Source organism: Pleurodeles waltl, chromosome 4_2 (genome assembly GCF_031143425.1).
Source record: "Pleurodeles waltl isolate 20211129_DDA chromosome 4_2, aPleWal1.hap1.20221129, whole genome shotgun sequence".
NCBI classification, from domain to species: Eukaryota; Metazoa; Chordata; class Amphibia; order Caudata; family Salamandridae; genus Pleurodeles; species Pleurodeles waltl.
Window position 1 is genome coordinate 749,740,778 of NC_090443.1, and position 1,153,433 is coordinate 750,894,210.

At 44.0% G+C, this 1,153,433-nt stretch overlaps 1 protein-coding gene across 5 annotated transcripts; it reads right to left on the bottom strand.

Moving 5' to 3' along the window:
- Positions 1–289,175: 289,175 nt before the first annotated feature.
- NTNG1 (netrin G1) lies at positions 289,176–960,463 on the bottom strand. 5 transcript variants are annotated; one of them, XM_069232412.1, is made up of 8 exons: positions 958,686–960,097; positions 949,622–950,327; positions 672,654–673,294; positions 488,740–488,912; positions 459,467–459,493; positions 356,793–356,960; positions 345,080–345,214; positions 290,078–290,433 (listed from the first exon to the last, which is right to left on the bottom strand). In XM_069232412.1, the coding sequence occupies exons 2-8, from the start codon at positions 949,865–949,867 to the stop codon at positions 290,207–290,209; spliced, it is 1,617 nt and encodes a 538-aa protein (XP_069088513.1). In that variant the 5' UTR covers positions 949,868–950,327; positions 958,686–960,097; the 3' UTR covers positions 290,078–290,206. The 5 variants fall into 5 exon arrangements, with proteins under 5 accessions (XP_069088511.1, XP_069088510.1, XP_069088512.1 ...); XM_069232410.1 differs by lacking the exons at positions 345,080–345,214; positions 356,793–356,960 and adding an exon at positions 398,384–398,449 and having other exon boundaries at positions 289,176–290,433; positions 958,686–960,388; XM_069232409.1 differs by lacking the exon at positions 356,793–356,960 and having other exon boundaries at positions 289,176–290,433.
- Positions 960,464–1,153,433: the final 192,970 nt, after the last annotated feature.

The following is a 1,153,433-nucleotide window of genomic DNA, read 5'->3' on the forward strand; positions in this document are numbered from 1 at the left end:
AAAAAGAAGGATGGTAAGTCTTCTGACAAGGGTGGGGACAAATCTAAAAATGAGTCTTCATCAGGCCCACAAAAACACTCTGGTGGGGGTGGTGGGCCCAAATCCTCTTTTAATCAGAACAAGGAAAAGAAACCATGGTGCTATTTATGTAAAATAAAAGGCCATTGGACAACAGATCCCAGTTGTCCAAAGAAAGGCACCAAGCCTCCTACCACTACAACCCCTACTGCTACACCTAGTGTCCCTACTAATAGCAGTGGTGGTGGGAGCAAACCTACTAATAGCCAATCCAAGGGAGTAGCTGGGCTCACTATTGGTAACTTAGTTGGGGTTGGCCTTGTTAGGGAGGCCACAGAGGCTGTGTTAGTCTCTGAGGGGGCTATTGATTTAGCCACCTTAGTTGCTTGTCCCCTTAATATGGATAAGTACAAGCAGCTACCCCTAATAAATGGTGTTGAGGTTCAGGCCTACAGGGACACTGGTGCCAGTGTGACTATGGTCATAGAGAAACTGGTCCACCCTGAACAACACCTACTTGGTCACCAGTACCAAGTAACCGATGCTCACAACATACACTTAGCCACCCCATGGCTGTTGTTAATCTCAACTGGGGGGGGGGGTTACTGGTCCAAAGAAAGTTGTGGTAGCTTCAGATTTACCTGTAGACTGTCTATTAGGGAATGATTTGGAGACATCAGCTTGGTCAGATGTGGAGTTGGAGGCCCATGCAGCAATGCTGGGCATCCCAGGGCATATTTTTGCTTTGACAAGGGCTCAGGCCAAAAAGCAACAAGGACAGGGAAGCTTGGATCCTGGAACAATGGACCAAGTGCTCCCTAAAGCTAGGGCTAGTAGAAGCAAACCACTTCCTACTATCCCTCCCTCTACAGTGGATTCTACTTCTGAGGAAGAAGAATTCCCTCCCTGTGCAGAACCTACACCAGAGGAGCTGGAAGCAGACACTGCTGAGCTTTTGGGTGAAGGGGGGCCTGCCAGAGAGGAGCTGGGTGTGGCACAGCAAACCTGTCCCACATTAGAGGGTCTCAGACAGCAAGCTGTCAAACAGGCTAATGGGGATGTCAGTGACTCTCACAGAGTTTACTGGGAGGACAACCTCTTGTATACTGAGCATAGGGATCCTAAACCTGGAGCTGCCAGGAGATTAGTGATTCCTCAGGAGTACAGAAAGTTCCTCCTAACCCTGGCACATGACATTCCCCTAGCTGGACACCTGGGTCAAATGAAAACTTGGGACAGATTGGTTCCATTGTTTCATTGGCCTAGGATGTCTGAGGACACAAAGGAATTTTGTAAGTCCTGTGAAACCTGTCAAGCCAGTGGCAAGACAGGTGGCACCCCAAAGGCACCCCTTATCCCACTGCCTGTGGTTGGGGTTCCCTTTGAAAGGGTAGGGGTTGACATAGTTGGCCCCCTTGACCCTCCTACTGCTTCAGGCAATAGGTTTATCTTAGTGGTAGTGGACCATGCCACAAGATATCCTGAAGCTATTCCTTTAAGGACCACTACAGCACCTGCAGTGGCAAAGGCCCTCCTGGGAATATTTTCCAGGGTGGGCTTCCCAAAGGAAGTGGTATCAGACAGGGGAAGCAATTTAATGTCTGCATACTTAAAGGCCATGTGGAAGGAGTGTGGTGTAACGTACAAGTTCACAACACCCTATCATCCACAAACAAATGGACTGGTGGAGAGATTTAATAAAACTCTCAAAGGCATGATTATGGGTCTCCCTGAAAAACTCCGCAGGAGATGGGATATCCTTCTACCATGCCTCCTTTTTGCCTACAGGGAGGTACCCCAGAAAGGAGTGGGCTTCAGCCCCTTTGAACTTCTTTTTGGACACCCTGTTAGGGGTCCACTCACACTTGTAAAGGAGGGTTGGGAACAACCTTTAAAAGCTCCTAAGCAGGATATTGTGGATTATGTACTTGGCCTCAGATCAAGGATGGCTGAGTACATGAAAAAGGCCAGTAAAAACCTTCAGGCCAGCCAAGAGCTCCAGAAGCAATGGCATGATCAGAAGGCTGTTTTGGTTCAGTACCAACCAGGGCAGAAAGTGTGGGTCTTGGTGCCTGTGGCCCCAAGAGCACTCCAAGATAAATGGAGTGGTCCCCACACAATTGTTGAAAAGAATGGAGAAGTCACCTATTTAGTTGACTTAGGCACTGCCAGGAGTCCCCTTAGGGTGCTCCATGTCAACCGCCTGAAACCCTACTATGACAGGGCTGATCTCACCCTGCTCATGGCAACTGATGAGGGACAGGAAGAAGACAGTGATCCTCTACCTGATCTCTTCTCTTCCACAGAACAAGATGCTCTTGTGGAAGGTGTAGTTTTGGCTGATTGTCTTACTGCTGAGCAGAAAGATAATTGCATAAATCTCCTAGATCAATTCTCTGAACTCTTCTCTACTGTGCCAGGTACCACTTCTTGGTGTGAGCACACTATAGATACTGGAGACAGTTTACCTGTCAAAAGTAAGATCTATAGGCAGCCTGACCATGTCAGGGACTGCATAAAGCAAGAGGTCCAGAAAATGTTAGAACTAGGAGTGGTTGAGCACTCTGACAGTCCATGGGCTTCTCCTGTGGTACTGGTACCAAAACCCCATTCCAAAGATGGAAAGAAGGAAATGCGGTTTTGTGTAGACTATAGAGGTCTCAACTTGGTAACCAAAACTGATGCTCACCCTATACCCAGGGCAGATGAGCTCATAGATACACTGGCATCTGCCAAGTATCTAAGCACTTTTGATTTGACTGCAGGGTATTGGCAGATCAAATTATCAGAAGATGCTAAACCTAAGACTGCATTTTCTACCATTGGAGGACATTACCAGTTTACTGTAATGCCTTTTGGTTTGAAAAATGCACCTGACACTTTTCAAAGGTTGGTGAACACAGTCCTGCAAGGGCTGGAAGCTTTCAGTGCAGTATATTTGGACGATATAGCTGTCTTTAGCTCCAGCTGGGATGATCACCTGGTCCACCTATGGAAAGTTTTGGAGGCCCTGCAAAAGGCAGGCCTCACTATCAAGGCTTCAAAGTGCCAGATAGGGCAGGGTAAGGTGGTTTATCTGGGACACCTTGTTGGTGGGGAACAGATTGCACCACTTCAGGGGAAAATCCAAACTATTATTGATTGGGTTCCCCCTACCACTCAGACTCAGGTGAGAGCCTTCCTAGGCCTCACTGGGTATTACAGGAGGTTCATTAAGAACTATGGCTCCATTGCAGCCCCTCTTAATGACCTCACATCCAAGAAAATGCCTAAAAAGGTATTATGGACAGCAAACTGTCAGAAAGCTTTTGAGGAGCTGAAGCAGGCCATGTGCTCTGCACCTGTCCTAAAAAGCCCTTGTTACTCTAAAAAATTCTATGTCCAAACTGATGCATCTGAATTAGGAGTAGGGGCAGTCCTATCACAACTTAATTCTGAGGGCCAGGATCAACCTGTTGCTTTTATTAGTAGGAGGTTGACCCCTAGAGAAAAGCGTTGGTCTGCCATTGAGAGGGAGGCCTTTGCTGTGGTCTGGGCTCTGAAGAAGTTGAGGCCATACCTGTTTGGCACTCACTTCATTGTTCAGACAGACCACAAACCTCTACTTTGGCTAAAACAAATGAAAGGTGAAAATCCTAAATTGTTGAGGTGGTCCATATCCCTACAGGGAATGGACTATACAGTGGAACATAGACCTGGGAGTAGCCACTTCAATGCAGATGGACTCTCCAGATATTTCCACTTAGACAATGAAGACTCATCAGGTCATGGCTAGTCTTATTGTCCTTAGTTTGGGGGGGGGTTGTGTAGGAAAGTACCATCTTGCCTGGCATGTTACCCCCATTTTTCACTGTATATATGTTGTTTTAGTTGTATGTGTCACTGGGACCCTGGTAACCCAGGGCCCCAGTGCTCATAAGTGTGCCTGAATGTGTTACCTGTGTAGTGACTAACTGTCTCACTGAGGCTCTGCTAATCAGAACCTCAGTGGTTATGCTCTCTCATTTCTTTCCAAATTGTCACTGACAGGCTAGTGACCATTTTTACCAATTTACATTGGCTTACTGGAACACCCTTATAATTCCCTAGTATATGGTACTGAGGTACCCAGGGTATTGGGGTTCCAGGAGATCCCTATGGGCTGCAGCATTTCTTTTGCCACCCATAGGGAGCTCTGACAATTCTTACACAGGCCTGCCACTGCAGCCTGAGTGAAATAACGTCCACGTTATTTCACAGCCATTTTACACTGCACTTAAGTAACTTATAAGTCACCTATATGTCTAACCTTTACCTGGTAAAGGTTAGGTGCAAAGTTACTTAGTGTGAAGGCACCCTGGCACTAGCCAAGGTGCCCCCACATTGTTCAGAGTCAATTCCCTGAACTTTGTGAGTGCGGGGACACCATTACACGCGTGCACTACATATAGGTCACTACCTATATGTGGCTTCACAATGGTAACTCCGAATATGGCCATGTAACATGTCTATGATCATGGAATTGCCCCCTCTATGCCATCCTGGCATAGTTGGCACAATCCCATGATCCCAGTGGTCTGTAGCACAGACCCTGGTACTGCCAAACTGCCCTTCCTGGGGCTTCACTGCAGCTGCTGCTGCTGCCAACCCCTCAGACAGGCATCTGCCCTCCTGGGGTCCAGCCAGGCCTGGCCCAGGATGGCAGAACAAAGAACTTCCTCTGAGAGAGGGTGTGACACTCTCTGCCTTTGGAAAATGGTGTGAAGGCAGGGGAGGAGTAGCCTCCCCAAGCCTCTGGAAATGCTTTGTTGGGCACAGATGTGCCCAATTCTGCATAAGCCAGTCTACACCGGTTCAGGGACCCCTTAGCCCCTGCTCTGGCGCGAAAGTGGACAAAGGAAAGGGGACCTGGGAGGTGTCCAGAGCTCCTCCAGTGTGCTCCAGACCTCTGCCATCTTGGAAACAGAGGTGCTGCCAGCACACTGGACTGCTCTGAGTGGCCAGTGCCACCAGGTGACGTCAGAGACTCCTTCTGATAGGCTCCTTCAGGTGTTAGTAGCCTATCCTCTCTCCTAGGTAGCCAAACCCTCTTTTCTGGCTATTTAGGGTCTCTGTCTCTGGGGAAACTTTAGATAACGAATGCATGAGCTCAGCCGAGTTCCTCTGCATCTCTCTCTTCACCTTCTGATAAGGAATCGACTGCTGACCGCGCTGGAAGCATGCAAACCTGCAACATAGTAGCAAAGACGACTACTGCAACTCTGTAACGCTAATCCTGCCGCCTTCTCGACTGTTTTCCTGCTTGTGCATGCTGTGGGGGTAGTCTGCCTCCTCTCTGCACCAGAAGCTCCGAAGAAATCTCCCGTGGGTCGACGGAATCTTCCCCCTGCAACCGCAGGCACCAAAAAGCTGCATTACCGGTCCCTTGGGTCTCCTCTCAGCACGACGAGCGAGGTCCCTCGAATCCAGCAACTCTGTCCAAGTGACCCCCACAGTCCAGTGACTCTTCAGTCCAAGTTTGGTGGAGGTAAGTCCTTGCCTCACCTCGCTGGGCTGCATTGCTGGGAACCGCGACTTTGCAGCTACTCCGGCCCCTGTGCACTTCCGGCAGAAATCCTTTGTGCACAGCCAAGCCTGGGTCCACGGCACTCTAACCTGCATTGCACGACTTTCTAAGTTGGTCTCTGGCGACGTGGTACTCCTTTGTGCAACTTCGGTGAGCACCATTTCACGCATCCTTATAGTGCCTGTTTCTGGCACTGCTCTGGGTGATACCGGCTTCAGAGAGGGCTCCTTGTCTTGCTCGACGTCCCCTCTCTCTGCTGGTCCAATTTGCGACCTCCTGGTCCCTCCTGGGCCTCAGCAGCGTCCAAAAACGCTAACCGCACAATTTGCAGCTAGCAAGGCTTGTTGGCATTCTTTTGGCGGGAAAACACTTCTGCACGACTCTCCATGGCGAGAGGGATCCGTCCACCAAAGGGGAAGTCTCTAGCCCATTTCGTTCCTGCAGAAACCTCAGCTTCTTCTGTCCAGTAGAAGCTTCTTTGCACCCGCAGCTGGCATTTCCTGGGCATTTGCCCATCTCCGACTTGCTTGTGACTTTTGGACTTGGTCCCCTTGTTCCACAGGTACCCTAGATTGGAAATCCACAGTTGTTGCATTGCTGGTTTGTGTCTTTCCTGCATTATTCCTCTAACACGACTACTTTGTCCTTAGGGGAACTTTAGTGCACTTTGCACTCACTTTTCAGGGTCTTGGGGAGGGTTATTTTTCTAACTCTCACTATTTTCTAATAGTCCCAGCGACCCTCTACAAGGTCACATAGGTTTGGGGTCCATTCGTGGTTCGCATTCCACTTTTGGAGTATATGGTTTGTGTTGCCCCTATCCCTATGTTTCCCCATTGCATCCTATTGTAACTATACATTGTTTGCACTGTTTTCTAAGACTATACTGCATATTTTTGCTATTGTGTATATATATCTTGTGTATATTTCCTATCCTCTCACTGAGGGTACACTCTAAGATACTTTGGCATATTGTCATAAAAATAAAGTACCTTTATTTTTAGTATAACTGTGTATTGTGTTTTCTTATGATATTGTGCATATGACACTAAGTGGTACTGTAGTAGCTTCACACGTCTCCTAGTTCAGCCTAAGCTGCTCTGCTAAGCTACCATTATCTATCAGCCTAAGCTGCTAGACACCCTATACACTAATAAGGGATAACTGGGCCTGGTGCAAGGTGCAAGTACCCCTTGGTACTCACTACAAGCCAGTCCAGCCTCCTACAGCCGGTGGGTCAGAATGTGTGCTTTGGACAAGTGAAGGGAGTGGGGTGCTGGAAGTGGTAGGGGTGGTTGGAGGGTGGACGGAATGACCAGGGACACTGGCTGCCCTCCAAGAGGAGACCAGAGACTGAAAAGATCTCTGTAGGCCAGACACTACACCGTGAATGCCATCCAGATAGGCATTGGTCTGCTGCACCTCTGATGCTCGCCCCTGGATGGCATTGACGATGGTTGTCTGCCCTATAGAGATGGTTCTCAGGAAGTCACTAGCCTCCTCTGTGAGGGCAGAAGGGCTGACTGGGGCAGTGGAGGAGGTGCCTGGGGCGAAGGAGACGCCCACCCTTCTGGGTGAGCGGGCACGGGCAACTCGGTGGGGAGCAAATGGGAGGGCGGTGATGGTATGGGGGGTGGTGGAAGATGCCACAGTAAGGGTGGGCCCACTAGGGTCCGCCACCGCCAGGGAGCTCCCATCGGAGGAGGTATCAGAGTCACTGCCTCCAGTGGTAGTTGCCTCCCCCGTGGTACTCCCCTCGCCCTCCACCCCACTGGTTCCCTTGGCATCGGATGACTCTGCCTCCAAGGATCCATGGGCCGCTGCCTCCCCACTCGCCGGTGCCTCAGCTACCTCGTCAATGATGCTGATGTACACAGACAACACAGGAAAACAGGGATGGGGAGACAAAACGGGAAAGACACTTATAAATAGCTGAATGGAGTTACATTAGTGGTTCACACATACACCCACCCAGAAAACCTTCCACCAGGCTGCACCTACCACTGTACACATGGCTATGCCCCTGACTAGTGGCCAGAACCCTGCTCTACAGCCATTCCCCAATTAACTTAAGGACCTGACGTACTGCAGACTTGACCCAAACACCCCTACTCCCCATGGGGACCATTATGTAGATGGACATCAGTCATAGTCCCTGCCACTAGACAGCATAAATACGAATGCACACACACACATCCATTAAGGAGTCAAAATATGGTATATGTACTCACCCACTTGTGACTGCTGTGCAGCCTTCAGGCGACCATCCAGGTCCGTGTATGCCACCGCCAGGATGCGTTGCATAAGGGGGGGTCAGTGCCCGACATGCACCCCTTCCTCGTTGGGAGGACTTCCCCAGCTGGGCCTCACAGATCTTCCTCGCCCAGTGCCACAGGTCCTCCCACCTCTTCCTGCAGTGGGTGCTCTGCCGGTTGTAGACCCCCAGGGTCCGCACTTCCTTGGCGATGGCATGCCAAAGTGCCCTCTTCTGGTGGGCGCTTACCTATAAGGGACACACAGAAAAGTAACACTGAGGTCAAACACTGGCCAATCATATACAGCTGGCTAGACGTCCACGATGGGACGGACATTTCAAACAGCCTAATAGCACACACACATGCAGCATGTCAGGAATCTCGGACCATACAGTGTCACAAGTGCACACATGTATACAGCCAACACCCACCCCTACACACATCCATGCCCCCCAATCCTCCTACTCACTTGTACCTCTGGCCGACCGTAGAGCTTGGCATACAGGGGCAGGACCCCGTCCACGAGCTTCTCCAATTCCTCGTTGGTGAAGGGCGGGGCCCTTTCCCCTGCAACACATGCCATTTCCACGACCAGAGACAGGACACAGCAGCACATTCAGTGGAGTACCTGCATGCACGAGATCAGGGAGTCAAGTGAAGTTGGGGTGACGAGTTTGTGTATGCACCGCGGCGGTGTGCACCGTCAACGCCGGCGATCATGATACGCTAAGAATGCCCATTGACAACCAATGTCCTATTGTCCTCTAAACACCCATAGGCATGGAACAATATACATTACCTCACCTGACCAGTCCTGATATATATCATTGTGGTCATGTTGCTTTAATGTCACCTATACGAAGCATTTGTGTTGTCGACAATCATGCCAGCAGTGCTGAATGAAAAACAATGTGTGCAGATGTATGTGTGTTGCTCACACGTGGTTTCAATTCCTCCTAGGTACAGACCCTTGTGGTGAGGAAGGGCCCCATCGGTGTACAGACCACTTGTTGATTTGCAGACCATGGTGGAGCGTCACATCATTATCAATTACAGACTCACTCGTGCAACTATTAATGAACGTTGTGCATTACTGGATCCAGCACTGAGACCGGCAAATCGTAATCAGCATGCCATCCCTACTAAAGTGCAGGTGCTCTCTGCACTCTATTTCCTGGCCACAGGCTCATTTTAAGTGACAGTGGGCATGGGTGCAGGTTTTTCACAGCCAATCTTTAGCATTATAGTGTCCAGATTCCTGAATGCATTTGTACGACACCTAAAGTTCTATGTGGGGTTTCCCCAAAGTGCTGACCTCCCTGCCATCAAGTCGGACTTCTATGCCAACATACCCAATGTAATAGGTGCCATCTATGGCACCCACATATCTATCATCCCCCCAAGAGTCAGTGAACAGGTGTACAGAAACAGGAAGAACTTTTATTCCATGAACATTCAATTGGTGTGTACTGCAGACCAGTACATCTCACATGTGAATGCCATGTTCCCTGGTTCAGTCCATGATTCCTTTGTGCTGAGGAACAGTAGCGTGCCACACAAGATGGAACAACTATAAGAAGACAGAGGGTGGATCCCAGGTAGGTGTTTCTGACACTTATTGTCACATAGCAGGCTGTCTGCCTTTGAGGGTTGTCAATGACAGTCCTGTTTTGCACCTTTTTCTAGGCGATTCTTGCTATCCCAACTTGCGTGGGCTCCTGACACCAGTGAGGAATCCTGGAACAGATGCAGAGAGGAATTACAATGAGGCCAATGGACGTACTAGGAGGGTGATAGAGCGCACAATAGGTCTCCTGAAGGCTAGATTTAATTGCCTACATATCTTTGGCGGTTACTTGGCCTATGGGCCTTAAAAGGTGTGTAGAATAGTGGTGGCCTGCTGCATGCTGCACAACGTGGCTGTGAGAAAGTCTATCCCCCTCTTGGAGGAGGAGGGTGCTGTATATCCAGACCAGCTTCCTCAGAGAGGGGATGAGAGTGATGGTGATGATGAGGAGGGGGAAGATGTAAATACCAGGACCCAACTGATACAACTCTACTTCCAGTAACTTTGTGGGGCAATTGGATGAGATTGCTGTCTGCGCATCATACTGTCAGTGTGCCTTGTCATCTAGGGGGGTGTTGTGTCAATACTCATTGCCACTGTGGCCAGGTCTGCATAGGACAGGTTACAATATAGTATAATAGTTCAAAACATCTGTAGGCACAACAACATGTAATGCGTGTGGTGCATTTCCTGCTACTGGGATACTAATAAAAGAGTTATCATACAGTTGCATCCATACTTCACTTTGTTTAAACTTAATGACAGGGGACATTGTAACAGGTGAAGAGGTGTTTTATTTGGTGCAGGGATTACATTGTGTAGATTACAGTGGGACACTTGGAGGACAGTTCTTGCCAGAGTCTTTGAGGGGGCCCTGGTCTTGGCAGGTGTTCCTGTGCCATATCTGGGCCTGAGGGTCCATTTGGGCACCTGGTGTTGGCCGGTACAGGTTGAGATGGATGCCCCCTGTGTGTCCTGAGAGGGTGGTACATGTGCAGTTGCTGCTGATGCTGTTGTTGTCCGGTCGGTATCCTGGCCTGCAATAGGGGCTTCCTGGTCTGTGTGGGCCTCAGGCTGTGTTGGGACAAGGTGCAGCAGTGCACCTGCTATGCTGGCCATTGTGGCAATGACAAAGAAAACAATGGCAGGTAGAGACAAATTACATCTTAAGTTGTAAGAACAGTCCTATATTCTGTTACTTCTTAGTTTATTTATTTCTCAAATTTATTTCAACCAAATTATTCAAATAGCAAAACAAGGACTTATGGTAATATAGCACTTATATCCATTATCACGATAACAATACACCAAATGACACTTGACAAGACATACATAATAGACCACATCTAAGATTTACCACTATAAAAAACATCTTAAAATAATGCCCTATATGTTTAAGTGGTGGTCACTGTTATCACTCCACATGTGATCCACTTTTATACGCTAAGGCACTGGGCTTTTTTTCGCAATCATTTATCACCATGTTGTGTGTTTCTTGCTTCATTGCTTCTAGGTTGTACTGTTTTTTACCCCAAATCACGATCCCACCTCCTTTGTCTGCCGGTTTTATAATGATTTCTTGATTTTCAGCCAAAAGGTGGATCGCTTCTTTCTCTATTTTGGAGCAATTTTCATTGAAATGGATTCTTTTAGAGTTGAGTGCATCTAATTCTTTCAACACTAGATTTTCAAATATTTTGATTTCTTCTGGTAAAGCATTTCTATCTGGTAGAAAACTAGAACTAGGCCTGAGGCCACTGTCCTCATCATCATCTTGTGATGGAGATGCATTAAAAAAAGCTCTCAATCTCACCTTTCGGAGAAATTTCAGCATTTCTATTTTGCTTTCCACAGGATCTAGGTTCCTAATCGGATCAAATGATAAACCTTTACTTAGCACATGTTTTTCTATTTCTGTTAGGGGATGTGACGACAAATTATAAATTGGAATTAGATTTTCTGATTGCGTTATTGTCGTCTGTAGGCCCTCCTTCTGGTTCGAAAAAAATTGTGAAATTGTAAAGACATGAGCTTGTTATAATTGTTATAATTTAAATAGAGTATATATGGAGAAAGAACTTTGTCAACTCTATAAGCAGTGAAGTATTTTTTTCACAGCTAGCCATAACATTATTTTTTGCGGGTCTGCATAGAGGTATATATTCCTAAATTAAGTGAATATTGTTTCCAAATAAATATAAGCTTTATGCAATATCATATATTCTGTAGGCATGTATCATACACCTTTTAACTGATTTATTTATTATATGTATGAATGTATATTCGTAAGCATTTCTTGTGCTTCTTTTTTCTGATTGTCTTTTCTAGAACTACGATTGCCCTTCTCCAGTCCTGATGAGGCCTTAAATCAGTAGGCTGAAACGCGTCGACCTTTTTGTTTTGCAAGTGTATTGGGCTTGTTAAATAATGGATTATATTGTAAAGATTTAAGATGCACTATATCACGCTTGTGGGAAAGAAACACACAACATGGTGATAAATGATTGCGAAAAAAAGCCCAGTGCCTTAGCGTTTAAAAGTGGATCACATGTGGAGTGATAACAGTGACCACCACTTAAATATATAGGGCATTATTTTAAGATCTTTTTTATAGTGGTAAATCTTAGATGTGGTCTATTATGTATGTCTTGACAAGTGTCATTTGGTGTATTGTTATCGTGATAATGGATATAAGTGCTATATTACCATAAGTCCTTGTTTTTCTATTTGAATAATTTGGTTGAAATAAATTTGAGAAAGAAATAAACTCAGAAGTAACAGAATATAGGACTGTTCTTACAACTTAAGATGTAATTTGTCTCTACCTGCCATTGTTTTCTTTGTTGATGTTATATTTAGAGTTATAGGGTTCCCCCTGGTTTTTGCAGGCCATTGTGGCAATGTGCAGTTTCCACTGCTCCATGGCCTCTTGGTGGTGTGCTATCTGCATCCTTTGTCTCTGCTCCTGGGTTCATACTATCTGGGCCAATCTGTCCTGGGTATAGTGATATTCTCCCAGGACCTCAGAGATCATGTCCTGGGCTGCAGCATCCATCCTGTGGCCTCCCCCCTGGGCCACTGATGCCCACCCACTGGGCCTAGCCCCCTGTGCCTGTGTCCCCTGCATGGGTCTGGAGGTACCACTTGTACTGGGGCCATCTTCTTCCTGCCTGTTCGTAGGGGGTGACTGTGGCCTCTGTACTTGTGTTCCACCAGTCTGTGGCCTGGATACACAGGTCTGGGGACGGTTGCCCTGGGCTGATGTTGTTCGCTGGGTGGTAGGGGTGTCAGTGGTATCCTGGGTGGGGCTGCTGGATGGTGACAGTCCAGGACTGTGTGAGGGCCCAGGGCGATCGTTAGTGTCCAGGGTTCCATCACCAATGTCCTGGGAGGTGCCTCTGTCTCCCTCTGGGGCACTGCCACTCATTATCCTGTCCATCAGGGTGGCATGGGTGGTGGTGCCTGTTGGGGGGAATGGACATGTCTGTTACATTAGCATGATCGGATGGGGTGCACAGGACTGGGCAGTTTTGTGCAGGTTTTCACACTTTAGGGCCATGCAGGTTGCTTTCGTGAGCTAAGCATTGCTTTTTGCTTAGGATGTGGAGGTGCATTGTGGGTGCTGTAGGCCATTGTGATTCCTTGCAGGGGTGGGTGGCTGTGCACAGGAGGAGGGATGTGGGCCTCTTAGTGGGTTTGTGGGCATGCAGGGTGACTGGATGTAGTGATTGTGGCCTGGGTGGGGCTGTGGTCCTGGTGGTAGTTGGAGGTGTGAGGTGGTGCATGCATTCCAGGTGTGATGGATATGAGGTAATTGTAGATGACTTACCCAAATCCATTCCTCCAGTGAGTCCCTCAGGGTGCAGGATGGCCAGTACATTTTCCTCCCATTCAGTGTAGTCGGATGGTGTTGGTGGAGGTCCTCCCCCAGCCTTCTGGACTGCAATGTGGTACCTGAATGCCATGGACATGACCTTCCCACGCAGGTCATTCCATCTCTCGCGGATGTCGTCCCTGGTGCATGGATGGTGTCCCACTGCATTGACCTTTTTCAATATTGTCTGCCATAGCTCCATCTTCCTGGTGATGGCAGTGTGCTGGACCTGTGCCCTGAATAATTGTTGCTCAAGCACCATGGTCCTTAGCTCCCTTTCTGTGAAGCATGGGTGTTTGGGGGGGTGCCATGGTGAGTGTTGTGAATGGTGTCTTGTGTGGATCTAGGTGAGGGTGCTCTTGTGTGGTTGGGTGTCTGTATCGTGTATTGTGGCGTTCAGTGTCTGCTTCTGGGGTTCTCTGAATTAGTTGGCCTAATTTCATTGCAAAGGATTGTGGGTTGTGTATGTGAGTGTTTTATAGTGTTGTGGATGTGTGGCAGGTGTGTGGGGTTTCAAACTTTCCAATGTATGCATTTCTTGCTGTTGGGTCCACTTGCTGCCCGTGGCAGTCTGTACCGCAATGGTCATTCAGCTTCCACTGGCCGCTGCCGTGATTTGTGCTTCCTTATTTGGAGGGCGGGTGACTGGTCGGCGTTGGCGGGGTGGGAGGTCCAGCATTTCTGCCGACAAGGTCCTGGCGGTGACTGGTGTTAGGGAGGTTTTTGTCGGTTTCAGATTTTTTCATCATCACATGGCGGTTTTCTGTTCACCGCCAATGGCGGTCTGCGGTCAACGGTGGTTACCGCCGTGTTCATAATGAGGGCCAAAGTCAACATTGAAGTAAAACGTTGGGTAAAAACCACACTAAGGATGGCAGGTCCAATATGTGCCCCCAGCTGAAAGCAGACAGAACTACCCTATGGGAGTGCCCGTCACTAAGACAGGAGAACACGGAGAAAGCATCAGCATTGGCATGTTCAGTTGAAAGGCGATGTTCCACCATAAGTCCATTCACTGTAGAGAAATGGAGCACCTCAACAGTCTGGGATTCTCATCCCTCATCTGCATTGCCATCTGAGGTGTTTGTGGTCTGTCTGAACACAGAAGTGAACCCCAAACATGTGTGTCTCAACTTCTTCAGTGCCTAGACCATGGAAAATGCTTCCCTTTCAATTGCACTCCACCCCTGTTCCCAGGGATGTAGCCTCATGCTGATGAAGGCTACCAGTTGATATAGGCCCTCTTCATTTAGCTGGGAAAGAACGGTCCCTATGCCATGCTCTGAGGTATCTGACTGCACAATGGATTCTTGGAATAAGTCAGGGCACTTGAGCAAAAGTACCATGCATATGGCATTCTAAAAACTGTGAAAAACGTTCTGGCATACCTGCGTCCAGATCACTTCGCTGGGCTGCTTCTTGGAAGTCAGTTCATCTAGGGAGTGACAATGGTGTCATAGACCTTGACAAATCTCCTGTAATACCTGGTAAGGCCCAAGAAGGTCATCACCTCTCTCTGGGACTTGAGTGGTTCCCAAGCCAGAATGGTCTGAATTATTGGCCTGGAGAAGTTGTACCTTGCCTCCTCAACTTGGTGACCCAAGTATACAACATAGCCCTACCTTATCTGACACTTACTGGACTTGATAGTCAGGTCTGCCCTTTGCAGGACTTGAAGAATGTCACTTAGGTGGCACTGGTAGTCCTCCCAGCTGGAACTGAAGGCCACAATGTGATCTAAGTAAGTGGCACTGAAGTTCTCCAACCCAGCCAGGACCTGATTGACCAACCCCAGACGTTGGTAGGGGCATACTTCAACCTAAATCACATCACCCCCGAGAATTGGATGTGGCCCTGTTGGGGTAGAGAACATAGAACTCTCTTTGTCCCCGTCAGTCAAGTTGATCTGTCAGTTCCTAGACATTAGATCTGAGGAGCTTTGCAGCCCCTAACTGATCTATGACCTAGTCAGCTAGGGGGATGAGGGTTAACATCAGTTTGAGTGACTGCAGGACTTGAAGAATGTCACTTAGGTGGCACTGGTAGTCCCCCCAGCTGGAACTGAAGACCACAATGTGATCTAAGTAAGTGGCACTGAAGTTCTCCAACCCAGCCAGGACCTGATTGACCAACCGCAGACGTTGGTAGGGGCATACTTCAACCTAAATCACATCACCCCCAAGAATTGGATGTGGCCCTGTTGGGGTAGAGAACATAGAACTCTCTTTGTCCCCGTCAGTCAAGTTGATCTGTCAGTTCCTAGACATTAGATCTGAGGAGCTTTGCAGCCCCTAACTGATCTATGACCTAGTCAGCTAGGGGGATGAGGGTTAGCATCAGTTTGAGTGACTGCATTGAGCTCCCAGGAATCCATGCAGAGCCACAGTGAGGGGGTGGCACCTGGAGGAACAGCCTTGGGGACCAACACCACTAGGCTGGACCTAAGGCTGCCTAAGGACTCTCAGATCCAGCATTTTGGGGACTTCCTCCTTTAGGATGGCTTTCAACTTGTCACACGACCTATAGATCTCATTCTTCTCAGGCACACTGTCCCCAGTGGCAATGTCATGGGTACATCATGTAGTGAGGCCTGGGTTAGGGAAGAGAGAGAGGCCAACCGCCCGAACACTTGGCATCACTCCCTCCATTGCTCTACAGTCAGGGTAGGGGAGAGGTCAACACCCTCCACTGACCCATCCTGCTCCTTGGAGGAAAGGAGGTCGAGAAGAGGTTTACTTTCCTCTTCCATTCCATCATCCATGACTCCAAGCATGACTACCTCAGAGCTCTCAAAAGGTGGGGTTTGCGGCAATTGACATGTAGGATCCACAGGGGTTCCTTACTGTCTTGAAGTCCACGAGGTAGGTGACTTCCCCATTGTGCTCTTTCTCCTCATAGGGCCCAGGCCATCAGTTTTGTAGGGCCCAGATCTCTACAGGTCCCATCATCCACTGTTGGTATTTGGGTCACTCATGAAGCAAGGTGGAACCCTACTCAAGCAGCAACTATAATTCAAATTTACTATTGGATAACTCTCTGTAGCTTGGCAAAAAAAGAAGCCAGGATTAACTTAGAGGCAATGTGTAAATAATGTATGTAGCACTTCAAACAGTAATCAAGTGACAACACAACAAAAGAAAGATTCCATACCAATTTAGAAAATTCAAGTATTAGCTAGGGATGGGCGGGGCTCATGGAGTTCAACTCCGCATTGGTTTACAACTCAGTGGAAACCGTGCAGTTCTTTTGAGCAATGGAGCGTCGCCTGCTCTGGCCTGAATGCGCCCGAACTTGGAAGCGCTAAGCAGAGTTTTCCTGCTTAGCGCTTCTAAAATTGGGAACATTCAGGCCAGGGCAGGCGGCAGCGAAATCTGCCATTTTTCAGGCCTCTTGCACACCAGCCTGCCCCATGTGCAGTCAGTAAGTGCAAATGGGGCAGGCTGGTGCACAAGAGGCCTGAAACTTTCAGGCCTCTTGTGCTCCGGCCTGCCCCGTGTGAAGTACACATGCGGCAGGCCAGTGCAGAAGAGGCCTGAAACAGCAGCTTAGGCAGTGAAAGCTGCTGTTTCAATCAATCAATCAAAATAATTCTTATGCGCACTACTCACCCGTTAGGGTCTCAAGGCGCTGTGGGGGGGGGTTGCTGTTTACTGATCAAAAAGCCATGTCTTGAGGTGCTTTCTGAAAGTTAGGAGGTCCTGGGTCTTTGGTAGGTTGGTAGGAAGGGAGTTCCAGGTCTTGGCGGCGAGGTGGGAGAAGGATCTGCTGCCGGAGGTGGTGCGTTGGATGCCGGGGACTGTGGCAAGGGCGAGGCCAGCGGAGCAGAGATGTCGAGTTGGTATGTAGAAGTTTACTCGTTCGTTGAGGTAGGCCGGTTCAGTGTCGTGGAGGGATTTGTGAGCGTGGATGAGGACTTTGAAGATGATCCTTTTGCTGATGGGCAGCCAGTGTAGGGATCTGAGGTGAGGGGAGATGTGTTTGTGGCGGGGGAGGTTGAGGATGAGCCGTATGGCTGCGTTCTGGATTCACTGGAGTTTTTTCTGAAGCTTGGTTGTGGTCCCAGCGTAGAGGGTGTTGCCGTAATCCAGTCTGCTGCTGATGAGGGCATGGGTGACCTTTTTTCTTGTTTATAAAGGAATCCATTTGAAAGTCTTGCGTAGCAGGCGAAGGGTGTTGAAGCAGGAGGACGATATGGTGTTGATTTGCTGAGCCATGTAGAGAGATGAGTCTAGGACGATGCCAAGGTTGCGTGCATGGTTGGTGGGTGTTGAGGGTGGTCCGATGGTGGTGGGCCACCAGGAGTCGTCCCATGCTGTCTTGATGGGGCCAAAGATGATGATTTCTGTTTTGTTTGAGTTAAGTTTGAGGTGGCTTGCTTTTATCCATTTGGCGATGTCGAGGAGTCCGATGTGCAGGTTTGTCTTGGCAGTGGCTGGGTTCCTGGTGAGGGAGATAATGAGCTGGGTGTCATCTGTGTAAGAGATGATGGTGATTCCGTGGGGGCTGAGGATGTTGGCGAGGCAGCCATATATATGTTGAAGAGGGTGGGGCTGAGGGAGGATCCTTGGGGGACCCCGCAGATGATCTTGGTGGCTGGAGACTGGAAGGGAGGGCGGCAAACTCTTTGGGTTCTTTTGGATAGGAAGGAGGTGAGCCAGTCCAGGGCCTTGTGTCGGATTCCTGCATCAAAAAGGCGTTTGGTGGCATACAGTGACGAAGGCTGCGGAGGGGGCTAGGACGATGAGGGCGACGGTCTCGCCCTTGTCCACTCTGGTCCTGATGTCGTCTGTGCAGGCGATGAGGGCGGTCTCAGTGCTGTGGTTCTTGCAGAATCCAGACTGGGAGGCGTTGAGTATGTTGTTTTCTTCTAAGAAGTGAGACAGTTGGGCGTTGACTATCTTCTCAGCGACATTTGCGGGGAAGGGGAGAAGAGAGATGGGATGGTAGTTCGTGAGGTCTTCCGGGTCTGCTTTGGGTTTTTCGATGAGCGCGTTGACTTCTGCATGCTTCCAGACGTCTGGGAAGGTTGCTGTGTCGAAGGAGCTGTTGATGACGGTGCGGAGCTGGAGAGCGATGATTTGGCTGGCCTTGATGAAAATGTGGTGGGGGCAGGGGTCTGTGGGGGAGCCTGAGTGGATGGAGTTCATGTTTTTTTCGGTTTCTTCGTCATTGGTGGGGGTCCAGCTGTGTAGTTGGTTGGTATGGCAGGGCTTTGTGTTGTTGGTCGTGTCTGTGGTGGTGATGGTGGGTGCTGATGCTGTGATGCTGTTGTGTATGTCTATGATTTTGAGGTGAAAGTAGTTGGAGAGGGAATTGAAGAGGTTTTGGGTGTGAGGAGGGTCGATGGTGCTGGATTTGGGTTTGGTGAGTTCTTTGACGATGGCAAAGAGTTCCTTGCTGTTGTGTGTGTTGTTGCCTATGCGTTCTTTGTAGAAGGACTGTTTGGTGGTTCAGATGAGTTGGTGGTGTTTGCGCATGGCTGTTTAGAGGGCAAAGAAATTGCTCATTGAGGGTTCTTGGCGCCATGCTTTCTCAATTTTAGGCATTCTCGTTTGGAAGCTTTGAGTTCTGTGGTGAACCAGTGGGCGGTCTTGACGGTGCAGGTGTTGTTTCTTTTCAATGGGGCGAGGGACTCTGCGCAGGTTGTTAGCCATTGTGTGAGGTTGTGGGCGGCAGTGTTGGGGTCATTGGTGATGGGAGGTGGAGCTTGTGTGAGGTTGGCAATCAGGTGTTCTTTGGAGATCTTGTTCCACTTGCGGTAGGGTGTGGTGTGTTGTTGGTGGTGGGTAGGGGGTTTAATGAAGGAGAAATGGATGCAGTGGTGGTCAGTCCAGTGGAGTTCGGTGGTATGGGTAAAGGTGACATGGCTGCTGGAGGTGAAAATTGTGTGAAGCGTGTGTCCTGCTGAGTGAGTGGGTGAAGTGACCAGTTGCTTGAGGCTCAGCTTCGTGTGGTTGTCCAGCAGAGCTGTGGAGTTGCACTCGTGGGTGCTTTCCAGGTGAAAGTTGAGGTCACCAAGGAGTATGTTGTCTGTGAAGGTGAGGGCGTGGGAGCTAATAGTATCTGCAATGGTATCGCAAAATGGGGGGTGGGGTCCTGGTGGTCTCTAAATATGGGTTCTTCTAAGGGTGGTGTTGGCGTTGATGTGTATTAGGTAGGTGTTCTGCGATCTGCGCTGTCTAGGGTATCGTTGGTGTTGGTGGAGATTTTGACGGTGTTGGTGTGTATGATGGCGATACCTCCTCCTGGCTTGTTTATGCGGTCTCTACGGGTGATTTTGTAACCTTTGGGATGGCTATGTCGGGTTCTGATGAGGCGCTCATCCATGTTTCCGTGAGAAAGGCAATGTCAGGGGGGTATGTTGTGAGCAGGTCCCAGAGATCGAAGTCATGTTTGTGGACGGAGTGGGTGTTAATGAGGATGCAGTTAAGGTGGTTGCGGGGGTTGGTATTATTGCGGTGCATGTTGGTGTTGTTGGTGTTAGTGTGCGTGCAGGAAAAATGGCATGAATGACATGAGAATGGTCCATATGTATACTTGGGGTTGTCTTGGGTGCAGGCGGGATGCTGGCCTGGGTTGAGGGCACGGATTTCTGTGGAGGAGTAGTGCTGCTTCGGGGGGTTTGGGGCAGCGTCGACCAGGGGGACGGGCGCTGGGCACGGTCCAGGCGTGGACGGGCTTGCCACGCAGCAGCCGCCATTAAGAAGGGGAGGTGAAAGGGAGGAGCAGCTGGGAGGCAGGAGGGAGAGACCAATGAGGGTGTGAGGGGGCGGGGCCGCAGCAGCAGGGATCGGAAGAACCGACAAGAGCTGGCTGGAAAAACGGGCAGAAACACAGAGGGCAGAACGAAGTGGAATGGACAAAGGGCACAAAAATAGTCACAAGCAGTGCAGAAAACAAAAAACAATATAACAAAAATTGAACTACTAAGCTCAATACAAATACAAATACAAGGAGCAGAGTACACTACATAGGCCTACCACTACTGCGGGTGGAGGAGGGCCTTGAACTTCTTCTGGCAGCAAACGGGAGGGTCAGGGGCACGGAGGCAGGCTGGTGAAGTAAAAGTGGACTCCTGGCCAAAGGAAGGTCAGGGGGTCACACAGGGCTCCACGCAGCTGCCTTCATTAAGAAGGGGCAGTGGAAGGGAGCAGCTGGAAGGCTAGAGGGAAAGACCAATGGGGGCATGAGGGGGGCGGGGCCGCAGGGTACCCAGCGGGAGGGATCGGAAGAACCGGCAAGAGGCAGCTGTAAAAAGGGGCGGAAACATGTAGGGCAGAACAAAGTGGAATGAACAAAGGACACAAAAACAGTCACAAGCAGTGCAAAAAACAAAAAACGATATAAGAAAAAACAAACTACTAAGCTCAATACAAATATAAATACAAGAAGCAGAGTACACTAGATACGCCTACCACTAGGCACCAGGGATGAGGCGTAGGCGGGTGCCTGCGGGTGGAGGAGGGCCCAAACTTTTTCTGGCAGCAAACGGCAGAGTCAGGAGCATGGAGGCAGGCTGGTTGAGCCAAAGTGGACTCCTGGCCAAAGGCAGGTCATGGGTCACACAGGGCTCCGCGCAGCGGCTGCCATTAAGAAGGGGAGGTGGGAGGGAGGAGCAGCTGGGAGCCGGGAAGGAAATACCTATGGGGGTCTGTAAGAAAGTACCATCTTGCCTGGCATGTTACCCCCATATTTCACTGCATATATGTTGTTTTAGTTGTATGTGTCACTGGGACCCTGCCAGCCAGGGCCCCAGTGCTCATAAGTGTGCCCTGTATGTGTTACCTGTGTTATGACTAACTGTCTCACTGAGGCTCTGCTAATCAAAACCTCAGTGGTTATGCTCTCTCATTTTTTTCCAAATTGTCACTAACAGGCTAGTGACCAATTTTACCAATTTACATTGGCATACTGGAACACCCTTATAATTCCCTAGTATATGGTACTGAGTACCCAGGGTATTGGGGTTCCAGGAGATCCCTATGGGCTGCAGCCTTTCTTTTGCCACCCATAGGGAGCTCTGACAATTCTTACACAGGCCTGCCACTGCAGCCTGAGTGAAATAACGTCCACGTTATTTCACAGCCATTTTACACTGCACTTAAGTAACTTATAAGTCACCTATATGTCTAACCTTTACCTGGTAAAGGTTGGGTTCTAAGTTACTCAGTGTGTACTAAGCACTAGCCAAGGTGCCCCCACATTTTTCAGGGCCAATTCCCCGAACTTTGTGAGTGCGGGGACACCATTACACGCGTGCACTACACATAGGTCACTACCTATGTGTAGCTTCACAATGGTAACTCCGAATATGGCCATGTAACATGTCTAGGATCATGGAATTGCCCCACCAATGCCATCCTGGTATTGGGGAGACAATCCCATGATTCCCCGGGTCTCTAGCACAGACCCGGGTACTGCCAAACTACCTTTCCCGGGGTTTCACTGCAGCTGCTGCTGCTGCCAACCCCTCAGACAGGTTTCTGCCCTCCTGGGGTCCAGCCAGGCTTGGCCCAGGAAGGCAGAACAAAGGACTTCCTCAGAGAGAGGGTGTTACACCCTCTCCCTTTGGAAAAAGGTATCAGGGCTGGGGAGGAGTAGCCTCCCCCAGCCTCTGGAAATGCTTTGATGGGCACAGATGGTGCCCATCTCTGCATAAGCCAGTCTGCACCGGTTCAGGGATCCCTCAGCCCTGCTCTGGCGCGAAACTGGACAAAGGGAAGGGGAGTGACCACTCCCCTGACCTGCACCCCCCCGGGAGGTGCCCAGAGCTCCTCCAGTGTGCTCCAGACCTCTGCCATCTTGGAAACAGAGGTGCTGCTGGCACACTGGACTGCTCTGAGTGGCCAGTGCCAGCAGGTGACATCAGAGACTCCTTCTGATAGGCTCCTTCAGGTGTTGCTAGCCTATCCTCTCTCCTAAGTAGCCAAACCCTCTTTTCTGGCTATTTAGGGTCTCTGCTTTGGGCAATTCCTTAGATAACGAATGCAAGAGCTCATCAGAGTTCCTCTGCATCTCTCTCTTCACCTTCTGCCAAGGAATCGACTGCTGACCGCGCTGGAAGCCTGCAAAACTGCAACAAAGTAGCAAAGACGACTACTGCGACACTGTAACGCTGATCCTGCCGCCTTCTCGACTGTTTTCCTGGTGGTGCATGCTGTGGGGGTAGTCTGCCTCCTCTCTGCACTAGAAGCTCCAAAGAAATCTCCTGTGGGTCGACGGAACCTTCCCCCTGCAACCGCAGGCACCAAAGAACTGCATCACCGGTCCTCTGGGTCTCCTCTCAGCACGACGAGCGAGGTCCCTTGAACTCAGCAACTCTGTCCAAGTGACTCCCACAGTCCAGTGACTCTTCAGTCCAAGTTTGGTGGAGGTAAGTCCTTGCCTCCCCACGCCAGACTGCATTGCTGGGAACCGCGTGTTTTGCAGCTACTCCAGCTCCTGTGCACACCACGAAGATTTTCTTTGTGCACAGCCAAGCCTGGGTCCACGGCACTCTAACCTGCATTGCACGACCTCCTGAGTTGTCCTCCGGCGGCGTGAGACTCTCTTGTGCAACTTCAGGTGAGCACCGTTTCACTCCACTTTGTAGTGCCTGTTCCGGCACTTCTGCGGGTGCTGCCTGCTTCTGAGAGGGCTCCTTGTCTTGCTGGGTGCCCCCTCTGTCCCCTGACGCAATTGGTGACATCCTGGTCCCTCCTGGGCCACAGCAGCATCCAAAAACCCTAACCGCGACCCTTGCAGCTAACAAGGCTTGTTTGCGGTCTTTCTGCGGGGAAAACACTTCCATACGACTCTTCACGACGTGGGACATCCATCCTCCAAAGGGGAAGTTTCATGCAGAATCCTCAGCTTCTACCATCCGGTGGCAGCTTCTTTGCATCCACAGCTGGCATTTCCTGGGCATCTGCCCAATCCCGACTTGATCGTGACTTTTGGACTTGGTCCCCTTGTTCCACAGGTACCCTCGTCTGGAAATCCATCGTTGTTGCATTGCTATTGTTGGTCTTTCCTGCAGAATTCCCCTATCACAACTTCTGTGCTCTTTGGGGAACTTAGGTGCACTTGGCACCCACTTTTCAGGGTCTTGGGGTGGGCTATTTTTCTAACCCTCACTGTTTTCTTACAGTCCCAGCGACCCTCTACAAGGTCACATAGGCTTGGGGTCCATTCGTGGTTCGCATTCCACTTCTAGAGTATATGGTTTGTGTTGCCCCTATCCCTATGTGCCCCCATTGCATTCTATTGTGACTATACATTGTTTGCACTGTTTCTATTGCTATTACTGCATATTTTGGTATTTTGTACATATATCTTGTGTATATTTGCTATCCTCATACTGAGGGTACTCACTGAGATACTTTGGCATATTGTCATAAAAATAAAGTACCTTTATTTTTAGTATATCTGTGTATTGTGTTTTCTTATGATATTGTGCATATGGCACTAGTGGTACTGTAGGAGCTTCACTCGTCTCCTAGTTCAGCCTAAGCTGCTCTGCTAAGCTACCTTTTCTATCAGCCTAAGCTGCTAGACACCCCTATACACTAATAAGGGATACCTGGGCCTGGTGCAAGGTGTAAGTACCCCTTGGTACTCACTACAAGCCAGTCCAGCCTCCTACAGGGTCTGAGGGGGGCGGGCCGAGTGGAGGCAGCCACAGGGATCGGAAAAACTGTCAAGAGCCGGCTGGAAAAACAAGCGGAAATGCGGAGGGCAGAATGAAGTCGAATGGACAAAGGGCACAAATACAGTCACAAGCAGTGCAAAAAACAAAAAACTATATAACAAAAAGGAACTACTAAGCTCAATACAAATCCAAATCCAAGGAGCAGAGTACACTAGATACGCCTACCACCAGGCATCAGGGAGGAGGCGCAGGTGGGTGCCTGCGGGTGGAGGAGGGCCCGAACTTCTTCTGGCAGCAAACGGCAGAGTCAGGGGCATGGAGGCAGGCTGGTGGAGACAAAGTGGACTCCTGGCCAAAGGCAGGTCAGGGGGTCACACAGGGCTCCGCGCAGCGGCTGCCATAAAGAAGTGGAGGTGGGAGGGAGGAGCAGCTGGGAGGTGAGAGGGAAAGACCAATGGGGGTGCGAGGGGGGTGGGGCGGGGGGGACGCAGCAACATGGATCGGAAGAACTGGCAAGAGCCGGCTGGAAAAACGGGTAGAAACGTGGAGGGCAGAACGAAGTGGAATGGACAAAGGGCACAAAAACAGTCACAAGCAGTGGAAAAAATGAAAAACGATGTAACAAAAACGAACTACTAAGCTCAATACAAATACAAATACAAGGAGCAGAGTACACTACATACGCCTACCACTAGACACCAGGGATGAGGCGCCGGCAGGTGCATGCGGGTGGAGGAGGGCCTCGAACTTCTTCTGGTGGCAAACGGCTGGGTCAGGGTCACAAAGGCAGGCTGGTGGAGCCAAAGTGGACTCCTGGCCACACTACACTCGGGGCAGACCGGTGCCCATGAGGCATGGGCAAGCTGGTACACAGGAGGCCTGGGTAGGCCTGTGCACAAGAGGCCTAAACGGCCCTTTAGGCCTCTTGTGCACCAGTGTGTGTGCGAATAAACAAGAAAAAAAATGAGGACTTACCTGGGTCCTCCCAGTGGGTCATCATTTCCAGTGGCCTGGCACTGTGCCTCGCTCTGCCCCCTGGTCCTGGGCCCGGGCTACTGGCAAAGGGAGGTCTGGATCCAGGGCTGCTAGTGCTGGCGAGTGGCTTAATCGTCAACATCAGCCTGAGTGCACACTGCAGCCCAGTAATGGGCCACACAGCCCAAGTGCAGACAGTTTGCTCTTGTGCTGTACGGCTCATAACTGGGCTGCAGTGCACACGCGTTGAGCTCTGGTCAAACTCCAATAACTGTTTGCTCCGCCAGTGGAATGGAGCTCACCGCTCACCTCTAGTTATAACTAATGAATTATTTGACACCAAAGCAAAAATGAATCCAGTTAGTAGAACTGGAGATGAGCAACTTTAAACACTTAGGCAAAAATAGTGCTTAGAAGCACAAAACGCCAACAGTGGTATTCTGGTCTCACCCGACTGGGGTAAAGTAACAAGTTCAGGCTGACCATAACGAAGTATGAGCCAGCTATCGGGACCAAGTATGGCCCTCTGAACAAAGTATCTTAAATCCTAGTTACAGAGTGGTGGGAGATCCAAGGTCAAGCAATCATCATGTAGAGGCAATTCCAAGGAACTGCGGGGTCCTGTGTCCGGAAGGCACCATGCAGCAGCATTTCTGAGGAGCTGCCAAGCTGTGATGAAAAACTCTACATCAAGGATCCTTCATACAACAACAGTTCCAAGGAGCTGTGAGGTTCTGCATCAGAGATGTGCTGCACAGTGATGGTTCCAATGCAGAGTTGTGAGGCGATACGTCATGCTGCATTGGTTCTGTTAGGACCACAATTGGGCTGGCATATCACCTTCAGGCCCACTTCCAATGATACAGGACTGGTGTGGTACCACTTGGTGGTTTAGGACTCATAGCAGGCGAAGGCAAGGTGCAGGGTTCAGGCTGGTTGGGTTCTCTACTGTCTCTGAGGCTCTGATCAGGAGACCAGCCTTTGGTGTCACTCTGGTGATCCTAGGTTCAATATGCAAGTCAAGTCCTTCTCAGGCAGCAGAGCAGCAGAGCTGCAGTCCTTTTTGCAGTAGAGCAGCACAGTAGTATTTCCTTTGAAGAATTAGGTCTGAGGGTCAAATATTTATACATGGTGCCAGCATTGAATTGGGAGAAATTTCTGGAGTTTCCCCCTTCAGAGGTGTCTGAAATTTCCTTCCTTCCTTCCCTAGCCCATTTTGTCTGCAGGCACAAAAAACTAGTGGGAAATCCTTTGTGAGTGTGCTCTGGCAGAGTTTTTATGATGTGCAGTGTTGTAGGTGACAGCTCCTCCCTCTCATCCTGAAAGAGATGGTCCATCCTGACAACACCAATTGCTCATTTGTCTCACTATCTGAGAGCAATATGCAAAGACCAACTGCCAGCTATACCTAGTCATGTGACCCATGCTGCAGACACCAAATGGTTGGGACATGAAAATGCTAACTTTCTAAAAGTGACATTTTCAGAGTTGTGACTTAAAATCTGACTTTACTATTAAATAGGGTTTCAAATTACAATTTTTTAGACACCAAACCCCACATTCCTAACTGGTCCTAATTGAAAGTTATCATTTATTAAGTGTAATAAGATAATTCAAAGTTATCCTATGGAAGAGGTAGGCCTTGCAGTAGTGAATAACAAATGTAAGAGGTTTTCACTATAATACCAGGAAAAAGTTAAAAGTACATGTTGCACTTTTTAAATACACTGCACCCTGCCCTATTGGCTGTATAGGGCCTTTTTTGGTGTGACAAATATGTATTAAAAAGGAAGGTTGAGGCCTGGGAAAAGATTTGTTATGGCTAGTCGAAATGGCCAGCAAAAGCAAAGTCAGCAAAAACAGGAGAATTCAGGGCACAAAGTTGACGGAAAACTGCACCAATGATCTCAGGTCCAAAAGCTTATCTTTTTTATGTCTCCTCGCAATGAAAATTTTATTGTTATTAATATAATTCAGGACAGTATTGACCTGTGTAAAGGGCTCTTAAGAACATTCCTTGGCTGTATTCTTATCTGTTGTAGTTGCTTTTAAAATGTGCTTATTCATGTAGTGTTGCTGTTCTGTCCTTTTAAGGCTATTTTATTTTTATCCAAACAAAGTTCATTTGATTTTGATAATGATGACTTTTGTGGTTCACCCTGACAACCATTGTATTTATAACTTGAGTGGGGCTCTCACTCCTGTCAATTAATAGCCCAGTTTCTTACAGTGACTAACTACACCCCGAGTTAAAGAATATCCAGAATTGGAGCATAACGCAATTCACAACTATATTGGCATATACAAACAAAGTGTTGAATCTAGTCTAAATGTATGGTATCATTCGCCTTGTACTAAAGCCAAAGGTATTTTTTTCATTTTACGAACGCGGAAATACCCTGATTAGATGCTCCAAAGTGAGTGATTTACACGAGACAATTACTGCAAGTTTGCTGGCTGTAATGTTCTTTGAATTCCCTTTTTTATAATGCTGATACTTTTTATCTACACTGTTGATGACTTACAAAGCACTTGGTGGCCGTGGCCTTCTTTCAGTGCTGCTGAAAAACCTAATGAAAACATTTAAAAATATATAGTCATTTATTCCTCTAGCCAAAGCAGAGCCCACACAAAACTCCATCTTTACCAAGTGGGCCATCCAGTGGTAAGAGTTTACCAGTAAGGTACAAGGAGCTAGTTCTGACAAACACCAAAACCTGAAACTATGTTCTCGGTGCAACATGTGCCATCAGTTTGTCAGTCTTTCTCTGATTTTACATCAAACCTGTATTTCTGACATATTATAATCCTTTCACTAAAACGTGAAAATTATGACATATTTCACACAGACACTTATGAGCAAAACGTACTTAGTATCTGATATTTTGCCTTAATAAACCACTGAACCTTGGTTGCACATAAGTGGACCCGCACCAACACTGGGCAAGAACTCATCAATGGAAGAGGCTTCAGTGCAAGCATTACCTAACAGATGTTGCTGCTTTATGCTTGGTGATGCAGCCTCACTAGCTCGGCTCGATCAGTTTTACAACTATCAGTGTTAACCTATTTCTTGATGCAACCACGATAAGTAATAAATCATATCCGTAGTAGCGTCCCAGCCAGCCTCGCCATATCAACCCGGAAATATATAGTTGGATAACAAGCGCAACTTCATCCAGACACGAATATACAAACTGACAAAAGATCCCGAAGCCCTGCTACCCCAGCCTTTGCCCCATTGCAAACTATATAGCATGTAAACAAGCACTAACATATTTCACGCCTATACAGTTGAATATTATTGTAATCACTTAGAATACCATTAGATATACTTAAATAAAACCATAGATATGCCTATTGTTATTGTTTTAAAATGTATCAAGTTAAGTTACATGCCAGTACATTAAAAATGTAACCGTACTGTATGGGAATTACAAGTACGTGCAAGGACACATGAAAAGGGAAAAATGTTTATTCTCTTACTAACTCAAGCTATATGTACTGCCGCTCGTGTGTTGTGTTTAAAAACAGATTTAAATAAAAAATAAAAAAACCTATTTCTTGATTTAAATCCTCTGAAGCGCTGCTAATACTTTGCTAAAATAGATCACGATATAACAATAAAACAATAAAAATATGTGGATTCATCAATTCTCCCCTTATCAGTGACCATTGTGTGAACAAATAAGAATTTTGAGGGGTGTTTACTTGAATGCTTCATCTGTTGACCCCCCAAAAACAATATTGAAGGGTATTATCGTTAATGCAGCAGGCGCAGTGACAACGGGGAACAGAGGTACCCTCTGTACCCCAGTAGTATTTTGGCAAAAAGCAAGATCTTCTAAAGTAACATAATCCTAAAAAAACAGTGACATTAGGTGCAAGCAAGGGGAGGTGTATCAAGATGCTTATTGCATTATATGCCTAAGTGTGAAGTATGTGCTTTACATTAAAGCACATCTTACTCTTGTGCTCTTGCCTTTATTGGAAGGTGCACTTTGAATGCAAATCCTAGGCTACACATTGCTGGCTCATATTTGCACCATAGCACATGGCTGAGCATCATGCACACCAGCTTGTTTTTGAAGCGAGTGCCATTGATGGTGCTGTTGATGGGCGACTCTTGTTAGATCTGAATTGTGCTATTTTTAGGTCGAGCTATAGCATTCGGCCTGCTGTATACTAAAGTATACAAAAGAGTGAGTTCCAGCGTTTTGATTTGTTAGTTGCAGTGTCCTTCAAAAATCCATGCTTGCTTGTGGTCAGTTCTGCCTCTTTGTCCTGCCTTTTTTCACTATGGGAGCAGCACAAAGTACAGTGTAATTACGCTATGTCCTGTTTATCCCTTCTGTAAGGGACTTTTTTTAGGCATTTGCCTGTTTCACCTCAACAGTGTGGGTGCTTGTTCGGTCCCTTCTCCCCACCAGCTCCTGCAAACATAATACAAACAGAGGGTGGCTTTTACAGGGCCAGCTCGCTCTCGCTCCCGCTCTCTTCCTCTTGTTATTTTCAGTCTGCCTGGCAATAAAAGTCCGGTCAGTAATTTACAACGCTAAGAGCTCTAACTCGAGCAAGCACAACACCATTGCTTTCCAAATGCTTCTTATTTTGTGCCCTCACAGCCAAACAGTTTTTCCAACAGGAACGGTAAACACAGCTCCTCATTCCTACCCCCCCACACACCACGTTCCCACTACCACCCTTGCCCCTGCCCCTGTGCTTTAAACATTTTCTTACTAAGCGCTCAGATTTCTGAGCTGGGCTCGCATTTGCTCGAGTTAGAGCTATTAGCTCTGTAAACTCCTAACCGGACTTTTCTTGCCACACAAATGAAAAAAAACAACACAGCGCGTTCGCGCTATGCAAACCCAAGCGCGATCGCGCTGGTTTTTTTCTTTTAATTTGTGTCGCTGCACGATCTCACTTGCCAGAAGTCAAGCGCTTTCCATAACATCGACCCTGTTACATAGTTAATTGCACTTTTGCAGGTTCCACCAAAAACATTTTTGAGTCAGCAGCACCGAGATCACAGGCTCTGGGCATTACATTGGGCTTAGCGTATACTCACTTTTTTTTCACAATTTTTCCCTCGCGAGTTGTTCATATCTCGCTTCATTTTTCTTGTGTTTTTTTTAATCTATATGCTATTTCTTGTTCCTACTCACTTTCCTTTTCTCTGCCTGTATTATCCCTTGTTCCCTCTCCCCCATTGCATCCTTCTAAACCTACCCACTCCTATTTCACCAGCAGACTCAAACAGATAAATATCTCCATTACCTCTTATTCTGAGTACACAGCACTGTTTGTTTCAGTTTCTTTCCTCCTTCTCTCAGCAGTTATGAACTGCAATCCGCAGTGGTGGCGGTACCCATATACACAGACGTCCACGTCACGCTTCGGCTCCCGTTTTCCAAAGCCCCCTTCCCGCTCCTCTTTTCTGCCGCCGTCCACCCATTCCGTACCCTACTCCTTCATACTTCCACTATCTACTCCGTCCCTCTTCTCCACAACTGCGCCTCAAACCGCTATCTCTCTGTGTTCCACATATGCCAGGGCCTGCACGGTACTACAGAAAATGCAAGGATAAAGCTGGAGACCATGTTGGATCGGTAGTGCCAATAGCAGGAAGCGGGATATGGTTCAACTTGGTTTAAGTATCTGTCACTAAGGCCCATATTTATACTTTTTGACGCTAAACTGCGCTAACGCAGTTTAGCGTCAAAAAATTTAGCGCCGTCTAACGCCATTCTGAAGCGCCATGCGGGCGCCGTATTTATGGAATGGCGTTAGCCGGCGCTAGCAGACCGGCGCTGCCTGGTGTGCGTGGAAAAAAACCACGTAGACCAGGCAGCGCCGGCGTAGGGGGAAAATGGCGTTAGGGTGTCTTAAAATGGGGCAAGTCAGGTTGAGGCAAAAAAATCGCCTCAACCCGATTTGCGCCATTTTTTTCGACGCCCAGACGCCATTTAAATGACTCCTGTCTTAGTAAAGACAGGAGTCATGCCCCCTTGCCCAATGGCCATGCCCAGGGGACTTATGTCCCCTGGGCATGGTCATTGGGCATAGTGGCATGTAGGGGGGCACAAATAAGGCCCCCCTATGCCACCAAAAAAAAATAAAAAAAATAAAAAAATTATACTTACCTGAACTTACCTGAATGTCCCTGGGGTGGGTCCCTCCATCCTTGGGGGTCCTCCTGGGGTGGGCAAGGGTGGCAGGGGGGGTCCCTGGGGGCATGGGAGGGCACCTGTGGGCTCATTTTGATGCAGGGTTTTTTGCCCCGCCCACTCCCAGGCGTGATTTTTGCCCGGGAGTATAAATATGACGCATTTGCGTCGCCGTCATTTTTTTAGACAGGAACGCCTTCCTTGCATCTCATTAACGCAAGGAACGCGTTCACGCAAAAAAATGACGCTATTTGCCCATACTTTGGCGCTAGACGCGTCTAACGCCAAAGTATAAATATGGCGTTAGTTTTGCGCCGAATTTGCGTCGAAAAAAACGACGCAAATTCGGCGCAAACGAAGTATAAATACGGGCCCAAATGTTTTTATGTAGCGCATACGGAAGGGGCAGTTTTAAAGCGTCAATAATATGTCAATAAAAGTCCAGTCAGCAATTTACAACATTAAGAGCTTTAACTTGAGCAAACATGACACCATTGCATTCCAAATGCTTGTTATTTTGTGCACTCACAGCCGAACAGTTTTTCCAACAGGAACTGTAAACACTGCTCCTCCTTCCCGCCCACCCACACACCACGTTCCCACTACCACCCTTGCCCCTGAGCTTTAACCATTTTCTTACTAAGCGCTCAGACTTCTGAGCTGGTCTCGCATTTGCTCGAGTTAGAGCTATTAACTCTGTAAACTCCTAACCGGACTTTTCTAGCCACACAAATTAAAAAAACCAACGCAGCGCGATTGCGCTATGTAAACCCCAGCGCGATCGTGGTGCGTTTTTTTTTCTTTTCATTTGTGTCACAGCGTGATCTCACTTGGCAGAAGTCGAGAGCTTTCCATAACATCGACCCTGTTACATAGTTAATTGCACTTTTGCCAGTTCCACCAAAGACATTTTTGAGCCAGCAGCGCCGAGATCACAGGCTCTGGGCATTGCAATGGGCTTAGCATATACTCCAGCATGGGAAACCACATTTCAAGTCATGCTACCTCACTCCGCAATGTGTTGAAAGACTTGTCCGTGTCTTTTGTGTGTTCAGCAGATTAAAATGGGGCCTCGGGGGGGAGGACGAGACACGAGGAATTCCCCCCCGGGGTTTTTGGGGGAGGTGGCACGACCCGCGACGCGGTTGGGTGTCCGGGGTGCCAGTTAAGGGTTGGGCGGGGGGTGTATTTATACGGACATTTTAAGTCCCCAGCCACCATTTTGTAAAGGTGACCTGGTGGCTGGGACGTTAGTCTGGGCTCCGCTGGTTAATTTTGTTAATCCTCGGATTGGCGTTTTACAATTTGGTTGGTGCAGGCATATTCATCGAGAATTGTTCGTCGCTATTGGCAGCCGGTGTGATCTGGGGTTAGAGTAGCTATATTAGGTTCCCGTTAGGGGCGAAGCAGTGGTAGGAGCGGCAAACAGGGCGGTGTCTGGTCAGGCCGTTAGTACGGAACTGCACTTACCGAGAGGTCGATGGAGTCAAAGGTGCAGCAAGCGTTGGCGCTCCTTCGGGAGGCGGGCCGCCTGGATTTGGTGGCGCCGGAGGCATTGGCCCAAGGCCATCCGGTTCGCCGGGCCTCGGCCGGCGTGGCCGCAGCGGTCGCGGCGTGTTCGCCGCCGCGCGCGGCTGCCAGCGGTAAGATGAATGCAGGCAGGGGCCGGGCTGTGAGGGAGGCGGGGCTCGGGGCTGGCAGGGCGGCCCGGGGGCGTGGTGGTGTGAGCGGTAGAGCAAGGGAAGCCCCGAGGGCTTCCCTGGAGGCGTGCCTGGGCCAGCGGGCCCGCGCGAGCGGCAGCACGGCGCGGCGCGGCCCGGCATGGAGGAGGTATGGGGCCCGGTCAGGAGCCTCGCCCAGTATACGGGCAGACCCGAGCAAGAGGCAGCGTGGCCATTGTGGAGCAGGCAGGGGGGGGGGCAGTTTTCAGCAGGGCGAGCGGTGGAGAGAAAGCGGCACGGAGAGACCGCGTACTCCCTTCAGTGGGCGGGGGGAGGGGGATATAAGGGCTGCAGGTGCCACGGCGGTGCAAAGGGACCCTTTGGTCCCCATTTCGAAGAAATGGCCCACCATGTTGGTTTGGAGCAGCGAGGACGAAGATGGGGCCTTGGGTGGGGAGGACGATCTGGAGTCAGTCGGGGAGGGCCCTTCAACGGTGGAGAGGTCTGGGGCCCCTGGGCGGTTTCCCGGGTCCCACAGCGGGGGTATGGCAATGGAGGAGGAAGGTAGCAGCGAGGAGGGGGTAGTACTCTGTGCAGATGGGGGCAGGAGGCAGGTGATGGAAGGGGTGGGTTTACCTGGCACACCAGACCTTTTTGAACAAGACCCATTGGACTTCGAGGATGAGGACCCAGGAGAGCAAGGGGCGGCTCTAGCACCCTGGGACGAAGAGAAGGCTAGCCCTAGGGCGGCTAGCCGGATGGCTTCAACAGGACGGCGTAGTCGGAGGAGGAGGGCTGCAGACGCTTCTGCAAGGCTGTGTGGTAGTGTGGGCGGTACGCCCCCTGACGCCGCAGCTTGGGAGGAGCAACGTCTGGGCCCGGTAAGACAATGGCAGTATGACGGAGAGGCTGCGGGTTGTGCACATTGTAAGGGGAGTGGAGGCAGGGGATGGAAGAAAAGGTTGGATGATGAGGACAGGATGTCTGAGGTGACCCTCGAAGAGGGGGAGCTGCGCACTAGTGGGAGCGAGAGCGAATGGTGGGAGCGGCAGGGGCGGGGAGTGGCTAACCCTGTCCGTAAGTCGTTGCAGGTGTCGCAGGTGAACAGTCAATCGACGGCGGCGCGGGAGAGAGTGGGAGAGCAGCGGAAGGTTCAGGAGCGGCCACCGCTTTTGTCTCCAGGTAAGATTTCGGCGGTTTCAATGGTGTCTGTTGCGTCGGAGGCGAGGGAGGAATCAGTACGATTGGTGAAAGGGAGATATGTGCAGGACGCGGGGTGTCGACGGACGGCGCACTGGGTGGTAAAGTGGATGCTGGTGGTGAAGAGAAACTGGTTGAAGGGGAAAAAGCGGGGAAGGCAAAGGAAGAAAAAGAGAAGGAGCCAGTATCAAAAAGGGTCAGGCTGCCTTACATGGGTACGGCGAAGCCGCTGGGGGCGCACTTAACAACGGCCACGAAAGAAAAGATCTGGAAAGGGGAATACGTTGATATTCTCAAATTATTGCACAGGGAGGTCAGGGCAAAAGAAGGCTCCAAGGAAGAAGAGTGGGAGCTTTCAAAACGGCCGAAAGTGCCGGTAACCATCGAAAATTGGACGGCCGCCTTTTTGATTTTCGCCAGTGTTTACTGCGAGCGGTTTCCAGAGCGGTCAGTGGCGTTGTTTAAATATATGGATATTATACGTAAGGCACAACTTAACTATGGTGGTTATGCCTGGCGGCAATACGATGAAGAATTTCGGGCGCGTTTGTCAGCAGATTCAGAAGTGCAGTGGGGGGAAATTGACTCGGATCTGTGGCAACATACCATGGGTCCTGCGAAGTTTGGCAAGACTGTCTTTACGGCAAGTGGCCTGCCTATAATTTATCGGCCCTTTCGGGACCGCCCCACCCAAGGGGTGGGGTCAGGAGGCTCCAGCCCAAACAGGTCCACCAGCGTCGGTTCGGGTCGAACGGGAGCTTGCTGGGATTATAATAAGGGACTTTGCACCAGAGAGTACTGCAAGTTCCGGCATGAATGCTCAAAGTGTGCGGGGAGACATCCAGTCACGCTTTGTGGAGGCCAGCAAAATGCTACAGCCTCGGGAGGGGCACAGAGCGGAGGCTCGAGCAACGGCTATGGGGCGCGAGATGGACAGCGACAGCGACAAGGGGTGGCGAGTAAGGGCTCGTACGCCGGTTAAAGTGGATTGCTTAGAGAAGTATTTGGTGGGTTATGATAAGCCGGAGGAAGAGCGTTTGTTGGTGAGGGGTTTTCGGGTCGGTTTTCGGCTGGGTTATCGCGGTCCCCGGGAGCGGTGATGGGCGGAAAATTTGAAATCGGTGCACGGTAAGGAGGGGTTGGTGCAAGATAAGCTGAACAAGGAGGTGCGAGAGGGTCGCATGGCGGGCCCCTTCCCGGTCTGGCCATTGGAGAATCTCATTGTGTCCCCTATTGGGGTGGTGCCCAAAAAAGAAAAAGGGCAGTTTCGGCTTATCCACCATTTATCATGGCCGGAAGGAACATCGGTGAACGATTTTATTCCAGAGGAGTTTACCAGGGTGTCTTATGCGTCCGTGGATGTGGCGGTGGAGATGATTGAACAGTTGGGCTCGGGTGCCCTGATGGCAAAGACGGACGTGAAGTCGGCATTTAGATTGCTCCCGGTTCACCCTGACGATTTTGGGTTGTTGGGCATCCAATTTCGGGGTAGTTGGTATGTGGACAAGGCCTTGCCTATGGGTTGCTCCAGCTCGTGCGCACTGTTTGAGCATTTCAGTACGGCTCTCCAGTGGATTTTTCAGAGGATTACGGGTCACCAATGGGTGACACATTATCTGGATGATTTTTTCTTTGCTGCGCCGGCGGACAGCACGCTTTGCGCGGCGGTGCTGAGCGGCTTTGTGAGAATAATGGGAGAACTGGGAGTGCCCCTGGCTCCTGAAAAGACAGTCGGGCCAACTACCGCACTGTCGTTTTTGGGTATAGAGCTGGACACGGTGGAAGGCATGGCCAGATTGCCGGCTGACAAAAAAGCAGATATGGTGGAACGGATTCGGAAAATGGTGGCCAAGAATAAGGTGATGGTGAAAGAGGTGCAAGTGCTGTTGGGGCACTTAAACTTTGCGTGTAGGGTGGTGCGCGCGGGGCGGACATTTTGCAGACGACTTTCGTTGGCACTTGCAGGGCACGCCCTTCCACATCACCATGTGCAGTTGAAGGTGGGGGTGCGTGAGGATTTGCGGATGTGGGCAAGGTTTTGGGAATTTTTTAACGCCATACCGTTGAAGGTGTGGAGGAGTTGCGACTGGGACGTGCAGTTGTTCTCTGATGCGTCGGGAGCTTATGGTTTTGGTGTGTATTGGGAGGGACAATGGTGTGCGGAGGAATGGCCGAATGAATGGAAGCATGGGGGTCGCAGTATTGCGTTTCTGGAGCTCTTTCCGCTGATAGTGGCAGTTTGGTTATGGGGTGTGGAACTTCGTCATTCGCGGGTGCTTTTCCGGGTTGACAACATGGCAGTGGTGCAGATGGTGAACCGCCAGTCGGCGCGCGAAGCAGGGGTGTTGCAGTTGCTGCGTGTATTCGTCCTTCAGAGCTTGCGTCACGACATACATTTTAGAGCGCGCCATGTGCCGGGGGCAAATAACGACATAGCGGATGCTTTGTCTCGTTCGCAGTGGCAGCGTTTCCATGGATTAACTACGGGCGTCGCGTTGAGAAGAATATGCATGTCGGAAGTGCTTTGGACAGTAGGCGATCGCGGATGTTGCAACTGGTTTTGAACTCCTTGGCTCCGTCTACACGGCGAGCATATGCAAAAGCTTGGAGTGAGTTTTTACAATCAGGGGCTCGTCGTCGGGCAAGGCAAGAGGACATTGTCGAGGATGTGGTCCAATTTATTATGGAGTTGATTGGTAAAGGGCAGACCAGGGTGACAATTTCCGGTAGTTGTTGGCGCTCGGTTTTATGGGGAAACTATTATGGGGTTACCCCCCATCGGTGGGAGAACTGGGCTTAAGGATCCGGCAGGGTTGGGAGAAATCGTTGGGGGCGCCGGGACGTGTCAGGCAACCAATATCTATGGCAATTTTGAAATTATTGCTTCCGGTTTTGGGGGACATTTGTTATGACGCTTATGAGACGCTAACTTTCAGGACATTGATGGCGTGGTTGTTTTTTGGGGCCTTTCGGGTGTCTGAGTTGCTGGGGTTACGAGAGAGAGAGGGGATCAGTTGGAATGACGTGCAGCGAAGGCAAGACAGTCTGGTGTTGCGAGTCCGGCATTCGAAGACGGATCAAAAAGGTGCAGGGGCTATGGTATACCTTAGGCCTTATCCGATTAGATTTGTCTGTCCGGTCGGGTTGGGGGTCCGGCTGAGAGAGAGGGCTTTATCATTAGAGGGTCCGGTTTTCTGTCATGCGGATGGTAGGTGGGTTTCCGCAGCCCAACTTTTGGCAGTTTTGAGAAAGGGACTGGCTAGGATCGGACTGGAGCCCAGAGACTTTGGTACGCCCTCCTTTAGAATTGGGGTGACCACAGAGGCAGGGAACAAAGGATGGAACAGAGAGGAGTTGATGGCTCTGGGTCGGTGGAAGTCGGATTGTTTTAGGCGCTATGTGCGGGGAGGGGATGATTAAACTTAAACATGTGAGACGAATACTGTCATGCTTGTTTTCTATTTTGCAGGTGTGGTCCTGGGGCCAGACGCGGAGTACCTGGAAATATGGGTCATTGGACACTCATTTATAAAGTGGGCGCAGCGGCAGGCGCGGTGAACATCTATGGGAGACAACTTGGGGCTAGATTCGGCGCGGTTCAGGATTAAGTGGATAGGGAAAGGGGGCATGTTATGGCAGGAGCTTTTACCAAGGCTGCAAACGGTAAAGGGCAGGGCACATTGTCCGGATGTGTTGTTCATTCACCTAGGGGAGAATGATTTGGTGCGAACAACAGGGCTAAGCTTATTGAAAAAGATGAAGGGAGACCTACAGGTGGTATCAGAGCAGTGGAAAGGTTCCCACATAGTTTGGACAGCATTTGTTCCGCGTCGGGTTTGGAGAGGGGCGAGGAAGCCCGGAGCGATCGAGCGAGCCAGGCGGAAATTGAATAAAGAAATGAAGGGTTTTTGCGTCAGGCGGGGAATAACATTTTTAGAGCACGTAGATTTGAAATTTGAAGATGCCGAGTTCTTTAGGGATGATGGGGTGCACTTATCGTTTATAGGGATGGAGTTGTACCTTTGGCAGATAAAAGAGCAGTTGAAGAAGTTGTTCAAGGAGACCTAGGGGGGGGGCAGAAAAGTCGGGGGCCTTTTCTGGTGGCGGGGAGAGCTGCAGGGCAACTAGTTAAAACTCGGGTGGAGGACGGATTTGGCAGGGCATGTCAGGTATTAGGACGGGAAGGAGTATTAAGTAGACAGGGACAGGCAGGGGACTGATCATTAGAGGACAGGTTCAAGAAGCGGATGGGACAGGGAAAGAAAGGAGACAAGAGGAAGGAGGAGACAGGACGAGAAGAAAGGGGGGAGGGACCGGGTTAGGGGAGGGGCGGGGTCAGGTGATTGATGTCTAGTGAGGCTTTAGTTTTGTAAGGCAAAGGCCAGGCGGGGTAGGCTTAAGGGCACCTGTTCCAATAAAGCGGCCTTTTACACACATAAGAACGCGTGTTGGTCTGGTCACTCTCTCCCAATGGGGCCTCGGGGGGGAGGACGAGACACGAGGAATTCCCCCCCGGGGTTTTTGGGGGAGGTGGCACGACCCGCGACGCGGTTGGGCGTCCGGGGTGCCAGTTAAAGGTTGGGCGGGGGGTGTATTTATACGGACATTTTAAGTCCCCAGCCACCATTTTGTAAAGGTGACCTGGTGGCTGGGACGTTAGTCTGGGCTCCGCTGGTTAATTTTCCCTCCCTCCCTCCCCATGATATCAGGTTGTCTTGTTGGAGCGGGTGCCTCTTCTTCTTTGAGTTGTCGCTTTGGACAGGTGCGGGCTGCGGCGGGGACAGCTGCAGGGCAGCTAGTTAAAACTCGGGTGGAGGACGGATTTGGCAGGGCATGTCAGGTATTAGGACGGGAAGGAGTATTAAGTAGACAGGGACAGGCAGGGGACTGATCATTAGAGGACAGGTTCAAGAAGCGGATGGGACAGGGAAAGAAAGGAGACAAGAGGAAGGAGGAGACAGGACGAGAAGAAAGGGGGGAGGGACCGGGTTAGGGGAGGGGGAGGGGCGGGGTCAGGTGATTGATGTCTAGTGAGGCTTTAGTTTTGTAAGGCAAAGGCCAGGCAGGGTAGGCTTAAGGGCACCTGTTCCAATAAAGCGGCCTTTTACACACATAAGAACGCGTGTTGGTCTGGTCACTCTCTCCCAACAAACATTTTCAATGCAACTGGTCTCGTATTTGCTCGAGTTAGAGCTATTAGCTTTGTAAACTCCTAACTAGACTTTTCTTGCCACACAAATGAAAAGAAAAAAAATGCAGCGCGATCGCGTGTGGCAAGAAAAGTCCGGTTAGAAGTTTACAAAGCTAATAGCTCTAACTCGAGCAAATGCGAGACCAGTTGCATTGAAAATGCTTGTTTTAGCAGTGCTTGCAGTGCTGCAATTTTTCAGGCAGAGTTCCACTGTGTGTAGGATAGTAAATGGTGGCCGTGTAATTCAAAGTAAAGATTTTCTTAGTGAGTAGTTCGCAAGACATTTACTAGATGCTATTTTACGACTTTTATTTATGTATTCTAGGTTGTTGGCCATTAGCATCAGATATTTCCTACAGGTTCCGTGGTCATTTTCTTTTCACAAGTCCATTAATGGACACCATACATGAGAAGCAGAGTCCTGCACATCTGGCCTGGAAGGAAATGAACAGACACATCTAAAATATCAGAGGCACACACGATTCATTTTCTATGTGCTCTTCTTCTTAGGCGGCTTGAATGCTAAACACAGACTTTTCGTGTGCGTCTGCAACCTGAAAATGGAACAGATGCCAGAAATAATGAGACACTAAAGGAAAGTCAGCATCAGAGCGAGAGCCAAAGAAACTCTAAAGTCTGTACAAATAAGCCATTTGGCACATAACTGAGATGCCAATAACTCGGATGAAAATAGGCGTTAGGAGAACATTTGTATAAATAACATTGCAGATTGACAGGGATAAGAAAAATGCAACCGTTCACTTCATGGGAAAAAAAAGGACATAAGAATCTTAACTACAATGTTGACCACTTGTTTTAGTGAAAAGGAGATTTGCACTTTCACTAAATGGGATATTCGAACGTTGTTGCCAATGGCAGGTTTCATAATCTAAATAGATAAGAACTCAACTTTACCAAAATATGGGATATCAATGTTGAAAAAGAAATAGGGGAATGAATAGCCTTGAGATATTGAGGTCCCTATTCACAAAACAAAGAAACAAATTAGAACTTTTGTCGGGAGTAAGTTTGTTCCAATGTCCATGTACAGGTTGCAACAAAAATGATTCAAAAAGAATCCTGCCAGATCTTAAGGCAGTCCTAAATGTCTTTAGATCCTAAAAAGTATAAGTGTAAAGTTTGCCTGCAAGGACCAACATACGTGAATGATATGCACGCACACCCACACACACACAGCACCTTTGCACTTTTTTACTTAACTTTTCTATTTGCCATATTTCTTTTATGTTGATGGTTGTTTGCCTATTTCTAGGCAACCTGGGAAAGACAAGGTCAAGTTAACAAGGCCAAACTGGGCCGAAACGAGTCTTGTAGTCTTGGTGAATAAAGGAATGTGTTTCCTCACTACCCCCTGTTTGAGCACTGCTACTTTGTTGGTTGGGACATGGATAGATAGATAGATAGATAGATAGATAGATAGATAGATAGATAGATAGATAGATAGATAGATAGATAGATAGATAGATAGATAGATGTGTGTGTGTATATATATACACACATATATGTTTATATATATATATATATATATATATATATATATACACATATATACATATATGTTTATATGTTGCACCTGGCCCTTCTTTCAGGGACATCCCCAACCTTTTTTCCTCCTTCCTCCTATTTTGTCTGACCTGTTTTTGTTGGCTTTAGGACTCTGGGCACTTTACCACTGCTAAACAGTGCTAAAGTGCATATGCTCTCTGTGTAAATTGTATTGTTGATTGGTTTACTCCTGATTGGCATATTGGATTTACTAGGAAGTCCTAAGTAAAGTTCACTAGAGGTGCCCAGGGAATGTACATCAAATGCTACTAGTGGACACCATGGGCGGGGTACAGTGTATGTTAAAGGTGGGACATGTGCTTATGTGTTTTACATGTCCTGACAGTGAAATACTGCCAAATTCATTTTTCTCTGTTGCAAGGCCTATCTCTCTCATGGGATAATATGGGGGCTGCCTTTAAAAGTTATTAAAGCACAGATTCCGTTTGTGAGCAGAGAGAAATATGGAGTTTAGGGTCTTTGAGTTCACAATTTAAAATTACACCTTTTAGTAAAGTTGGTTTTTAGATTGTGTGTTTGTTTTGCACCTCTCTATAGACAGTGACACCAAGGGGTCTGGGGTGTAGCCCTCATATCCTGATGAGCCATCTGAGCTGGAGGGAGGGGAGGAGTGGAGTGGTCACTGAATGGGCTGTGCCTGCTCTCACACAATGCAGTCTCCAACCTCCTGGTGTGTGGATGGGGCCTGGCTTGGACAAAAAAGGATCTTACAGAAACTTGAGACTTAACTTTGAAGGTTGCCAACTTCTAAGGCAGAAAGAGGTATAAGAGGAGGACCCAAAACTCTAGACTTGAGATTACTTCAAGGATTCAAAAGGAACCTCTGCCTGGAGAAGAGTTGAAGAGCTGAGAAGTGCTGCCCTGGCCTGTGACTGATGAGTAGGGCTATCCTGCAGTTGCTGCTTCCACCTGTGCTAGGGGACAGAGACTGGACTTTGTTGCATTCCTGTTTGAGAAGTGACTCCATGGGCTTGGCGTGAAGCTTCCCTCCTGTTGTGAAGCCTTAGGGACAGCAAAGGCTTCATCAACCAGACCTGAGTCTACTTGCTGTGGACTCTAGCTTGACAGAGGGTGCCATTCCAGTTCCTGGACCCCTGGGAGTGAATTCCTGGAGAAAAACCAGTCTAACGACACCGGATGACGACGCTGCCCAGGAACTGCGATGCCACTTGCCCCGAGGCCGTGGACCTCGCTGAGCGTGAATCCGATGACCCTGTGACCTGACGCCACTACCCCGGAACCGCGATGCTGCCTTCCCCGAGGCCGTGGACCTTGTAGAAGTCTGACGACCCTGAAGGCCTTGCATCGCTGCAACCACTGATCGTGCCCGACTTCACTGACACCGGAGAGTCGTAAGTCCAATGTCCATGATGATCCACTGCCATTGCAGTGCCTGTGATGTCATTGCGACCCCGTGAGGTCATTCCGCAGCATTGTGACACCGCCGGACTGCACACCTGCCAGAACCAAGGGACCGACTTTGCATCTTAAGCTGCTTCACCTCCATCTCCCTGTAGAGGGAACTTGATGCTGCTGCACAATGCACAGTCCTTCTGCCCCTTGACAGCAGAACCAACACCACAGCGGACCCAGCGAAGCCACTCTCCCCGACTCCGTGCACCGGCTTGTTTTCTACTTGTTTCTGAAGGTACTGTACCTGGGGGTTGAATGACTCCGTAGACGGCGCCCTTGGTGTTGCATTGTAGGAAACGACTCCGTCACGAAACCGCTTAATACCAACTTGCAGCATTTGTGCCTCATGGCACTCTTTTCTTACTTTTATGTGCTAAAATCATATTTTTAACTGTATATTTTGGATTTTTATCATATTTGGTCTTGTTTATTTAGATCAAATATTTACTATTTTTCTAAACCTGTGTTGTGTCATTGTGTAGTGGCTCACTGTATTACTGTGTATGTTTGTAGAAATACTTAACACATCATCTCTGTAGTTAAGCCTGCCTGCTCATGCCAAGGTAACAAGGGGGTGAGCGGGGGTTAACTGAGTGTGATTCTCCTTTACCCTGACTAGAGTGAGGGTCCTTGTTTGGACAGGGGGTAACTTGACTGGCAACCAAAGACCCCATTTCTAACAATATATATATATATATATATATATATATATAGATAGATAGATAGATAGATAGATAGATAGATAGATAGATAGATAGATAGATCTCTATATAGATATAGATATATATTTATTACCTAGTGGCAGTCGCCACTAGGTAGCTATAGTTAGGACCACTTTTTTCCATAGACGGGTCATTTTTTATCTTGCCAATAACTTTGGCGCCGCTTAATGAATCTTCATAACGTTTTCAAACCTTATCTTTTAGTCGGTTCAGCTGCTGTGTTGAAAGTTTCAGGGTGATCTGTCAAGTGGGGGCTGATTAAAAGGGGGGGTCCTAAAACACTTTTCCCCTATTTTAAGTAAATGGGATTTTTCAAGATTTTGAACATTACTTCAGCTTGAACCGCTGAACGGATTTACACTGAATTTGGCAGAAAGATAGATCTTTGTCCAGAAAGTATGCTTTTTGTGATTTGGTTTACACCGTTCAGTAAATTTGGAGAAATTAGAGCTTAAAAATTATAGATATAGATGGACATGGATCCTCCACGATCCACCTGTCCCAGTGATGATATCCTACTGGCTGCCAACACTTCATATCATATATATGTGTGCGCATGTATATATGTATGTGTGTGTGTGTATATGTATATGTATGTGTATATATACATATATTTTACATATATATATGTAAATAAATATACATATGTAACTTCACATAAATAACCAGAGGTTACAGGGATATTATAGTTAGTTTCCGATTTTAAACATAGAAAATCATAGAAATTCACCTGTTATAGTTAAGGTTGTCTCAAGTAACTATAACTCGTGCCTTAGGGTAGCTATAACTCGCACCCCACCATGCATAGCATTTCGTCAAAAATGTAACTGCAAATATTTCATTGATATTATCAATGACTTTATCAAAGGTGTTATGAGTGCCGTAATTTGTGGGGTAATTAGCAGTGCACAGCAAGGGCATGAGTTATAGTTACCGTAGGGCACGATTGAATTTAAGTTAAATTTGATTTCCTAACTATAACATCACTGTAACCTTTGTTTTATTCAGTTAAATCTTATGTTTTTTTAATGTATAGTAATTTTAATTACTATGCGTTAATCTAACCACCACTGCACATGGCCTTTGCCAGGTCCTGAGGCCAATTCCCTATAAGTTACCAACCTTGCTCTGTGCATGGACTTTGGCCGTGCACAACCTTTGTCTGTGTGCAGCAGGATTGGCTGCAAGGCCAGGACTGCGGCCAGACCCTACAGCCAACCCTGCTAACCACCCAACCCCACACTGCACATGGCTCTTTGGCCATGAACTGTGGGAGTTGGCCATGTCCTGTCTCTGGGTGTGTGAATAGGTGTAAGGGGGTGTATCTAGGGGCGAGGGTAGCTGTGAGAATGTCTGTCTGGGTGTGAGAGTGGGTGCATCAGTATCTTAGTAGGTGTGTCAGTGCCTGGGTGGGTCTGTGAGTGGGTGCATGAGGGTTTCAGTTGGTCTGTGAGTGTGAGTGGGTGTGTGAGAGTCTGAGTGGATCTGTGAGTGGGTGCATGAGGGTGAGAGGGAGAGAGATAGTGAGTTTTATAGGCTTTGATGAATGATCAGGACAAATTGGAAAGAGAAAGGCATTTGTCAATTAAAAAGAGTGAAATCACCTTTCAGTATGAACCTTACACTTTTTAAGTGTAAAAGAAAGAAGAAATTAAAGAAGGAACAATACCATGGTTACACCTGGTGCAGAACCCTCAACTTTCAGTGCGAGGGGCTGTGACCTTAACCTTTAGGCCCTAGGTGACCCCTTGCTGTAATTCTCTCTCTCTCTCTCTCTCTCTCTTCCATTCCATTATAGGCTAGGAAAGAGAGAGAGAGAGAGAGAGAGAGAGAGTGTGATAGGACCACGGGGAGCCTGAAGGTCCCCGCGGTCCTAGCCAGCTCCCCACGACCTCCGGGAGCCCCCATTGCTCCCACAAGCAAGGAGCTGCTTTTTACAGCAATGTTTTAATCTGTTTAGGGAAACAGATGGAAACTGTGGTTTCTGCCAGCGGGAGCTGTTTGCCAGCTCCTGCTGTCAGCGGACTTTGTTTGCTTTTACTTGGTGGGAGCTGTAAGGTGGTGGTCCCTGGGGCTGTGGGAGGGGGTGACTGGCTTCCCTACCTTGTAGTATAACATTGCCCCAGGGAGGTGACAGTGCTGTGAGAGGGTCCAAAACAGTCCCCTCTGATTATTTCATTTTAACTCAGGAGAGGTGGTGGTCCCCCGAGCTGTGGTGGGGGGCAAGTGCAATCACATTTGATTGAAGCCCCGGAAAAGTGACAGTCCCTGGGGCTGCAGGAGGAGCCACATGCCCCCCGCATAAAATATTAAATTAGTCCTGGGGAGGCGGTGGTTCCTGAGGCTTTGGCAAGCAAAGGAGGGGGGGCCCCTGTACTCCCTCCTAACTTTTTTCTCATGCTTCCAGGACTTGGTCCATCCCGTGCCTTCACGAGAAGGGTGAGCAGCAGCCCATTATTTTTTTAACACATAGGGAAAATCCACAGATCTGGATCTGCAGATTTTTCTGACATGTAAAAAGAAATCCTTTTAAGCCCTGGTGCCGTCCCTTGGGGACCCCAGCACCAGAGCTAAGGGGCAAGGGTGTCCTAACCCTAGCTCCTTTTTTATTTTTAATTTTTATTCCTGGGACTAAGCTAAAACCTATCCTTGCTAGATACCACTTACATAATTACACCGACCTACTACTGAGCCCACTATTGGTCTTTGGGCCTTTGGGGTGGCTGTTAGGTATATTAATGAGCTGCAACGTAAACTTTGTTAATCACAAATTAACTTCTATATAATACAATAATAAGAGTTTAGGATAGTTTGAAATATTTATTCAAAGCTAGAGCAATAACTTTTATGAATCAATTGAATTTACAGAGCAATTGCATGTAGCATGCCCTGAATCTCTCCTTGTTCTAATGGTCTCAGTATATTTGGCAAAAACTCCCTGTACTAATAATGAATAGAGTTGCAGTTTGGTCTAGTCCCATTGAAGAAGCCTGGTAAAATACAGTTAAGAATTTCAAACAGTAATTCTTTATTCTATCATTAATACAGCTCTCACAACTATCAACTCAATAAGATCCAGCTATCACACTATTCTGCAATAGCCTATTCAGCTCACTCCTTCTCTCTAACAATAGTCAGAAAGCTGCAATGCAGAGAAGCAAAATAGCTAGCATGACTAAAATGGTATGCCCAAACGCCGGGAATCCAAGCAGCACTCTCTCATATCTGCCTTGCTCTGCACTGGGAGCCCCCTTTCTCTTTCCCTTGGACACCTTTTATATCAATTTAATTGGTACAATCACTAACAATTGACTTGTAGAATAGTTGTGCTGTTCATATTCATACAGGGATTGAAAACATCAACACATTTTCCCACGCATAGCTTGCTTCTTAAAGATTTAAGGGGCATATTTATACTCCGTTTGCGTCGAATTAGCGTCGTTTTTTTCGACGCAAATTCGGCGCAAAACTAACGCCATATTTATACTTTGGCGCTAGACGCGTCTAGCGCCAAAGTATGAGTAAAGAGCGTCATTTTTTAGCGTGAACGCCTTCCTTGCGTTAATGAGATGCAAGGTAGGCGTTCCCGTCCAAAAAAATTACTGCGCCGCAAATGCGTCGTATTTATACTCCCGGGCAAAAATCACGCCCGGGAGTTGGCGGGGCAGAAAACCCCGCATTTGCGCCACTTTTTAACGCCTGGGTCAGGGCAGGCGTTAAGGGACCTGTGAGCCCACAGCTGCCCTCCCATGCCCCCAGGGACCCCACCTGCCACCCTTGCCCACCCCAGGAGGACACCCAAGGATGGAGGGACCCACCCCAGGGACAATCAGGTAAGTTCAGGTAAGTATAATTTTTTATTTTTTTATTATTTTTTTGGGCATAGGGGGGCCTGATTTGTGCCCCCCTACATGCCACTATGCCCAATTACCATGCCCAGGGGACAGAAGTCCCCTGGGCATGGCCATTGGGCAAGGGGGCATGACTCCTGTCTTTACTAAGACAGGAGTCATGTAAATGGCGTCTGGGTGTCGTTTAAAATGGCGCAAATCGGGTTAAGACGATTTTTTAGCGTCAACCTGACTTGCGCCATTTTTAAGACGCCCTACCGCCATTTTTCCCTACGCCGGCGCTGCCTGGTGTAAGTGGTTTTTTTCCACGCACACCAGGCAGCGCCGGTCTGCTTGCGCCGGCTAACGCCATTCAATAAATACGGCGCCCGCATGGCGCTTCAGAATGGCGTTAGCCGGTGCAAAAATGTTTGACGCTAAACTGCGTTAGCGCAGTTTAGCGTCAAAAAGTATAAATACGGGCCTAAATATGTGCATTAATGCAGTCGCCGGGCCCAGTTCACAAAGGTAAACTTAGGCCAAAAGTTTGTTTTCACTAAAAGTCTAAGTTTAGACTTGAAGGCTAATTATACTCGTAGTAAAATTAGACTTTTGGTCTAAGGTTAAACGTTTGATCTAAACTTACACCAAAAGTCTAAATTTACCACGAGTAAACTTAGACTTTTAGACTAAGTTTAGACTTTTGGTCTAAAATTACACCAAAAGTCGAAACTTAGACCAAATGTTTAACTTTACTATGAGTAAAGTTAGACTTTAGGTCTACACTTATATTTTTGGTGTAGACTTTTGATCTTAGTTTACCTTTGTGAATCGGGCCCCTTAAACTTTCTCTTAGTTTCCCCACTGTAGGTCCTTTCATAAAAGGAGCAATTTTGTTTATATTGTGTGCAAGTCAGCGCATTTTGAAGTAGATAACAAGCAAAAAAGTATAAATAACACACATTCCATTACTTAAGATGGGAAACGTTTTGTAACATGAGTAGGCCACACAAAGGTTAGAAGCAAAACATTTGTTTTGCAAAGAATGTATTAAAATTAACACATTTTAGCAAGTTAGGCAGCATAGGTCATACAGAGTTTAAAATGAGTTTATGACTATGAAAAGCAACTGCAATTGGGCCTAGCTTTCTTCTCTCATTTAGTTATTGCATATTCATTTATATTCTTATTGAAAGCTTTAGAAGTTCCCACCTTTGATGGTTTGGAACCGTCATAACCTCAACCATCAACAAAGTTATTTGATGCACTTTCATTTTTATCATTATCAGACTCTTGTCCTTTTCTCTTCAGATTTTCGCTCTCTTTCTTATATTTTTCTTCCACCCTGTCACTCAATTCCAAATCTTTATTTATTCCTTTGTTCATATCTCTTTTCTTTGTGAGAATCATCTTAATAACCTTATATATGTCTAGTGTAGTTAGAAGACAGGCTATTAATACTAACACAGGTACTAATATAGTTTCAAGGATTCCTCCTCCCAATCCTTTCAACCAGGTTGCTACAGTTGCAAATCCTTTGGAGAAGCTTTGAGCTATACTAATAGTTTCCAAGGGGCAGATTGAACGAAAGTGGCGCAGCACCTAGTGCAGCGCCACTTTCCTTACGCCTCTTAGAGCCCCCTTACCGCCACCATGTGTGCGCCGTATCTAAGATACAGTGCACCATGGGACAGGATATGGGGCAATAGCTTCAAACTTTTAGATGCTATTGATGTACTGTTCAGGGTTAGCACCCAAATTTTGTCTCTAACCCTGAACAGTTCATAGGGGCCCATTTTAAATAATGGTGCACTCCCTTTTAACCCCTGTTCTGAGCAGGCGTTAAAAGTGCAGATAAAAATGACGCAAAGTAGTCTAGTAGATTTCTTTGCACCATTTGTTTTTACCTCTAATGGGGGAATGAACACCACCTTTGCATACATTATGCTTGGCACAGGCATAATGTAGTGCAAAGGTTTACACAGTGAAGCAATGGACACATTGCTTCACTTTGTAAATCTGGCGTGGGGAAAAGGCCACTTTAGTATAAAAAAATGACAATAAGGTGGCGCTAAATGTGGCACTAGACCCTCTTAAATTAGGGCTCAAAGGTTGAAGATCAAGCTTTAAGTCAGTTATGTTCTTTGCATAGTCTAGTATTTTCTTGCATTCATCTGGTGTGTAACTGCAGCAATTCCTAATTTTATGTGTAATGTCTAATACATAGCGTTTTTGTCGAACCATAGACCTATTAGCTAAAAGCTCTGTGATAATATGTCTCTAGATGTGCTTGCTGCTTGCTTGCTGCTTACTTACTGCTAACCACAGTTGACAATCATCAAATTTTCTCATCGTTCAAAGTTACACCAATTGCAGGTATTACAGCTCCAAATATATTTCCCACCATTAGTGTTCTTTCACTCACACGTCATATGTATCCTGTGTGCCGGTGTCATTGTTAATGCATCTAAGGTCTGTTCATGATACCTTTTTGGAAAGAACAAACCCAAACAACATATTTCCTACCTGAATGTCGTCAACCTAAAATATATACATTTCCCACATATAAAATACACTCCTTGTACTGTTGGACCATTCTCTTGCAAAATCTGCTGCTGTCCTTCAGATAATTCGAAGGCATGTTCACAATTACTATTTACCACTGGCACCTCCTTTCCACTTATTCTTCTTTTAAGCACACACAATTTCCCTCTCATTCTCCCATTTAATTTCAATTTAAGTACAGCTATCTTCTTCCTGAATTCACCTTCCTCTCTTTCCCACACATTCTTCTGCACATCCTCTCTCTTACATTCACTCTTTACAAGTTTCTCTTTTCTCTCTTCTAATATTTGCATGTAACTCTTTTCTTTTGAACACATTAAACAGGTCAGGTTTTTTCTCATGTACCTTAATCGTATTTACAGAAAGAAATGACCCAAAGTAATGCCAAGCTGTCTCCATCTTTTTACCTTGTGGGTGTAAATTCATGCCTTTCGTAAATGGCACTTTAGAAAGCACAATTTCAAAATGTGAATATTAGTATTCAAAGTGTTGCTGCCTATATACTAAACTAAGAATGATACTGCAAGAAGTAGCATAAGAAAAAGGAATGTGATGATGCGAAACTTGTTCATCAGCTTAAGATAGCATATGAGCACAAACACAGCAGCTTTTAATTTCCAAATCCTTTGCATATTCTTGTACTAATCTAGAATAAACATTCATATAATAATCGTTATCCATGTAATCTACATATTATGTCTTTAACTTTTCTTCATCAAGAATTGGTATCTGTGTTAAGTTTACAAACTCAAATATTGTTTTTTTCTGTATATGGTGTAAAGTGTATTACTAAAACTATTGCTATTCCTATCAAAACTATTAGTGCAAGTGGAGTGCTTAAAAAGTCTTTAACTCTAGTTATGGTTACAGTACACATGTTGTCTCTATAATCAAATCTACTACAAGTAACTTGTAAGTAACAGCAATGTAGTTTATTAAGTTGAACAGTTTCAATATTGTTCTTCAAATTACTGTAATTAATATTTTTCAATGTTTAGTAACCACAATATTTATTACACAATCCTTAACTCTACTATGTGTTCTTCTAGAAAGTTATCCCTAATTTTTACTCTTCTTAATATTCAGGTTAGGTAATCCTCAATCAATAATTTTTATGTGTGCAGTTTATTCAAAGGATTTATTTCAGTTCCTCTTATCAATGCTTCTTGTCAATGTTTCTTTGCAGGGAGGTTCTGGCAAGTCCTTGCTCCAGTCAAGTATATCAGAGATAGGTATATTCAGGATCTAGCTCAGATAGGATGTGCATTCAGGTGCTGAATATCTTCTACAAGGCACTCACGCTATTTTTAGTTTTAAATTCTCCTGCATCACTGGTACCACTTGATTCTACTTATTCGTTGATCGATGTCAGTGGTACTGAATCCGTCGTCACACTCAATTTTGCTTTCTTTTTGACACTTTTAGGCCAACTCTCCTCATGTACATTTTTCCTTGTACTGGCTCCAGAACTTGTACCCTCTCCTGGGTCTTCAAGTTGCTCTTCTTGCTCTGTGACTGTTTCAGGATATTCATTACCAGCAATTACAGTTAGTATCTTAGACTTGGCATCCTTGGCGTGGTGTCCCCTAACTTTTTGCCTCTGTTTCCCAGGATGGTGATGTATGCTGGACTCTTTTTTCCTGTTTTTGTTACTCTGGGCACTTTACCACAGCTATCCAGTGCTAAAGTGCAAGTGCTCCTATGTAAAATGTATGAGAAGTTGACTTTCCATAATTGGCATATTTGATTTATTAATACGTCCCTAGTACTGTGCACTAGAGGTGTCCAGGGCCTGTAAATCAAATGAAAAGAATCTCCAAGGGCGTAAACTGAGCTTATCTCCTGTTGCTGAAGTCTCAGGGCCATCAAAGACTTCCCCTGCCAGCACCTGGAGTCTCTGCTGAGACTCCTGCCCTACCAAGCGGTTCCCTATCCAATTCCGAGGCCCTTGAAAGGTGAAGTTGGCAGACAAGAACTGAATATCCAAGCACAGACCGTTGTGCGGGGAAATTTTCGACGCACCTTCCGTGACGTGGCTGATAAACGCGTGGCCAGCTTTGCAGCTGAAATCAATGCTCCAGCTGCATCATGACTGGTAGATTGATGCAACGCGGCTGGAGAAACAATGTACATTACCTGCTAACAGAGGGTGATAACGACACAAACCGTCTGCAGCGCGGTTTCTTGATATCATGTGACGGGATTTTCCACGCATCGTCCCTGAACGTCAAAGCCAACCCGACTCTGCATGGGTCTGAGATGCCCGGTCCGGAAATCGACGCATCGCTGCTGGAATGTTCTATTCATTAGGTAATGTTGTGATGTAATGTGGAATGGAGGGGATTATAGGTTCCACAGGTTGACAGTTGTTCTGCTGTCAGCCAGCTGGCGGTCACTATTGTTAGACTCAATAAAAAATATTTAACTCCCTTGCCAGTGTGAGTTACTACATCTATTGGCGACGACTGGCCATGCAGGGGATGGAGATTGGTGACTTCCATCCCTAGAAAGGACTCAATTGGTTAATACTACATACTGACAGTAAGTGACTTGAAGGCATATTGGAAAATGGGACATTTAAATATTTCGGAGATGTGTCACAGCTGAATGAAGAATCTGTGATGTGAATATGCGAGTTGGAGTAAACCTTTCAAGTATTATTTGTATTGCCTCGTGCCCTTGTTAAACGCGCTGAGCTGAGAGGATTCGTTGGCACAGCTGAATTATCAGACAGACAGCAAATACCTAATATCTCTGAAATGTTTAGTGTGATGGGAGGAGAAAGTAGTTCAGTGTTCTTGACATGTCGTCTTCATACCATCAAGTAAATCTACATAAAGAATCAAGACCATTGACATCATTTGTTTCACCTTTAGGTGCATTCAGATATCATAGGATGCCTTTTGGTCTTGCCTCTGCCTCAGCTGTTTTCCAAAGAATGATGCAAAATATTTTCCAAGATATGAAAACGGTTCTATGTTTTCAGGATGACATTTTGGTAGAAGGTAATTCAGAAAGCGAAAATGATGAGGTGCTGAAAGAGGTCTTTTCAAGAATTAAGAAACATGGTTTAACCATAAAGAGAGAAAAATGTCAATTAAAAAAAAGAAGTGTTGATTAATTAGGCCATGAAATTTCAAAAGAAGGAATCAAACCGAAGAAAAGTATCAACAAAGCCATATCCAAAGTTCCTCGACCACAAAGTAAGGAACAGTTAAAATCTTTTTTGGGGCTTGCTGAGTATTGTTCTAAATTTATATGCAATTTTGCTGAAAAAGTAGAAGCTATCCATTTGTTATTGAAGAAAGAAAAAGTATTTGAATGGGGAAATGAATGTGAGAAGGCATTTGAATAGATCAGACAATCTATTATTGAGTCACCATCATAGTGTCATTTTAATGTAAGCGACAAAACTATAGTCACTACTGATGCTAGTAATGTTGGCTTAGGAGCTGTACTTTCACAGAGAGTAGATGGACAGGAAAGAATAATTGGATTTGCGTCCAGAAGGTTGCAGGGTGCAGAACAATTCTATTCCACCATTGAAAAAAGAAGCATTCGGTTGTTGTTGGGCGGTGAACCATTTCAAATATTACTTGTGGGGTTTACCTATTATCATTCAGACTGACCATAAACCACGTATTCACATATTTAAGTGTGGAAAGGGATTAGAGGGTGGTGTGACACCTAGAATTGCTAGATGGTTATTATCTGTAATGGATTTTAAATTTGGTGTGGATTACGCCAAGGGAAAGAAAAATGTGGTTGAGGATTGTTTATCTCGGATGCCAGTGAATGAGAGCCTGCATATTGACAGAGAAGAAGAGTTGAGTGGTACAGTGTGTGTTTGTGATGTAGGAGAATTTTCCTTAACAAGCTGTAATGGAAGATTAAATGTATGGTAAATTAAAGTGCCTTATAAGTGGAGGGTGGAATCAGGGAGCAGAACTGAGTGAAGAAATGCAGTCTTATAGTGTAGTCAAGAATGGATTAAGTATTTGTGGTGCCAAGATACTAAGATGTAATCATATTGTGCCACTAGGCAAATTGAGAACTAGATTGATTGAAATCAGTAATGAAGGACATCTAGGTAGAAGCAAAACTAAAATTAGATTGTGGCAATTTTTTGGGTAGGCAGGAATGGATAAAGAAGGGGAAGAGAAAGTAAAAGATTGCATAATGTGTAGCAATAGTGACAACAGCAAATTGAGGCTAGAACCGCCATCATGTTGTAGAAAGGTTCCACAAAAACCACAGGAACATTCAGCAATGGAATTTATTGGCCTAGTGGAGAAGCTGGGAAGGCGGAATCGGCTTGGTTGTTGTTGTTAATTACCATAGTAAGTGGTTTGCTGTGAAAAGCATGGAACACGTAAATACAGAAAATGTGATAACATTTTTAGGGAAAGTGTTTATGGAGGAAGGGATTCCCAAAACAATTACCACAAGTACAATTTGTTTCTTCAAGGATGGTGGACTTTTTAAGTCGTGCAGGCATTAGACATGAGAGGGTGGCATTGTTTAGACCACAAGCGAATGGTTTAGTGGAAAGAGTGAACCGTATGATAATGGAAAACATTAAACTGTAAATGGCTAATGGTTTATGATGGAAGGATGAGTTAGACAAAATAATTTGGGCACTTAGAATTACTCCACATTCCACTACTGGAGTATCACAATTCATTGCTTCTAAAGGGAGACAGCCTGCTACTAACGAGTCTCCAATGTGGTTACAGGACAAGAAGCAGGTGTGGGTTGATAGAAAGGCTATGGAGAAAAAAATAGAAGAGAAACAGGTGAGAAGCAAACAAGAATATGATAAAAGAAAAGAGGTGAAAGTTACGCATTGGCGATGTGGATATTGGGTGGTGACAAAGAAATTTGGTCAATTGAGAAAGGGGTAGAGTAAGTATTCATAACCACATCGAACAATAAAAATAAAGAAAAATTTGGTTTTATTGGAAGACGGAAAGGAATGGAGTTTTGAGTCCACTGAATAAGAAAAGGGGAATTTATTTTGTGTTCTATAATGATTGTAATGTATAGATGTAATGAATAATTGTTTCAGAAAAGTTAAATTTCTTTGGGGGGAAGATATATCGCAATGTTCTATTCATTAGGTAATGTTGTGATGTAATGTGGAGTGGAGGGGATTAAAGGTTCCAGAAGTTGTCAGTTGTTCTGCTGTCAGCTAGCTGGAGGTCACTGTTGTTAGACTCAAGACGATTTAACTAATTTGCCAGTGTGAGTTACTACAATCAGTATCTTGCGCGAGAAAACGCTGTATCTCCGACCTGACTGGAGAAGGAAACAAAGCATGGCCTCACTTGCGAGTAAGAAATCGACGCATCGCTGACGTTTCCGATGCACTCTCGCACATGCAGCTTTATTTTTGACACTAACAAGGTACTTTGTGTAACAGCAGGATTCTCACTGTTTTCTTAGCATTTAGACTCTTATTCTTTTGAAAATTCATAACTTGACATGTGTATGTTGGATATTTGTTGTTTTGGTCTTGTTTTGTTTAGATAAATATTACCTATTTTTCTAAACCTGAGTTGTGTCATTTTGTAGTGTTTTCACTGAGCTACTGTGTGTGTTGGTACAAATACTTTACACATTGATTCTGAAGTTAAGCCTGCCAGCTCATGTCAAGCTACCAAGGGAATTAGCAGGGTTTAACCAAGGGTGATTGTCCTTTACCCTGACTAGAGTGAAGGTCCTTGCTTAGACATGGGGCAACCTGACTGCCAACCAAAGACCCCATTTCTAACAGTCTCCATTATCACTTTGTGAGATATCTGGCACCTGAACAACTTCACCTATTAGAGTTTCTTCAACCCAACTCTCCCTTGCAGTCTTTGATCAAAGTCTTGTCTTCCTTGAGTTTCTTCACGTACTGTGGACAGTGGAATGTACAGCAGTGCTCTTGGTTCTTCTGAATCACACAACGCTATTTCTTCTTGAGAATTCCTTGCTCTTTGGGTGTTGATACATGCACCAAATTTGGAACCCCAGCACACTTGACTGCAGTTTGTGATCAGTATCATCTGGTAGGGGCCTTTCCAACCGGGCTCTAAACAGGACTTTCTTGCATGTTTTTTTTTTAGGACCCAGTCATCAGGGTTTAAGTCATGTCACTGGTCCTGGCTTGGATTTTCAGTCACTGATTCAACCTGTTGAGACACAGAATGCACAATATCACTGAGTCCTTTGGAATAATAGATTCCCATGTCATTTGAAATATTCACAAGTGCATTTGCTGGAACTGCAGGTAATCTCACTGCTCTCCCCATCAAAACCGCATCAGGAATTAGACCAGTTTTTTTTTATCAGGTGAACTTCTCAGACTCATCAACACCAAGTGTAAGGCATCAGGCCATTTTATCAAAGTGGATGCACAAACTTTTGCCAGTTTGGATTTAATGGTACAATTCAACTGTTCCACAATGCCTAAAACCTCTGGATGATAACTGCAATATAGTTTCTGTTCAATTCATAACTCTGCACATAACAATTTAATAATCTGTGTTGAAGTGAGTACCCCAATCTGAATCTAGAGATACGGGCATACCGTACCTAGGTATTAACTCCCTCAAAAGTAATTTTGCTAAAGTGAGACTATCATTTCTCCTTGTTGGGTAGGCTTCCCCAGACTGGGAGAAAATGCAAACAATCACCAGAACATACCTTAAACCATTGCAAAAGAGCATCTCTATGAAATCCATCTGCATCTGTTAAAAGTACCTCCTGATCTTCCTACTTGACTCACTGTGACATACATTTTCTTGCCAGTGTTCATTTGCTGACATGTCACACACCTGTGACGCACCTCTACTCCGTGTGGTCTGAATTTAGTATTGTACCAGAACTCCCTGAAGGGCCTAAACATGGCATCCCTGCCTAAATGTACCTGCCCATGAAAAAATCAAGTCATCGGGACAAGTAGAATGTCTGCTAACATTGGTCTCACATCCTTTGACTCCCACACACTGTTGTCATGAATTCCACAACTTGTCGTGATCCAAGCTTGTTTCTCTCCATCAGGCACATTTTCTTGCATTCATCTCAATTCATCCCAATTGACAACTGTTTTCAAATTCATAACGAGAAGACTTCCCTTATGGCTTTTCGTCATGTATGATCCATTGTTAGTGCAGGACATAGTCGCACAATAGCGTGCCACTTCAATGGCAGACCCATTTCTGATTGTGATATAGCTTCAATCACTCCTACATGCTGCACATTTTACAACAGCAATTTCAGTAGGTTCCTGCAAAGCTTCCAACAAATCCTTTACCTGCTGCCCATTTCTAATGGGCATACCAACAGAAGTCATGAAACCTCACTGTGACCACAATTGCCTATATTCATGGACCACATCAAGCCCATGCTGGCTCTCTGTGAATATAGCAACACAAAAGGTTGATGGATGGAGTGCTGAACGATGCAAACACTCAACCCAGTCACAGATCTGGGATTAATCCATCATTCTTTTGCTCACCATGCCACCCCAGGTTGGACCCAGCCATATGCAAATCAGTCTTGACCTTGTTTCTCATGGGAACAGTCCAGCCACAACTGCCAAGCCAGGTCCTCCCCGGACCGGAAACAAACATCCTGGGACCGGTTTCAGGGTATCACCCTTCATCAGCCAGGCTAGCTTGAATCCAGTGGCACAGTAAGCAAGGGACCCATGTCTAGGCATACCTTTCCCACTTAGGGCAACTTTAGCAACACAAAAGTATGATGGACAGAGTGCTGAACAATGCAAACACTCACCCCCAAGTCAGAGATCTGGGTTTAATCCATCATTCTTTTGCTCACCATGCCACCCCAGGTTGGACCCAGCCATATGCAAATCAGTCTTCACCCTGTTCCTTATGGGAACAGTCCAGCCTGAACTATCAAGCCAGGTCCTCCCGGACCGTAAACAAGCATCCTGGGACCGGTTTTAGGGTATCACCCTTCATGAGCCAGGCTAGCTTGAATCCAGTGGCACAGTGAGCAAGGGATCCACGTCTGGGCATACCCTTCCCACTTAGGGCACCTTTAGCAACACAAAAGGATGATGGACGAAGTGCTGAACAATGCAAACACTCACCCCCAGTCACAGATTTGGGTTTAATCCATCGTTCTTTTGCTCACCATGCACCCCAGGTTGGACCCAGCCATATGCAAATCAGTCTTGACCCTGGTCCTCATGGGAACAGTCCAGCCCGAACTGCCAAGCTAGGTCCTTTTGTGTTGCCTCTGTGAATATAGTCACTCTCGTTTTGGCCATCAAGTTGCAAGCTGTAGTAAAGGTAATCATTTCTGCACCTTGTGCTGAAGAAATACCTTGAAGCCATGTAGCCTCATCTACTTCCTGGAGGGTGCATACTGTATATGCAGCTCTCATGCATCCCTAATTTGTTCTTAAACTTAAGCCATATACAAATAGGACATTATCTCGATTATCCAAAGGATTGTCCTTTATATCAGGTCTGGGTGTAGTGCATAGATCCATGACATCAAGGCAATCATGTTCAAAGTAATCAATTCCAGTTTCTTCAGGTATGGGCAACAACGTGCTGGGATTTAGAACTTGACATCTCCTCAGCATAGCATTGTTTCAAGATAAAGGCCCTCATTATGACCTTGGCAGTTTTTATGCAAGACCGCCAAAGCCATGGGTGCCAGCAGACTGCCTGTGATGGAGCTCTTCCGCCCACCATATTATGAGTAGTGCTGGATTTCCTCTACATATTGGATGGAAATCCAGCAGTAGTCGTGATGGCGGGCGGAGGCACTGGGGCGCGCCCCTCCGGAAGGACTCCGCCCACCATATTATATGCAACAATATGGCGTGGCGGTGTCCTGATGGCGGGGCACTGTCAGAGGTAGAAGCACCCATTCCCTGCCAGACAACCGCCTCGCCAGACAAGATAAGTCGATCATCCAACAGGGGAGTTGGGTCGGAGGGTGGGGGGTGTTGTGTGTGCATGTGTGAGTGCGTGTTGTCTGTATGTGTGCATATCTGTGTGTATGCGTGGTTGTGTGTGTTTATGTATGTATGTATGCATGCATGTATGAGTGTTGTGGTGAATGCGTATATGAGTGTTGTAGTGAATGCTTGTATAGATGCATGTGAGTGAATGCGTGTATTTCAGTGTTGTTGAATGAGTGCATGCGGGGTGCATGTGGGTGTCTGTGTGCATGTATGTGGGGAGGTGAGTTAGGGAGTGGGTTGAGGAGGGTACCATACCTGAAGTGGGGTTCGGGGTGGGAGTTGGGGTTGAGGGGTGCTGTACCAAGAGGGGGGTGAGGGAGGGGGTTGGGGTGGTATTGAGCTTGCAGGGGAGAGGGGGGAGTCATCTGCTGGTGACAGGGAAAGAAATTCCCTGTCACCGGTAGCCTTTCCGCCAGGGCTTTCGTGTCGGTGCTACTGCCGCAGAAACCCTGGTGGAAAGGTGGCTCCTAATACCGCCTGGTCGGAGATGCTCATCTCTGGCCCAGCATATCAGACCACCATGGCGGTATGAGTGGAAATGTGGTGGATTGGCAGAGGCCAACCCGCAACACTTATAATGTGGCGGTCTTCATCGCCAGCCTGTTGGAGGTGAAACCACCACCGTGGCCCTGACAGTCAGTAGACCGCCAGGGTCATAATGAGGGCCAATATCTGTAGGTCAAACTTGGTAAGTCTCAAATTTGTCAGGCGCTGTGACTTAGGTCCTTATTACAATCTCAGTAACATTGCTGCCAAGACCGCCAATAGAGCAGAGTGAGGCTGCTGTCAAGCCGGCAGCCTCACCCCATTGTATTACAATGTTTCCACCAGGCTCACCAGAGGAACCGTCACATTGTGCCAACTACACTATCAGCTTGGTGGAAACAATGCAGAGGCATTGGCCTCGGATCCCTTAGAGAGCCCAGGCCAATGATGTTACACACAAACACCCTCAGAATGCACACTGTCTGCAATAGTAGACAGTGTGCCTTCCAAGAGTGCTGGCAGGGGGGCATCTGCACTGCACATGACATGGTCGTGAACAGTGCAGGGGCCCCCCTGAGGCCTCAGCACTGGCTTTCCCAAGCCTTTTTGTGGTAGGGACCCCACCATTAACAGGCTGGCGGAAAGCAAAGTCGTGATCAGCATGGTGGTGCTGAACTCAGCACTGCCATGGCTGACAAACCTTCGACCACCGCCAACCTGTCGGGATCACTGATCCTGGCAGACGTGCCAGTCTCCTAGCAGTTTAATTACCAGGACCATAATTGGATGGTCTGACCGCAATGAGTATGGTAGTCTGACCACCACAGCGAGTTAGGCAGTCTGTGGACCACCAGACTCTTAATCAGGCCCTTAGGCTTTGTTAGTAACACCTCAACTGAATGCGGGACCATGACAGTCAAAGGAAATCCTATCACAATGTTTTAACATTTCTCTTGAATCACACTCACTGCAGCTGCAGGATCAAGAGTCACTGAGATGTAATCAATGGGACTTTTGTAGCCTCTGTGATTTTGGGTTGGCATCAAGAGAGTGCAGTCCTCCCTCTCAATGCAAAACAAAATTTGTTAGTTTGAATAATCTGGCATCCTCAATAGAGGTTTCACCACCGAGGGAAAGTTGGGTATCCATTGTCTATAGTGGCCAACTATTCCAAGAAACATCCTGACTTCTGTCTGTGCTCTTGAGGGATTCAGTTTCAAAATCACCTCAACTCTTTCTCTAGGCACTTTCTTCACACCTTTTTCAATATTGTGTCCCAGGTATTGTACTTCTCTCTGACAGTAATGCAATTTGTTAGGCGATATCTTGTGAGCATTCTCAGCCAAATGATTTCATAAAACATTGAAATCCATTCGACAATTTTCTTCCGTACTTGATGCAATCATTTGGCCAGCAATGTACTAATTCAGAACTGAACTTCCAGGCAGTGCTAAGAACTCTAGATTCTTTTTCAGTACCTCATTAAAAATGGACGGACTCTTTGTGTAGCTTTGTGGGACACAACACCACATTAATAACTTCCCTCTAAACATGGAGGAGAATAAGAATTGATGGTCTTTGTATAAAAGTATTGAGAAAAAGGCCTGATACATATCAATCACCGTGAACCACTCAGCTGTGCATGCGATCTGATGGAAGATGGTTTGCTGGATTTGGTACCAAAGAACAACATGGGATTACAATCTCATTTATTTTCCTCAAATCCTGCACTATCTTAAAATTGCCATTAGACTTCCAATGAGTTCTTCCAAAATGCCTTTCTCGAACATTTCATTAATCAAAGGGGTAATCTCTTCTATCACTTCTGGAGTCATTGGATAAGATGTTGTTCTTGGAAAAACTGCATTTGGCTTATTTTTATATTTAGACAAGCTAAAATCTATTGATCAATACAAGCCCATGCCTGTAACATCCCACACTTCAGATGTAACCTTTTCAATTAGCTCATTGATCAAATCATTAAATATTAACATAGGATAACACTCTGCTGTTTCCTTTAGGTTAATTTTGAACTCTGTGTCATCATGATGTGTTTGACATCAATTCCATTTGAAGTACAACTGATGGTGCAATTTAATCTACATATTAAATCCCTCCTTAATAGATAAACAGGGATTGGATCAAACACTACAAACTGATGTTTTTCTTCAAAGAAACCTATTTTTACAGGTACCTCTTCTTAAATTGGACTTGTAACATGTTTATTAGCAACTCTCATACCTTGTTTTTCCTTCCCCAAGAAGGGTAGGTCTGTCACTTCCACTGTTCTCACAGTGGAATGGGTAGCTCTAGTGTCAATAAGACATGACAATTAGTGGCCATTCACACTTCCATCTAGATATGGTCCACTTTGTTCTACCAAGCATGCAATCTGCCTCCCCCTTGGGCACTGTGAGAGTTCAGCAGCTTTCTGTTGTCGTTCATCAGGAATTGTTGAATTGCATTAGGAGTTTGAGCCTGCATTACATTTTGATTCATTTTAGGCAGTTGGTTCTAATTAAATATTCTCCATTTATATTAGGCTGAATCACAGGGGCGTGTAGCATGGAAACAATTGGATTCTGATTTGTACTGGGACTTGGAGCTGTCAAAATGGGACATTTGACAGTTGTACTTGATTCACATCTTGCCTCTGATTATTCTGATATCTATCTGGATTAATTCTACATTTGCACTTCCATTGCCCCACCCTGTTGCACACATGACAGGTGGTCATTTTCTTCAACATCGTGACATTAACACCAATACTTGATTCAATAGAAATGAGCCTTCCTCTTTCTGGCAAAACCTGTAGTTTTGTCCGAATGCTGCTTGATGAGACTCCTCTCATACTCTGAACTGCACCAACATTCTCAGCACCCAAGGGAACTTGGAAACTCTATTGCACAAACGTTGTCTAAGCCAACATAAATTTCTCTTTAATTTTTCACTGATCATTTCCTGCTCATCACTACAGTACTGTGCATACTTCAGGATTTCATCTAAAGTCTTTGTCTGACAACAAATCACATTCTACTGCATATGCGGACCAATCATGGGTCTCATGCCAAGCACAAACATGGTAATGAAAAACCTCATGTCTCCTGGTTCTTGATGTGTCTGTCCTGTATGCTGCTGAAAAGCCTTTATCAATCACCCATATAACTTGTGCATGGTTTCCTTAACTTCCTATTGCCCTCTATTTAACTTCAGATAACTCAAATCCGTAGGTAGAATTCTACTTTTCAAAAACATTATCACATCATTATACTTAGTCATAACCACAGGCAATGGTGCATTGTTGACAGGATCTCTTGGAGGCTCTGAATTTGGTCATTTAACAGCAATGTTACATTCTGCACACAAATCACTTGGAACCACAATGGCAAAGAAGGTGTCAAAATCAACCCATAGCACCCCAAACTATTTCTCAAGCCTCTCAACTTGTGTATATAACTTCATTGGATTGTCTCTTAACTTTGGAAACTTGTTTGTAAATGATAAAAGATCTCCCATATTCCAAGGAACATGTATAATTGTGTCATGAGCTTATTTTACACTCTGTCTGGTCACACGTATTTTAGCTTATCTTAGGCCTGCAGCCTGTGCCCTTCCACCTACATATGTGCTCTGATTTCATTTATTAGGTTTTATTCATTTTTATTTAGGCTGCTTTTTGCAGGGATATTTTCATTTTCCAATCAGCAGTAACTCTTTGTGTCTGTGAAAGCATTGTTATTATTATTTGTTGCACGACATTTCACCATGTACCTCTGTCAAAGGCTGACAAGAACAGTACCTGATAAAACAGCTAGCAATTATCACCACATGAGTATGTGAACAGTCGGGCACTTAGGCACATGTCCACGTCATGCCATTTCATGTAACAAAAATATGTCTCTTATAAAAACACTATACAGGCCAATGACCTACAAGGAGGTCGGTCTGGCCAGGATTCCATTCAAGCTGCATGCCATTTCATTGCCAACCTCAGCCCTGTCTCTACAACAAACTCAAGAGATGGGCTATCGCTGCTATGACCTCATTTAGGCATTAGAGGTTAAATATAGTTAATCTATGTAGGTTGTTTCAATATGGTGGGACCACCATTCTAATCCTGTAATTTTTCATTGCCCTCATAATTGAAGTTCATATATTTTATCATAGATTGCAGTCTTTTCAATAAATGAAAACCATCCTGCATCTCCTTCATTGGCCTATGTGTGTCTATGAGACCTTTTGCTAATGAGAGAATGGGGTGAGTCTTGTCGACCATGACTTCCCTTGAGAAGCCGCAGAGTGTCATGTTTGAGGCTGCCACAAATCACCTTTTCTTCAGGTTTGGGTGAGGTGTTGCAGCTAGCCAAAAAGTTTGGGCTGACAGCTGCCAAGAAGTTGTGCAAGTGACTCAGACACCCACAAACGTTGGTGCTTCCGACCCTAATCCAGCAGTCTTGTTCCATTAATGACATATGCTCCACCTGATGTTTCTCTCAATGGGTATGCTGTACCAGTATATTTTTTCTCTAGCTGCTATTTCTCCTTTCTTTTCTCCTCAACCTCTTCAACTTGTTTCTTTTTACTGTCTTGTTTTTTTGCCAATTTAGTTTTATATTTATCCACCTCACTCCATTTACATACACATTTTATTAGTTCTGTGAGATGAATTTGTAATCCTGGAGAGTGTATGCTCTCAATAGTTTTATCGTCTAGCTGCACTCTGAAGCTTGTCTGCAACAGTACACTCTTAGAATAGTCTACATCATATGTATTTGCCAATTCATTCAATTGATCATGTACCATGACATCCTTACTTGTGAGTTCTTTACACAAATAAACTAACTCATTTTCTTGGTATTGTTCTATGTGCTCAAGATTTAAACATCCCCTTAACATTTTTTCCAATTTAACCTTCAATTGTGGCACATTCAAAGGTCTTACCCCGTGAGTAACTGGACTAGTCTCTACACTCGTACTAGGTCTTTTTGCATCATCCCCTTTCATACAGTTCTGAATAACTTCTTTAATCCAAGGAAGAATCAAGCCTCCATCTGCATCTCCTTCTACTGATACAGTTTGTGTCTAAGACAAAACGCCTTCCTTCCCCTTATGCCTAAATAGTTTGTGGTGAAGTCACAACAATTTGGGAATTTTTTGGAGTTGGGATAAACCTACTTACTGAACAGTCCCCAGTTGTTTGCAGAATCACTGTAGTTGGTGTAACCAGTGCAGGGTCTATCTGCAGATTAACTGATCCAGTCACCTGTGCAGTTGTAACGTGCAAGCATGCAAGTATTTCAGAATCTGGTCTGAATAGGTCAGAACCCAAGCCGCCCCTTTTGTCAAATCACAGTATAACTCAGGAATACAATCAACCAATAACTATGTGTCTTTTGCCGAATTTTAACTAATCATAGCGTGATCTCAGACCAACTGACAAATACCAACGTGGCACACTATTGCATCACAACTCACTCCTTGCAGTAGTTCTCCTCCTTTACAATGTTCTCCTTTTCAAACATGAACAAAGGGTTTTTACCTTAATAGTACAAGAGTGCTCAATTCTTGTTTGCTTTTTGTAAAGAAATCAAAAGGTGCATTCTCAACTATAAGAAATGGGTTTTGAAAACCTTCCCGATTTGGTCATACGAGAATCCACTATTCCCTTTGATGAGTTCTCGCACTGTGAGAAATCACTTAATTAGTGATGAGTCACCTTTGCACATCAGGCTCCCCAATCACCAGTTTATTCTTACTACAATCATATCCATGGTCTAATATGTCCCTGTCTTTGTCTTATGTTAACGACATCTCACAACTACACTTCACCTAGCAGACTACTTCACTTATCTATTCCGGGATCTTAGAATACTTTTTAGTCCGATAACCTCTTTAATTACTCAACAGCCTAAAATATCTCACTGCAATTCAAGATTTGACATATGAGAAAAGCATTACAATCTCCACATATCTCTCAGCACATTGCCCCTCTGACTACTCGCATCTATTGAATTTTTTTACCACCTCCGCAACTGCCAACTGCAACTGCTTTGGAAACCGCGTCTCATCAGGCTTCACAGTTGGGTTCTAAGCATTGGGCACCCAATTTCTATTTCTTACTCCCTACCTTCTTTGCAGCTTATGTTTTCCTAGCACTTGTAGCCTTCTTTGCAGCTAACATTTCCCTACCTCTCGTAATCATTTCCTCTGCTACCAAATTAATTGGGGCGGCTGTTAGATATAATAATAAGTTGCAACATAAACTTTTTTTAATCACAAGGTAATTCTATATAAGACAATTCTAAGAGTTTAGGATAGTTTTAATTATGTATTCAAAGATAGAGCAATAGGTTTTATTAATCAATAGAATTTACAGAACAATTGCATATAGCATGTCCTGAATCCCTCCCAGTTCTATTCGTATCAATCTATTTGGCAAAAACTCCCTGTACTCATAATGAATACAGTTGCAGCTTGGCCTAGCCTCACTGAAGAAGCCTGGGAAAATACAGTTAAGAATTTCAAAAAGTAATTTTTTATTCCATCTCAAATATAGCTCTGACAACTATCAACTCAATAAGCTTCAGCTATCACACTATTCTGCAACTGTCTATCCAGCTCACTCCTTCTCTCTAGCAATAGTCAAAAAGCTGCTCTTCAGAGAAGCAAAATAGCTAAAATGACAAAAATTGGATGCCTAAATGACAGGAACTCAAACAGCACTCTCTAGTGTCTGCCTTGCTCTGCATTGGGACTCTTTTCCTCAGACACCTTTTATAACAGTTTTATTGTTACGATTTATGATAAATATAATTCCTTCTTCCATGTTGAGACTTCTAGAACAATCATGCTGTTCACATTCAGAGAGAAATTGGAAACATTAACACAGTGTCTCACACATAACTTGCTTCTGAAAAAATAAAGTACATGCATGAATGCAATCATCATCTCTTTTCTTAAAGCTTTCACACTGTGGGCCCATTCACAAAAGAAACAATTTAGTATGTCCAAGTCAGCGCATTCTGAAGCAGGTTAGCAAGCAAAACAGTATACATAACACTGATTCCATTGTTTAGACAGAAAAAGTTTTATAACATGCATTGGACATACAAAGGTTAGAAGCGAAACATTTGTTTTGCAAATAATGTGTTAATGTTAACAGTTTTCAGCAAGTCAGGTAGCATTGGTCATACAAAGTTTAAAATAAATTTATGACTAGGAAAAACAACTGCACTTAGGCATAATTGTAATCTCTTGTTTTGCAATTCCACATTAATTTATATTTTTATTGAAAGCTGCAGCTTATATATATATATATATATATATATATATATATATATATATATATATATATATATATATACAGAAATATGTGTGCATTCATCTATGCTGTTATATGATGATTGGCATCACATATGAATCTACGTTGCCACAGCGAAATGACCAAAAAATAAGTAAGGAACTTTGCCTATGTACAATTAGTTTCAGAAGTGGCAACTTGCCTTTATGGCTTTCAGGGCACAACCTTCCTTATTTTTTGCTGTTTTTTATTGTTCTAATAGCGAATAACTAAGTATTATTTACTATTGGTATAAATATCATTGCTGCAAGAGAGGGTCAAGTGGCCTGGTGTATACAGTGACATCTTTCTGATAGCTGGCAGAGGCACATGAAGGTGGCTGCACTAGCCACCAGACATATTGTCTAGGGCTGATGCAGTCCCAGCCCTCACTTCATAGGTCTAAATACCTCAGTGCCTCCCCATTTGTAATGCACTGCAACGTCCATGCTAAATGTAGCCCGAGCAGTTTAGGCTTAAGCTTTGCTGTGCCCAGGGTTACATGTGAATTAGCCTGTTACCCCCCCTTTCACAACTTGTCACCGTTAGAAATGGATGGTATGAAAAAGCCAGAGGCTGAAAGATGGAACGTGTGCTGTAAAGGTTCAAGCTATGAATGTCCTGTTTCAACTTTATGCCTTGAGCATCAATGAAGCATCGGGAGCTAGAATGTGGTCAGATGAGGCAGCTTGGGAAAGTAAAAAAAATATTTCAAATGCATGCTGTGTGTGATCATGTTTTGATCGTTTGTGAGAAGTGTGCACATGGGTCAGTGGAGAACATGATCCCCTCTGCAAGGTCTCACCAGATTTTTGCCTTCAGTTGCTGAGCCTGTATTAGTTGATTTTTAGAACTTTTTGTAATTCTCCCCACCAACCAGTGGTAAAGGGGTTGTGCTTGTAAAATATGCCTATACCTGAATTGTACATTTAATTTAATTTACTTGTAAGTATCTATTATATGGTACCACATTTACCAAAGGCCTGTAAAGTAAATACTACTAGTGGGCAGTAGCACTCATTGTCCTACCCTCAAAAGTAGCCTTTTTAAAATATGTCTTAGGCCAGCCAGTGTAGCCTATAATGCAGTTTGATACTGCTATTTAGACCTGACAAAGGTGGTCATTACAACCCTGGCGGACGGTGTTAAAGCGGCGGTAAGACCGCAAATAGGCCGGCGGAAAAAAATGGGAATTATGACCGTGGTGGAAACCGCCAACAAAGACAGCCACTTTAACACTCCGACTGCCACGGCAGTACAGACAAACAGCGCGGCGGTCACCGCCAACAGACAGGCGGAAGACAAAGTACCGCCCACAGTATCACAACCTACCAATCCGCCACCTTTTGCGGGGCGGATTCACCGTGGATACAAACACGGCGGAAACAGCCATTTCAAAGGGAAAACGCTCACCTCTACACACTCCATGAGGAAGGAGGACACCATGGAACCAGAACTCCAAATACTCCCTGCGATAGTCTTCCTGCTCTTGTACGGCCATCATCAACGCCGGCGCCAAAGACAACGGTGAGTACTGCACCTACAACATAGGGGAGGCAAAAGTCAGGGACACACACACGCAACACCCCCACCCCCACCCCGACCCTCACCCACTACAACACACACACCAATGCATATCCAAACATTACAGTAACAACCCCCAAACCCCCGGAAGAATGCAAAGACAAAAGGAAATGAGTGCAACCATTGTAATATATCAAAATACAGTAACCAAATATATACAGATAAATATACACATTCAAGAAAACATACATCACGATTAGTAGTGCAGGTAATGCACCATTCAATGTCCGTGGACCACTGGGCCCAAAATGCATGGGTGAGGCCCACATCAAATACCTGAGCAAAACGGAGAGAACACTGCTGGGGCATCAGATAGAAATACAACAGGCACCTCAGGGGGAAGGGAAGGGGGGCACCTCAGCCGGATGACTGCACCATGCCAGATCCACGAGGGGGCTCCATGCCCATTGATGTATCCTGGGGAGTGCAAAGCCACAGTCTCTCAAGTCTCTACAGTGGGTGGGTTGCCCACTGGACCATCTTGGGGAGTGCAAAGCCAAAGTCTCTCAAGTCTCTACAGTGGGTGGGTTGCCCACTGTACCATCCTGGGGAGTGCAAAGCCACAGTCTCTCAAGTCTCTACAGTGGGTGGGTTGCCCACTGTTCAATCCTGGGGAGTGCAAAGCCACAGTCTCTCAAGTCTCTACAGTGGGTGGGTTGCCCACTGTAACATCCTGGGGAGTGCAAAGCCACAGTCTCTCAAGTCGATAACAGTCTCCACTGGTTCTGGAGGGGGACTGGTGCCCAGAGTGCTTCATCCTGGTAAGGACAGACAGAGTGGATGCTGTTCTCCACTGGTTCTGGAGGGGGACTGGTGCCCAGAGTGCTTCATCCTGGTAAGGACAGACAGAGTGGATGCTGTTCTCCACTGGTTCTGGAGGGGGACTGGTGCCCAGAGTGTTTCATTCCTGTTAAGGACAGACGGAGTCGATGCTGTTCTCCACTGGTTCTGGAGGGGGACTGGTGCCCAGAGTGCATCACTCTCCCCGTGACGGTCCCAGTTCCGTCACTGCCCCTGCCGCACATGGGCTAGCGGTGCTTGAGGTGGCGGTGCTTGCCCTGTTCAGCGGTGCTTGCCATGGCGGTCTTTGCCCAGTTCAGCGGTGCTTGCCCTGTTCAGCGGTGCTTGCCCTGTTCAGCGGTGCTTGCCATGGCGGTCTTTGCCCTGTTCAGCAGTGCTTGCCCTGTTCAGCGGTGCTTGCCATGGCAGTCTTTGCCCAGTTCAGCGGTGCTTGCCCTGTTCAGCGGTGCTTGCCATGGCGGTCTGTGCCCTGTTCAGCGGTGCTTGCCATGGCGGTCCTTCATTGCGCAGCGGGGCTGTGGCTGCCGGGGCCCTCTTGGGCACTGACTCTGGCGGTGGCCTCCTGGCCAGTGACAATGGTGCTGCCCTCCTGGGCACTGACTCTGGCGGTGGCCTCCTGGCCAGTGACGATGGGGCTGGCGGTGACCTCCTGGGCAGCGGGGATGATGGCGGTCTTCTCCGCTGTGCTGCTCTTCCCAGACTTTGGTGATTTCTTCTGCCCCTTCCCCACCTTGGGAGGAGTCACAGCTGGGTGGACACTCCTCCCGGGACCCTTGTGAGCAGCTTTGCCGGCTGGAGTCTTCCCCTCTCCCGCTGGACACTGTCCAACTTCTGGTGCTTCATGGGGGGGACTGGCTGTGCTGTGGCTCCGTGTCACAATGGCTGCCCTGGTGACTGGTGCACTCCACATACCTCTAACAGGCACCACTGGTACCGGTGATTTTTTGGCTGCGGTGCTAGTACGGGACCTATGAATTGGAGGGGGGTGGTGGGAAAGAGGTCAAGGTTGCTCAGGAAAAGTTTCTTAGGAACACTGGGACTTGTAGCTGGAGGGGGTCTGGGAGTGGAGGAAGAGGAGGTGGTTGTAGGAGGTGTAACATTTGTTGATTTGGGTGCAGGTGCATGCACTGGAGGCTGTCGTGAGGTGGATGGCTGTTGGGTGGGTGTGTGGCTGCGTTTGTGTACTTTGTGAGGGGGCTTCACAGACACACTGGGAGAGGACAAAGGGGACGTATAAATGGTAGTAGGGGTGGTGAGTGCAGGTGCGCGGGGTGTGGTGGTGGGTGTGCTGGTGCGGGACCTTGTGGCTGTAGTGGTAGTGCATGCAGGTGAGAGTATAGACGACACTGGGAGGGAGGAGGAAGACGACGAGGAGGGGACACAGTGGAGGCAGTGGATGTTGCTGTGTCTGTATGTGTGTGATGCTTGCGTGAGTGCCTGTGGGATGTGTGGTGCTTATGTTTGCCTGAGCTTCCCTTGTGTGTTGATGTGTGTGCAGGCTGGTCTGATGGTGTGCTTGGGATAGGCTGGGGTACAGGGGATTGGGTCTGGGTGGCGGAATTTGGAGGGGGGAGGCTAGAGACAGGGACAATGGCTGCCATCAGTGCTGAGGCCAGAGATTGCAGGGTTCGATGAAGGGCAGCCTGACCAGAATGAATGCCCTCCAGGAATGCATTTGTGTGTTGCAATTCCCTTTCTACTCCCTGGATGGCATTCAAAATGGTAGACTGCCCAACAGTGAGTGACCTGAGGAGGTCAATGGCCTCCTCACTGAGGGCAGCAGAGGTGACAGGGGCAGGGGCTGAGGTGCCTGGGGCGAAGGTGATGCCCACCCTCCTGGGTGAGCGGGCACGGGGCGAAGGCTGAGGGGCTGCTGGGAGGGCGGTGCTGGTAGGGGGGGTGGCGGCTGTACCTGTAGAAGTGGGGGCACAGATTTTGTGCCACCACAAGGGAGCTCCCATCGGAGGACAAGTCTGTGTCGCTGGTTGCTGATCCTGTGACCGCCGTGAAGCTCCCCTCGCCCTCTGTCCCACTGGTGTATTCAGAGTCCGTGGTGTGGCCCTCCATGGCCATGTGGGAGGCAGCTTCCTCGTGCTCCGGTGCCACTGTACCTCCGCCTGATGATGCTGATGCACACAAGAACAGGGATAGCACAAAAAGGGGGGGGGGAGACAGAAGAAAGACAGGTTGAGTGCATGGCTTACTGCTACCGTTGGGGACAATACAGACACAGCAGCCCCCTGCATTACGCTGCGCTGTTGGGCTCTACTGATGAAGTTCCTGGGATATGGCCTACATGGCTATGGTGGACATCAGCACACATAGATGACACAGGGGCATGTATACTTGTACTTGGCACTCTACAGAGGTGGGGTGGAGTGCCACATGGCCTGCATTACGGAGGGGCCTAGCCTACGGAACTCGCCCTGGCCTAGGGAAACCCACAGCCCTCCTCCCCCACCCAGACACCTTCACTGCATGCAAAGTCCGCAGAATGATGTTGTACTCACCCCCTTGTGTCTGCTGTGATGCCCTCAAGCGCCCATCCAACTCAGGGTAGGGCACCGCCAGGATCCAGAATATCAGGGGGGTCATTGTGCGATGGGCACCCCTCCCACGTTGGGAGGCCATCCCCAGCTGAGCCTCCGCCATCTTCTTGCTCCAGCGGCGAATGTCCTCCCATCTTTTACGGTAGTGGGTGCTCCGTCTCTGGTGGACCCCCAGGGTCCGGACGTCCTTGGCGATGGCACGCCAAATATCCTTCTTCTGGTGGGCGCTGACCTACATGACATGTACAGGGGAAGAAGAGAAGTCATTACCAACTGCACCGTCAAAGTGAGTGGTCCACATCCCTACCCTTGCCATGTGGCACATGCATTCACAGTCCTTCATGCACACAGAACTCTGCCCCCTTCCTTCTTACAACCAGCCCTCTCCACCCAGGCATAGCCCATACCACTTGCTCCCTGTGTACTCACCTGTTGGTCTGGAGGACCGTAGAGTAGCGTGTACTGGGGGAGGACCCCGTCCACGAGCTTCTCCAACTCTTGTGCAGTGAAGGCAGAGGCCCTTTCCCCAGACGCACAAGCCATTGTCTATTCCAGACCGAGGTCACAGCAGCACTTGCAGTGTAAGTCCTCTCCTGTCGAAGATCAGGTATCGAGTGATTCAACAGATAGAAAATGGCGGTTACGTCCGCGGCGGTGCGTATCATCACCACCGGCGCACTTCGTCATTGGCTCCTGGGACCCATCGGGTCCAATGTTAACCAATGCAGCATTGCGCCGTGGTCTTCGGCCGCCTACCACGACGGTGAAAACCCGAGCGCAGTTACCTCACATCCCATTGTCCCAGTTTAGAGGTCAGGCAGCCGCCATTTCAGGGCCCCACATGGCTTCATTTTCAACTGCATCACACATACCTAGGCCTGGACTCAACACACATACAGACAACTTTTTGGATTATGTTTCGAGTTCTGTGTAGACTGTGGGTAAAAACCTCTGAGTTGTTTGACTCTGTGGTCGCTGTTGTCCTTCCTAGGCACCGTTAGCTGGGACATGTGAGGAGATGGTGGAATCCTCTGGTGTACCGACCGCTGGTGGACCTGTGGACAATGGAGGAGCGACATTTAATCATCACCTACAGGTTTGACCGTGCCACAATCCAGGAAATGTGTACCCAGTTGGAGCCTGACCTGATGTCAGCTATCCGCCATCCCACAGGGATCCCCCCTCAAGTGCAGGTACTATCAGTGCTCCATTTCCTTGCAAGTGGGTCTTTTCAAACAACAGTGGCCATGGCATCAGGGATGTCCCAGCCTATGTTTGCCGACGTGTTGTCCAGAGTGTTGTCTGCCCTGCTGAAACACATGAGGAGCTACATCGTTTTCCCAGAGGTGGAGGATTTGGCTACAGTTAAAGGTGACTTCTATGCCCTTGGACATATCCCCAACATCATAGGTGCCATTGATGGGACCCATGTAGCTCTAGTCCCCCCCCACTGGAGTGAACAGGTGTACAGGAACCGGAAAAGTTATCATTCGATGAATGTACAGATGGTATGTTTGGCAGACCAGTACATCTCCCAGGTAAATGCTATGTTCCCTGGCTCAGTGCATGATGCCTACATCCTGCGGAATAGCAGCATACCTTATGTGATGGGTCAACTCCAAAGGCACCGGGTGTGGCTATTAGGGGACTCTGGTTACCCCAACCTGTCATGGCTACTGACCCCAGTGAGGCATCCCAGGACCAGGGCAGAGGAACGCTACAGTGAGGCCCATGGGCGGACTAGGAGGGTGATCGAACGCACCTTAGGCCTCCTGAAGGCCAGGTTCAGGTGCCTCCATATGACAGGTGGTTCCCTATTCTACTCACCAAGTAAGGTGTGCCAGATCATCATCGCCTGCTGTATGCTTCACAATCTGGCTTTGCGACGCCAGGTGCCTTTTCTGCAGGAGGATGGTCCAGATGACGGTGTTGTGGCAGCTGTGGAGCCTGTGGACAGTGATGAGGAGGAAGCAGAGGAAGAAGACATTGACAACAGGGACTTAGTTGTCCAGCAATATTTCTAGTGACACACAGGTGAGAACACATTCTTGCCTACTACAAGTACTTTCACACTTCTAACTCTATCCTGTCTGTCAATTTCAACCAGTATATGGTAACTGAGTTGTTCATTTCCATTACGGTTTCACAGGTGTGGTTACCTACGTGTGTCATCTGCTTACATTCTTCATGGACTTGTGATGTGTGACATAGGTATGTTGACATTACATTTGAGAAACTGATTTTGTCACTGTCATTGCTAATACACATTTTCAAAATCACAGACTGACTCCAGATTGTTTTGTGCTTCAAGGGTGTTTATTGAAGTGTTAAATATTGGAGGGGGGTGGTAAAATGGTGAGGGGTGATGGTGGAGGAATGTCCATGGCAGAGTCCAGTCTATTAGTCTCACAGGTGCACTGCCCATGTGGGCATTGGAAGTGGAGCTGGGGCAGTTCCAATATGGACAGGGTTACAAAGTGGGGCAGTGGGATGACAATCAGGGTGGTCTCATTTCTTGGCGGGGGTCTTGCCATCGTGCTCTGTCCTGTTCCTGGATCTCAGGGACCGCTTGCGAGGTGGTTCTCCGTCTGCAGGGTGTGGGGTGCTGGTGGGGTGGTCCTGTGGCGGTGCCTCCTTTCCACTAGCGCCGGCGGAGGTGGTGGGCAGTTCATCGTCCATGCTAGTGTCAGGGGCCCCTTGGAGTGCCACAGTGTCCCTCCTGGTGTTCAGTATCTCCTTCAGCACCCCTACGATGGTGCCCAGGGTGGAATTGATGGCTCTGAGTTCCTCCCTGAAGCACAAATACTGTTCCTCCTGCAGGCGCTGGGTCTCCTGAAACTTGGCCAGGACCGTAGCCATTGTCTCCTGGGAGTGGTGGTATGCTCCCATGATGGAGAAGAGGGCCTCGTGGAGAGTGGGTTCACTTGGCCTGTCCGCCCCTTGTCGCACAGCAGCCCTCCCAGTTCCCCTGTGTTCCTGGGCATCCGTCCCCTGGACCGTGTGCCCACTGCCACTGCCCCCAGGTCCCTGTTTTTGTTGGGGTGGTGGGTTATCCTGGGTTCCCTGTAGTGGTGTACACACAGCTGATTGACGTGTCCTGGGGACGGAGGTATGGGCCCGCTGGGTGGGTGCTGTGCTGGTGTTACCAGAGGGTGGAAGGTCTGTGGTGGGCTGTGCCTGTGTGAGGGGAACCGACTGTCCCGGGGCCCACGATGGTCCGGGCTGGTCATCTGGATCCAGTTGGCCAGAGCTGCTGTCATCACTGTGGGCCTCTTCTTTGGGTGGGGTAGAGATGTCTGGACCCTCCTGTCTGGTGACGTTGTGTAGTGGTCCTGCAGGGGTGTAAAAGCATGATTATTGCATGTGTGTGTGTCATGGTGTGCAATGGGTGGGTGAGCGTGTACCCCGGTGCTAGCATTCCTGTGTGGGGGCTTGTGTGATGATGGTTGGGGGGGTGTTATGGGTATGTGCAGTGGGCATGCTTTAGTGAGGGGTGTCCATGCTTTGTTGTGTCATGCAGGGCTTGGTGTTGGGATGGGTGGTTTGTGTTATTAGTACATTAGTGAGGAGTTGGAGTGATAGGGGAGGGGGTGAGGGTGGGGGTCTGTGATAGCATGCAGGTAGGGTGGGGGATATGATAGTTAAGATTTGACTTACCAGAGTCAATTCCTCCACCGACTCCTCCGAGGCCCTCAGGATGCATAATGGTCAAGACCTGCTCCTCCCATGTTGTTAGTTGTGGGGGAGGAGGTGGGGGTCCGCCGCCAGTCCGCTGTACCACGATGTTGTGTCTTGAGACCACGGAACGCACCTTCCCCCGTAGGTCGTTCCACCACTTCCAGATGTCCTCCCGATTTCTTGGGTGTTGTCCCACTGAATTGATCCTGTCGACTATTCTTCGCCATAGCTCCATCTTCCTAGCTATGGAGGTGTGCTGCACCTGTGATCCAAATAGCTGTGGCTCTACCTGGACGATTTCCTCCACCATGACCCTGAGCTCCTCCTCGGAGAACCTGGGGTGTCTCTGCCGTGCCATGGGGTGGTGTAGGTGATGTGTGGGGTGGTGTATTTGGTGATGAGTGTGGTGATGTGTAGTGGTGTGTGGTGTTTTGTGCGTGGATGTTGTGTGGGTGATGGTGTTGTGTGCCTCTGTGTGGTGGGGTTGTCTATGCTGTGCAGTCTCTCTGGCCTTTGTCAAGATTTTTGGTCGTAGGGGTTTGTGGGTGATGTGGGTGTGTGTTTTATATAGTGTTGATTGTGTGGGAGTGGTGTTTGTATGTGTATCAGGTGTGTGTATTTCGAATTGTTCAATGTGGTGGTGTTTTGGAGATGTGTGTGTATTTTGAGCGCGGCGGTGTGTAGCGCCAATGGAATACCGCGGTTGAAAGACCGCCGCGTAGATTCGTGGGTCGTGATAGCATGGGCGTGTTTCTGTTGGCGTGATGGTGGAGGCTTTGTTTTCGCCAGTTTATCACTGACCTTTGGTGTGGCGGACTTGTGTGGGTGTCTGAATTATGTCGGATTCCGAGATGTGGGTCATAATAGCTGTGGCGGATTTCCATGGCCGCTGCGGTGTGTTGGCGGTCTTCTGCACGGCGGTAAGCGGCTTTTACCGCCAATGTTGTAATGACCCCCAAAATATACCTTTTACCAGGCTCTCACCTTACTTTTTTACAAATAAATCACCCCTAAGATAGGTCCTACGAGCTCACAGTGCCGGGTACATGGTATTTAAAGTGTAGTACATGTGGGTTTAAGTTTTACATGTCCTGGCCGCGCAAAACCTCAAAACCATTTCTCACTGTTGTAAGGCTATCTCTCCCATAGACTAACACTGGGTTCATTTGTTAACCTTAATAAGTGCTAACTTCAGATTGGTAACAGAACACTAAAGTAAATTGTAATTTAAAACCTTCTCCAGTGAATTGTAAGTTCAAATCCTCTTAAATGGTAAAGTCAGATTTTAAGTTACAACTGTCAAAATGCCACAGAAAGATGGCAATTTACTGTTAAAACCGAACTGGGAATGGTTGTCCTGTTGTGCGTTGTCTATTGCTTTCAGACATAGAAACATAAACTGCTTATCTGTGAGGGGAGAGAGTCTTCCTAACAAGATGGCTGCGGATGAACTTTGCTTTGCCCTGATTATACTTCAAAGGATTCTGCCTGCAGTACACACAAAGTAAACTGATACCAGGCCTGCCCTTGCCTTTGTCACCCTAGAACGTATGGGGCCAGGACCAGATAGGAGAGAAGAACTGACCACAACCAGTTTTGGTAGTAGGTCAGGGAATTTCCAAATGTAAAGGCTGGCAACAGGTATAAAAGAGGGACCTCCAGAACCCCTCATCAGAACACACACAGCTGTGGAAGATTCAGAAGAAGTACTGCCCTGCTTTTTGATGAAAAGAAGATTGGACTTGCTTATCTTTAACCTAGGCTCTCCAGAGTGACTTCAAGGGTCAGTTGGAAGACCTTCTTTCTGAGTTACATAGACACAACAAGCATCCAGACGCCTTCCTACAACTACCCAGCTGACCAGCGCCCAACTGGACTTCCCTGAGCCCAGCTGCTGGACTCTGCTGCAGTGAGTCCTGATCCCCAAGCGGTGTCTCTATGTCATGAACCCTTGTCTGGAGTCAGAGTGTACTGCTTCAGAAGAAAAAGTGATGATACCGATGTTTGGGCTCCTCTGGACCTCAAAGTGACCTCTTTGCATAGAGAAGCAATCACCCATGATGATGGCAACATCTGGACCTGCTCTTTTCACTCACTGTGACCATCTGTGGCAAACCACCAATTCAAAACTCTAATTAGGCATGGTCCTTGCAGCAACAGCCAGCATCAACCAGTACCCAAGGGGGGGGCAGAAACCACTAGACACCAGGGATTTCTTTTTTGCGCCAATTTCACGCAAGGGGAGCGACCCCTTGTGCAAGGATCGTTCCCCTGGGGGCAAATTTATCTTAGGCCATTTCTTCCCCCTTGGGGGCAGATCAGCCTATTTCTATTAGGCCGATCTGCCCCTGGGGGGGCACAAACCACTTAGGCACCAGGCATTGGTATGTGTATGTGTGTGTTTTGTTTGGGGGGCAGCCCCTTGGGCAAGGATCGCTCCTATGGGGGCACATTACTGTTGGCCACATCTGCCCCCCTTGGGGGCAGATCATTCTATTTTTGTAAGGCCCATCTGCCGCCAAGGCAGGCAGAAATCCCACCAGACACCAGGAAAGAATTGTTTTTTTCAAAAAAAGAGGGTGGGGGTATGGCCATACCGCCACCCCAAATAAATGGGGACAAACTTGTTCTGCCCACCAATGGACAGATGGGGCAATTACCCCCGATCCACTCCCGGAGGGGGGGCAGAAAGCCTACAAGATGCCAGGGAATTAAAAAAAATAAAAAAATTGTGGGGTGGTGGCTGCCAACCACCATGGTTAAGCCCCCACCCTAACTGAAGGAGGTAACAGTCGTTCAGCTCCCCACCCACACACTAAAAGATCTTATCCCAATGACAAGAAAGAGGACATTTGATTATTCTGGGTTTGGTTTTATGTTTGGACCATGAGAGCTGGGCTAACTCTCAAAATTGTCCCACTTGGAATGGTGAGGGCTGCACTTTTTGGATTTTGGGACACTGCCATGTTGAAACATCCACAAGACCTAGACACATCTGAAAACTAAACATGTGGTTGATTCCAGGGTGGTGTGCTTCACATGCACCCGCAGTTTTCTTACCCACAATGTCCTGCAAACCTCCAACTTTGCTTGAAATCACACATTTTCCCCACACTTTAGTGATGGAACCTTCCAGAATCTGCAGGAATCCACAAAATTCCTATCACCCAGCATTGTCGCATCTATACCGATAACAATTCTGCCCCATTTGTCAGCCTAAATTCTTTTTTTTCAAACTGCCTTTTTGGACCCGCTTTGGTTCCCTCTCAATTTTGACATGTTTTTGGCTCTTCCCTGTCACAGATACTTGGCCCACTAACACAAGTGAGGTATTATTTTTATCAGGAGACTTAGAGGAATGTTGGGTGGTAGGACATTTGTGCCAGTGCAGTGAGCCCACACAGAAATGTGGGAAAAAAAATATTTTTGTAGCTTAATTTGAGGTTTGCTGAGGATTCAGAGTATGAAAACACTGGGGGAGCCATGCAAGTCACACCTTCCTGAATTCCCTTGGGTGTCTAGTTTTCAGAAATGTCTGTGTTTGGCAGGTTTCCCTAGATGGCTGCTGAGCCCAGGACCAAAATTGCAGGTGCCCCCCCCCCACAAAAATAGGTAGTTTTGTATTTGATAATTTTGATGTGTCCACGTAGTGTTTTGGGACATTTCCTGTTGCGGGCATTAGGCCTACCCACACAAGTGAGGTACCATCTTTATCAGGAAACCTAAGGGAATGCAGGGTGAAAGGAAGTTTGTGGCTCTCCTCACATTCCAGAACTTTGCACGAGCGAAATGTGAGGAAAAAGTGTTTTTTTGGCCATATTTTGAAGTTTGCAAAGGATTCTGGGTAACAGAACCTGATTAGAGCGCAGCAAATTACCCCATCCAGGATTTCCCTAGGTGTCTAGTTTTCAATAAAGCACAGGTTTGGTAGCTTTTCCTAGGTGCCCGCTGAGCTAAAGACCAAAATCCACAGTGAGGCACTTTAAAAAAACACGTCTTGTCAATGTAAAAATTTGATGTGTCCATGTTACCTTTTGGGGCACTAGGCCTACCAACACAAGTGAGGTACTATTTTTATCTGGAGACTTGGGGGAATGCTCGGTGGAAGGAAATTCATGGCTCGTCTCAGATTCCAGAACATTCTATCACCGGAATTTGAGGAAAAAGTGTTTTTTTTGCCAAATTTTGAGGTTTGCAGAGGATTCTGGGTAATACTACCTGGTCAGAGCCCCACAAGTCACCCATTCTGAATTCCCCTAGGTGTCTAGTTTTCATAAATGTATAGGTCTGCTAGGTTTTCCGAGGTTCTGACTGAACTTGAGGGCAAAATCCAGGTAGGAACTTTGCGAAAAACAGGTCAGTTTTCTTTCGGAAAATGTGATGTGTCCACAGTGTATTTTCGGGCATTTCCTGTTGCGGGCACTAGGCCTGCCCACAAAAGTGAGGTACGATTGCTATGGGAGGCTTAGGGGAATACTAGTTGGAAGAGAATTTGTGGTTCCTCTCAGATTCCAGAACTTTCTATCACCGAAATGTGACGAAATGTGTTTTTTTTGGCCACATTTTCAGGTTTTCAAAGGATTCTGGGTAACAGAACCTGGTGAGAGCCCCACAAGTCACCCCATCCTCGATTTGCATAGGTATCTAGTTTTTAAAAATGAACAGGTTTGGTAGGTTTCCCTAGGTGCCGGCTGAGCTAGAGGCCAAAACCCACATCAAGGCACTTTCTAAAAAGCACGTCAGTTTTCAAAGTAAAAATGTGATGTTTCCATGTTGTGTTTCCTGTCTTGAGCATTAGGCCTACTGTTAGAAATGGGGTCTTTGGTTGGCAGTCAGGTTACCCCTTGTCCAAGCAAGGACCCTCACTCTAGTCAGGGTAAAGAAGAATCACCCTCAGTTAACCCCTGCTTACCCCCTTGGTAGCTTGGCACAAGCAGGCAGGCTTAACTTCAGAGTCTAGGTGTAAAGTACTTGTACCAACACACAAGCTTTCTTCTGCAGCCATTTTTTCCTATTTCTTTTTTTTTAAATAATTTCACTATATTTTGGCTAATTTCTTGGTCTCCTCCAGGGAAACCCACAAACTCTGGATACCTCTGGAATCCCTAGGATATTGGGACAAAAAAGGACACAAATTTGGTGTGGGTAGCTTATGTGGGCTAAACGTTATGAGGGCCTTAGCTCATACTGCCCCAAATAGCCAAAAAAAGGCCTGGCACCTGAAGGGGAAAAGGCCTGGCAGCGAAGGAGTTAAAATCCAAACTTATGGTGGAGTTAGATTTTAAAATGCAATTCTGAAAATGCCACTTTTAGAAAGTTGGCCTTTTCTTACTTTATCTGTTTGGTCTCTAATCGCATGTCTGGGATGGGTGACATCTGGGCTTTGGGTATTCTCCCTAAATAGCCACAGACAATGGGAGCTTAGGTTTCATGCGATGGGCCATCCTGGCAAGATGGGATGGAAGATCTTGACCCAGCCCTACTTACACCTGAATAGGCTGTGTCATGTCCCCTCACAAAGGGCTGCATACTCCTCAGTGGGGAGTCTGGAGCTAGGGCAGGAAGGGCACAAGTCTTCCCCACTTCAAAAGCACCACTGGGCATAAGAACTGGACCTTAGACACCAACACTTCAGTACTTTTCTGGACCTTAAATACTCTACCGGGAAGAAGATCTTCTGTGCTGCTGAAGGACAGCCACTCCGCTGGACTGCTGCTTTGCTGGACTCCTGCCTTGCTGTGCTACCCTGCGGCCTGCTGTTCCCCTGCCTGGATGAAAAGGACTTGACCTGCATCACTTGAACCCAGAGTTAATGCAAAGGACTAGCTGGCTGGCCTCCTGATCTGAAGTCCAGAAACCCAAAAGACTTCCAAATACCTTTCTTCTACTTCATCTGTGAGTTTACCTTGCCAAGTGGTGGCATTTCAGTCCTGGACTCTTGGAAGTGGGCCTAAGGTTTTTTCTCAGTGTAACCAACACATCCTCTCCTGTGCGACGTATCCCAGAACAGAACTGATGCTTCTCCTCAGCCGAGTAGTGCATCCTCGAGCAGAACCGATACATCTCCACTGTTGCGTGAATTGGACCAGTCGCAAAAGACTTGCATCGCTGGTACATCCGCTTCTTGGGTTTGATACATTGCCTTTGGAACAGCCACTGCTTGATGCTTTTCCTGGTGCAATCTCCTTGCATCTCCCTGTGACAGCAGCCTCCACAATGATGCCAAAACTCTGCATCACAGCTTCAACGCTCGTTGGAACCGATGCATTACCTCGACTGCACAATGCATCGTCAACACTGGCCTGCGCATTGCAAGCCCCTTCAACAGGATCTTAAATGTCAATGCAACAGGACCTCGCAGTGCAGCCTCTCCGCATCTCTGAACTGATGCAGCACCTTGGCTGTGCAACACGTCTTTGACACAGATCCACGTAATTCTCTGCAACTAGAGATCAAGGTACTTTGGTTCAGTAGGCCTAATGGAGTCCCTGTAGCTGGCCAATTCTCTATTGTGGTTGGCCTGAACTTTTGACTTTGTCCCAGTCCAGCGTGTCCAGACATTCCCAAATGCACTTTGTGGTTCTTTGGGCTATTTTTACTTAAGCATTGGAAATTAAATATTTCCAGTTCTACTTATTGAATTTTTGTTGTTTTGGTCTTATCATATTTATGAAATTCATAACTATTTTTGTCACCTTGTGTGAAATCTTTTTGGGTGGCGTTTTCACTGTTTTACTGTTTGAAGTATTGTACAAATACTTTACACAATGCCTCTAAGTTAAGCCTGACTGCTCTGTGGCAAGCTACCAGAAGGTGAGCAAAGGTTGGTTTAGGGTTGGCCTGTATCTTGCCCTCACTAAGATTGTTGTTGCTGCTTGACCAGGGCTCATACCTCAGTCAACCAACAACCCAATCTAACAGGCACCCATGACACAATTCTGGTACTAGCACATTGAGGCAGTTCTTGGCATAGGGGAAGACACCCAATGGATATGGGAGGGGCAGGAAACCTTGACAAAATACTATCCTTAACACATTAGAGATCATTGTTGAAATATGAATCACCAAAGGTTCTTGGCACATGAGGGCACCAATGAATTATGGAGGGGGGCCAAGTCAAAATGCTGGCTCTACAACAATGTAGGAAATTGTTGACTTAAGGAGCCACCCACTCCACATTTTGAAAAAAATGGGTCAAGTCCTATAGAGTGTCAGGTTTCATTGACATGACATATAAATGGCTTTTGAGAAAATGTTTGTGAAATCTGTCATCTAGAATATACCATTTGACATCTATTTCTTTCAGAAATTTCACCTTAAACCCTCTTGACCAGGCACAGTTGTCTCACTAGCTGGAAATCAGGGCATGTAATAAATCCTACCACTTGTAAAACTAAATAGCTGCTACTGACTCTCAGCACAATAGTGTTTCCTGTATTTCCTGCACGCCATGTGGTGAAACTGTAGAGGGTGTGACTCCATAGCTCTTATGGCGCTGAAGAGAAAGAATAATTACAACAATGAAAATCAGGACATCGTTTTGTGATATGTAGTGGGTCACTATGCCAGTGCCACAATGTCTGACTTTAGAATCTGTCTGCAGACCATGTGGAAAAAAGGCCACAGAAGATTATAAATTCAGTGGAGGTGGATATGAGGCACAAAAGCTTGCTTAAGTAATTGCTCAGTTAAATGTGAAGGCTCATAAGCATTGCTTCCACCACACTATGGGATGAAGGCACAAGCACCTTTCCAGACATGAAAAATATTCAAGTTGTGTTCACTCTACACTTCAGCACACTTCGAAGATCATTTGTTAATGGAGTGACAAAATCCAATTATCCAGTCAGGTTTCGAGTCAGTTTTCCATCTAAAAAAACAATTCTGGTATTCGCATAAAGTTTCCTCCAAGTGACAACTAATCCCAGCAGCCGTCATTGAAGTTTGGCCACAGGAACATTCTCCTCCTCTTACAACCAATTTGAACAACAACAGCAACTTTACTCATGTATAAGGAAACTCATGTATTCATGTTTAAGGCAATGCAGCACGGTAATCATATTTGTGCAAGTGAGGAGGCAATCCAGCACAGAGCCATATCTATTAGGATTTGTCTGCTGCTCCTGTTATCCACTCTGGCCTTAAGGCCCTGATTTATACTTTTTGACGCTAAACTGCGCTAACGCAGTTTAGCGTCAAAAAGTATACCGCCAGCTAGCGCGATCCCAAGACTCCAGCCGGGCGTCATATTTATGGGATAAGGCCCGGTTAGCGTTGAATAAGTTGACGCTAACCGGGTGGAGGAGGCAGGGGGAAAACTGGAGGTTGTGCGTCAAAGAATGGCGCTAGTCAGGTTAGCGTCAAGAAAATGACTCTAACCTGATTAGCACCATATTTCAACGCACAACCCCCATGGACATGACTTCTGTCTAAGTAAAGACGGGAGTCATGCCCCCCCAGCCCAATGGCTATGCCCAGTGCTTTGTAGGGAGGCCAGGTTAGTTGCCCTCCAATGGCACTTAAGACAAAAATAATTATAATACTGACCTCTAGCTTGCTTAGCGCCAATATTTAACGCCTGGGTCAGGGCAGATGTTAGGGGACCTGTGGGCCTTTTCCATGGTCAGAGACCATGGAAGAGCCCACAGGTGCACCTCCAGGGACACCCCTACCTAGGCAATCCCTCTCGTGCGGCGAGATAATCCTTTGCTTTATAACTGGAGAGATTTTGTCTGAGAATTTGAAAGTGTTTTTCATCGAAGAACAGTTACTCTGTCCGCAGACCGAGGATTGTTAGAATTGCGACAAGGAAATAAGGATCTTGTCTCTTACTTAGCTAACTTTAATCGGCTGGTAGTAGAAACGGCCTGGCCTGAGGAAAAGAGATCAGCCCTGTTCTATCAAGGACTCAAAGATGAGATAAAAGACATTCTTGCACAGATTGATCCTCAACCCACGGATTGTCAAGACCTGATAAATCTTGTTTTAAGATTAGACCATCGTCTTGCAGAACAACGGGGAACACGTAATAAGCCTGAGAAAAATTCCTAGTGTGTTCATGAGCATAGAGAATCACAAGTTCATAGAGACCACAATCATGAACCAATGGAAATAGGAACCATCAGGCAGCCCTTAACGAAAGAAGAGAAAGATCTACATAGAAAGAACAGATAATGTCTGTTTTGTGGTCGAAAGGGCCATTTAGCTAAAGAATGTCCAGCAAAACCAAAAAGTAAACAAACCCTTACCAAGAAGGTTACAGATCAATCAGTAAAACTAGAACACCCAAGATGTAAGGAAGGGTTGCTCTTGGGTGTAACTGTGGACCCTTCACAAGATGCTAAAAAGGTTTTACCTGAGTCAAGACATTTAAAACTAGATCTAGAAGTACTGGTAAAACAAAAGACATATCTAAAGAAAGCCATAGCAGAGTCCGGGGCTACTGGTAATTTTATCAATGCACAATTGATTCAAACATGGGGGATCCCATGTAAGAAGAAGAAAACACCTGAAATGATACAAGCTGTAGATGGAAAACTCCTAGCTGGAGGTCCGATGACTCTGCAGACCTTCCCTTTGTCTGTGATCTGTAAAGGGGGAAATCAAGACACCAAACATGTAGAAAAGATAATCTTTGATGTAATCCATGCTCCTCAGTATGGAATTATCCTAGGAATGCCGTGGTTAAATTAGCATAATCCTTTAACAAATTGGCAAGAAATGAAAATCATGTTTTCTTCATTTCTGTGTAAAGAAAAATTTCTCCAGACATCAAGTGTCACAGATTCCCACAAATTCCACATAGCCACAGCCGCTGAAAAAGATGTAACACTGCCTTTGCAGTATTCATCCTTCCTTGATGTTTTTGATGAAAACAAAGAAGGGACCTTGCCACCTCACAGACCCTTTGACTGTCAAATTGATCTGGCTCCTGGTGCTATACTCCCTAGTTGTTGTGTATGCCCTGTCTGAACATGAAAATCAATATCTAAGAAACTATTTAGATCAATTTCTAGTTAATGGATTTATCCGCCCTTATAAGTCTCCTGCAGCATCTCCTGTTTTTTTTGTTACCAAGGCTACTGGGGATCTTAGGGCTTGTATAGACTATAGAGGATTAAATAAGATCACAATAAAGAATAAATACCCATTACCCTTGACCCCTGTCCTGTTGGACCAAGTTAAAAAAGCCAAAATCTACACCAAGTTAGACCTAAGAGGAGCTTACTACCTAGTCAGGATGAGAGAAGGCGACGAGTGTAAAAACGCCTTTTAAACTAGATATGGTCTATTTGAATACACAGTCATGTTCTTTGGACTTTGTAATGCTCCAGCAGCGTTCCAATTCTTTCTGAATGATTTCCTTAGAGAATATCTAGATCTATTTGCAATAGTTTATATTGATGATATTCTAATTTATTCTGATAGCGAAGTCGAACATGTACAACATGTTCAAAAGATTCTCACAGTCCTTCGGAAACATCATTTATATTGCAAATTGAGCAAATGTGAATTTCATGTTACCACCGTTGAATTTTTAGGGGTTATCCTTACCCCTCAAGGCATGGTCATGGCAGAAAGAAAAGTGCAAGCAGTATCCGATTGGCCAATCCCAAAAACTGTAGAGATGTACAGTGCTTCCTTGGTTTTGCAAATTTCTATTGTAGGTTCATAGACCACTTCTCACAGACAGTGGCACCAATCACTAAGTTACTACGAAAGAAAGAACCCTTTGTATGGTCTCCAGAAGCTGACAAGGCTTTTTCAACCTTAAAAGAAGCCTTCTCTACCAACCCAGTCTTGACTCACCCAGATACTGAACGTCCATTCATAGTAGAAGCAGATACTTCAGATGTGGCAATTGGTGCAGTGTTATTGCAATGCAACAAAGATACCAGTCACCTACACCCTGTAGCTTACATGTCTCGAAAGCTAAACAAAGTGTAACAGAATTATGTTATTGATGAGAAAGAACTTCTAGCAATCCGCGATGCCTTTAAAGAGTGGAGACACTATTTGCTAGGAGCCAAGTACACTATTACAGTATACACAGATCATCGTAATCTCCAGTTCATGAGTTCAGCTAGACTTTTGACTCCTCGACAATTACGATGGATACTGTTTTTTGCCGAGTTTGATTTTCTGGTAACCTTTTGTCCCGGCAAAGACAATCGAAAAGCGGATGCCTTGTCCAGACAAGACTCTACCATGTTACCCACAATCCAGCCCCCATGAGCGATCATTGCTCCAGACAAAATCCTTTGTTTCCTCAAAACTGAAGATTTTTTTGAAAATATTCGTAATTGTTTCACCATCGAAAAATGGCAGAAATGGGCTCAAGCAGACCCCAAAAGGTCAAACAAGGCCTTCCTTTCTATGATGCATGTTTATTTGTTCCCACTACCAAGTTGCGCAAATTAGTGTTTCATTGGTTGCACGTTATACCTACGGCAGGTCATCCAGGTATTCCTAAAATACTTGAACTAATCCAACAATATTTTTAGTGGCCTACTTTGACGAAAGACGTCAAGCAAATGGTAACTAACTGTGAAGTTGTTGCTCGTACCAAGACAAGTCATTCAAAACCAAAAGGACTGTTACATACTCTATCAACTCCACTCCGACCTTGGGAACACATATCAATAGACTTTATTACAGGTCTGCCAGTTGTTCAGCATCACTCAGTAATCCTTGTAGTGGTAGATAATTTCACAAAATATGCACATTTCATTGCTTGCAGGAAATTGCCTACCTCCAGTGAATTGGAAACAATACTTTTGATCGAGTGGTCTGTTATCACGGATTACCAAAAATAATTATTTCCGATCCAGGATCACAATTTGCCTCTAACTTATGGAAAACATGGTGCAAAACGCTGCAAGTTACATCTACATTAACTACCAGTCATCACCCTCAAACAGATGGTCAAACTGAGAGACTCAATCAAACATTGAAACAATATTTGCGTGCTTACGCTGAAAAAGCACTCCATTCTTGAGTATCAATGCTTTGGTTAGCTGACCTGGCCTACAATAATTCATATCATACTTCTACTGAAGCGACACCCTTTTTTGGTCTATTTGGTTATCACCCAGATACTTTGCCAATCACAATTCCACAAGAACGTTCACTTACACCAGCAGTGTCAAACACAATACGGCTACTCCATCAAACCCAGAAACAAATCCAACAACATCTGAACAAAGCAAAACAAAAGTATAAAAAATATTATGACAAAAAACATTGTGGGGGACCACAATATAAGCCAGGAGATAGAGTGTGGCTTTCCACACACCACATTGATTTCAAGAAAAGACACATGTTTAATCCCAAATATATAGGTCTTTACACAGTTCTTCAGCAGATCAATCGAGTAACCTACAAACTACAGTTACCAAAATCACTATGTATTCATCCAGTGTTTCATACTTCTCTCCTGAAAAGAGCTTTCCAGACAACTCGCTTTCGACCAACTCCAATACTGGTACAAGGAGAATTGGAATACGAAGTAAAACAGGTTCTGGATTAAAAATTTAGAGGTCGTACTCTCTGGTATCTAATATCTTGGAAAGGGTACAGTCCAGAGAATGACTCATGGGTCTCAGCATCTGACATTCATGCTCCACGACTAGTGCGGCGTTTTCAACCCCGAAACCCAGACAAGCCAGGCCCTAGAGCGCGTTCGGGAGGGGGGATTACTGTCAACACCAGAACAGTGCACGCTCTACAGGCGACATAATGCAAAATGGCAAACCTTATGCAATGTAATAGTTCATGCATTGTGTGCTGATATTGCATATTAACTTTTTGCTTTGCAGGTATTTATCTTGAAATGTCATTAATGATGTTTATAATGTATTGTTCATTTTCAAGCCTTTCCTGCAGCCTGGCTGGGTGTGGCATGTGGGCGGGGCTTGGGTCTATTTAAGGAACCCAGCCCAGCTCACTATTCAGAGGTCCCGGTGCAGAGCAGCAGCATTTTCCAGGGCTCCTGATCTGGAGGCCTACTTGGACATTTCCTGGCCCTGTCCTCATTATCTTGTTGATCTTCAAGCAAGGTGGTAAGGCAAAGTTCGGGATAGACCTCGACTCTGTTTTCTAGAAACATTTGAGTTTTTGGCTTTGTGATTTACAGTGTGCGTGATTTATTCTTGGCACTTAACCCTTGCAGTTCGGATCAGCATGGTGCGCGATCATTTTGAGGCATTTAAATCTTGATGGTTGAATCGGCAACAGTGTGGCGATTCATTCTTGGCACTTAACCCTTGCAGTTCGGATCGGTAGAATGCGCGATAATTTCAAGGCATTTGAACCTTGATGGTTGAATCAGCAACAGTGTGCGCGATTCATTCTTGGCAACTAACCCTTGTAGTTCAGATCGGCAGAGCACGCGATCATTCCAGGTACTTGAGTTTTGACGCGCAGTCTGGCAATAAGGTGCGCAATCACTTCTGGGCAATTGAATCTTGTAATTTAGATCAACCAGAGTGTGATCTTTCTAGACAAAACAAGTTTATTCAGTTTGGCAATTCTACAGTCTCATTCATGAATCCTATAGCAGTTAATTCTTTGGGAACAAATGTACTCATTGACTCTTGTTGTGATGTAATTGCTATTTTAAGGATTAATTTGAGAAAGTTCAATGTTCAGAGTATATGATTATAAAAAAGATCATGTTATTGAAAAGTTCTTGATCTCTCATGTTATTAGAGCATAAAGAGTTAAAACAAAGTTCATGAAGATTAATGTGAATGACCATGCTATTGTGTTCTTAATTCTTGCTTCCACAGGTCTCCTTTCCAGCTGTTCCCAACCTAAACCCCATCCCCGCTTGGCCATTCTTTAACTCTGTGCTATAAAGGCTAGTAGAGTTGGAGCTGCAAAGAGGTGGACATATTGGGAACAGGCGCAAACCCCAAGAATCCGGTCTCGCTGACACTGACATAATTTAGGGAGCTAATCCAGCAAAGTGCTACATTAGCGCCATGAATTGCGATGCTAATGTGGATACAACTACATATTGTACATATGACGCACATATGGTGTAGTTAGAGGGATGCAATAGGGCGCTAGAAAAGTGGCGCTTTATTTTCCATAAATATGCCCCAGAGTAAGGTTTGTGGGTCTCTCTCTCACAAGGGTGGAAATATGAGAACAATGTTAAGAAACATCACTGAAAGTAGACAAATATATATGGAAACGCTACTTGATCACAGGACCTGCTAGAAAAAAGAAGCAAGTCAGCATCTATGACAACTTTCCTAATGTCACATCTCTTTTGGGCTTATTACTTTTTAATGTTCTCAATCGATGCTGATCCCTTGTTCAGGACGACAAGGCTTTGTTCGTAGCTGGGTGTCAAACATCAAAATACAAGATACGTGGGGGGAGACTTACAAATATTTGGCACTGGGTTAGTATCACAAATGTGTTTCTAATCAGCACAACATGTTTTTTTCCCTAATTTTTCCTGGAAATTACCCTAAAAGAAATGCAAAGCAGCACAAAGTATTGCTTTGCGTTGCTTACCCTAAGGGCCATTACATGGCTGGTACATAGGCGTTCCCATACAATCACCCATTTCTTTTGATGCAAAACCCTTTCTACAAACAATAGTAGGCAGGGTTTTGGGCCAAAAGTTAATGCCTTCTAAAAGCAGACGTGTTCTTTTCTGGCTTTGCATGCATGCTGCACTGTGCAGCACAAATGACACATGGGAAAAGCTTTAAAATGTGTCTAGGCATAGCATTTTGTACAGGAAGAGTACCCTTCCAGTCGAAAACCTATGCTAAACTCACACACACACCCTTGTACTGTGGTGAAAAGGTGTGTGCATGGTGTACGGCAGCTAAAATCAGTGCCAGCCTAAGGGAGAGGGGAGGAGAGAGCCAGATCTCTGTAGGTATGGCACTGTCATTCCTGTCATGCTGCGCAGCATTTTTCACTGCTTCACTGCGCTGCACGACTATTTGGTAAATCTGGGTCAGCAGTTTTATCTGTTTTATTGTAGAACTATTTGGAAAATAACTCTACGTGCCTTGAAAGTCTTTCTATCAAACCCAATATACGAATGCTACTCAAGCTCCAAAAGCACAGTTCTCTGTGGTGAGTTCTCAGCAATATGCAAATACTTTAAAAAGTTCAGTTACCAAACACACATGTCCACTATCAAAGGATAGAAGACAGGCTCTTACCTGCCATGAATAGCTGTAGTCCTGGTAAATTGGGATACAGGAACAAAGATGCTAGTTGTACTACCTGACAGATCTTTACCAATTGTCCTACAGCTGAAGCACGGGCTACTGGATCTCCAGGATGCCATCATATGATTTAGTGTTTTCATGACTGGGCCACTCATATGAGAGGTCAAAATCTTCTGCTTAAACCTGGCAATGTGAGGCTTTTTGTTCTGGGAGAAGAGAACATTATTACTCTCTTGTACAGTACCTACATACAACATGACTGACTTAGCAATTATGATGCTGTTTGAGAAGGTATGCATGCCCCTGCTATCAGAAATATCCACAGGGATTTAACATAAATGGCCAATTTCATATTTTTTATGCAACGCAGCGTAGCAACAAAACATGTTGTGCTGCGTTGTGTGAAATGGAGATAGTAGGACAGTGCCATATCTCTGAAGACATGGCCTCCTTGCTTTCTTCCCTAGTGCTATTGAAAGATAAAAGTGGCTAACAAGGGAGTGTTTCAAAAAAACTTATAACAGAAAGACTTCTTTACAACTGAACTGCATGAACAATTAGCAATGAAGTACAAAATCATACTGATCTAATAAGTGTCCCAAAATGAGACCATATGGATCACAAATGAAAAAAGAGAAAGCAGGTATATATAGTGATATGGGTAAAAAACAATGTATTTTTAAAATACATAGAAAATAAATACTTAAAAAAATTTCCAAAAATACATCAACACTGTATCATCACAGTCTAATACAGTTGATGATTACAAATAAATATGGGTTGATGTATGAAAAGTTCAGTCTCACAGATATATATAGTATTGATCCGCATGGGAAGAGGAGACCTTAAAACCTTCTCCTCTACGCACACACCAACCTATGATACATCTTGTTACAAAGTAAGCTTCAAGCCTCCCCATTCATCTCTTTTGCTAAGGGGGCCCATGCGCTCAAAACTGCAAAAATAGTTCATGGATGCCATCCAAGCAGACACTGAAGGGGGAGATGACAAAGTCCACCTAAAGCAAATTTGCCATCTAGCCAGAAGAATCAGCCAGAACATCAGTTGCTTGTAACAGCCAGAAAGCTTTCGATCCCATTCTCTGATCCTACTCCCCTGTCCTCAACATCTACCCATCATTTATCACAGCTGAACACAGACACTTAGCCCCACACCCAAGACCTTCAACAAAGTCTGCAACCCTACTACCTGTCATGCAAAAACCACCCCCTTCCTTCAACTCTCAATCCACTCTTCACACAACTCACTTGCTGACAAGTACACAGGCCATTAACCTGGCCCCCTTCACCATCGCATCAAACAGGAGCAATCACCTTCAAAAGAACTACTCACCTTGGCCTGATTCACAAAGGTAAATTAAGACCAAAAGCCTAAGTGTACACCAAAAGTGTAAGTTTACATCTAAAGCCTAACTTTACTTGAATTAAAGTTAGACTTTTGGTCTAAGTTTACCTTTGTGAAGCAGGCCCTTAAACCCTCCACTTCTGTCCACCCCACTCACATCTGACTCCTCGGTACCAAAAGCCCACAAAACGGGATTCTAATTCCTGCCATTAAATCGGATCATATGCAAAGTCCTTTGCCCACCCCAAACCAAAATCACAACCTATCCTCTAATCTAATCTGTATTACCATCCTTCATCTCTGTCAAATTTGCACAAACTCAGCAGTTTCCTCCTTACTTGCATGCTGCACAACTGCGGCTCTAAAGTCAAACACTGCCTTGATATATCAGACACGAGCATCAACCACAACATCAGCATGCTGGTCCTCACTGAAACCTGACTGAACCATACTAAAAAAAGTGGGGTTTATTTACAAGTGGCCTGCACTGGTGGTGCATCACTTTTTGTGACGCACCAACGGTGCAAGCTGTTGACCCATATCTAGAAGGCCACGCAAAGCCACTTTGCACGGCTTTTCATGGCCTTGTAGATATGGAGTAAGGTAACGCAGAGCAAGTCACTACATTGCCTTACTTTGCATCAGGGAGGTGCTTTCCGGGGTGTTGCATGAGTGTTCCCATACAACGTGTATGGATTTTGACACATTCCCAGATTTACAAGGTTTTGTAAACCTGGGAATGCTTCAAAAGCCTATGCCACCCCAGAGGTGGCATAAGGGTGATGGAATGGGGATTAATATATTTATTTCTACCTGTTTTTTCCTTTTTATGTGTGCTACATTTTGCTGCACACATAGAAAGAGGAAAATTCCTCTTTTGATTGTTTTTGTGCAGGAAGGTGTTCCTTCCTGTACAAAATCAATCATCCCTACAATGCAGGCACTCTTGCGCAATGCATGGCAGCAATTGTGTGCCAGCACAGGGGAAAATGACAGAAATGCACTGTATCCTATAGCTACAGAGCATTCCTGCCCTTTTGTTTTCTTTGCAGGGCAGTTCAGCAAGAAGACTGCCCTGCTTCAAAATGTTCTAAATGAGGCCCACTGTTCTTATGCTCCTCCTGCCCTCCCTACTCAATTCTGAGAAGTAACTGGAAAGGGAGACATGGTTGGGGCTTACCAGTCATAAACAGACTGGCTACTTCAGGCTATTCCCTATTAGCCAATTTTAATCCTTCAAGTGTTTATCACTTAATATCATTACACAGATACTTCTAACCTCAGGTTGAACGTGATCTACCAACCCCACAGTCAATCCAACACCTTCACCAAAGAGTGCATGGAATTGTTCATGGCACAATTTATCAGGTCTGACATTATCTTTCTCAGTGACTTCAACCTCTACAGGCGTTCCAAAAGAAACAAACCATTGGACAACTTTTCTACTTTTCTATAAGACTATGACCTTCACCAATGCTGCCAGAAAGCCACATACTGCAAAGGCAGCACTGTCTACCTGATCATCTCCAGAACAACTCACCTATTTACCAGTGACCCCATCCCAGTTGATAGGTCTGATCACCTACAGTTTCTATCCACAGTCTTTCTAAAACAAGAAAATCCTTGGAAAACCAAAGCAAGAACAAATCTGGTTCAGAGACACCAATAACATTGACACTGAAATCAAAGCTAACAAATCTCTTCTCAATAGTCCATGAACATGAAATCAACAAGGCCATGGACAATTTCAACTCCTCCATGAAGGCATTGATTGGGGAATTTGTACGCATCAAGAGCAAATACAGTAGATCCAAACTTTCTTGTCCCCGTACTCTAAAGCCCTATAGGAAGAATGGGAAAACATCAGAAAGCAGGAGAAATGCTGTCAAGGAGTGCCTTCACCACTAAGTCTTGCAAAGCTTTGTGCTGTGAGGCAAAAGTACAACGGTCACTTCAATTAATTATTCAATAATTATTTGGGGTAATTAATCAAGTCAATAACACTCCCTCCAAACCCCCATTTATGGCTTCTGAGATCCCATGTAATAATTTTGCAGAGTTATTTGACATTAAAAACTCCTTTCCGGTCAAACTTGACAATCTAATCAACAAGTAACTGCCTTGCAAAGCACTGCAGCCATGAACCCCTTTCTCCCCTATCTCAGTTGGCAGAGCTACTACTAACTGGTTCCAAGGTGAAACACTGTCTTTGCAACTCCATTTGGGGCACCATCAGCAAATCCCTAGGAAAACTGTTGTTCCCCATTCGGACAATCCTGGTTAACTCATCCTGGATCAGGGGTAATTACCATACTGCCTAAAAAGGGGTCACATTTCTCATCTCATTAAAACAAAAAACAGTCACTGGACTCTGATAACGTTTACAACTTCTGACCACTATCCACTGTGCTTCTCCTGACAAGGGGACTGAAAGTTGCATAGCCTCCCAAATGTCATCCCACCTCCAGTACAACAACCTCCTTGACTCCCTTCGATTCAGGATTCCATCAGGGTCACAGCACTGAGACTGTAATCCTGTAGGTTGTGGATGATGTCCTCTGCATCCTCGACACTAGCAACTCCTGAATACTTGTGCCATTCGACCTCCCAGTTGAGTTTTACTCAATCAACCTCCAGGATGTGTTAGACACCCTGAAGCAGTGAATGAGTATTGTTGTTGTTTTCATTAAGTGGTTCACCTCATACCTAACAAACCACTCTCAGATGGTGAAAATTGGGAATCCCATCTCAGATCCATTCAGCCTGCAACAATCGGTCTATCCTCCAAGGTTTTATTCTCTCACAAACCTCTTTTAACCTCTACCTCACGCCCCTCTGCATAATTCTCAGAAACTCAGGAGTCCTCTTCCACCTTATAGCCGATGACACTCAAATTTACCTAAAAGTCTAATTTCCATAAGACTTCACTCTCTGAATAGAACTCAAGTTTGGATGGCAAATAACCACTCCAAACGAAACGCAGCAAAAACAGAATTTCTTTTCATCTCTCCAAAGAAAGCTAACTCTACAATCCAAGACAGGATGGATCTCCTCACGGACATTGGCGGCCACCTCTCCATCATTTAGAATGCCAATTCTCCTGGATTCACCCTCAAAAGATTTCTTAAACTCCAGAGTAATATCTCCTTCATGGCTAAGAGTCCTCCACTGCAGCTAAGGCTGCTTTGGGGAATGAGGGACATCATTCCACCACAAAACCCTAAGGGGGTCATTACAACCTTGGCGGATGGCGGAGAACCGGCGGTAAGACCGCCAACAGGCTGGCGGTCTTACCTTGGTGTATTATGGCCATGGCGGTTACCGCCATGGTCATCCGCCGGTTCTCCGTCCCGCCCGCCGGGCTGGAGACCTGGGTCTCCAGCCCTGCGGCCGTCAGTATACCGCCGGTGGTATTTGGACCCGGCTTACCGCCGTGGATTTCCAGCGGTTTGAACCGCCATGAAATCCATGGCGGTAAGCACCATCAGTGCCAGGGAATTCCTTCCCTGGCACTGATAGGGGTCTCATCCACCCCCCACCCCCACCCCGACACCCTCCCCTACACCCCCACCACCTCTGCCACCCCCCAAAGGTGGCAGGGCCCCCCTCCCCACCCGACCCCCAACATCACATCACACACACACATCCGACACGCATGCAGGCACCACCAACACACACACGCACACACCCGACATATATGCCTACATCCACACACACACGCACACCCACATTCAAACATACACGCACACATCCATACAGACATACCCACAGCCATACACGCACTCATTCCCAAAACACGCAACACCCCCGCAAGCATACACGCACTCACACACCCCCTCTACATACACACACGCACACCCCCATGCACGCACACAACACACAACACCCCCCACCCCCCTCCCCTAACGGACGATCGACTTACCTGGTCCGTCGATCCTCCGGGAGGGGACAGGAGCCATGGGGGCAGCTCCGCCGACACCACACCGCCAACAGAACAGGATGTGATTCGCTGGGCGGTGTTCTGTTGGCGTGGTGGTGGAGGTGGAGCAACCTCCCCTTCCCCGCCGCCCGCAAGTATGGCTGTTGGCGGCTCTCCGTCGGAATAACGACGGAGAGCAGCCAACAGTCATAATACGCCGAGCGGCAAACCGCCTGCACTTCCGCACGGCGGTCCCTCGGCGGTCTTGTAAAAAGACCGCCAAGGTTGTAATGACCCCCTTAATCTGTTGTCCAGATGCTTGTGGTCTCCAGACTCAACTATGGAATTGCACTCCTTTCTGGCATCCCCAATTCTACCAAGGTCCAAAGCAGTCCTACATGTGGCTGTCTTCTTCATGACAGGACACAAAAATTTGATTGTATCTCCCCCATTTAATGCTCCATTCACTGACTTCCCCTTAAGACAAGAGCTCAATTTAAAACTACTTGGACTGCTCATAAACATCTTTACTTCTCTTTACCCTTGTACCTCCCTGAAAAAAAAAAAATCTCAGGTGCTGACTAAGATAAAAAAAAACACGCAGGTGCTCCTCCACGAACCCCCCATCTTCAAGTATGATCGATCCATGAACCAGTCCTTGTCCAGAGCCACCGCAAGGTTCTGGAACTACCTCCCACCGAGCCTCTGCCTGATCCTGTGTCATGTCACCTTCAAAACAGACCACAAAGCTCTTCTCTTTAAATGACACCTGGTTTAAACTGCCCGCTCCTACCTCCTCACGCTCCCAAAAAATGACATGCCAACCGCGACCAGCACGAACGATTGATGATCCTCACATGGTACAGTACAACCTACTTTTCATTGCTATGTTTTGTTGTGAATATCTGTTAAGCACTCTATCTTCTGGGAAAGGCTAACCTGGTGATCACTCCACCTATAGTGTACATATATATTTTCTATTTTTTTTTTATATGTTCTGACTTTATTCGGAAGAGCTCTGATGCCCCCAGGCCATGTCTGCATTATAAAAAAAATCACAAGAATAAATAGAATAGATGTAATACTTTATGCTGCTTTAGAACTGCTTTGCACCAGTTTGCATCACTTTTTGTGACTGTGCATTGATAAATTTGGCCCACCGTTAGCATAACTGACAGCAAGGATATAAAAGTGCTTTGCTACACTGCTGCTGAGATGGGTTTACATTTCCTGTGTGTTGTCTGACAAAGAAGAGGACCTGTTATGGACAAGCCCTTAAAAGACATCTTGCAAATGTAACAGTGATCAGTGCATGAACCTCATTTCCTGGTGCACCCAGAGTGTTTACTGACATCATCACATCACTTCACTGTTATACAATCTAATTAAGATATATAGAATAGTGTACCATGGCCAACCGTCAGTATCTAGATTGTGGGCACGTCCTAACTTATATTTTATTTGGACACGTAAGGGTAAACAACCATCTACCCTCATTAGGTCAAATTAACCTTTGGACTCAGAAAGGTGTGAGTGTTTGGCTCTGAACAAAATGAGGCCAACAATAAACAAAACCAAAGAATACCATTGTTAATCAACAGTAGAGTCAGTAACTTAAACACACCATGGCCTATTTGGCCATGAATCACCACACCAGTTTAGTAAAGTTCAAACATGTGTTGCCTTTTAGATTAACAATGCTAAGATCAAGTATATCAAACACAAAACCAAATTATAAAGATACATGAATACCACAGGTTGACTAAACCTTTGACAGAATATGAATTATAAGGCACTCAAGAATTACTATACAGAATAACAGCAATATCAGACATACAGTTGAGATTGAATTCATTGAATTAACACAGATGTATTAGTCACAATCAGCTACTTTGTGCAGCCAAATTCAGAATATGACACTCTAACTATTACCCTAATTAGATCAAGCATGTTGGACTTCATGCAAAAAGGAAAAGAAGATAAAACTAATTTGGAAAACATCTTTATATGGCGCTAACAAAAATAGTGGTTGGGTTTCTAGAAGAGAAAAACATAAACACCTGCAAGAAAGACAAATGCACATGATGTTATACCTCTCCTTAATTTGTTCAGCAGACAGCAAAGTCTTCTTCCGTTGAGCATCTTCCGGTCATCTTCAGTGGAAAGTGATGTATAGGGAAACAGTTCAGTAATATTTGGCCTTAATGCGTCTGAACTGTAAGTGGCACATGGCATATTATTTCACTAACAGAAACAAAAGCACATTTCAACACACCACAGATAGAAACCGCAGCAAGAGAAAATCTTGAATCAGTCTGAGCTTGAGCAAAAAAGAATAAATCTGAACTGACTTCACCTAAACATTGCTATATTCAAGTCCCAGAAAATAACCAGCTTCTCTACCATTGGTCAGACTCTGAGGTGGTTAGGACAGAATCAATTAAAACTAATACACGTGTCTTCCTGTTGCATTCTTGTTTGCATTTTTCTCCCTCATTGGTTCAGCTTCTTTCAATTCCATCACCAGTTTTCCATTGCTGAGATAAAATGTTTCTACATAAAACTACTGAAAGCCATTGTTTTCTGTGGAACACTACCTAACAGGAAATTAAATAAAATGTTATAAATGTTACAACACAAGAACATTTCTCTGGGACATTAGATAATGACACAAGATGTTTCAGAAAGAACAGAAAATGTTCCACTGCCAACAGCATTTTCTAAGCATCACATTATTTCATTCTGAATTAGCTTAACATAGGCCTGTTTAAAACAAAATGCAGTAAAATGTGCGGTGTACATTTCATGAAACTCAAACTATTTATTTTCTGAACATGAAATCGTTATTTTTTCATTACTCTCAGTGAAACCTAAAATACATTTAATTAGACAGTGTTTTATTTTCATTTTCAAAATATCTGTGTCAACTACAAGTGTAGGCTTCATTTTTATTTCCAGCTTGCACTTTTAAATGCACGCTTTTCTTTCAGTTAATCAGACAATTTTATTAGTAATTTTCACACTCTAACAAGCTTCAGTTTGAAAAATCACCTGCAGAATGTCGGACATAAGGGAAAGATTTCCTAGTTGTTCCCATCTCTTACCATAAGAGCAGCTTTCAATTCTTACCCAGGATTTGTTCACCCTAGGCTTTGCTGAATCTTCCACCTCCAATCTTTCGGAAGCACAACGCCTCATATAGGAATGAGATATTAATTTGAAGCGCAAGGCATATGTGGGGCCTCTAGGCCAGGCGCTCTCTGCTCTGCTAGAGAAATGAAGCTTTTGCTATCTTGACTTTTGCAGGATGTGCCCTGTGGACTTTTTACAGCCGTAACATAATTCAAATAGATATTCAATTACATCAAACTGCTGAACAAAGAAGTGTGGAGCAGCTAGGCATTGGTTTAGGGGAACCTACCCATCATAACTACACTCCCCTCTTCAATTGTCCGTGTCTGATCCGGTGCAATTCAAGCTTTGAAATGAGGGAAGAAGGAAGAATACCTCTTTTGCTTGCTGAAGCTAACTCAAAGAAGTTTCACTTATTAGAGGTTAACTTAAGTTATATCATGTGAAAAGTGTTGCTCGTGGAACCAAACCGATGACAACATAACCAGAAAAAGCAACCATGCAAACCCCTGAAATCAACTCTCTTAAAAACAAAGGATTTAGGTGGTCATTACAACATTGGTGGTAAAAGGCGCTTACCGCCGTGCAGAAGACCGCCAATACACCGCGGCGGCGGCGGGAGACCGCCACAGCTATTATGAGACACATTACGGAATCCGCCGAAAATCAGACACCCACACAATACCGCCACACCAAAGGTCAGCGATAAACATGCGGAAACAAATCCTCCACCTCCACGCCAACAGAAACACGCCCATGCTATTACGACACACGAATCCACGTGGCGGTCTTTTAACCGCGGTATTCCATTGGCGGTACACACCGCCGCGCTCAAAATACACACACATCTCCAAAACACTGCCACATTGGACAATTCCAAATACACACACCTGATACACATACACACACCACTCCCACACACCCAACACTATATAAAACACACACCCACATCACCCATAAACCCCTATGATCAAAAATTCGAGACGAAGGCCAGAGAGAGACAGCACAGAATAGAGAACCCCATCACACAGAGGCGCACTACACCATCACCCACAAAACATCCACGCACAAAACACCACATACCACTACACTCACCACACTCATCAACACATACACCGCCCCACACATCACACACACCACCCCATGTCACGCCAAAGACACCCCCGCTTCTCCGAGGAGGAGCTCAGGGTCATGGTGGAGGAAATCCTACGGGTAGAGCCACAGCTATTTGGCTCACAGGTTCAGTACACATCCATAGCCAGGAAGATGGAGCTATGGCAAAGAATAGTGGACAGGTTCAACGCTGTGGGACAGCACCCAAGAAATAGGGAGGACATCAGGAAGAGGTGGAATGACCTACGGGGGAAGGTGCGTTCAACGGTATCCAGGCACCACATCGCGGTACAGCGGACTGGCGGTGGACCCCCACCTCCTCCCCCACAACTAACAACATGGGAGGAGCAAGTCTTGTCCATCTTGCATCCTGAGGGCCTCGCAGGAGTCGTTGGAGGGACGGACACTGGTAAGTCAAATCTCAACTATCATATCCCCCACCCTACCTGCATGCTATCACACACCCCCACCCTCACACCCTCCACTAACACCCTAACTCCTCACTAATGTACCCATAACACCAACCACCCATCCCAACCCCAAGACCTGCATGACACAACTAAGCATGGATACCCATCACTAAAGCATGCCCACTGCACAGACCCAGAACACCCCCCAACCATCAGCACACAAGCTCCCACACAGGAATGCTAGCACTGGGGTACACGCACACCCAAACATTGCACATCATGAAACACACACATGCAATAATCCTGTACTCATACCCCCGCAGGAACCCGAATGAACGTCACCACACCAGAGGGTCCAGACAACACCACTCCACCCCCAGAAGAGGCCCACAGTGACGACAGCAGCCCTGCCCCACTGGATCTTGATGACCAGCCCGGACCATCGTGGGCCTCAGGACAGTTGGTTCCCCTTGCCCAGCCACAGCCCAACACCGAGCTGACACCCTCTGGTAACACCAGCACAGCACCCACCCAGCGGGCCCATACCTCCCTACCCAGGACAGGTCAATCAGCGGTGTGTCCACCACTACAGGGAACCCAGGCTAACCCAACACCCCAACAACAACAGGGACCTAGGGGCAGTGGTAGTGGGCACACGTTCAGGGGACGGAGGCACAGGAACATAGGGGAACTGGGAGGGCTTCTGTGCGACAGAGGGAGGACAGGCCAAGGGAACCTTCTCTCAACGAGGCCCTCTCCTCCATCATGGGAGCATACCACCACTCCCAGGAGATGATGGCAACGGTCCTGGACAAGTTGCAGGAGACCCTGCGTCTGCAGGAGGAGCAGTATTTGGAGTTCAGGGAGGAGCTCAGGACCATAGGCTCCGCTCTGGTCACCATCGTAGGGGTCCTGACGGACATTCAAAAGACCTTGAGGGACACCGTGGCACTCCAAGGGGCCCCTGACACTAGCCAGGACGACGAACAGCCCACCACCTCCGCCGGCGCTAGTGGACAGGACGCCCCGCCACAGGACCAACACACCAGCACCCCACCCCATGCAGATGGAGAACCACCACGAAAGCGGTCCCTGAGATCCAGGAACAGGACAGAGCAAGATGGCAAGACCCCCGCCAGGAAATAAGACTACCCTGATTGTCCCCCCACTGTCCCACTTTGTTACCCTGTCCACATTGGAACTGCCCCCGCTCCACTTTCAATGCCCAGATGTGCAATGTACCTGTGAGACTAATAGACTGGACTCTGCCATGGACATTCTTCCACCATGACCTATCCCCATTTCACAACCCCCCTACATTTTTATGCACTTAAATAAACACCCTTGAAACCTTTATAATATTGGAGTCAGTCAATGATTGTGAACTTTGTATTGTCAATTACAGTGTTAAAAAAGGTTACCCATTGGAAGGCCAACATACCAATGTCACACATCACAAGCCTTTCAAGGGTGCAAGCTGTTGACACGTAGGTTACCACATTACTGAAACTGAAATGGAAGGGGACAACTCAGTTAACAAATAGGGAGTGAAATGTAGGTACAGGATAGAGGTAGACGTGTGAAATTTAATATTATGTGAAACATGAAAATGTACTCACCTGTGTCTCACTGAAAATATTGCTGTATGACTGACTCCCTGTTGTCGTTTTCATCTTCATCAGCTTCATCCTCATCACTGTCCACAGGCTCCACAGGCTCACCCGATGCAACAACACCGTCATCTGGATCATCCTCCTGCAGAAAAGGCACCTGGCGTCGCAATGCCAAGTTATGGAGCATGGGGCAGGCGATGATGATGTCGCACACCTTCTTCGGTGAGTAGAATAGGGACCCACCAGTCATATGGAGGCACCTGAACCTGGCCTTCAGGAGGCCGAAGGTCCGCTCGATCACCCTCCTAGTCCGCCCATGGTCCTCATTGTAGCATTCCTCTCCACTGGTCCTGGGATTCCTCACTGGGGTCAATAGCCATGACAGGTTCGGGTAACCAGAGTCCCCCAATAGCCATACACGGTGCCTCTGGAGTTCACCCATCATATCAGGGATGCTGCTATTCCGCAGGATGTAGGAGTCATGCACTGAGCCAGGGAACATTGCATTTACCTGCAAGATGTACTGGTGTGCCAAACAGACCATCTGGACATTCATCGAATGATAACTCTTCCTGTTCCTGTACACCTGTTCATTCCTGCGGGGGGGGACCAGAGCTATATGGGTCCCATCAATGGCACCTATGACTTTGGGGATATGTCCAAGGGCATAGAAGTCAACTTTCACTGTAGGCAAATCCGCCACCTCAGGGAAAATTATGTATCTCCTTACGTGTTTCAGCAGGGCAGACAACACTCTGGACAACACGTTGGAAAACATAGGCTGGGACATCCCTGATGCCATGGCCACTGTTGTCTGAAAAGACCCACTTGCAAGGAAATGGAGCACTGACAGCACCTGCACGTCAGGGGGGATTCCAGTCGGATGGCGGATTGGTGACATCAGGTCTGGCTCCAACTGGGTACATAGTTCCTGGATTGTGGCACGGTCAAACCGGTAGGTCACGATGACATGTCGCTCTTCCATTGTCAACAGGTCCACCAGCGGTCGGTACACCAGCGGATTCCGCCATCTTCCAATATTACCCAACTGACGGTGCCTAAGAAGGACAACAGCGAAGAAACTGTCAGCATTCCTCCAGGTATGTACCCACAGTCACACACAAGACTACACCAGACAATTAACCCATCCGGGAAAGGTTTTGAGTGTAGGCCTAGCTATGTGTGACGCAGTTGTAATTGAAGCCATATTGGCTCCAGAAATGGCGGCTGCCTGACCTCTAAACTGGGACAATGGAATTGTGGGGTAACTGCGCTGGCGTTGGACACCGTTGCGGTAGGCGGTCGTAGAGGGCGGCACAATGCTGCATTGGTTAACATTGGACCCTATGGGTCCCAGGAGCCAATGAACAGGTGCGCTGGCGGTGATGATCCGCACCTCCGCGGACGTCACCACCATTTTCTATCTCTTCAATCACTAGATACCTGACCTTCGACAGGAGAGGACCTACACTGCTAGTGCTGCTGTGACCTCGGTCTGGAAGCGACGATGGCTGCTGCATCTGGGGAAAGGGCCCCTGCCTTCACTGCACAGGAGTTGGAGAAACTTGTGGATGGGGTCCTCCCCCAGTATACTCTACTCTACGGTCCTCCAGACCAACAGGTTAGTACACAGGGAGCACGTTGTATGGGCCAGGCTTGGGTGGAGAGGGCTGGGTGGATGAGGGAAGGGGGCAGAGTACATAGAACAGTCATGCATGGGGATGAATGGGCCACAGGTAAAGAGTTGGGAGGGGGCCAATTACAACAACGGTGCAGTAGGTAATGACTGTTCCTCTTTCCTTGTGCATGTCATGTAGGTCAGCGCCCACCAGAAGAGGGACATTTGGCGTGCCATCGCCAAGGAAGTCCGGACCCTGGGTGCCCACCAGAGATGGGGCACCCACTGCCGGAAGAGATGGGAGGACATTCGCTGCTGCAGCAAGAAGACGGCGGAGGCTCAGCTGGGGATGGCCTCCCAACGTGGGAGGGGTGCCCGTCGCACCATGACCTCCCTGATGTTCCGGATCCTTGCGGTGGCCTACCCGGAGTTGGATGGGCGCTTAAGGACATCACAGCAGACACAAGGGGGTGAGTACAACCTCATCCTATGGACTTTGTGTGCAGTGGAGCTGTCTGGGTGGGGGTGGTGGGCTGTGGGTGTCCCTAGGCCAGGGCGAGTTAGGTAGGCAAGGCCCCTCCGGTATGTAGGCCATGTGGCACTCTACCCCAGCTAAAAAAAAAGGCAAATTGATGTATAGTTGCCCCTTTGCCATCCATGTGGGCAGATTTCTACCATTGCCATGTAGGCCATATCCCAGAAATAGCATGTGCAGAGGGCAGGAGCACGGCGTAATGCATGGGGCTGCTGCGTCTGTCTTGTCCGCCAACGGTAGCGGTATGCCATGCACTAAAACTCTCTTTCTTCTGTCTCCCCCCTTTTTCTGCTCTCCCTGTCCTTCTGTACATCAGCATCAACAGGCGGAGGTACAGTGGCACCGGAGCACGAGGGAGCTGCATCCCACATGGCCATGGAGGGCCACACCACAGACTCTGAATTCACCAGTTCGACGGAGGGCGAGGGGAGCTTCACGTCGGCCACAGGATCACCAACCAGCGACACGGAATCGTCCGCCGATGGGAGCTCCCCTGTGGTGGCGGCACCATCTGTGCGCCCCACTTCTACAGGTACAGCCGCCACCTCCCCTACCAGCACTGCCCTCCCAGCAGCCCCTCAGCGTTCGCCCCGTGCCCGCTCACCCAGGAGGGTGGGCATCACCTTCGCCCCAGGCACCTCAGTCCCTGCCCCAGTCACCCCTGCTGCCCTCAGTGAGGAGGCCATTGACCTCCTCAGGTCACTCACTGTTGGGCAGTCTACCATTGTGAATGCCATCCAGGGTGTAGAACGAGAGTTGAAACACGGTAATGCATTCCTGGAAGGCATTCATTCTGGTCAGGCTGTCATTCAGCGAACTCTGCAATCTCTGGCCTCAGCACTGATGGCAGCCATTGTCCCTGTGTCCAGCCTCCCCCCTCCAACTTCCTCCACCCAGACCCAATCCCCTGTACCCCAGCCCATCCCAAGCACACCTACAGACCAGCATGCACACAAGTCAACACACACAAGTAGCTCAAGCAAACATAGGCACCACACACACCACAGGCACTCACACAAGCATCAGACCCATACAGATACAGCAACATCCACTGTCTCCACTCTGTCCCCCTCCTCCTCTTCTCCCTCCTCCCTCCCAGTGTCGTCTACACACACACCTGCATGCACCACATCTACAGGCACTAGGACTCGCACCAGGACACACAGCACCACAAGCCGCTCACATGCACTCACCACCTCCACTGCCATATACACGTCCCCTGTGTCCTCTCCCAGTGTGTCTGTGACGCCCTCTCCCAGTGTGTCTGTGACGCCCCCTCCCAAAGTACACAAACGCCGGCAATCACTCACCCAACATCCATCCACCTCACGACAGCCTCCAGTACCTGCACCTGCACCCAAAACAGCTAAAGTGACACCTCCTGCAACCACCTCCTCTTCCTCCACTCCCAGAGCCCCTCCAGCTACCCATTCCAGTGTACGTCAGAAACTGTCCCTATGTCAAATTGACCTTTTTGCCCCCACCCCCCCCCCCTCCAATTCATCAGTCCCGTCGTAGCGCCTCAGCCAAAAAGCCTCCAGTACCAGTGGTGCGTGTTCCAGGTTTTTGGAGTGCCCCGTCCACCAGGGCAGGCAGTAGGACCCGGAGCCAAGGCACTGTCAGCCCGCCCCCTGTAAAGGCTCTGAAATTGGAGAGTGGACGACGCGACCGTGTCAAGACTCCTGGTGGGACAAAAAGTCCAGAGACCAACGCCAGAGTCACAGCCCAGGAGGGGTCAAGTATCGTAACTGGTCCAGAGACCACCGCCAGAGTCACAGCCCAGGAGAGCTCAAGTATCGTTCCTGGTCCAGAGACCACCGCCAGAGTCACAGCCCAGGAGGGCCCAAGTATCGTCACTGGTCAGGAGACCACCGCCACCGCCGGAGTCACAGCCCAGGAGGGCTCAAGTATTGTTACTGGTCCAGAGACCACCGCCAGAGTCACAGCCCAGGAGGGTCCAGGATCCCACAGCCCCGCTGGGCAATGATGGAACGTCAAGCCACACACCAACGTCCAGTGTGGAGTTCGTCATGCCACACACCAATGTCCAGTGTGGAGATCGTCATGCCACACACCAATGTCCAGTGTGGAGTTCGTCATGCCACACACCAATGTCCGTACCAGAACCGCCATGGCAAAGCACAGCTGAACAGGCCAACGACTGCCATGGTGAAGACTGCTGAACAGAGCAAAGACCGCCATGGTGAAGACCGCTGAACAGGGCAAAGACCGCCATGGTGAAGACCGCTGAACAGGGCAAAGACCGCCATGGTGAAGACCGCTGAACAGGGCAAAGACCGCCATGGCAAAGCACCGCTGAACAGGCCAAAGACTGCCATGGTGAAGACCACTGAACAGAGCAAAGACTGCCATGGTGAAGACCGCTGAACACAGCAAAGACCGCCATGGTGAAGACCGCTGAACAGGGCAAAGACCGCCATGGCAAAGCACCGCTGAACAGGCCAAAGACTGCCATGGTGAAGACCGCTGAACAGAGCAAAGACCGCCATGGTGCAGACAGCTGAACAGGGCAAAGACCGCCATGGTGAAGACCGCTGAACAGGGCAAAGACCGCCATGGCAAAGCACCGCTGAACAGAGCAAAGACTGCCATGGTGAAGACCGCTGAACAGAGCAAAGACCGCCATGGTGAAGACCGCTGAACAGGGCAAAGACCGCCATGGCAAAGCACCGCTGAACAGGCCAAAGACTGCCATGGTAAAGACCGCTGAACAGAGCAAAGACTGCCATGGTGAAGACCGCTGAACAGAGCAAAGACTGCCATGGTGAAGACCACTGAACAGAGTAAAGACTGCCATGGTGAAGACCGCTGAACAGGGCAAAGACTGCCATGGTGAAGACCGCTGAACAGAGCAAAGACTGCTATGGTGAAGACCGCGGAACAGAGCAAAGACCGCCATGGTGAAGACCGCTGAACAGAGCAAAGACCGCCATGGTGAAGACTGCTGAACAGGGCAAAGACCGTGTGGGTATGAATAGTCCGGCACATCAGGCATCGTTCACCCATGTGCAGCTGGGACAGTGACAGGACATGTACTTTCACGGGGAGACTCATCCAGTCTGGGCACCAGTCCCACCCAGTACCAGTAGAGAACTGCATCTACTTGCGAAGATGTGTCTTTGCACTCCCCAGGATGGCTCAGTGGGCAAACCACCCACTGTAGAGACTTGAGAGACTGTGGCTTTGCACTCCCCAGGATGGTCCAGTGGGAAAGCCACCCACTGTAGAGACTTGAGAGACTGTGGCTTTGCACTCCCCAGGATTGAACAGTGGGCAAGCCACCCACTATAGAGACTTGAGAGACTGTGGCTTTGCACTCCCCAGGATTGAACAGTGGGCAACCCACCCACTGTAGAGACTTGAGAGACTGTGGCTTTGCACTCCCCAGGATGGTACAGTGGGCAAGCCATCCACTGTAGAGACTTGAGGGACTGTGGCTTTGCACTCCCCAGGATGGCATACATGGGCATGTAGCCCATCGTGGATCTGGCTTTACATTCATCTGGCTAAGGTGCCCCCCCTTCCCTTCCCCCTGAGGTGCCTGTATTGTTTCTATCTGATTCCCCGGCAGTGTTCTCTCTGATTTTGGTCAGGTATCTATTGTGGGCCTCGCCCATGCATTTTTGGACTGTTTGTGCACGGACATTGTTGTGTACATATCTGCACTACTTCTTGTATTGTATATTTAATTTTGACAGATTTCGTGATATATATCAGTATATTTTTGTATGAGTAGTATATTGGCACAATACAAAGTTTGACCGCAATTCGCTTTGTCTTTGCATTCTTCCGGGGGGATTGTGGGTTGTTACTGTGATTTTTGTGACTGCATTGGTGTGTATGTTGTCTAATGTGAGGGTGGGGATGGGGGTGTTTGGTGGGTGTCCCCCTAACTTTTGCCTCACCCCTCCCCCGTGTTGTAGGTGCAGTACTCACCGGTATCTTCTGCGCCTACGTCGCTGTTGGTCATAGATGAGCAGGAATACAAGGGCAGGGAGTATTTGTAGTTCCGGCTCCATGGTGTCCTCGTTCCTCGTGGGATGTGTTGAGGTGAGCGTTTTCCCATAGCATAAGCTGTTCCGCCGTGTTTTTATCCACGGTGAATCCGCCCCGGAAAAGGTGGCGGATTGGTGTGTTGTGATAGTGTGGGCGGTACATTGTCTCCCGCCTGTCTGTTGGCGGTGTCCGCCGCGCTGTTTGTCTGTACCGCCGTGGCGGGCGGTGTGTTAAAGTGGCTGTCTTAGTTGGCGGTTTCCGCCAGGGTCGTAATTCCCTTTTTTTGTCCGCCAGCCTGTTTGCAGTATTACCGCACCTTTAACACCGTCCGCCAGGGTTGTAATGACCACCTTAGTGTATTCTTGAATGGATTTAAACCATCATTATTCCGCAATTCAAAGTGGGCTTGTTCCACTACTTGTCTGTTGCTAGCCACTCACCTGATTTCCAGGTGGTTCAAATGGGGCAGCGGGAGTCTCCAAATCCCAATGAGAATTGACAGGTTAGCAATGAAAGACACACTGCATCCTGCATGTCCCCAAGAGAAGGGGGTGAGAGAAGAAAGCAAGAGAAATACCAGGACTTCTGCGATTTTGGATTACCCTGCACAGGTAGCAGTGGATTCTAGAATGTTTGGATTCAGGATTCTGGGTTCAGGATACAGGTCGTCAGGAGTTTTACAGAATATGATCAGGATTCGAATTTCCTGCAATGAAGTACACTTTTCAAAACATAAAACAACATGTAAGGGGGGTGTGGTCACGGCGTCGACCGACATGGCAGGTAGGGTCGAGGCTCCAGGGACGAAGGTGGCCTCGTATTCTATAGATGCCACTACACATTTCTTTCATGGAGGAGACAAACGTGTGTCTCCTTCTGATGTATCAGTGAGTCGCAGGAAACAACTTTTATTTATTTACATTTGCCTGTGTGGCTGGCCCTGGGAGATTACCTTCATGAATGGAGACACGTCCGCCATTTTAAATGCTGACTATCGTGTTTTGTCCTCAGAACTGCTCCAGTTTGATTTATTTTTTGCTTTTTACTTTTGGCAAATGCACTTAGTCATCTGTTTTTTATTTATTTTGCTTACGATATAAGAAATTGATTATTTGCCTGTTTTCCCCTTCATCTTGGAGGTGTTGTTTCTTCTATATTCAGTGACTGTTGATATGAGGCTGATTTTCCAGTCACTATTTTTACTGGACTTGGTCACAAAACATTTCTTTTAAGGCACAATGTTGATTCCAAGTGCATTTGTTCTTGTTTTTACATATCCTTTTGCTCCAAGTTGAAGCTTATGGGAAAAATAATGAGTACTAAGTTTTTTCACACTCAAGTTACTACTCAGTCAGACTCGGACTCTAACGGCAACAACATGGATGACACAGCCTCATTGAAATCTGAGCCCCACTTAGAAACTATTCCGAAAATGACCTCTTCAAACAAATTACCACCAGGTTTAAACAAAAGACCTCAAAAAGATCCTCCTTACCCAGGGAAGTCCTCATTAGATTCCATGGATATGATTTTAGAAGAAATCCATGCATTGAAACCCTTTATGGCAGAGACCACCAAAACCTTGCGGAACCTAGATGATAAATGGTCCTCCTTGGAATCGCAAGTTTTGCTAGTGGAGCAGAAAGCAGAAAATCTTCAACAAGCTGCTATGCATATTTCAAACCTGGAATCGGAAATTTCACTCCTTAGGAAGCATACTGAGGATCTTGTAAATAGAAATCAAAGGAACAATTTACGCTTTTATGGTTTTCCTGAAAACGCAGAGGGCTCAAATCCAACTACCTATTTTCAAACCTTTCTTTCAAAGCTACTGGATTAGTCATCAACCAATTCCTTTAATATACAGAGGCCTCACAGGATGTGTCAGAAAATCTCTAATAAACCACGAGGAGTCATTATTTTCTTTTTGCAATATACAGATTTACTTCAGGTCTTCTCTGTGGTAAAGGCTAAAAAACAACTTATTTGGAATGGTCACAGACTCTATTTTTCTCAAGATGTTGCCAAAGTTATAGCTGATCGCCGCAAGAGATTTTTGGACATGCGTCCTCAATTGAGAGTCATGAATGCCAGATTTGCTATGTTTATTCAAGGTGACATACAAAGAGAAAAAAAACACTTTCGAAGATCCAGACACACTTCAACAATTCTTACAACACCATAGAGCTGAGGAGATGGACACTTCAAAAGTCGTTTAACTTGACTTATTCTTAAGATTGTTAATTGTTTTTATTTTTTCTCCAATTGCTATAATCTTCATTCAATATACTCTTTTATTTTTTATCATAGGTATATGTTCACATCTCTTTTCCTGTTTATCACCTTTCATGTGAATCTTCATCCAAAGTTCAGGCCGTTCTTTCGTTTCTGTTGACCTTGATGGCTGTCGCCGTCATCTTCTGGTGTTGCCACCCTCCCCTTCTGTTCTGTATTTTGTAGGTATGTCTTTCAGTCGTCATTTGTTTGACTTGTACTGTCTCTTTGACCTTTGCAGCTTTTTAATCTTTTTACTTTATGTTTCTACCCTATCTCTTACCTTTTCTTATTTTCTTTCCCTCAGTCCTTTCCTCTTTTTTCTCTTTTCTTCATCAACTTTTTTATTCTTCACATTTTCAATTTTTTCTCACAAATTTTTATGATATTGTAAACACACAATATGTACTTACTAATGTTTCTCTGTTACATTCCGGATTACTACATGGAAGATCAAAGGTGTAGGTAATCCTATCAAGCGACAAAGGGTATTATCTCATTTAGCTAAACTAAAACCAGATGTTGCGCTTCTTCAGGAGTTGCATCTTTTTGCGGCAGAAGTTATTAAATTAAAAAAGTGGTGGGAAGGTAATGTATTTGCTTCTCATGCTCTGGGGAAGAAAAACGGAGTAGTAATTCTTTGGTATAAAAAGTTGCATCTCACAATAGTTCATCAGGATACTGATTCTGAGGGTCACTGGATTATTGTTAAACTCCTGATAAATAATATACATCTGACTATTTTTAATGTTTATGTTCCGATTTCGGTAGACAATATATTTTGGTCTAATTTATCAGATAAATTACATTCATGTGATGAGGAATATGTTATATTTGGTGGAGATTATAATCAAATTCTGTATCCTATACTAGATCGACGCTCAACAGTTAAGTTTGTTCATTCCAAGATGCTCTCTCAAATTAAATCTTGCATTCACCGTAACTCATTAGTTGCTATTTGGAGATTATGTCATCCAGACCTCTCTGAATATACCTTTTATTCACATCCACATCATTCACAGTCTCGGAAAGATTACCTCTTCTTCTGTAAATCTCTTACCCAAAATGTTCTCTACTCAGACATAGGTTCCATTTTGATTTCAGATCATGCTCCAGTTTATATGGACATTGACCTTATTCCTTTTACACAGCATGCAGGAAGATGGTGTTTTAACAACACACTCCTTTCAGACACTAAATTCACTTCTGAATTTGAAACCTTTACCAATGAATGTTTTACTTTAAATACTACATGTGACACCTCTTTTGTTTCCACTTGGGACTCTTTTATAGCAGCAGCCAGAGGTTTTATGATCAAATGTGTTTTCTCCAAGAAAAAAGATATAGAAATCCAAACTACGCAAGTACTTTAAAAAAAAATCAAAAAACTTGAATATGATTATTATCATTCTATTAGTCAAGCATCATTAGGTTCTCTTATTGAAGCCAAATTTACATTTAATAGATTGACTACAAACGCGGCTTCCTCATATCTCTTAAAAGGTAGTGCAAGATATTATGGGGACCAAAAGAAAATGAGAAAGTTACTTGTTAATTATCTTAAAATCAGGAGAGAAGGGACTAAATTAGAATCTCTACGAAATACAACTGGAAATGTTATTTATAAGGATAAAGATATAATGCAGGAATTTGTTAACTTTTACGCTAATTTATATTCTTCCACTCATCACAACCAGATTTATCAACATACTTTCAATCCATTGCCTGTCTCTCTTCACAACATATTGATTTAGACTCACTTGGTTCAGACATTACACTCTCAGAACTATCCCACGCAATCTCCGTTCTGGTCCTGATGGGTTTACTATTGAATTTTATAGTCACTTTACGAAATCTTTTTTACCTAACCTTCTGCAATTATTTAATTATTTCGCCAAAACCAGCTCCTCCCATGGTACCTTTCAGGAGGCCATCATTTGTTTAATCCCAAAAGATAGTAAGGATCCCACACTTTGTAAAAATGATCATCCCATTTCTCTAGTCAATTCGGATTATTAAATATTTGCAAAAATCTTGGCTCTATGGATTGATCCAATCTTGCCTGATCTTATAGGCCCTGAACAGTCGGGTTTTGTTGAAGGTCGATCGGCCTCTGATAATGCCTGAGTTCTTTTTAAGAACCTTGGCAAGGCTTCTAGGTTAAATCCCCCAATTGCAGCTATTGCCTTAGATGCTGAGAAAGCATTTGATAGGATGGAATGGAGCTTCAGGCTTAAGTGGATTGGGCTTCCACCCAGACTAATTGACTTAATATCCTTATTATATTCAGGCCCTAAAGCTACCATTTTTGTTAATGTTTTGCTCTCAGATTATTTTCCCTTATTTAGAGGGGTGCGTCAAGGCTACCCATCATCTCCTTTATTGTTTATGATAGCACTTGAACCTTTTCTCGCTAAAATTCGAAAAGATCCTCATATCTCAGGTTTTCAATTAGGATCTCAACAAATTAAAATGTCAGTCTATGCTGCTGATAATCTTTTATACTGTTCTAATCTCACTACCTCTTTGCCTTCCTTTTTCCATCAGGTAAATACTTTGTCTCATCTTTCTGGATATAAGCTGAATTCTGACAAATGTGAGATATTACCTTTAAATGTTCTGTGCCATAAACAGATTTCTATTTCCACTGGATTTACTTGGAAGCCCTTTAAAATAAAATATTTAGGATTATGGTTTTCACAAACTATTAGTGACACTATAAAATTAAATTTTGAAAGAATCTTGATAACATTAAATAATAATATAACTCGTTGGCATCCACTTTTTCTCTCCTCGTGGTGCAGACTTTAAAAAAAAAGATAAGTCAAATGGAAGTCTTAGATTTAAAAAAATATCATCACGCTTTTTCTTTAAAACAAACTGCTAGATGGCTCTCCTCTGATTTACCCTTACACAATCTGGTATGGTTGCAACTAGAGAAATCTTCTTTCTCCTTTCGATTTTACAGCCAAATTAGCTCAGTTACGTTCACCATTTATCTCTCGTGGTCGCAAACACCTATCATCTCTACTGCCCTCGCCCAGTCCCTCAACTGCCAACTTTTCACAACAAACTATTTGACATAATAAACTAATACGAGTCAACAATCGATCTATATATTGGAAATCATGGCACTCCCGAGGGCTACACTGGTTATCACAACTTTTTAATTATAATCAGGCTATATCTTTTACAGATCTTCAAAAGACATACTCCCTACCCTCAACATGTGAACCACAGTATAAACTTTTATCCTCCATTGCTCAGCACATTTCCACTTTATCATCTGTTCCTTCTCCTTCTTGTCGACTAACCTTTTTTCCTTATTTCACTCTAGTCCCTCGGCATCTGCTATTTACAAGTCCCTGCATTTGGACCTTGTCCGAATCAAATCTAAGACTGAATTGGCATGGGAAAAAGATTTATCGGAATGTTGGCCAACTACTTTATGGGACAAATTATGGTTTAAAAGCCATAAATCTACATGAGCTGGAAACACTACACAAACAGTTTATTTTGTCTACCACAGACTGTTATTCACTCCTACATTACTTAACTCCTTCTCTACAGGTAGCAGTCCATTGTGTTGGTCTTGTTCACATCTAAATGCAGACCTAAAACATATGTTATTTGAATGCCCTCCCATTTCCCTTTTCAGGAAATTAGTCTGGCGATAAATTAACAAGATTTTCAAAATCAATGTCCCTTTTTCCCTCACAAATATTTTTCTTGGTAACTTAGTTCCCCACAGCCTTAATGTACCTTTGAAGTATAGCTTTATAGATCTACTGTTAGCAATTGCATTGCATTTAATAACTTCAAATTGGAAATAAGCCAGTTCTGTAACTTTTCGAGCCTGGTGGAATGCTGTATGTTTTCATCACAGATTGGACACCAACTATGTTTCTTCTGTTTCACTGGCTATAAAGAGAGATTTCTTATGGCTTCCTCTAACTAATTATCTCTCTCTCTAATCTCCACACCCTTTAGTAAAGATATTACTGTATCAGCTGAAGTAAGAAAAACACCCTAAACAATTGTATGTTTTTACGCTTTATATTGATATTATCTTAAGTTAAAATTGCACATTTATAGTTGATCATACTTAGCTTGTTTCAATGTTTACAGTTTTTTATGTATATTTTGTTATATTCTTTCTACAAGATTACATATTTTCCACTTTTCCTTACCCGTTCCCCTCCCCCTTTAATCTTTTTCTTAAAATTCTGTTATTCTTCAGCATAGATGCAATACATTTCTTTGTATATATTTAATTATATTTTAATTTTTCTCTTATTATTTTCATTGTTTACTATTTTCTGCCCTATCAATTTTTTGCATTTGATCCTAAACGTAAAAAAAAAAAGAACAATGTAGATCCTGGCGTATATCAGACATCAAATCAACATACCAACAGCTCACACTAGAAATCTCTTAATGTGTGGTTCATAAAATGCTCAGGGTTGATTGCGCACAAGAAACTTGTTAAATGTTACTGGAGACTAATCTCAAAAGCTAGCCAGCTTCAGAAACCTTACAGTAGCTCAAATGACAGGAGTTGTCAAGAGTTCTAATTCAATCATCTAGTAAAGAAACTAATCTTCGCCCTTCACAAGGATCCCAATAGTCTCTTTCAAATCAAATATTAGGAACTGGTTGTGTTGCGGTTCAAAAAAGGATGCTGCAAACTATTTGAATCCAAATACCAAATGGTGCAGCTACTACAAGAAACACATATTTCCTATATTTACTTTTTAATTAAGACCTTGACCCAGGTATTGTTTCCATAAAACTGCTAAATAAGTTTCAAGCGCTGCGTTTTGAAATAAAAAAATAAACTAGGTTTGTTTTACATTTTTGGCATATTTTTTCCAGCACACAAGGTGCAATGCAAGGGAGATAAGGGAACCTCTAATTCTGACAAATTACAGTTTCATTGTCATAGTTAGCCTCCAAGGTTTAGGTCAGCGCCCAGGTTCAGTCTTCGTCTTCAGGACACCAGTCAAATCACCATCAGTCAGAACTCAGCTCGGTGGCAAAAAGGGGGCACTTCCCTCATAAGGAGGTAAAGTGTAAATGGGCAATCTAAGGAAACGGATGGTTTAAGTAAAACCAAAGTAAGAAAGGTTCTGGATAAAATCAATAGCATTCCCTACCTAATTCTAAATGCCTCACCGTGTCATGGGTTTTATCCCTTTTTCGTTGTACATTCCCCTAAAATTTTATTGGATCTTAGTTATACCCTACTATCTTTACCCAATTAGAAAATGGATTATGTCATTAATCTTTCACCCCATATTATTTTACAAGCTTTTTATTGGTCCACATAATTGACGTCTTCAGAGGTAGCATGTCCGGTATGATTTCATCCTTCTGTAATTCTTTGCACATCTTTTGATCAGTAGCTCCATTGTCTTCACCGGTTTGAACAACCTTGTACATTACATTAATCTACACTGTTTCATTTTGTCTAATATTTTCTACAAGCAACGGGAGTTTCATGAGAACGGATCTACTATGGTTACATTCAGCTTCTAGTTTGAAGAAAACAAGGGGTCATGTCCATTTGCGAGTCAGCACACTGCAAGATAGGAAAATACATTTAATATGAGAGCCAAGCAGCTAAGCTTCAGCTCATGCTAACTTAAGGCCTACAAGGATTTCAGCATAAATTCAATAACGCAATCATTAATAATTAGTATAAAACGTATTTTTTATAGCAAATTTATAACATTAGTCATTTTTATTAGTCCACGTATACATTAGCGGCCACTCCCCGTGGTCACATTTCAAGTGCACGTTTAAGCAAAAATTAATTACTTCAGTTTTTATGCGCCATTATCACATATTAATTCATAAACATTTCATGTTAATATAGAATATATAAGCTACGCTCTCTCAGTCCCTCCTCTGATGACGTTCGTCATCACACAAAGCTTTCCTTTTGATCTTTCACTTTTAATTTTTCACCTTGCGCATAATGCGCATTTCAACATCTTTTCCCTTGTGTGAACTTTCCCAAATTTCATTGAACATTTTCTCCCTTTCACTTTCCTCATTTCTCTTGTTTCTCTTTGTCAAATGTCTTTTAATTTTGTCATTAGTTTTGCATGCTCCCCATAAACCTAATCTACAGATCAGAACAATTAATAGACCCCCTAGTATTTTTGCAAGAACCCCATTCCAAATGTTGCTAAACCAGCTCCCTACTCTGGTAATTCCTTTTCCCACTTTCTCCCACACTCCAGGTTCCTTCAATTCTTTCAAATCTGCACTATCTCTAGTTAGGTTAGTAAGCATACCTCTAATCTTTTTACTATTGTCCGGTATAAACGAGCAACAATGACGCTTGTTGAGCATCTTTCAGACTCCACCGCTCTTTGCTAAAAGAATGTCTAGAGCAAGCCGATTTTGAAGAGTCATAGCTCTTTCCGCAGCAAGTTCAGTATCCATCAGGAGTATAGCCCCTGTAAAATGTGTCAGCATTTTATCCACAATAGTAGACAACTTTCGAATCTTTATGGAGTTTAGAATAACCCCTACTGGAGGAATTATGGCTCCAAATATGTCACCAACGACAGCAGCCGCTGTCTCTCGTTTTTGTCTAACATGTTGTAATTCAGACGCTTTAGGTATTTGCTTTAAGTCATCAATCTGGTAAATCTTTGGGAAAACTATCCCCAAATAACATGTCCCATACCATCCCTTAGGGAGACGGTAATAAGCATTAAGTCCACAGATATAATAGATCCCAGGGATCGCTGGGTCCTGTCCATTAAACATGAATGTCCATTTACCATGAAACAAAAACACATGCCTGCATTCACTCGTTCCCACAAATAAAGTGTCATGATCAGATTTTGGCCTACATATACAAAGCCTCCCTACATGTAATGCATCTATAGCTAATTTGCCTTGCGTCTTTATTGCAGTGTAAGCATAATCATTTGCATATGTGCGTTTTTCTAGCCCCTTTTCTAATCTTTCTTTCAGTGCTTTGCGTCTATCATCAGTGTGATCTAAGAAGCTTTTCTCTACAGGTGTTAATAAGCAAGTCAGGTTGTTGCGGTGTGCATAGGCAGTCCCATATGTAAGTGTTGGTTCAAAGAAACCTCTAACTAATTTTATACTATGCTCCTTAGCTAATTTATTCAGAAACTCAATCACTGGCACAAAGGAAAACACCACATCCAAATTTGAATAAAAGTATTGCACATGCTCTTGGTCATAGAATCTTGTTAATAGCAAACTACAGCTTATCCCATATGTTAACGGCAAGCTATGATAAGTGACCCCTTCTTGCACTGATGAAGGAATCTTTGTGCACACATAACAGTTTCTCGCATCCATGGTTTCAACATACTCATTCAGCAAGCGATAGAAGACGTTAGTGGAGAGTTCCCCTTTTGAATTAGTTCCCTCATGCAAGTGTTTTGTGTCTTACTCAAACTTTTCCCACGGTGTTAGTGTTGTAGTCTCAGGTTTTGAAGCATTGTTAGTCGCTTTTTATCCAACCACGGCATTCTCACAATCACACCTGCAATTAGTATTGCACACACAATAACTAATATAACGCTTAACCAGCCACACACTTTAACCTTCTTGCTACTACCTCTATTATAAGCCATGGTCTGTAAAGAATCAGATAGCAAAAATAACTCAAACAAACGAGCAACTTGAGGACGATATAAAAGCTCTCTTTTTTTTTTTTTTTCTTGATGCAAAGTCTCTCTCTCTGCGTGTATTTACAGCGTCTCACTCACTCCAGGAACCTTTTGTCAATCAGGTTAGCAGCTTGTCATAATCGGGTTTCAAAGTCAATTCAGATTATCAGTGTCACATCCGGTAATTTATAAGTCTCCTTCTCAGCTTTTCAACTTTCGATTTCAATTTCAATTTTAACACAGTCTCTTTCTCTGATTGATTTCAGGTACCGTAGTATTGGCCTGGTACTACTCGATCAAAACAGAATGCTAAGAATTCTTGTTGCCATTCAGATGTCGTTGCATATGCCCATCCAGGACCTGCGTACCTTCATTTTGCGGTTCTTTTTCTTTTTAATGTGCGTTCGCTTTGCAATTCTCCTTCACTTAGATCCTCTATTCGGGTGATATCGATTTCTTCCGCTATCGTTTCACCTGGTACGACCTTTTCTTTCGCAGCCTGCTTCTCTGGCCAGTTATCACCTTGATGCATCTTCTTCCTGCTTGTTCTTTCAGGACGCTGAACAGCACCCTCCTCTTGTGCTATTGTGTTTTCTCTTGACGGACCTGCAACTGGCTCAGGGGATGCCGGAGTGCTTTGATCTCTCTCTACTATTTCCCCTTCTTCTTCTTCTGAGTCTGTAACAGGTTCAAGCTCTAACCCGTACCCGTCTACTTCTGGGAGAACCTCTCCTTGATTTAGTTCTCCTGCTGCCTCTACTGAGATAGGCTCACTGTCACCTCTCTCGAACTCGTTTACTGTTTGAGGGACTAGGCTTTTCTCAGTGGGCTCTCCTGTAGTCTCAGTTCCCCTTTGGCTATTTTCTGGCCCTGAGACTTCCTTCTCTGGAATTGCTGAGTCGGAAACTTCAAGTTCCTCATCAGTCGGACATGTTACCTTCTTTGTGTGACTGGCATGTATCCAGTTTGGAATGCCTGCACATTTCACAGCAGTGGTTGTTGTCAGTTTTACTAGGTATGGCCCCTTCCAGCGTGGCTCCAAACATGACTTTCTCACGTGCTTCTTGACAACCACCCAGTCACCGGTTTGCAGGGTATGACCTGGATCACTGATCGGTGGCAATGTGTTGGCTTCCACCTGGTGGGGAAAAGAGCGAACCTCGTCAGCCAAACCTTTGCAGTTGTCCAACACCATATCATTCGTGATATTCACAAGAGCATTTGCGGGTACTGCAGGTAGCCTCATAGCTCTGCCCATGCGGATTTCATGGGGCGATAATCCTGTCTTCTTATCAGGTGCATTTCTCATTGACATCAGCACTAAGGGCAATGCATCTGGCCATTTCATATTAGTAGCTGCGCACACTTTTGCCATTCTCGACTTCAAGGTACCATTCATCTGTTCTACTAATCCTGATGCTTCAGGGCAGTAGCTACAATGCAGCTTTTGTTCAATGTCTAATGCAGGACACAAGAGCTTAATCACCTCATTTTCGAAGTGTCTGCCCCTATCTGATTCTAAAGAGACCGGGAAAACTGAACCTGGGTATTAGCTCTCTAAGCAACAGCTTTGCAACTGTGAGACTGTCATTTCTACGTGTGGGGTAAGCTTCAGTCCAGTGGCTGAAAACACACACAATCACCAACACGTACCTCAATCCTCCACAAACAGGCATCTCAATGAAATCCATTTGCATTTTGTTAAATGGACTGCCACCTCTCCCTATGTGGCTCAAAGTTACCACAGTCCCTTTTCCTGCATTCATCTGTTGACAGATGATGCACCTGTGACAAGTAACCTCTGCTGCTTGTCTGAATTTCGGGTTAAACCAGTCAATTTTGAATAACCTGATCATTGCATCTCTCCCAAGATGTGTCTGTCCATGATAAAGCCTTGCAAATTGTGACAGAAGACTGTTTGGCAAAACCAGCTTCCCCTCCTCTGAGACCCACAAGTCGTCAGCCCTCTGTACACATTGCATTCTCTGCCAGGAGCGTTTTTCCTCTCTGCTGGCACGACCCTGTAGTGATTTTAACTCATGTAGTGTATCAACCACCCTTAATGCAAAGTTCAAGCATGTTTCATTTTCAGTTTGCGGTAACAATTCCCACTGATCCTTGAACGATATACAGTTCAATGCTCAAAACCTTGCGACTTGATCTGCATAGCCGTTTCCCATTGACACAAAGTCTTGTGACTTAACATGAGCATTGCATTTCACCACAGCAATTTCAAGAGGTAACTGAATCGCATGTAACAAATCCTTAATTTGTTTGCCATTTTTCACTGGAGAACCAGAAGAGGTCATGAAACCTCTCTGTGAGCACAATTGGCCAAAATCATGTATCTGCTGTCAGTATAAATAGTGACTTTCAGGTTTTCAGCTACGTGTCATGCTTTAGTAAGGGCAATTAATTCTGCCACTTGTGCGGAATACACTGTCTCGAGCCAGGAAGCTTCAATAATACCAGCTATTGTACACACAGCATAACCGGCTCTCAGTATTCCAACTGAGTCTCTCAAACAGGATCCATCAACAAACATAATGTAGTCATTTTCTTTTAACTGCGTATCTTGAATGTCAGGCCGGGGGTTGGTACATAGTTCTGTTACCTCAAGACAATCATGCTCCACTTCCTCTTCATTATTACTCTCAGTACTTTCAACAGGAAGTAGAGTTGCCGGGTTCAATACAGTACATCTCTTTAAGGAGACATTTGGTGACCCCAAAATAATTGTCTCCTATCGGGTAAGTCGGGGATTTGTCATATGCTGGGTTTTAGCTCGAGTCAACAGAATTTCAACTGAATGTGGAACCATTACTGTTAAGGGATGTCCCATCACTATGCCTTCACACTGCGTGAGGCTTTGACCAACTGCTGCAACTGCACGCAAACAACCCGATAAGGCTGCTGCGACTGGGTCCAAGGTGGCTGAAAAATATGCTACAGGGCGGTTTGCACCTCCATGGACATGTGTTAAAACAGACAAAGAACAAGCATCACGTTCATGACAGAACAGTAGAAAAGGCTTTGTGTAATCAGGCATACCTAAGGCTGGTGCCCTACACATGCACTCTCTTAATTCCATGAATTATTCAAGCTCTTCCTTGGACAGAGTTATGGTATACGGGTCATCCTTAGTTTCCTTGCCTGTCAGCTTTATTAATGGTTTAGAGATAATTGAAAAGTTGGGTATCCAGTGGAGACAGTAGCCCATCATTCCCAAAAACATCCTAACATCTCTCTTTGTTGTCGGGGGGTTCATCTGCAAAATAGCTTTCACCCTTTCCTTTGATATTCTCCTGGACCCTCTCTCAAACAAGTGTCCTAAGTATTTCACCTCTTTTTGACAGTACTGCAACTTCTCTGGAGACACTTTGGGGGTCATTCTGACCCTGGCGGTCTTCGACCGCCAGGGCAAGAATGACGGTAGCACCGCCAACAGGCTGGCGGTGCTTCAAACCCTATTCCGACTGCAGCGGTAAAGCTGCGGTCGCACCACCGGGGACGGCAGTGTCCCGCCGATTTTCCACCGGCGGTGATAATCCGCCAGGGCAGCGCTGCCCTGGGGATTATGACCCCCTTACCGCCAGCCTGTTTCTGGCGGTGTACACTGCCAGGAAGAGGCTGGCGGTAAAGGGTGTCCAGGGGCCCCCTAACAGGGCCCCGGCCTGCTTTTCACTGTCTGCATGGCAGACAGTGAAAAGCGCGACGGGTGCAACTGCACCCGTCGCACAGCCACAACACCGCCGGCTCCATTAGGAGCCGGCTCCTGTGTTGCGGCCTCATTCCCGCTGGGCCGGCGGGCGCTAACATGGTTAGCGCCCGCCGGCCCAGCGGGAATGTCGAAATGTGGGCCGCGGTAAAGTGGTTCCCGTCTGGCGGGCCGCGGTAGTCACCCACCAAGGTCGGAATGAGGGCCTTTATGTCCATTCTTTCCCAAGTGATTCAGTAAGGCAATTGCGTCATATCTGCAGTCATCTTTTGTTCTGGACGCAATCAGCAAGTCATCAATGTACTGCACCAGAGTCGAACTGAAAGGCAGTTCTAGTGACACAAAATCCTTCTTCAATATCTGATTGAAGATGGACGGTGACTCAGAAAACCCTTGAGGAATTCGGCACCAGCTGTACACCTTGTCCAGGAATTTGAAACTGAATAAAAATTGGCTATCCTCATGAAGAGGCACCGAAAAGAAAGCTTGTGACAAGTCTACAACGGTGAACCATTCGGCATCACATGGAACCTGAAACATAATCACTGCTGGGTTCGGCACTATGGGGCAACATTTTACCACAATCTTGTTCATTTTCCTTAAGTCCTGCACAATTCGAACCTTCCCACAAGGCTTTTTCAGACCCATTATTGGTGAATTACATGGGCTGCTCAATACCTCTTTCAGAACTCCTTGCTTTACAAAATCCGCAATTATTTGCGACACCTGGATTAGGACATTTTGTGCCATGTGGTACTGTGGCACCTGGGGAAACACTGCATTCGGCTTCACTTGCACCTTAACCGGTTCTACTCCTTTTATCAGTCCCACTTCCTTTCCTGTTAGATCCCACACTATCTCTGTCACTGTCCCTTGTAACTCAGGTGGCAAGTCAGTCACTGTAAGCATTGGGAATAAGGTTATCAAAGGGTAATCTTCATTTAGGGTCTCCGTCTCGCACTCTGAGAACTGACCATCATCCCCTTCATCATCACTGTTTGTCTGCACCTCAATTCCATCATTAGAACAGGTAACTGAACATTTAGTTTTGCACAGTAAGGGGGTGATTCTGACCCCGTCGGCGGGAGCACCGCCAACAGGCTGGCGGTGCTCCGCAGGGCATTCTGACCGCTGCGGTTTGGCCGTGGTCAGAAAGGGAAAACCGGCGGTCTCCCGCCGGTTTTCCGCTGCCCTATTGAATCCTCCATGGCGGCGCAGCTTGCTGCGCCGCCATGGGGATTCTGACACCCCATACCGCCATCCTGTTCCTGGCGGTTCTCCCGCCAGGAACAGGATGGCGGTATGGGGTGTCGCGGGGCCCCTGGGGGCCCCTGCAGTGCCCATGCCAATAGCATGGGCACTGCAGGGGCCCCCGTAAGAGGGCCCCAAAAAGAATTTCAGTGTCTGCTTTGCAGACACTGAAATTCGCGACAGGTGCAACTGCACCCGTCGCACCTTCCCACTCCGCCGGCTCAATTCTGAGTCGGCGTCCTCGTGGGAAGGGTTTTTTGCACTGGGCTGGCGGGCGGCCTTTTGGCGGTCGCCCGCCAGCCCAGTGCAAAAGCCAAGTCTTTCGACCGCGGAGCGGTATTTTGGAGGGGGAAGTCTGGCGGGCGGCCTCTGCCGCCCGCCAGACTCAGAATGACCCCCTAAGTCTCTTCTCAGGAGGGACACAGGACTCGAATCGCAGACTACAAACTTATGCAATCCCTGAAAGTTGCCAATCTCAATTTGCACCGGATCTGTGATCGGGTTTGTCAAGTACTGGTTTGCTACTCCTACCACTCTTATGGTACCCCCCTGAAAGTGGCAATTTCAAACCTCTGCACTTCTGACTGTAGAGCGTGTAGCTCCGGTGTCAAACAAGAATGAAACCTTGTGACCCATCACCTTTCCCTCTACATAGGGTCCCCTCTGGTCCACTTCTAAGGACGCTGCAAGCCTGCACTCTTCACTATCTGAACTCTCATCCGACCATTTATCATTCATTCCATCTTCACCACGTAATGGAAACTGCTGTACTGTATTATTTTGACTTACTACTTGACCTGTGACCTGCTGAGGAAGCATCACCTGTTGCTGTCCCATTGGGGCTAAGGGTAATTGCATTTGCTGTCTTGGTACCATGGGAACCTGCTGCTGTACTTGCTGCATTTGTGCTGGTTGAACACGCGGCATTTGCATTTGCTGCATGGGCTGTAACCCCTGCATCTGGACCATGTTATTTTGGAAGTTCTGATTTTGACCTCTCATTTTTGGACCGCTCACATTTTGAAATGTACCGACATCAGTGCTTTGTTGAACAACACCATCATGCACCACATTTGGACATTCCCGCTTCCAATGCCCCACGCCCCCGCACGTGTGACATGGTGACATCTTTTTCATCCCTTGTATGTCATTTTGGACTACAACAGTGTTCAAGTCTGGACGGCGATTCACAAAACCTCGACCTCGACCTCGACCTCTCGGTTGCGCCTGAAACACACCATTCCCTTGCGGTTGTTGCTGTACCATCTGCTGGATTCCATTTCCCTGCATACCTGCCTGTGCTGCCCTTATCTGCATCGCCATCACTTTCTCCTTCAATTTTCTCTGCTTCAGCTCAATCTCGTCACTGCAGTATTTCGCATACTGCAACACCTCATCAATCGGCTTCGCTTGCCAACAGATCAAATGATTCTTAATCATCTGCCTAACCTCTGGTCTCAACCCTTTAACAAATCTAAACACGAGATGGTTCATGTCTTTTGGCTCGATAGTCTCAGTGCCACTGTAATGCTTGAACACTTTCAATAACCTCTCATAGTAAGCATGGATTGACTCTTTAACCTCCTGTGAGGTCCGGTCGATTTTCTGCCAATCTGTCACCTTCGGCGACACCTTTTGTTTCAAAAACTCAATCACTTTATAATAGTACTTCATCGCCTCCTCAGAGGGTGCACCGGTCTCCTTATCCCTTGCCGGCTCCTGTGTCGGCCAGTCTACACCTCTCTTGCATTCAAGCCATAAGTCGGGCGGAACAATGATCTCAAACAAGGTATTCAAGTCTTCCCAGAGGCACTTCGCAAGCTTTACAAACCTGTCTGTCTGCTGATACCATTCTATTGGTTTCTCCCTCAACCTGGGATAGTTGTTTGTAAATGACAAAATGTCTCCCCTGGACCACGGTACATGGACTAGAACCCCTCCAGCTGTTTCTCTCATTGGTAGTATCTTTACTGTCCCAGTGTCTGGTGAGGCTTTAGTCGGACTCGATCCCGGACTGTCGCCTTTCTCCTTATCTCTTTTCTTTGCCCATCGGCCTTCCCACTTTTCTAAGGCTCCCAGATCTGAGCACTTTGCAGTATTTCTTTAAGATGCGCCATTATTCTGGCTGTTCTCATGAGATCAAAATATTTAGAGTCAAAGTCTAGTCTGTAACTTCTTTTCAAATGCTTAGTATTCTCAATGTCAATATTGTATTTGTCTGCCAGGTTCGCCAACCTCTGATGCACCTTGCCTACTTCTTTAGTAATCTTGGGGCACAGATACCTTAACTCTGCTTCTGTGTATGATTCTAATCTGTTTACCCCTATTGTTCCTTCCACTAGTTCAGCAGCTTCCACACCCAGTCTCACGAAGTTCAGGTACTCATCTTTTTTTGACCTTTCTGGCTTTTCTGCAGTTACTGCAGTCTTTTGTGAAGCGTACGTTTTTTCTAACCACTCATTCAATTGTTGCACCGTAAAACCTTGCATCAAAATATTCCCTGCATGCATCATTGACGACTGTGAAGCATTCGTATTCACTGTCTGTGGGGTTAGCACACCTAGCCCTGCCTGTCTCATTGCCTCCAAAGGAGTTTCAACCGGACTAAGGTCTAACAAAGACCTTGATCTTTCAACTGATTGTTCTCCCGGGGCCATTAACTGGGGAGTTTCTATGGGCCCTCCTCTTATTGTATCTTGGGTCATTACTCCCTGATCAATCAATCAATCAATCAATCATTGAATTTTTAAAGCGCTCTCTGTACCCGTGAGGGTTTCAAGGCACTGGGGGGGGGGGAAGCTGCTGTTACTGATCGAAGAGCCAGGACTTGAGGAGTCTGCTGAAGGTGAGTAGGTCTTGGGTCTGTCGCAGTATGGTAGGGAGGGCGTTCCAGGTCTTGGAAGCGAGGTATGAGAAGGATCTGTTGCCGGAGGTCTTACATTGGATGCGGGGAACGACAGCGAGGGCGAGGTTTGCAGAGCGGAGCTGACGGGTGGGGGTGTAGAAGCTGAATCTGTTGTTCAGGTAGGCTGATCCGGTGTTGTGGAGTGCTTTGTGAGCGTGGGTAAGAAGCTTGAAAGTGATCCTCTTGTCCATGGGGAGCCAGTGAAGGTTTCTCAGGTGGTGGGAGATGTGGCTGTGGCGGGGTACGTCGAGGATCAGTCGGGCAGGGGCATTTTGGATGCATTGGAGGCATTGTAGGTCTTTTGCTGGGATGCCTGTGTAGAGTGCGTTGCCGTAGTCTAGCCTGCTGCTGACGAGGGCCTGTGTCAAAGTTCTTCTTGTTTCTTGTTTCTGTCAGGATCCACTTGTAGATCCTACGGAGCATGCGGAGTGTGTTGTAGCAGGAGGAGGAAACATACACATACCAGGCTTACCTTGCGCATACAATGGTACCGGTGGACCGACAGTAATTGGTAATGATATGGCAGCTGGTGTCTAGCCTGGTCCCAAACCCCGCGGAGCAGTAACTCCCAGAGCTTGACTAACTGAGGCTGGGGCAGGTACTAATGGAGGTCCTGCTGCTGGGCTATACCCTGGTATCAGCTGTTGCTGTGGTTGGGGCAGCAATTGTTGAGTTGGCTCAATCTGCACTAGCCTTGATTTTGTATATATCAGGTCAGGCGGCACTATCAGATTTGTAGTAGTCTCTAGTACTGGGACGTCTGGATAGATTTTCTGTTTCTGCGGTGGAGGTTGCAACTGTATCTGCATGTCTGGCGCAGTGGGTACACTGACACCATTCTGTATCAAACCTGTATCACTAGTCTGTATTGTATCAGTAACTCCCTTCTCCTGTGTCTGGTTCCCAGGTCCCGCACTGGTGCTCGGGACATTGTCATCTACTGCATAAGGTGGTGGGAGATCATGTAATAACTGATTAAGAAACTCTTCATCGTCTGAGTCATCTTCCTCTCTCCAAGACCTCTTAGTCTCTTTAGGCTTATTAGAGTCCTTGTCTGTCTTACAGGTGGCTTTCTTCCTCTGCGTCTCGTCTCCCTGTGCTATTGCTGGAAACAATTTGAGTCCGTCAACTATTCCCCGTCTCCACATTTTGCTCTCATTGTCCCATCTAGCCTCAGCTAAAGTCTTTTCTGCCCTTTTCATTCTCCTCTTGAATTTCTGTTGTCTCTGTTTAATAGCCATTAAATACCAGACTGCCAATGCCTCGTACTGAGCTGGCCTTGGAGGTGGCTTTTGTACACTTAACATCCACCTCAAATTCTCTAAAATTCTCGTATTGAATGTTCCATGCTCCGGAAACGCCAAACATCTCTCCTTTTCTGTCAGTTTGCGCCACTGTTTCATCCATAAGCAAGGTGCGACACCCTTTTCCTCCATGACTATATAAGCTGGAGTACCCTCAGGCGGTGTAGGCTCCCCTTCACTCGCCATAATGTATGCGTCTCCTTTCAGAGCACTCTAAAAGCTTTGATAAAATTCATTTTTTGTGTCCTTTTCTTTTGTTTGTATTTAATCAGAAAGTGACTTTAATTCCCAGGACACTCTTCACCCACCTTTCTCAACCTATTGCCTCTCACGGACGGCAGCCAATCCGTGCGCGACCCCTCTCGGCAACTGACCTATCTCAGCGCAGCACCACTGACGTCACACTCACACACTGCAGCTGCCAAAGTCTTGCAGCTCGTCCGCCCCTCACTAGTTTCACACCATACTAATGCAAATTTACTGCGAGCACCTTTAACAACAACAACAACTCAAATTTGCCAGTTTACTATAGGAAGGGTACACATTCGCTTCAGAACTTTACAGAGATTTCACTTGAAGCCTCGGCGGCTACTCTCTCCTTCTCAGTTCCCGCACCTACAAGCAGAATTCGACCCGCAAATCCTACTCTCGACTTGTCAATGGTTTGTCTTAGTGCACTTTAGAACTTGCCAAATCTCCATAGAAGGTTTCACACGCACAATTGACTCAATCTCGACTTGTCAACCACGCCCGATTGACCTAATTAAACCGCACAAATTACAACAGAAACCCAAGTGTCTCCTACACTTGTCAATATACTCCGGAGTCTTAGACCACGACGGGTCCGTACATTAACAACCAACCTCGTGGATAATTTAGAGCACAAAGCGCCACACTCATATGAAGTACACCGACTTCCCTACTCTCATACTGCGGAGTCATGGTGAATTTAGAAACACATCATATCTCCAATTTGCATTATCTCAGAAAAACAATCTAAACAGTAATTCTCCGTCCTAGGGCCCCAAAGGGCCAAACCGTCGCTCTGCTACCAGAACTGCTAACGCATCCCTTTTTAATTATTCTTTACACGTCAGGACTCGTTTTAGGCCAATGAATCTTTTGACCCAGTTGAGAGACAGCTTAGGACGAGATAGCTAATCAATATGTCAATCAATACGTCAATAATGTCATCAATATTTATCACAACAATACATTTCACTTTAGTCAAAGTCATTACCCAAATTCAAAACACGACCATGACCTTGCAGTCATGAATAACCACACCAGTTTAGTAGAATTGTATGAGTTTTATTCCCTATTAGTTACAATTCTAAAAGCAGATGTGTTAATCTCAAAACCAAGAAACATAATAGCATAGTCACGATATGGCAACTTTGATAAGATTTCATTAAGGCAAGAACCACAAACATCAAAACATAACACAGCGTATACATAGATCAATTTAGCAGAGTCTCAATAACGCGCTCGTTCAACAAAGCATAGATTTAGTCGTTTGTCTATTTGCGTCAATTCAGTGGACACCTGTCCTAACCACTAATTAGCATTGGCATGTTGGGCTTCATGCAAAACAATTTAGAACACCAATTTGGAAAACACCTAACTATGGTCCCTGTCAAAAGTAAGCAGTTGGTATCTAGAAAGGAAAATCAAACAGACAAATTACAGTTTCATTGTCATAGTTAGCCTCCAAGGTTTAGGTCAGCGCACAGGTTCAGTCTTCGTCTTCAGGACACCAGTCAAATCACCATCAGTCAGAACTCAGCTCGGTGGCAAAAAGGGGGCACTTCCCTCATAAGGAGGTAAAGTGTAAATGGGCAATCTAAGGAAAAGGATGGTTTAAGTAAAACCAAAGTAAGTCACCAAACAGAGTGACAAAGTTTCTGGATAAAATCAATAGCATTCCCTACCTAATTCTAAATGGCTCCCCGTGTCATGGGTTTTTATCCCTTTTTCGTTGTACATTCACCTAAAATTTTAATGGATCTTAGTTATACCCCACTATCTTTAACCAATTAGAAAATGGATTATGTCATTAATCTTTCACCCCATATTATTTTACAAGCTTTTTACTGGTCCACATAATTGATGTGTTCAGAGGTAGCACGTCCGGTATGATTTCATCCTTCTGTAATTCTTTGCACATCTTTTGGTCCGTAGCTCCATTGTCTTCACCGGTTTGAACGACCTTGTACATTACATTAATCCACACTGTTTCATTTTGTCTAATATTTTCTACAAGCAACGGGAGTTTCATGAGAAGGGATCTACTATGATTACATTTAGCTTCTAGTTTGAAGAAAACAAGGGGTCATGTCCTTTTGCGAGTCAGCACACTGCAAGATAGGAAAATACATTTAATATGAGAGCCAAGCAGCTAAGCTTCAGCTCATGCTAACTTAAGGCCTATAAGGATTTCAGCATAAATTCAATAACACAATCATTAATAATTAGTATAAAACGTATTCTTTATAGCAAATTTATAACATTAGTCATATTTATTAGTCCACATATACATTGGCGGCCACTCCCCGTGGTCACATTTCAAGTGCACATTTAAGCAAAAATTAATTACTTCAGTTTTTATGCGGCATTATCACACATTAATTCATAAACATTTCATGTTAATATAGAATATATAAGCTACGCTCTCTCAAGCCAAATAGCTCTACTCAGTGCAGGGAACACGACATCATCACCCTTAGCTTGGAGCAATTGCTTTCCAAAGTATATTTCTTTTTTATCTTATAAACCTCATCCATCCTTTATCTATTGGACCTACAGTGTAAGCATATTTTGATATTCTTCCTTCCAGTGTGCCACTCTCCATGACGAACTACCATAAACATCATAAAAGGGTGCCAAATGTCACTTTTTGCCAACCTGGAGACAAGTGAAGCCTTCATAATACGGGCATATTATTTAGCCAGTAATCAACCAAGAATCTTGTTAGAGATACCTACAAAAATACTACATTAGTGAAGCCCTGATATCACTATGGCTGCAATTGAAGTTGTTCTGCTTTTGTCTGCTACTTACTTCCTGGCTTTTGATAAAACACAGGTTTGTTGAGAGCATCTCTTTCTAAGCAGAGTTTTCTTACCCTGAATAACTGGTGCTTTGACAACCTCTATATTTGTACAGGAAAATACTATTTTAAAGTTAGCTGCAGGTGACATACTAGGGTATTATGCTATATCATGTAAAATTCAGCTGAGTGGCCCAGTAGGACTGAAAGTCCTGCTGAACTTCTGTCTTCCTGTTATACCAGACTTTCCCACACATCCATCTATATAATTTCAGTATTGCAATGGAGCCTGAAACTGGATTTCAGATTTCTCAAGAAATAATTATAATTCAGGTCATCAACTTTTTCTAGATAATCTTTTCCAAGATCGGGGACAAGAACTGGGTGCAGCTGATGCACCACAGAGACACAGCTTACAGACTTTGAGAAATTTCTTTCAGGATGAAGTGAGGCACAATTGGGAACAGGTTCAAGTGCAGAGCGACAGGCCAACTGTTATAGCCCAATTCCATTATGGCAGAGCACCATACTATGGCCCTCATTATGACATTGGCGGTAAGTACCGCTTACTGCCATGCCGACTGCCGCCAACATACCGCTGCTGCGGCGGATTACCGCTACCCATTTTATGACACACACATAGCAAACAGTCACTATACAGCCACAAACACAAGTCCGCCAGCCCATTGGTCTGTGATAAACTGGTGGTATCAAAACCCACACCGTTACGCCAACAGACCTACACCCACAACATTATGACCCACGAATAACCATGGCGGACACTCAATGGCGATAAACCATTGGTGCTACATACCGCTGCACTCAAAATACACACACACATACAAAACAACACCACATTGGACAATTCAAACTACACGCACCTAACACCCATTCACACACCACACCCACCCACTCACACCACTATAAAACACCCACCCACATTACCCACAATTCTTTACAACTAAAAGCAAGTGCCACAAGAGAGATAGCAAGACCACAGACAAGACCACAGCCACACACAACCATCACCTATACACCATCCACGCACCTTATATCTCACACCCCAACTCATCACCCTACACACCCTCACCCACACCATTCACACTACACCCATGGCACCACAACGACACCCCAGGTTCTCAGAGGAGGAGCTAAGAGTCATGGTGGAGGACTTCATCCGGGTAGAGCCACAGCTATTCAGATCACAGGTGCAGTAGACATCCATTGCTAGGAAGATGGAGCTATGTCAGAGAATCGTGAACAGGTTCAACACCGTGGGACAGCACCCCAGAACAAGGGATTACATCAGGAAGACGTGGAATGAACTACGGGGGAAGGTGCGTTCCGTGGCAGCCAGACACTAAATAGCTGTACAGAGGACTGGCAGTGGACCCCACCTCCTCCCCTTTTACTAACAACATGGGAGGAGCAAGTCTTGGCAATCATGCATCCTGAGGACCTGGCAGAAGTAGCAGGAGGACTGGACTCCGGTAAGTCAACTATATACTACTTTCACCCCCCCACCTGCATGCCAGCACATACCCCCACCCTTACCCTCACTCCCATCACTCTACCACCTCCCACACACCCCACCATCACAACCCACCCATCCCAGTACCAAGCCCTGCATGCAATACCAATGCACGGACACCCATCACAGACCTGCATGGACACCCATCACTAAAGCATGCACACTAGAGGAAAACAGCTAGCCCACCAAATAAAAATTCATACAAGGCAAAGCTGCCAGGCCAACACACCCATGCACAAGATGTCACACACAGAAACAATAACACTGCATTTACATCCCCACAGGTCCTCCAGCCAACGTCACCAGAGAGAAGGTGCCAGCAACATCCAGTCCCCTACCCCCCAGAAGGGGCCCAGCAGCTCTGGACGCCTGGCCCATCAGGGATCTCCGGACAGTCGGTTACCCAGACACAGCCCCTTTACACCACAGAGCCTCCCCCTCAGGAAACACCAGCACAGAACCCACATAGCGGATCCATACCTCTGTCCCTAGGACACGTCAATCAGCAGTGTGTCCACCACTACAGGGACCCCAGGCCACCCCACAAACACAGGACGATCAGGGGACTGGGGTCAGTGCAGTGGGCACACGGTTCAGGGGACAGATGCACAGGACAACAGAGAAGCTGGGAGGACTGCTGTGCGACAGGGGGAGGACAGGCCCAGGTAACCAACTCTCCAGGAGGCACTCACCGTGAGCCTGGGAGCATATCAACATTCCCAGGAGACAATGGGCCAGATACTGGACAAGATGCAAGAGAACCAGCGGCTGCAGGAGGGACAGTACCTGGGGATCAGGGAGGACTTGAAGGACATCAACACCACCCTGGTCACCATTGCAGGGGTGCTGGCAGACATGGCCAACAGTATGAGGGAGGCAGTGGCACACCACTGGACCCCTACCACTAGCCAAACCGATGAACAGCCCTTCACCTCCGCTGCTGCTAGTGGACAGGAGGCCTTGCCACAGGACCAACAGGCCACCATCACCCCTCCCCCTGCAGAAGGAGAACCACCCCGCAAACGTTCCCTGCGATCCAGGCAGAAGCCAGAGACTACTGCCAAGTCCCCCGCCAGGAAAAAAGACTCTCCTGAATGTCACCCTTGTGTCTCACCCTCTCACCCTGTCCACCTTGAACTGCCATTGCTCCCCTTCCTATGCCCCCTTGGACAATGCACCTGTGATCCACATAGACTGGACTCTATCCTGGACTTTCCTCCACCATCACCCCAGCCAATTGCACATCCCCCTCTACTTCTGAGCACTTAAATAAAAACCATTTGAAAAAAAAACAAGTATGGAGTATGTCAAATGATTTAACTATGTATTTGTTTAACAAGGTTTAAACACTCAATTCAACTGTATAATAATGTATACATAGGAATGACCTGTAGTTGGCTGCAGTCAACACACCAGGAGCGATAGTGGGGCACAAATATCAGCAAATAGAGATGCCAAAGGGTACAGTGAGTGGCCATAGAAGTGGGAAAAACAGCCTGCCAGTGACAATGTCAAACACAAAACTGTCAATTAAAAGTGAAGTTACTCTGTCTTACCTGTGTGTCATTGGACGTGTTGATGAATTATTGCACTTCTGTTGTCCTCATCCTCTGCCTCCTCATCTTCACTGTCCACAGGGTCCACCGCTGTCACACGCCCATCTCCAGCCTCATCCTCCTGCAGAGAAGGCTCCTGACAACATAAGGCAAGGTTGTGCAACATACAGGATGCCACGATGATCTGGCAAACCTTCTTGGGTGAGTAGCACAGGGATCCACCTGTGAGGTGGAGGCAATGAAACCTAGCCTTCAGGAGGCCAAATGTCCTCTCAATAATGCTCCTTGTTTGCCCATGTGCATCATTGTAACGTTCCTCTGCCCTTGTCCTGGGATTCCTCACTGTGGTCAGTAGCCATGAGAGGTTGGGGTAACCAGAGTCACCTGCAAATACCGAGGGACAACTGTTAGACACACACTATTCCTTAGGGCCCACACCATACCCATACACCAACATCCACTGGGTGGGAACTAGGGCTCACCTATTCGCCACACCCGGTGCCTCTGGAGTTGAGCCATCACATATGGGATGCTGCTATTCCTCAGGAAAAAGGCATCATGCACAGACCAAGGATACTTTGCATTGACATGCGAGATGTACTGGTCCACCAGGCACACTATCTGTACATTCATTGAGTGAAAGCTCTTTCGATTTCTGAACACCTGTTCATTTCTCCGGGGGGAGGAGACAAATGCAATATGTGTACCATCAATGGACCCTATAATGTTGGGGATATGTCCCATTGCATAGAAATCAGCTTTCACTGTGGCCAAATCCTCCACCTGAGGGAAAACGATGTAACTGCGCATGTGTTTAATCACGGGCAGATAACACTCTGGTCAGCACTATTGAGAACATTGGCTGAGACATTCCTGCTGCCAAGCCCACTGTCACTTGGAAGGAGCCAGTTGCCAGGAAATGGAACACAGATAGGAGTTGCACAAGAGGTGGGATCCCGGTGGGGTGACGGAGAGCAGATATAAGGTCAGGCTCCAATTGGGCACACAGCTCTGTGATTGTGGCCCTGTCCAGTCTATAGGTGAGGATAATGTGTCTGTCCTCCATTGTTGCCAAGTCCACCAGGGTGCTGACACGGGGATGTCTCCATCTCCTATTCATCTGCAGCGGTTGCAATCTATGGGGCAAAACGGTGAGCAGCTGGTTAGTATCTCATATTTCCAACCACTACACTTCATTATATGTTGTGATTGTAACAGTATATTGTTGGATAGGTCCAAATGGTGCTTATGTGTACTGTGACGCATTTAGGTGGCATGGCCTGCCCCCCTCCCGAAATGGCGTCTGCCTTTCCTCTATGGAGGGACATGTGGAAATGAGGTAATTCCGCTGACATTGCGCGCCGTTGCAGGAGGCGGTCGAGAACCGCCGTGCAACTCCTCATTGGTCATCATTGTGCCCTATCGGTCACAATGGCCAATGATGATGTACGCCGGCGGTTACGGAACGCCCAGCCGCAGTCGTCACCTCCATTTTCTATCTGTTCACTCACTTGATACCTGACCTTCAACAGGAGAGGACCTACACTGCATGTGCTGCTGTGACCTGTGTCTGGAAGCTACCATGGCTCGTGTCACTGGGGAAAGGGCCCCTGCCTTCACCTTGGCAGAGTTGGAGAGACTGGTGGATGGGTTCCTACCCCAGTACCGAATGCTGTATGGGCCTCCAGACCAACAGGTGAGTACACTGTGAGCACGATGCATGGGGCACGAATGCATAGAGAGGTGTGTGTGATGGCCTCGTGTAGGGGGGCTTGGTGAATGGGCCCTGGGCAGTGTGCTGCATGTATGTTGGGCCATGTCTGTGCATAAGGGGATGTGAAGGGCTATGGTGGGACATGAGTGTTACAGGCAGTACGGTCTGACGGATACCTTTTCCTATGTGTAGTTCTCTGCAGGACAGCGACCATCAGAAGAAGGGTATATGGCGTGTCATCGCCAAGGACGTGTGGACCCTGGGGCATAGGGCAGGTGTCTGTCACAAATGGTGGGAGGACCTGAGACGCTGGGCATGGAAGACGGCGGAGTCCCAGCTGGGGATGGCCTCCCAATGAGGAAGGGGTGCCCTCGAACCCTGACCCCCCTGATGGCCTGCATACTGGGGTGGCCTATCCGGAGCTGAATGGGCACTTGGGGACATCACAGCAGCCACAAGGAGGTGAGCACAGTGCCCCAATATACTACTTGCGCGTAGTGGGGTGGTATCCGGGTGGGGGGGGTGGGCCTGTGGGTGCGAGTAGGCCAGGCCAGACATTGCAGGGTAGGTCCAATGTTGAGCAGGGTCTTATGTAAAATTCCTCCAACCAATCTAGTAGGCATCCACTACTGGGCAGGGGTCTGTGGGTATCAGGTATGTTGCAATTGGCGTTGGGGGTCCATGTCCATGGACTGGTGACTAGCATTGTGACTGGTAGTGCATTGCCTAGTAGGTAGGACTGTTCCCTGTGTGTGTGTGTCCTGTACGCCAACGGTGGTGTTGTTGCTGCCATTGACCAAGTGTATCCTTTGTCTCTTCCCTCCCCTTTTTGTTTTGTCACCCTGTCCTTATGTGCATTAGCATCATTTGGCGGAGGAGCAGAGGCACCGGCGACGGAAGAAGCTGCATCCCACAGGACCCAGGATGCCAAATCCACCGACGGTGAGGGCACCAGTGGGACGGAGGGCGAGGGAAGCACCACAGCAGAGACTGGAGGGAACAGTTTGGACAGTGATACCTCCTCCGATGGAAGCTCCCTGGTGGTAGCTGAAACCTCTGTGCCCAGTCCAACTGCAGGTACAGCGACCACCCCGTACCAGCACCGCCCTCCCAGCAGACCCTCAGCGTGTTTCCCGTGCCCATTCACCCCGTAGGGTGGGCATCTCCTTCGCCCCAGGCACCTCAGGCCCTGCCCCAGTTAGCCCTGCTGCCCTGAGTGAGGAGGCTATTGACCTCCTGTGATCCATCTCTGTTGGGCAGTCAACCATTGTGAATGCCATCCAGGGGCTGGCAGCCCAACAGACAAATGCATTACTGGAGGGCATTCACACTGGCATTGCGGCCCAATAGAGATCAATCCCGGCTCTGGTCTCCTCTCTGATGGCAGCCATCGTCCCTGTTTCTAGCCTCCCCCTCTACTTCCTCTACCCAGTCCCATTTCCCTCAACCCCAACCGATCCCAAGCACACAGGAAGACCAGCATGCACACAAGACAACACACAGGAGTGGTTCAGGCAAACACAAGCACCACACATCATCCCACACGCACTCACAGAAACACCCTCCAGATGCAGACATACCAACATCCACTGCTTCCACTGTGTCCCCCTCCTCCTCGTCCTCCACCTCCCTCCCAGTTGCATCTACACTCACATCTGCATGTACTACATCCCCATCCACTACCACCATCACACCTATCACTACACACCCCTCACTGGGAGTCACCACCCCCACATCCATGCACACATCCCCTGTGTCCTCTCCCACTATGTCTGTGCCCCCTCCTCCCAAAGTACACAAGCGCAAGCACTCAGACACCCAACAGCCATCCACCTCACAACAGCATCCAGCCCATGCACTTGAACCCAAACATAGCAGACAGACACCTCCTTCAACTACTTCCTCTTCCTCCACTCCCAAAACTTCACTCTCTTCCCACCCCAATGTCCCTAAGAAGCTTTTCCTCTCCACCATTGACATCTTCCCTACCACTCCCCACCCCGTCCTTCACGTCGGGCCAGGGTGCTCAAAACCCAGGTAAGCACCTCAGCCACCCAGTCCCTGGCCACAGTAGTGTTGACAGCTACTCCAGGTGGGAGTAGATACTGGGCAACCGGCAGCCACACTGAAAGGGTGCATGCACCAGGTGCTGCAAAGAAGGCCAAGGAGGCACCACCAGCTGCCTCAAGGAAGGGTAAGGAGGCATCCCCAGCTGCCTCAAGGAAGGGCAAGGAGGCACCCCCAGCTGCTTCAAGGAAGGGCAAAGAGGCACCCCCAGCTGCTACAGGGAAGGGCAAGGAGGCACCACCAGCTGCAACAGGGAAGGGTAAGGAGGCACCACCAGCTGCGTCTAGGAAGGACAAGGAGGCACCACCAGCTGCGTCTAGTAAGGGCAAGGAGGCAACACCAGCTGCAGGAGGGAAGGGCAAGGGGCAATCCCCGGCTGCTGACAGGAAGGGCCAGGGGCCTGCACCAGCAGGCAGGAAGGACAGGAGGCCACCACTGCCAGCACAGCCACCAGCACCTCCACCAGCAGCAGCAGCCCCAGTGGGCAGCTGCCCGAGGCTGCAGGGGAAGGGCTGGAGCCTCCCCCCACCACTGCCAGTTCAACCAGCAGTACCACTGTCAGCAGCAGCAGCCCCAGTGGGCAGCCGACTGAGGCTGCAGGGGAAGGGCTGGCACCTCCCCCCACCACTGCCAGCACCGCCACCAGCACCACTGCCACCACTGACCAGCCATCACCGCCGGCGGACAGTGTGTAGTCCTGCATCCATGAGCTGTTGTGCGGCCTGGCCCCTGCAAATCCTGTGGGTCTGACACCCAGATGAGAGACTGTGACTTTGCACTCCCAAAGATCTGTTCCACAAGGCACAATGCCCCCTCCAGAACCATTTGAGAAGCCATCCACTCACCCCATCCTTCCCACGATGAAGCACACTAGGCACAATTCCCCCTCCAGAACCAGTAGAAGAAGCCATCCATTCACCCCATCTTTCCCAGGAAAAAGCACACTGGGCACAATGGCCCCTCCAGAACCAGTGGAGAAGCCATCCACTAGAGTGACTGTGGCCTTGCCACGCCAGGACCAGGCAGTGGGCAAATCACCCACTTGAGAAACTGTGGCCTTGCACTCCCCAGGACAAAGCAGTGGGCAAACCACCCACTTGAGACTGTGGCCTTGCACTCCCCATGACAAGTCAGTGGGCAAGTCACCCACTTGAGAGACTGCCGCCTTGCATTCCCTAGGACCAAGCAGTGGGGAAACCATCTACTTGAGAGACTGTGGCCTTGCACTCCCCAGGACCAAGCAGTGGGCAAACCACCCACTTGAGAAACTGTGGCCTTGCATTCCCCAGGACAAGTTAGTGGGCAAGTCACCCACTTGAGAGCCTGTGGCCTTGCACTCACCAGGACAAGTCAGTGGGCAAGCCACCCACTTGAGAGACTGTGGCCCTGCACTCCCCAGGACCAAGCAGTGGGCACACCATCCACTTTAGAGACTGTGGCCTTACACTCCCCAGGACAGCACACAGGGCATGTTGCCCCCCCTCCAGGACCAGTGGTGTTGTACCATCTTCCGGCTGAGGTGCACCCGTCCCCCGTACCCATGAGGTGCCTGCTTATTTTCGACCTGATGCCCCTGCAGTGTTCTCTCCGTGTTGTTGCAGGAGTGTTGTGGCCCTGTGGCCCACGAACATTGAGGACTGGGCAGTGTCCCTACATTTGTAAATTTGTAGATACGTTTGGATTTTGATGCACTTATTCATAGTATTTTATCGTATTACACTCACTTTTTTCAAATAATTTTGTCCTTGCATTATTCCTGAGGGGTACGGGGTAAATATGTTATGTTGCTGCATCTGGTTGTGGGTATGGTGTAGGTGGTGAGGGTGTGTGTGTTCCCTGTGTGTGTCACTCTCTTTTTCCTCCCCCCTCCCTTGTGTGCTAGGCAGAAGTACTCACCGTGGTCATCTTCGCCGCCGTTGGTGTTCATAATGAAGCAGAAAGAAAACGAGCAGGTGAAGACATGCAGCTCGGGCTCCATGGCATCGTGGATGTTCCCTGAGTCTCCACAGGTGAGTCCTTTGACTTCTGAGATCTGTTTCCGCCAGGCTTTCGATGTCATTGGTACCGCCCCGGAAAAGGTGGTAGAAAAGGTGGTCATAATAGAGTGGGCAGTACATTGTCTTCCGAATGGCTGTTGGCGGTTACCGCCATGGTGCTTGTTGGTTCCGCCCTGGAGGTCGGTGCGTTAAAGTGGCTGCCTGTTTGAGCGGTTTCCGCCGTGGTCATGATTACATTTTTGTTACCGCCGGCCTGTTGGCAGTATTACCCCCGCTTTATCACTGACCGCCAGGGTTGTAATGAGGGCATAAGTGTGACTTCTTGGGAGAGGACTTGCTTGAACCCCCACAATTGCCAGCATTGATGCACCTATTGCAGACGGGTATACCACGTTTCACTGTAGCAGAACTCTATGTATTTGCACAGGAGGCCCGGCTGCTAGGTATTGGCAAAGGCATTGGGGTATAACTATTTACGACAAGCAGTGGACCTACTGCTGCTCAGTCGTAAAATCCATCTTTTGTTGAACAGCCAAGAAAGATTGCTGACTTGTTTGTTCCGATATAAGTTATGTGACAGTTCACTCTGCCATTGATGTGGTGAGGATGAGGCAGGATTTGCTCATGTAAGTTGGTTTTGCCATGGGGTGTGAAGGTCTCGACAGGCTGTTCAGTTGGAGCTCGAGAAGATTATTGATGAACTCATAGAGTTAACCTCCTTGTTAGCACTCTACAAAAAAAAGCCTAAGGTGGTTGGCTCCTTACATTTCGCACATCCAATTCCAATCATATAAATAATCGTTGAGAAAAATTGGTTAATGTGCTAACAGATATCGAGGGTGCCAGCCTGTTGTCACACCCAACCACTACAGGTGTGGGGATACTGGTTGGCAAGCCAAACAGAATTAAACAGAATTAAATATACACCAGGGCACACCACAGTAGTCCAAGTAGTATCATCCAAAGTGGAAAAATAAGTTCAAAGTTCTAAATTTGTTTAATAGTCGATTGAGGTTTATTCCTGCATAAACAGCAGTATATCCAAACAGCCTGGTACATCCAAAACAGCGGACACGTGTTTCGTCACATTGACTCTTTCAAGGCTGTAGATCAAATCAATGAAGTTAGAGGATGACAATGAGGATGTTGTAAGGAGGCGTTTTGCCTCAATATTAAGAAAGAAACATAATAGAGATCTAAGAAAGAAAAGGGGAGAGCGAAGAAAAAGATGATAATGATATCTGTGCTCCCCTGTGTACAAAGTGCTATTAGTGTGCAAGGTCATTTCTATTAAACTGGTGGAGACTACATATGCTGATATTTGAAAATTAGTGAATACTTTTTATTGTTATAAAATTATTGTTGTTATAGTGCCACCATAGGAGAGGTTAAAAGTTAGAAAAATCGAAAAATTCAACAAGCTATAACTGAACATACCCACAAACAAGCAGTTTGCAGACAGAAATCTCTGTCCGAGATAATCCAAGAAGTCTATATTTGTAATGATGCAATAAAAGTAAGGGGTCTATAGTAATAGTAGTTATAACCTCAAAACCAGAGTCCCAGTTTATCTTCATAAAGTGGACTGTGGAACAAGGCCATGATAAGCCTAAAAATTATAAAAATGAAAGGAAAGGAGATTTACAAGTTCAAAGCTTACAGCAGAGAACTATAATTAAAATATATGTAACTAAAGAGATATTTATATTTAAGAGCCAGAGAACTTGGTATATGGCTCAAAAAGTAGAGAAAAACAAGGTCACCCGTGTACACAATGTAACCGTGCACTTGAGTCCAAAAACAAAATTTGTTAATCAAAAGTAATAGGAAAATTCCAGTTTAAACCAATAATTGTGTCAGAATAAGATAAAAGCTGAACCATATGGAGGATTATAGTAGAACAAACTAAGCGGAGTATGGGTAGAAACGGTCTGTACATTTATCCGATAAGGAGCAACAGTAACCCGAAACCCGACATAAGGAGTTTCGATAAGAAAATGCAGCTCGATGTCACAGTGATAAATATCCTCAAATGGTGTTAAGAATGTACATTGAGTGTGTCTAAAAAAAGTAAAACCCAAAACTCTAAGCACATCAGGAGGTGGCGTGCTTACCTTTTCATTAGTATTCATGCCATGTAGTCGTACGCGTGATGTGGATTGCATGCATTTACAACGTCCGCCATTTTAAATGTGGGCACTGGAATAGAAAGAGGACTACTCGGAAATAGAAAGAGGACAAGCGAGAAAAGGGAATAACGGGGGCCATCTTGAGATGAATCTAATTAGTTGAGGAAGCATAGAGGCAGTGTGTGGCCTATGAAGTGAAATAGATGCAATGTAAAAGAAAATACAGAAATAAGTAAGTATAATGACATACAAATTTAGTTTATCCATTGTAGAAATACACAGTGTGAACATAGAATCCCTACAACCACATAGTATGATGTAATATAACTATTTTGCAGAACAGTATAAATGAAATGTTAAACAGGAATCAAACAAAACAATCATAAAGGAAAACAGTATATTGTATGAAAAATGAACATGTACAGACTTTATACGGATACAGCATAATCCAAAGTTACAGTAACATGATATATCTATAACAGCATAGGTTGTGTTTGGGGTGCCTATAAGATGACTAATAGGGAGAAGGCAAATGAACTGATAATAGTACGTGGGGTCAGTTAGAGAAAAAACATGTAAGTCTTTTTCAATATTGAGACCCTCCTCTACAACCCTAAGTTTGACAATCCGATTGCTTTCCAGGCATCTAAGAATAAGGGTTTTGTTACCGCCGAGTGGTAAGTTGTTAACAGCATCTATCCCATGTGCAGCGATATTAAAAATTTCTTGTTGACCATGGGCGGTGTTGTATTGTGTGGCAAAAAGGTAAGTTGTGTTGTTGGTGAAAATAGCCCTAATATGTTCTTGAATTCTCTCTTTTAGAGGCCTAATCGTGCTCCCAACATAGATGCACCTACAAACACAAATGAGACAGTAAACAACAAATTTGGTGTTGCAATTTATGAACTTTCGTATTTTATGTATAGATGAGATGTTATACTGAAAAGTTACCATCTTATCTTTGATGTAACTGCAGATGTTGCACTGGCCACATTTGTAGGAGCCATTGGGCAGTTTGGGTAACCATGGATTGTTCACGTCTGGTGGTGTATAACTGTCACGTAGAGCATCCTGTAATGTACGGCCCCTGCTGTAGGTGGGACAGGGCCTGTCCGTGAGGCCCTTTTTTAGGATGCTGTCCGCTAATAAGAAAGACCAATGTTTCCGTATGATTTTATAGATCTGTGTGCTCATGGCGTTGTATGAAGTGATGAGTGATAGTTTATTGTGAGTCTTTTTCCTTTCGATGTGGTAAGTAAATCTGATTGTTTCATTTTCTTGATTATATTACTAGTTTTTTGTAGAATGGTTCAGTTGAAGAGTAATGTAATGTGGATTGATAGAGCGTGATTCTTGTCACCCGTGAGGGTATTCAGTCACTGAGTAGGTGCGGGTCTGCAAGTAGGATCAGTTGAAGAGTCAGGTTTTCTCCATGCAGTATGGCCAGGGGCCATTTTCTGTTCATAGGCTTGCATGTGTTTGTTGTTCTCCATGTCTCTTGTTCAGTTGTTATTTTTAACCATGTGGCTGGAAGCCATTTTGTCCATCCAGCCAGTGTTCCTTTGCCATAGGCTTGGATGTATTCTTTGGTCCCTATGCCTCATTGTTTGCAGTTGTTGTTTTACCATGTAGCTGGTGGCCATTTTGTCCATCTAGCCAGAGTCCCTTTGCAATAGGCTTGCTTTTTTTCTTCTTTGTTTTCCTGTTGTTCCTTGACCATGGGGCTGGCAGCTATTTTGTACATACAGCCGATGTCCTTTGCCATAGGCTTGCATGTGTTCTTTGTTTCCCATGAGTCCTTGTTGCTTGAGGTTGCTGTTTGACCATGTGGCTAGTGGCCATTTTGTCCATCGAACCAGCATCCCTTTGCCATAGGCTTGCATGTGTACTTTGGCCCCCATGCCTCCTTGCTGCTTGCTGTTTGACCATGTTTCTGGTGGCCATTTTGTCCATCCATCCAGTGTCCCTTTGCCATAGTCTTGCATGTATTCTTTGCTCCCCATGCTTCTTTGTTTGCAGTTGTTGTTTGACCATGTGGCTGGGGGGCATTTTGTCCAATCAGACGGTGTCCCTTTAGCAAAGGCTTGTAGGTGTCCTTTGTTTGCCATGGCTCCTTGCTCCTTGTTGCTTGACCATGTGGGTGGCTGGCAGCCATTTTGTCCATCCAGCCAGTATCGCTTTACCATAGGCTTGCATGCGTTCTTTGTTTGCCACTCCTCCAGGTTGTTGCTGTTTGACCATGTGGCTGGCTTTCAGTCATTTTGTGCATGAAGCCAGTGTGTCTTTGCCATAGGCTTGCGTGTGTCCTTTGTTTACCATGCCTTGCTCCTTGTTGTTGTTGTTTGACCATGTGGCTGGCAGTCATTTTGTGCATACATTCAGTGTGTCTCTGCCATAGGCTGATCTATAAATCTTTTAATTATTGATAATTCGTTTTTTACGTTTCTATTTCTATTTTTTTTTTTCTATTTGACTTTTTTATTCTATCTTTTTATTTTGCTTTTTCTTTAAATGTTTATATATTTTTTTTTTTTTTTTTGTCATTTGTGTATAAATCTGCATTTTGCCTAGATCCATTCACCACATCCATCATTTCCTCCATCCATCCACCAATGATGCACAGTTGCACTAAAGCATTTGGTTTCTTTAGGTACAATTCTATTTCCTCCAGGACACCCTGGCTGCAGAGCACTGCAGACAAATCAACTTCATAATTCTTTTTTTGCTGATTATTCCATTTCCCCCGGACCATCTTGCCACCATAGATTTTTTAAAGGATTATTCCATTTACCCAGGCACCTCTCTCTGACTATCCCAGGTGTCTCCTTTAAAACAGATGGAGATCAAGCAAAGAGCTACACCTGCATGCTGTGTTGTCTGATTTGAAACTTAATTTTGTTATGGTATGGTTTGACTTTACAATGTTTGATTAAATTGGTAATTATTACATAATTAACTATTCACTAAGATTGCACTTGTCTGTACTATTTCAACCTGCAACAATGCCATGTTTCCCTAACTACATGTTTTTCTTGCTTGGTTGTTTTTAGGTGCACAAGAGAAGAGACCCCAATACTGCCAAAGAGAAGGCCTTTCCTTTACTTTGGTCTTCCAAACTCTTTCACTTGTGCATCTTAGTGCCACTGCCAACCTAGAGCTAAAGATGGCCCCAAGGAACGCTGCTCCAAAGAAAGTGGCCAGTGAGAAGAAGAAGCAGCTTTATGTCAGTAGTATGCCAACTGCAACCTTTTTTTGGGAGACATGTGCCTGCCACACAGCCTTGGAGGAGGAACCCGGGAGCAACACTCCCCATCAACAGCACCACCCCATGTCTGTCAGTGAGGCAGCCACTGCAATTATGGTGATGCTGATGAGCAGTAACATTGCATTGGATTTGCCCCTTTTGCAAAGTAGCACCCAATCATTTCAGGAAAAAGAGCAAAGTGGCAGCAGCCACAGCCAGCAATAGTAGATCTTCCCGAAGTTGGAGCTGAACAGGCGGTTGAGCTTCCTGCAAAGCAATAACCTCCTCTTTTAGAATCAATGGCTCCCAGATCTCCACCAAGAAAAAGGAAGAGTGCTACTCCAATATCTTCTCCAAGCACCATTTCTAATAATGATGATAGGGACATAGAGTGGACCCCAGCAGAGTCCGGGAGACACTAGGAGAGTCAAGGGAAAAAATGTTCTAGAAAGCCTTAGAATCATGGAAGTGGATGATGATGATGATGATGAGGATGATGACAAGCAAGTCAATGTGAAAGGTAGCACAGACCTCAGTACAAGTATGAACTGCAGAGAGGCAATCGACACACCCACCTATCTCCAGTTCTTCTTCAGAAATTGGCAGTGACCCAATAAGAAAATACTCCTCCCCAGTTTGGGACTTTTTATGACTAGCGAACAGGAGGAGAACATTGCCATGTGTTCCATTTGGAATGTGTGTGTTCATTGAGGTAAGCCTGGTTCACATTATGGTACTGGAGGCCAGACGACCACTATGAAAAAACATCATGTAAACCGGGGGGAGGAGCACCTTATAAAATGGCTGAACGTGGTTGCAGTGATGAAGGTGAGGAAATTTAGGAAACATCAGCTACAACAAGTCAAATCACAGTGGAAGGTGAGGAAGAAGAGGGTGACATCCTCATGCAAAGCAGCCCTGTCCTCAGCAGTGCACCAGAATAACCCGGCTCAGCAACCTCACGATGGCACAAAAAGAGTCAGATGGAGACACCACGGCATCCGGTGACTGCACTACAATGCACATTAAGTCTACCACCATCTACGTCTCAAAAGTCACAGAGACAGCGGTCCCACAAAAGAAGCAAATCCAGGCTACATTTATGGGCATTTTTAGGCAGGAGGGGCCAACGACTGCAACCACCTAAAGGCATGTTTGTACAATAGGAAGCTGGCAAACATTTTAGCACTGGACCTCCTCCCTTTTTCTTTTGTGGAAGAAGTGGGATTCTTAGAGTTTGTGGCAGCCATCTGCATGAAATGGAACATTCCAAGATGGACTTATTTTACCAGCGCTGCATCTGAATGTGCTGCAATTGGCAGGACAAGCTTTGTAGCAAAGTGTTGCCCACACTATCCACCTGACGACAGACATGCGATCCAGTTGTCAGGCGGCTGAATACATGTGCATCACTGCACATCGGATCACTTTTGTGGGGGTAAAGCAAAAGCTATCTAAAGGTCTTTGCCCTGAAGAAATTTTTTTAAGTGTTTGGTGGTATGCAACAGTGGCCGTGTTCACCATGTAGAAATCACATACAGCTACAAACATCTTGGATGAATTTAATAACAAGGTTGCTGAATGGCTGTGACCCTGAGGTCTTCGAATATGATTTGTTGCCCCAGACAAAGGCAGTAACATAGTCAAGGCCAGGGCAGATGGTGACTGTTTCAGGGTCCTATGTTTGGCACACTGCATCAACCTGGTTGTGCAAGACTTTCTTAAAAAAGAAGACATAGTCAGCAACATACCGACCACCTGCAGATGCGTCTGCACTGATTTCAGCCATTCTTTTAAAGCCCTGAAGCAGATGTGGAATATTCAGTGTGATAACAGAGTGCCAGTTAAAGCCATGATAGAGGAGGTGCCAACACATTGGAACACAACCTATTATGTGTTGCCACATCTGTTTGAGCAGTACAAACCGATCAATGAATAAATCATTCAAAGAGGAGGGGATGCAATTGGGAAAACTATGATCATGGACGCGGACAAATCGAGCCTAGTCAAATGCCGCACACAGATGTGGCTCCCTTTTGAGGTTTTCATACAGGAAGTTTGCAAGGAGGACTGTACAATGGTGCAATCTATCCTTCTATTGCATCTGCACCAGATGCAACTCAAGAAGGTGTCTGAAAGGTTCGTGTTCATGGGTGCTATCTCTTGACTTATAATGCAAGGCTGCAAAATGATATTATCTCCTCCAAAGAGTACGTCTGTGACACCCTACTTTATCCACACTACAAAAAAAATTCTTCCCTTCCTTTTTATGAAGGGTATGTTTCTGAAGTGGATTGTTAAGTGAGCAGGAGTAGTGGAGGAAGAACGGCTTGAACTTAGAGTCCACTCTGCAGTTCTGGGGTGCCACCTTCAACTTCCAGAGGAGGTAGTCTTGTCTTACATCTGCCAACCCCCACCAATAAGAAAAACAGTGAAAATAGCAATGGAAGAATCTGACCCAACCTCTGCATTGGCTTGGTTTCAAGTGGCAGGTATAAAGTCCAGTGCAGAGGTGAAGGGAAAAGCGGTTGAGCAAGTGACAGTAACAATGACCATTCAAAGGATGTTCCATGAGTATCTGGATTACCCAAAAGAGGAGTATGTGGATCAAAACGTATTGGTGTATTGGTATGGGAAGATACGCCAATGGCCAGAGCTCAGCAGGCTGGCAATAAAGTTTCTGGCTTGTCCTGTTGCCAGTGTGTCTGCTGAACGTGTGTTCAGTGCAGCTGATACAGTTGTTACACTGAGAAGTACCAATCTCTCACCTCAAAACATAGAGAGATTAACCATGATCAAAATGAACCAACATTTTATACCACCTGAATACACATTTCCCGAAACACCACAGGAGGAAGAAGAGGATGATTGGTCAGAATCATGTGTGTTATCTCACCAACTTCTGGGAGAACAACCAGAGTTTCAGAACAAACTATACTTCCCGGACTGAGTATGCCAGTGCCACCATAGAACTTTTCATTTATTTCTAGTTGAACTAATTTTTTTCTTTCTTTTTTGCAAAGAGGTAAAATACTAATGGAACATTATTTTTGTGTCAGATGTTGCTGCCCCACCATTTTATAGTCATATATAAGCCCGGATTGGAGTTGGTCCCGTGTGCAGTGAAGAAGCTTCCATATACCCTTTAGGGCATGAGGGACGATGCCTGCCTTGCTCGGATGCCATCGCCTTTCTTATCTTTTTTCATCACCAAGCAGGGCTACCCTAGAAGATCGAAGACTGCCAGAACCAATGCCACATTCCAATGTGTAGATACTATCAAAGAGAAGATATTTTGTTCAACAACTGTGCTTGAATTAGAAGATGTAACTACTAAGTTACTATTGCACCAATGAGTGATGATATATTGAATTATTGTGAGTAATGACTCATGTGTGTGGTGGCTGACAATGAGGGAGGAAGTTCAAGAAATTTGTAAACTTGTTTCCGGTGATTTGCCGTGTTGGGGACTGAAAGGTGATCATTCTTTCCGGAAAGTGATTGGCCTTCCAAACTTAGTGAAATGTATCTGTACGGTCCACTCCATTTCTCTGGTTCATCAGAAAAAAACAGCCACTTTAGCTACCAAACACAAATATACACAAAATACTCTAGTTTTTTTTCTCTATTTGTTCTTCAACTACAGTGCACTTCAAAAGTCTACCTTGCTTGGTTTGGGACTGGTAGAGAGTTACTTAGAATATGGAGGGGGAGGATGGAAGGACTTAGGGCAGGTCACAACAGCTAGAAGGAGAAAGTTATCAATTTCAAAGAGAAACCATGATGGTAGCGAAGACTCTGAGGCCTAGTACTGTTGTGTAGCCATATTAGCTATAGCTCCATGCATGTTATTTTAACACACTAGGCCAAGCTGCTGTGCACTCTAACCTAGATATATTTTATTCAGCTTTACTTTATTATTGTTACAATAGCCACTTTTACGGTCTTGTTTTATTTTCTGTTTATCTAACTGTTTTTGCTTAGGCCAGCACTCTGTTCTCAAACAAGACATTCTTCCTCACTCTGTTCTTCTTTCAAGCCTACAGCATGGTACACTGCCGATGAACGTGATATAAGTTTAGTCTCCGATATTTCCGTAGAAAACACACATCCTTACGTAGGGACATTTTCTCAGAACATCAGCTGTTTTATTATAAAAACATTCCCTGTCCCTTACACGTTAGAGGGAGATTCCAGCCAGAGAACAACGACTGTATGCTGATTGACAAATGTTTCGCTACAGCGGTTTTGCAGACTTTAGGCCTTTGCTCAGGTATGGGGGATGATGTCTTCCCAGGGGAACCTGAAGGACAGAATTAGAGCTTAACACGCTGTGCTCTATCATGGCCTAGGTAGGAATTAATCTATTGACTGTAGTGACAATATGGTAGCGTTATTCGTATCCTTCACTCTCTGTCACAATTTTAATATTGTCATGCTGTGTCGTCCTGGTTATTGCAGCTCACACTCTGCTATCCAAGATGCAGTCGCTTCATTAAAATCATTATTCAAACATATACTGCCTCTGTTTGTCATTGTAGATATGAGACTAATGTAACTGAGAGAAACGGATGAGACCAGAGTGACCACGGCTTCCCTGAGAAACCAATTATGTCTTGCGCTCGGCTGCCCAGTCATCTCTGCCCTTGGGTAGAGATGAGGCACTGCTAGTTTGTCGGAGCAAAACCCGGATTGGAGCGACAGGTGTCCCCTGCAGTGGGTTAGACTTAGGTGGTCATTCTGACCCTGGCGGTCTTTGACCGCCAGGGCGGAGGACCGCGGGAGCACCGCCGACAGGCCGGCGGTGCTCCAATGGGGATTCCGACCGCGGCGGTAAAGCCGCGGTCGGACCGGCACCACTGGCGGGGTCCCGCCAGTGTACCGCCGCCCCATTGAATCCTCCGCGGCGGCGCAGCTTGCTTCACCGCCGCGGGGATTCCGACCCCCCCTACCGCCATCCAGATCCCGGCGGTCGGACCGCCGGGATCCGGATGGCGGTAGGGGGGGTCGCGGGCCCCTGGGGGCCCCTGCAGTGCCCATGCCACTGGCATGGGCATTGCAGGGGCCCCCGTAAGAGGGCCCCTACAAGTATTTCACTGTCTGCTGCGCAGACAGTGAAATACGCGACGGGTGCAACTGCACCCGTCGCACAGCTTCCACTCCGCCGGCTCGATTCCGAGCCGGCTTCATCGTGGAAGCCTCTTTCCCGCTGGGCTGGCGGGCGGTCTGAAGGCGACCGCCCGCCAGCCCAGCGGGAAAGTCAGAATTACCGCCGCGGTCTTTCGACCGCGGAACGGTAATCTGACGGCGGGACTTTGGCGGGCGGCCTCCGCCGCCCGCCAAGGTCAGAATGAGGGCCTTAGTCTCCCACACCGCAAAATCCAGTAGTCTCATTAGAATAGAGCCTACGCGACAGTACTTACTCAGATCTGTGAACTGGAAAGATGTGCGTTTATTTGGAAATGCTGCTGAATATGTGTTTCTGCACTGCTGGCTCAAACATCAAATCCCTCTCATGTTCTTGCTCTGCCGCTGACTCTTATTGGTACACTCCTGACTCCTCATGAAGCATACTTTGTATCTTTTTGTCCTTCTCATTTACTGTATAATACAGCTACTGTTTTTTTTCAATACGCAGGCCTTCACCTAGTCCTCCCCTGCATGACCAGAAATTAGGCAAAGCTCAAGACTCCAGCTTACCTACTGGACAGGTTCAAGCAGGCATCCAAGAGTGGCGGACATTCCAAGAAGAATGGAAATGCATCTCCCAATTTGGCAATAGTTTCATTTTTCTTTTAACAATCATAATTTTTAGAATTGGGTGGGTTAAATTCAATATTCCATAAATTTTATATTTCAAAACTAGAAGAAATATAATTTAGGATATACTATATGGGGTCTCTCTGGGGCAGAAAGGACTGTTTGCAATGCATTTAACTGAAATGTGTCACACTTATTCCTTTGTTTCCATCCACAACAGATTGATGATGGTGTGGTGCTCGGCGCCCCAATGAATATTGTTGTGGTTTCTTTTGTGTAGTGTTTGTCTTCATCACACCTTTTCCCAAATTCCCTTTCCCATCCATTCCTCAAGTCACTAACTTTCTTCACCAGGGCTTTGTGATTTATTGAGGTGTGACTTAATTTTATACCATAAATGAATCACGCACTTGCTGGGGCGGATGTGGTGAAAGTGACACCAACTCACTACATGACCTTCTAACCTTCTATTACCTGAGCAATATCCCACACTTGCCCCATCAACATCATCATTCATGCCTTGTGTGTGTTCCGTAAAGGCTTAACCTGATTCAACCAGTCTTGAGTTTGAGCCCACTTATCCTGACTCCATGATTTAATTTTCTATGTTTAGTTTTATAGCTCCCCACCATTGCTCAGAAGAAATTGATATTGCTAGATTTAATTAATCAGGTCTTCTTTGTTGTGTGTCTAAAGCTGTCATTGTTGTAGTCTCGTTTCAGTCTTCCTAAAATTTTGATATATGACCTACTTACTCTCTGTTTTTCTTTCAGTCTAGTTGAGAGTGATGGATAACCCTTGGATTAATCCTGCAGTTGGAGTTCACATAGGTGGAAGTGGTACCTTCTGTTTTCCCTGTTAGTGTGCTAGCCTGCTGCAACTACTACTCCTACTACTACTACTACCTACCACCCATTACGATGCCACTTTAGGAAAAACCTTGCAATAAGAAGACTCCTTTGTTTCATCTAATCAAGTAAGAGCAGAACTATGGGCTGAAGTAACTTGTTTAGTTAGCAATTAACTTCTACTGAAGAAGATGTTGTCCGTGTGTACTAGGGTTTTGTAGGCAATATAGGCAATGACAATCATCTCCTAGTGGTCAATATATAGGTGCAGAGGGCAATAGAGCAAGGGTATAACTATATGACATACACTTTTTTAGCAGATTTAAAAAAATAGGCTACACTAAAAGACAGCAGTGAAAATTAAAACACCAAAATAAAGATTTGAGGAACAAATGAAGAAATTATTTACAAATAGAAAACCCTCCCTCTCTACCCACAACAGTCCCACCCCATTCCCCAAACAAATAATAACTCCATCCCCAAAAAGTCAAAAGTCCATCCCAACTTCCTCCCCTCCCTCTCCACCTATAGAAGATTTCTCCCATCAAAACAAAAAAAGAAATAAAAAAGGAGTTAGAAGAGGGCACTGACAATATGGGTCCGGACCTGGCCCAGGCTCTGCTTAATGCTGACGAGCCAGCTCTCCAAGCAGTCCATCTGCTGCAGGATGTGGTTCAGCAGGCCCTGTTAGAGCGGGAGGGTGAAGCAGCAGGTGCAGTCAGGGACACTGACTGCTGGTAGTGGCGCTCATGATGTACTGGCCAGGAAGCTGGGTTCTGGTATGCGGGTCTGCTGGGTCCTGGTTATGAAGCAGTTGTTTTGGCCTCTTCCTCATCCAGGACCATCGGCCACTGGTATTCGGCCTGGATGTTCCCTACCTTCTGCAGATGGCTGCTATCTCCTGCCTGGTTGGTGGTGGTCATCAAGCTGGAACAGCTATATCCGAAAAAAGAATAAAAAAGACGGATTGCAAACAATGCTCTGAACAAACACTTCTTCAAAAGTAGATAGTGGGTGGCACAGTAGCACTACATTGTTGGTCATTCACCTAGAGGCATTGGAATTTGATGTGATTATGATTAGGATACTTAGCTACTCTCTGCAGCCGGGCAGGTGTAGCTGACAATTATTTATCTTTAATTCCTGTGGGCCTGCTCTTCCCCAAATGCATTTTACTTAGTTTCTACCCTAACTCCAAAGAAGCAGATGACTAAATAAGATACATCACACATGTCATGTATAAAATGCGGATATATTTATCCAATCTGCTGCAAGTAGACAGTGGGGAAACAACGCACTGCACTACAGGGAAAGGAATGGGCTAAATAGATTGTATTTTACACGTTTGTCACAGAGTATCCCTTAGGCCAAACCTGAAATCAAACCTGACACTTACTAATCCCAATTTACTCACTGGCCTCTTCCACCATCACAAATTCTTTACAACAAATGTATTCACTGGGTGGAAAGGAAATGAAACTTGATTTACTATACTGCAGAGTAAGGAGGAGGGATTTGGCAGGTAGTTAGAGCTTTTGCTACAGAAGAATAGAGGGGTATCACTGATCATCGAGTGAACATGTGCCTAAGCTTTTGCTTATTCAGTCACTGTATAGCAAAGTCTAAAATAAATCTAAACAGGCATAAAAAAATCTGTTATGGGAATACTGCTCTGCACTTCTTCAGTCATGAATAGCGAAATGCCATGGGCAGGAAGGGGGTTGATGAATGATGATGGGATATATACCTGTCTCATTTAACAAATACAGTGAGTCAAGGGATTAGAACACAAACTAAAATACCCCCCACTTTTAACCATAGCTTTGATAACCATAAATGATAAAACACGAAGGCCCTCATTACAACCCTGGCAGTCGGTGATAAAGTGGCGGTAATACTGCCAACAGGCCGGCGGGAAAAACATTTGAATTATGTCCATGGCGGAAACCGCCAACACAGACAGCCACTTTAACACTCCGACCGCCACAGCGGTAGAAACAAACACCGCGGCGGTAACCGCCAACAGACAGGCGGAAGTCAATGTACCACCCACACTATTACAAGGCACCAATCCGCCAGCTTTTCCGGGGTGGTACCAACGCCATCAAAAGCACGGCGGAAACAGTACTTGGAAGGGAAACCACTCACCTCTCAACAGTCAACGAACAACCAGGATTCCATGGAGCCCGAGTTACAGGTCCTGCCGATGCTGGTCTACCTCCTCATCTACCAGAAACATCAAAGACGGCGGAGGAGGGAAAAAGAGAGTGACACACGCATGCAACACCCGCACCCCCCACCCCTCACCCACAACACACACACACCTACATATCCAATCAGATCACAGAAACACCCCGTCACCCCCTGGAAGAACGCAAGGACCAAATGAAATGAGTTTAACGAGAGTAATATTCGAACAATCAGATAGCCCAAGATAACTTTAAATCATCAGTATATACAAATATCAACAGCAATTACCCAAGTCCGTACACTGTCTCATTAAAGGCCCGTGGACCATTAGTCCCAGAAAGCATGGGCGAAGCCCACACATGACACCTGCCTCAAAACGGAGAGAACACTGCAGGGGCATCAGGTAGAAAAAAAACAGGCAACTCAGGGGGAACGGAGGGGGGACACCTCAGCCGGACTACGCCCCTGCTCCTCGAGGGGGCTCCATGCCCTCTGCTTGGTCCTGGGGAGTGCAAAGCCACAGTCTCTCAAGTGGGTGGTTTGCCCACTGCTTTGTCCTGGGGGGTGCAAGGCCACAGTCTCTCAAGTGGGTGGTTTGCCCACTGCTTGGTCCTGGGGAGTGCAAAGCCACAGTTTCAAGTCTCTCAAGTGGGTGGTTTGCCCACTGCTTGGCCCTGGGGAGTGTAAGGCCACAGTCTCAAGTCTCTCAAGTGGGTGGTTTGCCCACTGCTTGGCCCTGGGGAGTGCAAAGCCACAGTCTCAAGTCTCTCAAGTGGGTGGTTTGCCCACTGCTTTGTCCTGGGGAGTGCAAAGCCACTGTCTCAAGTCTCTCAAGTGGGTGGTTTGCCCACTGCTTTGTCCTGGAGAGTGCAAAGCCACAGTCTCAAGTCTCTCAAGTGGGTGGCTTGCCCACTGCTTGGTCCTGGGGAGTGCAAGGCCACAGTCTCAAGTCTCTCAAGTGGGTGGTTTGCCCACTGCTTGGTCCTGGGGAGTGCAAGGCCACAGTCTCTCAAGTCTCTCAAGTGGGTGGTTTGCCCACTGCTTGGTCCTGGGGAGTGCAAGGCCACAGTCTCTCAAGTGGGTGGTTTGCCCACTGCTTGGTCCTGGGGAGTGCAAAGCCAGTCTCTCTAGTGGGTGGCGTCTTCCACTGGTTCTGGAGGGGGCTTTGTGCCTAGAGTGGTTCATCCTGCCAAGGACTGGGTTAGTGGATGCTTTTCTCCACTGGTTCTGGAGGGGGCTTTGTGCCCAGAGTGCTTCATCCTGCTAAGGACTGGGTTAGTGGATGCTTTTCTCCACTGGTTCTAGAGGGGGCTTTGTGCCCAGAGTGCTTCATCCTGCCAAGGACTGGGTTAGTGGATGCTTTTCTCCACTGGTTCTGGAGGGGGCTTTGTGTCCAGTGATGCTGCACCAGGGGTGTGGCAGTTCCCATTCCCTCGCCTGGGTGTCTGAGCCACGAGATTTTCCGGTAACAGGTAGCATGATACTTCATGGAGGCAGAGCCACACTCCACCTTGCGACGACTTAGGTTGCAAACTGCTGGTAGTGCCAATGCTGGTGGTGGTGCCTCATGTAGTGTGTGCAGGGTCCATGACATCTCCTGCAACCTCGGACGGCTGCCCACTGGGGATGCTGCTGATGTCCGTTGTAGTAGCAGTGCCTGGGCATGTCGCGCGGCAGGTGGCGGCGGCTGTGGCGGTGTCTGCGGCAGAGAGGCTGCCGGTGGTGCCCGTGGTGCAGGTGTTTGTAGTAGTGGAGGGAGACACCAGACCATCTCCTGCGCCTCGGATGGCTGCCCACTGGGGAAGTTGCTGATGTCTGCTGTAGTGGCACTGCCTGGGCACGACGCAGGCAGGTGGCGGTGGCTGCAGCGGTGTCTGCAGCGGAGATGCTGCTGGTGGTGCCTGTGGTACAGGTGTCTGTAGTAGTGGAGGGAGACACCAGGCCGTCTCCTGCAGCCTCAGAAGGCTGTCCACTGGGGATGATGCTGGTGACTGTAGTTGTGGCAGCTGCCATGCAGGTGGCGGTGCAGATGGCGGTGCGGGCGGCGGTCGTTGCAGCGGTGCTCACGCAGTACAGGTTGCTGGCCTGTCTTGAGAAATGGGGGTCATCAGTCCCTCACCCGGAGGCTCCGTGCCCTGAGGTGACTTTCCTTTGCTCTTGTGTCCCCTCCCCACCTTGGAAGTCGCGGCTGGGACCTTGGCACTGTCCTCTTTGGTTCTGGATGAGGCCTTGCTGGGTGGGTGGTGCAGCATTTCTCTTCTGCATGCTGGCCCCTTCTTTACCTTGGCAGGTGGCGGAATAGGGTGGTCCTTGGCTTCAGTAGGTGTCACACTGGCAGCCCTGATGGGTGCCCCCTTCGATCCTCCCGCACTTGCAGGGACAACAGTGGACGACGATTTGGTGGCTGAGCTGCTGGTCTGGGCTCAAGACAACCTGTCCCTAGGGGAAGGAAGGGGGGAGGTGTAAGGAAGAGGTCAATGGTAGCTAGGAAACGTTTTTTAGACACACTGGGACGGGAAGATGGAGGGGATTTGGGAGTGGAGGAAGAGGTAGGAGTTGTAGGAGGTTTACGTCTGCTGAGTTTGGGTGAAGGTGCATGGGTTGGAGGCTGTTGTGAGGTGGATGGCTGTTGAGTGGGTGTGTGCTGGTGTTTGTGTACTTTGGGAGGAGGGCTCACAGACATACTGGGAGAGGACACAAGGGACGTGTGAATGGTAGTGGGGGTGGTGATTTCACGTGAGCGGTGTGTAGTGATGGGCGTGCTGGTGATGGAGGTAGTGGATGAGGATGTAGTGCATGCAGGTGTGAGCGGAGATGAGACTGGGAAGGAGGTGGAGGACGTGGAGGAGGGAGACACAGTGGAGGCAGTGAATGTTGGTGTGTCTACATGGGTATGGTGCTTGTGTGAGTGCCTGTGAGATGTGTGGTGCTTATGTTTGCCTGAGCCACTTTTGTGTGCATGCGGGTCTGATGGTGTGCTTGCGATAGGCTGAGGTAGAGGGGATTGGGTCTGGGTAGTGGATGTTGGAGGGGGGGCTAGACACAGGGACAATGGCTACCATCAGTGCTGAGGCCAGAGCCTGAAATTCTCTCTGTTGGGCTGCCACACTAGAATGAATGCCCTCCAGGTATGCATTTGTTTGCTGCAAATGCCTCTTGACACCCTAGATGGCATTCAAAATGGTTGACTGCCCAACAGTGAGGGATCGCAGGAGGTCAATAGCCTCCTCATTGAATTGCGAAATAGCGGAGCACACCATTTGTAACATAGAACACATTTGACTTGTATCAAATTAAATCTAGATGAAAAACATTGGTAAACCCCGTAGTTTGGGGAAAATTTATCCAAAAGCAAAAGGGTGTTCACTATTCTATTTAAACAACAAAACTCACTTATTAGTAACAAAACTAGAATTTTTAAAATACCCATATAGAGAATAAAGGTAAAAAACAATGCAGACTTATGACACACATAATACAAATATACAAAACAATAAATAAAATACAACATAAACACATAAATCGTGATGTATAAACAGTTCTCAAAATCCCAATTGCTTGGAAAAGGGCAAAATGATATATGTTTCAACCCCTTTGTAGTAGTGATTCAGCCGATATGTGTTTCGTCCACAGACGGACTTTTTTAAGGCTGATAAATCACAATGAGGAAACATCATATTAGTTACAGCAATCCACACAGTATATAATTTATCTCCACTTTTAGAATTCAGTATTATGACCCATTCGCATTACCAAAGGTCCTCAAAGGTGTAATCCTAAAACAACACCGCTGACCATAGGAGAAAGAACACCCAATATCTCATACCAAATCAAAACTACATAGTGCATATTATGTAATTCCAACCCTGAAAAGTTTTATTGCAAAACATGCAGCCAAAATGTGTAAAAGAAAGTGAGACCTGGGAGAAGCAAGGCATGCATTTTGAGAGCAAACCTCCCATAGTGTAATGATAAAAATAAATCCAGGAACATAAAGATAATTATAACCCAAAAACCATGCACAGTGAGTATCTTGTTTATTAGAACTAACCTTAATTTGAAAGTAGAAACCTGCAATAGGCAAGAACATTATTAGGTCCAAAGCCGTGACCGTGGCCAATATTATTCAAAGTAGTAACCAGGACAAATTCTACATACCAGTCTTTCACAGAAAGTCCACTAATTATATAATAGCACCATCATCTCGGCCAGATGAAGCTTATCAGTCTTTGCAATCAACCCGTTCAAAATACGATATGGACGCTGGCATATAGTATGCTCAGTGTAAACCTCTTGGGCAAAACCAATAATGAGACAATCCCTTTTGTATCTGAAAACACAAAATCACTTGTGAGTCTGATAGTGTCAATCGCGACTACCATTTTAAGCTGCAAGCGCACTTTTAACTAATTCCTTTATTAGATTCCAAGACCACTTTTAACTTATCTCTTGCTAAAAAATCCAAACTGCGTTATCGACTATAAACAAGACAAAAGAGTTTCTTCTGTATCTAACAACAAAGGCGCTTATGAGCCTAATAGTGTCCACAGCGACTCCCATTTTGGGCTACAAAAGTGCTTTTAACTAATTCCTTTCTTAGATTTCGAAACAGCTTTTAACTTATTCCTTTATAAAATATCCATACTGCATTGTCTACTACGAACAAAACAAAACAAAACATCTTAACTAACTCGAAACTATTGAATTGTAGCAACAGTACCTGTATATAGTAGCCTTAGAGAGAATCAAAATCGCAGATGTTCGTGCAGAAACGAATGGTGTATCACAGACTTATTTAAATAGAGAAGTGCTCTTTCACTATGTGGTTAAACCATCCAATGGCGTCGCCCGTTGTTAACAAATACAAAAGGCAGCGGCCATCTTGTTAGTTTGGGTGAAGTCAAGAAATTACCCACCACCACCATCAACGACACGATGTTAGTCTTACTACAGGCAAATCCAGCGGCCATCTTAACAGTATCACGTAATGCATTATCGTCAATTCCGATATAGCCATTAGACCAGCACTTGCCCTACATATCACAACAAGAAATCTAATCAATGTTGTGTAATTATTCACACCAGTTAGGAGAATTGTAGTCGAACATCAAAATTTGTCTTAACATCAAGTTATTGAATGGTGCATGTTATCTTTACAGAGTGTTAGTAGACAAACATATATACAGGCCACGGTCATTAAATGATTGTTTTATAATTATCCAATAGTGAAACATGCTGTTAATATAAATGGTGAGCAAAATGTCCATATATCCCGTAGATAGAAAAAAATTATGGGCTAACCCTCCCAATTACTTTTACATGGCATATTTCAATATGTAAACTGTACATATATTTGCAAAAAAATTTACATTTCATCGTCCAAATTCATTCCAAGTTCTATGGCTCTCAGTCTGAATATCCATTTTGCTTCATTTCTCCTTAGTTCCAGGGTTCTATTGCCACCCCTGGGGTAACCAGAAGTCTGACTAATACCCATAAATTGTATAACTGGGAACTCAGAAGAAGGATGCATTTTTGCCATGTGTCGTACCACCGGAGATGACACATCATTAATCCTTAATGAGCGTATATGCTCCTGAATTCGCTCCTTAAGGGACCTAATAGTACTGCCCACATTTATCTGACCACATTCACTGAGGGCAGCAGGGCTGACTGGGGCAGGGCCTGAGGTGCCTGGGGCGAAGGAGATGCCCACCCTCCTGGGTGAGCGGGCACGGGAAACACGCTGAGGGGCTGCTGGGAGGGCGGTGGTGGGGGGGATGGCGACTGTACCTGTTGTTGCGGTGGGCACAGAGGTGCCGCCACCACAAGGGAACTCCCATCAGAGGAGGAGTCGCTGTCGCTGGTGTCCCCTCCTCTCCCCGTCGTGGAGCTCCCCTCACCCTCCGTCCAACTGGTGCCTTCAGACTCCATAGATTCACACTCCTGGGCCAAATGGGTTGCAGCTCCCTCATGCTCCAGTGCCACTGCTCCTCTGCCAGATACAAGGACAGGGTGACAAAACAAAAAGGGGGGGAAAGACAGAGGAGACACATCGTCAATGCCATCAACACCACTACTGTTGGTGGACACAACACACAGGGAGCAGCTCTATGCACTAGGCCATGCACTAACAGTTTGTTGGAAAATCACCTGCCCATGGGGGACTATGCCTAACCCCATTTGCTGCACACCTAGTTGTAGATGGCCACTACCACTATTGGGGTTAGAGTGCCACAGAACCTGCCTAACAAGGGACCTACCCTAGCACGTTTGCCCTGGCCTAGGGGAACCCACAGCCCACATCCCCCACCCAGACACCTCTTAAAGCACGCAGAGTCAGCTGAATGAGACTGTACTCAATCCCTTATGGCTGCTGTGATGCCCTCAAGCGCCCATCGAACTCCGGATATGCCACCGCCAGGATCCGGAACATCAGGGGAGGTCATGGTGCGACAGGCACCCCTTCCACGTTGAGAGGCCATCCCCAGCTGGGCCTCTGCTGTTTTCTTGCTCCAGTGGCACAGTTCCTCCCATCTCTTGCGGCAGTGGGTGCTCCGTCTATGATAGATCCCCAGGGTCCTCACTTCCGTGGCATGCCAAATACCATTCTTCCGGTGAGCGCTGACCTAGAGGAAAGGTAAAGTATGAAAGGAACTTACTCCCCCGTCCGGTTCGTCATACTCATTGGCCACCAGTTCCCACCCATGCCCTGACACACATACACTCACCATCCTCACATGCAGGCCTCTGCCCCCCAACATGTATCTTCCATCCACACCACTCCATTCATTCATGTCCCACGCATCATGCTCACAGTTTACTCACCTGTTTATCTGGAGGACCGTAGAGTAGCGTGTACTGGGGAGGACCCTATCCACTAGCCTCTCCAACTCCTCCACAGTGAAGACAGGGGCTCTTTCCCCAGACACTCAAGCCATTGTCGCTTCCAGACTGAGTTCACAGCAGCACTTGCAGTGTAGGTCCTCTCCTGTTGAAGGTCAGGTATCAAGTGAGTGAACAGCTAGAAAATGGCGGTCACGTCCGTGGCAGTGCTTACCGTCACCACCAGCGTACATTGTCATTGGCTCCTGGAACCCATAGGGCCCAATGATAACCAATGCTGAATTGAGGGGCGGTCTTCGACTGCCTACCGCGACGCTGCACAACGCCAGCGCAGTTACCTCATTTCGCCTTGTCCCTCCGTACATGTCAGGCAGCCGCCATTTCAGGGTGGCACATGGCAGGGCACCTAACTGCATCACACCACATTTGGGGCACAAATACGGACAGACAACGCCACACACCGATTTAATCAAATTAGTGCAAAAACCCTTGTACAACCTATGTGGTACATGACCCCCTGCTCACCATTCTCCTCCATAGGGCACATCCGCTGGGGCAGATGATGAGATGGCGTCATCTTCCGGTGTACAGACCCCTGGTGGACCTGTCGACAATGGAAGACAGACACATCATTATCACCTACAGACTTGATCGTGCACAATCCAAGAACTGTGTGCCCAATTGGAGCCAGACCTGATGTCAGCTATCCGCATCCCACAGGTATCCCCCCTGTCAGTGCTCCATTTCCCGGCCAGTGGTTCCTTTCAAACAACAGTGGCCATGGCATTAGGGATGTCTCAGCCAATGTTCTTGAACGTGTTGTCCAGAGTGTTATCTGCCCTGCTGAAACACTTGCGCAGCCACATCGTTTTCCCCCATGTGGAGGATTTGCCCACAGTGAAAGCTGACTTCTATGCCCTGGGACATATCCCCAACATCATTGGTGCCATTGAAGGTACACATGTGGCATTTGCCCCCCCCCCCTGCAATCGTAAAAGCTACCATTCAATGAATGTGCAGATGGTGTGTTTCGCAGACCAGTACATCTCTCATGTGAATGCCAAGTATCCTGGCTCTGTGCATGATGCTTACATTTTGAGGAATAGCAGCATCCCTTATGTGATGGGCCAACTCCAGAGGCACCGTGTGTGGCTAATAGGTGAGCCCACGGTCCCCACACAGTATGAGTAGGTGTCTGGGTATGGGGTAGTCCCTAAGGGTTGATGTATGTCTAACAGATATCCCTCGACATTTACAGGTGACTCTGGTTACCCCAGCCTCTCATGGCTATTGACCCCAGTGAGGAATGCCAGGACAAGGGCAGAGGAACGCTACAATGATGCACATGGGCGAACTAGGAGGATTATTGAGCAGACTTTTGGCCTCCTGAAGGCCAGATTACGGTGCCTCCATCTAACAGGTGGCTCCCAATACTACTCACCCAAGAAGGTGTGCCAGATCATCATGGCATGCTGTATGTTTCACAACCTGGCTTTGCAACGCCAGGTGACTTTTCTGCAGGAGGATGGGCCTGATGTTGGTCTTGTGGCAGCTGTGGAGCCTGTGGACAGTGAGGAAGAGGAGGCAGAGGAAGAAGATATTGACAACCAAAACAACATCATCATGCAGTACTTCCAGTGAGACACAGGTAAGAAACTGGCACTGCTCATCTCATATCTGACTACTGTAGGACATTGTATGAGTCAGCCTTTTTACCTCTGTGTATGGACCCTGGCAGTTCACTTTGGCTTTCCTTGGTTACCACATTCTGCCTTCTGCTATGTTTCCTGCTGCCCAACAACTGTCATACTTTGGTATGTGCAAATTAACATTTACATTGATATTTGTCTAAGAGTTTGTAATAATACATTTGTGAAAGTACAGACTGACTCCAGTTTATTTTGTGATTCAAGGGTGTTTATTTAAGTGCTAATAAGTAGAGGGGGTGTGCAATGGGGTGGGGTGATGGTGGAGGAATATCCATGGTAGAGTCTAGTCTCTTTGTATCACAGATGCATTGTCCAATGGGGCACAGGAAGTGGAGCAATGTCATTTCAAGGTGGTCAGGGTGACATAGTGGGACAGAAGGGTGACAATCAGGAAAGTCTTATTTCCTGGCAGGGGTCTTGGCAATGTTCTCTGTCTTGTGCCTGGATCACAGGGACCGTTTGCGGGGTGGTTCTCCTTCTGCAGGGGGTGGGGTGCTGGTGGCCTGTTGGTCCTGTGGCATGACCTCCTGTCCACTAGCGCTGGCGGACGTGGAAGGCTGTTCATCGTTTGGGCTGGTGTCAGGGGCCCGGTGGTATGCCACTGCCTCCCTCAAGGTGTTGGCCATATCTGCCAGCACCCCTGCAATGGTGACCAGGGTGGTGTTAATGGACTTCAAGTCCTCCCTGATCTACAGGTACTGTTCCTCCTGCAGCCGCTGGGTCTCCTGAAACTTGGCCAGTACCGTGCCCATGGTCTCCTGGGAATGGTGGTATGCTCCCATGATGTTTGAGAGTGACTGGTGGAGAGTGGGTTCCCTGGGCCTGTCCTCCCCCTGTCGCACAGCAGTCCTCCCACTTTCCCTGTTGTCCTGTGCCTCTGTCCCCTAAACCGTGTGCCCACTGCCACTGACCCAGGTCCCTGATCATCCTGTGTTAGTGGGTTTGCCTGGGGTCCCTGTAGTGGTGGACACACTGCTGATTGACGTGTCCTGGGGACAGTGGCATGGGCCTGCTTGGTGGGTGCTGTGGTGGGGTTTCCTGAGGGGGCAGGTTCATTGGTGGTTTGAGACTGTGGCAGGGGAACCGACTGTCCAGAGGTCCCGACGTGCAGAGCTGCTGTCTTCACTGTGGGCCTCTTCTGTGGGGGGACTGGATATGGCTGGCATCTCCTGTCCGGCGACGTTATGTAGGGGTCCTGTTGGGGTGTAAATGCATTGGTATTGTATCTATGTGTGCCATCGTGTGCAATGGGTGTGTTTCCCTCTACTCCCGTGCTTGCATTATCGCCTTGGCCCTTGTGTGAGTGGTGATTGTATGCCCTGGGTGAGTCTCTCCCGTGGACATGCTGTGGTGATGGGTGTCCATGCAGGTCTATGATGGGCGTCCATGCATTGTTGTCACTTGCAGAGCTTGGCATTGGGATTTGTGGGTTGTGATAGTGGGGTATCTGTGAGGCGTTGGGGTGATGGGTGTGAGGGTAGGGGTAGAAGTGTGTGATGGCATGCAGGTAGGGTGGGGGGATATAGTAGTAAAGATATGACTTACCAGAGTCCAGTCCTCCTGCTACTCCTGCGAGGCCCTCAGGATGCATGATCGCCAAGACTTGCTCCTCCCATGTTGTTAGTTGTGGGGGAGGAGGTGGGGGTTCCACTGCCAGTACTCTGTACCGCTACCTGGTGTCTGGATACCACGGAACGTACCTTGCCCCATAGGTCGTTGCACCTCTTCCTGATGTCATCCCGTGTTCTTGGATGCTGTCCCACTGCGTTAACCCTGTCGACAATTCTCGGCCATAGCTCCATCTTCCTTGCAATGGATGTCTGCTGCACCTGTGATCTGAATAGCTGTGTCTCTACCCAGATGATTTCCTCTACCATGACCCTGAGCTCCTCCTCAGAAAACCTGGGGTGTCTTTTAGGTGCCATGATGTGGTGTAGGTGATGTGTGAGGTGATGGTTGATGTGATGTGTGGGGTGATGTGTTGGGGTGTGTGGTGTTTTGTGTGTAGATGGTTGATGTGGTGGTGGTGTGTGCCTCTGGATGCTGGTGTTGTTGTAGCTTTTCTGTCTCTCTGCTTCTTCCAAAAATGTTGTTGTAAGGGTTGTGGGTGTGTGATTTATTGTGGTGTGAGTGTGTGGGTGTGGTGTGTGTATGTGTATCAGGTGTATGTATTTTGAATTGTCCAATGTGGTTGTGTTTTGTAAGTGTGTATGTATTTTGAGCACAGCGCCAATGGATTCCTGCGGTTGAATGACCGCTGCGTTGATTTGTGGGCCATGATAGTGTGGGCGTATTCCTGTTAGCGTAACGGTGTGGGGTTTGGTACCGCCAGTTTATCACTGACCTTTGGTGTGGCGGACTTGTGTGGGTGTCTGTATTGTGGAGGATTTCTAAGTGTAGGTCATAATACCCGTAGTGGAGTTCCGCCACGGACACGGTATGTTGGCGGCCGTCAGCACGGCGGTCAGCAGACTTTACTGCCAGGGTTGTAATGAGGGCCAAAGTAAGCAAAGTAGGTAAGCAGCATGCTCCTTTGCAGAAGATGTCCCTTCTTTATTCACCCAAGCAATTATTCACCAATAGCCACTATAATTTAAACTTTACTTTCTCTCATCCAGTCTTTCATCCAAATTCACAACCCTTTATCCATCTATTCACTACCACTATCCACCCTATCGTTCAATCATCCTTTCACCCGTCCATCCAGTTAACCAATACTCACCTGTGCATCCTTTTTTAGACACCCACGCATCCTTTCCTTTCACTCTTTTCGCCCACCCTTTCTTTTAACCTTCCGTTCTTTCATATTTCTATCAAGCCATCATTTTTAGTGTACATTATGCGTGCTTTTCCTGAGCTGCAGACAGAAGAGGCCATAAGTAACCCAACCACTGCAATAACTGTACTGCAGGGGGTTCACAAATCTGACCACGACAATGTCCTTGTAGCTAGTGAATAATTGTAATTGTCAGTAAGCAAGCAATGTGACTTACCATCGTCCCTCCCTGCTGCTATGTCTCCCCCTGCTCCATCTGCTCCTGCAAGGGTGGAACTTGAGCCGGTTCCATTGGCCGCACAGATCAGTGTGGCTAGAAAAAAACAATATACAGTTTTAGATGCCCGGTACACCTCCCCTCCTTAATTTTTTTAATAAAACAAATGCAATGCAATACATTGTTACTGTTCAGTTAGCACTGCAGTATCTTGCATCAAAAATATCACTATTGGTATTCTGTTGGAATGTCAGAAAAGCCAGGTAGTCAAGCCAACCAAAGGTTCTGCGTAATGGAGGGGCATAGGTATAGCCTATGTTGATGATGACTCAGAAGCATTGAAGTGCAAAGAAGAGGTTGAATACAAAATGGTCAATGAATGCGGGGATACCAGGAATTAAACAAAACTTGGATAGGGGAGTTGAAAAAAATGGAGACGGTATAAAAAAAGTAAACAAGGCAAAATTAAACATAGTATAAAAGTGGGGAGAGGTAAAAGTTAGGGAAAGATAATAATATTAAATAATAGGACTTACCAGGATGAGCAGAGCCATCAGCATTGGCGCAGGTGGTTGGCCTCTCCCCAGTTCCTGTCGGACCCAACTGTGTAGTGCCCCTCTTCTTGCCCTTGGGTGCTGATGTAAGAAAAAAGAAGATAAAAAAGAATACATTAGTCTCTACAATATTATTATATAGCAGGCAAGTGCACTTTGTACTTAAATCAGACCATCTATGGTACTAATACGATTGACTATCACTGAGTTGGCTATACTCCTAAAATCCCTATTCCAAATTTCCTTAAACAAAACTGCATTTGGAACTAATGCATTACAATGAATGATCTTTGATTTTATTCTCATTTCTCAACCCCCTTCATGGACCAACTTAGTCTCCCTTTTTGCAATGCATGGATGCAAACTCGCATCACTGTGAAATTGCTTAGGACTGTACAAACTACATGAAGTCACAGAGAATTCTAACCCACCAATATCACGAATTCACTATGGAGACAGGAAGAAAGAGGAGTCGGCGTTGGAATGGCTTCTTAAATAATCAGCCAAAGTGAGTGCCTATGAGTATGATTATAAAGCACTGAGCACCTTCCTTGCTCAAACTGGATCACATAATAAAAAATATTCTTAACGTAAACTAAAAGTAACTTACCTCTGAATACAAGCTGCATGTTATTCGGAAAAAAAGTTACCATTATAGAACACAAACACAATAATATAATACTCACCAAGCCCCAGAATCTTGATGGATAGCAGGTCGAGCAGGTCCTGCTTGTGGTCAATTATGTCTGCCCAGCGGTACATCAGCTACTGGGTGGTGTGCTGGACCTGGGTGGTGGCCCTGACACACCTGCGCACTCTAGCTCAATGCAGGCAACCCTCCCCTAGGGGGTAACCGTTGCCCGTTCTGCTTCCTGCTAACAACATAGATTGGAGGTGGCGCTTCACATAAAAGACTAGTGCTGCCAACTCCTTCCCAGAAAAGATTGGCTGGGGCTGTATCCCTTGGCAGCACTGACACTCACAAGATAGACGGCTGCAGGGTGTCCGGGTGGGGTCTTCGCGCTGCTTCTCCCGTGATAGCTGGCACCGCCCTGTTCTGCCATGGTGCTGGGTGGAGAATAAAATAATTTATAGGGAGAAGGAAGGAAGAAAAGGGAAAAGTAAACAAAAATACAAAAAGTTTTTAAAAAACACAAAAAAACGCAAGAATACAGAGGCACAAAAGGAGACGCTAATAAAATAAATAAAAAATAGGGGCAGATTAATTAGGAGGGTGGAGGATTGCAAAGACAGGGATTAAAAAAAAGGCCACGCACCTTAAACAGAGTGAAGAACAAGAATGCCAAGCTCATGCAAACTGTGTGGTGCAATTTGCACATGATTTTGAACGCGAGTACTTAATTCACAACGCAATGTGAACAGGCGCGATGGAGAACTCCACCCACTCACGGACTTCCGCGTGGCAGAGCAGAGTTTTTTCTATTTCACTTAATCCACGTAGTGCGACTCTGCAAACTCCGCCGAGGCCTGGAAGAAACTAGGAGAAATAAAGTTATTTTTCCTCATTACACCTCACCTGGGGAAGTGTACATTTTTTTGCATGTTCCCAGATTATCCGCTTCTGGTTAGTTTGGGAATGCATCAAAATCCATGGATGTTGGATGGGAAAATGCAGGAAACACAAATGGAAATGCTGTTACGTTTCATTTTAAGTTACTGGGTTGAATTTCAGAAGAACAGACTTAGGTGAAAAGTTATAGCATGCCAAAAGTGAATATCCTAATATTTGGACTGTGAAAATGAATTATGTATTTTTGTAATGTTGTCATGGAAGTAAAAGGAGATGGTATTGCACAACTGCTGAGATAGATTAATGTTGCTTTGACAGCAGTTGGGACTGGCCAGTAAATTAATGACCTTGAAAATCTCTTTTGTTGAATTTTGAGCATTGATTATTTTATCTGCATAGCATGGAGCCACTCCTTTCTAAGTAGAAAGAAGTGGGTGGTGGGATTGTAGTATTGCTTGACAGGTGCAGTGCCCAGCTGGAGATTAAGAAGCTCTCCGGGATGTCTCAGCTTTTTATGCATTTCAGCTTTAACTCTTTCAGGTGGTGAAAATGCCAGGGAACCTATTGGCAATACCAGGCATTTCTCCCTGTTGTGAGCCACACTGAAGTTTTTAAAGTGATTATTAACTAATTGTCAAATTGCTGAATTGCCAAAGGCATGTTGTCTCTCAATTTAGGTATATTTTGAGTCACGTTTTAATAACGTTCAGTGTGAGGTACTTTGCCCCTGATGAAGCAGAAAATGAAGGTTTTGATTTATTAACGCATAAACGTAGTGTGAAATAATCATGTGTGACATTAACCGAACTAATAAAGATTGTACGGGGACAAAATGTGCCCTTAGAGTAGTTTGCCAACATTTATACGCGTGCTTCATATAACGTAGTGTATTAAAATTGCACTAATCCGACATAATCATAAACGTGTGCTACGATTTGCTTGTTTGAAATGCGTTAGCTTAGCATTACTTTAGCGGAGGCTTTGGCCTAGTGGCCTGGTCTCACGGTTTAGATGCTCGTATTTTTCCAATGTGCTATTAAACGTGTATTTCTGCTTGAAGCTGTATTTTTCCACAGAAACTGTTCACATGCTTATCTTAAAGTTTCGTGCCAGCCTGGCATATTTTCTCTTTAATTCAAGGTCGACTTGCAGGTGCGGACAATGGAGGCTCTGAAAGTGAGCTAATTGGGAGACAATGTTGCGATTTGCGTACCCATCTCCAAGGATAATGTATGCTTAAGTAAAAGCTTGAGAATCGTCGTTTTTGATTGGACAATTTGAAGCTAACCTATGAACCCTCCAATGGAGACCCTACTGGATTCGAACTGTTGTCTATAAAAACCAGGTGCACGAGAAGAGATTAGGCCATTACCCGGACACTACGCCATTTTGCAGACTTCGTAGCTATTATGGCCCACTTTGCTGCGACGCCATTTTGAGAGACTTTGATGCTTTCTCTAATCGAGAGAAAGAGACTTTAATGATTCTTGCCCTAGAGACTTTAACTTTGAAATGCCCTTTGCATGAAGTAGTAGTCTTACCTTGCCGCCGTGAGGCAATTGTCCCGTTCACCCCTGCCCCTTTGTCCCGTCCCATGCTGATCGAGAAACGGTACCTATGAGACGAAGACTTCCTTGATTGCTGATCGTAATTGGTAAATATGAGAGGAAATTGTAAAATTGCATTGTGTTTCTTTTAGGTAACCAACTGCTGATTTTGGTAAGATCCCTAGCTAGGAGTTTTTCTAAATTTATGTTGCTAAATTGTTTTTGCATGAAGTCCCACATGCCGATGCTAATTTGAGGTTAGATGAGGATTCCACATGTTGCACGATGCAATCTGAGATCTTGTTATGCTGACTAAATGTACGCAATTAGCCCATTACAGATTATCGTATTAGTGCTTTGCATTGCCATTATCGAATGCCTTGTGATTCAAATGCTACATAGATTACACTTGTTTCGACGTTATGGACAGCTATTAATGTTCATTTATGTTTATCATTTGGTGTTGAGACACATTTATATTGTGCTAGCTTTGTTAATATAGGGAAATAAATTCACTAACTTTGCAATAAACTGGTGTGGTTATTCCTGGCTGAAAGGTCAGGGTTCGCCGAAATGTATTCTGGATTAATCATTAAGTGTTATGTTGATCAAGGTATTGCTTATGTACGTTATTGATTATTGATTTGATGCGATTGATCGATTAAGAGTACAGAGAGTTCCCACTTAGTCAAAAGATTCATCGGCCTAAAGAGCGTCCGAACACAGGTAAATTGTTACTACTGTTCGCTCTATCACCCCAAATATATTTGGGATTTAAAACTGGATATTGTTTCTAACTCCTTTCTGTGCACTCGTAAGGAGAATGTAATTGATACATGGTCTGCTAAGAAAAGGGCACTGCTCCTGAAGCTTCAATCAATTTATTATTTCTAAAAACCAAATCAATTGTGTGTCACGCTTGATGAGGAGATTCCCAAGATTCTAGGAGATCTTTGGTATCAGCAAGTTTGGGATTGTCAACTCTGATCGTAAAGTCTCATTGTATGATAATACTGTTTGAAGACTGAATATATGGCATCAAAAGATCTACTAAGTTACAGCAAATAGTGTGCAGAGCCAGGTGGTTGATATACAATGTAAATGTAACTCAAACAATAGGAAATAGTTCAGCTGTTATTGCTAATAATTCCGATTCGGTAAGAATTTCAAAATTATTAGTGGTTATTTTAGGATCTTTCTTAAGATTTAGATTTTTGTACATACAGGAACACTCCTCTAGTATTCTTTTACATTCTCCTATATTCGTTTGTAAGTTAGCCTTATATCATGTAAAATGAGCATCCTGGAAAATCACAGGATGCTGTGCAGCGACATGGACAATGGGTGAAAGAATGACGTAGCATGTTTGGATTGAGTAGAGACACCCACCCTCTCTCTCCTCACTTTTAAACCCCTGCAAAAGGGAAGAACTGCGAGAAGGCAAGGTAACTATAGAGGAAGAAGGACAAGCAAGCTTGCTGATAAACCCCTGCCAAGTGAGGACTCCAAGCTTGTACTTGTAAGGTCTCTGTAGAACTTTTGTCTCCAGGGCCAGTAGCCCTGGCCTCCCCACTCAGTCCGGAGGATAGTATAGGATGAACTTCCTGGGGACCCTGGAGGGGTATGTTGACTTGTAACCTCTGCACATTGGTTCAGTAGTGCCTTCACGGTTATGTTACATGTTGCAGAATAACCACAAAAGGCATTATTCTGAGTATTGAAAACTGTATTGACTTGTACATTGTTAACAGTAAATCACTGCATGTATTTTCTCATGCTGGTGAAGGGCAGTACCATTTTGAAAGGTTTTGAATATTAGTTTCCATTGTGCCTGTGTGTATATTTTGCTTTGCATTAGTATGGTGCACCCTGTCACAGCCAGTAGACCTGCCTTTTATAAAGTACCCCTTCCTGTTGTGTCTGGTATATGCAAGAGTATTGCGTGTTTTGTGTTTAAGGTTCAGAGCCTGCTGGCGTTTAGACTTTTAGAACTGTTGACACTGCATGGGTGCCCAAAGTAAATTTAAGGGGCTACCAGATCTATGTGGCATTCCTTTACTGTGTACCCCTGATGTTTGTTAGGCATTATAGAGGGACTCACCGCAGGCATTTCCACTTGCTATTCTATACATTTATATATATATATATATATATATATATATATATATATATATATATATATATATATGTGTGTGTGTGTGTGTGTGTGTGTATATATATATATATATATATACATACAGATATACATATAATATATATGCATATATATATTTACATATATATATAGATATATATACAGAATAGTGTATTATATAGAAGTATGTGTAATAATGTACTTTATATCTTTATAAGGAAAAGCACTAGCAGGGCAGCAAGTTATCAGTTGTTTGTTGTGTTTCGGAGTTATGAAACTCTAGCTCACAACTCCTCTCATGGCTAGGCCCTGGGCCTGCTCTGCTTGGCTCACATGATAGTCAAGAGCTAAAATGGGCAACTTAGTTCAAAGTTCGAGGTCTGTAGTACCACAGGATGCCAGAGGCAAAAGACCGCAGTTCTTACAGTTGGGACACAGTTCCCCTGTCTGCCTAGGACCATTTGCCCTTGTATTCTTACAAATGGGTTGGTGTTTGATATTTTGGTATGGATGCTTTTAATAAGACCGAAATGTTGCTCTGAATGACTCTTGTTTTCCTTCTGTTCACAAAAAAAGTACATTCCAAATATTGTACTTTGCCTTTTGCAGTTCCTTCCATTTATCAGCGTAATTTATATTGTCTCATACTCAATATTTCACGTGAAAGACTTCTTTTTTCTGATAAATGGTACTATTGTGTTATTTTATATTGTTTGACATGGGAGGGCATTTATGAACTCCCAGAGGTTGCAGAATTTATACTCATGACAACAGTGCTTTCATGTTTCACAGAGTACTGCAAATCAGCAGCATCGTTTCTAATGGCTTAGTTTATATCTTTAAAACAAATTCTTTACTGAATTCCCATGAGGTGCGTAGGACGCCATAATGTGATGATGCACCAAGAAGTCAAATGACTGTAGTTCAGCCTCCACTGACACATAACATATATTATCTACTAAACACACGATCGAAGTGTAAAAGTGTTGGTTTAGGAGTATTCTAGCAGTTTTCAATTCACGCAATTTTATTTGTACATCTAGTATTCAACAAATATTCTGTGGAGCAATATATACTGCATTTGTTTAATTTCTATTAACTGTAAATAACAAGCGTTTCTATAACCACATTTAATAGCACTTGGCATACTGACGTCCTAATCTGGAGTTTGCCCCTGCCAGCAACTGAGCACATGACTTGCTAATCCCAAATTTTATCTAGGGGTGAGCGTAAATGGAGTAATCCTCTAGCATAATTACTTTTAATGACTGCAAAAATGCTTGTAATTATGCATAATCCAGCATGTAGCGCTATTTTCTTAGTGCGAAAATGCATCTTCACATTCAAAATGCATTAGAGAATGACTTTTGCGCTAAGAAAATAGCACTAAATGCTACAGGACACAGACAGCAGTAGCTAGCAGCCCCTCTCTCTCTCCATTAGTTTTTTGTTCCTGTGTTCCTCACAAGACTGATGCATAATTACTAAAATTACTCTGATTACTCTGGTTTAATGGGCATTTCATCCAGGCATACTTTTATCAGTGGCAGACACTTAACTCGCTGAGTTAGCCTGAATGGAGAATACTTCACACTGCCATGGTCACTTCCAAAGCAGTGAGATCCATTTCTGGCTCCATAGGTTCCAAACTCCAAATTCTATATCTGATCTGAGTTCATCCCTCAATCTTAATTGTGCACAAGGAAGACCTACATTCTTCCCATATTACATTCTCCCCATCTGGCACCTGAGGAAACCAGAGGATGTCCTCATCGCTGCTCTTGGGGTATAATTGCTGCAATGATGCAATGTTCTTCACCAAGGATATTCAATAATCTTTCATTCTGTATCCTCTTATGCAAAGTATTCAATGCCCCTTCACCAGATAGTTTTATGCAGCCCTTGAATACTCAGTTCTTTACATCACATGAGTTCTTGAGGCTAAACGTAAGACTATGGTCACTGTGATGGTAAAGCCACTCATTTGATTTTGCCACATACTCAACTTTCCCAGCAAGCAGTCACAAGATTAAAAATTATTGTACCAACCAACCATGCTGGTTATTTTCTAGAGATTTCTTACTATCCAATTAATTAGACTATAATCTCACTGATGGATGCTCCAGAGATAATGTGTTATTAGCTCCTGCAGTGTTCACGACTCAAAAGACGCCCACATAGGTAGCATTTTGATTATTATTGAAAATGTCCCACCATACGAAGATGACTACATCCTCTCACTGACCACGTACTACAAACTGAGTAAGTCTGCTCATGACACTGTATAATGATATGGAATTCTAATGTTAATTACTGCTTCTGTTCAAGGCTCCAGATTTATTACCACTTGTGTCAGTTTTGAACACAGAAGTGACACAAACCCGGTGCAAAGTGCAGCATTGGGATTTACTTTCCAGTGCAAATTTTGTTTTGCATGGCAAAATAGCCCTCAAGTAATGCAGAGTAGTGCTATGTAATCCATTCATCCACTCATGGGTATTAACATAAATCACCATGTACTAACATTGATAGACAGTTTGTGTCAAAAAGTTACACCTCCTCAAGGCAGACATGGCATTGAAACAAAGTTTTCGTTTTATCAAACTTTTCCAACTTTGTACTGATGTACTGTACAGCACATATACAAACTTGAAAAAGTATTACACTACAGCCAGGCAGAGGGTCTTTCCTGTACAAACCATATTCTAGACATCACACAGGTCATTACACTAAAGTACAAGGGTGTGTGTGTGTGTGTGTGTGTGTGTGGTGCAAAGTAACTAAAAGTGCATCAAAGCTAGGGGAGAGAGCAACATCACCACATATAAGTAGATATGGCACTGTTCAGCTCTTTCTGCTTGATGCAACGCAGTACAGCACAGCAACTTTGGTTGGTGCATTGCATGTGTGTCAAATCTTACATGGCAGAATACCATAACAGAAATTAGAAACCTGATTTTGAGGTGAAAAAATATGCTCTTACCAAACATCTCATCCAAGACTCTGCAAAACCTTACTGTTAGACCCGACACCCTTGGGTGTCAGTCCCCGAAACCTTTTGCTTCCACTTCTCCTGCTTTGCTGAGTTCGATTTTTGTTGGCTTTTGGACTCTGTGCACTTTACCATTGCCAACCAGTGCTAAAGTGTTTGTGCCCTCTCCCTAAAACATGGTACTTTGGCTTACACCTGATTGGCACAATTAATTTACTTGTAAGTCCCTAGAAAATGTGTACTACGTGTACCCAAAGCCTGTAAATTCAATGATACTAGTGGACCTGCAGGACTCATTGTGCCACCCATTACAATAGCTGTTTAAAACATATCTCAAGCCTGCCACTGTAGCCTGTAGTGCAGTTATCGACTGCCATTTCGCTTTGACAAAATAACCCCTTTGCCAGGCCTAAACCTTTGTTTTTATTACATATAAGCCACCTCAAAAGAAAGCCCTAAATGCTTATAGGGCACGGTGCATTGGATTTGAAAAATAGGGCATGGTGATTTAGGTTTTATATGTCCTTGAAGTGAAAACATATTAACACCTCTCCCATTGGATAACAGTGGCTTACCTTATTACACTTACTAAGTGGTAACCTAAGTTTGGGATCAGATAGAAAAATTATGTTTACAATCAAATGAGAATAGTAATTTAAAAACCTCTTTATGATAAAGTTGAATTTTAAGTTAAAATTCTGAAAATGCCACATTTAGAAAGTTGGCATTTTCTTGCCCTGATCAATTGATGCCTGCATCCTTTGTACTGGGCCATATTGCTAGGTATAGCTGGTAGTTGGACCTTGTGTATTCCTCCCAGGGAGTGTCACAAAGCAGGGGAACTGGGTGTTGGCAGGATGGGACATCCTAACAATATTGGTGGGGGATGAGATGTCGCCTACCACAATTGTACTTTAGTAGGGACCAGGGAGGAGAAGGGAGGGAATTCCAGATCTAGATGTGGGGGGAAGTTTAGAAGTTTCACCCACATCAAAGCTTGCACCAGGTATAAATATTGGACCTCTTGAACCCTCATCAGATCATTTCTGGAACTGTGGAAAACTCAGAAGAAAGACAGCACTGCTGTCAGTGTACTGGACTGACTGTCCTGCTACAAGAAGGAGTGTCCTACTGCCTGAAGAAGTAAGACTGGTCTTGCTCCTAAATCCCAAAACCATCAGATTGACTCCATGGGTGAGCTGACTGGCTTCCTGTTTATGAGCTGCAGGGACATAACAAGATCCAAAGACCAGCACTGCACCTACCCAGCTGCCTGGACTTAAATGGACCTGCCTGTGCCCTGCTGATAGCCTCTGCTGGAGTGGGTCATGATCTTCAAGAGGTGCCCCCGGGGTCCTAGACCCTGAACTGGCATCATAGTGTACTCCTCTTGGCCCAGCTGTGGATTCCTTTAGAACTGATGCAGTGAGATGCATCTTGACACAGGACCTCACATCACAGCATCCTGTAGCTCGTGATCGGTGGCCTCTTTGGATCTGACAAAGCACAATGCATCTTGACGAAGGACATTGCATCGCAGCACCTCACAACTCCTGTTCGTGGCCTCATGGAAGTTGATCCAGCATGACGCATCTCAGGGCAGGACCTCACATCGCAGCAGGGCCAGCCTTAGTGCTGGTGGCACCCTGTGCGACAACGTTTGTTGGCTCCCCCCGATGACCACCTCCGGATTGCCTTACTGCGACCCTTTAATGGTGCCCTTGAAGTCTCCATAACCACTATCTTTCAGATGCTTTCAATTAGTTTTATAACGCCACTCATACCATTGTAGGGTGTCAGAGCACTTTACATTGCACACGCAATACTCAGTGACGACCATAGGTGTGTAAATCAGTGTATAAGAAATGTGACATAATACAAGCTGTAGGAGTCACATATCATCCAAATTGTTAGGCTGTATATTTTGAGAGTGTTTGGTCTGGAGAAGCACAAACTCAAAATTTAACACCATTGTTGGGGGTTCTCTTTAATGACAAGAATTGATTGCTGCCCATATGAACCTTTTTTGCAACATTAGGATAATGAACAACTGGGGAAAGAAAACATAATGCTCTAAGCTCTACCTTGTAGTCTGCATGCAGTTTTTTGATGACAGTTATTAGCTCACTTTTCATGATTAGGATTTTAACTTATAAACTTCAAGTGACAAAAGAACCTCTCTTACAAAACATATTAACCCACTGACCTATTTGTGATCTTCATGGTACAAGTTATTTGCGGCAGGCATATTAACCCTCTGCACTACCTTATAACTTCCACTAGAGAAAACTCCAATCCCTCTTCAGGTGAACCATTAACCAACAGAGTTATCTTGACATATTTATTGTTGACAGAAAATTGCTGGAGGCAAGGAACGCCGCAGCAGGTGCTCTTAAAACCATAATTTACTGGAAAACAGGGCACCCCCACCCGAAGTCAGTACCGGTGCAGTGGCACTGGTCACACCGCCCTAGAGCTGGCCCTGCATTGCAGCATCCTGCAGGTCCTGACCAGCAGCCTTATTGGAACCAATGTAGCACAACCCAACTCAATGCAGCACCATGCAGCACCTTGCAGTTCCTGATTGGCGGTCCCTTTGACGTTGCTTATTCCTCTATTGTTTCTAGATCTGTGTGGGATTTTCTTCTGTTGTGTTTTCACTTTATTAGAGTTTGAGAGCTACATAGATACTTCACATATTGCCTCCATATTAAGCCTGGTTCATTTAGTGACTTTTTGTGGTTCACCTTGATGAGGGTAGTGGTTGTTGTTTGAGAAGGGTTTCACCCTCCTCAATCAACAACACAATTTACTCTTCCTCTCAGAACAATTCAAAAACATTGTACCTCCAGAAATCACATGCAACTGGTCTAAACAGAAGTGGCTCCAAAATATCTTTCACCTTCTTCCAGGGTGGTCCTTCCAATACTTCTCACTGAGTGCACCCTCCAAACAAGGCACATTTGTGGTGAGCCTGGCTGAGAGTTTAGTAAAGTTCTGAGTGCAGAAGAGCGCAGGCTGTGAGTAATTTGTATCACGATAGGACAGGCTGGGCTTTAAAAAACTGGCAAGACGCTCGCCAGGAGATAAGGTGCCTACCAAGGCAAGCAAACAACATAGAAAATGATGGTGTGGTGATGGTGAGGGTTTGGGGAAGAAGGCTTGAACGGAAGGAGGGTCGGACTGCGGACCCTGATTGAAATGCATTCCATATAGTAGCGTTCAAGGTTAAAGAAGACTAGCTGGCAGCTGTGGGAACACCGCATGCCCCACTGGCAAAAAGAGAACGAGGCGTTTCAAACCATCACATCATGAATCTACCAGAAATGGCCATGCAGGAGGCCCATGGACTGACGGCTTCCCTGCACGGCCGACATACTGGCCCCGGAATACTAAAGTGACCTAATGTTTCTTTTACGGTTACAGCACAACTGCGATTATCAAGAACTTCAACTTTCCACCACAGAGACACCATGGCGTTTAATCTTGCAAGAAGATTTGAATAATATGTGAAAGACACTGATTGGCACTTAAAAGAACAATACATATGCACAGAGTTGCTCTGTTTGCTTCAAGAAATGCAATTAAATATGTTTGGTTTCCGGGCAGTGTGACTAAAGACAGTTAAAATTCTTGTATTATGATTAGTAATTACAAACTGCACGTGGCACATGCTAATAAAATTTAATTCAGTTTTAATTCAGATTTAATGCCAGGAAGTCCGTTAATTATAAATCCAAAGCTCCATATGTCACTTGCAAATGAATCTGCGTGATATTGTGGCTATGAATATGTTTTTAGTTAATTTTATGAGCATTGCCATGGTGTGAATTAACAGCTTCTCAGACAGTCGGTATGTTTGCAGAAAGGCCAAAGCTCTTGTTAGCAGTGTCTTATTTTACTTTGCACACTAATGTAAATACTGGAAGGAACCAGAAACATCCAGGAGACATGAAGAGAGAAAGGAGAAGAATGAATCGGGCACAGAGTCTTTTGTAATAAGAAAAGATTGCAGGCAGTAGTTCCTTGGCACCCACTTTTATGCCGTCCCTCTTATTTTTTGCAAGGAAAGGAGTTTTTGCTAGAGCCCAGTTGATAGGGGATAGCACTATAAGAGCTGCAAATGTTAAAAAATAATCAGGGATAATAAAAAAATAAGATGAAGCATATTTCATAAATGCCAGAGAGAGAGAGAGAGAGAGAGTTGGAGAGAGAGAGAGAGAGCACATAACAGATAATTCTGTAATATTGGCGTATATTTTTATTGAGGAGTTCCTGGATTTTGAACCAGGAGGACAGTGGTTTCTAAATATCACTTGAACCCACGATGGAAATGTAGGAGCACATTACACAATGAGTAACGTGTAATGATGTTACTCATGGTGCATTTTTAATAATGTGTATTTTAATAATTGATTTTAGCCAAAAGTTGAGCATTTTGTAACTTGTTTTGTGTTCTTTATATACCTGACACTGCAGATATGTTTGACAGTTTTTGAGAAATGTGTTTTTATTGTGGATCGTGTATTCATATTTAAAATGTGATTTATGCAACAATGTGTATTATTATCATATATCAAAATTTAAATGCAGAATGCACTGTAAGGAAGCTAAAACATAAACGTGCTTCTCTTTTGTAGCACATTGACACTATAGAGTAGGTTTAACAGGACATATATAAAAGTGCAATGGGGAACAGTGTACGTTTTCGCTGACAGGGTTCATTGTTTATAATGTTTATTTTCACTCACTGGATAATTGCTTGCATCAAGGATGGGCCTCCATTGTTGAGCTTGTCAGGTGTGCTGATTCATGCTCTGATAGCAGCATTGTCATTGTGAAAGTAGATGGAAGAAATGCTGTGTTAACCCTCCATTTAACTTTTTCATATTTGCTTAGGGGGGCCAAATGTCTTGCAAATGAATTCACTTTGAATTACTGACCTTTTTTCTGTGAATACCAGCTTTAAAATCTCTAGCAAACATGGAATAAGTAGTTAGGAATGAAGCCCTTGGTTGGCAGTCAGGTTACCCCCTGTCCAAGCAAGGACCCCCACTCTAGTCAGGGTAAAGAATAATCGCCCTTGATTAACCCCCGCTCACCCCCTTGTTAGCTTGGCACGAGCAGGCAGGCTTAACTTCAGAAGCAATGTGTAGAGTATTTGTACCAACACACAAAGTAACTCAGTGAAAATACAACATAATCCAGTCTTTATTCCCTTTCACAGGCAGTAGAAGCAACTCCAGGATAGCTCGACAAAGCACAGTCACAGGCAGGGCAGCACTTCTCCTCAGCTCTTCAGCTCTTCTCCTTGGCAGAGGTTCCTTTTGATTCCAGAAGTGATCTAATTTTCAGGCGGTTTGGGTGCTCTTCTTATACCCCTTTCTGCCTTTGAAGTAGGCCTACTTCAAAGGAAAGTCTCTCTTGTTTGTGAGATTCTGCATTGCCCATGCCAGGCCCCAGACACACACCAGGGGGTTGCAGACTGCATTGTATGAGGGCAGGCATAGCCCTTTCAGGTGTGACCACTCCTCCCCTCCCTCGTAGCACAGATGGCTCATCAGGATTTGCAGGCTGCACCCCAGCTCCCTTTGTGTCACAGTCTAGAGAGATGTGCAAACAGCCCAACTTTCAAACTAACTCAGAGAGGAAATCCACAAACAGGCAGAGTCACAGAATGATTTAAGCAATAAAATGCCTACTTTCTAAAAGTGGCATTTTCAAACACACAATCTCAAAACCAACTTTACTAAAAGATGTATTTTTAAATTGTGAGTTCAGAGACCCCAAACTCCACATGTCTATTTGCTATTTAAAGGCAGCCCCTGTGTTAACCTATAAGAGAGATAGGCCTTGCAACAGTGAAAACCAAATTTGGCAGTATTTCACTGTCATGACATACATCACACATTAGTATATGTCCTACCTTAAACATACACTGCACTCTGCCCATGGGGTGTCTTACATGTAAGAACAGGGAAGGTTTAGGCCTGGCAAGTGGGTACACTTGCCAAGTCAAATTGTCAGTTATATTTCCACTCACAGACACTGCAGTGGCATGTCCGAGCCATGTTTACAGAGCTACTAATGTGGGTGGCACAACCAGTGCTGCAGGCCCACTAGTAGCATTTGATTTACAGGCCCTGGGCACCTCTAGTGCACTGTACTAGGGACTTACTAGTAAATCAGTTATGCCAATCATGGAAAGCCAATTACACATACATTTGACATAGGAGCACTTGCACTGTAGCAAGGTATAGCAGTGGTAAAGTGCCCAGAGTAACAAAAACTGCAGAAACAGAGTCCAGCACACATCAGCAACCTGGGAAACAGAGGCAAAAGGTTAGGGAAGACCACGCCAAGGATGCCAACTCTAACAAGTAAGCTTACCTTTGTCTGTGTTTATATGTGTGTGTGTGTATGTGTGTGAGAGAAACACTCTTCTTAGATGTCATTATATAGTTAATAGTGATAGTGCACTTATGTTAGTATTTTTTACTGCCATTCCTTGTCTAATATTTTTAGAAATAACTTGTCAAGAAATCTGTAGGTCATATACTAGGATTTAGTTACACAACAGGAGGTTGACATTAAAGATGGGTTAATAGAAATAATCTCATGTCCTAAATTGGACAGTGTGTAGCTGCTATTGCAATTTTCTTTTTAAAAGGGTAGGAGAAGCAGGTTGCTCCCAAATTTTGGCATTTTCCATATAAAACGTTTATAATAATGTATTGCTATATTCATGAGGTAAATGCACTTCTTGATATATGCATCTTTTTGCTCCGGATGACAAAATCGGTGCCAAAATATACTTTTTCATTTTCATCACCATTCACACTGTTAGTAAATAGAGACAGCTCATATGTTTCAGTTGTGGCTCCTATTATTAGTTATTGAAGAGGCCACGTCTCTGGCTTGATTCTATTAAGCCCTGCTGCTCAAACATGCATACTAGCATTCTGTTGAGGAGACTATTATGCACCTGGCTTCTTAACCCCTTCGCTGCCAGGCCTTTTCCCCCTCAGGTGCCAGGCCTTTCTTTGGCTATTTGGGGCAGTTTGCGCTTGGGCCCTCATAACTTTTTGTCCACATAGGCTACCCATGCCAGATTTGTGTCCTTTTTTTCCAACATCCTAGGGATTCTAGAGGTACTCAAAGTGTGTGGGTTCCCCTGGAGGAGACCAAGAAATTAGCCAAAATAAAGCAAAAATGTTGTTTTTCTAAAAAGAATGGAAAAACGGGCTGCAGACAAAGGCTTGTGGTTTTGTTTCCCTGAAACTGGCATCAACAAAGCGTTTGCAGTGCTAAAATCACCATCTTCCCAGCTTTTAGGAACAGGCAGAATTGAATCAGAAAACCACATTTTCAACATAATTTTGGCATTTTACTGGGAAGTACCCCATTTTACTATTTTTTTTGTGCTTTTAGACTCCTCCAGTTAGTGACAGAAATGGGTGTGAAACCAATGCTGGATCCCTGATAGCTAAACATTTCTGAAAAGTAGAAAAAATTATAGATTTACCAAGGGGTCATTGTGTAGATCCTACAAGGTTTTCCTACAGAAATTAACAGCTGAAATAAAAAAATATTGAAATTGAGATAAAAAAAATTCTCCACGTTTGACTCTGTAACTTTTTCCTGCGATGTCAGATTTTCAAAAGTAATATACCGTTACTTTTGCTGGACTTTTCTGGCTGCAGGGCTATATTGGGCTTGTATGATCATAAAGAACACTAGGTAAGCAGAGCCCATAAATGAGCTGCACCTTGCATTGGGCTTTCATTGTATACCTGGTATACAACAATTCATTTGATGAAATATAAAGAGTGAAAAATAGGTATCAAGGAAACCTTTGTATTTCCAAAATAGGCACAAGATAAGGTGTTGAAAAGCAGTGGCTATTTGCACATCTCTGAATCATGAGGTGCCCATACTAGCATGTGAATTACAGGGCATTTCTCAAATAGACGTCTTTTTTACACACTGTCTTACATTGCGAAGGAAAAAATGTAGAGAAAGACAAGGGGCAATAACACTTGTTCTGCTATTTTGTTTTCCCCCAAGTCTCCTGATAAAAATGGTACCTCACTTGCCTTGGAGGCCTAATGTCACCGACAGGAAACGCAACATGGATGCATCACATTTTTACATTGAAAACGGACGTGTATTTTGGAAAGTGCCTAGCTGTGGATTTTGATCTCTAGCTCATCCAGCACCTAGGGAAACCTACCAAACCTGTGCATTTTTAAAAACTAGACACCTAAGGAAATCCAAGAATGGGTGATTTGTGGGGCTGTCACCAGGTTCTGTTACCCAGAATCCTTTGCAAACCTCAAAATATGACAAGAAAACACTTTTTCCTCACATTTCGGTGTCAGAAAGTTCTGGAATCTGAGAGGAGCCACAAATTTCCTTCCACCCAGCATTTTACCAGGTCTCCCGATAAAAATGGAACCTCACTGTTGTGGCTAAGCCTAGTGCCCGTGACAGGAAATGCCCCAAAACACAACGTGCACACATCACATTTTCCCGAAGAAAACAGACCTATTTTTTGCAAAGTTCCCAGCTGTGGATTTTGGCCTCTAGCTCAGCCGGCACCTAGGAAAAGCTATCAAACCTGTGCATTTTTAAAAACTAGAAACCAAGGGTAATTTAAGATGGGGTGACGTGGGACTCTCACCAGGTTCTGTTATCCAGAATCCTTTGCAAACTTCAACATTTAGCACAAAAAAAAAAAAAAACTTTTTCCATACATTTCGGTGACTGAAAGTTCTGGAATCTGAAAGGAGCCACAAGTCTCCCAATAAAAATAGTATCTCATTAATGTGGGTAGGCCTAGTGCCCGCAAGAGGAAATGCCCTAAAACACAATGTGGACACATCACATTTTCCAAAAGAAAACAGGCCTGTGTTTTGCAAAGTGCCTAGATGTGGATTTTGGCCTTTAGCTCAGCCGGCACCTAGGAAAACCTACCAAACCTCTCCATTTTTTAAAACTAGACACCTAGAGGAATCGAGGATGGGGTGACATGTGGGGTACTCACCAGGTTCTGTTACCCAGATTCCTTTGCAAACCTCAACATTTGGTGAAAAAGCACTTTGTTCCACACATTTCTGTGACAGACAGTTCTGGAATCTGAGAGGAGCCACAAATTTCCTACCTCAGTTTCCCGGTAAAAATTATACCTCATTTGTGAAGGTGGGCCAAGTGCCTGTGACAGGGAAGAGCCAAAAACATGTAAAAAATGAGGCAGAACCAAAGCGGGTCCAAAAGGGGCAGTTTTAAAAAAAAAAACGTTTTTAGGTTAACAAGTGGGGCAGAATTGTTATCGGTATAGATGCGACAAAGCTGGGTGGTAGGAATTTTGTGGATTCCTGCAGATCATGGAAGGTTCCATCACAAAAATGTGGGAAAAATGTGTGATTTCCAGCAAAGTTGGAGGATTGCAGGACATTGTGTGGTAAGAAAATGGTGCGGGTGCATGTGAACCACATCACCCTGGACTCACCCATATGTTTAGTTTTCAAATGTGTCTAATTCTTGTAGAATTTTCTAAATGGCGTCATCCCAAAGTCCAAAAAGTGTAGCCCTGAACATTCAAAGTGGGACAATTTTGAGAGTTAGACAAGTTCTCATGGCCTAAATGTAAAACCAAAACCAAAAGAAATCAAATGTTCTCTTGCTTGCCGTGGGATAAGAGGTTTTAGTGTGTGGAGGGAGAGCTGAAAGACTGTTACCCCCTTCAGTTAAAGTGGTGGCATAACCAGGCCCATACTGGTTGGTAGCCACAACCCCATTTTTTTTTTTAAATTTCCTGGCCCCTAATAGGTTTTCTGCCCCCCAGGGGAGTGAATCAGAGGTAATTGCCCCATCTGCCCACTGGGCAGAACAACTTTGTTCCCATTTACTTGGGTTGGGGGGTATGGCCATACCGCACCCTTTTCTTTCAAAACAAATTCCTTGGTCTCTGCTGGGTGTTCTGCCCCCCCCCCCCTTGGGGCAGATGGGCCTTCCAAAAATATGCCTATCTGCCTCTGAGGGTAGGGCAGAGATGGCCAACAGTAATGTGCCCCATGGGGAGTGACCCTTGGCCGAAGGGTTGCCCCCCCAAACAACACAAACACACACACACACATATACAAATTCCTAGTGCCCAAGGGGGGGCAGAAATGACCTAAAATAAATTTGCCCCCCAGGGGAGCGACCCTTGCCTAAGGGGGTCACTCCCCATCTGTAAACAAATGTAAAAAAAAAATCCTTGATGCCTAGATAATGCCTTAAAATTGCTCTCTAGAGAGCGACCCTTGCCCAAGGGGCCGCTCCCCTTGTTCATAAATATATTTTTTTTAACTCCCTGGTGTCTTTTGGGCATTTCTGCAGCCCGATAGCTTCACAATCCAGCTGCAGAAATGCTTACAAAGACATGAAAGGAAAGGCCTTTCCTTTTATGCCTCTGTCTTCCCCCACCTCCCGGTCGGAAGATATATGCTTTGCATTTCTCTTCTGGATTGTGCTGGAAGCTCAGCTTCCAAAGCGATGGGAGGTGACCTCTGATGAGGTCAGCGCACGATTTGCGTGCTGACATCATCTGACGTCACTGGGGAGAATGGGGAGGTTGGGGTTGGAAGGGGAAGCAATTCCCCTTTCATCCCTGCCCTGGAGGGGTATCTGCCCTTGGCACATGGGGTGAGCACTAGTGCTCCCCCCAGAAACCGGGTACAGGACGAGCTGGTCTCGTCCTCGGCACACGACGACTGTGGCCGATGATGAGACCAGCTCCTACCGGGCACCCGAGGGGTTAAAGATTAATGAACAAAAGATGTTGTTGCTTGTTTATTAGAACCATTTTTATCACTTAGATCAAATTTGTAGCCTTATGGAAACCACTCTTAGTTGAATGGTTATGCCCTGAAATAAGTCCATTTGGATCAAGCCAAAGATACAATGCACCTGACCAATGAGGACCAACAAGTTTGAAACACATTTGGGGATAAGTGTTTTTCTAAGATGATCTAGCAGTAAAAGCTGGACTTTGCGTATAACACATCCCTGTTTCAAATATTACAGACAAGAACAAAATATGGAGTCGAGTAATCTCAAAGTAATTATCAGTTCTGCAAATACATTGAAAAATAATCATTTAACCCTTCTTTGATATGTTTGTGAATTGCACTAAGCAGCATGGTTGTGCCAGGACATGTCTCTTAATGTTGATACATAGGCACTTACTCAGTAACCGCACCGGTGAGGTTCAACAAGGCTAAAAGGCTTCTGGGGATCGTGTTCCTATTCAAAGGGGACACCGCAAACTAATATGGACTTTTCAGTTCCATTTGGGCTGTGGGTATGACTGTTTTTGACACATGAACCAACTACACTTCTTTCAGGCTTGTTGGACCACATCAGTGGAGGTTGCTCCATGTTTGTAACATCACAGATGAGCTACAAACCATGGGATTGAGTATGGCTGAGTAATTCAATCGAAACTAATACTCTAATTTTGATCTTTATTGATGCAGGACATGCTCACATGCAGGAGAATCATGGTGCAACCACACAATGAGGAAAGATGGTCATCTCCTTAGCACAAAGCAATTTTCTAGAAGAAAGAAATGATGCCTGGACAGGAGTACAAACACTTACTTTTATAATTGTCTTTGTCTGAGTTATAAAATATGTATGGTTTAAATCAAAAGATTTGTATACATTTGTTTTGCTGTATCACCTTTGTCATTCACCTTCTCAGCACTAAACTGTATATATCGAAAATCATTTTTCACTATTCGTTAAGCAGATAATTATTTGCTTTTTAAGCACTTTTTAAATTTCATTTGTGCTTTTATAGTAAAATTAGATATTCAGCACACAGCAATGTGTGAACGTAATTGATCTCTACTGCCTTCATAGCAGCATGTTGCTTTCCAACACATCATCCTACCTAAGTGCACAAGGTTCATTTTCACTGTAAACCTCTTTGCTTGCTGCATGTGGTCTTTCAATGTCATGGAGGATCTTTCTCACACTGTTCAGAAAAGGAACAGTGGTTAGGCATACCAAACAGCATGAGGGAAAACCTCTATGTTCCATCAGGCTGAATGCTCTTGTGCAGAACCGCATAGTGAGAGATTAGCCCCTGATTGTGAGGTGTGAATAGGATATTTTTACTTTTAGTGTTTGGATGCCCCATTGTTGTAGAAATGATATTACTGTGCTACCATAGAGTGTATGCTATGGTAATGTGGATTGTTAGGCTTGTCACCCTTCCTCCTCCATTTTTTCTGATCTCATTTTTGCTGCCCCTGGAACTCTGGGCACTTTATCACTATTAACCAGTGTCTAACGTGCATGTGCTCACTCCTTAAAGCATGGTAACATTGGCTTATCCCCAATTGGAATATTTTATTTTCTTATAGGTCTCATTGGAAAATGTAATTTTCTTATAGGTCCCTAGTAAAGTGGTACTGCATGTACCCAGGGCCTGTAATTTAAATGCTACTAGTGGGCCTGAAGGACTTAGGCCCATATTTATACTTCTTTAGCGCTGCATTTGCGTCGTTTTTTTATGCAAAATCGGCGCAAACTTACGAAATACCATTGTATTTTCCAAGTTTGCGCCGATTTTGCATCAAAAAAACGACGCAAATGCGGCACTAAAAAAGTATAAATATGGGCCTTAGTGTGTCACCCACTTAAGCAAACACTTAAACATGTCTCGCCCTGCCATTGCAATCTGTGTGTGCAGTTTTAAGGCTCCATGTTGACCTGGCAAAATAAACCTTTTGGCAGGCTCAACCCTTCTTTTTAAAACATATAAATCACCCGTAGGGCAGGCCCTGGGCAGCACAGAGGCTGGGTTGCAGTGTATTTAAAAATGTGGATAGATGCTTTTTAGATTTTTATGTCCTAATGGTGACAAACTCTAAAAATCATTTTTCATTACTGGAAGGCCTACCTCTCCGTTAGGATAACATAATGGTTTCTTTATTACATTTAATAAGCTGTGATCTCCAAATGGGAACAGGTAATCAGTTCATGTTTGGTGTCTTTGGAATTGTAATTAAGAATCCTTTCTTATGGTGAGGTTGGATTTTTGGTTACAATTTTGAAAATGCCACTTTTAGAAAGTTGGCCTTTCCTGCCTTAACCATTTAGTGCCTGTCTCTTGGGCACATGACTGGGTATAGCTGACAACTAGGCTTTGTGTATTACTCCTTGACAGCTATACACAAAAGAGAGCTTAGGTGTGCCTGAAGGGCCATCGCTGGCAAAATGTGATGGTGGAGCTAGGTACAGCCCTACTTACACTTGAATAGGTTGACTCCTGGCTCCACACAAAGGTTAGTCTTGAGCAAGGGCAAACGAGTTAGGAAACCTGTGCACTTCAATGATACATCTCTAGAAGCTTAGCCCACTTTATAGGGGGCATCTGGTATAATATATTGAACACCAGACACCAACATTTTGTTATACTTCTGCACCTGTGGAAGTCTCAGCCAGGAAGAAGGAGTTGTGCTGCTAAAATGACTAACACTCTTCTGGGCTCCTGCCCTGAAGGAATTGCTGCCTGCTCTCCTGGCCTGCTGCTCTTTTGCCTGGTTGAAAAGGACTGGACCAGCAACCTATACTCAGGACCACCAGAGTGACGTTGCAACTGTTAGTCCTACCCTGCCAAGTGTTGCTATCACGGGTCTGGACCCTTGGAAGTGGGTCTGAAGATGCTCTGCCAGCCCATCTGTGGATCCAACAGTACTGGCACATCTTTTCTGCTGCATGGTGCCACCACAAGCAGAATTAAAACATCGTCTCTGTTGAAAGGACTTTTCCATAGTAAGGACTCCACATTGACCTTGCAGACTCATTGGAATCGCTGCTGTGCGATGCATCCTTGATGCAGGCCTTTACATTGCAAGTCTCTCATTGACACCAGTTTTGTCGATAATGCAGGACTTTGCATCGCAAGCCAGGCAGTTGCTTCAGAACCAGCTGGTGCTCAATGCATCCTTGATTCAGGACTTTGGGGTCTACTAAAGGAGGGTTTGGGCCTGGCAAAATATTTATTGTGGTGAGTTGAAATGGCAGTTTAAAAGTGCCCTGCAGTCAGAGGCCTGGGACATATTTTATATAATACTACTGTAGTATGTCACACAATGAGTGCTGCAGGCCCACTTGTAGCATTTCATTTACAGGCCCTGGATCAGGTAATAGCACTATAGTAGGGATTTAAGGTAAATTAAATGTGCTTATTAGGTGTATTACAAATTTACCATGTTTGAAGGATAGAGCACAAGCACTGGTAAGCAGTGGTAACGTGCACAAAGCTTTAATGCTAGCAGAAACAAACTCAGACAAACAGGGAGAGTGAAGGCAAAATGTTTTGGGGAATACCACACCAAGGATGTCAAGTATAACAAATGTGTTGCATCTGTATTCCAGCACATTGTGAAATAGACTCTGGATGGTGTAAAAGGGGCAGTGACCTTTCAACATAATATAATTATATTTGTGATAGATCAGGTACAGCATGATGGAAACCCAGAAAGGGTTCTCATGCCCTGTCTGAAATGGGTTTGACAATAAAACCCAAAAAGGCAGATTTAACTGTGACAGTGATAAATATTTCAGTAACACTCTTTTGGGAGATGGCATAAAACCAAAGGAGTGTCCATCAAAACCATCCTGCAAGTGCCTGGTCCTTCTTCCATAGAATAATCAATGTATTTTTTAGTTCTTACAGAATTTTATATGAAATTTGTTCCTCAAAATTAGAACCGTTACAATCTATACTTAAAAAATGTTAAATTCATTTGAGGAAATGAACAAGAAACAAGCATTAACATGGCTTGAACAAGATGCAGTGAAAATGCCATGCCAAACAAAACTTTTGTTGTTCGTAAACAATGCATAATAGCTGAGTATTTGATGATGACACTAGCTCTGGTTTGGCAGCAATCTTACAGCAGTGGGTATTGAGAATCTGTGGCTAGCAGTGGCTCCAGGACTTTTCGTGAATCAGAAAGTCCCTACTCTGTTATAGAGAAAGAGCTGCTACCTTGCAACTTGGAGCTTGAGCATTTCTGCATGTTCATTTGAGTGGAATACATTTATATTGAGAACTGACCATAAATGTCTTGTGAAAAGGCTCTTACTGGATAGAGGCAGCCAGACTAGCCCGCCCTTTCCGTAGGTGTTTGGATGAGGAAAGTCCAGAATTTGAGTCCCAGCCCTCAATAGTAACCCATGTAATTTTGGAAAGGTATCTGCATACTACTGTGCCTTAGATCAATAAATGGAACACTAAAGTCTGGTTCTCAAACGCAAAGCCAAAACACTAAAAAGTCCCTGTTTTGCCCAAAGATTATTATTAGAAACCTAGGGGCAGATTGGTGCAAAGTCAGAAAAAGTAATGCAAATTGTGCAAAATGAGGATATAATATTTACCTTCCACTGTAACACTTTATTTATAATGGAAGGTAAATAGTGCAGTGTGCAACTTGTCAATGCTCTGCATTGAGGGGGAGTCCTATGTGTGGTACATGTGTGTTCTGAACCTACTACCCAAGTTTTTTTTACAAAAAGCTGTATCTGCTAACAATGGTAGACAGGGCTTTGTGAATAAAAGAAATACCTCCTCAAGGCAGGCATTAGGTTGGGGAAATCTTACTGTTTCTAAACATTCCTCATGTTGCATGTTTGCTGGGCCGTAACACACAAATACAGTGTGGAAAAAGTTTTAAAGTAGGTATATGGATAATACTTATTCTGGTAGGCTACCCTGGCAGTACAAAATCTATGCTACACACTTAGGCCCTGATTTATACTTTTGACGCAAAACTGTGCTAACGCAGCTTTGCGGTAAAAAGTATAGCACCTGGCGCCATATTAATGGTATGGTTCAAACCGGCACAAAGAGTGGGCTAGGGAAAAAAAATTGACTTTAGCCGGGTGGCGGCATGGGAGAAGGGGGTTTTGCACCAAAAAATGACATTAACCTGGTTAAAAGAGTAAAAAAGGATGGCTCTAACCAGCATAGCATCAGTTCTTGATGCTAAACACACCATACCACATGACTCCTGTCTTATAAAAGACAGGAATCATGCCCATCACCCCAATAGTCACCAAAGGGGACAGGGTGCCCTGGGCATGGTAATTGCACCCTGTGCCATGTATGGGGGGCCATTTCAGGGACTTTTAAAAAAATCCAAAAAGACTTACCTCTACTTACCTGGGATGGGGTCCCCCATTTTCCACTGTCCCTCTGGTGTGGGTGAAGGTGTCCTTGGGGCCTGGGGTGGGCACCTGTGGACTGATTCCATGGTATTCCACCATGGAAATAGGCCCACAGGTCCCCTAACGCCTGCCCTGAACCAGGCATTAAATGATGGTGGTAAGCAAGCTTAGCGCCATTATTTAGGCCCACCTCCCTCCCGTGCATTTTTGCACGGGAGGATAAATAAGGCGCATGGGCCTTAGAGTCATTTTTTGCCCGGGAACGCCTACCTCACATCTCATTGACACAAGGTAGTTTTCCGCAGGCAAAAAATGACTGTAACTCCAATATTTTGATGCTAGACTGGTCTAGCGTTAAAATATAAAAATGGAGTTAAGTTTGCGCTGAAACAGCGTGAACAAAAATGACGCTATTTCAGCGCAAACAGAGTATAAATATGCCCCTTAGCATGCTAACATGTGTGCAAGGCACTGGAGAGGCTCAAAATGCACCAGCAGTGTAGAAAAGAGCAGCTATACATTTGCAGATATGGTGCTGTTCTGCTCTTTCTCCCTAGTCTTACCAAAGTTATTGTGCCCGGTTGCACTAGAACATGTTAAATCTCGCATCTATTGGGAAATATTAATTTTTGTTTTGAATTGGCCTCCAAGTCTATGGCTTGTGTATTCTATTCAATGTGGTTTATATACCACTTATGACAAATTATAAAAGGAGGGTTCTTAAAATACCTGAAAGAGTGATGAAATGTAAAATCATCCCATGCTGTGCGTTAAGTCGAAATATAGAAGTGCAGATGCTCGTTATCTAGTGTACCTTTTTTCTCCTGAGAAGTGCTGATACTCTCCTATTAAATGTATGGCAGCAGTGCTGAGAAGTGCAAGTACTCTCTCTTTCAAGTTGAAAGGCTTTATTGAATACATGAACTATAAAGAACAGCTTCAGAAAGACACAGTTTTTAAAATATATTTATTGGAATTTCTTAATATTTAACTGTTGGTCTGCACTCAATTCTCAAAATCAATAATAGCATGTTGAGCAGTAGAAACACATCCAGTGAACAACATGTCAGTTGATACCACATTTCTTATTATTGAGTATGAGTCACATATATGCGTTGCCCAAGTTTCTACATTAACAAACCATCACCTGAATACAGCCCATTCAGTCTTCCTACATGCTTTCCCCCTCTTTTTAGTAGTGTGAATATATGTACCTCGTGTGCTTTCAAATGCATACACAAATAATAGAGTTGAGAGTAAATGCCAGAGTATAAGTGATAAGAACATTCTGTGTAACGGGGGCACGAAAAGTTCCAATAATTTAACCGATTCAGCGATTAATAATGTGAAACCATAAACAGAAAACTTGATTTCCAACTATGGTGACTCTGGTATTATGTGGTTTGGTAACTATTGTGGCAAGTCAGCAATTTATTCTAGGCTAATGTATGCGAACTAGGAATGTCAATTCCAAAACAAATTATAATCTAGGAGTCCCAGGGGGCAGCGGGCATGGTACGAAGACACAAAGGTTGAAGGCAATGTGGTCCAGGGCAATCATCTCTAACTATCTATTGCATTAAGGGTATCCCCCCTCAGCACCATCGCCTTCAGGCAAACGCTCTCGCCCACCACCCTCCTCATACGCTGACTCAATATCCCTATCTGGATGCATCCAGGATCCCAACATTTCTGTCCAGAGGTGTGCTATGGGGCATCTCCTAATCCCTCTCCTGCCTTCTTTCCAAAGTGCCAGTTCCTCTGCCCCTGCCCACTTCGTAACATCCTTCATTCATTCTTCCAACAGAGAGCCACTGGCCAATTTCCAGGCCATCGTAATGCATCTCCTAGCCAAGGCCAATGCTAAATCTACAAATTGGGACCCCATCTCACATTTTCTGGGGCTAGGGAAATTAGTCAACCAGCAGAAGTCAATGGTGTGTGGGATCGGGCGCCCAAGTGTAAGGTGGAACCTGTGGATGACTGCTCCACAATAAACCTGTAGTGTATAACAATCCCATGTCTTGTGGCAAAAGTCTGCGTCCAATTGTCCACACCTTGTACAACCCTGGGTGTCACCCCCATATATTACCCAGAGTCTATGTGGCGTCAGGCATGTCATGTGAAGGAAGTTAAATTAGATGTACATAAGTCTAGTGTTACATGTGATCTTCCTGGGGTATGCCATTATCCTACTCCAGTCTCCACCTGAAATCTCTTGTCCCAGGACACCCTCCGATTCAGTCCTCAACACCGTCAAAGGTTTTCAACCCATTTTATTTAGTGACCTATAGAACCAGGTAATCAGCCGCCTAGCTGAGCCCACAGAGAGCAGCAGCTGAAGTGTAGCATCAGTGGAGGGTTCCTTCTGACCACAATTCCAGAGGTCTGCAGATGTTCACACTAATGCCTCATAGTTCAGAAACTGTCCACTCGGCAGGCCATATAGGTCTGCAAGGTCACCTATCGAGATGAGCACACCTATTTGGAAGCAGTCACTCACTGTCACCAATCCAGCGGTGGACCAGTCAGAGAGTCTGGCTGCTGTAAAATGAGAAACTAGTTTGCCATGTGAGAGACCCACTAGACGCAGCCCCAGAGCATACACAACCATTTTTTGGACCCTCACCTGGCATTGCTTCCAAGTATTCAAGGCCACCTTTAATAATATGGTTGGATGTGGAATAGAAACCTCCGGTCTCAGTAACCGTGGCAACAACAAGCCTCTGTAAGGAAACAAGCCCATCTGACCCAACACACTTTGGTGGGAGTCCTCTAGCCACCTAGCAATCCACTTCATCTGTGCCACCAAGTTATATAATTCAAAGTCTGGTGCTCCAAGGCCTCCCTCCTCTGGTGGGATCTCAGAACTTCAAATGACACCCTATGTCTGCCCGTCCCATATTTGTTCCCTGAGTAATGCATCCACTTGGTGACCCCACACCACTGGGATACTGTTCTGTAAGTTTGGGGAAAAAAAGTAAAGAACCACCATTTTAGCAACCACTATCTGCTCCATCAGAGACAGATTTAATGATCTCCAGAAAAGGACACCACCCTTAAAAGAGTGATACACCCTCCTACGTTTCCTTCATACACATCCTCAGTAGAGTAGTATACCTGAATGCCTAAATACTTCAAGGAGGACTCCCACCGGACACCCCATGGCATATCACGTGAGTGCTGGGTACCCTTATTACAGGGAAGTAGACAAGTCTTTGCAAGGTTCAACCGTAGGCCAGGCAATCTCCCAAACTCTTCAAGGTGTGCAATTGCATTGTTTACCCCCCTTGTGCCGTTTGCTACATACAAGAGGAGGTCAGCCGCACATAGTGAAATAATATGGTGGTGTCTAGCAGCTATTATCCCATTACCTTCCCCCTCCCTTCAGAACAAAACTGCAGTGGTTCTACTGCCAGGGCAAACAACAAGAGTGACAGCGGGCAGCCCTGTATTTTCCCTCTGTGGATCTCATATGTGGAGGAGACAGTAAAACCATTCCTTACTCTTTCTGTTGGTTCGGTGTAGAGCAGTGGCACCCATTTGATCTATCCCTCCCCCAAGTCCATTCTGTGGATAACCTCAGTTAAGAAGTCCCATCGTATAGAATCGAATGCTTTCTTGAGGGCCACTGATATAAGTTTGGCCTCAGTTTGGGTTTGCATATCTGGATGATACAGAACATGCAAGAGTGTACACAGGTTAAGAGATGTGCTCCTGCTAGGGATGAACCCATTCTGATCTTCATGTATGAGCACCTGCATGTATGAAATAAGTCTGTTTGCCAAGACTTTACTAAGTATTTTACAGTCCATGTTTAACATGGAAAATGAGTGGAATGTTGTGGCAGGCATCACCGAACAAGTTGGTTTAGGGATTGGAACCACTAGTGCGCACCTGGTAGACTCAGGTAAATGACCCATCCCCAATGAGGTGGCAAACAGGTATTGCAGTTTTGGTGTCTGTAGTGAAAATAGGCAGTTTTGACCACTGACATTGTGTTTCACCACTGTGCATATTAGTTGTTCAGTGTTCACCAGTTGCAGATTACATTTTAAATTCAGTTTAGCTGCCTATTGGCTTTAACGTGGCATTAGACATTGCAGTTGAGACATTGCAGATGAGCCGTGTTTTTCCACATGGTAAACTAAGCTTGTGTTTTTCGTATTTTCTCTTACTGAACATGATAGCATGAGAAGGAAGCACATATTTTTTGTTTTTCTTCAATGCAGGGAACAGGTTGGCCTTGGAAGAGGGAGCCTTGAAATGTTGGCCAATTTTCAACGTTTTTTTCATCCAACTCTGACCTACAGTAGCTAGCATGTTTTGAATATTTACATCTGAGAGGGAAGGGCCTTTCAGAAGGCTTTTTCTATGATTGTGTAAGCTATAAAAAGGTGGCCCTGGTCAGTAGTGAGGGGAATTTCTGAGACCTCGGTCAGGATTGGACGTCAAATGCCTGACATTTTCTCGTGAGGGTGGATATCTCTTTCACCTAGTTGAACAGGGGTCATCAACTTGCTGGCATGAGAAAGATGAAGAGCTTGGCAGGCCCTACGGTGATTAATTTTTTACTTTATCCTTTGCTTCACAATAATGCTATAATATAATCACATATATTTGCTGTGTACATTGCAGTTGAGAATCACTTTGATATATTTTCCTTTCATTGCTGTGACTATTTTTAAATGTGTGCCTCCGACCTACTAATCTCCTTCACTTTTTTAGGAACCTCGTGGTGGAATAATAATAAATGTCTTCTTTAAACTATGAAGTGCGTTCCAGAGATTTTTGTCAGCTCGATCATTCGTGAAAGCAAAACAGTGCCAGTATATATATGTAGGTCATGTAAAATTTGGATGGAAGGAAGGCTGTCAGCCTCAGAGTCTTGGCTGTGGCTATCACCCTGGCCACTTGTCTTATTTACGTGGCTGTGATCGGACCCCCTAGAGTTCTTGCCACATCTTGGGGTAGAGTCTGACGCTACACATGGTCAGGAAATTTAGTCTGTATGTGGTCAGGTAGGACTTCCAGACATCCATGAAGAGCCTCATAGTAGGATCTAAATTCATCATTAATAAGACCTGGGGAATACACATGTACCCCAGCAGTAATAGTTAGATGCGTAATAATTGTGCCTCGCAACTTGGGGTGAATTAACCTAGCTATTAACCATCCAGACTTGCCTTCCTCCTCAAACGCCTTATCCACTTAATTCTTACAGTCAAGTCTTTTCAGCATGTCCAGAACATTACCACGTTGTGTATGAGCCTTCTATAATCACTGACAAGTAGAGGGATCTGATCCCAGAGCCGTTTCTAAGGTATGTATGGAAGTTTCAAAAGTTTGTAGCTCCCCATGTAGCTTTCGGCAAACCCCCACAGTTTGACTAATGCATAGCCCCCGTACCACCACCTTAAAGGCGTCCCACTCCACAAGGACAAAGCAGAACCCTGGTTTGCTACAAAGTACTCCGCAATAGTGTGTAAGGACTATCATCTTCAAGAGTGGCGGGTTGTAAACGCCACAGGGAACTGCTGGTCTATCGTATGGTGGGTCAAGTGTCGGAAGAAGAGGGCTATGATCCGAAAGGGTGCATGGAAGATATTCTGTGGACTTCACCAAATGGCACAGCCCCTTGGAGCACAGCAGTCTATCCAATCTAGTACGGAGGCTGTGTATATGGGCGACATAAGAAAAATCACATTCTTAACCATGTTGGAGGTGCCAAATGTCAGTGAGGGACCAGTGATGCAACCAATCTCTGAACCCTGAGGCCAGTTTATGGGTGGGAGCTCCTTGTAAAGGGTGAGTGGAGCGGTCCACCATGACATCATCTACACAGTTAAAGTCACCACCAGGCAAAAGATCCCTCATCATCATCAATCCTACTTGGGCCTATAGGCCCTGGAAAACCCAAGCGTAGCTTGATTGGGTACATAAATGCTCCTAAGTATGACCTCCTTCCCCATGATTCTACAGTTGATTACTACATATTTTCCCTCCTTATCAATTAGCTCTTTCAAAAGTTCAAACTGGACTCATGCCCTGATCCATATTAGCACCCCTCTTGCATAGGCAGAGTAGGACGTTGCATTTAGCAGTCCACGCCTTCTACAGTGTAATCAAGTAATTTCCACCCCCATTGTGTCTGTCTCCTGCAACATTGCTATATGTATCACCCCTGCGACGTAGGTACCGATAAAGTTTATAACGCATTGCAGCAGACCAGCCCCAGGGCATTCCAGTTCATGCATGGTAACCTTTGTGAATTGTTAGCCATTGACCAGCATATAATTTAGATTGCCAATTAAGAGATCTCAGACCCCTCTGGCATCCCAACCTCTGATATACCCATTCATAATGTTCCCAGAGTCGCCAAAACAAGAACCAAAACCCACTTTAAACTCCCCAACCCCCATCTGAACTACAGTGGCCTTCCACCCAAACAAATCAAGTTCCATAATGGAAACAAAGTGTTGGGTACTATTCCACCATGCTCTTGTGGAGAGCCTGGCAACTGGGGGGAGTCCTCCAGATATCGATTATCGGAATAAACACTCCATCCCATTAATGGTATTGTTAACTGTCCCCAGGAGTGCACTGTATACCAATGGCAATCCAAGCCCACCCCAGAAACCGGCAGCACTGAGACTAGAATTGCAGAACCTGCCCTCTCTGTACTGTTGACAACTCAGGAGGCCCCTGCATGTACATACTACATATATACATTCTCCAGATCTGTAACATTCAAGGCATAGCAACCTGGGAAATCCCCCATCTGTTCATTAAATTCTAGGTAGTATTGTGAGCGTGGGGGTTGTCAAACAAGTTAATCTACAGCTTGTGGGGCCACCACAGGGAAATCCTCCTCAGGAATTGATTTTTCTGCTTCCAAGTCCGTAGCTGATCCACCTGTGCCCGATCCTATTCCTCATTCTGGGCTGTGCTTCCGGGCAAGGCTCACCACTGCCTTGAGTGTCGCCTCCCTGTCATAGTCTGTGTTTTAGTTTTTCATTGCTAGGGATCTCTACTCTGAGGCCTCCGGGTTCTTCCGTTAGGGCGGCATCTTCTTTCACTTGATTTGTCCCATTTTCCTACCCAGGAAGTCCCAGCCTAGTGTGCCTCAAACCAGTCCATCACCTCTCAGGGATCTTCACAAAAGTGTAACATGCCGTCCACCATAAGTTTCAGCTCGGCAGTAAACATTAAAGAGTATTGAATACCCGATGGTTCTCTTCACTTCAGAATAGGATGCCCTTTTCTCTTGGTCTGCGGCCGTATAGTCTGGAAACATGGTCACTTTTCCATTACCGGTCTGGTCCTTCCACTACCGATCCTGACGCACACAGTTTTAGGATGTCTCTGATATGGAAGTGCAGCAATTTAGCAACCACTATTCGTGTCTGTCTGCCTGGGGCTAGGGGACATGCGGTGACCCTGTGGGCTTGATCCAGCGTGAAAAAGAGGGTGACTTTATTCGCAGTCACTGCTGTCCTAATCCAGTGCTCAGGGTATGCCACCATGATCTTCCCCTCTGTCCCCTCAGGTAGACCCACTCTGTGGTCATTATTTCATCTGTTGTGGCGTTCTGCATCTTCCACTTTGTATTCCAAAGTACGTACTCGATCAGTCAGTGCCGCAACCTGTTGTGTAAGGTCTGCCTGTGCTGGGCGTAGAACCTCAATTCCACGTTCCACTTCCTGCACTCTTTCTGCCAATTTTTGATGTTCAGCTCTCAGTAATCCCAGCCTCACAGAAACAGCACGGATATCCTGTTGGAGAGCAGTTTTGGTATCCACAGTCACTGCCAGAATTTTAGCAATCTGTGACTGCATAGATGATGACATATTCTCTGGCCCCCCATTCCTTTAAGGAAGTATCTCCTGTGATTCCAGAGTGTCTGGAGTGGCCTGGGAGTGCCGGACCCAAAGCTTCCTCATTCCAATTGGCCAATGGTGCACCCCGGTTAGCAAGTCCAAAGGACATCTCCAGGCCAAGACCTACGGCAGTTAGTCCCCCCAATCTGTGGTCAAACTGACATCCACCTGCCCACCAAGTTGCATGGAGGTTAGGAATCAACCAGTCCTTCCCAGCTGCACTTACTTGCATCAGAGCGCACATAAAGAGGGGGTAGCTTCAGGGGCAACACAGTCACTGACACTCCTGTATTCTTCAGAGTGGGTATCCTAGGTTATTTTATGCACAGCTGTCTGAGGAAGAGACCAGTGGGGGCCAAAACAAAATCTGAACCCAGGAAGGACTGGCTAGGCCCTCAGTAATGTGTCCCCAAATTACTGAGCTGTTGGTTGGAGCAGTGCGGCCAACCAGGATGAATTAATAAAGATCTCCACGCAGACAGAGTGTACCTCCTTGCTCCACTGTGAGGATAGAAGTAGCTTACATAGGCCCCGTTGCATGGCTGGTCATACCCCACTCTGCACCACCCTTTCCCTGGCAACTCTTGATCGGAATTCGTGGCTGCAGGACCGCTCACCTCTGCATCAGCGCCTCTCCTGTCATCGCTGCTCTGCTCTCTTCTGTGCCCACTGGTGTCAGAAAGCCTCAGGGCCGCATTCCTTCCTCTAATGTGCCCTTCCTAGCACTGCTGTTCCATTTCACGTCACACTCGTCTGACTTTGCAGGGCCTCAAACCTTATCCTCCATACCACTACTGGCTGCCACGTTGGTATATACTGCGGATATCAGGATCGCTGCATGGCAGAGCCGCTCATCTCTTCTTTTACGCCAACATTAACGCTGCCTCCCTCAGGCTGCTCTGATTGTTCAAGGCCGGGCACTGGAAGCCTGCGCTACCCCAGGCCCGGTCTCATCCTTCGTTGCCCCCTCACCGCAGTCGACCCACTGAACCTCCCCTTGTCTGCCAGCATTCCCTCAGGTCTGACCTCTTCCTCACTGAGTGTAGGCCACTCAGACCCACACCATAGTTCCAGCAGTAGTCTCCAAGCGCATCTCACTGTGCTCCTCCCCACTCATCACTCTCTGACTTGACAACAGCTGTACACCTATCTCTGCAGAGAAAAGGTTTATTATTAAAAGGTCACCCAGGGCACTGTAATTATGCAGAAAAATGTTTGGCCCAGAGCGGAACATTACAATCATACCTCTAACATTGCTGGCTGCCTGGACACGCCCTCCCAGAAAGACACATTTAGGAAATTTTAAAAGAGAAATATAGTGAAAAACAAGAGCAATGCATATACTAACATTATTAAAATAAGAAAAGTATTGTCACCTGTATTATAGATCAAATCAATTTACTAAAGCATGCTTCATTGTACAAGCCTAAGATTTATAAAAAATGAAAGAGCATGAGGGAAAGAAAACAAAAACAAGAATTCCATAGGTGGAATAAAATACATAAATAATTTCACTACAGAAAGGTAGATGTAGATGGTGTATGAGTAACCAGTAACATATTTGTAACTTTCATATATGTATAAACAGTAAAATAATAACAATAGAGAGGTTAAAAGTATTTGAGTTTAAGGTAGTTCATAATTACTTTTTTCAGAATGTAGGCTTGAGTTTGTGAGAAAAACTGTGACTGGTAACCACAGTCTTTAGTTTATAGTCTGCATTGACACTGGAGTGACATATGTGGTATCAAGTCCATGATGATAACATACAGGGAAGCATCTGGCTTTCAAGGAGAGTTTGGAGAAAGTTTTCCAATTACTGGAGATTTTTTGAAAAGCAGTGGGGAGCAAAAGATCAATTAAGTGATTACCAAAAACAGATTAAGAGTATATCTCAGCCAATCCACCCATAAATAAATAAGTGATTCAAAAGGAATGAATAGCCTCGGAAATTGCATCAATTTGTTTCTAGACTAGTTTCCAAAACCTATTAACATTTGGACAGAAAAACAGAATACACATTAAATCAAAACAAATCTATCACAAGACCAACAAGTGGACGCAGCACTGTTATACTGTCATATTTTTAAAGTGATTTTGGAGTGAGGAGTAAACAAGTATATATCTGTCTGTTTTGCAGCTCTCTAAAAGTTTTGTAATCTGAACCAAAGCTTGCCCCGGAATACAACAAAATAGGAAACACTCAAATCCCATTCCAAGAATAATTCAATCTCAGATTTAGGTCTAAATGAGGGGAAGGAGGTAAGAAATGTATATAAAACTGATGCTTTTTGATTCTTTTACAGGAGTGGTATGCGTTTTTTGTCAGAAAGTGACAATAACAAAAGAGAACAAATAGAGGCAAAGTCATCTATAATTGTGTTGGAGAGAAAATGAAATATGAAGAAATTATGCTACATCAAATATTGGTAGAAAACAATATAAAATCATATGTGGTCAGAGAGCAGTGTAACCCTAAGCTTTCTGTTGACACCAGAGAGGTGAAGAGTTCACTTGAAAATAGAATGCATGACCAGCAAGGTCGGTGCTAAAGAAAACCCCAAGTTTGTAAGCCTAACGGAATTTATAGTTTTAAGCACAGAGGCACATATTCCATTGTTTCAGTAAATTAAAACCATAATTGACGAATGGGAGCAGGAGGTTGAATTAGCCCAGTATAGGCCAAAACTGATAAGAGAGCTTGAGAGCAGAGTGATAAAGCACACACACAAATATACATGCAATCAAGAATAGTGAATGATCAGTGTGTTAAACCTTGTTAGAACTGCAATAAAGAATGTGTAAGAAATAAGTTAAAGGTTAAGGGAAACCAGTAATGTTATTTTGAAACAAGAATGTAATTGCTAAACTTACTGGTTAACCTTTTTGTATTCTTTGTTCTTGGTATTTAAGTGGCTGCCTGTGAAGCAGCAAATTGAGACCAGCTGTTCACCTGCATGGAGATAGCTTCTCTACTTGCCACAACAGGAAAACTGTGGTTTACCTTGCCAAAAGAAGTCCTGTCTTTTTTATCTTACGTTTCCCAACAACAATTGCTTTTGAAATACAAATATTTACTTCTGAAAGACAAGGGGCAATTAGTGTTAAATGATGAAAAAAGAGATAAACCCAGCAAATATTATGATTATTTCAGGAACACCAACTTAAGGATTTGTCTTCGAATTTAATGTATTTACTATGCCAAATAGAGCAGCAAAGGAAAAGCTCCTGTTTTGATTTACCATAGCTTAAAAAGGAGTCAAGAAGCTTACAGGCAAATTTAAAAATAAGAGCAGCTAATCTGGGTGGCTGAGACAAAAACCTGCAAATGAAAAAGGGTGAATAATGGATTTTTCCACATCAAGCCAGAGAGAAGAAAAGAAATCAGGATTATCCAACAATCAAAATGAGCATTGTTTAATACAAAAACCTATAAAGAGAAGAGAAATACAGGAATGTAATGCCAACATGCTGCCATTTTTTCTTGCATTTAGATAAAGCTAGCCTGGATATTTTACCATTCCATTCAAATTTTGAAAGCATGAAGTTAAATGTCTTTAAAATGGAGGAGGGAATGTTTAGTGGTATCATAAAAATAATATACATGACTAGCGGGGACAATAACATTTTAATTGACTCTAATTAGCCTCACCAGGATAAGTATAAAGGATTCCACTTAGTTATGTAGGCTTCAATTGTTAATAGTAATTCTTTAAAAGTAAGAGTGATGGTCTCACAAATACAGTAAGCAAAAAACATACCCAAATATGTTATTTTAGAAGGAGACCAACAAGAACCAGTAACCTCAAACTTTTGTTTGGTGCAAAATTTGTCTAAGGAGAGAACCTCAGTTTTATTAATATTCATTTAAAGCCTCATACTGCTGAAAAGGAATTAGTCTCCTTTAGATGCAGAGACAAAGAAGTGTTAGAATTAGATAGAACAAAAAGTATGACATCTGCATATGCATCTAGTTTCAAATTGATTACAGCCACATTGGAAACCAGAAATAAGAAGATTGTCCTGTATTTTTTAAGAAAGGGGTTCTAATGATAGAATGTATATTAAGGATGTAAGTGGCCATGCTTGATGAACTCCTCTTTTTAAAGAAAAAACTATAAAGAAAGCATAGAGATAAATTTAGGACCAAATTCATACCATTTTGATGTTTCACAAAGAAAGTCCGGACCCACTCTATCAAATGCTTTCTCCACATCAATGGTAACTATGGCCAAAGTAATGATGGAATTAGTGGCCTTGCTCAAAATAATAAAACTTAAATGAGCGTTATATATGGAGAAAATCCCTTTAATGAATCCAGATGGTTCTTTTCCAATCAAACGATTTAAGAAAGGTTCAAGATGTGGAGCTAATGTTTATGTAAGAAGCTTTTAGTCAATGTTAATGTAAGAAAACAAGCTTTTTTGTGGGTTTTCTCTAACTTTTCCCCCATTTTTGTACTACTAGCTGCTGGTTTTTGACTTTGAAAGTGCACTGAGGCCTGCTGTCCAGACCTCTGTACCAGTGTTATTTCCCTTTCTAAAATGTTATGTTGAATTGGATACCTCCAATTGGCACGTGCTGACTTACTTATAAGTCCCTAGTATATGGTGTGACACAGTGAAAACAAGACTTTCAGCTGCCATTGCGGACTTTCAGGGGCTGTGCATGCACAGCACACTGGACTTTTCTATTAGCACTAATGTCAATGTCCCTTAAGTTGCTTAACAATATATATGTCTCCTCAAAGGGAGACCTATGAAGTCCTATAGCAAGGAGCTGTGTATTGTTAAGATAGACATATATTTTCTGATATGTCTATACAGCAAAGCCCTAAGTGTTGGTGTTAGCTGACGACGGTTAAGTAGCCTCATAAGGTAATTGCAAATTTAATGGTTGTCACTCCAATGCATCTAACGTCTAACAGAGGCTACCTAACCCTGTCACAAAGGTATCAAATCAAAGTAGACATCAAATGTGACTCAATGGTGCAGTCAATATTTGTGTCCAATTTAATGCTGGCCACTTTCATGAAAGCTGCTATACTTTGACCCAGCTAGTCCAGTGGCTTCTGAGAGGCACAGGGATTGAGGCAGGTTTCTGCCCACCTGGGGAGATGTATGAACAACTCCCCGGCTTAGAACAAAGGCTGTTGCCACATTCAAGGTGTGACAACCCACCCACAAAATGGGCTGCAAAGGGTGTTAGCCTGGAATGCAAGCATCAAAGGGTGATGCCACGTTTGATGGGCCTCTGTGGCAACATTCCTGCACAGGATGCCCTTTGTTTCCCCTAGACAGGGTAGGGCCAGGGCCAGAGGAGGGAAATCTGTTTTTAGAACCAGTTTTCCATGGATGTCCTGCCGATGGTAAACACACCCCCAGGAGTGGGCTACCGAGGTCCTCACACTCGAGGAAGACTTCAGCCATGTTGGTTGTCGCATGCAAGATGCACTCTGGGATAGCCAGATGACACACATCACTGGAACTGTGTCACCAGGTAGGAGGGACTTATTAGCCCATTGGCTAGTGACCGTGTTGTCCCATCAGGGCACCTTACTGGGATTTAGTGGGCACCCCTGGCACAAGAGACTTTGGTACTCACCGGATTTATACCAAGGATGAGAGAAAGAGTACTCCGCACCTGGTCGAAGCTCACACAGAGAGGCTGCGATGCTAGAGCCACTGCACCTGCTACACTTTGGACTAGTGGAGTTTGAACCCTGTTCTGCGTGCCTGGCTCAGGCAAAAGTTGATTCCTGGCCCCAATCCAAAGCAGAGACTCCAAGGGTTAGTTGTTTGACCCCCCCCCCCACCCCACCAGAATGGAACTGGGGGCATTAGAGCTGGAAGAGACCAGACAGCATTCCTGGTAGCTGTTTTACTACTACTGGACATCAAGCCCTTCAATGGGTAATTTGGAAATAGCAAGAATTTGCACCCAAGCTGCTGGATCAGTGAGTGTTGGTTGTGACCATATTTGCCCCCACCAAAGGTTTGCACCAGAATCACTGTGTTGGAAGAACAAAAGGTCTGCATCGCTCGCCCATTAACCCCTCAATAGAGGAACTTGTGGGACCTCAAGATCCATGGCTGGAGTCACCCCACTCACCTGTGGCTTAACAGACTTAAACCCTGTGGACCACACAGCATCTGGAGAATCCATTGAGCACCCTTAAGCCTCCCTCAACATTAAGACCACTCTATAGAACGGTTTAGACGGTTGTCCTTTAAAGTTTAGAACTCACTTGAAAGATGCTCTGGTGGCAAGGTAACTGTCTAAAGTGTCTTTTCTGGACTCCTAGACCTCTGCCCTGTTGGATTTGGTCACCAAACTCAGTGTATCAAACTTTTACAAAGTGTTCAAACTTTTGCAAAGCTTGAATTGCTAGTGCTTGTTCGCACTCAATGTAAACTTTTTAAATGCTTTAATAATTCATGTCTCTAGAGCCCATCAGTACAATTAAGTCATCAAGGACTCTAAAAATTTATAAAAACATACTCTACTTTTATAAATTGTTGCTGTGTCTCTTTGTTGTTTGGTGACTTTCTTGTTCCGGTGTTTGGTGTTGTTAAATGCTTCACACATTGTTAATTTGCTAAACCTTGCTGCTCAGTGCCATAGCTACCAAAGGATTCAGCTGTGGGTTGAGCAAATAACTCTGACTGGACCCAAGGAGATAAATGTGATTGTACTGAGGGAGAAGGTCCCAACCTTGCCATAGTGTACACTGATTTTTCTGTAACTTTTTTCAAACTATGGGGACTTTACCTTGTTTTGGAATGTGGCAAATACTGACTTCATGAAATGTACCACGAGCATCTGCAGTAGAGATGAAATAATTAAACAAATGCAATAATTTACGTAGTAAGCTATGTGAAAAATGTGAATAAAATGCAATAGTAAACCCAACAAGGCCAGAGACCTTGTCACATTTTGAAAGTTACAATGACTCTATAACATCTGACATCAAAAGGGTTTGCTCAAGGAAAATAAAATCAGATTTCTCTTTAAAAGAACACTGGATTGAGTGGAGATAATGTTAGAAACATTAGAGGGAAAGTCTTGTGAAAATAAAGTGCCATAAAATTTCACAATTTTATCAATCATATCTTTGTCTTTAAATAAAAGAAAACTAGAGTCAGTAAATATGGACTCCACTTTGGTTTGGTCTTTCTTGTTTTTTAGATAGTTAGCCAACATTTTACCTGTAGAATTGCAACCACCATAAAATCCTGCACTTGTCTTAAGGAGACATTTGGGGCCATTAACTGTAGTTCAGGTATTAAAATCCATTTTAGCTTTAATCAACTGTTGAAGAGTCTTTACTGAATTTGATGTACAGATTTGATGCTATAACCTTTTTATCTTGTCTAAAGTCAATTTATTTGTCATCAACATAGTTGTTTTCTGAAAGAAATGTAATTATAAATCCACAAGCATTAGCTTTGAAATCATCCCAAACAATACTATTAGGTGACATAAACACTTTATGAACCTCAAAAAACTCAGCAATAAAATCTTGAAAGACAATTGTAAAAGTTGGATTATTAATAATAATATTGTTAAGCCCCTACATGTTGGCATATGGACAAAAGGGAATCAAATCAACATCAGTAATAATGGGAGCATGATCAGATATGAAGCTGGATCCAGTTTTGCAATATCACAAATGTTAAACTATTTATTTATTTAGGAAATTGTAATCTAACCAAAATTAAGATTGGTGCCTTGTGGAGTAAACTGAATACTCATGTAGAGCAGGATTTTTAACTAGGCAAATGTGTCCCAAATGAACCCCAAATTGCTTATGCATTTTATGGGGTAAACATTTCACCTTGGATTATCAATTCATAGAAGGATCCAATACCTTATTACAATCACCTCCTAACAGAAAATATTGTTCATTAAATTCTAAAACATTTTTTGTGAAATCTGTCCAAAAGTATAGTCATTCTGTCTGGGACTACAAATATAACAGATGATAATAGGTATTTTATTAAGTCAATTTAGCAGCAATTCATCTACCCTTCTTATCTAGTTGGTGCAATTGAATACCTACATCTAAATAGTACATTTATTCTTTTGAAAGGCAGGGGAGACAAGGAACTTCCCCACCCAGCCTCTTTTAAGCTTCAGTGCTTCTACAAAATCTGTTTTAAACTTTGTCAAATGAGAGAGAACTCTCTGTCTTTTAGTTGGATGATTCAGTCCTATAACAATCCAAGACAACCCTAAATTAAAAAGAAAAATTAGAACCCATAGATAAAAAGGTCTACAAAAATGTATGTAAATACAAAGAGGGAAATATCACAATGTTGTGCAAAGGATAGTGTAAGGAAGATGGAAATCATGACCGTCAAGGAGGAGAGAAAATAAGATACATGCAAAAGAAAATAAAAAAAGAAAGTGTGATATGTGGAAGGATATGACAACTGTGTAACTTATCTCAGAAAAATCTCAAAAACGGTTATTGGTGACAAAACATTATGGAGATGACACAGCTAGGGACTCACAGGTGCAGCGATGGTGTAACATACAAGACAGTAGGGCAGTGTAATGACCACACAAATGAAGGAAACCTGCAATGAAACCAAAAACTTATGAGTCTCTTTGAATTTTGAAAACACAACTAGCTATTCAGACAATAGTCTAAGAGGAGAAAGATCAGGATAGTTTTATTGATTTGACCCATTGGTCAGAAATATTTTTTATGCAAAGTTGGATCCTCAGATGTTATTGTGCAGTTGTTATATATGACTTTAAAGTAACAAGGATCGCACAAACCATAATGAGCTTGCATTGAACAAAAAGCTGGGTAAAGATCTGAAAATTCTTTTAATAGCTTAGCTGTTTTTCTGGTCCTCCTTTGGAAAGAAACACTGAAATATCTATGCAAGACAGATGTTTCTAACTCTTTGCTGCATTAAGAACTGTGAAAAGTTCAGTGAATTCCAAAAACCAAACAATAAACCCTCTTTGTTTAAAATCCATATTAGAATGTTTGTTTCTTGGGCTTATTCTGTGACCTTACTGAATATTGAGCTTTGTGGTTTCTGACAGATCAAGTAATTTAGAAAGAAAAGACACAACAAAGGTTATAAAATCACTGCCTTCAATGTCATCCGGCAAGCCATAATTTAAAAAATGATTACTCCAATTTCTATTTTCCAAATCCTATGACATTCTTTTAAAAGCAATGGTTTTCTTCTGCAAAGAGCCAATCTTAGTAGTGGTATCTTGAATATCACGTATTTGTTGCTCCACATCCATGATCCCTTTATCCATAGAAGACCGCTTGTCATCCAGTGATTGCAAAAATTGATTTGGCTACTCAATATAAGGACGAAGTGCTTGTATTTCCGCCAATAACACTTCCATGGAAATGGTAGAGGTTGGGGCATTTGGGGAAGGTGGGTTATGTTTTTGATAGTCATTAGCTGGTACAGAAGTCAAAGGCTTCATTAAATATATCATTTTAGGAATGGCAGACATCATAATATTTTCCTAGGTGGTATGGGGATCATCCATTGTGATATGTGAGTAAGAGGAATCAGTGGGATCTTGAGTGGGAGGAACAGCTGTGGAAGTGAGCTTAAGGTGTCTGGTCTTTCCCATTAATATTGAGAAGTAATACAAGAATGGAGGGTGAAATTTGCATTCACAAAGTAATGTATAGAAAGTTCTAGAAGAACATTTATTACAGAGAAAAACAACCAAAGCAAAATGAATCAGAAAAATCACTAAAATGACTTATACTGGATTAGTCTATCAACTATCTCGAAGAAAAAGTTGAATTAACATAGCACAGCCCAATAGTACGAAACAGCATGGAGATAAAGCAGCCTGAGCGGCATCAAGCTGGAAAGATGATGTGAGCCATAAAAGTCAACATTGTTTCAATATTTTCAGTATTATGAGAATGCGCTTATAAGAAAATGAGTATAACGTACGCCCACCCGAAAAACAAGATGGCCACCGTATCTCCCGGTACTTCATGTGAAACACATCGGCAGGAAAAAGGGCAGTTAAATACTGCTACGGGTCAGGAAGAGCCTCCTTGCTGTGCCATGATTATTGAGGACAGCCAAGATGGAAAAAAGAAGCTGGTATGCAGCCGTTAACTGTGAGTCATCACATCACTGGAGCTCTGGAGCTAGGTGGGCATCTCACACAGCATCGAAGACAGGCCTCCAGGTACTTTCCCTTTGAAATTGAAGAAGTGCAGATATTCAGTACCTGCCCATTCAAATAACTGATCCAAGGTAATAAAAACTGAATACTGTTATAAACAATTTCAGGCAAAGCAATTACCACTTTAACACTAATGCTCACATCAATCAAAGCTGTGAAACTAAATCAGAGACACACACAGAAACAAACGCACACATATGTCAAATCTTTTATGGACATTAGTACACAAAAATGGCTAGTAACTGCATGATGTAGATAACAAATGATATTTAAACTACACAAATGTACATGGCACCGGTGCTATGACAATAAAAACTAAACACTTGCTTTCTCTCACAACCACGCGCACATGCAATCATCCCTCCAAAGGCATGTGGCAATGGGACATCTGCACTAGAAAGCAGCTTCTAATTACAACCCTCACATATCTGACTTCTGACAGGTATAATAAAATTGATCAAGCTCACCACACACACAAGGCCTGATTTAGAGATGGCTAATGGGGTTACTCCATCACAAACATGACAGATATCCCGTCTGCCATATTAGGATCCCATTATATCCTATGGCAATCGTAATTTGGCTGATGGGATATCCATCATGTTTGTGACTTAGTAAACCCATCCACCAAGCTTCAGGCCCTTAGGCCCTTACAATGATCTATATGGTACTGGGTTAATGATACATTTGCATGAAAAGCCAAATTTACCATTAATGTGTGGCATATTCAGACAGTTTATTTATGAGATAAACTGTCTCAACTGGGGAATTAGTGGGTGTGACTAATTTTTCCAAATGTAACTCCCAGTTCAGTAGATTTTAACACATGTGCATTTACCACCGGACTCAAACAAGTGGTAAATATCTGAATGGACATCCGTGAGGGATCGGAAGTGTTGGAGAGGGCAGAGAAAGTAGGTGAAGGAAAGAGAAGGCAATTTCTCACAAAGGAGAATTGCATGAGCCCCGTGACAGGAAAAAATGGGGAACAGTCTCATTCTATTTTTCCACCTTGATTTACCAGCTGGAAAAATTAGGTATTGTTTTATAACATGCAAAAAAGAGGAGGTATAACTCACTCTTGTGATACTCCTGGCTTATTCCTAAATCTGACTCCATGCCTAATCCTAAAATTCATGAGTAAACTAGAAGTATGCAAAAGTAACACTCAGTCAAATCTTTGTGAGTCATGCAGCAATTAGATTTTTTTATGTTACGGATAGAGTGACCGAAAGAGTAGTGTGGTAGCTGGGCTGTTGGAACTCTAATAATTAATGGAGCTGGTAGAACTGACTACTTGGACTTACAAGAATACATTATAAAGTTGAGGTGAGAGTACCTATAACCTATTTGATAGTCTTTGATAAATATATTTGATTAACCTCAGCATCACTTTGAATGTCCAGAAAATATATTATTACACAGGTCCAGCTATCCATCAGAACAATCTGTAAACTTTGAATGTGAACAAACTGCCCAAAGACATGCAGCCACATTTTCCCATTTAATGAAATAAAACATTCTATTTTATCCTAGCACTCCTGATGCAACATGTCATATATGGACCCACATTGCAGAAAGGTAGCCTGAATCCTATATCCTAAGTGTCCAAATTACCTTGCAGTTAACAATATTACTGAAGTCTATTTCTTCATTTTCTCATCTTCAAACATTATTATCTGTAAAATTTCAACTCAGTGATATGCTGTCTTGCTATCCATTTTAATCTCTTTTCATTTCGGTACTGCACATCATATATGCACACTATGGGCCTCAGTACGAGTTTGGCAATCTTAGGACCACAATGTTGGCGGAGGTAGTCACACCACCAACAGTCTGGGGGAGAAGACCGCCAGAATACAGCCAAAGCACAGCCGGCACGCCAGTGTGGTCAGGTTGCCACGGACGATGGTAGCCACCTTCAGGCTGGCATAGACCATGTTTTAGACAGATTACGAGGCTGCACACCGCCAGGGTTTCCGCTGTGGTTTCACCACCACGGAAACCCAGGCAGAAACCAATCATATTAAAGGAGACACTCACCTTCAGGAAGACATACTCGTCCGGAGACTACATGGAACCTGAACTATATGTGTTCCTGCTGATCCTGCTCGCCCAACAACTTCTGAACCAGCGACGACGACAGCAACCGTGAATACAAATACTTACCTGTCACTGTTGTAAAATGTCAAAGTACCTATGCACACACTACATAAACATCGGGAACGAGTGGCAAGGGAGACACACACACGCTAACCTCACACTGACGCACACTCATACACAGCCACATACACACAAGCATATACATGGTACACACACAATGACCATCTCACACACACGTCAAAAACACACACCAACCCCCAGATACACAGCACCGGCAGAGTCACACACAACAACACACAACACCACCAAACGACACTACTACACCACAATCACAACACCAGCAAAGCATGGGCAAAGCACCCACAATAGACACTATCCCCTTGACATAGCATACACATAACACTATGTACCAACACAAGGGAACGAACACACACAATCACACAACCATACAATGCAGCATACGACATACTCCACAAACACACATCACAACATATCTGACATATCATTCTCCACTCACACACTCACGCACACAGTCAAACCACACAAAGGCACACAACACTGCAACTAACACATGTCAACACAAACACACACTGCCAGCCAAGACAAAATCTGCCCTAAGTAAAGAAATGCATAACAAAGATATAGTTGAAACCAACAACAGGTTGGTCCAAAAATATTTTATTAGTATAAATATACTAAAAATGTCAGAGGCCAGTCCAATAAATTAATGTGCAACATCCACACAAAGCACATGTGTGTGCCCCAACTTGACTCCTGACTGCATGGTAACCTCTACAGGTAGGGGCATCAAGGGGGCAGGCAAGCTCCTCAGGGATTATGGGGGGGGGGTAATGGAGGGGTTTGGGCTTTGGATTGTGAGAGAGAACTTTGGATTTTGGCTTGGGGTCTTAGGGCGAGGCTTAGGGGAGGGTTGGGTACTCTTGGGAGGGGTTGACCTCTTGGTGGGGAGGGGGCATGGGTACTTGCAGGGGAGCAGGGTAGGTCTTGGAAGTGGGAGGAACACAGACCATTTAGGAGTATCATAGGTGGGAGAAGAGTAGGGAAAAGGGCAAGCTCTGAGAGGAAAGCTTTCTTTGACACATGGGCAAAAGGGTTTGGGTGTGTAGGGAGAGAGAGTGGTTGTCTGAGATGTTGTTGTGGATGTCTTGGGTGCATGTTTGAACGAGGTATGGTTGTGGGTGGTGGGTGTCTGTTAGGTGAGTGAGTGTGGGCATTTATTGGTCTTTGAAGGAGGGGAGTGGAGGTGCTGGGAGCTGTCATGGTGGATGGGTGACTGTCTTATGGTGCTTGTGTTTGTCTGAGCTACCCTTGGATGTTGAGGTGGATGCATGCTTGTCTGTCTGTGTGCTTTGGCTGGGAAAGAGTGGTTTGGGATTGGGAAGAGAAAGGTTGAGGGAGGACGGAAGACAAAAGGTTACTGGCTGCCATCAGTGTGGAGACCAGATACTGAAACGATCACTGTAGGCCAGGCAGTGCACCGTAAATGCCCTCCAAGAACACATTACTCTGTTGGACTTGACTTGCAAGTCCCTCAATGGCATTCACAGTGATTGACTGACCCACAGAGATCAACCTCAGGAGGTCAATAGCCTCCTCACTGAGGGCAGCAGGGCTGACAGGGGCTGGGGCATAGCTCCCTGCGGCAAATGAGACGCCCACCCTCTTGGGTAAGCAGGCACAGCCATCTGGTGGGGAGCTACAGGGAGGGAGATGGTAGAAAGGGGGGTGTCGGACAATGATGGTGCTGGGGTGGTCCCAGATGGGTTCACTGGAGCAGGATTCCAAGGATGATGTGATGTAGATCCTGTTTCCCCTGTGGCACTCCCCTTGCCCTCTTGGCCATTGGGTCCCTTGATGTCAGTGGTCTCAGCACTCCAGGTCCCATGGCTGGCAACTTACCTACTCGCCTGTGCCCCGTCTTCTTCGCCTGTGGATGCTGATGCACAAAAACAGAAAGAGGGAGGGAGGGAAAGGGAGAGAGAGGGTCATCATAACATACTTCATACACACACATTACAACATGCACAACAGTAGATATACATCTCCTGCAAGGGAAGTCCAAGTCAAAAACTCTTTGGAGCCTACATCATAAGCCAAGTATTTAAGCACTACTTGACCATCCCATCAAATCACCTTTAACTCTAAGGGATCATGATCATCATGGCCTGGCTAAAGCAAACATTTCATCCCCATAGGGCGCATTACTGACCATCATATTATCAGTCTAAGGAAATGCAGATGACAGATAACACTACATAATGCCTGCTCCAACTCCACACCTGTCCAGTCCATCAACAGAAGTCATGTTCCATGAAAGGAAAGTTATCTCACTTCACATATGACACAGCACCTTGCCTTCCAATCACATTCCTGCAGATCATTCTGTACATAACTCACACAATGGCAACATTCTCTTATGAATACACAACATGTGGCAGTCCCATACAGTGGCCATCACAATTTTACATTCCATGTCTGTAAAACAGCTATGTAAATACTTGTAAAAGATTTGACAGAATTTTCTGCAGCCACTTTTCAGAGACATTGTCAAATACACAACAACTCCATGTACTGCAATTGGGTCTACCTAGCACACATGATACATCCACAGACAATCGCAGAGAGAATAGTTACAACAACACAACTTTGGACAGGATAAAATTTGCTATGAGGGCTCGTGACATTCCACCTGACATGCTGATTCAGAGCCACTACAAGACAACATGAGTACACCTGCATCACTTACAGCTGTTCTGAAATGTGATTCCCACTAGCTAAGTCCTGACTAAACACTTACACAACTGAAAACTAATGTATCTATGAATAACATGTTCACCTACACGGCAGCTATTTTACTGAGAACACATCCCACAACACCAACAAGTGTATGTGAAATGGAACTTCTGCTACGCCATTAAATCAGGCTAATATTAGCTGAGCCAAAACCAAACTTGTCCAAACAACCTAGATCAGGTAAGGTGAGTTTAGGAATAAATATCCTACTATACATGATCAGCCACAAAGTATCTATTGAGACATGATTTAGGCAGCTAATACCATATGTAGCACTCTTATAGGTATGGCAGTGGCATATCTAGCATGGGCACTGCACACGGGCTAAGGGTCAAACGGCCTAGCAACTTGCCTTCTCTGTAACAAACACATTGGGATACTTGTCCACATGCCAATGTAATGCCAATGAATGTTAAGGGCCAATAGACAACATGAGTCCCCCATTATGGGATGTCCATCCTTTACAAACTCCACATACCCCATTGTATGATTATGACATGGGGACACCACCTCATACCTCATAGGGACAGTACTATATTGGCCATACCATTTGCCTGAATTGGATGCCAGCCTCATATGAAGTCTACAACTGTTTCAGGACATAGGAGAACTAGGCTCTGTAACTATTATGTCAGGCTCAATGTTGCACATAGAGCTGATCCATTTAAATAGGAGTGGTCTGACACCTTGGAGCTACATAACACACTGTTTGGATGAATGGACCTGGGAATGCAAGGTGGGAAGGATGACACCACAGCTTACATACATATATGGCTGGGTAGAGTCACACATGTGGCTCAGTCACATGTGCATCTCCACATGCACTCATACATTTTGCTGGACACAGGTGATCAACATATTCCCATGCACAATCCAAAGGCCAGATATCTGTTTGTATATTGGCAACTGGAGTACCATGTATTCCCAGTAGTCAACATACCAGTAGCACCTACAACATTGTCACAGCTGCAATACTGAGACAGCGTATACCAAACTATCAGATGAAAATACATGGGTTCTGTCAGTACTTCCCCCTTGTGTCTGCTGTGCTGCCCTCAAACGCCCATCCACCTCTGGGTAGCCACCTCCAAAATGAAGGGCATTAGGAGGTTCAGTGTCCGACGGGTACCACTCCTCATTGAGAGGACATCCCCAGCTGGGCCTCAGCTGTCTTCCGGGCCCAGCATTTCAGGTCCTCCCACCACTTCCTACAGTGGGTGCTCTGCTGGCTGTGGACCCCCAGGGTACGCATTTGCTTGGTGATTGGATGCCAAATCTCTTTCTTATGATAGGTATTGACTTGCATGGCTGACACAGACAAAAGCAGAAAGTCATGTCCACATGCACCATACCAATAGGAGTGGACAGTACACATCAGTCATCGCAGGTTGCCAAACATTCCCATCCTCTCAGCTCACACACCTTCCCAATATACCATCTGCATGCATCAACACCTTCACAAGTTTACATTAACAATACACTGTCAAACACCACACCTATCACGCATTGGTATGACACTGGACTCACCTGCTTCTCTGATGCGCCATATAGCTGTCCATATACGGGTATGACCTCCTCCACTAGTTTCTGCAGCTCTCTTCAGGAGTGAAGGCAGGGGCCCTATCACCTGCAGGATGTGGCATGATAGCTCCCAGAGGCAGTACACAGCAGCTCGGGTCATGGAGGTCTAGCTGGCTGCAGCGTCAGGAGTCAAGTGAGCAATACTGCAGAAGATAGCAGTCACGGCCGCCACGTACATGACCGTCTCCACCGGCAGACATCGCCATTGGCCCACGTCCACCAAAGGCAGCAATGTCTCCCAATGGCAAGTTACACCACAGTTGTGACCACCTACCGCCATGACGACATCCGCTGGTGGACTTAGGTCACTTCCATCTGTCCACTACAGTAGTTCAGGCGCCTGCCATTTTGTGCAGTTTTCATGAATGGAAGTGTTTCCAAATCTGCGTCATTTACTTAACCCCCTATTGTGCTGTACATCTGTACATTTTGCCCTCATGTTTGGGTGACATATTGTGCATCGGTGCTATAAATGCTGTGTTGTTTAAGGACATGTGGTCATAGCTACGTATAGGTACTCAGAGTTTCCTATTTGGAAAATGTCGATGAAGTCCAACAGTATGTGTGAATCATGTATAACAGATCAGTCTCACACACATTGACAGTGACAGTTGTTTCATAATATCTACCCCATTGTTATAATTGGCAATGTGCACCAAGGAGTGTGTAATCAGATGAATAGCTATGTGCCGTACTGTAAATGTCGGATGTAGTAATCGTCTTCTACAGCTGTTAAGCGTGAGGAATGTAATTAGCTGTACATGTGTACATTTTGCATTTATCATACTATGTTTGCATGTTTTCACATAGTTACCCTGCCATGAGGAGAACAAGACAACCATCAGTGTACCGTCCAATAGTAGCCCTGCACACCATGGAGGAAATACATGTTATTCAGACATATCATCTGAATTGTCATACCGTCATGAATCTTTATAATCAGTTGGAGCCAGATTTGATGCCTCCTATTTTCAATCCCAATTGCATACCTCCCATCGTTCAAGTCTTGTCAGTGCTACACTTCTTGGCCACAGGGTCCTTTCACAATACAGTTGCTCTATCAGCAGGGATGTCTCAGCCCATCTTCAGTCCGGTTTTGAAGGATGTACTGTGTGCATTAGTGAAACACCTGGACAGCTATATCAGGTTTCCCTTACCGAGCAGATATGGCCGATGTGAAGGCAGACTTTTATGAGATGGGACACATTCCACATGTGGTAGAAGCCATTGCTGGTACTCATGTAGTCTTGGTCCCTCCCAGTGCAAATGAACAGGTGTATAGAAACAGGAAAAACTACTACTCAAACAACATTCAGGTTGCGTGTCAAGCAGACCAGTACATCTCACAAGTCACAGCCAAGTATCCAGGTTCAGTGTATAATTACTTCAACATGCGAAACAGCAAAGTCCCACTGCTAATGGCATGGTCCTACACAGAGAGGGCCTGGCTGGTTGGTAAGTTACCATTGAAATGCGTGTTTGCGATTTATGTCCCCTGCCATCACAATATAGAAAGTCACAAATACATGTTTGTGTTGTTCTCACATTGTGTTCACAGGTGACTCTGTCTATCCAAACCGTCCTTGGCTGTTGACACCAGTGAGGTACCCAACCACACTAGGGGAAGTCCGCTAGAATGAGGCCTATGGAAGGACAAGATGTTTATTTGAGCAGACCTTTGGGCTGCTGAAGGCAAGATTCAGGTGCCTGGGCGTATCTGGAGGAGCCCTCCTCTTCTCGCCTCACAAGGTATGTCAAATAATAGTTGCCTGCTGCATGCTCCACAATCTAGCCCTGAGACATCAAAAACGATTGATAGCAGATGAGGGAGAGATAGCTAAACCTGTGGGTTGAAATGCTGATATGCCAAGTGATGAAAAGCCAGAGGAAGATGATGCAGGAGACTCTAGGGCAGATCTCATCAATAAGTACTTCAACTGGCAGGCAGGTATGTGAGGTAGACCTATTGTTGTGATGTAATTGTACAATCAGATGTAGATGGCTGGCATCACACCTGTTTTCTTGCATCATCTGTGGGGGTGCAGTGAGCTCCAGTACCTATGAGTGAGCTGTGAATGCAGACTGAAAGGTTGCTTTGTGTACAGGACAGATTGTTCTGCAGTCTCATGTACTGTTGAAAAGATACAAACTTACACTACTGGAAATTAATTCTCTGATGTGAGGAACGTTTTGTGCAATGCCCTATCCTTTCACTCACAGATTTGCCTAGATCCTGTTTGGCTCAGCAACCTTGGCTTGAGATATAAAGTATCAGAAGCAGTTGGGAATTGATGACAGACTTGAGAAGTGTACATGACTGAAACCTGGTAATATCAGTGTTGCTTGAGTGGGGTGTAACCTTGATCCTTATACCATCATAATACTGGGGTGGAAAATGCTTTTACCATTTCTTTCACCTGTGGGGTTGAGAAGGATGTCAAATGGTATATTATGTGTCTGGAAAAGTGTCAGGCAAATGTGTGAAGGTTGGATCATAGGCTCTTGCTTCACAATGGTTGGAGTACTTTGTGATCAACATTGGAACTAGCTGTCATTTTGTGCTTACTTTGCAGTCCAAGGTGCATGTCACTGTAGACTGAAATAGGTGAGTGATAATCCTACTGGTATGGGACTAATGTTAGTATAAGGTTTCAGTACTGTGTACCTGAGTTATCATCTTTGTATGTTCCATTGGATAAGTTATGTGGAAGCTATGGTATGGGATAATTTATTTAGAAGCTATGGTATGAGTATTTGAAGAGTCTATACCAGGTGAACAGAGGACCTATTAGTGTGCCCCTGCTTTGTAGGTAGATTACGATGACCCCGACTACTGCATCTTGTATATTTGCATTGTATGACACCATTGCATACATCCTGATGGTACTCTCCATCATGCTCTATGTGCTGATTGCACTACTAACTATAATTTTGTGTAGAATGGGATTTTAACCTCTTTTACATCTGTCCTGTAATGTTTCTGTTGTAATGAGTCTCCTGCTGATGGAGTCCCCATTTGGTGTCCGTTACAATGACTGTTCGATTTGCTCCTGCTGGATGTCTGGGTGGATGTCCACGTTTGTGGGGGGTTCTTCAGCTACAGAGGGAGAGGTGTCAGAGGCATGACCTACCCCTGGCATGGCCTCCATTCCACTAGCAGCCGCAGATGTTGAAGGGGCTGACGTTTCGTTGCTAGTGGATGGGGCGAGATGTTGTGTGTGGAAAGTAATCAGGGTGGTATTGGTGTCCCCCAGCACCCCTGCAATGGTAGCCATGTGGGTATTTTGTGCTGGCCACTGCTGCATGACTTCCTGGTGGTGGTCTCTCTGCAGCCTTTTACTTTCCCCCAACATAGTGATGACTTGGCCCATCCTGTCTTAGGAACTTTGGTACACTTCTGAGAATTTGGGAGATGTTTTCCTGGTCAGTTGTGTCCCTTTGAGGTCCCATTCTCTGGCCCACAGCATCCCTCCCACACACTGTACCCCCACGTGCCTGTGCCCCTGGCACAGTGTGCCCACTACCAGTGGTCGCAAGTCTGTCATTGTCAGGGGTGGCAAGTTTAGACTCAGGTACCTGTACTATGGGGCACACAATAGATGATACAGTCTTTGGGACACAGGTTTGGGGGAGAATGATTGCCTGTGATGTTGTTGTAATGGGGTTGGTAGGATTTGATGTGGGCAGGGTGAGGCTGAGAGTCATTGACTGACCAGGTGTCCCTGATTGGCCAGATTGTTCGTCAGTGTCCAGACATCCAAAGTTATTGTCTTCACTGTGGCCTTCATCCAAAGGGGGAGTGACAGTCTCTGGTATACTCTCCATGGTGGCAATGGAAAGGTTACCTGAGACACAGAGTTCAGGTTAAAAAGGGTATTTGTAGCATTTGTGTGAAATGCAGACAATGCCTTAACGTGATTCCATGCAATGACATTGACAGCTGCTGTACTGCATACCTTAGTTGTACATAAAACTCTGTGACTTGATTTCCATACTCCATGTTAAGAGTTGTTAGACTAGGTTGGTACAGATTGCTATGCAGATGGGATCTTATATTGTCTGACTATTGACATGACTGTTTACCTCTGTTACCTAGTGAATAGTCAGGCTTGCTAGATGTCACACACTAGAGCTGCACAATGCACAATGGTGTCCTTGTAGGAACACAGTATGTGAGTATGCAAGGGACATTTACCTGTGTCTAGATGTAGTGCATGTGCATCGACTCAGCCATCGGAGTTTCCTACCCAGGTCAGTTTATTTCTGGCTTGGGATATTTGATCTGTGGCCATTATGAATGGTCACTCAGCTATAGTTTAGTTTTGCTCTGGTTGGTATTGTGAATGTGAATGTGCCATTGCATTGCTGTTATTGACATGTATTGCTCTACACTAGAACAATCTAGATGGTGTAGCTAGTAATTTAGTTGTGAATGCATTACATTTGATGTGTTGTGCACATTCCAGGTTATCACAATGATGGTCTAATGCATTCTGGGAGTCGTAGTGATATCATTAGCTAGTAGTTAACGTGCCATTTCTAAGGGCTGTGAGAGAAGTTGGGCTCAGTGGATAAGTGGAATGCCAGAGAGGGGCACTAGGTGATTTGGTGAGAGGTATAGTGGCTAAAATAGTTCATTAGGGTGGGTTTAGGTAGTGAGGGAGCATGCAGGATGCGACAATTGTGTGACATAAATGTTGTGGGTACTTACCAGACTCCTGTCCCCCAGGCCCTCAGGATCCAGTATGTCCAAGAACTTCTCCTGCGATGATGTGAAAGTAGGGGGAGGAGATGGGGCCGCCAGTGTTCTGTACGACTAGCTGGTGCCTGGATGCCATGGAACACACCTTCCCCTGTAGGTCATTCCACCTCTTCCTGATGTCCTCCCTTGTGCATGGATGACTGCCTACAGAAATTACCCTATTGACTATTCTTTGCCACAACTCAATTTTCCATCCAATAGATGTTTGTTGGAGCTGTGCTCCGACAGGTGTGGCTCTACACTTTCTATTTTATCCACCATGACCCTCAACCCGTCATCAGTGAAACGTGTTTTTGTGGGGACATGGTAGTGGTTGTGTAGACAGTGTGTGGGGGTGTTTGGAGTGTAAGGGTGCAATGTTGGGTCATTGGTGAGGTTTGGGTGCTGCAATGTTAGTGGGAGACAGTTGTAGCGGATTGTGTGGGCTAGTGATGTGTGTATTGTGATTGTTGTGCTGATGTGGGGTGGTTGCTGAGTAAAATGTGTATGTGTGCCCATAGTGTACAAGTACAGATTCTTATCTTTTAGGCTTCTCAGTGTATGTATATGGCATTCTTTATGCAAAGGATTGTGGGTTGTGTAGGAGTGTGTTATATAGTGCAGTGAATAGTGTGGGCGTTTCAAAGTATCCAATGTGGTGTGGTGTTCTGACAGAAGTGAGTTGAGACATCCGCGTTTCGCATCGCCTATGGTTTTCCGCCATGGAAGAACTGCTGTAGTGATTTGTGGATCATAATTTGGTGGTTGCAATTTTGTCGGACTGGTGGTGGAATCACTTCTTTTCTGTCCTCCAGTGTCCTGGCGATTTCTGAATTTTGGCTGTTTTTTGGCAGATTTCACAGTGTAACTCTTAATACGACCATCATATTACTGCCAACATGGGGGTCTTTTGGAGACCGCCACCCCAGCGGTTTTCCCAAAAGACTGCCAAACTCGTAATGAGGCCCTATGTGTCTTGGTACATGATAAACAATAAAAGGTATGCAATGGAAATAAGTATTGTCTTTAATCATGTTTTGATGTATTAGATACAATTTGGTCATAGCATGGTTGGAGAAAAAGATACATAAGTTAATGAAGAGGTGAATTCAAGTGATATTCCTAAGGATTATTGTCACTTAATTGTATACTAACAAATCAGCCATTTTTCCTTAACAATATTCTGAAATACTGAGGACAAATTAAACAATGCAAACAATCACACTTAAAAAATGTATTAAACTGCTTTAGAAATACTCTGACAGCTGTGATGCAAAGGTACTATTCACCCTTGATTTATCATTTTTGGAGTCTAATCAATGGACCAAGGGAGGGCTCAAGTGAGAGAGTTTGCAATGTTTGATTACAAATATTAAGAGCTATTGGGCAGAATGTAAAAAATTGTTTTGCGGTCAAAATACCTGTCATTCATAAAATAAAAAAATCAGGGTTTAAAACAGCAAAAGCGAGGTTTGAAATGCACATAACACTATTTATGAGTTAAGATACCTTTCTGACTGGTAAAAGTGTGTGGCGACCAATTGTGAATTGCAATGAGTGGGCATGAAAAGGCATTCTCCTCATACTTGGGAGGTGTAATGGAATGTGTCAACGCTTTGTGACTACAATTATAGTGACAAACCATAGAACAGATACTGAAACCTCTCTGGGTGGTACATGGTTCAGAAAGGAAAAGCTGAACCTCAGTAATCTTGCTGGACAGCCTAGAGGGGAGCAGGTTTGGTCATGAGGACCACTGCCTATCCCCTGCAACCGCAGGTGTTCCCAAATGGATTTTGTTTTTACAATTTTAGAAGCAGCATTTTTCTTTTTTAATTAATACAGAATGTTTTAAAACAGATACATATTTCCTGTTCAGGAAAGAAAATGAAAGGTCGGTGGTCCGTTGTCCTTTGCAGGCCAGACGACCTCCATTCAAAAGGGGTCTCAGACTGTGACCTGTCTAATTATTATTCATACAGCAGGTGGCATCTGAGGAACACACACATCAGAGGCAGAATATGTGGCTCCCCGGACCCCACCAGCTTTTGTCTGTGCCAATAAGGCAGCTTCCAGATCCCTGACAAAGGGCCTGATGGCTTGCCAACAAAGCAATAATGTTGTGATTAAGGTTACCCATTGTTGTTATGTGAAAGTCCAATTTTCGCTCCAACGATTCCATGATGTTACAGATGCGCTCAGCTGCTTGGCTACTTTGTTGGTATCAGGAGCAGAGTGTTGATGTTGTTAGCTCTGCATTATGGCATCAGTGATATCAGCTAGGGACTCCTCAATCCCATGCAGACAGGTGGTGGTGTCTGTAATCACCTTAATCATACCCTTCTTAGGGCCCAAATACCTACGGACTGCTTCTAGGGTGTCTGCTGTGGTCACCACCCCCACCCACACCTCATCAGCCATTCACTGCTGGTCTCCTGCCACAGTACTGTAGATGGCAATTCCTCTGGAGACTAAGCAACATCGTCCTCACTTGCCAAGACTGGGGGAGGTGAAACTATGAAGTTAAGGAGTTGTTGAAAGGTGCAATCATCCATGGGGGGGCAGGATGGTATCCTCAACAGGTTGGTTATCATGGACCCGCTGCTCTACAGGAGGTGTTGTTTGTCCCTGTGGAAGAAAATAGGAATATATCAATAATGATCCATGATGGATGTGGGCATAAGTTATGTTGCTGACATTCTGACAGAATTTTTAGAATTTGAAGTACACATGGATTTGCTGAACATATGTTACTATGAGTAGATGAACCCATGTTTGACTATTGCAGCCTTTCACATGGTATTACCTTGACATTGTTCACACTACCTCAGTATGTACATTTTTGATGACACACAATGAAAACAGCTTGGCAGCTTGCTGGCTTGCCCTGCATGAAAGAGTGAGTGCAGGTAAGGGGCCCATTTTACATTTTAAATTGTTATTCTGGTATGTGCCTACACTAATGTTACATTTGCATCTTTTCACTACAGACCATTGTACCATGTCACCAGAGTGCTCCCACAGCAGTGTCCAGGTGATGTAAATTTGTTTGGTTTTACAGATGTTCCTGCACTTTGCCTTTCACACAGTAAACACATCAATCTGCCTTGTTCTACTGTCTTGCATGCAATTATAACAAAATAAGTGAGCTAGGGGTCAAACCGGTTGCACATCCATGTAACATGACACAGCAAAAAACCTTGCTACACCGCAGGGATGCCCAAGGACATGCACATAGTATACTTCCTTTTTATGAATTCCAGTAGTTTCCTAGCACACACATTCATTTCCAGAGTCCAAAACAGTAGACATTGACAGCCATTTCTGAAGGGAATATCCTGCATCATAAATGAGAACATGCAACATATCAAGCTCACATTCCATTTCTTATGCACTCAAGATACCCGTCTGCAGAGTTCCACTATTAACTTCACTCAGCCACACTCCGTTATACTTGTACATGACTCCTAAGGCGATCATTATTCAGACGCAGGTACTCAACTTAATTTCACACACTGATAACTCCCAGATCATACATTGACTCTCAGAAGACAAACACTGCCAGCATTTGTTACATTAAGCTATTGTCCAGCATGCCTACCTACATTTGAGAGTAATAGGTCATTTTAAAACTCACTAGGTATTAGTGAGGGTATTCTGCAATATGCAACTACCCTGGTTGGCTGTACAACTCCACCCAAACCACTCACCGTCCAACCATCTCAGACAGCAGTCCATCACTCCGGACACCTAGCTCACCCTGATACTTCACAAATCCCTGTTTCTCCTCCACCTGCTCTCATATATGTTACATAGTCAGGCTTCTCTTCTTCTGGCTCTCTCCTGCCATCTGGCACACTATTGTCACACCTGTGACAGCCTAGTCACTTGTGGATTTTAATACACCAATGCCCTCTACCCCAGCATCTATGCAGAGCTGATGTATAGGGGTTAAACTAGTATACACAGTAGTGCCTGACTATTATTCAGCCTACCTTGTGGCACACACATCATCCTTCACCTCCTTGAGATACAAATGTCTCCCCATTGAGAGATATTGCCTGTTCAATCTCCTCTGCCACACCTACACACAGCATTACACTACCCAGGCCCCACATAGCTCACACATCATCTATGCTTCCAAAAAACAATCATGGACCTCTGCTATGTATTTTTTGTGTTAACCCTCACCCCAAAGAACTGACTGAGCAAAACAGGAGGTAGGGTGGTCTCTTACAGGGCAGGCAACAGCTGCAAAAACCTCACCTAGTACATCAGGACAGCTGGGTATAAAATGGTTTAGTTCAAATTATTGTACATCTGGCTCTTAAGGTGCTCCTACTTGGTGAGGTGGCACAAACTCAGCGTCTGACTCCCTCTTGGATGTGAGCTTAGCACTCTGGCAAAGCACATTACTTTAAATGCCTTTACATTCCACTTTTGGCCGCACAGCCTCAAGACAAGCACACTTGCTTCATGGTGTAAGGGAGACGGCATTGACACTGACCTATCTACACAATTTCCAAAACCCATGCATGGTGTGCTGCTTCAGTCACAGTTTTTACTTTGTATTGTGGGACTTGTAGTCTAAGTCTATCATATTGTAGATTAGAGTACAAGTCCCAGGATTAATTGGACAACCTGGGCTGGTCCAACACATCACGCATAGATCAGAGAAACTTGGCAGGGCTGAAGATAACCATATGTGAGAGGGCAATCAATTCACACTTATGTGATGCATGATGTAATATTTGAGACATTCCTGCCCTTTCACATGAACACAGCGCAGCACAGCAAAGTGTCTTGCTGCACTGTGCTGCATGAAAGTTCCAACCTCATGGTCTTTTTTTTCACTTACCCTGTAGTTCTTTCTGATCCTCAAATGCAGATCTTTCCTATCTGGCAACTCCTGTCACCAACTCTGTTGGGATGAGTGACGCAACCTACTTCTCCAGTGGGTCCAATTCCTCCTGGACATCAGATCCTCCTCCGGTCGCCATGGCTACCCTTAGATTCTTGGCCAGTTTCTCTTTGGTCCTGCGCTCATAGTCATGCCACCTCTTTTTCAACTCCAGCACTGTCGCTTTTGATTGCCCTACACTGTTGACTTCATCCAGCATGGATTGCCAAATGGCTTCCTTCTTCCCTGATGGCAATTTGAAGGTAAAAAAGAAAAGGTGTTAATTTGTTGTCACTTCAGCTATTAATATTTGGTTCTATTCCTCACTGAAATTGTTCTTCCTCTTCCTACTCCCCTGGCCTGGGGTCTTGTCATCTTGGCTGGGTTGTTGCCCCCCTGAATGGTGGATGGTGCTCCCTTTATTTTTCAAGTTATTTTTGGTCTGCAATTCTGTCTGCTGTTCAGTTTTATGAAATATGTTTTTTTCTATGCTTCCCGCAACACAAAGCACTCCAAAATGATGCAATGCTTAGCTGCAGCACTTCCAAGTGCTTTACTACATGCAAATCAGCTTTGGATCACATAGGTGCCAGTTGCTTTACGACACATTGCATAATTTTTTTCAAAGATGCGTCAAAATGTTTGATGCACCTTCGGACCTTGCGACAATCCGGTGCATTCATGTTAGAAGTAAATGGCACTACCCAATGCAAGTTTTTATGACACAACACCTCCACAATGCAGCATTGTGTCAGGTCTCATAAATATGGCCCTTAATTTATAGGCAGAGTTTTTGTTTCAAGCACATTTTAAGGGTATGGAGCACATTTTAATCATGTTGCTCAATCTAATGATTTGGCTATTTTATTACGGTATTTTAATTTGTCTTGCATATTGTTTTCTTTAGCAATCTATGTGCCATGAACATACAATTTTTCTGATTATTAGTATTATTTTTTCTGATCACATTACTCTTGTAATGTTCATTATATTTACTGACTAAATCTAATACTTATAAAGTACCAAATGAACACTTTTGGTGAAATTGTTAGAAGTTTTTCTGAATCCACTTTGCCTCCTACTGATCCTGCAGATTGCCCCTTCCTGGTACAAGTGAAACATTCTCAGATTTTGTTGGAGAATTGCAGTTGGCACTAAAATAATTTCGCCTCCAAATTTGAGAATTCTGTGGGCAGGTGGACTGTCCTGTGGTGCGGCAATACCGTTTTGAACTGAAGAGCATGTGGTGCTTTTGATGTGGGAAGTACAGTTTGAGTACAGTGTGGTGTTGATGTGTTATTATTGATGAGTCTGTTCCATTAATATAATGTCACTATTGTTGATTAGGTTTTCATACTTCCTGTATTATATGTGTTGATTTTTGGTTGTGGTGGATTTGTGAGTCAGATTTAGTGACTGTGAATAGTTAAAGTGTGGCATGCCAGGCTTCCAATGTTTACATTTTATAGCTTTATTATGGGCAATGTGAGAGTGTGTACTAATTTGGGATGGAATCATGTTAGTAGTTTACTTGTGATAAAAGATAAACTCTTTTGGGTCGTGAGTAGGTTTTCGTGGTTGAGGCCTCACTCTTGGTGTGATTGTATAGCACTTCTAATTGTTAGTTTAACAGGGGTGAGTTTGAATTACCTTTCTGTTTCCCGGTTTTAACAGACACAGTAGTTATTTGTCTTTTAGTGTACTTTCTATTTGTGATTGTTAAAAAGTGGGGCCTTATTTACAAGATTGGGTGCAAGGCAGTGCCATAAGGATTCTTGCTGCAATGCCCTGCTTCAAAAGAAAAGGGCAGGAATGGGCCATATCTATGAGATACAGCGCATCCCTGTTCTTTCCCCTGCACTGGTGCACAATTAGTTGCCATGCTCCAACACAGGCACCCGTTGCACCATGGTGCAATGGTGTCTGCTTTGTAGGAATGATTGTGCAGAAAGCAACACTTTCCTGCACAAAAGCAATCACTGGAGGTGATTTCCTCTTACTATGTGTACTGCAGAATATAGACGGGGAATGTGTCAAATGGCATGAATGATAAATGAGACCACCCACCGAAACACCCATGGCATGCCTCCCTATCACAGTGTGAGTCAACAGAGTGATTTATGCTGCTTTGCCTCATTCCATATCTACAAGGCCATGAAAAGCCACACAGGGTGGCTGTATGCGCCTTGTAGGTATGGTTCTGCAGTGTGCGCCACAGGAGGGTCAAAAAAAGGGATGCTCCCGTGGCACATGCAGGCTTGTATATAAGCCCCTAGATTTCTGGTTGGCAGAGGAGTGGACCCTGCCCAAGCAGGAACCATAATCTTAGTAAGATTAAGTCAGAAACACACCATAAATTAACCTATGTTCACCCTCTGGTAGCTTGGCACTGAGCAGGCAGGCTTAATTTAAGAGGCAATGTGTATAGTATCTGTGTGGAAACAGGTCACTGCCTATTCAGGTGTAAGTGTCAGCCACTCCCTCCCATTCTGCCCAGTATGTGCCACCTGCCTGTGGATGGCCCATCAATCACACTTAAGTCCCCTTTATATGTGATTTTCTAGAGGGAATGCACAAGCCCAGCTGCCACCGCACTCCAGATGTGTATTGGTAATAGCCTTAGGCACCCGATGGCTAAAGTAAGAAAATGCAAACTTTCTAAAAGTGGCATTCCAGGAGTTACAATTTAAAATTCGACTTCACCATGAGTTGTGATTTTAAATAGTTATTTCAGAGACACCAAAACTGGGGCTCCCATCTCTTCCCAATTGGTAATTACACTTATAAAATGTAATAAAGTAGTCCTAATGCTATACTAGGGGGTGAATGGGCTTGTAGCAGTGAAATAGACTTAAGAGTTTTTCTCTACTAGAACGTGTAAAACTTAAAAGTACATGTGCTACTTTTTAAATACACTGCACCCTGCCCTTGGGCCCTCTAGGGCCTACTTTAGGGGTGACTTATATGTAATAAAAATAAAGGTTTGGACCTGGCAAGAGGCTTAACTTGTCAGGACAACATGGCAGTTTAAAACTGTACACACAAGCGCCTTAATGGCAGGCCTGAAACATGTTGAAGGGCTGCTTAAGAGGGTGGTACAATCAGTGCTTCAGGCCCACTAGTAGCATTTAATTTACAGGCCCTGGGCACAGTTAGTGCTCTTTACTAGAGACTTATATGTAAATTAAATATGACATTTGTGGACAAGCCAATGTTACCATGTTTTAAGCAGAGTGCACATGCACTTTAGCGCCGGTTAACAGTGGTAAAGCACTCAGAATCCTAAACTCAGCAAATACATGGCCAGGAAAACAGGAGGTCTGAAGGCAAAAAAGTTAGATGAAACCACACCAAAGATGCCTGGTCTAACATTGATTAACTGTTTTGGATTCATTCACAATTGTTTTGTATTTGTTTTGCATTTGTTTGTATTTTGTTTTGAATTTGTTATTTTAATAACGGATGGAAAGTCTGGTAAGTCTGAGAAGTTGCTTGATGAGACACATTTTTCTCCAAAGTTGAGCATCCCAGCTCATGAAATTGTTATGAAGATTGTAATGCACACGTTTGTGATAGAGAGTAGTAAAACGTTACTGTTCCCTGAGAATAGTACATTTAATTTTATTTTTAATTGCCTTTCTGAGACATTCTTTGTTTGATATGAAACCTCAGTGAAAGAGCATAGGCCTGCAGAGTTTGAAATGTTAAATGTTAAATGAGTGGCACCCACAAGTAAATTATACATGCATAAAGGGGCACCTTGCCAAAGCTATTCAGGGTTGCATGGATTTTAGACTGCAGCAGCGAAAAAACAGGTGTGGCATACAGAAGTGTTAGACACTGTAGTTTTTTAATCTGTGACTGGTTGGGAAAACACTGATCAGTTAAAGAAAAAAAGTGTGGTTGCCCCGTCGGACAGCTGGGAAAAGAGGCTGCTGGGGAATGGGTTCGGAGGAGACACATTGCCCCAACTGTTAATGCAGGGAGGTAGATTGGAAATCCTGGTTCCATACCTGGTGACCAATACAGCTAGTATATGGGAGAAGGTGATCCACAAGGCCATAAGAAGAGCCCCCTTCAGTAGGACACTGAGGGCCATATTTATACTTTTTGACGCTAAACTGCGCTAACGCAGTTTAGCGTCAAAAAGTTTTGCGCCGGCTAACGCCATTCTGAAGCGCCATGCGGGCGCCGTATTTATTGAATGGCGTTAGCCGGCGCTAGCAGACCGGCGCTGCCTGGTGTGTGTGGAAAAAAACCACGTACACCAGGCAGCGCCGGCGTTGGGGAAAATGGCGTTAGGGCGTCTTAAAATGGTGCAAGTCAGGTTGACGCCAAAAAATCGCCTCCACCCGATTTGCGCCATTTTTAACGACGCCCAGACGCCATTTACATGACTCCTGTCTTAGTAAAGACAGGAGTCATGCCCCCTTGCCCAATGGCCATGCCCAGGGGACTTATGTCCCCTGGGCATGGTCATTGGGCATTGAGGCATGTAGGGGGGCACAAATCAGGCCCCCCTATGCCAAAAGAAAATATAAAAAATAAAAAAAATTATACTTACCTGAACTTACCTGATTGTCCCTGGGATGGGTCCCTCCATCCTTGGGTGTCCTCCTGGGGTGGGCAAGGGTGGCAGGGGGGGTCCCTGGGGGCATGGGAGGGCAGCTGTGGGCTCATTTTGAGCCCACAGGTCCCTTAACGCCTGCCCTGACCCAGGCGCTAAAATCCGGCGCAAATGCGGGGTTTTTTGCCCCGCCCACTCCCGGGCGTGATTTTTGCCCGGGAGTATAAATACGACGCATTTGCGTCGCAGTCATTTTTTTAGACGTGAACGCCTACCTTGCATCTCATTAACGCAAGGAAGGCGTTCACGCAAAAAAATGACGCTCTTTCCTCATACTTTGGCGCTAGACGCGTCTAACGCCAAAGTATAAATATGGCGTTAGTTTTGCGCCGAATTTGCGTCGAAAAAAACGACGCAAATTTGGCGCAAACGGAGTATAAATATGCCCCTGAATGTATGGGATTTGAGGCTTTTTTCAGAATATAGATTCCATTATATCTATGACACAGTGGCGGGGGGGTTTGTGGAGGCAGGTACTTTGTACCCGGAGGGCACTTTTGTTTACATTCCAGGAAGTGCAAGATACTTTTTTATATAATTACATTGATATACCCTCTCCCAGGCTCAGAGTGGCAGACAAAGGAGCTGGTGCCTTTAGCGATTGCTAATAACCTCTTAATAAAACCATTCTCAACCCTTTCCAACCCCTCTTGATCACTAATGCTGTACATCCCTGCACCGTAGGAGGCAACAGCACAGCATTGACTTTATAAATGGCCATAATCTCCCTATTGGGCTTCTGGCCTAGTCTATTGGCAGAATTCAAGACAGCTTTGACAACTTTGGAAAAGCAGCAACTCTGCTAGTCTTTAGAGGGCTCCATGTAAGCTGCTTATCATGAGGACTTCCTAGATAGGAAAACTTAGGGACAGTACTGACTTTGATGTTATTAACTGTAAATACAGTAGTTTCCTTCTTCCTACCTCTAAAGACCATAACATAGGTTTTGGCCTGATTAGCTCCGGAGCCAGGCTCATAATAAATTTGCCAAAGCGTTCCAGTAAATGCTGAAGAACGTTGACAGTCCTTGCTATTAGGGCAGTGTCATGAGCGTGAACTAAAGGAGGGACGCTATGATCTCATACATGTGGGCAGTCACCCCTTAGCTCTAGGAGCTGTTCATCCAGGCCATTTACCCATAATTAAAAGAGGAAAGGGGCTGGGACACAGCCCTGGCAGACTCCCAAGGGAAGATTAAAAGCTGTTGTTGTCTCTCCCCAGACCATATCTCACACTGGCAGCAACTTCATTATGGAGCTCCTGTAGGAAATTAACGATGTTCTGGTCTACTCCCATATCTGTCATGAGGCTCCACATTTTAGTTTTGTTTACGAAGTCAAAAGTAGAGCTCAGGTCCATGAATGCCAGGTACAACTTTCCCTTTTTGGCCTTGGTATATTTTCTAATGAGAATGTACAGATTAAGAGACTGCTTAACTGCTCCCACACCAGGACGGAAACCAAATTGAAGCTCCAAAAGCACAATGTGTTTACTAGCCCATGTGTGTATTCGTTTCAGCAATATTCTCCCCATAATTTTGGCAGATGAATTAATCACTAAGATGGGGGATAATAATGCGTATCTCTCTTGGAGCCCTTTTTAAAAATAGGGACAATAGTGGCATGAAACCAGGTATTTGGGGGGCATGTGGCAAGAACAGTGTTAGAAATTGGGTTTTTGGTTGTGTAGGGTATGCACCTAAGCGAGGCAGAACCCACTCACTCAAGTCAGAATGAGGGGGTTTCACACCGGGATAACCCCTGCTTATCCCCTTGGTAACTTGGCACAAGCAGTCAGGCCTAACCCGGAGGCAATGTGTAAAGCGATTGCACAACACACACAACACACGTGACAGAATATCCCCATTACAAAGTAATCACAACACCAAGTTATGTAAAAATAAACTGTATTACTCAAAACATCATGAGACCAAACACAACATGTCAGTAATATCCTGGTACCCAAGCAGTTTTCAGAACATTACACAATACTATTACTCTGTGAAAGCCAGCAGTAGTCACATAAAACACATAGGTTACTGATTATTCTGCAACATAAGCAGTAGTCAGGAAAACCATATCACCAAAGCTGCACATGTCATAATGCCATCATAAATGCCCATAAAAGGAACATCAGAGAACACATGGCAAGTCATGAAAACCTATCACCATAAAGGCAAGGGTCATAGTAAACACATTACCAAAAACGCACATGTCGTAGTAAAACATATTATTAGCAATGCCTAGGTGTCACTATGAGTGCACACAAGGTGAAACATCCATATGCCTGAATGCAGAAACACAGTCAGAAATGCACATGGCTTAGAACATGCCTTTAATAGCACTAGTCAGATTAAGCATTATGCTGTAGGCACATACAGGAATCAAAGACCTGTACTATCAGATATTCTGGTGAGTGCCTATGAAAGGAAACCTCTCCATAGGGCATGTGTCATAGCAAGAAGGCACTAGGCAGCTGTCCGCCACATGGGACGCAAGAGCCCTGGTGTTCCCATCATGGGGGACGTCGGCCCTGCAGGGCCATGGCAACGAGGTAGAAGCTCCCCTTGGGGTGGATAGCACGGCCGCCAAGGGTGAGATCTCCCGGCACGCACCACCCAAGAACCTGTCATGCTCGCTGCACTCCGTACCTCGGAGCCGGTGCAGGCCAAGAAATGCAAGCTTCTCTCTCGCTTCTTTCCAGCGAGGAACCTTCTCAGAGTGCGACCCGAGGCTGCGGCGGTGATTGCACCAGTAGGTTCCTGCTTGTGCCCCAGGGGCACTAGTCCAAGTTCTCCCGTGCCCCAGGGTGCACTTCTGTGCCCCGGGGGGACAAGTCAAAGAGCGCTGATTCATACTTCTGAGAAGCTGCTGACAGGCACCTCCTCATGTCTCCGATGCCAGGGAGGGAGGCCACATCCACAACGATACAGGGACATGTTTCCTGCGCCGGGGCAACAATTGACGAGAGGCGCTCCCCAAGTGCTCGGCAAGGCAACCACAGAGCACTGGGAAGAATAAACGATAAAATACTCCTTTGCGCTGTGAGGTACAAATAAAGCTACAAGGGTCTGGGGGAACACCACCCAGCCCCTTGAGACAACAGAATGAGGCACTGTGCAGCAGGGCCCCAGCAGTCCGGCCAGCACAAGGTTAAAAAATCAGATGGCAGCCCCTCTCAATAACCTAGCATTTCCTAGGTCAGCATAACAGCAGCAGTCCCAAGGCAGTTCCTGGTGAGTCCTGCCAGCAGCATCCAGTGTCTAGGCCAGTCCATTAGTGTCTCAAAGTGTCTCTAAATGTGGGGGAAATCCCCCTGTACTTATACTCATTTTGTGAAGTCTCCACAAAAGGGGGAGAAGGGGATTCAGCCATTCCTAACTGGTTCTAAGAGTGTCCCCACTCTCCTCCAGCACAGGCTCCAGACATCATTGGGAGTAAATGAGCCCTTTGTGTGAGGCCAGGGCACAGCCTTTACAAATGCAGGTGTGCCCCACCTGTCCCTTTCCCAGTCCCGGGAGGCTTTTAGAGTTGGCATTCTTGGCATCCTTGGTGTGGTCTCCCATAATTTTTTGACTCTGTTTCCCAGGTTGAGGATGTGTGCTGGTCTCTGTTTTTGCTGTTTTTGATACTCTGGGCACTTTACCACTGCTATCCAGTGCTAAAGTGCAAGTGCGCCTATGTAAAATGCATTTGTAATTGGCTTTCCATGATTGGAATATTTGATTTACTTGTAAGTCCATAGTACAGTTCACTAGAGGTGCCCAAGGCCTGTAAATCAGATGCTACTGATGTGCATGCAGCACTGGTTGTGCCACCCACATGAGTAGCCCTGTAAACATGGCTCAGACCTGCCTCTGCAGTGTCTGTGTGTGCAGTTTTAAACTGCCTATTCGACTTGGCAAGTGCACCCACTTTCCAGGCCTAAACCTTCCTTTTTCTTTCATGTAAAGTACCCCTAAGATAGGCCCTAGGTAGCCCCATGGGCAGGGTGCAGTGTATGTTTAAGGTAGAACATATAGGCCCTCATTATGATATTGGCGGTAAATCCTGCTTACCGCCGCAATGACGGCCACCAACACACCTTCGTGGAGGCGAACATCCGTTTGTCATATTATGACACACACACACTAAACCGTCAGAATACTGACACAAACACACATCCGCCAGACCACAGGTAAGTGGCAAAGCATCGGTATGAACACCCACACCGTCATGCCAACAAAACAATGCACTCCATATTATGACCCACGACTCACCACGGTGGACATTCAATGGTGGTAAACCATTGGCGGTACACACCGGTGTGGTCAAAATGGCCACCCAAATACAAAATAACACAACATTGGCCAAAAGTAAAACCACACACCTGACACTGATACATACACCACATACACCCACCCACAGCACTATAAAACACACACCCACATTACACACAATCCTTTGCGAACATGAAAAATAGCCAAGAGATAGCAACACAAATCACAGCAACAACTACAAACACCACAAACACCCATCCATACGTCACGCACCCCACACTCCACCACATTATACAACACCAACTGCACAACACACACCACACAACACCCATGTTCCCACAAAGGCACCCCCGTTTCACAGCTGAGGAGTTGCAGGTTATGGTGGAGGAAATAGTCACGGTAGAGCCACAGCTGTTTGGAGCACAGGTACAGCAAATCTCCATTGCAAGGAAGATGGAGCTATGGTGGAGAATTGTGGACAGGGTGAATGCCATGGAACAGCATCCACGAACAAGGGATGACATTAGGAAGAGGTGGAACGGCCTACGGGGGAAGGTACGTTCCATGGCAGCAAGGCACAAGCTCGCCATCCAGAGAACTGGCAGTGGACCGCACCTCCTCCCCCACAGCTGACTGCATGAGAGGAGTAAGTCTTGGCAATACTGCATCCTGAGGGACTCACTGGAATAGCCGGAGGACTGGACACCGGGGAGTCAAAATGTACTACCTATCCCCCCACATACCTGCATGCCACCACCACCCCTCACCCTGACACCCATTACTCTACTGCATCCCACACAGTGCACCACCGCAATTGACTAACCTCAATGCCAAGCCCTGCATGACTTACTTACTGCATGCACAACCCTCCTAGCCCTGCATGTACACACACACCACCGATGCATGCACAACATGGAGAACTAACAACCCCACAATACATCACCATACACAAACAAAAGTGGCAAGCTAGGGATGTAGAAAATGTCACAGACATGTAGCATAATACACCACTTACATCCCCACAGGTGCCCCAGCCAATCTTAGCGGCGAGGAGGTGCCACGGCTACCCAGTTCCCCAACAGAAGATGCCCCCAGTGATGACAGTAACTCTGGGCTTCTGGATCTGGATGAACTACTTGGCCCATCAGGGACCACTGGTCAGTTGGCAACCCCAGCCCACACCGACTCCACCACAGAGCCTCCCCCCACAGTATCCAAAACCACAGCAGCCACCCCAACGTCCCCAGACCTCTGTCCCCAGGACACGTTAATCAGCAGTGTGCCCACCTATACAGGGACCCCAGTCCACACCTCATAGCCAAGACAATCAGGGTCCTGGGGGCAGTGGCTGTGGGCACACCATTCAGGGGACACAAGCACAGGGGACCAGGGACGGTTGGAAGACAGCTGTGCACTGGGGAGGACAGGCCCAGCGAACCGACTGGCCAGGAGGCACTCACCAATGTCCTGGGGGCTTACCATCAAACCCAGGACAAGATGGGTCAGATTCTAAACATCATGCAGGAGAACCAGCGGCTGCAGGAGGTACACCATCAGGAGATCAGATTTGCAGGCCCTCAACACCACCATGGTCTCCATAGCAGGGGTGCTGGCTGATATGGCCAACATCCTGAGGGACTACACAGCACACCAGCAGGCCCATTCCACTAGTCATTAAACTCAACAGCCCTCCAAACCTGCTGCAGCTCTTGGACAGGAGGCCCTGCCACGGGACCCACAGGCCACCAGCACCCCTCCCCCTGCAGAAGGTGAACCACCCGCAAACATTCCCTGCAACTCAGACAGATGCCAGAGACACTTGCCAAGACCAAGACCACCTCCAGGAAATGAGACCCTCTTAAATGTCCCCCTTGTGTTCCACTCTGTCACCTCGTCCACTTTGAACTGTCATTGCTCCCCTTCCTATGGCCCCTTGGACAGTGGACCTATGCTACAAAGAGACTGGACCAATACCCTGGACTTTCTGCTACCATCACCCCATTCCATTGCACTATTACTCTTATATTTTTCACTTCAATAAACACCCCTGAACACAACTTGAGTGATAGAGCTTTATGTGACGAAAATGTGCAATAATAACAACTGTTACATCTTGTGCAATTGTCCTGAACTTTGTGATGTCTGTAGTCATCACATCAGTACATAGTTGTAATAACACCAACATCTGCAAAATTAAAAGGAATTGGTGACAGTTGAGATGCAAAGGAAGTGACTGCCATCATGCTACAGCCACACTGAAAAGATAAATAATCAGAGGAATGGTCAGTTCTGCTGTCTTACCTGTGTGTCATTGGAAGTACTGCTGTATGACTGATGTCCTGTTGTCCACATCCTCATCCTCATCCTCTGCCTCCTCATCCTCACTGTCCTGAGGGTCCACTGCTGCCACAGGAGCATTTTCCCCCTCCTCCTCCTACAGATAGGGCACATGTTGTCTGAGGACCAGCTTGTGCAACATGCAGCATACAACAACTATTTAGCAAACCTTCTCAGGGGAGTAGCACAGGGATCCACCTGTCAGATGAAGGCATCTGAACCTGGCCTTCAGAAGGCCGAAGGTTCCTTCAATTATCCACCTGCTTCACCTATGAGCATCATTATACCCATTCTCAGCCCCTGTCCTGGTATTCCTCACAGGGGTCAAGAGCCAGGACAGGTTTGGGTAGCCAGACACACCTGCAAGAACTGAGGTACAAACATTAGCCTTAAACAATGGTATGGGGGATGACTCCTGAAGGCATACACTGACATGCATTGGGTGGGGACTCACACTCACCTATTAGCCACAACCTGTGCCTCTGTAGTTGTGCCATCACATTTGGGATGCTGCTATTCCTCAAAACTAAGGCGTCATGCACGGACCCAGTATACTTGGCAGTGACGTGGGAGATGTACTGGTCAGCCAGGCACACCATTTACACATTGAGGGAGAGGGCCCTCTTCCGATTTCTGTACACCTGTTCATTTTTCCAGGGAGGTACAAATGCAAAATGTGTTCTGTTAATGGCCCCAATAATATTTGGAATATGTCCTGTTGCATATAATCCAGCCTTCACAGTGGCCAAATCTCCCACTTGGGGGAAAGCGATATAGCTGCACATGTGGTTGAACAAGGCAGACAAGATCCTTGCCAGCACTATTGAGAACATTGGCTGTGAAATTCCTGCTGCCAAGGCCACTGTTACTTGGAAAGAACCAGTTGCCAGGAAATGGAGCACAGATAGAACTTGCACAAAGAGGTGATGCCAGTGGGATGATGGATAGCTGATATCAGATCAGGTTCCAATTGAGTATACAGCTCTGTGATTGTGGCCCTGCCCAGTCTATAGTCGAGTATTATGTGCCTGTCCTCAGTGTAGCCAAGTCCACAAGGGGTCTGTATACGGGGTCTTGCCTCTTCCTCCTATTCCTGCACAGTGGTAGGCATCTAAGGGACACAAGAGTGAGAAGTGTGTCACAAACTGAACAATGGAACCACCACCTCAGTTTAATTGAGCATGTACGCAATTGGACAATGTAAACAGCAATGTATGTACAATTGACAGCAATGACGCAGTTTCCAATTTCAGAATGTTAACCACCACCATAAAATGGCGTCTACCAGTCCTGTATGAAGGGACAGGTGAAAGTGATGTAACTCTCCTGGCATTGAGCGTAATGGCGGAAGGTGGTCTTGCACCTCCCTGCTATTCCTCATTGGCTTACATGGGGCTCAGTGTCCAATGAGGATCACCGGCGGCGGTGACACTGTACACCACTGCGGACGTGACCCCCAATTTCTGTCTATAACCTCACTTGATTCCTGACTTTTCAAAGGACAACGCCTCCATTGTGTGTGCTGCTGTGACCTGTGTCTGGAACCTATCATGACTCTTGTGACAGGGGAGAGGGCAACTGCCTTCACTTCAGAGGAGTTGGAGCGCCAGGTGGATGGGGTCCTACCCCTGTATGAGCAGCTGTATGGGCCTCCAGAACAACAGGTGAGTACACTATGGGGACAATGCATGCAACAAGGTTGCATGGAGATGTGTGCGCTGGCAATGTGTCAGTTGGGTGGAGGGTATTTTTGATGGTAGTGTACATGCAGGGCTCCAGGTGATGTGTGTACCAATTGAGGGGAAATGGTATTTGTGGGCCATATGTGTGATTGGTTGGATTGTATGGTTAATGGTGTCCTCCTGTCTGTATTACCTCTGCAGGTCAGTATCCATCAGAAGAAGGGATTGTGATATTCCATCACTAAGGACTTGCGGACCCTGGGGGTCTCTAGCAGGAGGAGCACCCACTGCGGGAAAAAGTGGGAGGACCTGAGACGTTGGGCCTGGAAGACTGCAGAGGCCAAGCTGGTGAGGGCCTCCCAACGAGGGAGGGGTGCCCGTCGGAACCTGACCACCCTGATGGCCCCCATACTGGCGGTGGCCTACCCAGTGCTGGATGGGCGCTTGAGGGCAGGACAGCACCCACAAGGGGGTGAGTACAGTGTGTGTAACAGCCATCTTTGTTGCCTGGCATGGGATCCTGGTGATGGGTTTCAGTTAGTGGGTGCCCCTAATGCCAGCTCAGACATTGTTTCATGGTCCAGCTCAAGGTAAATAGGTGTATGGCAAAATCTTGTTAACTAGCTAGGTGGCATTCCATGTCAGACAGGGCTTACTGGGTCCCAGGGAGAAGTGCTGATGGTGGTGGGTGGCTCTCATCTTGCTGTGGTACCTAGCCAATGGAATGCCAGTGCAGTGCATGGTGCTCAATCTTGATCCCTGTGTCTGATGGTGATGTGTCTGCCATCTGTGGTGTTGGTGCTTTAATTGACCCAGAGCTCCCTTTCTCACCCCCCTTATTTTCTTCTGTCATCCTGTCCATGTGTGCATTAGCATCATCTGGCAGAGGAGCTGGGGCACCGGAGACAGAGGGAGCTGCATCCCACAGGACCCAGGGGGCAGAGTCCACAAATGCCGAGGGGACCAGTGGGACTGAGGGCGAGGGGAGCACCACGGTGGAGACAGGAGGTGACAAAACTGACTCTTATTCCTCCTCTGATGGAAGCTCCCTGATGGTGGCAGACACCTCTGGAACCACCCCAGCTACACTACAGCTGCCACCCCCGTACCAGCACCGCCCTTCCAGTAGCCCCTCAGTGAGATGCACGTGCCCGCTTACCCATGAGGATGGGCATCTCCTTCGCCCTGGAGGGCATCCACGGTGGGTTGGTAGCCCTACAGAGATCGTTTCAGGCTCTAGCCTCCCCTCTGATGGCAGCCAATGTCCTTGTTCCCACCGTGGCGCCCTACAACTACCACTTCCCAGTCCCAGTCTCCTCAACCCCAACCCATCCCATGCACACATATAGACAAGCATGCACACAAAACATCACACAAGAGTGGCACAGACAAACACAGGCAAACTTCAGGCCACAAGCACTCACACAAACAACAGACAATTGCACACACAACAACATCCACTGCCTCCACTGTCTTCCCCTCCTCCTCATCCCTCACAGTCACATCCAAACTCACACCTGCATACACTGCATCAACAGTCACCACCACCATCACTACATCATGCAGCACACACACCTCACTTAGTAGGTTTTGGTGGAGTTTCCTATTCTTGGCTCCATGTTGTTTTAGTGAGGTTGGTTACTTTTAATTGTCCACTTTGTTAGTGTCTTTCTTTCTTTAACAATCAGTGTTGCTTGCTGCATTATTCACATCACTGTCAGGTCACACTAACTCTCCCTTCACAGAATTGACTATCTCTTCATGTGAGTGTTATTTTCAATATTTCATTTAGCACAGCCATACTTCTCTTATACAGACTATGGCCCTTATTCCAACCCTGGCGGTCTCTGACCGCCAGGGCGGAGGGCAGCGGAAGCACCGCCAACAGGCTGGCGGTGCTTCATGGGCTATTCTGACCGCGGCGGTAAAGCCGCGGTCAGAAAAGGGGAACCAGCGGTTTCCCGCCGGTTTTCCCCTGGCCCAGGGAATCCTCCATGGCGGCGCTGCTTGCAGCGCCGCCATGGGGATTCCAACCCCCTTCCCGCCAGCCTGTCTCTGGCGGTTTTCACCGCCAGAACCAGGATGGCGGGAACGGGTGTCGTGGGGCCCCTGGGGGCCCCTGCACTGCCCATGCCACTGGCATGAGCAGTGCAGCGGCCCCCTAACAGGGCCCCATACAGATTTTCACTGTCTGCTTTGCAGACATTGAAAATCGCGACGGGTGCCACTGCACCCGTCGCACCCCTACAACTCCGCCGGCTCCATTCGGAGCCGGCTTCCTCGTTGCAGGGGCTTTCCCGCTGGGCCGGCGGGCGGCCTTTTGGCGGTCGCCCGCCGGCCCAGCGGGAAAGTTGGAATGGCCGCCGCGGTCTTTTGACCACGAGGCGGTCATTCGGCGGTAACCGCATGGCGGGCGGCGGACGTCAGAATGACCGCCTATGTATTCTAGGAAACAGTTTTATTCTAACTAATGAAAATAAATTATTTCCCCATCCCCTTTTTTCTCCCTCCCCCTTTCTTTGTTTCCTTGTCTCCTTTCTTCTTTCATTTTCTTCTTTCTTTTTCTTAACAGGCATATAAATATAATATTTGCTCTCAGGCTTATTTCATTTGTCCTGATAATGATCATGTTAATTTTGTTTTAGGGATCACAACATCTCATTGACAATTGTACCTTGACTCACAATATCAGCCTTCCGTGTATGAGTATGGGTGCCACCTATTGACACACCTAGAATGTATTTCTGTGTCTTTGATAAACAGCCTGAGTCACTGTACTCTGCAGGGCTGCATTGGTGGCCCTGTCTGCCACGTAAGATGATGCACTTAGGCACAGCGTTCTTTTGGATAGTGTATGGCACCTTTTTTTTTTTTTTTAAATAGCCTGTCTGAACCTACACTTTCCTTTGTTATTGTTTTGTACCTTAATGGAATGCATATTTTTATTATTCATTGTTAGAGATGGGGTCTCTAGTTGGCAGAGGTATACACCCTTGTCCAGGTAGAGACCACAATCCTAGTCAGGGTAAGCCACACACAATCCAAATTACCCTGTGCCCACCCTCTGGTAGCTTGGCACTGAGCAGTGAGGCTTAACTTAGAAATCGATGTGTAAAGTATTTGTGCAATAACTCATGCAGTAACAGAGTGAAAAGACCACAAAATACACCACACAGGTTTAGAAAAATAGATGTTATTTATCTGAATAAAATGAGATCAAAACGAAAAAGATCCAATAAACACAAGTTGAAATATCACTTTTAGAATCTTTAAAAGAGTCTTTATCCTTGTAAATAAACAGTTGTCGCTTTGTTACATACAGTACCTGGTATGCGTAAAAAATAATGACATGCGGAGATTGAAGAGGAGAAGATGCGTGGAAAAATAAAGTGGTGCGTCGATTTCTCTGATGCAGCACAGACGATGCGTTGTTTGTTTCCACGCTGCAAGGGGTTTGCGTTGTTTTTTGGCACACAGTCTTGGTTCTTCACTGTGATGCTGGGTATTTTGACGCCCAGGGATGATGTGGGGAAAGATCCCTTGATGCGCTGGAAGAAGGCACGGGTGCTGCGTTGATCCGGTAGGCAATGCATCTAATTTTCCATCACAAGGCAGGTGCTGCATTGAATTTCCACTCGGGAAGTCAAGCTGCCTCATTCCAGGTAGCTCTGCGTCGATTTTTCAGTCACAATGCAGGCTTCGCGTTGATTCCTGGAGGCGGTGCACCGATTTTCAATGCACAAGGAGTTTCCTGAATAGATGAAGTCTTTTTGGCCCTGAGACTTCAGAAAACAGGAGGCAAGCTCAATCCAAGACCTTGGAGAGCACCTTTGGGGAAGGAAGAGTTCTTCTCAGCAAAATTAGAGGCCAGCAGGGCAGAAGGGCAACAGCAGGGCAGCAGTCCTTCTCAGCAAAGCAATCCAGATGAGTCCTTTGGGCAGCCAGGCAGTTCCTCTTGACAGGTTGCAGGTGTAGGTCCAGAAGTGTCTGAGTTGGTGGGCTCAGAGACCCAGTTTATATAACCACAAATGCATTTGAAGTGGGGGAGACTTCAAAGAGTGGTTTTGAAGTGCACAAGTTCCCCTTTCAGTGCAGTCCTGTCTGTCAGGGTCCCATTAGGGGGTTTGGCAGCCGATTGTGTAAGGGCAGGCAACTCACCTTCAAAATGTGTCAGGCCCTCCACCCTTCCAGCCCAGGAAGACCCATTCTATATGCAGATGAGTGCAGGTATGAATGAGTGCCCTGTGTTTGTGGTTGTCTGGGTGAAATGCACAAGGGAGCTGTCAACCAGCCCAGCCCAGCCCAGCCCAGAAGTTGATTGGACACAGGCTGTTAAGCACAGATGGTTTTTAAGTGCAGAGAAATGCTCACTTTCTAAAAGTGGCATTTCTAAAATAGTAATATTAAATCCAACCTCACCAATAAGCATGATTTTCTATTATCATTCTGGCCATACTAAATATGACCTAGTTACCCCTCTCAGATCAGCAGCTACCACTCAAAAGTATATGAGGGCAGACCTAATGCTAGTCTAGGAAAGGACCAGACCTGACAGTAGTGGAAAACAGATTTAGGAGTATTTCACTACCAGGACATATAAAACACATAGGTACATGACCCACCTTTTACCTGCCTTGCACCCTGCCCTATGGGTTACCTAGGGTCCACCTTAGGTGTGACTTATATGTAGAAAAAGGGGAGTTTGAGGCTTGGCAAGTATTTTTAAATGCCAAGTTGAAGTGACAGTGAAACTGCACACACAGACCTAGTAATGGTAGGCCTGAGACATGGTTAAATGGCTACTTATGTGGGGGGCACAGTCAGTGCTACAGGCCCACTACTAGCATTTCATTTACAGGCCCAGCCACATGTAGGGCACTTTACTAGGGGCTTATAGGTAAATCAAATATGCCAATTAGGAAGGAACCAACGTTACAATTTTTAAGGGAAAGAGCATATGCACTTTAGCATTAGTTAGCAGTGGTAAAGCGCGTGAAGTCCTGAAAACTGCAAAAAGAGTGTCAGAAAAGTGGAGGGAGGCAGGAGAAAAGTTGGGGGATGACCACCCTAAGGCTGTCAGGACTAACATTCATGCACAATAAATAATTATAGTTTTGTATCTTTTACATAGGATTTATTGTATTTCTATGAACTCATTGTCATAATTTTGTCTTGTGAGGGACCGTTGTGCTCTTTACAGACTGTTACCCCTGGTCCCTGTAGATCTAAGGGTTCCTTTGTTGATTTACCCTTTCCATCATCAAATGCAGCTTGCCATCCCTTCTGGACCCTCAGCTGCACATCACATTCTACAATCAGGAAAGTGGATTTGTATCAAAAAAAGATCTACAAGAGGACTGCCTATAAGAGAGACGGAAAGGGTCTTATCAGGTTATCCTGAGATTAATACTGTTGCAACAAACTGCTTTCTTGAATTCATGCTTCCCACACATGGAGAGTGTGGGTACCAGAAGGATTCTCATTGTGAGTGGTTGAGTCAGGGAGCCAGACTCATAACTTGGGTAAAGAAGAAGGGGTGATAGAAGAAGCAAGAAAAAAGGGAAAACCAAAATGAAACCCTAAGGACAAAGACAAAGAAAGCAGAACTTTGAGTGGAAGTTTAGTTGCACAAAATTTAACTTGAGAAAAACAAGTTCAATCTGAAGATGGGAGTTCAGAAAGAAGAGTTGTGGAGTTGTGCAACGTAGTTCTGCAATAGCTAAAGAAATGAGAGACACTGTTAGTGAAGTGCCTGAAGTGAAAGTTCAACAGGATAGAGAAATCCAAATAAGGAGTACACAGCTCCTGAATGAGTGTTGCTAGACTTGGCCTTCTCTGCCAAACTTTGGCCCTCATTATGACATTGGCAGTAAATCCCGCTTACCACCACGGTGACGGTCGCCAACATACCGCCGCAGTGGTAAACATCCGTTCGCCATATTATGACACATACACACCAATCCGACAGAATATTGCCACATACACAAATCTGCCAACCCAAAGGTCAGTGCTAAAGTGTCGGTATGAAAACCCATACTATTACACCAACAAAACAACGCCCACTACATCATGACCCATGAATCACCGTGGCAGATATTCAATGGCGGTAAACCATTGGCGGTACACACCAATGTGCTTAGAATGGACACCCAAATACTAAACTGCACAACATTGTCCAACATCAAAAGCACACACCTGACACTCATACACACACCACACCTACCCACCCAGAGCACTATAAAACACACACCCACATTACACACAACCCTTTACGAATACAAATTATTGCCACCACACTGACACCAAGACCACTGCGACAACTAGACACAAACACCACATACACACATACATCCCTCACGCACACCACTACGCACACCCAACCACACTACTCAAAACCCACACACTTATACACACTTATACACACCATCCATGTCTCCACAAAGGCATCCCCGTTTCACAGATGAGGAGTTGAGGGTCATGGTGGAGGAAATAGTCAGGGTAGAGCCACAGCTGTTTGGAGCACAGGTACAGCAGATATCCATTGCCAGGAAGATGGAGCTATGGCGCAGAATCGTGGACAGGGTGAACACTGTGGGACAGCATCCAAGAACAAGGGATGACATAAGGAAGAGGTGGAACGACCTATGGGGGAAGATACGTTCCATTGCAGCAAGGTACCAGCTCGCCTTACTGAAGACTGGAGGTGGACCCCCACCTCCTTCTCCACTGCTCACAGCATGAGAGGAGCAAGTCTTGGCAATCCTGTGGGACTCACTGGAGTTCCCAGAGTACTGGTCACTGGTGAGTCAACATTTACTACTTATCACCACCCATACCTGCATGCCATCACACCCCCTCACCCTCACTCCCATCACTCCACTACATCCCACACACTGCACCTACACATACAACTAACCACAATGGCCAGCCCTGCAGGCAATACCAATGCATGGGCAGCCCTTCCAGCCCTGCCTGGACACCCATCACAAAAGCATGCACAGCATAGGGGAACTAACAATCCCGCAATACATCACCATACACAAACAAAGGTGGCATGGAAACAGCAACTATAGGGGGGAGGTAGGGATGTACAATATGTCACATGCCTGAAGCATAATACATCACTTACACCCCAGCCAATGTCATCGGAGAGGAGGTGCCACAACAAACCTGTCCCACAACAGAAGATGCCCCCAGTGATGGCAGTAACTCTGGACTTCAGGATCTGGATCAACAATCTGGCCCATCAGGGACCACTGGACAGTCGGTCACTCCAGCCCACTCACAGTCTACCACAGAACCTCCCCCATCAGTATTCAATACCACAGCAACCACCCAGCCTCCCCACACGTCTGTCCCCAGGTCATGTCAATCAGAAGTGTGCCCACCTGTACAGGGTCCCCAGTCCACACCTCACACCCAAGACAATCAGGGACCTGGGCTCAGTGGGTACATTGTTAAGGTGACAGGGGCACAGGGCAACAGGGACACTGGGAGGACTGCTGTGCACCAGGGGGAGGACAGGTCCAGGGAACCAACTCTCCAAGATCCTGAGTGCGTACCAACAATCCCAGGACACGATGGGCCAGATCCTTGACAACGTGCAGAGGAACAAGCGGCTGCAGGAGCAACACCATCAGGAGATCAGGGAGGACTTGCAGGCTCTCAACACCACCATGATCTCCATAGCAGGGGTGCTGGCATAAATGGCCAACATCATGAGGGAATGGACAGCACACCAGTGGGCCACTACCACTAGCCAGTCTATTGACCAGCCCACCACCTCCGCTGCAGCTAGTGGGCAGAAAGCCCCACCACAGGACCCACAGGCCAACAGCACCCCTCCCCCTGCAGAAGGTGAACCACCCTGCAAACATTCCCTGTGACCCAGACAGAAGCCAGAGACACTTGCCAAGATCAAGACAACCGCCAGGAAATGAGACTCACCTGATTGTTCCTCTTGTGTCCCACCCTGTCACCTTGTCCACTTTGAACTGACATTGCTCCCCTTCCTATGGCCCCTTGGATACTGCACCTGTGCTACAATCAGACTGGAACAATACCCTGGACTTTCCTCTACCATCACCCCATTCCATTGCACTTCACCCTCAATTTTATATCACCACAATACGCACCCTTGAACACAACTTGACTGATAGTATTTTGGGCCATATTTATACTTTTTGGCGCAAAACTGCGCCGGCGCAGTTTTGCGTCAAAAATATTACCGCCGGCGAACGCCATTTTGGTGCGGCGTGCAGGCATCAAATTTATACTTTGACGCACGGCGGCGCAAACCACATGTGGGAGTCATTATTTTTGACGCACACCGCAGCGTCAAGTCGTAAAGCAAAACGACGTTAACGTGGCGGAAATTACTGTGGGTCGATTTACGACCCCGCAAACCGGATATGCGCCATTTTTTGACGCAATAGCATCAAAAAACCCAGCGAACACTGCCATTTCACCAGAGGAGAGCCAAAATGGATCCCAGATGCCACTACAGACCCCAGGAAGATGACAACAGACCAGGAACCAGCCAGGAGGACCCACACAAGAACCAGGACACTTATAAGAAGAAAATAAAGTGTTGCTTCAGTGCAGAGGAGCAGGAAATTCTGGTTAAAGAGGTGACGGAACACCAGCACCAACTGTTTGTCACCTCAAAGTTGCCAATCAGTAGGAGAGAGGCTATATGGCAACAAATTGTCTACAAGATCAACAGTGTGGCAGAAGTACGCAGAACTGCCATCGAATGCAAGAAACGCTGGCATGACTGCAAACGCAGGACCAAGGAAAAGATGTCCAGGAACAGGAAGGCAGCACTGCAGACTGGAGGGGGAGTCCAGCACATCAGGAGGCCCTGGACCACATGGAGGAGATGGTCGCAGCCGTCATCCCTGAGGAGATCGTCACAGGGAATCAAGGACAGGACAGCGCAGACTACCAGGAGACAGCGCACATGCAGGGTAAGTCGCATGGGGAATTAAAATGCAATAATGTCATCTACAACCGGGGGGGGGGGATACTGACTACAAAATGCATGGAAGTCATCATATACATGGAGTGGCATGGGTAAAGGGGGATGGCATGTGGGCATGGCCTGCACAAACAGAAGCTGGAGCACACCATTACACTACACCAACAACAGTCCCATGGGGGCATGCTGCCATGCCAACGATGGAGCAAATGGAAAGCCACGCCAGGAGGGAAGGCCACAACGTCAAACTGACATCCCGGCACACGTCAGCCACCATACCCCATACAGTAACTAGGGCCCTATTAACAACCTCTAGCCATACCGACAACTGGAATGTAACTGCGACAACAGTTGCCACTACCACTTCCGTTCTGTGTGTAGCTCAAGAAGCCAATGGCAGTAACCTCCCCATGGATCATACACACCTAAATTAGGGGGTTGAGGATGACAACTTCAACAATCCCCAGAAACAAGACAAAGGCCCCAGTACTGTCATATGTCAATGCCCATAGTTGTTGCAAACATCAGCCAATGTAAACAACAATAGGAGCTACACAGCACTAAGGACATACCCATGCTGCATATGTCAGGGTCCATCCTGTGCCTGGGTCACAATGTAACATCCCAAATGTCATACTGTTCAGACAACAGCATTTCGGGTGGGACACATGTAACTGGTCACTGAAATACACCTGCACAGTCAGAGGAGGAAATAGGACACTGATACGACAATCAGGTCAATCCATTGTACCACACATTCTCCAACATCAGCAGTACACATTACCAATGCCAACATCCATATTGTGTCATAACATTGCTATGCATAGGATATGCCACATGTCAAATACATTTAAGTGGAGGGGAAAGATCAGAGATTGGGGCAGGTCCAAATTGTTAAGTGTGCTGCCAGTGCCATCAGAACACCCACAGCCAGTGAAAGGTCTCACCATGAGAATGGATGTAGACGGAGGCTTGAGTAGGCCAAGAAGGTGGCAATTCTCTATTTGGCCAAAACCAACACCTAGAAGAGATTATGCCGACAAGTCTAATAACTCAATAACATACATGCGACATGCAGGTGGGCCATAGGCCTGGGAGAATGCCCATCTGAAGGACTGGAGCAATGAACACGAAACAAGAACACAATCTGAATTCATCACAAAGCAGGCATGTCACATCACTCATGCCACAACAAAGACACACTATTTGTACCCTGTTTCATTGCAGAGGAAGATGGATCTCCTGCGGATATGCCTGTCCCAGATTACCCTGATGACATGGATGACGAGCCGATAAACATTCCCCAGGAGACTATCCAAAAGGTCCTTGAAACCCTCCAGACCCCACCTTCAGTCACAAGGAGGAGCACAGAACAAGCAGCCATCGCAGAGGATCCACCCACCACCCCAATTGTAAGACCTGCCAGCTCCAATACAGCTGAGGACTCAGACGACACAGGCACCAGCTTTGAGAGAACTGTAGTTGGAGTACAGCAGGAGCTGGCCAAGGAGGTGCGGGTGGGGATGCAAACTATGGCAGCCAGCCTTGAGGGGGTGCGTTCGTGCATGATGTCATCTGCAGATCAGGCAGCAGCTATGCAAGCCCTAACATCTATCTTGCAGGAACAGCAAAAAACCCAGAAGAAAATCAGCACAGCTGTAATACAGGTGATTTCAATATGGCTGGGTCCAAACTGGAATGGCATGGGCAGCAAAAAAAACGATGGATTTAGGCCCAGATCACTGTACTGGGGGTGAATGTTTGACAATGTTCAGCATTCCGTCCATCACTTGTTGTTTTTGCTTTGTCGCCCTAAGTGGGAAGGGTATGCCCAGACGTGGGTCCCGTGCTTCCCATGCCACTGGATTCAAGCTAGCCTGGCTGATGAGGGGTGAAACCCCGAATCCGGTCCCAGGATGCTTGTTTCCAGTCCAGGGAAGGCCTGGCCTAGCAGTTCGGGCTGGACTGTTCCCATGGGGAACAGGGTCAAGACTGATTTCAATATGGCTGGGTCCAAACTGGAATGGCATGGGCAGCAAAAAAAACGATGGATTTAGGCCCAGATCACTGTACTGGGGGTGAATGTTTGACAATGTTCAGCATTCCGTCCATCACTTGTTGTTTTTGCTTTGTCGCCCTAAGTGGGAAGGGTATGCCCAGACGTGGGTCCCGTGCTTCCCATGCCACTGGATTCAAGCTAGCCTGGCTGATGAGGGGTGAAACCCCGAAACCGGTCCCAGGATGCTTGTTTCCAGTCCAGGGAAGGCCTGGCCTAGCAGTTCGGGCTGGACTGTTCCCATGGGGAACAGGGTCAAGACTGATTTCAATATGGCTGGGTCCAAACTGGAATGGCATGGGCAGCAAAAAAAACGATGGATTTAGGCCCAGATCACTGTACTGGGGGTGAATGTTTGACAATGTTCAGCATTCCGTCCATCACTTGTTGTTTTTACCCAACACCTACAACAGCAATCCTGTCAACGCGTGCACGAATGCAACATTGAACCCCTCAGGGCCGATCTGGCTGCCTACCATCGTGAGGTGGCTGCCATTCTCAAAAACCAGCAGATCCTCATTGCTGCAGTACTGCCCTTAAGACCTTCACAGGTAGCAGCGACCGGAATGTCTGACTCCACGTCTTCTAACACTGAGGTGTGTGTTGCCCCTTCACAACCACCACCACCAAGAACAGAGGAGGCAACACACACATCAGAAGAAGAAGACATGGAACAGATCACATTCACAAGGAAAAGTACCCGGAAGCACTAGTCCCTGCCACATGGTCAACTATTACCAAGGTCCTGCACTTTGTAACATGCCAGTCTTGCAACCACTCTACTTAATGACTGTTCTGCTTACCACTGTATATCTTGTCAGCCTGCCCAGTGATTGTCTCTCTCCTACTCATTGGCAAATCCTGTCCCTCTGCACTGTCTGAAACATCAACCCCAGCATGTCAAAAGCATTTCCGTAACCCCTTGTGTACTATCACAATGTAAGATGTCACTATAATGGACTCACAATCATGGACAATGTACAGATAGCACTACAGCACTTTTCAATAAATAGCACTTACACAACAAATCTGTCTCTGGGTAATGTGACATATCAACTGTGCAGTAGATAACTTAAATGTGCCTACTGTCAAATTACGTAGCTTGTCATTACAACTGTCCTGATATAATGTAGTCAGATAAATCTGCACAGTGCCCATGATTGAATCATACTCTGCCCATCCTGAGGGACATATCTGATGAAGTGAGAAACCATACACCATCATGAAGTGTTGGACAGAAGAATGCTTCCTCAAGGGATATCTAAGTCATCAAATAGTGGCCGCAAAATGTTGTCACCATGCAATACTAACACATATAACAGTGCACACTAATCTAAGCAAACTCTACAAAAACTGCATAAATGAAGGTGTCTGAGTTTACATCCAAATAGGTAATCAAGCTGAACTGCTGTGTCACAAATGATGTATGAGAGTCATGAGGACAAGAATACAAGAGTGCCTATGAGAACTCATCTTATAAGGGTGTCCTTGATCAACACACTGCAGTCGGACCTAAATCTGTTCCCCAATACCAAGTCTGGAAGCACTGTTTGTGACGTAGAAAACACACTTATCAACAGAAACACATTGTCGTCCATATTGACTGTGATTGGTGGTTGCAACGAAGAGTGGACACTTTGCAAGGTAGCTCTGGGCTAGCTGCCAATCGTACAGCTCAGTTGGGATTTGTTTGTAGCATAGGACACAAATGTAATAGTACAAAATTCATGTACACTGATTACAAACCCAGGATCAAGTACCATTTAACACATACTGTTAAGGGTTAACCAAATATTTATTAAATGCTAATCACAGAAGAGGAAACTGAGGGAAAAATCTTACCTACCCTAACCTACCCTGACTTCTCATTACCCACAAGTGTCCCTAACTAACCTAAGCTACACCTACTTATCACATGTAATGAAACGTCCTAAACATCCACCCCCATCCCCCTTATGAGACGGGACACATGGAGGACAACACATACTAAACTAAACACATACTATACTATCCCAAACAAATATATATTTTTTTGTAATATTTTTTTTTGTATTAAACACACAAGAACCCAAACATAGCCACTCACCCACCCACCCACACACTTAATAAGTAAAAATAGAAAGAATGAGGACCCCCCACCCACTAACACTAACTAAACTAACAGTCTATACTAACCTAACACTAAGCCCCCTAAGCCCACTAACTATAAGAACAAGGAAAGAGGAGGGAGGGGAGAGAATCATGTCCATATAAAAAACAGTCTAGAGGTTGGCCCTGCGGAGGGTCCTCTTGATTGACTTTACACGCCGGTTAATGTGGCGCACATCCCGGCTCAGGTGGCTTAACTTGCGCAGCACATGGTCCATCTTTCGTTCCATGTTGTGGAAGGCTGCAGGGTCAACAGATGGAGCTGGGGCAGTCTGGGTACCGGTGGAGAAGGTCTGTATGTGTGTGGAGCCAAGGCCAGTGGGCTGTCCTTCACCTGAACCAATGCTGGGGCCTGGAAGTCCAGCAGATGTAGGGATAACAGTCCCAGCTCTGGGTGGGGACACCTGGCTTGAAATGGTGGTTGTGTTGGTGGTGGCTGTGGTGGGCAAAGTAGGGCCACCCTGTGGGAAGGCCCTCCATGCCCCAGAGGCCCGTTCATGGCCATCCTCCTGAACCCCGACTCCACCAGCAGGATGTGCTGGTATCTCATGGCCTGGCGCTGGAATTCACAGACCTGGTCTGGAGTCATGTTTGCAGCTGTGAAGACAAATGCAAATATTCTAAATTAGTAACTGCATTGTGTGAAATGGCACAAGAAGTAAATCAGACAATACATCTACTGTACTTGTGACATTTGTAGGATGGCCTGCCATGTACTTCCTCAGGGACATTCAATGATCTGTATTGTGAGCTGTTACATCACAAATAGCACATCCATAACCTAGAAGATGGGTAACAACTGGCTTTGACTTGCCATCTGAGTGCTGCCAGTTATCAGCTAACAATTATGCTGCATATCCTCCGCCAAGACCTGGGCTACAAATGTCAGTGTACGGAATGCAAAACTAAAGCCACATGGTCTGCAAGTTGTAACTGGACTTGCCAGTATAGTACCAAGTGCCAAACCTGAGTGTGTATACTAGGTTCCTACCAAGCAGTCACTTATTCACATGTATGTGTAACATACTGGTAGCATCAGTACTAGGTACCCCATTCACAAACCCATGCCTGTGTTTGAGGGTGGGGGGTAGATAAACAACTATCAATTTCCAACAACATGTACACCGAGGATTGTATAGAAAACTCCACACGTGTTTGGCTCTACACACACACCACAGGTAAGGGCTATCAACAATGAGGAGTCAGCAAACCCTAGACCAATCATAGGGCCACACATGTCAGGAAATGCAGAACTTGATACACAACATATACTTCCAGTAAGGCCTGACTTACATCAGACACAGAGTTGCAAGAACACCCATGATCATGATTAGCATGCACACCTAGGCCATTGCACTCAAGTTCCACATACTTGTAGCACTACATGGGGAAGTACATGCTGCTAGGAGGTTCTGCCTACAGTTTCATAAGTACCTTGGTAAATAGGGAAGCAGAAGTCTATTGCAAAGCAATTTGCTGTACCAATCTTGCAGAATGTGGGTCTGACAGGCTGACTAAATCGGAGCTGACTTCCAGTGCGACTCTTGTTGATACATGTGTCATCCACATGACTCACCCCAGTACTCACTGTGCGGCCTACAGGAATGGCCTACAAACCCTAGATAATACCATTGGATATGCATTGGCCAACTCAAAACATTTGAGAAACTGAAATCCCACTCACGGAACAAGAGAAATGATTGCCCAACACATCACACCTTGCTATGCGTTCAACACACACGAGTCAATAACTAGCAAACACATCACATAACAGACATATCAACACTTACTGGAGTGGTCCGGGTCCTCAAATGTCGCCACCTTTCCCACAGTGTAGGGTGACGGTCCACCTTTAAGGCATGGAAGGAATTAGCCTGCATCCAAATAATAGTACATGGCCTGTACAAATATTTGGATGCGGCCTAATGTTCACTCCTGTGCGTCAAACAAAATGTTGCAAATACAGTATTGGTGGGCAGAAAATTACGCATAACGCTAGGAACGCCAAAATTTCAGTGCATGAACTGGTTTTGGGCATTTTTTCTGTTTTAATGTTATGTTACATTTGTGACACATCAGAGATAGGCTGATTGCACCCACGATGGTGTTGATGGTGAATGTTCACATGTGTGACATCATATTGCAGCGGACCATGATCCACTACTCCCTTCACAGTATTTTTACGGTTGGCTGACGCAATAGATGGTCATAAGTGTGGCCTACATATATGTGTTGCACAAATTGGGCATGGTTGGCATAAGGAGAGGATAGCAATGTGACGCACATATGTACAATACCTAAATGCCTTTGGCTCAAAGTGTGTGCTTTGGCAACTAATGTATTTGTTGACCAAGTGTGTGTGTATCACATGAAGCATTATTGCACATATGCTTATATGAATGTGACGTCCATGTGTCCAATCCTTAGATGCAAGTCATTGTGGAACTGAGAGAGGGTATGTGTTATTCATACATGTAGCAACATCCATAATGTGGACTTCCAAGATTTAGGGTAACGTAGACACCACATGTGACAAAGCATGCACCAGATAGATGGCAGACGCTTGCTCATGTCAATGGTCCACATTTTCAACATCCTATGTCCTAGAGTTTTGGTAACAGCTTCCTAGGCACTAGTTGGTGAATCCCACAGTGAGTCATACACATGCATTGAGGAAGTGGGTACCATGTTGTTTGCCCAGACAGACAAATGTGAATCACAAATGTATGATGACACCACAGTTGAGGTCATAGACGTGAGCCACAACTCTCAAGTGGCTGTGGTTGACCAGCAGACGAGGCAGCACGTGTCCACATATTTCCAGTGATCAATTACACATAGGTGTCTTGTTCATGTGTGTGGTCCAATGATGATCCTGTATATTGTTTGGCGTGTAATTTGTCACAGTTCGGTCCAGGACTGATCATTAATCAGTGGCAGCTATTCCTGTATCTACTGAGTATCCTTGGTTGATCAATGTGAGTAAAGTGGATGAGGACATGAGAACCTACATGGGGATGGTCCCACCCTGTCACTAAAGATGTGTAATGAGACAGTCAAAAGGGCAACCTTGGTGTGCTGAGTGAGATAATGTCTCAGGTGTCATGTTCCGGCAGGTGTCATTACAACATTTGTACACAGGTTAGCCTCTGCAATTCCCGCTGCATCTGGGAACATCATAGCCTCTGTGCTGATTATTCTTGCAGCTATTAACCACACACAGCCCATCAATATGTTGTGAGCACTGTGAATCTGTGTGTGAACTGTCAGGGTCCTGACATGTCTGGATTTTTCATGGACATTATCAGAGGTTGCTGGTTCTGCTGAAGGCCCCGTACCCAATCCCTGCATACGGCCCTGGGACACTGTCACACTTTGTCATTCATGCATAAATGAGACCCTGACAAGGGATGGGCCATGAATTTTGCATTTCACAGAGGATTTAACTCAAATGGTACAGTTAAAAGGCAGATGATGCCATACAATGTATTTGGGTATGCATTGAAGAAGCCCATGCCCAATACTCCCTGATGAATGAGAGGTTTGCTAACGCAGGTGTGGTACATATGTAGACACAGGGATACTTTAGTGTGACACACAGACAGATGCCAGTCAGGCTGACAGAATGCAGGGTGATTCAGGATCCAGCAATTTGACAAGTTACATAATCAGTGGTCTGACTCAGACTGTTTGGATGATGAACTAGACAGTTGACATGTCAAACTGTGTATGTCATGTGTTTTTGAAGGTGACAAATGAACCCAAGGGCTGTGTTACACGGCTTATTTAGTATCAATGCTTAACGGTGTATTTGACCTAATGGCAACTCCTATGCTGTTCCAGGCATCAGCAGGGGGAGTGCTTGTTGAAATGGGTGGTGTGTTTGGAGGTGATCACAGGTGGGGGCTGCATCTGTTTCTCACAAGTCCTGTAAGTGAGATTTGCATTCTAAGGGCCAGCATACTTTTTCACATGGGAAGCAATCTACAGGAGCTAACAGGGCTTAGAAACTAGAAGACAGTGTATAAATTGACCTGACGTCCATGCAGTCAGATGTTCTATGACAATGGCATACCAAAGGAAAGGGTGTAGCACACTGGATTGCTATTGTTAGTCCGTGTGTGTAGAGGAGGGAATATCAGGGTACACATCTTAGTATTCCAGGGACCTCTTCAGACAGGTGGGTTGTGATCAGGTGCATGGGTGTGTCAGGAGTTAGGAAATGGGCTGACATGTACATGGAATGTCATGTGTGCAATGCTGCTCATATGAGTGGCACTTGTGCTGTCTATGTTCTGCTTCTATGGAACTCTAGTCACAGATAGTCCTTGCAAATATTGGATGCAGTTGGACTTACTGCTGTCAAGGGTCTGGTCAGACATTCCTGTTACTGATGCAAAAGCACATTGACTGCCTCATGTATGAGGCTTGTTTTCTCCTTATTGAGTGATGGTGTCTTAGTTGTGTGCCATATGCTGCGTTGGACCTTGATTTCAACATGTATGTGTGAAATAGGTGTGGTCCTCTGCTATTGGCCTTCAAAGGAGAAATGTACATGATATATGTCATTTACAGCGTTGCATACATTGTATGTTACGCATCACATTAGCTCTGGGATTTTCAGTGTCCTAATCAGTACATCAGCAATGCTCCATGAGGCAACACTCTTATTCTGATAAGTAGAGATGAAGGTGTGCAAAAATGATTAGCCAGACCATGATATGGTGATTATTATAGGTGTCTATATAAATTAGTTCATTAAAGTGATGATGGTGATTATATGTAAAAGAAATTGTTGACGATATGTTGTCGCCTACGTATACCAGCGGCCGTGTTCTGTAGTTCCCCCTCATGTCGCAGGCCAGCATCCTCCTCTTCAGGCATGTGTGGCTCTGGTTCCAGGAGGGGAATGTTACTTTTGATGCAAATGTTGTGCAATATTGCACATGTTAGGATGATCTTACAGACCATCTCCGGGGAATATAGGAGGCTACCACCAGTGATGTTGAGGCACTGGAACCTTGACTTGAGGATGCCGAAGGTCCTCTCGACTATGGTGCGGGTCCTCCTATGTGCGTCGTTATAGGCACGCTCTGCTGCAGTACTCGGGTTGGCAATAGGTGTCATTATCCATGGCTGGATGCCATACCCCTGATCAACTGCAAGAGAAAATGAATGGGATCATGTTGATGTAGCTAGCCCCATTGAAATCACCTTTCATGGCAGTAGTTGTCTTGTGTTGTCTGTGATTCTTTTGTGTTATAATGTCGCATCCTAGGCTTGTAGGATGTACCATCTGCATTGTGTTGTTTCCTTGGCTGAACGAGTGTTTGTCTGCTGACTGTTTGTCAGCAGTAAGTTTGGGGATTTGCAGTACAGTGTCCCCTCCCTAGCATTGTGATTTGTGATACAGGTGTCCCTGTGTCTTCACTGGGGGTGAGATGATAGTTCCATACACAGGTTAAAATTGACAGTGTTGTTCACACGTTCATGTAAATGTACCCTGGACATCCCATACCTTTAGACTTATGCAATGGATTAATGTAAACGTCATTGGGACACTTACATTTTGCAAGGAGACATTTAGGCAACCCACTCCACACGTTGTGATCATTGACCTCTTAACATTAGACTGTACACTCTTTTCAGATGTGTGACAGGTTCACTGCAGACCTAAGAAACATGGCTAGCGATGTCACGACCTCAGTGTGTTCCTGTTCACATGTTGCTGTTGTGGTGTATGTGTTGTGTGTCCTAGAGGGTTGCTGTGCAGTGTGTATATAAGTAGGTTTTTGTACTTACCAACAAGTAGTCCATTGCCATACCGTCCATCCTGGAAGTGTTCATTGATGGTGCAGTGACGGAAGATGAATGAGTCATGGACACTCCCAGGATATTTAGCCAAGATGTTGGTGATCAATCCCTGGTGATCGACAATGGCCTGCACATTGATGGAATGTGTGTGCTTCCTGTTGCGGTAGAGGTGTTCAGTTGCAGCAGGTGGCACAAGGCATACATGTGTGCAGTCGATTCCACCAAGGATATGTGGGAAGACACTAATGAGGTAGAACCCCTGTTTTGTTTCCTGCTGCTTCTGCAGTGTCTTAGGGAAGCAGATGTGGCGGGGTGTAAGTCCAATGACGGAATCCAGTACTTTGGGCAAAAAGGCAGGTAATGATGGTTGGAAATTCCGGCAACCAGGGCACCAGTTGTTTGAAAAGAGCCACTTGCCAGCATGTGAAGTACGGCAAGCAACTTGGTTTCTGTTGGGATGGTGCGGGGTGTCAGCAAAGTGGGTGCAACTGCGGTTCAATGTTTCGCAGCAGCTGCTGAATGGCCTGCCAGTTCAACCTGTACCTCTGGATGATGTTGTGTTCCCTGAGGCCATGAAGAGTTGTTCTGGGGCGGAATATTCTCTCCTGCCTTCTGCGCTGCCTTTGGGGTCCCTGCTGGTGTTGTTGTAGCTGCTGTTGTTGCTGCTGGGCTCTGCGTCTGCGTCTGCGTGCATGCTGGATAAGAATCACCTCCATGTCTCACTTTTGCTGCTCTGCTGCTCTGCTGTTGCTTCTGTGTGTTCTGATTAAATACAGGTGTGTTTGCCCCATTTTAACGCCTGCCCTGACCCATGTGTTAATTTATGACGCAAATCAGGCAGTGCGTCATTTTCTGGCTCCGCCTCCTGGCCGTGCTTCATTTTTGCCCGAAAGCATAAATACGACGCACGGGCGTTTAAGTCATTTTTTGGACGGGAACGGCTACCTTGCATATCATTAACGCAAGGTGGGTTGCCACATCCAAAAAATGACGCACACGGTGGAATTTTGTCGTCCGCGGGCTCGGGTGTCAAAGTTTAAATACGGGGCAACGTTTGCGCTGAATGTGCATCAAAATATTTGACGCACATTCGGCGCAGACGGAGTATAAATATGCCCCTATATGGGTCCTACCCCAGTATGGACTGTAGTATGGGCCTCCAGACAAACAGGTGAGTACACCATGGGCACGATGCATGTGGGAAGGATGCATGAGGATGTGTGTGCAAGCATCGTGTCATCGGGGGGAAATATCTAGTGGCAGTGTACATAGTGGGTGCCGGACGATGTGTGTGCCAATGGTGATGGAAATGGGATTAGTGGGCCATACGTGTGACAGGCTGGATTGTATGGTCAATGGTGTCCTCCTGTCTGTGTTTCCTCTGCAGGTCAGCAGCCATCAGAAGAAGGGATTGTGGCGTGCCATCGCCAAGGACGTGTGGACCCTGGGGGTCTACAGCAGGTGGAGCACCCACTGCAGGAAACGGTGGGAGGACCTGAGACGCTGGGCAGAGAAGACCGCGGAGGCCCAGCTGGGGATGGCCTCCCAACGAGGAAGGGGTGCCCATCAGTACCTGACCCCCCTGATGGCCCGCATGCTAGCAGTGGCCTACCCAGAGCTGGATGTGCGCTTGAGGTCATCACAGCAGCCACAAGGGGGTGAGTTCAGTGGGCATTACTACAATAATTGGTAGGTGGCATGGGATCTGGGAGCTGCTTGTGAGTTAGTGGGTGCCCCTTAATGCCAGGCCAGACATTGCAGCGTGATCCATCTCACGGGTAATGGGCGTATAATAAATTAAGTTAACCTAACTTCTTTGCATTCCAAGTCAGTCAGGGCTTAGTGGGTCCCAGGAGTAGAGCAGTTGGCGGTGTTTGTTCCTCATCTTGCTGTGGCATCTAGCCAAACTAATGGCAGTGCAATGCATAGTGCTCAATCCTGATCCCTGTGTGTGATTGTGCTGTTTATGCCAACTGTGGTGTTGGTGCTGTAATTTACCCAGTATTCCCTTTCTCCCTCTCCCTCCTTTTGTTATTCGGTCATCCTGTCCATGTGTGCATTAGTATCATCTGGCAGAGGAGCAGGGGCACTGGCGACATAGGGAGCTGCATCTCACAGGACTCAGGAGGAAGAGTCCACCGACTCCGAGGGAACCAGTTGGACGGAGGGCAAGGGGAGCACCAAGGAGGTGACAACACAGACACAGATACCTCCTCTGAGGGAAGCTCCCTGGTGGTGGTGGACACCCCTGTGACCATCCCAGCTGCGGGTACAGCCACCACCCCTTGTACCAGCACTGCCCTCCCTGTAGCCCCTCAGAGAGTTGTCCATGCCCCCTCACCCAGTAGGGTGGGCATCTCCTTTGCCCCAGGCACCTCAGGCCCTGCCCCAGTAAGCCCTGCTGCCCTGAGTGAGAAGGCTATTGACCTTCTCTGAGATCCATCTCTGTAGGGCGGTCAACCATTGTGAATGCCATCCAGGGGCTGGCATCCCAGATGCAGCAATGTAATGTATTCCTGGAGGACATCCACTGTGGATTGGCGGCCCAATAGAGATCGATTCAGGCTCTGGCCTCCTCTCTGATGGCAGCTATTGTCACTGTTCCTACCGTCCCCTCTCCAACTACCACTTCTCAGTCCCAGTCTCCTCAACCCCAATCCATCCCATGCACACATACAGACGAGCATGCACACAAGACCTCACACAAGAGTGGCACAATCAAACACAGGCACCAAACTTCAGCCCACAGGCACTCAAGCAAACACCAGACAGTTGCAGACACAACCACATTCACTGCTTCTACTGTCTCCCCCTCCTCCTCCTCGTCCTGCACCTCCCTCACAGTCACATCCACACTCACAGCTGCATGCACTGTTTCAACATCCACCACCAGCATCACCACACCAAGCAGCACACACACCTCACTTGCAGACACCTCCACAACATCCCTCCACGTGCCCCTGTGTCCTCTCCCACCCTGTCTGTCCCTCCCTCCTAAAGGACACAAACGCAGGCACTCAGACACCCAACAGCCATCCACCTCACATCAGCACACTGCCCATGCACCTGCACCTGCACCCAGGTCCAGCAGACGTACTCCTCCAACAACCACTCCCTCAACCTACACTCCCATCCCTCCTCCCTCATCCCTCCCCACCATCCCTAAGAAGCTTTTCCTTGCCCAAATTGACCTCTTCCCTCTCCTCCCCCCCATCCTGCCCGTAAGAGCAGGGACCCAATGACCGAGCTCAGCTTCTCAACCAAACAGTCCTTGGGGACAGTGGAGGCACCTCCTAGTCATGGAGGCAAGACAGTGAAGGATCCCACTCCACCAGCAAGGAAGGGTAAGGATCCCACTCCACCAGCCAGGAAGGGGAAGGATCCCACACCAACAGCCAGGAAGAGGAAGGATCCCACACTAACAGCCAGGAAGAGGAAGAATTGCACTCCAACAGCCAGTAAGGGGAAGGATCCCACTCCAAAAGCCAGGACAGGGAAGAAGCACTCACCTCCTGCCATGAAAGTGAAGAAGCCCTCACCTCCAGCTGCCACACAGCAGCCCTTGCCTCCAACAGAGGCTGCCCAGGACGCACTTTCCACAGCTGAGACAAAGCAGCCCTCACCTCCAGCAGAGGCAGCCCAGCAGGTATCTCCCACAGCTGAGACACAGCAGCCCTCACCTCCTGCAGAGGCTGCCAAGGAAGCACCTTCCACAGCTAAGATACAGCAGCCCTCATCTCCAGCAGAGGCAGGGTATCACCACCACCACCACCAGTGGTCACTGAGCCCTCACCTCCAGCTGAGATGGTGCAGCCCTCTCCTGCAGCAGCTGACATGTAGGTCACCCTCCAAGGACAGTTGTGCAAGGGGGCCCCTACAGAAGCAGTGGGCGAGTTCCCCACCTGAGAGACTGTGACCTTGTACTCCCTAGCAAAGGAAAATGGGCATGTAGCCCCCTCTAGAAGCAGTGGGCGAATTCCCCACCTGAGAGACTGTGACCTTGCACTCCCCAGCAAAGGATAAGGTGTATGGAGTTTCCCACCTGAGAGACAATGATCTTGCACTCCCCAGAATTGGGAAATGGGCATGTAGCCCCCTCCAGAACCAGTGGGTGAGTTCCCCACCTGAGAGACTGTGTCCTTGCACTCCCCAGCAAAGGGAAATGGGCATGGAGCCCCTTCCAGAACCAGTGGGCGAGTTCCCCACCTGAGAGACTGTGACCTTGCACTTCCCAGCCCCGTCCAGAACCAGTGGGCAAGTTCCCAACTTTGGCTGAGGTGCCTCCCACCCCCCTTCCCCCTGAGGTGCCTGCCCACTTCAATAATGATGCTCCTGCACAGTTCTGTGAGGATGTTGTCAGGAAACAAGTTGGGCCTTTGACTGTGCCCTGTGGCCATGTGAGCCCTTAGTACTTTACACTGGGTGTTGGCCCTGTGTTGATAATTGTACACATCTGGTTCATGTGGTGGGTTTTGCCTTGCTAATACATTTTCAGTACTTCCGAAATCTAGTCCTTGTTTTATTATGCAGTGTGTCGTGTGCCATTGATTTACGTCTGCAGCTGGTTGTTTGTATGGTGTGTGTGTGTGTGTTTGTGAATGGTGTGTGTCAAACATGTGTGTGTGTCACTCTCCTTTTCCTTGCTCTCTCCCTTGTGTGCTAAGCGACTGTACTCACCGTCTTCGTCAACGTTGATGTTCCAGGTGGAGCATGGTGTAGAAAAGCATCTGAAAGACTTGCAGTTCCGGTTCCATGGCAGCGTTGTTCTTCTCTGTCTCTGATGGTGAGTCTTTGCTCTTCTGTGCAGTGTTTCCGCCAGGCTTTTTATGGCGTTGGTTCCACCCCGGAAATCGTGGCAGATTGCAAGGTCATGATATGGTGGGCGGTACCTTGATGTCTGCCTGGCTGTTATAGGCTACAGCCATGGTGAGTGGTGTTAACGCCCTGGCGGATGGTGTGGTACATTGGGTGTCTGTGGGAGTTCTCACCGCCATGGTCATAATGACCACCTTTGTGCCTTCCACCTCCCGTTTTCTGAATTTGTGTTTGTGAACATTAGGACTCTAACTAGTGGTAAAGTGCTTGTGATCTCTCTGTAAACCATGCTACAATTGGCTTCCACCTGATTGAAATATTTAATTTAATTGTAAAACACTAGTAAACAGTGTTATATGTACCCAGGGCCTGCAAATTCAATCTACTAATCGTCCTGCAGCACTCATTGTGACACCCACTTTAGTAGCACTTTAAAACATGTCTCAGGCCTGTCATTACTGTCTGTAGTACAGTTTTAAAACTGCCAATTCGACCTGGCAAAATAAACCTTTTGCCAGGCCTGAACCTTCCTTTATAATACTTATAAGTCCCCCCCAAGGTAGACCCTAACAATCCATAGGTTAAGGTGCTTTATATCTAAAAAGTAGGACATGCATTTCTAAGTTTTACATGACCTGATGGTGAAAAACATCTACATGTGTTCTTCACTACTGTAAAGCCTATCACTCCCATTGGATAACATTGGGTTAGCTTATTACGTTTAGTAAGTGCTAGCGTTTGATTGGGAGCAGGTAAGAATGTTGTGTTTGGACTCAAATGAATTATAATTTAAAGTCCTCTTTAATGGTAAAGGTGGATTTTAAGTCACAATACAGAAAACGCCACTTTTAGAAAGTTGACATTTCCCTACTATAACCATTTGGTGCCTGCTGTCTGTGTCCTGGGTCACGTGTATTCCTCCCATACAGGGAAAGAAACTGAGACTAGGTGTTGGCAGGATGGTTGTGACAGAGCTGTTTTCTGCCCCACTTACATTTCAAGGGATGACTCCAGCACACACACACAAAGGAACCTGACATTAGCCTTTTTTAGCCCAGACTAAATGGAGCCTCAGCAAGAGAAGAAATTTCCAGAAACAGGTGAGAGGGTAGCCAGGCTGTTCTGACACTCGAAATTCTGACACCAGGTATAAATACTATGCCCACCTGAGCTACTCTTCCATACCCTCCTGGACCTGTGGAAATTACAGAAGAAAGACTGCCTTGTTCCCGGATGACTGCCCTGCTGCTTGTAGGCTGCCTTGTTCCCAGAGGACTGCCCTGCTGTTATCTGAGGACTGCCCTGCTGCTTGAGGTCTTACTTTTCCCCCAGAGGATTGCCCTGCTGCTTGACACCTACCCTGTTCTCTGAGAAGGAAGACTGGACCTGCTCCTTTCATCCCAGACTAGCATGAGTGACTCAAAGGGTCAGTTGGCTGATCTCTGGTTCTGAGCTACAGCAATACAACAAGCTCCAGAGACCTCCCTTCAACTGTCCAGCTGACATGCTGCAACTTGACCTGCCTGATACCTGCTGGCAACTGCACGAGTGAGTTCCTGATCCCCAAATGGTGCCTTCTCAGGTCCTGGACTATTGGCTGGTATCAGAGTGTGCTTCTCTGTAAGAAAAGGAGAAATGCTGACGTTTTGGGCTCTTCACAACTGCAAATGGGCTTGATTCTGCCAAGCCTCTGTTGCCTGCAATGACCACCAATGCAAAACTCCAGTAAACCCGACTCTTCATGCTAGAGAGACCATTCGTGACGACTGGCAATGAAAGAGCTGCCCTTCGCATGACAGCAACTACAGCCCGAGGTGGCCGCCAATGCAAAGCTCCAGCAATGACCATTTGCAACACCAGACTCGATCTTTGCGCTACAATGATGACTATACGTGACTCAAGGCCCGCTCTTTGCACTAAAGCTCTGCCCATCTGCGATGCTCTCCCTGCTTCTCACGGCCTCCTCCAGCTCAAATTGGACTCTTTGAGCCTAACTTTTTCAATAGGATGAACCTGTTCCCTGTGACCTGCCTGCGCTCCCTTGAAGTCAACCTGAACTTGTGACTTTCCCCTCGTCTAGCACAACCAGATGACCAGGAGTGAGGTTTTGTTCTTTTAGATGCTATAGTTACTTAAAACATTGAAACTGCACATCTCCAGTTCTACTGATTCAATTTTTGTTTTGTCATTCTGGTATTATTTTATTTATTACAATTCACTCTATTTTTCTATATTGGTTTATGATTTTTCTTGTGTTGCATTTTCATTTTATTACTGTTTGTGTGCTGCATAAACACTTTACATATTGAATCTAAGTTAAGCCTGACACTTTTGTGGTGAGCTACCATTACGTTAAAAGTAGGTTAAGTTTAGTGATATTTGTGGTTCACATAAAATGTCTTGTTGTCATATTTTGGAAGAATTGAACAAGAAAAAGACAGTAATCTGAAAGGTCTAGATTTTTGCTTGGAGATCCAAATGTGCTGCTGTAATTTGAAAAAGCATCTGAGTAATTCTCAGATGCTGGATACTTTCCCTAAAATACATTGAACTGTTGACTGTTAAAAGTATTTGAACTAATGTTTGAAGAAGTTTGTTTTTAAAATTGTTTGAAAGATTTTTTTTTAAAGTCAGATTGGAAATGGAAATTTCCACAAGAAGAGAGCATCTGTATGGCTTTCAAAGTAGTTTTAATAGTTTTAATTTCAGCTGTTGTAAGCTGGACTTCTAATCAGGGGAGCTAGAGAGCCCAGGGCAAGATGGCTGCACTCTAAAATCCACCAATTATCCTGATAACAGAACGGCATCGACAACTGGAGATGGTTGCTTGCTGTCCCTCAGACCTTTGTGACCCAGAGTAGTGGCAGAACTGACTTGAGCACGCCAGATTACAAGGAAAAGCCCTAAAGTAGAGGCCACATTGCTATCTATGGCATTAGAAAATGTCCGCTGATGGTTGGTGTGCTAAACTAGAATGTGGCGTGTTGATTTTCTTGCTGCAGACGGAGTCACCAGGCAAGGGAACCTACGCTTTGGTGTTGCTGTGAGAAGGGCTGGGGGACTGCCTGCCAGAGACTTGGAGGACGTGAGCGACCTGATTACAGCTCAGTGATATGGGCCTGCCCCTCCACACCTTAGTGAACAGTGGACTCTGTAGCAGCTGAACTGCAGCTGAACTGGTGTGAAGAGGTGCCAGTATCTAATAGAGATTTTGGCCACAGGTGAGGGGCCACACTGAGGGAGAGCCTCAATTTACGCTGATGTGCTTCATTTTAGTAGCACTGCTCAAACAGCGAACAATTGTGGTGCTGCCCCCTCCTGACATCACTGGCCATGGCCCTGGTGCAGTTCCTGCTATAAGAGACATTGCGGGAATCTGCGTACTCTTTGCTTTATTTGTTGAAGATGCCGAACAGTGAGTAGTGTGTTTTCTTTGGGTCCTTGCTATATCTATATTCTGGTTGGAGATGATAGCTTATGGCCGTCCTCTTCATGGCCACCTGACACTGTAATCTTACATGCTAGTGAGCCCATGGACTGCAATGCTGCCCGGGGAAGCCACTCTGGAATACAATACTGCCAACCTACAGCATAACAAATGGGGGTATCGGCTGAGGACTGAATGCTGTGCTGCAAGTGAGTTGATGACTGTCCTGGTGGTGCAAAGGGGCTGCAAGGAGGCAATGTATGCTACCTAAAAGCTGGGTTTTAGATCCCCGCATAGTATATTTGGGCATTAGCAACTCCTTCTTTGGCCTGCACATAGAGGAGTAGGCTGCATATCACTGGGCTGTGAGGAGAAAAGGATGGCCTATATCAGCCTTACTTTCCCTAGACTTCTGTGGAACACATCAGAGAAGATCTTAATGCTGAACCAGAAGCTTGCCACTTGACAATATTTCCCTGTGTGGTAGTGGCGATCACTCCTGTGATGCGCCCCTCAGCGTGCACCCAAGGGGAAACGAACACTAAATACCATCATTATGTGAATAGGGCAGCCTGGTTAACCCATGTACGACTAGCCCAGGAGGTAATTTGCTTAGCCAACGCTTACCCTCCATTGATAGTCAAGGCTCTGGCAGTCATTGGCTTCAACTCGAGATGGGGAAAACTAACAAACAGCTATTGCGACTCACGTTTCAGTCTTGGTATTACTCAAGGACCAACAGCCTGCGCTGTCCCTCTCAGAACAGGACTTACCGTTGAAGGATGCTGCACCCTAGAAAAAACACTGTAGGCTATGCATCAAAGTCTGCAGTCAATACATGGCAAAATAGATGCACTGAATCAGCGTATGGACCATATGGCAGCCAAATTAGATAAACAGGACACTCACATTACTGAGGCGGAAAACCACATTTCTACAGAAGAAGATGGCTTAGACTCCATTAGCGCCAAATGCCTAAAGATGGAGAAAGTGCTGGCAATCATTCAAGCAAAAAATTAAGACTTAGAGGCTAGATCATGCTGAAATAACCTCCGCATTCCGGGAGTACTGGAATCCACTAATACTGGCCGAATAGAAAATTATGTGGAAAACATGCTGAAGGAACTGTTCGGCGCAGAGCACCTCTCTCTAGTTCTAATTAATGAATGAGAACATAGATCACTCGCAGCCTGACCGGTCCTGGGGGCACTTCTGCATTCTATAATAGTGAAGTTACTAAATTACAGCAATCATGACACTGCGCTTCGTTTAGCACATGAAATGCAATATACAACCTATCAGGGGAATGAGGTATCAATTTACCATGATTTTACAGCAACAGTCCAGGCTGCCAGATGTGAGTTCCTGCCCATAAAAAAGAAACTTCAAACATTGAATGTGCAGTATGCAATGCTGTACCTGGCCCACTTAAAGATTCAGCACTAAGGCAAGCCAATAATTTTCACTTCCCCAAAAGAAGCAATGACCTTCCTCAAAACATTGTTTTGACCTGACAAGAATCACGATGAAACAGATGCTGACGACATTGAGACTTGAGTATGCTGGCGGTCACCGGGTCTGGTATCTACGAGGTCGCAGACCATGACCAATGGTGGGGCTCAGGTGCTATGATGTTGGGTCCAGAGCCTGCGGCAGCCCCTCTCTTCTTGACTGCTCATTGTTTCTGTGTTAACCTTAATTATGATGGTGTATTGTGTGCTGTCCACGGGGTGGGGACTTGGCCTCTAACGCCTTGAACATTTATGCCTTACATTTTAAGCCTTTACTCAGCCATGAAGTATCATGCTGCATTTGGAATTTGTTGGTTGTTGTTTATGTAAGGGAATAGCTTTAGCACAATAGGGATGCTGAAGTGGGTGGGTTGGGAGAATCTGTTGTTTAATTGCCATGCCATTGTGCTGCTGTACTGCCAGGAATACTACATAGCGACTGCTGTACTGCCCGGAATACTACATAGCCACAGCCACATTCATATATCCTCTACATATTACCAGTGGCTAGCTACATACGTCGCACTACACTAGCTATGGAAGCAGGACACATCACCTTCCTAACTGGAATGTCAGAGGGCTTAAGAACCCCCAAAAAATGTGGCAAGTGTTGGTGTATCTTGATAGGCATAAGGTGCAACTTGCACTAATGCAAGAGACACATCTCACAAAGCACACAGAATGTACAGTCGGCTCCAGGTGGGCTAGTATCAGGGTGGCCCCGTCATACTCATCTTATTCAGGGGTAACAGTGCTGATTAAAAAAAAGTGTGCCATTTAACCAGACCCGCTCGGAGACTGATGACCAGGGTAGAATTATAATAATGCAGGGACTCCTATGCAGCACTCTGGTGACTATTGTCAATGTATACGGTCCAAATGTTGACAACCCTGAGTTTTATTTTTGTACTTGGCATTGTCTACATGAACTGCCACCCTCTGTGATTGTCTGGGTTGGGGATTTTAACACGTCTTTAGTCCCCCGCAAAGATTGCTCAGCCACTGAGCTGGGGAGTGACAAGCAGGCTGCAAGAGTGATACAGGAGGGCATGCAAGACCAAGGGTTAATTGACTTATGGAGGTTAAGGAATCCTGATCGGATAGAGAGTACTTTTCATTCAACTGTTCACAGCTAGTGGTCTAGGTGAGACTACTGGTTGGTGACGAAAGAGGTGAACACATGGATGGATGCCATCAATCATCTCCCCAAATTGTTAACCGACCATGCACCTGATGTTCTGGATGTCACTATACCGACACACACCCCATCGCAATTTCAATGGAGACTGCAGGTCACATTCTTATTAGATCAAGTCTTAAAAGAAGGCATGAGAACATCAATACTGGAATATTTTTAAAAGAATGTGGGCTCAGTTGAGGTTATCAACACATTATGGGAAGCCTTAAAAGTGACCATCAGGGGAGTATGTATTGTTCTCCAGACAGGGGTCTTGAAATCCGTACACGTGCAGCTCAAGGTCATAGAAGTCATACTCACAAAGTTAGAAAGATAGTATGAAATCACTCAGAATTCAGCTACTCTTGCGGAAATACAAGAGCAGGTATCTAATTATAATGATACAGGAGATTTGCCACAGGTCTAGAGGTTGGAAGGCGAGGATGTATGGAGAGGGGAAAGACCTGGCTGAAGCCTAGCTACTAAGATGAAAGAACCCTGGGCATATTTGCATGTGGTAGAGACAGTGGTTGATGATACACCGGGCATACTTGCCTTCTTTACACAATTTTATTTCTGTACGTGAATCTCGAGTCTGCAAAATATTTAGATGACATAATGTTAGCCTGGCTGCTGGACCAAGAGAATTCCTGGCACAACTTATCACAATCAAGGAAGAGGCTATTGAATCCTTACCTACTGAGAAAGCTTTGAGCAGTGATGGACTGCCTGGTGAATTTTATAAAGAATTTACAACTCTGCTGGCGCCACACTTGCATGCACTGTATCTAGAGGCTTATCAAAAGCAAATTCTTCCTCAGACGTTGGGAGAGGCCATTATTATCACCCTATTAAAATTTGACAAACCCACAGAGAAATGTGAATCTTACAGACCACTATCCCTCATTCTTATGGACACCAAAATACTGTTTAAGACCCTGGCTGCCAGGCGGAGACCTCAACTCCCAACGTGGTGTTGGCAGATCAGTCTGTCTTTATCCTGGAGCAATCCACAACTCATAATCTGCGCACACTGTTTGCAGTGCTTCATCAACTAGAGCCCACATTCCCAGCTGTGGCTGTCTTTTCAGCGCCACTAAGGATTCCATTGAATGGAAGTATATGTTTGGGATACTTCTTCGCATAGGAGTCCCTCAGCCCTTCGTATGATGGATACAATTACTCTATACCACCCCAGCAGCTAGAGTATGAGTTAATGGACACACATTGGAGGCCTTTCCCATACATTGAGGATGTCCCCTTTTGCTGCTTCCATTTGCGGTAGAATTGGAGCCCCTGGCATGTGTTTTATGACAGGGGCATGCAGGGGTAGGACGGGGTTTCCATTAGCAGCCTTTGGCCATTTTGTTATATGCTAACAATTTGGTTCTCTTTGTTAGGGACCCTGCCACTAACCTTGAAACGCTTACACATGAGTATACATGATACAAAAAATGGCATTCAGGACTAGGTATCAATTGGTTGATGTCAACAGTTTCCCCCTTAACACAGGGTACTAGACCGCACCCGCTGGCATTCCCTCTTGAGTGGTGCGAAGAACGAGTAAAATACTTGGGTGTATGGGTCCATAGGGATCCAGAACTGGTTCCACGTTATGATTAAGGCAGAGACGTTTTCAAGCTTGAGGATCAGGTACTCCGTTGGTCTAGACTACCACTATCACTTGCAGATAAAGTAGCACTTATGAAAATGATAATACTACTGAAATTCCAATGCCTGTTTCTGAATATTTCTATACCTCTGACGCAGGCTTTCTTGCACTCACTGCCCATTAGACTGGCCTGAGCAGATAAACAGCCTAGAATCAGTTGGGATGCCCTCACACTGCCCTATCATTACTGAGGACTTGGTGCCCCGATATACACCTCTACTATTTATCTGCCCGAGCCCACTTTACTCACTATTGGCAACTCCCACCAAAATATACCATACATGTGGCACTAGAAAATGATGAGGCCTATCCTATCCCACTTAGAGGTGTGATTCCACACACACATGCAGTGATATCCCACAAAGTGAAGTAAACATGATCCATTCTACCACCCAAGCATGGAAGCTGCTTGGCAAATGTGCAGTGGTGGAACAGCTCTATGCCCCAGCTTTGCTTCTCTCACACCATCCTGGGAGTTCAGTGACACAGGAACTGGGGGTGTTAGTCATACCTGGGGAAGCTGACCTGAACATGTTTGGGAATGTCTATCCCGAAGGGAAGTGTATATCGCTTTCACACCTCCAGCAGAACAACCTGGCATCCCACATGCTTACCTTTGTCTATCATAGACTGCAAGCAGCCCTCCGACAGTTATATCCACAGTTCCCTGCGGCACCACAGACTCTAGGTGCACTACAAATTTTACTTACCAGAGACACTCGTAAGAACCTAGTCACAAAACTAAACAATGAATCACAAAATAATAGGTGCCCGCTCCCTATGGGTGCATTAGACAAATGGTATGACGCCCTCGAGAAGTCAGTCAGTTTAGAGGACTGGGACTTTTGCTGCGCATTAACAGGTATGCTCATGTCCAATTGTTATCTTAGAATTATACATTTGAAATACTTATAATAAATATGTTACACTCCGGTTCAGTTTTGTAAATTTGGTCGCGGTGAAGATGCCAACTGTGTTAGATGTGGGGCCCTTTCGGCCAACTTCCGACACTTTAGCCTGGAACTGTCCTCCAGTTCACAAATATTGGGATTAAGTTACACGAATGCTCACAGTCATGATACTAGAGAGAGTAGAGGACACCCCACAGATGTGTCTCTTAGGCCTTGTTAAGTCTCTGAGGCCGACTAATCACAAGTTGATGGCAATAGCATTGCTTCATGTCAAAAGGAGGGTCTAAATACACTGGGGCATACACACGTTCTCCAAACACCAATACTGGCTCTATGATATGGCATTCTGCCGTGATCAACTCGAAGATTATGTAGAAGAACTCCCCCAATCGTCCCAGCCAAAGGACATTTGGAGCCCATTCATCGCTTATTTACTTACACTCAGAAGAATCCTAATAGACTGTATCCATGGGTACTGCTACAGAAGCTGATCGTATACTGTGTTGTCGACTTATTTAATTGCGACTCACTGTCAATAAGTGACTGTGGTGGTACACTTGATGATAATGGCAATGTATGCTGCTTAGATATATATTTGAAAATGCATAAACTGTTAAACAATATATAAAGAGATTATGAATGCCACTGAGTGTTATATTTATATATATATCCCTACTTCAGTATCTGAAGGTGTGACATGGGATACCTTTGCCTTATGTTGTACCCTGCTTAGAATATTGCTCAATAATTATGCATCAGAGTCTATTAGTGAAAGTTAATATAGATCATAATGTTCCAATAGATAAATTGCATACAAATGCAAGTCTTGGGAGAACTGAGGCTATTCCACTACCTATAAAGTTTCACAGTGCATATATCAGAAGTACTAACATGAAGAATGTTTATTTTCGAGAGATACGTGTCTGCAAGCTAACTGGAGAGTAGTTTCAATTGAGAATATAATAATCAAAGCAGTGTTAAACCTGCAGTTCGAGCATTGAGATTTAATTCTAAAGAAAAAGCTGTGATTAAGAAGTCACAAATACATTGTTAGGATCTGGATAGAAGGAGGACGCTTGGATGGCATACGATGAGGGAAATATTAAAGTCAAAGTAGAAATTAGTAGATGTGCTTACTATTATGATTTAAACAGGTATTATTTGTTAGGTGCCGGTCCCTTGATTGGATCTATTTATCACGTATGTGACAAAACTGTTTATTTCACACTTCCAATGGGCTAGACAAGTACTTGTTATTTAGTATTAGTGTTATCTAAAATTTATCATGTGATTAGTTTAAAAGATGTGTGCTATATTAGAATGAAGCGTGACAGTGCAGGACTAAATATTCTGGATGTTTTCTCTTCCTTGATTGCTCCTATGACGAATGCTTTAAGTAATGTTAAACATCTTACTATTTTAATAGAACGCTTACCAAGTATCACAGCAGGTGCTTTACTGGTAATTCAAAATTGAATGACTTCAAATATGCTTTTAGAAAAAGAGGGAGGAGTTTATAAGGTAAAATTAAGGCTTAATGTTCTACATATGTACTAGATAACTCTCAGAATGTTAATAGGTACAATAAGAATTTGAATAATATTGCACAAGGAGTTCAATCATTAGCATAACCTAGTATCTGAGATCAGATTTGGTCATGGTTAGGTAGCTGGAATAATTAGGTGATAAATAGGTGTTAGAAGTAGTTGCTGTCTCTCTTGGTGTATTATTGTTAGCTGTGTTACATGTTTATTTAGCCTCGTAATTTTGTGGAGTGACCTTTGGCATGTGTTTGAAAATTAAAGAAGCATGAAGACATGGATTGGAAGAATCACTAAAGAAGAAATCAACCTAGATTATAGAAAAGCTGAAGAATATGATAGTATGAAAAGTTTAATTCGGTTAGAGTCTAAAAGGTCCCATATGATGTCAATGATGTCGTGAAGCTGTGATGATTTGATCATTTTCAGTTGTCAAAAGGAGGAATTGGGAAAGCCAATTAACTATTTAGAAATTAATATGACATCATTCTGTAGTTGCTAATATGATAGCCACTTAAAAAGTGCATGACAAATAAATCTGCACTTGTTTCTTTCTTTGTGAATTAGAAAAATACTGTGATTTGGTTTGAATGTACCTTGCTACTGGTCTGTTATATAAATCCTGCAGCATGTTTTGGCAGAGGCACAAATGTTCTCAGATTGTTTTGTCTGTAGTGCAGGGGAAGTTTGTTCCAGCTCTTTGCTGCAATGTAGGTGAAGGATCGTCCTCTGGTGGTGGTTTTACGAATGCGAAGGATGGTGGCCAGGGCCAGCTGGATTCAGTGGAGGGATCTAGCGGGGTGTGGAAGGAGACATGGTGGTTCAGGCAGGCTGGTCTTGCGTTGTGTATTACCTTGTACAAAGCCCATCGCTCACCATCATCAGGAAGAACCTCAAGATGTGGCTCTTCGGATGAGGCCCCTCACCTACCCCCCAGAGCCTTGAGACCCTCATGGGTGAGTAGCTGCACTTTACAAAAACTGATTGATTGATTGATTGTTTTATTTATGTGATGTTTCTTCCAGCATGAAAATATGTGCAGAAAAATGTTGTGCAAAGTAACAAAATAGTGCAATGTATTTCGAAGATGTAATTTTACTGATTTTGGGAAGATTATGTAACTGTAACTACTTCTTGCACAGAAAATAAAAAAATATTTGCATTTTGCAGATACAAGTGCCCATCAGAAAGTAAGATAAAATGTTTTTATTTTCCTCTTCTGTTGCTGACAGAATGCTCTGTTTTCAATGTGTCACAATTAGTTCTGTATACATGAATTGTTCGTATTGCTCAAAACACTATAAAGAAAACATGAATTTATTGCCAATAGTTCTTTTTATAGGCGTACCTGACGTAGGCACATTCCAGTGCAAAAGCTCACTCTCTGTTAACTAATATCTAGAATGTTCACTTTTCTCACAATGCACTTGAGTGGACCACATTCCAATTAATTTTTATAACGCTTAATTTCTGGGTACAGTTTTTATTTGATGCACATTTAATGGCACTAAGCACACTTTGTCCTTGTCCTGCAGTTCACTATGTTGCCCAATGTAAAGATTTGGCTATTTGATTGCGCTCTTTCCATTTGGTTTGAAGTTTGTTTCCTTAGACAATCTATGTGCCATGCATGAACATACTATTGTGCTCATTATTGGTGCTATTTTTGCTGGTCACATTACTACAGTAATGTTAATTATAATTACGAATAACTCTAATACTTTGAAAAGACCCAGGGGCACACTTACTATTAATTCAAGCAATGTAGCACAACAAGGGTACTTGCAGCTTTGTGCTTTGTGGAAGAGATAGAGCAGAAATGCTCCACATACTGATATCTAACCCTGCACAAAAGAGAAATAATGAAGATGTTATTTTGCATACCGCCACTCTGAACTTTTCAAAGAATACATTAAAACACACAATAATTCAAAGGGGAAGTGCAGGGAGGTCATAAATAGAAAGTTGGAAAAATGTAAGATGATAGCCGTATACAAGAGGAAGGGGACGTGTACACTTTCCGAATTCAAGCAGATAGCATTCACTTTACCCACTTATTTCAATTTAGTGGGTGCTTGCTAAAAGTCACAGGCGATTCCGCCATTCACTCAAGCATACCAGTGCAGACATGGTGAATGGAAAGGTACAAGAAGTCTTGTGGCAATCTTGTTATCCTTGTGATCACCTACCAGTGCAATCTAGACCACTGGTTTATTAGATTGTGCATTCTCTTTATATTCCATTTTACTTGGGTGCCCTTAAATCATATGTAACGTTCCGCAGAGAATTAATGTAATATTCATGGATTCTATAGTTATGGGAAGATCTAAAGCAAAGTAAATGTTCTAAGGACTCTTACTTGTTGATTGCTTGGACGAGCTTCAAAATGCGATTTGTGCACTTGCAATGCCACCTTCTCTGTAAGAGTTATTTTTCACACACAAAAAAACATACTTTCCTGGCTGTATCATTCATCAGTTTTGCTATTCCTTTGTCTGCCATTCTACATTTCCAGACAGAAACTCACTTCCATTTCTTTCAATAATCACACTGCTATTAAACAATGGATGGCACACGACATTGTGAACTATTTTCCGTAACTTCAAGTGAAGACAGGTTATACTTTTTTACTTATTTTGTCCAGCTCTAATACATTATATCTTGGACTCTCAGGGGCTGCTTTTGAATAACAGGGTGTTGACAAGTGCTAATGTTTGCATGTGCAGTTTCAGGCATGGGCAGTGCTTAATAAATAAAAAAGTGCCGGTGCCCAAAGGTCTCCTCTGGAACACGCGGCTGCTTCAATTAAATGTGCGAGCCCAGAATACTGAGGCAGAGTAATCCGGCCGCCATCTCGTGCCTCTTTAATCCATTTACGGCCACTCCCTGCCCTTCTGCTCGCTCTTGCTGGTTTCTCCTTCCTCCTTTTGCGATGCTTTCTTTGTTTTACTCTTCCTCCGTCTTTCCATATGAGTCTTTCGCTCGCAGTAAATTCTTGAGGCAGAAAAATAAGTGCCGGCCCTCAAAAATAAGTGCCGGTGCTCTGCACCGGAAGCTACCAGCACAAATTAAGTACTGGGCATGGACATGTTAGTGTACTTTGTTCTAGCTATCAGTGTGATTTAGAAGAAGTCGCAGGTTAGCGTTGCTCTGGAAGAGTTAAATGTAGAGCTGAGCACATTCAATTTGCGATATAAAGTAGCTGCTTGAGGTGGGAATGCAAATGGGAGGTAAGACCCTGTTCGTTCCGAGGTCACTGTGGCCTCCTTCCATATAAGATATAGGAAAAGTGCCGGTTGCAGGTATAGGTAGACGTCAAGTCCATCCTGAAGACCAGATAGTTCACGTGCATTGAATCAACTGTTTTCCAGAGTTGTGGGGTCTGTCAGCTGAATGAAATTCGTCAGTATTTGTTGGATATGACATTGTCTGGGTCGAGTGCAGAGGCCAGCCAGAATGGTTGATGTGACTGTACAGACAGTGTAATGTCTGTGCATAATTAGGGCCACTGATACAGAAAGCTATGTGTATATTGCTTTGTTTACGTGCTATTTTTGTTTAGCTCTAACCATGGGTAAGGATCTGAGAATGGTGTTAAGTATAGATATACTGTGAAACAGATGACCACTAAAAGGTTGTTTAAAATGCAATTTAAATAATCTGTCGCAGAGTCTGGGCATCAAGCAATAAAAAAAAAAGATAGAGTTAGCAAAAAACTAGAAATAGGAAAATAAACCAGCTATGCGATAGTAGCTGACAGCGTGTAGGCATATCAGAGGGGAAAAGTGAGGGATACATTAATACATTGTCCCACTATGAACTTGAAGTGTGCTTTTAAGGGACGGTGTTATATGCTCTTGTCTTTTCAGACCGATAAACATCATAGATACCTTATTTTTAACCTTTGTAGTTTTTAAATATGGTTTAGGTAAACCTGTGCATTTCAGCCTAGATTTACTAAGTACTTACAATTTCCTTGCATCAGGCAAGTGAACACAATGCAAGGCGAGTGTGCTCAAGTGACATTTACAAAGCCTCGCAACCTGGTAGGTGTTACATGGGTGAAACATGGGCCTTCTGTCCATCAGCTCATTTAGGAGTGCTGAAACTGAATTATGGTGTTCCGTGAGAGTCACCATAATGTTATCTGCATATATGGCCAGTTTATAAGGTTAGGCCCTCACAGAGATGCCCGCAGTTTGCCAGTAGGCCCTGATGCGTTCTGCCAACATTTCCATGTACATGGCAAAAAGGAGAGCAGACAGAGGGCAACCCTGCCGCATTCCTCTGTGGATTGAAAAGGGTTGGGAGATGGTAGCATTGACCCTGATTCAGTTGGTGGGCTGTTGATAGCTACTCCTTATCCATGTCTGGAACCACAGTCCCATACCCATCTTGGCTAGTGTAATAACTGCTTGGGGTTGTCATTACATGTCCCCCCAGGAATGAACCCGGTTTGGTTCGGCTCAATAAGGCCCTGCATAAATGGATTAAGTCTGGCTGCTTGGATGCTGGTGAAGATCTTGGCATTGACATTAAGGAGTGAAATGGGTCAGTATGTCGAGCATTGATTTGGGTCTTTCCTGGGTTTAGGAATTACAGTGAGCACTAATTTGCTCAGAGTGGGAGGAAGTGTGCCAGAATATCCAAATGAGTTGTACAGCCTTGCAAGGACTGGGGCCTGTTGGGGCCCAAAGGTCTTGCAAAAGGTGGTAGTGAAGCCATCGGCCCTTGCGGCTTTACCTGGTTGCAGTTTAGCTATTGCAGTAAGGACTTCATGGGTTTGTTTGTCAGCGTTGAGTAAGGCAGCATCTCAGGGTAGTATGGTAGTGGTGTTGACGGCAGTAAGGTAATCCGTGATCTCAGCGGAGTCAGTCATTTCAGGAGCATAGAAAGTCACGTAGGACTGTGCAAGATCCTGAGCCTTCCCATCATCAGACATTACAGCGGGTCCTCCTTCCAGCCATAGCTCCAAGATTGCAGGTTTTTGGGCCTGGGTTCACAGTTTGCATGCTAAGTGTCGACCCGCTTTATTGCCCCCAGTGTAGTATTTTTGTTTGGTCCAAAGCAGTGAGTATTCTTCCTTATCAATATCCAGAGCTTTGAGTTGTTTTCAAAAGAGGGGTGGCTCTTGCCAGAGTTTGTGAGCACCTGTGCATTGGTGTTCCACTTCTAAGGCACAAACTCTTCCTTCTAGGTCTTCTTTTTTTATCTCTTCTAGCTTTATTGAGGTAAGCTGCAGTGGCCTGGCAATGGCCTCAAAGTATGGCTTTCAGAGTCTCCCACAGGACAGGGACTGTAGTTTTTGGTGTGTCATTGAGTTGAAGATAGTGTTGCAGTGATGCTGTTATATCTTTGCTGGTGAAGTCGTAGGTGAGCAGCTTGTCTTTCAAATGCCACATCAGGTGAGGTGCTAGAGATCACGAGACGGTGAAGGTAAGCCAAATAGGTATGTGGTCAGAGACCGTGGCCATGCCTATGTCAGTTTGAATAATCGCTGTGCACATGTAGGGGGAAGTTAGGATGTAGTCCAGTCTGGCACTCATCTGGTGAGCGGCAGAGAAAAAGATATAAGCTCTTGTCACTGGGTGCCATCCACCACACGTCCATAAGACCCATCTTCTGTAGCCAATTCAGGGAGAGAACACTCCAGTCTGTCCTGCTCTTTGGGCTGAGGGGCCAAGTTTGAGTGTGGGATAAGACTGAAATCCCCACCCACCAGATCTTTATCTGTAAAGAGGAGAACCTTGTTGAGTGCCAGGGTGATGAATTGCTCCTGAGGGTTGTTGGGTGCACATAATGAGGCCAGTGTAAAAGAGTATTGATCATATGAGATTGGAAGAGATAGTAAGCACCCCAGAATTTCTATCTGTGTCCCCAGAATGCACCCCTTGAACACGTTAAAGAAGAGGATGGCCACCATGGCCTGCTTAATAGTGCTTGCGAGAGAAATGCTGTGTTGGGAACCATCTGGATCGCAGTCTTTTCCAATTATTCTCGAGGAGGTGAATTTCTTGCAAAAGACAGATGTCACAGTCTGAGTCTCACAGGTAGGAAATTGTTCCCAGGCATTTCACTGGTGCATTAAGACCTCGAACATTAAATCTAAATATCTTCATCATATATTTGAGTCACAGTTGATCTGTAGTGCTGCGATTTACATTGAAGGGTAATAGAACTCATCAGACGCACAGGGCAAATGCACTTCGTTTATGGGCTGATAGCCAGAGGGTTGGGGTGGTAAGAGGAAAGTCTCAAATTGGGAGATAGAGGAACAAACATTTCCAGGGTGAACTGGTGGGAGTGGATGTTGCTAACCAACATGACGGGGTGAATTTGGAGAGGACTGAGTCCACGTTATGCCAGACTTGATGCTGCTAAGCGAGCACTATGCTAACAGCCATCCCTTGGCAGCTCTGGAGAAACCGGCAAGAGCAACTTGGGTGTCTGGCGAGTGGCCCTAAGCTTCAGGTGGGCTCTGATGTCGTAGTTGGTGGTGGAGCTCAGAGCGTTCTTTGCATCAGCATTAGTGGGACCACGGGCCTTCCACTGAGGGGACCACTGCCATCGAGCCCCATGCCCTCTGCAAGGTTGAGGCTTGCTTATGTCAGCTCTGGGGTGTAAGTCCTGGGCAGCTGAGTCCAACCACAGGAGCATCCGAGCTTCTTCCATGGTGCAGACAGCTCTGGTCTCCTTGCCCCAGATGAAAAGCAGCTTAAAGGGATTGCTCCATCTGTATTTCACTCCCTTGTCACAAAGGAAAGTTGTCAACTTACAAAGGAGAGAGGTCTTGGTATAGCCATACCAGGTTGCCCTCGAACATGAGGGGGTTGTGGGTCCTCGCTGCAGCCAGAACAGTGCCTCTTTGCTTGTAGTAATAGAGGCAAGGTAGGATGCCTGAGGCATACAAGGAGATTCAGCTGGGTGTCCTGCTCTGTGGGTGAGGTTGAGGAGGATGTCTGTTTCCATAAAGTGATGGAGGAGTTGTTTGAAGAGGCGAATGACAAGGCCCTTGAGATCTCCATCCTCTGCATTAAGAAAGATGCCCTCAATTTTAATGTTGTAGTGGCACATCTAATTTTTTTGGTCCTCCAGTTGTGATTGCAGAGCAAGGTTCCTGTAGCCAGAACAGTGCCTCTTTGCATGTAGTAATAGAGGCAAGGTAGGATGCCCTGAGGCATACAAGGAGATTCAGCTGGGTGTCCTGCTCTGTGGGTGAGGTTGAGGAGGATGTCTGTTTCCGTAAAGTGATGGAGGAGTTGTTTGAAGAGGTGAATGACAAGGCCCTTGAGATCTCCATCCTCTGCAATAAGAAAGATGCCCTCAATTTTAATGTTGTAGTGGCACATCAAATTTTTTTGGTCCTCCAGTTGTGATTGCAGAGCAAGGTTCCTGTAGATCCAGAATTGCTCCTCTGTGGTTGTCAAGTTCTTCTTCTCTGGCATCACAACTATCCTCTAGGGTCGCTGCGCATTTGCCGATTTCTGCCACTTCCCTTTGAACCTCGTTGATGTCTACCAAAATTTCATGCCTCGAGGCAGCAAAGTCGTCCTGCAATTTGTTAAAGAGGGACTCAAGGAAGGAGGGGGTAATGGTTGCCTCAGGAGCACAGGAATGTTTCTGCTCTGCAGGCGGCTGAGGAGAGTCTAAGGTGGTGTGGTCTGAACGCTGCACATATGTGGTGGGTCTGGCTTTCTCGTGGCAGCCTTAGCCAGCACGTCCTTCAGGGTAGCATATTTTCGTGGTTTATGGGTTGCTTTTACAATTGCCACTCTGCACTAATCAGGTGCTTTGGGTCTGACCTGCAGCAATCAAATAGAAGCCAGAGGATGGAGAGCAAGTGAGAAGGTGCTGTGTGATATTACCAGTGTTGGAAAATGGGTTATTGGTAAGGGCAGGTAGGTACCTACACTTAGCAATAGGCCACTAACCTCCACTTAGGTCCAGTTAGGTCTCAGTAAATTAAATCCAGCTCAACCCTTGGTAGCTTGGCAACGAGCGACAAGGCTTAACTTAGGAGACAGAGTGGAAAGCATTCAAATATAACAAAACAGTAATTAAATAAAACACAGGAAACAGTTTAAAAATCCAAAACCAATTTATAAAAATAGGATATATTTTTTATCTTTAAAATGACACAAAGACAAATAAAATCAGATAAGGGGAACCGGAGATATGCATTTTTAAAGAATTATTGTTTTCTAGCGCCTAGAAACAAAAAGCGCCAATCTGATCATCTGGTCGCACCTCGACCGGGGCAAAGTCAAAGTTTAAGGCCGACTGCGATGGAGCCCTGCTCGGCTACAGCTCGCAGGAGGCCTCGGTCAAAAGTTTACCTTCGGACTTAGTCTCTTTTCTGAAGATTTACCTCAGCGGGACGAACCTGCCAGTCCAATCGGACCTCCTGGAACTCTTCTCCGGATACGTGTCGCAGGAGCCCTCGGTGGAGATTTTTACCTTCGGACTTAGTCATTTTTTCGAGGTGAAAATCCGTTGACTGGGGTAAACCTGTGTCTTGATCCGACGTCCTTGGAGCCCTCCTCGGATACGCTGGCTGGGACCAGTGTCAACTTTTTACCTTCGGACTTAGGACCAGATGTAGTAAGCCTTTTGCGCCTCACAAACGGCGAAAAACGCCGTTTGCGAGGTGCAAAAAGCCTTACGCGATGCAGAGTCACATTTTGCAAGTCGGTACCGACTCGCAAAATGTGATTCCGACTCGCAAATAGGAAGGGGTGTTCCCTTCCTATTTGCGACCGCATCGCGATGTTGAGTTGGTTTGTGACCGCGAATGCGGTCGCAAACCAACTCGCAGTTACCATCCACTTGAAGTGGATAGTAACTCATTCACCCCTTCCCCTTCCCCTTTGTGAATGCCACAAAAAAGTATTTGTCAGAGCAGGCAGTGGTCCTATGGACCACTGCCTACTCTGAAAAAACCGAAACTAAATGGTTTCGGTATTTTTTCTTTTTGCAGCTCGTTTTCCTTTAAGGAAAACGGGCTGCAAAAAGGAAAAAAAAACTGCTTTATTTAAAAGCAGTCACAGACATGGTGGTCTGCTGTCTCCAGCAGGCCACCATATCTGTGAGTGCCTAGACTCGCTATGGGGTCGCAAACTGCGACCCACCTCATTAATATTAATGAGGTGGGTCTTTGCAACCCCATAGCGAGTCGCAGAAGGTGTCTGAGACACCTTTCTGCATCTCGGATTGCGAGTTGCAATTTGCGAGTCGCTATGACTCGCAAATTGCAAGTCGCAATTGAATACCTACCTACATCTGGCCCTTAGTCTCTTTTTTGGAGATTTTCTTTACCGGCACAAACCTGCAAATCAGGCCGGGCCACGGTTGAGGCAAGCTAGCTAGAGTTGCCGCGGCGGGTCAGTACCTCTATGGAGCTTTTTTTCAAAAGTTCTCCAAACTTCTCCAAACTTCTGGGACTTCTCCCATATGTTCTTTTAAGGTTCTTTTGGGGTCCACAGCTCACCCCAACGGTCCAGAAGCTCTGAGGTGATCCTTGGGGGGTGCGGACTACAACTCCCAGAATGCACCTGGTGCAAACTCCTTTTTGGCCACTGGACAGTGGTCAGCTGGTCGGTTTCTTCAGGAGTTGGTGCAGGGGACTCTGGTTAGCAATTTTTCACCTTTAGCAAACAGGGAGTCCCTCCTTGAACCAGTTGAATCCAGGCAAGGTCCTTCTTGTGGTGAAGCCCTAGTGTGCAGATGGTGCAGTCCTTCTAAGTGCAGGTTCCAGGTGCAGGCCAGCGGTCCAGCAGGGCAGTCCTTCTTCTCCTTTGGTTCTTCCTTGTTGGAATCTGATGGGGATCTGAGGTGTGGGTGCAGGTCTGCCAGTTTTATCCTTGCTCCTGGGTGAAAAACAGGGGGGTCCTGATTCTCCAATCAGGTGCAGGGTCCTTCCCCCTCTTATGACCACTTCCTGGGAAGTGTGGCAAAAAATCAACCCCAGGAGGCAACATTCTTCAAAAATCCATCATGGCTTAATCTGATTTTTGGAGGTTACATCTGGCTGAGCCCACCCACTGGTGTGGCTAAAAATCATAAACACACCCCTCTCCTGCCCTCTCCTAATCTAATCAAGGGGGCACCTAGTTGTCTGGGGTTGCAGATTGTGGGGGTGTTGCTGGGTTGCTTCAAATGTCCTTCTCTGCCTTTGAAGACCAGTTTGGCAGCCCTCCCCCTTCCTGCCTCACCATCTGCTGAGGGGAAATTCCCTCCCACAGGCACATCTCTTTGTGTGAAGCCAGGCCACTTCACACCTCATCAAGGCAGTCTGGCCAGGCTGCCAGAGACTGGCCAATCAGAGCACAGCAGCAAAAACAATGCAGGGCTGAAATTGGCAACTTTTCAGGTAAAGTTTAAAACTCTTTACCTGAACACGTTATATTAAATCCCACAACTGGAAGTTGTGGGATTTATTATAACAATTACTGTGATACCAAACTCTAGGTATCCATTACTTGAGGGGACTTTTAAAATTAAAATAAAGTCTCCCCCTTCTAGCCTATGGAGGCCATTCACTACAATGAGGGAAAAACACATTTGGCTGTTTTTACCTCACCAGGGCTTATAAAACTATTTTGATAAGGTCCCTGCTTATAGTTACATGGTACCCAGCCCTAGGGGCACATAGGGCACACCTTAATGGTGACCTATATGTAAAAATAAGGTAGTTTAAGACTTTGGAACTACTTTTAATTCCAAAGTCGAATTTGCATATAACTTTAATTTAAAAGCAGCCAGAAAGGCAGGCCTGCCTTTAAAATGACACTTGGCACCTCAGCAGTTCACCTATGGGTGCACTACCTATGCTGGGGTCCCTAAACCTACATGCCCTACCATATACTAGGGACTTATAGGTAGGTTGACTTAGCCAATTATAATTAGCATAATTTGCATATTGATTTTACACAGAGCACAGGCCCTGGGACTGGTTAGCAGTACCCAGGGCACCATCAAAGTAAGGAAAACACCAGCAAAAAGTGGAAAATGGGGGAAAAACTTAGGGGCTACGTCCTCCCCAGAGTTGGTGCCACGCCTCTTGCCATGATCAGTGGGCACATCGTCAGACGTACATCATGGCAGGTGGCACATGTGGATCTCAAAGCATGGAGAGGATCTGATGCCCCCTGATGAGGCCGCCACATGGGCTATGCCGCTGTGTCGGCTTGGAGCACAAGCCTGCTGCTATGCCTCCCCGACTGCCGATGGCAGCTTCTGAGGGATTCTTAGCTGTGGGTGGTGTGATCTCTGCTGATTCTTGCAGGATGCAGGTGGTGGCCTGGTCCTGGGGCAAATGATTGTTGCTCCCCCAGGCAAAGCCACACTGGGTTCAGACCCCGCAGTACAGTCAGGCAAGAGCGCACCAAAGCATGATGGCCACCATCTCAGAAATGAGGCTGTGGGGAGAATAATTGCAATGGTTGCCGCCAGCCACCAGTAGCTCCCCCGGAAGCCAGCCGCCAGACACCTCTGTGACCACCTAAGCTGCAGATACAGCCGCCGACCCCATGTTGTGTGTCTAGGCAAGCTTTGCCACCTGCCTGTAAAGCTGCCAGGAATGTTAGGGCAGCAGCTCAAGTAGTGTGGCTTGTAGGCACCACAGAATGTGGCGGGGAAGCTCCAACACCATTGCCATCTTAGACACGCCCCTGCATGGCATGTAAAAAGTAGGACATGTGTACTTAATTTTTATATGTCCTGACAGTGAAAAACTCCTAGAGTAATTTTTCACTGTAGCAAGGCTATCTCTCCCATAAACTAACACTGGATTATCTTATTTCACTTAATAAGTGATAACGTCATTTTGGAAACAGATAGAGGCATACTTCTTTCATTCATTTGAATTGTAGTTTAACTTCTCTTCAATTGCAAAGATGGATTTTAAGTTAATATTTCCCAACTTTTACAAAGATGTCCTTTTTCTACCTAAGCCAAATGTGCCTTTCTCCGTGTACAGGGTCACAAGATGGTGAATGGTTCTCCTGTGGTGTGTTGTGTATTCCTTCCGTACATGGTGACAAAAAGTCCTTGAGTGAGGGGCAGGGTGTTCACCTCCTTAGCAGGATGGCCTGGGGTTATATTCAGCCTTTCAAAATCTTTCAAAAGGTAGCCTGAGGGCTGTGCCCACCCCCTTCCTGACCCTAAGGCTACCTGCCCTGCCACCGACAAATGCAGCTCATACCTAGGCCTGCCTGGCTTTGGAGCCAAACCCAGAAAGGGGGGAATGTAAGAGAAAGGGGGCATTGCCCACCCACAGGCTGGCACTGGGTATTAGAATGGCACATTCAGAACCCATCATCAGATCACTCCTGGACCTGTGGAAGATTCAGAACAAGGACTACCCTGCTGTCTGCGGAAGAAAGACTGGATCTATGTACCTGGAATTCAGAATTCACAGACATGACTCCTGTTTGAGCTAAAAGGACAAAACTATCTTTGACAGATCTCCATGCAACAGCTTAGCTAACCAGCACAAACTAGACCTGTTTGAGCCCGACTGCTGTTTTCGGTTGAAGTGATTTCTGAGCCCCATGAGGTGCATATTGTTCTCTGAGCTACAGGTAAAAATCCGGAGGTTCGGAGCTCTTTGCAACCACATGCAAGCTCTTCTTATCAGTTGAAATTCTGACAATAACCTGCTCTTCACACCAAACATCAACTGCTCCATGTCCTGCTAACATAAAGCCCCAGTCACAAACTGCTCTTTGCGCCAACAGTTACCTCCTTGTAGCCCTATCAATGCAAAGATCCAGTTGAGGCTTTGTTAAACCATCTAGAGCTGTAGTTATATTTGACCGTAGGACACCCCAAGGGAAGAATAAATGTTTTTAGGGAAAGAATCCTGGGTTTCATTATGGCTGGTTGTATTGGAAGTCAGAATTTACTTACTATTGCTGCTAGTGTGAGAGCATGCTTCAGGCTAGGAAGTTAAAATTTGATCAGTGAATGGAGTGTGTATAGGTATCAAATTGTAGTTCAGTTTACTTGGTTTGAATTTTATGAGACTAAGGGCTTGATTTAGATCTTGGCAGTCGCATTGCCGAGCTGTATGGGTGGAGGACCCAAGAAGGCCACCAAGTCGATGGTCTTCCTCCTATCCATATTTAGATGTTACAGACCTGCAGGCAGTATATTTGTGGCGGTTCGCTGTCAGAGGGAGGACATTGCGGGACCCAATGGACAGCATAGAATGGTAATGGCTATGGATTAGAGGTAAGTCTCACACACACACACACTCTACCTTTGCCACATGTGTGCCCCTGGGTCCCCCAGCATCACACACAACACAACATACCACATACACACCCGTATACATTGCCATTCCACTACAACACAATATGGGCATGCCGCAAGCACACATTGATGAACATCCATGAAACAACATACAAACAACATTGACACTGCACCCACCCATGACACATCCACAACAACCAACATAACTACACACTAATCTACACAAATACACACAAGCACAACTACACACATAGAGACTACTGCCACACAACACCACTCACCTGAATGTTGGATGCAGCAACACACCACAACATACACAACATAAATGCCATATGCAATTGGCACACATACTAACACAACAACATCATCCATTCTAGCTCTATCCACATCACCCAGCCAATCGCAGTGCACACACACATATACCTACTGCCTCACAACTCACACCACAACATGACAGGCACAGGTCCCATGGCAATGTGCATACATGGGCACAGTTGACAGATGTGAATGTACCGTCACTGTGGTGCCAGCATTAATTTGCTAATGAATACTGGCACCATAATGACAGGGGCGTATGTGTGCGATATGCTGTGTACTAGGGTGCCCCCATCTGTGTCTGACCCACTTGTGTAACCAATATTACTTTGACATGCATGTCTTCAGTGGTCCCATGCTCATGTGCTGTGACCCTTCAAACGTACACAGTCAATGCGGGTTCCCTACTTTTATGTCCAGCAACAGGTGGGTTGTGTTTTCTCCATGGTCCCACGATAGCCACAACAGAGGGTGTAATCTCATTGTGTTTAGTTGAAAACAGGAGTGGAATGGTGGAAAAGGTGGTTTTTCACCCCTTCCTCCCCAATCCACCAACATAGACTTGTAGGTTGGACCGTCACTTTTTCCTTGTCAGAAAGGCAGATTCAAATCTGCTCTGCGGGATGTGTGGCTGACGTCCCTCTGTCAACCACTATTTCCTATGGCTCTGTCAACAGTGGATGGGATTCCTTGGTAGAGACGGCGAGACTCAACCAGGCTTTCACCTATGGGACTGCCAACATCTATAGCTGGCAGGCAGACCACCAAGGTAGTGGGCGTGATTTTAGTCAGAAAAACAATGGTGGGACTGTTATCGCCAAGATCTAATTCAGGCCCGTAGATGAATTAAATTCAGTGGTACAAGTGAGAATGCTGAGATGTCAGTTACATCCTAATGTATCGGGACTGTCCAACAGATATCTAATGTTCTTTTTATACCTATTATTGATCAGCGGGTGGTACTGCACCTTGAGAGGCTTTTCAGGCCTCTGTTTGAAGGTATAGGGATCCGGGATTTAGGCTTGGATATGACTGTGATCTTGAAAGGTGAGTGCAACAGAACTGTTTATATTATATGCAGTAACTGCTTCCTGGTCAAATTCAAAGTTTCTGTTGCATTTTCTGTGTTCCAATGTTTGGAGGATGCTGAAATTTGTTAGTTGATTAACCACACTAATGTATGTACAAGGACATCATTTGATATGGAACTTTGATGGAAGAAATCTTCTTTTTTCTGTTCTCACTTGCCATTCACTACTTTTCACAGTTCCTCCCTGCAATTTCATGCAGTTTAAGGTTGAGGCTCAAATCCCTGTCTACTACCAATCTCAACTGTTCCTCTTAGATTTTATAACACTTTGAGGTTGGATGAAGTTACTCAGCATGTTACTATGAGCCTTACCAGTCTAATCCACTTTTGTGTAACTTCCTGGAAGACACATTTAGGGACTGATTTATGAAAAGTTTTCCTGCACCCCTAAGCGCCCCCTAACGCCACCATGGTAGCGCCATATTTAAAATACAGCACACCATGGCGGTAGTTAGGGTGACTAGTGTCAATATTTTTGACGATAGTCCGGTGCTTTGCAGGATTAGTGTAAAAAATAATGACGCTAATCCTGCAAAGCACCCAGAGACCCATTGCAGTCAATGGGAGCCTCTTTTTAATGCCTGCACTTAGCAGGCATTAAACAAATGCCGATAAAAATGGGGCAAAGGAATCTCATAGATTCCTTTGTGCCATTTTTACAGCCCCCCTAGTGCCAGAACACCCCACTTGCATACATTATGCCTGCCACATGCATAATGTGGTGCAAGGGGTTACAAAGTGGCATTGTGCAACCTTGTAAATATGGAACGGCATTTTTAACCTCGTTGGGCCACATTTGCGCAAAAAAATGATGCAAATGTGGCACAAGGAGGTGCCAGGGGCTTTTAAATATGCCCCTTAGGGTGAAGTTGCTACTAATATTCTTCTTCTGCCGTTTAAGCTTACCAGAAATGTAATTTACTGGGCCTCACCATAGTCAAACAATTCATTGGGGAAAGTTGGAAGGTTCTCATTTATTAGCTGTACTTCTATTCACTGTCTTTCATTTTCTAGAAATACCAGTGGCTGGTTCACTAGTTTATTCTGGCTTGGAAATGCAAATGGGCACTGTGGAGGAGACATTAACTACATATTAGCCCCACTTACTAGGACATATTTATCAGAGTAATATCTTATTAGCGTGATGTACTGCACCTTAATTTTCCAGTGCACTGGAGCCAACTTCTGAGACCTTCTTTGATTGGTAAACACTTATGAGCAACCAATGAACCATCAATATGATAATGCCCTTGAGCACCTACCTGATCACTCTTTTGAGCACTGAGGAGTATGGTCTGAGGTGCTCAAAGTTGCCTTCCTCCCACACCAGCACCACTCTGCAAATCTGAGTCTGTTTTTTGAGAAATGGGCTAAGCTTTCATTCTAAAGCCTACCTTTATAGGCTGCAGCAACTCATGTGTTGATGATGATAATATGTCATTTGTAAAGTGTGAACAGTTGCCAATTTAGGGGCATATTTATACTTTTTAATGCAAAACTGCTCTAATGCAGTTTTGCATCAAAAAGTTTAGCACCGGCATGCGCCATTCCTGAGCGCCAGCTGGTCACCATATTTATAGAATGGTGCAAGCCGGTGCAAAGGGTGAGCTAGCGTAAAAAAAATGATGTTAGCAGGGTGGGGGTGGCAGTATGGGAGAAGCAGTTTTGCATCAAAAAGTTTAGCACCGGCTTGCGCCATTCCTGAGCGCCAGCTGGGCGCCATATTTACAGAATGGTGCAAGCCGGTGCAAAGGGTGGGCTAGCGTAAAAAAAATGATGTTAGCAGGGTGGGGGTGGCAGTATGGGAGAAGAGGGTTTTGCACCAAAAAATGACATTAGGCTGGTTAGAGGCAAAAAAACAAATGCCTCTAACCAGCCTAGAGTCATTTTCTGATGCAAAACCATCCATACCAAATGACTCCTGTCTTATAAAAGACAGGAGTCATGCCCACCACACAATGGCCAGCACAGGGGACCAGTGTCCCCTGGGCATGGCAATTGCCCCCTGTGCCATGCAGGGGGCCTCGAGTTGGGCCCCCAATGGCACCTTAATTTAAAAACAATACCTTACCTCTACTTACCTGGGATGGTGTCCCCCATCCTCTGATGTCCCTCTTTTGTGGGTGGGGGTGTTCCTGGGGCTTGAGGAGGGCACCTGTGGACCCATTCCATGGTGTTTAACCCCTAACGCCTGCTCTGTCCCAGGCAATAAATTATGATGAAAAGCAAGCTTTGTACCATTATTTAGCCCCTCCTCCAACCCGTACGTCATTTTAGCATGGGGGGATAAATATGGGGCTATGGGGTTACCATCATTTTTTAGATGGGAATGCCTACCTTGCATCTCATTGATGCAAGGTAGGTTCACACATCTAAAAAACGGTACAAATGCCAATATTTTGATGTTAGATGTGTTTAACGATAAAATATAAATAAATATGGAGTCAGTTTTGTGCTGAAATTGCGTACAAAAATGACACTATTTCAGTGCAAATGGAATATAAATATGCCCCTTAGTGTAACCTGGCACTGAGCAGTTACTAGCACAAAACATCTAGCAAACGAGCCGGGTATTCAGACTCTTGCAAAACTTTTAGAATCTCTGCTCAGCTGGTAGTGTGATGGGGAAAAAATTATGCAACTTTGAAGTGAGATAAGAAAAAGCTCTCCCACTCAGTCAGGAGTTCTTTATGTGAAAGCAATAACAGCAGTGCTTCATGGGAACATAAAGACAGTTCATAGCATAACGAGCCCGTCTTATTTGAATGAATATATATTCTTTTATTAGTAGGCCCTGTGACAGAAGCAGAGAGCTTTAACACTTAATCACTGATGTATCAGAAGCGAGTCGAAATGTTTAAGGTGAGCAGAAATAATGCTGGTTATACGGCAGACTTACTAAAAGCCTATCTGTGAGGTTCTGAATTTGTTGGATTCAGTCAATGGATTCCTTTGGGAGTCAAGGATAAAGAAAATTACAGTAGTCAATGCAGGGCAAAAAAAAATTGCTAAGTCCACGGTATGCCATGAGCAATTAAAATATGAAGACCTAATAGCAGTGATTTGCTTTTTAAAGTATTCAGTAACATACGTGATCAGTCCCAAGGTCCATTTTATCCCTATTTATCTGGTCTTTTCATCCACCCTTCTGCTGTTACCAGACAAGCTTGAAAGCTCTGAGTAGAGGAATTAGATCCCTCAGGCAACAAAAAAACATGAGTTTGCATATCCTCCATGTGCAACATCAATGCAGTCCCCGAGCTAGAAATGAAGTCCGCAAGGGGAGCTTAATAAATGTTAAAAAATTGTTGGGGTCAAAGAAGATGCCTGCAGGGTCTCACAGACTAAGGATTTTTCCTTGGAATAAATTGTCTTCAGAAGGACCGAATGAGTCAGATTCAATAAAAAAATATGCAAAACATTCAGAGTTTGTGTGTGGACAATAATAGGTTGGGCCTTGCACAAAAGGTATTGTGAGAAACAGTATAAAAAGTTGCACTTACGTCCTAAAGGAGAAGAGCTACACTGCATCCTTTACCAAGAAGCATATGGGCTTTACATTAACTGCTAACTGTGCTTCTCCTGCTCAAAGCAAAGGGAGAACCCCAGTTTCAAATGTATTTAAAAGCTTGCTAGACTCAATAAAAGAGGGAAGTTGAAGATTATTACCCCTTTATAAAATCTTGGCTAGAAAAGGAAGAAGGAAAACTGGTCAATAATTACTCAGCACCACTGATTTAGATCTTGCCTTCATGTATGTGCCACTCTCAAAGGATGGATTGGCAGAGCATGCACGAGCTATTCCATCCCTGAAAGCATCTCCAGACCTAGTCAGCACTGAGAACATTTCCCGGCCCATCCACCACTATCGCTTCATCCTGCATGGTCAGTCCAGCCCTACCAAAATTACAGTGATGAAGTAAGCTTCTTGAACGTGTTGTGTTTCTTCAGTGTTCGGTGATTTGTTCAATTTGTGCGCTTTTGACGCAGCGGCTCAAATAAGATTATATGAAACATTCATTTTGATCGAGACAAAAGATTAACAAAAGAAATGGGAAATAAATTAGGCTTTGCTTTTAATTGTTATAACAAAGTGCAGTACATATTCCTGAAACTGTTTATACAGGAAATTTTATTATTTTAAATCGTCCAGTGTTAAAGCAACGAGAAAACATTTAGTAATCCTTTGGTGGAATCTTATTACACTTGTTATATATGTAAACGGATATTCTTTGATGCCAGCACGCTGCCCATACAGAGAAGTCTCTGCACAACAGAACAAAAATAAATTAAAAGGACAAAATAAAAAGTAACTCTGTTTTCATTGAATTATAATTAAATACAATAACAGATTGTCTGGTAACACAAAATGGCAATAATACAAAAAAATCTACATCTGAACAGTATTTCAAGAAAAATAACTTCATTTGAATACAAAAGGATAAATACACTTTATTTTTCTATAGCCACTCTTGTACGGTAACACCAGCCTGTTATTGACATAGTGCTGCATGAATATACAAGGGTATGACTGGCTTGACTTGTTTTGGGGGCTGTTACACAAGTGCATCACTAACATCAGACAGAGAAATTGTCCAACCAACAAAGGTTACAGAGCAACGTTCACTAAAGCACAGGTTGAGGGGGGCTCAGGGACTGAAGCAGGCCAATATGGCAGCTTTTCCTTACACCCACAATGCACTGACAGCAAAGAATCCCTTTATTTGGTTGGTCCACAGACTGGGCAGAGGTACTGTAGCCCACCACATCAGAGTAGCGGAAGTTTGTGTGTCCTTTCTGTTTTGCTCGGCGCTGTCAAAGCCTTTCATTCCAGTGTAAGCTCCTGCAGCTGTCATTGTTATTTTTTGTAATAGTATTCAGCAGCTGCTGCCTTGAGCCACAAATTAACAGTCTTGACTCATAATGCAGTCCACAATTCGATAAATATGGCTTAGTTCAGTTAGGCCTTCTTTTGTTTTTTTTCTGTTTGTTTTTGTTGCAAATGCTTGCTTGCTCTTAGTTTGTTTTCAGGTGGCACATTTATGTAAGCAGTCTGAACTCGATGCCATCCAGCGCGTTGGAGCTTAGACACGGGCGAGCACAATGGCTCCCAGCAGCACAGTCGGCGTAAGTCCCCAGCTGTGTGACACCGCCCCCTGGCCATTTCGGGAGCCGCAGCCACCAGACTCCTTCTCACACTTCAACTTCTCACATAAAATGCCGGTGTAGGCCGCGGGACATTCACACCTCATGTTTCTGTGGCATATCCCCCCATTCTGGCACCGCTGTAATTCGTTGTCACATACGTTTGCTGAAAAATGAAACAAAACATTAAAAGCATTAACTTGAGATATATCTGGTGTAGAGAGCTTTCAGTCACATAGTACGTGCAGTATTTATTGGTATTTCAGAAAAAAAATAATGCAGTACACGACGGTAGTTTCATCGCTCTCATAATTACTTATTTATATCACGATAGCCATTATTTTAAAGATTACTTGCATATTCGTGAAGAATAGTATCATTAATTTTCGACTGTATGACAGTGTAATTTGATTTCCACGGTCTGGCCGAGTGGCACTCACACCCTCTAATCCATCCGAAAGTATTGTTTAAAAGGGATTATTCCCCTTTGAATAAATATTTTCCCCTTTGAATAGATAAACAGTGCTTTAAATGGGCCGGTACTCTCCGGTACTGAGTACCGGCACTTTTTTATTTTGAGAGGGAGAGTACCGGCATATCTCAAGAAAAACGTAATACTTTTAATTGGAGAGTACCGGCACTTCTCAGAAACAAGAAGGTACTCTATTACAGAGTAACTGCACTTCTATTTTTCCATTTAAAGCACTGGATACAGAGTACTCCAAAACATCAGTGGCAATTCAAAGGCACAGCTTATCATGTTTTAATAAAACAAACATTGCAGTCTCATGTATTAAAACGTTTTGGGCTCACTGGCTCGAAAGTAGCACGACTACATATACTATTGAGAGCAAAATGGGGACATCTACCACCACTTCCATTCTATCCACAAGTGAAATTGTGGGGTAGAAAAAATGAGATGGTGGAATTTTCTTTTTTTCAGGCACACATTTTTCTCTTATTCTATCCCAGAGGAAGCTCACCATATATCGTATTAGAGCTTTGACTTACAAGTTAAGTAAACTAATATGGTAAACAGCTCCATAAATCAACAACAAACACCACAGCCATACTCTCATGGGCCCAGAGGTTGTTACCCTCATGATCTTGTTCCAAATGTGCTTTCCACTTCAAATCATCCCAGGCCTAACAGTCCCCATTCTATTAAAATACGATCATTTACCAATATCACCATTTCTCATTGCTTGTCTTCTAGCTAACCTACCATCCTGGAAAAGTGCCCCAGGAATGCTCTATGTTCTTGGCATACCCATTTAAGCTTGCCACTTTTGTCTTTCATAGAATGACAATGCTTCTAATTTCTTAAATGTAATAATGTTTCTAATTTCCTAAATAACATGTTTTTTGATGATGACCTCTAAATCAGTGTCTCTTTGCCCTCATTTACTATTGCAGTGGTGTGCAAATAAGCCTACCTTTCGTCACTGACCCTGACTTCTAGGTTCATTCTGACAACAAAATCCTCCTTAATCACCCTCACTGGCACTCTAGCCCACGGCTTCTTGCTTAACATCTGCTCCATTCCATCCTCCATTTTGCCTACTACCTCTTAAACTCGCAAAAGAAATCACGCTAAACTACTGCAATGTTCTCCATGGAAGCATCCCTCTCTGTTGTTTAAAACCCCAAGAGAATACACATTGATCTGTCACCTACAGCTAGTTTAACATTTCCAGGTCAACTTACAGGCATGAGTTAGACAAACTAGTGATCCATAAAAGGTCATCTTCTCAGTTCCATCAACAAGTGTTCACATCCATTCATTTCCCCCTGCTTTCATAGGTCACCTCTCGCTGCACCTTTTCACTCCCCTTCCCTTGCAAATCCAACACATCTGCACCACCTCAAAACCCTTGTGCCAGGTTGCTACCCAGATAGATTTTTCTGCCTTGTCTGCAGTGGAATGTCCTCCCTCTTAACCTAAAATAGCTTACCCATTAACAATCATCAAACTCACCCTATAAAAACCACCCTTGTACATCCAATTTTTCACTCTTCACCCCTTATTTATCTGTTGTTACTGGGAATTGTAAAAACGTCTGTGTTCCGCCTCTAGATATGATGACAGGACTCAGACACACAACAAATACATGCATATAAATGCATCCTTGTTGAATCTGAATATACCTGTCAAGCTGATTGCTCACTGTAGCTTGTAGAGCAACGGTGTTTGGTCAGTGCCATGATCTTCATGTTTGTTTTCATCGGCCTGGGAGTGAGTCAGATACTCTGCACTATGACATAGCGAAAGCTCTGTCAATAGTACAATAAATCAGCACACATTGTCTTGGACCTTCTGAGCCTTCAAAATCAAACACATGTTGTGGATGGATAAGTGGAGGAGCAGAACAACCACATTAGACGTACAAAAGAGCATGCCTGTACAGGTATTTTTAGGTGACTTTCCTTTGGAGGGTATGTGAGGGCGGGGGCAGCAGAGAAGACCTGTCCAAGGGAAACTGATTGCTATGCACTGCCTGCAGCTGTCACTGGGAGTGGCATAGACAAACACTCTTCTTTTGCCAATGCTTTTCAAGCTGGAAATAAAACAGGTGAGGCAGCTACTGTTATAAGTAACGCGTGAACCTTTCTGGGTGAGACTGTCTACAGAGAAAAGACAAGGATCTCGAAAAGACATCCATAGCCCAACCAAAGGGGTTTTCGAACAGAAATAATTTCGTTTTTTTTCTGTGTATCCTTTTCAGACTAATGTGCGATCTTACCACAATCGTTCTGGTCGTGGGAGCAATATCACATAAACTGCAACTTTGATGACATCAGAGAAAGTCATGGTATGCATTTTATTTTCTAATGATAGGAAACTGTGTATTTTTTTTTAACAATCAATGAAATATTGTGGTATGAACAATCAGCTGGTAAAACTACTAAAAGCTAAAGGATTGTTTCCAAACAAAACTTCGTGTCTGATTTGCTATTCGACCACATGCAGCAGTTCAAACAGCAAAGAACAGAGTCTACGAATAAATCACACCCACAAAATATGTATTTATATGAAGGCAACAAAGATACAAATGCATTAAATGAAAACTTGGCAAAAAAGGTTAAATGAATCTGCGGTGGAAGATATCTGTGTAGGGTGCAAGTCTCCTTTTAGTAGCATCCCATGTGAAATGATCTCCTGGAAATGCAAGTTCCTCTAACTGAACCGTGATGCAGTCCCAGTGAACATGTGAAAGCTTGGCCTCTAACTCAGGATCAACAACACTGACACGTGTACAATACATTTCAAACATGGGCACTTGCTTTGTCAATGTCCAAAGCCTTTCTTCTTCAGATGTAGCTATTTTTTGTCATTTCTACAAGTTTTATTTTTTGCACCTTTATATAGCGTGAATGTTAGAAATGGCCCTTTTTGCAGGGTTCTCCCCAAACCTTTTGCTTTTGACCTCCTATTTTTTTTATGCTGTGCTGAATTTCATTTCTGCTGGTTTTAGGCACTTTATCACTGCTGACCAGTGCTAAAGTGCAAGTGCTCTCTGTCTAAATGGTATTAGTGATTGGTTTATCCATGATTGGCATATTTGATTTACTATTAAATCCCTAGTAAAGTGCACCACGTTTCCCCAGGGCCTGTAAATCAAATTCTACTAGTGGACCTGCAGCACTGACTGTACCACCCACATGAGTAGCCCTGTAAAAATGTTTCAGACCTGCCATTGCAGTGTCTGTGTGTGCAGTTTTAAACTGCCATTTCGACCTGGCAAGTTCTCCCACTTGTCAGGCTCAAACCTTCCCTTTTACTACATGTAAGTCACCTCTAAAGTAGGCCCAAGGCAGCCCCATGGACAGGGTGCAGTTTATTTAAAGGGTATGACATGTGCATGTGTTTTGTACATATCCTGATAGTGAAATAATGCTAAATTTGGTTTTCACTATTGCAAGGACTATCTGAGGGTTGCCTTGAAATATCTTCTAAGTGTAATTTCTCATTGGGAGCAGACAACAATGTGGAGTTTGGGGTCTCTGAACTCACAATTTAAAAAATACATCTCTCAATGAAGTTGGTTTTTAAATTGTAAGTTTGAAAATGCCACTTTTAGAAAGTGGCAATTTTTTTGCTTAACTATTTTGTGCCTCTGCCTGGGTCAAGGTGATAGTTGGGCTGTTTGTGTGTTCACTCTAGACAGTCACACAAAGGAAGCTGAGGTGTGCCCAGCATACCTTGATGGGTCTTCCCGGGCTAGAGTGGTGGGAGGCGCTGACACTTGCACCTGAATAGGGCTGTGACTGTCCTTACACAAAGAAGTCTGTAACCTCTTACCCCCTTGGAGTGTGCCTGGAGCCAGGGCAGGAAAGGGAGGGTCCTGTGCACTACAAAGACTTCTTTTTGAAGTTTGTCTACTTCAAAGACAGAAATCGGTATAAGTATTGAACGTCTAACCGCACAAAGTTAGAAACCTTCTGGACTAAGGATATTCTGCCAGGAAGAAGAGCTGGATGCTGTAGGAAGAACTGCCTGTTGATTGGCTGTGCTGGCCTGCTGCTTGTTGCTTCTGTTCTGGGGTGAAAGGACTGGACTTTGCTTTCTACATCATGCTTCCAAAGGTTCTCCAAGGGCTTAGACTGAGCTTGCCTCCTGTTAAGAAGTCTTGAGGACATCAAAGACTTCAACTGCCAGCACCTGGGTTCTCTTGCTGAGAGTCATGTCTTGTCAAGAAGTGCCAAGTCCAGTTCCAGGGCCCTTGGGAGTGAGTTCTGGTGTAACCAAGACAAAACAAGCACATTGACTCCAGAGTGACTTCAGAACTTGCAATGTTGTCTAACTCCACACTGCTGCCTGCACCAGAGCTGTGGTCCACACTGAGTGCAATGGCCGACGCTGCAGGCCCGATGCTGGCACAGCACCTCCTATGTCCTGCCGCAGTGTGAGTCCCAAATGCTGTGTCACCGTCATCCATGACCCGACTCTGCCGCAGCACCTGTGGCCTGTGGTGTGATTGTGACACTGCAAAGCAGATGACTCATATCTTGACCTGCTGGATTCATCAACCCCGTTGGATCCAAAGGAACTAAAGCCTCACCATCAATGCTGCGCCACCTCCCCTACAACAGTAAGGAACCGATGCCTCACCTCCCCTGCCTAGCAGTAAGGAACCAATGCTGCGCCGGCTCCAGTGATGCCTCACCTCCCCGACTTCGTGCAATGTCTTTGTTTCCTCATTGTTTTCAAAGGTACTGTGCCTGGGGCCCGTAGAGCTCCTTGAATGGGCCACACTCCCCAATGAGTGGTATCAGACTGTTGGAAATGACACAGTCAAGACATTGTGGTAGCCCCAGTTGGAGCTATTGTGTTTCTCAGCGCTATAGTAACATTTAATATTTGAACATTCATAACTTTGCTAGTGTATGTTTGATTTTTGTCATTTTGGTCTTGTTTTACTCAGATAAATGTTGGCTATTTTCTAAACTGGTGTGGAGTACTTTTGTGGTGTTTTCACTGCTTTACAGTGTGTGTACTAATACTTTATACATTGCCCCTGAGATAAGCCTGACTGCTCGTGCCAAGCTCTCAAGGGGGTGAGCAGGGGTTATCTTAGCTGTGTAACTCCATTACCCTGACTAAAGTGAGGGTCCCTACTTGGACAGGGTGCAAACCACTGCCAACTAGAGATCCCATTTCTAACAGCAAACTTGACCCAAAAATATTGGAGCACTTTACATGAGTACCAGTTACATTACACAAGCTAACACTGATTTTGTTCTTTATTTTTTAGGCATTGGCAGATTAAGAGAGTTCCACAGAATCACACAATGTTGAGCCGATGCTGAGACTCAAACCTGGCCCCCAGTTCCACATTTAGAAGCTCTTGCCATAGTATTACACCCTCTACAATTTATATGGTTTTCCAACTCTGCCCTTCCAGAACGTACTTTTTAGTCTGTTCTTTGTAGGATTTGTTTTAGCTTATTGCTCTACATAAATCCATGCACTCTTATTCAATCACCTCCAAAACAACACATATACCTTAGTCTTTATAGGTATACATCTCCCTTCTTGGTTATATATTCTTCCTGGCAACTAAATATCTTACTAGTCTGAAACTTTGCATCATGGCAGGGAACTAGCTTTGATGAATGCATATGACCAAAACAAAGTTGCAAAACTTTTAGGACAAGTGGAACGGTGCAGGTATCCTAGGAAAATATATTTTTATGGTTTAAATATCTATTATGTCCATTATTTTAGCTTCTGATGGTATGAATTATTTTTTAATGGCATTGTTCCACCATACACATTTAAGTCATGTCACAGTTCCTAACATTTTATTAATACCAATCCCTTTTAGCATGATGATTCTTTATTGGGCTGGTTTTATGTTTGGTGGGTGGAGGCACACACTGCACTTCTATCATTATACAGCATTTTGGTAAAATGTACTATGAAAAATATATTACAGTGGAAATCTCATAGTACAATGAAAATTTGCTGCCTGTGTCCAAGGGAGTAGCCAGAAAAATTAAAATAGCCCTCAATTTGAATGAAATCGCTGATGCTACTAAGGAAGTGAAGCATGTGAGCCAAACCCTCCCTAGAACATCTTCCTTGTGTTTTCCATCCATGCACCTATTTATTCATTCTTTCACCCTTCCATCCACTTGCTTCACCGTTACATTTGGCCATACATTCATTCTTTCTTCCATCATTTAAACTTTTCCCATTCCATCCATTCATCCACCCATCCAATCTGCCATCCATCTGTCAATTTTCCATCCATCCTCTCTGCCATTCATCCATCCACTCTTCCACCCATTGATCCATCCACTCTGCCATCCCACCCTCTGCCCTTTATCAATCCATCCATTCTGCAATCCATCCTTCCATCCATCCATTCTGCAATCCATTCATCTAGACACCCTGCCATCCATCCATTCATATACCCATCCAATCTGCCATCCACCTATCCACACTACCTTCCATCCACTCTACCAGCCATCCATTCTGCCATTTTTCCATCGATGCATCTGCTCTGCCATGCATCCATTCACTCTGCTATCTATACATCCATCCACTCTGCCATCCATTCATCCTGCTATCCACCCATCATCCATTTGTCCACTCTGCCATCAATCCACTCTGTCATTCATTTATTCAACTTTTCAGCCACACATCCATACTCTCATTTATCCACCCATCTCTTTACTCTGCCATCCTTTAACCTATCCAACCATACCTTTACTCTGCCACCCCTTAACCTGTCCACCACTATCCATCCATTCATTAACTCTGTCATTGTTTCACCTGCACAAAGACATATCAATCAATCCATCCATCCACCTAGCCATCCATATGTCTATCCACCCACTCTGTCATCAATCCACTTTCTCATCCACCTATCTATTCACCCATCCATCCATGCATCCATTCATCTGCCACATTTTCACCTGTCCATCCACCTATCTATTCAGTCACTCATCTATCCACACATTCCTTTACTTTGCTATTCTTTCACATGTCTATCCACCTATCATTCACTCATCCTTTCACCCACTCATTATCCACATGCTCATTCATCTACTTACTCATTCATCTACCCACGCATCTAACCATATTGCCTTCATTTCACCCTTCCTTCCAATATTCCTTCTTTCTGTTCTTGTTCTATTTACCCAGTGGTTGTTTTACCTTGATACTCCCTGCTCTTCTATTAACCACTGTATTCCTGCATCAAGAATGACCCCACCCCTGGTTGTAGTTGCTAAAGCGGGGAGGGGGGGGGGGGTTGGTTCACGATGCCCTTGCGGGGTATGTCCTATTCTCCTCTCTCATTTTAGTTTTTTCATGATGTTCATCAAGGCATTTTCAAAAATAGCTTTCTAAGTCATGACAGCATAATTTACAAGCAAGGATATGAATTCAGATTTAGAAACTCATCTATCGGTGTGGTTGAACAAAAAAGCACTCTTACTGAATTCTGCATGTTAGAAAATGCATAGACCAACAGAAGACTGAATGTTTGCAGAGGGGGTAGGGTTGGGGGAGGGGGCGTTCCACATTCTTTTGGGTCAGGAAGTGAAAGCCTAGTGGTGGCAAATGTGTTTTGGCTTTATGGCTGAAACAACTTGGAGAGTAATGACAGTTAGGGCTACTTTTAGAATAATTACTTTGTTTTTCAGGGGAGCAGTGACTTTTTTGTGATTTCGACATCCAAAAGGTCAGCCGTAGAAATGGCACATTCAGTTAGCGTCTGATGCGTTAATGCATCAATGGTTTAATTATAATCTTCTTTCCATTTATAACTTGAACTTTTTCCCGTACTGAGAGATGTTTTACTTAAAACGTGATTTACTGAAAACTACATGAACTTATCCGAGAAGCGTTTCTCATGTTTAGAGGCAACATAAACCACCAGAAGCCACATGAGTTTAATTCTGATCTGAACATGACAGTTATTTGTGCTGTGGGATCGCTTCTTTAATGATTAGAGAGACGCTCATACAACGGCCTGACTAGGATGGCCACTTTAATCCAGGCCATTACGAACACTGGCTCAGGTGTATGAAGCCTTTTACTGGTCTCAAACAGCCTATTGGTCTTTTGTCACCGGTAAAATGCTTTTTCACATGTATCAACCCTATTTTGCGAGTTGGTAACATATTACCGACTCACAAAATAGGGTTTGCGAATCACTATTAGGAAGGTGTGTGCCAAGGGCATCCCTTTCTAGTAGCGAATCGCACTGGTATGTAGGAATGTTTCGCGACCTGGAATGCAGTTGCAAAACATTCACAGTGAACACCAACTTCAAGCAGGTGGTAAGCCATTCAGAAACAGGAAGGGGTCCTAAAGGTCCCCTTTCCCTTTGTGAATTGGGGTGCAAAAATGTTTTAGGAGCAGGCAGTGGTCCCATTTTCCTTCAAAGAAATTACAAAGATTCTCAATTAGGAAATTGCAAACAGATTTCTACATACATCTGGCCCACTGACTCCAGTTCTGAACTTTTCACATACAAAAAATTAATTTCAGGTGTGTTAAGTTTAATTAACTCAGTGGAAATATTAAAAGACTACAAAACCCAGAATGCAATAGACTATCACACAACATTCAAAGATAATGGCCAGGAGATAGGTCATCACCCTACACCTGGCCCAGTAACCATTCTTGCAAAAACAGTTGGATTGTCTGTTCCAGTGAAGAAAATAACAGGGTTGGTTTATTATAGCAACATCCTAAATAATTTCTGCAAGACATGAACTCAGTTTCCCCTTCTGGGAAGCTGAGTCATTCTGCAAGCTGTTTCTCTCACTAAAAGTCACAATTTCCCACACAAACTCTAACAAATCTTATGCATGCAAATGAGCAAATGGGGAATATTTATTGCCATCCTTCACAGCACATGACACTCCATCATAAAATTCTACTCGAGTGACCATTAGGCAATATCTAATCATAGTGCAGAACGTTACCACCTTCTTTAATAATGCTTTTTGGTTGATTTACTGATGTAATCCTGACTAGCAATTTGCAGATTCAAAATTTTAAATTATATTCCTGCTGTCAATGGGTGATGAATATATGTCTGCTTTCCATGCTACGCCTTCAGGATCCTGCTGCCTGTTCTCTGATTTAGAAGGTTTCGCTACAGTTTAAAATAAAAACTCTTGTTTAGAGTCATTATTTTTATTTTAAGAGTATGAAAGAAAATAAGTATCAGCAACCAGTAGTGAATATTTCTTAAATAAATGACAAACTGGGGAATGTGAAACATGCCAGCACATATTTCTGTTTGAACTGGAAATCGTGGCTGTTTTACTCAAATTAAAAAATATTTTGGTTAATATAGCTTTCATTTTCATCTGATGCCTTTAAAGATAAAGCTGCTGCGCCGGGCTTGGAAGGAGATAATAAGTGTCTGACTGCAATAGGTTTCCTTTGATTTGGGCTACAGCAGTGGTGAAATATCTGTCCCATCAACACTGATCATTGCTGGTCTTGAATAATTGAGCACAAATCAATAGTTAATTAAGTACCCTTTTTAATAGAAGATGAGATCTTTTAGTTCTGGTTTGGACCAGAATATAAATCAGATCTTGGCAAAGTCTGGCTTATGCAAGTAATCAACAGAGCAAGTTTAGTTCAAAGAAGTTAAAAAGTAAATTTTAGTGCCAAAGAAACAAGGATGAATCGTGTATAAGAAACACAAACATCAGCAGTGCATCAGCAGTGAAGCCCCATACTTGTTTTTGTAAAATACCTATTAGCATGAGGGGTATGTTTAGGGGGGAGGGAAGGAGAGGATTCGAACTGAATGCACCTGAAGCTCAAGGAGAGCATTTTTCAAACTCAAATGCAGTGCTTCACTTGCGGTTGGTCGTAGAGTTTTATATTAAAAGATTTTTTTTAATACAGTACTGGTGAAAACAAGCTTCTGTGCCTGATGCAATGGGTCCCATTGCTAGACGGTCGGGACGACACAGCTACCAATATAACTAAATTACAACCAGTGGTGTTTTATTCTGTATTAAGGGTGCGATGGGAAGGAGGCATAATAACACACTGACATCATCCCCACCCATCTCTTATACCCCCTGAAAATGATCTGTGCCCACAATCCCCGCAAGTACTGGTGGCTTCTGGCCTTTACAGAGGTAGTGTTGAGTCTTGGCAACAATGGTCACAAATAAGGCCATAAATCGGATCACCTTAATCGCTGTCCCAAGGTGGCAAAGGACATCGCAGGCCAGCCTGGCGCCCAAAGTGGCTACAGGCAGCCATTTAAGCCCCAACCAAGGAGTTAGGGGACGCTCAGTTTTCGTCACGCACCAGCAGTAGGTAAAGTGCAGTAACATGCACCACAAGACCTGCAGCTACCACTGAAATGGTACAAGTTTCCGCTGAGCGATGGTGGAACAGAGGTGGGAAATTAATGGATCCAGCACTAATTCACCACTCTGCATTACTTTAGACACCTGAAGCAATGTGCAGTACAAAATGTTCTCAGCGCAGTGCGGGGTCCTAGCAGGACATAGGTGTTTTCTATTCTATGAGAAATTATTCTCTGGGACTCTGCAGCTTTCTCTCTTTTGAATTGAAAGAACTGAACAAAATAAATTCAGTTTGCAGAAATCGTTTCATGCTTTTAATGCTTGCCTATTCAAATATAAAAAGGAAGGCTGGCATCTGTGGGACCTACATTAAACAGGTATTCGGCACAGATTGATTAGTGCGTTTAGAGTGTCTTCTGATGGAACGCGCAATGAAAAAGTGATGAGGCGGAAATGGACAGATCATTATTAAAGTGACAGTAGTACCAGCACTATGGAAATGCTACCAGTTTATTTTTTCATCTTACTTCCAGCCATTGGCTGAGTTGGCACGGGTGCACAGTGTGCTTACAGGCTGAGTGCTTATGTTCCATAGTGGCTGGCTATTTTCTAAGTGTGTCGTCATGGTCTAAGCAGCCTTCGTGAGAGTGTGGCTGATGTCCCAATCAAGCAAGCAGTATGGCACTGAATAGGATTGTCAGAACATGGTCTGCCATATATATTGTGTCCTAAATATGGATTACAAAAAACTGACCATTTGAAGGTAAAAACAGAAAACGTAAACTCAATGGGCTATATTTTTGTAAACATTATTATGGTCACAATATTGATGTTAGCTGATATTCCTGTAGAAAATATTCTACCATACAATCAGGGGTTTTTCCTCAGTCACATATTTTGTACTGCTCATGATCTTAGGCAACAGGAATTGCTTCATTAGCATGTGGAACACACCATTGCAAATGAGGAAACTCCTGATTAGAATGTGCCAGGGAAGGACCATATGACACTAGTAGTAGGACTACTGTGAAGATGTAACACATTTCCTCTCAAAGACTGTCCAGGAAATAATTTGACAACTGACAAAAGTTACTCTCTGAGAAGTTGGAAGTGTTGCTAGCTCCTAGTAAAACTTTTAATTGTCTTAAAAAGTTCCACATGGAGGTCCAATTTTGTGAACACTTTGCACCAGGATATATTAGCATTGTTAACTTTCCTGAAGTAACACACACCAAACCTATGTACTTTGTGTCAAGGGGGCATACCATGGGTGGTACATACTCATTCCCATGCACTAAAGTGTGCTAGCGCTAGGAGAGAAAGAAATTGTGCCACATCTTAGCAGTGCTGTTTTCCTCTTTGACACAATACGGTGCAGCAATTGTGGCAAAACTAAGTGAATCTGCCTCCAACATTTATGTGATAATCCTGAAATAAGCCCATTTTAGTACTGTATCTTTGGGAACTAACAACGTCTTGAGTCTTTGTCCACATTATTAACAGCTACGTGCCCTGTTTTAATGTAGTTGACCTGCAAACTCCTAAACCCTAAGATCTTCTGTACATCTCCTTCCCGGTGAGGCATGAATAGAGCAGGCAAAAGAACTCTCTTGGTTTAGCAGGCCTCCTTGCTGTGCAAGTACAGTACAATGTTTGCTCCACATGTTGCTGTATTAAACCATTTTCCCGCCCATCAGTCGTCCTTTCCCTGAGGAGAACAAACACACATTATTTTTGGGCAGACTGAAACCCAGCTGTGAGCGTGTGGAATGTTAGAGAATAGATATACACAAATACTCAGTGTGCCTGTTCCCCACTTTCATGCTTTTCTCCAGCAGGAATGGTAAATGACGTGTCCGCCCACGCCAGAAAGTGAACCTGGCCGTACAATGCGTACATCCGTAGAGCACTTCAAAGGCGGGGATGACACAATGCCAGGCTTTGATAGGGTGTGCGCTTTGATACACTAACCATGTATTTTCCACCGGATTTCAACCCTTACTGTAGGGTGAAGGAGGTTCTCATTAGCGGCTCCGTTTTAAAGCTGGCTACAGCCAAAAACGCCGTGTGCAAACGAGAAGTAAAGGTCAACGTGATGGAAAAGAAATAGCTGCATCTAATCCATCGCAAACGTCGTGCAAAAGGGGCAACAAAAGATCTGTTGAATGTCTCCACAATGTTTGAAAGTTGTCCTACTTTTGAGTTTCTGCATCAGGCTGAATACAGTAGAATTTGTAGTAAAGGACATTCTTATACTTTCGTATAGATTGTTTTATGATGATTTCTGAGACCATTCCACAAAACTGTTAATAGATTACTTATATTTTAATCACAGTTTTGAGATAATAAGTATATCACTTGTGCATATTTAATTTGCGACCAGAAACGTCTTACATTTCAGACACCAGCCTTTGCCGTTACTAATTCACGTCTTTCACAATATAAGGAGTATTCATAATACTTTTCGATATTATCATTCATGAATGAAGTAGGGAGTGGTGATACACCTAATTGTCATCAACATGTCAACTGTGTTATCTCTACAGTCACCAGCACGACCCAAGCAACCTTTTCATCAGAACCACACTCATCCACCCGCCCCCACGCTGCGTTCTAGCTATCACAGCAGGAACTAACAGAGAAGCACAACGCCCCTTGCTTTATAACATCATCATTGACTTAATTGAGTTCACCCGTGAGTGGCAACATTGTTGTCAAGAGGTCTGCATATCGGTTCCCCTGAGACTGTCTTGACCCACCTTCAGACTAGGCGAGCCATCATGAGTCTTCTTTCCCTTCTCATCTTTCCTTTCCTCCTCCTTCAGTCATCACGTTGCCTTTATCAAAGGCCTCGTGGTCCTTAGGTTTCTGACAATAATCTCATTCACATTAAAACACACCACACAAAAGAAACATCCCACCTCGCCAGAACCCTTGTTCGTTATGCACTCAAGCTCAGAAACGTCTGCTCATTAAAATTCATACATCTGACACAGCAAATCCGATCTCTTTCAATAACCTAAGTGTTGTCTTCACTAAAGAAGTGTGGTTTACCCCCATGTCAACCTAGGTCATTACAGACAACTGTTCTGTCACACAGTACCTTTAATCAAATAACCCAGGGGCGGCATTGCCTAGGATTTTTAGCCACGTTCTGAGTTTTCCTGCATCTTCCTTTTCTTCTATCTGCTAGGCTTACTCTTACAAACACATCATTCTTTGCCACATTTCATCACATCTGTTGCCTGCCTGGTTACAACATACACTTTATTGCAAATGTCTGTGATTTCATCTCTTCAGCCTCATTCTCCCTTTCTAACAATACCTTAAAGGGGTGACTTCATTCCTTCACCAGGCCACAGCACTAAAAGTAAGAGAGACTCCTTCCCAAATGTTATTTCCAGAATCAAACGGATGTCTCATGTTTCTGTGCCAACACATTCGAAAAGCAACAGCCCTGGCCTAATTATCCCTGGTCTGCCTTATCCAACGTTCCATGAACCTCTTGCTCTAGATTGGATCATCCATCTAGCAATCCCTATTATATTGTATCTGAGGTTCCTTCATAAATTATCTGTACTAACCAGAAGATCATTTAAGAATGCTCTATTAGATGATCTCATACAAACACTGATATCACTCACTTCTACGACCCACTCAGACCTGGACACATTGTTTTTCAGTGGAACAGGGCCCTTGTAACCTTTGTTGACACTTTTGCCCCAATACATCCAAAACGGTGACAACTAAACACTCCACACTTTCTTGCAGCCAGGGAATGATGCCAACATAACAATCATCTGAAAATTACAGAAACGTGTTGCAGTTCTGAATTCCCACATGACCTTACCAACCTCGCACCTAGAAAAACATTGTCACTGCCAAAGCTCATCACTATTTACAAACCATTCTCAAAGTCTAACAACATATTCAAAACTGACAAAACACAACACTGTTGTTTTGCACTTGTACATCTGCACATTGGTCTCTGATTTCAGAAATCAAGTAACCTAATATATTTTTAGAAATTGATGCAGTCCGACTCAACAATGAGAAGTCCAACTCTTATAATGTAATACCACCAAAAGTATCTCCTCCGGCACTCCTTTAACCTTATGTTAGCACAGCCATGGACCACTGTTCTAAACTCTTTAAAAGTAACTTATTGGGTGACAAGCTCAGTTTATTCAAATCTTGAAAAAGCAGTAGCCAACCAACTTCAAGAATTCCTTAATCATTATTGGCTTCCAAGCTTACCGATCTGGAATTTGACCAAATTTAACATTGATAGTGCAACTGTTAACATAATAGATGTTATTCTGTCAATCACTGCTACTGGTTATCTATGTCTCATAGTCCTGCTGGCTTTTCAAAGGCTTTTGATACAGTAGACTAGCAAGTCTTCCGTTAAAATTTCCAGTCTCAGTCTGGGCATCACTGAGACTGTCTTAAGTTGTGCTTTTTACTGACCTCTCAGGCATAAAACAATTTGCATCATTCAAATTGAGTCACTGAGAAAACTTCTCAGCCAAGAAGACATTGCTTTCAACAAATAATTACCTCTTTTCTTAAAGTGTTGTTGGATAATTCCATCATTACACTCGCCCTATTCAAACTTGGATGTCTGCAATGCATCTAAAACTAAACCAAAAAGACTGAGGGCCTGACTGCGACCTTGGCTGATGGGATCCTCGGTCACAAACGTGACAGATATCCCGCCCGCCGTTTTACAAGCTCAATAGGATGTAATGAAACTTGTAATACAGCAGATGGGATATCCGTAATGTTTGTGACGGAGTATCTCATCTGCCAGAGTCATAATCAGGCCCTGAGTTTCTCAACATAAAGGGAGACACCACTGATCCCCTTATCTAGAAATGGCTCAACAATATGGATCTAGACACCTTTTCCCTCTGCCTTTCATCTTCTGTCAAATAACTGAATCATGGTTATACCACTTGGTGTTTCAGTGGATACAGGAAAAAAAAATAAAGACAGCACAACAGCAGATTTAAATCTTGCATGTACTTATAATTGGCCTGAAGGAAAAAGGACTAATGATAGTCTGAGAAGATAGTCTGAGAACATTTGATGTGTATCTTAAATGTTTCTGGAACATTCTTTTAGAATCCCTCTGTCTCCTAATGGCTCATGGATCATAGACAACTCTAGCCATAAGATAGCAGAGCATCGTACAATGAACAACTTCAGGTGGATGAAGATAGAGAGATGCCTAAGTCTGGAAAGAAAAGTAGGTGAAGACTGTACAGAATTCAAAGCAACCTACTTACAGAGTATTCTGATAGGCACCAATTTATTCAGAAATCGTCACAAACAGTGGTGCTCCAGCTTTCTTTACTACAAAAATGTAAGCCTTTTTTCACTCTGTGATCTTTCAGACCACAGTCCAGGCACTGATCTATTGTGCATGTACTGGACTTCCAGAGTGATCATGGGTACCGATAAAGGCTGTTTTTATCCATATATTTGACTAACGGCCAATAAAAGAATTATTAAGCACATCTTCACTGTTTGAAAATAATGTAAATACCAGGTGCAATAAAAATCGCACCCGTCATGAAATTAAATTATTCAGTAAATACCAGGATATACAGATTTTGTTGCAGTACACATCAAATTTGCCATGTTATGCCCCATTTCGAGAGCAACACTTACAATCTGTGATAACTACATGACCGCATTTATTTTGTGCATATCTGTGTCAGTGTTTATCAGCTGTGATAATTATCGCAACACGGCCACTGGCAATGAGGACCTAAGTGCTTTAATTGTCTGACTTCTGATACTGTCCCCTTTGGCCACCATTTGGAAGTGAGAGCGACACCGTTTCAAACATGCTCAAAAGAATGCTGAGAAGATTTGATGCTTGGGATCTGAGTTATATAGAAGCAGTAGTACAATATCATTCCAACCTAATTAACCCAGATGTCAAGTGAAAAGCAAACACATTTCTTCATACTCTATTTCCTGTGATTAATTGCACAGCTCAAGTTTTCTCATCCTTCCTAAGGACATCTTTAGACAACGAGTAACCAACCACTAGTGTCATTATCAAGGTGAACAACACTGCAATTGAATAATTATTTCTACCATTCAAAAGCTGGCAAACAAAAGGACGCATCAACTAAAAAATGGTGTAGATCTGAAATCCATGATATAGAGATGCAAGACACCGTTTACTACTCCTTAATGACTGAGGTCATAACAATGCCCTAATAAAGCTCTAAGAGAAGGAAATATGATGAGACCATGTCTCTTTTGAATGTCAATGCGCCTGTATCCTACAGATTTGGGCTCAAAGGATTTTTTAATATGCCGCAGCGTTAGCTGATTTTGGTATTAATTAAGTGGGTACACAGGCACCACTGGAATTATGCATATTTAATGTATTTAGTGCTTTTTCCACATATCGTAGTTAATGAAAATCAATCCACTTGTTTCTGAACCAATTTCCAGCTGTGCTCCTAGTGTGAATAGTGTATATGCCACAATAGCAAAGACACTTTAGGTGCATGTTTGGATGGTGGCAAGCACTCCAGTGACAAAGAAGAGGTGGCCTTTTAGTGCAGATCCCAAATCTCTTTGGATAGAAAGCCAGGTACAAAAGCTTTCTCAGCTATAAGCCTTCATTGTATTTGAAATATTCTGTGACAAAATCTAATACTGTAAAGTCAATCATAGAACAACATCCGCAGAGAGGTTGGCTCTCCACAAGGTTGGTAGCTGGATAGGAAACATAGGAACATAATTAAGGGCCTTTGGGTGCTGATGCAAAGGATCACTGAAACAATGGGGGCAAACCTGACTCGGTTACTAGGCTGCTTTGGACATTTACCTAGGACCAGCACTCGGAAGACAAGCCATGCTGGATGGCCTTAAAGAGCTCTTGTTGAACCTTTCCTGATGCACTGTTTCTCTCACCCAACAACCCTTATCCAGTTTTATTTCATCAATAACGTAGACATCTTGCAAAAAGGGTGAGTAGCAGTAAATTACCTTTATTTTAGGAGAAGCAAAGCCCGGTGGCTGGTTGCTCGTCAGGTTGGGGGTATCAGATCGACGCTGCAATGTTAAAGACAGTCAAACACATATGGCAGGGAACCTCGCAGTGGACTTGAAACTAGCGAGCTGCTTTCTACTCTGAAGCAAGGCAAACACACTGCAAACTCAACCTATCCGGCCCTAAAAAAGGGTTACAATAGCTAATGGAGTGGCCGCTACTCTTCCACTATCTCATCATCCTGGTCCATGTCTTCTTTGTGCAGCATAACCTGTGTGGAGGGACCTATAAGTCGGTAATAGCCAGAGTAGAACTGATTCTTCCATGCATGTGCAAACACACTTAGTAAAACCAGTACTGTTTCAACAATCAGTCTGCCATTCAGAATCACCCAAGATGATCTGGAAAAACAAACTACTTGCAAATTGGTGTAGCTTTTTCTATAATAAATCTACACTGATGTCCCAAAGAAGCTGCTCGAGTTTATCTGTTTTAACACCTTGCTAAAGACAGCTGTAGATTTCTGCTGACAGTGCTGATGAGTTCATACTGCAAGAGAGCTAGCTTACTGCGGATGTTTACATTATGCATATGCCTCGGGTGAAGAAGAAATGGATACATCTGCCTCACAATAGGAAATGTCTTGTATTAGGATGCTACATTGTGCTTACGTTGAGCAATGCAGGCAAGTCAGACGTGTTTGCTTTGCCAAATACTTGCTGTTCTTTCATGTGCAACAGGTTTTACCCTTCCCGTGTGCATGGAGTGAGCTGCGGAACTGCAGCCAAAGGAAGAACCAGTGGCAGAATGTGATGAGGGGCTCCTGAGTCTCCCATTTCTCAAAGCTACTCATTGGTCTTGGGCAGAATGGGGGCCCCCTGATGGGTTGGTCCCCCCTCCCTGCATCACAATGACTAGGGGCCTGCGTTACGCCCTTGGAAAGAACCCAACTGTGCCAGGCTTGTCCAATGACTGTGAGTGTGGTGGAGGTGAGGAACGACAGGAACTTAGCTTTTTAAGTGGAAGCTGGAAATGCTCATTGCAATGCATGGTGGTCTTAACATTCTATTCATGGTTACTTATTACCACCACCGTGGTCTTTCTACAGTGCACTCATGGCCTGTCTCAACTGTAAGTTTGTTTAGTGACTGGGCAGCACCTGGTACAAGTTGGCTATAGTGAATACAAATACAACTTGAACCTATGTCAAAAAGGACAGTAACTTAACCAGCACTATGCAAAAATGGGGCTAGTTGATAAAGAAAGTCCTAATTGAGCACCTGTATGAGTCTATTCCTTCTGGGAGCAAATTTATGATGTTCAGATATTCGCAAAACCAGGGTGTAGATTGATCAGTAAGATGGGGGGGGGGGTTCATATTTCCCAACAATCAATCTGGCACATAATGTTAAGATACATTATATGAGAAGCAGGATTCACAAGAGGGCTGAAGGGACAGTAGAAATGGAAAGGAATGCAGATGGGTAGGGGAAAACACATTGCTTTATGAAATAACCAACGTTCTTGCAGTCTTTTCAAACAGAGGGAGTGTGCATGTGCGTTTTTTTCTGTGAGTGTAAAAAATTCCTGGTGAAATCCGACAGGCACCTCACTGAAAGAAACTGTACCCAATTATTTAGCACCAAATACATTTATAAGGGGGTATAACACCGCAAACAAATCCCTCTGAAGCTACACTCCTGCACCTTGGCCGGTAATATTACAATAAATGAAAGGTTTTCCAAGTTGAAGGCCACCTTTGGTAATGCCTTGCACTTGTAACTCGAGGCATTTATGCAAATGGCTCTGTGAATTGCGTCCTTTACACGATGTTCCTCTAAAACCAACGTTATGCTTAACAAATGCACACACTCACTTAACAGGATAAGAATCGAACTTGCATGTAATCAATAGTAAGATTCGGCTTATTCTGGAATAGGTTCACACAGGCTTCACACGCCTAACCTGATCCCACTCCCTTCGCTCCCCCAGTCAAACATTCATCATCTTCCTTGTACTAACCGCTACACAAACCTCCCACAGGGCCCTGGAGGATTGCGATGTTCAGATCTGATTTAAATGTAAAGCCATGTGTGAGTTAAATGCTCTCCGCCTGTATTAGCACTTTCCGCAGCAGTAAAGGAATCCTCGGATGATTGTACTGGTTGTACGGACGTGCGCCACTTACAAAACTGCAGGCATCTTTCTGCCCGCTTGGCCTGCCTCCTGCATCCACTCAGTGGAGGGGGCTGGGGAGAGCTGTGGTTGTAACATAATTAATTATTTGGCAGCAGAGCGCAGTGAAACTAAGCACCTTTCCCCAAATGATCATTACAGCACTATTGAAGTTCTGATGTGGGGCAGGACCTCGATAACGCATTGAATGGATGCTGTGAGGCACTGTCCAATATATTCACCAGAAAGCAGCTGCGTTGCTGCTTGCAATTCACTTGAAGTTTTCCGCCTTTTAAGAAACTTTTCTTCAGACTGCAAAGACCACAATGGAGGACAGAAATGTACCCACGCGGTTGGATAATATGCATGTTTTAGGCTGTCAAAGGTCATTGATTTTTTAACCAGGGGCCTAGTAAAAGGTATTTGAAGTTAATCCTAGCTCCCACGCCGACGCCGCACTCGACTACTTTATCTCTCCCTCCTTAGCAGCATCACCGCCCATCAGAACTGACATGGGGAGGAGATGGAGGTCCCAACATCTTCATAGCTTCTCTAAACATGATCTAAGCAGGCTGCTTATTGGTGTGCAAAGTTCTTACTATGGAAGTGCTTGTTCCTGCAGTTTTCTATTACTGGCCTAGTGTGTAGAGTGTCCTGCATTCCAACCTCCACGCTAAAGGATAATTTTCACCTTATTTTGTTATTTGTCAGCAATAAAAAAACGCTTAGGGAAAGAGAATAACTTTCATTTTCATTCACTTTCATCCCACCCTCAGAATGTGTAGAAGTGAACCTGAAGGTCAGCATTTTGTGTGCGAGTGTCTACAAAGCCTTTTCTCGCAGGCGACCCAAGGCTCGGGACAGAAACGGATGCTCAATTACACACAAAATTATGAAAATAGGAGATAGAAAATATAAAAAAACACAGTAAATCTCCAGATTTTCACTTGAAAGCCAATTTCCAACGAACCTTGTGACGCTCGTGTGTTTTATATATTTTTTGTGAGAAATATGGGAGGGTCGCTAGGGAAACGTCGCAACGTCACAACTGTGCACACGTCTGATTTAGGAGTGCTCACGCCGTGGGTTTGATTGCTCTTTAATAGACTTGGAAAAGAGCAGGACTGTGGTACAAGAATAAGATGGCGGCTGCTATTGCAATAAGTGGGGATGGTCATATAACCTATCCTGGTAGCTGAAATCCATATATGAAATTAAATAATCAAGAGCTTTTCATGAGTTTTCAGTATCCTTGTTCCATATTTTAGTCATAATCATCCAAATAGATCCATCCAAATCGTATGTAGCAAAGCAAATGTTGAATTCTGAGCGAAGGTGTAAATTGTCCACATCAGCAACTCACAATATATGCAAAAGTGAGCCCTAGCATCCCATCAAGCCAAAGCAGCAGACATCTCCACTGCCATACGATCAAAACAGGACTCTACAAACGTCATGTGACCAGGACCTTCAGGAATCACATTAAATAGACACCCACTCTAGCAGGTTTGCAGCTAAAAAATGTCAACACGGTGTGCAGAAGAAGCCTTATCTTCCTTTGGGCCCAGTTTGGGAAATCACTCCCAGCACCACCAAATAAAACACAAATTCGCCCTTGCCTCAAACAAAACTCACAACGTATCCAGTGTGGCCACTGCAGCTAGCCCATTAAATAAATGCAGCTGTGATTTTGTAACAGTCTCTGAATGTATTACAATAAGAGCCATAACTTACTTTTCTTACTCTCATTTAGGGAAGGTGCACTGTAAGTGAATTGGTGAATCAGTGGCTTTTATCTGTGCATTGATATGAACTAAAATAAAGTAGCTAGGAATGTACACACACATATATATATATTTCTGCACTGCACAATGCATCCTTTCTCCTATAGTGAAATATTCAGAGCACCGCTATCAAATATTTACTATCTTTAGATCAGACCGGATGAAGAAAACAAATGTGTCATTTGTTCTTCTTGCTGCCTTTGACTTCCTTTCATAGATTAAATCCAGCTAAAATGCATTCTGAATTAGGAGGTGCCTAGATCTGGAGATATCTTTACTAATTATAGTTACCTATCATGGCTATGTTTCAAGACTCCTGTCTGCTTCTGTAAAAGTAGTTCAGCCACCCCCTTCAAACTAACATTTGCAGCGGTGAAATGCCCGGGCTGCGAGAAGACTGTTGTGTTCCTGTACTTTTTTATCAGTTTGTGGCAGGAGGGATCTATGTATTATGCAGGTATCACATTTGTCTTCTGAACGAGTCCCTGGTTAACTTCTTCACTTGAATCCTAAACCTTCTTTGAAGTGTTTTCAGTGTTCAGGGGCTTGACTAGGTTTTTTAAACCGACTCAGGTCCACATTACCAGACATTTAAAAATACTTCCCTTAAATGTCTTGCATAGGTGTGGGTGCACCTGCAGGGCTGTGCTTTCGCTTTCCCATCAGTTCACTGTCTAACTCAGTGTTCCATAACCCGCTACCCTAGTACAGCATTGCTCCTGTCGGTTAACTTAAGTGACAGCCCTTATTGTTTTAGCACCATAGAAATAATGAAAATGACTATATTGTGCATTTGAGAAGATAGTCCTGCTATTATGTTTATACACCGCTAGACCTATTAGAACGCCTGTCTTATGCAATCTGTTCTGTTATGTCTACAGTGCAGACTGTGTGCTAAAGTTAAGACATCTTCCCCTTTACATGGATAACAAATGACAATAGTGAGAAGTGCTGTTTAAGGACTTTCTGAGTTTCTTTAGATGCCGTTTAGCACTAAGAGCCCAAGGAATTATCTCCGGGTTTCGGAAAGGATGTCGAGACTGGCAGGCAAATGCCTATTTAATAAACGTTATGACACAGGTGAAGTGGCTAGGATTTAAGTACACTCTGAGCACCAAGGTCAAAGGCTCAAACAAAAGTATGTCAGACCTGGGAGCCAACAATCATTCCATGATAGTTCACATTGATGCTTCCTGGCCACCAGGATGACCGTTTCGTCTAGCATTCACTGTCCCAATCCATTCTCAAAAAAATACGAGCCTAACTCTACTCGTAATTCTGTGCTCTGTTCAAAACCACACAATCATGTAAAATCTCACTCAAAGTGAAATTAAAAAAGGAAATACGAATTTAGCTAATATAAGGCATAACTTCTTTGTGTTCAATAAATTGCTTTTACAAAACAGGACTCTTTTTTTCTTACCCTTTTACAGTTGTTTTCCCACATAATTTGTATGCCTCATTCACCATTTTTTATGTTCCAAAATACCTCTGCTAGTAGTCCTAAAATACTTTTAGTGCTATTAGCAGTATTGTCTAGCTAAACGCGAGCTCATATCTTGTGCCTCTCAGCAGCCAGCTATCGGTTACCATGTCTATGTTATTTTGTCTTTGTTGGCACTATTGTAATTTTTATCTTATTCTCTTGTCTCGTTTGTTGTCTTCACTCCTTTTTATGGCTACGTATAAAGATCTCTTTTGTCCCAATCAACTTTTGTTCATCTTCTCCTCTAGATTAATTTACCCTTTTGGCCCACTCTTTCATTTGCCCTACTCACTCCATTATCCATCTTGCCCTTACCGTTCGTAGCGTCCTCCCCAGCCGAGTACCCAAAAATGACTACACTACACATGGAGCTGAATGTTACACGTCTTTATTCTTCTGTGTGAAACTGTGAACTCAACATTCTAAACCAAGCTTTCATTGCACTCCGTTCTAACAACTATGCCACACTGCTAGAAAGTCTGTTCAGAGCCAAAAGGGTTCCGTCATAAAACTCACCAGACACTACACCAACCACTCTACTGGCCAAAAAAAACTTTTGTTAAAATTGCTTTCTTGTTAAACATATATTCTTGCCTAATTGATTTTGTGAACTTCTCCCATGTTTAACATGTTCACAATTACATTGCTCTAAGGCACAAGCCACATCTCCAAGAGCTGAACTCTCTTCTGCAACACTTCTTTACTCAGTGAATACTTCTTGGGGCTTTTAATTCACCTGCACAGCTTGTCCTTTTTGTCCAGCTAGCGACCTCATCTAGGAGGTGGTCAAAAATATCACAAGGCAAAGTATACCAAATAGCTGTAACAAATTAAGAACACTTTTGTCTGCGGGAATACATACTCATTGCCCTGTTCCTGAAATGATCAGTAGTTTTCTCTAAGCAATATCATTTCCATATTAACAGTGTTACTAGAATCATAGTGGTCCCCATCAAGTCAACAGAAGAAAAAGGATCGGATGCTGAGTGAAACAGACAATATGATGAATTTTAACACTCAATAGTCTAATTAAAGCACTATCTCCCCAACAAAGTCACAGCCCATGACTCACGTAACATACTTCAAGACACCTACTTCTCAGGTAGTCCACTCCCTCAACCAGGACATATCATTACACACCAGTCTTTGTTCTACTTCAGCCCTGTAAGACATACTTTAGTTGCATCTAACTGAGTGTAATCATGATGCTTGCTCCTAATTAACACCTTAGCTTTGACCAGATATTCCACAAAATATTAATATTCCTGTCGGGTCCTCAGGGGTAGCCAATACACCTTGAGTCCTTCTTTGGCATCTTCAGTTTCCTATGATACTAAAGGGTCCCTCACTATGTTGAGCATCACTAACTGGAGTGGCTCTTCCGCAGATAATTTGGGCAAACACAGCACTTAGCTGAGATTCTCTTTGCACATTAAGTAATAATTTGAGACTAGAATCCATTTTCTCAAAGTTGTGTATCACACAGTTCTGAAAGTTCTCAAATCTCTCCAGGATTGCTCTCATAGCAGCACAATGACTCTCCAAATGGTGCACATGGGTAGTTGTATTTGAGGTCATCTTTCCACTAAACTAATTCTCTTCAATTTCTTTAACAGACAATTTGGTCTTCGCTGGTGTTGGGTGCAGGTTACAGTGGGGCATCTTAATTGATCTAAACGAAGTTTGCTCTCCTTTAGATACATCCCTGTCTTCAAGAAGGTTGTCCTTTCTCTCCTTTGGTCCATTTCTTGTTGCCCCATTCAACAGCTTGAGCAAGTCCTCTTTACCAGATTTTCTTTCAGCCATTATTTTTTGCTTTAAAACTACACCTGTCCTACAGCAGAAACAAGACTCCTATAGTGACAGTGTTAAATGATGAAACACTGCTCTGTCAAATCCCCTTAGATTGAGCACCCCGTCTCACTGGACCTGTCTATGTGGAAGGAACATTGCTCAAGGGGCAAGGCAAATGTCAATGGAGTGTGGACACTTTGCATCCTGGAGCTACGAACCTTGTTGACTCACCACTACCATCCTCGTCATTCACTCCCATTATTCTAAATGGCTGCCTACAGTGCCTCTCTCCTTCCCTTCTCACCTGTCCATTTGTCCTCACCTACATCTTCACAGGGGAGAAGAGAGCTCATCACAGACTGAACCTCCTTCATTTTGCACAACACTATTGCCCCCAATAGGCCCCTCCATCCTCGTAACATGTCAAGATGTGTACACCAATGGTTCCTTCACAGATGTCAAGCTCCAGTTACTTCAACTTCACCAGGTTCAGGGGCAGCAGTCAAAGGAAGTGGCAACTCTTCTGAGGTACTAAAACAATGTGACCATCTTGGCTCTGTTGCGGGCCCTGTCCTTCACAAATATGAGTTAATGCCTCTAGACAGTTAAAGTTCAGAAATTTGCTAAAACTGCTGCCATAAGTCTTATGCACAAATGCCCCGAATGGATTTCATGGTACTTGAGCCTTCCACATTTCCTTTTGTCTGGCAGAGGCAGAATAGGACCATAGATGCAATACTATCAAAAGTGATTAACAACCTTTTTTCCAGTTAATCATAATTTCCCCTAATGTTTACCGACATTCACCCAGAAACAGTCATAAACATACATAAAAGACTCTGAATGCTAACTTTTAAAATTACTAACAGTCTTCTCGTGGTTTTTGATAATTACAATTGGGAGTATTTTTTCATTTGGTGAGCGCTGCTTTAATGTGTTGTAACTTTACAATTCTTTTAGTTTTGCATTTTCTTTTGGTTTGTTTGAGTAATTTGTGAAGATAAAACTCCAGAGCATTCCTCCCTTAAAATAACATCCCGCCTCCTACTAAACTTACCCCTACACATAATTTACTTTTTTATTTTTTCTAGATAACTTCTGGACGCCACAACCATAAACCTACCTCTAACCTGACACAAGTTTCCTGCAGCCTACACAGTTACAATGCGTGCTTGCCTACTCCACCTACCCATTGTCGCATGTGCTCTCTTTCATTGGCTCCTAGCTATAAGTTAATCTGCCATATTTAATTCTTGGTATGCTCTCCAACATGATGTGGCTCTTCCTTTGCAGTTCTGTTTTCTTTATCATAAGAAATGATGAAATGACTAAGGCTGAAATGGATGCTGATTTGGGGCGCCTCTCAATTTCTTTCAAAAGTTTTTTCTGGATTTTTTTAATTAGGTATTTCTTTGTATACCAATGTTTCACTAGTATGATTGCATCACAAATTAATGCAAAGTGATTAACTTGTGTTTCCATTGTCTTGTTCTACTATTTTGCAATTAGTTCATATTTCCAGTCTGGTTCATAGCACACAATGTATTTTATCTGCTGTGCTGATATTTTAAAGCCTGTCTGTATAGGGATTGAAAACATTCCGTTCCCGAACAATCTAAGTACGAAATCGAAATCTCTTGCGTAAGAATATGAATTTTCCAGTGGCATATGGAGCGACAGGAGCCAAATCAGCAAGACAGATGCTAGCAATCTGCACCTCTCCACCTTCAGAAGAGACTTACTTCCTGTAATCTTGCAGCAGTGAAATGGTTTGCATGGCTTGATAACCCACTTATTTTCTGAGATCTAACATTTATTCATCAGTCTAATGGCTTTCTGTATTTTGTGCAAGCTTGGATGTCTTGCCTGTCGTTTGAAAAGCTATTTCCAAATAATATTCATCTTTTATAATTGTTGAGTTTAGAGCTGCATATTTGAGGTATTTCACTAACAAACTAGCATTGTGTGCCTTGTTGTCTCGGTCACTAATGCATTAATTACAATGTGCTAATAGAAAACACACGCCAGAATGCAGTTGTGTTGTTCTCAAGCCCCCAAATACTCCTGACTCTCATTGTGATTTGATGTTCCTCCTGTCTGAGTACACATTTTCTGTTCATTTACATGAGCACAGCTCTGTAATAAGGACACCCGTTTACATGTGTAAGATTAAATCCTGGATTCACGATGACACACTGCTTGTTCTTGGAGGACGGGCAATTAGTACAATAACTGAATGAAGAATGTTTAGATCACACATGATAAACGTGCTTTGGATATCCCACGTTTGCTAACTAGAGTGATCTCAAATCACAAGCACCCTTTGTTTCCTTTCACTAATCCTATAGGACTTTAAACTGTGGAGGAGTCCCCTGCCCCAAAGAGGAAGGGGGATAGGGGGAGATAACTGATTTCAAAGAGAGCATTAGATTCTGGGCAAGAGGAGAATTCAGTGTGCCCCTGGGAAACAGAGACAGATATCATGCTGAAAAAAGTGCAGTGATTTTAGCAAGACAACATAATGTGGCAGTAACTTATTTTGTCACTCATGTCCTGTGGGTGTCACAGTAGAGGAGCTCCACACAACCGTCGAGCCCGACAAAGATTCACAATGTGAATACGTTTACATTTTTTAGGTAGACTGGATTGGCAGTAGCATGGTGGCAATCAAGTGTTTGATTGCACTTTTAGTTGGAACATAATTGTAATGCAATAATCACTAAATATGTTGAGAGCTGCCAATTTTATAGGATTACTGTGAGAAAAATATGCTTGACATTCTGAGGGGCCCTATGGCATTTTTTTACATGGGGGATATGGCCATTAAAAAAGTCTGAAGACAATTTTAGCTTTTATCCCCATCACCTCATGGGGAAACATTTGCGGGTTGGCCGCCTTACCGATGAGTCTCTCTAAAGAATATTGTTACAGACACTAAAGCCTCAGCAGGCTCCGCCTACTGCTATCCATATAACTAGGCCCTGATTATTAGTACTATAGATTAAGGTGTGGCGATAACCAGCGACTGGAATTTCAACACCGGGCATACGGCTTGGCTCAACTTCCATTCAAGGCTCCAATGTCACAATCTTAGATGAAAAGATCATTCTTCATGATGGTCCTCATTGAAACCATCATACAGTGAGAGGTGTGAAACAATTAATCGAATATACAACAACAATGGGTTTTTATGTCGAAGGTATAGCTACAGAGGTCACAGCTGTCAGCCACCACCCTTCTACTCTTGCTTTTCTCGAGCTCACTAGAACAGCACCGGTCTCCATCAAGCCCTTCACAAGTTTTGAGTGGTGAGCCTAGTCCTCCACTCATTTCCATTAATTTCACAAGGTGTTTCCAGTCTCACCACTTCACATCATCGACCTTCAATGTTGACTATTCTGGCAGGACCAAATCCTCTATTAATGCTAAGGTATCCGCTCACTCCAATTGGTACCCGTGTCACCCACCTGTAAAAAAAATCGGTGTTTTCACTGGGAATGATTCTCAATTTATACCGAAATCCAGCATGAAAATGATGACTATACAATGCCTGTGCAAATTACAGTGTGTTGAAAACATGGAGTTGGAAGAAAAGCGAATGAAAAAAAAAAAACCTGTAAGAGAGATAAGAAAACAGAAACTAGAGATGAAATTGAAATTACGAAAATAAAAATACATAACGGATTTTATCATCTGCAGTTTTCTTCGCTGCTAAATTACCTAGGCCAACAATAGAAACGAGAAACGTACAATGTGCGCCACGAAGGCGATATTTCCAAAGTGAGCGCACGTCACACCTGTCATTGAGGGGGGGGGGGGGGGGCGGGGCACAACGTTAATGAGCACAGGTGGGGGCCACGGCAGGGTGGGTGCAGTGCGTGTGAGAACCAGAGGGGCAGATGGCATGGGGTCTCAAACGGTCTCACCGCCCCCACTCGGTGTCCATTAAAAAGTTTCAGCGGTGAGTGAGCACTCCAATGAGAATAAACTGCCCACCTTCACAGGCAGTCTCTTTTATAAACCTTCACAAGGGAATGATAAAAATAGTGTTTTATGAGGCCTAATCTCGCAAGACTATGGCACTAACAGGTGGCCAGTGTCCTGCTGGAGGACTTTGCTGACACAGATTCACTTTCAATTAATTCTGTAGCCACAAGGAACCCGCGTATTACACGTAGAATTGCTCGTTAGCTTTCATTTTTGATGCCGGGACTCCATTTGTATTGAATTAATTACCCTTTGTTCAAGCGTAATGTGTAAAGGTGAACAGTACGTCTGCTTGTCCTGCACTTCATATTAGCAAAATGCTGCTAATAGAGCAAAGATTTAATTAACTTGCGAAAGATAAAAGGTCTCCAATAGGCATTTCATTGTCGCCGCAGAAGTTAGCTATTAATTAAAAGGTTGCAAATCAAACTGAGCCTTGAGTAAAAGGTGACATAAAATATATATTTGATTTTACCAGTTGGAGGGGCTGCTTCACTTTATACACAATATTTGAATTGTAGAAGTTTCCTATTCTACTAGGTCTTGTCTCCTTGAAGCACAACTGAGGAATGCCAACTGAACACACTAGCAGAGTCCATCAGAAGCAACGACAGACCAGGGGCCATGTTACAGAAATGGTGCATTGTCTAAGCTGGCCAAGGTGCATGCCTACCTGGGAGAGCAAGGCGCGAACCGGGACAGTGTGCCCTATTAAGGTGAATGTGTGATACAGAGTGCAAACGCAAACTCATGCCTGCACTTTCAACAATATATTAGTGGGAGGCAGATCAATTCTTTGAGGTCGTTGGTCCTTCTTATAATACAGGTGGCAATGCGGCCTGCATTTCAAAGAGGGTCCCCTGCTGATGGGTGCGGTGAGTGATGGAAGCTACCTGCAGGGGGATGTGTAGAGTGCACCCGAAGCTCCTGTGGCCCACAGTCCAAGGGGCACCCTCTTGGAGTGCACTGATTCTTCAGTACCTCAGTGAGGGGCACAGTTGGTGAGCCGCCGACAGCCCCCTTACCTCCGTGCCTTCAAACAGAGCAGACTCACATGCAATGGGTTCCCGAACGTGCATGGGGGCACACCCTCATGCAAACGAGAGAATACGGTCTCATGACAGCACTGCCACAAAATATGTGTCAGTGTGATCCAAGTTACCAAAGTGCCCATGTGGTGCAAGATCCCCGGGGCACGTTTCAAAAAGGTCTCGGTCACCCCAGGACAAGGAACAGAGCACATCCTTTAGGCGTTAATGCATGAAAGTTTAAGTGGTTGACCATGTTGATTTATGTCACAGATCAGTAAATCAGACTGTTAGGCCTACAGGAGTAGCACTAGCAATCTCAGCACGCAAGGAATAAACAAACAGCTAGTGTATAGGGCATAGCTACAGCTAGTGTTTGGTGTTTAAGGCAAAATTGCAAATATACATCTAACAGTTTTTATTACACATTTTATTTGGGGTATTTAGTGCATACATAGTATGCAGGCGTGTTTTAGTATGACCAGTGCTTAATTTGTGCTTGTTGTTTCCGGTGCGGAGCTCCGGCAATTATTTCTGAGGGCCGGCGCTTAGTTTTCTGTCTCAAGCATTTACTGCGAGCAGAAGACCCGTGGGAAAGACGGAGGAAGAAAAAAACGAAAAAGCGTCAGAAAGGGGAAGAGCAGGAAGCTGAGAGTGAGCTGAAGGGGCAGGGAGTGGCTATAAATGGGCCGAAGAGGCCCGAGGTGGCTTCAGGCTTACTCTGCCTCAGTATTATGTGCTCGCACTTTTAATTGCAGCAGCCGCGAGTTTAGGAGGAGAGCTTTGAGCACCGGCAAATTAAGCGCTGAGAGAGACTATCCATGGGGCTGGCTAAATATTGGGTGTCTTTAGCTGGGTGTATATTGCTGAAATCTCTTCAGTTCCTTCCTGATGTCGGGTTACTGTGAGCTAGACTCTGTCTTCATGAAGATGACTGCCAAAGTACATAAAACCGCACTTGCTATAGTTTAATTTTATATAAGGAAAACCTCCGAGACATTACGTGAGGCCAGAGGGCAGCTATAGCTATTATGTTTTCTGCTTCTGGCAGTAGACATGATTCTAAGACTGAGGTGCTGCGAGTAATTGCAAACCAAAACTGTTAAGTCATAAAGAACCTACATTTAAGACAAGTGCTGACAAAGAAATAGTTAAAATGTATTAACGAGAAAACGCTGAGATCAGTGATGAAAATAGGAGAAATTGTTATTACAAAGAAGCTATCCTTCCAACCGTCTTCATAGTTAACAATCCTATAATAAAGACTGGAGTGGATTCAAGTGTATGGAGCTCAAAAACGTGGGAGTTGGTAACTTCCCAATTCATTACCATAAATTATTATGGCATTACAGGCATGTTCTGATGTCAAATGGCATCAGCAATAAAAAAAATGCATCAGTAATCATTTGAAAGAGCTTATTCCAAATGAATATTGACATCACTGTGCCACTTTAAGGCCTTCCTTCTACCGCCCTCCTTGACTTCACCGCCTGGAGATGGGAACCTTATGTAATCATGCAACACAAGTCAACGTCTGCCTTCTCTCACGTATGCAACCTCCTATAGCCTCTCTCAGTGATGAGAAATGGAAGACCAACTGTGAGCAGAACACGCACACTGCTGTTACAGACACTCAGGCAAGCTGCGCATGACCATGGCTTCCCAACAGTCTGACTCCAACACTCTTCTGCAGACACAGACCTGGGCAGGAATGTAACATGGTAGAGGGTGGATTGCTGTTGTGGGTAATGACCTGAAAGAGCAATCCACCTTCTACCAAGTAACATCAGCGTCTTTTCTTCATGGTGACTTGCAATATACTTATAACGTATATCTTTGTCCATTATCTTGGAAGTTATGGTGACTGCATCCAGGTTCAGACCTAGTTGAGAATAGGCTAGACCTGCGTACAGTGGAGTTCTGGGAAAAAAGAAATCTTAGAAAAAGGTTCGTGCACCACTAGATATTTCAAGGACACTGTTTGAAGGTGGCCTGATGCTTTTTAACCATATTGCCAAACATCTTTGACATCTTAAGTTTCTTCTGGTCAAAGCTACCAAATGGTACACCAAAGCTGTTTCCCTCTGTGATTTTGTGATAGTACCTTGAGCGCTTCTTAGAACTCTCCAGCTGATGTCCTTCTAAAAGTCCTCATGACAGAAACTTTCCTTTCTCCATAACTAATGCAAGTGGGTTTTCAGGTCCAGCAGGCACTGCTTTTCAGGCTTAAAAGACACTGCCTTCCAGGTGGAAGGTCAGAACCACAACATCAATGATGATTCAGAGCGGATACAGTGCTCCTGGTGAGTGTTATAGTAGGCAGATCCATTTTGATTTAACGTTCATCTTCAGACTTTGGAAAAGACTCATAATAGGACAAAGCTTTTCAGCTGGAAAAGGGAGTTCTTTACTGCAGTCTTCAGTCAAGGATTGTGGCCAATATGTGGACTTTTCAACATTCAGGCCCCTAAGGTTACCAATTATAGGTTGAGCTAGTATGAGCTACAATCTTAGGATATGTGAAATTAATCGTCACTCAATAGAAAATGTCTCCCGTAGCACAGGTTGTTTCAGTCTTCTTGATGGGAAGTGATGAATCTTGTGATTTTTAGTAATTAAAAAATTGACCTAGCCCGTCAGACAAAGTTTGTGTTTGAAACCTAACTGCAGACACTGCTTATTTTGTAAAATGTGCTAGTGCCTAATTTTTTTCTGAGAAGCCCACAGCTGGTGCTGCCACACGTCACGGTAAACCTGGTACCAAATGCTGATGCTGTGTGGTCTTGATTCCACCTCATGCCTCTTCCTTCCTCCTCCATACACTCCCTGTCCCTTTATTGCACTCTTGCAGGTACTTTCTCATCCCCGCTTTCCCTTTGCCATTGTATTCCCAATATTCGCTTCCTCCTCCTTGCCCCCTTTTGCGTTTTTCTATCTCTTGCTCTGGATCAAAGTCTGATGAGGAAAAGTAAATGCCAGTTCCCAAAAATGAGAGCTAGTGGGCACCATCTGCAACCACCAGCTCAAATTGGTGGCCCTGAGCTCTAACAATGAAATGATCTTGTGCCAGGGCACAGCTGTGCACTTGGTCTTATTCAGTACCGCTGTCTAAAGTGCATTCACTTAACTCAATATTTCTCCAAGTAAGTGCAAAGGTTACAGGCAGCACAACTTGGAAAGAAAAAGAGATAGCCACTGCTTTCTTCATGATAAGGCCACAGCAAGTTAGAATTTTAGGAGAATATTGGCAAACATCTCCATAGTTCTTTTGACTACTGCTTTACTTGCTGCTACAAATTAGTAATCACGAGAGAGTATGCTCCTGTGGGGGAACTTTCTTGTAAAAACAGCTTTACTCCATGGCCCTAATATTTACCCCCAGGAGCTTCTACCTAGTTAAGAATGATTTACAAACATATGCTGAAATGCAAGTGAATAGAAAAACTGAATTAAGCAGAAGCTGGCAGGGGAGGAACATGATCATCTTTCCCGGAGTTTCACAGCTGTCCAGGAGACCCACGCAGTGCCTGCTGCGTTCAGAAGCTTGGATGCCGCATATTCTTTATGGTAATGTACGCTAAATATACAATTTAAACACACGCTATTTAAACAGCAGCTAAGTCAGTGCCCCGCATTTCCTATCGCCTGGATGCATCTCCAGAGTCTGAAGTCACTAATGACGTTTCCCGCCCGAGTAACTAAAACTTCCTTTTTCCTATTCTTATTTCATCGAATCTTCCCGTATATTTGGTACGCTTCGTTTATTAGCTCACCACTTTCTGTTTATTTTAGTGAAGACAGGATTTAAACAATGTACAATGTGTCTTTATTCGTGTTACTATCTCCTGTACTGTATGACCAAATCCTATTATTCACTTTTGTAAATTGGTCTTTTGCTAAATTCTTGACACCGTTCTTTTTCCTTTTATCATTCACTCTTTCACTTTTCTTTGCCCTCTCAGAGCGATGGAAAATAAATTCCCATTTTCCTCGTCTTCCACTATGGTTCTGTCACCAGGCCCGGCATCAAAACTTATTGCTTATGAATCTTCCATGAGCTCTCATTCGCCACTCACCCGTCCAAGATGGAGGCTTATCTTACCTCATTACCAGGTCGAACTTCACCCTGCCTGTCCAGCACTGCATTTCCTTCCGCTCTTACCCTGGGCTAGAAATGTGGTCAAATCTTGGTTGAATTTTAGAATTTAACATTTACTTCTGTAGTTGCTTTTACTGTTGATTCTGCCTTTTCAATGTGTACCAGACATGTTTAGTGTGAAACTCTTCTTCCAAACGTTTACAGCTGACCAAGCTTATTGCCTTTTCTCTTTTTCCGACGGGTTCACTGTCTGTATACTTTCATTCCTTTTTCTAGAGGGTTATTTCTGCTTCGATGGTTATTCATTTTCTTTCACTTTTATTTTTACTTTCGTTACATAACATTTAATTTGCCCCTCATAATTTGTATTATTCACATCCACTTAAAAGTATTTTGACAGTCTATGCTCACTGGGTAATCTTTGCATTGTTTGCAGAACAACTTTAAAAAAAAACACAGTGCAAGGAGGCATGAATAAATACAACCAATGACAGGATTAGGTTTTTTGAGCTTGTTTGTCGAAGAATGAACCAGACACACAGTGCAAAAATTGCATCCAGCTTCTGTCATTGAACAAAAGAACATTCCAATTAACCACGTTAAGGACTGGATATTAATCATCATGGCAGCGTATACCTCAAACACAATTGTCGCTTGGCTTTGAAATAAAAGATGTCATAACCACAATCAAAGTACTCATATTTGGACCACAACAAGATTTGAATCTTTGGCCACACACCTTACATATCAAAAAGGACAGCAGATGACCAAAACTCCCTAACTATCCTGCCTGCAGCCCCTGGCTAGCCTAATAATGGCTTATTTGACAAGTAGGTTTTTAAAAAACATTTTCAGTCTATGGTGTGGGGTTTGGAATGGATTGTATAGAATAAAAAAGTAGAAACTGGCTTTACCGTGTATTATTACTAGAACCTTTAGTTAGAACATTTCGGACAATATGTGTTGGTTAAAAAAAGCTATCAACATTGTCCATAGAATCTAAAAAAGAAATATTCTTTAAAAATACAGGTCTTCCTGTGACTTATACTGGTGTGGATACATGAAAACTTCTGGGAATTCAGGAAAAGAACTAAAAAGTGAAGTCGCTTTTGATGTTTCTCTTCTGAGGAGATGCAAGGCTTCTAAAAAGTATCTTTTCTCGTGTATATATCATCAATGAACACTGCTCCTCTTCTGTTTTCAAAGAGTCAGGTCACACTTCATGCTTCCGGACCTTGCTCCAATCTAACCCGCCTGCCATACTCTTTGAGGTTTAAGGAGAAGGTGCTGTGTGCAGAGGCATTGTGTGTTATAAAGCACAAAAACGAGGAAATTACAGTATAATGAAATATATTGGTTAAAAGCAATGTCTATAAAATGTGATATTTTAAGGCCTGGTGTTTGCAAGGTTCAGATGGAAATCATAGAATAAATGTGCTATTGAAACTATTATTCTATTAAGTCATCTTAAAACCGACTGCTATATCAAGGCCCTTCGAATGTCATCTGACATATATTGTATTAATTGCTTCAGTAATTTCAGGATTCATAATGTTCCACCTCTGCTAGAAAGGTCTAATAACTGTGTTAACGATGATCATAGATATAACAGATAAAGGGTATGATTTTGAAGAATACTGTACAAGGAGTCTGCTAAAAAAAAATACAGATTTACAATGGCATCCTGGTGATGCAATAAATGCAGATTTTGAGTAAAAAAAATTATGGCTTGAGCTGCTTTCCGAAGTTCTTCAGAGAAGAGGAGGGGTAGGTCGTTCCAGGACTTGGAGGTGAGGTGGGAGAAGGAGCGGCCTCCAAAGAATTCACAACGGATGCAGGGGACTTGGGCCTGGACAAGGGTGGCTGAGCGGAGTTCTCTGGTCAGTGGAATGTGAAGTGGTTGTTGATGTAGCGGGTCTGGATTTCTGGAGGGCCTTGTAGGTGTGTGTGAGGAGCTTGAAGAGACATCTTTGCTGGATGGAGAGCCAGTGGAGGGCTCAGAGGTGGGGAGTGATGCTGGTTCTTCTGGGGAGGTCGAAGACGAGTCTTGCTGCAGTATTCTGGATGGTCTGGAGGTGGTTCATGAGCTGCTTCATGGTTCTGGCATAGAAGGCGTTTCTGTAGTTGAGTCTGCTGGAGATGAGGGCATGGATGATTGTCTTCCTGGTGGACACAGGAATCTATCAGAAGATCTTGTGGAGCATGCAGAGGATGTGGAAGCAGGCAGGGGAGACAGCATTGATTTGTTGCTTCATGGTCAGGTGGGTGTCAAGGATAATCCCAAAGTTGCATGAGTGGTTGGTGGGGGTGGCCAGGGGACCAAGGGCAGTGGGCCACCACATGTCGTCCCATGGAGAGGACTTGTTCCTGAAGATGAGGATCTCCATTTTGCCTACATTTAGCTTGAGGCAGTTGGTCCTCATCCAGATGCTGATTTCAGTCATGGTGTTTTGGAAGTTGGTTTGTGTGGTGGCATCGTCGTCTGTGAGGATAAGAGGAGTTGAGTGTCATCGGCGTAGGAGATGCTGTTGAGTCCGTAGGTCCTTGCGATGTCTGCCAGTGGAGTCATATAGGTGTTGAAGAGGGTGCGGCTGAGGGAGGAGCCCTGGGGAATGCTGCAGATGATGTCTTTGGGTACGGAGATAAAGGGTGGGAGGAGGATCCTCTGTGTTCTGCTGGAGAGGAAGGAGGAGATCCAGTTGAGCACATTGTCTTGGATGCCAATGCTGTGGAGTCTGGTTATGACAGTGTGGTGCGAGACGGTGTCGAAAGCCACTGATAGGTTGAGGAGAACAAGAGCTGCTGTTCTGCCTCAGTAGGGGAACTGTCTGATTTCGTTGGTTGTAGCAATCAAGGCAGTCTCGGTACTGTGGTTGAGTGGGAAGCTGGATTGGGATGGGTTGAGCGTGTGGTTGTCTTCGATGTAATCTGTGAGCAGGTGGTTGATGGTCTTTTCCAAGACTTTGGCGGGGAAATGAAGGGGTGAGATAAGGTGGTAGTTTTTTAGCTCGTTGGGGTGGGCTGGGGGTTTCTTCATGAGGGACTTGACCTCAGCATGCTTACAGGCATCGGGGGCTGTGGAGATAGAGGTGTTGAGGAGTTTTGTGAGAGGGGGGATCCGGAGTGGATAGAGATCATGATGGAGATGGTGTCATCGATGGAGAGCTGCTCATATTCGGTGATCCGAGGGGGAGTGGAGAGGTGGGTTGATGTGCAGGGGTGGTAGAGGTCGGTGGGCTGGGACTTGGAATTGCTGTAGATGTTGGTGATCTTGTGGTGAAAGTAGTCCAATAGCGTGTTGCAGAGGGTGTGGGAGGGGTGGGTCATGTTCTCTGTGGCAGAGGGGCAGGAGAATTCTTTGACAATGCTGAAGAGTTCTTTGGCATGGTTGGTGCTTGCCTTGATGCAGGCGCTGAGAGCTTCTTTCTAGGTCTCCCTGAGTTGGTGGTGGTATCTGATGAGGGTGAACCTGAAAGAGTTGAGTTTGGTGGGGTTCTTGTTGAAGCACCAGTGTCTCTCTGGTTTCCTGCAGCAACATTTAAGGGTGGGAAGTTCTGGAGTGAACCATTTGGCTAGCTTGGTAGAGTTGCTGTACTAGAGTGGGAGGGCGAGAGGGAGGAGGTGGGTGGAAGCACAGAGGGCAGGAAGAGAAGGAGGGAAACGTGGTGGTGGCCTGAAGCACAGGAGAGGCAGTAAGGGTGAGGGTAGGCAGGAGGAGCTTGACAGGGGCAAATAAACAGCAAGACAAGGCAAGAAGAAGGCACTGCACTGCAGTTCGTGGCGGGAGTGCAAAGGGAGCTGTCAAAGGACCTGCTCAAAGGTATTGCACAGCTACTGCCATTAAATAGGTCCTGGAGTGGCAGGGATGGGAGGGGTACGCGGGCGTGAGCTCAGAGGGTGGGAAGAAAGGTGGAAAACATGGTGGGGTCCTGAAGAGCAGGAGAGGCGGGAAGGGTGGGGGAAGGCGGCGGGAGCCTGACAGGGGCAAATAACCATCAAGACAAGTCAAGGCAAGCAGAGGGCCCTGCACTGCAGCAGCTGTAAAGCGTTTCACTGTGCAAGTGCAAAGCAAGCTGTCAGAGGACTTTCTTAAAGGCATTGAGCAGCGACCACCATTAAACAGGTCCTGGAGTTAGAAGGCGGGTGAGACTAAAAGGCAGAAAACGTGTTGGGGCCTGAAGTGCAGGGGAATGGTGATGGATCAACCACATCATCTGGAATGACTAATACACTACCTTGTCTGGCAAGTGGGCAATAGGTAGGTTGTTTGTCATAATAATTGTATTATGGATATTTATTTTATTAGCTTATTTAGATAGGTTTTTGTAAAGCTCTCGGCAACTCCCTGTAGTAGCCCCTGTGTCTCTAGCAGTATTGGTACAAGAATTGACTTGTGTTAGCATGTACTCATGCACTTTGCAAATTGATGCCAAGGAAACCAAAAGCCCATTAGGTCAATTTGACAGTGGAAAAATGCACCCTTAATATTATCATCTACACTAATGAAGAACTAGTGAATTAATAGATTGGAGGCAGACATCAAGGAAATGAAGGGTAAACTATAAATGCACATAAAAAAGAGTGGGATCTTGAAAAATTATCAAATAAGTTGACCACTAAGGAAAGTGCTTGCTCTCAACGAATATGAATTACACAGTGCCAGTTCATAAAGAACAAAGATTTGTATGAAGTCAAACTAAGAGAACACATTAAAGACAAATAAACATATCTAATGCTAAAACATAAACAAATGAATGCCAACAAATCTAAAAAAAATCTTTGTGGAAGCAGAAACACTACATTGGATCAACAAAAACACAAAGACGTTTTTAACACAGAACACAGCAATAATACCAATAATATAGTTGTTGCTGAAAATACACAAAGATTTTAGAAACCTTCCACGTAGACCAATTATTTCTGTTTAGTCAGGAGCCCATTTGTAAATACTGAAAACTTTTGTTTTTACCTAAGATAACATTAGAGGCAATGAGTTTTGTACACAACAGTACACAGTTCCTCAGTGAGCTCAGTGAAATAGCCACAAAGGATCAGAACAGGCTGTACTTATATACAATTGGTCTGGCAACCCTTTACATATCAATACCACACCAAGATGGTCTGGTAAATATAAACTACTTTGAACACAGAATCTGGAAGCAAATTAAGGGCCTGAGTAAGGGTCTTAGGACCGCCAAACTCACAGTGGCAGTCTGACTGCTGCAATCCTGGTGGTCCGACCGCCAGATTATGAACTTGGCGGTCAGACTGCCAGGAGACCACCACCACCCCTGGGATCAAGGATCCCAACAGGTTGGCGGCTGTGAATGTTGTGGTCAGCCACGGCAGTGTCGAGTTCAGTATCGATGTGCTGTTCACAACTTTGCATTCCACCAGCCTTTTTTTGGTGGGGTCCCCACCATGAAAAGGCTGTTGGAAAGGCAGAGATGCAGCCACAGGGGGACCATAAGAAAGTGTTGCTTGCCTTATTTTGACCATATCAATTGTATGAGTCCGGTTGTACATACTGAGAGAGGACAGACATAGTCAACATCAGATTAGAGTACAAATCTTGTAAATATCCAATTACAATAGAGAAGTAAGAGAGACAGATGCCATCCTTGCAAGGATATAACAATTGTGCAGGAAAATACTGATTTTTCTTTACCTGATTTGTTTAATTGGAATGACAGAATTGAAATAAGAGGTTTCCCTCAAGGCAATCTTTGTGAGATATCCAGACATACCTATGACCATATAAAATTCGTTTGAGCATCGGAATTCTAATGTATGCTGTGTGGTATTTTCTGTATATTTATATATTTTTATTTATGATCTAACATAGGTAATCACACTGACTCCCTGAGATATTTGCGTTAGATCTATTTAAAATTCTGTCTCACAGTGTCCCCTTTGGGCATAGTGCAGATACATAATTGCTTTATCACAATTGGAAATTAACATTTTAGAATAAACCCCCAACAAGGGACATTCGATTTCCAAACTGACAAGAATCAGAATTATATGCAGGATGTAGAGTTGCAGTGAGTGACCCTATATAAGTTTATATTAGCTGTATGAGTAACCATTTTTTTTATCTGGAAGCCAAGCAATGATATTCCATCATCCAAGTGCTCCTGCTATCCATTTTAGTCTGTTTTCAATGACCATTACTTTTTTTAGACTGCCATAGGACAGACTATTACCAGCCTTGTACCTTTACTTAATTAGGTAGACAGTACTATAATTTTAATTTCCTCTTACCAATTACTCATCTTTCTTGGCAGTACTGGCTACATTTTAAATTAATAGATTGAGGTAGGCATTGAAGACATGAAGACGTTCTGCGGACAATGAGTTTGCAAGGCATAGATATTCCCTTCTCTGTTTTCTCTACTGGACACAGTTGTTAGAATTAAATTTATACACGCACAGGGCACTCTGTCATGTTTCGCTATTTGAGTGAATGCCATCTTCCAGTGCGTTCGGTCTTGTGTACCTTCATTGGAGTATTCACACACAGAGGAGAAGGATACGTTGATGAGTACACTAAGAATTAAACAGATATGGAGTTAGTGAGCTTCTTAAGGATATATTCCCATATCTTAAAGTTTCTCTGCAGCAGGAAATCTCACTACGTTCGGGGTCCTAATTGCCCTTCAGACAGAAGCGGGATGGAAAGAGGAGTTTAGAGAGTCTAACATCTGAATAGACCGATATTGGTCTGCACTGCTACCTTATACACCATGTTTGCTAATGATGCCTAATGGAACAAATGGAAAGCCATTTGTGCTTGGCACCTGCTTTGCTACAAACATGTGCAAACAATGCTCATTTGCACAGGCATATGGAAGCTAATGCTTCAGTTTCTTCCTTCCTTCCAAGACGGATCCCTGCAACATCATCATGCCTTGAAGCCAGAGAGAGGGACAGTTTTCATTCTCTACCTTTTTAGTCTGAAAAGTGTCAGAGTTTCTAACCTGAAAATATGGCGATTGAGCACAAGCTTGTTAGCATCACTATTTAAATTGACAGTCTACTTTTCTAGACCAAGGGGCTTATTTGCAATATTTTGGCGCTGGGCAGCACTGCAAGGGTTCTTGCTTCACTACCCTGCATCAACAGAAAAGGACAGGAATGCACTGTCTCTGTGAGAGACAGCGCATCCCTGTCCTCTTCCACTGAGCTGGTGCACAATTGGCTGCAGGAATGATTGTTTTTTTGCAGGAAGGCATGCCTTCCTGTACAAAAACAATCAACGGAGGTGTTTCCTCCTTCTACATGTGCTGAAAAATGCAGCACACATAGAAGGAGGAAAAACCAAGGAGAAACCACGTTTTTTTCCTTGGTATGCCTCCTCTGGGGAGGCATAGGCTTTTGATCCATTCCCAGGTTTACAAATCCTTTTAAATCTGTGAATGCATCATAATCTATGGGTGTTGTATGGAAGCACCTACTGCAATGCCCATGGAATGCCTCTTTGACAGAGTAAGGCAATGCAGTGACTTGCACTGTGTTGCCTCACTCCATATCTACAAGTCCATGAAAAGCCATGCAAAGTGTTTTTTCGTGGCCTTATAGATATGAGTCTGCAGCCTGCGCTGGCGGTGCGTCCCTAAAATCGATGCACAGGCGGCCCAAGCCACTTGTAAATATGCCCCACTATTATCTAAACACATTCTCTCATGTTAAATGTGGTAATTTTATATGCAATCGTCTGTCTTGCATGTAACATACAGTATTATCATATACTAGCCCTGCCACACCTAATACCTATGTCTTGTGATCCACACATCAGAAATTACAGTCATTTGACCGTCTTGTATGTACACTTAGAACTTAGACAATTTTTAAACTTTTGCTGTCAATTACTAATTCAGTGTGGTGTAGTGTGTAAAATGTGGCCATTAAGCTTACTCAAACGTTATTCAAAATAGGCTCTGGATGGCGCTCAGTGGTTCAGACCATTATGTCTACACAGTGCTTTCCTTAAGTTTCCTTCCTGGTGTATTTCTATGTAATTACAACTCAAGTAAGAAGTGGTCAAATGCTCAGCATTTTTTCAGTATTTATTTGATACTCCTGCGCTTCCGGGTTGCAAGTTGCATTTAACCCATTCCTTGTTTCCTGATTGACACTACAAGCATATTCTCCAGTTTACTGAGGTCATGGTATCAGCATTATCATTAGAACAAGTGCAATACCACCCACTTTTAGAGTTTGAGCCAATTTAGCAAAATATTAGACGTGGAATATGCCACTCTTTGTGAAGATTATCCTAGAGTGCATTTGAATGCATCTAATAGTACCTTACCAGCCAATTTTATATGTGATACTAACCCCGTTGGGTTTGAACCGTGAAAAATAGTTTCTAAGTTGTGTATACACTTAAGAGGATACCCCATAGCTGTGCTATTTGTGTTATGCTGCGAGTAACTCATTTTGCATAATAATCTTTTGTTGACTCGACTGCGGTGTCTTGTTTCAATAATTATAAAACTACAATAGCTAATTTGTCAAAGTTGAAATACGGGAACTTATTAGTGTCTTGCCAAGAGAGCAAGGAACGTGTTTCTCGCAATGGTGGAAATAATCTGTTGTCACAACATTCAATCATTTCCCCTTACAGCCTCCAGATAACTGTAGCCTCTTTTGAAAGAACAGTAATCGTTTGTGAATCTCATTAAATATGTACCATCCTTCTTGGCTGTGAGTATTCCAGGTAAAAATAGTCCTATAGACACCTTCAGCGTGCACCTGGCATTCAAACCAGTTGTGTTACATTCTATAAAAAAGGCAACCTGTTTATATTCAAACGAGATGCTGCATGATTTTAGCACATATTGAAATGTTTTTTAAATTGAATGTGTGGTTTATATGAATTCTGTGCCCTACTGCTATTTAGGACATTATGAAGAATGTTTGTAAAATGAGACTGTCACTTGACAAATGCCGCATGAAATATGATGATCGTCAAACTGTTTTATATTCATCTAATTGTGAAGAGTTACTTGGATCCTGTACTGACAAAGCAGAGTTTTGCATATACCTATTTATGTTGCAGGTCATTCACATCTAACATGTATGCTTCTGAACAAGGGCTAAATATGGAAACTGCACTGAGTATGTAGATGAGGATTTATGTATAGTCTGATCAGGAGACATTATGCACAAAATAAATGAAGAGAGAACACTAAACATGCAAGAATGATCTGAACCTTTCCACTGTCATCTTGAAAACAGCTATATCAGAAAATGAATGAAAACGACTATAGTATAGAAACCCTTAAATATATTTGTGCTACCTGCAGTAGTAGGTAACAATAGAATCTGCAGTGAAACGTCACAGAGTTGTCACTCACTCAATCTGTATTTGTAGAGTGTGGCTTATCACCCGTGACGGTATCCAGGCGCTGGGTTGCCGGGCTTAGTTGAAGAGCCTGGTCTTGAGTTTCTTCCTGAAGTTTGTCAATGAGGGTGATGATCGGAGGTGGAGGGTGTTCCAGGACCTGGTGGTGAGGCGGGAGAAGGCACATCCTCCACTGTGGCTTCAGCAGATGCATGGTGTCTGTGTCAGGGAGGTGGAGTGGAGGTTTCTGGACAGTTGGTGGAAGTGCAGGCGATGGTTCATGTATGCTGGTTTTTGGCCAATCAATCAATCAATCAATATTTGTAAAGTACGGCTACTCACCCATGAGGGTCTCAAGGCACTGGGGGGGATGGGAGGGGCCTAATTCGAAGAGCCATGTCTTGAGGTTCTTCGTGAAGATGGTGAGGGACGGGCTTTGTCTGAGCTGCAGGGGGAGGTTGCTCCAGCTCTTTGATGCAGTGTGCAGGTGAAAGATCGTCCTCTGGCGGTGGTTTTGAGGATGCGAGGGATGGTCCCCAGGGTCATCAGGGTAGAGTGGAGGGATCTGGTGGGGGTGTGGAAGGAGACGCGGTGGTTCAGGTAGGCTGGGCCTAGGTTGTGTATGGCTGTGTACGTGCGGGTGAGAAGCTTGAATGTGATTCAACTTCTTGACCGGTAGCCAGTGGAGAGTCCTTAGGTGTTGGGAGATATGTTCTCAGTGAGGGAGGTCCAGAATGAGTCTGGCGGTGGTGTTCTGGATGAGTTGAAGTTTTTTGATGCTCCTAGTTGAGGCGCCGGCGTAGAGAGAGTTGACGTAGTCAAGCTTGCTAGTGTCTAAGGAGTGGGTGACTGTCCTGCGACAGTCTGCTGGGATCCATCTGAAGATCTTCAGAAGTTTGCGGAGTGTGTACCAGGAGGAGGAGGCGACAGAGTTTACCTGGCGGGTCATGGATAGGGAGGAGTTGAGGATGCTTCCTAAGTTGCGGGCGTGCTCGGTCATGGAGGGTTTTGTAGGCGTGTGTCAGTAGTTTGAATTTGCATCTTTTCTAGACCGGGAGCCACAGGAGGTTCCTCAGGTGCTGGTTAATGTGGCTTCATTAGGGCAGGTTAAGGATCAATCTGGCCACTGAGTTCTGTACTGTCTGGAGCCTTCTCATGAGTTTGATGGTGGTTCCTGTGTACAGTGTCTTGCCATAGTGCAGATGGCTGGTGATGAGGGTTTGCGTGACTGTTTTTCTGGTGCTTGTGGGAGACATTTGAAGATTCTTTGGAGCATGCAGAGACTGTGGAAACAGGCCGATGAGACCGAGTTAATCTGCCATTTCATGGTGAGTTTGTTGCCCAGGATGATGCAGAAGTTTTGGATGTGGTCTTTTGGTGTGCGGGGGAGTCCGAGTTCAGTGGTGTTGTTCCAGAGGAAGGTATGGTTGCTAAATATCAACACTTCAGTCTTGTCCGTGTTGAGCTTCATGCAGTTGTCCTTCATCTAGGCTGCAAGATTCTTCATGCAGTTGTGGAAGTTGGTCTTTGATGTAGTGGGGTCTGCTGAGAACGAAAGGATAAGATAAGTGTCATTGGCGTAGGATATGATGTAGGGAACAGGTCTGTGGGTGCTCCTGAGTGGGTGGAGTTCATTATGTCTGTGGTGCATGGTGTAGTGAGCTGTTCCCATGTGGTGATATATTGGTCTGGGGAGGCTTTCATATGTATGGGGAGGCTGAGGAGGTCGGTGGGTTGGGAATTGAAGTTCCTGTGCATGGCGGATATCTTGTTCTGGAAGTGATTAGCTAGAGCATCACAGAGTTCCTGCTAGCGAGGGATTATGTTCTCAGTTGCTGCAGAAGAGGAGAACTCTCTGATAATGCTGAAGAGTTCCTTGGTGTGCTTGGCAGTAGGTCTTTGAGTCGTTGGTGGTATTTGTTGAGGGCTGACTTGAAGGCGGCTCGGTCTGTATCATCTCTGGTGTTTGCAGCTGGGTTTCATTGTGCTGAGTTCCAAAATGTACCAACAGACTTGTTTGGTGGCTCCACAAGTTTTGTCTGGTTTGGTGGGGGCAACTTGGACAATGGCGTTGGAGAGCCAGGTGTTGAAGTTCTCGACTGCCTGTTTCAGGTTGGTTTTCGTGTCGGGCTGAGTGGTGTTGAGGGCGTCCGTCCATTAGTTTGGTGTCACTTTGCCCCAGCTGAGGGAGGAGGTGGTGGGAGGAGTTGGGCATCCTGTGAGGAGGTGCTGTGATGGTGAAGTGGATGATGGAGTGGTCGGTCTGGGTGAGTTCCATGGTGTGCCTGTATTTGACTCTGCTGCTAGAAGTGAAGATAGGGTCTAGTGTGTGTCCTGCTCTGTGTGCGGGGTCTATGACCAGTTGGGTGAGGTTGATGTTGTTCATTTCTTCCAGGAGATTGGCAGAGTTTGTGCCTGTGTGGTCATCCAGGTGGAAGTTGAGCTCTCAAAGGAAGATGTAGTGCTTGGATTCAATGGCAAGCGGGGTGATAAAGTCTGTGATGGTGTTGCAGAGGCTGGTTTATGGTCCTGGGGTTCCACATGCCTTTGATGGTTGTTTTGCTATCGATGTGGAGTTTGAAATTCAGGTGTTCCATGTTATGGTTTCATCTTTGGTGGTGGTGCACTGGATTGAATCTTTGTGGATGATGGTGATGCCACCTCTACTGTTAGTGTGGTCCTTGAATTTCATATTATAGCTTCTGGGTGTCACAGTGGAGATGTCAGAGGCTGAATAGGGGTTGATCCATGTATCTGTGATAAAGGTCATGCCAGGTACAAGAGAAGTGATGGTGTCCCAGACTTCGGTGGAATGTTTGCAGAGCGATCTGGTGTTGATGAGGAGGCATCAGAATGGTTCAGGGGTGGTCTCCAATCCACTTCTGATCTGTGCTGCTTGACTGCTCCCCTTGTGCATTCCACTCAGACAACCATAAATACACAACATTCAGTCACATCTGCATTCATCTGCATACTGAATGGATCTTCCTGGGAAGGAAGGGTGTACGGGCTCTCACTTACATTTCAAAGGCCAGTGGCCTGCCCTCACACAAAGTACTGATAACCCCCATAGGGATCCTGGCAGACAGGACTGGGCTGAAAGGGGAACTTGTGCACTTCAAAACCACTCTTTGAAGGTTCAGCCACTTCAGAGGCATTTTGGGGTAGATAAATTGGGTCTCTGACCCCACCAAATCAGACACTTCTGGATCTACACCTGCACTCTGTCAGAGGAGCTGCCTGGCTGCTGAAAGGACTTATCTGGACTCCTTTGCTGAGAAGGACTGCTGCTCTGCTTAATGCCCGGCTGCCCTGCTGGCCTTTGACTCTACTGGAAGGACTCTGTCTTCCTCCTGAAGTGCTGTCCAAGGGCTTGGATTGAGCTTCCCTCCTGTTTCTAAAGTCTTAGGGCCAACAAAGATTTCACCTCTTCAAGAAACTCCATATGCATCGAAAATCGATGCAACGCCTGCAGAAATCACTGCAAAGCCTGCATCGCAGCAGGGAAATGGCCGCACCACCAACCAGGATGAAGCAGCACCAACTTCCCAATGGATAATTTGATACAGCACCTGCCTTGCAATGGAAAATTCGATGCATCACCCACCGGATTGACGCAGCACCTGCTCCTTCTTCCAGCGCATCAAGGATTTTCAATGCATCGTCCATGGGCATCAAAATATCCCTACATTGCAGTGAGGAGCCAAGACAGTGCACCCAGACAAATGACGGAACCCCGTGCAGCATGAAAAGAAATGAAGCATTGTCTGTGCCGTGCTGGAAAATCCAACGCAACACTGTATTTTTACACGCATCTCCTCCTCTGTGGTCTCAGTGGGTCATTATATTTTATGCATCCCAGTTACTGTGTGTAACAAAGAAACAACTACTGATTCCTAAGGATTGAGACACTTTTAAACCTTTTAAAAGTGATATTTCAACTTGTGCTTATTTGATCTTTGTCGTTTTGACCTTATTTTATTCAGATAAATATTATCTATTTTTCTAAACCTGTGTGGTGTATTTTTGTGGTGCTTTTCACTGTGTTATTGTATGATTTATTGCACAAATACTTTGCATATTGCCTTCTAAGTTAAGCCTGACTGCTCAGTGCCAACGTACCAGAGGGTGGGCACAGGATAATTTGGATTGTGGTGTGACTTACCCTGACTAGGATTGTGGTCCCTCTTGGACAAGGATGTATACTTCTGCCAACTAGAGACCCCATTTCTAACAGTCACCCTTTAAATATGTGTCAGGCCTGCCATTGCAGAGCCTGTGTGGGCAATTTTTAAATTGCCCTTTCGAGCTGGCAAATTAAACCTTTTGCCAGGCTCAAACGTTCTGTTTTTATACAAATGTCACTCTTAGATTAGGCCATGGACAGCCCAGAGGGCAGAGTGCAGTGTATTTATAAGGTAGGACATGTACTTTTAAGTTTTACATGTCTTGGTAGTGAAAGACTCCTACACTTCTTTTTCACTGCTACAAGGCATGTCTCTCTCATAGGATGGCTTTAGAATTATCTTATTATATTTTGTAAGTGTAACATCCAAATGGGAAGAAATACCAAGTTTATGTTTGGTGTCTCTGGAATTCTAATTAAATAGTCAAATGTACGGTAAAGCTGGGATTTTAAATTATTTTTTTGAAAATGCCATTTTTAGAAAGTTGGCATTTTCTTGCCTTACCCATTTAGTGACTGTAGCCAGCCTCTGGTAACATGACTGGGTGTAGCTGACAGTTGAGCCTTGTGTATTCCTCTGAGACAACCACACACAATAGAGAGCTTGGATGTGCATGTATGGCCCATCACTGGCAGGTTGGAAAGGAGCAGCTGGACACAGCCCCACTTAAACCTGAATAGGCCCTGTCCTGCCTTCAAGCAAAGGCCTGCATGTCCACTGCAGTTCGGCTGAAGCCACGGCAGGGAAGGCCCAATGCCTGGGGACTTCAAAGGGAAACCTCTAGAAGCTTCTCCCCTACTTCAATGGCACAACTTGGCATAAATACTGGAAATCAGACACTCTGCTGGACTGTTGCTCTGAAAGAACTGTTGCCCTTCTGTGCTGACCTCTTGCCTGGGGAAGAAGAGCTGGACCTGCAACTTCATCTTGAACCCCGGACCTCAGAGTGACTTCAAGGGCTAATCTGCTGGCCTCCTGATCTGAGCCTCAGAAACATAAAAGGCTCCCCAGCCAGTTCTTGGACCAAGCTGCAGTGAGTTCCTGACCCTCAAGTGATGCCTCTTACATCCTGGACCTTTGGCGTGGCTCACAGTCTCAGAAATCAAGCTTTTGGGCTCTTAGCGACTCCAAATGGACCCATTCACACCAAGACCATGCAGCTTGCACCGAAAATCAGGGCAAGCTGCAGCCACTCCATCATTTCATACAGTAGCATTGACAGCCCGCAGGGGGACCACCAAAGCAAAGCTCCAGTCCACCTGTCATAATGCCCAGCCTACTGTTTGAGCCACGTTAACAACTGTTCGCAACACCCTCCTTGTGCCTTACTACCTTCTCCAATGCAAATTGGACTCTTGGCACAAAACTTGAGAAGCTAAACATTTACCGAGACTAATCTGGGCCTGTATCTAACCCACGCTCCATCACGGTTGGCCTGAACATTTGACTTTGACCAGGGCCAGCGCGACCAGATAGCCGTGGTTTGCATTTTATGCTTTTGGGCACTACTTTGAAAAATCATAACTCCATTTCTACTGGTTGGATTTTTGTTATTATGGTCTTGTTTTATTTAGTACATTAAGCTTTATTGTTCTAACATGGTGCGGGATCTTTTTGCGTGGTGTTTTCACTGTTTTACTGTTTGAAGTGTTCCACAAATACTTTACACACTGCCTCTAAGTTAAGCCTAGCTGCTCTGTGCCAAGCTACCAAGGTTTTGAGCACAGATTAATTTGGGGTTTTCTTGTGCCTTACCCTGACATAGATTGTGGTTGCTGCTTGACCAGGGATCACACCCCAGTTAGCCAGTAACCCAGTTTCTTACAATCCCCTTTTAGTGACTCACTGCACCCACCTGCAAATGGATCACTGTTTTGCTTTGAACAGGAGGCCATTTAATAGCCTACTAAGTGAAAGAGGGACCGATTGCTTCAAACAGTCTGTCAGCCATCCTAATGCACTGGCTCCACTGACCCTGTAGCATGGTGCACTAGCCATATCTGTGCCCAGCGCATCCATTTAAAGTTGCACCTATTGAGCTCATACAAGTGAGCATAAAAAAATGAAATAAATTCAGCTATTTAATATAAAATCCTCACACCAGATGTGGAAGACAAATTTGAGGAAGTGAGAGGAAATGTGCCTCTTCATTGGGGATCTTCAACACAATGTTGTAATATAATATTCTGACAAACCTACACTCGTACACACATATCAAATACAACATATGGCAAGTGAGACTTCAATTTACTAAGATTTGATGCAGCACAGCAACCAAAGTTGTTGTGCTGCATAGCATCAAAGGGAGATAGCAGAACAGTGCCATACTGAGATATGACAAACAGAAAGAAAGTTTTGCACTGGATAAAAAATTCCAAAACAACATTTTGCACCATTCTGCATCAGCTTTGTCATGCAAATCCAGTGTAAAGTGTTAGCAAATCAGTATTTGTACTACAGCTTTTACTAGTTTTAATGGATGGGTAATCGTGACGGTAATGCACCTGTTTTTAAGAATGACCTTTGACACAGCTTCATCTGTTGACCAGACTATTGTTTTTAAAACAACTTAGCAAAATATACAAATACAGAGGGCTGATTAATCAGTGGGCTTCCTCAATTGACCTGTTAAACAGTCATTCACATTTTACTTCCATCCCCCATACTGCATGTGCCAATAGGTCATGTCCCATTGGCCGCCTTCTGAGAGTCTGCACAATGCTTGAGCACATTGTTAACATCTGCTTTAAAAAAAAGTTCCTTTCTCTTACTTCCAATGGTTGTCTAAAGTGTTCTTTTTCATTCATTTTATTTTATTTTATAATAATTTTTTAAAAAACTATTTATGTTGCAATTAAAGTGCTCAGTTAAATGACAATTTATATATCATCTATCTTTTTTACTTTTAGTATAATGTCTATAATAGACACTGTAGCTGTGTGACTGCCTGGGATTTGAATCCTGGTTTGGTGGTGATTTATTCAATAGACATCACAATGGAAAGGCTTGCCTTTAAAGAAGTAAAACAGCTGCATGAGGTTTTTGTTGAATTTATTTTTTTATTTTAAGCATATGTTAGTCACACTTTGAAGGCTGTATGTCACTTTATTACCTTTTTGTTTTGTGGCCCATGCTAACTATTAAAAATACACAAAAATAATAATACACCAGATTGCCAAGGCTAGACATATTGGCCTTCACAGTGCTTGTAGTAGAACAGCTTTAAGGGTTCAGTAAAGATTGCTTAAAAATCTTATTATGGCCTGCCAATACAGGCAAGGTTTGTATGATGGCAATTTCTTTGATGTCATAGGGGGTCAAAGGTCGAGTGCTATCACTTGCAACACTGCTTCATTTGACAAAACTGAGACACTAGCTCCAATGTCTTAAACACAGACTCTTTTCAAAGCCTTATGTGCAAACTTCAAAAAACACCTGTGGATTTCATCTATGTAGGTAACTTTCTATTTTTGATATGCCCTAATTTTTCGCTAAATCAGAAGTCATCCTTAGTGATTTTTAATTCACCTCATCCCATTTTTGATACATTATTTCATCCATGTCTTTTAGTGACTGGATGTATTTGTACGGAAAACAAGTCAGTGCCTGTCAAATGTTTTTTTTTTCCGGATAAACTAGATTAATAAGTATACAAATTACAAGGAGTATATATATATATATCTTTCCATGTACTTAATTTCTAGATACATAACAAATGCAATTGTGTCAAAGAGCATGCCCTGGGAGTGAGTAGCATGCAAACACTTTTTTGTTCAGCACTTAAAGCACCCAGAGCAATTTTCTGAGTGCCCCACTCACACACAAGTTGCCCTTGATTAAGAGTCACGGTCGCTTGGCGGTTGGTCTTAGAATACAAGGAATGTCTGTATGGACATAGAGCTGAGCCAATGTCTCTCAAAAGCAAACACTGGCTCCTTTCTATCTAAATCTATTAACAATGTAGGTGTGAAGGAAGCTGGTGATTCCAGGTACACAATACCCGTCCCATTTTTTGACAATGCCACCGGCAATATATGTGAGGGGCCCATTAGTCTCCAATATCTCAAAGATTTTCATAGGCCTAGGGGTGAATGAGGGTCCCCAGGAAGGAACCCCACCCCAACCCTGCACCATAGGTGCTGCAGGGGCCTAACGCCCCTACCAAAGGAACCAGAAACCCTTTTAAACCCCTTTGCTGAGGGCTTGTTATGCCCATGGGTGGCCACATGATCAGCAACATTAAAACAATAATGTTGCACATTTTCTTTATTTCAGCTGCAAGGAAAAAAGGCTTACACAACTGTTTCTTATAAAGCCATCACAGGTGTTGAGGGGGCACCCTTTGGATGACGAAGCGTGGGGCCACCCCACTCCGCAGGGTCTGTGGAGGCCTATGTTACACTCCTGGTTGTGGGGACTTCATGAGATTTCTGAACTCTGAAACAATTTCCAACGAGGACATGTGTGGATTCCAAAGGATTCAAGAAGATTTATATTGTTTATGTAGGGTGCAGATATGGTTATGCATAGTGTGTCAATGTTATTGAGGCCTTTAAGCTCAAAGAAGAGACAGATTTTGGTCTCAACTGTTTTGAGGACCTCAATTTGGGTAAACATGCGACAATGCTGTGGAGAGATCAAGATACATGTGGGGTGAAATAGGAGATACAACCAGCTGAAATGGTATTCTGTATCACCACTGCACACATCACTACTATGGCCCCAGTCTATTCTATTGTGTCCATACTTCGAGGGTACATCACCAGGGCAAAACCAATTCAAGTACAACGATGGGCTTCCAAACTAATGCATATCATAAACCATAAGTGCAAAGGTGCTCATTAACTGAAGCACACAAAAAGTGGCAGAGAGGAGACATGCTACAGTTTCTAATTAGAAAGAGTAATGTACCTCAGGCACGCATTGTCAAGAACAAAGGTGCACCTATGACTTGGAGACCCATGAAGGAGAATTGGAAGCGGCACTCATGAGTAGCAGTTCACAGAGAGGGTACTGCATTCAAGAAGCAACCACTGTTTCACAGGGAGGTTCCTGTATTCGACAAGCAACACCCCAGTAGTAGTGATAAAGGCACAATATAACAAACACTGTCAACCATTAGGTTAGGCTTGCACTAAGAGTACTCACTAAAATAGTTTTAATAAAAGCCTGGCGCAGTGCAATAAACAAAACAAACAAGTATTACTTGCAGTATACATTGCATTTGTGAGCTAAAGATTTTAATGTGTGATGACTCAGTTTACTTTTAAATTGTGAAATAGTCCCCATGCACTGTAATGCAAGTAATCCGTAGGAGATGGAATAATACATCAAATAGCTAATACCAAGAGGTGAGAGAGAACTATTCTTCTGAAAAGAGCCAAAGCTTTCCTTATGTATATAAAGAAAGGGTAACAAATAGCATTGCAGGCAGCTACGCTCTCAAGCCACCCCTAAAAATACCAAGCATTGCGAAGCCAATAGGTCTTGCCTATGTGAGACTAGTGGCTTTTTCAATGCCTTTTAGCTATGTTGTAAAGCAGCACAGTTGGTGTGTAGCATGATTGAAAGTTTTTAAAAAGTGGTACGACATGATCAGCTTCATAAGTAGGAGCAGGGTCAGGGCAAGCAATGACATGGGAAGCAAAAACACGATGGGGAAAGAGGGACAGGACAAGCAAGAATTGGGGGAAAACAGTTTGGGAGGGGGTTAGCAGGGACGGGGAAGTGATGTGGGAGGAGGCAGAAGGCATGGTGCAAGGAGCAACACTGGGCTAGCAGCAATGTAAGAGAGGGTGGGTGCAAGCAACAACACAGCAGGGGCAAACAACTTTACAGAGTGGAGGGTAGAGGGCCTGCAAACACATGCACGCTTATGGAATGCTGCAAGTAAAAGAAAAAAAGGTAGCTCCGAAAGCAAGAGCAGTGAAAGGGAACTAGGCCAGGAAGCATGACTTGGGCTATGCTCCAATGGTGGGACAATCAAATGAACAGGAAGTGAAGCCTGCACACGATTACCAAAGAGAAGCAAAAAAATGAGAGTGACTTGAAGCCAAGCAATGGTAAGCAATGAGTGGGCTCTCACAAACATGTCTTGCAAGTGACAGCATGTGCTGTCTCAGCTAAACCTAATAAATTAAGCAAATGAATAGTATTGTATGATAAGGAACAGTACAGACAATGCAACAGTAAAGTTAGAAAATTGTGAATGATCTGTGCTCTATTATATGTAAGGAAAACAGAAAACAATGGACTAGGTTGGCCTTTCAGTTCTGTGCCACCGCCATGCTCAATGTTGCTATGCGTTAGAAATCACTGCGTGTGTATTTGCTGTATGCTCACAAACGCCTGCATGCAGCCTTTGTTGCGCACCCAGCAGAGTGTGGCAGCGCACTGTTGGAGTAATTATAAGGGGACAGCAAAAAAGGCCTTAAGTGCACTCTGCAGAATGTTTAATTCAAAACCAAACAGTATCTTCAATTAAAGATTAACCTCAATGTCTCTAATTGCAAAATGCTGAAATTAGGCCAGGATTGAGTTATTTAACAGCCATTGGTTTTCTGCCTGGCTCCATGACTACTACATCGACAGATAATGAATTACTCCACGGCCATTATTTATTACACTGATGTCACCTAATTAATGAGCAAAGATTTTGAAGTTACACCAAAGGGCAGCATTCAAAGGAAGGGCTGTGTTAACATGCACGGGCAGGACATCACCTTTAGTCGCTTGCTAATAACAAGTGTGATTCGTGCTGTTCGTTCAGCTTGATAGCCTCACTCGGAGCACTTTAATTTATAGCTTGCAAAGCACATAGATCTGCATTTTTTAATAGAAGCACTCCCGGGCTCCAACAGGGGAGGGGAAGAGGGCACTAAAAGCAGACTGAAATTAAATGAGCAACAAAAAGTCAATTTCTTGCTCTCATTTAGAAAATCTCAGCGTTGGTTCAGGCATTAAAATGTGATTTCAAACCAAGCTTGGAAGAGTCTCCGCTCTTTGTTCTGCCTCGGGTACAAGAGCGGCGCATGCTGGCAAACAAAAGCAAAGACAGCCAAGCTGCGGGCGATGCGCAGCTTGCGCAGTTACTTACGTTGACATCCTCTGTGCCAGAAATATCCCTTCAGACAATCATCACATTTAGGCCCTGTCGCTCCCTCCTTACACTCACACCATCCTGTGTCCTTACAGCGGTCATGGGCTGAGCCATAAATGTTACAATGACACTCTGTAGAAATAAGACAAGAGGGATGCATTTGGGTTGAAGAAGACAAGAAAGGCATGCATCTAAGGCTGGTGCGGTGTCGAGTAAGAAGCACAAGGTAGCGATAGTTGAGAGAAAATTGATTGGTGCATGCGCATTAGTTACTTTGAGGAAAAACTATCCAATGGACCCCGAAATTTGACAACACCATGGAGAAAAAGTGTGTTCGTTGTACTCTGGGGAAGACTCTTTCAGTGAACGCAGACTGCGTGGGGGCCGCCTGGCTCTTTAAGTGGGCCTGGTACCATTGATTTATTTACCTGCATTTCCTCAGTAACATAATTTGAAATAATTGTAATACACGAGAGGAAATCATCAGAAGCAGAGAGCAGTACACATTACCGTATTTGTCCACAAACCTAAGTGATCCTAATGGAGCTGCAGTACGGGCGGCCATTTTCCGATAGTTTAATGAAGACTGTGAAAGCTTTGTAAAAGCACACTCGGATCAATATACATCATCGCTGTAAAACTTGTTCTAAATTATTAAAATATGTTACCTACAACATTTTAAATTTTGGGTAGTGCAGATTTTTGTAAATTATTTTTTATGGTTTTATTTTTGTTACATAGCAGTATAACCGCGCCTTCTGCGTGCCAAGAAAGTTTTCCTTTTGTTTCAGTTTCGTTGTACTGATCCTAGGTTCAGGCTTTACTTGCTATGGCGCCACTTCTGCATAAACAGGGGAAAAATAAACGCAAAGATTGTTTTTAATGTGATGTAACTTTCTTCATATTATTTATGAACCCTGCAATTTGTCGTCAGCGTCCATTTTGTGTTGCCTTTCTGGGTATCCGAAATTGCAGCCGACGGTTGAGATGGAGAAAGGCGAGAGGTGAAGAGGTTACTTAGGCAAACATAACAATTTAGTCAATTAGCGAATGACGCTAATTAATGAAGTCGGAGGCCCACATGCAAAAATACATGGTGGAACGTTGAGCAGCAGAACGCCTCCGTGGGCGAGTGGGAAAAACCTGGCAGCGCTGTTGCTAATCAGGCTTGCAGAAGCTTCAACTGAAGAAAATAAGTCTGGAGTCAAAGTATGCAGCCAGGAAACGGCACCCTCCCCTCTTTTAAGAAAGTAAAACAAACCTAGTCGTAATGAGCTGGTGATAATTCAGAAATGAAATGGTTGGCCTTCTGTGCAAGCAACACATCAGGCTCATAGAGTCATATAGAAACTAGAAAATACCAATTTTGTGTGCACTGCCACATTAATATTTCATCAAAGTCCCCTGCAAGGCCTGTTTATCAAAGTGGTGCTGACATAAATTAACTGGTGCGACAAAAAAGCCTTCTGAAGATGCAGTAATTAAAATGTGAGAATCCCTTCAATCATCTGTAGAAGAGCAATATTCCTTCCGCGACTTCTTCCACCACAGGCCAGAGGTGATCGTGCAATGAAATTGAACATACCATGCATTTCACGTAATATTACAGGGGATCTGCACGGCTATTAGTGCGCGCGGGAGGCGCGGCGGCTGGACAAATCATGCGCTGATGGGAAATGTTGCTGAAGTGGACCAGCTTTTCCCACACTAGCAAGGCTTTCCTTCTGACACCGTGACATCCAAGGATTTTAATTGCATGCAATCACTGTGTCATTAAAAAAAAAAGTGATGCACCTTGGGACCGTTCGGTTTGGTTACTGTAGTCGGGGATTAATGGCTAGGAAACGTTAGCCACTGTAAACAGGCAACAAGGAAATGATTATTTTTGCTGCTATTAATAATGTCGAGCATGACCCCAGAGGGCATTCTCTAGCCATTAATGACTGAGTGATTTCACCCGGGGCCCGCATCTCCTCCTCTTCCATCATTATAAATGGAAAGGGAATACATATTTCTCTCCCCTTCAGGTATGGCTGCTGTTTGGAAATAAATGGAAAGGCCACTTCCAATGTATATGTAAGCAAGCTGCACCTTAACTCTCCACAGATAGGCTGCTGCATAGTCAGTGGCTAGTTACATATAAAATACAGTCTGACCCTTCACACCTCCCACAGGGCAGCACAGATTGTGTGCACTGCATGACATCTGCAGGAAACGCTCTCAGCCACAGTAGAACGCTCATCAGCGGATCTTGCAATTGGGAGCACAGTTATTTTCTGGAAATTGCTGCACTGCCCATAAATGAAGCCACCGCTGAAGCAAACGTGCTTCCATTTGATGGTAATAACCATATGACACAACCCAACCAAAACGTATCACTGTGAGAGGAACGATTATTTATATTCAGCGCATGTGTTTTCCTTATCGTTTGCCTTGCTGGTAATCATAGAATTTCCTGAGCATATTTCTGCTTCAATGCAAGCATGCAGCCAACACTAACAGTTACACCAATGCGTCAATTATGCGCTAGTATATGTCATTAGAATAAACTCTTCTCCAAAGTTTCTGAATTCTCAGACATGTAATTTCAAAGACAAGAGCAGAGCAGATGAGTACCAAAGAGCATTCAACTCCTCCCCTTCAAATTTGGATGGGTGTGAGAATGCCACACACACATTCATCCATATTCTCTCTCTCTCTCTCTCTCTCTCTCTCTCTCTCTCTCTCACCGGCCTATAAATACTCTACCACAACAAATAGAGAGAGAGGGCAATGTGGGGTTAAGAGGTATGTATATCACCCTAGAGTTATTCAAAACACTCCTAAAAATAAAATAATGCAAAATTTCAATGTGTAGTTCGGGAATCACAAATCTGGAACACATGCTTTACTGCTCTGAAAAAGATCACAATCATAAATGATTCACAAAAGCAGGATTGTACTCACTATCCTTATACAAAAAGCAATCATCATGATTGCTAGAGGTTCATGAAAATAAGCAAGACAAAAGGAAAATCTGCCAAAGGACTCGACTCTGCTGCATTTGAAAAGCTTGCGGGCTCCCTTCCAGGGGATCATGCATATGCTAGGACTTCTTCCCCTTCACAGAAGCCTGGGGATGCTGATTCCTCTAACTCAGGTAGCTCGGTGTACAAAGACAAGCCTGGTCCCAGAAAACGTAAGCGCTAAATGAGCCATGAAGAATCCACCAAACATTCCAAAGTGTTGCTTTTTGAACCAACGGATATCATTCACCCGCAATCCACCACCTGGCTCCCTCCACAAGAAATGACCGATTATGTCCAGTCTCATATTCATCAGGGCTTTGATAAAGACGTCAACGTGGGATTGCAGTCGGAATGCCCCAGGCCGGTTCTCCCCTGCAAGGTGACTGAAATCCTGAGGTGGACCCCACCATGTTTACTTTTCTTAAAAAATATTTAAAAGATCCAAAGAAGGGATTTGACAGTGAGTGGCACAACTGCCAGGATAAGTTGGTACATGTCACTAGCCCTCACAAAAATCCTGAAATTGTCTTCCAGACCAAGGATTCCGCCACCTCCATCGATCCTGAGGTCTTGGTGGGATGGGCCCAAGGGGCACTGTGCCAACTTGGCAATGCAAACTGTACAATTTCCACTAAGTGTAGATGCTCCATACTCATGCTCCAAAATCAGTCCTAAGCTTATGAGCTGGCATCTTCTGATGCAGGACCAGTGGTGCAAGATCTTTTCTTTGGGGCCTCGTTCCTCATGGAACTCACCACATTTTTCGTCATATACAGTTCTCTTGACAAAGCCCATGGTCCCCTCAACAAGGTGTTTCATCAATCCCTTTTTGACAGGGTAGGACACTTCAGGTGGCGTGTGCTCGGCAGAGGTTACTACCAAGGCCCGCAGCGAGACTACTACGAACATGGTAGAGGTGGTGGACATGACTCTTAGAACTCCACCTTCTACCCTTTCCGCAAACATGGCCACAGGAACCATTCCAGGACAGGGCGCTACAGAGGAGCGCAAACAACCTCCCAGGAATCTGGAGCTACAGGTCAGAATTATTCCTATCTTGGAGGTCTTTTTGGGGGGGCAGAACTGGTCTATTCCTGCACAATTGATGGATGTTAATCCAGGATTAATTGGTAATCAAGTCAGGACAGGGGTTCAAGTTGGAGTTTTACAACACTCCTTTTCAAGGTTCCCAGCCCTTCCTGATCTATTTATTTCAATAAACGCAAGATTTCATCACCTCAGAAATTCAGATTCTCCTAGAAAAAGAGGCTAGAGGGGTGACATCTCCTCATCCACACAGTTATCTCAGCTATATCATTCTAGTAGAAAAGAAAGGGTCATGCTTCGTCTGGTGCTCAAACAGAAGGACTTCAATGCTTGGTTAGTTTACCAGCACTTGAAAATGGAGGGCATTCATCTTTTACAGGATTTTCTTCAAGAAAGAGATTGGATGGTTCGTCAAAATTCAAAAGAATCATTCTTGACCAGCTCGATATCTGCCCCTTATCATCACTTTCTGCAGTTTTTGTGGCTAGGTTATTGCTGCAAGTTCAGGGTTCTTCCTTTTGGCCTCTCCTCCACACCATCGTGTTTCATAAAGATCATGAGGCTGGTCCCTTTGAACAAGGAGGTGTACACTTGATCGTCTACCTGGACAACACCACTGTTATGGCCCAGAGTACTCAGACAGTCATGTCTCACTTACAATTGACGAGTCTCCTTCTTCAGGTTCTGCATTTCATTATCAATGCCTAGAAGTCTGGAATTCAAGGTTTTTGGCTAGACTCAGTCTTAACGCAGCTAGTTCTGCCCCTTCAGAAGGTTTGGAATATCAAGAAGAATGAGGTCTGCGATTTGCAAACAGATGATACCCTTGATGTTGACAGCTTGGCATGTAGGGCTTTTAGCTGCTTCAATCAATGCCATTTTCCTGGGTACTCTCCACTACAAGGCTCTTCAACGGCTCAAGATCCTTCGCCTCTGCAGGAGTCTCAGTTACTTAGAGCAAGTTAATTTGTCACATGAAGCAGGACAGAAATTTTCATGGTGGTTGGATCACATGTAGGCCTGGAAAGGCAGAGGTGTCTTTGGCTCGACTCCAGGGATGATTATAGAATCGGATGCCAGCCGGAGAGGTTGGAGGGCGTGATGTGGCAAGATCTCCACAGGGGGCTGTTGGTTCAAGTCGGAGCTGTCCCTTCACATCAATTGTCTGGAACTACTTGTGGGGTCTTATTCAGAGCCTTTCTCCAGACAAGATGGATTGTTGTATCCTTCTGCAGATGGACAAGATTTCCACTACTAGGAAAGCGCAATGCAGCTGCAGATTTTACACTCTCGTCATCTATGATATTTAAGCAACTGGAAACTTAACCTGAAGGTCTTCTGTGCGATTCAACACTGGTGGGGCCCATGCTTGGTGGAGTTGTTTGCCTCTTGCCTCAGCTGATACCTTCAGAGCTTTTTAAGTTGGTACCTGGATCTGGAAGTGCAGGCCATGGATGCCTTCCTTCAGGACTGGTCCACCAGCCTGCGTTATGATTTTCCCTTGTCTATGATGATTCCCATGGTTCTTTCCCAGGTGAGGCATCAGAGAGCAGAAATGATTCTAGTGACTCCATTTTGGAAAGCCCAGGTGAGGTTTTTGGTACTCCTCGTATTGGCATGCGCCTGTTCGGTTTTGACTCCAATCTGTGGGAACCTGTTGCTGGATCCAGTGGGGCAACTTCATTCTTTGATCTGCTGGATATCTCTTGCTGATGGCATGAAAGAGACGCAGTCTCCCAGGCACTTGACAGGATGCTGCAGTCTTCACCGGGCAAGCCTAGTCTGATGGTACACATAAACAATAAACCTAAGCTTGGCGGCATTGGTGTGGTTGGTGCCATGAATGGGGTGCTGATCCCATTTGAGTAGATTGCTGTTTAGTAGTAATCCTTTTATCTTCTTTAGCATCTGCTGGTATGGCCTATCAGTCAGTTAAAAAATTTAAGTCCATGACTTCTGCAGTCAACTGCTTTTGGATGGTAAGCCCATTGGCGAATAGCAGATTGTAGGCTGGCTTTTTTGTGGTATTCGAATGTCCAAGCCCCTCAACCAAAGTATTCCACTCTCTGGGACATCAATATTGTTCTAAAATTTTTAGAGAATTGGCCGGATAATACAAATTTATTGCGCAAGCAGCTGTCGGCCAGCTGTCCTTAAGATCATTCCATCCCAGTAAAATTAGCTTACTGGAATCAAAATGTGGCTGTATGTTTTTCTCGTCCTGGGCAAGTGAAGGCTGAAATCTAAGCAAAAACCATTGAGCTGCTTGGTATTAGTCATTGTGCTGCAGGTGTAAACCACAACCCAGTGTGAAGGCACAATTGGAGACAGGAGGGAAATTAATGGTGTCTGCATTTTCATTTGTTTACAATGTACAAGGGTCCAGGCTTGGCTCGTGTTGGGGTTGAAGGTCAAAGAGGACCTCGCCCTGAGCCAGGCTCAAGCCTTCTACTACTCACCCACACCTTTTAGCGACCACCCCTACGCTCCCCAGAACACATAAAACAATGGCTTTTGGGGAAGCATCTCATGTCCATGGGAGCTTGGACATCCAGTCATGGAGCTCAACTATGGAATCCACTCTGTAGGTGTTCCCAGCTTACTTTGTGCTCAGCATGCGGCATCGCACTTCCCCAGGTAACCGTGGGGAGACTTCGAACATTTCATGACACAGAATAACACTGAGTTGGCTGGTCTGAATGACTTAAATTACTAGATTGCAGGTTGTTAGGTGTCAGAGATTGGGACCGGGGCAGTGCATAAACAATTCATGCCTTACAACAGTACAGCGGACAAACGCGCACCTGATGCATTATTAGGAATATGCAACAAATAAATGCAATTTAAAGAATAATGTGTCTCTGAGCGGCTCCTCCAGATGCTATTTGAAACCCTACAAATGATAAGGGGGCGCGAAGTCACTGATTGCAACGTTATTAAACATATATCCGATTCTATTCGCTTTTTTGGAAAGGTTTACAACTCTCTTACATAGATGTCCTGGTTTCTGTTGTCCACAGCACACAGCATTTAGACTGCAGCTGTTCTATTCCAGCGCAGAGCAATTGGCAGAAAAGCTAATTGTATTTAACAGGATGCTATTAGCTCACAAGTTCCTCGTTGGCACGCCTAGGTTCATATTATCTCAGCCTCATTAATTTCACACAAAAACGGGAATTTTAGTTTAAGCGGTGCCAAACAGAGCAAAACATGAGTCAGAGAGAAAGACGCGTGTATGTGTTTTTCAGTGACAGAGACTGGTGAGAGTGTCTGTGAGCAGTTTGTGCCAAACGTGCACCTTTGTATCCTTCCTTGTATTCCTGTGTTCGGTTTTATATGTGTGCCCTCGTATATTTTTTACGCACGTTTCTGTCTGGTGTGCGGATTTGTAATGTGCACTCATTAGATGCGCTTGTGTCAAAGTCCTGTATGTCATTAAATGATTTATTCCACATTCCAGACAGTAGTTAAAAACACCTCCTACATATGAATGTATGAGGTTATGCTTCTAAATTAGGGGCATATTTATACCTGGTTTGCGCTGAATTAGCATCAGTTTTTTTACGCTAATTCAGCACAAACCTAACTCCATACACGTCTAGCGCCAAAGTTATGGAGTTAACGTCTTTTTCTGGACAGGAAAACTTGCCTTGCGTTAATGAGATGCAAGGTAGACATTCCCGTCCAGAAAAGGACGATATGGCCTTAACGCCATTTATCCCCGTGCTAAAATCCAACACAGGGGGATGGGGGCCTTAAATAATGGTGCTAAGCTTGCTTAGTGCCATTCTTTAACGACAGGTATGGGCAGGCATTAGGGGACCTGTAGGCATATTTCCATGGTCAGAGACCATGGGGATTGTGCGCCAGGAAATGGCGCTCCACTGCTTACAGACAATTTTTTTGCCTCTAAACAGTGTAGCGCCATAATTCGGCACACAAGCTCCTGTTTCTCCTACGCCTCCCCCATCCTGTTAGTGTCCTTTACCATTCCATAGATATGGCGCCCTGCCGGCGTCCAGGAATGGCACTAGCTGGGGCTATACTTTTTCATACAAAACTGCACTAACGCAGTTTTGTGTGAAAAAGTATAAACCAGGCCCTGAGTGCTGTACTTTTCAGTCCTTGGCAGTGAGTAAAAGCCCATTTTCTACCTAAGGCACCCACACCTGCGGATTTTTTGGCTTACCATTCAGTGCACTGCTTTACTATCCACCCCTGTTCTGAGGCGCATGATAAAAGAATACAACATACTTCATAACAATTATGCCAAATATGTATGCTCTAATTTGCCCCGTACTGGTGGAAGTCCTCGGCAGGAAGGTAGCCTTATGACCAAACAGAATTCTATCAAAGGCTGTATAGCAGCCAGCTAGTAAAATAAGAAGTCCATAATTTTAGCTTCTTGGATTGGACTCTCCTCATTGTTCAGAACATTTTTCTTTTCTTCTTGCGGGATACTCCTTGCGAGCTTCATGCAGAACTGAGCCCAAGGTGGTTTTTGATGTCACATTAACAATGAGACTTCAAAACAAACACTGTGGTGGCTTAGCCCTTTCCACCAGCGTATGCTGTCACACACCTTCCAGTGGAAGGCTCTTCCAAGACGAGGGACAGACTTTAATGGCACTGTTGTATTTTAAGCAAACTGTATCACAACAACTCACTAAGTATGGGTCTTCCTGGTAGTTGTAGGTTCCAGTGGCCAAGGATCCTTCTATCTGTAACATCTGTTTATGGAATTCCAACAATGGTGTTAAATGTTGGAATAATCTCCCGATTGGTAAGGTATTCATCTCTGATGTCTTGGGTTTGAGTTATATGATGCAACAGATAATAATACCTGCATATTCTCAGAGCAAAAGTTTTAAACCTATCAATTGAAGAAATATCTGTGGGAGTGCATTAAGGAAGTCAGTTAGAGTTTGGTGGATGCCTAGACTTGAGACTACTCCACCACATTTGAAGGGAGGGAATCAGAGGTTTTCTGATAGTACAATGCCAGCTGGGACTCCTGTGTGAGGCATGAAGTTCCAAAGCAGAAGAGGAAATTCATGGATCCAACTTGCTGGGAGAAAACTTCCTATATGTCAGAAGTATTTTTTGGTTGTTTTAAAAAAAACATTTTGTTTTCCCGAAAACAAATGAAAAAACACGGCATCTATTTTACAAAGTTCTCTACCCTCTGTGCATCTGCTTCGCTGGCGACTGCACTTAAGGCTTTAGAGATCTCTAGCTGACAGGCAGGGATCTCTATCTTTGACAGATGGGTAACGGTGTAAAGGCCATAACCTCTACCGACCTTGTGGGCTGCTCACCCCACTCACCCAGATAAGCCTCTTAATAGCCAGGTTTATCACCACTGAGGCACTGAGGCTGTCCCCCAAAAAATAACATGACAGCCTCAACATAAAGGGAAATGGTCGAACAATAGGTTCCATCATTCCCTTGGCACACATGACTATTTCTCTGGTCAAGGAGTTTATACTAGCGTCTTTTATCATTTGACTCGTACAATAAGTTCACTGGAGCTGAGTACACTCTTCTTTCAGGTCTTTGTTCAATAATGTATCTGGTAAACATTTCTATTGGCAATATATGCATTACTTTTCTGTTGGATGTGTGTGTGTGTATATGTCTGTGCGTGTGTGTGTACCTGTACAGTGTGTGTTATGAATGTGTAAGCCTACTGTGAGAGGTGGGTGTGCAATGAATGGGGATAATGTGTCTGTATACAGTACATGCCTATCTAAAGCTGCTAGCCACACTGACAGGATAGCTGCCATTGAGTGTATATTGTTTACTAATAATGCATTTCATATGAATGTTTTTCATGTGTACATTAAGAATTACGAACGCCAATGTATGCAAAAGTCTAATGAGAGTAAAGTAAAACATTTTGCATAATTTGTTTTTTATATATGAAATCTGAACATTCCTTCAAATAATTAACAAAGATACGTTGTCAAGCTCAGGGCACAAGTCAGGATGCACGCAGGTAGACAGTGTCTACCCACTATTTTCACAAGGTGGAAGTCACCCCCCTGCTAAGAAGCTGAGCCCAAGTGAAGTAAGCAGAACTTGTCCCAGTGTAATTCTTCAACACGGGATACATTTAGCAGCCCCTGCACTGTTCACTGCTTTCCGCCAAACAACAATATGCAGGCGGTGGAAGAGCTTTTTTTTTTATTTTTCCCTCCAGCTGGGACCAAGTCAAAGGGCTGATTTAAAGACCTTCAGCTCTCTTTGTGTGTGTGTACAATCCTATCTGGGAGCTATATGTAGCCTCGCGCCTAGCTGCTAGAGCAGTGGAGGGGAAACAGACACACAGCTTGTTATCACTTCACAAGCATTTCAGGGAAACTACGATTTGGAAGAAAGCTTTTGACTTTGTTCAATCCCTGCATAAAAGACCACACGTTGCAAGAATGTCAGCTGTGTCAGACTGTGTGAGTATTTGCATGAATAGCCATTTAAATACCCATTTTTTAAATTGAATTATTTTACAGATGCCACTTCATGTGGTGTCACTTCCATTGATGCCACATGCGATGTAACGCACAGTGATGCCACAAACCACAATGTCACTTGCATACTGTATAAATTAGTTAGTCCCCCAACTCTAGGACTTGTGCCCTGGCCAAACATCACTTGTAAAAACTAATGTAAATTCTGTATGGTCTGGACTGTGTAGGCCCCTCCCTGTCTTGCTCAATTGCACACTGCAAAGGGGCTCCCTGGTGACACTGATATCTAAGTTCATGGGAAAACCTGTACACCATATATTTTCCTTCTACAGGCTTTGAGAATAACTAAAGACGCACGTTACAGGCTGATAACCCTGCAGAAAGTATAAAACAGCCCGAAGCCAAAAATAAGAATGATCTCGAATCTGATTGCTGGCAAAGATGAAACAGTGTTCCTAAGGTGCTTTAGCATAGTAGATGTGTCCAGTGCTGCAAAAGGTTTGGCCACATCCTGAACGATGCTAGTTATTCTGCATTATCAGGGTGTGGCACCATGTTAACCATTCACATTTATATCACGTCTGTATCCCCAGGACGTTGAGCTGGAGCATGCGCCAGTGTTGAAAGCAATTTTGGAACATTGTGAAATGTGAAAATCAAAAGATCATTTCATATTCATGCTTTTGCTCAATTTCTTTCCGTGAGAGATGCACGTTCCTCCATTTCATCATGCCATTCTGCAGAATATGTCCACTTACTGCCGGAAGCTCAAAAACATGGCTGCTGCCGCTCTCTCTCCGGTGCCACGTGCCATTTAGATCTAATGAACGTCATTTCCCGGCTCCTCCGCTTCAGCAGCAGCCAATGATTATCGCTTGGAATCTGTTTATGCAAAGCCCTGCACACATTTGCTCTGGGTAATTTTGCTCCGGATCTTAACGGTACAGTATGCTTTCTCTGAGGAGTACTTGGTGAAAATGTATGACATGTCACAGATGTCTGTAAGTTTCGTAGGGGTGATGCCACTCCAGGAAAGTTGGCGAAGAGGCTTATTTTAGCCTGCTCTGCGTATACAGCTTTGCAAAGAAAACATCATTCGGTCTCATTCTCAAACAAAGGACATGGTTATCCTAAGCACTACAAGCTCAAAAGGCACAGAAGAAAAGTCGGAATTGTAAGAAGACTGACCTATGCACACATTCTCATCATCCAGCTTTGCTGAAGTGTTTCTGAAGTAGCCGGGCCTGCACAACTGACACTGCTGCCCTCTAGTGTTGTGTTTACAGTTCACGCAAACGAAGACATATATCAGGTCGATGTAAGTGCACCGGTTGGAGTGTCCGTTGCATTCACAGTCTTGCAAGGAAGAACAGAAATGTATACACAATGTATACATTAGAGAGTATTAGCACACTGCATGCTCGGTTAAAATGGATTATGAGGGAAAGATGGCTGAATGGGAGCACAGGCATGTTCATCACTGAGAAACACAGGGGTAACAAACATCAGACGAGCATGGATGAAGCACACGTTTCAGGCACGTAAGATGCAAGATGACCAGACGCTGGTAAGATGGCGGTATGGTGTGCAGGGTTTTAGTCTGACCAAATGAACCTGACGTTTTTGCAGTTGTAAACCTTATGGGAGATTTAGAAACATGAATTTCTTTATGTATATTTGTGAAGAAATGTCCAAAGTACACCTTCAAACCTTTCTGTATTTAAACCATCTAGCAGGTAAGAAATATTGAGTGAGTGAGCAATGCAATCTGGTTATTCTCGTTTAATTAACCTTTCTGACCCAACACGTATGATCCTTATAACTAAATATTAGGATATTTTTCCTTTATGTTACATTTCCCACTAGCATTATTCAGCACTGGAGGTTTAAAGAAAAACCAATGAATTCATGGAATAGTTATCAGCTCGAATCTGCTATATAAAAACGTACATACAAGTTTGTAAATCCCTGTACGTTTACATTTTTGTCTTACAAGTAAGGTTGTGTCTATTGATGTATAAGGCGTTGAAACAAAAATTACATTTAGTATTTTCAAAGTACAAAGTCAGGTTTATTGCCCTTCGTTCATTTTCCTCAAAAAGCCCCCCACTACTCCTCGCTTCACAGCGCACGTTTTGCCTTACTACGAGCTGTTTTTTCTGTTCGAATTTTGCCAAATTTTCCTGTCTAAAAGCAAACGTGGAAAAACTCAGGATATGCATTCTATCCATCACTTCACAATTTGGCTGGAAAAACGCGTTGCACTCCAAATGAGTGAATCTATTCTTGGCTAATTTTGCCAGGGGACCCATGGAACTCATATAGAGCGTTTACCTCAAATAACGAGTCTTAAAATGCTCAGATATTCTCACTCAAACACGACCACAACCACGGCCATTTTGGTTTCTTTAATGGCCCAGAACAGGATGGCTGTCCCATCATTACACAAAGGCACACTATGACAGATCATATGTGTATATCTGTGGAAGTTACCAATTATGAGTAATGTGAAAATTAATGTTTCTTCTCCATCATGCTTTCCTGTGCAAGTGTATTTGGTTGGTAGAGCGTTGGGCTCGAGAGCCTATAGGCTTATGATGAATCTATCTATGGTGATGTTATCGTCATAACAGTTGTGTCAGAAAAACAATACACATTGCAGATATTCGCTTTATAAAGCCAGGAAGAGCAATATCCCAGAGACTGGTATTGCAGCAGCCCTACATATTAGAGCAATTTCTAGGAAAATCTGGCAGGCTATGCTTTTTGTTTTATGGTAGTTATAATCCACATACAAAACCCATGCTTAAAATAGTTTCCTATGACACAAGAACTGTACCCAAAAATATATCACCAATTTTAAGTCTTTTGTTATATTAATGTAGAACCCAAGGGCACACCTGGGACCCTGTTTAATGATTACAGAGCCCATCATGGCATCATGAGAACTTTGATGTGCACGGGCATATCATCTTTTTCCTATTATTCATTTTAGACATCCAACTTGAAAGAACATTTTGTCTGGGTCAATTGCTCGGGATACGCATTTATGATGTAAACTAAAACGCTGATGAAGATAATCATAAGACATTTCCATGAAGATGGGACCAGTCTTTGCAACCAAATGATTCAGATCTTATGCTCTATTGAAAAATATGATTACTTGTATTAATGTAATTAGGAATATTTTACAAAGCATCAAAACAGACTCAATTAATTCATTTGATAACTTATAACTTAAGTCTTTAAGGAAATTCGAATCAGGATTGACACTGCTTTGCCGAATTTATTGATCTGTTGTTTAAACTGGTCTCCATTGAGATGGTGGTGGTGACTAATGAAGGATTTTTAGACTGTGTATGCAAGGGTCCACAACCATTACAAGATAAAGTTGCATTTTCATCTGCCATATTTTGTCTTTGTTGTGTTTCTTGTAAGTAGCCTTGCAATATTCTTTTTTATGTCGAATAAGCTAATAAAATTAAATTTGAAACTTGAATATTGGGAACCTGCATGGGCGAAAATGTAATGAATTTTGTGAAGAACAGGAACAGCCATTTGTGAGGATTTCAAACCTCCACCCAGATGCTTGAAATAGTGGATGTTGGGTGGTTCTTCTAGGCTTGTAGCTGTTGAGAAATTGCTGTAATGTAGCTGGCAAAATGGTGTGAGAGACAAAACTGTAATCTTACTCTTAGTGTTTCTTAGATTCCCATCAGGTAAGTAAAACAAATTCAACCAGAAATTGATCCTTGTAAGAAATTCGAGTGTTAGTTGAGGAGAGTGAGAACCCACCTCAATAGAAAACACAGTCCTTGTCAAGGTGAACCACAAATTTCACTAAATAAACCTGTGCTTAACCTTCTGGTAGCTTGGCACCAAGCAGCGAGGCTTAACTGAGAGGAAATACGTAAAATATTTATGCAGTACTCAAACAGTAATAAAGTGAAAACATAACAGAAGAAAAATCCCAATCCAATAAAAAAAATATAGAATATTTTAATAAGTGAAATGACACCAAAACAACAAAAATTCAATGAATGGAACAGGAGATGTGAATTTTTAACCCTTTCATTGCTAGGCCTTCCCTCCTCGATGCCTCCTCATGCTAAGAATTTTTTTTTACTATATGGGGTAGTTTGCACTTAGGCCGTCATAACTTTTTGTCCTCATAGGCTATCCACGCCAAATTTGCATTCTTTTTTCCCAATATCCTGGGAATTCTAAAGTTATCCAGAGTTTGTGGATTCTCTGTGAGGGGGCTAAGAAACTAGCCAAAATATAGCTAATTCTTGAGTTTTTTGGAGGGAAAATAGAAAAAAGTGCTCTGGATAAAAGTTTCCCTTTTTTAAAATAAAAATGGCATCATCAAATGGTTTGCTGTGCTAAAAGCACCTTCTTTCGAACTCTCAGGGACATGCAGAGCTGAATTAAAAAACAACTTTAGATAGGGCTAATTGCCCCATTTGCCTCTGGGAGGCAGAAAGACTGTATTAAAAAAACAACAAGAGGGAGCACATGCCCTTGCCCAAGGGACTGCTCCCCCCCCTGGTGTCTAGTGGGTAGATCCCTGTATAGTTATTGCCTTCCTGCAGCAATCCCCAAGCAGGGTTTCACTTGGGAATGGTAGCACTGGAAAGGGGAGGGTCTCCCCTTTCTAATGACACCTCCTCTGTCTGAATTGGTGGTCAGGGGGCTGAGATATGCCCCCAAGCACCGATGTAGTGAAAATGAAATGAGCTGAATGGCACATTCCACTTTCACTTTCAATGTAGTGAGGTCAGTACGCTGATCTTCATTACATTGAAAAAAAATATCTTGGGCTGCAGGGGAAGCTCTTCTCCAGCTCCTGAGGCTGAAACTCAAAAAAGGGAAATCCCTCTGGGGTTCACACCAGAGGGATTTCCTGCCTCGTGCCTGAGGACGGCTTAGAGCCACCCCCAGCACACAAGCACTAGTGTGGAGGATGACACAGAGCTATAATCCAGACTGAAGGAGTTAAAGTTTGAACACAAAATAGCATCATAAGGTACAAAGCCTGATTGCGTTTATCTGGTCGTGCTAGACCAGGACAAAGTCAAAAATTAAGGCTGACAGTGATGGACCACTGGTAGAACCATGTTTGTCCTGGTGGAAAGTTTTCCTTCTGTCTTACAAACATTTACGAATAAAAAGTGGTTGTCAATGAGCCATCAGAAGGCAAGCTGAAATCTTGATGATGGCAGGCTGCTGAAGAGCAGGGTCCCGGTGCAGTTGCTATTGAAGGTGGGAAATCTCCAAGAAGGCGAAGTCAAAAATCCATGCCCTGGAAGGCCTCGACATCAATTGGACACTACCCAGCGTCAGTCCCAATGAAGTCTTTCACGTTCTGACTTTAAAACATTTCTGGAAGTCTTCCAGTTTTGGGGACAGGAAGAGTAGATTCTAACACCAGCCAATTGTCCAGGACATGGGAGCAACACGTGGGGGTTAGGACTCACTGCAACAGAAGCCAGGAGCATGGCCCAGAACAGGTTCAGTTGAAACTGGTCAGCTGGGCAATTGGAGGGAGAAGGACCTCTGGGAGCTTATTCTGTCTTTATAGTTCAAACAGTTCAGCCAACAGACTCTTGGAGTCCTGAGTTCAAGACAATAAAAACTTACTAAAAGTGTAATTTCCCAAACAGTAATATAAAATCTGACTTGACCATTACATTACATTTTTAATTACTAATAAAATTTGTCATTGAACCATTTTTGTAGCTGCTCCCAAACTGAAATTAAGCACTATAAGTTTTTATAGTGTAACCCAGTATTTTACTATGGGATAGACAGTCTTGCCACATTGAAAACAACTTTGGAGGTTTTTTACTGCTAGGACATGTAAAGCATTAAATAGATATACCCTACCTTTAAAACATCACACACCCTACCCCATGGATATTTAGCGCCTACATTAAGAGCGAATTATAAGTATTAAAAGGAACGCTTAAGCCTGACAAAAGGTTTGTTGAGCCAGGTCGAAATGCAGTGTAAAACTACTGCACACTCAGGCTGGAGTGGCAGGCCTGGAGACATGTTTTACAGTGCTACTTTAGTGGGTGGCACATTGAGTGCTGCAAACCACTAATAGCATTGACTTTACAGCCCCTGGATATACATGGTACCATTTCCTAAGGATGTACAAGTAAATTAAATGTTCCAATAATGGGTATGCCAATTCTAACATGTTTGGAGAGGAGAGTACAGGCACAAGCACTTTACAACTGGTTAGCAGGAGTAAGGTGTGCAAAGTTCAATGAACAGCAAAAACGGTTTTAGAAAAAGAAGACAAAAACCTGGAAAATGCCATGCAAATGATAGTCATTGCCAACAGATCTCTTTATTAAATATATTCTTTTTTCTTCTATAACTTTTTAGCGGTGTCTTGCGTGTAGTTACAGAATGTGAGCCCAGTCAAGAGCAACAGACCATTATAACAACCCAGAGGCAATGATTCCGATCCAAGTTCATTTACAGAGTTAAAAAAAAGAGGGAATACTGTAACTGACAGAGGGTAAGGTGGTTTCCACTGGCCGAGATGTAAAGAGCTTTGAAGAGCTGGATTTTCAGTATTTTCCTGAACTGGAGGGTGTTTGAAGCAATTTTGATGGTTCTGGTGATGTTATTCTAGATCCTGGATGCTTAAATGGAGAAACCTGTTTCTTTTAATTTCTTACTTTTCTTCCTCTCAGGTCGGGTACTGTGCCTGGATGAGAATGTGTAATGATCCACCAGAGATGGTTAGTGAGTTTAACAGATAGGCATGGGTGGCATTCATAGAGGCGTTGTATACGATGCAACTGATCTTGAAAATGTTGTAAACAGGCAATGTTGTCTCAGTGGGATTCCGTTAGGGTAAGAGTGGAGTAGTTGAAATTCTTCAGGCCTTTAGGAACCATGATGTATGCACAACAAGTACACCACAAGACACAGATTAACAGATTGTTTAACAGATTGTTTATTTATTGCACAGTTACTTAAAATCATTAAAAACTAAAAACCTTTATATGTTGTTAAAAACACTGTAGTAAAAGTAACAACACCGACTTGATAAATCATTCAATAACAGCAGACTTGGAGTTCATTTCAGCTTCAAAAACAAAGTCGTAATTTAGCAGGCAGTCATTGTAAAAGTACAGCCCTCGAGCAATCCCTTAATGGTTGCTGGGGGCTCAGCAATGCTGCTGCTGCTTCCATGAACTTTATGTAGTGAGCTGCTGCTTGCGCCAGTTCCCCTATCAGACAGATTTCTAGGGCTTGTTGGCAAGTCTGGACGTGTAGAGTTTGCCAAAGCGGCCGAAGCCAGAACTTTCTTAATGGTATCAATTCCTCACAGATGCATAGCACTTGGGTCAAAGATTCTTCACTCTTGGCACAAAGGTGACATTGCTTGTCCTCCTCCTCTGAGTTACTCCACCCTTACCAATATGCCTTCAAGGGGACTAGCCTAAAGTGCCAGCCCATTAATTGTTGTTTTATGGTTGGATTAATGGGCAACGATAAGTAGAGCAGCAGAGATCCTGGCTCATACAACATTAGACCAGTCTGCCATGGCTCTGTTTTTTCACTCCATGTGCATCTTGCTCTGTTGAGATTAGCATGGCTTTTTTGATCAACAATTTGGCTGCCACAGGTGCCGGAAGCCCACTGGTCCAGATCGTGTGTGTCTCTAGATTCTCCAAGGCCTGGGTGAGAAACTAATTGCAGTTTGTTTCCGGCTTGCTTATTAGCTTCTGATCATGCACTGCCGCACCTGCTAGGCTTTCAAACTATAAGCTAAAAACTTGGCTTTTAGCAGACACTGTTTCCAGACTAGTCCAAACTCTAGCCGGATTTGAGCATGTGAAGTGCAATTTGAGAGCCAAAAACCCTTCTATAGCATGACGTCTGTGTTCTGTCTAGCCAGTTGGCCATTTTATTTCTAAAGGTCAGAGCCCCATAAGCCACAGAGGGGAGGAGTTTACATCTTATTACCCTAAACAGTGGCGATAGATCCAGGGTAATCATAATTTTTTTTCTATGCAGAAGGCCCTTTGTTGGGAGTCGGCAACCCCCTGATGAGCAGTGATGTGAACTGCCAAACTTCCCCTGTGGTCCAGCCAGACTCCCAAATATTTATAGAAAGTCACCACTTCAACAGCCTTTCCATCAATGAACCATGCTCCCTTTTATGTCAGCTTCAGTGAGATTATCTTTTGGTTATATTCACTGTGAAGCAGTTGGCCTTACATAAGCCTGTTAGCACTGTAAAGAGTATCTGGAGGCCAATCGGAGTTTGGTCTAGCAGGACTGTGTCATCTCCACACTGGAATGATTGAATTTCGAGGCCAGACAATTTGGGTGGAAATGCTCTCACTGACACCAGGTGGTCTGGAAGGTCTGCCAGATACAGATTGAATAGAAGTGGTGCCAATATGCAACCTTGCTTCAAGCCCCTGTTTGCCCGGATTTTGCTTGGGGTGGCCCATCCAGTACTAACCCTTACCTTTGCCAGGTAGCTGAATAGAGGGTAATAATTGCTTTCAGCAGGTTCTGTGAGGTGACCCAGTTGCTTAGTTTTGCCCAAAGTTTTCTCCGAGACACACTGTCAAATGCAGTCTGGAAATCAATGAGCCCCATAAAACACAGGAATAATGTGCACAACAGATTATTTAGGGCCTGATTACAACTTTGGCGGACGGGATTAATCCGTCCAAAATGTGACGGATATCCCTCCCACTGTATTACGAGTTCCATAGGATCTAATGGACTCGTAATATGGTGGCGGGATATCTGTCACATTTGGGACGGATTAACCCCCTCCGCCAAAGTTGTAATCAGGCCCTATATGTGCGAAGTCCTGTGAAAATGGCACATGGAGAGAAAAGGAGTATGAGATCAAGGTTCTCATAGCGAAGCTTTGAAACCAAGTAGCTTAATTTGTGTGAAAGAATTTAAGTGCAAATAATTATGTTAAAATGGTCATGCATTTTTGTTTTTCCTTGCTTCAAATAAGTAATATTTATCTTCATGGTGAAGGGCTAGAGCAGTCCAAAATGTATTGAAATTCAAAATAATTATTATGAGAAAAAATTATTATTTGAAACTACAAGCAAACCATATTTTGCATGTTAGAGATAATGCTTTAGATTATTGTACAGAGAAGACGGCCAATGTTCACTTTTGGGGTTTAAAGTATGCTTAAAGAGCATGTTTGTGTTTGGAGCATTGATATCATTCAAGGCTTGACCAGAGAATTCTAACTCTAATATGAGTCAATCTGGTAAGAACCATGGTCTGAAATGCAGGAGAGCGTTTTTTTGTAGATGGAGCAAAATGGGCATCTCTTTCAAGCAAGAGGCCCAAGGATGTATGCACATATCAGGAGATTTCCTATCCAGAAAGCAATTTTGTGATCTCTTATTTTAAGCAGTTTGCTAAAAATTCAAGCCGTATATATATTAAACCACAAGGATCACACAGGTAGAAGAAGCATATATTTTAATGGCAAAATTGCAGTTGATCTATTTAGCTTGTTTTGCCATAACCTTGGGTATACCTTCCCTATGGAAATAAAAAAGGAACAATCATATTTCGTAGTCTGTTCCAAAGCAGTACACCTCCTAATCCAAACTATTGTGAACATTTATTAGGATTGACTAAATTTGAATTCTATTTCTGGGAAGTTTAGCACAGACCCATCCAAAAGGGCCAGATATTTGTAAAATTATATCCTACGTTACCTCCTTAGCCATCTCTATAGAAGTGCTATTACCACCTTTATAATAATTTCTCAATGTAAAAATAACATACTTTTTATGATTGCTTGCAAATTATTGCAGGTTTGAATTGGAACATTACCACTCAAGCCAGCTGTTTTACTTATTCCAGATTGGCTTGAGCTGTACCGTCCCAAAGCTTTATCTTTTTCTACTCTATTTAGATTCTACAAGAACATCTGAAGAGGCTGTATCATAAACATTTGTGCTCACTCAGGGCACAGAGTTGGGCCTGTTTATGTACAATTATTTTGTTTTATATTTTGTTCAGAAAAATGAATGCGTTTTCCTCTGTCTTTTTGAAATTGAGAAATTTCTGAAAATCAATAGAAACTTCAGTTTGCTGTGATTATAAGAAATTGAATTACTATTTGGGATGGGTAATTATCCACCTTATGAAATAATCACAAACCTTGGCAGGGTGAAGCTTCAAAGTCACTACATTAACCTGTCGTCAATCCCCTTGAAGTTATGGAACATATCTGACAGATCTTAACATGGGTCAATATATAAAAGTATTTATGCAGTCCCAAACTAAATTAATAAAAAATAATGAAAGTTAATAAACAAAATGACACCAAAGTGATAACAATCAAAAAGGGGAACCGGAGATAAAGTTATAAGCAGGAATAGTGCAAAGAAACACAAAGTACCAATGATAGTCAATGGTTACGGTAGAAAAAGACCTAGAAGCAATTTGAGACTGACCATTATGGAGCACAGGTCATATGCACCTGCCTGGTTCACCCTGGTCAAAGATTTTACATAATATGATTTATGAAATATATGAGGTCATCAGTAGCCTATGGCAGCCACACACACGTTGTAGTTAACTCAGTAAACTATAACTGGTAAATGTTTTTAAATTATTACAAAGCTTTTAAATTATTACAAAGCCTAACTAAAAATCAATTTTAATCTTTCTTCCCCAAGGGAGCGAGCGCCCTGATTGGCTGACTGCAACAAGAGATAAAATGTTGCAGGCAGTCATTACAGGACTCCGGGAAATAGCCCCTAGTCCCAAGTTTAATTTCAGAAAAAAATATATAAGGGGGCGTGGTAGGGATACCTTGTCCCACCAGGCCTTGTGGGAAGGAAAAGGTTATAAGGGGGGACCCCTTCTGGGGCCAAAATAATTTTCCCGTGGGAGTCCTGCAGGACCGCAGTTTTTTTTTGTTTTAAAGAATAATTTCTTAACTCAAACTATAACTGCTGAATTGTCATACATTAATCCTCCTGCTGCCAAGCACTGCCTTTGGACATACGCGGCAGGGCTTGAGCACAAGGCCTAGCCTGTAGTCAGGCCTTGTGACCAACTACCCTGCCTGTAGGCAACCCAGGAGTGGGGGCACACAGCCCCCTTCCCAGGCTGACTTCAGGCTTGGGACACCATTTTGTTAGGCATGGGGCAGGTATTCCTGCTGATTTTTGCCCTGGTGGACCCATCTCCCTGGGCCGAACTCTGCCCGGGAAAGAGGGTCACAGTGCCACTTTTGGCAAGGCCAGGCCCCTGGGCTTGGGATCCACGGGCCCCAATAGGCCTGGGAGGGGGGTATCACAGTCCCCCTCCCTGTTTTCTAAATTAGCTGGATCCCGGGAGGTGGGGTCCCATAGCTGAAATTGGGAGAGGGTCCGTATGTGCACCTCCCGCAATATATAATAAATAATTCTCCCACGAGCATGTCCCACCTTGGGGTGCTAATAAAAAAAACTGCAGGACAAAACGCGTACTTTAAAAAAAATGTCCCTTGAATCAGCAAAAAAAAACAAAAAAACATTTTTGGCCATGGCGGGATCCCATCAGGCCTAGGGGACAAAGGTATTCTTATACTGCTTCCTTGTGTTTTTTAAAAAAAAAATCTTGGTACTCGGTTGAGTCCTGGTCCCCAGATGGCTGCCACCACTTCCTGGTTGAAGTGGTGGCAGCCAATGAGATCTCATTTTGAGATCTGTCAGATGGGAATGTATCTCTAGGGTCACAACAAAATTGTGAATACTAATGATCTTGTGCAGAGATCTGATTGGCTTCAATGAGAAAGTGTTGGCAGCCATTTTGAACTGCTAATTATCCCACAAATTGCAGCACTCATAACATCTTTGATAACATCATTAATAATATCAATGCAATATTTGAAGTAAAATGTTGCGCATGATGGGGGTGCGAGTTATACTTTCCTAAGGGCATGAGTTATAGTTACTTGAGATAACGTTAACTATAATAGGTGAATTGCTATGGTTTTGTACGTTTAAAATGTGAGCCAAACTATAACACCTTGTAACCTTTATTTTAAGTGGATTTTAATTGGTTTTTAAATTCTATTTCATAAACATAAAGTTCCTGTACCCTTTGTTTTTTTTCAGTGAACATATATATATATATATATATATATATATATATATATATATATTTATATATGTATATATATATATATATATATACATATATATATATATACACACACACACACATACATATATATGCATATATGGATAGATAGATAGATAGATAGATAGATAGATAGATAGATAGATAGATAGATAGATAGATAGATAGATAGATAGATAGATAGATGGATAGATTACCTAGTGGTGGTCATCACCAGGCATAGTTAGGACTTAGTTTCTATTAACAAAAACACAAAATGTTTTGTATTGCTGATCATTTTGGCACAGTTTGATGAATCTTCATGGAATTTTCCAAAACAATACAACACTCACTTCAGCTGCTGTCTAAAAAGTGTTGTGGTGGCCGAGCGAAAGGGGTCCCAAAATGCTTTTTCTCCATGCATTTTTCCATAGGGATCTTGAACAGGAATAGCGGCCGAACCACTGGACGGATTTACACCAAATTTGGCAGAAAGGTAGCTCTTGGTCCAGAAAGTTACCTTTTTGTTATGTGGTATAAATCCATTTGGTAGTTTTCGAGAAATTAAAGAAATAACTAATTTGTATATATAGGGACACAAAGGCTCCACGTAACTTCCCGACCTTGTGCTGAGATCTGATTGGCTGCCAACACTTTAACAAGGAAGATTTAAAAAAAGAAAAGTGGCAAGGGTAGGGACATCCTGACTCTTTAGTTCTGGTGCTGGGGTTGCAGAGGGACCCCGCCAGAGGAAAAAATAATAAAAAAAATGTTTTTTACCAAGATTCGCGGCAGATCTACTGAAAAAAAAACAACAACTGCGGTCTCCCAACTTGTTTTGTAAACGGCCCCCAGGTAGACCAGGTCCAGGGGGCAATTACATTTTTAATGCAGGGGGTGCCTCCAATGTAGCCCCGGGGACCACCACCTTCCTGGGGCTAAATACATAGTGAACGCAGGGGGTAGCACGCCCCCGTCTGCAGCCCCGGGTGGACTGTCACCTCCCCAGGGCACATGTTGAATTGTATGCAGGGTGGGCATGTGGCCCCTGCAGCCCTGCGGACCACCACCTCCACAGGGCTGTTTGAGTTGGAGGGGGGCCACGTGGCCTCCCTTGAGTGACCATTCATGGCCCTGGAGACTGCCACCCCCCAGGTCCAACTACTGCTATTTCCCAGGGTGGCCACCCCCAAGATATAGCTGTTTGCTCTGACTTGGCGGGAGCTCTGACAACTCTTGTCAAGTCAGAACAAACATTCCAGTTCCAGCAAGTGAGAGCTGTCAAACAGCGCTCTCTAGTTAGAAGCAGAGGTTTCCTCTGTTTTCCTGCGGCAGAGAAACAGAGAAACACTTGGTCTCACAGAGAGGGAGCTGCATCTTTAGCAGCTCCCTCTCTGTGACAGCAATGCTGGCAGAGAGCTGTCTGGGACTGCGGGGACCTTCATGCTCTCCCCACAGTCCCTAACCATTTTGACTGGGTGCCCTCAGGGGCCCCAATTGGCATGGCCGGGCCCTGAGGGATGGGGTCCATGGGATTGAGATCAGCCTGGGGAGAGGGCAGCACAGCCCACTTCGCCCCCCCAAAAATCATGGCTATAGGCTGTGCCCAGCGTGAACTTGGTTGGTTAGGGGGGTTGCCTGCAGGGACCTGCAGCCAACTCCCAGGGCACGGTCAAAGGCCATGTGTGGCACAAGGTTTTAGTGCAGGGCCAGGCCGCAGTTCAGGCCCTGAGTCCAACCACTGCTGCGCACGGCTAAAGGCTGTGCATGGCGGTGGTTGGATTAACGTATAGTAATGAAAAGTACTTTACGTAAAAAAAAAAAAAGAAATTTACTGAAAAGAAATAAAGGCTACAGGGACTTTATAGTTAGGAAATAGAATTTAAAAAAACATAGAAACTCACTTAAAATTCCAAAGGTTACATGGACGTTAAAGTTGGGCCCACATTTTAAACGTACAGAACCATAGAAATTAACGTGTTATAGTTAGAGTTATCTCAAGTAACGATAACCAGTGCCTAAGGTAACTATAACTCGCACCCTCCCCATGCACTGCTAATTAACCCACAAATTAAAGGACTCATGACATCTCTGATTACATCATTGATAATATCAAATGAAAAATTTGCAGTAAAAATTTTGACGAAAAACTTGTGCATGGCAGGGGCGTGAAACATAAAATCCCAATGTTTTTTGCATAGACTTCTTTAAGTCAGGTTATAGCAAAAACTGCTGAATGGAATTACAACAAATCCAGTAGGAAGCTAGATCTTGGCCACAGATTGCACTTTTCGTGCTTTTGTGTAAAACCATTCAGTAGTTTTTGAGACATTAAGGGTAAAAAAAATAATTGTGTATTTTGGCAGTTAGGCTAGCAAGAGTCTCCAAGACTCTTGCAGGAGCGTCAATTTCAAAATAGAGCATTCTGATTGGCCCAGGGAGTTTTAGTTCCCTTGGGCCATGCCGCTCCCGCTGGAGTCAGTCTCCTGCAAGAGTGATCATTCTTATTGGCTACCAGCAACATGAGAAAAATGTTGAATGTAGTAATTACAGGACTCAGGGACTTAGGGGGTTATTCCAACTTTGGAGGAGGTGGTAATCCGTCCCAAATGTGACGGATTTACCACCAGCCGTATTACGAGTTCCATAGGATATAATGGACTCGTAATACGGCTGGTGGTATATCCGTCACTTTACAGTCACTTTTGGGACGGATTACCACTTCCTCCAAAGTTGGAATAACCCCCTTAGTCTCCTGTCCTGCAGTGGTAAAAATAAAAGATATATGAGGGCAGGTTGGAAGACCCTGACGCCCTAGACCTCATGAGAGGGACCCAGAAGGTCCCCCCAGACAGAACCACAAAAGAAAAAAAGACAAAACAATGGCACATTCCTGCAAGACTCTCTCAGAATAAGAAAAAAAAAAAAAGTGGTGGCATGGCCACATTTATTTATTATAAGCCCTTGGACGCCCACTGATGGGGCCAAAACTATTTTTATGGGGAGGTGGGACATGTGGCCCTCCTCCCTGAGCTATTAGAGGCCACAGGAAGCCACACTAGGTTGAATCTTATTATTTATGGGGAGGGGGCTGTGTGGTACCCTTCTCCATGCTTTGCTTCAAAAGGCCCTGGGGAGCACACCTACTGGACTGACATTAATTTTTGAGAGGATGAGGGCCCCAAGCCTCCAAAGGCCCTGAGGAGCCCACCCCTTGGGACACAAAAGCAGAAAATGGGAAGGGGGCATCACAACCCCTACCTGAGGCTGAAAAGGCCCCAGGAAGCCAACTTCCAGGGCCGAGTCCTTTAAAGGAGGGGGACGTGCAACCCCCCCTCCCTGAGCGATTAATGGCTCCTGGGTGTCCACCCTCAGCAGCTTTGTTCCAGCAGCATGGCAGGCAGGTGAATGTGTGTCTGCTCTCGCTTGGTAGGATGATTTTTAAATCTCCCACCAAGCGGGAGCAAACACAAAGCTACTCCCAGCTGGTAGGAGCTTCAAAAATACTCCCATCTGCAGGAAGCAGGCTTTATTTCTCTTTCATTAGCATTATTAGCTGCTCCCTGTGGGTGGAAGCATTGCTGGCTCCTGCTCGGTGCAGGGAGCCAGCAGGGCTGTAGGGGGCTTGGGGCTCCCCCATGGCTTACCACAAGCATATGGCGGGTGACCTGAGTATGACCCAGGGCATCATCTTTTTGCTGAGCCAGGCCTCATGGGATAGGGCCCCGGGAGCCACAATCATCCCAGGGAGGGGGGCTGCATGCCCCCCCCTTTTAAAATGTAGCCAGGCTCTGGGTGTGGGGTCCCCAGAGTCAAAATCGGTCAGGGGAGAGGGCTGCATACCCCTCTCCCCTTAACTAAACTGCTGGGCTCAGGGGATGGGGTCTTCCAGGTCGAAATCAGAATGGTGATGGGGGGTACATGCTTCTCTCCATTTAAAATGTAGATGTGCTCCAGGGGATAGGGTCCCCAGGGCAAGAATTGGCCCGGGGGACCACATGGTCTTCCCCTTTGACCATACTCTGAGGTCCCAGGGATGGGGTCCCCAGGGCAGACATTGCCCCAGGAAGTGGGGGCCCATGCTCACCTCCTCCTTCAAAATGGTGCTGAGCCCTAAGAGTGGGGTCCACAGGGTTGAAATCAGCTTAGGGAGGGGAGGCAGCATGCCCCCTCCTCAAACAAATTCCTCCAGGCCATGGAGGATGGGGTCCCTGGAGCCCAAAATTGGTCAGTGGAGGGAGCCACGTGCCATACTCCCCAAACAAGCATGCCAGACCTCAGGGGATGCAGTACTTTGGATTCAAAATCAGCCCGAGGAGGTATGCCATGTGCTCCCCTCCCCAAACAAGCATGCTGGGCCCCCGGGGAGGGGGAGGAAAGAGTGGGCCTGGGGTCCCCAAGTCCTAACAAGGCTTGTGGCAAGGGAGCCACACGGCCCTCCTCCCTTTATTTGAAATAAGTAGCCCTGGGTGGATAGGGTGCCCTGGCTGATAAATGCGGGGCCGTCTGGCCTCTCCCTTTACTTGAAAAAAGATGACCCCGGGGTTTGGGCATCGCCAGGGTCAGACCCTAAAGCCAATTTCTCACTGTGCACAAAGGCCTTGCAGGGCAGGGGGTTGTATTTATGTGCAGTAATTCATTATTACTTTATGTAAAAAAAAAAACTAGAACTTTGCTGAGAAAAACAAAGGTTAAAGTAACATTATAATTAGATGTGAGAGAAGGATCTGATTTTTTTTAAAACCTAAAAATTCACAGAAAAAAACAAAGGTTAAATTAACGTTTTTGTTAGGTGAATTTGTCAATATCAACGTTAACATCTTCAACTAAAATAACAGAAAGTTACCAGCTATAGTTAGCAGTGCTAACTATAATTTGAGCTCCAGGAATGCACTGTTTATGAGCTCACATATTACATCACTTATCACATGTTCTATGACATAATTTATGACATCACTGATAACATCGCAAATGACATCACTAATGACGTGATAACATATATACACACACACATGCATACACATGTGCATGTATATATTTATACATCATTAGAGAGTCAAATAGCAAAAGATGAAAGCATAAAGCAATGGACTGGTAGATCATTTTGCTTTGTTTTTCCCTAGAAAATCATACTTTTACTTTTTTCAGACACAGATATAACAGAATGTTCCTAGACTTTAAATTAGATATCACACTTGTTGTTCCTCAAAAGTTGCTCTAGAGCCCATAAGTGCTTAGAGACTGTCAGTCTGACCATCTCCTAAAAACATTACACTGGTCCACACACTGTGCCATATGCAAGTCTGAGGCCTTTGGAAAGGGACAACATTCGATTCTTCTGATTCCCTGTTGTTTCAGCAATGGGCACATGGATATTGGAGGCAGAGCAGAGGGTGGAACTGAAAGGCTAGATAGACACCAGGGGGGATAGAAAGCAAGAAAGAGAAAAAGTAAGAGAGTGAAATAAAGACAGAAAGGTATAGAGACAATAAGGAAAGACAGTTTGTAAAGGAATATAAATAGTTACTAGGAGGTAGGGAAATACAGAAAAGCAGAAACTAGAGACTCTACAAAGGAAAGATGGCACAAAAACTAAAGAGGAATGGGGTTGTGGCTGAGCAGCCAACATGGTTGACTTGCTTTGGAAGATCTCTGTCCATGGCACACAAAATCCTGTTTGATCCTGCTGAAACTGGCTATGTTCTCAGTACCCTACTCCGAGCTGTAGTGCACTGAGGAGCCCTAGTGCTCAGGCCTGGCGTGTGAGGACATATAAAGTCAGAGACCCCCAAACATGGCTGCGGCCCACTTGCTCAAGATGGTGGCCATTCCAGGAAGAGATTTAGAGAGACAGCACAGGAGACTGCACATTGCATTCTCCCACATGACAAGGCTGTCTTCTGGAGTCTGTGGCTGGAATGACAGCTGCAGCTTCTGGGAAGCAGTGCCATTTGTGCCTGAGGTGATATCCAGAGTCCCTGGCTGCTCATATCCTTCTTGCCGTAAGCGGGCCGGTGACTAGTGGGATGCTCCATGGGGGGAGGAAGGTTGGCGAGCGGGCCTTGTCCTCTTCTCTTGAATGTGCCAAGCATCTGTGGCCTGGTTTGGGAGGCCCCACTGGCCCGACTTCATCACAATCTGGGTAATGCACCTTTTGATTCCTGGTGGAAGCCAGGCTACATAGTGGGCCAGCCTGATAACTTGGGCATAGTTTCAGCCTGACTGGCAACTTTGGGGACCACTCCTTCAATGCACCAGAACAATGGAACTTCAGGGACAGTGGTAGTGGCAAGGGGAGACTCGTTCCCCTCTATCCTTCATTTTGTGAACCAAGTGGATACCACCCCACTGCCTGTAGTCTGGCTTTTTATTCTCTCTCCCCCTCTCTCTTTGTTACCATTAATTGTATAAATGTTATTTTTTTTAAATATAGCATGTACCGGTAAGCGATTTAGAATGTTTTTATTTCATTTGTAATAGTAATTTATAGAATTGTAATAGGTTGTTGGGTGTGTGAAAGGGTAGGGTGGAAAGTTAATTAGGTAATAATTAATTATGAATTATTTATTAAATTTTATTTATTATATGATTATGTAAATTATGTAATAATGATTCCTTTTTGCTATATCTTATTTGCGGGCTGCTAGGCTTGTTGGGGTGTAGGGTGGGAAGTTAATCAAGCCATTAATAATTGTTAATTGTTTAATTGATTTTCAATTTTGTAATGTATAACTCATGCCCCCACCATGCACAGTTTTCTGCTAAATAATTTTACTTCAAATGTTACTTTGATATTATCAATTAAGTTATAAAAGATGTCATGAGTGATGTATTATGTGGATTAATTAGCAGTGCATGACAAGCGTGCAAGATATAGTTACCTTAAGGCACGTGTTATAGTTACTTGAGATACCTCTAATTATAACAGGTGAATTTCTATGGTTTGGTATGTTTACAATGTGAGCCTAATTATAACATCCCTGTAACCTTTTTTTTTAAAGTAAATTTCCATGTTTAAAAAAAAAATATTTCCTAACTATAAAGTCCCTGTAATCTTATTTTTTTCAGTGAATTTCTACATTTGTTTTAACGTAAAGTATTTTTCATTACTATACCTTAATCCAACGAACAGGCACTGCGGCCAACCCATATAACAATGCCACTGTGCGCTGCGCACAGCCATTAGCCATGTGCAGCGGGGATTGATTTAAAAAACAATTTTCTGCGGATTTGTGGCTCTGCTGTGTCTCCCACTGATTTTTTTTTTAAAGCTTTTTTCTCTTCAGGACTCCCTCTGGGACCCCAGCAACACAGCTAAGAGGTCAGGGTGTACCTACCCTGGCCTCTTTTCCTTTTTTTAACAATTTTGTCTGGGACTCAGCTGAAGCCGAGACCCAAGTTGGCTGCCAACACTTCCTTTTTGAAGTGCTGGCAGCCAATCATTTCTCAAAACCAACTGAAAGGATTTGCACAAAATAACAAAAAGGGTGCTTTCTGGACCAAGAGCTACCTTTCTGCTAAATTTGGTGTAAGTCCGTCCAATGGTTCGGGTGTTATCGCGATTCAAATTCCCTGAGGAAAAATGAATGTGGAAAACGTGTTTTGGAGCCCTCCTTTTTCTCGGCCCCCATTTGACAGATCACCCCAAAACTTTCCAGACAGCAGCTGAAGTGCGTGTCATTTTCTTGGAACATTTCGTGAAGATTCATCAAACGGCGCCAAAGTTATTAGCAAAACAAAAAATGCTTTTTGTATAGAAACTAGGTCCTAACTATAACTACCTACTGGTGACCACCAGTAGTAGGTAATATATCTGTATAATATATGTGTATACATGTGTGTGTGTGTGTGTGTATATATATATATATATATATATATAAATACATATATATATATATATATATACACATATATATTATTTATATAAGCACATGATCATCTTTCCTGAGAATGCCTGCCCCAGTCAACAATGCATTCGCCTGAGCAGATCCAGGAGACAGCACATCATTTAAAAAATGCAAAGCGTGAGCTGCTACAAACAAACTATATATATAAAATGATTTTTATATTGAGTTCAATATTTTTTCCACATTCATGGGGTTACTTACTTAATGTAATTGTGTTTGAAGTGAAGAATTTCCCTACTCTTGCTTAGACTACAGTAGGAGTAGAAAAATTTACCTCTTTGCAGTTTAATACTTTCCCTACTGATGGTTGGTTTGGAGTGGTAATAGTAAATTTCACCCCTCGAAATCCACTTCATTTCCTACTGTTACAGAGACTGAAGTGGAAATAGTAAATGTTACCCCCTCCAAATTTCAACACTTTCCCTACTGTTGCACTGTTTGAAGTGGGAACAGTAAATCACACCCCTCCAAAATCCGATACTTTCCTTACTGTTGCACTGTTTGAAGTGGGAATAGTACATTTAACTCCCCCAATGTTCAACACTTTCCCTACTATTGTGTTGTTTAGAGTGGGAGTAGTAGACTTAATCCCTCTGAAGTCCAACGCTTTCACTACTGTACCACAGATTGAAGTGAAAACAGTAAATTTTATCCTCCAAAGTCCAACACTTTCCTTACTGTTGCACTGTTTGGAGAGGGAATAATAAGTTTAATCAATCGGAAGTCCAATACTTTCCTTACTAATGCACCGACTGGAGTGGGAATAGTAATTTTACATCCCAAGTTCAGCACTTTCCCCAATGTTGTGCTGTTTGGAGAGGGAAGAGTAAAGTTAACCCATCTGAAGTCCTCACCATGAGGACATGGCGAGCAGAGCTGGACCTCTGTTTTGTTAGGGATCACTTATATATGTTGGGCAGGGCTGTCCCTTGAAGCATGAGAGGGTGTGGAGGGGGTGGTAACAATTTCCTGATGGGTTAAAGGACTGTTAAGTAGGTGCCTATAGAGGACATACTAACCAATGCTTGCTCTGTTGTTTTTGATGGGTGGACAGCCTATTACCCCCACTATGGGGATGTGTACTGGATTACAGATAGCGAGACTAGGCAAATACATGTTTTCTTTTCATTAGGTTTATTGCAAAAAACAATAAAAAGATGGTGTAACGAAGACTAAAGAAGAGAAGTGGACATTAATCAAAACTTGCATAAAATCATTCCAGGAGAGTGTCATTTAGACCCTGGAGGAGAACGTAGATTCTCCAGGTTTTGTGATGAGAGAGTCGGGATTTCATCAGAAACACGGAGGTTACCATTATGCATAAGTCGTTTATTGCTACTCCAATGCTGCACTTCAAAGAAAAACATTAACCTCACTTAACATTCCAGGATTATAATTTTTCTGCAGCCTATATAAGCCAAACACATCAACCATCTTCCTCTTTTAAGCTGCTCCGTCATAATAAGACTCCTTAAACTTGAAAAAACAACTATAGAATCCAAGAACTCCCATAACGTCTTCTGATCCAAATTTCCTCTCTTCTATTGAATATCTGAAATGTAACACAGTGACATTTAAATCTTATCCAGACTAAAAAAACAAACATCGTAACAACTAATTAAACTTTAATTACATATTTTCTTTTTCTTTGTTTTCTATAGCCACTCCCCCTTCCAACAATACTCACCTGGGAAGGGAGGGAGGTATAATGCTAGCCTCTGTAACTTTAATGAAATCCATATTCTCTCATCACAGAACCTGGAGAATCTACTTTTCATGGCAAGACCGGAGGCTAGCATTATTCATGTTCAAAACTGTGAAAGAACCACAGATGAAACATGTCCATTGTTTTTTAAAGAAAACCTTTCAAAAACATCAGCATTAGACCAATCTGCAGCCTTTAAAATATCTTCAAGTCAACCACTTGATGAAAAAACCTTACTTGCCGTTGCACCCCTGACAGAATGTGAACCAAACATACTCATATACACTCCTGCTTCCAACATACAGTTTCTCACCCAACGAGCTATAGTCGCAGAATTTACTGGATTAAAATGCCTCACATATGAAATCAACAGCTGATTTACTCCATCCTTCTGAAACTCTTGCATCCTACTCTCATATTCTTTCAAACATCGAACCACACACAATTTTGGATGTTCATCAAAACATCGGTAGTAAACTGAAGAAGACATAGTTTTTGTTCTTCTTGTTATCTGAAATAATACACCATTACTCACCTCAATTACTCACCTCTAAGGCTCGTACATCAGAAAATCTTCTGATTTTAAACATAACAAAGTTGCCAACTTACTATATAACTGTTTCATTGATATATACTTATTAGCTGCCCAACTTTCAAATAGTTTGAAAATCAAATTCAGATCCCGCAAACAATTATATCTAGCTTTAGGATGTCTCTGAAGTCGAATACCCCTGATTACCCTACAAATTAAAGGATTTATCCCTATGGATACACCTCCTTCCTACAAAAACATGACCTGCCACCACCGCTAACCTGTAACAATTAATAGTCGTTTAGCTCATACCTTTCTCATACAACCAAGAAAGAAAATTCTCAAGATCTATAGCAGAAACCTCCATGGGATCCAAATCCCTTTCCACGCACCAACAAAACCATTTCTTCAATGCACCAACATATTTCTTCCTGGTACCTGGCACCCAAGACACTTTGAGTAAATCCTGAGGCTATTGCGAACGCCCTGCAAAACTCTCTCCTCTCCTGAAATCTTCCAAAAAAGAAGGCTCAAGGCCCCTTCCTTCACTGAAAGATGCAATTCCCCTTCTGGTCTTACTAAATTGTCCTCTGCCTCCAGAATCAAAAAGGGTTCCTCTATCGCTAATTCTAGCAATCCTGTAACACTTGCCTTGCGTCTGTCTTTATTTTCACCACTGTTTACTGTGATAAACACATTATTGACAATATTGAATTCACCTGAAAACCCAGAAACCCCAACTCCTGGCAGGGTACCAACATAGACTTGTCCAGATTTATCAGAAAACCTAATGATTCTAAAAGGTATACAACAAAATGTAGGCCATTTGTCAATTCCTCCTGATCTTGACACATGATCAAAAAATTAGATAGATACATAATAAGTCGAATTCCCCTCTGTCTCTAAAAAGCCGCAACCAGTGTCAAAGCCTCTGTAAAGCACTAGGGTACCAAAGCCAGACCAAATGGAAGGCATCTAAACTGATACAGCTCTCCTGACCATCTTAACCGAAGAAACTTGTGACTGTCTTTTGCTATTGGAATGGAAAATATGCATCTTTTTGATCCAATTTTACCATCCCATTGTTTTGTAGTAAAATGTCCATTAACAGATGGATACCCTCCATCTTGAAATGCCTGTAAACCAAAAACCAATTCAGATTCTGTAAATCTATGACCGGTCGCCAGCCCTTGTCCTTTTTTTTCACCAAAAATATTATACTCACAAAGTCTTTTCTTCCTCTGATACTCTTTCTATTACTCCCTTCATTAACATTTCTTTTACTTCCTTTGTTACTAAAACCGTCTGTTCTTCTTGGCTCTCCCACCTGAACAGGTAATTCTCTGAATTCTATTGCATAGCCTTCTACAGTTTTTAAAACCCATTGATCTTTTGTTACCGTTCTCCAATAGTGTATAAACTTCCCTAACCGACCGCAACCTTTTCTAGGGAAAAAACAGAAAGTATCTTCATACTTACCTTGAGATCCTCGTTAAATCGGAGCTCTTTCTCTGGTTTGTCGCTGCCTGCCTCCTCTTTCTCTTTGAGGGTAAAATCCTGTTGTGGATTGAAGCCCTTAGTTTGTGCCTCTTTCTTGAGACTGACATTGGGACTTTTGAAATGACTGGCTGGAGAAACGTCCCCTTACTATGACCTGATCAAAAACACGATTATTGAAAACTTTCCTGAAAGAGGATTGTGCCTTATCCAAAGAAGTGAAAAGTGACACACATTTCCCTACTCCTTTTACCACACCATCATCAAATAAATAACTTTTTTGGGTCCTGTACTGGTTCTTTTTTCACAATATCTGCTAATTTTGGACTTATTTTCGTCAAAACTGTGTTTCTTCTTTCTGCCATCAAAGCAGCATTCGCTTTCACATAAAAATATATCACTTTCTGAGACCAACCATGTAACAATCATAAGTCCACCTGGACGATTTAGACCTGGCTTTCTCCACCATATCCAAAAACCTGAAAGCAACAATTTATCTTGGCACTGTTTCAATTCCTGTTCTAAGCCTTTTCTTGGGTCATGTCCTGATCTAAAAGGTATACTTATTAGGTCAGGGTCTAAGTCCGGTGCGACACATGCCTTATTTTCCACTACAGGACAAGAACACTCTAATCTCACCACCGATCTTGATTCCTTTTCCAGAGGCCTTTTTATCCAAAACTTAATAAACTCCCTTACATGCACCATAGGCCATCAATAGGCACTTCTGATATTTTATGATCCCTTTCTCCTTACTTCCTTTCCCACCTTGTCATCATCCGTGTCCCATCCATCATTATCATATTCATGTAAAACAAACTCAGCATAGTCATCTTCACCCTCCTCCTGATCTCCCAATTCCTCAGGTCTCACTTGAATTTCATTTGTGTAACAAAGGACACCTTCATGTGTGCCGTGTTGGACACCCTTCTTTTTTGTGGCGCTGAGTCCACCTAAATCTAAAGACATAAAGTTGTCATTAACCTCAATATTTTTCTTTTTCATCTTCCTTTTACTTCTTCTTTTCTCACCAGACTCCTCATCATCCTCTAAAGACCAACACTCATCCCTTGAGACATCAATTGCCATTCTTTTTTCTTTAAAACCTCTTCTAAATTTCTTTTACTGAAGCTGTTACCTCATCCTGAACCAGCTTCTTTATGGATACCTCAGAGGTACCAGAATACACTCCTTCCTCAGACATATTGAACTTAATTTGATAAATACAATTACCTAAAATGTATATTTCTACAAAAAGAAAAAAAATGTTCCTGAATAAATTGTTTTGTTAAATATAAATATGAACATAAGGGGAAAAAACTGTATATTCCTCATATCCTTCAAATGCAGCCGAAATCCGTTATTTTAATATGCATAATAGTACTTTACATGTCACGTTCCACTAACTTTACAAACACCTGCCAACACCTCCAAAATCAATTGAATACTGTTAAAATGTCCACCTATGCTTGCACGTCAAACACATCCACGTGACGTGCGACGTAATACGCACAGCACGTTATTGTTGCGGTTTACCAGCTGGGTCAACTTCACTGTATGCAGTCGGCAAAATTGACACGCGCACACAGAAGATGTCCTAGTGCCGAGCACTGCGCGAGAGAGGCCAGAAACTCCTTGTACTTAATCCGTTACTGTGCCTGATCTTCTACTGCACTCTACATTTAAACCAAGGTAGGAAAATACTCAATTCTCTGAAACATAACGTCCACGATTAACAAAAAAATACCAAGCCCTACAACACAAAACAATAAATTTGAAATTAATGTAATCAACAAAAAATATCCCATAAACTGGGAAGTATTTCAAAACTCAAATGCAGCAAAACTACATTAATGAACAGTATGCTATTTTCATATTAAATAACTGTAAGATATGAACGATTAAAAGAATGATACTTAGTTGACAGGGGAGCAGCAAATAAAAGAGGAAGATGGCTGATGTGTTGGGCTTATTAGGCTGCAGAAACATTCTAATTCTGGAATTTTAGGTGTGGTTAATGTTTTTCTTTGAAGTGCTACACTGGAATAGCAATAAAAAAAGTATGCACAATGCTAGCCTCTGGTCTTGCCATGAAATCATGCCACAGGCCACAATATTTAAAATATGCAAATGAAAATCAATCATAATCAGCTGCCATGTCATTTTGGCCTGGTCAGCATTTGATTGTTTTGCATAAACAAAGACAAAAACAATGTTTCTGATCCACTGGAAGTTTTCTACTGGATAATGCAATCTCTTGATGTTCCTTGTTTGTGAAACCCATGCCTTTCACAACAGTTGAGGTCAAGAAAAAACAGTGTAAACGGCCATATTAAATAGGGTGTGCATTCCAAAATGCTTACTCCAGTGGCCCTGTGGCAGATAGAGAACTAGTAAATGGCGTAAAAGGGCAGAGCCACGTGATGCTCAGTCAATAGAAACCAAGTAGTTAGCTCACCTCAAAACGAAGTGTTGGAACGACGATGTGGCTGGATGGTGCATCTATTGACTTTTGAGCAACTGTCTTCCTTCTGCCCGCCTCTAACTCTTACTGTTAGCAGGAGGGAGAAAAACAAGTGCAGGCGAGAAAGGGTGAATAAAGTAGGAGAGAACATGTAGGGCAAGAGGGAAAAGGAATATGGGGGGATGGACTGCAGCAGTAAGCAGGCTGAAGCAAGCAGTAAGACATTGCAGTTAAAAAAGGCTACAGAAGATAAAGACAAAGACAGGAAATAGACTATGACTAAAGGAGAGGCATGTAGACCACAGGGGGGAGTGGGGAAAAACAAGCAGAGAGAGGGCAGTGGCAGATAGATTGTAAGACGTGTAAGAGATTGAGTAGAAGACAGACTTCAGGAGGTACTTGACTGCATGGTTAGAGATAATCTGCACTTACCTTAGCAAGGCTACAGAAAGGAAAACTGCAGCTCAAGAGGAGATGGATCCGAGGGGAGAATCACAGGGTGTGGGACAAAAGAATTAAGCTGTTGAAGGAAGAGCCTATAATAATTGGAAAAGTGACCACGTAAGAGAGGGAAATAGATTTGATTCAACAGAGGAGACACTGCTGAGGGAGATAAACCTCAAGATGTAGAGTGAGCTCTAGGAAATAGGAATTGAATACAAATATAGATATGGGAGAATAGAAGCTGCATGGAAGGAAGATTACAGGGAAGCGTTGCGGCAGGTAGAAAAATACTGCAAAAGGACCTAAGCTTCTGGCATAGACAGAAAATATAGCAACAAAAGAGACCAAGGAAGACACACAAATGGAATTCATGGCCAGCGAGATTATGAGATTCAGAAAAGTAGTAAAACTATAGGGGAGAGAAGTGGGAATGAGAAAGTCTATTAGTGAGAAAGTGCACCATTGAGGAACAAGTGACTTCAAGGAGAAATAGAGACTATATTAGAGAGATCAATATTTCAAGACACCTAGAGCAACTAAAGAGTGAGAAACGGCAATGAAGAAATGGAGAGGTAGAGAGAATAGAGACTGTATGGGAAACATAGACCGCATGTGAGGTAGTACAGGGTTAGAGAAATCATTGGGGGAGGGAGCCAGATGTCAAAAAGGGGAAAAAGATTGTGAGGGAAAGGAAGAGAATGCAGCGGAAGAGGGGGGGTGAAGGTAGGTAAGTGAAAGAGTGAAATGGCATGAGAGCAGTGCATTGGTGATAGGTTGAAGGGCAGCTGTGAACCAATATTGTTTGGAAAAAAGGTGAAGGAAGAAGACGCTGACCAGGAAGAAATAGATGCTTTTGATTAAGAAAGGAAGGCTAGTAAGATACTGCAGGGCAGAGACACACACGTTCAGTAGGAGGTTTCAGTGGAGAAAGGCTGCAATGTAGCCAGAAACATTGCAGGTACAGGGAGTGCTACTACCAGCAAGGGAAAGACTACAGTGCAGTGCGCCAGTCATTTAGTATGAGAATCAGAATTCAGGGCAGAGAAATAGATTGTTGGTGAGAGGAAGATGTGAGGTAAAGAGAGACTGCAAGGAAGGAAAATGCAACGAGGAACAAATTAGGATTTTCTGAGAGTTCTACATAACCCGTCCCTATATTGCTTGTGCATTGGAGAAATCTGCTTGTTGGATTTAATGAAAAGAATTAATTGCTTACTCCTATCGTGGATGGGATTATTGAACACACTGTTAAGACCTTAAAACAAATTGTAGCATGTTGCATGTATGATTAGTTGAGTGCATGCTTTTAGTAATCCAGAAGTTTAGTTCAAAGGAGCGTAAAGCCTAAAGGTGATGGTCAGGGAACTATGAGCAGTTCTGTGCGGACGTGAAATAGTCAAAGAGAAATGTTGAGCCTTGCTTGCAGACACATACACAATCTCAAAATGTATATTGGAAGAAGCAAAATAATTTCCTATTCCTTGAACAGCCAAATCACAATATGGCAAAACAATTTTTACCTAAGTTGTGCACACATCCTCATGTACAATACTATCAGAATTCCACACGCTGGGCTGAACTATAAGACAGAGCTGAGATTCACATCTGCGTTTGATCATATAGTATAATGAAATAAGTAATGTCCTAGTGAGAGGACCAATGCAGAGAAAACAGGAAAAGTACGTTGCACAAACCTTCAGTAAGGTTACTTGAAGGACCGTATAAAGGAAAGCAGAGTTATGGAGACAATGGGCCAGATGTGCAAAACTGTTTTGTGGTTGGAAATATTTCCATTCAGTGTTTGCAACCCCAAAAAAGGTTACCCATGTGGAAAAAACATTATAGGAGTCAACAATATTTTTTTGTTCAATTTGGATTTGGAAAGGGCGTGCTGTGGGCATCCATTACAAGTACCAAATCTGTACCAGACGTATCAATGGACTGCAACCAAAATTCCCCATTGTAAACCATTGAAAAGTTATCAACTCCCAAGTTAACTTATTACAAAGGACAGGGGTTGTCGTTTGACCTCTCACCTTTGCGAATTAGGGTACACCTTTCAGGGGAGTAGCAAGGGGTCCGGGGGCCATTACCAACATTCACTGACACTTTTAAGAAAGAAAACCTTTTTTGAAAGCAGACCCACGTCCATTAAGAAAATCAGACTATTTAAAAACAGCTCTTTTTTAAAAGTAGACACGGGGTGGTGGTCTGCTGACCCTCACAGGGCAGGATCCCTGTGCTAATGGCCAATCAGACTGAGCTATAACTTGTGACCAATTTAATAAATGATAATTAAGTGGGTCAAACTGCAATCCACTCTGATTACTAATTTTGTGAACAGATCTTTTAGTCCGTATGTCAGTTTGCCAAATAAGATTCGGATGCCAAAAAGATTGTCGCAGTTTGCGAATGCCTTTTGTAAGCATAATAATAGTACATATGGTCCTATGTCTCTAACGTAGCATTGAAGGCTTACATTTGGCTACTCTGAGGCATCATTCTAAGGCAAAACGAATAATAGATGCTCACGAACAAAAATACTTAAAATGAACAACTGTTTCATGAGTTACAACCTCAAATTACACATTTTAACTCTTTCCTTTTTGAACCTCTGTAAATGTAAAGCTGCTACAGGGGATTTGATGTGACATGCGAGTTTCTCTAGGACTCCCGTTGGCTTTCAAGAGAGACTGACATGGCGTGATACTGACTCCCCTTCCCTAGCAGTATATCAGAATTGAAGGCAGTACAAGGAGAGGTTCGGTATTTTGGCTCTGCTGACCTATTACACGGAATTGCATGATGCGTGACCTAATATCGTACAGTTGTCCCACTCTCGGAAATACCATCTTGTCTATCTCCTAGTGGCAGCAGCTTTTCAGATGTGAAACTGACACATAGTTGGCCCTCAAAAAGCCCAGATGCCCATCCGCGTCAGTCGTGAAAAGATTAAATGGCAGTGTCTGTCTCTGACATGCCAGGTTTTAGAGAGAAGCCAAAAGCCTCTCATCTAACGTCTCTCTCGCCTGGAATTTCCCATGTGAGAACTAGTTTAAGTGCAGACACATTGTGTATCTTTTAAAATGTATATACAGTTTAAACTGAATGGGTATCTTTCCAGCCCTATGACTGCATCTGCTTTCTTATGAATGTGTGATGTACACATAAATGAGGGCACAGTCAATGTGAGGTGGTGCCAGTTAGTTACCTGGCAAGTAATGTGTTTGCAGAGTCAGGTATCAATGACTGTAAACTGCTGGTAATCAGGGAGTATATTTGTTTTCAATTTCTGCTGAAGAGAAAGAATGTAACCCTGCCTCATTACCATAGTGTGGATGCCACTGTTGTGAGCCAAACAAGCAAGGGCATAGATGGTGAGCACGGCCTACATGTAAACATTGGAAATCTTCAGTGAGTATGTTGAGTATCAGGAGAAACATGTGTTTTCCAGGCCATGTTGCAGGCATTAGTGCATAGATACTATCCAGTATATATTGAATGTACCATGCAGTGGTTAGTACTTAGTTAACATAGCTCTTTTGGAATAAAGGGAGGAGCTTGCACTGTAGTACTGCCTCACAACGCAACCCTCAACTTTGCAAAGCACAGAAAAATGTGGTCTAAAATCATCTAGCAGCAGACATTAGAGGCTATTGCCATTATCATTCATTAAAAACTGAAGAAGCCATCGGCTTCCTCGAAACACTTTGCAGTTAAGTTATGTTGGTAAACTAATTAGGCACTCCATCAGAAGTTTTGTGAATTCCTACTTATAGATATGGAACAACTATGCATGCAAAGACACCTTTGCCTGAGTGCCTTTGCAGTTTTTCCTCTAGGGGGAACATTTCTCCACACTGTAGAGAAACCTCTTCCTCTGCATTGCAAGCAGCTTTGGAGGGGCTCCCTCCCCAATTTCACCCAGGTAAGCGATCTGCAGGAGTACATTTCTAAATAGTTCCAGGTGGGAATAGGTTGTGGGCGAGTTTGTAAATAATCACAAATTCATTCTTTGAGAGCGTTCACAGACTTATGGTGAGTGCATCACCACACTTGAACACTCACACCTCAGCCCTGGCAGGTGACTTACTCAGCCGCAATACTCAGGTGCAATACTGCACTTTAGTGGAATTATGTAATGGGTGAGTACATCTAATCCTGAGTACAAGTAGACATTTTGCGAATTGCTAATACTACTATTTCAAGCAACATGCAGGAGTAAGTTGAATTTACATGTACTTGGTGAATTAGGCCTTGTGTGTGTTTCTGACAAAGTAAGTGAAAAAATGAGATTGAGACATACGTACAATTAATTTATTCTGTGTTTTTACCCGTTCCCTCACGCTTTTGGCATTAGTTTATTTACGCTTGGTGGGGCTGGGAGGGGGGCGGCTGGTGTCACAAAGTGCAGTCACTATACTGCTTGAGCTGTGCTTTTGAAATGTTACAATGAACTCTTAGACCCTGATTATGAGTGCCCTGGATAGCTATGCGGTCATTATTGAGCCCAATAAAGTTTAGTACCCCAGGACTTGGAATTTTCCAGGTATGATAATTATCTCCAATTACCAGTTTTGCTTTCAAATGAGGATAACAAGCAGCACTTGGTGACCTGCACACCAAAATCCACACCTCTCCGCATTTACCGGGCCCTTTCCCGCCTTCAATATTGGCAGAGTTAATTTGTTGAAAGTATTCCAGGTGTGCAGACTTTATTTCGCCCAGCCATTACCTGGTGTGGTAAAGTCTGCACCCTTTGCAATTACAATCCTCTGTATGCGCTGGGATCGTGAAAAAAAACAAGAATACTAATCGAGGCCGAAGCTTTATCAATCTACTTTTCAGCTGTTAAAAACAAATCTCTATCTGCACCAAAATAAATGGAAAATAGATTTGCATTAGGGACATTCAGCAATTTGATTAGATTCATTTGGAGCAGCACAATTCATTATGATGATTTCGCACAGAGGGGGTCAGACCGAGTTCAGACGTTTGCACAAGCTTAAGCGATGAAATGTGGCTCTTCGATGGAAGGAAGTGAAACAACAAAAGCAAGACATCAAATTAAGCAGGCAGAAAAAGAAAAAAAAATGAGGAGACATAAAATATTGTTGGCTGCTGTGATTGGCTCACCTACTATTAATACTCCGAGCAACACCCATTAATGTGTCACTGACCAAGCAACGTGATGAATGACTTGGGCAGGTAATGGTATAATTGTATTATAATATGAAAGGTGAGCCAAAGTGGAGATAAAAGATAAAAGAGATGTTCAGCTGCATGCGATTTCTTGAGCAAGACTGCTACAAATACATTTCAGTCTTTAATGATGTTGCTCTGGAAAATGTAATCAAATAATAGTGACAGTTCCCTTGTCCTATGTGCTGGTAATTTGCCACTAATCAGATTATGTGTCTTCACTCACAATCCTGAGTTTCATGGCGCTATCAGTTATCCATATGAGTTAAGCTGGAACAGGGAGCTGCTGCTTCGTGAGGGAAAGCAGGACTTTTGACGACTTCATGTTAATACTGCTGACGATTAACAGGGTCAGTCGGAAGTTGATGAAAACACTGAACAGATATTCCAAATTCATACTGTGTAATATTTTCATAGAAACATGATACTATGAAACCACTGTATGAATCCCAGACCGCCTACCTCTCTTGTGGTTTGCACCTTGGACAGATGAAACAGTTGACAAAGCTAACTTGGGAGGAACTAAAAAAATCAACACAAAATCAGAATGTTATGCAGAAAACGAAAGAAACGAAATAACACTTCATGTCAACGAAAAAGCAAGTCACCACATATAAATAGGGATGGATTGCGAGGTACAATTTCACATTAGCACTGCATAGCAAATTAGATTTGTTTTGCTCCTCCGAATTCCAATTTCTAAAACGAGAAAGGGGCATTACAAGACAAATAAACTGCAAAGCGGTGATGTCCCACGTTGGTTCACAAGGGCTAAATCCATGGCTTCAGAGATCTATAAAACCTTTCAAGCAGGAAGGCACTTGCTGCATCATCCTGCATCACGGGGCCTTGTAAATATGGCCCCTGGTATGACTGTGACTTTCACAAGCCAATGTTGTGCACCTTTCAGTAAGCAAATTCATTGAGGGAGAGAGATCAGAGATTTGACTAGTGGCAGTTTTGACTCACCTTAAAGTACTGCAGCGTATTACTATGCTGATATGAAGAACAGATCTGTATTTTATGTGGATAGTTGAGTGTATTACTAAAGCCAGCTTTTACCAGCACTTTAAAGCCAAAGAAATGTACATGTGAAAGGGGCTATGGAGGGCTTGAGGTGCTCTATTGCCGGTGGTAGTGAGGGAATCCAAGGAGGTCAGGGTGCCAAAAATGACTGTCGCACTGGGCACCACCAGCGCTACAGCCAGCCCTGGGTATGAAAAACTGCATTTGCGTATTACTGGGGCTGAAGTGGAACCAGTTGCCATTACAGAGTGAACTGTTGAGACACAATGAATGATATTCATAGATAGAAGTTGAGAGAAATACAAAGTAACCTCCACTCATTGTTCCATGCTGAACACTATTTTGCTATTTTCATGGGGAAAATAAAACATAGATTGGAGGGTTAATTAAGAGAAAGTGATTTTTGTTTCCAAGCTTCGAAAAGCAAATTTCTTTTGCTTGTCTGGCAAACGTTTTTGGGGCCTCAATATTTCTTATATTATGACTAATAAGTGACTACTTTATTGCAGAATTCTATTTTTAAGAAGTGCGGTGTAATACCTTAGCAATATGTGTCAGTTCATATAATGCTTTCAAACTATGCGCACACATATTGGAGATGAAAAGTAATTCCTTTAAAAATAAGGATTTTTTATTGCCCCATGCAATCTCATTTAATACCACTGCTCCTAAATACGTTTGTAAGTAATTCCGATACTTCCCTGACTTGCACAGTTGGTATCACCTGAGTTATTCTTGTCTTTGTGATGCTCTAAAAAACAACATACTTAAAACGCAGCCTGGTAAAAGTAAACTAAGGATTTTTTGGCAGATTTATGTTTTTTATAGCATTGTCTAAATTGAAGAAATCAACTAGACAAGTGCCTTTATGAACAATATTTGCAGGATGGCCTTCTTCAACTAGTGGTGGACACCATGTTGATACCCTACGACCCAGTTTTCCCAAGATATCACCACTTGCCCTAGTACCATCCTCTTTCATGTGCTTTATTTTTGTCTTCTTCATCTCTTTTTTCCTCGGCTATATTATTTCTTGCCTCTTGCCTATCCCTTTATGTCCCCTCCTCCTTGCATTGTAGCTTGAAATTCTCATTCCTCCTCATTTTCCTCATTCTCTCCTTCCTTAAATCCTTTCCTTCATGGCACCAACATTCTCCCCCCTACACACTAAGTCATGTTTTTTTGCTGACTCAGTGCTGAGAGGACTACCATCTAAGAGAAATAATGAGAAGACTACTATCTAAGAAATAAAAAAAGAGTTCCAGGCATGGGATTTACTGTGCCGATCCCAAGTTATTGATTTTACATATCCAACGTTTATTTTAATTATTTTACCTTTATTTTTCACTTTTACCTAGAACTTATTTAGCATCTTAAATACATTCTGCTTTGTTTACATTTCAATTTGGACTTCTATTCAATTCCTTTGCCATTTGTTTTCTTTCCTCAATTCGTCAAGTTTTTGATTATCATAATTTTTCATCAGCTTGATGTTTAGTCAATATGAAAGTGTTTCTGCCTGAATTTACCAAGTTATTTCCTTCCCCAGGCTTTTCTTTAAAGTTATATGATTTTATGCAGAGGCCCCAACTACAGCTGATTCCATAATAACCAACCAACAAAAGTAATCACGGTAGCAAATGAATTGAGTTAATCAATAATAAAAACAGATCATGGGCCGGAGGTTGGTTTCAAGGTATAATGACCAATTTTGCTATTTTGCAAGCATTACAATTTATTTGCTTTAGGTGCACAGGTGATTTGGATGGGCATCTTGCCTCTCTCATTTCATGATTCACTTAATGTGAAAGAGTGGAATACTAGGTTGAGGTGATAAAAGCCTTTTCTTTAAGCCATCTGGCCCATTTTATTATTTGTTCATGTCTGCTACCTATCGCTTTTAAGGCTTGATATGAGTGTAAAATCAGGGGTCATATATAGTTTTCTTCATATCTCAGCTTATATCTCAGAGTACCATGCCCACAGTTGTTCATGGAAAAATAATCAGAAATGTGCTAATGCCGATATGTGAGTATTGCATTATTGTTTTTTCATTTGTCGCTACCATGGCCTCATAGCTAGCTCTAGAGGGTAACTTCCCACCTTTAACTAATAATAAACAACTTAATAGGATTTTATGATAATTGCAAGTGTTCATCTCTTTTAAAAGGTTTAAGGAATAATTTAGAAGTCTAAAGGGTACCATATGAAATCAGCTTCTGACACCTATGGTACCACAACATCTCATCAACATATCAGCCTTCATAAAGATAATCACAGGATGAATACTCTCTGTCTCTGTTCTCCTAAATATGAAAGTAGACACAAAGTGGTGTCTCAAATAGAACAATAACTTATATGCAGTTGACTATAATCACCAAAAACACTGAAAGTTCCTTCATAAACAGACTCCCACCAAGACAAGATGGTGACTAAAAAGTGTGTCACTTCAGCATGAAATATTTCAAGATCCAGGAATAGCTGTGATTTATTTCCCATACCTTCTTGTCAAGAATATCTTAGCCACTGGCCATCATTGTTCTCTTCCATATCTTCTTTTCAGTTTTGTAAGCTTGCAGGTTCTTCATGTCAAGAAAGAGGAAAATCACGGAGAAGAGAACTTACCAAATCTCAATCACAATCCAGATCCTGCCTACTTAGAGCTTGGTATGACCTTTGTCCTTTCCAAAAAATGTTGACAGAAGGAGATTTGCTTGCGAATTTGAAAGCAATCTCTTCCGGTCCACAGCCATCATTTATGCTCTGTAGCTATAGGGGATTGCTATTCCTTTCAAAATAGAATTCATTTTTTTCAGTTAATCATGTTTCCTCATGTGGTGTGCTTTCCTCATGCAATTGAATGTAGTATTTTCTAAAAGAAATTGAAATTAAGAGGCAAAGACAGTATATTCAAAGGAGTTTTATATATATTTTGGTCCAAGAATGGCGGTAAATGTGTGCACACTGACAGGCAAATACATGGTTACCACATAGGCTCTAAAATTATATTTCCTCATAATCTCCCTTTGTTGACATAATTGGGTGGTTTAAATGTATTCTGTAAATAGTTATGTGAGTTTTCATTTTCCTACAACTCAGTGGTTTGCCAACTTGTTTGGAAAGTTAAAACATGGCAGAATAGCTTCCATTCTGATTTTCCGACACTTCTTTAAAGCTCACAATTGAATGACAAATTATGTGTGACTTCGAACACAATTATTTGGATTCCAGGTTCTCAATAAAGATTTACTTTATTGTGTAGTTATTCATCTTTACATGAGAGATTATTTCCCATGGTTGAATGTTATGTTATATTATTTTATTCCAGTTTTCTTACTGTGCCTTATGCAACTTGAATGTTGCGTCAATGGATGGGCACAGATTCTAGGTCAGAAATTAGCTTTATGTGCACCCTTGCACGTAAGATTTAATAAACAGTGGTGTTTTCAGGGCTTTCTTGAATTGCAGCAATTCCAATTCAAGCATGTGGCCACTCAAATGCACGCTACTTTTCTTATACAAGAATGAAAAACAGTATTTATTATCAAATACATCATCAATTTCAAAACCTTGATACTCAGTAAAGATCAAAGTCAATAAATAAGTTTTGTCTTTCATGTATGCCCCCTTGGTCCTTGACAGATACTGATTGTTATTCACCTGATTAGGACACAGTGAGAAACACATATGCAGATCTTTTTCATTATCTACACTGAATGTGAGTGCTGATCAATGTTCAGGAATGTGATCAGTACTAAGCAACAAAAAACTGCGTAAATCTGTGTAAAATGTTTTTTTTACATTTGTCCAGAAAGCCAACACATTTACTTTATAATATATCGGTTGGACAGTAAAGGAGGCTACACTTCAAAGTATCCGTTTTCTAAAGTGGCTACTATGGTAGGTTGAACTGTCAGGAATAATTTCTTGTTTCATTAGGCAAAAACAGCCAGCAGTGTGTGACTATGTGGCATCGCCACAACTAGCATTCTTCACTTGGTATTAAACCTCTTAAGGAGTAATTTGGTTGATGCCATTTATACATCATTGGTTCATAAGATGATGCTCATACAAGATCGCAAACCCTTACACTGAGAGGGCATAATCAAGTATCGTATTAGGATAGGTGGCATATGCATAAGCTTGTAATCGTGTTGTGGTGTTAGAAACTAATGGGATAATGAGTTTATTCATAAATATTCTTTACAAAGTATTTGTACATGAGGGGGTCCTTATGTGACCGGCATAGCCCAAGACACATGAATGAACATGAGAACACATGAATATAAGAGCACCATTTTGAAAGGAAAGGATCATTTGGGCATATGGCATTCAATTGCTTCATCCACTGCAACATTTGAAAATTGGAATGACAAGATGGAATTTCTGACAAGACAAATACTGCTAGATGCCAGCCAATTACACCAACATATCAAAGTTCAAAGCATCTATGATTGGGAACAGTTTCATCTCAGATAATAAATAGGTTAGCTACAACGGCCAGGGCAGTATAACCTCTGTTATAAGTTTTGAAATGCAAATGCTTTTAGGAAGGGCTTCCCCTAGTTGCTTACTAGTAGCATTGTTAGTCTTGTTTTTCAGCTTTATTCCAGCTGACCATGTTCTTCCTTGGCTTCTCACTTCCCATTGCTACACCAAGACCCAGACATCAGCCATCATGACATTTTTTGGATTGACTAGCCGCTAATGGCTATACTTAATTTCAAAGACCTTGTCCGATACAAGTTGTTTTGTGGGTCACATTGATCTACATCCTGGTGTCTTTTGCTCCATAACGCCTAGACAATTACAATATCAGTCCAGTCAATTGGGCTTAAATGATAATTGAGAACATATTTCAGTTTTGTGTATTCATATCAAGTGGAAGTGGTAAATTCTCCAACTAATTTATATCAAATGGAAAGACCTTATATCATGAATAATCCTAAAGTGGGCCTCTCTTTTAGTAGGTCGTCCTGTAGTATATGTGGGCAGAAATGTGTTTGTAATTGGTTTACAGGCATCTTTTTCAATATGAGAACAGAGTCTAAACAGTTGTAAGAAGCAGGCTTTAAAAAAGGATGGCAGCGAAGATTTATTATAAATTTATGAGCTATTTCCATTACGACGGTCTTCCATGAGAAAGCTTTAAATAGAAACATTCTATTCACCCCAGGTGTTGTTTCGGCATAGCTAGAAAATGTTTGTTACACCAGTGTAAAATGTAGATCTCAGATCACTTTTTTGTTTCCACTTAGTGATTTTCATTGGACATGTCTGCTCACAAAATTCTTCAGCATGCAAAACAAACGTGATCTGTTGGATTAATAAAAATAATTGGTGCAGGATCACGATTCTGAAGCAAATTCAGCTAAAGAGTGTGAAAGTGTGAACAATGCATATATTTCTCTAGTACAGCAATGGAAATACCTATAATTTATGAAAGACAAAGCAAAACGTATCTCAGTATATCCTTCTTTCAAATATCCTTTCATCTAATGTTTCTAAAACAAAAACGGAAGCATTGAGGCATAGCAGTATTGTTTTGATGAGGATCAATGCTTCTGTGCATATTCATTAGCACTAATGGTACAGAAACTATTTTTGGAGCATAAAGATTTGGCTATAGAAGAAGGTTCCATGAACACTCTGGCCACTGTTGATTTGCATTCCATTTTCTCTTTGCATTGCATTGGATAGTGGCATTTAACTGCACGTTGAAAATGTATCTACATTCGAGCCCAGATGCTGTTAACTAAATGTATTTACGATAAATGACAATGATAGTAGACACAATGAGCCAGATTTACATAAATAAAGTTTGCAAATATGCAACTACAAAAGCACTTCTAGGAAAGGCAGCACATATACTACATTTGTGAACTCACAAAGATTACAAATAGTACACCTGGATAGCTGTACTAAATGCAGGTTTACATCCATACTATTGTGGAACCTACTTGCCAGGATCCATTTCCCCAATTCAGAATTGTACATAGTATACTACTCAATCCTGGGGAAATGCAGCCTAATTTGTTATTGGTCATTTTATTCAATTCTTGTTTTTCTCCACATGGAAAAGATTTCCATTTGGAATAACTTCTTCACCTATAAACCTCCTAGCTTGAAGAAGATCCATTCCCTTTCTACACTTTACTTGAGTAAAACTCAGAACCTTATGTGGACAGAAATAGGGTCAGATTAGAGTTTGTGAATGGCAACAAAACCACAAGTTTATGGACGTTCACAAACGTTCAATACAAACAACATTCTGATTCACCCACTACCCACCCTTTGCATGCAGTTTACTACAACAGATTTCCCTACACAATTGAGAAATCTGAAGGCCTACACCTGTCAGAAATCCTTCTGTGAATTCCTGATAGGCATAAATGAAGCCATATTTGGCCATAAATATATGTTTATGGCAGAATTTGCTTTGTGAATCGGGCCCATTGGTGGGAGTGAGGAAAACCATAATTGATGCTGTTTTGTCTAGGTTTAGCGGCCATACTAAATAATTGATAAGTATATGTTTCAGAATTTTCTCACCAAGAACCTTCTATTTTATGTTGTTGATGAATAAAGGCCTACTATTTTGAGCTAGTTGAGTAGAATACCAATGAAACCACCATGTTATTCAATTTGTGCAAAAGTGCTACTAATGTTTACAGCCTATAACAAGAGTGTTGAAAACCTGGTTATAATCATTCCAGTGTTTTGATTGTAAAACTCTGATAATCACTGGAAATGTACAAAATGTCTTCAACATTGGCAACTTTTTCCCCACTGTCTCTGTTCTCACCTCTTCTATTCTATTAATGTAAAATGATAAAGGTGGAATAATTATTAACACCCTATCAAAAGTTGGCCCTTTCCTCACTCATGTAGATAACTTCCTTCTAGAAAAATTAAATATATTGCCTCAGTGAGTGTTCCAGCCTAATATAAACTAATCTCTTCAGAAAAGCATGGTCCTTACGACATTAAACACCATTTAGATGTCAGTCACAACAGCATATTAATGATTTATTTGTACTATAGGGTTCTATTCTAATATTGCAAAGCTCATATTGGTAGATGTGTGGGACAAACTGCAGTGGGGTTTCCTACAGAGAAAGGTACCAATTCTTCTTTTTTTGGATTGGCTGAATGTTTTTGATACTATCAGTCATTATCTACCAAATGGCAGAGTTGCTGTGCTTGCTTGTTGGGGACTAGAAGACAGCAGAATAATGTAGGTTCTCATATGTCCAGGCTGGCCATCTTGCCGTGTGGTTTTCCCCAGTGCTTCTCCCGCTATTTCCAATTGAGCATCAACTAGGAATTTAGAGATATGCTCTGATTCCGATCTGGCGGTGCAGACAGAAAGGAACAGTTGTATACACTTAAAGCATTATCTGGTGAGCATTTATTCTGCATGAGAGACAGAGAGATAACCAACAGTTGGGAAAAATAGATATTGAAAACAGTTTCTGCAACCTCCAAATCTTCATTGATGGGTCTGCTTCAACAGCTGAAAATTCTACGGGCTCTTGTTTGCCACTGAACTATCTCATAAGAAACAGACGTCTGGATTGATTGGACCAGCCACTTATGAGTTTAGGCTGTCAGGAACATCACTGTTATGTAAAAATTCACAAGAGAATCTCTCCAAATAGAGATATAAATTGGTTTCATGTCATTGAAGGTGTACAGTTCACAGTATAGTCCTTTGCTCATCGGCCCTACTGGGCATTTAACAATCTATTGTGAGATGCAACAGCAGCTTCCACATATTAGTTGAGTGTTCTGTGCTACAAGAACATAAAGGATGGGGAAAATCCTGGCAGTCCAAAACACCCAGAATTTGGAACATCCTCCCATTATGCCTACGGAAAGAAGAGGTCTGGCTTTCATTTGGGGCACGTTGGAGACCATATACTTTTTCAAGCCTTTGAGCATTAAATTCTATGTGGTCTCCTGACCAGTGATTAATTCGTTCTTGCTGCCATTGGTTCTGTCTATTACAATAGAGCTGCATACATGTAGCATGGCCTATAAAATAGTCCTTCAAAAAAGGGCCATCTTGTATTTTGTGTAATGGGCTGAATAACTGAAAACATTATTTGATAAAGTAGATAGTGGGAAACGGTCAAGCACTCAAGTGTGCACTACTTTTTAAACATGGTCAAAATGTGGTACTCTACCTATCAGAAGATTTCCAGCTGAAAACATATCACTTTCATCCTTAGCCGTTTCTTACTTGTACCTTTTAGATTGTTATTATGACCTAGTCATCAGGCTGCTACACATTTATGTTTTATGCTTCAAATTATAGTATACATTTATGACTGCTTTACACTATAAATTTTGCACAAAAAAAAACTACTGGGTTCTTTATAAGAGATTGATTTTCATTATTTTCTTATAGCAGGTTTTACTAACCAATAAAGAGGGACACAGACAGCTGTCGAATTTAACAAACTAGTTAAATATTTTACTCTTGATAGTTAAAAAACAATGTAAACATTTGATTGAATGATCTTACTCTGTATTGGTAAACGCTTAGATGACCATTCAATACTAAAAACTAAGGATCTCTCCCTCAGAAAAGATTGACTGCTAAAGTCCTTTCTATGGAAATCACAGGACTCCGATATTGTTACACAGTACACTGAAATCCCAAAACCTTGAGGTGAAGGTATCAAGACACAATTATTTCCCCATAGAATGAGGAACTACCACAGATGTACCTGTTTCCATACTGACGACCACCAGTTATCCCGGATTTTCAGACCATTTTATGCAGACATATTCCTCCACGTTTTACCTAGGAAATGCGCCCTTGGAAAACCAGGGTGCATGTGATAATGCCTCATATTTCAGAATATTGATTCATGCGGAAACTTCAGGTTTTCACCCAAATCGAAATTCCTGAGGTACTCAGAATGAGGGCTATTGCCCAATTCTTCCATTGGGCAGTAGGTCTCCGTGCACCACAGGCACACACACTTTAGCTGTGGCATAACACAATGATTAATATCTTTGCTCAATATTATTTTCCAATTAACAGATTCACTTTTTCAGTAGCGAGGAGTGACAGAAAGTGGGACACAAATATTTTCTGAGAGTGTAAAATGAGAACAGAGAAGTAAGGGGCAGCTTTAAAGCAAACTGTGAGACTTGAAATTTGTATGAGAGATCAGAATCACATGTGCATAAAAATATACGAATTAGGCATTAAAATCTACAGTTAATCCATAAGAATGTTCAATAGTCAATGTTTGCTTTTGAAATTCTGCTTCAGAATCATTGCACCTCACATGTTATGCTCTTTCTTTTTCAGACTAACACATTGTTTAGCGGAAATCTGAGATAGACATTTAGTTGATAACAAAAACATTTATATCACTGAGGCATCTCAACGCTGGTGTCTTTCCTGTAGGTGTGGATGTTCTTGCACATACAATACGTTTTATTTCGCTTCATATGTCACAGTGAAAATCAACTTTTATGTAGGCAACATCAACCTTTAACCTTCAAAATCTAAAACGACTTTCCTAATGCAAACTGTGGCGGCTTTGTTACGCCTCCCTTTTCCAGGGATTGCTGTTCATTTACAATTGTGCTCGGAACTATGACACCTACATCTCGCATGCCTGTTTTTTGCAGCAGTGTTTCTACTGCACCGCCCGACTGAGAAAAGACCATATTTGTTTTCGTTTCAAGGTTATTTTCAAGTGATTGTTTTTAAGCTCATACTGCTGCTTGCCAAGAGAGAAACAAATGCGGCGCAGCTTCTGCCCACCTGCAGGTTTTATAAAAGCAATGCACTGCAAGTAATTCTAAACCAGTAGGAAGTGTGCAGACTCCTACCTTGCTTTCGGTTAGAAACCTCTAGGGAGGAAACACTCGGCCTTATCCTATCAAACTTTGGAGGAGCTGCATGCATCAGGAGAAACCAGCGTTATTTTCATCTACAATTGTGGTTATTTGAGACAGTAACTGCATGGACAAAAACATAGACCACAAACATTCGCTAGGCAACTTGAACTGAGTGCACTGAAACAAAATGGGACTACCACAGCAAACAAAACAAGCAATTGATGGTTCCCAAAACATCAATATTCGTTTGTTTGGATGGTAAATATATAGTGTTTTTTGACACGACTATATATTTAACCTGTTGCAAGGCAAGTGCTCCTGCCACTGGGAACAACACAAGGGATAAGGTACTAAATTAAATGAAAGGAAGAGGTTATGTGATCACCATGCAAACAATTATTGACCATTTATTGTCACTTAGAGCTCTATGCTGAGAAATTAGCCGTTTATTAACCCCTTCACTGCTGAAAAAAACAACTTATTGCATACATGATCTCTCAACCGAGGTGAGGTGCATCTTAAAGTACAGCCCACAATGAACCATATTTCAAATTAAACAAACTAGATACTTGACTGTGAATTGCTGTGCTTGTGAAATTAACAGTTGAAAGGCCGCAGGGTGGATGCCTTGTGGATGAAAGATGCTCCCTTGAGCCTAATAACAGAGCACTTTGAAATCAATAAATAATGAAGAAATTTCCATTGTCAAGTGATCAGCAGTGAAGTGATTAAAAAAGGCTCAAGAATGCTTTCAGCTTTTTTTTTAGCATTTGAATATTAATCAGAGTATCCTGTGAAATGCGCCTGTATGGTTTGCCCGTGTCCTTCCTTCTCTAAGTGATGCCCTTGGTTTTTCTGAGGAATTTGAATGAGCCATTTGGACATATGAAATTCTCTTAGTTGTCTACACAAGCTACAAACAGACCTTCACTTTTCAGTCTCCAAGCAATTGTGCATTTTTTAACATTTCCTCTCTCTTGATATGCCAATAAATATCTGAAAATGATTAAAGCAATGAAAGGCTTTATTCTGGGTGGAATTAAAGGTTGACTTTTGGGAAAAATACATTTTCACACGAGATGTTATCTTCTGTTTGCATTAAATATAAAAAGAAACCCCAGATGCAGTTACACAAAATAATCATGTCAAAATCAAAAACTTGACATCCTCTGGCGAAAAACTCTTTCTTTCTTTCAGATTTGGACTGTGGGGGCAGAGTATGAATAATCTAGCTTTATTACTGTATGGCCCACAGATCAAATATGTTTTAATCAATACACAATTAAATCGGTGCTTTAAGTATTAAAATACAATCACGGGACAGTTACAATGTATTTACATTTTAGGTTTTAAATATATATAACTTAACCATGATCATGTCAATCTGTTTTAGTTTTCCTTGGACCATTATTATGGTAAATAATGTGGCGTTAGTAATGTGAGAATGAACTGAGTGATCAATCCATAAAATCTTTCGTAGGGATAAGTGTTACTTTTTAAGTCCTAACGTCTTCGTGCATGACTTGCTAGTGATCTGCAAAACCATAATATCCAAGTAATGTATGCTAAAGTGTATTCTAATGGTGCATAAATTAAGCACATCATATCTACACTACAATTTGGTAAGTTCCTTGTGAATGAGTAGAAGTGGATATTCTTGCTGGAAAATAAATTGCATTTCCAATTGACTACACAAGAATGGAGGCAAAGTCAAGGATAGTCAGTGAAATGTTCTGTTGATGTTTGATATGGGATGTGCGAGGGTGGCAGCTGCAGTGGAAGATCATTGAAGACCAGAGATGCAATGGGTGCAAGACTGATAGACCATGTAGTCATTGTGCGATACTTGTGGAAGTGCATTTAAATACAGGCCACTGTTAGACCTGTCAGCCTTAGGGTGGTCTTCTCCTAAAGGTTTTGCCACTTGCCTCATGTTTTTGATGATTCTTTTTATCGGCTTTAAGACTTTGAGCACTCTACCATGCTGATCACTGCTAAAGTGCATGTGTTTCTCCCCTAAACATGGTAATTTTGGGGTATACACAATTAGCTTATTTAATTTACTTGTAAGTCCCTTGTAAAGTGGTATACCATATAGCCAGTGCCTGTACAATAAATGCTACTAGTGGGCCTGTAGCACTGCTCGTGCTACCCACACAAGTTGCCCTTTAAATGTGTCTCAGGCCTGCCATTGGAGAGCCTGTGTGCGCAGCTTTACTACAACTTCACATTTAAAACCATTTGCCAAGCTTTAAACACCCCTTTTATTAGACCTAAGCTCCCCCCTAAGGGAGGCCACAGGTAGGCCACAGGGCAGAGTGCTGCGTAAGTAGAAGGTAGGGCAGGTACTTGTAAGTATTGCATGTCCTAGTAGTGAAAAAATATCAAAATTTGCTTTTCACTACTGTGAGGCTTACTCCTCTCATAGGTTAACATTGGGAACTCCTTATTAAACTTTTAAGCTGTAATTTCTGATTGAAAAAAAGTAGCTATGTTGTGATGCATATAATTGGAATGGTAATGATAAATCCTCTTCACTTGTAAAGTCTGATTTAACATGACTATTTTAGGAATTCCACTTAGAAAGTGGACATTTATCTGATCTTACAGCTCTGTGTGCCTGAAGCCCGTCTCTAATACATGTCTGGGGTGGGTAACAGCTACACTTTGTGCATTTCTTCTAGACAGCCACAATCACAGCAAGAGTAGGTGTGTATGAGCACTCATCTGTATTCTGATGGCTTTTCCTGGGCAGGAAGGGTAAGGGGGGCTGCAACGTATACCTGAATAGAATAAGTAGTGCCTGTACCCACACAATGGGCTGATTACCCCCTACTGATAATCTGGAGCCAGGGCTAAAAGGAAAGGACACTTGTGCACTTCAAAAACCCTTCCTTGAAGTCACCTCCACCTCAAAGGCACAACTGTGTCTCTGACCCCATCAAAGCAGACACTTCTGAACCTACAACTGGACTCTGTCAAAAGAACTGCTGTGCAGCATTGAGGACTGTTACTCTGGTGGACTTCTGACCTCGAAGGACTACTTTTTAGCTGTGTTGCCCTGTTGACTGCTGCTCTTCGACCCTTCTGAAGGAGAGCTGGACTCTGCTTTGCAAGTGAAGTGCTCTCCAAGGGCTTGCTGCCTGTTGCTTGAGACTCAGGGATATTAAAGTTGCTCCTGTGCCTGGCTCACTAGAAGTGGACCCAGATACTTTCACCAGAGAAATCAATACATTTCCAGTCTGCTTGGAACAGAACTGGTGCATCAACCCTGTTGTGGGAGTAGAACCAGCGCATCGCTCTCAGAACTAATGCATAGCCTTGAGAGCCCGACACTCGTAACTGCCTATTGCCATTGCAGCAGCTTTGAGAGGTCGACGCATTTCCTTGACTGCGAGGAGAAACCTGGAACATCACACTTTGGAACCAAAGCATCTCAGCTTGGTGCTTTATCTTCGGAATCGACGCATCCCCTCGACTGCGTGATGAAAATATATGCATCACCTTAACTGTGTGTCCGACCCTGATGCATCACTCATCTGCACCCCAAATCTCACTGTTCCGACCAGGATCAAGGTACTCTGTTCACTCGGCCTGCGTGGCTCTGGTCAGCTAGTGTCCTATTGCAGTCGGCTTGAATTTTTTACTTTGCCCCGGTCCAGTGCGACCAGATTACCGTCATTGGCGCTTTTCACTTCTAAGTGCTAGAACATTTTTTATTCTTTAAAAAGTAATACATCGACTTCTATTTATTGGATTTTTGACATTTTCATCTTGATTTATTTATTGAATCATAATCTATTTTTCTAACTTGGTGTGGAGTCTTTTTGTGGGGTTTCATTGTGTTACTGTTTGTGTTTCAGAAATACTTTACACATTGTCTCTTTAGATAAGTGTGAATGCTGTGTTCCAAGCTACCAGAGGGTGAGCACAAGTTATTTCTTTGTGTGTATCTGACTTACCCTGACTAGGATTTTGGTTCCTTTTTGTACAGTGTGCATTCTCTGAAAATCAGAACCACAATTTCTAAAAGCCACTTGTTAGCTGGCAGTGTAGAGAGCTGGAGAATGGTGGGGCAGGGTGAAGTAAACAAAGGATATGTGATATGTGTTGTCATCTATGGATCAAGGAACTAATCTGGAATCTGTGTTTTTTTATTATCTATGAAAATGAATGTTGGTTTTTCTGAATCCTGCATGCAGGCACATTCTGATACATAGCCACTACCGAATTAGGAAGGAGAGAAAGGGAAGGGTCTTTTTTTTTTATTTGGTTGTAGGAGACCAAAGCACCTCCCTTTTGGATTTCGCATATAGGGATACAAGTATTCAATCTAACTTAACCTTGTGTATAAAACAGTATGAAGATTGCACAACCTGAATTAGGCCACCAGTTGTAGGGACATGGAAAATAAAATCTTTGTGGGTCTGTACATGAGGGCAATATATTCAGAGCAGCAGTGCAATAAAATAAAATTTTCCGGATGGAGCAGACACTTCATCTGGGGACCCAGACCAATTCTGATCCCTTGACCAATTGTGTCAAGAATCCGAGTAAAATATGGTATTGCCCTAAGCAGTTCTGCTCTAAAGTAAGATATACTTTGAATACAGAGCTTCACTAGTAATTGTTTTCCTTCTTTAGATTGACTAAATCATTATTTTCTTCAACAACTTTCGTGTCTGCTTTTAACCCAACATTTTATCCATGTCTTATACCTTGTACACATGAAAACACTGTAAAAGAAAATAAAACTATAAAGTAAAATGTATGCAAGCAATGGAAACCACAGAGAGACACCGGTAAATATTATGTTCCAATGAAACATTATACTAACAAACATGTGACTTACAGGTTCAAAGAGATGGAAAATGTCAGATATCTATGCTATCCGTTTGCACATTGCAGAAGCTGCAGTTTCCACAGTGGAAGGGGTCTATGCTCCCCTCTGCAGAGGATATGAGGTTGACAAAGGTGTGCAAGCAAGGTCTTCACCTTCACTGCAGACACCCTCTAGGAATCTCACACGATATAGGTGCACCAGCAAAACAAGGTGCAACCGTGCCTCCAACGAATGCTTTCTTGTGTATGAGGGTCAAGTTACTCTGACATGCCTTTTTGAAAGGGCACTTGGAGGACACAGCGGATGCTTTTGGATCCTTCCTGGGCTTGACAGAAGTACACACAGGGCCCGGTACAGCACACTCAAATGGTGCTTTACAATGAAGGGAAAGTCAATCTGGCACCATCTAGTGGCCTAAGCCGTGTTCACTGCCTTGTCATTAATAAATACAGCAGCTTTTATATAATATCTGTAAGTGAATGTTGCAGCACTACTGTGGGGCCCTGAAAAGAGCAGATGATGGACCTAATGATCCCAGTACGTCTCGTTTATGCTGGCCTGATCTTTCCAGGGTCTTCTTTGGAGAGAGCACTTTGGCGCCATTATCCAACCACATTTCCAATAAATAATCAAAACAAAAAAGAACATAATTTAGAAGACATCTCAACATAAATTTGAAGTTTACTCTAAGAAATGAATAATGAACCAAGAAAAGAGTTAACCCCTATTTCCTAAAATAATGCCTGAGGGTCTTTCACAGCAACAATTTACCTTTTCAAAGGGGACATATTGGCTTGTTGCTCCTCAAAAAAATCCAAATGATTCTGGGTGATCCATCACATTAACTACAGATGAACTATGGCAGTATCACTAACATTTTGTGACCAGGGAGAACACAAATATGAAGAACTGTTAAAGAACTTGTACAGTTAAAAAGGACAATTGTGCTAAGGCAAGCCATAGTAGCACATGCGTTGGCATTTTTTTCTAATTAATTTGCACTTTAGAAAGCATATATACTGACATGAAATATAAAAATATATATATATTTCTAAAGCCTTTCTTCTGGTGGTCACCATTGTCTCAGAGAAATATGCAGGAGGCCATGAAACGAGCTGCAAGTATGTTTGGAATTCTTCGGTGCCCTCTAGAAGATATGCTGCATTGAGGACACTGCAATGTAAGCATCCCTATGCATCAATAGTGAAACAAAACATTCATGTCAAAGACGCAATTAATCTTTCCGCCCGGTCTGAACTAGATTTAATCGTGTAAAGTTGTGCTACGTGCAGCAGACAAAGGTTATTGCCTCAGTCCGTGAATTGTGAGTGTTACCATCATCTGGCGACATGTACAGCCTCCTTAAAACCTGAACACAGCACTCAACAGGTTAAACGTAGGGTTAATGTTGGGATTTGAGCAAACATTACATGCAGGCCAATGTTAGTTACTTTGATTCATTTGAAGAACAGTTTTTGTTAAAATTTGTAATTACTAGGCATGGGTAAAAATTCTGTTATACCGACCTAACCTCACCTAATATCGCAATACACCTGTTACGCGAAAGTCCCAGAATGGCGCTAAATTACCTACTGTTTGTGACTAAAACTTTAGAGTGCGCTCACTGGAACAACACGAACGACCAGAACACAAGCAACTGCTGTTTGGAGCACTTGTGTTTTTTGTGCTATTTTCTAGTGCGAAAAGCATCTTCGCAGTTTTGCATTTCATGTAATTAGACAAATATCAAACACGTGACTTGCACAACCCTACAAATTAGACATCTGTTAGATAAGGAGTAAAGAGTGGCAAATTAATGAGGCAGAACATTCACAGGTGCAGCATCAGTGCAGTGGCCTTGAATATTCTTTACCTGCTCTAAATATACTTCATTAGATACAGGAATAGGATACAATGTGTTCTAACATTGAGGGGCTACTCTCCGGCAGTGAGGCACCTAACAATCATGTTGTGAATGACCCGCAGCTATCTCTGTGCACCAATATTTAAGACATTGTTATTGTGACCATTCAGGCGAGACCGTATTAGTCCGTAAGTGATGCATTGAAAGCAGTGAGACACTTTTTATGTAACAGGATTGAAATATGTTTTATGTACTTCAACATGGAAGGTATAACAACAGCCTAGACATAGGAACTAAAGGATAGATATTTGCGGAAAATTAGAGTCAGCCTGCTTGCCTTATTACTGGTAGTGCACAAAATCACCTTAAAATTCAGGGCTTCACACAAATGGAATGGAGGTTATTCAAAGATTGTGTCACTCAAATAATGCCCTAGGTCCCTTAGTTATGACTGGTGGCCACACATTGCTGACTACAGGAAAGACAAAGCAGAAAGGGCACCGCATAAATTCCGCAGATATAATGAGGTTCCACTACAGCTATTACCTTCAGTTATGTCGCTGTGAGTATCAGAAACATCGAAAATGGTAGGATAGACTAGAGTAAAAAGCAAATTCATCTCACATACCACACTTCATATTGATTGTAAGATGAATACTATATATATATATATATATATATATATATATATATATATATATATATATATACGTATAGATAGATAGATAGATAGATAGATAGATAGATAGATAGATAGATAGATAGATAGATCGATAGATAGATAGCAGCAATAACTAATGCCAAAATATATTTGGCCAGAATCACTTTTTTACAACACCCATTTGTGAAGAAGCCTTTGCATTAGGAGAGATGAGTTGCAATTTTTGATTAGTTACATTTTTATCCCTAATACGGTCAGTAATTCTGCTTCAAAGTATATTTTTTGACGAGCATCTAGTGAAAAGTATGCATCTAATGAACAGTATGCATTTACCTAGCATTTCATACTGGGTCTAGGTAATTGCTGTGATTTGTAATTCCTGCTCCTAATGGGCCCCACTGAACGAGGCTTGAATTGTCGAAAGCAAATGAAAAGATTCGGACAATTCTAAAAGTAAAGAATGAAAAAAAGATGTAACAAAAACCACAAGAAATGTTAAATGCTGAGGGGGAATGCAACAGAATTAATAGGGGAACACGTTAATTAGCAGCTCTGAGACAGGAAATAATGAAAATTAATTAGGATCTTAGAAATGTTATTTTTGTTTTCATCAGATGAACTCTGACTTGTCAACTACTGTTATTTCTACTTTTAGTTCTAAAGTACTAGCTAGTAAATGTTCTGGTGTTTTATTCATTTGATTAGACTTAGTTTTGTAAACATTAGTAGGTCTTTGAAGATGACAAATGTATATAAAAAATAATATAACTATACGAGCTTCAAAATAAAAGATTTTTAATTGATTTTTACCACCATTATAAGATCACAGCGAGCACCAATGTCCAGGTAAAGACAGGTGTGCTGGACACCTATATCAAAGGATGCATTTTGTTATTTTTCTATTTTTCCAAACTATCCCCGCCCGAGAAAAAAAAAATGTGTGCAAACATAGACAGTCTAATTTTTATACAGGGAAGAATGACTAACTCGTAGCACCCAAGGAAAAAAATGTGTACAAACATAGACAGTCTAATTTTTATATAGGGAGGAATGACTAACTGGTAGCTTAAGTTTCAATGTGAGAGTTAACAGTAAAACAAAGACATTTATTAAAACAGAAGTAACTATAAATGACATAAATATTTACCACCTAGACATTTAATGTGGCTCCGGAAAGTTCTTGGTGTTAAGAGAATGATCAACCAACACTAAGCACAGTATGCAGAAGCAAAAATAAAAAGTTTGGAGATAGTGAATAAATAGTCTTAACGGGTCTAGATCCACATGAATACTCTAGTTCCAATTACCATGTCAGAGTTCCAAGGCATTATAGTTGGGTAATGTTTAGATTTACTCACTATCCAGAAGGGCTTCACAAATTACACGCTGTTTATGTAACTTCTCAATTGAGGTCATTTTCAGTTTATCTTCAAATCTTCTTAAATTCCTAATCCTAGGAGATTCATTTCCCAGTTTGCCAATTTTTTATTATGCTCTGTGCCATCTGTTATTCATATAGAATTATCATAATTTAAAGTGATGGGGTCTAAGGGCCTAGAAGTTTCATTTGAACTCTATGTGTGTATTTCTGCTCAACATCGTTTGTTAACAGTTGTTTGTTGGGTGGTGGGGTTTTTCAATGCATGTATTCATGGAGGGTACCATTTACCACTCCCTTAGTAATTGTTATCCATTCTTCTTGAGATATCTGGCTTCCAAGACCCCCATCTGGATGGACAATTATTTTCCATGGAACTGTATGAAGATATATGAGTGTGTATGATATACGTTTCCATACTTTTTATTTAGCTCCCATTTCTTTGATAGATTATTTTCCAAAATCTTGTACTTTTAATGGCACGCAGTTGTGGGGACTAGAATACTCTTTCTATTGTTTGTAGTTGTCCAGGGCCCATATTCCCATACCAAAAGCTGTTCTGTCGCTGATTATTTGCTCAACCAGGTATTTTAAATGTCTGACCACACAGAGTGGCTAATCCTCCTGCTGAATCGTTTCATACATCTTTGCCACAATCAGCTTTCTTGATCAGACACAAGATGTTTTGTTGTTGATTGCTAGACCAGTGTAGGGGAATTTCTTTATGATTCCCAGTAGAATTCTGTTAAGTAGCAATTCCTAGTTCGTCTGCCTATTTCCTACCCTACCTATTAGATGAGATTTTGTTTTCTTGCTGCTCGTTAATTTCCCATGCAGTGAATCAGGGGGGTCTTCAAGCATTTGGGGTCTTGGCAATCAAGACATTGCATAAAGGAGAAATAGGGGCAGATTTACTAACACTTTGTTCCCAGTATGTGTTGCAAACGGGGCATAACCCGGCACAATGTGTGGAATTAGCATTTATTACTCCCAGCACAAAAAAACAATTGTCCTGGAAAGTGAACCTAAAGTAATGCAAAGTAGCGATATTTCTACTTTGCATCACTTTGGTAGCAGCATGGATAGTACATGGATGTTCCCATGCAACCACCCACGTTTGTGGATGCAAAGCCCTCTCTAATAACATTTGTAGACAGGGATTTGTGCCAAAAAATGTCTTGTGAAGCTGGTTTTAACTTGGAGAAACGTTTCTATTTCTTCAGACTTTTCAAACTTTGTATTTGTGCTACACTGTACAGCATTAATGCAAAGTTTGAAAAGTATCAAACTATGGCTTTGCATATTATTTTGCAATGGAGTACAAATCTATGCAGGACATCACACAGACACCTTTGCACTATAATGCAAAGCTGTGTGTTGCACTAGGCAGGATGTGCTTGTGCTAGTACTGGAGATGCAGCAGCAGCACCATATTTTAGTAGAAACTGAAATGTGGATCATTAATTCAGAAGGCATTTTAAAAACTTGAGCAGGAGGTCTTTGCTGTCCTTTAGCATGTTTAACACCGTTTGCCATGAAACCTGCGCTTTCATTATTTTTCTAACCAGCCATTGAACGGGGGCATATTTATCTTACATGCAAAACTGCTTGTGCCACTGATGGCAAATCTAAGGTAAAGGCACAGAACCATCATCCACGGCAACCCTGGGAATATTTATTTCCTCAGCAGTTAGAGTTGTCCTTATTTGCTCACTGGTGCATCCTACAGAGGGTCACGTCAAGACAAATCTTCAACTGAATATGTGAAAGTTTCTTATCGCTGTGTTAATTGGGTGTTGTCCACAAATATTTTAAAATCCTGAATAATCAAACAAAAATCGAAATTCATTATTAGAGGCCTTCATATTTTTGTAAATAATTTGCCACTGTTTGCTCTGTTTAGATGGTACAGCGATTCCAAGTTAACTTTCTGGCAACTACACACAACTATTTCTGCTATCCTTGGTCCTTTGAATAGGAACACCTCACTGTTGGAAATGGCCATTTTTGCAGAGTCATTCATAAACTTTTTGCCTCCTTCCTCCTATTTTTTCTGACCTGTTTTTCTTGGCTTTCGGACTCTGGGCACTTTACCACTGCTAACCAGTGTTAAAATGCATATGCTCTTTGTGTAAATTGTATTGGTGATTGGTTTATCCCTGATTGGCATATTTGATTTACTTCCCCCTCAAAGGAGGAATCCTGAGTGGAGGGTGGGGTAGGGGATAATGTCTTACCCCTTTTACCCTTGATTTTAGGAAGTTTCCCTGTTTTCTTTAACACCCTTAGATTGGTTATTGCTATTATTATTCCCACCACTACTGCTATTGCTAGGGGCACTAGATGTATGATTGGGGGTTGTAGTGGTGGGAGACTTGGTGTTTTTCTTAGGACAGGAGCTGTCTCATGGCCTATAGCCTTAATTTTTACACATGTAACACCAAGGCTTTTTCACCTGACTGTGAGAGGAAGAGGTTTTAGACCCACCCCCAGAAGAGTTTTGTGGGCCTGATGAAGACTCATTTTTATCTTTGTCCCCTCCTTTGTCATGAGACTTACCATCTTCCTTTTTCTTGACTTTGTCACCCCCTGTATGAGCTTTTCTGCTTACCCTTGTCATTTATCTGCCTTCTTTCCCAATTCTTGGGGAGAGGTCAGATCTGAGCCTACCAAGTATTGGTGGCACAAATCAGACACACCCCTAATAAGTATATGCTCTCTCAGAATTAAGTTGTACAAGCCCTTTGCTGACATATAACCAGCCTTCTAAAGCTTTAACAGAACAGTTCACAAAGTCTATCCAATCTTGAGAGGACTCTTTTTTTCTGGTCTCCCTGAACTTTATTCTAAATTGCTCAGTGGTGAGACCAAACCCATCTAAGAGTGCTGATTTAAGAATGTTGTAGTTGTCTGCACCCTCCTCTCTGACAGTGAGAAGTCTATCCCTCCCCTTATCAGAGAAGGACAACCAGAGGATAGCAGCCCACTGCCTTTGAGGGACTCACTGAACTTTACAGGCCTTCTCAAGTGCAGCAAACCATTTGTAAATATCATCCCCTGCCTTGTAGGAGGAAACAATTTCTGGAGTCAAAAGACTCCTCCCTGGCCCTGTTCTCTCTAAACCTGACCTGCTGCTACCATGGGGTGTTAGCTCCAACCCCAGCCTTTCACTTTCCACTGCTAAGGCTTCCCAATATAGAGATAGCTGTTGCTGCTCCAGACTCAGCCTGGCCTCTTCCAAACTCAGTTTCCTGAGCTCCTTATTTATGGAGTTTCCCTCTAGGTTGGAACAGTTGGTCCCCTCAAACATTGAGGTGACATGGGAATGGGCAGAGAAGGCTCTGTCCCTAGGCTTAGTGACCCTTTCCACTAGTATAACTTCCCTTCCCACTCCTTGCAGTGCTTCCAGCTATGCTAGTGGGTCTGCTAGGAACTTTGTGACCCTGTGAGGAATCCTGTTGATCCTCCCTCAGATCTAGAATATATTTTTCTACCTCTGAGGAGTAAGAATGTACTCTCTCCTCCTCCTCCTGGTCACCAGCCTGTTCCTGACCATCCTGAAGGAGGAGGCCCAAGAGCAGGTTCTAAATTAGGATTCCTCCTCATATCTAACTTCCTTTCAGCACACATCCCCTTCAATCCCTTGAAGGCCAGGTTCTCACAAGGAGAATCCATGACCTTAGAGGTGTGCCCAGTTGCACAGATGTTATGTGTTAGAGTGGTGCATGGTGTGCCTGACCTCCCTAACTTCTAGTCTCTCTCAAGAAGTTTGGAGCAAGGGCTATGCCTAGACCCCCAGCTTACCCAAACTTAGAGACTAGATTCCTAACACTAGGTACTATGTGTACCTCTAAATAAGAGTGTTCTTTCCTGTGGAAAGTACCAGGTGACAGAGTGATAAGGCAATTACAACTGCTTATCCCACCACTGCACCTCAAATGTAGGAAGCTGGCCTGGTGTATGGTGGGTACCTAAGGTACGTATACCTTATAACAGGTCCAGGTAACCCTGATTAGTGAACTGTAGGCAGTGTCTAGAAGCCAGGCTCTCTAGAGGTAGCTGTGGATGAGCAGCCAAGGCTTAACTAGGAGACATGCAAAGCTCATGCAATACCACTATAATCACACAGCACTTATGCACATGAAAGAATGCACTCAGTGTTACAAAAATAAAGGTACTTTATTATGGTAATACAACCCCAAATATATTATAGAGGCAATACTCCCTTATGAAGTAAATAATACACAAGTTATGTACACTAGTTGTCAGAAATAGGCATAAGAATAGTTAGAAAATAGTGTAAAACGCAATAGAGAATAGTGAACCTAAGGGGAGCACAAACCATATACTAAAAAAATGGAATGCAAGAGTGTCACCCCCACCCAGGTAAGAGGAGTGTGTAGAGTGGCTCTTGGGGTACCAGGAAAGCCCAAAGTCAGAGTCGAGTTCCTGGAGGATGCAGGTGTTGTCCCACGCTGGAAGTAAGATTGCAGTTGGGTTTGTGCATTCAGATTCCACCAACAAGCCTTGGCACAGATAAAACTTGCAGTTGGCAGAAAGTGGTGCTGCCGGGGACCAGCAAGGCCCAGGAGGACTCAACCCAGGAGGGACACTCAGTATCGCAGAGAGTCCCCAGAAGCACAGGCAGCACACACAGGTGTCCCACAGGATGGGAACACGCAGCACTACAAAAAGAAGTCCCATGCCGCAAGAGGGTGACTCAGGGAGCTGTGCATCACAGGAAGGAGTGCTGAGGGCTGGAGCTACACACAGACCAAAGACTCCTTGGAATAAGTGCCAACAAGCCTTGGCAGTTGCAAATGACGCAGTGCAAGGGGGTATTGTCCTGCATGGGAAGGCAAGGGCTTACCTCCACCTAGGTTGGAGAGCTGGTAGAGAGGACCGTCTGGACCACTTGTGACCACCACTCATGTTGCAGGATCCACACAGCTCAGCAGGAGAGGGGATCCATGCAGCCGGTCGTCGTTGCAGTTGGTGCCTGCAGATGCAGGGGAGTGATGACTCCTTCACTCCAAGGGAGATTCCTTCTTCTTTCCTGTGCAGACTGAAGATGGGTTGTCCTCAGAGGATGCATGACTGGGGAAATGTTGCAGAAGCGGGAAGGAGCCACAGAAACAATGTTGCAGGCAAAGTATTAATCTTTTTTGCAGATTGTCAGGTCCCGGAGAGTCCAGATGCAGTTTCTTTGGTCAAAAGTAAAAGTAAGGGATGCAGAGGAATCCTGCTGGAATCTTGCAAGCCGAATCTGAGGAACCACCCAAAGAAGAGACCCTAAATAGCCCTGAAAGGGGATTTGGTCCCAATAGCTGGGTGACCACCTATCAGGAGGGGGGTCTGATGTCACCTGCCTGGAGTGGCCAATCAGATGCTCCCAGAGTTCCCTGCCAACTATGAATTCACCCCTCCCAAACCATGTAACACCTATTTCCAAAGGGAGAGGGTTTAACACCTCTCTCCCAAAGGAAATCTGTTGTTTGCCTTCCTGGGCTCAAGCTGCTCGAGAAACAGGAGGGCAGAAACCTGTCTGTTCGGTGGCAGCAACTGGGGCTGCCTGGAAAACCTCAGAAGGCTGTAGGAGCAATGCTGGGGGTTCTCTAAGGAGCCCCCAGAGTGCATAGAATCATACAACAATACTTGCAAAAGTATTGGGGTATGATTCCAACATGTTTGATATCAAACATGCCTAGGTTCAGAGTTACCATTATGTAGATCGACATAGGTCCAGTACACACGTAAAATGGCATCCCCGTGCTCACAAAGTTCAGTAAAGAGAGTCTGGAGTTTGTGGGGGCACCTCTGCTAGTGCAGGGCTGCCCTCACACACAGGTACCTGCACCCTGCCCTCCGGGCTGTGAGGGCCTACCATAGGGATGACTTATAGTGACCTGCTGCAGTGACCTATAGTGAAAAAGGGTGCATGCACCCAGTTCACGCAGACTGCAATGGCAGGCCTGCAGAACCCTTTGCATGGGCTCCCTATGGGTGGCAGAATAACTGCTGCAGCCCATAGGGATCCCCTGGAACCCCAATGCCTTGGGTACCTAGGTACAATATACTAGGGGAGTTTGCCAATTTTGGGATGAATATAGAGTTTTGGGAGAGAGAGCATAATCACTGGGGTCCTGGATAGAGGATCCTAATAAACACAATCACACTGACATCAGGCAGAAAAAGGGGGTAACCATGCCAAGAAATAGAGTACTTTCCTACAACTAGTAAGTCCCTAGTAAGGTGCACTAGAGCTGCCCAGGACGTGTGAATCAAATGCTACTAGTGAGCCTGCAGCACTGGTTGTGCTTCAAACTTGCCACTGCTGTGTCTGTGTGTGTAGTTTTAAACTGCCAATTCGACTTGGCAAGTGTACCCACTTGCCAGGCCTAAACCTTCCCTTTTCATACATGTAAGACACCCCTAAGGTGGGATCTAGGTAGCTCGATGGGCAGGGTGCAGTGTATGTTAAAGGTGGGACATGTACTGATGTTACATGTCCTAACAGTGAAACACTGCTAACTTCAGTTTTCACTGTTACAACGCCTATCTCTCTCAGAGGTTAACATGGGGGCTGCCTTTAAATATTATTTAAGCGCAGATTCCCTTTGAGAGCAGATAGAATATGGAGGTTGGTGTCTGTTAGTGAAGTTAGTTCTTAAATTGTTAGTTTGAAGATGCCACTTTTAGGAAGTAGGCATTTTCTTACTTAACCCCTTCTGTGACTCTGCCTGTTTGTGGATTCCCTGTCTGGGTCAGTTTGACAGTTGGGCTGTTTGTAAATCCCCTCTAGACAGTGAGACAAAGGGAGCTGGGGTGTAGCCTGCATATCCTAATGAGCCACCTGTGCTAGAGTGGAGGGATGAGTGGCCACTTACACCTGAATGAGCTGTGCCTGTCCTCACACAATCCAGTCTCCAACCCCCTCATGTGTGCCTGGCCTGGGTAAGGCAGGATCTTGTGAACAACAGAGACTTTCCTTTGTAGTTTGCCTACTTCAAAGGCAGAAAGCAGTATACGTATTGGACCCAAAACCCCAGTCTTTAGATTTCTTCAAGATCACTTCTGGAACCAAGAGGAACCTCTGCCAAGGAGAACAGTTGAAGAGCTGAGGAGGATTGCTGCCCCTGCCTGTGACTGTGCTTTGTTGGGCTATCCTGCAGTTGCTGCTTCTGCCTTTGAAAGGGGACAAAGACTGGACTTTGTGTTATATTCCTGCTTGTGAAGAATCTCCAAGGGCTTGAACTGAGCTTGCCTCCTGTTTTGAAGTCTCAGGGCCATCAAAGACTTCCTCTACTAACATCTGGACTCTCTTCTGAGGATCCTGCCTTGCCAAGTAGTGACCTATCCAGTCCCTATGCCCTTGAAAGGTAAATTTGGCAGAACAAGAGCTGAAAATCCATGCACAGAACGCAGTGCGGGGAAAATTTCAACGCACCATCTGCATCACGGCTGGGAGATTGTTGCATCACGGCTGGAGAAACGATGCACAACACCCGCTTGCGGCTGCTGATTATGACACAAAGCCCACGCAGCACAATTTTCTAAAACCGTGCAACTGGATTTTCCACGCTTCATACCTTGGCATCCAAGTCAACCTGACTCTGCGTGGATCCGAGGTGTCTCACCCAGAAATCGATGCATCACTCTCTTGCGAGGGAGAAAAATGACGTATCGCCGACCTGACCGGAGAAGACATGATGCACGACCTCCCTTGCAAGGAAGCAATCAACGAATCACTGCCGCTTCCGATGCACGTTTTTGATTCTAGCCATGTACTTTTTGCAAAATCATTCTTTCCACTGTTTTCAATGGAGTAAGTCTCTTATTCTTTTGAAAATTCATTTTTAACCTGTGTATGTTGGATTTGTGTCATTTTTGGTCTTGTTTGATTTAGATAAATATTACCTATTTTTCTAAACTGGTGTTGTGTTCATTTTGTAGTGCTTCACTGTATTACTTTGTGTGTTGGTACAAATACTTTACACATTGCTTCTGAGTTAAGGCTGCCTGCTCATGCCAAGCTTCAAAGGGAGTGAGTGGGGGTTAACCAGATGTGTTTCTTTTGCCCTGAATAGAGTGAGGTTCTTTGCTTGGGCAGGGGGTAACCTGACTGCCAACCAAAGATCCCATCTCCAACACTAACCATATATTCTGCTATAAGGCAGTGTAACTTTCTTTTTTCTTACCCAGGAGCGTCTGGGCAAGATCCTACAGCCTACCTCAATCCTAAGAACAAAATGTCTGGTCATTCCACTAATTCCATGACAGTTGTTCACTATCAAGTGCTGCGTTGTGGTTCACCTTGGATAATGCTGGGCAAGTATGCACACTGGCTGACTGACAGTTTGTTTAATCCAGAAAACGTTTTTTTCATCTAGACATGTCCTGACCACTGTTCGATCTGTTCTGCTTGATGCCAGTAGCGTCTTTCTAACATCTCTGAACTCCGTGCCAATTACAGTAGAAAGACCCTTAATGGAAGTTTGTGAAATCTCAACTTGTCCTTAGATTCATGACTGCAGAAAAACGTAGGAATTACTTGTATTACATCATTTCTTTCACATTGATTTCTAAAGTCTTTTTTCTTTCCTTGCTTGATGCAAGAATGCAGATTGTGCCTTGAAACTTGGCTTCAGTCACATCCTGTACCAACTACAGGTACTTTGCAGGTGGAACACTATCTGGGCTGTTGGTGGACAACAATATCAGCCTTAATGTATGACCAATAAAAGAATATGTAGTAGATCAAGCATTATGTAGTAGGTAAGGCATTGTGTAGCGCTGTATGCCAAAACCGCATTAAAATAAGAGCCACTTTCACGATTAATATGTACTTTTGGGTTTGTATGTTTTTGAGTATAGACAAACAGTATAACAGCACTTTTGCACCTATTCCAATGCTAGCATAGCAGGTTCAGGTGAAGGGTGTGCAAATATAAGGAAATGGCAATGCCAGTGCCCTCTAGTCCTGTGGTGTCTCAAGTTTATTAAAAATCTAAAAAGAAATGTGTCTCTTGTGTATGAGGGTATATGCACCTGAGAAACATTTTACTGCTTTTGAAATAGTCTAGGAGAAAAGTGTTCTGCCACTGGAAAGAATCACAATGGTAAGCAAAACGCCACAAAAATAGACAAAGACAGAAAAGGGGTTCAAGAATTATGAAAGAAATTTCGGTTACACACGAAACAAAAGAAATACTGTGGAGAAAATGACAAAGTCCTCTCATAAAATTACAAGAGGCCTAAAAAACCATGTCAATCCTTCATTCCATAGATGCTCTGGCATGAGTTGGTCAGAGATGTTTACGCTGCAACTTTGAAACATGTGTGAAGTTGATTCAATCAGTTTCCTAATAAATATTTGAAGTTTTGGTTGGCACCTATTGCAGAGATAAAATGCTGCAGACTGTGATAAAGCTGGAGTGAATTAGAGGATGATTTTTCTTTATGAAATCAATTTTGTTAAGAGAGAGTCCTAATGGAGGACTGAACTTGACTCCGGTCTGCCCTATCTATACCAACAGCCAACAGTGATAGTTGATGTGTACCTAACTTTGACAAACAACAACTGCCCTGGAAAATTTGATCTTGGAATGTGCATGGTCTTACATGGCCTCTGGAAGATCCAGAGACAATATTATTCTTACAAAGCCTTGAAATACTGATGCTTTAAGAAACATGGAGAGAGCAATGTGCTCCGATTATGGTCTACCAAGAATTCACTATTAATGCCACACAGTCATCACATCAAGGTCGAGCTAAAGGAGGGTTAGCAATATATGCAGCAACAGAATTAGACGTCAAGGTCCAAGTACTTACCTTTGAATTTACATGGTTGCAATGCATAAAGCTATAATTTTTGTCTCCGATACTTCTATTAAATATTTCTTTCAGCACCGGGAGAAATAGCAAGCTAACCCTACTGTCTATTTTGTGGGAAATTGTTAAATCACTGGCTTTTCAATATCCCCAGGCATACTTAATTATCTCTGGTGATTTCAATATACATCTAAACACTAGAATGTATTATCAATAAAACCATCTGGTAAGTCAAATTATGATATTGCTCAAACCTGCTGTGAACAATTCCAATGATTTGGCTTATTGATGCTCAATAAGTGTGTTATGACGGCTATAATTACAGTTCTGGCATTAAGGGCATCCCGCCATAGCTCTAAAGAACAAGTTACTTACCTTTGGTAACAAATTATCTGGTAGAGACTCTATCTAGCTGCAGATTCCCTACTTTAAAATTCCTGGGCATCAGCTTAGAATATGGAATTTTTCTGCTGAGCACGCCGTTGAGATAATGCAGCAAGCTGAGACATCAATTAGATCTAGCTGCTCTTTGGCCGCTACTAATAGCTCCATGGCAGACAAGTCGAATTCCTTAAGCAACTCGTTAATCTCAAGATTTACAGCCACAAATGTAAGAAAGGCTAATCCACTTGTAAATTCTAACAATAAGTGGTATATGCTCAAGCTCCAGCAACGCGACAACGGATGTCTTTCATCAGAAACATATGTTTACACATTCCTTACTTAAACAAAAGCTTAGTTTCAAGGAAATCATACAAGCAAGCATTAGGGAATGCAAAGAGCAGCTACCACCAGGAGTTAAGGAACAAGCTGCTATTAGCAATTCTGTCAAATAACACTAAGGCATTCTGCTCAATTATTAATGATCTTGAAACCAATGGCAACAGGGGCCAGTAGTGCAAACATCACAGAAAATGCTTGGGTGGCCTAAATCTAAAATGTGTACGGAACACTGGGACTGGTAACTATTTTTGAGAATAGGTTCTATGTGAACATTACCTTGCCAGAGAAATGAGGAGGAACATGTAAAGTATTTCTCACACAAACCAGTAAAGTTTGATCATGGTAGCTAGCAGGATAAATACATCATCTCCACTTATAACAGAGTCGCTAAAAAAGAAGAGATATCAGCACTGCTCAAACGGATCTGGACAAAAGGGGTGCCTGGTCCAAATGGTTCCCAAACATTGCGTTTATGGTGGATCCGGATCTGTGGGCAGAGATCCTGACTCTGCTTTACAACTAGGTCAGTCATGGCTGGCGGTTTGGGAAAAAGGCGGGGTGGCGGGATAAAACAAAAATAAAAAAGAAATGAACAAGAAAAAAAACCTTACATGAACGTCGCCACCGCTCTCTGCTGATCTTTGCTGCAATGCAGGCTCCCAGCCTGCCCTGCGGCCAATCATGACGCTGCACGAAGCAGCGTTATGAGTAGATGGAACGCCCTGGCTGTGCGCTCCAACGTAGACTGGGTGCCTGGGATGGCTCTCTCCAACTCGGCAACACAATCCCGGGTTGGAGAGAGCCCTTGTGTGAATGTGAGTTTGGTCGGCCCGAGACGACCAGCCAAACATACATGTGCACTGAGGGGAGTGCTCTGTGCACTCTCCTCACTGCTCATCACCCACATGGGCCGGCCCCCTTTAAAAATAAAAACAAACTACATACAGATATACAGTGGGGATAGATATGAAACAATGTAACCAAGTGAAAACATAAATTAATCACTGAAAATTTATTTCTTTCTTAACATAATTATGATTAATTTATGTTTTCACTTGGTTACTTTGTTTCATATCTATCCCCACTGTATATCTGTATTTAGTTTGTATTCATGGCCCCGATATAGTGGGGGTAAAGGGCTTCCCCTACAGGGTATACACTGCCTTTAAAAATAAAACAATAATAAACATAGTTTATTATTGTTTTATTTTTAAAGGTTTGCAGCTCCTGCTGCTAGCGGGCGTGACACTACTCTGCCATAGTGGAGGAGCTGCCCCTGAACTAGGTCATTCTGACAGAAACTGTTCCTGACTCATGGCAAGGATGTATCCTGCAACTCATCTACAAAAGTATCCCTCCTGCTATTCCTACAAGCTATTGGTTAATAGCTTTGACTGCCGTTGAGGCAAATGTCTTTGCCTTTCATCTTTTAGAGGAGTTTGAAGAATGGTTAGCAACATTGCCTTTAATTTCAATCAACCAATTTGGATTTCGTAAGGGTCTTTCAACAACTACAAATTTGCTTGCCCTAAAACTGCTAATCAAAAAATGCAATACTAAGAAAGCACAACCTGTATATCTGTTTTATCATTCTAAACGCAACAATCAACACAGTTCCTCGAGCCTTGTTATGGAAAAAGTTAGCTGCATGGGGCATGCCTTTGAAACTATTAGACCTTATCATCCTCCTTTTTATGAATACCTGGGTTCAGGTTAAGCTGGGTGATGAAACCTGTCTCATACTGAGAATTGAAAGATCTAATGATTTAAAACAAGGGTGTTTGCTTACCCGTGTCTATTTAATCTCTTCATGGTGGATCTGAATCAACATCTGGAAAAAAATAAATTCACATTCCCCCAAACTTGCAAAAGGTCCTCTAAAATACCTACAATATGCTGATAATACCATCCTACTTCGTGAGACTCCCATAAGCTTGCACCACTTAATCAATTCTCTTGATGAATACCTATCACTTAACCTCCTTAAGCTTAACATTAAGAGAACTAAAATCATGTTAATCGGGGCATCTACAGCCAGATCATGATCATGGCACTCAAAAGGAAAACCAATTGATTTAAGAACCTTGTCATTTTGTTTGATAAAAAAATTATCTTTTAGAGGGCATTTTGATCTATAAAGAGCCAAAACAGCTTATTCCATTTTTGCCTTCAAATTTTTTTCGAGACAAATTAAAGTGCCTTACTTATTATCATCTTCTGAAAATTATGTCAGTGAAATTAATTCCAGGATTAGCTTATGGCTCACTTCTTTTCCATGGGAAAGATGCTAAATTATTGGATCTGGGTCAAATTAAAGAAGTAAAATCTGTCATTGGGATCAGAACCAGCCTTTGCTAAGATAGTATCCTGGGTGTGGGCAGCATGAAATTTGGCACCCTTGCTGACGACAGTGAATTAAATGAGGCAGCAGGGGGTCCTTTTTGTGTTCACTGTACCTGGATGAGCAATGACTGACCCCTGAACTCAAAAAACCCCGGACCTCTGCCAACTCACCCAAATCACTGATAGGTCACTGATAGCTTAACTGCTTCCCACAGATGATGGTTTTCTTGATGTGTGTTAGCAGGGGTCAGAGGGTGAAAGAACGGCAAGGAAGGGTACTAAAGGGGTGTTAAGAACATCCCCCACGGGTTCATAACGAAGGACTAAAACCACTTAAAACTGGCAAATCAGACAGAAACGCACAGGAAGGGACAAGGCTAAAGCTAGAGCAAGATGAAAAGGGTGCTGCTGTTGGCATAATCTTAATGCACACAGCTCCATACGCCCCTCAAAATACTGGCGCCCTGGACCTGGGCCCAGCTCACCCATGCTAAAGGCCGGCCCTGTTTTGGACTCCCATGAATATTGGTCAGGCTGAAGTTCGATTAGAGTTTGGCGTCCAAGGGCAGGCTTTAGAGAGACAGACCTTCTTTAGAAAATGCTTACATTCCCTGCTGTTATCCGAACCCAGTACATTGAAAACCTGTGCTGGCAGGAAATCAACAGCTCTTCCTATACGGGTGTACGGAGGGCCCACTTATCAGGGTCTAATCAAACTTTTGGGTCACAATCTTCTAGGCCTCTTCTAGATGAATGTTGCATGTCTTAAACATCTTTTGAACCATGGCTAGACACTTTTTCTCAAAGGCTCTCCCAGCTTGAGCCCTTTCCCTTACCAATACCCTCTCAGCTTTGTCCTTTGCCAAGGCACTCTCAGCTTCCATAGCCAGTTTCTTTTCTTCCATCTTAAGCTTTGCCATCTGCAGCCTAAACTCTCTTTCAGCCTTCCTGTCCACCAGCTCCTCTGGGGACAGACCTTGGGAAGAGACATTGCTCTCTGCTTTGGCAGGGAGCTCCAACTTAGGAGAAAAGTAATCTGCCTCAGCTGAATTCTGCATCACAGGACTGGTATCCAGTTCCTCTCCTTACCTTTCCACATCATCACCTTCGGTTGCTGTATACACTTCTGCCCAGGCCCTCAGCGCCTTTTGGAGCTCTAGCTTTATGGTGTTGCTCTTGACTGGAAGTCCCCTCTCCTTGCAGAACTTCTTGTGCTTAGGCATTCATTTTGGCATGCTCAAACTCCATCCTCGTAGGTGTGGCAAAAATGCCAATCAAACAGAATTAAAAGAAACTTGAAATGGTGTCAAATGATTCATCTGGGATTTTAGTGTAAAACAAAAAAAACCATAAGGCACTGCAGAAACACAAGTCCAGATCTCACTGCTGAACACCAATGTTGGACATTGGGTTATTGATTGAGAGGAGTGAAATCTTACTCAAGCAGCAACTTTCTGTCAGAACGATACACAAGCAAACGCCAAATTAACCTGTGCTCAACCTTCTGGTAGGTTAATACATAGCAGACAGGCTTAGCTTAGAGTTAATGTGCAAAGTAGTTATACAGCACTTCAAACAATAATAAAGTGAAACCACAACACAAGAGTAGTTCCACACCAATTCAGAATAAATAAAGTAAAATCTAATAAATTACTTAAGACCAAAACGACAAAACATGAGATATGCAACTTTAAAGATATAAGTGAAAATAGATGCTAAAAGCACAAAGCACCAACTGTGCATAGCTGGTCACGCCGGACAGCGACAAAGTAACAAGTTCAGACCAATCGCAGTTATAGGGACCAAGTGAGGCCCACTGAACAAAAGTATGTTACGTCCTGGTTTGCAGAGCATTTTAAGGTCCTGTGCCCAGGATGCATTGTGTAGCTGCAGTTCTGAGAAGCTGCAGGGCTTTGAAGTGGAAATCTGCATCATCGTCAAGGATGCTGTTTACGAGGGGCATGCAGTGCAACGTCCTGTGTCAGAGATGAATCATGTACTGGGGGTTCTGAAGAACTGCGGGGTTGCAATACCAAGTCCTGCATCATCATCAAGGATGCAATAGAGGAGGGGCTTGCGATGTAAAGGCAGCATCAAGGATGGGTTGTGCAGTGGAACTTCCAATGAGACTGTGAGCTCTGATGTGAGGTCTGGCATCAGAGATGTGTCACACTGCGGTGGTTCAAATGAAGATTTGAGGGGATGCATCATGCTGCATCTGTACTGCTTCACAGGACACAACTGAGCTGGCAGAGTGGCAGAGCACTTTCAGACCCACTTTCAAGGGTCCAGGACTGGAGGTGGCACCATTTGCGGGATAGGACTCACAGCAGACAGAGTCCAGGTGCTGGGCTCAAGGCTCTGATCAGGCGGACAGCCAACTAGCCCTTAGGAGTCACTCTGGTGGTCCTGGGTTCAAGGTGCAGATCCAGTCATTCCCTCGGAGCAACAGAGTAGCAGTGCTTGTTGTTGAGCAGCACAGCAGTCCTTTTGAGGTCCGGAGGTGTAATGAAGAGGTGGGTCTGAGGGTCTACTATTTATACCTGCTGACTACTTTTAAGTACAACATGAAAAAGGTAGAATATAAAAACAAGGAACTCTTTCATCTGTCTGATTTAAGAAATTATATTCTTTTTTGCTTATCCACCTCTGTTCTTTTGCTCTAGCTGTGAGTGTTTCAATCTTGTTCTTAACCTGTTTGAGGATATCATCCTGTATTTCTCGGTAATGAAGTGAATTGCTCAATTGCCTCATGACTTCCAGGTTATACTGTTCTTTCACGAAAAGCCCAGTGCCTTAGCAAATAAAAGTGGATCACATTTGGAGCGACATAATAGTGACCACATTCTTAATACGTAGGGCACCACCTCAAGATGGTTTCTTCTCTTTCTTTCCTTTTTTATTGTTAACATTTTATATGTAAATTATGGTATGTGTATTGTGAATAATATATTGTTTGTACACGTATTTATGTAATATGTTTTAAGTTGTGTATGATATCACCATAGATCCTTTTTGCTATATATTAAAATCTTTTTGGAAATAAATATGAAAAAGAAATAAATCCAGAAGCAACAGAATTAAGGACTGTTCTTATAACCTAGCACTAAATTTATCCCTACCTGCCATTTTTTGCCTTTTTCATGTTGTACTTACCCTGGGTAGGTTAGGGTTATAGGGTTTCCCCTAGTTTTGCGTTCAGACTACTTTTAAGGAGGCAAAGGTTTTTGAGGTTTCCAGTTGTCTGGAATTTCCTGTCTCACTACCTAAACTAGTGTCAAGCCCTTTATGAGGGTGCTCAGGCAAAGCCTTTGTGATGTGCAAGTGTGGTAGGTGACAGCTCCTCCCCCTCATCAAGTCAGAAATAGCCCATCCTGCCAACACCTTCTGCCCTTTGTCTCACTGTCTGGGAGCAATACACAAAGACCAATTGTCTAATTATGTGACCCAGTTTGCAGGCTGCAGGCACCAAATGGTTAGGACAAGAACATGCCAACTTTCTTAAAGTGGAATTTTTCAGAATTGTGACTTAAACTCAGATTTTACCATTAAAGAGGGTTTACATTTCAATTCCTTAGACACCAAATTCAATAGTACCACCTGCTTCCAAATGAACCCAATGTTATCCTATGGGAGAGGTAGGCCTCACAATAGTGAAAAACTGATTTAGGAATATTTCACTACCAGGACATGTAAAACTTAAAAGTACATGTTCAATTTTTTAAATACACTGCAACCTGCCCTCTGGGCTGTGTAAGCCCTACCCTACAGATGACGTATGTGTAATAAAAAGGGAGGTGTGGACATGACAAAAGGATTACCTTGTGAGGCCAAAATGATGGTTTAAAACTGCACACACAGGTTGCATTAGGTGGCTTAGGACATGTTTAAAAGGTTACTCAAGTGGATGGCATAATGAGTGTTGCACGCCCACTCATAGCATTTAATTTTCAGTATCTGGGTGCATGTAGTACTACCTTACTAGAGACTTACAAGTAAACTAAGTGTGCCAATTGGGTGTAAGCCAGAAGTTATCATATTTAAGGGAGAAAGAACAAGCACTTTAGCAGTGATTGGCAGTGGTAGAGAGTGCAGAGTCCTAAGGCCAGCAAACATTAAGTAAGGAAAAACAGGAGGATCAGAGGCAAACGTTTGGGCAGAAAACCGTGCAAAGGTTGTCAGGTTGGAAAATATTCAAATATGAAAGAAACTGCTGTTCCAAAACAAATAAATGCCAGTGTCCACCACCTTCAGCCATCGGCTTAACTTATGCACTGCATTATGGGTTCTTTAAGAATACAGGTCAGAATTAATGAAAATGTTTAACAGTTAAAGCCCAGAACTCAATGAAAATGTAACAAATACTTTAGACCACTTGGTAACAAAAAAGACAATGCATTTGGATTTATGCAGAGGGTAATTTCTGTGCACTCTTTTTGAAATAGAAAACAATGTGTTTCGTTTCCTTACTGCCTTAGGTAATTTTTCAAAGCAGCTATACATGTTTGGCACCAACATCCCAAGAGCACAGAAGAACTAAGACTGGGTGGGAAGAAACATGTTTAATAGTTATTTAATTTATACATACACCATGTATGCAATAGAATAAAACACAGTACATTCATATTTGGAATATTTTTCATTGGTTCAAATGTGCCTACAAAGCTGGGTTGTGTCATTGGTTAATATATTGTGATGTAGTGTTCTTTAAAGAGGTGAGACGTCAACTTTCTGCAACTGGAGCAGGTTAGTATGGCTCCTTATGGATACAGGGATGTTGTTCCAGATCCTGGGTACATAGATGGATTCATCAGATGCTTCCACATGCAACAGTGGCATGCAAGGCAGCATACTTCCAGTGTTTTCGTAATGATGGATCCCTTTTTTCATACTGGTCTGGGAAATCCTCTCTGATCCTCCCATCTGTTGTTTTTTTATCACGGGACACATAATTGTACTGTTTTATGGGCAGATGCCTGTGCAATGCTCTGTTGGGCTCAGCTCCATTCAGATGGACACATGCACAGCGGCCTCTCTTCCCCAGCATGTAGTGCTGTCTGGAGCTGTAGACACCGGGTCATCTAAAACATCACAACACCCCTGTGCATGCTTATTGACATGCATGCCGTTACAAATGTACAGTGCAGGCTGTCCAGGCATGAAGCTTGCCTTATACATCATCTACTGGTGACTAGATCTCTTAAGGTCCGCAAGAATATTTTTTCTCATTGAAGGGTGAATCCCATGAAGCTGGCGCACGAGTGCTGTCTTCAGTTTTAAGGCAAACATTGATTGCCGTTGTAAACTAGGAGATATTCATTGGTAATGTGGAGAGATTGTTCGTTTTTCACAATTTACTGGCTGTTTGAGGCTCTGCCTGCGTTGCATCGATTTTATAGCCATGACTTCATCTCTGCTTCTCTACAGATTTTCCTGCTGATACGTTCTGTTTCCATATACATTTGCTCTCTTCTTTCCTTTTGTTTCGGGCTTGCTTAGAGTGCCTTGGTATCCTTATTCTACATTGAATGTCCATACCAGCTTTTGATTGTGAGATGAGTTCAACATTTCACAGCATGGACTAAAAAGTAACGTAAATTATCTCCAGAGTAGAGATTTAAAAGTCTTGTGCACACTGATCTTCAGAGATGTGTGCCCTCCTACCTCTACAAACTCTTTATACCCTCCCAGATGTCCAGATGTCTATGGTCAGATATCCAAAATAACCTTTCTGGTCATGCAGTGAGGAAAACATTTGACCAGAGGGCAGATCTCTCTGTACAAGGATCCTCCCTTTAGTACTATATTTTACTAAATCTGTGCCCCAAATCAGTCGCCTAGATATTAAGGGAAAATAAAATAAGAATCACAGAAAAAGAAGGGAATATTATTGTGTGCATCAGAACAAACCAGTGATGATACACCTCAAATAACAACACCAAGAATATAACCTGAGCACATTAAGGGAAACATTTGTAAATGGATTACTTAATAATTAATTAATTAATTAATTCCCTAATAATTAATTCCTTAATAATAAATATAACTCAGTAATTAATTAATGATGGGTCCTGTTTAAAACAATATGTAAATGCCAGTATTTTCGAATCTGCTTTGTTTATTAAAATACGTGGTTGGATTGTGTTAATCACCCACATAAATACAAACCACGCTGTTGCGAGGGACAAGGTGGGGATAATGCCTGTGTACTGGCTTGTATCCAAGACACTAATTAATCTGGATTAAAAAATCCACACAACTCTTTGCAGACATCGAATCTGAAATTATGTTGATGGATGAGGAGACAGTGTCTTCCGATATCAATACAGTTAAAGGCTTACATTACTAATATATTACCTAATTAATTGCGTTCATTGCAAAATAAAGGTGTATTTTTTAAGAGGATAATGATCAAATCATGTGTACCTGCAAGTGCGACAGAAACCAGGTGTGCATCTTCCTACTGGACAATTAATGGTCTCTTACTAAGAACTGACACATATATGCATCTGTTTTTTTTGTCCCAGGCAACATTTTCCAATATGCTTGTGAAACTTGTGTAATTTGCACAATTTCAGAAGTTTTGTCAGTACAGAAGTTCACCCTTTTTTCCCTGCATGAGGACTGATTCGAGCAAAAATGTAGAGGGAAAGATATTTTTTCCACTAACCAGGCCCTTTTTCTGGTATCTTGAGTGAATTTGGAACGTGAGGCATGGCCTCGAGTTACATTTTTATCTAAGATTCATCAAGTGCGTTTTGCTTAATGTATGCTTAATTTTACATACTTTTACTGTCATCTTTCTTGATTTCTGGAAAAAACATACAGTTATGCCTACCTTTATTTCGCCCACAAGATGTAGTTTATTATGCTGGGAAGTGCTTTATTATCAAATATCTGACTGTGTGCATCTCACCCATCATAAAAGTCTGTCTTCAAATCCGGACTGAAACTAAAAACATCTAGTGGGTCCCTCCTTCGCGCGACCCCAGAGCTGGCATCCTCGTCTGGGTTAAACCAGGAGGCTCATAAATAAACTATGAATGCCAGCATGGAAAGGAAGGCGAGGGCCTGTAAAATCACGCGAATTAACTTAAAAGAAAACATCTGTGCTAAAACATTTAAAAATGAATGCCAGTCATATTTAAAAGCCATCTGCGGCAGTCGGAATAGATTATCTCTCCCTGAACTGATTATCCCGCTCATCCCAGCTCATATTCCTGACCCATCAGCCGAGCAATCCACTTTGTTTAAAGCGTTTTTCTCCCAAATGTATATTTTATTTCCATTGTGTCAAAGGAGCAGATGAAAAATAAAATTCCTTTTGGGCCCGGTGGAAGGATTTGCAAACTCGAAATCCCATCGAGGCGCTGTGCACATATAAGAACAGATCGGATAGTGAATTTAAATACAAGCGAATCTATGTGTAGCTCAGCTCAGCCCATCAGAGATGTGTTCGATGCCACCCGGAGCCACCGAGAGCTCACAAATGGAGCCTCACTGTATTATCCTTCACTTTGGGATGCAACACAGCCTTTGCAAAAAGCACGGAGGTATTGTTTTACTCAGACGCCTACAAGGAGCTCAGCACATCACAAATTGTTTCTATGATTTAAACTCCATGCTTTTTGTACTGCCTGTTGAACGAAGGGATCACATAATGCCTCAAGTGTTGGGTGTTATATGCATTTGGTCGTCTCTTGTAAACGTGTGTCATATCCCTAAATTTTGTCACACTAATGGTTTGTTTTCCTGAGTTGTCTCAGGTGGTACACCACGCCATAAGCTGTATTTATTGTTTTGGGGTACCACAATTCACCTCCATGTGCACAAAATCTGATATGTTGTGGTACTCGTAGAGCCTAGTTCGAAGTACCCTATCTGCGGCAACAGTTCAAGTTAAATTTGGATCTCATCACCTTCAAATGCTTGGTGGAATCTAAGACCTTCTGTCAATGCTCAATACCTTTGTATTGACAGCTCTACGTTACACCAATGCCTTACATGTTGTGCTACTACTTGACATGCTTCATATTAGTGCGGAACGTGCTAGCTTAGGATGAATTGAACAGTTCAAGCATATTCAAACCAATCTCCATGGTCTTCATTAATTTTCAATGAATTCTGCATTTTACTCCAGTGGAATGTATTGGCCTGCAAATTTTAAATTGTGCATGGTTATTCATTCACACATACCCTTTTTTCATCACTGATGTGAGTTGGACCCATGGCATTAACAACAGCAGTGTATGTTTAGAATCTGAAGTGTCTTTGCATTGTTTGTGCATTGAAATGTCTAAGCCTCCTTTGTATTCTCACTGTCAGTGACATTAAGACTGCTTCCTTACTCAAATTCTCGAAAAGGACCTCTCATATAATTGCACATTGCCAGATGATGCACATCACTCAGTTTCAAAATTTAGGGGGAAAGAAGATGCCTTTTGTAAAAAACACTGCACTGCCCCAAATTTGTGCCACTGGGAAGAGATGGTCAAATCTTATGGTTCCAGTGTTAAGCTAAACAAGTGCTAAAAATGTCAGACTTTAGCCACTGTTAGACCTGACAGCCTTGGGGTGGTCACCCCTAACTTTTTGCTTGCCTCCCTCCACTTTTTGGACACTGTTTTTGCTGGCTTTTAGACTCTGCGCACTTTACCACTGCTAACCAGTGCTAAAGTGCATATGCTCTCTCCCTTCAAACATGGTAATCTTGGATCATACTTGATTGGACTATTTAATTTACTTATAAGTCCCTAGTAATGTGCACTATATGTGCCTAGGGCCGGTAGATTAAATGCTACTAGTGGGCCTGAGCACTGGTTGTGCCACCCACTTAAGTAGCCCCTTTTCCTTGTCTCAGGCCTGCCATTGCATGGCCTGTGTGTGCAGTTTCACTGACACCTTGACTTGACATTTAAAAGTTCTTGCCAAGCCTAAACCTCCCCTTTCTCCACATATAAGTCACCTCTAACGTGTGCCCTAGGTAACCCCTAGAGCAGGGTGCTGTGTGGGGGAAAGGCAGGACATGTACCTGTGTAGTTTACATGTCCTGGTAGTGTAAAACTCCTAAATTCGTTTTGCACTACTGTGATGCCTGTTCCCTTCATAGGCTAACATTGGGGCTGCCCTCATACAGTATCGAAGTGGTAGCTGCTGATCTGAAAGGAGTAGGAAATTCATATTTAGTATGCCCAGAATGGTAATACCAAATCCTGCTGACTGGTGAAGTTGGATTTAATATTACTATTCTAGAAATGCCACTTTTAGAAAGTGAGCATTTCTTTGCACTTAAATCTTTCAGTGCCTTACAATCCACATCTGGCTGGGCTTGGTTGACAGCTCCTTGTGCATTCACTCAGACACACCCCAAACACAGGGTACTCAGCTTCACTTGCATACATCTGCATTTTGAATGGGTCTTCCTGGGCTGGGAGGGTGGAGGGCCTGCTCTCACACAAAGGACTGCCACACCCCCTACTGGGACCCTGGCAGACAGGATTGAACTGAAAGGGGACCTGGTGCACTTCTTAGCCACTCTTTGAAGTCTCACCCACATCAAAGGCACATTTGGGTATAAAACAGGGCCTCTGCCCTACCTCATCAGACACTTGCTGGAGAAGAAACCTGAACCAGAAGCTGCATCCTGCCAAGAAGAACGGCCTGGCTGCTCAAAGGACTCACCTGACTGCTTTCTACAAATGACTGCTGCCTTGCTGTTGGCCTGCTGCCTTGCTGAACTCTTGTCTGGCTGCAAAAGTGCTCTCCAAGGGCTTGGATAGAGCTTGCCTCCTGTTCCCTGAAGTCTCAGGACCAAAAAGACTTCTCTTTTTCATTTGGACACTTCGTGCGCCGAACATTTCGACGCACAACTTGTTCCGTGGCGAGAAAAATGCTGCACACCGACGCTGATTGACGCGACGCCTTCGGGGCGACCGTAACTTCGACGCACGGCCTCGCAAGGACAACACCGCCCGACTTCCAGAGGGGAAATCGACGCAACGCCTGCCGTGAGAGCGAAACTTAGACGCACAGCCCCGCGGAACGACCCGTAGCCGGAAAACAAGCAGGAGAATCCACGCACAGACCCGGGACATCTGGTAATCCCCGCGACCCACAGAAAGAGACTGTCCGCGCGCCGGAAAACGACGCACCACTTCCCCGCGTGAAAAATAACGACGCAAGTCCGTGTGTGCTGGGGCGAAATCGACGCACACACCATTTTTCCACGTATCTCTTCTTCTGTGGCCCTCTGCGGAGATTTTCCACTCCAAACCAGGTACTTTGTGCTTGAAAGAGACTTTGTTTGCTTTTTAATGACTTAAGACACTTTATATCACTTTCCAGTGATATCACTACAATTTCACATTGCAACTTTATTCATTTTGACCTGTAATTATCCTGATAAATATTATATATTTTTCTAAACACTGTGCGGTGTATTTTTGTGGTGCTATATTGTGGTATTGTATGATTTATTGCACAAATACTTTACACATTGCCTTCTAAGTTAAGCCTGACTGCTCGTGCCAAGCTACCAGAGGGTGGGCACAGGTTAATTTTGGATTGTGTGTGACTTACCCTGACTAGAGTGAGGGTTCTTGCTTGGACAGAGGGTAACCTGACTGCCAACCAAAAACCCCGTTTCTAACATTGGTGATCAGCGGTGAGGATAGGACTTGTATTTGTGCAGTGACATACAGTAGCTAAGCATTTCACTACCTACCCACAGTTGAAGGTCAACTTGATTTTTATCTCTTTTTTGCAAATTCGTTTTTCCTGACAATTTTCAAAAACTAAATCCTCACTCAACATGTCTCTGACGGGGTCTCAAATAGGAGACTTTGACCTAGTCCTGTTGGATACATATACGGTCAAACAGCTTAGAGGGTTCTGCAGGGCAATGAGGGTACCCACCCAAGGGGCCTCCAAAAAGGAGGACTTTCAAGTGGCGCTGAGGGCCTGGGCAGAAACCCATTTAGAGGAGGATGATGAGGAAGAGGAGCCAGAAAATGGCCCCTCAGAGGATTAGTTGCTATCAGTGGATGATGTTACCACTGCAATTGTGCCCCCTTCCAGGGATCAGTGTCTCTGTGCAAAGCCTGACCACGGAGGAAGGGAGAGAGGAAAGGGAGTTCCAATTGCAAATGGCAAAACTGAAAATTGAGGCTCAACAGGAGGAAAGAAGGGCAGAGAGAGAAGCCAAGCAAGCTGAGGCTGAAAGAGCAGCCAAACAGATTGAAGCTGAAAGAGCTGAAGCTGCAGCTGAGAGAGCCTTGGCTGAAAAGAAACTGTTATTGGCTCATGAACTGAGTCTCAAGGAGCTGGGTCTCAAGGCAAAGCAGTCTGAATCCAGCAATAATGGTGGCAGCATACAGACAGGACCTGTTGGAGAGAAGAAGGTTCGTATACCCAAAAATGTGGGGCCCAGTTTTGTGGTGGGAGATGACATAGATAAATGGTTAGCTGCTTATGAAGTTGCACTAAGGGCTCATGAGGTTCCTGAAGGGCAATGGGGGGTAGCTATGTGGGGTTATGTGCCGCCATTGGGGAGGGACACACTTCTCACATTGGACCAACCTGATCAAAACACATACCCACTTCAGAAAGCTACTTTACTTGCCAAGTTTGGGCTGACCCCTGAGGGATACCGTCAGAGGTTCAGGGACAACACCAAACAAACCACACAAACATGGGTAGATTTCTTTGACTTTTCCAGTAAGGCACTGAATGGATGGGTGCGGGGCAACAAAGTAGATAATTATAAAGGGTTATATGACTTGATTCTGAGAGAGCATATACTCAATGTTACCTTTACAGAGTTGCGCCAGCACTTGGTAGATAGTAAGCTGACTGACCCCAGGAAGCTTGCTGAGGAGGCGGACCTCTGGGTTAGCACCAGAGTGTCCAAAAAGGTACCTGGGGGGGCCACCCACAAAGGTGGTCAGGGTTCCCAACAGAAGAAAGAGGGCGGAGATAAACTTACAGATAAGGAACTCTCAAAAGGCCCCCAAAAGAATTCCCAGGGAGGGGGTGGCAACCATTCCTTTTCCAGATTTTGGAAAAAGCCAGGGACATATGATAGGTCAGGGAAATCCAACCCCAAATGCATGGAGTGTTACCAGTATGGTCACTATAAAGGCGACCCCCAGTGCTCCAAGAGGGCCCTGTCCACTACCGGACAGACAACTCGGTTGACTAGTGTAGCGCTTGGGGGGGAGATGGACCCAGATAGCTTTGGGGAGCAGGTAGAGATTTCCCTAGTGTCCCTGGAAGAAAGAGAAATGGTGCCCAAAGCCCACATGTCCCAAAATACTTCCAAGTACAGGCAGTGGGTCACCATTAATGGGCAGAAGGTGGAGGCTCTGCGTGACACAGGAGCCAGTATGACTACTATCCAGAGTCAGCTGGTGTCAACAGAGCAGATAGTCCCTAATAGATTCCACCAGGTCATAGTCGCTGACAATCGTGAGAGTCACCTACCGGTGGCTCTGGTTTCCTTTGAGTGGGGGGGGGGTTCTCTGGTACTCTAAAAGTAGCTGTGATTCCTGCCACGCCTGTAGATTGTCTGTTAGGCAATGATCTTGAGCATACTGCTTGGAAAGAAGTAGAGCTCAGATCTCACCTGGAGATGTTAGGGTTACCTGAGTGGGTCTGCATGACCACACAGTCCATGGCTGCCCAGGAAGGGAGTCAAGGGCGTCTGGAGCCTGGAAAGATGGCCCAGACAGCTGCCAAAAGGGAGGGCCAGGGGCACGGGAAACCCGCCTCCAATGTTCCCACGGTGGTAGACGAGGCCCCTGAGAAGGAGGATGTCCCTGAGACAACTGGGGAGGACATAGCTGACCTGGGTAACCTACCTGAACTTGCTGGCTGGCAAGTACAGGGGGGCCAACCAGGGAAGCATTCTGCAAGGCGCAGAAAGAATGCCCTACCCTTGAGGGTCTTAGGAAGCAGGCCACAGCCCACGCAGCAGGTGACGCCTCTGGCGCTCACCATATTTACTGGGAGAATGATCTCCTTTACAGTGAGCGTACGATTCCAGGTTCTGGGGCACCCCGTGTGCTGGTGGTCCCCCAGTGTTACCGGAAATTCCTACTAGGCCTGGCTCACGACATTCCCCTGGCAGGACACCTGGGCCAAGACAAGACCTTTGACAGGCTTGACACCCACTTTCACTGGCCCAGAATGAGGAAAGCCTCAGATAACTTCTGCAGAGCTTGCCCCACCTGCCAGGCTAGTGGGAAGACAGGGAAACGGCTTAAAGCTCCCCTGCTCCCACTCCCATTCGTTGGCACCCCCTTTGAAAGGGTGGGCATCGACATTGTTGGTCCCTTGGACCCCAAAACTGCCTTGGGCAACAGGTTTATCTTGGTCTTGGTGGACCATGCCACCCGCTATTCAGAGGCAATCCCTCTGAGAACAGTGACTGCACCGGTGGTGACCAGAGCCCTGTTGGGAATATTTACCCGTGTGGGATTCCCTAAGGAGGCCGTGTCTGAAAGGGGCACAAACTTCATGTCTGCATACATGAAGACCATGTGGGATGAGTGTGGGGTGACCTACCGGTTTACCACCCCTTATCATCCTCAATCCAATGGGCTTGTTGAGAGATTCAACCAGACCCTGAAAGGCATGATGGGTGGCCTGACTGAGGCCATGAGGCGTAAGTGGGACGTCCTCTTACCCTGCCTGTTTGCTTATAGAGAGGTGCCCCAGAAAGTGGTTGGCTTCAGCCCCTTTGAGCTTCTCTATGGTCACCCTGTCAGGGGACCCCTAAGCATTGTTAAGGAGGGCTGGGAGAAAGCTCCACAGGCACCTCCCCAGGATGTGGTCAGCTACATGCTGGCCCTCCGCCAACAAACCCAACGCTTCTGGAAGCAGGCCCAGAGTAACCTCGAGGCCAGTCAAGAGGTGATGAAGGAGTGGTATGACCAGAAGGCCACTCTAGTTGAGTTCTCACCTGGAGACAAAGTTTGGGTGATGGAACCAGTAGAGCCCAGGGCTCTCCAGGACCGCTGGACTGGCCCCTTTGAGATCAAGGCGCGTAAAGGGGAGGCCACTTACCTAGTGGACCTCAAGACCCCTAGGCCCCCCCCAAGGGTCCTCCATCACAACCGGCTCAAACCTCACTTTGAGAGGTCTGAGGTCAGTATGCTCCTGGTCACAGATGAGGGCATGGAAGAGGAGAGTGAACCTCTCCCCGACCTCCTCGCTGTCAAAGAAGATGATGGGTCAGTGGGGGGTGTCATTCTCTCTGACTCCCTGACTCTAACCCAGAGAGGGGACTGCTATGAGCTGTTAGAGCAGTTCTCCCCCCTGTTCTCCCTTACTCCTGGACTAACCCACCTCTGTGTGCATGACATTGACACAGGTGACAGTCCCCCTGTAAAAAACAAAATGTAAAGGTTGTCGGATAAGGTGAAGGCCAGCATCAAGGAGGAGGTCTCCAAGATGTTGACTTTGGGGGTTATTGAGAAATCCAGTAGTCCCTGGGCCAGCCCTGTGGTATTGGTTCCTAAGGCTACTGCCCCAGGTGCGAAGCCAGAACTCCGGTTCTGTGTGGACTGCCGGGGTCTCAAATCAGTAACCCGGACTGATGCTCACCCCATCCCCCGAGCTGATGAGCTCGTTGACAGGCTAGGCGCTGCCAAGTTCCTGAGTACTTTCGATCTTACTTCCGGGTACTGGCAGATTGGCCTGACTGAGGGGGCTAAAGAAAGATCAGATTTTTCCACCCCTGATGGCCATTACCAATTCCGGGTGATGCCATTCGGGCTGAAAAATGACCCCGCTACCTTCCAACGGTTGGTTAACGGGGTCCTAGCTGGTAAAGATGCCTTCTGTGCAGCTTACCTGGATGGCATAGCTGTCTACAGTTCCAGCTGGGAGGAACACCTGCTCCACCTCAAGGAGGTGCTTCAGGCCCTGCAACAGGCAGGCCTGAATATCAAGGCTAGTAAGTGCCAGATTGGGCAGGGTTCCGTGGTGTACGTGGGACACCTAGTAGGTGGTGGCAAGGTGCAGCCACTCCAGGCCAAGATTGAAACTATCAAGGCCTGGCAACCACCTAGGACACAGACTGAGGTGAGAGCCTTTTTGGGCCTCACTGGATACTACCGCAGGTTCGTCAAGGGCTATGGTACCATTGTGTCCCCCTTGACAGAACTCACTTCCAAGAAACAACCTAGGTTGGTGAATTGGACCGGGGCCTGTCAGAAAGCCTTTGATTCTCTGAAGAAAGCCATGTGCACGGCCCCCGTGCTCAAGGCCCCTGACTACTCCCAGGAATTTATTGTGCAGACAGACGCTTCAGAGCATGGCATAGGGGCTGTTCTAGCACAGCTGAATGAGGAGGGCTCAGACCAACCAGTAGTCTTTATTAGCAGAAGACTATTACCACGGGAACAGAGGTGGAGTGCTATTGAGAGAGAAGCTTTTGCTGTGGTCTGGGCACTGAAGAAGCTAAGACCCTACCTGTTTGGGACTCACTTCTGGGTTCAGACAGACCACAGGCCCCTCAGATGGCTCATGCAGATGAGGGGTGAGAATCCAAAACTCTTGAGATGGTCCATTTCCCTACAGGGGATGGACTTTACGGTGGAGCATCGCCCAGGGGTTGACCACGCCAATGCTGATGGTCTCCCCAGATACTTCCGCCTTAGCGATGAGAGCTCCCAGGAGGTCGGGTAGCTCTCCCCACTTTCAGCTGGGGGGGGGGGGACATGTTAGACCTGACAGCCTTAGGGTGGTCACCCCTAACTTTTTACCTGCCTCCCTCCACTTTTTGGACACTGTTTTTGCTGGCTTTTAGACTCTGCGCACTTTACCACTGCTAACCAGTGCTAAAGTGCATATGCTCTCTCCCTTTAAACATGGTAATCTTGGATCATACCTGATTGGACTATATAATTTACTTATAAGTCCCTACTAATGTGCACTATATGTGCCTAGGGCCGGTAGATTAAATGCTACTAGTGGGCCTGCAGCACTGGTTGTGCCACCCACTTAAGTAGCCCCGTTTCCTTGTCTCAGGCCTGCCATTGCATGGCCTGTGTGTGCAGTTTCACTGACACCTCGACTTGGCATTTAAAAGTACTTGCCAAGCCTAAACCTCCCCTTTCTCCACATATAAGTCACCTCTAATGTGTGCCATAGGTAACCCCTAGAGCAGGGTGCTGTGTGGGGGAAAGGCAGGACATGTACCTGTGTAGTTTACATGTCCTGGTAGTGTAAAACTCCTAAATTCGTTTTGCACTACTGTGAGGCCTGCTCCCTTCATAGGCTAACATTGGGGCTGCCCTCATACAGTATTGAAGTGGTAGCTGCTGATCTGAAAGGAGTAGGAAGGTCATATTTAGTATGGCCAGAATGGTAATACCAAATCCTGCTGACTGGTGAAGTTGGATTTAATATTACTATTCTAGAAATGCCACTTTTAGAAAGTGAGCCTTTCTTTGCACTTAAATCTTTCTGTGCCTTACAATCCACGTCTGGCTGGGCTTAGTTGACAGCTCCTTGTGCATTCACTCATACACACCCCAAACACAGGGTACTCAGCCTCACTTGCATACATCTGCATTTTGAATGGGTCTTCCTTGGCTGGGAGGGCGGAGGGCCTGGTCTCACACAAAGGACTGCCACACCCCCTACTGGGACCCTGGTAGACAAGATTGAACTGAAAGGGGACCTGGTGCACTTCTTAGCCACTCTTTGAAGTCTCCCCCACTTCAAAGGCACATTTGGGTATAAAACAGGGCCTCTGCCCTACCTCATCAGACACTTGCTGGAGAAGAAACCTGAACCAGAAGCTGCATCCTGCCAAGAAGAACTGCCTGGCTGCTCAAAGGACTCACCTGACTGCTTTCTACAAATGACTGCTGCCTTGCTGTTGGCCTGCTGCCTTGCTGAGCTCTTGTCTGGCTGCAAAAAGTGCTCTCCATGGGCTTGGATAGAGCTTGCCTCCTGTTCCCTGAAGTCTCAGGACCAAAAAGACTTCTCTTTTTCATTTGGACTCTTCGTGCGCTGAAAATTTAGACGCACAGCTTGTTCAGCGGTGAGAAAAACGCCGCACACCGACGTTGATCGATGCGACGCCTTCAGGGCGACCGGAACTTCGACGCACGGCCTCGCAAGGACAACGCCGCCTGACTTCCAGAGGGGAAATCGACGCGACGCCTGCCGTGAGAGAGAAACTTTGACGCACAGCCCCGCAGAATGATGCGCAGCCAGAAAACAGGCAGGAGAATCCACGCACAGACCCGGGACATCTGGTAATCCCCGCGACCCACAGAAAGAGACTGTCCGCGTGCCGGAAAACAACACACGACTTCCCCGCGTGAAAAATAACGACGCAAGTCCGTGTGTGCTGGGGAGAAATCGACACACACACCATTTTTCCACGTATCTCTTCTTCTGCGGCCCTCTGCAGAGATTTTCCACTCCAAACCAGGTACTTTGTGTTTGAAAGAGACTTTGTTTGCTTTTTAAAGACTTAAGACACTTTATATCACTTTCCAGTGATATCACTACAATTTCACATTGCAACTTTATTCGTTTTGACCTGCAATTATCCTGATAAATATTATATATTTTTCTAAACACTGTGTGGTGTATTTTTGTGGTGCTATATTGTGGTATTGTATAATTTATTGCACAAATACTTTACACGTTGCCTTCTAAGTTAAGCCTGACTGCTCGTGCCAAGCTACCAGAGGGTGGGCACAGGCTAAATTTGGATTGTGTGTGACTTACCCTGACTAGAGTGAGGGTTCTTGCTTGGACAGAGGGTAACCTGACTGCCAACCAAAAAACCCCTTTCTAACACCCACTGATAGTCATAAACACTTTTTCCGTGGGTTTGATAACAGCACTCAATTTTCAGCTATTTGCATCTTTCTGCTAATATCATAAATGTACCTTTTTACATCACTAAATATTCTAAATAATCTTTTCGCTTTTACTCGAAAATTGCAGTATTCATAAAAGTTGGGTCACAGCAGCTCAAGGTTCAATTCTGAGAGTTTGTCCTTCTTTACTTTGAAACTGTGTTCTTTTAAAGATGTCTGTCTCATACATTGACTATGACAATGCCCTCTAAGCTGGCATCACCCAGAAAAACCTAAAGAAACTACAGCACATCCAACATGCCTCCCATAGACTCATAAAGGACATTCCCCACCCAAACACATCTCCAGTCACCTAAGAGACCTCCAATGGTTTTCTATCGAGTAGAGAATTAACTTCAAACTCCAAGTCCACACATAGAAGGCCCTCCATGACCTAGGACCCGCTACCTCAACCACCACATCACCTTCTAGTCCCCCCACCAGGTCTCTTGGCTCCTCTCAACACGCACTAGCCATCGTACCCCGCACATGGAAGACCTTAGTTGGTGGAAGGTCCTTCGACTAGCTCACTGCAAAGAGCTGAAACACCATGCCCCTGCACCTCAGGCAGTCACCATTGCTACTTCAATTCAGGAAGGACCTTAAATCCTGACTCTTCAACTGAAGCTCAGAGGAAAAAACCCTCAGCATTTTGAGACCCTTTATGGGTGAGTAGTTGCACTCTATAAACCTGATTTGATTTTGACCGTTCATGTGTTTTAGTTGTGTTTGCTCTTGGATACTGCTTGGGGCACTTACAAGTATCCCAAAGTCTCTGAGTCCAGAAACTATAAGTCCAGAAAGACAGGACAGCAGGGACAGGGGCTGCATGGAGCAGCTCGGCTCATGCCCAATTCTGGAGCACCACAGGAGGAGCTGACAAAGTGATCCTGTCTGATTCAACCCTGTTCTGACTGCCTGTGTCCCTACCAAATCCCATCCTCCTCAAGTCTTCATTCAGACACTTTCTGTCATCTCTACATAGGTGGAAAATGTTAGTACTTTCCTCTCTAGATTCAGGTAAACTCACATTGAAAAGAACCTGGTATTTCTGAGTCCATGTAAGTATTCCCTATTCTGAGAAGAAAACCCACGAGCACTGGAATTTGATGCAGGGAGAACAATTTGAATCAAGAATTCCAACCCTTTGGTGCCCCCGTACCAAAATATGTACCTTGTACCATGTTGTAATCTTGGATTGAGTGTGATAGTCTTGATCTTTAAGTCTTTCACCACTCGAATAAAAATTGTCACCACTTGGATTGTCAACTGTTATTTGCATGTCAGACTGTTTTCTTTCTATGACATAAACACCCAAAAAGTCACGGGACAGCACTACAAGTTTTTCATGAAAAAAATCACAACTCCAAGCACAAATAATGAATTGAAAGCTGAATCTAAAATCAACGAATGACACCCCAGAAAGTTTTATTTGACCAAAAATCACTTTAGGAAGTATTTAGCATTGTAAGTTGGGCGGCAAACACAACTGAGTGCAAAATGCAACACAAAATAATCAGCACCATCCAGTGCAATGTATGTAATCTGTCCCTAGTATTTCTTTCGCCTTTCACATTATACCTGTTATAATAGTTAGAAGACCTCATTAGTGCCCCATAACTGCTTTGTTCAAGTGCAGTATTAAATTGAGCTTATCTGTACTCTCAGGGGACTTCTCTGCTCATTGGCCACGTAAGGTTGGAGATGTATACATATGTACATATAGGGCAGGATCCCTCTCTTCATTGTAAACACTTACTGTCATGGAGGCTGTTGGACTTTTTTCCTTATGAAGGGTCATCCCCAGTCTTTTTGCCTCCTGCCTCCTATTTTTTCTGACCTGTTGGCCCTAGGACTCTGAGCACTTTATCACTGCTGACCAGTGCTAAAGTGCAGGTGCTCTCCCATCTAAAGTTGGTATGATTGGCTTATACCTAATTGGCATATTTAATTTACATGTAAGTCTCTTGTACAGTGGTATCTCTATACCCAGGGCCTATAAATTAAATACTACTAGTGGGCCTGCAGCGCTGCTTGCACCACCCGCTGAAGTAGACTTTCAAACCTATCTCAGGCTTGCTAGCACAGGGCCTGTGTGCACAGTTTTCTGCTACAGGGACCTGGCATCTAAATTTACTTGCCAGGCCCAGAACTTCACTTTTACTACATGTAAGTCACCCCTAAGGTATGCCCTAGCTAGCCGTATGGGCAGAGTGCCATGTATGTAGAAGGCAGGACATGTGCCAGGTTGCGTGGCCTGTCCTGGTAGTGACAAACAGCCTAACATGGTGCCTCACTGCTGTGAGTGCTGCCTTCTCATCGGATTGCATTAGAAATGCCCTGCCTTCTATGTAAGGGGTATTGTCTGATTTATGAGGGGTAGCGTAGGCGTGTTTGGTATGGTTGTGATGGTGATAATAAATGCTGCTTACTGGTATAGGTGTATTTTTTATTACTATGACAGAAATGCCACTTCTAGAAAGAGCTCATTTCTCTGTGCTTATGACTGTGGTGTTTTGCAGCTTAACTCCAATCCACGTTTGGGCAGAGTGACAGTTGGAGCTTTTGCATACTTTTCAGACAGCCTGTACACAGGGAGGGTGGAGGTGTCACAGAGGTGCATCTGCATACTGAATAGTCTTCCTGGGCTGAGAGAAGGGAGAGGCGAGGCACACCTATATTTGTAAAGGCTGTGCCCTGGCCTCACACAATAGGGTTGTTTACTCCCCACTGATGTTTGGAGCCTGTGCTGAAGAAGAGAGGGGGCACTCCCAGAACAAGCTGTAACTGGCTGGAACGTCCTCTTCCTACCATTTCAAAACATTGTAAGGACTGAGTATAAGTACAGGGGAATTTTCCTCACAATTTGGAGACTCTTTGAATCATCTTGGAACTGGACACAGAAGATTGGAAGGACCGATCAGGGATCGCCATGGACTGCTGCTGTGCTGACCTGTGACCTGCTGGGTCACAGTGAAGGACTTGTCACCTTCTGCATCTTCCTTGTGCTGGCCTGTTGCTGGGTCCCTCGACCTGTGGGCCTTCCTCCAGAACATTGTCCCCCAGGGGCAGGGTGCTGTGGTCCCAGACCCCTGCATCCATGTTTAAGCACGAGGGGTGCTTCCCTTCACTGAGTTAAGCGCTTTGGAAAGCACTTCTTTGGGGATATCTTTAGCGCTTGTAGGGCTGCCCCTTTCCTGTGCTTTGCGCTTGCTTAGTGCTCTGCTGCTGTGAGGATCACCCAGGCTTCATTGGAGGTTCCCGTGCTTTCCAGAAAGCACATCGTGGTGGCAGAAATCACCGCCGCAGCCCGGGGAGGCTGCTTCTCCCAAGCGCGAGTGGAGCATGCTTCCTGGTGCCCCCGGGGCATGAAGAAAACCTCTGTTTCCAAAACCCGGAGCAAGCATGCTCCTGTGGGCTCTATAGAGCACCCCTGGGCACCAGAAGGCCCTGCTTTGGGCTGGAATGTTGTTGGAAGCAGGGAGGAGAGGAGAACGCCTCTCCTTCGCCTGCCAAGCACCCGAGGGCTCCTGTTTCATCAGCAGGCAGGGTGGCAGCCTCACCGGAGGCACGCCCGTGCTGCAGACTCCTTGTTGGCCCCCTCATGGGACAGTGTCAGTTTGGTGGTCTCCCCCCACAACGGAGGGCCAGTGCAGGCCCGGGGGGTTTCCAAGAGATCTTGGGCCCCAGGAGGGGACCGCTACGAATCGGAGGGGGTGCGTGGTGCCCCCCTGCATTATCCAGAGGACTTCACCCCCCCTCGTGAGGGCTGGTTAAGGCCTGGGGGGCCTCCAGTGATCATGGGCCCCTGGAGGGGCCCGTTCACAGTACAGAGAAGGTGCGTGCCACCCTCCTCTGCCCAAAGGATACCAGAGGCCCCCGTTTTGCGCAAAGGAGCGCAGGGGGGCCCATTTTTCATCTTCTAGGCACTGGAGGTGCCTTCATCATTACCACAGGTATTCCCTAAAGGAACCATATATTTATTCTAAATTCTTTCTGTAGACTTGATGAATACATATATTGCCTACCTGCTTTATGATGTTTATATATGTATGTAAATGTTCCTATTATGGGCATACTATACTAATATGTTTTGACGACTTGCCAATGGTTTATAATGTTCCTACTATGGGCATTTATGATATTCTTATGACTAGTGTTTTGGTGTAATAACGTGTTTCCTGACTACTGCTTATGTTGCAGAATACTGAGTAACCTGTGTGTTATATGTAACTACTGCTAGTTTGCAGAGTAACTAATGTGTAACGTTCTGACAACTGCTAAGGTAGCAGGATAATACTGATATGTGATGTTTGGTCTAATAATTGTGTTGTGTAAAATACAGTATATTTTCATTGTGTTTCCTTTGTTGTGGGGATATTGCGTCACGTGTGTTGTGTGTGTTGTGCAAATGCTTTACACATTGCCTCTGGGATAGGCCTGAATGCTCGTGCCAAGCTACCAAGGTGGTGAGCAGGGGCTGAGGTGCATACCCTAGCCAACCAGAAACCCTATTTCTAACAGAGGCAAATGAATGTTACCTTGATAAAGTACAAATAAATATTTCATTCTCTCAGAGCTGCCTTCAGTTGGACTGAAATGATCCCTCTGAACCTTCATATATGCTATTATTCTTTTCAAATGGCTCCCTGTTGCAAGAACTATTTTAGTCTAGCTACTACCCTGACAAAATTTGTGAACTAATACTCCTGAATATGAATTTTCAAATATTATCCTAATTCTAATAATTTAAGACTGTATTTTCTAGTGGCAAAGCCATCTTGCATACTTAATTAAATCCATGTGGCTTTTCTCACCATGCAATAATGCTGAGACTCCCTGAAGTCACAGCCTGGTGGTTGCCAAGACTGCATTGCAAACCTTCTCTGTTGCTTATGGTTCCTCTGCTTCCGAGGTGTTAATCCTCTTATTTTCTTCCTAATCAAGACCATTTATGGAGCTTTCCCCAAAGATATTATAAATTCTCCCTAACTACAAAACATCCAGGTCAGAAGGATAACCCTGTGAAAAGAGAGAACAGATTGATCATTTTTGGGCCACAGAGTCAACTAATGAGTTTTTTGCTGCTGTTAATAAAGGGAGCAGCATTTCCTCAAATATGTATGTTGAACGCAAAAAACAGCCCTCGCCCCAATTCAATCTGTATTACTCAGATAGTGCCAGTTACAGATAAAGTTGCAAACAATACCAGTTGTAGAATGGGCTCGATATGCACAACCTTTGGTGAAGTATGAATGCTTTACCTCATGCCTGTGGCAAGACACAGATAATCCCATTATTTTCCTTCTGTTTACACCAAGGTTATTATGAAACTAGGGAATTTGTCATAATGCTCATGTCCCCATGGAATCCATTTTCAGCCCCCCCCCCCAAAGCTGTCACTCCTCTGCGATGTATGGTACCTCAGACAGCATGTGCAAGGATCCTCACCCGGAATCAGAAGAGGGGTAAAGGTATTCAGCTTCCTGCCTGCTGGAAGTTTACAAAGCATAAAGTCATATAGCTAGTGCGCCCTGCCTTCAAATCCTCTGTAGTATGTCTAAAATGCTAGGCCAGTTTTTTTTTTTGGGGGGGGGGCGGCTTCAAAACGGGTTTACAGACATTTTGCCTACTTTTAACTTTTGTTCACTATTGTTAAAAAAAAATCTCTTGCCGGTTTCAGCTACTATTTACAATTTCATCTCAAAACGTTCTTCTAAAAATACTGGACCACCTTAGCCAAATTCTAAGACGCTGAGTGTCGAACGAGTCTGTACCCCGCCCCTCGTGGCTGACCAGATATTAAAGACAATTCACTGAGAGATTGCTACATATGCGCTCGATGTAAATACAATATAAAACCAGCATTTGCAATGCAATACATCTTGCATATTTCGAACAAGTTAATTGTCATCCTTTGACAACAGCGCCCACGAGCAAAAATAAAAGAAAACATGAGAAGAAATAGAGAAAGGATGACTTGGCAAAATAAAATAAAGTTAGCTTTAAAAAATAAAACTTTGTAATTTTGTGCCAGCTGGGCACATTTTTGCCAGTCACAAGCCTTCTGTTTGCGGAGCACACAAAGTTAAAAACAACAAATAGTACCTCGATCACATCAGGAGCAGTGGACAGGCACTAGTTAAGTTGCATCAATTAGTGCTTTATCCCTGCTCCACACAGAAAAACGGATGTGATGCCAGGCGTGCCTTGATGAATTACAAAGCTGTAATGAAGAGTGCCATGCAAACCAATAAATGGTAAGCGATATAACGAACACAGCAGCATCTCGCAAGCGAGATGCATGCGCCAGTGCATGCACTCGCAGACTTGGCCCTAATTCCTAGGACAAAACTGACTGCCTCCTTTCCAGAGAAAGAACATTTCAAAAGACAACTGTTGATGACCTGCTAAGAGTATTGCAAATATGTGTAGATCATTGGTAACAATAAAACACCAAAACAATATGTTCACCGCATTACATTATGGAAGGAGAAAAAGTACCCTAGCTCGACAATATTGGTGCATCACATTTTCAAGACATCAACTATGAAGGAAGAAAGCTACTTGGGAGCAGTGAAAACTAAACTTGAATGGGGCAGTACTTGACACACCTTAAGATGAGTTAATCGTCAAATGGTAAACATGTGTAACGCACATGCATTTTCACACAATAGCATCTCGGAGGAAAATTGACTATAGAGCCTCATCCCATCGCCCACTATGATAAGAAGAGTTCCCTCAGTACAATCTCATTTCTTGGGGGAGGTGAAAATAATGTGCTCTTCAACTCGACTTATTAATTGATTGATTGACTGGGTATATTATCAATATCTAGTCAAGAATTAAGATCAGTTATGCTTTATTATGATAACACAGCCATCAAACACCTGAAGGCATGATTACACGTTTCAGAGTCAGGAAGGTGAAGAGTTTACCACAATGGAACCATGTTTATACCATTTCAGTGATACCCCTAGTCCTTTTATCTCTTACTCCACAAAATGTTCCAAGGGGAAGCTATTTCTGAGTTTCCCTGTTCTCGGTGATGAAGCAGTATATGGCAGAGCCTCTCCAAGTTTTGCTTACCTGAATTCTAAGAAAACCTCAGATCATATATGCTTCTGAGCTCCTCCCCTACTGGCAGATAGGGCTGACATAGGTGAGATGGCATAATTCCTCAGACAATTAAAAATAACAATGAAACTCCAAAATCTGTTCAGCATTCGTAGCATGATACTTGCATCTACTTGAGTGTTGCGGGAACGTTAACAATTCAAGAGTCACAGAGGCAAAGTCGATGGCTCTTTGATAGAGTATCATCTGAGGTTAGCCAAAACTCAGTGGATGCCATGAAATGCAAAGAAGTTGATATTGAAACATGATAATGATTGTATTTAAATACCATGATACAAATCAATATCTACTGGGTAAGGCTGGAAGGGAGAAAGGTGGAGAATTTTATCAGTCTGAGAATCTAATTTTGGAAGGAATGTCATTCTTGTATTGGCTCTTGCATTCTAAAATTGGATCTGTGATAAATTACTGAGAAGTGTACCTCTCTGTTACCAGTAAATTCAGGACTCCAGCAAAATTATAACAACCACCTTCTATCAGTTTGGTTGAGTTTGACGCTTAAATCCGTATGTGATGATTGAGATACAAGACAGAGCACAAACAATTTGTGTCAACTCAAGAGAAAAGAGCAACAATTAATTATAGGAATGACCTAGATTTCCAAAGCAAACATACATTAACTATGATGGAACACAGTAACCATCCAGTAGTAATTTGGGTCCAGATCTGAGAATAAAGGCTTAATCTAGGTTGCTAAGAAATCCCAAAGTAACATAAAAATGTTCTGGAAACACTTAGGCAAAAGGCAATTGTTAGCGGGTAAAGGTTATGTGGCTTCACTGGTCACAGGTTAGGCTCGCTGGCTAATATTAGTTTAGGTCCTTTGGTGCCAAAATAATTTCTTCTGCAGACGACATGCAGCTCTTCTTTTTCTCTAAGAAAGTATAAGTTATTACATCATACTCAATAAAACTAGCTGCTGTCTTCCACTGGCTGTGCAAGAACCGATTGAAGTGCAATGCGGATTAAACTGAGGTTCTCTGTTTCAGTCGCAATTCTTTGGTGAACTGGCAGACTTTCTGGCTGGATGGTGATTACCACTAGGCTGGCAATATGAGATTAGTTGAAAACCTATGGGTGAAGTTTGACAACCAGTTGTCATTTCAACATCAAGTTAATGCTTTGGCCTGCTGATCACTGCAAAAAAAAGGTTCCTGCACCTTCTCTCCCTTCCAACCATTATAGCACTCATTACATCCAGACTAGACTATGCAAATGCACTATATATTCGCCTCCTTCAGTACTTAGTAAGCAAGCTACAGGTGGTACAAAATGCAGCTGCTCTCCTGCTTCAGAAGCTTCTGTTCAGAGCTCAGATTTATTCGCATCTCTACATTGGCTTCTGGTGGGAAAACGCATCTTATTTAAACCTCTGGTATTTACCCACAGAGCTTTGCACTTCACCAGACCCAACTACCTTTTTTCCAGGCTATCTACATGTCTCCCAAACAGGAAGTTGCGTTCCTCTAACAGGGCTCTCAGCCTCGCACCCACGATCCACCTTTCCAGAGCAGATGATCCTTCTCCTAATTGGCCCCTCGGCCTGGAACAAACTTCGCCTTGATCTTCGTCTCATAGAATCCGAAGAGCGGTTCAAAAAGAAGTTGAAAACCTGACTCTTTTCTCAAAGCTAATCGCCTCTACCTACACTTCTGCGCCGGGACAATCCTCGGAGTAGCTACGCGTTATACAAATCCCGTTCATCATGATAACCATCATCACTTACTAGAGTCAATAGACCTGAACAACAAATACCATACATCGAGCATGGAGGATGTTGTAGTTGTATTTTTCTGGATATCCTCCGTTCTAAGGAAGCAGAGCGAAAATGTTACCTCAACAGCCGAATGAAGGAGAGATTGTCTCTGGGGCCTTCTAAAGAGAACTTGCACTTCTTAACTGCCCTGCGCCAATCTTCCATCCGAGCTTATGTGCTTTGAGCAAATAGCATCCGCTGATGCACCGTGTATAGCAATGAATCGAGACATATTCCATTTTTCTGCTTCAAGGGAACACCTGTCTCGTTTTCCTATTTTAAACCTCTAACAATTGAATATGTGAAGCGACGTGTGGTGTCTGCTTTCAAAATGTGTCTTCTCGTTCAAGGGAAGAGTCACTTCTCCCATAACTGCCATAAAAGCCACTTCTGCCATAACCTGCCACGGGATAACTGCCATAAGAGTCAATTCTGCCATCATTGCCACGTAATGGCTTCTAAAATGGAATTCACTCCATTTCAGCAGAGGCAGCTCTATGCAGTGTTTTATAGATTTTTGCATAACCTAGTAACAAGAATATGTTCACAATTCACGAGCTTCTGTTTAGAACTGTTTTGATCACACTGATATTAGATCAGTAATTTACATTTTTACCCAATTTTTACCTAGAAGGTAAAAGCAGAAGGCAGAATTTACTATTATTGCAAAATGACTTCACCATTCCCTTGAGGCATATGAAACAGCATTCTTGCACAATAAAAGTACAGGTGACAGTACAGTCGCAAGGACTGTTCACAAGTAGGGAGCAAAAAGAGCTGTAGGCTTGTTTGATTAACAGTTCCACAGCAGAAAAATAAATTGGGAGATTAGATGTCCTCTTCTGCATTAAACATTGCCAATAAATATGCAGGCATGCCTTTAAAACTGTTAATGAAGTCGACGGGGGAACATTCTACAAAGAACACACAGGAATGCCAGATAGGGTTATTTTATTATTTTTGGGTTTTTTTTTGGATCGTCTGGACAGTATGCTCTTCCATCAACAAGTATGCATTTAGAGATTTGCGATCACCCAGCCCCTCCTCACCCAAGCTCTATGAACTATATATTTTTCTATGTCATTGTCAGAAATCCTCTAGAGACCTGATTACTTCACTTACGCTTTACAATGTGTTTAAATATTCTCCACCCATCTTCACTAGCCAAATAACCTCATTGCTTTCTGTAGTTTATGCTGTAACAAAAACAAAACAGCAATCGAAAAACTGCCAATAGTTCTTGACTGCAGTATCGAAAGGGGTTTTGAAGTAATACAAACATGGAAAATGGAGATCAGAAAAACTCATATTCAACAAATTGGAAGAAGGGGCACAAAAGCGGGCAGATGGCAAAAAAATAGATCGTGGGGTAAGAGAAGAAATATCATTGTAACATATCTAGAGAGCTCTTCAATACAGCTTTGCTCCAGTTTGACAAGGTTCAGCTTCCAAAATCATTATTTGGACTAATGTAAAACAAGAGTATAGACTAGCCCCATAACACTGCCCTTATGGTGACTTTCTCCTAATCCTGTGGCAATACTCAGGTTTCTTGAGTACAATAAGTACTAGAATATGGCAGTGTTGCTAAGTGTGCTTGATGCTGCCACAGATGCATTTGGTGGTCAGCTGGGTCTCAGTTCTAATCCTGGTAGAGCAGCATTTCTGAGGTCATTAAATTAAGTGCCATAAAATTGTGCATTAGTGCAACCTGTTACGTACAGTGCATGCAAATAGGAAAAGGGCAGTATGATTTCTTTTTTAAATGGCACTTTTTATAAGCAATAGCCTGCAGCCTGGCTCATCTCCATACAGTTTCATTACCTATGGTTTGCTTCACAGGATTCGGAAGATCCCTACACCTGGTTGACAGGTGCGCTAAAAATTATATTTGAGGGCAATCTCGGTGACTCCATGGTTCTGCTTAATCTAGCTATGAAGAGATGCAGGACTGAGTTTGAAACATTCTGCAAATGATGTGGTGGAGGATTCCAGATATGATGAGCTTTCATCAGGTTCCACTAGGAGAGGGTGGAGGAACTAGCCAGTACAACACAAATTTCCTGTATATTGTCCTCCAGGTTTCCTGTTCTTGCTGCACCCCAGCTGTCATGTCTGTGTTCTTAACTCCATTAATGATATCATGTTATCTTAATACAATTATAAAGTGTGACTGTTGCCCTAAATCAAATCAATCAATTAGTACTTGTAGAGCACGGCTTATCACCCGTGGGGTCTCAAGGCGCTGTTGTGGGCGTGCTAATCACTCGAAGAGCCAGGTCTTGAGATCCTTCCTGAATTGCTTCATTGATGCGGCCTGTCTGAGGTTGAGTGGGAGAGTATTCCATGTCCGGACTGCGAGATAGGAGGATCTGCCTCCAGCTGTCCTTTTCCTGATCCAGGGAATGGCAGTGAGTGCTGAGGTGGGAGGATCGGAGCTGCCTGGCTGGGGATGTTGAAGGTCAGGTGGTGGTTGAGGTAGTCTGGTCCGATGTTGTGAAGTCCCTTTTAGGTGTGAGTCAGTAGCTTGAAGGTGATGTGTTTGTCGACCGGGAGCCAGTGGAAGTCTCTGGGGAGGGTGGAGATGTGGCTCTGGAGGGGGATGTCCAGGATGAGTCTGGCTGCTGCGTTCTGGATTCTCTGTAGCCTTGCTTGTAGCTTCTTTGTGATGTCGGCGTGGAGGGTGTTGCCGTAGTCCAATTTGCTGCTGACCGGAGCGTGGATGACCGCCTTTCTAGTTTTGGTGGGGATCCATTTGAAGATCTTCCGAAGGAGATGCAGGGTGTGGAAGCAGACTGATGAGCTGGTGTTGACTTGACGGAGCAAAGAAAGTGTGGAATCCAGGATGATGCCCTGGTTGCATGCGTGGTCGTGGGGGTGTTTACTAGGGTTGCTGGCCACTAGAAGTCAACCCAGGCAGAGGGATAATCCACTACAGTGCAAGCGTCCTTGCCCTGTGATGGATGAATAGTATTCAAATGCAAGGATATTACTCTGTGGAATCAGTATCTTGGCCCAGGCTCTAGTGCCTGCATGTGTATGTGGTCTAGTCTTCACTCTCATTTGCAGACACTCCTTAAACAGTGGATGTTCCACATGGCTTTTCATTTTCTCTTCCAAGCTGAACAGCACATTGTTGGCAACCTGCTTCTGGAGACCAGATGCCTTGAAGGAGGACGCTGTTTAGAGTATGCACCCAGATCCAGAATAACATCCCTGTATTCATCATGGGTGTCTCAACCTTACTCCTGCTTAGGAACGAGTTGAAGACACACTGTACTGCTTTAAACAGCACTCCTTCCAGATGACGTATCAGTACACTTTTGCTCTTCAAAACCAGCTACCTCTTCAGTCATTCTACTACCTTTTGGTTAGCTTTGCTCTATTCAAATAAAATATGCTTAAAAGACTGGGAAGAAAAACGTGGAGAACAACAACTGACAGAAAGTAAGAGAAACAACCACCTCTTCCCTTTGCCTCAAATGCCCTGTGCTCTTGAGATAGTCCACACAAACGAAGACTGAAAGGAGGCCCTTGTGCATATGTTGCACCGTGAGAGCCTTGAGATGTTAGGAATAAAATGTAATGTTGTGATCCAGTAAAACACAAACTGCACAGAATAACAGCTCTTCTCGGACAAAAAAATAACAATCAGAGACCAGAGACTATATAATACTTGGGTACACCTCTATTAACTGATTGCAAAAAGCTTAGGTTCTATGTCAATTTTCATTGCTGTAAATAATGAACTTAAGAATTCCTGGCCTATGAATTATTATCATTCTGCATTGCTTAGACATCCCTCCAGAATACCAACCTGTTTTGTTTATAGCTCTGAAAAGCTTAGCAACATTTTCGTAGCTAAACAGTATGCAGTTTCCTGAGAATAAAAAAGTGATTTGTATCGTTTTCACAAAAATGAAGTGGATATTCCAGCAGTTTACTCATTTCCAGTTCTACCCATTGCTTCTGTTCTATGCCACAGAGGAACTGGGGCTCAGGAAACTAACCTGCAATTTGAAACTGTGGACCACAGGTTACCAAAAGGTAACTGGCTTGTGGTTTGAACCTGTCCCTTTGGATAATGCATTCCCCACACTCTAGAATCATTCGCATACGTAAAGCTTCCTTATGAACCTTTTAAGCATTCAACATATGCATGCATGTATTGTAAAGCCTCAATAGGCATCTCCCCGTTGAAACGTTTCCAACTCCAAGAATATTGCATACTGATGAGAGCAGATCTTAAAGCTGCTCTCTTATGGGAACACCTGGGCCAATTATACAAAAGTGAAGTGCATCTTAATGAACCCCTCAGCACTTATGGGCATTAGTGATCCTGTGATATGTGAGGACATGAGGCTTGTTTCAAAATAGGGTGAGATAGAAACAAGCAACATGTCAGAATTAGCCAGTACCTGTAGGTACAACAGCATGTCGACTAAGCCATTTCTATTTCAAAGAAACCCTACCTACAAAACATTTAAAGATTCAAATTATGGGTACTTAATTTATATATATTCATTTTTAAAGCAAATATTTTAAAACAATGCAATCCTGCCTGACACATAACTCGGATCCTTATTTGAAAAACTATTTGTAACAATTTCATTCAAGTCTTCATTTCTTACATCAAAAAGCATGTAAACTATTAAGGTGCACCATCCCACCCTTATCTCTAAATGTAAATCCTCCGGATCTAACTTCACAGGCTAGTGAAGCATGTGCAAGGTTTAGGCCCGATGAGGTGCCAGAAAATGTGAATGGCGGCACTGCATAGATTCTGAATATTTCTATACAGTCATATTGAAACGAATTCTCATCCAATTGCACTTACTGCCGTGGTTTACCTTGCCATTCAGGTTTCCAATTTCAGTACACTCAAGTTTTTTCTTTGAAATCTGGTGTGCGGTGGTTCAGTTTATCCCATTATATATTCAGAAGATACAAGTAACGGGATGCATAGAATAAAAATGGGCAGGATGAGCTATTCATATGTCGAATAAGGAACCCAAGAGCTCTTATCTACAGAGCTATGTATGCAGCAGTGCCTGGAAAAGAAGCAGACTGGTGGCCTAAAAATGGTTATGACTTTTTTCATATTATTATTATCATTATTATTATTCATTGGTGGCTTAAGGTTGTGCTACCAATGTTAAACAAGCATTTGCAATGCAATGGGTCTCGCATTTCTCCGAGTTAGAGCTATTAGCAGTTGTAAACTCCCAACCGGACTTTTCTTGCCTCGTTAAATGGAGAAAAAAAAATGAGCGCGATCGCGCTGCGAAACAAGCGAGATCGCGCTGCGAAAAAAGAGAAAAAATAGTCCACAAACCGGACGGAAAAAAGCGAGCCTCGTATGTTTTCAGTACGTGGTCGCTGCGCTCGAGGAGTGCTAACCACCGGAAAAGGCATGAGTATGCATGCCTTCCACTTATGAAAGCAAGCAGATTTTAAACGGCAAGCCCACAAACCAATGAATTACACTGACGGGACATGGGCAGGTCTCCAAGCCCTTTTCTAACTACTACAGCATCTCGCAAGCGAAACACATGCGCAAGCGCATGCTACGCATGCTTGACCGTAAAAAGCACAGTCCACGTCCCTGACATGGGGCTTCATTGGCTGTTGACATGGGTCCATCTTGCACTGCTGCTCCTTATTGCCGGTATCCTAAGTGGTTCCTTAGACTTGCATGGGCATCAAAGTGGCCCTACTAATAATGAAACAGAAGTTGAAACCACTTGCAGTCACTAAAACAATCAACAATGGCACAAAAGTGGTGGAAATCTATCTTACACAGATTTCATGTCAGAATAATGAACACACAAATATTGTAGCCAGAATATCGGCTTCCAAAATATTCTAAATATAAATATATATAGGTAAGTATAAATTTACTATCCTTAACTTTGTTCCTTAAAAATATGTATATCCTCCTGGTATATATGCATGTCGAGTTCAACATAATAAAAATATACTTACCAATAAATACTTATCGTTACAAAAGTTTTGTACACCACATTCTGGCTACAATTTTTGTAGCACTTTATTTAAAACTTGATATTCCAGTGGAACACAATTCTCAGTGATGTAGCTTGATTAGTGAGATGGGGAAGGGGATGTGAGCTTCAGATTTCCCCACAATTACGCTGGCATACCTTGCTAACATACATCATACAACAATCAGGGTGCATCAGAGGGACTTAAGAAGCAGTGGGAAGGTTGAGGAATGCGGATTGGTAGGAGTACCAACTGAGAGAAACACAATATTTTGTACAATAATCAACATTTTTAGGGCTTTTAAAATAGAGATGAGAGTGTGTGTGTTTTTGTCGGTGTGTGCATGCAAAAATCCCAGGTGAAATCCGACAGACACCTCACCATACCTTACTGTAAGCACCTGTACTCAACTATACATCAGAAAATACATTTATTAGAGGGGTGTAACGCCCCAAAGACCCCCTCCCCCGAAGCTATGCCCATGACCATTCTATATTAAACTCCTACAACCACTGCTAATAGAACCAGTGAAATAAAGGTGTGCAACATTTTTTTTAAATGCAGGATTCCTCTAATTTACCAGGACCTCGCTTAGGCCCTGCCACTAATCCCATATCACACAACGCTGATGCAAGTCATTCGTCTGCAATGAAAATCAATTATACGAAATAAACATTTGCTGAGATGCTACGGCAATGCCTTCGTTGTGTGTTTGTGACACAGATGTCATTGACAGCAAAGCTTGCATGTTAAACAGGACCTTCTTTTCGAAGAGGAGGGGGGCTGGGGCGCACAGCCCCGCCGATGTTCCTGATTGCACTTCAGTGCGAGGTCTGCTTCTCGCCCCTGACTCATCTGCCACCAGCAGGCTTCAGAGGTGGTAATCACCCACACAAAGCTATTTGCACATCACGGCAAACCTCCCCACGTCTAATTATAGTCGTTAAAGAAAACTGTTTAGCATAATTAGTGGAATTAGACTTTTACACGACCAAGGATCAGAGTCCGTCAATTATAAAACTTGTTATTTTTTGTGAGCCATTTTATTGGGGCATTACATAGATGTAAAAGGTTTATAGGTGATTTACAAAATACATAAGCTCTGGTTTATTAGGGTCCTTGTTGCAAGATTATATGTAATGCATTTCCTTCATTAGGACAAATTAAGATATTCAGGGACACTATTGGACATCGATAAGTGCTAAACTGGTCATTAAAGTCTAATTTACGAGATGCTTTGGAAGTCATTAAGCGGCAACATTCTATGGAGCAAGTTTCTGTGCGAGAACAAGTCCAGCCCCTGCACCATGATGCCTGAAATAAATGTTATTTAACTCAGTAGTCGTTACTAATTAAACATAGCAATTAATAGCTATAGGTGAAATAAAGCGCAGCAGAAAGCTACTCTGTATAAGGATTTACCAGACCCTCCGTACAGCCATGCGAAAACGTTTACTCACATGCTGCTTCTATATATACTTTGAAAACATTCAATAAAGTCAAAGGACGTAGGTATATCTTTACATTAATAAACACAACTACATAATTGTTCTATTAACTTTATTGGAAAACGCCATAAGGCCCTGCTGCAAAGGGATCTCCCTATATGCTAGAAAATCTGTGCTCTTGTTGTCATTCTAAAGGTAGAGAAGAAAAATACATACGGAAAAGCACAAAAACTGAAAACTGTTAACTCACTCGTGGTCATCAAATTGATGCTAGCAGTCCCAAAGGGAAAATAACAGAGGTGCTCTGGCCTTTGGAAAAAGGGAGTAGGTAACCAAGGCTTGACATGAGAGTGACTATGGGCCTCATTACGAGTTTGGCGGAGCTGATTACTCTGTCACAAACGTGACGGATATCCCGTCCGCCGAATTACAAGTTCCATAGGACATAATGGAGCTTGTAATATGGGGGACGGGATATCCATCATGTTTGTGACAGAGTAATCCCCTCAGCCAAACTTGTAATCTGGCCCTATGTCTCAGCCTCGAGGGCCTGAACCATTAGCTGCATGTTTCACACGTGCCACCTGCACTCGCTTACACATGAGTTAATTTGTGCACCACTGATAGAAAATAATTCAGGTTGGGTACACCTATTGGTCCATTGCAATGCAACTAGAACTTGCAAAGATTGCTCCAGGACTGGACTCTGAAAAGCACAGGGTGTGTAAACTAGTGTTGTTTCACATTCTGGCAGCAAGTAGAAGCGAGACATTTGGAAACCTTGCTCTTCGATTTTTGATTAGGAGGTCTACATCTGAGCACAGTATCAGTGTACCAGTGCACCTTAGGTGGAAAAGTGGAAATTGATTCAAAAAATTAGTACCCGGATTGGATAATCAGTACTGCGGGACAGAAAACATAAAAACATAGAAAAAGAAAAACAAGCATTTTCTGGTCACCATAAATATGACCTGTTCCCTCCCCCCTTTTGAAAAAAAATGACAATGCTTTTCATTTAAATATTGAAAGGCCACTATCTGCTAATGCTCCGAGATGGTAAATGAGGTGAAAGGGGGTGAATGGATGCACAGTGAAAAAAAGCACAACCATGTAATTCATGCAACAGAAAAAGCACAACGATCAGTAGCACAGTCAAGCTCCTATGTTCTGCTTTCCCATCTACCATTTCTGGAGCTCTTAGAGTCATTCTGTTTCTTGGCCAACCATTTGCATCTCACTTTAGCCATGAAAATATGTTCAAATGCAACCAACGGTCAATGTTTTTAAAGGAGCACTGAGACTGTGCAGCATTTGCTCCGGGGTGGCCAGTGAGGCATACACGACAACAAAGAAAATAATGAACCATGGGAAAAGAATGGGGTGCTTTCACAGCTGCACTGTTTATTTTAGAGTTTAACTAAAAATGCAAAACAAATGCTGCCCTATTGAGCTGTAAAGCTTTGAGTATTGGCATTCATTTCCCATTTGCCAGGCTGCTCATTCTGATGGAATGTAATATGTTTAAGAAAATGGGGTTGATTTGTGAATCAGAACACACATCTGTGCATTTATAAGGAGGCAACGTAGTTGATGTTTTCAGATTAATTGAGGGCCGTTGTTCTGCCTTGTGCCAGGCAATGGTAATCCATTGCTGTGATGCCGGAGAAGTTGTGGCTCTATAACATAGTCAGTCAGCAACTTTCAGTAAAGCCAGAACAGAATACTGTCTGCAAGGGCGATTAAAGGGCAGGAGAGCAGGTTGTGGAGCTGAATGATATGCAGCTGGGATGACAGAAGTGCTAACCACGAAATCTTGAGGCACAGTTTAATATATAAAAAAAATAATGCGTGCACTGTTTTTTTTTTTTTTAAGACTGCAACTTTGTGCATTTTTGGATCGATTCTTTGACAGGGTCTTCCTCCCGCTGCCCGCATGCTTGCAATTGTGGTGGACATCAGTAGTTCATCACTGGCCGCTGAGCAACCGTGCAGTGGAACAGATAAATAGCACAGAAGTGAAGACCAGATAGACTGATTGATTTGGACAACCTCACTCACTCTGTACAGTTGCTTAATTTCACCTCAGAGATTGCCAGCACAGAAATAATACCGCACAAAGGCATATTGCGGCTGACTTCAAATCTGCAGAGATTTAACTCCTCCACAAGTTTGGCACGAGCATGGGATTTGCTTTATGCAGTGGTATTTGCCTCAGACAGCCATTATTACCACCCTAATGGAAGGCTAGGGACTCTAAGTGACATAAATCATTCTGCGTGCTCTGCACCACCAATTCTCCGAGGGCTGCCACCACATCACCCTTTAATCTTCTCATCTCTCAGTTTATCATGCACCGTGGCATCCATTTCTCCTCGTTGTTTTTACCTGTCAAACAGGTTAGGAGTCTTGTCCTGTGTAGTACATGTCCATAGTCTTCAATAAATCTCCAGCATAGAATAGGACAGAGCTAGGGTCAGTGCAAGAATGTTCAACCAATGCGGTTTTGATAAGCAGAAAAATGTATTCTTTTGAGTCATGAGACATTTTCTGTTTAACTTCTTCAGAATTATTACTTCAGTGCTTTTCTAATTAACAAAACGGAGGGCGACGCTCCTGGGGACCAGGTTCGAGTTTAGGCTTTGTATCAACATTCTGCAATACTGGGCAAATGACATAACCGCCCTGTCTAAAAAAAAAAAAAAAGAATCTGACCTTGTGTAATGTGTTCTGGTGCTCATGTAAAGCGCGCCAATGCCCTTGGTCCAGGTTGTGCTATATAAAACTGCAAAACAATTCACAGGACTCGGCCCCCTAGGGTTATGCTGTATCCTCTACCAAAAATATAATTATTACAGTTACAGAAATGGGGACTACAATTTTTAACCCGAGTTTGTTTATTTCTTTCAGATTTTTTCATAATAACTTATTTTTTTATTTCACTATTTTTCTTGGAAAATCATTTCTAACTAAAGTTTGCTGATAGAAGCAATATGCTTGAACATTTATATTTTAGTTCAGTTATGTATTATTGGTATATGAATATGTGTATAAATGAAAATATGTTTTAAACACTCTCCTTGTCAAATAGTGGGTTTGTTCTGATGTTTTCGAGATGTGTTTTTGTACCAGCTGCACATTATTTCAAACCCCCATGTGGGCAGGTTCAATGAATTAAACGTTCATAAATAAACAATGAACAAACATCTTCGTGCTCATGAAAATGACATGTATTTGATGACAGCGCTACTTGAAAAATCACACAGAAAACCTTGAGCATAAAATTGCATAGTGGTTCAGTGTTCAATTGTTTCCTCTGCGTTCTCTTAGTGGGTGTCTATGGTTTATTACTACAGTAATTTAAAAATAAAGCACATATTTGGGTTTTCTGTCTATTCTAAGGAGCAAAAAAGCACCTCAATCCATAACCATTGAAAATGCGATGGAAATGATTGAGAGAGTTGGTCCTTCAGGACTATGCATGAAGATAAATGAGAACCAGAAAAACTTGTGTCATCATATGTTTAGTACGATGACAACGGGCTCAAGACAAAGTAAAGTGTGGAAGAAGCACAGGGGCTGGGTAGTTCTCTTTCGGTCGGTTCAAAGTGAACTCGACTAGATGTCTGTGTTTAAGCAGGTTTAATGCATCATAGAGTGGGTTACTGTGTTTGGTCAAGGTTAGTTCCCAATGAAATGAGTGACTGTGTTTAAACAAGTTTGGTGTGCAACAGAATGCGTGACTGTGTATGAGCAAATTTGATCCATAAAGGAAGGAGTGACTGTGTTTGAGCAAGTTTTATGCGCAACGGTAAGAGTGACCGTGTTTGAGCTGGTTTGATGCATTGAGCAGTGTGTGACTGAGCTGTGTTGAATATACGTAGTTGGGTGTTTGTGGTACACGATGTGTTACTCACAGAAAGGTACGGTGTATTTTTGGTTTAAACTATGTTAAGCGCACATGAGTACTATACCTTTAAGTGGCTTTGCGTTTATGAATGAGCATGTGTCAAGCAAGACTATGTTGAGTGTTATTTTAATCGTGCAATTAAAATGATGCTTTCAGCAGGTTTGTGTCACATCCTGTGTAAAGAAGTGACTGTTTAAGAAGTGTGGACACATACATCGGTGGTGTGACTCATATCAGGTTCGAGTATATTGAGCTGAGTTGACTGTCTATGCAGAGGTAAAGCACAGGCAATGGGTTATTCATTTTGAGTAGTTCATATTTAAACACCTGGGCTGATTGTTTTTTGAGCATGTGTTAAGGACCAAGGGCCAGATGTAGCAAGCAGTTTTGCCCATTCTGTGTCTATGGGAAAATGTGTTCGTACATATGGCCCCAAGTGTTGATGGGAGGGCGATCTGAGCATGACTGCAGCACATGGTCTTTCAAATGGGGTTAGGGAGACAGAGCAGTGCTGCATGATATGCGGATGGGATGGCAGAGGCTCTGAGGCACATGTGGGCGGCTTTGTAAGTAGGTTTGATGCAGCAGGAAGGGGGGAATAATCACATCTCTGCCATTAGTGAGCATGCTGTGTTTTAGCAATTCTTCTGGAGATGGTTAACCTGACCGAGAACAACTGCAGCCCACGAGATTGGGCACCTGGATTGCTGGCTGAATACCATTTCTACACTGAGATGGAAGGACCAATTGTCAGGAGACACTTTGCTTCAAGAGTTCGTCTTCAAGGGTCTGAAGTACTGTTAAGAACTTGCCCTTGGGTTTCCCGCTGAGGACTGGCATAAGGAAAAATGCAGCAGAATGTTGCATAGTCTCCTCCATTTAGCGTGGAGAAGCCCGATCAAACACAACATGAAATCTTATCCAACCTTTTGCATCTGAACATATTTCCATTCTGGCTGATGGATTGCTCGGAAAGTTGCAATAATTAAATATTCAATAGAAAATCGGTTTCTCCCCATGTAATAAATTTGGATTTGTAAACATTTTATTCACTTATAAGAAAATATCCTGGAAATTGCCTTTGCAGTAAGGTAAACTGTCAAAGTCACATCACAGAGTCTGTTTGATCAAGAAATATACCTAAACTCAGCCGGAAAAAAGTCAATATTGCATTTTTGTTTTCTGTAAAATACATTTCAAGGAAACATTATATACACCAGAAATGGATGTTGGGAAAACAGATACGAGATTCTTTACAGCACATTAAAGCTTTTTGAAATCTGCTTATTACTTACTACCAATACTGGAAATGCTGGGGATGCCTGTAAAAAGACAAAAAGTGCATTTTAATGTTAACCATTTCATGGTCGATTGCTAAAAAGAACAGGTTGTTTGTTATGTAAAATCCAAATGCATCATTGCACAGAATACCTAAACAAAAGTAGTATAGCGATTGAGCTAATTCATTAGTTGACTTCATATATAAATTCTGAATCAGCCAATAAATGGTTCATTCATGAAGTAAACCTCTTTCCTTCCTTTGTGGAAGTTTGCATTTAGTCAATTCCGGTGTACGCCTAAACACACTGCATTGGATATTTGCAGCTAATGCAACCATTATGTTTCTCTATTATAACCCACGAAGTCTCACGATAAGCGTTTCATGGGATTTTGATTAGTTATTTATCAACACTTGTAATGGAAGGCAATAAACTAATAAAGTCTGCTCACCCCTGAGGAAGTTAACTAATTTCAGGTGTAGTGTTGGGATCGAGAAACTGAGGTAATATATAAACCAATGCATGTTTTGTAATGCTGAACAACTCATGCAAGATTTCAGATACAAGCATTATTTCACCACACACCAGTTGAAGTAATGGAGGACAACCATCTCATCCGTCGTGTCATAACAGTATGTCGATCGCCTTACTGTAGTAAGTCACCATGAAACATAAGGGTTTGCCTACATACCCCCTCGATTCCTGGGCTAGTCATACAAACAAATTCAATGGAAAAAAGAGGGGATCAATAGGATTTGTTACTGGAAATGTGTTCTTTTAATCACTTTAAATCTTTGACACAATTTTAACATCCAAAGACTGTGGGGCATATTTACTAGAATTGGCGCACTGTGGCCTCTGCACCAAAATTAGTAGCGACATGCTGCATCACTTCTAAAATGCAGGGATGCACCGTATTTAAAATAATACATCGCCTCTCTGTGTTTCTCCTTTTGCCGGTGCTAAATTAACTACAGAGCGTCAATGCAGCCACCCATGCGCCATGGTGCAAGGATGGCCACATTGCAGGGGAAATCGCTTTTGTTTTAGGAAGGGACACTTTCTGCACAAAAACAATCTTTAATGGCGATTTGTTCCTTCTATGCGTGCTGCAGAATGTAGCATTCAAAGGAAGAGCAAATAAACAAGGAAAAATGAGAGCATTTCTCCTTGTTGTGCCATGCTAATGACACCCGTAGGGTGGCATTAGATTTTGACACTACCTCGTAAATCTCGTAAATCTAGGGCACCATCAAAATGCAATGGGTGTTGCAGTGGAACACCCACAGCAACACCCATTGCACGCCCCTTACACTCAAAGTGGTGTGTTAAGGGACCGTATTTACAAGGTGGCATTAAGCCACAAAAAGAGGCTTAAAGCCGTCTTGTAAATACTGTGCAGTGTACAGCGCAACCGAAGCGTCACAAAAAGTGATGCTTCAGTGGCGCTAATGGCTTGTAAACATGGTTGTGTGTTTCTGTACCCATCACCTAATACACTTCTTTAAACATTTTTTGATCTATCCATGATACAATAAAAATATATAAAAAAGCCAAATTATATTCAGCTCCATTACTTCCTTGTAGCTTTCTATGTTTCAAGAAAAGCTGGTTATCCAAGGGTTTCCAACGTTTAATCCAACAGAAGGTAGTCTTTTCCAAATGGGGAAGCAAGGCCCAAGCCCTACTAATTCGCCTATCTAGACTGAATGTAGCACTTTTCTATCATTACTAAACTCCTTTCAAAGTATGGCATGTCGATGTATTTCGGCCTACATATTTTGATGTCTCTTCAGGACCAGGGAAGTCAAAGGAAATAAACCCTGTAATGTATGAAAGAAAATACTCTTTCTAATTTGGTTGCTGTAATCATTATGAACCCATTCTTTAAAGCCGATAACTAAAGTGTATTCATCTGTGGTGATTCATGTAAAACTGCTCCCCTTCTCCTGCAGGTGCCGCACATAACAAATGCACTATTCGGAGGATGAACTCAGTTGGTCAGTGTTAAAAATTGGGTTTTTGGTTGGCAGTCACGTTACCCCCTGTCCCAGCAAAGACCTTCACTCTAGTCAGGGTAAAGTAGAATCACCCTCAGTTAACCACCCTTGACAGCTTGGCACAAGCAAGCAGGCTTAACTTCAGAAGCAATGTGTAAAGTACTTGTACCAACACACACAGTAAATCTGTGAAAACACTACAAAATGACAGAACACAGGTTTAGAAAATTAGGTAATATTTATCTAAACAAAACAAGACCAAAACAATAATAATCTGACATACACAAGTCAAGATATGAATTTTAAAAGGAATCTGGGGCCAGATGTAGGAAAGGAATTGCAACTCGCAAACGGCAAAAACTGCCGTTTGCGAGTTGCAAATCACATTTTCCTATGCAGAAATGCATTCTGCGAGTCGGACCGACTCGCAAAATGCATTTCAGAATCGCAAATAGGAAGGGGTGTTCCCTTCCTATTTGCGATTCCTAGTGGTATGCAATACCATTTGCGACCGCATATGCGGTCGCAAATGGTGTTGCAGTTACCATCCACTTCAAGTGGATGGTAACCCACTCGCAAATTGGAACGGGTCCCCATGGGACCCCTTCCAGTTTGTGACTGGACCCAAAAACATTTTTTCAGGGCAGGGAGTGGTCCAAGGGACCACTCCCTGCCCTGAAAAAATACCGAAACTAAAGGTTTCGGTTTTCTTTTTAAGTGCAGCTCGTTTTCCTTTAAGGAAAACGGGCTACACTTAAAAAAAAAAAAACTGCTTTATTTAAAGCAGTCACGAACACGGAGGTCTGCTGACTACAGCAGGCCTCCATGTTTGCGAGTGCCCATAGTCGGTATGGGGCCGCAATTTGCGACCCACCTCATGAATATTCATGAGGTGGGTCATTGCGACCCCATACCGACTTGCAGACGGTGTCTGAGACACCGTTCTGCATAACATTTTGCGAATTGCAAACAGCGAGTCGCAATGACTCGCTATTTGCAAGTCGCAAAATGTTATTTTGCTACATCTGGCCCAAGATTCTTAATGCTTAGAAAACAGTGAAAACACTGATATTGCACAAAAGTACCAAGGTAAGCCTCAAAATAAAGCCGCACAGGTGAGTGTGCATCAAAAAAGGCCAGCGATGCGTCGACTTCTCACTCGTAAGCGAGACCGTGCATAGTCCCTACTCCGGTTGGGACGGCATGCGTTGTTTCTTCTTTCCCACAAGAGAGCGATGCAATGATCCTGGACAGGCACCTCGGGTCCGGGCAGGCTTTGCGTTGAAATCCGGTCGCATGGAGTCAAGAAACCACGCTGCATGGGAGCTTGCGTAATTAACAGCAACCTCTGCGGGTGTTGCATGTCGTTTCCCCAGCCGCTTTGCGTCAGTCTCCCAGCCGAGATGCAGATGGAGCGGCGATTTTAGCCGCAAGGCCGGTGGCGTGTCGTTTAGCACCTGCAGGGCAGGTGGTGCGCCGAAAGATTCCCCGCACGGCGGTCTTTGCGTGGATTTCTGTCCTTTTTCACCAGCTTCACCTTTCAAGGGCCCATAGACAGGTTAGAGCACTACTTGGCAGGCTGAACTCTCAGCAGAAAGCCCAGGTGCTGGAAGAGAGAAGTATTTGTTGTCCCTGAGACTTCAACAACAGGAGGCAAGCTCAGTACAAACCCTTGGAGATTCTTCACCAGTTGGAAGTCACAGAAAAGTCAGTCTTTGTACTCTCTCAGGTAGAAGAAGCTACTGCAGGCCAACCCAGCCAAAGCACAGTCACAGGCAAAGGGGCAGTACTCCTCCCCCAGCTTCTCCAGCTCTTGTCCCGGGTAGAGGTCCCTCTTAGTTCCAGAAGTCATCTGATTTTCAGGGGTTTTGGGTCCTCTTCTTATACCCATTTCTTCTTCTGAAGTAGCCCTACTTCAAAAGAAAGTCTCTCTTGTTTTCAGGATCCTGCCTTGCCCAGGCCAGGCCCCAGACACACACCAGGGGGTTGAAGACTGAATTGTGTGAGGGCAGGCACAGTCCTTTCAGGTGTAAGTGACCACTCCTGCCCTCCCCTCAGCCCAGGTGGCCCATCAGGATATGCAGGCTACACCCCAGCTCCCTTCGTGTCAATGTCTAGAGGAGAGGTGCAAACAGCCCAACTGTCAAACTGATCCTGACAGGTGTCACCGAATGGTTTAAGCAAGAAAATGACTACTTTCTAAAAGTGGCATTTTCAAACACACAATCTAAAAACCAACTTCACTAAAAGATGTATTTTTAAATTGTGAGTTCGGACACCCTAAACTCCATATTTACCAAAGGGAAACTGCACTTTAATCACTTTTAAAGACAGCCCCTATGTTAAACTTTAAGAGAGATGGGCCTTGCAACAGTGAAAACCAAATTTGGCAGTATTTCACTATCAGGACATGTAAAACACATACGTCCATGTCCCACCTTTAACATACACTGCACCCTGCCCATGGGGCTACCTAGGGCCTACCTTAGGGGTGCCTCATATGTATAAAAAGGGAAGGTTTAGGCCTGGCAAGTGGGTACACTTACCAAGTCAAATTGGCAGTTTAAAACTGCGCACACAGGCACTGCAGTGGCAGGTCTGAGCCATGTTTATAGGGCTACTAACATGAGTGGCACAACCAGTGCTGGAGGGCCACTAGTAGCATTTGTTTTACAGGCCCTGGGTACTTCAAGTGCACTTTACTAGGGACTTATTAGTAAATTAAATATGTCAATCATGGATAAGCCAATGTACACATATAATTTATACAGGGAACATTCACACTTTAGCACTGCCCAGCAGTGGTAAAGTGTCCAGCGCAAACAAAACAGCAAAAACAAAGTCCAGCACACAGAAACAACCTGGGAAGTAGAGGCAAAAAGTTAGGGGAGACCACGCCAAGGATGCCAAGTCTAACAGTTAGTCATTATGTTGCACATCGTAGTTTGAAAGATGGCTCATTATCAACAGTCTTGCATAGAGACGAGGCCCTGATGATTGAGAAATTCACACTACAACAAAAGGAGTGAATAATCTTGATGAAATATAGTCATTAATATAAGATGGTATACAAGGTTTGGTGCTATAATAACTCCTGTGTAACATGTATATAGACTTATTTAAGGGGTTTTATTAGTGATGTAATGGTGTTCCCAATGTACAGTAAATGACAGGTGCTTGTGAATTATACACAACAATGTGCAAATGTTTGCAATTATCTTTGGACATCATCAGATTAATGTATCACTGCTTGCCAAATAATATTTTGTGTGAGTTGTTTAATGTTTATTGGACCTTTAATAAGTTCTTCTATAAGTGAAGTGAAGATGCACACAGCTTGCAGGAAGTAAGGGTATCTTAAGGTGGAAACATTAGAGGGTAGAAATATGGTACTGCACACCTTAAATACAAGGTGGCATTTGTCAATCACATGTACAATCAATAATATTGAGCAATCATGGGTTACAGGAATTGGGTATACCAAGTTACAACATGGCTGCCATCAGGCACTAATAATGTCATATGAGGCATACGTCTCCTTACCTTGCACTTGCAGAATCAATGACTATACTAATAAATTGCCTTGCCCTTTAGCTCCAATGTGCCTGTCTTTTTTAAAACCCTTTTTAGACTCCAACCAACAATATAGAGTACATAGCATTTTTTTGCACTAAGGTGGACTTATTCAAATATGGTCCTCACCAAGCACTAACAGCAATCAAGGGTGTTCCCCTCAGCATGCCTCCTTCAGCTTCACCTGCAGAAGCACTTCATCCTTGGCGACACATGTATTTGATCGATTCCCTATGCAGGCTGTGACTCAGGAGCATCCAGAGTTAGATATCATCTGTGAGCCGGAGAACTCAAATCACAAGGGCACATGGTTAACTTTAGAAAGAATGACTTCACCTTGCTGCGTGTAAGTTGGGATGTTTTCCACCTACAGAAAGTTGGACTTCTGTTTGTCCATTGACTTGGTCTTGAGGTTTGTCATTGTACAGCGGTCTTTGCAAGCAAAAATCTGAGTTTGGTTCCACCCAGTCGAAAGACTGATCAGATTGTTCCCAGGAGTCCCGGTCCCTAAATAGATGGATCTTGAAGGTACAAAGGTCTCTTCTGTTTCATTCAGTAAGAAGGAATTAAGTGGTTGTGTGCAGCACCCACAGATGAAGAGTAATAGTTTTTCATGAATCACCACAGATAAACATACTTTAGGCAAAAGGCTTGGGAGGACTGCATGCTGCAGAGCACCTAATAATTGTGGATACGTTTGGAACAACTTTGGACGGTTTCTTAATATGTGTGACTATGCATTCACATTAGAGATGTCTTTACTTTTGTATATATACTTTCATGCTTTTGCTGTACCCCAGGTTTCTGCACCCCGTTCCGCTGTGACTAGCCTATGTTTGATGCATTATGTTTATATCCTCATCTGTATTGTCCCAGTACTCAGATACAGAGAGACACTAATTGTAGATGATCTGGGATGGAGTCACTGAATGTTCTAACTGCATGAAAAATGTGTGCTTCACTAGGTGTGCTTGCCTAATCTAAAGGACAGTTGCTCTAACAGAAAGTGACCTACATATCAGATCACCCATTTAAGAAAGTGAATTATTAGTTGGGGATGGTAGTCCACCACAAGTAATACATTCATTAAACTGTTAAGTCTAGGCAATGGGTTCAGCACTATAAACCTGAGCTCTACCCTTAGTACCTATGGAACAGAGCAGACAGGCATAATATAATAGAAATGTGTGAAGCATTTAGCAGTACTAAAACAGTCAAAAAGTTGCAAATACAACACAAATCTGACTCAAATGTATAAAAATAGAGTAACATTAATAAACAAAATTACAAGAAAACCATAACATTCCAATAAGAGGAACGACAGATATGGCATTTTAAACATTCAAGGAAAAAAGCATTAAGAAATTGTGAAGTACCAATCAGTAGTCACTGTTCGCGAATAACCAAGACCTAGGCATGATTTCACACTGACCAAGATGGAGCACCGGTCAAATATGCTAAGCACGTTTGATCCAGTCAAAGATTTCACCTTTGGACTTCATTTCTGTAGTGGAAGGCAAAATCCTCCAGTGAGGTAAAGTAACAGGCTGTATCTTAGGAAATCCTCTCTAAGCCAGATAGCTAATGGACAAGATCCTGCTGAAGCCATTGCTTTGTCAGGAAAAGCTCTGAATGGGAAAAGGTAAAATTTTGCACCCCTAGAAGACCTCTGTCGCTCGATACTTTTCATGTCTTCGTTCTGTCAAAGTTTTTATGTTCATGCTGAGGCCCTCATTAAGAGTGTGGCCGTCTGAAGACCGCCATAATCGTGGCGGCTGTCTTACCGCCACCCGGCAAGCGGTGTAGATCGCAGTATTATGACTGCGGCGGTTTGGCAGAAGCCAAACTGACACAATGCCACCAATACTGCCAGGGTGGTTGGGCCGCTGGCCCGGAGGTGAATACCTCCGGCCCGACGGCAGCCGTAAGACTGCCGGCTATAATACAAGTCGGCACACCTTCAGGCTTTTCGTGGGGGTCACACCGCCACAAAAACTCTGGTGGTAATGCACCCAGCAACAGGAATCCCCGTGCGTGTGCTGGTGACAGGAATGCTGTCACCAACACACACACACCCACACGTCCAAACACTTGCAAACCCCCCACTCATTCACACACTTGCAAACACACACCCCTACCCGACCACACAATTTTAAACACCCCCCCACTTGTCCATATACCTGCAAATACACTCCCCACCCAACCACACACTTGCAAAAACACACACTCCCACCCGACCGCACACTTGCAGACACCCCCCCACCTGAACGCACGCATACATACAGACACCCCCACTCACTCACACACTGACCTACAAACACCCCCACTCATCCCCAAACCTTCTTACACGCACCCCACTTATCTGCACACCTTCATACACGCACCCCCACTCATCTGCATTCCTTCATACACGCACTCCCACTGATCAACACACTCACTCTCACACTGACATACACACACCCCCACTCATCAACACACTTCCTGACACTCAGCCCCACTCGCTCGCACACACCTGTATGAACACCCTTACTCGCATGCATCCCAATACACACACCTACTCACTTGTCCCCGACACCCCCTTCCCCCACTTCTATTCAGACACACACACTCTCTATGCACACATAAATACACACATGCACTCACGCACACCCATACCGCTACACATACACACACACTCCACACACATGCACACAACACCCCCCCCCCCTTTTCAGACGGTCCACCTATCTGTCTGGGTGAGGTGGTCGTCCGGGAGGGGATGGGTGTAGGTGTTTCCACTGCCAGCACCGCACCGCCGTGCAGGAACCGCCATGCCATATTATGTAATACAGCGGGCTGAGTCCTTTTGGCATGGTGGTGCTGGCGGTGGAACCGCCTCTCACCCGCCGTCGGTCAGGCCGACGGTGTCGGATTTCCACCGTTAAATGGGCAGAAATCCTTGGGTGACTCCAAATATGGCAGTCTTTGGAATGCCAACACTGGCGGTCTTTGGGCGCCCGTGACTTTAGTGGTCTTTCAAAAGACTTCCGAAGTCGTAATGAGGGCCACAGTCTCTTTTTCAGAACTTAGAATCCTCCTGCGAGATAAAGTGACAGTATCTCCTGTATCTGAGGATGAGTTCCACAGGACCGAATACCTTCCCGCCCAGGACCCTCTGAAATAGATTTGGTTCTGGGGCAAAGCTCCAAGTAGGAGAAACCTGTTTATTCAGCCCAGCAAAGCATGGCCTTGGCCAGATCGGCTTCCGTGATTGGTTCCAGGTCCTGCAGTGGAGGTAAGCAACATTTATAGTTGTCACAAGAAGTCCTATTTCTGTTCTACTGCAGGCCCAGAGGGTTTTCTGAGGAGCGTGCCACATTTATAGTTGTCACAAGCTAGTGGGCGGGGTTGACTCATGGCTTCCCCTAATCAGTAGGATAAAAGTTCTCAGGAGCAACCCTCTCCACCTTTTCAGTAGTTCTTATTTGCTCACTGCAAACTATCCCACAATGCACCTTACTCCTAAATTCATCCCTTCTGTAGAGTCTATGTGCATGCCAAGCAGTGTACCCAGATAATGAGTAGCCCCCACCTTTGAGGTCCCTCAAACCTGGTTCTATGGGTAGTCTCTTCCCACTGGATTTGGAGCCAGCCTGGCTATGGGAACAAAGTTTTGCCTTCCCCAGGTCTCACCTTAGGGCAGGCATTTTACTACTTAATTAAGTTATTGGGTCCATCTGAAATGGTGTTCCTGCATGGGGAAGAAAACACATCCCCATACCAAGGCCAGTGTTTCTGCTCTGAAAGCTGTTTTCACATATCATTAATGTGAAGCACTGACAGACCAGCTGCTAACAAGCTAATACCAATTAGCTTCCAAGAGCTTCAGGCAGGGACAACATAGCTATCTAAAACGTATCTTTCTTAAATATTAATAAAAATGTAGCTTCAACATTGAATGTGATCTTTTAGAAAATATTAAAAATAGTGGCTGAACTATCTTTCTGCCTTGACTCACACCTGAAGTGGCAGAATTACTATTTTAATCTGTACTGTAAATTACCTTAAAGGACATCCAGAATCTTCCACAGTGAACATAGTGAAAAAGAAAGTGGAGCCTTGTCACCATTTGGACACTGTAACATTATGTTTCTACATATCCCACATTAAAATAAAATGCACCTTCACTTGTGGGCTACAAGGCCTACTGAGGAAACTTATTAATACTTAACAGCAAGTTTTTCCCTGTCAATTTTTTTTATTTTGACAGGTTGGACTGCAGGTTTACACCGCAGCAGTCAGGCCACACTGGTAGGCCTGAAGCTATGTTTTCCCTCTCACACCAGTGGATACGCAATAATTGCTGCAGTTCATGGTGAGATTTAGCTTTTTATTCCATGGGTCTATTTCTGCACTATATACTATGGTCTTACAGGAAAGTTAAATATGTCAATTAGAAGGTAGCAAATTTTATCATATTTGAGGGGTCTGTACATATGCACTTGGGCCTGATTAGGAGTGTCCCAGTGCACAAAGGTAAAATACCAGCAAAATCAGTTCAAAAAAACTGGGGGTGATCATGCCAAAAAGAACACTTTTTCAAAACCTATCAGTACATTTTGTATATTAAAGATCTTTACCCATTTGCACTCTCACTCAGTACATAGTAAGGCTACCACTATGGAGGCTATGGTTAACCTAAATAAGATGTAGGAACTGTTGCAATGAAAAAGGTACATATTCCCACCTATGTCTGATGGCTAGCCACCCACCTCAGATTTTTTGTGGTATCATCAACCACTAGAAAAATGCATACAAAACGTATTTCAGCCACAGTCAGAGTACATATAAAAGTAAGAACACGAGGCAATATCTGCCTGGTGGCATCTGAAGAGAATTACAAGTGTTTCCAACCAAAGCAGGTGGGATACAATATTCTTTGAGTAAAGGGATGTTTGAGGATAAACCCATCTAAGCTTGTAACAGATTTGGAGGCAATAATGGCATAAACTGGGCATAGGTGTTCGATAAGGTGGCTTCTGTTTTGTGATAAGTGCTTAATATTATGTGTAAATAGAAGATTGTATATTAATCATATAATTGTCTATTTTTATGTCTAAGAAAATATGAACCATGAACAGAATGACATGCTGTTGAGACATGTCTTAGGAGGGACCAGAATGCATTAGCACATATGATCTCACAAAAGTAAATGCTCTTGCTTCTACTTTTGTTCTTCTGTGACAAGAGGCTGTATTGATTTGTAAACGTTTGGTACACAAGCTATCAACCAGGAAAAGCTGCTTCTTGAGAAGCAGTGAAATCCAGAGAAAGGCACTGAAAGAAATGTCTGATGCCCAAGGGAAAAAACAGGGGGAAATCACAAACTTAGTTCATCTCTCAGACTGTTAATAGGATGCGGTAGACTGGATAAAAACAAGACATATATTTTATTTTGAGAAAAAGGGACGCACTTTTCAAGAAATGTAGTGAAATTAGCTAGAAATATTGCCACACAAACAATTTAAAAACCACAATAGAAAGAAAAAGGCCATACAAATCACAAGTGGCGAAACACTCGATGACATGGAATGTGAAAAATGAACATTAACGTGTGATTTCAGGAGTAGGCTCCTCTGTGGCATATTTGTGGGCGTGTCATATTAGAAAGTATCTAAGATGATATAAGGACCAATAAAGAGCGGATTAGTCATCTTAACACAAAGACATAACTCAGGAAAAGCCTGAACATAATGTAATAGAGCATCCACATTAAATTGCGCTTGAGTGAGTTAGATTCCTCGGTGAGTCCAGGTTTTGAACCGGACAAAATGTAACAGAATTGTAATATAGTTAGCCAAGAGTCATTCCCATCATGTTGATACTTAAGACGTGGAACGGTATCTATTAGTCTGATTTGGCACAAAATTGATGTGTAACGTCACTAAATCTTTCGAAATATAGATGAAACAACGGCATAGGATGTGAGGATGCTGTTGATTATTTTTAACTATTAACATTTAAGAGGAGCTAGATCTGCCCTTCGACCAGAGTACAAACGGGCTGTAGGTTGTAGGCTGATGGAGCCAAAATGGTCCGAGGAAGAAAAGTGGAATATCATACCCCAGAGGTGAGCATGGGACAGTTTTGTTAAAGGTTCACACACCTCTATAGTGATTGTGAAGTAATGCCATGTCATACAAGAGGTATAGCGTGTTGACTAAATTAATCCCCCACTCCAACTTTGAACTGTTGCTTGAGAATCCAGCCCCCTTTCCATCAACAGGAGCCGTAACATTTAAAGCACTAACAAAGTTAATCAGGAGCAGAAACATTTCACATGCTCACATGTGAAATGCACTCAGATGAATAACTTTAAATACATAGACTTAACAGTATCATGAACACTGAAATTATTATGAACATAACCTTGACACTATATTATTTAAGAAGCACATGCCAATGGCTAATACAAATTGAACAGAGCACATTTTGTGAAACAAGAGGGCTTGTTAATCTTTGTCCATAAGGATAACATATTTACACAATTAAGAAATATAGGTAGGTTTAGTGTGCATGCTGTGCATAGAGTAATACACTACCGATGCCTGGCATTGTGATTCTAGTGCTACAGCGTGAAAACAAGTCTTAAAAATAAGTTGTAAGAGCACGCAAAGGCGTATGCGTTATGCCACGTGAACAATGCTCAGAAACCTTGTTAGTGTGTCTAGTACACATGTGAATGTAGCACACACTTCAGGAAATTCGGGATTACGATGAGTCACAAACAACGATAAGCCTTCTAAATGTTTAAGGCAGATAAGTTAATATGGAATTAAACCATAAGGTAAATAACCTCCTCAATCAAATGGTCTCTCTATATTGCTGCTATGTCACAAAGTCCAGTTATCAACGAGGAAAGGCCAAAAGCAATGTTTCACAACCGCAAAGGGCTCAGAAAATAATTTCTGATGAGACTAAGCCACAACCTTCATAACCTCAGTATATTGCGATGGAGGGGCCACTGATTGTGGTGATGGACCAAGAAGCAATCAAACAACATTTCATATACTGTTCGTGTCTATACCCATTTATAATGAATCCAGTAAAGACCAGAACAAACCTGTAATATATCAACATATTGCAGACATGCCCCCATAATCAAGAATGGGCAAGGGAGACAGAACGTGAATCCTATAAATCCTCTAGAAAATCTGAGGTTAATCAAAATTCTCACCTCTTACCTCTTGAACCAAGGTAGAAACTGGAAGGATTCAATTTAATTGCTAGACTCAAATCTCCAAAGCCAACTATTTACTCTGATTTGAAACCACATTACAAGGGTATGTGCATACACATTAAATAGTGCATTCTCCCTGCACAACACGTCTATCCTGTGCTGCTGCCTGGTGCAGCGGGCCTTTCAATATCCGTGATAAGTTATCTTTGCTCCGAGAAGAACACGTTCAGGAGCCAGTGGATCAAGGCATTGGATGGTGAGTCACTCTGTCTGGCAAATGGTTCCCATTAATAACACCCTCTCCAGCCACCATTTTGGATTGGGGAGAGCAAGCAGGCTGTGGCCTCCCCTGTCCTGAAAATAACACACAGTTGAAAAGTAAGAAAAAGCAGGAGGCAGGAGCTTAGGACCCTGCAAGTAGCTGTTAGACCAAAGGTGAAATAATAAAAAAGCTTAAATGACGCTCAAGAGTTGGGTTTTAGGGGAGAGAGTAGGAAGAGCTCGCCCTGCCTATGAGAGAATGTGAACCACATTTACTTTTTTCCTTGCAATGTAATGTTTTTTGCATTGTGGTGCATGAAGGTAGAGTGAAGAAAAGTGCCCTATCTACAAAGATAAAATGCTGTATGTCTATCCCCCAGTGCACTTTAGGGTTGCTTGCACCATGCACGCACACTTACACAATGGTGCACGGGTGTCTGTGATGTCAACCATAAATTGGTGGAAATTACTATCCTTAAACATTGTTTACAACTTTCAAAAGTTTGTATGTGAGCTGTACTTAACAGCACAGATGTAAAGCTGCAAAAGTTTGGCAAAAAGGAAAACCTTCTCCGATTATACACGTGCATTGAGAATGTGTACATTTTTGGCACAAATTCCTGTCTTCCTTTTTAGTAGATAAGGCTTTGTGTGAAAAACTGTTGGTGGTAGCACTGAGACACCAACATATGACCCATGGTACAACCAATCCCAGCTGCAAAGCGGCACAAAGTATTGCATAGTGCTACTTTGTATTACTTTAGGGCTACTTTCCAGAGAAAATCAGGGTCTGTCCTTCTTGGCAAATGACATAATCTCTCCACATATCGAAAAAAAAATTCATCTGATTTAGTGTTATATATTCTGGTGCTCATGTAAGCACTCCAATGCCCTTGGCCAAAGTTCACACTATATAAAATTATAAATAAATAAATACATAAATAGATTTATTTATTAATGTATTAAAATGTAGCAAAAACACTGTCATCTAATGAGCTAATAAAGTTACAAGGATATAATAATTCAATAAAATCCACAGCAACACAGTTCTAGTTTTCTTTATTATAACTACATTTTTTAGCGTAAGGTGACTTTTCTTCTTACATCTATTGCACACTGGGAGAAAACCATATTTGCTATTTTAAACATCCTTCCCCTTTCAGGAAACAAGGCAGAAATCCTTTGAGCGGGTGTTACAGAAACCTTATCTACAGCTGGAGAATTAATCTAGGTTTTACTAGGGGTATCATAGGCATCATGTGTCTTGTTTCCCTGGGTGTGAGTGGCATGACCAGAAACTAGCACATATCCCAAAACAGGTAAACATTATGAAAAAGGAGGCACTAGGTCACTTGTATATGAAATGGCTGCCCCAATCAGTACACCAGCTCTATACCAGGAGTAGGATAATAATGACCAGGAGCCGTGATGGTTGAAACCTGTATATGAGAACAATTACTTAATACTTGTTCATTTGAAATGGTCCAGCAGGGTTGAAACATTAAATAAATAATAAATGATCATCAGGAGCTACTTATTTATTATGCACTGCTCCTGCAAGGAGTGCCCCATATTGGCCTACAAGGGCTTTTTTATACATTGTTTTTTTCTTCTTGGTGTTGCCCATAGAAGGGGCAGGGGCATCACAAACCATTTTATTATTTCAAGGAGGGCTGCAAGGAGTGCAGCAGCCCCCAACATTAATAAAAAAATATGTCACCTGGGTCAATATACCCATAAGCAAGGGGGAGTTTACCATATTTGTTAAAGCACTCTGTGCTAAAGCTATGCTCCTTAGCGGGTGTGGAGAGCTCTCTTGTAGTTAGTTCTATGGCTTGATTTTGTGGCTTGAAAAATGCTAAAGCAAGATTCCCAGGCTTAATGTTTTTATTAAAAATGCTTTCTTAAAATATTATGATACAATCAATCACTATATTATACATTGCAGTGTATGAATTTATGGCAAGTATTAGATTATAATTATTCCTGACTGTTTGACAAAGGTAATAGGTCTGCTTTATATGTGTTGATGTGCTGACCTCTAAAAAAATCAAATAGGCCCACAACGTTTTGTATTTTGATCCTAAGAGAAAGATACTAGGTCTGCCTTACTTAAACTGACACTTTTTGTATTTGTTGGATCTGCCCCTTTTTGCAGGGTTATCCCCAAACTTTTTGCCTTTTCCTCCTATTTTTTCAGACTTATTTTGGTTGACTGTAGGACCATGGGCACTCTACCACTGCTACCCTGTGCTAAAGTGCATATGCCCTCTGTCTAAAATGTATTGGTGATTGGTTTATCCATGACTGGCATATACTAGTAAGTCCCTAGTATAAGTGCACCAGGTGTACCGAGAACCTGTAAATCAAATGCTACTAGTATGCCACTGACTGTGCCACCCACATGAGTAGCCCTGCAAACATGTCTCAGGCCTGCCATTACAGTGCCTATGTTTGCAGTTTTACACTGCCATGTCGCCTGGCAAGTTCACCCACCTGCCAGAGCCAAACCTTCCATTTTACTACATGTAAGTAACTCCTAAAGTAGGCCCCAGATAGCCCCCTGGGCAGGGTGCATTGTATTTAAAAGGTAGGACATGTACTGAGTGTTTTATACATCCTGATAGTGAAATACTACTAAATTTGTTTTTCACTATTGCAAGGCCTATCTGTCCCATGGGGCAATATGGGGATTGCTGTGAAATATCTTTTAAGTGTATTTCCCATTGGGAGCAGATAGAGACATGAAGTTTAGGGTTTTTGAACTCACAATTTAGAAATACATATTTTGTTGAAGTTGTTGTTTACATTGTAAGTTTGAAAATGCCACTTTTAGAAAGCGGGCATTTTCTTGCTTGACCATTCTGTGCTTTTGCCTGTCTGCTGACTACATGTCTGGATCAGGATGACAGTTGGGCTGTTTGTGTATTTACTTTAGACAGTCACACAAAGTGAGCTGAGGTCTGCCCTGCATATCCCGATGGCCCATCACGAGGCTGATGGGTCTTCCTGAGCTACAGTGGTGTGAGGAGCTGACACTTGCACCTAAATAGGGCTGTATCTGTCCTCACACGAAGTAGTCTCCAACTCCCTGGAGTGTGTTTGGGGCCAGGGCAGGAAAGGCAAGGTTTTGTGCACTACAAAGACTTCTCTTGAAAGTTTTCCTACATCAAAGACAGAAATAGGTATAAGTACTGGACTTCTGACACCACTTAGTTAGAACACTTCTGGACTCAGGACATTCTGCCAGGAAGAAGGGCTGGATGCTGCAGGGGGGCCTGCCTCTCTGCCTGTGTTGCTTTGTTGTGCTGTCCTGCAGCTTCCCTTCTGTGATGGGAGTGAAAGTACAGGACTTTGCTTTCTACATCCTGCTTTCCAATGTTCTCCAAGGGCCTGAACTGAGCTTGCATCCTATTAAGAAATCTTAGGGCCATTAAAAATTTCACCTGTCTGCCTCTTGCTGAGAATCCTGATTTGCCAGGTGGTGCCAAATCCAATTCCTGAGCCCTTGGAGTTGAGCTCTAGTGCAACCAAGAAGAAACTAAGCACATCAACTTTAGAGCGACTTTGGAACTGGTGCTGCTCTCCAACTCCGTGCTGCTGCCTAAACCGCAGTTGTGGTCCCCGCTGAGTGCAACGATCTTGACCTGCAACACAGGTCTGATGCTTCTGCAGCACCTCCGAAGTACCGCCACATCACGAGTCCCGAGTGGCATGTCCTGGACATCCATGACACCTGATTCCAACTCCGTTGCAGCACCTGTGGCCCGAGGTGTGATCGCGACACCACAATGTCGACGCCTCTCATCTTGACTTGCTGGATTCATCGACCCCGCCTTGTCGTAAGGAACTGACACCTTGAAACCGACACCCCATCACCTCCCCTGCAACCGTAAGGAACCTACGCCTCACCTCCCTGGCCTAGCAGTAAGGAACCAATACCTCACCTCCACGGTAGCAGTAGGGAACTTATGCCGCACCACCTCCCTGACTCTGTTCAACATCTATGTTCCCTCATTGTTTTCCATGGTACTGTTCCTGGGGTCCATCTGACTCCGTGACTAGCCAGCACTCCCTCACGGGTGGTGCCAGACTGTGGGAAGCAACACCTTCAAGCAGTTTTGATAGCACCAGTTGGAGCTATTGTGTTTCTAAGTGCTATACTACATTTTATTTTTGAAAGTTCATACCTTACTTGTGTATGTTAGATTTTTGTTGTTTTGGTCTTGTTTTACTCAGAGGTTATTTTCCTAAACTGGTGTGGAGTCCTATTGTACTGTGTGTGTGTGTGTGTGTACTAAAACTTGGCTTGGCAATTCGGGCTAGACTGTTCCCATGGGGAAAAGGGTCAAGACTGATTTGCATATGGCTGGGTCCAAACTGGGGTGATGTGGCTAGCAAAATAATGATGGACTAAACCCAGATCTGTGAATGAGGGTGAGCATTTGAAAAGTTTCAACACTCCGTCCATCATTTTATTTTGTTTAGTGATGTTGCCTTGTGTGCCCTAAGTGTCTAGAGTATGCCCAAAGGTGTGTCCTTTGCTCGCTGCACCACTGGACTCAAGCTAGCCTGGTTGATGAAGGGTGATACCCTGAAACCGGTCCTAGGATGCTTGTTTCCTGTCCAGGGAGGACCTAGCCTGGCAGTTCGGGCTGGACGGTTCCCAGGGGGAACAGGGTCCATACTGATTTGTATATGGCTGGGTCCAAACTGGGGTGATGTGACAAGCAAAATTATGATGGATTAAACCCAGATCTGTGACTGAGGTGAGTATTTGAAAAGTTTCAACACTCCGTCCATCATTTTATTTTGTTTTGTGATGTTTCCTTGTGTGCCCTAAATGTCTAGGGTATTCCCAAAGATGGGTCCCTTGCTCACTGCTCCACTGGATTCAAGCTAGCCTGGTTGAAGAATGGTGATACCCTGAAACTGGTCCCAGGGTGCTTGTTTCCTGTCCAGGGAGGACCTAGCCTCGCAGTTCGGGCTCGACTGTTCCCACGGGGGACAGGGTCAAGACTGATTTGCATATAGCTGGGTCCAAACTGGGGTGACGTGGCAAGCAAAATAATGATGAAGTAAACCCAGATCAGTGACTGGGGGTGAGTGTTTGTAAAGTTTTTACATTCTATCCATCATTTTATTTTGTTTTGTGATGTTACAAAATCTTTATACATTGCCTCTGGGATAAGCATAACTGCTTGAGCCAAGCTACCAAGGGGGTGAGCAGGGGTTACCTAAGATGTGTGACTCACTTACTTGACTAGAGTAAGGGTTCCTACTTAGGCAGGATGCAAGCCACTGCCAACTAGAGACCCCATTTCTAACAGTATTGTTATGTTGAACTTGGCCCTCATGCATGGTCACACCCAAACTTTTTGCCTTCATGCCTCATGTTTTCTGAAACTGTTTTTGTTGGCCTTTAAGGCTCTGTTCACTTTAGTACTGTTAATCAGTGCTACAATGCTTGCACGCTCTCCTTTAAACATGGTAAAATTGACTTACACCCAACTGGCACATTTCATTTAATTATCAGTCCTAGTAAAGTCATTTTACTTGTACCCAGGGCCTGTAAATTAAATGCTACTAGTGGGTCTGCAGGACTTATTGTGCCCCCTACTTAAAAACAACTCATAAAACATGTTCAGGCCTACCATTGCAGCCTGTTTTCAGTTTACAACTGTCAGCCAGGCAAAATAAACCTTTAGCCAGGCCTGAAACTTCCTTTTTTAATACATATAGGTAGGCCCCAACCAGCCTACAGGACAGGATCCTGTTAGTGAAAGCATTAAATAAGTGATAACGTTTGCTTGGTAACAAGTAGAAAATCATGTTTGGAGTTGAAGGAATTGTAATTTAAACCCCTATTTAATGTTAAAGTTAGATTTTAAGTGACAATTTGGAAAATGCCACTTTAAGAAATACTTTTTTGTCATAACCATTCCATGCCTGGAGACTGGGTCCTTGGTCACATGACTACATGTAGTTGGCTGTTAGCCTTTGTGTATGCCTCCCAGATAGAATCACAAAGGGGGAACGGGTGTTTGAAGGATGGGCTATCCTATCCTGATGGGAGCGGCGGAACTGTTCCCTGACTCACTTGCACTTCAGGGGAGCTGCCTAGGCACACACACAAAGACCTGCCTGGACCTGCAAATGGACCTGCCTGAGCCTTGCTGGCCTCTGCAAAGGTGAGTCCATGATCTCCAACGGCCATCTCCTTAGGTTGGCATCAGAGTGCACTCTTCTAAAGAAGAAAGAGAAATTCTGAAGCTTGGGATCTTTGCCCTCTCCAACTGCCAGCAAGAAGCTCCAGTGAACCCCACTATTCAAATTACAGAATCGCCACAACCGGCAATACAAAATCTGCTCTTCAATGACCTTGAACATGAAGCTCCAGCAAAGACCATCCGCAATACCCAACAGCATCTTCATGCTACAGAGTGATGACCATCCACAATGCCCGGACTGCTCTTCATGCTACAACAAGGACCATCCTTGATGCTCTTCCTGCTCCTCAGGGCCTCCTCAACCATAAAGTGTACTCTTTGCACTGGCCTTTAAGACAGCAGCTATTTCTGCAGGACTAACCTGGTCCCTATATACAGTATGCTATCAATTGTGATCAGCCTGAACTTGTGACTTTCCCCTGTATCGCATGACCAGTTAACGGTGAGTAGTTCTTTGTGCTTTTAGGTGCTCTAATTACCTTAAATCGAAATTACATATCTCCAGTTCTACTGATTAGGTTTTTCTAATTTTAGTCACAAATAATTCATTATATTTTGCTAAATGTTTCTAAATTGGTTAATTTAGTGACTCTTGTGGTTCACCCTGATGGATTATGGTTGTTGCTTAAAAAGGGTTATCACCCCTCTCAATCAAAAACCCAACTCCTCACATGTTACATCACATAACCAACCCTGCTATCTCAAGTAACTATAGCTTGTGCCCTACAGCAAGTAGAACTCGCACACTTACCATGCACTGCTAATTAGTTCCTATATTACATCGCTCATGACATGTTCTATGTCGTCATTGATAACATCACTGCAACATCTGAAATTATATAATTGATGACAACACTGTGCGTGGTGGGGGTGCGAGTTTTACTTACTTTATGGAACGAACTACATCTACTTTTGAAGATTATTAGGCAGGGGGTGCACGGCCTCCCTCCCAGTGCCTGTAGAGGCCGTGGGAACCCCATACCTGGGGCTGAGAACACTTATATTAGGAGTGAGGGGCACCCAGCCCCCCTCCCCAAACCCATATGGGGCCTGGGGACCCCATCCAAGGGCCAAAGACTAATTAGAGCGGAAGAGGACACGCACCTCACTCCTTAAGCCATAAGAGTTCCCAGGGATTTTATCCACTGGGGACAAAAACTTCTGTATCAGAAATTAGCCCTGGGAAGCTTGTCCACTGGGGCCATAGATTAACTAAAGGGAAGGGGGGGCTTAAGAAGCACAGGGCCGCCAACTCCCAGAGCCAAAACAAATGTATTTGCAGAGCGGGGTGCGTAGCTTCCCTTCCCCAAGCCCAAATGAGCACTGGGGACCCATTACCCTGGGGACAGCATCAAGGGCTGTGGGGGCAAGGTGTTCCTACCCTGCCCCTTTTGCTTTTTTAAATGCAGTACAGGGTACAATGTCCCTGAGTATTATAATGACTGCCAGCAACATTTTTCTTCTTTTTGCTGCCAGCAAGTCAGAATGCTCAATCCTGACAGAACTTGTTTCCCATGGGAGTGAATTGGCCCAAGGGAAAAAGCCCCCTGGCCCAATAAGAAGGCTCTATTTTTGAAAATTGGGTTTTAGGGACTCTCCCTGAAATTTCCTTGACCCAAACATCCAGATATACAAATATTTTTGGAGCTTTATAACACCAAAACTACTGAAGGAGTTTAACCAAACCACAAAAAGCACACTTTCTGGACCAAGCACAGCCTAAAAAGTCTGTGGAAATTGCATAGGGGCATTTCTTTTTTCTGCCCCCGCTTGACCAATCACCATGAAACTTTCCATGCATAAACTACTCAAAAAATAATACTTCTTTAAAACGTTTCGTGAAGATTCATCAAATGTCATACACACTGTATAGAGTTTAATATAGCCTTAGAACCCGCCGTAGCGGGCTCTACCGGCTATTAAAGGCCCGCTCCCCGCATTAAATGCCCGAGCCGAAGGCGAGGGCATTTAACAAGGGAGAGGGACTTTAATAGCCGGTAGAGCCCGCTACAGCGGGTTCTAAGACTATTAGAACATTCTGCCACACAGGGCAGAATGTTCTATCAAAAAAAAAAAATGTTCACGGAGCCCGAGGGGATTTAAATCCCCTCGGCTCCGTGAGGCTTTGTTCACAGCTCTTGCTGTGAACAAAGCGAACATTGGAATGTTGGCGCTGCGGGCTTTTACCGGCCTGTAAAAGCCCGCAGCAGTCCATTGTCTTCAATGGATATGCCAACATTCGAATGTTCTAATATGCTATTTATTACCATTGTTGAAAGCCTCGAATGGATCATGATGCCCCTCTACAACAATGACACTCAGCAGAGCAGATCGTACTTTAGGTTTATGGGAAATGTCTTTTCATGTGTGCTCATTAAAATGAAAGATTTTGTTCATAACCCAATCACTTTCTTCTGTAAAGTCATTTATTAGTAACATACATTCTAAAAGTTTAGTTTACACATCAGGTGTGCTGTATTATGCTAACAAGATGGAATTTAACAATTGTACTGTAGCAATAATTGTGCAAAAGTAAGTTCGTTAACATACTTGTTCTAAATGACCTGCTATTGGGCCACATTTATTTTCACCTACATGGTATACATGGATTTAGTAGCAGTTTAAGATAGTGCACATAAGATTATATGGGACCCAATAAAACATTTTAATTTTTAATTGGAAGAAGTTTCCTCCTAACCTTACATTCATAAATCTTTTACTACTGTTCCAAAGTCATATTCCATATTATAAATCCAGTGAAGTTTAACTGGTCTGAGAGCATGCCCTCTGATGTGTCACATATTCCATTTTAAAATCGGTTTACAAAAGAAAAAAAAGGGGTCACACACAAGGCCTTATTATTCTGATTTGATCTCATGTGCAGAATTAACCCGTTGCATTCTACTTTTAAGTAAAGATTTGTGTTTATACTTTCTGTGCATGAAGAGCAGCACATTACAGACCATACAAGCAGATCCACGGAGTGTAAAATGCTATTCATTACAGTCATAAAGAGAGAGGTGGGGCATCATGACGCACTCAAGACATCATCTCTTCTGGCTCATGGTCCCTATGCATACACACCAAAGGTGCTAAATATCACACTACACTTGCACATCTGCATACATAATATATATATAACATTTAATAGCATAGCACACAGCATACATCATCATTAGGTATGAAAGAAATGTAAATTACTCCAGTGTAATTCATGTAACTTGGGCAAGTTCGTGTTCTGCTTGTGATGTGAAATTATGCCATTATGCCACAGCATGCAATTATGCCACTCTTCGTGGCAAAATTATTGTGCAGGAGTGCGGGAACAACCAGAACATCGAGAGCACAAGGGACTGTTTTTAATGTCAACTGTGCTTTTTGTGTATATTTTACTGCAAAAAAGCGTCCATGCATCAAAAATTGCTGAACGGACACATTTTGCAGTAATATGTACTGCCAAATGATGGCTTTGCGTTTTGCAAAATTTCACGTAATTACGTAAAAGCAAGTTGCACTACTTTTGCTCATGGCTAATTTTCATGTGATTAGATTTCTGGTTCCTTTCAGCTATCCGTTGACTGATGAAGCTGCTTCACATTACCTTCACCCTGCCAATGGTATCTCTTCATAGATTTTTAGGGGTCTGGCAACGCTACACACATAGAGCACCACATGGGAATGGCTTTATGATGGATGGTGCACAGCCATGTCCAGGCGTTAAAAATCATCTTGTATTTTATTTGATTAACTTCATATTACCATCATTTGGCCCCTCTTTTACCTGTCAGTTGTCTGGATTAAGCTATGTAATAGAAATTTAATTGAGCTGCATAATAAAAGAACGCATTAGGTCGCTCTTATTGATCATCCGCATCATTGATTTTTCAGCACTCAATTCAATTCTCAAGCGGAATTAAGGTGCCATAATCACCGCTGAGTGTGATCGGCCTCTGTATAAACAGAGGAATCATTGCATTTTTTACTAAAGGTGTTTTAACGCCGATGACACGCTGACACGACTCTTTTCCAGCTAGGGCTACCTCTGCCAAACAAATCCTGATTTTACAAAAAAAACATTAAAGTATTTTGTATCCTCGTAATTAAATCTATCTCTCGACCAATACAGATAGCGGTACTGTTTATTCTCTTTCTGTTGATTAATATCTGAAGCTGCCAACCCCAGGCCATTATCTTTTTGAAATTCGGAGCATCTTAATTCTATTGCACCTCCTTGGCCTGCTCATACACTTATTTACTAAATTAAAGGGGGGGTGCCAATAGGAAGGAAGGGAGGGATGCAAATATTTGCATTGTTATAGATCCTAGCTTCACTCTGCTGATCATGGATAGGACAATGCTCACTGGCAAACACTACTGATTCAATTGAATTGTACTTGGGTATCCTTTTCATCCATGCTAACCTTGACCCGTGGGAATGAATGCAGACAAAGATCAATAAAGAAGGGCCTATAGTTGGCCTCAATAAAAACCGCCTTTTGAATCTCCATAAAACATTCTAGTCTACTTTATTATCATAGCTAGAGACAGTCCAAATCTCTGTTGCACGTTTTTCTGCAGATAATCCAAATTTATTAGCTCTTTGCAGATTTCCTAGTACCCCACACAAATTAACAATGACAATCAATATTACAGACACTACATAAAGTCCAAAGGAATGGACCACCCATAGACAGAACACGGCACAACCTGGCTGCAAAACAATCACATAATCAAAAAGTGCAAGTCGAAGACTGAACCACCAGAATAGGAATATGAACAAGACAAGGAACAGACTGATAAAACACCTTCATTAAAGAACCTAAAACTTGTGGCGACAGTGGGACTAAAAGCGAGTCAAAAGGCTCTCATAATGCAGGCTCAAAGGGATCCCAAAGAAAAAGGTGGCACACAGTTAACCCCCATGCAGAAGGACCAGGTGAAAATGTCAATACCCAAACCCATAGGACAGACATCAAGGAACCACAGGATCAGAAGTCCCACACAGAGAAAGCAGGACAAGACAACACCCCAGCCAAACACAGCATTTCCAAAAGCTACATGGAGGCCACGCCATGGGGTACCTCCAGTGATTCCAAGTATGTACTTCAGAAGGCAGCTCTGTTCAAGAAGGTGCCATCTGACATAGCAGCCCTGCAAAGTGCCTGCCTCCTGAGATAGCTGGAGAGCACAGCATGTACCTGTGCCCTGAGACAATAAGAAAGGAGCCAAACTTTCCAGAAAAGTCTCCACTGCGACCTGTGCACACCACTCCTACTCTTACCACAGTAGTACACTGGAGGAGAATGCAAACCAACCTGTCCTTCTCACCAGAGAACAACAGCCTGGGACGGGATCAGGAACAGGACAGTTTGAGATGGGCAACAGCAAACCTCTAGCCACAGCACACCAGACCCATACCCAACATGGGGCGAGCAATGGGGCCCTGACACCTTTGCTGTGATTGGCGAAACACAGAAATGGGGCAAAGCAAAGAAACAGGAGAGCGTCCATATCCACAAGAAGGCACGCTCAACCTGTCAGCAGCAGTCACATCCCCTTGCACAGGTGGGGTGCATTTAAACAACCAACGTCCAACCTGACTGTTTGCAACCAACAGCAGGCCCTGAGAAAATAAAAATAACAAATGGAGAGCCCTGTGATGAGAGCACAACGGGACTCAGAGACAGGCACAAAACCACATGTTGCAGTTGGACAATACTTGGCCTGCAGTGTGAGTGGGGCCTCTAACAATGAGAAGCTGGAACAGTTTGTTCCTTTTACATGGAGGAAGAGTGCCTGTCCGCCTCACGTTAATAGGAAGTGGATGGGAAGGATGGAACTGGAGTGATGGCTTTACCACTAAGTAATCAAAGCATTAAGCTTCTAGTTTTTCTACCACCTTTACTCAGCTAGTGATTTTCTCAGCCTGGGAGGCTGATCCGTCGTATTAACTTCTGTTTGTTTTTGTTTTTTTAAATACATTAAATGCAGGCGAAACAGAACTGTTGGGAAGGCAGAGAGTTGTGAGGGAAGTACCTAAAGGTACGGTGGGTGCGTTCCAGAGAACTCATGTGCCTAGAAAGAATATAAAATGGATGAGAACACCTATGCATGTGCTTCTTTGCTTGTACTCTAGTTACACTACGTCCGAGTATTTTGTTTCTAAGATGCCGCGCTACGTTTTACTCATAAACGCAACTCCAAACATCAAATGTACACTATCTGTTTTTCAAGAACCTGAGACCCCTTAGTAAGTAAAACCAGACAAGGGTAATGCACAGCCCGTTATGAAGAGGGATGCCTGGCTGTTTAATCTACATAACTGCGGTCTGCGAGACTGCACATTTCACTGCGTTCCTCGAACAAGTGAAACGTTGGTGTCAAGCCCATGTGCCGCGGTATAAACCTAAATACATGGATGGCAGTTAGGGGTCATCAGGGGTCGCTGTTCCCACCCCTGGCTCGGCTCTTGAGACTCCTGGCACCGCCTTTGTGACCTCTGGCCTCAGAGGTGGCAAATTCAGTGCCAGAACACAAGGGTGGCTCTGCATTCCTTACCTTCAGCCTGTTTATCTTTCCAACAGTGAATAATATTCTATGACTCACTATTAGTGTAATAAAACAAATGGGACACACTCAGCTGGAATGGGACCTTTGGTGGCAGCTGTGTTAAGTAAAACATGTTTTAAATGCACGTTGTGTGTGTTTGCAGAAGAGACTGTTTGTGTGAATACAAGTATGTATCTTTGTGCATGAGCATGTGTGTGAGTGAGAGTCAGTGATAGGTAGTGAGTGAGACTGTGTGAGATCGATGCCAAGGCTTACTGTTATTTGATGCAAGGCAATGCCGCACCGGAGTTACTGCACTGCCTTTCGTCAGTGAGAGAACCAATGCACCACATCTACTAAGACATGGTGCATTGTTTCTCTCCTTGCAAGCTGGTACACTTTTAGCAGCCATGCATCAACACACACACCCCTGCACCATAGTGTAAGGATGTGTGCGTTCTCTGAAGGGCTCCCTTCCAGTACACAAAGTATGCTTTGAGGATTTCCCAATTTCCCACTTTCAATGTGTATTGTACAATACAACACACTTGCAAAGTTGGAAAAGGGAGGCGAAATGAGAACATTTCTCCTCGCTATGCCTGTCTCAAGGAATTATAACATTGTTTAGTTATGGATGTTTATGCAATGCATCGCTGCATAGATCTGAAATGTGATGAACTGTCCCATATGAACTGCACGTCAGAGGCAGTAAGCCTGGAAGAAATACTTCTAGTTTGAGCAATAAAACTATATGAGGCAATTACACAGCACACATCAGTGATATCATGCTGTTTTCATTTTTGAACACATCCCAAATTAGTGCAGATATTAGGAATTAACGAGTCAGCAGACGCAAGACTTTGCGACATCCTTGGAAAAATATTTGAAAAAGTAGTCTGTAAATGTGGTTTATGTATAATGGTAATCTGCCAAAACTCACCGAGATTGAGCTGAACTGTCACTGTTTTTTTTTTTACCTTTGTTAGAGTGAAGCAGGTGATGCTTTGTTCTAAAAAACATTTATAAGAATGCTTTGGTTGCAAACATTGCTTTTTCAATAGGGCAACATTGAGATGTCTCTATGGAGCTCATTTGTAAAATGCCAAGTCTTGAGGACTAATTATGGAATCGCACGGTTCCCTCGCTGGCCGTTTTCTGTTCTCTGCTTTGCTTCGTTTTATCGGCCTTCTGTGTAACACTCATACTGTAGTTTATTTTAATTATTTTAAATTGCTTTCTTTTTGTGGTCCCCGTGGACTACTGGCCATGTTGCGTTTTACACACCCCATCTTCCAGATAAGGTAACCACAAAAGCAACCACAACTTCTACAGAGGCCAACACCCTTAATGAAGAGTCACTATGCCACATATGGGTTTTGTTTTTTGAGAGTAGCAAAGGAGAAAACTCACGGTGTATAATCGTATGTTGATCTCCACCCCCCTCCCAAAAAAAAATATTTTGGAGCTTTGCATGACTAGCCTTGCCTCACAAATCACAGTTCTATTAGTATGCTTTTATTTTAGTATTTTAGATTTTTGGACTTACAGATCACACTCAACCTCTCTAGGATTGGGAGTATCTATTTGGAAATTTCACCGAGTCTACAGCACTGAGCTGACAATTAGATGTACCACTCTAAGGAAAACAGAAACGTGATGCGTGGAATGCATTCGAAAAGTCTCAATCACTGGCAGTGGCGTGGTCAGCATTCCAGTTCAACGGGTTTTGCACACTTGGCCACCCCTCCAATAAGAAAAGGGCAGCCTGAACTGCTCAGCTTTGTCCCCTCTCTTTCGAGCAGAATTTTGGATGAAAAACGATAGACTGGAATACAGTTCTGACTAACTGCGAGTAGATGAGACTTTTTACAAACATTCCACCTATCACCTTTGTATGATCTATTCCTACACATGCCATTAAGGCATAAGGCGTTCCTGTCAGCCTGCCCAACACAACCGTTAGCTGCCTATGTTGCCTGGTTGCTACCAAGGCAAGCAGGAGTGGATTGTGTAGACCTTGAGAGGAGACACCTCCTTCACCAAACATCACCTGCCTTCGCCCCTTGGGCATTCTTTTTTTCTGCCAGCATGATCTCATGTAATTTCTGATTACCGGGTTTAAATATTTTAAATATTTTTATGCGTATGGTTTTTGTGTATTTTCCACTCTGGAAGACCGCTTCAAGTTGAAAATGTCTTGCCAGAACAGTGAAACTGGATGGGTGGCATGGTTGCATTAGCTGCGCCAGCAATGTTCACCACATGAAAGCAGAACGATTTTAGCAAATAGATTGAACTGTTCTCTTCCATAAATTTGAGGAACTTTATACATATCATGCATATTACAGAGTTGCAGTTTTGCCTACACCTATATCTGAGGCAGTTAAAAAATCCTTGCAAGTTCATGGGCGTGGAGAAGTGGGACTTTGTAGGAGCACCTACCATCTTCTTTTCCGGAAAGTGCTGCTTATCCAGGCTGACAAATTCATGGAAACATGTATTTACAGATTTATCTAGGGTGACCAGACATCCCGGATTTCCCCGGGCAGTCCCGGTTTTCAGAGGACTGTCCGGGTGTCCTGTCTGATGCTTTTGTTAATTTTAAATCAATGTCCCGGTTTTTGGGACAAAGGTCAGGTCAACCTACAAGTCAGAAGTGAAAGGTATGCTCTCCTTTGACATGCAGTGCTAGGGTCTTAAATAACTGAAGAAGTCATTTATTGGTTCCTGCCCGTCTGCTGCTCCCTGCACCCTTATGTGCCTTATGTACCCTTGTGTGTGTGTGTTTGTGTGTCTGTGCGTCTGTGTGTGTGAACATATATCTGTATATATATGTACACACACACTCACACATTTACAGGACAGGCCAGATATAGAAGTGAGAGTAAAGTCTTTAGTCCTACTTTTATGTCTGACCTGTCACAGTTCTTCTTATCAAAATCTGGTCACCCTAGATTTATCATTGGTGTATTTGATATGGTGATAGGGTTTAGGTGACAATGATACACATGTTATACAGCACGGCAGGATCTGCATAGCAATACTGGCCTGCAATACGGTTTGGGAAAACAGGCAGCAAAGTAAAACAAAGCCAGCTCGGAAAAATCTCCATCCCGAGCTAGACACAGTATGATAAATATGGCTCGAAAATATCTGTTACCCAATCAAGAATAAAACTCCAACTCAGTCTAGCATTTCCTTTTAAACCGTCTTTTATTCTGCATGCGTAATGGGCACTTTACACATGATTCTGCCTATCGGTCTGTTTCATCAAATTACCGAACTGAGTTTTATTTCAGATCTGGGTCACCAGTGACTAAAACACAAGCTAAACCTTTGCTTCCACTCTGCTCACAATCAATATATTGACCGGAATTGCAATTACAATGAAATATGAGGCATAGTTACTTGGACGGTCGTGCACTAACAGCGGCATTATTGTAGAAATCTACTCACAGATATTTGCAGTGCCCTTTGGGATGGTCAGATACGAGCCAGGACTCCAAGGGCGGCCCGTGTAATTCTTCTTGCATCTCCCACAGTCTGGGCCCGTGGTGTTGTGCTCGCATTCGCAAGATAATTTATTGTTGTCGAAGACACAGGTATTGGCGTGAAGGTTACACTTGCACCTACAGAAGAGGAGAAAAGCATGTCATTTCAAGTCGAGATTGAATTCTCTTCTGTCAGGGTCCTATTCTGAAATATATATTTTCTAGTTTAATTGCAATGCTGTAGAATTCAAACATGTTTTAAAGTGTAATATCATTTTCACTTGACACTTCCCTGTTATGCGCTGCTGCTCATATTTAGAAAATTCTATTTTGTTTACATTTCTTTTTAAAAGTATATAAAAGAATTAAATACACCCATGAACTTTGATATACTGGACTACATTTCAGATTTCAGCAATCCAGAAAACGCATTTAGCATTAGATGTTAAAACGCTCACCGTTCATTAGTTATTAACCCAGTAGCACACAGGGAAACAGAAAAAGGACAGGCTTAAAACAAACATATAGACAAAAAAATGCAAGAATATGCAAAAACGTGTACACTCGGAAGCACACACCGACGAAAACATGTTTTTCTAACTTACAGAACATATGCAGTGTTCTAAGAAATCAAGAGATTGAAACAAGGGGGGAAATAACTTTAACTGCATTCTGCAGAGCTTTGCATGAGCAAATCCAAAGGGAAGTTAGGTCCCAAAAGTGCGTAGAGTGCAGTGTCAGATAACCTAAATTGTTCTGCTGCAGGGATGTGCACCTGGGGTTGGCCATTCATAAAGCAGGGGCTTCAAGATCCTGAGTACAATCTGGTAGATGGAACTCAGACCTCTTTAGGGGGATCCGAAAGCTCACTTTAATGCGATGTGGCCCCCCACCAACACTATTAGGTTCTTCTGACTGGGGACATAAGCAGGCATCAAATCCGTTGATTACAAAATGAAAACATACGTTAAAATTGCTACTATTTGTACTCTATATCAATAGTATATATCTTTCTTTGAGTATTGGACAATATGGTCCTTCTTGACCCTACAAATAGCTTCCAGTCACCCGGAAATAGTTTTTAGGCCACCACCACTGGCTTTAAAAAATTTCACTGCTCACTGGTACAGTGCACACAGTGATCTGTTGGGCATATGGTGTTCTGTCCTGGTCTTTGCTGAGATGCAGTGTTAACTGGGTGCGCAAGACGCAGACCAGCTCAGTGTGCCCTATTATAGTTAATGTGCTGCTCCAAGCGCAGCCATGAACTTACTTTGGGGGGTACTGCATTAGTGAAACGTGACCAGTGTGTTTGAAGCAGCTGGTTTGTCTTTCCTTTGCAGGTGGTAATGCGACCCGCGGTTCAAAACGGGATAGAGATCTTCCTGTAGGTGAGCACAGTACCCACACTCGCCTCCAGGGGAATGATGGGTGTGTTCATGGGCCTTATTTTCTTGCTTTCACAGGAAGCCCTTGGGATCATACTGTCTGTGCACCTCCTCAGATGTGGTACAAAATTAGTGAGCTCCATGGCAGCTTCTCTGGACAGGTGAGAGGGTGCAGAGGCACATAGACAGTGCTTTCTCACAAACCCATGCAAATGTGAGAACTATCCTTTGGGATTGCGCTAGGGATGCATGTGCGCCGGTGCAATCTGGATTACAGAAGGGAGCTTTGCATCTGTAGTCAGTTATGTGATACCAAAGTGTCTCGAGGTCACACAAAGTGGGTGCACATACCCCTTGTGGCACTGGGGCATTATCCTCAGTACAGCCTCAAGTGCTATACATTTTGTCACAACATTTACAAAAACAAAACGGTGATAGAGGGAATGTTTCAATTAATCTCAGCCAGAGGCAATCACTTGGGTCCTATCCCAATCCGTTTCTTTTTTGCCCACCATGCCACCTCAGTTTGAACCTAGCCATATGCAAATCAGTCTTGACCACGCTTCTCAGGGGAACAGTCCAGCCTTAACTGCCAGGCCAGGTCCTCCTTGAACGGGAACACAAGCAACCCAGGATCTTGTTGTTTCTGTAACAGCATTTACACTAGCAGCAAATGAGAGGACAATCTGCTCGCGCTCAGCACTGTGCAGGCGAACTGCACCCAGTGAGCAAAGGCACTGGCATAGTTGCTGTACATTGAATCTTCTCTTTCTCTGCTTGTACCTTTCTCCTGAGTTGTCTTTACTATCATCATTTGCAGCCACTGCCCATCTCTGCGTTTGCAGTTTCCACATTCTTCCCATTTTAATACCTGCTTCTCCTGTTACATCTACTGAGCACTTTTGTTTACATTGCATCTTCTCCCTGCCTCTGCAACTTTGACCTTAACCTCTCTAAATATCCCAACATGTGTCTGCCTGTTTCTCTTCATATTACTTCCTCTGTTTCCATTTTCACAAAGGCATTACAATGTATATTGTTTCCAGTCATGTTCTCCCCTCTACACACTGAGGGGCATATTTGAGAAAGTCACTCAGAGCAGCACATCACAGCATTGCTGCGCTGCATGACAGGGAAAGGGCAGGAATGTGCTGTATTTAAAAGAAGATGGAACATTCTTGCCTTTTTCCTGCGCTGGGGCAGTTTGGCTTCTTAGCACCAACACAGGTACCCTTGTCCAATGGTGCAAGGGTGCCTGAGTTGTAAGGAGGATTGTTTTTGTGCAGGAAGGGCCTTCCTGCACAAAAACAATCCCCTGAGGCATTTTCATTTTTCTATGTGTGCAGAATGCAGCACACATAGAAAGAGGAAAAAGCAAGAAGAAATAAAGACATTTCTCCTCTGTACAGCAGTTTTGGCACTTTCCCAGGTTTACCACTTTTGGTTCATCTAGGAATGTGTCAAAATCCATGGGTGTTGCATGGGTGTACCCATGCAATACTCATGGAATGCCTCCCTGAGGCAGAGTAATGCAACACAGTGATTTACGCTGCATTACCTTACTTAGGATTTATCAAGGCACTTAGGGCCACGCATGGTGGCCTTGTGTGGCTTGGTATATCACATTTTGGAGTTGGATAACATATGCACCATGTTGCATGATGCAAGAGCAATGCAACTCCCTTATAAATATGGCCCTGATTTCTTACTATGATGTCATCAATGGTTATTCTGGTTTTTGCACTAATCTGGATCACTTCTGTTCTCTTTGACTAAATTCAGGTAATTCCTTGCTTACATTTGTAACTCAAAACTCAACACCTGCAATGAGGCATTCCACAGGGCTGTTCTTTCACCCTTCATCTTCAGGGTTTCCTTGGGCTCTATAGTATCACTAAAAGGTTAATTTAGCATCATGTTATATTTCTATGCTGGTGATATTTGAGGAGAAAACAAAACACCACCAACAATCCTCATTAGTGCATTGTGCCAATAAATCCATCACTGGACGTGACAATAAGAGGAAGATCCACAGAGAATAAGCAGATGTCTAATCACAAATTTCAGGTTGCAATATTTGTCTACTTTTTATGGTTAACATGTCTTGATCCACATGTTGATGAGTGAGAAGGAATTTGCAAATTACACAGTTTAGAAGGGAACTACCTTGAGGTGTGACCACCTCACTCAAATCAGAACTAGTTTGGAGAACCTACGCAAAAAGATGTTAGAGTACATGATGAAAAGTTTAATTATTTTTGTGGAGTCTTAGAGATAATTAAAGACTCGCAATAACATGGGACTTAAACAGAAGCTTATTTCCCTATATTGAATTGGTGATAGGGTAAGACTACCAACAAGGTGGTCAAAACGAAAAAAGCAGGGATGAGCGAAAAAAGTCTGCGTCACCAGCGGAGTTCGCAGAGTTTTGCCCACTTCACATTCTGTTTGAAGCACAAAGTTCTGGTAAAACTCCGCCAATTGCTGCATGGGGGAGTTTTTTCTCATGCACTGCTTGCTAACATTAAGTTGGCAAGTGAGAGTGAGAATTTGCATCCCCTAGCATGATTTTTTGGCACTAGAGTGCCTCTCCATGAGATTTCTGAATGCGGTCAGTCGTAATAGGTTGTGACCACTCGCGTTGAGAAAGCTGCCAATCGAGTAGAAAATCTACTCAAGCGGCAGAAAGAAGCAGTGAATTCTGCCCACTCATGGAACTCCACAGAATCTCACAGAGTTCCTGTGTAACTCTGTGGAATTCCATGGAGTGAAACTCCGCAAGTTCCGCCCACCCTACACAAAACCAGTATCTATCAGTGAAAGCTTGTATTGGAGGAAGGGCATACCCATGTACCACATATATACTGGTACCAACTATAAATTTGGGTTGAGTTAGAATTCTAGAGCACAGAGACATTAACACCATTTCACATTAAGCCGACTTTATAAGAAAAAATGGGCATACAATCTGCATAGATACAAGGCTAAATGTAGTTGCTAGTACTCTATGTGTATAAATATATAGTATATGACACAGTGGCGGTCACCTCTGTGTAGTTATAGTTAGGACCTAGTTACCATAGGAAGAGTGTTTTTAGTTTTTTAGTTTTGCTAATAACATTGGTGCTGTTTGATGAATCTTCACAAACTTTCTAAAAGCAGAGTTTATACACCAAAGTTCCTTCCTGAACATTTTTGAGTTGATCCCTCAAGTAGGGCCCGAGAAAAAGGGGGTCCCAGAAGACATGTCTCCCTTGTATTTTCCATTGGAAAAATTAGACAATGATACAGCCAAAACAGCTGCACAGAATTACACCAAATTTGGCAGAAAACTAGGTCTTTACTCAAAAAGCATGCTTTCTGTGATTTGGAGTAAATCTGTTCAATAGTCTTTGAGAAATTAAGGTTCATAATGTATAGATATATTGACAGTTGAATCCACAAGACTTCTGCAGGAACCCTGTTGTACACAAATTCAAAAATTGGAGTTATTTGATTGTTCCCAATGGCTTTTTTTCATGTCAGCCGGCCCACTCCTGTGGGACTCACAGTCCTGAGGGAGTAAACGATTTGATTGGCTGGCAGCAACATAAAAAAAAAACGTTGTGGCAGCCATCACAGGACACTGGACCCAGTCCCCATGTCCTAAAAATGTAAACATAAAATATTGGAGGCATGCTAGGCAACCCTGACACGTTGGTGCTTATTGGAGGGTCCAGGAAGCCAACATGTTTCTTTGGCCTTTTTATGAGAGGGGTGAGAGCCTGTTGCCCGATGGATGAAGGCCGTGTGTGGAGGGGATTGGCTTCTCCTGGACAGTTAAAACAACCCTTCCCCCTCACAATCCATGGCCAAAGTCCTCAGCTGCTGGAGTTTTGGGTGCAAGAGCCTGGCCTGCAGTTAGGCCCTGCGCTCAACTTTTTTCTTTTGCTCCTGACCTGAAGCACAAGGCTAGAGGCTGTGCAAGCCAGTGGATTTGGCACATTATAATGTACACCACTGTGATGCTCTGCTTATGATCTTACATCTTACAATACTGGTGAGATTGGAAATGTATGGTAGTACAAGTTATACCTATGTATAACTGACGAAGTTCCCGATTATTGTGGTTTTAAAATGGTAGTGCTTTTTCAGTGAATTTTCAAGGTTTTTTTAACGTAACTTAAACTGTTACTACCGTCCTCATTTATAATAACTCCACTTTAACCTTTGTTTTTTCAGTGAATGTATACATGTTGTGTGAGTGCTTCTATTACACATCATGCAATAGTATTAAAACCCATATTTCACAGGAAATAGTTCACGGTTCCAAGTGAATTATTGGTTTTACCATCATAATAGCCTCCAGCCCCAAAATCACTCTCCAGAGTTGTATCTTTATTAGGGCTACTTTTATTATGCAGCATGGAATGCCAAATTCTGAGACAGGGTCTTCTAAATTATCTGGCAAAGTATGCAGGACATTCTCTGTCACTATTATTTTGAACTATTTGAGGAAGAAATAACATTTTTTGTTGAAATCTGCAAATTATGTGCAAATTATCTGTCAGGTATGAAAGAGAATACTACTGCATGCATACTGTTAGTATTGCTTCACGTTTTAAAATAATTATTTGATAATGACAATACTTTTTATTACTTTAGTTAAAAGATAACAGTATAAAACAAATGAATACTATCCTGCATTGTCCACTCTCACATAATTAACAATAATAGTTAATTGTGTTAGTTCTGTTATGTTTATAAAATAGGGTTTATGATTATATGGCAACGTATTGTAAATGAAAGATAACATCCAACGGCTAAGCATGAACAAAATTATACATGACATGATAACATTTAAAAACTCATAAAAAATAATGAGGCATATATGTCCTTCGCATACATTTAAAAAAATGGTGTTACTGTTATACACAAAGTCCATTTATGAGGTATTATGTTTAGAAATATTCGCTCACATTGGCAATTTACAAATATTTTAATGACTGACAGTTTCATTGAAAGATAGGTGTTGCTAACACCTGTTCCACTCCCAAATACAGAGGGCTACTCACAGATGGTCATTTACAGCCTTGTTATTCTTGTAACAGTGAATCAACGATTCACACATTTTTCTTTTGCATAAAGAATCAAATCCAAATACGGAGTAATTGCACCAAAAATAAAATGGCAAAATATATGACTAAGCTTGGATACGCAGTTACCAGGCTCTCTTTCCTGGAAAATGAACATTACCTGGAGCTACTGTCCACCCACTTACACATCCCCCGGGCAAAAGGAAACTAACATTTGCTTCTAGTGACTGCTTGTGGGAACAGTTCCAGTAAACATACTCGTTATTGCAAATGTTTAAAAACGATACATAGAAGACAAAAATCAATGTTATTTAAAAAAAAAAAGCCCAAAAGAGGTAAATTACACTTAAATTCTTTTTTAGTACCATTTCTGTCGTTTCCTTTTTCAATCATCAGAAGACCTAGTCCTTGCTTGGAAATGTATGCATTATTGATTCAGTGGACGACTTCACATTCATGGGATCATGTTTCATACATCCCTGGCACCTATTTCAAGGTAATTTTCAATGGGGCTGTCATGTCCACAGCCAAGAGTTAGCAAATGAACAATGCTGACAGAAGAAATTGAAATTTTAAATTGACACAAGATAAATGAGGTAATGTACCACCAACTGTAAATTATAAAGATATTGCAAGTTACCAAGGAGAACCATATAAGAAATAAAGTACATCTTGCTTTACAGTATAAGGATATTGCAAGGCACCAGAGGACTACCATATATAACCATATAGAAGAATGAGACCAAAGGCCGACTTATTTTATAAAGTTGTGGAACTCTGAGGGGACTTGCAATATCCTTATGTAATGCAGAGGGTACCTAATGGCATTACATACATGGTCACTCCATCACTTTTCCCACAAACCACTTAAAACCTTGGTGCGTATCTCTTTTATATGAAAGAGAAAGCATGTTTATTAGCATGATATTTTTATGAATATGTAGTTATGTGCTGATATTTTATGCTGCTATTTTGTGAATCTGTTATGTTGAGTGACAACCGTTATTTTCATTATAGACATTATGATATCTTATGGTGTTATTTCTGAGAATCTTTTATGTTGTTTGACGATTGTCATTTTTATTAGATTTTGTGGCATATATCGTAATTCAAAGTTCTGATTACTGACGTATATTCAATGTACCAGTATGACAGCACATTAGGTTTGTACTTATTATCCCTTAAAAGATAGCGCCCAAATTCAATGTTTGTTTGTTGTCTGTTTTTTTATGTTGACTGAAGGTATTTCCCTCTGTGAATGGTGTTATGTGTCATGTGATCAAGGCCACAGAGCCGACCGAAATGTGCCAGTTTCCAGAGTAAACCCTGTTCACTTGCAGCCTGAGTGAGCATCTTACTTTTTCATTAGGATTACATATATACTACATATATTCATACCAATACATTTTAAGTCACAAAATATCAACATAATGTAAAATAAATATGATAATTAATTATACTACATGTAACCTCATTCTCTCTCCCAGAGATGCAATTTGGATTTCTAAAGCAGGCGGTGAAATAACCAAATAAATAAATATTTGACTAAAGGATTACACTTAATGTTTGTGCACACATAGCTCCATGTGAAGCCCTGTATTGGGTTTAATTTATGAATTAGTCTCCATGAGTTTTAGAAGATATATTCAGTTGACAGAGGAAAACTATTGCGCTTGAACTAAAATATAGTGATTTTTTAGATCATGCCTGCAAGACAGTACAAGCTATCTGGTTGCAAAAGATGAATTGTGGACTTACCAAGTATTAACAGAGGGCTACACCCCACCCACTGCTTATGATTGGTTGATTTTAATATCAGTTTCGTTTGCTAACTTTGTATTAAATGGCTTTTCTTACCTCTTCTGCCTCCCCTGTAAAATAGCCTCTTCCCAATCTATCTGATTGGACAGCTTCTATCCTTCCACTGTTCACCTTTAGGGTACTGCTTTTTTTCATTTTGTTTAAGCACTCCATAAACATATGTGAGTTTTCCATCTCTCTTGCTCATGTGCTTCTCCCCACCAGCTATACCCCAGCCCTCCATGTTGTTTTCACCATCATATTGCAAGCTCTCCCTCTTGTGCTTCTGTTATAGCCATTTGTAAAGCTGCGAAAATGTTAACTATTACTCCTCAGTGTTAGGAACTAACAAAATTAGCAATCCTAAACCCCTTCTTTAAAGTTTGAATGCCAGGCTCCTAAGAAACCGACCTAGGGTGAAACGTGGTGCCCCTATATAGAGAGAGTTATTGTGTGTAGGGAGTCACAATAATCAAGTAAGAAATGTTATTGGAAGGTGTGTTAGTCCTCAGCCTCCAACTCCTGCCTAGCCTCAATTTGTAATATCTATAAAAGAGGCCCTGCCGGACTAATTAAGGTAATTATCACTTGGTTAAATATTTGGTAATGGAATCAATCAACCCAGCATTAATATATGAAAATAGATTCTTTGTATAAAAATGTTTGTATGAGCCTCTTTTTTTCTATTTCACTAAGATATCTTTTTTTCTAATCAAATATAGTGGTGCAGTACACAGTGTGTTTGAAGTGTAGTCAAAAAAGTGTGATATTATACACAAAGATCACATAAGAATGCCATTCACATCCATGGCTGTAATGATATGTCTGAACAACATGAGAGAATGATCTATAATAAGTGACTCATGAATATTACTACTGACGGTTGATAATATTCCTCTAGCAGAAGAACTGGTCCCCATCAATGTATCCAGCTGATGGTAAGATCAAAAAACCGAAAGAATGTGATACAATTAGTGATAAATATTCCTAGTCTTCCAATATATGAAATGTCTTGCTTTTTAAAAATATGATGCAGCATGTTTATAATATGTGGGCACAAAGGCACCCAAAAATTAATATACATACCACGACTCACTTTCAAGGATCGAAGGTTTACCAATCCCAAAATGGAGGTTCTTTTACTAGCTGCTCAGATCCAGAATAGGATTCTCCGATTAACAGCCTGGTATATTTTCCAACAACTTCCCTCAATGCATTGTCCACTGTGCTAGCTTTTCAGGTACAAAGCACCCATGGGTTTAAGCCTGTGAATTGTTTTTACCTGGCCTAAAATAGACTCACGACAGCAGACAAGCCTGTCCCCCAATCTGTACATACCCCGCTAAGAGCAATCACTGTTCTCCAAGCAGGCATGCCTGACCCTTGTTTCAAAATATGGGAGAATACGGACCTCACCACAGAAGGTTCCTTTGACGTCACTATACTTCTCTTGAACATAACCCACTCTAAGAGCATCAGCAGTCCCCTGTCCTGACTATCTTTAGAAACAAGCAGAGGAAGGTTTGGCCGTTCATTCCTAGAATCACGGGCCACATCACTGGTCACTCATTGTATTTTGTCTCCTGAAAGTTAATTGTGAGCTGTAGATTGATTTCTGCCCAGTGTGTCCTTTCCTCTAGCCTATATGTTATATGCTTATGATTTCATGCAGTGAACGTTGCACTGGGCAGGAACCAATACTGATGTAAGTAGAATTCATTAAGTAGCCACACTGTTCAATAATGTTTAGAAAGTGTACATTTTCAGTCAGAGGTCAATGGACGCCCACACTCGACTTTCATTTTCTTCATGATAGTTTTATTAAAGTTTTCCTGAATGTTATTGAATATAAACACATTGCAAACTTACAAAATCTATGGTACTTTAGTGTACACCGTCTTACAAAAAAATGGAACGCTTCGAACGTGCTCCCAAGCTGTGTGTTATATTAATTGCTGGCCCCCATACTGCTGTTACGATTTACTGATTAATACTTTTAGCAGAAACAATGTTTCGCATATTAGGTCTAGACAGGCACAATTACGCAAATTTCCCCAAACGCAGGTAATGGACCATTTTATTTACCAAGTGTGACATTATTGCTTGATTGAAAAAATCAGTACCTAACCACATTCTCGGGATTATCACCGAATCTCTTCACTTAAGAGGGATGCAGCAATGGTGCACAATGCGTTCCCACCCCTTTCAGTGGCCAATTAAGCATGTTCCTTAATTAACAATTTCCTGTTATACCAGACTTCTATGCGTACAAGCATCAATAGACTTGCTGTAGCACACAGAAACACCCCCATTTCAGAACACGCTTCACAGTTTCTTCAGCTAAAATGCCAAGGTTCAAGCAACTTTACAAATAAGAAGGGCATTATTAAATATTGCAGTTTCTGAGAAAGAATGAGTATTCTATCAGCACTGCTGTCAGAATCTCCTCAATGGCCCATCTCGTTAATGTCATAAGGTATCACAAAACCTCAGCAGATGTCATCAAACAAAGGAAGGTTCTAAAATGGCTGCTGGTGGTGTTTGATAGAGAGGCAGGACATGAAGGTCAATTCACCAAAAGGTCAGGGGTAGCCGAAGTGTCATCACACGTCATTCGACCTTTACGTTCGATCTCACACACACCCACTCACACACATGCTTACACATAGAATCACAAACTCACACACTCTTTCTCACATAAACACACTCTCACCTGCACGCATGCACACAACACACATTTCAAAAAAATGTTTTACTTACTTCAGCTGCCAGGCAGGGTCATATTGCAGCTAATTGTGCTCCATTTCTATTACGCTAATAGCGAATAACATATTATATATTATTCGCTATTAGTGTAATAAAAAATGACAAAAAAGCAAGGAGATTGGAGCTTCATCCGATGCCCATAAGGACTATCTGCCCCTTTGTTCCTGGCACTGATTTTGCCACCTCTAAGGCCAGTGGCCGCAAATGCAGTGGCAGGAGCCTCAAGGGGCAAGTAAGACCCCTAAGTGACGTCCATGAGGCAGGACTGGGTAAAGAGTTGACTTTTCGCTACTTCGAATGGCCCCTTTAAGTCCTCCTGTCCAGCACTGAACACATTAGGAGTGCTGGCATTACACTGAGCTATTGGTCAAGGAACTGTAAGCTCGCATCTTGCACAATTAGCTGTCTCCGTGTAGGAGGTGAAGCACTGCGACTTCACCAGCCTATAAATGTTTCAACCCAACTACCCATGAATGAAAAATCGTCTTGTCCTGCAGCAATTAGCAGAACAAGACTGTTGGGACAGTTGCACCGCTAGCTGTCTGCGAGGAGGGAGCCGTTATCGATGCAGGTAAAAGCGATGACACGGCGCTCTGAGCCAGCCACCGTGACCACCACCTTCCGAGGGCTGAGCAGGTGGAAGTGAACGCACGCTCTCGCTGACACAACGCTTCTGTCGGGCTTTTGTTGCAGCACCGCTCGTCTACAGCAAGGAAAATATTTACATCCCAAATCATGACCCTATCACTACCAGGAAGAGTGTTTCCCTTGAGCGCCAGAATTTAATTTGCAGTAGCAGGAAACTGATGTGGCCAAACTGCAGCAAAACCCGACTGTTCCTCGGTCAGAGCTCACATTTCTTCCACTGCCTGATGAGATTCAAAGACTCATTATTTCCTCTCAGCACAGGCTCGTTCGCCTTTCCTCCGCCTCGCGCGCATTCTGTAGGATGTTTGAAGCCGGATATCTGTATGCAGAGACGCGCGCGGCTCCCAGGCCTCGAATCTGGACCATTTCACAGTTTCCAGTCAAATTTCTACAACTGGCATTACAATACTGGAAATATCAAAAGCTAAATTGCTTAATATCCCGCTGGTGCGCTGGCAAGGAAGTGGCAGGCAGCAGACTGAAGGTCACATGAGGGAATCACTCATGCCGACTTACAAAAAGAGAGAGCCTCTGTGATACATTTTTAATGACTAGCCATATGCTCTTGCCTGCGTATTGCCAAGCACATTTCCCCTTCTTGTCAGCCATTCACAAAGTTTAAACAATCAGCTTAAAAGCAACCAGCCAGTGCATTAAAAATGCTAGCACACGGGATTAGCAATAACCAAAACAAAAGCGAAGAAGGTATTGCATAGCAACATTTCTAGAAGATAAAGATTAGATAATCTAAGCAGTGGATTTCAGTGATTAGCAAACAAATGAAAACTCTGACTAGATGTTTATATTTTGGCATGATTAATGCAAGCCGATAAAGAAATATAGCATAGTCATGGCGGCATAAACAACGATTTGTAGGAGCTACAGTAAGAATCTACAGACAGCAAAACAGGATGGAGGCAGAGATAGGGGCCCATATTTATGAGTCGTTGGCATAGGGCAGCGCCACCCATTTTCTTGCTGCGCTGCCCTACGCCAATAGGAAAGGGCAGGAACGCACCATATTTAAGAAATACTGTGCATTCCTGTCCTTTCGTCCTGCTCTAGCACATAATTGACTGCCTAGTGCCAAAGCAGGCACCCTTGCACTCTGGATCAAGAGCGGCTGAGTTATATGCAGGATTGTTTTTGTGCAGGTGTTTTCCTCTTTACATGTCTGCTGCGGAAAGAGGAAAAAACAAGGATAAATTAAAATATTTCTACTCGTCAGGCCCGCTCTGGGGAGGTATGAGGTTTTAGCACTGCCTCAGGTTTACGTGATTAAGTAAACCTGGGCCAGTGTCGAAATCCATAGGTATTGCGTGGGAAAACTGGCTACTATGCCCATGGAATGCCTTCCTGGCGCAGAGTAAGGCAACGCAGTGGCTTGCGCTGCTTTGTCTAACTCCATATCTATGAGGCCATGCAGAGCCATGCAAAGTGGCTTTGTGTGGCCTCATAGATATTGTTGAGATGCTTGCGCCACCGGAGCATAAAAAAAAGTGATGCTCCGGCGGCACAAGCCTCATAAATATGCCCCATAGTTTGAAATAGGTGAAATACATTCTTCCTCTTTGAATTAAGTATATTCAGCCAAATGCCCAAAATAAATCATGAAAACCCTTCTACGATTTGAGAAAAAAGACAAGTTATTTTTGAATGGGCAAAAAAAAAAAATCTGATATCTTATACAAAATTGCAGTTCAGGTGATCTCTTCCAACAGTGCTGGATAACTACTTCACAGGTGGGCCAAAAATCAGCCCTGGGAAAAATGTTCAAAGCAGCCCCATGCTACCAGAGGCTGACATGAGAATGGGGCTCGCAAGACATGGTTGGATCATGGCAGCCTATCATGCTGTGAAAGTAGCCCCGTCCCTCCCAGCCTGTGGCCTAACGGGGAAATGCTAGAGAGCCAGAGTGGCCAGCCCCGTTCTTCTACTGGCCTACCAAGTGTTTCACCAAGTCCTAGGTTTACACAACAGTCAGAGTCTCTTGTTTAAGATAACACTGGAGGGGATTTTACTCTAGTCTTGAATTATAGTACACAATGGTTAACCAATTATAATGTAATTACAAAGTGTCCATACCATTTTGCCATATGGACTGAGATTCCCACTCTGCCGTGGTCCTGACCTCTCAGATTTGCAATCACAAAGATATTATGTTCACTGTCATGTATTATAATATAGGTTTCTAGCCCGCTGCTGAGAGCTATATTGGTTGTTAAAGTCCTTGAAGTCCTATAACAAGGGAGAAGGCTTTTACCAACTGGTGCAGCATCAGTCAGAAGAGCTGCAAGGCTATTAGAACATTCCACCCACTGAGGGTAGAGTGTTCTAAATCAAAAAGGGAGAAACAGAAAGACAAACATTGAAAGGTAGAAGAAGAAGACTTATACCAGCCATTATAAGCCCCGAGCCACCTCATTGTCTTCAATGGATCTCCAACATTCCAATGTTCAAATAGCATTTTTATTGCACCCTTTACTTATCTTGAGACCCCAGAGAATGCCTTGGGAGGTTGGTAGCAGTATTGTTGTGATTGGTTGCTGCAGTGTTGATTTTTAATGCAGTTGATAGGTGAAGAGTTTTGATGCTGTGTTTGCAGAGCAGATGGGTGCATTTTTTGTGTTGTATTGAGCTTTTACTTGTGCTTACATTTTGAATAAAGAAAGTGTACAAATTAGAGATGATTATTTTGCTATTACGTACAATCTTTGCAAGAGCAACTATTTCATTTGTTGTGGGTTAGACACAGTCCTGCAAAGGCTGCGCAATGAGTCTTTTCCACGTTCCTGAATGGCAGGTCACCTTAAATGTATGATTTATCTGTGAAGTTATTCCTTTCTTCTCACCTGTAGCACAAGTGGTATGGATCACAAGAATGAGCTTACATTACCCCAAGCCTCACGTTCAACACTCACTACGTACACTGGTTTATAGAGCTTTGGTGCAGCTCTATAAGCACTGATTTTTTAGAGCTCAGGCCCAGTTTGATGCATCTTTTCACTTAAGACACCCAAATTGCCAATTCTCTGCAATCAGTGCACCAGATTATCCTGTGTACCCAATGTTTTCAATGGAAAAATATTATTTTGACATTATAATGTTTTAACAAGATGTATGAGCTATTTAGATTAAGTAAGTACTGATATGGTTTTTTGCTTTCTTAACGGGTCAGTGGGTGTTAATTAATTATCAATATAAAACATACTAACTTCGTGAGTGAGGTGAAATAAAATGATTTTTACAGAGTCTTCAAAACTTAGATCTGTTTTCAGAACACATTTTCTGCTCAAACCAGTCCTTTTCAGTCAAAAGTCATGCAATATGTCATGTCATACCTGCAAAATCTCATGAAATACACAATGTACAATTAGCTAGTGTCACAAGATTTGGTGGTGAAAAAAAAGAGAATTTAACTGGGGCCAAGTTGTCAGAAACCCTTCTGTAAAGAAGGTGATTAGGAAGGAACAGCAGTCCTGTACTCCTCTGTATTTGCTGCCTCATTCTGAGTACCACAGTAAACTCCTACTCTTGAATGATTGGTGTTTGCCTTTGATTGATTTGAAATCACAGGGTCAATGCAATTTACACTTGGGCCTGTTTTTTGCCCAAACGAATGTCTCCAGGTAACACCTGAAGGCATTAGACCCAAAAAGGTGCAGTAAAAGAAATACTATGCAGAAGCCCTGTGTAGGAAGCTGTGCTTTGGTTGCAGTACCCCACACATTTTGCCTGGTTTTTGTTGCAACTGTGACTGAAGTGCACTAGGTTCCTGCTAACCAGGTCCCTAGTGCCAGTGTTTCATCCCATAACAAGATACCTGGTCACTTGATCCTCAAGTGGGCAGGCCCTTTAGCATCTCTTTAAGTCCCTAGTAAATGGTAACTCTGGTACCTAGGGCCTAGGTACTAAGGAGGGTCCCGAAGAACTGCAGCATAACTTATGCCACAGTAAGGGACCCAGCACCAAAAGTTTACAGACTGCCACTTTTTCGACAAGGTGCTCCAAAAAGTGAAAACATGGCATGCACATATTCGTGTGTCATGTCTCCTAACACTGGCTGTAATTTTTGTAAGTCCCCCTATAGCAGGCCTCACAGCGCTAATGGAGGGTGCATTATATTACAGGTGAGGGCATATATGCATGAGCAATTATGCCCCTACTATGTCTTTGTCGATTCTTAGACATAGTAAGTGAACAGGTAAGCTATTCTAAAGGCATGTGCTAGAAACTGGTCAACATGAGTTCCCCACCTACATTATGGCTTCACTGAAAAGAGGGATGTTTGGTATCAAACATCTCATATGATGGACTTATTAATACATGCACCCAGAGGGCAACTTAGAGGTGTCCCCTGAAATCCTACCAACTGCTAGTGGGCTATCTGACTAGTTCTTGCCAGCCTGCCACCAAAAGACGAGAATCTGCCCCCCAAAAGTGAGAGCCTTTGCTCTCTGGAGGTCAGGAACACAGCCTGCTCTGGAGGGGTGTTACATACTTCTCTCAACAGGATGATCAGAATATCTGCATTCCAAGGCAGAACGCTTCAAAGGAGTCCACTACCTTTGGTATGCAGATCTAGGTCTCCTGAAACAAAGATGCCTACCCTCCTGCCTCAGGGCCCATTTGGCACAGGCAGGAGAATTAGCTATGCAGGAGGTGTGTTGGACTTTTAGACTTTACACACCTCTAAGGCAAAAAGCCTGATGTGAACACAGCCTTAGAAATTCCACCATCTTGTGTGTGGTAAGAATTAGGAATTCTGGGACAAGGTGATGCCTACTTACCAAAGGGAAGTGGTAATCTGGGGAAGAGGGATAGTGACCCCAGGGGTAAGTAGCCCATTGGCTACTACCCTTCATTCCCCTTAATGCCCCTAAATTGAGTATTCAGGGGACCCCTTGATACCAGGACCTCATATCTTTGCTGGACACAAAAGAAAGAGTAAACAAAGGAACCGTTGGCCTGACAACTGAGGAGCATGACTGACTTGACACCAAACCTGCCAACCTGCCTGCTGCACCCGACCCTTGAGGAGAAACTGAGCTGCCCTGCCTCTGCAGCCTCTAAGAAACCGGTAGAGCTGCCAGATATTTTACAGATCGTCAAGAAGAACTCTCTTGGAGCAGAGGAATCGGTTTCCTGCATCTGCAGACAATCAAAGAAGAACTGTGAGAACTTGAGACCGCTAAAACCCGATGCTGGACATTGCCACTGCACCCGGAGACACCTAGCCAGAGGGGAAATGTGCCAATGGTGTCAACGTGGTTCCCAGACCATCCAGAGGCAAAGCCCACATTGAGTACACCCACTGTGGACATCCCTATGATGCTTGCAGTGTCTTTCTTTAGGCCCCCTCCAACCGCGAGTATCCTCTGTACAGGAAAAGGGTGCCAAAAGACACCACTGCACCTGAGCCACACAGCCTGAGGTCCCTGTCCAACATGCCTGAGGATCTCAGGAGTCGAGCCCCTTCTGGTTTCACTTGATGCCCACCCATTCCCTGCTTGCAGCCTCTTTCTGGCCAGACCAGTCTCCATTGCAGTGAATGGGACACCCTGCCGTAGCACACCTCTGCACACAGACACCCCAGAGTCCCTTGAGGTGAACTGTTGGTGTGGCCTTGGACTTTGCCCCATACTCACCTCAAGCCCTGAAGAACAGCCTTGTAAGTCGTTGCTAAGTACCCATATGCAGTGTCTGTTTCTTGCCCAGAGGATAACATTAGGGCAACTGAGGCTGAAAGGCACCTCTGCATCCGGACGCCTTAGTGCCTACTGAAGTCTGGTGGTGCTACTTTGGACCTTCCCCCATACTTATCTTAACTCCAGTCCTGTATGTCATTGCTAAGTGCCTGGATGCAGTATGTATTTCTTTTCTAATAGGATATTAGGGCAACCAACGCTGACAAGCACCTTTGCACCCGAATGCCCCAGTGCCTCCAGAATAGACTTGTTGGTGCTGCCTTGGACCTTGCCCCATACTTACCTTAACTCCAGAAGATGGGTTCTGTAAGTCGCTGCTAAGCACCCGTATGCAGTATATGTTTTTCCCCTATAGGATAACATTGCTGCTCCAAAAATTGCTGTGTAAACTTTTGAAAACTGTAAAAATTCATAACTTGAAAAGTACTCACCTGATTCTGATGATCTTGGTATCAAGATGTATATAAAAGTATGTATTAGTTTTATAAATTAGTCTCAGATTTCTTTATTGAGTGGGTGTCTTGCTTACTGTCTTTGTGTGTGCAATAGATGCTTAGCACTACCCTTTGTAACTGCTCGCCCACACTACCACAAAAGAGAGCATTTGGGGTGTCATTTGTGCCTCTGTAATTCCACTGCGGTTTTCTTGGACTCTTTATACAGTGTACCACTTTTTAGTCCACTATATAAAGAGCCATCTTCCTACACACTCATCACAAACATTGGTACTGGGCAATGTCATCTACATCCTTGGGGAAACTTGCACTTTACAGTGAAGTCATAAATTTAGAGTAGTGCTCCAATGCTGCTAAAAATTGGTGGTTGCACACAATTGTGGTGAAGTATTGCACCGCACAGAATACTCCATGTGCTGTCACTGGCTGTGCCTCCATGATATAATCCTCAATCCAGAAGGCGGCAATGCAGCTTCTTGCCCTGAAGGCACAAGCAGGCCTGGGCTCATTCGAGAGGCAATCCTTCATTTGTACAGCAATGCTATCAATGTCTGCGGCCAATACAGAAAATGAGCCCCGCTTGTCTGAAGAGGAAAGATAATAGAAGACAATGTGCACAGTGGGATGAGAGCGGTAACAAGATAATTACCGCGATCTAGTCCAAAGCCAGTCTGGCCTCTACCAATCAATGTGAAAGAGTTCCAGGGTTAAACGGTCAAAACAACTAAGGGCAATTGGCAATCAGGGAATGACACCGCTTGTCGACTAAATACAGATGTGCCCGGCTGCTGTGGTGCACTTCATCAGCGGGAAGCAGACAATTTGCAGTGGTCAGTGTTTCAAGAGCTGGATGAACAGCTATGCGGCCATTTAATGGGGGTCAAAGAGGAGGGTTTCACTAAAAGGACAGCACAGCTCACTGTAAATGAATTTCTCAGAACACCATGCAATTGACTCCTGCAGATGCACCGTGGCAAGGCACCTTGAGCCCTTTCAACAGAAACAGCAGAACGCACACTTAATATTTGTACCAATAAATAAAATATCCAAGGGCACTAAATATTAATGAAACAAACAGACAGTTTGCAGAAGCTTAAAGCCAAACCGTCTCCGCTCTTCGGAAAATGTAGAAAGGTTTGTCTTGTTCCAGGAATTCCAGTCATGCCTGTCGGTTTTTTATAGGTCCTTTCTGGCTGAAGGAGGTGCACAAGGACAGAACAACACTAATTAAGAAGCCGGCATTTTGCAAATGTCCCTGATGTTACTCAGATGTATCTCAAGCTTACTGCAATAATATACCGGAGCACTTAAAGAGCGCTCCTCGTTAAACAAATGACATCTGCACTGCACCGGGAATAGCCCTTGTGTCATCGTTTAAGGTCAAAAATAATTGTTTCGCTCCTCAAGGCCGGCATCATTTGTTTGCCATAATTTTTTTCATTGCGAAAGGCAAACACGACTGGTGGGATGAGCTAAGCTTCTTAAATCTGTAAGGAGCTTTGTGGCCAGGAAGGGAGTTTCACCTGCACACATTAATCCATCACTTTACAGATACAATTTATATCTTTAATAGTGTAACATAACATTTTGGAGGACATTGACACAAGATTCCTGTATTAGAACACTCATACTCAGGTATCATTGCGATACTAAACTTTATTCGTATTGCCGTCTCTATTAATGATGACATGACATGGTATAACATGACATCATTTGTCTACTTCTAGGCAGTTTGTGACCACCCACAGGGTCCTGTGCTGCCTCCGCCTAGACTCCTTTTCACCCTCCCCTCACTTCCAGTCTAGTTCTTAAGACAAAAAGTATTGCCTGATGTATTAGCTGTGGACTAGAGGGGGTATTTTCTAAGGCTTTGTGCAGATGCTCACGCGGAGGAATGTGATGCAACCGATGCAAAGCACTGTGTCAGTTTACTTACCATTATAAAAGTCTGAGGATGCACAGCAAAACTGTGGAGCACCATGCTAGCCCCTATGCAACTCTTAGTATTTAGCTACCCTCAAGCTCGCAATGCCCTTACCACCACATAACCAGGTTCTATTACAGATAGGCCGCACTTTTCTTGTTTGTGCCATGGTGCACCTGTAAATAGGTGCGTCATGCACTAACAGGGAAAGTGCACCCTATTACAGTGAATGCACTGCCCCCTGAGCAGCTGTAAGCTTCTGCCGCCCAGGGGGCAGTGCATTTTAAATGGAAGACGGAGCGGCTGCTTCAAAGCCACTTAGTTTCACTGTGCAGGGGGCAACCCACCCACACTTTAAAGAGGGATTAGAGATCCCTTTGCAAGCGGGAGTAGTGAGTGACTGCATCCTCCTGAAAGGTAATATTTAGGGATCCATAGGACCCTCTTTCCCCACTCCAGAGGGTTACCATCAGGAGATACACTAGTGTTGCACCACCATTTGGGGCACACTTTCAGTGCGCCTCCTGACATCTTCTTTTTCTTTGGGCATGTGCCTATGATACGTTGTGGGTGCAGTGGCAAATAAATTCCCTCCTTTGCATGGGGGTGTGCCCTCTTTAGATAATGCTGGTGCTACATTTGCACCACCACTATCTGTATTGCAGAAGGGGCTCCACAAGCATTTGCAGCCCATTCTGTAATACCAAAGTGCCATGGGGGCACATAAATCAGGTGCACATGCCTGCTGCACTCCTGGGCACTTTCTGTAATAGGGCCCCCAGGTCTCATAAAAGTAAATAGAAAACTGGCGGTGGGGGTCTTCTGTGTCTCACCCTGCTGAGTATGGTATGGCATGGAAAGGCGAATAATTATGTTTGCCAAGCTGCGAATATACATTTTTGGTGAGTTAATAATTCACTGCTAAAGTATTTTTTGCAGTTCATAAGTTTTAATCCACCAAGGCCAACATAGCCTTTCATCCTTTACAGGGTGATAAACTGAGTATCAATAAATGTAGAACTGGCTACTAAGTGCTATATGGAAATATATTATTAGTGTAGTGATTATTCTTGTTGTGGTGTAAAGTGCTGACCCCTAGAACTCAGACAATGAAAATGCATCCTACATTGCTGAGATCACATCAAATTGAACCAGTCCATTATATTATAAAAATTATCATTTTGATAGCCCCCGGCTTGCATCCTCTGGTGAGACACCCTTGTTTCACAATTACTCTTTGCTTTACGCCAGATAAGCATGCAGAATTTTCACAACGTCAGCACTAAACTGGCAGATTCATGAATTGTGCCGAAAAATCATTGCAACAGACTCAAATAGGTCTATGATTGCACCAGTGGGTACAGAATTAGTTGTGTTTGAAGCTGCGCTTTAACAATTCTGTACACTTACGTTTAATTTTTCATTAACAAAACATTGAAGAGTGCAATAAAGAGGCAGGAGGTAGGGTGATGGAAGTAAGACATGGTGAAGAATCAAGACTAGGCAGCCTTGGAATTTGGCAAGCCTGGCAGAGGGCTGCTAAGAAAAAAGTTAGTTACCTGCTCCTCTATTGATTTAGAAAATTAAGACCTCATATTTCAAGATCAGACACCCTTTGTTTTTATTTTGCTAGTAGATAAGTCAAGTAGCTCAGCGGAAACCTACTAAAACCATTATGGAAATATGTCAGATTGTCAGCCATTCGAAGTGTTTGCAGGTTTTTCTTTGTTTGTAGGTTTTTATATGTAGCTAATAATGAGGTGACATGCCGAATAATGTAACTGTTTACTTTGTAAGATATGTTTTATTTTCAGTTGTATCATTATGAATAACACCACTGACTTTAGAATGGGTTGTACCATAGTCACCAAGCTGATGTGTTCTGTGTATTTTTATTACCTATAGTGCAGGATGGGATCATTTAACCTATAGTTCATGTTAGAAATGGGGTCTCTAGTTGGCAGTGGTTTGTACCCTGTCCAAGTAGGGACCCTCACTCTAGTCAGGGTAAGGGAGCCACACAGCTAAGACAATCCTTGCTCACCCCTGGGAAGCTTGGCACAAGCAGTCAGGCTTATCTCAAAGGCAATGTGTAAAGTGTTGGTATGCACACACATAATAACACAGTGAAAACACCACAAAAGCACCCAACACCAGTTTAGAAAAATAGCCAATATGTATTTCAGCAAAGCAAGACCAAAACAACAAAAATCCAACATACACAAGCAAAGATACATGTTTTTGAAGAATAAACTTCAATATAACACTTAGGAACACAATAGACCCAACTTTGGCTATCACAACGTCGTTGACGGAATCATTCCCAACTATCCGACGGCACTTGCGAGGGAGTGCAGTGCCGTTCACGGCATGGAACGGACCCCCAGGTACAGTACCTTTGAAAATGGTGAAACAAAGACGTGCATGGAGGGAGGTGTCACTGAAGCCGGTCGTCACACTTCAGCGGGGACCACGGCTTCGGGTGCAGGCAGCAGCGTTGAGTCGGGCAGCGGCACAAGTTCTGGAGTCATCCTGAGTCAGTGTACTCAGCCCAAGCACTTGGAGAAACTTCACAAGCAGGATACACAGCAATGTTCAGACTTTGTCCTCTCTAAAACAGAAGCAGCAGCTGCATGCCAACCCAGGAAAGCACATACAGTAAAGGGGCAGTAATCTTACTCACAACTCTTTAGCTCTTCTTCTTGGCAGAGGCTCCTCTTGATGTAGAAGTGTTATAAAATTGTGGGGTCAGAAGTCCAATACTTATACTCATTTCTTCCTTTGAAGAAGACAAACTTCAAAGGAAAGTCTTTGTAGTGCACAAGACCCGGCCTCTTCCTGTGTTGACCCCAGACACACTCCAGGGGTTTGGAGACCGTAATGTGTGAGGGCAGGCAAGGCCCTATTGAGGTGCAAGTGTCAGCTACTCCCACCACTCTAATCCAGGAAGACCCATGAGGGTATGCAGGACACGCCTCAGCTCCCTTTGTGTGACTGCTTAGAAAGAATTCACAAACAGCCCAATTGTCAGTCAGACCCAGAGGTGTATTCAGCAGCCAGGCAGAGGCACAAAATGGTTACGCAAGAAAATGTCCCCTTTCTAAAAGTGACATTTTCAAAATAACAGTTTAAAAACCAACTTCACAAAAATATATATTTTTAAATTGTGAGTTCAGAAACTCCAAAGTCCATATCTCTGTTTGCTCTCAATGGGAAATTGCACTTAGAAGATATTTCAAGGCAATGCCCATATTAAACTATGGGAGAGATAGGCCTTGTAATAGTGAAAAACAAATTTGACCGTTTTTCACTATCAGGACATATAAAGGACACTAGTACATGTCCTACCTACATGCCCTACCTTTTAAATACTCTGAACCCTGCCCAGTTGCAGTAGTTGTTGCTATTATTCCTAAATTTATTTATTTGTTAATCAACTATTTTAGCTTAAGCACTTTGAAATTTTATTCCTGTAGTAACTTAATATTCTTGATCAGGCACTCTTTGAGAACTGATATTCAAATGTTCTTATATTATGTCTGTATCTTATGTTGTTATTACTTAAAATTGTTTTTTTTCTTTAATTCATTCATTAATTCATTCTATTAAAACCTATTATCGACTGCTCAGGATGTTACTGGTGAAGCAGGGCTCTTATGCACAAAAGGGTGTTTTTTCCTACTTACTTCTCATCAGTGTTGTAAGTACTCACATGAAGTGTTGTAATATTCAATAAGCCATTACATTTAGAGGAAACAAGAACTGAAGAAAGACAAAACCACAGGTGCACCACTGGCTGCACTTCTCATTCCACGTCTACACCAATCATCTTTTTGGAACCAGAGCACACATCACGCATCCACACTCCACACTGCATTCCATCCATGACATTCTACACACATGCGCTCAGAGCAGCCAGCACCACAGGTACCATAAGGTAAATCTGCATCAGTTCTGTGGGGTTTAATGCATGCATTTTCCATCTTCTCAGAGCAGGTGGTTAATGTATGCGTGGACCTTGGATGGGGTGAAGGCTTCAGGAGGTGTGATGAGGGGAGGAGAACAGGGTGGGGGTAGGAAAAGCGGAAGGGGATGGTAATTTCTGGCAGAGGGTTAATTTAAGCAGTACCTGTCAGAAAACAAAAATGGGGAATGGGGCTTGGCTGCTGCAGTCAAAGTCTCATGATATTTTTCCATCCTGAAAAATCAGGTATTGTATGCCCACACCCAAGAATACCTACCAACATTTATGCAGGAAGAGCGGAATTCCATGCATTATGTCCACTCCACCTGACTTGTAGTCAGGGCCTAAACATTGTTACAGCCATCTTTTTTCTTTTTCTCAACTGAAAATTAAGAATTAATTTCTAGAAACCCAGAGGAAGCTGCTTGTGAGACATGGAACAAATTACTGGGACGTATTTGCAAACCCCGACTAGCATGTAGTTTCCTAAAAAACCTTTTGATGGAATCCACTTGGACTTATCACCGTGTAGCAGGGGAGGCTCCTCCGCAATGGCGAAGAAGCGTCGCTTCTATTGGTTAAGAGCCAGCAGCTGAAAAATATAACTATATTTTGCTATTGTTTTCTTTTTCAGTGGCTGACTCTGCCAGCATGTGCGGGAAGGGGCGGGCCTGGGCGCAATGGGAGGGGGAAGGAGGAGTAGAGTGGAGTGAACTAAGGGTACAAGTCAGTTTGTCTGGCACAGCCGGGTTGGAGAAATGGCACAGACAATAGTGCACTGTCTGAGCGGCAGACCAAGCTGCTCAGACCAATCCTGATGCTGTTCTCATGTCAGGTATAACATGAGAGCACTGCCAGGATTGTGTGGGAAGCCTGTGATGGTGCCCCAGGGACTGCTGGGACACCAACACCACCGGGAGGGAAGAGGAGCGTTTTATTTTCTTTCATTGTTCCCCCAGTCCCTGATTCCCCCTCACCACCCCTGCTCCACCCCCTTTGCGATTAGTGGTGGCTGCCTCTACCCTATTATTCATTACAGTTCGAAGGATGGTTATGAAATTTAACTGACAATTTCAAAACATACTCCCCCCAAAACATAAATCATAAATCTCTAGAAAGTCACAATTATCCGAAACAAATTAGAGTGTCAAGGTTTTCATCAAATGAGTCACTGACAAGTGAACTTTTCACAGTTGATTAGCTGTTTTTCCTTTAGTGATAGTTTGTAAAAGCAATTAGCCATACTGAGGTTGTCTTTAATTTTAATGGTAATTCCTGGATTTTAGAACTGCATGATCCATTTTGTTTTTTCATAACTCTAATTAGTTAACTGGATTCATCCCAGTGTTTCATCACTAGCAATTCTTATAGGACGCTTGATGTAACTCAATTTCTCAGTTTTAATTAACAGCAGAAAATTTGGCATAGTGGCTAGAGTTGTCAACTCTGGAGCTGGAGAACCCAATTTGATCACGGCTTCGGCTCAACATCCTTTAATTCTGGGCAAACCATTTAACTTGAAAAAATATAACAACTGGCTTTCATATAAAGTCGAACCAGGGAGAAAGTGGGTAATGTCTGGAGGCTACGATACTCTTAAACAGTTGCAACTTCAGTTGGAACTGTCAAAACCTGGAGGGGGCAATACCACGGTAGCCCACAGAAACAAACACAGTTAAATGTATGTAAGTTAGACAGTTTTGGACAATGCAAGGGGTTTTTAATCAGAGCAAATCTTTAGTAAGCAATATGTTTACAGTGTGAAAGTCTGAAATGTATTGAGCATGAATTAAATTTTCCTAAAGATTGATGAACCAGCCAACACGTATTTCGCTCCTTGTGTGGTGTGCTGCCTGGGGCTTTTTCAAGGCTGCATACAATTATTTAAAAAAAAAGTGCAAGTTCAATAATTCACAGTAACATGTAAAGCAGACATACAGTAAGAAGGATAAATCATAATGTAATTGTAAGGGGTATACCACAAAATCAAAACATCAAGACAAAGGGGACAAAAAAGACAAACCTGCCATTATTACATGGTATTAAATATTACATCAATAAATGTATGTTTTTCACTCTGTGAGACTTTCACTGCAATCTGTGCCATTCAATAACTCGGTGTGTAGTAGATGAGAGATGCAGGTCATTCATAACGCGTATTCTGGTTTGATTGTGGGGTGCCCGTGTCTACTTTGGTGAAAGTCTAGTAATTTTAAGGTGCTGGGCATAAAGGAAATACTAGGTCAAGGGGGAGATGTTGCATGGTATGTTGGTCGCAAAGCATATTAAGATTTAGAAAAGGAAATAAATAATTTTCAGATGCAATGAGAGAGGTCATACCTAGCGTAGAGCAGCCAAGGACAAATATCATCAAATTCTTTGTCAATAGGTGTAAAAATTCAATAGCTATCGTGATCTGTGTGGGGGGAGCAAAGAAAGCAAGGCTGTATTAAAATGTGGTTAGGGAAAAGAAATTAATAGTTGGTCATTACAGTGATGGCGCTAGTGTGCATGCTGTTAAGATCGTACCCAAAATCCTAAATTGCGTCACCTGTCTTTTCGCTGTTATAAAATCCAATGAGAAATCAGGCATAGGTTTAGGAAGCAATAGTAATATAGTGGCAAAGAGCAAGAGACAGCTGAACGCAAGAAAGAACTTACTTAATTTAGTCGAAGAGAGGCAGGGTGGCGGGTCACTGTGGTTTGGAATGAAGAAGTTATATGGTCATGACATGCAGTCCATTTCACGAGATGAGGGAAGTAACTATACTGGGCGTTTAATGGTCTACACCAGTGGAACTTTGTGCGGTCATATAATCAAGTTCAAAACAGCCAGTAACGAAAAAGTGTGGGGTCTGGATATGCAGGAAGTCAAAATAGTCCCAGCATAGTCCCAGTATAGGAGAGAAAGCAAGAAAATCCAGTGGCCTTGTTTGGCTGATATAAGCAAAGTACGTGTGTTATAAGAAAAAAAGTCAACTGAGTTTTTCCAGCCAGGTTCTCAAGTGTTAAAGACTATGTAACATGATGTGATACATAGATATATTAAATGTAAGAAACTCAGGGCTAACAATCTCATAGAGAGGAAGAAGAATGGAAAAACAATCACTCTGAGTACTAAAATTGATCGATTGGCAGCCATAATGGAATGGTATCGAAAATAAAGTATAAATATGCAGCCACAGCAGTGAGTATTGTCAAACAAATAGTACATATCTACAGCCAGGATCTTGACTGTTATAAAGAATTAGACATAACACATTACCAACCAATACGTTGGAGAATGTGAAGATAGGGATTGGTCTTATCGGCGTCCCCCTGGGGAGTCTTCAACTGTCATTTTTTGGCTTGTTGTTATATGGTTTTCAGGTGATACAATAGGATAATAAAGCAGTTATACATTCAATGAAAATGTATGCCATAGAGGAGAATACTCTGTTGTCCTGAGGAAACAGACATTTTTCCAGTAACTGTGAGGAGATGTTCCTTTGCTTGATATTGTAATAGAATTCATCCACTCCTATTAAACACTCATGTTATACTGGCACATTGGTGTAAAGCCGTAAGATATTGTGCTGTTTTGATTATACTCAGTTCTATAAAGTATATTAGGGAAAGATAGAAAGAACCCTTTGCTATTACTTACTACTTCCTAGTACTTCTGCTAATCTGAGTAAGATGAGAGGTTGATGGTTAATTATCTGTAGCAGTATACCGCTTCAAGGACACACCACAATAAACACATAGGCCGGATTCCCCAATGTTAGACCGGAAAGCCTTAGAGTGGTCACCCATAACTTTTTGCCTGCCTCCCTCCACTTTTTAGATATTGTTTTTGCTGGTTTTAAGACTCTGCACACTTTACCATTGCTAACCAGTGCTAAAGTGCATATGCTCTCTCCCTTTAAACATGGTTACATTGGATCATACCCAGTTGGATTATTTAATTTACTTTTAAGTCCCTAGTAAAGTGCACTATATGTGCCCAGGGCCTGTAGATTAAATGCTACTAGTGGGCCTGCAGCACTGATTGTGCCACCCACTTAAGTAGCTCATTAACCTTGTCTCAGCTCTGCCACTTAAAGGCCTGTGTGTGCATGGCCCACTGGATCGACACACAGCCAAGCCAAAACTCCGCAACCCGACTTCCAGAGAGGAATCGAGGCAGCACCTGCTGTGTGGTAGAAATTTCCATGCAACGCCCACTGGATCGACGCAGCCCCTGTGACTCCATCCTGTCAGTGCCGGAAATCCACTCATCGCCCCCGGGGCATCCGAAAACCCCGCAACCCGAAGAAGATCCACAACCGAGCACTGGAAATCGACGCACCGCCGTCCCCACGTGAAAACTAAATGGCGCATCGCCGTGTGCGGCCCGAGAAATCGATGCACACCCCCATGTTTTCCACACATCTCCTCCTCTGCGGTTCTTTGAGGAGATTTTTAACACAAACCAGGTACTTTGTGCTTGAAAGAGACAATTATTGCTTTTTAAAGACTAAAGACACTTTATATCACTTTTGCAGTGATATCTCAACATATACTTATTGCATTTTATCGCTTTGACCTGCATCTTATCAGATACATTTTATATATTTTTCTAAACACTGTGTGGTGTATTTTTGTGCTGCTATACTGTGTTATTGCATGATTTATTGCACAAATACTTTACACATTGCCTTCTAAATTAAGCCTGACTGCTCAGTGCCAAGCTACCAGAGGGTGAGCACAGGATCATTTGGATTATGTGTGACTTACCCTGACTAGAGTGAGGGTCCTTGCTTGGACAGGGGGTAACCTGACTGCCAACCAAAGACCCCATTTCTAACACCAAACATATCTATAATCTTCGTCTAAATACATTAGGCAAAGTACTGGACCTGGCCTTAGTGATATGGATCCCCATTATATTACTAATTTCTGGCTGTAGTTTATTGCTCCATAATGAGGTTTGGTGGGTATCAAAAAGGTCTAAATGAGGCACCCGGTGTTCAGCTATAGCCTATTTTGGTCCCTTTCACTCTGAAGGTATCTGAGGCAGTTACTCATTTTATAAAAGTCAAATGTGTTGCATGCATGGCAAACTAGCAAATTTACGTAAACATACATGGAATTAAAATGAAAAAAATCTAATTGAGGGTTGTTCACAGGTTTGCATAAATGTTAAACTACTTTGTGGCTTCTTATACAACGGGTCTGAAGTTCGAAATAGACACCGTACACACATACTTATCTGACTGTGTGCTAAAAGTTATATCCTGCCTGGCATTGATAAGCCCAGATTCATTTTGCTTGCATTAGGCTTGTCCTTTATGCTGAGTAACAAGAAGCATTTACTCAAACTAAAATTCATCTGGCATTGATCTACCGATTTTATCAGCGCACCAGGTCTATTTACGGGAAATGCTAGTGATTTTTAGATCTAGCTCGACAGCACAGCTGTCTTTGGATCCATTGTTACCAACTCTTTAATCTCTATGTAGAGTTAGTTGCCTTTATCTATGCCTTCTGGGATTATGAGCCTCCCTTATGCTATTGCCTTTTTTGGTGTATAATCCTTTTCCCATTGAGTGCTTGCATTGCACGAGGGACTTTTTACATTTCAAACGTGCATCGAATAGTCGTACATTAAATTATTTTATCACATGGATGCATTGTGTACAGAAAGCAATTTTGGTGTGTGTGTTTTTTTTAATTTTTTTTTACTTCGTGCTTTATATTTCTGTCAGGACTCAAAGACTAACCCAGACCTATTTAATTTGACAGTTCTTGTCCTACATCAGTTTAACATGATGCATTATCCGCAGAAGGGAACATTGCTGAACTTCTTGGTTGTTGATTTTAAGGATGCAAATCAGCACAAAGCACTACCCCTCTAACAGATAATGTAATGCAATGAAGATCTATGAAAGGAATTGCTTTCCACAAAAATCTGCACCACAAACTGCTTGTGGTTATGCATATTTCCTCAATAATTATTCCATTTAATTTCACGTTTCTTTTGGAACTCTAGATACTTTGAAATCACAAATTATGTTGGAGTTGATTGAAGACTTTGTGGTCAAAGTAGAAAGGCATTTTCTGGCAAAAGGTTTCCACATGTGCTCGACACACATGCTTAAACTCTCTGTGGTGAAACAAAGTCAAGAAAGTGACCTTTCGAAGCACATGTGCCCAAAGAGCTGGATTCCTGCAAATTTTTCAGGATAACCACTAGTAAATGGGATTCATTTAGATTCATTCTAGGTAACTTTATTCACCCGGTCCACATGGACCTAGGATGGACACCCCTAATCCTTAATCAAAGCAAGTAACACATTTGTGCTAAAATGTATGGCAAGGGCATACATTCACATACAGTTTTGAACGGCAAGGCCCAAAACTCCAGTTTTTTATTTAATTGCACCTCCAGAAAAATTGTTTGTCAAAAATGAAATTATAATCGCTTTCAATTCATCCAGAAGCTGGAGTAAATCTGCAGACTAAATAAGAGTTTTAACTTTGTAGTATGCCAAGGAAGGCAGTAGGGGTCTTGCGGTCCTTATCTGCTCTGATTCAATCACACCCACACCCTCGCCTTATGTCACTTATCCATTTGAAGACTAAGGAGGAAAACATGAATCCAGTGAATGGGAATTAAGTATATATCTGCCTTTCTGATAAAGGCACGGATTTAGCCTGATAGCCAACACTCTCGAATACACAAAGGAAGGAAGGAGAGATGATAGCCGCATGACGGTGGACAGCCACGTGTAATCATTTATTTCCGGCAGCATTTTTGTTATTAGCACCGATATTACACCTGCTCAGCTGCAATCCCATGAAAGTAGCTTTGAGATGCCCGTGATTACACTGTATTCCCTACCCCTCTTATAAGTAGTAGTCCGCGGTTTCCACTTCCAGCTGATTTCTTACTCTGTCCCCCTACCGAGTCGAGAAAAAGGAACAATTTGTTGTGCGGGGGGTATACATGGCGGAGATTAGATTTAACATCTGAGTGGATATGGTGCCAAGGCATTGAACATTCCTACTTAACCGGTTGCCAAAGTGCCATTTTTCGCCTCACATGCTGAGGCCATCAAGTGAGATGTTGCATATCTGGGTGATTGAATGGACAGCATCTCTAACAATCATCACTTTACACAGGAGGCCTGCTGCAGCATTAGATACCACTGCGACTCAATGGGAGATCCTGGACATTCGTGAACTAAAATAAGTGTTCACTCTATTGTGAAATTGTGTCCCTCGAATTCAGGGCAAATGGATATGTGAAGCAAAGAAGGAACACTTAATTTTCGCCTTCAGGATATAACTCCTTGCAGGGTGAGAACGGCAAACAGTATTTTTACATTATCCAGGCAGCGTTTAAGCAGGAAAGGCAAAACCTGTCCTCGGCGAAGAGCTACAAAGCATCTGCACCACAGGGTCCTCCTGCAACATGTTTGTCCGGATACAATTGACTCAGAATGCCATAACATTTTAATCAAACAGGCTTTGGTTAAAATATGAATGAGTATCTGTGCTAGCTGACATTTTGTTTAAATATGTCCATTTAATATTGCAGTCGAATAGAAGGCATAGGCACTGGGCCTAAAAACAGTCGCGAAAGGAACTGATTCAATATGTTTGCAATTGCAACAGATTACATTTATATTTGTATTTTCAAAGTGAACAACTGAAAGCGGGCAAGTTGACATGGTGTTATGTTATCATGAAGCACAACACATTTCCTTTGTTTTGTCGTCCATGGTTTTTTATTGCTTTGCACTGATTATAGATATGGGGTTGGCACAAAGCTGCTTTAGGCTTGAAACCATGTTAGTATTTACAAGGTATTCCTATGCCAAAATTCCAGGGCATTATTCTTAGTTTTTTTTTTTAAATAAAAGTGTGAGACGTCATGTGGAGTAAGTCAGCACATTGAATAGTCACCAAAGACCGAAAGTGTGCAAAATATCGCATTGTTCTTTCCTCTGTGTTCACTAGTGATCACTTTTCTGTAATTTCCAATTTGATTTGTACTTAGCCTAAATAGGACATCAGCAGGCCAGCATTCGTACTATTCTCCTAAAGCCAAAACACTCTTCCTAAACCTGTGAAAAGGAAATGCACACATCAAAGTAAACGTTACCAGGCAGCTGTGTAAATTAAAACAAAAACTGCATTGTGGCAACACTCCAACATCAATATATATATTAGGTATGTACCTATTTTGTTTACTGGCCTACCACTGCATTGTAGAACTTATAGTTGCATATATCACAATTCCATGTTCTTGTGCTATGTAACAAACTCCAAGTGCATTATGGTCTATGGACTTATGTATGCAGTCAATATTTCATTAGTCTTCAATGCAAATCCTAATGCATATTTCATTGTGCTTAAAGCTCATCAGAGCATGGTAGCAAAGTTGGTTTGTAAGCAGGGCCCAGAAAGGGTAGGCTAAAAAAAGAAGGACTAATAAATCTGTGGTATACACCTAATGGAAATTGATGCTGATTTGTTCAAGTGCAACCACAATGCACAGTCTGGAATTCAAGCTTAGTGAATTACACTTCTGCCCGGCATTAACTATGTATTCTTCAGGCAGCAGAAAAAAAGTTATAATTCGACAATTTGTAGTTATAGTACGCATGTCCTACAATTCTTTTATTAATACAAATTTGTCTAAATGCAGGGATATAATTCATCTAGCATATTCTTCCTTGGAGCCAGGTCTTTGCTATAAAATATTCAAAATAAAATTATGAATCCATTCATCACAAGTAATAAATGGTGTCTTTATTTTTGTTGTTACAATTTTGTACTTGTTTATCCTCGTTTTACTTGGATTTTGTCACTACTATTTACTAGTTTTCTTGTAGAACAAGTGGTATCTTGCCATGCAGCTAAAGCCATATTAGGATAAATACAAATTTTAATATTGTTTATGATAGAAGTGCAGGCAAAATGTACATGCAGTGGTTTGGTTTTACTCTGCCACCATATTCCTTGCAATGATTTCATATTTCAAGTTTCTGGTAGCTTAGCTCAACAAGTTTTTTTGTCTGTTTTTTTAGTAACAGTGTTTAGCCTTGCACCTCATTGTGAGAGATGTGGTAAGGGAGTGCATATTTTTAGATTGAGCCTGGAAGAATGTGCAAGCTGTCTGGTTGCAAAAGACATATTGTGGGCTTACCAAGAACACAAAGGGACTTTCACCCTGCTTATTGCTTACAATTAGTTGGCTTTAAGTCATTCTCAATTGTCTCATTTGTCTTCTTCTTTGTGTTCAAACTTGCAAGTCTTGCATTTGTCCATTCCATGGAGCATGTCCTTTTTAACATTTCTTTGACTGGTTGGCTTGTATACTTCCACTGCTTACTTTTAGACATGTATCTTTTTCTTTTTTACGTACTCCATTAGGGTTCATGTGTTTTCCAGATGTCTCCCCTGTGTTCTTTTGCAGTTCCCACAGAGCACGCTCTCACACATGTGCTTCTCTCTGCCCACCCACAATTATGTTGTGCTCTTTTGCCTTTGTGTGCTTTTTTCACCCCCCTCTGCCCCCACAGCCCACACTTCTCTCTTTTGCTCATATGGCTTCTCACCCTACAGGTGTGTTGCTTGTGTCCCACCTGCCTTGTTCTTCTACCACAACCCACTCCCGCAACCCGGTCATCCTTTTAACTTTTATAAACTTTTTATGTAATGCACTTTCACACTGCATATTAAAACAGGGCTTCCACACTCCTTTTTTATTTATCCGTTCCTTTCAGATTGGTAAATACAAAATAAAATACCCACAACATTTTGTAGGTGCTTGCATGTGTGTTGAATGCATGCATTTGCCTATAAAATGAGAATGAGGCGGCATCATTGTACTTTTTTTAGAGCCATTCTGCACTGCTAAAAAAGACTGTCAAGGTCAATTGATCAAATAGGTAAGACCTATTTGCTACGACTTGTTTAGACTCAGAGTCACCACAAGTTGTGCACTTCCTCGGAAGAAGACAATATCCCAGTTTTCTTCTTTTCACCAACATAAAATCATTGTATCTGCTGCCATCACTTCATCAGATTAAGTGGTGGAGGCAGCATGCCCCACAGTGGAAGTTGGAATAGTCACAGTAATTTGGAATACCTCATCTCTGTGAATTATGAGGTGTGAAACCACTTCTATTTGTGAAATACATGGGAGCAAAACAAGTTACATATGCATACATGAATACGAGGCGGTATGCTGTGCTAGGTACCAAACAGAAAAGGACACCAGCTTTACCTAGGGGTACAATGGAAAAGGTTCTTTGCAGCATATATAATGGAAGGAGTATTAGGCACAGAATGTGACTGAAATCAATTTCTAGTACACGGTGAGTAATGTAGACAATGCGACTGAGCACAAAGCATTGATGGCAAGAGTACTAAGTGGAAGGCATAGCCTGTGTCTTTGTCATATGCCAGTGCTCACTGAGAGTGGCAGCAGCTTGCACCCAATCAATGCAATGGTAAAGTTGTTGAGCACAGGAAATTGCCAAAAGTACCCTGCATGACCTTGAAGATACTGATGATGAGAATATAGGACATAGGCATGGAAACAAAATGTAGTGTATTGCTGTCTTTTTTACTTGATTAAAAATTCCAAACTTCAAATAATAACATCTTGGATGGAGATTCATCCTCCCAGCATGACTGTATCGCGAGGGGTGTTACGGTTGAGGAGGATGTTCCGTCTCACATCTGGCAGACAAGGCTTGGAACAACCTCCCCCTGCACCTCAGCACTGCAGTGTCACTCCAGCAATTCAGAAGAGAACTAAAGAACTAGATGTTCAAATGATCATTCCTCCATGCAGCAGCACACAGCTCCAGCGCCTTGAGGCCCTCATGGCTGATGTGCTGTGTTCTATTAATGGTTGATTGCTCTATTAGTGTTTGATTGATTGATTGATCTAGAATGCTTGTTATCACTGAAGATGGCATAAGATGGAGCGAGCTTGAAAGAAGGGGTTGATGCTAGTTGCCTAATGCTTAAAGTTTTGGTGGATGGAGAGACAGTTGTGTTTGACAAGGGCTAAATAAATATCTTTATTATGTACAGGAGAATAGTAGTGAATATCAGGGAGTAATTTGTGTACACTACCCCATCATCACACAAATCAACTGATAACTATGCGGCAAACATGTCAATTGTAGTGGAGCGGTGCCAAGGTAGATAGATTTGACTACTATTAAAAATTACTTGTATTGTATTTCCAATGGAATACCAACACATAAACTACAATAAACTCAGATTGCACACACAATAAACGTAATAGTTTGTTCAACTAAAATTTCTGTAATAATAATAAATGATAAATAGTAGAGTTTGTAATATCTCAAGTCACTAGTTTACATTTCAAAACATGCTATTCTCAGTCCATCCTATTAAAAAAGAATTCGGCCAACAGATGTTTTGTCACCGAGCAATCAGAAGGTATTCAAGAACTATAAAGAGATAGACTATGTTGGAAAAAATTATAATTGGTAAGGGCATGTAAGTACCTACACTTAGCAATAGGTCACAAACTCTCACTAGGTCCAGTCAAGGTCTTGGTAAATTAATCCTTGCACAACCCTTGGTAGCTTGGCAACAAGCAGTTAGGCTTAATTTAGGAGACAGGTGTTTAAACTATTTAATATCAACAAAAGAGTGAATAAGTAAAACACAACACACAATAAAAATCAAATGCCAATTTATAAATCTAGAAAATATTTTTATCTTTAAAATGACATCAAAACGACAGAAATCCAATGTAGGAAAACAGAGATATGAATTTTTAAAGATTACAAGTAAGACTATCCCTTAGAAGCAAATAGTGCTCAAAGGGTTAAAAAAGGTTGCACTGGACATGGACAAAGTCCAGAGTTTAGACCATCCACGATGTAACACTGTTACACTTACTTTCAGATGTGTTTCTTGAGTCAGGCGGGTGGTCCAGAGCACCAGCCAAAGGTTCAAAGGCTCTGGTTTGCCCCTTGTGGTATGGGACTACAACTCTCAAAATGCACCTCTTCAGCTTATGGAGTTTTTACAACAGTTGCTCCTAACATCTCCAAACTTCTGGATCTTTTTCCAGAGTTACTTTTTGGGTCCTTGAAGTGCCCACAAACTTGATCCAAGGTTCCAAAGGTTCTAAGTTGCTCCTTGGGAGTTGGGACTACAATTCCCAAAATGCACTTGGTCAGAATCCTCACATGGCCACCGGACGGTGGTCAGCTGGGCTCTTCTTACAGGACTTGATGCAAGGGACCCCAGTCCGCTCCTTCCTGTCGCTGTACAGAAAATCCACTCCTGGAGTTGCAGAAGCAGGGCAAAGTCCTTTTCTTGCTGAATCCCAAAGTGTGCAGCTGGTGCAGACCTTGTAAGTGCAGTTCTTCAGGTGCAGACCAGGGGTTCAGAGGGGCAGTCCTTCTTCTCCAGTATTTCCAGCAGAGATCCAAATTGTGGGGCAGCTCTGCCATATTTATCCTTGCTCCTAGGGTGGGAAGCAGGGGGCTGCTCCTGTCCAATGGGTTGCAGGCCACCACCCTCTGGGGTGACTACTTCCTGTGAAGTATGGCAAAATGCATCCCAGAAAGTAACATTCTCTAAAAATCCAAGATGGCAAAAATCCATTCTTAGAGGTTAGATCTTAGTTAGTTTACCCCCTGGTGTGGCTAAGCCTCTCTCAACATACCCCTTCCAACCCCTCTTCTAATCTAATTAGTGGGGATCCTATCTTCCTGGGTGAGCAGGAAAAGGGGGAGGTCCAGTTTCCATCCCAAGTGGCTTTCCCTCCTTTTAAGACCAGCTTGGCTACTCTTCCCCCATTCTGCTCTGCCATCTACTGCAGAATTTCTCTGCACAACAAGTGCTTCCTTTATCTCAGCCCAGGCCAACTCACACCTTGTTAAGGTAGCCTGGCTCAGGCTGCCAGAGGCTCACCAATCAGGAAAGGGCACTACAGGGCTGAATTTGGTAACTTTCAGGAAGAGTTCTAAAATACTTTCCCTGGGTTAGTTATATTAAAATCAACATTGGCATGCTGTTGGATGTATTATAACATTTAATTTGGTACCAAACTTGCTATATTTAGCTCATTTAATTTGGAAATAAGACTTTATTATTTTAAAATTAAGTCTCCCAATGTTAGCCTATGGAAACCATTGACTATAATGGGGAAAATAACATTTGGCTGTTTTTCCCCCTCACCAGAGCTTATAAAACATATTTTATAAAGTTCCTACTTATATTTACACTGCACCCAGCCCTTGGAGCACCTAAGGCAGACCTTAGGGGTGACTTATATACAAAAATAAGGTAGCTTGAGGCTTTAGGAGTACTTGTAATTCCAAAGTCGAATTTGGGGTTCATTTTAACTTAAAAGCAGCCAGCAAGGTAGGTCTGTCTTTACAATGACACTGGACACCACAGCAGTGCACCGATGGGTGCACTAACTATTCTGGAGTCCATAAACCTATATACCCTACCATGTAGTAGTGACTTATAGGTAGGTTGTCTGAGCTAATTAAATTAGGCCTAATTTGCACATACCATTTTAAACAGAGCACTGGCCCTGGGAATGGTTAGCAGTGCCCAGGGCACAGTCAGAGTCAGTAAACACCAGTATCAGCTAAAACTGGGGGCAAAATGTGAGGGGGCTTCTGCAATCAGCCTCGTTTCCCCACAACATATAAGTGGCTATTCTCAAAATATTGGAGAAATGTTCACTTCAGTAAATTAAGCTTATAGCCCTCTGTACTGGGCATCTCCTATGTATGATAGAAAACACATTGTCTCAAATGAAGTTGAGAGAGCCTGAATGATGGTTCTAGTCTCCTGTACATAGTAAACCATAGAACACTGAGGTCTGGGCAGTGCTTGCCATACCTGTAAAAGTCTTGATTAACAGTGACAACGATTCACAGCATACAAGTGTGTCAATGAATTCAAATGCATGTAAAGCGCCATTGCAGACACCAGGGGTGCGGTCAATGATGAAACCTTGCCAAGGTCTGATCCAAGGGATCCAGATGTGTATTGGCCACACTGCTAACTATATATTATTTATGGCTAGTAAATAGTTTTTGATTTGACAAACTGGTAAGCCTCCTCGTGCAATTTGGAGTTTATCTTCCTTATGTACAGGGTTGGACTGGGACAGAAACATAGGTCTGGGCACCAAAGTAACAGTGGCCCTCTTTAGAGAATCATCTAGCAAAAAAGGAGTGGCCCACATTTGCAAATCGGTCAGATTTGAACTTGGAAGTACACCTCATATATGTGTTTTGCAAGATATGGGAGACCTCATGTATTCTTGCTTGCTACAGGATTTTGGGGGGAATATCAGGGAAAAAAACAGTAAAAATGGGCCAGCAGACCATAAAGCATGCCCACAAACAGCCAAAAAAATGGCCCACACACAGACCAGTCGTTTCGGCACTACCAGGCTGGGCTATAGGCCAGTCCCACCCGGGGTATGTGTTTCCTTTATTGTCAGTGTGGATGTTCAGTTCGGATGCGAAGGTTGGACCCCACAATGATTATACAAGGGCTTCGTTTCAGGGTGTGACAGTATAACATCAAAAAAAAAAGGCACATCCTGGGTGCAAAGATAGCCTTGTTGCGATAATTGACCTGTTTGGGCAAATATTATTTTGCAGTGCTCTTATGTCATACCTATGGGATGAAACCCAAAACATTATTTGACAATATTTGTGCCTGGCTTGCATTTCTCGGCCCGAGTCTCTGCCACTGTGCCATCGCAGGTTGCAAGCAAGGAACCAGCAGCGCTCGAATTGTAGTTTTAGTCAGGGAGGCACGTACCAAAAGTGGAAGTAAAAAAGGGGAGGAGGTGGCTCACGGGTCCTTTTAAAACGTGACCCAAAACCTATGAATGAAACGAAGCTCTGAGCCGGAACAGATTATTTTTAATATGCGGTTTTGCTCGAATTGCCGACGCCTCTGTTTATCTATTCACTGTTTCGCTTTTCCAAAGCACAGTACGCCAAAGTGCTGCGCGGGGCGACGGGAAACCACATCCCTTAATCTATGCCGCCAGTTTGAAAGGTTTAAGGGCTGCGAGACTCTCTGGGCGCTCACCAATGCTGTAGGGGACGAGGGGAGAAGCGAAACGTGATCCCTTGCTTCATCACATGCTCATGGAAAGGGAGCTGCGGTGTTTTCAGCCGCAGTCCCCACAGTGCCTGAGATTGTTGCACTGGTTAGGGTGTGAGTGCATGTATACATGCATTGACTGGAAGGGCCTTATTTGAACGAGACTTAAATGACCGCGTAGACATGCAGCAAATGCTAACACGCGTCTCTGTTGCACCTCGTACCTTGTAAGTGCGGCCATGACTTTGACTTCGAGTGTTGCAGTATCAGCGAGACGACCACTAGAGGTCACAGTTCCAACGCCGCCTTTTATTTCGAAGGCGTGGAAAGCTTCCAGGCGTCCCTTCCAAAAACGCTCGGTATATCACAGGGCATTTATCTGCTAACTGTCAGTTTAACACATTTTATAGCCAACCCCAGGTCTCGATCTCCAGACGGATAATTTGGAAAGAATAATTCCAGTTTGTTTCTATAAATCCGGTGGTCTTTGAATATGAATGAGGACAGTCAGCCTGGAAGTCAACGATGCCGGCCAGCACTTCTCAAATGTTTTATTGCAAAGGCACAGCCCACTGACGTCTTAAATCTATTTAATATCCAACTCTGAAAATCTTCTAAGAATTATTTATTTCCTATTAACATACATTTGCAATAGATTTGGTGCTAATTGTATTTATTTACTGTGTAACCTGGCATATAGATGTGATGTCTGCAGTTCAGAAGTATGGTCGTAAATATGGAAAAGAAGTCGTGAGATGTAAAAATCATATTGAAACTGCACTGGCTGCACACATCAGGCTTAAAACAAATAAAGTTTGTTTTGTCTCCAAACTGCATTTGCTTTCCGATTTGATATCTTCATTTATACATATTCCACACACATCAACATTATGTTAAATGTTATAGTGTTTCCTAGGGGATAAAGGTCTGGATTTTATCCTGCAGGGCACAACCCTTAGTAACTGAAGCAATGTGGTATGAAGGACTATATAATGAAATATATATTATTATTATTGTTTAATTAACGAGCCACATATTCAATTTCTACGAAAAAAAAATATTGGGGGCAAAATAGTGTGTCAAGACTATTGAGGCCAAAACTATTGTGAAGATAAGTTTTTATAGGTAAGGATAGTTTTAAGATATATAACTCCACATATATGTACCTTGATGAGATACATCTCTTCAAGGTACATAGATATGGGGTTAAGAACAGTAAATCCATCCATACCCATTTGCACTTACCTTCTTGGTATTTTGGTCCTTGACATTTTTGAAACCATATTCTGTCCACACAATATTTTTCTTTCCGATATTCTGTCAGTGATCCGCGAACCTTGCTATTTGAAGTCCCCTGAATACTGACAGGCAGGAAGGAAGATGCTTTTAGTAGATTATAGAGGAAGTATCATGGTTCTGCTAACCAACCAAAAAGTGAATGTTGGAAATTGACTTTTTTGCAGAGTTATCCCCAAACCTTTTGCTTCTAACCTCTTGGTTTTTGATCTAGTGCTGAATTTTGTTTTTGCTGGCGTTAGGACTCTGGGCACTTTATGGCTGTTGGCCAGTGCTAAAGTGCAAGTGTTCCCTGTGTAAATGGTATTAGTGATTTGTTTCTCCCTGGTTGGCATATTTGATTTACTAATAAGTCCCTAGTACAATGCACCAGTCATGCCCAGGGCCTGTAAATCAAATGCTAATAGTGGGCCTGATTGTGCCACCTGCATGAGTAGTCCTGCAAACATGTCTCATTCCTCTCATTGCAGTGATTATGTGTGCAGCTTTAAACTGCCATTTCGACATAGCAAGTGTACCCACTTGCCAAGCCCAAACCTTCTCTTTTATTACCTGTAAGATACCACTAAGATAGCCCCATATGGAGGGTACATGTTTTTGAAAAAGTAGGACATGTAATGGTGTGTTTTACATGTCCTTATAGTGAAATACTACTGATTTTGTTTTTCACTATTGCAAGGCCTATCTCTCCCACAGGATAACATGGGGATTGCCTTGAAATATCCTTTAAGTGTAATTTCCCACCGGAAGCAGAGGGAGATATGGAGTTTGGGGCCTCTCCACTCAAATTTTAAAAATACATCTTTTGATGAAGTTGTTTTTTGAACTGTGAGTTTGAAAATGCCACTTTTAGAAAGTATGCATTTTTTTTGTTTAACCATTCTTTGCCTCTGCCTGTCTGCTGAACACATGTCTGGGTCAGGATGTCAGTTGGACTGTTTGTGCATCCACTCTAGACAGTCACAGAAAGGGAGCCGAGGTGTGCCCTGTATAACCTGATGGCCCATAACCAGGCTGATGCATCTTCCTGAGCTAGCGTGTTGGAGGGAGCTGATACCTGCACCTGAAAAGGGCTCTGCCTGTCCTCCCACAAAGCAGTCTCCAACTCCCTGGAGTGTGTCTGGGGCCAGGGCAGGGAAAGGCATGGCACTACAAAGACTTCTCTTAGACGTTTGCCTACTTCAAAGACAGAAATGGGAATAAGCACTTGACCTCTGACACCACAAAGATAGAATCCCTCTGGACTGAGAAAATTCTGCTAGGAAGAAGATCTGGATGCTGTAGGAGGGAGAGCCACTCTGCCTGTTGCTTTTTTGTGCTGGTCTGCTGCTTGCTGCTTCTGTCCTGGGAGTCAAAGGCCTGGATTTGGCTTTCTGCATCCTGCTTCCAAAGGTTCTCCAAGGGCTTAGGCTGAGCTTGTCTCCTGTTAAGAAGTCTCAGGGAAATCAAAGACTTCACCTGCCAACGCCTGGCTCTCTTGCTGAGAGTTTTGACTTGCCAAGTGGTGCCAAATCCAGTTCCTGGGACCTTGGGAGTGAGTTCTGTTGAAACAAGGAAGATACTAGTGCATCTACTTATAGAACAACTATAGAACCAGTGCCACTCTCTGACCTCGCGCCACTGCCTGCACCGGAGCCGGGGTCCCCGCTGAGTGAAATGACCGTGGCCTACAACGCAGACCCAATGCTACCACATCACCTCTGAAGTCCTGCCACTGCATGAGTCCAGAGTGCAGTGTCACTGACGTCCATGGCAACTGACTCCCACTCTGCCGCAGCACCTGTGGGCCGATGCTGTGATCGTGACACTGCATAGCTGACGACTCGCATCTTGACCTGCTAGATTCATCAACCCCGCATTGTTGTAAGTAACCATTGTCTCACCACCAATGCTGAATCACCTCTTCTGCAACCATAACAAACCAATGCCTCACCTCCTTTGCCTAGCAGTAAGGAACTGACACCTCACGTCCCTGGTGGCATTAAGGAACTGATACTTCACCGGCTACAGCGACTCATCACCTGCCCAACTCCATGTGACATCTTTGTTTCATCCTCATTTTCCAAGGTACTGTAACCATTGTCTATATAACTCTGTGGCCGACAACGCTCCATTGTGGGTGGTGTCAGACTGTTGGAAGCAACTCCTTCAAGCCGTACTGATAGCCCCAGTCGGAGCTATAGTGTTTTCTAAACTGGTGTGGAGTACTTTTGTGGTGTTTTCACTGTGCTTCTGTGTGTGTACAAATACTTTACACATTGCCTCTGCGATAAGCTTAACTGCTTGAGCCAAGCTACCAAGGGGGGTGGTGGGGTGAGCTGGGTTTATCTTACCTGCGTGACTCCCTTACCCTGACTAGAGTGAATGTCTCTACATGGACAGGGTGCAAACCACTGCCAAATAGAGACTCTATTTCTAACAGTGAAGCTCACATGGGCCTGTGCAGCCCTGCTTTTACACCAGTGTATAACAGAGCACTCACCCATAACTTGCAGACATCATACTCCAGTCAAGGGTTCAACTCCACCCACCTTCCGGCTGTCTCATGGTCATTGTAGTTCTGTCTATTACCAAATCCTATCAAGATCACATCCAGGTGGTGGAGCTTTGATCTATATCTTGGTGGCTGGACCCTACAGTTATTTTGACCTGCTCATAACTGCTTTCTGAGCTTTTCTCTCCCTTGCCACACTCCATTCTAAGTTTTTCTGTTCTCCTTTTTGTGCCTTTTGGTTTTCCTGATCTTTCCCTTCCCAACTCCCAGTGAGCAGACCCTTCACTGGTGTTCCCTGATCCATAGCACCAGATTTATTCCTTGCACCTCTCTCTTTATCTTTACACGTGTGCCCCTCACTTGAGCTGCAAGCTATTTTACTCCTATGAGCTCATGTGCAACAGCTCTCAACAGTCCTTAATGCTGATGATTCTTGAGCTCCAACAGATTCCTGCTGCTCTGTTTCCAGCCTTGTTCTTTGATTCTGCTCGGTTTAGTTTCCCTTATTTGTTGTTCCCATTTTACTAGTTTGAAACTAGACTTTTCTGTTTCTGTTCCTTGTTACTTCTGACTCTCTCCCACAGTTGCCATAGGTTTTTACTCATCCTGCACACTTCCTGACCTGTCCTTGTTGTATGCAGACTCCTTACATCATGTTCCGATGTTCTCAATTTTTTTTTTCTACATGTCCAGTCCTTGTTAGTGTGCAGGTTTTCCAGTCCTGATCGCAGCATTTGAGTTTCTGAGTATTTTCTTCATCTCCAGTCCTGTTCCTGTTATTTGATTTCAATCATACTTTCCCTGATCGCAGTTTTTAATGCAATGTTTCCTGTTTTATTCCCTTTAGTTCTGTCAGTGTTACAAAATTTCCGTGGTTACCAAGGGTGCCAGTGTGTCTCTAGCACCGACCCCGCTCCCAGTGTTCTTCTTCTCTAACAGTTGCTAGGTGTCTCCATGACTCTGTGAGATCAACCTTATTGTAAGATCCTTATCACAGAGAGATTGCTTACCAAGGAGCAAACAAACATTAATTTGTGATAGTTTGTGTATCCGTTTCCTGCTTGTTCTTTCCCATTATTTATAGTTTGTACTTGCATTAATTTCTCAGTTTCTCTTTGCAGGCTTTCCCAGTTCATGTTTAGATTCCTGATCACAGTTCATTCCAACCCGCTCGAGTCCTCAGCTTCTGTCCTGCTCTCCTTTCCAGCCTTTACGTACTCTCTCCTATATGCTAACCTCAAGAATTCCCTTGTCCCTACAGAGAGCAAGCACTCTCTTTTAGTTACTCTTTGCCCAGTCTTAGTAGGGTCTCTGGCAGGAAGACTGTGGAGAAAATTAAACTGACAATTCTAATCAAACTTTGACCATGGAGGTTGTCCACTGTATTTGACAGGTCATGGAGAGATCACCTGTACAAACAATCTGACAACGGTAAACAAGGTTAAATATAAGCACATTGAAGAACAAGTTACAGTGTATTGAAGACAGGGTGAAGTGTACATAGTAGAGAGTGGTGCTCACTGCAGCACAATCAATCAAATTAAGCATTTTATACGCAGAGATCGAATTGACAAAGACTTGTTGGAATAGTTTGTGTCACTCAGATTATGTGGTCCATGGTGGGAGGCTGCCCAAGTTGACTGCCTAATTGCACAGGGCATGTGAAGGACGCTAAAACAGTACACATAAGTGTATTCTTGCAGACCAAATCACAACTTTGAAAGAAAATAGTTGAGAGAAACGTGCTTTACTTTTGTGTAATGTGTATAGGCAAAAGAAGCAGCCTGACTTAGTGAGCAGTGTAATTTATATTGTGCAAAGTAAGGGTAAGTGAAACAAAACAGATCAACTTTTCACAGTCTTTTCGTACTGTCATTTCCTTCTGAATTTTCAAGACACTGAACCATGATTCCCAAGGAAAGAATTGCACTATTTCTGCTTAACTAATTTCACTCTCCATATAGGTGCAACAAACTCATTCTGTATCACTTACTGATCATCAATTGGGAAGCAATAACGTCTCGGAAGTAGAGTTAAGTCAGCAACGTCCACATGTTGTCTGCTAAAAGGAGTAAACTTCATATATATTTCAGATGATTCTAATCAATACTTCCCTTTATTTTTGTGTCTTCCCATTGCCATGATTATGTATAATAGAAAAGTTAAGCATTACATTGAGTGGCATAAATAATGTAGGATGGGCGTCGATAAAAGCAAAATGAGGACCAAAACTCGGTGTGCATGCCCATACTGAGAAGTACATCCTATGAACTCCATCTTGCCAAAGTTCTCTAAATCCAGTTTAAAATTCTTGGAGGCTTTTCCAAAATCCGGGTTTGCAATAATAATTACCAAAGCTTCTTAGTGAAATAACACTCCAGATAATCCACCAAAAAATCAAACCACTGAAAAGGACCTCATCATTTTCTAAATTAAAAAGTACATGAAAGCACCCTACTGGTAAAAAAGAAGTTTCTGCATAGCGTGTACGTGGTGAGTAGAACTCGGCACTGAAAGGCATTGACAGATCAGGTCGTGTTTAATTCTCAGTACTTACATGCAGTAGCCAAACTGAAACGTTTATTGTGGTTCTACAATCAGTGCCGACAATGTGAGAGCATTACCGTGCAAACAATAACAGCATAAACTGCTAACATCCAAATATACTTGCTGTTAACAAATTACCAATGACCCTGAAACTTGTAGCAGAATATTCTGGCCTGGGTAGAAGTAGGGAATGCAGAAGCTGCACGTTTCTTGTCACCCAGCCGTCAAAACAACTCACAATGTAATTGGTCCGTGATGGAGGGCTTTTCACCCAGACATCCAAATAGCCAAAGTCTAACTCATTCACTGCAGGATTGGCGTTCTCGGAAATAAGTAAACAAAACAAAACAATATTTTAAAAACAAAAATCAATGTTTAATAGTTTTACAATAAAGAACACACTTTGCGCGATTGGAGTTGGAATCCTGTTCTCCAGTCTAGGAAATATTTCAATAGTTTCACCAGGTTTAGTCTTATGAGGCTACTAGAGTAACACCTTAAATGACACACCGCATACCCACAGAAAAATATACACTTAACACACACGAACATTCTCTCTCTCTCTTTATGTCTCTCGCTCTCTCTCTCACACACACACACACGCACACTTTCTCACTATCTCTCTCTGTCTGGCACACCACCCCTCCTTTCTCTTTCCTACTTTAACATGTCTGGGTACTAGATTATGCTACTGATTCACGTCTGCATGCAGTAATAACACTGTTATTGTCTTATTACAAATGTTCTCACCCTAGCAGCAACAAACCTTCAACCTACCATTAAAGTTGAAAGGCCTAAAACATCTTTAGACAAACCGTAGCGACAGAGCAAATTGTCTGCTACATAGGTGAGCAGTGGGCGGATCCGAAGTGCTCCAACTTTACTGATTTATGAAAACCATTCCCCTACTTTTTCTGAAAGGACAACCGTCCTGGGATGATGGTTAATTCCGATAGTTCAAATGTTTCAGCTGAAGTTTCATGCAGTGAGTCTCCTGTGCTATGAAAATGAAGCCTGGCAGGTGGCAAAACAAGCTTTCCTGCCAGGGTGCCCCTTTCCCTGAAAGAAATGCAAATGTGGTCAATGAGTTGATCTGAAAATATATAGGGTAATCTGCAAATGTAAATGATGCTTGGGAGCAGGCACTGTCTTTAATTGAAGGAATCACTCAAAGCTTTGGATGACAAGGATTTATTTTTGAGTGGTAGTGCAAAGAGTTAACAACTGAGCTGTGAAGTGCCTGCTTTTAATTGAAACTGGGACAGTTAGTAAAAGAAAGTGCATACCATACAGTCTGGGTATTGCTATAATCTATATTTAGGAAGCACTGTTTAAACCTTTGTGTGAACTTTGTAGCAGTCTATATTATACTGTGTGTAAAGCAAGTTAAAAATAATGACTTACATTTTCACACAGGCTCGGACCTCGTAGCAGTATACATACATCACTGCACCAACCAAAATTTTATTTTGTGGCTCTCCAGTTACACAAAGACCTTTGCAGTGCGTTAACTAATAGAGGTTTCATAATGTACTGCAGTGCATTTCCCACTGAGTAGATGTTTTAAAAATGTATTTTTCATGGAAGCTGCGTGTTTTTTTTATACATAGCTACCTAGCAACTTGATGGTGAAAGACCCAAAAAAGTACAGAATATTTAGTTTTTTTAGTCGCACCTTTGACCCTATCCTCACGCTTACTGACCCCGCCCTATTGCATGCAGCATGACAGTTCCCATTCTTTTTCTAATGCACTTTGACCACTGTAGGCGAGTAAAGCAATATCGTTTTAATTTCAGAAACAAAAAGGTTTACATTGTGAAAAGTCTCCTAATCTTTGTAAACAAGTCAACATGTCTCTTTCACAATGTTCCTGCCACTTCTCCTCTCAATAGTACATTCTGCATGTTCTTGCTGAAGGCATTTTCTGCAAGAGCTAAAGTTCAACTTTTATTAATTCACCATTAACGCCAACTTTAAAACCACCAGTTGCATTAAGCTACTGAATATGATTTCCCAATCCATGGGGCAACACTCCTCACCCAACAATAATTATAATTTAATACCAGCCTCTAATTTGAACAACTTGAATGTAGATTGTAAAAATAAACTAAAAACATATAATAATTTCCAAGGTATGTGGCATTAAAAATTTGATTATATCTCCCAGTGTTATGTGATCACTATTTAAAAATGTTGAATTAATCTCACATGCTACCCGATGAAGGCTTATTATAAATCATGTGGGATGTTCGGGTTTAAATAAGATGAATAGCTCTATTGTGGATTTTATCAATTCAGGCAGAGCAAGATGTTATGTTTTTGCTGTTAGGTGGTTCTACTTTTGTATGATTAAGTAATTCTAATGTTATGAATACTCAAAGTTATTTCATGCTTCAGAACTCCTTAGAGGTCCACATAAAAAAAAAAACAAGAAAAAAAAGAAAGAAGACAATACAAAAAGTGGAAGCCTAAATAACAAAGCCATGAAATAAAAGCTACTGCACACAAAGTATACCAATAAAAGCAATCACAAAATCATATATAAAGATCAATATAAATTTAAAAAAAGCTTAACAAATGTTAAATAAACAAAATCAAAACATTTCATTAGGAGGAATATATAGCAATTGGACAGCCTCAGCTGATGTTTGTACACTAAACTTCCGAAAATGAGGTTTTAACAAAGTTCTTCGCAATTGCAACAAAGCTGGACAAATAAAAAGGACATGTTTTAGATCCTGAGTACCATTTGACAAAAATCACATACATTTGTGGTACCATGCCATTTGGAGGTTAAAACCTTTAGCAGTAGCATGTCTAATCTTAATAAAGTGCAAAAGCACCTAACCCCATGAGGTAAATTCCAGGTTAAATATTGTTGTGTTTTTTTTTTAATAATAGCCGAATTTATTAATACATCATATCTCCTTTTTTGACTATAAAAGTTTAAATCCAAATGATGACTTACATTTATAGGAACTTGTCTTACATGGGTTTTTAACTGGGGTGGTAATAGAGAAAATATCATGATTTGATAAAACTCCAATTGTTCTAAAGCACACCTAAAGTTTTAAAAAAGAACAGAGATTTCTCTCTCTTCATAACAAAAATCTCTTTAACTATAAAGTGCCTTAATGAAGAGGCATCACTTCGAATCAAACAATAAGCCCAACTAATCACTCCTACCAGATCTTGAACAAAAGAGCTCTTGATCCCAAACTCTAATCTTAAAGCTACAGTTGATGCTAAGGTATTACAAGAGGTCAAACGTTTTAAAATTTGACCTTCAGTTTTATAAAAAAATAATAATAATCTGCTGCATCAACTAACTCCACCACATTTAACACCATTGGGGAGTCTTGGCCTAATAAACAGTGAGAAAAGGGAGAAAGTGCCTCTTGCCTACTGCATTATAAAAAACACCTAACCCACCGGCTTGTTACAGGGCCTTACCCACATTGTTTGATATGTGATCAGAATCACTAAGGGGAATAGACATGATTTTCCACAACAAATAAGAAGACTTAGGCGGTCATTACAACCCTGGCGGTCGGTGCTAAAGCAGCGGTAAAACCGCCAACAGACCGGCGGTAAAAAAAATGGAATCACGACCGTAGCGAAAACTGCCAACAAAGACAGCCACTTTAACACTCCGACCGCCACGGCGGTACAAACAAACAGCACGGCGGTCACCGCCAACAGACAGAGGCGGGAGTCAAAGTACCGCCCACAGTATCACAACAGTCCAATCCGCCACCTTTTCCGGGGCGGATTCACCGCTGATAAAAACACGGCGGAAACACCCATTTCGAAGGGAAAACGCTCACCTCTACACACCCCATGAGGAACGAGGACACCATGGAGCCGGAACTCCAAATCCTCCCAGCTATAGTCTTCCTGCTCCTCTACCAGGAGCCCGTACGCCGGCGCAGAAGACAACGTGAGTACTGCACCTACGACACAGGGAAGGGTGGAGGGAAAAAACAGTGACACACACACGCAACACCCCACCCTCACCCACTACAACACACACACTAATACATATCTATACATCACAGTTACACCCTCCAGACCCCCTGGAAGAATGCAAAGACAAAAGGAAATGACTGTAACCATTGAAATATTTTGAAATACAGCAATCAAAAATATAAACACACTAAAAACTATTATATACACCAAATTCACAAGTCCAGGCATTGTACCAGGCATTGTCCGTGGACCACTGGGCTAAAAAAACATGGGCAAAGCCCACACCGGATACCTGACCTCAACGGAGAGAACACTGCAGGGGCATCAGATAGCAAAACTACAGGCACCTCAGGGGGAAGGGAAGGGGGGGACACCTCAGCCGGATGAGTGCACCACGCCAGATCCACGAGGGGGCTCCATGCCCACTGTTCCATCCTGGGGAGTGCAAAGCCACAGTCTCTCAAGTCTCTACAGTGGGTGGGTTTCCCACTGTTCCATCCTGGGGAGTGCAAAGCCACAGTCTCTCAAGTCTATACAGTGGGTGGGTTTCCCACTGTTCCATCCTGGGGAGTGCAAAGCCACAGTCTCTCAAGTGGATAACAGTCTCCACTGGTTCTGGAGGGTTCCTGTTGGCCAGAGTGCTTCATCCTGTGCAGGAATGAGGTAGTGGATGCATGTGTCCACAGGTTCTGGGGGGGGGGCTGGTGCCTAGAGTGCATCATGCAGCCCTGTCTGACACAGATGCGGCACTGCCCCTGCCGCTCATGGGCCAGCGGTGCGTGAGATGGCAGTCCCCTGTTCAGCGGGGCTTGGGATAGCCGTGCCCTGTTCAGCGGTGCTTGAGATGGCGGTCCCCTGTTCAGCGGTGCTTGAGATAGCCGTGCCCTGTTCAGCGGTGCTTAGGATAGCCGTGCCCTGTTCAGCTGTGCTTGAGATGGCGGGCCCCTGTTCTGCGGTGCTTGAGATAGCCGTGCCCTGTTCAGCGGTGCTTGGGATAGCCGTGCCCTGTTCAGCGGTGCCTGAGATGGCGGTCCCCTGTTCAGCGGTGCTTGGGATAGCCGTGTCCTGTTCAGCGGTGCTTGAGATGGCGGTCCCCTGTTCAGCGGTGCTTGAGATAGCCGTGCCCTGTTCAGCGGTGCTTGGGATAGCCGTGTCCTGTTCAGCGGTGCTTGAGATGGCGGTCCCCTGTTCAGCGGTGCTTGAGATAGCCGTGCCCTGTTCAGCGGTGCTTGGGATAGCCGTGCCCTGTTCAGCGGTGCCTGAGATGGCGGTCCCCTGTTCAGCGGTGCTTGGGATAGCCGTGCCCTGTTCAGCGGTGCCTGAGATGGCGGTCCCCTGTTCAGCGGTGCTTGGGATAGCCGTGTCCTGTTCAGCGGTGCTTGAGATGGCGGTCCCCTGTTCAGCGGTGCTTGAGATAGCCGTACCCTGTTCAGCGGTGCTTGGGATAGCCGTGCCCTGTTCAGCGGTGCCTGAGATGGCGGTCCCCTGTTCAGCGGTGTTTGGGATAGCCGTGTCCTGTTCAGCGGTGCTTGAGATGGTGGTCCCCTGTTCAGCGGTGCTTGAGATAGCCGTGCCCTGTTCAGCGGTGCTTGGGATAGCCGTGTCCTGTTCAGCGGTGCTTGAGATGGCGGTCCCCTGTTCAGCGGTGCTTGAGATGGCGGTCCCCTGTTCAGCGGTGCTTGAGATGGCGGTCCCCTGTTCAGTGGTGCTTGAGATAGCCGTGCCCTGTTCAGCGGTGCTTGGGATAGCCGTGCCCTGTTCAGCGGTGCTTGAGATGGCGGTCCCCTGTTCAGCGGTGCTTGGGATAGCCGTGCCCTGTTCAGCGGTGCTTGAGATGGCGGTCCCCTGTTCAGCGGTGCTTGAGATGGCGGTCCCCTGTTCAGCGGTGCTGGCCATGCCGGGGTGCTCATGTGCCATCTGGCTTGGGCCTGGCGGGGCCCTCCTGCCCACCTGTCCTGTGGGTGCCGGGGCCCTCCTGGGCAGCTGTGGATGACATCTGCACACATAGGTGACACAGGGCCATGAATAGCTGTACTTGGCACCCTACAGATGTGGGGAGCGGGGGAGCGGGGGCACAGGGCCGTGCCTTACGGGGGGGCCTCGCCTACAGAACTCGCCCTGGCCTAGGGATACCCACAGCCCTCCTCCCCCACCCAGACACCTCCACAGCGCACAAAGTCAGCAGAATGTGAGAGTACTCACCCCCTTGTGTCTGCTGTGATGCCCTCACGCGCCTATCCAAATCGGGGTAGGCCACAGCCAGGATCCTGAACATCAGGGGGGTCAAGGTCCGACAGGCACCCCTCCCACGTTGGGAGGCCATCCCCAGCTGAGCCTCCGCCGTCTTCTTGCTCCAGCGGCAAATGTCCTCCCATCTCTTCCGGCAGTGGGTGTCCCGTCTGTGGTGGACCCCCAGGGTCCGGACGTCCTTGGCGATGGCACGCCAAATATCCGTCTTCTGGTGGGCGCTGACCTATATGAAATGTACAGGGGAAAAAGAGAAGTTATTACCAACTGCACCATCAATGTGAGTGGCCCCCCATCCCTACCCTTGCCATGTGGCACATGCACTCACCGTCGTTTCAAGCATGCCTCAATCTCTCCCCCCCACCCCCATCTTTCATCCACCCCACTCAACACAGGCATAGCCTATACAGCATGCTCCCAGTGTATTTACCTGTTTGTCTGGAGGACCGTAGAGTAGCGCGTACTGGGGGAGGACCCCATCCACAAGCTTCTCCAACTCCTCCGATGTGAAGGCAGGGGCCCTTCCCCAGTCGCATGAGCCATTGTCCCTTCCAGACCGAGGTCACAGCAGCACTTGCAGTGTAGGTCCTCTCCTGTGGAAGATCAGGTATCGAGTGAATTAACAGAGAGAAAATGGCGGTCACGTCCGCGGCGGTGCGTAACGCAACCGCCAGCGCACATCGTCATTGGCTCCTGAGACCCATAGGGTCCAATGTTAACCAATGCAGCATTGCGCCGTGGTCTTCGACCGCCTACCGCCACGGTGTACAACGCCAGCGCAGTTACCTCACATCCCATTGTCACACTTTACAGGTCAGGCAGCCGCCATTTCAGGGGCCTACATGCCTTACTTTTTGTACTGCATCACACATACCTAGGCCTTGCATCCACACTCATACAAGCCATTCGATGGGTTAAGATCCGTGTTTTTTGAAAGCTGGGGTTACGTACCTCTGGGATGTTTGACTCTGCGGTCGCTGTTGTCCTTCATAGGCACCGTCCGCTGGGACGTGTGAGGAGATGGCGCTATCCTCCGGTGTACAGACCGCTGGTGGACCTATCGACAATTGAGGAGAGACATCTCATCCTGACATACAGGCTTGACCGTGCCACTATTCTGGAACTGTGTGCCCAGCTGGAGCCAGACCTGATGTCACCCATCCGCCATCCCACAGGAATCCCCCCTCAAGTGCAGGTGCTGTCAGTACTCCATTTCCTAGCAAGTGGGTCATTTCAAACAACAGTGGCCATAGCATCAGGGATGTCCCAGCCTATGTTTTCCAACGTGTTGTCCAGAGTGTTGTCTGCCCTGCTGAAACACATGCGGAACTACATCGTTTTCCCTGAGGTGGAGGATTTGGCTACAGTGAAAGGTGACTTCTATGCCCTTGGACATATCCCCAACATCATAGGTGCCATTGATGGGACCCATGTGGCTCTGGTCCCACCCCACAGGAGTGAACAGGTGTACAGAAACCAGAAGAATTATCATTCTATGAATGTACAGATGGTATGTTTGGCAGACCAGTACATCTGCCATGTGAATGCCATGTTCCCTGGCTCAGTGCATGACGTCTACATCCTGCGGAATAGCAGCATCCCTTATGTGATGGGTCAGCTCCAGAGGCACTGTGTGTGGCTAATTGGTGACTCTGGTTACCCCAACCTGTCATGGCTACTGACCCCAGTGCGGAATCCCAGCACTGGGGCAGAGGAACGCTATAATGAGGCCCATGGGCGAACTAGGAGGGTGATCGAGCGGACCTTCGGCCTCCTAAAAGCCAGGTTCAGGTGTCTCCATATGACAGGTGGATCCCTATTCTACTCACCAAAGAAGGTGTGCCAGATCATCGTGGCCTGCTGTATGCTTCACAACCTGGCTTTGCGTCGCCAGGTGTCTTTTCTGCAGGCGGATGGTCCAGATGGTGGTGTTGTAGCAGCTGTGGAGCCTGTGGAGAGTGAAGAGGAGGAAGACGAAGAAGACGACATAGACAACAGGAACACGGTGATACTGCAATATTTCCAATGAACAGAGGTAAGAATACAAACCGGACTACTACATGTACTTAAACACTACTACCTCTGTACTGTCTGTCCTTTTTACCCAGTGTGTGGTAACTGAGTTGTCACTTTCCCTTACGATTTCAGAGATCTGGGTGCCACAGAGTGACATCTCCTTTGTTCCCCCATGGACTACAGCTGTGTGACATTGGTATGTTGGCATCACAATGTAAATAATCATTTTGGCACTGTAATTACAGATAAATATATTCACATTCACAGACAGACTCCTGATTGTTTTGTGCAAAAACGGGGTTTATTGAGGTGCAAAATATTGGAGGGGGATTGTAAATAGGTGAGGGGTGATGGTGGAGGAATGTCCATGGCAGAGTCCAGTCTATTAGTCTCACAGGTGCATTGTCCAAATGGGTCTGGGAACTGGAGCTGGGGCAGTTTAAGGATGGACAAAGTGACAAAGTGGGTCAGTGGGATGACTATCAGGGTGGTATCCTTTCTTGGTGGGGGTCTTGGCATCTTACTCTGTCCTCTTCCTGGATCTCTGGGACCGCTTGCGGGGTGGTTCTCCTTCTGCAGGGGGTGGGGTGCTGGTGGCCTGTTGGTCCTGTGGCGGTGCCTCCTGTCCACTAGCGCCGGCGGAGGTGGTGGGCAGTTCTTGGTCCATGCTAGTGTCAGGGGCCCTTTGTGGTGCCACAGTGTCCCTCAAAGTGGTCACTACCAGATTCAGCACCCCTACGATGGTGGGCGGAGCTGATGGTTCTGAGTTCCTCCCTGAAGCCCAAATACTGTTCCTCCTGCATGCGCTGGGTCTCCTGAAACTTGGCCAGTACCATAGCCATCGTCTCCTGGGAGTGGTGGTATGCTCCCATGACGGAGGAGAGGGCCTCGTGGAGAGTGGGTTCCCTGGGCCTGTCCCCACCCTGTCGCACATCAGCCCTCCCAGTTCCCCTGTTTCCCTGGGCCTCTGTCCCCTGGACTGTGTGCCCACTGCCACTGCCCCCAGGTCCCTGTTGTTGTTGGGGTGGTGGGTTAACCTGGGTGCCCTGTAGTGGTGAACACACTGCTGCTTGATGTGTCCTGGAGACAGAGGTGTGGGCCCGCTGGGTGGGTGCTGTGCTGGTGTTTCCAGAGGGGGGTAGGTCTGCAGTGGCCTGTGACTGTGTGAGGGGAACCGACTGTCCCGAGGTCCCCGATGGGCCGGGCTGGTCATCTAGATCCAGGTCGACAGAGCTGCTGTCATCACTGTGGGCCTCTTCGGGGGGGAGGACATTTGTGGACCCTCCTGTGCGGTGAGGTTGCGAAGGGGTCCTGCAGGGGTATAAAAGCATGATTATTTCATCTGTGTGTGGAATGGTGTGCAATGGGTGGGTGCCCGTGTCCCCCAGTGCTTGCATTCCTGTGTGGGGGCTTTTGTGTCGGTGGTTTGGGGGGGGTATGGGTATGTGCAGTGGGCATGCTTTGGTGATGGGTGTCCATGCTTTGTGGTCGCATGCAGGGCTTGGTGTTGTGATGGGTGGGTTGTGATGGTGGGACATTTGCAAGCAGTAGGAGTGATAGGGGTGAGGCTGAGGGTGGGGTTATGTGTTGGCATGCAGGTGGGGTGGGGGGGATGAAGTAGTGAAGATGTGACTTACCAGAGTCCATTCCTCCAGATACTCCGCCGAGGCCCTCAGGATGCAGGATCGCCAAGACCTGCTCCTCCCATGTCGTAAATTCTGGGGGAGGAGGTGGGGGTCCGCCGCCAGTCTTCTGCACTGCAATCCGGTGTCTGGATACAATGGAACGCACCTTCCCCCGTAGGTCGTTCCACCTCTTCCTGATGTCATCCCGATTTCTTGGGTGCTGTCCCACTGCGTTAACCCTGTCGACTATTCTGCTCCATAGCTCCATCTTCCTTGCAATGGACGTCTGCTGCACCTGTGCTCCGAATAGCTGTGGCTCTACCCGGATGATTTCCTCCACCATGACCCTGAGTTCCTCCTCCGAAAACCTGGGGTGTCTTTGCGGTGCCATGGGGTGGTGTAGGTGATGTGTGGGGTGGAATGTGTGGTGATAAGTATGGTGATGTGTATTGGTGTGTTGTGTGAAGTGCGTGGTATTTGTGTGGGTGATGGTAATATGTGCGTCTGGGTGCTCGATTCTTCTATATGGTCTCTCTCTTTCTGTGTGTCGTCCCGATTTTTTTTTGGTGGGGGTTTGTGGGTGATGTGGGTGTGTGTTTTATATTGTATTGGGTGTGTGGGAGTGATGTTTGTATGTGTATCAGGTGTGTGTATTTGGATTTGTCCAATGTGGCTGTGTTTTGTAGGAGTGTGTGTATTTTGAGCGCAGCGGTGTGTACCGCCAATGGGATACCGCGGTTGAAAGACTGCCGCGTGGATTCGTGTGTCATGATAGTATGGGCGTATTTCTGTTGGCGTGACGGTGTCGGTTTGGTTAACGCCAGTTTATCGCTGGTCTTTGGTGGCGGACTTCTGTGGGTGTCTGTATTTTGGCGGTTTCCGAGTTGCGGGTCATAATGACCGTGGCGGTTTACCACGGCCGCGGCGGTGTCTTGGCGGTCTTCTGCATGGCGGTAAGCGGCTTTTACTGCCAATGTTGTAATGACCCCCTTAATCTGCTCAAAGTTTTGGGAGCCCAAACGTCACGAAAAATATATCTTTTTATGCACTTGTTTCCCCAGAAAGCATAACATTTGGGATTTCTGTGAGTTGATCTTCAAATAATGAAGGTCTGCATAACATTGGAGTCCCACCAGACAATTTTTTAACCCTTTCAGGGTCAGATCGAATATTGCTATATTTTCTGCATAAAGCAGGCATATGAAAGGGTGGACTCCGATCATAGGCGCAAAACCTGATCTTTTCGATAGAACATTAGGAAAATCATGAATATATAATGATAATAGCAGAAACGCCAATAAGCAGCCCTGATTCAGACCGTTTTTTGTAGAGATCTCCTTAGATAGGCCCTGATCACCACCCATCAATACTTTAAACCATGTTGAAGAATTCAGAGCTATAATTAAATGGAGCAAGGTAACTGGAATGCCAAGCTTAAATAGCTTCTTTCATAGAGCAGGACGATCAACCTTATTAAAGGCCGTGGAGAAGTCTATAAAGGCGGCATAAACTGAAGAGCCCCTAATTGTTACATATTTTTCATTAATAAGCTGCATAGCTGCAATATTATCTAGCATGCTATGACCTTTTCTAAAACCGGTTTGTTCCAGAGGGATGATCATATTGCTCCCTACCCATTGATCATATTTCTCTCTAACAGGCTTTTAGTAAAAACCTTGACAACTGCATCCAGCAGAGCAATTTGATGGTAGGTAGCAGGTAAATGTCTTTCGCCTTTTTTATATAAAGGGATGATGATACTTCCAGTCCAGGAACCAGGGACTGTGCCTTTAAGATAACAATATTCAAATACTTGTTGAAGGTTCATTGCCCAGAGAGAGGCCTCTTTCCTAACTACTGAGATAGGAATTTTATCAGGACCCATTGCACCAGATGATCCCAGAGCTCAATCTCACCTACCAAAGGGGGACCGTAGCTATCCATTACCCTATGACGATCAATCAGGACCTCTTCTATAGAAATTGTGGTATTAGGGTTTTCTGCATACAATGAGAGAATGTAACTCCTCAAAATCTCCTCAGTGATAGGAATTTGCAATAATCACCCAATATTTCCCGGCATGTTATGAGTTTTATGCATTGTTTTTTGTATGAATCAGGAAACCTATAAAAATAAAAATGTAAAACAATCAACTTACTAGACAGTGGTAATAAAACCAGTCTGAGTAACAATGGTAAATCACATATTGTAAGATTGCAGATTATTTATTTGAAGAAAAGGTCCCACCAAATTAGTGGTCAAAAATCAAAACCTGGGCTTAATCCTTTGTAGCAAAAGTAAAGCACAGCAAGCTTTTCCCCAGAAAAAACACGTCAAGTGACTTAAAAACATTAACTAATACTGAAGTCAAGAAACAAAAAAAAGTAACCAAGCTAATTCTATAAAAGGAAGAAAAATAAATAACAAAATGACATGATAATGGTTACAAATGGATTAACGGAAGGAACCTAAGATTTGTTTTTTCGAAAGTGAATAAGTTAATAAGTAACAAAAAACACAACTCAGAAAAGGTTGCATTAGACTGATATCAGGATTTCTGACTGAAAGCATTAGAGCATAGATTGGGTAATCCTAGCAGATCACAACAGCAAGAGTTTTACCATAGGACATAGCCTTTATTATGGATGTCCATAGTCAACAGAAAAACAAGACAGGATTCTGTACTTCGAAAGAGTCTTTCAAAGTGAGATACTTATTGCCCAGGAACACATTGTAGCAAACAATACTTCCACCTGGCATGATACTTGCTTTCAGCAGTTCTTCAGTAGCCACAAGTTTCTCACCATAAAGCTCAGAGCAGGTCCAACTATAGGTTTCAGAGTTTGCATCCTTTGGGAGCAGGCTTAGATCCTTGTCCGAACTTTGGCAGATGCTGGAAAATGTCTTCCCAGCCACCCCTGCTCCCAAATAGTTAGTAGAGGCGTCTAGGTACCAGGATATGGTTCAGCACTGTTAGGCAAGCTCAAACAAGCACTCCACAAATACCTCCAACATTCTATCCTACCTACTTCCAACTAGTCACAAGGCCATTCCTCAGCAGAGCCCTTCTCTCCTATCTTTTCTGTCAATGAGGCTAACATGAGACTACCTAGGCTCACCCTTCAGAGTACTTCGAAAGCAAATGTAGGTAGACAAGTAGGTTTCCCTTAGTCCTCCTTCATGCAGACTGTAGTTAATAATAATCAGAAAATCTCTTTTTCATCTTCTGGTCTGTAACATTCAATTGTAGTCTAATGAAGGATCAATGGGAAGCACTTTCTAAATGACACTATAGCTACTGATTAGTGAGAACTCTGGATCCAATCCAAAGATAATTTGAATGCCCAAACCTAAGCTTCCAACCTACACTTCCTGTTGGATTCTGCTAAACTATCCCAGATACCCCTTCTCCAGAGGCCTTTCATATTGGTGGATCCCAGCTCCAGTTTGTGGAGCTCAAAGTTCCCACCCACAGGCTGTCTTATTTAGATGTTGAATATCATCTGCAAAGACCGGTTTTGAAACAGAGCCATCAGTTTTGCTCAAATACCCCTTTCCCCAAAGACATTTTATACTGATTGGAGATAGAATTTGAAGGACACCACCAGTAGTAAAATAGCAGCACCAGCGGAACAAAGAAAAGAGACCATGCCCCAATTTAAATTGTGGAGACTGCACTTCTATTCATGAAGGAAGATGCAGGTAAACACCAGTGTACATGACAAAAAGATAATGTTTATTTAGAAAGTGAGATATGTATAAAATGTGTGTCTAAAGTTTCTTATGGCAGGGTGCTAAATGCAGAATTTAAAGTCAAGTGTGGACTCACATTTCAAAGAACTAGAAGCAGTTCAAAATGAAGATAGCAGATTTAAAAAGCTTTCACAAAGGAAGTGTTATTGGATGAAAATGTTTATCAACATTACTGCCAAAGGGACTGAATGACAACTATGGATTGAATTTTCATTCACACATTTGCACTCAAAGGGTCTAAAATACAAGTAGAAAATAAAAGTAGTACAAATGGGCTCGATTTGACAAATGAAGTTTAGCATAAAGAGATACTGCTCTGTAAGAGGAAAATAATATTTTCACCTTCATGTACTTCTTCAGACAAAGGACATGATTTAGAGTTTGGTGGAGGGGTTACTCTGTCACAACGTGATGGATATCCCATTCATATTATCACAAGTACCTTGTGTTATAAGACACTTGTAATAAGGTGGATGGAATATTTATTACATTGTGACAGAGTAACCTGTTTCCCAAACTTAAAATCAGGCCCTAAACATTGGGAATTGAGGATGCTGGAATAATGGAAGTCTGTTTGAAATGCAACATTACTGATACCTTTACCTTATAATCTTTGGTTTGCTCATTTAATGCTCTGCTTTCTGCATTACACTTGTTGCTATATAGTGCCTTCCGATCAAGAAACTAAACAGATTCAAAATGTATTGTGGGATTGAATATGTTTATGTGAATGTAACTATGCATTAAACACCTAAAGAGAAGAATCATTTTAAAATATACATCCTCAGAAGGCATACATAAGTAAAGAATTCTTGTAAAGAATCTAAAAAAAAAATGTGAACATTTTAATTTAGGTGCCTCACAAGGTAGTTTGCTACTCAGCAATCAACTTTTTTGGTTATACTTTTAAAGTCACTCCAGTTGATGGTGTAAATCTACACTAAAGCTCACATGTAACCGTTAACTTTTGTGCCACTGGTGCTACTTCAATATCACTACACTTAGGTCTTTCAAAACGTTAGAGACGCAAAGTTTTAGTAGCCAGTGTGTTACCATTTTCAAGGGGAAGAACGCATGGATATTCTTATCTGTTTTTCAATATACAAAGTCAACATATGCCAGGACCTACAGTAATCTGAAAGCAAACAAATATGGGAGACCACATGAAAGGGTGGGTTTCCTACACCAATTATTTACTTTGTACACTACATAAAAATAATTTCAATAATAGTCATCTCTTGTTTGCAAGACTATTTAGAACTGAGAACATGTTTTTTTTTAAAAAAAGGCCAAATTCCACCACATTTTAAAATTTAAATCCTGACACAAAAATGTTGCATTTTAGCTTACCAGTCTTATGACCTACTAAGTAATTTGAAAAGAAGAACTGCTCAAATAAAACACCATTTAGAGTCCATCTTATTTACGAGATTAACTTACTTAATGCAGCATACAGGCATATTGTCACAGAAAAATTTGCTCAAACTAATTATGTGACTGAGGTCCCAAAAGCCAAACTATTCATTTTTATGTTCCTAGAATAGAAGGGATTATAAACCACAACATTCAACCTTTTTCTTAGATTAACACATCTACAACCAGCCCATTTACTTAAAATCTAAGCCTGTCCCCGTTTATATATAAAATTCTGCTTCAATTGTCTATTTTCTTGTTTTGCCTACTAAGTTATATGATCTAGAATACAGCAGCATTGCATCTTTTATCTCAATTACAGGCTTTGGGGAAATTTTTGTCCAGGCCCTTGGAGGTTGGGCACTGCTGGTTTAAGGTGGTCACTGGTTTAGGGCCATGTCAAGTCCTTATGAACTGTACAAATGAATTAAATATTACCAGGAGTTCCCTTTCAGGTAGGCATGAGCTTCTGGAGATGCCTCTAGTGCTTCTTCCCAAAATAGACATCCAATCTTTAACATGCTCCTATTCACAGTGGTACAGGATTTTTTAAAAATGTTTTACACTTTTTCAATAAGGCCACATCATTTGGATAGGTATTAAATTATTTTACAGAGAACAGAACAAAATTATAGAAATACATGAACATCAACAAGTATGATGATAGGGTATTAATGTGTTTACCCACTCCCACATTCTAAATTTGTTGGCGCCTTTTGACATCATTGAGTTAGGATCTTAAAAAACACATTCAATAAATAACACCATTCATAAATTTGTCACTGTCCTAAAACACTTGATGTGTCTTACATTTTGAACAGAAGTTTGATGTGAGCCTGCACACAGAAATGTGCACATTGAGTTATGCTTAGTGACCCAAAAAACATATGTTGGCCAACAGGCTCCTGTCAGAGAACACCTAGCCCTTTTCTTATAAGTGCTGATGCTAGACATATGTATCCTCAGCAGCTTTGGCTTTTGCCACTAACCTGTTGACTGAGATGGGAACCCATCAGAAGCCAAGTGCTACTGTCCATCCCAACACAAGATGCATCACAGCAAGAAACAAAATGCCCTTCCCTCTATTTTAATAATTTTATTTATGGCATTTATAGACCTAAACCGTAGCAACAGGGGCAGTAAGGTGCTTTACATATAAAAATTCAGTTACAATAGAACATCTTTATCACTTCACCTTCAAACTGAATTTGGGGGGAGAAGCATAGCTACAAGAGAGGGGAGCACTAAGTTAAAAAGAGCCTGAAACAGTGCATTTTATAATTTTTGGGAACATGGAGATCTGGAAATCTTTTCATTTCTCAGATGTGGTTCCATATTCTGGTGTTGGCAGGAAAGTGCCTACTTTGTTCACTGTTTTCTTTATTTTTGGGATCTCTCGAGTCAATTTTACTTTCCTTCTTGTTAGTTTCTGTCCTGTTTTTTAAGTTTCTTTCCAGGTAGAATGTGAATATGGAATGTACTGCCTTGTTTGTTGTGAAGACGATTTAGAAACTGACACATATGCTTGGTGGTAGCTAAAAGAGTTGCTTCACGACCAAGAATGTGTGATCAGATTTCCTTGTGTTTGCTACCAACCATGAGGCTGATGCAGCATGCACTTTAGCATTAAGATGTGAAATTGTGGAATGACTAGCCCTGCTAAGGTGGCATTGTCACTGTCTACATAGGAGAGTACCAGAGTATGAACAGATGATCTGTAGTCTGCAGGTCAATGAAATGTACGTACTTGTCTGTGAAATATCTCTGGTAAGCACATGGCTGAGTGTCTTGCTAGAAATCTGTTTCAAACAAGCACTGACATCCATTTAAATTTTATGTTAAACGCTTTTGAGATTAATCCTATACAAAGAATTGGAGATCCTGAGATATAGCTGGGTGTCATCAGCATATTGGTGTATTTGTATACTTTCTCCTTTTCTAATTTCTGTCAGTGGTTCCAAGTACAGGTGAAGAACATAGAGAGAGACAGAGAGAGTAGAAGAGAGAGAGAGAGAGAGACAGACAGAGAGACAGAGAGAGAAAGAGGGAGAGACGACCCTTGTAAGCACATCACAGTTTAAAGTATAGGTTGTTGACTTGAAGGAGTCTATTATTTTGAATTGGGTTCTTGATTTTAAGAATGAGTTGAACTAACTTAAAACCAGTGCTTTAATGACCATTCTGGCTGACACAATGCTTAACTTAGCAAGGATGTATGGTTGATGGAGCTAAACACTTCCGTCATTTCTACAAACACTACCAGAATAATATTCTCCTTTCTCTATTAATTTGAGGATGTCATCCATGATATTCAGTGTGTCAGATTCTTTACCACGTTTTCCTCTGAATCCTTATGGTGGTGGTTTGTCATAGAGAGGTGCGTTGTAGGGTCACTCCTTTTTTTATTTTACTCACAAAGGGTAGTTTGGTCAAAGGTCTGAAGTTTTGGAAGTTTTATGGGTCTTGTTTTAGTTTCTTTAGTAGTAGTATGACTTGTCCATATTAAAGAGCTGCTGGAAAGGTGTATTTAGACAATGATGAAAAATTCAATTTTGAGGAGTAGTGGGAGAATATAATGGATGCATAACTTAATTAGGTTAGCCAGTAAAGCTCTGTCCAGTGTGCTGATTATTTCACAGTAGGAATTATCTTTAGGTGAAGAGGCTGAAATTATGACAATTTTTTAAATGACCTCTCGATATGATGGGCAGTATGAGGCTTTGTTTTAGTTCATTGTGTCTCCTTTGAACTTGAAGAGTTTTGCATTTCGTCCTGCTTTGTGCTTTATGTGTTGAATATTTGGTTGCTTAATTGGGTAGAGCATAACTTCACAGTTTGGAAGAAGGTTCTAGGTCTACTGATTGCTTTTGTAATCATGTTTTTGAAGTAGTTGAACTTTGTCAAATGAACTATGCCTTTGTGTTTTCTTCTTTGCTCTTAGAGAATACGGATGTCATCTACCAATTTGGTTGATCTCAAAGTTTTTCAAGTCTCCTCATTTGTAATTGCTAGAGTTTGATTTAGCTTTTTTATACAGAGTAAGTGAGGCTACTTCACTGAGGTTGTTTGTAATTTTGATGAGTTTGTTCCAAGTCTAGATGGTTTTCCATTAAGATCCTTTTTGTCCAATTAGTTTCAGAATAGAATGACATGATGGCCAGTCCTATTTAATATGACCATGTCCTCTCTGGTGATGAAGTCCTGTCCTGCTATGATAAGGTTAAATGTGTTTTTATCAGTCTAAGAGGCTATAAATTGTGTGAGATTATGACAGTTATAGATTCCTTGTAGATGCCTGGTTAATTTGTTTGTTTCAATGTTTAAGTGTACATTGACATTACCAAAGTATATGTTGACAAAGTAATGCTATGTTATTACATGCATATATGTATAGTGCACAAATCACCCAGGAGGGTTTGGCACTGAAGCAGAAGCTGTTAGGCTGAGCCAGGGTCATCGCTAGGTGAAGAGCCAGGTCTTCAGTCTCCTGCAGAGTTCAAATACTCTGCAAGGAGGAGGCTCTGGTGAGTAGGAGAATGTTGTTTCAGGTTTTAGGAGCAAGGTAGGAGAAGGCACAACCACTGGATCTGGTTCTGCATAAGGGAGGGGTGTTGTGTAGGTGTGTGGTTAAGTGGAGGTATGTGGTAGGTTTTAGAATCTTATGCGGTTGTTGAGGTACATGGGGCTAATCTTGTGTAAGGCTTTGTATGTGTGCTTGAGAAGTTTGAAGAGTGCTCATTTGTGGATTGGGAGCCAGTGTGGCTCTTTGAGGCGTGGGGTGATGTGAGTACTGGGTGGAAGGTTCAGGGTGAGCCTGGCCACAGAGCTTCATATGGTCTGAAATCTTCTAGTCAGTTGAGCATTGATTCCACAATGGAGGGCGTTGGCATAGTCCAGCATGTTGGTGATGAGAGCTTGGGTGACGGTTCTGCATGTGTTGGTAGACAGTCATTTGGAGATCTTCTTGAGCATCTTGGGTGTGTGGAAGCAGCAGATGGACACTACATTCAATCGGCCAGCCATGGTAAATTGATTGTTGATTACTATTCCAAGGTTCTTTGCATAGGTTGCCAGGATGGGTCTGAGTTCAGCAGGCTACCAGGTGGAGTCGAAGAGCATGTGACTTTGCCAAAGGTTAGTACTTCCATCATGTCTGTGTTGAGCTTGAGGAAGTTGGTTTTCATTCATCTGATGACTTCAGTCAATCAGGTGGAGAACTTGGCCTGGGTGTTTAGAATCAGTTGGAGAGGGAGAGTATGAGTTGCATGTTCTGAGCATAAGATATGATGTTGATTCCGGGGGGAGCAGATGATGCTGGTGAGTGGGTTCATGTAGCTGTTGAACAGAGTGGGACTGATTAAGGATCCTTGTAAAGTAATGTAGGGACATATTTGTGATGACAATTTTTTATTATTCTTTTACGTTAGAGTCGGTTCCTGGAGCATAGTTTACAATGTGGAAGCACCAAGTGCTTTTGTAGAACACAATTGACAGTAGCTCATAAGCAGAGAAATGGAGTGACACAGTTGCAACAGTGTCCCAAGAGTTTTTATGGACGAAGGCTAACCTTCCTCCATTTTATGAGCTTTACCTTTATGGATGATTGTGCTCCCCTTTGGTATTAAGATGCCTTAAATTGGTAATGGTACATGGGCTTGTGTAGTGATGTTTGTATTTTCACCACTGACAATATCACAAAATAAAATAACAAAATAAAATGATGGATGGAGTTTTGAAACTTTTCAAATACTCAACCCCAGTCACAGATCTCGGTGTAATCCATTGTTATTTTGCTTGCCACATCACCCCAGTTCGGACCCAGCCATTCGCAAATCAGTCTTGACTCTGCTCACAATGGGAGCAGTCCAGCCCAAACTGCCAAGCCAGGTCCTCCCTGGACAGGATAAAAGCATCCTAAGACCGGTTTCAGGGTATCACTCTTCATCAGCCAGGCTAGCTTGAATCCAGTGGCCCATCAAGCAAGGGACCCACGCCTGGGCAAACTCCATGTTGCACCGCGTTGCACTTAGCTTAGCTTGTCCACCGTCACATTAGCAGTCACCAGCTACAGACTCCATTTTGTATTTAGCTTAGCCTTAGCTTCACCGCCATGTTAAAAAGCTGAAAGTATTTTTCCATGCCCATTTTGTGCTATGTGCTTTTTACGGGCGAGCACAAAGTGCTCAGTTCTGTGTTGTTGTCTCTCTTTGGGCTTCAAACCACGCCCATGTTACGTCAGTGTCTTTCATTGGTTCGTGGGCTTGCCTTTTAAAATCTGCTTACTTTCGTTAGTGGAAGGCATGCATACGTCATGCCTTTTCCGGTGGTTAGCCCTCTTCGAGCGCAGCGACCAAGTACTGAAAACATTAAAGGCTCACTGTTTTCCATCCAGTTTGTGGACTACTTTTTTCTCTTTTTTTGCAGCGTGATCTCACCTGGAAGAAGTTGAGCGCTTTGCATAACATTGACCCTGTTACATAGTTAATTGCACTTTTGCCGGTTATGTAGATAATTGCACTTTTGTGATAGGTTTCATTATGAGTGAACTGTTATTTCCGTTTGTGTCTGCTTTGCACTGATGGTGTCCGACAGCTCACTTATGTGAAACTTTTACTTTTCAGTTTATATGGCAAGAAAAGTCCAGTTAGTTATGTGAAACTGTCTTATTTTCATTTTCAATTTATGTGCAAGAAAAGTCCGGTTAGGAGTTTACAATGCTAATTTCTCCTGCTCAAGCAAAAGCAAGACTGTTTGCATTGCAAATGCTTGTTGCTCATGTTTTTATTCTACATGTCTGTGTGTTCTTTTTCATCAAGAGCTAAGGCATAACATGGGGGTGTTAGGCAGATAAGAATGTACTAGGATGATGTTTACGGTACGACAGGGAACGGTTTGGTTTTGGGAAGAGCACCTTGGGAACCTGGCCAGTTCCAACGTGTTCCTTTCAAAACTGACCTGAAGTAGCCAGCATTTTTTAACAACAAATTGCAGAGTGAGGTGGGGGGTGTTGTATGCTTTATCTCCAATAAATTATTCAAGGACATGAAATGTCTGTTGCCGTAAAAATATTTATTGCTGCATACATACAAGAGCCCACAAATATAAACACCAATGCTCTGAAGGTCATAAGTCAACTGCTGTAACCGCCAAGCTGAACCAGCCAGAGCAACTCGGTTGAACTTAAATCATAACAATCTTTAAGGGCTCGCAGAGCCAGTTTCAGAACCGAGAACACAGCTTGTATAAACACAAGTTCTTATAGAACCTAATGGCACGTGCATAGCCTAACAACTAAAAGCACGCACTGCGTTTAACCATTTATTAACACAGGTATATATAACCCCCCCCCTTTCAATAAAAAAAATAATAATAAGCAAATAAAAACAAACTCAATCAAATAAAGGTACAATTTAAACATAACACTAATACATTTTACATACAAAAATCCTGAAATTTTCTGGGCACACCCATATTCCTTTGTAGTCTTTGCTGCTTCATATTAGTTTCAATGTCTTCTGATAACTCTTCCGGTAACACCATTTCTTGACAATTTAAAGAGGTAGATGCCTTATTCACCTCAATACACGATTCCTGGCCAGTTGAACTATGAATTTGTATATCACCAAGAAAATCATAATCCTGGCTGCTTTCAGCACCCTTCTGTAAAATAATTTTTCTTGCTTGTGTTTCTGTAATTTTCACTATAACTCTTTTGCTCCACCATCCTTTGTTGTGAAGAAGAACCGATCCCTTGGATACTTTATCCACTAGACAAGGTCTAAAAAATGGTGAGTCACCTTTTTTAATTTGGTTGGGAATAATGACTAAAACCCAATCTCCAACTGGCACATCCACCATTTTCACCTTGTGATTTCTGTCAAAATGTTTCTTTGATTTACTTTGATTACTTAGAACAGTGGACTTAACTTCTGATATATCTTCAAATTTCTTGTTATTCATTTTTCTCACCCAATCTGGTAATATGCCACATCTGGGCAGACATTTACGCAATACCACAATTGGACAAATGCCAGTAGTGCTATGTGGAGCCACCAAATATGACCATATTTTGTTTCTCAGAAAAAGTTTAAATTCTTGACCCATCGCTAATGCAGATTGAATTCCTTCCTTCAAAAATCTGTTGATTCGTTCAACTAGACCATTTGAAGATGGAGAATAAAGAGCAATTTTGACCTATGTAATACTAGGTTGACTCAAGTAATCCATCATCTTTTTAGACATGAAGTGTGTTCCATTATCTGTAACAATTTCTTTTGGAGTACCTTCAAAAGCAAAAATATCCTCCAAAAATTTGATTATAGAATCAGTGTCAGGTTTTGATGTGAATCCAACATACACTCATTTTGAAAAATAATCTATTAGCACAATCATATACTTCAATGAACATGGAAGTAAATCAAATGGGCCAGCAAAATCTAGTGTTAACTTATGCCAGGCACTGTCTGGATAAGAAACATTCTTAAGAGGTGTTTCATGAATTTTCCAATGTTTGTCAGAAACTAAGCTAGTAGTGCAATCACCTATAAAATTAGATACTTGTGAGTCCATACCAGGCCACCAATAGAATTGTTTATGGGATTTGCATGTGCTACTTATTCCTAAGTGCCCTTTTTCAGCTTCTTTAATTAACATCCTCCTTACCGAAAATGGGGGTACCACACTGTCAGCACGTACCAAAACACCATCCACTAATGAGAGTTCATCAGCAACTTGAATAAAGGGACGAAGTGATCCTTCCACACTTCTTTCACGAGGCCAACCAGAATGCAAAAATGAGATGACTTTTGTCAAAATAGAATCCTTGCTTAAAGCTTCCACCCTGTTTTTGTAGGACAGAACACCTTGGTCAAGTAAAACATCTTAAATCATCGCAACCACACATTCACTTTCACCACCCATGCATTTCTCTTTATTAACAGGCAACCTAGAAAGACAGTCTGCTCTGACATTTTTACCTCCTGGAATATATTTGAGAATAAAATCATACTCTTGCAATTTAGAAAGTAGCCTTACCTGTACCAGTACCTTTCAGCAGATGAATAAGTGGTTTATGATCAGTGTACATGTCAAATTGATTTCCCCATATGTAGTTCTTAAATCTTTCCACTGCCCAATAACATGCTAATGCCTCATGTTCAATTGTGCTATAATGAGACTCCGCAGAACTTAAAGAACGTGAGACAAAAGCAATGGTGTTTTCTTGCCCTTGAACCTATTGCGAAAGTACAACACCCAGGCCTAATTGACCTGCGTTTACCGAAATTAAACATCTCTCACCAGCAATGAAGGTGATAAGGCAGGTGCTGAAACAATCATGTTTTTTCATTCTTGAAAGCTTTATCAATTTCCTCAGACCAAATATATTTAGTGCCTTTCATCAACAAATTTCTTGAAGGCTGTACAATGTATGTATACCCCTTTATGAATCTAGAATAATATTCACTAAGGCCTAAAAAGGACCTAAGAGTGTCCTTGTCTCTAGGAGCTTCTGCATCCTGGATAGCTTTAACTAAAGAATACTTTGGAGAAATACCATCAGGAATAATTGTGTGTCCTAAATATTCAATTATTAATCCTGCATTTGTCAGCATGTAACATAATACCAAACTTTTTAAACCTATCAAAAACGTTTTTCAAGATTCTGTTATGCTCAGCTAAAGGATTTGCAAAAATGAGAACATCATCCTGGAAGGCCTGTGCTCCCACAATCCCTTCCAGCATCATGCCTCTGAGCCTCTAAAATACACTGGCCGCCGACGCCAACCCAAATGGTAGTTTAGTGAACTTAGGTGCACCAAAAGCTGTCATGAAGGTTGTAAGTTCTTGAGAAGCTTGATCAAGCAGGATTTGATGGTATGCTGATTTTAGATCCAGCAGAGCAAAGAACTGAGAATGTCCAATATTGGCAAGAGGTTCTTGCATCTTGGGTAAAGGATGGCACTCAACAACTATATTTCTATTAAGAGTGTGAAGGTCAGCACACAATCTTAAAGAACCATCCTTTTTACGAACAAGAACAATGGGACTGACCCATTCCGAGAGTCCTGCATCAACAATAATGCCCTCCTTTACCATGTCAAGTATTTTTTTTTTATTCTGTTCTAATGCTGAGCGGTACTGGACGAACTTTATGAGCTACTGGGATAGCATTTTTTTCAACTTGATTGAATGAGTATAATTTAGTATGTGCCACAGAGAACCTTTGAATAATTCAGGGTATGCCTGAGAGATGTGCTCAGATAACAATTTATCTTTAAATTGAATCATGGAAATAGGCATATTATTTACACAAACAGGATGTTCTGCACCAGGTACCAACATGAGGCCCAACTTAGCCAAATCACACCAACCAAATATGTGTCTACCATTAACAGCAATCTTAGTAAAAATACTCCTGCCTAGGTAAAATAGTTGATCCTCAAAATAACCAACCATGTCAATACCTTTATCCCCATAGGCCTTAGGATGAACATCAATATATTTTAATTTCACCCTGCCTTTCCAATGTGTGTTGAACAAAGTGTCTGAGATGATAGTGATAGGTGCACCGGAATCACACATCATAACCATAATAGTATAATCCCCAATTTGTACTTGGCACTCAGGATCTTTGATTCTTGTACCGCATTTTCTTCAATTTCTAAATTAAGAGCTGAATTTGACAAATCTAGTGTATCAGTATTTTCATCTAAACTGATACTTTGAACCTTCAGATTGTTGCTAGCTTTACAAACACTATAGAAATGTCCTATTTTTCGACATCTTTTGCAGCGTTTCCCATGAGCTGGGCGTTGAGGAAAATTGCCCAGATGTGTTCTTAAACCACACCTAAAACAAATTAGAATACCTTTAAGAGTATTACTTTTCTCACTTTTGCCTTTGACCTGAACTAGGTCTACCTGTTCTTCTTCCCTAATTGTATTTACAGCTTTCGAAGAAGAATTAATGCATTCCTGTGAGATAACACATGAAGAAATTAATGATCTCTCAATACTTTTAGCTAAGCTTAATACTTCACTTAACGATGGATCCCTACAGCTTAATACCCTTTGTTGAATTTTTTTAACAACTGTAAACAAACTGATCACGTAAATTGGTATCAAGTGCTGCCCCAAAGTCACATGTAGTAGCAAGTGCTCGTAAGGGTGACACAAAATCTTCAACAGATTCATCTGGAGATTGTCTCTTTTAAAAAAAATTACATCTATATAGAAGGACACTTAGCTCTTCAGAAAATTCTTTCTCTAAACGTGCAATGGCTTCTGCAAAAACGTTCCAATCTCCTGCTGCATCCTCAGCGGGAACAATTGTAGGTAGGTTGTCAAACACCTGCTGTCCTTCACTGCCACGATAACTAAATAAAATAGCTGCTTTATGTTTGGGTTCATAATCATCTGCACCAACAGCAACCAAATAGTTTTCAAAAGAGCGTAACCAACAGTTCCATTTAACAGGTGGTTGCAGGAACGGAGTAATATTGGCTAAGTTGCTTGCAGGTAAGTTAGACATGTTTTATGTAATAAATCAGATGTACATATAATTTAAATATGTATAAAGTAGTTACCTAACAAAATAACCGTAAAGAACAGCCAAAGGTGTGCCTGTCACCGACAAACACGTGTAGAAAATGACTCGTGCAGACTTGTTGGGTCTATCAAATTCTAATATAAATAGCTGAGTTCTACATTAGTAGTGATAAACAGTCAACGTGTGCTTGTTACCGACAAGCAAATGCAGGAAATAATTACCGTAACTTGGTGTGCCTATCACCGTTGATAGGCTCCTGAAAACCAGCCCCAAACAGCCAGGGTGAAAATAAATCCGGTCATACCGGGTTTGCACAACACTATGCATGCACCAAAATAAGACACCTTCCAGGAAGTTGTTTCTGAGCTTTCAAAATAAAAGCCTGCAGCCAGACCTTCCGTCTTCAGGGAACACCATGAAATGCTGCCACAACTGCCGGAAGCCAACCAATACCATGTGCCAGTGATTCACTATGTTCAGTAAATCAGCATAAGCAGCCTGCAGAAAATATTCCTTGTGGGCTTGTAAATAAAATATCTCCAAAAACTGCTTAACTTCTATATAAGAGACCCAGGATTGACGGTGGGGGGATTCAGAGACCTCGGGCAGGGTCAGGACGCTGATGCCTGAAATCCGGTGAGGGTAGATCTCTCTTTCTATCTCTCTCTCTCTCACTCTATATATATATATATATATATATATATATATATATATATATATATATAAAGGTATCTGTGTCTTTGCATATATATTTGCTGTTTGAGGTTCTTTGTACATACTTTTATTTCATTACTGCACACATTTTAAAGGTGCACTTTCGGAACTGACCTTCCTTTACGAGCCTTGCAGAGTAATTTAATAAATGTATTCTCTAGACTAAGAGGTGCATTCCAGAGATTCTTTTCAGTGTGTGTATTTCAGCTTGGTCAGTATTAAAGCAAAACAGCTTGCCATGTTCTATGAGGAATAGCATATTTAGCCAATGTGTTGTTAGCAGACCAGTTATCAAACAATTATGTTTTGTGGCCGCTCTGGTGTTGATCAGCATGTTGTTGAGCAGCACCTAAAGAAAGAATGAGATCAAGGGGCATGAGTACCATGTCGTTTCATGTCCCTACACATTGCTCTCAACATTTCCCCTGTGAAACAGCCAGCCCTGCAGGGCCTGGGACTTTGTGGAACAGAAAAGAAAAAAGGAGCCTGCAGTGCAAATTGCTGTTTTGTTAAATTTTCTGAGGCATTTCTTCTATTGGAATTGTGGCATTAGTGATCGATGGCATGTTTCACTTTCCTTGTTTCTGGCCTACACCCTCCAACCCAAATCTAAAGGTCATCTTAACCACTAGCTCTGCCTAAAAGGCTGTATTATTCACTATTAGTGTAATAAAAATGGAATACAATTAGCTGGAATATGCCCTTCCGTGGCAGCTGAGGTAAGTAAAAAATGCTTTTAAATGTATGTTTGTGCGCTTGCGAGTGAGAGTGTGTTTACTTGAGAGAGTGTGTATGTGTGAATTTGTGTTTATGTATAAGTATGTGTGTATGAGTGAGTGAAAGAGCATGTGATGTCACTTCCGCTACCCCTGGAATTTCGTCAAATTGACACCCATGCGTGGGACTATTGCAAAAATAGGAAAAACATTGAGTATAAGAAAAATAAATTAAAAGGAGAAGAAATGAAAAAAGGCATGAGGGAAACCGAATTGTACAAAACCAAGAAAGAACACATGTAAAAAGAAAATCAGGGGCAAAATGAAAAACAAGGTGGTAACACAGCGAATAATGGGCCTTATGCGTCAAATGGGTTTGTCTGTGGTAATGGGAAAATGTGATAATACACATGGCCCAATGGTATGTATAGGAAAAAGAGCTGGACAACAAAAAACATGCCAGGAGAAAATATGGAAACAAAAAAAGTAGGGCAAGAGAAACAAAGAAGCTCAAAAGAAAAAGAGGTACACAGGAAAGAAAATAGGAGAAATGCAGGATTTCAACATCTACATGAAATTCTGACAGATTTCCTTCAGAGTTTGAGTTACAGTCTAATCAAAACAATCATGGTTGGAAAAATGTATATTGTACGCTAAGTTGAAATTCCCACCACCATGATGAAGAGTGCATGAAATAGACGAACAGCTTCGCTCAGCCCTAGAAAACATTTGCCAATTTGACATGAAAAGAAAGCTATGTAAATAGATCAACAGATGGAAAGCGTCTGACTTCACACTGCCAAAGAGTGTTACAGTGTGGATCAGCAGACTCGATGCCATAGGATAACAACTCGGGGAGCACATGCGCTAATGACTAATGGCAGCACGTGTGTACCTTTTCCTCCTCGTTATTATTTGCAGTAGACTTTACTCCCATACCTTACTGAAAATCAAAATTATGTTTTCCTTTTATTTTCCCCATGCATCAGAAGTTGTCCTCTGTGTGACCGTGGAGTCTGGGTTGAGAAGTGAGTCTCAGGTTTGTAGTTTCTTTTGTATATTTATTTTCGAAACCAAAACAATTGCAAGAGTGAGATCGCAAGTATCTTGTGACTGTCCTTTGAAATATTTCCATGTTAAATCGTGCTGTGTTCACAAGACAGCATCTGTATGCAGCGTGAAGGACTCCAAACGCTACAGGCATTCAGTACAGGTTGGGAAAAGATATCTGTGAATGTAAGTCAGTGTTGCCTCGGCTTGAACGTAAGAAGTCCTCTAGCACACTTTCCGTATTGTACGAAAACAAACAATTATCAAAATACTATCATTCTTGCCAAAAAAAATCTGTTGTGTGCAAGATTTACCAGAAGCAACACAGGAAAATGATTTGTTTTGTGATAGGTTTTCAATACAAACTCTATGGAAATTAAAAATAAACAATGTATAATACTACAACTGTACATGCAACCATGGGTTTGATTCTAGCACTTCTTCATTTGTTTTACTGTATATAACACTATTTAGCAAATTTAAAAACTCGCTGTAAGAATTTAAATATTTCTGCAAGTCGTACAAGGTAACTACAGTCACAATCCAGTGCATGAATAATAAACAAATAATTTTATGTTAGACTTTAAACAAATATGGTTTTCTACGGCAGCAAGTCAAAAGGATGACCGTATAACTTATGTATAACTGCCTATGTTGCTATGTTATGCATTTTTTGATGTTCACGTCTGTTTAACACATAGCTGCCATTCATATGGCCTGATAAGATCCTGTTTTTAGGGTCGAACGCCCGCAAGCGCTCTGGACCATGTTTTAATCTCTATGTAGGCTTTCTAACCACGCCCATGTCATGCCCGTCACTTCCGTTAGTTTGGGGGCTTGCCTTTTAAAAATCGATTGATTCCATTTGTGAAAGGCATGCATACGTCATGCCTTTTCCGGTGCCTAGCCCTCCTCGAACGCACCGATAACCTACTGAAAACACACAAGGCTCTGTGTTTTCCGCTGGTTTCTGGACTACTTTATTTTTTCATTTCCTGCGCAGCGCGATCTTGCGATTAAGACGTCGAGCGCTCTGCATGACATCGACCCTGTTACATGGATAATTGTACTGTTTTAATTTTCATTATTAGTTTATGTGGTTAGAAAAGTCTGGTTAGGAGTTTACAACGCTAATAGCTGTAACTCGAGCAAATGCGAGACCCGTTGCATTTCAAATGCTTTTTTGTTTTGTCATGTGATGATATGTTACGTACAGCCTGAACTGGTTTAAATTTAAGACTCTGTTGTGACCATTGTGTGTGCAGTGATAGTCAAACCCTGGGCTCAATTGAAGGAGTATGGTCACATTAGTGGTTGGACAGCAATTGTATTAGGAGTTACATAAATGCATTAATTGACTCCTTCAATGATATTTTAGTGAGCTTGACCAATTGAGAGTAAAATGACAGTTTGCCATCAGGCAGATGTGAGCTCTGCTGGGTGTATGTGCAATGTTCTGTCCATGTGTCTTGCTCAGTGTGGATTGACAAAGCTTTATAACTGTCTTCAATTTGCTTTTAGGGTTAAAGGTGGCGCACAAAATGGATACTTTATATATGGGGCTTAAACATTTACAAAATCAATGTTTAAAAAGATATCCAGGCGTACACTGTGGAAAAATGTTTCAAGAAGGAAATCACCTTATATTCTTAGGTAAAAGTTTGAATTTGAGAGAAAAGGATGCCGGAACAAGTCGATATTCACCCAGAGAAAAAGCATGATTCACTGATTTTAAGTAATTAGGGAAAAGATAAGAGCGGTGTTAAAAAATGTGAATCCCTATGCTTGTATATGAAGCCTGGGGAATCTAAGACATTATGGGCTTGATTTAGAGAATCATGTCTGCCATAATAAAAGTGCGACAGGATAGATTGCACTTGTAATATGGTGGCCAGGATGCCCGTCACGTTTGTGACTGAGTATCCTATCCGCCAAACTTTAAATCAGGTGTTATACCATGTAACTATAGGCCAGATTCAAATTCTTTGTACTAGTCTTTAAAGCAGCCCATGGACTATTTTGACTCTGCTCTGCAAAATCTTTTTCTCTTTCATTCTCCTATGCAAACAATGGTAATGCTGCAATCAACCACCCTTTTTTCCTCAATGTAGCCAGGCCATCCAGTGCATCCTCTCACTTCTGCTTGTACTGCATACTGAGCTCTCTGGAATGGACTCTCATTTGGCTTCAGGGCCGAGGTATGACTGCTATCTTTCAAAATTGTTTGAAATGATAGCTACTCAACCTCAAAACTCACTACTACCATCACATCAAACTGACTATGGATTGGTACTGCCAGAATATCGAGTTTTAAATGTTGTACTACAAAAATATCATAGGCAAAAAATTTACTACCAAAATATGATGAAGGCAAGTATATATAGGTAAGAATAGGATTACTTGTACTTAACTACATGTAGATATACCTTGACTATATAAATATCTTCAAGGTACCTCGATGTGGAGTAACAAGTACTAAATCAATACTCACCCATATATAATTACCACAACTATATTGTGCTAATCAATATTCTGGCTATGAGATTTTTGTAACATAATATTTTTGTACTATATGTTCTGACATTCAGCCTCCTAGGATGGGTTGTTCAGCTCAGCATCTGTTTTCTCAGATGGCCTATGGATAGCAGAATAATCAAAACTAGGAGTGAGCAAATTATTCTATTCCACCCTGTTGGACTTTTGCTTTTGCAGGGTCATCCCCAGACTTTTTTGCCTCCTGCCTCCTATATTTTTCTGACATGTTGCTGTTGGCTTTTCAACTCTGAGCACTTTACCACTGCTAACCAGTGCTAAAGTGCATATGCTCTCCTGTTTAAATTGTATGTAAGTGGTTTATCCATGATTGGCATATTTGATTTACTAGTAAGTCCCTAGTAAGGTGCACTAGAGGTGCCAGGGCCTGTAAATCAAATGCTACTAGTGGGCCTGCAGCACTGGTTGTGCCACCCACATAAGTAGCTCTGTAATCATGTCTCAGACCTGCCACTGCAGTGTCTGTGTGTGTATTTTTACACTGTAAAGTCGACTTGGCAAGTGTACCCACTTGGCAGGCCTAAACCTTCCCTTTCCTTACATGTAAGGCACCCCTAAGGTATGCCCTAGGTAGCCCCAAGGGCAGGGTGCAGTGTATGGATAAGGTAGGACATATAGTAATGTGGTTTATATGTCCTGACAGTGAAATACTGCCAATTTCGTTTTCACTGTTGCAAGGTCTGTCTCTCTCTCATAGGATAATATGGGGGCTACCTTTAAATATGATTAAAGTGTAGATTCCCCTAGAGAAGAGATGGACAGGTGGAGTTTGGGATCCCTGAACTCACAATTTAAAAATGCATCTTTTAGTAAAGTTGATTTCGAGATTGTGAGTTTGGAAATGCCACTTTTAGAAAGTGAGCATTTTCTTGCTTAAACCATTCTGTGACTCTGCCTTGTTTGTGGATTCCCTGTCTGGGTCAGTTGACAGTTGGGTTGTTTTTCACCTCACACCAGACAGTGACACAAAGGGAGCTGGGGTGTGATCTGCATTCCTGATTAGCCATCTCTGCTAGGAGGGAGGGGTGGAGTGGTCACTCTCATCTGAAAGGACTGTGCCTGCCTCTGACAATGCTGTCTCCAGCCCCCTGGTGTGTGTCTGAGGCCTTGCCTGGGCAAGGCAGGATTTCACAAGAAGGTGTGAGTCCCCTTTGAAGAAAGGTGACTTCAAAGACTAAAATGGGTATAAGAAGGGCACCCAAACTTACAAACTTTAGAAACACTTCTGGAATCAAGGGGAACCTCTGCCTGGAGAAGAGCTGATCGCTGAGGAACAAGTGCTGCCCTGCCTGTGACTGTGCTTTGTGGAGCTTTCCTGCAGTGCTGCTTCTGCCAGAGTAAGAGGGCAAAGACTGGACTTTGTGTGCCTTCCATCTTGAAGAAGAAATCTCCAAGGGCTTGATGTAGAGCTTGCCTCCTGTTATTGAAGTCTCAGGGATAGCAAAGACTTCTTCCTGCCAGCACCTGGAGTCTCTGGAGAGACCCCTACTCTGCTCTGTGGTGCCCTTCCAGTTCCTGGGACCCTGAAAGGAGAGGCTGGCAGCCTAAGGACAAAAATACACGCACCGAGCACCGTGCGGAGAAAAGATCGACGCGAATCCGATCGCGGCTGAGAAAACGACGCGACGCCGGCTCCGCAGCTGAGAAACGACGCCGCTGGAAACGCGACCGGAGAATCGACGCCCGGAGCAGGAGAAACGACGCGCAGCATCGCTGACGAAGGCTGAGAGATCGCAACCAGCGCCGCGGGACTTTGCACCGTCGCGTGGCTGGCTTTTTCGACGCGCCTCGCCGAGCCGAGCTGTTTTCGACGCATAAACCCGTGCCGGGTTATTTTCGACGCACACCGCCCGTGCGGGGTTATTTTTGCCGCAAACCAGGTACATTTTCACGCTAGCAGCGCTAGTGTGGTGTTACAACTACCTAAAGACTCTTTTTATTTTAAACCTTTTAAAAATCATAACTTGACTTGTGTATGTTGGATTTTTGTCGTTTTGGTCTTGTTTTGTCTAGATAAATATTTCCTATTTTTCTAAACTGGTGTTGTGTCATTTTGTAGTGTTTTCATTAAGTTGCTGTGTGTGTTGGTACAAATACTTTACGCCCAGCACTCTGAGGTTAAGCCTACTGCTCTGCCAAGCTACCAAGGGGGTAAGCAGGGGTTAGCTGAGGGTGATTCTCTTTTATCCTAACTAGAGTGAGGGTCCTTGCTTGAACAGGGGGTAACCTGACTGTCAACCAAAGACCCCATTTCTAACATTGGTGACCAGCGGTCGGGATTGGACTTGTATTTGTGCTTGACATACAGTAATTAAGTGTACACTACTGTTTTGATCTCAGACCACTACGCGACCACATACTACTTGTTTGGTGATCTTTTGATTTTTCTCTTAAGGACTCTTTTTATTCTACTTCCATGATTTTGCTGATCCCTTGACTGATTCTTTTTACTTCATTGGGAAATTATTTTTTTTCTGCCTTTGGAACTTTGCACTTGTGACCATCATGTCTCAATCTGGAGATGCAACAGCTGGAGCTGTGTTTGAAATGGAGAAACTGAAGGAGTACTCAGTTGCTCAATTGAAACAGTTCCTTAAAGATCTTGACTGTCCCACTGAGAGCTCCACCAGGGAGGGGGAGCTGCAACAGGCACAGAGGGCCGGGGTGACAATCAAGAAGGCTGGAGGGCACACAGAGGAGGAGAATGTGGGTGGGGAAGTGCAGAGGATACACAGTGGTGTAGTGGAGGTACCTGTTACGCCTGGGGGGAGGGTCCCCAGGAGGGATAGCAGGGTGTCACCCAAGGGTCTGACTCCTGAAGAGTTACAGGACAGACGGGCAGACAGGGCTCGCCGATTCAAGGAGTTGGCAGAAAGGAGGAGGGACTTAGAGATTAAAAAAATGATTTATGCTTACGAGCTTAAATTGAAAGAGCTGGAAGTCATGAGGGCTGAGTCCAGCTGGAATGGTGGCAGCAACAATTGTATATCCAGTGATGCTGCAGAAGTGCACATGCCCAGAGAGGTGGTGCCCTACTTGAAGGAGGGAGTTAACACACGCCAGGAGGTTCAGGGGTATGAGGTAGCTCCAGTGATGCACAGGGTCTCTGAGGTAGATTGGGGAACTGGCATGGGGAGTCATATTCCTACTGGTGGGAGGGACACTCTACTGACTCTAGTTGAGAGTGACAGGGAGAGGGGTTCCCCCCAGGTAGAAGTCCTGGTTATGGAGTGTGAAAACATCCCAGAAGAGTGTGGGTTGAGTGTCAGGGACAGTCAGGTACTGTCTCACCAGTCTCAGGAGGGTGATGTGGGGTGCTTTGTCAAAGCAGAGTCACTGGATGGTTGGGTGAAGGGTACTTTGGTTAATTCATGTGAGGGGCTGAGTGATGTAATTGCTGGAGAGCATATGTCTAGTCCTTATTTTCCAGAGCTATGCCAACCCCAGGTGGAGTGTGAGTTCTCTGACCCCAGGGAGCTTACAATGGAGGCAGACTTCTGGGTGAGTACCAGAGAGTCTGAAGAGGCATTTGGGGGTGCTCCTGAGAGGAGTGGTCTAGGTAGTTCCCAACCAGGTGAGGTGGGGAAGGATTGTAGTGTCCCAGGTAGGTCCCAGTGTAGTGGGATGGGTGAGGGACCCCATGTCCAGTCTCAGAGGAGAGGGAATGGGGATGGGTTGAGGCCCAAGGTGCCCGAGATCCGGTCCCAGGTCCTGGAGGGTTCCCTGCGGGAACCCCAGGAGGGGAGCCTAGCCTGTACCATAGGGCCATCTGTTGAGGGAGACCCCACAGTGTCAGGAGAACTTGGGGGGGCGGCTGTAGCCAGCGTCCCACCAGTTCTGGTGTCTGGCAGTACCACTCCTAGTGAGGGGTTGCAGAAGTCCAGACAGAGGGTTGAGAGGGGGTTGCGGACCCCAGTGGAGAACCTGGAGGGTCAGGGGTCAGCTCTGAGTGCAGAGCCCCCCAGGAATGACCTTGGTGAGACCATTTCTGGGCTGGGGGGAATCCAGACTCTGTCAGATGGGCAGAGGTCAGGAGACCTGCGCCAGCCAGACTCTTGTATGGCCCTTGGGGAAAGTGTTTCCCTTGTGGGGGGTAGGTGTGCCCCCCAGGAAGTCCTGGTGCGCCAGGCAATGATTCAACCGCAGGATGGTGACTCTGGGTTGGATGATCAGGTTCAGGGGGTAAACTCTGACCTGATGGGGAGTACGTGTGCTCCCCTGGAAGTCCTGGTGTGCCAGGCAATGGTTCAACCGCAGGGTGGTGACTCTGGGTTGAATGATCAGGTTCAGGGGGTAAACTCTGACCTGATGGGGGGTAAGTGTGCTCCCAAGGAAGTCCTGGTGTGTCAGGCAGTGGTTCAACCGCAGGGTGGTGACCCTGGGTTGGATGACCAGGTTCAGAGGGTAAACTCTGACCTGGTAGGGGGTAGGTATGCCCCCCAAGAAGTCCTGGTTTGCCAGGCAGTGGTCCAGTCTGTGGGTACAGGCCCTGGATTGGGAGGCCAGGTTAAGGGTGTCCCCCCTGACCTGGAGGAAGGGGCTACTGCTAACAGTACCCCTACCATGTTGTCTTCTGGGGGGGCCGCTCCTAGTTGGGTGGTTCAGGACCCCAGAAGAGAGGACAGGGGGAGGGAAGCCTCACCCCTGGCCCTGGTCCAACCTGAAGGTACAGACCCCAGGTTGGAGGATCAGTTGCAGGTTAACATCCCTGCACTGATGGAAGAATTGTGCAGGACTGCTTCTACAAGCACCCTGACAGTTTTTGACTCTGGGGGTGCCGCTTCTGCAGGGAGGGTACAGAGCCCCAGAGGGGAGGACCAGGGTCAGGTTGTCATCCCTGACCTGGTGGAAGAGAGAGTGGTCAAAGGGTGCCAGGCACCTGGGGCTACCACCCCCCACTCTCCGCAGTCACAGTGGTTAGAGAGGCCTGAGGTCGGGCTCTCATCCCTGACAGTTGTCTGGGGCCACTGTGGCTTGCTGTCCTGGTGGACAGAGTTGCCCCTGGGGGGGGAAGGAAGAGAGTCACACCCCAGGGGTGGAGTGGGCAACACCATTGTGTTGGCCCTGGTGGTACTATCTGCCCATTGCAATACATCTGTGAGCAAAGTAAAGTTAGGTGTTGCACAGATGGTGTCTGTAGATGTGGAGAAGGGTTCCCCATGGGTTAGCTTAGTGGGCCCTGAGAGTATGGACAGAGGGATCCAACTGGAGTCAGGAAGGCGTAGAACTGGAGCATGCCCCTGCTGTTGTGGGCCTGGGTCCCTGTTCTATCGCCCCAATCAGGGAAGTACATCAAGGTATTGATTGTTCTCCCCTGGCTTTAGGCTGGTAGGGGGTCGTGTTGGACTTTTGCTTTTGCAGGGTCATCCCCAGACTTTTTTGCCTCCTGCCTCCTATATTTTTCTGACATGTTGCTGTTGGCTTTTCAACTCTGAGCACTTTACCACTGCTAACCAGTGCTAAAGTGCATATGCTCTCCTGTTTAAATTGTATGTAAGTGGTTTATCCATGATTGGCATATTTGATTTACTAGTAAGTCCCTAGTAAGGTGCACTAGAGGTGCCAGGGCCTGTAAATCAAATGCTACTAGTGGGCCTGCAGCACTGGTTGTGCCACCCACATAAGTAGCTCTGTAATCATGTCTCAGACCTGCCACTGCAGTGTCTGTGTGTGTATTTTTACACTGTAAAGTCGACTTGGCAAGTGTACCCACTTGGCAGGCCTAAACCTTCCCTTTCCTTACATGTAAGGCACCCCTAAGGTATGCCCTAGGTAGCCCCAAGGGCAGGGTGCAGTGTATGGATAAGGTAGGACATATAGTAATGTGGTTTATATGTCCTGACAGTGAAATACTGCCAATTTCGTTTTCACTGTTGCAAGGTCTGTCTCTCTCTCATAGGATAATATGGGGGCTACCTTTAAATATGATTAAAGTGTAGATTCCCCTAGAGAAGAGATGGACAGGTGGAGTTTGGGATCCCTGAACTCACAATTTAAAAATGCATCTTTTAGTAAAGTTGATTTCGAGATTGTGAGTTTGGAAATGCCACTTTTAGAAAGTGAGCATTTTCTTGCTTAAACCATTCTGTGACTCTGCCTTGTTTGTGGATTCCCTGTCTGGGTCAGTTGACAGTTGGGTTGTTTTTCACCTCACACCAGACAGTGACACAAAGGGAGCTGGGGTGTGATCTGCATTCCTGATTAGCCATCTCTGCTAGGAGGGAGGGGTGGAGTGGTCACTCTCATCTGAAAGGACTGTGCCTGCCTCTGACAATGCTGTCTCCAGCCCCCTGGTGTGTGTCTGAGGCCTTGCCTGGGCAAGGCAGGATTTCACAAGAAGGTGTGAGTCCCCTTTGAAGAAAGGTGACTTCAAAGACTAAAATGGGTATAAGAAGGGCACCCAAACTTACAAACTTTAGAAACACTTCTGGAATCAAGGGGAACCTCTGCCTGGAGAAGAGCTGATCGCTGAGGAACAAGTGCTGCCCTGCCTGTGACTGTGCTTTGTGGAGCTTTCCTGCAGTGCTGCTTCTGCCAGAGTAAGAGGGCAAAGACTGGACTTTGTGTGCCTTCCATCTTGAAGAAGAAATCTCCAAGGGCTTGATGTAGAGCTTGCCTCCTGTTATTGAAGTCTCAGGGATAGCAAAGACTTCTTCCTGCCAGCACCTGGAGTCTCTGGAGAGACCCCTACTCTGCTCTGTGGTGCCCTTCCAGTTCCTGGGACCCTGAAAGGAGAGGCTGGCAGCCTAAGGACAAAAATACACGCACCGAGCACCGTGCGGAGAAAAGATCGACGCGAATCCGATCGCGGCTGAGAAAACGACGCGACGCCGGCTCCGCAGCTGAGAAACGACGCCGCTGGAAACGCGACCGGAGAATCGACGCCCGGAGCAGGAGAAACGACGCGCAGCATCGCTGACGAAGGCTGAGAGATCGCAACCAGCGCCGCGGGACTTTGCACCGTCGCGTGGCTGGCTTTTTCGACGCGCCTCGCCGAGCCGAGCTGTTTTCGACGCATAAACCCGTGCCGGGTTATTTTCGACGCACACCGCCCGTGCGGGGTTATTTTTGCCGCAAACCAGGTACATTTTCACGCTAGCAGCGCTAGTGTGGTGTTACAACTACCTAAAGACTCTTTTTATTTTAAACCTTTTAAAAATCATAACTTGACTTGTGTATGTTGGATTTTTGTCGTTTTGGTCTTGTTTTGTCTAGATAAATATTTCCTATTTTTCTAAACTGGTGTTGTGTCATTTTGTAGTGTTTTCATTAAGTTGCTGTGTGTGTTGGTACAAATACTTTACGCCCAGCACTCTGAGGTTAAGCCTACTGCTCTGCCAAGCTACCAAGGGGGTAAGCAGGGGTTAGCTGAGGGTGATTCTCTTTTATCCTAACTAGAGTGAGGGTCCTTGCTTGAACAGGGGGTAACCTGACTGTCAACCAAAGACCCCATTTCTAACACACCCATAGAATTGGTGGAATTTGGCCGCTCCATGTTACTCTTAACGCATAGTTCTGGCCAAATTCTGCCAAGTGCTGTGTGGCTGAATTTTTCTCCCATGAGGCTCCAGAAAAAGAAAGCTAGCAAGTGCGAGCAAGATTTGGCGTACCCTAGCATGATTTTCTAATGCGGGCAGTTGCCAGCGTTCATGAGAGGTAGTGGTCGGAGGGCTGCTATTCAAGTAGATTTGCTCGAATAGATTTTCTTGCACAACACACGGTGATGTTCACACTAATTTTCAGCACTGCTCTGGCTACTGACTCTAAATTACAGCACGAGCTACATATTTTGCTCCTGTTGGTGGATTTCCATGAAATCTCATGGAGTTTTTCTGCCCACCCTTAATCAACACTGAATTAACTTGCCACATAACAATAAAGCAACATGTTGCAGGATGCTTGCCAATGTATGCTTTCCTTCACTTAGCAAAAAATAATTTATTTTGTGAAAAAAGGAAGAATGTGGCCTGTTTTCCATTTAAATGTACCCTTTCAGGACCTCATTGGTCCTCTGATATGGGTGCTGCCCATATGAACTGGTGAATTATACTCCCTATTGTTGTCAGTGCTTACGTTGTAAAAGAAAGAGTGCCAGTGTCCAAAGCTGTGCTAAGAAGCCTGCCTGTGCTATTAAATGTTTGCATGCCAAATACCAAGGCTGCTGAGTCTTGAATTCACCCCAGGCCTTGTTAGTCCACTACTATACACTGCCTTCCCTTCTATCTCATACTTGCTGGTCCCTGCTTTCTCCCTTTGGGATGGTTATTTTGTCTCCCTCTCTCTTCCTACTTCTTTCTTGTTTTCCCTTTCTTGCTCTCAGTCAATATCCGATTAGATAAAATAAGTACTGGTCCCCAAAAATGAGTGCCAGCGAGCCCCGTCGGCAACCACCGGCTCAAATTAAGCATTGGATACTGTTATATAAACTCCTGTCAAGATGATGATCCACTAATTGCCCACATGCGAGAACACATTGACTAATTTCAAGATGATGTATAATGTTCTGGAATTTATGCTGGTTACTCAATGTTGCTTTGAATAGTCCTGCAAGTTATGAAGTCTTTCTATACTACCTCCAACTGTAACAATACACATGTTTTGTTGCCGACAACATCTCTCAAATTCCTTGTGCAACCGGCAACTCAGTGTTGCAAGATAATAATGTATTTATCTAAAAGTGAATTCAGAGGAACTACTGTTTGCTAAAAAAATCCATCCAATTCTTCAAATATGCATGCATGTGACTTTGTGTGTGTCTGTGTGTCTATACCCACCATGTATGTACTCAAACTGTATTAAATTGTTAAATATGTTCTGCCACTACCTAGGTTCCTTAGGTCTAGTTCTGAATAAACACGTTAATTAATCCATTACATTTACTGTTTGGTATTAATTAGTCATGTACAATTTGATATTGCTTTTATTACTATCCCTCACAGCTTGGATGCCATACTTTTCAAGCGGTAAAACCAGTGGTTAATTTGTGCTTGTTATTTCCGGTGCTGAGCACCGACACTTATTTTTATGGCCGGTGCGGGCTTATTCTTCTGCCTGAAGCATTTGCTGCGAGCAAAAGACACATATAGGAAAGACGGATGAAGGGAAAAATGAAAACGTTTCACAAAAGGAGAAAGTAGAAAGCTGCAAGAGTGAGCTGAAGGGGCAGGGAGTGGCTGTAAATGGATTGAAGCGGCCCATGATGGCTTCAGGATTACGCCGCCTCAGTTTTCCGTGTTCACACATTTAATTGCAGTGGCCGCATGTTTAAGAGGAGGGCTTTGGGCACCAGCACCTTTTTATTTACAAATTAAGCACTGGGTAAAACAAGCAGGCCACACTACACCATTCAGCATTATGTGGAAAAAAAAGAATAAATAGAATTACTACTTAATCTATTAGCTCAAACCTTTTATTTGAACAAATAGTTCAAAAATACCAATTTGAATATTTAAAAAAATATGAAAATACATTGTATTGAATTGTTTTACATTTTTTACAGAACACGTGATACAGGCAACTCCATTGAGCAAAACCAATTACAAAGACTTAGGGCCTGATTTATCATTTGGTGGATGGAGTAATCTCTGCTGGACTGGTGGAAGACTTATGGCCTGATTACAAGTTTGGCGGTCGGCAAAACCGACTGCCAAACCTGTGGTGAGGAGACTGTCATTAAGGTGGCGGTCTCCCCACCAGCCCCATTACAAATTTCCCACTGAGCTGACGGGAGAGAACCAAGGTTACCTCTCATCAACCCAGTGGGAAAGGTGCAGCAGCATTGTCACAGGCTCATAATAGGGACAGTGGCATTGCTGCTGCATGCAGGGGGCACCAGCAACCTCAGAATGCACGATGTCTGCACAGCAAACAGTGCGCATTTCGAGAGTGCTGGGCAGGGAGGCCCCTGCACTGTCCATGCCATTGGCCCTTGCACTGCCCATGCCATTGGCATGGGCACTTCCTGTTGTTTCCTTCATTTGTTCTCTGACAGCCTTTTCATGGTGGTTGTACCGCCATGAAAATGCTAGCGGAGAACAGGTTGTAATCAGCAGGGCAGCGCTGACTTCAGCACTGCCCTGGCTGATTCTAACCTTCACCTCTGTCATACAGTCAAGATCGGAGATCCTGGCAGAGACAGCAGTAGGTTTGTGGGTCTTACCGCCAACCTCGTAATGTGGCGGTCAGACCACCACAATCGTGGCATTCCAACCACCACCACGAGTCTGGCGGTCAACAGACTGACAGACTCCTAAGTAGGCCCTTAATGTCCACCAGGCCAAGACTTCTTCATCCCCTAAATGTAAAAATGACTGCCAAGAGGGTGGTCCTTTCTAAGGCATTGGCAGGAACTGATGTCACAGATTATCCTGTCAGTGCAGTTTACAGTTTAGGACAGGACCCCTATAAAATGATAAAGCCCAGTATCAAGTTGTTTTCTTTTTTCTTTAAAAAAAAAAAAATCCCAAAGCTGGCTTTCTTTCTGAAAATAAAAAATAAAATGCTCCCTCACCAGGTGAGCCCTCTCCTGTAGGGTGGGAAGCATTTAACAGTTTTCACTGCCCCTTACCGCCAGAGTTTTCCTGGCATAGACGGGCAATGAAACCTGACCTTTAATTCTACTCATCTAAATTATATTGGCAGAATTAGAAGTCTGCCTCTGATGGCCCTTACTCCCCATGGCTGTCAGAGAGGTTCAATTATGGTGGAGATGGAGTAGTCTCCATCGTGATCAAACCTAAGGTCCACCCCGATCTGAATTTGATGGGGGGGACCATTATCTTGGACGTAAAGATACTCCGTTGCCATTGGGATGGAGTATCTATACAGTGAACATACAAATCAGCCCTTTAACATGAATATCTGACCCAGTAGTATGTCTTAGTGATTCAAATCCTTGTTACTGACATCTGTGTGTTACCTCCAAATCCTTATTTTTGAATCTTTGCAGTACCAACTCAGCTTTTCACTCTTCCAAGCAGTATGAACTCATGGGTACCAGGAAATTAGGTAATACGAATATTTGTGAATTACAAAGCTTAGAGATGACAAAACTGGACAACTAAGCACAATAAACAATTTATTGTTATGAAGAAATTAAATAGGTTCGGCAGTGGAATGCAATAAAAGGAGAATATGATAAGGAGAGAAAATGATTTGAGTGATTGATGTATATCTGCTCAACAACATATATGAACATTGCGTTGCACCTCAAATGGAACCCTAGAACTATGACCATGATATTCATTAATGAGGGGGCATATAACGTAGGTGAGAATACATGAAAGCAAACCCGATCTGTCACAAGCACATTGGGCAGTGTGATCAAGAACAAGAACAATGTGTACTCCCTTTACAATTATTATAGCATTTGTGGATGTAAAGGTGTAGCAGACCATCAGAGATCAGATGGCAAGCCTTCTGAAGCATAAACGAGTGCCAGAGATCAGATGGTATGCCTTCTGTTGCATAAATGATTGGCTCTCCCCAAACTTTGAGAGGCACCATAATTCCCACATCTCTAATTGGCATTGACACTGGGAAAGTGGATACTATGTCATGGCAGCCCTACCACAGTGACAGTGATAGAGTCTGCTCATGTCCACCCCAGCATTAACTTGTAAGAGGCCATTGCAAGGGAGATGGTAGTGCATTACAGTGCCATCTAACTCTGCAAATCCATCCTAGCAAATATGTAACTTCAGTCCATAAGGCATGCCAGATCATGACCCCATCTGGTCATAGCCATACCACTGAAGGAGCCTTACTTAAACTGGACAGAAATACAATAATGGATGGTCTCAAACCACATTATATTTATTAGGCCAAATAATGTTTAAAATTCATCTCAGTTGCTTTTGTGCCTATTGAGGGGCCCAGCAATTAAGGCTGTCCTAATGGGCCTTCCTTCTGTATAAGAAGTGTGCCTACCATTATGGTGCTTGTGCATTGCATGCTCCTCCACAGGAGGTGAAGAAATGCATTTTCCCACAGCAGGGTGCTAAGTAATTATTTGCTTCCATTCCTATTACTGAGACTACTATAGCTAACATTACTGCAACTTACCACATCTAAACAGAGCACATTACTCTACAACGCCTCATACTGGACATCCTGTAATCCAAGAAGCACCAAAAAAGATGAACCTTCAAACATTTTTATGTAGCCTGACAACTCTGAAGAGCTGGGGGGGGGGGGGGGGTAGAGAGAGAGAAGAACATGCCAAGGACACAGTATCAAGAAATGCTTATCACTGTTGGACTTTAACCTAATCCATACCACAGATAGAAGTGACCGATAGCTCCTTCTGGACACATGAGGGGGAGAATAACAAAAGATACTTTGAAGGGAAAAAAATTATGTTTTATTCCAAAATTGTAGTCCAGGAAGACAATTTCCAGCTGGATCATTAATGGGAGGCCTGTGCAAAATTCTGCAAGCCACTGGAATTTGGGCATTTTTGGATCTGGCATTTCTTTAAGGTCACCCCAGATTGTTGCCTTCCTTGCTGAACCTATGTTTCGACGTTTAGGACTCTGCACACTTCACTTTTGCTAACCAGTGATAAGGCGCTTGTGGTCTTTCTTCTAATCATTGTAAAACTGGTATACACATAAGTCCCTAGTATATGGTACTGGATTTACCCAGGGTCTGTAAATTAAATACTACTGGTGGGGTCCAGCACCCACTTTGCCTCCCACAAAAGTAGCCCTGTGAAACATCTACATGCCTGCATTTGTGGCTTGTCTGTGCATTTTATACTACTTTTTCCACCTGGCAAAATAAATCTTTTGCCACACCTACATCTTCATTTTAATACTTTAAAGTGACCCTTAAGGTAGGTCTTAGAAGTTCACAAGGCAGGTTGCATAGTGTTTATAAAGTAGGATACAATACACGTACGTAGGTTTTTCATGTCCAGGCAGTGAAAATCTCCCATAGTTGATTTTCAATGAAGTAAGGCTACCTCTCCCATAGATCAACACTGGGTTACCTTATTACAGTGAACTGGAGTGATAATTTCAATTTGGGAGCAGATAGAGAAATACTTCTTCCACTATTTTGAATTCTAATTTCAAATTCTCTTTAATGGAAAGTCAGATTTTAAATTAATATTCTGAAAATTGCACTTTAACAGTGTTGGCATTTTCCTCCCTAAACCAAATGTGCCTTTCTGCCGGTGTCTAGGGTCACATGTCTGTTAATGGCAAGAGACTTGGGCCACAACCCCCCATGTCCAGGGTTTTACAATGTATTTTACATCTGTGATTCTAGCTCACAATTCTAGTTTCTAATACATTTCCAGATAGAGTTCTCCATTTCAAAATCAGCATTTCCTCACTTTCAACTCCTTCGGCTACAGTTAAGATGAAAGAAGATTTTAATTGTTAATTTTTATAATAAATGTTTTGACACCAACAACATCAAGATTGTTGGTGCTTTGAGTGGGGAAATTAAGCGGGCTATCTCAAAATTTGGTGAGCCCACTTAATTGCTGTGAATGGGTGATTTGAACACCCTACACAATGAGTGGACAGGTTCCAGTATTTGTTTCATGGTATACTCCCAGGGAAAACCACTGACACATTTTAGCCATAACTCAAAGAGTGAAGGACTCAACTAGCTTATTGTCAAATATGGTTTAGAATTAAACTTTGATTCTTTTGCCAACTTACCTATCCTAAAGCCAACTTATACAGACAGGGAGTATAATAGTATTGTAGACTTTATCTTGTTTTCCAGTGATCTTATTACTTTTCTTGTGATATTGATGTGTTGGACAAATGTATTTAATGAGCACAATTTACTATCAATTTCCTTATCAATTTGCCAATCCATCCCCACAACTCAAACTAATTGTATACCTCGATCTGCAACACAAAACAATGGTGTATTGCAGAGATGGGAACACTTCAACAAGTCCAAACTCCTTTGCAGTATTGGACACAGAATTGTTTACATGCTTGGATAAAGCGGGGAGGTTGGCAAATGTTACAAGGTGTTTTAATTAATTGTATCACTCTATTCGGAAACTACTGATGGTCTCTGTCTCCCCTTGTAAGCCCAAACCTCACAGATGGTTTGGCTCTCTTTGTTCAAGAACACAAGCTGACTTACTAAAAGCCATCAAAATAATTCCGCATGATACGGACCTTCTTTGCAAATTCCAGGGAGTCTACAAAAAAGCCATTGTGAGTAGGAAAAGGGAGATTAGAACTAATGCTTGTAAATCTTTATTACTGGCTAGTTTGTCAAAAGAGTCCTGGGCCTTCTGGCAGGTGATTAATCAAGCTGTTTTCAATAATTCCTCTGCGTCTGAGTAAATGATGATGGCACCAGATGTTTTGAATATCTATTTTAAAGTGGAGTATGGTAATGTTGTTGCCTCAAGCACATCTCTTGATCTCGGTAAGGGCGAGCAGACAGGACAATCGAGTGAGCTGAAAGTGGTGTTGTTTGTGGGTATTGCTGCCATCAATAGATACCCGAGAGGTTAATCCCCGGATGGAGTACCTGCTGATTTATTCAAGGAAAACACTTATGGGCATATCTTCTATCAAATGTTTTGAGCATATTTAGCAAGACTGGTCCTCTGAAGTCCTGGTCTAATTTAATAATAGTACCTATATTTAAAAAAGGGAGATAGAAGTGGTCCCAAATTCTACTGACATATCTCATTAATTAACTCAACTGCAAAAATCATAGGCAGAGTTTTATCGGAACGTTTGGCCCAGGGAAATACTGTTACTTCTGATTTGCAGTTAAATTTTCATGCAGGAATAGGAACGGTTGAGCAGTGCCTCAATGTATATCTACGAATTAATAAATACACTTTAGCAAGGTCATGGAAAGTATATCTTACTTTTATGGATTTTAGATGGGGGGTTCGACCTTGTAATTCACACCAAGCTCTGGGAAATCATGTCAAGTCTAAGGGTGAAATTCAATGTGATTAATTGTTTTAGGCATCTTCATAGCAAGTTAACAGCAAGCTGAGGTTTGGCTGAAAGGACAAGAGAACTGCACCATTTAGTTTATCTAAGGGAGTCTAATAGGGAAGTGTGCTTCACCATCCCTATTCACATTATAAATTAATGGGTTGGAAAGACAGCTCTTTGAAATGAATGTGGTTTTCCTGAGAGCAGGGGTTCATCCAGTCCTCATTCTGCAGATGACACAGTGCTCATCGCCAAAACTCCAATTGGCCTCGAGGAACTGAAAGATGAAATTGTCATCTTTAGGTTTAATTTAGAACTGTCAATAAACAAATCAAAGACACACATCATGGTATATGGCACAAGAAGGGACAATAACAAATCCTTTATGGTAAATGATTCTAAAATTTTGACTATTTCGACGTTCCCATATCTGGGGGGCAGGGTTGTCTGACGATGTTTGCACATGGAAGCTACTGTGCCACATAATGGCAGTCAACTTTGCCAGAAGTGTGAATGCACTCATCAAATTTATACGGAATTTAGGTTCAAGCCTCTTAGGGAAATTATTCAAGTTTCTAAAGCTAAATGTCTATCCACTGCAAGCTGCAGTTCTGGCTTCTGGGGAATTAAGGATAACCCTGCCATACAGATAGTTGAAAATGGGGGCCTGAGAAGACTTTTGGGTGTGCCTCAAAGCACTGCAATCCATATTTGTCATGCTGGATTAGGGCTGGACTATGTGACTATATCAAACCTCACCTGCTCTTGTTTCGGGTCTCCATTTGAACCAAGACAAAACTAGTTTCAATCATATGGTACTATCAGACTTTATGAAATTGGATAAGGCAATAACATCTCCTGGCTGGCCTGTTTTAAATCTGTAAATTACAGTTTAGACATCCCTGAATTCTACTCTGGCCGAGAGGCTCTCTCACCCTTACTTAAGAACACATTGAAAGAGCAAGCCTAAGCTTGGAGTAGACAGGGACTGCATTGAGAGTACAAAAGGTACAGTGTCACAGTATAGCCTCTTGAAATGCACCCCGGGTATGGCATTGTATCTTACGTGTATTGTCAGTATCTACCACAGGATCTTAATTACTAAATTGAGATTATGCACATTGCACTTTCTTGTCGCTTTTCCAGAACCAGAACTATGTGCTATGAGTTTGACAAAAAAGCCCACATGATGGATTCTCTTCACGGTCCATATTGCACTTTATGCTATTTCGTATGTATTACATCGATTTTAGGAAATGCTACCTATTACCTTTGGGGGGGGGAGCTAATTTTAGACAATGTAGGCAGGTCATGCTTTACTTACAGTCACTGTTATCAATCAACATCTCTTTGATGGTGACTAGCTATATTTAGCATGCAATCAAGCCTGAGATGATGGCAGTGCACGCAGTCAGCACAGAATGAGGGGGAGAAAGAATAAGTTAAATGAGCCTTAATTTTCTTGTCTATAAAAAGACAACCACATACTTGAGTGCACATCTGAGTAGCCACTGCCATGGTGGCACTTAGGATCACATCTATGTGTGTGCCTTTTCTCATAAAGGAAAGTGTAGTTTAAGAAGCAGAGGATGAGCAAACCTCTTGGGGCACCAAAATGCCTGAGGGAAGAGGAAGTGACATTGCGCAATCTTTGGTCACCATTGACATCACTGGGCTGACCCTTTATTCCATAGGCCTACAACATCCTCTTATTTGTAGTTGACCTTAGGCCCAGAGTTGTACCACCCGGCTGCCCTGACAGAATGTGCTGCCTGGATGCTAAGAAACTGCCTCATACTGCATACTGTAGGAATTTCAGAGGTGGTCATAGTACAAATACAGAACATCAGAAGCCAACAAATGGGGGTGGAGAGAGAGGAAAGAGATTTTAGATTAGATACCGGAGACTGACAGATGAGCTGAGGAAACTAACTTTGCTCCTTTTCTTGTCAACCCTTTCTCCCTGGCACCTCCTTACACTGTTTGCACTACTGCTGTCATGCTATACCTACTAAATGTCAGAGGCACGCCTGAACTGTTAGTGAAGCTTGAGAAAATATTTTTCAGTACAAAAAGTGAAATCTATTAACTTTCTCAATAATTGTTTCATATAAAAATCACCCTAGTGCGGTTTACCACTGCTATTTGTGCTATTTATTCTTTCTAATTGTATCAACTCTGAATAATAAAGTGGTGAAGTTTGGCCCTCCTAGATTTTATTCTTGTGATCAGCAGGTCTAGTTCACATCAGCAGTAAACGCTTAACCCATTGAGCTTTCTAGTAACGCCTTACCCAGCCCTCCAATACTTTTCAGGGCCTATCTGATCAGAAAACACAGAAATACTCAGCGGCCTTTGCATCAAAGTATAAGATTATCTCATAATGGGTTTATATAGTTCAAACATGTACATAGAAAATATGAGTTTTTCTGCCTTTATTCTGTATTTGAGATTTCCAGAATGAGTACATATTTGCAAAAAATTAGAAATCCCAACGACAAATATACTTAAGAAAAATGCTGTTTTCTTCATGTGTGGCGCTTTATTTTTTAGATAAGTATTGCTGTATATAATAGTGTTTACTTTAGTTCCCTCTAAAAACCTTCCTTTTTTTCAAGCAATACTTTTACCTCTTATTATATTGCCATAAATTAATGAATACGGCCAGTAAAAAACACACGCTAATAGTTGAAAAGATACCACTGGTGAGATTTTTAGAACAGTGATAATTTTTTTAAGAAACGCTTTTATTCTGAGGACAAACATGAAATACACCTCAGATCCAACAACAGCCATTGAAATGCAGCAGCTAGCATGAACTTTTCTTGCAGCTTTGAACAAGAGCCTCCTAAGGTTTGCAGCCAATGTGGAAATTCAGTGCAGTGCTCTGTCTCGTCAGACTTTAAAATAGGGCAGCGCGTCTTTGAGGTATTGTACGGCAGCAAAATGTGATCCAGCAGACCTGCCTGTGAACTGCTCCCTGTACCTTTGAAGAACAGCAGCCGCATTATTATACAGACATGCATTAGTGTTTGAAAGAGAGGCTTCAAACAGATGCTGTCATTAGGAAACTTTTCTTCACCGGCCATAGCTCAAAAATGGCTTTACAAATGAAACCCGTGCTGTTCTGGAACACGAGCCGTGGCTGCCTTTAAACAGTGAACCTGGTTTCCGTGGCCCCAGTGGAGCAAGCCTCTTATTGTGTACAGCAGCTGGAAGAAGGGATTGTGAAGGGCTAATGAGCTCTAATTCTTTTCAGCCTCTTGTTCTAAGGCTAATTCCCCAGAAGTTGGCTGACAAAGGCGACAGCAGCACCGAGAGGCTGACACGCCGTGCCAAGGCAGTAGACTCGGTGCCAACAACTTTACCAAGCATCTGTCTTTGGCAAGGACCGTGAAGACTCATTTTCATTTTCATCCAGTATCAATTTAATTAAAGGCCCTTTCCTGGACATGGTATGCTCTGGTCAAGGGCGTCTTGTGAGCATGGCTTCATCTCGTGTCTGCGCGCAATGTATCACCTGGTGACAGTTGTACTCAACAGCGCGTGCGTGACCCTGGTCGCGGGATGATTGAAAAGGCGCTCTCAGGAGCGTCGCCATTTGCTTGAAGGCAGAGCGTTTGCTTTGGAGCGTAGAATTCCGGCTCGTATTTCATGTGCCAGTAGCATGAATAAACTCATCAGTTTTGTGCCAACTGGTGTTTTTTTTCTTTCAGGAAATACGGATGACAACCAAGACGCGTGTAGAAATATCAGCTCTCCTTCCTCCAAGACCGCCTAATATACAAAAGCCATGATTTATATTAACAGAGAATCCTCCAATTCGCAGGATACGTGTAACCCATGGGTACTCACAAATATTTTCCCAGGGGCCGCATTGTTTGGTCTTTGATGTGGCCGAGGGCCGCATTGCTGCCAGCATGGTGGCGGTCAAAGGGCTCGGGGTAGGGTGGGGAGGGGTAGTGGTAAAGTATGTGTAGGGCAAGTGAAGCATATACATCTAGCGTCTGAATTGCCCAATGTGAAACCAGACTTGGGTATAAATCCGGCTTCTCCACTTAACCAAATTGTGTGATCCTAGGCAAATGTTTTATATCACTTTCCCTCCTTTTTTCGTTTTTCTTCATCATCACACATAAGAGCCTTGAAATATGTCTTCAGGATGTATGCTGTATAAAACCTTCTGTGTCTGATTTAATAAACTATAATGTTGTTCATGTTTTATAGAAAGCCAGCCCTCCCATAGAGTTCACATAACAACTGACTTGCCTTTTAGTTCACAGTTCACATTGTTGTCAGGGTGTGGGGATGGAAGGGCATGAAAGTTTCTAAATTCATGTTTGAAACTATGACTTTAAAAAATACTTATCAATGCAGTGATATAATGTTGTGTACTAAGGCGAAATGGTTCTGCAGGTTAATGAAATGCACTGTTTGAATTTCACACAGATAATGCTTTTATATTTTTGCTGCAAGATGTCTTTTATTATGAAGGTGTTTCTAAAGTTAAGAGTTCCAGAACACCCTAGTTACTCCTTTTCCTTAACTTCAATTAGACAAATAAATACTTGCCTGTTTATTTTACAATTTTTAGTGCCAGTGCTGAGTTGAATAAACAGCAGCACAGTGCTGCTGTTGACCTTGGGGCCGCATGTAAATGTCAGGAGGGCCGCATGCGGCCCCCGGGCCGTACTTTGAGTATCACTGGTGTAACCTATAGAAGAAAACCCACTAGTGAATTATCTTAAACCAGACTGTTATTACGAATCCCTTCGTAATTTCGGTGCAGGCAGAACAGGATTTTTTGCTTGTAGCGTAATTACAAGGTGCGCGAGAACAAAACACCTGTAGGTTTCCCCACCGGCATATTTTGCCAGGATAAATCTGGCAACGTAGACAGTGGGAAAATGACTAGGAATTGAGGAAAGTTGCACAAATCGGCACAAAACGCCGATGCCTCAGTTATTCCCCATTCTCTATGGAACAAGTGTTATTACTGTAGTAGTTACACTTTCTTGAATTATCAGACCCTTCTGTTATTGGTAATTATAGGTGCAAAAATACCGACGCAGTGCGCCCGCACTATTTGTATCACTGAGAGAGTGGGTGTTTATATATATATATATATCTTTCAGGCATAAATTCCAGGCAGCAATAAAAATGTCAAGACAATTCTTGTGATTTTGTTCCTGCTAGAGAGATTGAGATCGGACTTTTGTCTAGTGGTAGTTTTAAAGCCATAAAGTAGTGCAGAAGGTTTATATGACTGCAAAGAAGAGATCTGTCATTTATGTGAATAGCTGAGTGGACTAGTAAAGCCAGCTGTTACCTGTGATTTAAAACAAATTACATGTATGTGCAAGAGGGGCTATGGAGAGATGAAGGGCTCTTTTGCTGGGTGGTAGTGAGGGAATGCAAGAAGGAGGTCACGGGAGGGGGAGCGCCAAGAATGATTGTCACACTGGGAGCCACCTGCGCTAAAGGCTGTGATGGTAGGTATATGGCAAGGTGAAGTAAAACTGTGTCTTTTTTTGTTCTTTGAGTGTCTTTGGAGACCTTTAGATTGAATGAAGAAGACAAGGTAAGATGACCAACATTATTCACTGTTGTACACATCACTCACACACACACCGAGCAACAGTTTGCAAACAACATATCTGCCTTCTACATAGGATAGTGTTTTAGAAGGATGGTTTTAGTCAGCAGCTGAGATGGCGTCTCGTTGGATGAATGCTGCTCATGCCCTTACTCAGGTTATGGAGGACAACTCTGAGGCAGGATCAGAGACTGAGGCAGCAACTGAGGGAGAGGCTAGTGGCCCTGTTCTAGGGCACGCCAATGGACTTCCACTGCGCTGGAGGAGTTGAAAATATTTTGGGGCCTTACGTTTAAAATGGGGTTAGTGCAGAAACCAACTTTGCATTTCTCGGAGTCTCTCGAGAAAAATGCTGCCTCATTTGTGTTGGTGGGCCAAGTGCCCAGGACACGGAAAGGCCTAAAATGTATTGTGGAAACATCAAAATCATCTATCACAAAACAACCTGATTTTGAAAGGGGGGCACCTGCGTTTTTAGCCCCAGGCTGAGTGCCCATATAGGGAAACCTACAAAACATAGACATTTCTGAAGTCTAGACACAGTGGATGTGTAGATTCCCCAAAGTTTGCTTACCCACAATACCCTGGGATCCACACAAATGATACCTCCCTGGACTTCCCTTGATGTCTACTTTTTATATATGTATGGGTTTGACAGGTATATATATGGTTTCCGATCAAAATCATCTATCACAAAACAACCTGAATTTGACTCCCACTGCGCTGGAGGAGTTGAAAATATTTTGGGGCCTTACGTTTAAAATGGGGTTAGTGCATAAACCAACTTTGCATTTCTCGGGGTCTCTCGAGAAAAATGCTGCCTCATTTGTGTTGGTGGGCCAAGTGCCCAGGACACGGAAAGGCCTAAAATGTATTGTGGAGACATCAAAATCATCTATCACAAAACAACCTGATTTTGAAAGGGGGGCACCTGCGTTTTTAGCCCCAGACTGAGTGCCCATATAGGGAAACCTACAAAACATAGACATTTCTGAAGTCTAGACACAGTGGATGTGTAGATTCCCCAAAGTTTGCTTACCCACAATACCCTGGGATCCACACAAATGATACCTCCCTGGACTTCCCTTGATGTCTACTTTTTATATATGTATGGGTTTGACAGGTATATATATGGTTTCCGATAATTAGTACATCCAACTTTGTTATCATTATCATCACAATAGGTTTTATGCTCTTTCCTGTATTTTCCACTTGGCCCACCCACACATGTGAGTATCAGTTTTTCTGAGGAGACTTGGAGAAATGCTGGCTGGTGAGAAATTTGTGACTGCCTGTAGATTCCAGAACTTTCCATCACAGAAATGTGAGGAAAATGTGTTTTTAGTCAAAGTTTGAGGTTTGCGAGGGATTCTGGGTAAACAATGTGGTGAGAGCCACGTAAGTCAGCTCACACTGGATACCCTTAGGTGTTTAGTTTAAAAAAAATGTACAGGTTGGCTAGGTTCCCCTTGGTGCCAGCTGAGCTAGGACCCAAACCCTTGAGCTACTGGGAAAAAATGCGATGCGTCCATGTTGCGTTTTGGGCTGTTTCCTGTCGTGGGCACTAGATCTATCCACACAAGTGAGGTACCAATTTTCTTGGGAGACGAGGGGAATGCCGTATGGAAGGAAGTTTGAGGCTTCCCACAGGTTCCAGAACTTTCCATCACAGAAATGTGAGGAAAATATGTTTTCTTTAGTCAAAGTTTTAGGTTTGCCAGGGATTCTGGGTAAAAAAAAACATGGTGAGAGCCATGCAAGTCAGCTCACTCTTGATACACCTAGGTGTCTATTTTTCAAAAGTGTACAGGTTGGCTAGGTTTCCCTAGGTGCGAGCTGAGCTACGGTCCAACATCTCGAGCTTCCCACATTGGATAAAAAAAGATTCAGTTTTTAGTGAAAAAAATTGATGTGTCTATGTTGCGTTTATGGTCTTTTCCTGCTGCGGGCACTAGGCCTACCCACACAAGTGAGGTACCAATTTTATCAAGTGACTTGTGGGAGCATTGAACAGTAGAACATTTGTTATTACCTATTACATTTTACTCCATTTGTGCCTTTCAATGTAAGCCAGTGTATAAGAAAGATGACATTTTGGAAAATACCCTTCAAATCACATGCTAGTGAGGTGCCCTCAAATTCAGAGAGGTAGAAATGATCACTGTTCCTAAACTCTATATCTTGGCTCATTTCAGAAATACATACATTCCTTCATAGCTATTTTTCACTCTGCCTATTTTGCTATAAGAATTGGCCTATACTTGGTACTAAATGAAAAACCATTGTACAGTGCAGCACTTTGTACAGTGGCTCTGGATCCCTTGGGTTCTTGCAGAACATGCAAACCCTATATATCACCACAACCACAAGGGTCTAGCCGACGACGTGATGGTATATTGCTTTTGTCAATTGGCTATTGTGCAAAAAGTTACAGATAAAAATGTTGTCGCTAACACCCATTTTTTACAACTCATTTTCACTATTTCTTTATTATAACAGTCCTTTTCCTTGCAAAACTTTGAAGGACCTACACATATGAACCCTTGTTGAATTTGGAATTTCATTTGATTTTCAGAAATCTATAGTTTTACTGGATCACCCATAGGTTTCACACTGGTTTCCACCACAAATTGTAAGTAGGTTGAGAGCACAAAAATAGGGAAAATAGGCTATCTCTTAGACAAATGGCAAAACTGTGGTACAAAATTAGGTTTTTGGATTCAGCTCTGCATGTTCCTGGAAGCTGGGAAGATGATGACTTTTGTACAGCACACTGTTTGAGGATGACAATCTTAGGGAAAAATAGAGCCACTTTTACCTAGAGCACTTTTTCCCTATTTCTTAAAAAAAACTCAAAAATATGTTATTTTGCTTTTTTTTTTCAGTCCGCTCCAGGGGAGTCCACAAACCCTGGGTACCCTTACAATCCAAAGCATGATGGAATAAAAGGACACATATTTGGCATGGGTACTGTTAGGTATAGATGTCCGGACACATAAAGGTTCCTTTCATCAAGTTTAATCGGGAAACACACAACCTAGCGTCGGTCTCCTCCGAGGTCCCAGTCAACTGGCAACCTTGGAATCCCGCACACCCCACAATCTAGAATTAGGATAAGTTACATCACAACAGGTACCTTATGTGGAAAAAAGTTATGGAAATCTAAGCACAAACTACCCCAAATAGCCATAAAATGGCTCAGCACTGGGCGGGGGGGAAGGCCCAGCAGCAAAGGGGTTAAACAGGAAGCATGGATTAACATAAACATTTGATGAGAAATGTTTAACAACTCCACTCTGAAGTGGCGACAATTTGTAATCATTTTTTAAGCTGAACAATTGTCCACTTTTTATTGGGGAAGTGTGTCACATCTGGAATTAAGACCATGGGCAATTGGGGGAACAGGTGAAATGTGTTGTGTGGATCTTGCCATTAGAAGATGTATATATTGTGACATGGTGGAAAGGTTTTTCCAAGGACATACAGGTTGAGTGTAGTTTGTTTTAAATACATGTATTTAAACATGCACATATCAAACAGAAAAGTATAATTTTGTAGGCAATATTTTCAGGTGATTTATTTTGCATTTTGGAACTGTTATTTTTTATTTTCATATACAGAAATGACATAGGCCCTCATTCTGACCCTGGCGGTCGGTGATAAAGCGGCGGCCAAGCCGCCAACAGGCCGGCGGTCTAAAATATGCAATTCTGACCCTGGCGGGAACCGCCAACACAGCCCGCCAACTTAACACTCCGACCGCCACGGCGGTACAAACAAACAGCGCGGCGGTTCCCGCCAACAGCCAGGCGGCAGACAATGTACCGCCCACCCTATTACGACCCACCAATCTGCCACCTTTTCCGGGGCGGGAGCACCGCCGATAAGAACACGGCGGAAACAGACTACGAACGGGAAATCGCTCACCTCTACGCACTCCACGCGAGATTCCGGCAGTATGGAACCAGAGTTGCAGGTCATCCCCGCACTCCTATTCCTGCTCATATACCAGGAGCACGCCCGGCGGCGCGGAAGACATCGGTGAGTACTGCACCTACGACACAGGGGAGGGAAAAGATTACCGGCACACACCCACCCACCCACACCCACTACAACACACACATCAATGCATTCCCACAGATCACTGTCACAACCCACAAACCACCCCCCTCCGAAATAATGCAAAGACCAAAAGAAGAGATCATAAACGGGCAGATATATTGAAATATGTACACCAGTAATCCCAATAAATAAATAAACTATGTACAAAATATATACAGCTACTAAATGTAGTCCAACCACTGTCCGTGGATCACAGGGGTCCTGTGCAAAGGGGCAAGGCCCAGTCCCACGACAAGAACTCCACGGAGAGAACACTGCAGGGGCATCAGAAAGAAAATAGGACAGGCACCTCAGGGGGAAGGGAAGAGGGGGCACCTCAGCCACTTGAGTACACGACGCCAGATCCACGAGGGGACTCCATGACCACTGGCCCATCCTGGGGAGAGCAAAGCCACAGTCCATACAGTCCATACAGTGGGTGGCCTGCCCACTGGGCCATCCTGGGGAGAGCAAAGCCACAGTCCAAACAGTCCATACAGTGGGTGGCCTGCCCACTGGGCCATCCTGGGGAGAGCAAAGCCACAGTCCAAACAGTCCATACAGTGGGTGGCCTGCCCACTGGGCCATCCTGGGGAGAGCAAAGCCACAGTCCAAACAGTCCATACAGTGGGTGGCCTGCCCACTGGGCCATCCTGGGGAGAGCAAAGCCACAGTCCAAACAGTCCATACAGTGGGTGGCCTGCCCACTGGGCCATCCTGGGGAGAGCAAAGCCACAGTCCATACAGTCCATACAGTGGGTGGCCTGCCCACTGGGCCATCCTGGGGAGAGCAAAGCCACAGTCCATACAGTCCATACAGTGGGTGGCCTGTCCACTGGGCCATCCTGGGGAGAGCAAAGCCACAGTCCATACAGTCCATACAGTGGGTGGCCTGCCCACTGGGCCATCCTGGGGAGAGCAAAGCCACAGTCCATACAGTCCATAACAGACCCCACTGCCACTGGAGGAGGCAAGTTGGCCAGAGGACATCCTGCAGCCCTGCCCGAGATAGATCCTGCCCTGCCACGTCTGCCAAAGGGCCAGCGGTTCTTGCCTTGAAGGGCCCAGTTCCGCGGTTCCTGAGACGGCGGGGCCCAGTTCAGCGGTTCTTGAGACGGCGGGGCCCAGCGGAGCGGTGCGTGAGACGGCGGGGCCCAGCGGAGCGGTTCTTGAGACGGCGGGGCCCAGCGGAGCGGTGCTTGAGACTGCGGGGCCCAGTTCAGCGGTCCTTGCCCTGAAGGGCCCAGTTCAGCGGTTCTTGAGACGGCGGGGCCCAGCGGAGCGGTGCTTGAGACTGCGGGGCCCAGTTCAGCGGTCCTTGCCCTGAAGGGCCCAGTTCAGCGGTTCTTGAGACGGCGGGGCCCAGTTCAGCGGTTCTTGAGACGGCGGGGCCCAGCGGAGCGGTGCGTGAGACGGCGGGGCCCAGCGGAGCGGTTCTTGAGACGGCGGGGCCCAGCGGAGCGGTGCTTGAGACTGCGGGGCCCAGTTCAGCGGTCCTTGCCCTGAAGGGCCCAGTTCAGCGGTTCTTGAGACGGCGGGGCCCAGTTCAGCGGTTCTTGAGACGGCAGGGCCCAGCGGAGCGGTGCGTGAGACGGCGGGGCCCAGCGGAGCGGTTCTTGAGACGGCGGGGCCCAGCGGAGCGGTGCTTGAGACGGCGGGGCCCAGTTCAGCGGTCCTTGCCTTGAAGGGCCCAGTTCAGCGGTTCTTGAGACGGCGGCCGGTCTATGGCCAACTGCTAATTGCCTGGTGGTGCCCTCCTGGGCAGCGGGGATGGTGCTCCTTCACTGCCCACCTGGGCTGTGGGTGGTGGGGCCCTCCTGGCCAGCTGGGCTGGGTCCTCCCTGGGCAGCGGCTATGGGGGTGGTGGGCTCTCCCGGGGCAGCTGTGCCGGTTCCTCCCGGGGCAGCGGCTATGGGGGTTGTGGGCTCCTCCTGGGCAGCAGGCCTGCTGCCTGACCTCTCCGACTTGCTGCCCTTGCCCTCCTTAGTCGTGGGCCTGTGGCCCTTTCCTCCCTTTGGAGCTGTGGCTGGTGACTGTCTCTGGGTGGTGTCCGGGGGGGATGTAGAAGGCGGGCTCCTGCGGCGACCCTTCCGCCTTCTGCTCCTCTTCCCAGGGGGTGGGCTGGCTGTCCCCTTGCTACTGGGCGAAGATCCAGACATGCGGGCTGGCGGGCTCCAATACCCCTGCACCCTTGTCAAGGGGGCTGCAGGGCTGGTGGTGGCTGAGGTGCTCTTCTTACCCCGACGAGAAGGAGGGGGGGGCTCAGGGTCAGGAAAGAAGTTAGTAGTGGCGAGGAAGAGCTTCTTGGGACAATGGAGAGTGGTAGGTACAGTGGGAATGGAAGTGGAGGGAGAGGATGTGGTTGTAGGTGAGTCACGTTTGCTGTCTTTGGGTGCAGGTGCAGGAGGGATAGGCTGTCGTGAGGTGGATGGCTGTTGGGTGGGTGGGTGGCTGCGTTTGTGTGGTGTGGAAGAGGGGGTGACAGACACAGTGGGAGAGGACACAGGGGACGTGTAAATGGCAGTGGGGGTGGTGACTGCTCGTGTGCGGACTGGAGTGGAGGGTGTGCTGGTGATGGAAACACTGGCTGATGGTGAGGTGAATGGAGGTGTGAGTGTAGACGTCACAGGGAGGGAGGAGGGAGACGAGGAGGTGGGGGTCACAGAGGTGGTAGTGACTGTTGGCATGTCTGCATCGGAATGTTGCGTGTGTGAATGTCTGCGTGATCTGTGGTGCTTATGTTTGGATGAGCTTCTCTTGGGTGTTGAGGTGTGTGCAGGCTGGTCTGATGGTGTGGGTGGGACAGGCAGAGGAACAGGAGACTGGGAGGAGGGAGTTAGTAGAGGCAGGCAGGAGACAGGGACAATGGCTGCCGTCAGTGCTGAGGCCAGAGCCTGGAACGATCGCTGATGGGCAGCCTGACCCGAATGAATGCCCTCCAGGTACGCATTGCTGCGATGAACCTCCCTCTCCACCCCCTGGATGGCATTCAAAAGGGTAGTCTGCCCAACAATGAGCGTTCGGAGGAGGTCAATGACCTCCTCACTGAGGGCAGCGGGGGTAACAGGGGCAGGGCCTGAGGTGCCTGGGGCGAAGGAGATGCCCGGCTTCCTGGCAGAGCGGGCACGGGGCGAACGCTGAGGGGCTGCTGGGAGGGCGGAGATGGTGCGCTGGGTGGCGGCTGTACCTGTAATGGCGGGGGGCACGGATGGTGCCACCCCCGCAAGGGAGCCCCCTTCCGAGGACGTGTCCGTGTCGCTGCAGGGTCCAGTCGTCCCCGTCGTGGAGCTCCCCTCGCCCTCCGTCTCACTGGTCCAGTCTGACTCTGTGGCATGGCCCTCCTCGGCCATGTGAGATGCAGCTCCCTCCTGCCCCGATGCCACTTCTCCTCCGCCTGATGATGCTGATGCACACAAGCACAGAAAGACAAACAAAAAGGGGGGGGAGAGAGAAATAAAGGGATATTGAGTACATGGATCTCCGGTACAGTTAGCGGACATGACAGACACAGATGCCCCCTGCACTAAGTTGCGCACTTGGGGTCCGCTACGCATTCCGTGGAACATGCCCTACACGCCTAGAGTTGACAACTGCACCCATGGATGACACGGCCCAGGGATGGCTGTACTGACAAACTACTGAGGGTGGTGGCTGGGGACACAGGGGCTTACGGGGGTGCCCAGCCTACAGATATCGCCCTGGCCTAGGGGGACCCCCAGCCCTCCTCCCCCACCCAGACACCTCCACTGCGCGACAACAGAGTAGATAATGCTTGTACTCACCCCCTTGTGTCTGCTGTGCTGCCCTCACGCGCCCATCCAATTCAGGGTAGGCCACCGCCAGGATCCGGAACATCAGGGGGCTCAGTTGACGGCAGGCACCCCGCCTACGTTGGGAGGCCATCCCCAGCAGAGACTCAGCGGTCTTCTTGGTCCCGCGGCGGATGTCCTCCCACCTCTTGCGGCAGTGGGTGCCCCGTCGATGGTGGACCCCCAGGGTCCGGACTTCCTTGGCGATGGCACGCCAAATCCCGATCTTCTCATGGGCGCGGACCTATGTGACACGTACAGGGAGGGAGAAATACCACGTTCAAGTTTCTCAGCATTTTCCTTTCCAGTGGCCCAACGCCCCCCATCCCCGCCAGGCCCCCCGCCATGCCCCCCGCCAGGCCCAACATGCCCCCCATCCCCGCCAGGCCCCCCGCCATGCCCCCCGCCAGGCCCAACATGCCCCCCATCCCCGCCAGGCCCCCCGCCAGGCCCAACATGCCCCCCATCCCCGCCAGGCCCCCCGCCATGCCCCCCGCCAGGCCCAACATGCCCCCCATCCCCGCCAGGCCCCCCGCCAGGCCCCCCGCCAGGCCCAACATGCCCCCCATCCCCGCCAGGCCCCCCACCAGGCCCAACATGCCCCCCATCCCCGCCAGGCCCCCCGCCAGGCCCCCAAGCCAGCCAGTGGCCCCAAATCCATATTGAATTAAACTCACTTGTTGGTCTGGAGGACCGTAGAGTAGCGCATACTGGGGGAGGACCCCATCCACAAGTTTCTCCAACTCCTCTCCAGTGAAGGCAGGGGCCCTTTCCCCAGGCGCAGCAGCCATTGTCCCTTCCAGACCGAGGTCACAGCAACACTTGCAGTATAGGTCCTCTCCTGTGAAAGTTCAAGTCGCAAGTGGATAAGTAGATAGAAAATGGCAGTGACGTCCGCGGCGGTGCGTACCGCGGCGGTGCGTCCCGCCACCGCCGGCGCCCTTCGCCATTGGCTCCTGAAACCCATAGGCTTCAATGTTAACCAATGCGGCTTTGCGCCGCGGTCTTCGCCCGCCGCCCGCCGCGGTGTGCCACGCCAGCGCATTGACCTCACATCCCATTGTCACACTTCACAGGTCAGGCAGCCGCCATTTCCAGGGCCCACATGGCTCAATTTCAACTGCGTCACACAGGCCTAGGCCTTGCATAGCCACTCAGACACGCCATTCACTGCATAGAGAATCGTATACTGTGCTAGCTGTGAGTACGTACCTGTGGGTTGCTTGACTGTGTGCTCCATGTTGTCCTTCCTAGGCACCGGCCGCTGGGTTGGGCGAGGAGACGGATGAATCCTCCCGTGTACCGACCGCTGGTGGACCTGTCGACAATGGAAGAACGCCACATTATCCTGACCTACCGTCTTAACCGTGCCACTATCCATGAACTGTGTGCCCAGCTGGAGCCCGACCTGATGTCCCCCATCCGCCAACCCACAGGGATTCCCCCTCTGGTGCAGGTCATGTCAGTACTCCATTTCTTGGCAAGTGGGTCATTTCAGACAACCGTGGGAATTGCTTCTGGGATGTCTCAGCCCATGTTTTCGAAGGTGTTATCCAGAGTGTTGTCTGCCCTGATGAAATCCGTGAGGAGCTACATCATTTTCCCTGAGGTGGGCGAATTGGCTACAGTGAAGGGTGATTTCTACGCCCTTGGACATATTCCCAACGTAATTGGTGCCATTGATGGGACCCATGTGGCTTTGGTTCCCCCAAGAGACAGGGAGCAGGTGTACAGGAACAGAAAAAATTACCATTCAATGAACATCCAGGTGGTGTGTTTGGCTGACCAGTACATCTCGCATGTAAATGCCAAATTCCCAGGGTCAGTGCATGACGCCTACATCCTCAGGAATAGCAGCATCCCTTACGTGATGGAACAGCTACAGAGACACCGTGTATGGCTAGTGGGGGACTCTGGGTACCCCAACCTGTCGTGGCTACTGACCCCAGTAAGGAATCCCCGGACCAGGGCAGAGGAACGGTACAATGAGGCCCATGGGCGTACTAGGAGGGTGATCGAACGCACCTTTGGCCTCCTAAAGGCCAGGTTTCGGTGCCTGCATATGACAGGTGGATCCCTAATGTACTCACCTAAGAAGGTGTGTCACATCATCGTGGCCTGCTGCATGCTTCACAACCTGGCTTTGCGCCGCCAGGTGCCTTTCCTGCAGGAGGATGGTCGAGACGGTGGTGTTGTGGCAGCGGTGGAACCTGAGGAGAGTGACGAGGAGGAAGACGACGGGGCTGAAACAGACAACAGGGACAGAATCATTGAACAGTACTTCCAATAGGACACAGGTAACATTTCAAAGATAATTTAGTAAATGTTAACTACTCTCCAGCATCTCTGCTGCCTGTCTATTTGCCCCAGTGTATGATGACTGTGTTTTGGCTTTTCCCTCCCTATTTCAGATCTGGGGTCCCCACTACGAGTCCTGTGCTTCGTTTCCCCATGGACTACAGCTTTGTGGCAGCTGTTTGTTGACTTCACCATGTACAAGGACATATTTGCACTGTCATGTCAATTACAATATATTGAAATCACAGCCAGACTCCAGATATTTTGGTGCAAAATAGGTGTTTATTTAAGTGCTCAAAATGGGATGGGTGGTTTCAAGTGGGTGGGGGCTATGGTGAAGGAATGTCCATGGCAGAGTCCAGAGTAACAGTCACACAGGTGCATTGTCCAGAGGCCTGTGGAGAGATGGAGCATGGGCAGTTCAAGGATGGACAGGGTGACAATGTGGGACAGTGGGATGACATCAGGTGGTATCCATTGCTGGCGGGGGTCTTGACATCCTACTCTGTCTTCTTGCGAGATCTCAGGGCCCTCTTGCGGGGTGGTTCTTCTCCTGCAGGAGGTGGGGGTCTGGTGGGCTGCTGCTGTGCGGGGGCCTCCTGTCCACTAGCGCGGGCGGAGGTGGTTGGCTGTTCTTGGTCCAGGCTAGTGGCAGGGGCCCTTGGGTGTTGTTCAGTGTCCGCCCTGTTGTTGACGAGGTCCTGCAGCAGCCCTACCATGGTAACCAGGGTGGTGTTGATGGCTCTGATGTCCTCCCTGTACCCCCGATAGTGTTCCTCCTGCAGTACCTGGATCTCCTGGAACCGGGCCAGTACCGTCGCCATCGTCTCCTGGGAGCGGTTGTATGCTCCCATGATGGTGGTGAGGACCTCGTGGAGAGTGGGTTCCCTGGGCCTCTCCTCCCCCCCCTGTCGCACAGCTGCCCTCCGAGTTCCCCTGTTTCCCTGGGCCTCTGCCCCCTGGCCGGTGTGCCCACTACCACTGCCCCCAGGTCCCTGTTGTTGTTGGGGTGGTGGGTTATCCTGGGTGCCCTGTAGTGGTAGACACACCGCAGATTGACGCGCCCTGGAGACAGAGGCACGGGCCCGCTGGGTGGGAGCTGTGCTGGTGTTCCCAGAGGGGTTTGGGTCTGTAGTGGCCTGGGCCTGTGTGAGGGGAACCGACTGTCCAGAGGTCCCCGATGGTCCGGGCTGGTCATCGGTGTCCAGGTCGACAGAGCTGCTGTCATCGCTGACGGCCTCTTGGGTGGGGGGTGTGGAGAATTCTGGCCCCTCCGCCGTGGTGTGTTGACGGTCGGGTCCTGCAGGGGTATAGAGGTATGGTTATAGTTTCAATGTGTGGCATATGGGTGTATCTGTGGGTTCTCGTGTCCCCAAGTGCTGGCATTCGTGTGTGGGGGCTTTGGTGAGGGTGGCTTGTGGGGCGGATGTGTATATGCATTGGGCATGCTTTGGTGATGGGTGTCCATGCTTAGTGGACGCATGCAGGCCTAGGTTTTGGGATGTGTGGGTTGTGATGGTGAGACATTGGCGGGGAATAGGTGTGCTTGGGGTGGGGGTGAGGATGGTGGTGGGGGTGAGGATGGTGGTGGGGGTGGGGGTGAGGGTGGAGTTCGAGGATGGGGGTGAGGGTGGGGTTCGAGGATGGGGGTGAGGTTTGGGGTATGATTTGGCATGCAGGTGGGGGGGAAGCAGTATTGAAGCTTCAACTTACCAGTATCCATTCCTCCGCCGACTCCTGCGAGGCCGTCAGGATGCAGGATGTTCAAGACTTCCTCCTCCCATGATGTGAATTGTGGGGGTTGAGGTGGGGGTCCTCCGCCAGTCTTCTGCACGGCGATGTTGTGCCTGGATACCATGGAACGCACCTTCCCCCGTAGGTCGTTCCATCGCTTCCTGATGTCTTCCCGATTTCTGGGGTGCTGTCCCACTGCGTTGACCCTGTCGACAATCCTCTGCCATAGCTCCGTCCTCCGGGCAATGCTGGTGTATTGTATCTGTGTGCCGAACAGCTGGGGCTCTACCCGAACGATTTCCTCCACCATGACCCTGAGTTCTTCGTCTGTGAAGCGGGGTTGTCTTTGGGGTGCCATGGGGTGGTGTGTATGATGTGTGGGGTGGAGTATGTGTATTTAAGTGAGTTGAGTGTGGTGGTGTGTGTTGTTTTGTGTGTGGATAGTGTGTGGGTGATGGTGTTGAGTGGCTGTGGCTGTTATTTTTTGGATGCTGGTGTCTCGCTCTTGCCTTCTTTACGAATTTTTTAGCGTAGGGGTTTGTGGGTGATGTGGGTGGGTGTTTTATATTGTATTGTGTGTGTGGGAGTGGTGTGTGTATGTGTATCAGGTGTGTGGGATTCAAATCGTCCAATGTGGCTGAGTTTTGTTCGTTTGTGTGTATTCTGACCGCGGCGGTGTGTCCCGCCAATGGAATACCGCGTTTGAATGACCGCCGCGTGGATTCGTGGGTCGTAATGGGATGGGCGTATTTCTGTTGGCGTGGCGGTGGAGGTTTGGTCACCTCCACCTTTCCGCCGACCGCTGGTCTGGCGGTCTGTTGTGGCGGTCGGATTTTCGGAGGTTTGCCTTCTGCGGGTCAGAATGACCGTGGCGGGTTTCCGCTACCGCGGCGGGATTATGGAGGATTTCTGACCGGCGGTAGGCGCCTTTTACCGCCGAGGTCAGAATGACCACCATAATGCCACAAAGGAATTTGGACCCATGCAAATTAGGTTTTCTACAAAATGTACAACTCATGAATGCACCAAATATAAGTGTGGATGCACATTTGATGGTACTCACATAAGTATATTTGCAAAGTTAAGAGCAAACGCAGAGGTTTGTTCATGTGCTACAGCACGTGGTTTGATGACTGATTATTTCTAATTCATAAACGGAGCCGCTGATACAGTCCCATGGGTCCACATAACAATGTGCATGTCTGTTTGTGAATACAGTGCCCACGCACTGTGACCACAGTGTATAAACCTCCACAACACATATATAGGTCACAAAATTTCACTATGACCACATCTATTTCTAAGTATTTCAATATTACCCGTAGATCTAATGTATTAGCATGGTGATGAGAGATGCTTCTTTAGTAAAAACAATTTTTAAACCAATGATTTAAAAGTGAAAGTTATATGCAATCTAGTTCTGTAACAACCAAGGATGGATCATTTGAGAGTGTTACACACCCAAATAATTATTGCCTACATGGTGACCTCATTAATGAACCCAGTGCAAAAAGTCACATTCATCCTCCCAGACCTGCTAAATTCAAAAGCCTTATGACTATGCCGTATTGGATATGTCCTAATGTTGATAACGGAAGACTAATATGCCATTGATGATGGTCCCATGTGAAAATTAATAAGACACATTGCATCAATTGACTTACTTTATCAGAAGTGGCCTAAATGCCAGAGCTGCTGACGGTGGAACTGGGAAGCTAGGCTCGAGTCCTCAGCTCGACATTGTGTGATTATGGGCAACTCACTTAGGGCCTGATTAAGAGTTTAGTGGATAAGTACTCCATTATAAATATGAGTGATATCTTGTCTGCCTTATTACAAGTGAATTTCTTTGTAATACAATTGTAATATTGCAGACTGGATATTCGTCATGTTTTTGATAGAGAACCCATCCACTAAACTCTATACCGGGTCCCTAATCTTTGTGTGCCTAAACAACAAGTATTGTATTCTGGCTCTTATTCAACACACTCGAATGCCAAAGTTTGGCCAAAGTGTGCGCTAAGTAAAACTCCAAAAAGTAAAAAAAAAATGTATTGGTAAATATTGTTACATAACCAGCCTTAATGGTGTACATGAACATTTTCAAAGGCTGAATAGATGAACAAAATCTCTGAAGAATGTACCATTCTCCATCAGAATGTATGAAACTCCATCTGAAAAAACCTGATGGACATTTATTCTAATAGTAGTCTCTCCCTGTAGATATCATAACTGACTAAACTACTATCAGTGTACAGTACATCATTTCTAGTAGATCATATCTAAACTACCAAAAATAAAGCATTTCTTGTAACCTAGAACAAATATAGTGATACTGGAAGTAATTGGAGTGCGGCCCTTTTTACAGGGTCATCCCCAAAAGTTTTTCCTTCCTCCTCCTATTTGTTCTGACACCCTTTTTTACGTTAGGACTCTGAGCACTTTACCACTGCTGATCAGTGCTAAAGTGGTTGTGCAATCTCCCTCCTAAATTTGGCATGATAGGCTTACACCTAATTGGCACATTTAATTTACCTGTAAGTCCCTTGTACAGTGGTATCCCTATACCTATGGCCTGTAAATTAAATACTACTAGTGGGCCTGTTGCACAGCTTGTGCCACCCACAGAAGAAGCCTTTCAAACCTGTCTCAGGCCTGACACCACAGAGCCTGCATGCAGTTTTCTGCCACAGGGACCTGACATCTAAATTGAATGGCCAGGCCCGGAACTCCCCTTTTACTACATAAAAGTCATCCCTAAGGTGGGCCCTAGCTATCCCTATGGCCATGGTGCTGTGTTTGTTAAAGGTAAGACATATGTCTTTATGTACTACATATCCTAGTAGAGAGAAACCACTTATTTGGTTCCTCAATACTGTGAGTGCTGCCTCTCTCATAGGATTGTAATGCAAATGCCCTGACATATGTCTAAGTGGTATTGTTTAATCTATGAGGGGTGGCATAGGCATGTTTGGTATAGTTGTAATGGTAGTGAGGAATGCTGCTTACTGGTGTAGGTGGATTTTTTATTACCATTATAGAAATGCCACTTTTAAAAAGTGAGAATTTCTCTGTGCTTATGACTCTGGTGTTTTGCAGCTTGACTCCAATCCACGTCTGGGGCAAAGTGACAGCTGGGCTTAATGTATATTTTTCAGACAGTCTGTCCACAGGGAGGGTGGAGGTATCATAAGAGTGCATCTGCATACTGAATGGTCTTCCTGGACTGGGAGAGGTAGAGATGGGGCACACCTGCATCTGTAAAGGCTGTGCCCTGGCCTCACATGTTTACCCCCTACTGAAGTCTGGAGCAGGTGCTGGAGGAGCGAGGGGACATTCCTGGAACTGGTTAGTGCTGGTTGGAACCCCCTTTTGTGGAATCTGCGCAAACTGAGTATAAGTACAGGGGACTGCCCCCACATGTTTTAGACACTAATGGACTAACAAACCAGACACTGGATGCTGCTGGAATGACTCACCAGGGACCGTTTTGGGACTGCTCTGCTGTTGTGCTGACCTGTGACCTGCGAGGTCACTGAGAGCAACTGCCACTGCCTCTTAAACCCTTGTGCTGGCCTGTTTGCTGGAGCACTGCAGCCCTGTGCCCCCACTGCTGTCTCCAGGGACTGGGTGGTGTGCCCCCTTCCCCCCCCCCTGCATTTACACTTTCTCAAAGCACAGGAAGGGAGCTTTATGATTCATTACTTCAGTGCGAGGGAAGAGCTGTGCTTTGCTTCTGATTATCCATGCCTGATGTAGACAGAAACACTCCCTCCTGTCTGGGAGGTGGAGGCTTCAGTATTTTCCTAGTGCGAGGGCCTAGTGGCCCTGGAAGAACCCGTTTTTATTTGTGCAGCTCCAACAGCGCATGAGGAGCACTTTATTTGGGGGCATCTTTAACAGCATGTTAAGAGTGCTGTTTGTGCTGGCTTTGGCGCGAGTGGAGTGCCCCCTACCTACTTGGGGCTAGGGCCCCCCCATCTGAGATGGGTGACAAGGAGCCCATTGGAGGATTGGTGTGAAGCACGGACGTGGCGTGCTTTCTATAGTGCCCCCAGGGCACACTCCATCCTCCCCTTTGGAGCCATGTCACCGCCAGGCCCGGGAGTTCCCAGGAAGTTATGGCTGCCCCACAGGAGAACACGCCCCCTGGAGCATGCCGTAATTACTCGAGGTGAAGCACATCCACTATTTGCCGCCTGGAACAAAGGGAACCGACCCACCTGAAGAAGCCAGGAGGATCTCTAGGGCTGGGCCACCTAACAAGGGCAAAGGCTTGTCACCCTCTTATCAGAAGGTAGCTGGGGTGGTGTTGTTGACAGTCACTCCCGCGTGGAGGCGGGTGGCTGTCTAGGGTTCTGCCTTACACAGAGGACCCAGAGGGGTCTCCCCGCCTACGAGGGCAGTGCGTGTGCCCCCACATGTGGTAGCCTATCTTCAAGGGCATTTTCGTTGCCTTGGCTGTGAGCTGGATGGGACAGACCCTTGACGGAGGTTCCAGTCCTGTTAAGGTTATTTAGGAAAATACTGTATGATATGTAAAAGAAGCGCAGCCACCCTGGGGCTTTGTGTAGGTGTTTTTACTGACTACCTAATGTCCTGCATATGTTTCATGCTCTCATTTTTTTTGTGTGCTGGGTGATATGATCTGGAGCCATTTAGTGTCCCTTTTTTCTCTGTTGGGGTAAGGAGTATTCCAGGGTCTACAGTACCTGCATTGGAAAACAGAGATATAGAAAGACGTATACGGTGAGAGAGTAAGTCTTTGTCTAGGACACATATAAGATGAGAATGCATCTTTTTTTGTGCATTCATGATCCTGTCTTGACAGCTCTGATATGTTTATTCTGACATGCATTTTTGGTGATAATGACAACCTGACTACTGCTGGTGTTGCAAAAAAACAATAACCTATATATTTACCTGACTACTGCTTGCTATTGCAGAACACTAGTAACCTGTATGATGTTCTGACAGCTGCTTGAGTAGCAGGATATTACTGATACATGTAATATTTGGTCTAATTATGCTTTATGCAATAGTTTATTTTTATGTAACTTATTGTGTTTCCTTTGTGGTGCATTTATTGCGTCACTAGTGTTGTGTGTGTTGTACAAACGCTTTACACATTGTCTCTGGGATAAGCCTGGCTGCTCGTACCAAGCTACTGAGGGGGTGAAGCAGGGGTTATCTACGGTGTTTAGCTACCTTGCCCTGACTGGAGTGGTGGGTTTTGCCTAGCTGAGGTGTATTCCCTTGCCAACCAGAAACCCCATTTCTATCAAAGTCTATCCGATATAACATCTTAACTAAAACAGAAACTAAAATGCAAACCAGCTACATCCACATTTTGGTTCTTGAAAATGTATGGCAACAGAACACGTGTGATCACCAGTGTTTAGTGCTCACACATGTTCTGTGATCGACCAATGTTTTGCAGATGTTCTGCACCCATCAACCCCTAAAAGACCCGCTTGGTCTCCTTGTCAGACTAATCATGCTCTACCACATGCTAGCTCATGGCATAAAAAGGACCAAACTAGGATATGCTGAATATACATTGGAAATGTCAGTAGCATATACCATTGAGCCAAAATACATTGTTTTTTTAATGAACCAGGTTATGTCCAGACTCACATTAATGTGGTCAATGTAACTCCCTGATTAAGAATACAAATAAGTTGTAAGGGCCTCAAGGCACACTTTTAGGATATTTAGGAGTACTCCCTTCACCCACGCTTTATCATAAGGATCGTTTTTAACTGCCCAATTACCTATATTACAAGAAAGAAGTGCCATTACGACGGATCTATGGAAAATATCAACAAAGTCAGGAAGACTTCCTGTCAGAGAGCTCATGTACTCTGTCCCCATTGAAGAATTGTTTATCCTATCTTATACATTTTGGGTCAAATTAACAATAGAGAAAGTGTGTAAACATATTACCCATCTGAGCTCATCAATTATCTTCTCAAGCAAATTGACTAGGCCATCATTGCTTTACTTCACTAATCTGTTGTGGAGTGTCATACAATTATCGGGCAGGGAATGTGCAGTAATTTCTGACCGCAGAAGCATAAACCTGAGCATTCATTAGCACTATGATCTTGCCGTTTTCGTGGTTCACATATGTCACATATTATTATTGGATCATCTGCCATTAACATGTTTATAGCTGCTTTCTCAGCAGGAGTCAAATTGAGTCCTATTTTGGTACTGCCAGTATTTTCTTCTAGGAGCACATACTCGGTAATAGCAAAGTAGAAATAGTTAATGTTATTAACCATGGGTAAAACAGGAGTAGATGTTGACTCGAGTATCATATTAATATCAACTATGGTACCTTGATCAGAATGTGTTGAGTTAAAATATGGAGATGTTCTTTGCAGAACAGAAAACATTTGGCTGAGAGCCATTCTCAACAAAAATCTGAAATAAAAGAAAGGTGTCTGAAATTAATTACTGTAAAAGTTTAGCTTGGAGTGCCTTTCCACTTCAGTTAGTTTATTTACTGTACGAGGTAGTATCAGGGCTCACTGGAAGGACCAATTTCATTGTTTCTATTTTCCTTAGTTGGGATCAAACGTTTGTTTAAACACAGTCACGGGCTTCCTTCAACATGGAGAATTTATCATTCAATCACTGCTACATATAATATCCAATTCGAATTTAAAGTAGTGATTTGCCTTGTAAAAACTGATCAGTACCCGTGTCCACATGGAAATGACATAATCAAGGCCAAATTTCAGTTTGCTTAGCAGAAGTCCTTCAGTTGATCACATTTTGTGTGGGTAAATCGATCCAAGACTATTGACTTCACTCTCAAACCACAGCAGTTGAAGGCTGCAGCATTGAACTTAGATGCCACCGTTATGCAATAAATAAGGCTGGTCACCATCTAAGAATTAGGCTCATATATTTTATGAGTTAATCTGGATACTTTTAGGCTCAGGTTGATCTCTGGCACTCGATGACCTCAGGATGGATGCTGACTTAGGTAGTGTAAGTACAATGATATTGTTCGATATGGCAGCTGCATTTGACATTGTCAATCACTTCAACCTGTTGGGTTGTTTAGTGGAAATGGAAGTAGTAGGATCAATAGCAGTACCCAGCACAGCACTACCTCTTCTCAGCTTTGCCAGTCAAATTAGCATTATCCATTGGTGGAATCCCCAATGGATGTCTGCCTGATCACCTCACCATACAACAGCAATTTTGGACCTCTGATTGACCTCATCCATCCCAGGGTGGAGACATTTTACAAGTATCCCTACAATAGCCATACTATTATTAGACCATTATTAGACTTGAGGAAGAGATGCTGTAGGCATCACCATTTCGATTTTGTATGAGCCTCATCAGGTAGATGGTGAGGCAATGGCTCAAACTAAACTCGTATAAAACTTTTGTCATAGTTGTTAATTTTAGAGATGATCTCTGAGATGATGCCTTCTTGCCTAGTGTGTTGAGATTTCTCCCCAGTCTCATTGGCGCAACAGAGGCCCCTGTAGCCCATGTGGTGCAGGGGGACCCTGAACCTTCAGGGGCCCTCATCCCTTCAATGGGCCACCACTCAGATCTAAGCCAAAGAATTCATGTGAACAATTAAATACTTAAGGATCTCTATTTTACATTAGAACACTGCCCAGTATAGTTAAAATGACCTGTAATTCTGGAATTAAATTTATGGCAGATTTGTCCATGAGGCCTCAAATTTTATGGCTTATATCAGATTTATTTTTTAAAAGCAGAAACATAAGAAGATTCTTACTTTCTCTACTGAGATTGGTGAGTATCTTACAATGGATATACTTGTGAGCTCATAGCTGGAATATACTCATTAATAATACTTGGCTTCCCAACTATCTAAGCTTTCATCTCCAAGTACTTCAAAACCAGCCTGCATACCAGATTCTGTACACTCTCTGATCAGCCATGCTGCCCCTCTCTTGTCTAGACTCCAATGTTTACCTATCAAAGAGAGTATTTTTCTTAAAACTCTTTGTATTTTCCATCATACATGAAGTGGAAATGTCCTAAAGCTTATTTTAATTTGATTCCTCACTTCCTCCCTGATAAGCAACTTCAAGAGATTTACAAGAAGTTATTAACATTACATAACATGCGTATGGGTCCTTATGAGGGGCAATATGGATGTATATTAATTAAAGGGAATATTGGATATCCTATTTAGACTAATGCTCATATGGAGGATGTTCCGTACTAATAAGAGTGGTGTCTTTGGTGTCAAACAATCGTCAATAAGGAGTTAAGGTTATGGATATTATCATTTTTGTTGGCCTCATTTTATGTCAAAAATTTAGAATCACTCACACTTAAATGTATGGATTATCTGAAGTTCCAAAGGAGCAAGAGTTTGAAGGCCGCTTGTATGAGCAGGGAGTAAATAGGGCATCAATAGGCATGTATATGTTTTATAGTTACCACTGCTTTCTTCCCCTCAACTGAAAATTGGCTGCTGAGGGCCACTAGGGTGAGGATATACTAGCAGTTGATTGCATACTGTCTCCTTTTGGAATATACTGTCCAAGGCTGCTACATGCCCAGGAGCACTCATGCCACAGTGACAACTCACTTTAAGTCCCAAGAAATAATTCAATGAGGTAAAAACTTGGTACAGAGAAATATGAAGATCTGCAGGTAGGCCATAATTTTGAATCCTGGCAAAGCCCTCTTAGTTTTCCAGACTTTTACATTTTAGCCCATGTGCTTGGGTTGAAAAACAGAGAAAGTCCTCTCTGCTTTGTATGTGCCCAATTCATGAGCTGTTCTCAGATTTGTGCTCCAGATGTGTGGATGTGTACAGAAAAAATAAACCTTTAATTTAGATATTTGGCAAAACTCTATAATATAAATTGGAAGAGTCTGAATTGCCATAAAACAAAATGGATTTATTTCTCATATTCTTACCCTTTTTGGGATTATCCTTTACTAAAGCTTGCAAAGTGTGTGTATAAGACCAATGTTTATCACTTAATCTGTGGTAAATTTACGAATTAATTTCCCCTTTCTCTACTTTTATGGTCTCATTAGAGACAGCTCACATTGCTTTTATAATTCTTGGAGTGTGCCTAACGATTGCTCATGGTTGATGGCTTCTTTATCTACTTAATTTTGCTGCTCCTGATTTGATGGTTTTGCACCCTGTTCTTTTGTTATTCCCACCTCTGTGGCATATAAATTTCAGCCTTGTTCATATTTTCTTAAGTGTATCTTTATCTTGCTGACATTATAGAAATTATATATTTTTTTATGTCAAACATCATTTGTAAAGAGCACTCCGTGTGAGTGTGTGTCCTGCCCATTTCCCTCTATTTATCTCTCGTGGAACACACACTTGGGTTCTTTTCCTGATTTCCCCGATCCATCTCTCTATTTCCTAGTCATCCCTTTGAGAGACCTTTTACTGCTGTAGCACAGTGCTTAAGTGTCTCTCTCCCATCCCTGCCTCTCTCCCATGCACTGTTTTTCCCACCTCCTCTGCCTTTCTCTCCTTTTCCTGCCATGTCTGGCCCTCTCCGCTGCAACCCATCTCCTGCCATCTACTGCTGGTCTCTATTTCTTTTGTTAATACCCAATGCCTTAAAAATTGCCCCAGTATTGCAAAGCCAATAGTGTCATCCAAACATCCTGAAAGAGTATTTCTATATGTTCAAGATGACTGCAATATTGGGTGATGCAACATGTCTTGACGCAAAGTAGAGGGCACCTTGTAACTATAAAAAAATAAAGTGAAAAAAAACTGCTGAATATCATTTTCTATGCTTTAAAGATGACAGTCATGTTGCGTCTATATGCAATGTGATGGCCATCTTGGAAGTATAGAAAAAAATACTTCCAATTTGCCAATGCAGGCTTAATTTAACTAGCATTGGCAAAGCCAACAGCGTAAAAGGAAGCATTGGCAAAGGCACACTAATTAAACTTGGCGATGCTGCCTACTATTTGTGCCTGGAAAAAAATGCTCCTCTGACTAAAAGAAATCACAAAAACATATGTTCTTACTCTGTATATCATCCTGATGATGACCAACAGATTCCTTCCATTTGGAACAAAATGTCAACTATTACAAGTAGTCGAGCGAACTGACTCAACTTCTTACCAAACCTTATTGCTCCATACAGGGACTCAAAAAAACACTCCACACCACATGTAATCATCTTTTTTGTACAAAAATGTTTAGCAGCTATTTGAACAACGGGACATTGAGCATTATTCCATAAAGTCACCTATTGCAAATATTAATGAAGACTGTTAATAAATGTTGATAACGTTGCTCTACTATCTATAATCTGCAGTTTGTTTTGTTTCTGTTATGCTATAAAATAGACTTGCCAGTCTGGGTGTTTCTAAAAACAATTTGGAGCCTTTAGCACAAAATTAGCAGACTATTTCCTTCTACTTTCAATGTTATAGATTAAATAAAAAATAGAATTCAGTAAACTAGATAACATTAAAATCAGTAATAATAACACCTGATAATTATTTCTTAGAACATGACGCGATTTAGAAGAATTTTTAATGTGTATTTGCCATTTATGTTCATTAATAATAGAAAGGAAGTATCATTAACAATGAACAGAGCAGACAATATTTTGAAGAGAGATGCTTGGAGGATTTATCTCCATGAGGATTGTAGGCTTTAAACTGTCAGCGCGAAATAAAAAACTAAATTTGCATTCCTGGGAGATATGCTTTACCATTTCCAACATTCCCGCTTTCCATAAATAGCTGTTATGTTTAATGAAAGGGGGATTAACTGTGTATTGCAAGCTAAACCTTTCTTCTAGTCGCGTTTGATATGGCAGGCCCTCCCAGATGCATTTTCAACACCATCCTCAAGAAAGTCTAACGCTAACTCTATGGCTCTGGAGGACTGGAGCTTGGATGCGATATATTTTGACGTAGCAGCCTCCATGGAAACAGCAACTAGTTATGTTACCACAAAGTGGGGATGTCAGAGCTGTGTGCGCGAGAACCTCATTGAGAATGGATGGACCTTGACACAAGGGAAGGGATTAAATGGTGGGATCACAGAGAAGCATTCAGATTTAGAGATGACTCTATTGGCCTCCACAATGCCATCTAATTTACAGCTGTCTTAAGAAAGAATTAGTCTGACTTCCCCAGGGAAGATGTTAATACAAAATTAATGGTGTTCTCTAAAACAAAGCCTCCTTCACTTTAACATGTCAAGCATTGCACACATATTAATACAGCTGATGATCTGAGTTTTTGATGTAATCTTATTTGTATCCATACATACACTACTATGTAGTCTGTGGACTATGTATCTTCACACAGTCACAGAGGTAATAGAAGCAACAACACATGCCCACTGAATACCCTTTAACATCACACTGACTCCCGCTGCATGACACCTGACCCTGATCAAGTGTTGTATCTTGTGTCCTTCAACAAACTTTCCAAATTACTTAAGAAAACAGCGTGTTACTAAAGGGTGAGTAATGGACACAACATCCAGCTATTGAATTTAAAAAAAAAAAGCTTTAGGGACGTTCACTAGTATAAGGTCAGTAGTTAGCACTTGCGCATTTAAAGTATCACACTATCTATCAATATTGGCCCCTTTGTTGAACCCATGTTGGCTGCATATGGAAGAGTGGGTTTTCAAAGGTTCCAGGTTTACAGTTCATATTGATCCACGGTATGTTTTATAATTGCTGCAGAGAAAATTAAATCACTTTGTTGCTTGCTTCTACAGACCAGTCACTGTAATTCATAGTAATTCACAGTAAAATGACCAACAACCAGATCTTGTGGCACAGCGATTCAGCACAGGAAATACACATAGTAAAGTAATTCATTTAAACACATATATCTAATTTAATGTGAAATCACTAAATGCATTGTTTGACAGCTGCCCTATAGGTTAACGTGGTATGGATTCAGGTGGTTTTCTTTCAGGTTTTTCCACCCTGAGACATACCACCAAGCAAACTCCACTGCTATGAAATACACAGAAATCAGGGCCAGATGTATAATGTAATTTTGCAGTCACAAACACTGAGGTTCACTAACCCTCAGGGTTTTCAACCACTAAATGGCTTTTTGGAAAGTATTAACCTATTTTGCAATTCGGTAACAGGCAACCAAATCACAAAATGGCTTTAGATGGGCAAAACAAATTGGTATTTGGAAGGGGTGTGTTTAGGGAGTCCTTTCCAACTAGCAATACGTCAAGGTATGTTTCAATATTTTAGAACCAAACTATGGTAGCAAAATATTGAAATTTTACCCACTCCCAACATGGGTGGTATGCCATTTGCACAAGGGAAGCGGTCCCTTGAAACCCTTCCGGTGTAAGAATATAAATAATAGTTTGCTGGGGAGTAGGCAGAGAGGCTGTGGTCCAGAGGACTCTCAAAACATAATTAAAAACTTAAAACTTGCTTTTAAATGCATCCCTGTGCCTGTAAAGGAAAATCGGATGTGTATATATATATATATATATATATATATATATATATATATATATATATATATATATATATATATATATATATATATATATATATATATATATAAAGCAATCATAGATTGATGGTCTGAGCCACCAGGCCACAATTGTAGTGAGTTGGAATTTCCAACCTTTCCCATGAATATTGATGTGGTGCATTGGATGGTGACTCACTAATAATCAGAATTTGGTGAACATAACATATTAGTACATAGATAAGTTCGTAAAATTCCCAACTGATCACAATTTGCAACCAGTATTTTGTACATCTGGCCCTAAATTGTGAATACATAGATAAGTGATTTAAATGAGAAAAATACCTATACAATTGCAAGAATAATTTAATTAGACAATCCTACACATCAAAATTGCACCTAAAACAAGCATAGGCAAAGCCATGGGCCTCGCCTTTTGGACCTACAGGCACTACTATTCCTTTTTTTGGGATGCTATGCAGCATCATCAAAAACACCTCAGAATAAAAGAGAACATAATGATGTGCATAAGTGCATATGGTGACACTAGAATAGCCCAGTGTGATGACGTGTGCTCATGCATGATTTAACACACTTGCACATGTATATGTCATGACTTGGCTGCCATTTTTTTTCTTTTGTTATTTACCATCCGAAGATGGAGAATGCCACTGGAGAGGTAAATATAGAAAAATAAATAAATAATTCATATGTGCTCAAATGGCATCCCTCTAAAAAGTATATAAAATATATACTCTATTTGTAGAGGAAAGTAATAGGAGGTTTGGGAACTCAATAGAGCAGTAGCTGGGGGGCATCTTAGGGGAGCAATAAAAGGAGCTTGAAGTTAGAGAGTACACAGATAAAAATGTATACAATAAAAAAAAAGCAAAAAAGGCCTGAGTTGAGAAAGTAATAGACGGGGAGCAGGGAGCAATATGGAGTGAATGTGGTGGGGGTGGCATTTGAGGGGGGAAGAAGCAGATAGCAAGAAAATACATATGCTCTGATGAAGATTTCAAGAAAAAAAAAAAAAAGTTAACTGAATGTGAGCAGTGTTTCTGAATAGATACAAACCATCGACTCAGATGGCTGATAAAGATACTATGCACCAGGGAAGGGATAAACACAAGAAGAGGAGATAAAACCATTGAATAAGAATCAAGCAACTGACAGTGACAAGAAATCTAAACAATGGTCAGCAATGGGTTAGTCTTAAGCCGAGTGTAAATCCTGGTATGGTCCAAAAGTTTCCCTTTCAAAACAAATAGCTAAACGCTGTTGGAAGATAAGACCTCAAACTGAGTCAGGATCCCTGTGGCCACTGCATCATTCAACTTCTGCTTTATATTGTGATTCTCTAAAAGGTCTTGTAAACATTTTCCAGAAAAAAAGGATCATCAAACCTTAGGTAAAACGTTAGAAACAAGTTAACAACAACACAGCATCCTGAATAAAAGGCACTCATTGCTAAGTTAGTTTACACCATGTACAGTTGTTTGAAACTTAGCGTCATTTCCAGCTGGAAAGAGGAAAGAGCATGACATCCCAATTCTAAAGTAGAATATAGGTTTGGATAGTAACTGTAATGTGGTTAAAGGACACCCTGTAAATGTTGAGCCAAAGGGCTCTAACAACACCTGTCTTTGTGTATGAAGTTATATGGTTAGATGTTTATAACTCATAATGAAACAATGTGTTACTCTTAATACTGTGTCATGGTTACAGTGCCTAATGTGTGATATAGTTGGTCACTGTCAGAAACCAAATTATTCATTTGCGGGGGGAGGGTTACCTCCACTGATTTAGTAAATGCAATATGCTTAAGGCACAACACAGTTCTAAGGGAAACTTTGCTCACCCGCGATAGCAATGGAACACACAGCAGGGAATTCCCTGAAGAAATGAATGATAAAGTCAAGCAACACCAAACAATTTCAAAGTGATAAAAACAGAATGATACAATTTCCAAATCGATTTAAAAAAAGTCATATTTTAAAAAAATACAAAAGACACAAAAATGTCAACATTTCATAAGGGGAACAGGAAAAATGTTTTTTTAAACTTTTGAGGTAAAAAAAGTGCCTTGAAACTACAAAGCGTCAATCAGGAGTCACAGTTTGTGTTTGACCCTGACCTAGGCATGATTTGAGGCTGATTGTGATGGAGAGAAGGTCAGTTCTAAATGCCCCAGGAGGGCAATGTCAGAAGGTAAAACTGCAAGGTCTCCTCCATGTCAGATATGTGGTCATCGAGCTCCTGCTGACACTTTCAGTTGTGGTGCCAAAAGGTTTCTAGTGGGACAAAGCAGAATTCTGCAATGGTCAAGGGTGGATCGCCACTGGTGTAGATTTCTTGCCATGCCCTCACGTTCTACCTTTGAATAGAGGTATGCTTTTGTTTCTCAAAATCTTCCAGTGAGGCATGGTGGGCTCCAAAAGGCCAGATAACATAATTGCAAGGCCCTGACAAAGCTTTTCCCTGTGATAAAAAGTACCAAGTTTGGCAAACTAGCATTTCTAGCCCATGATGCACACACCGAGGGGAAGCCCCAGCACCTTGCCCCACTTTTCTCTAACTGATGGGAACATTCGTTCTGGCCTCTACAGCAGTCTGTAGGCCCTTGGGACAGGTTTCTAAGTGCCACATCTCTCTTCAGCCAGGTGGTCTTCTGGGTTTGGTTTACAGTGGTCAGATGGGCCTTTTTTGAGTCAGGGGCTCTTCTGCTTGTTATGTCCCAGTGGCAGGTTTCAGGACGCCAACCATTAGATCAATGAAGAGCAGTTACCATCCTTGGGTGCTAGCTGGGCTCAGAACTGCTTGGGTTTTCTCTCTTCCAGCAGCCAAAAAGGAGCCCTCTTCCTTCAGCATGTTTATATCCTGGCCCAGGAATATTCTGAGGAGGTACTGGTGAGGCATTGTAGCCAATGATTGGAGAATTTCCAACACCCAATTCTGACTAGTTTCCTACCTTCCTTTTCAGCACTTATCCTTTCAGTTTATTGCAAGCCCAGCTAGAGCTGTGTCCCTCCTGCTCACCAATCATTAATTTGAGAAGAGGTAGCCTCTTCTCTGCCAGTGGTAGAACTGATTTTCCCTGCTTCTGTGAGCACAGACAGTAATCCTGAGATGCCTCTAGGAATCAAAGGTTGCAGTTACGGACAGCCCCATTCGGGAGCCCCACTTCAAAGGAAGAGCTGTTAAAGCAGTCTTTTGTCTCGCCAACTGTTCTTGCCCTTTCCAAAATGGCTTAAACCTTGTAAGGGAGCATGGTTAATACCACCCCTGCCTTCCTGCTATCTGAGACCAAGCCGTTGTCTTCTGGACAGCTAGTCAGGGTAAGTATTCAGTCTCTGGAGCAGATCTTGAGGCCAAATAGTTCTAAGTTAGTGTGTTCCCAGGCAGCACAAAGTATACTTTCATAAAGTTACTTTCCACTCAATTTATCAAAAATCTACTTTTACAATTTAATTAGATTTTTACAACTAAGTGAAAATGACTTTACCTTCACAGTGACAAATAACTTTTTATAACTGTTCACTGCAGAGGCATACATTTCACAATATCTGTTATGCCTCAATTTTGTATAGTAAGAACTCAGACTGCAAGTTTACCAGTCACAGTTTAGGGATATCAAAGCTACTTTTTCTACATGGCAAATTAATGTTTCCTTACCATGTGTCATTGCAGTACCTTTAAACTGTGGCCCTTCCATAGCACAATGGTACTTGCCTTAGCCATATATTTTTGTAACATAGATGTGTGTTGGAAATACAGCCTGCAGGACCCTATTAAATTAATAATTCAATCAAACAATCAATCAATAATCTGTTAAGCATGGCACCTGTCACCCCTAAGGGTCTCTGGACGCTGAGGGTGCTGTGTCTCCGTCGAAGAGCCATGTCTTGAGCCTCTTCTTGAATACCACTAGGAGGGAGCTGTTAGGAGGTGCAGTAGTAGGTTGTTCCAGGACTTGGAAGCAATGCAGGAGAAGGAATGGCTGCCGCTTTGGGTGCAAGGATGTGGGGTGTGTGTGCGAGGCTGAGGGTGGTGGAGCATAGCTGTCTTGCGGGGGTGTGGAAGTTTAGTCTGTGGTTGATGTAAGTCAGTCCTTGAATATGTAGAGCTTTGGAAGCCACAGTGAGGATTTTGAACTGGCACCTCTTCTGGACCGGGAGCCAGTGAAGGTCTCGAAGAAGGGGGGGCTCTGATGTCATCCATGGCTGCGATCAGTGCGGTCCTTGTGCTGTGGTTTGCTCAGAATCCTGATTGCAAGTAGTCGAGCAGGTAGTTTTGTTCTAGGTGTTCAGTGAGCTGTTGAATGATTACTTTTTCTGTGACTTTGGCGGGGTACAGTAGCAGAGAGATGGGTCTGTAGTTTTTTAGGTCATTGGGTCGGCGGAGGGCATCTTGAGCAGGGGCTGACCTCTGCATAGTTCCACTTCCAGGGAAGGATGCAGTGGAGATGGCGGTGTTGAGGATGCTGGTTAGTACTGAGCTGATTATGGTGGATCTGAGGTTGAAGACACGGTGGGGGCAGGGGTCGGTGGGTGCCCATGAGTGTCTCATACCATGATGGTGGCTGTGGTCTGTGTGGTGACTGGGGTCCAGACGGTCACTGCATGGCCTGCGGATGCTGCTTGAGGGAGGTTGTCTAGGTCTGAGGTAACAGATTGGGAGTCGAAATTGTTGTAGATGGTGGTGATTTTGATGTGGAAGTAGTTTGAGAGGGAGTCGCAGAGTTCCTGGGATGAGTGCTCTAGAATTGGCGAATTTGTTGATGATTTTGAAGAGTTCCTTGGAGTGGTTGGCCGAGGTGGTGAAGGCTGCTCTCTTGGATGTCTTGATGGAGTTGTGATAGTTGCTTCAACCTTCAAGCCACAGATACATTATCTGTAACACTTACAGAAAGGTTAAAAAAAACAACAGGGTGAAACTCATATTACAGTACAGTTTTATTTTAGGGGCATAGCACATGTGGTGTGGTACAGAAAGGCAGTGTCACAGTGCACAGTCATTATACTAGCAAAATAGGATCCAAAAATGTGAAAAATCTGTGATGAACTTGCAACGAAGATGGATTTTTACAAGTCATCTTTCAGTCAATGATGAATGTGTGGGTTTGTTTGGAAAAGCAATTTGTCCATAGTTTGGTTTCTTTTTGAAATATGTTTATTTGCTGTCCTTAGGAATGTTATCTAGCCTTTATGATTTAGAAGGAATTTGGACATGTTTTTAAATTTGATAAAACAAAAGAAATAGTACATTTTGTATATTTTCCTCAAAGCCTCTCTACACGAATTACTCCAAGGAATTCCTTTGATATGACATAATATGAAAGATACACATCAGCCTCTTGTTATATGTTTCACTACTTATATTCAAGTAGGTTCCTGATGCTGAAATGCACTTATGAAGTAGCACGGACATTATGACCATCCATGGTTATAAGTCTGCCTTCTATTAAAAAGGTACATGTTGTAATCTATAGAGGATACACATAAACTCTTGTAGCTACGATGGTAATGCGGTAACAGTTAAGTAAAATATTTCATTTATTCAGAAAGCCAAGAAACCTATGTCAATTTTTTTTAGTTTTGCCAATGAGGGATGAGTCTGTTTAGGAAGCTGACCAACAATGCATATGATCAACACTGTAGTGTTTGTTAATATTCGTTTTAATTGAGTTTTTCATAAAAATGGACGGAAAGTAAAGAGAAAACAAGAGAAAGGTTCAAGTTGCAGGTACCACATTCACATCATGAGTTACATGAGAAACAAATTTTCAGATGAGTAGCAATATCATTGTGATGGGTCGACTCAGGCCCTCCCCCAATTCCCTCTGCATGAACCCAACCGCCCCAACAGTAATAAATCTGAGCAGATTATTCCCCACATATTATTTCAGCATTCTGTTTGAACCCAGCTGTCTACAACAGTTCCACCCATGTCATCACTATGCATTGCTCCCCATAGGTTTACTCTTTTATTGATGTTGTTGACTATTCTGATTCTTTCCCCACCATTCCCTCCCTTGTGCGCCATGTTAGGGTGGGTGGGTGCTGAGCCTTTCTGTCATTACTCTGTAATTTATGTGAAGAATTACTGACTAAACATACTTTGAATGATGTAATTGAGTTTCATTGCATGAATCATTTGAATTTAAAACAGCACTACTACCACTTCCATCGCCTTCCTTAAATAATGATGTTTGGGTGCAATTCTAATGATTTAAGAGTTACCTCTGAGCTCTCATACTTTCAACAAAGCATTCCAGTGTGTAATGGTCATGCTTGGCCAAATTGAAGAGTTTTGGGCCAGATATACGTATGTTTTGAATTGCAAGTTTCTAATTGTGATTCTCACTTTGCGACCCTCTGGGAATCGCAAAACAAAAATCACAGGGATGATGGTCTGTGATTGCTTTTAAATAAAACAATCTATCTTTTTAATGCAGCCCATTTTCCTTAAAGGAAACCACTGCCTACTCTTAAAAAAATGTTTTTACAGACATTCCGAAAGGGGAAGAGGTTACCACCAATTTAAAATTGGTGGTAACCTGGAAATGTTTTGTGACCACATTTCGGTCACAAAACATTCAAACATACCACTGCGATTCAGATTTTGGAAGGGACGCCTTAAACACGACCCTTCTAAATACTGAATCGCAATGCCAAATTGCGATTTAGTAACAAGTTACTGAATCACAATGTTGCATTGGAACATCCCAAACAGCTTTGTAGCGGTCGCAAATCGCCCAATTCTACAAATCAGACAATTTGCGACCACTAAAAAGCTTTGATCATATGTCCCTAAATTATGAAACTGTAATTTGGCAGTTTAAAGAACAAGGATAGGTTTAGCCTACTAAATCCTGCACTGACAGTGATTATGTACTATGTGGAAATTGTTGTGTACTGAGTTAATAAAGACAGAATCAACATCTGTTTCTGTAAGACTCAAAAATATGTGCATTGATCATCTCTTTAACAGTGACTGGTGAAACAGTTAAACTTGCAAAAACAAGCTCAATCACTCACCTACATTTAAGGTGCTCAACATCAATATAGGAAAATTTTTATAAACTACCCTGACAAAACAATAATCTTAACACTAGCCACTCTAGTCCATGGGTGGGTTCTGTTCAAATTTGATGTTACATATTTGGAGGGGAACGCTGTTGGACTTGGCCCTTTTGCAGGGTCATCCCTAAATGTTTTGCCCCCTTCCTTCCATGTTTTTTCTGACCAGATTCTGTTGGCTTTAGCACTCTGGGCACTTTACCTGTGCTAACCAGTGCTAAAGTGCATAGGCTCTCTGTCTAAATCATATTGGTGATTGGTTTGTCCATGATTGACCTATTTGATTTACTAGTAAGTCCCTAGTAAAGTGCACTAGAGGTGCCCAGGGCCTGTAAATCAAATGCTACCCGTGGGCCTGCAGCATTGATTGTGCCACCCACACAAGTAGCCCTGTAAACATGTGTCAGACCTGCCATTGCACTGTCTGTGTGTGCCCTTTTTGCACTGCCAATTCGACCTGGAAGTGTACCCACTTGCCAGACCCAAATCTTCCCTTTTACTACATGTAATCACCCCTAAGGTAGGCCCTCTTTAGCCCCAGGAGCAGGGTGCAGTTTATTTAAAATGTAGGACCTATACAGGTGTGTTTTACATGTCCTGATAGTGAAATACTGCCACATTCAGTTTTCACTATTGCAAGGCCTATCTCTTCCATAGGTTAACATGCGGACTGCCTTTAAATATCTCCTAAGTGTAGTTTCCTATTGGGAGTAGATAGAGATATGGCGTTTGGAGTCTCTGAGCTCACAATTTATAAATACATCTGAAATACTGCCACATTCAGTTTTCACTATTGCAAGGCCTATCTCTTCCATAGGTTAACATGAGGACTGCCTTTAAATATCTCCTAAGGTCTTGTAGTATCTAATCTTACAATTTAAAAATACATCTTTTGGTAGAGTTGTTTTTTAAATGGTATGTTTGAAAATGCCACTTCTAGAATGTGGGCATTTTCATGCTTAACTGGTCTGTGCCTCTGCCTGCCTGTGGAATCCATTTCTGGGTCAGACTGACAGTTGGGCTGTTTGTTAATTCCCTTTAGACATTGACACAAAGGGAGCCGAGGTGTGTCCTGCACATCCAGATGAGTCTCCTGGGCTAGAGCGGGGAGAGAGGAGATGACAGGGCTGAAAGGGCTGTGCTTGGCCTCACACAATGCAGTCTCCAACCCACTGGTGTGTGTCTGGGGCCAAGCCTGGGCATGGCAGGATCTTTTGAACAACAGCAACTTTTCTTTTAAGTTTGCCTATTTTAAAGGCAGAAATTAGTATAAGTAGTGGACCCAAACCCCCAGATTTTTAGAATACTTCTGGAGCAAGAGGTACCTCTGCCAAGGTGAAGGAGGAGTACTCCCACTTTGCTGTATGTGCTTTGCTGGGTTTGCCTGCAGTTTCTTGCTTCTACCTTAAAGAGGACAAAGACTAGACTCTGCTGTGTATCCTGCTTAGGAAGTTTCTCCAAGGGCTTGGACTGAGCTTGCCCCCTGTTAAGAAGTCTCCGGGACATCAAATATGGCCAGCACCTGGACTCTCTTGTTGAGACCCCCGGACTTGCCAATTGGTGCCACATCCAGTCCCTGGGCCCCTGCAAGGAGAAGCTGGCAGAACCAGAGTGAAAATCCACTCACCGGAGGAGAGCGGCAGAAAAATCAACGCATCACCTGCACCACAGCTGAAAAGTCAACACATAGCCGGTAAAATCGACACATCGCCAACTCAGTGCCTATTTAAGGCTGCTGTGCGTCTGGATTTTCCACATATTGCCCCTGGGCATCAAAATCTTCAACATCACTGCATGGATCCGAAGCTACTGGTCTGGAAACTGACGCATCACTTGCCCAGCAGAGAAAGAATCGACGCACTGCCTCACTTGCGAGTAAGGAATCAACACATTGTTTGATTTTCTGACGCACGCTCGCCTGTGCGGCATTATTTTTCATGAATACTAGGTACTTTGTGCTAAAACAACGCATCCATTAATTTCTATGGATTAAGACTCTTTTTACTGTAATAATTCATATCTTTGTGTATGTTGGATTTTTGTTGTTTTGGTCTTGTTTGATTTAGATAAATATTGTTTTTTTTTTTTAAACTGATGTGGAGTCCTTTTGTGTTGTTTTCACTGTGTTACTGTGTGTGCTGGTATGAATAATTTACACATAGGCCCTCATTCTGACCTTGGCGGGCGGCGGAGGCCGCCCGCCAAAGTCCCGCCGTCAGGTTACCGTTCCGCGGTCGAAAGACCGCGGCGGTAATTCTGACTTTCCCGCTGGGCTGGCGGGCGGTCGCCTTCAGACCGGCCGCCAGCCCAGCGGGAAAGAGGCTTCCACGATGAAGCCGGCTCGGAATCGAGCCGGCGGAGTGGAAGCTGTGCGACGGGTGCAGTTGCACCCGTCGCGTATTTCACTGTCTGCGCAGCAGACAGTGAAATACATGTAGGGGCCCTCTTACGGGGGCCCCTGCAATGCCCATGCCAGTGGCATGGGCACTGCAGGGGCCCCCGTAAGAGGGCCCCTACATGTATTTCACTGTCTGCGCAGCAGACAGTGAAATACATGTAGGGGCCCTCTTACGGGGGCCCCTGCAATGCCCATGCCAGTGGCATGGGCACTGCAGGGGCCCCCAGGGGCCCCGCGACCCCCCCTACCGCCATCCGGATCCCGGCGGTCGGACCGCCGGGATCTGGATGGCGGTAGGGGGGGTCGGAATCCCCTCGGCGGCGCAGCAAGCTGCGCCGCCTTGGAGGATTCAATGGGGTGGCGGTACACTGGCGGGAGCCCGCCAGTGGTGCCGGTCCGACCGCGGCTTTACCGCCGCGGTCGGAATCCCCATTGGAGCACCGCCGGCCTGTCGGCGGTGCTCCCGCGGTCCTCCGCCCTGGCGGTCTTTGACCGCCAGGGTCAGAATGACCGCCATAGTCTCTGAGATAAGCTGGTCTGCTTGTGCCAAGCTACCAAGGGGGTGAGCAGGGGTTATCTGAACTGTGTATCTCCCTCACCCTAAGCAGAGTGAGGGTCCCTACTCTGACAGAGTGCAAACTGACTGCCAACCAAAGACCCCACTTCTAACAAAAGCTTTGCTAACTTTCTGGATGAATATAAAGTAACATCTTTTTCTGCTTTTCTAATTGAAAACACTGTACTTACTCTAAAAAGTTGTATGTTTGGTGTTCTCCAGACTAGATATTTGATCAATGTTGCTCATCTCTTCATCAGAGAGTAACCCTTCCATTATGTCCAGGAAGTTAGTGGAAAACATTTGCTCTGCTGGTCAATTTTCTTTTTGCAAAAATAAATAGGTTCTCCAAAAATTTAAAAGTCATCTGGCAGAAGCCAATAACTAAGCAAAAACAAAGTATAGTGCACCTAGACCGGTTTCTGCTCCATTACATTGTTGCACCATTAAATTACATGAACATGTCTTTTGAGGAAATTGTTCATATTACTGAGAACAGAGATGATACTAAAGTTTATTCCACAGAGGAAGCTTCCAGCATTTATGCTCTCATACAGGAAGTCAGAGCCCATGGTTTATTGACAAAAGGCTCAGTCACTGAACAATTGCATCAATTAGAATATTTTATGAAAAGGAATTAAATCAACAATCACATGCCACCAGTGTTATACAACATTGCAAAGCCCGTATTCCCAGTGGATTGCGGATTTCTATTAAACCCATGCTCTTTAAGTTTAATAAACAATTTATGTTGAAGAGGTCCAGGATCTTAACAAATGCTCATTGAGTTTGATACTGCTGATAATAGAGGAACTATTACAGGTAGTCAAGGAATTAGAAACAAAGATTCATGATTTAAAGGTGCCTCTAGATTCCAGATTCGAACCGGATATTTGGTGTGCTTCATTAGAAAATATCAACAACAGACTGGATCAATCCACTGGACAAACTCAGGAGGAAGATACGCAAGTTCAAACGCGATACCATTGACTACAAAGTGGACAAAGTGCCCATCTGGGCAGAGGTGTATGCCCAGAAAAGAGCATCCCAAAAAATCTCAGTTTTTCTAATTATGAAGAAAGTGTTGCCACTAAGAAAGATACCTTGATCACTTGTCCTCCATTTACATCAACTGCATCTGCGACTGGCACATCTAATGTTCAACTTCTTTTTCCAAATGTTCTTTTTTGGCATTGAGTACAGCAGCCAACACCAATACGGAAACAATCAACAAGTCCAGCACACCTTATCCAGTAAAATCCACAGTAGGAAAGGAAAAGCAAAAAGAAAAAGAGCCACGGATGAATCTAAGAAGCCAGTCAAAGACCTAGTCATCAACATCTCTTCCACTCGCTTGACGGCCTCCCAGAGGGCATTTCTCAATAAAAGGATGTAATTTGTACCAACGTACTGATAAAATGTCTTAGAGTGCGAAATTTCTTTTTACAAATTTATGCAGAAACTCCGACTTTATCATGGATTGCACGTACTATGAAGACAAGATGTTCACACATGTTTCTGACAGTGACATCTATATTCCCTCAGAAGTTGTCCACATGGTGGAATTCACATCAACCTTACAGACGATACTGGATCAGGCATTGTTTAATGGTTCAATCTCTGAGAATAGCAAGACCTTTCTGTCGAAACCCACAATGTCCGCGCTTCTATGTTTCCTAAGATCACAAAAATGCTTCAGAGCCCCCTTTTAGACCGATTGTGTCTGGATGCGGTTCCCTACATGAACCTCTAGGTAAATAGCTGGACACTTTTTTACAACCCATTGATCAGAAGTAGCACTCGGATATCTAGGACACAACAGAGTTTTTGAATTGTTGTCTACCATTAAGTCTAACTATTCAGAATCATGTTGTCTGTGCACTATTGACGTGACCTCTTTGTACACATCTATACCACACAATGAGGGTACTGAAGCAGTCAAATGGGCCTCACTAACACAACAGTATCTCCGAGTGAACAAGATTTTAACTTTGGAACTGCTTCACTTCTGTTTGTTTCATAGTTACTTTTTGTGGAAGGGTGCTTTCTATCTGCAGAGGAATGGCACATCCATGTTTTTTTCTGGGGTGCTCAGTTATATGAATATCTGTATAACCAGATTCAAGGATCAGTTTATATTCTCCTCAAAAATCTGGCAGGAAAATTTCTTAACATACTGCAGATACACTTGATGACATCTTTTCGATTTGAAGGGTCCCCAAACTGCTTTTGGAACAACAGATTTTTTGTTTGAATTAACATAATACACAGATTTCATTCACTCATACCATAGACAAGCACAGTATCGCCTATTTAGATGTCAGCATTGAATCAGCTTTGACAGGACTGTCCACCAGTGTACAAAGGAAACCCACAGATCGCATGCATTGTTGTTCAGCAGTCTCCATCCTCCATCTCTTGAACAACATCTTCCTCTCTAACAATTTATTCGCATCAGAAGAATCACCTCCAATAGTGAAGTGTGTAAATCAACTTTACGTATGTTTCTAAGTACAGACAATGGGGTTATCCTGACCATGTGGTGGGGTAAGCATACACTATAGATTGTTGAATGCTACTCCAACACAAAGGTAGTAACCATATAGTTAGAGAGGTATTCATTTCTAAGTGTCCCACTAGATCTGCTGCTATCAAACAAATAATCTGCAAGCGCTGGGAGATCCTTCAATTAGAACTGTACCTTAAAGTATTTTTTGCCCACAAACCTATTTTTGCCTGTACTCGGTCACAGAATTTGAAGGAGATTCTATCATCCTCCACTAAGAGGGTGTCAGATAAACACAAAGGAATGCAGAAATGCTTTAATTACATACATTGCAATACCGTGATAGTAGGCAACACCATTGTTTATCCCAAGACTGGTGAAATTCCTCCATACATATGATTGCAACACAGTAAATGTTATTTATGCCATCAAATGACCATGTGGCCGTCTTTATTTAGGCAAAACTGAATGCAAAATCAAGATTCGTTTGACTGAACACACGAGTATGATTAGAAATAAAAACAGAAACTCTTGTTTGGTGGTGCACTGGCTTTAGCACAAACACACCATTACTTAATTGAGGTTCACCATCTTACAGGTAGTGAGTTTGAATCCGGAGATTGACAATCACTTATTACTAGCACAGAGGGAGACCTTGTGGATAAAGTGCTTAGACAATCTCCTGCCACATTAACTGAATGACAAACTAGAAATGTTTTGTTTTCTGTAGTTCAAGAGAGTTTGGTATACCTTTACTTGTGTAGCATGGGTGTTTACCATTTGCAGATGACACCCCTTATTCTTCCATGTCATTGGTTCATGGCGATTATGTGGCAGGTTTTATTCATGTAAATATTTTTCATTTGGTAGCCAACAGCTGGGACATGGGCCCTTGTTTGAGAGACTTTGATTTGTTTTAGTTGTATATATGGGGACACATTTTTGCCAGAATTCTTAATTGAGGTCATTTTTCATTGTTTTCATTTGGCATCAGTTCATATCATGTACCTATGTCACTTAAGGCACTGTTATGTGAAAGTGCTCCACGTATAATGTTTCTACAATTCATGCCCCAATGTTCTTGACTTTTGGTTTAATTTATAAACGTAATTTCCATGAGGGACACAAAGAGAACAGTCATCACATTTCTTGTGGAGTGCAAGGTATTGTAGGGAGCATTCTGTTCTTGTTTTAACCCCGGTCTTCTAACCATTATTGTTTTGCACTTCTGTGGGTGGTGACAGACGTTGTACCATTTTCATTGGTTCTTTATATTCTCTATTTCCACAGCATGTGTTGGGCACGAGAGGGTTCACCTTTAGAATTTACAGGCTTATGGGCTTTTAAATATTTAATCTCTCTGAAGTTCGACCATACAGTTTGGTTGTGGTTATAGTCTTTTTGCAGTCCAACTGACGCAGCATCAGTCGGCATAAAGAGTCTCTCACCGCTGTTGTGTAGACTGATGGGAGTTTTCTATTCTTGTGTATAGCATACAAGTGTTTCCCAGAAGGTATGTGGCTGATCCTTATCTTTGGTTGTGAGTACTGGAGTGAGTGGTGCCTCCTACACAGCATACGTGCAATTGTTTGTTTGTGTATGTATATCCACAGGGTTTCACTTTTTCAATACCTTATTGCATCATTTTGACCATTAGCGTTCAAACCCCTGATTCAGGCAGCTGAGATTTTATACAATCTATTGAGTATCCCATATGGCTCTACTCAAGTCTACGGATGGATGAGAAGCATTTTGATTGGTCCTCAGTCTGAGAAGACATGGTATGTTACCTATTGTGGATTTGATCACCAGTACACGTTATTCGGGTTTTGAGATTTTCTACCATGCTTGTGCTGAATTCACATGTTTTCAGTTGATTAGCCTCAGGCTTTATTTATGGCCTTTCTATCTGTTTTTCTACCTGCTTCCAGGCTAATTGAGCTCTTTTACTTTTTGGTTCATCTTGTGGTGTCTTTAACCACCACATTCCATTGCTTTTGAGAAACAATGGAATGCAGAGGTTATTCATTTGTGCATGTAATTCAATTCCATGGTCTGTTGACTAGCTAAATATAGCTTTCAGTATGTCATTGGAGTATTCTGTGCCTGAATTCCATGTATTACACATTTTTTTCACAGTTACCCCTGACAAAGGGTTTATACCTGAAATGCACTGGGCTCCAGTTTGAGATTTTGTGTCTTCCTGTTCCATGTTCAAGTGTGAAGAACATTTGGATTGATCATTGGACAACAGACTGTTTGCTGTTTAATAAAAGATCACTGCAACACATCACATCTTATTAACTGAAGAATTGGTGTAGTTGTGTGTAATTTGGTAGTACAATTCATGAGCCTTTGGGGACATATGTAGTGCGTGCTGGGACTACGGCACCCAGATGGTGTACTAGCTTGTTTTTAAAGAAGCTTATAACTGTCAGTTTTAAGATCATCTTCATTCATTGACTTACATGCTTTGCAGTTCAGGCTGGACGTTTCCTGTTAGAGCATGATCAAGGCTAAATCAGATATGGTTGGTCCCTGTCTGTGGTGCACAATGAGCAGGAAATAATGGATTAGAATGCAGACTGAAGGAATTACCTACCAGAAGCTGGGATTTATTCAGACATAGCACTCATCAGCTTCTTCTCTGCCGTAACAAAGACATCCTCCATCAACGCCTGACATTTGTCCAAAGCAACGTTAAATACACTGAAGTACAAACGCTCTGAAGTGCAAGACATTGACCCCACTCAACAAAACATCTTAGTAAATACATAGATGAACAGTTTACTGAAAGGATAAACAAGGGACAACATGTACTAGGAAAAATGTTTTTTCCAGATATGTTATTCCTATTTTAGGAGACAGAAAAGTTTTTTCGACTCCTTAAATAGGATTGCAAATGGATACTGATTCAGAATCTTGAAGAAGCATATTATAGCTGTCCCTTTGGAATACAAAAATGGTATGCTGTGTATCAATGTGTGCAACCAAAATCCAGTCACAAAACATTGAAAAGTTACAGAGACTCAAAGAAGGTGATAGCCCATTTTCAAAAAAGAAATGATCCCTTTGTTAACTAAAAAGAAAAGGGTTGTCCTCAGGACTACTACTAACTCCAGGAAAACAAAACATACATGAAATGAAGCTTTTCTTTTTAATTTTTTTAATTCAGCCGCATTTGCCTTAAGGAAAATAGGCTGCATTTTGAGAAAAAGTTTGCATTATTCAGGAGTCATCACAAGCATGGTGGTCTGCTAACCAGAGTAGGCTACCATCTGTGTAAAGGCCTCCAATCGTAGTTGCAATTTGTGACAAACCTCATTAATGTTCTTGAAGTAGGTTGGATTGCAGCAGAATGTGATTCAGAATTTTATGAACCAACCTATTAGTATATCATGTGATTCAAGAAAATATTGACTGGTTACTCAAATATGGGCCACAATTTGCAATTAGTATTTTGCGACCAGCTTTTCGTATATCTGCCCCAAGATCTGTTGATGCTGCACAATGCACAGTAGCAAAGAAGACCAGGTTCTGTGTTGTACCACAATGGAATCATATTACTGTTCAATGTGTAACACAGCATGAACGTAAGCTGGAAGTAGTAGTTTCTGCCTCTTCTAAAGTTTATACTTTCTTTGAAAGGCAAATACTGATGGAAATGTTTTCAATATTTAAGAGATATTAATAGTGTCATGTTTTAAAGTAGCTACGAAAATAACGGATGGGAGTGTTAGAAGTGCTGTCATTTTCTTTTGCACAAAATATGTTGTTTAATTGTCCACGTCATATGGCTTTCTTGACCTGGTTAAACTTAGTGTCAGGATCTCAATGTGGGAAAAAACACATTCGTTTTTATCTTTCTCTGAATGGTAGCCCAGCGTAATAATTTCGAAAGTTTAATACCTTGCAAAAACTGTGGGTAAACATCCGTATAAATTAAGAGACCTATCACTGTTGAAAGAAACATACTGTGAGCAGTGATAAGGCTCCCAATAGAAAATCTGAAACCTAATAATTATTAGTAATGAGTGAGAGAGTCCTTAAACTGAAAACTGCCATTGCTTTCACTGTTTAAGAGCATGCTCTGAACTTTACATAACCCTTGCAGCTTGAATTACAAAACTTGCTAGGCTGGCAAATTCCTAAAGTTAAATGTTTCTCACTTAACCCTTCTTTGACTTATAAGATGCTACAAAACGTTGTCCTAACCAGTGGAATCAGTATTGACTATATCCTTTTCTACCTACTAACCTGCTTTGTAATGTGCCGATGTACATAGAAAATAACCAATATTTTGTATGAATGACCTAACATTGTGAAGGGATGGGAAAGGGTATCAGTAATTAAATTATGTATGCAATATTGTTCTTGCAGAAGTAAAAGGTATATGGGAAAAGAGGGACATGTATCCAAACCCTTCCACTTGTCAAGACACTCATTGTGTGAATCTGCAACCTCTCAAGAAAACATTTACAAATGGTAATGATTGTAATGATTAATGATGTATAAAAAGGTGTCAGAGGGAAAGATAGACATACATAGCCACATATGACATAGATGCCACACAGATGCCATAGAAGAGAAGCTGATGATCTGAATTGAAGCTGAGACCCTGGAAACGCCATTATCGACTAGTACCTTTTCCATGTACGCTGCCTGGCTCTTGGGCTTTCTGAGTATGAGATACCTTTTCATTCCACTGCAGAACAGACTTGAACATTGTATGGAGACAGAGAGGACTCAATAAAGTGAAGGAGAGTAGAATGATAGCAGTAAGCACTTGGAACTGAGAGATGTGGGAAACTGTGTAAGAGTAGGAAAGTGAATACTTTTTAACCTATGTGCGTATTATTCCCAGTCTGAACCGACTATGAGAATTTGCTTCTATAAGTATTTTTTCATTCTGTAAAGCAGAGATGAGCAGAGTAGGGTCAGATTCAGGACACACTTTATGCGTGTTTCTGTATAACTTTATTGATTATTAAAGGTGTATTACTAATTGATTCCTACAATATATATATTTGAAAACTCTATAAACTCTCTTTATTGGCTTCAAAGATAAAAAACAATAACTACCTTTAAAGCTTATAAGTATGTTTGTTGCATCTTATTAATACCTTTCAGCCACTTCAAAGAAAGATCCCTGGGGAAAGCCCAAAGAAGAAAGAGAAATGGGGTAGCAGGGAAAAGTAGTTGTCCAGTTATAATTGAGATGGTGCTTCATTAATGTTGGTGCAGCCAGCAGCGGTAACACATAATTCACTTACAGTCCAAACAGACAGAGAGAAACTTAAAGGTAAATACTAAGATAGAGAAACATGTTGCGCAGTCCATGCACAAGCCTCTCGAAAGCAAAATGTGTGACCAGGGAGCTTAATATGAACGGGAACGTTATCTGGAACATCATCTTTTTTATTCTTGCCTTTAATGAAGTTCATAATATAATTGAGGGGATTATTTGAGACAATCCCTGCAAAAAGTGACACGCAATTAATTCCCAAGTGGAAAGTGAACTGCTGTTTCAAAAGTCACCTTATACACTGAGGAATCCACATTGATTTCAAAGCTTCCTAAAGTCTGGCACTGAGAACAGATTCTATCGTTAGGGCTCATTACTGGATCTTAGAGAGGCTTTGAATATTAAAATCAATTGCTGCGGTTAAACCTATGCAATAAATTGTTTAAGGTGACTACTCGATCAGGTTGCATATTACACAATTCAGCAATTTAGGCTCCAATCGTGTACCGGTTTCTTGACTCTTGAATTGGAAAATGTATGCCTTTATATTCTGTCTGATACCATACACAAAGAAAATTGGTAATACATATGTAACAATTGAGGTTCTATACAAAGCACAGAACATAAAAACAGCATGTCTCTGGTATTAGACAATGTAAATTGTAACCTTGTGCACATCACCAAGGGCTCATTATACATAAGCACATCTTTACAGGTTCCTAGTACCTTAACACATTTGAATATTTTATAAGGTCTTTGGTCTTTGGTTAGGGTAGGAAGAAGTTACAAGTAGGCGACTCTTTTAAATGCTTGGTTTTAACTTGGTAAAAACTATTTACCCAGCAGCTGCTCGAGTTGGAACGTGTGCATTTTAAAATACATTTTTGAAAGAAAAAATATGTTTTGTTACAGAAGAACAATTCTGAAGAATTAGAGTTGCATAAACTTAATGAAGATCAGACATTTTAAATATTTCTCTATTTTTCGGCTACCACCTTTGCCAGCCTCTTTATTCCTCCTCTTTCTCTCTGTCTGATTTACCATCTCTTCATTCTATTAAAGAATTCCTGAGCTTCATGTGAGTACCAGAGGCGTAAACTTGGGGGGAGGTGTTTGTGGTGTTAGCCCTCCCCCACAAGAAATGTATTTTCTGATAAACAGTTGGGTGCAGGGACTTTTATTTGGATATGGTAAGGTGTTTCTGATGATTTCACCAGGAATTTTTACATACACAGACAAAAATGCACACACACTCTCTCCCTTCTCTATTTTGAATATCCTAATAAATGTTAGTTATTTTACAACATCTTTTTGCCTCATTTAGTACTCCTACCAATCCACACTCCTCCCTTCCCAATCCCCTTAGGCCCCTCTCATGTACCCTGCTCCTCACATATCGTATTATAACATTATCTGCGTGATTGCTGATAAATCTTAAGCTCACACCCCCAAATTTATTGACCAACCCACGCCCCTGGTGAGTACTTCCACTGTGCCCCACATGTTGCTATTTCCTTGCCTCTCTGTCTTTCTTCCTTGCTGCTTTCATCTTCCTCTCATAGATTGTACTTCCTTTTATGACTCCTCTTCACCATTACTTTCTTCACCTAGTTGAACCACTCTTCTTAAAAAACACTTATGATTATCCTAGTTCTCACAATAGTGCCTTGTGAACCTCTACATTTTCCTCTACCCCACTTCATTCCTCCTCCCTCAATGCTCACCCCTTTCCCCTGCAAAATGAAGTTCTGCAGCTACCTTTTCTTTTCGCTCTTACTTTCCATTTTATCCGTCACATTCTATGCCAATACATCTGTGCCCACTACTTTTCCTGCTCTGTGACATGCACTATGCTCTAACTGGTATCCTGCATCCAATTTCAATGAGTTATGCGATTAAAGAAAAAAAACAGAAGGTAAAAGTTGCCCAGTTCCCATACCCCCTTTTTCTCATCCTTTCATCCTTCAAACTGCATGTCCTGCCACAGCTTCACCACTTCACCCCCAACACCCGGACCCTTTTCTGCTCAGTTAGAAACTTTTCATTCCATCAACTACTCTTCCCAGCTTTTAACCCTTTGACACACTGACATAATATAAAATGATGGGATCCCGTGCAGAATGGGAACGGGAGACCCTGAGATTGTCATATCACAAAATGATTGAGTGTCCTTGGGTGGAATGGGGCCCCCTTTAAGGTTTGGGGGCCCCTGGAGTGTTGTGCAACAGGGCCTGCTTTGATACTAGACAGTGACCCCACGTGCTCCTTATTTAGGTTTTAGACTTTGGATTTTCACATGAAATGTGATTTAGTTTATTTTTCCACTTTTTCACTGCAAATTTCGGGAAAATAAATCTGTGTGATTTCCTAGAATTAAATTTTATGTATTTATTTTTCAAAAAACCTTCCCCTTATTTTCTTCCAAATTGCAGGTTTGGCTCCCATCTCGCCTAGTACGACCAACAGGATTGAAAATGAATGAATGCACCTCCCCATTTCACCTGTATGTAGTGGGATGTTTGTGTACCACCCCTGCAATACCTGCTAATTGACTGGGGCCTAAAGGTTCTCTGCAGGGCTGGGTCTAGGATTTGTGGTGCCCTGGGCAGAATAGGAACATGCAATGTCCCTCTAAGATGAGACATCACAAGAAGTGACATCACAGGATGTGACATCATTTGAATATTAATTTTCCTGAAGCACCTAACTGCTTACCTAATGAGGTTTTCACTAAAATGGCTAAAAATATAAATAATAATCCTAATAAAATAAGTGCATATATTTTAAAGCTGCATTTCGTGGAAATACATTACATTAATCAAAATGGCTGGAAAAGTTAGGCCTAAGACTGTCCATAACTGATATGGTTATTGCGATATTAAATCATTGTTAGCAGATTAGGGCCTGATTAAAATTCAGAGTCAGATTGTCCCAGAACTATTTAGCAACGGACTTCAAGTAATTCTCCAGCCCTCCCTTTACGCTACTGAAGTTGAACATAAGGCATTTGATTTTCAGCAGGCATGGGTGAGCACAGATTCCAGAACATAAGAGGAAACTCAGGTGACGTGGCAAATAAATTGCAAGGCAGAAACACCAAAGTCTGGACCACACCTCCATTATGAGCACCTAAATGCAGCAATTACTCTCAAACTCCAGCTTTAAGAGATGGAAAGAACTGAATTAACTTAAAGATATACAGACGAGATGGTTAAAAAAGGAGAACCGTTTGTGACCAGTGAGAAAAAAGACTGCCAACGCTACACTGGGAGCCACTCTGACATGATACTGTACTTGTCCATGCTGGCCAATTGTCATTCTGCACATGACAATGAGCCAGATGGCTTTGCGAGCACAGTCAGACTGACTCTGTGCACACCAACCTTTAGGGTGCCACAGCCTTTTGGGTTGTGCCCTAGCGGCTAAGCCAGTCCAAGCAAGGAGCCTACTTTATCTATAGTAATAAACAAAACCTGGCCCAGCCACAGGCCCGTCAGTCAATTGTGGATTCTCCACCTTTCCTATCTGAGCCAAGCTCCTTCCATGGGCCTTGCAGCACTTAAGCTTTGTAGGGTGGACTACTGTCTAGTATTACTTTGCAGGATAGTTTGCGCACACCGAGACATCACAGGACACTTTTTGGGTATTGGGGGACTAGTTGACTCAGAACACATTTTTTGATGTCTCATTCCACAACCATCTGGTCTAAATCAGTCCCTTTTAAAAGCATAGCTTTATCACCTCCAGGAGTGTACTGAGCAGGATTACTATTGCAACAGCTATTGTTATGGTTTAGGAGGGATTCTGACTTAGAGGCATTCTCCAAAAGTGAGCTTTGAGTGCTCTCTTTTACCACCTTTTGAGAGACAAGTTTCTTAAAGGAATAAATCTTAATGAAATGAAATAGTGAGTTCTAAAACAGCAATTGTAAATAACAGTATCCTCCACAGATGCTGCCAATAAATCACCTATTGCACCTGACCCAAAGAAAAGATGTCCCAACAGACTTCTGTTTTTTACTTTTTACAGAAAAATTTTGTGGGACATTCAAGAAAGGGGTAGCAAAGAAAGGTTTTGAGCCTGCTGTAGGATTTTTGAGCACAGAAATATTATTGATGTATTTGGGTAACAGATTGGTACTAATGAGATTAAACCTTTGCCCAGACAGTAATAACATGGTTAAAATGACAAAAAATGAGGTAATACTGTCACAAAATGTGCCACATAATTAGGCTTTCTTGCAGCATGTTAGTAAGCCTCCCACCTAATTTGGTCTTTTACCACCACATAATTCCAGTGGCCCTGCTTTTTAGTTCACTAATACCATTATCATCAGTGTGAAGACAGGAATGGTTCTCAGTACGTGTTAAAAAAACCTTACTATTACAAAATGCATCCAGTGATATAATCTGATATACTAAGATAAAACGCTTCTGTGTGTTAAAGAAATAAGCATTTTTGAATTGTGATGACATTGTCTCCCTTTTCTTTATCCTAAGTGAGTAACGTCCATTGGCGATGGGACAAGTTTTTTTCTTTTATTGTGAACCTGCAGGACAGATTGCTTTTCATTCATACAGGGTCCGGGCTCAAATCATGCCTAAGGGCACATCAAGTACCCATCTAATTGCTGTTTTCATGCAGGTGCAACACTTCTTTCAGCCCAGGCCTGGGCCTGCAGCTCTGCATCTCTGCTGCTCCAGAGGGCCTCGTAACCCTGGAGCATTTTGAAAGGCAGTGATCTGGTGCATGGCCACTGAGTTGTGAGCAGCAGCGAGGCCCTGGACAGCTGCCCACACTGCCCATACCTAACGCCTACCTTGGTTCTGTGTATGCCCATTTCACTGCCAGATACTTCAGACTTTTCATACCTTGCCTCTGTTCAGGGATCCTCAATAGGATTACTGGATCTGAGTCATGCAAGCAAAGGTGGCACACTATTGCAACCTTTGTTTGGCCGGAAACCAGCCTCCTTCCCTTCGTAGTGGACTACCTGAATGTATTTCAAAAAGCTGACCCAGCACACCAAAGGACCCAAGAATTCTTATTCTGTGACCCCCAAACAATAGCCTGGAACAAAAAACACTGTCACCAATCTCCCCCCTCACAAAAGACTGACCGGTGCTATTGTCCTAAACTGTCCAACTCAAGCCTTTACAAACATCGTTTTATTGTCCTTCGCATTTGCTTTTAGGCCTGCGCGTGGTTCCCCACGGCTTCCCTGCTGCTCTGTCGCTGCTGCTTTATGTGCTGCCCGCTCCCCATTCTATGTTACAACTTGAAAGATCAGGTGATTGGTGGTCACAGTGATGATGGGAGTGCTGCTGTGAACGCGCCAGCCTGCATAAGCATAATATCCGTATGCTGACTCAACATGGCTTCCTCTGGCCCTGGGGTTTGTCTGGTGGTGCAATGTCCATGCCTCCACCATTCACATGAGGCTCCAGGCTATCGCCCGCACCTAGACGAACTGGAGGGATTACTTCAGAATATCACAGCAAAATGTTAAATAATGCTTGATTGGAAATAGGGCTGTTATGGCAAAATATCACCTTACAACCCGAGATATTAAGGTGATTTCAAAGCTTCTAAATATCTGGCAATTAGAGTAGATTCGGTCGTGAAAGCGCATGCAGTAGTAAAATGCATAAACGCACCTTTCTAAGACAGTTTTGCACTGGCTCATTTAAATATTTTATAGAGACTTTCAAAGAGTGTGCCTTTAATTGGCAGATTTCGAGCTATTTCTTCATGACTATAGCCTGAGCCAGGAGACAGTACGAGTAGGAAATAATTTTAAGAGCTGGCCTTCAGCTAGAGAAAAACACTTTAGGCAGCACCTACAATTAGGCTTTGGTAGCCTGATTTTTAAATTTTTAAATTTTGGAGCAGGAAAGAATTATGGAGCATGTAAATATTACTGAGCAAAGCTATAATTGCTGGAGATTTTGGGACCAGATGTATCAAACATTTTTGCGATTGCAAACAGCCCAACGGACCGTTTGTGATCACAAAAATGCGTTTTGGTATATAACAAGTCCAATTTGCGATCCAGTAACTTGTTACCGAATTGAAAATTGGATTTGTAACTACATACCGATTTGGTATTAGGAAGGGGCATGTCAACGGCGTCCCTTCCTAATACCGAATCGCAGAGGTATGTATGATTGTTTTGTGACCGTAAATACGGTCGCAAAATAATCGCAGTTTTTATTTATTTTTTTATTTATGCTTTTATACAAACAAAGAAAAACAGTACAGTAAAGCTATGTATTTGTTGATTAGTACAATTCAAACATCATATTGCATCATTTCAGTAGGCTTTTTCTCTTTATAAAGCACCTCAGGACAGAGTTTTGCTGCTCGGTATACTGGTCCCTGGTGGTCATGAACTACACCTCTAACTGTTAACGAGTTTTGGTTATGCATCTGTAGTCTCGCCCTCAGTTTCTCCTGTTTCTTTCCCTATAAGGTACTGTTTGTATATTTCCCAGAATTTCGCTGGTTTGTTCGAGGGAGCGAGTAACTCATTGTAAGTGTCTTTTTGTATATTGCAATGAGTCATGTCCCTATGCCATTCATCCATCTTAGGGATCGGTCCCCGATCCTACCGCATCGCAATTCTGGGTTTGGCCAGTAACAGACCCATCTCTACCAATTTGCGGATAGATTTTGGTAAATGAGTGTCCCAACCAACTAGCGCCAAGAGTGGCTCAGCGTCTATTTGTGTATTAGTTATGACTGACAGTTCCTCAAATATTGCTCTCCAAAAAGTTTGTATATGTCCACACCCCCATGCCATATGTAAGAAATCGGCTTGTTCCACCCCACATCTGGGGCAGTTCGAGTTTTCACGTAAGCCATATCTGTGTAAACGGTCCTGGGTGTAGTAGATTCTGTTGAGGAATTTGAAGTGGATGAGGCGATGCCTGCCGTTTAGAGAGATAGAACGTGTCCTTGCACAACAGTAATGCCATTGCGTGTCTGTAATCTGTACACCCAGATCTCTTTGCCATTCCACACGGGCCCCTGAGAGCTCCTAGGCTCTACCTTTCTGTATTGATGTATACAGACGGGATACCAGGCGTTTCGCACAACTTCCCTGTAGAATCATAGTGAGCGATGTGACCTCCGGGGGTTCTTGCAGATCATTACCCAGTAGCTGTATTAGTGCGTGTTTTACCCTGTGGTATTGAAACTGGTGCAGGAGAGTTGTCTCCTCAGCCCCATCTCTTATTTTGTCCCAACTTTTCAGATTGTTGTTTTTCAAAAAGGTCTCCTAATGTGTTGATTCTTAGTTCACCAAGGGTCCGTATCAGTTTACTGTCACGCCATAATGGGAACCAGGCACAGCAAGATACCGGAATGAGTGGGGAGTACAGCATAGCCAGCTTCTGTTTGTCAATAATCTCATGCCATGCTCGTGCCACCGAGTCCAGGGATGCCAGCTTTTTATATTGTCTACAAGGGGCTTGGAACAGCCTTCCCTGCAATGGAGCTGGTGACGCCAACTCTCTCTCTATCCTAAGAAATGGGACATCCTCCGGGCCATGGAGCCAAGCGTGTGCCGCTGCAGCTCGAGCCACCACGCTATAGACCTCCAAATCTGGTGCACCCAGGCCACTGAGCTCATATGGCAAAGTCAGCACATGCCACCTCACTCGGGGTTGCCCGCCTGCCCAGGCCAGCTTTATGAGTAGTGACCTCAATGTGGCAAAATATTTCTTGGGCAGCACCATGGGGATATTCTGAAATAGGAAAAGGAAGCGTGGTAATACCACCATTTTCATCAAAGCAATTCTACCTAGTAGGGACAGTGGGAGTCGCATCCATCTCTCCACATCCGTTGCTAATTTAGTTATCGCTGCATCGTAGTTATCCATCACAACAATGTTAGGATCAGTGTGCACTTTAATGCCTAGATATCTAACTGACCCAGTCTCCCATTTAAGCGGGAAGCCCACTTCAGTCTGCATTGTGGATGGCGTCAGTGGGAACATCAGGGATTTACCCCAATTAACCTTAAGACCAGATAGTGTCCCGTATCGTACTATTTCTTTAAGCATTGGACCTGCATTATGTTTTGGATCTCTAATGTACAGCAAAGTGTCATCTGCGTATGCTGAGATCACTACATTGTAGTGTTTGAAGTCTAGGCCCCGATGTCCATGGCCCTCCCTCAGTGCGCAAGCTAGTGGCTCTGCCGCCAGAGAATACACTAGGGGGGAAGCGGGCACCCCTGTCTAGTGCATCTGGTGACGTTTAGTGTGTCCGTCAACGTGTCGTTGACCCGAACCCTGACCCGGGGATCTCTATATAATGTGGCTATCAGATGCAGAAAAGTGTCCCCAACACCAAAATGTCTTAGAGCTGCCCACAGGAAATCCCACTCCACCGAATCAAACGCTTTTTCCACGTCTAAAAAGACTGCTACTGCCTGCATATCGGGGTTTATGTTTTGTATCGTGCCAAATAATGTGCGTAGGTTCATGGTTAGATTGCGGCCAGGGACAAATCCTGCCTGTTCGGTTTTTACCAGTAGGGGTAAAACTTTAGCTAGTCATTCCGCTAAGATTTTGGCGTATATTTTGACGTCTACATTCAGCAACGATAGTGGCCTATAGGAGGAGCATTGATCCGTAGGCTTCCCTGGTTTAAGTAATGTAACTATCATGGCTTCCCTCATTGATGAAGGCATGCAACCCTTCCGCTATCATCTCCTCAAATACCTCCCTCAGATGTGGAAGTATTAGTGATTTATATGCTTTGTAGAAATATACGGTCAGGCCATCAGGACCCGGGGCCTTACCCTCTGCCATGCTACCCAGTGCACTCGCTATCTCAGCCAGAGTAATCGGTGCCCCAAGAGCCTCTCTGTCGCTCTCAGATAGTTTCACTATCGCTAAGCGGGCAAGATATTCTTGTATGGCGTCCGGATCAGAGTCTCCCCTAGAGGTGTAAAGTGTTTGGTAGTATTCACGAAATCTCACAGCAATGTCCTCAGAATTGTTGAGCATTCTACCGTCTGTTGCTATCATATTATTGATTAGGTTAGTGCTGCGACAGGGGCGGGTCAAATTTGCCAGGACTTTGCCAGGTCTATCCCCTTCGCCGTATGTCGGGGCAACGGCATACTTCCCCATATGGTGAATTTCCGATAGAGCAGTCTCCAGATACTTCTGTACTTTGGCTCGAATATGACCTAGTGTGCTTGCATCAGCAGCTTTACAATGTTTCTGTTCTAATTGGGCTAGTTCCCCTTCGAGAAATTTTAGTCGTCCGCGTATTGATCTGAGTACGCCTGCGTGATTGGACATGGTGATTCCTCTAATGTATACTTTAAATGCCTCCCATATTGTACCCACTCTGGCAACTTTTCCTTTATTGAGCTGGAAGTATTCTTTAATTGCATTGGCTAATTCCACCCTAAACGCAGCGTCTGTTAGCGAATATGGTGGAAATCGGCAGGTGAATGGTGGAAGTTGGACACCACCCACTGTCAACAATATCGGCACCGGTGACTGATCTGAATAAGTTCGTGGCCAGGGAGCCTCTGGCATAACTCTGTGTGATATGTTACTGGAAACTAGCCAGAAATCTATGCGAGTGTGCAAGTCGTGTGCTGATGAGTAATGAGTATAACCTCCTTTTTCTGGGTGCCTCTCTCTCCATACGTCTACCAACCCAGAGACCATCATTATGTCAAGTATTGCACGAGCCGCAGCAGCTGGGCCCCTGGCTCTACCCCCGACCTGTCCAGTGTTGGAGACAATATGCAATTAAAATCTCCACACCAAAGCTGTGGAACGTCTCTCCATTTCTTTACCCGTGCCGCTAGATCTCTGTAAAACTGTGGATCGTCGTAGTTCGGCCCATATATTCCTATTAATATAAAAGTGAGAGCCCTACCCTTGCACTTTGCCACCACATATCGTCCTCCGGGGTCAACCTCTACGCCCTCGAACTCGACCGCTGATGCCCGGGAAGCCCACAATAAAACACCCCCAGAGTGAGTTGTGTAACTTGCAGCCAAAACCTGCCCCTTCATTCTCCAAGGGCTGAGCATGGGACAATTTGGGGCCAAATGTGTCTCCTGTAGTACTGCAATATCGACCTTATGTCTGAGCAAGTATGCCACCACACCTCGGGTTTTGCGTGCGTCATTGAGACCTCTTACATTCCAGGTGACCAACCTAAGTTTGTGGTGAACGTTTTGTGTGTCAGTGGTCGTACACATCAGTGCCATCTATTTTTATGGGTTGATTTTCTAAGGTTGATTGTGTATTGTACTCATCTGTGTATTGTCTGCTTTGTCTTCTCCTACATTTCCACCACACTGTTACTGCAACTTCCTCCCTTCCCCCAACCCCCCTCCCACAATAGGCTAAACCCCAACCTGCCCATCTGTTAATAACTCTTGAAATTCTCCCACAATCTACACCACTTAAAACTAACCCCAACTTTTCCGTAAGTGGAACACACATGAAGGCAGATGTTACTTCGCCTTTACAGTAGTTATGTTATGTTGTCTTGGCTACCAATGTACTTTTTTTTTTTTTTTGAAAGACCATCCTTATATCTCTGTGCACGTCGTACCCAGTGTATGCATGACCATCTCATTCTGGTGCATTGAGCAGTTTTCCACAGAGAGAGCTGTCACAATTGTCAACTGGACCCTGATTAATCATTCGTCGGCTCAGCACTAGGAGCGTTTCTTTTGTCTGCCAGCTTGCGATTAACAAATTGTTCCAGTTTTTTGTGGTCAGTAAAGAATATTGTGTTACCATCTACATCTACTCTTAATTTGGCAGGGTATAACATTCTATAGTCTAGTTGCAGAGCTCTTAACTGTTTCTTTCCTGTACCTGCAGTGTAAAATCGGGGTACAATGAGAGAGTCATTCCTTCGTACCGCAATGTTTTTAACTCACGTGCCCGCTTCAGAGCAGCATCACAGTCCCTGTAATTCAACAGTCTTGCTATAACCGGGCGAGGAGGAGCCCCCGGAGGAGGCCGGGCTGACAGTGACCTGTGTAGTCGCTCCACAACGAAGAACGATGAGAAGGTGTCCTGACCCAGCAGCTGTATCAGCAGGTTCTCAACAAATTTCTACTTATTCGTGATAGACGTAGACTCTGCCAGTCCCACGATGCGCAGGTTGTTTCTCCGAGAACGAGACTCCAAGTCATCCATTTTATGTTTAAGTATATCCAGTTCCGTGTTCACTTTTAGTTGCCCAGATGCCAGAGCAGTTTGTCCGTCCTCCGCCGCCGATACGCGCATTTCCATCTGATCCAGACGTTCCGAATGCTTATCTAGTCTTTCTGACATTCTGTCTACGCAATACGACAGAGAGTCAATTTTGCTGTCTATTTGGGTTAGACTTTGCTGCATAGCAGATAAGATATGGCGCAGTTCATGTTCATCTTGAGTTGGGTTCTCAGGAGGTCCCTCCAATCTAGCTTCCGCTGCTTCCCCAGCCTGGCTCATGGTTTTACGTTTCTCGAAGTGCAATTTCGGTTGGGCTTTGTCATGTTTCCCCATATTGACAGGAGCAAATGACCTTACTGCGTGGTCTGCTCTTCGTCGCTGCAATTTTGTTTGCTGTGGGTTCTCGTGCCGACGGTACCCTGCTCTCCTACCACTGAGGGCCCCACGGGGTGTCAGCACCTCCGATCTGTTGTTTGGTTCCAACTACGTTCAACTGGGGCACCTGTTGCCTCGGGAAGGGCCCCAACGCCGGACCCCAGGATCACCGCAATTCTATCTTGGCCCGACAGTGGCAGCACCTACAGTAGTCGCGTTTCTTTCATAAAGTGCGCGCTCTCAATGCGACCCATCAATTTCCGCCATGGCATCACTCCCTGTCCAACCGCGGCCCCACAAGTCTAACGTAGACCCGTCCGATCTCATCAAACATGGCAGTGGTAGGCCTCCACCTCCCGGGCCATTTCATTTAGGCTCACTTCCAATCTCCGGCCGGATTCACTGCGCTCTCAATCCCAAAGGGGAGCACAGCCGTGCGCCCTTCGAGCCGCCCGGGGGCTCCCGCAACCACACCCAGCCGAACCGTGCCACCACAGAGCGCTCTCGCCTCCACCCCGAGTGCAGCCGCTCGCACCACGGCGCGTCCCGGGGTTTCTCCTGTTTTGCGCCACGAGCCGGCGTCAGCGTCGCTTTACGTCACCTAGGCCTCGGCTGTACGGCCCCGGCCCGCGCTATCCGGCCCTTCTCACATGGCACCCACACCGGGCGCAGTCGGAGCCCCCGGACATCCAAATTCTTCTCCCCCGACGGTTAGACATCCGCTGCACCCTCAGCAGACACAAAAGCACGGGTATGGTCTGTAGGATTCTGAAGGATTTAGTGGTAGCTGACGGAGCTCTGCTAGAGCGCGGCCATCTTTCGGCTCGTCAAGCACCGCCCCCCAAATAATCGCAGTTACCACCTACTTCGTAGGTGGTAACCCATTCGCAAAGGGGAAGGGGTCCCTAAGGATTTTTTGCATGCATGCAAAAACTTTTTCAGGAGCAGGCAGTGGTCCCACGGACCACTGACTACTCTTAAAAAATTAAAAGAAAACTTTTCATTTTTCAGTTTTAAATGCATCCTGTTTTCCTTTAAGGAAAACGGGCTGCATTTAAAAAAAAAAGATTGCTTTATTGAAAAGCAATCACATACATGGTGGTCTGCTGAGCCCAGCAGGCCACCATCCCTGTGATTGTAGCCATTCGCAATGGCTTGCAAATTGTGACCTACCTCATGAATAATTATGAGGTAGGTCCATTTGCGAGCCCTTGCGAATTGCAGTATGAAACTCCTAGAGTTTCACACATTCCAATGCGATTACTAATTGTGATTTGCAAAAAACGCAATTAGGTAATAACTTTTGGAGATAATGATACATCTGGCCCTTTGAGTGGCACAAACATAATAAAAAAAAAGCCATAGTTGACTTTTCTACAGGTTACCTAGTGTTTTTAATGCAGGTTGATTTCAGGAATTTGATTTCGAAACATCTTTGAATAGGAAGTACTACAGATTGAATTTTTAACTTTCTTTCCCTTTTGTGTTGACATCATCTTCTGTGTTGGTTATAGGAAGGTGGGCTTTAGTAAATAGATGAGAAAACTGAAACAGACTATAGCTTTATTTATTTTTTATGTAATATTTTTATTTAGCTTGAATTAGACCCACAGGAGAGGACTTTACAGATCTTTGTACCATACCTGCTCCCTTAACTGCACTCTGGAACTGACTGGGACAGAGCCTGCTGACATTTGTGAAATAGTGCAATTTAAACTAAAAGACAATCAGATAGTCTTTTCTGGACTTACTTTCTGGACTTCTGATATATCGTTCCCCCTGGTCCTCGTACCCAGTTTATGGCAAAATTGGATTCGATTATTGAACCTCATATTTCCAGCTACAATTTTGCAATCTTAGGTGACTTTAATTTATATTTGGAAGATAGGGGGTGCAAAGAGGCTGCCACTTTCCTGGATCTTATGAACACCTTAGGATTCACTTAATTGGTGAATGGCCCCACTCACAAGGCCGGGCACATGCTTGTTGGCATATTCTCAAACTCTCCAGACTTAGAGATTGGGGAAATTCTCCCACTCAGCCTGACAGACCATAGGGTAATTACTTTCACGTTTCAATCAGAGGGTAGGAGGAACTATTCTCCATGAGCCAATCCTGTATAGGAGCTGGAACAGTACTTCCCACACCAATTTAGAAGCTTCATTAAGTAAATCTCTTGTGGGAAGGAATGCCATGCAGAACCTTAACCCAGAAGCTTTTAATGACTCGATCAAAGAATCAATAGAAGAAATTGACCGTTTAAAACATGAAGTTTGTCTGAGATCAAAAGCTTCAGCACCCTGCTTTATGGAAGAATTTAGAGCCCTACAAAAACTAATTTCCTTGGGGATATGGAAAATTTGTTTTCATAATTTCTTTCCAGCCCATAACCAGTGCTCAAACTAAAAATCTTTGATGCAACAGATGCTAGGATTCCCGGAGGACCCATATCCTCCTAAAGTTCTCAAACTGGCAGAAGATTTGGTAGCTACCTGTCTTGAAATAGTCTTGAACCTAATGATCTGCACAGGAATCTTCCCTCAGATATGGAAGGAAGTGGTTGTCATCCCTTTAAAGAAAAAGCCAAACGGAGCATCAGACAACCTTAAAAACCTACGATCCATATTACTGCTGCCTGCCCAAGCTAAAATTCAACAGAAACATATTATTCAGAGTCTGTTGGAATTTATTACCACACAGAACATTCTAGATCCTTCTCAAAAAGGTTTCCAGAGCGGACACAGCATTGAAGCGGCCTTGGTGATTGAGGCAGATCTTATTCAGTCTCAAGTGTACCAGGGTGGGGCTGCCATCCTGGTAATGCTGGATTTATCTATGGCATTTGATACAGTGTTTTGAGCTCTTTCCTTACTGATAGAACACACACAGTTAGCTGCAGGAATGTTACTCCCCCCCCTTCAACTTCCATGTGGAGTCCCACAGGGGTCTTCACTAAGCCCTACGATGTTCAATCTTTACGTGGCTCCACTTTCATCCCTTGTTCAATCCTTCAGCTTCCAGGTTCAATATTAGGCAGATGATACACAGATTATTGTCTCAGTGTCCAATGATAACCAGGCAGCGGCTGAAAGGTTCAAGGAATGAATGGTTAACATCAGCCATTAAAAGAAGAAGGAGAACTGCCTAAAACTTAATGCAGAAAAGACAGAGATTATGATCTTTGGTGCCCAGAATTCTGTATGATCAGGGATGTGATTGAGAATTTAGGAGTCATTTTTGATAACAGACTGGCTTTTGACTCACAAGTTAACAGCACCACCAGTACCTGCTTTTATATCATCAAGATGTTGAGGAAAATATTTATCTTTATTCCTTCTCAAATTAAACTGCAGTAGCTATTGCCCTATTGACCTCCAGGCTTGACTGCTGCAATGCACTTCATCTCAACATCAATAATTTCCTCCTCAGGCAACTTCAGGTGATCCAGAATGCAGTGGCCCGTCTGGTATTAAACCTACTGAAGCAGATCTCAGTAAGAGAGGGCTTGCGCTCTCTGCACTGGTTACCGATCCCTCAGAGAGTGCATTTCAAAGCTCTTAGTACATTAGGTCTTGCATCAGCAAGGGTCACATGCTTTGAGGTCTATATTCCATTGACACCAACTGGTAAGACAACTTAGATCATCTTACATGAGGAAGGTAATTGTTCCCAAGTTTCAGAAGACCAGATGAGGAGGCTGTGCCTTTTCGATAACAGCAGCCACATTTTGGAATCTGTTGCCTCCTTAGATAGTCAGCATAGTCTCCCACATGCTCTTCCAGAAGCAACTAAAGGCATGATTGTTTTCTCTTTCCTAAACTAAACCTTCTGGAGGGTTGCCTCTTTCTGATGGTTAGCGCTTTGACACCTAAGGGCATAATGCACTCTAATAAACATACATACCAGTAGACCAAGGCAAAAGGACGAAAAATGCATCCACATTTAGTGTGTGGACAGTAAGCAATGTTTGCTTTAGAAAGGTTTTTCAAATAACATCTTCCATCCTTCCCAAATTTTATATGGTCACTTTTGTCAGTTGATGTTTTCACAACAACATAGTTGCAAAAATAATACCTTGGGATATATAGCACTGATTTTTAGTAGGTAACATCTCGTTAGCAGAGTGGCAATAAAACACTATCACACGTGGTGTGCAAACCCTGTAATAGCAGCTAAGCTCATAATTGGACGCAGTCGTAGTGGTCTGCTAACCAACAGCACAGCCAAACAACGCTAAGGGCCTAATTATGGTACCCGCTGTGGTGGTCCAGCTGCTGTATCCCTGGCAATCCAACCACCAGATTACGATCCCGATGGCCTGACCACCAGGAGATGCCTCCCCGCCAGGATCAGACATCCCAACGGATTGATGGAGGTGAGAGTCATGGTCAGCAATGGTGGTGCTGAGTTCAGCTCCACCGTGCTGATCACGAAGTTCCATTACGCCATCCTTTTCATGGCGGGGTCACCGCCATGAAAAGGCTAATGGAAAGGCAGAGCTGGGGCCACAGGGTGGCCCGTGCACTGCCCACTACCAAGTCGTGGGCAGTCGTGGGCAGTGCAGGCCCCCACTCTGTCAGCACACTCAGAACGCGCACTGTCTGCCCTGCCATTCTGAGAGCTGGGCCAATGCGTTGCACTGTTTCTGCCAGTCAGCCCGGCACAAAACACTGTAATACGGCAGTGGTGACGATGCCGGCATGATGGCCGCCTCCCCACCGCCGTATTTGACTCATATGTGAGGACCTAAAGCTCCTCAAAATGGCTTTTGTGCTTGAATTTTCCTTTACTGTGCTGCTTGTTCATCGTTGATGCACACGTGCCTCAAGGTACTCACTGTTAGAATTTCACATCACTGAAACGTGCCCACATATTTTCTTCACATCACTATAAGTACAAGGTAACAGAAGTGGAAAGGAAGGGGTACAACCATATTAAATACAATGCTGTATAAACTACTGTGTATAAACTATGCACACAATAGGTACTTGGTATTTACATTTACCTTTGCACTACTAGGTAATGGTGGATAGCGTGTCTAGCAGAGACCCACACAAACAGAGTGGGCCTGATTCACCTAACCATTTTTGGTTGTTAACATACATCAATAGCCAAAAATGGAGGCATTTATGCCTGACAGGAATCAACAAAAGGATTTCTACCAGGCTTAAAACTCTTAAAAGCATGTACAACTCTGAATATTTGTATTCCATGACTGTATACAATTACCCAGTGTTGGGGAGAGGGGAGACCAAGTGCTTATGAGTTTGTGAAAACCCACAATCTCATGAATGTTAAGGCATTTGCTAACACTTCTGTAACCCTTTTCACCCTGGAAATTCACATTGGAATGAACCAAAGGATTGAGAAGATTATAATCCATGGAGGGGATGCGAGCGGAACAACCCTAAATTCAAAGCTGTGTTGGAGAAGAAGTATCTTCCAGAGAGACAAGCAACAGGGAACCAATAGATCTTGTCTTTCAGTTCCATTACCCAACTTTTTGTTTCAGCTTTCCCAATGCCAATGCTGTTCAGCTTCAGTAAAAAGAAACAAAATGTTGTCAAAAACACAAAAAGTCACCGCAGCGTCAAGAATCGTAGACATGCATGTAAATGTCATAATGACCCACTCGTTTTTTTTTTTTTTTTTACAATTAATGTACCGTTCCAAGATGAAGGACGTTTATCTGGGAGCAGTAAATGAAACAAAAAATATGCAAAAGGGCATTAAAGTGAAATATGCAGGCAAAGAGCAAAATGCAGCTGCCACATCTTGACAAATTATTTTTTATTAAAAAATCAACAGGAAAGGGTGGAGGAGCAATGGAGGAAAAGGTGGAGGAGTGATGGAGGAACATGGTGAATGTGGTGTGAATTTGAGTGGGGGAGCTGCACAGAAGAGAGAAAGCAAGCAAACACATGCACTTCCTGGAATTTTTGATACTCAAATGTGCCTTTGAAGTGGGGTAGACTTCAAAGAGTGGCTTCGAAGTGCAACAGGTCCCCTTTCGGTTCAATCCTGTCTGCCAGGGTCCCAGTAGGGTGTGTGGCAGTCCTTTGTGTGATGGCAGGCCCTCCATCCTCCCAGCCCAGGAAGACCCATTTAAAATGCAGATGTATTCAAGTGAAGCTGAGTATTCTGTGTTTGGGGTGTGTCTGAGTGAATGCACAAGGAGCTGTCAACTAAACCCAGCCAGACGTGGATTGTACGGCACAGAAAGACTTAAGTGCAGAGAAATGCTCACTTTCTAAAAGTGGCATTTCTAAAATAGTAATATTAAATCCAACTTCACCAGTCAGCAGCATTTTGTATTACCATTCTGGCCATACTAAATATGACCTTCCTACTCCTTTCAGATCAGCAGCTACCACTCAAACAATGTATGAGGGCAGCCCCAATGTTAGCCTATGAAGGGAGCAGGCCTCACAGTAGTGTAAAAACGAAGTTAGGAGTTTTACACTACCAGGACATGTACACTACAAAGGTACATGTCCTGCCTTTTACCTACACCGCACTCTACCCTAGGGGTTACCTAGGGCACACCTTAGGGGTGACATATGTAGAAAAGGGGGAGCTTTAGGCTTGGCAAGCACTTTTAAAAGCCAAGTCGAATTGGCAGTGAAACTGCACACACAGGCCTTGCAACGGCAGGCCTGAGACAAGGCTAAGGGGCTACTTAAGTTGGTGGCACAATCAGTGCTGCAGGCTCACTAGTAGCATTTAATCTACAAGCCCAGGGCACATATAGTGCCTCCTACTAGGGACTTATAAGTAAATTAAATAGTCCAATTGGGTGTGATCCAATGTTACCATGTTTAAAGGGAGAGAACATATGCACTTTAGCACTGGTTAGCAGTGGTAAAGTGCGCAGAGTCTAAAAAACGGCAAAAACAGTATCTAAAAAGTGGATGGAGGCAGGCAAAAACGTAAGTGGTGACCACCCAAAGGTTGTCAGGTCTAACAGCAAGACTTAAAAAAGTTGGAAAAAACAGAGAAAATGTGCAATTGCTCAGTGGATTTGCCTTCTGCAATGGACAATTATAGTGTTTGTACAATTCTGCACTGGAAAAACAGCAATATGAAACTATGTCACTTGATATTACCAGTAGTAGGCCTCAAAGCCTGTTACTGGGGCAGCTTTCCAGACGTTCTAGTGTTTTGTCTTTTAGTTGCAAACAAGAAAACTGCATCGGTTCATATGACCACTCTGCAGATTTACTACTGTTAATCGGGACCAGCATACTTTTCGGTCTTCCTTCATTATGATGTGGCACCACTACCACATTTTAAAGTTCCTATGAAGATTAAAAAAAATTATACATACAAATCCACGAGGTAGGACACTATTTGCCCTAGCATGAGAAGATAATAATCGGGCTGAATTTCAAATGGTAAAAAAGGAAATATTGTAAATTCCATTAAGGATGTAGATGAACACCTGAGACATTTTCTTCTGTGTCCAGCTTATGAATCTTTAAGAAAGAGACTAGCAAAGGTAATAGCAAACGTTTGAATGCAGGATACAAAGAATGTAGATAGTGAATCCAATACTGCATTGGCTATGTTCAGCTTTTTCGTGAAACATGGAGGATAAAGAAGAATGCTAACAGCATTTCAGACATTCAGTAGGCTAATAGATTGTTACAACTCTGGTTTCAGTGATTAAAAGGACAGTCACAAAGGTCCTACACTATTACTCTCCACTGTTTTTAGAGTGGGAGGTGATAAAGTCCTTGTTTCCCTATCTGAGGACTAAGGTGAGTTTGCATGTGGCTTATCTTTGTCTAGAATAGCGGTTTTTGCCCTTAAGGTGATGGTATACCCAGATGTGGATCCCCTGCTTCCTGTGCCATAGGACTCAAGCTATACCTCATGAAACGCCTAAGTTGACTGAAATCAGTTAAGGTTGCCTGTGTTCCCGTTTGGAAAGGACTTGGTCTAGCACTTCAGGATGGACTATTCCTATTGGACTGTGACCAAAGCTAAATTGTATATGGCTGGTCTCCGACTAGAATTGCGTATTTGATTAAAGAGAAGTGCCTTTGAATAATTCAAGCATTCTTTTCATCATTTTGATTTTTGCTACAATACACATCCTAAGTGCAAAGGGTATGTCCAGACATGGCTCCTGTGCTATCTGTGCCATAGGACGCAAGCTATACCTCATTAACAAGACATATGTAGGTTGCAGCAAGTCTAAGGCTGCTGGAGTTCCAATCTGGAAGGGACCTGGTTTGGCAGTTTAGCCTGGACTATTCCTAATGGAGAAGGAACAATACTGATTTACATATGGCTATGACCTAATTAGAACAGCTTTGAGGCAGAAGCAAACAATGATGAACTGCACTGTGGCCTATGCAACATCACAGGATGGGAAGAATTCAAGCATTCTTTCATTACTTTGTTACTTTTTGCAGTAAATGCTGTCAGCGCAGCAAGTTTGCCCACATGGATCATGAGCTCCTTGTGCCAAATAATTCAAGTTATGACTCACTGATGAGGCCAAAGTAGGGTGAAACAAGCCTATGGTTGCTTGTGTTCCCATCTTGAAGGGACTTAGGGCCAGATGTAGCAAAGGTTTTTACCCATTCTGTGTCTATGGGAAAAAGTGTTTGTACATACGGCCCTTAGTCCAATAGCTCTGACTGGTCTGTTTCTGTTGAGCAGGACCAAGGCTGATTTGTACATGGCTGATCTCTAACTAGAGTGGTGTAGCTGGAAAAAAGTAAGGTACTGGAATACATCCCATAGTGTCAGCTGCTGGCTGCAATAAATTCTGCACTTTTTCAATTTCTTTTTGTAGGTTTATCATGGCACTCCACAGTGGGGAGCTATGCAATATAATTTTAATACTAAGACTATCGTGGTCTGAAATGTGAATATATTGGGCTCAGTTCCACAAACAAAATCTAAACGCACATGCAGAACTATAGAGCTCTGCCTTAACATACTTTTACGTTTTTTCCTGTTTTGTAAAGATTTAAGTAGTACGCCTGTATATCAGTGACAGGAACATATTTCCAGCTGTTCTTCTAGCAATGTCACATGACACATGCTACAGGCTTCTACTCTGACTGTGCTGAAATCAAGGTAGCATAGATTTAACAGGAGAATGGACCTTGATGTGCAAATGCATGCTTTGTTTCTTTTTCTTTTTTCTCCTCTGGGAAAATAGTTTTTTTAGTGGATAAAACTGTTCACCTACACCCCCTTCCAAGTCTGAGGATGACCTGTTCCCTTTTGCATCCTGGAGGTGGAGTTAATAGAGCCCATGCATGGAATTTCCTAACCTTTCCAGGATTGGATGTGGTCAGGTCATAGTTTGTGAATGCCCTGAAATGTACATTTGTAGGGGTAAACAATCCTACAAGGCAAACAATGCCATGTAACATACACTTACCATCTGTTGTGTGGAACTTACTGCCATCATATTCCTCTACAATCATGGAATAGAAAACCACAGCAGTAAATCAATTTATGACTGTCATGTATCGTTTTGTGAATTCAGGACTGGTTTCAGTGGAGGAATTTTATGGCCACAAACGTACATCTACTGCCAAAAATACCTTTGTGAATTGGGTCTTTTTTAATTTAGTACAAATACCAACCTACAATTCTTTGTATGTAGAGAATTGCATCAAAATCTGTCGGTGGTTTCATGGTAATGCCTTGCACCCACCCATGGAATGTCCCCTTGATGCAAAGTAAAGCAAGGCAGCACATTGTAAAACATTGTGTTGCTTTTGGTTACTATCCAATGAAAATCACGATTTGCATTGAATAGTAAATCCCACCTGAACTCTTTGCATCAGGTTTGCTTTAGAAAAGTAAGGTAAACCTGAGTCAAAGCGTTTGTAAATGTGGGTATACAGCTTGGAGAGAAGGGTATGCCACAATCTTGTGATGATATTTCACGGTAAAGCATGTGCTGCAGATGTAGCTGTTAAATCGATAAACCCACCTACATCAACATGCTCACAATGAAAGTTTGCATTAAAGTAGAACTCAGATGCCCCTTTGAAAACATTCAAAGCAGCCACCATGAAAATATGATTCCTTAAAAAGGTATGACAGCATATCTCAGATCAATCAGGAATGATCTTCTTTATCTTTCACAAACTATGGCCACAGTACTGAAATCGCTCTCTTGGCAGTTGAAGAGGACCTTAAAATGACCTTACACCAAGGTGGCTCAGCAGTTGTTGTTTTATTAGACCTTAGCACTGCTTTTGACACTGTGGGGGTCATTCTAACCCTGGCGGTAAAAACCGCCAGGGCGAACGACCGCGGTAGCACCGCCAACAGGCTGGCGGTGCACCGCTGGGCATTCTGACCGCGGCGGTTCAGCCGCGGCCAGAAACGGAAAGTCGGCGGTGTACCGCCGACTTTCCGCTGCCCTTGAGAATCCTCCATGGCGGCGGAGCGCGCTCCGCCGCCATGGGGATTCTGACACCCCCTACCGCCATCCTGTTCCTGGCAGTTCTCCCGCCGGGAAGAGGATGGCGGTAGGGGGTGCCGCGGGGCCCCTGGGGGCCCCTGCAGTGCCCATGCCAATGCCAAAAAGAATTTCAGTGTCTGCCTAGCAGACACTGAAATTCGCGATGGGTGCAACTGCACCCGTCGCACCTTCCCACTCCGCCGGCTCAATTCTGAGCCGGCGTCCTCTTGGGAAGGGTGTTTCCCGCTGGGCTGGCGGGCGGACTTTCGGCAGTCGCCCGCCAGCCCAGTGGGAAACCCAGAATGACCGCCGCGGTCTTTTGACCGCGGTACGGTCTTCTGGCGGTTCCCGCTTGGCGGGCGGCTACCGCCGCCCGCCAAGCTCAGAATCACCCCCTGTATCTCATGCAAATGTGTTGCAGAGATTACTGAGCTCAGGTGTAACCAACTTGACTTTAAAGTAGTTATCTTCTTTTTTGGAATATCAGTTTCCTTGTGTACGATAATCCTTTTTATTCAAAGTCTCTTTCTTTCAAAGGGTGCCACATTCACTTTGTATCTTTTCCCACTTGCGGAGATTACTGAATCTTATGGTCTCTCACTAGTTTTGTACGCTGATGACACAAAGATTGTTATTTCCTTTACCCCAGAAAAACATTAAATATTCTCTCAACTTAAACCTTGTCTGACGGAGGTAGCAAAACAAATTGCCTCATGCTGTTTGAAATGTAACGAAGAAAAAAGATATGTTATGGTGGTTGGTAATGACTTCAATTGTTGGTCCTCCGATTGTGGGCCAGAATCCCTAGGAGTCTAGCCTCAACAGAAAGTTACAGAAAAAGAATCTGGGCATGATGCTGGACAACAAGTTCTCTTTTGAGGTACAGGTATGGAAACTAGCAGCTAGCTGATTTGGCATTTTGAGAATTCTTAGAAATTTAGAAATTCTACCAAATCCCATCTAGAGGACCATTGTCCAGACTTTAGATCTCTCTCGTATGGTCTATGTGGATGCATTTTATCTGAGTTGTCCACAATTTGTATTAAATAGACTGCAGGTGGTGCAAAATGCTGCAGTGCCTCTTCTATTATTAAAGATACCTCAACATCAATCAGTCTCAGGATCGCTGGTCACCCTGCTCTGGCTACCCATATAACATAAGATATGATTCAATTTAAAGTTCTTTCTATTCCCCACTGAGCTTATCATAAGACGAGCCTATTCATTCACTGCACCCGATTGGAGCCTATAATCCAAAAAGAACTTTGAGATCCTCCACGTTTCATATAGCAGTAATTCCTATGGTGCAGAAATATAGTGGTGGAGGGTGATCATTTTGTTACCTGATTTCCCACTAGGCTATAGAGGGCTGGAGATGAGCTCAAGTTTGGGAAGCATCTTAAGACCTGGCTATTTGTATAACATGGTGAGCTCTGTGCCTGAATTTTTCCCATTGCTGGAAGGCCCCTTTTGGGTAGCCTTGCATGTTACAAGTCCCACAAAATAGAATCGCTTACTGGATGTTAGAACTAGAGGCGTACCTCTTCTGGAACTCAATTGAACATTGTTGAATTATAGAACCACTTTATTTTCTCTGCATAATTATATTTGTTATTCAGCTGTAAGTTCCTTAAACACTAACTTTAGGAGAAGACCTACATAAGCAGCTCCTAATGGTGTGTGTATTCGAAATGCATCTTTGTTCAGTTCTACTTAAAAATATAGGCATATACAATGTTAAGCTTGGACAATCTGACATTTAAATGGTTATTTAAAATAGGCCCCAGCAAATATATAACATATTTAATGCACAGACTCTCAAGGTAATACACTGACAATTCTAGAAAAATCTTGCAAGCTTAATGATCACTGAAATAAACTATCTTGAAATGAACATACTAAATTGTTTAAGGTGATTATTAGTTTGTCTGCTAGAACTTCAGCAATTTAGACAACACTAACACAGGAAATGTTCTCCCTTCACCTAGGGGCCTTTGTGGTTTTTATCCCAACTCGGGCAATCATGACTTGCATGGTGGTTCCAAGCACGGAACTTGAGTTTAGGTAGTCTGCCCTAAGCAGGGTGGGACCAGACTCGCTGACCTAGAGTCCTTTGGCAGAGAGTTTAAATCAGTGGAACCAGCTAACGCCCTATGTTTATACAGAATCACAAGATTTTCAATCAACTATCCAGATCAGGATATTGAACCCAGGTTCACATGTTCGACGTCTGCAGTTTAGCCCCAGGACCACATCTCCACCACAATGCAATTTGTAAAAAGAAAATCGAACATTTGCTTCACAAAATGTAAGCTTGAAAGATTTAATTTTATGTGTAACTGTAATGTTAACCATTCAAAGATGAGGCATCAGCTGAACTGAAATCGTGTCTGGATTGATTGTTTGGTCCTGAACATTTTGTTCCATCTAATATTTTCTGCTGTCAGGTTATTCCTGCTAACCAATGTGAAGTCAACAGGATTCCTTCTGTATAAAAGGTTTATAAACATTCATTGATAGCATGTGATGCATTTTTCTTTAGAAGCAAATTTGAAGTGAATTGGCAAGAGTGTAGCTCTATAATCTATGGTGCTAACCCTAACCCAAACTCTGCACTGTATATATTGATTGTAAAGTCATGCACTGTCTCCAGTATCAATTATATACACTTTTCTTGCAAGCACCCAGACATAACTATTTTTTGCATTGCTTTTAACTTGTCCCGTGTATTTGCATGAAACCTTCCATAACCAATTTCTACTTTTATTACTAGCAAGTCGGAATTAGATTAAATGTGTGTAGATTCAGTAAGTATGAAGGATTAACCCACAGTATGTCAGCAAGCCTTGCCTTATGACCAGTGGCTGTTGGGAATGGTGATAAGCTGTGAAAAGTGGGAGCAGAGGGGCCGATTGTGGTGTATGGCCAAAGGCCATGTACTCAATGCAATACCTCCAATAATGCCAAATGCTGTGCCTGATGATTGTGGATGGTAAGCACAATTCTAGAAAAGCCTGGCAAAACATATAGGGCCTGATTCTAACTTTGGAGGACGGTGTTAAACCGTCCCAAAAGTGGCGGATATACCACCTACCGTATTAAGAGTTCCATAGGATATAATGGACTCGTAATACGGTAGGTGGTATATCCGCCACTTTTGGGACGGTTTAACACCGTCCTCCAAAGTTAGAATCAGGCCCATAGTCATGGATAAAAATGTCTGCAAATCCTGCACCACTGAGGACATGAATTGTAACAAAACACCAGTCCAATTCTGATTTCGCAGAGCTCAGACACTGTTGATTTGGTGTATGCATGACCAATTTTCCTGTGCACTCATGCAGATTTTGGCAAATGTAGAAATCTATAGGAGGAAAAACCTCAGCTCCTCAAGTATGTACTAATCTTGCCTGAATGCTAGGATTTATTTTTTAACCTGGCTGTCCAATATATCACCTCCCTGGGGCAGCAAATTCAAAATAGTTGAAGAGGCGCCACACAGACCTCCCCCCGACCCCATGGACTACCACCTCCCCAGGGCTACATAGCATAATTTTTTAGGGGAAGTCATGAGGTTCCCCCCCCCGGGCCCGGCAGACCACCACCTCCTCGGGCAGCAATAAATAAATACATGTGGGAGGGGTGCACAGAGCCCTCGGGCCCCAAGGACCACCACCACCTCCATGGAACTATAATTTAAAAAGTTGGGGGGCCATGTAGACCCTCCTGGGCCCAGGAGACCACCATCTCCCTGGGACTACATTTAATAAATATAAGGGTGGGCCGTGCAAATCCCTCTGAGCCACCACCACCTCCCTAGGGATACCTACTAAGAGTCTTTGGGGGAGAGGCACACAGAACTACCCAGGAACCACCCCCTTCCCGGGGCAAGAAATTTAAACTAGTTAGGGGCGGCCACGCAGACCCTGCTGGGCCCTGGGGACCAACACCTCTCCAGGCCCATTTTTGTACTTTAAAAAGGAAGTGGGCCATGTGGTCCCCTACCTAGGCTGATTTCGGCCCTGGGGAGGGCATCCAGTACTGTTTGATTGGGACTGCGGGGGAAGCCCCAATGCCCCCACTGTCCCAGCCAGCTCCCCGTCTCCTGCGGAAGCCAGCATTGCTCCCGTATGCAGGGAGCTGCTGAAAATGAAGCTTCCTGTGTGCGGGAGCAGTCGTTTGCCTGCCCATATGGCATCAGGCAGGGAAATAGATAGAAACTGAGCTCCTGGCAAGCAGACGCAGTTTTAATGCTGCTGCTTACTGGGAGTGAGTTCAAGCAAAAGCAAACAGCTACCTCCCAAGGGTGGGCACCTCTGGAGGTAGCAAGAGCCGGTCCTGCGGGCTGGCGGTGCCCAGGACCATATATGGCTCCAGGAGGAGGGACGTGCGGCCACACTCCATGATTTTTTAAATATTTATGGCGCTGGGGAGGTGGTGGTCCGTGCACCACCAAGTTTACTTTAAAAATGTAGCCCCGGATAGGTGGTGGTCCCTGGGGCCCAGAGGGGTCCGCACAACCCCCCTGCATAATTTAATTGCTCTAGCCCCTAAGGAGGTGGTGGTCCCTTGGGCCCAGTGGGGTCTGTGCTGCCACCACATTGTTAAATTATTAAAGTCCTGGGAAGGTGGTGGTACCCTGGGCCCAGGGGTGAACGCGGACACCCTGCATCGGTATACAATTAAAGCCCTGGGGAGGGTCTCATCCCCGGGGGCATAGGGGGTCTGCGCGACCCTCTGATATTCCATTGTTGAGCCCCAGGGAGGTGGTGGTCCCCGGAGCTTTAATACGCCCTAGGAGGAGGGCCCTGTGTGCCCCCCTCCTTTATAATTTAAAAATTCCCCCAGAAACCGGCCCACCTAGGGACAATATAAACAAGAAGTCCGGGAGAATGTTTTTTGTTTTTTAATTCTCAGCAAAATCCTGGATCCATCCGTGGATTTTGCAGAGAATATAAAAAAAACAACTTTTTAGGCCTGCTGGGGTCCCATGAACAAAGGCTAGGGGGTTAGGGTATTGCTACCCTAACCCCTTTTCTTTTTCTTTTTTAGGTGTTTTATTTTTGGGGGGGTGGGAACTTGGCTGAAGCAGAGTCCCAAAATGGCTGACAACACTTCCTAGTTGAAGTGTTGACAGCAAATCAGATCCCAGCAGGAGATCTCCCTGGATCCGCGACTCTAGATATACAAATTTATTTTTCCTTTATTATCTTGAAAACAACTGAACGGATTTATACTAAATAACAGAAAGCACAATCTGGGGAACAAAATCTAGATTTCTGCCAAATTTGGTGCAATTCCGTCCAGCGGTTCGGGCTGCTGTCGAGTTCAAAACTCCTGTGGGAATTAACATGGGAAACACACTTTTTTTTAACTTGCACCCCTTTTTCCTGGCCTCCACTTGACAGATCACCTCGAAACATTCCATGCGCAACAAGAATCACTGGCACACTTCTTTTGGAAATTTCTGTGGAGATTTGTCAAATGACGCCAAAGGTATAGGCAAGTCAAAAAACTGAAACATGGCCCTAAATATAACTACCTACTGGCGACCGCCAGAAGGTAATATAATTATAGATAGATAGATAGATAGATAGATAGATAGATAGATAGATAGATAGATAGATAGATAGATAGATAAGTTTTTTTCTACTTGTATAATATTTTTATTAACGTAGTGAAGCCTTGTTGGGTATTCACTTTTAATTTAATAATATATTTGTCTGAATCACGGATAATTTGTTTCTTTTTGTGGCGCATTTTGCTCCTTAAGTAACTTATCTGACCTTCACTTTTAAACGGGAGCTTCATACCTTTCTCCTAACAGGTAGGTTGCAGGAGTTACTTGGAAAAGCTATCCATCTCTTTTGGTTCTCAGCCGACTGATTTGGCAGCGATTTGGGATACTGAGCATTATTCAGTCTGCGCAAGGCTCCCTTTGGCAGAGCTGAGACAAATACTAATTTATTTAATGCAAAACAAATAAATGTTAGGACGATGGTTACAGGATTGAAACGTGCCTGGAATTGTGATATTTACTTTCCTTTATTAAGTTGGTGAGGTAAATTAGAGGCCAGATTCATTCTTCTTTTACAAGGTTTTTTTTAAATAAATTACAAAAATATTATTAGAATTTTATTTTTTAAAAGTAGCATTCTCTTTTGATATGTACTCTTTTGAAAGAAGTTGGTCGTCATAAATGTCCGGTCATCGATTTAACGAATCCATACTTTTCGTTCTCATAAAATGAATACCTTCTAAGGGTACCGTTTCTGATCTGACAGACTGGCATTATAATCAAGATGCCAAAGACTGGCAATGTGGCCCCATGGACCGTCGGCAAAAAAGGCTAGCCATACTCCCAAACCTTTTGGTGCAAGGGAGCGTACATTTCTCTTGATTGATCATTCTGCAAATCGTAATGAGGCCATAAAATGACATCACTGGATAATATAACACGTTTTCTTTTTATGTGAACCTTACCTCGATAGGTATGAAAGTGAATTACAGACATGAACATTAGCCTAGCACAACAACAACAATGAACTATGCCAGCATGAACATTCCTGTAACAGCACAAAGAGCATTAGGGACATTAAACATCAGCAAAGCGTCAACCTGAAATGCAGGCAGACTGACATCAATATTCACATAATCTTAAAGCGGCCATCCTGGGTCCCACAGCGCTAGTCCTTGGCATGTTATCCTGCTTCATATTCCTAAACATTAGTGTAGGGAAAGGGAATAATGACTGTAAAAGTCCGCTTGAAGAAATAAGTTTTTGAATGCTTTCTACATATGGCCAGGGAGTATCAAGCTACAAACTCTTAGTGAATACATAACGATGTAAGCAGGCAGTTTTAGCATTCGAAACTGAAATCTTGCCACCATCAAAACAGCAGCCTTAATTTAGAGTTGGTGCCATTGCCAATTACGCCCAGTTTCATGAATAATATGAGATTAGTTAGCATTCTAATGATCAGCAACGCAACCTCTTGTTTGCAGTTCTTCTGGTGGCTAGAAGCGGAATGGGGATAAAATCTATCAGTTTTCATCCCTCCACCACTGATGCAATAGAGGAGGAGCGAGACACCTTGGTGGGGCTGAGAGTAGTTGTTGGGCTGTCACTTGAGGAAGGGAAGCTAGGAGAGGCTACCAGGCATAAGAGGGTCTCCTAAATTGAAAAAACTTCTGTGGTTGTATCCTGTTGTATACTCCTTCTGCCGGTGTCCAATGTACCAAGTCAGTTGCACAGAAGGAAAGTGGTGGTGGAATGAATGGATTTAATAATTTTACGGACTGCTTTTGTTATAGTGACTGGCTATTTTATTGCAGTGGCTGGCTATTCTTTTTATGCTTATATACCGATATTGAATAATTCATTGGGTTACTTCGTCCTTGTACACAGTTCAATTAAACATTTGGACACTTCTTTCCTTGTTGTCCAGTTTAACACTGGTTGTATCACTTTAGGTAGTAATTAAATGTAATGACTGTACAACTATACCATTGCTTGTTCAGCTGCCATGTTTTGCCCAGATGAGCAGTAACCCTACAGCTTTCTCAAAGGATTGATTGCTGTGTAACAACACAGTGCTGTTTTTGTCTAGATGAAATCCTTAGAATAATTGTTTCAGATATATCCAAATTCATTGAGCATTTATTGATCTGTGTGTCTTATGTCATATAGTACATCAATTTAGGCTATTTGTGGGCGATTGTGATCTGCATCAGTCTTGTGGAGCGAGTGTGACATCTATAATGTGGTCTGTGTGTTTTTGAAATTCATTTTGTCTTACAAAATCTACACATTCTTTATAGAATATCCTAAAAATATCACCAGGGGCCTGATTTAGAACTCGGCTGATGGTTAGTCCGTCACAGTGGTGGCGGATATCCTGCCCGCTGAAATCTAAATCACATTCTATCCTATTGGATTTAGATTTCGGAGGACGGAATATCCGTGACTTGGTACCAGTGTATAAAATGCCCTGATAGCTTTATTTAAGAAGGTAGAAGTCATTGGGACCTTCCATTAATATATTTGGAGAAAAACTACCTTTGACTGTTTATTTTCCCATGAAAACCCTGGTTTGTGGGAGATTTTTTACTGTTTTGTGGGTAAATGCTCCTTATGGCTAGCGAGGACTGGCTTGAATCAGAAGAACATATTCAAAAGGTTGCAACCTTGTTGAATAGCGGCATATCCATTTGCCATTCAGACTCTTTGGAAGTTTAGAAAAAGTAGTGAACTAGATCTCACAGAAAGTCAGGCTAACCTTGTGGAGTCAATGTCAGGTACACCGATAAAATTGACCTGTTAGAGAATCTGAAGCACCAGAAAAATTGCTATGTCTCAACACTGTAAGTAAGATGGCGGGAAATCAGTATTTGTAGCTCAGCAGTGTGTGCTTTTGAGTTGGCCTTGTTTGGCACCTTGCCTTAATTTTGAATACCATATGTCTACATCTGTCTGACGTTTCACACAACAATCAAATAAACCCCTAGATCACTGTTCTTATCCAGCATCTTAGGAGGTCATGGTCAAGATTTTTGAAAAGCACATTTTGACTAAGTCCATATATGGAAAATCTAATTGAGGCGCACTACCATCTTCAGGCCTGCATGTTTTTTTTAACTAGATGCCTGTTCTTCAATGTAAGTTTGCAAAATATAAATTAAACCTGATTACAATAAGGAGTGTTTTGGTTTGTAAGAAAACTGACAATGACATTAACATAGCATGACCAAGGAAAAGTGAAAGATGTTAACGTGAGGAAATTACTAACGGAGAGCTAAACCAATCTGCAGAGACAACATTTTATTTCTCCTTGTTCCCAAACTTTTTGGTGCAAGGTAGTATACATTTCTCTTGATTGATCCTTCTGCAAACCGTAATGAGGCCATAAAATTACAGAACGTTGAGTCAGTGCAGAGACTGCAGCAGCAAGGCGTGGGATGCCAAAGATAGCCCTGTTTAGTGTTACCTCGTTACATTCCGTGTTGCAGTCTTTTTGGGAAAAGAGAACCTGTTCTACCAGCGTGAGCTGGGTAACTGACTAGTATGCATCACCGTCATATGGACAGTTTAATGGATGTGATCGAAGCAACCCCAAAACAAAAAGGACTGGAGCAGGCAACGTTAATGCACTCACCGGTAATGAAGAAGTGACACTCCACTGCAGCGTGAGTAGACCTATACCACCACGTGAGAGAAGAATGTACGAGAACCACAGATTGGCTATCCTGTTGACACTTCCCTCCCAACCATTGATGACAACCTAACGATGGGAGGAGCCAACTACCAAAAACCACCTATTCCTACCTGACACTGCCTGTCTGTCATGACACAGCTCTTGATTCTTAATGGAACTTTGCTGGCACACCCTAGGTGTGCGCCCAAGGCATTCAAGATTAAAGTGCCTAAAATAAGGCCACACCTCGCACCTGATGTAATTACAATTGCTTGTGCCTAAAGAGACCCTTGCCTGGCACATGCGTAGTTGCTCCGACAAGGCAAATAAAAAGTACAAGCATTTGCTCGCGATAGAGCTATTAGCGTTGTAAAGAAAAATAAAACGCAGCATGGTCGCACTATGTAAAATGCAGCGCGATCACACTGCGTGGAAAATAAACAGATAAAGTAGTCCGGACACCATGCTGGAAACATGGAGCCTCATATGTTTTTAGTAGTTTACCGGTGCGGTGTAGGTGGGCTAAACACTGGAAGAGGCATGACGTATGCATGCCTTTCACAAATGAAAGCAAGCAGATTTTAAAAGGCAAGCCCACGAACCAATGTAATTGACTGACATGACATGGGTGTGGTCAGAAGCCCAAAGAGAGATTACAGAATGGGACGGATCGCTTTGCGCTCGCCCATAATAAAAACAGTCTTGAAACTAATTTGAAAAGAACAGCCTGGGCTTGTGCTTCTGAGCTGCTTCTGTCTTCTTGCCGCTCGTCTTTCTCCCCTCCCATAAACAGTGTGGCCACGGCCCTCATGCCCCTATACAGCAGCTGCTGCTGCCTGGGAAAATCACTACTGCATGTAATGGATTTTCTCTGGGGTTATTTTACCTTCCTAATTACAGGCTTGCATACTGGAACATGGAATAAGTGTGAATGCAGCTTGAATGCCAATTAAATCTGAATATTTTACCTTTTGCTGACATGTAAAGGTTTGAACGATGAGGAAATAATCCCCAAATAGTCCACTAGGTTAAACCCAATGGAAATTTTGAGGAAATAAAGTCGCTTGCCATAAGAAAAGTTATGGCCTACCACAAATCAAAAATTGTGGGCAAACACTGTTTGCACCTGATTTTTGAAAGTCAGAATGAAGGGCTATACCTTCAAGTAAGACTTAGTGACAGCTGTGCGTTCCCTCCAGAAACAGATAACATGAAAACGAAAAACTATTTGTTGCACACCAGAAATATTTCACGTTTCATCATATTACTAACAGAAAATTTGTAAAACAAGATCTCAAGTGATCCTTTAATTCCTCTGTTTCTTGTTCCCTTGGACCAGGGATAATGTCTAATAGGACTATGAATAGAAACGGCTGAAATGCTACGTAGTTTTGTTTTTTTTCACTGTTTCTCTGTGACAATGCAAATAATATGTCACGGTTTGTCACCAAAGTCTATTCTGTAAAAGATCACAATCACTGTAGTTACATTTTTTTAATTCAACATCAGCCTTTCAGGAAAAGAAAACCAGCTAAGCAGTTTCTCCTCTTTCTGTCAGGTTCCCGAATATGGCTGGCTTTATTTATAGAGGAGCCAACCTTTGCAGACACCAGGACCATCTTCCACCAGCAGTTAATTAAGGTAACGCCATCATTTAATACAGTTAATGCTCCTCGAAGCCCTTTAATGCCCCTTCCATTAGTGATATTATTGTAGTAATGCCCTGTAAATTAAAATGAGATCAAGACATAGAGTGGCTCTCTTTAATTAAGGTGCTGGCACACCACACTTGTCTATTACTCACTAGAGAAAATCACCCTGATTTACGTCGCCAGACTGGCCATAATTTAGGGCCAGCTTACGTGGAATATTAGGTTTGCTGAGTGATGTGAATCCGCTGGGACGCGGGAAGAGCTGATGACAGGTGAGTGCTGACCTTTTCTCGTGATCTGAATAAACACTCCATAAAGCATGTCAGATGAACTGAGCTTTCTGCAAGAAGTAGTGTGAGTGCTAAATAAACGCGACGAGGAAAAGGGATGCGTTCGCCACAGGGAATTGAAACCATAACAGATAGCTCAGTTGAGGGTGTCCAGGAACTGCAAAGAAAGTGCCTGGTTGTGTATGCGCAAATCGTATGGAATTTTAATAACGCACCAAGCCCCAAAAATATCCGATAGTGCCCACAAGTGAGATGGTGACTTAACTGAAAAGGCTCCTCTATGAGTAGATTTGAATTATTTCTATATTGCACAGTTGGCAATTCTCATCGCTTTATAGCACTGTTGGTGGTCTGGAGTGCCGATCGCACCTGTCCAGCTTTAACATCACACACTGGATTCTGAAAATTCATCTGATGTTATTTTTGGCGGGTGCATATGACTAAGGGGCGTGACTAGCTTTGTGTGGAGCTTGGTGCGCGCAAATTAATACGTACTGCAAATCTGCAGTCACATTGGATGCGTTCAGTGCTTAATTTGTAAATCAAAAAGCGCCGGTGCCCAAAGTTCTCCTCTGAAACTCGCGGCTGCTGCACTTAAATGTGCGAGCACGGAATACTGAGGCAGTGTATTCCTGAAGCCATCTCGGGCCTCTTTAAAACATTTAAAGCCACGCCCCACCCCTTCAGCTCACTCTTGCAGGTTTCTGCTTTTTCACTTTCGTTTTTCTATTCGTCCGTCTTTCCCATATGTGTCTTTGGCTTGCAGTAAATGCTTGACACAGAAGAATAAGTGCCGGCCCTCAAAAATAAGTAACGGTCCCCCGCACTGCACCGCAAGCCACCGACTCAAATTAAGCACTGGATGCTTTGAAGGAGATTTGAAAGAATTGGGTTGCTGGTGTCAGAGATAATGTACTGAGTAGGTGTTCAACAGTGGTTTCTCCGTGAGTGTAGGAGGCTGGCCTGGCTTATAGTGGGTACCTGATGGTACTTACACCTTGTGCCAGGTCCAGTTTTCCCTTATTAGTAGATTAGTAGTGTTATAGCAGCTTAGGCTGATAAGAAATAGCTATAGCAGAGCAGTTTAGGCTAAACAAGGAGACATGCAAAGCTCCTACTATACCACTTATATCATATAGCACTATATCATAAGAAATACAATACTCAGGGTTACTAAAAATAAAGGTACTTTATTTTAGTGACAATGTGCCAAAAATATCTCAGAGGATATACTCCCTTAGGAGGTAAGTAAAATACACAAAATTTACACACAAACCAAAATCAGGTAAGTAAAACAGCTAGAAAATAGTGCAAACACTGTAGAATACAATAGGATGCAATAGGCCTAGGGGCAACACAAACCATATACTATGAAAGTCGAATGCGAACCACAAATGAACCCCATGGCTAGTGTAGTGTGTAGAGGGTCACTGGGAGTGTAAGAAAACATTAAGGTTGTCCAAGATACCCCACCCCAAGACCCCGGAAAGTAGGAGTAAAGTACTACTATTTCCCCAGAAACACACTAAACACGTGATAGAGGATTGTGCAAAGACCACAACAGACTGCGATGCACTGAAGACAGATTCCTGGACCTGAGGACCTGCAAAGGAAGGGGACCAAGTCCAAGAGTCGTGAAAGCGTCCGGGGGGGCAGGAGCCCACTAAACCCCGGATGAAGGTGCAAAATGGCTGCCTCTGGATGGAAGAAGCTGAAGATTCTGCAATAACGAAAGGTGCTAGGAACTTCTCCTTCATGTAAAAGATGTCCCAAGGAGCGCTGAAGGATGCAAAGTTGTTTCTTTGGCAAAAGACCACAAACAAGCCTTGATAGCTGCAAGAGTTGCAGTTAAAGAAAAAGGGTGCTGCCCAGGCCCAGAAAGGACCAGGATGTTGCCACTTGGGAGAGGAGACAGAGGGGGCCCTCAGCAATGTAGAGAGCCCATGCACAAGAAGGTAGCACCCGCAAAAGTCCTTGAACATGGGTTCAAGAAGTCTGAACACGGCAGTCGTCTCAACACTGCAATAGAGGGTCCCACGAAGCCGGAGGTCAACTCAGGGAGTTGAGCAATGCAGGACCGAGTGCTGGGGACCTAGGTTTGGCTGTGCACACAGGATTCTGGGGAAATGTCCACAGAAGCCCTAGCAGCTGCAGTTCATGTGGTGCACAGGATTACTGTCTGGAAAGGGGAGGCAAGGACTTACCTCCTCCAAATTTGGACAGTTGGACCACTGGACAGTCTGTGTCACTTGGGTCTACCACCTGTGTTCCAGGGGCCACACTCGTCAGGATGAAAGGGGTCCCAGAGTACCAGTGATGCTGAAGTTTGGTGCCTGCTGAAGCAGGGGGAAGATTCCATCGTCCCACGGGAGATTTCTTTGTGGCTTCCAGTGCAGGATGAAGGCAGGCAGCCCCCAAAGCATTCACTACCAGGAAACAGTCGAGAAAGGCAGCAGGATTAGGCGCTACAATGTTGCTGGTAGTCTTCATGCTACTTTGTTGCAGTTTTGCAGGCATCCTGGAGCAGTCAGTGGTCAATCCTTGACAGAAGTTGAAGAGAGAGGTGCAGAGGAACTCTGGTGAATTCTTGCAAGTTGTTATCTGAGGAAAAGCCCACACCAGAGACCCTAAATGGCCATCAGAGGAGGATTGGCCACCTAGTCAGGTGAGCACCTATCAGGAGGGGTCTCTGATGTCACCTGCTGGCACTGGCCACTCAGAGGCCTCCAGAGTGCCCTCACACCTCTAAATCCAAGATGGCAGATGTCTGGGACACAATGGATGAGATCTGGGCACCACCCCTGGGGTGGTGATGGACAGGGGAGTGGTCACTCCCCTTTCATTTGTCCAGTTTCACGTCAGAGCAGGGACTGGGGGTTCCCTAAACTGGTGTAGACTGGCTTATGCAAGGAGGGCACCATCTGTGCCCTTCAAAGCATTTCCAGAGGCTGGGAGAGGCTACCCTCCCCAGCCTTTAACACCCATTTCCAAAGGGAGAGAGTGTAACACCATCTCTCAGAGGAAATTATTTGTTCTGCCTTCCTGGGACTGGGCTGCCAGCCCCCAGGAGGGCAGAACCCTGTCTGTGAGGTGGCAGCAGCGGTAGCTGCAGAGAAAACCCCAGAGAGCTGGTTTGGCAGTACCCGGTGTCCATAGTGGAGCCCCGGGGATGCATGGGATTGGCACCCCAATACCAGATTTGGCATAGGGCGACAATTCCATGATCTTAGACATGTTATATGGCCATGTTCGGAGTTACCATTGTGAAGCTACATATAGATATTGACCTATATGTAGTGCACGCGTTTAATGGCGTCTCCGCACTCACAAAGTTTGGGGAAATGGCCCTGAACTATGTGGGCGCACCTTTGCTAGTGCAAGGGTGCCCTCACACTTAGTAACTTTGCACCTAATCTTCAGCAAATGAAGGTTAGACATAGAGGTGACTTATAAGTTACTTAAGTGCAGTGAAAATGGCTGTGAAATAACGTGTGCATTATTTCACTCAGGCTGCAGTGGCAGTCCTGTGTAAGATTTTTCTGAGCTCCCTATGGGTGGCAAAAGAAATGCTGCAGCCTATGGGGATCTCCTGGAACCCCAATACCCTGGGTATCTAAGAACCATATACCAGGGAATTATAAGGGTGTTCCAGTGTGCCAATTAGAATTGGTAAAAATGGTCACTAGCCTATAGTGACAAGTTTAAAGGCAGAGAGAGCATAAGCACTGAGGTTCTGGTTAGCAGAGCCTCAGTTGGTCACTACACAGGTACACACATTCAGGCCACAAACTATGAGCACTGGGGTCCTGGTGAGCAGAATCCCAGTGAGACAAGCAAAAACAAACTTACATACATGTAAAAATGGGGGTAACATGCCAGGCAAGATGGTACTTTCCTACAGTGAGGGCAAGGAAATAATTTAATTACCATTTTAGCTTTTCCCTCGATGCGCAAGCTGCAGTGCCTGGGGCTCCAATGCGAAAGACATTGGGGGGGGGGCTGGATGGATGCTTCAAAGAGCGCATGTCACTTTGGCTGGCTGTTTTTTGCTGGCCAATGTGACATGTGCACTTTGAAGTTCTCCACTGAGCTGTCTTAAGACAGCTGGGTGGAGACCAAGCAGAGGCCTCAAAGGCCTGAAGAAGCGTCCAGCCAGTCCACTCCATCCAATCCAGGTGCTTCTCTCATGCTGGTTAACAGCATGAGAACAGGGTCTGGATTGGTCAGGGGAGCTCCATAGCAGACTGCATTTCGCAGAACACCGAGGAGGACATGCTGCGGTTGGTAAGTACTTTTTATTTTAATTTAAGATGAGGTTTTAGAGAGAGAGGTTGTTTTAATATAGGCTTTTGGAGGGGGGTGATTTCTTTTTTTAGCAAGAGGTGGGGCACTTTGCTCGCCCCACCACTTTTTAAGGTTACCAGCCACCCCTGTAGGTGTTACTGATTGTTTCTGTATTTCCTAGGTGTGTTCCGCAGGTGAGTAACACGATCCTTAGCCCAATTGTCAGACGGAATCTGAGTTTGGTGTTTAAAAAATGAAAGAATACCAGTGTTTCCTAAAGCAATAACCAAATTGATAAACAGGCACATAAACGATTCAAGCATAAACACACAAACAACTGTTTCCAGCACAAAAACGTTTGCACCACAGAATTTTAATCAGCCAGCATCTGAATGTTTTCCCCCATTTTACACAGAAATGTCGGTTGCAGAGATGTCAGGATGTGTACTTTGGTCAAAAGCAAAATAGGATTGAGTGTCTTACTTCAATACAAATGATGTGCCTTACTTCTGAACAAATAATGATTGCAAACTGTGTACTTCACTCTGAAGATCACCATGGAAGACTCACTGGATTAAGGTGCGCTGACAAGTGTCAGGATATCGCTGTTGATTATGTAACAGAAGTTGAAAACGTTGACAACATGACATGATCCATCCGTTTTCTTGCCTGTGACAAATTACATGTGCAGACTGGGAGGGTGACATACCAGGGCCAGCACTGTTTGCAGGCGTGCCCCAGCGACAGTGACCTATGATTGATGAGCGATTACTGCCGGGTTTTCAGATACTAGGGACAAAAGATTGACCATATGGTTGAGTAGGAACCTGCACGCCACAACAATGGTGGATATTAATTACTCTGCCAGCTCCCTTGAAAGACCCACACATATTTTTCAGTGTAATCCACAACAAAGAAATAAACCGCCATTCTGAGAGAATGTCTGAAGCCTCCTGGGAGGACATGCTCACAAAAGGGAGATTTACAGGCTGTTGAGTTGCACAGTGCACTGAAACCAAGGGCATCCCCAGCGTCTAATGTATAAGTCTCAAACTTGATTCGCCACTCCAACTACCGTTACAATAATAAATAATCTTCCATACACAAACTTCTGATCTCAGAAATCAGCTTACATGGGTCGTCGTGAATACCTGAAACAGTACCCCACCAGCATGATAGGAAATGGTACATTTCACCTGTTTCAAATTGCACAGAATAGTATCACCCACCCCTATCAGACCTCAGTGAGCTAAACAATCACTGCCTATATCGGTTGTGAACAGCTTTTCACAAATTCGAATGCTGGCAAGGCCAACTCAGTATTCCATCCTTTCCATGGCACTAAATTGAGTACCATTAACATTAGGTAATAATACACCCTGTTCCTTATGGCACTTGAAAACGGTAGAAGTGCAGAATGAAGCACTATTTTAAAAACATGTTAACTTACCTTTTACAGAACAGATTCCCCTACTGAGGCAGATTATTGCAATAAACCTATAGATATTATATGAACATTCTCACAGACATAGTATTATTTCTCGTTTCAAAAATAAAATATGAGAGCTGGGAGCCATTTTTAAATACAGAAAGACAGACACAGCCTTAACATTCAAATAGAATATGCACAAAATTATGCAAAATTACTTCCAAGGACATGTTCCCATTGCTTTGCATCCTTTGGTAGACAGCAAATTAAAATAATGTGATAAACGACTTGCAGAATTCTGGAACAAATGTAACAGTTTTTTTAAAGATACTGTTCTCTTTTCCTTACAGCTTTGAATTAGAGAGATGTTAAGTGATCAAACAGAAAGGAAATTCAACTGAAAGACCATTGAAACAACTAATTAATATTTGGGAACTGACACTACCATAAATCCCCTTTTATTTAGGTAATTTTCAAAATAAAATAGAATAGAATGTATCCAAACCATGAGCCGTGGAACCAGAATAAATGGGATATCAGCTGAGTAATGTACTTACCTAAAGGAACGTAAAGTAAAGCTTTCGGGATGCACCCCTTATTTTTATACCTCATAGTTTCGATCTTCAAAAATAATTTGATAAATTGGGGACCTCCCTATTGAAGTCTGGAAAGTTACCGGTCAATGCTTTTATGTGTGCACATGATGGGACAATGTGTGATAAAACCCCTATCAATCTCCAAAGTAAATTGGCAATGGATAAATATAATGAAAAGAGATAACTTGGGGGAACTTTATGAAAGGAAAGCATGCCTAAAATGTTGATGTAAATTGTGTTTAGATGGACAATTCAACAATAGTTCCAATGTAACTTTCAGCAACTACCTCCTCCTTGAAAACTCACTAGTGACACAGAAGAAACAGAATCAAGACCTTTTCCGCAGGCGTGAAAAACATAGATTTTGGTTATGGCGCCTCTATTACGGTTCTATTTTAAATCACATACAGCTTTAATGTATTCCATAAAATTGTGTGTGGAAGGGAGTGGCAATGAAGATGACAGCATCAACAGAGACAGATGATCAGACAAACACTCCAAAAGGATGTCCAATGAGGCACATACCAAGGCCTAAACAGCATAATGTAATATATAAACCTATGGAATTATTCCTGGTATTGGCTAACAGATAGGGCACATTTACGAGGAGTGTATACAGAGCAGCAACGACCTAGACTTGTTAGTACCTAACTTGACCCCTCCACCTCCGCTTGTGTTAGGAACTAACCATGACCCTCCTTGGTCTTTTCTTTGGATAATTAATAGCCCCTCCATTTAATCTAGCTTTGTTTATTTTGGCCAGCACTTAATTTTATACTGTGCTTTGAAGAAATTAATTTAAAAAAAGTGTTGTACATGCGAACAATTTACCAGGAAAAAAAACAATAAAACAAAACTATCCGAAATACCGAATAGAGCAACAATTTACTGGGGTGACCCTGTCGCTCTAAACAGCTGGACTTATCTTCTCGTGCAGCTGCATGATCTCTGCTTTCATTTTGCGTCTCAGTGTGAACTTTTCTCAAAAAGGATTCTCACATCTGCGCCTTGCTTAGTGTGAACCTCGCAGAGAAACCAAGTGGCACTGACACCGAGCGCTTGCTGTAAATAGGAAGCCCGCGCAAGAAACTCTCCCCAGCTGATGCATTAATAAAGTGCCGAGACACAGCAAACCGTGCGTTAAGAAGGGATTACAGCAGTCTCGACGTGCAGGCCATGTAGCATCAATCGTCCAAGATGAATACAAAACCTGGGAGTGTGTCATCGATATTGTACGGTGTGAGGAGACCGCAATGAGCCGAGGAGCCAAACCCAAACAAAACTTCAGCCTCCCCCCCTGCAAAGTACCTCCCCTCCCGGACTCACCCAGGAGTTCTCAGGCTAGAGTACTGTACTGAGGGGGGCCCCGAGAGCTCAGATACCACCCCAACCCCTGCACCGCGGGGCACATAGTTGCACCCACTAGCAAAACTATACACAGGTATTTCCACATACTTCTTTGTGTTGTTTTAAATATATGTATGCAGCTCGCTGTTATATTATTTTATTGCACTAACATTTGAAGATATATATTAATTCACCATGAAACCGTATAAATTGCGGATAGCAGGTTAGTTCACCTCCACGACTTAACATTGTAGGAAGAAGCTGTGGGTATGAAAATGTCCCAGAAAAATAAAAGTCCACTTTCTGACTTCAAAAATCAGAAGCAGAAGCTCAGGAAAATGAGATAATCTAAAGGTGTGGCCACTTTGTCAAATAAACGTAGTTGAGTTTGAAAGCTGCACAACAATGAGGAAAGCTTGTTGTCCTATTTGTGGCCCAATCATGATTATTCAATTAATATGTTTTAATAATGAAGGTTGAGGGCAGATGAATCCATACTCCTTGACGAGATAGGATGCTGTGGAAAAGACGCAATTTACCTTATGCAATAGTTCTACCCTAAAGGTGATAATAATGTTGCTACAGCTATTTCTAAAGTTTTAAATTACTTCTTTTTTTCTTACTATTGGTCCCTTTTCAAATGAAATAGACACAAGAGATGTGTGCTATTTTGGGCTAGGTTAGCAAAAGGGCCACTGTTTTTGCATGAAATTACTACATCAGGAGGATGTAATGTGTCCCTTTAAATACCTCCATTATCCCCTCACCCATGTATGTTCTAGGTTGCCAAAAATCTATAATGCAGTGGTCAGCACACTCATAAATATGTCCTGCCATTCATTATATTCAGTCAGATTAACGGGGTATACAATGTCATTGGTTAAAGAACCATATAGGATGGTATACGTCTAGGAATGAAGGCACAATAAACTGATATAGTTTAAGAGAGCCCCGTGGAGGAATACAGGACTGAAGCATAATGTGATGCATTAATAAGGACTATCTGCAAGCTTAAGGTCGCTCCTATGGAAGGTTTGGCTGGTGGGAGAGCTTTCCAAGAAAGAATAGGTTTGGCACAGGCGCAAGGTGGTTATCTCCCAGGTTACTTGAAGACAGTAGACTTTGGATCGATTATCATTCTTGAGGTGCAGATTAGGACCTGAGCTATTTTGGGAATTGACAAATCGGTGATAATGACATTGTTTTAAAATCGGTACAGGTGCCATTTGGCACTGGGTTTCTTGTGAAAAGAGATAATACTGTGAGTGGGTAAGCTAAAGTTCGACTGTTTCAAGAGGTAGAAGAGGGAGAGTATAACAACCTATTAGTCATCATAGAATCCCCGTGGTTTCTTACTGACAGGGAGGGAGAACATTATTTATTTATTTACATTTTTGTTTGTTTGATGTTTTCTATAGCACATATCAGCTCATGACAATGTCAAATCTCTTTATATAGTTCTAACAACATAAAAAGCGCAAGTAACAGAGAATAAAATCACAGAGCAAAATCACATTGACTCCGGAGGAGAGTTTGCAGAGTTTCTTAAAACTCATGGACTCTTCATGTTTAATTGCAGAGTTTCTTAAAACTCATGGGCTTCATGTTGAATGAAGGATGAAATTGTTTTTGAAATACTCTATTGTTGTTTTGGTAGAAAACGTAACGAGATTGGGCTTGACTTCAAGTGACATAACTATCTGAGGATATACAGCTGAAGGAGCCACAAAATGTTTTATTTGATGAATTGATGACCAAAGCCGTCCCTAATTATCAGGGCTGAGATAAAGAAGAGTTGTAGCATTGGGTCAATATTCTGGATAAGCAGATGTGTAGGTTATTATGCGAATGTAGGAACTGTGAAGTTGTAGAGTCAGATGCAGAAATGCTTGAAATAGTTGAGAAAGTAAGAGGATTGTCAACACGCCTTAATCATATACTAAAGAGAAATGCTTTTAGAAGCTGATGGAGCTGGTGCGAAAGTCCTAAAAATAATGGATGCCATGATGTCAGTTAAAGAGGGATATCATGGCACATGGGCCATGTGATGTGAATCCTATTAAGTGTTTTGTGGAGTCACAGCACAACGTTGCTTCCTACCTAGTTTTGCACTATATAAATGCCAATACATACATGCATAGCAATACATATATAAGGGAAATTACAAAGGGAATAGAATAGACGTTGAGAGAATTTTAACACAAAAATGGTTATATTTTGCCACTCATCACGAGTGAGAACCATCATATTTTGCTTGCTGAAGGGAGAGACTGGAGGCATATTTAGCAGAAATGGTCTTGCTTGCCCCAAATGAGGTCAGGGTGGTTCCGAATGACTTTGTTAGCAGTCACAGAGGAGGATTTGATGTGCAGAATGTAAAATGAGGGAGAGGAAATATTTGGGGGGAATTGGAGAGGGGCCACAGAGCAGTTGGTGCATACTATCTAGCACCCCAAATATAGAATAAGACAAGCACAATCAGGAGTATTTTACTGAAGAGTTCAGTCGCAGAAATATGCAGGGCATGAATGATAGCAGGGGCATGAGATGCCATGTGGCTGGCATGCTGCGTGAGCAGGATGAAAACAAGCTTCAAAAGTAGCATCACATCCCTGATAGACCACGTCTGAATCACGTAAATTGAGGATGAGACCTGCTACTTTAATCCATGTGAAGAAAGGGAGAAGAGCTATATTACCACCTCAAAAAGTAGCAAATGGTTGATTGTCACTAGATCCTTAAAGGGGTGGGCTGCCTTTGGCAGAAGTGTCGCAGTATCTGTTGAAGTCTTCAGAGTACCAACAAAGAACAACATAACACACAAAAGGATTTAAAACAAAATAACATAGCACACAATAATATAATAGGGCATCACACTGCATAATACAACAAAACAATCAATGCAGGTAGACCACAACCACTGAGCACCGTAATGAAACAATGCAATATTCAAACACAGCACCACAGTAACACAACCTGAAAAAAACAATACAACAATGTGAACAGTTTCAGGGAAAGTCTTAAACCACAGCACAACAGAACAGATATAAGAATATCGTGCACCACAGTGACACATTAGCACACTTTCAATTTAAAGCTGCACATTGTGCCACAAAGCTAAAAAAAAGAGCAAAAACGCAACCACAACAAAATAGCACCACACCACAACACCAAAATAGAAAAACACAACACAACTTAACACAAATCAGTTGGAAGGTTGTGTTGTTGTTTTCTGTCGTGTGTTGTGCTTAATGTTGTATTGTATTGGTGTTTTGCTTTTTTGAGTTGTGTTTTCATTGGAATGTTTTGTTGCATTTTATGTCAGTTGTGTTATGTTACTTTAATGATGGTGTGTTATTGTAACATGATGTTATGATATTGTGGTCTTGCTGTACTTGAATTGCAGTTTACCTGCTTAAATATGCTCAAAGGTTCCTATCACACATTACCACCTTAATAAATCTGCTTTCATAATAATGTTTAACTGTATCAAACTGATTGTGCTGTGATGTGTGACATAGTATAGGTCTTCCTTTACCCAGACTTAAACTGGATATTCCTTAAGTTGCATATATTCTATATTCACAATCATCCATAACTTTAAAAAACATGGTCACTGTGAAAGGTCTGGTTGAACCATTTTTGCTGCATATATTACCCAAATTCGAACAATGAGGAAGCCCTACCTTTTATAATCCTTACTTATGATCAAGAACGTGCAATAGGAATAGCCAAAACGTTCTGTTATCAAGTCCTCTACTTCTCCCAATAAAGGCCACTAAATTGACTCACACTCTTCCCACAACCCACAACAAAAACAGTGATCTCTTTCTTGAAGATGGCAAGTATATGCTGATGCAATTGCCCTTCTCTTGCTATGTGTGCTTCACTCCATGCATAAGTTCAGTCACAGTCTCACCATGATGTACTTGGAGCACCACTCCAGCCGTGATGCACATCACCAAGTCTCTTCCCACATATGCCACACTGTGAAGTCACATTTCCACCAGCCATGCATAGTGAATCCAGGTGCCTTTAGTTGGGTCAAAGGAAGCATACCAGGACCTCGTCATGGGGTGATGCACAATACAATTATCCAACGATCAAACATGTGCTTAACTACTTAGTGGGACGATATGACAGGAGTATGCAGAAATGGCTGGGGTGAGAGGTGAACCCATTATGCTAATTTGCCTGTTTTTAATCATCCTTCAGAGCATTGTGCATCTTTGATAAGAAAGGAAAGCGATATGGGAAAGCCACACCTGTGCTACAAGGTCTCTTAAATGAACAAAAGCATTTAAAAGTATTAAATAGTTTGAATGTGCTTAGTGTTGCATTTAGTGACAGCCATGTTTTATCCAGAGACTAAATAATATACTATTGTTAGAGTTCACTGAAACAAAGCAATATTAACACAGAGCTTAAAGGAAAACCAGAAGCTAGTGCGCTATTTTAGTGCCTCCTCTATGTACTGCAAAGTGTATGAGACATTGTTAAAAATAAATTGTGATTAAAAACATGCATTCTTACCTTCCATGGATCTTTATATCTGATATTGCATAAAAGTAGCGTGCAAGGTTCTGCTCATCTACAAACGTGGCTCCTGTGGCCGGCCTCAAAAGTCTGATTCTCAGGTCTGTGACAGTGAAGAAATCTCTAAGGTTTTTCGTTGTGTCCAACTGACTATAAAGGGAGGCCATGTTGTGAAGGCGGGGACCAGCAAAAATGGCAAATCTGTCTTTTATCTCAAAGGAGAGGGTCTTAGCATGGGCTGCGTATCCAGTCGAGTACTCTTCTGTGCAAATTATCTCCAGCACGGTGAGGTGAGTTAAATCCTTCACTGATTTGGGTTCCATGCGAAAAGCATCTAGGCAATCTGCAGCATAAAATTGATAGGGCTCCCATGTTCGGCCGTAGTTAAGCGATTTCTCCAGGATCATTTTTTCTGGACGGCCAGATTCAAATGTGATCGCAATGTTGTCTGTCAGCTCAATCGTTTTGTTCCACGACAAAGTAATGTTAACTTGAAGGGGCCTAGGATAGTCCTTCCAAGTGATGGACTGCCAAAATGTGGATGGATTTCTTCCTTCAAAGTCGAACATTAAGTCTGTTGGATGAGCCAGCTCAGGAGTGCTTGCATCACATTCATTGTTGCACATGTATGGGTTACCCTGTGAAAGTAAAAATAAGCAAATTAGGCTACACACATCAATCTGAGAAAAACATCTGACCTACTTGAATTCACCAATATTACAAAACGCTAACAAAGAACCAATAAGCAGGCACCCTTTCACTTCTTACACTGCCTACAATAATTGAACAGTTTTCTGAAACATACAATACATTATTATTTTTATGGCTTTAGAAACTGCTGTCTTCTAATGGGTTCTACTCCCTATAATCTATATTCAGTGCATCTTCAAGCATATCGAACTAGATAATCCATCGATTCCTTAATGTTTTATGACTTGTCCTGAAAATGTAAAAGGAATATTTTGAGACGGGGACATAAGACAAAATAGGATATTTTCTACCAAAAGAACTAAGGCAAACTACATTCACTATATGGCATGTCTCGTTAAATTATGTATGCCAATTGATTAATAAATGATTGGACAACTCATTAGGGCTTTGGAATGCTGATTATGTGTTTAGGCAGAAGGGGTGATGGAGCAGTTATTTAGAGTCTTGGTATTCCTTTCCATATGCATATATTTTGAAGGGAGTGCTTTTCTGAACAATTAGAAGAACTGAAAATGTTATACAGAGCAGTGGAAATTGTTATATTTTTCATACAAAAATGTCAAATAGTAACATACTATTTTGTAATGGCATGAACAATACAAGATCCATGTAGACGAATAGATGAAGAACACTTAATTACAATAAGAAGGTCTGCCACAAATAGTATTTAATCATTTTAGATCTTCGAGTGGTTGTATGTCAGAATATATATTGTGTCGTCTGACAAATCTTCATGAAATGTTTGCAGCTAGTTTGCCACTCACTTCAGCTGCTGTCTTGAAAGTTTCCAGGTGATTTATCAAGCAGGGGCTGAGCTAAAGGGCAGGTCCCAAAATGCTTTTTCCACATGCAGTTTCCATACGGATATGTAGACACAATTGCAGCCTGAACCACTGAACAGATGTACACCAAATTTGGCAGAAAGGTAGCTCTTGTTTGAGAAAGTGCCCTTTTTGTTATTTTGCATAAATCCATTCAGTAATTTCAGGGAAATTTAAATATAACAAATGTAGGGACGGCGATCCTCTGCAATCCCTGTGCTAATATTTATTTGGCTGCCAACACTTCAACCAGGGTCAATAGGATTTTTTTGTAATTTTTCCCATGAAACTGCAAAGGATCTGCGGATACCAAGAAAAAAAAAATAAGCATGGTCTCCCGCAATTGTTTTAGTTTGTAGCCCCCAGGAGGGCCAGATCCCAGGGACATGCAAATGAATAAGGTGTTGGGGGGCAGTGTATGCAGCCCCCGTCCTCAGGCTTTAAAATGCCCCGGAGATAACCACCTCCCTGGGGCTTTATTTATAAATTAGAGGGGGGCCACATGGACCCCCCTCCTAAGGCTCATAAGGGCCCCAGGGACCATCACCTCCCCAGGGTTTCATTGAAAAATTGGGGGGGGGGAGCACGTGGACCTACAACGTGGGCTACAACTATCAAATAAAGAGAAGAGGGTACCCCCTCCCAGGCCATATTCAGCCCCAGAGACCACCATCTCCCCGGGGATGGTCCTATGCAAAGGAAAGAAGGGGGGGTTGTGGCTTCCCTGCTGGAGTCATTAATGGCCCTGGGGATTGCCACCCCACAGGGCTGTCTCCCTCAGTCCTGAGGTGCCCGCCCATGGAACAAAGTAGTTTGCTGTCACGTGGCGGGAGCTATGACTACTCCTGCCAAGCAAGAGCCAACTCTGAGTCTACTCCCAGCGGGTGGGAGCAAGAAAACTGCTCCTGCTCACTTTGAGCAGACTTTTCATCTGTTTTCCTGCTTGCCGTCAAGCGTAGATGCTCATTTCACAACCATAAAGTACAATTCATCCTAACTTCTTGCTCTTGGCCAAGGCAAAGCAAAAGTATTTTGTCTGCAGTTCCACCTTGAAAAGATTTCGGAAATCCTTGGTCGAGGTGAGTATATTGTTGCTCTTTCTGAGCGCAATATCATCTGTAGTGACTGTCACAAGTGTTTTTTTTTCATGTCATCTCCTCTTGAGAACAGAGCATGTTGGTCTCCCTTTTACCTACTATGAGTATGCAAATGCACAAAAAGACCCAGAAATCCTGTCCATTTGGCCGAAGGCCCTTCATGGCACGAGGTTGGATTCCAGGCCCTGTGGCCAACCCCTGCTGTGCATGGCCAAAGGCTGTCAGGGGTGAGGGTTGGATTACTGTGAGGTAGTTTAATATTACTCAACATTTTAAGAAACCTTAGAAATTCACTGAAAAAAACAAAGGTTACAGGGATATTAGAGTTGGAAAATAGAATTTAAAAAAACCTTAGAAATTAACTGAAAAAAATCAAAGATTTCAGGGATGTTATATTTAGATTATGAATTTATACGCACAAAACCACAGAAATGCAGCAGTCATAGTTAGAGTTATTTCAAGTAACTATAGCTCGTGCCCCAAGGTAACTACAACTTATGCCCTCCCCATGCACTGTTACTTACCTTACATATCACATCAGTAATGACATTTTCTATGACAAGATTCATAATATAACGGCAAAATTTCCAATCAATTAGTGCTGATAGAACTGTTATGGAGGGGGCACGAGTCCACACAAGGATCCATGCATTCAGACCCCAATTAAAAAAACACATACAACCACTCACAGACCCACACAACTACTAACGCATACACCCACTTAAACACTCACAGAACCACACACATATCAACACAGCCAATCATACACCCACTCACAGACTGACAAAATCAATTAAAAGTACTGAACCCCGTGAGTAAATGCATGCAAACTCCCTTTCAAATTGAACAAGTGCAAGTACTTAGTACATGTGAGTGCCGACTCAATTAAAACACCAGGGCCACGTAAATAAGTATGCACAAACTTTACCTCATGCAGTGAGGGGAGGTATGATTCTGTATCGTGCTGTTATACAGTGAACCACACATTTGTACAGGCAATTCTCATTATGACCCAAGCGCTGAGAAAATCTGCCTGGTTTCTATTCAAAACAAAACTCTCATATCCGCGGCTCAAATTAACTCATAATAATACTAAAACTGTACTCATTATTTAATGATACTAATCCATCACTAATTCTTGTTGGGTTCCAGAGTAGCGTGCTACTCATCGAAAAGCGCTTCGACGCCTCGTCAGGGGTAGTAAGCGCTATATAAATACGATTACAATACAATACAATACATGGGAGTTTGAAGGAACAGTTTAAAGCTGATGAACAATGTATGTTGTTTCAAGAAGATTGACTCAGGAAAAGAGTTTCACTTAAACTGCACCGTGTGTGCTTAATAATCAAGTCACAAAAGCACAGAAGGCATGACCACCTGACAAATGCTTTAGCAGCAATGATTGCTCTTACCAACCTGCAGCAGTCAAGCAGGGAGAATTTCTTTTTCACTCGAGCACATTCCTCAAGAGCAGAGTTCATTAAAAAGTCAGTTTTAGGGCAAGTGCTTTATAACCCACAATGCCTCTACGGGCCTGAGATAGGAAACGATACCCGCAGAGCTGAGGCCACGTATCCCCTGCCTCGAATTTATCAGCCTTTAAATGTGTTCCTGTATAGTAATGTCTTCCCTTAAAACGTTTACCACAAATCATTAGAAACAGACGCTCTGGGGCTCTGATCCAGACATCTGCCTCCTATTAGCTACAGGTCTGGGAAGGACTTCGGGAAAAGGCACCGCGCCACCAGGCGCTGTCTCCAGTTTATCAGGAGGGGATAATCCTGCTCGATGAGGCGGGAGGTGGAACAAGCCCGCCTGGAAGTCTGCCCAGTTAACTGGAGACCTCAACTATTTTGAGGAAGTGAAAACAAACCCCACAGCCAGTGGAAAGCGTTTACAGTTGCTCGTCCTCTGTGGCAAGGTTAAAGCAAATGATGGAAGAGCTGCCGGGCCACTTCTAGTCCCAGGATGCAGAGACGTTTTATTTTTCAGGCTTCTTCTGTGTGGCAAAGGCAGCTTTATCCGGCAGTCCGGACGGGGACAGAAAACACGCCCGGGCACCAAAATAAAAGTGGCCCCCACCGGTGAACCAAACAGCTAAAAAATTGCTCCATGTTTGTAACTGAGGGCAGATTTGAACTTGTATATGTGTTTTCAGTGGCGGCCGGCAGCTTTAGGAGGGAGGGTGGCGGGCAGGATACACACACACACTCATTCTTTCACACACAGACACGCACATACGCACATCCATTAACAACACTCATACCATTCAAACATGCACGCACGCACCAAACATTCAATTTAAAACATCACACACACACACACACACACTTACCTTCAGCCTCGAGGTCCCAGGAGGGTTGGGACTGCTGCCTATGAGGGAAGGCCGCAGTCCCAGCCTCGTCACAGAGTGGGATGGGGTCAGTGAGACTGCTGACCCCACCCCACTCTGTGACGAAGTGTCACTGATTGACATTCGCCCTGGGCACTTCTGGGCTTAAACCTGAAGCACCCAGGGAGAGTATCAGTTGGTGACGCTTTCCTCGTCACCCAGGGGAGGGCCTCCAGGCACCTTTGCTGAGCCGAGGAGGTCACGCCCATAGGAGCTGTGACCTCTTCAGCCCAGCAAAGTTCAGCTCAGGCAGCCAGTAGTGTGTGCAAATCGCTCATGTCTACTCCTGGCTGCCTGAGCTGAACCTGGAAAGTGTCTGTCAGGCTGACCTTTGTTCAGCCTGACAGACACTATTCATGAGGGACAAAAGGTGGGGGGGCGTGGCCCCTCTGCCCTAAAGGACGGGCCGCCACTGTGTGTTTTGCAAGGCAGTAGTAACTGGACGCATGTGTGCTTGCTGCAGGCAATGTTCGTGGCAATAGCAGGGATAGCATAGTAAAAACTGGCCCACCATACAATAAAACAGGCCCCCAGTCTGCCAAAAAACTGGCTCACATGCTGACATGTAAGACTAGTCCATCAGGCACTGCATAATTGCCCTGTAGGCCAGTCCACCCAACGCTGATTGCTTGGTACATGCAAACAAGGCAAAGGCCACGTGGCACAAGCATGAACTGTATCTGAACTGAAACTCACTATATTGTTGCAATTCATGCTATGCATATGATGCATAACTATTGCACGTATTAACGTTAGGCAAATGGCCTGCCCCTGATGCAGAATAAACTATCAAATTCCCAAACTGCCTTGTTGGGAATACACCGAAGGTAACCCGTGCAATTAAGATCCTGGCTTCTTTTTAAATACATGTCATGCTGCCTCCCTGTGCGAGCTCCTTGGGGCTCTAGCTGCAGAGCTTAAGCTGCAGTAATGAGTTCCCGCCTCAGCCTCGAGGAAGTGTGTGTGCCGTTTGTGGGATGACAATGCTTTGTGCTTACTAGCCCCAGAGGAAACATCCTACGGTAACCTCAATTTGATGGAACAAAACTCAGAGAAATGCAACTGGGAGCAAACCGGCTGTAAAAAAAAAAAAAACTATGTGTAGATTTAAAGTCTTTATGTGTTTCTCAGTCCTTGTTGGTTCAGTAGTGAAAAATCAGTTTTTAAGGTGACCGATTCAGCCCGTACTAATAAATGCAATTTGTTAAAAGTTATAAATACATATTCTGATAGAGTGGTCAATGGCATGTTATAGCAATACTGCCAGTAAATCCATACATCCACCCTGCAAAATGCCCAAGAGCAGGTATGCCACCTTCCTAGACAAGCCAAGGAAGCATGCACTTATGCTCGCAGCAATCCTTTGAATCATTCATATGAAATACCACTGGATCCTAACACAGTGATCTCAGTGTAAGATTAAATTATCAGTATTTATTATGGACAATGTCACCTCACAAAACAGTGCAGACACCATAATGAGGCAATGGCACAATGGAGTAACTATGGTAATAATAACCTGTTTATATCCAGCTCTTCATACTGCAACTTGTCCATTTCACATCACTGTAAATAACAGGTGTTATTATTATTCAGTGTAATGGTACTGAGTGTATCAACCCCAGACGTTTGACAGGTTGTGCTGGCAATGCAAATCATTTAAATATATCAACTGGGGAATCACACCGGCTTAGATAGAGTACATACTTTGCTGAGGTATTTTACTAGCTTTAGCTCCCCTGCAAAATGTGTTGAGGTCCCCCTCATATTCCTACTGCCAATAGTATAACTGCTCAACCATAAGTGTATAAAGCTATAAAACTCTCCAGTTTAATGATTGTGTAGTTTTGCATTGAGATTTATGTTTAGGACCCCTGAATGTTAATGACTGTAGGAGTCAAAGCTGTTGAAATAGGCTGATGCCCTGGAACAGGACAGCCAACTTCAGATGTGTGGCCACCTTAAACCTCACTGGATCCATGGGGAATAAAACCCCAAAGAGGAAATCTGACACCAATGAGTGGACACTATCTCAGAGGACCTGTATTTGGTTTTGATTAAGTGGCGTAACTATTGTGTATGTTTAAATTGTGGCGTGGAATTCACCAGTCAAGCAAGAGGTTGATGAGCAAGGTGAGGATGTAGCCTAGAACTGGAAGGTTGAGATCGACAATGTCAGTGAGGAGGAGGGATTTATAGAATGTTAGGTCTTTTACAATCTTCTGGAATTGTAAAAGGGCGATCCTCTACAATAATACTTTATACAATGCATTCAATGCATGGACATCGCCAAGAGGTTAGGTAAGTATGACATTTGGTCTGATGGAGTCAACTAAGTACCAGAGGAGTGGATTGCTAGGCAGAGGTCAATATGGTTAGCCTGAGCATATGCAGTGGTGTACAATAATTAACCAGGGTTGTGGATATTGCTGTACATAGTCTCATGCAGTAAATCATTGGTCTGTAGGTTGATGTAGTTTGGTGTGATTTGTTACAGAGTTAACTCCTGGGTATGCATATAGCTTTCAGATGTTTCTTTGCTAAACCATGAGGGTGCAGGATATGATGCTTATGTTAGTAAATGATGCTGTGGGGGAGTATATTAATGAGCATGTGTTCCTACCATAAGCCCTTGGTTTCCATATAAGACCTCAGTTGGTTAAATTATGTGCATAGTTTTGGACCGGAGTTTGATATTCTTATTTAACTATGCATTGTTGTTTTAGCGCCTGAAAAATAATGGTTCTGCAAGGGAAATAGTTTCTCTAAGGGTAACTATATTTTCCATGTATAGAAATAAAGTATATTCATGTAAGTGAAAATGGGTCCTACCCATTCAAGTGCAAAATAATTCAGTAAGTAGTGTTTTGATATATATAAATGTTATACATGTATTTCAGACTACATGCATAACATTTATACATTGTTGGAAAACTATGACCAGCAAAAACGTACAGGAATTCTGCCAGGTATCCTTCGAGGATACCCTAAAAGTAAAAAATGTGCACCTACTGTACAAATAATAGTACTGGAGCAAATTACAAAATGTGTCCCTGTGCTTTTACAAATCCAGTACAGTATTTCAACCCATGTACAAAGCAAGTGTTCCTTTCAGGAATTAAACATGTATGGATATTGTGGCCATTTGGTTTAATAAGACAATCCAGTTCTTCACAATTGAGACAAAAGCTACAAGACTACAAGAGCAACTCTTGAACCCATGGGAACCTGGTTATAAAATTACACTTAGACAACAGTAGTTCTCATTGGTATCATCTAAAGAAAAGAATAATCATTTAAGCACCAGATGTGTAGAATGGTATTATTTTGCTTTTGTACTAAGAACCGAGTTTTTGCATTGCTGTGTTTCTTACTGTTTTCTGTAAACCCACATCTTTGTGACTGGGGTGAATGTTTGCAGTGTTCACCATTCTGTCCATCATCTGTTCTTTTTGCTTTTGTGGCCCTAAGTGGGAATGGTATGCCCAGACGTCAGTTCCATGATCACTGAGCCACTGGATTCAAGCTAGCCTGGCTGAGGAAGGGTGATACCCTGAAACCGGTCCCAGGATGTTTGTTTCTGGTCCAGGGAGGACCTGGCTTGGCAATTCGGACTGGACTGTTCCCATGAGAAACAGAGTCAAGAATGGTTTGCATACAGCTGGGTCCAAACTGGGGTGGCATGGTGGGCAAAAAAGCAATGGAATAAACCCAGATCTTTGTGACTGGGGTTGAATGTTTGCATTATTCAGCATTCCATCTATCATCTGTTCTTTTTGCTTTTGTCACCCTAGGTGGGAAGGGTATGCCCAGACTTGGGTCCAGTGCTCACTGCACCACTAGTCTTAAGCTAGCCTGGCTGATGATGGGTGACACCCTGAAACTTGTCCCAGAATGCTTGTTTCTGGTCCCGGAAGGACCTGCATTGGCAGTTTGGGCTGGACTGTTCCATGGGGAACAGGGTCAAGACTGATTTTCATCTGGCTGGGTCCAAACAGGGGTGGTATGGTGGGCAAAAAACACAATGGACTAAACCCCGATCTTTGTGACTGGGGGTAAATGTTTGCATTGTTCATCATTACGTCCATCATCTGTTCTTTTTGCATTTGTTGCCCTAAGTGGGAAGGTTATGCCCAAGCGTGGTCCCATGCTCACTGCGCCACTAGGTTTAAGCTAGCCTGGCTGATAAAGGGTGATACCCTGAAACCGGTCCCAGGGTGCTTGTTTCTGGTCCAGAGAGGACCTGGGCTGGACTGTTCCCATGGGTGAGACTTTATGACTGGGGGTGTATGTTTGCATTGTTCAGCATTCTGTCCATCATCTGTTCTTTTTGCTACTGTATTCTGTACATCACTTTTAAGAAGGTTTCATTTCAGCACCTCTGGGGATTATAACATATATAACCTGAATACACATACCTCTTTTGAGATGGCACTGGCTATCACAGACTTCAAATGCAAGGACTGCACATTATGGCTGTATGAATCTTGGCTCTTGGCTTCATGCACTTCCACCCCGGTATGAAAATCAGAAACTCAAGAGGCATATTCTTTTGAGACTAGTATTGCTAATGTCAAGGTTTTGAAAATTACATGTTCTGGTGACTTCAAAACGGGTATAGGAATGCCAAAACTGGTGGGAAACACAGGTTGGGTCTCTCAAATTGCTTTGCAGAAAAGACACACATCAATGGCATTGATATAAACATAGTGTAAGGCACAGGACCTCAAATTATGCTGATACCTTTATTTATAGATTATCCCACACCCAATTGATCAGCAACTGGTGCAGCAGTGAAATGCACATGCTCTGGCAGGAAAGAAACTCGGATGAAAAAAAAAACTTTCCTGTCATCAAAATGTTTCCTATTTCCAGAGGTAGTATTTTCCATTCAAAACCATGTGTGAGTTTATCATGGTTTTACATCCCATGATATCTGGATGAGACTGTCAACTAATCCTGTGTCAGGCAGGACATCTTCAGCGAGATGAGTGTTTCATCCAAGAGCAGTTTGTGTAATTTTTCGGCCCACGTATAGTATGTGAAAAAACATAATTACAAGCCCATCATACAAGGTACTGTTACAAAAAAAGCCAGGACTGATTGAAGGGTAATCTTTTGACATGGTTCGGCTGCCAGTACTGGCCTGCTCAGAAGGACAGTGCTATCTCTAGGAAAACACCAGGAGGATAGGGGTAAGTGGATCTAGGAAAGAGGGCAAATTGTAATTGTAATTGTAATAGTATTTATATTGCGCGTACTACCCCTGACGAGGCGTCGAAGAGCTTTTCGGCGAGTAGCACGCTACTCCGGAACCCAACAAGAATTAGTGATGGATTAGTATTGGGAAATATGAGTACAGTTTTAGTATTATTATGAGTTCATTTGAGCCGAGGATATGAGAGTTTGTTAGTTAGATTGACTGGGGTAATAGAGGGGTGGAGGAGGAAAGAAATCCAGAAGTGTTAATTGGGAGTATATCCCTCATTTATTCATCCCAAAGGCTTGGGATGAGTAAAGGGGGATGGCGGAGGGAAGAGTCTGTAGCAGGGTGAGATAAATGAGGGCAAATTTAGTAGGGTTGTTTGGGAGGTCATGGTAGTAGAGTGAGGTTTGGTGAGTTAGATGTGGAAGCGGAGGGAAGAGCTTAGGCAGAGTTATTTAAGAGATAAAAGTAGTAGAATGGATTTGGGATGGGTCAGAGTGGGAATGGAGGATAGATTGATAGAGACATGACATATGATGATGGGTAGATAAGTGTTATAAGATGAGAGCAGGGATTCATAGATATCTAGTGTAACAACCCACCCAGGAGCCATGCAATGGCCCACAAACATGCATGCCAAGCACAGAAGAACATATATATATATATATATATATATATATATATATATATATATATATATACAGGGAGTGCAGAATTATTAGGCAAGTTGTATTTTTGAGGATTAATTTTATTATTGAACAACAACCATGTTCTCAATGAACCCAAAAAACTCATTAATATCAAAGCTGAATATTTTTGGAAGTAGTTTTTAGTTTGTTTTTAGTTTTAGCTATGTTAGGGGGATATCTGTGTGTGCAGGTGACTATTACTGTGCATAATTATTAGGCAACTTAACAAAAAAAAATATATACCCATTTCAATTATTTATTATTACCAGTGAAACCAATATAACATCTCAACATTCACAAATATACATTTCTGACATTCAAAAACAAAACAAAAACAAATCAGTGACCAATATAGCCACCTTTCTTTGCAAGGACACTCAAAAGCCTGCCATCCATGGATTCTGTCAGTGTTTTGATCTGTTCACCATCAACATTGCGTGCAGCAGCAACCACAGCCTCCCAGACACTGTTCAGAGAGGTGTACTGTTTTCCCTCCTTGTAAATCTCACATTTGATGATGGACCACAGGTTCTCAATGGGGTTCAGATCAGGTGAACAAGGAGGCCATGTCATTAGATTTCCTTCTTTTATACCCTTTCTTGCCAGCCACGCTGTGGAGTACTTGGACGCGTGTGATGGAGCATTGTCCTGCATGAAAACCATGTTTTTCTTGAAGGATGCAGACTTCTTCCTGTACCACTGCTTGAAGAAGGTGTCTTCCAGGAACTGGCAGTAGGATTGGGAGTTGAGCTTGACTCCATCCTCAACCCGAAAAGGCCCCACAAGCTCATCTTTGATGATACCAGCCCAAACCAGTACTCCACCTCCACCTTGCTGGCGTCTGAGTCGGACTGGAGCTCTCTGCCCTTTACCAATCCAGCCACGGGCCCATCCATCTGGCCCATCAAGACTCACTCTCATTTCATCAGTCCATAAAACCTTAGAAAAATCAGTCTTGAGATATTTCTTGGCCCAGTCTTGACGTTTCAGCTTGTGTGTCTTGTTCAGTGGTGGTCGTCTTTCAGCCTTTCTTACCTTGGCCATGTCTCTGAGTATTGCACACCTTGTGCTTTTGGGCACTCCAGTGATGTTGCAGCTCTGAAATATGGCCAAACTGGTGGCAAGTGGCATCGTGGCAGCTGCACGCTTGACTTTTCTCAGTTCATGGGCAGTTATTTTGCGCCTTGGTTTTTCCACACGCTTCTTGCGACCCTGTTGACTATTTTGAATGAAACGCTTGATTGTTCGATGATCACGCTTCAGAAGCTTTGCAATTTTATGAGTGCTGCATCCCTCTGCAAGATATCTCACTATTTTTGACTTTTCTGAGCCTGTCAAGTCCTTCTTTTGACCCATTTTGCCAAAGGAAAGGAAGTTGCCTAATAATTATGCACACCTGATATAGGGTGTTGATGTCATTAGACCACACCCCTTCTCATTACAGAGATGCACATCACCTAATATGCTTAATTGGTAGTAGGCTTTCGAGCCTATACAGCTTGGAGTAAGACAACATGCATAAAGAGGATGATGTGGTCAAAATACTAATTTGCCTAATAATTCTGCACTCCCTGTATATATATATATACACACACACATACACACAAACATACATACACACATGAATACACACACATATGCACACATATATGTACATACAATACATAATTAGAACCATGGGTAAATATACTTAGTCAAACAGGTTTAAAGAGTGTGTGTGTATTTTATTGTCATGACATAGTAGTGATAGATATTTTCTAAAGAACTATACATAACTAGAAATAGACACATAATCAGAACAAATATTTAGCAACATAGGCATATGCAGTCCATAGTTGTTTGAATATGGTGGTGGCTCTTATAGTTGGAGGTAATGAATTCCATAGTTTGGCTGCTTGAATGGAGAAGGATGTACCACCTAAAGTCTTTTTCTTGTATGGTGGTGTTCTAAGGCAGGGTGCCAATCTCGAGCGGAGGTTTCTTTGTTGGATGTATTTGGTTATTTTGTTTCTGATCAAAAGCGGTCCTGTTCCATGTATAGCTTTGTGGGTGATACAAAACAGCTTGAAAGTGCATCTTCTGGCAATGCTGTGGTGTTTAGCAGTTCATGGGAGAATTGCCTGAAGCAGCTAAAGCAGGTATTGATCAGCACACAGGCAGCAAAACTGACCAGGTCAAAGAAGTGGCAGGTGGGATAGTCCCTTGTAGTCTACTATGAGTATCAGGTGGGTAATAGGAAGACACACCCGTTGAATGGCAAGATTAAGTCTGTGTTGGAGTGGGAAGTGCCCACCATCCAAACACAAGTGAAAGCCTTTTTATAGCTCACCTGTTCAACAGAAGCTTTGTAGCTAAGTATGGGACTATTCCTGTTCCAGTGACATCGAAGACGCAGCCCAAGAAAATTATTTGAACTGAGCACTGTCAAAAATCTTCTGAAGAGAACACTGTGCAATGCAAGTGTGCTGAAGGTTCCTGACTACAGTCGAACCTTCATAGTACAGACAGATACCTCGAACAAGCACTTGCTCAACTAGATAAGAAGGGTAGAGTGTCTGGTGCCTTTATTAGTGGTAGGTCACTTACCAGAGACGAGAGCTGGGTGGCAGCTGAGAAGACATTCTTTGTCACAGAGTGAGCTTTGAGAAGGTTCCAGGTGTATCTATTTGGTACTAACTTTGTGCTACAGAAAGGCACAAACTACAAAAGGATATGTATCCCAAGTTGTGAGATGTAACAGCTTGAATTTATTTAGGTCCTTTCTGCGTACTTCCAACAAAACATGACATATAAGTGAGTTTTGATAGACCATCTTTCACATTGGGTAGGAGTAAAGAGTGTGTGTCACCCACAAACACAGAAGTCATTAAGATTCTGCAGGGAGATTTTATAAAAGAATGGGGTCTAGGAAACTATTATAGATAATGTGATTCAGTTTACCTTGATCACCAAGTCTGAGTTTCTAAATCCCTCTGTGTTACTCATCTCAAAATGTCTTTGTACGCATTGCAAAGCAACAAAATGGCTGAAACATTCAATCTGATTCTGGTTGATTGTGTCCAAAGCACATACAGGGGAGTGTTTTAGAGGGGGAAGAGGAAACTGTGGTGAACCTATCGGACTACCATGTGAATTCATGAAAGGAAGGGGAGTGCTGTGGCGATTAAATTCTCTTTTGTTGGTTTCAAGAAATGAGCGTTGAAACATTTGTGGAGTGTAGCTAGGTACAATGTGAGTGATGTTTACCACAGGACGAGAAAGAAATGTTATGAATGGGCACAGATTTGGTGCATGGAAGGCTGGAGATGTGGCAAGAGTTAAAAAGCCTCTTTTACATAGGAAAGATGTATCTAAGTTTTGGGAGCTTGTGTGTGTGATGGAAGTGAACTGCATTAATGTGAGACTAGAGAATGGCCAGTGGTATCACGTTGAAAGCCTTGCCCAAAGTAAAGACATGTCACAAGATGTCAAACAGTTTTTGCTATGTCCTGTAGGCTCCCTCCACATAGTGATTTTTACTCTATGTGCTGTCGCAGCTGTCTTTGTTCAGCAACTGACTCAGTTAGATTCATGTATTTGGTGTCTTTGGGGAACATTCCCTGATAATTTCACTGTAGAGTTGAAAATGTAACTTTTTGACATTCTGTTTGTGTGTAATTTGTTTTGGGATTGTGCTTTTTTTTTTTTAAAGGAGTGGAGATGTTCGATGACTAACAGAAATTCTGTGAGGATTTTGCACCACGGAAGTCCATGCAGTCAGCACCCTGAAAGTTCCAACTGACCAGTTGGGCGACTGGAAGATGAGTATGCTCCAAATCCGCCCTTCTGTTTACTAACTTTATTTAGAGCCTCATTTCAAGAGCCGAGTGAATATAAAATTCTGCGTAAGTGTGTTTGTGTCTGATTCTAACTCACTGGTTTGACACAAAATACACCCAGTCACTGTTTTCGGCATGGGAATTGTCATCAAGTAATGTGCGAATGAAAGTATGTACACATAAGCGTGCACAAGGTTGAAAACTGCGTGGTAAAACCAGATGCTAAAGACGTTGTCACATTTTATCCCAAATTGCACGTGGGAAAACTTCTACTTGAGCGCAACAAACAGCCTAATAAACATGCAATGATCGAATTTCACAAAAAATTCTATGCACCTGATTTTTCCATGCAAGTCAAAAGGAAGCTATTAAATGGCTAAACAGAAAAATATTTGAGTCTGACTTAGATTTTGGCAGCTGTAGGATATTCGCCTAAAAAGTAGCAGATGCAGGACATTCGCCAAAAAGTAGTAGGCGCGCGCAGCATTGACACTATTTGTAGGAAATCCTGCACTGGCCAAACTTTTGGAGTCAGGCCCCTGGCATGAATCAGCCACTCCAGACAAGAGTGCGCAGCACAATCAACCTTCTCCTCAAGAGGTTCCATAAGGCCATATAAGGACACTTTGTGGTGAGATGGCGAGAATTAAATCCGACCAGTGTGCGCTCAAAGACGAAAACAATATTTTTGATACACATGCCGGAGAGGAGAGTTTTTGAAAGTGGACAGATTAATGTACTGTCACAGTGCACTACATGGAAGAGACCGGGAAAGCGACCAGAGCGAAGGACTCGTCCTTCACCTGGAGCAGCTCGAGGTAGTAATTTCAGCAGCAAAACACTTTATTGAAATCAATACAATCGCCAGCCATTCCAAATTAGAGCCTTCACCAAATGAGCGCGCGCAGTGTAAATCAATGAGGCCGTGCTCTTTTATTTCATAGTGCTGAGCGGCCTGTTAGGAGAGGCATGCTTTAACGACCGTTGCAATTACTGAGGCGCTTGGAAAAAATTAAGAATCACGGCGCGAGCCAGTTTAGCCACAGACTTTTCACGCTGGTTAGGATAGAAGCTCATGACATGGCTGTAACCAAGACGCCTTCAGTTTTTGATGATAATAATCAGGAACGAATTTCCCAGCTGCAAATAAAGAATGCCCGATTCACAAATCATTTTGCTTACCTAATAGTACTGATTCGCAGTTTAGTTTTTGGGTAGAATTTTCCAAGGGCAAAGTGCATTTGTGAATGCAGACGTTTCGCGCGCGTGCTAGAGTCTCTGCCTTTGTAAACTTACAGAACATAGGGCCGTATTTATAGGCCCCTAGCGCCATAGGAGCATCACTTTTTGTGACGTTCCTGTGGCGCTAAGCACAGCGGTATATTTACAAGGTGGCGTTAAGCTTAACATAACCCTGTAAATACGACCCCTTCCCATGCAGCACTGTGCGTGAAAGGGTTGTGCAATGGGTGTTGCTGTGGGTGTGCCACAGCAACACCCATTGCATTTTGACACTGCCTCAGATTTATGAAATTTTTATTAAGATTTATGAAACCTGAGACAGCGTAACGCCACCCCCATGGATAGCGTTAGCAGGGTGCAACGAGGGTGCAACGAGGAGGGTGCAACGAGGAGGGTGCAACTTTTATTACTCCTTGTTTTTTGCTTGTGCTATGCGTGCTGCAATCTGCTGCATGCACAGAAAAAGAAAAATGGCAGAAATTATTGTTTATGTGCGGGAAATTATTGTTTATGTGTTTCCGGCACATAAACAATCATTTGAAAATGGGACTTTGGCACTTCTGTGTGTGCTGCATTGTGCCAAAGCGCCATTAGTGATTGTTTATGGGCAGGAACGAACACCTTCCTACACATAAACTATCACACTCCTCAACACAGACATCCTTACACGATGGTGTAAGGATGCCTGCGTTGGTGCTGGCAGCTAAATGTTGTGCCAGCACAAGGGAAAACGCAGGGGTGCACCATATTCCCTTAAATACAGCGTATCCCTGCTTTTCTAAAGTGATGCAGCGCAGCGCTGGCAATTTTGACACAGCACCACGCTGCGCCACTTTTCTTTAAATCTGGCCCATACCTCGTAGGGTCATTGTGAAAGTTATTGAATGTCTACAAACTTTTAAGGTTGTGGGAATTCACCACAATTTACTAGAAGTTTGCCATCCTGCAAACTCACACAAATTGACCAGACGTGACTGCATTTCCATGGCAGAGAAGGAAAGGCAACACCTGAAACTTAATGCTTCTGCAAAAGGCATAGTTTCTTTAAGGGTAAATATTTTTTCCATGTATATAAACAAAACCTATATTTTTGTAAATGAAAATTTGCCCTACCCTTTCAAGTGCAAAACATTTAATTAGGTGGTATTTTGAGATATATAAATGTTATACATGTAGTCCCTACTATATGCATAACATTTATACATTGCTGGAAACCTATGGGCAGAAAAAACTTACTAACACAACAAGATGATGGACAGTGCTGAAACTTTCCAGACACTCACCCTTAGTCACAGACCTGTGTTAAATCCGTTGTTCTTTTGCTCACCATGCCACCCCGATTTGGACCCAGCCTATGCAAATCAATTTTGCCCCTGCCCCCCATGGGAATAGTAAAGATGAACTGCCAGGCAAGGTCCTTCTGGGACCAGTTTCAGAGTATTACCCCTCATCAGCTAGACTATCTTGAATCCATTGGCACAGTGAGCAAGAGACCCATGTCTGGGCGTACCCTAGCCACTAAGGGTTAACATGCAGCACATCAAGATAATAGAGGGAGTGCTGACACTTTTGAGACACTCACCCCAGTCACAGATCTGGATTGAATCCATTGTTCTTTTGCTCACCATTCCACCCCAGTCTGGACCCAGCCATATTCAAATCAGTCTTTACCCTGCTTACCATGGGAACAGTCCATTTCAAACTACCAGGCCAGGTCCTCCCTGGACCAGAAACAAGCATCCTGGGACCACTTTCTGGGTATGACCCTGCATTAGCCAGGCTAGCTAGAAACAACTTACTGCACTACTGGCAGGTATCTTTGAAGTATACCATAAAAGTTAGAAATTTGCTCCTAGTGTACAAGTAATAGTACTGGAACAAATGACCAAATGTGTCCCTGTGCACTTACAAATCCGGTACAGTATGTCAACACATGTGCAAAGTAAGTGTTCCTTTTAGAAGTCAAACACTTATGGATATTGTGACTGCTTGGTTTCCTAAGACAATCCACTTCTCCCAAATTGAGACAAAAACATACAAGCTACAAGAGCAACTCTTGAACTCATGGAAACCTGGTTATAAAATCACACTTAGGCAACAGTGGCTCTCATTGGTATCATTTGAAGAAGAGAATAACCAATTAAGAGGTGATGTAACCTCATGAAATAAATGCAATATTAAAAATGAATGGAGCACATCAAAACACCATAGTCATGAATTCAAATAAACTTTTATCTTTGGAATGGTCTACAAAAATCATACAAATCATACAAATAAAACAGTGCAATGAGCTCCCAGTTACAAAGACAAAATAACATGAGTACAAACAGGTACAGTTAAAAATGAAGACTAGCTAGTGACTTGGTAACAACCAACTTCACAGAATTCATGAGTTTTGTGGTGGATAAAATTTCGACAAACTCAAGATTGTTTGTTATCCTTCTCATCAACAGGATCTAAAGATAAAAGTATATTTACATTCATAATTACGGCAATGTGATGTGCTCCATTATCTTTTCATGCTGCATTTATTGCATGAGGTTACGTAACCTCTTGATTGATTATTCCCCAATTGAGACATCAGGCCGAACGACTTCATGATCAGACTGTCATTGAGTGTGACATCTAGTCCTCTCTGTGGGGAGAGAGGATATGATAACGTGGCCGTCCCAGGCTGCTGGTGCTCTGGGTTGACGGATCTTTCTTATAATTATCTGATGGGATTCGTTTTATGGGGCAGTGCAAACGTTTGCTGGCAGGGGTGGGTAAGACATCCCTGGTGGACCAGAGGATATATATGTCATTTCATTTCCACTTGATTAAGTCAGCTTACGCATGCTCTGGACATGTTGAAAGTGAAACCATGTCAGGGTAAAAATGTTGCTGATATGATCATGCATTAAAAACCTGTATTCCTCACAATAGAGTATAATAACTAATCTTCATAGACTTTAATCCACCTGAAGAAATTTCTCCATAGATGTATAATTCAATTGACAATACAATTTAAATAATGTGTTAAAATTAAGGCCAACTACACATAAAAAGCATTCTGAAGTAAATAAATTATAGTTTTGGGCCACGTGTACTAAATCATTTAGTGATCACAAATACTGTGATTCGCAAAACTACTGGGTTTGATACTGCAAATTAGTGTTGGCCCATCTAGTAAACCTCTTTTGCAAGTCAGAAAAGCCTTTACTATTTACAAAATGAGTTTTGCAAATCACTGAAAATCACAATTGGAAGAGGGCATGAAAGGGGATTCTACTCCGAACTGCAATTCACAATGGTATGTTTAACTTTTCTGCAACAAGCGATGGAAAAGTTATTGACACCTCAAATGGGTTGGTAAGCTATTTGCAAAGGGGATGGTGGCTGCACCTGACAGCTTCCTCTTTAGTAATCATGTTGGGAAGCCTCAAGGGCACTGTACAATGGTCCACCAGACCACTGCATACCTCCCATGCATCCTTATGTTTTCCAGAAGCAGCACCATTCCTTTTAAAATGACTTGGCCTGCTTTAACCCAAAATAAATGGTCCCTGCAAGGAAAACCAAATTGAAAGAATGATGGTTTCTGTCTCTTGCAGATCACCATGCCTGCCTCCACAGTCATTAGTAGGGGTGTCAAATTGTGACCTGTCAACTTAATATTTATTAGACAGGTTGTGGTGCCACCCCCTGCAAATGTGCAATTTGAAATGTGACCTATTAGTATATAGGGGGATTTGCACTTTGCATAAACATGCGTAAACCAGGTTGGTGTGAAAATAGCACTTCCTGGTTTTTGAATGGGCTTTAGTATATGGGGAACATTTTCTTTCAAAGCTACGGGGTGTTTTAGACTTTCATTAATGATTACAAGTATAGGTAATGCCTATATTTATTAAATCGTCATTACTCCAATCCTATCCTTCCTTGTTGCAGTCCTTAAATATAATGTTAATCCTCCTAAAGGCAGACATTTAGCAAGCAAACCATTTTTGTATGTTCCGCTTCTTCCCTAGCTTGGGTATTACCTATAAAATCTGATGTAATGGAATAGAACATCCCGTTATTATTAAGTTAATAGCAGGATACTAAAAAACACAACCATCACACGTGTACACATCCCACCAGTGAGGATGTTAGGTGTGCAAGGCTATGATAAGGAAGATTAGGACTTGGAGTAAATAGTAATTCCTGTAGGGAATCACGTAGTAATCCCTCATCCATTTTCCTCACAATATCTGGATATGAGGTGTAACAAGCAAATAGCGAGTGTCCAGTAAAAACACACACTGAGTCACTGATGTGCAATCATGCCTGACAGTAAATGTATTGAAGAAATCAAAAACACTAATAACCACATAACACAACGTTAGAGAATGACCACAGTAAACAAGAAGGCCACAATGAGCACAACAGCCCCAAAGGATGCCTCAGACGCATTCAATCTGTAATTGGAAACAAATTAATTCAGAGAAATCTATGTAGCGTCATGCAAGTATCTAAGATAGCATTCCCTTTATATTCAGCCAAAAGGCAGCCACCACTTGGGTAGAACAAATCTGTACATTGATAGGAAAACACAACCATCCTCAATAAAATGACTAGCCAAATCCACGCACTGGTTGGTGGAGGCAGATGGCTCATATCCCAAATGTCCACGATGAAAAGAGACTTGCAGAAATCCTCCGTAGATCAAATCATATTGCTCTGTCAATCTAAAGTGAACGAAATCCTGCCACAAGTGAAGCAGAAGCATCAGGGCCCATGGCAAGAAGCAAAATACCCCAAGATCAATGGAAAAGGAGCATTATATTTTGTTTTAAGGCCAGAGACTGACAAACACTAGGCCTTCATCAAGGAATTTAAGGCAGAGTTTTCTGCAGAGAATAACCCCCAGTCCCACCACATGGATAGATGAAGTAATGGTGACCAGAGGCCCCACCTTCAGTATTAAAATCCTAAAAGAAGCCATCATTGGTGCACCATTAGAAGAGGACAAACGCTCCAAGAAGGCACCAAAGGTTGTTCCCAAGGATGAGCACGCACACATCCTTTTAGACATGAAGAAACCCGCCCAGTCACAGAGGCCGTGCCACTGGATGTTTCCTGGAATGGCTGGATGGCTGACAGAGACGTAGGTGCCACATCAAGCTCACTCCTAATTCAGAATACCTAAGACAGAGTAGAAGAATGTGCACCTGACACCATGAGAAAATGGCTCTTTAGTGTTAAGAATTAGGAGTGTGCAAAACCCTTATCCCACCAGCAAAGTCGCCTGTAGATCTGAATCATTCGATTATCCGCAGTATGAAGAGTGACCTGTTATTCCTATGTTCATAACCTGATCAAGCTGTTATCCTGCAGTCTGGTAATACTTCATCCTAAGTGCTAGTTGGCATTAAAATTGGATGTTTTGTTTTCTCGCAATTGGACTTTAAAATTGTTTACGTTTCAACTTCAGAACCAGAGGAAGTCTGATGCTCTTTTTTCTTTACTCAAAAGCACCAAAAAAGAGTATGATCTAAGGGTAGTAAACATTGCATTTGAGAGAATTATGGGAGGTTTACAAGACAGGAAATTCAGACTTACAATAGTAATCAATTCCTGCACATTTCCTGCAGGCATTAGCGCTTGTTCTAAATTTGATTGTTTAAAGCTCACACATTTCCTGCACGCATATAGCTGTCATAATAGAGTGCCTTAAACGAGCCTGAATTTACAGCATCCACGAAAAAACATAGATTTATAGGTAGGTGACGTGATCAAAGAAAGGTACGCCTTCCAATAACGTCTCTTCAAAATTAAAAGAGGTGTGACAAACAAGACCACGCACTCTCACTGACTTAATACTTGACGATGACTGTACACTAGTGTTCATTTAGAAATTGTGGCTTTTGAAGCAGACAGGCAGACTCGGCTGCATTCGAATAATAATGTCAGTAGTTCATTGCGCTTCGGAGCTCTTGAAAAATCATAATGCTTTTTAAAACCATGACTGATTTTAAAGCCTTCCGAATGAAAAGCTAATAGCCTTTGCGCCCACGTGACCACCGGAGAGTACTCGATGAAAGAATCCCTTTCCTCTCACTGCACGCCAAAACAGAGGAATTAAAGATCAGCACGGACCCTCCTTCATGCTGTGTTTAGGTCGCGCTGTCATAGAGCATTAAGGCCCAGTGACTAGGGAACGCTGAAAGCCCAAAGTGACTTGCATCCGATAACTAGAAGCAAAGCGGCGACTTGCCTCTTTACCGCGATAGTCACGTTTATGGTCCTACTGTGAAATGAGATGCCTTCTTGAGGCACCATAAACCGAGATATTGTTTTATGAATGAAAGCAGTCTAGTCCTGCAGTATGAAATTCTTCAACACTGTGTAGGTGGTGGGTGGGTGACCACCGTGCTTGAATTCTTCATTGATGCCTGAAAGTAGCCCCATTTTTGTATTTCCACGTCTTTGTGGATCAAGATTTTCTTTTTTCCAACTCTATTTCCAAGTTATAATTAGTAGGTCTGGCATTAGGAAGCATGCTATCAATCAGGGTTTGTAAAGCTCGGCTATTCACCCTTGAGTTTATCAAGGCGCCATGTGTTTTTCTTTCATATTTTGTTTGCAAGCATATGTAACAGATATCAAAAGCCAGGTATTCTGTTAGACCTGGCATCCTTGGTGCGGTTTCTCCTGACGTTTTGCTTTCAGACCTCCTGTTTTGCTGAGCTCGTATTTTCTGGCTTTAGGACACTGGGCACATTACCACTGCTAACCAGTGCTAACTGCATGTGCTCTCCGCTTAAAGCATGTCAACACTGGTTTATCCACAATTCGCATATTTAATATACTTATAAGTCCCTGTAAAGTGCACTACCTGTGTCCAGGGTCTGTAAATTAAATGCTACTAGTGGGCTTGCAGCACTGGTTCTGCCACCCACGTAAGTAGCACTTCAACATGTCTCATGCCTGCCATTGCAGAGCCTGTGATTTCAAATTCTAATTCTGCAAATGCCACTTTTAGAGAGTTGGCATTTTCTGACGGTAACCATCCGGTGCCTTCTGCCTGTCTCTGAATATGTCTGGAGTGGGTGACAGGTGGGCTTTTGTGCATTCCCTCCGGACAGCCACACGCAAAAGGAGCTTAGGTGTGAATGATGCGCTATCCACAACCTGAGGGGTCATCCTGCGCAAGATGGGAGGGAGGAGCTGCCACTTATACCAGAATGGGCTTTGTCCTGTTCCCGCACAAAGGGCTGCATACCCCCCTGTAGTTAGTTTGGAGCCAGGACAGGAAGGGCAGGGGCACTGTGAAGTTAGTTCAAGGGTCTCTCTTTAAAGACATCCCCACTTCTAATGCAAAACTGGGTATAAGTACTGGACCTCTGTCCCTACCAACCCAGTACACTTCTGGACCTGTGGATACTTTTCCAGGAAGAAGGACTGATCTGCACTGAAAGGACTGTTACTCTGCTGGACTCCTGTTCTGCTGCCTGCTGCCCTCCTTGCCTAGTAGTAAGAAGGACTGGACTTGCATCTCTTCAAACTAGACCAAAAGTGCTTGCTGGATTACCCCCTGTTTTCTGAAGTTTAGGGGACGCACAATACTTCCAAGTCACTTGCTACCGCACCTGGACTCTGTCAACTGTGAGTCTTGACTTGCCAAGTGCTGCCCATCTAGTCCTGGACCCTTGGAAGTGGGTATAAAGCGCTGCTCCAGCAGAAATCCACACATTGACGCCATCACCAGAGTTAGAACCAGCTCATCAACACCGTTGCAGGAATCGGAAATGCCAAATAGACTTCACTTCATGAGCCCAACCCGCGCACTGCACTCAGAACCAGGGCAGTACACTCAGAATTGACGCATCCTCTGCTACAGGAGCTGAAGGAGCAGGGGTACAGTTTGAGAAAAGTTTTTTTTTCTCAAAACGTTTCCAACTTTACACGTGCTCTGAACTGCACAGCACACATACAAGGGTAGAAAAGTGTTAATCTGTACTTAAGCACAGCATAAAACCTATGTTTGCTCTATGCTGCAAGGGTTAGAGCACTGTCACAAGTGAGCTTCAATTGTGCCTGTGTGGGGGAAAGGGAAACAGCACCATATTGTGGTAGATTTGGTGCTGTTCTGTTTTTTCCCTTTCACACAACACAGTGCAGCAACCTTTTTTGCTGCTAGGATAATCTGCTACTTAAAGTTTTAAATTAAGAAATTTAAGAATACTGCCACAAAAATATTGCAAACATGTGATCATGTACAATGCAAGGCAGTCTCATGCTCAATGGAGTGTAGGGCAGAAACAAACTGTGAATTACATCTGGACTAGCCTGTGCTTGAAGAGGGCTACCTGAAAGCTGCTCCGAGTATGTATATAAGTTAATAAATGGTTTTCAGAACATGAAGTGGGACAGCTAAAACTCTTTGTAGTCCAGATCGATAAAAAGTACAGCTAGATTAAATGATTCAATTGTATGTCAACCGCTATTACAAGACACCAAAAATACAACTACATAAGACTTACAATGGCAATTATAATGTTAAGAAAATTGCATTTCAGTTTATCATAACCAATGTGAAAAAATGCCTATCTTGCATTATAAATAAATTATAATTCGCAATTGCGTAACAGTCCTTCACAAGAGGCATTCAATCACACTCCATCATCTCAAGGCTCAAGCCAATACCATAGACTGTTCTCCAAGCCGCAGCTGTCATTACGGTGCCAGAATTCATTGGCAAATCAATGCTGGCACCACAATGATGGTACTTTCACACGTGTCAACTGTGTCCATGTGTGCACATTGCCAGGAGACATGTAACTGTCATATTGTGCTGTGAGTTGTAGCTGTGAGTCAGTACGTGTTTGTGTGTACACAATGCGATTGGCTGGTTGAGGTGGGGGAGTGGGTGTGGGTGATGTGGCTGTATCTGTATGTGTGTCACAGATGTTGCTGTGTATGTTGTGTTGCCATGAATTACATTTAGGTGAGTGTTGATGTGATCCGTGTAAATTTGGGTGTGTGTGTGACTGTGTTTGTTTTTATGCAGATGAGTGTGTATTTTGTTGTTTGTTGTTGTTACGTGGTGTGTGGGCGCAGTGTCAATGGTGTGTATATGGTGTGGCATGAATGTTTCTCAATGTGTTTTTTGGCATCTGCAGGTTGTGTTATGATGGACTGGCAGTGGGTAAATGTGTGTATGTGTTGTGTTGTGTGCAGTGCAGCATACCCCTATAGCTAAGGGACATTGTGTGTATGTCACTACCTCCCTTCCATAGCCGCTGCCATTTTGCGGAGTCCATTGAGTGCTGCCGCTGTCCCCCACCATCACTGATCTGCTATCATGTGGCAGAAAACCGTCAACATGACAGTCTTTTAAAGACCACATCCAACACGGTTTGGTGGTGTGACCGCCAACATCTAAATCAGGCCCTTAGTCTTTTCTGAGGGTGCAATGTATTGCTATGCATTTCTCCATTTTGTTGCAATACACTAAGGGCCTTTTTTAGAGTTTGGTGGACAGGGCACTCCATCATTATTGTGGCGGATATCTGGTTCACATATTACAAGTCCATTATAGCCTAAGGTATGTTTAGTATGTTGTAATATGTTTGACGGAGTATCCTGGTCACATCCTTTCGAGTGACGTGTATTTCTGCTATTAAGATGGCTAAACCAACAAATGTTGATTGCAATGGATGCCATTTAATTTCATATGTAAGTAACATTAGGATAGAATCTAACACAAAATTTTGTTAATTTCCATGAGCGCTTCCTGCAACAACTGCTCAAGTGCCAGACAGGTCCACAACAAATGCAACAAACCAATCTATATAGTTTCACATTTAGGGCAGTTTTATTCAAATAAATTTATTGATAGTGTGTTGCAGAAAGGCTATGTATAGCAACAAGTCACAACATTAGACCATTGCTCGTCATTTACTTAAACAAAACATTGGTGGGTGCAGTACAACGATAGGGCATTACTCTTAATAATAACATATTCTTAGATGCACGATATGTGCAGATTGCTGATGTACAGTCCAAAGACCTCAGTCAAGCGTAGACGGAAGTGAGGTCAGTCATTCATGTCCTTCAGACTTGAGAGGAATGCCATGGGGGGCCAACTTGAGTACAGTATGGGAAGTGCAGCTTGAATTTTGCTTGAAATGGTGTTCCATGGGAGAGTTTCTAATAGTTATGTGGATTTAAATTAGGATTAAGCACAAGGTTACTTAACAGTAGAACTGTAATTTAGGCCTGAGGAGTGTAGTTTTTGTTTTGGAGCATAGCAGGAGATAATGAGTGAGCTGGAGTAGGGCTGACGTGAGATGTACTATTTAGAATACAAAGAATGAGATGTTTGCTGTATTTCCTGTGTCTGGTTAGTATCTACTAAATCTGATGGCGCTGGACATTAGTGGGTGTTTGTGTATTGACATTTGTACATGATTGGGTAGCAAGGTTAATGACTTTTCCAATTGAGAAACAACTAAGAGACTATTGCAATAGCTGAGAAAGCTCCTGGCCAGTGTGCTGATGACATGCTTGGCAGTGTGAAAGGAGAAGTGTAGGTTAATATTACAGAGGTTCAGTGCTTGGAGCCTGGCAGCAGTAACACTACGACTAATAAAGGGGAAAAGCTTCATACTGGAGTCACATGGTACACACAGACCAATATTATGAGTGAGTCTGTGTTTTCTGACCTCTTTATAAACCTGTTTGCACAGGGTTTGGCATACTAAGTTGGGTGGAATATACCACTTTTGGCAATTACTGGATGTGATAAAACTCTCACCATTTGTTAAATTTTGGCTGGTCAAGTTTCCCAGAATTTAAAACAGGAAAACTGTATTGTACTTACCATGAAATGGTTTTGGTGTGGGAAAAACTCATAATAGGTGCTGTCTATTGCACCAGATAAATTCCGAACCTCGAGGAGTAGGAATGTATCAGGTATGATAAAATGCACATTTCTCCTGATCCACTCATAATCAGGACCCAAAATATTTTGAGGAGGTAGAGCATGTAAGTGAACCAGGAGGAAAGAGAATCATGGCAGAAGAAGAGATGGAAGATGTATTAGTCTTATCATCAGTTTATCGAAGAAGAATGTGATATAAAATGAGAAAAGCTAGGGTTCAAGAGCTAAACTTTGGAGGACAATCCTTGGTGAGTATGTGGGGACAGATGTCAAGGAGAACCAGGTGAAAGAGTCAGGCAAGAGTTGTTTGCATTTTTGAAATGTCGACTGTCAGAGACTGCTGAAATGTCAGGGAGCAATAGGATAGAAGAGAGGGGACTGAAATGTGGTAGGGTGAAAAGGTTGGGCTGCTCTGTACAAGCTGCGCTAGTAGACTGGACTTGACAGAGTCCACTTTAAAGGGGTTTGATTATAGATGGAAGGTAATAGGTGAGTTAGATGACCTATATTATTTCTAGCATGTTGCAAAACAGAAACGTTGGAATTGCGTTATTGGTTGACTGGGATGTGAGCCCTGGTCAAGCAGCAACCACAATCCTTGCCGAAGTGAGGCATAAGCCGACCCTAATTTAACCTATGCTCAACCGTTCAGTAGCTTGGCACTGACCATTTGTACAACACTTCAAACAATAATAAACTGAAACCCACAAAAAAGGATCCCACACCAAGTTAGAACAATAGAATATTATTTAATGTGTAAAGCAAGACCAAAACAACAAAAACTCTACCCATCAGAACCAGATATATCCAATTTTAAAGATTTTAGTGAAAATAGCACCAAAAAGCACAAAGTGCTAACTGTCAAAACCTGGTTGCACCAGCCCAGGACAAAGTCACAAATTCAGGCTGACCGTGGTCAAGCGCAGGCCAGCTTCAGGAACCCAGTTAGGCCCGCTGAACAGAATACATTAAATTCTGGTTCGTAGAGCATTGCGAGAATCCACATTGAAGATGCGTTGCATAGCCAAAGCGATGCATTGGTTCTGAGATGCCGCACGCCTGCGATGCAGGGGCCTGCTTCATCGAGGATCCTGTCAATGGAGCGTGTGACGTGAAATCTGGCATCGAGGATGCAGCATGTGTTCGGGTGCTTTGTCAGTGCTGAAGAGCAGCGTGGCAGCAATGCAGAGTCCAGCATCATTGTCGAGACTGCCATTGGCAAGGAATGCGATAGCCTGCAATGAGGGTGTGTCGCGCAATGGCAGTTCTTTGAAATGGGTCCAAACCATGCAATAGCAGTGATGCATCACTTCTGTGCGGGTTTGCGCTGCGCAGAGGAGATGTGCCGGTTCCGCTGGATCCACAGAGGCTGGTAGACCACCTTAGGCCCACTTCCAAGGGTCTAGGACTGGGGTGGCAGCACCTAGCAAGATAAACTGACAGATGGCAGAGTTCCGGTGCAAGGTTGTTGGAAGCCTATTGTGTCCCTGGGGCTTCAGATCAGGGGGACCGCCAACTAACCCTTTGAGTCACTCTGGTGTTCTGAGTTCAAGAGATGCAGGTCCAGTCCTTTTCACCAAGGTAAAAAGGCAGCAGGCAGCAGGTGAGCAGAGCAGGACAGCAGTCCTTAAGGGCAGCAATCCAACAGAATGACAGTCCTTTCAGCAGCACAGGAGTCCTTCTTCCTCTCAGAGTGTCACAGGTCCAGGAGTGTACTGAAGTGGTGGTGTCTGAGGTCCAGTATATATACACAGCTGTGCCTTTAAAGTGGAGAGTAGCTTCTAAAGACAGGCCTTTGATGTAAACAGATGTCCTGCCTTCCTTGCCCTGGCTCCAGACTAACTATAGGGGGAATGCAGACCTTTCTGGGGAGACAAGACACAGTCTATTCAAGTGTAGGTGGGGCTGGGTCCAGCTCCTTCCTCCCATCCTGCCAGTGAAGGCCCATCCAGGCACACCTAAGCTCCCCTTTATGCGTGGCTGACTAGGAGGAATACACAAAGTCCAGCTGTCACCCCACCCACTCAGGTGACCCAGGCACAGGCTGAAGGCTCCAAATGGCTATTGCAGGAAAATTCTAACTTTCTAAAAGTAACATTTTCAAAATTGCAATTTAAAAATCTCAAAAATATATATCCAACTTTTTAAATACACTACACCCCCAGGGCCTACCCTAAGGGTGACTTATGTGTATTTAAAAGGAGGGTTTGGGCCTGGCAAAAGGTTTATTTGGCTAGGTCGAAATGGCAGTTTAAAACTGAACACACAGGCTGCAATGACAGGCCTGGGACATGTTTAAAGTGCTACTTAAGTAAGTGGCACAATCAGTGCTGCAGGCCCACTGATATCACTTAATTAACATTCCCTGTGCACAGGTAGTTCCACTTTACGAGGGACTTCCAAGTAAATTAAATATGCCAATTAGGTGTAAGCCAATGCTACCATGTGTTAGGGGAGAGCGTTAGCACTTTAATGTTGGTTAGCGGTGGTAAAGTGTGCAGAGTCTTAAAGCCAACAAAAATGAATTCAGCAAAAAGTGGAGGGCGAAGGCACATAGGGGGTTATTACAACTTTGGAGGAGGTGTTAATCCGTCCCAAAAGTGACGGTAAAGTGACGGATATACCACCAGCCGTATTACGAGTTCTATAGGATATAATGGACTCGTAATACGGCTGGTGGTATATCCGTCACTTTACTGTCACTTTTGGGACGGATTAACACCTCCTCCAAAGTTGTAATAACCCCCATAGTCTGGGGAGGGCCCGGCAAAAAGGGCCAAGACCAACAAGAAAGATTTGGGAAACAGGACTGTAAGTCGACAAGGAGGAAGCATTAATTTTTTACGGCAAATTTGGATAGCCACAGCAAATTTAAAGCTTTATGGGTAGGTGACATGCAGATAATTAAGTAGTTTGAATCAGCAGCACTGAACACCAAAAGAGAGAACAAGTGCTTTGATGATTATCAGGCCGAAGGCTTCAGAGGATACACAGGGAGGGTTACTAGACAGGAGTATGGGAATAAAGCCAGCTGTAGACATCAGTAGAAGTGGGATGGACAGAGTAAAGAAGACAAAGAGAAGAATAGCAAGTGAGGGGCTATGGCAAGGGCACTGAAAGAGTTTCCTAAGGGCGAGAAGGTTTAGGGGGTAAGCAAGAGGCATTTGACAATAGGTTGGGTTAGTAAGGTGCAAAAGGTGGAAGCAACCAATGTATTATTTGGGATAGGCAGGGGGAAGTTTGAAATCAGGTGATGAGGTCTTAGGAGTGGAAATGTTTTGTTTTGACAACTTAGTAACAGTTATAAAAGCATAGTGGCTGTGTTTATGTTTTCAGGAGCCTGGGTTGTAAGAGTTACTCAACTTATGAAGTCCCCTGCATATCTGGTTTATCGGAGAGTACATTTTTACTCTGTGTGATCTAGAGTTGAAGGCACTGGCAGAGGAGGTGCAGAAATGGAGGGACTAGTGACAATCAAAAACTAATTAAGTGTATCATTTTTGTAAACTTGTTTTCATTACAATGATCCTACAGTACATTTCAATTGCAGCAGAATTATAATAATAGGGCTTAGTAGAAAAAAACCCAGTCACAACAGGTATATAAGGTGTTGTTTTGTCCATACATGTCCATGGGTTTTCTGGGTCAGCCATATATGGAGTTACATTGGCCAACGGTATTGTTTTCCCTCATGTGTTTTGATCCACTAGAACAGAGTTATACAATCTTATCGAACTGTTGATCATGAGGGTTTTCTAGAAACATATGAACCATCCAAAAAAATACTGGAGGGGCAGTGACCTGCAGCTCGCCCCCCTCCAAGCCATCTAGCATATCTCTGCACAGTTCCAGGTCTCGTTCTGCATACTCATCTGTGCGGGCCTGTTTAAGTCTCCTCTTCTCTGCTATCCCCCATTCATGGATATCAGCTCTCCATTTCTGTAAAGTGGGAAGGTGGGAGTTGGTCCAAGATATTGGACTTTGCCGCTTAGCTAATACAATGCCAAGCCAGGCAAACTTATGTGGGTCCCCATTGTTTGGGCATAGTAGTATACACAGTAGGCAGTGTTTGATCAAGGACTTGATCTGGACCCTAATGATTTCTCTTGGTGTACTTAGTATCTCGATCCAGTAGCTTTGTAGTTTCACACAGTCCCAAGTCATGTGCATGAAAGATGCCGGTTCGAATCCACAACGGGGGCACTTAGAGGAGCGTGTCGCATCAAACTTTAGCAACCTCTGTGGCATAAGATAAGAGTGGTGCAGATAGTGGAATTGTGTAAGTTTGAACTGAGCATTACTGTCCACCTCTCGTATTTGTGCAAGTGCATGCCTCCATTTTCTGTCTGTGAGGGGTGTAGGCAGTTCCTCTACCAATCTATTTGGAATCTTTGACACATCTACTCTGTGGTCCACTCTCAAGGCTTTTTATATATGGGAGATCATCCCTCTAGTGGTGCCAGGGTCCACTAATAGCCGCAGTGTACGAGATTCCTCAGGCTCCACTGGGAATGTAGGCCATATCCCTCGAGTAGTTTGGGAGATCCCTAATAAGTGTGTCTCTTGAAGTAGAGACACATGGACCCCATGTCTTCAAAGGTAAGTCTGAACTTTATACTGTTTTACATATGAATTGAGCCCATGAACATGCCATCTATTGAACTTAAATGTATTCACCATTTTGTTTTATATAACCCCCCAATCCACCCACCCCCATCCAGGAGACCAGTTATTGCTTCCACTGCCACATATAATAAACTACAGGTAAAAGTTAACACACTTAACCAACATGTGCATCCCCAACCACTGCTGATAACCCTAAAAACTCACCCCGTAATTTTAAAAACATAATACAACTATGAAACACTAAAACATTTCATTGCTCACACTCAGCAGTCACACTTTATACATCCACACACAATCATTCACAGAGTTATTAACGTAAGCACCTGCAGTCAGCAGGACATCTGGTAGCGTGCCACCACTTTCTGTCTACGTTCTCACACTCAACCCTCAACAGGCAATGTCATGCAAATAGCACTCCTGCACTCATGACAGTCAACCTCAAGCATGCAGATATGTGTGGGGTGGGGTTGTTGGCTCACCCAAGTAACTTACATCTGTCACATGCTCACTCTTGGAGGCATTTTACTTATGGTATGGTGGAGACTTAGCATGTGTATTAGTACTTTTGACCCTAGTTCCAAGCCCATGGAGCTCGATCGTTGATTAGCACCACCCAGCTGTCAAGCATTTTCAGGGACCTCCGGAGGTTTCAATCTTATCCAGAAGGCTGACGTTGCTGTCATCCAACTTGGAGGCTGTCACCTCTTCCACCATTGCCCTCACATCTGCATGTTCAGATCTCAGTTGCTCTGAGTCCCTGGGACATGTTTGGGCCCCCCCGCACTCCAACCCTAAGTGATCCAGTGACAGTGTTCCATCTTGGCAGACCACCACACGCTGGGAGGATCGGGTAGCCCATCCTCCATGTCTCCTCCTCCCACGGGGCTGCTGTGTGGTGCCAGACCTCCCAGGGTGTGCTCCTTCTGCCCGCACCGGGGGAGTCCGGTTCTCTCTCTGTGCCTCAAACCAGTCCCAGGCTGCCTCTCGGGTAGCAAAGAAATGTGCACGATCCACGTGTAGCATTTTTAACTTGGCCGGATAGAGCAACATGTATTGGAGTCCCATAGCTCGCAGTTTCTGTTTCACACCACCAAAGGATGTCCTCATTTGTTGCACCAGGTGAGTGTAATCAGGAAAAATATGGATCTTATGATTTTCAAATGAAGGATCCCCTGTCTGCTGTACATATGGAAGAATGGAGTCATGATCCCTATAGTTGAGGATTTGTGCAATAGTAGTGCGGGGGGCCCACCAGCAGCTTCATAGCGAGGGCCCGGTCTGCTTCCTCCACCACAAAATCTGGTAACAGTGTTGCGGTCTGGCACATCTCCCTGATCCAACATTATTAAAAAAAAAGTTTAGGTGTTGGGCCCTCAACATCCTCAGGAAACCCAACAAATCGGAGGTTGCATCTCGGGGACCTGTCCGCTGCGTCCTGAGCTCTATGCTCCAGAGTATCCATCTTGGCTGTTAAAGTGGTGATGGTGGTCTTCAGTGAACACATGCTGTAGCGCATTTACATGCTCCGCAGTGGCTAGTGATCTTTCTGTCACCTTGCAGAGGTCCACCTTCAGTAGCCTAAATTCAAGGGAGATGGCATCTATTTTAGCCTGCACTGCTATGCCAGATGCTTCTATTGCGGCTAGAATTTGAATTTTTGAGGGATCCAGTGGTGTGTCCTGATCTCCAGATGTCTTTCTTCAAGGGGGGGGTCCACTCTCACAAATGCTCCATTCGCAGGATATTGGTATATTTTCATTTACTGACCACCTCTTGATGTTTGTCTTTCCCCATTTTAACTGCACAGGGTTTCAAGGAGGGCTCCCGATGCTGGAGTTTCAGTGTGCAGCCTGTAGCAAGACTTGTTGACTACTTATGAAGCATGGGAAATCCGGGCAATGGGGCTGCAATCCATTGGGAAAGTGATGGGGGTGATAGTCTGGAGACCAGGGGGTGTATGGTTGAAGGACATCCCTGTGTTGCACTAGGTTCCAAGGACCAACTAGGGGCACTTCTCGCCCCACCAGATTTGTCCAGTGGCAGTTAGGGACCAGGCTTGTCTATCAGTGGGGCTCCAATATGTGATATATTGCATTTCAGAGGAGTCCCAGTCACCTTGGTTATCAGCTGGGTACAGAGAGCCCCCCTTCAGTGTATTTACATTTCTCCTCACCTCGGCCTGTGTGCCCCAGTCTTAATGCACAATTTCGATAGCATGTCCTGAAGGGGGAACCCAACAATGGTTTCAAGCCCCAAGAGGTAGAGTCAGCATACCTTTGTTAGTCTATCGCACTGCAGCTGCTCCCCATGTAACGTGGAGCACTAGGCTGTAGTGAAACAGGACACGTGATGATCGAAGCTCCACTAATGGGCAAGATGGCAGTGCTGCACTCCCCTGGAGAGGTCATTACAGGCGTGGTGTCTCTTCCCGCAGTCTGTGTCTCCACTGCTGCAGCTGGCTCCTCCTTTCCGTGTGTTCCATTGAGTCGGGGGTGTCTGTCGGCCAGGTCTCCACCCTGGCCCCAGCGCCGCTGAAGGGATTGCCGCCACCAGGTGCCACCCGTGGGGAAAAGTTCAGGCCTCAATGGTGGGCTCAGCTGCCATTCATCTGTGCACCCACGGTCTCGCACCCACGGGGGCGACCAGCACCAACATCACAACCGGCTCCCCCTGTGGTTGAGGTTCAGGCTCAACACTACATCCTTGTGCTCAGCGGACCCCGCAGAAACACAGTATCCTCTCACCTGGGTGGCTCCTCCTCCATCCCAGCCACTCTGACCTCAGCCGCCTCCTCTCAGGCTGGGGGCGGCCTCGCATCCGGTGCCTCCCCACGATCTTGGCATGGCAGCATGATCGTCCCCCCAGATAAATGAAGCAAGGCACCAGGCTGGCCTCTTCCTGTGATCTCGTCACCACTTGACGGGGGGGTCTCTCTCCCAGCACTGGTAGGATGCCACCAATTCACCCCTTAAGTTAACCGCAGTGTTGTGAGACTCCAGATTAAGTGAGCAGAGTCGGATATTGAGGATTAGGTGGGATTATTAGCGGGCCAAGTGCGGAGCTCGCTAAAGTGCTGCTGCAACGGCTGCCATCTTGGCCACGTCCCCAATTAAGTGTATCATTCAACATGTCAAAGGAGGTGGAGCCCACAATAGAGGTGAAATTTTGGTGAATGAAGCCAACATAAGAGAAGATAACCTTAAGGGCAAATTTCCATTTTGATATCAAGTTGATGGTGATTGGAACAGACAGTAGGAGAATGCTAGTTATCTGATCAAATAAAGTGTCCAGGGGACTGCCATGGAACTTTGTGGGGAACAGTACATTTTAAAAAGGGTTTAGTCAGAGAACAGTTAGGCAAGCACGAATTTTAACTAGTAAATCTGATTGTTTAGGTCACGATGACTGAAGACAATTGGAGGTTAGTGTAGGGCAATAATTTCAAGACTGTGTTGATGCTACCCAAAAAGGGAACAATTGCTCCTTTGGGACACAATAATGAAGTCATGTGTAGTTTGAAGAGTAAAAATATGGATTCAGTATCAGTGAAGTAGGGTGTAGTGATGAAGAGTATTGTCAGGATGAAGCTAAGATATTTATTTAGAAGGAGGCCAACTTTCCTACGTCACTAAGTGGTACAGTGTGTGTGTGTGTATGTGTGGGTGTAGGTGTGTGTGTGTCTGTGTATGAACATGGCATGGTGAATGCAGAGTGCAGGTGATGTAATGGCACTATTGGAATCCTGTAAATAAAGAAGGTAGTGTTGGCATCAAACACATTGATAATAAGGAATGTCTTACTGCAGCTTTACACAAACAATAAAACAAGGGGATGTATATTTAAGAAGCAAATTTATTGATGTTAAGATATGTTTGTGAGGTCAATGAGGGTAGATTTCAAATGGTATGGTAAAGGTTGTGCTAGATAATCTATGAGATTATACTAGAAGTGCATAAAGAATTATTTCATTGTGAATCTAGAGTTGGTGATGTAAGGTGCCAGGAGTCAAAAGTGGCCAAGTAGGTGAATAATTATGGGGAGTTACAGGCAGAGAGGATGGAGAACCTTGGTGGTGGGGGAGGCAGGATGAGTTAAGTGTGTGGAGAGAACATTTTCCCTATTCAGAAGAGGGAGTGAGGGGGTTATTTTCATGCATCTAGTACAAGCGATGCACATACCACATTCAATACTGCTAAAGATCAAGTAATGCACTGGGTACAACAAGGAGTCAAAGCATAGGTCATGCTGATCAATCGATACACAAGGTATAGAGATCACCAAGATGAAAAGGGTGTTATTCTCCGATGTGCGGTGTGGACATTAATCACTTATTTGGTGTTGGGTACGCATATCTTAATGCAGAGGTGGTAGTCTTTTTTGAGAATGCAACAGGGGTACTGTTTCCAATGTACAAAGGAGGTACTGATCATGCAGTACACATAGAGTATTATTTACTACGATGTACTCTTTAGTAAGATGCAAAAGGCATACTAGTCTCCAATACACAATGGGTGATGACTACTCCCCGGGGGAGCATTCCCTAAGATGCAACAGGTTTACAATCAAGCTGAGCAGTTGTCCTCATTCATTACACAGGGGAACAGCTCACAAAATTGCACAAGGAGCACACTTCTATAAGGTGTCATATGGTGTACTAATCACTCAGGCCCTGATTTATACTTTGTGGTGCAAAACTGCACTAACGCAGTTTTGTACCAAAATGTTTAGCGCCGGCTTGCACCGTTTCTGTGCACCAGCCAGGCAACATGTTTATGGAATGGTGCACGCAGGTGCAAATGGTAGGCTTGCATAAAAAAAGATGATGTTAGTCAGGTGGGGCTGGGGGTATGGAAGAAGGGGTTTTGCACCAAAAAATGACGTTAGGCAGGTTAGAGTAAAAAAGGACTCTAACCTGCCTAGAGTCATTTTCTGACGCAAAACCATCCATACCACATGACTCCTATCTTAGAAAAGACAGAAGTCATGCCCACCACCCCAATGTCCAGCACAGGGAACCAGGGTCCCCTGGGCATGGCCATTGCACCCAGTGCCATATAGGGGTGCCCATTTCAGGTCCTCCAATGGCACTTTAAAAAAATAAAATAAAATACTTACCTGTATTTACCTATACTTACCTGGGATGGGGTCCCCCATTCTCCACTGTTCCTCAGGTGTGGGTGTCCCTGGGGCATGGGGAGGGCACCTGTGGGCTTATTCCATGGCGTTCCACCATAGAAATAGGCCCACATGTCCCCTAACGCCTGCCCTGACCCAGGTGTTAAGAAATGGTGCAAAGCAAGCTTTGCACCATTTTCTGACCCCTCTTCCCTCCCATGCGTGATTTTAGTACGGGGGATAAATATGGCGCTAAGGTCATACAGTCGATTTTTGCACGGGTACGCCTACTTTGCATCTCATTGACACAAAGTTGGTTTCCACGTCCAAAAAATGACTTTAAATCCATAAATTTGGCGCTAGATGGGTCTAGCACCAAAGTATAAATATGGAGTTAGTTTTGCACCAAATTTGCATTAAAAAAGATGCAAAATCGGCACAAAGCAAGTATAAATATGCCCCTCAGTGCGCAATGGGTATCAATCACTCAATGTGAAGAGATCCAGGTTATCCAAGATGCAACACGGATATAGATTCCCAAAATGCATATGGGACACTGATCACTTAATGGACAGAGGGCACAATTCAATGCATGAATAAAGAGGAAAGTTCTCGAACATTTATATCAGTTGCTCAATTTTCAGGGAGCACATTTAACCTGTGCCTGGATAAAATTTTAATCAGGCCAGCATAACTGGAGTGATTTGGTGATTTTGTGTAACACAATTGATACAATATCACAGAAATTATGCTGTTATACCACATCACGTAATTCTGGGGAGAAAGAGAAATTCAGGTAATTCGTGAGAGAAAAACTATAAATCAGAATGCGAGCAGCAGTTTTTTTAATGTGAGCAGCAATTCTTTTAACATGGGTGGTCATCAAACATTTCAGGTAGATTTTTTTACCCAAACAGACCATTCAGATACTTTTTGAGTGAACAACTTCAAGTCTGTAGGCAAGTGGTAGTTTTGTAAGCTAGGGACCATGAATCAACTTGAAATTACATTTTGAAGTAGAATTTTTACCTCAACATATAGTCTGGATAATTTTTTTGAGTGTGAGATACATTTCATGTAATTACACTTAATTTTGCATAATTATGATACAGCAGTTTACCCACCTTCAGCTCAAAAGGAGACAAAGCACAAAGGTGAACGTTCATCTATATTATTATTATTGAATTTCAGTCATAGGAGCACGTATTTGAATGGATACAAAAACCAATCTGCGGTATCTGAGCAAGCGGAGCAGTGATAGGATATTCCGATATTCCCAGTTCTTGTTGTGTAGAAAAATGATGGACTATTTAAAATAGCATCACCATGCTTCTTACCCGTTACTACACACATATTACATTCAGATGTACCCAGCTCAGTTTGTAATGTATTGTCATTGTTGATTTTAGGTCTATGAGAAGTGAGGAGTTGCGCTTCAAATGATTTATGCTCTCTTTCCCTACCTGCATGCTTGTAATGGTACGTGATAGCATGTCCATATGTTGCAGCTCACGCCATTGCTTATCTATTTTTAGTTGTCCTTATCATACATAGTGTCCTCTCTCTCTCTCTCTTTTTTATTTTTATTTTTTAGAAATGTAATGCATTTCTATTGTAGCGCGCTCAGCTGCTCCTGAAGCTCTCAAGCAGGACCAATGGTCTTAAAAAATTTACAGGGAAGTCCAACTATGACCAGGTGGAAGGTCAGTGGTAAATGCACGGCTCATTGCTCCCTTGTTACACACTCTGCAGTGGGAAACAGATTTCACTGATGCTCAGGGGTTAACTCCTGATGGCTCCTTTTCAACTCAGACCTCTTCTCATCACAGAAATGCAGCTACAACCTATGCTCTGGCTTAGATCTTGATTGAAGCTGTTGCTTGTTCCAATCTCGCCCCTGTACACACTAACACCTTGTGGACTTTTTTATGCAGGAAGAAAGACAGGGGGCTTAACCTTTCGTCAGCGTGGATATTGGAAGCTGTATCACAGATTACCAGCTGTAATAGACACCTGGCTAAATCCCTACAGAGGATTACATCTGGGATTTTCAAGATGGTGAAGGCCGCCGAGGTCGACCAGGCCAAGAGTCGAAGAAGGGAAAGAAAATCGGATACAGAACGTCCCAGAAGGGGACTTTTCTTCTACTGACTAAAACGGTTACCTTGGAGATTGTGGGCAAGGCATAAATACCGACAGGAGGAAGAAAGCTTCATGCGAGGTAGTAAAACAAGTACCGGGCTGACACCTTTGCAAACGGCGCCAGCCTTATTTTGACAATGTTCCCAAAAGCAGCGCAAGAAAAATATATTCCGGATGAAAGCCTCTGTACTTAACAAACTGAGAAAAAACAACTTTTTTTCGACCTAAAATGTTATAAATGTTACCTGAAGCGAGGATGACAGCAGACATTGTCGTTATTAATATCACTACTAGGCCTGGACCAAATTGAAATTACATTGGGGTGAATCACGTGGGCAAATTAAGCGAATTTCGCACACCCTAATTACTACCAATGATGGCAGAGAAATGTTACATTCCTGAATATGCACTCCAGCAAATACAATGTTTGGTAAGTTTTATCTTTTATGGTGCTCCATCTAATTTGTTTAATGAGCAAAAATTATTATTATAAAAATGCATAGCTTAAACAAAATTTAGAGCACCATAAGCATTGATATCATCAAAATAAATTTTAAAGTAAAGATAAATGTCAGTTGTAAACAGAAGATGTGTGATTACTCAATGGGTGCTGTAAAATATTGCAGTGCGCAGGGGCACAGTGTGAAGAGGTACAGTATCCCCACTGTATGAGAATTCATGTTTGTCTGGGGTTAGTGAACACTGTAAAGTGCTCTGTCTAGAGCAAAATCCAAGGTGCACTGGTGCTTTGTAACCAATATCTTTTCAAATACAATATGGCACATTACGCTACATCAGTTAATCGATTCCGCAGTAATGAATTTGAATTCATTTACTTTATTTCGGTAGGTAAAAATATACCATAAAAGTGAAATGCACAACAGATTGTAGAAAAACACTAAGAATAGAAGCGCAATGAAATAGTTAAGAAAATTGAAAAAAGATTAAAATCATGGCAAGGTAAACATAAAATATATTTCTCCAATAATAAAAAGTCCCACTCAACAGGAGACCAATTCCCAAAATCCATTGACAATCAATAATGTGGAGAAACAGTACCTATAATGCCACAAATTGTCCACTAATATCATGCGTCAAAATTCAATAAATATGCATAAATAAATCTAAAAGTCAGCTACCCAATCTTGTTCTTTAAAATTGCTAATCTAAGGCGCCAGATTGATTCAAGGAATTTTGCCACTGAATAGACAATATAAACAGATGAATCAGATTTTAAAACTCTCTCGGCATGTAAACAGGTCCTGACACCCATTCGTTTGCATAGGGGAGTGATCCAAAGAGCTCTTTGTTTATTGTTTGCACGACAGTGGAAAAGAACATGTGAAACAGACTCTTCATTTTTACAACCCATCGGGCAGAGCTTAGATCTATTAGTGGAATTAGACCATTTGTAGGTTAAAAAACCCAAAGGGAGGGACCCTATTCTAAGTCTGATAAAAAAGGCACGTGCGAATGGAGAAAGTGCTACGTCCATGAAGGGCTCAAATTCGTAGTGGCATTTGACTGACAAGTAGCTATCAGACATGGACAACGGGACAATCTTAGCAAATTGAACAGTCTGAACATTATGCCAGAAAGCATCCTTCAACAACTGCACAGCATTTTTGGGGATGGAGGGAGGATCCTGCCAATAGGACCCTAAACCAAGGTGAGTTAAGGACCGTTCGACATAAGCGCACCATTTGATTTTATTAATGGAGTTGCGGCCCTCCAGTTTAAGAAGCCCGCGTCTAAATGGAATGAGGGCGTCTGATGACCATATCCGAATCCAAAACAAAAGGGGCCTTAAGGCGGCAATCTGCATGATTGAAAAGAGATTTAAGTCCATTCGGATGGGCAGGGATGGAGTGCTGGAAAGAACTTTTAGCAGCATCTTCAGAAACTGATTTTCCACCCTTGCCAGATTCACCAAGTTGCAGTGGCCCCAAAGCTCTGCACCATACAGAGCCCCCCCGGCTTGAGATTTGTATATTTCGAGGGCAGGAGTCATTGCAAAATTGGGTGATCTAGTAGCAAATCTCACAATGCCACCCGCCCTTTGCTTCAAACACAGTAGTGATTTCTGGCGGTGGGCATGCCAGAGGTGTGAGTCTTCTAATTTTATGCCTAGGTAATCGAAAGTGCCCACTCTTTCCAGGGAAACGCCTTCTAAACATACAGGCCTCTTCATTTTCTGCCTATTGTCCCCAAAGACCATGTATTTTGTTTTTGCTGAATTGATTTCCAAACCGTGATCCTTGCAGAACTCCGTAAACTTAGAAAGCAAACTAGAAAGACCCATAGCTGTTCGAGAGAGTAGCAAGGTATCGTCTGCAAATAAAAGACATGGGAGCTTCTGCCCACCCATGCTAGGGGCATCGCCAGGACAATCTAGAAGGTATGGAATACATGCATTGATAAACAGGAGAAACAGGGTAGGTGCAAGAACGCAGCCCTGCCTCACACCACGGGCTGTTGGGAATGCTGGAGTCAAATCACCTGCAGGTCCCCAGCGAACTCTGGCACAGTTGTCGGAATAAAGATCTTTAATAATATTGATCATGGAACCCGGGACTCCAGTATTGCTCAAAACCTCCCACAGCTTGGAGCGCGGGACAAGGTCGAACGCAGATTTCAGATCAACAAAGGCCACAAATAAGTGGCCTTGATCTGCGTCTACGATCTTCCACTTGATGGTAGTAAAGCGGAAGACCTGGTCGATGGTGCTGACCTTGTCCCTTTGAATTCACATGACGAGTTCCACACAAATACACTTCTCCAAGTTGTAATTCCTTTTTTATTGAAAAGTACTTTCTGTTATGAACCATGTCGTGGCTCCAACATTGTACAGTTCAGTACCACCTACCACTATATGTATTAGAGGTGAGTGTATTGTGAATCACAGAATCTTAGAAAATAGTTGGTGAAAAAAAACTATCTGAGTTTTGAAAAGAGTAGGGCCATTTTAGCATCCTTTTGAAGCAGTGGGAGACCATTCAGGGACATGTGATGGAATGTGTGAACTAGTAGCCCTTGGCACTGTCTGCAGCCTTCAGATCCAGATTCCTACTGTTTGAAGTCCAGTCCCTGTCCTATGCTTGCAATTTCCACACCCATGCTTGTCAGTAAAGCAGTGACAACCCACACTATGAACCGATGATTTCTACCTCCCTTCCCTGCATCTTTTTTCTGTGTAGACAGAATCTGACATGGGTAAGTTTGACTTCACTTTGGGTAAGTCAGGTGAAAGAGGAAATGTTGCCCAACTTTGCCAATGATGAGGTTCCAGACTTTGTTCTCCCTTACGCAGCTATCTTCCCTCATATCAAATCTCTAGCTCCAACTGGTCTGCCTTTATAACCAGTCACAATCAATATATCACTCAGCAATGTCATACACAAACTGGTCACATTCTATATTTAAAGAAAAACAGCTGTGACACAATTGACCTACCTAAACATCGTCCAGTTATTGTTTTCAGTTTATTTCAAGCTCAGTTTCATTCATCCGCATTAACTGTGGCAAACTACAGACCAAAATTAGACAGTATCTAAACAGTGTGCATGTTGAAGGTTTTTCTCTCAACTCAGCATCAAGTCATTGCTCTGCATAATCAGTTCACACTTTACATTCAAAGACAATGTGCTAAAAAAATCCCAGACAACCTGATGACTAACAAGATTACAGTGTTTCAAACCACAACTGTACTCCACGATGCACTCATCCTTTCACCTGTTGATGGGCAAACACCATGCTCATATGCTTCCTGAAAACAACCATCATATTATTGGACCTGTACTCTATGTGTGGAGCCGTCTCATCTTTGTCTTATGCTTGATTGATAACATCACTCAGACCTTCGGAGGCTTTCTCTGCATGAATCAAGTTAAAATCTCTATGCAACATCTTTATGGCAACGTATATCAATATATAGCTTAAGAACTATTAATCACTGGTTACGTCCCGAACGCCTCTAGCACAAAAAATCGATAGCACTGGAAAACCCAAAAGCAGAGAATAAAAAAACACAAAACAGGTCTCCTCTTCCTCCCTCTCTTCAACCTCAGAAGCAACCTAGCCCTTTCACTTAGGAAGAAACTCAATACCATTGTTTTCTCCTAGTAAAACTCCCCTCCAACTGATTCTCAAGCTAACTGCTGCTTTTGCAAATACTTGTGATTTTGCCTTAACTTATATAACCACCCTTAAGTTTCTTAGGAATGTCAGCCCATAGTTGTGTAACAAACACCCCTCTGAAAGAGTTCTGACTTTATTTGAAACTCTTTTGACTATGTTTGTGCTATACAAACATCCCCAATAAAATAATATAAAACTACTTGGCAAATGCCCTGCCAAATAACATGTTGAATCACCTCAGAATCTCTTATAGCATTGAAAACTAATCAGGAATCAGCAAACACACTTTTACTCAATCCACTTGTATCAACCGTGAATCCACATATATTGTCTCTCATCACGTATTACACTGCCTTGGACAAGCAATCTGTTTTAACGCAAGCAAGCCATCGTCAGTGCTCAGAAGGAACCATGCAGAACCCCTATATTTTAACAGACTGCATCCTTTGGACATGGCAAACAAAATAAATGGCTCTTACTTTTGGATGTTACAAAACTCATGTTACAAATCGCATATATCCAAAATAAAAAATAAATAAAAAAAATACGGTAATTTACTTCTACCATATATATGAGTAGGCATTGCATACAATCATTTTTAATAATAACCCAGAAGCCAAAGCACTGGCACCGCAAAATCCGTATAATGAAGTGCCTACTATCAACTTTGGCCTTCTAATAACCATAAAGCCTTCTTAAAGGATCCCATCTTTCAGTCGCCAACAAAAATTGATATATTACAGTTACATGTATTATTTTTAGCATAGTATTAAGACATGCAATTATATTAGAAGCAGAGTATTAAAACATGTAAAGCCTAAAGTGGTCACATAACTCGTCTTCTACAACAACTGGCCTCTGATGATGGTGTTGGACAAAGTCTTCCAGGTTGAATTTTCCAATGTTTTGGAAAAACACCATGTGAGCTGCATAAAGAACCAAGTTCATCAAGCTTGAAAAAGTAGGGACAATTTCACTTGACCCATTGTAGAAGCAGGAAATAATTCCCACTGAGAAGGCTTTGTGGACCCCCAGAGGTCCCCGGACCCCAGGTTGGGAACCACTGGTCTAATCCACTAGACACTCAATGGCCTTCAGATATCACAACAAATCATTTAATGCGCATCAGTCGCCGAAGTTTGGCTTCTCTGACGCTGCTATCCCTACCTAAAGAGAAACAGGTGGCATGGGTTCACAAGAGCTCTGAAAATTAATCTGTCCTGCTGCGCCTAGAGATCCCCATAATGGTCGTAAGAATACTTCCAGAAGCCCCATCAAACTTGTCAGCTGATTCAACTGCTACCCATTGGCTCCCGGCGTTCTACTCTGCTAGGTACGTGGTCTTCTCTTCATAACCCTTTGGTAACCTGACACAAACTCATATTGGTATGGGCTCTATAGACATAGATAATGAAAATATATGCACTTCGCAAATGCAGAGCAGAGAGAACACCCCCAAAACAAACTGAACTGAAAAAGCAGAGGGACAGTCGTAACAAAAACTGCACATGTAGATCAAGAAATAGAACCATCAATACACACTGCACGCAAAGAGGATTGAGATAAACAGTAACCCAATACAAATTGCACACCAAATATGCTTAACAAAAAGAAATTGGAAATTCAAACTGGTTAAAAGCAAGCTGACACACGCAGAGACAAATGCCAAGCATGCTCCTATTCATCTTCTCCCAATGCAACCTACAACAAAGGAGGCAAAAACAGAGAAGCAATTCCAGACCATATACTGCAGCGCAAGATGAAACTCAAAATAATTTGCTGACTACTTACAGCTGAGCATAGAGTGAGATGGAAAAGACACGGAGGCTCTACACAACATAGCAATCAAAAGCGTGCAGAACGTTTTCCTCACAGATACCCCGAAATAGTGTTGCGTTGGTAACTTTCGACCAATTTCTATGTGAGCGCATACCTTGCTTAACTTTTCCTCAAATGTGGCTATATACGAGGGAAGGTAAGCGAAATTACATAAGCAAACAAACTGCACTCGAAAGTCCTGATTTTCATGTGAAAGCCTATCTCTCATAGATCTTTGCATATTTTTTATTTGTTCCAAAAAATATGAGACGTTTGTGAGAAAATAGCGTTGCATGAACACATCCTGCTATTATTAAGGCAATATGAAAACAGCACTGACACAACAATAACAGTTTTGGACAGCAAGGCGTGCCTATCACCAAAACCACAGATCATTATTACTGGACAACCGCATGAGGACAGACCCAACAAATACAGCAAGAGCACAGTCGATGGTAAATGCTCACTCAGATTCTAAATGAAGTGATATTATGCAAGAATGATATGTTTGTAGCACAATGAGAAATAACGCATATCAATTCCACCCTCCAGAAGCCTAGCATTTCTCAAAACGTCCAAAATTTGGAAAAATCAAATATAAACTGCAATATGTTGAACATGCAATTGGTCTTATTGCATATTGAAACTAATTGTGTGCTAAAGATGTGGAATCTCAGCCAACAAGCTGGTGATATCAGACAGTATGTCTTTTTTATCTCAAATTATAATCTCCGACACGATAAATTAAACTTGGCACAATAGCCAGAATTAATCAGCATGCTCTACTCTATAATTCCCCCAAACAGCATGTTGTCAACATAAAGTGAATAATCCCTTCAATTTTACTGGCAAGGCTGCTTCGCTGTAACTTATGTCAAAAACAAATGCTAAAAACTCATTAGGGCAAAGATGTTAACTTCAGCAGTATATAAATACCCTGGAGTCCTAATAGGATTTCAGTAACCACCACATCACCCAAAATCAATCCAACTCGAACAGAAAGGCAGCTCCATTCAAAGCTGAAAAAATAGATTGCAGTGCTCTGTAAGGAATTTGAATTGGAAAAAGCAATCTCCAAATTATCACTTCTATAATGAATGCAATTAGCATTCTTTTTAAAAGCCCTGGTGAGTTTGACATGCACAACGGCACCCTAGGGTAGTTTGCAGCCTAGGAGTGTGCACAAACCTTTTTCTAGATCACCATAAATGTGGGGCCAATGTTCAAAGGTACATGTGAATTGAGCAGTCCCCACTTGTTTGCAAATGAGTAGATCTTTTTGAGGGGCATTCAGGCAACCTGTGATCTTATGAAGAAACTATATATTTTGTAAAGCTTGAAGAAAAGGTACGTAGTCATGTGACCTGTGCCTACGTTTCTAACCTTAGAACAGGATGATAAAGACATTTGCACCTTTAAGTGACACCTACATGTGCCAATGATAGAATTTACAAGTGCAAATTAAATGCTGTCATCCACAAAGCAGAAACACGTTAATCACACGCACAATTACTCCAGATTGGTAAAATTGTAAGTGTGGTTAAATCTGTTGTTAAGGGGAAGTAGTGGGTGGACATTCTAGGATGGAGAACCAGCAAAAGGCAAGGAGCACCTACAAACTCACACATTTGTTGGTATTCATAGACATTTGTGAGGTAGCTTTCCAAACTGAAAATGGCCTGTCAAGGGCAGACGTAAATCATCCTTCATTGTGGAAGGGCCAAAAACACCTCCAAACTGGAGTAGGTGTTAGGGGCGAGGTTTCACCTGTGAGGAAGGAGGTTGCCATGGAGAATGCCAACCCCTCATAGAACAGAAAAACATTGTGGATGTTAGAAATGTGGTCTCTAGTTGGCAGAGATATGTAGCTGTCTAAGTAGGGACCACAGTCTTAGTCAGGGTAAGCAAAATACACACCATAAAATAACCTGTGCTCACCCTCTTGTAGCGTGACACAGAGCAATCAGACTTAACTTAAGAGACAATGTGTAAAGTATTTGTGCGACATTTAAATTATAGTAACACAGTGAAAACACCACAAAAAGACTCCACGCCAGTTGAAAACACTAAAGAATATTTTGATGAATAAAAGAAGGCCAAAATGACAAAAATCCAATAAGCAGAACTGGATTTTTAAAGATTAAACTGCAATTTAGTGCTTAGAAATCAATAGCGCTTAAAGGTTACTCGAGGTCGCGCTGGTCTGGGGTAAATCCAAAAGTTCAGGCTGGCCGCAATGGAGAGCAGGCCGGCTATAGGACCCACTCAGGGCCTGCTGAAAAAGTGCCTTTGATGGAGGGATGCATTGATGGCGAGGAGGCGATGCAAAGGCGATATGTCGGTCCTGATCTACGCAGTCAGGGAATGCGTCATCATTGAGCTGCACAGTCATCGATGCGAGGTCCTCGGGATGCTGCGTATAACATGTTGTGGTGAAGGTGATGCATCATCATTGAGCCGCACAGCCGGCGATGCGAAGGCGATGTCCCAGGGCTGGTGATGATGCATTGATCGTAAGCCGTGCAGTCAGCGGTGTGAAGTCCTCCACCTCAGCAGCAGCGGTGATGCATCAGCACTGAAGGAGGATGCAGCAGTTCTAATCCAAATAACAGTGTCAATTCGTGAAGTTTTGTAGAAGAACAGCTGCACAGCCAACTTCCAAGGCCCAGAACTGGATTGGCACCTCTTGGCAGGGTAGGACTCACACTTGGCAGGGTCCAGCAGCTGAAGCAGGATTGGAGGATGGCCCTGAGATGGCGCTGATGGCCCTGAGACTTCAGAACAGGAGGCAAGCCAGAATGCCCTTGCAGTCACCCAGGTTTTTGGAGGATGTAGAGAGGTAAGTTCAGTCCTTCTCACTGCCAGTCAAGAGGCAGAAGGCCAACACAACAAAGCAGTTCGGCAGAATGGCAGTTCCTCCTGGCAGTACATCCGTATTTTTGTCCTGCCAGAATTTCCTCTGAAACAGACATGTACCATCTTGGTGGAGTTTGGGGTCCAGTACTTATACCCAGTTGTGCCTTTGAAGTGGAGGAGATTCCAGATAGAGGCTTTTGTAGTGCCCAAGGTCCTTGACATTTTTCCCCAGGATCCAGACACTATACAGAGGGTTATGCAGCTCTTTGTTTGGGGACAGGCACAGACATATTTAGGTGCAAGTGTCAGCTTCTCCCACCCAGCCCAGTAAGACCTATCAGCCTGGTGATAGGCCATGAGGATGTAAATGGCACACCTCAGCTCCCTTTGTGTGTGACTGTCTAGAGAGAATGCACAAACTCCAGCTGTCACCCCCCTGAGACATGTATTCAGAGATAGGCGGAGGCACACAATGGTTCAAGTAAGAAAATGACAATTGTCTAAAAGTGCATTTTCAAACTTAAAATTTAAAATTCAACTTCACCATAATTTCTAATTTTAAATTGCGAGTCCACAGACAACAAACTCCAAATTTCTATCTTTTACTGATGGGAAATTATAAACTGTATCAAGGTAAACCCAATGTTACCTTATGAAAGAGATAGGCCTTGCAGTAGAGAAAAATTAATTTAATAGTTTTTCACTACCAGGGCATGGTAAACTTAAAAGTACATGTCCAACATTTTAACTACACTGCATCCTTCCCCTGGGGCAAGCTAGAGCCTACCTTAGGGATGACTTGCATGTACTAAAAAGATAGATTTGGGCCTGTTAAGTGGGTGCATTTGCCAAACTGAAAGGACAGTTTAAAACTGCACACACAGGCTCTGCAGGGCCAGGCCTGAGACATGTTTAAAGGGCTACTGTAGTGGGTGGCAAAATCAGTGCTGCAAGCCCCCTAGTAGCATTTAATTTACAGGCCCTGGGCACATATGGTGCACCTTACTAGGGACTTAAAATGAAATTATATATGCCAATTGTAGTTAAGCCAATGTCACCAAGTTTAGAGTACGGAGCACCTGCACTTTAGCACTGGTTAGCAGTGGTAAAGTGCTCAGAATTCCAAAGCCAGCAAAAATGAGGTCAGCAAAACAGGAGGTCTGAAAGCAAAACGTCAGGGGAAACCACACCAAGAATGCCAGGTCTTACAGTGGATAATTAACTATGCCTATTTGGAAATACACATATGACACTTTTCTAAATGGTTCAATGATTAGAAACGTGAATGACCCTGAGAGGCTACAATAGACACACTTCCTTTTCTGGCCTTCTGCATTTATTAGGAAATTCCAAGAATGTTGAACATTTGCTTAACACAACCTAAATGAGCTTATTTCTGGGTTTCATTGTGAATCATACTCGCATGCACAGACCTAAGGATTTTGTACAGTAGGCATTTCTAAGGAAAGGAAAAATACACTGCATCATTTTTATTCAAATTAACATCCCTTGTGAAAACTGCATGTACTGGTATGTTTCCTGCCATGTTTTCTTCTGACTTGTTACAGTGTAAGCTTTGTGCTCAGCTAAGAGTGGTAAAGCATATCAGAACTTTTGTGAATGCCAAAAATATCATTACTTTGTGAGTGTTCTGCACAATCTTGTTCTTGGTCATGCTTCTGACACGCCAAATTGTACACACCTCTGTGTAAAGTGATGTCCACATAACGTAATGATATAAAGCGTAAAGCAGGTGGGTGTAGAAAGCACCTATGTCCGTGGTGGTAGTATATATTTGTGAACTGTGGACTTTTTAAGTGAATACACTCATTGTAGCTTTCATCGGGGCTAATTTACACATACACACAGGAAAAGCTTTGTGAAACAGCCCTTGTGTGACTACGTTTGTGGATCATGTGTACTGCTGTTAGACCACAAGTGAAAGCATCGCTCTCTCAATGGAGGTGTAACCGTGACAAGACAGGACTCCAAAACAGTGTGATAAAGCTCAGCAGTAAAATACCAAGACTTTTTCAAGCTAGTAAACACAAGTGCATTTTTAGACATTTTACCACATGCTATTCCGCTGGCTGTACTGGCAGGTGGATTTCCGAATATCTCACACACAAAGCTCAGGCTCTTACTGAAATGAAAGGACTTAAGAGAAAGAGGATTCACTCTGGCTTCAATATAGCTCCTGTAGACCCTTTTTATATCCAGCCCAGTTACTTGGATGATACATTGCATTGTTGCGTTAAATAAATTTGCATACTGCTTTGTAGAAGTTTTGTGCATTTTCTCAAAAGCCGAGCCGAACGCTAAAACCCATTATCGCAATAAATAGCCAGGTTTATCTGGAAACAGTTTTATGCAAAGGAAATGAAAACAACCGCCAACAGGAAGCCGCAATCTTTAGAAAGAAGTATGCTGCACTTTGTTTAAATATTTACCCTCGGGAACCAGTTTTAACAATCTATTCCTTCCCTTCTTAGTTCCAGCAATTTATAAAATCCAGCTTAGTTTCTTAAATGGGAACCAACAACAAATATTCATACATCTACTCTGCATAATCTGTGGGATATTAGGTATAAATTACCGAAGACAAAGAGGAGAAAGGCAGCCAATCCTCCATGGTGTTCATTAATGGGAGCTTGTGACAGGATTCTGTCAACTTTAATTTACATTTTTTTTTTCTCTTGGTAAAGGTTCCTGCTTACGCAGCAGGAGGCGGCTGGTTTGCGCGGGAGGCATCATGTGCAGTTGCAACAGCCAAACAAGTTGATTGTCAAATACAACACAAATCACGGGCTTGTTTTTTTTAGATGGAAAAACCCTAAGGTGGCCCTCATCTTATTTTTATGTCAGTGTATGAGCTACACGAGAGGAAAGTGCCACTCCGAAATGGATGGCCCAATCTAATACCCTCAGCAGGCAACATTTAATAGTGTATACCTAGTTCATAAGTGCACTCGAACATTAATAATGGATGAGGATTTTGCAGAGCTCCGTCAGACATTCCCGAGCACAAAATATAATCAGTAATGTTACAGCTCTTAAATCCTTAGGGACCCTCTTCGGGGGTCATCAAGATCTGATTGCTTTCCAGGCTCCATCAATTCCAATTTACTCAAACCATTCCACCCACTGGCCTACCCAGGGTCTTGCCCTCACACTCGCACATACTTCTCTCGTGCCTTCTGGAACTCTTTTTTCCCTTCGCCGATACACAAAGCTGACACATCTCTTTATTGCACTCTTTCTCATTGAACCTAAGCAGGGGAAAGGAATGCAAGGCTAGACTGAGGAATGGAGCTTTTTAATGCAATTACTTCCACATTCTGGGTTTGGAATGTATAGCTATGCGCACTAGGAACCCATGTGAAGCCTACAAAGAAATCACAGATGTTTCATGGATCCAGGACAGTTGTAGATAGCTTATTATTGTAGGATAAAGGCTCCATAATTCGTGTCAACTCTTGAATCCTGACCATGATCACTTCACACCCCACCCTTTCTTTCCAACACCACTCTTGTTCCCTTCCCACCTTCCTACAAGTAGTGGTTTGCTTCACAATGAAGCAGCTGATATTATTGTGTACCTGGTTCATGATAAATGGACGCTTTTTGATGTGAACTGCTCCACTCAGCCTGGAGATGTTTTTAAGCAAATATATTGAATCCTTTGTAACCTTAAGGAAATTACTGGGCTCTGCAGATCATTATTTCTGATGTAATAGTACAAAACACTTAAGATACATTCACCGATCCAACACATTTCTCACATTATACAGAAGAAAGCTAAGGACCCTTGATGTCTTGGTGTTTTGGAGTGTTTTGTGATTTGGAGTGCCGTTTTGTGGTACTGTAGTGTGTTATATTGTGCAGAGTTGTTTTAATTTATGTTCTAATTGCAAAACATTTTTGTTGTTGTTTTGTTGGAAACTAAGTTACTGGTTGAGGGGGGCGGGACACTACTCAAACAGCAACCACAGTTCCTGTCAGGGTGAAGTCAGAAGCCAAACTCAAATTAACCTGTGCTCAACTCTCTAGTAGCTTGGCACAAAAGCAGTCAGGCTTAACTTAGAGGAAAGTATTTATGCAGCACTTCAAACAGTATAAAAGCAAAAACACAACATATGAAAAATTCCACATCAATTTAGAAAAATAGAACACAATTTAATAAATTATTTGACACCAAAACAACAGAAATCTAATCAGTACAACTAGAGACGTGCAATTTTGAAGATTTGAGGTAAGTAAAGCACCTAAAAGCACAAAGCATCACTTGCTGTTATCTGGTCATACAAGACTGAGTGAAAGGCACAAGTTCAGGCTAACTGTGATAGAACGGGAGCCAGACACAGGGACCAGATTAGTCCCGCTGAACGAGTTAGCTTCAAAGTCCAGTACAAATAGTTCCATTCACATTAGAAGAGGCCGTAAGAAGCAGGGAGAGAGTCACAGATGGTCATCAATGTAGCGAAAGGAATACAAAGATCCTGTTGGGTGTCGTGGATGGTCATTGCTGGAGCTCCGCGTTGGCTGTCACTGCGAGCCATTGATGCAGGAGCACGAATTGCAGATCATGCATTGCTAGGTATCGCTGCCAGTCTCTGTGATGTGTAGAGTCAGGTTTCCCCAGAATTTCACGCTGGTGGGCAGTGTGTGCAGCAAGATCTTGGTATGAACGGGCCAGTTTGTGTTCGCGAAGAGCCCAAAACTTTGGGATGTCTCCTTTGCTTGAGGAGAAAGCTCAACTGATGCCACAGCAAGGCTCCAGGACTTGAGAGTCAGCTCATGGGGATCAGGAACACACTCCAGCAGAGTCTAACATGGCTCTGGCAGTTCCAGTTGCAGGTCAAGGCAGCAGGTAAGCTGGGCAGTTGCAGGGAGCCCCTGTAACCTGTTATGTTCCTGTAGCTCAGAACAGGAGGTCAGCTGGATGACCCTTGGAATTACTTTAGCCTAGGATGAAGGGTGCAAGCAGGGCAGCTAGCAGCAGGGTAGCAGGTCAACAGAGTCACAGGACTTCTGGCAGCAAATTAGCACAGCATCCCTTCTGTAGCATCCACAGTTCCACAACTGTACTCTTGGAAGTAGGAGAAGCTTTTAGTGAATTCCCTTTGAAGTCCTTGAAGTTTTGTGCCTCTCTTGCCCAGGGTCCAAGCGGCCTTCATGATTAATGCAGTTTTGATAAATCCTTTGTGTGAAGGCAAGGCTCAGCCCAATCAGATGCAAGTTGGGCTGTGCCCAGCTCCACCCACTCTCATTCTGCTAATTGATGGCCCATCCAGGCACACCTAACCCCTCTATTGTGTGGCTGTCTGAGGATGAATAAACAAAGTCTAACTGCCAACTACACCCAGTGTTGTGACCCGGGGGAAGGCTGCAGACACCAAATGGTTAGGGCAGGAAAAAGTTTACTTACTAAAAGTGGCATTTTCAAAACTGTAAATTAAAATCTAACTTTACGATTCAAGAGGAATTTTAATTACAGTTTCTCAGACAGCAAATATGAAATGTTTACCTGATCCCAATCAAAAGTTGACACTTAATAAATGTAATGAGGCAACCCAATGTTATCCTATGGCACAGTCAGGTCTGCAGTAGTGAAAAATAAACTGTAGAGTTGTTCACTATTGGGACATGTACAACTTAAAACAACATGCCCAACTTTTTAAATAAATTGCACCCTGCCCTCTGGGCATATCCTGAGGGTGTCTTATGCGTATTAAAAAGGAAGGTTTGGGACTGGAAAAAAGGTTTGAAATGGCACTTTAAAAACTGCACACACAGGCTGCAATGGCAGGCCTGAATTGTTTTTTAAATAGACTACTGAAGTGGTTGGCACAATCATTGCTGCAGGCTCACTAGCAGTAGTTAACTTACAGGCCCTGGGTACATGCAGGACCACTTTACTAGGGACTTACAAGTAAATTAGGTATGGCAAGTGGGTGTAAGCCAATGTTACCATGTTGAAAGGAGAGAGCACGTGCACTTCAGCACTGTTTAACAGCATTCAGTGTGCATATTTCTAAAGCCAGAAAAAATTCAGTCAGCAAAAACAGGAGACTGGAAGGCAAAAGGCTGAGGAAAAACCACACCAAGGATGTCAGATCCAACACTATTGCTATGTGAAAACATTCATTTCATGTTAGTGTTTTAATGATGGAAAAAAGTTAAATTCAGAAGGCCGCTCAAATGATTCCATGCCTCATTACCAGGTAAGAATTCCTCAGCAAGACTTTCCCATTTATGAATATCAAACAAAGGAGTAACCACCTGTATATCAAACAGAGAGCAAAGGGGCAAGAAACAGTATAAATTCATAATATGGAATAAGCCACACTTAAGAGATCTTCATATGCACAATTGCTGGCTTTTTGGAAACAACTTAACTATTTGTCATTACAATTCTAGATTTTAAATAGTGTAATGGGTGTGGCAAAGACACACATTGATTAGGGCACATAGTGAAAGTGATTACTTCACACAGAAGATTATCCCCGTGGGTTAAAAAGGAGATGAAAGGAGCAAATGCACATTTTAAATTTTTCTGTGTGTGGACTGGCTGGCCTGCAGACTGTCAGTCCAGGGTGACCCAGCCATTGCTCCAGTACCATTGCCCTGGATCTGTGCCCACCACCAGGCACATTTGTTAAAACCCAAGTGTAAGAAATTGGATTGTTAGTTGACTGGGGTGTAAGCCCTTGTCAAGCAGCAACCACAATCCTTGTTAGCATGAGGCGCAAGCCAATCCTAAATTAGCGTGTGCTCAACCCTCTAGTAGCTTGGTACAGAGCAGTCAGGCTTAACTTAGAGGCAATATGCAAAGCATTTGTGCAACCTTTTAAAAGTTAATAAAGTGAAAACACCATTCAAAAAGGACCCTGCCCCACATTAGAAAAATAGAACTTTCTTTAGGGTCAGCAGATTCACTGGAATAGCACTATTCCTGCTGAAGCACGAGATCGCCTTGCACTGGAGTAATACACACAACCCTACCTCATAGGACTGGCTGAAAAGCATGATTTACTGTGACACCACCAGTGAAATATATGCCCCCCCCCCAAAACGGCCTGACCTAAGGACATTTGGCAACCACGCCGTCAATTTCTCCTGTCAGCACAGGAACACCAGGACTCAAATTGACTGGAACTGTTTTTATGCGACTCAACTGTCCAGCTTTTTCTGCCCCTTTAAATCCATTCTCATGTACCAACCCTGCTGTAATGTCCACAGGGAGCTCGCCTATGACTTCCTTCATTAATATAAGCAAAATACCCCCTACTGTTATGTAATTAAATACAATGTTCCACTTCTGTATGGACCTTCCTAGACTCTGTTGGGCATCAATGAACATCATTGTGTTTTTGTACACAGTAGATGATGTCTAGGTCTGTTATCGTTCTGTCTGTTTCTTATTTGCAAAATGATAAATAAAAAAAAAGTAAAAAATAACTTTCTCTAATAAATAAAACATAACCAAAATGACAAGGATCCAATCAGTAGAACCAAGGATTTGCAGTTTCAAAGGTTTTAGTGAAAATAATGTAAATAAGTACAAAGGCGGTGATTCTAACCGCGGCGGGCGGCGGTCGCCGCCCGCCATGCGGTTACCGCCAAATGACCGCGGCGGCCATTCTGGCTTTCCCGCTGTGCTGGCGGGCGACCGCCAAAAGGCCGCCCGCCAGCACAGCGGGAAAGACCCAGCAACGATGAAGCCGGCTCCGAATGGAGCCGGCGGAGTTGCTGGAGTGCGACGGGTGCAGTAGCACCCGTCGCGAATTTCAGTGTCTGCTAGGCAGACACTGAAATTCCTTTTGGGGCCCTCTTACGGGGGCCCCTGCAGTGCCCATGCCATTGGCATGGGCACTGCAGGGGCCCCCAGGGGCCCCGCGGCACCCCCTACCGCCATCCTGTTCCTGGCGGGAGACCCGCCAGGAACAGGATGGCGGTAGGGAGTGTCAGAATCCCCATGGCGGCGGAGCGCGCTCCGCCGCCATGGAGGATTCTCAAGGGCAGCGGAAAGTCGGCGGTACACCGCCAACTTTCCGTTTCTGGCCGCGGCTGAACCGCCGCGGTCAGAATGCCCAGCGGTGCACCGCCAGCCTGTTGGCGGTGCTACCGCGGTCATTCGCCCTGACGGTTTTTACCGCCAGGGTTAGAATGACCCCCAAAGTGTCAACTAGGGATATCTGGTCTTGCCGGAGCATGCCAAAGTAACAAGTTCATGTAAACCCCAAAGGAGCACGGGCCAGCTGCGGGAACCCAGTAAGTCCTGCTGAACATTGGGCCAAATGTGCAAAAATGCAATTTTGCATCTCTTAAATAGCGACTTCATAGAAAACACTGATTAGGAAATGCAAAATGCTATGTACAGAGATACCAATTTCCTAATAGCGATTCCTACAAAGTAAGAATCGTTGTTTGGAAATCGCTTTTAAGAAATCCCATTGCATTTTAGCCAGTGTGCCAGTTTTGCATTTCCTAAATAGCAATTTCTTATAAAGAAATCGCTATTTAACAAATTGAAAACCAGGGATGGCAAAGGGCATAAGGCCCCCCTTGGTGCACTCCAAAAATAGGGGTGCACCTATAGAGCACACATATGCCTAAGGGGCATGTGTGTTCTCTATTGCAATTTAAAAAACACTTTGGGGTGCCTTTTTTTAAATTGCACCTAATTGCATCTCCTAATTGCCTATGTCGCATTTAGGAAATACTTTATACTTCAGAATAGGAATTGCAAATAGGAAATACCTATTTGCGATTCCTCAAGGGCCTTTATACATAAGAAAAGGCAGTTGTTTCCTCTTTTTAAATACCAATTCGGAACGATAAGAAATGCAAAAGGGCTTTGTACATCTGGCCCACAGAACATTAAATCCTGGTTTGTGGAGTAGTGCAGGTAGCCGCATCTAAGATGAGTCGTACTGCCGAATAAACTGTATATGCTAATTAGGTAGAAGCCAATCTAACATGTTTTAAGGAGAGAGTAGAAACACTTTAGTACTCGTTAGCAGTGGTAAAGTGCGCAGAATCCTAAGGCCATCAAAAACAAATTCAACAAAAATAGGAGGTCTAAAGGCAACAAGTTTGGAGGAGAACCATGCCAAGGATGCCAAGTCTAACACTAGGGTAACCAAGGACTGTGACTGTATAATGGAGCCTCACACAGCAACACATTCACCCATTCCTAGCATTCCCCAAAAAGTCCTCATGCCTTGATTATGTAAATAGCCACATTGCAAGGTATGTCTTCCAGCACACTTTGCAAGGAGACCACACAGGCTTAAAAATACAGCAGCCAGACTGCTACTACACATCAGCCTCAGAGATCTACCCCCACTACGGTGTATGCTAGATTAACCCAACGCTTTAAGTTAAGAGCACTTTGCATCACACACAGAGCCTTACATGGCATGGGTCCAAAATTCTTCCAATTCATGGTTCCAAAACACTGGCCAGCAAGCACGTCTCAATCTATCAACACACTACTGTTCACTAAGATATCTTCTAAAAAGAAACAATAAAGAGGCACATATTTTTCAGTCTTTGATGTGGACCTATGTAACTCCATACCTTCTGAACTTTGCACAACAAGGTCCTCTTCACTTTCAGGAAAGGATCGAAAACCTAACTTTTTAAACCCTCTACTTAACACCCTATTAACAGCCTACACTCACAACACTTTTTCTCTCACATCTTTTCTAAATTCATGTTTCCATTTCTTAACTTCTTGTGAAAAGTGCTCCAATAGTCACTATCTTCTGTCCTTATTCTCCTCAGATCCCTTCAGCTTGTTTATCCCTTTTTATTTTATCATTTTTCCTTCACAGGGCATTTTCTTTACCACTCCTCCAATTCCTTGGAACAATAATTATTCTCACTTGCTCATCCATCAAATTCCGTTCAGGCCTCCCTTCCTACTATAGCTGTTCACTTCTCTCTTTCCCCTCCACACCTCCTCTCTTAAGGTCTATGGTCTCCATCTCTTTGTAACACCTTCCCCCCACAACAGCCTATTCTTCCCTGATCCTCTCTGCTCAACCATCCATCTTCAACATCCTCATCTCTTTTATCATGCTTCCTCACAATATACTTTCCTATGCCCCTAATCAAACTCTATCTGTACTCCGCACCTCTCCCTCTCTCATCCAACAAACTCCTGTGGCCTCCCCTCTCTACTCAATCTGTTCAGTTCTCTCCTTCTCCTATGCACCTCAATTCTAACCTCCCATCATCTCCTACCCCATCGTTCCATAACATACCTATCATAACATCCCAGTCTTCCTCACTCTATCTTATTATCCCGCCCTTATATTCCCCTTCTCTTTGTATCACATCCCCTCACTAGCTGTCCTCCTTGTTCCCTCAAACTTCATTGATTCTACCTCCCTTTCTTCACCCTCTCAAATCAACCAGCCTTCTTATCCCTCTACTTCCTCAACCTATCATCCTCCATTTGCAGTCATCTCTATTCACACCACTCCCCGCCCACTTTGTTTGCTTCCCCATCTTCTCAACAACCATGACAACCTACCTTGAAGCTTCCCACATCTCCCATTCTATCCACTACCTTTTGCCACAAGCCGATGCTAGTCCTTCCTACAGCAAATCTCCATCCTTCCCACATCTAACCCCACCTCTAGTTTCTGTTCTTCTAGTCCAATGCACATTGTCTACAATTCACTTAATTCTCTCTAATATTATAGTAGGAAAAAATAGCTTAAATACCATGCTTTCCACCAACAACATCCTAGGTGACCAGGATGGCATAGGTAGGAGGGGACCTATTTGATGGTCAGAGCAGCAGAGGTTGTGGATAGAGGTATAATATCTATGAGGTTTCATTCCAGCTACAAAACTGCCTACACCAGAATGTCAGTGGAAGTTTGACGAACATCACTAACTTAACAATTATTACCCTCAAATAATCATTATTACCTACCATTTTCCTCCCCTGCCTGTTACAGTAATCACCTTTAGCCAGGTAATTCTCTTTTGCCTCACATGCTTAACTTTCTTTCCTCTTACAGGACTGACTGACTGTTCACTCTACACCTTCAACTCAGCCCATCAAACAGGAGTAACAGTAAGGCAAGTATTATAGCAACATTTTTCATAAATTGCAAGCATTGCATCCTCCAAACAATGAAACCAAATCAGCGCAAAGAGAGAAAAACAAAATGTGGAAATAAGAACCAGGACACAGAGAATTACAGAGGTAACATGTGTACAGGGAGGCATGGGACCCAAGAGACAGGGAAATATAGAATATAGTTCAATGCTCCAAGAAGGATTAGTATGTCCAGCCTGAGCTAAATACACAAATTAATATCTAATGAAAATATTAGGGTATTCCACCGAAAAGCCAGGCCACGGGTTATCCAAACAGCAAGTACAGTAGGCTGGAATGCAATATAAACCACCCGTTCACCACCATAATAATCACCAACCGAGACACACAAACAGAAATAATCAGCCTGCACATTATGGGGCACCATTAGACCCCCTAAGAATTGGCCTATAATTCCACAGCTGACTCATTATGCACAGGGTCATAAGGCCTGTACACCCACTGTGATACACTTTATAGAGACAACTCGAACATTTATAACTCAACATGGTTATGGATGGTAGTATGCAGGACCCAACGATATGTACACCTTTTGTAGAAAATGCCTACATGCATTCCTCATCACACTTATTCATTGAGCCCGGGCATGTCCTTCAAGATTCTCCCAGAAAGTTATTATTAGAATTAACCCACTATCCAGGGCAACACAATATATTTACTTATTTTTCCTGGTCTCATTTTGAATATTTTAGGAAATTTTCACCTCTTCCCCCTGACCAACATGGGCAGTGAATGGTTTTACTATGATCCCCAATTCATTTGCATTATTCAACATCGAAGTCTATTTGGATTTCTACCCAATAACCCATGTTTAGGGCCTTTATCAACATTTATATCCCTCAGGAGAAGACATTAATGCTAAAGTATTGACCTTGAGCCTCTTCATTGCCTGCGGAGCTCTTAACATTCCAAAGTTCGAAGGTCTGATTGTAAGTAACTATAAGCATTAGGAATCTTTTGTAATATATTTACTCAATGTAATACTGTTTATAAGAACATTGGAACGTTGACAGCTCCATTGAAAACAATGGAGTGCTGCGGGCTTTTACTGGCAGGTAAAACCCAGCAGCGCCAACATTCCAATGTTCGCTTTGTTCACAGCAACAGCTGTGAACAAAGCCTCATGGAGCCTGAGGGGATTTTAATCCCCTCGGGCTCCGTGAGGAATTTGTTTTTTTTAATAGAACATTCTGCCCTGAGTGGCAGAATGTTCTAATAGCCTTAGAACCCGCTGTAGCGGGCTCTACCGGCTATTAAAGCCCCTCTGCCTTGTTAAAGACCCTCGCCTACGGCGGGTTCTAAGGCTATAATATGTATGTGTGCCACTAAACATGGAATTAGCTGCTTAGCACCTAAAGATAACATCACATAGCCATCACTAATGACACTTGTGGGCAAACAATTGACTTATATCAATTAAACAGTAAATGGACACGTTGGTGTTATCAAAGATATCATGATAAATAGTGCGCCCAATCTGTTACACAAATGCAGGATAGGGCCCCTGCTCATAACCATCAATTCTATAAGGGCAGAAGAATCTGATAGGCACTGTTTAAATGGTACATATGGTTCTGCAGACATAGTTCCATACCTCTGCCTGAATGTAGTAGTCCTTAAGCAGAAGAAAACTGATCTGTGGATCTTAAGAAGCCCTCAACTGTATATGCCTACAGAAGTCCTAAAACATTTTGTTCAGCTCTGTGGCAAATTAGAAGCATAAATATTGTCATTTCAGTTCATATATGGGCATCTTAAAGGTAATAAGAAAAGGCAATATGGAGATTGAACAGGGTCCTTCCCTAAATACCTAAAGACACCAATCAGAAACCGACTTCGTCTACGGCAATGGATCACTAGAAAAAAAATGAAATTTTTCTTGAGATATTTTAATTCCTGACCTAGGAACAAAAGGTCTATGGTGAAGGTGGGCAGTGGGGGTATGGTGTTTGGGTTTCCCGGCTAGATTAATTAGGCCAGCAGGACAAAGAGAAACTCAATAAAAGAAGCTCATAGGGAATATGTTAACAATGGCAAGAAAAAGGGTCAGCGCAGAAAGAGCTCTTATAACAGGTATTGCTTATACAGTTCAGCCAGCAAATGTGGCATAGTGTAAATATTATTGCAGGTCAGAAAATGTATTACTGTCCTGAGCACTAAAAGTGGGTCTGCTACTACCTCAACTAGCCTTCAAGTCTCAAGAGCATTTCTGCACTGAATGAGGGGTGGACTATGACCATCTTGTGAGTGATGTTCTCTCAGATGTTTGTTCTATGTGGTTTGCTGGCTTTATAATTATGTGCACTTTAACCCTGCTAACCAGTAATATGGTGTCTGTGCTCTTCCTTTAAGCTAAGTATAATTGACTTGTTCAAGCTGGCACATTTACTTGCCAATAAGTCCCTAATATGTGGTGTAGGAAGTTCACCCGGTGCCTGGACATTACATGTCACTAGTGGATTGCAGCACCTATTGTGCCATCTCTACAGTAGGATGGCAAACATGACTTTAGGCCTACCCTATGTAGCCTGACTGCTGCAGTGTAAAACGTGCAGTGCGACCTGTAAAATATCCTTTTCTGATAGGAAAGGGCCTTCTTTTTAAATATTAGCATGCCAGACCTATGTTCCTTGTAGGCCCCAAGGTAGGCTGCATGGTAAAGGTGGGAACATGTAGAACACGAAAGTACCTTAACCAGGCCCTAAGGATATTTTACTGTTCAGTGGCTCTAGCTTGCCAATAGAGACGCCCTTGGAAACTAAATTAAATAATAATTCTGCTATCCCTGGGTTGGAACTAGCTAGAAACATGATAAACTAACTCCTTTTAATACTTAATAAAAGCCCAACTCAATAGTGAAGTCAGATTTTTAATAAAGGTTAAGGAAACATAACTTTTAGAAATGTATCTTTTCCCTGCCTGAAACTTCAGGTGGCTCATTAGCATAAGATCTCCAGTGGTTTCTAAGCCTGGATTATCCCTGATTAGGTATTAAAACTGTCCCCAGGGCACAAACAATGTAATGAGTGTGGAGAGGTGTTTTGTTCCTCTGGAAGGCAAACCAGTTGTGGTGTAACCAGTAACTTAATTTACTTCAACGGAACCTCCCCTGTCACAAGCAAACGGTAGGTGACTTCTGAGAATGCACAGCTTTTGTCCTCCCAGCCAGGCAGGTACAAATTCAGGTGGAAGGAATGCTGCCCCAGAGCTCCTTTGAAGTGATCACAAAAGACGGGACTGGCCACACCTCTGGGTGGACACACACGCTCTGGAGAAGGGGGAATGGCTTCCCGATCTTGGAATTTGAGAGTGAATGGCACTTTGGGGTTGTTTGCAGCAGGACAAACAGAAACTGCTTCAAAACTGGCTAGGGTAAAGCATAGAAGTGTTTAACCCAATTGGTTAGGAAGGGGTCAGAATTCACCCCATCCACTAGATGAGGCATGCATAAACATGGCACCTCTAGGCACTCAAACCTTTCTGGATCTGCAAAACAACAGAAATAGACTGGGCTTCCTGTCTGTGGCCTGAGAAGACCCCAGAAGGACTTGATCTGCATCCCCTGTGTACCCAGGGCAAAGAGGTGGACTCCAAGGGTCAGTTGGTTGATCTTTTGTGTATATACATGGCCAAAATAAGCTGCAAGAGGACTTTTCCCTGAAATGCGCAGGTGGCCAGTTTGAACCGGACGAGATCTGGACCCTGTTGGTGGCCTTTTCTCGAGTGAGGTTTGGTCCCCAAGTGCTGTTCGTAAGGTTCTGGGACTCTTGATTATGTCTACCTGGCCTTCTCTTCCCACCTCTGAAAATCAGGAACTTGGAATATTTTTGGACTTCCAGTCCTTTGCCGGGCTAAGAAAACAGGTTTCTTTCAATCAGAACTTCTCCAAAGCAGTAAATTAAATTCAGCAGACCCTTGGCGAGAGGTTATCTTGTCCTGTGGAACCTATCGTCTGATACAGCCTGCTGGTTTGCCCTGCCTTGCCATGCAGGAATATTCCAAGCTCCAAAAGAGAGACTAAATCCCAAGGTAAAACATCTGGACCGGGAAATTGATGGAAGAGAATACACTGGCAAGAGAGCTTCACTGGGCATCAAGTTTGAATTTCTCCCACTCTGAGCTATTCCCACCAAAACCAACAGATCTCATCCAATACCTATTTGACTTCATCAGGGCTTTCTTGAATACAGCTGGCTGCTTTGCCCTTCTGAAGAATTTTGACTTGCAGAAAAAAGATTACGTCCCAGGGTAAAAACTCTAACCAGATCAAACCTGGTTAGCGTATCTGACCAGGACTCCATCATAATCTGTCTCGGGCTAATGCTCCCATTAACTACAATTGGCACTTTGGAATCTGTGCCACTATTTTTATTAAATTTTTAACAATTTATATTACAAAGTCCTCTTATTTGATACTTGTCACTTTGGTTTTAATTTTATATATTAAATGTTACTCTATTATTTAAATTTTGTTGGGGAGTTTTATTCCTTGGCGTTTTCACTTCATTTCCATTTTGGTACTACATAAACACATTGCACTAAGTTAAGCCTGCCTGCTCTGTGACATAGCTAACAAGGAGTTGCCCTTAGGTTAATTTATTGAAATATGCGTTCACCCTGACATGAGTTGGGACTATTCCCTGAGATGAGCAGTGCCTCATCAGACATATTAATCCAAGTTCTTACAGAGGGTATTTGCCCTCCCTGAAAAGAGAGAGGGGACCGTCGCTCACTTGAATCACACCTTAATGATTTCCAAAATAGAGGGGGGTCTTTGCAAGGGCAGCTAGGCATCTCTGGAAAGTAAAAAACATTTCTTCATCTATTTTCTGCAAAACCTTCCTTTATGTTCCTAGATGTTGGAATTTGCCTGGCACTGACTGGTTCAGATTAATTTGTTTGATTGAACAATTTCAGCTTCAGGCTTGGTGTAATATGAAAAAGTTTATAAAGGAATCTTCACGTATAGCGTTGGTCTTTTTCAACTTTTCCTCAAGTCGCACATATATGGGCACATATATGATTTTACGCGTCTTACGTCTAAGTCATTTTCCAGCTAGCTACCAACATTTAAACTTTACCCTTCAGATTGGCTTTGGTGATATCTGTGATTATGGCACATGTCAAGAAGTCATTTTTTCCTACATGCCTATTTCCTTTGACATTTAAGAAAATTAAAACTCGGCATCACTGTCCTAATGTTTTCTACAAAGGAATTCATCAAGGGATTTTAGCTTATTCACATTCGGATTGCAGACTCAAATTATTGACATTCAAAACTTGCAAAAAGGAAATCAGGAAGTATACAACAGTGCAACAAATATGTATCATCAATCATAAAATAGAGTGCATTTTGAATATATTTTAAGGACTATGCAATGTATGTGTGTTCACTGTACTACTTGTCTGATTCTGCCTCTGGTATATTAGATATTTCAATAAAAAAATCTAAACTAATAAAAGTTTTCTATTTTTCACTGTCGAGAAAAGCTGGAATGCCAAATTGAGAATGGACTGCTTGATCCAGAACAGTCTATAATTTATTACGGAGTTGCAGAGAATAAGCAGCAAATAATGCATTAATTACTTAATTGCAATACATGCGCTATTGTTGCATTGGGATTTGTACTACTAAACAAAAATAACAATCGTAATTTGAAGTCTTTCATAACAAAACATTTGTGTTATTTATTATTTACATAAAATTCAAATCGGATAGTCCGATAAAAATAAATTGCTTCTATACCCAGTAAGAATGATTTAAATCAGAGAAACAACATATCAGCGCCAATACAGATGACAAGTGTAAGCAAAAAGTAATTTATTTTCTTTCCCCCCCAAATTATGCATTCTACTCATCGAAAAGTATGCTTTCAGCGTTCATGGTGCTTGTCCCGAGGATGAAAAATGCTTTATTGGGCCATAGGCAACACCTCGGTAATCTAAAATATTCTTTGAAATAAATATGGGGATTCCAATTTCAAGTAATAAGGATTTCACATCTTGTTAGTATGCGCAATGGTTCCATATATCTGAATACTTGGGCTGTCATGTTTTTTTCTTTTCAAGAGCAGGGATTGAAGTATGATGGCTTTTTATCAAATTCACATTTGAATAAATACAGATCCTGCAGAAATCATTGTATGAGAAAAACCATAAGCTAATAACTTTTGTGTTTCTTATGGCTCACATGAGTGAATAGTCCTGTACGCTATTACTCTGGAACCACTGCTTGGAGACTGTAATCACTGTCTGAAAAGGTATTCTTGATTCACCTTGGAACTTAGTATTGAGTAAACACTTTGGTCCACATTAATACAGCCTGAAGATCCTGTTCACCAAAAACATCTTTAAAACCCAGGTGAAAATTATGCACACCTGGGGCCGTATTATCATAAGTGCCCTATGGCGTGCAACAAAGCACTTTGGTACTACAGAATGGACTGCAGACACTTGTGCAACCCCTTCTATAATAGAGATTGTGCTGCTGCTATGTGTGTGACAGCGGAACAGCACAGGGCTGTTTCCTTTGTCTCTTCGCCAATGCTGTATTACAGACAAGGGTGCAGAGGCAAAGAGGCCATCAAGAGGTGCACTGACTGCACACCACACAGAGGAGGTGCACAGTCATTGCACTCCATGAGGGCTCACCTTTGAAAGGGTAAAAGTGGACCTATGTATCCCCAAACATCTCCATGTATGCAGGTGCCGTCACTCACTGGTCCAGCCTGTAGGAAATCTCCGCCTCTCTTTGAATTGCAGGACGGGTTCCTGACTGCAAAATGAAATGTGGGCAAGTGTATTCAATAAGCCAGTCTACCTTTCACTAATGTGTGGCCCCCAGGGTTGGTGTGATTTCACGGTTATGCTAGTGCAGCCTATTCATTGTGAATGGGCACACCTGGTCTAAACCTGGCGCACCGTGTTATAAGTGTACCGCGACCAAGGCCACGGTATCATACCCTAACCATAATATGGGCCAAGATATTTTTTCTGGGAATGATTTGAACCAAGTAAAACCTTCCACAAAATCTGTGGACAAATAGAGCAAGTCTGCTGTTTGCAGACCAGAGAATCGAGAATAGCATGCACTAACAATGCAATATCAGCCATACATTTTCACACTATGCATAAATCAAAATGAGGTACAAATTGCGCACTCATAAATACCAAACCTCTCACAATCAGTATTGATCATGTGCAAAAAAATGTACCCAGAAGGCCACGTAATTTGGCTCCTTCTTTAAATCCTTCTTGTGTGCCTTGCTGGTGTTTGTCTGTTTTATATCTTTATGTTGTAACAAAATGCACTTGCGCTTTCTTGATGAGCACTAAATAAATCTTTTTGCATCTTTCCCCAAAAATTGTCATTGGTTTTAACATCCAAACATTATCAACGTCTTTTTTATGACAGGGCATCAGATAAAGAGCGAAATCAAATACTAAAGTTTGCCTGGAAGGATCTTTCTGAAAAGATTGAACGCCTTTCACAGCCGAGCTTAGCAATCACATACCTCACACTAACATATGCTCTCTTAATGGGATATCCTCCGCTGATAAACAAGTTGCTTTGACAAGTTCAAGCCTGGTAAAAATTTTAGACGTGTGATCTCCAATTTGCTATAAGTAGGACCAGGAGTGTTTTCTGTTACCGTAGGTCTTGTGGATACACCCGAAATCAGAGATGTTTATTTGGTGGTTGGGACAGAGCTGATGCAGAAAGCAAAAAACATAGCATGACGAGCACTGCTACAGTAGACGTCTTAAAGCAGCTTTGAAAGTTCATATTTGTTGACACAAGATAGTGAAATCCAGCTATGATATTCCATAGAGGATGCCGCTCTTTCTTTAAGAAGTAACACACAAAGGAACAGAGGACAAACATATTTCACGACAGAATTTGGAGCCTTATCCTGCGATAGGGTTTCAATGCCTACATTCCGCCATTCATACCTATTGTCTGAAAATATTTTGAAGTTGCCCATATCTAGTTATCCTCTTCTAAATGGCAGGCAAGTGGAACACATTACTCCACATGATTTAAACATACATGCAATAGTAGCATCCCTGTATGGCTTAGTCTATTGTAACTCTGTCTTGGAATACGACCAACATTTAACAGAGGAAGACGAACCCTCAATCACATGGGGCAGCGTGCTTCATCATAGGACTCTCTCATTTAGCACTGGGCAACATCTTCTATTATATTAAGGAAAGGCATCTGTTGTGAGTTTTCACTGACTGCCCCTATTTCAGCCATAGTGAATGCTCATCAGAAGCTACTGAGTAAAGGTAGAGTGGCAATCTCCAGGCATGTGCTGGTTACAGGCATTTGGTGCTAAAATGTGAAATCTGGGCATGCAGGTGCATAAACAAAGTAACTAACCAAATGAGAAAAACAAATGAGGAAAGTCAGGAACCTGTGGCCTTATGCCCAGCTCATACACAACAGTCACCCAGTAGGAGACTGGTCCTCCATGTAGTGTGCAAAACTAGGCACAGTGTGCAGGAGGTCCAGGCAACCATTCATTGGTTTACAGAGGTAAAAAACTATACCACCTAATGCTCTAATTTTTATGGTAGATTTGCCTAGCAGTTAGACTAATCTTGGAGAAGTGCAAAGCATTTGTTGTAGTCACAGTATCAATAAATGAGACCACATACTCAAAAGAATAACTTGAGACCAATTTACAAAACTACTTCAGATTTTTATATAAAGTTTAAGACCAAGATCATTAAAATCCAGTAAGTGCTTTTTAAGTTATGGATTTTTTAAGTTTTAGTAAAAATAGTATTTTTGTGCTTAATTATGCACCACAGGAATCAATGGAAAAAATACTTTGAAAATGCATATAGAATCAGAAAGTGTGTTTATCAATGTCTCCTTTTGCAGGTATGTTGAGGTCGATCGTGGGCACTATGGACAAGTGGAGAAATTCAGGTGACTCCAGGTTCTGGCAGGAGCAGCTGCAGAAAGTCCTTGGAACTGGTGTCAGGCCACTGCAGGGGACCACTTAAAAAGCGCTACACAGATGGACTTAAGTGTAAGTCCCGTGGGTCCCCTTGGACTGTCAAGGTCGCAAGGGGTAGCAGACCCTTACGGCACAGCTGGATCTTTGATGCAAGGCATAGGGTGGCTGGGCGCAGAGCAAATCGGTGAGCCAGGAGCTGTGCGCAAAGGTGTCCTTGGAAGCAGGAGGTAGGTAACTTTGAGGGTTGCTTGCAGGCCAGCAGGGGAACTCTTGTGCGAGGTCCAGGTAGTTCCTGAAGTCCCTCAACTGGGACTTCCTACTGGTCCTATTTCAGGCCGAAATGGTCTGTCTTTCTGGGTGTCTGACGTGAGGTGACCAGTGCCCAGGGCTATTGCATGGTCTGGCCACTGGAGGGCACAGTGCCACCAAACTTGGCACACTGCAGAGTTTGTCCTCATGGTCTGATGGGCGAAGTTTGGTCCAGCTGTGATGTCTGGTTCCTTGGTCAGAAGCTAGTCAGTGAAGTGGCCTTCACTGGGTCTTTGGTTACTTGATGATGTGGATGATGCCTGGAGGGAGATCCTTGGTGATTTGTGAAGAGTGGAGGTCCCCTGGGGGTTTGTAGAGTCCATCCAATGTCAAAGCAACCCCTTAGCGGCTATTGTTGAGCCCTGGGTGCAGCAGTCAAGGTTTGGCACATTTTCATGGTGCAGAAAGACTTCAGTTCTTGAGCCTTGCATCTTTTTGCTGCTGGTCTTCTTTTGTTCTTGGAATCTGATTTCTTGGTCTTGATCTAGGGATACTCACTAAATACTGTATTTAGTAGGGGTTTTAGGGGGTACCTAGTAGTGACCAATGGGTCATCTACCTTAGGGTGGCTACACCCACTAAGTGACCACTTTGTGTGGGCAGAAGTCAGTTCCCTACACCTGATTAGCTATTTTCCTTCCATGCAAGATGGAGGAAAATGAAATTGAGAGGTCACCTTACATGCAACACCACAGGGGTGGTGCAAGCCAGGTTTGACTACTCCTCCTTTTCTTTGTCTGATTTCCAGTTGTTGCTCTCGCCAAAAGGGGGGTTTACAAACAGGTTGGCCATTGACAGCTAGCAGCAGGCCTGGGGATTGAGTTTCAAGGGCAGTGCACAATCCTGAGGGAGTGGGTGTTGGCACCTCCACCCAGGAAGAGCTTTGTTCAGAGTCCCAGACAGCAGGATCTCTCACCCCAGGGACTCAGAATTTTACCTGGTGGTGACAGGAGTATTCATGTCAGGGAAGTTAGCTTTTGCAGGTGGCACCTCTAAGGTGACTCCTGGGTACATTTTGTAATAAATCCAATACTGGTACCAGTTTGGATTTATCATTCTGAGTTGTTTGATACCAAACAACCCAGGATTCCGGGTAACCATTATGTATCTGTGAAACTCGCTCTGACCAGTGCTCAGCACATGCATTAAAAAGGCTGCCCTGGTCACTTACTATGTCCCAGGCTTGGCAAGGACACAGTAGGGGCATATTGCTCACGCATCTATGTCCACACATACCATATAACGCACCCTGGCTTAGGGCTGGAAGGCCTGCCAGAGCGGTGACTTACCTATAGTGCTTGCAGTGTATAGTGGGCAGGGCACACAGGCTGTATGTCATTTCAAGTTTGTCTTTTAGGACTGCATCAGAACACTCAGCCTACAATGGCAGTGCTGGGTGCTTCTGGATGCATGACCCTAGAGAGTGGCACAATCTGTGATGCTGCCCTCAGGTGCCCTGGGTACCTACGTGCCATTTACTAGGGACTTATAGTGGCACTTAAAGGTGTTACCAATTGTGCAAATGCATCACAACAGCTTTAGTGAGAGAGATCTGGTCTAGGAAACCTGGTAGCATGGGCCCTCGGCGCTAACAACTTTGAGGCTACATCAGATACCAGGCAAAAAGTGGGGTTCTAACCATGACAAAAGAGGTCTTTTCTCACACACACTGTTCATGAAGTCCCTCAGAAGCAGAGAAGGGAGAGTATAAACATTATCAAATGTGTATGGAGGGTTTATGGAGTGGTGACTGTAAAATTCAAGAAATGTGTGGGCATTTTGTAGAGGGTCTATGCTATACCATTCAGCAATAGTGTTGATACAACCCACAGAAACCCCAGGAAAAGGTTTACGGGATACATACAGATGCAGTGGTTGATGTGAGTCAGGGAACCCTTCAAATGAATGTTTGTATTAATAAGCAATTATAGGATCAGGGGGAGGAGTTAAAGGGGGGGGAGCTGTAAAAAGCGGATTGCGTCTGACTCAAGGCTCTTGCTCTAGCAGGGCCAAACAGAGAAGATGGCCTTAACTGTATGCCATGTAACCAGATGCCTGAGCTTGTATTCTCTAGTAGCAGACATGAAAAAGAGTGGCAGAAGGAAAAGGACCCCGTATCCTCGACCATTGTTCCTTACTTGAAAGCAGTGCCTTGTGAAGGATAGCTTATAGTACAGAACCCCTGGGTCCAGCCCAAAAGCAATATTTGTAAGCAGACACGGACAACAACAACTTACATACTGCTTGACATTATCTGTGCTCCATTTCTGGGACAGATCGCCTCACACCATACTGCCCTTACACTACCCTTACTCCCATTGTCCATTTTTCCCCACTTCCTGGCCATGCAATTAACAGGAAGTGATGTTTGGTGTCCAGACTGGAAGAATCTGTACTTTCGTGTCCTAGTGTCTGTAGTGTGATACAGCAGACACTGAGATAAGATATATTCTATATGTTCCTACATTATATCCATCATTGCTCCAAGTCAGTGGTCTTTCAGTTTTCTCAGTCTACCTAGTTATGTTTTGAAACCCACACGTGTCCAATGATACGTTATCCCAATTTTACTCTCTTCTTACACGTTCTTTCCTTCCACCACTCTCCACATTTTCACCTCCAGTTCCCATCTTTTCACTTCTAGCTCTCTCAATCCACTCAGCCTAGGTACTCCCGGGGCTATGAAGTGTCTCTATCCTTGTCCTTGTTTGTGTATTGAAGTCTGCCATTACACTTTCTCCTGTGCTTCCTATCTTTATTTATACCTCTCTGCCTTTTTTCTTCATCTCTCTGCGCCTCTTTCAGACTCTTGAAGCACATCGAAGTGCATAAATATGTAACAATGGTGTTAAATAAAACAACGAAAACAAATACATAAATAATTATATGATATGCACCAACTTACCCTTCATAAGTGCTCGTGTTTGCTTTATGAATTTCAGCGAAGTGGGTACTGGCACCAATGTTAGGTGTATATAAGTGTGTGTGTAACGCAAACACACAAACGCGCACACACACAATTACAGGTTGGAATTAATGGGCATAGCAACTTGTAAAGTAAAATTCAAACGACGTGAGCGGTAATAATGTTTCCATTTAAAAAAAATAATAATAAGCACTCCACAGCATCTACTTTAAATTCACGTTCTAAATGAGCTGCTATTTGTGTAGCAGCTTCATTTTAGCTAAACCTTTCCAGGCGATTATTAAAAGTGTGACTGCAAAACTAGAAGTAGGTTATCAAGTTAACAGCTTCGCAGTGCAGGGTGCTAATGTGGCTCTGTATTCAGGCCTACTTATTATTCAAAAATATACAAAGTGGCCTGGTACACAACAAGTGGTGATCTTTTGGGAAAAAAAATTCTTCACAAGACTGAGCTGCTTAAGTATCTGCCTTTGTATTACCAAAATTGAAGAATCTTCAGATCACGAACGTGGGAAGTCTCGGTGCTGCCATCTGTGACCTGTTAGGCCGGGAGCATCAAGCAATGACTTCTCTCACATTTATTCCAGTTAATTTCCAACGTACCATTTGTGTGTCTCGCTCAGTTGGAGTACATCTAGGTTTAAATCCAGTTAGCGAGTCAAGTGTGCGCAGAAATCCATGCTATGACAAATGGATGTACGATTCCGTCTGTAGATTTCATTTTTGATTACGTCATTAAGGAACATGGTATTTTAACGCAAAAATAAAATAAACGGTGGGAAGCTCAGCCTTATGGAGGCAAGAAGGCTACGCTGACCCCCATAGAAGCTTTCGAAGGGTCTAATAATTGAATGCGCAGCGGTAACTCGGTATCCGCTGTTATTAACAGATGAAACCCGCAAAAAGATTAAAGAAAATACATAGGCTACGTCTGGACAAACGTCATTTTTTTCTACGAACTCGAATTCCAACCGACTTCCTCTGATTCTATCCTAATAGTGCAGACACAAGGGCTTCAGAAACAGGACGACAAGGAGTAACGGGAGAAGGAGATAAGGGGGGCGCGGGAGCAACACAGGCGCCGCAGGTGACGAGAGGTCCTGAGGCTCGCGAGACACTGACGATGGCAGGACGGGTGATGTATTAATGCGTCCATTTTCTTACGATAATGGCATTACTCCTAGTCCTACTCCCTCGCCTTCCTTTTAAACCAATGAGGCCTCCCGCCTCCCCCCTAGACCCTCCCTTCCCCTTTTAAACCCCCCCCCCACCCTTACCTCCTCCTGTACAAAACCCAAGCCCAAGCAGCAACTCGGACAGTCCGTACCGGGAGGGTGGGAGGGAACGGAAAAGGAAGGCGAGGGAGTAGGACTAGGAGTAATGCCATTATCGTAAGAAAATGGACGCATTACCTCCCGTCCCTCCCTCGCCTTCCTTTTAAACCAATGAGACATAGCAAGAAAAACACAGGAGACGGACACTGAGTTGCAAGAACCTTTATTCATATCCTGCCCCAAGGACACCAAAACACCCTACCCCTATTACCTCATAGAGGATAGGACCCGGTGACCTAATACCGACTCCAAACTACCCAAGTCCGATAGCCTATAATGACGCACAAACGTCAAAGGAGAAGCCCAAGTGGCGGCCCTGCAAATATCCACCACGGAGGTCCCCTGTAGTTCCGCCACTGTAGCCGCCATACCTCTGGTAGACCGACCCTGAATCCCTTGAGGAGGAACTACCCCTTTCAAGGAATAGGCCAACAGAATCAAAGATCTCACCCAACGACTCAAGGAAGCCGTGGAAGGTTTCTCACCTTTACGTGCCGGACCGAAATTCACAAAAAGCTAATCCCCCTTACGAAAAGAAGCCACCACCCGCAGGTACTCCAATAAAGCCCTGCGTACATCCAATGAATGCAAACGGACCTCTTCCCTTGAGGAGGGATCCGGACAAAATGAAGGCAGGATAACCTCCTGACGGGAATGGAATGAAGAATTGACCTTCGGAATAAAGGAAGGAACCGGAACCAGATCTACCCAGATCTGGAAAAACCTTACAAAAAGGAAAGGAACAGGCCAATGCCCCCAACTCCCCTAACCGACGAGCCGAAGTAATGGCTACCAAAAAGAACGTCTTCAAAGACAGATGGCGTAAATCACAGTCCCCCAATGGCTCAAATGGGGCCTCTGTCAAAACATCCAAAACCAAAGAAAGATCCCAGGAAGGAAAGGAACGTACTGGGCGAGGAAACAAATTAACCAGACCCTGAAAAAATCTAGGCATCAGGTGCCCTTCATCCTGAAGATTACGCCACGGACCTCTGAATGCCTGAATCGCCGCCCATTGTACCCTCAGAGATGCTACCGACAAACCCAAATGTGCGCCGTCCTGCAGGAACTGCATTACTTCAAAGATAGACGCGCATGTAGGATCTACTTCATGATTCAAACACCAAGAAGAAAAAACCCGCCACTGTCTACCATAGGAAAGTAAAGTGGAACGCCACCTGGAAGCCAATAATGTAGAACTCAACGCTACTGGTACCCCCAGACCCGTTAAGCCCCTTCGTTCAACTTCCAGGCCGTCAAGTGCAACCTCCTCAACGACACCACTGATAGGCAGGGAAACTCCAGGGGGGATGGACAAAGAGGCAGAGGCCACATCCTCCCTTCTGCCATCAGCCTCAACAACGGGAACCAATTCGCCCGTGGCCAAAGAGGTGCAATCAGGATAACCCCGGAGCCCAGATCCCTCACCCTCAACAGAAAAGCCCTGAGAAGTTGAAACGGAGGGAATGCATACAACAGACCCCTCGGCCAAGGGCATGACATCCCGTCCACCTCCCAGGCCTGGGGACACCGAAACCGGGAGCAGAAGCGATCCAACTTTGCATTTTCCGCGGACGCAAACACATCCAACACTGGAAGCCCCCAAAGCCGCACCAGATGCAGAAACAGAGACTTCCGGAGGGAGAAAAGTTGAGACGAAGGAATCACCCTGCTTAGAAGATCCGCCCGAACATTGACCACCCCCCGAATGTACGTGGCCCTGAGATAAGGAACCCACTCCTGAGCCCACACAAAAATCTCCCTGGCCAGACTGAACAGCGCCCTTGACCTGGTCCCTCCTTGCCGGTTGACATAAGCTTTGGCCACTAAGTTGTCCGTCCGAATAAGAACCGCCTTCCCCCTCAGGGACCCCTGGAAATGGACCAGAGCCAGAAAGACCGCTCTTAATTCGCGCCAGTTCGATGACCGACTCGCCTCCCGAGGGGACCAAAACCCCTGAACCTGAGCCGACCCTATCCACGCCCCCCAACCGGAGAGGCTGGCATCCGTAGTCACCACCACGGGCCTCAGAGGAGACAAAGAAACCCCTACCCGAAGATGAGCTGCATCCAACCACCATTGCAGCTCCCTGCGAATCAATCTGGACCCCGGAACCCTGTCGCTCAGAGACCCGGACCCCGGAGTCCACCTTTTCAAGAACCACGTCATCAAGCACTGGAGATGGAAACGCGCCCAAGGAACCAGAAATATCACAGATGCCAAATGACCCTGCAGCCGCAACCAAAGAAGAGCTCGTGGCGCAGTCAGTGATACCACCTTCTTGACCAAGGCCTGGAGAACACCCAACCTCTTCTCTGATACTGACACCAAGCCGAGAAGAGTCTGAAACCGAGCCCCCAGAAAAAACAGATCCTGGGATGGAACTAAATCTGATTTCTCCCAATTGATTAAAAACCAGTGGTTTTGCAGGACCCCCAGAACTTGGTCCACCTGGCTCTGCAACAGGACACGTGACTGGGCATGAATTAAAATGTCATCCAGATATGGATGAATAAACACCCCTTCTGAATGTAGCAAGGCCATCAGGGGGGCCAGCACCTTTGTGAAAATTCGAGGAGAAGATTTCAGACCGAAAGGAAGAACGCAAAACTGGTAGTGTTCTTGATCCACGGCAAACCTCAGGAACCTCTGAGAAGATCTTGCCACAGGCACGTGCAGGTAAGCATCCTGCAGGTCCAGCGACACAAGAAAGTCCCCTTGCCTGACCAATGGAAAGATAGTCTGAATAGACAGCATGCGGAAATGCACCGTCCTGATCCAAGTATTCACCTCCTTCAGATTGAGCACTGGTCGAAAACCCCCTGAAACTTTCTGCACCAGAAACAGGACCGAATAAGTTCCCTGACCCCTTTCTTCCAGTGGAACTCGGGAAATGGCCCCCTTGACCAACAAGTCCCTTACTCCGTCCAATAATGCCCTTCTCCTTGACCCCCCTGAAGGCAGAGGGGTGGGACGCACCCCTGAATCTGGAGGAACTCTCACAAAATCGATGACATAACCATTGGCCACAATGTCTAGCACCCAATGATCATTGATACTTTCCTCCCAAGCTGAAAGAAAGTGAATCAACCTTCCCCCAACCGGCCCTATGCCAGGCCCACAATGATTGTCAGGACCCCTTCTTGAAACCACCCCGGTTCGCAGGAGCAGCCTTCTTAGGGGAAAAACGCGGCTGAAAACGCCGTTTCCTAAATGAAAAGGATTTGGTCTCCCTATTCGGAGAAGATCGGGAATGCTTCTTTCATCCTTTACTAGAAGTAGAACCTCCTTTATAAGGCAAGGCATGTTTCCGTTCCTTAAACGCCTTGGAAAGCATGGATGGCAACTGCTCTCCAAACAAGTTACGACCTTCAAACTGCAGTCTCAGCAAGGCCGCCTTCTCCCCTGGGTCAGCCTTCCAGGAACGTAACCAGAGGGACCTACGAGCCCCAATCAAAGCCCCCGATGCCAGCGCCGAAGTACGGACCACATCCGAAGAAACATCCGCCAACAATCTGGCCTGTTGCTCCATAACAGCCAGGAGCTCTGAACATTCGGCACATTCCTGAACAGCCACCGCCAGCTTATCAAAGTCCTGCACCAATGACTGGGCCGCATAAGCAGAATAAATACCTGCCCTTAGCGCCAAATTCTCCCCTGCAAATGCCCTCTTAAGACCTGAATCCACCTTACGATCCGTGGCATCTGTAGGCACACAATCCTCCGGATTTACTGCCGTTTTGCCAATCAGGGTAGCTAGAATTGAATCCAGGCGGACCGAAGGAGGTAATACCTCCTCACCCTCAAGTAAATACAGTTTCTGCAGGAATCGTGGAACCTGAGCTTTATCCACATCTTTCCATTCACGAAACACCATCTCCTTCACAGGTCCCTGAAAAGGCATGGCAAACTTGGAAGGGGTCTGATATTGAGGAAATAAGTGAGAATCCGAGCTGGAAGGATGAAACACTGGGAAACCCAAATTGTCCCGAACATGTGCCATCACCTCCCACATTTCCTCTCTGGATACATATTTACCCCCAGAAGACGTAGAAGGGGCCTCATCACCCTCACTGTCTGACGAGGACTTCCTTGTAGCAGCCGTTGAATGAGAAATCTTAGAGTGACCAGTCCTGGTCACCCCTGCTTGAAGAGCCCTTGTAACAGCTACTTCAATCATCTCCTGTACCTCCTCCCTGGACATGAGGGGAGTGCCCCTATCCTGTAACTGTGAGTCCCCAGGAGTGGAAACTCCAGCAGCACCCTCCTCCTCAGAAGAGGAAGATGAGACAATCCTACGCCTCTTAGCCTGAACCTTCGGCATGACTATCCAATAAACACTGTCTTACATCCCAAAGCACTCCCCATATATAGTGACTAGGACCTGCCCCCTAAAAATAAACCAATCCCCAAAAAGGTCAAATATTCCTGGCCAAACAAAAAACAAAAAAACTGCGGGCAGAACGCCCGTCCTACCAGTCGATTCCCGGCATCTCAGCTCAAAAGTCCTCATCCAGCAGCTCCTCGCAGCTCAGCAGCGTGGTAACCCGGAAATACAAGCCCCAGCTACAAAGGGCCGGTCGACCCCGTCGGCCGGCCCTCAATCTGCGTAGTCCTGAGCAGCCCGGCTGCTCGCATTCCAACGCGATCAGCTGGTGTACTCCTCGTGGAGCTCCGCACCCCGAGGAGCACCGTCAACGAAGACCTCCAGGCCCCGCCGTTCAGGTTAGGGAAAGAAAAAATGTCTAGCGTGGGCTAGACGAAAAAAACAGGAGGAGGTAAGGGTGGGGGGGGTTTTTAAAAGGGGAAGGGAGGGTCTAGGGGGGAGGCGGGAGGCCTCATTGGTTTAAAAGGAAGGCGAGGGAGGGACGGGAGGTAATGCAGCCTCGCGCGCTATGAACCCGTTCTCTGAATGGAACGTGCAAAACATTACAACACCTCATTTTCATAAAGTATCTCTCACGTGTAGTAGCACCTCGGATGCAATAATCTGTTAGATTGAGGAAAAAGTTTAGAATATTTTAAAGGTGTGATATATAATGTGCATTAGTCACACCCGTGGCAAGATTTTCTTGGCGTTATCAAAAGAAACGTGTAAGGCTCCATCAAGACCCTGAAAGGCTTCCAATTAGACTTTATGCCTCTGTTCACATAGCCTGGGTATCTAGGCGTGTCAATAAACATATTTATGATGTTTTATTTTGTAAATTCTTGCAGATGCACTTTCCCACCATCCCTCTCCCTTCTATTTCGCCTTCTGGGCAATACACGTATTTGCTTCGCTATGGAGAGAGGATTATGCTAATGATCTGCAAACGCATATTTGCAATATGAGAATCATTCAATCAAAGATTTGTAAAGAGCGGCTAATCACCCATAGGGTCTAAAGGCACTATTGTGGGCGTGCAGCTCAGTCAAAGAGCCAGGTCTTGAGGTCCGTCCTAAACTGCTTCAGTGATGAGATATGCCTGAGCTTGAGGTAGCGTGTTCCATGTCCGGGCTGCCAAGTAGAAGAAGGATCTTCATCCTGCTGTGCTTTTCCGGATCTTGGGGATGGCTGCAAGGGCAAGCTGGGAGGAGCAGAGATGTCTGTTGGGTACATAGAAGGTGAAGCAGTGGTTGAGGTATTCCAGTCCTATGTTGTGCAATGCCTTGTAGGTGTGGATCAGGAGTTTGTATGTGATGCGCTTGTTGACTGGGAGCCAGTATAGGTCTCTGAGGTGGGAGAAGATGCGGCTGTGTCCGGGGATGTCCAGGACTAGTCTGGCTGCTGTATTCTAGACTCTTTGTAGTCTTGATTGTAGTTTCTTGGTGATGTCGGCATAGAGTATGTTGCCGTAGTACAGTTTGCTGGTGACGAGTGCATGCGTGACTGTCTTTTTTTCATGTCAGAGGAGATCCTCTTAAAAATCTTCCACAGGAGTCGAGAGTGTGAAAGCATGACGAAGCAATGGTGTTGACTTGGCTGGTCATGGAAAGAGAGCAGTCCAGGATGATGCCCAGGTTGTGTGCATGGTCTGTAGGGGTGGGGGCGTTTCCCAGAGCAGTGGGCCCGAGGAATCGTGGCAGGCAGAAGGGGTGGAGCCGATTACGAGGATCTCTGTCTTGTCTGTGTTGAGTTTGAATCTACTATAAGGGGATAACATTTGCTGAAACTAGTGGCTTATACTCAGAAAATAATGGGCTAGTATGAAGGCCATGATCACTCGTAATTTCATTGAAAGATGTATGCCACAAATATGCTGTCACTTGGATAGGACTAAGTTACCTTCTTACACAATCATTTGTTTGCTGTCATATGCAGATTTTTCAAACATCAGGTATAACATTTCTACAAGAACATTTACACATTTAGAACATTATTGTACCAGTGCTCTACATGCGTTGGACCTTGATAACTTCTGTATGTTACTACCACAACAGCAGTCAATGGAGTAATTTTCTTTGCTTGCAACAGAGGCCATGGCATCCAAGCTACACTTCCGATTAGGAATGTCAATGGCTTGCAGAATGGGTAAAGTGTTGTGTCACGCCATATGGAAGGTCTGGGAATGAAAATCGCTTGCAGAGAGGTTCAGTGTTGTGTCACACCATATGGAAGCGAAATATGTGTTTGCCTTCCAAACATTAGATGGATTCCCCAGGAACAGCTCTATCACGTCACTGCAGATGTACATCAGTGGCATTATAGTTATAAACATTTGTGGCATTTATTGTAAGCATGCATATAATCATTACCAAGATATGCAGTCACCTTCCAGAATTCCTGAAGGGCAAAAAGGTGCTTCTCTACCACTCATTTGCCATTGCTTTTGGTATCCTTAGCAGCATATACACACACATATGTTTTGAGAGAGGCAGAGCTGACTAATTAGATAGATCAGTGGTTCCCATCCTGTGATCCGGGGACCCCCAGGGGTCTGCGAAGCCTCTTCGAAGGGTCTGTGACTGCTTAGAAAATTAAATAATATTAAAAGATTTGGTCCCCAGCTTTCAGTAATGATTCAGTGGGGGGTACCCGGATTCCAATAATTATTCAATGGGAGTCCCGGGGTTCCAGTAATGATAAAGTGTGGGTCCACAGAAGTTAAAAGGTTGGGAACCACTGAGATAGATAGATAGATAGATAGATAGATAGATAGATAGATAGATAGATAGATAGATAGATAGATAGATAGATAGATAGATAGATAGATAGATAGATGTTGGACTTGGCCCTCTCTGCTGGGTCACCCCCAAATCTTTTGCCTTTGCCGCTTCTGTTATCTGAACCTGTTTTTTTGCCTTTATGGCTGTGTGCACTTTACCACTGCTCATCAGTATTTAAGTGTTTGTACTCTCTCTTATAAACATGGCAATATTGACTTACACCCATCTGGCACATTAAAGTGGCTCATATGTCCTTAGTAAAGTGGTACTATGTGTAACCAGGAACTGTAATTTAAATGCTGCTAGTCGCCCGTCAGGCCTTATTGTGCTACCCACTTAAGTAGCTCTTTCAAAACATGTCTCAGGCCTGCCATTGCAGCCTGTGCACAGTTTAAAACTGCCATTTCACTCTGGCAAAATAAACCTTTTTCCTGGCCGAAACTTTCCTTTTTTATACACATAACACCCCGGGCAGCCCCTCAATAGCCTATAGAACAGGGTGCATTATGTAAGAAAAGGCGGAAATGTACTTTTACATTTTGATACGTTCTGGTAGTGAAAAACTCTTAAATTTGTTTTTCACTACTGCAAGGCCTACATCTCATTTAGGATAACATTGGGTAACCTTATTACATTTAATAAGTGATTACTTTTGCTTAGGAACATGCAGAAATGTCATGTTTGGTCTCTAAAGAATTGTAATTTAAAATCCACTATAATTGTAAAGTCGATTTTTAAGTCACAATTCTGAAAATTCCACTTTTAAAATGTTGATATTTTCTGGTCCTAACCATTTGGTGCCTGCAGCCTGTGCCCTGGAGCACAAGACTAAATGTTGATGACAGTTGGCCTTTGTGTGTTCCTCCACTGTCATAGAGGGGGACAGGGTGTTGGCATGATGGGCCATCCTGACAAGATGGTGGGGGCAGAGCTGTCACCTACACACTTGCAGTTCAGCAGGGGATTCACAAAGAACTTCACTCTAGCCTTTTGCCGCCCCAGACATCCTGGGACCAGAGTAGAGGTTTCTCCCACTTCAAAGTTGGCACCTGGTATAAATACTGGACCCTTAGCTCAGCATTCCCTGACCTTTGGATACTACAGAAGAAGGACTGCCCTGCTTGCCAGAGAGCTGCCCTCCTTGCTGAGGCCTGGCCTGCTGTCTGAAAAGAAAGACTTTACTTGCTCCCTTCCTCCCAGGCTATCTGAAAAGACACCAAGGGTCAACTGACTGACCTCCTGCTCAGAGCTACAGGGTCATAACAAGAATCAGAGGGCCTCTCTACAACTGCTCAGCTGACCTGCTGCAACTGGACCTCCCTGGACCTGCTGAGCCCTGCTGGCCTTTGCAAAAGTGAGTCCATGATCCCCAAGAGGCACCTCTCCTGGTCCTGGGACTTTGGTTGCTATCAGATTGCACTCCTTTGAAGAAGAAGAAGAAATCCTGAAGTTTTTAGCTCTTTGTAACCACCAATGGGCCCGTCACTCCGAGATCTCGCTGCCTGCGTGACCACCAACATGAAGTCCTGGTGGATACAGTGGCTGCCAACAACGATCGGCAACATGAGATCTACACTTTGCACTACAGCATTGACAGCTCATGGGGACTGTCAATGTGAAGCTCCTGCAATGACCGGCTGTGACACCAGACAGGACCTTTGCCCTGTCATCCATGACTCCTGGTCTGCTTTTCGCACTACAGCGATGACCATCCACACTGCTCTCCCTGCTCTTCGCAGCCTCCTCCACCGCTAACTGGACTCTTTGTGTTAGACTTTGAGATGTACCCTTTTCAGCAAAACTAACCTGGTCCCTATATGCAGCCCATGCTTCATCGCTGTTGACCTGAACTTGTGACTTTCATCACTATCAGCCTGAACTTGTGACTTTCGCCCGGTGTTGCACAACACATAACTGCGAGAGCTGTTTTGTGCTTTTAGGCACTAGACTTACCTAAAATCTTTAAAATTGCATATCTCTGGTTCTACTGATTGGCTTTTTGTAATTTTGGTGTCAATTTATTAAATTTTACTCTAAGTTGCTAGATTGGTGAGGGATTTTTTCTAGTATTGTATTTTCACCTTATTACTGTTTGTGTGCTGCAAAAATACTGTAAATGTTGCCTCTAAGTTAAGCTTGACTGCTTTTGCGCCAGGGGTTAAGCACAGTTTATTATGGGGTTTGCTTGTGGTTCACCCTGACAAAAATTGTGTTTGCTGCTTGAGTAGGGTTCCCACCCCTCAACCAGTAGCCCAATTCCCTACAGAGAGGTATTATAGCACTTCCATATATTCATAACAAAAGGTAGAAAAAGGCATTGTTGTCTGGCGGGTAGCACCACAGACATAGGGCAAGGATGAAGTGCAAAAGGATCAGAGTGATGAAGCAGAGAAAATGATGAAAGTAAAGAGAACAGACATGAGGGTGAGGAACGACATTCAAGGGGAAAGAGGGATGTGAAAAGAAGAGATGAAGTGGCGAGTGAACAGTGATAAAGGAGATTCACAGATAAGAAGAGAAACTAGAATGAAGAGAGGCAAACTAATGAGTAGGGAAACAAAGATTGCAGAGAAAGAGGGAATAGGAGGTTGGTCAAGAAAGAGTGAGAAAAAGGGAGTGTGTAGAAAAGAAGAGAAATGAAAGATAAAAGGAAGATGGCTTAGTGGAGTGTGACGAGTGAGAGAACAGAAAGATGGGACAGAAGAGGTGTGGAATGCACACAGAGAGAAGGTAGGCTTGAAATGGCAATATGAGAAGGGAAGAAGAAAACAGAAAGGACAGAAAAAGAAGAGTAGCTCAACAGAATTCTCAGATTTGATCCTCACCTCCAAATGCATGGGCAGCAGGTGCAGAGCTTTTAGCAACCTATTCCAAAGTTTGGAATGACATTCCCCAACACACACAGATCTATTTATATTGCTTCCTGGAACATTTTTAAAAACATCTGCCTTTGTGCTTGGCATATAATAAGACCTGGTGTTATGTGGGGTTGGGAAGGAGCAAAGGGCATTTACAATATAACTAGTCCCTTGAGAGTTCGGCTCTCTTATGTACCACAGAATGACAAAAGAGTTGTAGTTTAGCATGAGTCCAGCTCCTATTTCTACATTTTCTAAAAGAACGTCAACATACGTGTTCTGTTCCCTACCTACTGCTTACCAGCAGCCCACCAGAATGCTGTTTTAACTCTATCCTGTGTTTTTGGAGCAGCGATCTTCTCATGGACCTTTGGGAACCCTAGAGCGGTAAAAAACGCAGCAAGCTTCTGAAACTGAGAGTGTGATACATATCTCTAAAGAAACATCACTATTCCTCTAAAGGGCGCTTTTCTCGGTTTGCTATTGGTATAGGCTAGTGTCCCATTATAGAACATTTTAGAGATGGTTTGCAGGCAGTATTTAACTGCTAATTCAATTCAGTGGGGGAAACTTGCTAATTCGAATGATCTAAATGCCTAGCAAAGCTACAAATACCATTTCAGTGTAATTCAATTATGTGAAACAACATGCTGTGACCAGCTGTCATAGGAATTTGCCCTGTAGAGTGGTGTTGCAGGTCATGCTTCCAAGGAAATGGTACAGCTTACTCACACGACAATAAACATCCTGGCCACATCATGATTTTTTTTAGGTCTGCCCTAAAGACAGCTCTGTCTGTTTTGCCAGCCTTATATTTTCCCAAAAACATCATGTAAAAATGTACATACATACAAACCATAAGAGCGCTCATGCAACACTCTTTATCCATTGTTCTGTTGATATGTCACTCAAATAATATTGCCTCTCACCACAGCAGAAGGTTTAGATCAACAGAAAAGACCACTACAGCCACGGAATGCCTTCACTTTGAGTGACTGAATTTTGCCTTTGCACATGTATACATGCACATAAAAATAGTTCTCCAAAAATAGAAATTGTAAGATGCTTGCACTTCACGATGACTTAGCCCCTCAGTAAAATAGAGTGACATCAACTATTTCTACTCTGTAGACATGTATTGTAAATTACAATGTTCATTCCACACCATAAACCAGATTTGGTATAATAATTTAGTACTGAAAATGACCAAAAGACATTAGAGCAGTTGGATTGTATATCCATATTTTTTGGTTGAAGCCACACATCCTACTGCACTGTGATTGACATTTCAACCACTTGTATCTAACTTGAGAGAGCCCTCTAGTAACTACTTCTGGAATTGCATCTCCCATATTGGAGTGCTGTATGAGCACTGTTAATATGGAGAAAACACTTACATCAACATAAACATAAACAGACAAAGTAAGCAATGTAAATGTACTTGTACTTACCAGTAACCAGTAAATTAAAGTTCTTATAAATAGTAGGGTGTAATCACAAACTTTAATTTATTATTATGAAACAGCTTTGTTAAATAATTAATCCTATGGAAAACAAGTACCAATGATTAAAATAGCAGAAGTGTGTGTGCAAATATAAATACTAAAGCCACACCCCTTCAGCTTAGTACAGGTCAATTGAACCCGTTTCTTCTGATTTGAGCTAAACCACTATTAACAACAACTGGAATTGCAACTTCATTAAAATATGTCAATGCTGTTTTCAGTTCACTTGTGGGGGAGACAAAGTAAAGGCTACTGGAAGTGCCTCTCCATTTAAGAATCTGACTCAATAGGGACACTTAGCAATGACCAGTGGAATTGCCATTTCATGTAAGAATTTCACAGCTTTTGCATTTGACTCATGAGGGACACCAAGTAAAGGCTTATGCAAATGCACCTTCACAAAAGAATATCAATACATTAGCATTAGACCTGAGGGACACCTAGTAATGACCAGAGGAATTACAGCTTCCTCAAAGGATTTCAATGTTTTTGCCTTTTGAGGGACACCTAGTAACTACTAATGGAACTGCAGCTTCATGAAATAATGTGAATGCTTTTGCATTTGACTTTTGAGGGACACCTAGTGATGACTACGGGAACTATGGCTTTATGTAGGAATTTCAATGCTTTTTCAGTTGACTTTTGCATAACTCCTAATAACAACTTGTGGAACTGCATCTTCACAAAAGAATATCAATACATTTACATTTGAAGTGGGAGGCACACGTAGTAACAACAAGTGGAGCTGCAGCCTCTTGTAAGAATTTCAGTACATTTGAATTTGACTTGTGAAGGACACCTAGTAATAGCTTGTGGATTTCCAGGTTTGAGTATATATCTTTAAACAATTGGTTTGCATTTTGCGTCTTCCCAACACAGCCCATAGCTTAAGACAATAGAAGGCACTTCACTTAACTAGTGATCGTTAGTACCTATATGTTAGGAATGATTGGCAGAGGTATTCACCCTTGTCCAAGTAGAGACCACAATACTAGTGTGGGTAGGTCACACACAATCCAAAATTATCCTTGTATTATTTAACAACACTAGTCCTGATGATGGTCTGACGGACCTCTGACTGCCACTACAGGCCGAAACGTTGACATTAACTTCTCATTTGACAAGCTGAATTGAAAGTCCATGATATTGCTTGAACTGGGACTGAAAATCAGACAATTATTGTGCAGAACTGTGTCATGAGGAGGGTTATAACCCCTTCCTGGATCTGCAGTTGGGATTCAATCTCATGATCTAGAGGGGTTATATACAGTGTTGTTGTTTATGAATTGGACATCCGTTTGAATTGTTGTACATGTTTTTGAACTTCCTGAATCCTATTGAGTAATATATTGGATTTTAACAGTACGGAGTTGTCTTATTCATTAATTGAAGACTGTATAATATGTATGCATTCTATATCTAAATAATTCCTCTAGGAGCATTTTTAAGTGAGACATTGTCTGTACCCAGTTCCTAGCGGAATACTGGGTTGCCCCTAAGTGTGTTCACTTTCTAAAAGTGGCATTTCTAAAATAGTAGTATAAAATCCAACCGCACCAATAAGCAGGATTTTCTTTTACCGTTCTGGCCATACTAAATATGACATGTTTACCCCTTTCTGATCAGAATCTATCACTCAAATGAGAGTAGACCTAATGTTAGTCTATGAAAGGAGCAAGCCTCACAGTAGTGGAAAACGAACTTAGGAGTTTTCCACTACCAGGACATATAAAACACACAGGTATATGTCCTGCCTGTTACCTACATAGCACCCTGCCCTATGGGTTATCTAGGGCCTGTCTTAGGGTTGACTTACACTTAGAAAAGGGGAGTAGTTTAAGACTTGGCAAGTCATTGTAAATGCCAAGTAGAAGTGGCAGTGAAATTGCACACACAGGCCTTGCAATGGCAGGCCCTGAGACATGGTTAAGGGGCTACTAATATGGGTGGCAAAATCAGTGCTGTAGGCCTACTAGTAGCATTTGAGTTACAGGCCCTGGGCACATGCAGTGACCTTACAAGTAAATCAAATATGCCACTTGGGAATGAACCAAAGTTACCATGTTTAAGGGAGAGAGCACATGCACTTTAGCACTGATTAGCAGTGGTAAAGTGTGCAGAGTCCTAAAACCAGTAAAAACAGTGATGGAAAAGTGGAGGGTGGTAGGCAGAAAGTTGAGGGATGATCACCCTAAGGCTGTCAGGTCTAACACTATATATAATAGGTTGTCTTTACAAGTGTTCCATTGTAATTAAGACTTTTTTTAAAGTTGCAATGTTGATTCATCAGCACATACCAGCACTGGCATGTTTACTAATTCTATTGAAATCATGCACAATTTATTAGAGTAACAAAAGTGAATATGGATTTTCAGTGTTAAAGCCACACCCCCTCAGCTTGTGAAAAACATTTTAGGCAGTTGCATTTTAATCAAAAGGGACATTTAGTAACATCTGTTATTGCAGCTTTGTGGCAGACATGTTAATCAGTTGCTTTTGACTTGAGAGGGACATTTAGTAATGTGCCGAAGGAGTACAGTCTTGTTAAAGACTTTACATTGTTTTTCCTGACTCAAAAAGAACTCCTTGTAATTACTTGAGATGACTATCTATGCCAGACTGGTTGGCTTTGCCAATGCCTTTTTGGATATTGAGATAGCCAAGTAATTTTCATTTTACTAAACTTATATATAAAATATACTTAATTATAGAGGCTTTCAGTCATTCCTCCCAATCTATTTGTCTGTGATTGAGTCATTCACATTTTTCCTCCATTCACTACAGGAGTATTGGGCCAGCCCACTCAGCCATTGGCTAACTTCACTTTGAGTAATGGCATTCTGTTCTCACACAAGGAGCACACCCACACACAAAGTAGTGCCCTTAAGTTCCATTGAGTAGCTACTATGAGGAGAGCTTTTTGACTCCCTACAATAATTGTGCTTTTCGTTAATGCTTTCCTTTTTTTAAAGATTGATGAGGGCCTGGCAGTTTCCCCAACAATAAAGGTTTGCAAAACCATAACAAGACAAAACAAACATTCACAAATCTGAATGCTGGTGGTCAACGAAAGACAAGTTGGCTTTCCTAATTCTTGTTGTACTATTTTTGCATACACTGTAAATAATAGTAGATTATGGAAGAGTCAAAGAGGATGTTAAAAAGTAGCAATATATATATTTTTTCAAGTAGCATAGCAGTGTATTACTTGTTTATTCCTCTATCAAAGTTTAGAACAGTCTGGGCTGGATGAAACAAAATAGGAACGTACTGAACCATATTTTGCTGAAGGCAGTAATCACTGTTTTAACGCCAATACCAATCACATGCGGTTTTACTGGGGTCCTATTTTTAGATCTGTTAGTTTGCACTTCCTTCAATGATAAGTTCACACCAATTGTATAATTAGGGATGCATCTCGTCGTCTTTCTTCAAGGCAGTCTCTTTATGTTGTGTTTAATCATTATCGGTGTTTGTAAAGTGTATTTTTGTCGTTAAAAAATTAACTTGCAGTTTCGTTGCGTTTATGTTTTTCAGGTTGGTGTACTCTTTCGGAATCTCCCACTCTTTGTTTCTGTTGGTGTCCTTTGGCTACATTATCAAAAACATCCCATTTTTCCTTTCCTGTTAATAAGTAACACTCCTTACTTTTGGGGAGTTTTTAATTCTCTGTTGACCTGTTTAGTTTTTGCAGTCGGTGTATGTTTTGCAGTGATATTGGTTATTAGTCCTGACATAAATCTTAGTTGTTTCTTAAACAGAAATTGTAAGGAGGTGTATTCTAGAGAGTTTCAGAAATATCACTGAGCATGTCTGTTTATGATATACGCTTTTATCTTTCCTCTGCTAATGTCATTTGTGTCCAAAAGTACAATTTCAGTGAATTGAGCTTTTCGACTTACAGAATCATATATTGTGTGAACCAGTGCACTGCACAATTTACGAAAGACAAATAGAAACACACATTTTTTCGATCGTCTGTCTAAATGTGGTAAACACTAGTGGTGGTGTGCATCCAACCACCTAGTGCATACTTTGGATTCCTGAGATTTATCTGGACACAATACAGGCACTTTCAGTTAAATCCAGAACCACACGTTCCAGTACCGAGTCTTTCAGGCCAGAATGAGATACAAGGCATAAGACTCCTCCCTACTTGCCTGTCACATCTGTACCCTTGCAAAGGACCCTGAACATTTATTGGCAGGGTAAGAAAGGGAACACCTGACATTCCTCTCTTGAGCAGACTCTCCCTAAGGCCTTTTCGGCCTCCTAGTACTATCAGAGAAGGGGTTCACAACATCAAGCTCCAGATACCAGCGTTCCATCGTAACTTCCACCATCTCAAGCGTGACAGCCTCAGACTAACTCTTCAGCTCAGGCTGAACACTTGCCTGGCAGTCCAGGATTTCCAGTGTGGATACACATACCACCTCCAGATTGAAACTTTCTGCCTGTGTCATTTAGGGCTCTTCTGGTACAAAGTCCACAGTTCTGTGACAGTGTCTGCAACAACTCTAGGTGAGAAGTGACTTCATGAATACCAGTCTTTGGATCCTCTCCTGTCAAAGCAGGTACCCTTGGCCTACAGGCGCTCTCCTGTGGTTGGTACTGCCTCCTACCCCTTAATTGCTTCTTGGTTCCCCGTTCTATCTATGGATAATATTAGAAATGGGGTCTTTGGTTATCAGTCAGGGTACCCCCTGTCCAAGCAAGGACCCTCACTCTAGTCAGGGTAAAGGAGAGTCACCCTCAGTTAACCCCCGCTGACCCCCTTGGTAGCTTGGCACGAGCAGACAGGCTTAACTTCTGAAGCAATGTGTAAAGTATTTGTACCAACACACACATTAATCCAGTGAAAACACTACAAAATGACACAACACAGGTTTAGAAAAATAGGCAATATTTATCTAAACAAAACAAGACGAAAACGACAAAAATCCAACATAAACAAGTTAAGTTATGAATTTTCAAAGAATAAGAGTCTTAATCCTTATAAAACAGTGAGAATGATATTATTCACAAAAGTTCCTGGGTAGCGTCAAGATAAAGCTGCACGGGCGAGTGTGCATCATAAAAGGCCAGCAATGCGTTGATTTCTCACTCTCAAACGAGACCGTGCATCGTTCCTCCTCTGGTCGGGTAGGCGTGCGTCGTTTCTCCTCTCCCGCAGTGATGCATTGATCCGGACAGGCACCACGGATCTGGGCAGGCTTTGGGTTGTTTTTCCACGCCCAGCGATGTTGCGTTCAAAATCCGCTTGCACAGTATCCCAAAACCATGCTGCCTGGAGTTTAGGTCATTATCAGTCTCTGCTAGTGGGTGTTGGGCGTCATTTCTCCAGCCCCATTGCGTTGATCTTCCAGCCACGATGCAGGTTGAGCATTGATTTCAGCTGCGAAGATGGCGGCGAGTCATTTACCAGCCGCATCACAGGAGGTGCGTCGAAAATGTCTCCACACGCCGATCTGTGCGTGGATTTTCAGTCTTTGTCTGCCAACTTCACCTTTCAAGGGCCCAGGAACTGGATAGGGCAACCCTTGGCAGAGCAGGAGTCTCAGCAGAGAGTGCAGATGCTGGCAGGGGAAGTCTTTGATGGCCATGAAACTTCAACAACAGGAGGCAAGCTCAGTTCAAGCCCTTGAAGATTCTTCACAAGCAGGAATGCACAACAAAGTCCAGTCTTTGTCCCCTTTCACAGGCAGAAGCAGAAACTGCAGGATAGCTCCACAAAGCACAGTCACATTCAGGGCAGCACTTGTCCTCAACGCTTCAGCTCTTCTCCTTGGTAGAGGTTCCTCTTGATTCCAGAAGTGATCTCATTTTCAGGGGTTTGAGTGCTCTTCTTATACCCCTTTCTGCCTTTGAAGTAGGCCTTCTTCAAAGGAAAGTCTCTCTTGTTTGTGAAATCCTGCCTTACCCATGCCAGGCCCCTGACACACACCAGGGGGTAGAGACTGCATTGTGTGAGGGCAGGAACAGCCCTTTCAGGTGTGAGTGGCCACTCCTCTACTCGCTCCTAGCACAAATGGCTTATCAGGATATGCAGGCTATACCCGAGGTCCCTTTGTGTCACTGTCTAGAGAGAGGAGCAAGCAGCCCAACTGTCAAACTAACCCAGACAGGGAATCCACAAACAGGTAGAGTGACAGAATGGTTTAAGCAAGAAAATGCCTACTTTCTAAAAGTGGCATTTTCAAACACACAATCTCAAAACCAACTTGACTAAAAGATGTATTTTTAAATTGTGAGTTTGGAGACCCCAGACGCCATATGTCCATCTACTCCCAAAAGGAACCTGCGCTTTAATAATATTTAAAGGCAGCCCCCATGCAGTGGCAGGTCTGAGCCATGTTTACAGGGCTTCTAATGTGGGTGGAACAACCAATGCTGGAGGCACGGGGGCTCTCCACTGCACTTGGCATGGGCAGTGCAAGGCCCCCCTGGCCAGCACCATCGCAAAGTTCACTTTCTGCTTTGCAGACAGTGAACACTGCTAGGGTGCTGGTGCACCCTGCGCACTACAGCATTGCTGCTGGCTCTATAATGAGCCAGAGACAATGCTGTAGGCCGTTTCCCACTAGGCCAGCAGGCGGAAACTGAGCTTTCAGCCCGCTGACCCAGGAGGAAACTTGTAATGGGCCCAGCGGGGAGGCAGTCACAATAGCGGCAACTTACCTATCGGATCTTAGTGAGGCCAATAGTGTTTAATGGACAGAAAATTGTGTACACACACAAAAATACCCAGAGACAGAAAGAAAACAAACATGCATGCAAGCAGACATAAAATATATCTAGATTGAGAGGTGGCCAGGCAGAGAAAGTGGTAACAAGACAGGCCAACGACACAGAATCAGGCAGCTAATTAGGGAGATGTCCATGAATATAGAATGCAAGTTATCTGGACACTTAGAGACAAACAAACCCTAAAAGACACTCAGTTAGCAGACCGAAAGACAAGATACTGACAGACAGCAAGAGAAAGTGGTAGATACGAATGGGACCTATTTTGATTTGGGTTGAAATAGGACTTAATCTAAAAAAATATCAGAAGTCCCCTCTGCAAACCTCGCTGTTCTCCTGCCCTATAAAGAGTGTGGGGAATGTAGACTTCTTGATGCTAGAGCCGCCAGCAATGCCAGTTCTGTCTTCATCAGCACCACCAGCTGGATGTGGCACTGTAGTGACCGGCATCCAATGAGAAGTCCAATTTAGGCATGACAGTCTGTCACGCGTTTTGGCACCAGAATGACATGTAAACCATCTAGTATGCTTCGAACTACATTAAGAGTGTCCCACAAAGTGCTTGCAGTAAATGTCCCACCATGTCAGGGACATCCGTAATGTGAGTACTGAAAAAATGCAATTTCACCATGACCAGCTGGCATGATGGAAAAGCTGTGATTGATTTTTCCACCGCTGGGAGTCTCCACTGCTACAACACAAACCATCTCAGTGGAAAAGCTCCTCCTCCAAGGTGGAAACTCTTAAATTCAGCAGGTGTCCTTTGCTGGGGTGAAGAAGTTTCCCTGTCACTGTGGTCTGGTCGGCCAAGCCTCCCCTGCCCCCTCCCCCCCCATTTTATAAATAACTTACGAAGGAACCAAGTTATGACTGTGTGGTAACAAAAATCGCGTTGATTTCTGTAAGAATTGCTGCATGTAGAGAAAAATGCTCCAATTCTGGAGAAAGTTGACAATCATGCCTTTTAAGATTATCGCCCAATGAAGACTTGTCTAGTGGAGTTCAGCAACAATACAATCTCTAAAGAGGTGACACTTTTATTAGAGAATTTTCCACAAGTGTGCATTCCTTTAAAAGAGGATATTCCACTTCCCCCCAAAAAATCGGAGAATTCTCCATTGTCACCGAACTCTACATCAGGTCATATAATCTGTAGCTCCATGCGCATATATTTAGACTGATAGACATAAGTTGGGTAAAACACAGCCATCTCACCAGAATTTAGGTAGCCTTTTATTGATGAAACTATAACTAGTGAAGCAATGAGGCATTTGAGAGAGGGTATAGAAAGGCAGGTATTGCGACAAGAAAGACTCACCTAAATAAACATAGGGGCAAAGAGGCAGAACACAATACAGGTAGGTAGGTATACACAGTTAAATAGTAAGACTGGCTAGTTAGACAGGAATAGATGTCTACACAGAGGTAACAATGAGATCTCTAGACTGAGTCGTACCAAAAGGCTAGCTATACCTCCAGAAGGCTAAACACGTTGAGAGCCAGATAGAGAAAAGCACATATGTAGGCATCCAGCAGGCAGGTAGACCGAAAAATAAAGAGAATGCGCAACATTAAAAAAGCATGTTAGAGAGTTAGGCGGTCAAACAGAGAGTTGTGAGGACTTAAAGAGTAAACGATAGCAAAAGAGACAGGCACGAGTACAGATTGCCGGGAAAGATAACAGGAGAAGCAGGCAAGTAGATAAAACATATATTTAACAACACAGTCATGATCAAAGATTATAAGGAAGCTCAATAGAGAGGCAAACATGAAAAGATAAAAATAGTAAGCTAGACATATATTGGCAGCTAGTGAGGCAGATAAACGTGTGCTTCATAGGCAAACAGGCAAAGGCATGGGTTATCAAAAACGAACGTTGACCGAGAGATGGAGAAAGCAGCTTGCACACAGGCAAATCATGTAAGTAGACAAATAGACAAACTGGCACACAGTATGATGCACAGGGACGAAGATCAAAAGATAGAAAGGAAAACAGGCTGGTAGGCAGATAGACGACAGGGTGACCAACAGAGCCCAGTATGAATAGCCTGGCACAGGTAGAGCTACAGATAGTCATAGATGGACAAGCTGAAAAGCAAAGAGATAGATATACCAAAGGATAGACAGACACAAACGTAGGCACGGGCAAACAGACAGACATACATTCAGTGGGAAAGAAGTAGGTCTATTGGCAGGAATACGAAAGCAGACTTAAAGAGAGACATGCCACAGTCAGATATAGACAGACATGTAGACCAAAAGCATATGTAGAAAAACAGACAGACTGACAATCAATGAGACAAATAGCCAGACAAACAGGAGGATATCTTGGCAGACATGTATTGGTGAAATAGATAGATAGATAGATAGATAGATAGATAGATAGATAGATAGATAGATAGATAGATAAAGACTAAGCAGATCGGACAAAAACAAAGATATAGGGACGCCATATATATAGAAAGATGACCCAGACAGAGAGCTATGCATATAGTGGGGCATTAATTACCTGAGGGCTAAATATATCAAGCCGGAATCAAATATACCTCACATTTTACTGGTTAGGTAATACAATAGAATAATACACAGTCAATTTGATAGAAAAAACACAAACATGACTAGAGAGACAGATAACTAGAAGGACATTCAAACAGCTAATCAAAAACACATGCACATAAACAATAAAACAAGACAAACACAAGCCCAGAGACTCACGATAAGACAAGTGGTTAGCTCTCTTGACAGAAGTGATACACAGATAGGCAGAAAGATTTCACATAAACACCCAGACCCAACGATACAAGGGTATAGAAAAATACAGACAGTGAGCTCTTTAAAATGGCGTTACCTGCAAAGAGAGGGAGCTAGCTGAAGAGTATGGCTGGCGTCTAGATAGCTAGACAGCCATAACGAGAGTCAGGCAGGGTGCTTCATACTTAGTTATATAGCCCTGATTACTTGTATGACAACTATCAGCTGGGAGCATAACAAAGGCTCCTGCAACTCCTTGGGTCTATGAGGACCTCCAACCCCCCAGCGGCGCCTCACCCCCTTAAAGCGAGCCCTATTTAGCCAAACGCCAAAGAATAGCTGTGAGATATGTGAGACTTAGTGGTCCCTCATTTCATTCTGCAGGGGGGCCTCATCATTTTGCGTTACACCACTGCTATCAATCAACCTAGACTGATAGAAAAATAGCTGTGGAGAAGGAAAATCTACAAGATAAGAAGAGTAGAGACAGGCAGAGAAAGACACATTCACAGAAAAAGACCACTAAGGGATAGAAAAATGAAGCAGAAAAAGGCATAACGAGACATGTATAAACTTAGATAGGCATGCAACGATGCAAATGTTTGTCTTGGCAGGTAGAAAGTCAGCTAGATATAAATAGCTTTAAATTAACTAGAGGGACAGGGAAATATTTAGACAGAAAGGCAGAGCGGTGAAAAGTTAGACAGATCTATTCAACTTAATTAAAAGTTAGAGGGGCATATTTAGATGTAAATATTATTTTATATAAGCAGGGCCACTGGAAATAAGTGATTGTGAGGCCACAGTGTTTTTCACATAATTATGGATTTGCCACATTTGCCACATAATCCGTCATCTGCAGCATAATCTGCATATTTTAGCAAACAATTGTTTCTAGCTCAAGCAGGTCAAAGTTACTAAATATGCAGAGACACATATTGCCTTGCAGCAGAAGGCCTTTTGAAGATGTTGCCTGCTCACCTTTCTGTCCCGTATTGCTATATTTTGGTGTTAACAGGTTCAAATGAGATACAACGTCTGCCCAGACAGTGTTAACAAGTGGAAAATGAGAAAAACTGAAATGTTAGTCTCACAAAATGTACCATTTTATGCCGCATAATTTTCCTTTTCTTGCACTTGATAAAACATCTACATTTTGAAGGAGCCCTCGGCAGATAATCATGCTGAGGTAAGCTACAAGCTAGACAGGGGGAGCAGTTTACTAGAAGAATGTAGTCAGACGGACCACAAACAGACTCTAAAGATCTAGATTTCTCAACAGACAAATACCTGTTCCAAAAGCCAAAGAGGCACACAGATGCGGCAGGCGTGGTGTAGTGAGACCCAGCCTTAGCAAAACAAATGCTAAGGGATAACAAATCTAATTTAGACAAAGACACAGTCTGTGGTGGCTCACCAGATAGATCGATAACTGAATCGAGATTACTAGAGAGGCATTTATAAAGGACAGCATAGTTAATAGTAGACACTTTTTAAACTGAAAAACTATATATCTTCTTTGCCATGAGCAACAAATGAGAACCTGATGCTCAGTAGTAAATACTACTGTGGCAGGTAAATTAAAAGCACCCTGCACTTCAAACACGGCCATTAATTATTTTCAAGTAATGTCACTAACATGCTGGGATTTGCTGTCATATTCAACATGCCTAAATCATGATGACTTAAACACTATGCTTGAAATGTTCTTCTTACTGGGGTTGTAATCGCCTAAGGCAGGATTTACCATTTATTTAAGATCTGACTAATGAATATTTTATTCGATATGCAAGGAAGTCGTATTTGATCCCAAAACAACGTTCTTGGCTGGCAGTCTCTAAGAATCTTCAATAAACCATATTTGCAGCTCCGAAAGCCTTGGGCAAAAAAAATAATTAAAACAGCAAACCAATAACAACTAAACTACTTGTTATGACATTGAGCAATCCCAATTTGGATTATTACTTTAATTAAGAATTAACAGGTTTGGAAAAGCAAAAAATGTAAGCAAATCACACCTAGGACATCTAATTACATTTATTCGAAGACGTCAAACCAATTGAGTTCCAGTATAAGCAAAGCATATACCACGCCTGTGCTGACCTGAAGCGAATACACACATTATTTTATTTCAGTAGAACAGTGCGTGCCCTACTCGGGATACAGGTTCTCTGAGAAGTGAGAACATTCTCTTATTTGTATATGCCAATTTCAGTCAATCTGTCTACACGTGATCAAACAGTAATTAAATTATTAATGGACCAAGGATATAAGCTATGACCTTCATGTTTATGGTTTTCCTCGTAAATCCATTTTAAGGAATGCCAAAAATTGAGATTGATGGAGGAAAAGTAAAGCCGCATTAACGACAGTGCTGGCCACGGGGTTCATGCATTTTCTTTAGAGGCTGTTCCAGGGTGTTCATAGTGGTCCATGACGAAGGGATCCACTACAGGTCTTCAGGAAAAAAAAATCTTTTAAATGTATTGTATAAAATGTGGATTTCTTTGTGGGTAGCCTAAACATTCGACTGAATGATTATGTTCAAGCATTTGAGCACATGCAGGAATCAACACCTCCCACTTTAATGGGTGTGCGAATTGTAACTCAAAACTGGATTCAATACCTTCCCCCCCAATCACGTTCTCTAAACCTTGACATACCTTTCCTTCTGTGAAGTGGGACCTAGACAGCCAGCCTTGATGAATTTGCGTAGGCAAGCAGTGGCAGTAAGGCATCATGGGGCATATTTATACTCCGTTTGCGCCGAATTTGCGTCGTTTTTTTCGACGCAAATTCGGCGCAAAACTAACGCCATATTTATACTTTGGCGTTAGACGCGTCGAGCGCCAAAGTATGAGGAATGAGCGTCATTTTTTTGCGTGAACGCCTTCCTTGCGTTAATGAGATGCAAGGAAGGCGTTCCCGTCTAAAAAAAATGACTGCGACGCAAATGCGCCGTCTTTATACTCCCGGGCAAAAATCACGCCCGGGAGTGGGCGGGGCAAAAAACCCTGCATTTGCGCCTCTTTTTAACGCCTGGGTCAGGGCAGGCGTTAAGGGACCTGTGGGCTCAAAATGAGCCCACAGCTGCCCTCCCATGCCCCCAGGGACCACCCCTGCCACCCTTGCCCACCCCAGGAGGACACCCAAGGATGGAGGGACCCATCCCAGGGACATTCAGGTAAGTTCAGGTAAGTATAATTTTTATTTTTTTTATTTTATTTTTTGGCATAGGGGGGGCCTGATTTGTGCCCCCCTACATGCCACAATGCCCAATGACCATGCCCAGGGGACAGAAGTCCCCTGGGCATGGCCATTGGGCAAGGAGGCATGACTCCTGTCTTTACTAAGACAGGAGTCATGTAAATGGCGTCTGGGCGTCGTTAAAAATGGCGCAAAATCGGGTGGAGGCAATTTTTTTGCCTCAACCTGACTTGCCCCATTTTAAGACGCCCTAACGCCATTTTCCCCAACGCCGGTGCTGCCTGGTGTACGTGGTTTTTTTCCACGCACACCAGGCAGCGCCGGTCTGCTAGCGCCGGCTAACGCCATTCAATAAATACGGCGCACGCATGGCGCTTCAGAATGGCGTTAGCCGGCGCTAATCTTTTTGGCGCAAAACTGCGATAGCGCAGTTTTGCGTCAAAAAGTATAAATATGGCCCCATATACCTGTCATACCTGTGGGCACATTGGCAATAGTTGAAGTCATCAACAAGTCCCCATGGCTCTTGATCACAAAGAATAAAAGAGTCAGATGGCAGAAGGCCAAGGTACGAATATGTCCAGTAGAGGAGAGGCCAGAGCCGGGTTATAGGGCTATGGGTATGTTGCACTAGGCATTTCTGATCCTAAAGGCTAACCTTGATAATGAACCTCCGTATCTTTCCATTTTAGGTATTATTGTTTGATAAAAGGGAAGTGGAGGAAGGTCTATTACAGAAAATTATGACAAAAAGGCAGATTTGTGAACCAGTAGGCTAGCAAAAGGGCAAAATACAATACAAAGTTCACAGTTGTATGGGCAAATCCATGAGCAAGAGCAACAGCCCCTAGATTACTAGCTTGCTATGTTGCTGTGTAGTTAGTCTGGAAAATATGTGCATATGTATTTAATTGCTATTCCATAGAGATGTCAGTCAGATATACAGAGATAAACATATTGCAGTGCCATTACCCTCTGTTCTCAAAAGGCTTGATTGAAGAGATGCAAACTGACAAATCTTAATGCTTTATGCCAACCACTTAAAATTAATATGGGGAACCTCTGGGTATCGTCCAGGAAGAAACTCCCTAGGAAGAAAATTTAGGCTAGAAATTCAAATTGGCAATTGGGTTAGCAAGAATAACATTCATACTGAGTGAATGCCAGCGGTACGTGGCAAGAGTATTTCAGAAATATGGGGTACAGATCAGGAAGCACCATTTCAACCACAAGGCAGCCGGGTGGTATTGTTTTGGCAAAATGTTCAAGAAATAAAAGGAGCAGCAGCACCCAGACTACAACCAGGAGAAAATAAATAAAGGGCACATTAAGTAAACAAGAGATCACTCAGGTAATTTCCACTAGGTGAGGACCATTTGCTCTAATGCCAAAGAAACTATAATGAATCATCACCCAAAAGGCATATGTGGCTGATATGGTCTGGCAAAACATTTCACAGGGCAAGTATGTTTTGCCTTACCACCATGCCACATTAGGTGCCAAAGTGGAGATTAATACCCAAAGCTAACAAATGAGAATTCTGGGTGATTCACCACTTCTCGTTTTCAGAGGGTAACTATGTAAATCACTACGTGGAGCAGTGAGATGCCTAATGTAAATTTCACGTGTGCAGAGACACTCTACACAGAAAAAACAGTAGTTCCCTAAAGAGTTTATGTTGTAATAGGACAGGGAACGACAAGATTTTTTTTTAAACGGTTTTGAATCATCCAATATATCTTTCTAATAATTTCTTTATATTCTTCAACAAACAAGAAAACAGCTAACTCGTTTCGTTCACCTTCTGTGAACTTCCTCAGGGCATAAAAAAATCTCTCTGCAATGCGATACACTGAAATCACCACGTATACTCGATCTCATAATCAAACATATTCCAGCAAAATATGCCTTTTATACGCCCTGTTGTAACGTCTGATCACACCATGATAAGCGGCTCACATAGATATTGCAAACACTCAATAGGATGCCATGCAATATTTATGTCAGCCGCTTAACATGGTGTGATCAGAAGTTACTACATGGCGTATAAAAGGCATATTATGCTGGAATATGTTTGATTGTGAGATCGAGTATACATGGTGATTATAGTGTATCGCATTGCGGAGAGATTTTTTATGCCCTGAGGACGTTCACAGATAGTGAACAAAACTCATTGGCTGTCTTCTTCTTTGTTGAAGAAAATAAAGACATTATTGGAAAGATTTATTGGATGATTCTTATCTGTTTTAAAAAAAATCTTGTCGGTGCCTGGCCTATTACAAAAAAAACTCTTCTGATTTGCACAGTAGGAGCAGCAGTTACTTTGGTCGGGGCATGACTCCCTAAAAAAAGTTGGGATGGGGGGGCGGTTGGAATACTTGGCTCGCTGCTCTAGTCGGGTGCTAAGTAGTTCCCTAAACCAGCAATTAAGTTGCTGCAAGTAAACTAAGATGATTTTGGATTGTTGGATAGCACAGAAATAAAAGAAAAAAACGTTTATCTGTTTTGAGAGGTTAAATACAGTGCTTCATGGTGATGAATACAAATATCGGGTAAATAGCATCGTGTTTTATTGGGGGGACTTACTGTTTGTTGGGAGACTAAGACACAATAAAGGCAAGGCACCAAATGTGTGACTCAGGGAAATGACAGGCTAGTTTAGGGTCCTCCTAGAAACTCAGTATTGTGAAAGCCCGACTACCAATCTAGAGACAATCAGACTGGTGGTGAGAAGTTGCTTATTGTGAAAAGACATGATTCTGTTGAAAATGCATTCCTTCCTAGGGCAAGTGAATTCCACACATTTGGTAACCCCCTTCCCACCTCTTCATTAAAAGGATAACGAATGCAACAGTGGTCCTGAAAGACAGAAACTCATTTCCTAGTCTATTAAAGGAAGCAAATCATCATTTGAAGTTCTGAAGAGGAGAATGATGCCCCGTGGGACACCGGGTTCTACCAAGTCATGGAAGTGAGCACTGGCTTTGGAGTATTTTGGGCAAATAGATGAGTTTTAGAAAGAGGGTGCACTGTTAAATAGAATATGTTTCTTGAATATCACGGTAGCAGTATATTTTGATGAAAATGACTGGACAATGGGAGGATTGCGTTCTGGACATAAAGTTGCCCAGTGACGAAGGAGCAGAATAAACACTCTTCTCTTTCTCCACATGCAAGAATGCAAAAATGGTGTCGCTGATGCATTGTCTTATTTTAAGTTGGACAAATTCAGGAGAGTCACTGTAGTGCAAACATCAAGGTGATCTCAAGCATGTATGAACTATAAAATTGTGGGCCCTTTCGTTAAACAACATGGTTTTGGACTTTGCCACTAAAGACACCCTTGGAATTATGAGAAGGGTACTGAGTTGTGCAGGGATTGTCACAACAAGTGTGCATTGTCAGCCTAGTGACTCCCAGAAGAAGTAAGATGGCATTTAGGAACACTGGGCAGCAGTCAGATTGATGGAAATTGACTTTGTGACCAACAGAAGCAGGACATTCCGCCTTTGTTATAGTTTACTGGAGAAGAACATGATGATATACTGCAGTAGAAAGAGTGCAGCTGTTCTAGACAACTGGAAGAGTGTATCAATGTCAGTCACAATAGGATAGGCCTCGTCAGAGAACAGAGGTGCAGAAGAAGAGATGCATATTTATTTCTACTTTAGATGCAGTTGAATTCAAATAAGACACGTGAAATTCAGCTTGGATCTATTAAGAATAAAACGCCATGCTCCATTAGATCTAGAATTCAGCTTGGATCTAATAAGAATAAAACGCCATGCTCCATTAGATCTAGGGTAAGTAGGTTGTTCAATTCTGTAATAAAATATTACTAAACTTGTGAAATGCAGGATAATTCAGTAAGTTCGAGGTTGCTTTTGACATCCATTTGATCTGAAATCATAATATTTTTGGGTACAGGCCAGGCAAACTCAACCCTTTTTCCTTCTGAGGTCTATAAATGAATAGCCTTAAACTGACCAATATTAACTGCAGTTGTGTTCAGTGCGTAGAATTGGCACCAACTCAAGAATTGAGTGCTATTAGAAAACAAATTGTTGTTATTTTTATTACAAAGTATGTTCTAGAGACAGGGCCACTGGCATTATGCAATTCTGTGACCATGGCGTTTCCCCCCATAATTGCGGATTTGCTATATTTGCCACATAATCCATCATCTGCAGCATAATCTCCTCCTTCCAACAAAAAAAGGTGCTTCTAGCTCAAACAGATCAAAAGTTACTAAAATCTGGGCAACTTGTGTTGCCGCTCAATGGAAGGCCCTATGCAAAAGTCGACTTTCAGTTGCGCAACACTGTATTTGGATGCTAAAATTGTACTAATGAGGTCAAACATCTGCCTGGATTGTGTTAACATGAAATAATGACAAAATTATGAAGCAGTACTATTGCAAAATGTGCCGCATTAGGTCGAATAATTTACATTTTCATTCTACATAATCTAGTCAACACTACCACATAATTTGGTCCTCCCCTGTCGCATCATTCCACTGACCCTGTCTGTAGAATTAAATATGGTGCTGGTACTGCAGCAGAACTCTAGTGTCACCACATTCCTAATGAGGCACACCTTAGTAGTACACAACTCTGCATCTATACAGAACCTGGTCTTCGTGTTAGATGATTTAACACTCGCGACGTTGGTTCTAATGCTGACCGATTCCCTTGGCCCCACAGCTGCCTTGGCTGCAGTAACTCACATCCTGCGACCCACTTCTGAAGAGCCGTCTTCCGAAATCAGAGGCAAATTGGATTCCCTTTCATCACGTTTTTAATATTCAGTCTCTTATTAAAAATGTATTATTCTATTTCTCCATTTTTCACATTTCAATTGATTCTCCCTTACCGAACGCATTCATTCTTTTACCAGGCCTGCAATCCCCGTTCCCTCCCTCGCAGCATGAAATCGTAATTTCTATACTTAAAAAAGTTGGCCATTTTTTTGATCCGTGTTCCGAATTTCTGCCTTCGCTCATTATAGATGGATTATTTTTCCACCACAGAACTCCTGCAATCTGCACGCTCTCGTTTGTGCCATTCATCTTGCTGCACCTTAAAGCGCCATATTTCTCGGTCTTCGGAGTTTGCCCGGCTCTGTTTTCGCACAAAGCTGAAGCAGGCCTCACTGCGTCATTACCGCCTTTCACCTCAGTCCCTTCAGAAACTCATAGTTTACGGACCCCTCGTTTTACTTCCCCATTTGACATTAGCGCATTGTGATGTGAGCGAAACCTTCGGGCCCTTGGGAACGATGAGTCCTAAAAGATGTTTTCCCCGCAGAAACCACAAGGTAAATGTACCAAGTAATCAATCTTCTGAACTGCAATCAGCAACCCACTTAACGAACACCCTACACAAACAACATAATTAATCTAGGCGCTGACCTGAATAGTAATTTATCTAATTGACCTGAACCTCATGACTGCCGCTCGTTCTCTTCAGAAGGCTATACAATTTGTGTACAGTTCACAGTTTTATAGAACATGAATATAATGGCATTTTTACTAAAATGTTTAGCATCCAATTTTCAAGTAAGAACAACTGTCGGTATATATGCGCTGAAAAATACAGCCCAGCTTAGCGCCCTGAATGTCAGTCTCGGTGTTCAAGAATACGATTCGGGCAGCGTGGGTAGCATTTTTACTGAATATTTTCCAAATATAAAAGGTCATTTCGACATAGGATATTATTTAATGAATCCAACATATGAATATTTCCTGCTATTCGTTTTAAATTACAGTCCCAAATCTGATAAAAGACCCCGGCCCCCTAAATTGCTTTCGTCAGAATCTTAGTGTCTGTGAAGAGGAGGCAGCCCCCACCCCAGAGGGGTCTGATTCAAGTAACTTACACGGCAAACCTCTCAAGACCTCATAATGTGTCTGCAAAAATACCCCCACACTCCTAGCATCCAAAGGTAAGTCTCTCATCGGTCCTGTTCCGCTTTAACGATTTACGCTGCGCTGGAGTGCGTAGCTGCAATGTATACAACGTTTACAATTCAGCTTTTAATAGTAAATGTCCAGCTCACAAATGGTGCTCCATGTAAACAATACTTGTCATAGACAGATTAGACGATTTTTTAAGTCATGCGGTCAATATCAGACTTGTAGAATCCTGTCTTCTGGCCACAGTGATCATGCACAGCAGAAAGGTGCCTGATTAAAGGGCAGATACATGCATGACAGACAAGGGAACGCACTGAGATGCAGATACATGCGTGACAGACAGACAAGGGAATGCGCAAAGATGCAGATACACGTGTGACAGACAAGTGAATGCTCTGAGATGGATATACACGCGTGATAGACAGACACGGGAATGCTCCAAGATGCAGGTACATGCGTGACAGACAAGTGAATGCTCTGAAATGCAGATACATGCGTGACAGACAACTGAATGCTCTAAGATGCAGATACATGCATGCATCACAGACAAGGGAATACTCCAAGATGCAAATACATGCATGCCAGACATACAAGGGAATGCTCTAAGATGGAGATACATGTGGGACAGACAAGGGAATGCAGTAAGATGTAGATGTAGATACAATCATGGCAGACAAGAGAGAGCTCTAAAATGCAGGTAAATGTTTGACAGACAAGGGTAGGCACTAAGTTGCAGATACATGCAAGACAGCCAATGGAATGCACTATGATGCAAATACATGCGTGACAGACCAGGCAGTGCTCTAACAAGCACAGCAATACTCTATGATGAAGATACATGCGTGACATACAAGGGAATGCATTAAGATGGCAGATATATGTGTGACAGACAAGGGAATCCTCTAAGATGCAGATACATGACAGACAAGGAAAAACTAGCTCTAAATAACAAATAAGGGAATGCTCTACCAGACAAAAGGATGCTCTAAGATGCAGATACATGCGTGACAGACAAAGGAAACCTCTAAGATGCAGATACATACATTACAGGCAAGGGAATGATCTAACATGCAGATACATGTGTGACAGATAAGGGAATGCTCTAAGATGCAGATACATGCATAACAGACAAGAGAATACACTAAGATGCAGATACATGCATAACTGACAAGGGGGTGCATGACAAAAGATTCAGAAATATACTTGGCAGTTCAGTACATGATCTAAGATGCAGGCATGTTCCAGACAGAGCACTGCATGAGCAAAGAGGTGGATAAAAGTGTGACAGAGCAGTGTCATGAGGTTATTTTAACATTTATATGGGGACATTATTTTAGCTCTGGGCCTCTGGCCTATGCGCTTTCACCTAGTTACATTTCTTTTCTATTCCTCTTTATTATTTTAGCAAAGCTTCATTTTAGTAGATATTTTTTATTTTTTTTTATCAGTTGCCTTCCATGAAGGATTTGGTTTTCATTTATTTGCATAACATTTTCATCCTGTGCTCAACCCAAGGCTGCACACTATAGCTTACTGGGTATTGCCGTAACAAAGAGTACAATGTCTACCCTACACAGAAAAATACATCTTGTCACACCTGGGTAGTTCTTAGAACATCAGAAGTTTTATTATAAAACACCACACTGCCCTCACCACCTTAGAGGGGACATTACAGCCAGCTTGCCATCTCATGCTGCACATTGTTGTCACAGTTTTTGCTAAATCTCTGCATCTTTTCTTCATCCATGGGGGATGACTTCTAGCAGATCAACAGACCTTTTCTCTATCTATAGAACATGGGTTTCCTTCCAGGGACTAGATGGGCAGATTGAGGCTAACACTGCTACGGCCCTCATTTAGAATCTTAGTAGTGCAGGTAGGGATTCTAAAAGCACGATTGTGACAGTATGGTGAGATTTTCCATCTGTTTCACTTTTCTAGTCACCACTCTAATGGTGTTGTGTTTCATTATCCTAATAATCACAGTTCATGCTGTTGGACCTGGCCCTTTTTGCAGGGTCAACTTCAAACTTTTTGCCTACTTCCTCCTATTTTTTCTGACCAGTTTTTGTTGGCATTATGACTCTGCACAATTTACCTCTGCAGAGCAGGGCTAACGTTCATAAATTGTATTGGTGATTGGTTTATCCATGATTGGCATATTTGATTTACCAGTAAGTCCCTAGTAAAGTAGACTACAGGTGCCCAGGGCCTGTAAATCAAATGCTACTAGTGGGTCTGTAGCACTGATTGTGCCAAGCACATGAGTAGCCCTGTAAACATGTCTCAGACCTGCCACTGCAGTGTCTGTGTTTGCAGTCTTGCACTGCCAATTGGACCTGGCAAGCGTACTACATGTAAGTCACCCCTAAGGTAGGCCCTAGGTAGCCCATAGGCAGGATGCAGTGTATTTAATAGGTAGGGGATGTACTGGTGTGTTTTACATGTCCTGATAGTGAAATACTGTCAAATTCGTTTTTCTCTATTGCAAGGCCTATCCCTACCTTAGGTTAACATGGAGACTGTCTTTAAGTATCTTTTAAGTGCAGTTTCCCATTGAGAGCAGATAGAGATGTGATGTTTGGGGTCTCTGAAATTACAATTAAAAAATACATCTTTTAGTAGTGTTGGTTTTTAGATTGTCTGTTTGAAAATGCCACTTTTAGAAAGGGGGCATTTTCTTGCTTAACCCGTCAGTGCCTCTGCCTGCCGGTGGAATCCACATATGGGTCAGACAGATAGTTGGGCTGTTTGTGTATTCCCTATAGACAGAGACACAAAGGGAGGTGAGGTGTGTCCTGCATATCCTGATGAGTCTCCTGGGCTAGAGTAGGGATGGAGGAGCTGACACCTGCACCTGAAAGGGCTGTGCCTGTTCTCACACAATGGAAATCCCGACCCCCTGGTGTGTGTCTGGGGCCAGACCTGGGCAAGGCAGGATCCTGTAAACAACAGAGACTTTCCTTTGACGTTTGCCTACTTCAAAGGCAAAAATTAGTATAAGTAGTGGACCCAAAACCCCAGACTTTTAGAACACTTCTGGATCAAGAGGTACCTCTGCCAAGGGGAAGAGCTGAAGAGCTGGAGGAGGAGTACTGACCTTTTACTGTGTGTGCTTTGCTGTGTTGGCCTGCAGTTGCTGCTTCTGCTTAGAGAGGACATAGACTGGACTTTGCTGTGTATCCTACTTGTGAAGTTTCTCCAAGGGCTTGGACCGAGCTTGCATCCTGTTAAGAAGTCTCAGGGACAGCAAAGACTTCATCTACCTGCCTCTGGGTTCACTTGCTGTGGACCCTAACTCGCCAGGTGGTACCTATTCTAGTTTCTGGGTCCTTGGGAGTGAAATCTGGTTGAAAACCAAAAAAAAACAAGTGCACTGACACTGGGCATTTCCCGGACTGATCCCGCAGCTTGACTCTGCGATGCGGCCTGCAGCTGAAACTGTGGTTCCTGCTGGAGTGCGATGACCCTGAGTGATATCGCAGGCTTGACACTGCTGCAGCCTCACTGATGTCCTGTGACCTCATAAGTCCAGAGTGCCTTGTCACCGACATCTGTGACACCCAACTCGGCCACGGCACCTGTAGCCCCATGGCGTAAACGCAACCCGTGAGGTCGCCCCACTGCGTCTTGACCGTCCGGATATCGACCCCGTCGGAAACAGAAGGAAACACCGCTTCGCACTGCCTCATCTTCACTGCTCCACAGCAAGGTCCCAATGCCTAGCACCAACACCTCTACTCCACTTCTCCGCTGCACCGGAACCAATGCCGCCCTGGATCCAGTGATGCCTCAACCCCTGGCTCTGTGCATCAGCTTGTTTCCTCACTTTCAAACGGTACTGTAACTGGGGGTCCGTGCACCTCCGTGATGGTGACATTGGTGTTGGATTGTAGGAAAAAAGAGCAACCAGGGCACTCCAAAATGATAAGTCCAAAATGAGTGGATTTATATGAGATACTTTAATCCTTTTTGATCGGTAGTTGAATGGAAGTTCAAAGATATTCAAGTCCACAAATGAACAGGTATATACGAGTTACAGAAACAGTCCGAGTCCACATAATGAACAGGTATATATGAGTTACAGAAACAGCCAACACGTGTTTCGTCCTCACAGACTTTTTCAAGGCTCAAAAACAGACATTAGAGTAACTAAAGTACTTCTGTTGCAAATCCAAATGGTGATACTTTATCAACAACTAGATAGTCCAAAAAGGTATATATGCGTCCCTTAAGTAAAAGGGACAGGTATTCCTCTCATGCAACAGTTCTGCATCCTGTAGTGTATCCGCAGTGTAGGAAAACACTATCTGAAAGGTCTAAGTAGACCCAACCTGTGCTGCCCCGAGAATCCGGGAAAACAGAGGAAGACGGCGTGTGTAGTGACCCGCAGCGCCTGATAACGCTGCCGTGTTCTAAGAAGTGTTGGATTGTTGGAAACGACTCAGTCACGATGGTGTGATAACACCAAATTGAAGCATGTGTGTTTCTAAGCACTATATTAAAGTTTAATCTTTGAAAATTCATAATTTAGTTTATGTATGTTGGATTATTTTCATTTTGGTCTTTTTTCAGATAAATATTGGCTATTTTTCTAAACTGGTGTTGAGTGCTTTTGTGGTGTTTTCACTGTGTTACTGTGTGGGATTGTACAAATACTTTACAAATTCTATTTGTCTTCACTTGTATGAGACGTGTATAACTGAGGGAAAGAGGTAAGATCTGTTCCACCACAACTTCCCTGAGAAGTCTTAGAGTGTCATGCAATAGGCTGCCAAAAATCACTTTTACCTTTTGGGTACTGTTGAGGTGCTGCTAACTAGCTGAATGGGTTAGGCCTACAGATGTCACATAGCGTGGGATCCGACTCAGTACCCCATGCTCAGTGGTGCTGCCACCCAAAAGGAACAGTCTTGTTCCTACAATGAGAGTCCTACAACAGCAGGACATGATCTAAATGCAGACCTTGTCTTGACAGACCAGTACAAGATCTAAGATGCAGATATATTCCTGACAGACCAGTACATGATATTGGTGAAGCAACGAGATGGCTGTACCTTTGATGTCACAATGTTGAACTATGTGCGACCATACCGAAAATATTATGTGTGAACTAATGTTGAACTAATTGAAAGAGGGGGACTCAAAGTCAATAATGAAGTGCATTCACTATAGTGCTAGAGAAAATATGTTTGTGGTATAACCATATTAAGTGAACCATGATCAATGATTTTTGTTCTATTTTAAACCTCATTGTATTAGAGAGTGCTTACCTTTCAAACAATAATAATTTCATAACGTGTATTAATGTTGTAGGCTAATGATGAGAAGTGTAGTTCTCCATCATATTCATTTACATGTATTAACAGTTTTATATTGTTTTGTATTAACTGTAATGTGTAGCAATGTGATTGACATTTATAATTCAAACGTCAAATGCTAAAAGTAAAATGAATTACACGTGCAATTCACATTCTGTGTTATCTTGACTGTTGTAGGGCTAAATTTTTCATAATGTGAGAAACTGTTTTCCATTTCAGCTAACGTGTAATTTCATTGCAAACATTTTCACATGAAATGTTAGTTTGGAAATAGATGTGCTATTGTCTTACTCATAGAGAGCCTGAGAAAACAACCTTGGAGAAGGTACATGGAGAGACTGAGAATGTGAAGGCTGACACTATTCATGATGTTGCAAAGGCGTACAGGAGACCAAGGACAGCTACCTTCCCAGGATGGTCTTGGGAATGCAGAAGAATGTTTTAAGTTGTCATACGATGTAAGGACACTGAACTACATGATAGCTTGATTTTTAGGCGTCACTAAATGGGCTAATCACTGTATTAACTAGGACTTTCACTAATTAAGGGCAGATCACATTCCCTGGGACTTGGACTTGGAGAGGTACAGACCTCTTTTCCCTTCCCCCACATTTTCCCAACTCTCCATTAGTTAGCCTTATACATGGCGCTTTTGAGAAGACTCTTGACTGAGCTTCTGCCCTCATTAGTTAGCACCATTTTGCCTCATATGTCCTTTTTTCCAGGTTCTTTTTGTCCTTTATGTGCTCTTTACCTTTTTCCCCTGTGTTTTGTAGTCTGACCCATGTCAACTACTGACCAACCCCTGTTAGGATGTCAAGATCCGTTGATCTTGATTAGAGCATACAGAATATGCTCCACCAAATATGGTAGTAGAGGATGGTTTTGAACCACTGACATATGGATTACATACTCAGCACACTTTCGCAGTACAACCCTGCTGCCACAAGAAGCTGATATATACCTGACAGACCAGTGGATGATCTAAGAAGCATGACAAAAAGCGTGTGATCCAAAAGACTGTTTTGGAGACCAGTGTATGATCCAGGGAGTGGATATGTGGGCGGCAGCCAGGGAATGATCACATTAGGAGATCTATCCATAACAGACCAGTCCAAAAAACACATAGGCTAATACTTGTAGGCAGCTTCATGCATGCATGGCAGTCCAATGCATGATGAAAGATGGTAATACATGCATTGCAGATTAGTGCAAGATGGAGGAAGTCAGTACATGCATGACCAAAATCAATAAGGCAGATATTTGATGTGCAGACCTGTGCATGATTTAAGATGACAGAATAACACATGGCAGGCCAGTGCATGGACAAAGTAGAATACATAACCATAGCAATCCAGTGAATGGCTGAAGAGGCAGATGTATTGTACTGTAAAGTATTATATTGTATTGTACTGGATTGTATTGGACAGGATTAGACTGAACTGGATTGGATTAGATTGGCATTTATATAGTGCTTACTACCCCTGACAGGGCACTGAATCGTTTCTGTGAGATGACAAGTGTATGATCTAGGAGACTGTGTTATGCTTGCAGAAACAATGCTTGATGAAAGATGTAGATATTTGCATGGTTAACCAGATTATAATAAAAACTGCACTTATCTACACATATCTGCCTGGCAGGCCAGTGCATAATGGGGGAAAGATCTATCTAAGCTAATCCAGCAAATGACCAGAGAGACAAATACATGCACAGTAGATCATTGCGTGATCAAAGAGGCATATTTGAGAGTGGCAGTCCAGTGAGTGATTGAGGAAATAGTTGTTTACATGGCATCCAAGTGCATCATTTAAGAGTAGCATGTGCATGCTTTGCAGTAGAGTTACAATCTGCAGCTTTTAATCATTCAACAATAGAATAGGACACCCTTTGGATAAACACCAATAGATATGGGTGTGATGCCTCTTCCTTTTACGCTCGCTAGGATTGATATTGTAATATAACAAGCAACAACAGACAACTGCACATCAGTGAAGTTGGAAGCATCTTTCTCAACCAGAAACAATCAAGCAAAGGTTAAATATGACACCCTTAATGATTATGATTTAGTAATGGTTAAAGAGAGCTGGATCTTATTTCTTTTATACTGGAATGGCCCTATAAACAAACAACCATGAATTTTCAGCTAGGATGAAGTAAAGCCACTTCACACATTTTGCTGTCTTACCAAGGATATGCATATGTCAAAGTTACTGATGTCACCACACACTTGTGTGGTAATGTTCCTTAAAAAGCAGCTGACATCCACATTATTGTCACTGGACCTGCTGAGCCTTATAGTGATGAGGGTGACACCTCCTCCTAGTATTACATATCCCTGGGTGTAACTGCTGCTGTGTGAGTTGAGCCACACCACCTCGTTGAAACAGGTCAAAAGGCCCTTAAACATTAGGGCCTGTGTTACACCCAGGACGTCATGTGATCTCATACTCTTGTGTTGATGCCCTGTGCTCTAATTCACCACCTGGCTCCCCTCAATCATCCTTCAGACTGATATCTGCATTACTTGGCTTCTCTAGGAAGGAAGAGAAATGGGAGGTTTTTGAGCAAGTGGGATCTTCACACAACTTATCACTTCTTTGGGTCTTACAAGGGATCAGTGTTTGGTGCTGGTTGTTAACTCATTTGAAACCCTATCTGATACTCACTGACCAGTATCAAGTTGGTCAATATCGCTGTCATTAGTGCACAGTTAAGTTAAGTTAAGTTGTCCGAACAAGGATTGGCTCTTTGAATTCTAGATGTGCCAGGTGCCACTTTTCTTTCCTGAGTTGGAACACTGCAGTTCTTAAGGGCAATACAAATTTACCCAGATGGGTTCAATTCCATAGCAAATTACAATAGGAGACCTGGAACACCTTACTACTCTCATGCTCCGGTTTTGCCTATTATTCAAGTCCTGCTGTACCATCTACACAGTGCAGAGCTAGGAGTGGACTCTCAGTTTGGTTCCAATTGAATCCCAAAGTAAAAGTGGCTGTGATCAACACAGATTGTGTTGCTTTCCAGGTTCTGTGTATCAAAGATAATTTGAGCCCTGGGAGCTGCTACTGATGATGTCCCCAAAATTGCTAACTTTCCAGTCCCGGTGTTACTCTATGCCGATGAGATTGTCTTGATGGCTAGGACCCCAAGAATCCTGCATAGCCTAGTGGCCTTTAGTTTCCTTTATGGGTAGTCTGGATGTAGCTATGAATTATGAGAAATCTAATGTTATGATGTGTGGCTCAGGGAAGAGATGTAAGGTAACTTTGACAGTCAGGGGTCAGTCCCTGAGTTGTGTGAGCAATTTGTGTTATCTTGGAGTCACTTTTACCTCAGGTGATTCTTGGCAGCCACAGATTAACATCTCATATATGAAATTAAGTAGGGCGGCTTGGGCCGTTTTGAATCTTTTACAGACCACTCTTAGGGGCCCATTTTCACCATTTCTTAAAATATATAAACAGCAATGTGTATAGGGCAGGGGTTTGGGGGATATCAAAACCCATCCACTTTGCAGAGTGAAGAAAATCTTGTTTGCAGGCACCTTTTTAATTTCCCACCTTCAAGTTCTCATTTTATTTTACATGCAGAGCTGAAACTACCCTACGTTTCTGAAAGGATAGGTTTAGCCCCACTTCTGTTATGGGTTAGTGTCTGGACCAACACTGAGGCTAGATTTAATAGTTAGGAAATCCTAGATTGTCTCAGACATGAAAAAGGTCTCTATATCCCTTGGTTGAATTACGTTTACAGGACTTTTAATGAGTTAGGTTTGCCTGATTTATTTCGTACACCACTCACTTTTGTCAGATCAGATAAGCTACTAGTTAAAACCAGTTTTAGGGATTGTTTTTGAACCAATGGCTGGAATAAACTAAATCCTTTGTCAAATACTACTTTGTAGTCTTAGCATCAACAGATTACAGCATTTTATCTTCCCTTGCAATTCACCAGATGGAAAAGATACCTTCTCTTCCGCTACAGGGGAGGTACAGTGTCAAGGTTACTATGTTTCCAGGATGAAGCTTACCAAAGGATAACTAGTTTACCTGCCTGTCCTGTGATGGGCCCTCCTCTCAATCTTTGCTGCAGTTCTTGTGGATTTCTGTACACTTTAAAGGCATTATTTTATCCTATTTCTTAAACTGATTTTAGAAAATGTAGCAATGTAGTGAATCCTAGTTTGTTTTAATGGGAAACAGTAGTTTGCTTAGCCTTTGGCTTGCAGACTCATTCCCCCGTCACCTAGTGACTTTTATGCTACGTAGCTTGCTCTGTTTTAGCTCATTTATTTAATTAAATCTTTTAAGATGGCTGCCCTATTTTTAGTTAGGGCCATGTTTTTGTTTTGCATTATCAGTGCCACCGCGCTAAGGCGTCAACATCAAGCGACAAAGATAAACAATCTGTAGGTGTTCACATTAGGTACTTTCCCTCTTCATGCCTTTGAGGGAATTGTTTATATAAATTACCTTCCCAAGCATGTCTTGCTATCTATTGTTTGAGAACAGAACTACGACAGGAGTCCAAGCAGATCTATGTAAATGGTCCTCACTTAAAACAGATAGTCAGAGGGACTGCGACCAGATGCCATCACTGTTATCGATGCCGCACGTCGCCTTGACGCTGACCTAGTATTCGTGTCCCTACGGAGTCTGAGCTAGAGACCTCATTCCAAGGTAATGAGGGTTGGGGCACTCTTATCATGGACATGGCATTGGCAGATTAGATTTATCACATCTAACTCTCTTTTAGTTTAGAGATTAGGTACATGACTTTAGGGTGTTATGAAATATATTATATCGCATGTCACTTCAAGTCATTGCAAGATGGCGGGGGTCTTTGTAATAATGACTCGTGTCTTTACCATTCTGTTTCTTGCACTGTTCATTATCCTAATCATTGAGCCCATGCAACTTATTTCAGATTGCAGTTTTTGTTAAATAAAATCTATTGAAACCTTACTGCATCTTCTTTATCACCTGTGTTTGATTGAGACATGTTGTTTATGTGAGAAAGGGGTAATCTCTGTTTAACCACTACACTCCCTGAGATGTCACACTCTTGAGCCCATGCGTAAAGGCTGCCACAGATCACTGTTTACTGTTTTGGGTTTTTAGTGAGGTGCTGCTTGTGAGCCAGGAGGGTTGGGACGACAGTTGCGACTTGTTGTAGGATTGGCATAGTCTCCTACAAACATAAGTGCTGTCATCCTTGAACCAGCAGTCTTGCCTAGAGCAAGAGTCAAATTACTACAGCAATTGTGAAGTGTAATACAGTCCTATTGTGCCTGCAGCTTTTAGGAAGACCGGAGGTATGTTTTAGTGTCTGTTCCTTTTTTAAATCAGCAGTACAGAGTAGGAAAACCATGTGAGGGCCTTAAGTTGAATTTGCTGATAGAGTGCAATTATTGCTGAAGAGTGGATGATATTTACCTGGGCTTGTGATTTATTTTTTTTGCCTTTTTGCATGTGTTTTATTGTAATGAATACACTTTAAGGAGACATGTATTTTAAGTGCTGGGTATCTTTTATTGTTTTTTTATCTTACTATTTTTATATGAGCGCTATTATGATATACTTGTTTTAACTTTTATGGTTTGTTGCAAACCAAATAAAGATTGTTTTGACTTGACTACTAAAAATACAGCAACACGTGCTGCTACACAATGGAAAAGCCCTTTGCAAAGTTTGGTTGGTCACCTTTTTGTTGCTTATTGCTATATTTGAGTGTCAAAGTGGTACTAATGAGGTGCAACCAATGCCAAAGCAGCTTTATCAAGTTTAGCAATGTCAAAATAATGAAGCAATACTATCACAAAATGTGCCGCAATAAGATGCATAATTTGCCTTTTCTTGCCATAAAATGTACTCAACCCTGGCACTTAATGAGGCCCTACCTACCTCATAGTTCTTGATGACGCAGAAATGAAGGTTTTACATTAGCGCATAAAACGTAGTGCTGCAATAATCAAGTGTGACTTTAACCGAACTAATAAAGATTGTACGGGGACAAATGTGCCCTCAGAGTAGTTCGCCAACATTTATAAGCGTGCTTTATATAACGTGATGTATTAGAATTGTACTAATCTGACATAACCGTAAACGTGTGCCATGATTTGCTTGTTTGAAATGTTTTAACTTAGCATAACTTTAGTGGAGGCTTCGGCCTAGTTGCCTTGTCTCATGGTTTAGATGCTCGTGTTTTTCTAATGTGCTAATGAAACGTGTATTCTTGCTTGAAGCTGTACTTTTCCAGTGAGATCGGTTCACATGCTTATCTTTAAGGTTTCGTGCCAGCCTGGCATCTTCTTCTTTGCTCCAAGGTCAATCTGCAGGTGCAGACAATGGATGCTCTGAAAGTGAGTTAATTGGTAAAATATGTTGCAACTTACGTTCCCGACTCCAAGGATAATGTATGCCTAGGTAGAAGCTTGTGAATTGTTGTTTTTGATTGGACAATTTGAAGCCAACCTATGAACCCTCCAATGGAAGACCCTACTGGATTTGAGCTGTTGATTATTTAAACCTGGTGCACAAGAAGAAAGCAGCCATTAGCCATTAGCCATTAGCCATTAGCCATACCCATTGCACCCATTGAGGACATTATTGCCCATTGCAGCCATTATGGCCCATCTTGCCGACCTCGTCATTTTGCCACCTTCAACGATGCCAATTGATGTTCGACGCCATTTTGAATGAGACTTTGATGCTTTCTCTAATCGAGAGAAAGAGACTTTAAGTAATTCTCGCTCTAGAGACTTTAACTTTGATTTGCCCCTTTGCATAAAGTAGTAGTTTTGTCCTTTTATCTTGCCGCTGTGAGGCAATTGCCCCGTCCACCCTGCCCCCTTTGCCCCCGTCCCATGCTGATCGAAACCGGTACCTGTGAGACGAAGACTTCCTTGAATGCTGATTGAATTTGGTAAATATGAAAGGAAAATGTACAATTGCATTGTGTTTCTTTTTAGGGAACCAACTGCTGATTTTTGATAAGAGCCCTAGTTAGGAGTTTTCCAAATCAATGCTGCTAAATTGTTTTTTTGCATGAAATCCCACATGCAGATGCTAATTTGAGGTTAGATGAGGATTCATTTGTTGCACGATGCAATTTGAGACCTTGTTATGCTGACTAATGTATGCAATTAGCCCATTACAGATTATAGTTTTAGTGGTTTGCGTTGCTATTATCGAATGCATTGTTATTCAGATGCTGCATAGATTGCATCTTTTTCGCCTATGGACAGCTATTAATGTTCATTTACATATACCATTTGGTGTTGAGACAAATTTATATCGTGCTAGCTTTGTTAATATAGGGAAATAAATTCATTAACTTTGAATGAACTGGTGTGGTTATTCATGGCCGAAAGGTCATGGTTCGCCGAAATGTTTTCTGGATTAATTGTGAAGTGTTATGTTGATCAGGGCATTGCTTATGTTCGTTATTGATTATTGATTTGATTAAATTGACTAATCTCGGGTGAAGAGAGCCCCACTTGGTCAAAAGATTCATCGACCCAAGAGCGTCCAAATACAGGTAATTTATTAGGACGGAACGCTCTATCATTCTCTACCTATTGGGGAGCAGACGGGTGAAGGACTTTCTACATGTGGAATACAAACAGACAGGACGAACTGAAAGAAATGGTGGATGGAGCGCAAGGGAGGCTACCTGTCTCCCCCACACTGACTCATGTCATTTTAAAGCGTGGTGAGGTACAGCACACAGACTTAGCACCAGCGCACATTTTAATAGTCCCTGCCACAATGGAAATAACTGTGTGTTTGCAGGGGGCACGGCACCAGTGGGTGTAGAGCGATGTATAAAGGGTTTGAGAATGCTACAAAAGAACTTTCTCAACAAGTGCACTCCATTTCTGCAAGTCCCTTTCAGACAGAAGTCCAATGTGTCTGTGGGAGTGTGGAGTGTTCAATTCTTTTTATAGAGGAAGACTTTTCATAAGAACAATTTTATGAGAACACCACCATACGGTTTTTAACCAAACAATTTACAACGAATACCTTATTAAATTAGAAAACAGCATGTACCCTAGAAATTATATTTATGTTTTGTGTTGTGCCCCACACACCCCATTAAAAAAGCCGAGTTAAAAAATAAATCTCACAGCTGAGTGGTTCGAAAGCGTCACCTAAGTCAGATGCAGCAAGTGATTCCTGGCATGCTCATCATGTCATGATTGACATACACATTGGGCAAATAACTAGGGAAAGACACTTCTTGCTGTATTTACTGACACCATAAATACAAACCGATACACCTTTAAAACGGCAGTGACGAACATACTACAAGACCTTGTCTTTCCTTAGCCTTTCCTGATCAGTCTTTCCATTATTGGTCTGGGACTTACTGGTTCCCTTATGTGGCCTGTGTGCCACAAGGAAATGACCCAGCGTGGTGCAATCTGTGGTGGAAGGGGCGAACAGTCGCAAGGAAGGGGGGAATGGGTATGTGTCCTCACGGCATAGTGTCGTTCGACAACCTGAAGAGAATTAAAGCCTCTTCTGGTGTAGTTGCAGCCCCGCTCCTGCATGTTTCCAAAAGGGCCACAGTCACAAAATCACTGTGCCAACAATCATTTAACTGGGGAGTCAGAGGTATGGATGCTGGCTGCTTTTACAGGAAGTTATGCGTAACAATTCAGTGATCCTTATCCAGAGGAATAAGACCTACCCTGATCGTCTGCATGTTGTTTTGGGTCATACACTAAGACGTTCACAATGGGATACCTTTCAAGGACACAACCCTAGTAGCTCAACCCCACACAGGGTCCAGGATAGTGGGGTAAGGACATCACCTGAAATCCTTGATGCTATTTGTCTCAGTAGACTACATTGCCCCCTACAGACTGCATTGCCCCTAGTTTGGGATTACTCATCAGGTAGAGGAATGAGGAAAGCCCCAAGGGAATTCCACAGTTTAATGAAGGCTCCAAAATTGGCATTTGAATGGGGTTTCCTTGACAGCTTTTCGGTGATGCCTGAATGAACATTCATACAAAACTGTTTTACCTCTCTCAGCAGTGTTCAGTGCCGATGCAGCAGATACAAGGATTAGCCAATCTCAGGCTTCCACTCACACGCCAGAACACACAGGGCTGCATTGTGCATTAACACTGAGATAGACAAGTGAGATAGTAGGCAAGCATGGAGTAAAAGGAAACCTGGACGCCTCAGCAGATGCTGAGGAAGCAGGGAGATCCACCGACTGGATTCCTAATGGAAGACAAGCAAAAAAACTGCAACCTTTGCGGTATCATCTTTTATGGGCATATGTCTCAACATGCGGTAGACTGGATTCAGGGAGAAGGTTTTGAAACATACAGAGATTGTTTTGTAATTTATAGAAGAAGCATACTTGCTTAAGAACGTAGACCTAAATAGAATCAAGATAATTAACATCAGCGTTTAGACAAAACAAAAGGGATAGCAGCAAAAAAAAACATGACCACGATGACCAGCGCCACTGGAAATATGTTGAAATCGATGACAAAACTATACCTCATGGTTGACTAAATTATGTGGAATGTTAAGGCGAATTATGTGGCTGATAAAACATATTCTGTGGCAGTATTATTTTATTATCTTTATCACAAATCAATAGCGTCTGAGCAAATGTTTCACTTCGGTAATAAACATTTAAGACCAAATACACAGCAATCAGAAACTCAAAGATTTCCCCTGCTACTATGGAGCACCAGGTGTGTTGTTTTTAAAGGTGCATTGGACTCGTGCAAGCTAAAACCAACATTCTCTTTTGTTCACATTTGCGAATTAAGCGGCGGATGCTGTATTATGTAGCAAGTGAGGTAAATCCATAATTATGCATGTTAGGAATGAAGTTTCTGGTTGGCTGGGATATTTACCCAAGCCAGGCAGAACCCACCACTCTAGTCAGGTAAGGGAGCTAGACACCCAAGATAACCCCTGCACTCTCCCTTGGTAGCTTGGCACAAGCAGTCAGGCGTATCGCAGAGGCAATGTGTAAAGCATTTGCACAACACACACCAGTGACACAATAAACATACCACAAAAGAGACTCCACACAGAATTATGGGGAAATGAACTGTATTACGTATAAAACATAGACCAATAATTACTTTGCTAACTAGGCAATCGCCACATCCTCCAAGTGCAAATAAAAAAATTATTTCCTCATTGCACATGTCATAAAAAAACAACCTCCCCATGTACACAAAGCAGATCCTGAGAATATTCTCTTTACCCTAACGAGGCAAAAACGACATATAATGTTACAGCAGGTCCTGACAGACAGTATAAACACTGAGGGTATATTAGATCAGTGTGAAATGCAGTATATCCAGCAATCACCATGAAAATCACTAACAAAATATTACTGTGCATAAACCATTGCTCCCAAGGCCCTGATGCACAAACATAATAAATGCAACAGTGCCACTAGAACAATACCTATTACCTTGGGTAATGCAGTAGTCAACCTTGACTTACTTAGAGCAGGGAAAGACACTACAGCAGTAGACAGGAGAAGGTGCACCAATCTCCCAATATCGTTCACAGTACTCAAAAGGAAGATAAATCATCCTGAACCCAGCAAGTCTCCAGTTTTCCTCCACATGACAGTACTGGCATGGACTCAGCGCACTTGCACTCCTATCAGGCTCAACATGGTACACGGAGTGGGCCGTCAAAGAGGTAACCCCTTCACTCCTCTTAAGGAGGGTTACCGTGGTGATCCACTATCTGACGATGGAGTGACCCCCAAGGTGAGTCACAAAATATAGGGGAGGAGGCACACACAACTCCCTGTGTTGCTGGGAGACCTCATTGGTTGCCCCTCTCTTCTCCCGGAGTGGCAGGCAGCTGCCTGCAATAGGGACACCCCCCGGAGTCTCCTCCTTCTGGAGATGAGCATGCTCGGAGGCTCTGCCCATGAGCGTGCCATCGCAGCAGCTCTCAGGAATTTAGCTTTCTCATCCAATGGGCGGGGCCACCCACAAAAGTAGTGCAATGGCTACCAAACTTCCCCCGAGGCTCAACTCACACCTTAGCACTTCTCTAGGGGGATCTGGGGACCGCAGTCACATTGGTATGCCTCCCCCGGAGGGCTGCAAGGCCCAAGCTGCAGACTCAGGGCAGCCAGGGAAGTCGTCAGATACACTGCGCTCAGTTCTACTGAGCAGGCAATGTTGGCTTCTTTCAGTGGGCAGGGGAAGAGGGGCCTGATTAAAGAGATCCTTCGCAGATAGTGTCGTTGCTGCAGGAAATGCATCTCCTCTTGGGGGGATGTCGCCGCCCCCTCAGCTAACACTGACCCGGGCCCAGCACAGCCCCATCTGGCATCTGATCTCTGCGCATCCAGAAAGTCATGAAGCCTAATAGAACCTTTCCCTCTCACTGAGGAAACAGTAATACGGCGCTCACCGTGCACTCTAGTAAAAGAAGATCCTTGCGCTCCCCAAGCACTATAGCTGCAAGTCCAGGGGCCTCAGTGGAACACCAGAAATTCAGCACTGGCCCCTGGAAGATCACTGGGGGCACACACGTTGGGGGAAAAGCAGCAGGCCAGCTCATCAGGGTCCTTGGGCAGAGGGTCAATCTTCTTTGTAGCCTAACATGCAACAGGTAAGCACAACAAGCAGATCAGTCCTAATGGCGGTTCCACCTAGCAGTATATCAAGTCCTTCTGGTAATGTGAAGAACCAGCAGCATCTAGTTACATGTCTCACTCATGGACTAAAAAGATGTGGCAACAGCCACTGTACTTATACTGAAAATGTCTTTGATCTAGGAGGCACTTCAAAAGAACTTCAGAAGTGCACACCAACCCTTTCCAACCCCAGCCCTGGTTCGCCCATCAGTAGGGGGTAAACAAGCCCTTTGTGTGAGGGAAGGACACAGCCTATACAAATGTAAGTGTGCCTCACCTCCCATTCTCCCAGCCCAGGAAGATGTAATCCTGTTACACCTCCACCTTCCCTGTGTGATGGCTGTCAGGAAAGTATGTACAAAGCCCAGGTGTCACTCTACCCCACACGTGGATTGGAGTCAGGCTGCCAAGCACAAGAATCATAAGCACAATGGAATGCCCACTTTCTATAAGTGATATTACCACAATAGTAATAAAAAATCCACCTACAACAATAAGCAGGATTTCTCATTAGCATTCCAAGTATACCAAACATGCCCACGCTACTCCTCATAGATCATAAATTACTACTTCAGGTATAAGGCAATTCCTAATGTAAACATATGAGAGGCACAGCACTCACAGCAGTAACAAACCAAATAGGCTGTATATCACTACCAGGACATGTCGCCCAAGGAAGGTACATATCCTACCTTTTACCTGCGCAGCACCCTACCCATAGCGCTCCCAATGGCCTACCATAGGAGTGATCTATATGACTAAAAGGGGAGTTCCAGGCTTGGCAAGTAATTTTAGATGCCAAGCCGATGTGGCAGCAAACTGCTCATGCAGGCCTTGCAGTGGCAGGCCTTAGACAGGTTTGAAAGGCTACTGTTGTGGGTAGCACAAGCTGCACTGCAGGCCCACTAGTAGCATTTCATTTAAAGACCCTCGGTATATGGGGTACCACTGAACAAGGGACTTATAAGCCAATTAAAGGTGCCAAATAGCTGTAATTATACCATGTTTAAAGGAGAGAGCACATAAACTTTAGCACAGATAAGCAGTGATAAAGGTCCCAGATCCTAAGGCAACAAAAGAGGGTCAGGAAAACAGGAGGAGGAAGGCAAAATGTTTGGGGATGACCCTGCAGATGGGCCAGGTCCAACAATGCACAAAATACAGAACTGCAAAATCATACAATTCCAGTGGCTCTGGCATCAGCAGTAGAGTATGTATGTGTTTTTATTGTTTCAGTTACCAGTGTTGCAGCAGTTTACTGGTGGCTAGGGAAATCTCTGGTGGACCTCAGGCCGCAGACACCACAACACCATAACAAGGTATTTTGTTCAACATGATGAAAGTAAATCATAAATATATATATTTACCCACTAGCATTTGGACAGCACACACATGCCTTTAGTCTTGTGTTCTACTACTTTATGTTGCAGAGATAAACCATAGGATATATAGATAGCAGGCTGCTTTGATAGCCCCCCATTATAAAAAATAATAATAATAGACATATTGGGTTACTGAAGGTAATGAGGGGGACATTTGTAGCTGTCTAGAGCTATTACCTCAAAGGAGAGAGTTTTCAACCCCACTACATCCTTTATGAATAAGAAACAGTTAATCACGGAGAGGATGAGAATAGTCAAGATGGACAAAGATTATTACAGACAAAAAGTTAAGCTCCAAGTGACATAGGGACACAGATCAAGTGACAAGGTAGCTGAGAGAGAGCATAAAGTTGTTCTTTCTATAGATACAGAAAAGAAGAAACTGTAAGAGAAAATTTGGGTGCTAAGATACCTAGAGTTCAAAGAGTCATCATGGGTGCTGAACAGAGGCCAGCCCTGTGTTAGTGGATATTTATTAAGTAGATTTGTTTTTTTACTGTCTCAGTTTCTTAAAACCATTAACAATCTAATACATAAATACATGCCTACAACGTTAAAATGGAGCAAGAGAAAAAAAGAAGAAAACATTATACCAAAGGTTCTGACTTTGGTGCTGTGAATTCCCCCCTCCACCCCATTGACCTATTTTCCTGCATCTTGATTTCCAAAGGTAAGTATTTTGTAATGTGTCCTACATGTTTGGAGTAGTTTCCTAAAACAGAATAAAATTGCATAATGCCTTCCATCTTCAAAACTAGTTTCAGGTACTCCCTGCGGAGATTGAGCAACTCAAGGCCTAGACCAGTGTATCCCAAACTGTGAGTCGCCACCCATTGGTGGTTTGGAAGCCAAATTTTGTTGGGTCCTGAAAGTCCAAACAATAAATAAAGATGTTTTTCAATTCTGTTTTATCTTGTTAGATTTGTTGTGCTTCAGTGACAGACATCAAATGTCAGCCTATGTCTTTTGACAAATTGCTGCTTATCTTTTTTTTAACATTGAGAATGGTGTTTACAGTTCCCTCTCACTTTGAAGTCAGAGACAAAAAGAAGGTGAATTGTGTGACAGTCTTACTGGGGTATACCAGTGTGAAAGGAAAGCCTTTTAAGATGTCCTTTTTTGTAACATACAACAAAAATGTAAATACCTGTAAATAAATGATGCACATTCTGCGGTTTGGAAAGCAAAAATAAAGCACATTTTCTGTAATTATTTAGTGTGATGGAAGCAAAAATTGTTATGGGATCAAAACACTTTACTTGGTGGTGCACAAATGAAACATTTTCACTGAAACCCAATTTTCAACATTATCATTTGTGTCCAATATAGTTTTATCAGTAGAACTGTATATCTGTGAAAATGTAGTGGCCATTTCAGTGGAAAATGTGCTGTCTGTTTAATGACAGTGCTGTACCATACAATGATTTAGATTTAGTTACATTAAAAACCACCTGCTTCATGTCCATTAAATTTAGGTGGGTCACAAAACACCTGTTTTGTGTCCAATAAAAGTAGGTGGGTCTTCACATGAGGAACAGGGTCAAACTGATTTGCATATGTCTGTGTCCAAACTGGGGTGGCATGGTGAGCAAATGAACAATGGATTAAACCCAGATCTGTGACTGGGGGTGAGTTTTTGCATTATTCAGCACTCCTTCCATCATCCTTTTGTGTTGCTAAAGTTGCCCGAAGTGGAAAGGGTATGCCCAGACGTGGTCCTGTGCTCACTGTACCACTGGATTCAAGCTAGCCTGACTGATGAAGAGTGATGCTCTGAAACTGGTCTCAGGATGCTTGTTTTCAGTCCATGGAGGAGTGTTCCCATGAGGAACAGGGTCAAGACTGATTTGCATGTGGCTGGGTCCAAAGTGGGGTGGCATGGTGAGCAAAAGAACAATGGATTAAACCCAGATCTGTGACTCAGGGTGAGTGTCACTCTGCCCATCATTCTTTTGTGTTGCTAAAGTTGCCCTAAGTGGGAAGGGTATGCCCAGACGTGGGTCCCGTGTTCCCTGTGCCACTGGACTCAAGCTAGCCTGTCTGGTGAAGGGTGATACCCTGAAACCAGTCCCAGAATGCTTGTTTCCAGTCCAGGGGGGACCTGGCCTGGCAGTTCAGACTGGACTGTTCCCATGAGGAACAGGGTCAAGACTGATTTGCATATGGCTGTGCCCAAACTGGGGTGGCATTGGGAGCAAATGAACAATGGTTTAAACCCAGATCTGTGAATGGGGGGAGTGTTTTCATTGTTCAGCACTCCATCCATCATCCTTTTGTGTTGCTAATGTTGCCCTAAGTGGGAAGGGAATGCCCAGACGTGGGTCCCATGCTCACTGTGCCACTGGATTCAAGCTAGCCTGGCTGATGAAGGGTGATACCCTGAAACCGCTCCCATGATGCTTGTTTCCGGTCCAGGGAGGACCTGGCCTGGCAGTTTGGGTTGGACTGTTCCATGAGGAACAGGGTCAAGACTGATTTGCATATGGCTGGGTCCAAACTGGGGTGGCGTGGTGAGCAAAAGAATTATGGATTAAACCCAAATTGGTGACTGGGGGTGAGTGTTTGCATTGTTCAGCACTCCGTCCATCATCCTTTTGTGTTGCTAAAGTTGCCCTAAGTGGGATGGGTATACTGAGACATCGGTCCTATGCTCACTCTGCCACTGGATTCAAGCTAGCCTGGCTGATGCAGGGTGATATCCTGAAACCAGTTCCAGGATGCTTGTTTCCGGTCCAGGTAGGACCTGGCAAGGCAGTTTGGGCTGGACTGTTCAAATGAGGAACAGGGTCAAGACTGATTTCCATATGGCTGGGTTCAAACTGGGGTGGTATGGTGAGCAAAAGAATGATGGATTAAACCCAGATCTGTGACTGGGGGTGAGTGTTTGCATTGTTCAGCACCCCCCTGTCCATCATCCTTTTGTGTTGTTAAAGGGTCACAAACGTTTGTCATGCTGAAAAATGAGTTGTGGTTCTAAAAAGCTTGGAAAGCACTGGCATTGATAAAGGACTGTGCTTCAATATTTCCTGATCCAGAACTCACATGTTGATGACTCTCAAGGGGTCTTCCATTACCTGTCAAATTGGATAAAGGAAAGCAAAAAATCTAAAACTTTGAAATATTTTTTTCACCTTGGCGTTCATATTAAAATCTAGATAAGGTTGTTGTTGCATAATATATGATCTCAAGGTGTAGTTGGTGATTTTATATTTGGAAATATCTCAATATCTAATATGCAGCAGGAAGTTCTTATTTCTTGTTTAAACACAAGCTTGTACCCTGCCCCGGTCCATTTGCATAACTGATTCAAAGTAGGTAAGTTGCGTTTGATCTGGAGATCCTTAATAAAGTGTTCCCATAACAGTACTTCAGTGTATAGGTTTGACAGCTCTGCCTTGATAACGAATTTTAAGATACCATCCTCTGCCAGAAGACAGTCAGTAAAATAATTGATATGGTTGATAATGGCCACCTCGAGAAAAAACGTGATTCCAAACTTGAGACTTACATGACTTTGCGGTGTTGAGACACGTAAATTCAATAACTCCATGATGCAGTTCAGAAATGGTGTTTCTACTGATTTTGGCAGCCGTTAGTGTTAGACCAATCGCACACCCACCATATTTTAATGGAAATCTTTTTATTGCTATAGTGTTTGTAGAAGCTTTGTGACGCAGCTATAATATGTGAGAGTTCCAGATTAGCGATCTATTATGGCACCTAAGCACATGTAATTTAGCACATGGCGATTTTTATTAGGGTCAGACCTATTTAGCATTTTGGCATCCAAATGACATGACCTTTGTTTTACTGATGTTAATCGGCACATTGTTGTCCATATGAAAGGCCGGCACCCTGGCCGCTTGTAGTTGCGGCTGATCTGTGAGGGGGAAAGGACTATGAGCCGTGTAGGGCACATTGATATTAGCAAATGTAGGTATGTCTCTCCTATTCTTGTACAACAACCGAAAGGTCGAAAATGAATAAACTAAATAATAGTGGGGCCAGAACGCAAATTTGTTTTCATCTATTGAAGGCTTTAAGTGTTGTCATCAGAGTCCAGCTTAGTTCACAGTTTTGATCTATATAATTTATCAAACGCAGTAGAAAAATCAATTAAGCATGCACAAAGCTTATTCGTCTTATTAAGGCTTGCGTTCTGTGCTGAAATGGACAGAGCCAGTGTGCTGTCTCTGGTAGAGCTTTTTGGGCGGAACCCATCTGATGAAAATTTGGGCCCTGATTTATACTTTTTTTGCACCACATTTACATCATTTTTTTACTTTTATTTTTTAAGTTTGCGCCGCTTTTGCGTAGAAAAATGACGCAAATGCGGCATAAAAAAAGTGTAAATCACGGCATGAGGGCCTGATTTATACTTTTTAGCACCTCATTTGAGTAATTTTTTTACGCAAAAGCGGTGCAAACTTAAAAAATTCAATTATATTTTGTACATTTGCACCACTTTTGCGTCAAAAAAATGACGCAAATGCAGCGCTAAAAAAAGTATAAAATCAGGCCATTAGTGTCTTGGACTCTTCTGTCCATTTCTGGAGATGGATTAGCAAATGTTTCGTAAAAGGTTTCCTATCCACATTCAGCAGTGAATATTGAAAACACAAAAAGTGCACATCTGAAAGTGGACTTTTACTACAAGTTCTCTTTCACTTTTGGGATGTAAGTGATATTTCTGAAGAAGGGCATATAACTATGTTGGTTTTTTTGTTTGCCACCTTAAAATCTAAAATGGGAAGGCTTTGGGGTTTTGCTTGAGGTCTGTAAGGTAACTAGCTTGCTCCCCTCTAACTCTGTTTGATGTGATTGTTTCCTGCAAGAAGTGGTCAGCAATATGCATATATTGAGGTCTCACACATCTCGCAATTGCCTCCTGGAAAAAAAGGTCTTTCATATATGGGACTTTAGGCTTTTCTTTGCCGAGGGCAGGGGGTTCACAAAGGACTTCTTCATATATACCATTGAAGACATCATTGGGTTGATAAGGCTCAGTTTAACAAACACAGGTGGGGGTGGGAGGCTAGTAATGGGGAATAGCCTGCCCACCTACTTATGAGCACCTACAGAAAGACAATAAGGTGCTTATTATGACCCTGGCAGTCATGAGACCGACTGCACCGCAAAGGAGGTCGGACCGCCACAAAAGCCATGGTCTGGCCTCCACATTACGATTGTGGCACAACCAGGTTGCCACTAGCTGCCAGCCTGGCGGTGCTGGTGGTCTCCATCCGGATTACGAGTCCGCTTTCCACCAGTCTTTTCATGGCAGTCCCACTGCCATGCAAAGGCTGGCATGGGCAGTGCAGAGGGCCCCATGGACAATCCGATTGTGCTTTTCGCTGCCCAAATTACGGGTGCTGCTGCAGCCGACGCACCACAACGTTGCCGCCAGCTCGATTACGATGTTGTGGTGAGCATTCTACTGGGCCAGCAGGCAGAAATGCTGTTTCTGCCTGCTGGCCCAGCAGAAAACTCATAATAGGGCTGGTGGGTGTAAAACTGCAGTGGCATTTTTCTGTACGAAAGAGTGTGCAGTTGTTCTCCGCTGCCTGCCAAACTCGAAAACAGGTCTGAAGAGTTTCATATCAGAACAAAGTCCTACAGTGCATTACTGGCAAACCAGGGTATTTTTTGGGGAAGGATGGGTTCAGAAAAGAAGGGCGCGTCTTTCTTATGCTTGGCTCTGCAGTAACGCAGTTGTGTGATTTCTTTCGTAAGCAAGGATCCTATTGTTTGAAGGTGAATTAATGAACTCATCTAATCGGGTAAACTCATTTTTTTTATTTAGTGTTTTGAGCTTTCATTTGGTAGTCTGTGCTAACAAACAAGTTTGACAGTACATTTGTTAACAACGCTTACTTGATTACCAGAAACACAGATTAAACAAATGTTGCCTAGATGTTTCAACAAGTTTATAATTGGGCAGCAGCTGTGCAGATAGTAATTTTGTTACAAGGAATCTCACAGAGAACCTTAGAAAGCAAGGCTTTTGCTCTTGTGACAAGCCCTGTGGGTAGAAGATTTGGACTATGGTAATACTCCTGAGGGTTTTTAAGCAGGGTATGATACTACTAAAATCATGTACATATTTGTGATTTTATGAATGTTGTCCGATGGTTGCTTTGTGGGAAAGCATTCACTCGGTACAGTAGGACTGAGTTGGTTATGGGAACAATCGCATGATAAAGGCTTTAGGCCTAAAAAGTTACATCATATGCATATGCATGTTTATTATGAAATCTTACAAACAGCGGATTATGTCTGACCAGTTTACTGTAAAAAGTATATATTGACTCTAAAGTCCTTTAACCCCTGGGGTGCCCAGGACGAGCTGGTCTTGCCCTCGGCACCGGTTGCCCGGTGCTGAGGACGAGACCAGCTCGTCCTGCTATGGGCCCCCGGGGGGAGCACTAGCGCTCCCCCACATGGCCAAGCACCCCCCTCCCCTGGGCAGAGATGGAAGGGTAATCACTTCCCCTTTGACCACCGCCACCCTACCCCCGTGGCATCTGATGACATCACCGTGCCTTTGAGCGCTGACCTCATCAGAGGCCTTCCCCCCGGCGCTGGAAGCTCAGCTTCCAGCGGGAATTTCTTTTTGTTATGTATTTCAATAAAGGGAGCAGCCCCTTGGGCAAGGACCACTCCCCATGGGGGGCAAATGATTTTTAGGCCATTTCTGCCCCCAACCACAAGACACAAGGGAATTTTTATTTTTTTATACTAACGAATAAGGGGAGCGGCCCCTTAGGCAAGGGCCACTCCCCGGGGGGGCAACATATTTTTAGGCCTTTTCTGCCCCCCCCTGGAGGCAGATTGGCCTAATATAATTAGGCGGATCTGCCAGGGATATATGTCTTTTTTTATTTACTATATGTTTTAATGTATGGGGAGCGACCCCTTAGACAAGGGTCACTCCCCTAGGGGCAAAATTGTATTTAGGCCAATTCTGCCCCCCTTGGGGCAAATCGGCCTATTTTTGTTAGGCCAATCTGCCCCCAAAGGGGGCAGAAACCTCTAGACACCATGGATTGGTGTGTGTGTATTTGTGTGTTTTGTTTGGGGAGGCAGCCTCTTGGGCAAGGGTCGCTCCCCATGGGGGCACATTACTGTTGGCCATAACTGCCCCACACCCCCTGGGGGTAAAATTGTATTTAGGACATTTCTGCCCCCCTTGGGGGCAGATCGGCCTATTTTTGTTAGGCCAATCTGCCCCCAAAGGGGGCAGAAACCTCTAGACACCATGGATTGGTGTGTGTGTATTTGTGTGTTTTGTTTGGGGGGCAGCCCCTTGGGCAAGGGTTGCTAACCCTGGTGGCACATTACTGTTGGCCATAACTACCCCCCTTGGGGGCAGATTGGCCTATTTTTGGAAGGCCCATCTGCCCCCAAGGGGGGCAGAAAGCCCACCAGAGACCAGGGAAGATTTGTTTTTCAAAATAAGAAGATACCATGCCATACCCCCACCCCAAATAAATGGGGCCAAAGTTCTTCTGCCAACCAGTGGGCAGAGTGGGCAATTACCACCGATCCACACCCCAGGGGGACAGAAAGTCTACTAGATGCCAGGGAATAAAAAAAATAAAAAAAATAGTGGGGTGGTGGTTACCAACCAGTATGGGCCTGGTTATGCCGCCACCTGAAATGAAGGGGTTAACAGTCTTTCTGCTCTCCCCCGCACACTAAAACATCTTATCCCATGACAAGCAAGAGGACATTTGATTATTTTTAGTTTTTGTTTTACATTTGGGCCATGAGAGCTTGGTAACTCTTAAAAACGTCCCACTTGGAATGGTGAGGGATGCACTTTTTTTTACTTTGGGACGCTGCCATGTAGAAAAATCCACAAGACCTAGACACATCTAAAAACTAAACAAATAGTTGATTCCAGGGTGGTGTGCTTCAAATGCACCCCGCACCATTTCCTTACCCACAATGCCCTGCAAACCTGCAACTTTGCTGGAAAGCACACATTTTTCCCAAATTTTTGTGATGGAACCTCCCGGAATCTGCAGGAATCCACAAAATTCCTACCACCTAGCATTGTCTCATCTATACCGATACAATTTCTGCTGCACTTGTCGGCCTAAAAATGTTTTTTTTCCAAACTGCCCTTTTGGACCCACTTTGGTTCCCCCTCAATTTTGACGTGTTTTTGGCTCTTCCCTGTCACAAACACTTGGCCTACCTACACAAGTGAGGTATCATTTTTACCGGGGGAACGTTGGGTGGTAGGAAATATGTCCCGGTGCAGTGATCCCACAAAGAAATGTGGGAACAATTTGATTTTGTTAGCTAAATTTGAGGTTTGCTGAGGATTCTGGGTAAGAAAACATTGAGGGATCCACGCAAGTCACACCTCCCTGAACTCAATCGAGTGTCTAGTTTTCAGAAATGTCTGGGTTTGGTAGCTTTCCCTAGATGGCTTCTGAGCCCAGGACCAAAAACGCAGGTGTCCCCCCCGCAAAAACAGGTAGTTTTCTATTTGATAATTTTGATGTGTCCAGATAGTGTTTTGGGGCATTTCCTGTTGCGAGCACAAGGCCTACCCACACAAGTGAGGTACCATTTTTGTGGGATTCTTGGGGGAACGCTGGGTGGAAGGAAATTCGTGGCTCCTCTCAGATTCCAGAACTTTCTGTCACCGAAATGTGAGGAAAACGTGTTTTTTTAGCCAAAGTTTGAGGTTTGCAAAGGATTCTGGGTAACAGAAGTTAGTGAGAGCCCCACAAGTCACCCCATCTTGGATTCCCCTGGTCTCTAGTTTTCAAAAATGCACAGGTTTGGTAGGTTTCCCTAGGTGCCGGCTGAGCTAGAGGCCAAAATCCACAGGTAGGCACTTTGCAAAAAACACCTCTGTTTTCTTTGGGAAAATGTGGTATCCACTTTGTGTTTTGGGGAATTTCCTGACGCAGGCGCTAGGCCTACCCACACAAGTGAGGTACCATGTTCCTCAGGAGACTTGGGGGAGCATAGAATAGCAAAACAAGTGTTATTGCCCCTTCTCTACATTTTTTTCTTCCAAATTTAAGACAGTGTGTAAAAAAGACGTCTATTTGAGAAATGCCCTGTAATTCACATGCTAGTATGGGCACCCCAGAATTCAGAGATGTGCAAATAACCACTGCTCCTCAACACCTTATCTTGTGCCCATTTTGGAAATACAAAGGTTTTCTTGATACCTATTTTTCACTCTTTATATTTCAGCAAATGAATTGCTGTATACCCGGTTTAGAATGAAAACCCACTGCAAGCTGAAGCTCATTTATTGGCTCTAGGTACCTAGGGTTCTTGAAGAACCTACAATCCCTATATATCCCCACAACCAGAAGAGTCCAGCAGACATAACGGTATATTGCTTTAAAAAATCTAACTTTGCAGGAAAATGTTACAGAGTAAAACGTAGAGAAAAATTGCAGTTTTTTACCTCAATTTAAATATGTTTTTATTTCAGTTGTTATTTTCTGTAGGATCTACACAAATTACCCATTACTGAATTCAGAATTTTGTCTACTTTTCAGAAATGTTTAGTTTTCTGGGATCCAGTATTGGTTTCACACCCATTTCTGTCAGTGACTGGAACGAGGGGGGAAAGCACAAAAAATCGTAAAAATGGGGAATGTCCCAGTAAAATGTCAAAATTGTGTGGAAAAATTGGGTTTTCTGATTCACGCCTGCCTGTTCCTGAAAGCTGGGAAGCTGGTGATTTTAGCACTGCAAACCCTTTGTTGATGCCAATTTCAGGAAAAAAAACACACGCCTTCTTCTGCAGCCCTTTTTTCCCATTTTCTTTTTAAAAATAAAATGTTCACTGTATTTTGGCTAATTTCTTGGTCTCCTTCAGGGGAACCCACAAAGTCTGGGTACCGCCAGAATCCCTAGGATGTTAGAAAAAAGGATGCAAATGTGGCATGGGTAGCTTATGTGGTCAAAAAGTTACGAGGGCCTAAGCGCGCCCTGCCCCAAATAGCAAAGAAAAGGCCTGGCACCTGAGGGGAAAAAGGCCTGGCAGCGAAGGGGTTAAGAATGGATTGTTATTGCTATGTAGTAAGGCCTTTAGTGAGGTATTTTGTTATATGGAGTCTGAAAGATTATCGTAGCAGGCAAGAATTGTGGTGTTGTCTAATCCCTTTGACAAACACAAAAGTAGGAGACTGCCCTGCGATCCCTCTTAGGAGGAAACAAATAACGTGTTGTCAACTATAATTTTCTATATATTTTCAAGTTTATGAAAAGCTAGTGATAAAGGCTATATTCCAGGTTGGTTTATTTGGAAACATTATTTCAGATGCCAAGGGTTTGATCTGTTTATCATGAAAGGTTAGGACAAAGGCAGTAGGGCTGACTTATTTATTGTGAAATTCTTATATTAAACCCAACAGCCATTTAATGGGGATTTTCATTTTCAATGCAAGAGCCTGTTAACATGTATTTTTTTAACTGAATCTCACAGGTTATATTAGTAGTCAATGACTTTGGTGTGGCTTACCCTCTCTGACAAATCCTGTAGGTAGAAGTGTTGCACTGCTATGACCCCAGACCATCTTAACAAGGGCTTTATGTTGTTTTTCCAACTGCAATTGTGAACGTATTTGTAATTCATGTCTAGTATTTTGTGTGTGTGTGCATTAAAATAGTTTTTAGATCTGGCATGACAGCTTTTGCTGTCTGGTGGACTTTGTAATAACAACAAATAAACATACATTCACACATATGGCTATGGGTCAACCTTTGTTCTTTCTTGGGTGTTATTCACATTCTGCTTCCACCCATAACATAACATTATACAACATGGGTCAATGAGTCAGCCTACTACAGTCATTGGTTCTATTCTTCTACAGCCTGATCACATATGTGCATCTGCCTGAAATGTAGTGTGTTTCACTGCCAGGGCATTTTTGTTGTTGTTTTCCCTCTTCTTTTAAAGGCTACTCCCATTTCTTTTCTTCTTTTTTCATTGTATTGTTATTTTTACTAGAGCAACTGTCAGGTCCCAAGACAGTGTCACCAGGCTGCTTGCCACTCATTTCACCTGCAGTGTGCTGTGTTTTGTGCATTCACTACTTTCAAACTGGGCAGCCATGTTGGATGGATATTATCTTAAAAGAATCATTGTTATACTATTCCAAGATGGCTACTCCATGTAAAGGCATCATGACTGCCACCTTGGATCGATGCATTGATATAATATTCACAATTTAGTCCACAATGGCTGGTTTTATTTTCACTTATTTTGTATTGCACGCATATGCTTGCCATGTTTATGACCTTATGTTGCTAGATTAGTTTTATGATGTTAGACTACATTGTTCTTTATCTGTTAAACTTGTTTAATTTCCTCTTCTTGCTGTGGCTTCATAGATTACAGTGAATGCTGGATGGGCTATATTGTCCAGCATCAGCTGCAACACTGCTGGAGAATCTCTTGCTCTTCAGCGCAATCAGTATTGTCAGAGCCCCACGCTTTGTCCCCCTCCTGCTGCACTGATGTGATGTGGGTAGATATGGTGCCATAGGCGATTTGGTCCTGGTGCTTTTCGTAACTGCCATGTGTTCACCAGCTTTATTTGATGGTAAATCTTAAATTGTGCTCTTGAAAATGGGATTATACTCTCAAGGCGATGGGCTTTGTAGTGATGCTGGTGGTCGCTGATGCCACGGCCTCCAACTCCTGCCCGGTATTATGCATAAATCTTGCTATGTGGAATTCTCCATTAGAACTAAAAGCAGTCAGTGAATATTAGATGCCAATTTATTCCTGTCTGGAAACATAACCCATTAGCTTTATTTGATTTCATCATAATAATTTGAATGCAGCATGTAATATTGTAAGTATACCCGATTAGAAGGAATATTTTCATCTGTAGAACAGCATCCGTCATGAAACGTGTCAGAAGATTTCCGGCATGACCAAGAAAGTATTTAGGTGAAATGTGAGTAAGCAGAACTGCCTCTACCATAATGCATTGCTGGAGATTTGATGTGATAGTGCGACAACACCGTGTTAGATATTACTAGCCATTTAAGATACCCACAACGGTGAAATAATAGGCCAATATGCTATAAGCCTGAGATGTCAACAACTCCCTAAAATATCACTTCAATCAACGAAACAATCCGCTGCCTCCATAAATGTAATGTTCTTTGCAGCTCTCCTACAGGCATTCATCTTAAAATGCAAACGGCGCATTCATTACCCTAATTGTCATGTAAGGACACAGCACTGTCTGAGCAAATGAGTTCCAACACATTCCCATTAGCATAAAGGATGTTCTTAGCATTTGAGGAAGGAGGCATGCGAAGTAATACCACATGCAGTGGGTTTTGCGGGACTTCCTTTCTGTAGGTACCTTTTTAGTGTCGGACACTGACAGGGTAAAGGGCCAAAGGTATGAGTATAGGAACTGCGAACACACGGCGTCCCCTTATAATGGTGCTGCTGAAAATACACTGCACGCCAGAATATTGCTGTGTTTTCTTGATTTAATGCTTTTAAACATGTGGAGCTTAATTACAAAAAATAAATCATTCTATTCTAATTATGTCACTTCCATCACTTATTCATAAGGCGTAACAAACTGGCAAAGCATGAGGCATTCCATCTTTCATAACAACCCGTCTTCAAGAAGTGCAGAGCTTAGCTCATAGAACCCTTCCAAAAACAGTACAAGTGCCCAACCCCACATCCGCGGTGCTCCTGGCAATTACTTCGCAAAAGGTACTTCACTTTTTTAGGCTTCTTATCGGCCTGTGGGTGAGTATCCCTTTTGAAAGTTTGTGCTCCCCTAACCCACACACACTCTCTCTCTGTCTCTCATTCTCTCTCTTTTCCTCTCTCTGTCTCTCCAGCGCATGGCAATTCTTGTTCGAGCTGAAGCCAGGGGAGTAACAAAAACAGATGAGGTCTTGCTGCAGACGTCGCATGGAAGCTTGGTTAACTTTGGGCTGGAGAGTTCAAAAAGACCTCGAGTGGAGTCTCGCCTCTGGCTTGAGCTTCTTCTCTGGCTCACCCACCAATAATGATGTAAGGGCTTCTCTCTTATCTACCTCAAAAACATATTAAGAATGCAAAAGTGCATAAGAAAAATAGGAAGTGATCAGGATCCCCATGTACTCACTGCTCAGCATTGCAACCAGTGTGAAAATAGAGACCGGGCATCATCAATTAGCTCCCTCTAGTGTCAATAATGCAAGCAAGCAATAAGTGGGACTCATTCACAATGTATTTTCCACATTAACCAATAGGAGCAGTAGATTGTGCAGACAGCTATCTAGATCCCACACAAAAAGCCTCCAGACAACCATGACTTGTGTCAATGAGAATTCCTAGTACCATATGAAAAGAAGTCCCAGGATATGTAGAAATGATAGAAATACTCCGTCCAAAAACTGATAACAAGAGCATTTTAAAAGCCCTTCCAAGCAGGGAGTTCAACTGAGAGGCAAAAACACTCATTTACGTGATTCTGTTTCAGGTACCAATGAAAACCACAGTGGACGACGGGTTTAACCTCCTTCGTTGTACAGCAGTTTTGGCTCAGGTTCCCTTTAAGGGATTGCTTGGCTAATGTGTAAGCTTGAGCAGGGCCACAGGTCATCAAAGAGAAGCACCCAAGGGGCTGAATCATTTCATGTTAAGATTGCAGTGTGTCTTAAACTACTGGCGGTACATACAGCTTTGTGGCTGCCATGAACCCTTGTCTGCTTTCCTCCACCAGCACCATCGTTTAGTAATATTTCTGCCTCTGTACCATATTAATTAAACTGAGAGTGAGCATTGTGTTCCATCGCTATGGTATTCTTTGAGCCATATGCAAATTATAGCTTCAATTATTATGGCTTTAAATATCACACAGAAGAGTAGGTCAAGTGGGTTGCATGCTAAAGGGCCGAGCAATCTGTATGCATATATATAATCAGCCTAATGAAACAGCATTATCTTTAATCAACCAGGGTAGATATTACTCTGTCAACAAGATGATCTGACAGAATAAAAGAGCTACGATATATTGTGTTTACAGGAAATTCAGTTGCAACAGCTCAGTTTTGGCTGCACCCCTCCACGTTACTAATGGGAATCGACAATGTAATTGATATCATATACACTGTGTGCCTTAACTTTATTAATTGAAAGTGAAGCATCAAACTACATTATCAAAAAGTGCATTACCTCATTGTCCTTCTGTGCACGATGAATCTCATAGTGAGGCTCCTGTGCCTCCATTCACAGTCTCTTCCCAACGCATAAAAGATCTTCCCACCCTCCTCACTTCCTCTTCCTTTTTTGTGTACTTCATTACAGGGCAGGAGCGGTGCGCCTGCTCCAGCAGTTTTGGTTCCCAGCTCCTTTGTTGCCATGTGGTGCCAGTGGGGTTATGGGGCAGCGCGGACCCTTTTAGCATGGTCATTCCTTGAGACCTGCGGTGGGGCCATCATGAGGGAAGCAGCCGGATTGGGGTAGATGCCTGCGGTGCCCGGTGAGACTGGTTCAGTGAGAGCTGGCAGGGAGTATGGTGATTGAGGGAGGAGGTGTCTGCCGGCAGTGCAACACTGTCTGAGCCTTCTCCCTTTCCTTTTTGTTCTTGTGCTCCCGGGCTGGAGGCCTGCTGTGCTTATCTCCAGACGGCTGGGGGAGGCAAGTATGGGTTTCTACTAGCCAGGAGCTGTTGCTCAGTGGTGTAGACGTGTGCCTGTGGCCTTGCAGTTCAATCCCTCCTCTGGGAGTCAACAGCAATCACAGTATCCCTTAACTTCTTCCTTGTTAATTATTTGGGTCTCTTGCCTGGTTTTACATTGCTCATGTCTGCTTCACAGTGCTGACAGGCAGTGAGCTGCTTTCTTGCAATATTCAAAAGGCAACATTTAGGGGGTTATTACAACTTTGGAGGAGGTGTTAATCCGTCCCAAAAGTGACGGTAAAGTGACGGATATACCACCAGCCGTATTATTAGTTCCATAGGATATAATGGACTCGTAATATGGCTGATGGTATATCCGTCACTTTACCGTCACTTTTGGGACGGATTAACCCCTCCTCCAAAGTTGTAATAACCCCCTTAATGTTTTAGTTGCCTGGTGCTCTGCTGGGTGTTGCCTGCACTCAATTCACTCCCTTTTACATGTTTTTGGTAATTCGTGCTGCCCACATTGCTTGGCATCCCTGTACTCCTTCTTCTGCAAATGTTATCATTTTTCTCTGTTGGTTTGGGGTACTTCAGCTGTGCTGGTCTTCTGCCAAGGTGTCACCTGTGGCCTGGTGATTTCGACCTCAGACCCTATATGACCCCAATAAAGATTGAGGGCTCCGGTCTAGGTTTGTCATAGGTCAATCAATCAATCAATCAATCAATCAGTATTTGTAAAGCGCAGCTACTCACCTGTGAGTGTCTCAAGGCACTGAGGGGGAAGGGAAGGGCCTCATCTGAAGAGCCATATCTTGAGGTTCTTCCTGAAGATGGTGAGCAACAGGCTTTGTCTGGTGGGGGTGTGGAAGGAGACGCAGTGGTTCAGGTAGGCTTGTCCTACGTTGTGTATGGCCTTGTACGTGTGGGTGAGAAGCTTGAAGGTAATTTGCTTCTTGACCAGTAGCCAGTGGAGGGTCCTCAGGTATTGAGAGATGTGTTCTCAGCGAGGGAGGTCCAGAATGAGTCTGGCGGCGGCGTTCTGGATGAGTTGAAGTTTTTTGACATTCCTATTTGAGGTGCTGGTGTAGAGGGCATTGCCATAGTCGAACTTGATCATGACTGAGGCATGGGTGACTGTCTTGTGATAGTCTGCTGGGATCCATCTGAAGATCTTCCGGAGTCTGCGTAGTGTGTGTGCCAGCAGGAGGAGGCAAAAGATTTTATCTGGCGGGTCACGGATAGGGAGGAGTCAAGGATGATTCCTAAGTTGTGGACGTGCTCGGTCAGTGCAGGGGGGGTGCTGAGGGATGTGGGCAACAAGGAGTTATCCCAAGCAGCGGTGGCGTTTCCAAAGATGATGGCCCACATCTTCTCAGAGTTGAGCTTGAGGTAGCTTTCTCTCATCCAGGTGGCGACGCCTTCAATTCCTGTATGAAAGTTCCTTTCAGCCGGGCCTTCGGTGAGGGTAATGGTGAGTTGTGTTTCATCGGCATATGACATGATATTTATACTATGGCTTCTGACGATGGCAGCAAGAGGGGCCATGTATAAATTGAACAGTGTGGGACTCAGTGAGGATCCTTGGGGGACTCCGCAGTTGACTCCTGTGGGTATGGAGGTGTAGGGCGGGAGTCTGAGAGGAAGGAGTGGAGTCATTCCAGGGCTCTTCCACAGATTCCTATGTTTTGGTGCCTGATGAGCAGAGAGCTGTGGGAGACTGTGTCTAAAGCTGATGGGAGGTCGAGGAGTATGAGTGCTGGGGTGTGTCCGCGGTCTAAGAGTAATCAGATGTCGTCGGTGGCTGCCAAGAGTGCTGTCTCCATGCTGTGATTGCTGCGGGGCCAGACTGGGAACTGTCCAGGGAGTTGTTGGCCTCAATAAAATTCCGTATTTGTGTGTTGATTGCTTTCTCTAGTACTTTGGCGGGGTAGGGTTGCAGCAAGATGGGCCAGAAATTATTTAGTTCTGATGGGTCGGCCGAAAGTTTCTTCAGAATAGGGCATATTTCGTCGTGTTTCCAGTCCTCAGGGAAGGTGCCCATGCTGATGGAGCAGTTAATTGTGCTACGAAGCTCGGGCGATGGATGCGCTGGCTCTGATGCGTATGTGGTGCGGGCAGGGACCGAGGGGGCTCCGGAGTGGGTCCTGTTCATGATGTTGACTGTTTCCTCTGTGGTAAGCGTGGACCAGTCGTGGATGGTCTGGGTGGGTTCTGCGGGGGTCAGTCACAGGTTCCGGTGCCAGGTGACAGGAAGCTGTCGTAGATGTCCTGGATTTTGTGGTGGAAAAAGGAGGCGGGTTTGACACAGAGGTCCTGCGATGGGGGGATACTTGTGAGGGGATCTTTGAACTCGTTGATGACTGAGAAGAGTTCCTTCGAGTTGTGCGTGGAGGAGTTGATGAGCTCCTGGAGTGCGTCCGTCCTTGCGTTCTTGATTTTTCGTCGGTGGGCAGTGGTTGTGGCTCTGAATGAGGCGAGGTCTTTGCTGAATTGCCTGTTTCTCAATTTTTTCTCTAAACATCTGCGGGTACGCTTTGATTCTTGGAGTTCGGTGGTGAACCAGCTTGCCTTTTAGGTACGCCTTTGGCTTATGTCAGCTGGAGAGGGGCTAGAGTGTCGGTGCATTTGGTGATCCATGCGTTGAGATTGCGCACTGCTGAGTTGGCGTCATCAGAGGGGGGTAGGAGGGATTTGGCGAGCGATGAGGTGAGTTGCTCGTTGGTGATTTTGTTCCATTTCCTGGAGGTGCGGGTGCGGCTGCTGGGTGCGGTGATTGTGAAGTGTATGTAGTGGTGGTCGGTCCAGTCTAGGGTGGAGATGGTCTTGATGGTGATCCGGTCGCTTGAGGTGAAGATGGGGACCAGTGTGTATCCTGCAATGTCTGTGGAGACCAGCTGTCTGAGGCAGAGAGTGGTGAGGTTGTCGAGTAGAGTGGTGGTGTTTGGGTCAGTGCGGTCCTTGAGGTGGAATTTCAGGTCACAGAGGAGGAGGTAGTCGACTGACGCCAGGACCTGGGGGGTATTGATGTCTATGATGTCATCTATGAAAACTGGGTGGGGGCCGGGTGGTCTGTACACCAGGGTGTCGCAGGTGGAAGAGTTGTGGTTGGAGTGGACCAGGAAGTGAAGGTGTTCTATGGTGGTGCAATGTTCTTCTTGGACGACCTTGACACATAGTGAGGACTTGTGTACAATGGCGAGTCCTCCACCCAGGCGGGAGGCTGGTCCCTCCTTAGGATGCTGTAACCAATGGGAATGGTGATGACGATGTCTAGATCCGTGGTGGGTTGGTCCAGGTCTCAGTGAGGAAGGTGATGTCCGGTCGAGTGGTGTCGATCAGATCCCAGAGTACGGTGGCATGTTTGTGGAGGGAGCGGATGTTCAGGAGCAGGAGTTGATGGGGTTGTAGAGGTTGGTGGTATCTTTGTGTGTGGACAGTACCTTCGGTTTGTTGAGGTTGGAGCTGAAGTTGAAGTTCCTGCAGGTGAAAGGTCCGAGGGTGTCCTTGGGTGTCCTTGGGGGAGATGGTGCAGCAGTTGTTGAGACGTCCGGTGTTGAGGCAGAGGAGGGTCTCGTAGTCAAAACTGAGTCGTTCCTGGCGCTGGGTGCGGTCCAGGGGCAGACAGGCACAGACGGCTGGTACCAATTGGAGGCATTTGGATGTTCCTCCTTCTCTTTGTTGCTCAGGGCCCTATTTCTTCTGGGAGTTCTTCCCTGTCTGGCTGTTCACCTGTGCGGGGAGTTCCATTCTCTTCGGCCTCTGGCCTTTGGCTATGTGGGCTGTGGGGTCACGCTCTGCTGGTTCTGTTGCTTGCCTTGTTCTGCCCATCATTCCTAGTTTTCTGGGGATTTGGAAGTTGTGCACTTGGGGGTTTCTCTGCTATCATGTCCTTGGTTTTTGGGCCTTTTGAGGATTTTCTTCCCTGGCTGTACTGCCTGCTTCCGGTTCAGATGGTGTGGGCACCAGTTGTTCTGGTTGTGGATGTCTGGCCCTTTGTCACTTGGGTGTTCTGGTGCTCAGCACTAGAAGTTACTTCCGGGCTGGTGTGCTCAGGTGGATATGTTCTTCCTCAGGAGTGACGCGTTTTTCTCCTTCTGGGGTGCTCTGGTCACCCAGGGTTCTGTCTCCTGGATCTTCTGGGTTTTTTCTGGTTCTCTGTCTTGTCCCGGGGGGTGTCCTTTCTGTGGTTGGTGTTACGGGCTCGTCTGTTTCCTCCCTTTGGGCCCTTGTGTTCCGTGGGGTTGCATTTCTAGCATTTGCGGAGTCTTTTCTGGGAACATTTACTCTGACCCCATCTCCTTGGGGAACTGAGCTGTCTGGTTGTCACCTCTGCTCTGTTTGTACCTTTTGGTCACGAGTGATTGAGGGGGTATGCCTTCCTCTCTGCTTTGTGCCAGTGGGTCATGCCGGTGTTCTGCTGCTGTCTCTGCAGTTTGTCTGTCTTCTCCTCTGGGGTCCCTGGGTGGTCGGCTGGGTCAAGGATGACTCCTTGGCTGCTTGCAGGGATTCTGTTGGGCTGCCTCTTGGGCGGTGCCATCATCCTCTGTGTCTCCGTCTTGGGTGGTCTGGGGATTCTGGATTTGTGGGGTTTTCCTTTCCTGGTGTCTGTGTTGTGACCAGTTTTTGCTTCTGGCATGTGCTTGTGTTGCATGTTCAGTGCAGTTGTCCCGGTCCGTAATTTTTGCTTGGGTATATCTCATCATGACGAGAGGGACGATGAGGTAATGCTGTGATTAGTTACCAGTAATAGCATTACTGTGAGTCCTTCTCTCGCCGTGATTCTTTAGGCCCTCCCTCCCGCCCTATCGACCAGTCCAACTGTGTGTTGTTTGGGCTTGGCACAGAACAGGAATTGAGGAGGGTGGGAGGGTCTTTTATTCATTGAGAAGGGATTCTGAATCAAGACACAATGTGGTTCATCATGGAGAGAGAAGGACTCATCGAAATACTAAATAATCACAGCATTCACTGTAGAAATTAGGGTTTTCATTTATGTATACCAAGACCTAGACCTGCACACTATGAAGCACTAATGCTTGGGAATGTGTGGCTCAAACCAAGCAGAGAGAGAAATTTCAGTGAAGGGTCCAAAAGGCAATGCACACTCGCACAGATGCTAGATGAGATGTGTTGCACCTGGCTTTGTTGCACCTGGACCTTTTTGCAGGGTCATCCCCAGTCTTTTTGCCTCCTTCTTCCTACTTTTTCTGACCAGTTTTTGTTGGCTTTAGGACTCTGGGCACTTTACCACTGCTAAAACAGTGCATAAGTGCATATGCTCTCTGTGTAAATTGTACTGTTGATTGGTTTATCCATGATTGGCATATTTGATTTACTGGTAAGTCTCTAGTAAAGTGCACTAGCAGTGCCCCGGGCCTGTAAATCAAATGCTACTAGTGGGCCTGCAGCACTAGTTGTGCCACCCACATTAGTAGCCCTGTGACCATGGCTCAGACCTGCCACTGCAGTGTCTGTATGTGCAGTTGTAAACTGCCAATTTGGCTCGACAAGTGTACCAACTTGCCAGGCCTAATCCTTCCCTTTTTATACATGCAAGGCACCCGTAAGGTAGGCCCTAATTAGCCCTATGGGCAGGGTGCAGTGTATGTTTAAGGTAGGGCATGTACTGGTGTGTTTTACATGTCCTAACAGTGAAATACTGCCAAATTCGTTTTTCACTGTTGCAATGCCTATCTCTTTCATAGGTTAACATGTGGGCTGCCTTTAAATAACTTTAAAGTGCAGATTTCCTTTGGGAGATGTTAGAGATCTGTAGTTTAGGGTCTCTGAATTTACAATTTAAAAATATATTTTAGTGAAGTTGGTTTTTAGATTGTTAGTTTGATAATGCCTCTTTTAGGAAGTAGGTATTTTTTTGCTTAATCCATTCTGCAACTCTGCCTATTTGTAGATTTCCCGTCTGGGTCAGTTTGACAGTTGGGCTGTTCACACCTCTCCTCTAGACAGTGACACAAAGGGGGCTGGGGTGCAGCCTGCATATCCTGATAAGCCATCTGTGCTGGAAGGTAGGGGAGGAGTGGTCACTCACACCTGAAAGGACTGTGTCTGCCCTCACACAATGCAGTCTCCGACCCCCTGACGTGTGGGGGTCTGGCCTGGACAAGGAAGGATCTTGCAAACACTTGAGAATTTGCTTTGTAGTTTGCCTACTTCATAGGCAGAAAGGGGTATAAGAAGAAGACCCAAAACCCCAAATTTGTAGAATCTTCCTGGATTCAAGAGGAACCTTTGACAAGGAGAAGAGCTGAAGAGCTGGAGGAGGAGTACTGTCCTTTTGCTGTGTTGCTTTGCTGAACTGGCCTCCAGTTGCTGCTTTCTGCCTGAAAGGAGTACAAAGGAAGAATTTTGCTATGTGTCCTGCTTGAGAAAGTTCTTCAATGGCTTGGAGTAGAGCTTGCCTCCTGTTGGAAGTCTCAGGGACACCAAAGACTTCAGTTTCCCTGACCTGCAGCACTGAGAACTGTGTGTTCTGTGCTGTACAACGAAGCCGCTGGCCTGCACCGTGACCTGCCGACGCCACACGGAGTCGCATTGCCCTGCTTCACACTGTGACCCTGGTCTCACCTGCGCCATCATCATATGCCTTCACCGCGACCTGTGGGCCCTGCACTCCGGCATTGCCTGCTCAAACCACAGCCTTGGCCTCCCCAACGACAACGCTCCTGCTGACACCGACGCCGTCGCCTGCACTGTGGCCTGTGGGCACCGTTCGTGAGGAGCATGAAGCACCGTCCTGTCCTGCACCGCTGCCCCTGTCCACTGACGCCAGCACCATTGACTCCAATGTTGTCAAAAGGCATCACTGCCTGCACTGTGTCATGTGGACACCGCTCGTGAGGGTAACCTAGCACTGTCCTGTCCTGCACCGCTGGCTTGAGTCTACCGACGACAGTGCTTCTCCAATGACGATGAAGCTGCCTGCATCGTGACCTGTGGACTTCGCACGTTGCACCGCCCTGCTTCACACCGCAGCCCCGACGCCATCAACGCAGGCGCATCTGACTTCATCAGCCCGGATTGTGATCTGCAAGGCGTGTGATGTCAGTGACGCCGCTCTCCAGAGCTCTCCATGAGGATCACAACACCCTACAAATCCAAGGTACTGTTTGCGGGTCTTCTCGACCCCAGGCTGGCCCACGACCGGCCTCAACTGTTGGTTTTGTTGCTCACTACACCGTGATAGCCCCAGGTGGAGCTATTAACTTCAAGGAGCTGTATTTTTTAGTAAATCTTGCAGAATTCTTAGTTTTATTACTGTATGTTGGATTTTTATTGCATTTGGTCTTGTTTTAAATAGATAAATATTGGGTATTTTTCTAAAACTGGTGTGGTGTCTTTTTGTAGTGTTTTCACTGTGTTACTGTGTGTTATGTGCAAATGCTTTACATATTGCTTCTGAGATAAGCCTGACTGCTCGTGCCAAGCTACCAAGGGGGTGAGCAGAGGTTATCTGAGCGGGTATCTCCCTTATCCTGACTAGAGTGAGGGTGCTTACTTAGACAGGATGCAAACCGACTGCCAACTAGGTACCCCATTTCTAACAAGATGCAGAACAGAAAAGGTGGAGAACTGACCTGATGGAGGGAGCCAGATTGTACCCAGCATTAACAAGCAAAGAGTTAAGAAGAAAGAAAAGTCAAGGAAATTGAAAGGGGAGAAGGTGAAGAATATGGAATATATAGACGAAGATAGTAGCAGTGACTCTACTGATGAAATTTAAGATACATTGTTATCAACATGTCCACCGCAATACAGAGAAACTCAATCTCGAGGAATGAGCCATGTCGAATGGTATAAGCAGGTTGAGCCATTTGTGAAGATTTTGCAGGCTTTGTGGGTGGAGTACAGCATGTTCTTTGAGATTGTGGCATTGAGTGTCTTGTGGGCAAAGTGTAAAGTGGCTATAGAATGGCCAGAGAGAGAACCTGAGAGAAACTGGTGATGAAAAAGTACCAACAGATGATGACCTTTTTGAAAGGGAAAATAGCAGTCAATGATATGTATAGGCTTAAAATTGAGAAGGTGGCACAAGAGACCAAAGAGTCGATGCTTGCTTTTTATAAGAGATTGTTGCAGTTGTTTGAACAACATAGTGGATTGGAGACTCTTGAACCTAACAACATGGGAAAATTTGGGTCCAAATTTGTGATGGTATTAAGACTTGAGGTTAGCTTGATGATTCAGCAGCATTTGATTTGTTGACAGAATAAGTTAGTCAATGACAGTTCGAGATATGCAAACTATTATAGTTATGAAATGGAAATGAAGCAGAAAAGATTTAAAGAGAAGCTGATGGTGGCACAGATGAAGGCTGCACAGAGAGGAAATCAAAATCAACCTTTTGTGGGTAATGTCAGTACTGTGCAAGGAGTGTATCAACAGGAAGCTCTGATGATGCAAAGTGGAAATGGTTTCCACAGCAGGGTAGAGGGTGGGGTGTTCCAATTGATTCAAGTACTGGAATTGATGTGGCCACTTTTCAAAAAACAAATCCTTGGCGTTATTGTAATAAGCGGGGTCACTGTAAGCTGGAATGTTGTATGAATCCTCAAAATTCAGGGTTTACAGGATCTCAGAACAATAATCCCATAAAGTCACAAAACATGCAGAGACAGACAACACAGAATTTCAATGTGACCCAAGCTCCAGCAATACATGTGCTCCAAGCTTCAATGCCACAGCAGAACATATATGGTCCCAGAATGAATTTGAAGCAGGTCCTGAATCTGAAGCAAGATTTTTCCCAAACTCAGGGTTCTTTTCAGCAGTTCTCTATGTTTGAAGTGTTTGAGGATGATGATCCAGACTTGCCCTTATGACAGTGCCTGAGGGGGTGTTAGACATGTAACGCTAAGGTAGTGGTTTCCCAAACTTTTTTTTGCTTTTGCTAGGTGGTTTTGCTGGTTTTTTTGAGTGTCCCTCAAGCCCAGGACACTTTCCCACTGTGAGTACAGTGTGAAAGTGAACGCCCCCCTCCTGCATCTGCTAGGAAGTGGCACCTGCAACTATGTGCACACTTGCATATTGTTGTTTTCATATGTATACTGAGTGCTAGGAATGGGGTCTCTAGTTGGCAGTCAGCTTACACCAAGTCCAATTAGGGACCTTCACTCTAGTCAGGGTAAGGGAGTCACACTCCTATGATAACCCTTGTTCACCCCCTTGGTAGCTTGGCATGAGCAGTCAGGCTTATCTCAAAGGCAATGTGTTAAGTGTTTGTACCCACACACAGTAACACAGTGAAAACACTAGAAATGGACACCACACAAGTTTAGAAAAATAGCCAATATTTATCTAAGTAAAACTAAACCAAAATGACAAATATCCAACGTACACAAGCAAACATATGATTTTTTAAAGATTCAATCCCAATAAAAGCACTAAGAAACACAAAAGCTCCAACTGGTGCTATCACGGCATCGTGACAGAGTCTTTCTCAACAGTCCGACACTACTCGCAAGGGAGTGCAGCGCCGGTCATGGAGTCGCGCAAACCCCAGGTACAGTACCTTAGAAAAGGGGCAGTGTCAAAGACGTAGCATGGAGTTGGTGAGGTGAGGAGTCGCTGGAGCCTGTGCAGCATTGTTTTCATGCTCCTACGCAGGAGGTGAGGCATCCATTCCTTATGGAGGTGAGGCGTTGGTTTCTTGCGGAGGCAGTGGAGGTGAGGTGGCGTCTGCTGAGAGGCATCGGTTCCTGACGATCCGGCGGGGTTGATGAGTCCAGCAGGTCAAGATGCGATAAGGCAACTTCACAGGGTCGTGGTCACACCACAGGCCATCAGGCATCATGGACGTTCATGACACAGCACTTGGCACTCACAATGTTGGTGGACTTCAGAAGTGCTGCAGTGGTGTCGGGCCAGCGTGCCTGCGGCATCGGTTGTGGTGGTTGCACTTCAGTGGAGACCACGCCTTCGAGTGCAGGCAGCGGGCGGAGTCAGGCAGCGGTGCCAGTTCCGGAGTCGTCCAGAATCAATGTGCCTGGTTCCTCTTGTTTTTGTGGCATCTTTCACTCCCAAAGGCCAAGGACTGGCAAGTCAGGGTCCTCAGCACGAGAACTCAGAGGCTGGTAGGTGAAGTCTTTGCTGTCCCTGAGCCTTCTTAACAGGAGGCAAGCTCAGTCCAAGCCCTTGAAGAAGCTTCACAAGTAGGATGCACAGCAAAGTCCCATCTTTGTCCTCTCCAAAGCAGAAGCTGCAACTGGAGGCCAACCCAGCAAAGCACAGAGTTTTCAGAAGTGTTCTAAAAGTCTGAGGTTTTGGGTCCAATATTTACATTCATCTCTGCCTTTGAAGTATGCAAACCTCAAAGGAAAGTCTTTCTAGTGCACAAGACCCTGCCTTTCCTGCTCTGCTCCCAGACACACTCCACGGTGTTGGAGACTGCATTGTGTAAGGACAGACACAGCCCAATTCAGGTGCAAGTGTCAGCTCCTCCCACTACACTAGTCCAGGAAGACCCATCAGGATATGCAGGGCACACCTCAGCACCCTTTGTGTGACTGTCTAGAGTGAATTCACAACCAGCCCAACTGTCATCCTGACCCAGACGTGTATTCAACAACCAGGCAGAGGCACAGAATGGTTAAGCAAGAAAATGCCGACTTTTTAAAAGTGGAATTTTTCAAACATGCAATTTAAAAACCACCTTCACTAAGAGATGTATTTTTAAATTGTGAGGATAGAGACCCCAATCTCCTTATCTCTATCTGTTCCCAATGGGAAATTACACTTAAGAGATATTTCAAGGCAATCCCCCTTTTAGCCTATGGGAGAGATAGGCCTTGCAACTGTAAAAACAAATTTAGCAATATTTCACTATCAGAACATGCAAAACACAGTTGTTCATGTCCTGTCCTACCTTTCAATATACTGCACCCAGACCATGGAGCTGACTTGGGCCTACCTTAAGGGTGACTTACATGTAGTAAAAGGGAGGGTTTAGGCATGGCAAGAGGGTGCATCTGCCAGGTAGACATGGCAGTTTAAAACTGCACACATAGACACAGCAATAACAGGTCTGAGACATGTTTACAGGGATACTCATGTGGGTGGCACAATCAGTGCTGCAGGTCCACTAGTAGCATTTGGTTTACAGACCCTGGGCATCTCTTGTGCACTTTACTAGGGACTTACTAGTAAATCAAATATGGTAATCGTGGATAAAACAATCACCAATGCAATTTAGACAGAGAGCATTTGCACCTTAGCACTGGTTAGCAGTGGTAAAGTGTCCAGAGTCCTAAAGCCAACAAAAACAGGTCAGAAAAAATAGGAGAAAGAAGGCAAAACGTTCGGGATGACCCTGCAAAAAGGGCCAGGTCCAGCACCGAGCCTGGCACAACTTGTAAGTATATGCACGCTTGCACATTAGGGATTTTATATATGTACTGGGTCTGACAAAGCAGGCTTGTATGGGCAGACTTGCACCCTTGTGGTGTTCTCAAAGGTTGTGTCAAGGCTGCCCCTGCAGGCTTGTGCATGTGCCAGGACACGTGCCTATGGAGTGAAGAATGCCCATGTGTGTTTTCACTGCCATTGAGAGCTGTTCTGCCCATAGGTCAATATGGGGGAAAGTTTATAATTAATCCTAGCTGCAATCGTGGATTGCAGTGGCGCAGCCTCATCATGTTTACTATCATTAGATTCCCAAAAACAAACCCTTTTCCAATTGTAAAGATGGTTTTCTCAGTAATACCTTGGAAAGCCACTTCTAGAAAGTGGGAATTTCCATCTTCTAAAATCCCTTTAGGGTGGCTTTACAATTCAAACTTAATTTCACTGGGGGCAGGGGGAAAAGCATATGTGCATTCCCCACTGACAGCTATTAAACTTGGAAAACCAAAACAACAGACCTCTGCCTTCTGAGGGCTTGGCTGGATAGAATAGAGGGAGAGGTTTTGACACTGGTTCTCTCGGAGTCAGGTCATGACACCACTAAAGATAAGGATCTACATTCAAGGGTCCCATTGCAGATGGGACTGAAATGTAGGGGAGATGTTTTTGTACTCTCAACTTCAAAGGTCCACTTTATTATAACTAGGGGGATCACACTGCAGCAATTTGTAGATACACATGCAGGACGGAGTCCCCGTACTGTGTGTTGCACACTGCCAGAGGAATCTGTTGTGCACAGTAGTATTTACTGTCCTGGGAAGGGATTGCTCACCCTTACTGCATCTTGGCTGGCCTGGGCACAGTGCTGGCTGCATTGTGACATTCTGAAGTGTGCTCTCCAAGGGCTTCTTGGCTTGCCCCCTGTGCTGTGTGGAAGTCTCAGGGACATCAACATCCTCCTGTGAGAGACCTACACTGTCTACTGTGTTATCTAGAGAACGGTGCCCACCTACACGTCTATGTTGTCTGCTGGATTCCACCTGGTAGCAGAGGTGTGAGCACTGAACTAAGTATTGGACCTGGAGACTGGATTTGTCTGGTGCAGAGCCTGGAAAGTACTGCCCGGATTCAAGGAGTGTGGCCCTTCATCATGGGGCTACATAACACAGGTTTGGTTTCCAGATTTCTCTGGAATAAGATGGGGGGACCCATTTTAACAAGTCTTGAAGTTGTGTGTTGCATTGCAGGTGGATGAAAGATTACATTGCAGCTATCTTCCCGAAGGGTCAGACATCTTGGAGCCAGTGAATGGAACTCTGAAATCTGGGCTAGCTAAACGTGTGTTCTGCAACATCTTTGAAATGGCATGATGCATTGCACCTTGTGTTGATGAGTCTTCGCAGCATTCCTGATCAGAGGATAGGATTGTCCTCTATTGTGAGCAGAGCAATGTGACTGCCAGCTGTGCCTGGAAATTAGCTTTTTAACAATACAGATGATATGATTCTTGACTTCTACAAAGGACTGGCTGATGTGGTGCATTCTGTGTCTCACCAGGTTGGAGCAGCCACAGCCCTGCTGCATCAGGAGCAGTGCCATGACCTCAGTCCAGGTGACTGGGTCCTGGTGAAAAAGCATGTGAGGAAGTCCGGCTTGGAACTGCGTTGGTGTGGGCCTTTCCAAGTTATCCTGGTGACGACTACAGGTGTTAAGTTTGGAGGCGCTCCCCAACTGAACCCATGCCTCCCACACTCACAGAGCTGAATGTCCCCATGATGATGTGACTGCACCTGTTCCAGAAATACTAGTGGCGACAGAGACAGAGGGAGCAGGTTAGAGAAGCTGTTGAGGACCAAACAGAAACTAAAACAGCACATGTTCGGTCTAATGGAAGTCTGAGTTAATCAACAGCTGAAACTGCAACAAGAGAGCCTCATCCAGTGTTGGTGGATGAGGCAGATTCAGACCCTGACAAAGGACCTAGGGGCCGATGTACGATGCCGTGCTGCGATTACAAATGGCAAAAATCACTGTTTGCGACTGCAAAAAGGTCAGGGATTATTTTGCGAGAGGGCATCCCTTCCTAACTGCAAGTGGCAGTGGTATACATGATTGTTTTGTGACCTTGACTGCGGTCGCTAAACAATCGCAGCTAACCCCAATTTCAAATTGGTGTTAACCCATTTGAAAACCCATGGGACTCCTTGCGGTTTGTGAATGAATGCAAAAAAAAAAATTCAGAGCAGACTGTGGTCCAAGGGACAACTGCCTACTCTGAAAAAATGAAAAGAAAACTTTTCATTTTTCTTTTTGAAATGCATCCTGTTTTCCTTGAAGGAAAATGGGCCGCATTAAAAAAAAAAACTGCTTCACTGTAGGACAGTCACAGACATGATGATCTGCTGAGCCCAGCAGGCCACCATCCATGTGAGTGAGTCCATTCACAATGGGGTCGCAAATTGTGACCTACCTCATGAATATTAATGAGGTAGGTCATTTGACACATTTGTACATTTAATTTTGCAAGTCTCTGATTGTGATTTGCAATTTATCACACTTAGTGACTTGCAAAATGAAATGGTCGTACATCTAGCCCCTAGTGCTGTGAGAACATGAGCCGGAGATGGAGGCCAAGAGGCAGGAGAGAGAAAGACTGACCCTGCCTGAAGGACGTGTGTCTCAAACTATTTCAGAAGATACTGAGGATTCTGGCCTGAGTTACAAAGAAGATGAAGAACCTGCACTGAGGAAATCATAAAGAGTAAGGGTACCCTGTCGCAGGTACTCCTCAACTGAATGGACATACTTTGATGTTGATGCCAGAAAGAGTTTTTGGACATTGAAAATAAAAGTGCAAATGTAATAGAGCCTCCTTGAACTGAACTTTGTGACTGGACTGTGTATTGAAGTTGTGCTGAATGAATTGGCTCAATTTGTTATTATTGTGATTTCCAAACTGGGTACATATTAGACACTTTAGATGAACTTTGATAGGGAATTAGGAAGAGCACAGAGGCCCGAGGCATAGGTGAAGGAGTGTAGGGTTGCCATTTAGAAAAACAGAGTGGGGATAAGAAAGTCTTACGAAGACCTGCAAATAAAAACCTCGCATTTAATGGACTTTGTTTTGCCGTTTGCACAGGTGAAACCCAACAGAAAAATTATGCTGCTGTATTCTACCCAATTGTCTGGTTGTAGAGAAGTCATGGAAACCAATGCCATAAATAGAAGGTGAAATATACTGGTAAGCATATTAACAGTTGGAGTTGTACTAGTAATCATTTTACTGGTAGGGCTATAATCACCTACATCTAGTATAGTAGAAGAGAAATTCAAAGTTGACCCCACATCTTCACCTCCCGTAGATAATAGTAGATATTATTTCCATGTAGGAGTTACACATAGATGCTTCTAGAGGCGATTTTTCTTCAAATGCTTTTTTAAAACTGCTTTATGACTACATTGACAGTATGGATGGAAGGGGTTGCTATGTGTGTACACAAGTACCTGCATCAGTTGTAGAAGGTATTACTTATTATCATATTCCTTTGATATATGGAGTTTCATGTAGTCCTTTGCTGAGCTTTTTATATGGAACAGGACATTTCAAATATTATTCTTAAAATTATGATTTATTCCTTTCAGAGATTTCTACATTGGAGCATTTCAATCCTCGACCCGAAATAGGGATACCTGCAAACCCACTATGACATTAGATACAGTCTACACACATTGGAACAATTTGACTTGCATTCTAACAGATGTTCAGAAGAAATTGTTGAGCTTAGTTGAAGACAGAACAAGAGATTTTTTTAACTTAGTTGAAGACAAAAGGAGAGATTTAGAGGCTAGGTCAAAAGCAGATGAAGATCTTAAGAGCCAGCACAGGTGGGCTAAGGAGGGAATCGAACATCAAGTTACAGGAAATCTAGCTGTCCTGATGTTGTATTCGAAACATAAGGGGAGACTGGGAATACGTACAGAGAAATATACAGTTGACACTGTGCTTGTAGGAAGAAGTGAATGTGATCATACATTTGAAGTTAGGGGAATTTGGAGGTTATCCTTGGATGAAGAAGACCCTGTTATACCTGTAGGGTTTTTATTTTTGAAGTACATGCTTATTTTATTTTGCCCCAGGGATGGTATAGCATATGTTATCAAGCTGAATACTTCCCGAAGATCTGTCAAGTGGAGCATTTTATTACTCCTAAATGGGAAACTAGTTCTAAGGCTAAACAAGTTATTAGTGCTGTAGAGGTAGTGAGAGCCATCTTTGGCTCAATTAATCAATTGTAGGTGTGATGTTGAACGATTTGAAGATCAGGAAACAGTCTATTATAGTTGATAAACTGTCCACTAGTATAGCAGGAGCTTTGTTGGTTGTAGATACTCAGATGGTAGCCATAAGATCTATGGTTTTGTAGAATCGTCTTGCGTTAGACATTCTGCCCACCAAAGAAGGTGCTGTCTTCAGGATGATAAAGGTTCAACAGTGTTGTACCTTACCTGATAAAAGTAAGGATTTGAAGGCATATATTAAGGACATTTCAGGGTTGAAGGAAGAGTTGAAGGAGTTAGAAGCAACAGGTGCTTGGAAAGATATTGGGAATAGATTTGCTGCAGTTGGCAGATAGCTTGGAAATTTGGGAAGTGGAATAGTTGCGACCTTTAAGGCATACAGGAGAGAAAAAGGAAGAAAAGGAGTGAAGAGGAAGAGAGAAGAGATGGAATTGGAGGAGAGCCAGTGTAGATACAATAATGTAATTAAACAGATGGAAGAGACTAGAAGAACATTTTTTAAACCCATAAGGTTTTGATTGGTCCATCTGACAAGAACTTTATCTTGATTGTGATTACTTGATTAGTCATCGGGGGGACTGGAACAGCTCAGTTTTGGCTGCCCCCTCCACATTACAGAAGTAACTCAACAATATAATTGATATTATATACACTGTGAGTATTAACCTTATCAATGTAAAGTGAAGCATCAAACTACATTATCGAAAAAAAGCGCATTCACTGTAGAAATTAGGATTTTCCTTTATATATGACTTCAAATGTTTAGCTCTAACATGAGAATTGTAGTTCTCATTCATATTTATACTTGTATTTTGAAGTATTGCATTTATCAAAGAGGAGTAATGCTCAAATGCTCATGATTTACTACTCGTGTTTGCATTTATCTGATATTGTGCTTGCAATCATAATAGAATGTTTAAAAGTGCATATTAATTGTGGCTTGTTAAGTTAGCATAAGCAGGACTATGTTTAATGTGTAAGATGTATTCTCTTTGTTTTACAAGATTTTCCTTTGCAGGTGCACATTCTTGATTGTTTAGCTAGTGAAATGAGCATTGTGTATTAGAGATAGCAAGGCCGAACAAGAAGACCTTTGCACAGACAGGATGATTTGGTGTGCCTCCTATTCATTGTCTATCTGAGAAGTAGAAAATCAAGGTCGAACTGTTTGTTAGTGTTCTGTGGGATCGGAGAATCACTCAATGCTGGAAGTATGATCCATAAGAAGGAGAAGTAATTGGGTTTATGATGATGTGTTCAGAAAATAAGAATGCTCCTGAAACTTTCCACATTAATTTAGCGTTCACACTGTTACAATTGCTGCAGAATTATTTTACACTCTGAGAGGTGCAGACCTCTTAAACCCCATCCCCCTACAGTGCATAGCTTTATGCCACCACTGGATTCTTTATTTTCTAAAGACTTCTACTAAAGTCTGCAATGCTGACACCCACTTTGTTTTGTCTCAAGACCCTTATATCTAGTCCAATTTAGCTTAGCACCTAGCTAGATGTCCCTACTTTTCTTCTTACTGATGAAGGAAACAAAATTCCTTTATAAAATGTCATTTCTTATTTCTTGCATCGTGACTGTAATCCTTATATGCCATGCACTGAAGAGATTTAACTTGTTTTAGTCCTTCAGTTTGCCGATTTTTATTTTGCACCTTTAATATCTGGTTTTGATATGCTAATTTTTGGAGTGATTACTAATTTGTAATAGACCTACTAAACTTAAATATTGATTCCCAGTCCTATTTGTGTAGCTAAATGGGCTTCGCAGAATTGTAATTGTGGATTTGATACTAACTCATTTGTCCTCTAGCACCCTCAAAAGATACAGAAGATCCCGAAGAAGACTGACCAGTGTTACATGCACCCTTCTTCTTACGGATGGCAAAAGTACTAAGGAAGCTGAAGAGTCAACTGATGCATGTTGACTTGTACAAATCACGTCCAATGTAGCTCTGGTTTATTCAGATGGCATCCTTTTCTATTTTTTGTATCACTGTCTTAAATTCAACCAGTACATTGATTAAATGTGTTGGATGCAGAGGCCTATTAAAGGTTTGACAAAGCTACTAGAGCTGGCTGGTGATGAATAAAGTCCTGTTTATTTATTTGCAGATGTGCTGCAGTTCAGGTTTTAGCTAAGGTAATCTAAGGTAAGCACTACAGAGACCAAAAAACACTGACACACAAAGATTAGATGAACCTCCTGCCTGAAATGAGGCATATTTACATTTCTGTGCCATTTGAATGCATGGTGTCTAACACAAATAAGCATGTGGGAAGAAACCACATGACATGCCAGGAAATGTCTTTGAATATCTTTTTCAATTCTGGTACTTGTAGTTGAGTTTTCATTACAAACTGAAGAGTTCAAGTATGAAAATACAAAGTAAGAAAAATGCAAAAATACATTCTTGGTATGACAAAAAACAAGTATTGATGAAGGTGGATTCTAAACCAAAATAAATCGCTCAGGTGTTTTGTTCAGATTTTATTAGCTCTCTGGGGCCTGGCACTATTTCAGCGGCCAACAGAGGATTGCGGAGTGTTTGGCTTTTTAATGTAGATTGCTCACATCTTAGGGTAGACACATACATTAACGTGGGTGGCATCTGCTGCCCCACCGTTCTACCCCTAAATGCTGCTCACACATGCTATATTTTTACCACAGACTTCTCAAGCACAGTTCATGTGACAGTCTGGGAATGAGGATACCAAAGGAAGTTTGAGGAGAATTGTAAGAATGGAAATCAGCCACTTTGAAGTCAGAGGGACCGAGTTATCTCTGGCTGCTCCAACCCTAAAGACACTGTTGCCTGTGCAGGTCTGTGAGCTACTCACAGCGCCTGGAACCCGGAATATCTGCCCAAAGCACCCTTTAGTAGGTCTGGCCCTGGGTATTTACTGACATGATAAGAAAAAGAATCACTGCCAAAGTCAAAAGGTCTTGCTTTTTGGACCTATTGATTTTGCCAATGGTTCTAGCCATGCTCTACTCAAACATGTATTTTCTGTTCGCCGATCAAAGTTGGATTGGTAAAACAAAAGGTAGCACACAAGCAACACAGGAGAGGTGAAGTAATGGGGGGTGCAATGCTGAGGGGAGAACCAACAGGAGAAGGTGTACAAAGCAGCATGGAATTGTAGGTTGGGGAAGGAACACAGAGGGCATGGGGAGAAACACAGAGGTGGAGCAAATGGAGAGAGAGAGGCGTATGGGGGCAAACAAACGAGAAAGAACCCAAAGCAGAGGTGGGGAAGAAGCGATGTGTGGGGTTGGATAGGCACATAGAGATGGGTGGAAGTGCACAAACAGCGAGTGCGGCTGAGATGGAGATATACATACGAAGGAGACATCAGGAAAACAAACTCTTATAGCTTGCTTAAACAAAGAGAAAAAAACGATGTACCTACTTCTGTGATGACTCAAGCAAACCATACAGGACAATGGCAACAGAGGAGACCAGCAAGCAGAGAGTATGATAGCTACAAGGTGATGACAGTAGCCAATAGCGAGAATTCACACTGTGACATGTCTTTACCACGCTGGCAGAAGTGTGATCCCTTCTGACATTATTGGTTGAAAGCAGATGTACTGCAGCAAGACAAGCAGCTTGATCCAGCGTTCAATTCTCAATCAAAACATTTGCATGAAGAGCTTTAGGGACTCTTATCTCTCTCTCTCTTTCCATCATTTCGCTCTCTCTCGTTGTCTACTTCTAAATAACACACAGAAGTATGTCACTGAACAATGTCTGTTCCCTACAAAGTGGAAGTGATGGGCTTGTCATCTGGATGCCATCCAATTCTTAAGGAGGACTCAGTGTAGACACCGTCTCGACAGGTTAATGCCAATTACACATGTTTAAATAAAGGAAAGAGTGCCAATCACAACAAAAGGAGTTCTGTCATATCAAGACACACCACAGCATGTAGGGAATAGAATCATTTCCAATGCCAAAAAACAGGTCTATGCTGCACTAACAGGATGCAGAGAACCGGGAGGGGGAGACGTTTTTGGGCCAATGCAACAGAACCATTTAAGTAGACAATACTTGATAAATGTGTACAATGACATTTCTGCCGCTCTGTTCAAGATGGCCACTCAAAAAGAGCATTTTCACATTGCCACTGCCACTGTCTTAGCTCATGCCATCAGGTCTTTGGACCATCAGTTCTAGAGGACTAAGCAAGTATAGAATTCATAACTTGACGTGTGAATGCTAGATGAACAGTATGCATTGCAATATAATTTTGACCACTACACATTGTAATTGTAACTGAACTGATTACCATGACGAAGCGTTGATTGTATAATAAACCTGAAAGTATTTATAATACCGTATGAAAGAGCCTTAAATAGTGCAGGTATTAGAAACATGCTATATTTAGCCCGGATATGACGGCTGTTCTTCTCCCTTTCACATGACATCTCTTGGCTTTGAGCCAGTGCATCTCACACCGCACGCAGGAATCTCCTTAAATGTCTGCAGCATTCGTTTCAGTGAGTCACATTTTGTGCTTGTCCTGCAATGTCTCCACTGAAACTCAAATTACCTTAATAAATTAAAGCAGCTGTCGCTCCTACAAAGCTGCCATTCACATGGAGAAAGAGCGAACCCAGGGCAGCTACTTATGTTTAGTTTCAGGGAAAGAACTAATTTTATTCTATTTCATTCTATTTTGAATTTTTGTAAAGCGCGTTTAACCACCCTATGGTGCCTCAGTGCAATGCGTGGTATGGTTGCATATGAGAAGGAATGGTGAGTTACATGATGAGACATGTGCGAGAAATAGCGAAGGAGAACTAAAGAGAATGTTTTAAAAGAGCAGAGGGGCTGCCAGATAACAGTGATGATTGGCTCACACATATTTATAATTCACGGTAAACCGGCAAGCAATACTAGGTATATGTTTTGCCAGTTCAAGTGAGGGAATATACTTCACAACATCAATTTTTCTTTTGAGACCTCAATGGTAAGAATTTTCTTTGTACATTCAAGTAGTTTGTTGATGGATATGAAAGGGAAGCACCCATCACAACTTACTTGTGTTTAAAGAGGTACCTTTCAATTCCGCTGAGATCTAAATGTATTAGGAAATAAGGAGCAAACTCGTAACCCTGGGAACCAGGGTAAATCAATGATATGCTCATGAGTACAGTGGTACAGTAAATAAATTTGACCACACGCTTTACATGAAATGCTATATATAATTTGCCAAGGATGTTAAGACCTACACTTTCCCTGAGGGGACAAGAGTTTGATTTTATTACTGCGGAGCCAAATGTGGTGAATTAGCTTGTAAGGACATGGGCAGCCATCCTATTGGCTATTCATTCAGCCAGTAGAATGGCCGCATGTATGAAGTGCATAACGTCCTCTGGTTGCAAGAATGGACATTGTAGCGGCCAATGAAATTCATATTTTGTTAACTGGGTTATAAGAAAGTGTATCTCCATGTGTATAGTTATGTAATTACTGTTCCTTTAATTGTTATAGTGGCACACGTTAGGAATTATCATGGTCTCCATGGATGCCAATTCCAATTGTGGCAGTTGAAGACTGCGAGCTGACTTAGCTTGCAGAGGCTGTTGGGGTGCACAGACTGGAAGAATAAACCTTGAAACCTACACGAGTTTGCTTCCCAATAGAAAGCAAAGTAGCCAACTCATGTTTTCAAAGACGTACCCGTGTGGGGGCAGCTCTAGGCCCTATGATGCATGGGATGGCTACTCTATTTAGCAGACCAATTACGCACTCTTACCCCTCCGATCCAGTTGTAGACCAATTGATTGCACAGATGTCATGGAAGTGGGCACACTCTAATGGAAGACATCCAACTGGCAATCCCCTTTCACGCATAATTTTAAGAATCTCGCCCGTGGTTTTGACAAATTGTGCAACATTTCGAAATTATTACGTTTTCCAATAATCGCAGTTGCTTGGTCAGTCACATTAATTCCCTGACAGTGCGATGCACCGAAATAAGTCTGCTCCGCAGTGGCAACCCAACCACAAAGATAAAAAAAACTCCAATTCCTCTCCAGCCAGAAACTAGAAGTTGCAGAAAATTGAGATTAGGGGAGAAAGGGTATTTCTAAGAAGCCCCCTGGGGCTCTGATCAAGACTCAGAAATGTAAATTAGAAGCCCTTTAGCAACCTTAACTCTAGGAAATCAAAAGCTTTCTCCTGCTGCATGCGGAGTACTGCTGTATGGCAACCTCTTGCAACGAGAGGTTACCTCTTCTCAAATAAGATTTCTGTGCGTTTCCTTTGCCAGCCCTGTGCAATACTACAAAATGATTTCTTTTCCCTTGCATGTTAATACGGAAAGGCCCTGAACAGAAAATACTATCAGCTGAAAGAAATTGCTTTTGGGGGAGTAAACAAAATATTTCCACAACCTAATGACAACTTCAGTAAATGCAACGGACGTGAGGATAAATTCCATGAAAAGATATTTGGATAGCAGGAAATACGATTCATGTATTGGCCGAATCCGTAACTCAGGAATGTAGATGCCATGGTAGTATGTCATTAAAGAGAGAAATATTAAATAATAAACAATCTAATAAAATGTTCATGTGATTCCTTCCAAATTCATTTTGAGGTAAGATGTAAAGCTTTTCCAAACTGATTGGACACTTGTGCAGAAAACCACCTATCCAATGGGTTCGTGGTTTAGGCAGTTGTTTACTTTTACCTCATTATGACATCATGTTAACTTGACAAATGATAATGTAAATATTAACCAATTAGAACCTAACATCAGAATTGGGAAAAATATGTGCTAGTATTAAATATGGGGGTCTTTTAAGAAACCAGTCATCTTTTTCATTTCAGGTAACAGCTAATAGCCCACCTCAAATAGTATGTATTTTTGCATAGGCGTGAAACCTGAGACATATTCCTGAGAGCAGTGTTAACAGAGTATCATTAAGGATGTCAAACCTGCCAGATGTGCTTCTTGTCACATGTCCTAATAGAATCTCAGTGTGGGGCCCGGTCCTCAGTTGCAATTCTGTTATGGCTTGTGATGGGGTTTTTTCCTCATTGTGAGAAGAGGTATTGGGCAGTGGGACCCTCTGTAGCCAGGTGGATACCAGTCACATTGAGGCTTCCATGTATGTGCCAGACAGCAACAGCAGCTTGTGCATCCTTGGGCTGAAGGGACTAGAGGGCACCATGTATGTCTTCTAAGATACACTTCCACCACAGAAGAATCTGTTACTCACAATTTGCATCATCTATACCTGGCAGCGTGCAATAGACCACTTAATCTCAACCACGGGTAAAACTTCAAATTGTTCCCTCACTCGCTCAGAAATATAGAACTCAGTCTGGCCACTCCCACTCCCATTCCTCCTTTCTTACTTTCACCCCCTCACTCCTGAGGGGGAGAGGGAAGCAGGGAGCCCAACACTGAACCAGTGTATCAGGAGAATTCAAGTATGACCTACAGGAATGTCCATCAGCACCAGAGCAGGCCAGAACTCAGCTCCCAGAATAGGCCACAACTGCCACACAACCTCTGGTCCCCCCCAGGCAAAGACAGAGAAAGATATGGACAAAAACCCAAACAAGAGAAGAGTGAGAACCTGTATTAGTCTTAAAGGCAAAATTATATTTTGTACATCTTGATGTCAGTCTTTGTAATGTCCCATTGAACAGTCAGTATCCAGTGGGATGTCCCTCACCTGGACACTCTTGATTGCTGATACCAATGGGCTACCACCTCCCCCCCTGCCTGTCTGCGGATTCTCAGAGATGGATCTCCTATGCCATCTGCACCACCACCTCTCCTAGGATCCAAACTGGGGCAAACCGAGGGGTAAAACCTCTCTGGCTGCAGTTCTCCAAAGCTTTGTCCTCTCCTCCACCCAATCCCATGCACTTCTGGGTGAGCTGAAGAAGAAGGCCTTGTCTGTAAAGATCACTCTCATCCTCTCGGATAAAACAGCATGTACTCAGGGTTCATGGTGCAGAGTTTTTGTTTAATATCCAAGGAGGACTTCCACTGACATTTCACTTGCTTTGTATAGTCAGGGGAGATTAATATTTTTGATGAGGCCTAGTGCATATTTCCCTCAAGGTGGGTGGCCCTCAAAATGCTGTATGTAGCTCAGTGCTTCCCAAACATTTTGGAACACTACCCAATTTTTATAACAAAAAATATTTGGGACTCAGCTATCATTAATGGACAAGAGGTAGGGCAATTTTGAATACAACTAAAGATTTACGTGTTAGCACACTGTCATTTACAGATATTACATTTGCACAGACATGCAGTTTTACTGATAAAAGTAGATAGCACACAAATGAGAGTGTGTGGAAATCTGGATTCTGTGAATATTTATAATTTATGCAGCACCAAGTAAAGTATCTTACATTGTTGTGATCCTATTAAAATCTCTGTTTCCAGCACTCTTCCGAATTACAAAAAGGGCTTCATTTTTGCTTTTCAAACTACTAAAATGCATACAGTTCAGTTACAGGATTAACATTGTGTTGTGTGTTGAACAAAAAAATCCTATAGTCTTTCCTTTCACACACTCTATACTCCAGCAAGAGTGTCACATATTTGACTTTAAAAACTCCTCTCACTTTGCTGCCTGAGTAAGAAAAGTAAACACCAATCCCCATATTAAAAGATTAAGCAGGAATTAGTCAGAAGACATAGCTTGATAGTTGACCTCTGCCTTTGAAGCACTTGTAAATGTGACAAGACAAACACATAATTTATAGGCATCTTTATTTATTGCTCAGATGTTCCCGACCCACCAATAATTGGCTCACAACCCACCAGTGGATTGCGATCCACAGTTTTAATAAATCTGCTCTAGCAATATAATTCAGCAATCTAGATGTAAGAGCAGTGGGCGAGGCACCAAGATGACGTTTAGGTGTCATGGTCCACTTGGCATGCTCAATCACGAGGCAAGAGGAGAGCATATCAGCAGGTATATACAACAGGATTTACTTGTGGAGGAACTGTGCTGGGTTTTTACTTTTGAGAAGAGAACCTCATGATACTACTGGTTTTGTTCCATTTGAGATGTCCAGAGGTTGTGAACCATACACTAGGCTGTGCAGCGGTAGGTTGGAATAATTTTTCAATGTTATACCGGATAAAGATGATTTGAGAAGTAGACAGAGCAATGGCGAGAGTGGCTATCGGGAGGTCAGCACAGGACAAATGTTTGAAAGAGGAAGATTTGGTGCATATAACCATCTGAGAAATGTGAATGAAGGTGAACATGCATTCTCTAATCCAATATAACTCAAAGAAAATGTACAGGGTTGTAAGGTCTTCTTATGAGAAAGAAGTGAAACTTGGGAAGGATGACATTTCCAACGTTAACTGAATGGAAAAAAGGAAAGAAGGGAGAGGAGTGGAGAGAATTGGAAAATGATGGAAGGACAGCAAGAGAAAGTGCAGGGAAAAGGAATATTATGACAAATTCAAGGAGTCTGCAATGTGATAAGTTTACTATTTCAGTTTCATTCTCTTTGTATTGATGTTAACTTGCTACTTCCATATATTTGTGTTGTGCTTTATTGTATGTAATGTATTTGTTTGATGCAACTCTTATGTGTAAGGCGGTGGGCGGTATCTTCTACCACCTTCTACTATCTTCTAGTTTGACTTTACTTGCTAGAATGTTGTATGAAATGTTGATTGTAGGATGGTATGCTGGATTCGGCAGTAGAAAATATTCTCTAATTGCACATCTTAATGTTATTTAGCTGCATACATTGTTTTGTGCTTTGGCTCAGTGATAACTCCAGCTGTTTCGATATCTGCTTCTGTGCCTGTACACAGAAGAAGACAAAGTTTTGAAACAATTGCAGTGCCTAGAGCGCATGCATTAACTGTGGTTCTAAATTTGTTGCATGAGCTCCCGAAATGTCAGCTCACAAAGTGCAGTAACCATGCCTTTCCTTGCCTTGAGGTCAGCGATGCATGCACTATTTGCTGAGTTGGTGTAAGTAGGTCCATGAATGTTTAATAAAAACGAGCACTGGCAAATCCATTAGGTCTCGCCTTTGTGAACTATTGACTTTGCCAACACCTTGTAGATTTGCAGTACTGTAACCCAATGCTGTTCAGCAGGGCTAAATGGCAAAAGAAAGCCTACTGCATCATGTTGTAGGCACAAGCACCACACATGCGTGTGCTGTACCAACCGGCACAGCTCCTTTATTTCTTTCTCTTTTCTTTCAATTTGCTGATCCAACTCTGATGAACAAGTAAAAAGTAAAAAAACGTTCAGAGGTGTTCTTTTAGGGGGAAGTGATTGAAAGGAATCAACGTAGGCGTGGGGACAGAAGCACCACAGAGGTGAAGTCGTTGAGGGGTGTGGAAGCAACGTAGGGGACCTGTGTGGACTCAAGCAAAATAGGGAGTTGGAAGCAACATGCAGGGTGCAGTCTGGGAAGAGCAAAATGGAGGATGTAGGGCAAGCAAACGGGTGAGAAGAAAAGCAATGTGGAACTTGGACAGTGGGGGAGAAAAGCAAACAGCAGAGAGAGAGTGCAAGAGAGAGCATTATGGTGCAGGGAGGAAAAAGGAGCACATGGGCAAAAAAGCAAGAGGATGAGGGAGCACACTAGGGACAGTCAATCACTAAGGGAGGAAGTGAGAAGCACATGGGTGAGAGACAGTAGTGTGGATAGGGGAAGAGGAGTACACTAGGGAGACAGCTGGAAAACACATGCACTCTTGTAGAGTGCTTATGCTTAAACATAAAGAAAAAAGTAGCACAAAAAAAGGAAGCAGTGTAAAGGCACAGTAATTAATCCATGCTCTTGAAAAGAGATAAACGCAAGAAGATGAAGAAAACCCCATACACACTGATGACTAAGAAGCACGCAAACGAGAATGACAATGAAGACAACCAATGGTGAGCAATGGCTGGGCTCCATGCCCACGGTATGCCATGCAACTAGTAGGCAAGACATAAACAGCATGAGGGAGTGGTCAGCCTCTTCTAATTTTCTTCTAATGATTTCAGTCTTGTATCAAAACAGTAAGCTATTGTATGCTTAAAAAAAGTGAAACCTTACATCAACATAAACACTTCATTTGCTGTCTGTGGTGTGACAAATCAGTGCTGGTTGCACTAAACATTTCATTCGGCCCACATCAGGACATACAAATCGAATAGTTTTGAATTGCTGCATTTGCTTTAAACAAAGCAGTCCTAAATGTGAGGAGATGCCTCTTCGAAATAAGTTCATCTTTTACGGAAATAAGTATTGTTGGTTCTTAAACCAGAGATGTGCAGAATGCAAGATTCTGTCATTTGTTCTTGGCAGTAAATATCTCAGAGCAATAAAAACATCACAAATCCAGCCCTTTCATTTATATCCCAGCCCTGCCTATTCTAGGATTCTTCAGTCCAAAAACACATTAGCAATTCATCATAAGAGCAAATGTCATTATACACAGGAAGCCCGGGGAATTAGTTTGCATTTGATTTCCAGTTCTGATAGCATTCTTATTGATTTAAATATTCTCTTGCATGGAGTCGGCCAGACACAACAGATCACTGCATTTTTGAACTGTCAGTCACAGTAATCCAGGGCCCGCCCACACGCTAGAACGCTGGCATATAAAGCCTCGAGGACTGTTTCGCTGCCCTGCAGCCCCTTCTAATTTTTGACTTAGCTTCTGTGAGGTGGTACAAAGTAAATGCTATTATTAATACTTGTTACTGCAACATTTAGCTTAGAATAAAAACATCAGAGAGACCACACTGGAGTTCATCTGCTTGCTGCTGCTCATGTATTTTTTTTAAATCATAATAAAAATGCATATTACAGAGTTGGCAATAGTGATGCTGTAGTTATGGTTCAAAGTTTGGGGCAATTTCACAAATCTGGGGGTAGGAGGGTGTCACAAAATGCATTTCTCATTTTAGCTCCCATAGGAAATATTGTTCTCCAGTACCGCAAAAACCAAGAACAGATTTACATCAAATTTGGCAAGAAGTTGAACTTCACTCAGAAAGCGTGCTATTTTTGATTTGGTGTATGAGTTATGATCCCGATAGCAGATGCTTGAGGTATTTTTTGTATGATGGAAGCTAACTGGTGAATTAAATTGATTTTCGGTATTGACGTGGCACCATATTGCTAGTTTAACTGAGATTTATTTCAGTTAATTTCTTAGTTTTGTGTGTGTGCACTTTTTGCCTTACCTGAACCACAAGGCTATTTTAAATGTGTTGTACTTTGAATTTCTGAGCTATTTTTAAAAGGAACACTAGCAGTTGGTGTACATCCATTTAGTAGTTTTGAGGCATTAGCATTTGAAAAATGGGACGGACCAGCATCACAATTTATATTTTCGAGATGTCCTGGATTTACACTCACAAGCAGGAAACCTGCAAATTCTGTCAATCTCGTTTAAAATGTTCATGTAATTTGATTGGCTGATGAAGGGCTTTAATTATGTTTTATGTCAGACATTTTGAAATTCACCAGTTTGGAAAATCCTAGACGTTTTCCTCTGTGGCAAAATAAAATCATCCACAAGAGTGGGGAACTGATAACCAATTCTAGCCCAAAAAGGAGTGCATGCAGGTACCCAGAGGATTTGTTAAATTACACAAAATAAGGAAAATACATTTAATAGAAGGTAAACTTGCAAATTTTCAAACATTTGAGAGCCTGTAGCTGACTTTTTGTACTTTGAAACGGGAGCCACTGCATACAAAATCTCTTAAGACAATAAAAATGTGCATTCTTGAACTCAAGAGTATCAAGAAATTAATACTTTTAGAAAAGAAATGAAGTGATAAGGCTTCCGGTTGACTGCAGGTCCTCTTTGGATCAGAGACAGATAGCTTTTCATCAAGTATTTGCCCAGTGGGCTGGAGAAATTGGAGCACGTATTTTAGCCAAAGGGCTTCTTCTGGGCCTCGGCCACTTTAAATGCAGCAGAAACAGTGGGAGGCATAAGTGAAAGAGAGAGTGGGGAAAGACCAGTGCTTAGTTTGTATATAAAAATGTGCCGGTGCCCAAAGCCCTCCTCTTAAATATGCAGCTGCTGCAATTAAATGTGCAAACCCTGTGGCAGCATAATCCTGAAACCATCTCGGGCCTCTTTACTCCATTTATAGGCCACTCCATGCCCCTTTAGCTCACTCTTGCAGCTTTCTGCTCTCCCCCCTTGGAACGCTTTGTCGTTTTTCTATTCCTCCGTCTTTCCCAAATGTGTCTTTTGCTCGCAATAAATGCTTGAGGCAGAAAATTTAGCGCCGGCCCTCAAAAATAAGTGCCGATGCTCAGCACCGGAAACAACAAGCACAAATTAAGCACTGGGAAAGACGTGATGGAGGCTGTTTTGAAAATTATTGTCAGGGCTGCATTGGGTTCCCACTCCAGCCCTCCTTGGGATGCATATGTGCTTGTCCATGGCCATGCCAAGCAGGAGTTGCAGCCACAAACAGTTGGACACATGGCTTCCTTAGATCAGACCGTGCATCCAGCCCCCACCATGAATGGCCCTCGCCCATGTGTAGCAGGGACTGGGTATGCAGGAGGTGACCATGAAACCAACTGCTAACGTTCCTTTTAAAAATACCTCAGAAATTCACACAGTACAACACATTTAAAGTCGCTTTGTGGTTCAGGTAATGCAAAAGGTGCACACGTACAAAAAGAAATTCACTAAAATAAATCACAGTTAAACTAATAATATGGTGCCACGTCAATACCTAAAATCAATTTAATTCACCAGTTGTCTTCCACCATACAAAACATACCTCAAGCATCTGCTATCAGAATCATAACTCATCCTCAAATGGGTTGTTTGTAAACTAATAATATACAACTGAGCTTAACAACAAAACATCAATAAATAATAACACACATACAAAATATGATACAGTGTTCTTCTCAAAGGTAAAGGGATCAATAGTACTACCAATGATGTAATTGATGTCATTTCTGATGGCTTCTTCTACACCGTGTGAGGTCATAGGCAGAACATTTTGGGGTGAGTTACTTTTTTATGGCAATGGCATGGATACTAAATATGATTTGTGCAGCAGAAAAATTAGACAACGATACAGAGAGCATGACTGAACAGATTAAGCAAAAAGCTAGATCTTTATCTACAAAGCACACTTTTTGTGATTTAGTGTAAAGCTGTTCAATATTTAGAAATTAAAATTCAGAAAATGTAGTGACAAATGGTCCAGCTGAAGACCTGTGGGAACCCAATGGACCATGATTTAAAAAAAGAAGGTGTTCCAAATGGCCAAGAGGGCTTTTTTCTAGTGGGATGTCTTGCTCCCACGAGAGCAAAATGAATTTGGTTGGCTGGTCGCAATCTGAACAAAAATGTTGCATCCACCATTACAGGACTAGGGGACTCTATCCTTGTGTCCTTCAATTTAAAAAAAGAAAAGATATAAGGGGGCAAGGCAGGGCCCACCTTCCCCCGGGATCTGCATAGATAGATAGACAGACAGACAGTTATTGGCTCTGGTTCCATTTCTGCTTTCATTTGTTGTTGTTTTATTTAGTTTTATGATTGATCATTTTTTTACTTTTTTCTTCTTTGCAAACATATGTTTTATTACTTTTAACCTCCTACTACCTATTACATAGGTTTCGTAAAAATAAACACATAATTAAAAAGATTTGGCAAAACCAATAAGTTGTGCCGTTGTTTGTAACCTACTAAACACTGCATAGCATTTCTGATGCTCTGCAGTGTGTCAAAGTAAAAAAAAAGTCTTTGGAGCGGTTGTACTTTTTTCCTTTTTAGTTACAATTTCAAATTGAATTGATAACCAAAAAGAAAAGAAAATGTGCAAAGTGGGTTTTTTTTGGCGGCAAGGCGAGGAGCAGAAGCAACACGGAGGAGAGTGAGGAGAATGGCAATGCAACACTGGGGAGGTTTGCGCAATGGTGAAGCAATACAGGGGATGGTGGGGGAACACTGAAGAAACACAGGAGAGGATGGATGCAAAAGCAACAGGATGGAGGACTGAAAGGGAAGTGATATCAACAGGGAAGCTGAAGCGAAAACAGTGGTTGGGGAAAAGCAACACAGAAGATGGTGGTAGGGAAAAGCAATGGGGAGAAGCACAGGGGTGGGCACAAGAGGATGGAGGAGGAGAGAAGCAGTTTGGCAACAGTAAGCAATACAGACTTTAAGGTGAGATGTACATGAGGGAGACTCCTGAAAATACACACACTTTAATGGAGTGTTTGATACAAAAGATAAAAGCTGTGCTTGAAAAACAAGAACTGAAAGCTGCGATGCCAGCCAGTCAAACAAACGGTAAAGAGGCAATGCTCCATGGAAGAGACAAACACAATATTGACAAGTTGGGAAACAAATAAGAAGCAAAGCAAATGGGAGTGACAAGGAAAGCCAATGAATGGTAAACAATGGGTGGGTCCAAGCCCCTCTATGTTCTTGGTAAACCACAATAAGTAACAGCCTTGTCTAGCAAGCTCGACCTAAAAACAAAATTCAATGTTTCTTGGGTTTTTTATCTCAGACCTGGAATCAAACACTACAATTCATATACATTGCTACAGGAACAGCTGGACTCACATTTAGAATTACATTACAGAAAAGGGAAGCAGGATCAGTATGGTGCTAAAGGCTAGGGGGCTGTACGTAGGGGCCATTTCCTCTCGCTCTACCTTAAGTGTGTAAAAAGCACATAGATGTTGCCTTATTTGACATGTAAGCCTGATACGTTTCTGTTCTAATATCCAACACACAATATAATCACTTAAATTAACTTTTGAGAGAAAGAGCAGTGCTGTTCAAAAAGAAAATACAATCCAGATAAACATTATGTCATTTGACAACAGGGTTACCATTATTTCACCTACTTACTTCGGAGAATCATTTTGTGAACCCCTGTCTCTCTTTTCACATTGACAATCGTCCACAGGCTGCATATAGGGTATTCTCCATAGTGTGTGGTGCATTGACATAATTTTAATTAAACAAAAACTTGCTGTTTAGATCTTTGTTCCTGAGGATTTCTGAGAATGTGGACGGCAAGGAAGATACAGCGAGATTTCACAAAGGAACCAATATAAACGTGCAGAGGCTTCAGTAAAAATTGCTGGAGGCTGTTTGTAGAAATATTCTTGAGATACCATTCGAGCGCTGAGTAACCTGCATCCCCAGAGAGGGATCAAAGGGAAAAGTGGCCAATGCACATAAAAGCAGATCCAGAAACTGCCATTCAGTTAGTCATTTCCTGACCTTCTCCAAGGGTTTCCTAAGAGAACGCCCTTTCGGCGAATTATAATCAGGTACAATACAAAGGGAAGAGGAAATATGCACAGGATCAAAAGAAGACCCCAAAGAAATATGGAAATTACATGCAAATTAAACTTCATACCAGAGGACGTTTCATTGGTATTTACTATTTGTTTACTGCAATGTGGAAATTTGAGCCACCGTATTGAACTGCACATGCTTTCCAACTTATTTTTTTGTGTTATTCACAGTTTTAGGAAATGCTTGTTTTTTCTAAATTCCTCTACTTAGTTTCTGTCTTGATTTTGTCCCTAGTTAGCCAATATCCGGTATGTGAATGGCCATAGTACAATAAAACAATAAAGGCATGCATACCTCAGTAATCATTCCATGTGTGTTTAGGAGCCACGTTGGCTGTACAGACAAATATTTCCTGGATGACTAGAGGTGTGCGAGCACCAAAAGCTCGAGCCAGGCTCGAGTCAAATGTCTAGCTCATCTTGAGGACTTCTGGGAACCTCGAGCCCAAAATGAGCCAACCTTTCAAAGGAGGCAATGTAACCTATTGGCAACATCTGCTAACCAGATATTGGGTTTCTATCCCGATGTCTGCTGAACACCTCATGAATCCCAGCTAATCTCCCCATTCCAGAAAAATAAAATTTAACATAGACTGTGTCTCTTGTTAAGAGCTGTTATGTCTTTGGGCAAAGTTCGACCTAAGTAAAACTGCCTAAAATAAAAAGTGAAAACTGCCTTTCACCTGCACTCTATATGATCCTCTGCAAGTAAAGTATTAACCTTTGATATCAGTAAGATATATTCATGTAGTCTGGTGTCAATCCCACCTTCTCTGCTTGTAAAAACTGTGTGGTACTAGGCAAATACTTTATTTCACCAAGCTTCCTCTGTGTTCATTATCACATGCCTTGTGTTTGGTTTAATAGCTTATAAAGTTGCTCCAACTATGGTAAGAACATAGGTAACATTTAAGGTATATGTGACAGCTGACTTGCCTTTTAGTCCATTAACAGCATTGTCAGCAGGGTGGGGCAGACATGTTTCTCAGTGAATGTTTAATGTCATTATTAACAGATAATCTGTTGCACAAAAGCGAAAATGTTCTGTGTTTAAGAAATACACTTTCTTGAATGTTGAAAACACCTTCTCATGCTCTTACATAATGTTCCTTGCATGATTTACATGACAATTATTGTCCAAACTCAGCTAGTGCACTGTCTGTTAGAGCGTTAGTTCTGGCTCGGCTCCCCATGTTAATTTGTTGGCTCGCTCACCTCTATAGATGATGCTGAAACAAGGGATGGTCAGACACCATACGCCGTATCTGGCTCAAATGGAGTGGTTGTTCCTATTCCCTTTACAAAGGGAGAAAGGAAATGACAGGCTCGCACAGTTGTAACTGGAATCATTTTCAGCAGGGTCCTCCATAAGCGTCCTGCCAAATTACTGAGGAAATCTCAGCATGGTCTGTTTAATAATTCATTAACAAAAGAAGAATGCAAACACCATATGCCCTGTGTGCCTCAGAAAAACGTAATTTATTCAAGCACAAGAAAAAGTAAATTACTAATCTTCAAACAATTTGGGACTTATCTTTCTCACTTGTTGCCATGCTATCCTCCAATTGCACCAAATTATTTCAGAAGACATTGTAAGATATTTTCCAAAATTGGTTGGGAATTACAAAAGACAACATAATTAGGCCCTAAATCAGAGCAGGTTTGTATGAGTGCGGAGGAATCATGCGCGCTTGTACTCATTAAATGACAGCGGTTAAGCTCCAACTCCAGGAGCGCTTGAGGCCAGTTTGGAATGACACACTCAATTACGCTGTGATCCCACTATGTTTAATTTCCTATTGCACAATTTCATTGAGAATGTTATTAAAGCACTTAACAGGATACTAAAAGAAATAATCTTGCCAAATGATACCTTTAACTGGAATATATGCATTGCAGTATGGTCTCATTTATCGCTGCTAGGAAACCTATTTGGAGGCCCTTTTTCACTCCAAGGGTGCAAAACCCTCTCCAAAATCAGAGACAAGAAATGATGAGCCAGTCTCTGCTGACGTTTGGAAGGGAGCACCTACCTGTCTCAGGAACACCCTGGTAAGAGACACTGCAGGAAGACTCTAGAGCAAGACACTTCATGACTTACGGCAGCAAGTTGTGAATGGTAGCCTCAAAAGAATGTTTCTCTTCCACTTAAGCAAGAAATGTTTGGGTTAAAAGGAACTAACATATCCCAATTATAACCGGTACCCACCAGTCAATTTCAATATTTAGACTGCAAAGACTTTGTCACATTGTACAGATGAACAGAGAGACTCTAGAGCAAGACACTTCATGACTTACGGCAGCAAGTTGTGAATGGTAGCCTCAAAAGAATGTTTCTCTTCCACTTAAGCAAGAAATGTTTGGGTTAAAAGGAACTAACATATCCCAATTATAACCGGTACCCACCAGTCAATTTCAATATTTAGACTGCAAAGACTTTGTCACATTGTACAGATGAACAGAGAGAGGCCAGTGAAACACTAAGCAAAATGCACTCCTTTTAACCCAAAAAGGGCACCTGTGGATGTAGCTCCAAAGGTTCCCTTCGGGAAGCATTTGCATCCACTTTTGTCTCCCCCGGCACTCTTTAACATTACAAGAGGAGCCTCAGACATGGGTATGGGGCCTTCTATATTGTGGATTCCACATCCACACATGCACACATTTGAGTTCAGTGCAATCCTGAGGGGGTACTAGCTCATTTGCATGGAAAGGTCGCATGCAAATGAAGGAACATCTTTGACCCTCCATCCGCATCGTATTGCAGCTGTGGGCTCAAGGGCAATGAAGCAATTGGTACAGGCACTTATTATGCCCCTTTAGAACGGGACCACACGGATCCCCATGGATCGTCAGACATAACCCTGCCTTTGGGGGTCATCACAAATTGAACATGCCAGCGGGAGGGGATCACTGCCCATCTTGAAAAATGCAGCCATGTTTTCTAACACTGAAAAACTGATCTTTGGTTTCAAAGCATGGCTCTATCTTTCACAGTCATGCTGTCTCAAGCACTTGCGCAAACTGACAGCACATGCTCTATGGAGAGCGTGTTTTTTATGACTACGTTCAGTCTCCCAGTCTATGATGTGGTGCGCCTAGCAGACCAGGACACAGTATCTCAAGAACAACAGCATGGTGCATTTCTCTGAGATAGGCTGCTTTAAAAACAGCTTACATTATTATGGTAACAGCTAATATAAGGGTTGGATGAAAAAAGAGCAGATTTTCAATGCACAGTTGAAGTCGGCATGAAAGACTGCATTCCAGTGAATAAGGAACCTTGACCACAATGTTGAATGTTTTCCAAGATGCTAGACTCCTCTATGGCTGGAGTATGTCATTTGTTGAAAATGATTTCCGCCCCAAAGCTCCTTAAGTGGTAGACTTTGAAATTGTTCACATTGCATTCCATATAAAACCAACCTTTAAGAATCATTTGAGGCTTTTAAAAGTATAAATGTCATTAAAAAGGGTAAAGAGTACAGAACGTCAACTCAAATTCAAACACCCAGAGATCAACCAGAACAAATGTGGGTGAAATATAAATGTAACATGGACAGGTTCCCAGTGCTGATTTTAGAGACTGCATTTTAAATCTTATGATACAAAAATGGAAGAGAGAGTGCACATGCTTCCCTTGCCAGCGGGATGGCTCAGTAAGTTATCGCTTCTGTTTCACATCCAGAGGGACTTTGTTATCATCAGTTCCAATCATTGCACGTCACTCTCAACCTGCGGTACTAGCAGGGGACACAAGAACTATCCTGGATCGTACATGAACAGGCGGGCAGGAACAGACGAAAGGCAGAAACTCTTTAAGAAAGTGATCTGAGCTGCAAAGGGCAGGATGAGTGGCGCTGGTAGCCGTCAGCGGGGCGGAAAGGGAGCATCACGTTTTTTGTACTGTGGTTGCCCACTATTCAAACCTGCCCCACTGCCCTTGCTGACAGCCCAAGAGGCCCGACCTGCAACCAATGGTTGAACACCGCAGGATAAAGCCAGCAAAAGGTTGAAACAACAAGGCCATCCGTGGCCGCCGACCCTGACCGGTCTGATCTGATCGGCCTGCACCTGTCTCCAGGGCCCACTATCTGGTGCTGTGGCCACTTGCCTATTTCATATACATCCAGAGGGAGTTTGCGATCATTAGTTCAAATCGTGGCACAGCACTCTCAACCTTCCATCTTTTAGAGGTCAGAAAATTGAGTGCCATTAAAACTGGACAATAGCTACATTGGTATGTTACAGCTCCATTGTTAGTTATTTTGGGGGGCATATCCATGGTCTAATTTTTTATCTATACCTGTGGTCTAATTATTTATCTAAAGTATTCAACAATTAAACCATTTGTTTTTCATAATGTTGTCCATACAGGACTATCAAAAAGTCAACATAAATGAAATTATTGTCTCATGACTAAGATGTCACCATCCATTTGAAATTGACTTGCAGGCCCCCATACCAAAATGGAGGCAAGCCTAAGTACAAATTCACAAAAATACAAATTGGGAAATTTGCCTTATATTATATACAAAATTGTTTAACTGAGGCGGGCAAAACACTAAAATAGTATAAAGGCTCTTTTTGTAATCCTGTTTGTATGCTGTGTGCTACATTTATGTATTGTATATTTCAACATTTAGTGCTTGCTGCTGTATGAGCACTCAGTTATGGTGTGTACTAATGTGCACCCTCACTGGGTGCACCTGTCATAGGCGGAAGCTGAACAACCTGCTGCAGAAAAAATGCTATCTTGCCAGAGCGACTGCATGTGGGACAGCACTGCATCGAAACATGAACAACTGGTCAAGATTCAATAGGAAGCAGGAATTCCCATAGGCTGATGCAATGTGTGATTGGAACCTGTTGAAAATTAGGTTCTTGATTGACTGGGGTGTGAGCCGTGGTCAAGGAACAGACACAGGGGGTCATTACGACCCTGGCGGTCATGGACCGCCAGGGCCGGGGACCGCGGATGCACCACCAACAGGCTGGCGGTGCATCCAGGCCTATTCTGACCGTGGCGGTAAAGCCGCGGTCAGAAAAGGGAAACCGGCGGTTTCCTGCCGGTTTTCCCCTGGCCTGAGGAATCCTCCATGGCGGCGCTGCAGGCAGCGCCGCCATGGGGATTCCGATCCCCTTACCGCCAGCCTGGTTCTGGCGGTTTTGACCGCCAGAACCTGGTTGCCGGTAACGGGTGTCGTGGGGCCCCTGGGGGCCCCTGCAGTGCCCATGCTAATGGCATGGGCACTGCAGGGGCCCCCTAACAGGGCCCCACTAAGATTTTCAGTGTCTGCATAGCAGACACTGAAAATCGCGACGGGTGCAACTGCACCCGTCGCACCCTTTCCACTCCGCCGGCTCCATTCGGAGCCGGCATCCTCGTGAAAGGGGGTTTCCCGCTGGGCTGGCGGGCGGCCTTCAGGCGGTCGCCCGCCAGCCCAGTGGGAAACTCAGAATTACCGCAGCGGTCTTTTGACCGCGCAGCAGTATTCTGACGGCGGTACTTTGGCGGGCGGCCTCCGCCGCCCGCCAAAGTCAGAATGAGGCCCACAATCCCTTGCACAGTGAGCCACAAAGAGTCACTAAATTAACCACAAAGAGTTATGTAACCCTCGGTAGCTTGGCACAAAAAGCAGTTGGGCTTAACTTACAGGCAACGAGTAAAACATTTATGCAGCACACAAAGAGTAATAAAATGAAAACACAACACAATAATAATCACACACCAATTTAGAAAAATAAAGTAAGTTTTGATAAATTATTTGGCACAAAATGACAAAAATCCAATCAGTAGAACCAGAGTTCTGAGTTTTTAGTATAAAACTAGCGAATACAAGATCAAAGTGCCAACCATGGACATCTAGTCGTGTAAAACTTGGTCAAAGTCGAAAAATGTGGCTGACCTCAAAGGAGTGCAGTTCGAATACAAGAAATGGGTTAGGCCCGGTTAGCGCTTACATTCAGTCTTAGAAAAAACTTCTGAGATAAATGTTCTGCGAAGGTAAAGTTCAGTGGGGCAAGGCTGCAGAAGATGTCTGAAGACATACGTAGACGAACTTTTGATCGCAAGATACTTCTAGATCCTTATTTTGTTAACTACATGAGGGCTGTGTTGAAGGCATTCATTCAGATAATAAGGGCACAGTGAAGCACATTACTAGCGATGAGATTTGCAAAGGTAAGGCGGAACACGTACTAGAGACCAGGATAAAGAAACAGCTTATGCAATGTGAGTGGGAAGACTTCCATCTGCAGCCTCCCCACCTCTCTGAACATGCCTTAAGGGCACACCGAAAAATCACGATTTTACAGATGCAGCTAAAGAAACATATTTGGAACAGAGCATGTGCCAAATATCATGCGAGTCGTCTGATGTGCTTCGAGAATAGTGAAGAGAAGGGGCATGTTCTTGTTTTTGAATTAAAGGAAAATGAAAATTGCATCTTGATTTTCGGTATACAGGGTTCTCCTGGGTGGGTTGTTCACAGTGGGCCGGCAATACATGCTGTCTTTCAAGAGTTCTATTCAGACTTATATAGCGAGGAATCTGATGCCTCACAGGAGATGATAGATGTCTATTTACGAACTCGGCTCTGGGGGCGGCTCAAAAAGGAGCAAAGACTGGTATTAGACAGTGCAATTACTGGCGACGAGGTAGAAAGAGTCATTAGGCAGGTCTCTAATGGAAAGGCGCAGGCCCAAATGTCATTCCAACCGAATTTTATGAACATTTTAAAGATATCTTGGTTCCCTTATTTACTGAGTTGGTTAATTCACTGACCTTTCTAACATCAATTCCTCCTTCTTGGGGGTGAGGCATATATTTCTATTTTTGTAAAAAAGAATATGAACCCTCTACTTTGCAGTTCATCTTTGTTAAACTGATTCTAAAATGTATACACAGGTCCTTTCGCATCGCCTCACTGCTGTCATCACACGTTGATAGATCCAGTGCAGTGTCTGTTTATCCCCTCTCGGGATCTTACTGCCCATGTTAATCTAGCTACGATGTTAGAGGTCGCAAGGGAGCTAAACAGGGCCACCGGGATGATCCTGCTGGATGTAGAGAAAGCCTTCAACAGGGTCTCCGGGCAGTATCTTTGGGTTGTGACGTTACTGATGGGCTTAGGTTCTGGCTTTAACTCTTGGAGTAGGGTCGTATATTCATCTTTGACCGCCAGGATCTCGTATATGTGTGCACTCTCTGAGCCAATCAAGATTGGTCTGAGAACCAGGCAAGGCTGTCCTCTTTCTCCGCTTTTATTTGCCCTGTATTTGGATCCCTATGTTGCACATTAAAGTTGACGACTTCTATTCAACCATTGAGACTGCACAATTTTGAGGCTAAAGTTTTTGCCTACGCCGATGACGTTGCCTTACTAACATCATTCCCGGCAAAGGCACTCCTGTAATTGAAAACTTTGCTACAGTTTTGGGGCGAATTTCACTTTATAAGCTGAACACTCACAAAACAGAGGTTATCGTAGATAAGGAATTCCAATCAACAGATCAATGTTTTGTAAAGTCAACTAAATATCCAGGGATTCAACTGTCATTGGACATAAATGAAGTTATAGCTTTGAACTACAATACATTATATGTAGAATCCATTTTGTTATTCAGGAAGTGGGATCGGCTCCCTTTGGGTCTGGTTGAGAGATTTGATGTCATTAAAATGACCATATTGCCTCGCTATTTATACCTGTTCAGAACTATTCCTTTATATATATACAAAAGCTTCTTTCACAAAGTGGAAAGCAGCCGGCAAAAATTTATTTGGGCTTATAAAAAACCTGCAGCACAATTCGCTACCTTCAACTATCTGCTAGCGAAGGTGGGTTAGCTCTGCCATTCTTGTGGAAATATTTATTTGTCTGCATTTATTTCTCAGCTCCTTACTGTTATCAGGCTCCCTGTCTGAGATTTGGCTGGACTATTCCCTGAATACCGGACCTTTCCCCTCACAATCATGACTCTGCAAGGGACTGTAGACACGGCTTACTTCAAACATACACGGTTTAAGGTGCTATTGGTATAACATTGGGTCTAGCAGGCCATCAGGTCTACTTGTTGGGTATCCCGCTTTAATCGCTTTACCACACTGGAGTTTAATCCAAATGTTCCGTCCTCCTTACAAGATAGTTTTCTCAGGTGCTGGGGTAAAGCTAAAACTATGTATTTGGGTCAGTTCTTTAATAATGGAACCATTATAACTTTTTAAGACTTAAATAGGGATTTTGGGCTCCTAAACTTTAGGGTATTTTGTTATATACAACTGGGGAAAATTGTGATGCGGCTATCAAACAGGGATATGACTGTTAACTGCAACACATTACTTGAGAGCTTTATAAACATGAGGAGGTGGCCACTTACATATATTCTATTCAATTCTTAGGCATCAAGCGGGTGGAAGCAACATATTTGATGTACTTGCTGCTTTATGGTCTAGATGTTTGTTGTGTAATGGTTCTGTGTCCGTGATATGGAACACCAACACATTGGCTCAGTGCACCCTTAATGTCTCCCGACTCAAGAAGCATTCCTTTAAAATCCTATATGATAACTATTATACACCATTTAAGATGTATAAGTGGGGGTTGAGGGAAACATCAGCTTGTTTTAGTTATGTGGCACTTGATGCGGACACAGTACCCATTTTTGTTACAAGTCACTCTATCTCACATTTTTGGAAGCAGGTGTTTACAACGATTAATCAACTTTGTAAGACTAAGGTCAATCCTAATGGAAAAAATGTTTTGTTTGGACACTCGTCAGATGTTTCGATGGATGTAGCGGGGTCTTCTTCTTCGCTGTGACCTCTGGAAGGCTTATGATTGCTCAAATGTGGCTGCAAAAAAGGAAGCCCCGGACTCTCTTTCTTGGTGGAGGGAGTCTGTTTCTCTCTCTGGTCTGGAACTTACAATTATCATCATCCACGTCATCATAATCTGAGAAAAATGTGTGCACCTGTCAGGCGGACAGTGTTAGATCATTTACCTGGTCGTGACCTGAGGGTTTGAAGTCATGGTTTCAGGGACTCTTGATTGCTCTTCTGTATGCTTGATGGTTCTTATGAATTATGCCTTTTTAACTGTATATTTCTATTTTTTAAAATATGTTATTCTTGTATATGGATATATGCTATTACACTATATGAAATTTACTCCTCAAAATTTTCTTTTTGTTTTTATTAAAAAAAAGAAGTGCATGGAATTTCTGACTTCTCTGCCCTGTCTCCAAGCTGGCTGCAGTGACAACATGAGGTTATTCAGTCCTTTGTGTTTAGGCAGAGCATGGGCTATTCAGCTGCAAGAAGGAATCTGCTCAGCTCCCCCTCCCCACCATTCTCCCAGCAGATGACCCATTCAAGCACACTTAATCCCTCTATTGTGTGTCTTTCTGGGGGTAATTCACAAGGTCTGTCAGTTACAACCAGTCATGTGTCTCAGGCCAGACTACAGGCAAAAAAGGGCTCAGGGCAGAAAAATGCCAAATTTCTAAAAATAAAAAAGCAATTTTTAGAACTGTAATCTAAAGCATGACTTTCCCATTAAATAGGGTATTTCACTACAATTCCAAACACACCTAACATGATATCGCTACCTACTCCCAACTGGAAATTACCACTTATTACATGTAATAAGCCACCCCCAATGTTATCCTATGGGGGGTAGGCCAATGTTATCCTATGGGAGAGGTAGGCCTCAATGTAGTGAAAAACAAATTTAGATGTTTTGACCACCGGGACATGTAAAACTTAAAAGTACATGTTTTTCCTTTTATTTACAAAGCACTCTGCCCCATGGGCTTCCTAGGACCTACCTTAGAGATGACGTATGTGCATTAAAAGGTGAGTTTATAGTTTGGAAAGAGGTTTATATTTCCGAATTGGTGAACTGGCAGTTTAAAACCTCATTCAGGCTGCAGTGTCAGACCTGAGACATGTTTGAAGGTGCTACTTAAGACGGTGGCACAAAAAGTGCTGCAGGCCACTGGTAGCATTTAATTTACAGGCCCACTTTACAAGGGCCTTGTAGGAAGTTGGCTCTGTATGTGCTATTTCAAAGTAAGGAATAGCATGCACAGAGTCCAAGGGTTCCCCTTAGAGGTAAAATAGTGGTAAAAATAGATAATACTAATGCTCTATTTTGTGGTAGTGTGGTCGAGCAGTAGACTTATCCAAGGAGTAGTGTTAAGCATTTGTTGCACATACACAAGACAATAAATGAGGTACACACACTCAGAGACAAATCCAGCCAATAGGTTTTTATATAGAAAAATATCTTTTCTTAGTTTATTTTAAGAACCACAGGTTCAAATTCTACATGGAATATCTCATTCGAAAGGTATTGCAGGTAAGTACTTTAGGAACTTCAAATCATCAAAATTGCATGTATACTTTTCAAGTTATTGACAAATAGCTGTTTTAAAAGTGGACACAGTGCAATTTTCACAGTTCCTGGGGGAGGTAAGTTTTTGTTAGTTTTACCAGGTAAGTAGGACACTTACAGGGTTCAGTTCTTGGTCCAAGGTAGCCCACCGTTGGGGGTTCAGAGCAACCCCAAAGTCACCACACCAGCAGCTCAGGGCCGGTCAGGTGCAGAGTTCGAAGTGGTGCCCAAAACACATAGGCTAGAATGGAGAGAAGGGGGTGCCCCGGTTCCGGTCTGCTTGCAGGTAAGTACCCGCGTCTTCGGAGGGCAGACCAGGGGGGTTTTGTAGGGCACCGGGGGGGACACAGGTCCACACAGAAATTTCACCCTCAGCGGCGCGGGGGCGGCCGGGTGCAGTGTAGAAACAAGCGTCGGGTTCGCAATGTTAGTCTATGAGAGATCTCGGGATCTCTTCAGCGCTGCAGGCAGGCAAGGGGGGGGTTCCTCGGGGAAACCTCCACTTGGGCAAGGGAGAGGGACTCCTGGGGGTCACTTCTCCAGTGAAAGTTCGGTCCTTCAGGTCCTGGGGGCTGCGGGTGCAGGGTCTCTCCCAGGCGTCGGGACTTTAGGTTCAAAGAGTCGCGGTCAGGGGAAGCCTCGGGATTCCCTCTGCAGGCGGCGCTGTGGGGGCTCAGGGGGGACAGGTTTTGGTACTCACAGTATCAGAGTAGTCCTGGGGTCCCTCCTGAGGGGTTGGATCGCCACCAGCCGAGTCGGGGTCGCCGGGTGCAGTGTTGCAAGTCTCACGCTTCTTGCGGGGAGCTTGCAGGGTTCTTTAAAGTTGCTGGAAACAAAGTTGCAGCTTTTCTTGGAGCAGGTCCGCTGTCCTCGGGAGTTTCTTGTCTTTTCGAAGCAGGGGCAGTCCTCAGAGGATGTCGAGGTCGCTGGTCCCTTTGGAAGGCGTCGCTGGAGCAGGATCTTTGGAAGGCAGGAGACAGGCCGGTGAGTTTCTGGAGCCAAGGCAGTTGTCGTCTTCTGGTCTTCCGCTGCAGGGGTTTTCAGCTGGGCAGTCCTTCTTCTTGTAGTTGCAGGAATCTAATTTTCTAGGGTTCAGGGTAGCCCTTAAATACTAAATTTAAGGGCGTGTTTAGGTCTGGGGGGTTAGTAGCCAATGGCTACTAGCCCTGAGGGTGGGTACACCCTCTTTGTGCCTCCTCCCAAGGGGAGGGGGTCACAATCCTAACCCTATTGGGGGAATCCTCCATCTGCAAGATGGAGGATTTCTAAAAGTTAGAGTCACCTCAGCTCAGGACACCTTAGGGGCTGTCCTGACTGGCCAGTGACTCCTCCTTGTTATTCTCATTATTTTCTCCGGCCTTGCCGCCAAAAGTGGGGCCTGGCCGGAGGGGGCGGGCAACTCCACTAGCTGGAGTGTCCTGCTGGGTTGGCACAAAGGAGGTGAGCCTTTGAGGCTCACCGCCAGGTGTGACAATTCCTGCCTGGGAGAGGTGTTAGCATCTCCACCCAGGGCAGGCTTTGTTACTGGCCTCAGAGTGACAAAGGCACTCTCCCCATGGGGCCAGCAACATGTCTCGGTTTGTGGCAGGCTGCTAAAACTAGTCAGCCTACACAGATAGTCGGTTAAGTTTCAGGGGGCACCTCTAAGGTGCCCTCTGTGGTGTATTTTACAATAAAGTGTACACTGGCATCAGTGTGCATTTATTGTGCTGAGAAGTTTGATACCAAACTTCCCAGTTTTCAGTGTAGCCATTATGGTGCTGTGGAGTTCGTGTTTGACAGACTCCCAGACCATATACTCTTATGGCTACCCTGCACTTACAATGTCTAAGGTTTTGTTTAGACACTGTAGGGGTACCATGCTCATGCACTGGTACCCTCACCTATGGTATAGTGCACCCTGCCTTAGGGCTGTAAGGCCTGCTAGAGGGGTGTCTTACCTATACTGCATAGGCAGTGAGAGGCTGGCATGGCACCCTGAGGGGAGTGCCATGTCGACTTACTCGTTTTGTCCTCACTAGCACACACAAGCTGGCAAGCAGTGTGTCTGTGCTGAGTGAGAGGTCTCCAGGGTGGCATAAGACATGCTGCAGCCCTTAGAGACCTTCCTTGGCATCAGGGCCCTTGGTACTAGAAGTACCAGTTACAAGGGACTTATCTGGATGCCAGGGTCTGCCAATTGTGGATACAAAAGTACAGGTTAGGGAAAGAACACTGGTGCTGGGGCCTGGTTAGCAGGCCTCAGCACACTTTCAATTGTAAACATAGCATCAGCAAAGGCAAAAAGTCAGGGGGCAACCATGCCAAGGAGGCATTTCCTTACACAACCCCCCCCCAAACGAAAGAGGATGAGACTAACCTTTCCCAAGAGAGTCTTCATTTTCTAAGTGGAAGAACCTGGAAAGGCCATCTGCATTGGCATGGGCAGTCCCAGGTCTGTGTTCCACTATAAAGTCCATTCCCTGTAGGGAGATGGACCACCTCAACAGTTTAGGATTTTCACCTTTCATTTGCATCAGCCATTTGAGAGGTCTGTGGTCAGTTTGAACTAGGAAGTGAGTCCCAAAGAGGTATGGTCTCAGCTTCTTCAGGGACCAAACCACAGCAAAGGCCTCCCTCTCAATGGCACTCCAACGCTGCTCCCTGGGGAGTAACCTCCTGCTAATGAAAGCAACAGGCTGGTCAAGGCCATCATCATTTGTTTGGGACAAAACTGCCCCTATCCCATGTTCAGAGGCATCAGTCTGCACAATGAACTGCTTAGAATAATCTGGAGCTTTTAGAACTGGGGCTGAGCACATTGCTTGTTTCAGGGTGTCAAAGGCCTGTTGGCATTCCACAGTCCAGTTCACTTTCTTGGGCATTTTCTTGGAGGTGAGTTCAGTGAGGGCTGTCACAATGGATCCATATCCCTTCACAAACCTCCTGTAATACCCAGTCAAGCCAAGGAATGCCCTGACTTGAGTCTGGGTTTTTGGAGCTACCCAGTCCAGAATAGTCTGGATCTTGGGTTGGAGTGGCTGAACTTGGCCTCCACCTACAAGGTGTCCCAAGTAAACCACAGTTCCCTGCCCTATCTGGCACTTGGATGCCTTGATAGAGAGGCCTGCAGATTGCAGAGCCTTCAAAACCTTCCCCAGGTGGACCAGGTGATCCTGCCAGGTGGAGCTAAAGACAGCAATATCATCAAGATAAGCTGTGCTAAAGGACTCCAAGCCAGCAAGGACTTGATTCACCAACCTTTGGAAGGTGGCAGGGGCATTCTTTAAACCAAAGGGCATAACAGTAAACTGATAATGCCCATCCGGTGTGGAGAATGCTGTCTTTTCTTTTGCTCCAGGTGCCATTTTTATTTGCCAGTACCCTGCTGTCAAGTCAAAGGTACTTAGAAATTTGGCAGCACCTAATTTGTCTATGAGCTCATCAGCTCTTGGAATTGGATGAGCATCTGTCTTGGTGACAGAATTGAGCCCTCTGTAGTCCACACAAAACCTCATCTCTTTCTTTCCATCTTTGGTGTGAGGTTTGGGGACTAAGACCACTGGGCTAGCCCAGGGGCTGTCAGAGCGCTCAATCACTCCCAATTCCAGCATCTTGTGGACTTCCACCTTGATGCTTTCCTTAACATGGTCAGACTGTCTAAAGATTTTGTTCTTGACAGGCATGCTGTCTCCTGTGTCCACATCATGGGTACACAGGTGTGTCTGACCAGGGGTTAAGGAGAAGAGTTCAGGAAACTGTTGTAGGACTCTCCTACAATCAGCTTGCTGTTGGCCAGAGAGGGTGTCTGAGTAGATCACTCCATCTACTGTACCATCTTTTGGGTCTGATGACAGAAGATCCGGGAGAGGTTCACTCTCTGCCTCCTGATCCTCATCTGTTACCATCAACAGATTGACATCAGCCCTGTCGTGGAAGAGCTTAAGGCGGTTTACATGGATCACCCTCTTGGGGCTCCTGCTTGTGCCCAGGTCCACCAAGTAGGTGACCTGACTCTTCCTCTCTAGTACTGGGTAAGGGCCACTCCATTTGTCCTGGAGTGCCCTGGGAGCCACAGGCTCCAGAACCCAGACTTTCTGCCCTGGTTGGAACTCAACCAGTGCAGCCTTTTGGTCATACCAAAACTTCTGGAGCTGTTGGCTGGCCTCAAGGTTTTTGGTTGCCTTTTCCATGTACTCTGCCATTCTAGAGCGAAGGCCAAGTACATAGTCCACTATGTCCTGTTTAGGCTCATGGAGAGGTCTCTCCCAGCCTTCTTTAACAAGGGCAAGTGGTCCCCTTACAGGATGACCAAACAGAAGTTCAAAGGGTGAGAATCCTACTCCCTTCTGTGGCACCTCTCTGTAAGCGAAAAGCAGACATGGCAAGAGGACATCCCATCTCCTTTTGAGCTTTTCTGGGAGCCCCATGATCATGCCTTTTAATGTCTTGTTGAATCTCTCAACCAAGCCATTAGTTTGTGGGTGGTATGGTGTAGTGAATTTATAAGTCACTCCACACTCATTCCACATGTGCTTTAGGTATGCTGACATGAAGTTGGTACCTCTGTCAGACACCACCTCCTTAGGGAAACCCACTCTGGTAAAGATACCAATGAGGGCCTTGGCTACTGCAGGGGCAGTAGTCGACCTAAGGGGAATAGCTTCAGGATACCTGGTAGCATGATCCACTACTACCAGGATATACATATTTCCTGAGGCTGTGGGAGGTTCCAGTGGACCAACTATGTCCACACCCACTCTTTCAAAGGGAACCCCCACCACTGGAAGTGGAATGAGGGGGGCCTTTGGATGCCCACCTGTCTTACCACTGGCTTGACAGGTGGGGCAGGAGAGGCAAAACTCCTTAACCATGTTGGACATATTGGGCCAGTAGAAGTGGTTGACTAACCTCTCCCACGTCTTGGTTTGTCCCAAATGTCCAGCAAGGGGAATGTCATGGGCCAATGTTAGGATGAACTCTCTGAACAGCTGAGGCACTACCACTCTCCTAGTGGCACCAGGTTTGGGGTCTCTGGCCTCAGTGTACAGGAGTCCATCTTCCCAATAGACCCTATGCGTTCCATTTTTCTTGCCTTTGGACTCTTCAGCAGCTTGCTGCCTAAGGCCTTCAAGAGAGGGACAGGTTTCTTGTCCCTTACACAGCTCCTCCCTGGAGGGTCCCCCTGGGCCTAAGAGCTCAACCTGGTAAGGTTCAAGCTCCAAAGGCTCAGTTCCCTCAGAGGGCAGAACTTCTTCCTGAGAAGAGAGGTTCCCTTTCTTTTGCTGTGTTGCAGTTGGTTTCCCAACTGACTTTCCTGTTCTCTTGGTAGGCTGGGCCATTTTTCCAGACTCCAGCTCTACTTTTTCACCCTGTGCCTTGCACTGTGCTCTTGTTTTCACACACACCAGTTCAGGGATACCCAGCATTGCTGCATGGGTTTTTAGCTCTACCTCAGCCCATGCTGAGGACTCCAGGTCATTTCCAAGCAGACAGTCCACTGGGATATTTGAGGAGACCACCACCTGTTTCAGGCCATTGACCCCTCCCCATTCTAAAGTAACCATTGCCATGGGATGTACTTTTCTCTGATTGTCAGCGTTGGTGACTGTGTAAGTTTTTCCAGTCAGGTATTGGCCAGGGGAAACCAGTTTCTCTGTCACCATGGTGACACTGGCACCTGTATCCCTCAGGCCCTCTATTCTAGTCCCATTAATTAAGAGTTGCTGTCTGTATTTTTGCATGTTAGGCGGCCAGACAGCTAGTGTGGCTAAATCCACCCCACCCTCAGAAACTAGAGTAGCTTCAGTGTGAACCCTGATTTGCTCTGGGCACACTGTTGATCCCACTTGGAGACTAGCCATACCAGTGTTACCTGGATGGGAGTTTGGAGTGGAACCCTTCTTGGGACAGGCCTTGTCTCCAGTTTGGTGTCCATGCTGTTTACAGCTATGACACCAGGCCTTTTTGGGATCAAAGTTTTTACCCTTGTACCCATTGTTTTGTGAAGAGGCTCTGGGCCCACCCTCCTGTGCAGGTTTTTGGGGGCCTGTAGAAGACTCTTTACTATTTTTAGTTTTGGTTGTCTCATCACCCTTCTGCTGGGGAGTCTTTGTGACCCCTTTCTTTTGGTCACCCCCTGTTGAAGTCTTGGACACCCTTGTCTTGACCCAATGGTCCGCCTTCTTTCCCAATTCTTGGGGAGAAATTGGTCCTAGGTCTACCAGATGCTGATGCAGTTTATCATTGAAACAATTACTTAACAGGTGTTCTTTCACAAATAAATTGTACAGCCCATCATAATTACTTACACCACTGCCTTGAATCCAACCATCTAGTGTTTTCACTGAGTAGTCAACAAAGTCAACCCAGGTCTGGCTCGAGGATTTTTGAGCCCCCCTGAACCTAATCCTGTACTCCTCAGTGGAGAATCCAAAGCCCTCAATCAGGGTACCCTTCATGAGGTCATAAGATTCTGCATCTTGTCCAGAGAGTGTGAGGAGTCTATCCCTACACTTTCCTGTGAACATTTCCCAAAGGAGAGCACCCCAGTGAGATCTGTTCACTTTTCTGGTTACACAAGCCCTCTCAAAAGCTGTGAACCATTTGGTGATGTCATCACCATCTTCATATTTAGTTACAATCCCTTTGGGGATTTTCAACATGTCAGGAGAATCTCTGACCCTATTTATGTTGCTGCCACCATTGATGGGTCCTAGGCCCATCTCTTGTCTTTCCCTCTCTACGGCTAGGATCTGTCTTTCCAAAGCCAATCTTTTGGCCATCCTGGCTAACTGGATGTCCTCTTCACTGGAGTTATCCTCAGTGATTTCAGAGTTGTTGGTCCCTCCTGTGAGGGAACCAGCATCTCTGACTATTATTTGTGGAGTCAGGGCTTGAGAAGCCCTGCTCTCCCTAAGTAGGACTGGAGGGGGGGAATTTCCCTCCAAGTCACTATCTTCATCCTCTGAGTTGCCATCCTCAGAGGGGTTGGCCTTTTCAAACTCTGCCAAAAGCTCCTGGAGCTGTACTTTGGTAGGTTTGGGGCCCATTGCTATTTTCTTTAGTTTACAGAGTGACCTTAGCTCTCTCATCTGTAGATGGAGGTAAGGTGTGGTGTCGAGTTCCACCACATTCACATCTGTGCTAGACATTATGCTTCTAAAAGTCGGAATACTTTTTAAGAAACTAAAACTGGTTCTAGAATCTAATTCAAACTTTTAACAAACTTTTAAACTCTAAAAGAAATGCTAAACAGGATCTAACACAAGGCCCTAGCAGGTCTTTTAAGAATTTAGAAAACTTTTCAAATTGCAAAAATCAATTTCTAATGACAATTTTGGAATTTGTCGTGTGATCAGGTATTGGCTGAGTAGTTCAGCAAATGCAAAGTCTTGTACCCCACCGCTGATCCACCAATGTAGGAAGTTGGCTCTGTATGTGCTATTTCAAAGTAAGGAATAGCATGCACAGAGTCCAAGGGTTCCCCTTAGAGGTAAAATAGTGGTAAAAATAGATAATACTAATGCTCTATTTTGTGGTAGTGTGGTCGAGCAGTAGACTTATCCAAGGAGTAGTGTTAAGCATTTGTTGCACATACACAAGACAATAAATGAGGTACACACACTCAGAGACAAATCCAGCCAATAGGTTTTTATATAGAAAAATATATTTTCTTAGTTTATTTTAAGAACCACAGGTTCAAATTGTACATGGAATATCTCATTCGAAAGGTATTGCAGGTAAGTACTTTAGGAACTTCAAATCATCAAAATTGCATGTATACTTTTCAAGTTATTGACAAATAGCTGTTTTAAAAGTGGACACTTAGTGCAATTTTCACAGTTCCTGGGGGAGGTAAGTTTTTGTTAGTTTTACCAGGTAAGTAGGACACTTACAGGGTTCAGTTCTTGGTCCAAGGTAGCCCACCGTTGGGGGTTCAGAGCAACCCCAAAGTCACCACACCAGCAGCTCAGGGCCGGTCAGGTGCAGAGTTCGAAGTGGTGCCCAAAACACATAGGCTAGAATAGAGAGAAGGGGGTGCCCCGGTTCCGGTCTGCTTGCAGGTAAGTACCCGCGTCTTCGGAGGGCAGACCAGGGGGGTTTTGTAGGGCACCGGGGGGGACACAGGTCCACACAGAAATTTCACCCTCAGCGGCGCGGGGGCGGCCGGGTGCAGTGTAGAAACAAGCGTCGGGTTCGCAATGTTAGTCTATGAGAGATCTCGGGATCTCTTCAGCGCTGCAGGCAGGCAAGGGGGGGGTTCCTCGGGGAAACCTCCACTTGGGCAAGGGAGAGGGACTCCTGGGGGTCACTTCTCCAGTGAAAGTTCGGTCCTTCAGGTCCTGGGGGCTGCGGGTGCAGGGTCTCTCCCAGGCGTCGGGACTTTAGGTTCAAAGAGTCGCGGTCAGGGGAAGCCTCGGGATTCCCTCTGCAGGCGGCGCTGTGGGGGCTCAGGGGGGACAGGTTTTGGTACTCACAGTATCAGAGTAGTCCTGGGGTCCCTCCTGAGGGGTTGGATCGCCACCAGCCGAGTCGGGGTCGCCGGGTGCAGTGTTGCAAGTCTCACGCTTCTTGCGGGGAGCTTGCAGGGTTCTTTAAAGTTGCTGGAAACAAAGTTGCAGCTTTTCTTGGAGCAGGTCCGCTGTCCTCGGGAGTTTCTTGTCTTTTCGAAGCAGGGGCAGTCCTCAGAGGATGTCGAGGTCGCTGGTCCCTTTGGAAGGCGTCGCTGGAGCAGGATCTTTGGAAGGCAGGAGACAGGCCGGTGAGTTTCTGGAGCCAAGGCAGTTGTCGTCTTCTGGTCTTCCGCTGCAGGGGTTTTCAGCTGGGCAGTCCTTCTTCTTGTAGTTGCAGGAATCTAATTTTCTAGGGTTCAGGGTAGCCCTTAAATACTAAATTTAAGGGCGTGTTTAGGTCTGGGGGGTTAGTAGCCAATGGCTACTAGCCCTGAGGGTGGGTACACCCTCTTTGTGCCTCCTCCCAAGGGGAGGGGGTCACAATCCTAACCCTATTGGGGGAATCCTCCATCTGCAAGATGGAGGATTTCTAAAAGTTAGAGTCACCTCAGCTCAGGACACCTTAGGGGCTGTCCTGACTGGCCAGTGACTCCTCCTTGTTATTCTCATTATTTTCTCCGGCCTTGCCGCCAAAAGTGGGGCCTGGCCGGAGGGGGCGGGCAACTCCACTAGCTGGAGTGTCCTGCTGGGTTGGCACAAAGGAGGTGAGCCTTTGAGGCTCACCGCCAGGTGTGACAATTCCTGCCTGGGAGAGGTGTTAGCATCTCCACCCAGGGCAGGCTTTGTTACTGGCCTCAGAGTGACAAAGGCACTCTCCCCATGGGGCCAGCAACATGTCTCGGTTTGTGGCAGGCTGCTAAAACTAGTCAGCCTACACAGATAGTCGGTTAAGTTTCAGGGGGCACCTCTAAGGTGCCCTCTGTGGTGTATTTTACAATAAAGTGTACACTGGCATCAGTGTGCATTTATTGTGCTGAGAAGTTTGATACCAAACTTCCCAGTTTTCAGTGTAGCCATTATGGTGCTGTGGAGTTCGTGTTTGACAGACTCCCAGACCATATACTCTTATGGCTACCCTGCACTTACAATGTCTAAGGTTTTGTTTAGACACTGTAGGGGTACCATGCTCATGCACTGGTACCCTCACCTATGGTATAGTGCACCCTGCCTTAGGGCTGTAAGGCCTGCTAGAGGGGTGTCTTACCTATACTGCATAGGCAGTGAGAGGCTGGCATGGCACCCTGAGGGGAGTGCCATGTCGACTTACTCGTTTTGTCCTCACTAGCACACACAAGCTGGCAAGCAGTGTGTCTGTGCTGAGTGAGAGGTCTCCAGGGTGGCATAAGACATGCTGCAGCCCTTAGAGACCTTCCTTGGCATCAGGGCCCTTGGTACTAGAAGTACCAGTTACAAGGGACTTATCTGGATGCCAGGGTCTGCCAATTGTGGATACAAAAGTACAGGTTAGGGAAAGAACACTGGTGCTGGGGCCTGGTTAGCAGGCCTCAGCACACTTTCAATTGTAAACATAGCATCAGCAAAGGCAAAAAGTCAGGGGGCAACCATGCCAAGGAGGCATTTCCTTACAGGCCTTATAAGTAAATTAAATATGCCGTTGGGTATAAATTAATTTCACCATATTTTAGGATAGTAAGGACTTTACCACTGAATTGCAGTGGTAAAGTGCAGAGAGTCATAAGGCCAACAAAATTAATTCACCAAAAAGTGGAGGGAAAAAGGAAAAAAGTCTGGTAGGTGACCTTCCAGAGAGGGCCAGGTCAAACATAGTCACATTCAGGGGATTCCTTGGGAGCCTTTGAGGTGTCCTAACCTTCCGACAATGCTCAATACGTGCCAGTTCCAAAGTGGCACACAGCTAGTTCCCTTCCCAATAGCTTGTTTGCTACTATGCCCATATCAGAAACATATTAGTCAGTGCCATTTCTTCATTTGCATAGGGTCATCATGACATCATACAGGAGCAAAAGGTGCACTCACGCAATTGGTTGTACAAAATTAATTTCACAAGCATCAGGAGCTCCTTCTGTATTACGGAAGTGCCTGAGGACTAAAAAGGCAGACACAGATACCTGTTGCATGCCCAAAGCACTTAGCATTCCAGCTCCTGGGGCTGTAAATTGAATAATCTATGCACCAGCACAGGTGAGCAGAACTGAGCTGCACACTGAACTGTCTACTGTGTATGTACTAACCCATTAGCTCCGTACCACTCCTAAAGAAAATATAGCAATTGATGTCACTCTGAATTTCCGAGCAGTGCTGTCTGAGAGCTCTAAAAGATACAGAGTTCATACATGCTATGTAGACAGCGCTTTTTCACCAGATAAAATACACAGCTTCATTATGCACCTCTGTTTTTTTTTTGATAATCGTTTTTATTGAGTTTATATAGCAACAGTATAAAACCCCAACACCAACAGGTCACGGAGGGGGACTCGCAAAACAAGCATCCTGTCAGAAAATAGCACATAACATAACAAACTCTCTTGGTCGAAATACACATATATGGAGCCAAGACAGCGCATTAGACAAGTGAATATTATCTTGTGTCGGGATCGTCCCCTCCCCAAGCCCCCATCCATTTCCCCACACCCTATCATGCTTGCGGGGACAACTCCTTGCTTCGTACACAAACTTCTCTTGAGCGCACCAGTCCACTCCTCTGCGCCACTTCTCCACTGCTGGGGCCCTCTCTGATTTCTAGCCTGCAGCAATGTCTCTCTTAGCCACCAAGCAGGCCGTCCCGATAAATGTCCGGTCTGCTCTATTTGAGCCCACCCCGTCAAGGACTCCCAAAAAGATGTGTATTGGGGTGACGTCTAGCTCTTCACGCAAAACCCCAGCAATCTCGGCCACCACTGTTTGCCAATAGGATACCATGTGCGGACAAGTCCAAACCATATGAAAGAAGTCTGCGTTTGAGGCTGCGCAGCACGGACAGTCAGCCTGGGGCCAGAGGCCCATTTTATGGAGTTTCATTAGGGAGAGGTATGCCGTGTGAAGATAGTAAGCTTGTACGACCCGAAGTCAGGAGGTCATGGTCAACGTCCAGGGGGCCATTAGGGTGTCTCTCCAGTCGTCGTCGTCCATTGGACCCACCCAGCGCTCCCATCACGCACGGAGTTCAACTAGGGGCCTTGATGTGTGTGTTGTCAGAGTACCATATATGTGTGACACTCCCCCTTTGCCCAGGAGACCCATCAGCGTCTTGGCTTCTACAGGACTAAACTCGGGAAGGATTGTCCAGGTCCGAATGTGTACGTGCAGTGCATGGCGGAGTTGCAAATATTTATAGAATTGGGATAGGGCCAGGGAGAATTGCTGTTGAAGCTCCCTAAATGGCCGCATGTGAGTACCAGCCCAAATGTCTCTAACCAGTGATATGTCAATGAGGTCCCATTTATGAAACCCCTCCACCTCTGCGACGTCTTTGAGCCACTTGCCCTGCCACAGCAGAGTTTGTAGTGTGAGACGGTATCGCCATCCCGTCGCCGTCAGCGCCGCCCTCCACCCTGTCAGTGCCACCTTCATCACTTCTGGGAGCGCCCGTGGCAGTGGGTTGCCGTATAGTAGTCCCATCAAGCCTGGAAAGCCGAGTGTTGTCAGCACCGGCTGTAGGCCAGATCTGACCAGCCACCTCCTAGCCAGTCATTGATCTCCAATAGTTGCATCGCAAGGTAATAGTGGTAGAGATTGGACATCCCCAGCCCACCCTCATATACGTCACCCTGGCAAAAGCAAAATGCCATACGAGGGCGGGAGTTGCACCACAGGAATTGTCGAGCTATAGTCTCCACTTCTCTGAACCACTTCCTGGGGATAGGATAGGGGTAGTTCTGGAGCAAATAGAGGTATTGGGGGAGCACCATCAGTTTGTAGAGTGCAATCCAGCCTAAGATATTAAGAGGTAGGGGCTGCCATCTCTGGAGGTCTTCCTTAACCTTCCGTGTCCGGGGTTCTACATTGAGGGACGCCCAGGTAGCGGAAACTATTACGACGAATTGGGATTGTATTTTGCCAATCATAACAGTCCCTGGCTGGGTGGAGCGGGATCACGAGCGATTTACTGGGATTAAGTACCAGGCCGGAAGCCTCTGCGAATAACTCTAGCAAGCGCATCACCCTAGGACCGCTGCGGGCTGGATTAGCCAAGAACAAAAGCACGTCGTCTGCATAGAGGGCAATACAGTCCTCCTCTCCGGTAGGCCAGGACCAGCCCTCAACTAGGGGGTCTTCCCGGATAAGCTTTGCCACATTCTGCACCTTTGTACAGGTGCTGAACAGCTCAATGTCCACCCCCTGGATAGGGACTTCACTCCTTAGCCAGCGCACAAGTCATTTGTTTTGAGTAGGGATTGCTGCGTTGTTCTTATCCAAACGCAGATGAGGTTCTAGTTACCACTCAACAGTTTCAGTCTCCTGGATGAATGCGACCTTGCTAATGCCAGGGGGAGGCTATTGACCTCTCTCAGATTCAGGAAGAAAGTTGAATGGAACTAAATCTGCCTGTGGCCATTTCTTAGTCTTGACTCATTATGATTCGGAGATCCCGAGTCTCACTCCCAGCCCAAGGACATTTCACTCTGAAGACTTCACTAGTCTTTTTGAGCAATGCAGTTGCCATCTACCTCTGACTTTTTAAATTCATTGCCCTCCGGAATGAAAATGATGGAACACGGAAAATGTGACCATTGGTTATGATTCTATTTACACTCATTGATCCCAGTGAACAAATATGTTTACAATACTGATGTGGCAAATACGGTGGAGAGTTGATTATTAAAGGTAACAGCTATATCCACTTGGATAATAAACCAATTTTGACTCTCATGTCACAGACTGTTTAAAGAGATAGTCTGATCTGGCACTTCAATTAACGTGCAGCCTCGCAAATTGCATGATGTGAGGTATGTATAAGAGCCACAATTATAATAACACCCCCTAGAGTGAGAAGTTTGAATAGAACAGAAAGCTAATATTGCTGAACAGTACAAAATAAAAAAGATCATAGTTAATATTTTACAGCAACTGTGTAGTTTTTGCATTGTAGACCTTGGAGAAGCATAAGAAGCACATTAATGAGGTGTTATTTGTCCTTATACTCATCACAAACTACGACAAGAACATAGAGCGAAATCAGATTAAAAATCTCGCTTAGTGTGTTTAATGGCACCAAGCATACTACAGCCCAAATACTAAGGTTTTTTGCGGGCACTCACGAGACAATGCAGCTCAAAGGCTGTCGTTTATTTACTTACAATGGTAAAGGTCCACTTTGCATCGCGTGAGTGACGGCATAAACTTTAACAAATGTGGGCCAATGTGCGGACACAAATGTGGGCCAATGTGCGGACATCGACTCTGACCTAGTTAAACACCAAGGAATGGGTGTGGGAGGGGCTAAAGGGGGGTTTCACACCCAACACAGACACTTCAGCTCGTGCGGCCCCCGCACTGTTAATATGAGCGCATGTCATCTGTTTGCTCAGCCTGCATTTCAATGGGACTTTGGCGCGTGAGCCGCGGCTTTGAAATCGTGCCAGATGCGCGTCACAGCCTTTTGCAGCAATGATCTGATTTTCATTAACACGCGGCAGAGCAAAGGCAAGGCAGGCTGATCTCCTTATAGAAGACTAATCCCATCATCTGACGATGGCTAAATGGAAAAATCTGTTAGCCCGATTAAAGCAGGAAGGGCAACAGCCCAATTAGGAAACTGCGAATGCCTGCCTAATTACAGTGCTTAGAAATAGTGCAGGCAGTAGTTTACACACCTACAGGCTATAAACATAATTCAATTAGTTGAATTTCTGCAGCAACACAGCCTCCACAGCCAGGACAAAATGAACCATATCTAAGCTACAATTGAGCATTTCCAGAAGGGGAGGTCAACCAAATGTATGCCATTTTGCGCCAGCTTGGCGCTCATGTTAATCAGCAATAATGCACAATGTAGGACTACCGAGAATTAAGGAGTGTTAGCAGGGAAAGCCGAGCAATGGCAGCAACAGAAGCGGCCTATCAGTGTGATGACGTAGTGACTGCTGCCTTCTCGGCAACCCTTCCGAGACCTCCGAGGCTTCTCTCTGAAAGCCGGAGCAGGTAAGTTTAATGTTTTTTAGGTAGAGCGCGCAAGCATGTTGTAAGTATTGTGGGCTTTTAACCACGCCCATCTAACACCCATCACTTTTATTAATTCCTGAGCTTACCTTTCAAAAATCACTTGATGTCATTGGTAAATTTGGTCTTTGGTAAATGCTTTACGTTTTTCCAGCCTTGAGGCTGTTTTTGTCATGCCTGGCAGACTGCCCCTGTTACATGGATTTTTGCACAATTGCCAATATACTTCAGCGTGGACAAACTATTTTTCTTATTTGTCTCTCCTCTTTGTGCTGCACGGCATGGCAGCCATGGCGCTCACAGCGCAAACAGGCACAACAGCGTCACCTCGATTGGCAGTATTGGAGCACTGATCACATTGATCACAGTTAGCTAATCAGAGTCATTTCTTGTGGCTCTTCCCTTAAAACACTTAAAATTGGTAAATGCTTTGTATAAAATAGAAATCCTCAAAGCAAAAGTGGCTCTCCCGGCCCAGCATGAGAGCTGATACTACAATATTCACTGTACTCTGGGAAATTGCCCCATAATGCTTTGCAGAGCATTATTTTTACAAAACATTTGTGCTCATAACGCCTGTGCTGGACCTAGGGCAATAGGACCCCCGCCAAAATGTTCAGCATGATGTACTATCTAGGTCATCTCTGGGTCCCCACACTAGTTTAATGGGGACTCCAAAATAATAACACCTACCACCTGTCAGTGTATTTTTAAGCTCTCATGGCTGGAACTTTTGTTTTATAGCTAAGAGCAATTAATGTTTTAAGGTCCTCGTTGGTAATACTGTTGTAGTGGGTTTACCAGTCCTGAAAATGTATATTGCACTATGTTTTCTAGGGGCTAACTATATAGTTACATTACATTAGATTCTGCAATTTTCTTTTTTTGTGTGGTTATGCCTTCTAAGGCTAACTATATAGTTATACGACCATGTTTCTTACAAATGCTGTTTTCATTGTGGTGTTCTCTAGGGACTGTTCTACGCATTGCAGTCATATCAACATACTAAAATATTTGTGGCTTAGAAACTTGCCCCACAATGCTTTGCAGGGCATTACTTTTACTGAACATTTTTGCTCATAACTGTGGTGGTCCTAGGACAATGGAACCACCTTTAAAACATTGACCACAACGTGTTTTTTCTGTCTACATCATCTCTGGGTATCCACACTATGTTAGCGGGGACTCCAAAATAATAATCCCTATCACCATTCATTATCGTTTTAAGTTCTATCATGGATGAAATCTTTGTTTTACAGCTGGGAGAAGTTATGTGTTATAGGCCTTTTTTGGGATATCATTGTAATAGGCCTGCTAGACACGAAAATGTATAATGCACTATGCTCTCTAGATGCTACATATATAGTTACACTGCGTTTCTTTCACACATTCTTTTTTTATGTGGTTATGCTTTCTAAGGGCTGACTCTATGGTTCAATGACCATGTTTCTTCCAAATGCTATTTTTATTGTAGTGTCCTCTAGGGGCTGTTCTGGGCATTGCAGTCAACATACTATAATATTCGCAGCAGAAAACTTGCTCCATAATGCTTTGAAGGGTATTACTTTAAAAAAAACATTTTTGCTCATACCTCAGCCTGTGGAGGTGGGACCACCTTCAAAATGCTTTCTGTCTACATCATCCCTGGGTTCCCATATTAGGTTATTGGGGACCCCAAAATAATAATCCCTCCAACCATTCAGTGTTTTTTAAGCTTTCTCATGGCTAGAACGTTTGTTTGACAGCTGAGAGAAGTTTTGTTTTAAAGGCCTTGTTTGTAACATCATTCCAGTAGGCCTGATATTCCGAAACTGCCCTCTAGCTGCTAGGAATATGGTTGCACTGCATTACTTTCTCCTGTTTTTTTCATGGGGTTATGCCCTCTAGGGGCTTACAATATGATTACATGTCCACATTTCTTACAAATTATATTTTTGTTATGGTGCTCTCTATGGGCTGTTTTGAGCATTACAGTCTGATGGCAAAAGTTTTTTTTCTGATAAATGTTTATATGATATTTGTATATGTTTTAATAATCTCTCATTATCACAATTATGACCGTGACTCAGGCCAACTTAACATCCTTATTGCACGATGACTGTTTGAACATCTTGATATGTTTGGGTGACCCTTGTAGTTTATTTCTCCTCTGTGGCTGTCTTGTGTCTTTTTTGGGGAAATTGTGTTAGCCAGCCAGCAACTCTGATGGTGCAGTGGTGAAAGTGGTATTCTATTGGAATTAGCAGGAAAGATTTAAAGTAGGATGCTAAATGGCAACATTTTCATTTTTTGCTGCAGATAGAGGAAGAAGGCACACGGAAGTGCTTTACTTATATGCAGGGCCACTGGTATTATATGGCAGGAAAAAATTAAATTATGAGGCAGGGTTGACCAATTTATGTGGTAAGAAAAGTCCGGTTATTAATTTGCAATGCTAATAGCCCTAACTCAAGCAAATGCAAGACAACTGCATTGCAAATGCCCGTTTTAGTCGTGGTCTGTGTGTGCATGCGTGTATGTATGAATATTTGGGAAGTGGGTGTTGTGAATGGGTTTGTGTGCACACATGTGTGAGTTCATTGCTGTGAGTCACTGTGTATGTGCGCGTGTGTGCCCCCCCCACTCTATTCCCTGTTAAAATTACCATCCGCCACTGGATAGCTTCACATCAACCAAGTCAAGAAATATTATGCATATTCCTATCAAAATAGCAAATGATTTAATGAAAGATGTTAAGTGAAACTATGCAACGATTTAAGGAGGTCAAAAATCTAGTCTCTGCAGACCTGCCAACTCACACAATGTTACCTTGTGTCTCACAATAGTGGCTCTGTTCACATGGTCACTCAGTGAGAAGCACATATCACATAGTCACAAGGATGGCAAGCTGGAAACCACTACACTGAGTGGATTTCTATCTCATCTTTGGAGGCTGTGAACAGCTGATGTCCATAAAGAGGTGTAAAACACCAGGATATCAGTGCTAGCCTCAGCAAGCTTTCATTGGTATGGTTGCTAAAGACAGATTGTGGGATTACCAAGAACATACGGAACTTGGAGTCCATCTGTTGCTTGCCAGAGGTTAACTTTCCTGGTCACTCTTACTTGCCTTCTTCTTATTCATATCCCAGTTTGTTAATCTTGTGTTATTCCCTCTCATGGAGCATATAATCTTTACATCTATTTTGATTGGCTGGCTTCTATACTTCCACTGCTTGAGTTTGAAGCACTACTTTTTTAGGTGAAACATAGCAGCGCGCAAGTGCTGCTTTTCTGACTGGTTGGTATCTCTGTGTGCTTTTAACCACACCCACCTCACGCCCATCACTTTCACTTGTTCCTGGGCTTGCTTTAAAAAATCCTTTGATGACATTGGTAAATGCTTTAAGTTTGCCCTGCCTTGGGGTGGTTCTGTTACTCCCTTGGGGACAGACCCTGTTACATGGATAATTGCACGTTTGCCAATATATGTTTGACCGTGAGTGAACTTCTATTTCGTTTTGTGTCTCACCGCCGTGCTCACACTCACGGCGGCTGTGGCGCTTTGAATTGACTTGCTTATGTCAACCTTTTTACTTTTCATTTTCAATTTATGTGGCAAGAAATGTCCAGTTAGGAATTTACAACGCTAATAGCTTTAACTCGTTCTTTTTGTTTAAGCATGCTATGAAAGTGCAGGTGTTTTCCATCCATCTCCCTCGTGTACTTTTCTCCACTTGCATTCAGTGTTGATCTCTGTCGTCCATGTACTTCTTCCTGCCCCCTCCATGTTGCACTAGCTCTTGAGTCCTCCTCCTTGTTGCTTTCATGCCTGTGTGCTTCTCCCTCTCTCACTCTACATTGCTCTCTCACCTTTTATATCTCCTTCCCACCTCATCCTCCGTATTGTTACCCCTTGCTTGAGCTCTCCTTCACCTGTTGCTTTTCATCCCCACCTCCAACCCCTCCATTGATTCTACTGCCTTCACTCTCCATGTTGCGTCACACAGGTGTGCCCTCCTTTTCTGTTGCCCATTGCTTCTGATCCCCATCCTGTATTTCTTCCCCCACGTGTGCCCTCTGTGTTGATCCACCAATGTCTTCCATGTTGCTCCTCCTCACTTAAAAGAAAAACAAAAAAACATTTGCACATTTTTCAGATCAGCAAATAAAAAGAAAAAAAAGCAGCATCATTTTACGAACTTGTACATGTGTGGAGTGGGTGCCAGTAAATATATAGTGACTGCATCATAGTATTTTCCCTGTTTGGTCATGCTGCACAACATCAGGAATGCTGTACAGCACAGCTAGTAAGCACTGACAAAGCCAATAGGTCTCAAACGCAAGGCCTATTGGCTTTGCCAATGCCTATTTTTTTAATAAGGCAGCATATCAGTCGGGAGAGAGGCATATGTCACTTTTAGATAGTCCTCCATCCCACCAATACTCCACCACCTCCCCACATGGTGAAATATTATTTTAAGTTGGCAGGTATAGCACTACCAAAATTAAATATAAGTGGTAGAGCATATATGTGTCTTTTGTGTGACATTACAGATTCTTAAACGAAGACAAAGCTCCCGAGTTGTCCAATTTGAAAAGTGAGTATGTTATCTAGTAGTTTATATTTCTTTGTAGCATGCAATTTCTATTTTGAACCTTACCCCCTTTTTAGTTAACCGTGTCTCTCCTTTGAAATTAACATGTCACAGAATGGAAAAATTAAACTAAAGAACAATGAGTTGCTCGCCCCCTGTTGCATGTTGGAGAACTTAAGAGCTCTGCAAGGAAGATGAATAATAATTTTCAATATTCAATGTTTGCCACTTTCTATCCAGTGTCATGTTTCAGTAGGTCATTCGCATTAAATGGCTATCTGAAGCCTCAAAAGATCAAAATACTGGCTGCTGTTAACTATCACTTTGCATGTAGAAAGTAATATGTTAGTTGATTGTGTGTGTTACCAACTTATATCGTGTTTTTACATTGCACTTCCTATTGCACCGCTCCTGTTTCCAAGCACCGTATGTGACAGGGGTTACTAATACACAACTTAATTGCACGCAGTTTACCAAGCTCTGAATAATGGCAAGCTTGTCAGGCTTTAGCTTTTGACTTGCAGCACATCATAAGCATCAGCTACAAACATCTAATTTTCAGTGTTTTGGAACAGGAATGTTACCTGCATGGTTAACAGGCAGGTACACTTGCCTTCAGTGCTTGACTAAATATGAAACTGATATCCTGACTTGTATTTTGTCCCTGGCGTCCTGCTGATCTAGCATTTGCACAGAGGTCTGGCCCTGACATTAAAAATCCAAGGTTTAGGACTGGTCCTGTGACTTGGAGTGGCACGTCAAGCGTGCCTTCTTAGAGGACAGAAGACTACTGTCCCAGTCCTGGGTTTAGCATTTAAAATGGTGGTTGCAGCATACCATGTTTTGTGATCTTATAGGTGACCAAATATTGTTATCTGCAAGGGTGTGGAATTTAATAAAATATACACTTGTTCATGGGACAGGTTGCTTCATAAATCTACTTGCCCTGTGAAAAAAATCCACTTGTCCCTTTGGTGCCACGTAGTACGGTGAGAAATTATAGCAGCAATTTCATTATATAAGCGCTCTGGTTATAGTCTCTCTGATTACACCCGTGCTCATACTATAGTAGGGTTTGAATTTGAGCAATATCCTTACATTGCACTATTTCTGTAGATGTACATACTGGGGCTGGAGGTAGGAGTAACCAGTAGTTTCAGGGTTGGAATGCCTTTTGGAGTCTGTGTAAACCTACTAACTTCCACGTGTTAGGGGTTTTCACCAGCTCTTCAATAATATTTTCATATTTTTCCATACTGAAAAAGATTGGAAATTTACTTCCGACAAGGACAGAAATAACATTTCTTCGAGGGTTGGGGAAAATGTGGTTGGAGGGAAAGTGAACTTGCAAACGCTTAACAGATTTTGGCGTGAGCAAATCTACACATGCATATTTGCTCATGCTAAAAGGCAGTTATTTTGTAGGAGTACGATTTCCTAGCTTACTTCTGTAAATTCGTCTGAGTTCATGAAAGCTGTAAATCTGCACTTATGCAAGGACAAATGTGACTTTTGTGACTTTCTTTAAGAATTGGGCCCCCGTAATTAGCTCTGGCATTAACCAAGACCTTTTTTTAATTAAAATTCTATCTCTTTCCCTGTCTATCTATTGACTGGCTTCACTGTGAGTAACAGCATGCTGCTCTTTAACCAGGAGCATATCGGCATGCAAAGTGGTATTATTCAGTGGCAAGAACATTGTGGCAAAGTGGCAAAGTGCGCTTTTTGAGAACACAAATATATATATACATATATATTTTAATATTTTATAGAAATATTATACTGCTTTTGCACAGCAAACAATAACAGTTGCTTTTATATAGAAAGCAGGTGCACTACAACAATTATATAAATAAAGGATTCCAAGTCAGTTTCCAAAGTGTATTTAGTCCATCACTTTATTTTCTTGTAGTCATTCTTTTAAAAGGTCACACCGAAGATAGCCAACGTGTTTCGTCAAAGAGAATGGATTTCTTCAGGCCACAATCAGGTTCAATATGCATGTTTCCTCTTTAAATTCACAGAAACTACAACACTCGTCACACAATGATTAGTGTATATGCAGTAAAACACAACCGAGAATGTAAAAAGTCGTCCAATATTCCACCATCATCTAGCAATCAAGATCCATTAGTATGTAGATTAAAACACATTTATATTTGTGTTTAAATAAAGCGGGGAGCAATGCACCCCATGCACCCTATAACTGTGCCGCAAACAGACACCCACCCCTCTGTGTCCCATATAGGGAAATGAAGAAAAAACATTTCTCTGCGCCGGACATGGAGGAGTGGGTGTCTATTTGCAGCTTCCGGCACCAATTGTAATGCTGGTATGGGGGGAGGGTGGAAATAAGGCTGGTAAGTTTGGAAACATCTAATGGAAATGATTTTCATTTTACAGAAATAAGAGAAACTTCATAAAATGGACTGTTCTTCATTATAAACATAGTGACAGAGGTTTAGCACATAACATTGTAAAGTTGCAAAAGCAAATCCCTTTAACCAAAAAAGCTAGAGAAAAATGTTACTTTACTCACACAGAGACAGCAGTTGAATGTAAAAGATTTTCTAAAAAGTTAAATGAAAACAATGCTAGTGCACAACATTAAAACATGCATTTTACGTAGTGTGCCCTAGTGTGGCCTAGTTATGCTAACCAAACCTATTTTATGCATTATCTTACTATTAATCAAAATAAATTTCTCACAAACCCAATTACATTGCTGCAATGATTCCCTGCTGTATTATGCAGTTCCAGGGTTGTACTAAAACCATCTCAGTGACATTGCCCCAGCTCTTTAAGTTGGTTTCCCTGAACAAACCAGTGCAATCTGGTAATTCAGTTCAAATGCTGTAATATGGACTGAGACACAAACATTTGGACCCACGAGAGTGCTTAAGTTCCTAAATTCACCACATTTTCTGCAGCATTGTGTAACTGGTGACATGTAATCCACAAATGTGTGAGAATAAGAAAGATCGGCCATTCTATTCTGGGCATCCTCCACAAATTCTGACTGACTGAGCAAAGCATAAATCAGGCCACGTTAATCAATATTCATTAGGACTGAATGGACAACTCTTCATTATAGCAATCTCAAGGCCCAAAATTTCACAGGAGAGTGATCTCTTGTTTCATTTAATTTTAAAAGAAATTAAGCATGCTATTTTAGAGGCTCATATTCAATGTTTTGGGCTTTTATCTATACACACATATCACTAAGAGTTCATGCAGAGGTTGGCTGGCCTTTATGAGTATGAGGAGACATCTTGAAATAAAGTCACCACCAAAGACCTGTATGTCAGGGGGTGAGTGAGAAACCAGGCAGCATAAGATCTACTTTAGCAAAACAAAATGATGATGGACGGAGTGCTGAACAATGCAAACACTCACCCCCAGTCACAGATCTGGGTTTAATCCATCATTCTTTTGCTCACCATGCCACCCCAGTTTGGACCCAGACATATGCAAATCAGTCTTGACCCTGTTCCTCATGGGAACAGTCCAGCCCGAACTGCCAAGCCAGGTCCTCCCTGGACTGGAAACAAGCATCCTGGGACCGGTTTCAGGGTTTCACCCTTCATCAGCCAGGCTAGCTTGAATCCAGTGGCACAGTGAGCAAGGGACCCACGTCTGGGCATACCCTTCCCACTTAGGGCAACTTTAGCTCACTATGCCACCAGATTCAAGCTAGCCTGGCTGAAGAGGGGTGATACCCCGAAACCGGTCCCAGGATGCTTGTTTCTGGTCCAGGGAGGACGTGGCCTGGCAGTTCGGGCTGGACTGTTCCCATGGGGAACAGGGTCAAGACTGATTTGCATATGGCTGGGTCCAAACTGGAATGGCATGATGAGCAAAAAAACTGATGGATTAAACCCAGATCTGTGACTGGGGGTGAATGTTTGCTTTGGTCTACAATCCGTCCATCAACTGTTCTTTTTGCATTTGTCGCCCCAAGTGGGAAGGGTATGCCCAGACGTGGGTCCTGTGCTCACTATGCCACCAGATTCAAGCTAGCCTGGCTGAAGAGGGGTGATACCCCGAAACCGGTCCCAGGATGCTTGTTTCTGGTCCAGGGAGGACGTGGCCTGGCAGTTCGGGCTGGACTGTTCCCATGGGGAACAGGGTCAAGACTGATTTGCATATGACTGGGTCCAAACTGGAATGGCATGGTGAGCAAAAAAACTGATGGATTAAACCCAGATCTATGACTGGGGGTGAATGTTTGATTTGGTCTACATTCCGTCCATCAACTGTTCTTTTTGCATTTGTCGCCCCAAGTGGGAAGGGTATGCCCAGACGTGGGTCCCGTGCTCACTATGCCACCAGATTCAAGCTAGCCTGGCTGAAGAGGGGTGATACCCCGAAACCGGTCCCAGGATGCTTGTTTCTGGTCCAGGGAGGACGTGGCCTGGCAGTTCGGGCTGGACTGTTCCCATGGGGAACAGGGTCAAGACTGATTTGCATATGGCTGGGTCCAAACTGGAATGGCATGGTGAGCAAAAAAACTGATGGATTAAACCCAGATCTGTGACTGGGGGTGAATGTTTGATTTGGTCTACATTCCGTCCATCAACTCTTCTTTTTGCATTTGTCGCCCCAAGTGGGAAGGGTATGCCTAGACGTGGGTCCCGTGCTCACTATGCCACCAGATTCAAGCTAGCCTGGCTGAAGAGGGGTGATACCCCGAAACCGGCCCCAGGATGCTTGTTTCTGGTCCAGGGAGGACGTGGCCTGGCAGTTCGGGCTGGACTGTTCCCATGGGGAACAGGGTCAAGACTGATTTGCATATGGCTGGGTCCAAACTGGAATGGCATGGTGAGCAAAAAAACTGATGGATTAAACCCAGATCTGTGACTGGGGGTGAATGTTTGATTTGGTCTACATTCCGTCCATCAACTCTTCTTTTAGCATAAGATCTACAACAATATAGGGGAGTGAGAGGAGTAACAGTTGAGAAACTCCAATATATTCTTCACCACAAACTTGTATAAGTACCATAAACCCAAATCCCCCGATGCTTACAGAATGGTCTCTGTCCTGAGATGAAGAGCCCTAACAACCTCACCAGTTAAGAAGATTATAATAAACCTTTTACCAGATTACCAGTACTGACTCAAAGTGGACTTAAAATAACACACTGGTTTTAGGATAAACTGTGCAACCCATGCACACAATTAGTAGAATACAGCAACACTCACTTGTTTGAGTAATTTGTGGAGCACATGGTTACCTATAAAGGTTTCCCAGTGCTGGCCTCCTCACTAAACCAACCGGTATTACCAGAACCAAAGGTGACTTTTGAAGAAGAAGAGGTGGAAACAACCATTTGTTGAGAAATTTGCAGGAGGCTGTAAGAGATTTGCAAGCCCTCAATGATTGTGGCAAGGGATACCACAGTTTTGGTCCCAGATGCACGACCACCTTAACGGGCTTTCTTAATTCTGGGAATCCCATCTATACCAGGACACAAAGGTTCTCAAGTACATGGGTCTTGAATCAGAAAGACACTTATGCATGTAGCATAATGCTTTGAATTGTACCCGAAATTCAATTGGCAGCCAGGGAAGAGTGTGTAGCATACTGGCTGATGATGTGAACTTGAGTGGCTAAAGGAGGAGCATTCCTGACACATTTTGTACGGTCTGAAGTCATTTAAATCTGGACATCAACAACCGCTTATGAGCTTTGTAGAAGCCCCCATAAACACAACTATGGGGGGTTGGAAACCAGTGAGGAAGTGTTACTCTTTCAGTGCATGAAGGTATGATGTCCTTTTAACTTACTTTGACTTAGGATGCTATCTTTGCAGATTTGCTTCAATCACCCATGTCAAAAGAGATAGGGTTCATTCTTTAAAATGTAGGGGCTTTAATATTTTTGTTGGTATTGATAGAAGTCATGGGAAGAATAAGTCACATGTGAGGGATGCTTTAGAAAGTCCAGGTCACCTTGGGTGAAGTCAGTTTCATGTCAGTCTTGCATCTTCTCACATGTGTGTAAGGCTGGGCAGACAAAGTCACATGTCAGTCTTGTGCCTTTTGAAAAAGCGAACAGCCTGCATTGCAAACAGCCACTTGTGAGGCTTCTGCTTCTACAAGGATAAATGGCTGGTAGAATTGCCTCCATTTTGTGCTGTGTTCCTAAACGGCTGGTATTAGGTCTGAGTCAATTAAAAGCCTTGTTTAAAATGTCAGAAACAGTCAGTCACATTCTAGTAATTTGAATCGGAATGTCCAGTTTGGAACTGGAAGGGTAATCCAAATTTCAAGCATGTGCTTTTGGTAGACCACTAGAGTTAGATCAGATTCAGCCATAGGTCAGACATGATACTCTAAAGGACAACAGAGCTGGGAAAGAATCACTCACAAGTGTGCCACTGAAAGGACAGAATGGCATGGGCAGAACTAGTTACATGTCAGACTTGTGGTTCTGAAGTATTAGTAGTGCTAGGCCAAAATATTTCTCATGTGCTTGCCAGACAATAACTGTCAGAACCCTTTCAGAGGGACAAAGGGCACACATGGCTACCAGGCCCAACCACGTTGGTTGAGGCCTTTTACTTCTAATGTCCCAGGCCTGACCTAGTATGGATACTGAGCAACTGGGCCAAGTATCCCTTCTACACCTGGCTCTTAGTGGTAGTTGTGGTCATGCAGTCAAGGCTCCCTTGGGGGTGACGTAGATACGGGCCAGTCTACATGACTCATAACTCAAAGTGCAAACAGTACAAACAATAAATCAATGTCCAGTCCAATACTTGCTTTTATACATAAAATAAGAAGAATTTAATTTCTAACTCTACACATTTAAAGGTATATGACATTCAGAAGCAATAACACAATCCTCCTTGAGGTCTGGGCTCTAGTAGTTTCAGGCAAATCCCCGTCCCACCATCCTACATGTAATGTGTTTGGGATTATTCCCCATTCACTGGTGCCACATCCATGGAATGCAAACTATTAGGCGGTACTCCAGAGTGCTCCTTTTGACTCTTTTAGGAATTAGTTAAAAGTGTCTATGGTGCCGCAAAACAATTAGCGGCAGGTCCCCCAAGATCCCAAATGCTCAGTTCCTGTCTTGCCTACTCCAGCATTATGGCAGTGTTTAGTGGTGCAGTGAGTGCCTTCTTCATGAGCGCTCAAGAGTCTGGATCTTATATGAGTCTTACAGTGAAAAAGGTGTCTTACATAAACATGTCAATTTATGCTCAGAAAAAACCCAAACCACAAAACTTAATGTTGCACAAACACCAAATGACAGTATTATTGTATACGTTTCAATGTTTTGCTACTATATGACACACAGTGTAATTGGCCAATAACCAGATACCAAGCTAAACCCAGTAACAGAGTTTTGTGTGTGTGTCACAGATTCCCTGTTTGAAATAAGAGGTTCCATAGCTGTACCTTCTGAAGTTATGCCCACATAGTCAACACAATGTACTGTTATAAATATCTTTGTGCATGTCACAGGGTTAACAAAGAAATGGCGTGCAGCTTAATGATCTGTTAAACAAGAACTTGAATGTAATCCATTTTGCGTCTTTGTTGACTTTGTGCATTTCTTCTTTCCCAGCAAATGCACTGCCTCGATTAGTCCCTTCCACACTTCTGCTTCATTTAGGTTCCTTTCTTTTTTGAGTGAGTGCCTAGCTGGACTATCAATAAGTCTGTCATGATTGTTGCTTTATTTGTAACCTCAGTAACAGCTGGTTAAACAAGAATATTATTTTTCCGCTTTTTAAGTGAATTTCCTGAAATCACTAATTAGGAAAAAGATTTGTCTTCAGAAAAGTAGATACAGGTTGTTTCTGGTCAGAGAAACAAGGTCTTGAAAGTGAAGAAGTACAGTGGAATACGTTTTCTCTGTAGATTCCAAAATAAACACACCATTTTTGGTCTTGTCTTACACAGCACATATACTGTACTCTTTTGATGCTTTATGTTCAGATGCTCCAGAAATTCTTTGACTTCTCGACTGTTAAAAGAAAGGCCATTATCAGACTTCACAATGGCTGGAATGCTCCATGTCGCAAAGATGCCATCTAGTTCGTTAATGACTTATTTGTGATTTGTGGATGAGAGAACTTCAAACAAAAGAAAACTGGAGTAGTCATCCATAATCACCATCAGGTGATGTCCATTATCGAGCGGGCTGCAGAAGTTGATGGCTATTCTCTCCCATACATGCTTAGGGAGTTCTGACATGTTCAGAGCATGTTGAGAAACATTGGTAGAAAGTCACTTGCATATATAACAGGCCTTAAGTTCCTTTTCAACTCTTTTATCTACGAATGGAAACCAAACTCTGTTGCAGAGAGTTCTTTTTGTGGCAACAATACCATGATGTCCTTCATGAGCCAAATCAATTACTTTCTGTCACAGACTCTCCAGAATCAGGATTCACGACCCTCGCACTATAACTCCTTCCTGAGTTATAGACAATTCATCTTTGACATTTCTACATTTAAGATTTTTATCATCATTGGTGAGAGGTTGAGTGTGTAGGCTCAATGACTGATGTGTAATTAAGGGCCTGATTTGGAGTTTGACAGAGGGGTTGCTCCGTCACAAACATGACAGATATCTTGTCTGCCGTATTATGATCCCCATAGGATATAATGGAATCGTAATACGGCTGATGGGATATTCATCACGTTTCTGACGGAGTAACCCCATCCGCCAAACTCTAAATCAGGACCTACGTCTTTTAACTTTAGCAGGTCACTATCATGGCTCATGCAGTGACAATCTGGGCTAACAAGATAGCAGCTGGTATATTTCGTTTCACAATTAAATTAATGTAGGCTTCAGCTGTTTTGGATGGAGTAACGTGACTTTGTATAAGCACTCTGGAAAAGTAGTCAGCAGGATTTTGATCCTTTCCTGGATGATGCACAATTGTATGATTATACTATTACAATCGCAGTATCCATCTTTCAATGTGAGGAGGCGTCTTGGCTTTTGGATTGCAAAGATGGTCACTAAAGCTTGTTGATCAGTAACCAGTGTAAAAGGCTTTCCATACAGTAATACATGGAAATGTTCACTAGCCCATACCACTGCTAAACGTTCTTTTTCAGGATGCGAGTAAACACGTCCTGTTTATGACAAACTTCTACTGACATAAGCCACATTACGATATCGAGCGTTTGGGCGCTGATTGTGCTGTGCAATGATAGCGCCTAACCCAACTGGGCTAGCATCAAAGACAACCTCTGTTTGAAGTTTTGGATTGAAGTATGCCATTTCAGTAGCATTTTTAATGGTGTGTTTGATTCTCTTGAAACTTCTCTCACATTCTTGTGCCCATTGAAAGGAAACATTTCTCCTCCTCAACTCTTGCAATGGAGTACTACCAGTGACAAAGCCTTGTAAGTATATTGAACAGTAACTGGCCATGCCAAAAAATTAAACATCTTGTGGGGAATAAGCATTTGATAGAGCTTTTACTTTTACAGGATCGGGTGTCATATCCCCATTAGAAAAGATATGGTCAAAGAATTTTAGTTTTGTTTTGTTGAGCTCATACTTGTCTGCACTCAAAGTCAAACCTGCATCACTTAGTCAAATGACATACTTGTGTGAAAGCTCTATCATGCTCCTTCTGTGTAGCTCTGAAAACTAGTATGTCAACACTATGATTGAACCTATTTGCAACAGGATGTATGATATGTCGAATTACGTCTTGTAACAGTTCTGCAGCCGAAGACACACCAAACTAAGGGCCTAATTTCTCAACCGAGGGGTTACTTATTCACTACGGCGACAGATATCTCATCTGCCGAAATGTAAATACTATAGAAAACAATGGTATTTAGATTTCGGCAGACGGGATATCCATTACAGTTGAGACAGAGCTGAAATCTAAATCAGGCTCTAAGGGCCACATGTACAAAGCATTTTACTAGTTGCAAACAGGCCGATTCACAGCATTGACCCGTTTGTGACTAGAAAAATGCTTTTTGGAATGTACAAAGCACAAATTGCGATTTGGTAACTTGTTACCAAATCGCAATTTGGGTTTTCCGATTCGGTATTAGGATGAGGCATGTTTAGAGCGTCCCTTCCTAATACCGAATCTGCATGGTATGGATGATTGTTTTGTGACCATGAATGCAGTTGCAAAACTATTGCAGTTAGCACCAATTTCAAATTGGTGTTAACCCATTCGCCAACAGGAAGGTGTCCCCAAGGGACCCCTTCCACTTTGTGAATGCGTGCAAAAACATTTTTTGAGAGCAGGCAATGGTCCAAAGGACTACTGCCTACTCTCAAAAAATGAAAATGAAGCATTTCAATTTTTTCTTTTTAAATGCATCCTGTTTTCCTTTAAGGAAAATGGGCTGTGTTTAAGAAAAAAAAGATTCCTTTATTTAAAAACAATCACAGACATGGTGGTCTGTTTACACCAGCAGGCCACCATCCCTGTGATTTTTGCGATTCCAGTGGGTCGCAAATTGTGACCTACCTCATTAACATTAATGAGGCAGGTCTGTTTGTGACCCACCGGAATCGCTAAAGAAATTCAATGGAGTTTCATACATTTGGAATTGCAATTTCTTAATTGCGATTAGCATGGAATCACAATTAGGAAATCACAATTCCAAATGTTCATACATGTGGCCCTAAGTCCTTTGTATCACAACAAACCAGCATGTGTAGAAAGGAATGTAAGTACCTGCAATTTTTTTTGAGTTACGACTGATGATAACCTTTATTTAAATCAAGGCACAAGAAGACCTTTGCACCATTTAATTGCATTATCATGTCAGCAAAGTGTGGACCTGGACGTCATTCTCATTCAATTGCCTTGTTTGTCTGTCATATGTAAACGCACATGCATACAGCTATTTCATTGTCCTTTTTGGGCACTACTTCTGTGGGAGAAACCCATGGTGTTGGACCGGTGGAACGCTCAATAATGTCATGCTTAACTAAGGATTCAAGTTATTTTTTAAAAGCTTCTTGTAAATAAAAAGCAATTCATCTATATCTATGCAACAGGATGTACATTGTCATTAATATCCAGTTTCACTTTCATAGTCTTCAGCTTTCCTAAACCGTGAAACAATGAAAGGAACTGACTACTATTTTGTGATAAGTATTCATGCTGTAATTCACAGAAGTCAGCCCCATATCAGCAGCTGTATTGAAACTGAGTAGAAGGTACATGACACTGTGCCTTGACTTTTTATAGGTGTCGATGCAGCCCATGTATAAACTTTGGTTCTGGATTATGGCGTAAACTGCGGTAATAGGGGTAGTTCATTGTATTTTTCTTCAGGGATTATATTTATCGATGGACCACTCTCGATAATGATAGGAATGGAAGAACCATATTTTTTCAATGCAATCCTGGGACAGTGTTTATATGATTTTGCTGCTTTGGCATGTCAGCTTTTCTTTGACTGACATTTTTTTTCACAGCCACCCTGTCCAACATTTGCATGTTTCTCTGAGGTAAACAATGAAATGGCATGTTCATTTTCTTCACTTTCACTTGATATTGAGGCAGAAGAACTGTTTGACAAAGATTTAGATAACCATTGACTTCATTTAGTGCCAATTTGCCTCAACTGATGTCGTCACTTATCCTTGTGGGCGTGCATAAAGAGTTGCTTCTGGAACGTTCTGGCAGCCAATTTGTCTTTGCGCCTTGACACACTTACCTTTTTTTCGCTTACACACCATCACAAAATAGTTCTCTTTCCCACAGCCTTTACATATCTGTCCAATCGCAGGACATTTACCTTTGTGTGGAAACGAAAATTCACATCTGTTAGACTTTTCATCCTTGGCGTGGTCTCCCTTAACTTTTTGCCTCTGTTCCCCAGGTTGTTGATGTGTGCTGGACTCTGGTATTGCTGTTTTTGTTACTCTGGGCACTTTACCACTGCTAACCAGTGCTAAAGTGCAAGTGCTCCTTTACAAAATGTGTATGTAATTGTTTTTTCCATGATTGGCATATTTGATTTACTAGTAAGTCCCTAGTAAAGTGCACTAGCGGTGCCAGGGCCTGTAAATCAAAAGCTACTAGTGGGCCTGCAGCACTGGTTGTGCCACCCACATAAGTAGTTCTGTAATCATGTTGCAGACCTGCCACTGCAGTGTCTGTGTGTACAGTTTTAACTGTAAATTCAACTTGGCAAGTGTACCCACTTGCCACGCCTAAACCTTCCCTTTTCTTACATGTAAGACACCCCCAAGGTAGGCCCTAGGTAGCCCCAAGGGCAGGGCGCAGTGTATGGTTAAGGTAGGACATATAGTAATGTGTTTTATATGTCCTGACAGTGAAATATTGCTAAATTCATTTTTCACTGTTGCAAGGCCTGTCCCTCTCATAGGTTAACTTGGGGGCTACCTTTAAATCTGATTAAAGTGTAGATTCCCTTTGGGAGCGGATGGACATGTGGAGTTTGTGGTCTCTGAGCTCACAATTTAAAAATACATCTTTTAGTGAAGTTGATTTTAAGATTGTGTGTTTGAAAATGCCACTTTTAGAAAGTGAGCATTTTATTGCTTATACCATTTCTGTGACTCTGCCTGTTTGTGGATTCCCTGTCTGGGTCCGTTTTACAGTTGGGCTGGTTGCACCTCACACTAGACAGTGACACAAAGGGAGCTGGGGTGTAGCCTGCATATCCTGATGAGCCATCTGTGCTAGGAGGGAGTGGAGGAGTGGTCACTTACACCTAAAAGGGCTGTGCCTGCCCTCACAGAATGCAGTCTCCAACCCCCTGGTGAGTGTCTGGGGCCTGGCCTGGGCAAGACAGGATTTCACATTCATAAGAGACTTTGCTTTGAAGTAGGCCTACTTCAAAGGAGAAATTGGGTATAAGAAGGGTACCCAAAACTACAGACTTTAGAACACTTCTGGAAACAAGAGGAACCTCTGCCTGGAGAACAGCTGAAGAGCTGTGGAAGAAGAGCTGCCTATGACTGTGCTTTGTGGAGCTATCCTGCAGTTGCTGTTTCTGCCGGAGTAAGAGGGCAAAGACTGGACTTTGTGTGCCCTTCATCTTGCAAAGAAATCTCCAAGGGCTTGATTTAGAGCTTGCCTCCTGGTGTTTGAAGTCTCAGGAACAGCAAAAACTTCTCTCTACCAGCACCTGGAGTCTTTGGAGAGACTCCTGCTCTGACAATTGGTGCCCTATCCAGTCCCTGGGCCCTTGAAAGGAAAAGCTGGTGAAAATCCAAGGAAATCTACTTCGGACAACTCCGGACCGACGCCGCTGCTAAATCCGGTGACGCCGCATGCAACCGACTCCATGATCTTCGCTGGAACATGGCGACCTTCGCAGGCCCTGACACCACTGCAGCCCCGCCAAAGTCTGCGACTCCGTGGAAGTTGCTGCACCACGCCGTGACCGACGCCACTCGAAGTGCGCGGATTCAACGTTTCGTACAGACGCTGCGATCCCCGACTTCGCGCATCGGCTTATTTTCACTCTTCACCAAAGGTATTGTACCTGGGGGTCTACGTGACTTCGTGTCCGGCGCCGCTAGTGTCGGATTGTTGGGAACGACTCCGTCACGACACTGTGTTAACACCTCATCGAAGCACTTTGTGTTTCTAAGCGCTATTTTTTAGTTTAATCTTTAAAAATTCATAACTTGACTTGTGTATGTCGTATTTTTGTCGTTTTGGTCTTGTTTTGTTTAGATAAATATTTCCTATTTTTCTAAACTGGTGTTGTGTCATTTTGTAGTGCTTTCATTGAGTTACTGTGTGTGTTGGTACAAATACTTTACACCCAGCACTCTGAAGTTAAGCCTAGTGCTCTGCCAAGCTACCAAGGGGGCAAGCAGGGGATAGCTGAGGGTGATTCTTTTTTACCCTGACTAGAGTGAGGGTCCTTGCTTGAACAGGGGGTAACCTGACTGTCAACCAAAGACCCCATTTCTAACAACATCTAAAGAATAACTTCTTTTTACGCGTAGACATCACTTTGTGTCTTTCAGTCTTTTGCTCTGCCTTGCTTTTCACACTCATGGCAGATTCACTCTGGGCACCTCCAGCCTGCATGCCAGCAACTTGTCTCTCAGCACGTTCTTCAGCTCTGGCAGCCGTTAACATTTGCTCCAGACTAAGAGTTCCTCTCAGCGTTCATCATCTGAACAAATCTGACAAGCATCCATAAATAACTCTTAAACGCCTAGCTTTTTCATCATTAAATTCACCCAACTTACAGTCTTTGATGAGGCCACTGAGTCTCTCTACAAACTCTTTGATTGTTTCACCAACTCTCTGATGTTCTTGACTGAAAATGTATCTTTCGCAGTCAACGTTTGGCACTGCATTGAACTTGAGATACAATGCTTCCTTAATGTGACGGTATGTGACTTCTTTGTCAGATCTAGGCATTTTCTTTATGACTTCTTTCACACCATCACCAGCAAGATGGGATACTTGATAATCATTCTATTATCAGTCACTTCAATGCGGCAATGAAGTGTTGAAATTTCTCTTTCCAGATATTCCATCTGTAGTCAATCTTTTGCTTCTTGGCAGTATCAAAAGGTGGTGGTGGTTTCTGAAAGGTGTCACTATTGTAACTGTGCATTATAGTGGCTGGCATTGAGGGTGTAGCTCTTTCAGATGCTGTCTTCTGTCCATTAGAACATGCATCATCACTGAGGCCTGGCGAGAGATCGGCCTCTCGGTCATCCAGGACAGTATTTGGGGTTATGACCTTCTTCTTGGGTCTCCATCGGACCAGGCCCTATAGAGTTGTTCTGAGCCACCCCCTGGCAGCATTGGTGGTAATTCACTTCTGGTATTAGACAGCTCACTAAGCACAACCCTGTGCTTCTTCTTGGGTCTCCCCACCTGGTGCTAGGTTCCTAATGCTCCACTTATCAAAACATTGGAAAGTGTAAGGACAGTATGCTTCTTTCTTACTTGTTCTGTCAGCCAACGCTTCTGTTTGCAGCGTTGGTATGCAAGTTATGGTTATCTTTACCTGTGCATTGCAAATCTGGTTGTATCTGCTTTCAGTGTTAACGCTTCTTATAATGTATAACTTTATCTTGCCTGGCAGCGCAGTCCCTTTCTGGGTGGCCTTGTTCTGAATTTCTTGACCAATGATGCGTAGACTTCTCAGTAAAGTTTTCCTTATCTTCAAATGCTTTACATCGGCTAGAGTTGCACTTTGACTTCACATGCATGAAGCATTGATTTTGTACTTCAGTACCGTCACACGTGGCACGTCTAAACAGTTTCCTTGGACCACAGCAAACTCTCAGGGAGAGCACAATCTTTCTTCAGGTTACTTATCCTTTATCTCATCGCCAGTTATAGAGTCCTCCCCAGCCTACGTATCCATCAATGCCTACACCACACACAGAGCTGTAAATTACACGTCTAAATTCTTCTGCATGTACCTGTGAACTCCAACATCCTAAACCAAGCTTTCATTACATTCCACTCTAGCGATTACGGCACATGGCTACGGAGTCTGTTCGGAGCTGAAAGGGTCCCATCATAACACTTGGAAGACACTACACTAATGTTTTTACATTGCATTTAAAATGTAGTTCACAGTTGCATTTATACTTGTGTATTAAAAGGATGCATTGCTTTTAGCTTAAACCGCAATATAAGCTTAATTTGAATTAATGTACTGACATTCTCATATATTTTTAGTTATATGTGCGCAACTGACACATATTAAATGTGCACCATTTAATTATATATTTAAACATAACACGACTAGGCTTAATTAGCTTTCAACATGAAATAGTATTTTTCCATTTCTGTTTGTATGTCTTTTTCTTTGCAGGAACGTTCACATGAATTGTTAGCTTGGGAATAGGTGTTACACTGTATTAGTGATAGAGAGCCTGAGAAAGAGATCTTGATGAGGAACATGGAGAAACTGGGTGTTAACTGACAGTCTGGTCAGTAATGAATTGGAAAGTCACAGGTGATCAAGGCTGACATCATTCTCAGGACTGGTCTGAGAGAATCCACAAATGCTGAAGTTCACACCTGAGAATGGAGAAGACTGTGGAATCCCTGATGGCGTGAATGAAGGGTATCACTTAGAAGATTTGTGTAGTATTTACTAATGCTCTCAGGTTGCTGGTACAGACTATTCCTTTGGACTTTGCGAGATGCAGACCTCTATGCTTTCTCTCTTTTGCCCCTTTAAGCTAATATTAATTTTTCTCTAGCAGACACTTGACAGAGCTTCTAAAATGCTGACACTTTCCCTGATATGCTACTCCATACATAATTTTCTCTTTTCATTAAACATTTTCCCCAACTTTTCAGATTTTTCCTGATTTGCTCAATTAATTTAATTGAGGTCCTAAGCTAGATGACTTTGGAAATTACTCATGTTAGGCAGAGAAGACCACCCAATTTTATTGCTAATTTTCTATGCTGTAATTGAACTTTTGGTATGCCTTATGCTGATTCTCCTGAACTTTTTTGGGCGAACTGGATTTCCTGTGATATTTCTGTATCTCTATAGCATGTTTTTGACACTGATTCATATGAACCGGACCCTTAACTTGCAATAAACCTCCTTAACTTTATTCTTGATTTCTGGTCCTCATTGTGTAGCAGGTGTTACACTGTTCATTGGAAATTGTTTTGAATTAATGCTAACTCCCTCCACCCATCACTGGACCTGAAAGGTCCATCCTATTTCTGAAATTTGAAATTTGAGAGCAGGAAGCGCCAAGCCCTTCATCAAACACAAAATTGATAAAAACGCTGTGAAAGATTAAAAATATAACAGATTTTGTTGGAGAAGTCACAGGTTAAAGAAAAATGAGAAACAGCATGTTTAATTCTGTGGGAAAAATATGTGCCCCTTGTTACATTCATAGGGCTTACACAGGTGTATGAACCAATATTATTTCAACGTTTCCCTCCTCCTATCTGGGTGAACCCTATGTTTTCATGCTCCTTTTATTCTCCTCACAGCTCTCTGAGTGAACAAGACAAGCTACTGTTAACACAGTTAGGATTAGTTAGGAAGATTTATGAGCATCATGGATGGCGCTCATGAAGGTTGTCTGGGGTACTGTATTTCTCACCAGCTGTCTTAGTTAATAGAGTGCGTAAAGCGCTTAACAGGCCATTGCCTCCGTCCACAGAATGTAAAATATATTGCCGGCACCTTCAGACGGCTAGAATATCATAAGCACGTGCTGCATTTTACTATCAGAACATATGGCACGTTACCTAATTGAAAACACTTCCCTGCCTTAAAAAGAATTGCACCTAACAACTAGCGCTGTCACAATATTGAACAAAGCCCTCAACGAAATCAACTAATAGCCACTCTAATGACTTGCCACCGCTGGAACCGTAATTACAATGTTTTCAATTGTTAATGAAAAATGAGGACATATTTTGCTGAAAGAAACTGCGCGTGTATTTTTGTTTTTGAAAGCACGTTTGCAAATTACGCCTTTTATGCTGAAAGGAGAACAGAAGGAAATGGTTCTGCAAAAATTTAGGAGAGGACAGTTAATGAACCGCAGCGGCGTACTTCCAAATTACCAGTCAATTTTATACATATTTAGTAACCTTAGACATTGAACAGCCCTGCCTGCCTGGAAAGGCGTCAACAATTACCAGATGCAAATCAGCGACCTGATGCAATGAATAATGCAAATTAGTGCTCTTCTTCTGGTGAGCCGGGCTGCAGGAATCCTCTGTGCCTCACCTCGCATTTTTCGAGGATTTAAGCACCGCGTGTCACGCGAAATTAGAGAAAGGTATTGCAAGGTAATGACAACGCCATGCAGCCGCAAGTGAATGCAGACAGCAAGGTACATTAAGATGCATGGTGCGGCAGGAGAGCGAGTTGACATCTCATTAAAATGAAAATGTTGCAATTTTTCCTTCGCCTACTTAATGGCGTTGTATGACATTATAATCTGCGATTATTTGTGTGGCTATTACTCGGCGGCACCTTCGGTAACACCTCTAGCATGGACGAGGGGGAATGATACCAACCAGCCTCTGTCTGTCACTGCAACGCAGGAGGTGCTATTTTTAACGACGGCTAATCCATAAAGCATTTGTATTTTTTTTAATTTTTATTTTAGCCGATATTTTTAGTTTTACACTCGGCTTTCTATTAGCTGTTCGTGCACAGTTCTCTATTTTGACCAGACACAGGGTCTAACTTCTAACTCGGGTGAATAAGCAGGCATGTGTTGAAAAATAATGTAACTATCTATGTCCTAGTTGCTTCCATTGAAAGATCTACGAGGTAGAATGTTCTATGAGGTATTTAATTCTTAGGGGAGAGAGAACATCTGGGCTGTAGTGCTAGTGTTATTTGAATGTATCTTGTTTTTTTTTCTTTTTGAGGACAAGAAAACTGTGCTTAAGTTTAACACTTTTATTGCTAGGCACCGCAGCCCCCAGTGCTAAGCCTTTCTTTTGGCTTTTTGGGGTAGTTAACACTCAGGCCCCATAACGTTTTGTCCTCACAAAGAATTCACACCAAATTTGCATTTTTGCGTCCTTTTTTCAAACACCTTGGGGATTCTAAAGATATCTAGGGCTTGTAGATTCCCTGAAAGTTGTAGATTCCCCTGAAAGGGACTGAGTAATTAGGGGGGGGGATGGGAAAAACGTGCTGCAGAAGAAAGCTTCTGTTTTTTTCTCGGCAAATGGCATTAATAAAGGGTCTGTGGTGCTAGAAGAACCATCTTCCCAGCTTTCTGGAACTGGCAGACCTAAATCAGAAAAACACATTTTTCAACACCGTTTTGGCATTCTACTGGGACATAGTCAATTTTTCATATTTTTTGTGCTTTCAAATTCCAACCAGTTAGTGGTAGAAATGGGTGTGAAACCAATGGTGGATTCCAGAACACTATACATTTCTGAAAGTAGATACAATTCTGAATTCAACAAGGTGTCATTGTATAGCTCCTTCTAGGTTTTTCTATAGAAAGTAACAGTTGAAATAACAAAAAAATATTGAAATTGAGTTGAAAAAAAAATAGCCATTTGTGTCTACCTTTTTATCTGTAACTTCTAACTATGACAGATTTTCGAAAGCAATATACCGTTGCGTCCACTGGACCCTTCTGATTGCAGGGATATATATGGCTTGTAGGTCCACCAAGAACCCTATGTTCCCAGAGCTAATAACTGAGCTGCACCTTGAAATAGTTTTTCGTTGTGTACTGGGTATACAGTTATTCACTTGGTAAAATATAAAGAGTGACAAATAGGTATCAAGAAAACACATATTTCTGAAATGGGCACAGATATGGAGTTTAAAAGCAGTGGTTGTTTGCACATTTCTAAATTTGGGAATACCCATACTAGCATGTGAATTAGAGGGCATTTCTCTAAATGACTTCTTTCTTACACACTGTCTTACATTTGGAAGGCACAAATGCAGAAAAAGACAATCGGTAATAACACTTGTTCTACTATTTTGTGTTCCCCCAAGACTTCCGATAAAAATTGTACCATACTTGTGTGGGTAGGCCTAGTGCCCATGACTGAAACGTCCCAAAATGCAAAGCGGACACAGCATATTTTTTCCACTGAAAACTGACCCTTTTTTGCAATGCGCCTAGCTGTGGATTTTGGGTCCTCGCTCAGCTGCCACCTAGGGAAATCTAGGAAACCTGTACATTTTTAAAAACAAGACAACCAGGGGAATCTAGGATGGGGAGATGTGTGGATCTCACCAGGTTCTATTAAATAGAATCAATTGTGAATTTCAGAATATGACTAAAAAACACTTCCACAAACTTCCTTCCACCCAGCCCTCCCCCAAGTCTCCCAATAAAAATGGTATCTCACTTGTGTGGGTATGCCTAGTGGCTGTGACAGGAAACACCCCAGAAAATGGTGTGGGGTGCATGGGAAGCACACCACACTCGACACATCACATTTCTGCACTGAAAACCAAGGGACTCTAGTATGGGGTGACATGTGGATCTCACCAGGTTCTACTTCATAGAATCAGAATAAAAAACAATTTTACTTCACATTTCTGTGATGGAAAGTTCTGGACTTTGAGGGGAGCCACAAACTTCCTTCCACCCAGCACTCCCCCAAGTCTCCCAATATAAATTGTACCTCACTTGTGTGGGTAGACCTGGTGGCCGTGACAGGAAACGCCCCAAAAGATGCTGTGGGGTGCATGTGAGGCACATCACACTCGACACATCACATTTCTGCCCTGAAAACGGACCCTTTTTTTCACAATGTACCTAGCTGTAGATTTTGGGCCCTAGCTCAGCCAGCACCTAGGGAAATCAAGGAAGCTTGAACATTTTTCAAAACTAGACACCCAGGGGAATCCAGGATGGGGTGACATGAGTGGCTCTCACCAGGTTCTGCTACCCAGAATACCTTGTAAACCTGATTTGTTGTCTAAAAAACACATTATCCTCACATTTCTGTGATGGAAAAGCCTGGAATCCGAGGGGAGCCACACATTTCCTACTCTCGCGCAGGCTCTTATTATTCTAATGAGACTACTGGATTTGAGCAGCAGAATCACCTGTGATGTGGGGGACTGAGTCTAACCCACTACAGGTGACACCTGTTGGCCTAATCCGAGTTTTGCTCCGGCTAACCAGCAGTGCCTCATCTCTACCCAGGAGCAGGGATGTTCAGGCAGCCAAGCGCATGGCACAATTGACTCCTCAGGGAAATTGTGGTCACTCAAATTGCATCCGTTTTTCTCATTTACATTAGTCTCACATATGCAAGGACAATCAGAGGCAGTATATGTTTCAATAAGGTTTTAATGAAGCAACTGTATCTTAGATAATAAAGCATGTACTGCAATTACCAGGGCGAGGAAGCATGACAGGATTAAAATTGTGACAACGAGAGTAAAGCATAAAATAACACTACCATGTTGTCACTAGAATCAGTAAAGTAATTCCTACCTAGGCTATATTAGAGCACAGCATGTTAAGCTCTAGTTCTGCCCTTCAGGTTCCCCTGGGAAGACATCATCCCTCATACCTGAGCAAGAGTCCTGTAGCCTACAAAAGCAGCTGTAGCAAAGCATTCAGCAATCAGCATACAGTCATGGTCATCTGGCTGGAATCTCCCTCTAATGTGTATGGGACAGAGAAGTGTTTTCATAATAAGACGGCTGATGTTGTGAGACAATGTCCCTACATAAGGATGTGTATGTTTCTATGAACACTAGAGACAAAGCGTTACCACGTTTACCGGCAACCTATCTTACTGTAGCCTTGAGAAAAGCACAGAGTGAAAGAAATGTCTTGTTTAAGAATGCAGTGCTGGCCTAGGCAAAGAGCAGCTAGATAGAGAGAAATAAAACAAGAGCACAAATGTGGCTACTGCTAAAATAATAAATTAAGCTGAATAAAATATATCTAGGTTAAAGTGCACAGCAGCAGGCCTAGTGTGCCAAAATAACATGCATGGAGCTATAACTAACATGGCTACACAACACTACCACCCAGCGTTCCCCCTCAGTCTCCTGATTAAAATGATTCCTCACTTGTTTGAATGGGCCAAGTGCCTGCAACATGGAAGGGCCAAACACATGTAGAAATTGAGGGGGAACCAAAGCGGGTCCAAAAGGGCAGTTTGTTTTCATGCATTTTTAGGCTGACTCTGCTTTGGTCGTCCACAAAAGTGAGGCAGAGTTTGTATCAGTTCAAATGGGGCATTGCTGGCTGGAATTTTATTGAAGTTTCCATCACAGAAATATAAGCCCACCCTCTATTTTTTGTTTTTATTTCCTGGCATCTAGTGGGCTCTCTGCTCCCTCCCCCCCCCCAGGGGGGGGGCTGATCAGGGGTAATTCCCCTATCTTCCCCCCATGGTGGCAGAAATACTTTGTTACACATTAATGTCGGGTGGGGCCATGGCCATGCCCATGGTGGGCAGCCTCCACCCCTCTTTTATAAAAAAAAATGGTTTCTATTTGGCTTTCTACCACCATGGGGGCAGATTGGGGGTAATAAGCCGGGGGGGGGGCAGAAAGACTGTGCCTACTTTTGGGGGTAGGGGTATTGCCTAGCCCATTCCAGTTAGACCCACCCCTCTTTTATCAAACAAAAAAATCCCTGGTGTCTAGTGGGATTTCTGTTCCCCCTGAGGAGCACATGGAGGGTAATTACCCCCATCTAACGCCCATGGGGGGCAGAAAGACTGTTCCTATTTTTTGGGCATGGGTAGAGGAATTGCCTTGCCCATTCTGAGCAGCCCCCAACCTTTACTAAAAAAAAGTCCATGGTGGCTACTGGGCTTTCTGCCCCAGGGTAGAGGCAGTTTAGGGGCTGTTGCCCCATCTGCCACCTGGGGGCAGAAAGACTGCATCATATAAAAAATGAAGGGGAAGCAAAAGCCTTTGCCCAAGGGGCCGCTCCCCCCTCCCTGGAGGCCTAGTGGAGTAGATCCCTGCTTGGGGATCACCCTCCTAATGCTCTTCCCCAGCAACCAAGGCAAAAAATATCCAAATGAAATCTATCTGGTGCCCACACCAGAGGGGTTTCATGTGCCATCTGCTTGGACAGCCGGGAGCCGTCCGATGCACATGAGCACAGCAGCATTGGACTGCTCCCGGCCGTCCAACGCACACAATGGTTAAGGAAGTAACACAGAACCTAGGACTCTGGTCGCAAAAGCATTTGGAAAGTGGTACTCGCAGGAGTAATATTTTACCATATTCTAATATGCCCTTGAGAATTGGCTCTGAAACATCAAGCTGCTTACTAGCAAAAGTGCAATTCTATAGAATTCTGTAGATTTTCCGTGCTTTAGTCTTCATTCCACATGGTTCCCATTCTGTCCATACCTGCTTCATTGTATATGAACCTGCTACTTTCACCTACACAATGGCTGAATAATAGTGATACACAAATACCAGATAACAAAAAGCAACATATTACCTTACTGTCTGCAGCATTCCTCACCTGGCTTGACCTTGTCACTCCAACTGCATTTACCCTCAGACTACAGTGTCTACTTCCCATGCACCTATGTGTAGATTCAGATAGATATGCTGTCAACAGCCATAAACAGTAGTGCACTAACGTTTCCTTGATCTTTACACACACTTATGAAGCTTTCACACTTTATACCTGACGTGAAGAAAACCTCAAATCATTCTTCATACTGGGCAGCAGTAACATATGGTATGCTGTAAATTCCTTTCTATGAATGAATGCACCAGCCCTAATGTATATTTTGAACATGATGGGAGATCCTAAAAATGTATATTGACAAACAAAAGCAACAAGAAACAAACCAATTCAGTCTACACAATCGGAATGCATTTGCCTTCACTTAACTCAAGGTGGGTCCACATTGTACCTGGTTTAAACCTAGAGTTAAAGTAAATGCTCTTTCTCAGTCTGTGACAAATTAATCCATCTTTTCTATCACCTCAAACATTCCATTCACTACCACCAGCATCTGTCAAACATTTACATAAACCAACATAGCCCATGTTCAGTGATGCCTTTGGAGTAGCCCACGGCTCAGTTCTGCCTGGGACTACCCATCAATGATGACTGGAGAACCTACACATAATTGTTATTTTTATAGTGTGTCTGTATGGTGTTACACATCGAGGAACAACTACTTCAGAATGGCAGTAGCAGTCAACGTGAAAGAATCAATATAGAAAAACAGTAAAGGGGAGTAAGAAGAAAATAATATGAAATCCAGAATTTTTGGTAAAGACTTACACTGCACTTTTAAAAGGTAAAATTGTAGACGGTCCTTGAAAATGAACACAGTTAGAAGGTTTTTCATTGATGATGATACAGCATTCTAGAGCCTCATGCTTGTAACAACACAAATTTTGTTGCTGGATTTTTTTAGAAGCAGCAGCATGCCTAATTCAAAAGCGAGTGGAGCTGTGGGATGAACTGAAGAGCTGTGGAGTTTATTTGTCTGTGGACTATTTGCATGTAGATTTTTTAACTTAGAGCACACTATCTTGAATTAAAATCTGATAGTGGTAAAGCAGCAATGAAGCACATTTAGTGTGACTGTTATTCTGAGCACACAAGAGGTGATGGGAGAAATGCTTGCAATAAGTTGAACCCCTGGCAATCACATGAGGTAGCATTCCAACACAGTGCCATTCAGTTGGGTGTGGCTTAGTTCCAGTAACACAGTGAGAATGGAACCCACATCTGGGCACTCCAATGCCACTTAGAGTGGTATATCAAACACACCAAAGGTGATCAGAGGAATACTTCTAATACTTCTAACCAAGGGTAATTGCTTGAAGTAGCCTTTTAGCCCATTGTCTTTTGGCCCACCACGTAACTTCAGTTTGGACCCTGCTATAAGCAAATCAGTTTTCAACCAGCTCCAATAGGAAAAGTCCAGCCCCAACTGCCAGGTCAGGTCCACCCTGAACTGGAACACAAGCAACCTAAAAACCGGTCCCACCCTGACTGGGCTAGTCTGTCTGGTATTGATTGGTTCCAGTTCCACAGTGAGTTTGGGACCCCCATTTGAGCATACACTTGCCACTTAGGCAATGTTTAGAGAATTGTAGTATAATGAGCTATTTGTGTTGGCAGATGAGGTAAATTGCTCTCCGGTAGTCTATTCTAATGGAAAGAATGTGTGGTGTTATGGGAATAGATGCATGATTTGTCTGAGGAGCTTTACCTAGAAGGTCACACTTTTCATGGACTGGTTCATTTGAGGAATGGAAGAGGACTGAATTGAAGCTCTTTTTTTATGTTCAGGATGCTGGATATTTGGATCAGTGGAGAGGCCACATTCTTGAGGCTAGAAGGTTAGGTTGATGAGTTGACATTTACTTTATATTAGGATTATCCCACGTTTGAGTTTATTAAGCAAATTTTACCCCATTCAGTATCGCATGAAAGCGCAAAAGAAGAAACAAGATTGGTACCTTCACCCAGATGAACATGAAGCTGTGAATTATCACTGTTAATTGATGGTTTAACTTCTCACTGCACACCAAATTTGTGGTACCCTCTACCTCATTTATAGGTTCAGAACCCACTGATTAACTGCCAGTGGTGCCACCAATGTAGTCAGACAATGGTGCCATTCCATTCACCAGAGGGGCTTTCCCACTCATGCATATTTTCTCTATCCTGATTCACATGAAGGCAAGGTGAACTTGGGCAGGGTCAACAAACAGTGGTTCACTGTGGGTCAGAACTATTGTCATTTTGTTTCGTATGTTTGTGCACTGGTGAATTCACATTATGCATAGAGACCCCTACCAGACAGGCAAGGACCTCTCTTATGGTAGTCACTACCAAGGCGAGCAGGCCTGTGAGCAACCTGCCGAGCATAAATTACCCCATAAAACCCTCAAGGGCAAAACGTCCTTTACAAACTACATGTTATTAAGCCATAGATTGATTAACATGGTTAGGATAGCCTAGAAAATATTCATATTGCAGAGGCAAGAAGCCACACCAAATATCTATTTAAAATCCATCAACAAATCATGGAATGGGGATCTTTCAGAGGTCCACTCCAGTTCCTCCCTCAAATGTGTAAATCCCCCAAGGCCTGTCATGAAAATAGAAATTAGAAAGTCAAACACACAACTGAGGATGACCTGAAAACATTCATGTAGCCCAGTGCCTTTTTAGTCTTATCTCAAAGTATTCCTGTACACCAATTAGTCAGCCAGGCAAACTTAAAGCACCAAGCTATCTAACCAGCTCATTCACCCTAGTAAATGACTTTTCAAGGCTAGACCTTTCAAGGCCTTAATACGGTACAGTGCCAGTACTCTAAATGAACAGTCATGAAGCCACACTCATTTCTACATGATGGACATTAAGGAGGATCTTCATCTGTCAGTAGATGAAGCTGTCTAAGCAGTACTCACAGAAAAAGAGTATCACTGAGTTAAAGGATAGTAATCTTTGGTATACAGAGCCCCACCACATGAATAACAATATTAGAAAGATGCTCTATATAGTAAAACATTATTTGTGTATCAATATTATTTTATGTTACTTCAACAAAAAGACAACCTGTAGTAACCCACATCATTTATATGTATGCTTTGCACATTCAATTGTACATCACCACCTTAAATTTCAAATGCATGTCAATGGCATTCAGAGTCATTTACAGACTGTGGGCTAAAGAGAGAATCAACAACCTCACATCAGTTGGATGAAACACATTCATGTTCAGATGAAGCAGAACTATCTGTGCCTAAACGGGTCTATTATCAATATTCCTGTGGTCTCTTACATCTGACTGTCTCATTGGTCATATGTTTTAGGAGAAAGCCGTACCAAGAGATACAATCAAGAATGGAGGTATAGTATTTGACACCAATCTTTTGTTCACCCTAAAAAAAACTGTTGTTGCCAGGAACATAAATGTCCAACATCTGAAGCTGGTGTAAGATCTCTCACTCTTCCTGATGTACCTCTAAATATGACTCAGTGGAGCTGTTGTAAATTTCTCATTTGACTATTGCAACATCATTTAGACAAACATTCAAAGGGAAAGTTAGAATCAGACTCAGTCTGAAACAAAAGAAAGGATTCCATATAACACCTACTTTAAAAATACTCCACTGCCTCACGGTACACGGATAGAATAAAAATTACATTTATCACTCATTCTTAGATGACATTCAAGCAAAGATCATTCAAGCCGACAAAAACACTTCTGTGATCCTTCTAATAGCGATTGTATGTTGTCTCAGTATGCGCCTTTGCATAAGGGATTTGTAGTGTGGGGTTGTTAAAGTCAATACAATGCAGTGTGTTATGCTTTTCAGCAGATTGTTTCCATATTCACTTTTTCTTTTTGTTGCCTATAATTATTTTTTGCACAATAAACTAAAGACTAACAAAATCACTATAGTTCACAAAGGTATGTTTGGTACTAAAGTCCACAATGTAAGACAACTAAAGAGCTGATATATTGGAGTCACTCACACATACATCTGTCCTGCTACTATTCTTTATTGAGACTTAGGCACTCTAAGCTAAACTCATTTTCAACTCTATTGATGAAAAAACAATAATCTAAAGTGGATGAGAGACCACCACCATAGACACAGCAAACACATAGTTGAAAGAGTCCTCTGCCATATGCTCCTCCCACAAAGACACCCGGGGGCTTTGTACAGTAGAGGTAGAGGTAAAAAATAGAATAATTTCTTTGCCCACATTCTTCCTTTATCTTTCTCCCACACCTCTGAGGTATTTGTATAGTAAGCACTTATTGGAGCGTATTTAGAGAGCAAGCCCCTCACTATAAACGTGGCATCCTTCACCAAATGTGCAGCAGAAACATTTTCTCTACTGTAAATCACTGGATATCCTGTTCTCCTGATCTGCCAAACTTGTGATTTAGTCACCTCAACTAGAGTTAGGGAACAGATTAGCTCCATATGACAGCAGCTTAGTTGGCAGCTCTTACACAGTGGTCTTTCAATCATGTGCTGCTGGCTTTTCAGCATCAAAGGCAGGTCTGATATAAGACAGGACTTCCAATGTTGAATACAACCACCATTCATGGTAGTCACAAACAAGAAAATACTCAAATTTCCCTGGCATGCATCTGTGGTATTGCTTTTGGCTTATCAGCTGCAAACACCCAATTTAAGGGTTTGCTCAGAAAACCCAAAAACAATGGCAAACAGACCTCTAAGACACAGTGGCTTGCCTGGCATTGTATTTTCACCAAAGCGCTCCTTCCGTATAAGCAGGGGTGCTTTGAATGAAAAATCACTTCAGCAACTACCAGCATTTCTCAGTATCATTGGCAGAGGGTTAAGAAACACACTTTTATTTTCTATATATTTACATGATCGTTGACCAGCTTTGGAGCCCCAAAAATACCATAGCTTTCTGGATTATTTTTACTGTGTGCAATGTTTTATCTTCCTGGTGCAAAATGATAAATTTGGTTAAAGCAGATACGACGGAGGATATCAACTTGGTGTTTACATGCCTGTGCTTTTAAAGCTGCATACTATAGAAGCAGCTGCATTGCCAGCATTCGGTAGAGGGCTGTTCCTAGCCTCTTTGGAGGATGTGAAGTCCCCAGAGAAGGGGGCTTAGTGATCTGTGTTGGAATTAATAATGTTTTATAAAGATATATCTTTATAAAGACGCCACTATGAAAAGTCTTTAAAAACAAGGACTGTAATTAAAGATCGATGGATTGCAATCATGAAACTTCAAGTACATGTTGTTTTGTAGAGAACATGCATTCGAACCACCCTCACATAATATTACAAAATATTAGTTGTAGTGGCGTAACAATATGTGTGACTCATCCATTTATGAGTGTACACTTATGTATTCTGAATCTCAGACCTGAGTTTTTTTTCATAGACTACTGTTTTTTGCACACAGAAGTTCAAGATAGATTTGTAAGTACTGCTGTAAATTTGGCACTATATCTAAAGTTCCAAAGCTGACAGGCACGCTATAATAACATGTCACATTTAAATTGCAGACAACCCCACAAGGAATATTTAAAATTAGTTTATCACTAAGACAATTTGATTACAAATGTTGCTTGAGATAACATCTAGACTATTAAACACACAATGCATCATAATAATGCTCTTTGGGGAGGAGGTGGGGGGAGAGCCACAGCAACTTTCCTCTATCAAAGGCCTCCCTCTTGGGTCAATATTATTCTTACAGCAGCAGTCACTCTGCCTTATTCTGCCTATTTAATTATAGTCTTCAGAATTACATCAAACTCACGCTTCATTATTCTCGGCTGGTAGCATCATGGATGTGTGCATACACAGTGAGACCTGGCATGCTTTTTATACTCAAAAGAAGTCCAATTAAGATGCTAAGCTGTGTGAAAATGTGGCTAATAATCAATATGCTTTAGACCCTGGCTTCAATTAAAGGCAGATTGAGACTTTTTCTCATAGGTGCCTAAGCACGCTCCTGCCAACAATGATCAGGGCAAATGCGGCATAGGCAGGCTGTGCGGCTTCCAAAGGTATCAGTGATGCCAAGCTGAACAAGTGCATTCAGGGGGAGCGGATCCTGAATCTGACTAAGAACTCTGCTAACATATGGGAATAACATGTAAGGATATCAATGTGCAACAAGAAGAGAGAACTCCATTGCTAAAAATGGATTGCTGGTGTTCAAGTGTCTCCCAACTGGAACCTCGGTTTAAATACCTAACATTCTCAAGCAAATAATGAAGGAAAGACATTTTTAATTTAAAACTGTTATTGACTATTAAATTAAAGTTGTTTTTTTCCTATGGTGTGCATGAAATGTGTATATAAGTGTGCAGGAGGTAGGCAACATTAGTGTGATTCTTAAGTGTTGTCCCTCTTATCCACAGCTAATGGTATGTGTACCCTTTTCTTTGGCATTTTTCAGGTACACCTTCAAACTTCATAACTTTTTATTGAGGCATGACACCAAAATGACAAATTCAGTTCAGTATCATCACAAGATGGTGATCATAGAGGTATATATGCTGGAAAAAGTTTCCTAATGCTTTTTCGTAAATGGTAAGATGGCTTGCATTGAACTGAAGAGAAAAGTATGAATTGTCTTCCATGAGTGACATTTTCAAAGACTTTCTAAAACAAGCAGTTTGTAAATGCTTGAACGGGATTATGAAGAATGCAAGCAGACCTACAAGGTTAAGCATTTTTATATTTGGCATATATTTTTAAATCAAAGATTTGATTTCTATTCCTATCAAACATTTCTATGAAATTGAAATAATAATCGGTGAAATGGCTGTGCTGGATGACGGAATCAATCAATGTCACTCCAATAAGGCAGGAAGATTGTATATTACCTAAGCTATTTGTATTATGAAGACTTATGCCTATGTGTCCTATCGGGGCCATGCAAAAGAGCTAGGTATGATTAACCCCATACCAGACGAAATGGTATTCTTTACAGTAGTGTAATGACACAACAATTTGATCACAAAGACAGCAACATCTTTTAAAAAAGATGACAATATTCAGAGTCCAGGCTAAGTCACTTGTAAACTTGTAATACCAACAGTGATATTGATTCAAAAAGAAATATGAAAATCAATTTGAGAGAAAGTGCTATTTCCCAAAGTTGCTGACAGGCATACATCTAGCTCTGAAAAAGCAAGAACAGGCCACTAATATATTGCCATTCTATATTCCCCTGGTGTACTACAATAATACAGAGATTTAAGTATGGACGTGACGAAATATTGTGGTCAAAATGTCAATGTTCTAAATATCATAAAAGTAAGTCATTATCGTTAAGGGTAGCTTTCTGATATTTATATCCACATTATGTACCCTGTATCTTAAATGCGAAGAGAAGTGGAGCTAAGAGTATTTAATGTATACTTATCTAAATACATTTACCTTCACAATATTCTGGTACACCAATACTTTTGTACTCGATATTCTGACATTCTAACCATCCCACTTCCCAACCTCTCAAAATAAAATACATTACTTCAAATTCATCAACACAGAGTGGCAAGTCAATATGGCAGTCAGTAAACAAAATTCCAAGAGAGGGGCATTTTCTTGGTGTGACGGGGTAGGGTGTCCCTGTACTTAGGAGAACATAGAAACACCTTACATTTCCGAAAAGCAGGCCTTCTTGAAATTCCAATAAAGGTTTGCACAATTTAGTTGAATATTTGTTTTTTGCATAAAAACACAATGTTTCCATTCAATTCGAAATTACATAACATCCAACATTCAAAAACCATCTCGGTAGAAAAATATATCACACATGCATGAGTTCATATTTTTCATGGGTGTGGGGAGAGGCAAGAATTAAGGCACTGTTAGAGTTATTTGCGGCACATGCTCTTATTAATAGCCCAATTATAATATATGCATGATTTAGAGTTCAGTGGACAGATAACTATGTCACAACTTGACGTATATCCCATCCACCACATTGTAAGAGCAGTATTTCATATGGGACATGTAATAAGGCAGACAGGATATCTGTCAGATTTGCGACAGAGGAACCCGTCCACCAAACTCTAAATAAGGCTATATGTTTTAATTCATTCTTGTTTATTAAATGAGAGAAATGTTACAAGGCTGTGTATGTCTCTAAGGTATATATCTCGGGAAGCTGAAGTGAGAGATTCTAGTTTGTCCAACACACTATTTTACTGGCAAAGCACTAGCAAGTCCCACAATATTTGCTATACAGCAATTCTAAGTGACCAAACCCTGCCTTAGTCAAATTTCAACAGTGATGTCAGGGTTGCCAACACCCATCACCTTTAATGGAGCAAAATACTAGATGCTGCAAAAGAGCTAACATATGGCATTCCCAAATTTGTGCTGGCCATGACAATCATGGGATAATGTAGTTGCCTACATTATTAAATTAGAAATTATGTTGAATGTAGCCATGGTTCTCCCACAAAAAAATAAAATTCTGCATGTCAAAATTGTATTTCATAGCTGTTTGTTTTACTGTTTTAAAAATAAATACCTGTGACAAAAATATAGAATAACTGTGCATATTGTCTATAATCATTCTACTTCTGAAGAGGTGATTGTTGCGAAATGCACAAGTGCATTGTCTGTTTCATGAGCAGTGGCCACAACCACTCCTTTCGTGTCAATTGTTTCGGTATCACCTACAGGCAGCTTTTACCTTTTACTGACAGTGAGTGCTGGGCGAGACCACTGCTTGTCATTGGTTGGCTTTCTTGATTCTGTAATTCACCATTGAATGGATGCAGCAATAATTTATGAACTTATTTTATTTAAGTGTCATATTTAGTATGATTGCTACCAAAGGAAGCTGGAGCATGTTGCAGAAGGGCCAAATTAAATATTAATCATTAAATGTTCAATACTGTGCGAACTTGACGAGCCTCTCGGTCTACAGGAGGTCGAGGCGGCAATAGCGGAGCTGGCGACAGGTAAGACGGCCGGCCCAATGGTTTCCAAGCCGAGTTTTACATGCGGTTTTGGGACACTTTGGCCCCCCCACCTCCTAGCTATGTCCGAGGAGGCCGGAAAAAACACAGGGCTTCCCACCAGGCTTGGATCAAGCTACTACAGTGGTGATCCCAAAGACTAGGCCCCCCTCGCGGGACTGTTTGGCAAACCGCCCCATATCACTTTTTAATGCAGAACTCAAGATCTTCTCTACGGTATTGGTCCTGAGATTGAAGAGGGTGCTGCCCTCGTTGGTTCATCCTGACCAGTCAGTGCTGTTTTATGCTTGCTAGAAGCACCCGGCAAAGTATTAGGCGATTGCATGTGGCTCTGGCTCACAGGGCCCTTCTAACCTCTCCCCTGGCGCTTCTGCTAGTGGACTTTAAAAAGGCATGCGACACAGTAGACTGGGCGTACCTAAGCCGCGTCCTTGCAAAGACTGGGCTCGGGCCGCGGTTCTGTGCATTGGTGGGCCTCCTTTACTCCAATCTGTTAGCCCGGGTGCAGGTCAACGGGCGGTCTTGGAACAGTTCCCCATCTGCAGGGGTACCCGCCAGGGATGCCTCCTCTCCCCGCTGCTATTCGGCTTGACGATGGAGCTGCTGGCAAAGCTAATTCGGGAGGATCCCCTGCTAGAGGGATGGTCATGGCCTACCGGGAGGGAAGACCGTATCGCGCTTTACGCGGATGACATACTCCTGTTCCTGGCCAACCCGGCCAGCAGTGGACCCAGGGTGCTGCAGTTGCTGGGACTGTTTGCAGAGGCGTCGGGTTTAATAGTTACCCTAGTAAATCTTTATTGATCCCGCTCAGTCATTCCAGGGACTGCTACGATTGGCAGCACACCATTTCTATCAGGCGAAACAGTTTCCGGTACCTGGGAATACAAATAGCGCTATTGCTGAAGCTGGCATGGGCTCTGAATGTCAAGCCCCTAACCAGGCGAGTCAAGGAAGACCTCCAGAGATGGAAATCTCTTCCGCTCAATATCCCCGGCCGGATAGCATTATATAAGATAATGGTACTCCCCCGGTTCCTTTACCTGCTTCAAAATCTCCCCTATCACGTCCCCAGGTGGTGGTTCGCTGATATGGAGGTAGTGGCGCAGCAGTTCTTGTGGCATGGCTCCCGCCCACGCCTTGCGTTTTGGGTCTGTCACGGTGACGTCTATGAGGGGGGTCTGGGGATGTCCAATCTTTACTTTTATCACCTGCCGATGCATTTGCTGGTGATTAACGAATGGCTGGGGTTAGGTTGGTCGGACCAAGACGCTTATGGGACACTTGGGCAAAGGGTGGGTATCGCATATATACCACATGTTGAATACTAATGAATCGCAGCCCCTTGATAAGCTTCGTACATGATGGGAGCAATGGGTGGGCCCGATGACTGACGAGGCCTGGAGAGACGCCTTGATGGCCCCAAGACAGTTGACTATAACCTCCCGTCTTAGACTGGTGCAGACTTATTTTCTCCACGCTGCATATCTCTCCCCCAAAAGGCTGCTCATATTGTGTGGGCATGCCCTTACATTACTGCCTACTGGCGCGCAAGTGTTGGCGGAGGTGTCCAGGGTCTTGCAGGTGGAGATCGAGCCCACCTCTTTGCCAATCCTATTGGGGGTTCTTGATGGAGTGGGATCCAGCACGGCGGAGCGAGCCTTTGTGGGAACGGCTTGTTTGGTGGCCAAAAGGGACATTGCTTCATGCTGGAGAGCGGAGTCGGCTCCCGCGCTGGCGAAGTGGCGCCGGGTGGTTGACTGGTGCGCATCCCAGGAAAAACGTGTCTATGAAACAAGGGGCTGTCCTGCCAAGTATGAACGGGTGTGGGGGAGATGGATGGGATTCTGGGGGGATGATGCCGGGTGTGACCCCTCGGTATGAGAACGGGGATGCGCACCCAGAACTTCAGGGTGGTTATTAGTCCAGTGATTACAATATATCTGCGTAATGTTCAATATAAGGAGAGCAATTGTGACCAGTTGTATTGTGCTGTGTTGTTTTATTATTCTGCAACAAAATCAATAAAGCTGTTAAAAAAAAAAAAGAAAAATCTTCATCACTGGAAGTGTTTTAAGCCAGACTGAAACTCACCATTAGAATATTTATCATCCCAACAAATTAACTGTATGACTTTCCCCTTTGTTTGAAGGAATACGTTGTCAATCAAATGTAGAGCAATAGATCATTTTTAACAGACATGTATTGTCAATCCGGAACATGGCTATGACAAGATTTTCATCTATGGGACATTTGGAATCTTTCATCGGATGCAATGTTTGCCTCCCAAGCTCGTAAACCTCCTGAAAATTACCAGAATTTGAGCCAAATATTCAGGCATTTAGAATTTCATGAGTTAGAATAACACCAAGGAATATATGAATATGTTTGTGCTTCCAAGAGAACCAAGGTTACTTTTTCCAATTTTGGAGCAAAATTGACCATTTCAAATTACCGTAGATCCTCCTTGCCAATACATGCAGATCAAACTTCACAGGAGCTGAGGGTTTTTGGAAGAACACCAAAGATTTCCACTTAGCATACTAAGTCTAATTCAAACACATGCCTCCTTAATATCGCAAGCATTTAAAAGAGGAAGAAATAAACAAACCAGGATCCAGGCCACAAACGCAAGTCCTTCAGTGGTTTATTGAAAGTTCATTGAGAGATCTAACACAACCAATCAATAGCCTTCGTCCAGGATGTAGTGACCCATGGGGGGACAGAACTCACTAGACACCAGGGATATCTTTTGTTTTTGTGTTTTTACATGTGGGGAGCAACCCCTTAGGCAAGGGTTGCTCCCCTAGGGGACAATTTTATTTTATGCCATTTCTGCCCACCTTGGGGGCAAATTGGCCTATTTTAATTAGGCCGATCTGCCCCCAGAGGGCAGAACCCACTAGACACCAGGGATATTTTTTGTTTTTGTGTTTTTACATTGTTTCACCCTGTAGGCAAGGGTCGCTCCCTGGGGGCAAATTGTTTTTGGGCAATTTCTGCCCCCCTTGGGGCAGATCGGCCTATTTTTCGCAGGCCAATCTGCCCCCAAGGGGGGGGGGCATAAACCACTAGACACCGGGGATATTTTTTTTTTGCACCAATTTCACGCAAGGGAGCAATCCCTTAGTCAAGGGTCACACCCCTAGGGGGCAAATTTATTTTAGACCATTTCTGCCCAGAAACTACTAGGCACCAGGGATTTCTTATTTTATTTTTAAAAATTTATTTTTACAGATGGGGAGAGACCCTTTAGGCCCTGAGGGACAAATTTATTTTAGGCCATTCTTGCCCCTCTTGGGAGCAGATCGGCATATTTCTATTAGGCTGATCTGCCACTGGGGCGGTGGGGGGAGCAGAAACCACTTGGGCACCAGGGATTGGTATGTGTGTGTGTTTTGTTTGGGGGGGCAGCCCCTTGGGCAAGGGTCGCTCCCCATTGGGGCACATTACTGTTAGCCATTTCTGCCCCCCTTGGGGGCAGATCAGCCTATTTTTGTAAGGCCCATCTGCCCCCACCAGAGACCAGGGAAGACTTTTTTTAAAAAAAAAGAGGGGAGGGCTATGGCCATAATCTCACCCCAAATAAATGGGGACAAAGTTGTTCTGCTCATCGGTGGGCAGATGGGGCACTTACCCCCGATCCACCCCCTGGGGGGCAGAAAGCCTACTAGATGCTAGGGAATTTTAAAAAAAAGTGGGATGGTGGGTTATGCCCGCACCCTAACTGAAGGGGGTAACAGTCTTTCAGCTCTCCCCCCACACACTAAAACGTCTTATCCCACAGCAAGCAAGAGGACATTTGATTATTTTGGGCTTGGTTTTACATTTGGGCCATGAGAGCTTGTCTATCTCTCAAAATCGTCCCACTTGGAATGGTGAGGGCTGTACTTTTTGGACTTTGGGACACTGCCATGTAGAAAACTCTACGAGACCTAGACACGTCTGAAAACTAAACATCTGGGTGAGTCCAGGGTGGTGTGTTTCTCATGCACCGCACACCATTTTCTTACCCATAATGCCCTGTAAACCTCCAACTTTGATTGAAATCACATATTTTTCCACATTTTTGTGATGGAACCTTCTGGAATCTGCAGGAATCCACAAAATTCCTACCACCCAGCATTGTTGCATCTTTATTAATAAAAATTCTGCCCCACTTGTCAGCCTAAAAACGTTTTTTTTCCAAACTGACCTTTTGGACCTACTTTAGATCCCCCTCATTTTTTACATGTTTTTGGCTCTTCCCTGTCACAGGCACTTGGCCCACCTACACAAGTGAGGTATGATTTTTACCGGAAGACTGAGGGGATCATTAGGTGGTAGGAAATTTGTGCCAGTGTGGTGATCTCACACAGAAATGTGGGAAAATTTGATTTTTTATCTAAATTTGAAGTTTGCTGAGAATTGTGGATGAGAAAACACTGGGGATCCATGCATGTCATACCTCTCTAGACTACCCCAGGTGTCTAGTTTTCAGAAATGTTTGGGTTGGTAGGTTTCCCTAGATGGCTGCTGAGCCCAGGACCAAAAACGCAGGTGCTCCCCGCAAAAAGAGGTAGTTTTGTATTTGATAATTTTGATGTGTCCACATTGTTTTTGGGGCATTTCCTGTCACAGGCACTAGGCCTACCCACACAAGTGAGGTACTATTTTTATCGGGAGACCTGGTGGAACACTGGGTAGATGGAGCTTTGTGGCTCCCCTCAGATTCCAGAACTTTGCAGCACCAAAATGTGAGGAAAAAGTGGGTTTTTTTGCTACATTTTGAGGTTTGCTAAGAATTCTGGGTAACAGAAACTGGCGAGAGCACCACAGGTTAACCCATCCTGGGTTCCAGTAGGTGTCTAGTTTTCAGAAATGTCCAGGTTTGCTAGGTTTTCGTAGGTGTCGGCTGAGCTAGAGGCCAAAATCCAGAGGTAGGAACTGAAAAAACAGGTCAGTTTTCTTTGGGAAAATATGTGTCCATGTTGTGTTTTGGGCCATTTCCTGTCGCGGGTACTAGTCCTACCCACACAAGTGAGGTACAGTTTTTATCGGGAGACTTGGGGAAATGCTGGGTGGAAGGAAATTTGTGTCTCCTCTCAGATTCTAGAACTTTCTGTCACAAAAATGTGAGGAAAAAGTGTTTTTTTGCCAAATTTTGAGGTTTGCAAAGGATTCTGGGTAACAGAACCTGGTGAGAGCCCCACAAGTCACCCCATCTTGGATTCCCCTAGGTGTCCAGTTTTAAAAAAAATGTACAGGTTTGGTAGGTTTCCCTTGGTGCCGGCAGAGCTAGAGGCCAAACTCTTTGTGAAAATGTGATGTGCCCATGTTGTGTTTTGGGGCATTTCCTGTTGTGGCCACTAGGCCTACCCATGCAAGTGAGGTACCATTTTTATCGGGAGACTTGGGGGAACACAGAATAGAAGTCTTATTGCCCCTTGTTTTTCTCTACATTTTTTCTTTCCAAATGTAAGACAGTGTGTAAAAAACATGACTATTTGAGAAATGCCCTGTAATTCACATGTTAGAATGTGGAACCTGGAATTCAGAGATGTGCAAATAACACTGCTTCTCAATACCTTATCTTATGCCCATTTTAGCAGTACAAAGGTTTCCTTGATACCTATTTTTCACTCTTTACATTTCAGAAAATTAATTGCTGTATACCCGGAATACAATGAAAACCTATTGCAAGTTGCAGCTCCTTTATTGGCTCTGGATACGTAGGGGTCTTTATGAACCTACAAGCCCTATATATCCCCGCAACCAGAAGAATCCAGCAGACGTTACAGTATATTGCTTTTGAAAATTTTACATCACAGGAAAAAGGTAAAGAGTAAAACATGGAGAGAAATGGCTGTTTTTTTCACCTCAATTTCAATATTTTTTAATTTCAGCTGTTATTTTCTCAAGGAAAACCTTGTAAGATCTACACAGATGGCCCTTTGCTGAATGCAGAATGTTGTCTACTTTTCAGAAATGTTGGGATCCAGTATTGGTTTCACACCTATTTCTGTCACTAAGTGGAAGGAGGCTAAAAGCACAAACAATTCTTAAAATGGGGTATGTCCAAAACAAATGCCAAAATTGTGTTGAAAACTGTGGTTTTCTGATTCAAGTGTGCCTGTTCCTGAAAGCTGGGAAAATGGTGATTTTAGCAGCGCAAACTCCTTGTTGATGCCTTTTTCAGGGGAAAGAAACACAAGCCTTCTTTTGCAGCCCTTTTTACCCATTTCTTTTTTTAATGACATTTTCGCTGTATTTGGGTTAATTTTGGTTAATTTATTGGTTTCTTCCAGGGGAAGCACAAACTCTTGGTACCTCTAGAATCCCTAGGATTCTAGAAAAATGGATGAAAATTTGGCATGAATAGCTTATGTGTACAAAAAGTTATGAGGGCCTAGGCACGAATTGCCCCAAATAGCCAAATGGCCAAAAAAAGGCCTGGCACCTGAGGGGGAAAGGCCTGGCAGCGAAGGTGTTAAATCATGTATTTCTGAAGAGTGATGTTTACAGTATTGGTTCATCCATTACCCTTTAAATGAAAGCATTTGCAGGCAGACTTAGGGTAAAAGATAAAGTGGCACCGTATTCATTATTATCTTCCAAGAAGGAGTAATCTGCTGTCCTATTCCTGATTCTATCGGTTGAGGTTTTAAGCATTAAATCAATACACAGTTCAGATCCAATCACTGATGCATGCCCTGCTAGTTCTAAAGAAGTAAAATTGTTATCGTCAATCCTGCACATCCACAGGAAAGGTCAAAACAATCTATCATGGCACCCGAAGGATTTGCACTGTGTTTCCTTTGAAGATGTCTAAAAAGCAGTTCTTCTAAACCTAGAATTCAATAGCAGATAATTGTGGCTAGTTCAAACGAAATTTTCTATACCTCTGTTTACTCGTGAAACCTGCACAGTCTCAAACTTTAGTCATCCTTATTGAGTGTTTCAATGTTGCTTCCTCAGACTCATGCAGTGGTGTGGCTTCTTATGTCTCTAGTCTTGTATTTTTAAAATCAATTATGTTTTTGTCTCTACTGCTTTATTTGTGAGGTCCCTTGGGATATAGTTGTAGAATGTCTATAGATTGCCATTAATGGTTGGATGGCATCTACTTAGACATATCATGTATGATCTTAATGTAGGAAAGGTGTGGCCATATGGTTGATAGTTCAATCCAAAACTTAGTGCATTGTATCCCATTGCCGGATTTATGTCAACTGAGATCTGTGTTGGACATTCATTTGATGCTATATCAAATGTCCGAACTAATATGTTCTCTTTTACTTCCAATGTGGGTGCCTTATTAGTGGTCAATGCTATTATGTAATCAGTATTTTCGGTCTCACAATTGATACAGGCCAAGAATAAATCAGTTATCAACACTAGCGTTGTGTGTAGTGATGCCCATTGCTTGAAGATATCATGCAAGAGTTTATGATTAAATTTAAAAAAAACATGTTGAAAAAAGAGAAAAGGAAGGGGAAAGAGGTTAGGGAGAGGGAGAGTGGTTGGCAGAATGAGTGAAGAGAAGGTGCATGACAGTGGCAAGAGAACTAAAGAATACATTTAAATGTTTGGACTATATCTAAACCATTTGAATTAACTCTGTATTCTGTTCTTTTTCACAATTTTTACTCAGCTTCCCACAACCTCTACACTTTGAGTCATGCTGTCCTCTTCTCTTCACAATGCAGGCCACTCACTAGTCACATAAGTACTACCTTCCACTGGAAAGAAATTATTACAATTTCTGATGTGCAGAAAAGTTTCAGTCTGTGTTTCCCTATTATTTTTGGCTCTGTCTATCTTTGTGCATGTCAGAAGCAGTTTCATTGTTAGTGCTCAAAAGTAATCAATCAAAATGAGTGACTGTCTTGGAGATGTGGAAAGTATCATGCGGTGTGACATCGAACCAAGGAAGATCTGCACTCTCATGCAATGCAGCATGACAGGTCTGCTATGTGCGTTTTCAGGAGGGGGGCTATCTACAACACGGGGGCCCCTCTGAGAGGACACCTTTGGATTCTCTCCAGATCAAAAGCACTGAGTGATTGATTGGAAAGAATGATTTTTTTCTTTAGCACAAACACAACATTTTAATTCCTGCACTTAGAGCATGTAACTCCCTAGTGACAATTTAGAAATGGCAGAAAGTGACATGAAAAGCAGTTAGATCTTGGTTGCTGAGCAACTTTTTTTTGTTTTCTCAGAGACTGCTCTCTTCTTGCATAAAGACTGAACAAAAACTACTAAAACAAGCACTTGCAGAGGCAATCGTTATAGTCTTTCAGTGTGGTTCTGTAGTAAAAAAATATTTATTGTGCGTTACCAAAACATTGTGCATTACCACACAGTGGTAGGGGCACCAGCACTGCAAGCTTCATCGAGGTCCTAGACAGAAAACAGCAGTGCACGCTTCTTCACAAAAACAGAATGAGCACAGCATGAAGAGCAGAAGTACTAGCTTCCCTTATACATAAAGTATATTTATAGCACAAACATCAGTAGTGCAAACTTTGCCACTCTATCACAAAGAGATGACAGTGCAGTAAAATTGATGGATGGAATACTCGGGCTACATCCCAGTCCATCATTATTTTGCACACCATGCCACCTCAGTTTGGACCCAGCCATATGGAAATCAGTCTTGACCCGGCTCCAATGGGAATAGCGCAGGCTGCAGTGCCAGTCCAGGTCCTCTCTGAACCAGAACACATGAAACCCAGAACCAGTTTCACCTTCATTAGGGCTCCGCAGCCATGGATAGCTTGGTGCCTGTGACACAGTGCGCGAGGCCCATGTCTAGACATAACTGTCCCACACAGAGGGCAGCCAGGGCTCTTTGCAACAGCCCTCTTGCTCTTTGGCGCTGCACACTCTTGTAATAAAATGCATTTAAATAATAAAAAAGCAACTCCAACTGGTACTTTCAGAATGCACTGAAAGAGGGCTGTGGCGTCACCACTATGTATTGTCAAATACTTTGTTTTATCTTTCCCCGGCAAACAATTTTTCTAGTTAATATGTGCTCTTTGCATTACACACTAGAGAGACTCCAGCAAAAGGTTTTTTTTTTCCCTGCGCCCCACGAAGGCTTCTGAGAAGGTCAAAGGTTTGCTTGCACTTAAGAAGCTAATTTCATAAAATGGATGAAACACTAGTGCGTAAACACTATAGAGCCACTATAGGGAGAGACTAGGGAATGTAGGAATGCAGATGAAGTGGAAAAAAAAGAAAGGGGAGCTTGCCTTACAATTATGCCATGTCAAGATCTCTATTAAAGCCTTGCAAGAAGTACTGTGTCCTTCTATGACTGAATGATCTTCAACATGTGTAGTGTTTAGTACTTCCTGTAATAACACTATTGCCTGTATAGGCCACAAAAGGCATATTGTATCCAACTACATCTGGAGCCTGGTATCAAGTGTTCTAAGCCACATATTATGTACTGTGGCAAGTTACAAAACCTTGCCTTTAGTAATTTTTCTACTGTTAAAGGCAACTTCTAGCATATTGTTTCCACTAGATATCAAAGCAGAAGTCATGCCTCCTTTGGGGTATCATGTCCAGGTCCACCAAACACTTCTTCATCACTGTTTCTGTTTCTGGATACCACTGCTGGAGTAATGGGTTTGGTACTAGAGGCAAGAATAGGAGCCATGCCACCATTTCTGGAGGCCACCTCTGTGGTTATCATGTCCCGTTCAGCCCAAAACATCTAGAGTATTGTTTCCTTTTCCGTAGACAAGTTCCTGGCTATGGTGTGTGGTTCTGTAAGCTTTATTCGAATAGTTTTATTCAGTTATGGAGGCAACATCTGGCTTATTGTTTGCAAATATAGTTGGCTCTTCTAGCGTATGTCTCAATTATGTATTTTAAGTTTACATATAACGAAATTTGATATTTAAGTTTGTGAATTTAGCTACTGGATTTTTTCTGATTTAGTTTCTGAGTACCAGCCACCATCATATATTATTATTTTAATGAGAACAAGCTGAAGGAACCCAAATATCAAGGTCATTACCTTGCATGTAATTACATCACTGGGGTGAGATTTTAATGTATTTTACACTACCCCTAATATATAACTGCATTAACATTTCATATAGAACTAATATAATGAACGTAGTTGGAAATATAATATTTAATTAACTTAATCCTAGCCCTAACTGTAATTCATACTAAATTCAAATGAAAGTAAAATAGATGTAAACAAAACCATTTTAGCTAACTTGTTAACTTAAAATTAGCTACATTTAAACAATTATCCTGAATATACCCCATATGCTTTATCTAGTGTATTTTATATTTAGGGAATTTAAAAAAGAGTACTCTTATCCTACCCATAATCCCAATATTAATACAAACCTTAAAACTGAATACATCTAAAAGGAATATTTTGAAGGTAATGTTAATTTATATTAAAATTAAAATTAATTTCATTAAATATATAGGCTTAATATACACCTAGCTCTCAAACTGTTTTTATTTATATTACAAATTCCTGGGTAATTAATCCTACTACCCATAATAAATTGCAATTGTATAAAAATAAACATGAATGTCTACCCCTTACTCTATATTATTCACTCTACTAAACAATAAACTCACCTTACTTATTTAGAGTATATAAAACTGAAAAATCCTGCACATCTTAATTAAATTAAAGCACATTGAAATTAAAGCAATGTGTAGAGGTTGTAGTGATGTAATAGCAGAAATAGGGTGACCCAGTGATATTTCCCCATCACAGCATAATGCAGTAAACTAAAAAATAATAACATTTAAAGGTCAGACTGTGGGGCACCGGGCAGTGCAGGACATGTATTTGTATTGCATCTGTGGTAGACTACAGATTCATTTGGAAGGGACAGAGGTTGTTCCACTATCCGTATGCAGTTAATTGTAGGGTAAGTCTGCTGCCAGCTGTTTCTAATGTGTGTTGTAATTGTGCATAGAGAGAATATAACTTAGTTCACAGAACAAACTGGTGGAGGGAATGAAAGGTAAGCCACAACAAAGCACAGAGTCAGTCACCAGCTACCCTACCCATGTCTGTCTGTCTGATGGATGTCAATTCACCAAAATATCATGGATAGAAGTGTCAAATAATACACAACTTGAATGATAGAGACATCTCACCCTTGATCTGCTGCCCAACCATTTGACCCCGTACAGCCTTATAGTTGCCTCTAATCGGTTAGGCAAAGGGACACTGCAGACAATAGACAAGGCCTATAATACCCTTTTTACTTTGTTTATTGTTCCTGCTGCTGATGTCATCACCCTGAGACCAGGGCTATTGGATTGAGGGTCAGAGATATCAACCACTCCTTTGGATACCCCTGATTGACACCAATCATCTGTCTCCTGAAACGTTAATGTCTTAGAAGCATGATGGCTTCATGAGTGAAAGTGGTTAATTTTCTAGTTTTTCCAGTCAAGCCAAGTCACACACGTCCGTGTGTTCAGAAATCTAAAAGTAAACCCATTCATACAGAAAGTCTTACAGTTTATTGCTTCAGGTAGGAAACAGTGATCTGCTGCAAGGCTTGTTGTGCTACTTTACACACTTGGTTGTATTCAGCACATTCTGCTTCATTCTACAAGCCATTAGCAAACAGTGGTATAGCTACTACTCAGAGTGATGGTACTGAAACAGCAGTTATACATTCTGAAACACAGTCAAAGCATTCATGAATATGGTGCCTTGCTACCTGCAGGGCCAAGTCACTCAATTCCATTTGCACACAGGGTACCGTTTTTGAAAAACACTCTCCTTCACTCACTGATTAAATCAACAGCAGTACTCTAGTGAATATTTAATTAAAGAGACCCACTAAAGAGAAATTTCTGCATCGCTCAAAAAAAGTTTGGATTCTAAAACCTTCTGATGTCATATGTATACCTTCACCTTTGTATAATGGGCACTTTCTGTCTCCAGGGCCAGCCTCAAAGTATCTGATAGCAGAGGTTGTCTCTTAATAGGCCAAGAAGTTCCAGGGCCTTATCCTATGTAGTCTCAAGTTATTGCAATCCTTCTGCCAATCTGAGAAGTCACAATCTCTTTGATGATTCATCAGTAACTAATACTGTTCAATTGGAATTTTGGGAATTCTGACCGGCACAGTAGGGGTGTTCCGATTTTAACTTCTGAGGGGTCCTATCTAAAATATGGGACTAACAAAGGAGGCTGAATAATGAAATTATCACTCAAGGTAACATGAGCTTCTCAAGACCTTCAGCCTGATTTAGATATTGGCGATAAAACAAAATCTCTTATTTGTGGATGGAGAGATAAATTATCTGTGAGATGTGTCTACACCAGTGAAAACATATCTGGCAGAATTACCTCTGATAAAATTCTGATTGAGGTCCCTCCACCAGATGAGACTCTTGCAAGGGAGAATTTACTGCTTACTCCACAAATACAAGCACATCTTTTTTTTTTTAAGAAAACGAATACTACAAGGCTAGGCATGGTGATTGTGCAGGTGCATGTATTTCTTCATGCTACCTCAATAGTATAAAGTTACTTCTCTTGCTGTACATAATGTCTTGTATTGGCAATGCTTTCTACTTGCATTTAGGGTATTTTATTACCACTTATGCTAGATCTAGGTTAGAGCAATATTTTGACATAAAAGGTTTGGGAACTGCAATATGTAGAAAACTGTCATGTTTTACTCTGCAAATGAGAATGCAAGACAAATTCACTTTTAACAAAGGTTAAATGCTAAACATTTTGTGACTTTTAGTATAACTGACAAGTTGTATTGCTGATAAAAACTAATTGCCTGATTTAGAGGAGTGTGGACATCCCACCAAAAAGGCAGTTGTCCTATCCACCCTCCTCTGCCTTCTTCCACATATATTGAGGGTGCTAGAAAGCAATGATCTCAATTGTGGAGTTATTGGGTGGGTAGAGGTAAAGCAGAGTAAGGGTGAGTTTTGGGTTTGGGGTGGGTAGAGGAGAAGGGGTAAGGGTCATTTTAGGGTTAAGCAATGGGTAGAGGTAAATGGGTAAGTGTGACTTTAAGTTAAGGGGTGGGTAGAGGTAAAGGGGGTACAGGTTATTTTAGGTTTTAGGGTAGGTAGCAGTAAAGGAGGGTAAGGGTGATTTTAGAGTTTAAAGGGTGGGTAGAGATTAACGGGTAAGGATTTTTTTAAATGTAAGAGGTGGGTAGAGGTAAAGGAGGGTAGGGGTGATTATAGGATTGAAGGGTAGGTACAGAAAAAGAAGGGTAAGGGTAGTTTTAGGATTAAGGGTGAATAGAGGTAAAGGGAGGTAAAGGCATTCTTACGAGATTTTCTTTTTAAGGGCTTACCTGCAAAAAATAAAACAAATCACAATAAAAAGGGGGGAACCCCCAAGAACAAGAAAAAGTGGGGGCTTGGGGCTAGTCCTGTTGTGAGGACCTCTAGAACCTGAGTTAGTCACCTCTGTTTTAGCCTTGTTTTACAGTTCATATACCATTAATTTTAGTAAGGCTGCTTTTAGCGATGAGTTCTACATATTTTTATCACCTTGCTTTTATTCCAGGAATATGAGGAACAAGCTACTTACTAGCCTTTTTACGACATGTAAGCAGTACTTTCGGTCCAAGGCTAAAGAAGAATTGTACACACTATGCTAGTTTGTGTTGCCCATTCAGGAGATAACTTCTAACACCTAGACACAGCATTGCATCGTAACTGTACTTTCAATACAGTATAGTTTATTATATAAATGATGCACAGACCCAGAGGGGGCAGAGGGCATTCCGGCAACGACTATCTTAGGACAAAGGCTGTACTACATGCAGCTTGGCTGGTGCTGATCTACTAACCTCCTGAGGGGATTGCCATCTACAGCACAGGCTGACTCCTGACAATGTCTCCAGATATAGGATTGGGGCGAATCCTTTAGATCGAGCCAGGCAGAAGTGTACACCCGCTAAGCTCTTGTAGACATACAGTAGACATACAGTTAGGTAGGAACCTCTACAACATCTAGAACTACATACACCATGGTTGAATTGTTTATCTTTTTCAACATGTTTATAATGCTGATTACCTTGCTTTGTTTCATCTGCCTAATTATCGCAGCTCACTCTTTTATATGCCAGATTGCGAGTTTCAATAAATGTACTGAAAACATATCTTGCATCTTTTGTGCCTTGCCTTGGCATGCGTGAGTAACAACATGAAAGGGATAAGATCTATTTCCACAACTTTCCTGGGCAGTCAGAGTGTCATGTTCAGGTTGCCATAATCACCTTGTACCCCGGTGGGTTTGGGTATTCGAGTGAGGCACTGCGAGCTAGCCAGGAGTTAGGCCGACAGTCACTCACGGTGTGGATGGACTCGGTCTCCTGCACTCTGTCATTCTAAACACACAGTCCTATTATCTGAGTAGGAACCACATATCAACCACTCATAAAATACATATAAGTAGATATATATATATATATATATATATATATATATATATATATATATATATAAAGCAAAAAAAAAATCAGAGTAAAAATATGTGAGAAGTAAAGACTCGCATTGCAAACCAGGTTATCATTATTTTAAATGAAACTGCGGAGTAAAGGTCTGAGGAGTAAAGTCGGCGGAGTAGAGGCAAATGGACTAAAAGTTTGTAGAGTAAGGTCTGATAATCCAAACATCCATTCTGGCTGTGTTCAGAATACATGCTGACTAGAAGCTACTGATGATCCAATTCAAGGGCTTTGTTTAATTGACACCCTTTATGATAAATGTCAAGCCCATCAGAGAATCTCCAATTATTCCGACCAAGCCAAACTGAGATGCATTTCTCCATTCAAATACCGTACCCTGAATGTTGAAAGTAGTCTGTCACTTCATGAACCTTAATGAAAATAATGAAAAGCCTCGATAATTTTGTTCTTGTGGTCACAACAAGGTTCATGAATAGACTTGCACAATTATCAAATCCCATTCTGTAAAATAATGTGCTGAGCACACTCGAACAACTAAGAAGCAGGAAGGGGGATAGTGCAGAGTGGTGAAAAATGCCTGGTTCCCCTTGAAAAAAAATTACATTTTTGATGTGAGATTCCTTAATTGGTTGACCTTCTTCATCAGCCAATATGTACATTGTTGATGAATGTTTTTCAACTATGATGACAAAATAAATCATTGACTCGATGCTGGTGGTTATATACACACTTGTTCACACTTGTGAACTATCCCTTCTGGTTCGGTCAGGACTGTTCTTATTGGACAGACCCCCACCCCCAGCTTTTTGCGATTTTGCGAATCTCGTTTTTGCCTCCAAATCAGCGAATGTGCGTAATGACCGCAATTTTATGCCCGGGGCCCATGAAATTAAAAGAAAACGCCTCCTTTCATGTTTCTTTAGAGTTATTTTCAAATGCAGGCTGTCTGTTGGCTCTGCATACACTCTGTTTCCCAAACAGACAGCAGTTCAGAGCCTCGTGCTGCCTGCCTGCCCGAAGCCATCTCTCCAAAAAGTGCCAGAATGCAACAGTTTAACATGGTCCTCCTAGACTACTCCTCTTGCTCACTGCTTCTGAATTTGCCTCTGAGTGGGGAGAGGCAGGAAGCCGGGGATGCCCCTGTGTGTTTTTTTTTTTTTTAATTAAAGAATGCCCAGAAGACCAGCAGCGTTTTCAACTTGTAGCGTGCTGTGCTATATTTTGTTTGTGTAAACATATGGGCAATAAAACATCGCCTCATGAGAGCAGAGAATGAGGAAGCCACCTTTTTTATGATATTCCGGTTGTTTTCATTGCCTATCAGGATTTCAGTGCTTGAACCACAAAACAAGTAAGTTGTGATCCATTATTCTTGGGGAAATGTCAGTGAGTGTGGGGAAGAGGTAAAAAAAAGTTAAATATTCTGTAACCATTTTGTTGGTGTTAGAACTCACTCTACCCCTGCCTTTCAAAAATGAATGTGCCCCTGTGGAATGTAACTGGTGTTCATGTAAACTTCCTGCTATATAAAACCTGCAGAAAAATGCACAATTAGGTGAAAACAAAGCTTTTACATGAGAAAGATAATACCCTTTTAGTGGCTGATGTGTACAAAGCCAAACCTGGAAAACCTGGATAAATCGCTGCTTGCCATTTAAATTATGTGATCTTAGACAAATATTTCCCCACCTGGGGCACCCAGTATTCTTTGATGGGGACAGGCGGGGAGCCTTAAGGACCCGCAGTTCGAGCTAGCTCCCACCTCCTGAGGAAGACTTCATTGCTCCAGCAGACAGGGAGCTACTGGAAATGCAACGGAGCTGCTGGAAATGCAACTCCCTATTTGTGGAAGCTATACTTTCAACTCTTCCCCTGCCCACATGTATACAGGCAGGGAAGATGAAATCTCTGCTTCCAGCACACAAGAGCATTTTACAGCTCCTGCTTGCTGGAAGAAGAGTGTTTGCTTTTGCTTGGTGGGAGCTATCACAGCACCCACCAAGCAAAAAAAACAGAAAACTCCCAATGGTGGGCACGTCAGGAGGTAGCAGGAGCTGGCCCTGGGGGAAGGACAGTCACCAAGACCATATATGGCTCTGAGAAGGAGGTTTGCATGGTCCCCCCCCATGTATTTAATGAATATAGCCCCAGGGAGGTGGTGGTTCCTGACGCGTCTAAAAGTCCTAGGAGGTTGTCTCATGTGCTCCCCTCCTTTTTTATTAACTTGCGCATGCCCCCACGACCCAGCCCACCTGGGGACAAAATTAATCGGAAGCGCAGGAGACTGCACTTTTCTTTTTTCAATTTTCAGCAAAATTGGCAGACCCATCTTCGGATTTTGCTGATTTAAAAAAAATACTGTTCAGCCCTGACGTGGTCCCAGGACCAAGGCAAGGGGGTTAGGGTATTCCTACCCTGCCCCTTCTCTTTTTTTTTTTTGGTGTTTATTTTCTTGGGACTTGGCTGAAAATGGTTGCCAAAACTCCCAGGTTGAACTGTTGGGAGCCAATCAGATATCAGCACGGATATTGTTGGATCCATGGAGGATCTGCTTCCCTAGATATCTTTATTTTTCCCTTTAATATCTCTGAAACTACTGAACAGATTGACACCACATCACAAAAAGAATAATTTGTGCACGAACATCTAGCTTCCTACCGAATTTGGTGTAATTCCTTTGCATACTTGCTTTTTCACAGCCCCCACTTGATGGATCACCCCGAAACTTTCAAGCCAGCAGCTGAACTGACTGTCGTATTAGTTTTGACAATTTTATGAAGATAGATTCTGTAAATGGTGCCAAAGTTATTGCTAAAAAATGCTTTTCCTATGGAAACTGGGTTCTAACTATAACTACCTTCTGACGACTGCCATATATATATATATATATATCTGTCACAGACTGGGAATATACATCTCTCTCTCTCTCTCTCTCTCTCTCTGTATATATATATCTATCTATATATATCTATATATATATATAGATATATATATATATATAGATATATATATATAGATATATATATATGGAAGAATAATAAGAATAAGAATTATAAGAATAGAGAGGATGGATTCTGTGATTCTGTTAAAGTTGGTGTGTAATTTGTAATCTCTTTAACCAAATACAGTTTTAGTACATCTGGCCCTTTATGTTCTGCATATTTTGCAGCAGCCTATTGTACACTCTGAATATTACAATTTTAAATTAATGAATTGCATATTCACAGTTCTTTCTATCAAAGACAGGGAATACATGTATATATTCAGAGTGTACAATAGGCTGCTGCAAAATATGCAGAACATAAAGGGCCAGGTGTACTAAGAATAGATTCGGAATAAGGGATTGCAAATTGCGCACCAACTTAAGGTGAATCACTTCTTTTTATGCAAACCAACTTCTGTACTAATTGGTCAGTTCACAAAAACCTGATTTGTAGAGGGTCTCAATTCAACCCAACTCATGAATATTATTGGGGTAGGTTGCAAATTACAACTCACTACGAATCTCAGCCATCACAAGGCTGATGGTGTGTTGAAAACAGCATACCACCATGTGTCTGATTGCTTATAAATAACGCTAGTTTTTTAATGCAACCCATTTTCTTTAAAAGAAAATGTGATGTTTTAAAAGAAATTAAATAAATAAAACTTGTAAATAAAACTTGTAAATAGCATTTCCTTAAGGGTAGGCAATGGTCTATGGGACCACTGCCTAATCCTAAAAATATATTTGTTAACACTCTCAAAGGAGAAAGGGTCCCTTGGAGATCCTTTCCCATTTGCCCAGGATTACCACTTCCTTTTTGTAGACTGTAAAGTATTAATGTTATGTGACCAGATTTTGGTTGCAAAAAATTATAAAAGGCCTTTTTTTGGTCGCAAATAGCCCTATTCTGAGAACTGGACCCTTTGCAAATGTAAAAAGACTGTCTATATCTGGCCCTAGGTGTTTAGCTAAAACAAGAGATTTCAAAAGATATATTTTAAGAATATGCAATCAAACTGTTCTTTTTTACAGGCTTTGTTCATAGGTTTTCATTAGAAGGACACCTCCAGAACTCAACCGGTAACTCCCTTACATCACTTATCAAAAAGAATAAATCGTTGTCATCATGAAGCCTCAAATGACTACTCCAGAACACGGTCTACACTAGCTCACAAATAGCCTCTAAATTTGCAGATTAACCAATCACACACATTTACCTTTCTTTTAGATGCAGGCACTCTGGCGAGACACTGAATTGCTTATAAGTATTTTGATTACAAAAGCTTGTCATTGGAATTGAGTGTTACCAATTCAGTTGTAGCATTAGCAACTCCCCTGTCCACCATCATTCTAAAATGTAACCACCAGCTGTCACTTCTGTAAAATCTACAATTCTTTTTTTTTAATTAAATGTGAATAGTTAAACAATTTAAACATCCATCACATGATAAAAGGTAACATAACTGCTCAATGTCACTAACAGGAGGTGCTGCAAAATTGAAGCAAAAAATGCAATTGCGTGCCATAAAATGTCATTTTTGTGCTGCAAAACGTCCTAGTCCATGCCGCAATTTCCTGGGTTGCAGGACCAAGGCTGATTTGTATATAGTTGGTCCCTGTCTATAGTGAAGCCATAGGCAAAACAAAAACAGTTGTCTACAATATAATCCAGAGTAATTACAACACTCTGAGATGAATTCTAGAATTCCAATAAACACTTTTTATTTTACCCTTCTGGTTCATAAACCATTATGATAATAATCGTTGCAAGGAACTCTTCTGACTATGAAATCGTTTGTAAACCAGCTTCCCAGTTCATCATCTGCAAAGTTCATGCACCGCTTCCTGGCGCATGAACTTATTGACACAGTTTATGAGCTAATACACAGGGTGGAAAAACACCTTTATTGAGTCACTGAAATTCTGGAAGCTGTAGGGAGTAGGAGAATCAGCACACGGGATGGCAATGGTTGATGCCTTTACTGGGAGTCTACTAGTCTTAGTTGTAGGACGTATGGTGCCTGTGGTAGGAGGGAAAGAGGGTGCAGTACATGGCCCAAGGACACACTCTAGCCCGAGCCCACTGCATGGATGTGCGTTTGGTCAGGTCACCAAAAATGTCATCTTTATCCCATGAGGGGGGTATTCTCTACCTAGAGATGCTAATGCAAGACATTGCAAGCAGTTTGCCTGCAAATACACAGTGTAAGTAGGAGGAAAAGGATTGTGCTGGCTGTGGGGCGCGGGTGCTTGGCATGGTGGGAGCAGCTTGAGTGGTGGTACTGGAGGGCAGCCACAACAGGCAAAGTGCAGAGCAGGGAAAATGTCTTCAGATTTTGTGAATTTTCGCCTGGAACAGAGGTTGGGGAGTGACACCAAATAGCAGCAGCAACCTGCTGCCCAGCGTGGCTCCTTCCCAAAGGCCCCAATGGCCCCAAAGGACCATGAACAAATCCTCTTAAGAACTTCACACATTGTAATTGTGAGGTTTAGAAAATGGATATAGCTGCAAGTCACGGACTTTCCAAGATCATACAACATAAAAAACACACACGCGCAGTTGACTGGGGAAGAGACAAGGTGGGCTTTGGGCTATTAAAGATGGCAATACTTGGGCTATAACAGGTTGTCCTGCCATCGAACTGCTATAGCGTTATGATGCTCAGTGCAATATGCCTTATTGTCATGAGCAAAACATTCAATATAAACATTTGTAGCACAAAATACACACACGCCAGTATAGATGTTCATGCTCATAAACGTCTCTCAATTATCCGAATCTCAAAGCAGCACAGATCCACTTAAAAAAATTCGGACATACCATTGACTAAATAGATCTAGACCAACGGTACTCAAAGTACGGCCCGCGGGCCGCCAGCGGCCCCACGGACCTAGCTTGGCGGCCCGAGACGCACACCAAACGCCACATCATAATGGCAGCAGTATGTAAACATAGAGGAGGGCCGCAGGAGCATGCTCCCGGCGGCCCTCCTCTATGTTTACATACTGCGGCCATTGTTTATGGCGTTGCCCTGACGATCCTGGAAGCCAAAGCCCCATAAAAGTCAGCGCTTGCAGCTAACTTTTATGGGGCTTTGGTCGTCTGCTTCCTGTCACCGGCTCCACGTCTGCTGCCCGCCTGCCTGCCTGCTGTTCCACATTTGTGGCATCTTTACAGTGCTTTGAGTCAGGTAAGGCTCTTTGGTTATTTATTTATTTGTTTTAAATGTAGTGTGTGTTACTGGGGTAGGCGTGAGAGCAGATTGCGCTGTGTGTGTGCGCTGTGTGTGTGTGTGTTACTGGGGTATGGGTGAGAGCAGATGGCGCTGTGTGTGTGCGCGCTGTGTGTGTTACTGGGGTAGGGGTGGGAGCAGATGGCGCTGTGTGTGTGCGCGCTGTGTGTGTTACTGGGGTAGGGGTGAGAGCAGATGGCGCTGTGTGCACATGGTGCAGTGTGTGTTACTGGGGTAGGGGTGAGAGCAGATGGCGCTGTGTGTGTTACTGGGGTAGGGGTGGGAGCAGATGGCGCTGTGTGCAGATGGCGCAGTGTGTGTTACTGGGGTAGGGGTGGGAGCAGATGGCGCTGTGTGCAGATGGTGCAGTGTGTGTTACTGGAGTAGGGGTGGGAGCAGATGGCGCTGTGTGCAGATGGCACAGTGTGTGTTACTGGGGTAGGGGTGAGAGCAGATGGCGCTGTGTGTGTTACTGGGGTAGGGGTGGGAGCAGATGGCGCTGTGTGCAGATGGCGCAGTGTGTGTTACTGGGGTAGGGGTGAGAGCAGATGGCGCTGTGTGCAGATGGTGCAGAGTGTGTTACTGGGGTAGGGGTGAGAGCAGATGGCGCTGTGTGTGTTACTGAGGTAGGGGTGAGAGCAGATGGCGCTGTGTGCAGATGGCGCTGTGTGTGTTACTGGGGTAGGGGTGGGAGCAGATGGCGCTGTGTGCAGATGGCGCAGTGTGTGTTACTGGGGTAGGGGTGGGAGCAGATGGCGCTGTGTGCAGATGGCACAGTGTGTGTTACTGGGGTAGGGGTGAGAGCAGATGGCGCTGTGTGCAGATGGCGCTGTGTGTGTTACTGGGGTAGGGGTGAGAGCAGATGGCGCTGTGTGCAGATGGCGCTGTGTGTGTTACTGGGGTAGGGGTGGGAGCAGATGGCGCTGTGTGCAGATGGCGCAGTGTGTGTTACTGGGGTAGGGGTGAGAGCAGATGGCGCTGTGTGCGTTACTGGGGTAGGGTGGGAGCAGATGGCGCTGTGTGCAGATGGCGCAGTGTGTGTTACTGGGGTAGGGGTGAGAGCAGATGGCGCTGTGTGTGTTACTGGGGTAGGGGTGGGAGCAGATGGCGCTGTGTGCAGATGGCGCTGTGTGTGTTACTGGGGTAGGGGTGGGAGCAGATGGCGCTGTGTGCAGATGGCGCAGTGTGTGTTACTGGGGTAGGGGTGAGAGCAGATGGCGCTGTGTGCAGATGGCGCTGTGTGTGTTACTGGGGTAGGGGTGAGAGCAGATGGCGCTGTGTGTGTTACTGGGGTAGGGGTGAGAGCAGATGGCGCTGTGTGTGTGCGCGCTGTGTGTGTTACTGGGGTAGGGGTGAGAGCAGATGGCGCCGTATGTGTGCGCGCTGTGTGTGTTACTGGGGTAGGGGTGAGAGCAGATGGCGCTGTATGTGTGCGCGCTGTGTGTGTTACTGGGGTAGGGGCATTGTTTTGAAAAAGGGGGTGGGGTGGTTGTTCCCCCTCTAAGCCCCGCCCCCTCTAAGCCCCGCCCCCCGCTGTCACTTCAGTGCGGCCCTCGGCCGCAAACCATACTGCAATTTTGGCCCCCGAGAAAAAGTTTGTGAGTACCCATGATCTAGACTCTCCTGTCCGGCATGGCCGTTTCATGGCGCCCATTCTATTTCTCTCAACAGTTTAACAGTTACAAATTCGGTCTCGAAACTATAGTGCTGCCGTGGTGAAGAAACCTTTCACGAGAGCTAAGAAAATAATATGCATATATTTCGAATATTATCTGCTTTCAAGACCAACTAAGGGGGGGCACTAATATATATGTTTGTAAAAACGTATGTAGTGTATCTATTGTTGATCCAATAAAACCTGTCTTTAAACCTCCGGAGAATGCCATTACCCTGTGGAAAACGGCATCTTCGTTATTGCTTCTCCATGTTTTGCCATTGTGGCAACCTTACTCCAGAAGCCAAGCTTAAATTGGCAATTTATTTCTCAAATTGCCTCTCAATGTCCAAGTGTCTCCGCAGTACTAAAAGTCGCTCTGTGTGAATACGTTGTTTGTGTGTTTAAAACATGCGCCTGCTCCACTGCGTCGTGGTTTGATCAGATCCGCTTTCGTTGCTACTTTCAAACCTCAATTACCGGTAAGTGACAATGGAACATTCCCTCAGGTTGGAGCGTCACTGCTCCGACTACGAGACAAAACTCACTACCCGGAAGTGCTACAGGAAAATGTGCAATGGGGGTTTCCTCGCTTTATAAACACTTATTAGGTCGAGTAATCTGTAGTGATGCAATGCAGCAAAGTTTTACCCAAACCCGCCACAAAAACGACAATTTTCAGCATCAATCATTTGATGAAAACGTTTCTACGAACAACCTTAAAGTTTTGCTGTAAGTCCGCAGACATAAAACAGCTCAAAGTGTATTTTTCTGCGGCACTGTATATAAAGTACTGCAACTGTATTACAAAACTGTAGCTGTGCCTTTCACTGTGCTTTTGGAAAGAATTAAGGATTTTACATGTGACCATGCACTCGCAGGTGTGTTGTGTCATGAAAAGAGTCACACAACAGAAATGACATTCAACAAGAGTGCGAGGGCGGACGATGTTTATTTTATCAGTGTCAGGAATAATATGGAACATACAGGAGGATAGATTCTTCCTAACAAACCACAGCTAACAGCATCGCCGAATTAAACAATTTGTTAAGCTAATTAGGCAGACCTGAACTCGAGGCATTACTTGTTTCTTTTTTATGCTTATATAGTTCACTGCATTTTGTCAGACTGCTGCCTCTGGGTCAGTTAAAGCCAATGACCTTGAGGTGAAATACTGTTAACCTTGCAGAAACATAATAGGTATTTTGTCCCAAAGGCTTTCTACATTTCACTGGCATCCCAAAAACATACATATATTAGTGGCAGTCCAGAGACAATTAATCATCTTTAGTAAAACCTGGAAAACCTGATGTATGCTCTTCTGCCTGAGGGTCTATTCAAATCCCACCAGATTTGATTCAGCCTTACATCCTTCACAGATGGATAGAATGAAAAACAGCTTTAATTGGGCACTAACGTGATTTATCAGCGAGTACAGAGGTCTGAGAGTTTACAACGTGGGTAATGCGCACTGGGCATAGCACAATCCTATTTATGGTTTCTCAATTTTCGTCTTACTCTCCTTCTATAGTGGCAATCTCTTTCAGAGAGACAAACACATGATGACAAATTATAAACACCAACCCTGAACAGATACCAAGGGTACAGCTTCGATGTTCTTTCATCACTGCTTGCTGTAAATTACATATGATTCTTTGGTGTAAACTTGCCAGGCCGTGGCTAATTGTCCCATACCTGGCACAATCTAATAGGTGGGCACCACATTACGAAAAGTATCTTGAAGTGGAAACGGCTAACGCACAATCCTTATCAATCTGCTGGTGTGATCACTGGTCAGGTTCAGTTTTACATAAAATGCTTGTTGCAGTAGAAGAATTCTTCTAACAGGACTCTGAAGAGGGTAAGTCCACCTTTATTACCAGAGCAAATCATTGAGCAGAATCAGTAAAGAAAAACACACACAGGAGTGGTGCATAAGAGACAACAGGAAACAGCATACAGGTACAGATAGTCATGAGACAAGACAAACTAGACACACACAAAAGGAACACATGTTCCTCCTTTGCAGCAAAACATACATTTTTCTCAAATGATTACTTAGAAATAATATCCTAAGAACAAATGCAATAACGTAACTATAACATAAAATTCAAACATAACACAAAAACAGTCTTACAAATACGCAGGTTTCCCTCTAATCCATTTGCTCCTGGGAACACTGGCAAAATTGAGAGCAACAGCTTTTTCCCGCTCACATGATTATGATTCATGTACCTATATTTGGTTGTTCTACAGTCATTTTACATGGTGAACCAACTGCATGATCCATAACAGAATCATGAACATTTTTATTAAATGGACAATCCAGATCATAATCATTAATATTTTTGCTTCTAATCTCAAATTCCTTTTTTTCATTACTGCATTAACTGGCCTATGAAGACTCCACCATTTGCCATCATCCAACTTATCTGATGATCAATATCTCTGCAAGGATATCCAGGCCAGATACCTTTTGAATAGCCTTTGTCAATAAAGTAAGGTGATTTTATTATTACTAAATCTCTAACTTGAATATTGAAAACACTGCCAATAAATTTCTGATCATACAATTCCTTTATTTTTTCTACCTATCTGTAACACTTTCTTTGAAATGTCATGCACGAAATCGATTCCTAACAATCCCTTGGATTATTAGGAAGCACAACAGGAATTTCATGTTATATTATTTGTTGGAATTAGAACACACTTCACAATTTGTCTCTACACTAGAAATCATAACATCCATATAGAGCCATCCAAATCCTATCTAGAGAACATTCTTCAGCTAGGTTTCACTTAAGTGTCTCACATGTGCAACCTTAGTAGTTACATATTTCATTGAATTTGGGGGGTACACATTTGTCTCATGAAGACAAACCATGACACTGTGGATAGCTCATCATTCACTTTCCAAAATAGTTGCATGGTTTTAGATAGCATGCCTTCTTTTGGCCATTTTTACTGACAATTCCTAGACTTATTTTAAAACACAATCTTCCTCCTCTATTTCTTGACCCAATCACTTTCGGAAATATGCTCCTTTCCAACATGAATGACATCACCAGTAGTGACAACAACACATTGCTCAAGGCTCCTGTATTCTTTACTTCTGTCCTCCAATGGCAATCCAAATGCTATCTGGACAATCAGATCTGATAGTGTCCTCACCTGAAGTGAACTCTATATCAAAGATGAATTCATAAACTTTAGCAAGCAATCAAATAAGTCTAGAAGCTGCTTGACAATAACTTGCCAACAAACCAATTAAAGGATAATGTTCTGTTTTAAAAGTGAAACATCTTCCCCATAAAAAGTTTTGAAATATTTCACTGTGAACGTTTTGTCAATATTCTCTGTTTCTGTCAATTTTTTTTAATTTGACAAAGGCCATGTAAGAGCCAAGATAAAGTGCAGTCGTTAACAAGTGGGCAAAGACTGTACAATGTAAATTCAGGGTTTTCTTTTAGAAAAATGGACTGCTTATATTATGTGATTCTAACAGCATTGATTTCATGGCTTATAGATCCTGTTGCAGTAAATTCAGCACAACAGCGCTGTCACTTTATGAAATCTGCATACTTTGGATAGCCTATTTTTTTGTTACAAAATTTCTTATTAAATAGATTTTACTCCTTTGACAAATATATATAACTTCACAGGTTCTTATAAATCATGAAATAAATGATAACTTTCTAAGGGTCCTCTTCAGAAAAGAATGAACCAGTTTCAACATACATCGAAGCACCTCCCTTTCAATAGTGGAGTATCTCTTTTCAGCATCACTTAATGATCCATAAGCATATGGTCTTGTTTTTTCCTTAAATTAATTTCCTGGAAGCCTTTTAATTGAAGCCGCTTCTAAACCTATTCCACTAGCATCCACAGTGACTATACACTTTGCCATTTCATTGAAAGGTGTAAGAGCAGTAAAAGTTGTGTCTTTAATGCTCTCAAAAAGTGTTGAATGGTACATTTTCAGTCCATCAAAACTTGATATTTGGTTTATATAGTGCATGATTGGAAGAAGTGAGTAAAGGAAAATTCTCCATTAAATGTGAAAAATAATCACATACACCAAGGATAGAAGATACTCACTCTCTAGAAGTAAGAGATGGTATTTTGGTATTTCTATATACCTTTTATTTTAATATTATTTCTTCAATACCATAAGAAAATCTTACTTGTGTTTAATACCATCCTGCACGATGGAATGACATAAATATGCAACCTCTTTGTGCAAAAAACGACATTTCACTTTTTGTACAGTTAATCCCTTTTCACTGAGCTTATATAGAACTTTGGTAAGAATCGCTTTGAATTCATCAATAGTTGAAGCAACAGTTATGTTACCATCTTGGAAAGCTGCAACACCCTCCGTATTTCTAAACAAACTGTTCCTCAGCCTCTGTAATACAACGGCTAGCGAAGCTAACCCAAATGGCATCCTTTGAAAACAAAATGCCCCATCTGGAGTAACAAATGTTGTAAGATGTTGACATGTTTCTTTACATTGAATTTGACAGCAGATATCATATAAGTCAAAGGTTGTGAAAAATGTCACCCGCCCATTTTGGAGAAAATGTACTATATCTTAGGAAGTGGATGACAGTCCACTAGTATTTTTTTATTGAGAGATCTTAGGTGTACACACACAGTGTTATATCTCATGATTTTGTTTTTATGAGGACAATTGGAGACACCCACTGAGAAGATTCTGCTGGTTCAATCTCACCATAACCACACATTTTTTGTAACAATGCAGGAAGGTTTCTTTGCACAGTAGGTGGAAGGTTTAAAATATTGTGTCTAAATAATATGTAATTTTCAACAATTTTTTTCTCATTTGAAAATCATTCCACTTTCCTGAATTATTGCAGAAGACATTTGATTGATCATTCAATGATTTTTCTACAGTGATACTAAAAACCATGTTAACTTTAACACCAGTAATTTCTTCCCCAAATTTGTGTACTTCATTGATGATCCTTTTAGGGTTGTTGCAAACAGATCCAAAATGTCCAATTTTCTCTTATTTAAAACATTCTTAACCAACAGCAGGGCAATTCTTGGAGTTGGCAGTATGCAACTTTGATCCATGTCCATAACATTCGCACAACAAATTATAAGTAGATCCACTTTTATACCTGTTTTACTATCATGTTTCTCCAGTAAAGACTTTTGCGTGACTAAACATACTTTGCTAACACTTGCCTCATTTTAGACATCTGTCTGATGGACCTCAACGATATTCCATCACATTTAACAGGGTTAGTTGTTTGTCTCAAGAAGGATTATGATGACACAATAATTGCTCTTCAATCTTTTTGTTATGGCACAGTACCACAATTTGATATCTAATGTATATATCCAAAGTTCCATCAAATTTGCATTGTGCCTCTAAGATGCATAGTATGGCTACATAAGTATCAGTAGGTTCATTTGGCAGTTGATGGTGCATATAGAACTTATGGTGTTCCATTAAAATATGTGGATCTTCCTTAACTAGTACTTTGAACCTATCAGGAGCTTCAAGGTACTAATTATAGTCACCTGTTGTCATATCAGTTGTAGGTCAACCGCGTGGTAAGTGTTCCCAAATCATATGAGCCTGTCTGCTAAGAAATTCAATAAATGTGGCTTTTTCCATTCTTCATCAAAATTCTTTCTGTCCATAGCAATTACATACTTAGCAAATAACTTTATTCATGCACTACATTTAACAATAGGTTCAACGGACTTGTCTAAACATAATGGTGGTGGTTAAGTGAACAAGTTAATGAAGTGAGGAAATCAGGTCTACAGAGATGATGTTGCTAAAATTCCCTTGAAAAGGCAATGCAGTATGATACGTGTGCTTATAGAGAGATTTAATTGAAGATGGTTTGCCAACTTCAACTGGAAAAAAGTACAGGTTGTGGTTTTATGATATGAAAAGTAAAATCACCTGTTTTCAAAACAACATTTAAACACTGTCCATCCCCATCTTGCCTGTACAATTGGAAGACTTAGAACAAGTTGAGCAGAGCTTCCAGATTAAGAATTGTTTGGCATCTGCATTGGGTAAAGCAGACATTGAAAGCAGAGTGCAGTGCTCAAATGTCAGCAGGAAGTTCTCAGTCTCCTGGTAGCATTCCAGAGCTTCAACTACCTGCAAAGCCCAATCTTCTCGGTTGGCCAATTGAGTCAAACAAGCTTTTATGTTTTTCTAATTGCCTTCAGCCACCAACAGGTGGCAGCACTCATATGCAAAAGCACTGTCGGAAAGGCAAAACATGGGTGGAACCCATGACTGCAAGATGTTCCAGGCTAGGGGTTTTACAAAATGTTGCCAAAATGTTGAACTGGAATAATTATACCAGGAACGAAAGACAGTGAGTCCACCTTAATGAAAGCCCCACTGCAACCTGTTGGGCATAATTAAAACACTTAACACGACAGACACCACAAAAGAGTACACTGGCACAGATAGACACATTTGGGATGGAGTAATCCCCCCCGCCAAGGTAGTAATCAGGCCCTACTTGTTGTTTTAACCCCCTTGTAATGAATAGATATTAACACAAGTACCAGCTACCACGTGTCACAACTCCCTTTTCACTAAAAGGGCACACCTTTTAATAGCAATCGACCTAATTCAAAGAAAGGATGTAGGATGTTTCTACAGGTCCAACATATTACATTGCAGTGCACAATTATAAAATGTGCATATCTTTGGTTTAGCCCTCCTTGTTTTTTCTTTTAGTGACAGAATGTGGCGCCAGTAGGATGGAGTAATTATAAGGAAGAGTTTGAAACACCATTACATGATGTCACTTTACCTGTTCCCACATGCCCAGTGCAAACTTGCGCATTTCCCATCTGCAAGGTTTTGCATTGTCTATTGTGTCTTATCTAGACTGCTCTGCTAATAAATACTAAAGCACACAAAACCTTACTAGCTACGATTGAGAAAACCGAAGTTGTACAGTCACTAGCTATTTTTGGTTAGAACAAGTGTACTGTGGTGTTCCTAGCCAGTGACGCATCTTATAACCTGAAAGTAATTCTTTGTGTAATTGCTTTTCTCAACTAAAGTCATGGCCCACTATTTTGCGGAATTTCTAGAGAAGGGGTGACCGGCAGCTAACATTCAATCTCTTCCTGGCTTTGAGCTTGAATTCTGTAATTCATCATATTGAGCTTTAGACATCAGGGCTCAGCTGTGCCTCAGGCCATATGCTAATAGTTTAATCATGTCTAGCTTTGAGTGTTGATAGCACGACAGGTCTGCTAGATCTTAACGCTCGACTTTTCTAGATGCAGACGTAGCAGGTGGCCGGTTCTGACTTGCATGATTTGTGGCTCTACATCTGAAAGACCTATGCACAGGGCATTGCCCTAATTACCAGTGGACCACACAGAGGTATCTTCTTGTATTTTAAGCTTTCGTTGATTCAACCAAGCAATGGAGGCGCAATTTCCCCTGTACTAAAAAACACGCCTGTCACTCCAACTGACATAAATGATGATCTTCGGTCCCCCAAAATGCAAAAATCAACCGTTCTCAAACTGGAGATGATTAAATAAAACCCACATTTTTGTCAAACAAATATTTCAATTACTTGAGGTATTCAAGGTTCCCTCTTGCTGTGAAGAAAACAGTATTATTTTGAGGCAGCCGCCTGTAGTGACATGATGTGTCTGTGTTTGTATATGCATGAGCTGTAGAATGTTGACTGTTTTTGCTTTGATGTATTCATGTCTATTTTTAACCGAAAATACAGTTATTACTGATGAAAAATATGATCATTAAAACATAAAAGAACACAACACAACAACACAGAAAAACGAGAACACAACACAACGACAGTAAAACACAAAATCACATTGCAATAATACAGCACAAAAACAGTGCAGCAAAAAAAACAACAGAACGCATCACCACAACAGGAGACCACACAACAAGTATGTACAAATATTCTTGCCACACATTATCATCTCCAGAAACCTGCTTTCATGATATGCTGGTAAAAAGTGTTTGCACCAAGCACTGTTTTAACTTAGAACCAGGGACATGTAAAAGCACCAGGCACATTTATTTGGGATTGATCCGTGCCCTGGTTTTCTTCCTTAATTCATTTACCATTCACTTCCCAGTACCACAGACAAAGAACACCTGCCACCCAATTAAACAGTCACGTTCTTTCCTCCAAGGGTTCCTAGACTGTCATGGCCTGAGTCATAAAGTTTTGAGTGATTTGAAGTAAAGAAAATTAAAAAATAATACAGCCATTTCCTCTGTGCAATACAAACAGGCGCATTAATAAAATGTACAGGTTTCTTGTGTTTACAGTTTGCAGATCATATATCAGTGAAACCTTGGGGAAGGAGTATCCCTTCAGCCAAACTCCAAATCAGGCCCTAAGTTATTAGTGATGTCATATGTTTCTCTTTTCCATTTTAAATAGAGATGTCTAATTTACAATAATATATAACAAACACAGTTTCACTCATTTTTATGAATTAAATGATCATTTTTACTTTTTTCTATACTTACTATATGCTTTATTTGTACACATTGTTTGACCTTAAATTATATTTATTTATATCTTTAGTAGGAATATTTTCATTTAATTGAAAACAAATTCTGATGGGGTTTTATCTTATATCCTTGTCTCCATTGTTTTCTATGGACCCCTCCCTCTCCATGACACAGCAAATCAATGCTCTAACCTCCTCCTGCTACCACACACTCCGCACTCTAAAAAAATCCTTCAAATGGATTCCCCCAGAGACCAGGAAGACAGTCACTCATGCACTCATCAGCAGCAGACTAGACTACGGTAAAGCCCTCTACGCCGGCACCACACTCAAACTCAAAAGCAAACTCCAGAGAATCCAGAACACAGCCGCACGCCAAGTCCTTGGCCTCCCCGCCACAAACGAATCTCACCACATCTCAAATCCCTTCACTGGCTCCCTATAGACAAGAGAATCACATTCAATATTCTCATCCACGCACACAAATCCCTCCACAACACCGACCCAACCTACCTCAACGACAGAGTGAACTTCCACACTCCCACCCGCAACCTCCGATCAGCTGACCTCGCCCTAGCCACAGTCCCCCGCATCCAACGCACCACCACAGGAGGCAGGTCCTTCTCCTACCTCGCCCCCAAAACCTGGAACTCCCTCCCCACCAACCTCCGCAAAACCAAAGACCTCCTGCTCTTCAGAAAGAACCTCAAGACATGGTTGTTCGAAAAGTGACCCTCCTTGCCCTCCCCTTTAATCCCCCCCAAGCACCTTGAGACCCTCACGGGTGAGTAGTGTGCTCTATACATTTTTTGATTGATTGATTGATTGTGGGAGGGAGGTCTTGCAGTGTCAGTGGTTGGCCATGTGTGGTGCTGTGGTGCTGGAGTTACTATTGTTTTTTTGGCAGTAGTAACTTACACTCCTAAATTCCGCCCACCGCCTCATAGGGGCGAAGGCATAAAAGGCAACAGTTTTGAGCAACTTTACAGTCACATTTTGTGAATAGGCAAAAGTAGGAGAGTTATTCAAACATGTAAGAGTTAACTTACATGAGTAAATTACTCCTAAGTTACATATGTGAATAGCCCTGTTTGTTTCAATGTTGCAATTGGTAGTTTGGTGGTGCCTAGTTTTGTTTCATCTGTAAGGATTACATCTATAGAAAGGAAGTTGTGTGGCATCATAGTGGTGCACTTGTTGATTCCGTTCTGAAATGGATAGCAGTGAAGGTTGCTAACTATTCTGAATTTCCAACCTTTTAAAAAAACTAGATGCCTAAATGTGACTATTATGCACAACTACATTGACGGAAGAATATGACTATGCCCTCATTACAGCGATATTAATTTTCAACCACTCAGTCTCCCAGATATTTTAAAATCAGTTATGTTCATGTATTCTTTGATGATGCCCTCTCTTGATTCTTTGGACTAAGCCAATAAAAGATTTAGTAGTCTGCTACCATACCCGCAATAATCTTCAAAAAAAGGCAAGCACTATTCACCTGAAGATCTCTACAGAAATCAATGGCAGACTGAACTAATTTTTGATTGGTGTCTACCCTGGGATAAACATAGTGAATGTACTTTCTTCAGTGTCAAATGGTATTAGGCTGGAGGTTGATAGAGGTGTTATCAGGGCTCTGATCTTTCTGAATCTGTCAGGGGCCTTCAACTCTCTGCCCCCCTAAACCCACTTGTCATACAGGGCCTTTCTGAGGCAGGAATTTACAACATGAAAATGAAATTGATTTACTCTTTCTTACCAAGCTGTTCCCTAGAGATGCCAATAAACTATTTTACAGCTAATATCCAACTCCATGGTGAGCAGTACCTCATTCATTTTTCTGCACTAAATAGCTTCTAATTAATAAATCTGAGACAACTGGCTACTTTAATACAGGAGAGTCAGGTAAGATTTTTCCTCAATGTGAAAAATAAACACCTTTTCAGTTTGCAAAATACTGAACAATCCAGGACTATCAATATCAGGAGTTAGTTGCCTCCCCCCATCTGGTGGTCATCAGTAAACTTTCTAAAATTTTATGTCAAGACCGGAGGCTCCTATTATGCTTTGCTTTCCTTGCTTAAATTTAATAGCAGCAGTCAAGATAAACAAACTACAACTCCCAAGTGGCAAACAAACTAAGCCAATGGGGAGAAAACGTAGTACAATAATATTAACCAATTAGAATGCCATACACCATATTGTGATGTCACTTGACTGCGAACAGCCCTCTTTTCTTGCTGCTCACAGTCAAGTTAAGTACTTTTATTCATGTTATTACCTAATATTTTAATATTTAACTTGATTTCTTATTGTTTCTTATTGTTTTTAACATTGTCTTACTTCTGAATCAGCGTGACGCATTGTGAGCGTTTTTCCCTCCCCCAGTCAGCACATTACTGCGGGAAACGCCTTGAACGCCGACTCCGTAACTACAAAGTCGTGGACAACGAAAGCAGAACAATGCTTTAATTAACCACGACTTCGTTGTTTTGTGTATTAACCACGCATGTGCTGAAGCACACACATGCGTGGTTAAGGCACAGAACAAGGGAGTTGGCTGAGGAGGATGACGTGATGAGTCAGGTAAGTGGGGCTGTTTTAGGGTCTGGGGGTCAGGGTATTTTTACTTTTAGGGGCAGGGGTGGGGGCGGGGGGTTGGGGTTTTAGTTTTAGGGGCGGGGTAGGGGTTCGGGGTATTTTCAGTTTTAGGGGCAGAGGTGCGGGTTGGGGTTTTAGTTTTAGGGGAGGGGGAGGGGGCGTCGGGCGGTTTAGGTTTAGGGGCGGGGGAGGGAATTTTTTGTTTTAGGGGCGGGTGGGGGTTGGAGTTTTAGTTTTAGGGGCGGGGTGGGGGGTTGGGGTTTTAGCTTTAGGGGAGGGGGCGTCGGGCAGTTTAGGTTTAGGGGCGGGGGAGGGAGGGGAGGGGTATTTTTAGTTTTAGGGGCGAGAGTGGGAGGTCAGGGTATTTTTAGTTTTAGGGGTGGGGGTCAGGCAATTTAGGTTTTATGGGAGGGGTATTTTTAGTTTTAGGGGCGGGGTGGGGGGTCGGGTATTTTTAGTATTTGGGGGTGGGGGGTCGGATGGTTTAGGTTTTTAGTGGTGGGGTGGTGGATTGGGGTGGTTTTAGGGGTGGGGGTGGTTTTAGGGGCGGGTGGGGGTCGGGTAATTTTAGAGGCGGGGTGGGGGTTGGGGCGGTTTAGGGGCGGGGTGGGGGGCTCGGGGTAGTTTTAGGGGTGGGGTGGGGTGGTTTTAGGTTTAAGGGGTGGGCGTTGGAGTTGTTTTAGGGGCAGGGTGGGGGTCGCGGTAATTTTAGGGACGAAGTGGGGGTTGGGGTAGTTTTAGGGGCAAGGGTGGGGGTTTGCCGTGGTTTTAGGGGAGGGGGTGGGGGGTCGCGGTAATTTTTATGGGTGGGGGTGGGGGCCACGGGGGACGCATGTTGGAACTATGTATGCCTATTACTAATGCCTTTACCGGGTATGCCTTTACAACGAAAAATCATTGTTAAGGCATTCATTGTAAAGGCATTAGTGGTAACAATGCAGTCGTTGTTCCGACCTCATTGTTCAGGCATGCGTTGTTTCAGCATGCGTTGTTCCGACATACTTTCCGTTGCTGCATATCTTCCGAGCGCTTTCCATTGCGCTCATTTTAGAACGGTTTACAGATGTCTCCTCAGGTTGCGGTCGCCATTTTAGCCACATCTGAGGAGCATCGCTACCATTTTTGTTTTGCCTGCACTGCATTTTAGCCCCTTTATCCGATTGGGAGGTATTCCGTTCGTTTCCTCCGAGCCTCGCTTTTCATTTCCTGGCAGCAAAGTCTCAGACACACCCACACTGGTTCTTCCAACCCTTTAACTCTATATTTCCCCGCCCACAGGTGGGGTTTTCCTTCCAAAGAGCCTTCCTCTCAATTTTAACCCTTTCCATACTGAAACATTTCTGGCTTGTTCCTTTTGGTTAACATATTATGGAAATGGATAGTTCTCCTTTGATGCAGGAGGGTCCTGAGCAGATGAATACTATTAAGGAGGAGTTGAGTTTTTATCTAAGCCTCTGTTCAGCAGGCAGTGTCTGCATCCATGAACAAATTCTCAAAGAATTTAGAAACCTCGTTTTTTATATGATGTCTAAGACAATTTTGGCCCAGCCTGCGGGGGAATGCAGAAAACGCCCTTCAGTCATTAATATCCCCAAACAACAACATAAGGTGGCACTAGTGGTAAGTGAGGTTTCCTCACATAAGGCAGAAGACATGGCTCCTCAAAGGGCTCCTATGAAGGAGGATAAAATTCAGGAAAAATATAAGTCGTCATTAAAATGCAAATCAATAACTAAGCATATCATGTCCCCTGTTATTGTATCCTCTATCCCTGATACGGATGATGATTTGGCTGACAAGGATTCAGATAATAACCTATCTGACAATGATAATAGAGATTCTATATCTCTTTCTTCTATCAAGAAACCTAAATTATCTCCTCAGGAGGTTTCCAAACCTAAACCGGTCATGGATTCAGAAGGAGTACCAATGTTTGACCCAGGCCATATTCTACATGCAAATTCCACAGAGTGGGTACCCGTAGATCATGTAGGGGAGTACGTTTCTTCCAGGCTCAATCGTCCTCTTGATAAACAGGCCAGGGCCAAGTTAAAATCAGAATGCCCTTGTCTTTCTCTCCTCACCTTCTTTACAAAATTTGGTAAGGATCCCCGCAGAGGGGTTTATAAGGCATGGTCCTCTTGTCAGGACAAACCTTCAGATGTGATTGGCCCACTCACGTGCATTTTCAACCTTGCTGAGTCTGCCAGATTGGAGATTAGAATTATTGACCCGGAAAACCTTTCCCTTTGGGTGCAATGGGCAGTTTGCTTTCTTGGCAATGCTAACTCTGCCTTAACACACGAGAGAAAAAAGGGACTCTTACTCAAATTGAATCCCAAATTGGTTAGTTTGGAGACAGTGTATCCCACTGTCAAAACAGATGGTTTACTCTTTGGGAACTCGTTTATTAAAGAGTTAAGCAAATATGTGGCTACCTTTGCTTCTGTGGACAAAGCCCAACAGTCCTTAAAGGAGATTTTCTCCCAACAGGTTTTTGCAAGGGCTGGCAGAGGCAGAAACTGCTTTGCCGGCTGTGGTTATGCCAACCAAGGTTCCAGAGGATCCTACGACACATCATAACAGGAATACAAGCCGCAGTTTTACCCACAAAGAGGCAGAGGTTTCCGTAACAGAGGCTTCAGGAGCTCCAGAGCCTCCAATGAAACAGGTAAGCATACCTTCTGGCCTTCCTCCTGTAGGAGGCCGTATTTGATTTTTTCTCACAAAATGGTTGTCATTCAGCTCAGACCCTTGGGTGTTGAGTACGGTACAAGGTTAAGCTATCGAACTTTATTCAAGCCCTATCCAGTCAGCTCCACCTCTTCCTCCACGTTTTTAATCAGAAATGTTCAATCTCATTTCTTTAGAGGTACAGGCTCTTCTTCAGAAACAGGCTATTGCATTTACTCACCCCGTCCCAAAAGGTTTCATCAGCTCTATTTTCTTAGTCAAAAAGAAGAAGAAAAGAAATGCGCCCAGTAATCAATCTCATGTGTTTTAACCATTTTGTAGTCTATCGACATTTCAAAATGGAAACGATTCTTCACCTCAGAGACAATCTGCTTCAACACGATTGGATGGTTCGCTTGGACCTACAGGATGCATACCTCACGGTCCCAATCCATCCAGATTCCAGAAAATTTCAGCAATTTCAGTAACTAGACAAAATCTTCCACTTCACCTCTCTACCCTTCGGGCTCTCGTCAGCCCCATGGTGCTTCACCAAGTTAATTAAACCGGTGGTAGCTTTCCTCAGAGCTCAAGGAGTAAAGCTCATAATTTATCTAGATGATATTCTTGTAAAGAATTAGTCTCTGTGTTCTCTTCTTTCTCACTTGACGCTGACATGCTCCCTCTTAACTGATCTAGGGTTTCGTCTCAACAAAGAGAAATCCTCTTTGTCTATAACTCAATTAATAGAATTCTTGGGTTTCCAAATAAATTTGTTATCTGCCATTCTTCTTCTTCTTCCTTCGGCAAAAGTAAAATCCATGAAATTGAAAATTCTTCAGATCCTACGCAGTACTGTGATTTCTCTCAGGTCTCTAGCATGAGTACTAGGTCTCCTTTCTTCATCTATCCAAGCCATATTTCCAGGACCTCTTCCTTATTGTGCATTACAAAAGTTAAAAATTCAGCATTTGAGAAAGGGCCTATCGTATTCAGACACTATTGCCCTAGATTTCGATTCCGCACAGAACTCCAGTGATGGATAGACCATTTAGATGCCTGGAACAGCATAACTATCTTTGCATCAGCCCCAGATCTTGTATTAGAATCAGATGCAAGCCGCACAGGTTGGGGGGCCTGTTGTGGTCCAATATCAACTGGAGGTACATGGTCTTTAGAGGAGTCCAGATTGCATATCAATTGTTTAGAGATGCTTGCCGGCTTCTTTGTAATCAGAAGCCTCACAAAAAACAAAGTGTGTTGTGCTATCCTTCTCTGGATGGACAATATTTCAGCAGTTCGGTACATAAACCATCAAGGGATGTCAAAATCCAAGCCTTTAGCGGAATTGGTGAAAGGCTTTGGGGATTATTGCCTTTCAAACCAAATTTCAGTTCATGCAGAATATCTTCCAGGAGCTCTCAACTCCATTGTAGAATGGCACTCTCGTCATCTTTGAGATTCAAACGATTCGAAACTTTATCCCTCGGTCTTCCAGACTATTCAGGACAAGTGGGGTCCTCTAGCGATAGATCTGTGTGCCTCTTGGCTCAGTTCTCAGCTTACTCACTTTTACAGGTGGCGCCCGGATCAGTTGGCCTTGGCCTCAGATGCCTTCCTACAGGGTTGGTCAAGTTGTCTGAATTACGCCTTTCCCCCTTTTATCATGATCAGCAGTGTACTTGCGCAAGTGAGGCGGCAACATGCCACCCTTGTGCTCATTGCTCCGTTCTGGCAACCTCAAGTAGGGTTTCCATCCTTCTTCCTTCATTTCCGAACCTTTTGTTAGACCCTCTGGCTCATCCTCACAGCCTCATCTTACACAATCGTCTGACCCTTTTGGCTTGGAAGATTTCAGGAATCCTCAATCTTTCCCTTCCATTTCGTCGGAGGCTTCAGAGTATATCAAGCAATCCTGGGATCCAGGGACTAGGAAAGCTTACAAGTCAGTTTGGTCTTTATGACACAGCTGGTGCTTGGGAAAGGGTACCAATTCCCTTTCAGCAGATGTAACATTTGTTCTCAATTTAGTGGCAGCAGAAGCTAGCAAAGGGAAATATTATTGCACCATCAACCTCTATACATCAGCGATATCATCCAATCATCCTTACATTAACGGAAAACCAGTGGGAGAACATCCACTCATCTGTCGACTCTATAAGGGAGTAAAAATGTCTAATCCCCCGCTTCCCAAATATAGTCAGTTATGGGATGTTAACTTGGTTTTAAATTTGTTTTTATCATGGCCTGAGAATTCACTGCTCTCTCTGTAAATGTTATCTTCTAAGTTAACTATGTTGTTATAGCTCATAAATTAAACGACTTTCAGATGTTAAAGCTTTACACATTTCTTCCCACCAGTTTACTCCATCGGGTGTTTTGTTTACGGTGGTTCAACGAACCAAAACTATTCTAACATCAGTTTTTTTTATCCCAATTGTCCTGATCATCCAAAGCTGTGTGTTGTACAATGTCTAAAGGTTTATGAACAGAAGACTGTAGACCTAAGAATGCCCTCTATATCCCAACTCCTAATCTCCTATAGGAAACCCTTTAAACATGCATCTTCCCCTACTTTGGCTTGCTGGGTAAAACGGATCATGCCCCTGGCAGGTATTGATACTTCCGTGTTTGGAGGCCATTCTTCCAGGGGAGCAATGGCATCCAAAGCCTTTTGGGCGGGTCCCCGTTTGGAGGACATTCTTAGATCAGCAGATTGGTCTAACGACAATATGTTTAAAGTATTTTATTGTAAGTGTAAGTCTGTTGATAATGTTTCTACTAATGTGATTATTATGCTTTGAACAAGCATAATAGGAGCCTTTGGTCTTGATATTAAATTTAGATTTTCCTAGTTTTTATGACGGAAAGTCTTAATTTTATTAAAGACACGGAGGTGAGTATTATCGCACCGCACTGTTGAACGGTTGTTTTTTCCCACCCTGACAGCATCTGCGACCTCTACTCAAACTTCATTGTAAATCGACCACAGACTGTTTGGCATCCAAGTACTTGCGTACTTCGTATTCAAGAAGTGATGGAAATCCTTCAGAACCGGTTGATCCAGATACCTTCCTGTATCCTAGACTCATGAACTTCTGTTATGAACTTTTTTCTTTTATCATGGCTATACTTATTTTATTTTCTATTTTACCTCTATATCATTCTGTTTGAATTCTCGAGCAAGAAAAGACGACTGTTCGCAGTCAAGTGACGGCACAATATGGTGTATGGCAGAGATCTTCAAACTGGGGGGTGGGCCACCCTGTGGGGGCCTCAATTGATACCGGGGGAGCGCCATGCTCTAGCCAAAAGAGGCATTATACAGATTACAGGCCTTTGTTTTAAGCAGAAGCATGTTATTGCATTTTTAAAAAGGTAACATTACTTAACAACAATGTTTAAATAGGTCTGGACATATTCAAACATTGCCCTCTTTATAAAATAATTGTGAAAAATTCTGAGGGGAGGCCCAATGATTTTTATTTTTCAACCTGAGGGGGCACGGCATGAAAATGTTTGGAGACCACTGGTGTATGGCATTCTGATTCGTTAATGTTATTGTACCACGTTTTTCTCCCCATTGGCTTATTTTGTTTGCCACTTGGGAGTTGTAGTTTGTTTATCTTGAAGAAAGGCATAATACTCGCCTCCGTGTCTTGAACAAAATTAAGATCTTTCATCATAAAAACTAGGAGAGTCTACATTATTTCTTCAAAATCTAAAGAACTGGTGTGTTTCAAAATGAGCTACCGTCACGAACGAATGCTGAACCACCTCCGTAGTGGTGCAGAATGCAAGCATTTTGGTGGGTGGAAATCTGTCTTTAGGAAATTGGTATTAGGTGTTTCCATGCAAAATCAAAGGTCTGTGTTATACTTAAAGAAGGCTCACTGCTCATAATTTCACTATTGTCCAGATTAAGCAACGTCTGCTTTTTAGAGCAAAGGTCTGCTTTAAACTTAGACTACAATTACCTATGGTTCATTTAATGATACAGAAGGCACATTGATTGGGATGTTAAAATCATGTGATACTCTGGAGTGACCAGATTAAATGAACAGGAAATGTTATTTTAAATGACTCTCAATTTCAGTTTGGGACAACAGAGTGCAAAAGCAGGGGGCTTTCTTTTTCTTCAACTTGGTAGCATTAAGCTTTAGTACTCACATGATGTCCAGAGTTACGCATTACTTACAACACAATTTAATTTATATACTGTAATCCCTATAGTTTAGAATGTACAATTTTAGAATTCCTTGATAGTTTCTGAATTGTCACAGTCACAATTTGCTATTTTTTTGTGCACAGTAGTAATATGAGATAAGCATTTATTGCCTTAATTTGCAATATAAAGTGTGAATGTATGCATAAATTATGTCATGAACGATTTAATATGTGAAGTCATAAGCAGGGCCTTGCAGGGGTGCAAGTTATAGTTAGCTATGCTATCTATAACTTGTGAATATTTTTGTTTTTTTTAGTTCAAACGTTAATGTTGTCACTGACATGTTCACATAACTATAACATTACTTTCACCTTTGTTTTTTTCAGTGAATTTCTAGGGTTTTATTAAACAAAACAGATCTTTTTATCACACCTAACTATAAAATTATTATAACATTTGTTTTTTCAGTGGATTTCTGTAAACCAACATTTCATTACCATGAGTAAAGCCAACCCTGATAAATAGGCCATTGGCTGCCGTTATACTAAACAAATGGTGCTGTGAATTTGTGCTGTTGGTGCAGCTGAGTGGTGAGCCGAACCTCATCACTGTGAAAGATATATATATATACTTTGGAGTACTTTATTTTAAGCGCCGAAATTAGCACACAGGAAACACCTGTGAACAAGGTCTGGTGAGACCGAAACGCGTCAGGGGATTCCTGTTTGTTTGTTTATGATCTCACTAATGTATTAAAAGTTAAGGTATTTTTGGCACAACGACAGAGTGCGGTTTTCTCTTGCTAAAACAGAAAGAGAATCTTGTTTTTTGAAAATATGGTTGTCCTGCCTCAAACCAGCACCACCGGAGAATTAAGTGCGCCGTAACACGCAGATCAGGACATCTTTTCTTTCATATATATATATATATATATATATATATATATATATATATATATATTTACCTCTTAGCTGTTGATATTTTGGCTACTATATTTTGGTAATTTGGTATTCCATCCTCAACATGTCATACCATCGGCAACAACATCGCCAACAAAGCAGTCAGGATTTAGTGTGTTTCTTCAATTCACACCATGTAGCCATGATGAGGAAAAAGAAAGGCACGCGGCACAATGCAGATGAATTTTGAATTTTACCAAAAGGTTCTAGATGGAAAGATCCTTCAAGTCCACCATTTGAAATGCACCATATGCTGCCTCCATGTTCATCTTAAGCATTCTTGAGCTCACAGATATTGCTATCCAGATGCTCTCTCTTGGAAACTGCTACCATTCAGCTCTGAAAAGAGGTCGCTCCTTCACTTATTCCAGGCTTGACCCTGCTAAGCGTCTTCTTATGTCAATCACACGTACAAGTGATTTCTATAAACTCATAGAAAATGTCATTCTTGAGAATTGGGTATAGCCTTAATTAACCCAAACATCTCTCTTATATCACAGCTCTCCCAGAGAATTATCAGATTTACGTAATCTATCACACCATCACAGAGAGTATACCGCACTCCTGCATCAGTTTGATACCGTTTCTACAATTCCCTGGCTCTACATCGAGCTGGCTGCGTGACCGCAACACGAACACTCCAAATCTGTGGTCTCATGAATAATTTGTGCATGGCATCAAAACCTCATTTTTCCTGCTCCTACTGCATTCCAAAAGCAAACAAGCATCCAGCTGTCACCCGCTATTGCCTCTGCACATTGTTTGACCAGCGATGCATGTTCCCAGTTGTTGAGTATACAACAAATGTTTGAAATTCACAGTTGACATTACAGCATGTGAGCCAAGGTCATCCACTTGAGCAGAACGATATTAATTATTTCGACATACTGTGCCCCATCCACAATGTCGCATGTAGGGAATGTGGTAATATTGTTTGTGCAGGAAAGGTGTACACATCAACAATTTGACAGGAATTTTCATCCCTTCGTCCCATTGAAAACATCTCTTAAACATAACATACTGATGATTGAATGCATAGATGAGAAAAGCATGAAATTCTTTTGTTCTTCGAGAAGGGGAATGCTGAAGTATTCTATAGGATAAGGCAGGTAAGGGGGATCTGGAATAATTGGCCTTCTTCTGTTTCATCTCAGGCACCATTCTACAAGGAAGTAAGCAGCCTATGGACAGAGCATTCACTTATGTCACATGCATTCTCATTGGCTTGTTCTGGATGAGTGGCAACAAAGCCATCCCCTCAATCAGCCCCTCACAAACTTCCTGATATGGCTCTGATTCTCAGTTCCAGAAAATGTCACCTTCCAAGCTTTCCTTGGCACAACCAGCATCAGTGATTGTGCCGCAGCAGTTGATCTCCAGGGAGTGTAGACATGCTATTAGGTCCTGAGGGTGAAATGAGTCATTTCAATTTATTCAACCCATTTTGAAGGTTAAACTTCAAGCTTTGGAATTCTAGACCATGTACTTAGAAGAGGAAAGATCATGCATCATGGAAGTAGAAGTAATCATTAATCAGCGTTTAGAAACCTGTCATCGCCTCATGTAATATTAGTAGATTTCATGGTACATTTTTAGAAGTCCTGAACGTTTTTCCTGGCTAGTTCAGGAGCAGTGAACAAGCCAGCTTCTGTTTCTCTTAGATCACGAATTTCCACAGCACAGTCAGCTCAATCAAAATTGTACACTATTAACAGCATCTTAATACTTCCACAGAAACATTCGCTGAATTTCACACGTTAAAGGTTATTTGCATAGTCCTAACATGATAATGTAGACTTTGTTTTTAGCCACACATAACCCTAGAATAAGTACCACGTACATTGGGAACGGGACCCTGTAAATACAGATTGTACAGGTTTCAGTATTTACGGGGTGCAGTACTAGTGACCTTTTGACATGACAGAATAAGGATTAACATATAAACATCACTATTTAGTCCCCATTCTAGGTCTTGCAAACAGCATGAATCTGGTATTTGTAGAGCCAGTTTCACGAGGTCTGACCTGCTAAACTTCGGCCTTGCAAAAAAATTATTGTGTTGGAGTTTGTACCCATCACGGAATCAAGTCACCGATTGTGATTGGAATCTTAATGTCTATCTTAATGTCTATGACTTCATCCACTGGCACCCAGAGAAAAAAACAAAATGGCAGGCATTCAGTTAATTTGTATCACCACAAAACTTGTAAAGACGGGTTAGCATGATTTCTTAAATGATAATAATAATAATTAATACCTTAAATAATAATCACACATCTTCACTGTACACGGCATGTTAGGGACGGGTTACAATATTCCTTATTTTAATGATTTCAGTAAACATGATAACCGATTTCTCAACTGCACCAGGGTACTTTATTTCGTCTATTTTCCAGTAATCGGAGCTTACTTGTAATTAAAGTCGGGCTGCATTAATGATGCACCGAGTCTCGGGAGAATGCAGTTAATGTCCAGCTCATACTAATATTCTGGAATCCCATGCAAAGAAGAGTTTTAATAATCCGTGTTTCCTAATTTAGTTTTGATTGGCTATGAAATCCATAGCAGCACTCAAGGGCTCGAGTTTCTACTGTCATCAGCGCTTCTGTTCCATAAATTGCAGCAACGCACATGACTTCTTCCGTCTGTAGGCTTCTTTTCAATGCCTCTGTTTAACCTATCAGGAAAATTAGCTGCAGGCTGGAGATAATTGCAGATAATTTTACAATTTTGAAGCCACCGGGGTGTTGCATTAAGATATGACAGACACATGTGTCTAGACCCTGATAGCAGAAGGTGGCCTTTGTGCAAGCATTTTAGCTTTCTAAGCAGGTTGGAGTCACAAACAATGTTTCTGTGTACACGTATATTCCCAGAAGGGGCGTCTCGGTGCATCCCACGGTGACTCAGTGCCCAGCAGATTTGTCTTTGTGTTGAATTAGACGGTGTTCGAACAGGCCTAGTGCTTGGCATCAACATCACGAGACGTGTTATTCAAGAGAGGCGCACACTTTGCAAATGTCACACATTGTTTTTTTTCTTTAGGCAGCGCGTGAAGAACACGCTCGTGTGCAGAGGTTCTTGTACGTGGCACGCGACGGCGCACAGAGAAGGCAAAGTGTGACAGGCGACAGCCTACAGGAAATGTTTAGGAAAACGGAAAAAAAACAATACGGAGGGCCGTCAGGCCTCGGTGTTAGCGCATCAATACCCCCAAACAGCGTAAAGAAAATGCTTTGTGACTCATTGAGCCCTACAGAACAGATGTAGGGAGGTGCAGAGGCGGGGGAAACAGGACCTCGTGAAGAGGTGCTATTTTCATTTGAAATGTTGTCAGCAACACCGCTTCTCGCCATAATCAAAGGGTTGAGGGCTCTGGAGTCAAGAAGCAGTAAGCCAATGCTTTAGAACAGATTGGGGGGAGGGGTGCGGTAGAACCAAACATTTTTTTCAAAAGTGCATATTAAATCCTAAATTCCCGGATACATTGGCGGAAAGCAAAATATTTTAAAGATAGTTTGAATGGCAGTGGAGGAAATAATCAAACATTCCAAAATTAACCAGAGTAACTGAGAGCAGGATTCCCTTGTGGGAAAGGATTCATTCGTGTGCCCAACACTTCTTTGCATCCACGCTTGCAAGAGAGCAGGAATGTGTTTGTAACATGACATAGACGGTGGCTCTTATTACACATAATGCGCCCCAGGAAACACGCTGTCCATCAAATCTGGATATATAATAATGTTCTGAATATTCTAGCATAAATATTCTAATGGTGCTGCCAAAAACATTGGGGTGCTGTTTAACGAACCAGAGTACTTCCTGTAACATCACGGTACACTGGGGTTTCAATCAAGAGCACAAGAAGTCAGCGATTTAGCCTCATTCCACCAGAAACTGTGGCGCAAAATGCTTTTTGCTCTGCGAGGGTGCAGGGTTCACAAAACACCCGTATATTAACGCTCCTCTGAACCAGACAGATAATCATACAGGTGAGAATACCAGTAGGACGCATTCTTGGGGCAACAATGAAAGCAAAGAATGACTGAGACACACTCAAACTATCTAACAGTACAGAACAATACACACCATTCTAAGGGAAAATGGCTGCGTTATGACCACATATCTGGAAAACCAGAAAACATCATCACAAATTCCCTAGGACAAATGTCTTACAAAACTAGGTAAACCTCACAAATACAAAGCTATTTCCTGAAAACCATCCCCCTTTCTAAAATCCAAAGTGACCCACAGCATATTCCCTCTCACTCTTCAGCCACTCTAATGTGTCGGACTACTCTTGTACCCTACTGATGTCACCACTCTCTGCCCTGCACTTTCACTCAGGCCATCCCCTTGCTCCCTGACCATAAGCTTGTACTCACGGGGCTGTGCTCATCACCTTTAACCCCCTCCACTTCTCTTGACAACCATTATGCCGTTGACACCGCGTACCCGATACCAGAACCGGTACAAGTAGCAAATCAATGTTTTCACTGTTACCCACCTCTTCTCCCAAAACAGGCTGTTGCATGAATTAAAGTATCAGAAGCAAAAAAAAAAAAAACAATCGAAAAAGATGGAAAATTAAATATAAAAAGAAAAATAGAACCATTACAAAGGCAGGAGGGTGGGCTGATGATAAAAATAGCTACCTGCCCCTGGGTGTGACAACGGTCAAAGAGGTGGTCCCACCCAAAAAGCCCTTTAAAAAAACACAAAGCACTCCCTTCATTAACTTATCATCCAATCAGGGCCTGGAACATCACCTGGACGTGCCCACCCACCTGGAAAGCTCAGGGGGAGACCAAGCCTTGCCTGACTCTCCCAGGGCCTCCCTTACCGTACACATGTCTGTACAATTCTTTGAACTTGCACAGAGCCAGAATGACTGTCTAGATTCCTGGCTTCTGGAATACATAATGCTGAGGCTTTCTTGATCAATACATAGAGATCTAATTTTTATATACTGGAAACGGAATACGTAGCAGCCTCCCAGAAGCATTTAGACTAAATGCATTTCCAGGTGCCTTTCCCATCAAATAAACTAAATTATAAGGCGCAACCTCCACTGCAACAAGAAAAAACGTGTTTAGCAAGCTGTTATGACATAATTTTGCTTTGATAAAAGTAATTTCGCAGACTGGGGAACGTCAGTCAATACCCTATTCGGATGCAGAGACGTGTGAAGGCTTAAGTATTTTCAAGACTGATAATTCAGCACCACTTACCATGTTGCATTTAGGCTTTACCCAAACTGTTCACCGAAACAAGGGTATTTTATTCTGGTAAGGGAGGAAAAAGGTTCCACAAGGATCACCTTTGTTTCATAGATTTTTTGCCACTCATTTGCCACCACAAATCCAAATTGTCCCGAACTTCCACCTCAGTTTCATCCCCATGCTGATAACAAGGGGGCTTAGCAGTAAATGTCAGCCAATCAGGACCAGCTTTCAAACAGGTCAAAGGGCCCTTCTGCAGCATGGATATGCAACAGCGTCTTGCAGTCAAATGAGAAAAAAACAGTCAAGAGCATCGCTCGAGACATAGCCTACTTTGCACCCCACTTCCTTTGGTTTTCTCCTAACCTCTAAAAAAAAAAAACCAATCTGGGAGTGCCATGAGGTGCTGACCTAAGCACAAGACGCGGGATCCTTTGTGAGATGTTCGATTTACCAGCAGCAAATCCTTGCATCTCTGGTTCGACGATGAATCAGGCAGCTCTGGCAGGAGAATGCCACCTGCCTTTCAATATGAGCACTTGCAGAGGGTGCAGAACACTGCAGGCGGCTGATCCTTCAGTTAACAAAGTCCTTGACTATCAGTGGTATGTTGCCTCCCCTCCAACCCTCCCTGTGCTAGACAAGTGCATGATGAAGCGTTCTGTGTTATCTCACTTCGCTGGCACCGCCAGCCACGACACCTCAACCTTTCAGTCATGTTAACCAATTGGTGAAAGTCAGATAGGTGTTTACTGACACATGAATGGCACTTTGTATCCCATGCTTAATTTGTGCAGGTGCTTTCAGACAGTGGACACCAACTATCATTTTTGAGGGCAGGGCCGTAGACCAAGAGAAAGACAGAAAAGGAAGAAGAACGGGTGAGGAGAAAGACATTAAACCAGTGTCAAAGGGAGGAAGCTGGGATGAAACAGACTGCAAGAGTGAGATATAATGACATGAAGTGTAAAGTGGTGGAATTAAGAGGCATGAGGTGGAATCAAAACTGGGCAGCCTTGGTATCAGCAACCAGGACACTTAAAAGCACCAGCAGCGGGTTTCGAAGAAAGACTTTGGGCGCTGCACTTATATTATTTTTACCACTTAAGCACTGTTTGCACTATTGTGGACTATCATTCCACAGCAGCCCCGTCGGGCGCTCTCTTGCCTTCTGTGAAGCACGGAAGACCCACCTGTTCTGACCTGTTTCTGCTCAGTATGGCTTAGAGATCGTCTGCACTGCACATGTTGTAAGTGCCCAGAGGCGACTGGGTTTGCAGTGAGTGCTATACAGTACACCTAACCATAAACAACATAAACATTCACTTCCTTTAACAATGCCACTGCATTATGTGCGTTTTCAATACACAATAACCAATCTCTTACTTTTACATTGCACCTGGTTCTTTAAATGTGCTATTTTTCCTTTGGTAATTCACAGCCAATTACAGTATGTATCCGAATCATAATTGTATATCATCCTTTGGGAAATCTACAAAGATTTTTGTAAAATATATATCTGTTAAAAGATATTTCACTTGCATGTACAGTATTACGCACATGCGTCACATGCAGTGCCTTAGATATAGAAAAGAAAAAGAAATATGCTTACCATTGCACAGAATTTCTCTGGCGTTTCCCCACAGGTGCTGTCAGGAGGATCCAACCTCACTTTCAGGTACTTGGTCATATCCGTGGATTCTGGCTGGCAGGCCATATATTCCCAAACTATTCCCTCATCTGATTTCATCAGACTCTTGCACACATCATAATGCCCGTACTCTGACGGGTAATGCTGCATTCCTGAAGATATAGTAACCCAAAGGGCTTGAAGTGACAGCAAGCTTGATAAATACATCTCTAAATCCGTCGAAATCCTCTTAGCAGGAGCACCAAATGTCACATCCAGTCTTTTCCTACACAATCTGGAGTGCTATATATAGGATTTATAGATAGATGTATATTCAATCAAATAAGAATTTTTAGCATACAGTGTGTTTTCTATGAAATTGGCGAAGTTTGAAGATACTGTCCATAATCAAATGATCGCCTCTGAAAACCGCTTCAGGCAGATGCTCGGTCATTGGTTACATGTATTCGATAAGAGCTTTTCCGAAGAGATGTCCTGGAGCAGATAGTTATTTTGCAAAGTGGTGGCTCTTCCGTTGTACTGCTGATAACCCCAGCACAGCTCTCCACGTCTGGCTCACAAGGAATGGTCAGGCCTGCTGATGAACCAGTAACAAAGCAAAAGGTTGAGTGACTGTAGCACAGTTGTCAATTTCCCATCGATCAACCTTTTCTTCCAGCACCAGCACCTTTTTAGGAACAAAAGAAGAAGGTTTATTGTTCACGCATCAACACACAGTGAAAGGTACAACATGTTCACATTTTGTGATGGCTTCAATGTGCTTGCTGCAAATTGGTGTAATTGGGTGAACACTTTCCTCGTGAGTGCTTTGACAACATTTATAATGAGTCTCAACCATGAAGATTGTTCCAGAAGAGTATTTAATACTTATCCGTTCAAGGAGTCTCTGAAGCTCAGTTCTGAATAAGTATGAGGCTACACTGGGCCTCAAGTGAGCTTAACTTTGCACTTTTTGATAAGCAGCAGTAAGCAAAAAACACTGATCAGTCAAGTCAAGCCACTATGGTGTATCGCAAGGCCACAGAGAACCTGTCTCAATAGGGTGATAGTGTCAGTAAAATGCAATGGATAATCATATATTCATTTAGACATTTTCTAAGGACTGTTGAGCAGTGTATGTTTATAATAACGAGTGACAATAAACACGAATAAAAGTGGAGAAACAATGGATCCTACAGAGTCTAACAATCCATCACAGTAATAAAACATGAGAGCTGCATCATATATGTTCTTGCTCTTTCCAGCTTAATGCTAGAAACTTGGGTGACCAGTGTTTAGCCCTCTTCGTTGCGGTATTACATTTTCACAGATTTTATTATTATTGCTGGGTCTAAAGATTAATTTTGGGTGGATTGAATGTGGAACATGTCTAAATTTTCTTAATTACGAAAGGCAATCCCGAATTAAGAGGGGTTGTGGTGCTCCAAGAAGGTCTTTTCAAATGTACACTTCTTAGTTTGTATCTTAATTACTATTTGGTGGCACTCAGGAATAATCATTTTCAATCAGGTAATCTAGAGATTGCGTTCATTCACCGAGGGAAATATTTGCTCCATAAAGTTAGAATTACAGTCCTTCTCAGGTGTGTTAGCAAGAGTCAACGTGCCACGACAATTTTGAATTTGGAAATATTATTGTCCTGCTCTTCTGTTATCCAGACTTGAACCTCAATTATATAGCTATTATTGTTATCTCATTAAACAGAGGTGGGACAGAGGACATTTACAAACACACACCACCACAAAATGTCTACCTTCTATTCGAAACTTTTTACAGAAGTAAATAGGATGTGAATATCCTCCATCCTGCGATTGCTGTGCCTACTTGGAAATATTCATAATTCTTCTATAGACTTAATGAACGTTTGGATTGCACTTTGCAGCTTTCTGCATTTTAATATCGGCCCTTGTAACAAACCTGGCCTGACCAGCTGCGTCGTATGCAGTATTTTTTGTACCCTAACAATTCACAGTTTATCTATACATATTGAAATTAGATGCACCTTCCTTTGAGGGGATCATACTCTACAGATACAGAATTCAAATTTCGTTTCCATCTTTCGCTTCCAGAATGAATGTCTGAATTGCAACTACAACACGGACTACCTGTCAGAACCAGATCTTCTGGTCCTAAATCAACCTCCTTTTGAACTCTTTGCAATGTCGACTCACTCTTTTTTTCTCAATGGTAGAAAAATGTTGAAGCTACTGCCTAGTTTAACAGTTTCTCAGCTGCAGCCTAAATGGCAATCAAATGAGTGACAATTTCATGAAACTTTATGAAATGTGAACGTGATTAAATGTTTTTGTTCATTTTGCCGTCGTTTACGTTACCCTCTTCCCATTCCTAACACAGAAAGACTGCACACGTTTTAAAATTCTTTCTTTCTCCTATTGGATTTTAATATTAGATTGGATGCTACTGCAGTGTTTTTAATGCTGCTGCAGAAAACGGTGTTTAGCCTGCTTGTTTCAATCTCACAACCCGGACGAGATAACCAAGCTTTTGATTGAAAGATTGCTGCTGAGTTGGCTAATGGCAATTATCATTGAACACAAGCAGGCAATCCCGTTTTTAGAGATGACTATAAAAGTAGGAACGATATAATTGTGTGTAAGCACTTAGAAGGTGCAAATAAATAAACAGCACCTCAGGTGGAAATTTTTCATTCTTTTTAATCAACGTATTTCTGTTAGTCTTTACCTACATCGTGGTCTTCAGTGTCACCCTAGACTGATTGTGTTATTACATATTAATGCCAAAAAGGGTCCTTCAACTTGTATGTAAGTTTTTTACAGCACTCAAAAATGTTTCTCGCACATAAAAGACAGTTTATTACAAACTGTTTGAGAATTCCATCTAGGTCTTACAATAGACCAAACCTAGACCTAGCCTAGGTCTATGAGCTACAGAGCCAAATCAATGACACTGCAAATGTAAAACAGCAATTCCACAATGGAATATGTTGTAATTCAATAGGATGGAGTGAGTACACCAGGGAAATTGTGGTAAATGCATCCTTTGTGAAACAGGCTAACAAATCTGTCCTTACTGTATGTAATGATTGTGATGGATTGCCTGCATTCCCCCTTTGCAAGTCCATGCCTCCCACTAGCCCTAAAAGGTCACGCCCTCCTCCTTTTGAAGCAACTATACCTTTATTGAATGTATACCAGTGAGTCTTGAACATCTGTATACTCAAACTGGACTAATTCCCCAGGGTTGCCCTCCGAAGCAACTCCCTTCAGACGTTTGTCAATTTATGAATTCATCCGTAATCCTGCACTAGTGATCATTCACAGAAAGAAGTAAATGTGGTGTATTGACACAATGTTTCTTGGTGAGTGCTTAATTTCCAGCCGTCTCACTGCCCGCCCAGCCTTCTCCTCCTTGAGTGTCAGCAAGTCAGTTCAGTTTCACAATCATTTCGTATGAAACCTCTTTCCGCAACATGCTAATTCCTTGATCTGGAAACAATCTCTGTATAGTTCACTGTATGTAAATATTGTCTGGCCTTCAACTCTGTGAAGCCAAAGATACTGTGAAATGCCAACAGATGGTTGAATTGTGTTTCCACAGCAAAGTCCTTTATAATAATTGCTTTATGGATGCAATTGTCATTCTCATCATATTCAATTCACAGAATACTATTACAGGGCAGTCTGCAATAGTTTGTATTAGGAAGGGTATGGAAAACTCAGATTGCCTTGCACAGATGATCTGAATACAGACAAGCCTGCTCCAAACTGTTGCAATACTTATATGTAATCAACAACAATGATATCTTGGTGAATGGAAATGAACAGCTCTGGTGACAGCAGATGTTTAAAACCCATAAAGATGTCAAGGGTTCAGTCAGGGACGGATTATCTCAAATGATAATCCAGACCATCTAATGGGATGCAGCGATATCCCATGCCGCAGGGAGGGAGTTCTTGACTAAATTAAGATTTAATAGCCTTTGGCTCTGACTGAAGGTCAGAGACATCTATTAACAGCTCAAGTTAAGCAACTTAAAATATTTCATAATATCGCCCCCATAAAAAAAAAAAATCTCCCAAAATTTAGCAACATTAATGATTAAGAAGCAAAGCATGATAGGGAATAAAAAGTCTTACTAAGGTCATGAAATAGGATTGCTCATTCAGATACCGTGTTGCCCCTGCCCAGAGTTTGGGAACCTGACAAAATGTTAGTTATTTTCCATTATTTCACACTTTATTTTATTTTGAAAAATGGTCATCATTAAGCTGTAGCTGGACAGTAAAAATATATTTCATTTCATATTAATCGGGCTGCAGAAAGTCTCATTTAACAGCCTCAGTTTTCATAAGGCTGGTGTGTATTTGGACTGCTGGCCGGTATGGGGCAAGGCAAGGAATGAAAATGTAATGAGATGTGTAAATTAGACTAAAGGGAACCCATGCAACATATGGGGTATGCATGCAAACCTTTCTCCAATTAGATGTACAGAGGCAATGAATAATGGGCAGCCTCCAATAACAGTTTTAGCAATAGAAACATTCTGAGGGCTACTGATAGCATTGATTGGCTTTCGAGAATGTGTATGGTGATGCCCCTAGGTGCACACGGCTGATCCTGATTCATATTTGCCATTTTAAGTTCCGGGTGCAAATCAAGTCAGTATTTCTTACCACCCATCTATTTGGCTTTCAGTTGAACATTATTGTTGCCCCGCTTATAATTTCCATTCTATAAATTCAGTTTCAGAAGTGTCTCAAGTCGGTGTATGGGTGACATCAATGGCAGAGGAGGAATTGAAAACAAAAGCGAGCCCAAGTATCATCATAACACGTAAAGCCAGCCCCTCTCAAATGCTCAGTAAATAAATCAAAGCAATAATGGCGGTCATTATGCAGGATTAGGGTTGATATTACTTGACAAGTTTGGTCCAAGAACAAGGAAAAGGTGCTGAACGTGCAAGGTAGCAGAATATGCGGCTTATGTAGAGCCCCCAAACAGATATCACTGGCAAAAAGCAGCCAACACCAGCTTCAATTGCTGGCACATAACCAGATGTGATTAATAGTTTTCCATTACATTACAGACATATTATTAATGTATTAAAAATGTCAGGCTTTGGCAAGAACTGATATGGTAGAGCTCAGTTTGTCTGCAGAAACTCCATTTAATGGGCTTCCATTGACAACGTAAGAGATATTGACTAGGGAGAGCATTAAGTATAATTTGCTACAGGTCAAGAGACTTTTCAATACCACTAGGCTCGTTGTATGGAATCTGTTTCAGAATATGCCTCATTCCCTTTAGTGTTTTGTTAACCTACTTTTATCTTTAAAAGAGATATTCCCTTTTCCTTAAAAAAGGCACAAAGAACAAAATGACAGAGCTTGCCTCAGACTGCCATGGGAGCACACGTTTGCTCTAGCTGCATGATCTAGCAACGCCTTCACCGAACTCCGCTTTCATAGACATCATTCTACTGTGGAAGATAAGAAGATTTTATTCGGGAGGAAATCAGGGCCTTTTGTATCAATTATAAGTGTGTGTGATGGAACGGTTTGTGTCATCCATATCCACTGCCTCTAAATATTTGAGGTATGTACATAGTAAAAATATAGCAAGAAATAATACAAAACTATTTTTAGTTCAATATATTTTAATTGTTAGGTTAAAAGAAAATCCCAAAGGCAATCAGGATTCGTGTAGTGTACACATTTCGACATTTTTTTTGTTGTTAAAGTCGTCGAACCTGCTGCAGATCTACTGGTAGGGTTCATTTTTTTTCAGCAAGACATTTGCTGACGCTCCCAGTACATCGATAACTCCCAATTAGAGAGCACAATGTTCCTTAAACACATACATTCAAGAAAATGTATGAAGAAAAAAACGGCGAAACAAATGAACTGATATTTTGAAAGAAATATATTTAGGCATCATCTTTCTAACTCTGATTAACATGAAATTGAAGCACTTCTGAGTCACAAATTCAATGTGTGACGTCCATGGGGACACTGTGACAACCAGCAATGTTCTGGTTCTTGTCATACATGGTATCGAGGATGCACGTACATGCATGCACTCTAAGTATAAAGCACAGCCTTTAATAGGCATGTGAACCGGGCGTCGTTTTAATTGGGCTGGCGTAGGTATCTCTCCATATGTAAAACAGTTCAGTTTCTATAGCGTGTCATGGATGACTGACCAAATGTATACACCCAAAAGTTCGCATTCTGTAACCAGAAGGCTGGATATCGTAGCCATTGTATGGGCCCATTAAACACACAAAAACGTATTCGAGCAAATGAAGAGCAGCATTCGTGTAAATAGGGAAAATATTTTCAACGGAAAGGCAGCACGGTTCCAAGCTCACTGGAAGTTAACTTGCTGCAAAACATTTTTTTACTGTATCCCATCAAAGAGGTATTTGTGTAATTTTAATAAAATGCATTGCGGCCTTGATTAAGTGATATATTCCGGACATCACGGGTTGAATTCTTTTCAAATTTTATTCTTAGCAATTGGACAACACGCGCCTCCTCTAGGAGGACATTTGTGATTGTATCTATATGTAATCAAACTGCTGAGATGCAGCAGGTACCAGGAGGATGTTGCGCGCTTTGTAAATGTGTGATCGTGCACGTGTGATTTCAGGGACAGGGGATTACACCTTCCACCTGCTTCACCCGGGAGAATATAGTAGCAGTAAACTCCAGGGATTGGAGGCTAACCTAGGACAGGTGCAGGGGCATCCCTCTCCAGGCAGCCCCGGGTCATCCTAGTGCAACACGCCAGGCAGAGCGTGGGACAGGCGCTTTCTGGCTTTGGGATTCACCCCAAGGCCAATTTGGTTGTAAATCATGGGATTTCTGGGCTAACAGAGTCTCTACACAGAGTCACAGAAATGACTATGAGAAGTTCAGTGAGGTCCCTGGGTCATTATACGCAGAAAGTCTTGCATTTTTAAGATACAGGTTTGCCAGATTATCGGAATATTAAAAACGGCACCTTCAGTTGGTGTATCGTGAAATAAAATGCGCGCAAATGGCGCCAGGTCGGAACCGTTTGTGCGCCTGGCACACACGGCAGTGCACACTAATGTAGCCCAGAACACAGCTGGACCACTCTCAGGCTCCGCAGCCAATCATACATCATTTGCCATTTATCTCCACAGGTAGCACGCACAACCTTGACCTCCTTTGCAATAACCACCAAAGCCCCTCGGTCTGGCCCATCTACCCGTCCCTGGATGAGGCTCATTTGCAGCACGGAATGCTTGACCTTATTCCTGCAGCAGTGCGTCTATTAACCAAACACATTAAGTAAGCTGTGGAACATAAATCTCAGCAAAATGTTGCACACTGTGGCAGAAACAGGAACCGAATGCAAAGTGTGATTGGTGCATTCCTTGTGCAAACTGAATCCCGCGCATGAATAATGTAGATAATACAGGCAGGTATGCGATCATGAGAGGCCAGCATCCGATCTGCCCTCTTGCTGCACGAACAGTCTCGTGCATTCCTGGGCATGCACCTGTGCTGCGCTTCGGTGCGCTGTGAACCAGAATTCTCATTCAGGTTCGTTTGCTCGTGTACTACAATAACATCATGTGCAGCCTTTACAGAGTGACGCTTTTAATGGCAAGCCATGAAACTTTTTGGGGAGGTTTCTGCTGGAGCCTGCCACCTCGGATGGTGTGCATGCTGTGAGCTCGCCCAGGGCGTGGGCTTGTATCAATCTGTGAAAGGGCGCGACTGGTCCGTAGCCGAGGGGACGTGTGATGAGACCCTCCAGTCTCCCCCACAAAAGTAAAACACTCCAGTGAGAGCGATTAATGCCCCCGCACAGAGGTAATCACTTGCCAGGGACGAAGACGGAAACTTCGGGTGAAGGGGGTGGGGTCTGTGTGTCACAGCCAGCGCTCTAGACTTCGGGGCATGCCTCTATCCATTCCCTGGGTACCAAAAGTCGGCATTAGTGAGTTCAGCTTTGTCCGGCTTTAGTGAATGTTGTGATCTTGAAATTACCCCGCCATCACACGGTGTGCAATGTTTTTTACAGGCTCCCGACTGTTTTTTTTCAATTTATATAGTTATGGGTACTTTGAAGGAGCTGCCCCCACTTTACATCCTGGGGAAAGCGAGGTGAAAGGAACGAATGCAGAAAATAAAATACCCCTCGGGTCTGTCTTCCTACACGCACAGCCATGACCCCAGTTATCCAGGGTGAGCAAATGGACGACCCTCTCGTGTCTGGCTTTTTAGGGTTGCGTCATTGTTCCACGGACCGACATGTGCCTCCTCGATGGGCTCAGTGCACGAATGAGGAGGGCAGTCCAGCGGGGGCGTGGGGGTCACTAGGGTCCTTAGGGAGGCATTTCTATCAAGAGACAGGATGACCAGGGCTGTCCCGTCCCAGAACCAGTTACACCCTCCTGTGCCCCCACTATGACGGAATGAAAAAAGGGCAGCCTGTGAGATGGTGTCGCGTGGCTCTGCCCAGGAGGGGGCGCGCTTTCTTCTCCTTTCCACATTCCACCTTTTAATCAATTAATTATTGGAAGGGAAACCTGCACATCCGAAGGCGCAGAGCTCAACCTGACAGCCTGGCAGCTCAGTCATAATATGTCTGCTGTGGTCAAAAGAAAGGAAGAGGCGAAAGTGCCCGGCCGCCCTGCTGGGTCAGGCAGACAGACATTCTCCCACAGCCCCCAACTGGAGGGCAAGAGATTCGATGCCTTTGATTCGCTCCAGAGCAGTACGTGGAAAGTTTATCACGGAGGGAGGAGACCCTCAAGTGGGTGGGCTGAGGGCAGCCTCTATACTCTCGGGGGAGGGGTGCTTGGCGCAGATACTAGGCATGGTGTTCATCATACAAGTATGTGTTCCACATGGGTTGCTGGTTGAGGGAAGCCACACCTGCCCAAACCACCCCATGATATGCTCAGACTCAAGTTGGGGGCTGGGGTTGTCTGGTACAGGGGGTCTATAATGAGATCGTGTTTAGTGGGAGGGTGGGGGCTGAAGGGGTGGGGAGTTCTACTTACTCTGAACACCTCTATCCGGACAGCAGGTCTCGCTGGAGGGGCTGTGCCCTCATAACTGACGGCCACATGGGTCTGTCTCTGAGGTCCGGCCTGGGTGGATGATGTAAGTGCTGGGACTCCCTTTGAACTGATCCCCGAATAGAGCACTCTCTCGTCTAGTCCTAAAGCGGGGGCAGTAGGTGCGGGGCCCTCACTCGCCACTGATGCCCTTGTGGAGCTGGCAGGTGCCGGGCGCTCCTGGTCCTCCAAGGCGGCGGAAGCAGGTGCCGTACCACTGATACCCGGACAGGAGAGGGGATGCTGGTGCCGGACGCCTCCTCACCACTGGTCCCCCAGGCCGAGGTGAGGGGACAGAAATGGGGGATACTGCAGGTGTTCTCGCTCTTCCTCTCCTCTGGTCCCAAATCGGAAGCCGCAGGTGCTGGCACTCCTTCTCCACTGATCTTCCGTCGGGGTCTGCAGGTGCTCTCCCTTTCTTCAGGTCTACTGGCGGGGGCTGCAGTTGCCGGACACTCCCTCCCCACTGTTCTCCCGGCGGGGATTCAGTCGCTCCTTCTCTGCGTCCACCACACACCTCGGACCCGGGATGCAGGGATCTGGCCGCCGCTCACAAACTTGCGCCTTGGATTCCAGGAGTTAGTGAGTGAGCTCCTCGGCCGCTCCGGGCTCCATCGCCACCTCTGGCCAGCGTGCTCTCTCTCCTAAAGAAGCGCCGCCTGGGCCGAGGGCGGGGATCTCTCCGGATCCGAGCGATCAGCGGCCGTGACAGGTGCGGGAGTCAGCAGGACAGGCAGTGAGCCCGCAGTGTCCCGGCACAGCCCGCTGCCCCTCCTCCTCCTCCTCTGACTTCCCCAAAGCCGCCAGGGTCATCGGATGGCTCCGCCCCGCACCGCACGCCCCCGGGGAGCTGCGCCGGCAGCTCTCTGCTCCAACCGAGAGCAGGGCTCGGGATACAGCCTGCCCACCACCTGGCTGTGGCCCCGGGCCGGCTTCCTCTCTGGAAGCCCCTACACCGTGGGCAGCCTCTCCCCGTGCGTGCCTGACAGGGCGGGCATCTTCACTGCACCGACAGGCTCCAGACCCGGTGGCACGGAGGCGCTACAAGAGGCGAGGACAAAGTCTGAGGCAGGAACGAGTGGCAGGAGAGCAGGGCAGGAGGTAGCGGGGTCAGCAGTGGTGACAGGCTCCGGGCTGAAAGGCTGTTAGTTTCGGGGCAGCAGAGATGCATGCACTGGACGGCTTCAAGCTGTATACTAGGTCTCATTGAAAGCAAACGCTGTACCAGTCTCGCTATTTCTGATCTCTCTTTTCACTTTTCGAGCTGCCCAAGGTGCCCCCGAAGAAAATTCTGCTCTCAGCGAGCTGCCTGTGCACTTCTAAACCTGCTTCTGCCCAAGTTCAGCGGATTCTCCTTTCTTTGAGCTCCTGCCCTCCGTGTCTAGGTACCTCTCAGCTTCCCGAGCTGCCCCCACCTCCTCTGTTACCAGCATATGCTCTCCCCAAGCTCCCTGGCTGTCTCTGAACTTAGCGTGGAGCATAGCCCTCCCCTGGGTGTCGTTGTCACCCTCTCCGTGCGTTGTGCACTACTTGGGCTCCACACTCTGTCCTCGACGCAGGCTGCCGCGGACTCTGCGAGGGCTCTGCTTCCTCGCAGGGTGCACTACGCTGCTCCGCCTGCCCCTAGGTGTGGAAGGGCCGTGTCTGCTGTACAACTTTCTTTACCATTTCCTTTCATCTCCCCTCCCTGCCCCTCACCCCCGTGCCTGCCGAAGATGGGTGGGGAACACAAGCCTGCAGCACTGACTGATACAAACCCAGACAGGGCGAGGGGAGAGGCGAAGCACCAACTCCGACACCGTCTAGCTAGGAGCCTGCCATGGACGCTCGAGGGGAAAAGCAGGACCACACACGGAACTTGGGGTATTTGTGACTGCGATAAGTCATATATGTACACCTTTCCTTTTCAGGGTGGTCCTTTAACTCAATCTTTTGTCTTTCTTCCTCATTCTCTAGACTTTCCTAGCTGTTGGTTGCACAGGAAAAGCTTATAGCAATATCCGTGATGTGTGGAAAGCAACACATGTTAACAAGCACCCGTATGTCAGAAAAAAAGGCAAGGCAAGCTGAACAATGCACCGCATGCCCTTTCCCGAGTTGAGTGAGCCCGCCATGTACGGGCGCACCCCACTTCAGCCATCCTTGGCTCCGGAAACTGTTGCCAGATTCAGATTTAGTGACAGACTAAAGGACCCACGTATAGGTAGGTATTCCCTTACTGGCTCATTGTATTGCCTACATCTTGCGTGCGGAAACACGAATATGCCCCAAAATGGAGAATAACACGTGGCAATTGGCGTTTGCACACTAATTCCCAAATGTTTTTTGCCATTTATAGGACAGTTTTAACCAAGACATTTTATCTGCTTTGAGCAGGTGAAAGGTCAAGTGAAAAAGCCTAAAATCACAACAACTGGGGGCACTTTCCGAGCCACACAGGAATACTATAACTAGTCTTACACCCGGAAGTACCGATGCTGTGATTATCATTAGTTACGGGTTGCAGGAATTCTTGTCCATTACAAGAATGCTCCTTGGGGATGGGAAACGATATGATGCAGGGATCGGTGTGAAATAAGGCATTATAACATATTGCTATACTTTCCCAACTCAAACTCAATGGAAATACGTTTGTGTATAAATAACTATCCCCAAGAACAGATAAAGGTCATTCACCCCCAGTGTAGCAAAGCTTTTAAAGTAATCTGTGTAGATGTGTTGAGAGAAAGCTCATCAATGTTTAAATGAATGTCAATGTAAACTACCTCTCACAATGATCTGTGGAAGCTGGATTGTTCCTCTACAAAAGATAATGTAAGGCAGTCATAGTCTATAAATGGAAATATTGATTTATACATAGGGTATTTTGGAAAGAGTTTTAAACATGTCCTATAAATACTTCCATACATTGAGGGTTTATGTATCTAAGACATGCAGTACTAGGGGGATTAAACTGTGGTGGTTGGACTGATGATGTGGTAGTGAGTGATATATATTTTAAGTATTATTTACATTTCTGTATTACCAAACTTGATGGAAATTCATGTCTTATGCCCCTTTACCCAAACTACAAATCTCTATTCATGCATGTTACTCATCTATGTATAAGTAACCCCAGATATTATTCCAGGTTAGTTAGCTCTAAAGAAATAAGATTCCAAAAAGCCTGAAATAATTTGACTTAAATGTGATTTGCAAGCAAATGCGTCAATCCATTTGCAGTCACAGAGGGTGGCCCCTTTATGGATTTTCTACCACCAACAGGTTCCACTGGTCTCTGCTGTGCATTCTTTAATAGAAATTGTAATAACCATTCTTTATCAATGTGGAAATCTCGATCTAGTGAGGGTTGAGGCATCTTAAGCAGGGCCAAATCAATTTGCTCTATATAAACAGAAGACTTCTTGACTCCAGATTCTATGCCACTGTAAATACATTGGTAAACACTATTAATTAGGATCATACATTTGGTAAATTGAATTAATAGCAGCATTATATCGGTTATGTAATTTGGACAGAAACATACACATTTGCAGTCAAATTTGAGCTACCTATTTAGTTTTGTACCCTTGAGACCTTGGGTATTGATTGTCTAATTCAAGTTTTGAGGGCTGATGGGATGCATGTTTGATCTGAAGACTTTTAACACCTCGTCAAGGGATTCCTGTGACATGGAGTGTCACTCAGACTGCACATAGGTGGCTTGCAGGGCACACCAAAAAGCGCCTCCTTTACTGTGGTGACTACCATGAGACTGCTAGGCTCTTGAAGACTTACAGTGGGGACAGCAACATGTTATACTTGAAGGACAGGACTTTTTACCTTTCATCTGCCAGGGAAAGTCACTTACTGGCCTCCCCCGAATTTTTAAATTGGTCTGCCTGTTCCCAGCAACTGGGTCCTTCACTCCATTCGCATGGAATATGAAAGCAACACGTCTAACTCCTGTGTGTGAAGCATGTGCATTGAGTTGGTCTGTAAGATGTGGCTAATCAGGAATCTGTTTTGATTCCCTAAACAAATGTGGTACATAACATGGAGGTTGGTGACAGCAGTGTTCATTGTAGGGCTTATCAAGAGCGTCTTCTAAGGTGTGGAGGATAGGAGACCGAAGGCACTTTAGAGGTGCAGAGTAATTTCCCTGTCCTTTCATGCTCCATTGTTCCCTGCAAGGGATACCCCAAAATGTTAACAGGCAGTTAAGCAAAGCAGCCTCTCCCTACTTTCTGCTCATTGTTTTGGTGTTCCCCTAATATGAGTCTTCCAACTCCATCCTACAATTCTGCTAACACCTACAGACAAAGACTATGGCTAGATCATTCTGGGAGGAATAAGTAAAATGCAAGAACTGCCTGAAGCAAGTCCCATGGCTGTACCCTTAGGATATACACACTCTGTCTGTAAATTTAGTATAAAAACTACCATCCAGTATGCCAAAATTTGCCCAAATCTAGGGTCCTGCATCATTGGAGGTAGAGAAAATGTTTCATGTGTCACGGTTGTGTTTGCTGTTTGCCAACGTTTCTTTACCAGGGTTGGAATCATGAACGTGAACAGTCCTGAAACATGCCAGGAGAATATCTGTCTGGCACCTACCTTCAGGGAAGTAGCTGACTGCTGATGAAGGATTTTGTATCAGCTCATGTATGAAGTACACTCTGCCTTAATTAGGAGGTCTGCTAGGAGGAAAATGTGTTTTCAGTTGGGGAAAATGTGAATCCTATCCAAGTAATAAGTCTGAAAATCTTGTGAGGCCAAGCACCCAGTTTAAGTAATTTAAACTTGGGCTCAAAACCTGGTAGCTTTGGCACTAAGCACATAGGCTAAATTTAGGAAAATATGCAAAGCATTTAACAACACTAAAACAGTTAAAAAGTCAAAACATAACTCAATTAAAATTCCACAAATAACTTCTGAAAATTAAGAAAAAATGAATAAGAAAAATTACACTAAAACAACAAAATCTACTATGGATGAATGACATACCAATTTCTAAAGTTATAAGGCAAAAAGTACTAAGAAAAAGTAAAGCACCAATCAGAAATCACTGTTCATGCTTGATCAGGACCTATGTGCAATATCAGACTGACCACAATGGACTGCAGGTTAGATACACCAAGTGGGTCGACCCTGTCAAAGTTTTTACCTTATGACTTAGGACCTGCTTTAGAATTTGGCAGATGGGGTTAGTCCATCACAAACGTGACGGATATACCATCTGCCCTATTACAATCCTATTATAGCCTGTAGAGAGGGTAATATGGCAGCTGAGATATCCGTCACATTTGTGTCAAAGTAGCCCCTCTGCCAAACTCTAAATCAAGCCCTTAGTCTTTTTAATAAAGTCAATATCCTACAGCAAGGCCAGGTTGAAGGCTATATCTACCAAAGTCCTCAAAGCCGGATAGTCACCGGACAAAGTCCAGCTGAAGCTGTTGGTTTTGATAGGAAAAGCTCTGCACAGGAGAATGATGTCTTTGCCCGGTCCAGATTTCTACCTCCAGACTTAGTGTCTGATTACTAGTACGGCAATCCCTTGGACCGCTGACTCGAAATGGTGGGCTGACCGCTGCATCCTTGGTGTTCTGCCTGCCAGATTACGATGCTGGTGATTGGACCGTCCTAACACCGCTGACACCGCCAAGATCACAGATCCGGCAGCCAGTAGAAAGCCGCGGTCAAGCATGGCGGTGCCCAGGGTAGCACCACTGTGCTGAACATGACTTTCCTTTCCGCCAGTTGGTGGAAAGGCAGAGTTGGAGCCACAGGGTGGGCCCTACACTGCCCACAACCATGAGATGAGCAGTGCAGGGGGCCCCGTGTCAGCACAGTCAGAATTTGCACTGCTATGGCAGACAGTTCGCATTCTGAGTGTGCTGTGTGAAGCAGCACTGGCCTCGGCTCTCGCTGAAAGCCGAAGCCAATGCCGTCACACTGTTTCTGCCAGCCAGTCTGGCAGAAACACCATAATATGGTGGTGGGGAGGCTGCCGGCTTGGCAGCGGCCTCCCCAAAGCCGTATTGGCGGTCCAGTGGTCGGACATCCGTCATCGTAATCAGGCCCCTAGTCTTTTTTATGGAGCTGAAAGTCCTCCAGTGGTGAAAGCCTGAAGATGTAACTGACAAAGCTGCATCAAAACCAGACTCCTTTCCTGCAAGGTCCCTCTGAGGCTCTGGAGCTCTTGAAAGTCCAAAATATTTCTAAGTCACAACTTTTCAATCTTACTCAGAAAATTCCTCTTAGTCACTTCTAAAGCCCCCAGGATGTCATGGAAGGCACTTATGGGCCAGGACAAAATCTAGCAGAGGTCAATAATAAGGACCAGTCCAGTTCCAGTTATAACTTGTCTACTGGTCTCTCTAGGAAAAAAAAAAAACCTTTTGCAGTTTATTATATCCCTGTTTCCACACAGATCAGTCAACTGATCCTTGGAGTACACACCGTGGTCCTGGGTACACGTGTGAACATGTGAAGTCCCTAAGGTTTCTTCACAGTTTAGATTAGCTGGACCAGTACCCTTCTGTTCTGCCACAGGTCCAGAAAGTGTTCATACGAGCTGAGTAGTAGGGGCTACTTTTGTTCAATTCACCAACCAGTGGTTGACAGTGACTTCCTGACCAATGGGCATAAAGTTACCAAAGGCAAACCTTTCCACTTTTGCAGCACACGCTGCTTGCCTTACTGTAATCCCACACTGCACCATTGTTTTTAATTTTCAATAAAACCCAGTGTGGCAAAATCTTTCTCCTCCTGGTAAGAGCTTGTGCTTAAGGTAATGAGCAATCCTCAACCATTCCATACTCAGTCAATCAATATTTTTAAAGTGCGGCTGCTGATCAGTGAGGGTCTCAAGGCACTGGGGGGAGGGCCTCATCCGAAGAGCCACGTCCTGAGGTTCTTCCTGAAGATCATGAGCGACGGACTATGTATGAGGTGCAAAGGGAGGTTGTTCCAGCTCTTTGCTGCAGTGTAGGTTAAAGATCGTCCTCCAACGGTGGTTTTGCGAATGCGAGGGACAGTGGCCACGGCCATCTGGGCAGAGCGGAGGGATCTGGCAGGGGTGTGGAAGGAGACGCGGTAGTTCAGATAGTTGGGCTCTGCGATGTGTATGGCCTTGTACGTGTGGGTGAGAAGCTCGTAGGTGATTCACTTCTCGACCGGTAGCCAGTGGAGGGTCCTCAGGTGTTGGGAGATGTGTTCTCTGCAAGGGAGGTCCAGAATGAGTCTGGCGGTGGCATTCTGGATGAGTTGAAGTTTTTTGATGTTCCTAGTTGAGGTGCCGGTGTAGAGGGCGTTGCTGTAGTCGAGCTTGCTCGTGACTGAGGTGTGGGTGACTGTCTTACAACAGTCTCCTGGGATCCGTTTGAAGATCTTCCAAAGTTTGCAGAGTGTGTGCCAGCAGGAGGAGGCGACAGAGTTTACCTGGCGGGTCATGGATAGGGAATATACTGGGTTTGGGCCTAGCTCCCTCCTGCACTGAAAATATAGCCAGGAGGCATAAGTATGTTTTGGGATCAAAAGACCGCCCTCCTGCAGCCTTCCCTCATCACTAAACTATAAAGGCAGAAGGATTGCCATAGTCTCTTTTAACTTAGTGAAACTGCCCTGCTTGAGTAAAGTTGGGTCACATGCCTCCCCTGAGTCAACATGCCAGGTCCAAGCCATTGCCCTTGATCTGAGAGCAGTATTTCACACCTCATCAAAGCAGCACTGACATGCCAGCTGCAGACAGGCCGGTGCTAATTAGCATGCATGGGCTTCAGTCAGGGAAAGTATGACTTTTTAAAAGTTACTTTTCCTCTATATTTTTAAAAAATCCCACTTCACCATTGAATTGGCTGTTTAATAAAAAATAAGAACATCAGTTGAACCATATCTGTAACTTATTCGTAGTCCCATATTCAGAATGAACATATTAACTGTATTTTTGCTCTTTTTTTAAATCATAGAACCAGTCTTAACCCTAGCAGTGAAAAAAGCTTTTGGGAGCTAGTCGCTGTAGGAACATGCATACATTATATTCTTACATATTCAAATTCACAAAATCAGTCTACTTTGCGGACTACAAGGCCTAATTAGGAGTTACTTGATATTTACAAGCATGATTTCCATCCAGTTAAAAAGTATATTTTGAAAGTTCTGCTTGCAGATATAAAAAATGCACGAGCCATTCTACACACTTTGGACTGAAGCCATGTTTTCTTTATCAGCCCAGTAAATCACATCCTAGGTGCTGCAGCCCACAGGTGAGATTTAAATTTCTACGCCATTGGTGCTTTTTGTACACAATATACTGTGGCTTTACTGGAAAGTTAAATATACCAATTGGGAATTAATACATTTTCCTATGTTTTAGGGGCCAGAGAATATGCACTGGAGACTAGACAGCAGTACCCTGGTGTGCATCGTTGAAAAGCCACAGTCCACGAAAATGGAGGTGACCATGCAAAAAGGCACTTCCCCAAAGGACCTAAGACAGAAGGCGTGCGATGTTGCTACTGCAACCTGGGGAAGGATCAATATTGTCATGCCAGGTAGTGAAACCTGGAAACCTCAATGTTCCTGCAGCATGCCCTGAAGTTCAAGTGCCAATGATGGTTTGGTACTCACACTGATCGGATCCCACAGTCCCTTTACCTTCATAAAGATTGAGCACCTGTCATTGTGTGGTGCCCCAAAGAATCCTGATAGCATGCTGATGGGAACGCTCTGAGAAACTCAAAGTGCTTAGGGAAAAAGTGGGCTATACTATGAAATTTTTCTCTACTTTTGTGGCTCCTCCTATTTTGTGTTGGGTGACCATCACAATACATGGTATATTCTTCCCTTGATCATCAATACAGAGCAGTGAGCTAAATAGACCACTGCACCTCCCCCTTGTCCCAAGTGTGTCACACTGTCGTGCTCCCAACCAAAATGCCTACTGCCCCAAAGGTGCAACCAAAAGAGGTCAAAAGTCCATATAATACAATTGGAAGAGCACCAATGACAATTTCACAAAAGTTGAATAATCTAAGCAGGTCTCTTCCAACACAGCCTTTATTTTCTTCTTACAATGAAAAGCAGCTAATGCGCTTTATTCACCACAAGTGAACTTCCTCAGGGCAACGATGATTTGCAATAGTAAGGAACGTTGCAATATTCACATACATCTGCTTCATAAATTTCGGCTGAGTAAATTCAGTCACAATGTCCCTTTGTGACACATATAATACCTCCACTTTCAAAGGAACTACTATCTAGATTGCCATGATAAGCCCCTCGTAAGCCTTCCTTCCAGTCACTCAGTAAAGCACCATGGTAAATGAGTTGGCTGCTTTTCGTTGTAGGAAGAAAATAAAGGCTGTGTTGGAAGAGACCTGAAATTGTTGTTGGTGCTCCTCCAATTGTATTATATAGATTCTTCCCTTGTATGGGCTTTGTGTTGGGCCAAGGAGGAAGCAATGATGAAGTATTATCTGCCACTAAGCAGCCCTGTGGGGAACAGTCTGTACTCACCATGTACATTTATAAGTATTGGATTTCTTTGTGTGCCAGTAGTAAAGTATTTTTTCTGCAGGCAAAAAATAGCTTCACATTGAATGGTTGACTGTTATTATACATTTAATTGCCGTTGCGAATCGGTTCCGCCCATTTAGTATTTCCACAATTGTAACTTTTTAGACATTTGTTTATTCTGGACCATTGCTGTTGGTTTGGCTTACTACCCGAGTCTCACTTATGATAATTGTATAGTAATTAGAATGCACATGTTTACCATCTGTGTCCACCTTTTAAGATAAGGCCACAGCTATGCGTAAGGGCACTGGGCTGGTTACACATGAACACACGTGCACATGGGTGCAGGCAGCATGTGAGAGACTTCAGTTGTGCGCAGCCTGGTAGCTGAACATAGGTAACCTGCCTGTGGCAGTTTTAATCTGTAAATTTGACATTCAAAATACCCCTTTGAGAGGCCTAAACTTTCCTTTTAAATAGTAATAAGTCATCCATACGTAGGCCATATTACTGGTAAAGGCAGGGCGCATGATATTTAAAGGTAGGTCATGTAGAAATTAATACTGAAAATGTCTCTACAGTGAAATATCCACAAAATGATTTTCAGTTTAGCAAGGCTGGCTGCTTCCATAGGGAATCAATGGGCTACATTGTAACATGTATTAAATGCTAAATTCAGAGCCGTAAAAGCTAGACAAATATTTCTACTCATTCTAATTGTTATTTAAAATCCTCTTAAATGGTAAAGTAGGTTTTTAAATTACTGTTTTGGATTTGCCACTATCAAAAATTTGGCATTTCCGTGCCCAAAGTTTTTGGGGCGTTTGACTGAGTGGCCAGCTGCCTGGGTTGGTGATGGCTTTCTCACTGGGAAATGTGAATCGGGCGAAATCCCTTACCCACCAGAGGTGGCATGATTCTCCTCACACCCTGAGAGCCAATCATGGTGCGGGATACAACTCCCTCTCTAATCAGGAGAAGCTCTTCAGATGTTTTCAGGATTTGTTAATAATGCCTATGGAGTAATCAAGGTGGTGAGGCTAGCAGTGTGTGTAGTGTGTAGTAAAAAGTGATATAAGCAACATGGTCAAAACTAACTCCATGAGCAGGCATGCAGCGTTATTCTTGTCTGCCTGGGTCAGGATTAAAAGAAGTGAAAGGATACAGCAGAAGTCAAATATCCCTGTCTTGTTGTGTCATGGTCAACATGTTTCTGCCAACAGAACCCTGAGCTGAGGTGTAAAAGAATTGGTCAGGATGTTGGAAAAGTAAACTTTTGCTTAAAAACGTGCAGTGAAAAGGAAAGAAATATAGAAACATACAGGGGGTCACCAATGGTTTATCAGCGGATCCACTTTGCATACAACCTGTAAGTAGATATGAGCACAGTCACAATGCATCTAGGTTATAACAAGAATGTTAATCATGCACATCAATTGTAGTGCCACCATCAACACAAAATTTAGAACAATGATTCCACCAATTAAGTGTCCAACTACGTTTCAGTTGTGACAACTGTAAAAATCATACAAATATACCTGCAAAATTTGGGTGAGATGTCTCAACTTCAGATGCCTTGGTATAAGGCTCAGGATGTGCTCTATCCTAAAGGAAAGCATATGAGGTGTGTATAACATGGCATAGTAGAAGAGACTTATGCTAAAAACTTGGATGTACCATGTCTGATTGTCTAGAGGCCAAGCAAAAAGGATTGAAGAAATTTAAAACAAAGAATGAGGATGAGTGCATACGACTGCACAGCACTGGCTGTGCCTGTGATTGTCAAAAAGTAGGCACACTACTCAATGAGACAAGGGCGGAAATGCAGAGGGTAGAAATCAACCCTCCCATGTCATAGGCCAGATAGATACTAGTGGTCAAAGTATTGCTGTCTCTGTTGTGAGGCAGTAAAGCTGCAGATTGAACAAGAAAGCCTTGTTGACTGCTTGAAGGCAACATACTAATGTCATAAAGTGGTGGCAGATAGAAATGCAAAATCCCTGAAGATGATGACATGCGACACGAGTTATATGATGGATGCCTTAACATGCTATTTTGGTGCGGCGTGCATTGTGTGATGTTATAATCAACGGAGGTCGGTCTTTTAAAAGTGTGTTCCCCATGTGCCCTACGCAGATATGGGAGAACTGACTACACATATACAAATCTGGAAGCAATATATTAATGACATACTTGTCATCTTGAGAGGGGATGACGCATCCTTTGCTTTGTTTCATCGGTGTCTGAATTCCCAGAATCAGTACATCAAATTCACATGTGAATTTAGCAAAGAGAAGCTCCCTTTCCTTGATTTACTAATATTTCCATGTGCAGGTGTCCTAGAAACAGCTTTATAGGAAACACACAGCAAGTAATTCCCTTCTGTCCTATAAGAGCTTTCATTGTAAATCGCTCAGGGAAAACCTGCCTTTTGGCCAGTTTCTCTGCATGAGGTGGAACTGCTCCCAAATTAACAAATACAAGGAGCATGCTTGAGACCTGACCATCCAACCCTCACATAAGCACTACCCTGCTCCATTGATGCATACAGCAGCAAAAAGAGCAAGGAACAACAACCGGACTGCCCTTCTCGAAATGGGACCTCCTAAGCTCCCACTCACGAGACTAGTCTGTGTGGACACCTATAGTAGCCTCTCTCACTCCAGACTGTGTGCTAAAACTGGTACATACTGAATACCGGAAATCAGACCGTACAACGCCCCTTTTTCGAGTTTAAATGCAGCCAAAAACTGAAAGATAAGCTTGTGCATACGAGACCCCTTTCTTCCCCCAAAAGCAGACAGGACACTTCATGGGATCTCCCACCAGTACAAGGTCATTTCTCTTGTGGTTCCTGCGAGGTTTGTGCATTTACAGAACACCTCACTGGAGCTAAGTTAACATACAGACAGTAACGGTGATAAACTCTTCTATCACATCACCTGCCCCTTTAGTCAGAATTATGTCTGCGTGACAACCCCTAAAATCAGAACACGTATCACAGAACATCAGAGCCCTATAAGGTGCAAGAAACTGTCAACCAAACTGACAAATCACTATTTTGAACAGGGTCACACCACTAATGACTTGCGCTGAACTGTATTAATGATAATAATCTGTATTGCGTACGGTTAGGTAAAACCATTACAATGATTAAAGAGAAAAAAGAAAAACATACTAATAATTGTAAAATCCCAAATTAACACATAGTACTTTCTCCATATGCACATTGCAAAGGTAAAAAAGACAGTCATTTTGTTGCAACAAAATTCAAATGTGGCATTTAAGTTGATGGCAATAAAGTGCTTATGTAACCTACTAACAATATGAAATCTCAAGTCGAGACATATTTCGTACGTTGCAAATGTAAAGAGAATAACTATATATTGTTGCAACAACAGTCAAATTTCACATTTAAATTAAGAACAATGAAGTATGTGTGGAAGGATCGCAGTAACAGCATTGAGTTACATTTAACAGTAGCTACTGCACATAAGAAACACACGTTGTGGTAAAAAATGTACACGTTTTAAGGAGTCCTACCAATTAAAAAAATACTCGTCAGTGGCTGCATCGCGGTAACAGGGCTGACATAAAAAACATAACAAAGTATTGACGCAGAAGCTACATTTATCTGAACTGAAAACGTATAACTATGTTGCGACTACATGTAATGATACTAGTGAACTTGTAAGCACTGTCCACCTATTTACCTGATTGGAGGCCGCTGACTCACTTTAGAAGTAATCACTGATTCTAAGGTGCTTAAGCAATTGTTAAACAACTGTTGATGGTTGGGTAAGGGGAACTGTCCGCACATGTTACATGGAGCAGTAAACAGCCTCGGGTCTAACAATTTTTCAAATATCCGGGTGAGTTCAAAAAACATTCGCTGATGAAGACTTTACAACTGCTAAGCTAACATTTTAACTTAGCAAAATGTGCACATACAAAAAAATAAATTGGTGTCTGTTGCCGGTGATAATGGTGTAATCGTGTCATCTGTGCCATCTTATGACTGACTTGAGTGGGGTCGATGAGCATATGTTCATTCCTAAACAATGCAATCTGTTACATGATTGGGAGATGACCTTGGTCAGCTAAATGTTTAAATGGGTATTATCAGGGTTAAGTGAGACGATTAGAGCTTCCCTGCATGTAGGGACCTCCCAAGGTGATTCATTCATGCTTTAACTGATTTTTCCGTTCGGCTGGCAGTCCCTGCAGATTGTACTTTCCTGTGGTCAATGTCAATTGGCAGGATGCTTCAGGAATGACCACTCAGAGCCATGAATCTTACCCTCAGTTAATTGGAATATGTGCTGGAAAGGTAGCTGTTGATGACTGCCCAAGAGTGTTCGCTTTTAGCCAATGCAGCCCTGCCGAATGGTATGGCCATGTATGGATGCAGTTTCTAATACCCAGCTTGAAGACTTGTTGACTCAGGTTACTGTCCCAAAGGTCTTTCGCATCTAGGAGCTGCTGGCAGTCGATTAGAAACTGATGATGTGCTCGACCAGGGCCTCTGGAATTTATTTCGGCTCATAACAATACTTCTCACTGGTCACCCCTGGCTGAGCACAGCCTATGGCACAGTTTAAGGTAGGCACTAGCTCTCAAGGCTCGCTGATCAAGCAGGCCCAGTTCCAACTTGATCTGGGGGATGGACGAGGACCTTGCCAGGTGAAGAACGCTTTTGTATATTCTTGTAATGTGTTTGTTGAGTTCACAGCTATGTTTCCTAGTGCTATTTCACTGCCATAAGACAGTGTGGGTGAGATTTTGGCTCTCATAACTTCCAATAGTGCAGATAAGGTTGGACCCAAAAGGGACTTTGAGAGTTTTGTCAGGGTCATCTGTAGTGTCAGGGCCTTGGCTTGGAGTCCCTTCCAGTGTGGTACAAATGTTCCACTGGTGTCTAAAATACCCCCAAGTACTTGTATGTGTAGTTCACTGTGACTCTGTTATTGTCGTAGAACCAGCCCCCTCTGTGGTATTTTTTCCTTCCTAGAGTTACTACTTTAGTTTTCTTCAAGTTTATCTCCAGGCTGTTGGTAGTTGTGTAGGTTTGTAATTGATTCTGTTTTTCTGTCGGTTCTTGAGGCAACTTACCATTCAGCACTGAAACCCACACTGTTGAGTTGGGAGATTAGACGTTCTTACAATGGGCAGTGTGGGCAGCCCCTTGGTCTAATTTGATCTGTGTTATTTGATCTGTGATAGTGGTAATGGCTACAGGGAACTCGTCTGTGTCCTCCTAACGATCTTGAAAGAGATCGGTGCTGAATTCCACAGTTATCATACAGTCGGCCTGGGGATACTTCCTAATTACATCACACAGGGTCAAAATCAACTGATTTCATTCTGACCTCTTCTCCTTTACACTGGAGCTCACATAAACATTAATCAATAAGAGGGACGCAGTGACCTCTAGTTGCTTATTTTAATTCCTTGCATCCAGCTCTCTTGGATTGTTATTGGCTTCACATTCCCTTGTATTTTAACTGAGACATACACTGACAAGCCTCCTCTTGATCTACTGAACTTGCTTTCTGTGGGCCAACTTGCTTAACATATCACATGATTAGGTTGACATACACTGACAAGCCTCCTCTTGATCTACTGAACTTGCTTTCTGTGGGCCAACTTGCTTAATATATCACATGATTAGGTTATTCTGATCAGTCCATGGTTCCTGCAGTACAATTCTATCATGACCTTTCAAAACATCTATTAGGTCGAAAGACTGCAAGTTCTGCAGGAGACCTTATATGTTCCATGAACACAGGGTTAAGTGCATGGCTTGGGGCACTTAGGTGTCGGACAATCAGTTCAGTTCGAACTTCCATGTGAAAGGACCATAGACTACCAGTTCTAGCAATTTCCTGAAGAGTCTATTACTGCTGCTCTGGGTTAAGTACTGATTGTAATAGTGTTCCTTCGGGTGTTTTTCAGAAAGGAGTACAGCTCTTTCCTAAAGGTCTCAGAGAGCTGTGGTTTCGCTAGTACAGTAGGGTAGCCAATCTCTTTCACTGGGCTAATCTTGATGCCCTATTGATGGAAAGAATAGGCTGCACAGAGGCCGATGAGACAAAGGTTGCCAGTGTGGTTTCTGATGTTTGGGAACTGGAAAACTGTACTTGTCCATTGTCAAGGGTATCTGCTGGTACTGCGTGGAGGTCAGCTGGTGCTTGACCCTTGGTAGGGCATAGAGATGGTTCATGTGGTAGGGTGTGAGAGACATTTTTGGTTGATGGTGGCACTACAACTGGTGCGTGCGACTAACCTAGATGTCATTGTGACTTATTGTTTTACAGTTTTTCAGTCCTTTTTGCTTGGCATCTAGACAACCAGACATAAGAGGGCCGAGTTTCTAGTGTCAAAGACTCTTCTACTATTCCATGTTATTGTCATGGTTTCGGCCGGGTCTGATCAGGACTCTGGTTGGGACACCCCTTGAGGTCACCGAATATCCTAAAGAGGTAGTGTACTGGGGCAGAAGAGCAGCTAAAGGCATACACAGAAAGGACATCTATGGACAGGCACAGGAAACAGAAAAGTAAAAGCAGGGCAACCCTTGTGTGAACAAATAGGAAACAGATTACTAATGGACAAACAGGCTGGGGTTGTACACAGGGTAGGGAGCAGAACATCCCACAGTGACAGGGAATGTCAATGCCTCTGTGCAGTTTGCTCTTACAGATAGTCACCCCACCAGCCCCATAGAACGGAGGCAGCAGAAGTGATTCTGTCTCTGGACCCTAGAGCACAAACAAGGATAGTACTTACATACACAAGACAAGCTCTTGTGGGTCCAGCTGGAAACACAGTGGTGATTCCTGGAAAAACAGTAATTGCACACTGTCACTGTTAGGCACGAAAGAGAATGTATAACACTAGACAAGGATGGGGGCTGGAATTGCTTCCTGGAAACCAGGAGCCAACACCAATACAAAGGAGGACACTTATACACTGATGAAGACTGATAGAACGCTTCCCAGACACAAATACCGAGAGGAAACAGAAACAGAAGGGGGAAACTAAGAGACAGAGGCAGGAACTGGAAACAGGCTCAGGCTGAAGCAAAGGCAGGACTAGGACTGGAAAACAGGGCGCAAACTTCTGGCTGGAACAAACAGAGACAGGAGTGGGAAACAGAGAGCAGGCTCTGGCTGGAACAAGCAAGGACAGGGCTGAATACAGGGAGTAGGAATAACCAGTAAACAGGACTGGGAAACAGAGAGCAGGTTCAGGCTGTAACAAGGCAGGAGCAGGACAGAGAAACAGGGAGAATGCTCTGGAAGAAACAAACAGGTACAAGGCTAAGAGACAGGGAACAGACTCTGGCTGGAACAATCAGGAACAGGACAGAGAAACAGATAACAGGATCAAGCTGGAACAGAACAGGAACAAGACTGGAACACCATCCGATACGGGGTCTATAACACAAAAGAATCAAACTCCAATGCATGACGAAGGACCTTGAGGAAATGGCTGCTCATTAGTAGTTCCAAGCTGCAGAAAACCCCAGGTGGAATCACATGACTGGGCTGCACAAGAGATATCTCAGGTGTGTGTAGTTTCAGACACTCACAAGTCCTGGAGGAGAGGATCCGGTGAAAAGGAGCAACTGACTTCTCCCATTGAAAACAATGGGAATCAGAATCCAGGCTTTCCTGACTACCAGGCTGTGCATTATGGGATTTGCAGTCCCAGGAAGCAAATGTAATACTACAAAAGCATACCATGGCGAAAAGAGAAACAAACGGGAGCCAGCAAGGGACTCTAGATAAGTGTTCAAGGTGATTCCCAGGCTTCCGACAGTCCCCTTACAGCGCCCCCTAGAAATGGGACGACAGAGTCGTAACAGTTTTACCTCATATATTTTCCCTTAGAATAGAGCACACTCTGAGCCTGATAGGAGGGCATCTCGAGCTGAGACACCTCATCCAAATTTTGTGGCTATGCTCATATGATTTTTACAGTTGTCATGACTGAAAAGTAGTTGGACACTTAATTGGTGGAATCATTGTTCCACATTTTGGGTTGATGGAGTCACTACAGTTGGTGCGTTCAACTAACACTTTTGTTATAACCTGTCAATGTGACTGTGCTTATATCTCCTTACAGGTCGTATGCAAAGTGGATCTTCTGATGAACCATCGGTAACCACCTGTATGGTTCTATATTTCTTTCCTTTTCACTGCACGTTTTAAGTAGAAGTGTATTTTCCCGAGGTCCTGGCAAATGCAGTACACCTCGGCTGAGGGTTCTGTTGGCAGAAACATGTTGACCATGACAAAGCAAGGCAGGGATATTTGACTTCTGCTGTGTTCTTTCACTTCTTTGAATCCTGATCCAGGCACACAAGATTAAAGTTGCACACCTGCTCTTGGAGTTAGTTTTAACTACGTTGTCTATAACACTTTTTGTCTACACACTACACACTCTGGTAGGCGCACCACCATGATTATCCATAGAGATCATTACCAAATCCTGAAAATATCCAAAGAGTTCCTCGCCATAAGAGAGGGAGTTGTGACCCATACAGTGTGAGGAGAATCCATATGATGAAGCATGGCATCTCTGATGGGTGATGGATTTAGTGCTAATAAAGGAACACTTGTTTGATATTCTAGGTACTTAAATTGTTCATAGCGTTAGACCTGGGAATTATTTGGTGTGAATATTTGACAAGTTGGGAGCTAATACTCACTGGTCTCTGAATCTCTCCAGCCCACCTTTTGAGTTCTGTTTTAAAATGTGTATTGGAGCTTGACGGTGAACAAAAGGACATGGGTGTAGAGGGTAGTTGGCCTTCCTGACAGGATGGCTGGGAGGGAGCTGTGACCTGCCCTGATTACACTTCAAAGGAATCTGCCTCTAGCACACACACATGAACCTGACACCAGGCCTGCCCCTGACTTTGTTTCACTAACCAGACTGGAGGCAAATCCAGGAGAAAAAGAGGAACTGACCAGAACCAGTTTTAAGTTTAGACAAAAGGGTGTCCTCCAACCACAGACTGGCACTGGACATAAAAACCACATCTCCCGAACATGAAGGAAAGCAAGACCCTGGACCTGGATGGTAACAGTGGCAACTCCATGGACAGCTAGAAGGACAAGCCCTCTAATGCCCCTGATGGACTAAGGACTTTGCCTGCAGCTAAACCAGAGGGCTAGATGGGGCTCACCACTGACTGACTCCCTTACACACCCCTAGTATCATTTGGGGGAAATCCCGATCTACACTGCCATCCTAGGTGCCCTGCAGGATGGCCAGGAGCCCATGGGACACAGGGATGTCAGACAGAGCTGGAGACTGGCACAGGGAGCCAATAAAACCTTCTCACCAGAAGGTAAGCCTCTTTGGAGGCCTGCTAAAAATGCTCCTAGGTTTCTACTAGGAATATAACGAGCACAAGATAATCCATATCTACCCAATGAGGCCTGAGTTATGGTCTTTTGCCTCCCCCAAGAAAAGGGAAAAATGGTACATACTGCTCTGCTGCATTTCATTGAAGATACACCTGGGGTGGGCCAGTGCCGGGGGTGGGTGTAGTTGGTGCAGGGTTCATCCATTATCATTGCCAGGGAAGGGGAATGCATGGGGTCCCTTCACCAGACCCCTATGAGGCTTGGTGACCCCATCCTGCAGGTCAACACATTCATGTATGAAGCCTGAGACACCATACCTGCTGGCTAGAAAACCAGGGCTGCTGTCCGAAGCATTCCTCTTTGCCCCAGCATGGATCACGAGGTGAGAGAGAGACAGAATGCTTTCTCCCAAACCATCACAGCCCAGTGTCAGCTAGGCAGGGAGCCAGCATGGCAGCGTGGGAGTGAACTGCCTATGCTGCCCTAACATTCAAGATGACTGTGGGTGCCCCAGGTGGGACCAGGGCAACCAATCTCCAAAGAAAAAGCACTGACTGATCAATCATTTATTGAGTGTTATTACTACATGCAAGTGAAGGGCAGGTACTAGCCCAATCCAACGTCCATGAGTAGGCCTTGCTCTGCCTTGCCTTACCACCCTGAGATAAGAGAATCAAGTTCTTTAATGGGGTGATTGGTACCCAGTAAGGAGACAATTGTGGACCTATTACTTGTGTATGCCTCATAACGTGCACAACTTATAACTGACTTCTTACAATTGCGTTCTGTTTTTCTACCCCACACAACCTTCTTGAACAAGCCTTATGACTGTAAGATATCACTAGCCTGAAGGACAAGTGCTCTAGGGATGTAATTGGTGCTTGGTTTTGAGCTTATTAGTATGAAAATACCCCAGGACACCTGCATAAAAGGCTCCGATTTACTCAATTTGAGTCCCTTTAGTCTCAATTTGAGCCCCTTTAGTCTTCCCTGAAAAAGCTACTCACACATATTTTCACACCTCCTCCCAGGGAGCTCCGTTTCACTGTTCACTTATTGGCAGAATAGATCAGAATACACTAGGTAACGTTCATGAAAAGATCTATACCAAACAAAGACATATATTTCTTCAAATAATGTCAGAAAAAGTGCTGTACTCAGCTATTTAGAATTAAACCACACAAATGACTTTGATAGAATGTTGGTGACACTTGGAAAATGAGCAGTGTCACATAGGAGTAAAAAATAGGAGTCATTTTGGGAACTTTTCACATATTGATTATGAGTCACCTTTTAATTAGGAACTAAATCCCATGTTAAGAATGCTTTCTTGGCTCACTGGCACAACAAAACACAACTGGAACCACAGGTTAGGTATAAGATCATTTTGTCTGCTGCAGGTAGACTTTATATTGTTGGGCAAGAAACCACTGAAATGTCCTTTTTCGTCTCTTCACATGAGCCTCTATGGGGAAGACTTTGTTCCTGAATGAGGGAGCCTAATTCCAGATCTTATTGAATGGGAAAAATAGAACTGTCTGAACTGAGAGAACAACCTAGTGTAATGGAACATCCTTTAATGTTTTGTGTACCTGAAGCTAAAAAGTCAACGGATCAGTAGATACTTGACACTGAACAAGAGATAATAAACCTTCCCTAAGTGATTTTGGGGTGATCTTCAATCATTTTACAACCATTATAAACTATTTCAAACATATTCAGGAGAAGACTGATACAACTTAGAAACTTCTTTGGATATTGTTTTCTATTGACAGAGGTCAGTGCATTAACTCAAGGCATCTGACTGTCCTGGCTGATCTAGCCTTTGTAAAGTATTCTTGTGAAGGTCTGATTCTTCTTCAAGAGACAATCTCAGTGCACTCACTGCTGCTCTTTGTTGAGTATTTCAGATAAAAAACTTTACATTTGGGTGACTTGTTAATATTTAAAAGGGATGGGGTTCTCCTGTCAATAAAGGGTTTCTCCATCCTTTTTAGCTATTAATAATAAATCTCTATGTAGGCCACCATGCCCACAGTGTAGGGTGCATGGTATTTAAAAATTGGGCCTGTAGAAATGTAATACCACCATGTCTGCACAGTGAAAAGCTCCCAAAATTCCTTTCACTGTAGAAGGCCCTGGATGTCCTCTGAGAAAACAAGAATACAAAATAAAATATTAATTTTGATTGTTGGATTTAGGACTAGCTAGAAAAATAATTCAACTACTCTTTTTAAAATTGAGTAATAACCTGAATCAATGATGAACTTGAATTTTGAGTAAATATTTAGGAAAGGTAACTTTTAGAAAATACCTTTTCTCTGGCTGAAGGTCCTTGAGTCTTATCTAGATTAGCTCTCCAGCAGCTCTCAATCAAATACTTGACATTAATTAGATGTAAAAACTGCTCCCTTAGTGGTGGTAATGGCCTGAGACTGAGGAGGTGGTTTCTTCCCCTGGGGTTTGCTCAGAAATGTAATTAATTTCAAACGGCCTTCCCTTTCACTAATAAATGTCAGATGGCACGTGGAAAGGACATATATGTGTCCCCCTAGTCAGGCTGGAACCAAACCCAATGGAAGGAAAGCTACCCTCAGAACCGCTTTTGAGTGACCACTAAAGTGGTGCTGGTAATTGCCCTGCCTATACCTCTGGGTTGACACACATGCTCTGCACATAGGAAGAGGACTTTCCTTATCTTGGATTTTGGGACGCAGGTGCACTGTGGGATTGTTTGCAATAATAAAAACAGGAGCTGCTGCAAAAGTGTGTTGCGGTACCTCTGGCAACTTTTAATCAATTGATTAGAAAAGAGACATGAGTCAGATCTAGCCACTAGCTGATACTAGGTATAAATGTGGCATCCCAAGGAACCATCCTCAAAATACTTTCATGATCTGTGGAAGAACATAAAAAGGACTGCTTCTGAAGTTTGAGAACAGTGACGAAACTTGAAGCGCTACACCTTTTGCCTCTTGTACCAAGGATAACGAAGCGCATTCCAAGAATACGCTGGATGACCTCCAGTGTGGCAACAAGGACACAACCTGCAAGAGGCATTTTCCATGAAATGCCCAGCTGACCAGTATGAACTAAACCTGGACTTGCTGTTGGCCACTTCTAGACACCTTGAGAGTCTTTAAGTGCCTTCCCTCTCCTGATGTCCTGGGGGCCTTGTGAAGTGTAGTCCAATGGTAGTTTGGGCACTAAAGGAAAGTATGAAACTTTTCACCTGGAGGTCCAGAGATTCAGTGGTACCTGCTGGGAAAAATATTCAATAGGCAGTTCTACAACATTGAAGTGAATTTCAAATTCGCCCCTCTCAGAGATCCCTACAGCTCAAAAAAAATTACTAGGACCCAGTGTGTATTGTGACTTTGAAAATGTTCAGTAAGAAATCTCCAAAGCTCCAGAGATCTAGTAAGACCAGCCTGCTGCAGGCATTCAGACTTTGATTCCATAGCCGCAGCTACAATTTCAGCAGTGACCCACAGATGGAGGAGTTTCCTTCTAAAAAATAATAAAGTCATATTTTCTGTTGGGATTTAATGAAATGTTATTGTTTTTCTTCTTGAAAGTGACAAAGTCCCTTTCTGAATTGGGACATAGAAACTTTTTCAAACTTTTTGACTTCCAAACTTTCACCGGAACCTATCCACTTTGTGCATCCAACCCAGGGTCCATCACGGCCACCTGAAATTGCAATTTGGAACCAGTCTACCAAGAACATTGACTTACAACTTACATTGATGCTTTACGTCTTGTTGCAGAGTTTTCCACTTACAGTTTTAAAATTTGGTATTGGACCTGGCCCTCTCAGCAGGGTCACCACAGACCTATTGTCTTCACCCCTTCTGTTTTGCTTTAATTCATTGTTGTTGACTTTAGGACTCTGTGCACTTTACCACTGCTAACCAGTGTTAAAGTGCTCTCTCTCTAAAACATAGTAAAATTGGCCATCTGCCCCCCCCACCCCGATTGGCACATTTAATTTACTTATAAGTGCCTACTTAATGGTACCAAGGACCTATTAATTAAATGTGACTAGTGGGCCTTCAGCACTCATTGTGCCACCCACTAAAGTAGCCTGTTAAAACATGTCTCAGGCCTGTCACTGCAGTCTGTAGTGCAATTTCAACTGCCATTTCAACCTGGCAAAGTAAAGCTTTTGCCAGGTCTAAAGCTTCCTTTTAAATACTTATAAGCAACCCCTAACGTAGGCCCTAAAAGCTTCTAGGGCAGGGTGCGGAGTATTTAAAAAGCAGGAAGTGTGGGTTTAAGTTTTGCATGTCCTAATAGTGAAAAACTCATAATGTTGTTTGTCACTATTGTAAGGCCTACCTTTCCCATAAACTTACATTGAGTCACCACATAAAATTGAATAAGTGCCATAGTTGGATTGGGAGCAGGTAGACAAATGCTTCTTGGTCTCTCTTAAATTGTAATTTAAAATCCTCTTTATTGGTAAAGTTAGATTTCAAGTTACAATTGTACAAATACCTGTTTTTAGAAAGTTGCCATTTTTGTGCACAAATCCACTGCTAGAAGTTGTTGTAGATTGTGCACTGATGCCAGACAGTGAGACAAAGGGGACTAATTTGTGTACAGGATGAGCCATCCTGCCAGGTTGCCTGGGGGAGGAGCTGTGCCCAGCGCCACTTAAACGACAAGGGGCTTTGCTTCCTGCACACATAAAGAAACTTGATGTCAGGCCTGTCCTTGCTTTTGTCACCTCAGACATTCTGGAGCCAGGCTCAGGAAGGAGGAAGTGGAGACAAAGGGGCATCCACCACCCCAAAGGCTGGCACTAGGGATAACAGTTGGTACCCTCAGTCCACAAGTCAGATCATTTCCAGATTTGTGGATGGCACTGCTGCCATGCTGCTGGAAGAACTGCCCTGCTGCAGGAAGGGCTGCTCTGCTGTCTGAAGAAGGAAGACTGAACCTTCTCTTTGAACCCTGGACCACCAAAGTTACTCAAAGGTCTAGCTTGCTGGCCTCCTGTGTGAGCTACAGGGACACAATAAGCTTCAGAGATCCTGCAACGTTCCTGCCTTCTGCTGCTGGTCCCTGCTGTAGTGAGTCCTAACCCCTAAGTGGTGCCCCCAGGTCCTTGGGTGGTGCTAAAGTGGCCTCCTCCTACCTAACCAAAACTTAGACTTAGACAATTATCTAGCAAAAACTTCTCTGAGAGCCGACAGGACAATGGGACCTACCTGCAAGCCAGTGCGACCAATTTTCACTTCTGTGGGATTGGCTTCACTACAGCTCCCTCTACATTCTTCTCTGCAGCAGCAAATCCTCTTCAGCAGGACCTTTCAATGATGGTATCCAGTCTTATGGAGCCCTCTTTGGTTACAGCCTGCAGCCTCGTCCTGCTGGAAGAATATAAGCTCAAGAAAAACCTCTAAGCCCAAACATAGAAATCTTCACCAGCCATGATGACGAGCAGCACATCATCGATGACGACAACCTCCTTAGCATGGATTCTGGACTTCTCCTGCTCATACCCTTTCCCACCTCACCAATGGGGCTTCATCAGACCTTCTTCAGCATCTCCCCATCCCTAACCAGTCATCCTCAGAAACAGCCTTGTGCCTGGAACCACTGAATCTCTACTTTTTCAATAATTTTTGGGAAATGTCTTCTAAGTTCGAAGCAAGTCGAGACCTGACCCAATCTCCTCCTTGTATCTGACCAATACTCCATCACAGTCGGCCTTAACTTTTGACTTTGACCCAGTCTTGCACATCCAGATACCCGTGGTTGGTGCTTCATTCCTTTTGGCGCTCAAATTCACCAAAAAATTGAAAAACTCATAACTGGGTTTACTAATGGGATTTTTTTGATTTTGGTGTCATTTTATTTATTAAAATGTAATTTCCAGCTACTTTTTATTGGGCAAGTTGCTTAAGGTGACAGTGATTTTTACATCTCCTTTCTTCTTCTGGCTATTTTTGAGCATTTTGCCTTACAAATTTTAAACATCCATATCTCGCTTTGCCATAATTCATTTTTTACAATTTCTCTATCTGCTTCCCTTCTGAGTTCACTATATTAGTTTTGGAATTTTATTCTGTTGTGCTCTCTTGAAATTGCTTTGGTAATTCTGGAAATTAATCACACATCTTCTGGAAGATTTGCCTACTACTTGTGCTCGGCTGGGATACTCCCTCTCAAATTATTCATCCGCACAAATGTTATTTATGTTTTACACTACCCTTGGCTCTTAACCTCTGCGGAATGCATGAAACAACAACTGACGACCTGCATTAAGAGTCAAAGAGAGGGCAAAAAGAAGACTGGTTCTAAAGCGTCTTATTTGTAATCATTATACCACCAGCACAAAACACAGTAGAAAAGGCGACAAGTAAGTGAAAGAATGAAAAGTATAAAACCTTTGGAGTTTGAAATTAAAAACAGTTGAGGGTGGTTTCAACAAAGATGTGTAACCACTACATATTCTGATAAAAAGTCACTTTTATTCATAGTCACCTGCATTTTGTTTGTGGACTGATGCAGCTGTTCTTTTGACTTAGTGCACTGGGACACTGCTAAGCAGGCCCCAGGGCACCTAAAACATGTTGAAATTGTTTTACTCTAATTGACATAGTTAATTGTTCCATAAGGCCATAGCATATGGTGGCCAAAACATACCCAGAGCATGGAAAGTTAAATGTCACCTTTGGAACACAGCACCACAGTGCTATCCACTAGTGTGACCAGGCCAACATGACACCAGGCCTACCACTATAGCCTTGCTGCTACAGATTTAAACTTGTAGCCGGCCTGTCAAAATAACCCTTTTTGACAGGAGAAACCCTTCCTTTTGAATAATAGTAATTTTTGCCTATGCCAGCCTTGTTGCCTACAAGTAAAAGTAGGGTGTGAAGAAATGTAAAGTTAATATGTCCTTACTATGACTAGGACTCAAAAGCAATTTTCACTATAGCAAGGATGGCTGGCACATACAGAAACTATGTGAAGCAGGATAAAATATTACTTCTAATATCTCTGGATTGGGACCAGCTAGACACAAATAAGCCAATATTTAATATTTCCTGAAACCTAACTCAATAATAAATATGAAGGAAAAGTAACTTTTAGAAAATTACATGTTCCCTGCCTAAAGGTCCTGGAGGCTAGTTTGCATTAATTCTACAACTGTAGCTCAGTCACTGAACAGCTTCTAGCAGGAAGACCAGTTTGGCTTGGATGTTAATTAGGGGTCACCAGGGACCAAAGTTACAACCCCTGACTTGCTCTTTGTGACCCCTGGCACTGACTTTGCAACCCCTGGCCTCAGGGATGGCAAATTCAGTGCCAGGATGATAGTGCTAGCTCATCCTCATGGAAGTCAGTTGGGGCTCCAATCTCTTTGTTTTCTGGAAAATTTGTATCACACTAATAGTGAATAATGGTATAATATTATACTATTATTCACTATTACTGTAATATAAATTTGCTTGAAAACAAAGAGATATACTATTATTCACTATAAGTGTAATAAAATGGAGTACAATTAGCTGGAATATGACCTTCTATGGCAGCTGGGGTAAGTACAAAATGCCTTTAAATATATATTGTGTGTGCACTTGTGTCTAAGAGTGTGTTTATGTGAAGGATACTATATGTAAATGTGAATTTATTTTTTTATGTGTAAGTATGTGTGTGTGATTGAAAGTGGAGGTCAATGGCATGTGATGTCACTTCTGCTACCCATGGCATTTTGGTGAATTGACATCCTTGCAGTTAGGGTGTATCAATGAACTTAATTTAATTCAAAGGGTTCTTCCTTGTCACACACTAACGCTAAGCAACACATGGATATGCTCCAGCATTTGCCCTCTCAGTTGGACAGGCACTAAACCCAGTGAGTGGAAAGCTGACCCCAGAATATTTCTGAAGTCACTCAGGAGGAAGGCACTGATCATTTCCATGGCCACACCTCTGTGTGGGCACGCACGTTCTTTGCAAGAACCGAAGAGTTTTTCCAACTTGAATTTTGAGAGTGAGGGTTACTGTAGGATTGCTTGTAGTAAAGTAAAAAGGAATTGCTGTACAAAATGCGTAGCATTACCCTTGGGAACTATTAATTCATTCATTAGAAAGGGGACAGGAGCCATCTTTACACACTAGCTAGTGCCAGTCTTAGGACCCTTTGCTATCTCTAACTGGTCTTCCGCTGCCACCCCTGAAAAACTGGGACTTGGAATATTTTTGGACTTCCAGATCTCTGGAAAAGTGGAACAAACCATCCCAGAATATCTGACCATGGCACAACCTTGCTGGGCTAAAATAACAGGCTTCTCCTGCTCTGAGGTTCTTCACAGTTGCAAAGCCACTTCAGCGAACTCTCAGCAAAATGGATCTGGCCTCATGGAACACAACGACAGGGATAGCTGTAACCTTGCTCCGCTAAACGTTTCAAACTCCAAAAGATTTAGGGCCTGGTTTACAAAGGTAAACTTACACTTCAGTGTAAGTATATGATTTTTTGCTATTTACAAATGAATTTTACATGTAGTAACTTTAGGACTGCAGAGACTCTGCACTCATGACGTAGACTTTGTACATAAAAAAATGGGACAGGCCTATTTTTTTATGTGTGGAGTCTCTGCCACAAGTGTGGAGACTCTACAGTTATAAAGACACTACTCATAAAATTTGTTTCTCAATAGCAAAAAATCACAAACACACTAAAATGTTATTTCTCCTTTGTGAATCAGGCCCACGGTCTAGAAAAAAGAATTCTGACCGGGTGAAGGCGCAAAAAGTATCCGACTGATGAGGAGACTTCACTGGGCATGAAATTTGAATTTCTTCTTCTCTGAGCTTTTCCTGCCAAAACTAACAGCTTTGCCTATCTGACTTAGTGAGGTATTCCTTGGATAAGCACTGCTGCCTTGCCACCCAGAAGTATTTTGACTTCCCTATACAAGGCTAAGTTGCAAGCAAAAATCTCAAACCAGAGTTGAACCTGGTTGTTGAATTCCAACCTGCATACCATAGCCTGAAATCCTGAAATCGTACCCTAGGTCTCAGTCTATTATGAACACTGACTACAATTGGAGATTTTTGCTTTTGGCGCTAGTTTTCCTTAAAACTTTAAAAATTCATATCTGTGGTTTCCGTATTGGACTTGTGTGGTTTTGGAGTCATTGTGTATAATAAAATGTATTCCACTTTTATAAGTCTGAGTTTGATTGTTATTGTGTTGTGTTGTGCTTTTTACTTTGGTACTTCTAAATGCTTTGCACATTTTCTCTAACTAAGCCTGTCTGATCTGTGCCATAGCTACCAGGGGTTGAGCTTAGGTTTATATTACTTAAACTATTAACTTGACCTAATAATAAAGTACCTTTATTGTTTTTGGTGGGCCTCAATCCACCCCAATTAATAAACCACTTTTTCAAATATTCATTATCTCTCTTATTTTGGAGTGAACACACACTCCTGCTATTTACATCATCATGGGCTAATGGCACCAATATTTTTAATGGACTTCGGTTTCTTTGACTATACACTAATTCCAGTGGCTTGAAATACATTCTTATCTTTCATATCTTGCTTCTTATAGTCACTTGTGTACATCGCCTACGATTTCCACTTCTTAAATATAATAAAAATGGGAGACTAAAGGAACAATTTTGGTCCCTTTATTCCCATGTTGTATCACATACATGACTGATACCGGCCTCTCACCTTGACCCACAAGGCTTGCATGACATGGATAGTCTCAAGATGGTGGCAGGATGCTACCTATTGCTGCTGCACAAACCATGACACTTTATACAAAAAGCACAGTCACGCAGTGACCTGTAGGGAACGAGTGCTTCCTACACCAAGGTCTGTTCATGACTTACGTTATGTATTCATGATTGCCTGTAGAATTACTTTTGATATGCCTAAGTGTGAATTGACAGGTCAACTGGTAGATATTTCCCAGTGTTGCTTGCAGGTGGTCTTATTTACACAGGACATAATGTTTGATATGAAGTCTTTACTGTGGCACTGTTCCCTACCCTACTATGGGCCTCATTTACAAGAATCTGATGCATGAGCTCCGATACGTCAGATTTCTTGTGCTACCCTGTGCCCCCTAACAGCACCATGGTAGTGCTGTATTTAGAATACAGAGCTCCGTTGCGCATATTTTCCACAGATGCGTCAGAAATTCTGACACATTTGTGGAGCCAACGTCATTTGTTGCTGGACTAGCATCCAAAAAATGACATTACTCCAGCAATGCATGGAAGGCTCCCATTTTAAGAAGACTTGCATCAGTTTAATGTCTGCTCTAAGCAGGCGTTAAACATTTGATGCAGTGAAGGCACAGAACGACGCAGTGAAATATTGTAGATTTCACTGAGCCAGTTCTGCGTGGCTTGTAATGGGGGAACACCTACCTTGCATACATTATACGTGACTTTACAAAGTGGCACAATGGTCCCATTGCATCAGTTCGTAAATGTGGTGCACTGTAGGGGACTCAGTTAGCGCCACCACAGCATCAAACAAAATGTAAGTCCCTATGTCTTTTTTGCAAATCTCATCACAAATTGCATGATCTTTCTTTTTCTGGATATATGTCAGACAAGGATGAGGAGCATAATACATTAAAGTATGGTCTTAACACACTAGTCCCATTATTTGTGCACAGCCTGAGGCTCTCATAATAATTCAGACATTGGTACTGGATATTTTGTTCTAACAGATTGCATGACGACTTGTTGAGGACAACTCCAGGAACTCCACTCCTATTTTGGCAATGGTTGTTCCTTCCAGTAGCACTCTTTTCAGACGTCATTTTTAATGTTTGTTGTGGGGAATCCATGTTAAGTTTCACCCACTAATAGCCAAATCATTTTTGGGCTTTTTTTTATCATTGTATGTTCCAGTACAACAAGAGCTCTTTTACTTGGTTTGTCTGGGTTCCTTAGTCCAACCCTTTAACTCACTTTCTGTCAAAAAATGTAGACACTCTACCTAACATAACTTTACCACTTTTGAATGAAACATAAATCTACAACACATGATACAGTGTAACTAAATATTTTACTCAGGATGCCTCAAGCTACATACATAGGCAGGAGAGTTAAACCAAGTGGAGCACACAGCATCTAACCCCTCATCCATCATTCTCTTTGCCAGTTATGACAAGGGCTATTTCAGGCTTGGGACCAACTAAAACCCTTCTAGGTCACATATGTTTAAAGCTCTCAACAAGAGATGGAAATCAAGATACATGTCTCAGTGTTGAAATGGCTACATTCACTACTGGTTTTAACCTGTTGCATTCCCAATATATAGACACTGGATATTGGAGGTAATGTTGAACTACAACACTTATTGAGGCTGCTAATCGTCGGCAGTACTCCATCATGTACTGGATAATCTTCTATCTGCAAGTAACTACAACAGAGGTTGAAATGCTGTAAATATTTATATGACAATATGTAATTTTGATGCAAACTGCCCCATTCTTATCATTTACAGGGCACCACAAAACTTCATGTTTACCCCCATTAGCTCTAATCCTTATATGGTTTTATTTCTTGCGCTACTGATCACCATCCATCGGGATATTGACAATTTCTATCTCATTTTCGAGGTGTCACTAGCAATCAACATTTACCGTCTCATTTCCTGCTTCTGATTTATCCACTTATTGATGTCTTTCATATATCTAAAATAATACCTCACAAGACATTTTATTCTGTGTAATCCACCAAAACCAAAATCAATTTTGGCTGTTGAAGATGAACATTTAGGGTTTAATCCCCCTCATGCAGAATTGAAAGCTCCACTGATTGTACCTTGAATATGGACCCCCATTCAATGCACAAATAGCCTGGTACAAGTTGCAAAATACAACTATTCCCAACCCAGACAACCTATCGGTCAGTGTTCAAGCCATCGTGCTGCTGTCAAACATTCATGGTAGGAATGTCTTTTTGAATTGTGTATTAGACTCCACACACACCCTTCAGAGTCTGTCCTCCACTCCATCTCCTGTCTAATCACCAGCCATAACTAATGTCACTACTACATTTGCCTTAACATAGCTCTACACTGGCCCCAGATGTCAACCCACATGAAATTTGAAAAGCTCAAGCCAGATAAACTTAGGGCCAGATGTACGTAGCCTTTTGCGCCTCGCGCGATGCAGAAACACATTTTGCGAGTCGCACCGTGATGTAGAGTTGATTTGTGACCGCGAAAGCGGTCGCAAATCAACTCGCAGTTACCATCCACTTAAAGTGGATGGTAACTCATTCGCAAACGGAAAGGGGTCCCCATGGGACCCCTTCCCCTTTGTGAATGCTCACAAAATTATTTTTTCAGAGCAGGCAGTGGTCCTATGGACCACTGCCTACTCTGAAAAAAACCGAAACAAAAAGGTTTCGGTATTTTTTCTATTTGCAGCTCATTTTCCTTTAAGGAAAACGGGCTGCAGATAGAAAAAAAAATAAAACTGCTTTATTGAAAAGCAGTCAAGGACATGGTGGTCTGCTGTCTCCAGCAGGCCACCATCCCCGTGAGTGCCTAGACTCTCTATGGGGTCGCAAACTGCGACCCACCTCATAAACATTTATGAGGTGGGTCTTTGCGACCCCATAGCGAGTCGCAGAAGGTGTCTGAGACACCTTTCTGCATCGCGAATTGCGAGTTGCAATTTGCGAGTCGCTTTGACTCGCAAATTGCAAGTCGCAATTTGTCACTTACCTACATCTGGCCCTTAATTCGGCAAAAAATGCCATAAAAGTACATTTAAAAATCACAATAACAATTTCATCACATCCTTAAACACATCGAAATATTTTAAAACTCCTAAAAGAGACATTAATTTGTTAAACTCTACCAGTTCTGAACATCATAAACTATATCAGACATTATAATATGCAAACACCTAAAACCAATTAAGATGAATACCGCCTCGTAATACTAAGTGTGCATCTAATAAAATCAATAACCGCACTGTATTTTCCTGTAAAGTCCAACTGCTAAAGATACTGAAAACTCAACCTACTAGAAAAAAAAGTAATAGGGCGCAGAATTGAAAAAACAATGAATGCGAACAGACTTATACAATGAACAAAACAGCATTTAATGGATAGTGGATTGAACAGAACTGTTGTCACAAGGCATATTGCAAAGTTGTTGGACCATATGCCTTGTTGCAGGAACGCAAAAGAAAAATGTAATATGTTCAAACTAAGCCTGGTAAGAGAAAATTAAATTGACTGTTTCCTACAAACAGTAAATAAAACTCAAGCTTGAACGCAGGATCTAATAGAAAAAAATCTCTCTACTGAGGACATCCTTAGAGAGTCAGCTAGACGAAAACTCTGCCACGGTCATAAAAAAGTGACTTAATCTAAGCCTTCGTAGCTAGACCTATCATCTCCGGCCTATCAATAACTCAGGTAGTTCCAGGGACAAACAAGTATTCCTAATATAGGTTAACCGGGAAATCTCATCCCCCTTTTCATAGGACATACAGTCTAAGATAATTATTTTTGTAAGGCCAAGGCCAATCAACTGACATATCTTAGTCCATAACAAAAGAGGGGCCAGTCCAAGAAGTTCTTCAAGATAGGGCAATCCTACTTCCGAGTGACAAAAAAGGTGGTTGTGCCTGCGGGAATCAAAAATAATCTTTGGAGGAAGATATTTGTGTTTTCTGAATGTTATCAGTGTTACCATGCCCCCATACTCCTGTTCCATAGGACACTAGAGAGATACATTTTTATTTAAAAAGCATCATAATTTCTCTGACCTGTGCTGACACAGCTCTCCATGTCAGCAAAGGTGTCCACTTAAGTTTAGGATCAAAAGGGATAAGAAAATAATTAAAGTTATCAACTTTTCGGACTTGCAATTCTTTTATATAAAGGTTTTTTGATTTTGTCCTTTAGGGCTTGAAAAGTAGAATAAAAGACACAGAATAATTGACCTTCAAATCCAGGGCACTCATAAATTCTATGAATCCATCATCAACCGCTGAAGGCCATTAGCAGTCCTAGCTAATAGTACCGCGTCATCAACGTAGAGAACAGTCGGTATACGGCGATTTCCTACCCGTAGGGTCTAACTTCTTCTGCAGGAGATGCCCTACAAGGCCGTTTATATAAACCAAAAACAAAAAAGGGGCTAAAATACGGCCTCAGCGTACACCCTGTTGACATTTTATAGGCAAATTAAGCTCTCCAGTTGGGGAATCACGAATCTCCACATAGGTCTCACAGTAAAGTCTACGTAGAAGCAAAACTAAAGTTTTTTCCACCACTAAACATTCTAGCATGTTGCATGGCTTGGACCTGTTTACAATATCAAATGCACTTGATAGGTCCATAAAAGCTAAGTGGAAAGCAACTTTTAAGCATAAACAAATTGTCCTATTAGAAGAGAGAGGTTAAAACACTGCTTTGTCGTCCCTGTGCCCTGTCTAAACCCATACTGAAGATCTGACATAATGTTGTTTGTCTCTGTCCAAACTTTTGGGTATTACTTACTTGTAAATATGGTGAGGCGATTTTGGCATCATTGGGCCACATTAGCATAAAAAAAAGACACTAATGTGGGCTCTTAAATATGCTCTTTTGTTTTTTGCCATGAGTTCCCTCCTCAATATCTTAACAGTTATGTTCAATAAGGATATTGGTGGTGATAACAGGCAGGATTTGATTTATCCCCTTTCTTAAAAAAAGGCAGCATTAGTGCTTCCTTCAGGGGGATAGAAAGGGGCCTGTTATTGCTACATGAAAGACATTCATAAGAAGTGTGGCCGACAGCTCTATGTTTTTTTTAAACAGGACAACAGGGACACCATTCGGGCCCGGAGTGTTACCACTTTTACTACTTCTAATTGCTAATGTAACATCCTCTATCTCAGATTACAAACTAAAATAAACTACACTTTCATGGTCATCCAATATCATAACTGTTAGAAATGGGGTTTTTGGTTGGCAGTCAGGTTACCCTCTGTCCAAGCAAGAACCCTCACTCTAGTCAGGGTAAGTCACACACAATCCAAGATTATCCTGTGCCCACCCTCTGGTAGCTTGGCACGAGCAGTCAGGCTTAACTTAGAAGGCAATGTGTAAAGTATTTGTGCAATAAATCATACAATAACACAATATAGCACAACAAAAATACACCACACAGTGTTTAGAAAAATATATAATATTTATCAGGATAATTTTAGGTCAAAACGAATAAAGATGCAATGTGAAATTGTAGGGATATCACTAGAAAGTGATATCAAGTGTCTTAAGTCTTTAAAATTCAATCAAAGTCTCTTTCAAGCACAAAGTACCTGGTTTGGAGTGGAAAATCTCCGTAAAGGGCCGCAGAAGAAGAGATACGTGGAAAAATGATGTGTGCGTTGATTTCTCCCCAGCACACGCGGACTTGCGTCGTTATTTTTCACGCGGGGAAGTCGTGCGTGGTTTTCCGGTGCGCAGACAGTCTCTTTCTATGGGTTGCGGGGATTACCAGATGTCCCGGGTCTGTGCGTGGATTCTCCTGCTTGTTTTCCGGCTGCGCGTCATTCCACGGGGCTGTGCGTCGAAGTTTCGCTCTCACAGCAGGCGTCGCGTCGATTACCCCTCTGGAAGTCGGGCGGCGTTGTCCTTGCGAGGCCGTGCGTCGAAGTTCCGGCTGCCCCAAAGGCGTTGCGTCGATCAGCGTCGGTGTGCAGCGTTTTTCTCGCCGAGGAACAAGCTGTCCATCGAAATTTTCTGCGCACGAAGAGTCCAAATGAAAAAGAGAAGTCTTTTTGGTCCTGAGACTTCAGGGATCAGGAGGCAAGCTCTATCCAAGCCCTTGGAGAGCACTTTCATAGCCAGACAAGAGTTCAGCAAGGCAGCAGGGCAACAGCAAGGCAGCAGTCCTTTGTAGAAAGCAGTCAGGTGAGCCCTTTAGGCAGCCAGGCAGTTCTTCTTGGCAGGATGCAGGTTCTGGTTCAGGTTTCTTCTCCAGCAAGTGTCTGATGAGGTAGGGCAGAGGCCCTGTTTTATACCCAAATGTGCCTTTGAAGTGGGGAAGACTTCAAAGAGTGGCTAAGAAGTGCACCAGGTCCCCTTTCAGTTCAATCCTGTCTGCCAGGGTCCCAGTAGGGGGTGTGGCAGTCCTTTGTGTGAGAGCAGGCCCTCCACCCTCCCAGCCCAGGAAGACCCATTCAAAATGCAGAGTATGCAAGTGAGGCTGAGTACCCTGCGTTTGGGGTGTGTCTGAGTGAATGCACAAGGAGCTGTCAACTAAGCCCAGCCAGCCGTGGATTGTAAGGCACAGAAAGATTTAAGTGCAAAGAAATGCTCACTTTCTAAAAGTGGCATTTCTAGAATAGTAATATTAAATCCAACTTCACCAGTCAGCACGATTTGGTATTACCATTCTGGCCATACTAAATATGACCTTCCTACTCCTTTTAGATCAGCAGCTACCACTCCAATACTGTATGAGGGCAGGCCCAATGTTAGCCTATGAAGGGAGCAGGCCTCACAGTAGTGCAAAAACGAATTTAGGAGTTTTACACTACCAGGACATGGAAACTACACAGGTACATGTCCTGCCTTTCACCCACACACCACCCTGCTCTAGGGGTTACCTAGGGCACACCTTAGAGGTGACTTATATGTGGAGAAAGGGGAGGTTTAGGCTTGGCAAGTACTTTTAAATGCCAAGTCGAGGTGACAGTGAAACTGCACCCACATGCCTTGCAATGGCAGGCCTGAGACAAGGTAAAAGGGGCTACTTAAGTGGGTGGCACAACCAGTGCTGCAGGCCTACTAGTAGCATTTAATCTACAGGCCCTAGGCACATATAGTGCACATTACTAGGGACTTATAAGTAAATTAAATAGTCCAATCAGGTATGATCCAAGGTTACCATGTTTAAAGTGGAGAGAGCATATGCACTTTAGCACTGGTTAGCAGTGATAAAGTGCGCAGAGTCTAAAAGCCAGCAAAAACAGTGTCCAAAAAGTGGAGGGAGGCAGGCAAAAAGTTAGGGGTGACCACCCTAAGGCTGTCAGGTCTAAGAATAACCCCTTGATCTCCTTCCCAATCTCAGTCAGTCTTAGAATTAAAAACTGCAGAGAAATGGGAGACTCATGCTTCAGGTAAAATTATGCAATCAATATTAGACAGGGGACCTGCTGTAAGTAGAGGACGGTTTAATGTTTCGAGTCCTTTAATTCTCCTGTGATCGGAAGGTCCACCCATGTGGACTCTCTAAGTTCAGTCTTCATGGCCATGATGGTAGCTTTATACAAGGATCTAGCTGTCTTGACAACCTCCTGATGCCTCGGAATGGACTTAAGGGCCAACTTTAATACCCGGTGTGCCTTAGAACAAGCTAAACTGAACCACTGATAGAGGGGTGTAGAATGAGGTTTGTTCTTTACAGTCAGTGCTATTGACACCGAACGGGAAAAGGCTAGCAACACTGTTGATTATCTGAATAAACATGTATTCACTAGATCAAAATTTTGGGACACCATAGACTTCAAAGAAGAAGGCAGATCAATAGAAGCCCACTTAATACAGAGTCCACTGTGAGCAGAAAATGTAATAGGCGGAGGCTCCTTGCTAATGTCTGTGCTTGAGACACGGTACTTAAATAACACTACCAATGGGTTATGATCGCTCACACAATTTAATAGACCTTTAAACTCTGATATCAAGAAACTATGGCCATCATTACAGCCCTGGCAGTCGGTGATAAAGCGGCGGTAATACCGCCAACAAGCCGGAGGTAACAAAAATGGAATCATGACCACAGCGGAAACCGCTCAGACAGCCAGCCATTTTAACACACCGACCACCAGGGCGGAATCAACAAGCACCACAGCGGTAACCGCCAACAGCCAGGCGGAAGACAATGTACCGCCCACTCTATTATGACCAGCCTATCTGCCGCCTTTTCCGGGGTGGTACCAACGACATCAAAAGCCTGGCAGAAACAGATCTCAGAAGTCAAAGGACTCACCTGTGGAGCCTCAGGGAACAACCACGACGCCATGGAGCCCAAGCTGTACATTCTCCCCATGCTCATCTACCTTCTGCTTCATTATGAACACCAATGCCGGCGAAGACGACCACGGTGATTACTTCCACCTAGCAGACAAGGGAGGGGGGAGGAAAAAGAGAGTGACACACATGCAACACACACACCCTCACCCCCGACACCATACACACAACCAGAAGCAGCAACATAACATATCCACCCTGTAACCCTCAGGAATGATGCAAGGAAAAAATTATTTGAAGAAAGTGAGTGTTGTACGATAAAATACTATGAATAAGTGAATCAAAATCCAAACGTATATATATATGTTTACAAATGTAGGGACACTGCCCAGTTCTCAATGTCCGTTGGCCACAGGGCCACAACACATAGGCTAAGGCCCCACCTCACACCTGCAACAACACGGAGAGAACACTGCAGGGGCATAAGGTCAAAAACAGACAGGCACCCCAGGGGGGCGGGGAATGGGGGGCACCTCAGCCGGAAGATGGTACAACACCACTGGTCCTGGAGGGGGCTACATGCCCTGTGCGCTGTCCTGGGGAGTGCAAGGCCACAGTCTCTCAAGTGGGTGCTTTGCCCACTGCTTGGTCCTGGGGAGTGCAAGGCCACAGTCTCTCAAGTGGGTGGTTTACCTATTGCTTGGTCCTGGGGAGTGCAAAGCCACAGTCTCTCTAGTGGGTTGGTTGTGATGGTGGGGTGTGTGGGAGGTGGTGGAGTGATGGGAGTGAGGGTAAGGGTAGGGGTATGTGATGGCATGCAGGTAGGGGGGGGTGATAGTAATAGAGATTTGACTTACCAGAATCCAGTCCTCCTCCTACTTCTGCCACGCTCTCAGGATGTATGATTGCCAAGACTTGCTCCTCCCATGTTGTTAGTTGTGAGGTAGGAGGTGGGGGTCCACCGCCAGTCCTCTGTACAGCTAGTTGGTGTCTTGCTGCCACGGAACGCACCTTCCCCCGTAGGTTGTTCTACCTCTTCCTGATGTCATCCCTTGTTCTGGGGTGCTGTCCCACGGCATTAACCCTGTCCATGATTCTCTGCCATAGCTCCATCTTCCTAGCAATGGATGTCTGCTGCACCTGCGATCCGAATAGCTGTGGCTCTACCCAGAATATTTCCTCCACCATGACCCTTAGCCCCTCCTCTGAGAACTTGGGGTGTCGTTGTGGTGCCATGGGTGTTGTGTGAGTGGTGTGGGCGAGGGTGTGTAGGGTGGTGTGTGATGTAAGGTGCCTGGATGGTGTATAGGTGATGTTGGTGTGTGGCTGTGGTCTTGCTATCTCTCTTGTGGCACTTGTTTGTATTCGTAAAGGGTTGTGGGTAATGTGTATGTGTGTTTTATAGTGGTGTGGGTGTGTGGGTGTGGTGTGTGAATGGGTGTCAGGTGTTTGTAGTTTGAATTGTCCAATGTGGTGTTGTTTTGTATGTGTGTGTGTGTACATGGAGCGCGGCTGTATGTACCGCCAATGGCTTACCGCTATTGAATGTCGGCCGTGGTGATTCGTGGGTCATATTGTTGTGGGCGTAGTTCTGTTGGCGTAACAGTGTGGGTTTGGATACCACCAGTTTATCACCGACCTTTGGGCTGGCAGACTTGTGTGTTTGGCCGTAGAGTGATGGATTGCTATGTGTGTGTCATAATATGGGTAGCGGTGATCCACCCCGGCCGCGGTATGTTGGCTGCAGTCAGCATGGCGGTAAGCGGTACTTACCGCCAATGTCATAATGAGGTCCTATATATTTTAGAGGCTAGAATAAAATCATAGTACTATATGTACCTCCTCCTATAAAGGATGGACAGAGATTGGGTGTGTCCTGATGACACTCCCCTGCAAATCTCATTAGCAAGGTCACAGGGGTAGCCTGAATTAATCTTAAGCCAGTACATCAACCTATATTTTAAATCCTGCCAGAATTCATTTGTATTTGGTGAGAGAGGTGGAACTTTTTTTTAAACAAACTTTATTGCGTTTTCAAGAAGGTCTGAACACTGTGTTCAACAACGAGGGCAATGGTATCATCAAGACATTGTGTTATACATAGCATGCACAGCATGTAAAGAACTTTTGTCAGTGCCTCTAAGCAACTATGTCGTTAGGATTAGCATGTGCTTTTGAGTGCAAAATTCATCAATCATAGTCAATGTATAGCAGTACAACTCAAATCCACATTTAACATGTTCCATAAGCCCCCTCTCCCTCCCCTGTGGTGCATCAAGTGTTATTGACTGACAGGGCAGTCCTGTTATTACCATCCTATAGGTGAGCTATTGCGTGCAATCTATATGCTCAGGTTACGGTCATCAGTGGCATCTCGGGGTCTGCTACCTGTACCATAGTCAGCAGCTTGTCTGCTGGAGGGGTGCAGCCTTCATCTGGTGGTCAGCCCTCTGGATCCCTCGAGGAATCCACCAATGACCGCCAGGCCCGTGCTACCTCCATGCCCTTTCCCTTGCTCACATCCTGGAGTCTCACCTCTGCCTCATAATCCGCCCACTTTCTGAGCTCTCGTTTCCATGCATGTAAACCAGGGCTTCTCAGACTCTTTAAATTCCTGTTGATCTTCCTCTTAGGAAGAATGAATACCAGATCCTGGAAGTGGCTGTTAACTTTTTTCCTTAGCTGTGTGTGGCAATCACCCCAGGAGACAATGTTGAGCTAGGCAAGGAACCTCATGCTCTATGCCAGTGGATAGTGTCTCTGTGATGCCCCCCATTAAGCTCCAGAACATCTGATAGAATTCTGCTCCTTTCTCTCCGCAACGTGGGCATACAATTTTTTGCGGTGGAAAATACCCATTGAGTTTCCCCGGATTGAGGTGTGCCCTGTGTAGTATTAAAAAGTTGGCAAGTTTAAACCTGGCGTTTCTGGTCGCTTTAGCAGTATTATATAGGATGTTCTCCCAGTCAATCTCGCCTATGGCCAGGCCAAGTTGCGCCTCCTATTGGCCCTTCAGCGCAGTTAGCAGAGTTAGGACATCCCCAGGTAATGTCTGTAAAGACAAGTGACCACTTCGTATTTCCCTGATGCCATCAGTATGTATTGGGAGTAAGCTGCCCCCGGTGGTTCTGCTATACCAGACCCCCAATGCTAGCAGACTGCGCTGTATAATAAGAAGTCTCCCTGGGGCAGATCATATCTTAGCTGCAGTTCCTCGAAGGAAAGGAACACTCCCTCCTCTTAGTGGGCCCCCTTTGCCAGGCTGCCAACCCATTCCACGTTCCCAGATGGGGCAAGTCCTCGCTGTATTTTTGTGGTATATCTGGCGAATAAGGAACCCAGATTCGTGCCTTACGGAGACTGCGAGTCCAGCATTGGCATGCCACTTGAAGCTCTATGGTGTACCTAGCTCTGGCTGATGGAAGTCCAAGCAGAGCTTGGATCAGATGAGACACCTCTGCGGTCGCTGGTGGAATCTCTATGCCTGGTGTCTGCCTGCTAGCCACCCACTGCATGAGCCATTGCAGCTGTGCCACCAGGTAGTAGGCTTCAAAATCCAGGACTGTCAACCCTCCTTCATCACAAGGTGCTGCAGGGTGGCCAGGGCCACTCTGCCTCAGCCCGATCCCCATATAAAACCGGTAATAATCAAAGGGCACCTGCGTACCCCTGGGTGACTGTCAGCAAGCACAGGGGGTCTAGAAACTCAGCTTGTAGGGCTGCAGAAGGGTCTATGACCCCGCTGTACAGTTTAGCATACAGTTTGTGGAATTCCCTCTTGATGTCATCCTGACGGTACAGCCTGCTGCCATTGTCAGCTGTCAGGTCCACAATTAGTGACCCCGCTTGGCTGGGTTCTCGAGCCATGCCAGGAGAGGACCTGTGCGGTCTCATTCGGCGTGTGCATGTATCATATAGGTGCGACAATCAAAGCACTGCAGCCTTTCCACCTTCAATGCCACCGACTCCTGTGCCTCAAGTAAACCGGTTGGACCTCAGGATTCCCCTGGTGATGCTTCTCAGTTAACATAAGGATCTCTTCTGCCTCCAAGAACTCCTGGAGCAGCGTCTGTCGGGTTCCTACTGCTTCCAAGATGCAGCGCACCCTAAACACCACCTTTAAGGTGTCCCATTCCGATAACGAGTACTCTGCGGTGCCCATGTTGTCCTCGAAATATTATATTATGTTTGTTCTGATCATGTCTCTAAAGATTAGATCGTCTAAGTAGTCCGAGCGCAGGCACCATGCAGGTATTGTGGGGCGTCTTCTCTCCCACTGCAATCACATCTACAGGGGATTGTGATCAGAAATGGCCCGGGACAAATATTCAGTATTGGACACCAGCATGTGAATATCTGGGATACAGAGGAGGGCATCTAGCTGCACGTGGAGACCATTGAGGCTGGTAAAGAAGTAGTAGTCATGCTCCTACTGGTGCTGTTGTCTCCAGGAGTTGAGCAGATCCCACTTCCGCTGCCAGCTTGTAAATGCCTGGGACACTTGTGTGTTGGGTGCCTCCTGAAGAGGGGGGTGGGACCGGTCCAACCCCAGGTCCGCAACACAATTATAATCACCGCCTAAAAGGACTCAACCTGTCAAGTATTGGGTGAGTTTGCAAGAAAGCTCTTCAAAGAACTCCAGCTGGCCAACATTCGGGCCGTAAATGCTGCCCAATACGATATTGCGCCTGTCCAGTCTACTTGTCATTATCATGTAGCGACCTGCGGGGTCAATGATCTGGTATGCTGGAATGGGACTCCTGCTGTAACCTATATTAGGACATCAAGTGCATAGGCCGAATAGGTCGTATAATAGAGCTGCCCTCTCCATCTGCGCTGTAAGGCGAACCCCTCCACTACAGTTAAGTGTGTTTCCTAAAGTAGGGTGATCTGCAATCCTCTCCATTGCAAATATAAGTGGACCTTGTCTCTTTTAGCCATAAAGCACATCCCTTAAATGTTCCGGGTGATCATTTTATAGGTTATAGGTGCCGTCATGGGATCATGGTGTAAAAGTAGCCTATTCGCATTTGCAGTGGGCGGTAGCCCCTCCTAGTGTCCCGCCCAGTCACCATCATCATAGGAATCAGACACCCTTCTGATGCACCACAACATGTCCTCCCAAACAACAAACAACAAGGGGCCTGATGTAACAAAAAATGGGTTTGTGATTTCCTAATAGCAAATTCTTGTGATTTGCTATGAGGAAATTGCAAACTGGCATGTACAGCAGTGTGTTTAATGCTGTTTGCGATTCCCAAATGGTTCACAAGAGACCTGCCTCATTAATATTCATGAGGAACATCGCAGTTTATGACCCATTTGGAATAGCCACAATCACAGGGATGGTGGCCTGCGGGGTGGCAGCAGACGATCATGTCTGTGATTGCTTTTAAATAAAGCAATTATTTTTCTTAGGGCAAAATGGGGTGTGTTAAAAAAATAAAAATTAAAAGTTTTCTTTTAATTTTTTAAGCACTGCCTGCTCCTAATAAACATTTCCGCTACCATTCTCAAAGGGTAAGGGGCTCCTCCGTGACTCCTTTCTGTTTGCAAATGGGTTACCATCAACTTGAAGTGGTAACTGAGAATGTTTTGTGACTGCATTCATGGGTGTAAAACATTCCTACATGCCATTGCAATTAGGTATTAGGAAGGGACGCCCTAAACACACCCCTTCCTAAAACCTAATCACAAAATGCGATTCGGTAAACAAGTTACTGAGTCACATTTTGCTTTGGTACATGGAAAAAATCATTTTTCCAGGCACGAATGGCCCAATGGGCCTTTTGCGACCGGAAAAATGCTTTGTATATCTGGCCCAAGAACTCATTAAACTCCCACTCCCCAGGACAAACAGGATTTCCCCCCCTCATCCAAACAAGTATACGTTGATCAACCAATTAACCGCAGGGACATCCGCTTCATATCCAACCCAAGCCGACCACTGCCCATAACACTGGTCCCACCCGATTCTCCCCCTCCCATCACCACTAAGTACTGAAGTAACCATCCACATGTCCACTTGGTATGATTGGTCCACGTGCAGATGACTGCCCTTGTGTAGGCATGTATACACTGGTGGATGGTCAGACACGACCCCCCCTCTTTGCTGGGTTCCTCCCCATGATGATGTGAGTAAACCATGGAGCATCTTAGCACAGCGGGTGTGTGGCTCACTTTGTGTAATATACCATAGGATGGGCCATTTAGCAGTCTTGACATCTGTAACTAAGATAGGTCATCCTCTATGTGTCGCATGATCTTGGGGAGTTCATCGCCGGTCAGCACAGGTAGGCTCTCAATGCTGGAGGTGATTGAGTTTTGGAAGTCCTCCCATGTCAGTAGGGAGGACAGGATCCGGCTACTCTCTGCTCATTGCCACTATCTCCTGTACTGCTGATTGTTGGGCCCTCTGTGCTTTTTCTCCTGATGGAGTGACCCAGCCAGGTGTTCGTTTGCTCCTCTTCTTCTTTGTCACTGGCGGTCATGCTCTGCCAGGAGCCTCCCCACCATGACCAGCGTGTGCATCCAGCCAGTTCCAGACCTCTAGGGGCATGTGGAAAAATTGCATAACCTCCTGTGATACTACCCTCAAGTGTGCTGGAAACAGCACAGCGTATTTGAGTCCCAGTTGCTAGAGTCTTCTTGTAGCATCCGCACACTGCTTTTGGATGGCTTTCATGAAATCCGGGAAAATGATCTTCTGATTATCTATTCAGATATCTCCTTTGATTCCAGCACAGGCTAGTATGAGGTCCCAGTCATTATGCAGCAGCTGTACTACCATTGGTCTTAGTGGTTCCCCAGGCAGCGGTGGCCGGCCCGGAACTCTATGGGCCCGCTCCAAGGTATAAAAGGAGAAGAGCCCCTCAGGAGCCACTTCCTTGCACAGCCATTTTTATAGGAAGGCCAAGACATCTATGCCTTCTGTCCGTTGCGGTATGCTCACCACTCAAACATTGTCCCTTCGTAATCTGTTCTCTTCATCCTCTGTTCGGGTCGCCAGTGTCCTCACTTTGACTTCTACTGTGGTCATTTTAGCTCACATCTCAGCAACATCTTGGTGAAAGACGGACAATGTTTGCTCCTTTGTAGTCACATGGTCCATTAGGCACCTTTGATCTTCTTGTAAAAGTGTTTGTTCTGCCCCTAGTGTGTTGATATTTGTTTCCAGAATTTCTCTGGTAGCTGTAATAGCCTGAAATATATCTTAGAGGGTAAGCCCTGGGGGAAAGTCTCCATCAGGTAAGACGTCCTGATGCAGGGAGCTCCGGACCTGAGCACTGGTGTCAATGTTGTGCTTCATGGCAACCTTCCCCATCTAGATATTGTTGTGATTCTTGTACCTCAGAGTGATGGGGGCCAGGCCTCCTCTGAGCTGCTAGTTGGTCCTGCTTGGGGCGGTGCACAGCCACTTATCTCCCCTCATGTTCTGGCTGGCAAGGTCCAAGTCGAGAGCAGGCCTCCACCCTGGAGGCCTCCACTCGGACTCCTGCACTCCTCTCTATAGTCTCACCAGGTGCAGATCCTCAGTGCCCATCCAGAGTCGATGTCCGAGGAAGGGTGGGATTAACGGGCCCCAAGTGCAACCCTCACTTGCACCCACCACCCCTCGAGTTCCCAAGGGTGACAGGCCACCACACACTGTTGGTGGGTGTCACTGGCAGAGTTTGAAGGGGGCAGTCCCTTCTCCTCACCCTGCAGCTAGCTCCTCTTTGAGGCTGCAGAGCCTTTCATGCTGAATCCCAGGTGGGAGAACAGACCCTCTCGTTCCCCATGTGGTGCAGGCAGGGTCCCCAGCTCCCTGCAGTCCCTAGTGGGCAGACCCCCACCGTTTAAGTGCTGGTAGAGCTAATGTCAGCTGATGGGGTCAGCAGACGTGCATCTCAGCCCTGCGTCCGCTAGTGTACTTCAAAGTTCTAGGGAGCAGGGACCTGTTGCCAAAACAACCCCTGGGCTGCCCTCGAGGCTGTCCTGTGCAGCCCTACCGATGCTCACCTCTTGACAGTCTTCAGAAGGGGCCAGCGCAGCTAGACTGCTAAACTGTCGTGCTCGGCCCCCGGCCTCAGTCTCCAGGCAGCCAAGGCCCGTCAGGCGAGTGTGCCTGCCTCAGTGTGGGGGCCGCTACCTTGGGCTGCTATACTTAATCACTTTTCATTCTCTGGGGCCTCTGCTTGTTGCTCTGTGCATAGGCCGTGGGGTGTCCAAGGAACCGCCCCCCTCCAGCAGCTGTCCCGCGTCACCTACTCAGCTGTTGGATGTCGTGGGGTCAGTTGCTGTGATCACAGGGAGCGACTCTCCCACACTGCTGCCATCTTAGCTTGTTTGTGTCTCTCTGAACTCGGGTGCCAAACCATCTCCTGGGGGCCACCATAACTGCAAACTCAGGCTGTCTCTGGTGGTTGTGGGGTGAGTTTGCTTAACCAGTGGTGATGAGGGCAGGGGGGGTTGCAATTCTGGGAAGGATTCCTGTGGGCTGGGTATTGCTGGGTGGGAGCCAGCAGGGACAAGTCCTACTCCAGTGGATGCTAGCCACACCTGCCCAATGAGAGAGGTGGAACTTGCTCTTCCATTGGCAGATGAAGGCTAGGGGATGGGGTGTTTAGACTTAGCGGGTACATGCCTAAAGGCTGACGTCCCTTGTGGGATGGAAGACACTGAGTCACCCCACTGCTAACTGCCTCCAAATTAGCCCTAGAAGGAAGTTTAGGCACTGCACCATCAGAAACTGGTGTCACCCATTTTTCCTTATCGGCAGTACCTCGATCATGTCCTGCCCAATTGGCATAGTGATGGAGGTAGCCTGGTTGCAACTAGGGGCTACACAAGACAAAGATTGTGCTTGAAGACTGCAATCTAGATTTTGGCTAGAAGTCAGGGTATTGTCAATTGCATTGTCTACATTGAAATAAATATCAGAACAAGTTCAACTTAACTAGTAGCTTCTCCATCACCTTATCACACAAAGTGCTTAAACAAGTCTGTAAACAACACTTTCAAGTGCTCTTGGCAACAATGGTTTTGGATGACAACACGGGAAGTTAGAGTATTGTTCTGTTTTTTTGCAGAGTGGGTTTGGTTTTTTTGTTGGGGGCACAGTAGGTTGTGGATGGATATCAGCAACTACTTCCATGACTCCTGCCGAGGTATTAGGCTGTATACAAGGGTTACTAGACATCCCCCTGCTGATATCACTTGATATTGCTGAAGAGGAACAATAAGGGAATGCTTACCCTCTCCAACCTCATTAATACTAAGGACTGAGGTGGGTGATTGACCAGATAGCTCTACATGGCTAGTTTCTGTTTCTAATGACAGGCAGCATGCAGCATCTAATTGCTGCTCAAACCTGCCTATCTCTGAGTAAATTGCACCCATGACAGAGGATAAATAGGTTGTAATAGTGGGTTCAAGCTTACTAGGGGTTCCTTTACCCGCATGGGAGGTGTTTGCTTTTCTTTTACCCATAATAGTTCTATGATGGTAACACAATACACCAAATAAATGTCCTTTAACCCCACAGGTGCCCAGAACAAGGTGGTCTCGTCTACGCCCGTGGCACTCAGGTGCCAGGGACGTAACAACCTCGTCCTGGTAAAGGCCCTCGGGGGAAGCACTAGCGCTTCCCCCAAGGGCCTCGCACCCCCCCTCCCATGGACACGGATCGAAGGGTAATCGCTTCCCCGTCCACCCCCACCACCCCAGTGATGATGCTTCGCATTTCTCTTCCGATCACGGGCTGGGGGCAGGCAGGGGCATCCTTTCCTTTGATGTCTCTCTGAGCATTTTTGCAGCCTGATTGTGAAGCGATCGGGCTGCAGAAATGCCCATTAGACACCACAGAGTTTTTTGTGTTTTGTTTTCAATAAAGGGGAGTGACCACTGTAGCAAGGGTCGCTCCCCTGGGGCGCTTTTGTAAGGCCTTTTCTGCCGCCCCTCAGGGCAGAAACCTCTAGATGCCAGGGATAATTTTTTTTTTTTTTTTTTTTTACATATGGGGAGCGACCCGTTAGGCAAGGGTCGCTCCCCTGGAAGGCAAATTGGTTTTAGGCTATTTCTGCGCCACTTGGGGGCAGATCGGCCTATTTTTATTAGGCCAATCTGCCCCCAAGGGGGCCAAAAACCACTAGACACCAGGGATTTTTTATTTACACAACAATTTCACGCAAGGGCAGCAACCCCTTGGGCAATGGTCGCTCCCCTGGGGGGCAAATTTATTTTAGGCCATTTTGGCCCATCTTGGGGTCAGATCGGCCTATTTTAATTAGACCGACCAGCCCCCAACGGGGGGAAGAAACCACTAGGCAGCAGGGATTTTTAAAAACATATTTTTTTTTACAGATGGGGAGATGACTTCTTAGGAAGGGTCATTCCCCTGGGGCAAATTTATTTTAGGCAATTTCTGCCTCCCTTGGGGGCCGATCGGCATATTTCTATTAGGCCGATCTGCCCCCCCCAGGGGGCAGAAACCACTTAGGCACCAGGGATTGGTGTGTGTGAGTTTTTTTGGGGGGGAGCCCCTTGGGCAAGGGTCGCTGCCCATGGGGGCACATTACTGTGGCCAGACCGTCCTATTTTTCTAAGGCCCATCTGCCTTAGGGAATATTTTTTTTTTAAACGCCCACCCAAAATAAATGGGGACAAAGTTGTTCTGCCCACCAATGGGAAGATGGGACAACTACCCCCAATCCACTCCCCACGGAGGCAGAATGCCTATTAGATGCCAGGGAATTAAAAACAATTAGTGGGGTGGTGGCTACCAACCAGTATGGGCATGGTTATTCCCCCACCCCAACTGAAGGGGGTAACAGTCTTACAGCTCTCCCCCCGCATACTGAAACATCTTACCCCACGGCAAGCAAGAGGACATTTGATTATTTTGGATTTTTTTGGTTTTACATTTGGGCCTTGGGAGCTTGTCTAACTCTCAATATCATCTCACTTGTAGTAGTGAGCACTGCACTTTATGGACTTTGGGACACTGCCATGTAGAAAAAGCTACAAGACTAGGCACATCTGAAAACTTGGGTGAGTCCAGGGTGGTGTGCTTCACAAGCACCCTGCACCAATTTCTTACCCACAATGCCGTGCAAACCTTCAACTTTGCCTTAATTAACACATTTTTCCCACATTTTTGTGATGGAGCCTTCTGGAATCTGCAGGAATCCACAAAATTCCTATCACCCAGCATTGTCACATCTATATCGATAACTATTCTGCCCCACTTGTCAGCCTAAAAACTTTTTTTTCCAAACTGCACTTTTGGACCCGCTTTGGTTTCCCCTTATTTTCGACATGTTTTTGTCTCTTCCCTGTCACTGGCACTTGGCCCACCTACACAAGTGAGGTATAATTTTTATCGGGAGAATCAGGGGAATGTTGGGCAGTAGGAAATTTTTGCCGGTGATCTTTTAGTTACATTTGAGGTTTGTTGAGGATTATGGGTAAGAAAACACTGGGGGATCCACACAAGTCACACCTCCCTGAACTCCCTCAGTTGTCTAGTTTTCAGACATGTTTGGGTTTGGTAGGTTTCCCTAGATGTCTGCTGAGCCCAGGACCAAAAACGCAGGTGCCCCCCGCAAAAACGGGTCATTTTGCATTTGATAATTTTGATGTGTCCACATAGAGTTTTAGGGCATTTCATGTCATGGGCACTAGACCTACCCACACAAGTGAGAAGCTATTTTTATCGGGATACCAAGGGGAAGTTTATGGCTCCCGTCAGATTCCAGAACTTTGCTGCACTGAAATTTGAGGAAAATGTATTATTTTTGCCAAATTTTGGGGTTTGTTAAGGATTCTGGGTAACAGAACCTGGTGAGAGCACCACAAGTTACCCCATCCTGGGTTCCCCTAGGTGTCTAGTTTTCAGAAATATCCAAGTTAGCTAGGTTTTCCTAGGTGCCGGATGAGCTGGAGGCCAAAATCCAGAGCTAGGCACTTTGCAAAAAACAGGTCAGTTTTCCTTGGGAAAATGTGATGTGTCCATGTTGTGTTTTGGGGCATTTTCTGTCGCAGGCACTAGGTCTACCCACACAAATGAAGTACCATTTTTATCAGGAGACTTGGGGGGAATGATGGGCGGAAGGAAATTTCTGGCTCCTTTCAGATTCCAGATTTCAGATTCGATCAACTAAATGTGAGGAAAAAGTGTTTTTTGCCACATTTTGAGGTTTGCAAAGGATTCTGGGTAAGAGAACCTGGTGAGAGCCCCACAAGTCACCCCATCCTGGATTCCCCTAGGTATCTAGTTTTACAAAATGCACAGGTTTGCTAGGTTTCCCTAGGTGCTGGCTGAGCTAGAGGCCGGAATCCACAGCTAGGCACTTTCCAAAAAACACATAAGATTTCAATGTAAAAATGTGGTGTGTCCATGTTGCATTTCCTGATGCGTGCATTAGGCCTACCCATGCATATGAGGTACCATTTGTATTGTGAGACTTTGGGGAACACAGAATAGAAGAACAAGTGTTATTGCCCCTTGTCCTTCTCTACATTTTTCCCTTCCAAATGTTAAGGCAGTGTGTAAAAAAGACATCTATTTGAGAAACGCCCTGTAATTTGCATGCTAGTATGGGGATCCCGGAATACAGAGATGTGCAAATAACCACTGCTTCTCAACACCTTATCTTGTGCTTATTTCGGAAATATAAAGGTTTCCTCAATACCTATTTTTCACTCTTTATATTTCAGCAAATGAATTGCTGTGTACCCGGTGTACAATGAAAACCCATTGCAAGGTGCAGCTCCTTTATGGCTCTGGGTACCTATCGGTCTTGATGAACACCTATCTATATATCCCTGCAACCACAAGAGTCCAATAGACTTAACGGTATATTGCTTTTGAAAATCTGACACAGAAGGAAAACGTTACTGAGTAAAATGTGAAGAGAAATGGCTGTGTTTTTTGCCTCAATTTCAATATTTCTTTATTTCAGCTATTATTTTCTGTAGGAAAAAAATTGTAGGATATACACAAATGACCCTTTGCTGAATTCAGAATTTTATCTAATTTTCAGAAACTTTTAGCTGGCCGGGATCCGGCATTGGTTTCACACCCATTTCTATCACTAACTGGAAGGATGCTAAAAGTACAAAAAAATAGTAAAAATGGGGTATGTCCCAGCAAAATGCCAAAATTGTGTTGAAAAGGGTGGTTGTCTGATTCAAGTCTTCCCGTTTCTGAAGGCTGGGAAAATTGTGATTTTAGCACCATAAACCCTTTGATGATGCCATTTCCAGGGAAAAAAAACACAAGCCTTCTTCTGCAGCCCTTTTTTCCCCATTTTCTTTTTTTTAACTACATTTTGACTGTATTTTGGCTAATTTCTTGGTCTCCTCCAGGGGCACCCACAAACTCTGGGTACCTCTAGAAACCCTAGGAGGTTGGTAAAAAAGGATGCAAATGTGGCATGGGTAGCTTATGTGGACAAAAGGTTATGAGGGCCTAAGCGCAAACTGCCCCAAATAGCCAAAAAAAGGCCTTGCACCTGAGGGGGAAAAGGCCTGGCAGCGAAGGGGTTAAAGTGTGGCAAATCAGTCTAGCAAAGGGACTCCTCTTGCACTTTTGTGCACGTCGATGTCTTCACGGACCCGCTTTGCAAATAGTGAGCCTGGGGAACTTAGTCCCATCTGTGATCATGCTACTTGAAATGTTCATGGAGGCAGGAAATTGCTCAAACAACACATTTGAAAAACTCAACTACCGTAGAAACTCCTTACCGGAAACCCATCTACAACATGACCACTGCCTACAGCACTCTACTCCTTAGAGATCTCTCCTGGCCTCCAGTACTAGACCATAATAAATTAAAAAACTTTGTACCCTTAGAAACCCTTTTGCAGTAGCCCATGCATCACATGGCCACTCCCTTCTAGGCATCAGAAGGCACACCCTTTCCATACTGATCACAAACAGAAGAACAGCATTAACCCCAAAGTACTGGGAGAACACTCCCAACACATCATGGTCATTGTTGTTTTTTTTATTTTCAGGACACAACCCATAGCTTTGGTGGTTTAATTTAGAATATAAAGAATTCTGGGCAGGGTGCAACGACATGCCAATGTCCAGCAGGAGATTTTCACCAAACGTAGCCCCAGAAAGTGATTTCACCATGCTTGTGGGAATGCTTTAAGTACAACAACCCCGGCCGAGCTGACAGTGATCTCTACATGTGGCAGGCAGTCCACTGTGGGGCCAGCATAGGCAGAGCCTCCTCTGACATAGTGGTTGACATATCAACTACCAAACTCACTATGGGGCCCATAGACTTTTAAACTGGCTGCACTTTTTTAGTAGCAAAGGCTAGTGTAATTTTTGTCTACGATATTTTAAATCGTCCTTTCTAACCAATTGTGAGGGCAGAGCCTGACTGTTTAAGGTCCAATAAAGTACAAATATGCTGGAGCACCTTCAATTGTTTGGTCACTTTTTTCTTCAGGATTTAACCTCTGACTGGCAGCTCGATTACTAACAGGTGGTGCCTGGTTTTAACAGTGTGTGAACTGATGTTCATAGACAATTCGGGGTAGCAAAAACGGAGTAAACCTTAAGTTTACTTTGTTTTAGAAAGTTATCAGCTCCTAAATGAAAGCTAGTATTAAAATAAATAATGGGTACTGAGACAGACATATGTCAGATAAGGAATGGATCGTGCCTTGGGCATGGGTTCTCTAAGTAGCAATGAATTGCAGCTACCAGAGGTTTAATATTTATTTTTAGATACTCATTTAGGTCATTTGTAAAGCGCATTATTCACCTTAAAGTTATGTGAGCGCTACAGCCTTACACAACACTATAGAAAGCAGTGTAGCAATCCATCATTAATTACCTTGGGACTAATGCTATAACGCAGGGAAATGCCAGGTTTTTAAGGCTTTTCCTGAACTTCAGGCTTGTCGGTGGTGAAATCTAAAGGAGCAGTTGAGAGTTCCAGTTACATAAATCCTATGGAAGAGTGAAGAAACTTGAGTGCTGTCACAAGAAAAGCGGATTTCTAGAAACAGAACCGCAGAAATAAGGAGGCCTGACGATCGTTCAAGTGTATTTAATGCACCAATCAGTGATTTGAATAGCTTCACAGGCAGGCAATGGAGCAACACCAAGGCATCTGAGATGTGATCAGTTCTCTTGACATCCAGCACCAGCCTAGCCACCGAATTTTGGATAGCTGGGTAGCTAATAGACAGCATTAGAGGTGGGCGAGCCAATACAGTTGCATGATGAGCCGAGCCAAGGGTCTGGCTAGGATCTTAGAGCCTGTGTTCGAGCCAAGCCCTGAAAATATTTTCTAGGTAAATCACACAACAAATATCATGCAAAATATGATAAAGTTGTTTCAAAATTCAAAAATGTCTATTTCTACAGAACACGAACCTTTGACATGAACACATCACATTATAACACTGCATTAAGAAATACTTAGTAAAAGTAATAGTTTTTAAACATAAACAATTAGTGCACTAAGAGGCAAGACAATTGTCATGTAAACCCTGCATGTGGCCCAGATTATTATGCAGCAACATTAAAGTCTATTTAATCAAGCACAAAAGGTTTTTGTACAACTGGTATTCTGAACTCACATATTCGAAAGTGCGTTCATGCATGCTAATGAAGACAAAAGGTTTTGGTGAAATAGAATATTTTCCCAAGGTCACACAATTTAAGCAGTGAAGCTGTGATTTATTCAGATTTTCCAGTTTCATTTTATAGAAATCAGTCAGGAAATGACTATATTTTTGTCTTTCCTTATGTTAAGGATTTATTTTTACCTCTTTACCTCTGCATTTTTATATAGCATGAACTCGACCCAAAGACCAAATTGGAGCACTTTACATGAGCACCAGTTACATTACACAAGGTCACATTCATTGCTTGCAGGAATGGGTAGATTAAGCAATTAGCCCAGAGTCACAAGATTTTGTGCAAACACTGAGACCAGAACCTGGTTCCCCAGTTCTGAAGTCAACAGCACTTGCCCTAATGGCACATCGTGGGTACAGGGAGTGAGGCGGGCAGAAGTCACATCCAAGCTCTGCTTGTTATGGGCTGGAGGTTCCAACAGGACCTCGAGCTGGGAAATAGCCATGCTCCAGGCTGGTTCCTGGCTCAAGCTTTTAGTGGCTCGCCCACTTCTACATAGCATTGCAGTAATCAAGGTATTCAGTAAAAAAAAATAACATTGAGAATGAAAGCTTCATGAGAAAAAGTAAAAAACTGGATAATTTTTTTCAAGAAACACGGTTGAAAAAGATGCAAGTTCACAATCAAATTGATTTTATTAGCTAGAGTTTAAGAAAGAGGAGTCAATTTTGAGGCTGAATTTACCGTGCGGGGCTTATTAACCATACACATAGGCCAATAGGACATCTCCCACATGAAGGTTAGTAAGATATCTCCTAGATAAAGGAGCTGAAGCATTTCACCTTCGCAAACTAACATAAGTGTGTGGAGAAAAAAACATTAATATTCACAACAAACCCTTTGTAAATATAACAGTATGATCGATGTGGCCACACAAGGAAAACTCCAGTCTGAAATAAAGTTAAGGGGCTTTATTACAAGCTCAAACTCAAAGTCATATAGACAATTCTCAAGACAAAGATAGAAAAATATAGAATCACCAACGGCTGACTTAGACGATGAAAAAGATTTAAACAAACTAACATTAGCAGATATAAACATTCAACATAAACAATACAGAACATCAGAAGACTCACCTGATGTACAGAAAACAAGAACTGTTCATTCTTACAAACATCACAGCAATTGAAAGTCATCTAGATTAAGCTAGTTTAGGCAAGGGAAAACCTACAGATTAGCCAATCAGGGATTAACATGTGCTGGACTAAACACATATAGGCAAAAAGATAAAAAGCATGGGCAAAAATCAGGTTAAAAGGGAAAATGTCAGCATATCAGAAACTCGGTCAAGAGTCTTCTTCTCTGAGTCAGGGAAAAAGTCTCTATATCTCAGCAAGGCATTTCAAAAGGTTGAAGACAGTACCTTTCAGAGTCCAAGGGGTTGAGCAATCAGCAAAGAATTGGGAAAATCTGAATCTGACAAAGGGAAAAGTGATGAATGCTGCAAATCCATCTTTGGAACAGTATATTAAACATACATAAAAATTGAAATATACAATTAAATATATATATATGACGCAAAAGATGTAACATCCAATAGAAATAAAGCATGCAACAACGGCTGCAACACTGCTGAAAGTTCCCATTGCTAACTGGTAGGAAATATTCCATCTGGCCTCATCCATATGTCTTTGATTGATACATTTACATATGTTGCCAGTCCACATTTCTGAATATTCAAGATTCAAGGCCAAATTCACAAACTTTATGATTAAAACAATAAAGCTTTTATGACAAAGCTAGCTTTCTCCTGAAAATGAAATCTGAAAGAAGGGTTCACAATAACAAGAATGACTAAACACGTTCTGCACAGTCACAAAGCAGAGCTTTACAGGCCTCACTTAGGCTAATGCAATGAATTAAAACATTACATTAACTTATATATTTAATATACATTTAACATTCAAAACCAGAACTCAATATTATTAAGCTACCAAACTTGCTCATGTTACAATAAATTTAAAACAAAAAGATTCAATTAACTTTTTCAAATAGCTATAACATATTACTGCAATTTCTACATTTGCACATCACTTTTAAAAGACTTCTAATGTAAAATCTACTATTGTTTTAGTGCACACGATTAGTTTTCATCATGAACTATAAATTAATGACGAATTTATTCTTCAAACAATAACTTAAAACGTTATACCACATGCATCTTCTAAATGCACATCAATGTGGCTTTTCAGTGCACCACTTTTACAACTGAACTATTAATACTTTGAGTAACATAAGACATAAACCGTCAAGAATAGATGATCACTGTGACATGATGGACAGTAATAAAATTTCTCCTACATCAAATGTCAATAGGACATCTCCCAAAGGGATAAAGATCTGAACGGGAGAAGAATCTCTGTTTTGCCATCATTCAGCTTTAGCTGTTTCTGAAAGATCTTAATATGATTTCAAAATGGTCTGCATACACGAGCAGAAGAAAGCCAAGGAATCGAATACAAAATGCCAGTGGGATCATGCAGATACTAAAAAGTAGGGGAGAGAGAACTGAGTCCTTAAAGCCTCATAGTTATACTGATTTTAATCATGGAATCCTTGGACTGAACAATGTTTGCCATGTTATCGCATGTGGTCTGTGGGGATGGTTAGAGAGCTGTACTATTCTTGTCTGATGACATTTTGTTCTGCCAGAGTGATGCTTTGGCCCATTAAATATGTTTGTGGCATTACGGGCTATTACTGTGTCTATTACTGTGAGTAAGCACACTTTAAAACTGCCATATACCAGTGCCCAGAGTTTATCAGGTTTTGATTCCTATTTGTTAGGATGCTATAATGTATATGGAATTAATGCAACTGACTAATTGACAAATCTCAGAAATGTGTGCATCATATTATATGCTGCATAGGCCCAGGATATATGCCTTTCCCAAAAAACTAGAAACATCCCAATAAGTATAAGTATTTACTCTCAGAGACCTAATTAAAATATCATGTGGAAGATACAACAAAATAACTCTCCTAACATCTATCTACAACATAAGAAGCTCAATGTAAAATGGAAGATTCCAACACAAGGCTCATAATGCCAACGGTTAATTTATATTAAATCCACCATTTGAATCTGCCTGGCATTGGAGGATGTGTTCTTTTGCTGTAAACCAGAAAGACTTGTGCTAAATAATACATTATTCACATATTGGCTAAGACTGTATCATACGTAAGAGACAGCTGGCTGAATCAGAAATAGAGGTGATTGTCACCGTTGACACAGCCTTGCCTAGTTGATGCCAAAAGAAATTGACTCACGTGCCTTTCCCAAAAACGTAAGGGTAGAATACACCATTGCAGCTCTGATTATCAAGAACAGGAGAAATAGGAGAGAGAAGGATGTACGGAGATTTACAGAGAAGGATTATACTATTAGGACCAACTGGTGAAGAAGTGCTTTGAAGTATCACATGACTCCACAATGACCCTGGATATGATCGGGAGTGGGATGAGGACCTCACACTAAGTGCAATTCCCATACCATCCCTGACCATGTTGAAGCACTTACAGCATTGAATTTCCTGCAGCACAGCAAATATTTCGTATCTTTGTATGTTCTAGTGGCTGAACCAGATTTTCGATACCTACAAAACTGAGTGCAGTAGTACATCACAAGGCTGCAGTTCCCACTTGACACAGCTGTTGGACCTGGCCCTTTCTGCAGGGTCACCTCCAAACCGTTTGCCTTCCTCCTCTGATTTTTCTGACTTCCTATAGGTTGGTGTTGGAAGTCTGTGCACTTTACCAATGATAACCAGTGCTAAAGTGCTTGTGCTCTCTGCTTAAAACATAGTATCATTGGCTTATCCCCAATTGGCATATTCAATTTACTTATAAGTCCCTAGTAAAGTGCATGACATGTGCTATGGGCCTGTAAATGAAATGCAACTTGTGGCCTTGCAGCACTTATTGTGCCTTCCACTTAGGTAGCCATCCAACCATGTCTCAAGCCTCCTACTGCAGAGATTGTGTGTGCAGTTTTACATTGCCACATCGACCTGGCAAAGTAACCCTTTTTGTCACACCCAAACCTTCCCATTTTATACATATGTCACCCCTAGCATAGGCCCTGGACAACCCAGATGTTAGGGTGCAATGTATTTAAAAGGCAGGGCATGCACTTTTAAGTTTTATATTGTCATGTAGGTTCTCATTATCCTAATGAGACTACTGGATTCAGGAGGCAGAATCAACTGTACTGCGGGGGACTGAGTCCGATCCCGCACCATGTGACACCTGTCAGCCTAATCCGGGTTTGTGCCGGCTAACTAGCAGTGCCTCATCTCCACCCAAGGGCAGGGATGACGGGGGCAACCAGGTGCATGACATAAATGACTCCTAAGGGGAATCGTGGTCACTTAGATCTCATCTGCTTCTCTCAGTTACATTAGTCTAACATATGCAAGGAGAATCAGAGGCAGAGTGTAGTTCAATAGGGTTTTATTGAAGTAACTGCATCTTAGATAATAAAGCATGTATTGCAATAACTAGGACGATGAAGCACAATAAGATTACAATTGTGACAAGGAGAGTAAAACACAAGAATAATGCTACCATAATGTCACTAAAATTTGTAGAGATAGTTCCTACCTAAGCTATGTTAGAGCACAGCATGTTAAGCTCTAATTCTGCCCTTCAGGTTCCCCTGGGGAAGACATCATCCCTCATATATGAGCAAGAGGCCTGTTGTCTACAACAGCAGCTGTAGTGAAGCAATCAGCAAACAGTCATGGTCATCTGCCTGGAATCTCCCTCTAAGGTACAAGGGTCAAAGTAGTGTTTTTATAATAAAACAGCTGATGTTCCAAGAAAGGATCCCCATGTAAGAGTGTGTATGTTTCTGTGAAAATTGGAGACAAAGCGTACCACTTTTGCCGGCAACTTATCTTACAGCAGCCTTGAGGAAAGCACGGAGTGAAAGAAATGTCTTGTTTCAGAAGGTAGTGCTGACCTAGGCGAAGAACAGCTAGATAGAGAAAATAAAACAAGACCGCAAATGTGGCTAATGTTAGAATAATATAACAAAGCTTAAATAAAACATATCTAGGTTAAAGTGCACAGTGACAGGCCTAGTTTGTTAAAATACCATGTATAAAACTATAGCTAAAGCGGCTACACAACAATATATTCCAGTAGTGAAAAACTCCAAAGTCCTGTTTCACTATAGCAAGGCCTATCTCTCCAATAGGATAACATCAGGATTACAGTATTACATCTCATTTTATAAGTGTAATTCCCAATCTGGAGGAGATACATTTTTGAGTTTAGTGTCTCTGGAATCACAATTTAAAATCACAACTGGGAGTGAAGTCAGATTTTAAATTGTAATTCAGGAAATGCCACTTTTAACAAGTTGGCATTTTCTTACTTTAGACATTTAGAGCCAGATGTAGGTAGGTCAAAAATTTGCGAGTCGCAAACTGCAATGCAGGTAGAAAGTGCGAGGACAATTTGCGACTCGCACACGGAGTCGCACCGCAGATAGCGAGTCCGCTGTTTGCGAGGTCGCTTTTTGCGACCGCGCAAAAAACGGACTCGCAATTTGCGTGTGTGCGTCGCAAATAGCGACTGTGCTGAAAATTGAATGCAGGTGCTGCAGAACACTCTGGAAAACACTTCAGAACACTCAGGAAAACACTTCCTGGCACATGATGATGACATCACAGCCAGGAAGTTTACAAATACACCTGGGAGGAGGGAGGACCACACCCATTTCAACTTCAGCACAGCTAACAAACAGAGCTCCTGCAACCATGGCTGACAATCCTAGGAAAAGGAAGCTTAAGTTTGCTGAAAAGGAGTTGGAGGTGCTGACTGATGAGTTCTGTCAGCACCATGACGAGCTGTTTGGCAGGGCAGCCCTCACCGTGCCAGACACAGAGAAGAAAATAATTTGGCAGGAGATCCAGGACAAGGTCAACTCCCTGGGGGTCAGCCACCGGAGTGTGGAAGAACTGAAGAAAAGGTGGTATGACCTGCGCTGCCGGACCAAGGAGAGGGTGGCAGAGCGGCTCCGGGAGATGAGAGGCACAGGAGGGGGACCATCGACGGTACCACCACCCACACCCCAGGAGGAAAGGGTAGAAGAGACCCTAGAGCCTGAGGCTGTAAGCGGGATGGGAGATCTGGACACCTCTGAGCCAAGACCATCAACCGGTGAGTACCATGTGACATGCATGTACCCTCATCAATGCCATACCCCCACCCACCTTGTACAGAGGGGCATGCACAACCAAGATAGCTCCATTTCAGAGTAGCAAACACCAGAATGATGCATTATGGGCAATGTAGTCAAGTAGGCAGTTCATAGGCAATAGTTTATTAGGAAGTTGATAACAGATAGTAGACACTGACAGTGTGTTCCCTATGTCCCACAGGTCTCCCACAAGACACCCCCACCAGCCCAAGCAGCCAGGGGCCAATGGTCAGCCAGCACACACAGGAGACAACAGGACCAGCCACCACTGCTACCTGCACCACCGACACCATAACCTCTCAGGAAACACCTGTTGCAACAGTGGTGTGTGAGCCTGCACCAGGTACGAGCCAGAGTGCCACGGCAGACAATACAGGTCCACCACCGCTTCGCAGGCGACGTAGAATATCAACAGCAGAGCGGCAGGCAGAGTCAGGGCATGCCTCCACATCACCAACTGAGGCCCAAGTGCTACGGGGTCAGCGCCTGCAAAACCAACAATTAAGGAGGATTAGTGGGGTATTGTGGCGCTTTGAACGCAATCATGCCATCAGTATGCAGCAGGTACATTCCGAGTTGCAGGTGATCGGTACCAACACGGGTGACCTTGCACTGTCTATGCGCCAACTAGTGGCAGGACTGCTAACGCAGAGTGACAGTGCACGGCGCAGGGACCGCCAGCTGCTGCAACGCCTGGACAGGATGGCCTCCTCTATAGTTAGGCTGGCTGTCAACACAACAGGGCTGTCTAGGCGCACAGTCAGCCTCCAGGTGGACATGGGCCACTTTGCAGGTGATGTGGCACGGGGACTGGGCTGTCTCAGCCATGCAATGGACCTCATGGAGGCACGGCAGGTGGCCAGGGGCACAGGCGACACGCCACAGGACAGTGAGGAGGGCTCCACTGTCAGCAGTGTCTCTGCCGGTGACACCAGGGTGCTACGTAGTGGAAGCACAAGGCAGAGCACTGCTGACCCCCCTAGCACCAGCCAGGCTGGCCGAGCCCGCCATAGGGTGTGAGCTCCACACTGTCCTTGGGTTTGGGGCACATGATGTCAATGTGTCCCATGCCAGGTGGACTATTGAAGCCCCTGAACTGTTCCTATTATACATAGTTTGGTTATTTGCACTTATTAAATCACTTGTTCTTTCCACTTAACACATGGACTCTTGGTGTGTTACATTGGTGAGTATGGTAAAAGTTGGCACATACCTTCCAAAGTATTGGTTTGCAATGTGTTCCCGTCTCAGTCTGCCTTGATTTGCGATACTCCTATCCCCGTGATGGCGATGTGGTTGCTGTCGCTCTTCATCCTCAGAATCTGGGTCTTCAGGGGTGAGAGGTAGCCCACGTCAGGTGGCAATGTTGTGCAGTATAGCGCATGCAACAACTATTTTGAAAGCTGTTATTGGGGTATACTGGAGGGCACCTCCACTTCGGTGGAGGCATCTGAACCTTGCTTTCAGCAGTCCAAAGGTACATTCTATCATGTTCCTGGTCCTCTTATGTGCACTGTTGTATCGCCTCTCGCAATCATTGCTGGGTGTTAAGTACGGATTTAGTATCCATGGACGTAGTGCATATGCACTGTCACCTGTTTGGCACAAAATGTACAAAGTTAGCAAGGCATGGGTGGTTTGCACATTGACCTGTGTGCATTTCTTCAAGGTGTATTCAGCTCTACCTAGGAGGTATCCGTCTCCAAACTCCCCACATTCCAGGCGTTGGTGTATCCCACTGTGCCTAAAAATGTAGGAGTCATGAGTACTGCCTGGAAATTTGGCAACCATGTCAGTGATGATATAATGGGCGTCACATACCACCTGAATATTGAGTGAGTGGGTACACTTCCTATTGCGGAACAGATATTCCAGGTTTGCAGGAGGGCATATTTGTATATGTGTCCCATCTACACACCCTATGACATGGGGGAAGTTGGCAATCCTGTAAAATTCCAACTTGGTGCTGTTGATTTCTGCCTCATTCCTGGGTAGGTATATGTATCGGGACATGTGTGTGAGTAAGGCGTCTAGGAATGCCATAAAGAACCGTGATAGTGCACTTTGGGATACCCCACCTGCCACAGAAATGACCCCCTGATAGCTACCCGAGGCCAAGAGGTGCAGTGAACATAGCACTTGCACATGCGTAGGGATGGCGCAGCCGCGCACAGTCTGGCGTTCTAGCTGTGGTTTGAGTAATTCTATTAAATCTAGTATAGCTGCGCTGCTGAGTCTATATTTATCATAAATTTCCTCCTCAGTTTGCTGGAAGAGTGTCTGCCTTGTTCTGTATATCTTCTCCTGTCTCTGGCTCCTCCTCCTCCTCCTCTGCTGGGCGGCGTGGGCTCTCCTCCTCACTGCTATCAGGTATATCTCCGCCATCTTGAGTAACCCAGATGCCTTCTGGGTCTCCTTTTATACTTTGGTAATGGTTACCACCTGCTCTGAGTTAGTGGTAAATTGGAAGTGCAAAATGGGCTTTTTGCGACTAGTCGCAATTTGCGAGTTGCTATTGCATATGGTTTGCGACTCGCAAATTGCAACTTCCTATTTGCGGGTCGCAAAATGGGGTCGCAAATTTTGCGAGTCGGTAACGGCTCGCATTTTGCGAGTCAGAAATGGGATTTTTGCATCCCATTTCCGATTTTGCAGGGTCGCAAATTGCGAATCGGGCCATTTGAGACTCGCAAAAGTTTGCTACATCTGGCCTTAAGTGCCTGCTTCCTGACTCTGATCACTTGTCTGGGGTGGTTGACAGCTGGGCTTTGTGTATTCCCTCTAGTCAGCAGCACACAATGGGAGCTAAAGTGTGACTTGACGGGCCATTCTGGGAGGATTGGAGGGAGGAGCTGAACCCAGCCACACTTTCATCTGAATAGGCCATGAAATGTCCCCACACAAAGGGCTGCATACCCCCGTAGTGCATCTGCAGTCAGCACAGGAAGGGCAGGACCTCTGTGCACTTCAAAGACCTGTTTTGAAGTCTCCCCCATTTCAAAAGCCCAACAGGGTAAGTATTGGACCTCTGACAGCACAAAGTCAGTACACTTCTGGACTTCTGAATACTCTGCCAGGAAGAAGGACTGCTGTTCTTCTGAAGGACTGCCACTCTTTTGGACTGCTGCTTTACTGGACTCCTGCCTTGCTGTGCTGTCCTTCTGCCTGCCGTTTCCCTGCCTGGGTATGAAGGACTCGACCTGCATCACTTAAACCCACAGTGACTCCAATGGCTAGCTGACTGACTTTCTGATCTGAAGTCTTGGGGACATAAAAGCTGCTCTTGCATCTAGACTCTGCCAAATGTGTCTGCTCTGCCAAGTAATGCCAGCCTAGTCCTGGACCTTTGGAAGTGAGCCTAAGACGTTTGCTCCAGCAGAATCAACACATCCTGTGCTATGAGAGCACAATCAACACATCCCTGCTGTTGCATGGATCAGAAATGGCAAATCACCTTTGGAACCGCCACTGTGATGCTTTTCCTGGCTCAAAGTCCTTGCATCCCTATCGATAGCAGCCTTCTCGCCGACAGTGGAAGTCTGTAACGCAGCCTCTGCGCTCATCAGAACTATTGCATCACCTTGACTGCACAATGTGTCCTCGATCCTGGTCTTCACATTGCAAGCCCCGGTGCCAGGATCCTCAATGTCGGTACAGCAGGAACTTCCACCCGAATTCCCGGACATCCCTGAACTGATGCATCGCCCCTGCTGCATGGAGAAAATAGGTGCATCAGCTCTACTGCATGAAGAATTTCAATGCATCACCTCTTCTGCATGGTTCGAAACCAACGCAGCGCACCGCAACCAGGGTTAAGATACTTTTGTTCAAAGGGGCTAACCAGATCCCTGTAGCTGGCCCACGCTCCATTGTGGCTGGCCTGAACTTCTGTCTTTGTCCCGGTCTTGCCCGAATAGATTTCCCTGATTGGCACTTATTGATTCTAAGTACTATTTTACAGTTTAATCTTTAAAAAATTGTAACTCAAGTTGTACTTATTGGATTTTTGTTGTTTTGGTCTTGTTTTATGTATTAAATTGCGTTCTATATTTCTAACCAGGTGTGGTCTCTCTACATGTGGTGTTTTCTCTGTTTTACTGTTTGAAGTGTTACACAAATACTTTCACGCACTGCCTAAAAGTTTAGCCTGACTGCTCTGTGCCAAGCTACCAGAGGGTTAGCACAGGTTAATTAAGGGTTTGCCTGACTAGGATTGTGGCTCCTGCTTGATCAGGATGCATACCTCTGTCAACCAAAAGCCAAATTTCTAACAACAGCCAATGTGACACTAAGTAGCCCATTCATATAGGTGCCTGGAGCAATCAGTTGACCATGTGTCATTCTACTGCCACACTGACAGAATGAAAATGCATCTCCATCAATGTGTGAACTGTCCACAATCCAGGAATGTTCAGACTCCCTCAGAGGAACTTGCTGGTGGTCCAGACTGAACACACTAGTCAAGCTGAAGGGTTCTATCCAGCTAAAGAGAAGGCAAGCTCAGCTGAACCCTTGGAAGAGTCTAGTGTTTACTGTAACTTCCCCAACATTCATGCCAAGCTGTTGGCATATAGGGAGAAGCAAGTGGCAAGTACAACTTACCTCAGTGGATCACATAGTTAGTATCAGACCTGAGCAAGGCTTCATCACTTTATCACTGCAGTTCATCCTAAAATATCAGATCTATGTCAGAATTGTGTCAATGAACAATGTAATTTACAGTGAGATATCAGGCTAGTAAGACTCAGGGTTGTGTAAATTTACAAAGTCTAGTGACTCACAGGGACAAGTTCACTAACCTTATTTTGTAATATGTAAACTCTCCACCTATTCATCTCTTTTATTTTCTATTGGGAGATCTTGGCACATGTTAGTCTGCTACTTAATATTAAATGTAGAAGGAACTAGTGGTAAAACTGTGAATATCTACTCCTACATGGGAGGAGTTAAGGGAGGAATAAGGGCAGTTTAGAGAGAATTAAGGAGGAGTTTAGGGAGGACCATGCTAATACAAAGAGCCACTCACAATGGAGTAAGACCACTACTATTTACAAAACACACTTCTAAAGTTACTACTGCCCTAAAGGAAAGGCAACTGAAATTATGTGATTTTGTGGCTGTTGTGTTTTACCGATAACTATACATTTGCCACATTTGCCACTTAATCCATTGTCTGCATAATCTGTCTGCAGATTTTAACACATAAATTGTTTCTTGCTGAAACAGATCAGATGTTGTAAAAATATGACAATGTGTTAATGCTCAGAGGAAGGTATTTTGCAAATGATGACTGGTCATGTTGCAGTTGCTTATTGCTGTACTTGGTAGTTAAATTTGTACTGATGAGTTCAAATATTATAACAGACAGTGTTACCAAGTCTAAAAATTACAAAATACTGAAGTAATACTATTACAAACTATGTTGTATTATATCATATTATTTGTTGTTTCTTACACTTAATTTTGTTAACCCTGCAGTATATTTGGCTCTCCCCTGCTGCATAATTTCAGTGGCCCTGCCTTAAAGTGACAACATATTAGGAAACATTGGGAAATGTACTCTAGACCAGACTTGAAACAAATCTAGTACTACACAAGGCCACTCATAGGTACTGCTACACACACCCATAATGAAGGCAAGAACTTAATATAACACCCCTGAGGAAATAACTTTAAAATAATTACATTTCCAAATTTGGAACCGCTGAGTATTTGCTGCCACTATAATGACAAAGATGTGGCAGCAGCCATTTTAGGGCCTGGAGACTTAGTCCCCTGCCCCACTAAAATGTTAAAAAACATATATATGGGAGGAGTAGGGAACAACCCTAGGCCTGGTGGGGGTGTTCCAAAGTTGCATTTTTTTAATCAACGCCTTTCTGTGGAAGATCCACGGCACCGATTACAAAATAATGGTGGTTTCCTTTTGGGTTTTTTTAAACCCCAGGGTGGGCCAAGGCCTGGGGAGATGGTGCATTTTTTTATTTTCTAGGGATGGGGTGTGTGACCCCCCACATCCCCTGAGCCTTCGCGAGGCCTTAAGGCCCCCATCTCCTGGGGCCAAAATTGGTAGGGGGCATGCAGCCCCCTCCCTGAGCCTCAAAAGGCCCTGGGGACCCCATCCTTTGTGACAATATTTTCAAAATGAGGAGGGACACAACCTCCCTCCCCAAGCCTGAAAGAGGCCCATCCCCTGTGGCAAAACATAACTATTAAGGATGGGGCATGTGTACCAATGACTGGCCTGAGTACATCATGCCCCAGGGCCTGAAAGGATGCAGATGCCCCGGGAACCCATCCACTGGGACACTGTAGTTGCCTGCCCGAGACAGTGCAGGCATACTCTCCAGTGAAAAATGCTGGTCCTATGGGAGCAGAAGAGAGTGGTGCTGGCTGCTGCTGGAACTCAGTGTGGTGAAGGCTGGGGAGCAGGCAGAGTCTATGGGGGTTCTGGAACTTCCACCAACATATGCATGTTTTTATCCTCAAGGTGACCCTAGAAGGGGCGGGGCACCACTAAGCATTTTTTTTAAGTTGTGAGGGACTGCAGGAAGTGCAGCAGCACCCCAGCAACATTAAAAAGGTAAAGGCCTGAATAAAGAAAAGTGATGCTGCACTCAGTGCAGCGCCACTTGCCTTGTGCCTCTTACTGCCCCCCTAATGCTACCATGTGTGCACCGTATCTAAAATACGGCGCACCATGGCGGTAGTTAGGGAAACTAGTGTCAACATTTTTTACGCTAGTTCAGAACTTTGCAGGACTAGCTTCAAAAAATTTGACGCTAATCCTGTAAAGCCCATTGAAAACAATTGTGCGCCTCCTATTAACGCCTGCTCTGAGCAGGTGTTATAAGTGCTGAAAAAATGACTCAAAGGAATCTCTTAGATTTCTTTGCGCCATTTTTTCAGCCCCCTAATGTGGGAACTCAGCCTTTGCATACATTATGCCTGGCGCAGGCATAACATAGTGCAAAGGGTTACAAAGTGGTGCAATGCATGATTGTTCCACTTTGTAAATATGGCGTGACAATTTTGGCCTTGCGGGGCCACATTAGCGTAAAAACAAATTACGCTAATGTGATGCAATTAGGTGCTAGGGGCTCTTAAATCAGCCCCTAAGTATCTTGTGTCATTAAATTCCTGACCCAGGAGAGCTTACCACATTTTTTTAAAGCACTCATAGCTGCAGATCTATGCTCTTCCGTAGGAGTGCAGGGCCATCTTGTCGTTTTTATAACTGCATTTTGTGGGGTGAAAAATGTTAAATAAAGACAGAGGGCCTCATTACGACTTCGGCGGTCCTTTCACAGGACCGCCAAAGCCGCTGCAGGCAAAGGGCATCAGTAATGGAGGTCTTTTGCCCGCCCTATTAGGAGTTTTCCGCTAGCCCAGAGGAAAACTCACCACAACATTGATGCTGGTTCGTAATCGAGCCGGCGGAAATGTTGTGGTGCGTCAGGTGAGACAGCATCCATTGCCCATTTCACTGCCCATAATTCAAGCAGTGAAATGTGCGACACGGCTGTCCATGGGCAGTGCGGAAGCCCTCATGGGGCCCCTGACACCCCCTTTCCACCAGCCTTTGCAAGGCGGTGAGACCACATGCAAAGGCTGGCAGAAAGGGAACTCGTAGCGCTGCCCTGGTGGATTGCGACTGCCGAGACTGCCAGGCTGTCGTCAGGCAGCAACCTGGCAGTGCCGGTGGTCGGAGTGTGGCACATCTGCCAGGGTCATAACAGGGCAGTCGCACCTCCCTGTCTGCGGAGTTCCGACCACCATCGTGAGTGTGGCGGTCTTGAGACCGCCACACTCGTAATGAGGGCCAGAGTTTTTATTAATAAAACTTTATTAAAATCTAAGACAATCACTTTTATTAAACATTGCATCATGTGAATTAAAGAAATATAGATTTGATTATAGATATTGGTTATTTTTTATAAAGATGGTAGGTCTGCTTTCACCTTGTGATAATAACAATAGGTCTACTTTTTATATTTTGGTGTTGTGACCCTGTGACAAAATCAGTACGTCTGCCTTACTTAAAATACAATCTTGATGTTGTAACATCACATAGTCAGTTTGCCTGGTTTTGGTAGAAGGCCAGGCATAGCTGGGGTTGGGTGCCGGCAAGTGACTGGGCACTGGGTCAGGCCAAACCATGCATGGTGCTACCTATATATCTATCTAAACACATAAAAAAAATTAGACCAAATTAATAATTAGGAATTCATATTTTATTAGGTTAAACACTATTAAACCTATATATTTAAAATGGAATTTAATTTAAATTAATTGAACAAAGCTTTTAATTACACGTATTAAATATTAATGAAAAATATATAAATTCTACAGTGTTTTTATTTTATTTTGTTCACAAATTCTTATTTATAGAAAAAGTAATGCACTTAAATTATTTATTTGTTTACTAAACATTTATTATGAAGAAGTACTGTGGTCTATAATTTTATTTGTGATTAGTTGTGGGGTAAAAATAAGTATTGGAATTTATTTTAAACATATTTTACAATAAATTAAATGCAGTTTTTATCATTTACCCTATTGTTTCTCATAGGGAGATCCCACTGTAGTGCCGGAGGTCTCCACCACAGCGGCAGAGATCCTGTCCAAGGTAGTGGAGCTTTCTGTCTAAAAGTGAAAGGTTACAAGTAGTAAGTAATTTTACATTTGTAAATCTAGCTTCACCATCTGGTTAGAGGGTATGGAGACATGTAAGTTTATATTTTGGAGTAAATTTACACACGGAAATGGTAATTAGCCAAAAGTAGTACATTTACTCCAAAGTGTAAGAATAAAATTGCATGTGTAGATTAACTTGCATGTATATTAAGCCTTGTTAATAGGCCCCAAAACCATTTTAAAAGTTCCACTGTCCCCAATTTTGCCCAAATACTTTTAAAGCTCTCCAGCCTTTTGGCTAGGTTTGTGCTGTAGAATTTCCATATACATACATACATATTTTGCATATTCTGGAGCTGTACACATTTTCTTTAAATGAGGAACTGTTTCAGCTTCCTTTTCATTAGCTGGAAACCATCTTCCACCACTCCATCAAATGTCCATGGGTGGCAGCTGGCAAAATGCAGCCAGCTGGCTCAAGTCATCCATCTCTTGTTCTTGGCCCCTGCCCATGGGCAAAGTGCTACTGCCTCCCAGGCACATACATTTTTGCTACATTACCCAGGTGGGGGGAGGAGGCACAAAATGAATGAGAAAATGTGAATGACAATTTAACAATCCAATGGATGAAGCCCACTGACTGCCTATGATTCACATTTTGTATCCTCCCACCATAGCATACAACATGTGGAAATGGGTCATCCGACTGCGCCCATTGGCTCCCTTCATTTTTAGTGACTGCACAAAGCCTGTGAACGTTGCTCACATCTGCCAATAAATGTTTCTTTCCCTTCTGTGACAAAACTGTTTCAAGATCGGCAATATCAAATTTTTCAAACAACAAGCAGGCTACCACCCTTGAAATAAACGTGTTTATGTAAAAAAAAAAAAAAAAGTCCTCTTATTGTTTAGATCTGGCTTTTGAGACAGCTTTAGTTATCTTGCCAGACTATTGTTTTTCAAAAAAATGAATAGTATACATTAGTAGGGGAGCCACTGTGACACTGAAATGTGATTGCTGTAGCAACCACAGCAACCATAACTCCTCCCATGCAGTGCCCCAATGCAGTGCTCATCACTTCACCCATGATGAAACAGATAATATCTGAAATTATATTACAGATGAAATACTTTATCATATTACCACTCTCAATATCAGTGACATCACTTAAATAGATCCAAAACACTGTAGCGCATAGTCTACTGGGCTAAACCATTAGCTGTACCCAGGCTTTGTGGTCCTTGTCCTTGTGGCTGTGATAAGCACACTTTGGGCACAGTGTCTGGGTTTTGGTAAGCCCTGCTGTAGGCGGAAAATGATACTGAGGCCAGCATGTACTTTAGTCATGGTCCTAAGAGTTTAGATTCATGGTCTGGATGAAGAAAAAAAATATGCTACACTCAATACCCCAGTTAAACACATACATGCACTGCTCATACACAGATAGGCCTTGATGGCATGAACTGAGTACATTGGGAGGGGCTTTGCAACTTTTTCTCATGTTGAAGTTTAGCTTTTTGTGGATGCTTCCACATCATTGCGTTTAAATATGGTGGCATTGGTTGGTGAGGGAAGACCCCCTCATGACCCTACAGAACACAACAAATACAATTTGTCTGAACGCAGCATAAACGTTCAGTGATGGAAAGCACTCTTTTTCATAGCAAGCACTCAACGTCTTTCCAATCGAATGTTCTACTCAAGAAAAGCAACATAGGAATGGAGCCTGAATCCATCTCTAAATAGTGCTTCTTCAGGTTCCCTTTTCTTGTTGATTTTCTTAGGTCAGTGATAGGTAGACTGTCAGGTAAGACCAGAAATCAGCAACTCAAACCATATTTGTTTTAGAAAACCTACACATGAGCAACCCAAATTAGGTTGATCTTTATTTGGATCATCAGTCTAAGAACATTTTATGAAAGGCAAAGCATTATAAATGTCATATAAAATACTTTAGACTTTTGCCAAATGAGAGGTATTTGGGTTGCCATGCATTCATAATTACCACAGGTGTTTAATATTTGTTAGTGGCTATGTATTCTTCCAAGGTACTGAACTTTGAAACCTGAAACTGTTGTCTGGGTAGAGATTAATTTTAAAGTCTTATTTGATATGACAGAAATGTGATACATTCCGCAACTGAAGTACCTGTCAAATGCGTACTCTAGAGGCTAGAGTAAGTAAAATAGGAATTAGATTCACAAAGTGGGTACCCAGTGAATGAGATGTCATAAGAACATTTACTACCAGAATGGATCAATTCACATATCTGCGATGTTATAACTAATGGGGAAAAAAAAAAATCTTCTTCTAGAACTCATCGGGATACCTGTGATAGTTGACAGGGAATGAGGGAACACTGTACCAAAAAGAATAATACAGTGTTATAGAGGCTATGCTTATGAGAATAGCTTCCACTCTGCTGCAGTAATGTATAGAAGTACAGATGGGTAACCAATATTGGGCATGTTTTTCATAAAGGATTTCATAGTGACATCAGACAGACAAGAGCAAAGCTCAATTTGCCGTTAATATTCACTCAGAAATCAAAGATGAAAAATATCCACCTAATTCATTTCTTACCATCTATAAATTACTGTTGTATATGGCGCCAAATCATCTACTTTTGTTTTTATTATCCACGCAGGGGCAAAGGAGTAATGGGGGAGCCTTACATATCAAGGCCTTTCTTGCGTCTCTCACAGAAAAACAAATACCTTGCCTCTTCCCACTCACCCTCTACATTTACTCCCATTGCTCAAACTGAAAACAATTCCTGGCCTCCTTTTGACCATCACTACCACTTACACACTCCACTGGCCATATATATTTAAAAAATACTTACATTCTTGACATCCTGCCAACCATCTCTACCATTTACTCTCTCAATCACCCAACTATAAATAAAGAACTCTTGGCCTCCTGCCATTCACCAGTTACATCTACATTTAAAAATAACTCCACCCAAACTGAAAAAAACAAGTGGCATATGGCCGCTCACAGCTACTACCCTCTATATTTACCTTCAGCCTCCTGCCCAAATATAAAAAAACCTGGCCTCCTGTCACTTATCCCGCTACCCATTGTGACAGCCCACCGCCCTCCATGTCCTATGTTGTGCTCTCCAATCTTGCATTGAATGTGGAGATTCTGCGCCATGCTGACAGCAGAGGCGGTCATGCAGAATACTTTCCCTTGTGTGAATGGGTCGATAGAGACCCATGCACACAGAGAACTGAGGCAACTGTTGCTGACATTGCGCTACACATGTTCTTCTGCCTCCCTCAGGTTTGAGAAGACCAGGGCGTGGTTGTAGAAGATGGGTGAGCAAGCCAGCTGCCTTTCCCTAGTAACTTGAGGCTCTGGCGAGCAGGGCAAGGCGGTTGGACACAGAAGAAGTAAGTGCTTCTTCTGGTAATGTGACAACAGTGAGAAATAACTTTTCTTTCCCACTGTTGTTACATCATAGCAGTGAATAACCAGATATCAGTTCAAATTGAAGCTATACACAACAAACACATACACAACAAAAACATTCTCACTGGGCCTGTGGACGATCTGATGCGATTACCTCTTCAACATGCAAATTTATCAAGACAGGTAATCTGGGGCATTTTAAACAATGATGAATGGAATGGAGAGAGGAGTGGGGAAGTGAAATCTCTGTAGAGCAGTATGCAGTAAAGTGGGCTGACAATGCCAAATTTAACAAAGCATCAGTCAATGTAAAAAAAAAATGATCAGAAGTTAGACTGAGCAATCTGCAGACATGGGCTGGCGCTGGAAATGCAACAATGACATAGGGGCGTATAGCAGTATTCTGATAACATGTCCACAGAGAAAATAATTATGAGCGTAATTCTTCTGAGAATGAAGAAGGTGGATATCCTCGATATTCTCGATATTGGGAAATGCCTAAAACTTGCCTATTTAATGATCTTCCACGACGATTGAAAATGATCATTGTACAAAACAGATCTCACTGAAATGAAAAGACCTGCAACAATGGAGCAAAAGTCAATTGGTATTCAAAAGTGTCAAAAGTTATCCAGAAAACCTGGGGAAGCTCTATGAAAACTTTATGGAATAAAACACGGTCTACATAAAGGGCATAGTCTGTATTGCACCTTTAGAATGTACATACTGTATAGTCATTGTGAGGGCTCGATGAATGAGATGAATAGGCAATCATGTCCTTGACACAATTCAAAGGAATTTTTATCATGTACGTGCTAAGGACTGCTACCAAGAATACAGTATTTGATTTTAATATTTTTAGCTGTATATGCCAGATCATATATCAGTTCCAGTGCAATTATATTGGAATAAATTACATCTAAATAAGAAAAAAGGTGAAACGTGCACCTTCAATTGTCGGTAATATATAACCCAGCATTTTCATAGAGGGAAATGAAGGAAAAAGAGAAATCATTAAACGAAAAAACAAAGACCACAACAACATGAATGGGGCATGTCTTCTGCTGTTGCAGTGATACACCCCATACGCTGCCACTGTCATTCACTGTCCCTTTCAGTTACCATTAAAACATACTTTGAACAGCTGTATTTACTTAAAAGATGCAGAAATCAATTTTATGGCAAGACCGGAGGCTCTTATTATGCTTCTCGATCTTGCTTTATTTTGAATAGCAGCAGTCAAGAAACTACACTTCCCATGAGGCTGGAGTAAAAAAGCAGCCAATGGGAAAGAGAAACGTATCGGCATTGGAACCAATAACAATGCTTGAACACGGTATAAACAATACACTTGACTGTGACCAGCCCTCTTTCTTGCTGCTCACAGTCAAGATAAGTGTTCCAAAATTTTCTTCACATTTTCTTAACTGCGCGTTATTTTCTTACAATGTACTATTTTGCATGAAATTTATTTAATTCTGTTACGCGGCAGCGCGACTTTCTGTTCGACCAGAAATACTCGCCCGAGGTGTTCTTATTCCCCCCCCCCACCTCGCGCCGGCCTCCAGGAATGCGAACGTTCCAACTGTCACCTTTCTCTTCACAAGAGCTCCGGTCTTTCTCTCACGACGCGCGCGTAGGCTGAAATACTTCGTTTCTTCCCACACGGCCCGCATTCAGCCTCTCAGCTCGATTTCAAGCTCCCGTCTGTGCCTTTTACAACGGTAACACCCCGGTGGGCGTGTTCTACCAGGTCTTGCCCCTACATTTTTCCCATTAACCCTATCATTACCTGTTTTCTCAATATGACTGACAATTCCCTTAATGAGGACGAATCTTTTAACCAGGACCTTGATAATTTTATTAGTGATTCTGTGGATAAAGCCATTAAAAATTCAATGGGCAAAATGACAAAAAACCTTCAATCCTCTATACAGGATATGGTTTCCAAATCCTTACTGGCCCATTCTGCGGGGGAATGCAGAAAGAGAAAAATTAAGGATTTGTCTACACAGAAAACAGATGGCGTTAGCTTGACTGGTGAAACTTCTTCACCCCAGATTGAGGACAAGTCTCCTCTAAGGCCTCCTTCCAAGGAGGGGAACCCTAGATTAAAATGCTCTGAAAAGACCAAACATATATCTGCTACGCCACAGAAAATCACCATTTCCCATATTTCAGACACAGATGACGACATAGGCGATTTAGACGACCCAGATGACGACCCCGATATCTGGGGTTCCCAGATTCAGTCCTCCCCCCCCACCAAGAGAACAAAACTTGAGTCAACCACAAATACCTTCACAGCCAAACAAGTTCTAGACCCAGACGGTAACCCCATGTTCAATCCTTCTTTTATCCAACACCCCAATTCTACCGAATGGTTACCCTCCTCCCATGTGTCTGATTATATCTCCTCCAGACTGAGACTTCCCCTAGACAAACCCACTAGGTCCAAATTAAGATCAGAATGCCCTAGACCTTCACTTTCTTCCAACATTACCGCTACCCCGTCCATTGACCAATCCCTCCTTACTTTCTTTTCCAAATTTGGCAAAGATCCCCGTAAGGGCGTCGATAAGGCCTGGTGCAACTGCCAAGACAAACTCTTGGACCTGGTTGGTCCTTTGGCCAGAATCTTTGACATGGCAGAATCAGCCAAATTAGAAGATACGGACATTGACCCGACAGAATTATCTCTTTGGATCCAAAGAGCCTTCTGCCTCTTAGGCAACGCCAATTCGGCCATTATTCATGAAAGACGGAAAGGTCTCCTGCTCAAATTGGACCCTAAGCTAGCCAATCTAGCTTTCATCGACCCTGGTGTCAAAGCGGATGGTCTCCTATTTGGAAATTCTTTCATAAAAGACCTGGGAAAGTTTGTCTCCACTTTCGCCTCTATAGATAAGGCACAACAATCAATAAAAAAGGTGTTCCACCAACGGGTTTTTGGCAAGGCCGGTACAGGCAGGAGCCGCTTTACCGGCCGTCCCGCCCGACCACAAGGGTCTAGAGGCTCCTTCAACGCCTATAACACCTACAATTCCATGTACGATTCACAATCATACAAACCCCAGTTCTATCCCCAACGCGGCAGAGGCTACCGAGGTCGTGGACATCGCGGCGCCAGATTCAATTACCAACAAGGTAAGCCCCAATTATGGCCTTCCTCCTGTAGGAGGCCGCCTGCGTTATTTCATAGAAAAATGGAAAGAGATCACCTCAGATCCATGGATACTCAGCACAGTTCAAGGCTACACCATAGAACTCTATACAGTCCCACACCAACGGTCCTTTCCCCCCCCTCTTTTCTTCTCTTCAGAAATGTCGTCCCTAATTTCATCAGAAATCCAATTACTTCTACACAAACAAGCCATTAAGATTTCCCGTCCGGATCCTTCCGGGTTCTTCAGTACCCTCTTCCTAGTCCAAAAGAAAAACAAAAAACCGAGACCAGTCATCAACTTAAGAAATTTCAATCAATTTGTTGTATACAGACATTTCAAAATGGAAACCATCATTCACTTAAGAGACATTCTTCTCCCACAAGATTACATGGTCCGTCTAGATCTCCAAGACGCATATCTATCCGTTCCTGTACACATATCTCACAGAAAATTTCTCCAATTCCAATGGCAGGGACAAACTTACCATTTCTCCTCTCTCCCATTCGGCCTCTCTTCCGCACCTTGGTGCTTCACAAAACTAATGAAACCGATCACAACACACCTCTGGTCCCTGGGAGTCAGATTACTCATCTACCTGGACGACATTCTGTTAATGCATCAGGACCGTCTCTCCCTACAAAGTCACCTACAAATAACTTGCTCCCTCCTAGCCCAATTGGGCTTCCTAGTCAACAAAGAAAAATCCATATCTATTCCTTCAAAAAGGATAGAGTTTCTGGGTTTCATAATCGATTCCTCCGCAGCCATCCTCCAACTTCCACAACAAAAGGTAAAATCCACAAAATCAGAAATTCTGAAACTCCTCTGGAGTTCCCAAATCTCCCTCAGATCCCTAGCCAGAGTCGTAGGACTCCTCGCCTCCTCAATACAAGCCATCTTCCCCGGACCCCTCCACTACCGGGCACTCCAAAGACTATAAATCCGACACCTCAGAAGAGGTCTCTCCTACTCAGACTCCATCACTCTCGACCACGAGTCCCGCCTAGAACTTCAATGGTGGATAGACCATTTAGACGCCTGGAACGGCAAGACTATATTTCCATCAGCCCCAGATCTTGTGTTAGAATCAGATGCAAGTCTGACGGGCTGGGGCGCACGATGTGGCACAATCTCGACTGGAGGTTTCTGGTCTTCAGAGGAGTCCAAATTGCATATCAATTATTTAGAGATGCTTGCGGGCTCCTTTGCAATCAAAAGCCTCGCAAGAGACAGAGTCCAGTGTACCATCCTCCTCCGCATGGACAATGTGTCAGCTGTCCGCTACATCAACCACCTAGGAGGCACCAGATCAAAAATCCTAGCAGATCTGGCAAAAAGTCTCTGGGATTACTGTCTCCACAACAAAATTTCCCTGTTAGCAGAATACCTCCCCGGTTCTCTCAACAATGTCGCAGACTGGCACTCCCGCTATCTCAGAGATGCCAGCGGCTGGAAACTCCATCCCTCAGTTTTCCAATCTCTTCTGCACAAATGGGGTCCCTTCAAAATAGACTTATTTGCGTCCCGCCTGAACACACAACTTCCTCTGTTTTTCAGTTGGCGTCCGGATCCCTCAGCCCTGGCTTCCGACGCTTTCCTCCAGGACTGGTCATTCACGCTCAATTATGCCTTTCCCCCTTTTCTCATGATTACCAGAGTGCTCGCTCAGGTCAGGCGACAAAAAGCCTCTCTAATCTTAATAGCTCCATTTTGGCAATCTCAAGTGTGGTTTCCCCCTCTCCTCGAATTAACTATCGACTTTCCAGTTCTCCTTCCAGTTTTTCCTTCCCTCCTCCGGAATCCCTCCGGTTTACCTCACCCTCTCATCCTCAACAATTCCCTTTTCCTATCGGCCTGGAAGGTTTCAGGTATCCCCAATCTCCCATTCCAATTTCGACGGAAGCTTCAAGCTTCATTAACAACGCATGGGCTCCCGGCACCAGAAAGGCATACAAATCCGCTTGGTCTCTTTGGTCAAGCTGGTGTCTGGGAAGGAATATCGATCCCCTTTCAACCGATATAAATTATATCATAAACTTCCTTGCTGCACAAGCTGGCACAGGCAAATCCTACAGGACAATTAACCTTTATAGATCAGCTATTTCCCTTCAACACTCTCACATTGCCGGAAAACCGATTGGAGAACATCCCTTGGTATGCCGACTTCTGAAGGGAGTAAAATTCTCTTTTCCTCCATTATCTAAGTATTCTAAGTTATGGGATGTCAATGTTGTCTTAAATTTATTTATTTCCTGGCAGGATAATGCAGATCTTTCTCTGAAAATGCTTTCAGCTAAATTAACAATGTTACTTTGTTTAATCTCCATTAAACGTATTTCAGATGTTAAAGCACTGGATATTTCATCCAGACAATTCTCCCCCACAGGTGTTTTATTTACTATTAACAAACGTACTAAAACCAATATACGTTCAGTGTTCTATCCTTATTTCCCCAATCAACCCAAACTATGTGTAGGACAGTGTCTCAAAATATATGAAGATCGCACAGCCAATCTCAGAACGTCTTCATCCCAACTCCTTATCTCTTTTCGCAAACCCCACAAGCCCGTTTCATCCACTACTCTTGCCAGATGGGTACGTTGGGTCATGACTTTAGCAGGTATAGACACCTCTGTATTTGGCGCCCACTCCTCCAGGGGTGCCATGGCCTCCAAAGCTTTTTGGGTAGGTTCCAGACTCGAAGACATTCTGAGATCGGCTGACTGGTCCAATGATTATGTTTTCAGAACTTTTTATTGTAAACCTATTCATACAGCAACTTCTATAATAGTTAACATGCTTTAAAAAAGCATAATAAGAGCCTCCGGTCTTGCCATAAAATGTAGATTTTCCAATAATTTATGACGGAAAGTCTTAATTTTATTAAAGACACGGAGGCGAGTATTATCCCACCTCAGATTCACTAATTTTGTTGATTCTTCCCTCCCATAGCAACAACAAGCCAGCCTCAGAATCCTTCCTGATTCCCGGAACAAGCTCTCAACACCACCAAGCTGGACCAACCTTCCAACTCAAGACCGCAGCAAAATCCGATCATTGCACCATTTCTTTCCACTACTTAAATTCTGGATGAACTTTTGCCAAGAACTTTGCTCTCTCATGTTGGCAGTTGCCATAATTGTTTCTATTATCCCGTTATTGTCTCACACAAACTAGCCTCTCGCATCAAGAAAGAGGGCTGGTCACAGTCAAGTGTATTGTTTATACCGTGTTCAAGCATTGTTATTGGTTCCAATGCCGATACGTTTCTCTTTCCCATTGGCTGCTTTTTTACTCCAGCCTCATGGGAAGTGTAGTTTCTTGACTGCTGCTATTCAAAATAAAGCAAGATCGAGAAGCATAATACTCACCTCCGTGTCTTTAATAAAATTAAGACTTTCCGTCATAAATTACTAGGAAAATCTACATTATATACACATTTAGTTGATATCCCTTTCAAAATAGATATTTTAAATCGCAAGCAGTACATTTCCCCAGTAGATCGGAAGAAATTGTGATACAATGCATGCCAAATGCACCCAGATGATCTGCAATATGCGAGTAGTTTTTCATTTGATTTCCACGTGCTGCATTATATCATATTACAGCTTCTCGGGCTGCAGTACATGGAGTAGAGCGCACGTTAGCACAGCCCTCCGCACACACACCCAGGCGTGGTATTTTTACAGATTGCAATTATTTCTAACATGCTGGCATCCCGGAGACGTTATTACTTCAGCTGACAGTGGTGTTAATGTAACTCATACGAGTTCAAATGCAGGCACGAGATGTAACAAGACTGCAAACATTCATTTTCCACTGAGAGAGGTTAATTGTGAAAAATGTTCTTTTACTGTACAGCGGAGGCCTGTCAAATGCCAGACTCGGTGATGTCTTAATGTATTTTACAGCGGTGCAACATCATACTCCCAGTTAGTCAAGCAGATAAAGTTACCGAGCTAGGTCACTCTCAAAGACAAGACGCATCTTGTATCCTCCTTCAAACACCAGATGACAGCAGACGTAAGCTTTCCGCTTCACTCTGGGGCAGCGTGTCCCTGCTGCCCTGTGTGGTCTAATTCTTGGCATCACTAGTCGAACTTCAGAAAAACACATTTGCCTTTCCATGTGGTGATTTTTTCTGCGTGCTTGTTCTTTTCTTTTTCAAATGGTGATACTGACTTTAGATGACGATCTCCTGAAAGGTTTCCCTTTTAGTTCATGAAAGAGTTTTAATTGGGTAAGGGTGTGGCAACAGTTAAACACCTGCCCTTGTCATTAAGATGACAGCAAAGAAAAAGGACAGAAGTCATCCAATCAAAACACAATAAATAAGAAAAGCTTCATAGGCGGGACAAACAAAGAACAGAGAGGAAAGCCGCTTAGGGCCTCATTACGAGTTTAGAGGTCGGGATACCCCATCCGCCAAACTTCCAATGGGGAGGTTAGCGCCATACTGGCGACCTCCACGTCGGGCCCATTACGACACTCCAGCTGGACTGACAGGTGTAAACAGCCCAGCAGGAAAGTGGTAGCAGCATTGTCGCAAGCTCAAAATCAAGCCGGCGGCAATGCTGCCCTCCACAGGGGCACCAGCACCCTTGCAATGCTCACTGGCTGCACAGTGAGCCTTACAAGGGTGCTGGGCAGAGCGATACCTGCACTGCCCATGCCAAGTCCATGGGCAGCGCAGGGGCCCCACCCTGTCCCCCTGCAGCTGTTCTCTTCCACCCTTTTCAATGCTGTTATCACCGCCATGAAAAGGCTGGCAGAGAACCAGGTCGTAATCAGCTCCACCCTGGCTGTTTCCGACCTCCGCCACTGTCAGCCTGTCGGGATCACCGATCCCGAGGTACCCTGGAGGTCTGACTGTCAGGGTCGTAATGTGGTGGTTGGATCACAACAGCAATGGCAGTCCTGACTGCCACTGCGAGACTAGTGGTCTCAAGACCGCCAGCCTCGTAATGAGGCCCTTAATAAAAATTAGGGACATGAGAAAGACAAGAATGTCATCCCATCAAGAGAAATGGGCTTGCCAAAGCTCAACATATGTGTATATTTTAATGTGTTATTCACAATAGGTCTTCGACAACAGGTAGGTATAGCTGCCTGTAAAAGAAATGTTAAATTGTAACAAAGTGTAATACATATGAAAAATAGCAAAACATTTTAAATAATACTAAAGCTCAATCTATTTGTGAAACATTCGATCAAAATTAATGCTTACTTTAAAAGTTAGACATTCGTACAAAACGAAGTCAAAATTATGCATATCACGAACTAAATTACCAGTAAAAATAATTAAATTCATGTTTATAAAGTATAGAGCTTAATGCAAGATTTCACCTAAACATATGGCATTCTTCTTTCATAAATATGTATGTTCTTGAACAACAAAATGCCTTTGTATTCTAAAAGTGTGCATTTTTTAACACACATTTCTTGTGAAATGCTGCATCTCTTTTGCATCATATGGCCTATGTGAGAACGTTCGCCTGAAGACCTTTCATGTCACTAATTAGTCCGTTTACTAATTACGTACAATATTATTAAGCAATTTCGACATAAGAAACACATAAAAAATGTACATTGTGGCACTTTTGACTTATGCATTCATACTTCCTGCACATGATTTTACAAAACAAATATAGACAGTACCACACAACTAGTTCATAGAAAAAAACGTATCTTGATAAAAAAAAGTTCCTTATGAATAAACGTATAATTCATTGAAATAAGCAATATGAGTAACAATTTTGTTCTGGGAAATGAAAATAATATATATTACATAAAAATGCCGTGTTTTTTTGTTTTTTTTTAGGTTTTGTGACCTCCGTAGTTGAAGCTCTGCTTATGAAATACCTTATGAAATACCTTCACCAATTAGTATTACACGGTAGAAAAACCCAGTTCCGGTTTTCATCAAGCCATATTTGCTGTACATCGGGCAAAAGGGCAAAAGGTTATAAGGCGGGCCTCAAACCAAGTTTTCTTTGGATTAACATAAGAATCCACCTAAGCAATTCTGAACACAAATATTTTCAAAAATAGCTGAATAAAAGTATGCTAAGGCTTTCATGCACATACTGCTTGGCTCCATTTGGTGTTTTTAATCGGTGCACTACAGCCGTGATCATTAGTAAAAAAAAAAAAAAAAAGAATGATTAGTGCAGATGCTGCAGCATATTTTTTATTATTTGGGAAAATAAGAAAAAAAAAACATTTTGATTGGCTGCATTTCTTAATGTTCTTGAGTATCACAGAGTGTTTAGCTGAAATCCCTTTATGAGCACGGGGTGAGCATCTTCTTTCCCTCCCATTTGACTGCGAAAATTCACAAGCTAACAAATGACGGCAAGAAAGCAACACAAACAGATGTACAATAGTTTAAAAACATTATTGTTTTCCGCAAAAAGCCGGGCAAATTCTGCAGCATGTTCCTCTTATTTGACCCGTTTTCAAAACTGATGTTCGCAAATATTGACAGGAAAAAAAGTAATATTAAAAGAAACAGCCGAGTGTAACAGCAAATGCCTTATCAGGCCTAAGCGTGTGGCTTTATGGTCCAACCACTTTTGCATATAATCCAAGATGGGGACAAGTTACAAAAGGTAAATAAAGGCTTTCACACCCACGCTTTTCACCAGCTTGGCCGAGATCAGGCGTTCCAGGTCTCAAAAACAGAATGGATGTGTCTGAAATAATCCTCTCTGGTCCTTGCCAATCAGACAGATACCTTTGTTTTGGCAATTTTTGGCAATGCCCCCTTTACACTTAACACAGCCGTGTGCTATAATAAAGGGGTTCTTTTCATTTTAGACCTCCATCCTTCTTGGCCTTGCCCAGGTGCCAGAGATTGTTCTGATGGAAAAAAAACCTTCCTAGGTCGAGAAAGAAATGGGATGTAATTTATTTTGTTCGATAAATAGTGTCCCAGGAGGGCAGAGGGTGAGACGATTTGTGGCACTGGTCCTAGGCTTGGCCACAGCCAGGTTCAACCATAAGCAGCAGCGTATTTGAAGCCTTCTTCTTCTCACGCCTTTTCTAAGGGTGGAGGAGATTTCTTTCATTTAGGAGTGTTCACACAGCAGCTCAAATCTGCTTTGCTGCCCTGTTCCTAATTTCCTAGTCCTCAGAAGAATGAGGATGAAGGAAGCCTGAAGGGTGGCTTGCCCTTGAGCAAGGTGGGGCTGAGTGCAACAAAGACTCCTGCCACCCTTGAACAAGGACTGAATCACATCATGACGTGGTTCAAGGCTAAATGGTTACCAAATCACCTCACCCTTGGGAAACACACGGCATAGCAAAGCTCTCAGGCTTAGCAAGGCCAAGTCGAAAAATACCTCCACTACTGGGCAAGACAAAAGCTTTAAAATTCCCCACACTCTTGGTCAAGGGATAAAATAGCCCGTCAATTTTGTGCAAGGGGAGGAGACTAGGAACCCCTCTTTCCTTAAGCACGATTTGGAGCGCAGAATCCATTTTTGCCTTGCCCTTGAATAAAGGGAGTACTTTGAAATGTATACTGTGTCCCGGTGTTCGTAACCTTCAATTTTACGTGATTTGAAAAAGAGGATGTGCCCAGAACAAAAATACAGTGTCACAATTGCCAATTACATTCGTTTTTGCTCCACTAACCCAATGACTAATTTTTGGTAAAGTCTCACACACTGAGGTACACTCAGGCGGCAGTTTTATAAAAGGCACATCAGCAAATAACTTTTCTGTTGTGAAAACAATGAACAATTAAATCAAATTTTTTGTCTTTTCAGTTATTCGCAACCCAGCACACACATTTATATAAGAAACACTTGCGTTTCTTATTGACCACATCCTTAGTTGGTGGGTACAGCACCTTGTATTTTAAAGCGGCCTATGAATGTACTTACTAAACTAAGTGGTCATACCTTCAGAGTACCTATACATGTCATAAACGTCTGGCAGCTCTCGTTGGAGCTCCGTTTTAGTGCTTTTCAGATATGTCCCACATTTCATTCATCTACTCATCTGGGTACTTTGGAAACCTGGATGGCTTCATTAGCCTGCCTAGGTCGTGATATGTCAGATCTGGAGGAGGACGTAGGTGCTGCTGCAACAGATATTTCCAGTAGTATGCAGACTACTATTGCATATGTGTATTATCGAATTAAGCAGGTCTTTGGTAAATAATGTCCTTACTTGGAAAGTCATCAGAGGAGATAGTAACCAATCGAGGTTGATAAAGACACATTTCTTATTCATTAGCAATCAAGATGGAACTGGGACCTTGCAGCAAAATACACAACGACATATCATCTCTGGGCCATACAGAGTGCAGACCTGGTCAGTGCACGCTATCACAATGAATGCGCTGCCCCTTTTGCCACAGTGAATGGCTGACTGGTGATTTTTTTAAAAGGAAAGCGGCTGCCCCTGGCACACACAGTGTGCTCTCCCCCTTAGTGCCGCATTATGCACACTCACCTTCCTTCCACTTGTTCGAGCCCACTGGGGAGCCCCATGTCTGGCGCTCTCCCCCTGCGTCATTTCCGGTGCCTGGTGGGAGGAGGGGGAAGGCACTTATTCCTTCCTAGTGTAGGTGCTGCTCTCTTTGTTCTGCTGCTGGCCTCACTGTTTGGCCTCGCTGCCCCAGTGCCGACCACGCTGTGTCCAGCTAAGCTGCTCTCCCTCCTCTCTCTTACCGGTGACAGCCTGGCTCAGCACCCAGGCATCAGAGCAGAGCCCCTCAAGTTGAAGAAGGTATGATCTATTTTCAGGCGCGACCCCTGGCCCACATAAGCTGTGGCCTAGTTTGGAAGTGTAAGTGTTTTAGTCCAGCCGGCCAGGTGTCACGGTGGACATTTCCCCACTTTAAACTGCAGTTTAATTGTGGGTAGCTTTTTAGTTGCATGTTTCATCGTGGATGAGGCTGTGGCGCTCCACCGCAAGCTTACGGGTTCTCCTGTGGCGTAATGTTATTGTCCACAAACACTAACACTTAGAGGTGAGGGTTCTAGTCTGGGTGTATCTGAAGACTTTTCTCTATTCCATTTCTTTTACTGGTTTTAAAACGAGCGGAGTCTGCTCTAGCCTAATGGTCAACGTGGCCCATGGTGCTGTTTTTCACAGACTCTCATGTTGACAGTCGAGGGTTCTGCTCTAGGTATGTTTTTTGATTGTTGGGTTAGATTAGTCAGCGGTAATACCACCAAGGCCGCCTTTCATCCCCCAGCGGTGATGGATGATTGTCCGGTTAGCTCAGTTGTTTAGATTGTAGTTCTAATGCTTTCAAGGTCGCTTATGGATCAATGCTTTCTTTTCAGTGGAGTGGCCTCAACATACCTGTGATTGAGGGGAAAATAGTTAATCGCCTCAACATACCTGTGATTGCTCATAAATAATTAATGGCCTCGAGCCTTCGCCTCAAGCAAAAGCTCTGCCTGCAAGTTAGCAAAGACAAATGTGCAATGTCTAATACCTTTGTAAGAGAAGTGAGCTTTCTATTGGAGTCATCTCTGAGGTAATGTTTAAGGTCACAGACCCTCACACTGAGAGGTGAGTGTTTTTCCCCAAGTGTGTTTGTGGACATTTCCTTCTTCTTTGGCTTGAAGTGCGGCATAATGGTTAAGGTCGCAGACGCTCACACTGAGAGATGAGAGTTCCACCCCAAGTGTGTTTGTGGACATTTCCTTACTGTTTGGCATGAACTGCAGCGTAATGGTCAAGGTCACAGACCTGCATAATGAGGGGTGAGGCTTCTACTCCAATTTTTCGATCCTCCTGTGATGAATTACAGACAAGTAAAGTTTTCAGACTGCTAACGAGGTGTCCCCTGTAATGCAAGCTGTTGGCAATAATCCTTAGCAATACACAGTGTATTGCAGTTTTGGAAGGGAATGATGGGGGAGCGATAGCACAATGGGAATGTCTCCTGCCTCTGTGCTGATTGGTTCCTCCACAACAAGGGTTCCAATACAGCCAAGGCTACCATATTTCGGGGCTCCTATCTCCCTGTGATTCTGGGCAAATCACTAAGGTGGCCATTACGAGTTTGGCGGTTGCATGACCACCAGACTCGCGGTTGTGGCCCCACCGCCAACAGGCTGGCGGGACCACCACAATATGATCGTGGCAGAGCCGCTGCGGTCAGACCACCTACACCGCCAGGCTGCCACAAGCCGGCAGCCTGGCAGTCCCAGTGGTTTCTCATCCTCTAGGGCAGCGCTGCTTGCAGCGCCACCCTGGGGATTAGGAGTCCCCATCCGCCAGCCTTTCCATAGATGTTCACACTGCCATGTAAAGGCTGGCATAATGTGGGACTCGGTGGGGCCCCTGAGGGCCCCTGCACTGCCGATGCACTTGGCATGGGCAGTGCAGGGGCCCCCATGCACAGTCCCAGCGCTCATTCCACTACCTATATTACAGGGAATGGAATACACGACAGGTGCCGCTGCACCCACTGCACCGCCACATTGGAGCCAGCTCCATTAGGAGTCGGCATCAATGTTAAGGCCCTGCCTGCCGGCCCTGCAGTGAAGTCCTATTCGGGCCAGTGGGGTTCAGGCCGCACAGGCGGTCTGAGGGCAGGAAGAGTTTAATGACCACCTTAGTTTCTCCATGCCTACCAAAGAAATGAATGTGACCTTTAAAGAGGGAACTCCACATAAAAGGACGTTTCCATAGCAACAACTACAAGGGAGATCTAAAGGAAAATGACCGAAGTGAGTTTTTCCATTTGTTTTCACTATATTACAGCCAGAGACTGAGCTGGTCATTACAACATTAGCGGTCTATTCCGAAGACCACAGCGGAGGCGGAAATCCGCCCACCAGGTTATGACACACAAACACAAAACGGACAGAAAACAGCCACAACCACAAGTCCGCCAGACCCAACAAAGGCGAAAAACTGTTGAACCCACCACCCTTACCGCTACGCCAGCAAAACTCCACCCTCCAAATCATGACCCACTAATCACCACAGTGGACATTCAAAGGCGGTCAACCATTGGCAGTGCACAATGCGGCTTCGGAATTAGGCACCCAAAACTACTTCAAGCCAACATTGGCCAGAACAAAAAACCCACCCACCCTCCAACAGCACTATAAAACACACACCCACAATCCTTTGCAAACACGAAAAGACCACTACACCTTGCCAGGCCATTCCCACAGAGAACTGCACACACACACACCAAAACTACCTATTCATCTGTCACGCATCACACACCACACACCCCACCACAACACTGAACACCCTCTGCACAACACACCCAACAGGCAAGTCCCCACAAAAACAACCCCATTTCACTGATGAAGAATTGCAGGTGATGGTGGAGGAAATCATCAGGGTAGAGCCACAGCTGTTTGGTGCACAGGTCCTGTAGATCTCCATTGCCAGGAAGATGGAGCTATAGTGGAGAATCGTGGACAGGGTGAACTCCGTGGGACAATATCCACGCACAAGGGATGACATTTGAAAGAGGTGGAATGACCTATGGGGCAAGGTGCGTTCCATTACATTAAGGTACCAGTTTGCCATCATGAGGACTGGCAGTGGACCCCCACCTCCTCCCCCACAGTTGAAAGCATAGGAGGAACAAGCCTTGGCAATCCTGCACCCTGAGGACCTAACTGGAGTCACTGGAGGGCTGGACACTGGTAAGTCACCATTACTACCTTACCTCCACCGATACCTGCATGGCATGTCACCCCTCACCTTGACTCCCTACACCCCACTCCATCCTAACATTGCACCACCCCATTGACCACACCTAAATGTCTACCCCTGTATGCCCTTTCCACTGCAAGCACGTCCCTCCCAGCTCTGCATGCACACCCACCCGCAATGCATGGACAGCATGTAGAACTACCAATCCCTTAATCCATTGCCATACACTACCAAAGGTGGGACGACAACACCAAACCCACAGGGAAAGCTAGAAATGCAGAATATGTGACAGATAATGACCCTGACATTACACTTCAATTTCCAAAGGTGTCCCAGCCAATGTCAGCAGCGAGCAGGAGCCACGGCAACCCAGTCATCCACCAGAAGATGCCCTTAGTGATGATAGCAACTCTGGATGTCCCGAGTTGGATGAACTCCCTGGCCCATCTGGGATCACTGGTCAGTCGCCTTCGACATCCCACAGCCAGTAAACCACAGGCCCACCTCCCTCTGACTCCAACACCACAGCAGCCACTCAACGTCCCCAGACCTCTGTCCCCAGGACACATCAATCAATAGTGTGCCCACCTGTACCGGGACCCAAATTGACACCACAGAAGCAAGACGATGAAGGTCCTGGTGTAAATAGGAGTGCCACACTGTTCAGGGGACACAGGCACAGGGAGCCAGGGACAGTGGGAGGTCAGCTGTGCGCCAGGGGGAGGTCAGACCCAGGGAACTGACTTGCCAGGAGGCACTCACACATATCCTGTTGGCATACCAAAAATCCTAGGACAGGATAGGCTAGGTGATCAGCATTATGCAGGAGAACTAGTGGCTAGAGGCGGTACACTACCAGGAGGTCATACAGCAGTTGCAGGGCATAAGTGCCAACATAGCCTCCATTGCAGGGGTGCTGGGTGACATGGCCAACACCATGCGGGAAAACAGAGCACACCAGCGGCCCACTTTCACTAGCCAGTCCACTCAACAGCCATCAACATCTGCTGCAGCTAGTGGACAGGAGGACCTGCCACAGGACCCGCAGGCCACCAGCACTCCTCCCCCTGCAGAAGGTGAATGTAATGTCAGTAGTAGAGAATGCTCACCGTTCTCGAATGCCTGGCGCTGGGAATTCTGCACGCGCTTTTATGTTATTGAGGCATTCGAGAACGGTGTGTGGAGAGACGGTTATTGGAGCGGACGGAGCAACTGCACGTCTCCCTTCTGCGATGTATCTAAAGGTGAATAAAGTAATTATCTAAGACTCACTCGTTGTCAGCAGATTCCTACAATCAGCCAAATTCTGCTCTGTATTCCATTCATCTCGCATGATTCCTTTGCATATACCTTCCTCCACAGTAGCCACCCACATGTCTTCTTTACCATCTTCATCGGTATTCTGAAACTCTTTGATATTGTTGAATGGCAAGGGCATGTGGCTTAAGAAGTCTGCAAACGTATTCTTCACTCCAGGTAAGTATTGTACCACATAGTTGTAATCAAACAAACGTACAAACATTCTGGCAAGCCTAGGAGAAGCTTTATACAACCCCTTTGTGGTTAAAACCTTCACAAGTGGTTTGTGGTCACATCTTAATATGACTGTAGTACCCCACACATACTGTCTAAAATGTTCCATTGCCCATACACATGCAAGTGCCTCACGCTCAATAACTGAATACTTCTCCTCAGTAGTAGTTAATGAACGTGAGGCAAAAGCAATAGTATCTTCATACCCCTCCTTATTAATTTGGGTGAGAACTGCTCCTATTCCCTTGCAACTAGCATCAGTTGTAATAACACATCTAAGACTTGAATCAAAGCCTTGCAATGGTGGAGCTTTGCAAATATAATTTTTCAACATGTCAAAAGCATTTTGACACGCATCTGTCCACAAAAACTTGTTTTTTGCTTTAAGCAATTGCCTTAAATCATACGTTTTCGTAGAAAAGTTATTAACAAATTTGGAATAGAATTCTACTAAACCTAGAAAAGCACGGACCTCATCCTTATTGTGAGGATTAGGTGCCTTGCTTATTGCAGACAATAACTCCTCCTTTGGTTTCATTCACTGAGCAGATACAACATGCCCCAAGTAATTGACATGGTCACAAGCGAATTTGCATTTACAAAATTCTGCCGTCAGGCCCTTTTCATCCAACGTATTCAATACTTTTAATAAAGTCTGATCATGATCATCCCTTGACCTCCCCATCACCAGGATATCATCTTGAAAGACCATTGTATTATCTATTCCTGCAAGGATTGAGTTCATTAACCTTTGAAACATGGCTGCTGCTGACGCCAAGCCAAATGGTACTCGCCGAAACCTGTAACACCCAAAGGGTGTAATGAAAGCAGTCAAGTCCCTACTACTGGGATGTAACCGTACCTGATGATAGGCCACTTTTAAATCAATAGTGGAAAACCATTTCATTCCTCTAGTGCGTGATAACATTTCACTAATATGCGGTATGGGGAATTGATCAACTAGTATATTCTTATTAAGATCTTTCAAGTCGATGCATAATCGTAAACCCCCATTGGCTTTCTTCACCACGACTAATGGGGCCACCCACTCAGAAGATTCAATGGGTTCTATAATTTTCTCTTCTTGAAGTTTATCCAATTGCAGTTTAACATCTTCCTTTAAGGGAATGGGAATATTCCTTACTTTATGCACCTGTGGCACAGCATCCTTTTTTAAATGAATAAGGTGCATTAAGCCTTTCATTTTTCTAATCTTCCCCGTAAATACTTTAGAGAATCTCTGCAGAACTAGTTGACCAATTCCTGACCCTTTTTCTATGGACAATACTGGTTCAGGATTATTGGGGTCCAATATTATGCCCAATTTCCTCTGATCAATCCATCCCAAAACGGAAGGACCAGTAACTGCAATATACAATTTTCCGGTCATTTGTCTGTCCTTGTACTGGAATTCCAATTCCTTGTAGCCTACCAATTCGATAATTTCACCAGTAAATGTCTTGATTGTTATGTCTGGTGAGCATAACTCTTCACCCACAATATGCTTGAGACTCCTTTCCCACACATTTTGATTAATAATAGTATATGGAGACCCTGAATCTACTACAATGCGCATAGTCACACCTCCCAACATAATCTCACAGCTTGTTTTTTTCATTCTATTTTTCTCTTGTTTCGTGCAAAGAATAGTGTCTTCGTCAGAAGAATTTACACACAAAATACACATGTTCAAATCGTCATCCTCTGAAGAGTTTGTGCCTTCTAGATCCAAGATTTTGCTACCTCCACTCTTTCTCTGACACACTTTTTGGAAATGACCTACAATTCCACATTTTAAACATTTCTGTTTCTTTGCCGGACACAATTTATCATTCGCCAAGAGGTCATAACTGCCACATCTGTAACACTTCTTTTTATCATCCGACTTATAATTCTTAGATTCTATTCCTATTCTTCCTGTGCTTCTCTTTTTAGAATCTTTATTGTGTTTTTTTTCTTTCACTCTTGCAATTATGGTCTCCTCTCCTTTATTTTCATTTAAAACTTCTTTCGCACACCTTCCCGTCAGTTCTGCCCTTTTTACAATATCAATGACTTCCTGCAAAGAGCTTTCTCCTTTGGCCCACAGATTGTCTTGAATGTTCGAGTTTGACGATTGCATAACAATCTGGTCACGAATGAGCTCGTCATGTAAATCACCAAATCTGCAATTAATTGCTAAATTCTTTAAGGCAGACACGTAATCCTCTACTGGTTCCTCCTTCCCTTGTTTCCGATGAAAAAACTTATAGCGATCCACAGCTATGCAAACTCTAGGTCTGTAATAGTTATCTAAGTCTTCAAGCGCATTCATATACAGGTCGCCATCATCCGCTTGCCTAGGTTTCTTATTAATGTTTTTGAAAATTTTCAGACCACCTGGTCCTAAACAATGCAAAAGGATCCTATATTTTTTTTCAGCAGAAAGTTCTTCTTCCTCCTCAATGGCGGAGATATAATTCCTGAAATATTCGCTCCATTCCTCCCATTTTAATATTGGTGAACCAGCAACAGGAATAAATGATTGTGGAGGTGATAAGTTCCAAGGGTTGTTCGCCGCCATGTATTTGCACTGTCTCCATTCTAAAGATTACTATAATTGCTAATAGTAGGTTATAGATGGTTTAAATGATGTGTTAAAACTACTAATAAACCAATTTTCAAATTCAAATTATTGCTAGAATTATCATCTTAGTGAAAAGTCCAAATGACAGCTAGCTTATACTAACATTAAAAAAAACTGCCTCTTAGTTGGCACGAACTGTCCCAATTTAAGATGTCTGCCGCATAGATGACGTGTGACTTAAAATGGCTGCCTCTCTGTCAGCGGAACTGTCCCAACTTAAAATGGCTGCCGCTTTGAAATGACACGTGATCACGTCCCGACCAATCCAAAATGGCCGCTGAGACGGAATGACTTATTAGTTAGGGGCAGTACCAGTAGCAGTACACACCCACCCAGTGAAGACGATCTTCAGCTGCAGCGTGAATGCTGCCCAGCGCCTGACTCACCAGAGTGGCAGAAAAGACGATCTTCGGGTGCAGCGTGAGTGCTGCACAGCCCCTGACTCACCGGAGTGGCGGCTCTTCACTATGCGGCACACTCGTCGCGCAACCCTCCCATCACCTTAAGAGGGAAAATTCTTGAGATTTGCCACGAAGGCCATCTAGGCATCGGTAAAACTAAGAATAGAGTGAAACATTGGTACTGGTGGCCGGGGATAGATAAGGAGGTAGAAAGAATGGTGAGAGATTGCCATGTTTGTGATAATGCAGAAAAAACGCATGTGATGTTGAAACCGCCTTTACATCCCATTCCTTCTCCCAACATGTCATGGGAAAGAGTAGGTATTGATGTCATGGGACCAATTGGTGAAGGTGAAGAGCAGACTTTCCTGTTAGTGCTTGTAGATCACTTTTCCTAGTGGCCAGAGGTAGGAATTGTAAGGAAGGTTGATTTAAGCAGTATCATCAAATTTATGGATACATTTTTTGTAAGAGAGGGTTCACCAAAATGTATCGTGTCGGACAATGGGACACAATTCACGTCTTCTGCTTTCCAAGATTATGTGGGAAGAAATGGAATAAAACATCATACTATTTCAATTTACCATCCTCCAGGTAATGGTTCTGTAGAAAGGTTTAACCGTGTACTTAAAGGAATGATTTAATGGTCTAATTGCAACAATTTAGTTTGGAAAACAGAATTATGGAAAACCCTGTGGGCCTTTAGGATTACTGCATGTAACAGTACAAATGCTAGTCCGTTTGAACTCATGAGGGGTAGAACTCCCACGTCAAAAGATAATGTTGGTTGGCTCAAAGCTGCAAAAAGAGTAGAATGGTGTCCGGAGGAGGTGAAGACAAATATTGAGAAAGCTCAGGATAAATATAAGAAGTATTATGATGACATTCACAAGTGTAAGAAGGTTAAGTTGTGTGTTGGTGATGTTGTGAGTGTCAAGAGCAATAAACACACTATTAAAGGACAAAGTAAATTTTCTTCCCCCATCAGAGTAATTGCTGTGTACAATAATTCAGCGCGACTCAGTGATGGTAAAGTGTGGCATGTATCTGCTTTGTCACTGTGTAAGAGTACCAGAGTTGTCTCGGGAACGGAGATTAGTATTCCGAAGAGTCATATGTGGAAAGAATGGTTAGAAGTGAACAATGAGGGAAGAGAAGAACATGTTCATCAATGTCAACATAGAGTGGATTCAGGGAGCACTGATGATCGCCATCTTCCATCAAATGATCGTCGTCTTCCATCAAATGACCTGAGGTCATCTAACAGTTCCAGAGACTCTAGTGGCTTGGAGGGAATCTGCTGTAGGAGTGGAAGGTGGAGTAGATCTGGCAGGAGAATTGTAAACCAAAGAAGTTAAAAGACTATTATTCATAGTAATGTTCCATAGAAACGGGTTATTGGGATGTTCAACTGTTTTATTTATAGGAATATATATATTGTTTATTCTCATATTGTTTTTACTGTAAAGAGCGCTTGTATGTTATTGAGGCATTCGAGAACGGTGTGTGGAGAGACGGTTATTGGAGCGGACGGAGCAACTGCACGTCTCCCTTCTGCGATGTATCTAAAGGTGAATAAAGTAATTATCTAAGACTCACTCGTTGTCGGCAGATTCCTACAGTGAACCACCCCGCAAACGTTCTCTGCGACCCAGACAGACTCCAAAGACTGTTGCCAAGACCAAGACCACCACCAGGAAATGAGCCTCTCCAGAATGTGTACCACTGAGTCACCTTGTTCACTTTGGACTGCCATTGCTCCTCTTCCTATGGCCCCATGGACACTGGACCTGTGCTACAAACAAACTGGGCCACTAATCCAAACTTTTCTGTAACCATCACCTCACTCTATTGCAACATCCCTTCATGATTGTCACTTCAATAAACACCCTTAAACACAACTGGAGTATTAGTGCTTTATCAGACAGAAATGTGCAATGTATTGAACTGTACTAACCTATGAAAATGTCCTGTAATGTGTCAATCTATCCATCAAATGTGTCTCAGCAGTCTGCATTCATCACATCAATATACAGTTGTAACCACACCAACATCTGCAAAAAGAGAAGGCATAAGTGACAGTCAATTGTAATGCAAAGGTAGTGATTGGCATAACACAGCTGGCACAGAGCACTTAACTAAAATGGAGACCCCCCTCCTCCTGCAGGGAGGGCACATGGTGCCTGAGGGTAAAATTTTGCAGTATGCAGCAGACCACCACAATCTGGCAGACCTTCTTAGGGGCGTAGCATAGGGAACCCCCTGTTAAATGGAGGCACCGGAACCTGGCTTTCAGTAGACCAAAAGTGTGTTCCACAACCCTCCTGGTATGGCCATGTGCTTCATTGTAGCGATTTCCAGCCCCTTTTCTCAGATTTCTAACAGGGGTCAACAGCCAGGAGAGGTTTGGATAGCCAGAGTCACCTGGAAGAAGTGAGAGACACACATTAGCCATGTTCAATGGCATGGGGTACAACTCCAGTAACAAAGGTACACTGTTCCTGACTATAGGGTGAACAGTTAAAGTTTAGGAGCTAGAACCCTCACACACCCAAGAAGGGTGTCATGCTTCATCATCGGGAAGCTCCTCGTCAGACCGGCTGGTGCAATGTCTGATGGGCTCCCCTTTCGGGGGCTCTTTGCCGGAGATCTTTTTTTGGTGGTGGTGGCTGCCGTTGAAGTTGTAGAGGTCAGACACTCTAAAGGGCAGGAGAGTGGAAAGGATTTAAGATTGATTAGAAACCCCTGAACTTATTCTGTTTAATATCTAACCAGAGGGGTTACGATCAAGATTAAAAACACTATTAAGTGGAAATCGAGAATAATGCTCAACCACTTAAGAAAGCCTGGAGTACTGGGAAATTGTCACCTGCCCCCTAGGGTCTGGTCAACATGTTTCGCGTAATATTGGTCGTGGAAGATCCTCTAACGCTTCATCAGGACCTACATCAAACTGGACTTCTCCTGGCTATATACAAAAAGAAAGAAAACACTATCTAATTATGTGTATGAAAACTAAGTAACAGTCACTTACATTTATGTGAACTGTCTCGTCAGTAGTCTGAAACAAAAAAAGTCGCCCTAGAAAACAAAAAATATAATACACACAAAACTGAGAGCACGGTTGTTTGACCTTCACCCCCAATATGAACCTGTGCATCAAGTGGTGTCAAGCAAATAAAACACACAACATTTGCTTACCCGCCCTCTTCGTGTGGGGAGCCCCTTAGGGAGTAGCACGATCCAGCCAATAGCTTCTGGTGGGTGTAAAAAGTTATTAGTACATGAAAAGCTATATATAAATGTCAACCTGAAGTGGGGGACGAAATCTGCAATAGAATACCCCTAAAACAAAAAGATGTTGGTGCCGAAATAAGTTAATATACAGTGCAACGTTAAATAACATCGTACTGACATCATCATTGTTTGTAGATCTCATATCTGTAAGAAACCATATATATAAAAATTCCTTCTTGTCTTAAACAAATATCTGTTAGGGTAACTAAATCAATATGTTAATGGTAATAATATCTCCTGAATCAAAGCATATTTCCAACCAACCATCGTTTAGGATAAAGCAGTCTCACTTGGTCAGGGTATGTTTAACTTAGTGAAAAAAGTATACAGAGCTAGTCTCTGTCGAGCGCTATCCTCAAAGTACCACAAAGTACCACAAAACCCCCCACTTACTTTTCTATCGGCGTCTTCAATTTGAGACACCTACCCACAGGCGTGCTCACCCTGTAAATTAGATTACACTTCTACTTTTCATATACACCATCTGATAATATTCAGACCGATTCGGGACTTAGGCCCAAATCCACATTCACTCCACCACCTACAACTATTCCTTGTGAGGTGGCAGCCTTGGAAAAAGCGGTCTTATCTGACATAGCTTCAATACACCCTAAGCGCCCGTTTATTAATATCCCCACAATTGAAAGACAAGCCTTAAAGATACTGAATGAGGACACCACCATTGTCATCAAACAGGCTGACAAGGGAGGGGCAATAGTGATAATGAACTCTGAAGACTATCGACATGAGTGCCTACGGCTGCTGAGTGATGATACCTACTATGCCAAGATCACTAGGGACCCAACCCCTAGATAACAAGCACAGATCAAGTCTATGATTCTTGAAGCAACCAATATCACATGGATTTCTCCTAAAGAAGCAGCCTTTCTAGGTACTCTTCACCCTAAGGTCCCTTACTTTTATTGCCTCCCCAAGATTCACAAAGGCATCTCACCTCCACCGGGACGACCGATCGTGTCAGGCATTGGGTCTTTATTAGAACCACTGTCTATATTTTGCGATCACTTCCTACAGCCATTGGTTAAGAAATCGTCAACTTATATACAGGATACCAAGGATGTATTAAACTTGATCAACTTGGTCAATGACACAGTCCATGTCCACGGTCTGATCACCTTGGATGTTGAAGCATTGTATACAAACATCCCACAGGATGCTACCTTACGGGTAGTTGAAACCACACTTCTAGAAAATAGCGAGAATCTTACATCACCAGTCTCTCTTATCATGCAGTGTGCTACTTTAGCAATGACTGAGAATTTCTTCCAGTTTGAGGATGACTTCTACCACCAGATAAGGGGCACTTGCATGGGTAGCACCTTTGCTCCCAGCTTGGCATGCTTGTACATGTACAATTTCGAGAAACAATTCATTTTGCCATCAACAAACCCGTTTTTTGCCAACATCAAACTATGGCGACGTTATATCGACGACATTTTGATTGTATGGCATGGTCCCCTAGAGACTGTTTCAACTTTTACGGAATGGGTCAACACACTCAACCCTTTCTTGAGATTTACATTGTCCATGTCAACCAATGAGATTAGCTTTTTGGATCTACTAATTACTATCCAGAATGGCAAACTAGTTACTAGTACATACCAAAAACCAACGGATCGTAATAGTCTCCTGACATACGACAGCCATCATCCAAAATCATTACGCGACAACTTACCGTTTGGTCAATTCTTGAGACTAAGACGTAATTGTAGCTCAACACATACCTACAATACACAGGCAAATGACCTTCATACCAAGTTGTTGGCATGTAACTACCCCCGGGAAATCGTTAATCGAGCCCGGAAAAGAGCAAGGAATAACAATCGTGAAGCTTTACTTGCACCTAATACCAGGGACACCAAAAAATCAATGACATGCGTGACTACCTTTACCCCCCTGTCCAACAAAATCAAGAGATCTATCTTGAAAAGATGGTCAATACTTGGCAGCAGTGGCTGCAATATTCCTAGACCACTTTTTGCCTTTAAACGATCACAGAATATCAAGGACCTGATAATCCACACTCGTCCTAGAAACATCACACAGACCCAGGCAACACTCTGGAATCTTCCTCCAGTATCAGGACACTATCCATGTGGACAATGCAACGTCTGTCCTTTGACGTATCACACGAAGACACTTGATCTGGTACCCATCGGCCGATGGAACCTGATAAAACATAGAAATTGCAATACGAAGAATTGTGTGTACATGATAACATGTCCATGTGGTCTACGATATATAGGAATGACCACTAGACCTGTTAAGACAAGGATCAATGAACACAGAAGTAACATTAGATGTGGCCGAATAACTACTAAGTTGAGTGCCCACTTTCTTGATAAACCCCACCATCCAGATGATTTGCGCTGGGTAGTGTTGGAATCCCCTAAGTTCACCAATGACTCCTCCCAATCCCTGTTTAGACTTGAACAACGCTGGGTGTTTAAATTACATACCAATATTACTGGGTTGAACGATGACATTCCCTGGGCATCTTTGTCTCGGTAAGATCATGGATCATTGACTCTTTTATATCAAGTGAGACAAATTTTTTCACAATCACTTATACCCCCCAACAATGGGTTTATCTACGAACTTCTCTGGTCTTTGAACAAAAAGAGCAATGAACTTTCGTTTCTTTACCGCTAGTCTATAGCTTATCTGATTTACGACTTACAATCTAGTGCCATAATCTCTTATACTGACTACATAAATTTATTGTTGACGATTGACACAACAAATATAATTTTTTATCATGTGGCCTTCGTTTATTTTCTCTTAAATTTTCCTTAATTCAATTCGAGATGAGCTGTCTCAACCCCTTTCTATAATGGCCGACGCACTGACAGTGAACAAATCCGACACTCGCTATCCATTCGGACTTTTTGTAGTCCGTTTTCTATTTCCATGAGCCACCGTTGTCACAACGCGGAAGCAACTAGCTCCGAAACCGCGTTTAAAATGTGCCGATTGAACATCGGCTCTCCACTTCCAGGATGAGCACGCCTGTGGGTAGGTGTCTCAAATTGAAGACGCCGATAGAAAAGTAAGTGGGGGGTTTTGTGGTACTTTGTGGTACTTTGAGGATAGCGCTCGACAGAGACTAGCTCTGTATACTTTTTTCACTAAGTTAAACATACCCTGACCAAGTGAGACTGCTTTATCCTAAACGATGGTTGGTTGGAAATATGCTTTGATTCAGGAGATATTATTACCATTAACCTATTGATTTAGTTACCCTAACAGATATTTGTTTAAGACAAGAAGGAATTTTTATATATATGGTTTCTTACAGATATGAGATCTACAAACAATGATGATGTCAGTACGATGTTATTTAACGTTGCACTGTATATTAACTTATCTCGGCACCAACATCTTTTTGTTTTAGGGGTATTCTATTGCAGATTTCGTCCCCCACTTTAGGTTGACATTTATATATAGCTTTTCATGTACTAATAACTTTTTACACCCACCAGAAGCTATTGGCTGGATCGTGCTACTCCCTAAGGGGCCCTGCACACGAAGAGGGCGGGTAAGCAAATGTTGTGTGTTTTATTTGCTTGACACCACTTGATGCACAGATTCACATTGGGGGTGAAGGTCAAACAACCGTGCTCTCAGTTTTGTGTGTATTATATTTTTTGTTTTCTAGGGCGACTTTTTTTGTTTCAGACTACTGACGAGACAGTTCACATAAATGTAAGTGACTGTTACTTAATTTTCATACACATAATTAGATAGTGTTTTCTTTCTTTTTGTATATAGCCAGGAGAAGTCCAGTTTGATGTAGGTCCTGATGAAGCGTTAGAGGATCTTCCACGACCAATATTACGCGAAACATGTTGACCAGACCCTAGGGGGCAGGTGACAATTTCCCAGTACTCCAGGCTTTCTTAAGTGGTTGAGCATTATTCTCGATTTCCACTTAATAGTGTTTTTAATCTTGATCGTAACCCCTCTGGTTAGATATTAAACAGAATAAGTTCAGGGGTTTCTAATCAATCTTAAATCCTTTCCACTCTCCTGCCATTTAGAGTGTCTGACCTCTACAACTTCAACGGCAGCCAACACACACCAAAAAAAGATCTCCGGCAAAGAGCCCCCGAAAGGGGAGCCCGTCAGACATTGCACCAGCCGGTCTGACGAGGAGCTTCCCGATGATGAAGCATGACACCCTTCTTGGGTGTGTGAGGGTTCTAGCTCCTAAACTTTAACTGTTCACCCTATAGTCAGGAACAGTGTACCTTTGTTATTGATTACATGTATAGGGAGCATGTACACTGGACCTTTAATTCTCCCGATCCCTCTCTTTGTTGGTACAACTCCAGTAGGCATACACTGACATACATTGGGTGCGGACTCAAGCTCACCTATGAGTAACACTTTGTGCCTCTGTAGTCATGCCATCACCTGTGGGATGCTGCTATTCCTCAATACATAGGCATCATGCACAGATCCAGGAAACCTGGCAGTGACGTGGGAGATGTATTGATCAGCAAGTTATACCATCTCAACGTTTAGTGAGTGGTAATTCTTCCTATTCCTGTAGACCTGCTCATTTGTCCTGGGAGGGACTAAGGCAATATAGGTCCCATCAATGGCCCCAATCACATATGTTGTGTGTCCCATGGCGTAGAATCCAGCCTTCACAGTGGGCAAATCTTCAACCTGGGGGAATGAGATGTAGCTGCTCATGTGTTTGTGCAAGGCAGCCAAAACCCTTCCAAGCACAATTGAGAACATTGGCTGTGACATTCCCGCAGCCAAGCCCACAGTCACCTGGAAAGAACCACTTGTCAGGAAATGGAGCACTGACAGTACCTGCACAACAGGGGGAATTGCTGTAGTGCTATAGATAGCATGAATCAGATCAGGCTTCAATTGTGAACACAGCTCAGTGATTGTGGCCCTGTCCAGACGATAGGTGAGTATGATGTGCCGGTCCAGTGTAGTCAAGTCCACTAGGGGTCTGTACACGAGTGCTTTCCTCCTCAGCCTCATCCTCCACAGTGGTTGGTATCTAAGTGAGCCGCAATTAAAATGTGTTTGACTACAGGAAGTTTGGACACACAACATCACAGTACCCAGTGCTTGTATGTATGCAGGAAACAGGAATTGTGTTGGTGTGTACAATCCATGGCATGGACGCACATATATTGGTTCCATATGAGTACTAGCATTGGGAAATGGCAACCACCTGTCCTGAATGCAGGGACAGGTGGAAGTGACCTCACTCTGCAGGCGCTTGAAGGCATGGTGGACGGCAGTCCGCACCGACATGGAACTCCTCATTGGCTAACATGGAGCTCTATGGAGTACAGGGACCAATGATGATCAACGCCGGCGGTGACGGTGTTCACTGCCGTGGATGTGACTGCCATTTTGTAAGAAGCACTTCACTTGATTCCTGACTCTCTCTGGATCAACATTTCCACTGTGTGTGCTGCTGTGACCTGTGTCTTGAACCTACGATGGCCCGTGCCTAAGGGGAAAGGGCCCCAGCCTTCACATCAGAGGAGCTGGAGAAGCTTGTGGATGGGGACCTACCCCTGTATGGGCTTCAAGACCAACAGGTGAGTACATAATGAGTACATTAGATGCAGCACGGCTGCACGTAGATGTATGTGTGTGCTGGCAGTGTGTCATTTGGGTGGTTTTGGTAGCATTCAATGTGTATGCAGGATTAGGGGTAATACATGTACTAAATCTGGGTTCTATGCAGTCTGTAAGCCATTACTGTTATAAAGTGGAGTGTTGAGTTCATGGTGTCCTTCTGTCTGTGCCTCCTCTGCAGGTCAGCACCCATCAAAAGGAAGGATTGTGGCGTGCCTTCGGCAAGGACGTGCGGACCCTGGGGGTCCATAGCCAGCGGAGCACCCACTGCAGGAAACGGTGGGAGGATCTGAGACGCTGGGCCTGGAAGACCGCAGAGGTCCAGCTGGGGATGGCCTCCCAAAGAGGGAGGGATGTTCGTCGAAGCCTGACCCCCCTAATGGCCCGCATACTGGGATGGATGGGTGCTTGAGGGCAGCACAGCAGCCACAAGGGGGGTGAGTACAGACTGTGTAGTATTTAATTTTTTCTGCCCTGCCATGGTGTTTGGGTTCAAGGTTCAAGTCAGTTGGTGCCCCAATATGCTGTGCCGGTTTAGCTTTTCCAGTGTGGTCCTGCTTAGCTATGTAAGTTGGTATGTATATTTGGTCATGGTAAGTAGCTAGCCTACCATGGCAGAAAGGGCTCAGTGAGTCCCTGTAGGTGTGCAGACGGTAGTGTTTGTGTCCTTTACTGCAGTTGTACCCATGTAGTGTTTTGTCATTCAGGTCCATACTGCACGGTGTCAGTCCCAGTGAGATATTTCTCATCCTGTCCTTGTGTGCATTAGCATCATCCTGTGAAGGAGCAGGGGCACTGGTGAGTGGGGGAGCTGCAGCCCACGGGATCCAGGAAACTGAGAGTACAGACACCGAGGGGACCAGTGAGTTGGAGGGCGTGGGGAGCACCACGGGGGAGACAGGAGCGAAGACAGCAGACTCTGATTCCTCCTCCGATGGAATCTCCCTGGTGGTGGCGGAAACCTCTGGGACCACCCCACCTACAACATCTTCCTCCACCCCCTGTACTAGCACCACCCTCCCAGTAGACCCAGGAGGGTGGGTGTCGCCTTTGCCCCAGGGACCTTCGGCCCTGCCCCCGTCAACCCTGCTGCCCTCAGTGAGGAGGCTTTTGACCTCCTGAGATCCATCTCTGTAGGGCATTTAACCATAGTGAATACATGCCATCCAGGGGCTGGCATCCCAGATGCAGCAATGCAATGCCTTCCTGAATGGCATTCACAGTGGCTTGGCTGGCCTACAGAGCTCGTTTCAGCGCTAGCCTCCTCTCTGATGGCAGCCAGTGTCCCTGGTTCTTACATCCCACCTCCAACGCCCCAAAGCCCTCTCCCCCAACCAGTCACATGCACACAATCTGACAGGCATGCACCCAAATCGACAGACAGGACTTGCACAGACAAACACAGGCACGCACTTCAGTCCACAAGCACACACACAGCCAACACACACATGCACATACTTCAACAACCATTGCCTCCACTGTCTCCCCCTCCTCCCTCACAGTCACATCAACACCCACACCTGCAAGCACTGCATCATCAGTCCCAGAACCTGCCACCTGTACAGCCTTGCCCACAGCCACCACAACTGCAGACGCACAGACATGCACTCCACACACCACATGCGCAGTCACCAGCACCACTGTCACAACCTCATGCAGCACACCCACCTCACTTGCAGACACCACAACTACATACATCCACATGTCCTGTTTGTCCTCTCCCACCCTATCTGCCCCCTCCAATTACACATAAAGGCTCCCACCCAGACACCCAACAGCCATCCACCTCACACATGCACACTGTCCATGCACCTGCACCCAAGTCCAGCACACCTACTCCACTTAAATCCACTCCCTCTACCTCCACTTCCAATCCTCCTCCCACAACCTGACCCATTGGTCCTAAGAAGCTTTTCCTTTTCTGCCTTGACCTCTTCCCTTCCCCTGTTCTGCCCGTAAGTTGAAGATCCCTCCCCCAGCCCAGTATCTCCACCTCCCGTTCGACTCCTGTCCCTCCCCCTAAGACTACGACTGCCACTAAGGGTCACAAGAGTGGCACTCCAGCCCCCCGCCCCTAGCCCACTCCTCCCTCCCTAAACGGAAGGGTGAAGACCAGCCCCCTCCTAAGCCCAAGGACCCCCCCTCCCAAAAAGAGACCCCACCACCACCCCCACTCTAACCTGCCCCCAGAGGTGCCTGTCTATTTCCCACATGATACCCCTGCCCAGTGGAGTGCTTGGGCTGTCAGGAGTCAAGTTGGGCCTTGGACATAGCCCTGTGGCATTGTACTTCAATTGGACTGGCACATGGCCCTATCTGTAAATATTTATAATTTGTTTCTTGAGGTCGCTATACCCAACGTTATTACAGTGGTTAGACCAAAGGTATGGGTCCTGGCTTTCTTTGCTCCTGGCTTATATTGTTGTTGAATTTCTCTGCAGATAGTTCTCGGTGTGTAGTACGTGTGTATGGTGTGTGTTGTGGGTGTGTCACTCAACCCTCCCTCCCTTGTGTGCTAGGTGGGTGTACTCACCGTTGTCATCGGCGTTAGTGCTCTTGGACTGCCATCGCGTGGTACAGCATCGACAGGACTTCCAGTTCGGGTTCCATTGCGGCCGCGGTCTCCTCTGTGTCCTAGAGGTGAGTGTCTCCTTTCATATGGTGTGTTTCCACCAGGCTTTTGGTGGCGGTGGTCCAGACCTGGAAATCCTTGTGGTCTGCTATGTCATAATATGGTGGGCAGATAATTGTCTGCCGTCTGCCTGAAGCGAGCTACCGCCATGGTCAGTGAATGGACCACCCTGGCGGTTGGTGTGGTACATTGACTGTCTATGGAAGGATCGCCGCCATGGTCATAATTTGGTGGTCTTCACCGCCAGCCTGACGACGGTACTACCACCATCGCCGGCGTGGCGGTCAGCTGACCGTCAATGTCATAATGAGTGCCTGAGTCTCTTAGGTAGAGGTTGTGAGTTTGTTCATCACAAAAGTGTAAAATTAGTGTTTTAAAAAAACAAATTCTTACTGCCCAAATTAATTGTACAAATTGTGGGGAATGATTATCCACTTTAGAGCAGCATCCACCGTGTTTTATTCTAGCAGTGGATACACTGTGTCAAGATTATGCAGGTCATTTCCATGTTGCATATTTTAATTGTGTAGTATCTTGGTTGCGATACAAGACAGTCTATTTGATTTTAGTATGCAAGAGACTATAAGGTGTTTCGGCCCCTATGTGGCACTGCTCTACTAGTTCACCTGTTGTATACACTGGGCTAATCAGGAGTTATCCTATGGTATTTGGTAGTTAAGAAATGCTGTGCTCTCTTGTGTTTTCAATTCTTCTCTTAAATTTGGGAATGCACATCTTTCTACAGCCAGAAGGAATGGGGTGAGTACTGGCTGAGGTCGCACCTACTATCACTTGAGGTGAATGCGGTTGGAAAAAGAAGGTCTGGGGTTCGTTTCTACATACTAAGTGCAACCGGTATTCTTAAAAAATATACATGTAGCAGATACAGTGCACACATTTCAGAGGGGGGGAGTTTGATCAATGACCAACCAGCAACATTACATCCATTGGAACACTAATTGTTTATTTGTATCCCAAGGTACCAACAAGGCCAACAGGCTTCTTAACACCCACGGTTTTAGGACTGGAATCAAAGGGTAAGTCATGGTGCCTGTAGTCAAATGAATGAAAGCTGGCACTGCTAGGTCTGGTGGGATCACGGAGAGCCTGCATAGAGACCGTAACTTGACGGTCAGACTTAATGTGTGTAAGTGCGAAGAACGTTGATACTCTTTTTTTAAAAAAAATTTTAAAATTATTTTTATTAATTTTTATCAAGATCCAGCAAGAATAACAAAAAAAGTATTACAATTCCATACTGTATCTCTTAAACATTCACCCCAAGGGATTTCTAATAGGACAGCTTTAGATACAGACAAGAGAGCCTCCCTTCTTTTTTACGCACATTTATACACCATTGTCTAGAAAAATTCCCCCCAAATCTGTGAAAGCTTTTTGCCGCCGCTCACTCTCCTGGCATATCTCATTTCCTGATTTCTGACCTGTACCATTTTACTCAACCATTCTTGAGTCCTGGGAATTAGATTGGAGCGCCAATTTCTTAATAGAAGAGATCTGGCAACCATGGTGGCTATAAGAACTAACTTTTCCCACCAAGGTGGGAGCCTTACCCTAGGGTCATACCCCACACCCACCAACCAGACAGTAGGAATTATAGCAATCTGAGCCATAGTTGTTAATATCTTAAACCGTCCATTCCAGTAATCCTGAATTAGTCGACATGTACCGTTCACATGTATACAGCCCGCCACCCCTATTGCCTTACAACGAAAACAGAGATCAGGGCAACTGGGGATAACTCGGGACAAGGCTTGTGGGATACGATATAATAACCATTTACTAAAAAATATCATACAGTGCCAATTCGCACCTCTAAGAACTGAAAAATTTAACTGATTAAACTTTTCCCAGCACTTCCTTGAGAGGTCAATACCCTCTTGATGAGCCCATTTTCTCGCCGCCTTTGCCCATAGATCAGTCTTATCCTGCTCAAGAAGCAGCCTTCTCCCTGCCTCGCACGCCTTGTCCTGGAGGGAGCCACCAGTTCGGAGACTACCGCCTGCATATTAATAATTGAATCAATATCCAAATCTCTCAGACTATGAAAAATTATGCTATAAGATCCTCCTAGAAGAAAGTCATTTTGAACAGCTGACATAATATTTGAAGGGGTTTCCCAATTATCATTAATGCGAAAATCTACGATTTTACTAAATCCTGCATAATTGCATCTCCTTACTGTCTCTGAATCTAGCTGAATGCCAGAGCCCAACAAAAAATGTGTGAGGGGGAGTAAGAAGATGCAAACATGGGATTGAATATGAATCCGATTTCTTTTTAAAGAGCTATTTAAGAACCTTATATCGAACTTTTTTGGGAGATTTCACCAATAGTGCAGGATTCGGAATATCGTGTTCCTTGCAGACTAATTCGTGAAAATCTTTGGTAAATGGGCCACCCATAGATTGGTTAGTTTTAAAATGAGTCAGATAATGTGTAAAAAAAGCGAAATAGTAATCTTTAAAATTTGGTAATGCCAAGCCCCCTTTTTCTCTATCAACATATAATGTACTTAAAGCAACCCGCACCTTCTGGTTTTGCCAAATGAATGAGCAGAACATACTCTATTTTCTTAAAAAATGAAGATGTTAATATTCAAGGAATGGCTGAAAACAAAAAATTAAATAATGGAAGTATAGACATTTTAATCTGTGCAATTCGGCCAAGGATAGAAAGGGGGAGGGACCCCATCGTGCAAGCAGGGCCTGGGTTTTCAAAAGTAAAGGGAAATAGTTGAGATCGTACAGATCTCCTAGTTCAGGTAAAAAGTTAATCCCCAGATATCTCTTTGGCCTAGCATTTACACAATGCAATAGTTCGGGGAGCAATTTAGCAGAAGAAGTGCCAGAGAGAATAATATCGGTTTTACTCATGTTAATCTTATAGCCCCCAAATTGGTCAAATTCAGCGAACATTTTAAGAGCTTTCTCATGGGAGGATTGTTCTTCATGTAAAAACATAATAATATAATCAGCATAAAGTTTGATCTTCCCCATTGACTTCAGCGGGCATGAATCAGATTATTCTGTCTGATTTTAATCGCTAAGGGTTCAATGAAGAGAGCAAAAAGAATAGGCGATAGTGGACATCCTTGACGGGTCCCGCGCTGAACTTGAAGTTGACCAATACAGGCGGAGTTAATTATAATAGTGGCCTCAGAGCCTTGATACAGCCTTTGAATTAGTGCAGAGATCTGGGAAGGTACCTTATATCTGGACAATATTTCAAACAGTGTGTCCCATACGACCAGATCAAAGGCTTTTTCAGCGTCTAATAAAAGAATTATAGCATTTTATTAGAAGCGAAATAGTCGAGAGCCTCAGCTAAATAATGCGTGTTAGATGCAAGTTGCAGACTGGCAATAAACCCATTCTGGTCAGGGTGCACCAGTTTAGTGACAACCGTATTGAGCCTGTTGGCCAGGAGTTTAGTGATAATTTTATAGTCTGTATTTAATCAAGAGATTGAGCGATATGCATTAGGATCTTCCTTGTCCTTGTTCTTTTTAGGGAAGCTGACCACATTCCCAAAGTACCAAGAATTGGGGATTGGCTCACCCTTCAGCAAGCCATTAATTAAAGACAAAAAGTTGTCTATAAATATATAGATGAAGCTTTTGTAAAATTCAGCCGGGAAGCCGTCAGGTCCGGAGGCCTTCCACATGGGAAGATTCTTAACAACCTCAAGAAGTTCCGACTTTGTAAATGGCTGCCGTAGAGCTTCACTATCTTCTTCCGTAAGAGTATGAATGTCTAATTTCCACCAAAATTCCCTAATAGACCTATGATCAGTAACCTGGGTTTCGCTATAGATTCGCCTATAATGTTCTAACATTCTTTCCACATCTCTGGGGTCTGTGTGCCTAATCCTGGATATAGGACACCTCAGTGTGTGTATCATATTATTAGCGATTTGATCTCGAGCTTGCCAGGCCCAAAATTTACCTGTAAAATTACTCTCTTCATATGCCTTCTGTCTATTAGTTTGATATCCTATGTCGACCCTCTTAAGGAAACTGTTAGAACGTTGATACTCATTTGGATGTTAAATGGGCATGTTTCTCCCCATTCCCAAGGATGTGCAAACATACTCTACAGTGAATCTTTCGCTCAGCGGTGGGACAATAAACCCCTTGCATGGTATCATGTCGGGAGCAAGCATTGTGTTCCCCCTGTGGAAAAGTACTGAAACAGTCTGATGTTTGCGCCACAGGATCACAGTCATCGATAGCCAGGACACCATCCCCTTTCTCTCCCAGATGACAACGGTGGATAAGCCCCAGCCTGGAACGTCACATGAAGCGGCCTGGGCGGCGTTCATGGACATGGCCCAAGGAAAAGGTCTGGATTGGGCAATGGGTATCATGACTGCTCTGGTGTAGAACAAGATAGACCCAGCAGACATCAGCCAGTCGAAATGGACCCACAGTCAGCAAAGGCTAAGAAGGCCCATAGGCCCAACAATAATGTCAACCAAACTAAAGCCACACCAGCGATGAAACAGCGAAGGGAAGCACAGAAAATGGTGGCAACAACACTGGACTCAAACTATATAATCTCAGCAACCTGTGAAAACTTGGACATAATAGGTAAGCTGATGGAGACGATGATGGTTATTATGGTGGATTTCAAAGCCCTGGTATGCCACCCCCGCATGCAGCGACAGGGCACACCCACCAGTACGGGGCAGGGTGGGACTCAGATAGAAAGGGTTTTGGCAAATGAGGCAGGTAATAACCAGCAAGCACCTAGTCCAGTGACACTGCCACCCATTGTAACCACAGCCACTGAGCAACTGCCCCTGCCCACAATACAACCTACACACCAGGCCACTTCCAACAGGGGCACAGATGGTAGAGCCGCCCAGCTTAGCCCCTAGCTGTCTGTACAGGTGGGTTATATACTACTTACCCAGGCAGCAGAGACATCCAGCACACAGGGATTAGGGGTGGAGCATGCTGACTTAGGAAAGGCTGGCACTATCAGTTTAGTCTCCCCTCACACACCTAGCAATGATATGCCCCGCTTAGATGCACACCCCAAAAAACAATTGCCCTCTTAGTATCCGGGCGCTGCTCCTTGGCATGGCAAGTTCCATTAGCATCTACGGATGGGATCTGGAGGCGTGAATTCATAAACATTTGGACACTTTTGATGCATGGTAAGGGTGGTATGGACACTAGGCCATGGGGGGTAAGGACGATGACAAGAAGGTCAGATACCAGGCTTGGCCAGAGAAGATCACTGAAAACTGGCTGGAGGCATTTTCCATCCTCTCAGCAGTTGTAATGGAGAAATATCCAGAACAAGGTCAACCTTTATTTCAGTACTCATGCACAATCCACAATGAGGCCATCAGAACGGGGGCATTGGGTGGTTTCTTTATGACTGAGAGTTCAGGAAAAAGATGGCCATGTGCCCCGAGTTGGGGTGGGACTAAGTGCAGCTCTGGATGAAATATATGGGAAAGTTCATCTCTTCCCAGAAGGACCCATACAATAGGCACACAAGTGGACTTTAGGTCACAGAGCCTGCCAGGCAAACGCTCTATCAGACAGCCTTTTTGGGTTGCTCGCTGGCTGAGAGAGTAGAGAGGCGCTTCAGAAGGCAACCCCAAGGTACGTTCAGACTGTACTATGCTGGCTCTTGCTCATGGGGCAAAGCATGCAAAGTTGCACACAGTTGCTCTAAGTGCGGTACCCCTCAACCAGCCGCCTCCTGCAGGGGAACCCAAAAGTCTTCACCCCCACCTAACCAGAAACATGACATTTGAACAACTGATTACATGCCTGCTCCCACAAGCTCACATCCAACCCCCAACTGGCCACCAAGGACACCTGCATCTCCACAAACACCACTGAGAACCAAGGTAAAGGGCCCTTTGCCAATTATCATCCACACAGCATTGCACCTGCTCAGGAGTTACCCCAACAACAGATGAATGGTTTTATGGAAGGTTTCAATATACCTTACAGAGGCCCATTGGTAAGTAGGGATTCCAAGAACCTGAGGTCAGCCCTGGAGCTACCTTCAGTAGCTCAAGAGAGGATTGAGAGAGGTGGCACTGGGGAAGTAGCGGGGCCTTTCATGTCCTCCCTCTGGAGAATTATGTGGTGTCACCCCTGGGCGTGGTCCCTAAGAAAGAAGCAGGAAAATTCAGGTTAATCCATCACTTATCATAACCTATGGGAAATTCAGTGAATGACTGGCTGGACAGTGGGCTGTGTTCCATCACATACAATTCTTTGATGATGCGGTGGACATGGTCAGGAGAGCTGATTACTAACGGCTGCAGATCTTACTGGGCATGTGCGAAAGTGGGAGATGCTAAATATAACTTGTCACTAGACAGATTTTCAAGAGTAGTTAACAGAAAGGTGGGACAGAGCAAATGGCGAGCACATGGCAGAGAAAATGGCTGCCATGAATACAAAATGGATTCCGCCAAATGTTCACAATAGTTGCTTAGTACAAGATGTCTTCTGCTAATGCTTAATCTAATCGGTATTAAATTACAACAGACAACCCTTTCAGCATTAGCTGAAGACATTCGTCTTTCTGGGATAATCTAAATATTCATCTTGTATATTTATGCTCATCACTTCAGCTATTTCCTTATCTAACATGTGTTGTGCTTTCATTTCTGTAATATTTCTTTTGGTAGGCATACAAGCAGTAATACACATGGAGCAGAACATTGGACCACACTGAATACAGATACAGCATGTGAAAAATATTACAATCATTACACACAGGATAGTCAGTAGTTTCCAGCCCCAAGCGGAAACAAGAGCCCAAAACCGTATCTTGTAAATCAATACGACCCTTTGTCTGTTCCTCGGTAAGGAATATACAATCATGTGTTTCTTGTGACTGAGGCTGAGTCACCGGATATGGCAACAAAGTGGCTGGATTGAGTGTTGCACATCTCTTCAGTGTAATGTGAGGAGCCAGCAATGTCAATTCATATCCTGTCAGGCGAGCGCTAGTTAAATGTTGTGTCTTTGTTTGATTTAAAAGAGCATCAACCGCATGGGGTACTAACACCAACAGCTCATGTGACAAAACTATTCCTTCACTCTGACGTATTGACACAGCTGTTGCGGCAACTGAATGAAAACACCCAGGCAACGCTCGAGCAACAGGATCAAGTACTGCTGAAAAATATGCACAGGGACGCTGCTTATCGCCATGTGTCTGTACTAAAACTGACAATGCACATCCATCTTTCTCATGTACGTAAAGTGCAAAAGGCTTCATGTAATCTGGAGTACCTAACACTGGTGCTGAACAAAGGGCTTGTCGTAGCTGCCGGAAAGCAGTCTCACATTCATCTGTCCATGGGAGAGGCATTGGAGTATCTTTAGTCAAAAGTGCTAGCAAAGGTTTGACAATGTGTGAAAACCCTAATATCCATTGCCTACAAAAAGAAGTAAGACCAAAGAATGCACGAACATCTTTCTGAGTAGAGGGTACTGGTGTGTCTAAAACTGCTTGAATACGATCTGATGTAAGTGCACGGCCCTCCTTAGACAAAAGGTGACCTAAATAGGTTACCTTTGGTCTACAATATTGCAATTTCTTTCGTGACACTTTATGATGGTGTGAAGCAAGAAAAGAAAGTAAGGACAAAGTGCACTTTTCACATTGCTCAGGGGTATCAGCTGCCAACAAAATATCATCGACATATTGTATGAGAGCCACACCTTCAGGCAAAACAAAAGAATCAAGTTGTCGTTTTAACGCTTGACTATAAATACTAGGACTCTCAGTATAGCCTTGAGGAACTCTGCAAAATCTATACGATCGTTTTATTCAAAGTAAAACCAAACAAATATCGGCTGTCAGGATGAATAGGGATCGAAAAGAAAGCATTCTTCAAGTCTATCACAGAGAACGTAGTTGCTGTCGGGGGAACCAAAGTAAGAAGTGTCGTGATGTCAGATACCACAGGATATTGTGGTATCACAATCTTATTGACTTCTCGTAAATCAATAATGAATCGGTAAATCCTAGTATCAGTATCCTTTTTCAGAATAGGAAGAATCGGACTGTTACAAACATTATACGGAACTTCCTCAACAACTCCAACTGCAATAAGATCATGCACAATTCGTGTGAGTGCTTCTTCGCCCTCCTGTGAAATTTTGTATTGAGGCAAACGTGGCAATACAGCTCCGTCCTTGACACTAATATGTACCAGTGGAATAATCATTTGTCCCACATCAGTATCTGAAGTAGCCCACAAAGAACTAGGGAGTGAAGCTAATGCAATATCCTCTTTAACAAGACATACTCTTTCCATCACAGGATGATTATCATTAAAAATAACACGCACCCCTTCAGGAGAGCATCATATTGTAGCCCTGAAATACTTGAGCATATCAAGACCCACAATATTGTCTGGTGTATTTGGAGAAAGCAAAAATTGACATGGAGCAGTAAATTTATCAACATGAAATGCAAGTGGTTGTGACAATGGGCTCGGGGAAGGTGTTCCATCGAAACCTATTGATGTAATGGTTAAGCCAGACAGGGGAGCCCTTGGAATCTATTGTTTAGACAAGGCGCTACGAGTAGCTCCTGTATCAACCAGAAACTGATCAGTAGAACCCAAAACATGTGCTGTAACATAGGGACCCCTCTGATCTACTGGAACTTCAACTGATTCCTTACCCCATCCTAGGCAATCCTATGCATAAGCAGAATCTTGGAAATCAGGCTGCACATAGTGAGACATCTGGTATTGGTTCCATCTATAAAAAGTGTTAAACCCATCCTGCCCTCGTACATTAGCATCAACCCCAGCATGATCATTTGTGCTTCTTCTAGGCCCTGAATATCCTGAGCGATTTCTCATTTGTCCCGACCACGTGAACACTGCTGAACACGTAGTGCTGGACAATCGGCAGCCCAATGCCCAAATTTCTTACAATACGCACACTGATCAACAGACAAATTCCAACGAGTGTAAGAAAAACCATAAGATCCACGTCCACCTCTATCACTACCTCTAAAAGGCGGACCATAAGCTTGAGCCAACATAACCTTCGTCTTTAATTCTTTAATCTTGTTATCCTCGCTACCTTTTGCTTCTAATTCCTGACATTCATAATACTAAGCCATAGTCAAAAGAGAAACCGGAGTAGAGGTAGTCCATGAACTTTCACTAGCTTTTAGACGACTAGCTATTCCTGGTAACAGATTTGCAACATATTTATCGACAAACAAACGTCTGCCCGTATCATCTGACAATAACGGGCCTCTAAAATCATGAAATGCTTCTTCAAAGCGTGTAAAGAAATCAGAGACTGATTCATCTGCCTTTTGCTTACAAGACGCTAAAACAGTCCAATCTATCTTTTTAGGGGGAAGAATCGTTTTTAACTTAACTAATATGACTGCGGGAAGATCTAGAATCAACTGATATGGCTTTTTCGCAGGTTCCCTATCCCCGTCCATCTGTTCTAATTTTTTCCATGACGCCCCAAAAATGACACGATCATCAACTTTACGAACAGTTCTCCTCAATACTGGCGGTAATATCAATCCGAAAAATAAATCAATGTCAGCCTAAGTCATAGTACAAGAACTAATTGCTCCCTCAACTTCCTCAAAAAAAGGCGGCTGGATTTTTCCGCGGGTCAGGTAATGCTGTTTTAAGTGCCATTACATCTGCCCTATTCCAAGGAGTATACACCCAATTATAAATAAAATAACCCTTAGCATCAACAGAAATTTTATCATCACTTGTACCCAATCCTTTAGGAGGAACATACATAGGCGCGGCCTCCCGCATTGGTTTCGCGTGAACTATCATAGTCTTATCTGTTCCGAAGATGGAAGCTTGCACCCCGCCGGTCTGAGATGTCCGTGCAACTACGTCCACAGCCCTTTTCTCCTCTTGCAAACGGACTGCCACAACACTTAACTTCACCAAACGCCTGATTGCATCAGCCACCTGGGAGAAAACAAAAAGACCATCGCGCATTTGCTTATGATCAGCTGCTACATCATCGAGCTCTAACTCATCAGAATATTTCCAATATAGTTCAATAACTTCTGTGCAAAATGCCTCAGTAAAATATAGCTGCTCCTTTTCCGTCCACCCTTTCATGTTATCTAAAAGTTCAGAAGCAGAGACAACGCTACGAATTGTTTTACGAGCAATAGATCTAAGCTCAGACGCATGGTCAGCAGGCAACATAGAGCGACTCTCTCGTATCTTCTGTTGCTCCGAACAGGAGACCTTAGCTAACTCATGAGGGGCAGAAGGAACGACATACGGAGGTGGAGGGCGATCTAGTAACAAAAAATCGTGTGGTTTATTAAGAATAGGATAGAGAGGTTGCCTAACGGTGTATTGGCCAGTTACCTGTAATTTACGTTCTTTCTCTTCTAGCTCCTTTAAGTCATTTCTTTCTTTCTTTCTCATTTCCAATGCTTTCACATATACATTCTTCCACTGCTCTTCCTCAAGCAAGGCTTGCTCATGCTTCACTCGTCCACGCACTTCTTTCTCTCACATTCGTACACAGTCAAACATATCTTGCCTAGACCTTCGCTTACACATACATTGTTCCACATACTCAATCTTTCGCAAATCAAATGACCCATGCATAGGCCAGCGTAACTCTGGATCCGCACGAGTGTATTTATTCCATAATGTGCTGTACATTATAGAAGAAAGACCATGTTTAACATACATATCTCTATTGGGCGTCCCCTCTGGGGGTGTCGGTTGCGATTCTTCCAGTCTCAAATTGGTACCATTACAAAAGCGACACATCCTACGAAGTGCACTAAAAACAGGCATGCCAAAAATAGTGCAGAATATCCAATATTATAATCAAAGTAGCACTTAAGGTGCCGTTCAAATCAAAATTAAATTGGAGAAAATTCTCCTCATTACCTGCCTATATAAATTGCAATTTATATATCAATTCAAAGGACACAAATTGACTAGTCACCCAAAAAACGAGAGCCACAGTAAGTAGTGCTAAACGTCACTACCAAACAAAGGCATCAAGACCCACAGCAAGTGCCGTAAAACGGCTCTTACCAATCACAGGGTGTCCAGGTTCCAACTACCAAGTTCTAAAATCGACCAAATGGTCACTGCATGACGAATGAACAAAAAGGATCTCAGTCGAGGACCGGCGCCACCTGGATGGTCAAATCAGAAAGAAGGGAAAAACGCTGTGGTTGCCAAGACTTGGGTCTCCTCAGGCATTGATCGTCTGCAGCGAGATCCCAATCCTTTGTCGCAACCAATCCCTTGGGCATCCGAGTCACCGATGAGTCCCTGTTCGGGCGCCAATTTGTTGAAGTAAGCCTCAGCAAGGCCTACTAGTGCAAGGGGTTCGCCCTTCTCTGCACAAAGTCCTCAGACCATATAGGAAGAAGTTGGAACAGAAACTGAAATAAAAGACAAAGGCCCTGATTCTGACCCCGGCGGTCTGAGACCGCCGGGGCCAGGGTCGGCGGGAGCACCGCCGACAGGATGGCGGTGCCCCGCAGGGCATTCTGACCGCGGCGCTTTAGCCGCGGTCAGATTTGGAAAACCTGCGGTCTCCCGCCGGTTTTCCGCTGCCCTTGAGAATCCTCCATGGCGGCGGAGCGCGCTCCGCCGCCATGGGGATTCTGACACCCCCTACCGCCATCCTGTTCCTGGCAGGTCTCCCGGCAGGAACAGGATGGCGGTAGGGGGTGCCGCGGGGCCCCTGGGGGCCCCTGCAGTGCCCATGCCAATGGCATGGGCACTGCAGGGGCCCCCGTAAGAGGGCCCCACTCTGTATTTCAGTGTCTGCTTTGCAGACACTGAAATACGCGACGGGTGCCACTGCACCCGTCGCACCTTCCCACTCCGCCGGCTCAATTCTGAGCCGGCGTCCTCGTGGGAAGGTTGATTTGCCCTGGGCTGGCGGGCGGCCTTTTGGCGGTCGCCCACCAGCCCAGGGCAAATCCCAAAATACCCTCAGCGGTCTTTCGACCGCGGAGCGGTATTTTGGTGGGGGAAGTCTGGCGGGCGGCCTCTGCCGCCCGCCAGACTTAGAATGACCCCCTAAGTTTATTAAACCTCATGAGGTGGTACTACAGTTCAAACAGCACCCTTCGGCAATGTTTGAAGTAGCACACTGAACTAAGAAAGCATGGTCCTTTTATACCCACGCAGGGGCTAAAAGAAGGTGGTACAATTATAGAAGCAAGACTTATATACATGTAATGTCATATGGAAATGCACAGTCGACAGGTAGGAGGGGCTAACAGTTTCAAGGACTAGTTGACACATTACTGTCTGTTACTGATTACTAACAGCTGCAGATCTTACTGGGCATGTGCGAAAGTGGGAGATGCTAAATATAACTTGTCACTAGACAGATTTTCAAGAGTAGTTAACAGAAAGGTAGGACAGAGCACATGGCGAGCACATGGCAGAGAAAATGGCTGCCATGAATACAAAATGGATTCTGCCAAATGTTCACAATAGTTGCTAAATACAAGATGTCTTCTGCTAATGCTTAATCTAATCGCTATTAAATTACAACACAAGCCATACATACCAAAACAAGATGTACTTAACAGACACAATGCAACAACGATCTGCACCAAAGTACACACATGTGCACACCACATCCCCACAGTAAAACGCTAAACAACATCACTATATTTTGCCAACAGCACTACTGGGCACTGAAATTTTATTTACAGCAAACTAAGTAATGTCCTAATAAAGCCTTTGGCCAGTCCATTGGAAATACTCTGAAGGGCCAAAATAGGCCGACATTGACTCCCACATGTGCAAAGGGTACTCCACTTGAAAGGGGCTTCAATGGGGCAGCCAGGCAACTCAGGGAACAGGGGCAGGGGGGTACAGGGTTGGGGAATTACATCTGGAAGGGGGGGCTTGGGCTTAGGTTTGGGAGGTGGAGAGGGTTTGGGCTTGCCCTTGGAAGGAGGGGGAGTGAGCTTGGACCGGGGGTGGCAGAGGGACCTGGGGCAACACAGGACCTCTTCCTCCCTGGGGAAGGGGCAAGGGAATGGGAAGGTCGGACTGGGACAGACTTGGATGAGGAAGGAGTGGACTGAGCAAGGACATGGGCACGTTTAGGGAGAAGATGGGGGTGGGCCAGTGGCTTTAAACAGGTCAACATGGTATCGGAAAAGCTTCTTAGGTGCAGTTGGAGGGGATTTGGAGGCAGATCTGAGAGTGGAGGTTGAGGGAGTGCTCGTACCAGGTGTAGGTGTGCCAGACGTTGATGCAGGTGCCTGTAACGTATGCTGATGTGTAGTGGTTGTGTGTGGTGTGGATGTGTGCGAATGTTTGAGTGTTTTGGGAGGGTGGGTGACACAATGGGACATGACAGGCTGTCAGTGTACATTGATGTTGTCTGGGTGTCTGCAGTTCTGGTGAGTGTGCTGCAAGTGTCTGTCAATGTAGTTGTGGTGAGTGCAGGTGTGGTGTCTGAGGTGCATGTCTTGGTGTCAGAATGTCAGATGTTGTGGTGACTGCATGAATGGGGCAGCAACAGTGACTGAGGGTGCAGTGCATGTGGGTGTGCATGGTGAGGTGACAGACAGGGTGGTGGGGGGGTTTGACACACTGGGGGAAGTGGATGTTGTTGTGTGTGCTTTTGTATGTTGGGTGTGTGCATTGTTGTGGTGGGAAGTGTGGTGCTTGTGTTTGTCAGTGTGCTTCTTGTGTGTTGATCTGTGTGCATGGCTGTCTGCATGTGTGCTTGGGATGGTTGAAGGGAGTGGGTGCTGAAAGGGGTAGAGGTGGTGGGAGGGGGGACGGAAAGACCAGGGACACTGGCTTCCGTCAAAGAGGAGGCCAGAGCCTGAAAAGATCTCTGTAGGCCAGACATGACACCGTAAATGCCTTCCAGGTATGCATTGCTGCATCTGGGATGCTAGCCCCTGGATGGCATTCACAATGGTTGTCTGTTGTACAGAGATGGTCCTCAGGAGGTCAATAGCCTCCTCCGTGAGGGCAGCAGAGCTGACTGGGGCAGGGGATGAGGTGCCTTGGGTGAAGGAGACGCCCACCCTCCTGGGTGAGCGGGCCTGGGCAACTGGGTGATGAGCAACTGGGAGGGCGGGTGGCAGAAGATGATAAAGAATGGGTGGGCCCAGTAGGGTTTGCCACCACCAGGGAGCTGCCATCGGAGGAGGTATCAGTCACTATCTCCAGTGGTAGTTGCCTCCCACGTGGTACTCCCCTCGCCCTCCAACCCACTGGTACCCTTGGCATTGCTCGACTCTGCCTCCTTGGAACTGTGGGCTGCTGCATCCCCACTCACCAGTGCCTCAGCTCCCTTGCCAGAATTCTAATGTACACAAAGGACACAAGAGCACAGGGGTGGGGAAACAAAACAAGGAAGAATCATGTCAAATCCTGAATATATGTACAGTCAGACTCACACACACTCCCATCCAGGTCACGCACGTACCCTCAGCACAGACAACATATTTACTCCGGTTCCAGTCTCCCAGCAGGTAAGTACTTGCGTCCTCGGGGGGAAGACCAGGGGGGTTTTGTAGAGCACTGGGGGGGGGGACACAACTTGGCACACAAAACACACCCTCAGCGGCACAGGGGGCGGCCGGGTGCAGCGTGCAAAACAGGCATCAGGTTTTAGATAGGAAACAATGGAGGGACCCGGGGGTCACTCTAGCGGTGCAGGCAGGCTTCTCGGGACAGCCACCACCTGGGCTAGGCAGAGGGTCGCCTGGGGGTCACTCCTGCACTGAAGTTCAGTTCCTTCAGGTCCTGGGGGCTGTGGGTGCAGTGCTTGGACAGGCGTTGAGTCCCCTGTTAAAGGCAGTCGCGGTCAGGGGAGCCTCTGGACTCTTTTGCAGGTGTCACTGTGGGGGTCCAGGGGGGTCGTCTCGGGCTACTCACGGGGTCACAGTCGCTGGGGTGTCCTCCCTGTGGTGTTTCTTCTCTGGATCTTGAGCCAAGGGCGTCAGGTGAAGAGTGTGAAGTCTTACGCTTCCGGCGGGAAGAGTTGGTTCTTTAAAAGTTGCATCTTTGTTGCAAAGAAGTTGCTGTTGTTGAGCAGAGCTGCTGCTCACGGGAGTTTCTTGGTCCTTTAGTCCAGGGCAGTCCTCTGAGGCTTCAGAGGTCGCTGGTCCCTGTCGGATGCGTAGCTGGTTGCAGGTTTTCGAGTCAGGAGACAGGCCGGTAGGGCTGGGGCCAAAGCAGTTGTTGTCTTCCATCTTCTCTGCAGGCTTGTAGGTCAGCAGTCCTTCTTGTTTCTTCAGGTTGCAGGAATCTCATTTCCTGGGTTCTGGGGTGCCCCTAAATCCTACATTTAGGGGTGTGTTTAGGTCTGGGAGGGCAGTAGCCAATGGCTACTGTCCTGGAGGGTGGCTACACCCTCTTTGTGCCTCCTCCCTGTGGGGAGGGGGGCACATCCCTAATCCTATTTGGGGAATCCTCCAAAACTAAGATGGAGGATTTCTAAAGGCAGGGGTCACCTCAGCCCAGGGCACCTTAGGGTCTGTCCTGACTGGTGGGTGACTCTTCCTTGTTTTTCTAATTATCTCCTCCAGCATTGCTGGCAAAAATGGGGGCAGTGGCCGGAGGGGCGGGCATCTCCACTAGCTGGGGTGCCCTAGGGCGCTGTAACAAAGGGGGTGAGCCTTTGAGGCTCACCACCAGGTGTTACAGTTCCTGCAGTGGGAGGTGTGAAGCACCTCCACCCAGTGCAGGCTTTGTTCCTGGACACAGAGTGACAAAGGCACTCTCCCCATGTGGCCAGCAACTCGTCTGGTTTGTGGCAGGCTGGCAGGAACTGGTAAGCCTACACTAGTAGTCGGATTGGTATTCAGAGGGCATCTCTGTGTGCATTTATTGTGCTGAGAAGTTTGATACCAAACTTCCCAGATTTCAGTGTAGCCATTATGGAACTGTGGAGTTCGTGTTTGACAAATTCCATATACTCTTATGGCTACCCTGCACTTACAATGTCTAAGGTTTTGCTTAGACACTACAGGGGCATAGTGCTCATATGCCCTCACCTGTGGTATAGTGAACCCTGCCTTAGGGCTGTAAGGCATGCTAGAGGGGGTGACTTACCTATGCCACAGGCAGTGTGAGAGTGGCATGGCACTCTGAGTGGAGTGCCATGTCGACTTAGTCATTTTCTCCCCACCAGCACACACAAGCTGTGAGGCAGTGTGCATGTGCTGAGTGAGGGGTCCCCAGGGTGGCATAAGACATGCTGCAGCCCTTAGAGACCTTCCCTGGCATCAGGGCCCTTGGTACCAGGAGTACCAGTTACAAGGGACTTATCTGAGTGCCAGGGCTGTGCCAATTGTGGAAGCAAAGACAGTTTAGGGAAAGAACAATCGTGCTGGGGCCTGGTTAGCAGGGTCCCAGCACACTTTCAATCAAAACTTAGCATCAGCAAAGGCAAAACGTTAGAGGGTAACCATGCCAAGGAGGCTTTCCTTACAACATACGTAATGAATGTGCCCCTGGCTAGTGGCCTTGACCCCAGAATACACCAAATAACCCTCATGAAACATGACCCTGATACACTGTGTGAAGTACACCCATTAGAGACTATGCTCAGCCAATGCACTTACAAGTACATACGGCCACAATGAATACCAGATGACAGAAAGGAGACTCCTCATAGGCCATTGGAGGCTGCCAAAACTAGCCCTTACACCATCCCAAGGACTTGGAGGGGGGCAGGACTGCAGGGGCACACCTGTTTAACTGCCTGGCACCACAATGCATACATCCAACAGCACCTAAATACATCTATCACAGTGGTATCACAACAGTGTTGGTACTCACCCCCTTGTGGCTGCTGTGCTGCCTTCAAGCGCCCATCCAGGTCAGCCACCACCAGAATGCGGGCCATTGGGGGGGTCAGGGTCCGACGAGCACCCCTTCCTCATTGGGAGGCCTTCCCTAGCTGGGCCTCTCCGGTCTTCCTGGCCCAGCGCCTCAGGTACCCCCACCGTTTCTTGCAGTGGGTGCTCCGCTGGTTGTAGGCTCCCAGGGTCCGCACCTCCTTGGTAATGGCTTGCCACAGGCCATTCTTTTGATGGGCACTGACCTGCATGGGACACACAGAGCAAAGAAACAGACATCAGTATGTGTGCACCGAATACAAATGCCATGTTGTTCCATATGGAACGACCATTGTTGACATGCATGTTTTTAACTCACAGGTAGAACGTGCCAGACAAAATACGGCTAAACAGTTACACATCTAACCCACATGCATACAGGCATCCACCACACTCACACACATCTAAGGTTGACAGATGCCAACTCACCTGCTCCTCTGGTCACCCAACAACTTCGCATATAGGGGTAGGACCCCGTCCACCAGCTTCTCAAGCTCCTCTGTGGTGAAGGCCGGGCCCGTTCCCCTGTAACCTGCGCCATCTCAGAGACCAGAGTCAGGACACAGCAGCACACGCAGTGGAGTACTACCCTTCACAGTAATCGGGAGTCAAGTGTCAAGGGTGTGACAAAATGACGTAGGTAGTGTGGCGATCATGACAGGCCCAGGTTCCCCATTGACAACCATGTAATCCAATAATCAGGTGCACGGCGGTGAACGCATGACGAATAACGCCAGCGGAATGAAGTCACTTCCACTCTATCATACCTGGATAGCAGGAGGCTGTCATTTTACTACCACCATGTCTCCATAGCCTGGCCACAGGCCTCATCCAGGGCCCCAATCTCTCTCCCCTTCGTCGCTTGCTGACATCATTCTATAATCCTCACATGTTCCCATCTTTGGAAGGTTGTCCAAACTGTAATGCCATTATGACAGAGTTAGCTCAGCACACATTTGCCTGATGGTGTAGCTCATTCTTCCTGTTTGTGTGTGTTACCTCCCTGTCACATTTTGGAGAAACAAAGTGACATCATGGGATGCAAGTGTAAGTTGACACACAGAATGTGTTCTTTCCTCCCCCATAGGTGCAGACCCATGTGGCGAGGGAGGGCCCCATCTGTATACAGACCCATGTAGATCTGGGAACTATGGAGGAATGCAACATCATCACCTACAGACTCAATAGAGCTACAATCCATGACCTCTGTGCATTAATGGATCCTGTTCTGAAACCGGCAAATCGAAATCAGCATGCCATCCCTACAACCGTGCAAGTGCTATCTGTGCTCCATTTTTTGGCTAAGGGCTCATTTTAGGTGACAGTGGGCATGGCTGCAGGGGTCTCACAACCAATGTTCAGCCAAATCCTGTCCTGATTCCTGGATGCATACGTTCAACACTTGAAAACATATGTCCAGTTTCCCCAAGGGGCTGAACTCCTGACATCAAATCTTTGCTTTGCCTTTGCCAATATCCTCCATGTGATAGGTGCCATCGATGGAACCCACATAGCTTTCTTACCCTCATGAGTGAATGAACAGGTTTATAGGAATCGTAAGAACTATGACTCCATGAATGTTCAATTGGTGTGTACTGCTGATCAGTACATATCACGTTAATGCCAGGTTCCCAGGCTCAGTCCATGATTCATTTGTCCTGAGAAACAGCAGTGTGCCACACATGGTGGAACAACTACAAGGGGAGAGAGGATGGCTCATAGGTGAGTGTGTATGATACTAGTTAGTACATTGCTGACACCCAGGTTGTATGCAAGTAAAGGCAGTTTGTTCAAGTCCTCTTTCCACCACTTTTGCAGGTGATTCTGGCTATTCCAACTTGCAATGGCTCTTGACACCAGTGAGGAATCCCAGGACAGATGCAGAGAGAAATTATATTGAGGCCCACGGACATACTAGGAGGGTGATTGAGTGCACAATAGGTCTCCTGAAGGATAGGTTTTGTTGCCTCCATCTCTCTGGGTGATTCCTGTGCAATGTCCCTGATAAGGTGTGTAAGACAGTGGTGGCCTACTGCATGCTGCACAACTTGGCTGTGAGCAAAGCTATCCCCCTTCTGGAAGAGGGTGCTGTACAACCAGCCCTGCAGCTTCAGATCAGAGTGATGGTGATGAAGAAGAGGGGGAGGATCTCAACTCCAGGGCCCAGCTAATCCATCCATACTTCCAGTGAATCTAAGGTACTGTTCAATGATGCTGATATCTTCACTGCATTCTCACAGTCTGACTCATGTAATAAGTACTGTGGTGTCTTTTGTCTATGACAATGCTAAATGATGACTGAAGTGGCATGTGCCAGGGAACCCAATATTAGGTACAGTGTGACATACTTCAGACACTACAGTCCTTTGAATCTCCTCCTGCAATAAAGGTGTGATTATGATATTAACTGACTAATGCATACACACTCATAATTCATATCTCATATTGACGAGGGACATACGATTTGGGTGCATAGGTGTATTTATTGAATGGCAAAATATACATACGTGTTGGGACAGTGAAAGAGAGTGGGCCCATGATGCAAATACATGCTCAAGTACATATGCTCAGCTGTTGGTAGCACTGTGTTTTGGTCCATGTGTCTATTGGAAGATGGTGTGATGGCAGTGACATGTCAACAAGGTAACTCAGTGGCACATAAGAGAGACAGTTCAGGGCAGAGTCACTTCCTGGCAGTGGGCTTGGTCTTTGCTGGTGTTTCAGAGGTATATTTTGGTCTGAAGGCACTTTTGCGAAGGTGCAGCTGGGCTGCAGGGGTAGAGGTGCTGGTATACTGTGTGTCCTCTGGCAGCGCCACCAGTCCAGTAGCTTCTGCAGATGTAGATGGCAGGGCAGTGTCCTGGCTAGTGGTTGGGGCTTTCAGGTGGGTGGAGGACCCAGGCAGGCTGTGGTAGTGGTGCTGCAGCACCCCTGCAATGGAGGCCATGATAGCATTGAACTGTTTCCATTGCTCCATGGCCTCCTGGTGGCGTGCTATCTGAAGCCTCTGATTCTGCTCCAGGGTGGCCAGGATCTGGCTTACCCTGTTCTGGGTATGGTGGTATGCTCCCAGGACCTCAGATATCACCTTCTGGGCTGCAGCATCCCTCCTGTGGCCACCCCCTTGGGTCACTGATGCCCTCCCACTGGCCCTAGCCCCCTGTGCCTGTGCCCCCTGCACAGGTCTGGCAGTCCCACTTGCAGCTGGCCCTTCATCATCCTGTCTGTTGGTGGGTGGAGACTCTAGCCTCTGTATATGTGGTCTGCCAGTCTGTTGCTGGGAGACACTGGTGTGGGGTCTTTTGGCCAGAGCTGATGATGGTGGCTGGGTGGTAGGGGTGTTAGTGATGTCCTGGGTGGGGCTTCTTGAGGGTGACAGTCCAGGACTGTGGGATGGGCCAGGGAGTTCCTCTATTTCCAGACATCCCTCTGCACTCTCCTGAGTGGGGCCTCTGTCATTGACGTCTCCGTCCAGGTGGTATGGGTAGTGGTGCCTGTATGTGGGGGAATAGACAGGTGGGTGTCAGGTACTTTATCAGCATTTGCTGCACTGCTCTGCACTATTTGATAGTTATTTTCCCTGTTGTGGCATGCAAGGTCCCTTCGTGTACATTTTGTTGCATTTTATGTGGGGGTGGAGGTGCATTGTGGAGGCTGTAGTGCGACTGGGATTCCATGCAGGGGTAGGTGACTGTGCACAGGGGGCTGGATGGAGGTATGTTTGTAGGATTGTAGTCATGCAGGGAACTAGGATGTGGGTGTTGTGGACTGGGTAAGGGATGGGATCCTGGTAGCAGTGAGGGGATCGGGTGATACATGCATTACAGGTGTGGTGACTGTTAAGGTATTGTAGTTGACTTACCCGAGTCCAGTCCTCCAGTGAGTCCAGTGAGGCCCTCCAGGTGCAGGATAGCCAGGACCTTCTCCTCTGAGTTGGTGTATTCGGGGGGGAGTAGGTGGGGAACCACCACCAGTCTTCTGTACGGCGATGTTGTGCCTGGATGCCATTGACGGAACCTGCCAGCGCAGGACGTTCCATCTCTTCCGGATGTCGTCCCTTGTGCATGGATGGTTTCCCACTGCGCTGACCTTGTTGACTATCTGCTGCCATAGCTCCACCTTCCTGGCCACGGGTGTCTGCTGCACCTGTGCCCCGAATAGTTGTCGCTTGACCTTGAGTATTTCGTCCACCATGGTCCTTAGCTCCCTTTCTGTGAAGCGGGGGCGCTTAGGGGGTGCCAAGGTGTGTGTTGTGGGTGTATTGGTGAGGGTGCTGTTGTGTGGTTGTGTGTGTGGCTTGTGATGGTGTTTGGGGTATGTATGTGTTTTGGTGGTGTATTTGTGTGTGTGACTTGTGTGATGTTGGGTTCAGTGCATGTGTGTTGTGTTGTCAATCTCAGTTGTGCTATTGGCAATGCAAAGGATTGTGGGGTGTGTATGTGAGTGTTTTATAGTGTTGTGGATGTGTGTCAGGTGTGTGGGTTTCAGACTTGCCAATGTGTGCATTTGTTGTTGGTGGGTCCCATTGCTGGCCGTGGGGGTCCGTACCGCCAGTGGTCGTTTGGCATTCACTATCCGCCATGCTTATTTGTGCATCATTATTTGGTGGGCGGAGGGTTTGTCTGCATGGCAGTGGGTGGGTGGGGTGCACTGCCTTTCTGCCATCGTAGGCCCTGGAGGTGGGTGGAGGTCGCAGGATATTTGGAGGTTTCACTTTTTTTTGTAATCTTTTTATTGACATTTTGTAAAACAGTACAGGCATATCTAATCAATAGGCAACCATCATGCAAGGTTGTAAGCATAGCCAGAACATACAGTAAATGTAACAGACTAAAAATAGTAAACAAGTTAACATACAACAAACAATCCATCCCTGGGCTTCCCCTAGAGTAGCTAAGAGTAGTCAGTGGTTGGGGGTTCCCCGCTCTGAACCCACAGGGGTCCTCTCCAGTCCCCCCTGTCTCAGACTCTGGTTCCTAGATATGGAAGAGGTGCAAAGCCCTTAATCTGGGGCAACAAGTCGTGAGGGGAAGCCCCCTGGAAAGAAACCGAACCAGGGGATACCATATTCAATCAAAACTTCTGCGCGAGCCCTCCCCTTTATCAACCAGGCGCTCCATGGCGAGGCTTTTCCACAACCGAGTGAACCACAGAGCTATAGGGGGTGGGTCCGCTTTTTTCCAAAAGGATGCTAGGGTTGTCTTCGCCGTTCCCAAAGCTAGCCACAGGATAGCCCGGTCCCCGTATGATTGGTGCTGTAGTTCCTGAGCCCAAAGGCCCATGAGGACATGTCCCATTGTGATCGGAATGGGATATCCCAGCATCTCTTTCAGATGAGAGAGAATTTCGTTCCAATGGGGGCGAATCGTTGGACAGTCCCACCATATATGTTTAAAGACTCCAAGCATGCCACAGCCCCTCCAACATCTATCTGACACCTGAGGGTATAGTTTCTTAAGCTTCTCAGGATATAGGTACCAATTATAAAGCAGTTTGTAGTGAGCTTCCCTAGCTGCCATTGAACGGTTGTGCTTGGTTATATCTTGATATAGATAGCGCCATTGGTCCTCCTCCACCGAGGCACCCAAGACTTACTCCCGGAAGGGGATGTTTCAGGGGTCGGCGCTGTTTGTGCCGTAGCTAGTATAGAGTATAGCATGGAAATACTGCCCTTTGTCACTCCTCCTCTTTGCACAAATCTCTCCACTGGGAGAAGATCCCTTGTAGCGGCTTCCCTCATATGTGGCTGCGTGACCCAGTGCACTAACTGCATGTATTGGTAACGTTCGGATTGTGGGAGTTGAAAATCCCTGCAGCAGTTATTGAAAGTCCTAAGTTGATCTCCATGGTATAGATCTGCAATGCGTAAGAAGCCCCCTTCTCTCCATCGATCAAATGGTCCCGGAAGTTCCCCTGGTGGGAATGCCTTGTTAAAGTGGATAGGGGTATGTGGCGAGGGGAAGGATGTAAGCTCATAGACTTTAGTTACCTTGTCCCATACTTTAAGGGTAGTGGCGGTGGGTGTGCTAATGTATGCGTTTGGTGGTTGTGCCCCCTTAGGCTTCCATGGGATATGCCACAAGGTCTTGCCTGTCACCGCTCTGTCCATATGCAGCCAAATCTTATCTGACTCTCGAAGGGACCACTCAGCTAATACCCGCAGCTGTGCTGCTCTATAATACAGCAGGAGATCAGGGAGCGCCAACCCTCCCCTTTCTCTGGGGCGCATAAGTACTTTGTGTGATACCCTAGCTCTTGTTCCATGCCAAATGAATTTCGTGAATAGTGTTCGAGTCTCCGAGAAGAAATCCGGCGGGATCTCAATGGGGAGGCTCTGAAAGAGATATAGAAGTCTGAGGAGCACAGTCATTTTAATACTATTGATGCGCCCCAGCCAGGATAGCCATAACGGGGACCACCTCCGGAAGTCTTCTCGTAGAGACCTAATCAAAGGGGGGTAGTTGGCTCCAAACAAATCAGCCACCTGTGGGACAATTCAAATGCCTAAGTAGGTAATGTCCTTCTTGGCCCAAGCAAATGGGGTCAGGGAGGCTATCTGGGTCATTACCCCCGCGGGCAGTGTCAGATTGAGGAGATAGGATTTCCCCGTGTTTACCTTGAACCCCGCCACTTGTTCAAAGAGCATCAGTTCTTCCTGTATTGCTAAAAGAGATGTGCGGGGCTCAGTGACAAACAATAAAATGTAGTCAGCAAATAGGGACATTTTATGGAGATCTGCACCAAATTTAATGCTTGGGAACTCCAGGCAGTCCCTCACCCGCACTGCCAAGGGCTCGACTCTAAGTGCAAAAAGCAGAAGGGAAAGAGGGCATCCTGCCTCGTTCCTCGAGATAAATAAAAAAATGCAGATGTTACCCCATTTACCCAGATGCGGGATCTAGGGCATGCATAGTTGCTCATTACCATGGTTATAAAATGTTCCCCGAATCCAAACCGTCTCATGGTTGCCACTAAGAAAGACCACTCAACCCAGTCAAATGGCTTTTCGGCGTCCAAGGCCAATAGGAGTGCCGGGACCTTTTTCTTGTGTACCTTTTCCATTAAGTGGATGACACGCCTCAAATTGTCATGAGTCTGGCGACCTTTAATAAAACCAGATTGGTCTGGATGTATCAGCTCTGGCATCACATCCTCCAGCCTCTGCGCCAGGATTTTAGAGTATAATTTAGCATCCAGGTTCAGCAGGGCAATGGGCCTGAATGATGCACAGAGTTGAGGGTCCTTCCCGGCCTTGGGTATGAGAGTGATCAGAGCCTCCCCCATGGATTGGGACACCGCACCTTCCCCTCGTATATAATTGAACAGTACCACGAGCTGTCCAGCCACCAAAGGTTTTATAAAAAATGGCTGTAAAGCCGTCAGGGCCCGGGGCCTTAAGCAGGGGAAGGGCATCAATGGCCGCCTGTACTTCCTCTGCCGTAAATGGTGCCTCTAGCATATAATTTGTCTCCTGAGAGACCTGCGGCAGCTGGACGGAGCGTAAGTAAGACTCTTGGGCGTGAGCGGGTGGGTGGTCTGATTGATATTGATAAAAACGCTCACAGAATCATCTAAATGCCCTCGCCTTCCCCTCTTCAGTGAGGTGTTCTCCATGCTCGTCCTTGACCTGCTCAATGTAGTCTCGGGCATGTTGGACTCAAAGCTGTCTTGCTAAGGGGGTGCCTATCTTGTTGCCCTTGTCATAATGGGATTTCCGTAATCTCAGCAGGGTCATCTCTGCCCTATTTGTATAGGTAGCCTGTAGTTTACCTTTGAGGGTCACCACCTTCCATGAGCTTGCCAATTCGGGGACAATTTATGTTCACGTTCAGCTACCTTAAGTTCGCTTTCCAGAAGGAGTTGGTCTTTAGTCTTTAATCTGTGCATCGCAGCTGCGAGAGCGATGCCTTTACCCCTTATAATTGCCTTAAAGGCATCCCAGAGAGTATGAGGGTTAGTATCACCCACCCTATTATGTTATAAATATTCCCTAATTGCTAGTCGCAAATCATTACGGGATGTTGCGTCACGGGTGAGCACCCCGGGGAAGTACCAGCGCCTGGAAGGCTTGCACGCTAGTGGCCAATTCAAACCAACCACCACTGGTGCGTGGTCCGATATAACAATTGGATTAATGGCTACAGTCGTAAGGATCTGTTTTAGCGGTTTGCTCAAAAATACTTAGTCAATCCTTGAATATGAGCGCTGGGTATGTGAGAAGAAGGTGTAATCCCTCTCCAATGGTTTCAGGGCCCGCCAGGAGTTTAAAAATTCCCAAACGGCGAAAGGAGGACTTCACTGATTTGGCAAAAGCACTCGTTTGTGACCTCAGTGGGTGCGTTGTGTCTAATGTTTGGTCGCATACCAGGTAAAAGACTCCCATCAATATAATTTCGCCCTCTACATAACCCTCAAGATCACTCAAGAACTGTAACAGAAATTGGGTTTGACCGCTGTTAGGAGCATAAACAGTAGCTATCGTACAAAGTTTCCCATCCAGGCTGCCCTTCACCATCAGGAACCGTCCCTCCTTATTTTCCTTAGACCCTATTGCCCTGAAGCGGACGGATCTGCCAAACAGTAACGCCACCCGCAGTGTTTTGTGTGTGCTGAGGCTAGAGCAATTTGAGGGTAGTGTTTGTGACGAAGACGGTGTCCCTACCCCCTCTTCAAATGTGTTTCTTGTAGGGCCACTATATCGTACCGATGATCCTCAAGGTATTTTTTCAGTTGAGAACGCTTATTGGGGGAGTTGAGGCCCTTCACATTCCATGAAAGTAATTCCAGCATTACCTCTGTGAAACAGCAACGTTCTCACCTGGACCCCCGTTAGTATCTCCAATACCCCGCATCGTGCTTCCCGCCCTCCTCCTCTGGGAACATTTAATCAGCTTTGTAGATCCCCATGACTCTTTGCACATCGACATGGATGGTAAACATTAAACAACTCAAAAGAACATCTCAGAAGAAAAGTACAAACAAAATCTTGGCAGTATAAAACCGCCGAATTCCCTACAAACTTCATGTCGTGGACAGGATCCAGTTCCGTCTCATCTCTCCCCCCACGCCTGGACATGTCAACGAGCAACGCAAAGGCGGGGCCCCTCCGGACCCCTGATGATCAGCAAAAACAAAGTATGCTCGAGTGGCAAATGTCGCTGAGACCTGTACAGTTTAGACCACGTCCACACTTTCTTGTCGAGGGGGAAACCCCCGTCTTTACAGTTCCCCAGGAGCTCTCCACCGGGGTCGCCCCCCGCTCGTATCAGAGGAATGATGAGACTCTCCTTGGTACCAGACTGCCGTGGGGCTTCATCTTCTGGGGGTCTTTCTACCTCTCCTCTGTTGTTTCCATTGATCCGCCAAAGTGGGGGGGCATCTCCTCCTTGCCCCTCTCCCGCCGCGGCGTCGGTATCACTCCTCTCACCTCCGTCACTGGACGGAACTGTTGTCGTCGAGCTAGGGTTGCTGGCACTATATCCTGGAAGAGGGAGCATCTCGCACCCTGGAAGGAGACTGGGTCCTGTTGTCTCGCCTTTAGAAGGATCTGTTTCTTCACCTTGAATGAGCTTAATTTAGCCAGAACATCTCTCAGCCTTCTCCCTTCGCCCGTCACTCTGTTGCCCACATGATGTACTCGTTCCACTTGTACCTCTGTTTGATCCTCTCCCAGAAGTGTGGAAAACAGCCCTACCACAAAGGCCTCTAAGTCAGGCCCCTCTGCTCCCTCCTCCAGACCTCTCACCCGTATGTTCTCTCGGCGTGCTCAATTTTCCAAATCTTCACATTTCAGTGTGGCGATGTGTAGTTGCACTTTAATAGTTGTGAGCTCAGTCTCCACTGGGGCTACTTTCTGTTGTAAGTCCTGTATTTGTGTTTCCAAGTCTAAAGTACGGGCCCCTACTGAGTCTACATCTGTTTGGAGGGCGGATAGCTTCCCATTGACGTCTGCTTGGAAGGCCTCCAGTGTCGCTCTGATATCTGTTGTGAGCTCTTCACGCAGTTCGGTTTTAAAAGCGCGAGATAGGACAGGAGGTCCTCCTTTGTAAGCGCCATCTCTTCTCCCTGTGTCTGGTCAGCACTCTCCACTCTGGCCGGTGTGAAATAGCTGGAGACCCGGTTGGCCTGGATTTTACGTCGTGGCATATGAAACTGTCAGGGACCAAGCCCCCATGCTTATTTGGGGGCTCACCCTCTTCTCAGAGCTGCTCTCCTTCACATCAGGGGTCACCTCTGGGTCCTCGCTCTTCTGTCGCAACTCACTTCTCGGGGGGGGTAGAGGGTTTCTCCTCCTCCTCTGCCTCATTGATGTATCCTCTCCCCTCAATGGACTCTCGCCCCCCCTTGTGGGCTAGGCCCCATGGTAGTGACCTGCCGGTCGGCACCTGTACTCGCCTTTTTAATCTCTACTTTCTCTGGGCCCCTTCGGAAGAGCCTCTCCAACTCTGTGTCTCTCAAAATGGCCTCCATCATTCCTCCTCAGACCCCCATATGCATAGCCTCGCCATTGCAGCTCGGGGTATAGTTCTTAAAGTGGTTGCTTTCTCCCACCGGGGGGAAATCGTCCTGTTGCTGCTCTATTGTTTCTAGCGGGCAGGGGGCCAGCTGTGGGTCTCAGCTGCGTACCTTAAGCTGGGCCTCCACCGACTGCACCACTCAAAAAGAAGAAGGGAGGCCCTTCCCCGATCTCACCTCGCCATTTCCGTACCCGCAGGCGGTCTTCTTGGTGTGGCCCTTCTCGGCTCACCCGCAACTCCCACGTCGGGGGTGTCACACTCTCCCCGTCCTCGGGTCGCGCACCTTACTCCTCCATTGCGGGATGTTGTCCTCCACCGGCTCCAGCCGGCTATCCCGCCGGGTTCTGCCCCTCCCAGGGTCCCGAGGCCAGTCCCCAAGTCGGGGGAGGTCCGTTAGCGCCTCCTTCCCGCCTCACTGCATCGGGCCCGGGGGGATTGGGATGGAGCCAACGGAGCTCACGTCCGATCGGCCATGTTGGTTGGCCCCGCCTCCTGAGGTTTAACTTTTTGGCATCATTATTCGGCGGTGTGCAGTGCACTGCCACTGGTGGCCTTCTGTTCACTGTCTCCACAGCGGTCGGCGGTGATTACCGCTGAGGTCATAATGAGGGCCTGTGTTTCTACTTTCTGCAGAGTGATATGGTTTGGTATGGAGGGGAGGCAACTCTTGAGAACAAAGTGCAGCAGTTTGTTTTATGGGCCAGTTACCAGAAAAAGAAGCATTCACGGGTTATGGGGCGCCTGGCAGCAGTGAGCCACCATGCAGAACTGGGAGGCCACCAGGATCCCACCATGGCATTTCCCATTAGAGCATTACTAAAAGGCTGGGATATAAAGGAGGAGAGAGCACAAGATGACAGATAACCAGTTGAATTCAACAAACTACAAGGGTTGATAGATTAGGTACACAAGACCACATACTCCACCCACCAAGCCACCCTCTTCACAGCAGCATTCAGTTTGGCATTTTTTGGGGCTTTCAGAATGAGTAAGCTGGTAGTCAATTCAAAAGAAAACAAGACAATGGATGCACTATGCGTACAAAATCTTAGGCCCTGATTTATACTTGTACTAACGCAGTTTTGTATCAAAATGTTTTGCACCGGCTTGCACCATTTCTGTGCACCAGCCGGGCACCGGTACAAATGGAAGACTAGCGTAAAAAAAATGACGTTAGTCGGGTTGGGCTGGCGGTATGGAAGAAGGGGGTTTTGCACCATAAATGACTTTAGGTAGGTTAGGGTAAAACAAAATGACTCTAACCTGCCTAGAGTCATTTTCTGATGGAAAACCATCCATACCACATGACTCCTGTCCTAGGTAAGACAGGAGTCATGCCCACCGCCCCAATGGCAAGCACAGGGAACCAGGGTCCCCTAGGTATGGCCATTGCACCCAGTGCCATGAAGGGGGGCCCATTTCAGGGCCCCCAATGGCACTTAAAAAAAATACTTACCTACACTTACCTTGGATGGGGTCCCCCATCCTCCGCTGTCCCTCTGGTATGGGTGGGGGTGTCCCTGGGGCCTGGGGAGGGCACCATGGAAATAAGCCCACATGTCCCCTAATGCCTGCCCTGACCCAGGCGTTAAAAATGGTGTAAAGCAAGCTTTCCACCATTTTTGACCCCTCCCGTGCATGATTTTAGCAGGGGGGGATAAATATGACGCTAAGGCCATAGAGTCATTTTGTGCACGGGAATGCCTATTTTGCATCTCATTGACGCAAAATAGGTTTCCAAATCCAAAAAATTACTTTAACTCCATATATTTGGCGCTAGATGGGTCTAGCACCAAAGTATGAATATTGAGTTAGTTTTGCACAGAATTTGCATAAAAAAAAGATGCAAATTTGACGCAAAACAAGTATAAATATGCTCGTTAGTGTGCAAGGGGGCACCTTAAAAATTACGCTGCAAAGATCCAAAACTGACCAGAAGGGGCTCGGTAAGTCAATAGATTGCACACACTGGGCTTCTAATCCTACCCTGTCACACTGGCCACTGCAGTGGGTGGTTACCTGTTAGTGCCTGCCGACTGTTTCCCCTCACCAGACACCAATTTGGGAAAGTAATTAATTTTTGCTTAATACTGTTGAGGAATACAGGGAATCATTACTCAACACACTGCTTCAGGAATGGGGCAGCCACCGGAGCTTGCAAGGTTGGGCTCCCCCGAGAGCATTAAAAAGTTGAACGGTGGGATTCTGATTGCTAAGGACACTATGGGGGTCATTCTGACCGCGGCGGATGGCGGTCGCCGCCCGCCAAGCGGTTCCCGCCGAAAGACCGCTCCGCGGTCAAAAGACAGCGGCGGTCATTCTGGCTTTCCCACTGGGCCGGCGGGCGACCGCCGAAAGTCCGCCCACCAGCCCAGCGGGAAACACCCTTCCCACGAGGACGCCGGCTCAGAATGGAGCCGGCGGAGTGGGAAGGTGCGACGGGTGCAGTTGCACCCGTCGCGAATTTCAGTGCCTGCACAGCAGACACTGAAATTCTTCGTGGGGCCCTCTTACGGGGGCCCCTGCAGTGCCCATGCCATTGGCATGGGCACTGCAGGGGCCCCCAGGGGCCCCGCGGCACCCCCTACCGCCATCCTGTTCCTGGTGGGAGAACCGCCAGGAACCGGATGGCGGTAGGGGGTGTCAGAATCCCCATGGCGGCGGAGCGCGCTCCGCCGCCATGGAGGATTCTCAAGGGCAGCGGGAAGTCGGCGGTACACCGCCGACTTTCCATTTCTGGCCGCGGCTGAACCGCCGCGGTCAGAATGCCCAGCGGTGCACCGCCAGCCTGTTGGCGGTGCTACCGCCGACCTCCGCCATGGCGGTAATTACCGCCAGGGTCAGAATGACCCCCTATATCTGGCCTTGAATAGTCAAGTGCCACAAGCGCCCATTGTGTAATTAATGGTACAAAAGTGTGAAATTGTATTGACTGGTTTTCCCTACGAGGCTGTATGCTCAGCAAAATGAGAATTACTTTGTGTATCCTGCATTGGTTCGTTTTATGTGTATTGTTATGATGTGGCACTATCAATTAAACAGTATAAACAATGTGCATTTTCTTATTTCGCCAGGGTGCAAGGTGTGGGAGATCAGCCACTCTTTCATCACTTGGGTGGAGCAAAGGGCAAAGGCAAGGACCTAGAAAATGGTTTCTCCCATACACAGATTGCATGTCTGGGATTCCCCAGCATGCACTGGTGCAGTTTGGTCCCCAAGCTGCAGCAAAAAACTGGCATAGGCTGGGTCCCCTCCCCATACTTTAATAATTCACCTCAGTGGCAATTACCCCACCTCTCTGGACGCTTTGCGCCCATCACATCAATAAAGTCTACAATGGGTGAAATCAGCAAATTCATGGGGCACTGTGAGTTATAGTGGTCAGAGATAATCCTGCGCAGGGTGTGGCACGGGCCAGGCTAGGTTAGGCTGCAGAAGGGTAAATACCGCCATGTGCAAGTTCACCGAGCACAGGGACTTTGGTTTCATAAGGCATGGCCTAATTAACATAAGCTGTGCAAGGTATTTTGAGAACAATGGGGTACACTTGTCAGAAGTTGGTATGAGCTTGTTCCTCTTGGACCTGCATGAGGCATTGGAAATGACCGGTTGCAGGAGATTGGGATGCCTGCCACAGTGGGGGAAGCCCCAGATGCGACGGTGGCCACATCCAAGGTGTTGGCGGTGTTACAGGGTGATCTGGAAGCAGTTGGTACATAAGGGTACCAGCTCAAGAAGCAATGCTGAGCTGCTCTCTGTCGAACCCCAGGAATCTTTACGGCATGACACTGGGATGCAAGCGACGGTGCCCTTAGTTCCTCAGGCGGTTGCAAGCCTGAGTAACTGGGGGCTTGCCTTGGTGGCGCTCCACCCTCAAAAGGCAGAAGTTCTAATCCTGGAGTGGTGGTCCACGGTCTTTAAGGGAGAAAACTCCCCATCAAGAAAATTGTGGCACCAAATGGGTTGGTCCATGGTGCTGTTTTTTTGGCTCACCAGGCGGGTGGGCAGCTTAGGTTAATCATCTCTGCCTGCCCTTGGATCGCCCGTAAGTTAACCCACCATGTTGGCATATTTAAATTATGAAATAAACGTGCTTCACTCTGTTTTCCACCAAACCTTGTGTTGTCTAGGCGATTTTGTCCCTTGTTTGCTAAATAGTAATTTTCTCAATGTTTGTCGGGGGAGGGTTGCCAATGTCAGCACTATGAGTTTTCAGTGGTTCACTGTGAAAACCAGTCTGAATATGAAAGGGGGAATCTACTTGCAGACATCCACCTACAGAAGGTTGTCAGCGAGGTCCTTAGGACTCAATTTCTGCCCTTCCTTTCCAAGGAGCACCCACAGGGCAAACTGTGTGCTGTGTGGCACACATCAGTGCACTCCATGACAGCTCTTTTCCTCTGCACCAAGTCTATATTATGGCAGGGGTTCAGAGGCAAAGGCCCTCATTAGGAACACAGCGATAAACACCGTCGTCCACCGTGGCGACGGCGAACATAAGACCGCCATTGGCGGTGAACAGAAACCCACCATATAATGAAGAAAAAATCTGAATCCGACAAAAATCTCTCTGCCACCAGTCACCGCCAGGACCTTGTCGGTGGAAATGCTGGACCTCCCGCCCCACCACCGCTGAGCACACAAATACCCCACCCTCCAAATAACGAAGCACAAATCACTGCGGCGGTCAGTGGAAGCCGAACGACCATTGGTGGTGCAGACCGCCATGGTCAGCAAGTGGACCCAACAGCAAGAAATGCATACATTGGCAAGTTTGAAACCCACACACCTGACACACATCCACAACACTATAAAACACTCACAGACATACCTCACAATCCTTTGCAACTAAATTAGGCCAACTAATAGAGAGAACCCCAGAAGCAGACACTGAACGCCACAATACACGATACATACACCCAACCACACAAGAGCACCCTCACCTAGAGCCACACAAGACACCATTCACAACACTCGCCATGGCACCCCCAAACACCCATGCTTCACAGAAAGGGAGCTAAGGACCATGGTGGACGAGATCCTGAAGGTGAAGCCACAATTATTCAGGGCACACGTCCAGCACACACCCATCGCCAGGAAGGTGGAGCTATGGTAGACAATAGTCAACAAGGTCAATGCAGTGGACACCATCCACGCACCAGGGACGACATCCGCAAAAGATGGAGCAACCTGCGTCGGAAGGTCAGGTCCATGGCATCCAGTCACCACATTGCAGTCCAGAAGACTGGGGGAAGACCTCCACCAACACCACCCGACTACACTGACGGGGAGTAAAAGGTACTGGCCGTCCTTCACCCTGAGGGACTCACTGGAGGAATGGACTCAGGTAAGTCATCTACAATTACCCCATATCCTTCACACCTGGAATGCATGCACTACCTCACCACTCCAACTACCACCAGGACCACAATCCCCCCCAGGCCACAATCACTACATCCAGTCACCCTGCATGCCCACAAACCCACTAACAGGCCCACATCCCCACACTGTGCACAGCCACCCACCCCTTCAAGGAATCACAATGGCCTACAGCCCCCACAATGCACCTCCACATCCCAAAAAGCAATGCTAACCTCACAAAGCATTCTGCATGGCCCCAAAGTGTGAAAGCCTGCACAAAACCGTCCAGTCCTGTGCACCCTATCCGATCATGCAAATGTAACAGACATGTCCATTCCCCCCAACAGGCACCACCACCCATGCCACCCTGATGGACAGGACCTCCCAGGACACTGGGGATGGAACCCTGGACACTGACGATCACCCCGGCCCCTCACACAGTCCTGGACTGTCACCATCCAGCAGCCCCACCAAGGATACCACTGACACCCCTACCACCCAGCCAACAACATCAGCCCAGGGCAACCGTCCCCACACCTGTGTATCCAGGCCACAGACTGGTGGAACACATGGACAGAGGCCACAGTTGCCCCCTACCAACAGGCAGGAGGACGATGGCCCCAGTGCAAGTGGTACTGCCAGACTTGTGCAGGGGACACAGGCACAGGGTGCTAGGCCCAGTTGGAGGGCATCAGTGGCCCAGGGTGGAGGCCACAGGATGGATGCTGCAGCCCAGGATGTGATCCCTGAGGTCCTGACCAGGACAGATTGGCCCACACAGTATCCACCCTGGAGCAGAGTTAAAGGATGCAGCTAGCACACCACCATGAGGCCATTGAGCAGTGGAAACTGCACAATGCCACAATGGCCAGCATGGCAGGTGTGATGCTGCAACTTATCCCAACACAGCCTGAGGCCCACACAGACCAGAAAGCCCCTACTACAGGCCAGGATACAGACCGGACAACAACAGAATCAGCAGCAACTACACATGTACCACCCTCTCAGGACACACAGGGGACATCCATCTCAACCCGTACCGGCCAACACCAGGCACCCAAATGGACCCTCAGACCCAGATATGGCACAGGAACACCTGCCAAGACAAAGCCCCCTCAAAGAAGTGACTCTGGCAAGAACTGTCCTCCAAGTGTCCCACTGAATCAACAACCAAACTCTTGTAAACATTAATGGACCTACCACTACTGCAAACAAATGCTGCGACCATGTTGCCATATTGTACAACCACCAGTAGCCCACTCCCATCACTGTAATCTGCACGATTTAATTCCTGCACCAAATAAAAACACAATTTCACCTGTCATTAAGTTTAAACAAAGTGAAGTATGGATGCAACTGTATGATAACTCATTTATTATTAACTGAGTTGCAGGAAATGCACCACATGCATTACATGTTGTTGTGCCTACAGATGTGTTGAACTATTATACTATATTGTAAACTGTCGTATGCAGACCTGGTCACAGTGGCAATGAGTATTAACCCACCACCCCCTAGATGACAAGGCACACTGACAGTATGCTGCAAAGACAGCAATCTCATCAATTTGTCCCACAGAGTTACTGGAAGTAGAGTTGTATCAGTTGGGTCCTGGTATTTATGTCTTCCCCCTCCTCATCATCACCATCACTCTCATCCCCTCTCTGAGGAAGCTGGTCTGGATAACAGCACCCTCCTCCTCCAAAAGTGGGATAGAATTTCTCACAGCCACGTTGTGCAGCATGCAGCAGGCCATCACTGTTCTACACACCAGGGAACCGCCAGAGATATGTAGGCAATGAGATCTAGCCTTCAGGAGACCTATTGTGCGCTCTATCACCCTCCTAGTACGTCCATGGGCCTCATTGTAATTCCTCTCTGCATATGTTCCAGGATTCCTCCCTGATGCCAGGAGCCAACGCAAGTTGGGATAGCCAGAATCACCTAGAAAATGGTGCAAAACAGTACTGTCATTGACAACCCTCAGAGGCAGACAGCCTGGCTGTCTGCTATGTGGCAATAAGTGACAAAAACACCCATCTATGATCCACCCTCTTTCATCTTGTAGTTCTTCCATCTTGTGTGGCACACTACTGTTCTTCAGCACAAAGGAATCATGGACTGATCCAGGGAACATGGCATTCACATGTGAGATGTACTGGTCTGCAGTTCACACCAATTAAATGTTCTGTACACCTGTTCACTAACTCTTGGTGGGATGATAGCTATGTGGGTGCCATCAATGGCACCTATCACATGTGGTATGTTGGCAAAGGCATAAAAGTCTGATTTGATGGTAGGGAGCTCAGCACTTTGGGGAAACTTCAAATAGGAGTGCAGGTGTCGTACAATTGCATTCAGGAATCTGGAAAGTATAATGCTAAACATTGGCTGTGAAAAACCTACACCCATGCCCACTGTCACTTGAAATGAGCTTGTTTCCAGGAAATGGAGTGCAGAGAGCACCTGCGCTTCAGTAGGCATGGCATGCTGATTTTGATTAACCGGTCTCAGTGCTGGATCCAGTAATGCACAAAGTTCATGAATAGGTGCACGAGTGAGTCTGTAATTGATAATGATGTGATGCTCCACCAAGGTCTGCAAACCAGCAAGTGGCACCGATGGGGCCCTCCCTCGCCACAAGGGTCTGTACCTAGGAGGAGTTAAAAACACGTGTGGGGAACACACATACATCTGCACACATTGGCCCTCATTACAACCCTGGCGGTCGGTGTTAAAGCGGCGGTAAGACCGCCAACAGGCCGGCGGAAAAACAATGGGATTACGACCACGGCGGAAACCGGCAACATAGACAGCCACTTTAACACTCCGATCGCCCCGGCGGTACAAACAAACAGCGCGGCAGTAACCGCCAACAGACAGGCGGAAGACAATTTACCACCCACCCTATCACAAGATGCCAATCCGCCACTGTAAGGAAATGCCTCCTTGGCATGGTTACCCCCTGACTTTTTGCCTTTGCTGATGCCAAGTTATGATTTGAAAGTGTGCTGAGGCCTGCTAACCAGGCCCCAGCACCAGTGTTCTTTCCCTAACCTGTACCTTTGTTTCCACAATTGGCACACCTGGCATCCAGGTAAGTCCCTTGTAACTGGTACCCCTGGTAGCAAGTGCCCTGATGCCAGGTAAGGTCTCTAAGGGCTGCAGCATGTCTTATGCCACCCTGGTGACCCCTCACTCAGCACAGACACACTGCTTGCCAGCTTGTGTGTGCTGGTGGGGAGAAAATGACTAAGTCGACATGGCACTCCCCTCTGGGTGCCATGCCAACCTCACACTGCCTATGGCATAGATAAGTCACCCCTCTAGCAGGCCTTACAGCCCTAAGGCAGGGTGCACTATACCATAGGTGAGGGCATAGGTGCATGAGCACTGTGCCCCTACAGTGTGTAAGCAAAACCTTAGACATTGTAAGTGCAGGGTAGCCATAAGAGTATATGGTCTGGGAGTCTGTCAAACACGAACTCCACAGCACCATAATGGCTACACTGAAAACTGGGAAGTTTGGTATCAAACTTCTCAGCACAATAAATGCACACTGATGCCAGTGTACATTTTATTGTGAAATACACCCAGAGGGCATCTTAGAGATGCCCCCTGAAAACATACCCGACTTCCAGTGTGGGCTGACTAGTTTTACCAGCCTGCCACACACCAGACATCTTGCTGGCCACATGGGGAGTGTGCCTTTGTCACTCTGTGGCCAGGAACAAAGCCTGTACTGGGTGGAGATGCTTCTCACCTTACACTGCAGGAACTGTAACACCTGGCGGTGAGCCTCAAAGGCTCACCCCCTTTGTTACAGCGCCACAGGGCATCCCAGATAGTGGAGATGCCCTCCCCCTACGGCCACGGCCCCACTTTTGGCGGCAAGGCCGGAGGAGATAATGAGAAAAACAAGGAGGAGTCACTGGCCAGTCAGGACAACCCCTAAGTTGAGTATTTAGGGCCCCCCAGACCCTAGGAAGATAGATTCCTGCAACCTGAAGATGAAGAAGGACTGCTGACCTGAAGCCCTGCAGAGAAGACGGAGACACTAACTGCTTTGGCCCCAGCCCTACCGACCTGTCTCCCCACTTCAAGAAAAACTGCAACAGCGACGTGTCCCCCAGGGTCCAGTGACCTCTGAAGCCTCAGAGGACTACTCTGCATCTAAAAGGACCAAGAACTTCCGAGGACAGCGGCCCTGTTCCAGAAAGACTAAAACTTGCAACAAAGAAACAACTTTCAAAGGACTCCACGTTTCCCGCCGGAAGCGTGAGACTTTCCACTCTGCACCCGACGCCACCGGCTCGACCTGCGGAGAAACAACACTACAGGGAGGACTCCCCGGCAACTGCGAGCCCGTGAGTAGCCAGAGTTGACCCCCCTGAACCCCGACAGCGACGCCTGCAGAGGGAATCCAGAGGCTCCCCCTGACCGCGACTGCCTGCTTCAAAGAACCCGATGCCTTGTAAAGACACTGCACCCGCAGCCCCCAGGACCTGAAGGAACCGACCGCCAGTGCAGAAGCAACCCCCAGGTGGCCCTCTCCCTTGCCCAGGTGGTGGCTACCCCGAGGAGCCCCCCCTTGCCTGCCTGCTTCGCTGAAGAGACCCCTGGGTCTCCCATTGAAACCAATTGCAAACCCGACGCCTGTTTGCACTCTGCACCCGGCCGCCCCTTTGCTGCTGAGGGTGTACTTTTTGTGCTGACTTGTGTCCCCCCCGGTGCCCTAAAAAAAAACCCTGGTCTGCCCTCCGAAGAAGCGGGTACTTACCTGCTGGCAGACTGGAACCGGGGCACCCCCTTCTCCTTTGAAGCCTATGCGTTTTTGGGCACCACTTTGACCTCTACACCTGACCGGCCCTGAGCTACTGGTGTGGTAACTTTGGGGTTGCCCTGAACCCCCAACGGTGGGCTACCTTGGACCCAACTTTGAACCCTGTAAGTGCTTTACTTACCTGAACTACTAACAAATACTTACCTCCCCCAGGAACTGTTGAATTTTGCACTGTGTCTAGTTTTGAAATAGCTTATTGCATTTTTTGCCAAAACTCTACATGTTATTTTGTTGATTCAAAGTTCCTAAGATACCTGAGTGAAATACCTTTCATTTAAAGTATTGATTGTAAATCTTGAACCTGTGGTTCTTAAAATAAACTAAGAAAATATATTTTCTATACAAAAACCTATTGGCCTGGAATTGTCTTTGAGTGTGTGTTCCTCATTTATTGCCTGTGTGTATGTACAACAAATGCTTAACACTACCCTCTGATAAGCCTACTGTTCGACCACACTACCACAAAATAGAGCATTGGAATTATCTATTTTTGCCACTATCTTACCTCTAAGGGGAACCCTTGGACTCTGTGCATGCTATTTCTTACTTTGAAATAGTACATACAGAGCCAACTTCCTACGTCCACCTTTTACGGGGCGGAACCAACACAAATAAAACCACGGCAGAAACAGCATACAGAAGGGGAAATCACTCACCTCGCCACACCACACGAGGAACCAGGACACCATGGAGCCAGAACTGCAGATCCTGCTGGCGATCGTCTTCCTGCTCCTCTATCAGGAGCTCCAGAGACGGCGGCGATAACCACGTTGAGTACTGCACCTACAACACAGGGGAGAGGGGAGGGAAAAGAGAGTGACACACACACGCAACACCCCCACCCTCACCCACAACACCATACACACAAATACATGCTGCAACATTACATATACACCCCCTGCCCCCCCTTCAATAACTCAAGGACAAAAGGAATTGATTTGAACGATTGTAATCAATAAAAATCCAGTAGTCAAAACTCTAAATACAGTATAGACAATTATGTACACCAACTACACAGGTCCGGATAGTGCACCAATCATTGTACGTGGACCACTGGTCCAAAAATGCATGGGTGGGGCCCACACACGATACCTGACTCCAAACGGAGAGAACACTGGAGGGGCATCAGATGGAAAATAAACAGGCACCTCAGGGGGAGGGAGGGGGGGGCACCTCAGCCTGATGAACGCACGACGCCACTGCTCCACGAGGGGGCTCCATGCCCACTGCGTGATCCTGGGGAGTGCAAAGCCACAGTCTCTCAAGTCTTTCAGAGGTTGGTTTGCACACTGCTTAATCCTGGGGAGTACAAAGCCACAGTCTCTCAAGTCTTTCCAGTGGGTGGTTTGCCCACTGCTGTATCCTGGGGAGTGCAAAGCCACAGTCTCTCAAGTGGATGTATCTCTCCACTGGTTCTCAAGGGGGCCTGGCGCCCAGAGTGCTTCATATTGCCTAGGACAGAGGTAGTGGATGTCTTTCTCCACTGGTTCTGGAAGGGGCTTGGTGCCCAGAGTGCTTCATCCTGCCAAGGACTGAGGTAGTGGATGTATCTTTCCACTGAAAGTGATGCATCATTGAAGCTGCCCAGGCTCCTGGAACTCACCACCAGACTCGGACGACTGACCACTGGGGATGGCAGCCATGTCTGCGGTGGTGCCACTGGCTCAGGATGTCGCGGCGCCGCTGGCGGTGCTTGCGTCTGTGTCAGTTGCGGATCTGTGGCAGCGGTGCTGGCGGCGGGCTCTGTGGCAGCGGTGCTGGCGGCGGGCTCTGTGGGAGCGGTGCTTGCGGTGGTCTCTGTGGGAGTGGTGCTTGCGGCGGGCTCTGTGGGAGCGGTGCTGGTGGCGGGCTCTGTTGCGGTGGTGCTGGTGGCAGGCTCTGTGGCGGCGGTGCTGGCGGTGGGCTCAGTGACTACGGTGCTGGTGGTGGGCTTGGTGACTGCGGTGCTGGTGGCGGGCTCAATGACAGCGGTGCTGGTGGCGGGTGCTGGTGGCGGGCTCTGTGGCGGTGCAGATGGGGGTGCAGGTGGCGGTCTTCTCCGCCGTACAGGTTGGTGTCGACGTCGACAGAAGGTGTGACACTGGTCCCTCAGTCAGTGCCACCATGCCCTCTCCTGACCTGCCCTTCAGTTTCTGGCCCTTCCCCACCTTGGATAGTGGCGCAGCTGTCTTGCCACTATCCCCTTTCGTTTTCCCTGAGCCCTTGGTGGCAAGTGTTTTCTGCTTCTCCCTCCGGGATGTGGGCAACTTTTTAAGTTTTGCAGGTGGCGGAATGTCCTTGCCCTCGCTCTGAGGCACACTGGCAGCCCTGATGGTTGGCCCACTCCAATAACCCGCAGTTGCTGGCACCACTGTGCCTGGTGATGTGGTGGCTAAGGTGCTGGGTTGGGACCTGGAAAGCCTGGCCCTAGGGTACGGGCGGGGGGGAGGTGTAGGGAAGAGGTCAATATTAGCCAGGAAAGGTTTTTTTAGACACACTGGGACAGGTAGATGGAGGGGGTTTGGGAGTGGAGGAACAGGTAGTGGTTGTAGGAGGTGTACGTCTGCTGAATTTGGGTGAAGGTGCATGAGCTGGAGGCTGTTGTGAGGTGGACGGCTGTTGGGTGGGTGTGTGCCTGCGTTTGTGTACTTTGGGAGGAGGGCTCACAGACACTCTGGTAGAGGACACAGGGGATGTGTGAATGGTAGTGGGGGTGGTGAGTGCACGTGAGCAGTGTGTGGTGATGGGCGTGCTGGTGATGGAGGTAGTGGCTGAAGATGTAGTGCATGCAGATGTGAGTGTAGACTAGACTGGGAGGGAGGAGGGAGACTTGGAGGAGGGGGACACAGTGGAGGCAGTGGATGTTGGTATGTGTGCATGGCTATGGTGCTTGTGTGAGTGCCTGTGGGATGTGTGGTGCTTATGTTTACCTGAGCCACTTTTGTGTGTTGAAGTGTGTGCATGCTGGTCTTATGGTGTGCTTGGGATAGGCTGAGGTACAGGGGATTGGGTCTGGGTGGAGGAAGTTGGAGGGGGAGGCTGGACACAGGGACAATGGCTGCCATCAGTGCTGAGGCCAGAGCCTGAAATGCTCTCTGTTGGGCTGCCTGACCAGAATGAATGCCCTCCAGGTATGCATTTGTTTGTTGCAAATGCCTCTCAACACCCTGGATGGCATTCACAATGAAAGACTGGCCAACAGTGAGGGATCTCAGGAGGTCAATAGCCTCCTCACTGAGGGCAGCAGGGCTGACTGGGGCAGGGCCTGAGGAGCCTGGGGCAAAGGAGATGCCCACCCTCCTGGGTGAGCGGGCATGGGACACACGCTGAGGGGCTGCTGGGAGGGCGGTGCTGGTAGGAGGGGTGGTGGCTGTACCTGTGAATGCAGTGGGCACAGAGGGGCCCGCCACCGCAAGGGAGCTCCCATCAGAGGAGGAGTCGCTGCTGTCCCCTCCTGTCCCCGCCGTGGAGCTCCCCTCACCCTCCGTCCCACTGGTGGCTTCAGACTCCGTTACTTCACCCTCCAGGGCCAAGTGGGATGCAGCTCCCTCCTGCTCCAGTGCCACTACTCCTACGACTGATTATGCTATTGCACACAAGAACAGGGAGACCACAAAAAGGGGCGGGGGAAGACGGAAGAAAGACATGTTCAGTGCATGCAGTACCACTACCGTTGGCGGACACTACAGACACAGCAGACCTCTGCACTACGCCATGCACTAACAGTTCCTAGATTATTCAGAGGGACATGGGGTACAAGGCCTATGCCCGATTGCTGCACACATGGAAGTCACAGGAGCCTGACTAGGTGTACATGGCTCTTACCACTGGTGGGGTTGGGGTGCCACATAGCCTGCCTCACAAGGGACCTTGCCTACCAACTTCGCCCTGGCCTAGGGGAACCCACTGCCCACCTCCCCCACCAAGACACCTCGTAATGCACGCAGAGTCAGATGAATGTGACTGTACTCACCCCCTTGTGGCTGCTGTGATGCCCTCAAGCGCCCGTCCAACTCCGGATACGCCACTGCCAGGATCCGGAACATCCAGGGGGTCATGGTGCGACGGGCACCCCTACCACGTTAGGAAGCCATCCCCAGCTGGGCCTCCGCCGTCTTCTTGCTCCAGCGGCGAATGTCCTCCCATCTTTTCTGGCAATGGGTGCTCCATCTGTGGTGGACCCCCAAGGTCCGGACTTCCTTGGCGATGGCACGCCAAATATCCTTCTTCTGGTGGGTGCTGACCTAGAGGAATAGTACAGTGGAAAAGGTAAATCTTTCACAGTCCAGACCGTCGTAGTCATTGGCCCACGTTCCCACCCTTGCCCTGATGCACAGACACTCACCGTCTGCTCATGCAGGGCTCAGTCCCCACCCCTTGTATCTTCCATCCACACCACTCCAAATTGGCATTGCCCATGCAGCATGCTCACAGTATACTCACCTGTTTGTCTGGAGGACCGTAGAGTAGCGTGTACTGGGGGAGGACCCCATCCACTAACTTCTCCAACTCCTCTGAAGTGAAGGCAGGGGCCCTTTCCCCAGACACATGAGCCATCTTCGCTTCCAGACTGAGGTCACAGCAGCACTTGCAGAGTAGGTCCTCTCCTGTTGAAGGTCAGGTATCAAGTGAGTGAACAGAGAGAAAATGGCGGTCACGTCCGCGGTGGTGTGTACCGTTACCACCGGCGGACATCGCCATTGGCTCCTCGGACCCATAGGGTCCAATGGTAACCAATGCAGGATTGCGCCGCGGTCTTTGACCACCTACCGCGACGGTGTAGAACGCCAGCGCAGTTACCTCATATCCCCTTGTCCCACCTTACAGGTCAGGCAGCCGCCATTTCAGGGGGCCACATGGTAATTATAATAACTGCATCACACTTATGTAGGCCTTGCATACACACAGTAACAGGCACATTGCGGATTGATAAATATGTGCTAATTACATTTTGTGATGCCTCAGTGTTGGCGGACTCTCTGCTCGCTGTTCTCGTCCATAGGGCACGTCCCCTGGGGCAGGTGATGAGATGGCGGCATCCTCCGGTGTACAGACCACTGGTGGACCTGTCGACAATGGAAGAGAGACACCTACAGACTTGATCGTGCAACAATCCATGAACTGTGTCCCCAGTTGGAGCCAGACCTGATGTCAGCCATCCGCCATCCCACAGGGATCCCCCCTCTAGTGCAGGTTCTGTCTGTACTCCATTTCCTGGCAAGTGGGTTTTTTCAAACAACAGTGCCCATTGCATCAGGGATGTCCCAGCCAATGTTCTCTAACGTGTGTCCAGAGTGTTGTCTGCCCTGCTGAAACACATGCGCAGCTACATCGTTTTCCCTCAGGTGGAGGATTTGCCTACAGTGAAAGGTGACTTCTATGCCCTGGGACATATCCCCAACATCATAGGTGCCATTGATGGGACACATGTGGCCTTGGTACCCCCCCTGCAGGAGTGAACAGGTGTACAGAAACAGGAAGAGTTACCATTCAATGAATGTGCAGATGGTGTGTTTGGCAGACCAGTACATCTCCCATGTGAATGCCAAGTTTCCTGGCTCAGTGCATGATGCTTACATTCTGAGGAGTAGCAGCATCCCTTATGTGATGGGGCAACTCCAGAGGCACTGTGTGTGGCTAATAGGTGAAGACAAGGACCCTATACCCTGTGAATAGTTGTCTGGGTCTGGGGTTGTCCCTACGGGTTAGTGTGTGTCTAACACTTGTCCCTCGACATTTGCAGGTGACTCTGGGTACCCCAACCTGTCATGGCTACTGACCCCAGTGAGAAATCCCACGACAAGGGCAGAGGAACGCTACAATGAGGCACATGGGTGAACTAGGAGGATTATAGAGAGAACCTTCGGCCTCCTGAACGCCAGGTTCTGGTGTCTCCATATAACAGGTGGTTCTCTCTACTACTCACCAAAGAAGGTGTGCCAGATCATTGTGGCCTGCTGTATGCTGCACAACCTGGCTTTGCGACGACAGGTGCCTTTTCTGCAGGAGGATGGTCCAGCTGGAGGTCTTGTGGCAGCTGTGGAGCCTGTGGACAGTGAAGAAGAGGAGGCAGAAGAGGATATCGACAACAGAAACAACGTTATCCAGCAATACTTCCAGTGAGACACAGGTAAGAAGATATCACTGCCTCACAAATTTCATACTATTGTTTGAACTATCATAAGTCTATCAGTTTCACCCAGTGTATGGACCCTGACTTGTCATTTTGCCTTTCCATTTAACAGATGTGGGTCCCACTGTGTGACCTCTGCTATATTTCCTCATGGACTAGAGCTGTTTTACATCGGTATGTTGACAATAAAATTGACATTGCTAGATTCCATAGTTATTGTAAATACACATTTGTGAGAGCACAGACTGACTCCAGATTGTTTTGTGATTGATGTGTGTTTATTTTTGTACAAATAAGTGGAGGGGGTTGTAAAATGGTCAGGGGTGATGGTGGAGGAATGTCCATGGCAGAGTCCAGTCTATTTGTTTCACAGGTGCATTGTCTAAAGGGGCATAGGAAGTGAAGCTAGGGCAGTTTAAGGATGGACAGGGTGACAAAGTGTGACAGAAGGATGACATTCAGGGGGATCTCATTTCCTGGCGGGGGTCTTGGCAATGTTCTCTGTCTTGTTCCTGGATCTCAGGGACCGTTTGCGGGGTGGCTATCCATCTGCAGGGGATGGGTGCTGGTGTTGTGGTGCCTCCTGTCCACTAGCGCTGGCGGAGGTGGTGGGCTGTTCATCATCCAGGCAAGTGTCAGGGGCCCCTTGTTGTGCCACAGTGTCCCTCCTGGTGTTGACAAGGTCCTGCAGCACCCCTACAATGGTGACCAATGTGGTGTTGATGGACTTTAGTTCCTCCCTGATCCCCAGATAGTGTTCCTCCTGCAGCCGCTGGGTCTCCTGAAAGTTGGCCAGTACCGTTGCCATTGTCTCCTGGGAATGATGGTACGCTCCCATGATGTTGGAGAGGGCCTTGTGGAGAGTGGGTTCCCTGGGCCTGTCCTCCCCCTGTCGCACAGCAGTCCTCCCAGTTCCCCTGTTTTCCTGTGATTCTGTCCCCTGAACCGTGTGCCCGCTGCCACTGCCGCCAGGTCCCTGATTGTCTTGGGTTGGTGGGTTTGCCTGGGTTCCCTGTAGTGGTGGACACACTGCTGCTTGACGTGTACTGGGGACAGAGGGATGGGCCTGCTGGGTGGGTGTTGTGCTGGTGTTTCCTGAGGGGGGAGGCTCTGTGGTGGCTTGTGCCAGTGTCAGGGTAACCGACTGTCCCGAGGTCCCAAATGGGCCGGGCTGGTCATCTTGATCCAGTTGTACAGAGCTGCTGTGATCACTGTGGGCCTCTTCTGTGGGGGGAGTGGACATGTCTGGAACCTCCTGTCCTGACATGTCCACTCCCCCCACTCCTGCAGGGGTGTAAAGGCATGATTATTGCATCTGTGTGTGCCATCATGTGCAATGGGTGAGTGACCCTGTACTCCAGTGCTTGCATTCTTGTCTAGGTCCTTGTGTGATATTTGGTTTGGGGTCTGTGTGGGTATCTGTAGTAGACATGCTTTGGTGATGGGTGTCCATGCTTTGATGTTGCATGCAGGACTTGGTGTTGGGATGGGTGGTTTGTGATAGTGGGACATATGTGAGGTGTTGGAGTGATGGGGGTGAGGGTGGGGGTATGTGATGGCATGCAGGTAGGGTGGGGGATATAATAGTTAAGAGTTGACTTAGCAGAGTTCATTCCTCCTGCTACTCCTGCGAGGCCCTCAGGATGCAGTATTGCCAAGACTTGCTCCTCCCATGTTGTTAGTTGTGGGGAAGGAGGTGGGGTTCCACCGCCAGTCCTGTGTAGTGCAATCTGGTGTCTTGAGACCACGGAACGCACCTTCCCCCATAGGTTGTTCCACCTCTTCCTGATGTCATCCTGTGTTCTTGGATGCTGTCCCACTGCGTTGACCCTGTTGACGATTCTGCACCATAGCTCCATCTTCCTAGCAATGGAGGTGTGCTGCACCTGTGATCCGAATAGCTGTGGCTCTACCCGGACGATTTCCTCCACCATGACCCTGAGCTCCTCCTCAGGGAACCTGGGGTGTCATTGAGGTGCCATGATGTGGTGTGGGTGATGCGTGGGGTGGTGTCTGTTGTGATGTGTGAGGGGATGTGTTTGTGTGTGTTGTCTGAGGTGCGTGGATGTTGTGTGAAGGATTATGTTGTGTGTCTGTGGATGCTAGTGTTGTTTCTGGTTGTGTCTCTCTTTGGCCTTCTTTCGCAATTTTGGTAGTAAGGGTTTGTGGGTGTGTTTTATATTGGATTGGGTGTGTGGGTGTTGTGTGTGTATGTGTATCAGGTGTGTGTATTTCGAATTGTCCAATGTGGTTGTGTTTTGTAAATGTGTGTGTATTTGAGCGCGGCGGTGTGTACCGCCAATGGAATACCGCGGTTGAAAGACCGATGCGTGGATTCGTGGGTCATGATAGTGTGGGCGTATTCCTGTTGGTGTGACGGTGGAGGTTTTGTTATCGCCAGTTTATCACTGACATTTGGTGTGGCGGACTTGTGTGGGTGTCTGGGTTTTGGCAGATTCCGAGCTGTGGGTCGTAATAGCTGCAGCGGAATTCCGGCGCTGCAGCGGTGTGTTGGCAGTCTTCTGCACGGCGATAAGCGTGATTTACCGCCAATGTTGTAATGAGGGCCATTGTTTCTTATTCAGCTCTGCTGGCATGATTGTCGACGACACAAATGCTTAGTGTGTGTGACATTACAGCAACATGACCACAATGATATATCAGGTCTGGTCAGGTGAGGTAATGTATATTGTTACATGCCTATGGGTGTTTAGGGGACAATAGGGCCTGCATTGTGCTGATGAGGGTTTTACAACTGCATAGTTAAGGCCAAAATGTCTGCACCCTGTAAGCCAGAAGTGTCGTGATGGAAGTGACCTCATACCGCTAGCGGTTGACGTAATAGCGCAAGGCGGTGTTTACCGCCGTGCGCAAATTCATTGGTTAACATGGTTGTCAATGGGCATTCTCAGCGTATCATGATCGCCGCCGGTGGAGACGGTGCACACCGCTGCGGTGTGTACGCGAACTCGCCACCCCAACTTCACTTGACTCCCTGATCTTGTGCATGCAGGTACTCCACTGAGTGTACTGCTGTGCCCTGCCTCTGGTCATGGAAATGGCACGTGTTGCAGGGGAAAGGGCCCCGGCCTTCACCAATGAGGAATTGGAGAAGCTCGTGGACGGGGTCCTGCCCCTGTACACCAAGCTCTACGGTCGGCCAGAGGTACAGGTGAGTAGAAGGATTGGAGTGCAAGGATGTGTGTAGTGGTGGGTGTTGGCTGCATACATGTGTGCACTTGTGACACTGTATGGTCCAGGCTTCCTGACATGCTGCATGTGTGTGTGCTGTTAGGCTGTTTAAAATGTACATCCCATTGTGGACGTATAGCCAGCTGTATATGATTGGCCAGTGTCTGACCTCAGTGTTACTTTTCTGTGTGTCCCTTATAGGTAAGCGCCCACCAGAAGAGGGGACTTTGGCATGCCATCGCCAAGAAGGTGCAGACCCTGGGGGTCTACAACCGGCGGAGCACCCACTGCAGGAAGAGGTGGGAGGACCTGTGGTGCTGGGCGAGGAAGATCTGTGAGGCCCAGCTGGGGAAGTCCTCCCAACGAGGAAGGGGTGCCCGTCGAGCACTGACCCCCCCTTATGCAACTCATCCTGACGGTGGCGTACCTGGACCTGGATGGGCGCTTGTATTTATGCTGTCTAGTGGCAGGGACTATGACTGATGTCCATCTACATGATGGCCCCCGTGGGGAGTAGGGGTGTTTGGGTCAAGTCTGCAGTACGTCAGGTCCTTAAGTTAATTGGGGAATGGCTGAAGAGCAGGGTTCTGGCCACTAGTCAGGGGCATAGCCATGTGTATAGCAATAGGTGCTGCCTGGTGGAATATTTTCTGGGTGGGTGCATGTGTGAACCACTAATGTACATCCATTCAGCTATTTACAAGTGTCTCTCCTGTTTTGTCTCCCCATCCCTGTTCTCTTGTGTTTGTCTGTGTACATCAGCATCATCTGGTGAGGGAGCTGAGGCACCGGCGAGTGGGGAGGCAGCAGCCTAGGGATCCTCAGAGGCAGAGTCGTCCAACGCCAAAGGGACCAGTAGGTTGGAGAGCGGGGGAATACCACGGGGGAGGCAACTACCACTGGAGGTAGTGACTCCGATTCCTCCTCTGATGGGAGCTCCGTGGCGGTGGAGGACCCTAAGGGGCCCACTCCTACTGTGTCATCTTCTGCCACCCCCATACCATCACCACCCTCCCAGTTGCTTCCCACTGAGTTGCCCGTGCCCGCTCACCCAGAAGGGTGGGCCTCTCCCTCGCCCCAGGCACCTCCTCCTCTCCCCAGTCAGCCCTGCTGCCCTCAGGGTGGAGAATATTGACCTCCTGAGAACCATCTCTGTAGGGCAGACAATCATCGTCAATGCCATCCAGGGGCTAGCATCAGAGGTGCAGCAGACCAATGCCTATCTGGATGGCATTCACGGTGCTGTGTCTGGCCTACAGAGATCTTTTCAGTATCTGGCCTCCTCTTGGAGGGCAGCCAGTGTCCCTGGTCATTCCGTCCCCCCTCCAACCACCTCTACCCCTTCCAGCACCCCACTCCCTTCACCCATCCAAAGCACACAATCTGACACGCAGGCACACACCTCAACATACAAGAAGCACCCTTCTAAACTCAAGCACCACACCTCCCACCACAAGCATACACACAGCCAACATACACATGCACACACACCAATATCCACTTCCCCCAGTGTGTCCACCTCTTCCGCCTCCCTGTCTGTCCCCTGTACATGCACACCCACAGGCACTGTACCCTCATTCAATGTTGCTGACCCAATTCCTGCAGTCTCCACAATAGCACACATCCATTCATGCACCCCAGACACTCACCACAACGACTTTAGTTGACACATGCAGCACACTCACCAGACTCGCAGACACCCAGACAACATCCATTTACACTGGCAGCCTGCCTTGTCCCACTGTGTCCACCTGCCCTCCTCCCAAGACACTCAAAGACACCAAAACACCCACCTATCACACATCCACAACACCTCAGCATACTGTCCAGTCACCTGCACCCATGGCACGTACACCTACACCTGTCACAAACACTCCCTCTACCTCCACTCCCACGCCTTCCTCCAGGTCCACCCCAATTGCACCTAAGAAACTTTTCCTATCCCGTGTTGACCTATTTGAACCCACTGGCCCACCCGTCTCATCCCTAAACGTGCTCATCTCCTTGCCCTGTCCACTCCTCCCACGTCACAGCCCGCCCCTGTCCACTGTTCCCATTCCTGTGCTACCTCCCCTGTGAGGAAGAGATCCCGTGCAGGCCCAGGAACATCTGCCGCACCCCAGGCTAAGTCCGCTCCACCAGCTGCTGTGACTAAAACTATGCCCCCTCCACCTTCCAAACTGAAATCTAAGCCCCCCCTCACAGTCGTAAATCCCCACCACCCCCTGCCCCTGTTCCCTGAGGTGCCTGGATGCCCCATTGTTGCCCTTCTGAGGTGGAGTATCGTTGCACTTGTGGGAGTCAAGTTGGGGCCATTGTGGCCCATCTGACTTCTTGCATTATGGACTGGCCATTGGCCTTCTATGCACTTCTGTTGCTCTGTGAGCTGAATAAAAGTTAATGTATGGACTGTGTTGTTTGAGGCACACTCTGGATCCGTGGTTTCTCGTTTCATTGTTTGGGGGTGTTGAGCACATGTGTCTACTTTGGGCAGGTTAGATTTGCCGTGTGTCGGGTAAGTACCTCTTGCTGTGGGGTGTATGGCTTGTGCTGCTGTGAAGGGTTGTGGGAGTGTTGCAGGGTGGGTGGGGTGGGGGGGGTATATAACTGTGCCCTTTTTTCCCTTGGTTAGTAGTTTGCAATACTTGCTGTCTTCATCGGCGGTCTCGGTCGTGGAGGTATATGCCAAGGAGCAGGGCTGGCATGATCTGCAACTCTCTCTCCATGTCTGCTTTGGCGTGTTGTGTGAGCCTCCGGTGAGTGTTTTCTTATATTTGGTTTGTTTCTGCCTGGCTTTGTGTGGAGGTGGTTCCCGCCCCGGAACTGACGGCGGTGTAGTGCTTCATTATTTGATGGGCGGGTAGGGCCTTTCCGTCGGCCTGTGGCACTCCTCTTCTGGTGTTGCTTAGGCTCTCATTATCCTAATGAGACTACTGGATTTTTGGGCGGCAAGATCGTTCGCAGTGTGGGGGACTAAGTCTGACCCACGGTGAAGGACCCTTGTCACCCCAAATCCGGGTTTTGCTCCGGCTAACTAGCAGTGCCTCATCTCTCCCGAATGGAAGAGACAATTGGGCAGCCGAGCGCATGACATCTTAGTACTTCCCAGGGAAGTCGTGGTCACTCAGGTCACAACCGGTTCTCTCATACACAGTACGGTCTCATATAGGAATGACAAAGGCAGTTTAAGTTTTAAAGATTGGTTTAATAAAACGACTGCATTTCAGATAGCAAAGCGTGAGCTGCAATAACCAGAACTACACAACACAGTAGTATTAAAATAGTAACAATGAGAGTGAAGCACAAGAATAAGGCTATCATAGTGCAACTATATTAGGTTCTCTCTAAGTTAGGTTCTGAGCACAGCATGTGAAGCTCTAAGCCTGCCTTTCAGGTTCCCCCGGGAGGACATCAACCCTCAGACCTGAGCAAAGGCCAGTAATCTGCATCAGCATCTGCAACGGGGCAGTCAGAATCTAGTTGTAGGTTCCTGGTCGGAATCTCCCTCTGACGTGTACTAGAAGTAGATAGTGTTTTTATAACTAACACACAGATGTTCTAAGAAAACGTCCCTACGTAAGAATGGGTGTTTTCTACAAACACTAGAGACTAAACTTCTACCACGTTTACCAGCAATGTACCAGACTATAGCCTTGACTGAAGCACAGGGTGAGCAAGAATGCATTGTTTGAGAACACAGTGCTGGACTAAGCTAAACAGTGTGATAGAAAGAAATAAAACAAGACCGTAAAACTGGTTATTGAAAAATAACAGTCCGAGGCTAAATAAAATGTATCCAGGGCAAAGTGCACAGAGGCCTAATATGTTAACCTAATGTTCAGGAAGCTTACATAAAAAAATGGCTACACTCCACCCTCCCCTTGTTGGTAGAAAGTGGTTTAAGCCGAAGCTAAAAATGCCCTAAGCTAAAATATAAGTAAAAACCCTATCAAATTTCAACAAGTTGAGAGGACATTAAAGCATATTAATCCTCAATTTAAAAAATAAGCATGCGGCCAAATGCCGAATTCAAATGACAATGTCAATTTAGAATAAGTTCAATTCAAACAGTGGTCATGGAAAGCAGGAGATTCTCCACTTCGGCAGATGACAAAACCGGAAAATCCATGCCAAAGACTATCAAGGAGCAGGTGTGTTCCAAAGCCCCAGTGTCAACCAAGGCGGTATCCTGTGCAGAGCCTCTGAACGAGTTCATATCAACTTCCTCCAGGAAGGGTATCTCGTAATCAGCTTCTCAAAGCAAACGCAGCCGCAGCGCTTATGTCTGGCAATGAGCCCTCATCGGGAACATCAACAGATCAGCATCAACCACTGTGTGGCGTTGCTGTGAGAGACAAACGTCTAGTGCGTGTTCAAAAGAGCACCAACGGCACCGAAACATGGGCAGCATACAATCCAAAACCGGTCTGAATGACAGAGACCAGTCACGCTCCAAATGTTCCAGGAGTGTTGCTCCAAGCTGCTGCATCATGCGTTCACGACACAGCTGCGCTGATGGGAGCGCCCACATTCATGCTTGTTGCGGCGGGACAGCCATTGCGGAAAAACAACAGCAACAGCAAAATGCCGGCTAATAAAGCCAAAGTTTCGGAAATCCCCCAAAAATGCTTCCGAAAATTGAATGAATAGCCGAAGGTATTAAACCAAATATGGAGGAGAAAGTGTGAACAAAACCAACACCAACGGCTTTGAAAAAATGTGCTAATCCAGCCGGGCTGGAAGCATTGAGTATACGTCCCACAAGTTTACCAAAGTGGCTCAGAAAGTTGGTATTTAAAAGGGGCTGTATTTCCGATGATGACCTTGCCACCTGAAGTGCGTAGGTCTTGCGTGCAGATGTAAGGGCCACATACTTCTAAAACAATAAAGCCTTCAGTCTACTTAACTTGTCGGAATTCACCTTGGAAGTAGCAATGTGAGGCCAAATATCCGCTACCTCCCTAATTTTAGTGGGGGGAAACAACACACTCCTGCAGCAAGTAACGACCTTAGTGACCGAAACAACGTAAACTATTCCAGCCCGCATGCCACAACAGTCTTCACTATTGAGGAGGACATAGCTGCCGTTTGAAAGCACCTGGAATGTGCGTTTAATCAAGGGGACCGGAACTCCCTTCAGATAGCAAGCCAAGTTCGCCACCGAGGCATTACACGCCCCATGCAAGGACAGCTGCTTACAAATCATCGAATGGCTGACTGAAGTCTTGCATTCACTACTGCTAAGAAAGACTTCTTTCATGCCATTGAGGCATTTGTACAAGAAGGGAAGCTCCCACACCTCATGGATGTAACTATCTCCCAACTTTTCATATCTTCCTACCGGAACATGTTTTAAACAAGAAGTGAATTGTAATGTAGAAATAGGCAGATTAATTACCCTGTGTATCAACCACTCTGCAGAGGGAATCTCTGCCACGGTAAAAGGCAATCTTTCTAACTTTTCAATGTTGAGCATGACATAAGTCGCCTCCTTCTTAGCCATTAGTTGTTGTTGTCGCGTTAAATTAAAGGAAATTTTTTTTTCCCTGGCACTGATGTGCTGCCACGGAACGCGACCCGCCTTCAATGTCTGAAGCGTCCAACCCAACTGCATAATGGACCTGGTCTGACTATGTCCATGATATACAGAAGACATATCCGATCGTATAATGTCTATAGCAGAAGAAACAATGCTGTTAATTGTATATATCCGGTCGGACAAGGTGTGAATTCCATTATCCACAACAGCTAATGCTTTTGTCAGATTTTCTTGATCTATCTGCCTTAACCGAGCTGCAACCTCTTGTTGGGAAAGATTCCATATTTCATTGTACTCTTCATACAAGAAACGCTTCCTACGTGGTGTCTTCGGGCCTGACAAAAAATCTTGTAAGCCAGTGTTATTAGACAGGAGAGTGAGATGTGTCTTAACTGCATCTAGCGAGGATGATTTTAGCCATTGCTGGCACAATTTTCCCACACTATATGTTGTAATTATTTCAGCATGTTCTGGTGATATATAGCGAGGGTCTAACCTACTCGTTCGGATACCCCCCGAGGAGGTGACAAAACGTTGATGACACCCATTGGTATCTATTGGCCACAATAACCACCCGCCTGGACGTGTCTGTGAAGCATTAAATGTACCATTCTGGACCCGTTCAGTAAGCTCACTAAAAGTTGCATTTGTGTACTTTTGGCAGTTATCAAATTTTGCAGGTGCAGGTATACTAGGCATGTTCAATTCTCTGATTGTAGCTAAGCCTAAACAGCTAGTCGGTTGTACTGTTTCATTTTAAAAAATCATTTGAACGGGAATGAGACATGCTCTAAACAATGTTTCTCTACCCTTGGTTTGCCAATTTTTGGTTCCCCAAACACTTTTCAAATCCACATTTTTTGACCAATATTCATAACCTGCAATTGATAACCGGGAAACAAAGGAGTCTGAATATATAAATTTTGTGTTAGTCAACAACATTTGTTTATCTTTAATCAGAGTTAACCTAAAATAATATGACTTAGCATTCATTTGATGATGCCCAGAAAAATACTTACATTTGTCAAAATAAGTTTTAGAACTCCCTTGCGGGGGAGTTGGGCAATGTTCCCATTGCGTATAGTCAAATATCGTTTTTGGACTACTTGCTTTATGTATGAAGTGGTGTCCATAATAATTATAGCAAAACATGTCACCGTAATTGTCTTTAAACTGGTAAACATCTTCATTTTCATAGACAGTATAATATTGTAATTCTGTCATCATTGAGTCAACTGTCTTCACTTCCCAATCATCAGATACAATGCCTGGTATTACTATATCATTCATAGATAACTTTAGCACATCCGGTATTTGAAATATCTCAGTGGGACCATATATATCAAACATTACTTTATCCCACACAATCCCATCCGGAATTGGCACTGCAGAAATGTTCACAAAGGACAGGTCTCTTCGAACCCTATGTGATGAAAAATGTGCTTTCAACACCTCCTCCACCTGTTCAACTGCTGATCTCTCAGGAAGAAAATGACCATGTATCAACAGAAAAAAGGTAATGACAAACCCAATCCAAAGAAAAAATGCTAGCATAGTCAATAGAAGCCACAGATAGTTCCATGGAAAAACAAAATACGTATCTTTAAGCCAACGCATCAGCTTACGTGGATCTGACAGGTCAGTAGAAAAGATGCAAACGAGTCCGATAGACCATCGTTGTTGTCGGCAAAGTAACCAGAGGCTGTTCGTGCAAAAGGCGTCGCCGTAGTCAATGGAGGAGTTGGAGTTACCCCCGGTGGTACACTGTAGACAGCACCATCCGTCAAGTTAGTAATCAAGGTGACTTGATCAAATGTTTCTAAGTTAGTTGTTGTTAGTGGAACTAATGCGAGATCATCTTCCACCCTCCCCAAGCTCGGAGAGTCAACAGTGTTGGTATAAACAACTTGAAGTAGAACTTCTCCAGTAGTGAGAGGGATTCGGGAACTACTAGATGTTCCTCTTGGTCGGCTGTGTAGAATCGGCCACATGTTGTAACTTGACATTGTCAATAGAAACAAAGTGATTTTCTTTGGCACCTGGCAACGATGGTAGAATAACAGTTCTCGTTCCGTGTATCCCCAACACAGGGACTGGTGCACGATAAGAAGGGCCAAATTCTTTCTTTACTGCAACCTTTTCACACACAAGATCCCCAACCTTGGGAATCCAGCCGGTAGGTGTTACTGGCACATCCTTAATTCCTGTGGAGGCGGCACTTTTAGAAGAGTTATCCTCTCTGAACTGCTGTAATTCCTGTAAAACAGTGACACAATAATTTATGTCAAAAGGTATTTCAGCCGCCTCCACACCAGGACCATCAAGATCTGGAACAAACATTTGTGTTCCGAACAGGCACTCATATGAAGTATGAACCCCCCAGGGATCATCTAGGCAGGTTATTTAGTGCTCTCTGAATTCCATACAGGTGTGTTAGCCAACTACGACCCGTACCTATGACTCTGGCTGTTAAGGATTGCTTTAAATCGCGGATAAATCGCTCCACTACAGAATTTCCCTCAGGATGAAATGGAGACGTGTACTGGAGCTGGGCTCCCAACTAAGCCATGGTGTCCCTGAATGCCATTGAGGCAAAAGCAGGGCCCTGGTCCGAATGGAATGCCGCAACTGCATATGTACCGACAAAGACTCGCAAATCTTTAATAACAGTCCGAGCGTCAGCCGAGCGCTGTGGCCACACCCACACAAATCTGGAGCAAGAATCTACAGCGACTAGTATATATTTATATGCACTATCCGGTGTTAGTGGACCGCAATGATCCAAGTACACACATTGTAATGGTCTGTTGGATATTAAGAGGGTTGTCTGTGGCGGGCGCTTAGCTGTTGAAACTTTAATTTGTTGACAGATGTCACAACAAAGGACATACTGCTTAGTCTCTTTAGAGAGACGAGGCCACCAGTAAGGGGCCTGCAGTAGCGAAATTGTAGCTGCCACACCAGCATATGCAGATGCCACTCCCTCATGTGCTGCTTTAATTAATTGTGGTCGTACATCTTTATTGGGGATGTCGCGTACGCCTACGCTAGGAATTTTAACTTCAGCGTTCAGCATACTTCCCATGAAGTATTGATATTTATTTGGAAATCCTTTCGGATAAGGCGTGCCATCAACCGTAGCTTTTATGGCAGCCATAATCTCTGTGTCTGATTTGGAACTCGAATGAGTCACTGCAGCTACAGTGGCACCTGCCAATGCCAACTTTGCGACTTCATCAGCCAAAGTATTTCCAGCAACGTGTATTCCAAAGCACTGGTGTCCAAGTGTATGCACAACATGGACTTTGGGTAGCGTCTCTTTCAGGTCTGCTACCTTCCCCCACAGTAGTCGGTGTTTTATGGTGTTGCCTTTTGAATCTCTAAACCCATTCAAGCGCCAGTAATGTAGGTATTCGTTAAAAGACTGGACGCAATAATACAAATCACAAACAATCAGTGTGAACTGCGTCGGATCTGTATGTTCTAGTGCCATTAGTAGAGCTTTTAGCTCAGCCAATTGTGCTGTACAATCCCCTAAGGTCTGTGTATAAGTATGTTGGGGGCAGAATTTCTCGCCCTCCATATAGCCGCTCACTACTGCACATGCAGCAGAATGTTGGTGTTTTGTTCCAATCGCTGGTTGCGCAGAGCCATCGGTGTACATGAAAACTTGACATTGATCAATAGGCAAGGTGTCAGCAGGAACTGGATATTCAACTTCATATTGTAGAAATTCCTGAGTTTGTAACTTTGGGTCAAAAATGTAGTCTACATCAGTGGCTGTTAAAGACGTAGCCCATTGTATCCATCGCGGGTGAAGTGCTTTTGCGTTTGGAATGCTAGCTTTTGTAACAGCCTTGAGGGCCAGAATAGGAGAAACGACAATAATGCGTTTCCCCTGGGCAAGAGGCCTTTCTTTAATAACAGCCATCTGCACAGCAATGAGAATTTTCTCTGTGGGTGCAAATCGTTGTTCAGCAGCAGAATACAAGTGTGACTTGTATCCAATCGGGACTGTCTCACCTTCATTAAATGTGACATAAGTAAATCCAATGGCCCCAGCTATCACCCTGATGACCAAATGCATCTTATTGTCACGTGTGTGTAGATGTTTTGCTGCTAGCATATCTGCTTGTAACTCCCAAAGCGTATGTGTATGTTCAATTGTCCAGAATTTGCTTGAAAAATCAGGACGTATTAATTCAAATAAAGGTTTTATGCGTGTAGCATAATCAGGAATGTATGTTCTGCCAAAATTTAGAAAGCCCAACAATAATTGGAGTTTCTTAATCGTATTTGGTGGTTGCAATTGTGCACACTTTTCTAAGAATTGTGGCGCTAGGCTCTTACCTTCATTCGACAGCTCATATCCCAGGAATATGACGCTGAGGAAGGCAATTTTCGATTTCTTGAAGTTAAATTTGTAGCCGACTTCGGCAAACCCTACAACAATGCGGGCTACCCGTCTTAAATGTTGTAGCAACTCGTCATCCGTGAGATATATATCATCCACATATGACAACGCTTCAGGGTCTAAATTGTGTAAAACACACGAGCTGCAAACAGTCCTGGGCTGTTCTTATTCCCTTGAGGCAAACAACAGAATTTTTTCTGGGAGCCTAGCGCGCTATAGCTTGTTAAATCTCGGCTTTCAGGTGCTATATTCTGGCAGAAGAATCCATTCGAGATATCCAAAGCCGTTTAATATTTTTTCCGCACAATGTTGCTCATTAGTGCAGCGCTATGTGAATTTTGTATAGCATATGTACGTGTTTGTCCGTTCAAATGTCTGTAGTCTAAGACTGTTCTATATGAATGGTCCAGTTTAGCTACAGGGAATAAGGGATAATTCATCGGTGAGAAACAGGGTTCAATTACCCCCTGGTATTCTAATTGTGTAAGTATTTCTCTCAACGGTGCCCTTGCTTCATGTTTTATGGGATACTGCGGTTGTGGCTGAGGCTCACCTTTAATAGGAATTACATGAAATGGAGAATCCCTATCCCACCCTACGTGATTTCTATATAACGCAGGTGCCTGTGCGAGAGCCCATTTTATAGAATAGGACTCAGTGAGTTCCTCTGGAACAAGGGGTGAGAAGGAAGGTTTAATAATCTCCTCCCCAGCTGGGCAGGTGCGGACAAAATCAGGCGGACAATCTTGTTCGGCCAGCAAAATGTCATATATCTTAACTACATGATCCCAAAAGATTGCGTGTATAGTGCGTTCAATGTCTCCTTCCAATTGTAAAGTCACTGTATACACCCTATCGGGTTCGGAGACACGCATATCTGCTGTTTCTACTTGTATGAAGTCATCAGTTGCTTTCACCTCCAGATGCTCTAGAAGATTCCGGCGAACTATTGTGACCTCTGCCGCGCTGTCTAGCAGTGCTAGAGCCCATGTCTTGTTCTTCAAGAGAACCCTCTTCCTGAGTGGCATGTCTAACTGAGACTGCTGCCACCTTTTTCTTTTTAAACTGTTGTTTTTTTTGTATCAGTTTCTCTTCCTTCTTAACAGAAACCTCCCGAGAGCATTGTGATTCCTGTCTCGGTTTCACGTACTCTGTTCTCCGCTCTGACCACCCACCTCTCTCATTTCTCTTTTCCGATGAGGTCTGAAAGGAACGAGATTGGCGTGTATCAGTATATTGATATCTATCAGGCGTTTTTATATTATCTCTATTTCTGAGATTATACCTATTCTGCGGGGTCTCCGTATGTGGAGATTCTACGCTTTCTTTTTTGGGTGTTTGTTGTTTTTTCTCCCAGCGCTTTTTATTACCCTCAGGTTGCTGTTTAGTATTATCTTTATTAATTTTTCCCTGAAATTTAGGCTTTTGCGGTCTAGCCCCCAGGCTATCTCGACCGATACTGGAATATGTTTCCGCTATTATTTTAGGCAGTTCCCGCTCCTGATCTTGTTGTGGGACGTCACGAAGACGCATGCGCACTGCAAGTGCTACTGCTTCCCCTTTAAGATTGCTTAGGATTATCGAAGAAACCGTGGCAAAGCTGCCCATCAGTTGCATTCCTAAATCTAAGGCCGGGGCAGCCCCGTATTCATCCTGAATTTGTTTAAGCACTTCCGGTAGGTTGGCTAATGTCGGTGTACCGTGTGCCGTTGTATAGAGCGCAGCAAACACCGTGCCCATGTATTACAATGTTCCACTGTGAGAACCATCCCAAAGGGTAAACACATAGTTAGTATTCTATGTTTGTCCTGAGGTCCCGTATGGGGAAATACTGCCTCCAGTGTATTAATTTTTTGCGCCAGCCAAAATGGAGTCTCCTCAAATTTTGCTGGGACTTTACCCATAATAGAGTGTACAGTCACCGGGTTTATACCTGGGGTTACTGCGTGTGGTTGTGCCGGAGCAGCACGCGCTGGGTTCGTATTTAGTGTCTGCATCACAAATTGTACTAAGCGTATATATTTTGCTGTTAAGTCAGTATCTAAGCGTCGAACCTCAGCCACTGCCATATTTGCAGTCGCAGGATGTGGTGTATATGTGGGCAATAAAGGCCAGGTAGGACCATTATTACTTAGTGGTCCTAACCTTACTGGTAATATTGTATGGGGTAGGGTGCCATCAAGCCAATTATTATGTTCTTGATAAGATAGAGGTATCTCTAAGTATGTGTACGCCCTGTATTGTCCAGGCACGTTCGCTACTGTATATGTATGGAATGTATTTGTATTCCCATCAACTGCTGGAAATGTGACCCAAGAGTAAAAAAGTTCTGTTCTATAGGCTGCGTGGGCGTCCATCACAAACGTGACCGGACCACCCTGGGCCGTGAGGCCGTTTGCTAGCAAATGTGCAGTGAGCGGTTGTCTCATGTTAAGAGCTATTTGTACAACCTGGGGATTTGCCATTATAAAAGCACCAAGAGTTCAGAGAAGGCGCACCAAGACGGGTTCCTTATCCTTTTAAGGTTCAAGCTTGAACAACCATCCACTGTAATTAGGATTACCTATACCGCGTGGGGAGGGACCGGCCTCTTTCCGTGCCGCTCATTGTGCGGTTTTGGAATTTGGTCGGTCCTATGGGGAAGCAAGTGTGTATGTTTTTTCCTAGCGTTATTGCGGACATTAGACCCAGACTTGACATATTTTGGCAAGGCGTTACCGGGGAAGTTTGCTTCAGCGCCATGGCAACAGGCCACAATGCTGAAGCTGTGAAGCCCGTGCTTCACGTGTTAGGCGAAGCCTGGTGAGCCGATTTACTCAGGCCTGGTGTACTTGACCAGGCCTGGGTCGGCATGATGCAGCCACAGCACAGCAGCACTTGTCGGGCCAGGTAGCGGCTGTGGTTGCTGCATGTGTGTCCCCTGAATGGGCTAAAACGCCCAAGAAAACAGCGGGCGCGAAGCGCGTCCACCCCCTTGAGTCACCAAGATGGGGGGGAATTAGGGCAGGGGGAAGGAGAAGCAGCTGAGGAGGGGGGTTGTGGAGCAGGCAGAGGGGGGCACTGGTGTCTGTCAGGAGCAGCTTGTGGTTACTGTGCCTGGGCTGGTTGTGGAGCAGGGAATTCAAGAAGTGGCTGGGCCCAGTATGGATATGTCCCAAAGCTGGCACAGTTTTAGTGAAAAGGGGGGGGCCCCCACTTAAAAAGAAGGGCAAAAGTGCAGGTAAGACAGGGTGTGGTTCAGCCAAGGCTAAGCCAGGGAGTGGGCAGGCAGGAAAGGTTGGGGGAGGGCCTGGAGCAGGGCCAGATGGTGCAGAGTTGGGGGTGCCCAGGCAGGACAGGTTGGACTTGGGTGAGGCATGGGATCTGGAGGCCAGAATACATGAACAGCGCCGTATAGTGGCAGAGACAGAAGAGAGGAGGGCACAGTTGTGCAGAGACCGGGATGGGGCAGGGACAAAGGGTAGGCAGCTGAAGAGGGCAGCTGAAGCGGCAGAGTATGGGACCCCTGCCTCAGGCACTAGGTCGGGCAGCTGGATTTGGATACCGCAGGAAGAGGTGGGGAGGGACCAGGAGGCTTGTGCAGCCGGAGGTTTGGGCAGCGCAATGAGCACATTGGTGCACATGGCCATGAAGGGCGCGGAAGGACAATGTCAGTGTGTGAGACTAGCAGAAAGAAGGTGATGACAATAGGGTGCAACACGGCCTCTGCACATTGTTCTGAACCACTAGAGGGGTCTTTGGTGGCCTTCTCTACACCGCAGGATCAGGGTTAAAGCAGAGATGGTGTGCGCCATGAGGGTCTGGAGGAAGATTCGTCTAAAAATATGCTGATGAGTGGTGGTGTTGACAGCAGATGGGAGATGGATGAGGAGGATGTGGTGGAACTCGATTATGATGAGGACATGGATGAGTGGAGAACAGGGAAATTCGGGAGGGAGAGGTGAGCAGCGGGAAAGGGAGGGGGAGAGGGCACAGGAGCAGCGCAACCCCTTCTGTTTCTATTTTGTAGGATCACATGTCTGGTGGCGAACTACAAGGGGAGCGGAAAGGTCTGGCATGTGGTTGCGAGTCACAGAAGGTTACACTGCCTTTGGAGGCACAAGGCAAAGGTAAGGGGCAATGCTGGTCGGTTTGGGGGGACGGTTCTGGTTTCACTGGCGCCAGTACACGTAAGTCTATAGGGGTAGGTGATTTTTCAGTTCATGACACAACGGCGGAAGTGGTCCTGGAGGGGGGGGACAGTGCAAAGGCTAAGGACGCAGGTACAACAGCTGGGAGCAAGTCTGGAGGCAAGCCGACTGGGGAGGTTACGGGGTCCGAAGACAAGGATGTGGAGGGGCACAAGAAGCGGCTTCCATACATGTGTCTAGCCATGGATTTGGGTTCACATGTAGTGGATAAGACGAAGGCTAGCATATGGAAGCATGAGTAAGTGGATGTCTTTAAGCTCCTACACAGGGACATACAAGCCAAGGAAGGCTCCAAGGAAGAAGAGTGGGCGTTAGATAACTGGACCTCGGCATTTTTGATTTTTGCAAGTATATACTGTGAAAAGTTTCCAGACAGGGCCATAGTGCTATTTAAATACATGGATATTATAAGGAAAGCCCAGATGCACTTTAGGGGTTTTGCCTGGTTGAGTTACGATGAGGAGTTCAGGGCAAGGGTGAGTGTCAATCCTGATAAGCCTTGGGGAGATGTAGATCCGTAATTGTGGATGCAGTAGATGGCATTGTCGCAGTCCATGGTGTCTACACGCCCTGCGAGCAGCCTGCCAGTGGTTTACAAGCCTTTTCAGGCCCGTCCTGGTACCCACGACAGAAGCCTGTTGGAACTTTAATAAAAGTTTCTATTCCAGACAGCCCTGCAAGTTTAAGCATGATTGCTCCAAGTGCGGGGGCCGACACCCGGTTACACAATGTTTTCCCCTCTCTAGCCCAGCTGAGCAATGGAGAGCGTCCAAGGGAAGAGGCATGCAGGGCGCTCCTGCGCAAAAGGGCTCCTACGCCAATTAGGATAGAGTCTCTTCTGCCCTGGCTACATAGCTACCCGGATAAGGCCATGGCTTGTAAGTTAGCGTGGGGTTTTCAGGAGGGTTTTTGGGTCAGTTACCAGGGTCCGCGAGCAAGGCGTTGGGCAGACAATTTGCTGTCTGCCAGAGTGATGCCACAAGTGGTAAAGGACAAAGTGGCTAAGGAGGTGTCTTTGGGCAGAATTGCAGGGCCTTTCTGTGAATGGCCAAGTAAGGACCTTAGGATCTCCCTTTTGGGAGTAGTACGGAAAAAGGCGCCAGGTGAATTTTGCCTGATTCATCATTTGTCATGGCCGGAGGGTGCATCAGTTAATGATTTCATTGCACCAGGGGCCCGCGAAGAGAGACACTCGCTCTATTCTCTCCACAGGTACGTTCGGGAGAAGGGAAGTGAAGCAGAAAGGACAGGAATGGAGGCAGGTAGCTGGGGGTAGGAGAATGGGAGGGGGGATAAAAGGGGTGTGGGAGAGGGACTGGCCTCTTTCCATGCCACTCATTGCGCCGTTTCGGAATTTGGCCACCCACCCACCCGGCAATAGGCGAAGGAGTTGTGGGGTGAGTAGCGAGGTATGGACATAACGAAGGAGTGTAGGTAGGGGTTTGTGAACGTCAGTTAGGGCAGGTTTGTGATGGAGTGTGAGGCAGTAGATGGAGGAGGGTGGAGAGTCAGATGTGGGCTTGGCCACCCTTCCAGGGGAAAAAACAAGCAGGTGAAGGATCAGAGCGTGGGGATGCACAAAGCAAGTAGGGCATGAAAGGGAAAGGGGAGTGTGTAGGCGAATGGAAGCAAAAAAATGTGGGGTTTGAGTAAAAGGATGAGCGAGGCAATGTTAAAGGGTGGGTTTATTAAAGGTGGGTTTTTCATTGAAAGTTAAGGTTAAGCATTATTGTTACAATCCTGTCCTAAATAAATGACCTTTTACACTGAATGGTTTGGGTCACTGAAGTATGTCCTGAATATAAAAATGCGTATGGTAAGCCAGATGTCGTTACTACTGTAACTGCTAATGAAGTTGAAACACAGTTTGGAAATGTCACTATTTTTGTATTGTCAAAAGTTACAGTACCTTTAAAAAGCTGAAAATCTTAAAATAATCTTTCTACAAGAGCTCTCAAAGTTTACGCTGCATCACAGCTTTGACATGTGTTCTATAATCAGCTGCATTTCACACAGCCAGCTGGCCTATGACGATTGTTTAGTGGACTAGGGCATTAGCTGCTATCTTCAGCATTCTCCATTTTATCAATGGTGCTGGAAACTAATGCGGGTTGGGCAGTGTCCTCTTGTTTAGTATCTCTAATCCTTCTTTATGATGTTTCCATTTCATGGTTCAGATAATTAGAAAACTATTAGTTTCCAGAATAATTCCATTCCAGTTACATACATTGTTGGAGGACCACCACGTCATTAAAAACATAAATGTGTCATAATAAGCTAAAGCACCACCATTGACATCAATAAGAATCTTACTGTCTTACAATGATAATCATTAATACCTATAATGATTCACTGCAATCCTTCCACCAGGAGTGTTATTATTTAGACTCCTGACCTCTAAATATTAAAAATGTTGTGGAGCCTGATTTCTACTGCTCTCTCTTACTCTGCTTGCACAGGATCTGTCACCAGTCTGGGTATCTGGTACTTCAACTGGGCCTGGTGTCTTCCTCAGAAGGACCTCAGGCCCCAAGACAGAGTGCCCTCCATGTCTGTACCCTCCAGGTACCTCAGCCTCCTTTAGCTACTTGAAGGACACCTCTGACACAGCAGAAGTGAAGGATGGCCTTCTGATAAGGGTTACCCCTCTTCACTTCCAGTCCTCCGAAGTTCCAGGGAAACTCTTGTCTTCCATGGCTCCCATGAATGTCCATCTCTCTACTATCCCTCAGAGAGCATACAGGGGCCACGGCAAATAGCCTTAGAGAGGTGAAGCCACATGGTCCAATCCAGGCTAACTCCAAGGTGCTTCATCATCCCGACAGGAATCCAGTCTATTTCAGGTTCCTGTAAAAACCATCCTCTCTTCTCTCTCTCCTGTCCAAAGGTTTTAACTAAGTGCTAGTTTATATTCACAAATGCTTGCACTTTTAATAGTAATGGCTTTGCAAATATGTTTTAATTTTTGGACAGCATTTGCCGGAGGTTATTATTTACATATAGAACACCTTTTTAGCCAAGGTAAAATGACTAGTTCAATCCATTTAACCTAATTTATATGCATTTACTTCAGCAAAAGCCTGTCTGTCACTGATCATTTACTAAGAGAAAGTAAACAGTCACAGCAGCTCGGCATAAAACACCATAAATGCATCAAGGTGTTCTATCTTACCAGGTGGTGTAAGGATTCTGAATTGTTTTTCATGAAAACACATTGCAAATAAGCTTTGCAATTTGAAAACAAATAATGTATTTTCCCTAGCCACTGCTATGAGAAAGATGTTTATAGTGATATATGAACAGCAGGCCATATACATTTGTTCTGTTGAACACAAGGATGTGTGATCTATGTAGGTTGTAAGTACAAACCACTGCATTTAAAATTCTACAGATTGACATGGCTGAAATAAATGCATATTGAAAGTAGACGTGAAGTAAATTTTGTCTAGGCAGTTCACAATTTGTATAAAATAAGTGTTAGTGACCAAAGCTTCTTAGAAGTCCTCCGCCGGGCATCAACCACTCACACTGCCCACTTCCACAACCAGTGCCATACAGTTCCATCACTAGCACTGTAACACTGCCTGCATGACATTGACCAAAGCCTTCAATGCCCGCAATACCCCTCCAGCAAGCTGTTCATTTGAGTCTAGAGGGGGTGATTTAGGGTCTATGTCGGAAGCAGTGTTTGAGGTTTTTACTTAGACTATAGATTGTGTTGCTAACTCAAACAACAGATTAAAACCTTACCTATCTTACAAATATGAACCAAAAGGGTAGGGATATGCTTTGGTCATCTGACCTAAGTAGCAGAGAACAAGCAAGGAAAGCAAGTCTGAATTTCTACAGGCCAGTTTGGGTGGGGTCAAGGACAGTGGCAGCTGGTGAACTTTAAAAGTGATGTGGGAAAGACCAATCCATGAATTTTTCCAAACCTGATTTTGGAAAAACCTTTCTCAGAGCAAATATGGTGTGTGTGGAGCATGCATGACATCAGACTCTCTCTCTGCTTCTCTTGCTGGGCCCTTACTGCTCCAGTAGGTACTCAGCTTTGCATTTTTTGTGGACTTAACAATTAATGTCCAGTGAATACGGTATTCATTGTCCATTAGAGCGGGATATCCACTTTATGTGAGGTTTATAATTTACATCTGCTTCTGGCTTCTTCTCCCTCATCATCGCCTCAACCTTCCTTCATTGTTAAACCTTTCAGCTTAGGGTGGACTCTACCATTGCAGTTCTAAACTGCCAACTAGACCTGGCAAAAAAACAAAACCCTTTCCAGGCCTAAATCTCAATTTCTAATACATATATCACCCCTAATATAGGCTCTGAACAGCCAATAGGCCAGGGTGCAGTGTATTTAAAAATTGGGAAATCTACTTTTAAGTTTTACATGTCACAGTAGAAAAAAACTCAAAACTTTGTTTTTCACTATTGTGAGGCTTGCCTCTCCCAGAGGATAACATTGGGTTACCTTATTGCATTTAATAAGTGCTAACCTTTTTTGGGCACAGGAGTAGATGTCATGTCTGGTGTCTTAGGAATTGTAATTTAAAACCCTCTGTTAGAAATGGGGTCTTTGGTTGACAGTCAGGTTACCCCCTGTTCAAGCAAGGACCCTCACTCTAGTCAGGGTAAAAGAGAATCACCCTCTGCTAACCCTGCTTACACCCTTGGTAGCTTGGCAGAGCAGTAGGCTTAACCTCAGAGTGCTAGGTGTGAAGTATTTGTACCAACACATACAGTAACTTAATGAAAACACTACAAAATGACACAACACCAATTTAGAAAAATAGAAAATATCTATCTAAACAAAACAAGACCAAAATGATAAAAATCCACAATACACAAGTCAAGCTATCAATTAAAAAGCAAAAAAAGTATTTATGTAGTTTAAACACACACTAACACTGTTAGCGTGCACATGTACGTTGGGTGCGTCAAAAATAACTCCGCAAGGGTGAGTGTGCGTAAAAAAAGGCTTGTGATGCGTTGATTTCACTCACTCACAAGACCTTGGATTGTTTCTCCTTTCATTGGGTCTGGGCGCGTCGTTTCTTCTCTCCGCAGGAGAGCGATGCATCGATCCGGTCAGCACTCTCGGGTCCAGGCAGGCCTTGTGTTGTTTTTACACACCCAGCGGTGTTTGCGTCGGAAATCCAGCTGCACGATGATCCGAAAACCACGCAGTGCGGGTTGCGATCTCCCAGCCTCCGTCAGCGATGCTGTGCATCGTTTCTCCAGCTCCATGTGTCGATTCTTCGGTCGCGTTTCCGGTGATTGTCAATTTTCAGCCACAAAGCCGGCGGCACGTCGTTTCTTCAGCTGCAGATCGGAGTTGCGTCGATCTTTTCCCCGCACGGCGCTCTGTGCGTGTATTTCCTCCTCTTAGGCTGCCAGCTTCTCCTTTCAGGGTCCCAGGAACTGGATGGGCACCACAGGGCAGAGCAGGAGTCTCTCCAGAGACTCCAGGTGCTGGCAGAGAGAAGTCTTTGCTGTCCCTTAGACTTCAAACAACAGGAGGCAAGCTCTAAATCAAGCCCTTGGAGATCTTCACAAGATGGAAGGCTCACAAAGTTTAGTCTTTGCCCTCTTTCTCTGGCAGAAGCAGTAACTGGAGGATAGCTACACAAAGCACAGTCACAGGAAGGGCAGCTCTTCTTCTTCAGCTCTTCAGCTCTTCTCCAAGCAGAGGTTCCTCTTGGTTTCCAGAAGTGTTCCTAAAGTCTGTAGTTTTGGGTGCCCTTCTTATACCCAATTTCTCTTTTGAAGTAGGCCTACTTCAAAGTAAAGTCTCTTTTGAATGTGAAATCCTGGCTTGCCCAGGCTAAGCCACAGACACTCACCAGGGGGTTGCAGACTGCATTGTGTGAGGGCAGGCACAGCCATTTCAGGTGTAAGTGACCACTCCTTCCCTCCCTCCTAGCACAGATGGCTCATCAGGAAATGCAGACTATACTCCAGCTCCCTTTGTGTCACTGTCTAGTGTGGGGTGCAACCAGCCCAACTGTCAAACTGACCCAGTCAGGGAATCCACAAACAGGCAGAGTCACAGAAATGGTATCAGCAAGAAAATGCCCACTTTCTAAAAGTGGCGTTTTCAAACACGCAGTCTTAAAATCAACTTTACTAAAAGATGTATTTTTAAATTGTGAGCTCAGAGAACCCAATCTCCACATGTCCATCTGCTCCCAAAGGGAATCTACACTTTAATCAGATTTAAAGGTAGCCCCCATGTTAACCTATGAGAGGGACAGGCCTTGCAACAGTGAAAAACTAATTTAGCAATATTTCACTGTCAGGACATATAAAAAACACTACTATATGTCCTACCTTAACCATAAACTGCACCCTGCCCTCGGGGCTACCTAGGTCCTACCTTAGGGATGTCTGACATGTAAGAAAAGGGAAGGTTTAGGCCTGGCAAGTGGGTACACTTGCCAAGTCGAATTTACAGTTAAAACTGCACACACTGACACTGCAGTGGCAGGTCTGAGACATGATTACAGAGCTACTTATGTGGGTGGCACAACCAGTGCTGCAGGCCCACTAGTAGCATTCGATTTACAGACCCTGGCACCTCTAGTGCACTTTACTAGGGACCTACTAGTAAATCAAATATGCCAATAATGGATAAGCGAATTACATACACATTTTCTAAAGGAGCACTTACACTTTAGCACTAGGTAGCAGTGGTGAAGTGCCCAGAGTAACAAAAACAGCAAAATCAGAGTCCAGCACACATCAACAACCTGGGGAACAGAGGCAAAAAGTTAAGGGAGACCACGCCAAGGATGAAACGTCTAAGTCACAATTTGTATAATGCCACTATTAGAAAGTTCATAAAACACAAAATGTCATGTCTGAGATCTCCAAAAATAAACCTAACATTAACAGGCAAGTCAATGAATTTTCTTGACCTGTATATTTATTTACTTAGTATTTCATAATATTCTTAAAAATATTTTAAACACATTTTGTGCTTAATGAATTTCAAGGAGGCTGAACCGTCTGGATTCATGGGCCTAACCCCATAATATGCCACTTTTAGAAATCTGGCATTTTCTTGTCCTAATCCTTTGGTGCCTGCAGCCTGATCCTGTGTCACATGACTGAGTGTAGGTGGCAGTTTGCCTTTGTGTATTCCTCCCAGACAGTCACACAATGGGGGCACTGAGTGTTGGCAGGATGGGTTAGCCTGGCATTTTGAGGGGGCACAGCTGTGCACAACCCCACTTGCACTTCAAATACACTGCCTCAGCTCACACAAAAAAGTCACACAAGCCTTTTGTGTCTCCAGACAACCTGGGACCAGGTCAGGGAGGCAGGAAAATCTTCTGCGGGGGGGGGGTCTAGAAGTTTCTTCCACTTCAAAGCTGGCATTATATCCTATGGAACTTGTAACACGGCGGACCATAGTGCCTGATTTACATCTTGATGGTATTACCATCAATTCACTGCAATGGCATGTTCGATCACTCTTTCAAGCCGATGACAGTCTGCACGTTGTATTTAGATGTATTGCGGCTGCGCTATCGACCGTCACAACGGAGTGCCCTTCCTAGTTGTTAGGCTGGCAAGTTACTGCTATCCATATTGAGATGTTACAGTTCTACAGGCGGTGTACTGGTGGTGGATTGCTGACAAAGGGGGACTTTGTGGGATCCAATGGACATCTGACAATGGTAGTGGCTGTGGAATAGAGGCAAGTCACACACTCACTCACAGTACCTTAGCCATGTGTGCCCCCCATCACTATGCATTACACAACACACCACATACACAGTGTTATCCATTGCCATTCAACCACAACACATGTACATGCCGAAAACACACATTGCCATTCATCCATGACACAACATTCACACATTATAAACACTACACCTACACACAATACAACCACAAAAACCAACACAACTATACACTCATCTACACACACACACTATCACAACTGCACCCATCACGCTAACGACCACCACACAACAAACTCACCTGAATGTCACACACAGCAACATAACACACAAGCACACATACACAACAGCAGACCTACATGCAAGTGGCACACATTCTGACACATCACATCAAATCACATGCTACACCTCCCTCCACCAGTCAGTCTAATCATACACACAGCCATGTACTGACTCACATAAACAACTGGTAACACACCATTGCACATACATGTTCCGCTGCAATGTGCACACATGGATGTCCATGACAAGTGCGAGTGTGATGTCATTGTGGTGTCAGCATTCATTTGGCAATGAATACTGGCTCCATAATGACCTATGTGTATGTGTGAGATACATGCTGTGTACCCGTGCGTCCCAATCTGTCATGAGACACTTGTGTTCCTGACATATGCATGTCACAGTAATTTTATAAAATTAACAGTGACAGATATCTGACTACAGTGGCCCCGAGCCCGTATGCACTGGGCCCACAATGTACACAGCCAATGTGCGTTCCCTACCATCAAGTCCTGGAATGGGGAGGTTGTGTTTTCTCCATGGTCCAGTGGCAGCAGCGATGAAATGTCCTGCCCAGTCGTGTCCAGTTGAAAACGGAAGTGGAATTAGGAGAAAAGATGAGTTTTCACCCCATTTTCTACCAAATCCACCAACTCAGAAGTGGAGGTCGGACCGCCACAGTTGGCATGGTGGTAAGGCACATCCAAATCTGCACGGCGGTAAGAGTAATTGGATCCCCACCTCCAGCCACTATTTCCAATGGCACCATTGTAGAGGATAGGAATTCTTGGTGGAGTCGGTGGTACTCGGGAGCATTATTATTTATACCACTGCCAACGTCTTAATTGGGTAGCCAGACCTCCACGCTGGTGGACAGGTTTTCCATGGAAAAAATGGGGGAAGAACCATTGCTCCCAAGATCTAAATCAGGCCCTATGTCAGAATGTAGAACCCTTCACCACAACCTTGTCCAGCTGCTCCCCAACAATGACGCCTCTCCCTCGGACACTAATGGTTCCCTTGTCCCACTGAACGTTACCTTCTCAAACATTTCAAATTTCTACTGAGTCTGAAGGTAAGAGGAGACCAGGCCCAATCACTTCAAGTATCTGAACCATGCTTCATCGCAGTCAGCCATAAATTTCAACTTTGTCCTGGTCTCGAGTGACTAGATGTTCGCAGTTGGTGCTTTGATCTTTTAGGTGCTAGTTTCCATTTTAAACTTTAAAAATTCACAATTATGGTTCTATTGTTTAGCTTTTTGTCAATTTGATGTCAAATGATTTATGAAAATGTACTCTATTTTTCTAAATTTGTGTGGGAGTTTTCTGATGCTGTGTCCTTACTGTTTAAATGCTGCAGATGTATTTCACACATTGCCTCTAAGTTATCTTTGACTGCTTTTCTGCCAAGCTGCCAGTTGATTAAACACAGGTTAATTTAACAACATATTGTGGCTCAAGCTGACAAGGACTGTGGCTGTTGCTGGAGAAGAGTTCACACCACTATCTCTGTTTCTGGGTCACATGAGTAACTGTAGTTGGCCTTTGTGTATTCTTCCTAGGCAGTAACACAAAGGAGGGTCTGGGTGTTGACCAGATGGGCCATCTCAGACTTGATAGGGGGGTGGGGTTCAGGCCTGCCAACTCACACGGTACCATCGTGGGACACACGATATTGGCTCCCTTCACACAGTCACCTGGAGAGGAGCCAATTTCTTACAGTGGCAGGGAAAACATGCTGAAAACTACTGTAAACAATGGATTTCCAGCTCATTATTGTAGGCTTTGAACTGTTGGCATCCATTAAGGGGCATGAAAACACCCCAAGACATGGCATGAGTCTCAGCAGTTTTGTTTCTGGTTTTGGAGGAGGGTGTTTGGGGATGGGACATGGACAAAAGTGCCTCTCAGGTGCTTCTCAGCACAAGTCCACACTGTCTCCAGGTCCCTGTCCTCTCCTCCCACTGTGAAATGTTTGTTTTGGTTGGTAGGTCTGGAGCTGTCACCTACAATGCTTGCACATCAAATACACTGCCACACTAGCTGTTTGTGCCCTCAGACATACTGTGACCAGTGCAGGGAGGCTAGAAATCCCAGACAACACTTAAGGGGGAAGCCCCAAAAACATTTTGGTGTCAAATAACTTATTAAATTGTACTCTGTATTTCTAAATTGATTTTGGATTTCTTGGTTGTGTTTTCACTTTACTACTATTTGTGTGCTGGATACATATTTTACATATTGCCTCTAAGTTAAACTTGACTGCTTCCAAAGCAGATAATCCTCAATGTATTCCACAAGGTTGTAGTAACAGACAACTGTGAGAGGAACAACCCAGAGGCCCCTGGTTCCCATTGACTGGGGGGACATCTCGAGTTCTCTTAAGGTAGCTGTGAACCTTGCCGTGCCTGTGGATTGTCTTTTAGCCAGTGCCCTACAACACAATATCTGTCAAGTGGAGATCAGGCCAAACTTGGAGATTTTAGGGTTGCTGGAGTGGGTGTGCATGATCCCAAGTTCTATGGCCACCAAAAAGGGGAGTCAAGGAGGCCTGTATCATGGCAAAATGGCCCAGGTAGCTGCTAATAAGATGGAAAGCAAGAGGTGTAAGAAACCAGCCCCTGAAACACCCACGGTGAAGGGGCACCTGAAGAGTCCACCGTGGATCCTACAGGAAAGGACATTGCCACCATGGGTGACCAACCTGAGCTGGCTGGGTGGCAAATTTAGTGCAGGCCCACAAGCGAGGGATTTTGTAAAGCACTGGAGGAATTACTAACTCTAGAGGGACTTGAGGCAGCATTCTAAGGCCCAGGAAGCTGATGACACCTCTGGAGATCACCTGATCTTTGGGAGAATGACCTCCTAGATAGTAATTATAACATTCCTGAGCCGGGGCAACACGTGTGCTGTAGGGGTGGGTGGAACTCGCAGAGTTACATACCCAATAATTGCTGCCTCTGGCACACATACTGGAGCAGTTTCACAAATAGATCAATGATAACAGGGTACTATCCAGTTTGTACACTGTTCTTATTGAGGAAATACACTCCAAACACCTAAGAAGGCAACTGAGAGAATGGAGGCAGATAACTCTAAAGAAGCAATCTTTAGAAGATTGGAATATGCAACTTGGGACCCAGCATTGAGGCAAGGCTAGAATTTAGCTATTTTAAACTGCTGATTAATTGGCATTGATCGGCTGAATGACTGAGGCTTGATGACCTCTCCCACACCTCAGACTGGTTGACATGCAAAGACCCAGGAGAAGATATGAGGCATTTTCTGTGAATATGTATGTCATTGTTGAGATTCTGTCGAGAAGTGGACAGTACTATAAAAACCTTAAATAATGTACCATTAGACTGCTCCCCTGCACTTATTTTCCTGCTCGGGACACTCAGAACTTTATAACTATAAGAAATGATAAGAGATACAGTGCTGGCAGTGGCAAAAATGTGCATCCTGTGGCTATGGAAGAAGTGTCAACCTTCAACTCTCAAAGACTGTCTGCATTACCTGGCATCAGCAGTGACCCATGAAAGAACAAGACAATTGTTGTTAAATCAGGTGCATATATATGATTCTATGTGGGCTCCTTCTCTTACAGCTTTGATGAGCTACGTTCTATGTGTATACTCTGCTATATTATATTTCTGGACTGCATGCCATAATTAGGTTATTGTTAGCCTATGGGTGGTCAGTACATTAGTTTCACTTTGGAAATGTTGATCTTTTTCAGCCTTCTTATTTTTCCTTACATTTATTGATAATGTGGTACCAGTGCAGAAAAGAATGATTTCCACTGCTAGGATCTGATAGACAGTTTGAACATCCTTGGTATTATTCCTATCAGCGCTAAATAGTTTTATTTCTGATTTTGCATAATGATAATTGTACTTGTAATAATAAGTTGAACTTTAAAAAAATATATAACACTACACAAAATTGAATAATAAACAATTATAAATAAATATACAAACCAAGAAAACCTTAAATGATTTAAATAACCAAACATTCTATATCACCTGTACACTTATCTGACATAATAAAGAAACATAACATAAGTAACGCGTATTAGAACATTGGAATGTTGAGAACTCCACTGAAGAAAATGAAGTGGCTCTGGGCTTACAATAGCTGCTATAAGCCTGGAGCTACAACATTCCAATGCAAAAATAAAACACACACATATAGAAACACCGATATGACTTATTTAAATCAGGGATTCAATCCAAAATCCGAACAATATGTAAAACATGAACAAATGCAACAGGAAAACAGAAAATTCAAGGAAAAAGAAAACAATAATTTCATTTAAAAGAATAATCAACTATTTTTCTGTGAAAAAATTGCATCTAGACTAAAAATAATCTCCAATTTTCAAAATAATAACCTTTGAAAACAAAAACACATAACCTCACCCAAACAGCATTTGCAACCCACATATTCACCACAGCACAGCCAAAATTCATGAAAACACTTACGTATTGATATAAACAACAAACAATAAGCATAAAAGTATTAGAAATTACAATAAGTCTTACCATGCTAACCTAAAATAGCTGATACAGATCACTCTAAAAAACACCGTAAAATAATATTAACTAACAAATACCATACTAACACCAAACACTTTCCTCCAAACACAGATCCCTCAGAAAATACCGGTAAATTAGTCTTACTTGAATCACAGAGGAGAAACAGGAAAACAATGGTAAAAGAAAATGAGGGAAAACGGACATGAAAAGACTTACATCGGATAGGAAATAATGGAACAAATGTATATTTATTATTAATGTTTTCAAGTTAGTAGAAACATGGTAAAAATGTTGCAATGCATTTTCTTGTTGTAAAAGTACATGTATATATGTGTGTGTGTGTTAATATTTTTACAGTAATTGTTAATACATAAAAAGTATAAAAAACAAAAATAGCATGAAAACATTACTTTCATGTGAACACATTACTGTAGATCACGTTTAGAGACTTTATACAAAACATGTAAAAATGTATGTACACTAAAATTCTATAGGTATGAAGGCCCAGATTCTCAAAGCTTTTTTAATGCTAACCGGACGCTAAACTTTTTTTGGCATTCACAAATCAAGGCAAATTGTTATTTGCATTGGTTCGCGTTGCAAAGAAACCCAAAGCAGCGCGAAACAGTGCTTTGCCTTAATTTGTATCAAGGGGCATTGCATGGGGGGTACATGGGCATACCCATGATGCCACCCATGCCTTTTGACGCTAAACCATATTCTGAAAGCTCAGAAGAAGGGGTTTAGCGGCAAAAATTAACGCCTTTTTAAAGGCAGGTGCAAAACGGAGAATTGTTTTAATTTCTTCCTGCTTTTCCAACTTTGCATGTGTGCCGCACTGTACAACACACATACAAAGTGGGAAAAGCATTTTCACTTCTCTAGTCATAGTATTGTGTACAGGAAGGATGCCCTTCCTGTACAAAACTTATGCTACACTCACTAATGTACCCTAGCACTATGGCACTATGGTGTGTGCCTGGCACACAGCAGCTGAAATCAGCGGCGGCGCTAGGTATAGGGGAGGAGAGTGACATTTCTATGTGAATATGTTGCTGTCCTGCTCTCTACGTGTCATGCAGCACAGTGTAGATTTTTTTGGATAATGCATTGCGCTGCGTGACACCTACCAGAAGCTGGGCCCTAGTATTCCACGTTGCACTAAAACAAACTATTTTGTGTTCATACAAACTGTTACAATAAATTTGGTGTGATTATTTAAAAATATTGGTTTAAAAATTTATTTTGTAAGGTTTAGAAATATAAATTAGAAATATTAGCAAATGGTCACACTTTGTGGAGATCTAATTTACTATTCATACTCCAAGCCTAACAACATTGAGGAAAATGTTGGGTTTTGAGGAGGTAAGATTTTCTATTCTCACTCCAAACTTAAAGCTTCATTACAAGGCTGGTAGTCTTAAGACCACCAGCCTTGTGGTGGCGGTCAGACTGCCAGGGTACCACCGACTACGCTGGGATCTGTGATCCCGATGGACAGACAGCGGCGGAGATCGGAATCAGCCAGGGCGGCGCTTCATGCAGCGCCGCCCTGCTGATTACGACTTCGTTCTCCACCAGCCTTTTCACCGCCATGAAAAGGCTGGTGGAGAACAGGTGCAGGGGGCCACAGGGGGACCTCTGCACTGCCCATGCAGTACTATTTTAGTGTTCACAGGGTGATGTGCAGACAGTGAGTATTGCAATGGTGCTTGTGCCCCCAGTGGCGACAGCATTGCCACCAGCTTGATTTCAAGCCGGAGGCAATGCTGCTGCTAGTTTTCCACTAGGCTGACAAGCAGAAATCTCGGTTTGTGCCCGTTAGCCTAGCGGGAAACTCTAGGGTGCATTACGGCAGCAGCCGCCCTGTTGGGAGTTTGGTGGACAGAAACACTCACAATTAGGCCCTTAGTCACATTGGGTAAAGTGTTGGACAATTCCACTTTAAACTCAACCAAGTTTGAGAAAGTGCTGGACTTAGGGAAATCAGATTTACTAACCTTAATCAATTTGGAGAACATTTTGGACTTTTAGGGAGGTAAGATTTAATATTCTCGCTCCAAATGTAACCACATTGGTTTATGTTTTGGACTTTGAGGGGTCAGATTTAGTACACCCACTCCACACGTAGCCACAGTACAAAAAGTGTTGGACTTTGTGGGGTAGTGGCAGATTTACCATCTCAATTCCAAACATAACCACGCTGGAGAAAGTTTTGGACTTTGGGGCAATAAGAGTTACTATTTCCACTCCAAACGTAACCATTCTGGGGAAAGTTTCAGACTTTGGACAAATGAGACTTAGGGGCATATTTATACTCAGTTTGCGCCGGAATTGCTTAGTTTTTTTTTACGCAATTCCGACGCAAAACTAACTCCATATTTATACTTTGGCGTTAGACGCGTCTAGCGCCAAAGTCCATGGAGTTTGCGTCATTTTTTAGCGTGGACACCTACTTTGCGTTAATGATATGCAAGGTAGGCGTTCCCGTCTAAAAAATTGACTCCGAGGCATGTGCGCCGTATTTATACTCCCGGGCAAAATTCACGCCCGGGAGTGGGCGGGTCAAAAAAAATGACGGGCCATATTTATACTTTTTGACGCAAAACTGCGCTAACGCAGTTTTGCGTCAAAAAAATTAGCGCCGGCTAACGCCATTCTGAAGCACCATGCGGGCGCCGTATTTAATCAATGACGTTAGCCGGCGTTAGCCGCCGGCGCTGCCTGGTGTGCGTGAAAAAAAACGACATACACCAGGCAGCGCCGGCGTAGGGGGATTGGAGCTTGGGCGCCAAAAAATGGGGCAAGTCAGGCTAAGGCAAATTTTTCGCCTCAACCCGATTTGCGCCATTTTTTTCGACTCCCAACCCCCATAGAAATGACTCCTGTCTTAGCAAAGACAGGAGTCATGCCCCCTTGCCCAATGGCCATGCCCAGGGGACCTCTGTCCCCTGGGCATGGTCATTGGGCATAGTGGCATGTAGGGGGCACAAATCAGGCCCCCCTATGCCACAATTTTTTTTAAAAAAAATACTTACCGGAACTTACCTTAATGTCCCTGGGATGGGTCCCTCCAGCCTTGGGTGTCCTCCTGGGGTGGGCAAGGGTGACAGAGGGTGTCCCTGGGGGCATGGGAGGGCACCTCTGGCTCCTTCCGAGCCCACAGGTCCCTTAACGCCTGCCTTGTCCAGGTGCTAAAAAACGGCGAAAAGCGGCCGTACGTCATTTTTTTTGACCCGCTCACTCCCGGGCGTGAATTTTGCCCGGGAGTGTAAATATGGCACACATGTCTCGGAGTCAATTTTTTAGACGGGAATGCCTACCTTGCATATCATTAACGCAAAGTAGGTGTCCACGCTAAAAAATGACGCAAACTCCATGGACTTTGGTGCTAGACGCGTCTAATGCCAAAGTATAAATATGGAGTTAGTTTTGCGTCGGAATTGCATAAAAAAAAACGACGCAATTCCGGTGCAAACAGAGTATAAATATGCCCCGACGTACGCCCACTTTTGCGCCGTTTTTTTGCGCCTGGACAAGGCAGGCGTTAAGGGACCTGTGGGCTCGGAAGGAGCCCAGAGGTGCCCTCCCATGCCCTCAGGGACACCCCCTGTCACCCTTGGCCACCCCAGGAGGACACCCAAGGCTGGAGGGACCCATCCCAGGGACATTAAGGTAAGTTCCGGTAAGTATTATTATTATTTTTTTTTTTGGCATAGGGGGGCCTGATTTGTGCTCCCCTACATGCCACTATGCCCAATGACCATGCCCAGGGGACAGGAGTCCCCTGGGCATGGCCATTGGGCAAGGGGGCATGACTCCTGTCTTTGCTAAGACAGGAGTCATTTCTATGGGGGTTGGGAGTCGGAAAAAATGGCGCAAATCGGGTTGAGGCGAAAAATTTGCCTCAGCCTGACTTGCCCCATTTTTTGGCGCCCAAGCTCCATATCCCCATACGCCGGCGCTGCCTGGTGTATGTCGTTTTTTTTCACGCACACCAGGCAGCGCAGGCGGGTAACGTCGGCAAACGCCGCCTAACGTCATTGGTTAAATACGGCGCCCGCATGGCGCTTCAGAATGGCGTTAACCGGCGCTAATTTTTTTGACGCAAAACTGTGTTAGCGCAGTTTTACGTCAAAAAGTATAAATATGGCCCTTAGTATTCCCACTCCAAACATAGCCACATACTTTGGGAAGGGTTGGACTTTGGCCACATTCGAAATACTATTTCCACTGCAAACTAAGCCACATCGGAACAAGTATTGAACATTTGGGACGTCAGATTTACAACTCCCACTTCGAAATTAGTCACACTAGCAGACGAGCTGGACTTTAGGGACATCATATTTACTATTCCCACTCCAAATTAAGCCACATTGGGGAAAGGGCTGGAGTCTGGGGAAGTCATACTTACTATACCCCCTCCAAACTCAACCACATTGGGAAAGGGTTGGATTTTGGGTAGGTCAGATTTACTATTCCCACTCCAAACTAATCAACACTGGGGAAGGCGCTACACCTAAGGTTGTTAGAGTTACCATTCCCACTTCAAAAGCAACCACATGGGAGAATATTTTGGAGTTTGAAGGTGGTCAGATTTACTATTCCCCTAATCCCACTCCAAACTTAGCCACACTGGGGTAGGTGTTGAACATTGGGGGTGGGGGAAGAGTCATATCTTCTATTCCCACTCCAGACTTAGCCACATTGCGGAACGTGTGGGACTGTGGGTTAGGTTTAGAAATTTAGGGCCTGATTTAGAGTTTGGTGGTGGTGGGTACTCCATCACAAACATGACGGATATCCCGTCCACCATATTATAATTCCATTGTCACATTTGAATACGTCACATTTGTGAGGGAGTTACCCCTCCAACCAAACTCTAAATCATGCCCTTAGTAACTAAAACAAACAATAACATAGATTAAGGAAAAATAACACCACAATAGCAGGTAACATAAAATAAAAATAAAAAACACAGAAGAAAATTAAAAATAATTAAATATACCTTTAAACTTTATTTAGATTTTAAAAAATCACAATAAACAAATGCACACAACTGAAAAGTAGCTAGAAATTTGGAATATTAAAACATTTTCAATCAAAATTCTATTTCCAAATATTTTAAAAGTCAAAACAAGTGTTTAAGCTAAAAAATTAAAAAACATAAAAGAATGAAGTAAAATAATAATATACCCTATTAAATTAACAGAATCAATTTTACATTTAAAAACAGAATTTGCAAAAATATAATTATATCGACTGTGAGAGAATGCTCCATTTGCGTGGTCACCCCAATTGTATTTGTTGAATTTTATTGCTAGTTTTTTTGATTCAGCATACTAGGGGCTTCAATTGCCCATTACATGTGGTCTGACCCCTTAAGCATGCGAAAAGTGGCTAATCGCTGACTGACATATTTAGTTTTCCTTTCATCATTGGTTAGGGAGTGTTCAGGAGTCACCACCACCACTCACTGCCTACTGAACTGTTCAAAAGTGGACACCACTACCAGCCCCTCAGAAGACTTTCTAGGCCTAGAGAAGAACAGAACGACTGTACCTGCTGTTTGAAAATTATGAGGACAGCTGAAGAGCTGGCTTGCTCTCACTTGTTCTGAGGACAAAGAAGTGGACTCCCAGGGTCAGTTGGTTGACCTTCTGTGTGGCTACAGGACACAACATGCTGCAAGAGGTCTTATCCCAGAAGTGCTCAGCTGACCAGTAGCAACTGGATCTGGACTGGACCCTGCTGGAGTCCTTACTCCTAAGTGTTGTCTCTGAGTTCTTGGGATCATTAGCTGTGTTCAGCTGGACTGAACTACAGGCTCAGACAAGTTGGGACTTAGAAACATTTTGGACTTTAAAGACTTACAGCGCATCAGCAGGGCCTCTCAGTGAAGGTGTCCAATTTTGATCCAACTTCATTGGCTATAGCTTCACACTTGCCCAACTGAAAGATGTTTAGCTCCATAAAAAAGGTGAAGTCAAAAGGTAGAAATCTTGACCGCCAAAGTAATGAAAAGTATCTGCCCCATGTAAAGACATTGGTGGTTATGAAATTTGAATTTCTCCTGCTCATAGTTTCTGCTGCCAAAACCAATGGCTTTAGTGAGACCTGTTCAGCAGCTATCCAGCTTCGAGTGGACTTCAACAGCTACAGCGTTCAGCCTCCACCCGCTGAAGGACTTTGAATTCCATTTCAAAGACTATGTCCCAAGGTAAAATCGCCAATCGGGATGAACCTGCTTGGTGTATTGAACCTGCAATCTAATGTAATATGTTTGAAATAGCACATAGGTCCCCATCACCCACGAACAGCACTTCTCATTGACACTTTACTACTTCAAGGTGGTGCTTTTTTGCTTAAATCTTTAAAAAGTCGCACCTCCTGTTCCCCTTACTGGATTTTTGTCACTGTGGTGTTATTTTGCTTATCAGCTTATTCTATTTTAGACTACATTTGACAAATTGAAGTTGGATTTTAATTTTGTTATGATTAGATTTTTTATCTGATACTGTTTTGGCACTCTTAAATGGTTCATTAATTTTCACTAAGTTAAGCCTTTGTACACTGCATCATAGCAATCACAGGTTCGTGCTCAAGTTTGAATTACTGAAATCTTAGCCTGCATCTAACTGGTCAGTGACTTTATTGCTTGTGGAGGACTACCATCCAGCCCAATCAATAATTAACTTTCTTACATTAACATAATATTAAATAATGTTCAGAAAATTAAAGAAAATTGGAATATCTCAAAAGTATTAGATATATGAAGTTAATTACAACAAAGATCAAAAAGCAAATACCTAAGGTTATTACCCAATAACATTAAAAAATACTCACAATTACCTAAGAAAATAAAAAATAAGGACAACAACATAATATAAACACCATACCGAGTTTTCTAAATATCATAAAAAACAAAAAAGTAATTCCATAAAAATGTAAACAATTTGAAATATGTATTCAATATTTTAAACTATAAATTGAACATTTCATTAATTTCTCACAAACATATTAAACAAAAATAAAAAATAAAAAATGAAAACTACCTCACACACTATTCCCCTATAAACCCAAAATTCCTCTCCTAAAATACTAGTACAAAATATAAGGTATATTACAAGAATTAAAAATTTAAAAACAAAAAAAATATATAAAAAATGTACAGAAAGCAACAATATACATTCTAGCAATATTAAGCACAACCAATATTTTAATTACAATATTTAAAAAATGACATAACAATGTTCTTACATACCATATTCTATCCCACAATATTCTTCACATCACAATATTTTAGACACAATATTTGGGTCCCATGATATATTTCAACCATATTGTAGTAAAACACTGTTCTGCAATGCTCTCCCTTCACTGGAGGAATTAGAAGCATGAGTGTGAAGCTGCTCTCTCTTCGACTGCTGACTGCTGGACCTCCAGAAACCTATGTTGACGTGAAAAACAAATAATGCTATTGAAGGTGTCTTCAGAGCCTTAAAGGTGTCTTCAGAGCCCACATAATCTCAGCAATGGGATGTTTTAGCTATTAGCATTCAGTGCCCACCAAGCCCCAACTCTGCTGCATTGTCCTACAAGAGGGTGAATGTCTTTATTGAGCAGTTGTCCTTTGAATTAAGGTGCTTGAGATTTTTCCCTAGTGAGGAACTGTGTGTGGGTTACTATTTTTACATTCAGACTCACATGCCCTTACATGAGTAATGACTGCTAGCTTTATTCTATGAATGGCAAGATCATACTATAGACAATGGCACAGAAGTGTCTCATACTTTAGACCAGGGAAAGCTCTGGATATGATCTCGATGGTGCCCAATGTGGATCACCATCCGCTTCCTAGTGGCCCTTTGGAGAGGAATGGTAGCTGAGGCTGTGTGTATCTGGAAGTTTAGCCCATTCCACTGCCCCTGGGCTCCATGCCTCTTCTCTCTCCCTCAGTTTGAACCCTCCCAACTTCCCCTACCTCACTTTCTGAGCTGCTGGACGTTGCCCATATCCCAGATCTCGCTACCCTTCTTTGTCTAGTGATTCTACTGCTGATACTACTATTCCTTCCCCACTAAGCTCAGTAGTACCCTGAACTTCAGAAATATAATTTAGGAAAACATTCTCTCCCTTGTTCACCGCTTCTCCAGTAAGCAAATGCTCTAGACTGCTTTGTTCTCATGACTGCTGGACAACTGTAAGGAATGCAAGGTTCTTGCTAATCACAAAGTGGAGCTTCATCTAAAATGGTCGGCAGTTGCAGGCCTGCTTGGAGCTTCCTTTGCTAAAAGTGTTTCTGTTGACTGGCTAGGACTTTCAGATTTCTGGAAACAGACGACTGTTTATATGTAGGAAACAGATAGCTGTTTGCATGTATTCTCCACATGCCACCAGACACTACTACTTCTCCTTGTACCAAAATGTATAAGACCTTGAAGCAATTCCAAGGGCAAGAGTGACTTTGGACATAGCTGAGGGGTTCAAAACAGGGGTCGGTATTAACAATACCCGGATGTACCATTACCTGAGGCTGGGTATTTATGAAGTGCAGTAAATATCCTATTCCGAGTTTTGTAGTAGGAAATGAGGCTTAACATATGGAGTCCGCACTACCTGCACCTAATTAGGCATGATTGGCCTTCTTTCTGGCTGTTTGCCCCTAATACATTTTACTAGAATCTTCCAGCAAACATTTGTCATGGGGAAATTTTGAGAAGGGTAGTAAATAACAAATGTGGTAATTACCACAAAACTCAGAATTTTCATAATAACACAGATTCCCATTGGGGCAGTGATTTGTTTTTTAGGTTTTGCCTACACAGTGCTTGCTCCATGCGGGGGAACTCTATTATATATATATTTTTAAATCTTAAAAGGGGCTTAAACCCTGACCATTACTTACCTCTACTTACCATTGAATGGCTCCCACGCGGGTCTCACATCCCTCTCGTTTCCATTTACTTACCCTTGGCTGGCTCCCACGTGGCTCCTACATCACTCTCATTTACTTACCTACTATTGGTCAGCACCTTTTCTTCGCCTCCATCTTCTTCCTGGTATTGGAGTCTTCATGCCGTCCTGAAGTTGAGTTTACTCCAAGTACCACTTTTGGTGCCTCGTGTCCTTACACTTCAGGGTCCTGCAGTGCAGGCATTCTTTTTTTATTTTATCTTTCCGCATGCACCGCGAGCATTGAGCGTTGTTGGTGTTAGAGGTCTCAGTCGCTGGCCTGAGTTTAAAGGTGAGTAAACTTTGGGGAGGAGTGACTAATGCTGCCCCACTCAACTTTGATGGGTGCAGGATGGCAAGTAATGTATTTCCTTGGGACGCCTCTCGGGAAATTGAAAGCGAGACTTCAGTTCACAACACCAGCTCTCGCTACTAAAACCACACACTAAGCCTCTCCTTATTTACCTGCAACTGTAATGGTTTTCACTTGCTTTAGAAACTCGAAGAATAAAAATATGTTGTGACTCGAAAGTCTGCATTTTAGAAGGTTCAGAAGCTTTTCTATCTCCGATTTTGCTTTATCCACCATTATCGCGTTAGACAATTCTTTCAATTTACATTTCATTGCCGCTTCATGGGGAGTGTTGTAGTTAGTCTAGGACAACTTTTAACCAGGAATGTTCCCATTTCGAGAGAGTTTTGTGTTTTTTATAGTTGTTTTTTACCATATTCGATTACTATGTTTGTGAATCTGTTGTTTTCAGCTTTAGTGGTTTTGCTCAACACGGTTTCAAATAAAGTGGAAAAAAAGCAGTGTCAAGTTTACAGAAAAGTGAAGAAATGCAGTGAAACATTTCTTATGTAAGGGGGAATTAAGACCATTGTTCGTGACCAGTGGTGAGGATATCCTTTTTTAGTAGGAGCAGATCTGAGTGAGATTTCTGGGGTGACTTCCTAAGGAGTGAGGAACACAACGACCTATACATTACCTCTTCATAGGAAGGGCAACAACTATGATGTGGAGACCTGAGCTCATTTTGAATGCACAGTGGTGACCAATGATGGAGAACACACAGCTGCTTCAAGGCAAATGTTTTCAGTGGTTGCAAAGGATTCACAGTAGTAGCGAGTAGGCAGTGAATGCATGGCAGCGACTGGTAGCAGTGGCAGTTAGTCTGTAGCTTACGGTAGTGGTGAAATTGCAGTAACAATTTCCTTAATTAGATAAAGACTACGCAATGGTGGTTAGCAGCAACTGAGTGTAAAGTGGTGTGGGCAAACACGTGACAGTAGGAACAGTACTGTGCATAGGCAACAAATACACATCAGTGTTTAGGCTGCAGTGAATGTATTCATGTGACTGCGGGACTGAGAATATACGGTCACGGCTGGGATGACAGGTCTATGACTGTTATTAGTGGTTGAGTGTAGAGTGGTGTCTGGTGTGATCCAAAAGATGCCAGTTGCTTAGTAACCATTGTGGATCCTACTAATTATGTCAGAAGAGAGTATTGAAAGATTGCTTAAAAGTTGCAAAGTGTAATGTGTCTTTGCCGGGTGTTTGCTATGGCGGAAGATTACAGACAAGTCTATTAATCTCTCCTTGCTGTGGTTGTCTCTAGTTTTTACACCATGTTTGTTGCTTGCCATGGTAGTCTCAATTTCAGTGGTTGGGGTGCTACCTGTGCTGCCTGGCTTAGGGTGGCTTCAGTGCTAGCACCTATGTGAGGATTCAATCACTCGGGTTCTTCCACAATCCACTGTGGGGCTGAGGGATGGAAGACTGGGAAACAGGTGTGCATGCCAGCTTAAATGCTGCATGATAAGAAAGAACCGTATGCCAGCCACTATCGTGGTTAGGCTTGGCAGTACTCTTCCTCCTCCTGGGTGCTTTGGGGGAAACTGTGGAAGCAGAGATTTGACTCATTCAAGATCATACTAAGGAATCAAAGGAGAAAGCCAATGTGATGCAATGCAGCTGTTGAACACAGACAAACATTTAATTGTTATCACTGCATTTGATGCACGTACCAATCACCTACTGGTGATGGATTTCGTGCTTCTCAATGTAATAATACTTGCCTTTTATTAAGTGATTCCCAGCAGTACTTGATGTACACCCATAAATTCCACACTTTCTAATGCAAACTATCACATTTGGGTGGACAGTATTTATTATTTAATGTCCGTAGGGTATTGAGAAGACGGAGAGCATGCGCAAAGTGGTTCGCCACTTTGGCTTGAGGCACATTGGGAGAGCTATTTAGGGACTTTGACAGAGAATAGCGGGCAGTTCAGCAGGTTCGCAGAGCTGGGAATATGGCCGAGCAGGCTTGATGTACAATGATGGAACATTGTTTCAATGCCTACCAATGACAGCTCACGGAATGGCCTAGAGTTGTTCCAAATGTATCTATTTATTGCTTTCCGAGGCATGACAAGTTTGGTGACTACTGCCCTACTGTAAATCAGTGTAAAAGATCATATTTCTCTGCCACAATCAAGCATGCGGTTCCCCACATTATAGCATTCGAGTCTCTGCGTCAGATCAACATCCTGTGATTCTGGGCAAATCACTCACTATCCCTGTGCCTACAAAAAATATGAATGTGTTCTTATGTAATGTAACTGGTGCTCATGTAAATCACTAGAATACTGTCAGGTCAAGTTTGCACTATATAAAACAGCAAAAGAATAAAAAAATCAAATAGGTAACATTTCACTGGCCAGCAAAGATTGATGCTTCCTTGCCTGGTGAATTACCTTTGTCAACACACATTTATAATTCCTTCTCAAGGGTTAATGTATTCTTCCTGGGGTGATGATGCCCGAGTCCTGGGGTTTGATATCCTATTTATCAACACACCGCTTTAAAGGATGCCTGTAATTCTCCTTCAATTGTTTCATGATGATGTTCTAATTGGCACATTAAGGTGATGCTCCTGAACTCATTCCGGAGTTTCTCTTGTCTATGTAGGTTGTAAAGGAATCACTCCATTTCTTGATGAAGTATTTCCAATTTGCCTATCAATTGCTTTTTTTTAATAGATCCCATAGGCAAAACCTATTGGCTTTTGCAATGCTTGTTTCTTCTACTGATAACAAGTGAAATTTACAGTGAGGTAGGCCATGAAGTGTGAGGGTGATTCTCCTAATGGGTTGATTCTTGCGAGAACGCCACTGGTGGCTCTGACTGTTGGAACATAAAATTATGGTAATCAGGAATTAATAACTTAGGGGACTGGAGAAAGAATTATTTTCGAAAAGGGAAGATAGAAAACAGTACAGGACACATGTTAGTGACAAAATGCAACTGGGATTTAAAGAGATAACCGATCAGAGAAATAGGATTAGTGGCAGTAAATGAAATCCCTAACTGAGGCATCTCCAATGCAAAGAGGGGTAAGCTTCCCAAAGAAGATTTACAGTTATCTTGTGTGTTCCCCCTGTCTGCCTCTCAAACACAGAACGTAGATGGTTGATCATGTTAGCATTCCTTTATTGAAAAGGTATAACAAAGGAGTTGAATTCCTCTCGGGAGGATTTTTTTTCCACCTTGTGACAAATAGATTGAGACATTTGACCTGTTTCCCACACACCCGACATTGGTAAACAATGCTTTGCCCAAGAGAAATGTAGCCATCTAATAGCCATGAACCTATCCCTGCAGAACCTTAGTCACTAAAATATGAGTAGAACAATGCTAGTATGGGCCGCCCAGTAAAACTAAGGGACATATTTAACAACAAGCATTTGCAATGCAATGGGGCTTGCGTTTGCTTGAGTTATAGCTACAAGTGTTGTAAATTACTAACTGGACTTTTCTTGCCACATAAATTGAAAATGAAAAGTAAAACAATTGACATAAGCAAGCTAATTCAAAGCACCAAGGCCGACATGAGCTTGAGTATGAAGGAGAGACACAAAAGAAAGAAGAAGTTTGCTTATAGAGAAACACATCAGCAAACGTGCACTTATTCATGTAACAGGCTCGGTAGCCAAGCCGGTAACAAAACTACCCCAAGGAGGGACAAACGACAATCATTTGCCAATGATAACAAAGGATTTTTTTGAAAGGCAAACCCATGAAGGAGTGATAGTGATGGGCGTATGGTGTGTGTGGTTAAAAGCGCACAGTTAGATTACAACAGGCCAGAGCACTTGCACGCTCCACCTAAAAAAAGAAAATCCAATAACGATGCACTGTGTGATTGGGAAAGGGCAGGAATGTGCTGTACTTAACATTGTATGTCTTTTCCCTGCGCTGGCACAGAATGTGCTGCCTAGTGCAAACACATGCACCCTTGCACCATGCACCCCCACATAATGGTGCAAGGGTGCCTGCTTTGCCGGAAGGATTGTTTTTGTGCAGGAAGGGGCATTTTACTGCAGCAAAACAATCCTGAGAGCCATTTTCCTATTTATATCGAAAGAGGAAGTAACAGGGAGAAATAAAAATATTTCTCCGCATTGCCACTCACCAGGGGAGGCCTAGGATTTTGATGAATTTCCAGGTCTACCAGTAATGGTAAATCAGAGAATGCGCCAACACCATGGGTGGGTGCACAGGAACACCCTCACTGCACCCACTGAATGTCTTTCCAGCATAGAGTAATGCAATGCAACCATTTTTTGCTGCATTGCATTGGGTTACTCTAGATTTATCAAGCCAGGCAAAGCCCTCCAAGGTGGCCCTACCTGGCTTAATAAATCTAACTTAGGAGTTGCATTGCTATTGTGCCCCGTTGCATGGCGCAAAAGCGATGCAGCTCTTTGTTAAATATGCCCCTGAGTATCATTAGATTTTTACCCTGCAGGTGATTCTCACTGTACGGTCACAGAAAGTAATCCACCAATGCTATCCTTGAGATAAACACAAACGCACTCCATGGATTAAGTGACCGTATTATGCATTTGATAGCCAGTGATGCATTTTAGCAGCATGAAAGGTGTCTTCTGGGAATTTGAGTCTGAGAATCTTTCTTATAGATTTAATGATAGTGAAAAAGGTAAAAGTCAGTCCTGTTCCTTTTCAACAATTAAAGGGTATTGCATCGTACCCGTTACACGGTCTATTTATTTAATCTTAAACACAAAATCAGAAAGGCCACCTGGAGAGTTACAGTTGCACCTCAGTTTGGAGAAGTAGCACTTGATCCCAAATTGGCTGAAAAAGATAAGCAGACTTTTACTTTGAATATTTAAACATCAAGGAAAGGAACACGTTAATAGCCTGAAGTTAGGTGCATCAACTAGTGAGATTATTTAGTGTTTCCAATACATCTCGTAATAATGGTTTACATAGGAGCAAAGTCTGCTTGTCCATTCAGTTTACTTTCGTTAACAGCTTCTGTCAGCACCAGTGTACATCCTTTCATTAAAATTTAACAAAGAGCTGTTTTCAATTGCACACCATAAACATAAACCTTTCTGAAATTTCAAATCATCAAAAAATCATCATGGCAGTGAAGAAGGGGTCTAGAAGAAATGATCTGCTGAAATTATGCTTCTGACCAACTAATTCCTGGTGCATGTAGTTAAAGATGAGATACAATATTTATGAATGGCTTTTGGGTATTATTCTCTTTCCAGTTTTAACACCTATCCACATTTTGAAGTTTGGGAAGATAGAGAAATCTTTGATAGCTGCTCCTGTTCGGAGTCTGAACTCAGGAACAAACCATGTACTTGATCAAAGTTGCTCCGACATCGAATTTGCATGTTATACTGAAATACACAAGAAAGCTTCTACTGATACAGGATAGAAGCTGTCCTTTTATCAATCTAGGCTATGTATTCAGTTGTAGCACAACAATGCATGTAACCCTCTACTAATAGAATTCTGTACATCCCCAGCTAAGTGCAGATTGTGAATATTTATATATTCCCATTTTGTATTATAAGTGCCATACTTGTAATTTTGTTTATTGAATAGTTATGAAAAACTATGGCAATATAAAACAAAATGAGTGAAGCCAACTTCATTAGGGTTGATCAGAATAATATTGCTAAAAAATAGAATCCACACATATACTACCCCCGGATTTTTTGGCTTTCTGAATACCCGGTTTAGGACTTTCACTGTGAATAAGTCTAACTCACAGTAAATGTTGTGGAATTAAACTTACTAGGGGAGTAAACTATTTTATGGGAATCACCAAAGGTATTTTCATCAGTCTGAATTCACATATTCAACACATTGTATTTAGTAGCGCATATATACTAAAGTACTTGAATGGACAATGATTTATTGAGTGTTGTTGTAGGGTACCAGTGAGCAGGCGGTACTAAACCCAAACCACCTTCACTGACTAGCCCTTAGACTGCTCTGATTCACTACACTTAGGGGCATATTTATACTCCGTTTGCGCCGAATTTGCGTCGTTTTTTTCGACGCAAATTCGGCGCAAAACTAACGCCATATTTATACTTTGCCGTTAGACGCGTCTAGCGCCAAACTATGAGTAAAGAGCGTCATTTTTTTGCGTGAACGCCTTCCTTGCGTTAATGAGATGCAAGGTAGGCGTTCCCGTCTAAAAAAATGACTGCGCCGCAAATGCGTCGTATTTATACTCCCGGGCAAAAATGACGCCCGGGAGTCGGCGGGGCAAAAAACCCCGCATTTGCGCCGGATTTTAGCGCCTGGGTCAGGGCAGGCGTTAAGGGACCTGTGGGCTCAAAATGAGCCCACAGCTGCCCTCCCATGCCCCCAGGGACCCCCCCTGCCACCCTTGCCCACCCCAGGAGGACACCCAAGGCTGAAGGGACCCACCCCAGGGACATTCAGGTAAGTTCAGGTAAGTATAATTATTTATTTTTTTAATATTTTTTTTTGGCATAGGGGGGCCTGATTTGTGCCCCCCTACATGCCACAATGCCCAATGACCATGCCCAGGGGACATAAGTCCCCTGGGCATGGCCATTGGTCAAGGGGGCATGACTCCTGTCTTTACTAAGACAGGAGTCATGTAAATGGCGTCTGGGCGTCGTTAAAAATGGCGCAAATCGGGTGGAGGCGATTTTTTGCGTCAACCTGACTTGCACCATTTTTAAGACGCCCTAGCGCCATTTTTCCCAACGCCGGCGCTGCCTGGTGTACGTGGTTTTTTTCCACGCACACCAGGCAGCGCCGGTCTGCTTGCGCCGGCTAACGCCATTCAATAAATACGGCGCCCGCATGGTGCTTCAGAATGGCGTTAGCCGGCGCAAACATTTTTGACGCTAAACTGCGTTAGCGCAGTTTAGCGTCAAAAAGTATAAATACGGGCCTTAGTAAGTCTCTTAGAGAGTCAAATGCTACAATAGGGTGCTTGGTTCCCAATCAAAGGAAGTTCCATACTTATTACTTATGAAGGACTCACATCACAAATAAATACTAACCCCAAATGTCTAGGTTAAAGTAAAACACACTGTTGACTGCCAGCGATAAAATAAAATCCTATTCTGAATTTTTGCTTATCTGAGTAGGCATTGTGAGGAGCTGGATTCAACCACTTTAACCCCTTTGGATTTTTTTCATTTTGGACTACTTGATAGTTTCATCTCTGCTGCGAGTCTTACTGAGTTTCACTCACTGTAAGCTCTGGTAAAATGGGGCTGAGTGCTAATAGTGCTCACTTTTTAAAATAATATCCCCTGCTGCGTAACATGGGTAAGAGGTGCTCGTTACATGAAGTCATGTGTGCTCAAGGATGTGCAGCTACGTGTGGGATGAGTAAGTGGGGCTACTGTATAAAACAGCCCAGTATCTGTGCACAGGCAGCCTTGCTCAGGAAAACCAAGGAAGACAGCAAATTATCTGGAACAACTCAAAAGGGGCTCCTTTTTCAGATTTTGGAGGGAAGGAACCAGCTTGATGGGTTAGTTAGGGGCAGATCTAACTGAAAAAAAGGCTGTGCTTAGGGATGGCTCAGGAGTAGATGGATGAAGTTGCATCTTTGAATTGCACAGAGACTCCCACCTTCTAGAATTCTACATATCCACTTTTAAACTCCTGTATTTGGAAATAACTGTGGGATCATGGTGAGATCTAAGAAGATTACACCTGAAACTGAAGGTCCTGTTGCCAAAAGAAGATGCTTAGCTCCTGCTGAAGAAAAGGACTCAAGGGCTCTTGAGTCATGCTGACAAGATGACCTCAAGGACTCCTGAACTCTGCAGGAAAAAGAGGATCCAAAGGCTTCTGACTTCTACTGGCATCCAGGATTGGAACTTGTCTCCTCAGCCAGTGGTCTAGCCTTCCAGTTCCATTTAGTGGATAGCAGACAATAGAATATCTTGGGACCCTGGAAGTGTTGTGGACTGACCCTGTGGAGTGTACCAAGTCGGCCAAGGAGTGTAGACAGGGAGGGTAACCTGCCTTGAGGATAACAAGGTGCTGCTGAAGTAAGAGTCCAGGCCAAGGAGATTCCAAGAAGCACAGAAATAATTACAAGTCCTGGGCTCTGCACAACTTCCTGAGACCGCCATAAAGAAGTCTTAACAGTAAAGTTGATGAGCTAAAGGGACAGGAGGGCTAGGTCTAAGCTACCCCTAATCAGAGGAAGAGTAGTTGAAAAATCAGTTTATAGAAACCTGCAAACTTTAAAGGCAAGGTGGCCTCAAATTGATACTTGTACAGGCATACCAGGTACACAATGCACAACCCTCATCCAAAATAGTCCAATGGGGCCATGAGATAACAGCCTTTGGGCCTGATTCAGACCTTGGCGGACGGCGGAGGCCGTCCGCCAAGGTTCCGCCGCCGAATGACCGCACCGCGGTCAAAAGACCGCGGCGGCCATTCAGACATTTCCGCTGGGCCGGCGGGCGCTCTCCAAAAGAGCGCCCGCCGGCCCAGCAGAAATGCCCCTGCAACGAGGACGCCGGCTCAGAATTGAGCCGGCGTAGTTGCAGGGGTGCAACGGGTGCAGTTGCACCCATCGCGTATTTCATTGTCTGCAAAGCAGACACTGAAATACTTTGCGGGGCCCTCTTACGGGGGCCCCTGCAGTGCCCATGCCATTGGCATGGGCACTGCAGGGGCCCCCAGGGGCCCCGCGGCACCCCCTACCGCCATCCTGTTCATGGCGGGTTTCCCGCCATGAACAGGATGGCGGTAGGGGGTGTCTGAATCCCCATGGCGGCGGAGCGCGCTCCGCCGCCATGGAGGATTCAATGGGGCAGCGGTAAACCGGCGGGAGACCGCCGGTTTACCCTTTCTGACCGCGGCTGAACCGCCGCGGTCAGAATGCCCTTGGGAGCACCGCCAGCCTGTTGGCGGTGCTCCCGTGGTCGGTGACCCTGGCGGTCACCGGCCGCCAGGGTCAGAATGACCCCCTTTGTGTGTTCTCCTTATGGGAGGGAAAGCAGGTGGGTTCCCAAGCCTGCTTTCCCAAGCAAAACACAGACAAGTTTAGCAGTTCTCCAAAATTGTCCCCAGGGAGGGCAAGGGTCTCTGGGGAAACAATGGCAATCGAAGCTCACAACAATCCCCACCTAATTGCTTCTATACGCTGGAGATGGGCCTGTGCCTCTTGGGAAAATCCTTCTCAAAGCATGGTCCTCACCTGAGTTACTTACTTATCAGCTCCATGGGCATTTTTGTGCCCATGTCTGGGGGACCTGGGAGCATACAGCAAAGCGGTCCCTACGCGTGTTGATCACGGATGGGAGAAGAAGGAGGACTTCTGCACCAACACACCTAAGCTGTGCTGGGGGATCGGTGAGCCACCATTACCCCTAGTGCTGTGGGGTTTCCTCATGGCCTCAACTTTCACTTCTGCACATGCTCCACATGAGGCTGGAGCACCCAGAATAAAAAGAAACACTGCATCCAAGAGTGCAATTAAAAAATAATAAAGACCAATAATTCCTTTGCGGCCTCAATAAAGCAATCACCTGTGGAAGATCTCACAACCCAGAAAGCCTCTTTGGCAAAATTGTACAGTTGGAGGGTAGGGGTAGGGCAGGAGCCTGTCTGTTATGTTGAGAGCCCCCCTGGAGCAGCAGGTGAAGCCCCAATCAGCCCCCCCATTGATCTTGTCTCACGTCAAAGAATCCATGACCCCAGGAGTGTTTTCAATGGCTTTCAAGCATTTTTCCTGGAGCTGGGACTTTCGATAAATGACTCTAGGGCAAATGGAAATTTGTGACTAGGTCATATGGTTGCTTTGCAGCCAGGTTAAAGGTGGAAGAAGGGCTCATACACTACATAATGTAGCATATTTGAAGTGATATTGACATGGGCCATGAGATCAGTAATGTCACGATTCACCCTGGGCTTACCGTCGATACTGGAGAGGGATGGTGAGCGGCCCGCTTCCTGCAAGTCCTGCTCTGGCCGAGGTAGGGGCAACCCCTTCTGGTAGTCACGGTGCTGCTTGACAGTAGTAAGCCACTACAGTCCGTGCCCTCCAGAAGGAGTCCCAGAGGAAAAACCCCAAGGGGGAAAAAACCTCCAACA

What these genes read in the sequence shown, in the direction of transcription:
- NTNG1 (XM_069232412.1), bottom strand. Translation starts at nt 949,867, where the DNA reads ATGTATTTATCAAGCTTGCTGTCACTTCAAGCCCTTTGGGTTACTATA. An exon ending in CAGAGAAATTCTGTGCAATG is followed by an intron (nt 673,295 to 949,621) that starts GTAAGCATATTT and finishes TTACTTTCACAG; the next exon opens with GGTAACCCATACATGTGCAA. An exon ending in GATATAAAGATCCATGGAAG is followed by an intron (nt 488,913 to 672,653) that starts GTAAGAATGCAT and finishes CCTCTTCTGTAG; the next exon opens with GTGCAAGTGTAACCTTCACG.